Raw genomic sequence first — 1,020,574 nt, forward strand, 5'->3', positions numbered from 1 at the left:
CTCAAGCGCATCCCGAGGGGCGTGAAGACAACGTCTCATGCAGATCTCTCACGCTGTGAACAAAGCGCAGCTGAGCACCTTATGTTGTCCTGACCTTGGGTTTGAGTGCAAGGAGAGGAGTGGAGTCTCCTGTTTACATTAGTGTTTAACACATGTACATTGTGCACAGGTGGCAGACTGCGCGGTCACACACCGACCTGCTCTGTGCATCCGTCGCTCCAGCAGGTACATCCACTGACTCCCCAGACCGAGGTGCACTCGCAGGGATAGATATGAAAAATGTCAGAAAAATGTCAAGTATTCCTATCGATTAAATACTCCAAAGCTGAGCACGGAAGAAGGAGTGAGAGAAACAAATACCCTTCTGAAAGGAGAGATACTTGGGAAGATGAACCATCTGGTGAACATCTCTGTTTAACCTCCACCAACAACTTGAAGCTAAACAGAGGCAGAAGGCTCAGAAATGATGTAAGCTGCTTCACCCCTCCCCCGATTCCTACGCAGACAAGGCTGGTGTGATCAGAGCCTGTCCGCCCACAGTTATGCCACCATCTTCGAGCCACAGATCTTTATTTTAGTTGAAATACTACATTTTCCAACAAAGTAAAGATCTCAGGGTTACGTGGCTCCTACAAGTACCATACTACAAGGAAGCCAGGTGGAAAAGAGTTCCCATAGTTGGTCCAAAAGAGGGAAAACTCGAACTTCTAGTCATCACCAGAGAATCCTACAAGGTAGAAAATCACAGCAATTCAGGCTTAATTTGCTCATTAAACAATTCCTTTTAGAAAAGCTCTTCCTTCCTCTGTAAGTCCACACTGTTACTTAGATGAGAGCACCCCAAATTATCCCAAATACAATTACTGCCTTTGAAATGCTGGAAAAGAGAGGGATGGAAAACTTCTGAGAAAATACCACATAGAACTGCTTTTTGCAGAACTTGAGTCCTCACAAGAGGCAGAAACAGCCAGAATGACTTCAGCTAAAATGATCACAGGAATGAAGAATACCTTCTTCCACCCGTGAAGAAGTGCCTGGGTGATAACCAGCTTACAAGATGTCCACAAATCTATCAGACAGAAGAAAGAGGGATCTGATGGAGCCATCTGTAGCAGGGCAGCGTGGGTCAGAGGAGCAAGCACTAAACATCTTCATTCGCATCTCTCAGCGCCGCAAGGAAGAGGATATGGGGGGGATACCGTCCCCCCATCGCTGAGATAACATCAGCTGGAGTTGGGAGTTTTAAAGAGAGAAGAAAAAAAGAAGAAAGTGGGACCAAAGAGACTGAGGAGCAAACCTCTCCTGGCTTCCAGCTGTTGAGAAGTTCCAACAAGACGTTAAACTCATTGTTCTGCCCAGTCCCTCCCCAGCACAGGCATTGAAAAGCAAATCGCTGGTTCCATACGGTCCAACACCTGCCTGCCCGGTCCTCTTCAGCACCCATGTCCCAGCCTGGATTTGGTCCTCTCCTCCTGGATTTGATGGGTGGGGGTTGACTTCTCCTCCCAGAACCTTCGGCAGCTCCGGACGCTCTAAGGGTTTCACAGGAACGGCCCCGGATCCCGCGACCCGCGGGCTGCTGGATGGCACACACACCGCAGACAGCCCCTGCTTCTCCCATCCTCGTTTCGCTCATTTGACATGCGTTACGGAGACCAAAGCATTTGTTTATGGATACAGAAGACAATGACAGCTGGCTTAAATTCTTGGCATGAGAAGGATTTTATGTTGAAACCAGTATTTTTTTCCCTCTTTTTTAAACCCAACATTTTTAGCCAGTATTTTTCTTTACTGTCAGCGTTTTCCAAAGTCTGTCGGATTCTTTTGGAATAACTTATCAATACTTTTATCAAACCTACCAAAAATTGTTTGCAAAACAAGAATGTATTCTTTTTCCCCCCTTACCACAGACACTGTTTTCAGCAAGTGAGGTTTGCTGTAATCCAAGACACGGTGGCTGGTTTTTAAAGTAGTTTGCTAAAGAGATTAAAAACTGATCTGGCTTCTAGAGCAGGGGTGTCAAACTCATTTTCACTCATTGTAGGAGTAGTTACATTTTTACAGTCCTAAAATTCCATTCGGCCCTTTGAAGGCAACCACGAGGCTGATGTGGCCACTGGTGAAAATGACTTTGACACCCCTGGTCTAGAGCACTTCAACCTTGTAAAGCAAAAACAATCCAAAATGACAGCTTTTAAAAGATTTTTGACAAAATCTGACACCAGCTCATGCTGGAATTTGTTTTGTTACTGAGAAAATATTTCTCCTTGTGGAGTTCCAGATTTTAATCTGAAATTAATGGAAATTATGTTTCAGAGGGCATTTTACAATCTCAGCTCGAGTCTCTGCAGGGGATCTCACAACACAACACTGAGCATTACATGTAAAAAAAAAAAAGTAGATTCTGAACATTTGCAGACTCTGCTATCCAGAAATCATTTCAAAACGCTTTCATTAAATATCAAGTTCACGAGAAATAGTAGATTTCCCACTTACTGAGAAAGTGTTTAACATATTGAGAAACCATGACACAATCTGGGGAAGATTTCCCCTTGGTTTAGGTTGAGACCAGGACTATTAAACGTGCAGCCTCCAGTCAGGTTTTGCATCCCAGGTTGGTTCTGCCCAGACAGCAGATTTAGAAAAATCATCTGTTGTTGGCTTGGACCCTGGTAAGGCTGGTTCAGACAAACTTAATATGAGTTTTGAATTTAACCCGACTCAATTTTGGAGGAAGTTGAGTCATATTTTTAGTGACCTGGACCACCAAATAAAAGCACCACCAGTTCTCACTACTGGTTTTCAGATAAAACTACGGGTAGGGCAACGAAGATGCTGAAGGGAGTGGAGCATCTCCCGTGTGAGGAAAGGCTGAGGGAGCTGGGGCTCTGGAGCTGGACAAGAGGAGACTGGGGGGGGGACTCATTCATGGGGATCAATATGGAAAGGGGGAGTGTCAGGAGGATGGAGCCAGGCTCTTCTCGGTGACAACCAGTGACAGGACAAGGGGCAATGGGTTCAAACTGGAACACAGGAGGTTCCATTTAAATTTGAGAAGAAACTTGTTCCCGGTGAGGGTGTCAGAGCCTGGCCCAGGCTGCCCAGGGAGGTTGTGGAGTCTCCTTCTCTGCAGACATTCCAACCCGCCTGGACACCTTCCTGTGTAACCTCATCTGGGTGTTCCTGCTCCATGGGGGGATTGCACTGGATGAGCTCTCCAGGGCCCTTCAACCACTGACATTCTGGGATTCTATAATTCAGCTGTTTCTGTCACTATATAGACTATATAGTGAGGTTAAAACTCACTACTTCAAAGCAACCTTTCCATGCCTGGGCACCTGAAAACATAATTAACCTTAGGACAGCAAGAGAGATGTTGTGACACATTTTAGACAAGACCTGTGGCTGTTCTGACAGTCCCCAAACCCACCCATCATTTCAGGAGAAACACCAGCAAGGGACAGGCTGTGGGTATAGAAAACCAGGTCAGGAAGGAGAATAAAAATACAGACGCTTCCACCGCTACATCAGAGCTTTCCTTCGGTGATTTTCCCGGACTTTGCCTAGTGCTTGACACATCATTACCTGGTAAATGGGTCTCTGAGCTCTGGGTGGGAGCTCAAGGACCACAGCAAGCCCCGTGCTTCATAAAACCAGAGATGCACGTCTGGAAAAGGTAGAGCAGACATATAGAATTGCAAAAGAGGCCCTTGGTCACACGATCTGGGGCTTGGCCTTGCAAAACCGGCGAATACCTCCTGCGACGAGTGGGAGAGAAAGGCGCTCGCATGACATCGCGGGACCAGTTGCTCATTCATTACTTGACTCCTGGTTTTACTATTCTCCTTAATGGACTCCACTTCCTCTCCTTTCCCTCTATGTGTGTGTTAAAAGGGTCGGACCTCCACATGTGCTGGCTCTCCATTGAGAAACACCCCATATAATCACAGGGAACTTTATCTCATCTGCAGCCTGCGACACCTTCCCACGGAGGATGTGCTTTGTACTGCCCAGTCTGGATAACAAAAATATCGCAAAACACAAGAAAAAAAGACAATCATTTTCCTTGTTTAGATTTCACTGGAGCTGCCAGAAAATCCAGCTGGTTGAAGCATACTCAATGTGTTTTGCAACTATTTTCCTTTGTAAAGACTTGTGGATGTTTCTGTTGTTGCCTTTTGAAAAAGAACAACCCAACAATACATAAGACAATTTTTGCAGTTATTTCTCCCTTTCTAAACCTGTTCTCAAGAAAGGAAAATACAAACACTTAAACCAATTTATGGTTTTGTTTCTTCCACAGGCTTGTGTTTCAGGTGAAGGTCAGGGCCTTTTTAAATGTTTTCATTCTTGGGGTGAACATTGAACACCAACCTTCAAGTGAGAATGAATACAACTATTTGCAGTCTTCCAAGACATCAAACTCCCAGCTAAAAAAATGGATTTATCTGTTCTGAGTTAGACCCCCGTATTTGAGGTAGTGACCCTGGCTGACTTGGTAGCTCACGGTGAGAAAGGGACAACCCTCCTCAACCACCCACTTCTCTCCACTGGCACCTGTGGGAGATGCCACTGCCTGGTGACATCAAGTTGCCTCCTACCAAAGAAGTGACCACCTATCAACCCCATCAGATGTTCTTGGCACATAGACAACTCACTATTCAGCAATTAGAGAGCCTCTTTCATTACCTCAGGACAGAAATTAGCCAGTTGAGGTTTCTCCATTGCTTTCCACAGCCCCCACAAATCAGAAGGCAAATTTCTAACCCCATAACCCAGATTTCGGGAGTCACTCCCTGACCTCCCCAACGTTATCAGCCACCTGGGATGACACCATGGCCTGGTCTCACTCAGCCACATCCCCAGCTGGGATTTGCTTCTTGCTCTGTTTCCAAGGCACAAATCGATCCTCTAGAGTATGCAAGTGAGGCTGCATGATGGGCTGTTAATTTTTATAAGTATACTTCATATCTAGTCCTCTCCGCCTCCCCTCTCCAGCACGAGTTGACTCTCCACCAGCACATGCTTGCCGGGTTGAAGCAGATCCACGCTCTCCTTCTCAGCCAGGATCGATATGGCTTCACAGAAAGCATTAATATTACAGTGAACGCACAAAATATGGGCGTTCAAGTCCAACTGGTTTAATTTGGAAAAGCATCAAGAGGATCCAGGTTATCAGATTCTGCATTTGGAGCATGGCAACTCCTGTCACGCAAGCTAAGCGATTCTAACCTGGCCCAAATGGTTTCCAGGAGATGTTGTGGCTCCTCCTCAGTTCTCCTGTTCAACAATTTCTTTATGGTCTACATACAAGGCAAAAGCTTACTTCTGATGTATGTTTGCACCTGTAAGAGCTCAGCGGTTTTGCATGATCAGAGAACTAAGGAGACAGGCGGACCTGGCAAGTCAACAAGAGCACATTCCTGAGCACAACGTAGGTTTCTTCCACACTTGAAAAATAATGAAACTTGTACAAATGTCCTCCCCAATGCCCACCGAAATCACTCCCAAGTAGTAATGCCATGCCTGGAGATGCTTGCAGTTCTCTGAATTTCCATTGTTTCCAACTTGATCGTCCTTTTGGGTGGCCCTCGTCACTCACGTGTACTTCAGCTGCCAGCTGTTCAGGCAAAGAGCTGGAACACATCCAGCACCTAAAAATTCACAGGTGATCTAACCTCAGTCTGCGCATCTGTGCAGCTCTGTAAAGAACCACATCGGAAATAATAACGGGAAATGAAACGTCTCAGCCCGACGTGACTCAGTTTTCCGATGTGAGTTCACTTTCTTCTTCCTTTGTCATTTAACAGTTTATGACACTTCACTGGGAAGAGGAAGGAGGGATTTGAAGCACTGAGATTAAAAGCATAGATACACATATTCCTTTATGGTCACTCAGGGCATGATGGACCCTGGAAAGTGGCCCCACGAGCCACCCCCAGCTCAATCCCACAGTCCTGTCACCCCCAGTCACCTTCCCGTCCCCACCATCACTCAGGGACTTGGTTCCAGACTCGGCTCATGAGATGCGGATGGTTTTTGCACAAGCAGACACCGGGTCAGCTCCTCCACCCCTCGCCCTGGGTACCAGCTCTGTCACTTCCGCGCAGCAGCACAAGCCGCGTCTCAACCCCCCGACTTGTCTGTTTAGTGTCTTCATAAAGGAGGTAGAAAATGAAAGAAAGAGGCTGGGGGAAGGGGGCGGGATGACTAAATCACTAACTTGTCTCTTTAATTTCTCTGCCCCCCTCCCCATACATCCCTTGGGGACAGGGGCTTCAAAGTGAGCTACAAATATTTACTAATTCTATTAACAGGATACAAATTGTTTTCAGGGGAGCATCAACCACACAAACTCATGTCAGCCCCCCCACTCACAGACCCCCAGCCCAGCCACATGCACTATATAGGCAACTATTCCTTCCCGCCCCCCCCCAATTTTTCCTAAGTTCAAGATGAGTTGAAGGGTCAAAAAGGCAAAGGGTGTTTCAGAAGTTTAGCAGACAGCATTTGGTAAGGGGAAGGCAGCGGGAGGGGGTGGGGGGAGAGAAGGAATCTGGCATGCATTAGGCTGAACAGTTCCAAACATCCAGCCTCCACAGACTTGTTACTTACTTGCTTTCTCACAGGATTTTTTTTTTTTTTTGTAATTTGTGGTTTAATTTTTTTTCATATCAGCCAACAACTGTATTTTAATCTCCTTCCCCAGCCTCCGATGCTGCCTGCTCACCTCCAAAAGAGCAGGCTCGCTTGCCATATTCAGACTGAAGCACTTGGGCGCATCCTATGTGCTCTGCCAAGGGTTTGCAATAGTTGCTGGAAGCTTGAAAGGTGAATAAAATGCTCCATCACGGGCACTAAAGGAGGTCGAGGCACAGAGATGCTCTGTTCCAACCAAAATACAGCAGAGGAGGGCTGCTGCTCACTCACATGGGCTCGTGTGCCACCGCTCCGATGCAAACGTAACGGTGGGTTTTCCAGCAAAGAGAATAAGGTCTTAGTCAAAGGCCACAGTTCCTGTTGTACAGTTGGATGTAGTATAATTAGAGTTAATAGCAGCTAAGCCTTCGGCTCCGCAAAGTCTTCCAGTGTGTAGTTTTCCACAGGACTTAACGTTGACCCACATCTCGTTATGTTTATGAGCCCCAAACAACAACAGTACAGGCTACATATTAAAAAAAATAAAATAATACTTCCCAAATGTCCAGCTACCTAAAAGCAAATCCATCTGGTTGACTGGACAGATGACCAAAGCCCTCACAAATATGTCAGGATGCCATTGGCTGGCACTGTGACACAGAGTTGGCCAGATCTGACATCTGGACATCACCTCCTCAACCTGGAGGAAGGTGGAAAACTCAGCCAGGAAACACAGCGCCATGGGACACAAGTGCAGGAGATGACTCGTAGCAGATGTGTCCCCTTGCTGTCACCAGACTGTCAGCTGTGAATTGAAGACGTACAGACGAGGCTCTTAGGGACATGGTTTAGTGCTAGAGTTAGGTTATGGTTGCACTTGATGATCTTAAAGGTCTCTTCCAACCGGAATGATTCCATGATTCCATCAAGATTGTTCTCTTCATATCACAGTGATGTCATAGGGAGGAAAAGGCTCTTCATCCCTTTATTTGTTAACCTTTTCTAGCATGCCAAATATTTTCACTTTTGTTCTGTGTCAAGGAGCACTAAGGATGGAGCAGCATGTTCAGCACATTGGGGAGGAGCTGCTGAAGAGGACCTGCCTTCTGCCCACCAGATGTGAGGGCTCAAAGTGCTGGTACGCAGGGATTAAAAGAGAACGAACAACCTGACCAAAAATGTCCTTAATCTTAACTACAAATCTTCTTTCTTTGCTCCTCCTGCCAGTCCTCCAGAATTTTTTCCACCAACAGGAAACAAATCTATAAAACCCCATATTTTAATAGAATTCTCCTCCTCCTTCAGGAAACCAACCCAAACCCAACTCCCCCAACTTTTTGGGGGAGATGGAAGGGCATACGAAGACAAAAGCAGCAAGTATAGAGGCCAGATGAGAGAAGGGAAGAGTGTTGCACCCTAGAATCATAGAATCATTTGGGCTGGAAGAGACCCTTAAAGATCATCGAGTCCAATCATAACTTATATCGAGTCCAACCATAACTTATATCTAGTACCCTGTTGCATGCCACCCAATTTCAGACAGTTATCTCAAACTTCGCAGAAGTCACATTGCCTCGTCTTACAGGAGAAAGAAATAGGTACCTCCGGAAAGCAATTTAAATCTCAGGTGGATTAAAGTGCCCTTTGGCACTAAGCAGTTCAACAGTGCCTGAAATTAGCCAGGATGAAGCTGGGCCTCAATCAGCAAATGGACTTTTCATTCCATGAAAAGTGTCAAGATTGCAAATTATTTTTCATTTCAAATGAGGACCAAAAAAACCCCACCAACATTTCATTTTCCCCATGATTTATTCTTAAATTCCTTCAAGTTAATCAAAATATATATTTTCAGTCCCTTCAAAACATTCCCATTTAATTTTACACATCTTCAATTTGTCTAAATATAAACTGCATTTTAAAAATTAAAATTCTTTTCCCCTCAAGGAGAAAGAATAAACTCCTTTAGTTTGCAACTACTCAAGTCAGGCCTCCGACATTATTTCCCCCTTATGTTATTTAAAACAATAATTCCTGAAAGTGTATCCATTTGCACATAGAAAAACACTCAGTTTTCATCAAAGTGATGACATTTTCCTAGAAGAAATCAGTACAGTGGCATTTTTTGCAGCACTTAACATGGGCATGAGTTAAATGCCCTACAGCAAAAGGCAAGTCAAGGGCTGGACAGGGCTTTGCAACGACAATTTATCCCAGTCCAGGATCCAGAGAAGCTGAACACTGCTTTTCCTAGCAGTAAATGACATAGTACCTCCCTCTTAATATGTGCTATCGTGTTCGACTATCGCTTGAATAATGTGTCTGTGGCAGGAATATCAATCTACACCAAGAGTCTTCTAATACACAGTTTGAGAGGGAAGGAGGGAGGAGAAGGAAAAAAATCCACCACCAAATTAGTTCTCTAGATAGTTTTCAAATGTTGGAAATGTCAATCTCCTGGCAACACCTGCACATGGCACATAGACCTTGGCTTTCTCCAGTCCCCGCAGCATCTTTTCAAGCAATCTACGGGAGAACAGAAGGATGTGGCCTTGGAAAAAACCCCCTAAGTGCATAAACAGCTGTGGCCACATTTCCTACGTCTGACATCTCAAGGTTGCTGCAAGAGGGGAGAATAAGGACAAACACGGCTCTGTAACAGGCTCTCCCAAGAAAAGTGTTTCCCATGAATTAGTTACTCGTTAAAGAGTTCAGCAACTGAATTTGTAGGAAGATTTTAGTTGCTTTCTGGTAGCTGCTTTTTGCAGCTACAGTGGTGTCAAGGGTTTCTGTGCTGCTTATCTACAAATACCTGCGGGTATCTGAATACACACGCTATAGGGATGTTTGGCCAGATAAAGTTATAGATGTGGTAAAATGCAGTCAAACAAGCATCCTTACTCATACAAGTGGACTTACAAGGATGATGAGCATTACACAAAGTGACCACAACAGTCAAAATCATCACTGAAGCGTGGGCATTATGCTAACAGAAGATAATCCCGAGGATAATCTACAGCAGTTTCAGTTATTGTCATAGTTACACCACGTATCACACTTGGCATCACACCAGTAGGGCTGAGGCAAATCACTTCCAAACTGGGAATGAAACAGGCCTTTCTTCTGGGCAGATCTGAGAACACAGTCCAACGAATCCAAGGGGCTGGTGTAGCCATTAGCGCTATCTGGTTAGCTCATCAGAACACAGAAAGACCCGAACATCAGTCTGAGAAGGGGTGTGTGTGCAATGCACCGAGCACAGGTCTGCACGAGGGGCTGGGGACTCATCCCAGACCAGGAGTGATCTCCAAAACCAGAGCTGTGAGGCCAAGCAGAACACGTGCGGTATGAAGGGAGCAGGGGCACTGGAGAGGTCTGAGCTGTGTGTCCTCCAGGGCTGCAGGTGGGACATGAAAACCATTGACCTCCACATCCAAGGCCCACTGACACCTCCACATCCAACGCCCACTGACTCCATGCGCTCCCAGCCTTTGCTGTGGCCTCAGCGAGTCCTCAGGCAGCTGAGGCTGGAGAAGATGGTGAGAACACCAGAAGACGTTGACCTCCGAGGAGCTGCTAGAGCACCCTACCATTGCTGACACGAAGCCCCTCTCCTCGTGGGCTGCAGGGAAGAACAGTGGCAAGCTGGCAGGGACAGCACCAGAAACAGTGCCTTGAGCTGACACAGAAGCCATCTGACCACCGAAGGATGAGTTACATACCAGTGAAATCACTCTTAAAATTCATCTTTCTACACCCTATAGAAATCCAAGCCGTGTTTTGCTCCTAGTAGTCTATTTGACTAAACCACATGTTCCTCATGCTAACAAACCCAGAGGTAACACTGAATCTAGGATGCAACTCATAAGCACAAATGCAAATGAGCCATTTAAGAGGCAACTTTGAGCGTTGTTTGCCGAGCACTTCATCAGGGAGCAGAAGCGCTGGCAGGTGAAGCCAGCTGTTGTGGAAAATGAGCAGAGAGCAAGAGGCTGAGTCTCCATCTATTCCCCTTGCTGGGCTCAACTCTCCATAATCCTTAAAAAGGGAGGAAACAAAACAAAACAAAGCCTCTCTGCATCAGCCTGTTTTGGCCATACATCCTCCCTACTGCAATGGCACTCAGACCATCACAGCAACCCAATGAAGTGTTGCTGTAATTAAGGTTTAATGGAGCTGCAAGGCTGTGTCATAGCAAAGAGCCTTATAACAGAGGTGGAATGCAATTTACTACCCACCAGGTATAGAGCAATAAATCTGCAATATTTATTGGCAAGAGAGAGAAATGTGATCCAGAATTCCATATGCTGAGTTGGGGGAGGAGATGAACACCACTTCCAAGGGGAAAAACTTCCTCTGCTGCTCTTACCCTCTTACTGTTGTGTCCTGGAACAGGGACAGCATTTCTGTGCCGGAGCCATTCCTGAGGTCCCCAAAGCACCTTCCGAGCTGCCCCTGGCCAGAGGAGCCAGGCTGCTTCGAGGGCAGGGAGTGGCAGCTGGTACCCTGTCATTTTGGGATGGGAGGGGATATACCATAGCTAGCACATCTGGCCAGCCCCGCATTCTTGCAATATGAGCCCCAGGATAAAGTGAACACAAAACCTCGGGGCCAGCGCTACAGCTGGTGTAAGCTAGCAAAGGCATCCTGATTTGCACCCACGGAGGGGCTGGCCGCAGGGTTTTCTTTTTTTCCCCCATTACCTCTTTCACTTGAAACTTGCAGGCAGGCATTAGACTGCATGTTATTTGATTTATTGCCCTCTGAAGGGGGAAAGGCTGAGCAGGCTGTGGAGCTGAACCTGCTGTTCCCAAGGAATGGAGATGTTCCTGGTCTGCTGCTATCCCTTCTGCTGGTGGGACAGACTCCAGAGAAGCATCTACTGCACTGGCAAATCTGGGTCGAAAATCATATTTCAGTGGCATATTGAGTGCAATGACTCTATGTAAATGGAGGATGCCACGGACCAGTCCTTAGGGCACAGAGGTACAGAAGCAGTAACCAGAGAAGATCCATGATTCTCAAAGGCCTTGAACTGCAAATGTACCATCAGAGATCACGTGTGCATATGTTGTGCATCCGCACATGCAGTACCTGGCCTTCTCTATTAGTTTTTAAGATGAGAAAGAATGCGTCTGTGGGGACAGGGCACACTATATTTTTCACTGTCCTGAGGCTGACGGCCAAATGTCAGTGTCCCAGAAATACCATATTAGATAAAAGCAATATACAAAAGTACCGCCAGGTGGAAAAACCACCAGAGAAAAGCCTCAGTGCCCCATTCCTGGAAGGTGCTGAGTACCTGTGCTGGAGACTGTGGGAATGACAAATGGTTAGTCCCTCCCAGGGGACTGGATTAGTTGTTTCCTATGTGGCCAATAGACATTTTCTCTTTGAGCAAAACAACTAGCAGGTGGCTAGTCCTGCCTTCCGAACGGGCTGTGGCAGATGCAGGGCTGTGCTGAAGGGAAGCTAGGGTTTCACGTCCTTTAATTCCCTGCTAGCTAACTGGGTTGTCGGAGGGTCACCGAGATTTGTTTGTGTGCATGTGTGAGTGTCAGAGACCGAGCAACGAACAACAGGGAGTTTTCCAGCAAGATTAATCCTCTACCAGAACTGGCTCTGTCCCAAGAACGGCTCTCGGAAATGCTGGCATAAATCTACAATTAATGCTGTTTGCTTCAGCGGAGTTGCTTGGGAAGTAATTGACAGCCGCGTTTGGCCCACTTGGTGCTGATCCCATGGCTTATGCTCTCATTTTCCCCTCTCTGGCTGAATTTCCCACATGGATTTCCTGCTCCTCTCCACAGTTCAAGTACTTAGGGCCACAGAACCACACCACTCTAGGAGTGATTCCCATTGAAGGCCTCAGGGAGGATGCACTGACTGTGACACTACTCATACCTGGTACCATCTGTTGCAACTTGGTGGTGACGTTCCTGCTCTGGCTCCTTTCAGGCAGGAGAAGGCCGAGGTGACAGGGCCACAGGCCCCTTCATCTGCTTTCAGCATTTAAGCACGAGTGAGTTGCTGACTCTGGCAGCATTTCAAGACAGTTCGCCGCAGACGTGCCAGGATGATAACCTTGGCCATATCTGCCAAGGAAAAGCTTCAAAAGGCTCCTCGCAGGCCTGACTTCCAAGCTGAAGAAGTCCATCAACTATTGACTCAGGGAATGACGTTGTTACCAGCTGGGAACGCACTAGAGAGGCTGAACTCCCCATGGAACACCAAGAAATTTGACATCTCCCCAGAACGCAGACTCCTAAAACATGTTCTGTTAGCAGCAGCATGTCTCTGTGCTGTTGGCAGATAACTCCTAGCCCATGGCAGCAGCAAAACCCAACAGCTTTCATCATGTGTTTCTTGAACAACCCCGAGCAAGCATTTCCCCTGCACTTTGCATGTCTAAAGGTTTCTTGTGGCCTTAGTGCACTCAAGTGCCATTTGCAGATGGGACAGGGATAGCCTGGGTGTTGTACTGACAGGGTTCAGAGGGCACAATGAGGGTTTTTTATCCATTCTTAGGTTTAGACTGTAATTCTAAGACAGCACCAGGCCCCATCTGGATGCTCTGGTGTCCACCTCTAACTGCTGGTGGCTGAGCTCCATCCTTCTGGGAAGCCAGCGTTGCTGGGGAAGGCTGAATCCTTATTTCCTTGGCCTACAGGAGAGGAAAACATGAGGAAGGCAAGACCTACATTTTCTACAACACGTTCTTTGCATAACACTCTCATTGTTTGGCCCAAGCTTTCCACAGTGATGAGGGCTCAGGTCACTTGGGAACCCCTCCTCAGCTCTCCAAGCCCTACGGCAAGGCCTCAAGAAACGTCGTTTTGCTTTGCCCCTTACGCTCTGCTTGGCTTCCTTCACATCCAGTGCAAAGTGCCAGAGGCCTCCTGTGCCTCCTTCCAGAAGCCGAGACCCTTTTTGGGAATGGCGAAGGACACAAAGAAGCCGTCTGGGATTGTCCACAGCCTTTCCCCACAACTATCCTGCAGGTTTGTGCTGCGCCACCCTCCCTGGTCCCCCCTTTCTGCCAGGGCTGACGCCTGATTTTACCTTCGCAACGGCCCTTCAAGCCACCACGACTTCCAGGCTAACACCAGACTGCCTGCATCCATCAGCTCAAAGCCCCCATCTCCTTGCTCTAGACCATCTCCAGGGCTGTTCTCCTTTCAGCCAAACCTTCTCCATTCCCTGGAGCTCCCACACCAGAGCCTGGCTGTAAAGCTGAGGGCTAATCATCCTGAAACGAGCCCTTTCTGCTCCAAGGAACACCCTGTCTCTGGCCGAGGGCACACACGGTTCCCCCATCCCGAAGGCGCTCTGAAGCGCTCCGTGTGCTGCCTAAACATGGCAAAGATTTTGTTATTGAGTTTGTTTTCTCTGCCTGCCTCCCTCCCTCCTTCTCGCTGCCTACAGAGCCAAAGGGCCTGTTTGTTTTCCTGTTACTTATCAGAAAGGTTTATTTGCGATTGCTTGAGAGAAGCTGGGGGGGGAAGAAAAAGCTCTGTAGCCACAGGCAGACAAGCTCAGTGCTCGGGAACATAATGGCTGGAGCCCGCCAGCCCATATGCTCGCCATCCTGCGAGGTGGAAGGCCAGCTCTGATCACATCCAGCTGCTCAGGATACGACTGATCAGGTATGGCTGAATGTCAAAAACAAAACAGAAAAAAAACCCGCACAAACGGGGTCGGGTTGACTGGGGGTTGCGGCAGGGAGGGGAATGGGCAAGGAGCTATTTAAAGCGTGTTGCAGAACTGGGAATTTTCCTGTTTGGAGATGTCAGGGCTGCAAACACAGACACATACACAGTCCCCCTGAAGGGAGGGAGGAAAGGAGGAGGAGGTTATATTTTCCCTGTCAGCTGCTATAGCATCCTCTGAGCTTCATGAGAGAAAGGACCAAGCTTTCAATACTGCACTGAATAATTCCCACATTTTTAGGTTCCTATTTCCTCCTCCGCAATGAATTAAGACCTAGGAATTCAGCTTGTTTGTTGTTGCTTTTGTTACTGAATATCCATGAAAACTCAATGTCCCTGGGAACTAATTAGGTATTAACCCTGCATTATTGCTGTGTTATCAGCCATGGAAACATGCCATTTGGCTAAATCTCCTTGAAATATGGAAATACTAAAGGATCAGGTGGAATGGCTAAAAAATATGTTAAAAAATGGGAAGATTTCTGATACAGGAAGAAAAGAAGGAATTATTTCGAGTAAAAGCAACTACATGGTATTATTATCTACAATTTCTATCATAGAGATGTGGGTGAGGTTGGGAGCTATTTGGGGTCTATTCTAGCCTAACTTCATTCTCTTTACTTGTTTTGTGTTCAGCATGGTTTTGGGCAAGGTACTTTTGGAAGACCACCTCAACCAGATCATCTCTTCAAAGACCTGAACTTTCGGCGACGTTAGGCAATAATTTAGTATTCTGGAATATCTTCTTTCTTCCATGCATCGCAGCCCTCCACAGCACACTATCGCTGGCACAGAAGCACGGACTAATGGCATGAAATGAATAAGCGTGTATGTATCTATATTTTATTACTCAAGCCATTTCAGGAATTTGCAGGTAATTAACTCTGAATACTCATTCCTCTATTTTTCCCCTCAAAAAATCTTCCCTTTTGACTTAAAGCCCTTATTTGTGGTCTGAGCAGCAGCGCACTTAATCAGACTGAACAGGGCCGTAAAGCACCTTTGAAGAGGACTTAAAATATCCGAGGACTCTCAAAGCAAGCCACGAGAAATAGGACTGCTCTGAGCCAGCCTGCCCTTGCCGGAAGCAACACATCCCTCTCCTGTGTCTTAGCAGAGACAGCAGTGCTGTGGACTCCTCCAGTGACAGGGACCCAGGACCCTCCAACCTGTTTCTCCAACACCATGTCAGCCTAGGCAAACACTGCCTCAAGTCAACACACTGCTGAACCAAAATATTTTGATTTGATAAAACAAACTCACCAACTGTTTAGATTTGGCTGACCAGGCTCCTTTTCAGCTTCCCTATTTATTCTCATCTCTGCCATCACGCAGTTGGGCGACCACAGCCAAATCTATTCTGTCCTCCTTGCCCCAATCCCCTCCTCATCCATTTGAAGGTCAGCTCCTCTCAATGGTCTCCTTCTGCACACTTGCATGAAGCCAACACAACACAACTCTAGAGTTCTTCAGGAAACCCTACGCATGGCTACAATGAGTAATTGTTATTACACATCTTTGCTTTTGAATTGTTGTATGAGCACCTCCCATAAATGCAGTATGGAAGTGAAAAGCCTCATTTCAATTGTTAGCGGGTTTACAGAATACAGTGGCGCTCCCCAAACCATCCTGGCGTCCCTCTGACAATAAAATCACCCTGTCTCTGATCACAGCTACACCCAGCCCGAGTCCCCTTGCACAAACAGCCACTCGAGTGCTCGCGGTGGGAGGTCTATTCTCACATCAAATTAAAGGCAGACAGAATCAATTAAAGCAAAAAGGATGGGGTCTGCTGAGATGACAGAAGGCATTTGGGGCAAAGCCTCCCAGCTGAATGCCAGAGGGATGCCATTGCCCAGGCTTCGTGTTCCTCCATGAAAGCTGGGGCCCCACAGCATCTCTCAGAGGACTCAAGGCTGCCAGTCCTCATTTTTTTTTTTGGAATGGCTCATAGTGCTAAATTATCAAGGAAGCCTGAAGTTAGAGACTGATTGAGGAGAATATTAACATAGGAAGTTACCAGAGGAGGGACTTGTAGTAACTGGGAGATGAATAACGGCCACGCTTCCCTCCATTGCTCAGAAATTACCTGGGGCCCCAAGATAAGAAAACCAAACTCAGATTTTTGTAAATTAGCAAAAACCCCACAGACGAACATTACATTCCTCCTTCTTAAGACTCATTCTCCGCCTTACACCCCGCCAAAAGCACCACCTCAGGATCTACTCTATACATTTACACCTATAGCCCCCCAGAAACGCCCACTGTGCCCATTCCCCTGTACCTGCCTGCAGCCAGCCCTCTTTGCCGGGGATCGGCTGAGCACCCCAGCCTGTATCCTCACAAGCAGATGTTGGCTTTGTAACTCTAACCCCCCTCCGGCATCCCCAGCGTCTGTGCCATCCCATTTGTCACCCACGGGGAAGGTCAGGGTCCCGCTGGGTGCCGTACATCTCCTCTCAGCTTGGGGTACTTAAGTTTCCCATTTTTTTTTCCTCCTGCTAAACAAGATGTTTGAGCAGCAAAAGAACAAGGCAAAGAAATCTGCTTGAGAGAGGGACTGATGCAGGTCCTGTGTGGTGAGGGAGGATTTTTCTTTGCTTCCTCCCCCCTGCTAAATCCTCCAATGTCCTGTTAACAGGCACAGATTTCTAGGGGGACAGATGCCTCCACAAGCTCCTGAGATGTTCAGCTTCCACAGGGAGCAAGTGAGCAGCATTAGCTCTTACAAGTTTGCCTTGCTGGGCTGATTTGTGGTGTGAACACACCCTAATTAGTCATTTAACTTAAGAACTAAGACTCCCAAGAGAAGATATCAGAGGGGAATTTAGAGCTCTTCACACTGAAATTATAAGCTGCCTAATGCAATCGTGTTGCATCTCCTTTTCATGACCTTTTCCCATCTCCCTCTTTGTGTGACTATTAAAAATAGGTGGTATGAACAGCACCACATCTTTGCCAAACCATGGCTTGTGTGGTCACTTGGCTAAATTCATGTTGTCTTCTGGATTTGGGCCGGGGAAAGGAAAAGCATCTCCGTGTCTGTCCGATACGATGGAAGGAAACACCTAAACTGGTTAAAAACTTCAAACCTCCAGCATGCAAAGGGATGCTGGAGATGGATGTTCTGAGCAGCAGACCTGAATTGGACTAAGTTTTAAGTTTAAATCCTGATCCAAGCATCAAAGCTGAGCTTGCAGCTTGAAAGTATTCTAATTTTAGCTGAACATCCTCACTCCCCTAAGACTACATCGAAGTTTCTGTAAAACACTGTGATGGGGTGTCAGTGCTTGCTACTCTCCTAATGTGCATCCCAGGGACTGGAGGCCTTCGATCTACAGTGTTCCCAGCCCAGTATCACCACGCTGAGTAACCTTTGCACAGTAGTTTCCCCAGTTTGTACTTTTCTTGACAGAAGAGACAAGCGAGTGACTGCGCATGGTTTGGAATGTTCCCCGCTGGTTTAGCAAGGCTCTGCTAAGTGATTTAATCCCCTGAAAAGATGTAAGCTGTGCAATTTTTGGCTTCACATCGGATTATTGGCCAACTTGCTGGCTGGAAAAGAAAACTTACTGAGGCAGGTTACCCTCCTGGAGAAAGCACTGGCCTGGGATTTGGGAAACCTGCAGGAGGATTCAGATCAGGTACCTCAACTCACCACTGGTTCAAGAAACCAGAACATTTACTCTCACACGTTGCCTAATGCAGAAGGGGCTCAGATCTCATCGACAACTATTTCAGGCTGCAATACTCACCCCTGCACCTGTGCAGAAGCTCCTCTGAGCAGCTAAAAAACCAAACACCATCCCATGTTCTGCTGCGGTCCAGAGCCAGAGAGCCGTCCACAGCCCCTGGGGCCAAACCAGCTAAACCACCAAGTTCCCAGATCAGCACTGGGGACACTGTGATGCTCCTGGAGGCATCGGCTCGTGGTCACCTCAAAAGTGCATGAGCATCCCCGTGCCATTCCCTTGGGTCAAGCATCTATTTCAGACACCACAATGTCTAAACCAGGGATATAAAACAGGTAATTATGGTATGAGGGCCTGGATTGCCCATCTTGAAACTAGGGGATCCAAACAAGCTGCTTCACCTCTCAGTGCCTCTGTTTCCTTACCTCTGATAACATTGCAAGTACACTACAAAGTGAGATACCAGTTAGCTCTAGGTGTTTGTGAGTAAAACACGCTTTACTCATACTCACAAGACTGAAAGGATCAATAAATGAGATACTGAATAATTAGGCTACATTGTATGCCAGTATTTGAAGGTAAAACCAAGCAGAAATAGTGGTCGCTACTGTGATTCTAGAAAATTCTAAACTCATTCCCAGTATATGATAGTCCTTCCACCATCCCACCATTCCCCCAGGAGAACCTACTTACGTAGCACAAAACACCACCACCAAAGATCCTTGAATGTCCTTTAAAACATTCTAATGTCCTATCAATAACACTGCAAGGAGCTACTAACATCAACTCACACCAGCACAGAACGCTTTGTTTAGCTTCCCTCACATCACAGATCTGGACACCAGGAAGCTGCTGTGTTTTTCTGAGAAGCCTAGTGAGAGATAAAAATATATCTATAAAAAAATCATTGTCACTACGCAACAGAAAGAATTACACCTGATATGGGGATCAAATGAATGTATAGACTGAAAAAGAGCAAGCTTTGCTGTCAATCTAACATTTCAAGCGAGAATTATCGTGCTAGAAATACATAAACTCAGAATTAGGCTGCTAGTGAGGAATCCCATCTGTCCCTGATAACAGTGGCCCAGGATTTGCTTCTCTGAAGATTCAGATAATGATCCAATATATGACCATCCAGCCTCACAAGACGAGTCTTCACAAGGCTCCAACAACCCTCTCAGCAGCAAATCATGGAAGGAAAGGGTTGGTACGAGCCCCACCAGTACTAGTGGAGGCTCTTTATAATCCTGTAAAGAACAGTCACTGCCCCATTCATGTACACTGGCAAATAATACTGACCTGTACCCAACAGATTTCAGCAAGAGCCTTTGTTGTCTTAGTGACCATGAGCTACCAGTTGAAAACACTCACATAAGCATTGTGAGTCCAGTCTGTGTCCTGATAATAACTGGGATGCAATGGCAGCATGCAGAGGAACACCTATTAACCTCTTTCAGCTTCCACTGGTGCGTGGTCCCTGGCTACCAAGCCCAGACTTCTGTGCAAAGGCCAAGTAGTTACCCACATACTCTATTTATTTACTCCACATCTCCGTTTATGCCATACAAATTCACTAAACAAGCAACAGACAGGAAGATGGCATCTCATTTTATGACATGTCAACGCCATTTTACACAACGGAATTTACACCCACGCAACACTGGATGTATATACATCACCGGGTATGTATATCCTTCCATGAGAAACAAAGAAATAGTACATTCTGCCTCGGCCGTAGTACTGCTGCAAATAATTTTAAATACCAATCTATATCAATAATGAATCATTTATTCCTTCACATTTCCAATTCTAGACAGTTGCCTCAAAAGAAGTGGACTATGAGCCAAGTTCAGCCAACTATCAGCAGTCACTTTTACTTGGAGTAGCAGCACATCACTAACACTGCAAGACCAGTCCTGCTATAAGGCAGCTTCATTCTCGCTCCGCATCCAAAGTTCAACTTGGAGGACAAGTAAAACAAGAGAAATGGCTAGTGACAGTGAGCCTCCACAGGGTCACAGGCTCTGCGACAGCTTCAACGTGCAGGCGGCCGAAAACGTCACTCACAAAGTAAAGGGACAGGGGAAAGAGAGAGAGAAGGGGGAAAGAGAAAGGAAAGGTTGATGGACAGTTGGACTTGTTGAGGGTGAAATCAATTAAAGTGCATCAAATCCAGAATTCATGCTTTTTCAAAGTGACAAATATGTGCTGGAAACTGAGAAAGATGAAGGGAAAATAATGTCTTTGACCTCCCAGAGACCGGCTGTTCCTTCCGTCAGAGGAGTCAAAAGTGAAGTGAGATGCGTTCATGATAAATTGTAACAGCCAGGCAGCCACCTTAAAAAAGAACGAGGTGAAAAGGTTACAGAAGGGACCCAAAATGCAAAGAATTCAACCAAACATCAAGATAAATCACCTCAGGCCCTTGTGTGTGCGTCCCCAGCCTTCGCAGAGCTGCTGCGGCTCATCTCAATTTGTTAGCCTTGCTTAAAGTGCAAGAGACACACGCATCTTGTTTACCAAAGCTTTTGAAAACACCATTACAAGGGACTGACTCACTTCACCCTTCCAAAGCCAAGGGACACGGTGACCGCGCTGCTGCCATCCGACTCGTGGAAGCTGTTGACAATCAGAGCGTTCAACGCACACAAATATCACCAGCAATCCTGGGCTCATCTCCATTCAGCTTTGTTTTATAGGGAAGCTTTCAAAGAGCTAGACACCTCTCTCCTATTAAAGCACACGTGAAATATTTGCACATCTGATAGTTCCACAGTCTTAGTATATCTTATTTTCTCTTGCATTTAGATATCACTTTCTGGTATTAAGTTTCAAAGCATGGTACAAATATTTGTGGGGATGCTTCCACTAGCACAGAAACTTTGGATCTTTTCCCCTACTGGCAACCAGAAAATACTAACTCTCATGCAGAATAGTTGAATGCAAAACTTATATATATATATAAAATCCAGTAGTTGATTGCAAAACTAATATATATATATATATAAAATCCAGTAAGCATAAGATATCTAGTAATAAAATCTTTTATAACACCCCTCTAAACATTGTGCCCTGCTGGGAGTGTCTGTATTTCCAACCCATTAAGTGCCCAAGCAAACATCTCAATCAAGGTGAAACTGAACTAAACATTAAAAAATGAAACGACTCAACTCAACCCTCAACAGTGGTGTTTTCCACATAAGGGAACAGTCATTTTGGTCAAACTCCTCCTCCTGGACCAAGTCTAGGATTGAGCTTCCCCAATGATGCATCCAGTGGTTTGTGTGAACTGTATCAAGCCAAAGCAGCATTTTTAGGGAATATTTCCTGCAGCTCTGTGTGTTTGTGCACTTTGGCAGGGTACATCCAACACATCTGCCACTCAAATGCTCACACTGACTTCAAACCGCCTCCCCCATTTAGCCCATCATGTTTTCAAACACCAGCTGTTTGCGATACGCGGTCCTTCTTAAACTATTGATGCATAACAACAGACATTACCCCAAGATCTTCAAGCAAGAGTTGCCCAAGCCTTTCTGACAACAGCAGATGGACCTTTGAAGAGGTTACTGGAGAAAGAGTGCCAAGCTATTGCCACACTGAGGGACCATATGAAGTGGTTTACGACAGTTCAGATGTGATCAGTTAAGCCTTTTCACACTGCTGACCTGTTGTGCAGATGGTCACAATAGGCAACCCTAAGCATGGGAGCTACGGGAGATTCCCAAGTGTGACGTGGAACTCCTCAGGCCCAGCTGGCACCGAGAGCTGCTGGTTGCAAATGCTCACACCGAAGGGAATGAAGTCTGCATTGCCATGGGTGCTGCGAGGAAGCTCAGCTCCCAGGTCCTTGCCGGCATCCTCACAGCTCTGCCTTCAGAAAGCACTGGTGATCATCTCGCCAGCTCCTCCTGACACAGACGCCCACCCTACTGCTCCTGCATTCTTCACCACAACCTTCTCTGGATGGTCCCTTCCCCGAAACAGCGCGATTCTCTCAGAGAGACACGAGTTCACATCAACTAATTCTTCCCGACACTGCCCTGAAGCACTTTCGCTATGATCAGCTATTCGGAGTGATGGGACACACTAGTTAGATCTCTGTGTGTTTATCAATCCCTTCTCAGCCGTTTTCCTCTGTAAAGCCGTCAAATCTTTTTCTTCAAGCTCTGTGGGAACAGTTAGGAGCGATCTCCTCAGAGGTGCCTGCCCTGCCACTTGCATTTCATCCCCCTCCTGGAGAAGCTGGCTGTCAGCAATCGGAGGACCGACCTGCACAACGCAGACGCAGCAGTGGCAAGTGGCCCTGGAGTGATGGGCTCCCTGTGAAAGACCCTTGAGATCCCTTGTCCCTGTGCAGGGCACCGGGAGGAGTCCTCTTCACCTGGGACAGAGAAGGGACAATGGGCAAAAAGCCCAAAGGTGAAGCCAAAGGAGTCAAAAGTCAGTAACACCCCAGACTAGACACAAACTTGTTCTGAGCTGAGCCTGGGATCAACCAGGAACACACGGTCTTATGGGATTTTTAAGGACACCAGACTTAAAAGTGTATGGGACTTCACATGTAGCTCAGTATTTCAGGTCTCTATTGTCACAACCCTTAGCCAACATAGTGTACAACATTTAAATGGCACCAAAGCAAGAAAATCATCCGTTACAGCCCTGCAATGAGTGTAGATGAAGCCACACACCAGCACCAAGAGATTTGGACCTTACAAGTTTCCTTTTGTTCTTCCAGAGAATTTGCTGCCTGAAAAGCCACATCTTTCCTTCTAAATAGGGAGTATCAGACAGTCTGTTTGCCTCATCCTGATGCTTGTAAACTTCACGGATGGCAGCGACTTGCCAGCCGGCCTAAATCTGCATAGATGCTGTCCTGCAAAACTACAGCATGTAGCTTACATGCAGTTTGATCGTGCAGATCTAGGTCAGCAGCCTGACAAACGTCAGATGAGAATGCTTATTTCTCCTTTCACACTTGTCATCGGCCAAGCTGGTTATCATCCCCATTTTGCAGCCAGAGGAATGAAGCACAAAGCAGAGAAGTGACTTGGCTGAGGCCACTTTGCAGCCCATGTAAGCTCCAGGTCCTCCACACCACAACCAGGGCAACACCAAGTTCATAACGTGCAATGTTTTTGGCAAGATCCACTTGGTGGAGGGTTGACAAAATCTGTAGTTTCAAGTGGCACATACAACATTCCCACTAATGACACACAGACCAAAATTTAGGATGATCCCCAGTGTCTCCAAACAAGCCGCCTATTCCTTGCTCACCAGCCAGAATAAGCACACAAGGTTTTAGATCCTTTCCTTTAAGACCTCAAGAATGGCGCAGAAATCTCACAGCACCACCCTTCACACTCTGTTTCACCACACACGCCCGATGCAAACACAGAGACAAACATGAGACTATTTATACAAAACCAACAGAACGTTTTGCCCTCCAAAAAAAGGGGGGTTCTCTCACTATGATGGAACAGTTTCTGCTTCTGGTGTCTCCTGTCTGAAGGAGCAGATGAGAAAGGACCATGCAGCAGAAACAAATGGCTCCACTAAAAAGAATTCGGTAACAAGCTCCACATCACACACATCCACAAAGGAAAAACAACAACAAAAAAGGTTCCCAAAAGCCAGACAAAAAATGTTATTCTTTTAGAACTGAAATATATTTGTTTGCCCCCAAATATCTCCCATCTCAACATCTGCATTTTTTTTAGTTTCAGAGTTGTCTTAGTTGTCAGAGTGTGAAAGACTGGTTGTCTTTCAAAAGCACAGGATCGACCCTCATTGCTGCCCAGGAGTGCACACCAGGTAACTATGCTGAGTTTAACTTAAGCCTCTGAACTGGCACAGCTGTTGAGGCTGCAACATGATTCTGCCCCTGAAAGCTCCTGGCTGCTTTTCCTTAGAGTCAAAATGTCCTTTGACACTTTGCAGAGAAAATGGACCCAAACTGGGGCTGCCAAAACAGCCTGAGAGATGGCACTTGTGTGAAACCCTCCCAGATCACAGTATAAAACCAAGAGGGAGCCCAGTCCAGAAGGACAAGGAGCAGCAGAGCCACTGAGTCGCACATCTCACGGAGGTGACAGCTCTCAGTGGCTCAGCCTGGCTGGGATACCATGCCCCATCTGGGCTGTAACCTCTCTGGTTTTCCACTTGCTGTTTGCTTTTCGTCAGCACTCTTGAGTCCCTACAGTTCAGGAGATGAGTTAAGCACATAAGTAAAAGAAATAGCCTTTTTATGATAGCCTTTTCCTTTCCTCCGTACCCTCCTTTCCCCTTATCCCTTCCTACACCCTGCCATGGGCTGTCTGCAGAAAACTCCTCGGCACTTCGTACTTCTCCTCTCTTTTTTCCCTTCCAAGTCACCAGCAGCATCCTCCCCATCCTCCCCCCGGCCCTGCTACCTGCTGTGGCAGCATTTCTGCACCAAGAAGATAATAAATACATCAAGGCTGTCAAAGGCGAGTTGTTTTGGCTGGGAAGAGGTGCCCTCCTGCCGGGTGAGATCACTTCCCACCGTGGCGTTTGGCTTTCCCGTTACTAACAGCTCTCCACCGGGGAGCAATCGGTGTCCAGCCGAGAGGAGCAGGCGGCCAACGCTGCTAAATGGCACTTAGGACTGACGAGGGCAAGGAGGAGGAAAAAGGAGCTTAGCCCTGCTCACATGTAGCCTTTCTCTTGCTGGTGCAGCGTGCTGACAGAGAGACAAACTGGATCTGTCCTTGCTGGCTGGGATTTCCCAGGCAGGGGGTGGCAATGAGAAATGGGAAACTAATATTCCTGCTGGGGTTTAGCAGGAGCCTTAATCCTACACAAGCATGACACCTGAAACCAGTAGCTCTTGGTACCTAAATATGTTAGGGAATGTGAAATTAAGAAAGACAAGAAGAAGGACAAAGAAGAACCCCTCTCTTTGCCCTTGGGTACCGGTGTATTTTTTTGAGGCCAGGCCCCTTACACCCCCCCCAAGCAGCAAATGCTTTGGCAAAGACTCACCCTGGATTTTGGGACAAGAGCTAGCAGGGAAGTGGCATTCACTTAGGAGATGGATTTCCCATGGAAAAATACATAAAGAGCGAGTTTGGCTTGTCTGCATTTTGCAAATGTCTCGGGTTTTCAGCAGTCTCGGAGACATCCAGGTAAACCGAAGGGTGGCTGTGTTCTCACCTGCAGGTCACCAGCTCGCTTCAGAAACCTGCCATCCTTGTGCTCTTGTTTTTGATTATGCCAGATGAATTAGCTTCGTATTCTTGGCTTTTTAAATTAAAGAAATACAAAAGAGTAAAAATGATCATTGAGACACTGATGAGCCTAAGCAGTACAATAATGAGTCATCTGGAGTTTCTCTACCTCTAGACCAGCCTCTTCAAAGACACTTAAGGGGATCAATTGCCCGTATCCCACTAAAATCCTCTCTGTATGTGGTTCATGAAGCTTTAAACCCCTTTCCCACTCCCACAACCTCCATCCCTCACCTCTGAAGTCTCTCTAGTCCATTATTCTTAAGGCTGATTGGTGCACAATGTGTTCACTTTCCGTACTGCCTAATGAAGATGTTCCTGTCCCTGAATATTATATCTGCTGCGCACTTAATGGAAAAAAATAGCTATTACTATCATTGGTGGTTCAGATGAGTTTCTTGGCAGTGAGGGTGGTACAGTTATGTGGACAATCAAACAAGCCAGTGATTATTGCCAATGCGTTTTTGAAGAAATCATTGCTGTTTAAACTCTAATCACAACAATACCTCATTTAAAAGCATAAAAGCTTTCACTCAGCAGACCTACCTTTTTTTTTTAATAGCTAGACAATTAAATAAATCTCCTGATGCTTAACCATCATTTACCCAACAGTCAGAAAATGGATTCAATGCCTTTGCATTAGTTAGATTATGATATTAAGGCGAAAACTGAACAAGTACAAGCAGGTGAAGGAAGATCTTAGAGGAGCGGGTGCTGCGCTGCAAGTGTGGCGTGGGATTTTTTGCACAGGGTAAGGGGGGATTTATTTCCTTCTCTTATTCAGACACCATGATGGTTCTTAAAGTGTTCCATAGATTTTAACTTTTTTTGGGAAAATTAGGTAGTTGTTCCCCGTTTTATAGGCTGGAAAATGAAGTACAGCACAGAGGAAGCCGCCCTGAAACTCGACATCTGAACCAGGCACTGAGTCTGGATGTGCTGGACTATTCAAAAAGTAACAATGATCCGAGTTTGTTGTTTTGTTACCATTTCCATTAAAACTGGTATCTGGAAACTTTAACACAAGTGTGGACTAAAGCTCAGCAGGCAAAAAAGTCTGGGATCTAGTGCTTTTTTGCTGGCATCTTAGGAAAGGCTGCGTTACCTTAAAACACAGCCCCCAAATTAACATCAGAGCAACGGTGACTGACCCTGCGCTGGTATGAACATCAGCCACTGATGGACGATAGACCTTTTATTACCCGTGATCCCAGCGGTACTCTTCAATCCTGGCTCTAGCACTTCTCCCTCATTAGGTTCCTCATGTGAAGAGCACGTTCTTCTGATGCCATTATTCAGAAGCTGATGCTAAATAACCCCTAAATTTATTACCTTCTGCCAGCAACCCTAATGGGAGTGCCTTTCTCCTTTTCAGGTAACAACGGTGATGATATAAAATTCCTGCCCTCTAAGCAGTGTGAATCTGAGGTTTATATACTGTATATGTTAATTAATGTACGCTGAATTTCATAGTCTCTTTTACGATATGCTGTTCAGAAAAAAAAATAAAGAAAGAAGGAACTGAAAGGCAGGGAATTGATCCGGTGTCATTCCAGACTCTAAATAACTGACAGCTATATAGACAGTTAATTGTTTCCTGATCTCTGCTTATTCGATTTTTAAAGAGTTCCCACAGATAAATTTATAGAGATGGCTCGTTGTTTCTAGCTCCCTCCCAGCCCTTGTTTTGGCAGCAAAACACACCTCTGCTACATAAAGATGTTTATGATGGGCTGGAAAGAGTTAAAACCTCATCTTCCACTCCTCCCTCTTTATCGTTTTAATTGGCTGTTCTGATGACCTGACCACCTCTTTGATACGCATCAAACGCCGGCCCGTGAAATACGGAGCATGTCAGCCTGCCGAACAAGGGTCAACCCGATTGTCAATAAGGCCATCCATCAGACCTGCCGGCTCGATGGATCCAATCCAGGCCAAAAAGCCCCAGATGGAAACGAAACAGCCTCCCTGACGATGACACCGTGGGCAGCTCGCAGGGGGGTCACTGGCCCAGAGGCCAGAAGGCGGCAAACTTCCAACTGGGAAAAGGCAACAGTGAGCAAACAACAAAACCCCCAAAACCAACACCGAGAAACCCTCTCGGCCAACCCAGTGGCGGCTCCGAATCAAAGAAGCCAAGTGAGGTGAGACAGGAGGACGCGTAGGGAGTCAAACAAGGGAGGTGATGGGGAGGTGGCCTTCAAACCACACACATCTGAGCTGGTGGTACCTGCCCCCCTGCCGCTCCGTGTGACAAGTGACACCTCCGCAAACCAACACCACAGCCGCACAAACATCCTTTCCACAATGAAGTGAATCAGGAAACAGATCAAGGTAGAACCAACCACAACCCCTGAGATTTTTGGGGACTTCACCAGACAAGAAGGGAGGAGATGGCATGTGAAAGCAGCAGGTAAAGAAAGGAGGAAAAGTGGAAATATATTTTTTCTGGTGAGAATGTTGGCTTGCAGTGGCCTCAAGAGTTTACAAAATCACTATATAGCACGCTCCATGGTGCGATGGAGGCAGAAGCTCTAGAAATGGCTTATTTCTCGTTGGACAGGTAACATGACCACAAGCTACTTAGGGTCTTCTCCTTAGAGATGGGGTGTAAAGTAGGGGTGATATTCCATGTAACTCTGCAATGAGAAGCAGCTCTAAGATACCAGTCACTTCACAAGCAGAGTTTTCTGAAGATGAAACAGCTTCTGAAACAGGAGTACTCCACAGGCAGTGGGGAAAAGGATTCAAATCAAGAGTGACCCCTTGCAAAGCTGAGGAAAGACTTTCCAAAGAGAAACTAAATAGCATAGAAAGGCCTAAAGACACTGCACACCTTGAGTATTTTTGTTTCTATCATCCCTTCTGTGAAGGAATAAGATCTGAATCCTCAACAGGTAAAAGGTGCATCTGCAAGGGCAGAAAACTCAAGACACACTGTATAACCTCGCCAAGTCACACAAGAACGTCACCCACGTGTCCACTCACGTCACAAACACAGAAACACAAAAGCGTATGCGCATGATATATGGGCTATTTTGAAACGCAGGAGCCTGGAAGCAAAATGGATAATGCTGGAAAATGGCACTTAGCTTGGAGCACCACTCCTGCTGCTGCTCCTGAGAACCTGCCACACGCACACGTTCACCAGTCGAAGTCCATCGGCGTCCCACGCACCCCACAGCCTCACCCAGGTGTGCACATTGACACACACACACACCCTGCCAAAGTCAAGTCCCCTTTTCCCTGCTCTGGCTCTGAAGACAAGGCGACCGCCTGCTGAACGCTCCGAGCCAGCTGGTTTCACACCCCGCAGCCCTGGGCTCCGCCGCACCTCCTCGTGTTGCCGCTCACGTCTCGGGGCTCAGGGACTGGTGTGGGGCAAATATTTGCCTGCTCTCGGGGCAGGAACGCAGTGCACTGGCCTCCCGGGGCAGGCGGTCTTGCATATTTATTCTAGAATAGCAAACAACATGGAGAGCAAAGAAGAGAGAAAGCCAGATAAGATAAAAGTGTGTCACCAGGTCTAACAACATAAAATCAACAAAGACGGCGGTGAAGAGTTATCTGCAAAGACCAGCAAACGCGGCAGCGAGTGATTCTGGCAGAGGAGCCCTTTTGCAGGTTGGATCACTCAGAAGAATGGTGAGATGAAGATGTTTGTCTCTTGGAGTGCCCAGTATCAAGTATTTGAGAATCACTGCATCTCAAGACGGTTTACATAAGAAGATGTTTTCGTGGTCTCTGTCCTGCCCACATAATGAACCTATAACTGCAACCAGCACCTTCATAATACAGAACAGAGCTAAAAGGCTCTTCAACACATTACAAGACTCTTCCAGAACAAGCCATAAGGTAATATCTGACTGAAGAGTGGCGTGAAACATCGCAGCAGTTAATTTCCAGGACGTCGTGGGACTGGATATTTCTTCCAGAAGATAGATTCACCCAGCTGTGAAGCTTTCCTCTGTCATATAAGAAATATCCACATTTGATGAAGTTTTAATTCATGCATGTGATTAATTTATAAAGTGAAACACAGTGTACTTGTTAGACAAACTGCATAACGATGAATCCAGAGGGAAAAAATAGAAAGGACGCACTAGGAGAACCGCACGTGAAAACCATATGGGAGGGTGTTCAACCAGCTTGGAACCAGATGGAGGAAAACATTGTCCCTGGACACTGTACAGAGTCCTACTGATAACACATGATAAATCATTCACTGAGTGCAAGCAGGAGAGTGAACATCACCACATACCAAGCTGCGCAGGGACAACAGGACCACGAGCTGGAGGACACGAGATAAAAGGACAGCATGGAAAGCTCAGATGTGTAGGTCTAATCTGAGCTATTACCAGCAGGGACAGCCAGAATTGCTGCAGAAAGAAACCAAAGCAGAGCAGAGGGGTTTGAATGCGCTGAAAAAAAACCACAACACAGCTGAGTTTGTAGTAACGTGAAGCTGAATAGGGATATTGGAGAATTGTCCAGATATTCACCACTACAAAGAAGATATAAACGTAGTCCTGTACCCAAGCGCTGACCTCTCTGTGCGACCTCTGCCAAGTCATTTAAGGTCATCTGAAGTCAAAGGGCATCCTGCCAAAGCACTGCTGCCTTTCCCGAGGAGCCTCAATCCCTTTTTCCACACTCCTGCCTGTTTGACTTGAGGGTTCTCTGTGACACCGGCTGTCTTTTCAGGAGGGACAACGGCACAAGGGGACGCCAGGTCTGACTGGGTCAGAAGACAGGACAGCAAAATAGAAACCAGTGACACTCAGAATAGGGTAGTCAGAAGGTGGCTGTGTGAAATAATCAGTAATTTATTTACAGTCATAAATATCAAAAAGCAACCGCCGGCAGTAGTCCTGCTCGAGATAAATGGGCCATTAGGTTCATGTGGAGCTGCAGATTTCAGATTGACAACTAGTTAAAGCTTTACATCCAGCTGAACTTTCTGTTCATGGCCCCAAAGGTCATTCTCGGTGGTGACTCCTCTTGCCAATCTTTTTATTTCTTGTGTCACAGGGAATTTTCCTATCAAGGGGAGGAAGAGTCTAATGATAAATACAATTACTTCATCATCTCAGTAGCCCCCATGTGCACAATTATCTGTGTAAACACCAAATAACTTCTTGCCCCAAGAAAGGCCCAAAATTTCTCTTTCAAGCGCAGTGGATTATTTTTTTTAATGATATAAGCCTGTGTAACAAACCCCAGAGCAGGATGGGTCATTGTGCACAGAAAGAGACTTGCAGACAAGGACACTGACCAAAACACGTGTACGCAGGACCACCAAGGATGACCCTAAATTAGACCACCCAGCCACTCTGTTGGCCCCGTTCGAGGAGCCAGAATCTCAGAGCATAAAACAGTGTCCTCACCCGGGTTCCTTGGCCTGCGCTTTCCACCATCATGTATCTCCAGTGACTTCCTGCTACTGACCTCTTATAATAAATCATCCTAACCAGCCTCCCTCCCTCCTGGCAACATCCTGTTCCTTCCTCACAAAAACCTCCCACTCACAATTCCAAGGCTCGATATCAATCTTAAATAAATGTCTCTCCGGACTCAGCTGCATTCCCTAAGCCACCTTATCTCCTGCCTCTCCAGAACGGCTGTGGATGAAGAAACATATGTAGAAGCCTCTTAGGCCTTTTTAATTCTAATTCCACCCTTGTGTCCTCTTTCTTTTCCCCATATTTTCTTATATAGAGGGAAAGTTATCTTTAGGAGGATGTACAGTGCATTAACAATGTATGCTTACTGTAACTTCTGAAAGGGAAAATGACAGCCCAACAAAGAGACATTGCTGCAGTTTTCTATAGGAAATGCAGTGAGAAGAGACTTCATGGGAGAGGTTCTGCTCCATCGTCTCCCTTGCTCTGGCTTCTCTTGGTTTTGGTGAAGGAGAACTCCATCAATACATCTACTCATCAGTGTCCCTTTGTCAGCACCCAGCAGTAGGGGACCAGCTGTCTCCATCTGATCTTTCCAGTTCCCAACTTCCAGCTCCGAAAATGTCCAGCTCGAACGAGAGTATCAGGGTCAGGAAAGCACCACCCATCAACCCTGGATCACCCCCGCAGAAAACATGGACACTTGCAGCAGGTCTGTCAGCCCAGGACCACGGGACTCCTGATCACATCCTTCAGCTAAACGTCTCCAGCTAAGGATGAGGAATCCAGGTCCCGACACCACTTATGGCTCAGAAAGCACATGGAATAACTGACAGCTAAAAGGAACCACATTTACCCCTCAATCCAGCAATGTCTCTAATTCTCTAAGTCTTTGCATTTCACCAACCACAGTGAAGACTAGTTCACGTTCGACTTCATTTAGTTTTCACTCAGGATCTTTTTCCCCATATATTTCATTATTTCAACTCTTCTGTAACCCTTTCTGTTAACGTATTTACCCCCAAAACTTTATGTCTGATGCCTTGCAGGTTACAATCCTTCCAAAGAATGGGATCACTCAAAAGCAATGAGATTTTTCTGCTCAAATTTCACATTTACAAGGTTCTATGTGATACGGGTGCTTACCTGCTCTTTATCTTCCTTGCTCTACCCTCATCTTTCCTTACCTTTACAGACTACCAAAATGCCCCATATCATCTAACCAACTCCCTGGAGTTCTTTTCAATGAGGATCCGTTTCTCCTTGGGTCTCCCCAGACTCACATCTCTGTTATTTTCTAAACGTAAGCGTAACCAACTAATTCATTAGCAATTCACCTGATAACAAGCCAACGATCATCTTTAAGAAAAGCAGCAGCAAACTAGCAGATTTCCAAGTCGGAAGGAAAAAGCTGGAGAAGAAGCAAAGAAAACAGGGTTTAGTCAGGAAAACAAAGTGGGGTGAATAAGATGGCATGGCAGTTTCCTAAAATGCCCTCAGAGTTTATAAAGTAATCTTATTCCAGCATACACACCCCTCAGATGCCCTCCCGCTCCTTATCATCCAACTCACTCAACCATGTCACTGACATATGTACTTAGCAGCAGTTATCGTCAGTGGCACATAAATAAATGGCAGGTATCAAAGAATCAAGGTCGTCAACTCGTCATGAATATTTCAGAGAGAAGCAACACAAAAAGCTCGAGTGTCCCAACCTCTCGGATTTCCAACAGAAAGGAAAAAATACAAACCACACACACATACACACACACACTGGGTCTGCTGGCTTGGCCATCACATGCACGTAGTTCATTTCAAGGCAATACTACATATGTTACAAGACAATCTGTCACATTTTAAAAATATATAAATATATATTCTACATCTCCTCTGTATAATGTGCAAACTCCGAGCAGCTGGCAAGAGGGCAGTGGTGATTTAATGCAAGAAAACTGCTTTGCTGAAGGGGCTGGGGACTAGATAGCTTGGGTTGTAACAAGAAGCCTCTTTGACAAAGGTGCAGAGTGGCATCTTTTCACACAATTATATGTGGGTCACATTAACCTCTGCTGTGCAGGATTCCCTTGAGCTGCTTCTGTCCGCGTGTCACTGCAAAGGCATCGCAGCAGAAATCCCCTTCTCCTTCTCTTTCTGTTTCACAGTGTTGGGCAAGGCAGTAAAACGGTGGAGAAGGGGATCCCAGCTTGTCACACAAACACCAGCTACTACTATGAGTCTCCTAGTGAACTTAGTAACAAACTCCACACTTCAGCTCCCAGCAGTTCCCCTAATGAGATATGTTAATCAATGGACAGATTTGAGATTTCAAGCTGTGTCAGTGCACTAGAATATTTAAATATATGGCTATTTATAGCCAGAGACTTCGTTAAGTTTCACTTTCAGCAGATGCTGTTTGGAAACTATTTTGTCCTGTGGAAGGAGAGACAGACGGACAGAAGGCAGACAGATATTTTTTCACAGGCTTTAGAGACACAAATTTACTCCTGTCAAGTACAACTCAAATTTGCAAATGGAAATTTCATCAGAACCATCATAATTCATTAAAGAAACCAAACATTTCTTTAAGCAAATCATCTGGGTATTCCACTGTTCTGGATTTGCTTGTTTTTCTAATGCCTGCAGGGAATTTATTTATCAGACAACTCCATTTCTGGGAGCAGAGTGGCAAACTTGCAATGAGATTAACCTCCCACTTTCTAGTGCCTTGAGACACTGTTCTCTTTATAGCTTTTTGTTTGTTTTTCCAGGCACCTCACTGGATTCTTCACGGTACCTCCGAAATTAGATGGTTTGATGCTGCATATAGCAAATGATCTTTATGTTCCATGGCAAACGGGATTTAAATGACAAGATGTTCTAAATCTGAGAAAGTCACCGTGGAAACCCTGCTTTCTTTTTTATTAAGCCGTGTTCTTTCTCAATGGACTCATTATGGAAATGAAGGAAACATTCCTCGCAGTGACAACGGATACTTACACTGTCATTCAACTCCAATTATTTTGTTCATTCACACATTCTCAAAACCAGCGGGCCGCAGGTTTTTGAACTTGTAAAACACAAGAAGCTGGAAAAGCCTTTGAAGGCGGCGGAGACTGTGAGATAAGGACACAAATTGGAAGTGTCTGCCAAGACACCTAAAAGCAAAGATTAAAACCGGCTATTTGAAAGGTATTTGGGCATTTTTTACATGTTGAGATCAGTTCCAGATCACAGTCTGATATTAAAAAGTACACTGTGGCACTACCAGAATCAGCAATCGCCGCTCACCTTTCACCCTCCGTTGCTCATTTCCCCTCCACACCAAAATGCTCTTTCCATGCATCTGTGCCAGGAAAACTCTGTGTGACCAGGTGCTGAACCAGATGGAGGAACTTCTCCTGCTTTAAACAAACAAACAAACAAACAAACAAACACTAAACCTTTTTTTCCTCTAATTTGGCTGGCTCCTCCCATCAGTTTCCCAACCACAGCAGCAGTTGTGCCAGCCCAGCAGCAAGAACAAGAGGCCAGGAGACAACGACGTCTTAAACCAATGTTACCACCGAGCAATTTGTAATATCAAACCACAGGCTAAATCTCAACTAAAAGCTTTTCGGGTTCAGAGTGAACACCTCAATTAAGATGAATTAAGCAATTCACAGTGTTCAAAGCTGCAGTTTCAATTGTAGCTCAAATCTTTATTTTCAAGACTCCTGCAGCAAAAATGGCCTGAAAGAAACCAGATAGGAAAACCATTAATTCCAGGTTTCTGTAGAAGAGGTTTTTTGTATATATGCTTTGTTTAATACAAAAGTGTATCTCTGCACTGCAGTCACTTCCACTGTAATTCCATTATACTGTAGGGATACCAGAACTACCTTAAAATTCACTAGTGCAGGTCCTGATAACCATCTAGTCTCAACAGCACAGGCTCAGCATGGACTAATTTGTCCTGACAAGATTATTTGCAAATTAGGTGAGGAGGTCAGACAGCTGCCCTAGAACCACATAAAAATGTAGTAAACACTGGCTCCAAGTTTATACCCTGCCTGCATTTTAAATGTTTTTCACAGGGCATTCACTTCATGTACCCCCTCAGTGCCAAGTTTCACCCACGCTTAGGCCCAGTTTTAGCCAAGAGTAAGTTTAAATGCCTCGCTCAGGCCGAGGCTGCAGGTGTGTGCTCACCTAAGTCAGGCACCTTTCTGCTGAAGGTTACAAAACATCCTCGGCTGGGAAGATTCAAGTGTGGTGATGGTTAATGCCACGCAGAGACTGGATCACTGGAATGAAACACATGTAAAATTGAGGAGGATGGGAGCAGGTTTTGCCTTGAACTAACAAAATAAAGCTTTCTAGATGTTTATGCATCAGATCTCTGTGCTAGATCTAAGCGCCTGCCCCATCTGGAGGGCTAAACTAGTCAGATGATGTTATTGTGAGACCAATTTTGGATGACAATCAGAGCATGCTCCTCCGTTACTCTCTGCAAAGGGTCTGTCTCTATTTTGTCATGCGGAGCCATGAGCTGCCTGTCAGTGACAGGAGCAGAGCACTGAGGGATTTCCCACACAAAATGATCCCAACCCCATGGACTCGCATGAACCCATCCCAGATGTCGCAGCAGTTTGTACTGACATGTGGCACGATGATGCCCAAATGACGGGGGGGCTGCAAGAGGGTTCGCACTTGTCTTTAATTCTCAGCTTCGTAGTCTACAGGGAAAACACTCTTCTGGAGTTTCATATAGTCATTTAGGTTGGGAGAGACCCTCAAGATTATCGAGTCCAACCATAACCTGTATCTAGCGCTAAACCATGTTTATGCCCTGCTCTAACAAGCACTAACAAAAGCAAGACCACTTGTTTGGGCCATTACACGTCCTGTGAAAAACAAGGCACAAGGGTAATATTCTCTTAATCCTACATGTGCGTAGAAACGGTGCCTGAGCACTAATATGTAGTCACATCACAGACTTCTCCATGTCACCGTATGCAGACAGGACACAAAAGCAGCAAACACACCAGACTGACTGACCCAAACCCAGCGTCACCTTCCAGTCCTGTCACAAAGGCAAGCGGATGCAGAAGTACTGACAACAAGAAATGCCATTCTGTGTCAGACCAAAAATCAATCCAGCTCAGTACCTGATCTCTAGCAGAAGGCATGGACAGACTGCCTAAGGGAGGATAGAAAACCCAGGTTCTCCTATGACTGACCTTTCCCTGTTATACCTGGCTGTCATTTTAGTAATGTGCTTAAAGGCTTCCTCCATCAGGTGGCTAGTGTAGCCATCAACGGAGCCACCTGCCATTTACACGTCCAGATGTTCTTTGACCACTGTAGTCCTCGGCAATGACTTCTGCAATCTATTAGCCACTCTTGTCACAACTTACTTCCTTTTAGTTGCTTTGTACTTATTACCTGAAGGGTTCTTCTGGCCCTCCTGACTCCAGAGCCTCCTTATGAGAGCTGTTCAGTGTCATTTCATTGGGAAATGTCAATTACATTAAACCCAAAATTTCTCACAAAAAGAATACGAGAATTTAAAAAAGAGTATGTTCTCAGGATCTGCATGGGATTTCTCCTGTCACTCCACGTCTCATTTTTAGGGTTACCATGTGTAATGTGGGGTACCCAGAGTTTCACACTACTTACAAGTAATTAAACATGTATATAAAACGGAATGTTTCCAGGAAGACAAGCTACAAAAGCTCTTCCCAGGCACCCACTGCATCTGAGCTGCTACACTCAGACCCAACGTGGCAGACTCTGGTTCTAGTCCATTATACGAACAAAAGAGAGAAGTGAGTTCTGGTTTCCCATCTCACAGCCACATGCCACCAGCACTGGTCTATTCTGGGATAATTGAACTCGTTTTTCTAGTTTTGAATGGCCAGGTGCTTGTTCTAAACTAGAATAGATATGAAAACCCTGTTCACTTGACCTTCACTGTCAAACTTCTACTTGCCCAAACACACCTTTGATTCTTCAGCAGATCTACCTGTCTTCCCGCAACTTATTTCTTCCCTGTACCTCCATATCTGTTGAACAAGCTTTTGCCCCCTTACTGCAGTGGGGTGTCTCTCACTCAAATCCTGACACTTACTCTCCTTCCCAGACACTTTGGGTCTAATCCTGACAAAGGCACTTGGGTGCAGTATAGATTTCTTCACCTGAGCCAGCATCATTAGGAAATCTTTACATTCAAAAAGAAGAAGTAGAAATTTCCAAGGCGTGATTCAGATTATCCTGAGGTGAATCACTGAACTGGAATATAGATGACTAAATCATGTACAAACATCTACAATGCAAACACCCAAACTCAGTTAAAACAAATCATACCTTCTGTCTTCGCTAAGACTTCTCTTGGCCACAAGAGAACATCAAGTCCTCTAATTTGTTCCTTGTCATTTTGGGTGCTTCAAAAGGAGTGAATACTCTGCTGCTATTATCCTTAGTGTCAATGGCACCGTCTTCTCACTTTCCGTCTCCTCCCCTCCCTTTTGAATGGTCTGGTTTTCCGCCAGTCACATCAGCTGGTATCTCACAAACCTCCTACCCAGAGCAGTCCTCCTGTCCCACAGAAAGCTCTTCTAACACTACATTACCCTGTCCAGAAGCCCCTTGGTGAAAACCAGCTAGATGCTGTAATTAATTCAACTGAAATGACAAGTAGTGTTGTCTGTACAGAACACAAGTTTCAGGTGCCCCAAAAATTAATTCAACTTTTTGGCATAAACATGACCTCCCAGCATCTAAACATAATGATACACGCAAATAAGAAATTAAGTTGGCTAGCTACTGAATCAAAGCTTTGCAGAAGCTTTTTTTTCTACCAACAAGCCTTTCTCATAACCTTGTCATATAAACAGCTTTTGTAAGACCCCTGTTCACCAATTTGGGAGTTTCAAAAGGATGTGGGGAAACAAATGGCCGTAAGATCCTGGGGTCCTCCCTAAGAACATCCCCTGGCCTTGCCTCATCTGAATAAGAATCTGAACCCCAAACTCACTTCTCTGGTGCTAAAATGGCCCAGGGCAGGCAGGTAGAAGCCATTTAGGACAAAGTTATCTGCAACTCTTAGAGTAATTCTAAAGGCTTTTTAGGTAAAGGGCTGAATTGGTTTCTGTCTGAACAAATCTGACATATAAAGAGGTGGCCCCATCAGGAGGTGACATAACCCAGATGCCATGGTGACTTGACACTGACTTTACAGCGCTTTAGAGAGAGGAAGCAACTTCCCCTTGATCAGGCAACACCCAGGACCTCTCCTGCATCACCGAACACTCAGAAACGCCCCATCCCACTTACCTCCCCCTGGACAAAATGAAATGTCGTCCCCTATGCATCATTCATCAAAGCCAGGCCCTTAATTAATAGCACCATTTGTTCAGGGGATTTCAACAGGTACTGAAATCCAAAGCATCAAAGCATGGACAGTCTCATCCTGGTCTGGCAGATATAAATATGCCAGGAAGACTCAGGAATCAATGTTCCTCTAAAAAGGGTTTTGAAGGTCTTTCAAAGCACTGAGATATTGCATACTAGGTGCTCAGCTCCAACACAGATGATACTAAGAAAGCAGTGTTACATGAGGGGACGTTTTTGGGTTTTTTGGGGGGGCAAGACTTTGGGCTGAAATTGCCTTTACAAAAACAGAAATAGCCAAAATTAGAATACATACCAAAGCTCTAAACACACAGCAAACTTGGAGCAGCGAGGTGCGATGCAGGCCCGGTTATGTTGCTCTTTCCTTTGGCAACATCTCCCATCACAGCAGCGGAAACGAGAGTCGTTGTTGTGAAAAGGCTGTTGTCCACACCAGAGGTTCAGCCCAGACCTCACCAAGCCAGCGACACACGACTTAGCGGGAAACCCTTTCTCCCAGCCCCATAGCACAGAACGGCTGAGCCCAGCACAAGATCTCAGCCTCCTTCTTCAAAGTCCTCAGCTTCTGCGGAAGAATTTTTTGGGGCCTGTGGTTATGAAGCAAAGTGGAATTTAAAGAACAAAACCTTGGTTCATTACATCATGGCTCCAGTAATGTCTAGGAACATTTTACATTTGATAAAATCTCCCCAGATTACCTTCTGAAAGCCTTGCGGTCAAGTTGCATGGCTGGAAACACAAGAATGATGTAAGTAACCACTGAATAGCTCATAGATCAGTTCTCTCACGATGCAAGCAGGGGAACTTGGGAGAGGCATCACTCCTCCTTCAAGGGAAGGTGGTAATTAGCTTAAGTCAAGGAATTGCTGTGCCTATGGAGAGATGGGAAGAATGGGTGGAGTTAACACATGCTGAGTCTCACTTTGCAGGAATTCTGGGTCCAAAGTTGCAACACTGCACAAGTATCGCCCTCACTTACCCATCCCTTGTGTCTCGGTTTCCTCTGGGTACACGTGTCTACCTCCTGCCTGGTGGTCTGAAGTTCTCTGGGGAAGGAAGGTGAAAGACTCGTCTTTCACTGTGAGTTTTTATGATGCGAGACTCTGCTCTTGGTCCCGGTTCTTTAAACACAGGACCTCCCTTAAAGTGAGGCTTCATATCTGATGCTTGGCTATATCAGTGTTGGCCAGAGAACATCCTTTCCAGCCTGAAAGGTTTACAAATCTTACCTCTGTTAAACCCAGAGAAAAATGGCAAAGCAAGATGAAAAATGCCAAGCTACGTGGGGAGAACCTGAGGTAAACTTTTCCAAGAAACCACTATTTTAAAGGGAATCTCTGCTTCATCCTTGTACATTCTGCCTTCGGGAGATAAACAATTTCACAATCTATTATCAACTGGAAAAGCCCTATGCTTTGGTGGATTACTGTACTCTGCCTTTCAGAGACAAAGTGTGAACCTTAAATCTTCATGTAAAGCCACATAAGCACAACTTGTGTATTTAACAACGCGAGAATGGGCCGGAGTCATCCTTAAAATTCTGACCTCAGGTCACCTCTCCCACGTCATTCAAATCAAAGACAAATTGAGACACAGTAACCAAGAATTTTGCTTCCCAGACTATACTTACAACCACTAGTTCATGCTGCTTCTCATCAGAGCAATGTCACCATGAGACTTTTATTCAACAGAGAAAACAGAAGTGACAGCAGCTCGTGGTTGTGATTGGCCCCTAAGCTTCCCTTGTCACACCATAATTAGTTCGCTGGATTGTTTTACTACAAGTGGGGTATTTCATTTGCAAGTGTGTTTGGATGGTTAATTCAAAAATAAGTCTCAAAAGCAGAGAATACTACAATCTCTCAACCCCTAAAACGAGAGGTTTCTCTTCACTAAGTGGCTCATCCATTTTGCTTGCTTGCCATTATGGACTTAATAAAAATCTTTGGTTTTGCTTTGAAGACTCAAAGAAGTTGGAGCTTCTGGTGTAAGGGTGAGAGTCAAAGACAGGACCTGTTCCAAAGATCTGACTACCTACAACAGGCAACAGGTAAGGAAGAAAAATAAAATCAATACCAACACCAGCTCTCCCTCCTTATAAATCAGGAAATGAACCACAAGGAGATGAAATGACTCGCCTGGTGTCATTTCAGCTGCATCAGCCCTCCCAGCACTGGGCAACGACTCAACCAGAAGACCACCCTTCCTCTTCAACAGTAGCTCTAGGTCTGAATGCCTGGCAAAGGAAGGATTATATGGTTCACAAAGCTGAAGATTTCTGGATACCCTGAGGCTTTGCCACAAACTATCTCCCCTCCACGCCTCGGCACAGGACTTTTGTCAGTTCAGCTGAAGATAAATGCTCAAATCTGGTATTGTTCCCAGTGGCCCATCTGCAAGCTTCAGCCCTCACTGCCTGGTAGGTGCCTCCTTTCAAACTGGAATCCAATTTACAAAGCCTTTAATTTTCAACTTTCTCATCACTGACTTAATAAAAGTAAATGACAGGTAATGGTCCCAGAAGCCAAGAACTATTAGATCTTTCTCAACACTAATAAGGGCTGATCAGACGCTTGCGCGCTCCTTTTCCAGCTCGCGGAAGCCCAGATCCCCAAGGACTCTGCAACCGGGGGAGAAACGGGAAAGCAACCCTCTCGCAACGAGGGGAGAGAGAAGTGAATAAAGAAGGAAAATAATGTGTTGATGTGAACACTTAAAACTGAAAGCGGGTACCACTGTGGATATTGCCTGCTCTCTTCTGGGAGTTCATTTGGGGCCCACACGCTCGCTCCATTTCCCCAGCGGGGCACGGGGGGCTCTCCGAGGCGCTACAGGCAGCGCGGCTGCACGGAGCCATGGAGCAAACCGGCTCTGATTTCTGCCCAAAGGCATCAGTGTCATACCGGTCGGGATGTCAGCTAGGGAGAACGTCAAGGCAGCAGTCACGGTGTGCTGTCACAAAGAGAAATAGATATCATTTCAAACACACAGCAATGGAGAGAGGAGGGAGCGGCGGCGAAGAGAATCCCACAATGCACTTTTTTGGGGGGGGAAAGAAGGACACGAAGGCTTAACTCTGCTTTGGCCATTCTAAAGGAGGCAGAAGTAGAGGATGTTCCATATCTTTACAACCAACGTGCCACAAAGCTGAGAGGGGCAGGTGGGTACTCCAGAATGGAGCCAATTCTCATCCCTTCTATATGCCTTTGGTTCGAATAAAAACTGTCTGGAATCAGCCCCCAAAGACTATTTCCTGATTCAAGGAGTTCTTTGGCCAGCACAAAGCTTTAGTCTTTGCCTCGAGCACAAAGGAGAACAATAGTGATGTGGTCACAATGAACAGGGCTCCAGTGGTTTTCTGTCCTCCTCAACTTCCACCTCCACACTTCAGTGATAAAGGCTTAAAACTCAGCCTCATTCCTACCCCAACTGTCTCAGTAAAAACCAGGTCTTACAGGCTTCCCATCCTCGGTCTGAGGCAAGCCTGGCTTACGTTGAACGACACCCTTTTCCAGAGCAGGGTGGTTGTTACACTCCTATCTTCCTCCATTACAGAAAACCAGTGAGGTTACTCAGGCATTATTTGGGGACACTCCACCCCATTTACCTCATATCCAGGTGACAGAAACCAACTGTGTCACAGCCAGGAGTGGAAACCACCACATCAGACTCTTCTTCTCTGCTACACAACCAATCCGGCACAGCTCCTCCCTCTTTTCTTTCTGTCAATATTGTCTGGCTTTTGGTTTTGTTTCACTGCTGTTCAAGATGGTATTAGACCTGCTGCTACTCCTCTTTCCCTGCCCACACTTTTTTCACGCTGTTTTTCTGTCCTTCCATGGTTGCGAGGGCATTTGCCATTCGGTGCACCTGGCTAGAAGGGAAAATTTCTTGGTTGGAGGGGAAAAAGAGAGAGTCTTCACCTTAGTCCCCTTCCCACGGCTTGGACGAGAAGAGTAAATGCTCCACTGTAAAAGCAGAGTGAAGGCTACTACTCCCATTTACACCAGCATCCCTCAGACCAGCTGATATCACTACCCAACAAGGAAAACAAGGTCCACAAGAAAAGAGGAGGCAGCTGGTGACAGTCCCTGGAAGGAATTTCAGGCCAATCCTTTTGGCCAGGACAGATGAAGAAAACACAGGAGGCACCTGGGGTTTAACCCAAATCAGGGCTAAGCAATCAATGGGATGGGTGCTGCCATCCGTTCACTTTAGGTTTTGGGTGGCAGGAGCAGCTGCCATTCCTGCTGGTTTGAACAGATAACATTTAATGAGATACTTGCCCACAACAGTGACAGTATCACAGTGTTCCCCGTATCTTCATCTAGGTTTAGGTAACCATATTTTCAAGGAAAGAAACACTTTTCAAATAATACCTTTTAGCGTCATAAAAATGCCATCCAAGAGCATATGTATTTTAACAAAAGCACAGGGAACGGAGTTAATTTTTGAGAGAACCATGACATTTCCAAGAGCTGATTATTCCTTGTTCCCCACAAATCGTTTGCTTTCTGCCCATGTGCACAACGGGAAGAGCACCAAGGAGTCTCAGGCTTCATCTTTGAAGGCAACCTTGTGGAAGGCTTGGAGACGACACAGCGAGCTTATCTTGTAACCCCCACCTCCGATGTCTGTATCACAGAAAGCCCTGGAGCCTGTTGCAATATAATTAATGTGATAGGAAATGTTGTACTGGAGCACGGCCAGGATTTTCATCACACTCAAGCCTCACTCAGTAACCACCGGACTTTCCATTCCTCCCTCAACCACCCACTTTATTTGTCTCTGCTTCCCAATTCCTCTGAAGCACCTTTTAAACCCTATTGACACGATTGTTAGCTGTAGTAGCATGCAGGATCTATGAAGGACTCTCTGTCTGGAGCAAATTCCTTGCCTGCTGGCTCGTCTCTAGCCTAAATCAAGGCTCTCTTATCCTTCCATGTGACACTAGCTCATATAGCCTCGAAACCTCTCACTTCTCTATTCCCTTCAGGCATTTTTGTACTTAAAGTGTTTCCTCCTTCCTCAGCCCTGTCCCCTTCCTCCCAAATCTGGCTTTTCTCATAGAATTCTTTTCTGAACAGTGAGAAATCTCCCATTATTCTGGTTCCCCTATACTCTGCCCTGTATTCTGGATCTCTCTCTGATAATAAGGTGCATACACTATGTATTACAGCTGTAGAAAGAATAGGATTTAGACATGTGGCCTCTCCTAAGTGTAATACACAGGCCTGGACCCTCTCCCAACATCTGCTCTTAGTCTGGACAAAGGGAATGAAAGATGTTACGAGGTTTGTAGCTTGGGTAAGAAAGATCTCATGAAGAATTGCAATAGCATACTCCTAACTCAAGGGAAATGGGTACGGACAGCCTCTTGGAACGGGCTGTAGCCTTGACAGGGATGCTTCATCTTGCAACACCAGCTTTTCCACTCCACACTCTACTAGTAAATAGCAAATAGCATTTGTATTGCTTCTTACAACACTGCAGTGCTGGACAGATGAAAATATCTGTAGCCTGTAATAGACTCACCATATCCATACAACGAATGGACAGCAGAGTGAAGAAGAGAAGCTGGTGTCTTCACGTCTGGGGTTACGCATTTGTTTATCTGAATGCTTTCTTATTCTTTTGGGAAAACATGAACTAATACTTTTGCTCTATTTCTACCTTCTGGTCACGAACAGGTTGTACCAAGCTGTCACCCCAACCAGGGTGCTGGTTCGCTTCACCCAAAGTGGGCGTTCACAGGGAAATATACGTAACCCCTTGCTGGTAGGTTTGGTTTCACCTGGCTCTAAGTAACCCAGCCATCTCCACTATTTATACTTCACTGTCCCCTGATTTAAAGGATTTCTATTCCTTGTAAGAACACAAACGTAGCTGTGGATTTTCTTACTCTCCATGTAAGGCCCATTACTTAGATAAATTCAAAGGACCATTGGGTTTTATCTTCCTGAAGTTTGCTAGTCAACTTGTTTTTCACAGGACAAGATGACAATACAGGCCCACTACAACGCCACAAGTTTCACAACATCCAGACCCAAAAAAGCCTTAGAGACCCAGCTCCCATGGGAATCCTAAATATCAGTCTTAATGCACCTCAGGTGGGGTGCCCAAAAGCCAGGGTTACTCTAAATCTGTAACCAACATTTTGGATAACTGTCTAATCCTGTTGGAGGTTTATCTGTCTTTGGCACACCTCGATATGCCCTCTTTGTCCAGTCTATGGTTTTCTCCCCAAGGGATTTCAATGCTTCGGACACTCTCCTGGGATTTCAGCTTCTTGGAGCAGTACCTGTGGTTGGACCTGCATGAAGAGTCCAAGCAAAAACCTCAAAAATGGTAAATCTGAGATGTGGACTTGACAGTGCCAGGTTAACGGTTGGACTCAATGATCTTAAAGGTCTTTTCTAACCAAACTGATTCTCTTTCCGAAGTGCCCTGAAGTTCCTGGGTGGGAAACCAGAAGTCCTCACCCTGCAATATGACTAGGTAGGAACAAAACCAAGAACAGCAGCATTTCTTCCATAAATACTATTGATCTTTAAACCAATCATTTCTCAGTTAGTCTTCAGGCCAGGTATTTAATCTGTGACAGAAAATAATGGCCAAAATCGGTGTTTCTGTCTTGAACAGAGAAGAGCTGAGTTGCTGTTGTGTCGCAGCTTTTTCAGACTTAGGGCAAATTGTCCAGTTTTCAGGCCTCAGCTCCCCATCTGCTACAAGTCTCTCCATCTCCTCCCCTCACCATTCACTGTCCTGCTTATTCAAGCATTTCACAGAATGATCTAGCTCAGACCCAGTGCAATGACTTCCTATAGGAATGGCAAATAAGAAGAGAGGAGCTGTTTGTCCCAACAAATTGAGAACAAAAGATGAGATGTTGTAATTTGGATGAATACAGAAAATTACTCATGCCTGTGCCATGGCCCGTTTGACTTTCGAAGAGCTGTGCTGCACATGTACGATGCAGCTGGAGTCTGGGTTGTGAAGCACAGCCCTGAGAAGAAGTATTTTGCAATAAATATAAGCAGTAGGATGTCACTGGCTGTTACAAGCTGTGATCTTGTCTTAGACTATTATTTTATTAAGGAAAAGGCATCTTTTAGAAATGTCTCTTCCCCTCTTCCCCTCCTGTGACATTCCTTTTGAGTTCCCAGGACTATTTAACAAGGTGTAGCTTTCGAAGGAGCAGAAGCATGCCCAGATGGCCTAGCAAAACAAAGACTGTAAAAATAGATAAGTTGGGATGCATATGTGTCCCCCTTAAAACAACTCTAAATGTGGATTTTGAGGTGCACCATCTAAGGAAAAGTTGAGGGCTTGGGTTGATTTCTAACTGATATCTACCCAGTCACGTATATGACAGGCACTTCTCCTTTTCATTGCTTGTTGTCTTTTCAAACCGCACAACAGTGTCATTGTTCAGATGGCAACCTCACAGCAAAAGGCGATCGTCACATCCCTCAGCTGGAATTGGCCGCAGTTCAGGTTTCAAAGCCCAGAGCAAGGTTTTTCCACAGATGCTTTTCTTGTGGGAGCACGCTGACAGCCGAATGGCTCACCCTCCAATGTGCCAGCCCATAATATAACCACCGCTCACCCAGGATCTTCTCCAGAGCGGACAAAGGTACGGCAAGGGCAGGCAGAGCAGATGCCCTGCAAACAGCAGGAATCATGTGGTGGTTACCAGGGCTCAGCCTTGTTCCTGCTCACGGGTCACACTGGACTGACTCCAGATCAAATGACAATGTCATAATCTATGTGCGTCTCCATGCTTTGGTTTTAAAACCTACAATTAGAAGGATATGGGGACACAGTAATTTCCTTGCTGAATCCGACCTGTGGGCCGGTCAACCATCCTATTGATTACGCTGGTGAGTGGAAAGATGACACCATCATTCTCTCTGCTCTGGTATTTGGGAAATTGTTGCTTTAAGAAGGACGACAAAGGAAACCTGAATAGTCAGTAGTAAATAAAAATAAAACCTTGCTGAGAGAAACAGGCAGCTCCTTCTGCAATACGAATTCTGCGATATTTGTAAACCATGCATGGCTCAGCCTGTGTGTGTAACAGCAGTGTTGGGATAAGGAAAAGAACAGAAGGTCCATTTCATACATAATTTTGTAGTTTCGTTAAGTTTTGCTTTAGGAAAGAACCCCCAAAATCTCAATATTCCCTCCACAGTTTCATTGTGAGCCCACTGAAATATGTTGGAAATGTCTTATACACAACTATACACAAGATCTTATGAAAATGATGTTGGTGTGAGGAAATTCAATGGTTGGATGTGGAGTATAGAGCCATGTGATTCCTACCAGGCTGTTTTCACCTTTGGCTTTCAAGGTGTGGGCTAAGGACAACGACTGTTTTATTGCCAGCCAAGAGACTGAGCTTATTATAGAGAAAATACATGTATATCAGACAGCATCTGCCACGAAACTTTATTCTTATTCTATCTCGTTTAGCTGTTTTCTCTTAAACAGTCATGAGACTGAAAGTAAGTGTACGCTTAGTTCATCAACACGAAGATGACAAAACGCAAAGAATACTTATCTTATCTAGATGCCATTTCAACTTCTATAAATGTGACCCAAAATTATTCCTACCAGCTCAGGAGAATCCTTTTTTGGGAAGATTTTCAGTGCTAACAGCTTTTGCTTACACGAAAAATACTGCGCAGAAGGACTTTCTCAAGGCATCGTGATAATCTGGCTGCCGATGCCAACCAGTGTGAGGCATCTGAGAAGGGAATGAAAAACCGTGTAAGTGTTAGTGCCAGACAGGGAGCTCTGGGACAGCGTCAGAAGCGATGCTGTGCGGCTGCCCTGCCTTTACCACGAGCTTCTCCCCAAAATGCTGCTTCCACAGCTATTTCCTACCCTGGCCTGCAGGGGACACCCTCCCTTGTGTCCCCACACCACTTCTTGGACAGCAAGCAGAGACGTGAGGTGATTTTCTGTCTCTTTTCACCCTTTTCCCACCCAGCAGCTCTTTAGGAGCATTCCCAAAGCTCCTCCACACTCAGATACAATGCTGAGATAACACGTGTAGGAGTAGAGTTGTTATTCCCTCTCCCTACCATAGGTGCTTTGCTTGACTCAGGCTGGTTGGTCCTGGAGTACAGGGAGATATTAACACATGTAAATAAAATTCCCACCTCCCCCATTACATTAATTTAAAAATTTTCCCCGTCCTTTCAATCCTCTTCAAACGTTCGGTTTTGGTCCTGTTCTACACTTTGGCTGATACTGCCAGGTCTTTACCCGAACCAGCCCCGTTCCTGGGAATGACCTCGGCCCAGCGAGTCCAAGGGACCGACACGTTCCTGCTCCCCTGGAAATGGCCTTCATACGTGACTGAAGGATGGAAAGGTCCTTATCTCCACACTTCAAAGAGCCTCCTCCCCTTTGACAACTTGTTGTCACCCCCTGGATGACGTGAAAATCTTATTCTCAACAGTTTCCAGCCTTTTGATCTTCACAAAAGCCAGGTCACCGAACATCTCATGTTGCATGTCTTGAGGAATGCCATAAACCTTGGGCCATCGCCACATCGGGCCTCAGCACCTCTCATCTCGCAGCATTTATGAGCTCGTATTTTCTTTGAAGGGACACAATCTGCTTTAAAATCTTGCATAAAAATCACAAATTTCATTACCCGTGCCTGCAATTTACGCTAATAAAAGAGAAATAAAATCCATAATCTACTAAGTTTTCTCCAAACAGGCCAACTTTTAAGTCATTTGCTTTTACATTCTCTCCAGTAACAAAAGCAGATGAGGGAATTTCCAGGCAGTTTCGTTCTCTGGGCAATGCTGCACATACCAGTACCACAAATGTTATATTGCAAACATTGCGGGGGAGCATTTTAATCCAAATAAAGATAGTGCCTAATTCAGTGTCTTCAAAATAAATGCATGCGCCCATTTCTTTTAGTAACATTCTGTAAGGCTGTTAAAAACGCAGAACATAAGCCCACTAATGACTTCAGAAACTTATATTTAGAAAACTCTTACATTTAAGAAACTCGGAAGATCAAAAGCAGAATGAGAAGGATTTATTTCTGCACACTATTACTGCATCTTCTTTTATCTGTCTATGTGTCAGTATTTCTGAAAGTGCTTTTCATCACCTTTTTATCTCCGGGCCTGATCTCCATCCGTAGCGCCGAACACCCTTGAGGAGCCGAGGGCCCTCACAGCTTCACTGGTGACATTTTGAGCCAAGAAAGCTCATCGGCCCCAAACTGATTCCACCCTTGCCAGGTCTGGCTACGCGCTGTCAGCAGCTATCACCAAACATATCTTTCTGCATTTTCTAAAGTAAAGGCAAGACACGGAGAAAGAGGCAACATACCCTTAACTCGAGACATTCCTGAGCTGAAGAATTCACGTGGCACACGGAAGGAATGTGCCACAGACAGAAACCCAGGCTTGCAAGATCTCAAATGAGAAATGGGTCTGGCACCAAGGTAGTACTTCCACTAACTCTGGAAGAACTAAAAAATAAGCTCTTTCCCCCCACCCCGGCTTTGTTTTCTGTGTGTGAAGGAAAAATTGTTTATGTAGCCCTATTTTAAGATGTGAAAAAGCAAGGGAATATTCCTCCTTTTCTGGACCTGCCACCCATGCAAGATGCACAGATATTCGAGCCTTCCTTTTGTCTGTTAGAAGAGGAAGACGGAGCCATATATTCCTCCCTTCCCCCAAAAAAAGAACAGTGAATTATGAAAACTCATGGCATTTTCACTATTTAAGTCAAGCACAGTGCAGATCTTTCTTTTACAAACTATGTCATGGAGCGAGTTCTCTCAGTCCCGCTCGATCAATACTTGTACTGAGACAGAAGGGCTGATTTAGTTTGTGGTGGAGCTTCACATTTCATGGACTATTCCCCATCCCTCATCCACAGAAGTGACAACAAGCAAGTACATCCCAAGTCATGGGGCAAAAGATGATGAACGTAAACGGAATCTGTTGGAATTATTTTCCATAACGAAGTAAGAGAGGAACACTTCCAGTATCATTAAATTTCTCATTTGTCCAGTGTGTTTGTCCAGATCGTAAGAATCACAGCACAGAAAACAACAACAAAAATCAAGACAAAATCAAATAGGAAGTGAGGACTGGTAAAATTAACACTACCTAAGAATTAAGACTATTCAAGATGTCAAATCTGACAGCGTCCTTTTCCTTTGGAAGGTTGGTTAAGGCAAGTAATGAAATTTTATACACAGTGCAAAGACAGGGAAGAGAAATAAAAAATCAAAGGAAAGAAAAAATCACAGGGCTTATGGGATGATGATAGAAAAAAGACATAAAAAGGGTATTCCCCCCCAAGCTGTCAGAGACATGAAGGCACTTGGTACAAACTTCATCGACAAAGGCTCAGATCTGTGTCATTAGGAGACAGCTCCCCAGGTTTGAGGCCTAATTTATGATTTTCAGATTGCCAGCTGTGACATAATTCACTGGGCAGCAAGACTGAGGTCAATATACGTTTAAGTAAAAAGGTTTTTCGTAAGCTTGTGGGGTCAATCAGGAAAAGCTGTCGGTATTGGATGGGAGGGGAGACGGGGAGGACGGATGGGCTGGCAGGGGGAGGAGAAGTGACCAAGCAGTCAATTCCCGTTAAGTAACTAAGACCATTTTATTGCTAAACAGCAGTCTAGCAACAAAGCACATCCTGGAGTATCTGAGCCAAAGGATCTACCCCTTTGGAAAGAAATATTGTACTGAGTCTCCTACTCCTTCTTCCCCATCTAAGCAACCTCCTCCGTAACTCAGTCACGACCCAGATTCAAATCCTTCTTTCACAGATGGAAGTTACACAATTCAAACGACTAATAAACCACCTGAAGGGAGTTCAGTTCAAGCAATCCAAGGGCCCCGTCCAACCTGAAAGGGAAGGCCTTCCAGAAACTGAAGTTCCTAATTTTATTTACGCCTACCTTGCGGCTGCTATGATGCAAGACAAAAAGCTTCTACATAGAAACCATCTATTTATTTGTATTTAAGCTGTACAATTCCTTGTGGACTGTTGTAGGGAAAATAACCACGGCACCTAGACTCACTGCTGTAGACTAGGTTGTGTCTAGTCCTTGAAGCATAAAACTCTGGTGTAGACAGCATTAATGAAATATTTCCTGGGCAAGTCTGAAACCTGCATTGCACGTTTCTGACCCAAGCCAGGCTTATAAACAAGACAACTGGTCTCTGTGGTCAGTCCAAACTTCCTTAGAAAACTGTGGATCTTGCAAAGATGAGATCTTGGGCATCAAAGCCAGACTTAGGACACTGAACCGGAGTCCCTGCTCTTCTGTCTCACCACCCCAAAGCAGCCGAACCCTTTGTTTAACCTGAAAAACTTCAACAGAAATAGGGCACGGATTACAGAGGATCCTGTTTGAGCAAGGGGAAAGGCTGACAAGGCTGAGCAGGTAGTTTTGACAGCTTTTACTGCCTTCACAGAAATACAGGATGCCACGAGGAACTGACTTAGGCAGGGCCTAACAAAAACAAGTTTACTTTCTGGGTCCAGGCCAGGACTGCTGATGGGGCTGGTGTGTCGTAAGAAGGCACTAAGGAGGAACTCCAGGTTTCACCACGAGCAGAAATGTGTGTTGTGACTTTTCAGCTCCAACACAAGCCCTCACTGACTCACCACAGAAGCCGGTTACTGCTTGTACTGTTCCAAATTCACTTTTCCTCCAGCATTATACTATGTTGGCATTAATTTCTTTTCCTTTTTGGCTGCTTGAATCCGTCTCTCTACAGAACAGAACTGACCTTATTTCCCACCCTTTGAGAGTTCTCTGCTGTGTGCAGGACTTTGGGATGCCAAGAGCCTCCTCCAGAAAACCCTTTTTTGTCCATTTCTTGAGCTCCTGCAGCTGTTTTCTGGGACTCTTTTGTTCACGTTCCAGGTAGCCGGGTCATTTCTGCTACAAATTAGTGTAGACGCAACACTTTTATAAAACCATTAGGCATATTAAAGAAAAATATCATAGCACATCCATTTCAGACGCAAGCTCTCTTGAGAAACAGGTATGGGTTGTCAGTTCAGGCCTCTGCTTTGAATAACTGCAATGTGAAGCAGTGTATGGGGGTTAGAAGCATTTGCTTGCAGCGTGGGACTTGGGAACCCAGCGCCTGCACATCCACGATTGAAGACTAGATATATGCACCATTACCCAGCATTTAGGCCAGACTTTGAGAACCTCAGCTGTAAGGTGCACACAAGATTCAAGTATTTTCCTCATTATTATTGCAGAGGCCGTAAGTGGCAAAAGCAGCTTATGTTTTCTCCTGGTTTCTAACTTGCGGGAAAGCTCGTTATCAGCGGGGCATCCTTGAAACAGCAACCGAGAGCATTAACTTTTAATATTTAATGTATTCCTCAGGCTCTGGGAGAGCAATGTGAGAAATATCCCGTAAAAATCTATTAGTGTTAATAAAATACCACCCAACAGGTTGTCCATTATCAGCAATTAAAGTTTTCAAAGCAGGTCAGATAACTCCCTGGAATGATTTGTGTGGCCTTTACATCCGTTCTTCTCCCTCTTCCATTTTTTTTTTTCTTTATTAAACTTTCTCAACTCTTTTTTTTGTTTCCCTCCCACAGCCCGGTCTGAGCCCTAACCAGTGAATTATAGCACTAATGAGGTGTTTATACTCTCTGCCCATCAATCACAGATGTGTGTGAGTGAAAGCGCCAGCCGATAGTCGGGAAGTGCTGCAGCCTTTGCTGCAGCCAAAGGAATATTAGACTGCAGCGAGATAAATCCCCTGCTCTTTTCCTGAGCTGCTCTCAGCCTCAGGGCAAGAGCAGATATACTTCATCTGATTTTTTTTGTTAACCCAGCATAAAAATGGGGACATCATTGTATGTGACCTCTGTCCCCCTCATTTGTCTCACTTTACCCCTTAACCACAGCAGTGTGTACCTGGAAAGTGACACCCTGACAACTACAGGAGCAGCTAGCACAGGGTGCCATCATATATGGCAATAACTGCCTCCCGGTCCACCTATGTCAATGCTTTTTTCCTCTTTTTCTTGTCGATGTGTGGCTGTGTGTCCCCAGAACACAGATCTGCTAAGATGCTCGTGGTGGCACCCTTGAAGGACCAACATCAAGACCACAATTAGAAGTAAGTTAATTTAAGACTTGTTTCATTTAGAAAAAACCCCAAACAAACAAAAAAACAAACCATAAAGAACCCCAGACTTGGATTTTTAATAGTAAGGCTTTGGCTTTCTCACTGGTAATGAATTCATCTCAAGGAAAATTAAAACAAAATCTAAATTAATAAATACTCATGTTAACAGAATATTCAAATACCTTTACACCTACACAAACGGAGTAATTAAATGAGGTCTCTGTGGTCTCAGTTTAGCATAAACTGGCAGGGAGCAGGACAAACTCAGCCGCGATGCTCACCAGCAACTCCTGGAGGTGTATTTACTGCAGCCTCCGAGTTCCCAGGAACAAGAAGAGCTTGTGGCTGGTGGCCCTCGCAGCCTTGCACAAGAGCAGGAGGTCTCCTAGAAGATATAGAGAAATTGAGTGTATGAGCAAAGAGAAGGAGGTAAACGGACTCAGCCAGAGCTGGAGGGACTAAAGTCAGTTCTCCAAAGCAGCTGCTCCTATTCTGGTTTAGAGCAGGATCACAAGCTCAGGTCCCCCACGTGCTCAGGAGAACAGAGGGGACAGGAGGCTCACGCTGGTGACCCCACACCTCTCCCATTGCCCTGCAGACACCCAGTGCCACACTGCCCTTGGGGACAATAGCAGCCTTGGGGCTGCCAGTTACCTTCATCTGGGATGGCATTTCTTCTCCTTCCTCACCTTTGTGCCTAGGACAGGGACTTTTAACTCTCTTAAATATGTAACCTCCTACTGTTTTTCTAAGGAAGGTCCTTGCGCAGCCAGTTCACATCTGCTGACAAAAACCCCTGTTCTCCCCAGTTCCTTTTCATGAACCCTTTCCCCGTTGTGCACGGATCCCCTGAGCCTGCAGGGAGAAAAACTCGATGACTTTTTCCAGCAGAAATAAAAGGCTTTTGTCAGCCCAACTACTGGGTCAGATCCCCATGAGAAGACATCACAGACTCTGGAGGGCCATCTCCACTGCAGATGGGGACAACCTGCCTTCTGGCAGCATCGATAAGCACCACTGATAAGCACACCGATAAGCAACATCACGAACATCACCCTGTGAACACGCTGCTTTTGGTGCTCAAGCGAATGTATCTGAAGGCAGCTGGAGGCTCTGTCTGCAGGGGAGAAATATGAATTTCTTGGTCATGAGGAGGGATGAGAAGGAGAGAGAGAGACAAACAGACCCTGGGGTTTGTGGTAAGCAGCGGGGAGGGGGGACTTGGCAGCTCTTTGCAGCAGAGCAGGAAGCCTTAATAGTCGAAGCCAGTGGCCTAACCTCACTGGTGACCTTCCATCGTAGGCGCCAGTGCTCTCACACAGGGGAAAAACACAGGAGAGAAAGAAACAGAAGCCGAGAGAAAAAGGTGCAAACAGCCACTGCAGCATAGGGATGAAAGGGGCACCGTGCTCTAGTCATTTGATAATGGTATTTATAAAGAAGGGGGGAGCCTGAGGAGGGGGACAGCAGACTGGCTTCCCTGATACACCTCATAGCTATCATTCCTGTTCTTAAGGGTTAAGTTTCTATCTACAGAACTATAAAATCATTTGGGTTGGAAGAGACCCTTAATATCATCGAGTCCAACCATAGCCTAACTCTAGCACCAAACCATGTCCCTAAAATCCTCATCTAAATGCCTTTTAAACCCCTCCAGGGATGGTGACTCCACCACTGCCCTGGGCAACCTGTTCCATTGCACCAAAACAAGTGGTCAGATTTTCTCAAGAACTTGGCATGCTGAAGAAAAACGTGGTTTTGAGTGTCCCGAGGGCTCTATATAAACCATGGGGTAGGTGTGTTGTGCAGCCTCAGTCGCAAATCGCTCAAACGGGTGACACGACCAGAGCTCCCTGACTCACAGGGGTCCCTCCCTGCGGACAGCAGAGCGTGGGAGGGGGGCACAGATGTGGGGCACAGATGTGGGGCAAGGCCGCAGCTCACAGCTGGGAGGGGAGGAGATGCTCCTCCACACAAGACTTGGGAAACACTGAGTATCCCACAGTTCAGCTAAAACCCCAGGGAGCTACTGGGTGAGAAGTTCCCCTAAGAATTCAAGTTGTTATAAACCTTGTCCTCTTCTGACATCCCAGGCCAGAACAGGCCAGAGGGAACAGGGGTGCCCTATGTCATGTCCACGAATGAGGCAATCTCTTTGCATATGCTTCACAGACTCCTTTTGTTGCTAGAACTGCACACTTGAAATATAATTTGCCACCAAAATATTTGAATATCTCTTGTACTCACTTTGTCCTGGGCAATTATATTTATACAAAGAGTTTAGCAGAGTTTAGCGAAATCATTTCCTTCCATCACAGAAGTGCAGTGATCTCTAAGGAGGAATGAAGTAACCACTTAACAACACAACAAATTCTACAGTAGAAAAATACACAGAAGTGCTGCTGATGCCCATGAATGTTCTCAAACAACGTGTGCAAACACATGCGAGTGAGACAGCCCACGGGCTCCTCTGGCGAATGTCACTGTCCCCAAGCACCTGTGTGCCAGAGCTCTCTACCTGTCGCAGGATCCGCAGACCGTGTCTCCATGCACACACCACAGAGCCTGGGAAAGAGCACGAGAGCGTGGGCAGCACAGCGGTTTATGGGTAGGAATTCCATGTTTAGGACAATACCGGGAGTCAGCTGAAAATCATTAAGTTTGGTCACTGGAGTGCTTTTGAAATCCATGCCCCAGACGCAAGTCTGAGGCAGCCCCGCTGCTGAGTGACTCATGGGGTGAGCACGCAAGGGTCGGACGTGGAGAGGGACACATGCGACGACCAGCTGCATAAGGTGCAAACCAACAAAATAATTCTAATTAAGGACACCCTTAAATATATCACGTGACACTGGTGCTGTTCCATTCCACACCATTTCTCCTTGCACTCTAACTGGGATGGCAAAACACGTACCCTCCAAAGTCAACAAAGGCTTTCTGGATGATGCCCAAGAATCCATGTGCTGGGCTTACTCCAGCAAAGCTGGGGAGAAACGACCAGCTCACAGCCAAAAGTTGGATTGCCACAAGAGTGGATAAGCGTGGAGCCAGCCTGGCCAAGCCGGAGTGAGACATTGATTTTATGCTGCCAATACAGTCTCTGCGAGACCCGCTGGATTTCCCCTGCCTGCTGGATTAGAATATATACAGAATTCAGAGCCAGAATGGGAGCAAGGAGAACGAGAGGGGAAATCGCGCCCCATAATTTTAAGCCTCCAAAAGGCAGGGATTCAGTCCAAGCTAATTGTTTAAGTTCACTTTATATTCAATGGAGAAGAAAACTCCTTGCCAGAATGGAATTTCTCTCATCTTAAATTAGGCGGGATACGTGTTGCTCCTTACCGTTCTCTGCTAACAAGAAAGGAAGCCTAGACAATTAGTTTAGGCTGGACACTTTGCTTAAGACCCTCAATGTCCCATCCAGGCAAGTGCAACCCATGAGCAATAAAGCTTCACCTCCTCATGCCCTGACACACCATCTGCTGTTTCTGCCACTTTTACTCACGTTGATCATCACCAAAACCTTCCAGAAATCAGAGCAACCCCTGGCATGGGGATGCCAGAAATCACCGAATTCTAACTTGCAGGATTAAAGGCAAGAATTTTGGGAACACGGGGGTGAGAGGTGGTTGACATCACCGTTACTTCAAACAGCTCACGCCAGTCGCATGAGATGGGGACGATTTCTCTTTAAACTGCTTATTTGTCATATTTCTAAGGCGGATAAATTAGCGGGCTCTGGCATTTCTCCCAAGGCAGCCGAGCTTTCTTCCCAGCTTCCTCTCGCTAATGGGCACGAGAACTCTATCCCGTGAACCCTTTTTCTCTCCTTCACCTGCGTTTGCTCCCTGCTCGCCCAGCACGCTCGGCCCCGCGCTGAGCCGAGCTCAGCCGCGCCGGGATGGAAAACGCAGGCAGCTGCCAACGCGCAGGGCTGCGTCAACTCTGGAGAGCAAAGGAGGTGTAATTCACCTCCTCCGTGCCAGGTTACACCAACTCCGCTATCCCTGACATCCCTGGCCTCGCTCAACTGCTCCAAGCAAACTGCACAGACTTGCACTGATACAATTAGTCTGCCTCAGTCCTGGAAAAGGAGAACTCAGGAAAAACCACACTGAATCTCACCTCTCCTAAACGCTCACGGTTTCTTTCTTTTCATCCTTCTTTCATTTTTATTTCTGTAATTATTTCTCCCCCTTCTTTTTTTCCTCCCTCTTCTCCTGTTAATAAAGAGAAAAACACAAGAAAGAAGACACAGGCAGCCAAAAGCTCATTAACATACTTGACCTTTCTGAGGAAAATTAATTCCAAATTCGCACGTACCGGCTGTGTTGCTTGGTTTTGTCAAAACGGTGGCATCATTAGAGAGGAGAAGAGATGGCTCGAGGGGACGGGGTGTCTGCCACCTCAATGGAACTTGCACCGAGTTACTGAGTGCTGGCACAAATAAAGCAATGACATGGGCCATTCTGTCAGCTTTTCACATGAAATTAATCTTCGTTTCGTTGGCTGTGTAAATTTTTATCACCATGGAGTGGGAGGTGATGAATATACCAAAGCATCCTGACAGCTATGGCCTGAAAACTCACGATTGTCTCAGCATCTTAACCGCAGTGGTGCTGGAACAATTCTCCTCTCCCAACGTTCTCCTCGCGCGCGTGCGTGTGCGCGGGTCTGCGTTTCTGTCGGTACGTGTGAGCGATTCGCTGACACTCTCGTTCGACTCGAATGCGCTGTGGCCTGGGAAACGCTTGGGGTTTGGATTTCCTGGCTTGAGGGCAATGGCAAGCAAATTACTGCTTCTCTTTCACTCCTCGAGTCCCAATCCAAGAGCTGGTTTGGATCCCAGCATGCTCTGCTGGGGCTGGCAGGATTTCCTAACGTGAGCAAAAAGAGCAGCTCTGCCTTCTCCCGTGGCTCTGCAGCTTGTTGTTGCTGTTGATTTTAAGGTGTATGTCACGTTGCAGTCCAGGTACGGACATGACATTGTTTGCTGCTAGCAAGGATGTGAGAAGAACACACACCTCGGCAGCGCGGCGTGCACGCTCCCTCCTCCCCGGCCAGCTCCAACACACACACACGTTCACAAACCGATGCACTGACACAAACACGCGCTCAGACTTCGCTCGCCCAGCTCTACACCCACACCAAAGTGCAGGTTAAGCACAAAACTGCCCTCTGTGCACACTGAGATCCACGTGCACAAACACAGCAATGTGTGAATCTGCAGACATCCCCAGGATTACAGCTCACACCCTGGTCTGTACTTACCTGAGAGAGATGAGAGACTTAAACCTCTAGGTCCCCATAGAGCCGCAATACCAGTTTCATAAAGAATCACAGAATGGTTTGGGTAGAAGGGAACGTCAAAACTCTCCCAGTGCCCACTGCCATGAGCAGGGACATCTTCACCAGCTCAGGTTGCTCAGAGCCCCGTCCAGCCTGGCCTGGGATGTCTCCAGGGATGGTTCATCCACCACCTCTCTGGCCAACCTGGGCCAGGCTCTCACCACCCTCAGGGCAACAATTTCTTCCTCATGTCCAGCCTCAATCTCCCCCCCTTTAGTTTAAAACCATCAACCCTTATCACAACAGGCCTTGCTACAAAGTCTGTCCCCAAAGAAGCGTGTCTCTAAAGCAGTCTGATTGATCATGGCCAGAAACAAAACCATGGAGGGTTGGCCGAGATGAACGACGGGGCCTCTGGCCACACTCACACATGCTGCACTTGGCATCACTCACTAGTCAAGGGCATCAACTGCTCTTTTCAGAGCCACGGAGAGCGAGGCCAAACACAGTCAACCCTCGCACCCGAGCTGCCAGCCAGAGGCAACGTGCTCAGTAGGAATTGTGTTGTTTACACTTTTGGCTTTACTAGGAAGATCAGGATTTGCGCCCTAAATGTAAAGCATGTGTCACTTCCCAAATTAGCCAGTGCTTATCCTGTCCTAAACGGCACACTTGTAGAAGTTTGGAGAACCTGTGCAATGACAGCGGCGTATCCTGATACGTGTGAACAGAGTCTGCAACTGTACCCATGGACACCTCCGCAGGACTGGCTGGGTGGAAGAACATACACACCAAATAAATCCCTCTTCGAGTGGACATGATGTCCTCATACACGTGCCCACTGAGGGTGTACACATGAACATATACAGAGATGGATATTCACATTTGTGTCTATTTGAAGATAGCTCACAAATAAATGTTACTAAAGTCTTAAAGGTAAACATATGTGGAAACATATAATGGAGGTAACTGATGTTTTTAGTCAAAGTATTATCAATATTAAGCTATTCCACCAAATTCTGCTCTCGAGCAAATCTATAATTAGCACCAGAGCCCAGTCTCCCTGACACTGAACCACAGTAGCTAAAAAGATGTATATAAACATATATCTACACACATTCACATCTGAAAGATGTCACAGGCCACAGCTGCACGAACCTCTGGTTAACCACCAGTATCACGTGTACTCCTGCACACCAGTGGCCTTTGCACTGTGTAGAGTAAAACCATCAAAGCCATTTTAGGCTGCTGTGCTCACCTCATACACGGCAACCGCCTTCCTGTGCTTCGTGCTTTTTTGGGACAGATCACAGTGTTAAACCTTCAGCTCCTTCAGCAGCACTGGAGAGCTCCTGGAGAAGTCACCTTCCAAGCAGGCTGACTGATGGGCAAGGAAAATAAATATTATAAATATTTAACTAATAAGAGTGGCCAGCTCTTCAGCCACTATCATGATCCCTATCCAAAAGTAAGAGCTGTATAAGAAAGAATTCCTCTAAGAAACACCACACTGAGAACTGCTCCATGCTCCAGACTTCCTCCTGGTTTGCAACTAAGCTGTGACGGCCACCAAGTCATGCCACTTAATGCCCATCTCTCAGGTGTCCTGATTTCACCACAGTCAGTGTTATGTGAAATTATTGTCAGAAACACAACAGAATCTGATACTGGGTGAATTTTTTAGCCTAATAATTTAGTCACCAGAATTATCCAGATTTGGGTTATCCCACAGTATTTGCAGAATTTGGCAAATGCTTTTGACTGCAAAAAATGGGAGAAGGCTGGAAAAAGTCCCAGTTTCCTTTCTATTTTTAATTAAAACGAAACCTTGCAGTTGCTCCTTCCATTTTTGCATTCACCTGAGTGAATCTGCTCAGGATTCCTCTCTGCTTGAAGCTGGAAAGTGTATAAGCAGGGATCTTCCCAACTGCAGTCTGAAAATAAGCTGAAAAGAAAAACTCTTTCCCTTTGGTGCACACCTTGCAAGATAATAGGGAGGCAGGAGCCTCTGCAGAGTCTGAAATTCCTCCATGCATTAAACGCTGCAAGGTTTTAAACCTGTGATTTGTAGGTGATGTGGTTGAATCACAACAAGCTCTAAGTGCTCAGCTATTACCTCCACTGGGGACCCTCTTACTGTGGGAGTGTTGGCATTAATAAAAGCTAACAAATAATAATACTAATAAAATAATAAAAACTAATAAAAGTTTGTCCTTAGGCAGATGAGCAGAGTCAGTGACTGTGGATCTCTATCTCATACACCTTCTGAAGGATGCGACTTGGACAGGGCAGTTATGGTGGCGACCAGTATGGATACTGACCACTGGAAAAGGAGGAGAGTTCCAATGCCTGAATCCCTCCACATACAGGGAAGGTAAAATGTCCAGTGGATCTTCAAGTCCAAAAAGAAGAGCAAAGCTTGTCATGATCACGGAATTATAAAAAAGCCCTCCAAGAGATCTGGTAGGTCATCTTATGCACCCCGTTCTCCCAAAGCTGGATCAACGGTTGCCATCTCCCAAAGAGAGATCTTGGATCCACTGAATTTTAACTCAGACTAGAGTAAGAGGTAAAGCTCAGGTTTGTTTTTCTGATTTACCATTTTGTTATCAGTCCAATTCCAGTCCAGAGCATCCAGACACCCAGCCAACAGCTACACGGCAGCAATGGAAACTAACAGCAGACGGTGCTGCACCAACAGGAGCGCAGATCAAGGGAAACCATGATTCCTCCCTCAGCTGTTAGGCTGGGTCTATACTCAGCTGGGGGCCCACAAGTACAAGGCAGATGCTGATAAACTTGGACCAGTCCAACAGAGAGCCACCAAGGTGGTCTTGGGGGGCTGAAGCACAGGGGCTATGAAGATAAGATGAGGGAAGTGAGTTTGTTCATCCTGTGCAAGGTTTAGGGGGCACCTAAGAGCAGCTTTCTTGATAAGTCTGTAGGTATAAGAATATGGACTCAGGCGCTTTGTTCAGGAGTGTTGCAGGGGAGCAAAAGACATAAACTAAAGGTCAAAAATGGAAGGAGTGAAGGTTCTGCCTGGAAATAAGGAAAAAAAAACCCCGAGGCATCACATTTCTGACCTGGGAGATTTTAAACATCTGACTGGACAAAGCCCTGAGCAACTGTTTCTGTGTTGAGCCTGTTTGGACCAGGTGGTTGGACTAAACCTCCAGAGGTCCCTCAAGGCCTAGTTTATTCATCTCTCCTTCCACATTCTGCAATGTTTTTGCAGGGTGCGTAAATGGACCTGTATCTGTGCATGCATGTTTGCAAGAGAGAGGCACGTGTGCACTGGGGCACTAACGTGCATGTATAAACGAGCAGGTTGAAGTTTGCATGGGTTTTATTGCATATAGTCAAATAAGAGAATTTCTGCCTCTGCATGTATGCATGAGTACAAAAAACGAGAAGTATTTGTGCATCTGTAAGCAAGTATCTGTGTACATGCACATCAGTGAAACTGTCTGTGCACACATGTGAGCTCAGGAGAGGGAGAATATGTTTCCAGCTGCACGGAGTTCACAGATCTCAGAGGGAAGCTGCACTAACAAGAGCATCCTTCTCTCTCTTGCCAGCCCTTTGTGGCTTGTTGAAGTAATGTAGTTTTTGAGGGGGGAAGTCTTATATCTCGAGACAAACCACATGCCTCCAGGGTGTGCATCCAGCCTGGGAGAGAGTGGAAGTGAGACAGGAGAACAGTCCAAGTCTCTCTGAGGTGTCATTGTGTGCGCGCTGAATGCGATGACTCGGTCCCATCGGAAGCGATGGGGTGAGAAGAGAGAGCGAGCTTCCTTGAGAGGGCTTCGGAAATAGAAATAGGACAATCCAAACGTGCTTCTTCTTGAAGTCAATCCTCACGTACATTCCCAAAGCGCCAGAGATCCCTAATAGGATCATAGTTGGAAAAGGTGTTCAAAGCCACACGCATAGAGAAATGTGAGGTGTGGTACTGAAGTGTGGTGTCAGAATACACATGTACAATAACACGTTTGGCATCGAGTGCTCTTAGCAGACGCGTTCACCAAAGGAGGTTCTGGTTAATCTCCGACACTTTAATAACCCTCTTGCCAACCTGGGTAGAAGCAGAGAAGCAGCACTCCCGGATTCCACAGAGATGAATCACGGGGTAACCTGGGGGACCCTGGCCGTGCAGAGGTGAAGGAGAATTGAAACAGATTGCCGAAGAGCAGACAGGCGTGAGGAGCGAGAAGCAGGGGGATCACAGCACATTCAACAGCATCCATCCCGACTGCAGTCTGCAACGCTCCATTACATGAGAGGGGAAAAAAGCCCATCCAAACCCTCCAGCTCCAGACCCTCTGTTTGTCAGAGGAATCTGCATTTCAGCTCCGACCTGGAGGCTGCTGCTGAGTGAGGAGGTTTCCTGGGCTCTGGGAGTGCTGCGGAAGGTCTGGGTTGTTGCTGGGCTATGATCAGCGAGGTATGTACGCAAGCCAGGGAGCTGCACACCCGGCACATTTCATCTGATGGGATGGCTGAGGAGGAATTTTGTAAATCGGTGATCAGAATAAATGATTTACCAGGGCACTAAAAGATCAAGGGAATTGTTTCTAAAGGATCTCAGAGCATCTAGAGCCTAAAGCATTGTGGCGCTTTTGGGTCTAGCCCCAGGCTGTCAACCAACTTCTTGGGATAAATAATTGTCCTGCTCCTCATTACCCAAAAAGTAGAAAACCTGTTCCAAAAGTTCCTTGCACACTCCCCCAAGGAGACAGGTATGTGATAAATATGTGCTCCTCAAGAACGCAGAGCCATAAGAAGTATAAAATTACTAATTCATATTTTAAATGAGATACCCTTTTGCAGTTCCAGTAGTATGAAAATAATAAGAAAAATAAAGGCTTTTGAAAATGCCTTTTCAGTATCAACTCAAATTCGCACTCCAGGTTTCATTGTGATTCAATAAAAGGTTCTAAATCTCAATTCACACTTCAGCCCTTTTCGATATCCCATTCAACTCATGGTTGCTTCTTCGGTAATGTAGCTGTAATACCAACACCATCCAGCTTCCCTTAATGAACATGAACCTTTGGGCTAACGGGAGCGCAACATGAATATCAGCATGGCTTGCCTCACCCTTAATAACTGTGAGCAGTTTCCAACTCCATAAGTAGTCCCACCAAGTCAGAAACATGATGCTCTGGAGAGGGTTGTGAGCAAAGGGGAACAAACCTACTCTGCCAGGATTGTAAATGCCACTTCTAAATTTTAAGCCATTCACTGTTGGATGCAAAAAGGTTGTGTCTTACTCATAAATGCCTATGTGGCCAGTCACTAGAGGGGGCCAGAAAGCCACCTTGTAACAACAGGGGCTGGAAAACGACGTTCAGGACAAGGACTTGACTTTGACTCTCTTGATTAGTCCACTGAGATGTCTCCGTTTACAATGGCTCCGATGCCTCGGTTTACAATGGATGCCAGTTACTCCATGCGTAGTTCCATTTAAATGAATGGACATCTTCAAGAAGAAGAGTACTATCCCCATGAGTAAATGTGACACAATTTGGCCTTTAAATAGCACTACCCTTTTGATGACCTTCCGCAACAATAAAATTAAGTCTAGAAAGACCTCCAGGGTAAAATCAAACTGAATTTGTCAAAATGTGTCAGAAAGGACACAGTATATAGCCAACCTGAGTTGGAAACATGTCTCCAAAGAGGACAAAGTTGGAGGTCACGGAGGAAATGCAAGAATGACAGAAGCCAAGAGAAGTCCATGGCAATGTGGGGTGCAAGAAAGGTGTTTTTTTGGTTTCATGGTTGCACTGAAAAGCTTCAACCTGGGGCAGGGTCTTGCCACAGCCAGTACAAACACACTAAGAATATGGCAACTCGAAGAATTGAAAGACCAAGCACACGAAAGATGGGGGAGTTAACACCATGCCAGGAAAGGAGATCAGCTTTTGGAAAGCCACATTAGCACTGATGGGAACCAGCCATGCGGATGCATTGCAGGATACTGCCAGGATCCAGTGAAGCTCTGGTTGCAATGAGAGCATCTTTGGGCACCACATCAGCATCCCTGACGGTGTCTTCTCCTGCCTGTGCTCAGTGGATCAACATTAAACTTTGCTTTTTGATTACTGAATGCACAGCCATGGGCTTTGCTGAAGAAAGATGACCCCTTAAACCAGGTCTCTTGGAAAGGTGATGCCAAACAAGCAATTTTCTCAGATATTCCTCTTGGCTGACTGCTGCTGACAACTTGTACCCCAAAGAAAATGACCAACTGGAGACCCCCAAAGCCACCTAGCTCTCTACACACAGATGCCACCAGGCATGCTGGAGGGACAGAGTGACGTTCATGAAGGCTTTTGACACCAACTTTTAAATTTTTCACCCTTTGGCTCACACAGACAAGGGACATTCCTGGAGATCTTCTAAGGGCCTTCTGAAAGGTCACCAAGACAAGTTTCCTATAACAAAATACAAGTTTCCTATGGGGGACTCTATGCACAATGCTTAGGAATCCACAACTTGAAAACCTGCTCTCAGTTTAAAGACCACGCTGAAATCGCTGCTGTAAAGATCTACCTTGTGCTAGGAAGAAAAGGCTCTTTGCTCCCCTGCTGGACAGCCCTGCAGCTTAGCCTTTCATTTGCATAATGCCCATACCATAAGGCCAGGCCATAAAAAGGTCTGATTTAAGTTATGAAAAGCTGCCAGTGATGAGAAAGGTAAGATTTGCTTTTCAACCTTTTTCTCTCCATCTGTCATTAAAAATGATTCATGATAAAGCCCAAGTCTAAGCAACTACATGATTAGAACTGAGACCCATCATAAATTAAAAGGCTTTTCTTTCTGTTCTTACCTTGTGGTGCTGTATCAGGTTACCAGAACAGAATAACCGTATGAATCCAAGGCTGATGACCCAAACTCAACTGCTACTTGCTTTAAAAGGTAAGTGATATCTCAAGAAACACATGTTGGTTGCATGGTTTAAAACAATGGATCCTTGTAGAAAATCATAAACCTCTAGTTAAAAAAAAGAAGTTACATTGTAAAATGACATTTACCATAAGCAGCAGAGTGTCAGGGCACTGATACCACGGGCTGCTCCTCAGAGGAAATGAGGAAAAAAGAGCTGAGTATTTCAAGCACTCACAGGGTATTGAAAGAGGACAAACAGGCAACGCTTTTCCTCCTAATTTCCTTCCCCCAAAAGAAAATTAATGAATATAGAAAGTGGGGAGGAGTAAAGGAGAAGGGAAGGGGGAAAGAGACGTATTTGAAAAGTGTCTTACTTCTTTTCTTACCATCAGAGAACAGAGAGGTTTTAGGTAGAGCTTACAAGATTTGACTTCTTTGGAGGGAAAAAAAAAAAAGCAGAGAACACAGAAAATCTGGTGTGGAATGGAAACTTAAGATTTGGAAAGCAAAACTTTCTCATAAATATCAACTTACTAAAAAACCAATAACAATAATAATAATAGTTCTATTATGATAACTACATCACAGCCCTATGCTTATTCAAATGCCAGTTGGATATCCACAACCACGAGGCATTTTTGGATTGCATGAAATAAGATGGCAAATGTATTTTGCCAAAAAGAAGTGTTTAATTTTTAGTTTAAGGAACATCATGCCCTACCAACACTAAAATACAAGATCCTACATGGCATTTTAAGCAGAGAGATACAAGGACACAACAAGCAAGAACAACTGAGACAGTTCAGATAAAATAAGAAATCTTCTGTTTCTCTTGCCTATACTAAAAGCAAACACAGACCTTAATTGTATGAAGTTCAGAACCATTTGTCTCAAGCACCCTCAGTTCTTTTTTCTACTTGAACTGAAGAAGGGAATAAAAAAGGTATAAAAGATGCATACATTTCTACAGAAGAGTGATGAGTTTTTCCTAAAGATCTTTTTGCATAAAATGAAGACCACAAGTCTGTAAAGGTTGGTAACATCCGGATCCACATTCTGATTTCACAGAGACTTCAAATGCTACCCAGTGTATGCACCTATATAGCAATAAATGGATTTTTCCCCACTCTGAGCACGTTTGGATCTGGCCCTCAGGTTCTCATCTCTCTGAGGTTGGTACGTGCTCCTTTCTAACTGGGTGCACAGGACTAAGTGTTACTGGTTTTCTCAGCATTAACCACCACTACTAAATCATTGTTGCCATAGATACTGGTACAGTAACATTATAGTTTCCACAAAGATGCTTCAGCAATTTATTCTGGTGATTAAACTGCAGGCATTTATTGCACGGAATAAATAACAGGGCAGTGGTGAATTATGGGGCTACGACTCCATCGATGGATCCCGGTGACATCATAGACCACAAGAACCAAACTCGAGTCACCAGAACTCCTGAGATGGAATTATAAGCTCCATCATTCAAACTGTGCTCTTTAAAGATATTTGATATAACGTATGGAGCCAACCAAATGAAGGAGAGAGAGGCAGAGACAGACTGTCAGGCTCGCAGGCCAACCCCGTGCTCTCCTGGCCACCACAAGTCAACAAGCCAGGATGGGTCAGAGCTGCCACAGTCCATGGAACAGACAGATGGGCAGACACTCAGCACCACCAGGACACAGCAAATTTGGGGAGGGTTACTGAGATCGGTGCATGGCCCAGCACCCAATCAGGGTGCAGAACCTGAGGTTGGAGTCAGGGGAGTCAGGCTCTGCTCCCCAGGAACAAGCGCCAGGAGCAGAGGAAACGGCCTCAAGTTGCGCCAGGGGAGGTTGAGGTTGGATCTGGGGAACAATTTCTTCCCCAAAGGGCTGTGGGACACTGGAACAGGCTGCCCAGGGCAGTGCTGGAGTCACCATCCCTGGCGGGTTGGACAGACGGACATGAGGTTCTCAGGACATGGGGTAGCACTAGAGTCAGGTTAGGGTTGGACTCGATGATCTTGAGGGTTTCTTCCAACCGGAATGATTCTGTGATTCTCTGATTCCCAGCAGAGGTCTCTGGGTGCCCTGGTGTTGCGAACCATAAAGAGAAGAATAAACACGCGTGTGTATGGGCCTTGTTCTCTTTGCTAGTCCCTTTTTGCTCTGTTGGGCAGAGCGGGGTCACCTCTCTCCTACAACCTGATGAACCCCAAGGGGGCTCATGGAAAGAGTTAGAGCAACCTCATGCCCAAGCACCCACGTAGCATAACGATGTTTGCCTCATGGCTCTGTGTCCCGATGGTATCAATGAAGGATCTGTTTTTAGAACAGACAGACAATTTGCTGGCCAACAATTTTCTCTAAAAAGGCTATGGGGCCAGGTTCTGAGCAAGTTGTAAACTGCTGACATTGATTTAAATGAGCCGAGGCTCTGGCTCCAAGCCTACAGCTCTGGGATAGCAGATACCTGCTGCTGATGACTGTGGAGTTTGAAAAACATCGATTGCTTTGTACATTCGGGCCCATTAGATGTTATTTAAAATACTGAAGTATCAGAGAACAGAACGATCTATAAGATCGGTGATAGCAGATGGATCTTCTCACTCGTAAAAGTTGTTTGTTTGACTTCAGTGCTTACCAAAAGTTGTATTTAGCAACAAGCAAATGTGAAGCTTTTTTTTCTTCCCCTATTTTTTGAGAGCCTGATGCAGCTGGCTTGTTGTTTCTTGGTGCATTTGATAACATGGAAGACACAAACCAGTCACTGCAGTCTCACTTTCTTTCTTGAACAGCTCTTCAGATTGCAAAACAAGAAAATCCCTGGTGTGAAATCACAACAGAAATGCCAAAGCAGTACGGGACGGGGAGGAACGAAACGGGGAGCGCTGCCTGGTCATCTTCTCCCTGTCATCACCATTTCTCAAACAGAACTTTAGGGACTTACTCTTGCTCTACTGATGCCTCTTTAAATATATACTTAAGGGTAGCATTTTAAAAATCACTCATCATTGACCTAAAATGTGAAGCTATTTGAGGACAACGTTATATTTTCCTTTGAGGACAGTTTGACCAATGTTGAGTACTTTTTATATTTCTGCCCATACACATGTATACAGAGACAGAGTGTACAGTGATACATGTATTTTAATGTAACATACTAGACAGAGACAAAACCACATTTTTAATAGCTTTCTATATTGATTTCAGAACTATTTATCATGTGACTGCAATAGCACACGCTTGCAGACTTCAAAAACTAAAGCTCAGCTTCAAAAATGCTGGGCTTGATTCTAATCTCATTATGAAATGATCATGTATCCAATGAAGATAATTACCCCAATGTAAATGTGATCAGAAACAGGTAATTTTGTCTCACTGCTCTCCTCTTTTCACCCTTCTTCCCAATGAGAAGTCGTGTGGAGCTACAATTCAGAAATGTTCGTACCTTTTGCAAACTGCCCAGAGAACTCTTTGGAGCTGCATGTGCCCATATCAGACCTGAATTTACTCCTCTTTATCTGCCTTCACCTCATTTTCTCTGTCACATGTACACACTCATTTCAGGTTTTGTCTCTCCTGTGTACTCTTCACCCTGTATTCGATATTTGTTGCAAATGGAAGGCATCAGCCCAGAAAAGCCAAATATTATCATGAGCAACCCTCCCCTCCACTAAACAACCCAAGGATGGCGGAAAACTTCCCTTACAGCACCTTCTCCATCAGCAAAAATCTCCCCATGTGAGCTGATTAGGCTGATCTGAAGGGCAGGTGGCTGGTTTTTATCTTGTTGTAAGGTTATTTTTCAAAGGATGGGCCCTTTATTCACATTGCCGTAGAGAACGGGTAGGTTTATGCAAAAAGCTACACAGCAGAAGGACGATTAATTGCTACAGTGAATTAGCAATTTACTAATTGCATATTCTAGCAACCATTCAGGATCTATACCATACTAACCACAGCATATGCTACCTGGAAAACAGTGTGAAGAGAAGGAACGAAGCAAAGTATTTCACAGGAGCAGCACTGCAGTGGGCAACAGCTCAGAAGACCAGGGAATGGGTCATTTTACCAATGGCATAAAGTCAGTGATGACAATAAGATTGCCAGCAGATACTTCCCCTTCACGTAAGGAAGAAACGGCCGTATGTATAAGGTGAGACTATTGTCCACGTCACCACAGAGCACACACTTTGGGGCCACTTCTAAAGAGACCCAAATTTGTTATTCAACAAAGCAAAAAGGCAGAATCACAGCCTTAGAGTTCAGGAGAGCAGACTGTGGTCTCTGCAAGGATCTACTTGGAAGAACTGCATGGATTGCAATCCTGGAGAAAAAAAGGGGTCTAGGAGTGCTGGTTGATTTGCAAGAATCACCTCCTCCAAACACAAGAACAGCCCATCCTGACAAGCAGGACATGAAGCAAAGGCAGCAAGAAGCCTGCATGGGCGAACATGGAGCTCCTGACACAACTCAAAGATACAACGGAAGAGTTCAAGAGGTAGAAGCAGAGTCGGGTGACCCAGGAGGACTGTAGAGATGCTGGGATTGAGTCAGTAAAACTCAAAGCCTGTCTGAAGTTTCATACTGTGAGGGAAGTGAAGGGCTTCTACAGCAGCATGAGGAGCACAAGGAAGATCCATGTGGGCACGATGATGAATGGGGCAGGGGACACAGTGAAAAAGGACAAGGAAAAGGCCAAGTTACACCATGTCTTCTTCACCTCAGTCTCTACTGGTAAGTCCTGAGCACCCTGATCCAGCTGACCCTGTTTTGAGTAGCATGTTGGGCTAGAAGATCTCCAGCAGTTCCATCCAACCGCAACTGTTCTATGATTATACTAATAGAGTAAAAGGAAAAACATCACTTTAAAAGCAGTGTGTTCTGCTGATGGTGAGGAAATCAGGCCTGAATAAAGGAGATTCAGAGAGAAGGATGCAGGATTTGAGAGACCTGAATCACCTTTTCCACATAGAAACTGAAAAAAACCAAGAATGGGTCTAATTAGGCACACCAAAGCCAAGCTCAAGCCAGCTTGCCCAGTGTGTGTACATTGTGTATGTTCAATGCTAAAGGAGGCTGGAGGAACTAGTGAAAAACAATGTACTCTTTAAAACACAGGGTCTACTGCCTCACCTGAACCAATCTGCCTCAACCAGGTGCTGGTTCCATTTCACCTCTTGAGTACGAGCTCCCAGATCTGCAAGGCGCAGGGTGAACTTCACCACCAAGCAAGCGCTGGCCTAACAGAAGGGGAAAAAACCCAAACCTAGGTTTCACACCTTACCTGAGATCGTGCTTTCACCTTCAGTCCCTTTGCCCGGGTGACAAGATGTTTTCATCTGGCCAGAAAACAAAAGAATAGCAATAGAAAAATCAAACGTTACTAGGAGGAAGTGGGAGCAATGCAAACTGCCTGTTGTTCTGTGCATGCTTTTTTTTTCCTCCTTTAATTTCAATTTGCAAGACAGTGAAATGGAAAATGTGCCTCTAATTATTACCCCTCTGTGCTTCCTAAAAGCCTCTCTCCGAACTTTTAAGTCTCCTCAAGTTTCAGGTCCTCTTTTTCTCCCTCTCTCTTTCTGTCTTTCTCTCTCCCCCTTTTTTATTTAAACTAATCTAAAAAAGCTATAAAAAGCCTCTGACACTATAAATTCCCTTGTAAACCCTGGTTTTATAGGTTTAATTGCCTCATTTTACTGCCTTGCACGCTTTGTTCCTTCAGTATTTCAGAGAGCTGCCCCAGTATTGAGTACAAGCAGGCAACTTGGGGAAAGAAGAGGCCATCTCAGAGCCTTCTGCTCCAATGTGGATGTGGTCAGAGCCTTGGCATGGTGAGCACCCTACGGAGCCGGAGCCTCCAAATGGCTCCACTCAGACTCACACATGTGGGAAGTTGACCTGGACAAAAATGGAGCAAAACCTCAGCGCTGGGAAATTCAAGTGTCCCTTGACATGGGATCAAATCCCACTCATGAGCCTGGAGGGTATGAGGAAACCCACAAGGAATCTCTCATAGAAGGGGCGCTGGGGAAGGTTCTTTCTTGGTATTTCTCTTGCATGAATAGTTACTTCTCTGAGCATTGCCAAGGCATAGCACAAGAATCCCAAAGATTCCTAAGTAGTAAGGGCAGTCTTGTGCTAGGTGGTATATAAACAAGAACAAAAAGAGTGAGATCCTGTCTACACAACCATCCTCTTCAGAGACAGGCAAGAGAAGTGAGCATGAAAATCCTATCAAGACTCCCACTTGGTCCTCCATAGTCCCTTGGTCACAATTTAGATCCCAAAGTCTTAATGCTGAATCAATGAGCAAAATCCGCTGTTGCTTCCAATACAGACATTTTCAAATTATGTCCCTACTTGTTGAACTGGTTTCCACAGATTGAACTCAACACTGTCCTGTGTGGTGCAAAGAGGAGAACAGGCACGTGGGGCACTAATAGGAACCTCTGGTTTGGACTGGAATTGTCAAATGGACTTGTAGAAACCGTCCACGTTTGTGATATGTATTTTTTCTCATTAAAGAACATATACAGCCCATTTCTGTGCAGTTGTTGCCTACGCACAGTCATCCTGTAGCAACGCTGTGGAAGTTTCTTTCTCTGCCTCGGATCCAAGACCTTGGTGTCTGGACAGAATCAAAGAGCAGAGTCTTCTGCAGACCTTTCAACAAAAGGCTGGGTGCTCTTCCCCTCAAACCATGTTCCCAGAATCCATTTCTTGGCTCCCACAAAACATGAGGTGACACCCTTGGTTTCATCTGAGCCTAGAAAATGATTCGATTATCATAACCAAGCGATCTGTTAAGAAGGACAGATTATGCAGGATTTTACTGCTGAACTCCTTCCTTTACCAGTTCTAAGTCAAGCATGGGAAACAAAAAATACTAGGAAGAAGGGAGAAATAAATGAAAGCCTAAAACTCCTCAAACAATTGAGTTTTGGCTTAACTGAGGAAATGGTAAAAGCATCCAAATGTGGGTTTTATTGGCAAATTAAGGTTTTCTTTTTTTTTAATCTGTTCTTCTTAAGAGGCAAAGCTTGTGAATCACGATGTGGATGCATCTTTCACTACTTTTTGGTTAACGGTAACTTCAGAAAATGTTGAGCATTCTTAACCAAATATGTCAGAGAGAAAGATGTCTCAAGATTATTAAGAGTGTAAGTTTCACAAATACAGGTCAGCCAGTAAAGGAGTAAGATACAAATTTGTGTCTCCCTGCTTAATCTAAACCATACAGAAATTTAGATTTCTTTATGCTGTTCACCAAATTACAATCCCCCAAATGCTTCCCCCAGCCCTGGTTACCAGGGAAAGGGACATATACGTTTTGTGAAGAATTCAATCTGCTTTTTGCAGTTACTGAGGTAAAAAAGTAACAAGCTATTAATTTTTCCAGGCCACTTATGATTTTATAAACCTCCGCTGTACCTCTCGTCAGCCACCTTGCAGACTGAAGATCCCTGGTCTATTTAATTGCTCTTTGTAAATACGATCCTTTCCCCTCTCCTCTGGATTTCTTAGCTGGGCCCTGTGGAGAAGAAAGAAGAAACATTCCCTATTTGTGGAAAGGGAACTTTTAAGTATGTGTTCACACACGCTATTCCCTGTGAACAAGCAGATCCTGAAAAAAATGCTGTGCTTGTTTTAGCCATTAAGCTGCTGGCAGCAGGGCAGGCGAGAGCAACAACCATGGAAGCCTCCAAAGGGAAGGGAAGAGGAGGGAGAGGCACTTAGAGGATCAAAATCTGGAGGAAAAGTATGTTTAAAACAAATGAACTGAAGAAAGAACTTGTTGTTAGTGAAGCTGATCCTTCATGCTGCCCTGCTATCTTGTAAAAGGAGTTTTATTTGCCTTTTTGTGGGAGTCCTGGGAGGAAACTATTAAAGGAACAGGCTTTAGGCAGTTTGTGGGGATGTGTATACAGGCACATGCGTGAGTGCGTGTGTTTGGGCGTGCAGGACTGTGTGTTTTCCCCCTCCCTTTTACAAGGGCCAGTCAGGTCACAAGGTTAAAGCCAGGGGGGACTTATTTTGTGTTGTAAGAACTTTTACAAAGTGTAAAGGATCAAAGTAATTAGCTGAGGGTGAGAGCCCAAGACTGTCAGAGAAGTAACGCAGCCCCTGCCCGGGACTTGTGATCGCAGCCAGCCGGACTGAAACTCCAGATACCGGGAATAAGTTAAGCAACAGGTCTGCGCAGCACGGGGCGTGTTGCTAGATATGAAACTTGTAAGGAAGAAGAAAGACAAAACTTTGGATGGAGTGACTGGAAAATGTTCCAGAAATGTGGCTGAATGAAGCACAGGAGCTTTTAGGTGCAAACATTTTAAAGCCAGCTGTCTGCTGCTGTGAGAGCTGCCAAACCACGCTGGCACTCTTTGGGGAGCAGGTCATTGCCTCCCGCTTCCAGCTGGCCTGGAAAGAGTCTCCGAAAATGGATCGGGACTCTCAGTCCCTCCGTTTGGTCTTTTAAAGCAAGAAGGAAACAGGCACATGGGGTGATGAAGCATCAACATCAGAACAACGGATCCCGGGGGGAGGTCGAAGCTGCCTGCACGTGCAAGCCAAGCCCCGCGGTGCTGCACATCTTTGTGTTGTGCGCTGGCTCTCCTGGCTGCCTGTTGCTCTTGGGATGTTCTCCTGATGCCCTTCAAGTCCATCCAATAGCACTGCCACTAAAAACGACCAAGCCAAGGCGAGTCTCGCAGCGTCTGAGCGAGGAAATGTCTGTTCTCACCCACTGTCCTGGGCTTCCTTGCCAAAACACACAGACCAAGCAGCACCCCAGTCGCTCTCCTCACAGGGAGGAACTTCTCCTCTAAGCCCCCATCACTCCCCTTGAGAAAGAACCTTTGATGACACAGATCTTCTCTATCTATTAAAGCAGCTCTGGTTTTTGTTCCTAGAATGGCAGGGATATACATGCACACTATTCACAGCAAGAAAATCAATCGCTATTGCACAATCTATTTGGTGATCTATTGTTCCAGGTTTCCTTTTTTCCCCCTGTTGTACAGACAAATATCCAACACATGCTTTACACAAGTTTTTAGGAGACGTTACAGGGATGAAATAGGAACTCTAGCCAAAGAGACTGCCCTACCTAGGCATGGCTGCCTCAGCTCCAGGGGCGGCTTATATGAGTAAAACACCAAACTACAAAGCACATAAACGTAGAGTACACCACCAGAGAGCCCCCAAATCCCTGGAGACACCCACATCTTTGATTGGCAGTAGTAACTAACCAGAATAACTTATGTCCCGTCTTGGAAACAGAGACCAAGGTCTTCCAGATGGCCACAGAAGAACTAGCTGGGCACTGTACACTTTATCTGGCCAGACCACCAGATCCCTTACCTCTCCCGGGCCTGTTCAGCAAAAGGCTAATTAGCTGCCACAATCAGAATTCAAGGAATTACAGAGCGAGTAGAAACCCCAGCTATCTCCATATCACAGCTGGTGACGAATGGAATAACCTCTTCACTTGGAGCGCCGGGACGGCAGGAGGAGGCAGCATTTCTACACCCTGCCTGCGGCTGCTGCGTGAAAGAAAGACATTTACTCACGGAAAAGCTTCTTTTTTAAATTACTGCATTAGTTTTATTAAATGTCCATAATCTACATTTCACCTTTCCTCCCCAAATTATGTTCATCTTTGTGAGAGAAAAAAACAATCAGCTGCCTAACCACAACTTTGGCTCGGAGCCGCCTCCCGTCTCCAGCCCCTGCGAGGATGAGTTAGTGCTTCGGAGCTGTTATTGATCTCCCGGCACGGATTGTCTGGCTGCACGGTCCATGTGGCTCCTACCCCGCACCCCTCTGCCCACCTGAGATCTCCCTTCCCTTGGCATCCCCCTCTTTGAGATGCAAAATGTAGAGCTGGCAGGTGCAGCTCCGCGATGGCCCGCGGCCATTTATCACACAGTTCTCAATAAGCTAATAGCCCTAATGTGTGAAAATTGATTTCTGGGGTGAATGCGCAAGTCCCAGTGATTTACACTCTATTTCCAATTGATGAGGCTCAATTGATTTCAATGAGTACTAAAATATTTACCATAGTGAAAGGCAGGGTGGGTGTGTGGTGAGGGCCGGGAGCAGGGTCATCACTCACAGAGACATCTCAGCAGCGCCTGTAACGGCCCCTCGGCCTGCGGAAGGGACCAGCAGGAAACGGAGCATTCGGAGTAACTGAAAAACTTCTTGGTCAGCATTAAGTCGCGAGAAGAAGAAAAGCAGTGACAACAAACATGGCAAAATTGATGTGTCATAAACACAGCCTTCCGGCTTTGGGGTGAGCTGAGATGCTTATAACTCCCTTGACTTCTTGGAGAAATAACCTTGGGAAAGCAGCTTTGACGCGGTGTCCTGCCAAGGCCAGGGTGAACTCCAGCGGCCTTGGCCCCCTGATTCTCACAGCAACACTATCTCAAGGTTAATGTGAACACAAGGTCCAGTGAGCTCCCCAAATCCCCAACCACAACCACTGCCTGCTCCGAGAGCGAAACCTCTCCACACACAGCTTCCCACAAGATCCGTGTTTGTGCTCCACAGCTGGATGGTCAGGACACCCCGGGGCAGCCACCGAGCGGGACAACACCTCCCAGTGTCCGCTCCCCAGTCGCCCCAGCAAGGCCAGCCAGTGTGTGCAGGAGAAGGTGGAGAAGGGAATGGGAGAGGAGTGAAAGCTGAAGCGCTCTCACACTCTACAAGCTCACTTGTATTTTCCTGAGCCTCATGGAGGACGTGCTACCCTGTTCCTCAGTCTCTCCTTCCAGCTGAGCTTGAACCAACAAACCCAGCACTCAGCTCCCACTGATCTTTCCCAAGTCATCCCACTCTTCCCCTATTTATCAATCCTCCCTTCTCCGCCCCTTCCCTCACCTCTCAAGGGTAAAGTTCTCATTTACCAGATCAAACGTTAGATCTTGTTGGACCAAAAGCTTTGAAATACATCTCAGCAACTACTAATTTCCAAGTTCGGAGCTGCCCCCATGACTTTCTTTGTCACTCAGAAGAAATGCAGGGTAGACTCTTGCAAGCATTTCACAGAAAATGCTGAAAAGCAATCTTTTAGCAATAGAGCCGAGAAGCAAAGTTCAGATCTAGATCTTGATCTAGGTGTGAAAGTACCAACAGTCAGCAGGCAGTAGCTTTTCTACGAGGCAGGGGACAGCCACCCATCACACACTTCCCCTTGAGACCGTGTCATGGGGAAGCAGAGGTGCTGCCCCGTTACAGCCTTCAGAACCCACCGCCATCTGCACCTCTGCATCTCACACCATCGAGGCCACATTTCCAGGTCCATGCCAGCATGTGGAGCCAATATCCCCACAGTACGTGCGGCAAAAGTCCCCACAGTCCTCAAGTTTATCGTGACATGGTCTATTCTGAGATCACCTCTTAGCAAGCGGTGGAATACTTCCCACAATGGGCTGTCTTTTCGGAATTCCTGAGGATACTGCCATAAGCAGAGTTTCTGTATTTCTTGTCATCCATCTACTCATGCTGCTGTTTACTCATAGTGACAAAATGCTCTGGGGACTATGAAACGGCCATACGTAAAGAAAACACATTCAGCTAAATAAAACTCCAACATCTACCAGCTTCCCACTCCAGCAATGTCAGAAGGTGAGGAGCATGACATGCACCAAGCTCGCTGTACAGAGTGCCAGGGCACAGCCCCTGCCAGACCTGCCACATCAGCCCACTTGTGTTAATAATAGATTAGTAACAGACACAGCGCCAGGTCCTCAGCTGATGAAGCTCAAGACAACTTGGCTCAATCACCCAAATGAGTATCTGCTCTATAAACATTTGCTAAATCACCAAAGGGTGATTTATGAGCCCTAGGACAACTCCCCAGCTAAGGAAGAGCAAGAGAAGCCAAGGGAGCTCTATCAGTTTAGAGCAGCCGATTCACAGAAATTTTAACTTACTTTCAAAAATCCTTAGCAAACTCTCAATCTGATGGCTGCAAAGGAATTTACCGGCCACTGCTTACATTATTCAGGTTTGTTATCCTGTTCTTCTTGCAAAGTGCACATGGAAACATGAACTTTGCCTTTCAGCAGCTCTGTTTTCCTGCCTCACTGTACTGTGCAATGTGACAGACAAGTGTTGGGGCTGAACGCTCAGAGCATCTCATTGCCATACTGGTCTTTGTACCAAGATTAACACCCAGCTCTTTGCTTTTCAACACAGAATGGAAACAATTCTCCCTTGGCTGGTTTCTTCTCATCCTGGCACTCTATGGCAGATCCTTCTGCAGAAAGAAGCTATTTGCCCAAGTAAAAATATTTCTTGCTGATAGAAAAAGTGTCTTGCCAGCATTTTTGCTCTTCTGATTTCACTGCGTTTGAAAAGGTAGAAAAGGAGAGAAGAAGAGATATTAATGCTGTCACCAAGTACTTTTTGGGCAGCTACAGCGGTGATGAGCTCAGTGCAACAGCTCATCTTCTCACTCATTCTCTGATTTTCCAGTTCCCTGACTTAGATAATTCCTTACTCTTCTTCTTAGTAAGTACAATTCAAATCACCCCTTCCACGCCAATTCAGGAGATTGGGATGTGTCAAAAACAGAAGAAAACCCAAATCCGCAATAACACCCACGTGTCTAGCAGTCAAAACCAAACCAATTCTGATTCCAAGGATCCTTTTTCCTCTGCCACTGATCTATGACATGTAATGTATAACTCACTTCATCTGCCTCTGCTTTCTCTCACCTTCCTGAGAAGCTACGGACGCATTGCACTTGGAAAACTTGGTGCAGTGAGCTCTTACCAAGGTAGCACGAATTGTTACCTTCACAAAAAGATGATGTAGTGTTTAATCAGCAAACGTCCCCATTTGAGGTCTCTAGGTGAAAAATGATATGCAAGTGCAAAGTGTTTTTTAAAAATACTGGAAACACATTTTATAAATAATAAAAGAGAAACTTCCATTTGAGCCTGTGTCTGTTCCTCTGGCCATCCCCATTCCCCTTTCTCTTGCTCACTCTGCATAGCTGTATAGAAAATCAGAATCCAATCTCAGCAAATCCTATTGACTGTCTCCTGTCACTCACCTGATTAAAGGTTCCACTTACATCCAAATGGTTAGAGCCATGACTCCGAGCCATTCATAAAATGCGTATTGAAGGATTAGCTTTCACAAACTTTGCCTTAATGATTATGCATTCTATTGATCAGCGGGGGAAACTATAAAAATTGACACCAGAATAAACTTTGAAGGACTGCTCTCGCTCAGCAGAACTGGGATCAATTTGAATCGACCGGGATGATAGGGAAGGGGGGAAAAAGAACCTCTCTCCATTAGCTGGGTGTAATCCTCATTAGCTAAACGTTTCTTTTTTCTATCTGTCTCTATTTGACTGCTGAAATCCAACAGCATCTTCGTGTGATGCAGATTAGCAGACCTTGAGGTTAACTCTCCAAAATGCATCGGTGTATGTTCACTCCACCTTTGCTCCACAGAAAAGCCTCATTCACGACCGCTTTGATGTTCAAATTTTTTTATCCCCGTTCCCCAGTTTAAAACAACCCAACAGACCACAGCGACTCTTTTGGTCATGGAGAGAACAGGTCTTGGTCGCTGATAACAAAAAGAAACAGTATGTTAATATGGTATTCATTCCTGGGACCAACCAGGAATCCTTTGGTTTTCACCCTTGGAATTCTTCCCCAAAGGGGACAGCGTATGTGTTCAGGCTGGTGTCCAGCTTTGGCGAGCCTGCCCGAAATAGGAAATGGTGTCAGAGGGATCACCCAAAACTCTGACTGCTTTTCTAAATATTTCACTAGGTTTAATAAAATAAAAATATATACTCTGCCCCTAAAATCTGCCTCTCTCAAACCCCTGGACCATCACGGCTACAACAGCAACAATGACTTCACTGCATTCAGATGTGCAGCTTCCAGGAATGTAAAAACAACTGCAACTGCAGGTTAGCTGAGGATACTCATTTCCAGTTCCTGATATTCTTTGTATTTTACTACCTAATCACAATCATTGAAGCGTCATTTCAATGTGGTCACCATCAGTTCGTTCCACCTGAACATTCAGCTTTGCAAGTTCTTGGTAGTGAAGTTGAAACAGCAGCTGTAAAGATGAGTGTCTGTATCCTCCCCATGTATTTCAATTCCGGTGTGTGCAGAAGAACAGCAGGAGGTTCCTGAGAGATTTTACAACAAGAGCTGCATCCAGAACTTGGCTAACGTCTCCCCGTGAGCAGCTCTCCTGTTCCAAGGAGGATGGATAAGATCCAGCCCAGGGAAGCAGATGTTTCTAATCACAGACCAGACCTTATCTAGAGCCCGGCCTGCACAGCCACTGGAGTCCGGCTCAAGTTTACATTATGCCAAGATATTTTCCCAGACTCGGTTCCTGGTGGTCACTGAAATCTAGATCTCCTTTTCACTGGGAGACTACTCACCAAACGGGAGATCCATTTTCTCTTGTTTGACAATCACACCAACTTTATTACATGGTATCCCAGACAGTTGAGCAGAAAGGCAATGAAAAAAAAGAGAACTGATAATGAACTGCTAAAAATGGCCATTTTGAAGAAGATTCTTTCAATAAAATCACATGCCTAAGATAGAATTTTCCATAAAAACACTTCTAGGGCTCTAAAAATTAGGTAACTGTATGCAACTAGAGTAGGATTCATCTTAGCTAATTTTAGTAGTCAGAAAATGAGGTCCAGCCAAGATAATCCACCAGGCTCTTTGCTGAGGCAATGGCACAGGCTTCTCCCTGAGCTCACACAACCCAGCAGTTCTAAATCACAGAATTGACTGTGTTGGAAAAGACTTCAGAGATCATCCAGTCCAACCCTTGGTCCAACTCCAGTCCATTGACTAGATCATGGCACTAAGTGCCACGTCCAATCTCAGTTTAAAAACCTCCAGGGCCGGTGAGTCCAGCACCTCCCTGGGCAGCCATTCCAATGCCTGACCACTCTCTCTGCAAAGAATTGCTTTCTAATCTCCAGCCTCAATTTCCCCTGGCAGAGTTGGAGCCCATGGCCCCTTGTCCTATTGCTGACTGCCTGGGAGAAGAGACCAATCCCCACCTGGCCAGAACTGCCCTTCAGGTAGTTCTAGAGAGTGCTGAGCTCAGCTCTAAGCCTCCTCTTCTCCAGACTAAACAAGCCCAGCTCCCTCAGCCTCTCCCCATAGGGCTTGTGTTCCAGTCCATTCCCCAGTCTTGTTGCTCTTCTCTGGACCCGCTCCAGCACTTCAATGTCTTTCCTGAACTGAGGGGAAGAAATGTCTCACCTTTTAACGAGGGTCTGTGAGACACCACCTCAGGGCATCAGGTATGCCCAGAAAGAAGCATCAAGTATGGGCAAAATGAGCAGCCAAAGTCCCTGTGATGAACAGACAACATTTAGAAGTAATTCTTGGATGTTTTCAAAGACACAGGCTCAGCAACAACAACAAAGAAATCCAAACAAGGTGATGGACTCAGTCAAAACTTGGTCTGCCCCAAAGATAAAGTCAAAAGTAAAGCTGAGAACCAGAAAAGACAAACTACAGTAGCTTCAAGTAAAAGCACGGGTGGGTTAGATGGATCAGAAGCCACAGCCAGATATAATTCAAATGAACAGGGAAATGCCCCAAAGTCACAGTAATTAACTGTTACAACAAACTGCTAAGGAATGCTGTGCACTGTCTACTTTTGAAAGTTTGGACACTTTTCTGGAAGATGTGTCAGCTACTTATAACTAAATGGATTCAAACAGAGCGGCTTCCTTAGCAGAAGAATTCAGACTACACGATACATCCTTTTGATCTTAACTTTTTTTGAAAAGGGGCTTATTTCCATGATTGGAATAGAAAAGCCAAGTAGGAAAAGGTATCCTTTGATACATGCAATTTTAATAAAGATACAAAAAGCTTTTTACAACACTTAAGATAATAAGAACCACAAATCAAAGCATGAACAGTATTAACTGCATACAAGTTACAAGTAAAGACCAAGTTGGTGTCTTTTAATACTTCCTTGGAATGTTATTTATTTAAATAAGTGCCGCCCAGTACTTGTTCTACTCCCAGAGTTTTCTAACAGTTTCTAAAAGCTCTAAGAATGATGAACTTAGAGTAGACGACATTCTCATTTAGACTGGAAGCCTGAAAGAATATATGGAAAATCATTAAGTTTTGCAGCAGACCAAAGAAACAGATCTATGGCTGAACTCAAAAGAATAATGATAAATGATACTACTAACAGAAGTGATCCATAATGCATGTAAGTTGAGTAAAAATGACTTAATTGCTGATCTAGGGAAAATAAAAACAAGAGCTGAAGTGTTTACTCAACACAGCAAAGCAGATAGAAAGAGATATATAGGGATGATAAACTGATTTGGCAAAATTCATTCCAAATCTATAGATGATCAATAAGTCCTTGTGGAAATTGTTGGAATATGAGTTCGCTGGCATTCAGTAAAAAGACATTAAAAGACATCTAAGACCTAAGTGGTTAAAATCATTTATTAACAACGTAGTTTTAAAATGTGATGACATGACTAAGCCGGTTGCGCTGGAAGCAGCGCTCCATACCGGCACAAAGTCATTTCCAATAGTGCATCTCGTCTGAGCTCGGTGCGGTCGCGGGGACGGCAGAAGGTGCTGAGCGGGCAGGGAGACGGCCCCGCGCTGCCTCTGGCCTCTTGGTCAGCAAGAAATAAGAAGGAATTGCTCCAGGGTCCGAGTTTTGCAGGAATCTGGATAAGACAGATGCAAAAATTCTTCTCAAACCAAATGTGTTGTGCTTCCAGCTCTTCTGGGAACCTCCAACTCTGAACCCCAAATGAGTTTTCTGTTTCAGGTTGTTCCTTGGCTATTCCCTGCTCCCCATGCCTCAAACCACTAGAAAAATATCCAATTAAGAGCTGAAATGGAGATCTAAGTGGCAAGCTGACCGACCCCTTGTCCTGGTTTTGTTAAAAACAAGTTTCTCTTTTAGTGAATTTGCCTGTCAGCTAAAGCTTCGTATTAGCTGCATTTTCCTGGAGAACCAGATAGATGTTTTGGTAAACATAGCAATGGAATGCGAAGTTATTGATAAGGATGGATGGACATCTTGGGAGAGGGACAACGAGAAACAGGTGACCATGGAACTGACCAACTGTGTATAACATCCTATTCACGTGAATACTTAATATAAAAGTGGGAGATCACAAGGATCTGGTCCCTTTTTCTCTTTTGCTTATGGCCGACAGTAGGAGAGGACCTTGCGAGTCATCCCTGTGAACTGAGGCCTAGTGACAGACTGAATCCAGCTCCAGTTGGCTGCAGAATCCAGTCCAGGACTTCGGGTGCCGGCTCTGCAGTCGCTGAGACTTTCAAGATTGGTTTTGTATATTTTGTATTATTTTCTCTATTCTTATTAGTAGCATTAGTAAAACATTTTTAATCTTTCCAACTCTCTTCTCTCTGTCCTTCTGTCCCTCCCGATAGCCTGTGCTGAGTGGGAAGGGGGCAGAGAAGGGGGAAAGCAGGGGAGAGGAGGTTAACAATACATCTGCCAGGGTTTTATTGTCACCCCGCAATCAAAACCCTCGACACCCCTCCAGGCTCTTATCAATGCCACTGAATAATTTTGATCAAGAATGAAAGTTGTTGGGTAATGATCACAAGCAGAGGTTCCCTTTGAGCTTTGGGAAGCCAGTGGGTAGTGGGGTGAGTATTTATCTTCCTAAGAGCAACAAGGAAAAAAAAGTACATTCCCTTTGCAGTTGCCAGTGATAATGGATGCTGTGTGAGCTAAAAACCCGGCAGTTAAAAGCTACATTTATTATCACTCTATCTCACACCAGCAAATTTATGATCCCTTCCAGACCTAAAACATCAAAGCAGAGCAGGAGTCGGAGCCTTTTCAGACTGTTAGTTTTTTTCTTCTTCTTTTCACATAGATTGCTTTATTTATTTTTTAAAAGGAGGTGGGCATTAAAACCAAAATCTGACCTTTGATCCCCTGAGGCGACTCATTACTTACAAGGGCAAATAGGGAGCTGAAAGTTTTTCCTGCATGAAACCGTAAATAATTCTTACATACGTCCACAAATCACTCTAGGTTGGTAAAGTAAATAGTAATTGGTGGGTTTGTCCCTAGAGGCAGGTCTGAAGGGGGTTGTAGATTAGAGTTAGGGATTTTTTTGCTTAAAAAAACCTTTAAAAAACATGTTTCCCTCAGACCCGTGCTCCAGATGCTCAGGTAATATGTGTTTTGGAGGTGTGCGTATGGTAGGGTTGTGGGGAGGGGAAGGATTTGCTGCTTTTCTTATGTTTAGTAATTTCTCATGTTGGAAATTTAAGAGATTCACAAGCTCAGGGCAAAGGGGAGTATAAAAAACAAATTAAATGCCACATATATACAAGTCTTTTCTGGGTATTATCAACAAGGTTTAAAGAAGGGACCTTCCTCACACCTCCACCTATAGGTACACTGATTATCCGATAGAAACAGCAGACTGTTGCCTCCCTGCCCTGCTTTTTTAATGTGTTACTACAGTTAAACGTGATGCACACAAAGCACACGTTATCAGCTTTCACCGTTAGGTAAATTTTTACCCAAAACATCTGAAGTCTACCCAGGTTCAAAGGCCTTTTGAACCATCACTGTTTCAACTACTATCAAAATTATTCAGTAACAGTCATACATGAATATCTAAATAAAAGGACAATATCCATGCTTGTTACTGGCAGGATACAGTAGTTATAGCAGAGCAGCTAATTGAGTGAGAAAGTACACTTCACTTCACTTCACTTCACTTCACTTCACTTCACTTCACTTCACTTCTATTCTATTCTATTCTATTCTATTCTATTCTATTCTATTCTATTCTATTCTATTCTATTCTATTCTATTCTATTCTATTCTATTCTATTCTATTCTATTCTATTCTATTCCATTCCATTCCATTCCATTCCATTCTCAACACTAGTTGAAATGTTCCCATGTGGGAGCAATCGGACCTGCCCGTCACCAGAACACGACTGCCCAGTGGTCACTATTGCAGCGCAGTGATTTTTCTTTGCTGGGAAGTTATGTAAGAGCTTCCTGATAGCATGCCAAAGAAAAGCCATCAAATGCAGATTAGCGCTGTGCAAAATGCCGTAATCCCAGAAAAAGGGATGTGTAACTTACTCTTTGATGAGAAAGGGTAGAGTCATGAGGATGGAGAGCAAAGGGAGTAGGAAACTGGATGTTCATAAATGCTACAGACACGTTTCTACCTGCATGGGCTGACTACAGCCAAACAGTTATTTGCAAAGAGAAAACTGGTCCCAAGCCCGGTTCTATTTCCAAGAAAAACAACAGGTCATAAATCTGTATTTAATAATTGAAACAAATGGCCTGACTTTCAGCCAGGCTGAGCACAACGCACTGAAGAAACCTAAAGTATTGATTAAGACACGGAATTTTTCTACCTGGCCTTTGACTTCTTTGTAACCTTCAAAGTCCAGTGCTAAAGCCACAGGGAGTTTCATCTTAGACAAGATGACGTTTGAAACTTCTGATGTTCAAAATTCCTGATGTTTACCTTCCAGCCAGTCCCAAACAAGTGCCGAAAGCATCACCAAGGGTCTGCTGAGGACCCTGAAGACATTACTGGAAAATCTGAAGGAGCTGCACTAACCTTCAAACACACCCTTTATCAGGCATTGTCGGTATGTAAAACTGCAGTAACTTGCATTACTGAAAATCCGTAGCAGCGGGAACACTTGGTGTTTCCATCCCTCTGATCTACAGGTTTCCCTGAGGCAGGAATGGCAGAGCCATACATGAAGCTGGTCCTGAACTGCTGCAGTTTACATACGGAGTTATTATACTAAGGTAAAACCAACCACGCATGGGCTTCCTCTTAATAAACTGGGTTGAAAACTACCATCCATTCAGAGTGTGCTTCCCAAGGACTTCAGTCATCCCTGCTGAAACACTGGCAATCCAGGCCTTTATTTTTAAAGTATGCAACAATAAAGTGATTTATTTTCAATCTCTCCAGTGAATCAGGAAACTGTTGCTATTCCCGGCCAGGGGACAGAGACAAAGGAAGATTAAACACCCAAAATATCACACTAGAAGCCTTTGGCAGAGTAGGAAACTGAACTCACCCCTCCTTTCTGAAACGTAGCTCAGCTTCTTAAATATCAGACCATCACTCCAGCCCTCACGTGATGCGTGGACACGTACGCCTTGTGCAGGGCTGGAGAGCACGGAGGCAGCGGCTGGTAAAAGATCCCTGCTGGCCCCGACTCAGATCCTGTCTGGACTGAGGGAACCGGTTTCTAGTTTCAAAAGGAGCTGAGCTGAAGTTGCTTTCCATCAGTTGCAACCTTTTTAACAAAACAGAGGTTTTTCTCCAGCAAGTAAAGCCATAAATCAGGACATCTCCTGAGGTTCTGTTTTTTTTTTGGTAGTTAGTGTGCCTTCCCTCCCCTTTCCATCCCTCCAGACTTACTTCATAAACATTAGCTTTCAAGAATCTCTCCCCCCAGAGGACACATCATAAACATCATGTTAAATATTTAGAACAGGAAACCACCTCACTTTTCTAGCTACATAAAAGCTATCTTGGGAGGGTGCATTTTCTGTTCTTATGTCTTTCATTTATTTATTTCCTAGCACAGATCATTTCAGTAATCAGTACATTTGCCAGGGACATTTGAAAATGGCGTTGAAAAGTGCCCCTGTACCTGGGCAAAGCAAAATGCTACCAGACAACTCAGGGACGGTCAGTGCATCTCCAAAGCATCTGCTCCTTGTGGTACGTTCGCAGGCCTGGGATAGTCACTGGTGTAACTACAGAGCTCACACGAGGGACTCAACCATAACCAACTACGGCCACTTTGCAGCACTCCCAGCACCCACTCGTATGTCCAAGTTCCACCTTGGTCATTTCAACCTTCCTGAGTGTCCCCAGGAACCACCAAGTTCACAAGCAGCAAAGATGTTTAATAACGGCCAAGCACCAAACACCACCAAGTCCCCCTTGTGCTCAGCTGTGACCACCGGCGATTCCAGGCTTGATTCGAAGCCAGTGAGACTCGAAGGTGCATTTCACAAAAGCCTTTTTGACAGCTCTCCTGTGAAATGCCTCATGCCCTCACCCTGTCTGGATTCCACTCTGCCTTGGTGAGGCTGCATCTGCAGTTCTGTGTCCAGTTCAGGACAAGGAATTACTGGAGAGAGTCCAGCACAGGGACACAAAGATGCTGAGGGGTCTGGAGCATCTTTGTGATGAGGAGACACTGAGAGAGCTGGGGCTGCTGAGCTGGAGAAGAGAAGCTGAGAAGGATCTGATCAATGGGATCGATACCTCCGAGTGGGTGTCAGAGGATGGACCAGACTCTGTTCAGTGGTGCCCAACGCCAGGGTGAGGGGCAACGGGCACAGACTGAAACACAGGAGGCTCCATGTGAACATGAGCAGAAACTTGTTTGCTGGGAGGTGCCAGAGCCTGGCCCAGGCTGCCCAGAGCGGATGTGGAGTCTCCTTCTCTGAGACATTCAAACCCCCTGGACACACCTGTGTGATCTGCTCTGTGACCCTGCGTGAGCAGGGCTGGGCTGGGGGATCTTCAGAGGTCCCATCAACCCCAACCAGGTTGTGATTCTGTGATTTCTTTACTTGGATCCAAGGCAAAGGATCCCAGTCCCAGTTTCAGGCTTTCCCTTCCTGAACAGCACCGCTCCTCCTGCCCTCTCGGCCCTCATGTACATGGCAGCACTTCAGGACCCCGGTCACTTCGAACTGTGTCTGAATAGGATAACCCTCGTGTGTTTAGTGGGCTGTCTTCCCATTCCTTCCTTCCAAAAAGCAGTGGCAGCAGCCTAGGGATCTTCAGGCCCCGCGCTCCCAGCACACGCACTCGCCCTGCGTGAGGCGGCTCCAGGCTGCGGTCAGGAGAAGGTGTTTGCTTATCACTGTGCAAAGCACAGATTTCCTGTCTTTTCAGAAAAAGAGGAGAGGCCAGATGGACGAACATCAAGAGGGAACTGGGATGAAGTGGAGTTAGCTGCATTGTGCTGGTGGGCACGGCGGTTCTGCCATCTGCCACAGCGGTGCCGGCAGCAGGGACACGTCTGGGACAGTGCTGTCCTGACACATCGACTGCCACCGAGTGCAGCCAAGATCTTGACCTAACACCCAAAGCTTCCGATATCCCAATCCCCGACACTCTTCCAAGATACCACAAAACGAAGCCAAAGGCAGAGAATTTCAGTTTCTCCCGTGCAGTGTGACCCTGCGGCCATGCCCGACACATCATCCAGGATTTTGCTCAGTCTCCCTTTGAAATTTCCCAACTCATACCCTGAATTCTCCAACAGACAAATCCATGCCCAGAAAATCTCCTCTTTTCACACCTGGTCACTGTTCCCAGCTGCCCCCTCACCTTACTCTTTGGTTTATTTTGTGCGTACGCTCATCAAGCACTGGTCTCCTACTCTGTCTGTGCTGCATATTGCTCATCTGAACTACATCTACTAAACTCAAAACCTTTCCCCACATTTACTTTCTTCTAAGCTTCCAAATTTTGATACGAGGTTGCTCAAAATGGGATGGAATAGTACAGGTACCTAAAGCACCAAAGCCATGGAGAAAAGAAAGCAAAAATGAGTACTGCAGCCCCCAAATTACCTTTTTCTTCCACAGCACGTCGCAAGGTCACAGTAATTTACTCTCCACCATCACCCTCTTCGTTCTGCCTGGCTGAATCTTGGTTCAGCTTTGGGGAAGGCAGCGCAACTGTCTGGCAAACCATAACATCCTGCTTCAGTCCTGTTTTGAAGATTTAGAAGGTGCAAAGGGCTTGATGTTGGCTTTTCAGATGTGGACAAATCTCATCCATTGTACGTAGGTGAATCAAATTCTCAATGATGCAAACTGAAAATCCCTGCCAAGTATGCAGGCGAGAGAAAGAAAAACAAAGATCATAAAGATTTATAGATTGCTTTCAAATGCATTCACCCTAAACCATGAGCTGCTCCTAAAAGCACTACCAACCTGGCTGAAAAGTATGTACATGAAGGACTCATTCTGCTGGAACGAGTGCTTTAGTGAAGATAACAGAATTAACAAGCTAAAAACTTCAGGGTATTAGTTCAGTACCTCATAACAACGATAAAATTAAAATTTTAGGCCACTGAATGATATGTTTAAAACTAAGAAAGACATTTTAAGCTCTAAGGACGTATGGGACCATAGTGGTCCACTTCTTTATGGTCACACATAACACATCCCACAGAATTATATCAGCTGGTTTCTATGAGGTTTGTAATTCTGGCTACTTCAAAATATATCACTCCAAAAAGAGAAATCCAGTAGTGTAAAACTCCAATTGTGCAGGGTCTAGACCTTCACACATACCTTAACCAGAGTATCCAAACTCCAACCTGGTGAAACACAGCTAAAAAACCCCGCTTTATCAGAATAAATCCCCTTGCCATAGTCCTAGTGTTTTCTGCTTTTAGTTAGCCTAAAAATGAGGTGAAATTGCAGCCTCTGGAGCATTAAGAGCATGTCCACTTCCACTAAGTCCGAAGTGGGATCATGAGTAGAAGTGTGAGAAAACAAAATGAGTAAACATCAAAAAATAACAACAGATCGTATTTTATGATCATTTTGTTTCAAGCAGGAAGGCTGAGGCTGGTTCTAATTTGAATCTAACCAGTTGGCCGGGCCCTACCTTATATATTATCTTTGGAATGTGAGTCATTTTGTTGGCTTAGTTATTTCTTCTTCTGTAACATGGCACTCCTGACTACAGCGGTATGTGGGAGCTATTTTTATTGGGTAGTAGTGAAAGGAAGTGATGGATAGAGCTGGTTGGGAACATTTCAACAAGACATTTTTTCATTAGACTTCTCTGGTTGCTCAAATGTGAAGTTGTTCACACTGAAATGGCTGGGTCCAGATAATATTTTTATTTGAAAATAAAACCGGGAAAAAAAAAGAATCAAAATAGCCCATTTGAGTGTTTCTAAACAGAAAAGTTCAACCGCTTCAGCCAAAATAATTTTGTTCTGAAATTAAAAAAGCTGAGTCCAAATGTTATTGGAGAAAGCCCAGGCAGGCCTGACAAAGGAGCCATCCAAATTACGCAAAGCCAACTCTGTCCCCTGCATAAATATGTGCTTGATTTTTTTTTTCCCTTTTAGATTTCAAGCTCTTGAAAGTTTTCATGGCTTTGGCTTTTCATCTCCGTTCAGAACAGTAGCTCCCTTTTTCATGGCCTCTTCGAGAATTTTAGGAACATCAAAACCTTCCATTTGGGTTTGGTTTGGTGTGTGGCTTTTTGCTTTCTTGGCAGAACAAGCAGCACACTGTAGGCGCAATGCTTGGAAAGGCAGGATCCTTCACATACCTCCTGGTCAGGGTCATCTCAGTACTGCAGCATGCAGTCCCTACACGATGTGGTGCGGTCAAACGGAGATGGTAAACCACAGGCTGGAAACCTACCAGTCCCAGGTGCCCACAAAAGCCAAAAATTAAAAGGGTGTATCCTCAATGGATGACCAGCCACTCCTGAGACCCTGCCTTTCCCTGTGGGCTTTTCGTAACAGCTTTCAGAAGCACGGCCAGCTCCATCTTAAGCAAAGCTGGCCAGTGATCTAGGAAACTCTTCAATTATAGATGAGCACCAATAAACAGCCAGTGATTTGCTGGAAATTATGAAGTATAAATAATTGAGAAGCAGGGAGTTGGCCCAGAGGCACCCTTCTCTCTTGCTGATTCGTCTTAATGCATTTCCTTGATGCAACTCCCTGCTGTGTACCTATCGCTGTAGGGAGCAGCAGGATAATGGCCCTTGAAGAATATGCTGACCTGCCTCTACACAGAGTTATAAATACATGAACATCTACCAAACTGAAAGGTGCAACTACAAAAAGGGGGTTAACCCAGCGAGCCCAATTCTCACCCTACTTCCAGCATGGAAATTGGTCATTTTACCTGTGTACATAGGGGCTCTCCAGTCCCAGTGGACAACGGTGTCTGGCAGCAGCTTGTGTGAAAGAACTTTATATAATACTTACTTGTTGCTGCTTTTTCATAGTATCATTAAACAGGGGAGTCAATCAGTGCAGGAGCTGCCCCCAGTCATTTAATGGGCTCAGAGCCATCCTAGGAGAGGAGAGCTAACTCCAGAGATCCTCATTGCCCAGCCCCGGCATACACGGTCTGTGATGGCTTCTCAAATACATGAATCCCAAAATGCAGGATGGAAGCCTTTCCTGCAGCCACGTCTCTTGGGCTGGGCATGAAACAACCCCAAAAAGCCACGTCTGCAGCTCAGCAGGACCCAAAGACAATAGCACCACGGGGAAGTTTCTTCCCTGGTGAACAGGGCTTCAGCCAGAGCTTCTCCCTTAATGCAAAAGGAAAAAATCCTCTGGGAAAACAGACCAAAAATTTCACCTCTGAGACATTTCTGTGGAGTCTGCGAGGTGAGACAAGTGTATCAAGAGTGGGTAATTTCCTTCTGAGCTGCTGCTCAGAGATAATGAAAAAAAAGCCAAGTGGATGTACAGCAAGAACCACAAAGGATACTCGTGAAGAACCAAGAGCATCTCCCCATGCCAAACCATGGATGACTCTAAGGGAATTTTCTTGTTACCCTAAGGCAGCAGAAGTAGACTGGCATGTAAGGAGACAGGTTTTCAAAGAAGATATTTTACCTACTCTTCTAAAGAGCTGAGTTCATACTGAACAGTGCCGCTCATTCATGGCATAACATTCTCTTTTATATGAAGATCACAGAGTTACTTAGGTTGAAAAAGACCCTTAACATCATCAAGTCCAACACTGCCAAGTCCACCTCTAACCCACGTCCCTGAGAACCTCATCTCCGTCTGTCCAACCCTCCAGGGCTGGTGACTCCAGCACTGCCCTGGGCAGCCTGTTCCAATGCCCCACAGCCCTTTGGGGAAGAAATTGTTCCCCACAACCAACCTCAACCTCCCCTGGCGCAACTTGAGGCCGTTTCCTCTGCTCCTGGCGCTTGTTCCTGGGGAGCAGAGCCCGACCCCCCCTGGCTCCAAGCTCCTTTCAGGCAGGTCAGAGATCAGAAGGTCTCCTCTCAGCTCCTGTTCTCCAGCTGAACCCCCAGGTCCCTCAGCCGCTCCCATCACACTTGTGCTCCAGCCCCTCACCAGCTCCGTTCCCTTCTCTCAACTCGCTCCAGCGCCTCAAGGCCTTTCTTGGCGTGAGGGGCCCAGAACTGCCCCCAGGATTGGCGGTTTGGGCTCCCCAGGTCCCAGCACAGGGACGGTCACTGCCATGGGCCTGCTGGCCACATTGTTCCTGGTACCAGCCAGGATGCTGGTGGCCTCTTGGCCACCTGAGCACACGCTGGCTCATGTTCAGTCACCAACACCCCCAGGTCCTTTTCTTCCAGGCACTTTTCAGCTGCTCTTTCCTGAGCCTGGAGCATTCACGAGGTTTCTGTGACTCAAGTGCAGGACCCAGCACTTGGCCTTGTTAAACCTCACACAACTGGTCCCAGTCCATCAATCCGGCTGGTTCAGGTCCCTCTGTAGAGCATTCCTACCCTCAAGCAGATCAAAACTCCCACCCAGCTTGGCACTGTGAATTTACTGAGGGTGCACTCAATTCGCTTGTCCAGATCATTGATAAAGATATTAAACAGATGATGACAACGATTTTAAAACATCCAGGTACGTACAGTTATACACAGAGAAGTCAGGATCTCCCGAGAGAAGAATCCCCTCGTCCCATTTGTGCAGCACAGACCACACCAACATCGTGCCCTGTGATAAAGATGCATGACAGCTTTCCCAGCAAATAGATATTTACATAGGGGAATGTAGCTCTTGGGCATAATCATGGATTTCTGATTAAAGCAAAGAGAATACAACATATTCTGCCCCTGCAAATGCAGAAGCAGCCCCCAGCCCCCTCCCTGCTGAGAGAGGAGATGGGAAAAGGAATGGGGCGGCCACGGGAACCACAAAATCCTCCCAGTCTAATGAGGGGAACTGGGAGCTGGCAGTGTCTCCCAGGCCAGCATCAGGGCAGGATGGGCTGATGAAGTCTGAGTACATGCCACAGCTCGTAGCTTTTAAGATCTAAGTAAACAGTGTAAAGGGACATGGAACCAGGGCTCAGTATGCAGATTTTGCTCCATTACATTTCTGAGCTGTTTTTTCTCTTTTCACTCCCAGCTATGGAAGACGCCAAAGCTGTTAAATATCAAGCGTGTATAATGGGAATCCCATAAGCTGGGGGAATGGCCAGGATTCAAGGATATGTCCAGAGCAGAAAAAAAAAATTAGAAAGAAAAATAAGAAAGTGAAATAAACATAGAGATGTGGGTGGAAGAGAAGGAGGAGGAGGGGGAGAGATCAGACCGCAACTTCTCATCGGCTGGTCTGTTTTTCAGGTCACAGCTTACTGGCACCAGAATTATTTTTATTATTGTTATTAATTACAGCTCTTAGCCTTGGTTCTAAGAATCTCTACAGAACATAGGCCCTTTTATGCTGCATATTGCACACTTTTGGCCAGGGGTCCGCTCTGCAGCTCTCCCTGGGCTCTCAGCACCAAAGCGAGGGGTCCCTTGGGACCTCTTCCCACGCTCCTCAACCCTCTCACAACACCGCTGTCACCGGACGAGCCTCGGCCCCCAATTGCTGAACACTGAGCTGTTTTCTTTTAAAGATGGTTTATTTCTGGACGCAATACTGTCTTTAACACAAGACGAAAAACAAGCTCCTGCCTTAAGGTTCAGGGGTGACAGTGTCACATCCGACAGCATGGGAGGCTGTGTCTAAGACAGGACGTCAAGGCACAATGCAGTCATAAAACAAAGTGCGAGAGCTTTCTGTAGTACCGTGTTTTTCAGACGATGCTGGTGACTCCCTGAATCATCCTCTGATAATTCAGTCGTGTTTTCCAGACTATAAACCTCTCATCACACCGGACTTCTCTTAGTGCAGCCTCAAGCCCACAGCCTACATATGAAGTATACAGGTCATCTCTTTTCCTGCTGGTATGCGTTTAACACGGGACACAGGTTGAAGTGGGAAATCCCCCCATCGCCCCAGTCCACCACAGTCGCAAGAATCAGGTAAGGCGAACCCAGCAGTTGGGAGGAAAGAGAGAGGGGACCGGCGGGACCGCTCAGTACCAGGAACCATCTCTCATTTTAACAGTTAAAGCTATTAGCACATGCACCAAAGGGATAACAAACACGGCAAAGAACCTGTCTGCTCCCATTTCAGACTGTTTCCATCAGTCGGGATCCTTAGCTAGGTCATTCTGGGTACTGAATCCATTCCTGAATATTTTCCGAACGCGCCACGCTTTTTATCTTCTCTGCCTAGGTATTTAGTTAGCAGCTTCCACAGGCCCTGAAGAAGCACAGAGTGCAGGATGGAATCCTCTGGAAGAGGTAACAGAAGAACCGGACAAAAAGCTCACAGCAAAGAATGATAAACCGAAGTTACAGCACATCATGTTACTGCGCTAAAGACTGAGGGGAACTGAACACCATTAGTTTAGTGTTATTTTTAAGTATGTTACATAAATTAGATATTATTTTCTGCATTTTAGACATGAGAGAATTAGAGGTACAGGGACAGCTAAGTGCTTTGTCCGAGATTCCAGAAATCTGAGGCAGAAGCAGGACTGGAACCCTGATGCGACATGTGCTCATCCTAACAGCACTCATCCCACAGCAGCCCCTTGCAAGCCATTAACCTGCCTTCAAAAATCATTATATCTGAAATACACGATGACATTTTGGCATGAGGATGGCCGTTCTTCCAAAAGCATTTTCCCTGTAAACATGACCTTACTTTTCCAAAGTTTAATTAAAAAAAACCCAAAAAACCAAGCAAACACAAAAAAAGCAACTGAAGACCCCCCAAAAAAGAAACAGAGGCTCTGAGTGTCTCTCATAACAAAACACTTCCAGAAGCCGGCGCTTCACAGCAGAGCACAGACTTGCACACCACGTATTTTGCAAGCCTGCAATACAACTGGCAACCCTGTAGATGGATAAGGCAACCACAGAGAAAAAGGAAAAGCTCTTCTCATTCCAAAGTGTTTGGCTTTGTGTAGGAAACATTATGCAACAGCATGAGGGCAAGGGGAGGAATAGCTATTTTTATTTCCTCAGTCACTTATCTAAGCAATACATCAGCAAATGCAACTTGGTTTGGGCCTGTCGATGCTCATAAAGAGTGTCCCCCACTCTCGCCAGCATTTCAGTTTCTGCTGGTTGGCTTCCTTTGCACAGGTAGGTCTGAAGTACGGTTGTTGCTGAATGCCAGATGAAGCTGGCTGATCTCCACACAGGTTTTCTTAAACAAGCGACTGGTTTTACTCCATCAGTCAATGTCAAATCTCTGGACGGGAAAGGAAACGGCACAGCCCTGAGGCTTCAGCCCCAAAGCCGCGGCCGAGCCTGGGGGTCAGCACCGAGGCGCGTTTCTGGAAGCGGTTTACATCTTGCACAGCAAAAGAAGGACAAGGAGGACTGATAAAAACCCTCCTCATCATGTCACTAGGAAAGCTGATGAGGAGCTGCCTTGCCCCTTACAGTCTCACATGTGTAATGAATATTTAGGAAATAGAGGAACAGTTTAATAGGAAGACCAAATGCAGTTAAATACACTGAGAAAGGATCAACAACTGTATTGAACAACACAGTAGGAATCATTTCTTCTTCAAAAACCATCTCTTCTTTCCTTATCTTCTTGAAACCACTCCCCTCCATCTCAGGCAAATGTCCACAAGGAGAAAAAGGGTATTCCCCCCCTTCTTTTTGATAAAATAATCCATTTTGCTGCTTCAGACAAGCCGTTATTCATCTTGAAGCTGCCCATCCCTCCCATTGGGAGTTCCAGATGGATTTACCAGCTAATCCAGCGAGCAGCTCCTGCCAGCCATGGCATTCCAGCATCCCCAATACAAAACTGACCGCGCACATGCCTGCGATACAGAGCACGTATAGGCTGTGCATGCATGTGCATATGTCTGTGTTCAGGCCAGAAAGGGAGACAGTAACCGGGAAATTACATTAACTCAAAAATTCCTTTTTGGTCTTACAGTTGAACTAAACTTGCAGCCTGAGGAGTGGAGAAGCTCTAGAAGAAGGAGCCAAATAAAGGAAAATGATGCTAACAGCAAAGTGGCATCAACTCAGCAGATCTCCTACATGCCCAAAATGTTCTGGTGGGAAGGCAACTGTCTGATAACCCCAGAGATCCTCACAAGACAAAAAGTATGGGCAGCCACAGCACAGTGTCATATAATTTTACCAGAAGTCTTGTGATATTCAGTGACAATCCTGGTTCACTTGACTCTGCCCACCAGCAGTTTCTTTCCCTTTCCCTGAGGTCAGGCAGTTGGTTACATTTAAAAATATAATAATAAAACCCCCAAAACCCCACACCAAACAAACCAACAGAAAACCCATGGAAAAGATCAAAACTGCTGTTGCCACAACAGCCACACATGACTGAGGCAGCAATGCCCAGTTCACAGGGAACAAACTTACAACTGAGGTAAAAAGAAACAAGAACAGTCTGATGTTGCCTGAATAACATCCTGGTATGTTTGCCTATAGTGCAGGTGGGGTTAAAGTCATTGCCTTAGTAATAACAGTGCAACATCAGGGGCCAGGCCCCCCAAACCATCACTATTCTCAGACATTTCGACAGCTCTGCCTCCAGATTCCTTTACCTGGACAAAAAGACAAGACTGCTGAGAGGCTGGGGGAGAAAAGTGAGTCTGAGCATTTGGAAGCCCAGGTAAGGAGCATGAATACAGACCCATGAAGAGGACGCATGTGTATATCAGTGAGAAAAGCATGGGGAAGTGTGTCTGGGTGAGCATGGAGACATGTCAGAGGGTTTGTGCTGCCGCAAGCATACGGGATTGATTCCAAAATGGCTTCAAATCAATGGGTCAACCCATGGGTTGCTAAGCCCTTTGCTACCATTCTGTGTTCACTGTTCTTTCACGGAGAGCTGCTGTAGCCGTACCGGGAAGGTTCGACAGCAGAGAAGCGCACTAAGTGGGAACCGAGCAAGTGTCACAGAACAAGATCAATAGCCTGGAGCCAAAGCTGTTTCTCTGTCTTTCCTGTCTCTGATTTGTGTGTGTGTGTAACTCCGGGGCTTCTCTACCTCCTCCATTCCCTTCCTTCCCCGCCTCTGCAAATGTTGCCGAGCATGATAATGAAAGCTGGTGTCCAAGCCACCAGACAAGCGCATCACTGCGATCAGAACGACGGCGAGAGATAGCAGCCCGCGGGCTCATCAAGCTGTCCTGACGCTGGCCGGCCTCATGCACATGAAGATGCCAATCTCGCCCCTCTTCCATCCCTCCTCCTCCTCTTTGGCAGCCCAGTCTCCTCACCCTCCTCCTCCCCTTGTCGCCCTCCCCCTTTCCCTCCACCCCTGCACAGCACCAGGGAGCCAGCCCGGGCCACATCCCAGCCTCCTCTCTTCACCGTTCTGATAGAAAATGCCCAGCAGGCTGAATCTTTCCTAGAAAAGCAAGGGGAGGTCGGAAGGCATATGGTTGCTGTCCTCTAAGCTCCGGGTGACAAGGTCTGTGATGCTGCATCCTTCCCAGGCAGAAAGGGGAAAAAAAAAGAGAGAGAGAGAGAGAGAGAGAGAAAGAGAGAGAAATCGCCTGCTTGGGCTTTGGGAAATCACAAGCTGCTCCCCGCAGTGAGAAAACCTCCCCGACCCTGCGCCACAGCGCTGGGCACGGTTCGCACCACACTGGCACAGCAGAGCCTGGCCTTGTCTTCAAATCAGAGCTTAAAAATGTGAGGTCTGAAATTTCTCGGTATTTTTTTAACACAATCACCGTCTGTTCCACCCTCTGGACCGAACAAACATCCGGCTGCCTGACCTAGAATCCCAAGTTTTTAGGCACATTCGGTACTAAAGATGAACCGCCAAGAGAAGACAGAATCGCTCAGCATTTTGCAATTTCTGCTGCCACTGTTGGCAGATGTTTTTCTCAGTTCCACTCGCATGGTCACTTAAAGCCCCACTGGAACCAGGACTTACCGCTCCCTTCAGTCGGCTGGAGCCTGGGCTGCTCCTGTGTGATGTGCTCTCTGGAGCTGGGTCAGGGCTGCACGGGAGGACAGGACAGGGCTGCGTTTCCTCGCACACTCGCTCTTCCACCAGACAACTCAATTCAGGGGCTGAGAAGCAGCAGGACAACTTTTCTTCCACGTGCTTTATAGAGTCTATGCAACCGCCTCAGCCCGAGCCATCTATCTACTGGCATGAAGGAAAATGTGCAGTTCCAGGTTGCCTTTTGCCCTGAGGTACAGGATAAGTTTCGGATATTACACTGTAGGGCTTTTACAGGGTTGTCTTTCAACAGCAGCATATTCTCATAAAACACAGAATGGAATGACACATATTTCCTCATTAAACGAGCACAAGGGCTCTTCTTTCATGCAAAGGATTTCTCTCAACATAAAAATTCACTGACCTCTCTTCCTACACCAACATAAAGCTTCTTTCCAAACCATAGACCTCACCTTTAATAATCAATATTTCCCTTCCACTTGCTCAGCTTTCAAGGTCATATGTTGAACAGATTAATCACACTTTCAGAAATCTCCTCCTCTTAGGCTGATGCTAGCACTGACATTACGTGGAATTTAGAGCAAAAACACGCTGAACAGGGCTCGGGTTTGTCTTCGTGATGGAATGTTAGGCCAAAAAAAAGAAACCGCTGTTTGTTCAGAGTAAAAGGGCAAATAAAATCATTTCCAGGCTCTTAAAAAAGCTATTACCTATAGTGAAGTAGAAGAAAAATTGCTTGATGACAGTGGCCTTTTAAAATTCTGCAGAGAGCAGGAACACTAAGCAGTTAGCCAAAGGCTATCTGTATTCTGCTGCTCTTAGATGTGCTCGTAGCTCCTGCTTTAGAAAAGTCCATTCACAATCATGACACTGTATTTATAACACAGAACAATTACCTGTAATCCTACACGCCATCATCTCCACTGATTCCATACAGTAGCTTTTAAAAATATTTATCTAAATGGGATTGTAGCAGGCTGTAATACTAGCCTGCTGTGGAATGCAGAAGAAAAGTTGGGGAACTTTCTTTTCTTTTAAATAAAAAATGTCGCTATTATCAAGATGATTTGTGTCCTAGAAGTAAGAGATTAGTCCTGCCAGGTGCCAGCGAGCACCATCAGCCCCAGGAAAGCGGTGAACCCAGCACGGAACAAGGGATCTGCTGGGCTGGCGCCAGTTCCCATAGCCAGACTGGGAATGCACTGCTCTGGACAGCACTGGTTCTAGCGGGAAAACCCAAGAGCTGGCCAACCACAACAGCCCAGATGCTTTCGCTCTCGGTCTAAGACGGACTTCAGGTTCAAATTTTCCAGCATGGATATGGAACTGGAAGAGGTTTGTACCTGAGAATGACCTGAATGGAGCTCACCCCACTGGAAATGTTCAGGGAGCTGCTCCTTGTGAGATGTGACACCGTGTCAGGCTCACACCTCCCCAGACCTCACTGCATGCCCGGCACGGTTTGGCCTTAAACCTGACGTGTCAGAGGCCGGACTGACCACCCACTCCAGAGCTTTCCTCATGTAACCACTGCTCTGCCTTCCACGGCACCTTCAGCCAAGGAGCTGAGGGCACTCTGCTAATCTCAGAGATAATAATTCCAAACATCCCCTTTCTTGGAGGCAAGTAAAGCTTATTGCCCTTCTGTGGCAGACAGACACATTACTCACTACGAGCTGACATGAGATGGAGAAGGTCAAACAGTAATGAAGTGGTTTGGAGTAGAATCCAGAAGTCCAAACAGTCCAGATCTTTGGTTAATCTACTAGACTTTGCTATAACCAGTTTTTACGTTTCAGAAGGAAAAGCAGAAGAGTAACGGCTGTGACTTACCAAAGGTCTAAACAGAAATGGGGGGGGGGAAGTGTGGTAGGCTGTCTGACTATCACAGCATGGTGAGCACTTCTGCATTCATTTCCCTTGCCATGTCACTAAGAATTACAATCTGTCTAAATGCCTAAGCACATTGAGAACATATAATAATAATTATAGTGTCAGAATTCCCTTGGAGATGTGAGCGAGATCTTGTTTCCTAAAGTAGCTCAGGGAGAAGAGGCTGCAACTACAATTTGCCCATTCTTTCCTAAGCACTAAAAATTTGGATCTATTTTCAATTCCAGCTGAAGGGGCAGACAGGAGCCACCTGCACAATGCTCCTGATAGTCACGACATGTTCGTGACACCGCAGCAAGGGCAAGCGACGACAGATTCTGACATCGCCCCACAATGGAAACTCCAAAGATTTGCGTCCAGAGCTCTTGGAAAGAAGAACAAAATTCAAAGTCGACAACACCTGAATGCCACTGCACCTTCCCTCACCTTGGCAAGCTTGTGGCTTGTTTCATGCCTGGAGTCTCCCATTCTGATGATTCCTCCATTTTATGCTCTGCTAGAGAGCGATCGCATCCCTTGCCGAGGAATTTCAGCTCCCCTTCCTTTCAGTGGGCAACCCGAGCCCTCTCTGCCCAGAGAACGGCTTCTTTAAAGGCCACCAAGAGAAGCCTTCAAGCCATGGACAGAGACTGGCTGCAAGTGTCTTTTCTGCGAGTGTGTCTCCTGGGCCAGGAACGGGTTAAAGCCATCAGGGCAACAACAAAAGCAAAGATCCTGAACATCATTTCATGCAAATGACCTTTCAGTGGCTTCCTGTTGTTCACTGTGCTCTTGTCTGCCAGGGCCCTGGGGCCTTCCAAACCTGGGGCTAGATTTTAACTCATCTCCCCTTATCTGCTTGACTGACTGTCAGCCTCGCACATCTCCCTGCTTGTGATGAAGGCCTTAATTAGTGCTTGTCTGTTTACCCTTTTCCTATTGCCACCTCTCTTTTCCTCTCCCTCGCGCTATTCTTCTCCTTTCTCTCTCCCTCTCCTGTCACCCTCGGGCTTGTTTGTTTAGCTGGGCATCTCTTGTTTACTGGGTAGGGAGGTTGTAATATATGCAAATAAAGTAAGCCAAAACTCCATACAAATCTATCACATAAAAGATAAAAAAATATCAACACAGAAACATATTTTCACGTTCAGAGACAACGCTAAAGCTGGCCTCTCTCAAAAAAACAAAACCTTTTTGCTGCCTTCTGAATTCAAACGGAGTTAGGAAACGGAGCTGGTTTTTTCCTTCTCTCTCTTCCCTTCTTTGGAGACTTTATTATCATGAAACGGTGTGTAGCGATCATCTCTCACTTGCTTAATTTGATGTTTCTGGAGTAGACACCACCTACTTTCAATCAGCCAGTACCAGTGGCCGCTGCCTCGCCAGGGCTTCTACTTTGAGAAGGTATTTAAAAACGCAAAACCAGTTCAGCTTTGATAAGATGCAGAAATAGGGGAAGCAGGAGGATCAGGTAGGTTTTCCCTCCTTCAAACAGCTACACCGTCTACCCATTTGCTGTCAAAATTATTCAAAGAAACTGAAAGTTGCCGAGCAGAAAAAAGGATGAAAAGCCAGGCTGAGCACCCACTTTCCAGCTTTACTCTTGTTTGGTTTCTTAGAATTACAGGTCACCTTAATGTTAGAGGTCTGATCAATACACAACTACAGCCTCTCAGACCAGAGCCCCGTGCTGAACATGGCAGAGGCACATACGTACAAGGAAAATCACAACTGCCTTGATGATGTTATTAAACAAGCCAGAACACAGCATGGAAAGATCAAACCAAGATCGTGCAGCAGTTCAGTGGCAGACTTGGAGACAGAGCCTGCGTCTTCCAAATGCCAGCTAGGTCTTATCCATTGGTCCTCACTCATTTACTGCCCTTGCTGTAAAATGACATGTTTAAACTCACCTGCTTCACAGCTGTTTGTGCAGCAGCCCCCGGAATGCCTTGTCCTCGCAGGGTGGCAGTCCCAGCGCCTCTTTGCCCCATAGCCCGGGCTTCAGACGTCTCCTCCAGGCTTCCCGACTCCTCGGCACAACATGAAGCCATTGGAAAGTCCATGCCAAAGATGCCACATCGCCAGGGCCGCTCACAGTTTTATTGTGTGTCTGCCAGCCTGATGTACCAGTTACAAAATGCTGGAAAGTTCTGTTGAAAACAAAGTAAGTTAGTGCCTTTCTGCAGAAAGGACAGTCACAAAATCAAGAAATTGTGATGCTGAGTACAGGTTGGCAGCGGCTGACACAACCCTCCCCAATACAGAGGGGACTGAAGTCAGCCCAGGTGATGAGAGCTGTACCTTAGGCCTTCCGAAAACAGGACGCAGTGTGCATTCACAGAATCATTTCGGTTGGAAGAGACCCTTAAGATCATTGAGTCCAACCCTAACCTAAATCTAGCACTAACCCATGTCCCTAAGCCAGTGTCATCCCACAGCTGGGAAACCTTCCCTGAAGAGTTTCCCCTGACACATTCCTCCCTAATAAAAGCTGCTTCATACCCATAATATGCCTCATAAAATTGGCTTTGTAACTAGACATTTGGTAAAAATTCTGCAAGGTTTACAGGACTGAACCGTAAAAGTGTGGGGGTGTTACAATCACAAGAGGACCTGAGACTGTTCACTCAAACACACAAAGCGGGTGAGAGTCCTGAGCCGCTCGGGTACTTGCCAAAGGAGTTTCCAGACTTTCCAAACATCACAGGAAATAGCAAAGCTCAGGGGCTGCCAACGAGTGAAGGAGAGAAGAGAACAGTTCTCCCATTAGCAGGTAAAAGCCATTAGCTTTAACGGGAGTAATGTGTACACATCATGAGAGAGATGTGCAAAAGAACTGGATGGATAAAGGAAAGCAGGGAGGGAAACATGATGAAAAGTGGGCATGGAGAGAAAAATAACAGGAAAAAAAAAGAAGGTTCTCTCTCTGACTATTGTCAAAGAAAATAATCAGTATTTGGGAATAATGCACACACTATAGTGATGTCTGGGGCAGACTGACGATTTGAAGCTGGGGAGAGAGGGAGAGACAGACAGACACAGGACGATCTCAGCATAAAAAGGAGAAAGGAATGTGTTAAGGCAGGGATAGAGGGAGCCAGGGCTGGTGAATGTCCGGCAGCCACAGGCCTGGCCAAACATGGCCTGGCCCATACGCTGGTTCAGCTCAGCGTGCGAGGAGCCAGCTGTGCCAGCTGTGCGACGCCACAAACACGGCTGGGCCATCAGCGCTCAGGCCACTCAGGCCAACCGCACAGTTGCTGTTAGCTTTCTGAGATCCTTCTAAAACATTCAGTGAGATTCGTAGAAGTAAAAAGTGGAAACAAAACCCAAGGGTAAGAATCAAAGAACCAACAATATTTCTTGCGAAGTTATTTCTGAGTTAGTTCTTGGAGACCTGACATTTTTACACCTAGATCTGTAGGTGGATCCACTCCCAGCTATGAACAGTTTGTGAATCAGAGACCCAAGGTCATTTTTAATTGGGTTGAGAGACCATTCAGGGTCAATTTGCCAGTATTTGTAAAAGTTGATATTTTAGAGACTACGTATTTATTAGCAGGGTGTGTATGCAGGCACACAATTAACTGCATTTCAGAAGATGATCGGGATTGCTATTTGCCTGTCAGGGCCTGAGTTCTACAGTCTCCGTTTGTCCTGATAGTATCTTCTAAGGCCTGAACATTGCAAGAGGTTGCATCACTGGTTTTAAATACCAGTGACGCACCGGGTGAGAAACACCACACCTCAGCCGAGCACCCAGCATGAACTGGGGCAGGGAGCCATTCGCACCAGGAGACATTCCCCTTTGGCTTCCAAAGGGCTGGATGCTCCTCACCTTAAACCCCATGTAGATCAGGGCCAACTGTGCTGGCATCACTGACGTCAAAGGAGAAAACAGGCGATGACTCGGCCCTTCTGCATCATCTCAGCAGAAATGCAACACCAGGCTCAGTTTTACAGAGTGAGAACAGGCCTGGGTGGCCTGAGAAAAGAGCAGAGAAACATGGAGCAGAAAAGGCCTTTTCGTTCTTTGTCTCCGCTCGGCAAAGGAAGCTGCTGGGATTGTGTGATCAGCACATCCACACAGGAGTTCTTGTGACAGACGAATTATTGCCTGGGCACAGGCTCCTGACACGGGTCAGGGCAACCAGGAACCGCACAGGCAGTCAATAAAGACTGACTCCAAGAGCTGCTCCTCATATCTTTGGCTTTCCGAAAATGAAAACAGCCAATTGCAGCTAAAACACAGCACCGAACAAAAGCAACAAACCCAGACTGATACAGCTAATTAAGAACAGAATTAACAGACACGGGCATTTACACTATAAAACGAGGCAGTAGTCCTGAAACCCACCATCCTGTCTCCTTGACAGATGATAAAATTGTTCTGCCTTTTATTGGGCATCTGCCAATAACTCCTGCCTCTGAAGCAAACATCAATGGCTTTCTGACCACAAAGCCCTTTTGAGTTACCAGGGACTGAAATATAGCCCAGGAGTCTGTGATTTCTGAGATGACACGCAGCACTTCATTGTACAGCTCAGCGGGGCTGTCGGCCCAATCCTGCCTTGTCCCCACTGCAAAAAGCCTGCCAAAAATGAAAAAACCCACTCAACCCAACACTTGTAGAGGTGACAAATTTGAGTATTAGTTCAAGAAAAAAACGTAAGGCCGACGGAGGATGCTTAAGCGACACTTTGGACCTTTTGTGAGTCCCTCCGGCTTCTCTAACAACCTCAAAATCCCTTGAGCCGGTTCTGCTGTCACAAGAACCCGAATGGATGGATGCAGACGGTTGTGAGCTCGTCCCCTCGCTGGCAGAACAAAAACCTTTCCCGTTACTAGAAAGTCCTTCAGACACACCTGAGGGGATGGGAGCCCAGTGAATGAGCCCCATGCTGCAGGGAACGGCCCTTTGGGGACGGGCCCATGCCAAAAAACATGGTTTTCTGCAGGTCCTCTTATCCTTCTAAAATGCAATGAAATATAAATCTGTGTCTCCACAGTTAAAACGCTTTCAAAGCATGGCCTGATTAACACTGGTCTAGAAGTAGCTTCTGTAGGAATCTTTGTAATCAAAGAAATAAACTGCTTAACTGCACTGAATCGGAACATGAAACTCTAAATTCAGAATTAACCAAGATCCAACAGTGCTGGGGGAACGACAGTTTGGAAGAGTTTAAAGGTTGTGATAGCAACAGTATTTGATTTCATATTGATTTAATAATAAATACAATAGATATGAATGAAATATGTATTCCTCAAAATTAGAAATTTACCGTGTCATAAAATACTGAAATGGAATTATCAAAATATCACATTTCAACACTGTCATCATTTACTATTTGCTACATGTAAAAATTGAGGATTTCGATTTTCTCCTGCTCAAATACCTCACAGAGGCTGACTGCTCCCCAGAGTCTTTTGATTTACACATAACTGCACATTTTGTCAACAACTTGCTTCATTGGACGCTTTTTTCAACACTTTCTACTTGGGAAAACAGTTTTCCCGCACCTCCTGTTGCAGAGGCTGCTCCAAAGGGAACCTGCACTCAAGACCCCGAGGTGGCTTTGCTCTGTGTCACGCCAGCGCCGCTGATGCCATCACCTCGGCTTTGGGAACGCAGCGTGGGACCCCAGCCAGCTGGCACCGCTTCACTGGCATTTTCCTCTCCGGAGCTTGGCATTTACCACCACACCAAAGCAACACTCCTCCATCGGTTGCAACACTGTGGGAAAACCCAAATTACTTGACAACATCCCTTTCAAGTTCACAATGAAAAGTGAATTAAATATTTTCTTCCTGCCGCATGCAATCAGGAATCGTGAAGTGCCTGCTTTCTTTCTGATTTCTGGTTTTGGTTGGGGATGAAGGAAAGAACAAAACCCTTCAAAATTAACGAATCAACAAGAGCATAATGTAATGAAAGAACAGGACAGGAACAACCCTGGGGACAGGAGACCCCATCCACATAGACTAAAATGCACTACTATGTAAAAGTCGGCACAATAATTCCTGTTGGGAGGTCAGCAGTGAGGGCTAAAGAGAGCACAGGGTATTGCTTTTCTTCACTTACAAAGAATAGCTGCTCCAGTACAGAACACATCCCTGTCTCTGCAAATAGCTCTTCAAGCCAACGTCGACCTTTCTGCTGATCCGTCCCAGTGCTCGTTACTGCCCATCCCAATCAACAACAATGACACATTTTCATCAGACAAGCTTCTGTAGGTGTCAGCAATGACATCTGTGGGTCTGTTTCACACCAGCTTCCCAACACTATCAGAGAATGACTTTCATCTTTTGAATCATCGCAGAGAGAACTGAACAAGTGACACAGATGACAATTCCTGCAGCCTGTCCCACGAAGGGACAGAGGCCCCTCTGCTTTCTGCACTGAGCTGGTCAGTGCAGCACCAGCACCTGCAACACACGCAGGGAAAAACACAGAGAAGAGGCACAATGTTCAAATGCAAATCCCCATGAGACTTTATTTATGAAATCCTACAGCTCTCTGACTTGCCCTGTTATCAGGATTATTGCTGCCGCTTTGAACTTTGTTGAGCACAACCCACTAGAGTTTGCCATCAATTCTACAGACACCTGCCAAGGCAGATGCTCCAGCAGAAGAGGCGATGGATGGAGATGTGGAACCTGTTTCCACCTCGAGATGCATTATATTGCGCCTTTGGCACAAGCCCCAGTTAAACATGCTTTTATTTTCTTACATCTAACATCGTTTCAAAATCAGATGGCTTAAAAGAGCAACTGGAGAACAGCCCTCAGAGAGTGCAAAGACGGGGATGCTCCTGCAAATGATCTGCACTCTACAGGTGGGAATTTCACAGAATCATGGATCCATTGTAGTTGGAAGAGACCCTCAAGATCATCAAGTCCAACCACGACCTAAATCTGGCACTACTCCATGTCCCTGAGAACCTCATGTCCGTCTGTCCAGCCCTCCAGGGATGGTGACTCCAGCACTGCCCTGGGCAGCCTGTTCCAATGCCCCACAGCCCTTTGGGGAAGAAATTGTTCCCCACATCCAACCTCAACCTCCCCTGGCGCAACTTGAGGCCGTTTCCTCTGCTCCTGGCGCTTGTTCCTGGGGAGCAGAGCCCGACCCCCCCTGGCTCCAAGCTCCTTTCAGGCAGTTCAGAGATCAGAAGGTCTCCCCTCAGCTCCTGTTCTCCAGCTGAACCCCCAGGTCCCTCAGCCGCTCCCATCACACTTGTGCTCCAGCCCCTCACCAGCTCTGTTCCCTTCTCTCAACTCGCTCCAGCACCTCAAGGCCTTTCTTGGCGTGAGGGGCCCAGAACTGCCCCCAGGATTGGCGGTTTGGCCTGCCCAGCGCCCAAAGTCTGACAACGAGGGCAGACTCAGAGCAGGCATTTCAAAAATTAAACACATGCAGCCATTTACTGTATGTAGGGAAAAGCTCTGCCAGCCTGGCACCGGCTATCTAAGAAAGCCAAGACTAGTGAAACCAGGCGGTACAAACTTGTGCCTACCACCACCAGCTTGCCAGGTGGAATTCAGCAGTATGATTAAAAGCTTTTGCTGTGGCTGAAGTCGCTGCTTTCTGCGGGGTCACAAGTTGGCTTGGGTGGCACTTGCTTCTTGTTCCAGTGGATCCCCGGCCATGCGGGTAACGGTGTGCTTGGCATTGCTGGGGCCCTGGCTCGAGTGAAGGTCAAATGGAGAGTGGAACAAGAGCTCGCTGTCCTCCCCAAAATTCCCCAAAGCAGCAATATGACATAAAGACTAATAAAAGACAAAAGGAAAAATGACGAAGGAAAAAACAGCAGAGATCCCAGGTAAGAAGGTGCAGCCACGAACAGAGGAACAGCACACGGGGTGGAACCGTCAGATGTACCTGAACTGACACTAACTGGCTTTTAATTTCCACTACAAGAGCTCTGCAACTGCCAAGTGATTCTCCAAGCCTCAAATTTACCGCAGAAATATTTAACTGACTAGCAGCTACTGGAATATGAGGCACAGAAAACACAAAGAAACTGTGTTTAGGAACTCTGTCAATAGTAAAATCCATATAAATGTTTTCTACTTCACCGTGTCAGGACACAGCCAGTGACTGCATTTAGGAATAAGTAAATAATTTCTCAGGCGATTTTGGTGTAAATTAATCAAATTAAATGAGAAACATTTCAGGTTAACAGAAATGCTTTAAATATAGAGGTTCTGATCCAGAGAAATGCTGCCAGATCAGGGGAGGTGTCCAGCACCTGGCAGAATCTGGAATGAACTTACCTACTCCTTCACCTTGTAAAGCTAATACTGTGCTCAGCTTAGCTCATGCTGCCTTAAAACATGGATTAAATCAGATTTACACCTCTTGGCCCTGCATCTCTTATGATGTATACAGACACATTTCTATTTTAACCTTATCCATTGAAATTATTCCTATGAATAAATCCTAGTCCAGAGCTCTTCTGTAAGGAACTACTGTGGATATTAAATAGACCAAATTCAAACAGGATACACATCGTGCACAAAGTATTCCTGACCTTATTCTGATACAAAATAATCAAGATTCGAGTGCAGGTATCACTGCAAATTCAATATTAATTTCCTACAAAGTTGCAACTTTTTCGAATTAGATTTTGCTGCTTTCATGTTTGTTGTCTAGAATAATCCCAGAAGGTAGCAATGAAAAAGCAAATAAACCCAAACTAAGCAAATTTAGAGAAAAGTTCTGGCTAATAACATGTGATACAAGACACTTCTCATTACCTGCTTCAAGTTTGTCAGCGCAGACTAACCCCACCAGAGTCCATCTCCCATTCCAAGGAGATAGGTGGTCTATCCACCATCAACCATGTCAACAGGAGAGACATTAGCATGAATACCTGTTCATCTCCAGACATGTTTGTACTTTTATTTGGGAGACCTGCCTGTCCAAACCTCAAGAGAATATCTGTATTTTTCTCATCTGCTACTGAAAGGAGCACCCTGAGTCTACCAGCAACCATCAGTCACCACTATCTTCAGCCTTCGCTGTGAGGCCACCTCCTGCCTACAGAGCAGAGGGTCTGCAACATGGCCAACGTTGTTCTGGCTTCATGGGGATTGCACTTCACCGTGCTTCAAACTGGCCAGCCCAAAGCTTCCGTGCCATTTATATACAGTAGGGCTTTGCAGACGGATTGCACAACCTTTTCCAAAACAGCCTCAACTTCACCGCCTGACTTGAACCCCAAGAGCAGGGAGGTGCCAGACCACAAATTCAGCCCAAGACTCCAGCGCTTCCTCAGCGCTGTAAGTCTAGGTCAAACACCGAGCAAAACCGCCTGCTGCCTCATTTAAATATTCAGTGAACACTGCAAAGATTAACATTTCCTCTCTTGAATATCTAAATATTTGCCCACAATCCCCCTGCTAATGAGCAAAGACAAGTGCTGGTAAGTGGCAAGCAGCATTAAGGCCAGAGTCAATCACGGGCGCACAACAGGCCCTTCAGCACCACCACAAGGCCCATGCGAGCTACGTTCAAAGCTGGTGGCTTGCAAATGGCCCTTCTCTCCCGCTAACTCTCCCCCCACCACACATCCACACACATTCCTCCCTCTCCTTCCCTCTCCACCCCCTTTTCCGCTCCATAACCCACTTGGGGGCATAAAAAACTGGTACTGAGAAACCTGCCAACTGCTTTAGACTTTGGAACACAGGCTCCGGTCTTGTCAGCTCGGAGCCTTCCACACAATGGAAAACATTACACATTTCACTAGCTAACGACCGCGCTGCTCATTTACATGTCGTAGGCAAATACTAACAAGGTCGCAGCCAGAAAAGTGCGGTCAGGAGCTGCTACTGCTGCTGGCAAGAGGTTAGTGCCTGGAAAAGGGCTGCACGGGAAGCTCTTTAAACACCTTGGAACATGTGCTAAGCCGCTGAAGTATGAGGTGTGGTGACAGCAAGGTGTTGAAATGGCACTTTTAAAACCTGCCAGTCATCATTAACACATCTCCGCGGAGTATTGGCAGCCAAGTCAAAGCCAACACCTAGAGCATCCTCCCGAAGGGCGGGCGGGGAGGAGGGCAGAGCAAAGGGAGCAGGTGTGGGGCAGACAAAGCAAGAGCAGAGTCATACAGAGGGTTTTCCTCGTGCTCTCACGCTCAGAAATTTCCATCCTTGCTTCATGAAGAGGCAATAGGGTCAGCTGCTCTTCACGAGCTACAGTGTCGATGGTTTGTGCAACCTGCAAGGGGAAGAGGGAGTTACCCTGGCCTGTTTCCTCCGGGAGTTTCTCCTCATTGTCCTTCCTACTTTGGGGATCAGGTATTCCTACCTCGAGTGGGTTTTGTGAAGCACCGACCACAAGGAGCAGCATGCCTGTAACCTCCCACATTATTTCTTTAGTAAACAAGTTTCAGCGACAGACTGAAATCTGAAATCGCTTGGGCCCTGCTAAGCAGCCAGCAAAGAGCTGTCAGCTCGAACAGCCAAGACTTTTAGCGACACACGGACAGGCGCAGAGCTGCACTGCCGCGGGGACATCACTGCTCCTATGTGCCTAGAGGCACAACCTGCCCGGGCAGGGATGCAGCAGGGACGAGGAAAGGAGCTTCCACTTGCCCCCGTTTGAGAATCATAGAATCATTTTGGTTGGAAGAGACCCTCAAGATCATGGAATCCAACCATTAACCCACCCCTGGCACTGCCTCATGTCCTGAGAACCTCATGTCCGTCTGTCCAACCCTCCAGGGATGGTGACTCCAGCACTGCCCTGGGCAGCCTGTTCCAATGCCCCACAGCCCTTTGGGGAAGAAATTGTTCCCCACATCCAACCTCAACCTTATCCAGATGCCCCTGGTGCTGCCGGCACCACAGAGGAGAAAGGCCACGAATTTTGTCCGAATTTTTATTATTCCCTTTTTCTAGCTTCAGGCATCCTAAGATTAGTCCCAACTTAAGAATAAAAATTCTGGCTTTATATATCCAGCTACTTTAGAGAAGTCCCAAGTCACCAATACAGACAAAACCTTGCGCAAAACTGCAGCAGTCACAATCTTCTCCCCAGTACAAAGGTTTTTTTAAAGTACCCAGCACTACAAATTAGCTGGATAGGCAAAGTTTGTGTGAACTGAACAAAAACAGCCCCGGCTAAATATAATTCTATCTCCTAAGAGTCTAAAACCGTATCACGCATCAAAATCTTAAATATTTATTTGAAATTATGCACCCTACTTATTCCATATTCTAAACCTGTGCAGCAGAGAGGCTGTAATTGTAATGGATTTAATAAAAGCTATCATATTCCATAATTCAGCAGGAAAGATTATGCATAGCCCCTAGATGCAACTAAGAATAGCTAAGTTTCTTCTTGTTGGTGATTGTTCTAAGAACTTAAAGACAAGAAATTATACATCTCTTTCCTGCTCCTTTTTCTGCCTAAAGTACTCAAGAAGCACCATGTCCCACCGATGTGCAGAGTGCTCTGTTCCCCTCTTTCACGAGCTTCAGAGCATTTGTTTCATTAACTCTTAAGAAGCCCAGCATGCCTCAGTTTTTACCCCTAGGTGTCCATGAGGTTGCTCTAAGTAAGTGATCTGCAGTTATAACCCTAATCCCCCCAAAAAAATCACATCTTCTGTGCTTGTGTCACCAGCACATTTGCTGATCTCCCTCCTGAACATACAATTTCATGGTTCAACCTTGGACAAATCTGACAGAGCGGCAGAGGTTTCAAATGAGTTTCCCAAATGAAGGAGAGGCAACAAAAACCCAGCAGCTTCCCTGCAGTGGGTCCCTACCCAAGAGCTCTGAACAGTACGTTTTAGACCTTGCCCAGCAGCAGCGTGGTGGAGGACGCAGCAAGGACAGAGATGTCACCAGTCATCTGAGCTGTAAGACAAGAGACACAAGTCCATGGGGAAACCAACACTGAACCTGCTGCTCATGTAAAAACTTAGTTCTTTATTCATTTCCTTCTTTATTTGCTTAAGCTTAGTAAAACTGAAGCACTAAAAGATAAAAAAGATAGATTTTTATAGCTACCAGTCTGCCTTTAAAAAAAGTCTAAGCAGAAATGGCTTGCTTAAAGATACCGTGAATTATTGAATCGTGCCTCTCAGCATCACTAAAACTTTTTTGTTAATTCATATCTTGCCTGTGGATGATCATTAATGAAGGAGAAAGGTGAGGATAAACATAATGTAAAGAAAAAAAAAGAATCAAACCCCTTCTTTAGAGCCAGGAAGATGAAAACTGGCATCCAACTTTCTCCTCCTCTCGCCATGTCTCACATTTGTGTCCACGGACACACCGGCTCCATGGGCCTGATGGATACATGTCACACCTGCTCCCAGCCCCCTTCAGGGAGCTTTTCCTCATTCATCTTCAAGGCAGGGACTGTTTCTTCATTATACGTCTGTGAAGTCCTCAGCACAACGAGACTGGGGCCTCTAGGCGCTATCATGACAATAAATAATCATAATTCAGGAGTGCGATGCTTTCAAATCTCAAACTTACATTCTTCCAAGCTTCCCACCGCCCATACACACACCCCCCCGCCCTTCTCTGTTTCTGAGTTTGACCTCTGCTCTTGCTCAGAGCTCAAGAGCTTTGTTTCTGGAGGGGCTGACGTTCGGCGGGGGATTCCCGGACAGCCCGCTCGGGCTGAGGCCGTTCCTGTGCCGCCAGGTGGGACGGGACGGGACGGCCATGAATCTGTTCACACCTTGTCAGCCAGGGCCCCGATCTGAACACGTCCTCCTGTCGCTGGAGGAAATCACCGCAGACGGCGGCAAGGAGCAGCGGAGAGGCTGTGCGGAACCAGAGACAGCAGCCAGCGTCTCATGTGGGCAGTTCAGTGCAGGAATAATTGAAACACTGGGACAGGGCATCACTGAGCGGAGCCTTTCTCTACCCTCAGCTTTTGGGCCGCCCTATGAATTTGTTGGGTGGCTGTTAGTGACTCCCAGAAGAACCGTCATCTCCTTTTCTCCTCCAAGGACAGGTGATAAACCCTGATGGCTTCATTTTGACTGTGCCCCCATAATTACGCCCCTGGTGCTGTGTCTGCTTCAGTGATGCCTTCACCCCACGAGTCTTCACCTCTCTCCCCTTCATTCTGGCGTCCTCCTCCTCCCCTCATCTGGCCTTTTCTCTCCGTGTTAAAACTAATGGTTTTACCACATGTTGGAAGGCAGCAAAAGGAAGTGGTGAAGTGACAAATAGGAATGTTATGCTTTAATTTATTATGACAATCATGCCCGGGTCCACAAAGTAAACTGAGTCAACAGAGAAGGACTTTGTGCCAAGTTATTTATCCACTTCCCTGACTGGGGGATCTTTTTTCCCTAGCCAGCCATGAGACTGGTTAAACTCATCAACTTTATTGATGAGCAGAAGCAGCACGGAATTTTCTCACAAAATATGTTGTTGTTGAAAAACTTGGGGTCATCTAAACCAAAACCTTTTTCTCTAGGAACGGTTTGGTGTCACTAATTTTCCAGATTCAAGGGGAAAAAAAATATATTTGGGGTAAAAAAATTGGAAATAATCAAAACATGCTGCTTGAACAGTCACTGAAGACATTTGCTTTTTGTTCAAAAGAGCTTTCTGTGCAGTTGTTAAACGGAAAATGTTTCGTTTTGATTTTTTCCTTTTCTCAGCTTTCATAAAGATGACAAACCAAAACATTTCAACTGAGCGAAACTTAACATTTTTTCCATTTAGTCTGTCTGCACACAACATTTTTCAGGACTTTCACTCATCTGGCACAAGACAACTTTCTAGCATCTCCAAATTTCCCATCCAACCATACTCATGAATCCATCCTATTAACCCCACCAACTGTTAGCCCGGATACCCACAGTTCTCCAGTACCACTGGTGGACAAATCTGTCCAAAGCCTGAGTTGTTCCTGTTTGTAGGAAGGGCATGAGGCAGAGCTGCTGCCCAGCACACCAGCAGCAGAACAAGGCGCTTGTTCCTTAGTGTCTCTGTCTCCTTTATTTCTCGAGTCATGTCAAAAGCCATTTCTGGTGAGGTCCAGGTGAGGCCCAGGTTCAGCCCATTGTCCTTTACCCAAATGTGACAATGACCAGGGAAGACTTAAAGGACAGGACAAGGATATAACGTCTCCACTGCAGAGTGCCCTTCCAACCTCCAGTGACTGTCATCTCAGTTTTCAGATGCTGAAGAGGTTCCTTTGGATTTAGATGCCCCCAAGACACCTTTTTCCAGGGAACTCATGAATATTTTTTCCCTTGCTTTAACCCTCTGGCTTTTGTTTGATCATTAGAGCAAGAGCAATCTCACAGTGTACTACCAGGAGCATTGTACTCAACAGGAGTCATGGAACAATTTCTTTCTTGCACAGATGCTACCTGCAGCATCGAGTTTTCAGAGGCTGCTATTCAAGGAAAAGGTAGATACAGAGTGGATAAACCCCACAAGAGAGCAAAAGAAGAACTGCAGAAAACAAAACCTGCAAAGAGAGGCTGGAAGGACCGTGTTTCCGCACAGGGAGCACGAGCGCGATGCCCGGCAGCGCTTCCCGCGCATCCTCCCGCAGCTGAGCGGGGACCTGCGTGATGCCCCTTTAAAACACTGCTGTGTCTTTCATACTGAATCACATTCCAACGTCATGACACAGCCTCCAAAGAAGCATTTTAACAAGCCGCGGGCAACACAAGCAGGCATTGTTTGCCATCCTGCCGGCACAAACGCTCTTGCTACTGAGCCGGAACGTACCCACATCCGGGTAGGGGACACCAGGACTACCAGTGTGTACCAAACCCAACAGGTATATCAATGAACAGCACCACAGAATGACAGTGCAAACTCAAAGTCCCCAAACGAGTTCCCAATATTTTCTGTTCGGAGGTTATAAACATTTCTGTTGTGAAGCCCTTTCTTGCTATATTGTGTGATGCTAAAGGGCACCTGCTGCTGAGTTGCTGCTACCGCTCCTCAGCACCTCAGAGCACCATCCTCAAAACTAGTCCAGGAGCATTGTTTAGTACAACTCTAAGGCATCTGCCTTTTGCTACAGCTCTGCAAAAGACTTGTGCCGCTGCCCCTTCCCTTATCTGTTTTGTGAATGTTGCGAAATATAACAGATTTGACCTATTAGGGATTAAGATGAGGTGTAACAGGGAGGTAACTAACTAGTAAGAGCCACACTAGTGAACTTAAGTAACCCTGGGTCTGATTGCAAGTGACAACTCCTTTATTCCTAAAATTGGCCTTTCTCAGTCTCCTTCTACCATTTGTGTAACTTTCTTTCCTCTGGAGGAGATGCTGGACTTAACCCACTCGATTGACCTGTTGCCCAACCAATTGACCAGTTTCTCTGGCACATGAGCAAAATGGCCAAGTTTACCTTTGGTACAACTTCCCTCAACTTACAGCTCATACGGTGAAAAAGCAAAACCACTGTAATAAGATTTTCCTCCCTCCAATAACACTAAGGAGTTATAGTTCATAACTTCCAACTGAATTCATTGTACAGCCAAGCGTTTCTAATGAATTTCCCTAATGATCATGCCCTAATGTTTGACTTCATTATGTCACTTCTGCAATAGTTAAACTACAGAAGAATGTGTCTTTCCTTCAGTAAGGATCACTCAACGCTCGCCCTTCTCTTGCAGTGTGCAGAAGTGTTGGCCCTGGCGTTCTCCTTCCCCAGCCCCTGCCAGAAGGACGTGCCGTACAGAACAATAAACCACAGCTGAGAGTGGAGCGACTCCCAACTGCTCTTGCCCAAGCCCTTTCCTAAAAGGTTTCTTCACTTCACATATCCCAAACAACACCCTTCAGGTAGCCCCATCAATACCCAGGAAACGGAGCTACTCGAGTCCTTGCTTCTCCATCAGGGATGGTGTAGGAATGCATTCCTATTTCCAGCTTTAAGGTGCTGAGATAGAAAAGCTCAAGGCACTTAAAGAGTTTCTTAAGGAAAAAAAAAAAAAAAAAAGAAGATAAAAATGGCCATTGTAGGGTTGAAAGACTCAGAATTAAAGATGCTCCTGACATTTTTTCCTATGCATTACTCAGCCCAATCTGTTTAATGGGTCTTCATCAGTGATTGTGATTGCTGATTCGTGCTGGCGACATCATTCAATTGGACATGGCTTTGAAGCAGAAGAATAATTATTTCCCATCTTCCAAAAGACCATTTAATTCACGCTCCCCAATCTCTGGGAATAGATAACCCATAGCCCTTTTAGCTCATTAACTCTCCGGGGCTGTCATCAAAGGATTGTCAGCTGCTCAGGCAGAGGTTGCACAGTGAGGAATTTGCAGAAAAGTGGCTGAAAGCCTTTTCACCCATGGATTCAGCACGTGCATCTCCTGCCACCCATCCTGCAACGTCCAAACAGGAAAAAAGGAGATATATAGGACTTTTATTACCTTTTTCTTCCACCAGAGCAGGATCAAGTCTGCGCAGCGGAGCAGCTGCCACGCTCAGGAAAACTCGATGCCGACACTGAGAGGTGAAGCAAAACCAGGTATCAGTGAAGGCCTGGGGAAGGCTGTGGTGATGGCATCAGCAGAAGCAATAGCCATGCTGGTGTTTGGGATTCAGTGGGACTGACTCCTCCACAGCTCCAGGGAAATCCAGCACCTCACTAGGTCACGCCTAAGGCTGCGCAATCAGTACGGGCCACAACGGAGGAGGAATCTGAGCTGGGCCATCTGCAGCAAACACAGAGGTCAAGTTAAGTAAAATCTGGCCACAGATTATTTCCTTGTTTCCTTTTCCCTCTCACCACAAGTATCAAGATGGTTTGAAAAAAAGGAAGACAATAAATAAGTTAAAATCCTGCTTTAAGACAAGAGCTCTGCTAGTTCTGGGAGGAGCCGAGAGCTCTGGACCCAGCTCTTGCGTCGTGTTTTTCAAGACAAGATTTAAAAGCACTCAGAGAAGACATAAGTGCCATCCTTCCTGTTTTGTGTAATAGGGGAACTGAAGCTGCAGGTGAAGGAGAGAGCACACACCAACACACCCAACCCGGCACAGACATCGTGTGTCCTGCACCGCCCTCAACATCTGTCTCTTACCTCAGACACCTCCAGCCAGAATTAATCTCGAGCACCGAGTGCACTTGGAGCTTGTTCTGTAAGATGGGAAATGCACAGACATCGCAGACAAAAAGCTCCACCTCTTTTGGATTATGAGTGGAAAGAACTTAGCTAAGAGGCTTCAGTAAATCAGCCCGAAGCCTCCTTTCCTCGGTTTATATTATTTATCTCCCTATCCCCTTGACCACATTAAATTCTTAAAGGCATCTTGGCAGTATGCAAACACAGAGGGGGAGTTTACTGAAAGTACTAAACATGTTCTAATTGTTTTCTCCTGCACTACTCGGCTAAAACTCACTCTGCCGTGAGCGGAAGCAGAGTCAGACAATTACTGAGGCACTTGGAACAATCTGGCCCATTATATATGGAAAGTGGTGAAGTTCAGCAATGTGAGGACCTCTTGATTCAAGTCTTTGCTTTGCAACCATTTTGCCACTCAAACACGACTTTGTCTCAACTCCTCCAGCAGCAGGAGGACAATAACCTTGTGTCCCCGATCACAGGAAACCGTGAGGTTCACTTAAACAATACTCATTTAAACGCTTTGAAAATGATAAAGTGCTATATAAATATTCGGTTGGATGGCAATTAAATTTTTGGCATGCAGTTTACATGTAAGTGCAGAAATACCATCAGTAAAAGTCAATACATTCCCTTTTCCCCTTTCTCTCACTTTCTTGCTTTGACTTTCCTTAGCTATTCCCCAGATCTCTGTTAGTGTGCGCTGAATTTTCATAAGGGAAAAAATTACTTCCTAAAATGTTCAAAAGCTTTTCCTCGGTTTGTTATTAGAGCAATTATCTAGCATAACACAGTGAAATAGCACAAAGTATTCTAATGGGAAACAAATGTGCCAAAGAAGTGACCAAACTTGGAATCTTTATTGAAAAATGAGGGGAAAGCGATTACTTGAAGAGGCAGCAACGGAAAGATTTTCCACCTGGCCTTGGGCAACACATCAAACAGACCTCAAAAGGGTGCTATTTATAATTGTTGTCTGGCTGTCTATGGAGCCCTGTCTGTCTGTCTGTCAGTCCAGGCTGTTGTCTCCCTCCGCCTCCTCTCACCACGCGTCCTGGCCCTGATGTTTGTACAAAGCGCTTTGGGTCGGGAGGGGATCTGTGAGCAGAAACAACACCGGCTTTACACCCCCTTTACTCCAAAGAGCTCCATGAGAGCTCACTGAGTCACATCTAACAGACAATATCTTGTCTGGTCACTTCCCTCCCACAAAATCAGCTCCAAGTGGAGGTAAAAATGTTGCCAGATCAAGAAGGTCCAATTTCAGCTCCACTTGGCCCTGGTATGAATAACTGTGCAATTTATAGGTCAAAGGCCCATCAATCCCAGTGAGTTTGCTTTGGTATAATTCAAGAAGCAATTACATTTTGCAAATATTGAGATGATTTATAAGAATATCCAGAAAAGTTTTAAGACCTTTGGGGTGACAAAGGATGTGAAAGAATCATACTAGCAATTTCTCACTGCTCACTAATGGTCATTTATCATTCTCCTTTAACTGTTTCACACAGTCCATTTAAATTGGGAAATAAACATAAAACCATGGAGTATCTACATGCTCAGCTTGTAAAATTTTTCATAGCTTGCTTAACTGAGGCCTTTGGAATCATAATATTTTGCAGCAACTGAGGAAGTGTTTTTCTTTTGAGAGATAATAAACCCCACAGCACAAGCACAAATGGATGAGCAACCGAAACAAGAGTCTGAATCACTAGTTTGCAGCCACCAGGAGCTACAATTCAGTCCCACAGACCATCCAGGAAACACAAGCAAGGAGAACGTTTCTATCGGAATAGAAAATGGCATTATTTAGTGATGGATGTGTGAACAAATAACGGGCAGCATGTTGGCAACAAGCACTGTTCTTAGCCAGACATTTGGTCATGCGAAGAGATAGAGGAACACAAAAACCCATGAGCATACCACAGATTCATTAACCAAAATAGGGACTTTTGAAATCCAGACATGAAAAATACAGTCTGATTTTTATCTCTGTTAGATTCCATTTGCCCAAGGATGTCCAAACCTCAAAAGGGGTCAGATGTTCAGTTCAGATAACCACACAAAGTTTGGGTGTGTAGCTGAAGGCTATCCAAATTATCCCAGGCTCTAGAGGATGAAGGATGAAAAACCTTGTGAGAAGAGTTAAGAGACACCAACAGAAGCTTTCTGGTACATTCTGCTTTCACTCGCGTCATAAATACTGCAAGAGCGGCCTTCGCTGTGGTATTTTAATGTTTCCAATCTTCAACTTCTCTCAGCTCTACTTAGAGCAATGTGTTTCTAAGTGCATATGCTCCGCAGGTAAAATCCCGAGCTTTGGCTGGAGAGCACTATGCAGCATTACCCTATTTCCCTTACAATCACAGTGACCCATCCCATAGTGATGAAGCCTCAGATATACAGAAAAACACTCTATGGTGGCACGTGACGGGCATATCGGTCACCTCATCTTCTTCACCTGGACAACAGGCATTCAGATGAGGAGAATCTGGACAGTTTTGCTCTTCTGTACTTGCTGACCCACACGCACATGTCCAGTGACGGGCAGCTTCTACACCCAAAACTCCCCCAATGGGCCAGAACACCAGTGGGACTGAGGCAACTCACACTGGTTCACTGGGACCCTGAGAGACAGTACCATGCAGCCCTGCAAATGTTCTGGCGGTCAATGAGACAACGTTAAGGTTGACAGCAGCAGATGTTGTACAACACTGGGATTTCACGTTCTTAACCAGAAGAAAATAACACAGCCCAAAATCCCAAATCATGACCAAACTGCTCAAAAAATGACATAGTTTTGTTTACAGTTTAGCAGAGAGAAGGAAGAAGAGGTTTACCTCATTATTTCAGTAGCGCTTGGGACACTAACTCAGGGGGACTCCTCTGTGGTAGAAGAAAGTCTGTCCCTATAAGATTTATGACTTCACCAGTCAACAGAGAAAATGGAAGTGACTTGCCTGTTGTCACACACAGCAGGTCAGTGGTAAAACCAAGGAGAAAGCTCTTGATCTACTTCCCATCCAGTGTTATCTTCACATGAACAAACTGCAGGACACCAATTTTACTTCAACAAATCTATTATTACATGAAGCCCAAATATTTACTTCAACAAATCTATTATTACATGAAGCCCACCTGTAATAAACCTTATTATTCTGGATATACCTTTAGAGGGTACATCTATGCCTACAATGGGCAATCACAGTGTGGAGTTTAACTAAAGATGCCGTTCGAAGCAGGAGGGACATTCTGCATATCTCACCATGAGCAGCAGGACAACACCAGAATCCACTTGGACATATACAGTGAGCAAATGACCTGTGCATTGTAATTATGGAGGTGAATGCGGCCCTCTGTAGATTTTATTGCCCATTTCATTATTCAAAGAAAGACAAAAACCTGCGCTCAATCTCCGACCTCACAAAATCACCCTCTGAATAACTGTGCTGCATAAGAGACTCTGGGGGTCGAGATTTCTGGAAAAGAACCACGCTGTGTCTGTTCCGAATCTTTCTTCAGTTACAGGCCAAAGCAACCTCCAACTTCTTTATTACATCTCTTATTTCCCTCACCGACACATCCTAAGCCCCTTCTCCTTTCCCCAGAACCAACCTCAATAGCCTCCAGCCACACATCACATTCTGGAATATTTACACACTCGGATCTTCCCCTGAAGGGTGACGGCCCAGGCAGGATTTTCCAGGAGACAATGGCTTTATTTTCTCTTCTTCTGACAGAGTTCATAATGAGACACAATATGTTGCATGAAGCACAATGAATATCAGCAGCATAAACCCCGGTGGAAACCATAAATCCTGAACACATCGTCTGGATTCCTAATTCCAGTGGCGGGAAAGCAGCTATGGCTGCATAACTGGCTAAGATGCTCAGACCGTCTTCATCAGCTTTCTGACCCCTGTGTGCGCTCAGAAAAATAGTTCTACACCAAAGAAAGCTTTTATAGTTTTCAGAAGCACTTTGGAACAAATGTGAGTGCTCACAAAAGAGTAATAGGGCGCTCAGGCCTTGTGAAAACAGCCCAGCTAATGCCAGTGACCGGTCTAGAATTGTTCTGCATGTGAAATGGGCACTTCTGATTTCTTGGGCATCTACTGTTTGTGCCAAAGCTGTTTCATTTCAAGCCTTTTCTCCTGACAGATCTCCCTTTTATACTCATGCAAGGCCATCGCATCTATTTACCTGTGTGACCTGAACCCAGAGCTGCACTCTGGTTTCCCTGGCTCCGCTACAGTCAGGAAATATTCTGTAAGGGCGATACTGCCCCTATATATTAAGACACTTCATGCAGTCGGGTAACCCGCAGTCAGGTCCAACTCCACCACAGACTTGACAAGCAGGGTTGGCCGAGGAACTCAGCTTCTGTTTTTCTTCAGACTCCCCCTTTGCCTCTTGTCTGAGGGACTGCAAGCTCTGCAGGACAAGAAAAATGTCTCCCTGGGTGTTTACTCAGCAGCCAGACTTGAGCGTGGTAGGGGCTGATCGTTACCATGCCCCGCAAAGAACCGTTATCTAACCGAGCTGTCTTCAACCTGCTCGGGACGGTGATTTACTGTCTGCAAGGGAGGTTCTGGTAGAGTGAACGTGTTCTGAACTGGCTTCACACAGAGCCCATTACCTCATTTGCTGGAGTCTGACTAGATCAGGAGTGCAGACAGCAAACTTCAAGTAGCTAACTAACTAAATAAATAAAGGAGCAGTATTTCAGTCACCTGTGAATCCTTGGCTCTGAAGCAAATCTTCAGCCTCCTCTCCCGTTTAGGGCCATGAGAAGGCACAGCAAAGTCCAGGGAACGAATAGTGAGCTTGTGTTCAGTTTTGCTGGTGTTGGTTTTCCACACCGCTAGCATACATACACCTTTGTTACTGTTAATAAAAATGTGAGGAGTACAAGATTAATATTAAAAGTATCTATGCTTTAGAGTTATTCATTGTGGGGTTTTTGGTATGTTAAATAAAGCTGGCAGCTTCTACACGTGAGTCTCAAAGCACATCACAAGCATTCACAAAACACCTTCCTAACAATTTAATAAATGAAAATTTCATCTTTGTTTCCAGCATGTGTGTTTAATTGAAAGTGTCACGGCATGCGCGTGGAAGTCAGGATTAACATCAGGAGTCACCTCACCGGTCTTAGCCAAATCAGCAGCAGGTAATAACTGCCAGATCTTAACTTAGGAGATCAGGGGAACAATTAGCACATCACAGTCCAGAAACTCTTAATGAGTAACTCTTGCAGAGTGTCTCCTCCACAAAGGCACAGAAAAAGCCAGAAAGGTTCCAACAATGACTTGTCAAAGGGAGAATTGTCCTTCTGCTGCCCCTAGTGACAAGTCCACCTTAGCCAGACTTTCCCAAAGGACAAGTTCCAGCTCCTGTGGGCAGAACTGAGGCAAGGCCTTGTTAGAAATAACTAACCAGGGACCTAGAAGAAAACAACAACATGCTCTCAAGTGGAAGCAAAGACTGAGGTCCTTCTGCCACGGCCATGCATCAGACAGTCGCCACGGCTGGAAGAGCAGGACCAGGCCTCTCTGATCCTCCCACATGCACACAAGGTCTCACAGTTCCACGTGTTTCCCAGCACGTGCCCAACAGGCTTTTGGCGCTGCTTCTCCTTTCCCTCTGGTGCTGTGACCACCAAAGAGTCCCCGTACAGGTTCACTCATTGGGATGTGTTAGTGTCTGCGCACTGGGTTGCTACAGGTTTTTACTCTTCCTTTCCACCATCATTTATAGAATCATTGAGTCAAGATCATTAGATCATTGAGTCCAACCTTAACCTGACTCTAGCACTGCCCCATGTCCCTGAGAACCTCATGTCCGTCTGTCCAACCCTCCAGGGATGGTGACTCCAGCACTGCCCTGGGCAGCCTGTTCCAATGCCCCACAGCCCCTTCTGTGAAGAATATTTTCCTGATTTCCTTATTGAGCATATATGCTTCTACCGAGCAATACATAAATAGAAGGGGCTCTCTAAGAAGCCACTGAGCCAAGTTCAGTCCAAGACCCGCAGACACAGCAGAGCTGCCTCCCTACCAGCTCCTTCCAACCGCGCTCCCATCCGCACTCGCAGCAGCAGCCATAGACGCTATTTCCATCTTTGATTGAAATGAACCCTGCTGGGTTACATAAACACACATAGCTCAAAAGATGTCACAAGTCTGACCTCTGCCTTTCTTTGCTGGATTTCTCCGTCTCTGACGCTGGCTGTCGAACAGAATAAATGATGGGATGCACAGAGAGCAACACCAATGAGACCAACGGAATTGTGGCCAAAAAAAGAATACAACAAAAGACCCTGCAAATTATCTAAGGATGTCACTTGGCAACCTTACAATTATTGTCTTGTTTTGTATGTATTGGTTTTGAAAAGCTGATAATTGTTCACGTGTGCCAGTTGAGATTAAAAGACCATTTGTGCTGGTATCAGAGGAGACAAAATCTTTTTCCACCCTTTCCAATAAGAAAGGCAACACAATCTTCCTACCCGGCAATGTCTCTTCTTGTGTAACTCCACTAAAACAATAGAGTTTTATCAGAGATGATTTTGGTCCATTGTTTTAATGGGATTAATGCCAAAACTCCGATAAACGTGCCGCTGTTGCTAGCATCTCTGGTTTGCGCTGCAAGGTAAATAACGCTCTGACACAGTCTCCCTTTCAGACAAACTTCTGGATTTCTACGCAATTTAGCTGCCGGGACAATGCAGGCATTATTACTGCAAAAAGCATTAGAGGTTTCTACAGCACTGGCCATATTCAAGTGACCTTCAGCAGAACCCATTTTAAAAGGTCGTTTTAGTGCACGTAGCAAAAAAAAAGAAGAGAGAGAGGCATCTCATCAGTGCTGCTTTCTGTGCCACTTACTGGGGTGAGGTTCTGCTACCTCAGCTACCAGACAGTTCTATAGGATTTCGTGGTGAGCGTAGCTAGTCCCTGGAGGGTTCCATAGGTCTGATACAGGGAAAAGAACAGAGTCTTACAAGTCCTGATGCCAGCAAATACACATAAAGAACTGATGGGCCAGCACGAGGAATGCTGTACGGCTACTTTGTTTGTACGATGGAAAGTGACTTCTGGAAGCTGAGCCGCACAGCTCAACGTACAGAGGAGCCGCAGCTCAGTTCATGCCCCATCAGCTGCTACAGCTCCGCTGACAACAGCAGCAAGGCCACTGCTCATTTTCTAATGCTGTCAATTCTGATCTAATTAGGATTGGACTGGGACCACCAACCCCTGACACTCAAGTTACAGAGCAACACTCATTTGTTTTTATCAAGAATTAGGTCTGCCCTGAAATTCCCACCCAGCCATTGCCTTTTCAGCTTCAAGAGTTATTTTTGTTCTTTCTCCATGGAATAAGACCGAACCAAAGAACTCTCTTGAACACACTGTATCTGACCTGTGCTCAGACAGTCGACTGTACAACAGAAATAAGTTTAGTTTTAGCTGTACTCTTTCTTTTCCTTATTTTGAGGTCTTTGCACAGAGGTCAAGGACGCTGGGCCACCCCTGTGCTGTGGGTGGCACTTGTCTCCGGGGACCACTCTGCCACTCGGGCCTGGGATTCATCCACCACTCTGGGCAGTCTCGACCGTCTGGATGTTTAAGCTCCTCGTTTTTCTCACAAGACACAGCTACTCAGCCTCTCTCTTCTCAACTGTTAACAGCAAGGCTATTAGCACCAGCCCCACGCTCCTTTCGGTTCAGCGCCTCGCAGATGTTTCTGACCAGAAAAGGACCTTTGGGGACTTGTGTCTAAACTTCCTGTTGGGGTGAGAAAGAGATAAAAGAACTGGCTTGATCTGGATTGCTCTAATTTGATTCCCAAAGAGGGAAATCCCTTTTCATTTAATGCATCCTTATCGCCCCAAGCAGCGCAGCTGTGCGGCGGAATTAACCTTGGAGGACACCGCCGAGCTCTGCAGAGGAGCGTCCTGCATGGGACTGTCCCTGGATGGACTTTCCCACTGCTGCTCTCCCACCGGTCACAAAAAGATGCTGCTTCTCGCCCTGACACCGCTCTGAGGTCATTACTGGTTCTAGCACGAGGAGGAAGCGAGTTGTCAGTGTTAAAACATAAACCATCTTAGCTTATCGCAATCACAGCCTGTTGTTAAGTCTTCAGCAAGTGTTTTTCAGCTTCACACCAAAGTCACGAAAAATGTCTTCAGACTTCTATAGTACTTTAGAGGGACTATGCGAGGCACTACTGCATCTACACATCACGTCTGCTTATCTAAACGTGTTCAGGTTCTGCCTTTAAATGTAGATTTCTGTGAGACCTAATGCTGCTGCTAAAACAGCTCAAGTTCTTTATGACTTACATTTTAAAATGCCACATAGGCGTTAGCCACACACGGAACCAGACACAAAACCAGTCAAGATCAGATGTTGTTAAAGAAAGAGGCTACTTTCCAGAGGCAAATCCCACTCTTTGGGTTTTCACAAACATCAGTACCAGTGGGATGCTTTGCCTTAGTATTTTGCTTCTTCCTTCACAGGTGAGTGACAATCCTGGTTCCACAGAGAAGCGCTCGTCTCAAAAAGAACCGTATCACACCATGGCTCCAGCAGGTGGGACATTTTCTTCTTTGTGACACACTCGGTGACGGTCACAGCTCCCAGGCCATGCAAAAGTGATGGAAGAAGCATCTGGCTGCTCAAATCGGGAACATTTTGAAACCCTGGCTTAGCAGGATCAAGGGTGTCATGGAATCACATGACTCTGAGCACCACAAACAAGGAATGCAAGACATTAGGACAGTAGAAAGCAAACAGAATGAACTGGCAATGTTTGCCTTAAATTATATTAATGCCACAATGTCAGTCTGACATTTAAAAATATACAGAGTCATCTGTTTTGTTTCTGAGGGAAGCAGAACATGTAGGAACAATAATCACACCAGGGTCAAGAGTTGAGGTTGTTGTCATTCTTCATAGCAGCGCAGTGTAAGAAGCGGCACCCACGACAGAAGCCTCCCCGTGTGAGACACCGTACGGAGCGATCATCCTGCACACAGACAGGTGGGAAGTGGGATAAAGTGAAAAGGCAGAACACCAGAGGGGTCTCAGGACCTATAACTCAATACCCGTTGCCCCATTCACCATTCCACAGCCACTCCAGAACAGAGGAATGGGACAAGGACACCGCTGGTTCCCTTCCCAGATGAACCTGTTTCATTCTTTTTCCTCTCAGCCAGAATACACACAGATAGCCTTTCTGTTTTAATTGTATTTTGGGGGAAGAAAAAAACAGACAGAATATTTTGTTTCCCATACATTGCTGTGTATTCTCCAGTCGCAGGAGAAGAAAAAAAATCCACTTTGTGAAAATAACACCTTGTTCCTGCACATATTGGCACTTGCGCTGCTTCCGTGTCATGTTTGCTCTGTCAAAACAAGTTTTCCTCGCCCCTCAGGGTCAACCCGGCTTTTGAAAACCAAGCTGTCGTCTCCGGGCATCATCACTAGCGGTAGCCAGATAACAGACTACGAGTTCACATTCCAGAATGGTTATGACTAGTGATGAATGAGCCAGCTCTGAGACAGAAGGAATTTCCTACAGGTTACACTGACCTTCCAAGAAACGTGTTTGTCTGACTCAGTGAAGGCGGCAAAAAGGACACGTTAGTCCAGGAGGCTGAGAGAGGAAGGGAGAAAACCCTCATTACAACAGAGCAGACGGCGTACAGCACAAATCGTTACTGTTCGGCCAATCTGCATCTGGTCCCAGAATGCGGAAGCACCTATGGAAGTGGAAGTAAAATAATAATACATTAAAACAATATAAGGAATGTAATATGGTCTTGCCACTGCCAACACAGGAAAATTGAGGTAAATGTAGTAGATTGCAGGATGATAAGGAAAAAACATACTAACCGGTGCGATGTTTTATGGCTAAATGTTTGGCCTAAACATCACAAAAACATCAGGATGACAAAGCATCGTGGTGCTCAGAGCACACCGGGCTTAATATTCACTATACACTGTCATAATCCCAACTCCACAGCTCCATACAGAGTTCCTACCTGAGGTAGGAACCAGACTTTGGTGCATGGGGAAAGCCAGGATGTGTGTCCATAGCTGTGTAATTACTGCTGCAATCACAGGCTTGGGCCCTTGCTTTGATACCTTTGGTGTATCTCAAGATACAACAGGCCAAATAAACACCAAAACCTATTCCAAATGTTGCATTTCATATAGTTTAGTCATACAGCGCTTGTGATGAGATTACAACTAATCCATCAACTGATGGTATCTACATTCCCAGGATTTCAGCTGCAGCTCTAAACCGTTCAGCATATCTGATCAGCATTAATTCCCCATTTATCACTAGCACTTGTAACCATTGCGTAAGTATGAAAAATACAGCCTTCCCCATTCGTCAGCCTAATGTATATTCTGTCAGTCCCACCTTTACCCTGCTCTAGGTAGAACCACTTGCTTGAAGCCCAGTGTGGGTTTTCTGGTTCCTGGAAGGTCCAGAGAGGCATTTTATCCTTTTTCTGCACAGGAACCCCCGAGACAGAGAACACTTTATAAAAGATACCGCATTAAACCATAGATGCTGTTATAAACTCGGGACAAGATATTCCGAGGGTGTCAATCTGCATAGTTTTACTAATCCTACATCAGATAACAGCCTGATCCTTCTCATTCATCAGACCATTTATTTGAGACAATACTGATGCAAGAGGCACGGAAGAATGAAAAATTATCTCTAGGACTGGTGAGCTTATAATGTTTAGTACAGGCTGAGATTTTGCCAAATCAAATTTACTTATTTAACTGAGTAGAGAAACGGAGACTACAGGGAACACAACCTGCTCTAGCCAGTTGCAGAAGTTGTACATAAGCTATTGAATTTTGCAGATACCTTTAAAACTTCAGAGAAATTAGGAAGGAGAAAAATTAGGAAAATATTTTCTCTTAAAAAGTGCGTTTTTCCACCCTTTACGACTCAATAATTGTAACTCCTTGCTGAACCAGAAACACGCTGAGAAAAAAGTTCTGACTGTGCTATTTTAGGATTTCCTTCCACAGCAAAAGAGAGGGAGTGATAAAAACCCTTGAACTTTAATAAACGTCTCTGAGGGAAAGTTCAGATCTGTTCTAATTGTTTTCTGACCTGATGCCTATAATGATTATATTTAGTTTCATATTAGAAATAAGCAGATTCGTTGCCATGAGCAAAGTTTGCCCTGCGATGCAACACAGTACCTGCAACTCATGAACTTCCCCTGGAACGAACAATGGAAACCACTTTTTAAAGTATCAATGTGCAGTTAATAAATATATATATACAGGAAATGTCATTAATAACAGAAAGGTGGGGACACATTTTAGAAGGGCCTGTTACAACAGGACGAGGGGTGATGGTTTTAAACTAAAGGAGGGGAGATTCAGGCTGGACGTGCGGAAGAAATTGTTGCCCCGAGGGTGGTGAGAGCCTGTCCCAGGTTGGCCAGAGAGGTGGTGGATGAACCATCCCTGGAGACATCCCAGGCCAGGCTGGACGGGGCTCTGAGCAACCTGAGCTGGTGCAGATGTCCCTGCTCATGGCAGGGGGGGCACTGGGGGAGCTGGGAAGGGCCCTTCAACCTCAACTATTCTATGACTCTGTGAGAGGTTTCTCACAGAGCAAGAGAACGAACGCGTGGGCTGTGGTTGTGCTTATTGTCCCTTGTTATCTCTCTAGTTTATGCTTCATCACTTGCCATGGTCAACAAACATCCTCTGAAGGATTTCTGCATGCGAGTCAAGGTTCATTTCAAGTCTTGCTGAATGAGAAATCGAGAAGCTCACGCTTAGCCCCCGTTACAATGAGGAGGAAGCCTCTGTTCTGGAAGAAGGACACATGTTTTGAACCTGAAGCAGCAACAGCCCTGCAGGCCCCCTCCCTGTGTGCTACAAACACTAAGCATAGTGGTCTCTTAGTAATATTGGAAAAGGCTGTAACAAATGAAACTATAAAATCACAACCCAAAGTGAGAACACGGAAAGCATCAAAGGCCAGGACGTTGTCCTTACCCCTAGAAGTCACACTGCGCCACGGCATTCAGGTCAGGAACGTTAACATCAATTTTTCGAGCGCTGTAACTTATTTCCACTCCTCTTCACCCTCAAAGCTTCTCCCCCTCCCCACACCCTACATCACATGGGATGACTAATGAGTTTGACCCTTCTTCAACCCCTATCTGCAGTCTCTCATGGCTCCGGCACCATTTGCTTCCTGCCTTTATTAAATCAGATGGGCTGTGTGTGCTCCGAGTCCCAGGGCCAGAGGAGCACAGAGACACCAGGGCCGTCCTCCCCGAGCCTCCGGGGCCATGCGCCTTCTATTTCCTTGCTATATTGCTTCATGGACGTGCCACTCCATCATTTTTTCTCACTCTCCTGATAAAATCACGACTTCCTGCCACCAGAAGAAGGAGGAGAGACATGCAGGCCTCTTCATAATGTCATTCTGCACTGCGGGACTGCATTACGGGTTTTCCAAGATATTTATTATCGCACTGCCTTAATTTAACAAGGGCGATTCCTTCAGCTTCTGTGCCTTTCCCTACTCCTCGTTTCTCTCCTTTCACCTTCCTATTCCTTCTCCCTGCCAAACCCACTATGACCGTTTGACCCTCTTAACATCACGTACCCATCTAGTTAAGCGAGATAATTACCGAATCTCTGGCCACTGGAGTATTTCTAACATTTTTACTGACTTTTGGGGACCTTCTTTGCCTTTTCCCTCGCTGTGTTGAGACCATTAGTTGACTACTTTCCCCATGTTCGTCTGGACGGGGCTAAGAAAGATTGGTAGAAAAATTCAAGCTAAACACTTCTTTTGGAAATTACTGGTTCTTTCAGAACAAAAAAGATTCAGCAGAGATGGATGAGTTGATTTCTCACATAAACTTTGAGATCTGAGTCTACCTGGACTTCTGCAGAAATGAGGAGCTGCAGCCTTGTGATCCTGGTCTTGGGGAAGCCCATGGCTTGGGCTGCCCCTGCTGCTGAATCCATGAAGGTTTTCAACGTCTGGGTATTGCATTTCTAATCCAAACAAAACCAAATGTAAAAATATTAACACGCTTCACCAAACCCAAGTGACTCCTTTCTGCATAGCTATCTGCATTGCACAGGCAACTCTCTATTAATAATACAGCCCGAGACCATCGTTTACCTGAGGACAGCATTCAACTATTACCGGTCTTGACAATATCTGACAGTTAAACATACGTGAGAGATTTGTGTCACCCATTATGGTAAGTAGGACTTGAAAGTAGGTCCTGGAATTGAATTCCACACTTTCTAGGGTGGCGGATGTATAAATACTGCATGTAAGATCAATAAATGATTACTAGCTCTGTTAACAAGTGGCTAATGTCTTGTTACAGACTTTTATAGAGTCCAGTTGGTCAATAGGTTGCATTTAACCATGACTTATGATCACCTATATCACATAATAACCATGCCTGTAATATGCTTACACAGTCTATTCATCATGCATTAATCCTTTTAAATTTATTTATGAATACACTCTTACTCTAATGTTTCACCAAATGGAGTAATAATAACTGGCAAAAGAAGAAGAGCCATGCATTTTGCAGCCATGTTCTACCTAGACTAAGGAATAGATTTTGAATTAAAGGTTCAGCTCAAACCCACTCCCAGCGACCAGATCTCAAGCGTTAGTTCAGGCTCAAAGCATTCAGAGACTCGCTGAATCCACTTCGAAGGAACACGGATCAGCCATCACAGAGAATGACAACAAAGGAGGAAAAACACTGACATGTTTCTGCGGAAAAAACCCCATGGACCACAATGGAACAAACAGAGCCACAGAGTCCAGTGATGAAACAGGAGTAACTATTGCAAAAGCTCCGTTTAATCTCTTTGGACTGGAAACTCTGCCTAGAAAGCCTCTCCCTGCATGTATTAAACGAGGAGCCACGCAGCACGTACAGCGCACATAACGTGTAGAGAAACAGCCCCTTCGCCTGCGTTTGTTAAAGATGCCGCCTTCTGCACACAAAATATATCCTCGTTTTGTAAGCTGTAGCTTATACCTATTCATTCAGACATTTGTGAGGTGTAAGGATTGGATCCTGGACCATTTCATCCCAGTAAATGGTTCTCACAGACAGAACAGAAAACGTTCCAAGCCTCAGTAAGTACTAATTTATATTAACATTAGGGCCCTCCACGCCCTTTAGACAGCAAAGGCATTAAAACACAAGCTTTGCTATCTACTTTCTTCCCTCCGTGTTGCCAGAGTGGTGAGTGCAAGTACCAGCTATTGTACAGATCACTGTGAGGAGTGGGAAGGTTTGCCGGTCATCTTAAAAATCAAGCAGTTGAAGGGTATTTCAGAAATACTTAATGGGATTTTCCCACCAGTAAACCCTGTGCTCAGAGGTACATTTTAATAAGAGCAGAACCAAATCTCACGTATGGACTAAGAAGGCTGTATCGAGGGTAACATTAGGGGAGGCTTTGCCAGAGAAAACAGGAGACTTAATAAGAGAAAGGCTCGAGAGTACTAGTAAGGAAAGTTGTGAGCTGCCTACAGGCTTTTTCTCTTCTGGTATCAGAGTGGAAGAAAAGCCCCTGTGGTTGATTCATTATGCCATTTCATTTCTTCATATATAATTTACATGCAATGTAAATACGGTAAATTATTTTTTCTGGATCGCATTCTTGGGCCCTGATCCAAAGCCCACTGAAGCCGGGAGAAAGATTTCTGGGTTGCAAAAATATCAGCCATTATTGAGAAACAGGCCTCTTACACGCCAACACTCATTAGAAAGGAGTTTATATTCCAGCAAGGGTTAAAGACTCAGGCTCCAGCTCAGCAAAATGTTAAGTACATGCTTAACTTTAGGTTACACTCAAATCCCAAGTGGATTTAAAGCACATGCTGAATTGCTTTGCTGAATCAAAGCAAGCACAGATTTTTATCTGAATTTAACTGCAGCCATAATCTGGACTACTGGGTGGTTGATACCACAACACACTTTCCTGAAGAGCTTCGGAACTTTCTTATTCTGGACCCATCCAGCCACAAAAAAAAAGCAACCCTGTAAGGAATAATCACAATGAAACGCTTTTCAGGTTCAGAGGAGGCAAAAAATAATAGTGCTGTATCAGTGTAGTTCTTAGATGAAGGCTTGAATCTGTTTTTCTTTTCCATGAACTTTGTTCATCACTGTTCTGATTTTCTCATCTTGCTCCTGCAGGAGCTCAGTGGGTAAATCCTCCTACCTCAGGAGCAGAAAAAAGCACCTTATTTGGGTGGCAAAGCAAAGCCAAGTGTCTGCGATCTCTGTGCCTTCTGATCCCAATAATCCAGTGTTGGAACAAGATGACCTCAAAGGTCTTTTCCTTTCAAATCTTACAGACTTAACAGTTCTTTTGGATCAAAAGCAGTAATTCAGATGCTGCTCACAGCCTGTTCCCCCCATCCTTTGCTTTACCTTCATTGTCTTGCACCAAGGTGGGAGAATATCTTCATGGATGAAGGAACTGTCTTCACCTCCCTAAATCGGTGTGATATATCCAGTTTCTCTATAATTCCACTCTTCCTACGCTTGAATTTAAAGGCGACTTCACAACCTTTCATCCTCTCAATGCTTTTTGTCAGGTGACAAAAAACAATTAGTCCTGTTCATGAGGTTAGGAACTAAAAGCCTGGTGAATTGAAGCACAGAGAAACCAGCCGCTGCTCCAGGTACTGTGCCAGTATAAACAGCCCGGCCTGCTCTGGCATAGTGGCCTTTTGTTTTAATGGTCTTTTAAAAATGTGTATTTCAAAACTCACCAGCCTAGTCACAGCAGCTTTTGGGATCACACAGAAAGTCTGTGGTGAAGCAGTGGAACCCACTGATCCCCAGGTTTGCAACCCAGCGCTGACCCATCCAGCTCTGCCCGGTCCCTGCTGTTTAAACTGCCCCCAGCAAGGTCTCTGCGGAGGACAGACATGTCTTGGTGCTCAGGAGGCCCAAAAACCTTTCTTTATATTATTAATATTTCTCTGTATGGTGCTCTCAGAGTCACTTTAAGGTTTTCTCCCTGTTACCTTGGATATAAACACCAAGTCTGACAAGCTAAGAATGGCTGCAAATAAAGCACCTTTATATTTCATGCAAAGGCCCCGCTCAGACCTTCTCGTCCCCCTGCAAACGCTGAGATTTGAGCGTGCACACGCGGTGCCACAGCCTTTCAGCACTTTGCCGACGGCCACGGCTGCTGCTGCTTTGGGGAATCTCTAGAGAAATCCTACAGAGCTGTACGGTGATTTGTTAACGTCACCGAGAATGAGGAAAGATTGCAGGAGAGAATTCAGACATATTAAAACCAGAGAGGCGACTCCAATACGTGCGCTGGAGGTCTTTCAAGGTTACCGTGTGCCACTGGATTCATCCCAACAGTCTCAAGGTAGAGGTGAGAAATGTTCAAATTATTTGATTAACTTCAAAAGGAAAGATTTTGACGCCTCTGCCTTTTGGCATCTCTGCTCTGTTCCAAGCCAAGAAGAACTAGAAAACGTAGAGGAAAGCCAGCTCCATACCTCTGACCAACAGATTCCAAAAAGTGTCGTAATCTTGGCCCACTTAACTGAGCCAATTTTGAGAAAGTAACATCTGTGCCAGCATTACAATAATTGCCTGTCAGGAGCCTCTTTATTGAAACAAATGTTTTTCTTCTTTCAAGTGGAAATTGCGACAGCCATGGAGAAATATCAAAGCTGCATTTTGCACCACTGAAAACCTCTGACAAGCAGGCAACAGCTAATTCCCTCTTGGTTTATCCGTTTCTTAAACAGGCTCTCAGAAACACATTGCGGCTGCCAGTGGTTGCCCACAGAGAATGATTTGTACTGACCCACTTGAGATGACCAGGAGTCAGGATTTGCCACGAGACAACAGAATTGTATTCAAACTATTTCCAGGGGGTTGCCCTTCTCCCTTTTTTGCCCCAGTGAAACAGGAGCAGAAGCTGTTTCAGCTGCTGGAGATTCCTGTTGGTGCTTGGCCTGGAGAGCATCCCCAGCCACTGCAAATCTCTGCACCCGCCCCAGACCCCCAGACCCGCGGCCAGAACAATTCTCTCTCCAAGCATCCCTGCGGATCTGGGAGTCTGGAAGCCCCAGCCATCAGATTAAAGCTCTTCTTGGACATTTTTCTCTGTTGCGGCAATCGGGGACTTTGAGGGCTCTAAATCCCCACTGTATCCAACAGCATCCTTCAGTTAGAAAGTGTGAAAGAGGCAGCAATACCACCGCAGTTCAATCGTATTTCCAAAGCTCTGCTCTGCAATCGGCCCACCGCTTAACCTTTCGTAGCCATGGGTTTTGCTCTGGCTGCCAGTCAGAAAACAGAGGATGGAAGGATGGGTATTCCCCTTTTACAGAAATGGAAGATAACACACCATCCCTGAAGGTGCGAGAAGCTCGCGCTAATAAATCAGGGAAATTAAACGCAGAGGATTGCGTAACTGCGTGGCTTATATCCCATAACCCCACTGCAAAGAGCTTTCATGCAGCCACTCCCTGGCAACCCAAGAAAGCAGCTTGTTTTACGACTCCCGCGGCGCCTCTGGGTGCGGATGGGACACAGGAGGGGTTGTGTGGGTACCGGTGCCTTCCCAGCCAGGCGATGGAGCGCGGGGCTGCAGAGAAGCGGGGTGCGCACCCCGAGGAGCGGGGGTCCTGCCTTGCACCAGCCAACCTGCGGGGACGTCACAGCGCGGAATTAAAGTAGTTTCCAACCTGAAATACCGCCTCGTACTCGCAGGGAACGATGCAACGCAACACACTGGCTTCCCATTTTGGAAAACTGGAAAAGGACCTTAACTGGTGGTATTTCAAATTCAGCTCTCTATAGTGTAAATAACATTCCATCTGAACGTGTGTTTTAGTTCTAATTATTGTACTTCATTCTACCTATTACACTTCACTCTAATTATTACACTTTGTTTTACGAAACAATATCTTGTTGTTATAAATGTACTATTTTTATGTAGCAGAATATTTTTTGCTAGTGAATCAAAACCAACACACAAGGTAAATCCTACAAAGGGCTAAGCCAGAAATTGTTACTCTTTAACTATCAGCGCACAACCTGTGGTTCCTTAGAAATTAATTCTTTCGTTACAGGAAAGTATGAAGAACATGAAAATGAGGGGATTACTGAAAAGAACAAAGATCATCTTAAAACAAGGCAAAGTGAAAAACACTCAACTCAGTAACTTAGGAGCTTGGTAAAGCTGCTTCCAAATCCCCTCTCCCCGGCTGCTCCTCCCAGGCTGGTTCTCCAGCTCAAGTCACAAGAAAGTGCTGTTCAAGAAACTGCTCAGACAAGAAAATATGGGGCTGACACCACAGTTGGGTTCCATTTCGGCCACCAAAACAAGCTGTTGTAAGCAGTGAGTACCACGCACACCTGCTTCTGTCACTGCTACTGTCCCCTTGCTCTCTTGGACGTGCCAAGAATAGCTTTTAAATTTCTCCAGAGAACCTTTCTAGTCCATTTGCAGACAAGTTCTCATACAGCGTGGTGTGTAAGACAAGAAAGCAGGTGGTTATTTGTAGGTGTTTTGCGGTTTCCAGGTTCCACAGAGGCCGTTCCCCGCCCAGGAGATCCCGTGTGGGAAAGCCACCCGGCTCCGACTTGCTGCGTTCTGCTCCACGCTGGCTCCCGCTGAGCCTGCTGGCCGCAGATCGGCAGAGAAAACCGCAGCGTTCTCCTCTGCCGTCAGCTTCTAGGTGTTGCACACTTACTCATCCTCATTCCATCAAGCTGACATGTTCGTGATTTGCCCAGACTGGAGCTGGCAGGGCTGGGGGAAAGACATCACTGGTCAGCTCCAGCTGACTCATTCTCAGCGTTGTGCAGCCAACAGAGCGACATCCCGACATCCCGCCGTCCTACACGGGGCTTCAGCTTTGCTTCTCCTCCCCTGCAACAAAAGTGGTTTCTCATCCCTGTAATTATGTACACTGTGGTGATCCCTTCACATTTCTGGAAGACCTGGTTTCTTATGTCACATATTTTAGCAGCTATCCTGTTGTGGGAAACTCCTTTTCCTTCAATGTCCTGGCCACTCAACAAGCATCTACATATGTAATATTTCCTGTCACAGAATCCCAGCATGTCAGGGGTTGGAAGGGCCCTGGAAAGCTCATGCAGTGCAATCCCCCCATGGAGCAGGAACACCCAGATGAGGTTACACAGGAAGGTGTCCAGGCGGGTTGGAATGTCTGCACAGAAGGAGACTCCACAACCCCCCTGGGCAGCCTGGGCCAGGCTCTGCCACCCTCACTGGGAACAAGTTTCTTCTCAAATTTAAGTGGAACCTCCTGTGTTCCAGTTTGCACCCACTGCCCCTTGTCCTGTCACTGGTTGTCACTGAGAAGAGCCTGGCTCCATCCTCCTGACACTCACCTTTTCCATATTAATCACCATGAATGAGTCACCCCTCAGCCTCCTCCACTCTATATTATCTCCAGACTCTCCCCATTCTCAAGTACAGGTCTCTCAAGCTCACTCCTCAATTTTATTTGCCACAGAAGCATTTATGCCCCTTTAAAATCCCCATGGGTACATTAGCGAAGGACATTCCCATTCACTATCCAAACTTCAGTGGACACTTGATGGTCATTTGGACCTTCTGGTCATGCCAGCCATGTCTTCAATACTGTACTGGAAAGAGAATCTGTTCTCACAGAAAGATGGGCCAGATGCCAGCAGTCATTTTAACTACACAGGGAACCCCCTCAGTGCTGATTATTCTGTATCTGGTTCTTAACAACCAATTAGTGAACTGGCAAGCATATGGAGATATCTCTCCTCATCGTGCCCAAAGTGGAAGCAAGTGCCCAAACCACCCTCCTGCATCCAGCACCTCTGCAGCTGAGGCAGCAGAACCACCTCAGCGCTGATAAGGAGAACCCAATGCTGACCCAGTGAGATCAATTTAATACCCGCAGAATCAAGTCCTAGTTTAAATCTTGGTCATGAGGAATAGCAACTAAAATTAGCGGAAGAAAGAAAGGCTTGACGTGTACGGCTTGCAAAACTTCGTGGTGGTGAATTTATACGCAATATACACCTACCGAAAGTGAAATGAATGTGACATAGTGTTTCCTAGAACATGAGAGTGCACGTTGCATGTCCTGTTAGAATGAAGCATCCAGCAAGTGAGAGCAAACGGCTCGGCTTTGGGCCAAACGTGAAAGCAGCACTAACTGAGGCTTCAGAACCTCACAGCTCAGGACTGCGCGAGAGTTTCAGTATGATCCTTATCTCCAAAGACACCTTTTCTTAATAATAACTGATACAAAATCTCCCAGTATAAACATGCCTTAGTGCACCTAACTTGTAACAGCCTCCTTTTAAAATAAAGACTAGCAAAGCAAGTGTAATCCTACCTTATGAGAGCATGAAGCCACAGGATTTCCTATACATACATGCTGAAGTTGCCGGTGTGCCAGCTGCGCTGCTTTTGTGTGGGCACCACTTGAGACAGACAACAAAGCTGAGGACGTGAGCTAGACCAAGGAGTTTCTGAGCAGCGTGTTCTTTGGGGCCATTCTTCGTGGTCAGCGCTAAGACACACCTTTACAATTCTGCAGCTGTTAAGTGCCTGACATTTTGCCAAGACGTGTCTTTTATACAGAAGATGGGTGCAGTAGAGGCAGAATAAAAGTTACTTGCAATATGATGCATTATTATGTGTCTAGATAGAATTTCCTGCCACAAGGGAAAGAGTACGCAAAGGGAAAAGAAGAAGAGGTACCTCTAACGTTTGCTGCATCCGTTTCCCTGGGAGGAATTTGAAAATAGGAGTCCCCAGACAGTAACTCCCCTGCTCTGTACATCTGGGGCTAGAACTTGAGCTAAGAAATGAATTTATCTATGGGCACATAATTGCAAAATTCTTCATTCAGCGGAACTCGTGCACTTTCATCTAGAGCATCTGGTATTGATTTCATTTGCAGAGGCCATTGATTAAATCCAGTACGGTGATTCCCATGTAAATAGCAATCATTGTCTGACATGGCCATTGTTAAGTGGGAAAAGAAAGGAAGAACAGACAGGAAAAGCCAAATGATCGCGGGCCGCTTCTAATTTCAGTTGCTTGGTTCTGGATACAACATAGTACCAAAAGCTGAACACAGTCAGACTCACAGGACAATGGATCACAGGGAAAAATAAATGACTCCTCTGCACAACGAGTTAATAACAAAGCAAAACCCAGGATCGATACCTCCAACACCCAATATTGCGTGAACTGCGAGAGCAAAAAGCAATTCAAGGTTAACAACTATCACTCTGACCTATATCCAAAACTGAAACATGGAGTCAGACTATGCAATGAGCTAAGAGGCAGATTCTTACAGCGCTCAAAATCATCAAATCAGCACCACATTCCAAATAACATCTATTGAATCCCTTAAAGAAGGGCAGATTTCCAAAAGCAGTCAGATGCTGGTAAATCAAGCAATCACAGAAGTCTGTTCACTTATTCAGATGGCTAAACAGGACTAAGGACTTTAAAAGGTCCCACTCCCAGGCCCAGCAGCCATGAGGAGACACCAAAGAAATAACCGAATCAGCGACAAGAATCACAGAGATGCAATGATGGGATTAATGAAAGGAATCCAAGAAAGAAGATATGGTAAACTGCAGTGATTCCTAATACCAGCAGTGAATTCTTCTTTATCTGATACTCCTTAAAACACAAGAAAACAGTTTATGGCCTCAGTTCTAAATGCCTGCCAACAATATCTTGCTGGTATGTTAAGCCCAGTTCTAACCTCACTTGCTGATCCTAACGGCGTTAATTCCAGTCTACTCACATGCAAGGGACAAAATTACACCTGCAAAATTACACCTGGCCTTTGGAGGTTTCCAGATCTTTCTCCTAAATATCAATTTTTTGCTTGGAAGCCATTTCTCCTCTGGAGAGACGTGGATCTCTTTCTTCAAATGAGAAGCAAATACCTGGGTTCTTTCCATTCGTTCCACCACGTGGACGTCCAGGAGAAGCAGCCTGGTTGGGTACAACAACAACTATTTCTCTGCGTGAAAATCAAAGATTTCGACCACTTCTAGTTCAGATCCAAGCCTGGAATACGGCTTCTATTTCCTACTAACTTTGCCAAATTGCAAAGCTGCTCAGCAGAGCAGCCAACCCCAAAGTTACAATATGAAGAAAATCCACCTGCTGCCTTTTTCTGGTTGTTTTAATGGGCTTTTTCAAGAGTTTACAGAGGTTTTAAAAGCTTTTATATTAAGAAGCAATATTTAAAGTAATACCAGCTTCCTGTCATTGAAAACCTCTGTAGGAGAAGAAAAAGAACAATTTTAACACTAAATTACCAAAGCAACATGTAAAGCTGTGTAGCAGGGGAAGTTTCTGGAGGTACTAAAAGAAGAAAGGCACAAGGGTTTTGTAACACCCCAGCTGATTCTTGGAGGAGACGCTTATTCCAGGTATTTGTTTGGCAGACCGGACTGACAGCAGCTGTAAAGACCTTGGTTGATAATAACACTGTCAGACAACCCAAATGTACCCAGCACAGTGGAAGGAACCATCCCAAAAGGAGTAATTACTCAGGAGATAAAGTTAATAAAGCCAAATGTGATTTATTCTTAGTTTTCCCTACTTGAGTAATGTAACTGATGTCCATGGTTAAACGAAAGGAACTGAACTACCTGCTTAGAGCAGATGTCCCTTCTCTAAAAGATGGCACATGAGACTTGCACAGGAAGAGTCTCCTCGTTAATCCTTAAACACCTGTTTAATAATCAGGAATTCTGTGATTCAGGTATGGACCTTCCTGCTGTTCTGTCCGCATTTGGCCAATGGCAGAGAAGGTCAACTGGCCAAACCCCCTCTTTTGGGTCCCTAAGTTGAAGGCCCAAAGTTAAACTGAATGTATCTTCCCACAGCGCAGAACTTTCAGAAGACTTTAAAGGAATCAGGTGGAGAAAGTCTGTAGTCAATCATCCTGATGGCTGTAAATGCTTCGGTTTCACTATTACTCACCTGACTCCAGCGCTTTGTGCTCTCCTCAATACATCACTATATAAACCCAGGTCACGGACAGAGGGGTGTTACATGGCTTCCTTGAGTATTAGTGATTTATTCCCAGCCTCTGAGATATTATTTTCATATATCTTACTTTGTCAATATAATTGTGATGGAATGCCCCTGCAGGTGAGTTGTAAAGGTGAAAAGAAAAGCACCTCTGTTCAAAGCAGCAGGGAAATGAGGAAACGCAAACAAGCAAGATGTGGTAGATACTGTCTTATAAACACCTGTGTTTCAACAGCAGTTAAATGGGTGTAGACACGGCGTCTATCAGGTCCGGTTTAGATGTTATGGGGCTCTCCCACCGCACATCTCTAACACACTGCGCAGGCTTCGCAAACCACGCAAAGCAAAAGGGACCGGGGTTTGCTTTTGTGTGAAATAAAATCTAGACCAATAAAACTATTCATCTCACAAATTTAAGAGCAACATGTACCTGGAAAAATCCTATGGCAAGTGAAGGCTTCCTGCACACTTCAGGTGACACGGATTAACCCAGCTATTATAAAATACATTGTCTGAACAAGAATATTAGGAAAAAACAAACCCAAAACAAAAACAACGACAAAAACCCGCCAACCCAAACAAGCAACAGAAATAGTGATAAAATTTTACCATTTTAAAAGCTCACAATATAAGGAAACGCAAATACTACTATTAACTATAACATTCATTCTTTTCTATAGCATAAGTAGCCTTACACATTCCTGCATTTTCTACTAAGTGCAGGACTTAATATAATATTATCTACATGCAAAGATGTTGATCAGAAGACAGACATGACATGCAGCCAGCCTGAGTAAACATCATGGTTCATAATTCGTATTTTCTGACATTTTGTGCAGCCCTAACGTTAAATTAATCTTGTTTTATTGCGTTTAACTGAGCAGTAGTTGGAGCTGACAGCTAAGTTGCTACCACCATCAGAGCTTTGGGAACTGAATTTCTTTTCTCTTCATTTAAGCCAACCTTCTACAAGCTTCACTGATTCTCGTACAACAACTACCAGATCGTACCTTCACGATGACAGAAAATGAGGCCCAAAGTCTCTCTGAGAGCCTTTCGCCAACTGACAGACACCTCATTTCCAATGTGCTTTCTCTGGGCTTCTCTTGGAGCTTCTCCCAGCTCCGAACCCGTGCACTTTGCTACCATCTCGGGATCCAAGTACTGGCCATCAAAGTCAGCAGCATCTTATAGGAAAAGTCCCCGGCTGCCTTTATCTGCACTTTACGTACCCAGAGTGTCAGGTTGTGTTACCAGGGCTGACGAAGACCGACAATCTCTCAAAAAGCCTCGTTATAACTTGCTTCTTTTAGGATATACAGTAAGGGGTAAGAATAAGAGTATGAAATGTAAATGCACATGTATAGTTCTTCTGCCTTCTCCCTCTTTCCTTCACTGTGTATAAATACAGCCTTTCTCTATATAAATATATAACCGTGCATCTTTGTGTACTGGAGCCCAGGGCTAATGTTGAGCTGACAATAGTGGCACTAATGCTAATGAATTCTGATTATTCGGATCGGTCATTAAACTAATAAGCCCATCTCCAAATTAGCGTGGCTGCTTCAGCCAGCGAAAATTTAATCAAATCTGCTTCATTATTTCAGACATGGTGCACTTGGCGAAAGTGACTGCGGGAAAGGAGAATGGGACCCTCATCTGATAATTTTATCACTTGACTGCCAGACCATGAAAAAATCGGTGTGATGAATTTGTTGTTTCTTTTTCTGGGGGGTGAGGGTGTGGAACAGAGGGGGTGTGTGTGTGTGTGCTGTTTGAGCTTTCTCTCATGTTCCCTCCTAATTAAACTAAACGCATCCTCCCCTTCCTCTGCCCTGGAACTGTTTTGGGTTTTTTCCACATCTTCCCCACCCCCTCCGACATCTTCGCTCTCCTCCCTTCCTTCCCCCAGGTCCTGCTCTGCCCCATCTCGTAGCCTTTGCACGCATCACCAAGGAACAGCTTTCAGCATCCAAGACGAGGGGTTGACGAGACTTTCATGAGCTGAGCCGCCATTCAGTCTCTGCCGTTCCCAACTCCAACCTCCTCGCACAGAGATTTGCCCTCATCCCTTTGCCTCCTCTCTGTTATTTCTCTCTTCATTTCTGAAGAAAAGCAGCAAACGTATCTCCTGACAAAAAAAAAAAAAAAAAGAAAAAGAAAACCCCCAAGTTTTCATTTCCCTCCCTTGTTTTTGCTTGGATTGTTAGCAGTTTAGATGTGACGGGGAACACAGGACCCATAAGCGCACATATTTCTATGCACAGGAGGCATGAGGCACATGTAACGACCGAACTCAGGACACACAATCCCAGTACATGTAACCAAAGACATGAGCACGCACTCAAATGCCAACTCAGAATTACCTTTCATGGTTCTATTTTGTAGCGCACTTACACCTTTGTATAAATTCAAAGCGCATTTATTGATTTCAATGCCTGTGCTGCAAATTAACCACCAAGTGTCTACAACTACCATTTCTTGCCCACGTCTTTTTCCTCCTGCAGGTCCAACTCCACTCCAAGAACAAGGAGAAGCCCATCCCGGCAAGAGAGACGCTTCTTTTACAGAAACCTATCCCACTCACACGTCTGTAAGGTAAAGAGACTCATTAATTCCTCCAGTTATTAAAGCTAAACAAAACACTGAGGCATTCAGATATTGATACGAAAATAAAACTTCAAAGCCAGCATATAAATAAATTATGAAAAAAGAGATGTGCCTCCTCAATGTGCAGCCCTGTGCAGTGCTCTTCTCTCAGTAACTACATTCAGAAAGACAAATCTCACACTCTTTTTGATACTGGATAGCCCTGCTGGAAATTAAATACAGAAATACATCTTGTCAGTACAGAGGTGATAAAGAACCGGCCATCCCCATAGCCAGCAACAGGAAAGGAGCCGAGGCAAAGCACGACCTTCTCCACCGACACATCACTGTCCAAATCAGGAACACGTGAAGGAACAACAATCGCTTCAATCAGCACTAACCATTCCATTTAGGTCTAGCAGGACTTTATTGGCAATGGTATTGAAGGCACCTGAAGACCTGACATCACTCCCAGGGGTAGTTCTTCAACATCTAGCACACGTTTCCTCTCAGAAGTTGGGATTAATTTCCCATGGCTAACAGCTTTCCAGATCTAAATTAGTCACCTGGATTCCCTCTATTTCCAAAAGACAAAACAGGTGTTTCCAAAGGGCTACTCCTTTATTGCAGTCACACATCTTACATTTCAAGATAGGATGAACAATCCCTGGAGAACAGCCTATTTTTCTTCACTATTGGAAATACAGACAGCTCGCTTTGACTTAACAAAAGTTACGTGTCTCAAATTAGGTACGTTGAGTTCTGGACCAAGGCAAAATTAGACATGATATATCCCAGCCTGACAAGGTTCATGAGGATCTGAAGCATCTAGGTGCACAAGATTGATCTGCAACAGAAATTCTTATAACTGAAATCAGGCACTGAAGATAAAGTTGACTGGCAGCCGACCAGGCTGTCAACAGCATCAAATACAACTGTACAGATGCCTTCATAAGAAAGGTACCAGAATGATATTCTGCCATCAAGCATATGAGCTCTAAATACTAACAGGAAAGCAGAAAGAGTGGCTATGGATCTAATGCCATCAGTTCAATGAGGCAAACAAAACGTCTGCCCTCTTAGCTGAATCTCAGCCTGTTTGCTGCTTTCTAGATGTCAAGCTAGAGCACGTTACATTTTCCACTTTTCCTCTCCCCTTCCAACACCTGCTACTCCCATGTCCTACCTAATCATCTCTCCTTATGCAAAGCACAGCATATGTACCTCCTAATAGACAGACATCTCATCTAAACGCTCTTTGATTTTGCACAGAGGGTTCCAAATAGCCTGGTCTCATCCCAAACAACAGTCAGAGCTCTCAAACAGGACATCACTGCAATCTCCTTCCCCCGACCTCGTTTAGACTATCAGGCGGATCCGAGTGACTCTGCTCCTCCTCCTTGCTGCTCTGGTGAACCTTCAGAGCCCACTTATTCACTAAGACATTTTGATCTAATTATAGATTTGAAGAACTGCAAAGCTAAAAGACAATTAGTCTGACTAAGGTTATATAAGATAAATAAGAAACTGAGATCTCACGACTGATAGATTTAGTTATTAGACAGCTCTGCCTTCCAAGATTCAGGGTGATCACACTCAGGGCCCCCTCTCGCTGGCGCACGTAGGAGAGCAGGGACAGGTACGCACGTCGCGTCTCCACCAGAATAAACGCACAGACGTTATGGGAAGAAGTGCAAAAAGGAGCTTCATACCTAAGTGTGGAAGCTGTAAGAGCACTGACTCTGCTCCCCTGAAGAAGAAAGTTTCAAAAGGCAAGCAAGCTCAAAAGTGAACCCAGAGAATGAATGGCGCAAAACACAACTCAAACGTTATGGGAAGAATATTATTGTGGAAGCAAAAGAGCTCAGACAATATGAGCAAGCGGCTCACAGAACAGCATGAGGAACTGGGCTCTGCTAAGTTTCACCAGCATATTCACAGGGGGGCAAAACGCAGTCCTGTGCGATGGTGCTGAGTGACTGTAAGCTGGGCTGGATCACAGACACGTGCAGATCTCAGTACCACACAGCAGCGTTTGAAACGGCCCAAGATCTAGCAAAACAATGTAAAGAATGTTCTGGATGCAAAGTACTAACAGTCATGGCAAGCTATCATTTAGGAAGATCTTCTGTCTTCAAGACCTTATCAATTCCACCCTTCAAAAAAATTAAAATAGCATAAACCTGGAATCAGAACTCACAAAAAGCGCTGTGTCAGGAATAAGAATTAGTCACTACCTTCATTCTTCAGTGACCCAAGAGCAGAGGTGAAAGTACTCAGCAGCAGGGACAAGAAAGATGTAGCACAGACTTTTAGACATTAGAGGAAGCAAAGAACAGACATTGAAATGCAGCTCAAGAACCGCCAAGCGGCCTTGCCCAGCCAGAGAGACCCGCTGCGCCATTATCTCCCTCTTTTACCCTCTTGTGAGAGACGTCACAGAAAAGGAGCCAGAAAACACTTTTAAACTCACGACCGTGGAAAGGCATTTAGAAAAACATTTCTCAAAGCAAGGCTGGTTCATCTGGGTGTTCCTGCTCCGGCAGGGGGATTGGACTAGATGATCTTTCAAGGTCCCTTCTAATCCCTGACATTCTGTGATTCTGTGACCCGACTATCCCTTCAAATCAATGCTGCAGAAACTATTCCTGTTCTTTTTTGCCTGGGAATTGGTGACAGTCAATATCTAGGTATATATAGCTACACGCAGACACACAGAGCAGGTTTGCTATGAGAAAGGTTCAAGCTCTCATGTCCTATTGCCTGGAGGAGGCCAGGACATTTAGATTGTCCTCCGAGAGGGCCAGGGAGACCTTTAAAAAATGACACAGAGTTCGGGAGCCCTTCGATTCAAAGAGACAGGTATTCCGGTGGCCTTCTCAACTTCTCAACTCTCTTTTCGGTCCTCAAGACAAAACTCCATTGCAGACATGAACTATCCCCTGCTCTGAAAGGCCTCGCAATAGATCTGTGTCAACAGTGATTAGCTGTTGCTTGGCACGTCATCCATTTGCCATTTGTTAGGCCAAACATGCCAACATTGGTAATCTAATCTTTGGCCGGCAACGGCCTCTTCCAGGTTAAATGTATTAAAGGAGTCGAGGAAACCGGGCTGATTTCACAGGCTGTGGCCTGCAGCTTTCCACCATGGCCTGACCCCCCTTCCCAGCCCCTTCCCCTGGAGATTGCCGGGGTCAGGACCTCCCCAGCATGGAGCTGAGTAAAACACAAACACGGAGAGACGAGAGGATATTGGAAACATATTCTCGCGGCCTCAGCGCTTTGGAAATCCGAGAAGAGCATGAGGCGTTAAGTTAGAGCTTTCACTGCTGGGTTGTGTATATGTGTGTGTGCGTGTGTTTTAAAAAAAACAACATGTTTCAACAAGAATTTGATGAAGATATCAGTAAGACAAGGTTGAGGGGTTTTAAGGCAGCAGCAAAAAATGCAGCACTCTGTTCATGGGAGGATCCATATTACAAGACACCTTCACCCACGGCTCACCTGGTGGGAAGAGGGATACTTTAGGATATCAAGTATATCTTCTCCAGCAAAAGCTTTCACCTTAATCTGCCATAGGTTCCAGTGTATCCTGAGCTAACAGCATTGTTTGGTGGCCTGGCAGGAGGGGATGTTCCTGGGAGTTACTACAACAGAGAATTATGTATCCGAAACCAAGCGAAATAGCCATGAGGATTCTCAGAGATGTTTTTTTTCCCTCTAAAGGTAAAGGAACCCTCCTATAGAGGTGCCACACAGCACCGGCTGTGTGAGAGCCCTCGGAGCTCTGTCTCAGGCACAGGAGCAGACTGAACTCCCCAATGAAATGATTTCACAACAAACAAAAGGCTCGAACACAAACAAATGTACACAGGACCACTACTGAATACCAGTGACAACCTCTGGAGCGGCTTGACATCAAATTACAGATGAAAACACTTACGAAAGATCTCCCAGAAAGTTCCTTTGCTTTGAAAACAATATTCAGGATGTTCTACACATGACCCCAAAAAAAGAGAGATTTCTCTGGCTTTAGTCCACCACAGCAGCCAGGATTGTGTTGGTTCCCAAAAAGCTCATGGATACAAGCCAGGATTGTGTTGGTTCCCAAAAAGCTCATGGATATGAGCTGCCCATTCTCATTATCATCACTGCTTTTATTTGCATGTTTCTCTCCAAAGATTAGCTCGGGACATGCATATCCTCTGCCCTGTCAACATCCCTGTACTCGGAGAAAATTTCATATTTATATGCATAAAAAACTGTAACAAGTACACAATGACCATTCTGAATGAAAGACAACTTCATGTGCAGTGTGAAACTCCACGCTGGGATGACGCAAGACTATTTGGAGAGCCTCAGCGCTAAATACTACTTGCATGCTGGAACTGGTTCTTTCCTTTGGGAGAAATTTTTAATCAAGCTAAAATATTTGTGGCAAAATGTAGCCTGTTCCTGGCCTCTGAGAGTTCCCAGATGCTCGCTGAACGCTCACTTCAGGAAGCCAATTCCTTCTTTGTACTTTGCTTGGTGGTAATGTGTATTTTTTATCCGTTATTTCTTTGGTGCTAATTCATTCAACATCAAACAGGCTGCTGACACTAGTCAGCGGGGTAGGAAACAGATACGAAGGTGGAATCAATCAGCGAAGGGAGAGCGACCAGTGCGCTGGATTGTGCTGGCAATTTGGTGCTGCGCACATACAGAACCTGACACCCAAAAGAAGGCATTTAATACCACTGATGCTAAGTGGAACCGACAGGACAGAGCAGCTGCAAGCAAACTTCGCTTTCTTTAATCCTACGCTCCTGCTTAACATCCCCTTTAAGAGGAGAATGGATCGGGGGAGATGTCCATGATCTGTCTGAAGAGATGACAGACGAGGCTGAGGCTTCGGGGGGTTGCTAAGGGACAACGGCTCTGGGCAGTGAAAGATAAGAAGTGCCATCCCATTCACCAATTACACTTAAACAGTGTAGGGTAGCTCAGGCATCCAAAAACATCGCTACAGAGATTTAATTCCCACTGCTTCGGCGTGCCTTGCCAAACACCAGTCTTAAGAGAATAAGACTTTACAAATGAGATCATCCTACGACACTCGAAGGCTACAAGAAACGTTCTCCAAGTTTTGCACTTTGTGATTCACGCTTAGAAGTACAAAAGGCAGAACTGTGTCAAAAAAAGGACCTTACCTCATTTTTCCCGATTGTCTGCCTCAAATTCCCGAGAAAAACTCACGGCTGAAGGACCTAATTTACCTAGTAAACCCACCTACAACACAAACACGTAGCAAAGTCCCCTGAGAAAGATCACGTTCTCATTTGGGTGTGATTCAAAGACCCGAGAGCTCTAGGAAGTATCTCATTGATATTTAGGACTTGGGAGCGCTGGCTGTGGCGTCCAGCTGAAACCCCAGCGCTCAGGACAGGCCCTTCTCGGTCTGCATTCTGGGAAACACTTGCCTGATTCACATCCCCTTCCAATGATCTGCAAGATCTGGCTACAGCGCTCACCTCTCCCCGAGAGTTTATTTCTCCCTCAGAAAGAAGAGTTAAGTGAGTTCAGGAAATGTTTTCTATTTTGGACAATGGTTCTATTTTCTCCATTTACTATGTGAATTCTCTATGCAGAGCCAGAATCCAGTATGACTGTATTTATAAATATGTTTACTTTAATGAATTTGATGGGATAACTCAACATTTCCTGGTCTGGCCCAAGTCCATCCTTCAAAATACCGTTTTCCTTGCTGCTCCCCGCGTTTGAGATTTTTGTTTTGTTTCTGTTTTCTAACTGACAAGGGTGAAACGCACTGAAACCCGAACAGACCTACTGGTGTCAAACAGGTTTGGTATCAGATTTGTACAAAGATTACTTAAATTAGTGTTTACGGACTGCTGTGTGTTTTGGATCAGGCCCTGAACTGCAGGCACGCTTTCCTCAGAAGGAAGCTGTTGAGGGTTCTTTAGTCCTGTTAAGAAACAGAAAGGGAGCTGCAGTGGTGAATTATTGGCATGACATTACCCTTGGGACCCCAAAAAAAGAAATCCTATTAAATGGAGTCCTTGTGATCTCATCGCTGTGTATTTCATGACTCTTCAAGGGGTTCTGCTAAAGTCATTCATGGAAAATTTCCCCTGGAAAGGCTCAGGGGAGAAAGGGGCTGGATCACCAGTGGGTCTGTTTAGCATTTACTGCCTCTGCAAGCAAGAGGGGTTTTTATTCTACAAGCAGCACCACTGTCTGAAGATACATGGAGATTCCTGGAGGAGAAAGAAAATAGAGCCAGGATGCCATATTTCACAACATTCTGCCTTTACATGGACCCTCAGGTCACAGTACACCTTCACATATTAGAAGCACACTACTGACACTGCTCCCACTAATAACAATACTTCTAATATACATAATTAGCCAAAAACCACAGTGTGGTATAACAAGGACGCAGGCTACTAAATGCCTGAAATCTTAAATAATCAAAACCCCTAAGTAAAGGGCCAAAGAGAGCTATCTCTAGGATACTGCCAGTATTCGTTTTTACAAAGAACCTCAAACTAATTCACTGCCTGACAATTAATGTAGAGGTTTTAATAAAGTTCTCCTTTACAAACGGGTTCCTTGGATGAGAACACTGTTCACTACTCATCTCATCCCCCTCTGGATGTTTTCTGCCTGTTACAGACCCTGGTTACTGATTACATTAATTCAGCAATTGTAGAGACTAGTTCTTACCAAGACACGATCTGGAATCACTCATCCTTTCTCACTTGCATTTTCTTTTCTCACTTTTTTCAAGCACATCACTCAGGATAAAGTCAGAACTGTTAAACCACTCCTCCCATTGCTCGCACAGCCAAACTCAAGCCTGCGGTACTTCCAATGGCTGCAGCTGGAAACGGGGGGAAGAAATAACAACGGTCCCACCTGAGCCCCCCAATACTGCCTGGAAGGCTCCATTTCAAATCTACAAACATCTCCATATTTAAAAGAACACAGTACCTGTTATGTTCTGTACAGAATAAGAACGAAATCCACTGGTGTTCAAGCTTCCCGAGCTCACGGTCCCAGGTTGCAGCCCAGGTTGGGATCACCACCCAGAACAGACCAACTTTGTATTTTTTCCTTTGTTCTGACATCCTACACGGCAGAAGTGGTGGTGTAAAGTTCAAAGCTCAACGCTTCTGGAAGCAGAAATGCTCCAAATGACTTTCGACTGAAGTGCAAATGAAGCGTAAAGTACTCCTAAGGTTTCCTTGCTCAGCAGCAGGTATTAGCGGAGCTCCCTCAGCGCAACCTCCACCCTGGGACCCTTTCTCCTGCCACAAACAGGTGTCATTAGCCGAGTTCACTGTCACTGAGATGGTGACATCAAGTCATACAAAAGGCTGGAAAAACTTGAGAAGGAATCTGGCAACAAACCGTTTGGTTTTCTCCAGCTTTTGAGGGTTTTTTTTGGCAATACTCAACACTATTAACACATCAGACATAAATAACTTTCCTTAAAAATTCACTTGTTAAGATTCCAGAGCACACAGTATCTCTGGCAAATACAAGCGGTCTTCCAAGAAAACAAAGGTAACTTCATATTCTCGGTATTTTCAAGACACAAGCAACATACTTTTGTTTTAAATACAAAACAAACGCAGAAGCTGAAAATCCTTGGAGGCTTTCATTATAAAGAAGCAAACTAAGGCCAACCTCAAAAAACCAAACAAATATATAAATGAAAGGTCTTTTGCAAGTCATCTTCACCCACGTGTCTGCTTCATTGCTGTCTGCCCAAAGTCACCGCAAGACAACTCCTGTTTCCATGTAACCAGCGCTGTTTTTCTAGAAACTCCATCGAACTCTGTCCTGGATCACAGGGACGTCCCTCCCCGCTCTGCAAACCACCAAGACAGCGACGCAGACACGGGACAGGCGTTTCACACCCTTTGCCTGCAAGTTAGAAGAAATGAAAAGAACAGAGGAAAACCAAGGGGTTTGTGCTGGGTAACACCAAGCAAGATCTAAAATATACTCAAAACAATCAGATCGGATTCACCTTGAACTGTGAAATCGTTAGCTTTTCAGCTGGATCCCGTTTGTACTGGATTGTTGGCTGCCGTATAAAGTGTGTGAACTCCTCCAAGCGGGAGTCTATGACAGCTCATCCCATACTGGGATTTGTGTGAGTTACCAGGGGAGGGAAATTTGGGCCTTTTCCCTTTTTTCTTTCCCTCTTCTCTCGGAGACAAATTCCTCAGTGCTGCCAGTCTCCAGGCAAACGTGGGGAGAGGGAAAACCAGGGAAGAAAGGATAATATTATAGTTCACTGGGGTTATAAAGTCCCAACAGAACCAAATCTGTTTGGGCTGCTGCATCTCAGACATTGTCTAAAGGATTTTTTCCTCTGGTAATGTGTTCCTTCCGGCGAGAGCGCGCCATACGTGAGCTTTGCCTGTAGCAACCTTCACATCCCATAAGGAAAGACAATATATCCTAAATACCTTCTTGATATATGGCAAATAGCTGCTTTCAGTTTCCAATCGCTCTCTTCTCTTTTCCCTGCGCGTTGGATCTGTTTGGAAGATGATGCGTATTGAGTTTCTGGGCTGGGGAAGCTCACAGGAGTGAACTTTCTGGGGAATTTAAGAAATGGCTCTAAATTACAGCTGAACGGAGGGACCTTCCGATACAAATCGTTCCCCCACCTCGGCAGTAAATCACAGGGCAGACACCCCTCACGCAGCTGGAAGGGCAGAGGGAGGTGGTCTTTCTTATCAGAAATAACAGTTACAAAATATTAAGCTGAGAAGTAAAGCAAAGGGGGACGACTAAAGAAATCAATGGAAACAGTCAATTTGCAAAACTGTTAGGATTTGAGGAATGTCAATGTTTAGGAGAAGAGGAAGAGCGAGGAATCCCTGTGCGCTTTGTGACATGATTTTTAGCAAGGCTTTCTCATTGCACAGCGTTTCATCTTTCCCTATTACGCTGCCTCTTGTAGGAAAATATGACCAGAGAAATTTTGTTCTCAACTACCGTCAGTGTGAGGAGCGTGATGCTCTTGGGGTTATTTCAGCACAGGAGACTTTGGTCACTCCTGTAAAAATTCTTACAACGCAGCAGGGATTTCCTCAAACTCCCGATGCTCAGACTGATACCATGATCCTATATCCAAAGAGAAGGAATCCATGAGACATTTTTTCCACGCTGGGCTCCTTATCACCTTGAATCTCATCCTAACACTATCAAGGTGCAGAGAGTCACTTTTTTCCTCTAAGAGAAAACAGCTGCGATTCACCAGCTTCACTGCTGTGAAAAACAAGGTCATCCCTATGAATGAGATAAAGCCAAGCAAGGAACCGAAATGCCAAATCAGCACCCGAGGAAGTGACGAATGGGATCCGAAACTCTGTTTCATTTCAGCTTCACATCCTTTCTTTTTGCGGTGACTCCTGCTCACAGCTGCGCTTATTAGAAACAGTCAAGGCATTTTATTTTTTAAAAAAAATCTTGAAAAACACACTTGGCTTTCTTCTTTGGTTCTTTCACATAATGTGCATGCCTTTAAAAGATTACAATCAGGATCTCATTAGTAATTTCTATCCAATTCCAATTAAAATGTCATTATATAAGTGTATTTTGTCATTCATTGTTCTCCTGAGAAGGGCAGCCCAGTGGTTCACTCGCAACCGATATCCAACATCCATATTTGTCAAAGAAATAAAGTTCATCCTTCCTGACTTGTAATAGTTATTTTGCACGAGCAAACATCGAAACACTTTAAAATTTGGGAGTACATCCATTTGTTAATTTATTATTTAAAATTAGTCAAGCAATTTTTATAACCCTTATCATGACCTCTAGCTAACAAATGACTTGCTACTAACCCTTCAAACTTTCCACACAATTAAAAAATGATTAACAACTGATGAATGGGCTACAATTGAAGAAATTAGGTTGCAATTAAGAAGACATTTAAATGAATGTTTGAAACGACTCGGATTATAATTAGAACCAGATCAACTACGAAGGTCGGTCTAGAGCCGTGTTCTTGTGGCATCACAGATAATTCAGCCCGTAAAGCTGAGATTTCAGTGGTCACTACGGGCACGGGAGCACGCGGGGCTGAAATCCTCCTCGAAGGATTAACTGAGCCAGCCAAAGCCAGAGGCTAATCTTAAACCTGACCCTAGGCCTCATCCTTTAAGCTGCAGCCTTGCCAGTGTGGTCCTTTCAGAAGCAAAAGTTGCTGCGTTTCTCTCTTGAGAGCATCTTGGTGTTTTACCCAAGAGATAAGAAATATGACATGAGAATAGAAGAGATACCAGAATCCATCAACCTCTCTAAGACCCAACGCCAGACCCGGCTGTGAGCGAACGACTGTCAGACGTTACCAACAAGTTTAGCCAAGTCCAGTAGAGTTTAGTCACGGTTCCTTCAGTCCTTCAGCAGCATGGGGCTGAAAGAAAGACAACTGCACTTAAAGGACTGGGAATAGATGATTATTCCTGGCTGTTCCGCCCATCTCAGCCATGTTTCAAGGCACTCAAAGGAAAAGATTTTCAATCTTTCAGGAGGGCTGGACACTCATTTTAAATGGCTTAAGGTAGTTTTGAAAATCTGAGTCAAGAGCTAATATTTAAACCCAGCCCACTAAAAGCTTTGCCTCACTTTTATAAAAATAATTACCAACAATATTCATTCAGCTTATCATCTGTGCACAGCGAGTGCTCCGTACAAAGTCAGTAACTACATTCACGCCAAGAAAAAAGTAAAGATTGATGTGATTCTGAGCTCCCACAAGAAACCACATAAAATGAAGAAAAACACAAACAAACCCAATTATTTTGATAATTTTCTTCAAAAAAGTAGCTGGCTACAGTATTGCCATCAAACACAAGAACTTGTGGAGATACCCTGTGGTCTCGTGGTCATTCCTTGTGAAGGTTCCACCTGGCCCATCGTCACTGACCAAAAAATTGCCTTTTACTGCACTCGTGTTCCCACCAGAATTGCTTCTCCCTCCTCATCACCAAAAAGAAGGGACGCCGCATTTTTAATCAAATTATTCCTCCAGAAAACTTGATCTCCTGCAAATTCTCTCCATTTTTCTGCTCTGGGGGACAAGTTATGCCTTTCTTCTGTATTTTGACCAGTTCCTAGCATACAGCCAGACCTTACAAACAGCAGGACACGCGGCTGCATCCGTTACTGCGACACAAGGGGTTCCTGGGCGGCTCGGTCAGCACACGTTTTCCAAAGACATTGCATTGGAGCCTCTAACAGCATCTTCAAGAAAGACTCAAGACTCTGCTGGCTTCTTAGCAGCCTTCAAGCCTAGTTTGGGAAGAACACTGCTTGCTTTGCACCATATGCCATCATTCACCCCAAACCCGGCTCCTCACACTGTCAAACACCTAAGGGAGGATAACAAAGTGAAATTTCTGATTTGCTTTTAACAAGAGCTTGTGCTTTCACATTACCCATCACCTGAGGATGGGTAATTAGCTTAACTACTATGTTCCCAGTAAGAAAGGAGATGGCAAGTGTTAAAGTAGAGAGATTTACAGAGGATTGGTGCCTGTGCTGGAGCTGTATGTGTGAGACAGCCCATGGAATAGATAATATGGCTGTGCATTTCTAAAACTCAGGCCTGGATGTACATGATATATCAAGAGAACTCCTCAGCCTCACCTGCATGGACCTGAATTCAGTCCTTGACTTGAGCACCAACTGTCATCCTCAAGATTGTTCCACAAAGCTGAAACAACATTCAACTATCTGAGTGGATTTTGCCCTGAAAAGTGAGATCGCTGCAGAACAGAAAAGACAGAGCTCTGCAGATTTAAACCACAGAAAGCTGTATAAAGGAGCTGCAAACCAAGCTGAGGTTTGATTTGCGGAAGCTGGAACTTAAACTGGAATAGAGCAAGGGGTGATCTACAAACTCGAACAAATAGGCATTTCCAGAGAAAGTGGTAACCAGTCAGGTTGGAAATCATTCACCAAACACGGGAGGAGAACATTTAGAAAAGAAAAAAGATACTTTGCTGGACAGAAGGAGATGAGAAACTCTTTGTCGTCCCAGCTCTCTTCACACTAGCATCACCAGCCCTCCTCTTCCCAGAGAATTCAATAGTCATTGAATTCACTAAATTGCAAAGGGTAGGTGGGAAAAGAAAACAAAATGACCCTTTGAGACCAACTCCAGAGCTGATGTAAAGCCTGCGGAGCAGGTCCAGCTTCCCCTGGGCCTGAGCAGAGCTCCCACCATCCCCTGTCCCTCCTCATGTCAGGTTGATGGATTACAACTTCCTAATGCAGGACTGATGCATTATGACATCCTAATGTTGGGACGATTGATTGTGACTCCTTTTTTAAGTATGGCTTACTAGGCAATTATTGACACCATCCATGCATTAGAGCCCTAATTCGGCAAAAAAGGGCTGACAGGCCAGCGCTGTGGGAAAAAGATGAACCTGCTCCGAATTTTATACATCAGGGTGAGACGGGGCGTGTTCTGGGACAGGGCCACCCTCTCATTACAAGCCTTTGGAGAGGGCAAAAACTAAACAGTTTATGCCATGTCCTGAAGAAAATTGCTTTATCCCTTCACCTTTAAGTGGATTCAGACGCTGTCGGTTGACTTGGGAGCGCTTTGGGGTCAGTGCACACACGCCGGAACATGGAGAGGGAAGGGAATAAAGGAAAGGGAGAGGTAAAAGCCGACGCTGTCAGCTCCTACCCTCTAACATCTGTCAATAATGGAAGTACGGAACCAAGGCTGGGAGTGCGGAGGTGAAGGGAGAAAGGGATGGTTGTAACAGTGACAAACAAGTCTAAAGGGACTTCTCTCAAATGACACCGGGGGAAGCAGACAGGAGATGGAGGAGGTAAGGAAGAGAGAAGGTCACAGCTGTAATACCCAGAGCGAGTGGACAATCAAATGTTTGCAGCTGGGCTAGGAAATGGCAATCCAGTTGCAGAGCACATCTGGCTCCCTTGCTGCACGCCATGGGGGCCAGCTGGTTTTAATCATGCCGGGATCACCTTTGAAAAACAGAACTTAATCACTGGCCTAGTCCTAGCAATAGTGTTACATCCATACTTCTCTCCAGGGGAGCAGAGGGCGGGAAGGGGGGAGAAGATGAGTTCAGGGGAAAAAAAAGAAAGTATATGGTATTTCTTCTGTATTTTGCTCAATCAAGTGTGGAACTTTCAGAACAATTCTCTCTTTGTCAGGGTAAGGAGTGACTTTTGATTTTCTGCCTCCTTGCATTTGATTCCTGTGTGGTTTACACTTTTATTATTATTTAGACAGGCTATATGTGTGTGGGTGTTAAAGAGCCCAGCAAGTAGAGACGCAGCTATATGGGGAGGCGTTGTCTTTCCAGACCACAGAGACGGACAAATACGTTGCACTTTGGATTAAAAGACCTTACACCTTTCCTGGATCGTCTTCAAGGGAGGAAAAGCCTCCCTTGGCTCAGGAAAGGCCCAGATAGAATCATCCATCACCACAATGGCTGTGCTGCATCAAAACAAAGGTCCAGCCCATCCACACTTCCCTCCCAACACGGGCTGGTAGCAGATGCTCAGCACAAAGAGTCAAAAGCTGCAAATTACAGAGTAACCACCCCTGGCACCTCTTCACAGGTTTTATCAATCAAAATTTTAAAGACATGCTTTCTCTCCCAGATTAATTAAAATCAATCGACACACTTCGATCTAAAAAATGTTTGGGGTAGGAGGAAGACATGGCAATCTAACCTTGGACGTGGTACATCTGGAAAGCAACAAAACCAGCTGTTGTGAAATATCCATATGATTTGCTCTTCTATTATTGTCTAGAATTGACCCCAAACAACGAAAGCCCAGCCCTGCTTTTCATCTTCACTTTCTTTGCCTCCTCCCATCTGATCTCCACCATTTTTCATCTCTAGAAAAGAAGCATCTGAGTAGCCTGTGATAGAGTCAATGAGAATCTGCGACACGAGAGAAAATAAGCATTCATTTTTTCCTAATAATTTTCCATAATAATTTGAGGGCATCAAATAGAGACAGAAGACATCAGGTTCAGAACAACAAAGGCAGAACATCTTTAGCCAGAAGGATGGAACTCATTGCCACAGGATGTGACAGACACCAGGATTTTACACAGATACAGACAAGATCAGAAATGAAGGAGAAGGGGCAGGAATCAATCTTTCAACAAAAGCATTCTAGGGGCAGATACAAAGGCATTGGAACCACAGAATCCCTGAACAAAACTCAACACTTTTGATTCTTGCTGACTTGTTGCTGCGGCAACAGGAGGTTGGTTCATAAACCCAAGGTCTCAGCCTTATTTCTTTCCCTTCATATAGAGGGGAAAACATATGTTATATCTATGCAACTCTCACTTGAGTCAACTATTGCAGTACAAACACACAAACCCCAAACCCAACCAACCAAAAACAAGAGAGAAATGCAACGACAGCCTGATTAGGCTGACAGATGTTTTCACAGACACAGAAACGCTCAGCTCCATTCCTCACAGTCTGGTCAGCATTGCAGGACCAAGGAGCATCCCGGATGTAAATGTGCGTGAAGACACGACCTGACAAGGCTCAAGATGTGCGCTTTACACCTTCAGTCCTACTTCAAACAACCAACCTTCCTGTTACAGTTACTTTTGGTGCACGTCATTCATTTTGTCACAGATACCGGGGTTGGATCCACTGGAATGCGTGAGCTGCTTCACACTGTTGTCATGCTGCAAAGGAGCTTTAAACTCAGCTTAACCACGCCAACCACAAGTTGTTTTATATCTCATTAGAAAAATGACTTAATTTCCGGTGAAGTCTTGCACAGGAGCTCAAATCTGCAACAGCCACAACGTCAGTATTGTAATATAATCTAGAAGTATTATAATAAAAACAAACATAGTCAAAGAGTATTTTACAAATGTTAATTATTACTAGAGGAGAAAATCCTGTCGGGTCGGTATGTGATAGTAATAGTTATCTTCTTTTACAGGCAGAGAAACTGAGCCAGAGATTAAGAAGTTAAGTGACTTGCCCAAGGCCATGAAGAGAAGCAAAGTCAGAGCAAGGGCTAATGAGCAGGAATTTCCAGTAGCCCTGCAGGCTACAAAGCCCTTTTCTATGCACTTTTTCCACAATTCCCAAATCAGTTCCACTTGACTCCAATGGCTTCTGAAGAGATTTTCTGATAACAAGACCTGCCTGACAGAGAATACATAAGGACCATAAGAAAAAAAAAAAATGATGATGTTTAGGAGGTTGGCTGCACATTCTTTCTCAACTTTAGCTTGGAAGTGGTGTGACAGCATCCAAAATATATTGACGCAGCGAAAAGAAAATCACCTGGTTTCTCCGTACCTGCCTAAAGTCTTTGCCATCGCAACGGCTTCTGCGCTGTAAAGTGCTGGGAAGGGCAGACAGTGACTCCTGACGCTGTTGGAAACACAAGGCTCGCTGTGCCACCTGCAGGGCTCGCTTGAAAAAATGCCTTTTTTAGGGCTGAGCACCCTCTGGAAGTCAGGAGCCACCGTTTCGATCAGGATGGAGCAGCTTTGCAACATCCCACCAGGCTGGTGAGCAAGAACATCAACTGGGCGATGGAACCATCCTGTCTCATTCCACTGGATGTTTCATTCCATTCCTGCCTGGGTTCAGCTACCCGGGTAACTGATGCTTTGTTGAGTGGGGGAACCTAAGAACTGAATCCCAGATGAGAACCAAAAGTTACAGTTCACATACAAGTTCTGTGGAACCCTCTCCTACCTGTATCTACCTCCTCTCTCTGAACTGAGCTGCTGTTCTCCCCCAGGACTTCCACATTCTGGCTCACTTCTGATTTAATGCAATTATCTCCCCATAATTAGTTGCTAATATTTCTCCGAACACGCACTTTAACCCGGTGTTTTGCTGGACCGCATAACCTGACCAAAGGAGTTCAGCATTTGGCCTAAATATATACCTAAAACTAATCTAGAAAAAGATCTAAGTTTTTCTGCATGATTAAAAATATATATTCCATTTTGGCTGGGGCTTGCTTTACTTTCTTCTTTGGTTATGAGAACCTACAGCAGCAGCCAGAAGCTGAGACTACGAAGTCATCATGCCCTTGCCCATGGTGATCCATGCTGGACGGGCAGTCCAGAATAACAAAGTCCTCTTTATTTGATCCTTCTCCCAACATAGGATTATTCCCAACACGCTGATCGCTAGTGCTTTCTGCAGCGGAGTCTTAAATGTCCCAAGAGACGGGGTTTCTACCACTTTCACTAGAAAATCATTTACATAGCCTGGTAGATTTGGCCCCTGGGGAGACTTTTTTATTGTGTTTGGTTTCACTAAGAGCCTTGAAGGTGTTGGGCGGTGATTGATGATTGTTTGTATTGTGGTAGCACCTAGAGGCACCCGCTGAAACTGCAGACCTGCTGCGCTGGTTCTGCACCCAGCAAAGCCAGGACCCGGCTCTGCACCAGCACAGCGCAGGGACAGCAGTTCAGCCAAGCGCACGGAGAGAAAATCATTCACCAAGAGCAAACGGGTGGCGCTGAAACAACTTGCTCTAAATCGGAGTCAATTCCCGCGTTCACACCTGGACGCGACATCCAGAACAACACCTTGAACATCCAGGTGGTACGTGAACACCCACAATTCTGTCTTATTAAATAATTATGCTACAAAGCAAAACGATAATCCCATAAAATCTAAAGGCCATTAGGGATGAGGTCGGTTTGACGCTGCTGCAGTGCGCAACGGAAACCACCTGCAAACACCTTAAACCTCCACTGCACAATTTCCTCTTCAGCAATGGGGAGAACGGGGAGAAATGAAGAAAAATAAAGAAGGTATCAAAGGTTAAGCCACCAGATGAGGTTGCAGGAGGTGCTGGATTATGTGATCCTCTTGTATTTTAATTGAATTTTTCCCTTCCCTCTCTTTTGGAAACCAATGGCCCCCTTCCCATCTGTTATTACGAGAAGCACCCACCCAGACTAAACCACCATTCTGGAGTTAAAGCAAATAATTTGTTGACTTCTCCAACAACAAAGGGGACCCAGTATTAAGATCAAGGTCAACACCTTCATTCAACCAGGCTCTCCGTCCAACAGCCCTGCAAACAGAACCCAGGATCTCATTGAGTTCATGCCTTTCCTCCTTCCCTGGGCAACTCTTACTCATGAGCCCTCAGAGAACAGAAATACTGCACCTCATCTGAAGAATACAAAAAATTACTACACTGTGGTGTCTGTTATTCTGATGGATGGTTACAACAGAAGTTAAAACCTGAGATCGTACACAACCAATTTTGCATTTTCCTTGCATTATAGAAAACTGAAGGGAGATTAGTCAGGCAACAACCAGCAGCATCTTGGGAGAATGGACTCAATCAGAGCATATGCACCATCGCTTGGATCCTGTCTCATTCCTGAAGTCTGTTTACGAGGCTGAGAAAAGCTATCACGAAGTCCACCATAATCCATGGTCTGTCTCAAATATCCACAAGAGCCCTCCTGAGTCACGAAGATGACAATGCGTAGCCAACAAGGGCCGTTCTCCACTCCTTCAGTTTCAGCAATTCCAAACGAGCATTTAGAGCATCACGACCCTGTACGTGCGTCCCTTGAGACCACCTCATTCCTTTCTCGCTCCCCCCTCCAGCCCCCTCGTCGAATAAAGCCAAGAGTACGTGCGTCATTCTGACACGTACCCTTGAGGAAGGGATGGGAAGAGGATAGATTTTCTTCCTCCTAAAGCCCCGGCTGTGTCCCTGCAGCACGAGGTCCCTCATTCCCACAGTCCCAGGCCCGCTGTGCCGCAGTGCCGGGCGGTAACCCGAGGAGCCGTGACCAACGCGATGTCGGATTAGCATCGCTCCGCGACACCGTCAGCAGCATTTCGCCGGGCTCCTTAGGAGAACGTCCTGCTGTGATCCACAACAGGTCTTGTGTTCGGGAGACACGGAGATCTCATCCAGCAAACTGAAACGTGCTACAGTGAATTTTAGTGTTTCTGCCTGGAGGTCTCCCGGGGCTGCCCGAAATGGTATATTCTCTAGCAAGAGTAAAAGCCACCTGCGCCAGAGAGCCTGAGACCCACCTGTGACAAGCAAGAGTGACTGGGACCGGGCTGGAACCTCTAAGGCCACTTCTCAACTTCTCCACAGTTTGGCAAAGTACGAAATAACTTCATTTCACTGCCACAATTTGTCTAAAATGTGTTGGGTCACATATCAGTAACTCTTCAATACATTTTGCATTATTCATTGAGGCCTGATGCTCCAAAACCTTCTCACTTCGGGCTGTTTGATCTGCTCAGTGACAGACAAAGCATCAGGTACCAAAGCATGAACAGGTCAGCGAGCTGAAATGCACTGAAATATTCATAATATATTCATAAAACTCTGAATGTGAAAAAAATACTGAGCAGTGTATGACGGAACGCAGAATTATTTGCATTTTTCCTTGATGAATACCATAGTGCCAGACAAAAATGCTGCAACCCTTAGAAGTGAAATGGGCAGGGGAAATAATAAGAATGTAATTGGTTCCACTGGAACATGCCAAGAACGCAGGGCTTAACACCTCTTGTCTTCTAAAGTGGGTTTTGTACATGCTCAAATGTCAGAATCGTGGGTTTGCATCTCCTTGGGAAGTTAATGCTTAGATCAGCACAGCACTTGTTAAATCCAACACGGGCAATTCCTTCCCTTTTAACCAAAAGCTCAGGATGCCATCAGCTGCAACGCTCTGGTCACTTGCTGTAGGAACATTTTTCATAGCAAACCCACTGAGGAACTGCTAAACTGGCCCCTGCTTAGTCGGCAGAAGCCAACCACATCCAAGCCCAAGGTAATACACCTCCAAGCACACTTTGCTTACACCAAAAGAACAAAACACTCAGCTGTGCTGCGGCTCCTCCTCTGTTTTTCCCTCCCTCTGGCCTCCCACGTTATGGAGTAAAACAACAGAGCATCTGGCATTTACCGAGCATCAAATACTTCTCCGAGACCTCCTAGAACAAACAGGCCCTGGCTGCCTTCCCCAGAGCTGCTGATAGGTCTCCAGCATTGTGCAAGGGGTCAGACTTAGGAACTGTCAACAGCTTCCTAATGTATGCTCTTTCTCCGGGAAAGGGGGTCCCAGGTTTTATAGCCTAATAGATTCGTTAATCGGAACACACACAGGCTAGGAAAGCCACTGTTTGTTTTCTCTGACAAGTTTGGCATTTTCCTCCTGGGAGCCAGGAAGCTTTAAAGGCATAAGACTCTCCCACTTAGCTGGACAAGAAAACCAGTCTGGACAAACAGAGACATGTCATTGTGGCTGCTTAATTCTGAGCCAGAAGGTGCCATTTTAGAGAATTTACAACAACATCAATGTCAGGGGAAAGGAAATTAAATTCCCCTCCCTCTCCTACCCTGATGTCTCCATTTTCTCCAGGCTTCCACTCCGCACCCAAGGCCAGAGTTTGGCCCATCGCAGGCACAATACATGTGATTACACTGACGAGAACGCTGTTCGCTTCAGAAAGCAGTTCCAGAGGGAGACTGTCCTGTGCAACAGCCGCAATGTGCCCGCAAACCGCTTCTGTTCATTCATGACAGTGGTTTGAAACGCAGAAACACGGAATGGCACATCTAGTGAGTGAAACTTCTAAACGAAACTACACACCCCCCTCCAACTCAGCAGTTCTCAAACCGGGATGTAGGCTCTGCCATCAGTATAAGGACTTGCTATAAATAACTCACGTATAATCACAAAGGGGAATTCCAAATGTTTCCAAGGCTGCGTAGCCCATCCACTAAAAATAAAGTATCTCAAAAACTAGAAGCTGTCACAATTTATTACACTTTAATGGCTTGGATGAGACAAGAAAATTGTATTCTAGGTTTTTATGCCATCAAGAAGAAGAAAACAATTTCAGCCTCTTTTCCTCATGTCTTACTAAACAGTGAAACTTTCCTATGGAATCACTGCAGCATCAGGACTGAATCCTCCAGGTCTGAAGGGACCCCTCGCTGTGTCCCTGGCACAAACAAATATTACGGTCCCAGCTGAGCAATCCCCAGCCCACTGACTCCAGCACCTGAGTATTCACACTGGGGGGGGCGCCTTTAGTACTTTTCCTATTTCTTAAACTGTTTCTCTAAGCACCCGCTCTAAGGCACAGAGACAGGGACCTTCACTGTAACTCTGTCAGGTCCGACGGCCCAGTTCACGTGGGCACGTTCCCATCCTTCCTTCGTGCTGTTCCTCCATCCTTCCTCCCTTTGACTGGAACCCCATGGTCTCCACGATCTGTTCTGGCTCTAACGCTTCAGCTGTTCAAACACTGTGTGACCAACAAAGGCAAAGAAGCACTGAGTCCCACAGCAACACCTTGAAGGAAGAACATTCAACTCTCATTCTTTAGAATGGGAACTAGCTTTACCTTTGATTTTTAAGCCCACCACACCCCCCCGCTAAGTCGTACAGTCGTTTGTCCTGTCACTGGTTGAAGCAATGCTTATATCTTGCTGGAGTCAAAGCATGTCCCATTGAAGTCACAATGAAATGCTGTGCTTAAGTGCTTTGCTGAATCAGAGCCATCGTAACTATCCATTAGGCTTTGATCTGGTTAATGTTTGTCCAAATATGGCCCCACAACGAGAAAGCAATGAACCACCATTAAAAGAAGGAAGGACAGCTGGAATTATTTTAGTGTACAACTACATGCACAAACACACACCAAGTAACAGACTGAAAAGCTGTTCTTGTTATTCTTCAAATTATTCTCTCATTCTCTCAGTTACAAATCTATTAATTAGGGTCTTATTTTTGTTCCCCCCCTCCCCTTTAATGTACTCAGTGCTCATCCAATTTATACCCACAGTTTATCTTGGCAAAAAAAGAAAGGGAAGGAGAAGAACTTCTGCGCAGGGGTGGAGGGGGAGAGGCGTTTGTTTGAGGGGAGTCACCGCAGTCATCACTCAGCCACTGGAGAAATGAAGGAGGAGAAAGACGGAGGCTTAACTCTTCAGGCTATTTATACACGACAGAGATCTGATGTGTATAACCAAAAGGTAAATACTTGTCTCTTCTTCTTCACTCACACACACCGATCTATTCTTTCCATTTCTCAACAACAAAGCTGGCCTGTTCCAGTGCGGTTTCTTGAAAAGCAGGCTGGTTGCCAGCACATGTAGAAAGACCTCTCAGCACAAAATCCCAACACACTGACCCCACCCAGGCCAGCAAGCGAAAACAAACGCAAGGTGCAACCTCCGGGAAGTCAGTGCCTTTCTTCCTCTTTCTGGTCTGAACATTCCCTGCTATGTTTGAGGTTACAAAAGTCTGGTATTGTGTAATTTGCTTACACTCTATTGATGATGACTTAATGGCCATTCCTCACCGCACTCCCCCGAGCATCCACCTTCCACGGCTGCGCTGAGGAGCCAGATCCACCTTCAAGCACAGGGGCACTTTCAGTTGATGGACTGCAGCAGAATGACACCATCGTGTTCTAAATCTTCCTGAGCTCCTCCTCTGACGACAGGAGTCGAGGACTTCAGTTCACCTTTGCCATTGCAAAGACACCATATGTTCTGTTTGGACAGCAGAGGTTTTAAGAGATAAGCAAACAGACTTTGTGGTATGTTCTGATTAGAAAACACAAGTAAAAAGGCTCTCTTGATCTGCCCGGTCAGGCAGATCATTATAGATAAGACAGACATTCTCTTTCAGAAATGGTTCTCCATTCAGCCCAGTGGTGTGTCTGTGAATGAAGGTGTATGTGTGGACACGTGTATTCAACACGCTCCTCGTAACGCTGCTCTGCCTCAAGGAAACATAAATATCAAAGCTTAGCAATAGCGTGAATAAAGGAGCCGCTTGCCCTAAGTTTGGCGTGGAAAGCAGGCACCTCCCTGCCCGTTTCCTGTTTTCCACTCGAATTAGTGCAAGGAACTGTTCCCCTGCCCAAATCCCATCCATGCTTCAAGAACACGTTGCCCTGGGGATACAACTTGGGCACACGCAAAGCCGGGACAGCCCACGAGAACTGCGGGCGGCTGTAACACGGCACCAAACTGCACTAATGTCACCACGTTCGCTGTGGCACAGGACCTGACGGGATCTCCCACCCAGACGACAACTCTTCATTTCAAAACAGAAAAACAGAACAAATTGGGAAACCCTTTTCCTCTTTTCTAACAATACGGCTTATTCTAGTAACCTATTTTTAGACCTCTGCCATGTATATAAAAATATATATTCCCAGAAGAATTTCATACCGCTATGCAATGTGAACTTGTTAGAGCACTCACTGATATCACACCCAGATTTATTGCTTCCCATGCTCTGTCTATAGTTTATTTTTTGATGTAACAAAACAAACCCATAACAAATAAAAACACAGGTATTTGTACGTTTGGCTAAAAATACTTTTTTTATAAGCTGCACACTGATGCAATATTTATCTTCTTTGTATACAGCTTTTAGGCCAAACCCTCTTCTTTTTATGGAGATTTGATAAAAATCTAGCTACGCCAGTATTTTTAAAACAACTTATTTCTATTCTTTTCGTGCTGACAAAAACCCAGCCTGCCTAGAAAACTAATAATTTCCCCACAGAACTATTCTAGTTCTCAAAAACACAAGACCCGATTATATCTGGACAGATCTGAAGACCTCGATGAAAGATTTATATAGGAATGCCTTACAGCTTTGTGACACCAACCTGTTCTGCCTTCCTGCAACTATTTCCAAACACTTCACTTCCGACGTAGAGGACTGAGCACATCTGAAGGATAAGCTGTAGTTTAACCTAAAAGCTTGGCAACAAATCTGAGGTCAATGGAAAGAAATGACCAAGCAGCTGGAAGGAAACGCGTACCAAGGTGATTTCTCAGGCCTGGATTTAGCAAGATGGGGTGGGCAGATGGATGAAAGAAAGCAGGAAGACAAGCGAGGAAGGACGGGACTTACAGAACAAGAGGCTCCAGCCCTCAGCACCTTCCAGGGCTGCTCTGGGAACAGAGCACCCGCTGTTCTGTGGACACTAACAGCATCTGATGGGTGCAGAGGCTGGACAGCAGAATTGTGGTCCATGAGGTTTTCACAAGCTCCCAGATGTTTCACTTCCATTGAACACAGCAAGAATGAGGCGTCTAAATACCTATTAAAATCCATCTTAACATTTACCTCCCATTTGCATATAGGACTAAGTATCTTATGCATTTCTCGAAAGGTCACCTTTGGCTGTGTCTGTACATTCCATTGCATTTATATCTCAGTTGGGGTATCGCTGCTGTTTACTTTCAAAACTCACTCCTCTGTTCTCTGTGCTTGCCCACTAAAGAACACTAAACAGCAGGGAACATAAAGCTGCGTCCAGTTTAAAAGTTCGTTAAATATTCAGCTCGCATCGTTAAAACCGCAGACAATATTGAAAATCAAACCTTTTTCTGTGTGTAAAAATACATGAGTGGGGCCCCTCTGCAAACCTGCTCTCAAAGAGGGGCTCTACAAAACTCACTGTCTCAGACATTTGCAGCACTAGCAGCCAAAGGAAGGAATCACGTTGTGATCCTAATTACCCTTTAAGGCCTTTGGAGCAGGGAACCGGCAGTGCCCAGCCTGCCATCCGCCTTCCCTTAATAACAGCATTACTCTGATAATATCTCCCAGTAGGAAGAGCATCTTTCTAGGAAGTATGAATCCTACACGCAAGATCTTAATTCAAAAGGAATTTGGCACCCTATTGAATGTCTCCTCCTGGCCAGGTCTCCAGGTCAAGTACTGCGAGCTGTGATAATGAGGCTTGATCCTGACAACTCTGACCAGTAGCTGTTGTCATCCTGACTGCTTCTAAACCATCAAGAAGACACTGAATGACTTAGGCAGGGTTTATTTTTGGTACACAAATGTAAAGGAAAATGTAATTCAATGTCACAATGTCTGCCACAGTCTCCAAGGAAATCGGATTTCAGAAGCGCATGAAGAATCTCCCCAGCCCGGAGTGAGCTTTCTCTAACCAGATTTCCCTTTCTCAGTCACTCAGGTAGGAATTTGTTTATCTTTCTTTCTCTTTTTTCAGACCAGAACCCTTAAAATTCCACCTTCCCTACAAAAGATATTCTGCCCTGAGGAAAAATTCTGTCATGAATTGATGTGTACATTATGTCTCAGCAAGTGAATACCAACTACAAGTAGCTGCCTTTAATACACCAACAGCAGGGACACAAGAAAGGTGGGGAGTAGCAGACACAACTGAGTAAGAATATTAACTCTGGCCTTTTTCTTCTTTTGTTTTCTTCTGGCACCCACTATTCAAACCAGACAAACGTGCCCCCACTTCAGATCAGTTACACCTTGTTTCCACCCCTGCGCCAGTAGAGCCAGCGGAGCTGTCACTGCCGTCCCCAGGGCAGACGTGGTTCCACGGGCTCCGAGCCTGGGGGGCTTTTAAAAGTAGCACACAGAATTCTGTCAGAAACAGTCAAATGAGACGCAGCCCCTGCTAAGCTAGAGTGGTATGTAACACACCAGCAGGTTAGAGAAGGAACAATCCAGCAAGCCGTGACATTAAGGCCTTGAACTGGACATGCAGACTGATTTCTGCTGTCACACAACCTAAGGGACATCGGGCACGTGACTGACTGTTCCTCAGTCTTCCTACCTGTGAAATGGCAATATCCATCTTATTTTTGTCTTTAAAAATGTGATTTTTCCATTCTTGAGGCTGTCACTCCTTCTGGGTACACATAACAGGGACTTGATCATAGTTACAGCTTCTAGGTGCTACTGTAATAACTTGATATTGTAGGTGTGCTTTAAGACAATGAAGAGACACTCACTTAACCAAAGTTTGTGTGGACAGCTGATGGCTGCACTTTACAAAGGGCTTTTCAAAGCATTGTTTCCAAATGTACGGATTCCCTTGTTCAGCGCAGCACTAACACCTGCAGCTTAAGGACAGTGAAAATAATGGCCACAGGGTCATTGTGCTATTCAAATCAGCATTGCTAAGTACAGGAGCAGAAAACACGTATAGAAAAAACAGCAAAGCATAACCTCATCAAGTGCAAAAACTATAATCTGGATTCATGTTCCTGTCATTTATATCTTTTTAATGTTCTTGTTAAATTATTCTACAGAGGGATTTTTAAAAGTCTAGAAGGAAGAACACCACTCATTTATTTCTCCAGGTCATTTACTATCTATTAACTTTAAACTTCACTAATTTCATTCACGTAAAATCCTACGGAAATGTTTCAGAACATTGCAGAAGTCCAGGAGTATCACCACTAAATGCCCAATAAAACCTTCAGCCAAGGCACGGCCCTGGTGACACTAAGCTGTAATGTCTTTATTCTAGTTAAGGTCAGGCTCAGGTAAGTCAGACCTCCCGTCCCGTTCTGCTGGAGCTCTGACAGCAGGACAGACCCACCCTTTTCCTGAGGCCACCACCAACATCGCGCCATCGCTGCAGGTGCGTCCTGCCCCAAGAACTGCACACCTAGAGAGGCTGCATGTCCTTATAATGTCTTGGACAATGAGTGTGAACTTGAAAATCACAGCTAAAGTCCAGTTATATGTTAAGCATCACTGTTTCAACAGAATTAAGGGACCAAGATTTAAGTTTTTGTGGCAAAGGCTGGAGCTGAATGAGAGAGCCACGCTGCACTGTATCTTACCCAAAAATCAATCAAGTGCAAGGCTTCATCAGCTGTGACCAAAACCTTGGGATGTTTGGCTCCCTGACGCAAGGCAGATGAACTTACTCAGGGCAACACAGGAACATTCTCTTTCATTTCTCCAGCGGTGTTTAAAACCCAGGCGGCAGCACAGCAAGGCTGGACTCTAGGACTTAAGTGTTCGCCATCTAAAATCTGAGCGAATATTACAGATCCTTGTGAGCGCTGAAGACACTGCACTGTCCAGGTGAAAACCACACGGTGATACTGAGAACACCAAAAGACCGGCCCTAAGTGCTCCAAGGGGTCTACTAAAATATTTACCCGTTGTATTACTTGTCTTTTCACATCTCTTCAGGCTCAAAGGAAGACATAATGAATACGTCAAAGGAACAAGAACTGCAAGAATAGCCCATACATGCCTCCCGTAGGTATGTTTTACTACCAGAACTATTTATGATTCTGAACAGTGGAACAAATGAGGCATAGGAAGTCAAAAAGAAAGAACCCATGAGAAAAAAAGCACAACGAGATAGAGATAATGATTTTTCTGCACCAAAGCCTGCAAAGTTTTGCTAGAAGGAAGAGGCTCTGGGCCGGTAGAACAGTTGCATGTTTTTTTTTAACAAGTCATCAGGATGATTGTTACTAATTTCAGAGGAAACAGCAGCAGGCTCATATCCCGGAGCCTACGCTGCTTTTGGTTATACCATCATACATCTCACCATAAATCAACCATCGCCAAATTTAAAATAACTCGGAGTGGTGATGTGGAGCAACGCTGCACAACCATGAAAGGAAACGCGGGCACAGATAATCTACTGATGCAACCTCTGTTTTATGCAGTTGCCTGACATTAGACACATGCGAAAAGTAGGAAAAAAGACAGTATGATCACAATACTTCTCTTGTCACTGGGATGACATTTACTTCCAGCCACTCTTTATGATGGCACCAGAAGCTCACTTTGCCCTAGGGTGAGAAGGAAACATCTAATTATGCACTCTTAAAAATCTGGTTGTCATGACTTAAACCCTGCTTTACACTGGGCAGGCAGAACTGCTCTTTGCAGGAGCTTGAACAAGACTGGACTAGAGCAGGGTCCTAAAAGACAGCAGAAGATATCAAAAGAGAAACAACAGGAAAATTGCTCAGCTAGTCATCAGCCTTTTTCGCAACAAAAAGTCTTGCTGAGCCTCTCTTTTCCCCATTCTGATTCAATGCTTGCTGAAGCTAAACTAAACTTTCATTAGATTTTACATCCTGCATGCTTCATTCTTTCCCGAGCTCTGTCACCTGCAAAATGAGTGTTCTGAGGGTTGTGAGCAAACAACAGGACATCACAACCCACCTGAGAACTACCAGAAACAGGATTTTTCTGCTTCTAAGACTGTCAGAAGCCATTTTTCTCCTGAATCTACTGAAACAACCACAGATGCAAAAGCAAAGCCACCAAGCAGCATAAATCCTCTGCATACGCCTGGGATTATTAAGGACTTTTGCAATACAACCACTTATAACTGTGTCTCCCCCTATGAGAGAGAGATCCTTGAAGATCCAAGACAAGATAGCCACAAAATTCTAAGCAGTACCCAAGGCTGTCATAAAAGTTTATGGGCCACACCCGCATAAGCTTTAGTTCTGATCTCTATCCAGATCGGCTCCAGTTATTTACCCTCCGAGTTATCTTCAGATCACAAGCAAAGGGCTCAAGCACTTTGGTGCTTAAATGGTGCTTAAACTCCCACTCAGAGCTGGTGGGTTAAATCACGACTCCACAGTGTTGCCCCACGTCTTTAACTAAACTACAGGAGGGAAGAGTACCAAGCCTTGGAGATTTGGTACCCCCCAGCTCACATATTTGGCCTAGGCATTAATCAGTTGGCTACAGCAAAATTAACCATAGTAAGAAGATTTAAAAATATGAGAGGTTTATTTTAGAAGCTGTTAAAAGGGAAACATGATGGCTTAAATCATAGGGAGAACTCTCAGGAGACCTGGGGCACCAACTACCCTCCCAACAAGGCCTAGTTTTATTAAATATATTTTCCACTGCTCAGGTCGTTGGTAGCTGCATTTCAGCACAGGACTTGAAACTCTTCTGATACCTTGGCTTCCAGCTTCAGGAAGCCAGGATAGATCAGTTATAATTGTCCTGTTTCTTTATATTCTCTCCCAAAAGACACATTATTAGATACTAGGCTAGACAAGCCTTAGGACTAACCTAATATGGGAAATTCAACCAAACTCAAAGCACACAGATGCAAAAATAGCCAAGGTTGAGTATTAGAAGCTGGAGGCCTGCAGCAGGGAGAGCCCTTCCATTGCAAGGCCTGCCCCTCCGCTTTGCTGTCAGACACACTAAGACTTGGACGTACTTGTACCATCCACATACCACCAGCCGCCTCTGTACCCTTACCTCAGGCCACCCTGCCTCTGAGACAACACCATTCTGGACAACACAAGTTGGTCCATCTTGTATCTCCTCTTCTGCTCATCACTTTTTTATCTTATATCTACCTATATAACTGTCTACTTCCTTGACAGGTCATGAGCAGGGTGTTGCTCTGCAAGGTTAAGGAACATGCCATGGCATTGATTGGGTTTCCCGAAGAAATCCCTCAAGAATTTCATGTAAAGGAGGCTGACATTACCTGTTGGCTCTAAACAAGCCAGGCCTGTCCACCAGCCCAGCTGGGACACACAAAGTCATATGAAACTAAAGGTACTGTTATTTCAGGGCTGAAGTTCTACAGCAAATGGCTTATGAAGTTAATCAGGAAGCACTAAGGTGGCATTTATGTGGCTGTCGTGCGGACTTAGGCAGAAAGGTCACTGTCACTGAGCAATTAGCTAATGGAGCATTTCTAGTTACTGAAGATTGTCAGAACTGGGTAGTCAGATCTATTCAGAATACCTGAGAACGATTATCTAGAGTCTACAGAGAAATCACAAAGTAGATTTAGAAGCACCATTTTGCAAGGCACTTCCTATAACAAAGAGAAGGGCAATTTATTTCTGAGTTGAGCATTTCTTCTCCTTTTGAATCATCTGTCATTTCCATCTTTCACAGTATTGCCACATAGTAATACTCTTGGAATGAAGAAATGCTCTGGGTAATAAACCTGGATCTACATCACACTGATCAGAAGGAGAGTTAAACTTTCCCAGATTTCACAATGTTTTTGCATTTCCAGGGGTTTGGATCATACCAACATGACCAAGCATCTCTCACCTCATTACTGCTAGAAGATTCTTCCTCCATTCTCTTCTAAGGACAATTCCTTCTTTCTTTCAATTTTTTTAATAAACTTAACTCTGAACATATATCAGTTGACTATAGTAAAAGATGGTCCTTGAAAAGGTAAAGAGTGACATCCTTAATTAGCATTAAAATGTAAGCTGTGTGGTGTTTTAACCTACAAGAGATGACTCTTTCAAGAAAAGGCTTTCAAAGAAACTGAGAGTTCAGTCATCAGATGTTCCTAAATCTTTAAATATATTCTTCCAAGATCAGAGAACGCAGTTCTGCTGCCAGCTCTGCCATTAATTTTCTGTACATCTTGCAACGCGTGCTAAAAATCCCCTCGATATACTAAGTTTCCACGTGTCCCGCCCCTCTGTGGCCAATGCACCGTGAGATACCTGACTAACAAAAGACAGGTCTAACAGCGAGATTTGCAAAGGCAACCTCAGACTTCAAGTTGAATTCTCTCTCTACACCTCAGTGACACAGGTTCTGATTTTCAGATGAGCATCTATCTGTTGAGCAAGATGGTGCATTTCGTTACAGACCCTTTTAAGAGCAGCACAGAGATGGATTCTCCTGAATTTCTTGGATACCATCACGTGAAATATTTGGGGAAGGACACATAGGTCACGAGAAGGAGCACTACAACGCTGCCTGAACAACTCTTGACCTGCTTTGGTTTTTGACAGGGGAAAGAAAAAAAGGGACAAACGGCAAAGAGATGAAAGGTGATAGATCATCTCCCCGCCCTAAATGAGCACGGGCGGCAGGGCGGGCCGGCAGTCCCTGCGCACGTCGCGCGGTGTTTGCTCATCCCGTACGCTGGTGAGACACCATCCGACTCCAGCACGCAGCGCAGTCCCGGTAGCAGCGCCGCGCGGCCTCCTCCGCTCCAGCTCGGCCGCTGAAACGAGCCGATACAGACTTGATGGCGCCAACAAACCCACAATAACGTGTCTGTTGCCACAGCGCTTCCAGGGCCCATCCCATCACCTGTCTCCATTCACACTCCTCCTTATTGCTCACTTGATAACGACAAAGCTGACTGTAATTGCTGGGGTGTGCTGCGGTGTGGCGGAGAAGCGGATAAGGAATACCTATCGCTTCTCTCAGCACAAGTGTGTAATAGTTTGCTCATGGTTTTATGAGGCACGGAGCAGAAGAGCTGCGTTCATAGCAAGCTGTGGTGCTAAGTGCCGAGGAATTGTGAGGTGTCTCTCCAGCCAGGTCAGCACACAGGCTGCTGTGCTGGTCTCAAACAGGTGTGAGCAAAGACACTATTTCATGGTGGAAGGTGGGACAGATGTAGGGATTTCTTGAAGTTTTAAAGGCACTGGAAAAGCCTGCTTTCCATTCAAACTTCAATCAGAACATCCAGGCCTGGGAAGTGAAGGTTTTTCCCTGCCAAGTCTCTAGTGTTCCCTCTCTACCTGGCACTGCGGGCCTGCTCCCACAACTCCAAGAGGAATTCATCGGCTCCAGATCTACAGCATCTCCTTCCAGGCTGTCAAACGGTGAGAGTGGAGGCCGTGATGCTGTTGCAAGTCCTGTAAGGATCAAATTGAGACTCCTGACTTGTTCTGTATATAGGCCACAAAACAGCTGTCAAGTAGTAAAATGTCTCAGGTGCAGGAGCCAGGCATTAATCAAATGAGAAAGCTGCAATTCCGAGCACAGGCTCTTATTAGTGGGCTTTTAATAGACACTATCTGAACATATACACACAGAGGGAGATTTCTCATGTTTACAGGACACTTAGGCCTGTCCCCTGGGGAAGGCAGGTGTTGCAAACTCCATTAAGAAAAGCCAGAAGGAGGATTTTCACCTCATTTTGTCTGCACATAAAGCTTATTCAAAGGAAGGAGCTAATCCTTAGCCTCTGCTGAGGCTGCCAAAACTGAAAGGAAGGTGCGTTTTTGACAGGAATGGCCAGGCACTGGGTTAAGATCCAAGAGGCACCTCACCAAGGCTACCAAACATGTCAGCAGGACATTATGAACGGAGGAATCACGTTGGCTACCGCAGGTGTCCAGCTGTGCAAACAAATTCCTACAAGCTTGCACTACAAATCCCAAACTAGTTGGGGAAATACAGCAAAGAACTATTATCCCTTTGCTTTGCAAAGCACCTGAGCCATGAAGGCGTCCTGAGCCATGAAGGCATCCTGAACCGCTGCTCAACACATTGTGTTGCCATGGGATGGCCCAGACCAGCATCTCAATGTCTCGATAAAAGGGCTTTAGGTACCTTGTTTTTCTGCCTCTGATTTAAAGATGTTATATATGACATTTAAGATACTGTAGCTTTAAATCACAGCCTGTTGGTGACTTCAAGATTACGTTTTGCCAGCTGCCAGAATATGACCAGATATAATTTTTCCATGCAGGACAAATTGGGTTACAGAAACCCGGGACTGTGGAAAATGGTGAAGAGACAGAGGGTGTGGAAGGAGAGGACTACAGATGGACAAAAGGGGAAGGAGAGTTGGAATTTCTGGGCACTCCAAGGGTAGGAGATGAGCTGGGAAAGATGGTGCAAAGGGCACCATGGAATGGGTGTGAGGGGAGGGATAGGGAAAAAAAAGGAAAAGAAAAGGAAAAAAGAAAGAAGCAGCAGAACTACCTCATAATGGGAGCATGTAACAGCCTAAGACAGGTGCCTCAGACAAGCACCAAGACTGTGAACCTAGGAAAAGTCTGGCCTTACCCTGTCGTAAAAGAGCCCAGTTCTGGACCAAGGCTGGAAAATACCACCTCAGGGCAATAAATCTCCCATTGACAGGGTCTGGCAAACACAAGCTTCAAGAAAGGTTGAAGTCAGCTCTGAAGTATATAATGACTCACTTAGGACTGAGGGAATTAGAACGAAAGGTGACACTCAATATAACAGCGACATTAATAAGTAATCGCTGCCTGCAAATACCTGGGCAGTTATAAAACATTGGCAGGACAAACCTTAATCTTACAAGTCTGGCTCAGCTATATACAGTAAAATGTTCTTTATCATGTAACCCTGAGGAAAATCTTCCAAAGGATCCGTGCTGATAGATGATCACAGGTGCCTGTGACACCTCAGCCCTGTCACCCAGTGAAGTTGGGGCCTTCCCAGGGTCTCCCTCACATCTTGCTGAAGATGCGTGACAGTTCTCCCCCACTCCCACATTTAGTCCCAGCAGGAAAAATCGTTCCTGGCCAACTCCTGCATTTTGCTCTGTATTTTAAACAAATCAAGGTGCTGGTAAGTAACACACAGCATCGGTGTAATCTGAGAAATGAGCTTTTTGGTCATTAGAAATACAGCTAAAACAAATAATAAATACGGTGCGGTGACATTTATGGTGAAAGCCGCCAGAGCTTCAGAGATTTCCCCGCCTGGTGCTGTAAAGGCCTACCCAGCACCAAAGGCATTTAAAGCTAAATTAAAATCCTCATTAGCTGCTCTTGAGTGTATTTGCATTGATGAGGTCCCTGGTGGATGTGGTTTTATGGGCACGGAGGTAAACCTGTGTGGCAGAACTAGAGCTTTCAGCTGCACTGATGTAACCTGCATGTGATCCACCAGTGACTGAGATATTCCATCATCGACCTCGTGTGAGTGCTCCGCGCCACAAAATAAAACCAAACAAACACAAAAAACCCCTGCACGATTGTCACTGCACTATCTGATTCAGAGAGGAAGATGTAGTTTTAAATACAGGCGAGGTTGTTTACCTTTATCCCCAATACACGAAGACCTCAGAGCTACTGTTGATGTTTACAATAGACAGAAGGACCAGTACGTTTTGTCCAACTCCGAAATGACAGGGGTACAAAGTGTTTGTATGAAGAAAAGTGACCATAATCGCCCTTTCAGAGTCTCTCATATCCCATGTTTTCTAGCAGCAGTTGGATTTTTTAAGTTAACTTTGTTTAATGGTATAATATGACAGTGATAGGTAACACATAAAAAAAATCTTAAAAAGATAAGACTGGCATATTAAACACATCCAACCAGCTACGAGCCATGATTAAAAGAAAAAGGAAGTTCAAGAAGAGCTCCTGAAGCACCTTTCCAAGAACAAGAACTGTAAGTTGGGATGAAAGGAGAGAAATGCTGTGAGAAGTATTGCATACGGTGCAGAAACTATGAGAAAACAGGCCCTTTGGGGACCTCTAGATGTGTGGTTTGATACGAAACCCCAAGATTGCTGTTTAACTGTAGGTGTCTAATTTCATATTAGAGAAGCACTGTATCTTGCACATATATCTACATTAGCATGATGAAATAACCCTCTCAGCATCCCGGCCAGGTACTGGCGATGAATCTCCCTGCAGGGGGAACATCCACTTGATGTTTTGCCATTTTGCTCAGTCAGGTCTGAGTCAAACTACACTGTGCTGCCTCCGCAAGAGAAACCCGACAGTTGAATACAACTCGGAATAATTACATTCTGCTTATTCATAATCCTTCTCTGACTCCTCAGGATACAAGACTCTGCTTTCTGTCTAAATATTTTTGTATGTTTTTGTAACTAATGCCAGTTTCCATCTCAAATGTGACTGCCTTTCTGCACAGGGCGAGCACCTGCGTGTGCACGTATGTGAGCGCATGTTTTACATACGCACTGCTTTATACTGCCATAAATGGGTTTGTGGCTTGCAAAATGGGTTCCATAAATCATTAATTAATGATAATACAAATATGAATAATGTAGGAGACAGAAGGGCAAGAGTCACCACTCCATCTTCAACACCACCCTGGATGCTTGGATAAGCAACGTGCCCACAACAGTCTGCCCTGCCAAGAGCACCATTACACACAGAAACGCTGAAGAATCACAAAAAGCTTGCAGTGTGTACCATGGGAAATGAAAGGACTTTATCAATAGTACGCTAAAGCAGAGGACTTGAACTCTTTACATCTTTCTGTACAGCACAGCCAAGCCCAGGTGTTGAGTCTCCCCCAGTTCCTGCTCCCTCAATGGTGCTTCTTTTGGTCCACGGAATCACGAGATCCTGCTGCATCCTGCTGTTCGAAACTGAACTGCAACTTGGGAGCTATTCACAAGTTCACAAAGGGAGTTTTCCAGTCTTATCTTTATTAACTGTGAATTTATCTCTCTTTGCAGATACAATGTTGAGAGAGAAGGTGAGCTGGAGGGGGTCACTCCTGCCGTACAAGGATCAAATGCCATAAATGGCCCAGAGTGTGACTGTGTTTCGCTTGTGCCCTTTTAATTGCCTCTGTTAAAACACACATTAAACACGCAATCCCTGTGACCAAAGGTAAGAGGGAGTTTGGGTGTAAGCAAGCAATCACTCGATAAGACAACAGCATTTCAAAACACCATAAATTAATTCCCTAGGCTAATTTCCCTAAGAGCAATGGAGACAATAAATCTTACTGTTGGCGTTAAGGGTGACTGAAGAATCTGCTTCTTGTGCCTGCCAACACGCTACCGGAGCAATGCCACAGCACTGGGGCTTGCTGGCTTCTTCTGGAGAGGAAGAAAACAATAGCTGTGTAAAAACGTGCTGTGACCTGTGCTGCTGGGGCAGGTTATTGCTGTAAGACCAGGGAAAAAGGGCAGGGGGGGAGGAAAACAAGAAAAGGAAGGTTTCAGCAAGAGAAGCCATGCGGGGACATTTCACACGGCAGAGTGCAAGGGATGCCCTAAGAACAGAGGCAGAAAATTGTTCTTGAAGGCACAAGACATAAATCCGAACTACTGTGGATTGATGAGTCAAGAGGAACAGGGCAGAAGGGGAATTTCAGGATGTCTGGAACCCCCCTTGAAGTTTAACAGCGGCCCTTTACACATGAGAGTTACAAGAGGTCCAGAGTGGCCATTTGCTCTCACACACGCCCGTGTGTCCACACTGACACTCACACACTCACCGCCTGTTCTCTTGTGTTAAATATCTCCCACATCTCCCATCTTCACCCCCATCCTTCCAGTAAACACCTGCTTGCACAGAAAACCAAGATGGAGCAAGAGCGGATATTACAACCTAGAAATCTATCCAACCACTTCTTTTAGGTTTACACTGCATCCAATTTTCCCCCAATTTTCAACATAAAACTTTGAAGAGTTTGCACAATCAATACAACAGGGAGCGACATAAGCCACCAGTGTGAAAAATTTGTATCCACCGAGTTAAAGGCTAACTCCAATCACTCTTAAAACAGCTTGAATCAGAACCAACTCAGTTAACAAAAGCCACTATGGCAGCAGATTGGATCAGCCTAAAGCTGGTCCAGAGGAGCAGACAATATATTCTACTTACTAGAGCTGCAGAAATCGTGTTAAAGAAAGCTGGGGAGTGACAATCCATCCCCGTGCCCAGCGCACATACCAACAGAGCTCTGCTGCTTTGAGATCACAGCAGCAACGACTTGGAATTTCAACATTCAGGGTTCTTTTACTTAGATGATTAACATCATCATTAAGGGCTAAAGAACCTTGCATTTCTGGCATGCCTTTGGAGGCTCATCTGTGCATTAAGCGAATAAAGGAACTAGAAAAGAAAAGCAATATCTACTCTATTTATAAATACATATATAATACACACAGACATTTAGAGGCATGTATTTCCCTAACCATATTTCATAAATATATGTTTGTTAGACATACTATGGTATGTGTATATCACAACGCACTGAAGATTTCAAAAATAATTTAGAAAATTGGCTGGTTTCCTTGCCATTTAGCTTACATACATAATATACAACATAATATATTTTAAACCCCACGGAAATTGGCCAATTTTCCAATATTTAAATATCCGTGATACATCATTACAAACCTTTTACAAAAGAAACATATGGTGAGTTTTGTATTCTTTCCAGATGAGTGATATCCAGACCCTCCAATATATGAGTGACCTCCAGAGAGTCCTGTGCTTCCACTGCTTTGAATGCTTTGCTTCTGGTTTGGAGTCCGTCATTGAAAATTTGTCAGTAAGAATGAAATGCTGGGTCTCTCAAATGAAAAAGCCTTAAGAGTGCTATGCAAGCAAAGATATTTAGGCAATCCATTCATTCGGTTCAATCTAAAATATAGTGTTAATTACTTTCATCACGGGCATGTGACTCTACTCCCCCTTATAGCAACAGTTCTCAAACCATCGTGCCAATTCAGTGTCTACTTGAACAGAGAAATACAGGACCCCAAAACCACTCGATTCCTTGTAAACAAGCAGCAAAGGAAGAAAAAGGAGATTGTTGTATTGTATTATTGCTTCACTTGGAAAGGCCACAGCACAACTCACCCTCGCCAGAGACTCTGAGCAGCAGATTCATTCAAGTGCTCGCAAAACTTCAATACCTGTTGCGTGCTGCCCTGTGTGCCAAGACCCACCAGCTGACTTGCTTCACTGGGATACACAGCACGGTTCAGTACCAATGATATATGTGATATATGTCACAGGAAAAAAGAGTTATCCAGAGTTAACAGACCTACAGAACCAACAGGTCGACCTGTTGTGTTATAGCTACAATAGAGTGTAAATTTGCAATACAGAAGAAGAGATGCCTTTTGTGGCAGAGAGTTGCAAAAATCACACACCCCTTGCAAAAGCTCTACACCATATTTAACTGGCTTGCAGGAAACCCCAAAGTGAAAGCCTGAAGGTTTTACTTGAAGTTTTACAAGTTGCTTTCCACCAGAGAAGCTGATTCCTTTTTGAAGGAGATGCCTTCCAGAAAAATGTTCATTTGAAATGAAATTAGTTTACCTGTGAGGGTGATTTTGATATAATTGGTTTCTTTCTAAGCAGTCTGGTACTTTCCGTACTCTAATGGCAGGACATTGCAGTCTGCAATACCCAAGTAACAATATTACCTCAAGAACACAGATAGAAATGGATACAGGCTTTGGTTCTTCATTTATACTCTTTGCCATCACCCCCTCGACAGCTCCCTCTGCTTCTCTCCAAAGAGGTAGACAAAAGAAGGCCTGGAAATGGAATTCTATGTCATTTTGGAATTTCCACAAAGACCAAGATGCCAATTAGCCCGGGAGGAGCCGCACACTCGGCCTCAGTCCTTGTCTCCTTATCACAGGAAGGAAGAACGTATTTGAAGACACAAGACAATGTCAGACAATAGACAGGCAATTCCATAACTGGAAACTCACCAAGGTCAGAAGGAGGGTAAAAGTGCAATATAATGTTAATTATATCCACGCGCGGGATGAACAATACATGGTTGCCAATCTCCCTCATATACATATTTGAGATTTTCCCTGATAGAGACAGAACCAGGAATCCAATCACAGATGTCCGTTCACAGGACTTGCAATTTCATGTCTCCCTCCACATCTTTTGTTTAAAATTATTAGTACTCACAACAGTGCCTAAAATACAACTGTTTCATAACAGGGGTAGAGTTCCAAAAGAGGTTCAGATTCTGGGTCTCTTCAACCTTCTCCACATTAATAATATTTTGTGCACAAGACCTTCTAGCACCACAATTACTCAAGTACTTTCCAACAGGATTCTTCATTTGTGCATAAGAAAGGCCAGTTTAGAAGTCTATTCACATTGCAGGATGGATTTTAGTGTTTTAAAAAAAAAGGAAACAATAAAAAAAGAAACCTGCACACAGATATAGCCATTACAAACGATTAATTGAACATCAGAGCTGGGATACAGGAGATTTTACTCATGAGGACTGGGCAAACAAACAAATAACTTCTGATTCCACCTACATCGGTTTCAAGCAGTCTGAGAAGTGATGACCGCGGCAGACTGTAACACATCTGTAAGTATATTAAATGCTGTGGTAAAAAGGTCTAGCAAACCTCACCTGAAATTTGTATCAGAATGTGGAATTAATTTCAAAGACTGGGGCAAAGAAAACCAGCAACCCAGTAAAAGAGCTGGAGAAAACCATGTGAAACAGCCCATGCTAAAGGATTCAAACTCACAAGAAAGAACAAAGCCCATAGCACCTGGCATTGCACCCTATCTGCAGAGATATCCCATGGAAGTCTTTGCTCAGGACCTGGTCAAGGATTTAATCTGTCTGAAGAATAAAACTGTAATGAAACATGAAAGGGAGAGTGGATCTGTTCCCAGAATACATTTTTGCACTCACCAAGTCAATTCATTCCATTTGACCTGCTCGCTGAAGCTCCCCCGAGCTACTGGAGAGCCTGACACAAGAATACCTACACCTGCTGGAAGAACACGGTTTTAAATGATGTCTTTACACACGGTTTTACCCTGTGTCACCTGTGACAGATGACACCGGGTATCACAGCTGCTGGCTGGTCTCCACTTGCAGGTCACTGAGCACAATTTGTTGGAAGTGACTGCGTTACGATCCCAAAACCCCCAGCAAACTGAGCAAAGCTCCGCTTAGGAGCATTTGCTGGGATTCCCTCTGCTCCCAGACCCCCAGTTCTTTATTTCTAAGTGGAAGAATCCCATAAACAGCGTTTCTGGGGACAGGGAGGAAGGTGCATCTGCCAGCAGTGAACAAAAGTCTCTTCAGAGCGCACTAACCCTCAACCAACAGGCAACACCCTTTTCTACTGTAACAGATTCAATTTAGAGGAAGTTACTGTCAGTATTGATTTTTATATCACAGGCACCTTGAACCTTCGGCTGATGTGAAAAGTCCTGCACCGGGTGTTACACAAGCCCGCAGTGAGGTGCAAAGGACACAAATGGAAAAAGAGGAACAGAAGCACAAGATTTGTTGAAGGTTACCAGATATACAGATACCCTGCCCAAGTTCTACATCACCCAGGACAGCTTGTCACCTGTGCTCGCCCGAGGTTAAATCCCTCGGTGAGATTGTAGCTGTAAGGATGGGAAGCCTGTGTATTAACATCGCATTGACACCAGGTCAAGCTATAGCAGGTTTGGGTTGCAAGAGGCAGAAGCTGGCAGCGTACAAGTTGTGGAAGGGTCTTCATTCATCCTCCAGAATTGATTCAAGAGAAACTAAGTTCAAAATACGTGATAATGATCTCAAAACACAAGTTATCACTTCACGGCTCTGCCAACTCCGACTGAATACACACAAACCAAAAGACATGGAGAACGGCTGAGCAGTGGTGAACAATACAATGAGTAACATCAGAGCAAGATAACAAGGTTTCCAACTCAGTTTTGTATGCGCAATTGGTTCATAACAGCACATAGTTGTTACCTTTATTACCACAAGCAAAATAAAGAATTAATAACCCTACTTCTTTTCTAATAATCACACTGCAAATGATGAATGTTTCAGGTGGAAAGGTGAAACTTACTCTGAGCACCTGAAATAGTACGTACTATAAGGAACAGTGTTTTCAGAGGAGCATGGTCGGGAGGAAAAGGACCGAGAACTTTGTGGGGAAAAGAAAGAAGAAAACTATTGTTATCCTGTTAACTGAGCAACTGTGACACATAGCAACATTTTTCTAGAGGTTGTCTAAATCAAAACACCAAACAATTATGATCCTAGCACACCATTCATATTACCTTCAGCAGCAAACACTCTATTGACCTAAACAAACCATGAAACATACATCTTCATTTAGAAAACATTCTTATAACACCACCACATTCACTATCAGGAGTTTCAGCTTTCAACATGTCAGAGCTAAAAGACTACAAGGCATGTTGCAGCCCATGGGATATCACACTTTCAGTGCCACCTGTATCTGCTTTCAGTAATTCTGCAGCCTTCAGTACCTTATTGCACTGGTAACCACACAATGCACAAGAGCATCTGCACCAGCAGAAACCTCACCTGGAAACGCTGTATTACCACATTCCTTTGAGGCATAAAATAATACTGGAATGGTCAGCCTCATCCTGAAATGTTGAAGAGTAATTAACTTTCTGTACTATCTAATGAAAGCAAAGGAGAATTTTTACACTCTGCTAAAGCACAGCAGAGAATGTGGGGCAGCAACAGCAGCGGCTGCTGTTTAATAATGCAAAACGTTGTCACAAACACACATCAGTTCCCTGCAGGGACTGAGAACGTCTTTGCAAAGAGATCAAACAGGAACCAGAATTTGGGAAAGAGAATTTGCTCCATCTGGTCAAACAGCATCTTGATCTTTGCCACACAGGCCACGTTTGCTTCAGCAACCACTGCTGACCAGGACCCCAGAAATGCTGATTCTTGTGCTATCTGCTAACGAGCCACTGTTGATAGGGCTGCAGCCCAGTTTGTTGTTTTAAGGGGTCTATCAGATACAGGCTCACACACTCTGCAACTGCCCTCATCTTCCCAAAGGCTCAGTTTTATTTCCTAAAGTGCCTAAACATCGCAAGGCCAGGCTCACCAACTGCTCAAGAAATTAAGCAAGTTTCGATGTTTTTGTTGTTTTCCCAGGGAGATATTTTTGCACGGGGGTCACTGAACAAGCGTCGCCGTCCCCTCCACCCCTCCGCTCCCCCCGAAACCCTGGGGGATTCTGCGAATCCGACTGTAAATGACACTACCAGCTGAGATGTAATGGGTGTTGGAGCGGCAGCCGTTTCCTGTCGAGCAGGAACCCGAACGTACAGGAATGTGGGAAGACTCCAGCGAGCCTCCTTAAGCAGCCAGCGCGGGCTGGGAACTAGAGAAGAGATAAGGGATGCCCTTTCCTCCTCCACCCACTCCAGCAGATAAGCATCATACGCCTCAGACATCTTGTCCACTGATCTGGGTTTTTCAACTGTGTCGCAGTATCTCTGACTCTACCTTCCTTCCTCTGCTCCCAGTTAATGATCCAGTCCACCCAGCGGGCTGATAACGGGAGAAGGGTGCCGGGTGAGGGGTGTGGAAAGGCTGAGCGGCCAGGAGACACCTGTCTCTGCTGGGGAAGGGACGCGGATAAGAGATGTGGGCTCCACAGAAAGCAAACCCCTGTGTTTGAGGAGACAGGTGTGCTCTGGCAGATGGAGTCAGAGGCTGTTTGTTCAGGCAACATCCACAGGCCAGGCTCGAAAAGCAACTGATTTATAGTCTCTTTGGAAAGCAGCACAATCGCATACAAATAAAACGTAAAGATTGCCATGATGTTGCAACACCTTGCTCAGAGTACCGATACCGCACCGATGTGTCACCGCCTGGTCCGCTGGGATGACACAGCGGCTGGGAAACAGCAAAGGGACTGAGAGGCCAAAACTCGTCCTGAGGATTAGTTACTGTTCCCAGAGCTGGATACAAAGGGAGAGACAACCACTACTGCAATGAGTTTGCTATCTGGTCAGACAATACCAAAACTGGGCCAGAGGGTAAACAAGAAGGCACAGAGTTAAAAGCATGCACGAGGCGGGAGAAAAAACTGATCTAAGATTCCACATGTTCTGTCTCTGGAAGGAAGGCACTAAATAACTGAATGCTGTGCCTGGCAAACTTGCAGACTTGAGGCCAAGATAAGGACAGGAACGCAGGCTGCATGGCATTCCAGAGCATCCCGTGCTGCTGAGACAGAAGGCAGCAGCCAGTTAGGCAGTAGGGGAGTTTAGGGACAGGAGAAACTAAAGCTAAAGGAGTAAAATTCTTAGAAAATGGATCTGGGGGATTTTAGATCCTGCGTACAAAAAGAAATAACCTTTCCACCAAGTCACCTGCCCCGCAACCACCCCAAGTACAACTAATTCCAAAGTTAGTTCAGACAAAGCAATCCTAAATCAAGCTGGAGATTCAGAGGACCAGAGAGCCTGAGCATTCTACACTCCTTTCGGGTTTTCTCGTTACTCATCTAAGTGTTTGTCAGGGAGACTGTGCATACGAAAGAATTCCGAGCCCCGGTCTTAGCGCTGGCGCTGCCGCAGGAGCCAGGGACAAGGGCAGGACTGTCCCGTGAACACTCCCAGCTCGGGCACTGCTTTTTGTTCTCCTTTGGGGTGAAGAGTTGCTCGAAACTCAGGAACACCACATTGGTTTGAAAGGAAAAGAAGACAAACAAACAAATCCAAAACACAAAAGATGCAGCAACATTACAAGGTTTTCCTCTGTAGAAGAGGAGAATATTATTTTAATGCCACCTTTTCTCCTCCTCCCCTGCTATAACCTTCCCAGAAGAGAAGGAATGGCATTGCAGCCCCAAACCCTCAACCACTGTGTTCTTCAAATTTCCATTATCAATGATAAATTCCAGAAATCGGCCAGACGCTGCTGCCTCTACTAAGCCTTGCCTTGCTCTGTCCAGCCCTGGTCTTGCACCGAACATTCAGGTTGTTCTGAAACAATTGCCCAACCTTGTGATCTTCTCCTCTTCTATGTTTCACCTGACATAACACTGGAAGAGCTGAAACACTGCTGAAGAGGTGGGTCTGGGGAGTGTTCTGGTTCAGTTTTGTACAGGCAGCTTCAAAGAAAGGCAGTAAAAAGACAAACCTTATGTGAGAAAGTTTTTCCCATGTACTGCAGAAGCTCACGCTGACCACTCCTGTGGTGACAAACCCAACTATTCAGCCCTGCACCACGCGTGTGTTAACAAACACACAGTGCATTCAGTTGGTACCCACGGCGCTGGTCTCTAGACAGAACCTGGACCCTTCCAGGACCAGCCTGCCCCTAACACGAACTCAATCTTGTATTTTTATTTCTCCAAGGGGGGTCACTGGTTGCTGCCTGCCCATTTACAGAGGTATCCTGAGAACTGGGCCCGTCAGCAATCCGGGGGACAGCGGCAATTCTGCTGTGTCTGCCTGCCCAGGCCCCCATCGCATCCTCACACCCCTCCTGTGTCAGCCCCTCCTCTTGGGCTCTGATGGACAGACTGCTGAATTATGAAAAGGTAGAAAGAGCCTTGGTGAAGCACAGAGGTATTTTTATCGCAGATTGTGGCCCCGCACCCCCATCATGTATATCAGAGTAAGAATGCTTTTACACAGGGAAAAAACCATAAAAATCTATAGAGTCCTCGAAGGAACAGTTTTTATACTCCTCTCAGCAGCCTGTCCTCAGTCTGGTTCCCTCCTCAATGGGCTGCTGGCTCCTGGCTGTCTGCTGATAGGAAGGATTAGCTACAGAAATGGCACAGGGAAAGAGTCAAAACTGGAGGGGAGCGCAGACCTCAGCCCACCCAAGCAATCTGTTCACATTCAGCCACGGTTCCACAAAAGAAGAAACTGCAGGTGCTGCAATATTGCCTTTTGCTTTGGCTGTGTCATCCCTCGTAAAAGGCAAGAGTCAAGTGTGCTCAACAATTCTGAGAGGTTAAAACAAAAGAGGAAAAGGTAAAGTTATTAATGCATTCATGCCTTCTCCAGTTTCCACCTTTTTTTGGTTTATGGACTACGTTTCCAAGCTGTTCTTTGCAAACATGGAGGGATCTCTTAATCTGTTTTCAAACTAGATGCTGAGAGGCAGAGTTTTCAAACCCGAATGCCAGACATGACAAAGCCAGAGTTCGTAATTTGAGTGATTCGTTATTCCTGAAGTGCTGACCATTCCCCCCTCATTGCTTTCCACAGCAATCTTGGTAGCCAGGTTACTTTCTTTGAGATGCACAAAAATATGGTAGGATGTTACATCTTAGACACCAACATTGTTGCACAACCAAATCAAGGCAGGAGTTGGGAGGCTGGTTACAAACAAGCAACAAACAAGATGACACCGAATATCATGGACTTGAAAGGCCACCTCAAGATTTATCAGTCCTTCTAGTACACAATCAATCTCTCCTTATGTTATCTAAAGCTTCTCTTTGCCCTACAGTCTCCTCTTCTACTTCTCACCAGAAGCAGGTATGTTGTAAACTTTCTTCCTAAAAGGGAGAGATGAGCTACAAATCCTTCACTAACCTACCCACCATCAGAAAACCTTAATCCACACTACCTCTGTTTCTGTGTCTTCAAAACACATGCTCTCTTGAGCTGAGCAACTTCTCAGCTAAGGCATCTGAGGGTTCCGTGAACCAGAAGCTAGAAATAAAACTGAAATCTGAGAAAACAAGAGCTGTTATCATCAACTGCACGAAAGGACATCAGTAACCAGAAGGAAAAAGAGCTTCTTCAACACCACATACACAGAGCTCAACGTGCCAAGGATCCCCTGTTCCTTCTGTCCCCAAGGAAAACAACAAGAAGATGGGCTGGGGTCCTTCCTAGAAGGACCTTCCAGTGCTGTCAGCAAACTGGGTGGATCTGAACCCTGTAAACATCCTGAATTTGGAGTCGAGGCTGCCTACAAAGAAAACACAAATGCCAGATCTAAGGAGTACCCTGGACTCAAGTGCAACACAAATATCGCCACAGCAGAACTTCATCTTCACCTCTGGCTTCATTTGGTGATTATTTGCACCTCTCCTGCACAGATATAGTTAAACCGGCCTAAAATACAGCAAAGAGAAAATCAAAAGAAAGCCACTTCTCTTCAGTTTTTGTTGCAGCCAAAATTCAGTTGAACATCTTCTCTCTACTTCAGCCCAATGTCTCCTGGACTTCTCCCCCTCCCTCTGAGCCCCATGAAGAAAGGCGGCCCCAAGACAGGGGCTCCTAAGTTAAGCGGGAGAGGCAGTTAGCTGCAGAGTTAATGTAACAGGACACACAGCAAATTATAACGCTACCTGAGAACACAGTCCCGAGGAACAGAAGCTGAACCAGGTTCCTCACATCCCCACAGATGGGAACGTAATGCAAGTGGGAGCACGGGCTCCCCAGGTTCACACCCTGCTCAGTGCAAAGAGGTATCAGCTGCACCTAACACACATTTTACTATGTGTTTAACACCTCCTCTGCTTTGGAAGTGCTTTCAGTCCGGACTAGCTTACCTGGCTGAGAGAGGATTATTTAGAAGCTCGACAATGTTTTCACTCATCATGGAATGTATCTGCTTTGGTTTCGGAATGAAGAAATACCATTCAGGTGCTGATAGTCCCCTGATTCCTCCCCACAGCTGCTCCACATTGACTAGGAAAAGAAAGCTAATGCAATTTATCAAACAGAACTATGGGATATTCCTCCTGACACACAAGGAAAAACACAGAAACAGCACCATGAGCATGGTATTTCTAGACTCCTACTGGTGTTCGCATCTGGGTGCCCAACTTCACAATCTGATGAGCTGAGACAAATCCCCAATAATTTTTTCAAGTCACACATTAAGTCACTAACAAAGTCAGCAGTAGAACTGCAGGGGTTTTGACGGCACAAGGTGATTTCTGCCCTCTCCAGACGCTGGCTCTTCTGCACTTTGGGCATTTAAAAAAAAAATCGGTTTGGAATTGTTTTACCTATTTGTCACGGTGGCCGCCTTTCTAACGAGACCCTCCACGATGCTTTGAAAGAGAACTCTGGCCACAAATGCACGCAGCACCTTGGGACAGAGCCGATACCACTGGCGAACATGCTCCAGCCCATCAATCTTTCAGCTTTTACAACACTTGCTCTTACCCACCTACCGCCTTCCCCAGCTGGCCACGACCCCCTGCGCTGCTCAATCTCTGCACCACACATCACACCAGACCTTTTCATGTTACCGAATTATTTTGCGGCCAACATTTCAAAAAAGGCTCTTATGTGACTAATTCCTGTTGAAGAACTATGGAGGCTTAGGAGCTTATACCTTCGAAATTGCCTCTTGGCTCCTGCAGAACAGTTGTATACACACCATGTAGTTTTTTATTTATTTCCCAGCAGTGTAAAAAGTCATCTTCTCACCCGTTTTAAGTGCATGAGCACAAGTAGGCCAAGGCCTGCCTTCCTGTTTTAAGAAGTGAAAGCGCTAGGGCAGACTGCCAGTGGACTTAATATAGTCTCAGATCTAAATTTAACAACAATAACATGGCTCCAGTCTGACCCTACAAAGCAAAGTTTGGAGAGAAAAAAAAAAATAAGGCAATTCTTCACAAATTAAGAAAACAATAAAGGTCCCTTTCAAGTGTCAAGGAATATTCTTAGCCAGCCTGCAACACCTAAATCAAGAGAGAGGTTGTTAAAATGGCATAATACCAGGAAATTCGCCTACAGGGTCTATTTCCTCCTTGGAGACTCCGGCCTCGAGTGCCGGAGTCAGTGTGCTTGCCATGGGGGTGGAGGGAGGAACGGGGATCTGACTAAAGCGACTCTATTAAAAAAAAGCCCAAGCTGGATATCAACACCCCAGTCTCTAGATCTAAGATGATACAACCAGTCTTCCTGGCCTGAGATTCCGAGTCACATCAATAGCCTCTTTAATCCTTTCCCACCCAACATTTCCTGACACCGACCGCAAAAGTCAACAAGTTCAAACCCGGCACAGAAAATTAGCGCTCGCACACAATACGGCCGAGTGATAATGCGGCTGTATTTATAGCACAGAGGCAGCCCCCTCAGAGGAGTTATTAAAGCTCCTGGTGGGAAGAAAACACAACTAGAAGAAAGTTATTCAAGTAAGTTAAAGATACACCTGAACCCTCCCTTCCTCTCCCACCCCTCTCTGAGGTCATAACATCACAATATAGTCTCCTAAGCAAGGACGTTCCTCGGGGACTCTCTGATAGGGAAAGTGTGAACAACAAAAGCCCATTGTTAACAGGGACTGTTGGTGCCACTTAGACCCTCGTTAAGTTCCCCAGGGGCCAGGGTTTGCGTTATGCAGGCTTAAAAATAAAAGGCACTAGGACAAGGGACAAACAAATAATGAAGTCATTTCCATTTACCTAGACCAGGGGGTTGCCAAGCAGGGTAACTGGTTATCGCTGGGTGTCAGCAGCATCTCCGCCCTGGGACTCCCACCTCCTCTACTCCACACTTCTCAAAGGAAAATTTTTCACATTGAATTACATTGAGTTCAAATCCAATCCACAATCAGATGTGGCTTATACCCTTAGACCAACACCACATCTTACAAATCTCTTGGATCCTGACATTCTTTCTCACCCAATGCCAGCAGCATTGAGTCTACCGATCCTCCACAAAACAGGAATATGTCTTTTAAAAGGGCTAGAAGGTTTTCACTGCGCATTGCTCCTTAGTTCAAAGAAGATTTTTGAAGGAATACCTCAGCTGCTTAGTGCGGTTAATTCCCTGCCCTCAAATTACTGCTCCTGAGCCATGAGCCATCACCTTGAGTCCAGATTAACGCAGCTGTGTTAGCGACTGGTAAGGTATATTCAGCAAACACCAGCATCCCCTCTTGGATCAAAGCCTTTGAATTAACAGCACTGCTCCGTTTAAGTGGAGATTTCCTAGTCTCTGGTACTGCCAACTGGAACCCTCCCTCGTGCGTACAGTGCGGAGCGGGAACCTCAGCCACAGGAACCTCTACGGATCTGCCCCGAAGTTTGAACATGACAAGGATGACACGTCCCTGCAGAACTCCATACTTACCTTATCCATACCTTATCCTCCTCTGGAAAGAGTGAGAGAAGGCAATATTTGGGTCTAAAGCGTAAAGATAGAACACTCTGGAGGGCTGAATTACGCAACTTTTCACCTCAATGCGGTGTTTGTTCTTCTACCTTCCTGCTGCTTGTGTGCCCTATAAACAGTGACAAGACTTCTTTCTGTATTGTAAAGTGTAAACCTGTCCCATGCAGTAGGACACCTAAACAGGCAGCACAGGAACATATCTTCCTTATTTAACTCACAACTCTCTCGTATATATGTGCAGAAAGCACTCTGAAGACTAATTTAATTCCCAATGACACATCCTACTCGTTGCAGTTTCACTTTGGTGAGCATTTACGTGTTTAGCTCACACTTTAAAGCAGCAAAAACTCAAAGCCACGTACCTTGATTCAAAAGTTGCGTCTCAGTGTCAGCGGAGAGAGCTCTCAGGATTTTGTTCCAAATTTCTTTTCCTCACAATATTGGTGCCTGGAGTCATGTGATTACACAAGACTGTCAAATTTCATCAGGAAAAGATTTCTAATCGTCATGGTTTCAGGGAACAGATTGAAGACATAAGACCCAGCAGGAGAAAAAAATCAGAAGGCAAATGTAAAAACAACAAATCATCATTTTTAAACCCGTCTCCATTTCAGAAGGCCTGATTCATGTTTTCAAAGGCTTGTGGTTTTCAGTGCTGCAAAGCTGAAGTGCCGAAAGGTCCCTTGAACGCTGGCGGGTCCGAGCACCGCCGGGAAGTTTCCGCACGTCTGTTCTGCAAAACCAGGGCATGGTTTGGTGTGTCCGCACTGGAAAGGGTCACTTTGCAGCACAGCACGTGCACTGCCCGACCAGCCGTCTGCCTCTGAAACAAAGCAAAACAGCGTTCACCACAACCGAGTACTTGTGAAGCTTATTTAACATTTGATTTCGTTCCAATCACAAACCACCAGAAAATCCCACATGCCATGTCTGCTTCCATTTGACTTCTGATGGTGTGTTTTACCATGTGGTTATTTCTAGCCATAATTGATTATCGGTAATCATGAGGAAGTTGCCCACTTTGATCTTGAAATAAAATCGCAGAAAGTAGTTTTTCTACCCAAAGCCGGTCCTCTTTTTCCCAGCAGCATACATCCTCCATATGAAAGCAATGATGCTTATATCTACAGCTTCCTGCACTAAAACGTTGCCAGAAAGACATACAGCAGCCTGGAACTCCAGTCTCAGCTCCATCTCAAAAATGTGTTTTGATTCTGAGTGATTCATTTCTTCTCCCTCTCTCAATTTCCCCATCTATTGAACATTATTTATTTTCATCTTGGGTGGGCTGAGAAATACAGTTTTAGGCCGCTTCAGTATGCAAATAAAATATTTATATGCGCTAAGTATTGTTTCGTTTACCATCACAGTAGTACTAGCGGCTGTGTCAGGATTAGGTCTGCATAGCAATTTGCAATGATAGTGGAGATTTCACAATGCGAGAACACCACAGTGTGTAACCCCTACCTTTATCCCACCTGTAACACGGACTGAAGGTTCAATTCACATTTACACTAAGACTCCCCTATACCACTCTGGCAGATTTCAAGCGGATGTAACACTTCAAGTCTCTCTGGTACTACTTGTAAAAGGATTTTACCAGTTAAGGCAAACTGGACTCAGAACTTTTGACTGGTTCACAGTAATTCTGTTGAGGAGGGGCAAAAATAGAAGACTTCAAACTGGCTGCTCCCTGGGAACTGCGTCTGCCCGTTTAGGCTGCTAAGGTCACAAATGGTTTGCCTCTACCCACCAGAGTCCCTAAACTCAGATAGGAAATCTCAGACAAAAGCTGTTCTTCTAATAAAATCATTTTACTCAAGTTCTTGCACATGATAAACATTTTCTGCCCAGGTGTAGTAGTGCTGACATACATAGTCAGCCTTTCCAAACTCCTAATTTGGCACCTATGTTTCCCAAGCTCTTATGCAAATGCAGCTGAATTTCTAAGCGCAGAAGCTGGGAAATCACTGCTGAGCTCCAAATCAAGGGCCAGGTCCTTCTCTACAGACACCATCAAAGACTTGAGAGGAGACTCGATGAAAACCGCTGCGCAGGTGATGGCCGCACAGCCCCATCAGGGCAAATACACACATGGACTTGCGGAAGATGCACTATTTCATCTTATATTCTCGTCTCCTTTGGCAGTTAGCCTCCCAGTTTTGAGGTGCGTTTTCCGAGACAATGGAGCTTTCTGCAGCGTTGCAGCTGGTAACGTGGCAGCTCCACCACTCTGGGGTGGTTCAGGATTCACGCACAGTTCCGGATGTGAGGATCAAATGCGCCACACAATGCAATACATTTGTTAAGGAAATTGGCACCGCTCAAAAAGAAACACTCTGCGGACAGCCAAGTAACATCTAAGGCTCCTTAAGCCAATTAGCTAAACACTCTTCTGCCGCTGAAAAAAGGAAAACAAAAAACACCTCGTGAAATGGAGCTGAGTGAGTTTGGGGTAGAAAGTGAGTATCTTGATAAACCGTTGGTATCTTTGCCTGCCAGAGCTATTAGCCAAGAGTCTGCTGCGTCTAGACAAACGTTTGATTTTGAATTGAAAGGGGAATCATTTGCAGAGAGTAAAGCAATTTAGGTTTTGAAAAACAACCATGAATTTTTAAATATTAACCCAAAAGAGAGACAAGGAGCCTCTGCAGGCACATAAGGCTTTTAAATATTACCCGCGGCCACAGGAGGTCATTGAGATTGGAGTGATTTTAAGATCAGAGAGCTTCATTAGGCCAAAACATTTAATGTACCCAAGGGCTGGAAGGAAGAGATGAGATTGGTGGAGCTAGCAATGTGAAGGGAGTATTTTGTATCCACATCATTTGCTGTGAAATTCTTCCTCACTTATCTGGTTTCAAATAGAATTAAAACCTGGTCCAGATTTCTTCAATCTTTTCTTTATTTTGGAGATCTATGTTGGAAAAAAGAAGTGAGCAGGCTTGAAACACAAAACAACGAGGGAAAGGAAAGAAAAGCACCAGGATGCACCCAAAGCCCTGGACAGGAGGAAGAAAAGGGAACCTTGGGTACGTGATGCATGTGGGTGCCCCTGTCTCAGTATCAATACAGTGCTGGAGGAAACCTGATTGCTATTGGATCCAGCACACAGAACCAGCAGCATATCTAATCACTGCGGGAGAAGGGGGTTCCTGACTTGCTTCAAATGGTGAGGAAACATAGGCTGATCTTCTCGGTTTGCGTCTGAGGAAGCTCAGTGGGGAAGGGCCCTGCACCGACCTCCCACGCTGCACGCTAGAGCCATGCAAGCTTGTAAAATTAGCACATGCCCCTTTGAATGAGCAGTTGGTTTCTTTCAAGCCCCATGGCTAAATGTTATAGGAGGCTGGAGATGAGAGCAGAACTCAAAAGAACGGGAAACCCATGGAATAACGACGAAGCAGTCTCTTCACCTGCTGTGGCTCCGTGTCATGCAGAGGAGCCTGAAGGCACCTGGTTTGATCTTGGTTTCCCAAAGCACAGATATGGTTTGACTGACCACTCCTTTGGTGGTTTAATAACATCCAATTGCTCTGTGCCACATCGGTCAACATTTCTCAAAATATCAACCATTTGGTAGATTGGGAAACTGAGGCACTTGAAGGGGAAGGGACGTTCCTGATGTCACTCAGTTTCCCCATTGTCCCCACCCAATCTGTCCCCTGTACAACAGTGCCTTCTAGTGGGGAGATAACAGTTATGCACAGGGAAAGGAGGCGGGCATCAGACTCTGTAAAAGAACAAAAAACCATCTATTTAGGTCTGAACTGCTGCGGGCATGTGTCTTGACTACCGTCCTCTAGGAATTGTTCTTCACTTGGCAGTTTTGCTTTAGATATTCTAGCCAAGTTATCGGAGACAACAAGGAGTCACTCCGGCCTTTGAGGATCCCTGGTAATCAAGCGTCAGGAAGTTTCCATTTTAGTAGCCACTAGCAGATGAAGCCACATCGTACTGTGAAGGTCACAACAGTGCAATGGGACAAATATATTTTTCGGAAGGCACAAGGCATTCAGCCTCTGCTTTTGTGTTCTCATGACAATGATTGTAATGACGCAGCTGGAGTGGGAAATGGCCCAGCATAAATCCATCCTGGCAACAATACTTGTAACAAAAACTGTAAAAGGAGGCAGACGTGTTTAGGGTAAGTTGGAGATAGTAATCTGGTTATTATTCAGAGGCCCCACTCAGACACTACGCTGAGGAGATCCTGATTGTGTCACCTTGGCCCCATACCGCACATATCCTTTGCAGAAGAACAATGTAGACAAGAGTCTCTCCTGGTCCACATGAAAATCTGGGAGACAATTCTCAAAACAGGAAATTACATTACGCAGTGTGTGTGCCACAGTCGCTCATGGGGCTGCACTATGCGGCCAAGCAGTTAAATCCCAGCTCCTCCGCTGGGGTGAGCTCAGGCAGCGGTGCCCAAGTCAACTAAGTCACGGGGATTTGCACCCATGGATGAAAAGTGCAAAACACACGTGCCTGTTCACAAGGAACAGGTCTGAAAACTGTGTCTTCAGTGGCTTCACCAGTGGAGAGGATGTATTTCATTCAAAGGGAGTGCTCCTGGACGGCTGTATAAACAACTCAAGTCCACATCTAAGAAAACACAGAAAGCCAGTAAAGGCAAAACAGGTGGTCAGTGGAGAACTGAATTTACTTATAACGAGAACTTCTACTGGAAAAGTCAATTATCAAAACCAGCAGCAGCACTGAAAAAACTGTTGTAGGAAAAGCATTCTCAGGTTTATGAGTGAACTTCCACTCAGACAAAACCCAACCCCAGCACAGCTGGAGAGCTGCTGCACAAGAGAGGTCCTGGAGCTGCAGGAAACCCAGCTTTTTGGCTTGTGTTCCCTCCCCCAGCAGAGCACTGCTCTGTTATCTATTCTGGGAGCAGCTGGGTTGGTTTGCTCCCAAGGATGCTTTTGCTCACCTGCAAATCTCCCCCAATACTTGCCAGCAAAGGCACTGGGGGCTCTGATCTCTCACTTTCCAGGTGGCCAGCTTGGCCATCACATTTCAGGCTGTTCCAGTCCACCTGTATCTCACACCTCAGAACTTCATCAAGCACTCATCAACCCCCACTTAGAAAACACACAACAAAAATTAAAGACCAATTTGCTCCTACGCCACCAGCAGCATTAAGGGCACTGCTGCCATACCAAGGATCTCACTTCTTCAAAGGTTTGCTGGCAAGAGGTTGGAAGTAGACCTGGGCTCAGGCCAAGCCTGTGTTTCAAGTCAGCTCCTACAATCTGTTTTATCACTAAAATAAATGCTGGTATCAAAATTTTAACAAAAAATATGTTTTCTACCAAAAGTAAAAACCCCAATACAAAGCCTCATGCAAATGTAAGGATGCCTTATAACTGAGCATTTTATTACTCATCCTATACAGGATGAAGCAGACAAAAATCCCCATGCAGAGATAACAGGAGCTACAACACAAAGACTTTGTCACTTTAACTGTCACATAATTCACAGAACAAGGCAGATTTCTAGATAATGACATGATCCTTGTGTTGGAGAACCAACACATGGGTGATTTTCAGAAGCAACTAAGAACTAACAGCAAACCAAACAGCTCCTATGGAAGACACTGAGATCTTCCAGGCTTATAGCACTCCCAAAGATCAGTTCCCTTGGTTATGTAGATTTTGTAAACCAAGGATCTTGGTCCTCAGCAGCCCCACAGATAGAACATTCGCCGTACCCTGAAAAACATGTTCCAGTGCAGCTGCTAATCCAGCGCAAATCCAACCCTTCCTTTCCTTTGCAAGTACTGATTCACACAGTTCTCTCTCCAGCTTATCAGTCTACCAGTGGATGTTGTTTAACAGGTGTGATATTTCAGAATGGATACAGATATATAAAGATATTTCTGCTGGTGCAGTTAATTTTTAATAAGCCTTTTTCTGAGATTGCTATCACCGTCACCACTCTGAAATGCTTTCTATCAAGTTCTGAAGTAAAATTAAGAAAAGCTGCGTATTTGCCCAATATGAAGGGCAAACAAGCCTCACTCCTCCAAAAGCCACTAATTTTGCACTTTTTTTTCTAGACAGCAGGTTCAACTCACAATTGAGAAGGTTTCGCTGTTCTTAACTTCGGCACTTGTCTATTGCCCTTGGACTAATTCTTCTGGATTTGCATTCTGTGCAGAGCATTGTCACCTCCTGCTCCGTGGCTGGGTCCATTGTGATACAGGAGAGGTGCTAATCCTCCAGTAATTAGCACCTCGTTGGGAGGTCAAGGGGAGGTCATGGGAGTGGGCTTGTTTATTTTCCAGCAGAATTCTGGTTTGCTCCTTGTTTTCATTAGGGCTGTGAGATGCTGAGGTTCCAGCCTCTTTGCTGATGCTCTGCAGGACAAGAATAACGGCCCTTGCTCGGGCATGGGCACCACTCAGAGCAGAAGGGATCCCCGTAAACCAGCGATGACCCTCATTTGTCACTCCTAATCCTCATCAATCATCTTTACTCCAATATACTTGGCTTTAAGTTCTGTCTGGGGCCGGTCCTTCTCCAATTTCCTGCATGCAAATAGATGTTTGCACAAACTTTTTATGAACAGTAGACAGAAATACATTCACCTGGTCAAAAGCATCATAGGATTTGTGACCCCTGTTTGAGAGATCCACGTTCTAAACAGCGAGCCAGCTTTAGGACCCCAAATTATCTTTAATGCTTCTCCTAACAAAGGAACAGGACAATTTAAAGGAACGTGACAAATTAAAGAACCAAAGAAAATTGCATTCACCTTTAAACCAGGCAGCAGGGTCATCTTTTGGGGGAACGGTGGTCTTTTAAGAGCTGCTCTCTGTACGAGATCTCCTCCCAGAGCTGCCAACCTGTTCTAAGTTGGATGTGGAAACCAGGCCCTTGCTGGTTTCTACCAACTGATTCTCAAACAGAACCAGCTGTGCTCGTGAGTCTTCAAACAGCCTGTATACTTCTTTACCATTTCTAGAATGCTCATCACTCTGACCCGAGGACACTCATTTGCTTTTAGTTGCCATCACCGTAAACAAATGTTTCACTGCTATCACATAACGGGTCCATCAGCAAAGCAGACCCTGACCCTACCCAGAAACGCACATACAATGTGTGTGCTGTATACACGATGTGTTTGTGGAGGTCTCAGTGGAGCTCTCACTGGGGCTCTAATTGCTGGGAAAGGCAGAGAGAACAGCAAAAAGTTGGGGTCTCCCGCCCTGTGCCTTTCAGAGATGCAAAAATACACCCGTGAAAACTCAAAAGTATAATTTAGACCTTGACCATCTCGCAAAAGTGGGCAACTGCTGGCTTTCTGGGACAGAGTGTGCCTGATTTGGAGGGTATATCCACCATGTATGGCTATTCTACATCTACTGGGGTATTCAAAGCAGGGCAGCGCAGTAAAGTCAGCAAACACAAAGGAGATGGGAATCCCAGCTGCACTGCGCCCTGCAGCTCCGCTCGAACCATAGATAACCCTGTCAGGTTCTGCAAAAGGGCACTTCCCAGAGGATCTGGGGCTTCCAGACATCTCCTATCTAGAGAATGCTTACAAATGCCAGCAGGAGCTCACAATAAACGGAGACGCTTGTTTTCATGCAAAGGCCAGGACAACCGCAGTCTCTCGGGGGTCATAGCCCTTCACTAAGTCTCACCGTTTGAATAGTCATTCTCCAGAAATGTCTCATTTTTCTAGAAACTGCAGGCACTCCACCTAAGAGCTGTCACAACCATTCTCCCTCCCACTCCCCCGGCCATTCTCAGGCTAATCCAAAGAGACTGCAGAGGAAGAAATGCTGGGGCTTAAATCAGCACCAGCAATGCCAAGGGAGCCGTTACTGTTAGAATTCACTGTTACTGAGTGGTCTCTATTAAGATCAATGAACCCCCGTGCTAGGCCCAGGACACAAATTATTAGCTAGCAGACACGTTAACTATTACTGCAGTGTCTATAATGACACAGCATCCATGATCACTGGTTTCCATCAGGAAAAAATAAAGCAAGGTTAGTATTTCCCACATCTTCATAGCAAGTTTCCTGGCTATCTATTGGAGAAAATGATTTTTTAAATAAATAATATATAAAATACAGACTTAAATTTTTTACAGATTTGGCTGGTTTTCAATATTTCAGTATATATGGAATGATCTAAATATGTTTTCAATATATTTCAATACATACAGTTGTCATATACAGACTTGTATATTTTACTTATTAGTCAAACTGGCCAAGTATGTGCTATTTTTCAATATATTTGCTCTATCGCCTCATATATTTTAGAGACATGATTGTACAGCACATTTTAGGAAAGATATTACAAATGAAAAGAGATCATTCTTCTCTCACAGAAAGGATGTGGTTTGCTAAACCATTTGGAAGCCAGAAGAGAACCTGAACTGGATCGCTGCAGCACCCGGAACGGGCTCTGGGTACAACACCGGGGAGGAAAAACAGACCCGAGATGTCTGTAGTGCCCAGAATAACCTGTTAATGCGTCACCTAACAGCTACAGGGTTCAGAAGAGCTTTCAGATGCAAGGCTAAGGAGAAGAATAACCTGCTGTTTAAGAAGTGTTTAGACGAGGTTCTTAAGGACATAGGTTAGAACTAGAGTTAGGTGAGGTTATGTTTGGACTCGACGATCCTGGGAGTCTCTTCAACTGAAATGATTCTATGATTCTATCCAAAATGGATTCTGGGTTCAAGAAACAAGGAAAGATGTATGGTAGAGATGACATAAACAATTATCTTTATAATTATTAAGCTGGCATCACAGTGTGACTGATCCAACACGGAAATCTGATACCAGCATCGCCCAGTGACTTGACATTCACTAAACAGTGAAAAAAAACAGTGACTTGCTCACTAGAAGAAGGGACCTATAAGGAAAAGGCTGACAAAAGTTCAAAAGAGAAAGGTCTCCAGACTTCCTCTGGTCAACAAACACCTTCGAATCTTAAGCTGAGTCTGGAGGAACAAAGAGCTGACCCAGACGGTCCGTACATTCTTTAGATTTCTGAGGGATGGGCAGACAAGGCAGCAGTTTTCATCAGATGACTCAGATCAGTAAATCAGCAGCAGCCATATTCAAGCATGCTTGGTTTTCTCAGGACTTCCACTGCCAGCACAGGGTAGGGAACACAATGGGAATGGTGAGCCAGGACCCTTTTCACAAGCACTGCCGGCTTCAAACGTCTGTGAAACGACATCCTAAGTCCCCCCACTAAATTCCAATGACTCAGCTACAGCTTTTGTGTAAGACTCGTCCAGGAGATGGATAATCAGATTTGTCAACGTGTGTAGATTTGAAATGAGTATAGCTAACCTGTCCCGTGCTGGATTAACGGTGTCTGCAGCCGTTAACAGGGTTTCCAGATGGCCTGCAGACAGAATGCTGGACGCCAGCAACCCTGAAATCACCAGCCAGAGGAGGAGGGCAATGGATGAGATTTAAAAGCAGTGGTCTGCTGAAAAGAAAAACCCAAACCGATAAAAAAATACCCAAAACACCCAAACAAATCACAAGATAACCCCAAGACATCTGCAAGCTTGATTATCCTTGTGTTATCCCATGGCAAGAATTGCACTTGGAGAAGCTTCACTCCCTCCTCTCTCTTCAACCAGCACCAGTTTACTGGATGCATCAGACAAGCCCAAGATTTCTGCCTCTCAATGGAAAAGCTGCCGCGCCAACAGCTTTGCCCAGGTACTGCCCTTCTGTCTCTCGCTCCTTGTTCTGAAGGAGATTGCTCACACACTTAGAGGGTGCTCGGTGTTGCTGGCCGCGCTCTGCATGGTTAGCGAAAGCTCCTCATGTTTTCTCTTGCCTCCTGCACATTTGCAGATGTTTCAGTCACTTAACTGGATCCCCAAACTGCGCTCTCGATGACATTTTAATGCTCATTTCAAAAGCGGTTCTTACTGTCAGAACACAGCACATAACAAGGAGAGGCTTGAACTCTGCCACCACAGGAACAGAATCAAGGAACTGTAAAACATCCCTAGGCATTTATATTTGAAATGAAGCCACCGCATCTCTCAAAAAAGCCCAGACTCATATAGTTTTAAAATTTTATACCATACTCAGATGAAAAAAAATCGTTAAAATTAGGCGAAAAGTATTTTGATTAATAGAAAATATTTTTCCTGTATTTCACAGAATCCCAGAATGTGAGGGGATGGAAGGGACCTGGAAAGCTCATCCAGTGCAATCCCCCCATGGAGCAGGAACACCCAGATGAGGTTACACAGGAAGGTGTCCAGGCGGGTTGGAATGTCTGCACAGAAGGAGACTCCACAACCCCCCTGGGCAGCCTGGGCCAGGCTCTGCCACCCTCACCAGGAAGAAGTTCCTTCTCAAATTTAAGTGGAACCTCTTGTGTTCCAGTTTGCACCCATTACCCCTTGTCCTGTCACTGGTTGTCACCAGAAGAGCCTGGCTCCATCCTCCTGACACTCCCCCTTTCCATATTGATCCCCATGAATGAGTCCCCCCTCAGTCTCCTCTTGTCCAGCTCCAGAGCCCCAGCTCCCTCAGCCTTTCCTCACACGGGGGATGCTCCACTCCCTTCAGCATCTTGGTGGCTGCGCTGGACTCTCTCCAGCAGTTCCCTGTCCTGCTGGAACTGAGGGGCCACAGCTGGACACAATATTCCAGGTGTGGTCTCCCCAGGGCAGAGCAGAGGGGCAGGAGAACCTCTCTGACCTACTGACCACCCCCTTCTAACCCACCCCAGGTACCATTGACCTTCCTGGCCACAAGGGCCCAGTGCTGGCTCATGGTCACCCTGCTGTCCCCAGGACCCCCAGGTCCCTTTCCCCTACGCTGCTCTCTAATAGGTCATTCCCCAACTTACACTGGAACCTGGGGTTGTTCCTGCCCAGATGCAAGACCCTTCTTTTACCACAAACTGAAGAATGATCCATTGGTTTTCCTTAACAAGTCAGAGTACATGCTTGCTTCAAGTCTGAGTACAAAAATCCCAATGGAAAAGTCCTATCCAGAATTCCAAGATCTGTGATACGGAATTCTCTTAAGCATTTAAGTTGAAAAGTCTGATAAATCCATAGCAAAGCGTTTGCTCTTCCACATGTGTCTGCTTCAAAAGGGCTCTAAATCACTTGCAAATTTGGAAAAAGTCGGCAAAAACATCACCGAATTGTTGGAAAGAACCTGCGCTGCAGGGGCAACCGCAACCCTGTGACACCCTCGTGCCGCCCTCCACGCGTTTCCCACACGTTGGGATCGATCACTGGGATCTAAGGGGCCGCATTTTTCAGAAGAGCTCATCTGGATTTCCCAGAGCCCAGCAGGCAAGGTGGAAGTTTCAAAAGTGCAGCACGTGAAACAGAAAGCTGATCTGGAGGAGGAATAAAAAATACATTAATAAGCAAGCTTACTAACGCTGTTTTGTTTCACCGTATGGGTGCTGAGCTCTCTTGAAAATCTGGTGGATGCTATTCATTCCATTTCCCTAAGTAATTAACCCAAACCCTTGCATCTGGAGGAAAAGATGAATTGCACTTCCCCTCCACAGGAACTGATGCCATTTCCTGCCTTCTACAGCCCTGTAATGACGTAAAATATGGGGGTAAGGGGGAGAGGGAAAACCAAAAAGAAATTATTGAACTACGATCCATTAAGCCTTAGAAGAACGATATAAACATTCTCTTCTCCATTAGAAAGAAAAACATTCTCAAACTCTCTACAGGTTTTAGAGAGTATGTGTATCTAAGGTATAGTAGGACACTCATCTTTCATCTTTGGACAAAATAACAGATTCTTACGTTGAACACCGAGCGAGAGCGTGGCTCTTGCTGGAAGAAACCCTGGCTTGAAGTGAAGCTCCAAAGGTCTTTGCCGCACCAGCTGCACGGCCTTCGGGCTCAGAGGTTTGAGGCCTCTCTGGATGTCCAAAAATACCGCCGATGCGCGGCCGTCCCCCGGGGCGGGCAGGAGCAGAGCAGCTTCAACTCCAAACCCGCAGGGACCTCCCCGATCCCTCTGCACCCCGGGGAGACGACGCGTCATCAGAAATCCAGGAATGATGACTCCTACCAACATCATCCGATTGTGATGTGCGATCAAGAAAAGCAAGAACAGAATGGTGGAGAAGCACCGGTTTTCTTTTCTTTCGTAATCTTTTAGCTTCATCTTACAGTTTCTTTGTAGTATTTGTTAATCTGTAAGGACAAAGAAAATATCCTGGCAATACAAACAGAGGGAGTGATAAGGAAAGTCCATCTGTCCCTCCTTATCCCTGTCTCCCCTGACTTCTAGGTTGCATTTTATTTAAATAGAATTTACAATTCAAAGTCAGAATTAAATTCTGAGTCCTTCAGGAACAGAACAGTCATGTTCACTAAAGAAATTCTGAAAACAAAAGAAATTATGCTCTCCCTACTGTTTTTTTGCCTTGTGACTATAAGGCTTGCACAGATCCTTAGGTGACCTGGCAGTCACTCCTACAAGGCTACTAATGGCTACAGTAAAAGCAAGCAAGCTTCTTTTTCTAGACTTGCAAGTTCTTTGTGCAGCAGTTCCCCTGCTGTAATCTTACAAGGTTCAAAAGAGATTCTGACACCCATGCCTACAATTAATGTAACTGATGACCCTCCACTGCCTTGCAGTCTAAATCTCAGAGAAGGATGATGGGGGTTGTTCCCTCTCCTCCATCACAAGGACATGATGCGCTGCAGAACAATTTATGGTTTTGTACGGCACAGTTAGACTGCTGTGGATGTTTCTTCAACACGTTGGCATTCACAAGTGGTACCCAGTAAGACCTCATTCCGTTGGTTTTGTCAGCAGCCCGTGTTTACTGGTTGGTCTCTCATTTTACAGCTTATCACAGCTGCTGGGATAATATTGCAGCTGACAACTTGACTGCCTGTGATCCAACTGGTCACTAACCTAGAAATAAGGTGGCAAATGCAGAAGCTGGAGAGCTGGCAGCGTTCTTCTCCAGCATGTCCCCCGTGCCAAGCTTCCACACGCTCTCTGCGCTGTGTTTTCTGAGCGTGGCCTTGTTTGCTTGTCAAATGTTCTCACTTTCCACCGAGCTCACTGGAATGACGACTGTGTCATGTTTCATGTGCTGCCCTCTAGGTAACTGCGCTCGAGGACTCACTGCTTGTAAACTTACACTAGCTCTTCAGCATGAAAAGTATCTGCAGAAATGCTGCCTGTTTTGAGCAAAGCACTGAATTATCATTTTAGCAATGAAAGAGCCTTTGACCTTATTTTGACAGAAGCTCGCAACCACAAAGTTGTACTAGCTGCTTAAGCACAAGAAAAGAAAGAAGATTCTCTCTCAGGTACCAAGGAAACCTCTTTTTTCCACAGCAAGTGAAGAATAAATGAAGAATTATAACTCAAAGATATGTCCTGAAGGCACGCTGCTCTATTCTGGAGTAAGATACAAAGGCAGTCGCTAATTTTGTGAGTTGAAAGATAATTCCTGAGAACACTTAGCTGCATAAAGCTTGGGAAAATTAATTAAGGAGAAGCTATGTCAGCTACACACACAATTGCTGCTTGACCCTCTGCTGTCCACAAATTTCACAGAGGCTCACAAAATCACGAAGCTCACAAAATCGTCAATGAGCCTACTCAAGAGTGCAAACAGAGAGATAAAGAAATGCAAAGGCGAGGGGAAAGAGATGTCCTGTTTCTACCCTGTCTTTCAGCAGAAGTCACCTTCAGGACCTGAACCAACCAAGGAAAACAGACAGAGAAAATAAACATAAGCCACAAAAACCTCAACCCTCACAGAGACCATTTAGAAGGAGAAACTCACAGGGCTTCTCCATTCCACCTCACCCTACTCATCAAATATTGATAGGAAACAGCAGTGGCAGTTGTTAGCAGGAGCTGGTAACGGAAGCATGAAAAGTAAAAATCAATGGCATTTTTTATTTTGACAAAGAAAAGAAAAAACGTGTGTGCTGTGACAGTGCATATGCACGTGCCTCTAAGTATTTCTATTGGCAAGGGCAGGGATGGACACATACCGACACTATTTGGTGCTAATTTCTCTGAAGCTGCATTTCTACATCCGGTGGTAAAACTGACAAATTAAAATTATAAGCTTGGTACGTTTGTGCCTGTATCCGAGAAGGGCAAACGTTGTGGCGTGGTCACGAGGGACTGCGCATCGACCAGCGGGGTCGGACGGGCTCGCGTGTTCATCTGTGTTCGCTGCGCTGCTTCTCGCTCTGAGTACAAAGATGCACTTTCATTTTATTGGTTTGCAAAGACACTCAGGAAACCTCAGACAGTCTCTCCCCTGCAAGTGTAGATAATGAGCTCCTTGATCTTTAATATGCATACACGTTTAGCACTATTTAGCTAGCTATCCACTAAGCCCCAGCTTTTACCAGAGTGCTTTTGCGTGCTAACATTAAAGCGGCACTAATGAATAGCTACTTACCATGTAAAAATTATCTTATTGCAATACACTGGCAAGCGAGGCTTCACAGTAGTGATGATATCACCACATCAGCTCTGCAGCTGGAGCAGCTCAGTAAGAATTTGCCTGTCTAAAAGCGAAGCCAGAGATGACACCAGAAAACATTTGATGAGCTCTGTCTCGCATGTATCACACCCACAAAACACGGAGGGTGCAAATTCTTCCCCTGGTTGATGGAAGAGTGAGGTTTTGGGTTCAGATCTCTCCTGCTTCCACCCCAGTCAAAATTACAGTAATCACAGCCTTACAAAAAAGTCCTTGACCCCTCCTTTTTCAGCCTGGGCTGGTTTGAAGTAGGAAGCTGAGCAGAAGGTGTGAATTATCAGGCCTGTCAAACAAATCTCTTTCAGCACCAATGAATTCACTTAAAATGCATGTGCAGAGGAAAGGGATGGGATGGGGTGGGATGGGATGGAGGGAGTAGCTTTAAAGAAAAATTCTGCTGCAATTCAAGCCAGTGGAACTGGGTTTTTCCCTTTATTCTTTGGTCACAGTTGCCTTTCAAAGCAGTATTGCAAGATAAAATGTAGAAATTCTCTGAAGGAGGCAAAATAAGACCCAAGATGACAGAATAACTCAGTTCTTCAATTTCCCACATTTGGCACTGACCTACTGAAGCTAATCCACAGAGAAGGAAACACTCTGTCCTTGCTGAAAGCCCCAATTCCAAGGCGGCTGAAGTGAGCGGAGACTCCGGGTTAGTTTTGTTCTGGGGTATTAACCCATTTAAAAGCGGGGAAGCAGGCTGCTGTTCCTGGGACTCCATTAGAATATAAGCTTTTCTTGTTTTCCCAGTTCACAGAACAATGAAATGTATCGTCTGTTGTTTTCCATAGGAATAACCCCTGTGCACTCTTCTAGGCTGAACTCGGGGAAAGCTCTCAAGATAGTCTCTTGTCTTAAGGCACAGTTAGATTCAGAGGTTCAAGAGAGACTCAGCATGACGCCAAAGGGAAGTTTCAAGCTTGAAAATACGAATTATTATTTATGAGATCTGGGTTTAGTCTCTTGCAGTATACACTTGGAAGCTGTCAGAGGACAGAAGTGCTACAGAGATCCTGTCCAAGACCCCAGCTCAAGCACGGAGTATTTGGACTAAACCAAACTACATTTGTTGAATTAAATTTATAGATGGATTAAGCCCAACTAAGACCACAAAGGGAAAGACTAACTACATGTTCCTGTTGCTTTCTTTCCATCAGCACTAATGATCCTCCCACTACTCAACTAGTGAGCTCAGATCATTGATCTACAAATCAGCATAGCAAAAACAGAGAGAAAAAAACAAAGAGAAAAGGAGGTACCTAAGCTTTCAGATGGATCAAAGCGCTGATTTACCGCTTGTCTGTAAGATCGCTAGCGCTGACTCAAGGGAAAGAACGAAAACTCACACTAGAAGGAAGGAAAAGGAAGGAAAGTAGGAAATACAGAAGAGCTTACACCAAGCATGCAACTGCATTTTTTGTTAGCTGGCTATGAGCCTGCCTGGGTATCTAAGAATAGCCCTGCACTCCAGTTATATCCAGAGTGACTAGGAAAACAAGCCCATTAATAAGTGGAGCTCAAGCTCTGGTGCTGAAGGTACTTTGTACACCCTGTAGGATCCACCAATATCTCCAGAATAAATGCCACATCATCTGAGAAAAGGATATGATGAACCTGCACCAGTTCTGAACTCCTCTGAAGAGGGAGACTGAACTAAGAATAGCCACGTACAGCATCTTTTTGTACCTGGTACAAGTCTGGCCCAATATATCCCTGATCGACACTGGTTTGCTTTTCTACCAAGCTTACAGGTCAGCTTAAGGATGCCACATTCTAGAAGTTTGTGTCTGTGTGGAAAAGGTAGGCATATTTTGATTTTAAGACAGAACTGATCGTCCACGAGCTTGGGATTTGGAACTTAGGTTTTGAAACAAATCACTCCAGAGCTTTCACTCACTTTCTGCCTGCCTTAGTCAAAGTGACGTGCTGTCAAATGAGTTTAAAGGCCTCATACATCAGCTCGGTGATTACATTTTGAGAGGAAAAAAAGAGATGGAGAACTTTGGATGCCCAAACCTTTCACCTTAGAATCTGCTCATTGTGATAATTTATAAAAAGCTTAAAGTTGCCTAGATATCAAGACATTAAAATTTGATTTTAGATTGAAACCGTTATCTGAATTCAGTGGCCTGTGATATATATATATGTATTCAGAACATCCTACTGAGAGAACCTATTAAAGTACTTTCTGCAATTATTATTTAATATTGAACATTTTATAGCAGTAGTGCCTTGAGGCCAAACAAGTCATCACTGTGATACCTAGCACACAAATGTAACGTAATTGTAACAGTTCATCGATGATAATTTTAAAGTTACTTATGCATTGTTTTGTGCAGCACTGCAAGGCCCAAGTGATTTTTATGGCTATGGTCCATTCTTAGGAAGAACTAGGGACATGAGCATCTTGTGATTTCTAATAAGAATAAGATAGCGATCATTCCTCTCTCTCGACTCTTTTGGTCATACCTTTCCCTCGCCCTCTTTTGGGAAGGAATGATCTATATTAACTCCTTGATCCTATTGAAAGCTAATGGCAAACTTAGAAAATAATCGCTTTCGACTGAATCAGGAGATTTGTTTTCAAATCCAACTCAGTGTCACATAATTACTTGAGCTCATTCAAACGAGGTGACAGAACACACAGGCAGGGACGAGACCGCGTACCTCTGGATGAATTGTCCTGCTTCACGCAATCACATCCTCTCAAGTCAGTCACGAAACCGCATCACAAGGTTTCTGGGTCCTTTGAAAAGAGATGCAGGTGCCTGAGTCACTTTGACCTTAAAACACTGAGACAAAGAAAGTTTAAAACATCTGAACATCTAGACCCTTCAGCTCAACACATCAGGTTTGCTTGAGGAGGAAGACTGAGATTTAAATATGTAACTAGTGCAGAATTTGGCCTATTCAGCTTAAAAATAATATATATACAATTTATTTATGATACACATAGCAGATGTACTGTAGGATGTCACTTCCTGCCTTTGCCTATCTGCATTCTAGAGAAACAAATTATGTGGTAACAGAACTACTTGGGAGCACAAAGAGAACAAAGGATTTCGGGGAAAAAAAATCCAAGCAAACAACAAAGAGCTGTGTAATAGCAAGCGGTGCTAGAACAGAGAGCTGCTCTTCAGGACAGGTGAAGGCTGACAGCTCTGACACAGCAGGAAAAATTATATAAATGGAATATGATCAGCCTAGATCAAATAGCCAAAATACCCAAGTTAACAACCTAACTCCTGCAAACACAACTCTGGCCTTTGTAACAGACCCTTGAAAGATGCCACTGTCACCAGCAGAGCTGTTCCTAATGCTGTGCGGTATACTAGAACGCTTCTGACGTGGAGTAAAGCTAAAACTTGTCCTTTTATATAGCAAGGAGCATGACTTACCTACCTAGTTATACCAACCTAACACGGAAGCAACAGAGGACAGAGACATCTTGCTGAATCCAGCTGTCAGGTGGAAACGATGGGTGCCTCCAATCCCACTGCCCCACACTCACGCACTTTGGGAGCAGCTTACTGCCCCAATGAGCACGCGGGTTTGACTCACGCAGGCTGGAGAGCGCTCACAGCAGCATCTCTGCTGACACATCTCAGACAACACCCACCCCCAGCACGAGTGGTGGGGATAAGGAGCCGGAACAGGGTCAGCGCGCAGCAACTTGTTCCATAAGTGCTGCACAGAGCAAAAGTTGAGCAAAAAAGTATTTTAATATGCAGGTAGAGTGCATTCTGATTGAGAAAAACATCTTTGCTATTTAATATATATAAATATTTCTGTGTAAACAAGCCTTACTAACATCTGATACACGTAAACCTCCACCAGCAGAAGTTTGATCAGACCTTTATAAGGAAAAGCGCCGCACACGGCCACCACTGCTCACCCTGGCCTTGCATGTACAAATCAGATCTTATCCAGTTTCAGGGTAATGAACAGGATCGCAGCCTTTGCTGTCATTCTACACAGCCAAAATGTCCACGCAATGAAGGCCAGTAAACACTGGACAGCCCTAGAGCTGGAAAATCTGAATCTTTGAATTAAAGCATGAAGAAGCAGTGATGTCAGAAAGCAGAGAAGGAATGAAGAGGAATAAAGGATCATTAGCGATTCTCACAATTAATTAAACAAAGCTAAGGAGGAAGAGGAGCACAGCACTTCAGACAGCGCACTGCTGAGGCCGGAGGGGGGTGGAATTCTCCAAGGCCTTTTGCGGGTTACCACAAAGAGAGTTCACAGATCTTCCACTCACTTACTTAAATATTTGATATGAAATTAAAGCCCTGTTCCAACTTTTATGACCACTGTCTCCCTTGCTCTCCCCTCCTCCTATTCCCAGCAGACCCCTTCATCTTTCACATGCCTGTCCTCAGACCAAGACATCAGCACAATTAGCACCAGCCCACTGGCGCCAATTAGCAGCCAATAGTGTCTATGTGGTGGGAGGGGGAAGGAGGAGCGGGTCCTGTGTCTCCAGCCTGCCTTCACACTCAATTAGATTAAGTGGAGTCTCCTGGCTGTGGTTGGTTGGACAGTTGTTGTAGTAATTGTGTCTTCTCTGCTGCTGCGGGCGATCCCCTCCCGGGCTCTGATACCCCCTTGATTGACTCCCTGCGTCGTCCACTTCCATCAACACACACTTCTTCAAAGAGAAAAGGGGGAGGCAGAGAGAAAGACCCCAATGTCTTCGTTTCAAAGTTTTCTTTGAGTCAGAAACTCCAGGGCCCGGTGGCTTTGAGCTCCCCAGGGTTCAGCTGTGGCTGTTCACCGGGACTGTCACAACAGGGACGGAGCGGGATGGCTCCGTGACAAGCCCCACGGGTCACCCAGCTCCCTTGGCCTTTCGCAGGGGAGCGCCCACCGTCTCTGTGGGGAAAGAAACATTAATAATGTGTTCTTAACTCAGAACTAAACTAGGGAACGAGCCAGGGGTTTCCCGTTCTTGCTCGTGGCCAGTGGCAAATGCTGGGAAATGAGGAGGATAATTGGAAGAGCCGACTGAAGTTACGCTCCTCTGCAACACCGGAGCACGCACAGCACGCTGGAATTTCAGAATCTTCAACACAGAAGCTAAAAGAAAAACCCAACTGGTTCTGCATGCGCTCCCAGCTGATTGAAAATTCCCTTCTTGCATTCTGTAGCTTTTGTGCACCGTTTTGTAGCACCACATTGAGACAGTGCACTGCTCCCGGTGCTATAATGGGATGTACTTTGACAGAACACATTTTGCTTTCATTTTATTTTTAAACTAGTGAAGGACAACTGCTCCTTAGCACCAACATAAATATTTGTCCTTCTTGTGTACGTTCAAGTGTCTTCCTGTTTTTCACAGGGCAGTTTGACTCTGAATAGGATTCATTTCTGCTTCGCCACCTATTTTAAGATGAGTTGAATTGTGCTCTGGAGCTGCTGATCTTCTCATACTGCCAAAAGAAGAGCTGTGGTGGAACATCACCAGGCAGCCGGACCAAAACACGATCAATCGCACTCTCGATACGACATACTTATGTATCGCAATTATCAATTGTCATTGATACACAATTTAAAACCAACAGAAACATGAAAAACACTATGAACCTCTATAAATGTGATATGTAATACTAGGAAGGAGAAGAATCAATTTTCCAAAGCAAGAGTTTTCACAGGTTTTAAAGAAATATCAGCACATATAAAAGTGTCGATAACAAAATACATTATACTTGGATGTGAAAAAAAACAAACCCAAACAAACCCTAAAACCTATTTTGGTAAAAATGTGTGAGCAGGACCAGAAGGTGCTTCTATAGTAAATCTGGAACAGGGTAAGGATAAAGGGCTAAGGCATAGCTGTAGGAATGAAGCACTTTTTCAAGGGGTATGAACCTATATTTTTATTTCTGAAACAGATAAAGAAATGCTACATATTTCTGGACAAATCTGTTGTATGAGCTGTCTGCTTCTTATCTCTAAGTCACAGAGGACAGCTGCTACCCCAGCAAAAGACTTATTAGCTGATGTTCATAGCTTGTGCAATACTTCAAATTGCTTCTCTTTTGCTTTATGTCAAGATGGAGCATTTTCCTCGAGACGCTGGCAAAAGGGAAATTATAGAATTGATGTGGAATTCCTGAGGGAAGTTATATTTGTCAGTCAGTTTACATCAGCCTAATAGACATTTCTGCTCTTAAAATTTCTGCTTAAGTATTTCAGCTGAGAGTAAGAACACAGCTGGGAGTACGAAGGAAGAAACTGCCAACAAACACTCTCTATCAAAGCTCTGCTGCCTCCTCAAGAGCCACGGCAAGGCTGGAGTTGCTTGAAATGACTCACTGCAAACTTACAGGGACACAGTGATGTGCGGAGAGAAAAGTATTCAGGAAGAAAACAAGAAAATGCACAGAGTAATGCGGAACGACGAGACCGTGGACAAGCACGGCTTAGTCGTCCAAGTACCGAACAGTAAGTCTCTTAGGAAAGGTTCAGGTTTCAGCAGGTACATGTAGTACTGCCATCTCCAAAGATGTTTTTATTTGAGTTAGGTTGTTTTGAAAGATCCTACTGATATAATCAGTTTGATAGTCCTGTACCAACTTGAGCATAAGATCTGGTAAAAGATACCACTTGAAACTATGTACCATACTGTGTTAGCAGGAAATTCACCAAGATTCATTTAGATTTGTTATTTTACAGTCTAATCATTTACACATTTTTGGTCCTTGACCGAAACTGAATTTGAACTATAAGACTGAATATACAATGTGTGCTCTGCTTTGTCACACAAAGTTAAATGCTATCTTTCTGAGTTATTTTGAACAAATTCTGCATTAAATAATATCTAATAAATACACGCCACATAATATTATATATTATCTATATGTCTGCATATATGTATCTGAAAATTTCCCTTTATATTAGTGGTGTCCTGTACTAAAAGCAGAAACACGTGCACAGAACCCAGCAGCATGGAGGGATGCAAATACCGGCTCCATTTCCACAAACCGATGAGCAGTTTCAGCTCACGGGTCAATTTTCAAAACCGTTCTGCTACTTCCAAGCTTGTCTTGGAAACACACTGTCAGAGTTTAGACAGAGGATATGCTCAATAATGGATATCCGAGGCCAAGTCTATCAATGCTCCTGCCCATCTGCACCTCTTCTCCATCTTCTAACTTAAGCAGATGTCTTATTTTTTCTCTTAAGTCAACAGACTGCTTCAAGAGTAAGATTAAACATTTTCTATCAACGTCAGAAGCACTTTGTCCCTCTCCTTTCCCATAACTTCTCTATGCCCAAGTTTCCTCTTACAAGCTACGTCCCATCCTTCATCACTCTGAGCTCCTCAGACTTCTCTGTGAAAAGGATCTGTTGGGTTCAACACTCCCCTCCACGTGCTGGCGCTTTCTTCTGTCATTCCTTTAGCTCCTTTTCTTCTGGTCCATTTCCAAGGTGCTTTCACTATTTCTCATCTTAGGCCTCTTCGACATCTCCATCTCCTCCCTACTCCATCCAGACGTTCTCACTTTCCATCTTTTGCCCTGTCTTCTACTTGCTCTTTTCCTTTTTTGCTCTGTTCCTTTTTCCCTCCTCCTTAAAATAATCTCTCACCCTGCTCTTCCAATTCTTCCATCTCTCATCTCATCCCCAATTCTTTCACTTCTCTCTTCTCCTCGCCTATTGTTCATGAGCGCGTTGTGAAGATTACGGGCTTTTTGTTGTGATCAGGAAACATTTATTGACATCAGAAACATCCTCATTAGCTCTGGACAGGTGGGAACCATCTCTGTTTCCTGCAGGCACCGTCTCCTGTCGGCGCGGTAACCCGCAATGACAGCTGCACGGCTCTGACGTGGAGATATCTCCTCTCCACCCTTCCATCTCCACCAGTCAGTGGGGCCTCAGCTCAACCCCCCCAGGTTGGAAGTCGGAAGAGGCTGATGGGCAAAGACGACCCCAATTAAATCCAGTTAAAACTCTTTCCTCTCCTTCGGACTTTGCGTGGATCGGAAGGTCAGGCTCAAGGGCTAAACATGACAAAGCTCTCCCAGCTGACTATTGCAGAATGACAGAAGTCAAGCAATTAAAGAGTGTGAGCAACAAACAAAGGACGAGAAACACAAACAAATCCAAATTCCTGCCCTCAAATAAGCAGTAGAAAATGCTGATTTTTTTACCTTGTTTTCCCTGAAGTGTTGATGATAGATCATTGAAAATGATCTGCTACAGATCAGGATCTAGTTCTGCTCCTGCTTATTGCATTCTAAGTAGGAAAACTGCAGGGAAGTCGAGTGCATTTTACCAATTTAAACTGACATCAGAATTAGACAAGTCGCCTCTTGTCAAAAACCATTTCTGGTTCCACAGTGCGTTCCTTGCGTGTTTCCTGACAAGGCACTGGGAGGCACATGCTAAGACCCACCAAGTCATTATTTCTTAAGACAATTTACTACAGAAAATCTAGTTCCAAAAGTAAAATCCTTTCCTTCACACTACTAAAAATTTCTACTATTACTTTGGTTCTTAGCTAGCAGACAGCAGGGCAAGGGCCTCCTGGTGAGCGATCCCCTACACGTTGCTGATTGTTTCTAAAGCAGACCAGAGCCCAGCACATAGATAACCGCGCTGGCTTCCAACACGCTGCCTGGGCTACCAGAGAAAAAGCGTTAGACAGAGCTCAGCAGCGGGACAAACTGCTCCGCACCCTGTTCCTGACACCACTGCTGTATCACAACCATTTCTCAAGACAGATTTAATATAGTTTAGATGAGTCTCCACTGCTTCACACACAATGCTGCAGTGACCCTAAGTACATATGCTCTCAGATTATAAAACCCTGAGCTGGTCTGGTTTTTCTGTTACATATTTGTACAGGAACTAGTACACAGCAGGACTACTTACAAGTCTTTGGATATCCAATTTGCCCAATGCCATCTCCAACACCCTGGATATGACACAGAATACACTTGGCCACTGAAAGGCACATACTCTAAGGCAGCTGATTCACCCTATGGATATCTTTCTCAGAAAGAAGACACATGCTGGATCAAAGGATTGACTGATTAGGATGTTGCTGAAATAGAGCCTCCTCCAAAACCTGTTCGGGCAAAATGAGTTTTTGCTGATTCCAGTTGATTTGGGATCAGACCTATAGATCAAGGAAAGATGGCAGAATTAAATCCCCACCTTCAACTGCCCTTTCAGTCCTTAAATAAGTGAAGCAGCGTTATTCCATATTGAAAAATGACTTGATTCCTCCTCATCAAGCTGTAACCTGCTGCATATTCCCCCACTGCGAACCGGGGCAGCAACCCTTCTTCCGAATCAGGAACCACAAGAAAGATTACTCTTATACTAAATGCACTGCAAGGATATCTCAGACACATCTTGTCAGCACTTAAACACCCATGACAGGCTTCCTGCAACATTTTCCAGGTGAGCACCCTCGCTCCTTCTACCGTGTCACAGGCTCATCATTCAGCACTCAGCAGCCTGTTGACACGGGTTCTCTCACTCCTCCCGGCCCCCGAGCTGACCTCCTGTCTCCCCAGCCACATCGAAGCAGGAGATGGTACTTAGGGCCGGGTCACCGGATGGTGTTAAAAGCCTTTTCTCTTCTTCTCTCAGCAACCAAAGTTGGAAGGTGGCAAGCGGGAGAGAAAACACTTCAAGTTGATTTTCCTTCAGGTGATGTTGCCTGTCAGATGGGAAGGGCTCCCTGGCAAGGGCACGGGATTTGCAGAACTGCATATTCATACTTTAGGAGCTTTACGAACTGCAGTGGCAGTGATCATATTGCGAGATTTTCTTCTCTCTCTCAACTACAGGCACACAGCAAACGCAAGGAGAAATGATGATACGTGGAAATTCCCTTATCAGTTCTTCAGCGCTGCTTCCAAAAACATCTCCTTTGGAGTGAGACAAATCTCAGTTCCAGAAAGTTCTGGAACTCCCCTTTGTGCTGCCAGCAAACTGGTCAAGTATCTCGTGCAATTTCAAGGGGACGCTGTGTCAAACTGAAAAGCTGGTCTTCAGCTCTTTTGGTGCAGAAGTGGACTAAGGCATCACTGCAAAGATACAGACACCCACTTTCAAGCCCTGAGGACATGGACTGGACTCCACAGCCCTGCACTGCCCCACTTGGCATCTCTACTGAGGTACATCCACTCCATTTGAGCTGAGGGCCCCAGTTTTTGCCTGAGCTGTGACACAGAAATACCCAAGTCCTGCCTGTCCTTGGCTGATCCTGATTCACTGCCTGGACTCTCTGGTTTGATCTCAGCCGTGACTCATCACCTGGCATTTATCTGACTGTGCAAATCTGACCGTGAATGGAAAGTGTTATAATGTCACCAATGCTGTCATCAGTCCTGTGGGACTGCAGCCTGGTGGGTGAGGCCACTGTCCCTGCCCGTTGCGTGGTCACCCTCAGCTCCCAGTTCATCTTCCCATGAGGAACAGCCTTGCTCCTGCTGGCCCCTGATAACGAGCACCCAACCCTTCCCGTTGTTATTCTGTTGTTGTTCATTATTAGCACATATAAACCTAAATGTAAGGTTTCACCTCATGCTTTTCCTAAAGGTGTTCTCCAAGGCCTACTCTATTCTCATTTCCTCTACCTCAGCAAGACCTTATCAACACCTTTATATTGTGCTAGTTATGAAATGAAGAGAATAGCACCATTCAGGAGTGAATCGTGTGAGGAGTACAAGCCTTGCACGCCTATAGGGAATGAAGACTCAACCATGCTCCTGTAGTTTCCATCTTGTTTGAAGGGTGATGCACAGAACTGTGTTGTGAGACAACTGATGTGCTCATCGTAAAATCATAATACTCTGCTTCAAACAGCAAAGAATTAAGTAGAGTGAGTCAAATTTCAATCAAGAAATTAGTGGTTTACATTTTCTCAGAAAAGTTTCCTCATGCAAACTCAATCCAATGAGGTGACACATAGTGCACACCACAGAACTGATTCTCCCCTCCTGTGTCTTGTGAGCTCACTTATACCGATGCACAGCGAGCTGTGGCGGTAAGGCTTTCATACCCTCATTTTGCACACTTAACTTTGAAAAGCATGGCCAGATCCAGAGCCTGCAGTGGCTGGGGCACAGAGGGCCAGCTCTTCAATCCGTCCCTGTGGGAACTTACAGAGGAGCTTGCAGTCAGATGAATGAACTGAACAACAGTGATCACATCCACACGGCAGCTAGAAAAGCATAGCTACTCGAGATATGACTTTTGCTTTGACTAAAGGAACAGTTCTTCACTGAAATTGTTGAATACGGTTCTGTCATGCACACTCTTCAGGTAAGTCCTTTTGTGATGATGAACTCAACCTCCCTCAATTCAAGCCAGGATGTTGAAGCTTTATGCCAAAAAAGATAGACTGAAAATAAGTTCACAGCATGGAGCAACTGAAGATCTGGATCCACTACTAAAGAACATATTTGTATTTTCTCTTTGAACACCACTTCTCCATCATGTAATGTCACATTAGCCCTCAAGAGAACTCCAGGCCTAAGAACTTGTGCACTCCCAAGTCTCACGCTAGCCATGCCTAACCGTGTTGCTGGCTTCCCATGCACAGCACTGGTTGCGAACCACAGAACAAATCTGGATTAAAAGTAGGCTCCCCCTTCCCAGAAGTGGTAATCAAACATTTCTATGGAAGCCATCTCCTCAAACGTGGCTTCCTCTGTGCAGAACGATGTGGTTGCGTTGCTTCATCCAGCCCATTGATCCAGTGTTTCACAGCACAAGCCATGAAGCATATTGGCAAGTGAGCGGAGCTGCAAACACAAGTGTGTGAGTATCCAGCATGTCAGATCCGCAGTGGGTTGGCACAAACAGGGAGGGTAAAAAAACCCCATCATTTCAGCAGGCACAGAGATTTCTCAAGTGGCTTCTTTTAATAGGTCATGTGCCCCATTCAGCAGCTCCAGCTGATGCTTCCAAAAGAAACCCATTAACAGCCTCCCCTATGTGCTCCTTATTGTTTGCACAGCTTTAATGGCCCCATCTGGCATCATCTTAAAGCCTCTGGTCAGAAGCAAACAGCAGCCTCTGGTTACAGTGGCACGGCAAGTTGTACTTTCCAGCCCCCTTTCTCTTCTCACAAGACCCAACTTTGAGAATAAACAGATCTTGAGAGCCAGGCAAGGGTTTGAAGGTGTGTAACCACCTGCAACACGAGTGACACCACTGTGATGTGGAAACCGAATTATTTTCCTCTTCCCTAGCCAAACGGCAGTGCCTGCACACTGTGTGCCTGGGCCTTCTCATCTCTTGTGGCATCTGTCATTTTGTGGCATCTCTAAAAACCTCATTCCATGGAAAGAAAAGGCGGAACCAATGGATATCCCTAGCAATGAGCTGCTGAAGAGACCAGCCTTTGCTACCCCAACACCACGTGCTGACACGGGGATGGCCCACGTGAGCTGAACAGAACAGGTTTCTGTACACAGAGCTATTAAAACACAAACTACCTCCCAGAAAAGCTTAACATCTGTGTGTCATCTGTTTGATTTTGTCGACAAAGGCTGCTCAGGTATGACACAAGGATTCTCCCAGTGCAGAAAGTGGCCAGGTTACTCTGGGCAGCTCCTGGCGGTGTTTTCTTTAGGCAGAGCCCAGCTAAGCTTAGGCAACAATACAGTGCAGATTAGCAGGACAGGCTCCAGCAGAAGCGAGAAAAGCAGAGTGTGCATCTGAAGGCCCTGAACGGCACCTGCTGTGTTTGCTCTGACAAACCCGCGTGACTGACTGAGGCGTTGTTTTATCTGACTGCACAGACACGGAGCCGGGACAAGTCTCTCCACTTGGGAGGTCTCAGGATGGCTCCTGGGCTTCCATATAAACACCAGTCTATCAGGAACAGATGCTGTTTGGATACTCTTCAGGAGGCCGTATCCTCTCCAGGCTTGGCCCTAGCTTCTCCTATTACAGGAGCCAGGCACACCTTTTTGAGCTAAGGCCCAGCCTAGCCAAGCACTTAAAAGCACATATGCCCTACTCTACACGTGCATGAATCCCCTTTGAAAGCCTGAGCCTATAGACACCTCTCAAAAAGAGACCCCATGCCATTAAGAGGTTTCCAGTGTGCTTCAGGGAAGGGCAGCCAGACAGCAGGGTTATTATGAGAGCAAGAGCCAAAGCAGGAAGCTGACAGTTTGTTTTCTACCCTCTCTCCTTTCTTCTAAAAACCGGTGTTGCTGAGAGCTGGCTGAAAGGCCAGAGACAGTCTGCAGTCGGCCGCTCTTTACTAAACAAAAGTTTACTTTCATCCGCTGTGTCGCAGCCGCTGGAGTCACTTCCTCCTTCCTCCAGCCTTTCTTAGAGGCGAGAAAACAGTCGGCTCTTTCACCACGTTAAGAAACCCATTACAATCAATTTAGCCAGTGCACAGACAGACTCCGTGTCTACTGTATTCCGTTACCGCGGGCCGGGGGAGCGGGGGGAGAAGCCGTCCTGCCCGGCCTCCCCTCGCACTCTCGGCCGTAATGGAAAGGATGCCGGCGCCGCCAGCTATTGGGATCACGCTAACAAATGAAGCTGTCATCAAACACCTCTTGGGGAAGCGGTGGGCAGCCGGGGGAGCGGGCGTTCTTGCGGTGGAGTTGCCTTCCCTGCAGTGGTCCTGCTGGCTAATTGCTCAGCATGGAGAGCACACACTTAAAGCACTATCGTCCTCGTCAATAATGGGGTATTAGATGCCTCCTGTTCTGCGTGGCATTGATCTGTTCCAGCTTTCCCCTGTTGTTGTTGTGTTGGGTTTTTTTTCTTCCTCCTTTTTTTTTTCTTTTCCTTTTTAAGTGTTTTCTGAGCCTGTGTTTAGCGTGAGTGCTGCTTAAGTGCTAATTGTTACACCACAGATTGATTGGCGACAAGATGGCTTGCCAAGTTTCTTCTCCCATCTCCCCGGGTGGGGTGTGGAGGAAGGACAGAGGGTGGGGAGAGAGGGAATCCTGCTGCACTCACTGATTTCCTCTCTGTCTTTGGAGCTGGAAACTCTTGGCCTTTCAGAGCTCTCCTGCCAATTTCCATTCCTGTTCTCATGCTTTCCTCCCGGCTGCAGAAACCATATACACCTTTGTTATTTGAAATTTCCCTGTTACGATACTGTCCTCTGAGCTAGATGACTTGGTGGGTAAGAAGAACAAGTGTCTTGCCTTTTTTTTGTAAGAACTCAACAAGAATACAAAAAAAACCCCAAAACTTGAAAGAGTTTAATTCCTCCAGAAATTCCCTTTCATTTGTACTTCCCAAAACCTGCAGTCCTGAGGCCAATGGTGAGATGCAAAGAGAACTACATAATAAATGGCACGGCAACGCTGTGACTCTATAGAATCCTGAAATCTCTGGGCAGACCCTGCAGCAAAGATTTGAAATCCTACCAGAGGATCCCGAACAAAGATCTGACACATACAGATACTGGATTCAACACCTATATTATCCTGGGTAATGTGAAACATACGGAATGTCCCACCTAAGATAAAAGAAGGTGAAATTCAAACACATTTTCTTCCAACATGTCCAACCGTTGCTCAGCTGAACAAGTCCATTAGCCAAAGGTTTTATCACTTCAAACCCTTCTTCTTGTGCTCACCAAACATTCACTAATTGCTATAAAATAAAAAGCAGAGACAATATCTCTGTGAGGCAGGTGAGTACACAGTACAATCTCCAATGCATTCATAGGGAAACTGAGGCAGGAATGCTAGCTAACTTGTTTGAAGATGGAGTTAATGTCAAAGCTGAAAGTAGAACTTGGAATTGTCTGCACACGGTATCCGAACCAAGTCCTCTCATACTGCATGTGTGACACCCTCACCACCGAGTATTCCAGTTATCACATCTGCTGTCAGGCACTTGTCTAATAATTGCCTGCATCCAAGCCTGATGCTCAACACTAGAGTTGAATGAACAGCTCCCCACACACTCTGTGTGCAAAACACTGCCACTTTGGCTGATTGACCCAGCAAAGCACGCAACTCAAAACACCCACTGTGGTTGCCATGCGGTGTCAGCTGGCCACGCTACTGGGAACAGTTTGTAACTCATCAACAGAGAAGCAAGTTGTGAATTGAAAAAACTGACAATGAGACGTATTACTAAACTCTTGCCGGGTACACAAAACGTTGAATATAAAGCTCGACTCTCCAGGTATATAAATTAGTGGTGATTGAATGAAAAATCTTGGATTTTCTTGGAGTATAAAAAAGTTCTCAGGGAAGACACAGCCTTCAACTTTGCTTTGTAACTATTATTCACACTAGCAGCACTTACGCACTTGAACATGAGCGGGAAGCAAATCCAAGCCACACAAGCATGCTCGAGCTGCAATTTGCTTTTGAATTCAAGCAAATATGCACAGGCATTTTTTCGCACTGATTCCTTAACCCTCTTAAAAACATGGAGGTCTGGCAGGTACCCAGCCCTGGGAAGGCTGCAAGAAATACCTTTAACATCACCAGCAGTAGGTTTTTGGTGGCCATTCATTTCCCCCATGAGACGAAGACATCCAGGATCAGACAACCCCCTCCCTCTAAAAAAAGCCAAGCACACCCCTCAGAAACAAGCACAAGCCATAGACAGGAAGAAAAATGATCCGTTATACTCTTAGTAATTTTACCCCCAAATAGCACGTGTAACTCCCCTAGCTCTGGCCGAATAATGAGCAGTGGAATAAAATGAGGAGCAATGGATATTCTTAAAAAAACCAGCTGACTGGATGTCAAAAGAGGCACAGGTGCAGATGAACGAGAAACATGGTAAAACACAAGCAACGGTGGCACCAGGAAAATGAGACCTTTCCTGATTTCGTATCAGGTAGGGTGCTTTGTATTCTGTTCCTTGTTGATGGTGTGACAGGAGGTTAATATCGTGACACTGGTAAGACTAAAAAATATGTGGGCGTGAGAGGTATCACCTGATTTGCAAAAGACACCAAGTTTTCCTTCAGCTTCAGGAGTCCACTGTCCATGGACCTTTAGTACCTCTGAAACTGGGTCAGAAAAATACACTGGCAAAAATCTCTGAGAAGCTCCCATTGGAAGAAAAAGGTCAGAGGGAAAGGTATTTTTATATTCTCAAAAAAGCATTCGCTGAGAACTTCTGGAATACACACACAGCAACACCATGACAAAAGAAACCAGAAGGTACAGCCGATAAATTAGGAGTTACAGAAGACTTTAAATGAAAAAATCCAACCCAACCCAAAAAACACAAAGCAGAAAGAAAGAAATACACACCAGGAAGGAAAGACAGCTATGCTAGGAGTGCACATACAAGGAAAACTGTTTCCTGAGCTACTCCTGTCCAAAGACCACAGAACAAATTGCTGAGGCTTTTCCCCACTGCACAAAGTGCCTTTTAGCATCCAAGGTTTGCTCCTGAGGGACAGGAGAAAAAGGGAAAGACAACTGGCGTCGAGCTGCATATTGTCTGAAGATGCTGTCAAGAACATCGTAAGGAAAGAGCTGTGTCTGAGGTCATCAGATTAGAGAAGGAACAAGGACCGGAGCAGGGGCTGGGAATGGAAAGCGAAGGAGGAGGCACAGTGACCTGTGTGACCTCTGCTGCACTAACTTGATATAACAAATAGTTCTGAAAAACCAAATACTGTTAACCCTTTTAAACTGGGTCATTCCCTGCTGTGGACGGCTCATAGAGCACAATCCTTAACTCCTTCCTCCCCACATGCTCTCAAACATCTACAGTTGACAGTGTCATATTAGATTTACAGCTCTCACTATTGGCAAAGCTGGTTTAAAAAGAACCTCACTCTCTTTCAACTCCAAATTTTAGCCAGCTTGTTCGAGGCAAAATGCAGCCTCTACAAACATAAACGTGATCCTTTTTCTTGTAGAAAAGCTCACTTTTGGATTAAAAGGTCGGTGTTTCTCTTTGGTGATACCTTCACGTCCACAAAGACGAAGGGACTTTGTCAACACCTACGATCACAACCAGCAAAAACCTCTTTTCTCTTACATGGGAAGGCAAAGGCAATGATTGTCCCCCCCGACTTGGACCGTGTGGAGCACCAAGTGCGATGTGAGGAGTGGAAAGTCTTCAAGAGCCCAGTCCTGCCTTCACAGGGCCCCCTCATCCCGGCTCTTTGCAAACCCGGGGTCACCCACACAAGCGCTCGACTGTTGTCTAACTGGAAACTGAAGCAAATCTCCTAACTCTGCAAAACTAGGCCCCAAGCCTTTGAGGAAATTATCATCTTCTGTGTGATTTCTTGTACAACTTTCCTTCTGCTCACCGTTCCAAACGCTAAAAGAAACTGTGAAGCATCTCGGTCTTTCTGGTTCTACTCTTAACCACAAATTCAAGTGGAAAAAAGTATCCGGAAATTTCAGAACCCTAAAAAAACAAGTTTAGATTCCACTCTGGTTTTGAACATGGACAGTAATTTCAACAAGGAACTTAAATTTTCCATTACCACTCTTTTATTCCTAACAACCCCCCTTTGTTTTCTCATCCTATTATTACTGTGATAACCACTTTTTAACACAGAGCACCACAGCCATGCAGTTTTCCACTTGGGTGGGTGGAATGAATTTGCCATTTTGTGACAGCCACAGCAAACGCGGCCCAGCTCTGTGACACAGGCCGGACAGCGGCCTTGTGCCACAGTTACCCAGAATGGTGTCCCCAGCAGGGAGGGCTGGCAGGACTGCCGCAGTCTCCTGAAAACATTAATGGGAAAAGCCAGTTCTTTGTTGTATGGGATTAAGAATGGACAGGAGGGTCCTGAACTGCTACCCCCCCGGCTTGGAGCAGGGCTTGAATCACATGAACTCCGAAAGTCCCTTCCGACCTGAATTATTCTACAATTCAGTAGAGAGATGAGGATTGTTTTGAAGAGCAATATGTTTGTCTTCTATTAGGTGTCTAAAAAAACAAGATGAGGGATGTCTTTGTAAATATTTTCCTATGTGTGACTAGACCAGAAAAACATGGTATTATCAATAAGCTGTATACTATGCTTAATATAAAATAAGAGACAAAAATTGCTCCCAGAAAACAAACAAACAACAAACTGTTACAACCACTGCAACATAGCGGTGCATGAAGCGCTTTACGTCCCTTAGCAAAGGAGCTTGTAGCACTGAGGGATAGTTCTACTGGCTGCCTTTATACACTTCAGTTAGCTAAGTTAGGGAAGGGACTTGTCCCTGCAGCCCCTGTGCAGACAGAAGAGGGAAGCAGGTTCCTATAGAGCATTCAGAGGAGCATAACGTATGTGATAAGTTTCCTAATCTTATCACTGAAGGTAGATACTTCAAAGCTGGGCAGTGAAAATACCCCATCAGTCCCAAACATCAGCAGGTTCATTCCAACAGAAAGATCTCATTTCATTATGATGAACTAGTGTGGTTCATGAGAAGCAAAAATCTGCAAGTAGGCCAGCAGGTTGACCTCGAGTTGCCATCAAGAAAACTGACCTTCAGTCTTCCCTGCTTTAGTTGTTGCTTAACTGAAATTGAAAAAGGATGGAAGGCATGTGGTTACTTTTAAAGAGCTCCTTCTGTGTGTCTGTGGGAGAAACTGGGCAAACTACGTAAGAAGCCAGGAATGATTTCAGGGTGGCTTTGTCTACAGGCTCTGTCCTTCTCAGCTGTTCTGCTCAGCCCAACAAAGCAGTAGAGTATAGGGTTTTAAGAAATCAGACAGAAATTCCTTATACAATTGCTTCAAGTCAAAGAACAGAACTGGATTAAAAAAGGGTTTCACTGAATTTGTCTATAGAGACTGTATCCACTATAAGAAAACTGTGGATATGATTAATCCTGTTTCAAAACTTAGAAAAACATTCCCAGAGACCTAGAATTAATTCTTCCTGAACCTGGTAGGGTTATAACGAAGCCTGTTGAGCTTTTTCCAATTCATATCAGTGGCTACAGCAATGAAAGTCTAGGCCATGTCCCATCGTTTCATTTCGGTAGGGGAGGAATAAACTCCTCCCAACCCACTGGCAGTGTTCTTGAACAGTCTGCTGCCTACACAGCACTCCAGGCACAGGGACACGCGGGTCACAGGCTGGAACCCTGAGCTCCATCTGGCAGCACCAGTAGGAACAAACGAGATAAGGACCAAACCGAGGGTCACAATATTGTGCTGTAACAATGCAGCCTTTATAAAGCTTACCACCAGTGGTGTGAGACTAATCAAAAGCTAATGCTTGGTTCTGTTTGCACACAAATCTTTTCCATCATGGTTATAAACACCCAGATGCTCTTCTCTTACCCTCAAACCAAAATAGTGAAATGCAGTCGTGGGCGAGCTGCGATGTAAGCCGCACAACCAGCCAGAGAACACTGGATGAGCACTATTGAGGAATAGCACTGGCATTTCACCAAGATCGCGACTGCAAGTAAATAAGACATCAATCGATTGTTAAAAATAACAATTGACTTTTAAAAGGTGATGTTACTGGATAACTTACTGGCTTGACTGATGCTTTCTGAAATTGCCTATGCCTTTTACATACAACATCCTACACATAACAGTCTACTACTCAAATGGTCCCAAGTCCTAGTGGAGTGTCCAGCCATACCTCACACGGAAATACCGAATACCTCCTGACCATCCTTACCCTAAACAATGCAGTCCAGAACAATCACTGCTAGGACCTTCTGTCTTCTAGTTCACTTACCTCCACCTGTAGCAAATACCTTTTCCTGATCAGTGAGGGCCATGGCGTGGGGACCCCAGGACTTCACAGATCCCTCACCACCCACCCTTGCACTGTAAGGAGTGATGCACAAGTGGGAGTTGACTTGCTCTGGCCTAAACTCAGCTGCTCTCTGCCTGAAATGCCCAGTTAAAATTCCATAAGGTATTTAAGTAGGTCATGTCTGCTTAAATAAATCTGTCACTGATCTGAGGTGACTAATACTCTCCCTCTTTGGTTAGTTCCGAATTTGAACAAGCCCATCAAGAGATAAGTGAAACGGGGATCTGGGGCAAAGGCAGTGTTCTCACAGATTAATGGTTTCCTTCACAGTAAAAGCCAATAGATAACTGCTTTGGAGCAGTGTACGCATCCTTCCCTCTATGTGCTCTGGGCTCTAAAACATCTTATAAACAACATCTTAAAAAATAAACTTAAGATCTGGAGTAAGAGACCAATAACCACAACCACTGTGCAGTCCAAAGGAGGGAAGAAGCACTCGATCTGTGAGGTGCGGACACGAGATGTGCCGAAGCCCTGGAAGGATGTTCTGTCTCACCTGGCACTGGTGGAGGGTTATGTCCAGCATGGACAAAGCTCCGTCACCCTCACCACTTCCCTACCCAGCCTGTTCCACCTCAGCAGCAGTTCAAAATAAAGCTTTAAGGTTTCACCTTCACTTATGTTCAAGAAACACAGGCAGACGAAACCATGACTGGTTTCCAGTGCTCTCACTCTGGGAAGGAATGAGCTCCCCCTCCCCACACACCTGTTAGCAGCATAATCCCATAAATTGCTGCTTTGTTCTGAAAACAAAACCCACGTTTGGACAAAACACACAAGAAACTTACACCTGCATCTCAAGTAAGCCCCAGAAATCGGTTAGCCAGGAGAGGCATGATCCTGAGAAGCCCAGGTGATCGTCTCAAGTGGAAGGATTGGAGCCTTTTGTTGTTAGTGTTTCTGTGGTTACAATTACTATTCCTGTAAGATTTACAATTCTCAGGTAAACTTAACAGTTCCCAGGCTAAATGCTGCCTGGCTAAGAGAACGGACTCTGTGCAATGCACTTACTCCTGTAGCAGCAGGTAGGAAGCAAACAGGACCCTGCTGTCTTTAACACTGGTACCCGTAGCAAGTGCAGCAGGAAATCTCACTGCGCTCCAGGGGTAAGAAGGGCTGGGAGCTGTTTGTTTCTGTCTTTCTCCCCCCTCTTCCTCATCCTCTTCTTTCCATCAAGGAATGTCTCCTAAACCCAGCATGTGAGATCTCCTCGGCCCTGCCTTTCTAATAAAGGAGAAACTTCTCAGCTGCCTATTATGGGATGATTAAGGGGGAAAGGAGAATCCAAAGCACTCTGATGAGAATTTACAGGTCGTCGGCTCCCTTTCCCGCTGTCAACCAGGGGGCAACCCTTAATGGGGTGAAACGGCTGCAGGAGAGCACAGGGCCCGCTCTTCGGTTCAGCCTCTAATGAGGGGCCACGGGCTGAGCCAGGTCAGCTTGTTAGAAAGGGAAGAACGCGGCCCAGAATGAGAGTCAGGGACGGAGCTTTACAATAGCTCTTGAGGGGCCATGAGCCCGAGCGCTGCGGCTCAGGGAGGGGGAGAGGGCAGCAGCCCCGGCCCCGCCTGACTACTCCTTGCCTCTTAAAATCCCATTACCTTCCTTTTATTTCACAGTAGAGACTGGTGGGGAGGGAGAGGGAGGGGGAGATGGCCGGGAGGAACTGCCTCCGTCTAGTGCCTTCCGTCAGCAGAGGTCGGGCCCATAGGATCAATTTTTTTTCGGTGGATGTGATTTTTCTTGTCTCTCTCCCTCTCTTTTTTTTTTTTAAAACAAGAATACGGGCGCCAGGCTTACAAGAGGTCCTCAAGAGCTGTCAATCAGGGCCATGAAATATTCAGAGAGCTTAATCTTCTTAGGGGATCTGTAGAGACCCCCTCATGGGGTCTGAATGCTCTTCATGAACTTGCAAAGAATGGGTAAGGGGAGAGAGGAAAATAAACACAGCTGAAAAGAATGAAAAGAGAGACATCCTTAGACAGACACCCTCATATCTGGGTGAGGGGCATATTATAAGAATTTAAACAGAATAGAAAAGACCTTTTAAGACCCAATTAGTGGCACAGTCTCCCTTCTGACTGGGAACCCAGAAAATCCCCTTTGGGTATTTCTTCATCATGGTTATTTCTTCCTTTTTTTGCTCAACAGGTATCCCAGTTCACTGGTATTCCCAGCTCAACCATGACCTAGTTTGGACCTTATACAACTTACTGCTTTTCCACAGATTTGCCTTTTCTGTGGCCTGGTCAATATACAAGAATTCTACCAAAATCTCAAGAATCAGGTGTGGACTTGTTAAGGTACACACACAATTAAAAGTAAGCGGGTCTTTAGCTACTTAATGACTCTGGGCTAACAGCATATACTCCTACCAAAGGAACACTATCTTAAAAAACATATTGTGAGATGCGCCTTAGATTATGTAAGTAATAAGAGCTCTTACACATCTGTAAGCTAGAGGTACCTTATTACATTTCGTTACAGAAGTGGAATCTTGACTATTCATTTTTCAAAGACTAGCCAGGGGAAGGCTGGGTTGTACACAGAAGTTACCATCAGTTCTCTGAAAAGCGACTCCTCCATGTTTCTCTGTCTCTTTACACCTCTGCTTAAACATCTTAAGGAAATTCATTGTGAATGAATACTGCAAATAAAATAGCTTGTATCAAGTTATTGTCCTCACAAAATCAACAGTATCTCTAAAACCTCATCTCCCACTTCTGTGGTCTGAAGGACTAAAACCAGCATCTGTAACAAGTCGCTGCAGGATCCCACTAAGAGAACCATGTCCAGCAATTTATCTTCGGTCATACAGTCCAACCCTCAAGAAGAAAAAAATCTTAGAATGGGCAGACACAGGGAAACATCGTGTATTTCTCCCTTCCACCACTATCTGAAATGCAGAAAAGAACTCTATTGCTGCTGCAAATTCTATTAAAAGGAAGAACAACAAACAACTCTGGAAGGATGATCCGGCATTTATAGACACTAGTCCTGAATGGAAGCCATATAGGATTTGAACATAAACGTCTTGTTAACCACTGGGCCTTCTTTAAGTCAAGAAAAATGAATTATTGAATACCTCTATGAATATGAATACCTCTAGCTGGTTCAGTAAAGCCTAGTTTGTGAATCAGCTATGCAGCACAGTGTGCGACACCTGAGCATTTGGCTTTTATGTCTCACCCCTGTCTCTCATCGACATGTGTAAATGCTGACAGAAAGAAGCAAGAGAAAGTAGTTTTCCCTTCAGCAGATGTATCCACTTACCACAACCCACCAGAGCGAGTCAAGGAGGGTTCTTACTTTCCCCCCTCCCAGCCTGCAGGGGAAAAGCTCCCTGTGCCTACGTGCTCACACATCCGACACACACTGCGGTGAAGAACTGTGCTCAGTAAGCTTGGAAGTGTTTGCTTATCAATTTGAAGGACTATCAATAGGTCAGCTACAGCTATGCAGACAGAACAAAGTGGAGAAGGAGGAGAAAATCCAGTTACCAGCCAGTTAAGCCTAAAAGGCGAAAACTTATACTATAGCATTTAGGAAAAGAAGGTGCTGGGGTGGGTCACAGAATCACAGAATCGACTGGGTTGGAAAAGACCTCAGAGATCATCGAGTCCAACCCTTGGTCCAACTCCAGTCCGTTCACTAGATCATGGCACTAAGTGCCATGTCCAGTCTCAGTTTAAAAACCTCCAGGGCCGGTGAGTCCAGCACCTCCCTGGGCAGCCATTCCAATGCCTGACCACTCTCTCTGCAAAGAATTGCTTTCTCATCTCCAGCCTCAATTTCCCCTGGCAGAGTTGAAGCCCATGGCCCCTTGTCCTGTTGTTGACTGCCTGGGAGAAGAGACCAATCCCCACCTGGCTAGAACTGCCCTTCAGGTAGTTCTAGAGAGTGCTGAGCTCAGCTCTAAGCCTCCTCTTCTCCAGACTAAACAAGCCCAGCTCCCTCAGCCTCTCCCCATAGGGCTTGTGTTCCAGTCCCTTCCCCAGTCTTGTTGCTCTTCTCTGGACCCGCTCCAGCACTTCAATCTCTTTCCTGAGCTGAGGGGCCCAGAACTGAACACAATACTCCAGGTGTGGCCTCCCCAATGCAGAGCACAGGGGAAGGATCACTGCCCTTGTCCTGCTGGCCACGCTAGTTTGGATACAGGACAGGATACCGTTGGCCTTCTTGGCCACCTGGGCACACTGGTGGCTCCTGTTGAGCTTCCTGTCCATTAGTCCCCCCAGGTCCCTTTCTGCCTGACTGCTCTCCAGCCACTCTGTGCCCAGCCTGGAGCGCTGCAGGGGGTTGTTGTGACCAAAGTGCAGCACCCGGCACTTGGCCTTGTTGAACTTCATCCCATTGGAATCGGCCCATTTTTCCAGTCTATCCAGACTGGAGATGGATTCTCCATCTGGGTCGAGATGGAGAAGGCAGTACAAGAGCAAAGGGAAGGTATTTTTTTCCAATGGTAGTAACAAATTGAAAAAAAAAAAAAAAAAAAGAAAAAAAAAGAAAAAAAAGAAAAAAGAAAAGAGAAACAGCCTTCCTCTCCTGCACCTGGGGTCACACTCTGACCTTTCAGAGGACGGGATCTACAAGTGACCTTTGCCAGAGCGTGACAGAGCGGTCAGCCCAGCTTTCCGCGAGGAGATGTGGGAGCCCCACGGGCTCTGCTCCCTCCGTGGGCAGAGGTCCTGACCGCAGCAGCCGCTCCGAGAGCTGGCAGGGGCCGGCTCCTCTGCTTCGGAAACACAGATAGGAACACAGGCTTGCAGACAAAGAGCCTGGTCTTCAAACTTTCTCATCCTACCTGTAACAACAGTGGTGTTGCTTCGGAGCTCTGAGACAATGCTCCTCTCTTTCTTCCTCTGTCCTCTCTCTGAGTCCTAAAATAATCTTTGTGAAAACGCCACAACCCTGAGATGCTTGAGTTGCCTTCAAGAAGTCACAGGCACACCTGCCATCCTTTCAAAGCCGAGAGAGGGGAACGGGGCCTAAGATTCTTTCCTGCTTTACTTCCACCGCTTTGTAAAATCAAACGACCCAGCACGCCTGACTGATTGTGTTGATCAGGCACCCAACTAAGGAATGGCTTGGAGGGCATCCTTCTCTGGCTCCTCTCTGAGATCCTGGCCTGTACGTGTATTCCTAAACATGCTGGTAAGTCTTACTGAGCTACATACCAGGGCAACATTCATCTACTCAAATATTTCTGCAGCCACTTGCACAGCTGCAGAAAAGCAAATGAAGGCACAAAAAAAATTTATCCAGCCATGGGACAGACACCAGCTTGTTGTAAATATGTCGATTCCACACAGCAAAGCCTGGAGGACGTAAAGAGCAAAGATGCCAGGAGGTGTGTGACACTGGGTCAGCCCCACACCGAACACAAGCGCTGCGCTGCCACTCACAGAGACAGGCACTTCCTCCTGCCCTAACCCCTGTCCTGGCTAACGCACAGCAGATCTTCGGAATAAACACCGCTCTGTTGGACACAGGGCGGTTCAGGTGCCGGCCGCTCCAGCTGCGAGCCCCTCACTATGTCCTGGAGGCACAGAGGGCAGAGGAAGCGGGGCAATCCACAGCCCCCAGCTCCTGCTGCCCCACGACCTCGGGGCTGCCACTGTTGACCCTGCTGGGGTTGCAAGGGGTTGACTAATTTGGACACGTTCAGGCAATCGCTGTCATCAGCTTCCTGCTTTGTTGAGCAGGGAGGTTTTTGCTGTAGGCGGGAGTCAATTATTTGGCAATCTCGGGATGATCGGAAGAGACTATTAGTGTTTGACATTTTAAAGGGAAATGGAAAACAGCCCACCTCTCCCTTTCTGACAGCTAAACCAGCCACTTTGTATTAAACTTTGCATAGCTTCTTCCTCATACAAATTAGCTCAACAACTGCCGCTCTTCTACAATGTCAACAGGCCACCTCAAAAAAGGATGTTTGACCGTGACTCCTAACCTGCTATCACAGAAGATGGGCATCTGGGCTGCAAGGGAGCCTCTGGAAGCCCATGTGCAGCAAGAACCCCTCATGAAGGCAAAAGCCAGCAGACTGAGCAAGGGATATGTATATGGAACCATCCACCAATTTGTTAAAACAAACAAAAGCAGAGCTATATGCGGTACGTTCAACTTCCCGACCTGAAAACACACGGATGGAACTTGTTTGAAGCTTGAAAATTGTATTAAAAATCTGTGCTAAGTGGAAGGATGGCAAACTGAAGAGCTGTTCAGCAAACCCTTGCAATTCATGAGGACAAACCCTGACTGTTTCAGAGACTTTTCCAAAACTTTATGTTATGTTTCCTTATGGGATGAGAGTGCTATCCACTGCTCCCCAATTGATTTTTGCAGAAAAGATGACTTATCTTGGAAGTGTAGAGTGAGGAGCAAGACAGTCCACTTGGTAATACAAGCAACAGGAGTCATAAAGCAGCAGCCATGCTTCCAATTGTATTTAAGAAGTAGTCTTTGAGAAAGAAGGGAATATATCTGGGTTCTTGGTAAACAATATCTCCCAGAACTAGCAGGAAAAAAAGCGATGTCTCCTGATGGAAAAGACAAGATTTACAGCTTGGATATCTCTCTCCTGTCTGTCTTATCTGCAGCATAAGCAACAGTGCTGTTTTGCAGGCACGTGTAGAAATCCCATCCAGAATCAAAGCCTCATTGCACCTCACACTGTACAAATACACAGAAGCATTTTGAATTTCTCCTGCTTTAATACAACGGCTTAAGGTCTGAACAGCAGATTTTCTGTCTCCAAAGCCTTAGATAGATTGACATCAACAAATTCTCTTAGAAAATCATTATGTATTAACAACCTGCTCACACTATAACCCAAGGAGAGTTGAAACTGAAGGCCACACTTCCCAGTAAGAACTGGTACAGCAAAGTTACTGCTCCCAAGGCTTATACCAGCCAGTTTAGCAAGAAAATGTCTTCCACGGCTTACATTTTGTAAAATGGAGAAGGGAAGACGACTTTACACCGTCAGGATATCCAGGTTATTCACTGTTACAACTGCCAACGGTGACCTTAGACAAAGCCTTTTCTGCTCCTGAAGAATAACACACGATGGCGCGGAACAAGGGCTGGTGGCGGATGGCTCCCTCCTCCCCCCGCCTTTGTTACCACCAGGATCCAGTTGGACCAAGCTCCCCCGGGACTGCCCAGGGTTTGTCTGTGCGCAGACAGCTCTGCGGTGGCAGCAGGGCAGACTCTAAGCGGTGCTGTGATTTAATAAACAGACACTTAAGGCAGTTTACGCTGGAGTCAGCCCACTTCGGATGGCCTTCTCTGCTAATTTAACACTGGCTGCAGCCCCCGAGCTGGCGTCTCCCCGCTCATTAGCGAAAAGGGGTGCGTATGCAAGTGCGTGTGGGAGGAATTCTTGTTTCACATTGGTGCTCCAGAGATTTTATTATACTGGGCGGCTCATTTCAGACACTACATTGCAGAGGATTTTTAAACAGAAAGGGGGAGGCAGGGCATGCTAGTTAGGATCCTTCCCTGTTGTTATTTTCATTAATTTTCCTCCTTTTTTTTTTTTTGTTTTGGTTGGGGGGGATGTGACAAAAAGGGACAATAATTGCCATTTGCCGCAGACTTTGAGGAGTCCTCCTCAGCCATTACAGATTAAATTGCATTCTGTACAAGTGTCCATCAGGCCCCAGCTCCAGACTCCAGGCTGGTTAGAGGGCAGCTGATTCAGCTGCAAGAACATTTTGCTCCACTTCTGATCTGTCCTAATTATAAAAATGATGCTCTTGCCTTTAACCCCTAAGAGTTCTCTCTTTCCTATTAGTATGGAACAGTCCCTCGGCCAACTATTCCGCTGGTTTAACTGAGTTACCTGGGCTGTCAGCAGCAGAGAATCCGCGCAGATCTATAATGTCTCAGTGTCTCTCTCCTAATTTTTATCTCTGACCCACACAAGCAAAGGCTTTCAGATTTCAAATAGAGAATGGCAAAACCAGGACAGGCTCAGGACTTGCAGACTCTGTCTGATCAGGTTTTGTAAAATCAAATCTAAAATTAAAGAAAACATCCAGACTTTCAGTTGAAAGCCTGAATGGCTTGAATACACATGCTGGCTGGTTTTACGGCAGTAGGCACCAGCACCCACTCCTACCAGTACAGCGAGAGGGAGAAGCAGAGTCTATAATACTTTTTTGAGAATTTCAGCCTGTAGGCCCACATGGAGTATATTATGGTCTGGCAGTGCAGACAACATTATTGAAGCCAGCTCATTAACAGATGTCTCAAGGACTATACTTGCTGTCCTGACAGCGTAGACACACAATAAACATCTGCACTGCAACCAGGAAGCAGTGGGCTGTCCTTTTCCCTTCCAACAGTAAACTGTCCAATTTTAAATCCTCTTATACTGGATCTTTACACATCTTCGGTTACAATGAGCTGCAACAGGAGTGAAAACAAATGCAGAAAAATGTGGGCACGATCACTGCTCACTTCAAGCTTTATTTTGATGCTGATTCACTCTTGACTGAAGCTGGTCTACATAAGATGAGAATCTACCTTGGATTTTGTCCCTTACAGAACATTCACAGACTGCCCTCAGCCCGTCGTACCCCCGAGCTCCTGCCTCTTCCCCACTCACAACTAATCCTTACCCTTCCGCAGCCCCACAAACAGAGCAAGTCTGTGCCTTAGCACCACACTCCAGCCAAAGGTAATTTCATTGATTCACACGTTTAACATCACAAAGGACCAACACTGTCACATGGCCTGAAATCCCACAAAACACGGACTATCCAAACCTCCTGCAGTGAAATGAATGATCCTTCCCCGCTACATAAACTCAACGTTACCAAGAGCAACATCTCCTGGCTGAAATGCAGAACAGTTGAAGACAGACATGCAGTCCCAGTTTGCACGTTCCATGTGACGATCCAACAACCCCATCCAATGACAATTTCTTCCAACAGTGGCTCATCCAGTCACCTAACATCTTGCTCTTAGGTTTCCGATATCTTTTTGTCCTGAACACAAGCAAGTTGAATTTCAGAAACATCTTGCTGTAGCAATACTGACAAAATCAGCTTGCCCTATAGACTGCTATATTTCAGCTGATGGCATCTAAATGGTATTTTTCCTTTTAGATGCTCCCCTTCTGTTAATTTCTATGGTCTTCAGTACATTTCCACTAAATATTCCATCCATTCTGTTTCAGTAACCCTGTCGGGTGTTTTGTTTTTAACTAGTTTACTTTCTGTAGAATATTTCTTAGAATCAACAGCCCATTAGCCATAGGCAGAACCTATGGAACACAACAGTAGAAAATGTAAAAAAGAGAGGAAAAAGACCTTAAAAGAATACCCAGGGAGAAGAGCAGGCACGGTGTCTGTTCCTCAGCCAGCCCTGGACAGCTCCCTCGTCCCCAGGGAGCCTTTCAGTGCCTTTCTGATACAAAACATCAAATCAGCCATTACCAAACCCAGCGATCTCTTATTAAAAGTGCCGACGAACGTGGCTCAGGAACACTGTGCAGGAAGCTTGCAAACCAACTAGAGAAATCCTCTTTATTAAAAGAGTTTTTCCTCACTTACCTCTAGAAGTTAAGAAAGCAACTGATGTCCTGAAGCAACAAGTTTGACGTTCCTGCCATTTATCTTCCCTGTCAAAAAAATGCCTTACCACTGTACTTGTGGCATTTTCATTATGCCTACCTTCTAAATAACTTTCTAGAGAGAAGTGTGTGAGATGTGAAGAGCATATTTATTTCTTTTGGACTTACCCATCCTCTTACAAAGATGCAACGCAGAGGTGCTGGTCAGAATTAGAAGACGTATTTCAGTACGGATCCCATTGTCCAGTCCTTCAGTGCTCGATGAGCCATCTCCGTTTTCTTAAAACCACGTCTCTGGAAAATTAGAAATTTGCTACTTCAGTGGAGAAAACATTGTATCATTGGAACCTTAAATTACTACATGCACAGGAAAAGGTTTGGTTATAAATACAAATCTTTTGGCAGAAAAATAAAGGCTAAAAAAGCAGAATTCATTTTCAGGCCAGCCTTCCCTGTAACGGAGGTGGCTTTGCTGGCAGCTGATTGAGGGTTTGAAAAATACAGAGGAATATAAACAGCTAACAAGGAAGTTTGCAGTCTTCAAGTCAGATCTTCTACAACTGAAGCCAAATACTCACTGACAGGGTAAAATCAAGTCCCCCAAAAGAAAAGCATTTGCAGTTTTTCAAAGACAAAGACCATTTCTCTTTAAAAGGTGTTTAATTCTCTAAAGATGTAAACTAGGGGCAGCAAGACAAGTGCTCTGCAGGGCTTCACACACAGATCTCCTACTACTCACGTAACCGTCATAACTTACTATCTGTAAGTTAAAGCAGTATAAACTTCCTACTGCAGATCCAAATATACACATGTAATTACTCCTTTGTGCAAAGGGAGAAAAGACATATCAACGTAAAACTCTGTTCAAAATAGATGCTGCTCTTCAGTAAATAAAAGTGTAAAAAGACCACATATGCAAGTAAAATATTTATAGCGGTATAAATTCTGCAAGTGAATGAAGCTGTAGGGATGAAACACATGATGAAGGATCAAATATAAACAAATTACTGCATTTTACTGAGTGAGCTGAGCTTCTTCAACTGTTGCTGTGCATTTTTAGCTCAGCCTAATTCTGAAAAATGACAAGTTGAAATCAATAATTACTTAATTGCTTATTTATTATTATTATTCTACATATTGCTGCTAGTGCCAGGAGGTCGGTGAAAGAAGAGATGAAGTAGATCATAGCGGACGTGCGAGACACGCTTGTTTAAGGAGTTTAAGAGGTGAGAGAAATGCTAAACAAGACTAACAGAGAGAATTGTAAACTGAGCCTGAAAATCACTATCTAAACTCTAATTAAAACAGGTGCCACTGACTGTAAGACTTGGGCCAAGGGGTGTTCTAAACCCAGACAAAAAGAGTGTCCCCCACAGGGACATCATAGAAATCAGTGTGCAAGCTTAAGAAAACCTTCTGCTCAAAACCCAAATCTTAAGCCCTGCCATCACATCCCACTCGCGTTCTATGGACTCAAATCGCGGCTCAAGGGAAATGACTTTCCCTCAGTTTACACCCTAAGTACGTTAGAAACATAAATACCCATCCCGGGTGAAAAGCAAGACTGGGGCTGAAGCCAAGGAAACAAAGGCCAAGCTCTCAGCCATTTTGTGCAGCCGTTTCCAATGCCCCAGCACTGAGCTGATCGTGTCAGTATCTCAAGGTCCCCCGAGACAGTAATCTTATGTGTTCAGAGAGGCTTTAGTTCATGCAAGGTCAGAGTAATTGTGCATGATTAATGGTTTATCTCTTCCTGAAAGCCTTACACAAAGGCTCCAAACCAAGTTAGCCGTAATTCCATACTCCTTCCAGTCCGCTTAAAGGGGCAGCAGCCGATTTCCTGGCGGTGGGGCCGAGCAGGTTGACTTTATCTCTCTGAATTGGAAGCGGGCCATGTGGCCACTGAAAGGAGTCCCTCTCTGCCATTCAGCTCCATAGGAAACACGAACACACTGTGCAAAAAGAAAAAAAAGAGTCCAAATTCAGTTTAAAACACCCTAAAGTCTGGGAAAAAGGCTTCTCTGTAACAGGCCCCCAAACCTTTTGCTGTGAGATTCTTTGGTTTTCTACAGAATTGCTCCTTATCATATTGCCAGAGCAGGGCACATTAGAATCACCTTAGAATCTCATTTCTGTTCTGCAGCCTTATTTTGTTACAAAAAGGATCATTTTTAATCAATTACAGCTTTGTGACCATGGGCAGCCAAATAAGCTGATTAAATTATTATTTTCAGATAGTGCTCACAGATAATTCCTTAGGGAGAGCTGCAAATTTAGCCCTTTTTTGTTTTCGCAAAGCATTAAAGCAGCCCGATTTCTCTGAATGCATGCTGTCTTTTGCTGCAGATTTTAACTGGCTGTTTTCAGACTATAGATCATTTGTGAACTGTTCGGTTCAGCTATTTAGTTATACACAGTGTGTAATTGGGCACGTAAGTCATATGCTGTTGTTTCTGCTCCCCGAGTGGATGTCCAAAGCCCTTTACACAAGAGAAGAGTGAATAGGTTTGTTCACATACCAAATCTCCTTGCTCTCCTGTGACTAAGATGTTCAGATCAAACACAACATTCCCTGCGGTTTTATGTGAATCAAAGCCCATGCACATCAAGTTTGTTCACTAACAGCAAATGACAAGGGATCACCAACATGGATGAAGCAAAACAGCAGCCTGTAGTTCATTCCTTTTTTGTAGATGTAGCTCCCACCATCAAATCGGATGGAGCTTTAATTTAACTGGGAATTTGAAATATCAGATGTTTTGCTGGAAGGAGGAAAAAGGCGTTCAGTACAGTTAGGAAGGTTGACACAACAGGAGTCTTCCACAGTGGTCATAGAAAATTAGCTAGTTAACCACTGAAAAAGCACCACTGCCAGGCACAGACTGCTTATCCCCTTCTTTGAGCGTGTTAGGAACAACGCTTTGCTTCTTTTTGTTCAACTTCTCTGCCGTCTGAAACGTCATCAGCTGTCTCAAATGTCCTCCTACCTAATGGGAATGAACTGGCTGAGAACCGCAACCAGAAGATGACTTGAATGAAAGAGAAACATGATGTCTGATGTTCTGCTCTCCAAGAAAAGTTAAGATTAGATAATGAAAAGCACACCGGACTACAAAACAGGATATGCTGGGGGAACACTGGATCTTGTGGGAAGCAATGTAAAGCTGGAACTAGACTGGAACACACTACACCAGGGTACAGTAGCAAATTGACAGAAGGGAAATGGAATGTCTCCGATCTTAATTGACTCAAAAAATTAAACACGAATAAGGAAATGATAACACAGCTAAGGGTTAATATCAAAAAAGAGCATATGAGGAAGAGGAAAAGAAATCAGGGATGGAACTGCAAAACAAATTATATACACTAAACGTAAAACGCAGTACGGAAAAAATTAAGAAAGTCATCAATATCTTCTTTACTTCCAAATTCATCAAAAGATTAACGTGACTCAAGGTAATGTTTCCTACCAAGGAAAGAGACACAGCCCAGAACAAAGTCAAAGCAGGTTAAATAAGACTTTTGTCAGTGTAGCCCAACTAGGGGGCTGTGTGCTAAACCTCCGTCCCCAGAGAGAAAAGGAAACACCGTAAATTACCCACGCTGCGGCACAGACTGTGCTTCACAGGGCTTGGATCACCTCCTGCACACACTGCAGCAGCTGGGAACGCAACAGCCTTCCTGCAGAATGGGACCGCGGGGGGAGTTCCAAACAGGGTCTCGATCCCACAGAAACCTCATTCCGGTCACCCTGAGCTAAACTGAACACAACCAAGGGATGCAGGGCTGAGGAAATCTGCCCTAAAGCCGTTCAAAAGTAGCTGAAACAGTTAATCGGCCAAAAACTAGTGTTAATCTCGCTGTAACTGTGGAGGACAAGGAAGGTTCTGGAGAAACAAAAGGCAAGGAAAAAGAGGACCCACCTTTAGAAGCACAACTCAGTAAACTACACATTGCTTAACTGCACTATTTAGAAAGAAGAGAAAAAATTAAACAATCGGTTTAAAAGTAACTGGGATGTACTAAGATGATGAAAAACTGTCAATACACAACGGTCAGCAGCAAATTATGTTCCATTCATTATGTTCCATCTAATGGGGTAACGGTCCCAGTGATTACAGGGGGAAGCATTAGAGGTGATTTACTTTCAAAATTAAAGTAAAAAAGCAATGCTTTTAATCCTTGCCCACCTCATGTTTTCAAAGCATATAAGGGAAATCAAATGTAGATTAAAATCCCCACAATTTGGGTGTACGGCTATCTAGAAAATCCTCTTAAATTACCAGCAATTTGCTGTCAGACTGACAGGACACATTGCGCGTGGTGCTACACGGGACCACATCAGCTCCAGTTTCATAAGCCATTAGCACAGATTGGCCTCAGAGACACGCAGCAAGCATTTTGGAAGGTATGTTTACGAGTCAAAAATCCCAATAAATTGTGAAATAAAGATGGCATTGATTGTATCAAGATGGACCAAAACAGACAAGTACAAAATGTTCTATGATAAATAAATTCAAACAGATATGACCAAGTAGCAGCAATATTCAGAGAAGGTCTTCAACCTACAGCACAATCCAAACTGAATTTTGATCAACAAGTTGATGTCACCAAAAGAAGAGAAGGGAGGAGGACATCTCACCATGGAACGCACTGAGAGCTGAGAAATGCAATGGATTTTTCCCTGCAGGTGCTGAGCACGCCTCAAATTAAGCCAAGGATCCAGTTTTGGTCACCTCACTGCAAGACAGCTATAGACGGACAAAACTGAATCAGCTTTGCTGACAGCAAAAATATTTCGGTTTGCTATTAACCTAAGTGTCACCTAATAAAACAGACACTTAAGCAATAGAATGATCCCGTTACATAGGTAGGGAAGGGAATTTCCTTCAAAGAAGGATTTCAGACAGATTTGTCCCAGTGCCAGCCTGAAATGCATCCACAGACATGAGCAAGACAATACTCAAATTACTGGCCATAAACGCGTTACGGACGTTCCTGCTCACCTGAAAATGCTTGTCGAGCTCTGAAAAGGACCAGCTCGGTATCTCAGGACTTAGGCTTGTGGTTAAATGAGCAGCTTGTGATAAAACACGAACGAGGTCTGAGTGATTAGTGTAACTGCATCAGACTACTAGGTACAGGTAAAAAAGGCTTTGTGGCTAAAGACGCGAGCTGTAGATTTGTGAGATTCGCTAGGAACAGAGAATCAGGAACACTGAATTGGCTTTCAAGTCTCCCATTAGAGATTCCAGCAAGTTTTGCGTCTGACAGCGCAGGACCCAACAGCACCGCGCGAGGTCACAGTGCAGCATTTTCTCTAAACACAGCATTACATCTCCATGCCATAAGTAAGCACTGTCTGGTATGTGGTCAAACCCACAACAAATGGTGACCTGCCATGTCAGATTTCCCTGGCTCGATGGTTATAAAGTTAGCATGTGATGCAGAACACATTGAAAGAAGAAAAGCATCGCTTGCATCTTCAGCACACGTTTTCTGAGGCAGACCTGAACTTATATCACTGGCCACCTTTTATTCTTTGCAACAGATTGAGGAAAACAGGACAGAAGCTCCATGCACTGTTATAAACACTCCTCTAACAGCAGGAAACAACCCCGGCTGCTTGGGGTACAATGTCCTTTCCAACGTGGTAGCAATATATCTTCCCAAATGCTTTTTTTTTCTTTCTAAACTATGTTACAGTTACCAACTATTTGAACAATCTAGCTCGCAGTTACCATGGAGCCCGGGTCTCAATTTCTTTTGCTTCTTGCCTCTTTAGGGTGAAGTAGATTTTTATGCCAGATTAACCAAAGTGCTGCTCTTCTTTGATCTGCAGTTCAGGCCACAGTTCTGACTGGAGAAGGGAAAAATAATTCACCAGGGTGCTCCTAACTTAACAGCAGCCAAAACCGCTTGGGTTTCCACGGTTTCCCCTATTTCCCTTTCAGTAGGGGCATCAAGAAACTAATAACAAGTTAAATATGTTGAAAGAGGTTTCTGGTTTGCTTTTCGTTTCTTTCTTGCTTGCTCTCCGACTTTCTCTACTAATAGAACTTGAACAAATACTGACCTTGAAAAAGCCTCTGGGTGAACCATCAGAAGGTGTACAAAATACTTTGAAGTTATTAAATAAGCCCAGTGTCTTAGCCCTCAATTTCCCTTTTTACTTTGTTCCTCCCTGATGTTGGTCACACGCAGCACCAGCAGGGCCCACACCTTGGCGGTTATAAATCGAACCATCTCGCATCATGAGCCACAGCCCTTTGTCACACAGCTGCTCCAGCAAGGATTCAGTCCCACAAAGAACACCTTTAAGAGCAGCTGAACTGCTCAAGTGAGTTTCATTAAAAAAGAAATCAAGTCAGCATAAGACAGAATGTAGACATTTCAAAAAAATATTTCTGATCCATATCTAAAAACATCTATAGAGAGAAGAACTCTACTAGAAAGCTTAACCCCATCTGGTGCACAAAATGCCAAATAACAGAGAACATGCCACATTCCTCAGTGCTCATACTTAGCCTCAAATCTTCATTAATTAGCTAGTGTTCAGCAATCTCTATATAATTAAAAAAACCTGAAATAATAGTAACAGCTACAGCTGAAATGAAAACTTCATGTGTTCAGACCTTAAGTCCATCAGGCAGAACGAGAAGGTAGATTTAGGGGTCTTCTTGCAGCAAGGTATGTTCGGCTAATGTGATGATATCTGCTTACTCACGACAAAATTAACATTGAAGTCTGCATAACTCAGAAACACATAAACAATACCAGGTGCTTAAGTAGCACTTAGCCTGGTGTTAATTATATCACACGTGAAACCCCGAGCTTCGTCTTTCAGCGGAAAAGTTGCTAAGAAGTGACTCTGCAGTGGTACCAGAGGGTTTGGGAACAGCTCATTAGCACCCTACAGAAACAACAGATTAAATTGTGCCACAAAACATCCAGCTCCTGCCATTACAAAGCCATTCAACTAAATCCAGTGCTTTTTAGAATCGTGAAGGTGTGGGACATTGATAAAGTTAAAAAGGAAAAGTTGAAAACTAAAAGCAGTCATGCCTATGAGGGGCAGAAGCGGGGGAACTAGAGCTCTGCCAGCACCAAACTGTACTTAAATCAGAAACCATGTCTTCTGTAGCCCTACAAATCCCTTTCTCCCAATACCTTTCTAGTTTCCCTCCATTTGCAGTTACAGAACTCCTTCATCTGTAGCCCAGCCCGCCCCTCAGCTCAGCCACAGCACAAAATATTCCAGTCCCTCCTGTGAAACAGCTCATGTGTTCCTCAGCCAGCCCTGAGGTAAACCCACCTATTCTTCTCCCTTAAGCGGATGCTACATTGTACACCAGCACAAACTGATTCCATCAAAGCAATTTGATATTTTGCAAGTAGAAAAGTGCAGTATATGAACCAAAACCCTGCACTTACCTAATAAACAACTGACCAAGCCTGGGACTCCATCCAGGACATCAGAAGGTGTTTTTTTTTTCTCTTACAGTACTCAACATGCAATGCAAGTAGATCAGTTAGTTGGGGTGGTTTGGGTTTTTTTCCGCATTAAAAGAACAGTCCTGCCATGCCAAATATCAACTTTTTGGGGTTTTTGAGTGATACAGGTAGCTGTGACATTCAACTTATCTGGGCCTCCACACAAGTGATGTATCGACAGAGCAATGGACAACCTCAGCAGATTTTTTTACCCCGTTGCTGCATGCCTTTTAGTAAGAACTCCCCAGCTTTTAAACTGTGGTTTACAGACTGAGCTGAGCTGAACTAAACGGCTGCGACTGTGCTTTGGAGTGCAGAGCTCCAGCAGCAAGCAGGCTGGCCGGGCCCACCGAAAGCTCGTGTCTTCGCAGAGCTTCCGTCAGTCTTGGCTGAACATTGCCATTTAATCTCCTCCTCAAAGAAGCGCTCCTACCTACTCAGAGAGGGACGTCTGCAGTCCCAGATCATTCTTCTTCCACTAGGTCAGTAGCATTAGTGAGAAACCCTCTGTGCAGGATTGCTCTCCGCAACAAATGCCTTTATCAGAGAAAATAAAAGAATGTTATTGCATGTAAAATCACAGGAAACAAAATGACCTTAAAAGAGTTGCAGCAGCACTTTACTGAGCCAGCAGCAGCCTAGAAAAACCTTTCTCCTTTTTTGAGAAACTTCCCAGGAAGTTTCAGTGGTTTAATAAATAGAAAACACAAAGACTCCAAAAAAAACCCCTTCTGATTCCTTCAACACGCACTTACACTCAAAACCAAACTATCTTCATATTTCCCTAGGTATTAAAGTAGGACAAACTAAACATATTGAGCAAAGTAGTTATTTCCTAATATCTAAAGATAGGAAATCTTTTCTCCGAGGGTATGTAACACTGACACGCACCACACCAGCCACACTTTGACAGCCATGATTTTGATGGGACAGCAAATGCTGCACAAACATATTGTGTGTTTTGCCTTAATATATGGTACAGAAAGGAACTGGTTAACAAGCACACAGGAAACTCCCTACAAATTGGTAGTGATGGCAATTTCCTGCAATAACTTAGAAGATTTTCACTTGCTTTGGTTGGGTTGGTAACTCATATCCTTAGGTTGAAATTCAAGAACCTCAAGTCTTGACACACAATCCAGTGATTAATAATATAGACTGTATATACAAGAACGTGAAATATATTGGACCAAATTCATCATATGCCTATATTGGGTGTAACGTAAACGCTTTTCAGACAGATTTTTGATTTCAAGGCACTTTTGGAAATTTTGTTACTGGAGAAGAGGCTTAGAAAATTGACACAGTTCAAGAAAAGCTACCACAACAGTCAATGAGAGTGATGTCCAAGTGCAAAGAAAGCTGAGCAAAGACTTCAGGATTTATTATGGGATATTAAAACCACTCAAATGATACAGGGCCTACAGAAAAATTTCTGGAGGCAGAGGGGGCACTGAGCATCCTACTCCTATCAGCTTTCTCAAGAAGGTATTAAGTTATCTATCTGCCATTTGTACAAATTTCTGCATAATCCTAAACCAATTAAGCACTTTTAAAATTCTAACACAAGCCTCTAGTGATATGGGTAAGTCCTATATGGTTATCAAGAAGCACACAGCTAGTTTTCAACAGAACAGACCGCACTGACTGCAGGTTAGGTGCTGAGCTCTTCTGAAAATTCAGTCACTTCATTCTGTTGCCAAAATGTAAATGTGACATGCTGAAAACATTTGTCATGCAAACATTTGAAGATGTGTCTCTGACCTCCTCCAAAATCTGTGTATTACTGACAGAAATCAGGGGGAGGGAGCCTAAAAAACCCATGTATTTAAATTAATAGATTCTTTCATGATTTTTGTTCTTTATGAGCACAGCTTTAGTTGATTTTTCACAACAGAGATGCTTCTGTGTTTAAAGATAGAATATGTGGCTAGTATGTAATACAGCTGAGGAAAATGGGAGGAGAAAGAGCCAGGAAAACACCCTGAAATCACTGTTGTGAACCAGACGCTTCCACCTCACAGCTTGACACGAACCACACGGTTCGATGTCCGATGGGCAGCGTGTCTCGCTCAGTGTTGCATTTTTCTGCCCCACGGCAGAGAGTTGCATTACAATCTGTAAAGCAGTAAACCCACATACACCATTATAAATAGTCATGGAATGCCCTGGAGTGGCTGCAGCAGAGCTGGAACTGCTCCCTCGGAGCCCCTCGAGGAATTTCAGCTGTGGTTTATCTCTAGGGACATCACTTATCCTATCAGCTGAATATCTAGTAGACAGGTAGATGTGGGCTTTCACACAAGATGTGACAAGGTGTACAGCTGCTTCAGCGAATCCATGTTTGCTGGGATGAGGCTTCAGGGGATTTCAGCCCCTGAAAACAGCAGGCATCTCTGTGACAGCTCATTTCCCGTGGCCTTTCTTCCACAGAGAATCGTCCTTCTTGTCCAAGGGAGGAAGCGGTAGCTGAGGCCCACTTTAGAACAGCATTTTGGAAATAAGCATAACTCAGAGCTTCTTCCCTGTCGCACCTACATGGTTCCTCATATGCAACCCCACTGAAAGTGTCCCAGTCCACAAGAGTAGCCTAAAATGCACTGAGAGCATCTATCTCACTCCACGGATGATGGCTGTGGGAGATGTCACCAGCAGAGCCACAGCCACCCGCGCTGGGCCCTGCTGACCTCAGCAGGCGCTGCCTCCTTCTGGAGCTGCGCACATTCCCACCTTCTGACATGGAGCCGTGCCTCAGACTTCCTCCAGATGCACATGGCACTCGGACCTGTCCCATTAACTCACAGGAGTAAAACACAAGGCTTGACAACCCTCAGCTTCTGCTCTGTCCATAGTCACCACTGCTGCTGTTTCAAAAGTTAGTAACAACACAGCTTGAGGAACCCAGCACTTTTCACACATCGGTTAAGGCACAGGAATACATGCCTCCTTTGGCATTTCCTCTTATTTCCTTTTCCCTTGATTTCTCATTTCAATTCTAGCACATACTGCAGTTACATGAGCTGCACCACGTCAAATTCTTTCTTACCACTGGTGTTTGTGTCAGCAAGCATCTCATCCTGCAGAATTGGCTGAGAAACTCCTCCCAAGTCTTTCCTGGTTTTGTGGGTGACAATAGCTATTCAAAACTGTGGAAAACCAAGAGCTGGAGAACATTCCCAGCATCTAAATATTATCTCACATTCTCACAAACTGGGCCTGAGATTGACCACACTTTTTTCCCCGTAACTCCACTTGGCTCTTACTCAGACCTTGTGTTATTTGCTGCAAAAACATGTCTGGTTTGATGCTCTGTCTTTCTCAAGGGTTCACAGAACTTATCCATGTGCCAGATCAGTTATGAAACCTCAGGCTGTAGGCTTCAGGAAGCCCAGGTTTCATCAAGTTTCTGCCTTACCTGCAATGTAAAACTGAGCTGTGCAGGCCCCATCTTCCTTCAGAAAGGACAGGGCAGATGGAGCTGTCCCAGTACAGCACTCTGCCTTACAGAGCAATAATTCCTCTTCAGTTGCACAACATATTTATCGGTTCTGCGGTGCCCAGCCCAGTACTTCAATGACACAGCCAGAAGCAGACTGAGCAGTGCTGTGTGTATTCCTCGGTTCCTGAAACAAATGAAGAGATTCAGCTTCACTGGTTGCCCGGGAAATACACAATCCCTCTCCCCTTCACAAACACATAAGCTGAGAAGACTCCTTAACATTCTCCCGCCAAACAGCCAGAAACTGTCTACCTTGGTCAGATTTACACTTCATTGCATTTAACTCCTTACACCACCTCACATGTTCATAGTCAAGACAGAAGCTGCCGTCAGCCCACAGACAGGAGCCCGTCTATGTACGGGCGTACCTGGGCAATCACTCCACAGACAGCACCGCGTCCGCGCCCCTGCGCGTGTATTAAAGTGCCGCAGCCAGCTAATTCTTTACAGCTTGCACTTTTTAGCCCTCGTTATGGCAGACAGTTGGGCGCCCCTGTACAGTTAAAGATCACAGGCCTTGATAACCTGGCTCTTTGATTTATGACAGCCCAGACCTTAGTGATCACCTAATGAGGGGAACCTGGAGTGTCAACCTGTTTATTAAATACCCAGAACCAGCTGTAGACCCAGCCAAGGAAGTAAGTTAATCATATTTCTCATTTATTTTGTGTATCCCTCTCACTCCCTGGCTCTCCCCGTTCTCTCCTCCGTTCTGCCTGGCTCCCTCTTTTCATCTCAGAAGGGGAGGGATTTCGGACAGGTCATTTACAGAGACTGTCAGGGGGCCGAAATGTTTGGGATTTCCTACTGATTTCTTAGGTGTTTAGAAGTTAATAATATTCAGCACCTCATGATTCTTTCCTAGATGTCAAACAAAGACATGAAAGGCAAGGAACCCAAGAGGAAAGGAGGGGGAAGGAGGGAAGGGGATGGAGCAGCAGGGGCAGGAGAACGACTTTCCTTTTCCCCCACAGTTTTAAAGAAAGCTGCATCCAAGAAAAACCCAGCCTGAGAACTAACACGAAAAAGCATGTAGCAATCATGCAAAAATCTCTCTATTGCCTTTGGTGAAACAAATTTATTTGCTCTTCCTCAGTATGACCTTGGGCAATAAAAACTAAGATCCAAAAGGCAAAGATTCGACCTGTAAAACTGCTTTGGATTTATGTGTTTTCCCTTTCGTCCCTATTTACGGCTCTTACTTGCCTAATCCATGCATGCTTGTTTGTGTTTTTTTTTTTCATCTGTTTGAAGAAACTTATGGAGACAGGACTTGATAAAAAAGAAATAATTACACCCCCCCCGAATCCATCTGCCTGATAGGACACAACTCAGACATCCAGGAGAAAAGATATCTCATACTATATGATAACAGACCACATAAATAATCTGGATCACTTAGATACAGATCTAGGGCTCAGAGAAAGTGCAGTTATGTTTATATTAACATATTATTACGAACTTTATAGTAACAAAAAAATTAATGAAGCTCAGCTATCACCAGTTCAACTATTTCATTTCACTTAAAGCACAACAGATCGCTTTCTTGAACTAGAAGAGTTTTGATGAAAAAAACTATACCTCTTATCAGCGACCATAGGTTCTGCTATCTCCTAAGATGAAGCTGGCCCCAGCAGCTGTGAATCTGCCTCTGAATAAGCCTGTGTGCTGCATCTGGAAAGATAAACCTTTAAAACTAGGGGAATAAACAGCCTAATTTATAAATACTTTGGTGAAACAAATGTGGAGAAGATACATGATCTGATCCCATGTGGGACTATGAATCAGACCATATCCCTTGCACTGTATTCAGAGGCAGCTGCTATAGAGCACCAAACAATCCAATATTTAGCATTCTTAAACAACAGTACCCTACATTTTACTTCATGCAAACCAGCAATGAAAACTTTTCTGGAAAGCTGAAGCACATTTCTGCATACTGGCCTTGAGGTCAGCAGGGCTGCAAATCACAGACGTCCACAACCAGCAGAAGGAGTTAAAGCCTCTGGGGTAGCTGTTAGGGAAAAGGGTATTGCCTCTGCTATCATCTCAGGGTCCAAAAGTAAGGGCTGCTATGGGATGACCCTAAGCTGTTGAGTTGTAAATGTCAGATAAGTATCTTCACTTCTGGCCCAAAACCAATCAGATAGGATTCCTAGGTCTGGGCTCCTTACAGAGCAGGTCGTTCCTTTTCATCCCTCTGTTTCTATCAGAAACTAGGAGAGCAGAAGTTGGCTTTTCAGGGAGGGAGAAACAGGCCTGAATATCACCTTATTGATAAGAATTTTGATCCTCCTAACTGCCTTCCAGAGTCTTCAAGCAAAAACCTTCCCGATCTTCTTTCGCACTGAGGTGAGGCTGCAGAGCTCTGCAAGGCCCTCTGTGGCTGAACTAACAGGGATGGAAAAAGCCACTTTCTGACTCCTTGTTGCTTGCAGCTTCACAAGAAACAAGCCTCCCAATGTGCCAATCCTGCAAGTCTCTGAGCAAGCTGCCAAGACCTTCAAGAGTCAAGCTTATCAGAAGTTGTTGCCTCATCGTTTCAGGCTCAGCGTTTGCAGAATCAGCCTAAGACACGCAGTGGTGCTATCTACAGAGGCTCCACCTTGATGGGGTGATTTTCGAGGGTATCGGACACCTGATCTCAGCTAAGCAACGCAGCAACTCCAGCCCTTGGTATTTCAGTGTTGTACCCTTTCCCCTCACCTGAGGCAGCATGGAAGGTTATAGGCAGCTCTCAATTAAAGTGCAGCTCTGTCTCCTCCCGCACCTTCCCAGGCTTGCTAGCACACCATTAACTGGCTTGTGCAACTCAAAGGAGGAGTTCAGCAAGCCTGGTCTTGTTAAGACTCTGAGACTGACAGGTTTACCAATTCAACCCCACTGCCTGCTCTTACAGACAAGTGCTTCAAGCTACCAAACTCCTGCACCCTCTGGAATACACAAGAACCTGCCTCAAGCTTCCCCATATCTCACTGACTTCCACTGGCCAGAAGAGCCCATGAGGGCAGCCCAGAGTGCGCTTTCTCTGGTGCTTTGTCCATCCTGTTTGGAAATGATGGGGGAATGCTTTCAGCTGCTGCAGATGAGCCTGATTTTTAGCTTCAGAAACCTTAACGCTTTACTTGGTTTCCTTTTATCTGCCTCTTTATCTGTTTAAATTTAGCCTGGTTCTTATATGCTGCTTCCCAAGTCCGAGCCAATATCTGTTACTCGGTACCCAAGGGGGATCTTTCTCTGCCACTTTCCTTCTTCCTTCAGCTTCACTCATTCTCTCTCAGGAGCTGAGGCTCCCTTGACCCAAAACAGCTATCCTGCTGGCAGCTGCTGCTACCGGAGGTAAGATGTCTTCAAGGCATGACATCAAGGAATACTGCAGAAAATAGAAGCAAAACCTAAAGGCTGCCTGTGTCTATATAATATATTTATTTAATTGATATGCTCTCAGCTTTCCTTAATGGAAATTGTCAGAAGCATCAAGCAAAATTGCCTCTTGCTATTCACTGGGTGCTCCAGAGCGGGCAGGTAGCAGATGGGGATGGAAAGAAATTGCTAACTGCCCTTATTGTGTGGAAATGAGCCTGCAAGCACTCGCAGGAGGAATATTTCAAGGCTCGACTGCGAAATAATAATATGGACATTGTAGAAAGCAGCTTAAGTGGGAAACAGGAGCAAAACAGGTTTCTGTTGAGAAGGGACTTGAAAGGAACAGCATGTACCAAGTGGCTGCTTGCATCAGGAGGCAAGCCTTGGGGTGGCTCTCCAGCTGGGGACATTGGAGGCAGTGGGGGGACACAAGGGTTGTTTGTCTGCCCTCTGAAGCCCCTGCAGCCAACATGAGCGACACCTGTCATTCAGCCCCTGTCTGCTGTGCTCTCTTTCACTCAGACACCCTCCCTGGCATTGAGAGGAGCAGCATGTGTAGGAAGCCGCTCTGGGCAGCCGCCTGGGCTGTGCTGCTCTCCACCCCAAGGCAGGTGAGAGCCGGAGCACAGCGAGCAGCAGCACAGCGAGCAGCAGCACAGCGAGCTGTCGCCGGCCCGCTGCCAGCCGGACACTCACAGCTCTGAAAGGGCTGTCACATCACGATGGCTCAAACGGGTCAGCAGGGACATGCCTTCCCCTCCTCCCTGCCATGCTTCTGACTGTGGCGTAGCCCCCCGGGAATAAAGGGAGCCTTGTGGCTACTAAGCCCACACTCACCCCCGTCACAGAGCCACCTCAGGGGAGGAGACCAGCCTAAATCTTACCCGCATCCATTTCGGTTGAAAGCAAACCCTTGTCACTACTTCACTGCATGATGGTGTCTTCTTTGCAATATGCTTCACAAGATCATTGTCCTTTTTGGTTTTAACCCCTCGGCAGTTCTATCAGGAGAAATGACTTTACATGCTAGATCAGTATCTGTTTCAACAGTTCTCTTGCAATCAGATCTGAGACAGCCAGGCCACAGGGGCAAGACAAAGAGCTGAATCTTTACAACTAGACATGAAGAAAGCCTGTTAAAAATCTTACTTTCTTTTCCCCTTCTGTCATGCAGAGTAGCAAATCCATTTTTCTGTTCACATCTTTTCAGAATAGCAGAGCTTTATCGTGTGAGAAAGCCTTCAGGGCCAGCTATGACTGCGATGGCAGCAGTAATGGGGGAAAAGAACTTCATTGGTTTGGCTGCTTGGATGACTTGCAGAGGTGATGCTGGAGCTTCTCGTGCTGCACGGTGAGTCTGCCCATGAAGTCTGTTGGTAAAAAACATCACTCAGTAGCACAGGCCTGGGCCTTCTTACACAGGTTTTTAAAGCAAGAAGAATGTTCTCCCTTATTCTCAAAGTCTTCACTTACAGACAACTACAAGAATTATCTCACACAAATTCCTTCAGCTACTCTGGCACAGACGGCCATTGGGACAGGTTTTTTCCCTTTCTTTTTCTTCCCCCCACTCCACTAGCTGATGCTCCCTTTACTCTTTCTCCCCAAACACATCTCTCGTTTTGCTTTTCCCCGTTTTTCTATATGGAACACCTTGTCCTCACCACTAAATCCCCTGTGCTCCAAGGGGAAATGCAGGAATCCCATTCTCCTCTTTCATGTTTGCCTTCATTATTGTAGAACAAAAGCAAAGCACACACAGAGCACACTAGATTTCAAGCAAGTCAGTAGCTGCTCTACAGCAAACCCCGTCTGTCTGTCTTAAGGTCTACCCAGAACTGTGGTAGACAGCATTTTCCGAAATACCCACACCACTCTCACCCTCAGAGACAGAGCTGGGCTCCAAGGTGAGGTGTGTTCTAAACATCAACTCCACAGAGCTACATAGGCAGCTTAAGAAACAGATCTTGGACCAACCTTCTTATCTCTACGAGTCGCTTTGAAGTCAAGAGGAGACAGGTCTGACTCATTCAGTGCATTTGTAAAGATCACCAGGCATTTCAGATACCTACACAGCTTCATAAATCTGGCCTCGAGGCTCAGACCCTCCAAAAAGGTATTTAAAGCTTCCAGCCTCCACTGCCTTCAGTGGAAGACAGGCACCTTAATACTTTTGTAAATCCAGTTCTCATGCCTAAATCACCTTTGAAAACGGTGCAGGGTGAAAGTCAACACCAGCCAACAGCACACAGGGCAGGGGTCCCTAAGCTGCTAAATCCACCGCACAGCGCCTGCCGTGCGGATCCAGAAGCGGCCCAGCTACATTAGCAGGATCCGCGTTCCCGCTAATAAGCCCCACCTGGTGAAGACTTGCCCTGAGGCTCCCATGTCACTTAGGTGCTTTTAAAATGTTGCCATCAACTAAATCCAGTGCCCAAATCAGTCTAATGACAATTCTGCCCCCTTGGCTTCGCTTCTCTTCTTAAACATTTATGTAGCTGGAATTTGCTCAGACAAACACTTGACTTGTTTTTCTCCTGCAAATACAGATATCCACACATAAATCAAGGTATCTGCTCACGAAACACTCCTCCAAACAACTTGTATATAAAAATACAATTACTTGTGGCAGTCCTGACAAGCACAAATTCAATGCAAGCTTGCTAGACGGCTAATAAATTTGGCTTATTTCTGTCCTTCTCAGTCAGGAAGGAACCCAGCTATTTTTAAATCTGGACTCGTGTTTGTAGCCAAATATAATGTTCTTTCTTCTGTGAGAGAGAACAGGAAAAGATTTTAAATGTCCTAACATTTCCTAGGCCGTCTTATCTCTCTGTCACTCTCCCCAGGAGAGACCCACTGTCTGCCTTGTCTGTTTAGACTAATTCCTTTCTTTCTAGGCCAAAGCTGTTTTTTCGCTATGTGTTTGTCCAAAGGCTGCTACAAAGAGACCAGCCCACTCTGGGTACTGCTGCTGTAGGGATAATAAGCCTATGGTGGGAGTGTATATGGCAACAAGATCCCTGTTTCCCAAAGGGATGAGCATGAAGGCCTATGCTTAGAAAGTGTGCCAAAATGTAAAAAACCAATCAAATAGTAATAATAAATAAAAAAACCCCAAACAAACAAAACTCCCAAACATGAGGTGAAGCTGCGATATGGGGAGCTCACATGCACCCACATCTAATTTCTTTGGACCCCAGCACAGAAGACGTCTTTACTTTGATGGCATTGTTCCCATAGTTCAGTGTAAACAAGTACTTTTGTACTTTTTTGGCCCGTGGCCCACGCCGTCTGGCAGAGTGATAACCACCAAAGCCGATGCACTTGGTGCGAATGCCCAGACATTCAGGCAGCCAGACACAGGCCTTTCAAAACACATCTTTATTCAAGAGAGGTGTGGGTGGGAGGAGAATCCAGATCAGAAAGACACACCCAAGGTTACCACATTGTGTTCTAATTTTAACACGTATTACAACCCAGCAGCAGTACCTTGCTGGCTTTAGCTCACAATATCTCCAAATCCAGGAAGCCATTATGATTCTCTAGGGTCAAAGGTTGCTTGCATTGTAATTCGCTTCCTCCTTTGGAGGCTTAATTTTGGAAATATTTCTAATTGCTATTGTATATGACATCGTCTTCCAGATAACCATGGCATGATTTTTCTATTTGTTGGCTACGAGTCAACCAACCAAAACAAAAAGAAAAAGCAACCCCCTGCTTTCTTTGGAACAATGATTTAATAGTGCCCCACGCTTTGCAGAGGCTGTTCAACACTCCCAGTCCTCAGCTCCAGAAACGGCAGGTGGTGCCTCTCGTGCCCAGGGTGCAAGGACTGCACACACCCACCACCGCCAGGCGTCCAGAGCCCTCATCCAATTAGCGATTGTTCCACAATCAGTCATAGAGGTAAAGCTTCTCAGTAGCTTTGAGCAACGCTATGGCTATTTGGCTCTTTACTGCTCAAGCTTCTGGTCCTTAAGGATTGGATCTGCCTAACGACTGTATCTACCAGGTCTACCCAGGTTCCTCTCCCCAAACAAATCCCCTGGGTTTGCTTTGGCCCTGCCTCTACCTCATCTTAATTTCCACAGATCTGTTCTCTGAACTCTTACCTCCTCTCTTCTTGGTTCTTGAACTGGCCTGACCACAATATTCACTTCCATTTATGTTCCTACCATGGAGGATCTATCAGTAACACCTGCTCAGCAACACTTTCTGAATCGCTGGGTGGCTGATGCTACACAAAGGGAAGAGAGAGAGAATATGTCATCCAACCATCAGAAACTTAACAGGTCTTGCCTAAACCTACAATGGCTGATTAAATTCTTATTTCCCCCTGATTTCTTGCACGAGTAACTTGACAGGTTTTTTTACTGGTTGTTGTTCAGTGGCATCAAGAAAACCTGAGTGTGCCATATAGTAAAGCATTGCACAAACACCTAGAAAGTTGCAGCTTCTGTCCCAGGAAGCTCAAAGACCACAAAGACAAGACAGAGGGAAGAGGAGCAAAAGTGGGAGCACAACTCTTTTTCATTCATTACACTTCACCTTTATTTAGAGGACAAAATCTTTACAGAAAAGCAGCCTGGTTTTCATCACTTGCCTGCTCACCACCCAGCACATTGAGTCTGAACCTTTCAGTGGGACCAGCAGGTGCTATTATAACTGTTGTATTAAAGACAAGTCAGGGTATAATAGATTCGAGCAAATGTGAGGGAAAAAAATGGATTCACTACAATTTAGTGTTTTTGTTCCACTTCCCAACCAAGTATTAATGCTTTGGTCACAAAAACGCTTCATGCTCTGCACACATTCAAGTGCAATGGACTAAATCCTTTCAAATTAAAAAGAAAAAATATTGCCCTTTAGGATTAACAGCTTCCAGCATGCTAACCCCCAACAGTCCGCCCAGTCGTGCTCCTGTGGAGGAGGATTGTCTGTGAAGGAATTAAAACACCTCCAGCCCTGTTGACACCATGAACCAAAGAGTGGGGGCGGGGTGTGGGGCAAGTGTTACAAGTCAGAGTCTGCTGGAGAAAGTGTGAACAAGCCAATTAAATCCTGACACTTCTGGACAAAGAGGTCTCTTAGGAAGAAAGAGATTAGCACCTCCTGTTCATCAACAAGCAGCAGCCGGCGTGCTGCAGGCAGCAGCAGCTTTCCAGGGGCTGCCTGACTCTCTCAAGCAGCAACGCAAGGGAACGCTGCCCCGCTGTCACCACCGGAGCAATGTCCCCACACCCCCCGGCAGGACAGCAGCTGGCAACGGAATGCACTGTATGTTGCCTTTTTGCAGCTTGAGCGTGTATAGAAAAACAGGCGAGAGCAGATAGTTGTCGAAATTGCTGCCACGCTGTTGTTCTTCCTTTGTCAAGTCATTCCTTAGTTTACCACGCAGCTTGTATGAATTATGCCTATTAGCTTCACCAATAGTGCAGCAGACTTCATCCACCTATTCGCTGTCCTTTCTTCAGGCCTAGGATCAGCAGAACAACAACAAAAACAGAGGCAGCCACAAGCACCAAGTATTCAAATGAATCTGGACTTGAATTTGTTCTGGTGCATTATGGATCTAGGGACAATTTGAAGCTTGCTCAAAAATAGCTGTAATGCACGCATTGAGACTGTACTGATTTAGAACTCCAGAAAGAGCCTGTGACCTCTGAGTTGGGCTTTTAAAGGTCCCAGGTTAAAAACAAGATCCTGACAGTCACAGCAGTGGGGTGCAGTATTCCTACACACTGAAAACACACACACCCAACCATGGAAAATTTCTCAGTTAGGACACTGTAAATGAGGCACCTGAAGTGCACGGAACTGCTGAACTTCTTGGACACGCTTCACTTCCAATCACGCTTTTATTTCAAGAGCAGAATTCCCAGCATCACACAGCTGACAGCGTCCTGTTGTTCACCACCGCAGCCTTTTACAAACTGCCACTTTCCCCTTGTTTACAGAAAGGCACTTGCAAATCAAGCCACAAGTTTGAGGAGGCTCAGTAAAACCTGAGCTGTAAGATGAACGAGTCCATGTTTACCTAACCCGAGTAAGCTGCCAGAACATGAGGAGGTGATGCAGTTGGGGGAACAGAAAACACCTTGTGAGACTTCTACTCCTCTCTTCTTTGCCTTTTAGTCTCACAATGGCCTTCGGCTGCCTAATACCACCAATATGGAAAACACTGTAAGGGATTTTTTCCTTTCATTCAATTAGTTGCAACTGAGCGTACAAACATCCCTAAACAGTCATTACCCGGGATGAGATTGTGTAAAAAGCAGAATCCAAAATTCATACACAGGTTAGTTGATGCACCTTAAAATAAGCGGACTTTCATTTAACTCAGCTCAACGAACAAATCCTGCAAATCATCTTCATGTGCTGCAGTTCAGATGCTGTACAGCTCTGGTTGTGATTGGAGATGTGAGTTCGATTTCTGACTTAGGTCTCCAGTGAACTTTCTAGTTGGATTAAAAGGCCCTGTGGCGTTTCAGTGTTTCCTTGAACCCTCCACACCTCATTCTCTTGCTCTTGACACGATGCCAGAGCAAGTACAAGGATGGAGAGCTGGGTCATTAATTACAGTATTTGGGAGGAAGCAAGCAGCCTGAGCTGCTAATGAGAGCTGATCAAATGCTAGACGTTTTCTGTGGCTATCCAACCCATGAATTCATTTTGCCCATGTTTACGTTCCTTTGAGGTTCACTTTCCCTGAACAGCCCAGCCGACCAGTTTCTTGGCAGGAAAAATCTGCGAAGCAGCCAAGTCCTAAAGAAACACGTAGAGAATACTTGTGGAAAAGGAATTTTCAGATTGTCAGACCCGAGTTCCATCCAGCAAACAGGTCATCAGTGCTGCTGAGTGTGTTCATTTCATCAGGGCACTGAAAGATGCCGCATGATCAACCTACCCAACAAAATTAGTGCATTTCTGAACTTGGAGTATTCACACCCAGATGCTCCTAATTCGCCAACATCTTGCAGCCAACTATTAAAAATACTATGTTTTGGAAGACCAGTAGCTATTTTAGAAAAATCTCAGCGCTAACCTGAGCTCCATTCACAAACACAGAATCTGCACTTCCTCTCTGTGACCACGATGTTGACCAACTCGAGTGGCACAGCACCCAGTGGTAACCTAGACCTAAAATATGGACATTTTTACTCTGTAATATGGGGTCACACAGACTTAATTTCCATTTTTAACCCTCTATGCCATCTCAAAATTCTGTGTATTTGGCCTTTTCCTCAGAACCACAGGAGACTTTCTGAAGTGTGTGGAACTATATAGTCTAGGAACACAGAATAAGAAGAATCCTCCTTCACAACATGACTGCTCTTACTTGGCTGACCTGAGAGAAGTACCTCAACTGTAGATAACTTCAGTGACCTTAGGCAGTGAAGCAGATAAATCTTCCACACCCAACCTGAGAAGTTCTTTCAACACCTGTTTGGAAGCTCTCTGAAGTTCAAAATTATCCTTCCATTAAATCCACAGACACTGGATTAGGTGAACAAAAAGAAAGAGAAGAAGGTGTCCATAAGTATGTATGCAACTCCCATAAAGCAAGTTTTTGTCTTTCAGTTGAACCAATGGTCTCCTATATCAGAGATCATTAAGCAAAAATGAGTTAGTTTGGTCTGTTCAGTATTTTGATTTAAAACCTTCAAAGTCTTTCTCCTTAGGGCGCGGGTCTCACTGTGTTTGGGTCTTTTCCCTTCTCCTCCGCATTTAATCACAACATTACTAATGAAAACAAAAAAGAAACTCTAGCTGGGCCTTGCATGATTTAGGTACCAAGTAAACAGTACTTAACAGTTCTAATTGAAGGTCAGTAAATCCCCAAGAGATTAAATGAATCCTGCAGCGAGATGTGTAAATCTCACTGCCTTTTACAGCGTCCCAGCCAAGACCCTGTGCTCGGTTGTGCAAGACTTAATAAATGTGGTATGCACTTAATCAAAACCATTTTGCCACCAAAGGGGCAACGAGTGTAAATCACAATTACTCTTGGCACTAAACTACTGGCACAAAGAGGCCACCGATGCCAAACATCATCAGGGGCTGACTTGGAGCCCCTAGTTAGCTGTCTGGCCCTGCTCGCAGGTCTGAACGCCCCTTTTGCTGCTCGGCAGGGGGAAATCCAGATGGGGAAAATAAACTGCTAAGAAGGATAGCGAATGCATAAGGGTTGTGCTTCTCTCCATCTGACTCTCTGCTTGCCCTTTGCCAGCTCTCACCCCAATTTAGTAACTATTAATAAGCTAAAGCATAGAGCTTTGGCAACAGCCTAGCTTTTTGCAACGAAACCTTGTAGATTTAATAATCCCATCAAAGTTTATGTTTCAAATTGTATTTCAGGGTTTAATAGCTGGTGCACTGAGAATACTCTGAAAAAAGTCTTTGAGAAGTCAGTTTCTTTTACAAAGCCAGGAACCCAGAGCAGGCGAAGGAAGAGTGAGCCACTGATGGCTCCAGATGGTCAGCACCTTTCACTTTCACCTGTGCCTAAATTAGCTACCACAGTACAATTACGGGACAAAGACACCGGATCCCTCAAGAGTGCAATAATGTACAGAAATAGGTGAAGACAAAGAATGGAGGATCTAACACGCAGCTCCAGCACTGAAGAAGTTCAAACCAGCTACAGAATATCACATTTTAGCAGAGTTACTCTAAAAGAGAAAGTCATGATGATGCCAAGCAGCAGGGAAAAACAGGAGAAGGCCAGAGCTGCAGAGATATGCAACAGCTCTGAGAGATGGAAACCCCTTAGTATTCAAAGTATGCAAAGATAGAAGAGATCTAGTAATGCTATTAAGTAGGAATACATTTGAGGTTCATAAAGCAGATTCAACCCCTAATTCAGCTGTAATCTCAAAATCTCTCGGTACCTTAGTTTCCCAAGGGCCTGATCTCTGTATCTGTTCTGGTAACTTAACGAGATTTTTTTCCTGGCGCGGCAGGTGAGATACACATCACCTAGATTTCCAAGTCTTAATTCTAAGCGTTAATTCTGAGGCAGCCACTGTGAGACAGGGGTCTTGGATGCATGTGATTAATTGCTCTCGAAAATATTTCAATGGTCCTCCCTGTCACTTATAAAGGAGCCTATGGTAACTGTTTGAGACAGACTAAGAGCGCGATACACAGGGCAGAACAGAACCTTGCAGCCTGTTTCTTCCTTTATGTGTGTACTATGATCATCAACAGGTTCACGGGCGTTGATTACAACCTATAAGGCAGAAGTCACTAAAGATAAGAGGATGGGGTTGTGATAGAACTCGTGTCAAGCAATCAGAAGAAATCCAGAAGGTTAAAGTAGCATTTGATGTCATAAGCACTTCTGAATTGGGGCTTACAACCCAAAATACTCGAGCGCCACTGCTCTATGCAGTACCATAGCTAGGTAAACGTGGAATGTTTTGTTGTACACAGGCCACATCACATCTCAGCAGAAAGAAATTAATATCATAAATTTCCTGCATTATGTGACTGCGCTGCACATTGACCCTAAAGAATGACAGGTATTATGTGTTATTGCCTTATGGAAATCCTTCACCTGTCTAATAGCATCTTCTGTGCCGAACACACAAATCTTTCACCTGGTCACGCCTGGCAGAGGTGTCTTCTCCAGACATGTAGGGATAGCACTGCAAAACCACACACTCGTCCTCCTCCTCCCAGCCCGTGCACCTCTCAATTCTGTGAAGCTGTTCTTCCCCGCTGACATGCAATTGTGAAACAGCAGCTGATTTTCATTGGTAGCTCATCGGAAGTCAGAAATAAGGATTCTCCAGCACCATAGTTGGTGGATTGGGGCAATATGCTTCTCTTCCCATCAGCAAACAGCTAAAAGCACACAAGCTGCCCTTACACTCCTGCTTTCATTGTTTTCCTTGCCACCTGGCTCATTCTATCATCTCCTGTCTCTTCCACCTCTCACGCAGTCATACGCTCATTCCTTTATTTTCTTCAAGCTTCCCCACTCTTCATCACTTCCCGTTCTAAAACATTCTCATAATTTTTTCTCCATTTTCCTCCCAACTTGTCCCACGCTGCTCGTTTCCCATTCTTTCACTCTGCACTTTCACTCCCGTTCTTCCCCCACTCTACCTTTTGCTCGCTCTCCTTCTCTCCCCCCTTCCCATCATCTTACTTTCCCCTTCTACCTTCTTTCTCTCTCCTCTCCTCCCCCAGTGCGCCTGGAGCTTGAGCACAAAGTCGGCTGGAGCCTTAATTGCCGCTCCCCTGCCTGACGTCAATCGGAGATGACATCTCCTGCACACGGAGCTGCAGCCGTCCTTTTGCATATTCCCTCTGTCTGAGCGCATCAGGAGAGATGTCACAACCAGAAAGCTAGAAGCCATCGCAGAAGCAGGGAGCCACAGAGATCATTGTGAAGCCGGCATGAAACATTGAGGAGGTTGGTAAACCTCGCTTCCGCGACGGGTTCTTCCAGCGCTTTCTGCACTGCTGGGCTCAGGCTCAGAGCGTTTACAGGAACTGACATTTCTAAAGTTGCGCAGCAATGTTACACCAGGGTTTTTAAACAAAACAAATGTTTGTGTTCAACTCCATTACAGCTTTGTGGCTCTTTGTGGGAGGGTGACTTGCCAGTAATTGAGCAAAGATGGTATTTCATGGCACAGAGGACGCTGAGTACTCACACTGTTTTAGGCCTAATCTTTGATTGTGCAAATGAGATGCTCACAACGGAGGAGAAAGGAACAGTGCAGGCAGCTGTGACAACGTGCTCATGTTCAAGAAAGAGCTTCTGTGCGTGCCTCTGTTCCCCAGAAAACACAGACCGCTGGCACTCCAGCCCTCACTCCCACATGGTTTCTGCCAGTCACTTAACTAAAATAGTTACTACAGTATCAGCATCTTCCCTATCAGCTCTTTCTCATCTAGTCTCTCAGCAGTCGCTATTCAACTCCTTAACCCCACTTTAATCCTGCAAATACACTTTTCCCCAGATCTGCAGTCAAGATCCATGAACTACATAATTGCCAGGATGTCCATCTGGGTCACACCAGCATACAGGAGAGAACTTCTCCCACCAAAACTCTCCCTGTAGCTCACTGATCCTCAGAAATACTATGCCCAGTGCTCTAAATTGTGTAGGGAAGTACAAACAGTACGGAAATCCTGATGTCCAAGTCCTGAGCAGTATTTCTTTTCTATCATCCGTCGTTCACACATATACTCGGGCACACCAATAGCTGCTGTCATTCTGATATGCTAAAGCAGCGACTCAGTGTGCTTGCAGGGAACAGTATTTCTCACCAAATGAGCCAACACTGCAGTAATTATAGCTCCTATATGCTGTTTCACGGCTTTCTCATAATTCAAAACTTCTTAATACAGATTTGATTTCTTCTTCTAAGAGACCACTATGTATCGTCTGTGAGTTGAATAGAAAAGTGTTGTTCAAACCTATTTTATCTGCATGCTTCATTTCAGAACTCAAGTTCAAAGACCTAAAGGGTCCTGTCCTGTCCACGTAAGCTCAGCATCCTTCAAATGTATTGTTAAAATGCGCTATCTCCAAACATGTACAGGAACACATAATGTGCACTCACATATGCATCAGCAATTGCATGTGGTTCACATTATATGAGAGTCGAGAGTGGAGTTTAGAGCAAGAATTTTGCTTTATTTGGTGCCTCTGAGAGATTTATTTTAACATTTTACCTGAAATGGACTGCAACTGTCACATTTTTAAAAACCAGAATAATAAGAAACAGGTAATTTCATTTCATTGTTAAAACCATTGAGTGTCAAAATATCTGAGGTTCAGTTAACCACCAGACAGCAAGAGTTTATTTTGTGATTTTCAATACGTTCATATTTCAACCCTTTAACTTTCCTATGTTTTCTATTTTATTAAACAGGCAATACAGTTAAGCAACGGACCACGCTGTGCAGGCATAACATTGCTAAATATGTACAGATCAGAAAGGGCTTCACAGAGCAAAGGAAGTATCCTCAGCACCATATTCCATATGAAAACACTGAGACACCACGGAGGGAAATCAATGTGCTGTGTGACCACAGGCAAGTTCAGAACTCGTGTTTCCTGGCTCACGAGTCACTATTAGTTCTCATCAGACAGGCACTGAATATTGCTTCACTGCACAGAGACTTGGGACTGGAGCTCCTGTTTCCAATTGTCTAAGTTTTTAGTGTTTGCCCACCACTACAATCCACAAGCACAGCTTGATTATAAAAATTACTCAAATACAGTCAAAATATTTGCAAAGTACTTGAAGTCTGTTTTATCTAGCTACTAACTAGCTATTCAATAGGTATTCTCCTCCACCTTCAATCTGTTCTGAACGGTTTCAGATGAACTTTACTATTCATAATAAAACTCAGCAGCAGATCTATGCAGTTCTGTGTTATTAATAGGTTGTATACAATCAATATGAAAAAAGAAAATGAAGTAACAATGAAACCCACTATGTGAAATGCAGGCATCTCGGCAAAGCATGAAGGAAAAGGGAAAATGACTGGGAGCTACAGCAAATCAACACCTCCTAGGGAAGCAGCTAAGGAAAGCCTTCTGCGCTGTGTCGGCTCCACAGAGCCCACTGGACTATCTAAGTCAAAATACAAAGGATTAGTAACACATTTGGTGCGACTCCTTCTATGGAGAGTTAAGGCCCCAGACTCCTAGGGGGTAGAGATGGCTGGAGTCATTTAGCAGCTCTGAATCACTGGCTGAGAATTGTGCGAGTGAACCAGACCTGAAGTTATCTAAAGACTCTGAAACATCCGCTTCGCACTAACCTGGTCTGGGAGATTACACCCAGCAGTGCAAGACAGAACTACTTTCTTCACTGTCTCTTACATCAAAACATGTGTTGCTCAGACACCATTGTCTCAAATCACGTACTTATACTGTGCTACTGCAAAGCCAAATAAAAATGTAACTGCAATCTGATGGTACACAGCCCCAACTCTTTATTCAATAAAGAGCTGGGCCCAATTATCGTAAAGACCCGATCTTGCAAGATGCAGCCACTCTTCAGGGTTTTCCAAATCCTCCACTAATCTCACTGACCCCCAGAGTTCATGATCTATAGCGCAATTTAAAAATGTCATATCGGTAAGAAATTCAAACCTGCTTTCCCCATTTTAAACTGTTACATGGGACAAGGGCTCTCAGATTCCAGCAGAAGTGTCTGTTAACATGCTATCAGACACAGAGAAGGATTTTCGTAACCTGCTTAAATCCCTGGAATAAAAGCAGACAAGAAAACCAGAGCAAAAAGCTCCTGAATGAATTACTACCATTTCTTGTAAAGAACCCCAGGCTGGCCTAGGAAAAGCAGTTCCAGGTTTCGGAGATAAGGTAGTCAAGTATAAAACAAAATGGAAAAAAAAAAAAAAAAACGGTAATAAAGAAAAGAAAACGGAGAATTAAAGAGTCACTATGGCAAATTCAAAGGACGGACATACTGGATGGGCACAAGTGAGAACAGACAGAGGTCCTCAAACTAAAACTAAATGAGTATGTGGGCACGTGTGCGTGACTATGGACAGAGATTAGCGTACACCACCTAAACTCTATATTTCACCTATACTTCTATGATACAGACACATTATCTGATAGCACATGCACAGCTGTTACAGACCATAGCTATACGAACCTGAAGAGACGTTTAAGGAAGGTATGATTTGGCATACTGAGGCTGACAATAGAGAAGAGCAGTAAACTTCTCCTGTACTGGAAAAAAGTGGCAGGTTTATTTCCATCACCCATCTTAACAAAAGATGAAAAGTTGAAACTCTGGAAAAAATGTCACCCCCCAAAAAATTTAGTTGGGTCAGTTAAACCATAAGCTAGAAATCCTGCAGGGTTGCATTTTTCAGTGCTTGCTTTATTTAATTTTTATACAAATTAACTAGAGTTTCAAAATAAAACTTCATTTCATGCTAAAGGAAAGCCGGGCTCCGTCATATGTATTGGTTACTGGGGAACACAAAAGCCATCGCTCTGAATGTCCCCCCTGCTGCATTCTCCTTCCCCATGCTTTATGTGCTGAGCATGGCATCATACGGGGGGCGGTAGCCCCTGGGTCAGCTGTCCCCCTTGGGTCCCTTCCCAGCCCACTCCCTGCTGGGGTGAGGGGCAGAAAAGGCCTTGACTCTGTATAAGTGCTGCTCAGCAATAACAAAAACATCCTTGTGTCATCAACACTGTTTCCAGCACAAATCCAACCCACACTGGCTACTGTGAAGAAAACTAACCCTGCCAAAGCCAGCACACAACTACTGTGTGTGCACGTGGCTGCGCACAGATGCACAACACACATCTCAGCTTGGGAGTTCCCACAGCTCCAGCTGAAGCTTCTCAACAAGAACTTCTGTTTTCATACTCAGGATGTAGATTTTTGTTTTGACAGGAGTAACCAAAAAAGGAAAGTGTGAAGACAGCTTAAGAGAAATAGTATTCAATAGCACAATCAGTAAGAAGGGACAGACTGTACTGTGTACATTATACATTTCCCCCACCCAAATTCCCTAATTTCAGTGGAACTGCTCGAGAACTCCTCACCTTCCATTCCACCACCCAATTCCCTTCCCCGCTGGTTTGTCTCTCAGGTTGGGCAGCAGAGACATGAGCAGGCGGTGCCGAACTCTCGCCACCCCACAACATGTGGAAGTAACACTGTGCAAATTAGACTACTTCTGTTGTATATACTTTATATATGTGTGGACATATATATGTAAAAAAAATCTATATACTCGTATAAAACTGTATTTGAAAACATGGTGTTTCTGCTATTCTTTCATAATGTGTTTGCCTCTGAGTGCACGTCCAAAGCTTCAGTTACATACTTGGAGAGTATGAGACATAAGCAGTTGTACTGAAAAAGTAAACCCATCAATTTTAGCTGATCATTCTGGCCTACCATATTTTCCATGGTTTAGCAGCCAGGGACCCTCACCTTGACCTGAGCCATGGTTCCATGTGAGTGTCTGACAGGATCCAGATTGCTTCCAACAAGCTATGCACATGTGTTTTGTGGAGAACCAGTTGAATACCAGCTGGTTGATCACCAGAGATGTTAATGAACCTCCTGCTTTTCTACAGAGAAAACAAGGTAGTAAAACAAAACTAGATTCTTTTTTTTTTTCATTTTAAAATTGTAACCTACTCAGGGGCAAAAGAGGCAGATGTGGTCCTATGCAAATGTAGTTATTACAAAATCAATAGCATAAAGGAAAAATATCCTCAGGTGGGGCAAGGAAAGGAAGAGATTCTTGAAATAAGTGATTTCCATGTCATTGACAACACTTTGAAGACTTGAAGACCTTTGTATTCAGGAAGGGGGTGTAGGCAGCTGCACACAATAAAACCTAAAGGTAAAGAAAACATATTTGAACACTATATTTAACTTAGCCTAATTTTGCTTTTTTTTTTGACTGAGATTTTAAAGGGTGTTTGGGAGAATCCTCCTGTGCCAACACTGGACAGTATTACTTCAACAACAACAAACACATCACTGTGGACTGTACTGTTTGCTATATCAGGTCCAAACTATAGTCCACCTAATGGAATCTGTGACCTTCGGCAGTATCCAACAGCTAAGGGCAACAGAGAAAAGTTAAATTAATTAAAATAAACAGGCTTAAAGGGATTCAGAAGAGCAGATGCTAAGGCAGGGCTCCTCCATTGCTGCAGTAAAGGTCCTTGGTTTTGGTATCTCCACTACCACTGCACTAAATGCCCCAGCTCAGGAGAGACAGAGACATATCAGCACTTAAAAGTGCCATTAAATATCAAGTCCTTGTAGAATTAAGGCAGGTTGTGCCATGAAACACTTTAGCGCATGGTCAAACTCATGATTTTTCGCTTTGTCTTCCATGTTTTTATTGCATTTGAAAGACTTCTGACCAACCAGCGGCATGTGCCACACTTCTCTCAATTTTCCATCCCTGTTCCCAACTCCTCATACACACCTGACCATTGCCAGACACGGGTCTGTTCAATGCCAAGCACAAGGCCACAGCAGATAGCCAGACTGTCCCTGCCCCTTAGAACATGTATTCGAGAAACACAGCAACCTCACTCCCTTTTAGCCACTAGATGTATCTGCACCTGACCCTGACAGAAGCCAAGAACCAAGGTTTCAGACTGTAACAGTATTAGTGTGTTCAGGTGCGTGTAGATGCACATCCATGAGGTCATGGATAAAAATTTGTGAGATAGCACACATGCAAGCTACTCTTAGTTTATTCCCTGAAAGGAGCTTCTAAAAATCCCATTAATCTCCAGCAAAAGCAACACTCTATACACAAAGGATTCTCGTAGCCCTAGATTCTTGAGTAGACAAAAGGAAATCTTCACAAATTTTGCCATGTCAATGTAAAGTACAGACTTGAAATTTTTCACCTGATGTGAAATAAAGAAGTTTATTATGTCTCCATCAATGGTGATCACACGAAATGTCAACCTCCTACCCATCTCTCTCCTCTCAACCTCCTTACCCCCCTCCCCTCCCCTTTCTCGCCCTTGTTAACCCCTCCCCGGCTCCTCTCCAGCTCCCACTGTCCCAGACAGAGCAGCTAAAGACATTAGCTGACAGACACAAAAGGCGTCAGAAATCAAATAAAAGGCAAACGCAGCAGCCGCAGGTCAGCCTTGTATAAATATTTATGCTGGAGGAAGGCTCAGTGCCTGAGTAATGACCTTGTGGCTGGTATTAATAGAGATAATGTGAGTTCGTAAAGGCATGGTGCCAGAGAGAGGGAGAATTTGGAGGGTTATAAATCTGCGTCAGGCTGCAATGCTAGCTGACCTTTATACTGCTCGCTCTCCTGCCTTCTATCTTTCTTTTTCTTTCTTTATTTCAATCAGAGAGAGACTGGTAGAGCACATTACCAAGGGGAGGAGTCCCAAAACCCAAACCGTTTGCACAAGAGAATTTGGGTGCAAGTCAGAATTCTCACAGCAACAAAAAGAGTGATGAATCCAATACCTGCAGGTTTACCTGCATGACGCAGACCTGCGACGGACTCTCCCACGCACGCACCTATGTGACACTCACTAATCATTGTCAGAAGCATGTATTTGTACTTTCTACGACTTGTCTGAATGCACGTCTATACATACTCATATCTATATATGTAGACATCTATGTAAATATACATCTATATAGAAACACTCGGGTACCACATACATGTATGTTCACAAAAGTAACATGCACTCTCTCATATAATAAGAAGGACACAGAAGTTGGAGCTGCAATTTTACGAAAATTTAAGGCTACACCAAAAGGTACAGAAGCATTTTCTGAATTTCCACCACATACAGATCTGCAACAGGAGGTTTCAAGAGCTAAGGCTGGAATGGTTTCATCCCCAACAGCAGATGAGTGTCCCAAACATCTCTGCAGAGATAAGTAGCTGTGGCCTCTTCAGTACCTGGCACCCAGGCCCCAGTACGAGCAGGGCCTTTGCTCGCCATACTGAGAAATTAAGTCACTTCCCACACTAACAGTGGAGGACATAAAGTATATCTTAAGTTGCACTGACATTTCCCACCCTTATATCAGAGATGAAAAGGAATTGAAAGACACACCTGCAAGACTGTGCTGAAAATCTGATCACAGTAGGTCTAGCAAGTAAATCAAGCTGATTACTGGAGCAGCAGAAAAAGGAGAGGTAGGAGCAAGGTTTTGATCCAAGATACATCAACATAAAGCACTGCTGGCCCTTACTAAGAGTTACTCCCGTTGCCACCGAAGTTCTACTGGAAATTTCCAAATTATTATAAAGTGACTAGGACTGAGATTCGAAACAGCCACAATTCCCTCTTGGGTGAGCATTACTGGGCCATTAGTCCTGAGTCACTAGAAGATTAACCCTTTGGCTTTCATCATGTATCATGTCATTTGTGCTTCAGTCAGGCACCCAGAAATGCATGCTAGAGGAAACAGGAGCCTTCAAATTAAAGTTTAGGGGTTAAAAGACAGAAGAGAGAAGATAACAATTTTGTGGGTTTTGCTGGCTTTCCTCTGTAACACTTGAGTAAAAAGAAAGCGAGAAACCACAGCAAATGTGCATAAAGTTCCATTTGGTAGGCACTTAGTCTTTAATATAGATTTATGCCTCTTGGTATTTTTCTTCTGAACAAAAACCAGCCAAGCTTATTAATATTTGATGGAAAAGTCATTTGGTAGAAACAGACTCCACAATATTTTTAATTCAAACATGTAAATGACAACTTTGTTATTTTATTGTACACTGACTCCGAGCTGGACCCGGGTTTTGCTGGGTCACGTACACAACAAGATGCAGACAGTCTGCAGTGGGGACAGACCACGCAAGGCTGGCGGTGTGGAGTTCGGCAGGTAGAAGCCTCTGAGACTCAAAAGCACCACTGGAGCAGGAAACCGGATTGTGTAAGATCATTCTGAGGCCCAGCAGGTATCAGGTACCTGAGAAAACATTTTGAGGTGAGGGCAGGCTGAAGAGGTACTGCTGACTTCTTGAGAGAGACAGCAGAAGGCAAACAGAACCATTGTGGTCAGGTAAAAGAACCAGAATCAGCTCGGCACGCTTAAGAACATTGAAGAATTACTGCTAACATTACTGACAATATTTCTGTCACCAGAATCACCTTATTCCAGTTCTATGATAGCTGAAATATGGGTATTTGCCTCAATTTCCACACAGACCCCATCTAAGGCTCCTGGAGTTTCTGTTCAGTTATACTCTACACTAGTGATTCTCATTATTGCTGCACTACATACAGATATCTTGAACTACTGTGCCAGAATAGTGTTAACAGGTACCCAGAGCATAAAAACCCAAACTGTTACGAAGTCTCTCTCTGTCTCTTTTTAAAAAAAGTTACAGGATTAGAACCCACAAAACAAACTCACAGCACATGGGCAGTATTTCTATTTTGCATTTCATTCTACTTGAGTTTCATTCAAACTTTTACACTGAAACCAAAATTCAGTTCCAATGATCTTGAGCCTTCTGAAAGAATAATACATTATCAAATTCTTGAGCCATATTTCACCATTTGCATCATTTGTGACCCTGACTTTTTTCCCTAGGAGGCATTTGTTCCATGTATGACTGGTTTTAAATTTTGAGCTATACTACAACCACCCTGCAAGCCAGAATTTGCAAGATCTTCCCTAAACATGCAGACATTCCTAGCCCAGGGATATTTCAAGAAGTTACTGCCTACATAGATGTCTGTGAAAGATCTGGTTCTTTGGTACGTATATAATATATGGTTAATGCCTAATTAGCCCATTCATGGATAATTCATGATTAGTTATTAAGAAAAGCAAGAACAAACAAGAGCTATATGTTAAAGCTCTTAAATCATAGAACTAAACATGTCATACAAAAAGGAGAATGCATGATTTATTCAGGAAGGCAAACACAGGGCCAGGCGACCAGTGGGCAGCACAAAGCGCCTCCAACCCAAGAAACCGAGCTTGTCAATCACCCCAGATATACAGCAGCAAATGCTGATTAACAGGCTAGCATATACAGCAGCTTTAGAAGAAAATAAAGGCTTGTGGCTTAATGTTGTCTCTTTGGAATAGGTCTGCGTAGAAGTGAACAAGATTGTAATGGAAAATCAGAGTAGCCCCCCAGACATTCTGACTGAGAGGCTGACACGCCAGAACATCTTAATGGAATGTTTAGGCACTCTATGATCAGTACTACCTATATTTTTTGATCTGAAAAGGAGACGGACGTCATCAATAAAGTCTGCTACACACTAGCATGCGTACAGCAAGATAAAGACACGACACATTATCCAGGGACATTGGGTGTACACAGTAACCTCCGAACATTAGATCCCTCTCAGCAACATTATTCTCCTGTAGAAATAATTCCAAGTTAATCATAGTAGGGATAGGAAAGATATCCCATGACAAAGGGTCATCTCTTGTATTATCCAAGTGTTTTATGCAAACTGAAAGAGCTCCAAGAGGAATTTTATGAGCTCAACCCCACATCACCTCAAAGCTCGAGATCAGAGTGCCACTCCAAAACACGTGTTTGAATTATTCTGCACCTAACTCAAGTCAAGACCAAAGTGGCTGCAAAAAGCTCTCCTGAGCCTGCTTCGTAATTTCTGAACCCCCGCCTTTATTGGGGCACATGAGTTTTATTCATTTTTGGGATGGATGTTTGAGCAAGTATTGCTGACGTTTCTTCTCTGCTGTTGAACTATTTGCAAAAGGACTGTTCCTCAAGCAAAAAAAATCCCTGAAGATCAAGAAAAGTTTCCCCAGCAAATTTGGGTAACTGCTACATATCCCAGAACAATGAACTTTTTCCATAAATATCCAGGAAGCAGAAACACCTCCGTATTTCAGTGACCTACTACAGAACACAAACACAAGCAGAAAGCAAAGAGAAACCAGAAGCAAACTGTACATGGCTACTCCTATAGGCAGACATGTCTCCATATAAAGTGGTTGCTGAGCAGTTTCAAACAATGAATACATTCCTAAAATATGTCTACTTGTGCATAATTCATGAAAAGAAACAAGCACTAAATTCATTGGATAAATTGTGGACTACGAATCGTTTGCCCTACTCTAATTATAATTCCATTTCAACTTACTAATGGCACCATAAACCATTTGAGTTTCACCCTTGTGGTTTATTGCCTCATTAGTTCTCCTTTGAAGTAATTAATGCTTTGTCAATTTACCTGAATAGAGCTCCCATGGTGGCTATGGGTCAGATCCAACCAGCTCTGCACCCAGCAGACCTGGAACTTCTGCTTAAGTGGAAGACCCGAAGCTCTTAGAGACTCAGGCTTTCTATTTTCTTGTCCATACAACACCTATCGCAACAGGCCATACCCACCTACATCATTGACTACAACTTTTTAATGCTACAATAAAATGTACTTACATCGAGACATGGATTACTGCATTCACAGGACAATGTCAGAGGATTAATTATTGAGGGGGGTGTCACGTTTCAGCCGGCACTTTGCAGCGATATGATTGTTTTCTCTCATAAACCCTCTCATGTAAACAATAGGCACTAGATCCTGGACTGGTTTGTCTAAAGTTAATACCATAAGCTTAGCTTCACTGAAAAAAAACCCTCTTTACTCATTCCTTTCATTTCCTCAGCTTGTCAGAGAGCTCCCTACTCTGCCTGACAGAGGGGAAGCCCAGGCTTGGGCACAAAATATACTTTCAAAAACTTAGCAAGCCCCATGGTTGGATTCAAACTGGACCACACGTGAGAAATTCAATAAACATCATTTGTCAGAAGCCTTTGTCGGCTCACAGCTGTATTTATTTATAGGCTCCCTCGTTATTTATAGGCCCTTGTGCTCTATATAAAAGCTTTGCAAAGGAGAAGTGGTCATGATGCAGGGGCAAGGGAAGGCCAAGGGTTCTACTGCTTATACCAAAACCAGAGTCTCTTTTCTAAGGAGAACAAACATCTGAGTGTCTACTTCAATTCCCATTCCCTTCATGTGGACAGCAAAGCCAATAATTGTCAAAGCCTAGTCAAGCTACTTTCAATTTAGTTACAAAACACTACACCAGTTTAGTTCTCCAAACCTGGCATGCTGTGGACTCCTGACCTCTGCAGATGCGACCTACTAGAGGATCTTCTCATCCAACATACAGGAATTTCTGTACCAGAGCCACCTCCCTGCCATTCAGTCGACCAAACCTTCCACCAGGCATGCAGGATGCAAAGCTCCACTGAGTTCATCGTGTTGTGAAGGATAAAGTAGCAGAGTTCTGCACCGTCTGCTTATTACCTGTTTCGCATCAGACCCCTGGATTCAAGCTTTCAAATGCACTGCCAATGGATCCCCTCTACATGCTGAAAGCCTCCATTACTCTAACTTCTAGGATACTTTAGTATTTTATAGCATCACTGTGTGTTTATAATGCTTACTAGAGATTAAAATTACAGAACAACTCAAACCTACCAAATCTCCTAATCAGAACTAACACTAATCAGATTAGTGCACTCTGACTTTAGAATTAGGTTACAAACCTTCCTGACTTGAGGGTTTCATTCACCCTGTAAATTGGGATCCAGATTAGAACACTTAAGTTTCAAGTTCAAAGAAATGATTTAGTTTTAGAAGATGTTTAATGAAAGCCTAGTGTTTGGTTCTGTTGAGAAGGGTTTATCTTTTTAATGGGGGAACCAGAGCATAAATTAAAAGTAAGTAAAACTGGTATTATATTCTACTAGAGTTCTCAGCATACTCCAGTGATGTTCTGACTCTTTTTCCAAGTTGCAATCTCTTATTAGTAAGACAGGTTTTGCAGCAGCATTATCATGTGTTTGATTGCTGACCTGGTAAAAAGGAGACTTGGGCAAACAACAGGGCAAAAAAAGAAGAGGCCATAAGTACTTAGTAAGCATTCAGAAGTACTTCAGAAAGCATTTCTTTACAGAGGGTGGTCAAACACTGGAACAGGCTTCGTAAACATGTGGTCGATGCCCCAAGCCTGTTGGTGTTTTGAGAGGTGTTTAGACAACACCCTTAATAACACGCTTTAACTTTTGGTCAGCCCTGAAGTGGTCAAGCAGTTGGACACAATGATCACTTTAGGTGCCTTCCAACTGAAATATTCTGTTCTACTTGCAAAATGTGTACGAAATACAGAAGTGCCCACCCACAAAATGCCGATGACTGCGTATGAACACGGGGAAGGTAATTTGTGCGGCAACTCACACTGGTCAGTGAGGTTTTGAAATGGAAAATGCTAGTAAACATCACTGTCAGAAAAATGTATCCTTCCACAATCACCGAACTTTCAAATAGATGCAACCATAAAAATAATAGTAAATAATGGTGAAGCCCCACATGTGAATATATTTCTATTCAAATGCTACATGGATTAATATTATATTTAAAGGAAAATTATGCCCTCTTCATCCAGTGGGTGCATCTATACCTAAATATGAAATTCTACATTTTTCAAATTAAGGTTAAAGACAACATAAGCCTGGTCATTTTTTTCCCAGCACGATATCAGCTACACGATACTGAACATTTAGAGCAGGGTTGTCAAACTCATTTTCTCCAGGGGCCACATCAGCCTCGTGGTTGCCTTCAAAAGGCTAAAAGTAATTTTAGGACTGTATAAATGTAGGAGTAGTTACACGTAAATAACTACATACTGCTACACACCACTTACTCCTGATTTAGAGGCAGGGTAAGATGGGCATTTCCCAGACCTTCTCTTTACAACACACCACAAAGAAGGTTAGGGGCCCACACTCCCCATTTAATTTTGCACACCCACAAAGAATACGTAATACTTTATAGTTCTTTACTTCAAAGAGTTGGATTAATGGTACAGATCAACATGGCCTTGTTATAGCTCTATTTACAACAAATCCTACCTGCTAAGGAACCAACGCATTAATTAATCAAACATAAATTTATTTGGGGTTTCCACTAAAGATTATGTACTAGCTTGAAAAATGGAGAGGACACAATAAAACAAGGACATGGCTTTCATTCTCCCACCAAGTACTTTAAATCCTGGATGTCGTCCTTCTCATACGCATTTACCGAGTATAGAAGCTGTAACAGAAAGAATATTCTTAAATAGAAAAAGCTCTAGCTCAAGATACACTCCACAGTCTGTACTTTATAGGATCAATGAAAAAGCAGCAATTAAGTTACAGAACAAGAAAATCTTTTATGCTCATAAGTAGATGTACTATTTCTAGTAGGCTGGTGGCTTGCATCGTAACATATCTAAGTCCTTAAATACCCCTGAAACAGAAGCTGATAGTGCTCAAAAATGAAAAAAAAGACAATTTGAAAAGACACTGCGGTTTGAAATACCCTAATCTCAAAATCTGGACTTGGCCTCAGTGAGGTACACAGTAACCTGGGTACCAGTGGTACAGACAGGTGAGCTGCTCCTGTGAGCCGGTCCTGATGTCAGCCTCACCTAAACCCGCAGCAGCTCCACTGCAGCAACGGGCAACGTTCCAGATATATCCTAATGAGACTAAAATCACAGACCTGCCTTTTGCTCAGAAGCTGTTTTGGCTTATTTTATATACATCCCATTGAGGCTGAATTACGTCTCCCTGCCATTCCCTTCCCATTAGACTGATTTCCATGAAAACAGAACCTTTGTTCCTTAAGGATTACGGATTTCTCTTTGGCCAAAATATGTCAAGCCTTGTTCTTCTGGAAACTCAGTGGCAGCTCCTGCATTCCCCAGGGCTTGTATCCATTGGCAGAAATTGGCAGCAACACACACACATTCTTTGGCCGGGTTGTGGGAGGGCAGGAGCACTCTTGGAAGAATTACTGGCTGGTAAACCTTCATGTTATTTTTGGCAGGTGTGCATTTTGCTGAAACAAAAGGCTTAAGCAGGAGCAGCATGGCCTGTGATGTTACATGGTAAGTGAAATATCAGAAGGCCTTGGCATGTTTGCTCAACAGTAGAAAGGACTCACTTCACAATGGTCGACTCTGGGCTTGCAAACAGCACGACACAGCTCTGCGTGAAGGGTTAGAAAGCGGAGACACACATTCCTTCCACGAGTTACTGAATCTGTGGTGTTCGCAGCCACATCCAACAGGAACTGAACACCTGTACTGATGCAACCGTACAAACGCGGCTTTCCCACTCAGCATCCTAGTTTACATACACGGCTGCAAATGCCACCTAATATCTATATTCTCCGCAGTACAAATGCTGCTCCCAGACTGAACCTCTGGGAACAAGTGTGACACTTTCCATCACTCACTTCCAGCAGCTGCCCAGCAGGACTCTTCACACAAGAGAATTAAGAACCGTCCTCTCCTGTATTTGCAAACCTAATGTGTAAATTCGCAATTACAGGAATTTCAAAGTCAGTCATTGGTTCTTAAAACCAAAGAGACAACTAAACAAAAAGCAACCAGGAACTCTGGGTTCCAAAAAGAACAAAGCGGGGACTATTTTCATTTGCTTTCTCTTTCCTCAGCCACTACCATACTCAGGGAATGCACTTTCAGGCTGTTCTCTAGCATGATGAAGACTGGAAATATGACCCTTTAGTTAATGATAAGGTTTTAATGAAATTCCAGAACATGACACACCCCAAATACTGAAAGATTTAGTAACACTAAGGCAGATGCAAATCTAACGTCACCTTTTCTCGTCAAGCCAGAAGAGATGGACTTAATTTTATTTGGCCTGCATACCCTGCAGGGCAATTAAATAATTTTGCAGATTGAATACTGTATAAAACCTACAAGACAGAGTCACAACTGAAATTACATGAAGGTTGTATACTGAAAGATCTGAGCTTGGAGCTCCAGCAGCAACCTTATTACCTAACTTCGTCTCCTCCTCACTTAAACTACTGGGAGAAAAAGGAGAAGAAAGAAAACAGGACAACAATGTAAGGGGAGCTGGAAACAAACGCATTAAGGTAGACGGTATTACTGTACTACTGTTTCCACCAAGAACTGTTGTCTGTACTCTACCCCACCATGGGAATTCAGCAGCTTAGATAAGAAGTGAATAATTCTCCAGTGGAAATGACAAGGGCAAAAGGAGGCAGAATGCAAGAGCAAGAGCTCAAGCTGTAAATTCAAGCTGCAGGCAGCTGCCAATGGATTTTTAATGACCCCCAAGGAAGTGGCCACTGTTTGAGGTCTTCTTTTAATGATAGCAATTGCCACTCATCAGTGTATGTGGTAACGAGTTTGTTTACCTGTCAAATAAATAACACTACTTCCTGATTTTTCTTTTAATGGTACAGAGGTAGGGGACAGGGACCTAGAGACTACTAAGGTGCTTGTTATCCCTCACATCGGATGCTGTCACAAATTATGCAGACATGAATACTGGTTTTCTGGACCTCCTTATCCCGTGCTACTCACATTTGAGGTCTCTAATACTCATTTACTATCAAGTGGCCCAATTTCATGCTTCATCTTTCACTGAAAACTAAGAACAAAAGGTCCATGTCATCAGTTAGAATAATTCAGTGGGGGAAAGTAATCAAGTGAGAATGGAAGGCAAGACAATCAGCAAAATCTTTTGTATGGAAGGAAAACTTTCCTAACAAGAAAGACAAATTAATTCTGTTGTTAAAAAAAACAATGCTTTTCATAGTCAATGAAGCTCTGTGAACTGTAGGGAACCTGTCCTTCCGAAAGACAGATTTTCTGTCCTCATGCTTTCCCAGTGACTAACTGCAGTCTCTTCCTTGAGGACGTGGTAAAGAGAAATCAGAGAAGCAGAGCCACTTAGCAAACAAATTGTTAATATCCCCCAATCCGAGACATTTAACTGCATTAGGATGGAGAAGGACTACGCAATCCAGGTTTCTGCGTATCTAAGTCCAGATTTTGTAGGAGACACTCCAAGCAAAATCGAGATATCTAACTCAAGTGGGGAAAGAGGGCAAGTAGAGAAGGACTAGATTTCTAAAAGTCTATCCTGGAAATGACAAATCATAAACACTTGAGGGAGGAAGACATACTCATAAAGATCTCTTGAACCATTTGTGTGTTTTGTAGCACACAGAACTAAGTATTTTAACATATTGTAGTTCCAGCCACTACTAGTAATGCTATTTAAAAAAAGAAAAGGCGTACTGACATAGCATTTATTTCTTCCTTTTCAGCACCTTACTTTTAATCTAGCACTTATTGCTGGAAGAAAGCAGATGAACGAGTTAATTTACCACCACGTTAAGCCAGCCTCAAATGCAATTTTTGGCAAAGGTTCTCAACAAGACTGTTCAAGGAAGCTGATGCAGCAACAGAGAGAACTTGCAACCAGTTAGTGGTTGCAACACCTCAAGTAAGTCAGAGACCCCTTTGTCTAAAAAGCTTGAGTTCCTTTTGTCTGAAGATGCGTATGTTTTCAAAAGCAGCAAACTAATTAAAAGACAAATTCCTTTTGAATTCATCAACCCAGATCATGCAGGTCACTTCTTACCTATCTCCTCCCTAAAGCTACTCGCAGTATTGCTCACTGTAAACTACATGAAGTCCTCTTAGATACAGCTTTGCAAACAATCCACCTCTCCCAGGCTTGTCTCCTACAAGCAGCTGAGAGGACACTCACAGCCATGTCACAGACCACTATATTAAAAATACTTATAAACCTGTATTTACTGGAAACAGTAAGAGGTAGGCACCTGATTATACTCGGAGAATTAGGCTTCCATCTGCTGACTGTTAACAGGAACAAGGAGGGTCACGTAATACAGGTCCCACAAAAGCAGGATCCCTCACCTGTCTCTGTCTCAGTCACGGCTTCTGCTGACTCTGCGGCCACATGTGCCTCCTCCAGCATCCTAAGACACTTCGACCTTCCCTATGCCTACTTCCAAATGGCTTCATGAGGCATAAAGGCTGTCATTAATTGCACTAATTTTAAATTCTAAGAAGCACAGGAATTGCAATTAATGTCTAACAATCACCAAAGAAACCTTTTGTGGGCAGATGTGAAGACCCCGACCATCATGAAATACTCATAATAATCCTTTATTATGACAAATGGCACAGCACATTTGTTGATAAGTATCAGGTGTGCAGAATAGTGCAGAAGAAGCGTGTCTCTTGGGACACCAAGAGGTGATTGTACGACTGTTGGAAGAAATACGAGAGGAACAACACAAGTGGAAGCTCTTGGCAAACCTTGAGTTTAACCTCTGCGAGTGTGTTTGCTTTGCCAGAGGCAAGGTGGCAATCCTGCCATTTCCTTGCCTTGCAGGGCTGTTAGGCTAGTTAGTTCACGTCATCCGAGTACAAAGTAAATGCTGACTATTATTATTGGCGCGTTACGTCCTACCAAGACTCTCTGCTCAGTAGGATAGGCAGCTCTAAGCGGAAAATTGCAAATGTAACAGCTAAAAGCTTATTCACTTTACAAGTTACCTCAATGTTTTTCTTTTCAGCTGTCAAACTGCTTTATAAGAAGCAGTTCATCTAAGCAACCCTCACCCTTTACAATTTGGTTTTGTTTGCTTCCTAAGCTGGAAACGGGTGTCTCTTGTCTTTATTTCATTTCCAAGTCAAGCCTGAAAAGAAAAATGCTTGTAGAAAAACATATAATTACTGGATCTGATTTTCATTTGAACTTTGATTCTTTCATATGGTACCAACAACTTTCCAAATTCAATGAAGCTAATGTAATTACAATTTATATGGAAGAATGAATGGGAAAGTTTTTGAAGGGCACATATATGACAGACTGTACAACCATAAGAGAAAGAATGTACTTACAGGATTGATACAGTCATTGGAACTGTAATATATGAACCAGCTTTCCTGAAGAACCCAGCCTCCATTTGGGCATTAAAGTAAGTGGCTAGATTTTCAAAACTCCCTGGCTTCTACCATGCTGAGCAATTTTGATTATCTGGCCATAAAAATGTCTCAGTGAGAACTGCTGGGTGCCAAGCACTTTTGGAAATCTGGGCTCAATTGTGGGCTCTGAGCATTTAAGAAACCACTAGCTCCAAATGTAAATAGCGGTTACATGAAGCAATGGGTGAGAGTCATACAAGAAGCATAATATGCGTCTTAAAGTATGTACATTTTCCTAGTTTCCCTTAAATGCTCTAATTTGCATCCTCCTCCTGCATGTTACCATGTAAAAGGACATAATCATGTTGCAAATCTTTCTCCTGAAATAAAAACAAACCTCAAAATTAAACTGAAATGTGTCATAAATGCTTTTTGCTTCAATGCATAGTGCAGGAAAACTATGATGATGCTCCTCAATAATGTTCTGTCTATCTTTATGATGCAGGATGGTGCCAGCAGAGGATAAACTTAATTACCATGGCAGGAGGGCTCATTAAGCGCTAGATTATGAAGGACCAGGTTCATAACACGTCTGAAAGTAACACCTTTCCAATCCCACAGAAAAAACAAATACAGAAGAATAATATGATTAGAAACAATGAACACCCGTGCTCAACAAGCCAACACCAAGACCTGTGCCATTGCTCTTTTTAGCTATGGTAGGAGTGCTCAGATTTGCTTTGCAGACAAAGCACCTGGTTGTTTCAGGTATCGACTCACCACAGCCCAGCTTCTCTGAACAGATCCGGGAATGCCAACTGTTTCACTGTCATTTAAAAACTGCCTTGGCCATTCCGGGCTCCTGCAAGTCCCAGCAAGCGCTGCTCGGGAAGGCTGTGCAGAACACTGCCGCTTCGAGGCTCATTCACACAAGTGCCCTGCGATTTTATGGAGTGTGTCCCTCACTGAGACCTTGAACAGAGGACTGTGCTCCCTAACGCTCCTGAAAACCAGGATGATCAGCTCACGGGACCATTCTGACCAGCAGCGCTGCTGGGAGAACGCTGGTATAAGCTGATCTGCAGAAAGAACCCATCACAAAGGCATTTCAGCAGTAATTACTACCATATTGGCCCACTCTCTGCAAACACATTTTCCACTAGAAAAACTTGTTTGTGTTTGTGGGTAAGGAAAGTGCTATGAGGAGTTGTGCCCCTCAGCCTCTGCACAAGTGCCTGTTCTATCAGCACTCATGTAGCCTTACTGATAAGGCTCTTCTGACACTGAGCACTGCGTAAATAAACCAGAATAAAAATACTACCCCATGATCTAGATGACAAACTGCATAAAATATTGTGAGTACTCAAAGAAAAAAATTCTCTGAAAATTATTTGTAAACAACCTACAAGCCGAAATATATTCATATGCAACATTTTTTAGTGTTTTCCAATGACAAGCAGAATTACATAAATGCTTATGGACTATCTATAGACAAATTTTGCCAGCCTTATGTCACCCTTTTTCTTAAAAACAGTTTTTCCAGCTCAGTTTGCAGCTATATTACCATAATGTTTTACCTAGCACCATCATCTGTAATAATTTAGAAGAAAATGAACAAATATCTTGAACAAATATCACCTGATTCAAAAAGCTGCAAGGTAAACAGTTACAGTTACTTTTATGAAGAGGATCTTTCTACTAATCCTACATACCAGCCACTTTCATTTTATAAAGAAAAGGAGTTTGAACTGTTGCTCAGTGCCCCAAGGGACTTTGCAGCTTTGTACAGATGCTGCTAATCTCAATGGGCAGGCCAGAATCACAACAAATCAAACACCCCACACAGACACAGCTTCATTAAACATTACATTAAAATGGCATTAATTAGAAAAGCATTGCTTAGTGATTTAATGAGTAGGATGGACACACAGAAAAGAAGGTAAAACAGGAAGACAAAGAAAAAAACATGAGTGGTAAAAGAAAGGAAGAGTGGCATAAAACATTTTCTTCAATTGCTTTTCATGCTCTTCAGAAGGGAATACACAATGCCATGAAGTAACATTTGAACAAAGAGGGTATTTTTGTTCCAATAAACGCTTCCTTTCCCTCAAATCTGGATGGCAATGCTTCCTCTTTCAAAAGTGCCTCCTATTGATTCATACTAGTTAATCCCCTCATTTTTAGGTGACTTTGCGGGACAGGGAAAATCAGGAAAAAGGGTTTTGTTTTGATTTTACTTCCCTCGCTGCTCTCTCAGAGCTTATGAAAAGCACCTTCTTACCTGCAACAAGATTTCCAACAACTGTGATTTAAATGTGTTAATAGAAATGCTGGAAAAAAACTGCAAACTTTTACACATGTGACTGTTTCTAAATTAAAACAATGAAACTTCTGTTCCGAAAGCTTTGGCCGAGGTTTGTTTGCTCCCCTCTCCTCCTTCAGATGCTTAAGAAATCAAGTGCCTGGTTTGTGCTTCAGTGTAGTAGCTTGTACAGCAAATGGATCAGATCGTACAGATTACGCCCTTTAGGCCTTTACAACCCCAAAACAATTTTTCTCTTTTACATGGATAAACCAAACATTTCTTCAAAGCACCTCTATTATTAAGCTACACCAACCCCCCTTCAACAGTATCAACCAGAAAATAACACTCATATGCCGGAAGAGGTTTGGTGCACTCACGTTCACCAGCTTTAATTAGGATGAGGAAACTGTCTGAAGTTCAAGTGTGCGAATCATTGGGAAATTTTCTCTTACTAACGCTGTAAATTGTTCTCAGTTACGTCTGTTGGACAGAAAGGGCTCCTAGATGGCAATATGCAGAGTGACTCTGCAACAAACCTGAATGTGCTCCGCCATCGATTGCAAGCGTGCGCAGTCAGCCCAGTGTGCTGAGGATGTCGGGCTGACCCGGTCTGCTCAGGTCGGCCGTACAGTGTGGTACAACACAGCTCAGATCAGCCCTACACCGGTACATGTGCACGGGTACAACACAGCTCAGATCAGCCCTACACCGGTACATGTGCACGGGTACAACACAGCTCAGGTCAGCCCTACACCGGTACATGTGCACGGGTACAACACAGCTCAGATCAGCCCTACACCAGTACATCTGCACGGGTACAACACAGCTCAGATCAGCCCTACACCGGTACATCTGCACGGGTACAACACAGCTCAGATCAGCTCTACACCGGTACATGTGCACGGGTACAACACAGCTCAGATCAGCCCTACACCAGTACATCTGCACGGGTACAACACAGCTCAGATCAGCCCTACACCGGTACATCTGCACGGGTACAACACAGCTCAGATCAGCCCTACACCGGTACATCTGCATGGGTACAACACAGCTCAGATCAGCCCTACACCGGTACATCTGCACGGGTACAACACAGCTCAGATCAGCCCTACACCGGTACATGTGCACGGGTACAACACAGCTCAGATCAGCCCTACACCGGTACATGTGCACGGGTACAACACAGCTCAGATCAGCCCTACACCAGTACATCTGCACGGGTACAACACAGCTCAGGTCAGCCCTACACCGGTACATGTGCACGGGTACAACACAGCTCAGATCAGCCCTACACCAGTACATCTGCACGGGTACAACACAGCTCAGATCAGCCCTACACCGGTACATCTGCATGGGTACAACACAGCTCAGATCAGCCCTACACCGGTACATCTGCACGGGTACAACACAGCTCAGATCAGCCCTACACCGGTACATCTGCATGGGTACAACACAGCTCAGATCAGCCCTACACCGGTACATCTGCACGGGTACAACACAGCTCAGATCAGCCCTACACCGGTGTATCTGCACAGGTACAACACAGCTCAGATCAGCCCTACACCGGTACATCTGCATGGGTACAACACAGCAGCAGCGTATCCCATACCTGCCAACACTCAGCAGCCACAGCAAAACTAGAATTCCAGCAAGGCTGCTGAATGTCAGGAAATCCTGGGCAAACAGGCAAAGCACAAAGTTCCTTTCTATTTATAAACAAAATTTCTGGACAAATCAGATATACAGTAGCCCACACAGAGTTATAAGGCACAGGTTACAAATGATCATCACTCTGATAAAAGGAGGACTTGGCAACCCAGGACTAAATTGCCTTTGAGTACAGCACTGTTTTGTCAAAAATAAACCTACGTGCATTCTGCTCCATTTTGCAGGAATGGCCAGACTTTCAGAATGGCTGTCACTTCGGCTCCAGAGTGACTGGACAGATTTTTGGAATGAGCTCAACACATCTTACGCATCCTGGATGTAAAAATTATTTTGAATCCTTTTTTATTTGCCCGGGTGAGAACTGAACCCTTCAGAAAATCTGCTCTAACGTGAGATAGCAGTGAGAAATCTACTTAATTTTAGTGTAAGACTAAACAAATCCTTCTGAATTAGGCCTGGTTAATATTAGATTAGCTTCTACTGGACCAGAATTTTAAAGGTAAGTCATCAGTATGAACTCATTTTATAAACTGATTATTAGCAGAGATTATCTTTTCCCACTTCATTGCAACTTTTAGCATTGAATTGCACTGCGAGTCCCATAAAAGGTAAAGGATTGAGGAATAAGTCTTAGAACCAATATGCATTCTTCCATTTCAGTGGTAACTACTACATTTTACCCTAGAAGTAGCTACATTTCAGTAGAGAATGACAGAAGGTCTCTCATATAAATCCTATCCTATACAGAGTGGCTGCAGCACCTTCTCACGGAGGAATTCTCGGGAATCTTCCCCCGATGGCTGAACAGCTGTGAGCAAAAAGCTTCAGAGCTCCATCTCCCTTCCATTCCGAGGCCTCCTGACACCAGGAAATTCCCACTCTTGCTCCCAGCCTTAAACACCCCAGACTTCCAGCAGATTTCTGGGAAGATGAGAAAAAGAGAACAGGTACTTTCCCTCTTCCCGATCTGTGCCATCAGCTTCTCACACAGACTTGCACGGTCCCCGGGTCCAACATGTTCCCCCTCGCCCACCGTCCCACAGCCCTTTCTGTCCCCTCGGCATCGCCCATGGGGAACATCCACAAAACTACGAGGGATTAAACTTGAAAACGTTTTCTGTTACAAGTGCATATGAACATATGCAAATTTGCTGCTGATAAATTAAGTGCACTAAACACAATAGTCGGCTTTATTAATTTTCTTCCACCATCAGTACGATCATGCCTATAACCATGAAAATGAATCACATGCACAAGAAAGTGATGTGGTTATTAAAATGTCCTGGGGTTGATCTGTTTAATGGCATTTAGTTGTGTTTGATTTTTATGCCAAGAAAACAAGAAATACAGTCATTGTTTCTGTAGGTTTTTTCATCCCAGCCATGCTAGGTCAGAGTCACAATCCTGAGAATGGTTCTATACTTTTTAAAGCTGTATTAATACTTATTAATAATAAATGTTCTGGAATTATATGCAGTATTAATTAGAGGCTCATTGCGGGCGCAAAAGAGACTTTATGAGATGTGCTGTATTTATGTACGGGCGCTGCTGACAAGCAAAGATAAAAGGCAAAGCTATTTTTAGTGCTCACGGAAGATAAAAATTGTGAATGTACATAATGTACATGGCCCGTGCACAACGTGCAGTACTTAGTGCCTTTTGGGTGCTGGTGAGCACGACCACCGAGAGCCTTTTCAGGACATCTCTGGAGACCTTTGTAGCATCTGAGTTTCACTGTCCAAAAATACACTTTATTTCAAACCACCTTCCAAAATTTAATCAGCTAAGTATTCACCCAATTGCAGTGTATAAGACTCCACTTTATTCTGAATTTCACTCCTGTATCTCAGATTACATTACTCTGCTCATTTCTCATTAAATACGCAATGATAACACACCGTTTAATCTTGAAATACTCTATGTAAATGTGTCACAAAAATAAAAATATAAATAAAACCACCGGGATTTCAATTGCAGCAGAAAACAAAACACACAAGAAATATTTCTCAAACTGTTTTGCTTCTTTTACAGTAACTGTTCTTCAAAATTACCCCGGTCGCTTTGCTGCCTATTGCCAGACAATGCTTCTATGCAGAATTTGTAAAACTATGTATAATATTTAAAAAACAACAAAAAAAGAGAATGTGAAGTGTGAATAGAAGTCAGTTAAATACCTAAATAAATGCTCAAGTGTTTTCTCAGGGAAAAAAAAACAACAAGTGTGTTGAACCTGCCCCAAATATCTATGCATTTTTAAACTATACTTGTGCACGTAGGATCCTGTCTTGTTTCAATTGTTTTTCGAGACAGCAAAATCGTCTGCGTTTAATAGTTAACTGCCAGCAAGAAGTCATGATGGATTTCCAGGGGATATTTCTTTCTATCTATTTTTGAACACATTGACGATACCTTTGAATTCGATTTCCTCTGTCACTGGCTTTTAACCTGAGAGAAAAAGGAATATGAGCCCTTCTCTCTTGTGTACTTACACGAGCTGAGATACGTGGAGGCTGAGGGGCTGTTTAATAGAAAATTATTTCCTAGTATTTTCTGCCTTGCTTGGATTTCCTTTCTTTCCAGTATTTTTAGATCCCAAGATAAAAAACCCCTTGGTTTATTTGTGTTGTAAGACAATCCACCAAATAAAGCACGGATCACTGGGAGACTTTCTTCAATGAAAGGTCCAGTTTAACTGGTTCACTTTTAATTTAATGAATGGCTCTTTCCCTCAGACAAGGAGAAACTGCCACAGACATTTACAAAGACACAAAAGCCAACGCTGGGCTGTTTTATGTTAGTTTCTTTTCTTAAAACATTTGTTTTTAACTTGAAACCTTCAAGGCAGAACCTCGAGATACAAATCCTCCCCCTATAGACACAAAAGTGTTTATATAGCCCATGGTAAACAAATGCTAATTAAATGTATCCATCAACTATAGTTCTTTAATTTCATTTATTATTTGTTACGCACTCTTTTCTTCTTTAGAAATCTATCATTTCTGATATCTGCGGCTTCTTACTAGTAAATCCAGTACAACTTTCTGCCCTGATTGGAGCCATTTAGACAGAATCCATCACCATTTTATGCCACCGATTGCTGCCTCTAGTTTAGTCCAGCTGATAATTACTGTGTGTTTCTACAGAACAGTCTTTTCTCTTTTCCTCTTCCTCCAAAATTAAAATGCAAACAGCTTACAGCTCAGTCAACACAACAGAAAGAATTTATTAAAAAAAAAAAAAGAGAGAAATAAGAAGAAACAAGAAACAGGCCATCTAATACAGTCCAGAATTTTTTTCTATTGTTGTTACAGAAGTTTACAGTGAAAAGAAGAAGGAAAAATTCATATTTTGTTCTCTGCCTTTCTAGTGGTTTGTGCTTGTTGTAGAAATAAAGTATTACAAATAGAAACCAGAGAGAGAGTGGGGGGGGCGAAAAAAAAATAAAAAGAGCTCGTTTAGTTTCCCTTTTTCATTTCCTTCGCTGGAATACTGGTTTGGAACATCTGAAGACAAAAAAGCAGGGTTTTCAAAGTTGGGGTTTTCTGTTGCTGGTTAAACGGGCGCTGCGGGCTGCGCCGGCACGGCGGGAGCTGTGGGGTCACAGCGCCCCCTGGAGGCCCGCGCGGGAGCAGCCGCGGGAGGCTCCAAACGCCGCTGGAACTGAGGAGAGCGCAGAAGCACCTCAAACCGTTCAAAAACCCCACGCTCCCACTTTTTCCCCTTAAAGCCACTTTGTAACTGGGGTGTGACCTTGGCGACTTGCAAAAGATTTGTATCTTCTACAGGTCTGGATTGCTAAAGTGCGAGCGGGCACGGAGGAGCGCTCAGAATTATTTAAAGTCTTCACGAACAAACTTTGTTTTTCCAATAATATAACCATCATTATTATAAGCTTCCCATGATTTTATGCTTTTTTAAACCCTTATATTTAATGGTAAGTGTTCATCATGTGAAGTCTGTCATACTTGTATATAATTTTCAAAAACATACTGAGAGCAAGAAACTGGTACTCACATCCTGCTCTATATTTCAAAACCACTGATTTCAGTTTGGTTTCAAAGCCGGGAAATTCAGGCACTTTTCTGTAAAATTAAAATACCTGAAGTGTGGTAGACCAGAAGGATCCAGTTTATTGCTTCATTAAGACACAATTAACTATGCAAAATATCTTGGGAGGGTGCAAAGCAGAAAACTAATAATGATATTTTTGAGACATGAAGATCTGTTGATCCCAAGTCTTTTATTTATCTGATAAAAAAATGCTATAGAGGCATTTCATTAGAGACTTCATTGCAATGTTTTAACATTTTAAGATGTATAATTAATCACAAATTTGGGCCAACATAGCCCACAATTTGTGTTACACAATGTCACTGTTATTGCCTTCACTGTTTTTCTTAATATTGTGTCAATTCTTCCTTCCCCAAACATTCTTTTGGGTGAAACTAGATAGAAATTCACTGCAGCAGGAAACACGACTGTTTCAGTTTCAGATTAGCAGCACACACATGCATTTATTTTCAACGGTAAGGAGAACACTAGGCTCAAGAATTCTGAAGTCACTTGGATATTTCATGCGATGTTAACATCTATGATAATTTTTTCCTCTACCATATATAAAGAAAATTCAAAATTACATTAAATAAATCTAATATTTTTAAATGCTTGTGTACCAAAATAATCTGAATAATTAATAATAATAATAATAATAATAATAATAATAATAATAATAATAATAATAATAATGGCTCAGAACAGGGATCTCTACAAATATCACATGTCCTTGGTACCATCCTATCTAGGACACAACGCAAAACAATTTGCGCTTACAGGAATGCTTTTTAAACAATCCGTAGAACTTCAAATGAGGTTTAATATATAATCAATGAAGATGTCTGCCTTGTAAGCTATCTGAGAAGTTAAAGATCTAAAAAGACACGCACGTGTGAAAGTATTTCAAATTGTGTTGACAATATCATGAAGTAGAAAAAAAACAACTATGTCAGATAAAAGCCGCTACAACTTGTCAATCATGTAGGTATGCACACACACACCTTAATTAATCACCTGCAGAGTAGGACTTATATTCTTTCACACAAGCACGCTGTACTGCAGTTCTCTTCTCTGACACACCACTGACTACAACGGCATCTGGACCCAACCTCATCATTGTGCCCGCAAGGAGACACCAGATCTGATCAGATTCACTCCTTTTCTGCATCCCACCGCACAAATTTCAAGCAAGTTCTGTATTTCCTAAATATGCCACAACACAACAAGCTGTCTCGGTGGCTCTCAATCTAGTGGAAGCAGACGGAAACACTGAACCCTAAAAATAACTTGTAAAAAACACCTTTAGCACGCGTTTGAGTGAGAGACACTGCTCCATCGGGAGGGGGAATTCTTTGGTCTCCAACCGTCATTTAAATACCTGCTGGAAATCCCAAAGTTAAGTGGGTTTACTTAAACACAGCAGGAGAGTTTTCTAAGAAATTCTGCTTAAATTCAGATTCCCCCAAGAGCTGATGTTTTGGCTGTATAGATAAATCTTGTTTGTATATGTTACAACATTCTGGAAAACATATTTGCCCTCTTTTTGAGGAAATTAAAGACAATTTTTTAAGGTTGTGACATAAGCCAACAAAAGCCAGGAAATGCAGTGTTAGGACTGACGCTGTGCTCTTCCCTCTCTCATCATTGTGCTTTTTCCCCACAAAATGTACTTACAATAGTGTGAGGCAAGTAGGGAATATCAGCCTCAACTTACATTTCCTGGCTTCTTCCAGCTGGTGTCCAAAACCTTATTGTTGTTTAGGCAGAACTGAGTTCTTTTGTGTTTCAAGTTTGTGTTGTGCATGCATAAACACAAAACGCGTCTCGGTATGAAGACAACTAAGAGATTGAATAGGAACTTTTTGGTGCGCTTAAAAAGACAAATCATGGGTTTAAGTCTATGTTAAGAATGTGGAAATAACTAACAGGAATAGCTACCAAAGAGAAACAAACGTTTTCCATCATCAACACTACACAATGCCTTGTACTATTTAACATCGCATCGCATTTTGGATTATGTTATTTACCAAGGGCACCAATGCAATGCAAAACAGGCTGCCTCAGTTCCCCAAAGATTTCTGCAGAGTACAGTTGGTGAGAAATCCAGGTACATTTGCAGCATTTTGTCCGAAATAATGTTCCAAAGGGAAAAAAGCAAAAAAAAAAATCAACAGTTTGAATGCTACTCCTATTAGTTTACTGCTTAATACTTCAATAATACTGAGTGATGAAAGACTGAACATACAGGTTTTCTCCATGTTGATTCTCTGCAAGTTCTTTTGCATATTTTCTTCAGCAAAATGTTTAAACTTTAACTATATTTCAGCATTTGAAGCATGATATATGTGCATGTAAAACTTCCCAGTGTGTACATAGTTATTCATTAAAACAAGCTTTACAACACTCACCGTTTATTTCTGTATTTTTAAGGTGCATGCAGAACATTTCAGTTGGATTTCATTGAATGTGTTGTACACCTTGACATTTTAGGTACTTCAATGGGGGTTTTCTTAGTTACAAAAATGAAGTTCTTGAAAGAGAGGTTTGGGGGGGGAAATCCTTTTAGAAAAAGGTGGGGGGGGGGGCGGTATGGGTAAAAAGACTTTATTTTCTAAAGCTCAAATTCCAAAGGAGGAAGACGGGGAGAAATAGGAACTGAAACTAATTTACCTGCATTCCTTTGTCACTGCTTGGCCCTTGACTAGTAAATGATTCCTTTCACTAGCCAATAAAACCAAATCAAAAGCAGGCTTAGGGAGCAGAGGAGGAAGGGGGGGCACCAGAGTAGAAGAATCAACTTAAACTTTGACAAAAGGGATAAAAAAGGAAAAAAGCAAACTCACTTCTGTTGCTTTCCAGAAGCTCTCAGGAGCTGTGTGCCTGACTCCTCCTGCTAACTTCCCAGCATCAGCACAAAGACATTCTCTACCTGCTTTCTTGCAGCACTAGCTACGGTATTCCATTGTTCCACATGACACTGAGAGTTGCTTTTGTCTCCATTTAATGCCGGTCCCAGCAGCCCTGCCAGTTTACGTACAGTGCAAGGCCCAGACAACTGCTTCGGCGGCCAACTGTGTGCAAGAACATGTTTGGCCTGCATGAACTTGGTGCCTATGCAGCGTATCTCAGAGAACTGGGAAGTGTTCAGTTCAAAAAGTGCGGTAGAGCAATGTGACAGAAGCATTCAAGAGCTCTAGAGAAGAAGAGTCAGGTATTGCCGGACACGTGCAAACATACACACTGGTACCTTCTGGCCCTAAAGCACTTCACATTCTAGAGAAGCAAGACAGAGAGGGATGTAGGATGTATGGACAGGGTCAAATACTCAAAAGTGCTCGCATGTTTAAGGCATATAGAAGTCCACTGAAAAATACTTAGAATTCTGAATTTAATTTTTACCCTATCAATAACATATAATAACTAATGATCATTGGTAAGAGATAAGTTCTTCAAAACCAGACAACTGAAAGCGTGATATGGAAACTCTCTGCTCTTAAAACCACCATGTCATATTTTTAGCATCCAAAGGGCTTCCTTACAGCGGACTATACAGCATCAAAGGGCCCAGGGGGAAGCCTTTAATGTTTGTGAGGTTTTTTTCCTGAATGTGTGTATGCAGATTCTAGAAGCAGGCTCAAAAGTGACAAGCAATACCACTCAAGTCCCCATTCTGTTTTCCTCTGAGGACTCTGAATGCTGGGCAGATAGCATTCTCCTGCAAAATGGCTTAAGGAGAGAAGCCAGAGAGTGGTAGTCAATGGTGCGGAGTCTAGCTGGAGGCCAGTATCTAGTGCAGTGCCTCAGGGGTCAGTACTGGGGCCAATATTATTCAATATATTCATTAACGCTTTAGATGAGGGAATAGGGTGTACTATCAGCAAGTTTGCTGATGACACTAAGCTGGGAGGAGTGGCTGATACGCCAGAAGGCTGTGCTGCCATCCAGAGACCTGGACAGGCTGGAGAGCTGGGCAGGGAATCACCTAATGAAATTTAACAAGGGAAAATGTAGAGTCCTGCATCTGGGCAGGAACAACCCCAGGTTCCAGTATAGGTTGGGAAATTACATATTAGAGAGCAGTGTAGGGGAAAGGGAACTGGGGGTCCTGGTGGACAGCAGGATGACCATGAGCCAGCAATGGGCCCTTGTGGCCAGGAAGGCCAATGGCATCCTGAGGTGTATTACAAGGTGGGTGGTCAGTAGATCAAGAGAGGTCCTCCTTCCCCTCTACTCTGCCCTGGTGAGACCACATCTGGAATATTGTGTCCAGTTCTGGGCCCCTCAGTTCAAGAAGGACAGGGAACTGCTGGAGAGGGTCCAGCGTAGGGCAACGAAGATGATTAAGGGAGTGGAGCACCTCCCTTATGAAGAAAGGCTGAGGGAGCTGGGTCTCTTTAGTTTGGAGGAGACTGAGGGGTGACCTTATTAATGTTTATAAATATACAAAGGGTGAGTGCCATGAGGATGTAGCCAGGCTCTTCTCGGTGGCAAACAATGATAGGACAAGGGGTAATGGGATCAAGCTGGAACACAAGAGGTTCCACTTAAATTTGAGAAGAAACTTCTTCTCAGTAAGGGTGACAGAGCCTGGCCCAGGCTGCCCAGGGAGGTTGTGGAGTCTCCTTCTCTGGAGACATTCAAAACCCGCCTGGACATGTTCCTGTGTGACCTCACCTGGGCGTTCCTGCTCCAGCAGGGGGATTGGACTAGATGATCTTTTGAGGTCCCTTCCAATCCCAAACATACTGTGATACTGTGATTCTCTCTTAATCAGACTCATGACTAGAGCCTTTCAAAAATCAGCTCACATTGATTTTCAGTGGATGATCAGCATTTCACTCCTTGTGGCTTATTTGTAAAATCCTGGCATGCATGTTCTGGGGAATCTTTCATGCTTGGGAAAGCAACTTTCCCTGAAACCCAGGGGACAGTCCAGAATAAATACTGCCTGAACTTCCCACTCAGAACTGCAGACAGACACCATGAGTCAGCAAGCTCTGGTGCACAATTACTCAAATATTACACAGGATAAATGTTAGTGCTATGAGTCATAATTACCAAAAGGTGTAAGATCTAACCATGTCATAAAATACCAGGGAGTACAGTGAAGTCTATAAGCAGGTTTATTCTTATATTGACAGCTACCAGCTCATACGGCTGCATTCACTGAGATGTCAAATCTGGACAGTCAAACCCCACTGAAGGACGGCTGCGTCCCAGAAGCTCCATGTCTGAGAATGGAGTTGAAGCGTTCCAATGGGCAATTTGGGTGACCTTGTATTCCCTCGCATCTCTCTCAACCATCTACCCACTCAATTGCAGGCTAAGTATGTTTTTAAGAAAAAAGAAAAAACACAAAACTAAATCACCACACATGAAAGAACAAAACAACAAACAAACAGCAAAAGAAAGCTAAAATGGAAGAAAATAGCGTCACAGCCCTTCCTGGTGGCTCAGAGAAATACATCACTGAAGTATTGGCTTTTCAGTGAAGATGTTGAACAAACAAATATATTTTTCTTTTTGTCAGAAGACCTTGACCAATCATATGCTCAGATATTTAGACACATTTGGAGAAATGATAATGGGAAGTAAGATTAACTATTAAAAGCAAATTGAATCAGCAGGAAACTATGATGCCTGTAAGCCTACCTGTGAGGAGGTGTTAGGAGCTGGGTTTGGATGGAGGTCACTAAGCCCACAGCAGAGGTGAATAATGTGAAAATGAACAGCTGGAGAAACTGGAGGGAAGTCCTGAAAATCCAGTGGAAACACTGGGAAGATCTGAGACATTTACACCAACCAAAAAAATAAAAGAGCATGAAAAGGTGGATTACTCAAGGAACAGGTAAAGTGGCCCAAAAAACTCTACAGAAAATAAATTACCATATGCAAGTAAAGCACTGCCCAGACAACCAAATTCAGTCCAGACTGAGATGTCACTGTAGGACACATAGTAGGAACATATAAGAAGTCATGGGCCCTGTCTTCAAGTATTTGCATTTAAGATGACAGAAGGAATTAATAAATGTTGAATAGTTTGGATGTTCTATGGTCTGTTTGCAGATAAGCCATGAGCAAAAAGAGGGATAGAAAAAATTAAATTCATCAGGAGAAAATACACACTATTACTTATCCCAGCAGACTGCTACAAAGCCAAGAATTGTTTTTTTGCCAAATGTACCATTGACAACCTACAAATATATAGTCTATAATTCAATTGAGCAGGATGCTTCAAGATATTGCTGAGGCCATTATCTCTAGTTGTATTAATAAACTTGTCTCCAAGACACACCCAAATTAACATTTACCACATGGGTAAGACCTGTTTCCCATCAAAGGCACACCAAATGCCTTAAACCCAGTGGACAGCGTTTCAAAGTATTACACAAAAGAAGAAATAGGTAGGGCATGGCAAACAGAGACATACACACATGCAAAAAACCACTGTCAAATACACAAGCAAGCAGGCTGTGCAACCCATTTGCCAAACTCTAAGCTTCCTCCAGCAAACTACTCAAACAAGGCAGAGCTGGCCACACAAAAGTGTAACCTATCCCTTTGGGTGTCACATTGATAATGGGGCAATCCCTGGCCAGAGGGCTTGAGGAGTAGAAAGGCAGTAAGAGAAGACTTTGAGATCCAGCTCATGGAATCCCACAGTGAAAGACTGCCTACCAGAGCACAGAAAAATACTTCATCTCCAGCAACTTCCCCCGCAGTAGATACCCTGATCTAAAACCACAAAGTAGATGGTTCAGTGAGACAAAGGCTTTCCCCAAAACTATAGAACTGCTTTGTCAGTCATCTGTAATTTCCCTAATAAATACATATATGCACAGCAAGTGAATATCGGCATCGATGCATTCATCTCGAAAGGGCAGGGAGGTAAGCAGTGACGACCTCGGTAGCCAGCTGGCTTGCCACCTCTGTGTTTTCTAGTTATACAGAAACAGGAGATGAGGTTGGTCAACTGTAATCAGGTCTACAAGCGGAAAACACTGTTGATTTCTGCCATACGATTTTGGTCTGAGCTGCAGTTGCAAGTTCTTATTCACTGAAAACACTACAGAAACAACATTTTCTTTTAGACCAACCTAATACCTTCTGAGCAATCATATTCCTACTCTACCTACTCTCTCTACAGACGCACACATTAAGCGCCAGGCTTGGCTTTAGCTAAGATCAGGCTGATTTGCAAACATTCGAGATCTCGTGGGAACAGAATTGCAGATAATTTATTTTATCTCAGGAATTCTCAGAACTCTCTCTCGACACTAGAGAGCTGGGGCAATGCACCATGGTAAGTAACCAAGCGTTGGTCTTAGTTTTCATCTGCAGAAGGAAGTACCTTCCACGCGTTGCCATTTCCAGGCCTTTCTTTGAAAATCCTTTCTTTAAATAGCAAGGGGTAGCAGTCAAGTGAAAGCAAGGGCTACTTGATCCATTGTTTGGCCCCCAGCCAGGTTCTGCTGGTCCCGCTTTCCCTCTCAACCACCCGTTTTTCTATCGTTCCTGTAATTTGGGGAGATTAAGATGTATAGCCTGTAAATTGGCTAAACTTTTCCAGGCTGCTTTAATGAGACTTCATATAATGGGGCTGGCTTTTTTTTTTTTTTTTTTTAATATTTTCCTTAACGTGACCCATATGGAAATAAAAAGATATATTTTTTAATGTATGCTAGATTATGGCCGACGTTTTCCTCAAATTAAAATCCACGCTTCAGCAGCAGCATACATTTTCAATGATGTCAAATGTATTTTTCCAGCCAACTGGCTGGGGTCACCCTTATAACTCAAAGTTTAAGCGTGCTGGACAATCAGTAGAACATGTGAGTCTCTGTAGGGCACTGCGGTTGCCTCAGAGCCTGCCGGGGAGCACACAGGACCGATTCTGGTCCTGACGGCAGGAGATGCGGTGTAAGAAAGCACCAAAGCTCTGCCACTGAACGAGCTGACAGCCACGCACTCACAGCAAGAACCATGTGGCACAAGCCCATTGAGTTCTTCCAGCAGAGATCACCAGAACTCACTCATCACACAGCTACAGACTAAGCCTGAGCTTACAGACTAAGCTAAAACCATTAGGCACTTACCTATTGATGGATGAGATGACCTTCACTTGCAGATACCATTCAAGCCTTGCCAGCCACCTGTGTTATCATTTGGGTTGGAACGATTCCCAGCGAGGGCAACCATGATCCAAACAAGGGCTGCTCTCAGCACGCATGTTCCTGAAGTACTTATTTCCCTGCCATTTCCCACCTTAAAAATAGGAATAAAGTAGGAATATTAGTTATAGTACAGCAAGTGTTTGGGCCCACTTACACTATGTTTTCAACTCATGCAGCTGTGTCACTACATCTGAATCTGAATTTAAATGAATTTCAGTTGACATATCTGGATAATCTAAATTCAAACAACTTGGACAAATACGTACCAAATGTTAAAGCAAAAGATAGAAATATAAGAACTTCCATGTAGAAGTTTTGTTTCCTTTTCGATGACTCTTTAAACTAAAAAACAACTGATAGTGAAACCACATTTGCTTAGGAAACCACAAGAAACAGTGGGATTGCAGCTTTCAATGATTATTCAACTTTTCTTTTTAAATATTTTCTTATTACAGCTTGCTATTGGAAATTGCATTTTTTTACAATTCACTCAAAAATTCCAGTTTCCGTCAAAAGGAGGTTCATTTAGTGTTCCAAAACAATGTGTTCTGGCTAATTTCACAGGTTGCAGAGGAACACAATGGTAGTTTAGGATGGAAAACTAAGACCTTGCTTGTACTAAAAAGTTGCATGTGTATATTGGTATTGGTGAAGGGTAAAGACAGTTACCCCAGTAACCCTAATATGGATGCATTTCAAATGAATAGAAAAGAAAACCAACAACAAAACAACTAACACTCAATTTGCTTATATAGTTTATCGTAGGGAAGGGGAAATTCTTATAAACTATCTTGACACAATAATTCTTCCAATATAGAAGCTATGGCTCCAGTCAGAAGATTCAGGCTTACAGCTCCATTAGGTTATTTATAGTAGCAAATCCTTTGTAGTTAATGCATAAACACCCACCAAAACTCCATTTAGCATTAAAACAGTAGGTGATTTAGGTATAAGGGATGATGTTACTTCAACAAGGATTCAAAATGGTTATGTGATACAAGCGTCGGGCTTCTCCTATAAATATGAAAATACATAAAGTCGTGCAGTCACACCTGGGTTGCCCAACCCCTCCATCTCCTCATCAGTACTTGGCTCCTTTTCTCTGGCTCCTGCTGTTTAATGTTTCATCACATGAAATATTCATTTTTAGCCCAGGTCTCACCCACATGGAGGCCGTTGGAGCCTTCCTGTATCACTGTACAGCCCCACAAATAACGGGAGTTATGGCTAAACAACTGCACTAAGAACATATTTCTGACTGTGCACATTCACAGGTTCCCTGGACGAGCTGGGGGAGCAGATTTGTGCCACCAAAGGCTCCAGCCCCGAGTTCTGCCCAGGACACAGAGATGAACTGGGGAGAAAACATGACCTGCTGAAGCCATTTCAAAGAAAAACAGCATTTTAATGGAAGCCGTCCGCCTTTACAAGCAGAAATAAACATAATATTGGAAATGCAGGCTTTAGAAAAAAAAAAAAATCTTCAGCCTTCTAATTGAAATTAGTTTTAAATTGCTTTTTGATTTTGAAATAGCAGAATCAAAAGCTACGGGTCATTTATAGCACACTTCATAGCAAACGCGACAAAACCATGTTTACTTTAAACTTACTAATTCTAATAACTAATAATACTAATAACTTGAACTTACTAATTCGTCCTTCGCCTCCTCCCGCTCACCATGAACCCCGAATTTCGCGGGACCTTTCCGCGCCCCAGCGCCCCCCCCTCACAGCGTACCGTGCTGCGTCTTCAGCCCAATCACCGCTACACCCTGCTGCGTACCCCTCCGCGCCCCAGCCTTTCAGAACCTAGGCGGGCCGCGCGCGTGCCGAGCGGGCTGGGCCTCGAGGGTCTCTTCACCGCTACTCGGTGCCGCCCGTATCCCTCCGCACCTCAGGTTCTCTTCACTGCTCAGTATCCTGCCCCGCCTGCGTGGCTCCTGAGCGGCGTGCGGGACGCGTACCCTGCTGAGCGGGGCAAACCCGAGCTACTTCAGCAGGTACTTATCATCCTTGGACTGCGAGGAGCGCCGCAGTGCCAAGGATACCCCAAGGTTTGCACCCGGGGAGGGTTGTCCTGTCAGAATGAGAAGAAAACGCGCCGGTATAGTCCGCCTTGCTGCGAGAGGACGAAGCCCTGACAGGGCAAGAGGGCTGAGGGAGGTTGAGTAGGTGCCTTTGTGTGACACAGGGGAAAAAAAAAACCAAACAGGTGTGATCTGTGGCTTTCTGCTGATTTATGGCATTGGGACCCTGTAAAAGGAGAATATTGGATCATCCTCAGCCAGGAGGTGAGAATGGCTCTTGCTATGGGTTAACGTAGACGACTGCTGTAGAATACTAAACATAGATCTTGAAGCAAACAGGGCATTAACTTCACAGGCAGCTCCACTGCTGTACACGGGGGATGAGTAGGGATGAGCAGTTCCGAGAAAGCAAACCCAGCTTCGGGGCTTTCTGTAAAACTAATGAAACAGACAGAAAAAGCCCCTGGTTTCTCTCCTGTGGGCTCAAGGGGATTTCAAAGAGTAAGACTCAAGCATTCAGACAACAAAGACATAAACTGAGGGGGGAAAGAATCAAGATGATTCCTCCTAAAACAGTTTTGTAGGACCAAAATCAGTGTTTATTGTATATTGTTGTGTTTGTTGAATTAAAGCAAAAAATGCAATAGGTAACTGAGGCAATTTCCTGAAAATTAAAGAAGTCTCCCTGGGGTTCTCATCATCCTGAAATTAATTCTCATAGGTCTTGTTTTAGACTCTAATCAACTCATTGCCCATCGATACTGTATTACTGGGTGTTGTAGTGTACGATCGTAAAAAGATTTAGAGATTCTCTCTTAAGAAATTAAATCTGGAATGTGTTTAACATTATACTGGAATGTGCTGATGGCTGGATGGTAGGAATCACTGATGTGTTGACAGGATGAAACTCCTAGGAAGGGATAAAGGTGCCATGCAGTACCTGAACCAAAGCATTTATTGAGAATATTGTGGGGAAAAAAAAATTGGATTTTTGTTATGTGGCTTCAAATATTTGATTCCTATGTGGTACTGATGAACTGTGTGTGAAAGCAAGTTGGTATTAAGTTTAGTGTTCCAACCACTGGTCTGGAAGTGTTGATGTGGAACAGAGAGGGTGATTAAGAAGAGACTTCTGTGCAAAGTGTACAAGGGAGACAGAAATGCAAAGCAGTTGCCTTTGGAAACAGTTGAGATACCTAGTTTTTTAGGCCCAGAACCTTACATATGCATTGCAAAAGTTGTTTGAAGTATCAGGACTTGCAAATAGTTTGGAAATAAGCCAGTTACATTATGAACTCTTCTCAATTTTATGAAACAAAAGTCCTTATAGGGTCCCAAAAAGCTGCTTCTACACAGCAGCAGAATACTATTATACAAGCCATCAGTTGAAATGTGATGGTTCTGCTATCTTAGCTATATAGTACTAACCCTAGGACTTCATCTGTGGAAGGATCTGTTGCAAAGAACTTGACAGATTCATTTTCTGTATCATAACAGCAAATCATTGTACTTTGCTAAACTGAATTTGTAGTCTCAAACTAGAGAGGCCGATTTCTGAAACCTCTTGTTCTCTTTGGGCTGGAGGGAATTCTGTAGCAGATCGAGGAGGCTGATTTCAGTCTTTGTGCAAGAGAAGGGAGATGGCTTGCTGAGGCAATACGGAGGAAAGAGGTGTAGTAGGCACTAGAACAGAAGTTAGTGAACTGTTTTGTCAACATACTTGCTTTTGCATTTATCTACAGAAATTAGATATTTCTGCAGATTTTCAATGCTGACTACAAATAATAATACGTATGTTGTACAGTGTGGTTTCCAGTCCCTGTACTTTATTTCTTTTAGTACGTACAGTGCTGCTTTCCTCACCACAGGGTATGTAATTCTACGTCACTGCAGATCTGCGTCCTTCAAAGACGAGCCAGAGTCATATAGAATAACACAAACTAAAGGAAGACCGCAGTTCTGATTAACAAGATAATATTACTACATTTTAGCTGAGCACATTGCTGAAGAGATCTGTTAGATAGTGAAACTGTCTTCCAATGCAGCTCACAGAGGCCCTATTACTACAGGCATTCATAATTATGCTGTGCAAAATATTCTGCAGGGAGTAGTTTCAGGACAAAGACAAGCTGATATTCTCTCTCCAGGATTTCTGTGATTTGCTGCATGAGCCAGAGGTGTTAGCAGCTGTGAGAAAGCCTGTCATTTTCTAGCTGATTGGCCTAGACTGTTCACACCTGTGTGTAGTTAAGAGTTAACTTCTATAAAATCTTAAGAACTTTCTGGAAGGTGATAAGTAACCTTGACTCCCACTGAACTCACTGAGGTGAAACAGTTTTCAGTGACAGAGGAGGGTTGTAGCTGCAGAATCAGGCCCCTAATGAAATGCGGGAATGGGCAAGAGTAGCCATCATTCAAAATGTGAAACACTTGAAACATTGAAACACTTATTCCTTTTGGTCATCCAGATTTTCACACTGCGTAGCAGTAACAAAGGCATTAAATGTGCAGTTAAATGTCCTCATTCCGTACCCAAAACAAGAAACCTCTTCTGAACTTTAAAAAAGATGCCAGACTATTTTTCTTCAAACAAATAGCTGTTCTGTATCTGCTGGTTTCATTTGGGAACTGAAGGATGAAATGGAACTAAAAAGCAGAGAGTGATATCTCTAAATTGACCAAGACCCAGATATATTAGAAATTTCCTTAAAACAGCGTGTTACTTACGAGAACTCCAGAGAAATATCCAAAGCGATCCAAGTAGAATAGAGAAAAGGATGAAGAGGGAGGGATGCAGGTTTTTAAAGAAGTTTTGAGACGCTCAACAATCTCCAGTGGGCAGAGAGGAAAAAAAAATAAATCCAAGATAGTGTTTTCCCCTGCAGCGCGAAGTATTGCAGAAACACCCTGCTTTGGCTGGTGACAGGAAGACACAACGGAACAGAAGATCTTTGAATACTCAACCATAACAATCATCTGTGCCCTCTTTTTAGGCTACCCAGGCAATGGAGTGATTTGAACACTCATCTGCTCCCTGATACAGCTGTATTCAGTCATATCACCATGTAGAGGCAACCTTTGGTCTACCCGCCAGGACAGCCAGCATGCGAAAGTAAGTAGTACAGACTCATGCCACACAATCACACACAGAATCACAGAATGTTGGGAATTGGAAGGGACCTCAAAAGATCATCTAGTCCAATCCCCTGCCAGAGCAGGAACACTTAGATGAGGCTACATGGGAAAGTGTTCAGCCCTATCTGTGTGTACAACAGGTGCCAAGTGTCGTTTTGAGTGAAGTGCCATCTCATTTTCCCTGGTCAGGTACTCCACAGTGTTACTGTAAAATTGTTTCAAGTGGTCATCCAGTACAAGCAAGTGTTTTTCACAACATCGATTGATTCTAACGAAGCCTAGAGGGGACCCTGTATTTCCTAGTGTTCATTATGCCACTTCAGGAATGAAAACAGCTCTAGCCAGACTAAACAAGACTAAATTAAATGAACATCCCTTCTATAGGACAAGCGTAATAACTTCCAGTTATGGGGCAGTGGAGGAACTGATAGCATCGTTTCTTTTGGATACAGTGATGTCACATTGCACAGGTTTGGTCTGTTGACCAAAGGAGATTTTGTATTTCCATGTATCTTATCATCAGCACTTTCAAATCAATTTTATCCTTTTGAGAAGGGAAGTAAGAGTTGGAGGTTGGGCTTTTATTAGACACAGCTGGTCCAAGGGACGTCATTCGTTCCTAAAGCTGGGGCTGTCTCATATGAAACCTTTAGCAATGGGGGTGGACGGTGGGCAAGGGGAATCACTTGATGTAGTTTCAACAGCTGGAGGTCAAATTATAGAGAAAAGTGGAGAGAAGTGAAATTTATAATCTATAATTTGAAACCCAAATAAGAATGAGACAAGCTTATTTGAAGGACTGGAAGGAAAAGGATGTGATATATGGCCTGATACAGCCAAGCAAAATGAATGCTGCCATTGCACTATTACTTTGTGGACAATCCAAAAAACCAAAAGGGCCTATTAAGGCTGTCTCTGTGGAAATCTAATTAGGTCATACAAACAATCCCTGTTGTTAATAGGACCCTTTAACCATACATGGATGCCTTAAGAAGTCTGTAGCAGATGTAGGAAAGGTTCTGATCTGTGAAGGGAATAAGAAGTGAACGAGAGAGAAGGAGTAACAGATGAGGAATTGGCATAGGGGAAATCTATAAAGAAGTAGTAAAGAAGTAGGAGAGGAACGCATAAGAACCAAATTTTTCCCTAGAGGTGATGCTGTCCTGTTATGTGGGATATAATCTGCTTTGTTTGCTTGAAGTTAAGGAATGGAGAAGAGCAACTGGAAACAATGTATTTTTGATGGAAAAAAAGCTTCCAAGGAAAAGTGTGGGAAAGGCCTCCTTAAAAGAATGTCCTTGCTTAGAGCAAGTAACTGATACCAACAACTGCCTGTAGCATCCTAGTGAAAGAGATGTAAAGGAAAATGAGTGTAAATTAAAATAGAATTATAAAAAGATGAGTGGGACCACCTATAGCTTCAGGACATCACTCCAGAAAGGTGTCAGAAGTATGTGGGTCCTCACTCAGTGCAGACTGTACTTGTTGAGACACCACTCTGACAGAGTGACCTCCTCACCCTTATGCTGAAAGTCTGGTCCTTTTTCATACTTCCTTCCTTCCTAAGCTCCCATGTAGCAAAGAACTATTTCACACCTATTGCTCCTATTGTATGCCAATAATATTCTAACCACCTCTCTAGGAGAGAACCCTGGTCCTGTACTTATTATAACTAAGTGTTGAGTAATATTTTTGTGAACATATCCTAGAATTTTGAATGAATTATGGACTTAATCATAGCAGGATACTCTGTAGGGCTGTGATTGTTCAAGTTATATAGCACTGTACCTACTGAGGGAGAATTTAATATCTGAATATTTGCAGAAAGCACACACTGAATGGTACAGTTGTTTATAACATACTTGGAATGTGCTGTTTGGTAATCAGTGAGGGTACGGCATTCACATCACCTGAGTCCTGAAACTAACCCGCTTTGGTGAATTTGCAGATGGGATATTCACAGCAGGCTAGTTATGAGCTATTTGCAATAAGCAGTATTGCACTCCAATATTTACAAGTAGTGACACATAATTTAATATTTCCCACTGTCACAATCCACTTAAAAACAGCCCAGTACTATAAAGGACCTAATTCAGTACTCAAAGTGAGGCAGAATCTTCCCACAGACTTCCAAGTCCCACTGAGTCAGATACCAAAAGAGAAAAGAGTCAAACCATGAGAAAAAAAAACATACTTCAGGCACTTCCAGCAGTCTTAAGCATTTTAATCCAGCAATGCAAACATCCATCCTAGAGCATTTTGCCAGCAGTATTTAAGCTACTCAGTACCCGTATGAGAGATGGAAGAATTGTACTGCTTTGTTCATGCTGTACTGAATAATTTCCTGAATATTGTACAGGGAACATGTAGTTCAGCCTGTAAAAAACACCCCAGCCCAATCCTTGACTCCCCATCGAGGTGCACTACAAGTATAACTGTCCTGGGAAGGATTCCTTTCTGCCATGTTTTCTGTGATTCTGTGCTGTGTTCCACAAAATAAGTCTGAGACTCCCCCCGCTTGGATATTTAGCTGTCTCAGCAGCATGTTACAACCAGACAAACCGTAGTGAAGTGATTGTCTCTACTTGTTACCTTAGATAGTTTTTACCAGTGTGTGTTGCCTCAGAACCAAGAGGAAGATTTCAATACTGCTGGTCACAGGAAGAAAACATGAATTTTAGAAAAAGCTCTGAAAAAGGCCTCAATAATGCTAGTTACCTGAAGCAGAATTTCTTCTACATCTGAATAGGAAAATATCCTCATTGCCGATCACTTACTTTATTCACATGCCTACCATTTATTATTGGATATGCAAAGGAAGCAGTCAAAGAGCTGCCTGGGAGTTCAGCTTGCTGTGACTGAGCTACATTTCTCTTTAGATAGAGATGGAACTTGTTTACTATAGATCTTTGCCTATTGCAAGTAAAACTGCACAAATTTACTAACAGGGGTTTAAAAAAAGGTCAAAAATAAAAAGATGACAGCTAATTTTAAGTATTTATAAAAATTAAGTTATATACATGCCAATTATATTTGGGCACCTTGTACATCAGCAAGTGCCACTACATATAGGAAACTGCAGGCAGTGATTTGGTAGCAAACTAACTAAGTTGATATGGTATTTTGCTGGCTCCTATGACATCATCATTGCCGAATGGCTCATTGGAATAAATAACCTCTTCTACATGTCCCTAAGCACACAGTTCTCAAAATAAATTTCAATTGCTGTAAGGCTCAAGGACATCCTAAATCACCTTGGGTTAATAAGCAACAGAAATAGAGGAGGAGAGGGACCCGGGATTTGTTTTCGTTTTTCCACCAGAAATATTTCAGACGAAATAATTGTTAAATGTGTTAGATACAGTGCATGGCAATCAGGAAATAAAAACTTGAAGGCAGGAGAGATGTTTATATTGGATTTACATACTGAAAACGTGGCAGGATGTAGTGCTGTAATTCATATATTGCCAGGCTATACTTGAAATCATGGCAACATTCAAGATGGGTTGAGATTCCATAACTGTTCAAAGAGTGGTGTGTTTGTCAAGTGTCTTTAAAGAGGTCTGTTCTAAGTGTTTTAGAATAGAGAAGAAGTTGAATGTGAAATTTCCCTGAGAAAAAAAGCCATAGTAATATTTGAAAAACATGAGTGCACTTGCATTCTCACTCACAAACAGTAAAATTAACTCCCACCTAGATGATTAGTGCAAGACATGTAAATATAACTCCTACTTAGAACTAATCTGTAATTTTGGAGTATAAATGGTGCCTTTATTTCTTGCTGTCCCTACGAACAGGGAAAATTTAAGAAGATCTGAATAGATGTGCTATGACTGAATAATGGAGAAATGTCAGTTTAATTAGAAGTGTCCGGAGTAGTTACTTGTTCTTCTGGAACTAACAAGTGAAAATAAGTCCTTAGCCAGTTTATGCTGGATCTCTACTAAAAGAAGTTGGAATTAATTATTCCACTGTTGTCCTTGCCTACCAGTCTGTAATACAGAGGAAGTTGTCTCTGGAGATTAACTTGTAAGTGGAACATTTGCATGTAGCGTGACCTATCATTGCAACAAAAGATAGGCTCTATCCTAGATACTCAGCTTGTGTTTTACTGATTTTTTGAGAGTTTTGGATACAACTTCAGGCCTTGTACATTTAAGCGATGCACCACAGAGAATACCAGGGTTGCATTCCCTGAAACTTTGTGACGCTTGAATTTGAATATGAATATTTATTGGGTTCCAATCTCTAAAGACATCCGAAATCTCTTAATGCTCTTCATAGTAGCACAAAATAGGTCCCTCTCCTGTTAAACGCAGAGCTTCTGAACATGAAACTACCTTAGTGGAAAACTGTGTTTGGTAGAGTCTCCAGAAGCCTGCTGCTCTCTGAGAATTCTAGCAACTTAGTGTTCACAGTTTCATGTGTGCTTAGTGTTACTTTTGAATTGCAGTTTTCCTAAAAGTAGTTAAAACCTTCCTGCTATACAAAGAGGGAAGAAAATACATTTGTTTTTATATCCAGTCATGTATATCCTTGTTGTATTTTAAATATGATCACACACTACTGCAATGAAGGGCATTAAATAAAAACTGTTGGACAGATACATGGCTGAATAGATATTTCATTTAGACTTGGTGCATTTGCTCCCATGTCATACCATAAGGTTTGAAGTCAGGCGGGACTCTCCAGAAGAGTTGGGGTTCTGCTGCCTAACATATGATGATTTACCTCTCTGAGTTGACCTCACACAGACATTCCACTTGATTCAGTATTATAAGCTTGCTGAATGTGACCTTGTCATCTGCAAAAGAAATATCTTTGCAGGAAGTCTGCCCTTTCCTCACTGTCTCTGAATCTATATAGTGAAATGCCACCATAATGACTTCAATCTGTCAGGCAGGTGATAACTGGACAGAAGCAAAGATTCACAAACTACTTTGCCAATAAGCAAGAAGAAAAAGGGCTAGCATAAGTGCACTGGTGTAGATAAATTATAAGTACACAATGTACAAGGATTTTGTCCATATGGCTAAGGAAGAGATGAGAGATTTCTTTTTGCATGTGGTGGGAAGGGACTGGAAAATAGAGCTGGGAAAAAGTGATAATGCTTTTCAAATATCAGGCTTTCCTTCTCTCCCCTGTTATGTTTGTGATTTGTTTGGTTGGGGTTTTTTCGGCTTAGAATCAGTAATAGCAAAGTATAAAAGCATAAGAACATGGCCTGAGTATTTTTTTCCCTTCAAGACCTGTAGGGAGACCATTTAAAAAGAATTGCTACCTCTGTACAAGATAAAAAGAAAAGCTGAAGCTGGAGCAGTCTATCTGCTTTCTGTGAGAAAAAACAGGCTCAGCTTGTAAATGCAATGGGAGAAGTGACCAGTGTCCAGACACAGATTCCCCCTTCCTTTTTTTGTATGTTGCATGCAGCAGCCCCTCATACTGAGCTGAAACCACGTTCTCCCTAAAAGTAATACATGTAATACTGCAAAACCCAAAATCTCCTGGAGATTGAAGTTTGAAGTCCTTTGTCTGGGTCCTAATAATACACTAAAGAGCACAATGCCATTTTAGTTTGTGATAGAAGATTAAAACGCAAAACAAAACACTTTGTGGATGTTGGGTGGTTCTTTGATTGGTATCATTTGGCATGTCAAGTGGTGTGCAGAACTGGATTGGACTCAGAAGCTGTGATAGGCAGTGTCTCAATCAGAAAAATATAAGATTTGAAAATCCCATTGTGCCACTCATCTCTGCTATTCCTCAGAGTGTTTTCTCTTTGTTCAGCACTGTCTTAAACAACACAGACATCATGGTTTTACAAATTCCTTGCAGAGTCTGTTCACCATCTCAGATTTCATCCCATCACTGCTTATTATACCCCCCAGAGAAGCTGAGGCAATACCTTCCAGTACATGGCATTTGTGTGCTGGTGTGTTCAGCTCACCTCAGCCAGGGCAGCTGGCAAAGGTGGAGGTGATTGGAAAGCAATGAATGAGAGACTGGAGGAGAGCACCTGGCACTGTGAGATCACACTAGTAATATCTGGTTTAAAATTTCTGTCAGTGACAGGCAGCTGAAAGACACTTGACAGTTTTATCACAGGATAGTGGAACACACTGTAATTTCAATGCTTACATGGCACATGTGCTTGCATTTTACTGGTGTTTGTCCATCTCCCTATGTATCTGCCACATCTATCTGAATGCAATGACTTGAATCATAAAGTTGCCTTGCACTCATTCTCTCTCAGCCCTATAGCACATAGCACATTACACTGGAAACCCAGTAGGGAAGAACTGCATTTGTGTACCTTGTCTCCCAGAAAATACTGGCAGAGACTGCATATTTCCTTGAGAAAACTACAGTTTCCATTATTTCTAGCTACATATATTCACCTCGGATACCTTAAGGACTGTGGAATGGGATAATCAGTGGCACAGTGGTGTTTTGGAGGTTCTCTTTAGTTCTAACCAGATGCTTCATCTTTATATTCTAAAAGCTCCAAGCTTAGATCTATACTATAAAGATCCCAAGCCACGTTGTACTATCATACCATGCTTGAAATCACACATGCAACAAGCCAGACCTTCATGTTAAATCTGTTGAGGCAGAGACCTTGACAATCATTGAACAGATGCACTAAAGATGCCTGCATTAAGGCAGATTTTTGTAAGCCTTAACTTGTTCCACAATCCTTCCACAAACAGTGAGAGCCTTGTGTGGCAAATTCTAAGTATGCCATTCAAGATTGGTCTCAAGATTATTAGCATGTGAAAAAAAAAAAAAAACCAACCCTACATGCTTTTCCATAACAGCATGGCATGGTGCCGGGTACATCGAAGCAACTGAGTTGGCAGATGACCGGTGTGTGCTCTCTGACCTCCCAAGAAGAGAACCCAAGTAGACTGTGACAAGCCTCGTCCTTCACACCCAGGGAGCTTGCTATAAGCACTATTTCTCCAGACCAGTCAAGGCAGCAAGAGGAAGGCTGGGACAGAGGACAGCAAGCCCAGGGAAGTTTAGTTTAGCAGACTATAAATCCCCCTTCCCCTCCTCCCCTCTTTATTGCCTGTCTTTGGAAAACACAATCCGATATAAACCAGAGAGAGTGGAAGCAGGGCAATAAAACTGTACGGCAGGAGCATGGAGTGTCGCAGGGGTGTTATATTACTGGCATTCCAAGTGGCTGATGTCAGGCAGCGAGCAGCAGGGCCCACAACCCACTAGGGCGAAGAAGTTTCCCAACTGTCCCTTGTGGTCCTGTGACATCCCTTCTGCTCAGATCCATTCTCTGCTGCTATGCTGTTCTGCTGCCCCTTGCTACTCTCAAGTCCCTGAATTATGATTTGAAGTGCTCTAGTTTCAAAGCCATTCAAGTTGAGGGCTCAGGCCTTATAGCTGCAATGTTTTGAGTCAAGATGTTCTTGAAGTGCACAGCATGTTGTCTGATCCATGTGTCACATGATCAGCAGTGCCACACAGATAAAGATTGTTTCTTGATATTCATGTGGCTGGGTTAAAATATATGTATTGACTTATTATTAAAAAAACAAAACCAATTTACATGACTCTAACTCCTTTTACATAGGGCAAACTTATCAGAACTGATCAGTAGTTTTGAGTGCCCTACATGAGTGATGGTTTTCACAGAGTGGGCTCCCAGTGCTTTCTGAAAACCACATCCCTTTAAAGTACTATAAATTGGTTGCTTAAAAGACAATTTACAACTGTCTTTGCCAATGCTTGCTGTGACAGTTTGAAGAAAGACACTTAACCACAAGGAATGAGGTATAAGTATTACTCACAAACTCAGACCAACTTCCATTCGTAGGAGCTTGCACAAGTATGATTTTGTGGAGCTAGGTTTCTTTTTCTTCAATTGTCCAAGTTAGGTGTTTGCTAGAAACTAACTTGCAAAGCTCGTATCATTGGTAGAGTGAAAGAAATATCTGTGGAAAACAATTCATCCTGCTGTTTTTAGGATATAGTTACACAATTGAACTTAAGCCTGCCTAAGTCATCCTGCAGTGACTCTTCCATAACTAATCGTTTTCTCTCTCTTGTTGTTGTTATTGTTCAGAGTTGGTTTTAGCTGGATCAGTTTCCCGACTCAATTTGTTACGCGGCTGTATGAATGCTTGCTGGCACAAGAGAGATGGTGAAAAATGCACCTAGGGAAAAGGGAATATGAGGTGAACTTTTTTTGGGACAGCATCCTCTTATGTTGACTTAAAGCAATCATAGAACAGCAGCCTCAGAGATGCATGCCAGAATGGCTTTGGCATCTTCTAGGTTTGCATATCTTTTTTTGCAACAAGTTTAGACGAGAGACCTAACTTTAGATAAACGAAATTTGATGAAGTCAATCTCACCATTATTCATCATTGTAAAAATACTCCGCTTCTGAGGAGTACACAGCAGTACCCGTAAGCTCATTGAAGCGGTAAGTTCTGTGCCGTTTTATAAATATGATACACATACTCTGTGGTAATTTCTGAGCATGTCAGGAAAAAATATCCAAAATAACTTTTGAAGTGGACCAATTAAAGCATAGTAAATCCCTGTGTAGACACTCTTCTGAGTATCAAAGAGGCTTTAATTCAGGTCAACCTAATTTATTTTGTATTGAAGTAAAACAAATCAAATAAAGGTCCCTTTAATCCTAAATGAGAGTGCCTGTGCAGGCAGGTGGAGGGGGCTTAATGCTATTCAGAATTTAATAGTATTTGATAGCAATTACTTAAAATAATCTCCTTTATGAGGTTCCTGGACACTTCTCTCAAATTCAGTAGTACTGCATAACTGTTTGTTAAATTACATGGAATTGATAGAGATGACATTGCAGAGTTAACATTAGAAATTGAATTCCAAAGGATTCTCTCTACATGAAATGTAGGGAGTTTGAATGACCAAGAAAGCAAGAAAAGGACATTTGGCTATCTCACCATTATAGATACACATTGTTCTCTATATAATTTATTTCTATACATTTCTGCAAGTCTGCATAACACATTTTTAGATCTGAGCTAGGTTTTTGGTTCAAGTGAACACAGCACTTTCAAGAGAAAGCTTTCAGATTAGTGGTTGATTTTCCTGAAGGGAGATTGTCTTCCATTCTCTTCTCCATCTACATGGATATTTAATGAACTGAATAACATACTATTTTGCATGAACATATAACATTTTCAATCCTGTGATCCAAAAGTGTCTTTTAAATGTCAATAAACAAAACCTGTCCACTGCCGCTGAGAAAATCAGGTAAATGCCATTATCCCAGTTTTACAGATAGGAAAGACACGATCCTAAGAAGTGAATTGCCTTGCCTGAGGTCACACACAAGGAGAGAATGACTGCATGGAATAAAACAAATTCTTCTAAATCCCTGTCTTGTGACTCAGTCACAAGACTGCCCTTCTCTATTGTTTTATAACAAGCCTTTATTCTACTATCTCCCTTTCCAGCAATTCTGCTGTCAATACAGGCCTTTCTGTGGCAGCCTTGTTGTCTGGTACTATCTGTTAAGAAAGATGCAGAAGTTACTGCTCATCTGGTTTAGAGCTGCCGTGGCACTTCAATATGGTGGGCTCTTTCTGCTCCTAATCCATTGTATTAGCTTCTGGCAATTCAAGCACCGTCTACTGAATTGCTAGGGGTGAAAGGTCAATGCATTAAGCATAGCAGATTAATACACTGCAGTAAATCCCAGAACCAGCACTTTAAGGAGCCAGTAATATTTCACACGTGATTGTTCTACCAATTGATTGCACCATCTTGCGAGTGCGTGTGTGTACGCGTATTTCTTTTACTCCATTTACGAGCTTTCCCAAGCTCCCCTGTTTAGTGGAGATTGCTGTGTCCCACACTGGTTGCACTTTGATCAGGGAAATTCAATACCTGAGGTCTGGGCTTTATAGGAAAGCAAGGTCCAGATTAAGGGAATTAGCCACAGTATATCACAACTAATAAAAGAGTGATTGAGCCCCACCACAGTGCTGCCCCAGGGGACAGGAGGAAAAAGGAGGAGGGGCAGTTAGTAGAGGAGGGGGAAGACGACTTGCAGATAAAGCCATGTCCATAATTAGAAATGAATAAACCTGCTATCACATCATGTGTCTTATGGTTCCAATAACCAAAGCAAGATTTTTTTTTTTTAAATGTTTCAGCTACAGCCTTTTTTTTTTTTTTTCCCTTTCCCGTTTCTTCTATTAATCTTGTCCATCCTCAGGTTTTCAGTGCAACTAAGTTATAATTCTTTTTTAGGAATTCTGTGGAGAAATAAATCACATATTCCACTCATTCTTATATCCATCTCACATAGTAATTAACTAACTTTCAACAGCAGGAGCTGCAGTTTCAGGCACTTGAAAAAAGCAGGACAAGGAGCTACCAAACACTGCCATTGTGTCGATGTCAAGGTTTCTGTCCAGATAAGCCTGAATAGAAGTGTTGTGAAGACATGCCTATCTCTATGATGAACCAAATCCAAGTCAAACCTTTCTCCCTCCACACTGCTTCATAAATCAAACCTGATCTCAGTAGGTAGTTTGCTCTAGAACTGTTGCCAGACTAATTTTGTCTGAAGGTTTCCCCAGTAATATGCTGAGACACAGTATAACATCTGCATTTCTAAACTAGAAGAAAACAAATTGGAAAACAAAGTCAGAAAAATAAGTAACTTTTTGCTATCAGTTTTCATCTAGACATTTGTTTACATAGTCGATCTTGGTGCTTATTAAATTTGTCTTCCCCTGTAGCACTGAAGTGTACACCTAATTGGACTGTTGTGTGCTTTAGGGTCTTTCTTGGAGTCAAATACAGGGCTAAGTGCTTCAGTGAATCAAAGCCACAGTGATTTAAACTATATCCATAATAAAAAAAGGAATGTATTAATTATACTTATCACTTTTCAGAGTTTTAGGATTTCTGTGTGCTGAATAAATATCAGCCTCCTCTCCAGTGACAAATTCCTCTTTCTTACTAAATCTCTTAATTTCAATACTCTTTAGCATTACAACGTGAACCATGGTGAATAGTGAAGCCAATGGAAAGAGTATGTTGAACTAAATACATATTTCATCAGGTTCCTAGCATCCATTCTCACATATTGTTTATTACTATGGTATAAAATAGATGGATACATAAATAGATATTGTGTCTAATTAGGCTGTTCCATCTGGAATCTTTATTCATTTGCCAGATAATGCATTTTTCTTTCAACCAGCACAACAGTATTGATTAATCACAGTAATGCTTTACAGTATTTTTTTTAGAACTTCTGACCATGCAAAGTATTTTGAAAGCATAAGCAAATATTGTTGTGCCCTCCTGCCTGACAGCTGATTACATTTGCCCCAAGTTTTCAGAAGTACATAAAAGTAATTTTTTCCAGGATCAGGGTTTCCTGCTTCTTAACATTTTGCTTTAAGAGCAGGAATCTTTGTGCCAAAGCAGACATTTGTGCTTTTCAGCCTTCTTAGCTTTGATGTAATTCCAAGAGGTGATACAAAAAAATGGAAAGAGTGCTAAATTCAAGTTTTAATATGTTTTGAAAAGGTGTCAATAATTCATGGACAAGTGGTTGGTTGATGTAAGCAGAAAATTTTGGTTAAATATCAGTTCCTAGAAAGATTTTTCCTGACACAATTGAGCCATCTCCTTGAATTGCCTGTCAAAAGCGAGCTAAACTTAAGAGTAAAATTATATATATTAGTTGAGAGATGGTGATAGCATCAAAATGTATCAGGCTTGCCTGAGTATAGGCAAACCCACTTCACTGTGATGCATAAATTAAAGCACTCAGGAGAATTTTATTTTATTTAAAATGAAATTGGAAATATGGTAGATAAATTCAGTTTTGTGATCACTTGCTTTGGAGAACTTGAACCTAAATTTCATGTCAGAAAAATCTTATTAGGTGATTTTTCTCTTACATAGACCATTACCTCGTAGTAACTGGAGACCAGTTCAAGCAGACTGAACACACAGCTACTCTACCTGTTTTCACCGAAGGTGGTCAATTTAGTAATAATGCTGAGCAGTTCCTCCCACTCTAATCCCCCGGTATCACCTATGATTCTGTCATTAGTTGCAGTATGTGCTGGTTTAGATTGTCTGTTTTCATTATTTCATTATTCACCTACCAAATTATACCAAAAGAAAAAAATCTTTTAAAAAGCACCATCATTGTCATATCAAGTGATGCCTTTAAACACAATGTCCTATGCATGAATGAATCACAGATCTGGGTATCAGTTAGAAAAAGTTGTCAAGGGAAAGCACGTCAACAAGGCAAGTCAAGAAACCCATTTTAATTCATAAAAATTAGAGCAATCAATGCAGCTAGTGCACTTGGACTTTCCTTAACATCCCTGTCAAGTCCCTGATAACTCTGAGCTACAAATAGTGTAAGTTTGCAGTCCTGAGAATTTAAATATTTAATTGGGCAAAAAAAATTCACATGGAAGCTAAACTGTGGGTTATCAGAAAGGTCTAGGAATGAGCCAAATATTGAAAATCTTTAGGTACCCGTTAATCTGTTTTCACACAGTGCTACCATAGAACTCAGAAATTTATCTCTTTCAAAATAAAGCAGCACCCACTAGTTCCTAGTTAAATATGAAATGAAATTATTACGTGCAAAAGTTATGACATTCATTCAGTGCAGGATTATGAAGAGAGTTGTTTCCTAACAGCTCTGATATGTTTTTCCCAATCTACAAACAATTTACATGGTGGGAGCTGAACTGCCACTTCATTAGGTTTTTATTCCTGCTCCTATTCAAGTGAATGGTAAAATTTGGATAAATTTGAGCCCTGTAGGATCAAGGCTGGAAGACCTGATAGTCTTTGCAGAAGGATCCCAGATGAGTGTAAACTTGAAGCAGCTCAGTGGGATTATTTAGAATAACCAAAAACAAGTCTCTGACTGTAACTTAACCCTGTTTTATAAAGTGCAGGAAATGAAGACACTGTTGATGGGCAGAACTCAGGAAATTGATCTAAACTCTCAAAATCTCTCGTTCAAGATCCATCCCCACAAGCAGTGGATGAATGCTACAAGTGATAAAATACCAGTGAGCAGAGCCAACCCACATCAACTGTTTAATAACTGCTTGCCAGATGAACAGATTGGTTGTCGGAGCAGCAGGATAGAAATACTTTGACTGCCAATAACCATAAGTTGAAATTCCAGCAAGGTCAGTTCCTCCCACAGATCCTAAGGCTCGGATGTTGACTTGTGATCCCTGCTGAGAATGTGATACAATGCATATAAATTAAAACTATTTTAAAAGTAGTTATGTTAGTAGCTAGACATTAAAATAGCTATGTAAATATATCCTAAACTGTACTGAAGGGTATGTGTGTTGGTGTTTAAAAGCCATCCAGACAGGACATTAAAATTATGATTCTGTCATCTCCATGTAGTCATGAAAGATACTTTTATGAGACTTCCACATGGAGCTCAGCAGATATTCCCACTTCTACCTTGACGGTACATTCCAGTAATGCTTTGTAAAGTCCAATCTCAGCTGCCCAATAAACATCCGTCTTTCATTTTAACACTTTTTACCCATTTATGTCAATATATGTCTTATAAAGGAAGCCCATTTGTCCTTATCATTCCATAGATAGGTACAAAGATTTACTCATGGTCTCAAAACACTGCCGTGGCAGAGCCAACAATAAATGCAGTCCCAGTTTCTTGACTCAGTGTCCTTTTGCTGAACCACACTCCAGTAGTCTAATTTTCCCTAGCATCTGCAGTCACACACAGCAGTCTAGTTATCAAACCCCTAATTATCTATTATTATGCATACTGGTAATGTAATGCTTATAAAATTTGTTCAGCTCTAAGAAAAGAGACACTGACAAATATTAGATATAATTAATACCTACTTTGTGTGATTTTGCTTATTGTTTACCTAACTGGAGAGTATTGTAGTTACCATCTTCCTCTGTTGCTACTAGTAATGGATTATTAAACCATTTCACTAAAGAAAAACATTTTACTAAGGGGAAACTTTGACTTATGCAGTGCTAATATTACTCTTTTTTTCTTCAAAAAAAGGTTTCTTATTAAAGTGGGAGCATCTTTTGTTTCAGTCCTTTCTGCTATAGCAAATTGTCAGTCTGGCCTATATGTTCCTCTTAGGTGCACTCCAGGTATTTTTTTTATATTTATAGAATGCTACAAACAGTTGTCACTGTGACAACTCAGTAGAGACCTTTTATCCATACAACACATGATTTTGTTCATTCTGTACTTGAGCTAATATTGGTTATCCTCCTATGGTCAAAAGCTACCACAAAACAGGTGATAATATAGAGCAAGCTTGTGATTAGTAACAAGCTATGACTAAGCCATTAGGTCTCCTTTTTTTCCTAAGGGAAGGAGAATAGGACATTCAGGTCTGTGGTTAATAGAAGGCAAGCAAAATGCTTCACAGGTCAGCTTGAAATCAAATGTAATTATGGAATATTTTCTACAATTGTGTTCTCACAAGATATTCAAAATGTTTTCAGTGCTTCCTCATATAATCATGGCAGTATGCAAGGAGCTTCTTTGGCAATCATGGAACAGAAATCTTTGGTTTGCAAAGCTGACAGATCCTAGACCATAGCGGTGACTATCACTTCTTCCTGGCAGCTTCTTGTTGTAGGCTGCTGCATTTGGCATGGCTTCTGATCACCGTTATGCACTGACAGATGCTACCTGCTAACATTTTTTTAGTCAGGCTGCTATGATGAAAAGCCTTCTCCATACTGATTGTAGCTGATCTCCTTTTGCCCAGGGGTAATCCTAACAAATGAAGTGCTGCAGTCAGGAGCAAATATTGCTATACACATATTCAGAAAGGGCAAGATTATTACTAAAGATAGCATAGAAAAAAACCACAGTAAAGTCAGTATCTAAGTACCATGATGCCTCCAGTATGGAGGACTCCTCTAACTGCAAAGAGCCATGTACATGAAACCTGCTCTAACCTTGAATTAGCTATTTAGTTTCCATCTGGTTTTGTAGTCACTGTGCCAATGAGAATGCAAGTGAATAGCCACAGATAGGTTTAAGATTTCCTAGTTTTCCTACAAGTCTGATGACAGGCAGGATAGTAGAGTTTAGGAGATCACAGAAGAGTCATCACAAAGGGATGAGGGTTGCTTCTCCTGAGTATCTTTGATCTTGTGGGAGGGAGACTGGTATGAACTGGAAACTAAGGTGCCAGTGACTGTAACAGGGCATTAGGAGGAGGGGGTGCAGGGGGAAAGATGTGCTGCATGGGATCTGTGCACCAAGAATAACCGTGGTGCCATGTAATCAACTGGAGAAATCCAGTCTTCTATTGCACTGTATAAACAGTTTTCTGGGGAAATCTGGCCTGGCCCACTGTAGGCAGGGATGCCCTGAAGCAGCAGTAGGAAGACAACAGAAAAGTCCATTCAGTGAATTAAAGAATGGATGGGATGCCTAGCACCGTATGAATTGTCTCTATGGCTACACGTGGGATATTAGAGGATTTGGGCAAGCTTCAAAACTTGGAAAGTCCGGGATAACTTTTATCTTGCCTTTCTGTCCTCACAAGTGGCTACATGTCGTCCAGGCTTTGCTGCTGAGCTATGGCAGTTCCAAACCATGTCTCTCCATCAAGCTGATTGCCTAAGAGGAAGGTTCTTTTCCATGAACCCTCAAGGCCCAGCTGAGGTAAACCAAATGCTTAACCCTTTACTATGATTCTCCTGTCAAATTTTCCAGCAGGCACTCTAAAAAAATATTCTCACCACCCTAGAGGCAGGTTCTTAATTTACTTCCTGCCCTGCACGGTGTCTCAGTCTTACTTGTGTTTTGCTCTTTATTTTGAGGATGGGGGACTGTGTTTTTATTGTGGCCATGTTAATCGTATCCCTGGTGGTCACAAAGGAGTTTAATAAAAGGGGTGGGTGGCTGGTTTAATTATTTTTTCCATCTGTCTTGGGAGAAGAGTGTTTTAAATAAGTACAGCTCTGTTGGAGCAGAGGGGTTGCGAGGGTAGTGGTTTTTTTGTTTCCCTTCCTTTGTCACCCCACCACCCTCCTTCCCCACCCCCTAGTTTATTTCCTGCTGTGGAGACAAGTGACTTAATAAACTATTATTTGTTAAAGATGTCTCTTTCCAGCACTAACTTCCCTGCTGGGGAGATGAGTGTCCATAAAATATTTCCAAAGGTACCTCCTTTAAAGGTTTAGTGGGTTTCCCGATAGCACACTCCAAGTCCTGCTGCTATAAAGTTGCTGTCTGTTTGTTTTTCAACTTGTGTAAGAGCCTGAGTGATAGAGCTAGAGGAAAGGACAGTTTTCTTTTTACCTTCTCCTACTTTGAGTCTCGGTTCTGTACATCATGAGCAAACTTCCAAACCAGCACTGAGCCTTATTTTGTTTAACAAGGCTCTGGTTTAGCTCAACTTTATACCATGCAGATTTGCTAAGCAAGATCAAGACCTTCATTTCAAACAACTTTGTAGAACAGTTGCTAAGCAGGGAGTCTCAAAGGTAAGCACTGGGCTTGAAGGTGTTAGGCCACAGACATGACACAGATTTTTAATGTTTCAAGGCAAGTTTTGTTTTGTTTTTTTTTTTTTAACTACACTAGCATCTTTGGAATAGACTCTAAAGATTTCTGATGCTCGGTGTGGACTTTTTTCAGCACTGACTTTATTTTGTTAAGAACAGGCATTCATTTCTAGTTTTTGTTCAAAATTCAGTCTGCCATGCTAAGTGCTGTATCCAGCACCATTTGCTTTCCTTATAGAAGTCAATACAGTTTACTGCATAAATACTGCATGCTAATAGTATATATCATTACAAATTGTTTCTTCTCTAGTACTACAGAACTAGGAATTACTACTGTAGTAATCATCTAACGTATGTGACACAACCTTCACTAGGAGAACACATGCATTACAGCCTGGTGGTCCAGACAAGCTTACCATTCCATCTTCAGGAGCGGTGAATCTGTCTGGCATTGTGCCATTTGCTTTTTATAACTTCATTGTATCACACACAAAGCCATATACAGCTACAGGTGAAACCCCACCTTTGGGTCCACTTCTTCCTTCAGAGAAACTATCAAAATTGATAGATTTGAGGTATGATGTTTAGCAGATTCAGAATTTGGTGTTTACATAGAAAAGTTGCTTATGGAGGAAGCACGGATAAACTCTTATCAGTCTTCCCAAAGGTGATTCCAGTCCAGTTGTTCTCAGGACAATGCAGACCAACACAGTGTCTCTTCTAGATGTGAACTCTAGGCCAAATTCGAATTTTAAACCAAATTCTGGTTGTTCAACACTGGTGTTTGCCCTGGCACAACTGTTAAGCTTGTAGTCTGATGATGGGAATTTAGGAGCTAACTTCCTGCCTGAAGCAATAGAGTGCTCAGGAACCTTCCCAAAGTGAGGAGCTCTTTGTGGTTCTCTGCTTCCCCCAGGTGGAGGTATCTGTGCTAGCAGTTGGCTCCCCAGACTGGCATGCCACTGGCTGAAGGCACAGAAAGGGCAGTTTTACAGAAGTGCCATTAGCTGTGCTGCTGGGAGGCTTCTTCAGGTAAAGAGGAGAATAAGTCACTAGGGAAGCCCTGAGATTAATTGGGTGGGAGGAGTAGGCTCCTGAGCAGAAGACAAGATGACTGGTAGACACAGGGAAGAGAGAAGTTCCTAGGTTGGGCAGTACATAGAATAAGATTGGGATGACTGAGATACATGACTCACCACTCTGTCTGCTGTTCTGCATGAGTTGTACTTGAGAGTTTGCCTGAAGTCTTCATTGACCAAAAATACTATCTTTTTATCACAGGGTGAGCTCTGTATTCACTCAATGTATGTAAGTTACTTCTGAAAGTGTTTTAAGAGTATTTGTGTTCACCATTTAGATGAACTAAGAGAACAAACTATCCAGGGAGGAGATAGAGGGAAGAAGAGGATTGCCAAGAAGAGTTCAAATACTGGGAGAAAGGGTTAGACGCTGACTTAAGTGATCAGCTCTTTTCTGCTTTGTATTTTTAAAATTGGTTTAGTTCTTTAAGGCTGGCTTGAGACAACAAGTAGGACTCCCCTATCATCTCGCATTGTAAGACAAATCAGCTGGATTGCCTTGGGCCACGGGCACTCCTGCCCACACAAAGCAGGTCACTCAATGTATCTGCTTGGGAGAGTAGTTCTTTCCAATTTGTGCAAAGATGGAGAGGTATTGCTTCTCCACTAGATACAAAGGGAAGGAAAAAGCCTGGAGTGGGGGTACAAGTACTTCAGAAGTGTAACTACTGAAAGGTTGCAGTGGTATCTGCTGGGAAGGTACAGAGCACAGTTTCACATGAACGGAGATTAATCGATGCATGATAGGCATGATAGGAAATCAAGAGAGTGAACATTGGAGCCAGATTGTGAGCTAGCAGCAACTGGCAGCTATATACAAATCTGGAGATAATTGTAACAATGATTCAGTTCCACAGAGACAATTAAGTAAATACAAATTAGAAAATGGATTTTGCTACTTTGAATGTTAACAACCCCAAGTACAGGACTCCGTCTGCCTTTTTTTTTTTTTTTTCAAGGCATTTAGGAAGGGGATAACTGAATGAAAAAGAAATATTTCATTTCTATGTAAAACTGAAAAAGCTAGGAAAATATGAAGAAATATATGTACTGTGAATGAAATAATTTATTGTATTACTTGAAACTTCTGAACGACAGCTGCTGAAGTTATTCAAAGTTCTAGCTATGTATTACAGTAATACCAAAGGACAACCCTGGTTTTGTTAATCTGCTTTAAAATAAAAGTTGGATCACATGAGCCAAGCTGATTTCAGATTAGCTGATGCAAAACTTAAAACAGTAGCGCAAGATACTCTTAGTTCTTACTCATCCACAATATCTCTCAAAAAAGCACTACCTGACAGTCTTTTCTCATTTTGACAGCAATGTTGAAGTTTTGCCAAGACTGAATTTAAGAGATATGCCAGCAACTATCTTAAGACTGGGGAGCAAACCAAGTTGGAACTGGCATATAAATTCCAGTCCTGGCTTCCCCTTAGCTAAGGTGTGATGCTGTTGGTTAAGGATGCCAGTTCTTGATAGATAGTAAGTCATGCTGCATGCTGTGACTCTGAAATCTAGCGATGTGCTTGATAAATGTCATAAACATACTGTTTACCAGTAGAGTTGGAGAAGAGAATCGGTCGTAGTAGATGAAAAGTTACTCACTCCACTTCAGACTGTTGCCATAGAAGTTAGAAGTCACAAAAAACAGAGAAGGCACCCAGTGCCCTGAGTTCAGACACAGAACCTAAAAAGCCTTGGCTGTAAAATGAGCAGCAAAAGGGTTTCCAGAATGGCTTTATTTACAAAGACACCTTAGGGTTTCTGGTTTTATCATTGTCCCAGATTTATTTTTTTTTCCTTACACAGAAATGTAAAGTGAAATCCTGGCTCACAAATACACCAGTGTGAAATCAGAGTATTCTGGAACATCCATGGATTTAGAGCAATGTAATCTAAAAATCAGCATCTTCCCTTAGCTTCAGCACCACCTTTCTCACTCATGCCCTCATTTACTTCAAGGACAGTCTTGCACTTGTAATAAAGTAAACACTTCACAATTTGGCCTATAGCAGTAGTAATAAATTATTTCTTTGTTTTTGAGGAGCCTGATCCTTCATCCACAAATGTTAATAGAGGAATTCTTATTTGACGTCATTTGGGAGGAACAGATCCCAAGGCGGTTGTTCTCAGGCATATCAAAGCAACTATTTTGTATTGAAAGTAAATTAAAATGCAATATGCTTACATTTGCCAGGAGTGTAAATCTCAGCACCACAAATCAAATCTTAATTGTGTGTTTATGTTAAATATTTCAGATGAAACCTGTGACAGTCAGACAAGTTGTTGGATAACTGATCTTTTTAAAACTTTTTGTCAGAAGCAAGATTATTCAGTCAAAGGAGTTACTTGAAATTTTTTAGTGGCTGAAGCACAAAGTGATCTAGATTTAAAGCCTAACTATACCAATTTTAATTTGGAGTTCTCTGTATTTTCTCAAGGATTCTGAGGACAGAATGTCACCAGAATGAGCTACTCCCTACACTAACCAGAAGGTGACTGGACAATTTACATCAGCATCCTTATTGATGGGAAGGCTGAAGAATCATTGTTGGTGAGTCTTGCAGCAATGTTATTATGGGGGAAAACAAGATCTTTAAAAGAGAAAGAAGTGTAAAAAAACAAACAAACAAAAAACCCCACAATCTTAAGTTGTCTCTGATTGCCTCCAACTTCAGAACAATGCTGGGATGTTCAGAATAATTCCTACTGCACGACTTTTAGATCATTCCCTTTCTAGTTTAGCAGCACATACCCCACCTCACTTTTGTTCAATTTAAAATACAGAACATTTCTGACCCTATAAACTCAATATTTAGTGCTTTACATCCTTATTTTAAGGCAGAATAATTCTTTTGCTTGTCATGCCAGTACATTATTTGGCTGTCTTAAGTGCATATTTTACTTGCTGTGGATATCTTAGGGTTTATGTATGCATAAATATACACAACATATACATGTAAGAGAAACTAGTTTCTTTTCCTTTTTTTCTCCAAAGTTTCTTTCCAGGGAAGGCAACTATTTCTAGGTTTTTATAAGCTGATGGAACAGGCTTGTCAAATAGTCTTTATGAGAGAAGAAACAGGAAGATGGCTTGGTTTGCAGACAGAGGGTTATTGGGCAATTATGTTTTTTATAGAGCTGTTGTAGGACAAATCGCGGGCCTGCTTTTGCCTTTGATGCTACGAGGCAGACGGCCCAATAAAGATCAGAACAAGGGAGGGCAGAGGGGGTCAGGGACAGAGCCTTCCCTTGGGGTCCCGCTTCTGCCTCTTGGCTCAGAAACCAGACACCCTTCCAGATGCACCATAGCCACTCATCATGGGGCTTCCTTGTGACCCTCCTCATGGGCTGTGCTATGAAAACTGGGGAGCACTTCGGAAGGTTTTCACCCCGTATAACTTATTGGAAGCTTACATGGATGTTGGTCAGAATGCAGACTTCTATGGGGTCCTGTCAGAACCAAGCATATTGTTTACTCCCACATGCATAAAAACCCCTCATGTAAACTGTAAGCAACCTTTGCGTGAAAAATAATTGCCTGTTGGATAGTTACACAACTGGCAAAACTCTTCCTATATGCATCTCTCTTTTGATATCCATTTACTTTTGTACTGTCTGAATTAATCTGTCATCCATTCTCTAACTTCTCACAGCCGGGAAGTATTCTCCTTTTGGCAAATTGTCCTATCAGTTTTAATTTTACCTCACCTTTAACTGTAGCATTTGCTACCATTCCCTGTAATACACAGAATCATGGCTTATGTAAACTACAGGTTTGTTTGTCTATGCCAATTCTTTTACATGTAAACAATATTTAGTAGAATGGTATGTTTATTTTCATGATAGGGATTCATTATATGCCCATATGGGGGACACTGGGGAAATTGCATCTCTGAAGATGATATTCTACAGATATTTCTGCTGGCATTTAGAGAAATTTCAGTTGGGCAGTTCATTCACAATATAGACTATATAAATCTGATAAAAAGGAAGTGGTTACACATTTAACATCATCCTTTCCTCACTATTTGTAGCAGCACAACATGAACCTGAGCTGCTTCTGCTCTGCCTTATTTTCCTTTGAGACACCTTGATGGCATTCGTAAGGTGGAGATCCTGTTCACAGATGTTATGACTAGCAGAGAGTTACCTTTGAGAATATCCTGCTTTCCTCTCAGATAGGTGGTGGCTGGGCTAAGTGTCAGAGCCCAAAACTGCAAGGGAAGGCCACCTGTATCTTTGACACTTGGCTGGCCAAAGCAATAAAATAAATGCATGACAAAGACATACCTAGGAAATGCTTTGGACCTCAGCATTAGAACACAATTGTTTCATAGAGTTAAAACTGTGGCTTTATTACTTAAGAGGCAGTTCCTCTACTGATACTTGGTGTAGGTTTCTAAATCTATTTTGGTCACTTTCACCACTTTTTTCCTCACATGGAAAGTATGCTTTAGCATTGAGATTGAAGATACCAGGAAGAAGAGACTAAAGGTAGGACAACTTGAATCACAGGTATATGCAGCGTATATTGTATCTGGGAAGATGGAATTACCCAGTGTGCAAGTAATGCCTATATAAAAAAGTAAAAGTTCGGGGCTCAGATGGCCCTACTTAGTGTAAATATTGGAAGTCTGAAAGTTTGAAGATGGCTCAATACAGAGCTTAAATCTTTACTTCCTAGAGCTGAGAAATCCACATGTAGCCCGTTGGCTGTGCAGCAGGTCCCTGACAATCTGAAGAATTCCAAGAACTGTCCCTTAGGCCTCTTCCCATCCAGTCATGGGCAAGAGCCAGACAGAAGCACCAAGTACCACATCCGAGACATCTTCAAGACTTAAAGAAATTATAACTGCATACTCCCTGCCCTCCTCTCTGCCCCCAAGTCATATTTGACTCTCTAATTCACCTACCTTTGGAAATCTGCAAAATGTCACCTGTGACAGCTCTGCTGACAAACAGGGGAGATCAGAGCCTTTCATCTGGGTGATGAACTGCCAGCCTGTCAGAACAGCCGAGTAGCTGCACTGTGCCGAGACAGGTCAGAGCTGCCGCAGGGGCTCCGCATTCTGACCTTGGAAAGGTTTGAAGAGGACTTTGAGTTGTACCTGTTCTTAGCTCTCAGGGTCTACAGGACAGTAAGTGCATGTGTTCTTGGAAGAGACAGACATGCTGACATATTTAAAAAATACACACCCCTGAGTGAACACATGGGTTGGAGAATTTTAGAGAGATTTGGCTACTCCACTGCCTACAGTCTTATTCCATTTCTCATACGAGGGCCTCCCACACTGGTTGATTAATTGGCAGGTAGGTTCTAGAAACTGATAGAGAGGTAATTACATGTAAAATTAGGTCTTTTCTTTTGAATAGCTGAATATGAAGCCTAGAGCATGGCATTATTCACTCACAGTTGTTATACGGCACAGTTTCATCCACCTGTATTTCTGTATGTTTTAAAAACAATCAACAGTAGCAGCTTATGTTCTGAAGCCTGGTGTTTGTGCATAAATTACACTTTTATAGGTGCAACACGGTGTTATTAAAATAGAAGTCTTTTAGGTACCGACCCAGGATGAGGGAAAGTAAAAGGACGTTCTTGGCTTTTTGTTACTAATAATGTAGTCTAGCTGCTTTTCCCTGGACTTGTCCCCAGGGCAGTGACCTGGATGGTCATGCACTCAGTTCCAGATTGCAACTTGTTGACCTTTAACCATTTCTTGGAGGAAGAAGACTGGGCATTTATAAGAAAAACAAAAAAACCCAGAGGTTATATGCATAAAAGTACTTGCCATTTTCTCCTTCACTTGTCAGCCTCTTACTTGAAAGCATGCAAAGGATTTAGAAGACCTGGTTTCATGACCCCTTTCTATCCAAAGTAAACTGAGCCCGTTTCTAACCAAGGGGCCTGAACAGTGTACTGCAGTCAGTCTTTCTTGTGCCTAGACCAAGCAACTCTGTCCCCAAATAACCAGCAGCCTTGTGTCGGTGCTTTCTTAAGGAAGATGCAAGGTATAGTGTTAAGTCCAGAAGTGAATGAGTGCTTTTAAGCCAGGTTAGTAGTTAAAGTCTTAGTGAAGCCCTGAACTTTGTTTTAACCCCTCCCTTCAGTTGAAGCACTTTTGGCATCTCAACATGAATTTTTGTCAACATATAGGAAAATTTCTCAGCAAAATTCCCATCTTAACTCATCACAGGCTCTTTTTTTTTTTTTGCACGCATTATGACTGTAAGGTGGCAGTTTCAAAGCAGATGTGAAGGTAGGAGCGCTGGCTTTCATTCAGGGGAAGGCCTTTTTTGAGAGCATTAGTCATCTGTACCATCCCTAATTCCTGAAGGGACTGAGTTGGTACAAGATTACTTTATACTTGCCCTGTTTCATACAAGCTTTCTATTTGCATCCACAAATGACCAATGTAACAGACAGGATACTGGGAGAGAGTTTAGCTGTGATCTGATTCCAGTTTTATGATTTGACAGTGGCTCCAAGTCCCCATTTCTCCAGTAGGAAGATTTACAAGGTTTACCCAATTTAAATAGTCCCAATCAGTGAAGTTTTGGAACTGTGTCGCATGTAAGCGCTTGACAGGACAGTGACTTTGTTCATCTAAAGTGGCATTGAGAGGCCTCTCAAGGCAAGTGCCCCCAGTGAAGAGCAAGTGCTATAATTGTTCTTTTCCTCTAAATTTAAGACACTGAACTGTTAAGATCATTTGCCTCAGGTTAGAATGTTTCTTTATGATATAACAGGATACTCTTCTCCTGGGGAAAGTACCGTGTCTAACTAGTTAGTACCTCCTTGCTGTTGGTGATTTATTTATAATGGCAGAAGCCGGAATTCCCCTTTCAGGCTTTCCATAGTAGACAAGGAAAACAGACTCTAGCTGTTTGTTGGCTTTTTTGCCTAATACTCTGTTTAATACTTTCTGAATGTATTTTTGCCCATTCATAGCACAGTCTAGTGCTTCAAGCCTATGTATGTTTCTTTCCTCGCCATTCCCTCAAGTGTACCAAGGAAGTTTACTTTTAAACTGCAATTTAGCATGTGAATGCCAAGTTAGTTGGACCAGAAGTAAAATGCATAAAATCAGGACATAAGGTGTTCTGGGCAAATGTTGATTGCAGAGAGAATCTGCTGGAACCAGTGGAAGGTAAACCTTATATAAATGAAGAGGGGACATGACCTCAGCATCGCTGGTTTGTACCTTTAGATTTCACAGAATAACCTCAATGAGAAACTCATAACTGCTTAAAATCTCAGAAATAGACTCTTTGATGCATTTTGAGCATCTCTGCTGCTCTGTTGGCACATGATAACCTTGCATGACTGGCAGAAATGGCCCAGGGGCAAACTACTGCATGGGAGGGCTTTATCTCATCACCTGCTCTTTGTACCAAGCTCCCTGAAACAGAAAAGGCATGAAACATAAGAGGAACACTGGGAAGTTAGAGGAATATGAAAGTGTTGGGATGGTTCTAGACTAATGCCATGGAGCAGTCCCTGGAAAGCAAGTGTATTTAAAAAGGAATGTGAAGGTCAGTGTCAAGGTTAGTACCTCGTTTCAAGGGCCAAGTGTAGTCTTCCTTATCTGTCCCTTCCATTAGCAAAGGAACAAAACAAATCTGCCTAAGCTTTTCTTAAACCTTCCCTCATATTTCCTTTCTAATTGCCTCTTCAATTCAGGTCTTTCAGATATCTCCTGCAAATTCTGCGGAATAGTGAAATATTATACTTGCACTGTTTGAGGAATTGAGAGAAAAGTGCCTAAACTCTTCAGTTAGCTGCTTTTGCTCCCATCTCCCTCCTCCTTACCTCTACGAGATGTAAATTACATCCCATCCCTCATGCTATGGGGACAAAAATGAAGTGCGTAAGTGCAAGAGTGGGAAGGGAAAAGGAAAGGAAAAAAATGTGATATTCGTGCCACTACAAAGTAAGCAGGTTCACAGAAGTGCAAGTCAGACAAGAAATGTACAACATTACAACGTCACTCATCTCCTGCTTGCTGTGTTCCCAATGCGTGAGGGGCAATCTCTGAACACAATGTATTGTGACTGAGCTCACTTATCTTGCTCAAGTTTGACCAGCTCCTATGTACTTTATTTTCTTTCTCCAAGGCTTTTTAACAAGTATCCACGGTGTGATTTGCAAATACCTTCCACAGCCATACTTGCTGCCATCAGACAACTGGGATTTGTTCCACAAAACTGATAGACCTGCCTTGCTGCCCGGTTTAAGATTCTGTCTCTAGATCCAGGAGCTGATGTGCAGAACACATAGGTGGAAGCATCTTAATCTTAAGGCAGCCCTCTTTTTCCCCAAATAAAAGTGTCAGAGAGGGGCTTTCCTATCCTCTTTGTAGAAAGAAAGGACTGAAATCCCATTTCACCCTTCTGTTCAGGACTGCTTGCCTGTACCTGCTCCTCCTGCCTCTGCTGGTCTGGTGTGTGTGTTTGGAATGAAAGATTTTCCCTGCAAGCCACCCTGAACCTCTTTCCCGGGTCTGTCACTCTTATCAGCACAGGTTTCTCAGTGGGCCACAGTGATTTACTGTCCAAATAGTGCTGTTCTTTGTCAGAGATTGTGATCGGAAAGTCTTACTTTGCAGCTAATAAGCATGTCTTCCCCTTCCCTCATGTTCTTTTTTACCTTTCTTCAAATATTGTTTTATGAGCCCATTGCTTGCTATCTACCTGACACAGAAGCTGCACCTCAAGGCATAATTTTCTCACCTCCAAGCCAGAGGGTTGCTTCTTTGATGCTTAGTTTGAAGAGCTTGGAACAACTCCACATAGGATATCTACCCTGTCTCCCCAGGGAAATCTGCTCAGGTGAGGAAAGTGTCCCACACTCTTCAAACTGGGATTCATTGGAGTTTTGTTCCTTTTTTTTCCTTCTCCAAGACAAAAGGAGGAAAAACTTACCTATTTGAACTGGGACATGAGCCTTTCAATCTGGGATCAATACATGAAAACATTCAGGACCTACTAAAAAGAAGTCAATTTTTCTGGAAAGAGTAGACAGTCCTGATTTTTTAAATCCAAAACAAATGCAGATGAGAATCTGCAAGAGCTTTTAAAATCAAAGGTGTCTCTAAAGAGAGAGATCTCTCAGTATTTGGATTAGAAAGAGTAGCTGAAGTCACACAAAACCAGAATTCCCATTCACGTTTAAAGTAATTGTCAGGATTTTCCTGAGCTGAAAATGCAGGATCTGGGATCAGATTTGGATAGCGGTCACTACACTTAGCTGGAGGAATGTTAATCTAGCTCTGGTTTAGCCCAATTGGCCCATCTAGGTGCTATTCAAAACATTGGGATCCACTTCTAAACACTCATTTTTTCCAAACTTAAGCAAGCTGGAGAATTAGAGTAACCTTAAACATTATGAACTTCAAGCCTTCATTTGAAAGTCTAATATGCACCTGAAGTACATCTCTGAAGGCTTGTTTCATATTTGCTCTAGTTCAAGTTGAGTACCAACAGTACATGCAAATCCTTAACTAAATGTGACACTTAATTAACTATTCTAATGGGCTCTGTAGCACATGTATCATTGGGGCCTATACCCTTCCCATTGGAACTCTGCTATCTGGAAGATCCTACTAGAAACTGCTCAGGTTAACTATGAGATCCCAAAGGTAAAGAATCAGTACAGGAAGTTTCCCTAGATTTTTCAATACATCTGCAACAGTCTCAGAGTTTGTTTATCTAGTTCTTTAAAGGGCTGGCACTCTATATTTGGTCCCGTGTGTTATTTTGGGAAATGTTCTGGATGCTTCTGTTTGGCACATAAAAATTAATAAGAACTGAAAATAGTTCAGGGAGATGACTTGTTCATTTAGATGCTTGGAAATGGCAAACATTAACAAGAATGGGAAAATGTGTATTATTCACAAAACATATCTAAGGTTAAAATTCAAATGCTTGGGCACTTTGTTCTTAAGAGCTCAACATAGCAATCAGGGAACGGGATCTGGACTGCAGTACACTTCCAAAAAATAGAAAAAGACAACTGTCCTTTCAATAGCCCACAACAACTTGAATTCCTACTTGTCAAGGTCCCACACAAATAAGGAAGGTGATGTTTTGGCATAGGATGCAAACCAGGCATCCTACTGCTTCATTTTCATTAACAGTTTCCTAGTAATTGTGCTGTTTTCAAAAAGATCCCATCCTGTTTCTGCCTAAAAGTTTACACACTGAAAATATAGCCATAACCTTTAAACAATCTTGTTTTGAGATGCCTTCATCCTTGTGGACTTTGATAACAGTTGATAGACAATGCAAATGCTTTATATCTTTAATTCAAGCAAAAAATGGCAGATCAGACACATTCAGTTGATGATATTTCAAGCGCAAGGCAATGGAGATGTCTGGGCTGCTCCTAATTCCACTCTAAATGAATTTTACCTTTTTTCCTCTTATTTTACATTGAGGCACATAAGTGTATGTTTCACTATTTATCTTCATACTGTAAAAATGTGTATTTTACCTTATCATTTTTCTCAAATGCATGTTATTATCTTGGTGTACACCTGAAAGGTGACTTGACAGCCTATCATTTTCACATGTTAGAACACATTTTAAAATGTCTATTAAAAGAACCCATTCTTAACACCAGCCACATCACTCTTCAACAGGGCTGCTTATTAATCATCATTCACATGAAAAGCTGTTTCCTTTGACTGTGCAACAAACACAAGGAAAATAAAAGGGCGAGAGGGTAGAGATGCGTAATTCTTTCAGAGTTAAGTGCGGTTGTAGCTTGCATGCCACCTCAAGATGTGTCAAATTCCACACATTTAAACAGAATTACACAGCAATCAATGATAAGAGCTCCCAAGTAAATGCAGCATTGCAGTTAGTGACATAGATCACATAATTCATGGAGTGGTATGGTTACTAAACATCCTGCGGCACTCTTTGCAAGTATAGAGGTGCTAATCCTGACATCCTGTCCAAATTCCAGCTCTAATTATATTCTGTCAATGTCTCATTGAATTCCCAATGGATACATAATTCTTTGCTTTCTGCCCTAAACTATTGTGTAACATGAGTCCATCATGTTCAATGGCTGCCAATTTCAGCCCTGAAGGTCGCTGCAATTAAGTAGTGGATTAAGGCTACTCCCTGTTTGACCAAAACCAAGCTGGGGTCCTTGCTGAAGCAGAAACCTGCTCCAACTACAGTATCGCCTTGCCTGGCTCCTGGAAGGAAAAACAAATACAGAGGGTGCTGGGACCAAGAAAGTCAAGAGTTCCTCTAGATTGCATTTGCTGTTTGACCAAAGGTCCAGAGACTCCGTGTAACCTGAAATGGGCAAATATATTACCAATATGCTGCAAAATTTAACGGATCAAATTAATAGCTCTCCATTGATTTTCTTTCTAAAGCCAGGAAACCTGATCCTGAAGTAATAGTATTGCTAATAAAAACCCTGGTACCCTCTTTCAAAGTAATTTCGAAGCCTGTAAGATGCTTTCCACTTGACTTCAGTGAACTTTGGCTTGTGCCACTTAGCATCCCGCACAAATGTGATTTTTTTCTCATTCAGTTTTTATTTCTTCAAGCTTTGAGATTAGAATATGACTGAAGTAAAAATGGGCTTGATAAACATACTATCGCTGTGTAGAAGCAGAACAACCAGATGCCTTCAGTACACAGGAATACAATGCTACCTAAAATGCTTATGATATCTAAAATACTATTGCCTGTCACTTGGATGAGCAACTCAGTTTCATGAGATTTAAGGGCAGGAATGAAGACGCTCTTTGCAAAGCACCTTGAAATGTGCAGGTGAACAATGTTAGATAAATGTTACTACCGGCCAAGCACAGGGAGGCTGGTGTCATAAACCTAAATTCAAACTGAATATTTAAACATTTAACTAAAAGCTGGTGATATTCAAAAGACTGAAAGACAAGACTAACAGGGACTTTTCTGTATGATGTTTGGGTAAAGTGCCTGTACTCATTATGAAGAGTTTGTTTGATTTACTCAGAATACAGTTCTTGATTTGGTGTATGCAGCAGGGGAAGTTTGATAAATCCTGAAATACCACGAAGCAGTATGTAGCAACAGTGTCACTAAATGTCCGGTTTGAAGACTACAAACGGCTCAATGCTGTGACCACAAAGAACAGTTGTCTTGTGTTCATCATATTGACTGTCTCCTCCAGACATTAGTTTCCATCTTTTGAGGAAATGTATATTAGAAAATAAATGGTCAGTCTAGGAATAAAAAAAGAGTGCATGACAGCAAAGGAAACTGCATGGGGCAAGTCTGAGCAGTAATGTTCTCCTCTATGTCTAGCAACCAGGCTACCCTCTTACACATGCTTATTATGTAAAATCTATAAAAGTGAACATGGAAGCAAATTACTTTGACTTCTTGCTTTGTTCCTGCACAGAACAATATAAGCAGGACATTTTTTGGATTACTTTTTCCCATTGGAGTTTAATGTTACAATGAACCCAACCACTAACACAAAGATAAAGATTAAAAAAAGAATTGGACTTCGTGTTCAACCACAAGCAAACATATTGTCATATAGTTAATATTCTAGAGGGGGAAAAAAAACAATATAAAACCCCCACAAACCTAAAACCTAGCCCTTAAAATATGCAGAAGAACAACACCAGCTACTGAAGCTGTACAGTTTGAAGGTGCTCAGTGACAAGTAGATATCTGGGTTGTCATAGCAGGATGGGATTGAGCTTCTGAAGTTGTCCTGTATTGAAAACTGCATGGGGAGATAGAGACAATGCATTTTTCTTCATAAATAAGGTGGCTGAATAGGCAAAACTACTTCACTGTAGGAATTGCTGCCAACTGTTACTGCCAAGCCCTACTTTTGAAGAATTTGGTTTGTTTCTTAAAAAACATCAACTAGCCAAGCCTTAGAGAGGCCATGTGCATGTGCTGGAATGAACCCAAAGGGCTCCTCCAGTATAGCATTTCAGTATGGGGTTGGACATAACACCCCATTTGAGAGCAGGGACCCTTCAAAAAGGTACTGAAAGAAGATTTTATATATGAAGAGCTGGTTCTTTTGTTCTTCATGTAGCTTCTCAATTGAAGCAAAAACTATTGTCAATGGAGGTTTGTTCCTGCAAGTCAGATCGGAATTGGTTCTGTGTATGCCAAGTATTTGTGTGATCTGCCTGGAAATGTTCAGCGTTAGTGATTTTGGTCATGACAGTACTGTTTCCATGGCCCTCGTATGTGGCATTTCTCACCCTTTCCTGAAGCTGAGCAGCATTTGAGAATGAAGACTGATTAACAATGGCATCTCAGCCAGCTGCTGGTGGCTGCCATCATGCTTCAAAGCAGCATCACTGGTCACACTTGACAGCAGAGGGGAAGAGAAGAGAGGAGGAGACCCATGTGGACAAATTTGCAAACCTATGATCTTTTTTTAAAATTGTATTTTATCAATTAGAAATGAACTGTTCAGGCTTTAGGACTGCTTAATACTTTTTTAGGCTCTTAATTGTTGAACCAGCAGTTCAGCACTTTAGTCTCTTCTGCAGTTTTCACATTGCTCATATCAGAAAGGATGTCACTCATCAGCCAAGTGCCTAGTGGCACAGGCACTGCAAGTGTCCAAAATGCCAGCTGCAATTAGGCATTTCTGTTATGAAATCCTGCAGTTTGTGCATGGCGAGGACAACATCCCTCACTGTCCAAACCTACTGATCTCAGCAGTGAGAAAAGCAGGTGTCTCTCCCTCTCTTTGCAAGGAGGGTTTTGCTTTCAGGTATTCACACTATCAACAAATGAAGGCACTCAATACAGAGTTTCAGCATGTAGATTTAAACACTGTATGACCCTTTTGCACATCCCTCCGCTGCTTTCAGAGAGCATAGATACAACTAACTTGTTTCTGTCCCAACACTTCTCTCTAAACTGATGATCTACTATGTGAAAGCAGCTTACTTGACAGTTTTGCTCCCCCTCTGGTACCAGTCGTATTCACTTCAGGGACAGAATTATTTTTATTTATTTTGTAAAAGCATGTTCAGCCAGCAGAGCAAGAAAGAAAAAGAGTGCACTGCATCTTAGTGTCTTTTGCTAATGTCACAGACCTAAGTCTTATTTTTTGTCCACCACTATTCTACACAGGTAATACACAACTAGTGTATTTTAACACAAGGTTTGGCCTATAAACTCCAAACTGATATGGGGTTGAGGCAACTGACCCTCCTGTTTCACTGTGAACTACTGCTCATATGCATTCATCTTGAGCTTGCAGAGCCAGCAGCTAAAGTTGTGGTCATTTTAAAACAAGTACCTTTGATCTCAAGTCTTTGTAATGCAATACAAAACAACAGTTCCTTCACAGTTGCTTTTGCAGTAGAATGACCCGAGAGGCCCTTGCTCTAGTCCCCCAGGTTTATATGGGACTCAGTTACCACTTCAGGTGGCTTAACTTGTCTGGTTCTGACATTCAGCTAACATGGTGCTGCATCCCACACAAACAGGAGGTTTTACTCCTTTCTGCAGAGCAAACAGGTTTGGATAGTGCAGATCTGCTTCCTTCAGGGATGAGGGAAACAGAAGGCTGGAGCAATAAAACCCATTATATGTATCTTTTTCTTTCTCCTCATCATGAACTTCTAAGAAAAGGAACTAAGAGGATCACTACCGAGAAGAGCTCTATAATTGCAGCTCCTGAGCACCACATGCAGAAGATTGCCAAGGCAACCAATCATTCCACAGCAAGGGCAGAGGTAGTTGAGTTAAGATGAGGTTGTTACAAACCCCTGCTGTGCATAATCATATAGTAAGCAACATTTTTAAAAGGCTCTTGTAAAAAAATAGGACAGAGGGAAAAGGAACGAGAGAAATTAATTTCCTCTATTTTTCTGCTTGCTCACTGATTGAGGTACAAGAGCAAATTATGTGTGTGTCCTGCACCTGAGGACACCGGGGGCTGGCAGGGAGAAGCTAGCTGTTCTCTTCACAAATATACTGCAGATCCTGTGACAGATAGGGCAATGGGTTAGTTTTATCTGGAAAAGATATAGTTTAGCTTCTAATATGTTTCTAAATACGGAGTCTGCAGACAAAAGTGCTCTTCTAATGCAGAAGCTTAAGTCTTTGTTTTCATTACAAATGGCATTCTTGGGGATTGTTTGAAGTCAACAAGACTTTTGTAAGTAGGATTTACACAGATCAAATCCCTAAAAATTAGAAGGGTCTGTCCACAATATCCTTCAATCAGCAAACTCCTCCGAAGCAGTTCTTGCCCTAACTTCCCCCATCCCATTGCTCCTGGCTACTTACCTGAACTGCTAGAAATTCCCTGTTAGAGCAGCACAATGACTCACAGGGCTGGTCAGCTGAAGTATGTTTTTTTTTTGGCTCAAAGTAACCTCTACAGGCAGCTATTTCAGTGATTCAGTCTATACTGCTACCCCACAAGCAGTTAACCAGTAGAACCCAAGCCTGTGACTACATACCCCCCTAAGTCAGATTTGCTTCCAAAGAAACAACCAACCCTGCAATAGTTTTTCACTGAACAGAACTTGCAACTTTTCAAATTCTAGACACTACTTTCCTTCAATGACCTTCCACTTAAACAAGAAGTAATTATTGCTTCACAAATGGCTGTTTCCATTGGGTTTTCTTCATTCCTGTTTTAAGTCATGTTTAGTTGCTGGCTCCTTGGCTAAATTGTTTGCAAACCAGACTGGTAGCATTCTAGACCCACTTGTGCAGATTACAGTTTCTGCAAGTTTAAATGAGCCCTGTTTTCTGTATCTAGATCTGCATCCATCAGATTTTTCACTCTCAACCAGAAAGAAAACACCACCCAAACAAATTTCAGCTCCTGCTGGTGCGACACACAAGTTATTCAGTGGTACTTCTTGCTTATTTACTCTACATGGGACATAGAGCATCCCCCCCACAGCCTAATAAGAAAGACACTCAGCACCAGAGAGAAGAGGATCAGAGTGGAATTGCATTTCTCATCCTGGCAGTGGCATGTGACATACTGGACAAATCAATTCTCCATCCATTTCTCTGTCCATCTCTTGCTTACTCAGGGGTGGTGGTGTCTAAACAGTGACAGATGCACAGATAACCTCCCACCAGCCCTGCAAGAACACTCCCGTATTTAGGGGTTTGACATACATAGACAAGTCCCTGTATGTTTCCAGAAAGTGGAATTGCCACATACCTTCCCTTATTAGCCAACTGTGTTGTGCACACAGGTCCTTCTCACACAACCCCTGCCTGGTAAAGTCAAGACCAAATTATCCCCATGAAAACAAACACATGTGAACATCACAGGCATTTGAAGCAAGATTCACTTATGGCTGTCTTACAGTGATGATGTTTGTGTTACAAAATTGAGCAGCAGCCGTATCAGGGATTGATTTAAACAAAAACCTAAACATTCTTCAAGGATTGCATGTTCAGACTAATACATCTTGCCATCATATATGATGAAAAAGTTGGCTTCTTCCATAGATATGAGATAATTAAATATATAGAGAGTTCCCCAATACTCTGAACCCATGGAACGATGTTTGGTTGTCCTGCAGTTCAAGTTCCACTTTAATATCGATGCTTTAAGCCTGCTTGCCCTCCCTCCCCCTTTTTTTGATCCTCAAAGTGATGTACCTATCTTTTCATTGGCATATTCTGTTCAGCTCTTCCCTACCTTCATTTTAGTAGACAAATGGGTCCCAGTTTCCCTGTTATCCTACTCTTCCTTTTAAAAAGCTTTCCTGTTTTACACATCCCCTTCAGCCTGCAATACCACATCATCTCCAGAAAGAATTTAGGAGTGGGTTTTGTTTGGTTTTGGTGAGGAAGGATGCTTTTATGTCAAGGCAGACAACTGCAGTTCAGGGTATTTAGGTCCTGCCCACAGGGCTTTTCACAAACTTAACAGTATATGTAGCAAGTCAGTACTTGACTTCTGTGGCATTGCTAAAAAAGATAGGGATAGTACTTCAAGACAATGCAAAACTAGAGTAGGGATTTTGAAATCAGGCTGAAACAGCCTATTTTCCCTCAAATAGAAGGTGTAATGGAGGCAGTGGTTTGTTGTGTTATCGATTTATCTAATCTCATCTGGGTTTCACATGTTTTTGCCCTATGGTTGTTTGTGTTGAATAGGTAGGAATACTGGAAATACGATTATACACTGTGAAGTAAATTGCTCTTATTTGCTGGTTTGTCCATAAAAGCTTCCTGGAGGAGCTCAGAGGTATTTTAGCTATGTAAGAGAGAGGTTTACACACCAATGAAAATTTTATCCTCTCTGCTGCCCTCGTTGCTACCCTAAGTGACTTATGTGTCCACCTCTTCTTAACCAGATTGGTGAGGAGGCCATGTGGGGTGACATGGCTAAGTAATCTAGTTATGGCTGGTTTTGTTTGTATGAGTTGCACTTTCAAACTCATCTATGCAAGAATAAGCTCTGTGCCTGGCAAGATCCATCTTTGAGGCATGATGGTTCTTCCTTCACTGGAAGCTGACTGCAGCCAAGTTCCTTTCTGCTGTGAGTTAGAAACAGGACACAGAATCATTCTTTGACAGGGCTTTTTTGCCAGAAGAGAAATATAAACATTATAACAGCTCGATGCCCATCTTGTCTTTTCTGGGACTGTAAGAAAAGACATGCACTGCTCTAAGGTCATCCAGCTGGTGCTGCTTGGGCTCTTCTGAAACTGAGCGATAGATCAGTTGGCTGCTTTCTGGCAGGCTTTTGCCTTTAAAACAAAAAAAAAGGTAGACCTCCTCTACTTCATTCACTGTGCTTGACTCGGATTTCAACACAAGTTGTGCCTAAATATGTAGGAGAAGCAAAAACTGTCTTAAACAAAGCTATAAAAGTCTTACCTAGTTTTACAGGCTTTACAACCCCGGTGATGCACACATGCTTCTGTAAGCCTGTAGTGCCTACTGATGGCTTGAACCGAGAGGCCAAGACTCTTATGAATATCTGGTATTGTGGCTTTGATTTGGCTCAGAGAAGTCACAAGCAGTCCTGCTCTGGAGGCTGACCACAGCATTCCTGCTCCAAGACACAAGGAGTGGGAGACAAACTAAGGTGTTCTACAAGTCAGCATGATGTACTTTATCCAGCCTATTCCACAGGGAGACTCTTAATGTTTATGCCAGTGAAATTTCACCATGAAATGAGAACCTATTTCCCTTCCCTTAAATTTGAAACAAGGCAGGTGGGGCTTCAGCTTACCAGGCCCAAGATGTTAGAAACCTTTCTCTTATTTCTCACCTGAACGCTGTGCATTCTGATGTCTCTCAGGTCAGCCTTTATCTCCCCAAATACATTGTAGGAACAAAAAAGTTATTAAACTCCGGGGACAAACAGGTTCCTTTTCTGAGAGATTTTGTTCCCTTTCCTATTCCCCATGAATGTCATTGTATCTGCTGTTTGCTGAGCAGGAAATGCATTATTAAAGCAGTTTCTCCTCCATAAACTGCTTTGCATCTGACTGTTTCATTGTAAATCCGTAGCCACAATGTCAGGCCACCTTGGGATAACCCAACGTGAAATCTGACCTGATGAAAATGGTTCATGCCTCCCAGCCTGCATTGCAACCTGTGAGAAGGGCTTTTATTATTTATTCAAAACCTGTTTAAATCCCCCTTTTTCTGAAACAACCATTTTAAAAATATTAAAACGCCACAACTAAGCTGGGAGATTAAACAAGTTTAAACCTTATCATTGCAGGTGGGATATTAGTTCCAATAAAATGAGGAGAGATGGCAGGCTGCATGGTAACTGGAGCCCCTTCTACTCAGTAACTAATCACCGAGAAAGCATTTGATGAAGGAGGGGGAGAGCAGATGAGGGAGTGAGACAAACAATGCATCCCAGCTCCTGGCAACCCTAACTGTTTACCATGGTGATGCACAAAAAGAAGAATGCCACACAGAGCAGCAGACCTGGATCTGTCCCCATAACACTTGCCCTAGATTCAAGTGCTCTGGGAAAGCTGAAAATGTGACCTTCAGATATTTTTCTATTGGGTGATGCTGCAGCTGGACAACATTGTTCCAAAGCTGTCACAAGGCTGCAGAATATTTACCTACATGTCTTCCATTACACTTTTTTCTTTTAAATGGTTAGCTCCCAATGCCACTCTACCCCATTTCTACTCATACTTTCTAAGGGGAGCCACAGTCTGTGGGTCTTATTAACCCACAATTGTAGTGTCAAAAACAGACATAAAAACCATCAAGATACTAAGTTTGCAGGGGAAGGGCTAATGTTTTCAAATATTTTCTCCCCTCCTGTGAGAATGATTGCCTAATAAGCATGGGGTGTCAAACTCAGGGGCCACATCAGCCTCATGGTTGCCTTCAAAGGGCTGAATGCAATTTTAGGACTGTATAAATGTAGGAATAGTGAAAATGAGTTTGACACCCCTTTAATAGGCCATTCCTGTTCTAAGGCATCCTACCTTCCGTTTTCTAGTCAGGAGCAGTCTATGAGAACAACTTCAATGTCCCACAGCTGCATCAGCCCTTCTTTCCCTGGGGCTCTTAACAGACACAGGCTTGTATCTAGTCCTGTGATGCAGAAGGACCACAAGCAGAACTACAGAAGACAGCATGGGGAGCCCCAGCAAGTAGATTGGGCACTTTTAACTGAGGTACACACATGCCGAAAAGAAGAATCCTGCAATGCCTGACAATATGGTAAAACCAGACTTTTATCAGTATCAGATACTTGACCATCAAGTGGTGAGAGAATAATATAACGCCAAGAGAAATTACATTTGTTGGTTGCAAATGTTAACTTCCTTTTGTTACCAGCATTGAAACACGTGTACTTCATCCATTTCTAGGGCATCTTCCCCCGCCATGCTTATAATGGAGAGGATGCAATGTATAAAAGTTCCAGCAAGGAAAAGCTACATAACTGTCCCAAGTGAAGGGGCAGTAATCACTTGGTACTATTTCAGGAATTCAAGTACTCCAGCCATGCAAAGATTCAGTAAGAAAATTCTAACACATTAAAAAAAAACTCACTATGCTCTAAAGTAGCTGTAAACAGAAAAGCTTGGAACCACACCACTACTCCTATCCCTTACTGTTGACTCCAAAAACTGTTAACCTAGAAGCTGACACCCTCCACACTTTCTCCCCCACCCCACACTCTGTTCAGGACAGTTGCCCAAAGGAGAAGGAAGGTTTTGACAGTTGGGATCTGGCTGATTTGGTCTGGCCAGCTTTGGTCTGGTCATCATTGAGGAAAGTACTGGGTGTACATTAGTTTGTTTTAAACACAAACCTATTTTAACTAAAGAATTTGTGCTTTTACCATGTATCGCAGGTACTTAGCTCCTTAGGCAGGCAGGCAGCACGATTTGTATAAACCCAAACCATTAAATAGCCGTTGGCCACTGCTTAAAGTGAGGCAAGTACCTACCTGAGCTATGTACTTAAATTCTTAAGGGAGGAAAAAAGGGGGGCAAAGTTAACAGAAATCTCAGCATAAAATGCAAGCAAAACCCCTAGGAGGGGAACTCCTAAATGTTGTATCCAGAAATACTTAGGAGAAGGAATCTGAAAACAGTAAACAAGGTGCTTTGATGTCTCAGTGGGGCCACCAGCAGGTGTCTAGGACTGAAATGAGTTGTTACAGAATGATAGGAAAACCAGGTATAACCTCGGGGAGGCTGCTCGAGAGAAGAACAAGGGAGAGAAGAGTACAACAGGGCTGCGGACCAGGAGCAGGTGTCGTGTGGGACCAGCTCTCGGGGTATATGTGCTCGTATAGCTGCTGCCCATGTGGCCCAGCCCTCAGTGATGCCATCTGCCTCTCCTTTTCATTAACACACTTTTTTTTGGTGGGAATTGTTGAGAAACCATTGGTTATAATTGAAGGAACACTCCACCAAGGAGCAGGAGACGGTCCATTTCATTGAATTAGAAATTTCCCTGAGTTTCTAATACGGAGTACACAAGTGAATGCCACAGGGAGGATCCACATGGGCCACAAAACATCGCTGTCTCTTTTCTCTTGGAGAACGGATTTTCCAATCATGATGTGGTTTGGATACTTTTCAAGTATCTGCCTCAAAGAACCTGAGTGATTGCCCCATGTTATACATCTTTGGTGGATTCTGAATTTGATGTGAATGGTTATAACTCACCTCTGCCCTAGATTATCCACTGTTGCCCAGTTTACATTCTGAAAATACCACAATACCAGAAAGACCTGAGAAGCCATTGTACTAGATGCTGTATTTTCAAGTACAACAAAATTATACCATTGATAGCAACAAAACCAAGTGCTACTTAAATTTCTTATTAAAGTTTAATGGCACTCACAACACTTGAAAATCATGGAGTTGCTGACACAGTCCACAAGATGCCCAGTACTGACTCCCACTCTCACGGTGCAATCTCATGATTCCAAGACAACTATGTCCTCAGTGAAAGTGTTCTTTACATTTGTGTCTGCTTCAGCAGATCTTTGCAAGATCTCTTCTGCATACAAAATCTCAATCCTTTGTCAGACTGAATCCAAAATCCCTCTGTATTTGGACATTTATTAGGCTTCAATACAAAGGATGCAGGACAGAAGGCATCCCGGCTGGCAGCAGGTTCAGCAGTCCGCAGGCACAGACCCACACCTTCAGCCCTGGCCTACAGGCTGACAGGTAAAACCTCACATGCACAAACAACTCTGAGCATGCAAATGAAAGATCTGCACAGGGAGCTTCAACTTGTTGCTGTCAGCGGCTGTCGCAGAGGTGCACCCCAGGTCTAGGTCTAACCTTGGAAACTCAGTTGTCCCATAGATCCCATTTTAGACACCAGTTTTTCAAGTGTGGGCAAAAGGCACCGCTGCAGCGGGGGCAGAGCCCTATGTGACACCGCGACAGGCAGTGGCGGTTTGCGGGGACCCTCCTGCTCCCCAGCCCTGGGGCTGCAGCGACACCTCCCGGTGACTCCCCGCAGCAGCTGCTGTGCCTGAGCAGCAGCACCGGCTGCCTCTGCCTCATCCGATGCTCACATTCACCATTTATAAATAGCCTTTTCCTTTAGATATTAATATGAGAACTTTGTCCCTACTAGAAGTCTGTTTTATTCAGTCTTTAGAGAAGCAGACAGGGCAATCCTGTGTTTTACTGTCAGAAAAACTTGCTGATTTTGCATACAACAGATACCAAATTTGTAGGATATAAGAATGAGCTCTTTTCTGTACAAGACAGCTGCAATCTGCTAAGATAGTGGGGAAAAATACTTGAGCAGTGGTAATGAAGAGCCCTATTCCTTCTTGACCTGATGCAGAATTGTCCCAGGCCCCAAACATGTGCATGTATACATGAACAGTCAGTTGCTGAGAGCTGATTGTAGGTATAAATACATGCCAGGAAAGTTGTTAAGTCCCAGTTCAGCCCAAAGACTCTCCTAAATTATGTAAAGCCTTTGTTCTAGTCATGACCTTTGAAAGGTAATGTATGAGAATGTTAGATACTGTTGGGGGATCCTTAGAAGATTGGGTAAGTCATTTGCATAGGAGCCCCTGTGTGTGCATTCCCTTTACTGGTGTCTTACATTCTAATGGGGAATGAGAACCTAAGGCCCCTGTCAAAGGCAGAACTTCTAAAGTCTAAGCAGCAAGGAAAAGGATGAACTGTCCTTCATCCTCCTAGTAAAAGCGAATGCCTCCCATAGCTCCCCCAAGTCACTCACCAGCCAGGGGACTAGAATTCTCTCTGTAAGTCCACTAAATAGAACAGCCTGGTGACTACAGTGGCTCGGAAGCCTCACAAGTCTGAGCTGACTTTGGGGGAACTTCAGTGTGTGTACACCAGCATAGATTTGAGGATGTACAAGTATCCTATTAGGCTCCCTCTGTAAACAAGACCTGGGATTTCACGCAGGCTTCAGCTCTCAGATTCTGGGGAAGCTGGATACTGACAACTGGAAACAGAATTGACTCCTCCATGCTGCTACGGAGACCCTCCTGTCAGATCAGTCATATCCTCCCGTTTCCTCAGGACCACATTTATCCAGGAATGGTTCTTGCTGCTTTTCAGGAATAAACATGTGACAGTATCACTACATTCAGACGTACAAAAAGCAGACTAAAGCTTCTTAATTCAAGCTGCAGTGGGATTCTAAAGTGTTTTGTAAACTTGGGCACATACTGTCAGTTGCTATATAGTGAATAGCTCGGGAACACTGGCTACAGGACAGCATCTCACTACTCGTATCACCTTTTTCCCCAGAAATAAGTGTTTGAGCTGTAACTGCAAGTGTTCCTAGATGCTTGTTTTTCAGTCAGCCCACCTCTGTAAGGGTTTTTTTTTCCTCTCCTTAACAGACTGGCACAGATGACTTAACAGAACAATATTACAGTTTCTCCAAGGCCTCTTAGTATAGTTCTACAGGCTTTTGACACATTCCTGTGGAAGCACAAGGCCTGATCTAGTGAATGATTCAGATAAATATCAGCCTGGCAGCTAAAGATGGAGCAAGAGATGAATATAGAACTGGCTTGAGCTTTCTGGAACCTCTTTGCAGTCTTCAGCCTCCTCCCCTGGTTCCCATCTTCTTTGGAAAATAAACAGCTCTGATTGTTGTGCACTTGAGATTATGAAAACATCAAGTCCATTAGTATTTGGCAAAGTGCTCTCTCATTTCCTTCTGATGTAATAATTGAGAGAGAGGGAGCGGAGACTGCAAAGATAGCACAAGGCACAAGTTAATGACCTTCTCGCATGTATGTGTGGGCTCTTTTATAGGGAACCTTTTCCAATCCCCATCTCACCTCCACTCATACTGTTTCAGCTGAAACACTCCTTCAATGTGGCTTTTATTATTTGATCTGATGTCCCTTGGCCGGCCTTCAGAGGCAGCTAAATGGCAGGCAGGTGTGGGGGGCTGCGAGACAAAAAGCAAATGGAACTAGTGCTTCAGCAGCCCGACTGCACACAGTCTTCGGGCTTCAGTCTCAGCAGGCAACTGTCACTGTTGCTGAATTCTTGTTACCTGCTTTGGTTTCTGTTACACATTTGTGTTCAGGAGGGGAGTGTGTCCTGTTTCCCTTTTTAGGAGAGAGCCTTTGGAAGACTGAAAGCCTGATAAGATCAGGAGGCGGGTGGAATAACAGTGTAGAAAGGGATCAACTGTTGAAAGAAAATTAACTGAGGCTGATGGTTGCTACTCTATAAAGTATTGGACTAGCCACCTAATTATTTGGTTGCCAAATTTGTGGTTTTAGGTACCTAGAGCCAAATTAGAGTGGGATAAATTTCACAGAAAGGTATAGTGTTCCCTACTGGCATTTGAGAGGCTTGACTTTCATCTTCTGAATTGCTTCTAGAAGCCTCCAGAGATGTTAAGCTAACCTGGAAAGCCATACTGGAACCTAAGCCAAAAATGTCATCTCATTAAAACAAAAATAATCTTAATTTGACAGTTCAGGTTTTCGGAAAACAAAGACTACCCTTGCCAAAGGTGGTCTTGAGTGCCCCACCTTGAAGTGGCTAGTTCCCTGGCTTCTTGAGCCAAAAGGTGGTAGTACAGGTACTCCTCTACTACTGGAGCCCAGTCCTTCCCTGTACCAGGTGTCCCTGCTCCTACTGGTTCCACAGCAGCCAGCACCCTGGCAGGAGGAAGCATGTGTGGGATCACAAGCAGATTTCAGTGAGGTTCTGCCCCCTCTCAAGATTGACAGCAGTGCCAGAAAGCAAGTTGCACCTTTTCTTGGTGCCTAGAGAATGAATCCTTCCCCTTTCCTCCAAATAAGTGTTTATATACACCTTTTCCATTTGTCTGAGTGTTCTTTAGCAGGAGAGTTAGGCAAGTTAGATTTGTTTTAAGTCTCAGCAGGGTTTGGACTGCTCCTTTTTGCCACCAAGGCACCCTGGGCTCACATGTTTCCATGTAACCTTTGTGCAGCACCATTCAAAAGCTGTTGGGGGGATCAGTTTTACCCTCTTTTCACTTCCAGTTCCTAAAGGGAACTGACAAATGGATTGTGGGATTGATCTGTCCCAGAAGACACATGATTTTTGAAAGGTGCTTTACACAGCCCTGAAATAAGTTGGGGGCCCATCTAACTTCCTTGCCAATCTAGTATACCCTATATTAATATTTAATCATGAAATATATCCCAGGAAAATAGTCTTTTTCCAGACCTAGCTCTGTGTATAGTTGTTTCCTTCTTCCCTGCACATTTTCTCCCCCCATATTTTATACATGCAAAGGCATATACATTCTTACTCCTTTCTGCCATACTTATGTGGCTTCAATTTTGATTTCATTGATTGCACATACCAGTGTCTGCAAAGCTGCCTTAAGTTGAATCAGTTGGGAATTCAAGGTGATTACATTTTTCTCCTTCAGATACATTGTTTTCGTTAAAAGCCACTCTGGCTGCTCCATAACAAAACCAGACACAGTGGGCCCCATTGTCCGACTCTTGGCCAAGGTAGCATGTATGGATTAAGTGATGAATTGCAAAAAGGGCCTAAAAGCCGAGCTGTAACTTCACAAAAAGTCCATTAAAGGTGAGCACTGTCAGTAAAGCACCCATTTAGAATGGCTTTTATGACCCTCGGTCTTCCAAAGATGTACATGAGTCACAAATTGTTCCGTCTCCCAGACTCTTGCTGCCCAAGGGACAGGAGAGACCTTCTGCAAAGTGACAGATCCTCATCTGAGCTTGGCAGGAGAGCGCTTGCTGCAGGGCTGGTGGTGGTAGCACCGTGACTGTTCCCTCCCGGCTGGCGAGGAAATGCAAAACCTTGCTCCTAGTCAGAGACAGGTCATGACTAACTACACTAACACTTCATGATGAAAAACTTGGAAGACAAAAAAAAAACCCAACAAACAACCAAAAACCAGAAAATGATAGCACATACTTTTCTATCTCTTTTCCCACCCTAAGCTTCACCATCAATTGTGCATAAGATCTATTTATTTCTCCTTTTATACATCCCTCCATATGGTTTTCAGTGCATCTCTAAAGCATTTCAGAATGCCAAGTGCTTCACAGATTTCTGGTTACTAGAGGGACTGTACTTGGCACTTGAAAGCAGGGTGGGACTACAGGATAGATGTCAAATAGGACAGAAGGCTTCCTGCCATGGCATTTACGGTTGGCCTCTCTCACTCTTGTCTCCTTGCCATACAGGTAGCACTGCTGTCATTAAAAGCACCACCAGTTCTTTAGCAAGTACTTGGCAGCAAGTTTTTTCCGGACTCAAATTTCAGTCCATGGAAGATGAACAACAAATACTTGTCTCCAAAGCTGATTTATTTTTTCTTTTACAGGTGAAGATAAAGAAAGGGCAGGGAAAGGTACCCAAAAGTATAGGCGTGTGAATCAAAACTTAGGTCAGCACTGCCAGTTAGGCTTTCTAAACTTCCTGAGCAACTCTTGACAAGTCAATTCCATTTTCTGTGTTTCAGTTTCTCTTTTAGGGAGAGGTTATTGCTGTATTAGAGAATGATGATCAGGTGCTTCAATTCTGATCTTAGATTGCGTTCAGTACCCTGACTAGATGGGCTGTAAAGAGCTGCAGAACACTTACCATTTAGAGGGTAGATGCCTCATTCTTAAGAGGTCCAGTCAGGGGACCTGATTATTTTTCCATATGAAAGTTAGAGTAATATCTGCTGAGCAGAATATAGATAGTATAAAATATTTTTTAAGTTCCTTCTGGAGGAATATAAGCAGTTACTACAGCCTGCTATAAAAAAATGCAACACAGCTTGAAATCTGACCACACTTAGAGTCAAATTCAAAGCTAACCTAACCAAATTCAGACCAAACTTAAGTCAAAGAATTGCAACCTAGCTAGAATGAATATGTGTCCTAGAAACAGACAACACAAGGTAAAAAACCAGTAGCTTGCCAGGAGACAGCCCCAAACACTCTTCCATGGGTAGCCCTAGTGACCAGCCTTCACCAAGACATGTTTTTCACAGAGTCCAAATGTAAGGTGCCAGGACTCATGAGCTGTGGCAGAACCTCTGCACACTGTGCTGTGCTATAGCCTTCTGTACTTTGGACAAACCTGCAGGAGCAGCAGCCACAATCCCAGGCAGAAAGCCTGCAAAAACTCTTAAATAATAGCATTGGAGTACAAGGGTAGGCAGCTGGCAAACAGAAGGCTGGCTCCACTCTACCTTCAGTTTTAGTCTCAACTGCTCCATCAGAGTTCAGGGAGAGGATTCCAAGACTATTCTATTTATCAACCCATGAGATACGCAAGTACCTTTGTAGGCAAAACAATACAGAGGGCACAGGAGCTGTTTACTTCCACATATTCATGAGCAAGTACTGCTTCTATAAGCCTACACGAGCTTAAGGCTTTTCTATCAGACATGTGGTTTTACGTCAGGAAAGACTGCTAAGAAGTACACAGTAGTTGTCCAAACCAAATGGGTCACCTAACCAGGAGAAAACAGTTAACATACAGGTATGGTTTTACAATCCTTGTACAACTCCCTATGAGAAAGCAAGTCTGTTACATCCTTGACTGGCACATATCCTTCTAAAAAGAAAAAACAAACACCACAACTAACCAAATCACCATGTAGAACAGCAAAAAAAAATACAACCATAGCAATACGTTCATGAAAAGTTTATCAGCACAAGAAAATCCTTCTTACCTTGCACGCTACTGCAGCTGGAAACTTCTGGAGATTAGTAGTAGTTCCTTAACTGGGGGCTACTTAGAAAGCCCAAACAGCTTTTTAAAAAAACAAACACATGCAAAAATACACCCCAAAGCCTAAACATCAAGGCCTCATATAGCTAGGGAAAGTGGGGGCAGCTGTGTGCGTATATATACCTGAAAGGCTGTTTGGGATTGGTCAGCACAAAAGACCTCTGGACTGGCTGACAGCAGAGCCACGTGGAAATCCTCAATTAATCAAGGCTTCTGTCAAGGAGATAATTGAAGTGGGTTGAGCCTTGCCCAGATAGGGATGTCTTACTATAGCAACATGTCTATACACTGTCACCAGTACAGGATTTCCTGGGAAAGCCCATGTTGCATGATGTTTCTGCTCCAACAGGTGTGCTGGATATTTCGGATTTTTGTGGCTGGAAGGGAAGCTGTTCCAAAAAGTACAATCACTTGATTCAAAGGTGTTTCATCCTCTACCTGCTGCTTCTGCCCACATGTGAGGGTAATGGGGCTTTCTACAGCTCTGTTATAGATGATAAAAGGTGCAGAACACAGCTGTTTTCATTCTTCCCTATCAGTTTATTTTTCTAATTGCTTGAAGGAAAACTCAGTTTATGTTGTGGTCTTTGTACTTGAATCATTCCCAGCTGTATGGATCTCATCTAGTGTCTAGTGATTAAACGTTCAATGTGTGATACATACTTCTCTAAAATTCCATGGCTTTCCCAGTTTTGGATGTTTCACTATAATTTTATTCTGTAATAAAATTGGAGTTATGGGAAGACTTCTAAGAGCACCAAAATTCCTTTCTGCTTTTCCATATAAATGCAAATTCTTAAAAGTTGACACTAAGGCATTTAAAATACAACGTGAGACTTGTAAGTTTCCAAAGAGATGGGAGGAGGAAGCAAGGTTGTTCCCACTCAGAACAACCCTGGACTTTGAAAGCCTCTTCATAATGGGAATTCTACATCTTGTATGGCTCTATATGAAACCCAGCACAATTGAAATTATTGACACTTTTTTAGATGTGTTAGAATGCTTTACAGAGTGAGATCTACACAGCTTATGTGAAAGATAAAGAACAGCTCAAAGTGTTGTATCAAAACACCCTTCTCTTCCATGTCTCCATTTTGCCTCTGCTTCCAGTAGTCACATTTGTTTACCTGTTCTTCATCTTGAGCAGCAGAGAGATCACATTTGCTGTAACAGTACACTGTGCCACCAGTCCGAGCCCTTCACCCAATCCTTTTCCTCTTCTGTGGAAAATTAAATGTTTTGGTTTCAATAACCAAAGCACCTTCTGAGAGCATATTCCACCTGCAGCAGCTGGAAACTGCTGTGCTTGCTATGGTGGCAAATTGTGTATCATGTCCATGATGTTTGGATATTACGTAGATGAACTGAGCTATAGAGAGCACAGATCCTGAAGGATGTTGTGGCAGTGAATTAGGCTGCGGATACAGTGTGATGACCTGGAGCTGAAGACAAGCCTGTACAGTGCACACAAAAGGCTGAGCTAGCAATATAGGGTTAGCCAAAGTGTGTTTTCCTGACCTGTGTGCTCACCGTTGGACTGCAATGTACACACACTTGAGTGGCATATGGACTTTTTAGAGGCTAAATTGTGCCTGAGTTTCCTTACATGCCGGATTAAAAACTGTAAAAGATGGAGAAGGGACTAAACCTAATCCTGTTTCTATCAAACTTCAAAAAACCAGTTCAGAGAGCAGCAGATCCATTACAAATATTTTGATCGCTCCCTGAAAGAAAAACATGCATCTTTCTTCTTCATAGGGGCGCTGAAAGGAGCAGTCTGTTGACTTCTATAGGATGCTTTGACATCTGTTATTTGGTGGACTTGTGAAATGTTAGATGCGGGAGGTCTGAAATACAGGGGGTTCTGCCCAGAGACTGAAGCATTAGATACCTCAGTTAGCTTAAGTGAACAGACAATCCTCACTTTGCTATCAGCAGCTGAGAGAAGTTCCTTGGATGGCTGCATTTTAGCTTGAACTATATTCTCCACTTTCTCCAGCTGTTGGCTGAATTGTTTGTTCCAGACATGAAGGAAGACAACAGTTTTGAGGGCATTGCTTTTTCCACAGCACCAGCTCCTCTTCTAGCGTTGCCTTTCAGCTCCAGCTGGCTTTGCTGAGATCCCCTTGCTTTAAACTGTGTTGGCCCTTAAATTTTAAGTTCCTGCTTTGGTCAAGATATAATCCTGAGCTGTAGATAAACCTCTCTCATTTCACTTTCGACTGAGAAGAATAGCCAAGGCTCTGTGCTGTAACCAGCAAGGGGAAATCTTATGAATTTGTTTGCAGTTATTTGCCCTGATGCAGTTGTTTCCACATAAGCAACTCGGTCCCACCACCCACCCGGACATGTACGTTCTCCTCAGCCCTAACAAAACCAGTTCTTTTGGCACAGTGCCTGTGTTTGGGGCTTCACTTTGACATGTCATAGCCTCACACATTGCTGTGAAGGTGTTGGAAAGACACCGCAGCCTCTCTCAGAGCGGTGCTCTTTAAACTTTTCACTGATTAGGGGCCTTTTAGCACTCAGCTGGCTTTTCCTAATGGATTTTTCCTTTTCATTTAGACTATTTTTTTTTGTTGCAGGCGTTGCCAAAGTAAACAGTCGTGGATGGCTATTTGGAAAGCAGAGCAGAGAAGAAAGGGGCAGAGACTCAGAACTGGTCCAAATGTGTCCGGACAAGCGCTATGTATCAGTTGATATGTGTTGAGGGCCAAGTGCTGCCAGAGTGAAAATCTCTGGGAAAAGGAGGCCATTTGTTGAGAGACAGGCACAAGAGACTGCAACGTCTTCTTTCAGGCCAAAGATGCCCTGCCTGCATCCTTGAGATGATAGGGGAACCAGGGTAACAGCTTGGCATTGATCAGCCCCCTTCTGATTTACTTCCAAAGCCTTGAAGTGAGAGGAGGCGTCAGGGTAATTCAAAGTTTGCAGAGTTCCAGCACATCAGTCCTTCACGGCCCTGAAGTAGATAACTTAAACTTCAGCCAGCTTGCTGTGTGGGAACCTGTCAGGCACTATCTGAAAAGAAACTCCCTCTGTGCTGCTCCGGTCAGTGGAAACCCCACATCTCTGGAGACCTTCAGAATTTGGTTCAGGCCGATAAGCAATGATCCCAGCTGGATAAGTGTACCTGTTCTCTTTTGTCTAGGCCCTGAACACGCTGCAGATGTGTATTATGAATGCAATACATTTATGGCCTGCATTTTTTAGTATCAGTCAAGCATGGCATGCAGCTCCGAAATAAGCTGTCCTAGCTTTTACAGTTTCTTCTCTGATTCCTTGGCAAAAAGTATGAGAGGAACAAAGCAGACCGTTTCTATATGAAGACCTTCTTTCCCTGTCCCATGTCTGTACTGGTTTGGTCCTTAATTTGGCCAGCTGCTGAATGCCTGCTCCTCTGCTTCCTGTTCAGATTCATTGCAGGAGTTCAGACTTTTCCTCTTCGGCTGGTACTTGCCCCTTCCTTTGTATACGCCAACAGCAAACCATTCTCCTGCTCCCTTAGCCCTTCATGTAGAGCAAAGGTTGAGAATGAAAGCAAAATCAGGATTTTTAAATACCAAAGGATATAAGGATCTGTTTGCTTTAGGATTAAAAGGCTTTAAGGATCCTGTTCATAACAGGATCTTCTTTTTAGGATTAAAGCATATAAGGATAGATTAGCTTTAGGATTAAAGCAAAATTAGGATTTTTAGATACCAAATTGCTCTGCTCCTCCTTCAGCTGCTTCATATACATTGCGATTAACACCAGCCAGCAATTAAGCCCTGCACAGCTGCTCACTCACTCCCAGCCAGTGGGATGGAAGAAAGAATCAGAAGGGAGGGTAAAAGTGAGAAAATTCATGGGTTCAGATGAAGGCAGTTTAATAGGTAAAGCGAAAGCCATGTGTAAAAGCAAAGCAAACCAAGGGATTCATTCCCCACTTGCCCTGGGCACGCAGGTGTTCAGCATCTCCAGGACAGCCGCGTTCCACCACCAGTAACGGTTACTGGGGAAGACAAGCGCCATCACTCCAATAATGAAAACATCCTTGTATCATCAACCCTTTCCAGCCCAATCCAACCCACAGCCCCATGCTGGCTATTGGGAGGAAAACTGACTCTGCCCCGGCCAAACCCAGCACCGCAGTGCAATTTTAGATGTCTTCAGTGTCTCATGCAGTGAGAACAATCTGTTCCCTGTTGGTCTTTGTGTAACCTCAGCCATCCCTTTTTTTTTTTTGCTGAAGTGAATGATCCTGGTCTGTTTAATCTTTCTTTTTTATTATGGGCATTCCATGTCTTTGATCATGTTTGTTGTCCTTCTCTGTACCTTTGCAGTTGTTACATCCCTTCTGTGACTGGCTGCCCCAGGAACTGGCAGAGCTGAAGGCACAGGACACTGTATGTATACAGCAGTGGGAGCGGGATTTCTGCTTTACTCTCTCTCACTTGAAGTCCTAAAATTAATTTGATTTTTCGAAGGCATTGTGTTGCTTTTATTCATGGAAATTCCTACAGTGGCTGTGAGATCTTTTGAATGTTACATGCTAATTTGTCTTGTATCCTAAGGTTATATCCTAGTTTAGAGGATGTGTTCGGCATAATTTCTTTGAAAATTTATTTTGTGTCTTACTGTGAATTCCTTCTGACATTTTATTGGCCGGTCGCTCAACATTCTGGGTTCTTTCTGTAAGTCTTTGCAGGAAGTTTTAGTTTTCACTGTCCCAAATAATTTTATATCTTGTTACTGTATTGACTAAAGCTGGCAGACTGATGCTCTGCATTCTTCTCTCTGAGGGTCTTTCGCTTCCAATGAACCAGAGATCCAGACAGGTGTATCAGTATCATTGTGATTGTCACACAGACAAAAAGCCAACAATTTGCTCAGTAACACACATCAATTCTGGCAGCTTTAGAATTAGAGCTTAGACCTTACCTCTCCGCCCAACCCTTTTAGCATGCCTAGCATGCCTTCTTTATTTGCTTATTAAATCGGGAGCTGCTCTTCTGTATAACTGTGGACTTAATAACTTGGCAATACATTGTTTAGGAGGCCGAACTGGTGGATAGTGGCTGCACAGAAACTTGGAACAGCAGTTCCATTCCATTCCGGCCTGGCCCCGGGCGTGTGGGGTTACGCATTAATGCTCAGTGCCCCTCAGTGCCCAGGCACCCCGGCTGGACTGTGTGCGCTCCCCGGTCTGACCTGAACCGCTGTGTGCTCAAGCTGTGTAAAAGGAGAAAAAAGCAGTTTCCGAGTTCCTTGTTTGCACTGAGATTTTGCTTTCAGGTTTTCCTTTGTAATGACATCGGATAGAAACTTTTTTCCATTTTTATGTTTTAATCAAAAGGGCGGTGGACTCTAAAATTGGACCTTGGTTCTTACTCTTTGATATTCAGAAAGAACATAAATCAACAAGTGTCAAAAGCAACAGGAAAGTAACCGTGGTGGAGGACCCTGCAGATGAGAACCTTGCAAATACGACAGAGGTCGCCTTAAGTCCCGTTCCATGATCAAGAAGCTGTAGACTACAAGAAATGGTTTGTGTTACCTGTGTGAACCAAAGCCTCAGTGCTCTAAGTTGTTTTAACTGAACAAAAGCAGCGGTATTCTGGGAAGATGAAGCCTGGCTCCTGCAGCCAGGAACAGAGCCACTTTCTACACAGGTGTTCTCAAGAGAGTTGTCAAAACATTTTCATTCACCTTCTTCCATTTTGAATTCACCCTTCTCCTTTGCTTGTCTTTTGCCCCCTCTAAATATCTCTGCTTCTGGCTGAAATTGTTGTGGTTTTGCCACCTCAGTGCAAAAATGCACTTGTAGGAAGAGTGTTGTATGTTCACTTGAGTACGGGAGAGGAGGAATGATTCTTTTAAATGGAAGCAACATGTCACCAGCTAAAAATGCCCAACACAGAAAACATATCAGCAATCTAAGCTGCTATGAGAATGGCAAACAAGGGATGGGGGGAAGGTCAGCAGCAGAGGGGTGTCCTGTCTCCCTCCGTCCTTCTGCTGCCATAGAGAACAGCGCGGATGTTGATGAGCAGGCCCGCTCTGAACCATGTGTTGTTTTCCACTTGGACTCCCTGTTATTTATGTCTAAAGTCACCCTGAGACCAGGTTTGAACGCTGCCTGTTCCCATTCAGGTTTCTTTTCTCTCTCCTGTCCGCAGCTTGACAATCCAGTTGTGCACCAGTGTGTGTCATTGTGGCAGAACGGCTTCTCCACACGCTCCCAGCTTCTGCACAGGGAACGAAATACAAGGGCAATTACTTTTAACTCTGAAATGCCGCTTAACGCAGCAGCCAGGAGAGTTGCTCACAGCACCTTTCTTTAGCACTTCTCTGGGCCATTACCCCCTGGGATTAACAGCCTCCCTTCCCCGCCGTGCGCGCCTCACCCAGCACCCGCCTCCCTGGACTTGTCTTTTCCCCAGGCACTAATGAAATTACCACCAAACCTGATTACTCCCAGGGCTGGAGCACTTTGACCAGTGAACCCGCACCTGTGCGCGTGGTTGACCTTTAATGATCCAGCTCTGTAGCTGTGTGCAGGTTCATTTGGTTTTTCAAACCTGTTCTGTGGGGAATCTGTAGTTGCATTTCCCGTCAAAACGTGACCCCTGCTGGAAGCCAAGAGATGTGGCTTTGACTTTCTACACCGTCAGAAAACCCCGTCACGGAGAACATCACAGATGTGATCGATGAGACACGTCACAGGTGTCACTGAGTGCAGGAAATCACAAATAACTAAAAAGTGCTTGGCTTTAAAAGGCTTTTTAAAGTATTCACCCAACTGCAAAGTTAGAAAAAGATGCTATTTTTTGCTCATCTGTGGGATTAGGGTTTACAGAACTGCTGGAACCTGTGGCCTTTTTGCACAGTGGAGTGTGTTCCTTTTTTCAATTCGTATTCTGGATACTGGAATCTGTTGGCAGGAAGTTCTCAAAAAGCTCAAGGTAGCAGCAATACATTTCAGGATTTATAGACATTTATACCACCGTTTGACATTTTCAAAATGGCATAATATTTAAATAAAAACAAAGAGAGTGTCAGGCTGGTAGGATTTTTTTTTCAAACATATCAGTAATTTACTGTGTAAGGAAAATAATTTCCATCTGTGAAGGACCTGGGCCTGCTAGAGATGCCACGTGGGCTGAACCAGTTTTGTGCTGGCACGTCTGCCTCTTTTAAAAGGAACCAGCTGGAGCGAGTAGCCCTGCCTGGGAAGTCAGCTGATGTTGATGTGTAGCTGACAAATATTGCGGCAGCGGGGATTTCTGAAATGAAACGTCTGTCAAACAGAAAAAGGTGCGTGTGTGGCGGGACGGAAACCACGATGTGGGATGGAAAGGCAGAGGGGGTGGCCAGGAAGCAGAAGGTTGGTTAAGAACTGAAAAGTGACACCTGGCTTTGGGGAGCGGAGCAGGATTGGACAGCAAAGGCTGTTGTGGTATCATCGGATCCATGTCAGAATTTAGTAATTAATGGTTCTGTAATGAAGCAGTCTCTGGGCCATGCAGGCATGCTCTCTGTGAAATGAGGGAGGCAGCGAGTAAATTTTGGCAGGTGTTGCCCTCACTTGTCTTGCAGGACCATGAAGGTGTTCTTGTAGAAAGACTTTGTAGTCAGTTTTAGCAATCACAGTGCCTGTGTTGGCTCTCTGGGAGGGGTGCTGGTGTGAAGCATTTTATGACTTAGTTTTGGGGTTTTTAATGGCATCATCATTCTGAAAGGCAGTTCTTACAGGCAAGAAGGCGAGTCTCAGCCAGCAGCAGCTGAGAGTGATCCACGTTCAGAGGTGGCTTCTCACAGAAGCTCGTGTCCTCTCGTTGAAGGTTTTGAAGAGTATTTCAGGTTTCATTAAAATAGCTCTGAGGTTTCTGTACGCCCTGGAAGCCCCACGGGGCTGCTGCTTTGATACCTGGGAACAGTCAGTGAAACATCAGCCACGGTCTCTCCTTATCATTTAGTACAAGTGTTAAGGTTTGGCTTCAAAATACGGAAGTGGAAGCAGCGCAATTTTATGAATACAATGTTGTTGGTAAAGACCAAAGACTTTGGTTTGGGATCTCAGGGCTGTTCCTGTTTCCGCTGTAAACGGTGAGACACCGGCCACCAACCTGATCTTTACATTCCCGGCTTCTGATGCTTCCCCATGTGCTTGAGGTGTTTTCAGGTGGCCATGATGTTTTGCCAAAAATAGAAATGGCAGTTGGAAAAAGTTGTTTAATGTCAGCCTAATCTTTAAAAACCTCTTCCTTCGGTGCTATTAAAGAGACCACGACCACGGTACTGTACCCATTTGTCATAAATATTACATTATTGTTACAAATCAACTGAGATTCTAGTGTTTCTATTAAATTCTTCCTTACAGTCCTCAGAACATTTAATGGGTAGCTTTAGCCTTTAAAGCCAATGACTTAGCCACAAAGTAACGTCCATTTAGAAGTATTGCTCTGCAGTAATTCCATCCACTCACGGTAGAAGGCTGCAGTGTGACTATGCTGTCAGAACTTGGACAAGTTAGTTATACAGTGTCATTTATTAAGAATCTACCAATAGTAAAGTGAACTAGAAGATAACAAGCTTCAAAGTTTAAAAATAATTGAAAGGGAAAAATCTTAGGGACTGTCTTTGAAACGATGTGATTTTAAATTTAGAAATAAGATGCACTGCAATTAGTGGGCTTAGAAATAACAACCAGTGAGGCAATCCAGGTGGCCATTAAACCAGCCCTGGAGTTGAGAGGCAATTCCTGGACCCAGTGACAGGAGCTGTGACCGGACACAAGCGTGGGCTCCATCTCTTCATGGAAAATTAGTGATTTTTCAGACACTTTGCGAGCCAGCAGGCAGTGAAGATCCATTCTGAAAGCATTTTTGGGTTTGCAGAAACTCTCTCACCTGATTTTGATGGTCAGCACTGCTGGAAGCAGATGACTCTCAGCCAGTGGTGCAGGTACCACTGCAAAGGAAGGCCAGGTCTGCTTTTGTTTTTCCTCATTTCAGAGTAGAGCAAGGGATACACTGTCTGAAATGTACTTAGGGATGTCACAGGTTTGTCACTTCTTAAAGTACAGAAAAGTACGTATTACCTGAAGACTCTCTTTTAAGTTTCTCTGGAGCTATTTGTATGGGAGCTGAATGCAAAATAGACCTCTGGTCTTGTTAAGGTGTAGTGCTGGGAAAGGGCTTGAGTCTAGTTGTTCATTTAGCATTGTTTTGCACATGTGCTGAACACAGCATGTCTGCGTTGGAAGTGGCCTCCTGAAGTCCAGCAGTCCAACTGTAATTCCATCAGGCTGCCCAGGGACGTGTCCAGTCGCATCTTCAGCTCAACCGGGCTGGGGATTCACACCCCAGAGCCCAGGTCTGGCTTTGTGTTCCGCTGGCACAAGGACACAAGACTCCGATACGCCACTGAAATCTCTTACCGACTTACCCGCCCCATACAGAGAAATGTTGTCTGTCATTGATGAAGCTCTTGGGGTGAGAGTTGCTGGTGTGAAGCAGCTACTGCCCATGTGTCAGCAGCTCATCCCAGGCTGCTCCCACCCACCCCTGCGGCGGAATTTGAAATCTCTTCATCTCAACATCAGTGGCACCACGTTTCCTCTCACAACAGACACGATGTGAAGTACAATGACTATTCTATATTGCTTTGATTTAAAGAAATGTGCTGTTGCGGTGTGAACCTTTATAGCTTTTCACAAGTCCCGTGACCCTGAGATGGAGTCGGGTGAAGCACGTGGAACGCGGGGAGGGCAGCACCGAGTGTCTCGGATGTACATAAATACGAAACAGCCCCTGTTCATCTCCCCTGGAATCGATACCTTCTCTAGCAGTGCTACAGCTCAGAACCCTCACAAGAAGAGAACTCCACCAACAGTTTCAGTAATTCAATAATTTATTCATCTAAAAAAGTGTGTAAAAGTATATAGCTCTCATCCACAAGGTATATATGAATGACATTTAAAATGGAGGTCTTTATTATTATTGTTTCTTTTTATCAAAGTCTTTTTTTTAGTGTATTGTACCAGCGATATACTGTAGATTTAAAATGAACTTCACATTTTTTTTGTCTGTTTTCTTTCAAATTGTCGGCTATATATAAAAGAAGCTCACTGCAAAATGCTCAGAGAAAAAAACCAAACCAAAAGGAAATTCCGAACTCCCCAGAAATGTACAGCCTTTACATTTAAAAAAGGTTCTGAAATATACATCCAAGCATGCTGGACATTGCCCGCCCCCTCCCGCGCCCTTCAGCTCAAACGACTGTAATAATCATCTGATTGCGGCAGGAATTTCCAAAGTTAGAAATAAAAAAGAAAATAAAATAACTTTCTTCAGTCTGTAGGAAAGCCAGGGCTTGTACATTTCAGAATAATTCAGTAAAAAACTCACAAGTAAAATAATGCATATTTAAGGGAAATATTATACAGAACTTTTCACACTGAAGTACATAAGATTTTTCTTTAAAATCTATTGCCATTCATTTATTTTGCACAAAAACGTATAAATATGTCACCAGCTTCTCTTAACTTAAAAAAATTAAATAAAAGACACCGGATGAAAACTACTCCTCGCTGCCCTTTTTGTATTGTTCAGTTTTGCTTAGAACCAGGTTTCTGGGGAAGAAAAACCCCTGGATAAAAACGGCCCGTTTAAAAAGAATAACCAAAATAAGAATCCAAAGTTCAGATGAATCCCGGGAACAAACAACCCCAAATGGTAAAAGATTACAAATGTCTACTTTACATTTTTTCCTCCCCAAGTTAGATTTTTTTATACAAGTTTACAATCTTCATCTTTTTATGCTCTTCAAAAGGCCTTGAGAATTGTCTTTTCTGATTAAGAAAAAATAGTACTGCAATATTTTTCAAGTCAATTTTACACTGTACACATTAGATACAAATGGTTTGATATCAGATTTTTTTAACCTATACATTGCAAAGAGGAGACCCGCACGGGGGTTTGGTGCAGAGAAGGACAAAACCCATTTACAGGTTACTCCGCCTTCTCGTTACACAGCAATTCTTTTTTTATTCTTTTTTTATTTTATATAATTTGTTTTAAATGTTACATCATCTCAAGAAAAATACTTTTTAAAACCATAGATTTTCTTTTTTTTTCAACCAGAACGTGAAAGTCTTTTGGAAGAACTTTAAAATTTGCCGGTTTTTCTCCACAGATAGCCGGGTGGGTCACACAGCCGATCAAAGTGCCCGACCCCCCCGCAGGCAGCCCCTGCCCCGCACAGTGCAACCACACACTACAGAACGGAGTTTAAATATAAACCCCTTGAAGCCTGGAATGAAGGAGTCATAAAAATACTTCAATTAGCCATTAACCTTTACAATGGCGATCATTTTACTAAACAAAGTAACTTTGCCACCACAGTGGTATAACTTCAAGTACTAATTTAATGATATAATTTTTAAAAATTATTTCTTTGAAATAATATTCCTATAGTCAGAAAAAATACACCAGATTTGTAACTGATTTAGTGTAAACAAAAACCATCTTTTTGGATATGTACATGGACGAGTCTGCCCAGAATTAAAGGGCGACTTGGGTTTCAGTAAATACTTTTCTAGCGTCGCTAAATTTCCTGGAAATATATTTCAATCATAGCTCTACAATAGATTAATTTACCACTTTCCTTTGCCCTTCCATCGGGCTTTAAAGTGTTTTTCCTCCCTACCCCTCTCTCACTGCTCTCCCACTAGGTAGTGTTGTCCTTCCTCAACGCCGGCCAGGTCTTGCTGGGACCCTGAACCACAGGACGTCCTGACCAGCACACGATTCCTTTCCCAGCTTGGACTTAATGATTGTTACGAGCTTCATTTTTGATTTCTAGGTCGGAAGAGTGAGAGGCACGTAGATAAATAACCCTACGGTAGGACGGAGCTGGATTTTTCAGATATTCTACTGTTCCTGGTCCTTTATAATTTAATCCCTCCCTCCCCCCCAAACCTAAAAATAAATAAAGTATCTCCAGACCATTCATATCTACATGGACAGGTAACAAATGCATGCATTCATCCCAATCCACTCTGACAGGAACTCCAGGTAGACAGAAACTCCAATATTTATATGAGACTACAACTGTGTGGTTGGTTTTTTTTCTCCTGCAAAGTCCCAGTTTATGATGATCCAACAACAAAGTTTTGGCCAACCCAGACTGGTCACTACAAGGTATTTTTACTTGCAGACTGGAAACTGCTCTTGGTTGTTTACCAGAGTTCCTAATGTGAAAAGATACTGTAGTCTTCCTTAAAAAAAATAGATATAAAAAAAATAATCACACTGACCAGTAGTTACTGGGTCACCAAACTAACACTGGCTTGAGGTTACTCTTGTGTTCGCTGTTCGTGGATGTTCTCGGATTTCGGACTGAAGCTGCCAGAGATGTCGATGGGTAATTTAGGTTTGAACACTGCAGAATTCACATGTGCTTTTGGAGGAACACAAGCACAGCACAGGACTGGTCTGAAGAGAAGCAAAATTGTGATCTTTGCAGACTGTGGCACGTTTCTCAGGTCGAGGGGAGAATAAGCCAGAAGAACAAGTGCTTTTCTATGGGTTACAGTATATTCATGATGGCGTTGTACAACTGAGTGAGCACCACGAAGTGGACAGGAAGGCAGGAGCTGCGATCCTGAGTGGCCGGGTTACACGTGAGCCAGGACAGTGCATTGTACTGCTCCAGAACAAACCTGCAGAGAGAAATCAAACTGCCCTTGGTTACTCCTTTTCTAGATTTACTTAACCATATCCCTGGTCTGTCCTAGAAGCACATCATCACGAGGACCACCCGGCTGCATTAACACTGGCACCAATGTTTAGTTTTAATATGCTTGAACTCTAATAAAGCTATTTCAGTGTAAGACCTCCCCATCCGCCGTCAAGATTATAGAATCACACAGGTTCAAATACCACTGTGTTCAAAGCCTGAAGTCTCAAACAGCTCTAAGGATGAAGGTTCCATAGTCTGAGGCAACCTGGGCCAGTACTGGAGCACCCTTGTGTGATCCTGTCTCTGATGAGACTCCTCAGGTCATAACTGGTGACTGTTGCACCTCGTTCTTTCCCTGTGCATTGCACCATCCTTTCACTCCAAGACAGCAGTGCCCCAGGACACTGTGACAGCTCAGGCCTCTAAGAGGATGCAAATTAAGATCTGCTGAGGTAATAAAGACACCACCAGTTTTCTTAGATTAGGTTACTCTTCATGTTTCCTGCTGATACTCTCTGCTTGGTTCAGTGTACGTGTTTGTCTCCTGGTGTGTTCCACCCTGTATATGCTGTCTCAAACCAGATCTTTTTTCACACCCCAACAGGGATGGAGGCAAACAGTCCTCTAGTCATCTTGAACAATACACTACCCAAGCCTGTATTAATTCAGGAAGAATGTTTCCTTTATATCCCAAACCCTAAGACACTTATCAGGAGAGTACTTTTATCTCCTCTATAAATCAGTTTGATTTGGTGAGTACAAATAATTATTGAACCAGTCCAGATGAGACCACCAGGTAAACAGAACAACCTTTGGGAGGCAAACCATGGTGTCCGCATGGAAAGGCAAAGCTGTTTGAACATCTCCTTTCCATAGTTCCGCATGGAAAACGGATGAAGTAACCCTCATAGTCCTGCTCTCTGGTGGGGGAGGCAGCAGCTGTCGTAAGAATTGCCCACTGCACTGAGACATGTAGGACAGAGTAGAGCTACCAGCTGTTGATAAAGCTAAGGAATAACTTTGCCATGTTGTAAAGGTCTGAAATTTCAGAGCTCAGTCCCCACAGCCTTAGGGAGGAAATACAAAAAAACAAAAGGCGTTACCTCAAAACATCTGATGTGGTTTTAGAGTCAAGGGGGTGAGGAACTCGCTGAGAATTTCTGGCAGGTAGAAGCTCATCTGTCTGCGCTACAGAGATGTGGTGATGTAATGAGGCCTGTGTAAAGGAAAAGAGCACCAATTAACTCTTCATTCAGCCAGGACTTCTAAAGATCCACAGTGAACAGACACATCCTGAATTGTCTCAGGACAACGCAGCAAGTTGGCAATTCTTTGCTGAACCCACCATGACCATGTGTATTTCCAAGTTCCATAATGATCATAGTTATGAATAAACTGACTTCTCTTTTTGACTGGAATCAAGGATCATTAAACGAGAGTGCGGAATTCTGTCCTTCATGTCAGTCAGGGCCGAAGTGGTGAGAGGAAACACTCAGAGGTGTCAGTGCTCCTTCTGGTGTTCAGTAACAAACCATCCCGAGCCGGAGGGGGGTGTCTGGCCAGAACATCTCCCGCAGCCTTTGTCCCGCTCTGCCCGCACGCTTTCCTGGCCGTCCCATGGTTCCGGAGCAAGGCCCGTGTGTTCGTTTGTACAGGAGCAGGACAGGGATTTCACATCAATCACGTGCTGGGGGTAGAGCTGCCACATGAGCCTTTCAGTGGGCAGCCTAATCCACCACACAGCTCCCAAGGCAAAACCTCTAATTCGCACTCCTCTAATTATGGCCCACACATTAGAGATGAAATACTTTTGCTCAAAAATACTTAATCCAAATCAGACAAAGCTGATTGCAATCCCTACGCCTCCCATGCCATACAGGTTTCCTAATTGCGGCGCTGTGCGGCACAAAGGAGACAGCACCCTGCTCCCTGAATGGTGTGCAAGTCACTGCATGAATTCAGCCCTTTGCTTTTATTAAAAATTGTCCAAATCAAAACAGTGTGTTCCGAGTGAAATTAAACATTTAATTCAGCCTAGATCTGAGACAGCCATTGTGTTGGGCTGGGGAGTGGTGGTGTAGGGAAGGGTGGTGGCTCCTTCTCTCTAGTACAAATCTAGGACAAGCTTATGGAAGGAATTAATGAAGTTGCCTGGAGCTCTGCTGACTGTTTTAACTGCTGGAACTGAAACATCCTCTTTGGGCTACTCATTCACACACACACAAAAAAAAGGCAGTTTAAAGTGTAGCATACAACTTCATCTGTAGCTCCAAAAAGGGAGGGACAGAGAATTAAGTTTTAATAGCCAGGTATCTTAAGTAAATTTAAACCTAAAATTGCATTTCTGTTTCCAGTACTGTCACAGTTTTGGGTAATATGCAAAGCCAACATTTTCACAGAAAATTCATAGGCTATAAATGGAATTCTTCCCATGTGAATGGATACCAAAACAGACCTTGAGGAAGAGGGGACACTGGTTTTGTGCCTGAGGACAGGATGACCAGAACCACTTCGGAAGATTCTCAGCTTTGGCAGTTGATACGAAGTATCCAAGAGCAAGAGGCTGCTGCTTCAGTTCTTCAGGGGCTTCTCTGGAAAGGAGACGTTCCCCTTGGCTCTGAAAGAACAAGTGAAAAGGCAGGATGAGCATGAGCCAGCACTGGGCCCTTGTGGCCAGGAAGCCAGTGGTACCTGGGGTGTGTTAGAAGGGGTGGTCAGTAGGTCAGAGAGGTTCTCCTGCCCCTCTGCTCTGCCCTGGGGAGACCACACCTGGAATATTGTGTCCAGCTGTGGCCCCTCAGTTCCAGCAGGACAGGGAACTGCTGGAGAGAGTCCAGCGCAGCCACCAAGATGCTGCAGGGAGTGGAGCATCTCCCGTGTGAGGAAAGGCTGAGGGAGCTGGGGCTCTGGAGCTGGACAAGAGGAGACTGAGGGGGGACTCATTCCTGGGGATCAAGATGGAAAGGGGGAGTGTCAGGAGGATGGAGCCAGGCTCTTCTGGTGACAACCAGTGACAGGACAAGGGGCAATGGGTGCAAACTGGAACACAGGAGGTTCCACTTAAATTTGAGAAGCAACTTGTTTGGGGTGAGGGTGACAGAGCCTGGCCCAGGCTGCCCAGGGGGTTGTGGAGTCTCCTTCTGTGCAGACATTCCAACCCGCCTGGACACCTTCCTGTGTAACCTCATCTGGGTGTTCCTGCTCCATGGGGGATTGCACTGGATGAGCTTTCCAGGGCCCTTCCAACCCCTGACATTCTGGGATTCTGTGAACACTGATTTTACTATTTACTCAGTATTTAACCCAGTTCTGTCTTGTTATTAACGAGCTACCCTTAGTCATCCATGAATCTTAGTCAAAGTTGCTTAATCCTTCCTTTTTGCCCTGCGAGTTGGGTTCTCCAGGCTGATGTTCCAGAATCACTTCTAGATCCCCAAACAGCAATGGCAGCCTCCGAAACAGAACCGAGTACATGAGGAATCTGATACTACAGTGTAACTTAAAGGCACAGGGCTGTGGCCACGAACCCGAGCAGCTGCTGTGCGTGTGCAGAGAGCAGACCAGCATGCAGTTTAAATTGGTAAAGCCTCACAGGCTTTTCCTGTCCATATCAAACCCAGCAGTCTGCACTGCGGATCTGCCTGACTGCTGCTAGTGGAAGGATGCGTTGCACACTCAAATATGGAAGAACAGGAGGTATCTGCACCTTTGTAAGTTTGGTTGTGTTTGCTTTTAGGTTAGTTACACTGATAGCTCAGGAAAAAATAAAGCTACACTTGCTATTCCTTGCTATGGACACTTGTCCTGCTTTTCAACTTATATCACTTATTCATTTATTTATATATTGTATTTTTGCAGTATTAGTTACTTATATTCTTATATATGGACCAAAGAGTTATTTGGAGAGGAGAGAGTTAAACAATGAGAAACCAGCTGTGAACCTCATTTCATCAGACTTGGAGTCGCTGCCTGTCAGTATATGTTTGTGATTTTACTTCTGTACAACAAAACCTAAATGAACCCCTCATACCTGAGGCAGTTGGACAGAAGCACCTGGGGTGAGCTTGCCTACCTCATCCTGAGAGTGTATACATAATATATGTATCCTTATCTATCATGGACCACATTAGCCAACCTACAAGGGTCTCCTTAGGCATCAGAAAGGGTGACTGTCATTCTAGAGTCTTTTCCTATTTTAAATGCATTTGTTCTTTTGGAAACACCTTTTATTTTTCTTCTTTACTTTTATACCATAGAGGAAAGACCCAGATGACGCCTGTGAAATAGTTCATTTAATCCGTACACATCTTAAGTCAATAGGTTGGCGGGGGGGTGGAAAAAGATTACAAAAGATTCTACTGCGCAGAGAGTGGCTTAATCACAAAGCCTGCACCCCTAATCCTTCACACAAGTCTTTCTCCAGCACTAGTATCTTGATGAGCAATCAAAACACGTTACCCAGTCTGTAAAGCTGGAGGAGGCGGCAGCTCACCTGGCTGCGGGCGCTCCAGCAGCAAACCTGACCCCGCTGCTGAGCCATCGGGGCTGGCGCTGCGGAACCGCAGCAATCAATTACGGGTTACATGGGCAAAGGCTTGACCTTCCCCGACCCACAAGGTAATGATCACACGCTGTTGCTTTTTTAAAACCAAAAATTACACATCAATTACGAGGCCCTTGTTAATGGTTAAACTGAATTACTCTGACAGGTTCATCTAGAAATGGCTTGTCCAGGACTCCAAGCGCTTTGGTCATTAACCTTTCAGTGCTGTTCTTAAGCCACTTGGACGGAGTCCATTGAGAGTGAGTTCTGTAAACACATTATTACTAAAAGTGGTACAGAGTAGAGACTGTTGAATGAACTAAATAAAAGAGAGAAACTGTAATGAGTGATGAACTGTGATTTACGGCTGGAGGGCTTAGTAACAGAATTCAAAGCTTTCAATTTGCCCACATAGCAGTTTGAAATAACCAAGTGACAGTAACGCGCAATCATGTACCCTTTGAAAAGCGGGTTGGAGTGTTAACGTAAGGTAAGGCGGTTGTGTTCTGAGATCACAAAATGAAGCATTAGCATTTTTGCAACCGACGCAGAAGTAACTTTTCACTCACAGACCGTGTTAAGTTGAGCACTGAAGCGTTTGGGCAGAGGCTGCAAGGAAAATACAGGCAGGACGTTTTTGCTTCCAGGTGGTGAAACTACCCCCCTGTGGTCAGTCATTTGCAGGGACTGAGAATTATCTTCCTGAAAACTCTCTTCTACATGTAGAAAAGTGCAGGGCTTTGTTACAGAGCTCGAGTAGTGTCATTCACGGAAACGTATCAGCTGTGCGTGCACCTCCACTAAGTGTCTGTCCTGTCCTTCCTTTCCCACCACATCTGGAGTTTCTCTTAAGACTGTTTAAAGCCACTAGTGATAGTCACAGATCTAGATCCAGTCACTTAAATCATTACACATCACTGCACCAGAGCTTTTAAATCTATCGGGCTATCTGTTTCTTGAAGAAAAGTTAGCCTGTCTCCTTAACAAAGTACTGTATTATTTAGTGAAGAAGGACTAAGCTACTGCTTTAAATGTACCATTTCTAGAATAAAGATTCTCCACAGGAAATTATGGAGTGTCAACATTCTACATAATTGTGATGGAACCATTTTAAGAGTATCTCTTGCACAGCTGAACGAGTAAAAGAGTTCCGTCAAACACGATCCAGATTCTGTTAAAGCCGATTCAAAAAAATACCTTCAATTACCAAAAATAAGTAATTGTAACTAACTACCTGAGTTGGACCCAGCTTTATAAAATTCACTTCAAACAAAAGTAACTTACAAACACTCTGTGCTCTGGGCTGATTTTTACTTAGAAAACAACATTTGCATAAACATCCAGCACCTGCCGAGTTTCCATGGGTAGGGTTTTATCATTAGAATTATCACTGTTCTTGCCCCCCCTAGAAACTCACGTGAACTGAGCTGTCACATCTCCCTTTCTCTCCAACACTTGTCACCTCGTGCCAGGGACATTCCATATCATTGTAAGAAAAAAACTGGATAAGGACAGATTAAATTTATACAGGGTGATTAGATATGGCTCTGCCACACAAAAATAAAGCTGCTCTCTCCTCCCTCTCAATTATCTTCTACACTAACAATTAACTCTAGAGATGTAAATAGTCAAGGCAGAGGCATCTCCTACAATAGGATTTAACCAGCGCCTTCAATTTTCATGTTAATTTCTGCTTGCTAATTGTGTTTGAGAATCTACAGGAAAACGCATTTCACTGGAGGATCTGGGTGTATTTTTGTGCTGGAGCAGTACATGCCCTGAGGTGCTGCAGCCTTACCCTGCTGGGCTGGAAGTGGGGTCCCACGCCAATGCCAGAGGGTGAGCCAGGGGAAGGGACGGGGGAGGAATTTGGTGAAGAGTGAAGATTCCCTGTTATTAAAATTCTAATGTCGTTGTCCATGTCATCTGGGAACGGGAGGTCAAACATGTCATCTGAAAAGGAAAAGAAAGAAAAACAATTGCCAATGTGCTGCACTCATTTTTGTCAAGAAATTTTTGTAATTTATTACCATTTCCATTGATTTATTATCATTCCTTTTTTTCCTTAGATACCCTCGAGATCAATGCAAGCACAGATAAACACTTTACTGTTTCAACCCTCTAAGTACTTGTGACTGCAACCGCAATGGACTTGTATGACAGTTTCACACACTGCACCAGCATCTCCTGTGACACAGCCTTTAAATTTTCCTGTCATCTCAGAAATTAAATACACTTGTACTATCATAATGTGCTATTTTGATTTGGTTTATGGTAATACGTGGGAAGGGCATAAAGACACAGTGAAACTGTTTGCATTCTGTGAGAAGTACCTTCCATTGCTCAGTCGTTTGAAACAGGTTATGATACCATGAGTAACATAAACGATGGAAAGCCAAGACATTGTAAACACAGAGCAAAAACTTATAATACAAGTATCACAATACGGCTTATAGGGGCTTTCTCTCCTTATTCAGATTTCTCAGCAGGCAAAGACATTTTAACAGTATAATGACATTCAGAGTGCATTTTAGACAGAAAGGGACAGTGGGAGCTGTCTGAATTAACTGGATGAATTAGAATTTCAGCCAAATTTATACTAAACCACACAGAGCCCTTATTAGGAGTAAAGCATTTGTACATATAATAAATAATTTATCTTGAAAAAGAAGAATTTGCATGAAAATGGAAAAGAATGTCTGTGTCTTGAACTAATTCCACACAAAGTCCTAGTGCTCGAATAGGCAGGTGGTTGTTTTTCTTCATTTTCTGCAGAGCAATACTGGATTGCAAGAGCAACAAATTAACTTAGTTTATTAACTGCTGCCCTACAAGCTCAGCAAACAAACCAGAACTCCTGTCATGCTCTGCTTCGCCTCCAAAGCATAACCGAGCTGGCTAATAGCAGAGGAAGCAGTTTAATCATTAAGTAGAACAGAATTAAGAAAATTAAATTTAACACCATTTTGGAAAACGCCAGTTCTTGTACCTACTTCTAATTAGCATCTGAAGCACTAAAGGGCAGGTGAATGCAGGTTAAATATTTGTGAGCACAGCGCTGGGGCAGGATGGGGGGCCCAGGGGGAATGTCCCCCCAGGAGGCCCCGGGGATGGCAGGAGGAACAGATCAGAGCAGGCTGCCATTAAAAATGGGGATTTTCTTCCTCTCTATACTGAAACTTCCCTCTGCAGAAAGTCTATCTATTGTAAATGTTTGTAGTTACTCTTGGTTTCAATTATTTTACAGTCCTTTTTAGGGATTTATAGCAAAACAGGGGAGAAATGACTGACTTGATATAAAGTATTAACCAGAGTCTTGCTGACACAAACTATAGGTTAAATGCACTTGCAGAAGCCCACTGCCAGCATCACGAATTCTCAGGTGGGTCTATTTTGCCTGCCTTACAGGAAAATTAAAATCCTAAACCAAGTACCTCTTTCCGTACCAACTTTGTCCACAACAGGTCATGAGGTGACCCAGCACTATAAAAAACCAGCTGGCCTGATTAAGTTACAACAAGAAAAAAAGCATTTTATAGGCTGTGCCATTTTGCGTATTGATCAGTCAGTATCGCTTTTAGAACAGATCAGTGGGATTATCTGAAAACAGACCTCAGAAAAAAGCACAGTGTATTATCCTGTAGCTGTTGAGAACTGTGCTGTTCTCTTTAAATTAAATGGGGTGGTTTGGGGGCTGGGGGAAAACCCTGGAGCACTCGGTTTTATCCATGGCTGGCACAGCTCCCCCGATGTTCTGAACGGGCGCCGAGCACTCGCAAGCGTCTCACACCCGACGTGTTTACTCACCATTCGTGGGGCTGAATCCGTCCTCGTTGGGGTAGTTTGCTGGTGCCACCTGGATCGTAGCGGAGGTCGGGAACACCAGGATGTGGGTGCAGGAGGCGTCCTGGGGGGTGTTGAGCTGCGACGACTGCAGGTTGAGCGCAGTGCTCCGGCCAAACACCGACCCCATAGTGACAGCGTCTTCCAGAACAGAGGCAACGGCAGAGACGTTAATTTGCATCATCTTCAAAATGCACATTCTGTGCCCAGTTAACTGCTAATCTGGGCTTGCAAGCTAATGCAAGTGTTTGAAGGTTCTTATCTTAAAAAGAATTAATTACTAGAAGAGCTTGAAATTAAGATCACAAGTTGTAGATAATGTTCAGCTATGTGAATTCCCATACAATGTCTCATCTTTCCTTTCATTCTGCTGCCCCTTTATCAAAGATTTACTTGTTAAATGCGCCAGTGAAATTTAATGTTCACACACACATCTGTACAAGTATGCAATACCGCCCACTTTGGTTGACATGAAGAATGCATAACTTGTCATCTGTTTTCCCATGTTACAAAACCTCTGCTTTGAAAATTATTCAACTTGCTGAGTAATTTACAAGCTCATTTAATTCTGTTCCACGTAGTAATCTTTTATTTCTAAACTTAAAAAGCCAGAGTAGTTTGTAAGGATATGTTACCACATACATTAAAAAGTATGTGCTTAAGTAATACAACAAATAAATAAAGGGAACCTCAAAACTTAATTTTATTTCAACTTATCTCTGTGCACTGCTGCTTAGAATAGAACTTGCTCATAAAAGAACTTACAAAGAAGTTACGCATACAAAAAGGCAAGCAGGTTCATTTTCACTCCCGTTTACTCGGGCTCCTCTTTCCCACTGCCGGCTCTCACAGTGTCTGCAGAGGGTGTTCCAGCCTCACATCCCAGCTGCTGAGAACTGGTCTCCCTGAAGACACGACCTCCCGAGGGACAGGGCCACCAGTGTGACAGTGACATTCAGCTATCCGCCCCCAGGAGCCCGAGCTCCTCATGGTGATTTTGGGAATTCTGCTGGCTCAAGCTATTTTCTACTGCGGCTAGCCATGCTAGTCAAGGGCTTCTTCATGTGCTTATGTGGGAAGTGTGATAAAAGACAAAAAGTGTCACTTGCATTTAAACAGTTGGATGAAACGTACCTGGCATGACAACGAATGACCCCTGGGGCTCCATGGCAACTAAGCAGGCACTGAGGATGGAAGGCGAGTCGGCCGCCGAGATGCCGCACATGCGGCACACCTCCTTCAGCTGTTTGCTGATTGTCTGCAGGGAGCACTCCCCGAGGAGGATGCTCCAGTCTGAAACGATACAACATCGTGGGGTTCTGATTGAAAAACAACACTACATGTTAGTAACACTTGGCATTTCTGTAACGCTGCCCTGGTCTGGGCTGCCTCCCTGTGTCAACAGGGTGCACGGCTCTGTGCGCTGGCACAATGGGAATACTTGCAAAGCAAAGAGACAGGAGTTCATACACTCAACGTCCGAGAAATTTTGTTAAACTTTGTTATGAGGAAACTAATTACACTAAATAAAGGAAATTTCAGTGGAGGTATAGATATACATCCAAAAAACTACTTTTAGCCATGTAAGTGACATTATGTGTCCAAACAGAGGGAGTTGCTGATTAAATTCTTTATCTATTTTCCTGCCTTCATTCCATTTAACTCCTGTGTGTAATGGATACCAAATTCCCCCACCGGCGCAGGCAGCAGCTCTTCTGCCCTGCATGTACTACATGGGAGAAGGCATTTAATTACTGCGTTTCTCCCCTAGAGTATTTCTTTGTGCTTTCAGACTGAATCCTTATTTACTGTGCACTGCTTTTCCATTTTTTTCCCATCTCATGAAATACAGAATCTCTAACAATGTGCTGACCAGAGGAATTCAGAGGAATTCTCCTGCAGTTATTAATGTAAAACGACAAACACTCAGCAAATGTCTTTATTGTCCTGGCTAACTCATCTTCATATTCCAACACAGGACATGGGAGAAGGCTGAGTGCACCCTCTCACAATCGCAGTTACCAAACCAAACCTGAAGGGTGGCCACAGCCATTAGAAATGGAAGAAAAGATGATGAATGCATGGATTTAAATTAAATATAAAAAGTTACTTTTTTTTTTTTTTGTTCAGTAACTTTTTTTTGCAAGAATTCCTTGTTTGTTTAGTTAAAGTTTAGGTATTGGAATTGAATCCTGTTTCTATTTCTGACAGGAAAACTATTGTTCAGATCTTTTTCTAATGTGATGAAACCCCTGACTTCACTTGGAAATACACTGTGCCAATACTAGTTAACCTGCACACCATCCACACAACACGAGGAGTAGTGTCAAACCCACTGCACAAACAAATTGTTAATGCAAATCAGTAGGAAAATTCAGCACCAGGCTAAGTTACCACTCTCCATTTCCTGGTTTTCAGGGTTCATGATGCCTTGTCTTCATTCCACAGCCCCCGGCAGGGACAGCACCCACATTTCATACCTTTCAGCTCGCCGTGGCCCAGGCGGCCGAGCCGCCCGATGACGACTCTCCAGGGCAGCGACGTCATCTGCACGATACCAACGCACCACTCCCAGAGCTTCTGCAGACCGATTTTCCGGGCAGACACCTTGCTCCTCCTTGACCTGCAGGTTAAGGAAGAAAAGAAGAAAACTGAGAAGAGAATCAAGGACAATACTCACATTTCTATTCTATATAATTCTTTCCCTCCTTGCCCTCTCTAGTTCTTGCTGTGCTATGCCTAACTTAGGTTTTGCTAACCAGTCACAGCCCTATGAGTTTGTTTTCAGTACTATTATGGCAGTGACAAGCGAGAGGTGTCAGTGTGCTGAGCAACATCCCAGTTGTTTCTGAAGGTAAGATGTGTAGGTAGCATTTGTAAAACAAGTGTAATGCAGTAACATTTTTCCTCCGCAGTTTACAAGTTATAAAAATGCCAACTGAAATATTATCACCATAACATCATCATGATCACATCAGTAGGAAATACGATTAGAAGGGGTGCACAAGAAACTAATGAGAGAGATGGTGACTACAGACCTAGATATAAGGTGAAAAAGAAAGGTTTCTACCTGTTTGGTAAATCGATATTAACTATGCAGGTTTCCAGCAGTTCACCATGAAGGTCAGTGCAGGATGCCAGAAGCCAACGCTGATCGTGAGACAAACAATATCCAACGAAAAGCACGTTGTATTTCTGACTGGCCTCTCCAAAGGTTTCTCCCAGCTCCGTCTGCTTGTCTTTGATGGGGGCCAGTATGAACGGAGGCGAGTACAGCTGGATCGGGCTGGGCCTCTGCAACAAAGTCAACACCATCAGCAGCAGATACATCCAAAACTATTTCACGCAAAAAACCCCACAAAGACACACTGGCACTGAGTACAGAAAAATGTGACTTAGAAACAGTAAATAAATTCAAGGCATTCACAGTTGTCATTATCTTTCAAAGCACGAAAAACATTCATGGAGAGTAGGATGGATGATTATTCTTTTGAAATCCCTGAAATTCCAGAAACAGGGCTTGAATATTGACAGTTTAATAAACAGATGAAAGATAAGCCCATTGAAATAGGGGGATTTCTCCATTACCTCAGGGATTTAATATTTCTGTAATTAGGCATAGGAACCTATTTCATAATATATGTGTGTATATAAATAAAGGTTGGACATAAATACATTGTTGTAGGTGCACTTTAGACTAAAACTACAAAATGTCTCAGAATTGCAAGTAACAGCGTACATTTTCTCTTCTCTCACACTGATCTTTAACCTTTATGACTCAAAACCAGAAGCTTAAAATGTTTTGAAAGCAAGCAGTCTGACATTTTTCTTACTACTTTCTGTTTAGTGTTTGCTTACCTTTTCCCTTCGTATTATCATTGTCTTGGATACCTTGAAAAGAACACTCCTAAAAATATTTCCTCTGCTCTTTTTTTTTTTTGGTATTTGAGAAAAGCGGTTACAGTTTATTAAGAGGCTTCCATTTCCTTGACACCGACACTAACCTCGGGATTTTTGAGGGTCATCTCAATGCTGGCAGCGGGGCCAAAGCCCGTGAGAGACTTGATGTGGATCTGGGTGGGCAGCGGCCTCCGGCACTGGCAATACACCGAGAACGCCAGCGACTTGAGGTGCTGGATGTAGAAAACCTGCTCGTCCTTCATTGTCTGCAGCATGTACTGGCAAGGCACAATCTGCAGGATTCAGAGAAACAATAAAACGTGACTGAAATCCTTCAGAGAGCTCTTCGTTAATATCAAACCTGATTCCCGCATTCACTCGTCCTTTAACAAGCCAGACGCTTTGGCCACGGTGGTCAGTTTTCCAACAGGGCTACCGCCCTTTTGCATAAACGACTGCAGCATTCAGCCGCTATATTGCCTGATCCAAAACTGCTGTTTGAGTTACAATGATGTATTTAGGATACAAAATCTCTCAGAAAGTTAAGACTCCTACTGTCCAGTATAACGGAAGAATCTTCTCATAAGGCAACAATAACTGAGTAGTACTTTAATGAGAGCTGAGAAGCAGCTCACTAGGAGCTATAAATGAATTTTGCTTTCCGTGATATAAACATAATTGAACGAGAAACCCAATCAACTACACAGAAAGAAGAGACTATTTTTCCCAGTCAAGTCTTATTTTTCTGAAGTCCACTTTTCTCATTCAGATTGTAATGTGAGAATGACACATCATTCATGACATGTATGACATTTACCAAAGTACACCACAGGTAAGTACTAGTGGCTATTAAAAGCAATACCATGAAACCTGGGGGTAGTTTTTGATGTTATTATTTTTGAATCCCCAGTCCAAAACCAAACACCCATATTCAAACACTTAATTTTTTTGGAACTGTTTTTCTAAACATCTTCATTTGTGGGTGGCCATTCCTACACAGTCTGGGCATCCTGAACTCTGTGTTTAGGCAGGTTTGGTTATGGTCTGTGCTCAGAATCACAGTCTGCTGTCCATGTGGGAACCAGCACTGCGCTGTCATTCCTAAAGGAGACTGTGGAGAACAGAATTAAGACTCTGTTATAATGATTTATGTGGTTATTTTTCCTTTTCAGTTTAGTAAACAGTGGAATCTCAGCACTCTTATGCTGCTGTTCAGTTGTTTCAGAAAGTAATGTGAAGCACGACACTAAATGTGTATGTTCAATCAGCAAGAAACACAACTAGAGTGAGACCTGGGATGCGAGCTGGGTGGGTAGGAGCCTCCTGCACAGCAGGAGCAGGGGGAGAAATGGCACAACATGCCTTGAGAAGCAAACAAAGCGTAACTAAAATAGTATTTTCAGTTCAAATCCTTTTTAAAAATCAGAATTGTAGCCCTGCAAACTATTTTTAATGTACTGTAAGACATACAATGTCCTGCACGTGGCCGTGAAATGTCTTTTCTTTTGAACAGTGAGATCTTTGGAGCAGAAGCTGTCAATACAAAATAATTATGTTGTATTTAACACTAACGGACCCAAGCAGATTCTTTTAACAAGTACTTTCAGTAGTAATACTGTAGTAGTAGTAAACTTTTTCTGCTCTATGGCTCTTGCTTAAACCATTGGTAGCATTGCTTTGGTAGCATATTCTCCTTACTAAGTGCAACTGTGTCTTTTTAAAAGACAACTTTTCTCCAAGACCATGAGGAGAAGGGCTTTTCCACTCTGTATATGAATTGTAACAAATCTATAAACATTTGTGTTTTATTTGCTTGGAAATAACTGTGTATTCGTGTATACTGTGGTACAGCAGGGAGAATATTGTGCTGATATCTATATTATGTTACTCCTTACTTAGGGAAAATTGTCTACTATTTTGACTTAAACTGGCAAAATGCCACAGCTTCTGAGAAACAACTGCTGAGTGCCTAGAAAATGAGCAGTACTAGAGCTGGGAAGCCCATTAGTTGTTGTCTATACAGACTACGATATGATTTCAGTATAGTTTCCGTGTTCTTGTATTTCAGACATTCGATATCAGTGGCTATTATATTTTTAGTATCTTCAGGCCCGAATCGATCAAATTACCTGTGGTCTGTCACCATGTGAAGTTGTGAATCTGATTTTCAGTTCATCCCCAAGCTTGAAATATTTTGGTGAGAGTTTTCCCCCATCATTTCAGGGAACGATGAGGTCAGGATTACCAAAAATGACACATGTTTTCCATGCCCAATTTTTTTTTGTAGTTAATAATTTGAATGAAAACACTTTTAAGCCAAGTTGAGCATACATGGAAATCACTCACGTCACACACACACAGCTCCTCATCTCCGGCCTCCCGTTCTCCCCCCGTTCATTCGGGCCGAGCGGCTGTGAAAGCCGCGGCAGGACAGGATGCAGGCAGTCTGGGCAACCGGCCAAGCTCTGACTGCACAAATTCAATTCTTAAAGTAATTCCATAGTAAGGAACTATTATTATATGCCAAGTTACATGGTAAATTATTTTTAAGCAGCAGATAATAACAACACAATAGTTAAATTATGCATTAAATGCCTGGTTTCACATGCTTCTTTTAGATTAAACAGTATAAATCAAGAGAATATAAAAAGCAAACAACTCAACGTGCAAAGTAATCAAAGGAACAAGTGGACGCTTTTGGCAATGGCAACTGAAGTCGCAACTTAAAAGAACTGAAGTCCCTCTTCAGGAAGCATCTAGTAGACAAGCTGCCTCAAATTCATTTCCTCATCAAAACAAAAGCAAGCATCTTTTTAATATATAGATTTGTATGGTCAACAAAATCATGTGTAAACCCCACCCCTACAAACCATATTTGTAATTTTATATATTATCTTCCATTTTGTATCTTTTAGCATAGTGTACTTATCAAAAGTATGCTGGGATAGAATGACTCTCCAGTGTGAAGAGGAAGGCGGAATTACCTGGAGAATGAAAGAATTCCTCATATTCTCAGGCAAGTTATCCAACATTTCTGTGTAGCATCTCATCAAACTTAACAGCCAGAAGTTGGTTGAGGCAGATTCCTCATCTGCAGTGTAGGTAAAAGGATCCACCATGTAGATGACGACGGCGGGAGGGTAGGCATTGCTGTCCGCAGACTCCGCTTCCGTGGGAATCCCTATTCTCTCCCGCTCTGTAACACTGGAGACATACACCGGTAAATTTAAAGGCAAGTTACAGTTGTCAAGTTGTTGTTCTGTAAAGGTGTGCAAGGCTGGAGCACAGGAGGAAAAGGGGAGTCACCGATTCTTAAGTTCAGAAGCAAAACCAAAAACCATGAGTACAGTGACCGAGGAGAGATGACTTCTACTCACAGCAGCTGTTAATCCAAAACACCTCTTATTAATTATGCATTAAAGATACTTAACAAAATCTAACATCTCATGTAATGCAATCAGAATAGATTACGTCTGAAGAATACAGAAAAGTTAACTAATATTAGCTCTGTGAGCTTTTCCGTGTGTGCATGCCTGGTTTCTGCTGCTGTTCAGGGTTTGCTGCTGTGAGAGTTAGAAGAGGAAGGGTAGGAACTGAGAAGTGAGGAGAAGTGCCCGAGTAACACTCCTGGAGACTGAAGTCCTCTGTTTAGTTCCAGAGAAAGCTCCATTGGTAATGGAAGGAGCACCTGAGCATTTTTTCACTGGTAAAACACTCCTCCATGCCTCAACCACGAACAGGAGGCTCAACATCTGTAAGTGATAAAAGGCAGCTCAGATTTTGTCAGAAATCATGCTGCAGTTGATAAAACGGTATTTTGCATAGATCCAGTGAACAGCTGTCTGCAGGACAACCCGAACTACAACAGGATGTGGGCTTTTCACTTAAGATTCAGGAACTCCATAACATATATCATGACTATTAGTAATATGCATTATTATGATAGTAATGAAAACCATGTCCATTCAGGAAGTTACTTACATAAGATCTTAAAAAACATTTCCCTATTTTTTATGTTTGATGGATGACTATTTATAACGAAGCCTTTAAAAAAGTTCTGCCGCTAAAATGTATTTTAAAGTAACAGCAATATAATCCTGTTTCCTGACAGTATACCTGCTTGTACAATACTTCCACTGCAAGCAAATCAGAAAAAAAAATCCAAGGATTGCACTTTGTTAACATTCCAGGGGAAATGGAGTTGCATTCAGGCACAGGACACATCCTGCGGTACCTGGCGCAGGTGAGGCTGAGCCAGCAGATCCGGCAACGAACCTGTGAGACACCTGATGCTCCCCTTGTTCTGCAGACGCAGGCCGGGGAGCATCCTGAGGCACCTCAGCCGGCCCTGCACCGGCTCATATTCATGCACTTGAATCAAGCTTTGTTTCTTGTCATAAAAAAAGGGAGATGTGTTTTTTCCAACTCCCCTTTATCAGTAACTACTACAAACAAATAAAAATGGGCCCTGCTCCGTTTACACCTGGCCAGCAGTGCTGCACATGGCAGAGGCTCCTCTCCTTTCAAGGATACAAAAGGCTAAAGGTTGTATGACAGCAGGTGAATGGTGGATTTCATCAGAAGTACTTTAGAGTGATTGGAGCACTCACCCTTCCTGTCCTTCCTGCTGTTGCGGTAGGTTTTGGCCCGATTCCGTCTCTCCTCCAGGACCTGTGTTTCCCTGCGCACGCTCGGCTGTGCTTCCCCCAGTGCTGGTGTTTTGCCCTGACCCGATGTTCCCACTGAAGCCGGGCGTGGTGGTCGCATTCATCTGGTTAACGCCGGGTGTTGCAGAAGACGCCGCCAGCTGTGGCACAGAGGATCCGGAGGCCGAGCTGCTCCCCGCGGGCAGGCTCGTGGTGCCCCCGCCGGGGGTGGAGCTGAAAGAGCTGCCCGTTGGCGCTGCCCCCGCAGCCGACAGACAGGCTGAGTTTGGGGGCACAGGTCCAGCGTTCCCAGGTACCGGCTGTGTCTGGCTCGCGGGCGTTTGGTACTTCGGTGGTAGCAACAGGCTGCTGTCGAGCTGCAGAGTGGCTAAGTAAGGTGCTGAAAGAGCAGATAAGGGAGGAATGAGATTAATGACAGCCAGCCAGATCAAAGTGAGCTGCACTAACCATAGAGTCATACAATATTTTCTGTGCTTTTACAATAATACAAATGCTAAGTGAATATAATCTCCATTATAAATATTTACTTTGGAATCCATTCTTCAGGGTTTCAGTTCTAACTGATGTGAGTCAAATGACTTTAAAAACAGGAGTGACTTTGCAGAGCTTGGTGAACTGAAGTTGGTACTGACATGTCATTACCTCTGGCTAGATTGTGTTGTGATAACAGCTCTAGATAGCATTCAGCTTTGAAATCTACTACAGTTTATCTTTGTCAGGCTGAAAATAGAAAAGACCTTTTTACCTGAGCTACAATAATGGCAAACTTTAATGTAGTTATTTCTGCTCCTCAGTACCAGAAAAAGACATATCACAGGGATTATTTTTAAGTAGTAAATGAATTAAAAAATAAGTAAATGATGATGTATTATTTCTTTACTCCCAGTGGGGAACATCACCGGCAGGGGAGGTTTTCAGCAGTGCCCTGCCAGCTGCCTCAGGTGCGAGTTGAAGAGCCCGATTCCTCAGCTGGCCTGTGCACACGCTGCACATTTCTGCGTGTAAGCCTGGGCTATTTATGTTAAATAGTATTGTAATAATTCCTCCCTTCCCGTTAGGTGGTAAATCACAAGGAAAAGCAGACTGAATGAGGCAACAGGGTCATTTGAGAGAGATGAGCCCTAGCCTGTTCTGCCAAGCCTGCCCCAAAGGACAGGGTGAGCATTCAGCACTCTGTAGAACTGCCCGGCTAACTCTGGTATGTTTGCTTAAACTTTTTTCCAAAATCAGATCACTAGTCCTCAAAGGATGCAGACTCGAGAATTGTCACGCCTTTCAGAGCAAAGAGAGTAAGCACTTTACAAGAAGCCACTTAAAAGTTCCTTGCTGCCTTGCTGCTTTTAAACAACAACAAAGTAGTTTGCACACTTCAGCTCAAGCACGGAACACTGACCTGGGGGGTGGTCTGTGATCCTGCCTGCCTTGCTGACCAGCACTGGCTTGGCAAGTGTATTTGCAGTGACCTTTTGGATGGGTCTGTGCCTTGTCCTACGAGCCCATTTCTCAGTCACATAGACAATACGTGTTCGGTTGCCTCTGCATCCATTCTGGAGTGGAACAACCATGTCTCTCTCCAGGTGATATCTGGGAGCGATGTTAGGTGGGTCCAGGGACTGAGCCAGGACCAGGCTTCTGATACTACCACAGCAAACTTCATACCCTTCCGTACGCTTAGATTCTACACTCCTTCATTAAACAGGCACACCTGATGTTAGGTTACAAAAGAAAGGATATGGCAGGTTGCCATTACAAAAAGACGAATCTTTTAAAAAGTGCCACTGTTTCAGGATGGAAATGAGCCTAGGTGAGGTCCAGAGGAGAGACCATGCCTTTGGGATAAGGTGTTCCCAAGTATCCGCACCCAGCAGGCTGAGGATACTGTTACTTTCTCTTTTTCGCCTGTGTTAACCCATTCTTCCTGTGCAGCGTTTTCGTGAACCTGCCATTTTTATAAATGTTATGCCTGAAGGCACCACATGCGTCGTTCAGTCACACTGGTGTGATGATACGTATTATAAGCAGCACATACACCAGATCAATTTATATATTAAGTATTGCATGGATGGTCTTCGAGACATACAAACATTTCACACCCAACTGCCTTTTCTAAAAAGATAAGAATTGGCTTTTGAATCTCTGACGTGATCACCAGACTGATAAACAACTACGAAACTTTCAAAAGTAGGCAGATTTAACATGGAAGGATTAAGAAATTAAGATAAAGCCTCATAACACCTTATTTATTTTTAAACGAATAGTAATCTGTACCTTAAGCAAAAACCCCATTCTCTACCTACTGCAAATAACCCCTAAAATACCTACAGAAAACAAACCAGCCTTGCTAGTGCCGTGGTCCTTACCTAGGTGATGCCGGCAAACTTGCGCGTAAAGTTTCAGTCTGGAATGATTGTCGCACTCCTCGGTGCCCCAAGGCTGGTTGAACCACTCGCTCACGAGCTCATCCGTCAGCTTCTGTGCCACAGTCTTTCCCACCCGCATAATCCCGTCACGTAACACTTTGCAGATGGGTTTGTGCTGGCCAAGTCTACACATCTGGTGAGGAAAGAAGAAATGCTCGTCACTAGGTGCCGAGCACCTGGAAGTTATGCAAACTGGTTTGTAGCGTAAACCCTTCATTACCAGCACACGTCTGGTGGCTTCTTCATAAATACAAAACCAAAAGGCTACGTTTATCTGTTCACTTGAATTGCACTTACAGCAAAACTAAGGCTTCAAGTAATCTTACAGATTCAGTAGTGCGTGATGTGCATGCAAAAAAAAGGAAATGGTTTTCTCTCCAGCTGAGCAATTGCAAGAAAACAACAGCTTATTTAATTTATTCCTTGCTCTTTAGGTTTGGTTGGGCCTTCATGCGTTAGGCTACAACTGTATTAATACTAGTGCTATACCCTCTGTAAAAGAAGAGAACATGTACTGGAAAGAGCAGATGGCAACAAATACCCCGAAATGCACAGAGAATCACAGCACAACTCAATTATATAGTATTCTTGGACTGTGAAAGTGCAGAAAGCCCTCAAAATGAAAGATATCCTGATTCAAGTCATTGTTACTGTTTAAAAAGCATGGATTTCTCCCACTGAGCGTGCAGTAGAGCAGAGAAATAATTCAGTGTGGCTCCTCCTTCTAACCTCATATACAGCACTCAAGTCCCTGAAGAAAGTTTTGGCTCCGTCGAGCAAGGCCTCATTTTCTGGACACACCACGATATAGGCGACATCCCGATGGCCCCCATACGGGTCCAGCAACAGCCTCTCCCAGAACGGCAAGGAGAATGGAGAGATTGTCAGGAAGTCCTTGTCATAACCCACGAGTAAAGTCGGGATCGGAAGAGGCTCAGGAGATTCCTCAGAGCCTACAATGAAAAAAGAGAAAGAAAAAATAGTTAAACTAACTGGTTTAACTGCAGTGGGTTCTTTTACAGGCACATTGGAAGGAACTCATCCCTTCCCATGCTGGGTTTCCTAGAAGTTTGACCATAGTGTGGAAACCTATACCGAGGCTGACTCATGCCTGAGAAACCATGTTCTCCCACAGAAAAAAATAATAAAGGAGAAGAAAGATTTATTTGGTATTTAAGAAATGTCATAAAATCAAAGTTCAGTCAGCCAAAGCAGAGGGACCCCATCCAAGCACCATTTAAACCTTTCCTAGAAAGCTGCAATAAAACATCTTTCATAGAACTGTAAATACCAGTACTGCCCTTCCCAAGGCTTCATCTCCTGGCTTTACTTTGTCATAACCACAACCACATCTCATGAGTTCCTATTCAATCAAAAGTAATAATGTGAATACATAAAATCAGATTTTACAGTTGTTCATCTACCTCCACCTGCTTGTGCAAAATCACTAAGTATAAGGATTTGGTGAACTTATTCCCAGGTACAGAATACCAAGCGAAGTTATCATAATTGGAAATATTGCCTCCTGCTGCCCCGGAGCCCCGGCGGTCCCAGCAGAGAGGACTGTCACAGATCCGTGGGAATGGGCATCTCCCACACACTGTGCTCGTTAGAAGAAATACTGTTGAATATTTGAAGTGAAAATATACCCAAGTAGTTCCTGCAGAATATAAACTAACCTTATTAAAAAGTCACTAGTCAGTAAAAATTACTGAAACTACGAAGGCTCTTCTACTTACTATATGGTAATTTGGATTTTATTCTCTGGTAACAACTGGCAAATCCTAACTCTTAAAGCTACAAATGCTGGAAAAAATTCTTAGATTAGAAGTAGTCCTTGTGAAGCACAACAGCTTTAGAGAGGAACTGTAGTTATCACAAGTTGTCCTATGCCCAGAGGAAAGCAGCAATATATTAAATACCAACAAAGAAAATAAAGCAAAGCACGGTGGAACTGCAGGAAAAAACTGAGCAAGACTGCTTTGGTTAAGACTGAAATAAACTGCGGGCGAGAAATATGCATTTAAAGGTCAGTCATTATTTTGCACCACCAACCCTGCAGGGGCTTAAAAGGCTTTTAGATGAGGTTCTCAGGGACATGCTAGGGCCAGGTTATGGTTGGACTCAATGATCCTGAGGGTCTCTTCCAACTGAAATGATTCTATGATCCTAAATGTGCACATACAAAATCTATTTTGTGATTTGTATTTTCCAAAATTGTCACTTATAACAAGGAGATACTTAAACTGAAACTTATTAAGACTATGGGAACCCTTAGAACAAGCGAAGCTCTTTTCGCAGAATGCTGCGCAGTTTTTGTGTATTTTTGTAGCTCAGGAAGCCCCTCTTCCCCATTATGATTTGGTACAATTTTAACATAACGAGAGGCAGGTGTTATTTATACACCAGCTAGTTTCAGTACAAGATAAAATACAGATTCAGATAGCGAGTGTGATCCTCACCCAGCATTTCTGCGTTCTGTAAAAAGTCAAACTGGAAGTGTAAAACTTCCACTATGGTATTCAAGCAAGTGCTTCAAATGCCTTTTAAAGCATTGGAACAAAAAGTATCTGAAGAGCCCAAAAGAAAAGAAAAGATAAGAAAAAAAAAAAAAGGCAGCTATCTAAAGAGCCCATTTGTTTTATGTATTTCCAGAAGAAAGCGCACATTTCTAACCAACTACGCTTTCATTTTAGCTGCTGCCATATAACCCAACACATGTACCGTAGGTTCCCCGTCCCGCCATCTTATGGAACTGCTGCCAGGTGAGTGGTCCCTGCACGTGCTGGATGTTCTCCCAGGTCCTGCCCGTCCGCTTCTTCTGGATGGCGTCCTGCAGAAAGGGCTGCAGCGAGAGCAGCATGCGCACCACGTCCTGGGAGGAGAGCATGCTGATGTCCAGCACTGCGAACGACAGAGCAGCATTGTCAGTGAATTATTGTGAGGTGGCAGCATTTTTTGATTAATTGTTCTTTTGCCTTGCTCTTTGCAACATTCATTTGTGCAACTCTAATTAGCTCAATGGAATTTCATGTGGCACTTTGTGAAAACATGACTGAAATAAAGCTGTCATCATAGTCCCTTTCACATCCCTTTCAAAGTTCGTAAGAACTCAGAGCAACCTCAGCATATAAACAGGTAATATTTGACTATAAAATCACTTTTTTTTCTTGGTGGCGCTTTCACACAGAGCAGTTCTTTTCTGCCGAGTGCTTATACTGTTCTCCAAAAAAAAGGGGCCATAATTCTGCCCTTCTCTCAGTACTTGTATTTGTTCTGCACCCCTCCTTCAGACTAATGAACTTCCACAGAGTTTTACAAATTTAGACCACAACATCTAAGGACAACTGGAGTATCGGTATTTTATATGTAATTTATAAAGCTTTCACAAATATACTTTATTTCTAGAATACTTTTACGCATATCAAACACCACATAAAGATTAGTGGCTCACAACTGGCAAGTTTCAAACAAATTAATTGATAGAAGTTTCAAAGGAAAAAGAGAATCTGTTCTGACTCGTACCATTGCTGTGAGGCCAAGAATGCACAGTGGCACTTCTCACGAGGGCTTCGTCCACTCTTCCACCGGTGGGGTTGTCCACGTACTGCCGGCCCTGCTCCAGCGCATTGAAGCATTCCACCCAGGAGTCGTTGCTGTCGGCCTGCAGCCGGTCGTAGCTCCAGTTCATACACGGCAGCGTCTGGCGATTGTTGGAGGACATATAATCCAAGCAGCTGAGGGATGTAAAAGGCTGCGTGTGCTGATTCTGGAGGAGGAGGAGGAGGCTCATGGGAGGTTCCTGGGTCCTTCTAGCTCCCTCTCCCATCTGAGAGATCAAGTTGCTTTGACATATCATCAGTCGCCTTTCTGCAGCTTGGCCAATGTCTGAGGTCTTGCCAAAAATATCCAGCTCATCCTCGATGAAGAGCCCAGAGTTGTAACCTAATTTGCGGTTCATAATAGCGCTAAAGCCACAGGTGCAACGATACTGATCCTCATTAGATGAATCTGGGATGTATAATCCAACATCCGCACCTTTAATATTCATATTACAGGCGCATATACAACAACTATCGAAGTTACGGTCTTTGAAGATGTTCAACACAGAGTCTGAAAGAATCAAGGTGACATAGAGGCTGTGGGCTTCTGGGATGGGCTGAACAGTGGCCGGCTCCACAGAATTCAGTGGTCGTGTCGTAGAAGGGGTAGAAGCAGGTGAACCTTGATCTGTGCTGTCGTATTTGACAGATCCTTGACCACTTGCCGTACCCCCACCTCGAGGCGTCCGTGGGGTCCGGGGGGTGCGAGGGGTAGGGACGGAGAAGCGGGGAGTTGCTGGTGACGGCAGAACTCCTGCTCCGCTGTTGCTGGCCGGAGCAGCACTGTTTAGCGTCACTGGTGTGTTCATCTGAGGAGTGTTCATCTGAAGATAGTCTTGGTCGGCCAAACTCCCAACACTAGGCACATTGCTGCAAGAAATATAGGAAATCAAGAGTCAAATGCCATCACAAAGTGGTTGGTTGTGCAGACTAACTTTGTTAAAACTTATTTTAAATACAAGGAGATAGTGAGAACTGAAAGGATTCATGGTAACTGCAGTAAAATAAAGACATCTTCAGACATTCTGCTTGTAAACTTTTCCTCTGGGCAACCTGAGCTGGGTGAAGATGTCCCTGCTCATGGCAGAGGCGGGATGGATGAGCTGGGAAGGTCCCTTCAGCCCCAACTACTCTATGAGTCTGCAATATTTTTAACTCTTTTAGGGAAAATTGTAGTTGTTGTTTTAAACACAATTATCTGTAAAGAGATATACCTTAGTGGAAATGAAGAAAATATTTCTGAGATATAGAAATCTTAATTTTAGAATTATCAATTTGAACAGCTGTCAGAAGTCACGCATGTGGCACACCCACGATGTTGCCTCATGGTGGTAATGCAACTGGTAACAGTATTTCTGATACTATACATGCAAATCCTCATTTAGGATTACGCAGTCGACAGCACAACATGACACATTCCATTACAAACTCTTAGTCCAGTAACACTAATAATCACGGGTTTGGGTCATCTCCTGCCATGACTGGTTTTTATTACTGTTTTTTGTCATTTTCTGCTAAATTAAAGTGACAGAAGAACAGTTTGTACTTCCCCCATGAGATCTATCTTCTCTTTGGAATGACTTGTTATATCAAGAATCAGGTAATATGGGGCCAATCTTTTCTGTTTTCAAGTAGCTAGTAAGTTGTTCACTTTTACTGAAACGTGTTTGTTACATATTAGGTCAAGAAAAAAGTGTAAGAGCTCAGCGAGTCTCTTGATAAAGGAGGGGAAACGGCTTTTCTCCATGTTTGTTCTTACTGCACATTTTGTGTTTTTTAAAAGGAGCACTATTCTAATTCTCACATATCGTTAGTGACTTGAAAAGGAAAATAGTGAAGACCTTATTCCTTAGAATCATGTTAGGGTTACCCTGAATTGATGTATGTCCAACTCAAAGCAAGAGGAGGAAATAAAAAGAACAAAGGCTTGAAGGAGTTGTGGATGTGAAGCACACTGAATGCCTCAGGCTAATAAGAAAAGGTGACCTAGAAACCTCGATTGGCAATCACCACTCTGTCGGAAGCCTGCAGTAATAATCTTCACTCTAATTGGATTATATTGAAAGTGAAAGGGTTTTTTCCCCCAACAAATACCTGAAATTAATAACCAGCTCAGTCCTGGTGAATCAGTTACTATTAGGAAAAAACCTGGGAATTAAATTGCTCCCTAGGCACAATCAAAGTTTACAATTTCTCTTTCGCAGTTCTTTTGAGAACACTGAAGGATCCTTTGGAGCTGGAAAAGGACTGAAGGATTTACAGCCTGATTTAAAGACACAGGCTACTTCCCCTAGAAATGAATGCGGGGCAGCTGGAGACCTCTGTACTACTATTATGCCTTTGAAGAGGTTTTATGAATTTAATGGTGCAAATTCTTGATAGCTTTCAAAATCTCTAGCAATGACTTTCTCCCATAGACATTGCTAATATCTGAGACCTGGCTAAGGAACACAAGCTTTCACATTTAATAGTGATCTCTGCCTATAGGTCAGAGCATTCTCATGCTGAAGAGAGGCCTGGCATCTTTTTTGTTAGTATTTCGAAAGGGGAGGATAACGTACATCCCACCAGCTCCGTTAAATCACAAGAATTCAGAAGCATTAACGCGGGAACATGGAGGAGAGAGCTGTCACAGGCATTCATTTTATTCCCTAACACTTCTCGTTTATGTTGAATTACAGTATCTTCCTGTATCAGAAATTACAATTAATTCAAGCATCACATGTTCCTGTTCTTGTGAAAGCACTAAGAGCGCAGTGGACACATCCTCTAACACCATCAACTTCCAAAAGCTGTTTTTAATTCAAATGTTCCTACTCTCAGAACTTTTTTGATCCGAGACAATGACAAAAGGTTTAAAATACTTTATGGTTCTGGTGTGTACTAAAGCATTATTAATACATGCAAAAATTTTAAGTAACGAGCCGTTTTAGGTATGGTCATGACAAACTGATTTCCTACAAGACCGTACTTACTTGTAGCCATCTCTAATGAAAGTGGCTGTAGGTGGCAAAGGAAGTTGTTCAATTTTGGGAGGAACAGCCCAAGAAGGCCTGAAAATGCAGGCATCAGGTACCTTCAGAGGTAGGAGGCACTGACTTGGCAGTATCTTCAGTGGAGCAAATACGGAGGAGCCCACAAAAGGTTGAAATGATGGAACTTTGTGCACGTATGAAAAATCCTGCAACATGTAAATGACATGGTTTACAACAATATAGTAAGGTTGCTCTTTGTATTTATTTATTGTTAATTAAAAATAATTGTACTGTTTGAACCCTCTACAACTGCATTTTTTTCCCAAATTACGTATATTTACTCATTCTACAAAACATTCAACAGCAGTTCCTTCAAGGAAACTCAGCTGAGGCTCCTTGTTACACTGAGATGCTACACAACTTCAATGGCTCTTCACAATTAGATCGGACATAGTTTGTCTGAAATTAGTCTAAAAAGTAACTAGTGCACTATGAAATTTTCACACTACCTCACTTTAAGCACCTAATTTAGGCACTTAAAAGATTGTTCTTTGCAAGACTTCTGTGTGACAATGGAGAGGCTAAGGCATAGTGCGACTGAAGTGCCTTAAGTCAGCCTCTCTGCATAACCCCCACGGTGGGGATGAATATAAGCCAAGTAATAACAGCGGACACTTTACACATGCCAAATGGTAACTATATATAAGCAATATAGTAAACATAATATTAAGCATCAATGAAGTCCAGTCAAACTGGACTTTCATTAACTGTCATGTTTGTCTGCAGAGAATGATGACAAGAACTTCAGCCAGAGTTTCTAGAGCTACTCCAAGTTTCTTTCAGAAGAAAAGAGCTAATCCTTTTGAGGCACTACTGCAAAGTAAAAATCATTATTAAAATAGTAACAGTAGTCTCTCTCAGACATTCGGTATTTAACATCTCATTAGATCTTTGCATTTTTTCCCTTGCACCTTGTAAAGCGTTGAGAGATGAGCAATGTGTGGATCACTATCTTCAGCTGCTGAATACTCAGCACAAGAAATCTACTTACATGTTCTCAAAATGATTAGCAATGGGTTTAGGTGCTTGTTTCCCCCACTGGCGTGTATGAGCAGGTGTGACACATTAAAAAGCAAGTAGATTGTGCTGTTGGAAATGTTACCAGGCAGAATTTAAATATGTATTTTAATACTCCTAAAATGGCTGGGAGGGAGATTAAAATATCTTCAGTATCAATGATGCCCTAAAATCTGCTCCCACTCAAAAACTTCCAGCTCAACAAATTCCAATACAGATTTTCTTTCTAGGCCCAAATTATCCTAGTCTTAAGCAACTTGTTTACTGCACCAACAGAAGGAAAATACCAACAAACCACAGGGTCTGTGGCAAGGCTAAGTCTCACAAACCTTGTAAAAAACTTATTTCAGACTTCTATAATGATATAAAAATTGGCAGATACATGAACTATACAAGGTGAATGGACAACTGCACTTCAGTAAAGCATTTTCTCATCATGGCTTCAAGCTGCCAAGTCAGGACAGAAGGAAGCAGAGTTCTTGCAGCACCGAAGCGGCCGTGCTGCCCACGCCTGCCTCGCCGGGTGGTTCTCTGGCTTCAGCAGGGAGCGGTGATCACTAACTCCCGGCCCCTCCTGCATAGTCTCTCTCAACAGAATTGTGTGTAAAAGCTCCGTACCAGCTCAGCCCCCTCACATCAGCTGGGGAGCTGGTGACTCCTGGCTCTGACCAGACATATTTACCATAACACAGAGATGTAACCCAAAAACACAAGCTCTCTTACTGCCCCCAGGGACGGGGCCAAAACTGGATGCTCTCATGGAGAAAGTCACCCTGTGGCTTGCCTGTGCTTTCCTTCCCGTCTGCCTAAGCTTTCCTATTACTGCCATGCAGGAAAATTAACTAATTCAGAGCTGACTAAATCATTTATACCAAGATAAATGCATATATCAGTATTCTTATATTGATATATAGCCACTTCTCATCCATGCAACTGCAAGTGCTGCATCTTTCCGTGTACAGCTCTCTCAGCAACGCAGATGCTTAAAAAAATGCTTTCAGTTAATTCCAGCGTTCACAGGAGCACAAAATGAGAGGAAAGGAGGTGGTGCTGGGGAGAGGAATGGCTGCTGAAATGTGCTCCGGCAGATTAAGGACGGGGTGGGCCTGAAGGAGAAGAATTAAGCTATAAAATCAAGTGTTGGAGACTACCAGGAAGACAGAGTTATAGTGTGTATCTCCCTTTTTATGGCCTATGTACAAATGAGCTTGCTGCAGAACAAGGTGATGTGTATTTCTACACAGAAATGTGCATTTTTTAATTAAAAAAACCCTCAGACTACATGCATGGAAATATGATAACGATAACTTCTGACAAAAGTGACAAAAATTGCCCCAAAAAGTTAAGTAATGCAGAATACACAGAAGCAGGCAGAATGATTTTATCCTACCTCTTAACCTGTGCTAAAGATGGAACAATGAAATACAAATCAATGTACACTAGGTGCTTATGTTAAGTCCTTTTATGTGATGCTATGGAAAAATGGATACATCCCCATATGTAAAGTTGGGGAGGTGAGTACTAGTACCCAGCAGTAGAGTCCCCATTTTAAAATAGTTCTTTACTCAGATACACTATAGGACTCAATATAGGAGTAACTATGTGACATTACCTGACCTGTGTTATACAGAAAGTCAGATAAGAATGGTCCCATCTGGCCTTAAAACTTGTGAAGTAACATCAGCTGAAGAAGAAACAGAGTAAGTTCAACCCCTGGGCTTTCTCAGAGATTTTCAACCCTAACCAAAAAAGGCAACATTTCAGAGAGAAAAAGGCAGCCTTTCCACATGCACCATTTTACCCTCGCTGCGTCCCCAGAGACTGGCAGCAAGGAGTGGCTACACATAAAAGGTGCTACAGGAAAACCATCTGAAGAAATAAATCATTTAATAGCTACTTAGTCACAAGGACAATTTTCTTTCATATATGTACATTTTTTCTGTTAGGCATAGGGCACAGTTCACGTATAATATTGTTCCCTCAGAACACCCAGAACCATTACAAACATAAAATTACAAGAAGAAAAATACCTACAGTTAAAATCAGGACAACAATTAAACAGCTCTTTTACCAGACAAGAATTTTCTTTCCAACTAAAGACTGATACGTACTTTATATGGATCCAGTTCACATTTGTTATATAGTCTGCCACACAGACCACATGTGACTTGTTTATAAATATCAAAACACACACAGATGAGATTATAAAAATACCACATCTTTGTCATGTTACCTTAATTTCTTCAGGCTTAGGGCTACCTAATCCATCTTCCACCTCCATTTTAAACTCAGCAAGCTGTGTTGGAACCATGTTGACCATGGGACTTTCCATCATTCCCAAGGCGGTCACGGTCTCTGAACTTATCCCGTCTTTGTAACTCATTACCGGGGAGAAGGCAGGGTGTTGTTCTAAAGACGGTGGTGTTGGGAACATCCTTTGGAGATCTGCCACAGCTAAACATGATAAAATAATACACTGTTAACCATTAAAATACAAATTCTCAATGAAATCCAATAAAACAGAAGAGAGTGACTCAATCGTAGCTCTTATTTCACCAGTTAAAATCTAGCAAAGATTCTACAGGTTGACTGGAGTTCTGACACCAGTATAAACCTAGAGGAAAGTTAACTCCAACACATTGCAAAAATCCCTAGGGATACTTTGCGAGCAGAAACAACAAACTGGTAGATACACAAATCCTATGTATAATTTTAACAGCAACAAAAAAATATTTCATAATAGAAGAGAGTAATTGACATGAATGCAACATTCGCCCCAGCAACTGTTACTAAGGGGATATGAAGTAGTTTCTTCCCTGTTTTAGAGCTGATACCAAGCCCTAAAATGGGATGATTTTGGAATTCGCATGCACTTAGCTGCATTTTTCCACTGACACAGTGACTGGAGTCTCTTTTGGCCCACGGCGACATCCCTCCTGAAGAGGAGACAGGCTACTGTTGCTAACACAAACACAGGCAATTTTGCTTAAGAATCAATCTGCCAGGCATCCAAAAGAGACACGTGTCAGAAGAAGCCACAAAATCACAATTGTGCATTATATGACGTTAAGCCAGGAAAATCCCTAAATTACTTCTCAGCAAATGAACACAGTGTAACCACACATTGCATATTTTTCTTCTTTAAGCAAAACAATCAAAAACTCCCTGTAGAAATGCATTATGAGAAGGGTAAATTCCTACAGGTGTCCCCTCTTAAATACCTTTTCTGACAGACTAAGTGCCCAATTCCACTTCCAATCCTATACATACATTCAACCTGAGTTGACAGCACACAAACACATGCTTGTATTCAAAAACTTTTGCGGCCTAAAGATTATGGAAAATGCATAACTAAATACAGATGGATTTCTGACTGGAAGTTACTGTGTTGTGGAAATCCAAACTGGTGAAACATAGCACTGTTTCAGTTCCCTGCAGACACTGTTATGTCTTGACAGCTGGTGGCAAGGGGACAGCTACACACCCGAAGTGCAGTACATCTATTGAACTTATTTCATACAGCTCTAGAGGATGTAATTTTCTCACACTCAAGCTCCCTCCAGTTAGCAAAATTCTGCAGTGCAGATTCATAAAAAAGTTTAATTAGAAAAAATCCCCCAGCCCTACAGCAACAGGCTAACTATCATTATTCATTTTCATGTGTGTCATGCTTGAAAAAGCTTTGCATATTTTAAAAAGCTATGGATCAACTAAACCTGTCAAAATCCAGAGTCTGTATACTTCAGACTTGTACATTTGAGTAAATCAGCATGGCTTTTATGGGTCCATAAAACCCTGACTCATCTCCTTCAGACTGGTTTTTTCCTCTCCTCAATTTGTTCTCATTAGCAGCTAAAGTTAATGAGAAGGCATTAAAGAATGATTTGCAGAGATATTTGATTTCTGCTTATAGCAGACACAAAAATCAAACATTCTTCCTCCCACCACTAAGTAACTTGTAATTCATAGTCTGATTGGTTAGTATAATACCAAAAATTCTCACTGTCCTGCTCTCACACATACATATAACACAATTCTCTTTCATCTCAAGAGAAATGACACCCTGAAAGTGATTTGAAATAGCTTCGAAATGAAGATTTGTAACAAATCCCTCCCCTGCTTCCAATCTAAGACAATAATGTCAAAAGAAGAGCACATTAAAATGTATGTCTATATTACGATCCGCTGTTGTCATTAAAATCTGCTTACCTTCTTTTAATATTGGCATCTGGTAATTACAGAATAGAAGAAACACCCTACCTCTTAGTCCTGAGAAAGTGATGCTATAAGTCTCCTACATAAATGCAGCATGGTAGCTATAAGGAAATTTTAGCTGTCAACAAAGGGGTCAGCAGTTGTTGCTACTTACTTGGTGGGTAAGGTACTGCTGTCCTACCATCCTTCCCCACAGGGCGCTCCTCAGACCCTACGGCCGGCGTTTTTGATGACCGAAGAGCTGGTGATACAGCCTAAAAGAAGAATATACACATACCTCATTAAAAATATATAAGATATTAGAATTCATAAGCTATTAAAAATTCTGAAAGCTCTGAATGAGATTGCACAAGAAAGAAAAAAGTGTACTTTGCTACTCTCCCTCCTGCCTCCCCCCAAAAGGAATCTGGATTTTCTTCTCTGTCAACGCTAAACCAAACAAATTTAGAAGTCTATACATCCCCCTATATCTGTAGATACATACATATAAGCATATATATCTATATACACACAAATTACATGGAAAATGTTATTGCAAACATCGAGCTTGGAATTAATGTGACTACTCAGACTACCCTAAGATAATAATGAGAATATGACTCAGAGTGAGAACGCCATGAACAGAGCAGAGGGGACAACTCAACACATAAAGGTTTCAAGGCAGGAAGAACATGAGGTCTATCCAGGCCAGCTTCACAGAAAAAGCTCATTTTTAATTTTGACAGAACAGTCCTCCTGTAGATTTGCACAGTAACTGCCACATCTCAGGGGCAGTTGGTACAGAACCATAGAACAGGGGGAAGTGGTAAGTAAATTGGTGTACTGAGAAGTACTGCCAAGAACCAGACATTAGACTTTTAAATACTATTATCTACTATCAGTCAGTTTAGCATCACCTTCCATATCATTATGGCGATACTAGACTAAGCTTAAAAATAGTAATTATTCAACTCTTTGCCTTGCCATGTGTTTTGTCTTGCTTTTTTTTTTTTTTTTCCTGGTGATCCATGTAAAACTGCTTTTCCTTTTTATTTCCTAATATTCAGCAACTATTCCTCTTTGCACTGAAATGAACTGCTTGTAGGAATAGAAAGAAACATGCTGCAGGGAATGACTAAAATTCAGTAAGGTTGAATTTATTTTTCTTTCGGCAGCTTCTCAGACAAGGTAAAAGAACAAATCACCAGTTAATGAAACCAGGACCTTTTCTGTAACTCCCAAACAAACACAAAATGCTTAGAGAAGCTAAGGACACAAAACTACATGTAATGCTTTTATAAAGCAACTACATTGCTTCACCTGTGGAAGTATTTGTATAGCCTGTCTACGCAATGACCAAGTCAGCAAGTCAGTTGTATACAGGTTCCCTCATGACTGAAAAAGTGTCCGACACCACAAGGTTGGATGTTACTTAAATGATCTCCTAGTACTCCTGAATTACATACAGTGGTGATCCCTCTCTCTCAGAGGAATCCCCTGAAGGGATACCTCTCTTTGCTACTAATTCTGAGTTAAATCCAAGCCTGCCTACCTCAAAACTCTCCTGTCTACTAGGGATAATTGCTCCCCACTAGGACTCCATCCTCCTCCTTCTCCTCTGTTTTTCAAGTCTACAGAACACTCATTCCTACAAAGACTTACACCAAGCTCATCTTCATCTGAATTATCAAAGATGTTATCTAGATCATGAAGTGATGGAGCCAGATCTGTCACCTGGGTGAGGCTACCGGAGCCTGCTCGGCCTGCAGCATTGTCTTGCCGGGTATCTAGCAAAAAGAAAGGGAAAAGACATTAAAAATGGGAGCACACTTAAGAAACACAAAAACTCTTTTTTCCAGTTTTACTTTTCACTCTAAACAGGGGACAAGCACAAATCACTGAGGCCCCTTTTCAATGATGCAGCCTTGCAGTCATTTTTTAATCAAGCACCAAAGGCCAATCAGGAAAGAATGAGAGCAGCTACTGTTCAACTTTAATATACTAAAAAAAAAATCATGTTGTTGTAACAAAGACATGCGAATCAAGTTCTTTCCATCCCAGGAGCTGTCCATAGCTCTCATGTTACAGTAAAACGTTCAGTATCTGCTTGTTCCTTTCACATTTTATTGTATAGCTTTGAGTATTTTTGCTTTGCAGACCGAATTGAAGAGTTTTTACTCACCAGTCTTAGGAGCAGAACTGAAAATAGACATGGCATCTTTTCCATCAGGAACTGGTGTAGAATGACCCGTTGTGGGGATTTCCTTGGTACCAATTCCATCTTCTGACTATATAAAAATACAGATATTAATTTAAGCTATGTAAGAACAACTGCTTTCCTACATCGAGCCAAACTCAGGGCTCTGGATTCAATGTTTTGAGAAGCTGTTTATCTACATATCAGAAAAAAACATGAAGTAACATTGTGTATGATTTACAAAGGATTCCATAAATGACGGTTAACTTTGATAGCTAGCATATATAATTAGCAACCTCAATTTCTCCATCACAGGGAAAGTGATGACCAAAGAATGGTGATCAAATTGTTTTCTTTCACATATGGAAGAACACCTCTAAGGAAATGTTCCAACCAATATAGCGCCCCTGGCACAAATCCTCTCAGCAGAAGGCTACGCTGATTTTGCCCAAGGGAAGAAACATGAACTTGAGCTGGAAAGCTCTGAGCTTTGCAGGGAGGTGATACGTCAAGCTCAAGAAAGAAAAAAAAAAAGCCCAGCAAATTCCTTCATCTCTACAAGTAAATATAAGGCTCAAAATATTGTATTTCTTTGCTTAAATCTGGACCCTGCTGCTGGTCAAGCTGAATATATCTAAACAGGAAGAACTCCTTGCACCAGCAGTGTTTCATATACAAACAGGTTTGGAGGGATGGGAGCAAATACCAGCTCAAAAATACTACAGTGAAATGAGGTTTTTCTTCTTGTGAGCTGGTGCAGGAATGAAATACTAAGTCTCTCTGATTTTGATCTGTGGAACAGGTTTGTGTCTTCCTGAGAGCTGTAGAGCAATAAGGACATTAATGCTAAAGATTCTGGATGGACACATTACCTTGTTCTTTTTCAAAGGATCTTTCTCAGCCCCAAGTTTGCATTTTTTATTGCCAGTGAAGCTGTACTTGATATCACCATCTTCAAAAGTGTAAGGATCACTGGCATCTCCCAGGCCTTCTCCAGGTGCTTGGATTAAAGGCAAGGAGTCAAGGTAGTTCAGTGTCTGCACTGGTTTCTGCTCTCTCAAAATTTTAAACCGTTTATTAGGTTGTGCTAAGAGCCTGAAAGTAAAAATAGACAAGCACATAAAGCCACCATGAAACCAACCAAACATTCCTTTTATAGCAAAGAAAAGTAAGAGCTCTTAAGACCTGTACCTGTCCCACACAAGTACAGCCCATGTCTCCATCCCCCTTGATCTATGAAATATGCTTTTTCCTCAAATAAAGGATGCATTTGCCTACATTTAGTATTAAACATCTTACTGTATTAAGAACTTCTACTGTGGTACAATGAAAAAATAATTAATCTTGTCACACATAGATAAAAACACTTTGAAGTATACATAACCTTTTCAGCCTAGCAAACTCCACTGTCATCACCCAAATAATAATTCAAAAATTCTTCCTCAATAATTTTAGCTTATACATTTAAATTAACTACTCTCTTTGGTACATTTTTTCTACGCATTGTCAGAATGCCAAAGTAATTTTTAGGCTGGCATAAAATTAATTCAAATTCTCATGCTAGAGCTATAAATAAATAAATGTATATATTTGCATAAAAGAAAATCCATGTTTTTAAAAATGAAGAAAGAGCTAAAAATTCCTTAAAATGTAGGTAGCTCACGTTGCTCACTGAGGAAGACGATGCTGTATGTTATGACCATAGTTTTTCTAAAGTAACATTTGTAAGAAATTATTCTGTGCACAGACCAGAGAGACTGTTAAGGCTTTCAGAGTCAAGTTAATGGTAAAGCTTCTATCAGTTTCAAAGATCTGACAGTGGGCTTACAAAAGAGCAGTATTATTTCATAATATAGTATCAGCTACTCCTTACAGAAAGCACAATACAGCGCAATTTTAAACCCAGAGAATTGGACAAGCCACAATGAAGTGCCTCCACAGTGCCATAAACAGGATTTCAGTCAAAACCAAGCATTTATGGAGCTGGGAGGTCACATAACTATACATAGATTTTCTTTTTTAAAATGATCAAAAGACATAAGCTTAATAAACCTCTTACATTTGCTCAAATTACCGTGATACAGGTTACAGAGAGTTATCAGTTCTTAATGTCCAACAGAAAGCCAGGTATGAAAAAAATAAAGTGTACTAAATGAGCACATTTCTATTGAAATATTTAATGTTATCTCCAGCACACATCATCTTCAATGTTACAGTGAAGCCTTCTACCGGCTTCAGTTCCAACTGAAAGCAGAGTTTGGTCATGCTTATAACTGAACAAAAACACCACTCAGATCCATTTGCACTCTTACCTTTTCAGTGCGCTGCTGTCCGAGGTTATTTCCATCTTGGCGTCGTATCTCTCACACGGAAGAGCTGGTGGCCTGAACTCCAGATCGTCACTTAAGGGGACGCTATAGGCCCTCCAGATATCCCGTGACTCGCTGTTGTGAGTGATCCCGCAGTACAAGGCTGTCTCGCTGACCTCTGCCATCAGAGGTAACCTCTGGCCAACAAGGACTGTCCTCTCGTCCAGGCTGGGCAAGGGCTGCAGCTCCAGCCCGCTGCCGTAGAGCGCTGGGGTCACCGCTACGGAAGGCGGGTCCAGGTTCTCTCCTTCCTGACCTCTCGGCTGGGGGCTCAGGGTGGGAGGCAGAGGGGACGTAGGGGAACGGGGTGAATCCATAGGATTCATATTCATTTGTTTGCTTGGATTTCTAGCAGGTATAGATAGAGGCTTCTCGTATTTTCTGGAACTCGGGACATCTAAAGAGGGCTCCATTCCTGCTAAGCCCAGTTTCTGTCCTGACGTGTCCTGCTCCATGCACAGCTCTTCAGTTACAGAGGGCCGATGGTGAAATGGCATCAGAGGCCTTTTTTGCAGTTTATCTCCTTTTTCCTGCCTCTCTGTTGTTTTGTGCTTTGAAGAGGCGGGAGGCGGCAATGATGAAGACGACGATGTTCCCACGCTGAATCCTGGCTGATTTATTGTCGGGGGACGGCTGGAGCCAGGAGCACAACGCTGTTTGAAAACCTTGTGCCTGAAAGCAGAGACAGAAACAAGTCACTGCATGGTTTATGCAGTTATCTGATCTAATGGGGGGAAGGAAAAAGCAACACCCAAAGAACTGCATTGAGAAATCTTATGTCTATTGCTGATCTTTTAACAGATTCTGGAATGGTCATGTAATCTGGGCCAGGTCGCTCAAGCCAACTCAGCTACAGTCTCTCTGACCTACAAAATGGATAATGACAGTCTCCAGAAAATAGTATTCAAAGGAAAGATTTAGTGTTTATATGAGCTTAGTACTGCTCAGATGGAAGGTACTCTAACAAAAAAAATGTAAGCTACTGTTGTTTTTTTTACCCCGAAGAAAGATTTTCAAATAAAATGACTGGAACTACGCCATTACTCTGGCACACTCTCGAGCATCTGTTACAAAAGATACAGCTCTGAACTGGTTTAATTATGTTCACAGATGCAATACACGGCAGGATGCTTCCATGGCATCTTCCTCCTCCATATCAGGTAAGGAAAAGCAAGTACCACTCTAGCAGAAATCAAAACCAACTAGCAACGGATGAAGAAAGAATGAATATTTTAAAATATTAAAAAAAAGTAATAACATACAAACTTATTACTGGCTTCATTTTTTAATAAGGCTTTTTTCAATTTGTATCCAGGATCTTCGACACTAGGAAACACAGGACTGAATTTCAGTATTTCAGGTAGTGGCGAACAGTATTTTCACCATACATCTGATGGTCCCCAGGGATGCTACAACAGGCCCATCTAACTGTCCATATTTTTATTGGCCATTTTTGTTGTTTGGGATTTTTTGTTTAGTTGTTTGTTGTTTTTGTGTGGGTTTTTTTTTAAGCTAAGCACAAATTCAATTGTTGTGCTTAATATTTACATCTGTTTCAAGTTAAATAACTCTTCAAAATAAATTACCCTGTCCCTATTTTGTTTATAAACCATAATATCTAGGACAGCAACAAAACATAATACGCTTCTTACAAAGATAAACTCCATTACTGCAAGTAAAGTGGAGATTGAAGAAAACCAGTTCTGCTTTTATGACTTAGCTATGAAAACATCGAAGTTTTATAGTACACGGTGGCTGTCAAATAGTACAAATACAACTTCTTGTACTTGCTACATCTTCCTCTTGTAACCATCCACGCTGTGTGACATGGCCGTGGCTTGCTTTGTGGGCTTTGCTGTTACCAGGACATGTTGTAAATTCTGTGCCGCAGCAGATGGTCTTTAGCTGCAAGCACCCAGAATGTGGAGCCAGTGCCCCAGTAACTGAAGATTTGCCTTAAGCATTTTCTTGTAACATTGCATTGATTTAATCCTCTGTCATTCACTGAATTTTAACGGACCGCAGAACATTACTTTGGACAGCCTGATGTTCAACACACGAAGTCAAGTCTACAGAAGACTGAATTTGATACCGAGTACCAGACGACCTTTTAAGACTCCGTATTTAAGATCATGTCTTGATATTTATACTCTCATTTATACAAAACAGAACGGGCACAGTAATGACCAAACCAATATCTATATGAGAGTAACTGTCCAGTTTATGCAGTTACACAGAAAAAATGTATTGCTGTTTGAAATCAGGTACAACCTGCATTTTAAGGATGATGTTTTAATTTCTCAGTTGCTGTGTTTACTAGCTCCAGCATGATGCAGTTGTCACTGGAAGTGTTAAGAGACTGTGAAATTGCAAATGCAGCTGAACCTTTCCATAGGTTCAGGTTTCCGTTGCCCACTATTGGTTTCTCATGCTTTCCAGGCAAGGCTGGACTTCAGTCTTCCATAGGAAACACTCGGCATCCTTACAAAACGTGTATCTGTATTGCATTCTTGAGTATATACATACAAGCAACAAATAATCAGGGGTTCATTACAAATGAGAAATGTTTGAGTGACTCCAGCCCCCATTCTCTAGCCTGGGATCATTTTTCTGCTCAAGTCCGCTACTACAAGTGACAATGATACAAGATCCGTATTAACCATCTGAATATGAGTGATGATGACAGTTCTGACATCAGAGTTTCCTCTCAGCTAAAGCATAAGTCTGTAGAAGGCCTTATCAACTTCCTCACCCTGATCTGGTGGCCTATAATAGACGCCCACAATAGTATCACCCTTGCCAGCCTGCCCCTTAACTTTCACCCACAGACTCTCAACTCACTCCTCACCCGTGCCTGGACAATACTCAATACATTGTAGTTGCTCTCATGTAAGGAGCAACTCCACCACCACGCCCGGCTGGCCTGTCTCTCCTGAACAGGACATAGCCATCCATGACCACATTCCAGTCATGCAGCTTCCTCCCCATCTGTCTGGAAGATCAGCAGTGGGCAGTAGTCCATTGGGTGCACTAGGTTGGGGAGCATCCTGGTGATGTCCCTGATCTGGGCTCCAGGTAGACTGCACACTTCCCTGCGATGAGGGTCAACTCTGCAGACTGGGCCCTCTGTCCCTCTCAGAAGGGAATTGCCTACTACAATTACCCTTATTTCTTTCTTATCTGCCCTGGTGAGACCAGATCTAGAATATTGTGTCCAGTTGTGGCCCCTCAGTTCCAGCAGGACAGGGAACTGCTGGAGAGAGTCCAGCGAACTGCTGGAGAGAGTCCAGCGCAGCCACCAAGATGCTGAAGGGAGTGGAGCATCTCCCGTGTGAGGAAAGGCTGAGGGAGCTGGGGCTCTGGAGCTGGACAAGAGGAGACTGAGGGGGGACTCATTCATGGGGATCAATATGGAAAGGGGGAGTGTCAGGAGGATGGAGCCAGGCTCTTCTCGGTGACAACCAGTGACAGGACAAGGGGCAATGGGTTCACACTGGAACACAGGAGGTTCCACTTAAATTTGAGAAGGAACTTCTTCTCAGTAAGGGTGGCAGAGCCTGGCCCAGGCTGCCCAGGGGGGTTGTGGAGTCTCCTTCTCTGCAGACATTCCAACCCGCCTGGACACCTTCCTGTGTAACCTCATCTGGGTGTTCCTGCTCCGGTGGAGGGATTGGACTGGATAAGCTTTTGAGGTCCCTTCCAATCCCTGACATTCTGGGATTCTCTGATAAGTCCCTTTTGTTAGTGTACCTGTCGGAATTAAACTGGGCTCTCCCAGCATGATAAATGCTTACTCTCTTCAAAGCTCACCTGGAACAAGAACAACTGACTCTTTGGACTGGATCCACAAAATCCCAAGAAATAGTATTGTTAGGAACCTCCTCTTCCAAATTTGCAGTTGTCATTTGATTCCTCCTAAAGAAGATAAAATTATTTTAGTAGTTATCACCTTTTGTAAAACAGAATTTTAAAAATGCATATGCATAAATTCACATATGTTCCTTCCTTCTACTTCAGCTTTGAAACAGAATTGTGTGTTTAACAGTAGTTCTCTCTACTACCCCTTAAAATTTATAGTTTGATTTATGTAGGAGGATGGTACCAGGTCTACATCAGAGAGCTCCGTCTGGAGTTTGAGCACAAGAAGCAAGGGGTAAGCAATTCAAACTGAATCTTGAAATTCTTCTGCCCTTCTTCTATCTAACAATGAAATTGCATGGAAATAGTGAAAAATGAAAATTTCAGGGCACATCACACCATTAATATACTTTAAATCTCCAATAATAAAGGCCTATGATACTAACAAGTAGACTTTACCCTATCTTTGTCAATAAGAATTTTAGTCCAACACATGCAATGTAATGCTTTATAAGTATTACCCTTAGAGTTCTGAATATTAAATATATACTATTTGCTCTTCAGCTACCCAGCTGTCAGTCTAGTAACTGCAACCCGAGCTGGAAACCGCAACCAACAAATCTGAGCGCGTCTAGCTGAAAGCACATATTAGAGATTTGTAACCTCACAGACTGTCACAATTAAGATACACAACTGCAAATACAATGCTAAGTGCTAGGAGTTTTTAGCTGAACACAGTAACAAATTTTCTTTGATAATGCTGTTCTGTATCATTAGCTTTGATGAGTGGCAAAAGAATTCTGTGAGGAATAACATTATCTAAGGCAAAATTATTGCAATTTTAACTATATATTTTGTGTTACTAATAAACAAAACCACGAGGACTACTGCCTTACTTGGACTGTGACCTGTTGAGAATGCATTCCTTCCAGACACGGTGAACCATACGATTGTGTATTTTTGGAGTAATCTTGCGGGATTTCTTTGGACTGTGTACACTGACTGTCCCCTCCTGTAGAGCTGAATGGCTGATACTGCTCTGAGAGCATCCACTTTCTCCTGCAATAGAAATTAAGCATTAATGTTATAGTAAGAAGATTTTCCCTCTTTTAAGTCTGCTGGCTACAAAGATGTTCACATTCACTAGAAAAAGCTTAAAGCATCATTACAACAGACTGACTAAACTACATTTCAAAGCAAAACTTCAGAGTAACAAAAATGACACTAGGTTTTACCAGGTACATGTGCAATAGTAACGCAACTCATGCCCCTCACCTAAGATACTCTGCCACTTAAATGGAGGTAGTTTCAATAGCCCCCACAGCCTTGTATTGAATCACTAAGAAACAGTGCACACAGAGGTTCTTCCCAATCATCCTGGAATTTAGAGTCTTTGGTGAGTTGCTTTATAGACTAAATTTATGACAATATGGATGGCTTTAAAAGCATCTGTTAAGAAAACTAGTAATTTATGTAGACTATTTCAAAACAAGCATCCATTCTTTATACTCAAGATAAAACATCACTGAAGAGGTGAATGGTGTGATGCTATGTCTTTATCATATACTTGAATTGAAATATCAGAATCAAAACTTGCTGGGGTGAAATCTTACAGTTGAGATGTATTCTACTACAGTTGATCCTGAGTATATACTATTAACATAATATGTGAAGTTCTCAGTAATACCATGATTATCAAAGAGATAACAAATGAAGATTGTACTTCAACATATTAATAGCCTGGAAACTTTGATTTACATTCAATACTTCATTTCTTTCTATCTCTGATGCAGAAACCTTAACAGCTATTGTATAAGCAGATGTTTCTTTTTCTACTATGAAGTATGCTTTTGTTTTAGATTAACTGAAATCTCTCCGTCATCTTTACAAGCACAAACTCCAACAGTAGAGGGAGCTTTAGGTTCATCTGGCCTGGCGAGTGAGTAACACCACTTTGTGCTCTGGATGGAAAAGGAAGGAAGGATATGCCGCATTTTAACAAGGTCAAATCCACGTACAGAACACTTCGTCCTGCCGCCTGACGCAATTTAAGAAGCCTTAAGAATGAACCACTGAAAGGATTCATTGCTATACATCACCGCATCTAACAAGGTAATCCTGCTGATTTCTGTGAGGTGACTTTCAAAATACAACTTTTAGAAGTGCGCACAAGCAGCCTAACACCGTATCTTCTTTGATTCTTCATGCTTTTTTTCTCCAGTTAGACCTTCCTTGATGACGGAAAGGAAGGATAAAAGCTGTGAGGAGATACCCAAGGAGCTATCAGAGCTTTCAAGTTACATTTAAGCGCATTAATTATTGTTTTCCAAAATTCTGTAATGTTTTTGTAGTATACAGTACAGCAACACATGGCATAACATGAAACAGAACTTTGCAAGAACATTTTGTTCTCATACACCTGACATTAATTTTCATCCATGAAAATCACCGACAAAATACTGGAATACACACAAATTCCTATGTCATATCATGGTGTAAATACCGGAGGACACAGCCAGACACTCACCAGAGGTCACTTCACAATCCCTACGGACCCTACTGTTTCTATACATGAAAAATGCTATTCCCTAGTTTCAGCTGCACTTTCTTTCATTATACACTTCAGACACAATCATGGAATATATGGTTGAAAGAGATCTGACGAGATCTTCTAGACCATACCCTGCTTCGCAGCTGGCTCAACATATTTGACTAATCTGTTCTTAACAACAAACATCCAACAAACACCCCCCAAAAACCCATCAACCCACCCACCTCTTTGCTCATGGGAGTTCTGTAGCTTCCCACCAGCCCGTTTATTCTAACATTTTAATATCCTCGCTCAGAGAAAGCTCTTCCTCATCTCTAAGTTAGTTTTGCTTTGTTCCAGTTTATGTTCATTACATATTGGTTGCAGAGAAGAGATTATTCTTTTTCTCCTTTTATGTCCCTGAAAACTATTATACTGTCTCTCCTTCAACTTCTCTTCTCTAGACTAAACAACCTCAATTCTTTCCATCTTTTCCTGTAGGTCCTATTTGGAAAATGTATAACCATTCTCACTGCACTTTTCTGGACTCCATTCAATCTGTCCACATCTTTAAGTGTTCAAAACTGGACACGGTACTACAACCACGTTTCCACTAATATGGGGCAGAGCTGATGCATTACTCATGTGTCTCTGGACTAACCCCATTTATGTATCCCATTTACTGATTCTGAATTGCATGACATGTTTTCCCAATCCATTTCTCCAATTTTTCAAGGTCTTTTAAAATCATGTATGATATAATATAAAGGAATCCTTTCATTGTTCACTGGAGAGGCACCCCTCTGATACAATTTCATCTTGCCCTCCAACAACAGCAGAGATCAAACACAAACTGTGACTGCCAGATTGGGCAACAGGAACACTTTTATATATTAATAGTTTATAAATATTCTAAAATAGAATCCCCTTGTGATGTTGTACAAGTTTAGCAAGGATCTGAAAAAATTAAAAATACAATAGCACATCTAAACATGCAGCAATACTTCCATAGAGATTGTTATTTAGAAGTCAATTGTCTTGCTTCCGTTAGTTACCAATAAGCTTTCTGATTATTTCAACTATCAGTTGCCTTGACAAACACTATTCAGAGTTAATTTAAAGCTCACATTCTATATTATTAGCGGTATATAGTAAATACTTTGATTGTCTAAATATAGAGGCACTGTTCATGGACAAGAGAATCCAGCCGAGTGCTTCGATGGCAATGAGGCCAACGATGATCCGTTTTCTTTGGTTTTGCATCATGACTGATCCTCTTGACGTGACAGAACTATGTAATTAACCCTAAGCCAGCCTGGTAACTCCTGAGACCTCGGTGAGGGTGTAACAAGGATTCTTCATCCCCATCGGGCCACATGGTCTCACAGAAACTTGTAGGACCTTCACGTCTTTGACATTTTGTTCCTTTGTGAAATTTGGTAAGCACTAATCAACAAGTTCACAGAATCCCAGAATGTCAGGGGTTGGAAGGGACCTGGAAAGCTAATCCAGTGCAATCCCCCCGCCATGGAGCAGGAACAGCATAACCACACTGACAGCAACTAATCTTAAGGTCTCCTCTATATTTCATATGATGACAGGTTATAGATATTTATTTTCACTTCTGAGGAGCACCAGGACACACATATTCATTTCAACGAAGCCAGATATTAAGGATCTAGTAGCCCACATACCAAGCATTAGGAGAGCTTCTGAGATTAAAACTTGTATGGATCCAAATACTTGAAAGGGGCATACTCTATCCACACAAAACACATAACTCACTTGCAAATACTATGCAGTGCTGCATTTGCCATCTGCATATGACACAAACCTATGTCAGACCTCATCTGAGCTGCCCAGATCCTTCTTACCATTTCCAGACTTATGTATTTCTTTTGAATGGCCCTTAATTAAAACCCAACTGTGTTGGGCCAAAAGAGTAGCTAGCAATTGCAAATGTTTATTAGAGCAATGTGAATGCTCAGTTAAGTGTTGTATTTCTAGGTCTTTACAAAAAGAGCTAAATACTCTTGTATCTTCACTGTATTGTCATACCACAAGGAATCAATACCCTCCTTCCATCCCAACAAAAGATACCCAACGCTTCATCAACACTGGCAAAATCTGTCTAAAACACTGAGTATGTAGTCTCTCAGGTATTTGCGCTACCACACAAAGACAACTGAGCTATAGAAGATGCAGCTTAACTGAATTCATTTTAAGATGTGTCTTCTTCAGGGGCATTTAAAACACTGCCATTCATTTACCAACCACCTACAGAAAAAGGCCTCTCCTAACTTTGAGTCTGTTGCTTGTCTTTAACGTGCTGCTGCTCACAGACATATCCTCACTTATCATGAGCTATGCCAAAATGAAGAGACTGACGCCAGCCTCCTGTGTTGCTTACCCAGAACAGTCTGCTCTGGAGAAGTGGGTGGAGTGAGTGGCATCCCACAGGTACTGGCAGGATCTTTCATGCTTCCAAGCCCCTGCTGTCCCACATTTATATGGCCTCCAGTACTGGCAGCATTCTGGGACATGGGGATGTCACTCTGGGAGATGAGAACAAAGGCTGAAGGATATACCATCCTTACACCACCTACAAAGAAACAGAAAAACAAAAGCCTTAAATATACCTGATAATATTCAGCAGTCCTAGCTACTTCAACTTGTTTTCAATGTCAATTAGACAAAACTTACTATCTGAACATAAAGAGCTAAGATATTTCACATACTAATATACATCTAACCCTCTACAACCAGCACAGAGCTGAAACAAGTAGCTTGACACTGTGAATAATAGCATGTGGGATACAGGGACTACAGAAGCTTGAGGCAAGATAACTAGTCAGATGTTCCAGTGTCAAGAGAGCTACAAGAGAAGACAGCAAAATTATAATGGCTGTTTCTGATTAATTAGATTTCATTTATTTATTTATTTTTAATAATGTAGGGGAAAAAAATCCTTCAGGCAGAATACTGAAACTCACCAACAATGACTTCAACTGCCACGGGGAAATCGTTGTCATATCCCAACTCTTCTTCCTCTTTCATGCCTTCTTTTTTCTTCAGCACCATAGGGTAAAAATACTGCCATTCCTCCATCAATTTCCGAGTTGCTGGGTCTGACATCTTGTACGACTGGCCCGTGAGTGTACCATTTAAACCATAAGGACTCACCAGAACTGCAAAGTAAGGAACAACAGGCCCTACAGTGTGGGTATTTGGAGTGTGTATCCGCCACTCTCTGCCCCTCCAGAGAGTTGCTGCTCCAGCCACACGCTGATTTATGGATCTGTCTTCAAGGCAAAGCTACTACCAAGTCAGGTAAGGGTGGGAATTTAAAACTACATTATCCAGCACTAGTTTCCTGTGCAGCCGTCCTTATGGAGCTAAAAATGGACCTTTTTGGAGTTTAGTTTAATAATTTCCACAATGAACTAATCGTGTACTGAAAGAGCACTATGGCAAAGGGATGACCATACATGGAAGTAGAAGAGGACAGATATTCAACAACAGGGTTTTTACCAGGAATATGTGGTATTGGAGTCTTTTTGGCATTAAGAAGGACAGAGATGATAATATATGAAGACTACAGTAAAGGCAAATAAGGAGAATTAGTTGCTCAACAACAGGTATTTCCATTCAGCCTTAATATTGCTTTTAGTCGTATTTGATTTGAGAGAGTCAAGAGTTTAGCTCACTGAAATAAAACCTTCTATGATTTAAGCATCTGAGCCTCTGTCAAAACTTTATATTTAGAAACAAAATGTTTTTCAATAAAGCTTCTCTAAATTAACATCTCTATAAAAGCTCATTTTAGAAGTCTCTGGGTGTTTCTTTACTGTATGTTTAATTTATAAAGATTTCTTGCTTTACTTGCTTTTAAATTATAATTTCAGACTGTAGTAAAGCCAGTATAATTCAATGATTGAAATATTCTTTAATTTTTTTTCACATAAAGTACTGCACCTCAATTGCATCATGAATTTAATAAGCCATTAACTTAATTGTGTAACACGCTAATTCCTTACACTGGCAAACACAGAGTCCCAGATATTTTAAGTTTTTCATTCTTTCTGATACTTTTTCCAAAAAAGTTGACAACCTATGAATGAAAAGTACTCCCGAATTACATCATCTCAGTATTTATGTAGTACTGAAATTACAGATTTGAACCCACTGACCTCTATGCTGTGTTACAAAATCAAATCAGTGCACCTTCATAAATAATAAGTCTTTTTAAACAAAAATTATGAATTTATTTGTTTTATTTACTATGTGCATGTAGCTTTAAAAACAACACTAATGAATAGAAAGCTCTGGAAAATTCCCACACCATTTCTGGCTGGCTCTAGTGTTGAAGTCCTAACAACATTCTCCCTTAGGTGCACAGCTTCCTGAATAGAAACTGAACCCATCTGAAGAGTTACTTAATCTTCCACTATTCACCCCCGAAGCCCCTGCCGCACCGAAGCGAGGTGACGCGCGCCAAATTGCGAAGGGTGCTGCCGTACCTTGGAAGGGCGAGGGAGAGGACTGGGCCATGTGGATGTGCTCTTCGGTGATCAGGTAGATGGGCTGGTGCTGAGCGATCTCCACGCTGGTGCACACATTGCTCTCCCCATGAAGAAAGAATGTGAAGGCACACGACAAGTGTTCGCTGGAGGAGGGGAAAGGCAAACGAGAAACAGATTTATTAGCACGTTAATGAACTCATAGGAGTCAGCAATTCTGTAGCCTGACTCCTCTGCTTTGGCGCTTGTGGTCACTGAACATTGATTGATAACCACACACAACAGAATGACCCGTCACTAAACATCTATTTGCCAATTTTGGCAACACTCTGTTTTCCTATTTGTTTCAATTAATAAGATCATTACAAACAAATAGCATTTCAACCAGGACTTAAGTAGTAAAAATAAGGGTCTTTAGAAATTCTTCAGAATTCACTCTGCAACAGGTTCTGGCTGAAAAGGAATAGGAAAGATGTTTGTCTTACAAGAGCCTCCACTAAAGAAAATAAAAGCACATGAATATTACAAAAAGTTGACAATGAGATGAGTGATAGATTTGCCACTGACAATTAAACATAATTTGAAACAAACAGTATTTTAAATGTTCTCGCTTTACCCATAAATGACCACCCATCATAGCTAACTACATGCTTAAATATTCCACACCATGAAGCCACAAGGAAAGAAAACAAAACCAATTTCACGCTTTCTATCATAATTTTAATCAACTAACATTTTACAGGGTTCAAGTGGTAACGATGCAGTAATTTTTCTGTCCGGTACAGTCGCTGCACATAGTTTTATAGCTGTTGGCTTTGGCACAGGGCCAGCCGTAACGTAACCAGGATTTCAAAGATGGCTCTTAACTACTGTCACCAAAACGAAATAACACGAGCAACTACAGCAATTCCACATCAGTGTTGAGTCAACCAGCTGCCCTGCTACTCTTGGCTCTTTTTAAACAAAGACACTGATGGTCTAGGGTAGGAAGGTGTTTTAATCTCACTAAATCTCTGAATGATTCTACACATTGTATAAAACAACTTTGATGCTGTATTTAGAAGTACTCTGTAGCAATAATTTAATTCCATGAAATAAAAGATTTTATTAGATTTCCATTTTCACTAGGGAAACAATTTTCACTGTCATCAGTGTTGCAGAAGGAAATTTATCATTCATTTACATGAGGGGTGGGAAGGGGAAGGGAGGGAACAGGGACATGGGACGAAATGGGTCATAAATTCCAGGTATTTCTATCCAGCTATCTTTCCCAAGAAGAAAAGCAAACCAGTTGATGGAAAAATAAAAAAAATAAAGTAAAAATTAAGAATAGATTTCTGCACATACAGACAATACAAAAATAAAAGCAAAGCCCAACTATTTAATCAAAACCTATTAGTTTCTTTACATAGGATGATAGCCCTTAATATAAAAAGGTCTCAATAAATAATGAAAAGACGAGAAATCCTGCCTAAGATCAAGTGGGGATAATCTCTGCAAAGAGTTCAGCATGCAGCAGGTCAGCCTTTCTGAAGCAGAAAGCAAAGCTATTTGTAAAGTAGGCACTTTCAACTCCCGTCTTTAGGATATTAAACAGAAATCCTCCTGAATCTGCAAGCTTCCTACGATGTTTGCCTGTGAAAGTCTTGCTTGTCTTCTATTGAACTGAAGAAAAAAAACCCGGCCTTCTGGGGCCACACAGGGACTCTTTCAAGCCTCTTGCAAAGTGGTCCAGCATGAACAAATCATGTGCAATCTTATGCAACATTCACACTACCCGTAAACACCATCAGAATGAGAAATAGACAAAATCAGAGTGTGAAAGACAAAAGATTCATTTGTTTTTGCAGGGATGGGAATGCAGGCCACTAACTCTCTCAACTGAGAATCTGCTAATGTCAAAATTAATCATTAAGTTCAGAAAATTAAATAGCCTTGGACTGTATACAACCAATTACAGGAAAAGAGACATACAAAGCGAGTATTAGCCCACTTTACTCTCCTGCAAACATGACAGATAAAAGAATAACAGTAATCAATATTGCTACTCCTGACCAGCAATAAATACTTTGTTACTGAAAGAAGGATCATTTCTAGCGCTGGATCCAAAGTAAATCCTGCGCAGCTCTAGAAAGAGAACCAACAAGTCTCAGTCCCTGAGCACTCCTTTCCTGCAGCCCAGGGCTAACGCGCCCTCGGGGCAGGGCCGAAGGGCTCTGTGCCTGCAGCGCTCGGCCAGTGGGACGCTGGTTCCGCTCCCTGCCAACCGCGCTGCCCGGCAGCGCTTCACAAGACAAGGAACAGCTCCATAAATCTGGCGCTCCCTCTGGTGCCAAAGTCATTGCTATAAGCTCAGCTTTCAAGACCCAAAAATAATAAAGATCAAAGCCTGGGGACTTCCTATACGCCTAATAAGCTTCTGGAAGATTTACTTTAGTAGCAAATATGAATTTTATTTCAAGAAACTAGCGTCAGTGCACTCTGTGATGTATTCCACTCAGGCATGTACATCCCAGCCTCCCAACATTCCTGTCTTTAGTACATTTCACACAATTCCTTAAATACCAAGCTGCAGAAATCATTCTCGCTACAGATGTGAGACAGATCTCTGAATAAAATTCAAGTAGAAGAAAACTTACTAAGCTAAAACCAGTCAGCCTTGGGAAACAGACAGAGCACTGAGGCTTTACTTTTAATAATCACTTAGCTATAGCTCTACAGTGTACATCAAGACCTACACACCTCAGGCTAAAGCTCTAAAATTGTTTGCGTCCTCACTAGAGTCTTCCAACAATGTTTTATCAGCATCCAGTTTTTTAACAGATCTACTACTCTTTGTGCTAACAAAGGCACCATCAAAAAGCTAAATACAAAACGCAAATCAGACTGAGTTTCTGAAGACATTCAACACTATGTTCGGATTGATTTTTTTTTTAAATTTAAATTTATTTCAACCTAGTTAAAAAAATGAATCTGACAGGCTTTGAAAATCCACTCCACTACCTCTCCAGGTTTTTAAACTTACTAATTTCTGTACTCTTTCTTATCTCCCTGGCAGTCAAAATACCATAAACCAGCAGAGAGGGAGGGGAAACGGTTTCGAAACTATTCTCCCTGTTCTATAAAGCCTGTTGGGAGAACCATGAGCTCTCAGTTTATACCTGTTCAGAACAAGGACAATAATAAAAAAACTACCAGTTTTGAATAGCTGCATTACACATTTACTTTGCATGTATTAATTTATTACACAGGGAACAAAACTAGGTTCAGGATCATGTTTTTGAGCCTGTGCTGCTACCCAGAGGAAAGGAAGAAGGGAGCGTGTCTGCTCAGCTCAGGTGGCAGCGTGACAGCAGGGTGACCGTGCTGAGCAAGACACCAGCTATTCCCAGCCCTCACCTGAGGAATACACCCTGCATATATTCCCCAGAAGAAGTTCCACGTTAGAAACCTAAATCAGACTGAAGCGTCTTACCCATTAAAAGTTGGGGGCTCCCCCCCGCCCCCAAGGCATACAAACAGCATTGGTAGCTGTAGCAGTTTGCCACGAGAAAATTTCGACACAAACTAAAACAAGACCTAGTCTTTCCATCTTCTTTTATACGAATCAGAAGCACTAAAAAAGAATATAAATCTGTAACAGTACTCCCGTCACTCTAAACAGGAATTGTCTCTTTCTCACAGCTACATTTTTCAGAACTGCTTCTTTCCTTTACAGGTGACTGAGGGTTCCTTCAGTTAGGATGCCAGCTTCCCAAATACACTATATGGACCATATATAAAGTATATGTTATTGGCAACTGCAACTGCATTAAGACCGAGGTCTGAAGAATGCTGAGGACTGTGGTGTTGAGCCTGCAGAACACTTAAACGTATACTTTCAAGGATATTTCTCCTGTATACACTAAGAAAACCTTATGTGCTAAAAGACCAAGTTATTGCAATTCATAATTTCAAGGATGAGAATTTTTTAAATACATATTTCTCTACAGATAAACACAAGCTCCCTTTCCCTGCCACCAGGCTGCTGGCAATCTCATGTTTCTCTTCTTTAGTTTAAAAGCAATTGTCCATAAAGCCACTGACTGTGTACAATTAATTACACTTTATGACCAACAAATCATATTGCTGTTCTAATTCCCATCAAAATTAGGGTTGGGATCTGAAAGCCCTCAACTCACAGCTACCCCAAAATAGCTTTATCAAGTCTGAACTCAGAAAAGACGCAGCAATAAGCCATATGCCTTAGGAAAATAAACAGTCATACTAATGAGACTAATCACTTGTTTCATGTACAGTATAAAAAAAGGCAGCATGAAAAGGCTCTGCATAGATTTGGAACATAAGAGCATGTGAGAGCCTAATAAAATAATTTCCTTTAAAGGTGTCTAAAGCAACAGGACAGTTATTAGCAGGTCACAGTGGTGGTGTGGACAGGAGACAGCAGCACCTGGACACACCTACAGTCAATAACACCCTTGAACAGCTGAGAATAAATTAATAACCCAGTATGAAAATTACCCCTTTTCAAATAACCTGGGAATAAATATCCTCAGTGAAGTCTGACTTTGAACAAGCTCCCACAACAACCACAGATTGAATGTAACGGGATGAGAGGAGAAGGGACTTCGGCTTTGATTTTAGGGAAGTCAGACCATATGTGCCAATGTATTCTCTTTAAATGAAAGGCATGATGTGCTCTCATCGTGACCCGATCTCCAGTCCACTTCTCTAGGACACAAGATGGTCCAATTTAGGAACTCCAGGGACCTGCCAAGCAGTTGTGGGAGCAGAGTGTCAAGGTTTAAGGCAAGGCAGCAATAAACCATAGCAGACACTCCCTGTTATCCCCTCACTTCCCATCACCCCCTTCTTTAGATCAGAAAGATGATTGGAAAGACAAGGGGAAAGGAAGAGAGACTTCGACTTCAAGTTGGAGAGTTTTAAGGGGTTTACTAATGCTACTAATAAATAGAGGATATATACAAAACGTACAAACCCACTCTCAAGTGCTGATGTGGCGCTGGCGTCACTCAGCAGCAGAGCTGGGGCTGCGGGGCTGGCGGCTCCAGCAGCTGCAGCTCAGGCCCCGGAAGTCCCGGGCGGGACTGCACAGCAAAGCGGAACCTGGGTGCAGGATGCAGGGCCTGAGGGCTGTGGATCACAGGCAGACAGACAGACAGACAGACAGACAGACAGGGGCCTCTCCAGATGCCGGTCATGGGCGAAGAGAGAGTGACCCTGTGATCACCGTCTTATATAGGGGTATGACGATGATGGGATGGAATACTTCCGCTGGTCAGTTCTAGTCACCTGTTCATCCACCCCTCCTCAAACACGCCCCTCTCACAACGGAACGGGGGAAACTGATCAGTCTTTCTTGGCTACCATAGTAATAAATCTAAACACGAGCTTCTTCAGCATTCCGTTGGTCTCTTATCAGCACTGAGTGCAGCATCCTAGGAAAAATATGCAGGCTAAACCTCAGAAAAGTACAGCCACCTAGGAGAACTGAGCTGAAAGAAACATCACTAAAAGAGAGCCAGTCTTGTTTTTAACAAAACCAGGACACAGACAAAGCTGCTTCACAAATACCAAGAGAGCAGAAGATGACTCAGAACTGAGACTTTAGCAGCAAATAAAAATGGCCAGGACACATTTTCTGGTCCTTAGGGGAAACAGCATGTTCATATGCTAAAAGCTCTTCATTCCAAAAAGGGAGCTGTTATCCATGGCTCTGCTGTCCCTCAGAAGCCCTCTTGGGCATTGCCCTGGCTGCCACTCTCAGAGCCAGGCAGGGAACACGCAGCTGGGAAGCAGGACGGAACGCCAGTTCTTGAGATCATGACCTACCCAGTCTAATATGTAGTGTAGATACAGTCTGAGAGGCAAAACATTTATGTGGCATTTCCCAGTTGATGTGGCAAGTAACCCCTAACACACTCTCTGCCTACCAGATGGACTCTGAATGTTGCCCAAGCTAAAATAAGACAGAAGTACAGCTTTAGTAGTTCACAATATATATTCAAGAAAAACAGTGCAATTAGTAACGTTTTTTTGCAGAAACTACAACTAAACCAAAATGGAAAGCGTTTCCAGACATGAGACAATTCCAGAGTTTTCTGGATACAACAGCCTTCCAACAGATAGTTGGAAGCAGCACAACGCTGGCCATGTTTCTGCACTGGGCATGAAACTCATCGTTAGTTTCTCTGTGCCATGGCCTTAGATGAGGTCCACATTCAATACGTGAAACAGCAACCTCGAGCCTTTTTCACGCTACTGCATCTATGAGCCACCTGTAATGGCAGAGCTGGTGCCCAGCTGTACCCAACACCCGCTGTGTGTTGGCACTGGAGCAGGAGCTGGTTTGAGGGCTGCTGGGAACTGCGCTGAAGAGCCCGCTGAAACCACTGACCGTATTGTGGGACCTGGAACACCTTTTCTTCGTGGGACACACACTGCTGTCTCATGAACAAGGGAAACTGATACTGGGAGAAATACGGTTACACGGGAAAAACAATCTGTGCTTCTGTAGCCATTTCTATCCAAAGTCACTAAGTTTTGTATGGCAGAGAACAAGAACACAGGAGGCCAAGCTGCAGATTAAATCATATTGCTTCGGTAATTACTCTTTTTTTCTTTCTTTTATGTCTCTCTCCCCACTCAAAGAAAAAAAACAGAGTAGAAAACAACATTAGCTCCCAAAATTACCCAGGTCTTTTAGCAACTGTATTTTATAAGTCACTATGGTGTCTCGCATGTTGTTGGATTTTTTTTTTTTTAAATGCATGAGAAGTGCACATAGAAACTTGGTATAAATATTAATTATCTTTAGTGTTTTTCCAGTGGTGGAGTAAAGTTCTAAGATAACAGTTTCACAGTGCAGCAAGCATTTAGATAACATTATCTAAACACTTTATGTGTTACAGCATTATTATCTCAACACTTCCTCAGTTGTCACCAACAAAACCTCTTGCCAAGGCTAATATATGCCTCACAATTGAGATTCTCTCCCTGATTCCATCTCTAACAACCTCCTATTCTTTTCTCTGTATAAATGTATGCACAGGATGACCTGTCTGCCTGGAGGGATCCTGGAGTTTATACTTCAAATGTACATCAATGTGCAGCATGACAGGGCTAACAGCACTATGAACACTTCCAAAAGTCAAGGGGAAATGGCTGCGCACCCCACCAGCTCACATTTTGAGGGCTAATTATGTTGTAGTCTCTCTCCATACAAGACCTAGTTCAGGTCTTTGCTGGAGGAAAGGCCACATACAACATACATAACCTTTGATGTGAACACAGTACAAACTGCTCTGCATTTTCTGCACTGGATGGTTTTGATATCTTACGTTAAGATACTTCCACGTTTGTTTGTTCTTTCAATAACCTTAATAAAGATGTACTGGAATATATACAGAACAATATAACAAGGCTTACACATTATAAGTAAATTATACTGTGACAGTGTTCAAGCTTAGGAGGAGAGAATTTTTCACTTTAGGAAAGAAGATCACTGAGTTTTTACCACATGACTTCTGCAGGGAGGAAGATGTTCTACAGTAACAGCGTCTCCTCCTTTCCCTGAAACATATACCTATAAAGAAATAAGCTTATTTTTACAAGATGTTAAACCAGTGTTTAATATTTACTGGTTTTTTTTAATTACTGGATTATTTAAAATGTATAAGTAGCTTCTCTAGTATCCTGGCATTGTGAGATTTTCTTCCGCGTACAGCCGAACTAGGTGTTTTATTCCTGTGATCCTCAATGAAATACTAGACAATAATATATGAAAATCACCCATAAATGTTCACAATAAAAAACTTATGTTTCTATATTAAATACGTGTTGCACATTGAACATGAAAATTTATTACTACTAGCTGCACATGCGTACATAATGTGACTTGTCAAAATATGCTGTCCCGATCTGAAATTTGTTTCTCATTATTTTTAAGATGAACTGAAGCAATTCCTAGACCGCTGATGGTTACTAACGAAGTAATCCAAATTAACACAACATTCCTGAATAATTAAATCAAGCAGCAGACTGCCATGACCACTGCTATATATTTCTTTTCTCTGCATGCAGGGGCAAATCCTGCTCTCCATACCAGCTATTACCCAAAGGCAACATGGAGTAAGAAGGGAGGTTGAAAGCCCCTGGGATCAAGGATAAGGGGCTTTCATACCATATATGCAGAAATATGGGGGCAATGACAGATGGTACGAAAAGGTTGGTCAATACATCTGCTAGTATAAGACTTAACCAGTCAAAACCAGAGCACAACGCAGTTTTTTCAGTTAACACTTTATGACTGGAAGCACAATCCACTCAAAACACCTTTACATGATCCCTGCCCTCCAAATGGAACACGATTCTGCTCTGATGCCACCTGCACATCAAGCCACAGGAATCCAAACAGTGCTACTGAACAGGTGACCACAACATGCATCTTCCTACTAATACCTAAAATATATCAACATTTAAGGCACTTCAGGTTAGAAAACATACTGGCTGCTGACAAGAAGAGTAGATAAACAGAGAAATAGCTTACCTCTAACAGAAATCCAGACAATTTAATTTCATATGCTAAGCTATGATATTTAATAAAACACAGGTTTACTAAATCTGACCAATATCAGATAAAACTGACAAAATAAAAGAGGCCTCATGTATCTATGAAATACAATTTCTGCAGTGAAATCACAACCAACATTCTTCCCTTAGCAGCAGGTAAGTGATGTAGTCAGCACTATAGAACACAATGGAGAGCTTGAGGCACTAATGATTATTGAAAGCATTTTTTTTAACATTTGTCTTATGCTTCAGAATAGTGCTGACTTAGAACTACAACTATTTTGAATTATTTAAAATGTCAGTACCAAAAAATGATTCTGAAAATTTGTCATATCCATTATGAATACAAACTCATTGTGGTAAGACCCTGGATCTTGCCCTATTTCGGAAACACGGAAGTTTTTGTGACCATATCACTGTTGCGATACAGGATAAGGTCTTTACAACACAATACAAAAGTATATAAAAGAAAGACACACAAAGGCTGTTAAAGGTGCATTCAACTTAATGTTGAAATAAACACATTTTTCACCGGAAATTCTGAGCTTCTTCAAAGATATGCCCTTAAAAAAATAATCAGAAACTTGCTCCTATCTATACCAGTATTACCAGTTATTCTAAAAACAAGAGCACCAGCTGGTAATAACTACAAAATGAATTACAATTAACTTGAAAATTGTCAGAATGAATGCAATCTTCCTTGCTTTAGCATACTAAAAATACCAACATCAGGAAAAACTGCATATAAAACTTGTAAAATCACTGCTGTTATCAGCCTCCTGACATCTCCCTCTCTTTGTCTGAACCCCTGTGTTTTGACACAGGGTTTGAAATGGACTCCTTTGGAAAACTGATTTCCATAGAGGACCTAATACTGCTTGAAACAGGAATGCAGGCAGATAAGCGCATATATTTAAAGTGACACATAATATTCATGGCACAGGAGTAAGTTTCATGTTAAAGTCCGTGTGGTATCTCAAAAAGGCCTCTTTTTGTGCTGTCTTCACATTCTATTAAATGCCATACATCCATAAAATTACCTCGGAACTGTCACGAGCAGTTGTGCTCTAGAGATCAGGACTGAAAAAATCCTTTTGAATATTAATAACCTAAAACTGAAGAACAAGCCTGACTAGCGCTGATGGAGGTTCGCCAACCAACTATGCCATTTTTTCAGCCTAAGGCATAAACTGACCTTTTCTTAACGGCTCAGTACTGCAAAGTTTAAACTCTCAGCCTCCTTAAACTTAAGCTTTCCTTGGCAATTTTATCACAGATAATACAGCTATCAATTACTTGGTCTCATCACGTGAGCTGTATTAGAATCACCAATTCCTCTGGGGGTTACAGAAAATGGGATGACTTTTTTCAGATTAAGTTAGCATAGTTTTCAATATCACACTCTAATTGCACTAGTTATATGTTAATCTGGTGCTTGAATCATGTTCGGCTTATAAACAAAAAGAACACTTAACACACACAGCTAAGAGTATCAAAGCACATTTACATTAGGAGCTTCATTTTCATAAATTAATACTGCACTAGGAGCAAAGCCACAAATCACTATCAGTCCCTTAGTAATCACGTTAGACAATTCCTTTCTATGTCCTTGTTGCACAGATTCACTCAAAGCCACAATTAAGTTTGTCACCACATCTCTGCTCTGTATTCCACTAGGTTCAGAACAGCACATTTCTGAAATACTTTTAGCCTGGAATAATACAGAATTTCTTTTATAGCAAAATATCAAAACTTACCAAAATTCTGGCTTGATGGTTACATGACAATTGGCTCTAAAAGCTCAAAATTTAAAGTGTTTGATAACGTTTTGCCTTAAAATGGCTTTGATCTCAATAGCAACTTGTTAGAAATGATGACTCTCAGTACCACTGTAACTCAAATGAACAGCGTGAAGCAGATAAGTATTACTGTATGCATTTTATGCAGCTACTGTATAATTATGTATGCAAAGTCTGAAATACCACATTATTTGTTTATAAAATACATGTAGCCCTCTTTGTACAACTAACACAGTGCTGAGATTTTGGTACCCGACAAAACAATTTCTCAGTGTGGAAACACCCAGTAGAAACAACTACCACAGTCCAGTTCAAATAAGGCGAGAGGAACCTAAAAATTAAAAAAACATGAGAAGAAAACAAGCTGACAACTGCTCTACAACAACCCTAAGTAGAAGGTATTTAAGTATAAGGGGAAATAGTATGCGAACAGAAGATTATTTCCTCTTTTCACAGGTGATTTCCTTTTTGTTTCCAGTGTAAGTTGGGGAATGACCTATTAGAGAGCAGTGTAGGGGAAAGGGACCTGGGGGTCCTGGGGACAGCAGGGTGACCATGAGCCAGCACTGGGCCCTTGTGGCCAGGAAGCCAACGGTACCTGGGGTGGGTTAGAAGGGGGTGGTCAGTAGGTCAGAGAGGTTCTCCTGCCCCTCTGCTCTGCCCTGGGGAGACCACACCTGGAATATTGTGTCCAGTTGTGGCCCCTCAGTTCCAGCAGGACAGGGAACTGCTGGAGAGAGTCCAGCGCAGCCACCAAGATGCTGAAGGGAGTGGAGCATCTCCCGTGTGAGGAAAGGCTGAGGGAGCTGGGGCTCTGGAGCTGGACAAGAGGACACTGAGGGGGGACTCATTCCTGGGGATCAATATGGAAAGGGGGAGTGTCAGGAGGATGGAGCCAGGCTCTTCTGGGTGACAACCAGTGACAGGACAAGGGGCAATGGGTTCAAACTGGAACACAGGAGGTTCCACTTGAATTTGAGAAGAAACTTGTTGGGGGTGAGGGTGGCAGAGCCTGGCCCAGGCTGCCCAGGGGGTTGTGGAGTCTCCTTCTGTGCAGACATTCCAACCCGCCTGGACACCTTCCTGTGTAACCTCATCTGGGTGTTCCTGCTCCATGGGGGGATTGCACTGGATGAGCTTTCCAGTCCCTTCAATCCCTGACTTTCTGGGATTCTCAGATTTCTAATAGCATGAGGAGAAAAAATGAAGCAGATAGCAAGTCTGTGCCACTTAAACACTCTTTATTGTATCTTATCTAAATACAGGGAGGGGTTCTATGCAGCTTTGAAATTATTTTGCCCCAAATCTTCAAAGATTTTTGAGATTGTTGTAGATAAATCCTAGAAATGGGGCTCAGAAACAAGGGAAACTGAGATCTCATAAAAGAAAAGACCAATTTTTCTTGTATTAATGGAACCTAATTTTCTAAAAAGCATGCAGTCTTTTTTGCATCACTTTTAACTAATTTAAAAAGCATTGGCATGGTAATATCAATCCATAGTAATTCACAAGTTAATAGAAACTGCAATTAAGTTGCTGTATCCCTATTTATATTACTTTTTCACAAAGATGTTCTCCAGACATGCACACAGGCTCTGTCACCACAGTTAAGATATCAGACCACAAATACACAGCATGATTTTGATAAATAAGTTATAAAAATGAAAACACAGCATATCAAATGCCACTTTTCTTAGCACGGCCCCAGAACACACGCTTATTTTTGCTGTCTGCTAATGTAGGTTAATGCACCCTTCTTCCCTCACTCCTGTGAAAGCTGAATGCTATTACCCAAAGTAGCTTTACATTAGATTAAGGCCGTTCAGAAGGATATTCTTGAAAAAAATACAGCAAACTGAAAGGGAAGAAAGGCCATAAGCCCATATTTTGTTGTCATTAAGTTAGCTGAAGATGAAATTACATTTATCAGTGTCAAGGTTTAATGCAAGGCGGCAATAAACCGTGGCAGACGCTCCCTGTTATCCCCTCACTTCCCATCACCCCTTCCCTTTAGATCGGAAAGATGATAAGAAAGAAAAGGGGAAAGGAAGAGAGACTTCGACTTCAAGTTGGAGAGTTTTAAGGGGTTTTACTAATGCTACTAATAAATAGAGGATATATACAAAATGTACAAACCCACTCTCAAGTGCTGATGTGGCGCTGGCGTCACTCAGCAGCAGAGCTGGGGCTGCGGGGCTGGCGGCTCCAGCAGCTGCAGCTCAGGCCCCGGAAGTCCCGGGCGGGACTGCACAGCAAAGCGGAACCTGGGTGCAGGATGCAGGGCCTGAGGCCTGTGGATCACAGGCAGACAGACAGACAGACAGACAGGGGCCTCTCCAGATGCCGGCCATGGGCGAAGAGAGAGTGACCCTGTGATCACCCTCTTATATAGGGGTATGACGATGATGGGATGGAATACTTCCGCTGGTCAGTTCTAGTCACCTGTTCATCCATCCCTCCTCAAACACGCCCCTCTCACAACGGAACGGGGGAAAACTCATCGGTCTTTCTTGGCTACCATAGTAATAAATCTAAACATGAGCTTCTTCAGCATTCTGTTGGTCTTCTTATCAGCACCGAGTGCAGCATCCTAGGAAAAATATGCAGGCTAAACCTCAGAAAAGTACAGCCACCTAGGAGAACTGAGCTGAAAGAAACATCACTAAAAGAGAACCGGTCTGGTTTTTAACAAAACCAGGACAATCAGTTTCATTCCCAAAGCAAGTATGTCAATGGGGGAAATGTGATCGCTTAGTTTCTTCAACAAAGGAAAAAAAGGGAGAATATTCTTCTCAAAATCTAAAAACCCTAATGCGGTTCTGATTTTGATTTCCAAACAGCTGCTCACCATGGGCACCTAAAGGGCAAAGTAGAAGTAGAAACATTATATCCTGGGTTTAGTGTCACAGACTCACACAGTCTTAAAAAAATCAAAAGTTATCAGGTATTAAAGCCATGTACCCACTTTCCACTCTGAGCCAGGTTTTAGTTTTGCAGCGAAGCAGTGGCCGTGCTCTTGGGACATGTAAGAGAGGGAACTGCCGACCACCTTGATTCCATTGAAAAATCCCAACTGGAAACAGGATTTGCAAGCGCTGGAAGACTTGGTTGCCATGTAAGTTCATTCCTCCCCCCCAAAAAAACCTTCTGATACCTTTACATTATTATAAATGTATGATAATAACACTGTATTTAAATTACAAAACATGAAGAGATATGAATCTTGATGGAGAACTTTAATATTTCTAGGACTCGCAGCTGAACTTTTACATTCGGCAGGAGGACAGCACTACTGTAAAATGAATGCCTTCTTCGTCCCTAATAGAAAAAAAACCCTTAACCATACCATGACTGAACTAAACCAAAACACAGACAAAAAGCCTAAAACCACAAAGCAAAGTAACTAAATCTCTCTGCGTTTCTTTCTGTTGCGCACCTTGCTCAAGTACCAAGGACTAAGTATATGATGTCCTTCACACTTCTATTAAAGAGCACAAAGTTAAATGAGTTCCACGTTTTTGAGAGAGATCTGAACCCTGTTCATTTTACAGCATGGTTTCAGAGATAATTCATTATCCTTTACTGTCTTGTGCGTAAAAGAGACTGCAAAAGATGTAAATACCTACTAATATACATGTAAATGCGTGCTGTGAGCCTGCTACCAGCTGTCCTTGTGGAGGATGGTTGCGCAAAATCATTTCACATGCGTCCATTATGCAGGATGATCACAATTCATGGAATAAATTTTATGATCCAAAACAATATTAAGCAACATGTAGGAAATACTAAAACCATGAAAAACGCTTTAATTTATTCATTGCCATGCATTTGTGATCTTTCCACTTTCAGAGTACAGTTTAATTGACTAGTTTAGAGACCAATTAATCCCTTTACATTTAAGTCAATCACTGAATCCTCTCCAAATAATTTAGCTTCTCCACACTGCCTCCCATCTGATGTCCCTGGAGAGTGAATGCAGTTAAAACAGGTGGCACACAAATCACGTTTAGTAACCAAGAAAGAACTGCATTAGCAGGGATATGGAGTATCAAAAATAAAGACTCACAATTCAGTCCATCAGACTCACTCTCTGTTCTCTGGTGCTCCAGCCCTCAGTCACATCCTCAATGTTCCCTCTTTTTAAAATGACAATTGCAGGTCCCAGATAATTATTTTCATTTTGATTAGCTTCTAGTCCTCATCTACCTACCGCTCCTCTCGATACAGTTCTACAGGCTTTTTGCGATGTCACCTTACTTTCCTGTTCTTCTATCTTCTGTATATGTAAAGGTTAATGCTACATTGGCCTGAATTCATTGTGGATGATGATGTCTTGTTTACCCTCCCATTTCTTGACTTGAAAGCCCAAAATTCCAGGTTCTGTCATAACCAGCTTCCTTCTAGGATTACTCTTCTGCAAGCAGGATTTCATTTCTTCTTGACAAACACACGTAACAAGTTTCATCACACTGTCTCGCTTCCTATCACTTCACAGAAAACAGAACTTCATTTTTTTCATGATGTACTGGAAAATAATTTAGTGTCAAAGATAGACAGAGCTGGATCTATCAGCCAAGGGAACCATTACTCAGATGGGTAACAGAGCGCTCCAGGCTGGGCACAGAGTGGCTGGAGAGCAGTCAGGCAGAAAGGGACCTGGGGGGACTAATGGACAGGAAGCTCAACAGGAGCCAACAGTGTGCCCAGGTGGCCAAGAAGGCCAATGGTATCCTGTCCTGTATCCAAACTAGCGTGGCCAGCAGGACAAGGGCAGTGATCCTTCCCCTGTGCTCTGCATTGGGGAGGCCACACCTGGAGTGTTGTGTTCAGTTCTGGGCCCCTCAGCTCAGGAAAGAGATTGAAGTGCTGGAGCGGGTCCAGAGAAGAGCAACAAGACTGGGGAAGGGACTGGAACACAAGCCCTATGGGGAGAGGCTGAGGGAGCTGGGCTTGTTCAGTCTGGAGAAGAGGAGGCTTAGAGCTGAGCTCAGCACTCTCTAGAACTACCTGAAGGGCAGTTCTGGCCAGGTGGGGATTGGTCTCTTCTCCCAGGCAGTCAGCAATAGGACAAGGGGGCATGGGCTTCAACTCTGCCAGGGGAAATTGAGGCTGGAGATGAGAAAGCAATTCTTTGCAGAGAGAGTGGTCAGGCATTGGAATGGCTGCCCAGGGAGGTGCTGGACTCGCCGGCCCTGGAGGTTTTTAAACTGAGACTGGACATGGCACTTAGTGCCATGATCTAGTGAACGGACTGGAGTTGGACCAAGGGTTGGACTGGATGATCTCTGAGGGCTTTTCCAACCCAGTCCATTCTGTGGCATCATCGCAAACCAGCAAACTCCAGCAACGCAAGGTAAATTCGGAAAAGAGCCAAGGAGAGTTCACCTTTTCTATAAGCTGCCAAACCAAGCAAAAAGTTTGAAAATAAAAACAATATTTGAAATAAGCTGTAGTGAAAAACGCCTCCTGAAATCACATAAAGTAAAAATGAATACAAATTAAAAGAAAATACTATGTCTGTACATCTGCCCAAGCCTTGTTGTATTTTAAACATTTATATAGACACATAATCAATAAATTATCTTAAAACTAAGTAAAGTATGTTCCAAGAACACAACTCAAGAAAATCATGTAAGGAGGAAAAATAATTATTCTATCTTACTAAATGCAAGATTTCTTGTTTACAGTTTCACCAAAACTGCTGCTAAAACAACAAAACAAACCCAACCAAACCACCACTACACAAAAACATTTCTGCGGTGAGAAGTATTTTCTAGAAATGCCTGGCATACCAATTCTGTGCCTTTGCGAGGATGAAACTACAGCTAGTGCTGCGGAGCGTGTGCCTAACCAAACAGAAAGCTCTCCTGAACAGCACCATTCACACGGGGACGCCCTGAAATAACCACCAGAGAATGGAAAAAATAAACAAGTATCAGTTATTAATCTTCAGTTTTAGCTGGGATAAGCAGTTGCTGATTCCTCCATTTGGAAAGGCATGAGAACTTGGTGCAAGCCCTAAGGAGGCTCAGTCTCTTTAAAGCCAGTGTCTTGGCCTATATTGCCATCTGTAGTGCTGACTCAGGATCTCTGCCAGTTCAAACAGCTCCTGAGGCAGGAATGTGCTGCAGCCATCAATTCTGCACTGAATTCTCACCCACGCAGAGAAATGGAATGGTTGAAACTCGAGGCTAGTCCGGCGATGCCAGCTATTGTGATGGCACATGTTTGTTTGCAAGTGAGAAAGAATGCTGTTCAAAATGACTACAATCCAAAAATGGAAACAAAATTAAAGAAATTACGCTAAGAGCTGGCTTAGTCTTTTAATGAGCATGCAGAAAGCACACTACTCTTGCAAGTGTACAGGGGTCTAAAACCACGTAATTCTGAGCTTCAGTGGACAATGCAAACCCACATGCAGGGAAAAAATACGCAGTTTGCCCTGATCATCAAACCAACCTCAACAGATAAATTGCTGGAAGGGAATCTTAATGAAAGGAAAAGCTGGACTCCATAAACTGTATGTACAACCCATAGTAGCCATACTTACACATATCTCTTAAGTGTTTAGGTTGTACACGGCTCACAAAACTTTTCTGAAAACCCATAAGACTTCATTATTTCTAACAGCTCACTGAGATTTGGCACGATGTTCCTTCAGGTCAGAAACATTTTCTTTATGCTTTCAATTAAACACTGTTTAAATGTGACTGAATTACAGGGTGAAGAAAAAATAAAGAACCACTTCCCAGTTCTGGCCCTTCCTCCTCCTGCCTGGTAACCTGACCACCTGCCAACATTTCTGAACCTTTAAACTCAGGTCCATGCTACAGCTGTTACCATCCCATGCCTGAAGAACCCAGAAACAGAAAACACAGGTGCTACCAGTAAACGTGGGAGAAGGGAAATGAGTGAGACTGAAAGCACATTGATATCCCTCAGTACAGACTGCAGCTTCAGGATCCAGGTTTTTCAGTCTAGCCTACAGAAAATGTCTTATACCATAATTAATAAAAGAAACAAAAGGAGTTGCACATGTATTTCTTCTACTCTAAGGTTTCTTTAAGCTTCTCACTTTCACAAGTCATAGTAAGCAACTCCTCATCAGCTATAAAGCACACACAGTTTATTCAGAAGCTGTTTTGTCAGATTAAATAAACATCTTCACCTCCAAGGAATCAACTTCCACTGATCCCCATTGCCCCTCTGAAAGAATCTATCTCAACTTTGTCTGACGCGAGGTGGTTTATTTAGGTGGAAATTCTCAATGAAAGGCTGGCATGTTATGTTTTATACTATACTTGTTATTTCACTGGAGCTCAGGATGAGCAAGGCAGCCCAAGAATCTTCTTTGTTAGTCGGTCAGAATTTCTGGAACAGTTGAAGGAAACACACCTGCGAGTCTTCCCAGCACCTTTATTCACCACGGAAAAGAACAAGTGCTGTTGTAAAGAGCTGCAAGTTACAAATCAAGATACTGAAAGGAATGGTTGAAGATCATCCCCACCAGGCAAATCCCCAAAACATCAGCAAGAGTCCCTGGTGCCTCTTCCCACGCTGGTCTCTGTATCAGCACACGTTTCCCTCACCCGCTGATCAGTCTGCTCTCTAGAGCTGTCTGGATCCACCACACCACAGCAGTCACAGCATATGTGCTGTCCTGGTATCCTCTGCTTCAAAGGCAAGAGAGCTAACAGCAGAAAATCGACACTTCTCACTAACGCTGAGCTACTCTTGTTTTTTTCCACCCCTGACATCTGAAGACAGGCAGAATCTTCACAATACTGTGTTTACATGCCCTGTGTAGGAGCGAGTCGCTTCCTTTTGAAAATATTCTGGTAAATGGTGGGATTGTTCACCGCTCTGATTTCTATCTGGAAACATGAGAGGGTTTTTGAAGATGTGAGTACAATAGGCTGAAAACCTTAACACTGTTCCCACAGAGATGTCAGGACTCCATCAGGCACTTAAACAGCTGTTTGCACATAGACCTTTATCGAGCCCCTTTGTTTTAGCACAATCAACTACTGCACAGGATACGTCCACTATTCTAGAAAAAAGAACACGTAAATACACATGAACAGAAAAGAGCAAAGTCAGAGTGAAGGTTATAATGTGTGATCTTTTGTGTGGAACAGGTTGGTAAGACTAAAAATGAAAACAAAGGAAAGGACTAGAGAATGTTCAAATTATTTAACTATTTCCTTTAGGGTATATGATTTTCTCAATACACACATTACCCACCCAATTTAACTGGAAGTAAAACACAAGCCTTCTTTCAATCCTTAGTGACCTATTAAAAAGTTCCACTGTAAAACGAGTCTGTTTTCAGGCATTAGGAAGGTCTTGAGAATCAGAGACACCATTATTTACAAATGGCAATAAATACATTGGACAGAAAGGTACTACCAGTTTCTTTATTCTAGCTTTAAAACTTTTTTGACCTCATTGTCATGGAGAAGACAGAACCAGCCTATGGAAATGACCTTAGCAACAGAATGGCAAAAAGGTTACGTAGACACTTGAAATTTACACCAGAATTTAAGTCTAAAATGTAAGAGGTAATTGCTTGCACAAAACCAGTACAGAATGGAGTCACACCAGGTTGTTTAAAAATATCTGTAAATTCAGCCTGTTTTCAGCTTGAAGGGGTAAAGAGGCAATTGCTGCCCTGATGACATCTCACCTGCATCTTTACTACTTAAACCCGTTACCATAGCAACTGCTCCGCTCCCAGTGTCACCAAGCAGTCACTGCCTGGAACTAGAGTTTGGCACAAGCCAAACAACTATATACTTCAGATAGAGAGAGAATGGGAACAAGTTTTATTTCACAAGGGTTAAAACAAAGGCCCTTTCCTCCCTGCAACTGCTTCTGTTTTGTTACCATGGACTTCCACAAACCTGCCAGTAAACACTACTGAATTTCAGAGAATGTGCCAGTATTTGGGATCATATCCTCAGCTAGATGAAGAGCAAAATGAGTGCAGATGGATATGGGTTTATTTTTAGGCAGGGTGTCTACTGTTCCTTTGAGAAAATCCAAAGCCTGGAAAGTGCACTGCTGATAAGACCTCACTGTGGCAAAAGCAGAGCAATTTGGGGGAAAAAAATCTAAAATCTTCCACTTGTAAAAAAGGTTTTGCATTAGAATTTCCGGTTAAGTAAATTCTTTTATTTTTCCTTTTTTCATGACAGATGACAAGTACCCAAGAGTATATTGAGTACACTGGTACATAACTCTGAGGAACATTTAGTCCAGAGATGTAACCACAAATTAAAAAGTTCTCAGCAAACTCTGTCTACAGCCTTTTGTTTTCTCGTGAAGTTTCTCAGACACTAATTACAAAACCTGTACATGTGCTTCAATTTTAAACCATATCATTTTACAACTGATGGATGAAGGAAACGTACTAAGCAAGATTTTCAGGAGAGTGTATCATTATCTTCTATGAGTGATTTGGAGTCAGATTCAGGGAATTACTTTCAAATTCACAAACTATTTATACCAGGACAGTGTGCATTTCTACTGAGGCTAACACTTTTGGAAACCCTCATGCTAGATGGTTTTGAAAATCAGGCTACAAGCATTTGTCTTCCACACACAATTAAAAGACCCATCTTCTTTTATGCTTTAATTTTACCAATACATCAATAATAATAACAGCATTTACTTCAGGAAGATGTGGCTTTATTTTCCTTTAAAAAATAATTATTGGGAAGAAACCTGTCATCTGTACTGTTAACCCTGTCAGAGAAAATGCAACAGATTCAATGTTTCTTAACATTTCTCTTTGCACGCGAGAAACACAGAATTCCCTTGTACAGAAAAAAAAAGCCTAGAATGAGGCCTGATAATTCAGGTCAAACATGGAGCGCACGTTGGACTTACATTATATTTCTTAAAATAATCTGTTTAAAACAATAATACAAAAGTAGATCATAAATAGGCACTATCAGGCTTAAATATCTTTAAATACCTTTAATCTCTGGATTAAAACGTAAAGTATCATGACTGCATTTTCATTTCATAACACAGCAGATTCTTCCTGCTCTCAGAATCACATACAATTACTCTTCGGGATGATCACCTTTCTGTGTCCTTTCCCTTCTCCCCACCTCAATAATATTGACTACAAAATAAGGAAAAATAAACTTTGAATGCTGCTTCATCTCACTTGTCCCCTCTTCATGGAAAACAATGGGACATGCCCTGTCTCTCTCCCTTCCCCCCAGCCTCCAAGCTCTTCCATCTTCCTGCAACAAGGGCCAGCGGAAGGGGGCGGCTGTGGGGGGAAGCTCCTGTGGGGGGAAGCCCTTGCTGGATGCTGAGGCAAACCCCAGCTCCATCTTCACCGAGTCCCCCCGTGCCAGTCCAGCAGCAATATGTGATGTTACACATAACAACAGATGCCAGACAAGGCCAGGGACACAGCAGGTACAGAAGCGTGGGGAGCAAAAGCCTGCACATCCGTGTACATATGTATCAAATACACATAATTCGATAGAGAGCTGCAAAGTGTGCAGACAGCTGAGTAAGCGTATACCTACATGGTATCTGTATTTTGGAAATGGGCTGTAACTCCTCTGTAATTAGACTAGACCGTTTACAGCTTCATAAATGTCTATGGTATTTTGCAACTAAAAACCTACCGTGTTTTATCACAAGGTAACACTGGTAGGCATGTTGGACAACTTTAGATCCGAATACTATGAATGTAGATTCAAAGTACGTCTACTGTTTATTGGTAATGTATTTGCAAAGAAAATCACACGGGTACTTTCTGTCAAAGAGCAGAAAACAGATAGCATGTCAGAAGCTATAGAAGATTTTGCTGCATTCCTGCTGAGAACTCTGCTTGTTAGACACAGCATTCATTTACGTCTTGTTCCTGTCTACTAAGAGCAGCCCAAACTGAGCACATCCCTGATAACGAAACCTTCCCGTTTGACAGAAGAAACAATCCCAATTCCAGTACCACCTATGTCACTGAAGAAATGACCATTCTGTACTTGAACAACACTGGAGTAAAATAAATGAATACTGCTTTTAAAATAACACTGTACCTCCAGCAGGTCCAGCGTTAGTTTAAATAAATAGTTTATGAGTTTGGTATTTAGCTGTAAAATGCTCTTCACATACCTACATGGAGCAGAGAACTGCTGCTTCCAGCCATTAGCGCTTCACAGCTACCTATGCACTGTAATAAATCCACAGAGTGGAAGCATAAAGAAAAGTAATGCTATTACAGATTAGGAAAAGCTAGATGCCAATCAGCTTAAATAAAGCAACTGAACAATTGGCCTAAGGAATGTTTTCTAATAAACAACAGATCCTATTTCAGCAAAGGAAAAAGAATTAAGTCTATGCCAATATTCTACAGTGCTTATTAACACAACTCTGAAAGGCTAAGGAAGAAATATCAGGCTTTTTAAACCACACAATTCTGAATTATGTGATTCTGTAAAATTACCATTATTTTTATGGGCTGTGAGCTACAGACCTATGAATTTTAACCCCATTAAAGTTTTAACTTTTCTTTCAAGATTATTTTACTCTGAATTAAACAAAAAATAAACTAAAATGCACAACCATTAAACGGACACACCTTTTTCCCCCACCATGAAAGCAAAGTTCCAAGAAGAAAAAGCACTTACTGCTTTATAAAATAGATATCTCCGCAGCTACAGTGAGCAGCTTGCTGAAGCACTACTTAATCGTGCTACACTTGGTGGGGAATAGAATCTCTAATAACCGAGTACCAAGAGCACCTCTGTTTCTGAAAAACATTTTGCATCAAATGCATCAAATGCATCCTGTAAATTTTACTTCAGTAGCCTGCAGAGAGGGTAAGAGCTCACTGTTTACTGGGTAAGACTAAGATATCAGAACAGAAGACAATATCAAAACAGCCATTTTCTAACTTCCACACAATTACTACAATTTAGGACTGAAAAAGGTAAAACAAATACAAAGCTCTAAAATTGTTCATAAAGTTAAGATACTACAGTAAGCGATTAAGAAACATATCCAGTGCAGAAAATGCTTTCTTGTTTCTTCTTATACACGGTCTGCTTCAAGAATGAAATAAAAAAGCAGATGTAGGAAATAATTCTTTAGATACATCCATAAAGTTACATTCATTTAGCTTAACTGCACAGAGGCAAAAATAACGACATCACTGTAGGAATTTCTTTAAGACATGGCAAACACTGCAGAGAGGAATGCAGACAAGCAAGGAACAACTTCACACAAGATTCTGTTTTAATTTCATTCCCATTGCACTATTAGCTACCAATAATGACAAGCTGGCAAAACAAGTATGTCTCTTACCAGGTGCCCGTGCTTTACTGCTCAAAGGAGACAAGTTTTGCCCAGAAAAAAAGTTAAGATTTCAAGTTAGTTAAGATTTAAAGCTGGTATGTATTGGTATTCATAATAAAACTGTATTTGCAGCTACTACACTGTTACATAGCTGAACAATGTTTGATGTGGTCTTTACACTGTTCCAGTTTCTGGAGTAACTGGGCTCAGCACTAATTGCCCCAGTACCCCCCAGCCCCGCTGCCAGCCCCATGGCACCCCAGGGCTGCTCAGCGCACACATCCAGTCATTCTCAGCATCCACTCTTCAGCAGAGCAGGATTCCATGAGAAGCAGATTTCTACCCACAAAACAGAAAATACTAAATATATGAATGAATGAATTTGAAGGATTTCTGCAAAACCAGGATTAGCACTATAATGAGAGAAATAAGAGAGCCTTGCAGGGCATGCTGGAACAGGGAAAGGAAACATTTATATTCTCATCTCATCACTGTCACTTTCGGTCAAACTCCATCACTTAGACTTATATACACAACTTAACCCAACTACACCTACATTTGTTAGTGAGATGAAGTTTAGTAAGCAACTTCATAAAGCCCTTAGAGTATCCAAATGAAGAAAAGAAACAAACCAAAGAGCAGAACATTTATGATCTCGAGGAAGTAAAAGATCATACACCATGTCTTACCTCCTGGTCAAAGCCCAAAGCACCAGAAGCAGCAGTCCAGCAGTTTTTAGTTATTTAGTGTTATTCCGCTCCAACCATCAGCAACACAATTCAATAGAAATCACTCAAACTTCAAAAAGAAAATGAGCCCTCTCCCCCATCTCCAACACAAATCCAGCTACATTAATAAGGGCTGGGAGTGTTTTCATACTTTCTTGGTACCTCAAGGGCCTATAAGGAGCAAAGTGTCTACATTTCTTCTGCATTATGTAGACAGTTTTTCCCTCTTTTAGATGCTGTTAGTTAAGACAAGCTTTTGGAGAAAAGAATAAAAGCTTCCCTGCAATATGAAATTTTACACAGTTCTTGTGCAAAAATGAAGTGTAAAATTAATGTTCAAAGTGTTAGGTTTGTTTTTACATGGGCAATACATAAGTGAAAGAAGTTGTGAAGATTTTATATTTACACAGCCAGCAACTTCCAACAACTATCAGTAACAGGATAATTTGTTTCTGTCAGCGTGTTAGAAATTTCTGTATAATGCCTACATTATGGAAAACATTACACATTTGTATTTTACATAACTATAACTTTCAACAACTATCTGCTTAGAAGAAGAAACATTTCAATGATAAAAATGAAATTATATCTTTGTGAAAATATATTTCCATATTCATCTATAAAGATTGGTTTTGTCACATAAGTATGCAGTTTCAAAGTGAGACCTCTATCAAAAATCCTGCATGAATCACAGAATCCCAGAATGCCAGGGGTTGAAGGGCCCTGGAAAGCTCATCCAGTGCAATCCCCCCATGGAGCAGGAACACCCAGATGAGGTTACACAGGAAGGTGTCCAGGCGGGTTGGAATGTCTGCACAGAAGGAGACTCCACAACCCCCCTGGGCAGCCTGGGCCAGGCTCTGGCACCCTCACCCCCAACAAGTTTCTTCTCAAATTCAAGTGGAACCTCCTGTGTTCCAGTTTGCACCCATTGCCCCTTGTCCTATCACTGGTTGTCACCAGAAGAGCCTGGCTCCATCCTCCTGACACTCCCCCTTTCCATATTGATCCCCAGGAATGAGTCCCCCCTCAGTCTCCTCTTGTCCAGCTCCAGAGCCCCAGCTCCCTCAGCCTTTCCTCACACGGGAGATGCTCCACTCCCTTCAGCATCTTGGTGGCTGCGCTGGACTCTCTCCAGCAGTTCCCTGTCCTGCTGGAACTGAGGGGCCACAGCTGGACACAATATTCCAGGTGTGGTCTCCCCAGGGCAGAGCAGAGGGGCAGGAGAACCTCTCTGACCTACTGACCACCCCCTTCTAACCCACCCCAGGTACCATTGGCTTCCTGGCCACAAGGGCCCAGTGCTGGCTCATGGTCACCCTGCTGTCCCCAGGACCCCCAGGTCCCTTTCCCCTACACTGCTCAACCTACAGCTAGTTTAACCCACAGAAGTACTGTGTAAGTCTGGGAGGCTGGCAGCTGCATAATGGCAAGCAACCACCAATTAAATGTTGCACATAACCTTCTACAGGAAGTTTTAGTATATCTTTAGTATATCTTCTTATTTCAATCACACCACTAGTCCTCCATCAAACTTAAAGGGAAGCTGTTCTATCTGGAAAAGAGGGAAGAGAATAAGAAACAGCTCATCTCACTCAAGACATCTAGTCAGCTCTCCTGACCCATTTCACTGGTTTCTTCTTGGGGAAAAAAATAAACCACCAAAAGAACGAATATAGTTATTTATCTTAAGCTGAAAACAGCACAGAAACCCTAGAGATGACTTTCAGCTGTAAAAATCCTAATGAAACATAGCCAACACTTCTAAATATTTGCAGGCATAGGAAGGAAAACTCCAATTCCCCACACACACTCCCCCCAGACTTAACTATGCTGGCAAAAGCCCTACAAGAGGTAAACCTGTATGAGGAAGGAGTTCTCTTTTGCTAGTGCGATTTCTCAGTAACTGCTTTACGCTATTTGAATACTTGCAAATTTAAGCTATAGCAGCATTGGACAGGTCTTCACAAACCCTAAGCAGAGAAAGATTCTTCATTACTCCTAGTTGCTGAGTCACTACAGCCAACTTTCAGAGGTGGGAACGGTGAGCTACACATGTTGAAAATCCATCTTTTTCATCACGCAGTCATAGTGACTACTGAAAACAAGGCATCCATATTCATATTTTTTAAAAACCTGTCTGTAAAAGTACACACATAATGACCATATAGAGTAGATGCGAACTGTAAGAATAAGGTCACCTAAGTGAAAAAACAAACGTGTAATTGCCCGTAAAATATTGCGTCTGTCCGGGTTTCAGGAGGAGGGTACTATCTTTTTGCAATACAAACTTACTGGACTAAGACATATAATGCTTTAATGGAATGAGCAGTACTGGGAAAACGGGCAATGACTATAAACCCAGTGCCTTGCTGCAAGTGACAGTGAGTGCTGCAGCTTAGTAGTGCCTGCGTATGAACCAGTGCACAGCCCTGCCTGAGTCCAGCATACACACTACAGTTACTGCCAAAGAATTAAACCATATGAAACTAATTACAGACCGGATTCCCTAGCGCTTTATTTTTTCTTAAGCAAACAATTCCAAGATTTTGAAAGTACCTAAAAACACGCGTCTCATGAGAACTTTGTAGTTAACTATGTTTTTCCTCGCATTTTTTTCTTCTATAACATAATAAAGGTTGATCATAAGTAGAGCAATACTGATCCAAACTAGCCCCAGAATTTCCATTTCTAAACCTTGCCATAAAGCAGAAAGAATTTGAATTTTCCAGTCGCCACGGGAATTCAAAGGAGTAGAGGAAAAAAAATAGTCACTTCAGATAGATGCCAAATCTTATTACATGTGGAAGTTCGAATGAAATCTAAATCTAGGAAATTTATTTTGAAACAAGACACAGCCTGGTTTTGTGAAAACTATGCGGATTTAATACCATGGCAAGACACTGCCGTCAAATGGCTTTAGCAGGTTCTGTTTTCCTTCTGCTAGGATCAATTCACGAGTGGAGTATGTGGGAAGATTTCCTTCAGGGTTGAAAGGGTAATTTAGTTTCTATGGTCCATTAATTTCTTGGCTTCTTTACCCGGTCTGCTCATTAGTGTGAAGTGCAGTGATGAGTCTCAGAACATGGAAGTTGAAACAGCATCTACAAATTTCCTTCACACAATGATTGCAAGACATCTATTAGAATTAACATAGCTTTGAAATGTATTGACCTAGAATTCATACTGGTGGTCTGCATCAATAACTATTTTTACCTTTAAAAATGATACAAATCCAGTTAATTACATTATTCATGGCTTCTCACGGTTATTCATCAGCGTTTAAGCCAACAGGCTTCAAACAGAAAAACTAGTTTTACTTCAGCTGAATTAGTAACAGATGGAGAAGATACACTACCCTCACTCACAAGGTTAAACAGATAATTATGAAAAAATACACAAGTCTGTGGTATTATCTGATCCTATTAACGTTGCACATACAAAGAGTAACATATAGCTGAGTTTAGGAGTAAGCAAAATAATTCAGGTCACTTACAGAACCAGATTTCTCCAGGATTTCTTTCCTTCTGTCAGCATAGACTGCAGCCACTGAGCTGAAGAAACCAAATTCGGCATCATGTGGCACAAATAAGCCATAAGGCTGTCCGTGAGTTCTAGACTCACTCCGAGTAACTCGGAGAGTTACAACTCTGCAGCAGGATTAGCTTGGTTTAAGCACTAACATGATTTGACCCTTTTCTTCCAGAGGGCAAGATAAAAAAAGGCTTTAAATTGAGTTCTGTTAGTCTATTAGAGTTGTCTAATAGACAACTCTCTACTATACCTTTGTATTCTCTATCTATAACACAAATAACAGCCAACCCTTCTGATATGGAGTTAAGTGGCCCAGGCTAAAAGAGGAGTAACAACATGCAAGTGTTAGGAGCAGTCAGAAGAAGATTTAGGATTACCCTTCATGCATTCCCACCCTGCACCTCAGGCATCGTCATTCATTTTCTTTTTTAAACCAACAGTAAAAAAAATGGTATAAACCTGAGGAATGAATAATTCTTTTGTTAGCATCCACCTTCAACTTCAATATTTTAAGTAGATTCTCAGGAGAACAAAGGAATAATTTAAGTAAAAACATACGCATATATTTTTAAAAAGGTTTAATTCAACCAGTTCCTGGGATTTGCCTGGTTTCATCCACCAGGCTTGGCAAGAGAATAAAAACGTCACTAACTCCTGCAGTCCAAAATGACCATACTGGAACCTCCTGGGAGAGGCACCATTTGCAACTCAAGGCACTTGGGTGGGTTGCAAAGCTGCCCCCACACTCCAGCAGGAACTGTCTGCTCCCTGCAGTAGAGCACAACTGTGACTGTCATGTTCTTTCAGGCAAGTTTTCTATAGCAAGCTCCTCTTGACAGAGGGGGGAAAAATTCTTGCAACAAATACACTTTGCCAGAATCCACCACTAGGTCTTTTCATCACTAACAGAACCACGCAGCCCCAGCCAGTGCAGCAGGACTTCACAGGGCTGGGGCTGCACAGGGCAAACTATTAGAACTATCATGAGAGAGCTAATAAAGGCTAAAGAGTGTCCTACACAGTGCGAGAAGACAATGAAGTCCATGGTAATTTTGCCTTGTCCTTGTTCATTTTGCCTGCCTGTATAATTTGTCTTTCAGTTTGCAGCTTAACATCTATGGACAAATTACTACATAGGTGATCCTAGCAAATGTTATTATGGTCAAATTTCAGTCTATTATGGAAGTCAATCCTGTATCACATTTTTCTTACATTGCCTCAGTTGTTTCCTCTTGTGTTTCTTCACACTTCAATGGCGAGGTGTTTTAAGTGATTAGCCTGGCACAATGGGATTTTGACAAGCCACAAAATGATACTGTAGTACACCTGCTTTTGAAGACGTAGATAGAAAACACGAAGCCTGCATTAGAATAATTTGTTTCCTTGGAAAAGACTTAGCCTACCTGCATTCTTTTCTTACTTTCAACAACAAACACTCCCCCAATATTAAAATGGCCTGGGTGGAACAGCTCAGCTAACATTTTTCAGCCATTAGCAAATGTTTTCATAATGCTACTGTTGAAATGCAACATTTGAATCACAAAGATTGCGAATATTCTTAAAATGCTATTATCTACTACGAAGACTAGGTCAGAGTAAGTGGCAAACAAAAATCTAAATACTGATTTAAATTACAAGTTACTTAGCCACAAAATTCACATCTAAAACTAAGCTCCTAAAAATATGACTGCATTTTTGAAGTGCTTCTTGAAATGCAAGCTATATCGTGTGCATTCTGCCAAAATAAAATAGTACCACAACATCGAAAAAAGGAAATAACACACCAGTGATGATGAGAGCATGATATTTCTAAACACACACACATATATATATACACTCATATTACCAGCCTCAAATCATCATCTGTGCAAAAGCTAAAGGTCATATATGGAGGAGGGAGGAAGGAGCCTGTGAGTAAATATAGCCAAACATACAGCATACTTTGGAACCTAATGTCCCACTGGGAAAGTTTTAATATTGTATAGGTACATGACTGGTATACAACTAATGAATTAATGGCAAAACACATGAAAAGTAAGTATCTAGCGTAAGACAGTGTAACACGAATATGTAACATGAATACACAATGCCTGTTTTACATGTATTGGTACATACCAAGGGGTTTTATTAGCAGACGCTCGGGACTGCTGAACTGCTTTGCGAGTGGAAAGTCCAGGAGTGAATTAGGCGGCTTATATGCTAGTTAAGCCTTTACAATGTATCACACAATCTTCTATTCCAAACATAGCTAATACCCACTTTAGGACACAGTCCAAAAGCGTTGCTCAATTTAAAATGGAGACTTCAATTCCACATCCAGCTCAGAAAGCTGAAGTGTCACTGGCAGGCTGCTTGGCTGGGAAAAGAATCTCTTTGAAGCTGCTCATGAGTTTGGAATGTACAAATGAAGACTGTATCCTAATGCAGCCAGACACGGAAGTAAGGACATAACTTCAAACAATCACATGGTTACAATGGCTTCAATGGAATGTGATATTCTGAAATTATGTGCGGCTCAAGTGTTTTTTAAATAAGAACTTGAAGTAATCAAACTGAAGATGAAGGAGTCAGAGTACTATTAATATTAAATCCAGCATGCATCATATACAATACTTTTTACATGATGTTGTACCTGAAACACTCAAAAATGCATTTCTCATCTCACAATTTACTTTAGTTCAGAATACACTGCACTTTTGCCTTCTACAATACAGACGTATATCAAGTCTATGCACATCTTGAGAAAGTCATCCAGAAAACTGTGTTTCCTGACCATCAATCTCATCACAGAATCCCAGAATGTCAGGGGTTGAAGGGCCCTGGAAAGCTCATCCAGTGCAATCCCCCCATGGAGCAGGAACACCCAGATGAGGTTACACAGGAAGGTGTCCAGGCGGGCTGGAACATCCCAGGACCCCCAGGTCCCTTTCCCCTACACTGCTCTCTAATAGGTCATTCCCCAACTTACACTGGAACCTGGGGTTGTTCCTGCCCAGATTCAAGACTCTACACTTGCCCTTGTTATATTGCATTAAATTTTTCCCGCCCAGCTCTCCAGCCTGTCCAGGTCTCTGATGGCAGCACAGCGTCCAGTGTCAGCCACTCCTCCCAGCTTGGTGTCATCAGCAAACTTGCTGACAGTCACTCTATTCCCTCATCCAAATCATTGATAAATATAGTGAATAATACCGGCCCCAGCACTGCCCCCTGAGGCACTGCACTGGATCCAGGCCTCACCTGGACTCTGCCCCATTGACCACGACTCTCTGGCTTCTTCCCTTCAGCTAGTTCGCAGTCTCCCTTCTCACTACTCATGAAGCCCACCTCATGTTAGGTCAAACCTACATCAACATTATTTTGTTTGCATGAAACTAATTTAAAAGAAAATTAACTAAACAGTGGTTAAGTATCCCTTTGCTCCATGACTTTTAGTTTTTTTAGGACAGTTTATTTGCAAGTGTTTGGGTTTTGTTTGCTTTTAATAACATCAAATTATAGAGCATACTGGTACAGCAGGTCCATGGTTGGGGTTTTCCAGCACCGACACACATAAGTGTAATTTATTTCTTCAAACATACCTTTGTAACATTTTATAAGTAATCCAAATGGAGCTGTTCACATGCAAAACTAATTAATAGTGAAGTGTTTACCACATTGTGATCTTCAAGCAATACCATTTGGCTAGGGAATTTAAATTAATTCTAACTGCTGTTATGTAGGTTTTTATAGGAAAAAATATATAGAAAAAGCATTCATTTATACAACTACAAGAGAAAAGCAGCTCTTAATATGCATTTCAGTTTTTCACTATAAATATCTGAAAATTGTCCTCCTTACCAAAGTATCTAGTTAAAAAGAACAGCGGCAACACTTATCTATAGATATGTACAGAAGATGTAACATGTGTGAATATGCCGTAATGCTCCTACAAGCAGCCTAAGCATCTGCAGGCATCATATTCTTCTACTATTTTTACAGTTTATTTCAGTATAAGGGGCCTCTAAACTAATAAACAAACAACGCAAAAAAACAAAGGGCTGTTAAAAAGATAATTACATCCACATGTGTCATCTGTATTAAGGCAGAATTTTAATATAATTTGGTTTGTGCTGTTCTTTGGTACATGGAAGGGGCCATCTAGTAGCTAGAGAAGCCATTATCATAGGAATTCCCTTCTACTCCACTGATAATACAGATAAAAGCTTCTCAGATAGGGTCAGGTTTGCATGGTCAGGAAAAAAGAAAGTAAAAACAGCTTTCTGCTCCCACTTCTCCAGGGAAGGTTGAATATTAGGCTATTAGGTAGTCAGATACATTATTTTATAGCTAGCAAAGCCCTTGGGTAATAAAGAATGAGTGCAACTGCCACAGGCAGCTTTACAGGAAATTGTGTGAAACAATGACAGATGCTCCAGAATTGTTTCAAAACAAAGAACGCCAGGAAGAGCAGTGTGGCAGCTCAGGGCTCTTGCTCATGAGCTCTACTCTCCAGCATGCTGACAGAAACCACATGCATAACAATTGGATTTTTAGATTATGTGCACATACGCACACGCAACCATATGAATGCGATTTTAATAATTCTAGCCACAACTAAAAATTTTAACCAATACCTGTTTCCATTGCTCGAATAGCTGAAAAAGCCTTTCTCGTTTAACAGAAATTGCCTGAGAAGCTGTGAGAGAAAGCTAACGGGAGTGACAAAATTAAAGCTTTCATGTAAAACTTTCAAAAAGTTTAAGTCCTTTTTCAAAAAACACTCAGGTATTTACAATACTCAAGCTCACCCTCAGTTGGATTCAATGTTCTTGACTCACTTCTGAACACGGGACTTACATCACCAACTAACTCTGCAGTTAGATTTTAAAGGCAATTATTTGCTGTTAGACAGAAAAAGACACCAAGCAGGATCTTAAACAATTAATGCCCAACTCCAAAGGAGATAAACATGAAGCAGGTGCCTAAACATGTCTGAAAAGCCTACAAGTAGCTACCAGCATGTTAAATCACATAGATGCTATTATTTGCCTCCAAAAACAAGTTTCTCAAGATCTTTACTGCAGTGAAAAAATATTTTACAGATTTAGGAATAGCTGAAGAGCGATGAGTTTTACACGGGGCAGTTGGGGATCTGCTTGCTATTGGCACAACAATATTGCCATTATTTCAGTGTCATTTGACTGTTTAATAAATAAGGCTGACTCTCTCTGACCTTCTAGTTGTTTTGTGTTTATAACCAACCACGTCTTTTTCTTGCTTTATATATGTTTACATTTCCATTGTACTTTTTTGCTATGAACTGCTTTAATCCATCTATTTGCTTTAATAGGCTACCAACGCAATATGTAAAAAATCATTTGAGTGGCCTTTATAGAGACCTTTATAAAAAGTAATAATATTTAAAAGCTTAACAGTAAAATCACATCAATAAAGTCAGCTCAGTATTTTTCAAAACAAAGTAGTGGAATTTCAGTAATATATGCACCTGCAAAGTGTAGACAGCTGAAATTACTGTAACTTTGCCAATGGCATAAGGACTTGATTTCAACTGTGATTTTAATTGTTTATTAACATTTATAGAAAACATTGCTATTTTTAAAACAGTTTGGTCCAGATTATTTCTTCAAATTATAAGCTCTGTCACTAAAAGAGTAATGCTTAACCCTCTTAAAATAATTCTGACATTTTTCAAGTGTGAAACAACTGTATCGCCAAACCTCTTGTAACATGAAACAGTGAAGAAAGAACAATATCCCCTGGCTCTAAAGGTGGTGGAAGCCAAATATTTTGGTGTAATCTCTTGTGTTTTGCACCAAGGAAATTGCGTGCTTGGCTTTATTAGAGCAGTTCACGATGAAACAGGGAGTGGGATAAAAACCAACACACTTCCAAGCAGCAGACAGGTCTTACAAACATCTAAGTACTTGTCCTGGTTTTGTTAAAAACCAGACCGGTTCTCTTTTAGTGATGTTTCTTTCAGCTCAGTTCTCCTAGGTGGCTGTACTTTTCTGAGGTTTAGCCTGCATATTTTTCCTAGGATGCTGCACTCAGTGCTGATAAGAGACCAACGGAATGCTGAAGAAGCTCGTGTTTAGATTTATTACTATGGTAGCCAAGAAAGACTGATGAGTTTTCCCATGTTCCGTTGTGAGAGGGGCGTGTTTGAGGAGGGGTGGATGAACAGGTGACTAGAACTGACCAGCGCAAGTATTCCATCCCATCATCGTCATACCCCCTATATAAGAGGGTGATCACAGGGTCACTCTCTCTTCGCCCATGGCCGGCATCTGGAGAGGCCCCTGTCTGTCTGTCTGTCTGTCTGCCTGTGATCCACAGCCCTCAGGCCCTGCATCCTGCACCCAGGTTCCGCTTTGCTGTGCAGTCCCGCCCGGGACTTCCGGGGCCTGAGCTGCAGCTGCTGGAGCCGCCAGCCCCGCAGCCCCAGCTCTGCTGCTGAGTGACGCCAGCGCCACATCAGCACTTGAGAGTGGGTTTGTACGTTTTGTATATATCCTCTATTTATTAGTAGCATTAGTAAAACCCCTTAAAACTCTCCAACTTGAAGTCGAAGTCTCTCTTCCTTTCCCCTTATCTTTCCAATCATCTTTCTGATCTAAAGGAAGGGGTGGTGGGAAGTGAGGGGATAACAGGGAGCGTCTGCCACGGTTTATTGTCCCCTTGCTTTAAACCATGACAGTACTATAAACCTTGCTGGCAGAAAGCAGAAAGGCATTATGACAGGCTAAAATAAAGCAATGCTATTTTTAATTTTTTGTTGCCGGTGACTGTACTGTACCAGAAAGAGATTCTAATATAAGTATGGAGGTTTGGTGAAGAGTTTAATCGATCCATCTGCTCTCCTGGAGAGTTGAATTTTTCTGTCATACCACAAGAATGAGAAACCTGTAGTATATGAAGCTGTTCTTAAAAATAAATATGTAATCAAAACAACTATCACAAAAAACATGCCAGCAAACAAATTCAGTACCATCTCAAAACAGCGGTTTACAGTTTTCAACTTGAACAAGACAAAAGTCACCAAACTAACACTCTTATTCCTAGATCTCTGTTATGACAGTGTATTATAAAAGAACTGACTAGTTTATTTTTCAGCTGAAAGTAAATCATCTCCACTCACACAAGACAGTCATTCAAATTCGGAAGAACTCTTGAACTAGACATTTACATCCAAAATGAATCTTCAAAGATCATTAAGTGCTACACAAAGGGAAAATGAGGACATGGCGGAAATTACCAGCGTATGTGCGACATGACTGTGAACACTCACATTTCTGTAAGAATAGTGGCCTTCAGAAGATGAAGGACAACTGAAAATCCTGCTATACCGCATACTTTAATACATATTAAAACAAAATCCTCTGTAATAGGAGATTTAATCCCATTAAGAGTATTAGGGTTATCTCCTGTAAATAACATAAAAATGTTGTGCACAGAGTGAGGGAGTGGATCATTAAACTCATTGGCTAGTAGATTTTTTTACAACATTTAATTCCTTCATTTAGAGTGGCTTCTCCTGTGGTAACTTCCATCAGTAAGATATTTATTTCTCTATCCATTTTTCTGATTGATACAATAAAGGTCCTGCAGGTTTGGATTAAACTGTATTAAACAGGTCTGTGCAGTAGTTTACACATTGCTCCAGCTTTCTTTGATTAGTTCATTTTGTTCTCTCGTTTATACAAACACTACAGCTACTTAAGTACCTCTCCAGAGATCACTTAGCCTCCTTTGATTTCTTCACAGTATTGAGACACAGCCCTTGACTTAACTTCGCATTTAAAAGAAACGTCACAATTATTAAGGCTAAATAATGAGAATTAGAAGAAAAGGGGGAACAGCATGGTAACAAATTCTGCTACTACTATGATACTGCAATGTACATAAATATTTCTTAGGGATTCTGGCTTTGAACAAGATATTTCTGGCCAGGAAAGAAGTTCTTGAATCTGTTGTAAACTTTTCTACAGAGATACCTCAGTTCAGAAAAAACAAAAGAAAAATTCAAGAAAAACATGAAAGCACAAAAATATTCAGAATTTGGAAATGGATGCAGAGCAAACAGAAGATATCATTGCAGTAGCCCAGAAAATCACAAAGTATCCATATAAAAGCAGGTGGCATTCTGAATCTCCTGAATGTAAAGGAATCACGGTAGACTTGAGAGATGCACAAGGAGGTAACAAGAAACATAAGAAAAATCACGAAGAACGGCACATAAGGTACAATAAGGAGTCTTTGTTGTGAAGATTAACTGCCCAGGGAGAGAGCAGATGTGTACTAAACTCTAAAGGACTGAGAAAGGATATCGACAGTTAAATTCTCTCCTTCGTACAGGAAGCAAAAGCCCTAACACCACACCAATGTAGGAAAAAATTAAAACATAAACCCCTGAACTTTTTTCCTCCCATTGCACAGATGAGCTATGGTATTAATTACCAACAAGTATTTGTGCATGCTGAAATTCTGTGTGGGTTCAAACTCAATTAAACTCACAAAAGAAAAATTCATCAACAGTTGTTAAACACAAAAATATGTCAAGTTGTGTTGCCAAAACCAGCAGGAAGCTGACCTAGTGTACAGAAAAATAACTGTATTCTTGGCACAACCTTACAGTTTTCCCTAAGCTGTTCCACTTTTGACCACTGCTGGAGACAATTTCTACGTTAAGGGATTATTTAAGAAGAGTATCTGGGTATATTTCTTTTTAAGAAACTAGAAGCACTTAATAGCAGACAGCTTCCCGAAACATCCGGAGTGACTATATTACACTGCTTTTATCTTACTTGGTTGAATGACACATCTCTTTCATGGCTGTGTCCAAAGTAGACAGGATCTGAAACACTTCAGGCAACATTTCTGCTCCTTCCTAAATTAAATCTTTTTCTAGGGTTTGGGTGGGACTGTAAATAATTTCACTTTACGTCCCTGTGCTAGGAAACTGTTCTTCAAAACATCAGACTCTAAATGTGGTTTAAGCAAAACTGTGTGTGCACACAGGCATGTTTCTACATAATGTTAAGACTAGTAAAAAGTTCCATACATTAGACATCCAATTCCATAAATTAGACTGTTGGATCCCTCAACAAGGAAAAAAAATATTTTGATGTTCTTCCTTCAGATTTTCTCCATCAGCTTTCTAGTGAACAGATGGAAATTATATAATTAAATGTACTGATAGAATCATCCAAAAAACACTTGCAGTTCTCACGTCTTTAACAGCTGGTAACATAAAGAGATTAAAACCCCTCAAAATAATTTTTGCAGCTTGTTCTCTTCAAAGAAGATAAAAAATGGCTATGTCCTTTTCAGGAAAGACAAGCCAGTAAGGTGTGGTGGTGGAGGTGCTCTTTATGTGAAAGAGCAACTACAATGTACTGAGTATTGTCCAGGCACAGGTGAAGAGCGAGTTGAGAGTCTACAGGGGAAAATTAAGGGGCAGGCTGGCAAGGGTGATACTATTGTGGGCATCTATTATTGGCCACCAGATCAGGGTGAGGAAGTTGACGAGGCCTCTACAGACAGCTGAGATCAGCCTCACAGTCACAGGCCCTGGTTGTGGTGGGAGATTTGAACTTCCCTGATGTTTGTTGGAAGGACTGCTCGACCAGCCAGCCAGTCTAGGAGGTTCCTGCAGTGCCTTGACGAGAACTTTCTGATGCAAAGGGTGGAGGAGCCGACTAGAAGAGGTGCACTGCTGGACCTCATCCTCACTAACAAGGAGGGGCTGGTTGAAGCGGTAAAGGTTGAGGGCTGCCTTGGCTGCAGCAACCATGAGATGGTGGAGTTCGGGATCTCATGTGGCAGGAGCAGGATAACAAGCAGAATTGCAACCCTGGATTCAGCAGGGCAAACTTTGGCCTTTTCAGGCAATTGCTGGGGGAAACCCCATGGACAAGGCTGCTTGAAGGTAAAGGGGCCCAAGATAGTTGGTTAGTGTTCAGGGACTGTTTCTACCGGGCACAAGATCAGAGCATCCCGACACGTAGGAAGTCAAGGAAGTGAGCCAGGAAACCTGCGTGGTTAAACAGGGAACTGCTGGGTGTGCTCAAGTGGAAGGGGAGAGTTTATAGACCATGGAAGGAGGGGCTGGCCACTTGGGGAGAATATAAGGCTGTTGTCAGAGGGTGCAGGGACACAACTAGGAAAGCTAAGGCCTCCTTAGAATTAAACCTGGCGAGAGGGGTCAAAGACAACAGGAAGAACTTTTTCCAATATGTGGCAGATAAAACTAACACCAAAGGCAACGTAGGCCCACAGATGAAGAAGGTGGGTGCCCTGGTGACAGAAGATAAAGAGAAGGCAGAGTTACTAATACCTTCTTTGTGTCTGTCTACTCTGCCGGAGGCTGTCCTGAGGAGCCCCGTACCACTGAGGCCCCAGAGGAAGGCAGGACAATGGAGGAGTTTGCCTTGGTTGATGAGGACTGGGTTAGGGAGCAGTTGGCAGTCTGGACACCCATAAATCCATGGGTCTGGATGGGATGCACCCGCAGGTGCTGAGGGAGCTGGCTGAGGTCATTGCTAGACCACTCTCCATCACCTTTGCCAAGTCTTGGGAAATGGGAGAGGTGCCTGAGGACTGGAGGAAAGCAAACGTCACTCCAGCCTTCAAAAAGGGCAAGAAGGAGGACCCGGGTAACTCTAGACCCGTCAGCCTCACCTCCATCCCTGGGAAACTGATGGAACGACTTCTCCTTGGTGCCACCTCAAGGCATATCAGGGATAAGAGGGTCATTAGAGGCAGTCAACATGGCTTCACCAAGGGGAAGTCGTGCTTGACCAACCTCATTGACTTTTATGAAGATATAAGATGGATGGATGATGGCAGGGCAGTGGACGTGATCTACCTTGACTTGAATAAGGCATTTGACACAGTCTCCCACAGCATCCTTACAGCTAAACTGAGGGAGTACAGTCTGGATGATCGGGTAGTGAGGTGGACTGGGAACTGGGACGTGGGAAACCCAAAATACATTTGAATTACCACTTTGTCCTTCCAAGATTCTTCTCCTACAAGTCCTGTCACAACTGTGGTCAGTGGCCATGAGGATTCGTCTCTCACTCTCCCGTGTCATGAATCATGAGAAGTCCTTGAATGATCCTCATCACAACCTACAAAGTGGCAGCTCCCACTTCTCATGAAATGCATCCTCCTCGCCTTGGGGAGGAAATTCTAAAAGGAAAATTGTCACCATGACATTCAGACTGAGAAAAAAAAAAAAAAAAAATCAAGGCAGTGTAATTTTCTTCATGCAAGTTTCAGTTTTCCCAAATATTCTGGTATCCAGTAATGCACTGCTGAACTTAAAGATGGTCATTATTACACAAGATACCTCAACAAAACTGCTCTTCAGTCCAAATCTGAACTGGTTCTTCAAAATCCACAGAAAACTTGAACAAGAAGCCAAGAGGGAAGTCCACTCATGGAGGAAGAAAATATATTGAAAGTAACACACTGAAGAGGTTCACATAGACATTCCCAAACCCAACAAAGCACAAGGAATTACTGTTTTCTTTCTTATAGCCCACCAAGGACCAAAAGGCATTGCCACACGAGTGATGTGAGATCAGAGTGTACATCATCTGCAACTCCTTGGATAGATGAACCCTGACCAATACATTGACTGAAGTAATTCTACGCATAGATTCAGGATTTCCAGTGCCTTTCTTCTACATAATGTAAACACTTTGTAACTGACAGATGCTAATTCAAAAGTAGAACTTTAAATACTGAAGAACAGTATCTAAATCCAAGTAGTAAAATGGCAAATCTGCATAACATAACACATAACAAAGCAGTTTGCACCACATTTTACCACAGAGGTAAGCCACGATGTTATCCACTGCTGCAATGACAAAACACGATGTCAGTAGATGGCAGTATGAAGCATATTTTTGGTAAAGAACACGAGTTTGTCAAAACTCAAAGAGATGAGCTCTTTGCTGGGCACTTGGAAAACAAGGTCTACTCCTTAGTAATTACTCAGTCTCTGCTTTACTATCAGGGTAAAGTCTAGAGAGACTAAATGCTGTCTGATTTATTACAGGAATTTTTGAATGTTTATTGATTTTTCAGAAAGAAAATTTAACATAAATATAACACCTGCTATGACTGACAGTATGAAAGCAGACTGCCTATAATCTTAAATCAGAAGCAAGAGAGCCATACAAGTGGATATATCCAACCTAGAGTTACACAAGTCAGTTCGGACACGAATACAGCAAACGGCTCCAGCTTTCTCTCTCAAAATTTTATCCAGTGTTTGCTCACTTGTCCAGGATTTCTCAATTTGGTTAGCGCATACACTCAGAGCATATAAAGTCACTTCTTTGTCACACTAAGAGGACTTGAAAGTTTCCCAGCACTGGTGATTGAGAAATGACCTGCTCCTCACACGCTCTTCAGCCGCCTCAGGCTTAGACCACCTAGAACTTGTCTGAAGTTCAGACTAAAGGAACCAGATGTACTTACTGTATGACTCTGAGCAGAACAGGAGGGTTTGTTTAGAGATTTTGCCCACATAGGGCAAAATTCCTCAACAATTCATCCCAAAAATCTCAGTTTGAGGGGGCTATGCAGGCAACCGATCACATATCTGTTGCCAGAATCTCATCTTGCCGGTGCATCCTGTCCAGTTCTTTTCAAGCAAAAAGCCAGACTTTTTCCAACATGAGATTTTGCAAAGACAAAAAGCCTAGTCACCAGTCAGTACTACTTGCTATAATGCGCTCAGAGAAAGCATCCAAGAATAACAACCAGTGGCTGTTTATTAATGAAACTTTATCCAGTTTGTACCACTAAATGTAACTGCTTTAACTACAGCTCCTCCTGCTCTAGACAGTTTTACAAACAAATATTACTGACCTCAGAACAGTTCAGTTACAGTGATTATGCAGGTACAAAGAATGAACCCTCAGAAGCCAATAGGAGGGAGAAAGGTGGGAAGAAGTAACTTGAAAGCCTTAGCGAGCTTTACCTCTGTACTTTCAACAATGGACTGGAGCCATACTTCAGAACTTCTTTTGCTTTACTCAGTTGCCAAGTAAATTGATGCTACCAGAGTTCATTAACAATGATATATTTTAAGATGTATCGACTCTGTAATTATTGTACATCAGCAGATCAGTCTTCTGTAATGTTCATCTTATTCCTGAAATGGATAGCCTACAGCTTACCGGTTCATTATTAAAAGGAAAAACACAGGCTTATTTATATTACTAGTCCTATACAAAAGAAATTGTTTGCATAGCCTTATTTAGATGATATACAATACCTCAAGTGTTCATTCAAGTTCCCTGTATTCTAAACTAGCAGTAAGTGATACCAAAGACAAGCTATTTTAAAAGTGTGTTATTATCCCAAATCTGAAAATTTAGTAAACCGAAACATTAAATGCATTCAAAGACTAAGTCAAATTTCTCTTCAACTTTACGAACAGCTCCAGACAATTATCTTTTAAAAAGAAGCATTTCTGTAACTTTTTTTGTTATGTCAGTCACAGAATAGTCAATTTATATCACATCATCAGATGATTTCTTAAACAAGAAACCTGATTGCACAACGTGTAACGGATACTTAGTGTGGTATTGCACAAAGATGACATTATTTTGCAATATTTTAAGATAGTTGTTTCTCCAGACTACTGGGATGCACAGAACACTGTGCTGGCATAATATCTGCTACAGCTCACATCAGCTACACACAACCAAACCTGATCAGGAGGAAGACTAAGGCTGGGAAATAGAGATTTGGGGGAGGGGAAGGAGAGAAGAGAGTCTGAAATCACAATTCCAACCAGTTACAATGGCATTAATGCTTGAAGGTGTACTAGCAGACAGACTAACCAAGAATGAAATGCTTCCATACTGGCTAAAAGGAAAAAAAAACCTAATCAAACACAGTGCAGTACAATCCCATTTGACTCCCAGTCTTCAGAAAATAAGGGTTAGTAAACATTTTTTTAGTGAACATAAGTCTCAGGAAACAGTTTCAGAGTAATTGATCTAGGTAACTGTTCTGGAACAAAATTGTATTTCAAGATTAAGTTATTTTAAAGAGGTATAATAGTGTCACAAAAATAAATGAAAAATATATTATTGTTGACCGAAATAATTGAATGGAATTTCTTTCAACTGAAGTTCTCTCCTGTTTTCTGAGAGAGATTGAAGAATTTTTTGGCTTTAAGCAGCTATTTTATGTGGGAATATGAGGAAACGTAGTTACTTCTGAACCGGACTGAAAACAAATGCTGTAGTGGTGCTGTTTTTGCAGAACTAAAAGACAACATACTGCCTAGGCTGATTTTAAATCAGTTTAATCACAAAATCCATCTTGATTTTCAGAAGTTCAAGAAAGCCAATATCTCCTGTTTGCGGAGGTTCTTGCAGCACAGCAAGCAGAGCAGAGCAGCCCTAACTACAATTATAGTTGCAACAGATTTAAGTATTCAAAACTAAGGCCCTCTAAATATCTACAAAAGCCCTTAAGTCAGTTCATTACTGATACAGTAAGTGACAACACTTGTGTTTGGCAGACAGTGCAACTGGGAGTCCTGACAAATCTAATTAACAGCACATCAGGGGCACTTAGTTTATCCTTTATATACAGTGCCAATAGTGAGTGTATAATGAGAAAAGGAGCTTAAACATTAGTGGGGCTTCACTAATTGGTCACCAAGTCCTGATTAAGCCAGGCTTCATATATAATTATTGAAGTTCAAGCATCTGACACAAGTGTATCTAGAAACACTTAATGAAGATACTAAGTCACTTCTAAACTACATAAATAAAAATAAGGCACAAAAAAAGAAAAAGTAACAGACCACAGAAATACACAGCTCTGATTTTCTTGAACTACTTGACACTTCTATACCCCTAGTCCAAAATATTTCAACCAATTAAATAACTATATTTGAAAAAAGTTATGAAAGTGTGAAACAGAGTTCAGTATCCCAATTACATTAAATAATGTAAATATTTGAAATATATGTAGGCATCCTCATAAACTTATGTATGTAAACACTTGTATATTCAATAAATGTTGCCAGGAAATAATAGCCACAAGAGGTTTTACTAAATTTGTTCATTTACATTCATTAAATCAGTAAAAAGATCCTTAACTTCCAAATTCTAGAGATAACTGATGTGCATTATAAGCAAAGTGTATGCCACCATATCCCCAAAAGGGTGAAAGAGATGACCTGAACTGTGTACCTGGCTGCACATGGAAACACGCAGAACCTGACACACATACCCCGTGGATCCCAGCTTCCTTAAAATCCTACAAGGAAATGGTGGGTATAAAGATACGCTGAAAATAGATGGATTCAGAGTATATCAGAAAGAAAAAGGCAATCCAGAATCTCAGGCACCTCACTAAAATCAAACCTGTGGAAGCTCCATGATACTGTGATAGCACCTGCAATACTAATACTGGCTCACAAACAGCACAGGATAACAGGCCACCTTGAAAGGCAGCGGACTAGACGGTATTTTCCTTTCTCAAGACAGAAAGGGATAAGAATTCTGCTAACAATTCATTTCAAACTGGTATATGCTGGTGTATGTTTCTGTGTTAGAAGCTCCCTAGGTGCCAAACATCCTTTTACAAGATTCTGCCACACCAGATCACCGACCTTTGCCAATTCTGCTTCACACCCTCCTACCATCCACATTTTGAAATTTCTCTGTGAAATCAGAGACCCACGATCTACACTGTGGCTGCCAGAGACAGGCAGGCACTGCACACCACACAGTGCAAATACCACAATAACTTTTACTAGCAGCAGTCCCATTTTAAGATAGGGCTGCAGCCATGCAAAGAGGTCACTGCAATAATAGAACCCTTGCTATCAAGACAAGGGTATACTAGCAAAGAAGGAATTTCAAACTCTTATCTATTAACAAAATACAAAATATGTCAGAATTGGAGAACCAATGGAACACCTATGAACAGCCCATGTGTTTTAGCTTAGCTGTCTGGCTCAGTTCCAGGTATTCAGCAAGCAGCTGTGTAGGATACTCCAGAGCATCATTTTGAATGAGCTGCAGTGGGTGCATGCAGCACTCTACAAGCACTGCTCCAGTGACATGTGTCCCCTAAAGGCAGTCATTCTGTTGTTCACAGGACTTTATCTTGATTGGCAAGAGTCAAGGAATCTCAAGAATCTGTGCCTGGGGTTGCTTTGCCACTGTTTTTTTAATGCTCTTAGGCCAGGAAAGGAAGATGCAAAGGTTGGGTGAAAGCAGCGGGCAGTGGGAGCTGCTCCAGGGCTGCCAGTCTACCTGCCAGCCTCACTGACTGAAGGACAGGAGCAACAAATACCGGCTGTAGTTACACACCACCGCAGAGAGCTGTGCAGAGGTAATGCTAACTGGGTCATAAATTTAATACAGTCAATGAAAATTTTACAATGTGCTCTGGGAGAGTTCTTACCATCTTTTAGGAAATACTGTTTTATTATTTTCATTATTAAATTATAAACAGACAATTGAATACAGAACACTCCTTAATTTATAGCTTCTCTAGAAAGTCAGTTGGGTAATAAAGTACACCAACATTAAGAACTTCAGTTCCAAATGTTTTTTCCTTGCACAGTGTGCTAACCCACACAAATACAGTACATGAGCTTGGTGTGTGTTTTTACTGAAACCACCAGTAAGACTGAGAAGAAACCTGAAGGTAAACATGACATCTCAAAATTTAAACCTCAAAAATATGAAAAAAAAACTGTTTGGGAACTAAGTCCCTTCAATGAAATAAAAAGATTATTTTTACAACAAGGGTAAGAAGAATTATTGAAGAGTACGCAGTATTTCTTATTACTGAGTATTTCTATCACATTTACTGACAAGTCAGGAATTAGCATACTTTATTTAAAATAAAATCAGATTGATTTTTATTATTTTCCTTCCTCATCTTTCCTCATTTATGATGATGTTGGTTGGCAACACTATCCATGTATGTTACTATAGCATCACTAGACACCATTTTCAAGAAACGCGTATGATGACAGTACTGACATTTTTTAAGATATAGTTTTAATTTATTGTACAAGCAAAGGAATGTCCAGAACTAAACCATTTAAATTATTTTTCTCAAATTCACGAAAATAAAACCCACCAGTTTTACAGTGAGACACTCTCACTGGATTGCAGTGCACAATCAATCAGTTACCATTCCTCAGCTGAGGAATTAAGACCTTATTAAAAATTTAACCAGATCACTTAAACTTGTTTCACCATGCTTTTACTGAATGATGACATCATTTAATGAAACACCTTAATACTATATGCCAAAAGACACTATCTCTGTAATGCCATGTGCCGGGACCAAATCTCCGCATCAGGTTCGGACAAGGTGCTCCAGCCTCAGGCAGGCACTGGTGCCACTGGTTCCCAGTTCCTCCTGGCGCAGCACTGCTGGTTTTCTCTAGGGCTCACTACATCTGATGTTTTTAGACGTAGATACTGACTGACAGGAGGCCCTAGCATGCCAGACAGTGAATGCAGCTTGCAACATTGCTTGCAACACTGCCGAATGTCAATTTTGCTATCTCTTATCTGGATATTCCTTGGACAAGTCCTGTGATTATTCCCAGGAAACTGAAGGCAATGATCACTTCCAGGACCTCAAAGAGAAGGCAGTGCTTAAAGTGTCTGCAGTCTTCAGCTTTGGATGGCACTGGTTAATGCCTGATTTTGATGGTCGCAAAGAAACAAACACAGCTCCCGAGCAGAACTGGATACGGATGTACTGACTGAACTTTGTTACAGTGCTAAAACTTAATGCATTAGATCTAAGAGAGGAGAGCTGCCATGAGAATGCTCAGGATACTGTATTGCTTAAAATTCAGTCCATGCACTCATAATTCAGAAATTTCCATATTCTATCAGCATCGCATGAGGTTGTCATGCTCAAATGTCTTATGGGACAGTAACATAAACAGAAATCTCTTTGAGACTGAAATTAAAGGACTATATTTCATTGCAACCTAGCTGTAATTCCACTCTTGACCCCGCACTGTTTCAAGTGCATGGCCAAGTGACTACCTAAATACCATCCCTGTACTTCAGTCTTCTTACCTAATAACAAAAAGAAATAAACTCTACTTGAAAATATTACATTCAATAATTTCTTCTAAAGCCTAAAAAAACCTAACAGACTTTTGGAAGAGGGTATGATCCATTATTTAGGCTTAAGTTATTTAAATGACAAAAAGTTAAGCAAATTAAAACCAGCTTAACTGATCTTGCTCATACAGTTCAAAACAAACTGATTGTTTTTCCCTCATTTCCTACTGCACACCAAGAAAACAACCACTAAAATAGTTAGCAAAGATTCTTGCATGAGCTGGTCATAAATTTGTCAGTAAGATGTTTAACATTTTATGGCGGTGCTTTATGAAACCCAAAACCCCTGTACAAAACTTGGAAAGTGATTCTGAATAAACTGTGAGGATGAATTTTCACCACACAGTGGAAGGCGCTATCAGTGCTTTGTGTCACGCACATTCTGTAAACTCCAAACACAGTGATCTCCCGGTCTCCTCTAGGAAGTTGTATCAATACATAAGCAAGATTGCCATTTTCCAGCAGTAGCGTGGAACCGTAGAACAGACAATAAAACATGAAGAATCATTTAGTAAGTGACACACATAACACTAAGATACCAAAAAAACCAATAATACTTGGGAAAGAAAACCCACAAGTTCTGCGCTAAATTTCCTGTCAAAAACATCTGGTTTGCACTGTAAGCAAAACAAAACCTTGTACAGATCCGTCTGCAACTCCCTCTGCTGTTCCCTCATCCCTCCTGAAGAGACCACAAAAGCTCATCTTGCATATTGTTACCAATACTGCCCGGGAAGGTCGTCTATTGTTCTCAGACTAACTAGGTCACAGCCACTGCCATGCTCCACTTCATCTTTGACTTCATTCTAAAATCACAGACCTCCCCGCCCTCCTCCTTTCATGCCATTCACAAAAATCACAGGTCCTGAATGAATTTACTCCTTGAAAACCAGCCACATAAGTTTAACTCCTTCCCTGTTTATTTATTCCCAGTCCAAGACTTTTCAGTAAATTCCTGAAAATAAGTAACTTGGGATGTCAGAAATCGAAGATTATTAACTTTGCCTTAAGTACAAGTCAAAAAGCGGACTTTGCAGTGATCTGTCTTTCTGTACCAGAATGACACCTGCTCAGTTTTTCTCCATTCGGGGGGTGTGTATGTATATATGTATACCGTGGAAGAATGCAAACCCCCTCCCTCCTTCATCATGGAAGGAGTAGACACATCTCCCTCTCTCTGCTTGAGGCTAACAGCTTCTTTTGTTTGGCCCCAGAGCCCCCTGGCCAGGGCTGTTAGGAGAAGGGAGCGCCGAGGCGCCAGGGAGCCGCTGCGCACCCGCAGCCAGTGTGGGGGATGTCTGGAAGCTTCAGGGGCACCCACAGCCAGTGTGGGGGTGCAGAGAAGCTTCTGGAATGCCCACAGTCAGATCTGATCAGGCTATAAAAACGGGATTCTCGCCGAGGCTCTGCCCCTTGTGTGGGACCTCTTGGAGTTACGAGCTGAGCAACTGCCGCCAGGAGCCACTGACCGCCCCACTCCCCCCCAGGACGGAGACTCCGCTTGCCTTGCTGCCACATGTGTGAGTAAAATTAACCCTCACAGGATTGCGAGTGTATCTACTTTCTGTGCACATTTGCACGTGTATTTATACTTTCCGTGCACATTTGCACTTATACTTTTCATGCTCAATACGAGCACGTGTATAAATTCACTCTCGCAGAATCGCGAGTGTATTTTCCTCCCATGCATCCACATAAGCACATGCAACATTCTGTGCGCATTTGCACATGTTATTTCTCCTCGCAGGATGGCAAGTGTATTATAAATTTACCATCGCAGAATCGCGAGTATACACTTTCCGTATCCAATACGAGTACGTGCATTCCTTTAAAATAATCGCACACCATGTTCAGGCAAGTGTGTACTCCTCCCGGACTCAGGGGCGGCTCCAGCATTGTTTTTGGTGAAGCCACATGTACAGCATGTGGCGACTTGGAGCAAGTGTGTCAGACAGAATTTATACGGAATTAATGTGAATTATTTTGTGTAAAGACAGCTTTTTGTGCTGTACTGAGAAAGCAAGCTTAAAAGATGAAATAAAAAGGGCCTGGACAAATTAGTCCCCAAAGCCTCCTACCATCTGCTGCTACTGTCCTGCAGTTGACTCCTGTCAACTTTTACAGGCTTTACTACCATCTTTCAGTAAAATCAGTTAACTCCAATGTTATATTTATAGTAGAAAAATAAACCTGAAACAATACAAAACCAAATTAGGCCTCAGTTATTATTGCTGAATAAATGCTTTAAAAATGAGGTATATCCGTAGGATCTATAGTGACAAGTACTTTACAAAAAAAACCGTACAAACCAAAAAAACAACATTATCTTCTTCAAATCAAAACTTTACCCTTCAATCCTAAAATTCTCTAGAATTTTATATACAGGTATACTTCAAACATAATTGAAGTTCAACACTAATTCATTTTTTGTAACATGTCCCAGACCAGACATATTTATACGCATAATGTACATACAGTTATAAATGTAATTATCTCCTACAGATCACCTGACTGTACAAGTAATTCAGATTTACACACATGTAAATAAGACACAGGACCTACTAATCTGCCAGAATACTAAAGTAATGATACCTTCCATGCCAGTGCTGCTGCTTTTGACAGACACCGTCTACTGTATCAGATGTTTCAGTTATTAAATAGATATACACCAGCAAAATACATGAGACTCATAAATACATTTAAACTGAGCACTGAGGCTGCAGTAAAATTGATAAAACAAATAGCTTTTGCTGAAATTAGCTGTTTCCCTTTTCCAGAAGCTGGAAAAGACACCACTTCTTATGTCACTTTAAGGAATTAATCTTCCAGAAAACTCAACCAGATATTGGCATGATCAGAAAAGCAGCAGAGGAAACACAATGGAGGAAGGTGGTTACACAGAGCCAGGACAGAGAAAGGTACAGAAAAACCTGGACGTTACAATGGCTTCTTACCATTAGATCGGTGTGAAATCAAAGGCTGCACATACAGTGTAAGTCTACTTAGCTACAAAGTGTACATGGTAAACAGAAGAGAGAGATAGCCCCATGTTTTCTGTTTTGGGAAAGGAAACAAATCCACATTCAATTACTGCATTATTAAATAAACCCTGTTTGGAAGCACCTGGTTAAACACGAAGTCAGTTACAGAACGAAGCCAACCGTTCATAGTATTCCACCGTAACAGAGGTGAGACATTTCTGTTGTAAGACGATGTGGTGAGATAAAGAGACAAGAGGGAGAAGGTGTGTATGATCTACAGAATGATTTCCACCTGTACCTACAGCTGCCAGCAGACATGCTGTTGTGACTGTAGCTGCGCGGGATGAAGAAGTTGCCACCCCACTGCATCTCCACTTGCTCATTACCTTCCAATCTCCCAGCATAACTGCATGTTTAGTCACTTCCTAACCCAGTTCTGTCAAAATGATTCCTGTTAGAAAATCTGTGTTTCAGCTTAACTCAGATTATTTTTGACAGAACTTGTTTAGTGGAAGGCTAAAAATGCAAGTACCAGAAGATCTAAGAACACTGTAACCTTTAGAGCTAGCAGAGGAAACAGCAATGAGCCAGGAGACAGCGAGCCCTTTTCCATGCTTATCTTGCTGCACGAGGAGCACATTAATCAAACACACAGGTCTGATCTGTCAGCCTGCCTCATCAGTGAAAGCTGTGTATCAAGGCTGGCATCTTTAAAGCAAATAAATAAGTAAATCTATACACTAATTCTACTGCTTAAAATGTCAGGCTGGGGTCAAGCGTCCAGAAATTCAAATAATTTGTTACAACTACCCGGAATTCTGCAGTGTAACGTGAGAAAGAGGCAGATGCTATTCAAAAGATACAAAAAAATGTGACATTCTGTGGAGTTAAACAGCAACCTCACCCTCTTAAATTTAATTATCATAACAAGACCTGAAAAATCATTTAACTGTTTTCCATGTATTACTAAAGTGAACAAATGGTGTCTGTGTTTTCACTTGTTACATGATAAAATAAGTGGAAGAACTACTAAAATGCAGCATGAAATTATCATCAGATAATATACAACACTGACAGGAACAATACTTGATATATAGATCTCCTTACCTTTTATTAACAGGCTTCTCATCCTTGTCATAGGGTCTGACAAACCATTTTCCAATTCTCACAAAGTTTTTATCCATCAAGCATCTAGAAAACAATTACAGCAACAATTACTAGTTACATCCTAAAATGCAACTGAAAGCAGTTGTTGAAGACAGTAATTCTAAGGGATTAAGGAGTTCAAGGTTCAAACTGGGAGGAGTGGCTAACACACCAGAAGGCTGTGCTGCCATCCAGAGACCTGGACAGGCTGGAGAGTTGGGCGGGGAAAAATTTCATGAAATATAACAAGGGCAAGTGTAGAGTCTTGTATCTGGGCAGGAACAACCCCAGGTTCCAGTGTAAGTTGGGGGATGACCTATTAGAGAACAGCATAGGGGAAAGGGACCTGGGGGTCCTGGGGACAGCAGGGTGACCATGAGCCAGCACTGGGCCCTTGTGGCCAGGAAGCCAATGGTACCTGGGGTGGGTTAGAAGGGGGTGGTCAGTAGGTCAGAGAGGTTCTCCTGCCCCTCTGCTCTGCCCTGGGGAGACCACACCTGGAATATTGTGTCCAGTTGTGGCCCCTCAGTTCCAGCAGGACAGGGAACTGCTGGAGAGAGTCCAGCACAGCCACCAAGATGCTGAAGGGAGTGGAGCATCTCCCGTGTGAGGAAAGGCTGAGGGAGCTGGGGCTCTGGAGCTGGACAAGAGGACACTGAGGGGGGACTCATTCCTGGGGATCAATATGGAAAGGGGGAGTGTCAGGAGGATGGAGCCAGGCTCTTCTGGTGACAACCAGTGACAGGACAAGGGGCAATGGGTGCAAACTGGAACACAGGAGGTTCCACTTAAATCTGAGAAGAAACTTGTTGGGGGTGAGGGTGGCAGAGCCTGGCCCAGGCTGCCCAGGGGGTTGTGGAGTCTCCTTCTGTGCAGACATTCCAACCCGCCTGGACACCTTCCTGTGTAACCTCATCTGGGTGTTCCTGCTCCATGGGGGGATTGCACTGGATGAGCTTTCCAGGTCCCTTCCAATCCCTGACATTCTGGGATTCTGTGAATTTCCGTAATAGTGAAATCAATTTTGTAGCTTTTGGATTCCACAGAACTTTGCCACTTCCTGTTTTCCCACACTAGTCACAGAGAATCACTGCCCAGTCTCATGATGCTGTCACTGATGCTGAGCTTCACATATGCACTTTCATCTCTGACAGAATCTTTTCTGCTTCACCCTACTCTTCTTGCTGAATGATCCACCATCCTGTTTTTCAGACTCCTCCAAGGACAATTCATAGCACTTATTCTTTTCTATAGAGTTTCTCTCAGACTTCATGATAAAGAATATATATTCCTGTATTTGTGGCATGTAAATGGTGTAGTAAAATATATGAATGACGGGAAATTGTATTAACCAAATATTAACAATGAAGTATTTTCCCTTCACACGATCACAGCACCATTTCAGGTGTTGAAACTTCCGCAACTACAGTTTCCTCTCTCAGAAAACCTTACACCAACATACTCCCGCATCACTAAATATAGAGCAGCAAGTTACCCCTTTTCTGTGGTCCTCTCAGAAGTGCACAATTTCTTTATGGAAACTGTATATTCTGTGGCTTTAAAAAAAATGGTGAGGATGCAAAATGATCAATAATCAATTTAGGCTGACGAGTTAAGGAGTGCTTGATGACTTTTTAAGTCCACCTGTATATATGAATCACACCAGCATGAGGCCAGCACAATTTAAGTTTGCTTCATCCATTAAACATGCACTTGAATACAGTGCCCAAGGGATCACATACAGAAATCTGTTGTGAAGGACTATTTTTCAGTAAGGTAAATACGTTTCAAAAACTCTGAAAAACTGGTCATTTGTTGCTAGTGGCCTATTTACAATCATGAGCAATATATGAGCTTTCCCTATACAACTGACATCTAATCGCTATTTCTTTATTTAGATGGAAGAACTACACTTCTCCATTCTTCTAAGTTTTCCAATAGTTTATTTCTAAGGGAGTGGCTAGAGATTAGCCAGAACAAAAGAACAAACAAAACCAAACAACAAAAAACCCAACATGCACAGAAACGTTCTAGGAAAGTACTTTCTGCAAGTTTTAATGAAACTGTGTGATCTATACTTATACTTCAAAAGCATACACAGAAGACAGATAGGAAATGGAGAACAGACCAGGCAGATACTAGTATGCTCCTAATTTAATTCTTCTGTCTAAAGTTGGCTGGGTTGCCCAAGGTTGAAGTTAGGCTGAGGAAAATTCTAGCAGCACTTTCTCGAAGCACAAAGAATCCAGCCCAGTTGAATATACCAATATCTTAAACTGAACCTGCAGAGATCTAAAGATGCTGCACTTGTAATAGTGAGGAAAAAAACCAAAACACCACATTTCAGGAACTGTTTCCCTAGGAAATATTTGGTATCAGAGAAAGTCTGTCAGTGTCAGTGCACTTTATACAAACAAAAGGAAGTCTGTGAAGTTTACCTCAGATCACTAAAGAAAATAATATGTACTAGCAAAAAATGTAACAAACCGTGCTCCGTCACACACACCCCACAGCATTATGTCTGACAATGGCAGGTTTAACTGCCTCAAACTAATGCTACTTTCCCAGAAAAATCAGCCAACTCTCACACGCTAAACTAAATCATGGGTTATTTAAGGTACAGCTCCATAAGAAATGGGAGACATGACTGCAGAAGCATGGGTGTCAAAGCCCGGGCTGAGCGAACAATTAACGACAGCACCGCAGCGGTTTTGCTGGATAAGCACTCAGTCTTTGCTCGTCTTTAACAGCAAGTAGTAACTTGCATTAAAAAAAAAAAAGGCTGGTCATAAAACCCCAAATGAGCATACACTTAGAAGCAGTTATTTAAATCACATGAAATAAGGACATCAAATACTGTGAACTCTGGCTCATTTCTCTAGTTAAGGCTGAGTGATATTTTCTTCCTAAGCCGTTAACAGCATTTCACTGTCACTTGACCTCTCATATTTCTGATTTTTCTATGAAAAACAATGACCTGACAAGGGCACGTTAACGATTATGAAGGAATACCATGATATTTTGAGCGTTATCTCCTCAGATGTTGTAAGAGCAGAGCTGAGGTGGGCGAGCTGCTCCGGCTGGCGGGAACCCTGTGTGACTGAACCGGCGGGAACCCTGTGTGACTGAACCGGCGGGAACCGGTTCTGAGGCGCCTCACACCTGCTCCCCGTACCAGCCAAATCACCCACAGCTGTAACTAAGAGCCACCAAACCGCCCCCCTGACAGATTTACATCTTGGCGGACATAAGAGGTTTCCGAAAGAAGAAAATCTGTCCCTCACTAACTGAGAAATGACAAAAAAACCTTCACAAAGCTCCAAGCACGGGCAAGAGCCCTGTCACTTTCTGATAAGATCCAAAAGAAACTCAAGGCTTCTTTCTTATTAATCAAGCTTTTTCTAAACACACGATAAAACAGGTCTGTAAAAATCAAAGTGTTATTGCTATTTTTACTCAAGTCTACACACTTACTGCTATTATTATAAATTAAATACTTACGATGTTAAGATTTAGTATGACAAGCAACAACAACAAAAAAACCCAAAAGTGTATAACTTAAACTCACTTATAAAACTGGTGAAGTGAGGTAACTAATCGGACAGATACTGGGTAAACCACCACCCTAAGTCACCTTGACAACTACTTTAATTAGACAACTTCTGAGATGCCCAAATTTGCAAAAAGAAGTGAAATACAACACAAGAAGATGATGATGACCTGAAGAACTGCAGCAACAGAAGGAATAAAATGCAATAGTCCAAGATAGCGGGTCATATGCTGAAGGCCTAATAACAAGGTAATCCGCAGTAAGCTTAAGAGTTGATAGCTGGATTAAGAAGAAAAACCATAAGTGTATTAACTAAGCACAGAATAACTTTGTAGACAAGTCATGTATCTATATGTATGTATATATATGTACGTGTGATCAAGCTGAAAGCAAGCAATGCCAGGATACATGAGGCCTGTCAGAGCCAGGAGCTGTTACATTTCACCCTTAACACTGTGTACAAATTTAGACAAATTGTAACGCACATGTAAATGGGACTATGGTAAGAAGAGAGTTAAGACGTTTTAAAGTTCTCTGTTAAGATATGCACCTCATCAAAAGGGTCGAGGATCAGGTACAATTATTCTCTGTAAACACTTCAGGAAGGTGAAAACTTTTTTCCCCTATTCTTTCAAAACATCTCCCCAACAAGAATGCAAGTAGAAATATATATTGACATTATTCTTTGTACGAGCATTTTAATTACTTTGCACAGCATTTTCTGATACATTACCAGAGTCAATACCTTATGAGATCTATCTTTATCCTGTGTCTCTTGCACTCATGTTCTACCTCTATAAAAAGGTGGTTTAAGATCAATAATAATATAAATGGTCTGTAGATAACCTGCATTGTTTTAAATATCCAAGTGAAAGATTTGAGTGCAATGGTTTTTCTTACCTTTCCAGCAGATTATGGATTGCTTTGAAGAGCAGGGTCCTACACTCATAGGAAAGTCCATTCTCCCACAATCCTTCTTCTACCACTACAAAACCAAAAAATGGCAACATGCTCAGAACAGGGAAACAAACATTAACATAAAACATAAAATGTCAACACGCTTAGTATAGGGAAATGCAAACATTTATACAAAACATAACTCCAGCAGCTTTAATTTTCAACAGCAGCATGTTTATGAAACATTTCAACTATTACCTACGTTGCCAAAGTAGCTTTACTCTTCAGTTTTTGGAAACACCAACTTTGATTTAATAAATAAATAAAGCAAGCCCACAAAAGTATAAAAGCAAACACATTTGTTCATAGTATTCAATATTAAAGCAAGGGGCTGAGAAATTAATGATCCTTCTTCCTCGTGACTGCTGAGAGACCCTTTAGACCTTAATTGCAGATGCAGACAATCAAGAAACAAACTGAATCATTGCAGGTGTGAAATCAATTTACATAACTTAAACTATCCTGAACTCTCAGTGTCACACTCAAGTTAAACTCCCCCATTGTACTGACTTAAACTACTGTAATACGCAGCAAATATATTCAAAAAATAGCCTTTTTTATTCCAAAATAAAAACTGCAAACTCCGTACCAAACTGCAGAGATTTTAGAAAGTTCAATAAATAAATACAAATTGATTAATCTCTTACAATGAAACAGCCACCTGAATGAGTATCTGAGGGATAGCCAAGCCTCAAAAATACCTGCTGTCCTTATTCTACTGCTTTTGGATGCTAAAAGTACCACGAGTAAAACCAGTTTTGTACACCTCTACCAGATTCTGCATCTTCTGGCTGAATAAAATTTAATCTCAGCTGCAGAGTAAAACGAGATGATTAAGTAACTTTGTTATCAACTTGTTAATTGCCTGAGTTGGGTCACTTCAGTTTAACAATACTCTGCAGATCTTTAGAAATGCAAATGTAAAATTCTACAGCACAGTAAGAACCAAATACTTAACACCTCTGCTTGGCCAATTTAAGGGATGAAACCTTCCAACAGCACATCTATCATGCAGAGATTGTTATCTAAGTATAGTTTATGTTTGTGTTTAAGTTAAAGCTTCTTAGGGGTTTCTGCTGTATGAAAAATACTAATATTACCAGTAGTATTCAACTACAGCTTCAAAGCCTCAAAGCCCAGCTTTGTTCATTATTCTGCTGCTTCTCCCAGTAACCATAAGTCATATAACCTCAAACAAGAAGTAGCACATTTTTTTAATGTGTAACATTGTGATATGCTAATACTGGTAACAGAGTCCCTCTCCTCTTACAGAATGAGGAAGCCAGGCCTTTAGTGCGTAAATCACCTTATGGAATAGCACAGATTCTTTCTCAGAAGAATGAAAAGGCTTTTGGGCACAAGCACGAGCCAAATCTCTTTCCCTGTAAAACCATTAAAGGCCCTTTAATGCTTGCACAACCCTACTGACACTGAGTATGTAACGCAGCACAGCTGTTTACTAGATAGAACGTCGCATGGCCTCAGATTTTGTGTTTAAAATGGTGTTCTTAAGAAACTTCAACATCTCCATGCATTTTCAGAACCATTGATGTATAAATTCTATATAGCTCAGAACTACCACAGCCTAAACAACTGTGAGACTGGTCCAGTCTTGCACTTCAAAACTACTCAATTCTAAAGTATCTAAAGAGTTACATACAGTACGAGAGAGACCACACCTGAGTTCACCTCCACGAAAACTCCATAGTTAAATAAAAATTCAAAATTTTTAGACAGTGGCATGAAATAGGCAGAATTTGTAAAAGCCAAAAGAAATTCATTGTTACCTGGCGCTAGGCTCAAGTTTCAACCTAATCCTATCAGCGCACCTGTGCCAGAAGCCAGCACTGACCCTGCAGGGAGGATTTCATGTAAAATGGGAGAGATGAGAATCTCACAGAATCCCAGGGTGTCAGGGGTTGAAGGGCCCTGGAAAGCTCATCCAGTGCAATCCCCCCATGGAGCAGGAACACCCAGATGAGTTGGTGTGGCACTCAGACTAACAGCGGTCGAATGGGACAAGGGAAAGGATTAAGTCTGAAGTGGTATCAATATTCAATATTCTAATTTCCCAAATTACATCTACATGACATTTTCCTATAATAAATTATTCCCTTGATTCCCAATGTATTAATGCACTATACTTACTGTAATTAACTCTAATACTTCTTTATCCTACTAAAAAGGTTCATCTCACAATTAAGAGTATGTAGTTATGCCTGTTGCAGTAAAAACAGGGAGAAAGAAAATGAGAACTATAACATTTCACTTCCTCTCTGCTCTTTGGCTTCCTGATCCAGTCTCCACAAGAAAAGAGCTTAAGTAACTGGAGCAAGTTCCAATTTCGAGACGCAAATGGTGACCAGTAAAACTCGGCAAAACACTAAAGATCAGACTATCCCTCCAAATTGCAAAGTAACAATGTAACTAGATTTTAGATTTTCAATAATATTTTAAATTTTAAATTTCTCCTAGAAGATTGAAGCCTGGGAAATAATTGTTCTCTGTTTACACAATGATTTGTAATGCTTTTAACACAGAACACTTCCAACTCAAGCCCTCGTCAGCCTTTGGGTGCTGCACCACAGCGTGTTCAGGCTCACGGTCAACAGGAAGCGGGTGTTGCACACGGTCAGGAACAGACCTACGTCGAGCACCTATATCCTGTCTCAAAGGTATGTTCTGTTACTCTAGTTGAAATATTTATCTTTAGAGGCAACAAATTTGGCACTATACAACAACGATTAAGGAAAAAATAAGAAAAATAACAACCCACACAAAACTTCTGGGACAAGAATCAAGTGAAGATTGAACCTGAGTAAGATAAAGAGCATGACAGAGCAGGTAACTACATGGAAATCAAAGAAAGACAGTTTTGGGGAGGCAGCAAAGCAGATGGGACCAGAGTGTGGGTAACCACTTGCCAGGACCTGGGGAGACAAAGCCACCACTAATCCCATCCCTGGTTGGCCCCAGTCCCATCGTGAACAGGACGTCAGACTGGGTGACCTCCAGGGGTTCCAGCTGCTCCTCACCTGTGTCATCTGGCAGATCTACTGACCCTCTGCTGGGAAAGACTGATAGAGACAGACACCTATATCCCTCTCTATCTCTGCACATATATCTCTGTATATATACTACATCATCTAAGCATGTGTACGTTCTAGAGTAGTCAAGGATGACAACTGGGAGCAGCATTTACTTCATCCCCTTCTCGCTGCAACACCGGGATAACTTTACCACTACCGCAGCAAAACAAGCAACTACTATTTATGTGGGGGTTTTGTTTGTTTGTGTTTCGTGGTTGTGCTGTTGAGGTTTTTCTTGTAATGACATCACCTTTCAAAATATACAACTAAGTCTATTAATACTCCATCTCTAAAAATATGGATTCTTGGAAAAAATGAAGAAGGCGAGCTCACATCTCCTCTGCCATCAACTGTAATTCTAGAAACTGCTTCGTTGAGATAACCCATCTGACTGCCCTTAGTCTAGCATTCTCAGTATATACTCTTTAAACCCAGTGGAGATGGAGAGCATTAAAGAAGCGTATAGATCCAAAAAGAAGTGTGACATTTTCAGTATGTTTCAAAAGAGGAAAAAAAGACTTGAGACAGCCAGTTTTGTACGGGGATGTTCTATCAGTTTATCTGAAGAGCCACTACTGTTCCAAGCTGCAAGATGAAGTGAAAATATAAATAGTCATTAAAATTTTCATGGAAACTTAATAAAACACCAAAGCAGTGTTTTATCAAATAAAACGGCAAAAAATAACCCAGTATAAGCTGACAGGGCACTGTCTAGTAAAAATAAAAGTTACTGTTAGAGCCGAGCACCTGCATTATTGGCGTTACCCAACGAAGGAGGGTCTACAGGAATAAGGTAAAAAAAGCTTTTGGTTATAACACCTGAAAAAGAACACAATGCAGTGGTTTTCAGTTGCAAAATCTTCCTCGGAGAAAATAATTTGTATTGTCTCATTGTCAAGATGTTATTAACAGAAAATCAAAAAAGAAAAAAGGTGTCTTTGACACTTATCAAAATGGATGATGACAGAGGTGCTCCATCTCACTGCTGGGCTCCATCCAGGACGGGAATTAATTGGTAGCCTTTGCATGTCAAGTTTTTAAATGTTTGTTGTCATTTTGTTTTCGAAGGTTCAAAAAATGAATAGAACATTTGTGGTGATTTTTAAGTTTATCCTTGCAGATTGGATGGTAAAAGAATTGAAGGCAACTACGGTAATTTAGATTTACACTGGAAATTTATAATTTAAACATACATTAATGAGCAGCTTAGTTGGCTTGGGGGCTTTTTTATTTTCAAGTCAGAGATATTAAGGTCTTCAAAGTGTCCGATGATTTGTATGAAGCCAGCCATGTTCTCAGGAGCCATTATAAAAATTTCAAGGAGAGAAGTCACCGCAAAATATCAAAGCAAATACTTCAATAATTTGCGGTCTCCCAGCAGAGATACTGGCAAGATAATAAGATCTCTGTTCGGCTTCGGTGACCAAACTGACATATTTTACTTAAAAGAAATGTAGGAAGGAAGGAGAGAAAGCAAGTCGAGACTGTGTCGGCACTGCACAGACACTTATACCTTTAAGAAATTCAGCCACCCACATTTTAATAATTCAGGTCACACTCCCTTATGCAGTTTAAAAGTAGAATTAGTTTCAAAGAATACATATTTCCTCAGAGCTATGTTACATATTTCCTTTTAATGTATCGTATTGCAGCAACAGCTGAAATGAACGTCTAGACATCAAAACCGGGCTTGATTCCCACCTACTGCTTTTTTACCTCGGGCATCAAAACTAATGAAACCCATTATCCAGAACACTGACTTCAGTTACCGCATTGGCCACTGCAAATGTGAAACAACACTCTGGGACAGGACCAGCTATTCAGCCATTAAAATGACTGAGAATCGATTTCTTGCTGCACGCTGCAGAAATCCTGCAGGATTAAAGCAGGACGCACGGGCCAAGGCGCTGCCGGGGCCTCCTGTGTCCGGCTGCGGGAACGGCAGATCCTCAGCTACTCGGGATTCGCATTCACAGCGTTTTACATTCCCTCATATTCGTTGATATTTTGTCTCCTCGTCACCATGAAATATGAAGAATGAGGAGGTTTTTCCCCCGTGTAGATACATTTTATAAAAACACACGGCCAAATAACTAACAAAATCAGAAATTCAATTACTAAAAGCAAGCATTTGATTTTTCATTTTAATTTTTATTAACTGTGCCCTTAAAACAATATTTCAAAAACCAACTAGCATTTTGAAGCATCATTTCTTCTAAAAATTGAGTTGAAAGAGTAACAAAGCAATGCAATGGTACATTAATTCTGAAAAACTACATTATGCCCATAAAAATCCAATTAAATGCCACGCTATTGATTGATCATCGTTATACTGCCATTGATCACCTTGTAAAATCTGTGTTTGAAGTCATTAGTGATTAAATTGACTTATTACTAAATCAGATTCAACCCACTTAGAGATCTAATTTCCTTGCGCTGGTTATGATCGCAGGGAAATCGCACTGCTCCCTGCAGGAGTGCTGAGAGCGCACGTTGGCTCTCTGTGTCCCACCAGCCACAACCGACCCAACAGAGAAGAACCGCTCCCCAGAAGGATCTGTTTGTGTTGATCTACTTGCAAACAGAGCTCACGCAAAGCACTGCGAAGATGCACAGAAGCATTTCCAAGGAATGACCTACAGAGGTGTCCTGAACAGCTCCAAGGAAAGCGGAATAGTCACCAAGACTGAGCATCGCTGCTCGGACACGGCCCGAGTTTGCATCTCAATGGGCCACATTTTTCTCCACAAAACTCACGCTTCTGCCTACAGAACTAAGAACGTTGCGCTTCAGAAAAACATAAATAAAACCTTCAAAGGCAACAGCTGCTGAATATCACAGGAATGCTACGACGCTTTAATTGTTGCGCATCGAAACAGAAATTAGCATAATAGCTATTTATTGAAAAACAGATGGAAGGTAACTATCTGCACTTAGATTATGTTAGCACTGCTTAAAGTATTGCTTTTATCGCTTCCTTGCTCCCAGTAGGTACCAATTTCTTTTTATAAGATATACATTAAATGCTACATTCTCCCCCTCTCCCTGCCCATACTCTCCCGCTCCGCTGTTCCTGCACAGTCTCTTTGACCACAACGCGGATCTCTACAGTGGAATTTTCTCAGTCTCAACATTTCAAAGGGCACCAGGACAAAACATGTAATCACTTCTGGTTCTTTAGAAGGTCACTTCAAAATATTCCAAAAATCCATGGGTAATATTTAACTTCTCCAAAGCCAAAATTATTATCTACGAAATCAGTACAAACATTTCTGTGTAATTACAGCTCAAGTCTGCTTTCTGTTGGAATGCAAAATTCTGAGCAGCTCGCTTGAGAGATGTAACAGATTCCAAATAAACCAGTTCAGTTTGCTGTGTGGTTTTTGCTTTGAGTGTCTTTTACAGTCACCAGCTCTGTCCCAAGAAAAAGCAAAATGAACATAAATATGGCACAATGTTTATGCTGCTTCCTACAGGAAAGCTGTTTGCAGTGCTCTCATGTGCCAGAAAATTCCCCCCAAATTCCTGATTTACACCTTTTAATTTGTCCCACTATGGGCTTGTGTTAAACCATTTTATATTTCTTTGCAGAAGTATTTCCCACAGATGAAAAGACCAAAATGAACGTGAGCACAGTGAAAATGGATGGAAAGCTCGGAGCGATTCTCCCCATCTTCCTCTGAAGTGTTCGGGGATAAGGACACCACTAAGAAAGCACTTTCTCAACTTCACTCCTGGGAGTTTCGAGTGATTCCTCCCACACTTCTGAACTTTTCACTTTCCGTTGCATCTTGTTTCCCTCTTCAACTCTTTGGCATAAGGGCATTAAGAAATAGTTTCTCAGAAGAACATAAAAGTAGCCCAGAAAATGTGAAGGATTTTTTTTTTTTTTTAAGTATTACTTTGCTTTCCTAATCCCAGGAAACAACCTCTGCTCTCCAAACTTGATTTGCTCTGTTTCAAATCTCCAAGTTTTCTTAATTTCCTCCTATTTTCAGTGGCCGCCTCGGACCTACAGGCAGTGCAACCCTCCTTCCACACATCAGCTGCAAACCCCCCACTTCTGCTCCTGATCCTTCCAGATTCCAAGAAAATGAAACTACTGAATTCTATCTGCATCAGTAAGATCTTCCCCTCTGCACTCATAATGCAATGAGAATGTGGACTTTTCTTTTTCTTTATACCTCAATGTTGTTTTTCATCGAAAGCATATTTCCCCATCCCCTAGAGCTGAGGAGCTCTGCTGGAGGTGAAAGGGCAGCGAGTGTCTTTAAAGAGCAATCAGAGCAAGTTCAGCCATCACCAGAAGAACACGAGGCTTGTTCTTTGGAAAAATACAGTTTGTATTAATCCATACTTGGAAAGCGAAAGGAACCAAAACTCTTCTCTCATTTATAAAGTATGCAAGACGTCATTCTTGAAATGCAGATAGATCATTTTGGAAAGCAGTGCCGGGATGCTTGCTTCCCTCTTCTCGAACACAGGTTTGCCTTAAAAACAACTGGCACGGCTCAGGGCAGCCGAGCCCATTTTGAGGTGTGATTCCAACGGGATCAGTGTCCCCAGCTGCCCTTCCATCGCTGCCCCAGGCCCGCAGGGTCCCCCCCGCTCCCCCAGCTCCCAACACCCATCCCAAAGAGCATTTTCCAGGAGGCTCAGTGCTCTCTGCAGCGTGACCAGGACAACACAGAACACGACTCATTAGAAACACATGGAGTGACAACCATGGAACCACTTCTCGCCGTCTTTCATGGCTCACAGGCCGCAGAGCCTCGTGCACCCCCTCACACAACCAGCACGTTCACAGACAGGAAAATATAGGATCTTCTTTAAGAAAAGCGGCTTTTTTCATTATTTGCTGTTTTACATTGTGCTTGCAGGCTGCAACAGTTTTTAATTGATAAGTTAAGATTAAAGACATGTAAGAAAGACAAGATCTCCAGCCCATCCAAGGAGACATTTATGGAGAACTCAAGGGTGTGATGTTGCCCGATCTCTCCCTTCTACCCCGCTGGACAAAAACCTGCAACATTTCCACCTCTGTTGTATACTTATTTAACCAAGTCAATATTTGGTTTTCCATTAGCTAAAATGTGAGTTTACTCTTTTGCATAAAAATTAACAATTGTACTTATTTTTTCCCAGTTCTCACCTGCTTTCAGTCATTACTTACAGCCTCCAGACTACCATTGTCTTTTTTTTTTCCCAACGTAATGGTTATTAGAAATAACAATTTTCACTAGAAAGTCTTATTTTCTGTATCTTACTTGTAACGCTACATTGTGAGAAAACAAGATTTTGATTTAAGAAACATTGGAGAATACTTTTGTAGCAGCCTCCCATTTTAAACACACTTCATGTACCACAAACCACCCAACGGCTAAAGGTGAAGTGTGAATTATAACGCTAATTCCATTACACGTAAAATATATTAGATACGTCTTGAAAAAGAGTTGAGCAAATGCATTTGCCTCTAGTTTATACATCACTTGGAAAGAATGTTTTCAAGCTTATTTCACTACGTTTTTTCTACCTCCCTGCTTGAATCCATGATAACACTGTATGCAGGAGTGAACTACCAAGTGGACTTTGCATATTTGTTCACTTAAAAACTTGCTGAAGCAAAAGTTGAAGCAATTTAAAAACAAAATTCAAACTCCACCCAGCAATCACCAAATACACAAGTAGTCACTAATTGTCAGCAATGGGCTAAACCAAATTTCACGCTGCTGGTAGGGGTTTGAGCACTGAAGTTAAGCACGGAATCCCAGCGTGCAGGGCTGACACACACTGCGGAAGCAGAGCGGGGGGATTCAGCAATAACCTACCAGTGCAAAAATGTTTCTAGTCAGACATGACGCTTGGAAATGAACTCCTGGACTTGCCCAAGAATCTACGTTCCTAGTCTTTGAAGTTTTGTTACTACTTTTTGAAAAAGAAAATGAAAATGCATCTGAAGTTTAGGTATTCAAAAGAGCAGAAGTGGTTGAAATGAAGTCTCGGACTTTTTTCAGGTGTGACAACGCAAAACATTCCCCTCACATCCAGGTCTGCTTTGAGAGAACAGACTTCCCAAACCACAGGCACAGAATAAAAGACCAGAAAAGAGTTGGGAGACAAGACAACCAGACTTTGTCGTTTTGTTTCTCCTTCCCAGGGCTGCCGCGCTTCCCACAAGGCAAGCAAATATAATCTTCTGTGAGTAAACGCTTAGTGTAACTTGCCACTATTTAAACTGAATAAAAACGAAATAGCAGCTTTTGTGCAACACGACCACACGCTGAGTCCCACCGACAACAGGGCTGATGTTTCGGCAGCAGAAAGCCCAGCAGGTTTTTGAAGGCCGGGAGCCGGCAGAGGGAGCTGCGTGTAACCGGTTCTGCCGCCTGCCCCACCGTCTGGTTTTCAGATTAAGGAAAAGGATACGAGATCATACATGCTAAAAATAAAACTTCTGGGAAAAAAAAATGACCACATCCAATAGTAAACATTTAAGAAGTAGGATGGCTTTGAACAGGAACAGTTTAATTGCTGCTTTTGAAATAAAGATTCCATATGAAACAGCTTTAAAAGCAGAATAATGTCCTTGAAAAATAATCTAGTAGAAGTGCCCAGTATTAAATCCATACAGTGATCCCTCGGGAAAGGCTAAATAAGATCTTAGAAAATCCGTATGTCTGTTAATTCCACCGGTTGAAGAGACAACTTGTGTATTTGCAGGCACCTTTCATTTTTAACTAACATTGTTTCACACATTTGGTCTTTCCTGGAAAATCCTGAAGTATCTTGAGGTTCAAATTCACCCTTAAGCAGGTGCCCCAGGACTCGGGCCCGCGCTGCCCCGAGGCCGCTGCTTTACAGCACCGAGCTTCACTGGGCTCTCACTGCAGCCTCAGCGCGGGATGCTCCCACTCTACAACTGAGCAACAGAGATGGGCTTGGACTCTCCCTCCCCCTCCACAGAAGCCTTGAAACGCTGATGAGACACGCAGGGCTGTGGGTAAGGGCGGCCGAGGCCCGGCAGACAGAGTCCTGCCCCAAGCCACAGCAATACCGAAAAGTGAAACCCAGCCCCTCTCCCCCCCGTTCCCCAGCTATTCCAACCAGCTTTGGCAAGCAGCGAATACTACAGATACGCTTTCTGCTGGGGGCAGAAAAAGTTTCTTAACCAGCATATGCTTATAAATGAGAATATATTTATTTTTATTCTTATTTATAAACAGAAGGTGTTACCGAAAAAAAAAAAGAAGCCAACACAACATGGCACACGGCATTGGGGATGGAAATCAACCACATTACTGAAGACTGGAGAGCCATGCTGGAAATATGTGAATCCTTGGAGTTGTGAACAATAATAAACTAAGCATAAAGATTTTACAGACTACCTGACACCACCAAATATGCAACTTTTCTCATAATCATTAATGCTGGATATATATTCAGCAATTATTAATTGAAAGCCAGTCCTGTTCTACAAAGATCTATTCTGTAAAGGTCTCTTTTCCGGGTCACAGCAAACAGAACTGCCAATGGTCCCCCCAGTGACGAGCAGCGACGGCCCAGGAAGAAACACCAACTTCCTATTCAACCAAAAAAGTGATGCAGCTTCTGACACCTTTGTACTTGGAACTCCTGTTAGAGATCAGCTTGATAAAACCGGAGGAAACATATGCACAAAGCATCCCCCTTCCCAGGCAGCTCCTGCATTCACCGCCGGGGTTATTTCAGTAGGAGCCATCTCCCCCACTGCTGGTTCTGCAATGCAAATGGAATATGTTGTTCACTCTACAGTCCGTTGCCATGGATATTAATGTGATGTCATAAATTGTTACATCTTCATTGCAGAAACAAAATGAAAGGGCTTGTAAGCAGAAGAATAAGAACTCATCTAAGAAGGCACATTGAAGAATAAGCAACTGTTGTACAAATCGCAGAAAGAAGAGAGACACAAATTCGTATTCTGATTTAGTACTGTTGAATGTTTAGCTACATAAGAACTACTTAAAAGATCACGAATTGCCTAATTTTGCTATTTCGTTTTATTGGACTCTTACCTGCGCTGTGGAATCTCCTCAGCAACAAACAGAACAGCACTTGCGTAATTTTATCTTTTCACCATCATTGGAAACAACTTGTTTCTGAACTCTCACCTTTTATTTCAGGCAGCAGTTAACCATCCCAGCGATGCCTACGGGACCCTCTCCTGCTTTGCCTTTTATTCCAGCTCCTTTTTCATTCACCAATTACATTCCTTGATATGGGCCGTGTTAGAAGCGCGCCAATTGCAAGTAATTTCGGAAAAATCAGGGCTGTGGATTGCCCTTGAAAATTATTACCTACATATGCTTGTGAAGTTTTGCTCTCCAAGGACTCAGTAATAAACAGTAAGAAAATTTGCCTTTGCTTTATTAAAACAATTGTTAACACTATAATGTTAATCTACTTTCTCTGTAGATATATACAAAGAGAGAAGGACAGAATAATTTAGCTTAGAGAAAAGTACAATACAGTGGTATAAAGCACATCCAATGTTCACAGTCAATTTACATCTTCTAGGATGAGGAGAATCCAGGATTTCTCTCATTCTCAATTAGTCAAACTGTCTTGTTTAATCTTTTTCCCAAACAGTTTAGCTTTTCTGAAAGTAGATTTAACGAAGTCAAAAGACACAGAGCAAGTGGGGACTGAATGGGCATTTCTGCCCGCTCAGACCTGCCAAGCAAAGATCTACGTGGGAACGAGAGCACTCCCAGTGACCAACATGTCCCCATCTCCTGCCACTGTGGTCCCCAAGGCACCCAGAGCCACCCAAGGTGGAGGCAGCACTCGGGGAAGGAGAATTCTCAAGCTGTCTAAGCAAGTCACTACTGTGGTGCCCCCCAACCTTCTCAGAAACCAAGTTACTCCTCCTCAGTTTTTGAATCTTGCCTTTGCCAGCTCAAACAGGAAAAAAAAAAAAGCCTCAAAACTGGCCAATGTTTGAGGCCTTGTGGCTCTTTTATCCAAACCTACTAGTGTTACGACGAGTAACTCACCTACTTACAACGGTACGTAAAGCATTTTTCCTCCTTCTAAACTTACTTGAATTGCATATGAAGCAGAAAAAAAACCCAAGCCCTTCCATTCAAATCAGCCATCCAACATTTACACAAGTTCAGACAACAGAGCAGATCTCATCTTTCACACGCTAAGATGATTTTCCCTGGTCTTATCTGTGGCTTCCGCTTCCTCATTCAACCTAATGAGGAGTCTTAACCTTTTCTTCACTCTTTCACTCCTTACCTCTCCATCATAATTCAGCAAATACCCTTTTGTTCCTATGTCCCACTCATTCAGGGGAAAGAAAACACAGACAGAGAAGAAATACATAGAATATATAGAAATACTTGCCATTGCAATCTCTCCGAAACTCAAACGGCTACTGAATAGCTGAACAAATAGAAAATAAGAAGTTTCTTGACGTCTTTTAAAAAAAAAGAGGTTTTGTAACTGCAGCTTTATTAGTCTTTGGAAAATGTTCTGCGTCCTTCTCATCTGTTTCATTTACTTGCCTATGACATCTGCTACTACTACGAACACACGCGCTGACCAGTAACTCCCAGTTAGAGAGCGCCCAGTCCCGCGCAGTGAGCTCTGTTTCCCTGCACTGTTACCATTAGCATCAATTCCACAGCAGGTGCACACGTGTGTTGTGAAATAACCTGCACACCTCTGTTAACCAAGGCTCACCTATACACCGTGTTCCTCCTCCTGTTTTTAATTCAGTAGCTTAAAGGGCAAACAGCCACAAACCAACATCATGCTGGTCAACACTGTTTTCTGGATACAGGAAACACGACACAGAAGTGGTGCCATATGCAAGAACGTTACTGAGAAAAGGGGCCAGGCCACAGCATCTTATTCTCCACCTGCAGCCTTCAGTTTACACCTAAAGTGAGGCCTGGCTTAAGACGCAGAGCAACTCAAAGGAAGGGTAATATTGCCACACACATGGATTTGTTTCTGAAGTGTAACCCTAAAGAATCAAGGGGGAGTGCCACCTGCTACCTACCATGACTTTTCCTTTGTACTGGTATTTTACATGTTCCACGTGCCTATTTAGAGAAACCAGGGTTGTTAATGGATTGCTTACTTCCAAAACACTTATTGAACGGGACTGTTCAGTTAGATTCCCAGGCGCTGTAAGTACCTCTATTAGAAATAATGCATCCCTGCTGCAGAGGCCACCAACACAGGCATCCCAGGGGAAACTCAGCCGTGTGGACAAGCAATCGCTACTGTACAATGAATAGTATAAAGAATTTCTCTTCCTTGAAGGTTATTCCTCCTATAGCTCCACACACTTAAGAAAATCCAGGGTCAAAGGGCACTAAAGAGTAGACAAACCTACAAGGCAGTCTCCAAAAACGTGAGAAGACACACTACAGCACATGCTGAAATATTAAAACCATCAAATGAAAACAAACAGGAGCAAGCGCAGCCCAGGTGTTCGAGGAATATCTGCAGGATGCGACGTGAAGTGCAGAGATCCCCACGCTGGCAGAGATTTGCTCCAGTCCATCCCCAGCGAGCAGCGCCGCTCACGCAGGACATGGAATCCAGCAGAGATTGCAACAAACTCCCTCCTGGACAGAGCTGTGCGCACACAGGCAGCTCCTTCCACACTCAAAACGTTTCTGTGCATCTAGCCCAGGGGTTTGCAGTACAAGAGAAAACAAAATGCTATCTCTACATTAAAAAAATAGTTTTGATTTATTAAAAAAATGTAATGTTTGAGAAAACACAGCTACACAAAGATTATACTTCAGTCTACTTAAATTTTGCCTAATATTGTAGTAAAATACAACCGTATATTTCTGCATGCTGAAAGACCTTAGCTGTCAAGCAGAAGGACCTCGGCGCAGAACTCTCTGCAAAGACTTAATTGAAATGGGAGCTGACACGGTGATCCGCGAGCCGCAGCTCTGCCCGCGCAGCCGCCGTCACCGCACATCAGCTCAGAGAACACGGCCCCGCGGGAACCTCCTCGCACAGACGCACACCACCTCCGCTGGACACGCCGGAGGCTTAGCGACTGAACGCAGGGAGCCACTGAGTGCCACGGGGAATCTGGGGATCATTATCAAATACGGGGCAGAGGGAGGGAGGAAGAGCAGGGAAGGAGGAAGAGCGGGGAAGGAGGAACAAAAAATCTGCTGTCAGGTTGGTTTAAGTGACTTTTAGATACTGTACTGGACGTGATAATTCTCCCTTTCTGTCAAAAACTGTAGTGTCAAACAGTAAGCACGCATACAGCTATATACCCAAAAGACTGCCTGCGAGAACTGTGGCTGTCCTTCATGTGAGCAAAAATAAGCTGATTTTACATATATGATAAATCTTTCACTGCAGAACGCCTACAACCATACACAAATTCTCACCTACTTACAACAGAAGCAGAAAAGCCATATTTAATTGGCTTTGTCACGCTATGGATGTAAAAAGCAACTCTTAACTACTGCAAACCACATACACACTCCTACATTGCTAAATAAAAATCACAGTACTCGAGTTTAAACTGCAAATTAACAATGAAAAATCCCCATCTGAAATCTCACATTGAGTTGGCAGCCCTGCTCAGCTTGATCTCTCTTGGCTAAAGAATTTCACTAGCTTGGAACATTTAAACATAATCTGACAGCAAATGAGGCTTCCAACTGAAAATTACCACAAGGCTGGGGTTTGCTTACTTCCTCCCCCCGAGTAGTATAGAAAACAACTGGAAACATATCCTGTAGGAAATCTGCTAAATTATATATTCTTTAGCCCGATAAAACGCAATTATCAAACATAACCAACAGATCTCTGATTGACACTGCTGACAATTTTGGGGTTTTTCTCCTTTTTTTCTTTCCTCCTTATTTGATACCCATGTAGACTTTAAGCACCAAACATTACGATTACTCCCGATATTTTGCTGGCATAAAAATCCAAATATAATACATTTAAATTCTACAAAACATGTCCAGCTTGTTTAAAGAGGGAGATAATCCCAGTTTAATAACTCTAGATGTGATTGCTGGGAGCTACCATCTTAAGCCGGTTTACATCAAAATCATCCCCTGCATCAATCTTTATGCTCCTTACCTTCGGATCACGAATTTCTGCACAGCTGCACCTCCCGACCACTCAACCCACCATCATCAGCACTCCACTAATTGTGCACCTCTCCAATTAGCTTTTGACATAACCACGGCAGTGACTGGTTTCCATATGCTTCATTCTACAGACACGTGAAGATCGTTCTGGTATTTTGTAGCAAGTATCACAAGAAGCAAAATAGCTCTTGATTTCACAAACAATAACCAATACCTATGTCCTGTGGTGCCGTTTTTTCCCCTACATATAAGCATTAGCACATTCAAATTGTCAACATGCAGCTTCCTTCTAATAACAATTATTAGAGAGGATTTAATGCCTGTAGTAATTGCACCACCTCTACTACTCCTAGCATTTAACCTCTATCTCCGGAACTTACTTTCAGCCAGAGAAGTGGTGGGCTTCACCTATTCCTTCAGAAAGGAACAAAAATTAGGTCAGTGGGGATAATTGTGGAAAATTATTTATATTCTTTGTTTATGCAATATTTATATCAATCAAATACCAGAACCTTGGTGGTAAATGCATAAAGTTCCTACCTTTAAGCACGAGAAATCATTTCACCACAAATGACAGTCAGTCAAATCAACTCCTGTAACAAGGAGTTCATCTGCATGGGGACAGCTTGCAGCAGAAAGCAAGAGATTTGTGCTGCAATGGGAAAACAGGCTGGATAAAGTGGTGGTTTCTACCTAACATTCTTCTAATTCCTACCAAGTTTCCAATGAACTGTCAGCAAATCTGTAAGGTAATATATAGTCAATGTTCTCAGTACTGTCATTTTTTGCATTTCTCAAGAACTGCTTTGAATGTCTTTTCTTTTGACAAGATGTCACCATTGGAATGCTATATTGATTCTGCATTTGAAAAAAAATAATCTACCCCACTCAACTTCCTCTTGGTCTCTGTGTTTTAAAATGCTTTTAACATGACATCAGACACAAATGAGTCCAAAAGACTTAAAAGATCCTGTATCATTCCCCTTGCTCACTGCACACCGCCAGCATCACTAGAAACATCTGTCAGCCTCAGCTCTGCCGCATCCATCGCTGCCAACAGCGGCTCCCACGGCAATGTTCGGGACACTGTTTAGCACTTACACACATACAGCAACCTCGCAAGCTGTCCGCACAGCCAAACTGTACGACGTTGGAAACACTAAGATCCTAATTCCAGTATTAAGTGACAGCTCCTCCCCCCTGCAGCCGGTACAGGAGCAGGGAACCAGCAAGACGCCCGTGCCCTGTCCCCTATCCTCATGTAAGGACACCCGCAATCAACAGGTATCCTGTTCTGTATCAAAAATATTGTGGCCAGCAGGACAAGGGCAGTGATCCTTCCCCTGTGCTCTGCATTGGGGAGGCCACACCTGGAGTATTGTGTGCAGTTCTGGGCCCCTCAGCTCAGGAAAGAGATTGAAGTGCTGGAGCGGGTCCAGAGAAGAGCAACACGACTGGGGAAGGGACTGGAACACAAGCCCTATGGGGAGAGGCTGAGGGAGCTGGGCTTGTTTAGTCTGGAGAAGAGGAGGCTTAGAGCTGAGCTCAGCACTCTCTAGAACTACCTGAAGGGCAGTTCTAGCCAGGGGGGGATTGGTCTCTTCTCCCAGGCAGTCAGCAATAGGACAAGGGGCCATGGGCTTCAACTCTGCCAGGGGAAATTGAGGCTGGAGATGAGAAAGCAATTCTGTGCAGAGAGAGTGGTCAGGCATTGGAATGGCTGCCCAGGGAGGTGCTGGACTCACCGGCCACGGAGGTTTTTAAACTGAGACTGGACATGGCACTTAGTGCCATGATCTAGTGAACGGACTGGAGTTGGACCAAGGCTTGGACTGGATGATCTCTGAGGTCTTTTCCAACCCAGTCGATTCTGTGATTCTGTGAACAGCATTCATGTTCAGATACTAACTTATATCAGAAGGTTTAGAAAAATGTATACAATATATGAAGTAGAGTATTAAAAAGACTATACTGGAGGCAGATGTTCATGTAACACACACAAGCTGCATCACCATTTTGGTCGGCACAGACCCCTCCACACTTGTCTGTGTCTCCGGGGCCCAGGTTTGTGCTTTCCCGCTGATGTTTTGTTCTGAAGAGCACACGGTGCCCGTGTCCGGCAGCAGGAGACACCGCTCCCCACACCAAACCACCTCTCTAAATAAGACAACATTAATATGCCGACAAGATTAATGAAACTTTCTTTGAACTTGCTGCTTTACTTAATCCTCAGCAACTCTTATTTACAAGAAATGATCATTTCGGACCATTGGTGACTCCTTCGCACAAGTCACAGCCCAAGACTGTCTCCAGGGCAAAGGAGTGCTTCTGAGATGGCTGACCCCCTTACAAACCACTGTGAAAATCCAGAGCAAATGAGAAAAGGATTTAGGTTTTGCTTAAGTGACACACCAAGCGACATCCTTACATGCTTTGCTGAATGTGGAATATTTTGAAAGCAGAGGTTACAGAAACACAGGAGATGCTATAGTGTGCAAACAAGTATTTGTAAATGAGCGAATTTTGGTAAAAGTTACAGAATCAAATACCCACCAGCTTAACTAAGAGAGAAAAAAAAAGAATTAAGTTTTCATTTTGCTCATTTTTAAACTACTACTTGAGACAGAGAAGTGCAAGTGACAAACATCATCCTTATCTGTTTAATAAATGCTTGGTATCAAAGTAAGATGTCTATGTATGTGTGTATATGTATATATATATATATATATATACATACATATATATATATATATATATAATTTTATACTCTTCACTACCCTTTAAAACATTAAACCAATTTTCAAATGATTCCACTATTCAATAAAATATTACAGAAAGCTCCGTGGACACTTTTAAACACAAAATTTAAAAGAAAACGAGGACATAATGTATTATGTACTCCTCATGCTTAGGAGCGATACCTTCCAAACTCTAAGATATTAATGTCAAACAAGTGCACGCTACAACCTTGGAACACACAAAGGCTTTTCAGTGGAAGCTGTTAATTTAGTACTGGCTGGCTGCCCACTGGATACCAGAATATATTTTACTCAAGAAAAAAGGGGAGGGATGAAGCTCAAAAGCAAATTCCAATCTATAAAGACTGAAATATTACCTCAGTATGACAACATTTTGTTGTGCCAAATAAGAATAGCTGCTCTACGGTAACTACTGCTCCTTGGTACGCTACTTGTAACCAAGAAGCTCCCATTGCAGTAGCCACATCTTACCTGTGCTAAAAACAGCTCGAAATGCCATGCACTATGGGGGATGCAACGTCTGCAAGAACTACAGACACATCAGAGGATCCCAGCACATCTTGCTGCCAGGAGGCGTCATTCCATGATGTTATTGGTAAAGAACTGCAGATTCACCCCTCCAAAAGATACTGGAACACTCTTCTCCCCACCTTGGCATGTGAGCCAAGAATCACACACAGAATCCCAGAATGTGAGGGGTTGAAGGGCCCTGGAAAGCTCATCCAGTGCAATCCCCCCATGGAGCAGGAACACCCAGATGAGGTTACACAGGAAGGTGTCCAGGCGGGTTGGAATGTCTGCACAGAAGGAGACTCCACAACCCCCTGGGCAGCCTGGGCCAGGCTCTGCCACCCTCACCAGGAACAAGTTTCTTCTCATATTTAAGTGGAACCTCCTGTGTTCCAGTTTGAACCCATTGCCCCTTGTCCTGTCACTGGTTGTCACCCAGAAGAGCCTGGCTCCATCCTCCTGACACTCCCCCTTTCCATATTGATCCCCAGGAATGAGTCCCCCCTCAGTGTCCTCTTGTCCAGCTCCAGAGCCCCAGCTCCCTCAGCCTTTCCTCACACGGGAGATGCTCCACTCCTCACCATCAGAGAACACAGCCCTACTTGCCAGGTCACCTATTTCAGACTTGGAAATTTCTGAAACAAGCTGAGGAAACGTTGACACAAAGTTGTGAAGTCACGGTTTGTGTCAAGGTTTGGTGCACTAGTCAGCTAGAGACAGCAGGAACTTCGATCCCTCTCTGATATTCCTTAAAATCTAACTAAACCGTTGGCTATACAAACTCAGCATCAGATGCTAAAACTAAACTGGAGAGAGAGTCAATGGAAAAAAACCAATGGTTGGGAGCCAGAAGACTCCAATTGCTGGCGCTCTGCTCCTCGCGGCTCAGGTTGTACAAACACCCCAACACACCGGAGCATTCAATGGTTTGTCACACAAGGTGTGAACACCGAAGATACAGCGGGAAGAGATTCATGTAAAAATGAAACAAAAGGCGCTTGGAATTGTATTTGCAAGGTACAACTCTTACGTGTGTCTCCCAATTTAATTTTGTTTAGTTGGTTACCAGTTTTTATAGCTAAATTGCTCAGTAAAAACAAACACAAAGCAAATCTGAGAGAAAAGGTTTAGGATGAGTACGCTGTTGTAGGCGTATGCATGTATCTTTTCAGGAGTATTAGAGAGTTTTTGCTCTTTGTGGATCAGTTATTTATAGCTCATCTGGGCAGCATCCACATCTCCAATTCCGTAAGAGCTTCCCTTGCCTTTTGAATTAAAAATTGAACTTTACTTGCACCGATTCTCAAGGGGAAAGCATTAAATGCGCCACATCCTGTTCTTTGTTTCAAAGCAGCAGTGTGAAATAATGTAAAGAGCTCACCCGGCCCTGATGATCACTGCATTTTTCATTAAGGCTCCAGCGCTCTTTGTCCCAGTTACAGCCTGACTAGATGCTTTGGGCCATATGGAGTTAGTTAAGTGGGCCCTGTGATCACCACTTAGAAAAATCTACAGTGTATGGATTCTCAGACAATTCTCAGTATTATGACTATTACACATTCTTTTTTTAAACCTTAAAAAGTAATTGACTGTATCCAGAGTGTCAACAAGCCCTGATTTTTTTAGATGTATTAAAAGACACAACTTATTATAGCAGCAGGACTCGCCACAAGTAACCAAAAAGAGGTGCAATGTGCTGTACTTATTTTTGCACATCATTTTCAGTAGGTTTGGGGGAACGTGCTGCTTCCAAGTCAGAAAGCAGCAATACTGACAGGGCCAGCACACAGGGCCGGCAGGTGACGCACGTGGTGGGACAGGTCACCTCACCCACGAGCTTCGGGAACTTTGTCACTTGTGTCTCTGTCTCCTGCCTAAAACTTTCAAAGAATTCAGCTGCACTGGATCCCTTTTTGTGTCTGTAACATAGACAAATATTAAGTCACGGGTGAATGTGCGACCAAAAACATTTCATCTGGAGCCTTAATAGAAACTGCCAAATGCCATGAAGATCCCCGGACCATCAAGGTGTCAGTTACACCCCAGTGAGACTCTCTCGTCTGCACACAACAGCTCTTCTCAGTGACAACCAACCAGTGACAGGACAAGGGGCAATGGGTGCAAACTGGAACACAGGAGGTTCCACTTAAATACGAGAAGAAACTTGTTTGGGGTGAGGGTGGCAGAGCCTGGCCCAGGCTGCCCAGGGAGGTTGTGGAGTCTCCTTCTGTGCAGACATTCCAACCCGCCTGGACACCTTCCTGTGTAACCTCATCTGGGTGTTCCTGCTCCATGGGGGGATTGCACTGGATGAGCTTTCCAGGGCCCTTCAACCCCTGACACTCTGGGATTCTGGGATCCTGTGATTCCCTCCAGACACGCAGCACCGCGGGACTGTTTATTTTGTCTGTCCAGACATACTTGATTAATTAGATAATGTTTGTACAACATCTGGGAAAGGAAGACACTGTTAATAATTGTATCTCTATTGACAATTATGTTTAAGTTTACAATGTCTGGATGAACAAAACAAAAAATTAATGGGTAAAAGGTCTGGAAATGCCAAAGGCCACCTTGCCCATTTTTTTCACTTCCTATCCAGAAATTCTTCATTTCCAGAAGCCCTTCTCTCCCCTTAGTCCATCTCAAGAACTGACACACCTACCAGCTTCCAATGGTTTGTAGAACTATCAACTCCAGCCATCCCAGTTCCTTTAACAGCCAACACTCAAGTCTAATACATTTTTTTGCATTATGCTCATATTAAGGGCTCTAATTCCCAATGGCCCAAAGTAAGAGGAAGTCTGAAGGTGATGGCAAGATGAGGTGAGGAACGAGGCGCAAACACAATTTGTTCAGGTAGGTTGTGCTCAAACCTCCCCAGTGCCACAGCGTAACCCTTGTTGGGACTCGGAGGAGGAAAACCAACAAATCTGTCACTTCCTCAAGAACCAGAATAAGGAAAAGCCCAAAACAAAACCATATTAACACAAGGAAAACACCACCTCTAACTGCCACATACAAGGAGTTCAGAGAAACATTCTTCTTGATCTCAATGTCTACAACAACACTCTAAAAATCAACACTACCATCCCAACAGAGTGTTACCACAGACATTAATCGGCACATGAAACATCACTGTGATCCAGTAACTCTGATTTTGGAGTTTTCACAAGCTGTGACAAGTGAATCTGCTGATTTAAGCAGGGAGGATTTCTGCACTGGTCTCGCTCTGGCAGGTCGTTGATAATCTTAATAGAGGATAATAAACAAATCTTTAAAGATGTTTCTGTTAGATCTTGGAACACGACGTCTTTATACCCAGCAGACCTCGCATCTCTTCTGTCATGTTTACTCAGGCCAGAAGGTGTATAAAAGCAAGAATCTGAAGGTTTCAATTTAAAATACAGTTTTAAAGGAAAATTAGTGACTATGACACCCAGTAAAATGGATTTTGTGCTAAGTACCTGCAGAACTTGCCTTTAAAGATGGGCGGCAAGAAAAGAACTGACGTTTCCAAAAGGCAGTTCAACTGATCTCATTTTCAGAGGAGCAAGTGGAACTTTTAGTATTTCATTCTCTTCAGCCTATTCACAATGTCTGAAGAGGAGAAAGTTCTGCAAAATTATTCAAGCAAATCAAATTCATCACAAATTCTATTGGCGTGTCAGGTGTTTCACCATCAGCAAACTTATATCAGTAAATACTCTCCTTTAACTCATTGCCCGGAAAGGGGTTCAGTGATGCTCTGATACTTCACGACTTCCTATAGTCCCAGTATTATAATGGATATTTAAAAGCAAAAGCAAAGAATTTTATGCAGAAAAACAACACACACAGCATATGCAAAAGCTGCTTTAAGAGCAAGCACAGAATTAGCTATACGGATATTTTTTCGAGTTTGACAGTTAAGCCTTCTGTGCTTGTCATGCATATGCCACATTAGAAAAACTAATATTCTTATGTAGTAGTGAACACATGTTTATTTAATGGCATCTGCCCAGAGGGATGATCTATTTTCTAGTTAGCATTCACACAACTGTTTCTCTCCAACCAAATCATGTTTGAAATATCTGGGTTAGAACTGATCTGGAGCGGTTTGATTTTGGAAAAACAAGACCTTTCCTTTTCACAACTCAAAACCACCTTTTGTTTTAATAAACAGCTGAATTCACTAGGCAGCAAGATATCCCCATCTGAAAAGAGGCAGAGAGTAAAGGAAATAAAAATAACGTAACATTTAGGAACAGAAAACACGGTTTCAAATAAAATAACGAGGATATTTTAGTCTGTCAGCTCCTCCAAACCACACTGGTTATCCTGATCTGTCTACATCTTTAAACAAGAGCCACAAGGAAACAGAAACTAATGCTTCAAATGAACACAGTTTGCTCTGTCGTTGTGGGAGTTTGTGTGTGGATTTGGTTTGGGGGGATTTTCTTTAGGTGGTTATTTTCAATAAAGCAATGGAATACTCGCTACTTAGGGTATTTGTTAAAGGAAGGAATCAGAATGCAGAAAGCAAAGCTGCTTGTACAAAACTTATTCTTTAAAACACAAATACATTTGAGGACGTAAGAAATAAAAATGAGAAATCCTGTCTTTTATTCCTTTTCCTCTTGTTCACAAAGTGGTGATTTTAACTAAGTAACTCAATATTTGCACTTCAGCACCATCATCCAAAAGACCAACCACTCTGAATTCACTCATCTTAAAAGGAAAAAGACGCCCCCGCCGCGTTTCACCTCGATGAGCAACACAGGGGTAAGGACTGCAGGCTACATGATGCCATCACTCAGAAAATTAAAAAAAATAGGGTTTATGTTGTTAAATAACAGATTCAAACTTGACTGAAGCACAGTTCTCATTCAATGGAACTCAACGGTGTCTGCATATTCAGCTGAGAGCAACGTGGGAGACACGCAGGAAGCAACACTCCTGCACAAAACACCACCACCTATGTCAATATGGATTGCATGAACATTTAAATAAACCCTAAAAAAATATTAGAATATTTAGATCTCCTTCACTTTGTTTTTTTAATCTGTTTATGTCAGAGAAAGGAAAATAGTCACTTATGAGAGTCACCCTCCTATGTCCATCAGGCAAAGTTATTTACTGTATTTACTGTACTAAGTTCTTTCCATGACTTTCAGACCCATCCTAACCCCAACCATAATGAGACAAAGCTGATGGTCAGCAGCTCACCAGACCCAAATGCCCTGGCAGTAAATACAGCAACTCCAGAATGTTCTGGAGCAGGAGCAAACAAAACCAAGTAATTCTTAGAGAGCAGAAACCACCGACGTATTTCTGTGCGCACACAATCTGATAACGGCTGCTATGCACGTCACCCGTAAGGGAACCGTGTCCCTTGTCAGAGGTCGGGACTATAATTTGCTGTTGATTTAATCCATTCAAATGATGACGGGAGATCTTGGAGACACAAGCTCGGCACAGGAGATGAGACCAAGTGCTGGTTCCTCAGCTCAGACACCTCCCACCAGCCACCGCGGTGCTCGGGGTACCTGGGGAAGTCACAGAGATTTATCCCAAGTGTCACACATGACAGCTTAGACCCCTACTTAAATGCAGGGATTTTTTTAGGACCACCCAGAATCACAGAATCCCAGAATGTCAGGGGTTGAAGGGCCCTGGAAAGCCCATCCAGTGCAATCCCCCCATGGAGCAGGAACACCCAGATGAGGTTACACAGGAAGGTGTCCAGGCAGGTTGGAATGTCTGCACAGAAGGAGACTCCACAACCCCCCTGGGCAGCCTGGGCCAGGCTCTGCCACCCTCACCCCCAACAAGTTTCTTCTCAAATTTAAGGGGAACCTCCTGTGTTCCAGTTTGCACCCATTGCCCCTTGTCCTGTCACTGGTTGTCACCAGAAGAGCCTGGCTCCATCCTCCTGACACTCCCCCTTTCCGTATTGATCCCCAGGAATGAGTCCCCCCTCAGTCTCCTCTTGTCCAGCTCCAGAGCCCCAGCTCCCTCAGCCTTTCCTCACACGGGAGATGCTCCACTTAATCACATTATATATTTTTAACAGTACACATCTAAGATACTATTCCCAGAGGAGACAGAAAACTTCGATTGAATAGTAATAATGGCAGGGAAACACATTTTAGACGCAGCATTAGGAAAAACCACAGTGAAAAATTTGTGTTTGAACTTCATACAAGCACTCAAGTCTCCATTCCTCTTGGGTCAGAGGCTGCTGTGCTGAAAGCTCAAAAGCTCTCGGGGTATTTCAAGGTCCACAACTTCACAGCTTCAGATCCACATCACCACCAGGCTGGGTGTGGATTGTGCCACCGCACGGGACATTTGCTCCCTGCCTTCTGCAGCCTGACTCCGCTCCCTGTCAAATCCCCTGTTTCTCCTCCATCAGTCATCTCCACTCCTTCCTCAAACTGTTTTTCAGCTTCTATCAGAGTCTGCGAGCACACAGACCTCCTGTGACTTGCAGTCACCACCGGTGACAGAGCTGGGGCAGAAAAGCACATCTGGAGGCCGGGGAAGGGATGAGCTGCGTCTTTCAGAAGCAGATCAGACTCTAATTAAGACCATCCTGAAAACACAGCTGGAAGCATCTCCTTCTAGAGGAGAGAGCACCTAAGACTTCCAGTATCACTCAGAATACAGGCTTTAGGGGAAATAATCTTCTGGAAATAAAAAATAAACAGCATAATTAATTATTGTTTAAACGGAATTTCTGCAATATACGTTAGGGTTCACATGCTGTAAACAATGTGTCCCTGTCTACAATGTCTAAACAAGCTACACATGTAACACACACAGTAATTACAAACACAAGGTCATGTTTCTGTATAGCCTAAAGGGCTCAAAAACAACTGCATGAATATCTAAAATATTGTAATCCTGGTTTGGTGGCAAAAAGCTGTAACACATAAAGATCTTCTGTTCACAGCATCCACAGAGGCCTAAAAAGGGCATTTTCTGTTAGGACATTTTGTGGTGCTTTGTAAGAACATATTTGTGCTGTTACAACCGAACACAAGGAATCCCCAGGGCCTGATGGCTCTGCCTGCCCCCGAACAGGCGGCGTGTTCTGCACAACCTGGGAACAATCCCTTCTCCCTTTTTTAATATTAGGCTGGAGATTTTTAGGTCTCTGTCACTTTTGCTTTATTTCATCTCTTCTCACTGCTAACAAAATAATCCATCCATTATGAGTGATAGATAAGATATAGCATGTATTTCAGATGGATATGTAAAGCTGAGGAGTTTGTCATCCATTAATCCATATTTCAAACCTTTTCAAATAGAGAAACAATAAACCACTGAATAAATGGGGGTTTAATTCCCTTACCCTCTCATCTTCCATTACTCAGAGAACACTTGAAATGAGAAAGTCCATGTGACAAGAGGTACCAACGTACTAACCATACACAAAATCCATCCATCCTAGAAGTGATGCCCTCAGAAGCAACCACTACCTGTTGTTAATTTACATTAATTTATAGTTTAAAGACACTGATAAAATAATGTTTCCCTAGTGCAAAGATGAAAATGGAGACACACACATTGCAGGCAGACAGCAGTGGAGATATCAGCTCACAACTGCGTGCAAATCAAAAGCTACATTTACAAAAACATTAAGTCGAACACAGTATCGACTTGGCAGGTAGCGCTGATGCTTTGCAGCTGTTTGAATTTCTTTCCTCTAATGAGGCAAAAGGTATGTTTTATTAGGTTTGTCTCTGCATCTTTTCTTATGTCACTTGCTGAAAAACAAAACATAATTTCTAATTATTTAGTCTCCTTCTGGTCTTTGTAAAATTTTGTTACCCTTACCTAAAGATAACATAATCTAATTTGAAGGCAAACACAGTATATCTATATAAAGTATTCTGAGCTTCTAACTTTTTAAAAAGAACTAGTTTGTATGCATGTGATTAGTAATAATATTTTCAAATACACGGGGCTTCAAACAGCTTTAGAAGGATGGGGAAGGTTTGAAATGCAGCCATCCGGTAAAGGAGGGAGGGGGTTCGTTTTGTTCTTAATTGCACGGAGGAACATAAGAAGAACAAGAGGGGCCGTCGCTCCTACTGGAAGCCAACAAACAGGGAAATCCAACATTTATTTCATTTTAAATCTTGTGCTTTACCCGACAAACCAACTGTTCCAACTTCCTCCAAGGCATGAAAGGATCTTCAAGTAAACAAAGATTTCAACTAAAGCTTTCCTAAGCTGTTTTCTCTATTTATCATAGCAATACAGAGCCAGACTTGAGCCCAGGTTTAATTGACACAGGCTGCCCAGCGGAACCAAGCCCAGGCACACAACCTGCAGAAGGTTTTAACCACAGACAAAGAGATTAAGGTTCCATCCTTTAAATCCTCCCACTTCCTAGAGCAGAGCTGAGCTCAAACAGCAACAAATCGCACGTGTGCTCACAGCTCCATGTTTCCTCCCACACAACAAACAATCCAACCAGTCTGAGGTTTTCTGACGGCTCCATCCCAAGTTCATTCTGATCGTGGCTCCGGTTTTCCTGACCCAACTTCTCCAACAGTTTCTCCCACTTTTCTAAAGCAAACACACAATTGACTGAGCAGCATCTGGCTTTTGCAATTGCAATGGTACTTCATGAGGAACCTTCCACCCGCCTCGTGTAGCTTTTGCTCAGCCCTTCCAAAATCTTTACACTTTGGGGATCTGTAGATCCAGCTTTATTAATGGATAAATATGGTTTTATTTAATTTTGCCTTTATTTAAACTCTGGAGCTGCTGTTACAGAAACCCAGCCCCACTCTTTATCAATCCCAATAACTTCTCAACACAAAGACATGTGCCAAGTAATCATACTGTAGCTAGCAAAGCGTTTTTCCTCAGATCCTCAATAATCTGCCTGAAAACAAGAAACAACAAATTCTGGCCCATAGAAATTGGTAAAAATATCATTCAACACAATAAATCCAGGACTTTGTGTATTCAGAAGATCCTCCGCTGGTGCTTTTGTGACTGAATGTAGATGCGACAGGATGAACTGGCCTTCAACGATAAGACGGGTTAAATCCCATTTCTGCCTAATTAGCACTTCCCCAACAGCAGGCTTTGGATCCAGAGTATAAAAATCACACCATGGACCTTTACATGATGATAGTTTGGAGGAAATATTTTCCTAAAAGAGGAAGCCGATAACACGCTTAAAAAAGAGAGCGCTTGGTTCTATCTCACCAATTATTCACTCCCTCTTACAGGCTTCCTCCTATTTTCTAAAACGTAATTTCTAGGTGGAGAGTGGGTTCCTTAGCACGTCAGGCAGCCGGGATCTCACACCGGCCAGCTCCTCGCCAGCCCCAAAACAGCAAGTCTGCATTAAGAAGAAGGTCCCCACAAAATCAGTGTCTTACACAGAGTTCCATTACAAGGCACAGAATATTCTGAAGTTCAAATCCCAGCCTAGAAGAGGAAGGTGGGGACAATTAAAAGCATCTACAGGATACCTTCTCATACAGAGCCCAACCAAGGAAACAGACAACTAGACAACCAAGACAAACAGACAACCAAGGAAAATCCAGAAAGTCAGCCTAGAATTGGCTCACGCATTTAGTTACAGAGGTTTGTCAACGCCCCAAGTCTTTTAATTTTGATGCGTTTTGTACAATTCAGCAAAAAATCCTCCTTTTGTTCAGTTTACATCACCTTGACTGTGTATCAGGAAATGACAATTCTAAATTCAAACGGAAAGCAGCTCTGGCCCGTGAAACGGGAGGGAAACAAGAGTGAAAGGACAGGATGGTAACGGCTGTATTCTTCTGTTAAGGCTGCATTACAGAATGGTAACTAAATGCTTTTCAGGATATAAAAAGGGGTCAGAGCACAATGCATCAGCACCAATGAATGTTCAAACTGCTCTAAATAGCAAACTGAATGTTCCAGTTCAGAAAACTTTAATTGCTTTAAGACTGAAATGGTATAGAAAAAGAAATTCTATCTCGGAAAACAAGCCAAAATAAAAAGGGGAAACTTTCAGAAAGCAGAAGCTGTGTGGTACACACAGCACCAAGTAGAGAAATGCTATTCATAATATTCATTCACTCATTATGTCTAATCTCTTAAGATTGTATTAAACCAGGAGACAGGCGGCCCCTCCCTGCAGCCAAGGCCTGTGCTACAGCTATTCGGGGCCATCTAAGTCACCGGTGAGGTACTGGCTCCCAAAAACACTTTAAGTAAATGAATCACACCATAATTTAGACGGAAAACCTCTTGAGAGCAACTGTGCAACTCCCCTGGCCACACGAGGACCAAGCCTGAGTCAAGTATCACTGATCCCGGCCGTGTCGGGAGCATCTCCAGCAAGGAGGACTCCACCACCTCTCCGGACAACTCCTCCCAGGGTTCTAACACCCTTGTGGGGAATATAAGTTTCTGATACTCTAAATCCTGTTGCTCTCTAGAAGGCTCACCCTGTTGTCTTTCCAGCTTTTTAAGTCAATCCGGGACAGAATTACCCGCTAAGAACGAAATATTCCTTTTAAAATATGCAAACATATTTCATACGATGCTACTGCAACAACAACAACAATCTCCTTCCACCATATAGGAAGTTATATATGTTAATATATGCTAACAGTTCAGCAAGCTAATCCTCGGAGCTGAAATCTGTTTCAAGGAGAGGTAAACTTCAAAACATTCCTCAAAAAAAGCTTTCCATTGAAATCCATATTCATGATCCTCCCCGACACCGCCGTACCGCAGCACACGGCACCGCCAATGGCTCCACGGAAAACGGAGCCGAGCGTGATGGACAAGACGCACTTGATAAAGGAGAAATCCTTCCCAGGGAAAATCAAGAAAACAGACCGACTGTACCAAAAATATCACACACTGCCAGTGTCCCTGGGTCTAAAATGAAGGAAAGCGGCCTATTTCCATTATTCCAAAGATTATTTTCAAAACAAACGCTTCAGAATTTAAAAAAAATCTGTACTATAACTTTATTAATAAATGGCAAACACAAATTGTGTTACACTGTGAGTGATACAATATTTATCATATCCCTCTAGATTCTACTTAGTAAGGAAACAGCCAGTACAAAATCCATCTCCAAGCACGTTTTTGAACGATTTGTGCTCAAAGAAAAGCAAAGAGAATGCTCTGATAATCTAAAGTCAGCCTCATTTTGTGTTTGTGTGTGTATATATGCACACAAAGCCTATGATTAGGGCAAATTCTTGGATTCCCATACGCATGTAGCTACACACGCACATTTTGGAGAATTCCTTCTAATCGCACAGGTTGCGCAGAAATGAGTAACTGTCAGCTAAAATCTGGAATCTGTTACCGATCCAACTGTTCCACTTAATCAAAAGCAAAGAGCCTCCTAAGAGCTCTCTGACTACTTCTGACAGCCAATTTCCCAAAGAAAGAGCAACTGTGCTAACAGATCTTAATAATTCACAGGGCCTGGAGAGCTTTTGCTTAAAAAAAAAAGGAGGGAGGGAGGGCGGCTTTTCTTTTTGACAAAAACCAGCAAATGGCCTCTTGAAAACAGCAAGAAAAGAGTCTCTGCCTCCCCACCAGTCTGCAGAAGCGGGAGAGCGACAACGGAGCCGCGTTTCTCATTCATTCACTGTATTTAATGGCTTTTTCTTGCCTCGGATGCCGTACGGCGCTGTCTCCAGCATCTCACCGCTCACCTCACAGAGTCTGCCGTCCCAGAGGGCAACCGTGGCCTTTAGAGATGTTGTTGTTCAATACATGACCTTGTTAGAAATCATTAAAAGAAAAACTATTACCATGGCAAATTAATCTGAATTTAGGAAAAAATAACCAATAAAATAGCTCAAATAGAAAATGATTGAATACCTCGGATAAAGCTACTCCAAAAGAGCGGTGCTGCTGCGGAAACGGCCGCTGTGCCCGTCGCCTGCTCCTGCGCAGCCACCCCCAACAACCTGCAGCTGCACCCACTGCACACGACACAAGAGCAAAGAGTATGCTCGATGCACCTACAAAAGGCTCTTTATTAGGAGAACATTAAAGCTACGGAAAAATATGACTACGCAGCAAGTGATCTTGTGCACTAAGCAACACCTGCTGTACAGAATTTAAATACCATACCTTAACATTACTATTATGTTAATATTGCAGGCTGGAATAGAGTTTTAGGTTAATTTCTGTCCTGGTTTTGTTAAAAACCAGACCGGTTCTCTTTTAGTGATGTTTCTTTCAGCTCAGTTCTCCTAGGTGGCTGTACTTTTCTGAGGTTTAGCCTGCATATTTTTCCTAGGATGCTGCACTCAGTGCTGATAAGAGACCAACGGAATGCTGAAGAAGCTCGTGTTTAGATTTATTACTATGGTAGCCAAGAAAGACTGATGAGTTTTCCCATGTTCCGTTGTGAGAGAGGCGTGTTTGAGGAGGGGTGGATGAACAGGTGACTAGAACTGACCAGCGGAAGTATTCCATCCCATCATCGTCATACCCCTATATAAGAGGGTGATCACAGGGTCACTCTCTCTTCGCCCATGGCCGGCATCTGGAGAGGCCCCTGTCTGTCTGTCTGTCTGTCTGCCTGTGATCCACAGGCCTCAGGCCCTGCATCCTGCACCCAGGTTCCGCTTTGCTGTGCAGTCCCGCCCGGGACTTCCGGGGCCTGAGCTGCAGCTGCTGGAGCCGCCAGCCCCGCAGCCCCAGCTCTGCTGCGCAGTGACGCCAGCGCCACATCAGCACTTGAGAGTGGGTTTGTACGTTTTGTATATATCCTCTATTTATTAGTAGCATTAGTAAAACCCCTTAAAACTCTCCAACTTGAAGTCGAAGTCTCTCTTCCTTTCCCCTTATCTTTCTTATCATCTTTCTGATCTAAAGGAAGGGGTGATGGGAAGTGAGGGGATAACAGGGAGCGTCTGCCACGGTTTATTGCCGCCTTGCATTAAACCATGACGATTTCTCGAAACAGTTCATGGAAATCAGATACTATTTCCATTCAATTGCAATTCACAGCAACTGCTTGCTCTGGTCACTATTAATATTCCAACTTCAACTTACTCCTTTAATGTGGATTTCTGTCAAAAACCTACTACCTGATGCAAATACGGTATTTGTTCAACATACACCATCCTTTCCAAACGCACTGCAGAAGAGAGAAACACCGATAATTTAACTTGCAACAGCAGATGCCAAGGATGTCCACATAAGCACAGGTAACACTGCACGCAGCGCACACCACTGAGCTGATTTTGGCAAGAACGTCTTTGAAATGCTGTGGCTATTCTCATAAAATGTATTTTTAAAAGAACCGAACAAAGAGTGTCTGTAAACAAGGATTCACCAGAAGAACCAGCAGCAGAGGTGACCATTCCCTTCTGCCACCCACAGAACCCAGGACTATTTGCCATGGAAGAAAAGAATCCTTAAAATGAATTTTAATTTGCAACCTTTTGTCATTCTCAGTCACTCAAGTACAAACCTTCAAAAATAACGACTGTACACTTCTCCAAAGACAAAGCACTGAGCAGCAGAGTTGATTCAAATCGACATAAAGCAATGAAACAAACTCTTCACAACACTCCCGACTTCTTGTAACAGTCAATACCACAGCAAATACATTTGCTTTATTGCGCAGCACAACACAGGATTTTCAAGAGCACTTGTATATCAAGCTTACTACACCTTACTACTGCTTACCTAACCAACGATACTGTTCCTAAAACTACTACAAGCAGGAGGTTTTACGCTTAGTTTTACCTCATTTCCCTCTTCCAAAGCACTACGCACAACTACTGTGAAACCAGCAAATTTGATTTAAAAGCACCAACTGACACATCATGTCACTATTAACGACAGTCAGCCTAATAAAACACTTAATGCCATACCTTAAAACTCTCACATTTTGGGCCCATAAAGGCAGGAGGAAGCCAGACAACTGAACAGCTCTCCCATAAAACACAAGCCCCACCCGGCCGCAGTTCATTTCCCAACTGCGGGACCATCAAGCACAATACTTGACTTTTCATAAGGATAACATGAATGATTCTGTTCCCTCTCGGCCTTTAAAAAGAGATTTGCTATCCAGATGGATACTTGGCCCGGATTACAACGGCGGCCCAGCTACAGGTGTGTAGTATTCAAAGCTATGGGAAGGGAAGGGTTAGAAGTGAGTAGATATTCTTTTGTGTCGCTTATCAAAAACTATCCATACAGAAGGAATTTTTGCTTCTTATGTTTCACAAATCCCTGCCTGCATTATTTGATCACAAACAAATCCAACAAAGCCTCCTCACAATATGTTTTTACCAGCTCGTTTTATCCTGATTTACATTTGGAGGAGTCCACCTACACATGGCCAATATCTGCTAACTCCAACACATGAGCCAACTGTTTCCATCAAGTCCATGCCTGTTCTAACTCCTCTTTTCAATTTTAACACTCAGCAATGCTTAAAAAAATTCCTAGTAAGTTCTATCACCGTATTTATTACAGGTGAGCCACTCTGTTGTTTTTTCCCACAAACAGCTCAAGAATACACAGGCACCTTCCAGACAAATGATGTTTCTACAAACACTTCCCTCTTGTTAACCCCAAACCCATACAAGTTTGATCTGTGATGTCCCAATGGATGGTAAAACTATTCAATAAATGTTGCTGATGCGCTTCCACTGTTTGAAGCACAGCAAACACCCTATTCCTTTTTAATGCATTCTTCTATCTTATGACATATTAGTTTGTACAGTTCCACCCAATACTCTCCACGTAACCCCACAGCTGTCAGAAAACCTCTAGACCAGCTGTTTCTGAAGAGATTTCCCCTGTGTGCTCTTCCATCCATTACCCAATCCAGGACTGACTGATGCTCCTTCCTCCAAACACAAATTTCAACAGATTCCAACAAGACTGACAGGTATTTTACTGCCATCTTTGTCCTAGTGCTACAAATAAAACCCACCCACCAACCATGCAAATCCAACAGTGACACCACGACTTCTGCACTTGTTCCCTAAATTCTGAGCAAGGTCAAACAGAAATAATCCAATAGTTTAGTACATGGCCTCTCCTGAAAACCTACAGTAAAAGTAACATTGTACTCATACTAATCTCCAGGATTATTTTTTTTTGCAGCGACATAATAGTAGAAGAATTTCCAAGTTTCAACAAGTGATGAGAGGGATCTTCAGACACTGCTCTGAGGGCCAGGAAAGCAATTGCCCATGCTTAAAATCCTTCCAAAATGCTAACCAGACAGTATGAACGCAATGCAATCAAAAGAAAGAAATAGCTCCCAAGGAACAGTATTGCCAAGACTGCATTAAAAGGTTATTGTACGTAGCACTAAGGGGCCAGCGGTGTTTAATCTTGTCAAGTTCTTCCACTGAAGCCCTAGATTGCCATTCCAGGAGTGCAAAATGGAACCTGCTCTCCAGGGAAAGTCTCCTTTTTGTTCTTCAAATGCAGGTTTGTGGCAGCGACAAATGAAAAAGGCAGGAAGGCCACTGTGGAACGCCAGCCCGGTCAGTGCAGAACTTCTCACTGGAAGCTGCAGAAATCCCAGAGAACGCTTCAGATGAAGAGTGAAGTGGAAATTTGGGGGGGAGGTTGTAAAATCAGTATGTTAAAAGTAAAAAGCAAAATAATTAGCTTTATCTCTTTCAATCACCTTCAGAGCAGAAGACACAGAGGGTATCTGCTGAGTGAAGCTAGAGGAGGAAAGCATCGCGTCTCCCAAGAGGTTTCTCCAGAGACAGGATTCACCCCTCCTGAACCCTTAACGCATCCGCTGAAACCGGAATTCTGTACCCAGGAACTCCAAAGGCTTTCCAGCCAAACGGCCACCTCAGATCTAGAAACAAGCGTGTATCTGCCCAGATGTCCCTCTGGTGTTCTCCTGGTGACAACAGGTCTGCGGCCAAACGCAGCCCAGCTCCAAAACAGCCTCACGTTAAGTTCCGCATTAGAACTACTGCGAGCGCCAATACATAAAAAGCTTCATTAAGCAGGATTCCAGCTGAAATTGTCTCTATGAGAGTGGCAAACCTACTAGCACAGCACTGTTCGAACTAAGACTTATGATACAATGTCCATAGCAAAGTCTGAGAGGGTTTTAGGCACAGAAAACTGGCAGGAGCTCTGATTTAGTACTGGACTGATTCACCCCTAAACCTGACTGGGTATCTTTAAACTGTTAAAGCTTTCACCAAGTCTTGAAAAATGCAAGTGGAAAGGGGAAAGTATCTTTCGTTTTCAGAACCAAATCAGATTTTCAGTTCAAGAAATCAAAAATATAAATATTATCCCTGAGGTTTTGAATGATCCCAGGTAGAATGAAGGAACCTATCACTCCTTAAAAATATTCTGGTTTCTTGATTGTTAACCTGTCCTAGTAAAAAGAACCACAAATAAATCTATTTCACCACCACCTAGTCTGTCTCCACAAACTCTGATTTTTGAGAAGCACCAAAGGTGGATTTTTTGCATCAAAAACTATTTGTCTCATGACAACCTCTTAGAATGGTTCTTGCCGTGAGTGAAAAAACCACTAGATTATATCATTCCACAAAAGAACATTTCTGTAATTAATGTGAAAATAAATAATTCTGCCTTTTTAATGTGTCTCCCTAAACTACGCAGATATTTATAAACTGGTGTATTGTGTGTAACAGGAGCCATAGGGCCGTGTGGAAGTATGTGCAACTGCACTGAGCCGTAAGGAAAGTGTCATGTTTCAAGCGATCAACAAGGAGTCGGCTTCACGGCCTTGCAGTGATCTAAAAATGGCCCACGCAACCTCGGTACGTGGATTTCATTGAGTTATCTAAGCCCACAGCTGGCTCGGGAAAAGGAAAAAAGAAGCAAAATAAGAAGAAAAAAGAAGCAAAAGCCAAGTCCCAGCAGCATTTCCAAGGTGAGCGATCCAAAACCTCGGCACAGCTCATTATGGACACAACTAAAGCCGGCACGGCCTGGCGAGGGAATAAGTTCCATATGTTTGCGCTTACTGCTCTCTCCACTAAAGAGATCCCATTAAACGGAACAATCGCTTACTGTCTGCGAGATAAGTCCTTGAACAGGTGTGCTGATCACATCCTGTGTTCACCGTTATTGCCCTTGGACAAAACACTCTGAATTTTGGTATTTTCATTTACAACTATGAACCCAATTCATCCCATGTAAGAGCACATGACTTAGGCTGAGCTCAAAAAGGGGATTCCACAGCAGCTTTAAGCCAGACTTTTTCTGCATCTTATTTTCGTAATAGCTTGAATGCAATAACACGTAGAACACCTAGTGAAAAGCAGGTTATAAATACATATTCAATAACTACAGTCTCATTAAAAAGTTACAAAATACTCCCCTGACCATTTTAGTAATACCCTTAACAACCAGGCATCCTTTAAACTGAATTTCCAAGGTTTACGTCAAGAAACAGTTATTGACTTGGCCAGCCTTGTCTCGTGTTTACCGAGCAGCGTCTTTCGGATGCATTTCAGAGCTCAGAGTTTGCAGCATCGGCAACTCACAGCTCCGTGTTTTCCGAGGGGAAAAAGGCACCTCCCAGGCTGCCAGCAGAAGGCACCAAAATGGACACGTCCTGGTCTGTTAGACTGAGGGAATCCCTTTAAATCACTTTAATCAATGCTTTCCAAAAAATTACTGGATAGATTTAACACAAGAATTATGTAGATTACAAAAGTAACCCTTTAATACAATTCAAGCTCCTAATATTCAACACAAATATTGTTTTATTCTTTTCTTTTAGCAGTGTTTTGCACCACCCATGAGGCTTTATTTCAGAAGCAGAACTCACACATGTTATTAGAATATCAGTAAGAATGCATTTTTCCCATTGTAAGTAGCAAGTTCTCATACAGTTTAAGTAGTATCTCTGGATTTAAACATGTGAGCTGCAACAAGGAGTAACCTCAAACAATGAATATCTGTCTCTTGGCATTTTAAGCACATCAGACATCTCACCCAGGTAACTCAGCCTTCATTAGGTAATGAATACAGCTTTTTATGTATATACAGCCAGCACTGGTTAACTGGAAATTAACAGATGAAACCCAGGAGCCCTACGAGACCAGCAAGTGCCAGCAGCAAAGGGGGAAGGGGAAGGGGAAGGGGAAGGGGAAGGGGAAGGGGAAGGGGAAGGGGAAGGGGAAGGGGAAGGGGAAGGGGAAGGGGAAGGGGAAGGGGAAGGGGAAGGGGAAGGGGAAGGGGAAGGGGAAGGGGAAGGGGAAGGGGAAGGGGAAGGGGAAGGGGAAGGGGAAGGGGAAGGGGAAGGGGAAGGGGAAGGGGAAGGGGAAGGGGAAGGGGAAGGGGAAAGGGAAGGGGAAGGGGAAGGGGAAGGGGAAGGGGAAGGGGAAGGGTCCTCAACACCCAGTGAATTCAGGGGTTTAATTACTCGCCAGAAGTTACCAAGTAGTAGATAAATATTGAAAGCTGAGTACACTTAAGACAAATATAGTGATTGCATAATCCAGAGATGACTGCGAATGGCAAAAACATGACATAACCATTTCAGCTGTCTCACTGCTGCCAGAAATGAAACCCATTTACATGGTGCTGCAGCCACGGGATCCAGAATCAAAATTAAGCAATTTCACAGGAAAAACAGAATCCCAACAAACCCCATACATGTTCTCTATTTTTCTGCTGAAAACAAAGAAAGAAATCCCAGCTTTCTTGCAGTAAATGTTATAGGATAACCTACTCAATTTAGACTAGACAGTTAAATACATTTATCTTCTTATCAACACTAACAGGCTCATGTGTTTCCAAATCAAAGCAGTGAAATAAAGCGGGTCTTTTAACAGGATCTACAAACTTCATAAGCTAAATAATGTAACATTTTGGTCTCACTTAACACAAATAAAGCCCCCTAATGTGACTAAGCATCACAACATCACTCACGCTCATCATCTTCCACTCAGCTTTCTCCTAGTGACAGTATTTCTGCAGTTAAACAAATAAGCATATTCTCCAAGTATAGTCAAATATTTTTACAGCTGACAAAGTTCTTCCCTCACTCAACATGAGAACTGAACAGGCAAAACAAATAAGCAAGAAGTTAAAAAACAGACAGGGAAGAAAGCATCAGCTCTTCCCCGTGTTCTGTAAGTGGCAGCACCAGGGAACAGAACCCCAGCCCTGAGGAAACCCAACCTAAACAAACCAGCCCACAAAAGCAACGTGTGGCCAAGTATCGTATTCTCAAACTCCTGAAATAACAAATAGAAATTGAGCTTTGGAGTGTACCTCCTGGTATTGATGGGAAAACCTGTAAACTATGGTTAAGCGAAAGAAAAAGAGTCTCCAGAGTTTTCTATCTCTAACTTAATTCCATCAGTACTTGGAGACACAGACCACGCTGAGAGCGCACGCTGTACAGTCCTCCCTCTGCACTCATATGGAAAGCAAATAGGCAACAAAGGCCTGGCAAAATACAGATTTAAGAAATAAATTCAGAGCAACAAAATGACTGGGAAGACACTTTCTGAAGAAGTTTAGAGGGCTGATAAAACTTAGTGAGGGCAAGAAGTGCCTATGAGGATGGGGAACACTGCAAGCACGTTCTTTGAGACCAGTGCTGATACAAGATTTATTATTATTATTATATTCTATTATTACTAACAGCAACCCAGCAGGCTCTGGCCACCCCTCTGCAGCAGCAGAAGCAGCAGAAGCTCAGTGGCTGTGGAGGATGAAAAGCCCTCGCCCACCAGCACCCACCACAGCAGCCATATGGATCAGCTGGAAAACCAACTGATGGAACAGTATTTAATTCTGGAGAGAGGTCAATGTTTATGCTGCCCTAGAAACTTCATTTCAGAAGTGGCCGGAAAGCTGGACAATGTCAAAACGCACAAAAACACAAACAGAAAAGAGCAGTGGGAATGCAGTGGGGTATTTATTGCTACCAGCTTCTCACTGTAAATTATGTCCCGCCAGGCTCAAGACTTGAAAGCAACTTCTCGAACAATATCCAACCAGCATCTCCCTTCTGGTGTGGGATGGGGAAACCGCTGTTCGTCCACTCCCTCCAAGTGGAGATATTTTAATGCTTACATTCTGGCCGGTGGCTGAAACAAGTTTCTAGTGAGCTTTGAAAGAGGCACTTGGGGTGGCCATTAATTTTATTATGGCAAAAAACCAACATCCGCTATGAACACTGAAAACCCAAGCACCTTCTCTATCAGCCTAACCCTCGTGTGGGAGCACAGAACGCAATTTACCTACAATACTTTGAATAACAGACAGCATCGAATAACACAGCAGGAAAACATGCATGGAACCGTCTTTCATCTAACGGAACCAAAGGTAAAGGAAATTGGTTTTCGCTATTACAGCTTCTTGAAAAATCCACTACTGGAGAGCTTTGGGGCTTCAGAAAGGGAGGTTTTCTTTAATACTTTTCTTTTTCTCTTTCTCTGAAGAGAAAATCACTTGCACTGCCCTAGAGAGTGAGAGGACCTTGAATCATAAGCTCACTCGGAGATAGGGCTCTGCTGGCTGCAAGCTCTGTTTTGGAAGTCTAATGCTAGTTTGGCAATTCAGATTTCTAAGCAACTTGATAAGTAGTTTAAATTCATGTATGAATGCTTCATACGCGTTTTCAATAAAGAAAGTATAAGTTTAGGAAAAATAATAAGGTCAAAAATATCGTAAATGCATTAGGTTTTGATAGTTTTCATAAACTGTTCAGCTCCATTTGTTCGAATAAATTCAGCACGCAACAGTAAAGATAATTAGATTAAGATGTAAAACCAATTCAAACAAGATGGATCCACAGAAATCTAAGAAAAACCCAGAAAACCAAAAGGGTAGTATATCGTTATTATTACAAAAGGCAGCGTACATTCAATTCAGTGCAAAGAGCAGGACAAGTGAGGGCAAGTGTGGTTCAGAAGCCAAGAAGCCAAGGTTCAGAAATAGGGTGAGGAGAGATGTCTCACAGAATCAGGGTCAGGGGTTGAAGGGCCCTGGAAAGCTCATCCAGTGCAATCCCCCCATGGAGCAGGAACACCCAGATGAGGTTACACAGGAAGGTGTCCAGGCAGGTTGGAATGTCTGCACAGAAGGAGACTCCACAACCCCCCTGGGCAGCCTGGGCCAGGCTCTGCCACCCTCACCCCCAACAAGTTTCTTCTCAAATTTAAGGGGAACCTCCCGTGTTCCAGTTTGCACCCACTGTCCCTTGTCCTACCACTGGTTGTCACCCAGAGGAGCCTGGCTCCATCCTCCTGACACTCCCCCTTTCCATATTGATCCCCAGGAATGAGTCCCCCCTCAGTCTCCTCTTGTCCAGCTCCAGAGCCCCAGCTCCCTCAGCCTTTCCTCACACGGGAGATGCTCCACTCCCTGCAGCATCTTGGTGGCTGCGCTGGACTCTCTGCAGCAGTTCCCTGTCCTGCTGGAACTGAGGGGCCACAGCTGGACACAATATTCCAGGTGTGGTCTCCCCAGGGCAGAGCAGAGGGGCAGCAGAACCTCTCTGACCTACTGACCACCCCCTTCTAACCCACCCCAGGTACCATTGGCTTCCTGGCCACAAGGGCCCAGTGCTGGCTCATGGTCACCCTGCTGTCCCCAGGACCCCCAGGTCCCTTTCCCCTACGCTGCTCTCTAATAGGTCATTCCCCAACTTACACTGGAACCTGAGGTTGTTCCTGCTCAGATTCAAGACTCTACACTTGCTCTTGTTCTATTTCTTTACATTTTATCTTACTCCAGGTGGTCTCTTGCAGATGGGACCATGTTACTGAGAAGAACAAACTACCGCTGGGATCTTTGAAAGCAGAAACACAAAACCCAACATAGTTCCAGGAGTGTACATCAGATTAGTGGCCTATTAGTGATTGAACTGCTAGATCTGCTTCATGGAGACTTGTTCTTTGAGCCCAGGAATGCTGGTTGCTCAAGCAGACTAAACAAACGGGCTCATTCCTGTGCTCGGACGGGGGGTACAGACCCCAGGTTTCACAGCCACATCAGATCACTGTCCCGTGCGCTGGGAACAAAGTCCGAGCATCTCCAGAGAGAACGGATTCTGAATATCAGCAGCTTCTGATTCCTTTTACACAAAGGGCTGTTGCTACAGCAGAAATATTCAGGTCTATTATTCAAAAGCTGTATCATAAATTTTCATCTGGGATAAAGCATTATGTTGTTATTTTGTTTTCTTAACAGGCTCCTTGACTCTGTTCCAGCTTTCTTTGATAGTTATCGTTAACGAGTAAACCCCTTGGATATCAGTGTCTAAAGGAACGTGCAGATAAAGTCAGCAACGATCTGTTTGCCTAGAGACAAACTTATTTTCTTCTGCAGATCGCAGTTACTTTCATGTCACCTGGTTTACATAAGCTGCTGAAGTTTTGCCTGTTTGGATTTGCACAGCTGCTCCTTTCAGACGAAGGGCCAAGGCCAGGAATAGTTAATAACTTTCTTACATGGAAACACGGTTGAATCACTCCTCTTCCTCCCCACAGATTGCGCAAAGCCTTCGCAGTGTTTAAGTCTAACCAACCTTTTAACTAGAAATAGTAATCCGCAGTGAGATTTTCCTGTCCTGGCACTAGTTTCTCTTAGAAGTGGCCCTCTGGCTTCCAGCCCAAGCTGTAAAATGCCATTTATTAGAACCAAATTTGAGAGCTAGGGGATGGGGGGGGGTAGAAAATTCAAGACAACAACCACAATCAGTGTAGGTTTTTACCTACAATGCACCTTTCCATAACTCGGAAACATCACTTGTTCTGCCCACATCATCTTTCACTTCTAGACTTTGACGTGAACACCGATCCTCTACATCAAAAACATTTTCTCTCTTGGCTCTCATTGCTGCAACTTCTACAGATCTCTTTCCATTCTCTCTGCCGTGTCTCACACAAGACAACTGCTTTCTTTCCGTTATCTGCTGTATCAGGAAAGTAAACAATGTATTCATAAATACTTATTCACCAAATAAATTATTAGATGCAAAATAAAATACAGTTGTAGATTGGTAGTGCCTGCCAGAAACATGTAAAAGTGCAACTGGTAAAGCCTCAAGGCAAACCAGGTTTAGATTAACTTGATCTATTTTGTAAGCCCTTAACATATTCAGGATAGAATTAGCTGTAGGATTGGAAGCTTTGTTTCACATCTTTAACTTAAATTTCAGCCAAGTGAAAACAAACAAACCAAAGGAAGAACGATTAATCCAATAAATAAGTGCAATCTTGCTTGACAGCCAAAACATGTGAAAAAGGAATTTAAGTCAAGAAGTGTCAGGTGACAGAGCCACCTCCACAAAAGGATAAAAAGGAGGTGGTGGCAGAAAGAAGCTGTGTTTTTCTGGTTAAGGGGTGGTGGTTTGGTCGCAAGCAACCTTTCCGTCCATGGCTCAGTTGTACTTAGCAGGAAGAAGAGGAAAAAACCAAAAATCACCTCTCTAGCCCATCCCCAGTTTCGCCTTCTGTACGTTCTGCCTCTACAAGCTTCAAGTCCACAGCTTACAAGCCACATCACTCAAATCCTATATTAAGCAAGAAGATAAAATCCAGCGTCTCTTCCCCAAAACTGGTCCCCAGGCAGTTTTTCAGTTCCTCTCCTCCCATTTTGACTCAGCCAGTTCAACCAACGGCTATAAAATATTTTGGCCGGCACAAAGCAGCTCAGGGGCAGAACGTGCACAAGCAGCTGCAGCTCAGACCACCTTGGAGCGGGGGACCCCACAAAATCTGCCAGCAGGATGCTCAGAGAACTTGGTTTCACCAGTTCAGATGGGGAACACCTCACAGCAACACAGTGTTAATGTCAGCAATTAGCGGCGCTTCAGGAAGTAGGTCTGAGAAACTTCAGGGGACAGAACAAGCGAGGATTTGAAATATAAAGAAACAGCCTCTGGCCAAGATGTGTCAAAGTTAGCAGGTGCTGGAACTTTGGAGACAAACTGGAAGACACTTCACTCTGTTCTTGCTCTCCTGGGCATCCTTTCCCTAGACGTTTGCTTGGTCATTATCAGTTGCAGGATACTCAGTACATCTTTGATCTGATCCCTGCACTTCCTGGGGTTCAAGTACCTGGGCTCAGGCCAACTTTGACAGTGCAGCCCTCCCAGCACCAAACCAAGAGCTGTAAGATGCCTCAGCAGGGGCTGATCCTACTTCTGCTGCTTATAGCTCAGGCAAAGCTTAAGCGTGGGAGCCCGAGCTTAAAGCACAGGTAGGTCTGTGGCTGGTATTGTACCTCTCTGATGCTGATCCTAAGTCACTGATGTGGCTTTATGGCTTGACCTTGAACCTGCTCCATCACAACGGTGGTCCAGACTGTTGGCTGGTCACCACCTCGCGGACCATCATCTTCTTGACCAGGGACGGTGACTCTGTGACCTTGTTGGTGACACCGCTGCCTCTGCTTGTCCTCCTGTGATTCTCCGCTCCCAGTGGCATTTGCTTACAGAACTGCAACCTTTCCTACGCTTACCACTATTCTAGTTGCTTAATCTTTTCTTATACAGCAAGAAAATCAAATATCATGGTGGATTAAGGCTAAATTATGCAGGTGTTTTACAGAGTGCATGAAAGACAAGACTGACAATTCTTTAAAGCAAAACCACTACTAACAGCCACAATAACACCTATCAATATTCCTTAAAATTAGTGATAAATTTAATATAAAAACCCATCAGCTAGAAGTGGCATCAATAAGAGAATTCACTTTTTCTGAAGTGGCAATTCTTTTCTTACTTGCTATTCCAATGCTGGCAACAAAGGAAGTTTAAGCTGAATTTCATCCAATCTTAAAAGAAACAAATGTTAAGTGTAGTTTAAAGCAGTTGGAATTGTTTACTCCTCCTCAGTTCTACATGCCAATTCAAATACTCAAAAACAATGAGAACTGTAATGCTGCCAAAACGAGCACCTCACAAATACCAAAGGCATGATGCACACGAGAATAGCGAGATGACTCCCGTGCAATCCAGTCTGCAGAGGGTACGTGTGCCCACACACACCTCCCGTGCGTGCACCTCAATATCATTAAATCCTCGTTAAGATACACAGGACTGATCATATTTGATGAGGATGTTGAGTTGCTAATTGAATCCGAAGCACAAAAGACGCTTAGTACTCCATCAAAATGCTGGTTTTCATATATATGAAGTATATATGTGTAGATACACACACTTCAGTTATCCGAAGTAACTAAAAAGGTCAGCTGGAGGGTTTCTGGTTCCAAAATGTAAGTACTTAAGCCACCAGCTAAAAGCCTTGGCAATTCCAGAGAGGAAACATTCCACTGATCCCACAGGAAACACCATTCTGATTTAAACACCTGAATTTATAATAGAAGCTTTTTTAAAGTTGAAAAACTACATTTATTTGGAGTAGGGCTTCTGTACCGAAGTCCTCTTCTCATGAGGACACCAGCCACTACAGGGCTGTGCAGAGTGTGAAGCGTTCTACCACATTTCATCTTACCAGCCACGCTGGGGGCTCGCAGGCCAGAGCTCCACTGGAAATCCTTCAGTACAAGCGTAGCTATCGGGCAATGAGAAGGTGTCTGGGAACAGGAGAAAAAGGAAAACAAACAGACAACCCCCTCCCAAACCCCACAGCACCTTACAGACTGCGACTACAACATTTCAGAGAACTCGGAAACCTTGTAAAACAGCATCTTCGTTCATCCCTTGATGCCAAAGTCCTGAGAAGAGGTTTAGAAAAGGCACAGGTTGTGCCCAAGCCATATGACACCTGCAAAGTTCAATTTACGGAAGAAAAGCTGAAACCTAAACCACAAAAGTTCTCTTGTTCTTTGTTTTCAGAAAGCCATGCACGTTCCATGACACCATTGTGAAATTTAAACTGAAATTATATCACCACAGTGGAAGCTCTAAGTTTTCACAGTCTTCCTCCACACTAGTAAATGTACTTGCACACATGCGCTTATATACAATACACATTGAAATAAATAATGGCTGTCAGACTCTGCTCAACAACAGAAATCAGAACAAATGCCAACATGTAACTAACACCACCAACACATACAGACCCACCTGGGGATGCTTCTCCTCACTCTTCAGCTCTCCTCTGAAAAAAAGTTCTTCTACCTATTTCAATCTCCAATGCAAAATATCATGCAAAAACTGTTCTTGATATTGAAAAGCTTATATATATTGCAATTCCTGTTTGGCAGAAGTTTTTAAAAGTTCTTCATTCATTCAGGTTATTGCTGCATATTTTTTCCTGCTGAAGTCATTAAGAGGCAGGAATTTGGTTTGGGATCACAGCTCATCTTTAGCTACTGAATCAGCAGAGCAAGTTCTACACAAAAGACATCACGACTTCACAACAGGAGAACCCACATGCAGACAGAGACAGGTTTGTTTTGTGCAACTTACAAAGACAATTCAGATTTAACCACAATAACACCAGCTTTAAAATAAAAAGGTTTTGCACAGGGTAGATGCTTGTTTAATAAAATGATGGCAAACTAAGACAACCCCTTTCTGATTTTCTGATAACGCAGGTTCATGAATAACACCTATCAACATTATCTATTAGATAACCACAGACACAGAGATGCTGCAGGTTCATTAAAGTGTCACCTGAGCGCTTTCTCCGCAGTTCTAATTATTTTGATTTCTTGTGGCGCAACCCAACTCAGTCCAAGGAAGCTACGGCTGCTCTTTTATTTCCTGAAGTCCAGGTAAATAAAACCCCGTCCGTAGTTCCAGCTGCCTCTTATCCAGCAGAGGAGGAACACAGAGACGGGACTGACACGGCGCAACCCAACTAGCGCTGCTATTCCAAAGAACCCAAGGCGGTTCTGAGTAAACCATCGCGGCAATGAGCCGTTAGCATAAGGACGTGCTTAAAAACATCAGAGACGGCACTTGTGCTTTTGGAGGTAACAAAGATCAAATGATACATGAAAACAGTCGGTACTTCAATGCGGTTTTAAAAGCCTTTCATGACTGTCAGGCAAGACGACAGAAATTAGAAAATACCTTCAGCCAAGTGAAACTGCTTCATTCACCAAAACTATAGCAACCATCTGCTTTTTGTTGCCTCTGTGCTTTTACAATACCATCCAGAATTACGATGTTCAGAGAAAGTGAACGCAGAGGGGGGATAAAAGGATTATTTACAGCAGTTCCCTAGTCCTCCTCTTCCTTAGATGCTCTATTTAAATATCGTGGCTGCTTCAACAGCCTGGTGGAAAAACCGGCTTTTGGGGGCTGAGCACAGAGAGCAAACAGGAGAAAAATGAGGCATTTTTGCCCCTCGGCCTGAACTCCCTGTTTAAGCAAAGGCAGAGGGAGCTCATCATCAGCACACAGCTGCTCATACCTGGCTTAAAGCAAAGGGGGAAAAACCACTATGAGTCCTCAAATGCAAAAAACCAAATCCAGAAAACCCCAAATGCAGAAAACCCTTACAAAAACAAACTTCTACAAACAAGGGACTGGCTGCAGAGAAAAATGCAATGTAGATGAAAAGATCATCATTTCAGAATGAGTAACCATCTACAGCTCGAACGGAAGAAGTTCTTTTGGCAAAGCAACTACTAAATCTGACATGCAAACATCTTGTGGTTTGCTGCAGCAGAATGGGTGAAAAGATCTTCTACCTTATATTCTTTTGACATATCAAATACTGAAAGGGGTTGGGAGGGAGTCACTTCTAACCGAATTCAGAGATCTTTATTCCTCTGTTTTCATCAGTACGTCTCACCGCGCGGCTCCACCAACACACACCAGCTCCGGATATTCAAGCACTAATTCAGCAGACAATCAAGACATCGCACTGTGCCACCTGCGCCAAGAACGAGCCAGCAGTTTTCCCAGAAACACAACATTTATGTCCCGCTTTAAACAGGAAGAATAATCCTCACTTGCCAATTCTGCAGACACACAGGCATACAAATATACAACCGGTTATGTTTGGGCAGAATAGCACATCTATTTTGCAAAATCATTATTTGTGTGATTTCTCACCCATTTTAGAAAACAGCAAATGAAATGCCCAATTATTAGTAGCAAAACAAGAGAATTTGTAGTATAAATACTCACATTTTTGTGTCTTCACAGAACACATTGCTTGAGACTTTTGGTTTTCACCTTTGTTATTAACTTTGCAGTTTCCCTTAGTTGTTTTGAGAGTCAGTTCTTATAGTCACACATAGAATCACAGTGTTGAAATTATATTATGTTGGCCTTAATTTTGAAGATACTTAAAGATAGGAGCTGAAAACAACACCAGGTGTGACTGGGGAGAAGGGTGTTTGCTCTTGGTTCTGTGAGCTTTGTGTTTAGAACGAAGTTCTAAACCACGTGTACTCACAACTACGTAATGACTTGCGTACAACACATTCTCTTACCGAGCCTCAGTAATCAAACCTGAACTTCCTTCAATTCTGCCAGCAGATCTTTTTATCCAAAGTTCAAGTTTTGAAATTAAACCTATTGCTGAGGAGCAAAGCGTCGCCTTCAAGACCTGATCCCGTGCAGCCGTTCCGTTATAAACTGCAAAATATCCCTACGAGGTGCTAGAAATGCCAGTGGAAAGTCCCTTTCACGCCCAAATCACCAGATCTCCTTTAAACTATTTCAAGCTTCATCTGGTTTGTACTCCCACGATCCTTTCTCCTAGTAACAGTTACTAGAATTTTGCTTAAGGTTCATTTTAAAAGGAAGTAATTAGATTTACAATTAACATTCCAAAGTATTTCTTGTTTAACCTTCCCCACTGCTAATCATTTACCCGGCGACAAAGCAAGTTCAGTTGTTTTACAGCACATGAATCTACGCGTAAAAGTATGCAAGGAAAAACCAGCAGGATTCATAGGCTCCCAAAATTCAACATGCAAAGAGAAAATGGCCATATTTTACAAAAAGGCTGCAAAGTTTCCAGCTTCCTTTCAAACTGGCCTTGTATTTCCAAATCTTGCATTCCCAATCAAAGCTGGTTCAGCTCAGAAGACTTGCCTTTTGATACTCTCTTCCCTTGGTGTCTGCACAGATTAGCAGCAAGGAACAAGTTCCATCTTTCCCTACTCGAAACAATTTGGCTGCACAAGATACCAGAACAGAGAGCAGGAGGCTGATGAGATGGAAGAAAAAATACACCAAAAACCAACAATAACAAAGCAAAGAAGAAAAAAAGGGGGGAAAGATTGTATAGACCATTAGTGAGCACTGTTACAGACACCATCAGACTGATAAAAACAATGATTTATGCTCAATCACAGTATAATTCTTACTTCATCCCTGCTGCATTTCACAAGGTTTTCTTAGCAGGTTTAATCAAAATTGCCAGAATCTCATTAGATACTTAAATAATGACATGCACACTTCATTTGTTAAAAAGAAGCAGACTGGATTAAGGTTTGCTTTGGCTCATTTGGTAAGCATTAAGTAATTAGATTTTCCTTGTTGTTGAAAAGGGGATGAAGAGGTTGGTAGTTTATGACCTAAAACCAAATCTGCACCCTCCTCCCCTTTTTACTCACTCAAATGTTTCTTCTGAGCAGACACCAGGAGATGCCAGATACCAGCCCTGGATACTTGTTCCCTCTGTTCCTGCTGCCTGGAGGTGACGTGTGCCCATCACTTGCTCTCTACACAGCTTAATGGGCACCAACTTCATCTTTAAAGACCAGGAAAGGGACAGCGGCACCTACTGTCCCCCAACAATCTCCCAGATTAAATTAAGATACAGACAGCTAAAGAAAAAAAAAGTGGCAGGGGGTGAGGAGGGTGTAAAAACATGGTATATTCCTAAAGAATTACACAAACAACCTGAATTTCATTACAGGACCAGGAGATGAAGCAACTGTCACGCATGACAACAAAGACTCCTGCGGTCATGCAGCCATCAGTTCTACATCTGACAGGGATGACGCACTTGATTACTTACACCGCAGTGCCCAAACCAACAGAACACCGAGATTACTGTAATACAAAGAAGATTAACCCAAGTTAATAAAGTAAGATTACACAAACGGTACGTAAAAAGGAAAAATTCTGTTTTACTTTGACCTCCTATAATGCTTGAACTCTCCTTTCCTAGGACCATCTGAGCCCATTTCATGTAGAAAACTCTCAGCAATCCCAAAAATCCTAAGACATGGATGCCACTCTTGACCTCTCTTGCCTTATTTTTGTGGCACTGCAGTTTTTGGTCTTTTGATTTCTATAGCTTAAGTACAATATACTGCGTTGGGTGCACTTTTAGACTTGTGATACTAGAAAAGCATATGGTGGACGTGCTCTGGACACTTGTGACTTCGACGTCTCTTACACGGTTCCCACCTATTGTAAGGAACTATAATTGATTATACAGGTGGTTCCTCCATAATTCTGACACCGGCAGCACTGCATCCAGTTCTGGGCGCCCCAGTCCAACACAGGGACAAACTGCACTGAGCCCAGCAAAGTGCCAGGACGACAATTAAGCAATGGGAGCACCTGTCATACAAGGACAGGCTGAGACTGGAGTGTTCAGAAAAGGCTTGGGGACATCTTTTATCCATTGCATAAACAGCTGGTGGGAAGGAGTGAAGAAGATGGAGTCAGACTTCTCCATGGGATCCACGGTGGGACAAGGGCCAGGCACAAAATGAAGTGTGTAACTTCATCAAGGACTGAACACGGGCTCCCCAGGCAGGCTGGGGAGTTCTGCCCTCAGAGACATCCCAAAGCCAAGGTCACTCTGGGCCACTTGCTCTAGATACCCAGAGGTCCCTTCCAACCTCAGTTATGGGACAATCCTCTGATAATTTTATCTACCTATAATATTAACTGTAGCCACTAGAATAAAAGGAAAAAATAGCCGCAGATAAAGGATAAGAAGCACTTCCGCTCTTCCTCAGAGCCCTGTTTCAATTATTAAATCTCCAAGTCTCAGGGTGGGAGTTTGAACGTGTAACATTGCAGGTGTTTGAAGCACCATTCTGTGCACACCTCCAGGACTCCCAAGCCAAGCCTTTAGTATTCCATTGGACTCAAAAGATGTGTTGCCACAAAGAACCAATTTTAAAAGGTCCCCAGATGCTTTAAGGTATAGGTGAACACCTAATAGTCCTTGAAGAGTGTCTGAGACATCCAGCGTCTAGAGAAGATGACTACAAATGAAAAATGGTTGCTACACTAACAAAGGTATGTAAATGCTTTAGACAGAATGGTAAGAGATTTTTGGCTTTGTTTTCTTTCACTCAAAGATCATAGAAGATATCCATCCCATTAGTTCTAGTAAACACAAGTAAGATTACATTGGGCCACCTATAGCCCTACAGAAAAAACATTGCTAAAACAATCAGGATGCACATAAAGTGATAAACCAAATTAAACAACAGGTATTTTTATTTTAAATATATCAATACATCAAATTAACATTTTGTCGTCCTATTGCTCCACAATTCCAAATGTACACCAAAAAGCATCACTCCAGCAACTGTGTTTACGGAGACAGCTGGAAAGAAGAAAGATCGGCACTGCGGGATCAAGTAAGGAACGGTGACATAAAGCCCAGAATTCAGTGGATACAAATCACACTGTATAATAAAAAAGCCAGTTGATCCTGGTTATAAGTTAATGCACCCCAGATCATTCACAAAACACAGCGCGCCTAGAGACGCTTTGCATGCCATATGTTCAGAGCGTTTCATATTAAAAAGAGAGCCACAGAAAATCAATCGACGAGCCCGTCGTTCCCAGGGCGGAACTCGAGAGAGCATTTGTACAGATTCAGCTTGGAAAGGTTTCCACACTCGCGCTGCTTTATACTTCCCGCAAATGTTTTCTGAAGCTGATGTTCGCCATCACTGTTGGGACTCCGGTCAATTGAAACACGGCAATAAACACACTAAAGCGCCAGTACCAAGCCAGAAGGAAAACAAGACACAGCTTAGCAAGAACACAGCTAATTTTTCAACCAGAAAACATCTGTACAAACACTTATTTTTGAAGAAAAAAAAACAAACCGAAACTTCTAGAAGAATAAACTCCCAAGAACATATAAATTAAACTGAAACCATCTAGATAAAACCAAGGAAGTTTAACTGCACTTATACTGCATAACAAAAGGACTGGCTTGTTATCTGCAGCAATTTTTCCTAAGACAACATTCACCAAAAGACAAATATTTAATATTACTCAAAAGCAACAGTCGCTGTTCAAAGCTGTTCTGCAAGCCCAACAACTCTGTTAAGCAGGCAGTGTTTATAACAAAAACGTGCTTTTTATATCAGCCGCTTTGTGCTAACTCTGCAACATTTCCAGTTCAGTACACTCTGTACCGACGGCACTTGCCAGAAATGCAGCACTCAGAGCTTGCTCCTATTTGTTAACTGTTTCTGTCAAAATCAAAGAACTAATCACCGTATTGCAAAATTCTCTTCCCAAATATTTAACAAGACTTTAATTTGCCTAACAAAATTACAAGGAAAGAGTAATGTAAATATGATAATAGCAAAACAATTTAAACTATGTACATCATATCATCTGATGTTTTAGTTTTAATCCATTACTTACAGGACTAAACCGAAGAGAAATCCAAGAGTCAGTAGTAAAGGATTGTTGTCTTTTCCCCACTCTATTGCAATTGACTAGATAATATTCAAAAGCCCCTTCACATTCAGTACTGGTATCCATTTTTTTAATATTTAATATTAATGAAATGTTAAAATATTTAGTGACTTTAAACGAGATGAATAGTTGGTATTACAGCTCAAGAGAAGGGCCAGGAACACAGACAATCCCTGCCATACATCCCAATATTGATGTTCAGGGTCCGAGAGCACACACGGCATCACGAAGGAACAACCCACCCCCCATCAGTGGCCACGTTCTCTCTTCATATCTAGAAATTGTGCCCGAGATATGAGGGCCTTCAACACTTGTGTCTAAGTTCCAGCCATCTGGCGGTGGACAGAAGCGACACCCATAAGCCGCCCCTGCAGCAGCCAGCACAGTAACACGTACACGACCAATTCCGCACGTCCCGGGTTCATCAGGTTTATTGCACACATGTTGAACAGACCTTCTTTACTCACACACAAAGTCCAAGATGCAGCATATCTCTTACACACTCAAACACAAATACATGTTGTCACAACAAACGGTGTCTCTCTCAAGGGAAAATAATCCCCTGGAGACAAATAGCAAATCAAATTATCACGGCAGCATTTGAGAAGCATAAATACCGGGCAACTCTGATTACGGTTTATCTTATATGTGCAAAGCAACAAAGCCAGGATCTCTGTTCCACACGCATCCTAAAATACCCCCCAAAAGGGCCTGGACTGCAGGTTTGTTGTTCAAACCACTCCATGGTGAGGTGAGGGCATCTGGTCCAGCTCAAACAAGCCCCCCAGTTTCATAGAGTGTGTCCTACAGGACCTTCAACCCAACGGCTTCGATCTACCAAACTGCTTTTAGCTCAGTGAATTACTCACTAACATAGATATTGCCTCTGAAAAACCTCATCTGCTTTCACAAAAACCTGATGGTGTAATTTCTGCTGAAGGCGACTGTGCCCGAGTGCTTCTGGGTGTCACCCTCTTAACACGGACACTGCACAGGGCAAATCTTCACAAAACTTCCGTTAAATGAACTACAATTCCATAAACACAGCTACATTTTCACAGTACACGCATTTTAGAAAACTCCCTTTATACATTAGCCAGCTAAAATACTGAACAGAAGCTAGAACCAAAGTTATGGTAGATGGCGTAAAGTTTTGTGAATCCAAAGTTTCAGAATGTTTTTATTTGGTTGCAAAATCTCATATTTCTGACATATGATAGATTTACAACCGCAAATGCTCAACATGTTACAGTGACAGACTGAGACAATACCAAGTGTTTCTGTCCATATTGACAACAACCATAGCAAACAAAACTTGTGTCTTTGTACTCTGAATGCACTTGGTATTCTTTTCTAACATATTTATACAAAATATCTTAACTCCTTCAGTTTTCTTCAAGCTCTATATGTTCAAAGGCTTTTAAAACGTTCCAGTTCATGGGATTTCAGGGTTGCATTTTCTTTTTTTCCTTTTTCTTTTTTTCTCTTATTTTAAATGTACAATCTCATCCCAGATGTGGCACCAAAAGCACCCAGTGGGATATCTTCCCAAAGCATTACTTTGTTAAGGTCTTTCTGTCATCGTCCAAGAGCCTCAATCACATGAGAATTAGCATGAACACTTAGCTGGGAGTAGCGTGAGCAACAAAAGGGATCCTGGCTATCTGTTCTTGTTTAAACAATTCCACAGCAGCTCTCCTTTTCCCAACTTGCCCCTGCTATCAGAACACAGAAAGACAAGGAGAAGTGATAAGCAAGCAAGCCTTAACTTTCATGTCTCGTTTGCATTGCCTACTTTTTATCACGGCACATAAAGCCAATCCTGGGGCAGAACTCGCTCCTCCTCAGTCTCCCATCCCGGAAAACCTCCCCGGTTCAAGTGCTGAGGGAACGGATTGGGTGGCAAGGGGAAAAAGCTCCATCCAAACCCAGGCTCGGCTCCCACTTTCTATCGGCTCCGCAGCAAAAACCCCCAAGCAGGAGTAACTACTGGTATCTTCCAGTCTTACAGCAACCTGGCGAACAGCTTACAAGCCACTGTAAATAGTCAGGTGAGATCTAGTATAAAGATACAACAGATTCCATGTTCAGGCAGTGAGTCCATTCCATTAGGAAACCAGGATACAAACTAACTCCATTTCTATTACAGGCGAAAAAAAGCAAATTGGTTTATTTTCCTCCACAGACTACAAAATAAACCCAGATGTTGGGAAGGCTCTCCATATCTAGCATTAGTTCTACAAGTTACTGTTTCGTTTGCACAATGCTGGTACAATCACAGTGACAAGCCGTACAGACAAGAAAAATAATCCTTAGGACACAGTCATTCGTTATTCCTCATACCAGGTTAATTTAAATGGCTACCTGGGAGTAAGGAGTCACAATTCCACAAAACTCAGAAGCTGCGTTGTGCAGGGTGAGCTGCACACTCCAGCAAAGCAGCAGTGGATGTGCTGACAACATCACTTCAGCCAGAAGAGAACGGGAAACTATAGCTCCGACACATCTGGACTAAGTTTGTTCTGGCATGAAATTATGAAACAGCATAGTGGTACAAAAGTTGTCTTATATGCAGATCACTTAAAAACAAATGGTGAAGACTATTGCATAGTTACTATTGCCTATCATTCTGAATACATGAAAACCTTTACTTCCCCAGACCATGTATAATAAACAAGAAGCAGGAAGCAAACATAACCACTTATGAAAGTGATTACACGAACTCTCAAACAAGACTTAATTTGAATTAACACAGCTAAAATTCAATGTATAAACACACCACATAGAAAGCGTAAAGTTGTGAAAAAGAATTAAATGGGTTGATGTTATCACATACCAAACACCTGACAATTCCATTAAATACAAATGCTCCCCATTTCATGCCACAATACATGTCTAGCAGTTAATACTTGCAAACCCAGATGGGTATCAAGCTAACAAAAAACTCAGGAAACTCTTCTGTTGCAGAGACTTGGCAAAGCAGGAGCAAGATTTGAAACTCATATCAATACAGCCAAAGTTTAAATGTCAATACCAAATACGATCAAGACAAATGAAGTTATTCCGCTGTTGGGGAGAAGAGTCACTTAAGACCCTGCCTTCGGTTACGTATCTGTTATTTCTGCTGTAAAACGCTGCAGATTGTTCTGTTCCAATCCCTGTAGCGCAGGCTGAGATCTGCTTTCCCCCAACCACATTCCCCAGGGGAGACTCGCAGCCCATTAGTTACATAAACGACTTCTATAGTCTTGCTCACCTCAATAGGTCATCTAAATATATGCACCGAGATCTAAAAACTGCAGTGCAATCAAAGCACTTTTTTTCTAGAGCAGAAGAGCTGACAATTTATAGGCTATTCAGTTTTGCATGCTTTTATCGGGCTAGTTAGTTGAACGAAAATGCACACATAATTACTTAATCCCATTAAAACAAAGACAAATGAGAGTACAAAACTCCAGAGCTCAGCAGTTTGAGCAATAGAAGATTCTGAACGGAGACCATAATGAATCACGCAGCCTTATCAGCCAGCAGCTCCTTCCACATCCCTGTTATTTCAGCTAAATCAGCAGCATGTTTCTTGTACATACCACTCAGCTGGATAAAGTGGTATCTTTAATAATGAATAGCTACCATAGATTTTCCAATGTATGAGTAATCCAAGGTCTCTACTTCTTCAGCAAAGTGATTACATGTCAATTAAACTAAGCCATTAAATTCAGATGAAAATACTAAGTCGGTCACTGCTTCTGATATGTGGGAAGGGTGGAGGAACACAAGCAGGAGGGCAACAGAGATAGAAAGTGTTAAAGCTCGAGATCCTACTTCTTAAAAACAGAGAGGGTTTTGCCACAGGTTTCTTTGTTGTTTTGGTTTGGGGTTGGTGTTTAATATATCTGGCATGGGCCTCCTACAGATTCTGTATTTTGCCAGTTTTGAGTTCAGAAACTTATTCTTAATTCCCGGCCAGTGTTAACAGACAAAACATAAACTGTACTCAGTTACTGGAGAAAGAAAGAAAAGCAAACAAACATCTTTCCAAGAGGATACATAACGGGTCTGCTGGTTTACTACTGAGGAATAAATAAATAAGTAAAATAATTGTAAAACCACTGAGAGAACTGAAAGCTGAACTCAAGCAGATTCCCATTCAATTCTGCCACGTATTGGGAAAAGCTTTTCCTGTTGTCTTTGACCCCTCTCGCCAGGTTTAACTCTAAGGAGGCCTTAGCTTTCCTAGTTGTGTCCCTACACCCTCTGACAACAGCCTTATATCCTCCCCAAGTGGCCAGCCCCTCCTTCCATGGTCTATAAACTCTCCCCTTCCACTTGAGCACACCCAGCAGTTCCTGTTTAGCCACGCAGGTCTCCTGGCTCACTTCCTTGACTTCCTACGTGTCGGGATGCTCTGATCTTGTGCCCGCTAGAAACAGTCCCTGAACACTGACCAACTATCTTGGGCCCCTTTACCTTCAAGCAGCCTTGTCCATGGGGTTTCCCCCAGCAATTGCCTGAAAAGGCCAAAGTTTGCCCTGCTGAATCCAGGGTTGCAATTCTGCTTGTTATTCCGCTCCTGCCGAGCATCTCTCTGTGGCACAACATTCAACACACACCACACAGCGCTCATGTGTAGGGTTTGCTCACCACTTATATTTTCGGGCTGAGAAACTTTGAGGCCAAGGCCTGGCAGGAACCCACACACCAAAAACAGACACAGTAGCAATTTGAGTACCAGAGTTATTTCTTCGGAAACTAAGCTGTGACAGTTTCACAGGCAAAATCTTTTCCTTCCCACTTCCCAGGCCTTAACTGTGGTTTACAGCAAAAGAAATAATAATAAAATAATGCCTGCTGCAATCTGGTTTAGTTTAAGAAAAAGGCAATATGGGGAGCTGAGCAATAATTCTACAGACATCTGGGACAGCGAGTACCTGTCTGGAAGTTACACATTTCAGTGGAGAGCTTCTCCAGGTACAAAGTCTCTCCAGAGAGAGCTCTGAAACACTTTGCTGTTTATTACTCTCAGCTCTACCTCCTCTGTTTATTAGCTCCTGAACAAATTATTTCCCAAAGAATGGGAAAGGAACCAGAGGAGTGAGAACTCCTCCGCTTGGACTGTCAAACCCTTCTGGGTATCAACTCGAGCCCCGAGTCTGTGCAGCCTGAGCCGGCGACGTCCCCGCAGCGCACAGCACAAAGGGGAAGCGGCACAGAGGTGTAAATTACTTGTCAGGCTTAAAACTGAAGTTCAGTTCCTTTTCTCAGGAGGCAGGAGTCTATCAGTCGCTTCCATTTTTTTCATTTGTTCTAAAGTGACCATGAAAAGGAGATAACTGTGCATATAATCAGTTAAAAAGCTGCGGCATATGTATTCCTTCCACTTATTACCAAAACAAACAAGGCAAAAGTAACCACCTTTGCTTTCCAGATGTTGGATGAGCTGCATCTATTTCTTTTGCATCAGTGAAAAATCTTACTCTGCTTTTAAAAGAAAATCAGAATTGGACTAACAACTGAGAGCTGCTAAGAACAGCAACAGAAACCGTTATTTTTAAGTTATTCAGAATATAATGCTAGTGCAAAACAAAACCAAAATGGTATCTTTCAATAAGCCAATTGCACATTGAAGTGAACCTACGCAACTTTTGTCAGAAATGCATGTTCTTCCTGATCAGCAGCCTTTGGTGCGGCAGAATTCCCAGGCACGTTCGGAAGCATCCCTGAGAAATGCAGAGGTTTCAGTCAAGCCTTCCATCGTTCCAGCCCAGCCCAACATCATATCCACAGCTTAACCAGAGCAGAGAACACTGATCAAGTAAAAAAATCCATCCCTGCTTTACAATCACACCCCTTATCACCATATTAACAGAAATTGCATCTTTTTAATACAGGGGAAACAAAAAGACAAAATTACGGGGGGACAAAACTCCATACGCTTCCCCCATGCGCCTTAGAGAACAGATTTCAGTGATATTTTTTTTTACATATACTGCAAAATATTGCATAGGATACATTTGCTTGAACTCAGAAGGGGCCAAGAGATTTAACTTCCATTCCCCATCTGATTAAGCAGCTCTCCAGAGCCATAAATATATGACTCTAAACCCTCCTGTTCCCCCTGCAGACACAACAAGAATTTTCATACTTCCCATTTCTTTAGAGAGCATTAAACAATACATATGAAATTCCTGAAGCCATTCAAGGAAAAAAACCCACTGTATGATGACACTTTGATCACCTATGATTTGAAGCTTCCTTTGGCTGTAAAAAAGGTATTACTTATGTTTCAGAAAGACAGAGCAACTAGAATGTCACGGAACAAGCTGAATTAGAAAGACATGTTTTCTTAAAAACATAAAAACAGAGATTTATTTCTTGGAGATCTGCTTGAAAACTGCCACACCTGCCACCTTCTATTCACCCTCCTGAGACCAAGCTTATTAACATACACTCCTTAATATCGGAATTTTGCACTCAAATTTCTCCAGAAGTTTGAGGTGCTTTGCCTGGTTTATTCCTACCCGCCCATCAATTCCCTATACAAATTCTGTAGCATTTCCATTTGACCCCTTTGTCCTACTGACTATTCCGAAGCAGTGACTTGTCTGCACCCGCCTGGACCTGAACTTGGGGAATCCAAGGAAAACTGAAGCACATTTTCATGACCAAGGGGAAGGCAACGGTCAATTTTCTGATGTAGGTCACACCGAGCACAGGTGCCTTCATCCCAGGTTGAACAAGAAAAGCTTTAAAGCGCGGTTTAGATCACCAAGGATGCCAAAGGGGTTCTGTGTGTGCCCGGCCCCTGCGGTATATTTTTCCTCCAAACTACTTCAATGTTAAGGATTGAAAAAATCAATTTAACACTGTTTCACTGGAAGCTCAAGTTCTAGTTCTCATTACAAGAGTGACTGCAGCGCACTGTTTTTTGGGATTTTTAAGCAAGGAACTAATAATTAATTAACAGCAAAACTCCACACTTTTCTTTTCCTGCTGAAACCCACAATTCCCATGGGCCAAAAGGTAGGAATTCAACCTCATCCTTCAGCTATTCTACATCCTACAGCTCAGTTATTTTCAATTGCTGCTTAATTCTATGCAAGAATATCTTTTGTTTGCTTATATATGGCATGCCGCTTTGGAAATGACATATTAGAACCTCAACATGCCCTGTAGTTTCAAATAAACATTAGGAAACAGACTTCATGTTCCAAACCCTTCATTCTCACTGTACCATATTGCTTCTTAAATTTCATGGCCCGTCACTGCCACACTGAACCATCCATCAAATCTCATTCTAAACTGCCACATGTAAAAGTTTCTTGGTAGCCAATCTACTTGTAATACAGATTACTGTCAAATCCTTGGATAAGTGAGTGCACATGTATAATTAAGTCCACTTAAAATGAAACTAGTCTCAGAATTGGGGTATAAGGCTTTTGTATCCAGATTTATAACCTTTAATAGGAGCATTAAAATAAAGGAAGTAACTTTTATGTAATGGAAAACATAACCCGCAGTTTCTCTCTAAAGCGATAACTTTAGAAGAGCGTTTTTCAATGTTTTCTGTTTGCAATCCAGTAGCATGTGCGCGTCACCGCAAGTTCACAGATGATTCTATACACGGCATTATCACAGAATCCCAGAATGTCAGGGGTTGAAGGGCCCTGGAAAGCTCATCCAGTGCAATCCCCCCATGGAGCAGGAACACCCAGATGAGGTTACACAGGAAGGTGTCCAGGCGGGTTGGAATGTCTGCACAGAAGGAGACTCCACAACCCCCCTGGGCAGCCTGGGCCAGGCTCTGCCACCCTCACCCCAAACAAGTTTCTTCTCAGATTTAAGTGGAACCTCCTGTGTTCCAGTTTGCACCCACTGCCCCTTGTCCTATCACTGGTTGTCACCAGAAGAGCCTGGCTCCATCCTCCTGACACTCCCCCTTTCCATATTGATCCCCAGGAATGAGTCCCCCCTCAGTCTCCTCTTGTCCAGCTCCAGAGCCCCAGCTCCCTCAGCCTTTCCTCACACGGGAGATGCTCCACTCCCTTCAGCATCTTGGTGGCTGCGCTGGACTCTCTCCAGCAGTTCCCTGTCCTGCTGGAACTGAGGGGCCACAACTGGACACAATATTCCAGGTGTGGTCTCCCCAGGGCAGAGCAGAGGGGCAGCAGAACCTCTCTGACCTACTGACCACCCCCTTCTAACCCACCCCAGGTACCATTGGCCTTCCTGGCCACAAGGGCCCAGTGCTGGCTCATGGTCACCCTGCTGTCCCCAGCAAGTTGAGAGTCTATGGGTGAAAGTTAAGGGACAGACTGGCAAGGGTGATACTATTGTGGGCATCTATTATAGGCCACCAGATCAGGGTGAGGAAGTTGAAGAGGCCTCTACAGACAGCTGAGAGCAGCCTCACAGTCACAGGCCCTGGTTGTGGTGGGAGATTTGAACTTCCCTGATGTTTGTTGGAAGGACTGCTCGACCAGCCAGCCAGTCTAGGAGGTTCCTGCAGTGCCTTGACGATAACTTTCTGATGCAAAGGGTGGAGGAGCCGACTAGAAGAGGTGCACTGCTGGACCTCATCCTCACTAACAAGGAGGGGCTGGTTGAAGCGGTAAAGGTTGAGGGCTGCCTTGGCTGCAGCGACCGTGAGATGGTGGAGTTCAGGATCTCATGTGGCAGGAGCAGGATAACAAGCAGAACTATCAAAATGCAACTGTATGCAAATTTTTTATTATTCTTTTTTGAAGGTGGCATTTCATCTGGTTTTGAGGATGAAATTCACCACTAGAGCTCACTCTGTGTTCTCAGGATTACTCCGAACATGAAAATACAAACATCGCTAATGAGCTCTATTAATGCAGATTTCACTGCAAGCCAAGTTAGATTTGCTTCACACAGTTAACGGAGTTCATTTCATTGGAAAAAAAACTATTCCCTCAAGCAAAAAAAACATCCACTACTGTGGATGATATCGCCCAACACATTGCTGAAAAATAAATCGTATTGATTGGATTTTTTTCATTTCCCCCCCCAGCAGTACTTTTAAAAATACAATATTTTAATGATTGTTTAATTTTCATCTAACTAGAATACAAATCCTTTACGTACTGCTTTGCTGCAGCTGCAGCATAAAGTCTCATTTTTCATGGAAAAAAACTAATTACATGGTTCACCGACTTGCCTGTGGTAACACATCAATTTTATTTACATTCAAAAGTTGGACTTCAGTTTGGTCGCAACACTCTTGTTAATTCCAAGCACATTTTACCCAATCGTTCTCTCCACTTCATTAGTAAAACCTCACTCTGGCTTTTGTTTGAGAAGATTCTGGGCTGTGATCATCTTGGTTTGGATTTCCAGCACTTTCTGTGCAGTGTCACCTTTAAAGCAGCAATTCTGCCCTTAAACCCGGCCGGTTTTGCTGCAAAGTCTGGTCTGGCCCAGACAGTTCTGCAAAAGAACCATTAAACACCCCAGGACACAGCTGTTCGTGTTTCACAACCAACGCCAGGGCATTTTTCCACAAAAACACAACAGAAAAACAATAACTACCATGTGGCCAATAAAACTTAAAGATTAATCACTCAACATTGCAACTACTTCAATTAAACTAAGCTGGTATTTTGAAAGCAGGAAGGTTCAAAGGAACAAGTATGGTATTCAATAGAGAATTTCTTATCTCCCATCGGTCTTTCCTTCAAACAATTTGCAGAAGGTAATTTGTTGCAATTAATAGTAAAACCTCCACATTCCAAAACAGGAAGACATTAAAAATATTGATTCTTGGGAGATTAAAATTAAAAAACATATGACCCTTAGGTAGATTTCGGTATTTTTTGTTACCTTTTAGACTTAGATACTGCGGACTGTAACAAGTGGAAAGACTGGAATTGATAATGAATTCCTGAATGCCACAGGAATTCATTTGACACTGCTCTGAGATTCACTGTCAACGTGGAGAGAAACACCACTGAAGAAAAGCAGCATTAAGGAAAAGGTAAGAACAACCTGATTCCAAATGGGAGACTCAGATTTGGTTATTTAATTTTCTTTTAAACACCTCACAGCCTTGTTGTCTATAACCACAACTGATTTTAAAGCAGAAAGAGAGAAGAAGCTGAGGTGGTGGGAAGAATATTTATTGTGAAAAGAAAATGAAATAAAATGAAGACATCTTGCCCAGACACAATAAGGCTCTTGTCAACTCCGTGTGTATCAAAGGAGTTGGCATTTTCCCATGAAGCAATTCCTTAATCCCAAATGATGGCATAATAACCTCATTTAATATGCCTCCTTGAAAGGAAAAGTTTATTTTGTCTAAGCTAAACTTCGACTGGCAATCAGCAGACACCAATTAACAGTGTCAAATATAAGGGTCACAGAACAATTCCGCAAGCTGAGAAAGTATGACTTCACTTTCAGATCCTATCTTCTTTCCAAAAGAATGCGAAACTTTAGCTCGGTTTTCATGTCTTTGGAAGTAATCTATGCTAAGCAATTAAGAAAATGCAAATTACTTATCTTATTGAAAGTCTTCAACCCAGGAACAGACTTTCCAGTAACTTAATATTCCACTAAAGTCTTCTGTCATATGAACCTACTTGCTAATTCCACTCTTAACTCAAGAACAGGCAATTAGGCATTTTCAGATTTCACTTCAAATTATTAATAAGTGCCACTCGGCTGCTTGATATTTGTAGCTTTTTAAATAGAAAGCCTTCAAAAATATTGCAGTTCAGCTTCTGCGAGATTCCTTTTCCTCCTCGTTCATAAACTGCTTTTCCGTCCATTAGCTGGTGTCATTCTATCCAATACTGAGCACACAAACCCAACTGCTGTGACACACGGTCCGTGTCGAGCCCCCTTCGACTACACCTATCAAAGCAGGACACCAGGAGATAACCCTGTGGTGATTTCACAGGGTATCAAAGCCAGACACAAAGCCATCTCGGCAGCAAGGCACTCCCTTCTTTCCCCCTTTCTTCATCTTATAACAGAATGAGAGATGTAAGAGCACTTTCATTAAAAGCAGTGCTATTCATTTGCATCCCCATTGCACAGGAAGACCTGCTTGTTCTTGATTTTACCCATCGCTTCATACACTTAAATACGTTTCAACGGACAGGAACATCTTCTCGTTCAATAATTAACATCTCACCGCACAGCAGCTATGAACACATTCCATATCTCTCGAAAGAGTTCCCTATTGCTTACAGCTACGGGAAACCAAGCATGGCACCTTTAAAGGACCTTAAATAGACTATTGGAAATGGAAACGGAAAGTGAAGGGCACAAGGAAAAAACACTCAAAATTCAAGTTTTCCATTCTTTCTCTTTAAACCCTTATAAATACTGAAAAGCACCACCTACTTCACATCTGTAGGCTGAGCATTTACTTCATTTAGAAGACTTAACTGATAAAATAAACTTCAAAATCTGCAATTTACTAAGCGAGCATCCAGAACCCTACCTACCTGTAATAAAAACACCTAAACTGAACTCTGGTGAGTGATTCTTCCCAGGAAACATCCTTGAAAACGTGACTGACTATATGGTCTAACGTGGACGCCCTACAAAAAGTCCTTCCCACAATTAACATTTTTGCCTCTCAACATTAATCAGCACACGCGGATTACAACTGCGTCAGCCCGATACGCCAAGAATTCATAAACAGGAATGGACTGAAGCTCCGTGTTTTTCCTGTCGTTGATCAAGTTTAAGCCTCCCAAGCTGTGAATATCCTGAACAATTATCTTTCAGGAAAGATTTACCTAATTAATTAATCTGTGCTTCATAAGAGTTTCCATCAAAATCCTGGTGTTCTACACCCAGTATAGTACAAGGATTATTAGCTTCTGTTTCATGGGAAGCGCTTCCAGCAATTAACGGATCGGGGGCAATTTCCAGACAAGCTGAAAAAACAAAGGTTTTGCCTCAAAAGAATTCAACCTAGAGAAAAATGCTAACATTCTATATGTACCACCTTTCCTTCGCAAGTCCCTGCCCCTACAACAAATAGGTTCCAGGGGAAGAACCCTCAGTCTGATCTAAGGGGAAAACATCTTTAAGTGACTTAAGCAAGAACAAGTCAAGAGTTAACTGTGACTTTACCAGCACTTCAATGATGACTGCCCCAAGAGTAGCAAAACACTCAAGTTTTATTTTTCGCTCCACGAGCTTTGCGCTGTTAAGCTTCTATTTTGAAAGTGTATGAGAAAGCACATGTCACAATAGAGGGTTTCACTTCTGTGCCACGCGTTGCTCCGGCCAACAGTACCAGCTGGGTGAGAAGCCCCATACGCCCGTCTGTCCCCTTCCTCATATTGGTTTGTCTCGTTTTCATAGCTTCAATACATGTGGCGGCAACCCCAGAATCAGAATTTTGAGGCAAACGAGCTATTAGGTTGATAGTTCTTGAAAAAAACTGCATCTTTCTATCAAATGGCCAGAATCTCATCCGTTTTGGAGATACCGTCTGACATTCTGCCAACCTCCCAAGTCCACTTCAGGGCACCTTCAGTCACCACAACTGTGTTCTTGGTAGCGACACACACATTAGTCCTTGCATGATTAACCCCTGCAATATTCCCAATAATTCAAGTATCACAGATGCAACAGACTAAGCTGAATCTATCCATAAACTCCATGTGCAGATTACAACTTCAGAGACAAAACCATCAGGCAAAACATTGTTTGAAAGGTCAGATGTAGGTATTCCCTGCAAAAGCAAAGGCAGCAACTAAGGAACAGGTATCACCTCCTTATAATCTACATGGAACGCACAAGGTACAAGTCTGGGATAGGAGAAAAAGAATACAAAACCAACCAAAAGCAAGAGTCAAGTATAAATTCTCTGTGGTGCTCCAGATGGTATTTGGTCACCAAATGCAAATGAGATCACTGCAACTTGCAAATCTCCAGCTTCCCTGTCAGAAACCCTGCCAACAGAGAGAAAACCTCCCTCCGTTCTGGTTCTCCTGCAGAATTCACAACAAAATATTTCTATGGGAAAAAGTACAGCAGCTGTAACACTTGTCAAACCTCTCCAGGCAGTGCTATCGTTAAATAGCATTTAGCCTTCAGAAAACACAACTTCCACAACCAGAACACGCCAAACTCGTTCAAACTTGTAAAAACCACTCCATTCGTTTCTGCCATTCGGTGGGCCCGCACCAATGAGCTTTTCTCACTTGGGACCAAATAAAGATCTTCTGCCTTTCTTCAAATTAAAATCCAATCATAATAAAACCCAGAACACAACAGCCGAGCCTGGCAGGAGATAGAAACGTAGGAGTATGTACAAAAGACACACCTATGAAAGGCACAGCTGTCTAGCTAAGCCAAGTATTTAACTGATCTAGAGCTGCTCTACAAATAATTGTTTTTACTTGATCTCCCATGACAGCATTTCATTATCAACACAGTTTTGGAAAGCTACTACATAAACAACTGCTCTCAGTAGTTTAGAACTACTGAGTTGTTTTCCCCACGACTACCGGAAATTTTCTTGTTAAACACAAATTATTGTTTCCAAAATCAACTCCCTTGAATGCTCTAAAGATAAGGCAAGCCACACAGTTCATATGCAACACTGGACAGAGTGGTTCTGAATGAACAGCCTCAGTACTGGACTTCATTTGGTTAACCAAAGTACTAAATGTCACACAAATTATTTGAGTGACTCTGAAAAAATCAATAATTCTAATTTAGAATGGAATTAATAAAATCTAAAGGCTTAAATTGAAGTCTTTTTATTACCCTAATGAAAATTTCACTTTTAAACAACAAGTCGTAGGTGGGGAAAAAAAAAATCAAAACACTTTGAGCAACTTCATCCTTGGTAAGAATTCATGATCACATTAACAGCCGTTATTTCCTCAAGTTCCTACATCTCAACATACAGGAGCCATAAAGCAGAAAATGTTCTGGACAGACTCTTGTCTCCCACTTTGCAGCATTAGATTTCCAGGACTTGTGCTCCTAAATATAGGGGTTCAAACACCAAACCACAGCTCTGGTCATGGAACTGCAAGTTACCAACCTCAGCCACAATCCAGCCCCTACCAACAGGATTTGAAGCCAACGCAGCTCATTCCATGACCAGGTTATACTGAACCTCAGTTACCACCACTGCGCTTCCGCAACTTATTGCATGTGGACATAAGAACAGAAAAAGTCCTAATTTCAGCTCTCAAATATTTCTGCAATAAACAGCAAAATAACCCTGCTTTTTCTGCCTTCCTGCTGCGTGAAACACTGAACGCAATGTCCTTTGTCGTATTTCAAGGAATCAATGTACATAAAGGCCTCATTCATGGCAAATCTGATGTTCAATATTTAGTCAATACTGATGTTTGAACTCAAAAAGTAAACTACTGAAGACAGCAAGGCGGCCCTATCAGCAGTGAAATTTGTAACGCTTACAATTTACATCGCTTTCAACTATTATCTGATAAGTCATTACAAGCATTTCAATGTGCTTTTGACACAGAACAAGTAAACCTACGGTTACATAATTTACACACATTACAAAGTGGAAGAGAGCAGAAGAGGAGATAACTCCCCAAATTCCTGTAAGATCCTGACAGCAACAGCAAATTTCTTCTTCTTTCAACTACCATGTAATTCATTCCTATACATGAGTTTTACTTCATAAAATTTCAGACCAGGCAAAAAAGATGTGTCAAAGCGATGCTGTTCTCTGTTTGCTGTACTCTGGTCCATACTATACTCGAGCAGGTTCAACTATTCATCTATTTAAAGGTTTCACCATACCATGATCACTGGAAGTGGCGTTATGTTGTTGTAACCAAGATGTTAGTTATAAACAAGCTACGTCAATTTAAAACAGAAGCTGTCACCTGTGACTCCCCTCAAATAAAAAGATGCTTAAGTCTTGCATTTGAAATATTAAATAAACAATATTTCACCAAGAGAAAAGCATATATTATTAAAGGTTTCCTGGGTAAGTAGAAATATTAGCCAGGCCTTCATTCAAAACAGGTGCCTCATAAAAAATTAACGTCACTGGAACGGTTTGGTGTGGCACTTGTGAGCCATCTCTTCAATTATACATGAGCACAGAGCTACCTACACAAAATACGCCTAAAGATACACCGCGTTTCATATCTGTGATTTCACAGGCTGTATTACCAAATCAGTGGTCTGAAGATAAGTGATTAGAACAAGATAACAAGCAAGCAAATGAACATACCATAACCCAGGACCAAAATAGTGTAGGGTAGAAGCGGGGAGCTAAAGGACAACTAAAGCACGCTTGACAAATGCAATATCCTATATATCTGGACTGGCATTTAAATTTTATCAGGAAGTAACTAGAAGTTCTAGAGGCTACCAGGATGAAAATGTATTGCAAAAAATAAGGAACAGATCCTTATTATTGGTCTGGGATTTTTTAGTATTAGTCCAGGACTTTTTAAATTATTCTAGAATTGATAAACTTCACTTGTTTTCATCCAAGACACGATAGGTAAAACTAGAGGTAAAAATTGACTCAAATAAAACACCTGATAAAGTCAGTTTTGTTCTGTTGTTTTAAGGCCACACATTCTGGAGACACTGAGGATAACCCAAGTTGAATAAAATTTACAGTCACATACACGTATCATTGTCACCTTTGCCCTACCTTCCCCTTCCTTTCATTACATCCACGTGTTGTAACTTGCCTCCATTTGTGCCCAAATCCTGTAGTGTGATCAACGTGGCAAGTTCTGACCTTGCAGAGTTACCCGAGGTGCCATGGAGTTTACCTGACTCTATAGCATACGTGTTTTGTTCCATCAACTATTATTTTATGCCAGGGTTTATTTTTTTATTATCATCCTTTGAACTAGAATTTACTCTCTTTTCCAATGCATCTGAGATATCAGAAAAATCTAAGTAATGATGCTAGATGTAGATCTCCTAAGTTCATTTCAAGCTTCATTTTTGTTATCTGTGGATCACTTGCAGCAGAGAAATCAAATCTACAAGGTGGGGTTTTTTTATGGTTTTAGGTCTTAAAATACTAATTGTGACAAAACTGCAGTATGGTAGCAAGTTAAAGCCTTTAATGACCTTAATGATCATTTTTCACTGCAAAAAACAAATCAAGAAACAAGGAAAGAGAGTAACTTACTGTGCAGTTCACGGTGTATCACATCGACGAGATTTGGTTCATCTCCCCACCAGAATATCCACAGTTCCTTACAATCCGGTTTGACGTCCCGGCGCCACACACAGAGCAGATTGGCCTGCAAGCAGCGGATGAAGCTGAGCAGGATCGGATCATCCTGCGCTGGGGCTGAAATGATAGGGCCACAGTCCCCATGACCTTCAAAATTGTATCTACGCCATTTGATGCCTGTGAGTTCGGCCTGTGGGGATGGAAAAAGAAAAAAGCTCTTAAAACACTACTTCAAAGTTTAGTTTCATTCATAGTACTGGCTCATTTCATTATCATTGTTGAATTCCTATAATTTAGCTCTAAGCAAAGTTAAAAACTCCTCCTACTCCCGTATTTTCCTGTTTTCCCCTTCAAGGAAAAACAAAAATGTTATGAACAGTACTGAATAAACCTGGCTTAGCCCTGCTTTCAGGTTTTCCACCACAACTTGACTCATTTCCAACAGATCCATTCATCTTTAACCTTATTGTTACCTTATTGTGGTCTTACAAATTAGAAGGAAAACAACCCAAAGGGGCAGAGGGAATAAGGCCCGTTCCCCACATGCTGCTCAAGGGGGTTCAGTGTCAGCCCAGAATCCGACCGCTTGAAAGTCACAAACAGGAACTGCTAAAGGATGTAAGAAAACAAACAACTGACTTGCTGAAACTGGTGAAATACAGTTTCATATTGTGATGTTACAGGTTTACCACACCTGCTTTTTATTTTTACTTTGCTCAAATGAAGAGAGTAAGGAAAGTTGCCATTTACTGCCTCTGGACCAGACAGAATTTTCTTATTAACTACCAAGGAGAAAGAAAAAGAAGAGGAAAATGGCTACTCAGAATTTTGGGAAAGATTTTCTTCTATACAGGTTTAAAAGTCTGAAGGAGTGCAGGTGTCCCACTGCACAGCGAGTCAACAACGGCCAGGGAAAAAGCCACCAAAGCACTCAAACCACGAGAGAGCTGGCAGCTGGAACCACGTCACCCACACAAGTTCTCATTTGTTTTTTCCTTTCACCTTTAATAGCAGATACAGATGTCACATTCGGTTTCTTTTGCAATTGCCACCTTTGTATCTACTTTATTACCCTCCCCATCACACTCCTCCTCTCCCCTCCGGCCCCAGTTTGTCACTGTCGTTGCCCGTTCCTTTCTCTCCATCGCTCCAGGAGCTGCCCAGGCCACAAGGGTAATAGTGGTGTGACTCCAGTCTAGCTAGCGCTATCATTATCACACAAAACAGCGGAATGTATCCACTCCGTGTTCGCAGTGGGCTTGTATTCTAGTTTCTAACCCGTGTTCCCACATTCTCACTGCCGTTACTTCCCTCTACCGCTTCATTTACAGTATTCGCACCTTCACTTTGCTGCTCAGAAACAGCTCGGCTCTAAGTGGCCCTACAAGAAAAGCCGGCTGCTCTGCACAAGGAGCTGCAAGAACTCAAAATACAGCAGCTGTGTCTTTAACAAGAGTCATTGCTGGGGAGAAGAGCAAAGACACCGCAGTGGAAACACCGGCTGTGGGAGTGCCCCCTGCACCCCTCCTAGTAGTTAACTAAGCTGTATCTAAACAGTCAACTTGTTTTTCCTTTCTTTGCATAGTACATATAGGAAATATCAACAGGAAAACGGGTGAATTTTTACTCCTAAAGACAACAAAAGACCTGCACCTTCCCGTTTTCATCATCTGCACAAGGACATCTAACCTACTGGCCTACCCTGCTCCTCCCAAACCCACACATGTCACATAGAAAAGGATCTCCCTTTTCAAGTCCACAAACTTAGCTCATTTAGAAGTTTAAACCTGAAAATTTACTTTCCTTCACCACAACAGCTGGAAGGCGGCTGTAGCTTGTCCAAGACAACTGCTGTGGAGCTGAAGGTGATGCTCATCGTACCAACATAAGCCAAAACTACTTGTATTTCTTCCCTCATATATACACATATACATCCTCTAAACCAGTTTCACATCCTTCTGCCTGTATATTGCCCAGCACTGCAGGATTCTAGCCCACAAGCAAAGCTCCTGAGACTATGTCTCAAGGACTATTTCCCCAAACCCTGATTACCCAGGTTGCCTATTTAATTTTCTCTGAAGAGGCCTCAGCGGTTCCACAGGAATACAGTGGCTGACCTTCCCCGGGAAAGCGAAAAATCTGACCAGACACTGAAAAGCAGTAAAACTGACTTTATTTTTTGCATGCCCCTAGACCACCAGTTGCAGAAGCAACGCTGTATCACGTCACCAGGGTACCGATGGTGGTGAAATCACAGCCAGAACTGCATTATCCCTGCTGCAGACTATCTACAGCCAGTGCCTCTGCTTTTGCACTCAGGCAGAAATGCTGATCATGCACTCAAAGTGTTGGGGAACCATGGAAAAGCAAATGGGAAAGGACAGTCAAGAGTGGCTGAGATGCAGAGCACACACAGCATGTTCTTGGCTCGGTGAGAACATGGGAGCACAGGAGGAAGAGGCAAAAGGGAAGGACAAAGATTATTCACAGTAGGGTGCTGTGCAGCACTGGAATATCTCACGCATTACTTAATACTCTAAAAGAAAGTACTTACACACGCCTCTCTAAAATATCTACATCTGTTCTACACAGATCTCTATAGGCTGGAAAAGGAATGCACAGAGTTTCTGAAATAGTATAATGAATATGACTCCAGGTCACAAAACAGCAAAGATCAGTGCCAGCATAGGCAATCTAGGAAAAAACTGTAAATGCTTGTTATTATCCACTGGTAAGTCACAACCAACATGGAATAGGAGGATGGCAAAAACAAAGAACCAAAAAACCCAGTCGAACACAAAAGGTTCGTCCAGAGCACCACTCAGTCCATCAGCACAGCGGCAGCTGGAGATGAGCTGGAACCTCAGCTCAGAGGAATCAACCCACAACATCCCATCCCTACAACAGAAGAAACACCATCAAGAAAAGCAGAGAGAAACCAGCAAGAGCTGCAGCCAATTTAATTCTATACGAACCAACTTCTGGAGTGTCTCATTCTACAGACAGTGAGGGATCACCAGTGACCACCTACACAGAAAACGACTCCCAAGAAAAGGAAGAAACAAGTGCTGGGGGTTTTGGACTTGGCAGCACCATAAAATGAGATCTCACACATCATTTCCCAGTGGCAGTTGCAGAGATGCAATTCAGTGCATTTAGTTAGATGTCTGTTTCTGTTTAAATTCTTAATAGGTAAGCACCAATACTAATCCCTGAGAACCAGATTTTTGCCCTGCTAATTAAAACTGAATTCAAAAGGTCTGAATCCAGAAGTACCACATAAGAGAAGGTTGCACCAGGAACAGCTACCTATATTCTATGTTTCTACAGATGTTTTATGTGAAGTATTTAACACACTATAGGGGGAATATCTGAATCCCCCCAGAGGTTTTTTTAATTGATTTATTTAAACAAAAAAAATCACGAGTTGTAAAAGTCCTCCATCTGCAGGAGGGTTTTTACAGCCAAGACAGCCTACGGCTTGTGGTTCTGGTGATGGTATTAAAGAACTAAACATGGTTTCATTTCTGCTTCCCCAGCAGTGAACGCACGCTGCTCCCAAGACAGCAGCCTCCTCCTCATCCCCGGCCACCTCCCCATCTGACAGCGCATCTTGTGATTGTGCAATCGTCGGGTGAACGGAATCAGTTCGCCAATTTAAAGATGAGAAACAAAGAAGAAAGAAGGATGTTTATCAGATCAGCACACTGACAGCTTACCCTGCAGCCACAGATTCACCAGCAGTGGAGCAGGAGTGAGACCGTGCGGCTGGGAGCTGTGGAGTGGGATCTCCCCTTTCACTGACAGCTCCAATCAGATAAAACACAACATCACACTGCTCACAGACTGTTGGTAACGTACACCTTAAACCAACACAAGCAAGCACTGGTGCCAAAAGCAGCCCCGGACTGGCTGGCCTTCCCCGCATCATCATCTGCTCCACACTTCACCTCCAGTGCCGCTGTACGGCCAGGCTGCTGTTCACATAGTCACACTGGGGTGAAATGACTGAAAAACACAAGCATTATATTGAATGCTGGGGTTTTTTTTTCTCTACTCAGATACCTGGTCCATTAAATAGCCACAGAGATGCTTGTACCGGTAAGAGAGGGGACAGCAGAGCAGGTCAGGGAGGGCAGAGCTGCTTGTTGGAGTCAGATTGCTGGTTGTAACGCAGCCTGGGGCACTCACCGAGATAGAAACCAGGGCTGCCAACCTGAGGACACAACTGTGAACAAGCTGTTTTACTCACAACTGGTTAGAAATGAACACAGAACAAAGCATAAAGTCTTGCCAGGTGATGTAATCTATTGTGTTTCTTGCATCTTTTCCCAAATGCATAGTCTTGGCTTATTATGGTTGCTATAATATTCTTAACACTAAAAAGCCTGACAAAAACAGAACTTAAAAATACTTACTTTTAACCAACAACATTAGAAAGTCAAGTATTACGCAAGAGACTTTGTGCTTTGGTTTGTAAAGGAACACGTGTTTTGGAGGACTGTGCCGTGAAAGGTTCAACTTCCCAGATAAGAGGGGCTTTTTAAGATGTTTTCTTTCTAAATTCAATTAACTGCAATTGGACACAGAATAAAGCGTTTATAAGGCGCCTGTTCTAAATGCACTGAGCCAAGCCTGTGAGGAGACAGAGAAACCAGATCTGTGTCTAACAGTAATATCCTAAATCCTCACTAACATTCAACATTTTACAGTAACATTCCCATGGCACAAAAAGATCTGTTCCTGATGCATCCAAAAGCAGCTCTCAGGGTAGAAAAGTGCATTCAAACCCAAAATTCCATGTAGGCACCCAAACACACCCAAGAAATAGGCATTATTGAAAACACCATCATGCCGATGCTTTCGGTCAGATACATGGCCATGGAAATAATGTCATTTATAGTCCTTTGAAAAGGAGAGCAAACACGGGTTTCCTTCCTCCCAGGTGACTGTCTTACCCATCACACTCTGTGGAATGGACACCTTAAAAAAATTAGCTAAAAGCACTCAGACTTCAAATATGCCCCACACACATAAGCAAGAAGAGACAGAGAGGAAATTTGCAGCTCGCATCTCTGCAACAGCTGAGGGCTGGAGCCGTTTTCACTCCAGGACAGCATCCAGCATCCAGAATGTCAATTCCTAGTAGGGAGAAAACCTGAGCTCCAATTCTTTTTTCCCTCCTCAGGCTTAAATCAGAAGAACAGACAGGCTGGAAGGGTCTTCTGCCGATCTCATGGCGCTCCATTCAGATTGGCAGAGCTTAGGCTGCTAAAAATCACAATTCCCCAGTCACATTTCACACCGCACAGCTCCATCCTGGCACGGCACCAGCAACCCTGAAGATTTAATTAGTGCTGTGTAGCCACTGTGACTACTTTCCTCTTCTGCAGTCCTCACAGATGGAACACAAACAAAACACATCTTCCACCTCTCAGTTTTTTCCCCCACATTGCCATCAAATGCTTTGTGGCCTATGTGTGTTGTATGGGAAATGGACAGAGAGCAATTCTAAATGAACTTCTTCAGAAGACTTGAGTAATTCCATCCATTTTAATACACAAAGCTCCCTTGGAGAGATTATATAAGAATACAGATGGAGCACAACTAGGAAAAGGCAGAGCATCAAAAGTTTGAGCAGTTCTTGTACTTGGCTGCACCAATTCTGTATTATTGTGCTTCTCTACATTAAAAACATGGCTAAAAGTACATAATCACGTGTTATTTTTACTGCTACATTATAATACAGAAAGGTGAGAAGAGCTAAGGCAGATTCAGGCCTCAGAGTACTTCCAAAATGGGAAGGACAGACAAAAAATGAGACAAAGATCTACGAGAAAAGATTTGAAGGGTCTTGGGAGCAAAAGAACTAGATATCAAGCACACCAGCCATCAGCTCCAACCCTGACTTCCTCAAAGACTTAACATATCATTATCGGGTCATTTTATCTCTCTCAGTTCTCCTATGTGAAACAAAACAAATCCGGGTATAAAAATACCTCCCAACTGCCTGTCCAAAAGGTGCTGCTCCAAGTCAGGCCTGCACACTGCTTCACACTAGGGCTCTCTAATTCTCTTCAGAAAAAGAGCAAGTACTCTACAATCCAAAGCACACCACACCACTGCAGCCAGGGACTCCCACAAACAGCTTGCATCATGTGAAGCTGGCCAGGGGTACCTTAAAACACCAGATTTACCAGCCTCTGAATGAAGTTAGGCACGACCTAAATAGTCCCTCTACTCTAGGTATTAGTTTGCTTCTATGCTGGATACTGTAGTTACTAATCTAGGCATTAGTTTGCTTCTATGCTGGATACTGTAGTCACTAAGTGTCTTTAGTCTACAATTTATGCTTCAAATTGGAGCACAAAGAATGTAAATGCCATATACATATATATATATATATATTACCAGTTTTATGAGAGTCTCATCTTAGACAGCTTCATTCAAGTAAGTAGCTACTCTGGAGCCACTAGAGACTGGTACTAAGGACGACACACACAAGTAAAAATCTGCATAAGAAAGCCCTTAGTTCATAGTCCAAGAATTTAAACTGTAGTTAAAGGTGTCATGGGAATTACACCACCATTTTAATTAAATGCTGTAAGATCTTGCAGACACATTCAAGATTAGCACCATCTGTTTTGGTTGCAGTGTTTCATTTCACTACATCATCCTCACACAGCAACAAAATATCATTTCACACTCTACTCAAGCCATTTAAATACCAGATAAAATTTATGCCGTCTTGATACACCTCACTGGGAAGGAAGGAAGGACAAAAGGACAAGACAGGAGGACTGAAAAATACTCTGTAACAAAGCAGTGCTTATGGGGGAGGCAAACACAGGGGCTGGCAAGAACTCTTGTCCCCCACTCCCACTGAGATAAAATATTGAGTAACATCTGCCTAAGTCCCTGTCAAGTGAATGGAAAGAACAGCGGCAAGAAAAAAAGAAACACACAATACTTTTCTTCATTGTTATATATAATTTCTACACTCCTATTTGGATAACAAAACTTTTTAAAGCAGCAGCAGCACCTGTACACGGACAGTCTGTCTCATTTTTACTCCCTGGTCTACAATTCTCTTGGCTTAAAACCCCAAACAAACCAACAAGTGTAGTCTCCTGAAATCAGATCATTTACTAAACTACATATTAACGTTCCTCTTTTTATCCTATCCATTAAGAAAAAAGGAGGAATGGTTTGTGTTCCCTTCCCTCAGGCTTATCCCTTCTGCCCTTTAAAAAGGGAGATAAAAAATAACCTTTTCTTTGTACATTAGTTCTTAAAACCAGCAAGAAAGTGAGCACACCACTGCACGTGGCAGCTTTCTGCCGGACACACGGCTGGCTCCACACCACGCTGCCCTCTCCCTTCACACCCCAAACAGATTATCTAACTGCTGCTCCTGCAGAGGTGTTGGTGACAAGCGACAGCGGCGGGGCATTTGTATGTCATCTTTTATCTTTGCTAAGTCTCGGTGAAGGGTTTAGCTGGAACCAAAATCCTATTATCTGATATCTTCCCGATGGACTTGTGTACCTGGGGACACTGGAGTATCTCAATGTCAGGAATATCAGGAATATCTGATATCATAGTATCAACAACCAAAATAACAAAGTACAATAGAGTCTACATACACCATTATTAAAAGCCATAAAGTATGAGCTATTGCACCTAAAAAGTAAACAGTACCGACAGAAATTAGATCTTTTTTCCCCCTTTCCTACATGTCAGTGCAATTCTGTGTAAGTGGGAGAGGAAGCGGCCAGGAGGATTAATAGATTGCTTCAAAGAAACCAAAGTCAGACTGGTCCCAAGAGGAATGCGAGGTGGCAACTAAGAACCAGCTTTCCCAGTGGAACATAGAAAAGAATTCCAATGTTAATGCTCAGATTTCAGCAGTTCTGGCAGCTGCAGAAGCTACCAACAAAGGAGTTTTGAGTGACAAGAGAAAGAGTAATCTGATCAAAAGGCCCAAATTTCTGATATGTATCCCAACCCTCGCGGATTTTCAGGGTTAAATACTAAAAGACTGAAATAAAACCCAGCAGAGGGAAGGAAAGCGAGCACACACTGACATGCCAGAGGAGAAACAGTATCTTCCTAGAGCCCACTGCAAAAACAGGCTGGTAAAACAAAACAGGATGTTATGAATTCTTAGGAAAGAAACAGAAGGTGACACAGACTTCTCGGGCCATCACAATTCACATGTACGTCTGCACCTTCCTCACTAACTGCAGCTGTTTCCCCACACAGAAAAGCAGAGAAAACAGAAAAGTTACAAGAAGTTTCCAAAAGTGTATGTTTCATACAACAAAAAGCACTCAAGGCTGTACTGTCTAAAAGAGGAACAGCATGAAGGTCTCCAGAGGACAGCTGCTCATTGTGTCTTCCAGGTATTAAATTAAGTTAGCAGAACGCGGACTCAAACCGAAACGAGACGACTGAACCTTTTGTGTCAGGATAAAACTTGGGTACTAATTTAAAACTTGTTTATTAAATGTATACCTGGCTCAAGAAACCTTTCAATCAAATATACCCAGAGCCTGGCAGGGAGGGCTCTTTGCAGCCGAAGTTTTGGGTCCCCAAGAGCCAGGAATCACATGAGCATCTTTGAAACCTTTATCAGCACATGGGGAGCAGCGTTAATGATCACCCTCAAAACAGCTCTCAGACCTCTGTTTAGTTTGGAGAAGAGGAGACTAAGGGCGGACCTCATTAATGTTTATAAGTATATAAAGGGTGAGTGCCATGAGGATGGAGCCAGGCTCTTCTCGATGGCCAACAATGATAGGACAAGGGGTGATGGGATCAAGCTGGAACACAAGAGGTTCCGCTTAAATTTGAGAAAAAACTTCTTCTCAGTGAGGGTGGCAGAGCCTGGAACAGGCTGCCCAGGGGGGTTGTGGAGTCTCCTTCTGTGCAGACATTCCAACCCGCCTGGACATGTTCCTGTGCGACCTCACCTGGGCGTTCCTGCTCCAGCAGGGGGATTGGACTAGATGATCTTTTGAGGTCCCTTCCAATCCCAAACATACGGTGATACTGTGTGATACCTGTCAGCCTCAAGTCAGTACCAGGTGTCCATCAATAAAACAAAAATAGTCATTCAGGATCCAGTCCATGAACTCTTAAAAAAATCATTATCAATAAAAAAACCAACCACGTACAAAAAAGGTATTTTTGAGAGAAGACCTTTGAGTTACATCAAGATCTTGCTACTTCAGTGAACGGCTCTGGATAGCCAATCTCCAGTCCCTTAACCGATCCAGCAAATCTCAGCATGTTTCTACAGCTGCGCCTGGCTCACCCGCTCCCTTCCGCTGCAAAGGCTGGGACTCAGTTCAGAGACGCAGAAGGATAACGTGATAAAGCTGAGCCGAAGGGCTGAGATTTCACCATTACTTGAAACTATGTTTTCAAGTCACAAATATTCAAAAAACAAAAATATGAGATGATAAAAGATGTGTCGCCATCAAGAGAAATCCGTGAGTAAATGAAGGAATTGTCTCTCTTCTCCCAACTTGAATTATTTTCTTGTTTAACTCAAGGAGGAAGGAAATGTCAAACATCAGAGTCATACAATGGGCTATCAAATGTTTCCCAAAGCAAGTAATCTGACATATGGGCAGAAAAAATATAAAAAAAGAAAAGAAGGGGGCGGGCTGGAGGAAGCAACAACTCGAGCAGAGTAAATTTTGGCAGACTGAGTTCACGAATGAAGTTCTTTTTCTTCCCTTTTACAGAAAACTGTATTTAAGAGCTGAGCACTAGCACATTATTGTACACCACAGCCCCAGGTCTTCAACATCAATGTTGTCTTGACCGAGGACATCAAATAAAACTCAAGCTGTTAGGCAGTCTGCCAAAATCCCTTAGCCCTTTAAAGCACCATCACCTGGAGAATTCTTTCATGGGAATCTTCCTCAATATAGAGAGAAGTAAATAAATCCACTACATGACTGGTCATGTAGATTCATTTTGCCAGCTTTGTTACTGCCATTGCTGCAAAGACAAGAATCCAGCAGCTCCTGCCAGAAGGAAATGATGGAAATTCACAGAGAACTCAGCTCAGTATTTTATTAAAATACACATACAAAATTAAATAACCAGAAACACTGGGCTAAAAATGAAATCGGTAAATTCAGAAAAAAGTAATTTAACCAATTAACCTGTCAGCAAATAAGTTATTTTCTTTTATAAAAATACTTGACATGGTCACTACAAAGTGTTCCTGGAATTAATTTTATAAGTCACCCAGAACCACTTATAAATTCAGTAACAGTCTAGACATACATGAAGTGAGATTCCTAAAAACCGGACACTCAAGAGATTGCAGACGCACTGGACTAGATTTGAAAACTTCTGAGTAAACCAGAGATTCCAGTAAGAAAAATGTCATGGGCTGATACTGTAACAAAATAACACATTTTGAATCTTATCTCTCACAGCTGTCATCTATGAATCCATCATTACCAAAAACAGAGGGTTACCAGTGCCTGCTCAGTGGGTACAGAACAGTTTTCCTCTCAGTTTGATATTCAATCCTCTCCTCTCACAAAATCCTGTATTTTATGGGCAAATATGAAGCTATAAGAATAGGCAACAACAAGGCACTGACCGCAGTATAGTTCTTTGAAAAGTAAAAGATGAATTAAACAAAGTTTTACTGCACAAGCTTTAAATATCCTTCTCTCAGATGTGGATTGTGGCCACCCAGCCCCTTGGGTCTCTCAACCCAAGGCACTGCAAAACCTGCTGGGGCGAGAGGGGACCGGGGTACCAGAGCTGGCCAGGGAATGACAAGGGGACAAGTTTTTCACTAGGTCAGTTCCCTGATCCAGGCTTAAGTGTGAGCTTATCAACCATTTGAGGGTCACCAAGGTATAGAGGAGAGTGCAGGGGAAGGGAGAAAAATGAAAGAGAGGAAAACCCACACCTATTATTGTGTAATTAGTATGCTTTCCATGAACAAGACTAGTCCACCGCACTGTAACACTGGCCAAGTAAAGAAAGCAGAGCTAAGTGCCTAATGAGAAGCGATGCAGAAATAAGCGTGTCATACACTAAAAATTAATTTCAGAAGACCGTCGATGCTCATAAGCTGATTAAACATATTCCTTACTATAGGAACAAGATCTTTGTGTATGTTTGAGTTCATCTGCATTAGTCACATAAATGTAAATATTGCCTAAGGGCACCTTTATACAACAGCGACACACAATAAAATTTCCTGAAAAAGGAACAACGGAGAGAATGTCACCGAAAGCTCAAGCCACATTTCCATACCCACTATCGCAATTCTGCTCAGGAAAGCGAAGGAAGCCAGACATGACTCAATGAGAAATAACATTATTTAACAGACTGAGGTAGGAAGTGAGAGTCCAGATTTCTCAGAATTAATCAAAATTCACAGCACAAGCCAAAGGAAAGACATCCTAAACCTTTCACATTTGTGAGATACTGAAAACCGGGCACCTCCTCACCAAGTAAAAGGGAAAGAACCCTCCCAATCCGGAAAGTTACACTTACTATACAGTATCAAAGTGGTTTATGTTGAGATGTCAGAGTAGAACGTTTTTATTAGCTGGTTTCTCTGCAAAACTACCATCAGGGAACTCAGGTAAGGAGGATCTATTTTTAAATTAATACTTAGGGTTTCAAATGGAAGCGGTATAAAGGCTTGGTCTGAGGAACAGGGATGTCCCCATGTAAACACATACTCCATAAAAACACATCTTCTGGATTTGATTTGGCATTTTCCGTTAAAAACGCTCGTGCACTCTTAAAACTGGCAAGATAATGCTAAAATGAGCTTGCTTCTAGTCACAGCAGATTTTTTTTCAGATTATTTGTGTTACTATGGCACCAACAAGCCGCAAATCCCACTGCGCTAGACTCTACACAAAAAGTACACTACCCACCCACCGAACAGTAAATGAACACACACAGACTTCAAAGAACTTCAGCTATACTCGTCAGCCTTCAAGACAACAGCCTGAAAAGCCCAACCACCCATTAGTGTGATTAGGGTGTCTGCAAGATCCCACAAACAAGTTTGGGAAAAGCGTTTGTAGGAAAGTAGTGGGCATCGAGTGGTAATTTTCCACAAATAAAAGCAACACTTAGAAAGAGAAATATATGAATTTATAATTTGCTGATCCTGCTGTATATTGAAACGTGTCGCAGCATTCTTGAGGTGAGCGGGGATGTTTTAGTGAAACCCCGACAGCAGGACGCTGCCATAACTAAGGATGTAAATGTGCACACTGGGGTGGGTAGAGCTCCTACAGGGATCGAGGACAAGCAGACAACAGGTTAAGTGTTCTCATGCAGCGAAAAGAAAGCTTCAGACAGGCACAGATGCGCAGCCTATGAGAAAGCATAACATCAATATAGTTCAGGTATTTAAAAAGAACTGTATCTGCACACACACGCGCACTTTGACCAAGTGTGTGGTATGAATACTTAGTTTAAAAAAAGAAAAAAATCCATGAAAATTCAGTCTTCACCGAGTGACCAGTTAATCAAGTGGACACATTCAGCAGATCTACCTCATAGGCACCGCAATCTTTTTTCCACTGAGGTTCAAAAATTTCAGCTTCTTTAGATTTTTTTTTCAACAGAACTGCATTGTCAAGAAGGAAAATAATACAAGAAAGGTCTACCTATAGGATTAAAGGTTCTTTCACATGAAAAAGTGCTCTCAGAAGCAGAAGGGGAAAAAAACTTCAGGATCAAATGAATCTGGGGGGTGTGGAGAACTGGGGTTATGATGCCAATACTGCACTCGTTATGTAGAAAAATCCAGAACTATGTATTTTCAGATAGTACTACAGCAAGGAAAAAATATGAGTCTTAAGATGTAGTTACCTAGGTTGGTTTTTGGTTTGGTTTTTTGTGTGTGTTTGTTTGGCTTTTTTGGTTTGTTTTTAACAGGGCAGCCTAATATTTGAGTATTTTCTTAATCCCGTTGATATTCACAATAGCCAGCTCAGCAAAGGACTCACACTGGCACCAAAATCAGAACACGCACTGCAAACAGATTCACAGCCCAGTGCAGGAGTCAGGACGGTCAGGATTCCAAGAACACCTCACTGTTTCTCAGCGGGTAGCCCGGGCTTCTTCAGCACGCTCAGTCCTGAACCGCACGTGTCGCTCCTGAGCGCCCCATCTTCTCTGTGTAGCATTCCGAGAAGGTTAGTTACCTAACACAGATTCGTTAATTCCGCTCCCAAAGCTGGGCAAGCTAAAGGAATGTCGCTCCATCTCAATCTCTTTGCAAATCTGGGTCTATCTTCTTCAAACTCCCACCCTAGCGGATACCATTAAACTGCTGAATACTCTGACAGGACATCAGAAAAGTCTACACTGAAGTGATTTAAAACGTAAGATAATCTTTTATTGGCAGGAAGTGAGCAAGCTTTCTAATGGAATTTATCTGCTTCTATCTCCTTATCTAATAAAATTCAGATAAAGATAACTAAAGAATCAAATACTTTTTTAAAACTTGAGAAGTTAATTTCATTTCTTAAATATATATATATGTAAATTTACACCTACATAAAACTTTCAACAAGGAAGATATCTACCATGTAGTGATGTAACATCCCGCACACCCAAAATCACAGCCTATGCTCGGAGCACTGCATTTACGATCATACAATCAGCAAGAATGACTACTGGTTAATTTACTACTACTTAAGGATTTGGTTGGGCAATCAACTATTTACTATCAAGTCCTTTGCCGACAATTACGCAATTCCCAAGAGCACCTCACCAGCGATCTCTGTATTCTTCACTTTCTGACGTCACAAAAAAGCCTTTAAGAAAGTAATTGAAATGCTATCTCGGATTTCCTCAACTCCTTTCAGTTCCATTACAAAAATGGCAACAAACCCACTGATCAGAGGCCAACACCTTCTGTTCTGTTGGCAAACCGAAAAAAGCAACGGCAGCAATGACCTTTACAGTTTGTAGATTTGCCTTTGAACATGAACTGGAACAAAGACAATTCCTACTACCCGGACCTTTCTGGCAGCAGGGTTCTGTTAGAATGCGTTTCAACAACCACTCACGACATCTTCCGTACCAGCTTCTATAAAGTCCTCTATAAATAGGTCTCATTTTCCAAGAACACAATCACGTCTTTCCAGGGTGAAGACTCCTACGGTATCTAATCTTTCACCACATGAAAGCTACTCCAAATTTTAGATCCTTCCTGACACCCTTTGCTGTTCTCTTTTTCCAGCTCCAGCATATGAAGCCTTACACAATTTCAGCCCCATTTTCAAGAGACCAACTTGTGCCTTTTGATCCACCATGGCAGCTAAACCGGGGAGCTGGGGAAACATCTTCGTACCTTATGTAAGCCCTCACCATCATATGATTAACCCTTACTCACAGGAAAAATCCAATTAATTTCAGTAAGACTGCTGTTATGATTAAGGGTCATGCATAGGAAGACCGTCTGCCAGTTGGCTCTGCAGTTTTAATACAAAGTATACTACCTCAGAACATTTTGTCTCTAAATAGTTATTAGACAACTCTTAATTAGTATTTAAATAAACTGGCCCTTAACAATCACTTACTGAAGACTGCTTCGGTAAACAGTCTTTTTCAGAAGCAGCAGCAGACATTGTGACTACTGTAAAAACAGAGTTAGGATAAATATAATTTCTGCTACTGCTGTGCTAGAACAATAGCCATTTCAGACAGAAAGTCTATTCTTAATAAGCACACCTATTAATCTGCTTGTATACCAGCATAAACAAGTTTACATCCAAGCTGTATTCTGATGACAAATATGCAAACTGGCACTTATACCGTCTTACTAAGAAACGCTTTATATTTAGAGTAAAATTCTAGACTTGTTCATGTAGGTTGTTTTGGGGTTTTCTTTGCCTGACAGAGGTTACAAACTTTAACCCATTTTCTAGAAGGGCACTGGGTTCTTGCTTCAATATAGAAAAAGCACAATAAAGAGAGTAGCCCTCTGTGTCAGCGAGTGTAAGGGGACACTGTGCGAAACTCAGCTATGCAGAATCACACTCAGCATCTGCCTCTTCAAAGAGAACTTGAAAACCTTAATTAAGACTGTGCCTTACCCTCACACGAAATATTTTGAGCTAAGAACACTACGAATCTCTATATATTCTGCTAACAGAGAATCCCAGAATGTCAGTGGTTGAAGGGCCCTGGAAAGCTCATCCAGTGCAATCCCCCCATGGAGCAGGAACACCCAGATGAGGTTACACAGGAAGGTGTCCAGGCGGGTTGGAATGTCTGCACAGAAGGAGACTCCACAACCCCCCTGGGCAGCCTGGGCCAGGCTCTGCCACCCTCACCCCCAACAAGTTTCTTCTCAAATTCAAGTGGAACCTCTTGTGTTCCAGTTTGCACCCATTGCCCCTTGTCCTGTCACTGGTTGTCACCAGAAGAGCCTGGCTCCATCCTCCTGACACTCCCCCTTTCCATATTGATCCCCAGGAATGAGTCCCCCCTCAGTGTCCTCTTGTCCAGCTCCAGAGCCCCAGCTCCCTCAGCCTTTCCTCACACAGGAGATGCTCCACTCCCTTCAGCATCTTGGTGGCTGCGCTGGACTCTCTCCAGCAGTTCCCTGTCCTGCTGGAACTGAGGGGCCACAGCTGGACACAATATTCCAGGTGTGGTCTCAATCAGTTACTAAAAAGCTTTTAGAAAATATTTTCTGCGAAAAGACTCAGAAGAAACAGTGGTACCCAACCCCTCTGCAAAGGCTGGCCGCAGTCGGCAGAAAAATAAGCTGGAAGTCCTGAGCTGCTGAGCCAAACCCAGCCCAGCGAGCAGGCAGACTCAGAGCAGAGCTCTGGGTGGGGAGGCAGCATTCCTTCCTAAAGCCAAACAAATGTTTGTGGCAAGGAATATTAGTTTAACAGCAACAAACAGAATCACAGCAGACTATTTCAGAACTGTAATTCTCCAGTCAAGAGCGTTTCTTTTTGATTCACACCCAAAACAAAGCCTGCCATAGAAGAATTTAATTGTCAACTTCTAATGGTGGAATCAGTTTTAAAACAAGATTTGTAATCCACCTCACTCTTAAAGAATGAATTAATTTCCATCAACAGTTGATTTAGCTTATGTATTTGCTCTGTTGCACTGAAAAAGTAAACGATTAGCAAAGGTTTCTCTAATTAGTAATCAGACTACTGTAGCTTTAACACTCCATAAATTCTGAAGTGAATATGACAATTGGAGGTTAAAGGGTCAGTGGTGTTGGCCACGTACTTCCAGTCAGTATTTCCTTTCTCAAGATCTTTCAATGCTACATAAATCCTACCAAATACTAATGTAATTTAAAATAAACCACCAACGGTTACTGTGTCTTTGTATATAAGCTATATTAAACAATATAGCTTTATTGGATCTTTTTTTTTGTAAGCAGCGCCAGAAAACAATAAAAATGTTACAGTTTCATACATAGTACCACATTACAGATACGGATATCTCCCACAAAATTACAGGGCTGCACACTAAACTCATTATTAAACCCACCTGCAAGAGAATTTTGCTAAACTTATTTCAATGATATTACACACCCATTTAATTTAACATTTCCCTAGTCTAGTAAGGAGGGAGGTAAGAGAGATCAAACCACACTAACTATGAAATAACTTTGCTTTATAATTTCTGCTAATTGCACGCCAACATTTACTTTTACCAGTGACAGACCTGCAGATTGCAACTATGTGAAAAGTTACGTGTCTCAAAAACACGCTACTCAATTCTCCATTAATAAACAGGGACCTCACAGCCCTCTCCCCGTAAAGGACCAGCCATCCAGCACCTTGCTCTTACAATCAGCTACAACTGCCTCCCTCGTGCTTACTGCTCTGTTTGGGTAACAGTAGCTTATTCAAAACCACCATAACAAGCAATGCATCTCAATACATACAGCACTGCTACAAATCGATAAATATCAGAAAATGTTATCAAGCAGAAGCATAGATACAAACTTATACAAATCAACAGTTCAATAAAAAGCTGAAGTAAGAATTGCATTTATTCTCACAGAGGAGTCTCTGGGCAAGTTTCCCAGCAGCATAACTGACTCTGGCTCTTGTGCCGGATTCTTAATAGGTGTGAGCAAAAAGAAAACCAAACATTCACACACTAAAAAAACCCCACAGAGGCAAAACAACAAACATACAGCAATAAAAAAACATAAAACAAAGAGCTTGATCATTTGCATTTATAATTAATTTTTCCCCTTAATTCCTACAAAATAGCTAACAACAATTTCATTCTTTCTGTCAGCAAAAGAACAACATTTGCATCCACCTCACATTCTATCAGAGCTCTGATGTGGGGAGGGGTGTCTACCATAAATCTTTCATACATGTGATGCCTGCAGTTGCATTACAAGTTTTTGTTTTACCTATACCATACTATGCATTAAAAAGTCCCTCCTTCCCTCCGACATGCCCCCTGACAGCACTAGAAGCCGATCAGTCCGTCCTCTCACTCACTCAGCTGCTGCCCAGCCAGAAGAAAGAATTGCTTTATTCTACCTGACAGATATAGGAACAATGTATTTCCAAATGACTTTGCCCTTACACAGAAACAAATTGTTTTCTTGTTCTAAATTTAAATTACAAGTCTGCAGCTAGCCAAAACTGATACCATAATTTCTGCAACATTAAACCACGTAATACGAGTAGGAAGTTGTCAATTACTAGCTAGATGGGCAGACAGCACCTATGCAATCGAGCTACCCAACACAGTACTTTTCCAGCTACTGTTTTTCTTCAAAAAAGAAAAAATGCAAAGGTTTGGGGTTGTTTTTTGTTTTACCTCTTGCCCCAAGCACGACCAATGCCAAGAGGAGACGCCGCTGTAACAACAGCTGACATGTAACCGCAGGAGCCCAGAGCGGTAAGTCCCACAGACAATCGCACTACATGACCGTTCGCTGCTGCTGAAATGGCGTTTGTCATTGTGAAAGGAGAGGGGGAAAAACTCCCAGTTCGGCAGAGCACAAAGCACCGAGGGCACAGGGTGCCAGGGGAGGAAAAGCGGCTTTACCGGCGAAGATGGTCGCACATGCAGGGGACACCCAACCCCGCTCGGAGGAGCAACGCACACACTGGCAGCAAACCACGTTCAAGAGCAAAATAAACACGGGGAGCCGGGCCGGGGGAGGGGCCAGCGCAGGAGCAGCCCCGCGGGCCCCGACTATAAAGCCCCCGGCAGCTGCACCGGGCCGGCAAACTCGCTGCGCACCGGAGCGGACGTTTAAACCCCCCCCCGCCCCCCTCCTTCCCGCCCCGGGCACTCACCAGCGAGAAGAGGTTGGAGTGACAATCCTCCAGGCTGGCCCCGTTCGCCACCCAGTTGGCCGCTGCGGTCATGATCCTCGGCGAGCCCGGCCGCCAGAGCGGGGCATGTCTGGGGAGACGGGCCCGGCGGGGGGGGGCGGCGGCGGGGACTCCTCGGGGCGGCAGCCGCGGGCGGCCCGGGGCAGCTCGGCCGGCAGGGGGCGCGCGGCGGGCGGGGGGCCGGAGCGGCCCGGCCGCGAGTCTCTCTACCCGCCGCCGGCCGGGGAATCCTCAGGCCGCAGGGGCTCCGTCCGGCGGGGCGCGGCTCGGGGCCGGCCCCTCAGCAGGCAGCGGGGGGGAAGCCTCCTCCTCCGGTCCTCCAGGCCGCCTCAGCGCCGCCGGGGCGAAGAGAAGAAGAAGGGGGGGGGCCCGGGGCCCTCCTTCCGCGTCCAGGTCTGGCCCCCCCCCCGGCCAGGGCACACGTTGCGGCGAACGGCGGAGGGGAAGCAGCGGGTCGGGTCTCCAGCCGCGGCCCCTGCGGGACACGGGCCGGGCGGGGCGGGGGAGGGTCCCGGTCCCGGCCCCGGGCAGTGGCGGCGGCGGCGGGCGGGGGGCGCTGTCTCGCGTGCCGGCGGAGGCCGTGTCCCCTCCCCTCCCCGCCCGGCCGCCCCTCGCTGCTGCCGCCGCTGGCTGTGGGTGGATGGTGTTTTCCTCCTCCTGCTGTTGCTGCCGCCGCTGCCGCCGCCTTGTTTACGCTCCGAGCGGGGCTCCCGGTGCTACGGGCGGCGGGGGGCAGCCCCGGCCCAGAGCGGGAGCGCTGTCCCTGCCCGTCCTCGCCCCCCTCCGCCTGGCGCTGCCCGCCCAGCGGCCCCGCTCACCCGCTCCTCCTCACACACTCGCCTCTGCCTCTCTCCACTCTGACAGCAATGGCGGCCGCCAGCCGCAGCTCGCCTCGCCATTGGCCGCCGCCGCCCCACGTGACTCGCGGCAGAGGGGCGGGGGCCTATCGCTGGGGCTCCCCCCTCCCGCGGGCCCCTCCCTCCGCCGCGGCGGCGCCCGCCGGGCCGCTGGGGGCGCGCGGGAGCGGGGCTGCGCCGCTCCCGGGTCCTGCCGCCCGCCCCTCGGGACGGGACGGACTCCGGCGCTCCCGCCGCCGCCAGACGTTGTTTAACGTAAGCTGTTCGGGGCGGCAGCGCTGGGGCTGTCTCTTCTCCCCCGCCCGGCCCCGCTGCTCACACCCGTTCAGCCGCCGCGGGTGTTTTCCGCAGCACCTGCAAATTTTCAAAGCGGTTGAAAAGCGGCGGCGACGCGGGCGCGACGCGGGTTCCGAACGAGCGCGGCCCCCCCGGGGCGCCCCTGCAAAGTCAAGTTCAGCCCCAAGTTCTGCAGCGGACGCGAAAGTCGGCTGCGCTGAAATCCGTGATAGTCCCACGTTCGTTTAATTAGAAACAGCTTTTAAGACACTGTGTAAAGTTATATATATATATATATATATTTAAAAGGAACTCAGAAATACCTAATAGTTAAATAAACAAATGGAATTTATTCCTGTAATAGTCATGGTCTGGAGAAGAAGAAAGATTAGACATAAAACAATAAATATTAAATATTTTGTTTAAAATTAACATGCAATTCATAACAAATACCTTCTTTATCACTGTTTGTAATGACCCTTTGGTTGTAACCAGGGGGAGCCTGATCTGCTGCTGCAGATTGAAGCTCACCTGCCTGAGTTTCACTGACAGGCGTGTTCCACAGCTGATATAAAGCAAATATTGCTCCTTAAAAGATGTAAATTATTCAGCAATTCAGTGTAAGCTTTAATACAGAAACATAGCACATTTTCAGTGCTCTGATTCAGCGGAAAAAGTCCTCTCTCTGTGCTCAATGGCAGCTCTCCTTATCGTGATTTTAATCTTATTTAGGCATCTTTTTTGCAATTTACTTTTCTTCATACTAAATTAAGATTAGCATCTGTTCCAATGACTGAATGGCGTTTGTTTGGACTTACCTCATGGTAACAAATCTCTAACACAAACAAGCATCACAGCCATTGAGCTACATTACGTACGCAGAGCAATCGGTAGAATTTAGGCCAAAGGAAATTTTCCACCAAGACCAGTGTTCTCACCACGTGCGTTCTTCGTCTGACAAATCCCATTCACCGTGTCACACCAAACAGCAATTCTGTCTTGCAAAGACTGGGCCTGTATTAGCGAGAGGCAAAATGTTTTCAAACACATATTAAATATTCGCATTCAGTTACAAGTGCAATACATGCATTTTTTTACACCTATTAGTTGGCCAAATAAAGCCGAGACTCACCCTAAGGAGAGACTTTGATCCTTCATTTCATGTAGGAGAATCAAAGCAGCACAAAGATGCTGTAATAGCCCCAAACTGTAAGGGGCAAAGCACCAAAGTAGCCAAATTGCCATAGACAGACGTGGCTTGGTACAGCCTGGCGATCCAGAACCAGGAGCTACTTTGGACCATATAACTCCCCTTCCTTTTGGCAACAAGTCTTATAAACGGAGAACACAATCTGACACTTGTAAATATGTTGAGCAACACATATTAACCAACAAAGGCTAAACCCCACATCCTTAAAATAATGTGGTTCTTTATAAATACACTGCAGCATCAGTTATCCATCCTGCCACTAATGATGCCTTGGGTACAACAAACCCTTTAGTGAAGTATCCACTTGATTTCTGAGAAAAAAGAACGTTCTTTATCATGAAAAAAATATTTTCTTATTATAGAAATATTTTGAAACTGAGAATCACATTATTACACATGAAAGCTAACAATACTGTGCAGAATTAGACACTGCAGAATTCATCTTTCTTCCATATGCTGCTTACCCTCCAAATGGTATTTCCAGTTGTCAGCATTCCTCTTCTGGATCTTTCAAGTAGAGACAACTTATTATGTTTGATTTTCTCGTGAAAATGTGGGGTCTAACACAGATTCAGACCCATTTGCATGGGGAGAAATGTTATTATACTCACACTGTGCTGCCCTGGTCATTTTTCAGGATTCTAATGAGTGTTAACTACTCTTTAAAATAAAGATCTTGTGGTAAATTACTTGTAATGGGTCAGTGTTCTGAAGCTGAAGAGTTGCTGCTCGCATTTGTGATAGGCGACCGGTCAAACATTTTGACCGCATCCCTGCATTGCAAAGGTCATTCTGGTTTGAATCTGAAAAAAAAGACAGCACCTTTTTAAGTAGTTTGCCAGTTACTTTATATTATATCCAGTGATCATAGACAAGAGAAATCACGACAGTCTAATCATTCACTTCACAGTCCCAAACTAGGAAAGCTCCCTTGCTGCCTTCTGACAATAGCGTTACTTAAACCAGAAATTGTCCCACTTACAGATATCACATACAAGTACAAATGACACTTGCTCATGCATAATTATCCTGAAAGGTATGTGGTGGAACGTGTTTCCCAGCTCAGGGTATTCAAGTTTTATTCCCTGTTTTCTTTTACTTCATTTCAAAAATTGATCAATGAACACAAGAAATAACGTTGGCTTTTCTACTTTAACAAAACGCCTGGTTTTCCGTCCTAGCAAGACACAGGGACTATTAAATTAATTCTGCCCATGTATTAAGTTGCAAAGCTGCGAGAGCGTAACTCGGCTGCGGAATCAGCGGGGTCACTCTGAGCCTTCGCCCTGCAGAGCTGATAAGCACCCTGGGAAGGCGGCAGTTACCTGCCCTCACAGAATGAGTCCAAACAGCAACGGGCGAGCTGCTTTTAGTCCAGAACAACTCACAGCGATGATCAAACCTGAGCTGCTTTTAGTCCAGAACAACTCACAGCGATGATCAAACCTGTTCTTCCAGGAGGATGGCTCAGCAGTTTCGGAGACTTTGTTTTCACCAGCAGGTGTTGCTTATGCTTCAAACTAAACATGGAGGAAGAAACAAAGATGTCAGGAGGGTAAATCCAAGCGAGAATGTCAGGCAGTCGCTTGGGTTTATTTTGTCTTTGGGTACATCCGCTTCGCTGTACTTTCAAGTACCTCTAGTTGATGAAAAGAATACTTACCTGGATTCAGACAGGGCTCTCGCAGCGCCGGGTATGGAGAGTTTGGTTCTCACACCAGCAGCAGAACTGGAGTTCAGCCAAGTTTTGTCGGCGTCCAGAAGCAGCGGTGTTCGACTTTTCATACCAAAGAGAACTCACTGCTAGGTAAAACATATTTTTCCACGGATTTGAGTTAGACATCACAGTTATTCACTCGCACAAATTCTGGCTTTGGCAGTACAAGTAACGATTGTCTTGTGTCTAATTCAATCAAGTGTTATTTTTGCCGTTTTCCAAATTTTCCTCTCCAGTTGCCTACAACAGCCACTAATGGAAAGGACAGGGTGGGGGGGAATGATATGAGACCTGAATTATGAATATAATACAAGCAAATGGTCTTTAACTATTCTACATGTCAAAAAGCTCCAAAGAAAATAATTCTGTTTCCCCTGGTTCTTGAGTTGCTCTTGAACAAATTCTACTCATGTCAGTATTTAATTAAGGATTACTAAAACTCAAAGAATTTCAGAAGTTCTTTGTCCATGATTTATGCAGTTTGGTACTGCAAGTTCTTGCAATATACTGCAGACAAACAGCCTCATTTCAGAAGTTTCCAGTATTCTCAGAGTCTACTTTTTATAAGGTTGCATTAATTTCTTAAGTGTTATCTAATTCATCCAGGAATTACTTTTTGTGCCCAAGTGTTTATGAATAAGAACTCGTCATGATTTTGGTTTTAAACCAAAACCTTTTACTTCCACAGACTGAACATTTAAGAAGGGGAATGAATAAATAAATAAATAGATAGATAGATAGATAGATAGATAGATAGATAGACAAAGCTAGTTCGCTGGCATAAAGAAATTCACCGCATCTAGTTTTAACATGAAAAATACTAAAATTTCACACATTATATCCATACTAAATAGTTATTTTTAATATCTTTTAGCACCGATAATCTACAAATTTCTTGTAAACTTACATTTTCATTTTAATTTTCTTAAGATACAGGACTGGCCACATTAGTAAGTTGATTTATTCTTCATAAAAATAAAAATTACCTGAGTTTTAAAATAAGATAGTGATTTTCTGAAGGGATGGGTACTTTTACCCAGGAGGAAAATAAACACATAAGTAAAAGATCTGGTTTTAGATGTTTGTGAGGCCCATTGGTTAAGTCGCACTGGTGATCAGACTGCGGTCTTTGAATTAGTCATCCTTGCTCACCATCATCGTCAATAAATACAGCAGAATAGATCCCTAAGGATAGAAATAGGTATAGAAACTAAGTATATTATTAATCTAAATTAATAACATGGATTATTTTCTGTTTCTTTTCCTTTTCCAGGATGAAGACAAGGCCAAATGAACGACTGATGCACCCAAGTTCCTCACAAGGCACAGTATTTTTGGGGTCAGGATGGTGCGGGGGTTCAAAAGAGCACATGCATGGCAGAGGCCAGTGTTCCCACACACCTCTTGAGAGTTACACACAGGAAAACCCCCTTGGAATGGTTTTATTTGCTCCCTATGAATCCTGTTCTAACAGCACCTATTAAGGAGCAGTTTGGGGGAAAGAAAAGTGACCTAGAAAGCCAATTTGGGAAAGTTTTCCACACCTACAAGATTACATTGAAAGAAATCTGCAAACTGTTGTAGAGGATGTAGATTAACTGAAGGTCTTATCATTAAGAAAGTGAAAAGAGAAAAAGATCCAGTTAATAGCGTCATAATGACAAGAATGAGGCATTTTGGCTCACTCTGGTGAAGCAGACGGAAAGCCGCGCACGGGGTTTAAGTGTTCCTAGATTTGTATCAAAAATTAGACAAATTATCTTAGTGGCTCCTTGTTCTCTGGGTTGTAAAAGAGACAGGAGAGGAGGGAAAGGAAGCGGGGAGACGAGCCCAGACACGGCCTTTTACTGTCTAGAAAGAAAAAGGTCATTTCTTACTGTTGGAGATGGAGCAGTGGGAGTGGAACGAGAGCAGGAAGGAGCGGGGTGAACCGAGGAACCAACGGTGAAAGGACACAAGGTGCTAAAGGTGCCCAACTAGTTATAAAGAGTAATACTAGTAGCACGGTGCCTTTCCTAGTGATGGGAGCGCAAGGGAGTCTGGAAGAAAGCACAGCTGAATTTGACAGTCCAAAGTGTAAACTACCAGCAAGCGATTTGAGAGAAGATGAGGAAAGCCTCTAGAAATTGCCTTTGGATGGAAGGCTAAAACCAGCCCAGGAACAGGGGAGTAGATTGATTTCTTTCTCACATCACGGTGATATTTAGATGACATTTCAGGTATAACTGGTAGGGATGAAGCAAATAGCAAAATGCAAACCGTTACTTTCAAGAAAATGTAACGCTAAAAATGAAAGTTGTTGAAAATAGTAATAGATAAGATTAAAAAGTAAAGCTTTAGGCAGTGCCATATACGACGTCCCACTTGACAGTCAAAACACTGTCGCTGTGGTAGGAAGTTTTCACTTAAAGAGAATGCTCACATAAAGACAATGCTCACGGGGCCTTTGAGAACCTGAGGTGTACGTGGTAGGAGTTTCAGCAGATAGGGAACTGGCCAGCAAGGTCTTGCAAAGGCAACTACCAGCAGGAGACAAAGGAACGTGTTGATTTTGAGTTGGAGGCACGGAACAGCTTTGTGCATCAGCATGCCCTGTTGGCTTCTGTGAGACACGACTGTAAATTCGCATTTAAATATCCTGTAGAACCAAAGCAAATGAGCTACCTGGAAAAAAAGGAAACAGAAAGAAGTAAATGACAACTGAAACTATTCAGGAACAAAAGAGGAGCATGGTTTAGGCAGAGCAAAATGGCAACTGCTTTTTAATTGTAGATTATTTTTGCACTCAAAAGAGGAAAGAATCGTGGTGTTGGCTAGATACCTCGTATGATGAATAAACATACCTGAGTTTCTAAAGGATTTAATAATCTAACATGAAGCTCCTACTAGCCCTCTAGGCAGAGGATGGGCCTGTTGGGTCATGGTTTCATACCATCAAAGAGATAGATTTCATCTTTCAGATGTTCTTGAGCTCGCTTGGTAAGAATTCAGCTTATTAAAAGGTGTTAAATAAGATACAGGACTAAAATATTACAAAGAAAATATTTAAGGCTGAAAGGCAGAGTAAATATGGAAATAACATTTGGTGAACACATTCTGAGAACAAAACTCCAAGTTTGTTTATTGGAATAGACTGTAGGGAGAGTGGGGATGGGTGATGTCGCTGGATGTTCCCGACCCTGGAAGCCGCCAGCCTGGCAACATGCGGAATGTGCAGCTTTCGGCATGGGAGCCCAAGTATTAAAATCAGCCCACGAATCTGAGCCAAGTTGTCAGTGTTTAAGAATCTTATTTTATCTGGATTAAAGTCCTCTTCCCCTTTGGCATTAGCAGGTGTTTACGGCTATACAAACACGAATTGCAAAATATTGCCCTGAAATATATACAGACTTCTCCTGCCAAACCTACAAGGTTTACTTTGCAGCTTAAAATTACAACCAACAAAAATCTGCCAGGGCCTGCTGTGGCCTTTCTAGACAAAGTACAGACAAACGGCAAATTAAGTATCTCACTCCACAATTTTTTTTGTAATTCTAAAAATCATTTTGCTAAACTGTGGCAAGAAAATATAAAGTTTTTAAGTCCTAAGAAATCTTTGTTGTTTTTTTTTCAGCCACGCTCAAGTTCTGTTACAAAAAAAGATGAATAAAAACTATGGTTTATGGTCTATGATCGCTGACCACAGTAAAGCCCGGCCTACCGGAGCTCTTTCTCTTCATCTTGTGTTACCTTCCAGCTCTTCTCCCTTCAAATATTCATCCTAGAGTTATTGTTCCTCCTGTTGCAAACTGTACAATTTTCAAGCTGTAATTTTTCGAATGGATTTCGTAATCACTGAGAAGAATCTAAAAAAGAAAAAAAGCAAACCACACAATAGATTTGAATTTAAAGTGTTATGTTACCATTCTGATCTAGAGATAGCAGTTGATAACTCTCAATTCCAGGTTATTTAGCTTTTCTACTGAAGACATGGAATGATACTGGGGGCCTAATCCTGCAATTGTAAGCAAATAAAAGCTCTATGAGAGTTGATTTGATACATCCTTAGAACTGTGTGGTTATTTTGATTGTACTCTGGTGTAAACACTTTCACACACAGCTGGAAGAAAGAAAAACAGCATCCTTTAGAACACAGAAGAACAGTATCTGTGCTATCAAAACCTTGGCTAGAACACTTCTGTCACAGAATCCCAGAATGCCAGGGGTTGAAGGGCCCTGGAAAGCTCATGCAGTGCAATCCCCCCATGGAGCAGGAACACCCAGATGAGGTTACACAGGAAGGTGTCCAGGCGGGTTGGAATGTCTGCACAGAAGGAGACTCCACAACCCCCTGGGCAGCCTGGGCCAGGCTCTGCCACCCTCACCGGGAACAAGTTTCTTCTCAAATTTAAGTGGAACCTCCTGTGTTCCAGTTTGCACCCATTGCCCCTTGTCCTACCACTGGTTGTCACCAGAAGAGCCTGGCTCCATCCTCCTGACACTCCCCCTTTCCATACTGATCCCCAGGAATGAGTCCCCCCTCAGTGTCCTCTTGTCCAGCTCCAGAGCCCCAGCTCCCTCAGCCTTTCCTCACACGGGAGATGCTCCACTCCCTCCAGCATCTTGGTGGCTGCGCTGGACTCTCTCCAGCAGTTCCCTGTCCTGCTGGAACTGAGGGGCCACAGCTGGACACAATATTCCAGGTGTGGTCTCCCCAGGGCAGAGCAGAGGGGCAGCAGAACCTCTCTGACCTACTGACCACCCCCTTCTAACCCACCCCAGGTACCATTGGATTCCTGGCCACAAGGGCCCAGTGCTGGCTCATGGTCACCCTGCTGTCCCCAGGACCCCCAGGTCCCTTTCCCCTACACTGCTCTCTAATAGGTCATTCCCCAACTTACACTGGAACCTGGGGTTGTTCCTGCCCAGATTCAAGACTCTACACTTGCCCTTGTTCTGTTTCATTAAATTTTTCCCGCCCAGCTCTCCAGCCTGTCCAGGTCTCTGATGGCAGCACAGCTTCCAGTGTCACCACTCCTCCCAGCTTGGTGTCATCAGCAAACTTGCTGACAGTCACTCTATTCCCTTGACCAAATCATTGGTGAATATATTGAATAACAATATATGGAAACAATCTGACAGGTATGATAAACCTTTGGAGAAGACAGCTCTAGAACTTCAGGTCTTTAGCAACCAGCATGCAGATTCTTTCTAACTAAAGGATAACTTTTAATATTTCATCATACGTACACGCATCATTCACGTTCAAGTTCTTACAGGCACTGTTAAGTTTGAATTGTCAATTTTTCCTCTCTTCTCTCCTCTAGATCTATTTTTCTTATCATAAGAAGTATATTTTACTGTAGCACTCCCACATTTTGTGCTTTTAGATTTCTGAGGCTAAAACGTTATGCTCCAAAAAAACCCAAGACAATTAAACAGTATTCCCTGAAAATAAAACCACCAGTTTCAGAACGAATATGAGGCCTTGGTACTTATTTTCAAAGAGGGTGTGCAGCTGTTCCTGCTGGTCCTGAGCATCTGTGGGACGAACAGAAAGCAGTTTGCAGCAGGTGCCATTGTCCTGTACTTCACCTTTCAGACAGATTAAGGTTCAGACTCATATCCCTGCAAATAACTCATCTAAAAACCAAAGAAGCTGGTCGGTCACAGGTGTAATGACAAAAACGCAAAGGCCCTGTCCCTGCATTTCACTCCGAATCTCTATATTATTCACAATTTACGCCGCTTCTCGCTTCTGTCTTCGCTTCCTCCCACCCTATTCCAAACTGGGAGTCTGAACAACGAGTGAGGACCCACTGGAGGCTCCTCGGTAATAATGAGATTGAATAAGAAATGTTCTGTTTTACATTCTGTTACCACTCTGACCTCATTAAGGCCCTTTTGTTCTGGATCCTTAGTATCAGGACTTCCCTCTGGCCACGAAGCTGTCAGCTTCACTTACAGCTCAGTTAGAAGAAATGTACACCAAAGCAATAGTAAACCCTAGCTAAATTCTGCCTTTAAAACATATAAACTGTATTTTTCTAGGAAGCAAAACATATGGAAGGTGAAGCTTGCTCTGTGAAAGATCCAGCCATTAAAATAATTTACCGGCTGGCTTTGATGTTGATTTTGTTCAGTTGTAAGCGTTCAGTGACCCATCAGCTGCAGATAAATGTTGCGCTGAAAGCTTTTGCTGAAATTATGAGACGGAATAAAAGAATTAGAGACAGGACTGCCATAGATGCCCCGTGTTGACATTTCCATTTCCAAGCCCTATTAAATGAAACAACTCAGTTCTCTAAGATTTTAAGGTTTCGCAAGCCCTAATTTAAAAAAGAATTACAGAGCAAATCCTATTTCACTACCACTGCTACTACCACAAATTTAAAATATGAGCTTTATAAGAAATTATGCTATATATAATAAAATATTTCAACTGCTTTTGATTTAATCAACTTCTTTATTACTAAGGAAACTGGCCATGGCTTGAACCGTGTGTTTGAAGGGAACCTGCCTTTCAGACTGCCGGGCAAGCTTACGGGTATCTGTTCATCCTCCTGCGTTTCTGCGGCCCAGTGAATATTGCATTTTCTTATTTTTCTGACACTCATTTCAGAAAGAAACTGAAATGGTTGTTCGCTCAGCAAAGAATTAAATTAGTTACACAGCATTGATTGTTTTCCTATGTGGAGACTGAGGCCTCTTGCCCTGATTTAAGACACGCACCGTAACAAATAGCTATGAACTCAGTTGATAATCATTGCTGAAATATTCTTTGACTGAGATTTTGTGCGGAAGAGCAATTAAAAATGTTACTGGATTTGCCAGATGGGCAGAGTACCAATGACCTGGTTACGACAGGAGCGTGTTTTCTGGTCCTTTCCCCGTCCTGCGTGACCCTCCACACCCACCCTGACCACGAGGTGCTCGTTCCGACCAGCAACTGGGTTTTCTGAAGCCGCAGCTGATCCTGCTCCAGTCTAACCAGGGCTGACCTTCAGCGTTCTGGCACACGGGCCTCACTTGGGCAAAGATCAGCTCTGCCCATTTAAACAAACCCTTCTACTCACATTAGGAAACAAGTAGTGTTTGTACATGCTGATTATTCCACATCTGTTGTGGCTTTATGGATACAAACTTACTCCCACATTTTTTTTGTTTCTTTTTTGTAGTTAGAAGTATAGCGAGTATTTTAGCAGTATAGCGAGTATTATAGCAGTATAGCGAGTATTATAGCAGAGATGTTTTTTAAGTGATTGACAAAGCTACAAGTTGCAGCACGCTGCAGCGTCTAAATTCTGGTCTAAACTCCAAGCTAATACAGTATTTGACAAAACCCAGCTGGTGTTCCAAATCTGTATTGGGAAGAAACATTTTTGTGTAAAATCTGAACTAAAACGCTAACTGTATAGTTTGAGTAAAATGAGAAACTGTGTTGTAATACTGCTACTGAATCTCTAGTGTGGCGTCTGAATGTGAGCTCAGTATGATGGACCAGGAGAATGCACGTAAATCATTATTTTGCTGGTTTTTACCATTGTAAATACACTAAATCTTTACCAAGACTCAACGGGACGCAGACCTGAGCTGCAGGTGAGCACATTCCCAGTCTACAGCTCAGCGTTGCAATGTTTTGCAGCTGGAGAGTCGGGCACACGACCCGTGATACCTGCCCAGAGGGGAGCCTGCCCGTCCGAGTTCTCAGCGTGTAATATTATGATCGCTTATCAGAATATTAAAAACTCGGAGAATATCAAAACTGAAGAAAGGAATTGGAAGCATGAGAGCTGCATAATATTTCTAGCATTAGCCTTGGTTCACTTTGTCATTTTAGGCAAGCCAATTGGCTTCTGGATGAGTGTCTGTAATACAGGTCAAATATCTTAGGTAATACTCACAGGTTTTAACTGTAGGGTTATATTATTATCGTAAAAAGTTACTCTAGAGCCTATTTTTGAAGTTATGATACCATTTATAAGCCAAAATCCAATTTGTGACTTTGGAGGCAGGAGCCAACTTTAATCAATTTTCAGAGACATCAACAGCATCACAGTCGCTGCCACCCGAGGTCAAACCCTCCGGCTGCCCGCGCTGCCCGTCCGCTGGCGGGTTCTGGCTCCAGCCCGGCACTCACCAGCTGTAATGCCGTTCTAGCAAGGGTGTTCTGGCACCGGCTGGGAATCGATGCTCCAATTCTGCCCCTTGGGCCGCAGGGGTGCGATTCACAGGAGGTGCTGGACTGTGAGCACTCGAGGATGCACTCAGGAGGTGTCAAAGCCAACAGAGTTCCTTTAAATGTGGTTTTCAAATATTCATAGAATCCCAGAATGTGAGGGGTTGAAGGGCCCTGGAAAGCTCATCCAGTGCAATCCCCCCATGGAGCAGGAACACCCAGATGAGGTTACACAGGAAGGTGTCCAGGCGGGTTGGAATGTCTGCACAGAAGGAGACTCCACAACCTCCCTGGGCAGCCTGGGCCAGGCTCTGCCACCCTCACCCCAACAAGTTTCTTCTCAGATTTAAGTGGAACCTCCTGTGTTCCAGTTTGAACCCATTGCCCCTTGTCCTGTCACTGGTTGTCACCAGAAGAGCCTGGCTCCATCCTCCTGACACTCCCCCTTTCCATACTGATCCCCAGGAATGAGTCCCCCCTCAGTCTCCTCTTGTCCAGCTCCAGAGCCCCAGCTCCCTCAGCCTTTCCTCACACGGGAGATGCTCCACTCCCTTCATTGTATATGAGCTGTGCTGCTTTTACCTCTACACAAACTTGATGTTGGAAAATCCCTTTGGTATCATGCACGCCTATCAACTGCAAAAATTTGGAGATACGTTCCATAATGATTCTGATGTTTCATGTGACTGAAAGAGAACCCACTTTTAATACAGCACATGTAATATCACTGCAGAATTTTAATATTCTGTTTAAACAAAGCACAACAGCTCAAGTCAAAAGTATTGTACGTATCAAACATATTATTTGCTCAGCGACGTTATTCAGAAGGATGTGTGAGCAGGTCGGTTGGCTGGGCAGTGCAGAACCACATCCCCACGGCCGCTGCCCGCTCCTGTCGCCTGTCACCCCTGCTCCTCGGAGCTCTCTGCCAAACCCTCCCCACTGCACATACGGTCCCAGCAGGCAGGAGCAGGCCGAAAGTGCTTTTCTTGCACTGACGTCAGTGGGGGAAGTTTGACTGAATTCACCTCCCGTGAAAATGTATTAAATATTACCTGATACTACCTTTTTTGTTGTTTCCAAGAGAACAGCAGCTCGGCCTAGTTATTTCTTCTGTTTCTTGAGAAATGTTCTTACTCCTTCTTCAAAATAAAAAGTGTCTTTACGGTTAATTAGCAGATAATACCAGCCAGCTTCTGTTGATTATTTGTATTTTTGCTTAACGCTTATAAATCTACTTGTTCAGGTATTATTACAAGCTAATATTTGTCTTGTAAGACGCATTAGTCATTACAATTAGCAAGTAGAAATAGATTAGTCATGCGCAAACAATCTCATAAATGAAGTATTTATGCCCCTTTTGGGGATGGAAAGGAAGGTAATTTGAACCCTTTACGATTATCAAGGGAAACCTGACTTGTCTCTTCAATTCACATCGTTGTTTCAGGATTTCTTTTTGGACAAACTAACTGATGTGGGCTTCCAGCAGCACCACCAGAAGCTGTGTTAGCAATTTAATCAAAACCACCAGGTGTTACCTTTTCCTAAGAGTGCTAGTCCACATTGCCTCAAATCGGTGTCACTTTTTATTTCCAAAATGCTTTTCATTAATGTACCTGCTTTTCCTGTGGCTGGAAGAAACCTTCCTTTCACGTGTATGAATTTAGATGTTTTGCCTGAGCGGTGAACAAAAACATTTATCCACAGGTTTATGGTTTCTATGGCTCCTCAGCCAGAAAGGAGAAGTGAAGATTTCGAAGCTGGGTTGAGGACCGGGATGTCACACAACCCGTGTGGATGTGTCACCAGTGGCGCGCAGCAGATCCAGCAGCTCCCTGCAAGAGCTCCCTCCAAGCAAACCCAACGTCTCGTCACCAGCTTCCAGACGCTGCATCCAAGGAAAAGGTCAAGCAATGAGCTGCTCGAAAACGTTGCTCCCCAAGTTTGCATAAGAGGATTTGCAAAAGCAAAGGGTCTATAAAGTCCTTTCTATTCTGTTTCCCAGTGGCTTTTCTTCGTATCACTTCCACGTAAAATCCCTTCCTGTTCCTTTCCAATTTGGTAAACCACTCAAAATAACTCAATTCTCGTGCATGTGTATAAAACCTCCTAAAAAGGCACTTTTAAAATAGACTAAGCCAATATACAAGGCCGCTCTAAAATTAAACCCCTAAGTCATTTCACATAAGTACATTTAACTGCGTTAGTTAATACTTTTCACCGTTTCCTCGCACGGAGCGCAGGTGGGTGCACTGTTACTGCCCATAACAAGTCGCTCCATCCCCCCATGCCTCCTTTTTTCTCTTCGCTATCCTTCATTCGCTCTAATATTCGCAACGAAAAACCAAACAACTCACAGCTTTTTCCTCGAGGAAACCTCTCCTCTAACTAAAGAAGCTGTCAAGCTTCCTGAAGGAAGCTGGGAAAAAAGGAATATCAGTTGCTGTGTTCAGCACGATTACAGAAATAGGTCACATACTGTTTCTGAAAGAAATGGATCACCAGCATTCAGCCCCCCCAACTCATCCTGGTCTCCCTCCCTCCACCCCCGTACGCAGCGCTTGAAGCATTCCAATATCCTTGCCAAATTCCCTCACAAATACTTTAATTCTTTACGTGCATGTCTCATTCCATCTGTTCCACATGCTCTTTATGCCATTTACATTCGCTGGCAGAGTCTGCGAGATGACACCACACATTATAAATGTGCCGGGTTTTAAAGCAGCTTAGGTAGCGCATAAGGCAAACGCGGAGCAGCTCAAGGTCTGCGGTTTGCTGCTAGAGACCTGCGCTAATTCAGCCGCGGGGCAAACGGCGCGTGAGCGTCAGCGTTTGCACATCGCTGAGGTTGTGGCTGCAAAACGCAACATTACGCCTTCAGGTTCAGGGGGAAAAAAGGGATCTCCTGTGCAGGATTGATGGCAGGTATAACAGACTTTGCGGCCAAAGAGACAACAGAGCGATGGAAAGGAGGGAGAAAGGGAAGTGGTGCTCAATGGGAAAGGTGGTGCTTGGGCACGTGTGTGCTGGTGTCGCTTGTGAAGCAAACGCTTCCCCACAGGAGTTCACCGCAAGAACGGGCCCGCAAACTGTGAGTCTTCGGGCTTTGCCTTTGGGAAACACGCAGTTGGTTTTGGGGTTTTGCAGTACGGTCATCCCAGCCCACAACCAGCTGTATGTCTGTCTCTGAACACGTAGAAGGGCCATTGCAAAGGTCTGTTGGACACAGATTTAAAAGCAGTTTCCAGGATAAGAATAGGGAAAAAAACCACCACCACCACCAAACACTCTTCAGGTTTCAGTACAGGGACGTTTATACAACCAAAATGCAGATCAGCTGTGTTTGGCCACGTGCTTTAAACTCCTTGAACAAATCACGTGAAAGCCTCAAGCCATGAAATTTCAATTATGCTCTAAGTGCTGGACACCAAACTTTTCCTTTCACCTCCATCAGAGTACCTCGGATAAAAGAAACGTGCACTTAAAGGGCACACGTGAATCCAACGGAGCTTCAGCTAAAAAGCACCACAAAATCCGAAGGTGGAGCCCATTTGGCACCTGCAGCAGCCCTGCAGGACAGGGTATCCCTGCACCCTGGTGGAAGGAATAAGGTCTCCTGGCAGCCAGAGCAGCAAGCCAGAGTGCTAGAAATCAGCGTCACAAGTACCCACTTCTCACACCATTATGCAATATAACTACTACTATTACTAAGATGTTGTAAAAACACATACTACATTTCATCAGAGGTCAGTCAACAGCTCCAACCTCCCCTTCTCCCAAGGTGAGACAACACAGTTTGCTTACCTGGCAAGACAGATTTATCAATCTTTACCTCCCCATTTTTTCACATTTCTATCTTCATCTAATTTTCCTGTTTAGCTTGTGTGCTCTACCCAATGCCCTGTTATCTTCTACCCCATCTTTCTTCCCTGTCTGTTATTACTATGTTATCTTTAATGTTTTCCCGCTCCCCTTGGTTGCCAAGCTATTGTTTTCAACTGCTGTGAAAATGTTTGATTCATCCAGTTCATCGTTTCTCCTGCAGAGGAATCATCATCTAAAATAAGCTGAATGTGCTCGAGCAAAAGCAGTGCGGGACAGACTGCCATTCCCTGCTCGTCGCGCCGTTTGAAGCCTCATAGGTTAATGCACAGCAGATGAAAAATAAGACAGACAAACAACTGCCGCTGTCTTGAATGGGAAAGGAACCTGAGATGGTCCTTGCAGCACGGCATTGCATTTTTCACCCAGGCTTTTCATCCTGAGGTAAAATAATCTTGTTGGTCAAGAAACCAGTTTCTGGCATAGCGGTATTTGTAGTTACTTTTGCCTTCTCTGAGAGACTGCAAATAATAAGATGTAGACATTAACACCTCGTGAATACATTCAACTTTCCATTTAGCTCTAGCTTTATTCAGCACGACTGTAGATAAGGGTAGCAGAAAACAATCATTGAAGCTTAAAGAACATTGTACCAAGGCCTCATATTTGTTATGGAACTGTTTGTTTTACTTTCAGGGAATACTGTTGAATTTAATTGTCTGGATAACTTTGGAGAATTGATAATTCTCCATCAGCCAGACACTCTGTCCTTTATACACGTGCCACGTCAACCCAGAACACTGTGTCTCTGATTCCCAACCGCTTCATATCTTCCTGTTGGAAAGCAGAGAAGGATCAAGAGCTTCAGGTGATGGCGTGAATTCAACACATCATATTTAGCCGAAACCTGAGAGCTATCAGAGGCATTAATCTGACAGGAGAAGAACTGAGGGACAGATTTACACTGGACATAGGCGGATGCATCGCCGTGTCCAAAGGAACGCAATTCTCCTGGAATCCAAGAACATTCTCCTCACGTTTAGGTACCTAAGGTCATCCTTTTAAACAAATATTCTTTTAAGACGCTGGGGTGATGTCCCCTTTTAACAGAGTAACAAGGAAATGGGAGACGTCCGCCTAAGGAGGTTCAAACCCACATCTCCTCACTACTAAATGACAGGGTGCTCGAGGCGGAGCGTTCTCCACCCAGCCTTTCATGACAGAGCAGTGTGTAGCGGAGTGAGATACACTGGGCAAAAGAGAAGGAGAATTATTAAAGCCTAATGATTAAGTCACAGACTTATTTTGCCTTGTTTTACCACTTACTGCTTTACCTAATGACATGCCCTTTGATCCACAGAACCACCAAAACTCCGGTGAATTTGCCCATCTCATGAGTTTCACTTACCTACAAGTTCACTTCCTTCTAACACTGTTGTTTCACCTTTTAGATTTGTTTCTCTTTTTAGGTGCCCATTGTCTTTGCTAATTACTGCATTATCTTTACGTTTGGACATTTCATCCTTAGCGTGTGCTGTTTGCATAATGGTGGAAATAAAGAAACCACGTTGTCTTAGTGTACCCTTGGGGGGAAGAAAAGCAGGAGGATGGGATACAATCAATGACTGAACTCAGTAAAACCATCCAGGTAGGTATGTCCTACTAGCTCCATTGCATCCAATTTAATCTATTCTACATTACAAGAGGTTCAGTCATTTTACATTTTGCTGTCTTTCCAGGTAGACTTAAAATTTTCATTTCTTCACATCATAAAGTATCACAGACCCACGTGTTACACATGGTATATGTAATTTATGGTTACTTATACTATTTTTGTGACCTTATATTTGGGAGTCAGTACCACTTGAGAATGACAACTATGATAAATATTTCCTATTCTCCATGTAGGCTGCCAAGCATATATACAGACAGGGAAAAATAGGTGAGATCTTAATGCAAATGTGTCCATAAAATCACAGTGAATAGAGAACAAACTGCCGTGGTTTGTGTTTTGGGCACTGTCTTTATTCTAAGTGTTATCACATGGAAACAAAGTACATGCTTTTGTTCAGATGTTCCAAGAGTTTTTTTGAAGAAGAAAGAAAAATCTTCATTTAAAAAGTTGCGTGTCCTTATCAAAGTAATTCTAATGAAAAAAGAAGTATGGAATAAAATCACTTCTAAGTTCATTGGTGATGTACTTTTACAAGTGAAATACCGTGGGCAAGGATACTGGGACCAGCAAGAGCAGTTACCTTCATCGGTTCTGGGTAAAGTTCAGTATCTCCTGTGTTTTAGATATAGGAAAGTCTTGTAAATGGGGCGTGGAGCTCGTCATATGCACAGAATGTAAAGGAGAAACAAGAGCAGCCGGTTAAAATAGGAAGAGAAGCTACAGCGGAAGGAAAACACAGTCTGTACTCGCATTAAGCACCAGTCACACAATGAACTGAATGGAATAATTCTGAGTAGTAATCCCAGCGGGACCTGGGCCAGAAGGGTGAAAGGAAGGGAACACATTTCAGTTGTGATTCAAGAAGTCCTGGAATCCTTCCTGACCCGCTGGGTCGGAATTTCTGACTCGACACCCTGCTTTGACTCAGAATAGGAAACTGTATCCTAACTGCAGGTTTCTTTTTATAGAGTGAACTTTATTGCCAACTTCCTTTGGAGCGCAAGTTTATTCCGCACGGTCCTTAAGCCGTACGGCGATCACAAGACACAAGTGCAAGAAAATGTGATCTCTGTTCCCCAAACATCAGACAGTCTTGATCCAAAATGCAAACAAGAGGAGCAAAGCTTGTCTTTATAACCCATCTCAGTAAATACAGTGCGCACCAAGGGCTTTTCAAAGCAGCTGCCTAATCTTCCTCCTCCTCCTTCTCCCCCTTTAAACTTGGCCAACTGAAAGGACAGTGATCAGGTCCAAGAAATGCTTGCCAGGATTAGAGGCTAAATTGGAGATTTCTTGTGTAATGCGATAACAGGCAACGGGGACGGGCAAACACGCACTTGTAGGGACGTGGATCCCAAGGATTTGCACTGAATTCGTTACACAGGAGAGAGGTTGTGGCGGAGCATCGCGCGGCTCCGAGCGCCGGGAACTGATGACTGTGCAAACCGCAGAATACACGCGCTGAGATATGATCCAGTTGATACTACACCTTAAAAAGGGAAAGGTTTAAAATAACAGTGTTCTCTATTTTACAGTTCAAAAGGATAATTTGAAATACTTGCAGCATTGTCACTGAATGATAAAAATTGATAATGCATTTTTGAAAATACATATAGATCATGAAAGCAAAGCGATGCCTCTCTGAACCTTTTTTGAGGTTGAGGCAGCACCTCCTCTGTTCAAAAAATCCACTTCAAATATTTAAATCACCCTTACCATTTAATCCCATTGTATCTTTCATATAATTTTGAGAGTGAATGATTAATGCCAGGACAGGAGATATTAATTAATCTCCCAGTTCCCTTCTTACCGAGCATTCTCTCTAGGCCTATGAAGAGGACAAAGATCACAGGCAGGTTCCAGCTATCGGCTTCCAATTTGGGTTTGAATGGAATTCAGGTATGAAGTGACTTGTCCAAGTCTATGGAAAAAATTATAGAGAAACAAGCAAACACAGAAACAGTGGAACCAGCTCAAGCACTTACACTGAGAGGTCTTTTGTCCCATTCAAGAAATAAAACAATAACATCCTCATAAAGATCAACATTCCAGATGAAGGTGTACGGGATACGATGTTTTACATTTTCTGTTCCCTAAAGGAAATCAATTGTAAGTAGTCAGCCAGAAATGTAAGTAGCAAGCCAGCAATAAGATGCAAAAAAAGTTTTCCTATAGAACAAAAATTATGGGTTTACATTATAATATCACCTCCCTGAACCGATTTCAGTCCTTGCAACTGGAGAAACATATAAAAACTGCTAAAGCACCGCTCAGGTGTCCAAACTCCCACCATTTCCAGCAGGACTGCTGAGCGCTCAGGCCTCTTCTTTACAATACAATTATTCTTCAAAATTTCACCTTGTGTCTTTAACGATTTGCCACATCTGGCATGGAAATCTGAACGAGATGACAGGCTTCTCCCCTGTCTTTTTCTGAAATATAGTGGTTTATGGAGGAGAAAGAAATAGATTTGAATGTGGCTGAATAAATATTTCTGCTGGAAATTTCTACCAAAATACATTTTCATATTTTTTGTCTTTCCTTTTTCACACTTTCTTAGGCACGGACACACATACGTAAAAGTATTTGTATGATTCTTTACAGACAAAAACCGACGGAATAATTCAAAACACATCTAGGTGAGATTGGGGGTTTCTTTCAATTAATATTCACTGCTGCTATTTCGTTAGATTTAGTCACTCTAATTAGCAGTGATTTAAAGAGAAAATCCTGCTTGCGTTGCCCCAAGGCGCACAGAAAGAGCGATTGGTACCGGCTTTAACACATTCTCCCAACGCAGGGGAAGGAACATTCCCTGTACAAACACCAAAAGGATTCACATCCACTTCATCCCCGGGGGCTTCTCCTGTGGAATTTTTGCACGTGACGGAAGGGACGGGTTGGGGGGACAGTGGCGCTTCAATCCACGCTGAGAACAGCCCTGTACGTAACCTCGGCTGCGGTGAATTGGTTTTAACATCAAATTTTAGCTGGGAGGTTTGCAGAGTTATCACCTCTTGCTCGGCTCGGAGAACAAGAACCGGTCACGGAACCGCGCTCCCCCTCACCAAAACATCAGCTTCTCCAGCAGACCACGGCAACGCGTCCGAGAACCATCTTAACATGGTCGCTACCACCACGACTTCAATCTCGGTCTAGATTTTGGGCCTGGGCATTCAAAATAAATCAGGGGAATATTCTTCCCTCCGGCCTGTTCTGTGTTGTCTGAACGGAGTCCGTGCGTGGAGCTCCCATAGACGTCAGGGGAAGTTTTATGCATGAAATGAATGCAGAACGGCAGCTGAAATCTGCTCTGCGGCGAAGGCATCTGCATTGCAGATTGGAGAGGAGAATTTTGCCCTAAGTGCCAAATCTCATCTTTTAAGAGCAAAACTATTTTTGTTTTATACAAGTGCAGAAAACGATCGTTTGGGTAATAGAGAACTGAGTGGCTTGAAAGCAAAAAAAACCCAAAATAACCATTCTTGCCATTTTGCAAAGTATTTTAAAATACTTACTTTTTAAAATACTTGATTTTAAAAATACTTAATTTTAAAAATAATTCTTACAACATTTTTGTTCTCACACTGTTGTAAGATTGACAGTAACAACATGGGCCATATATATTTACTTGCTTGCTAATTTTCAAAGCAACTTGGAAAACTGAAGCTAATGTGCAGGGAAACTATTCAGTATTGATACGGTGAAAGCACCATTCACGTACAAACGATAAGCAAAGTTAGCAGAGATTTTACTTTGATAGAGCAGTGTATAGTCATATTGTTTCGTGGAAGCTTCAGAGAAGAAAATAATGCCATATAAAACGTATATGTTGAAATTATAGGCAAGAATTTAGATGTGGGTAAGCCCATTGTTCCCCACTCAAACCTTGGGATGAATTTCAGATTTAACACATTTGGTCAAGACTATCACAGGGGCCACGGGACGCTTCATCCCATCTTTATTGCAACCACCGGTGGTTGAAAAATGAGTGAGGGGAAAAGAAAAAGCCGCCTTGTTCTTTTATTCATAGACCAGACAACGCTTTTTCCCCCTCTCTCCCCGTCACCCTCCTTAATGATAAATCCAACACGCAATTTTCTGCCATTTCAAAGCCCAGTTTAAGTACAGGTTTAACAAACACTTCCAAACGGTAGGTACGTTTACTGATGCACCTGATGATCTGAAAAATAGGTACTTATGCTCACACAGTCAGTGTAGTGGAAGCTTTGTGTTATATTTCAGCTGGAAATGGGTTTCTTCGGTAGAAATATGTTTTGTGGCAATGGCTTAGAATGAAGAGTGCAGTGATGGAGCAGGAAAGCAGACAGCTTTGGCAGTCTCAATGACTGCAGGACTCAAAAAGAACTTGCTTTGGCAGATAAACTACTTTTTAAAATCAAACGGAGTGAGTCTATAGAAGCAGCTTTAGCCTGACCTGCGATATCAAATGATCTCGGAGCAGGATGCTAAAGGACAGGCTCTTCTTGTGCACGCAAAACAGCACTTGGAGCAGCCCCGCTACGCTGTGCTCGTTGCTTTGAACACGCTGACGCTTTTAACCTGCAATGGTAAATGGTATTATTTACATATTGGTAAAATCCTGTATGCGAGGAACCATCTAGGAACGCTGCCTCCCTACCTGGCCTCAAGAAACTTCAGTACGTTTTTATACGGGCAGTCAAATCTGTGAATTGCAATTTATTCTGGGGTCTATTCAGCAAACCAGTGTACTGAGCAAAGAAGCAAACAAGACCACAGGCCTGAATAATTTTGCTTTGTATTAGTGCTCGATGGTATTGCTTTTCAGCATTGGGCTTTCCTTCCTCTGTTACTATACATGTGCTTTAAGTAGATATTCTTCCCAGCAACTCCTCTATTAATCCAGGCTGTCTTTGTTGCCTTGGATGAAGTAGATAATGATTTAATCTGCGATTTGATGTAACAGTAAATGAAATTTGGCCCTGACATCAAAAGCATTTTAGGGAAGGGACATGGTCTTAATTATGGCCTGTGAACAATCCATCTGTTCCTCTGAAAAGAAAGGTTTTTAAAAAGTGTTCAGTGTCCAATTTCACAAGATGGGAGCCTGCAACGTTTTCTGTTTGAGACGGCTCCTCATCATTCTTACGGTGATTGTCCACATCTCATCTACCATAAACTGTCAATTAATGAGCAAACGAATAAGACCCACCTATCAACCAGGCACGGGCTGTACTTTTCTATCCAGAGGAACAAATACCTCACTATCTGCTTCAGAAAATGAAAACCAGAGGAAAAAAACAACCACAAACTCTTCCTGCCATAGTTGTTTTGAACACTGTGTGCGTCTCTCTCCTCCTGTATCAATACAGTTAGATCATGTTCTTTTTTCATCGGGTTACAGTACATTTCACTCTGTCAGCATGATAGAATTTGCCACAGAGGTGATCTATCTCCCCCGCTGAAATAAAGGATCTTCTCATAGCACTTAACAAAGCTCTGATTCTAATCACGTTCATCACTATTTGGTTCTGAAATCTGCCGGAATATTGACATTAAGTAAAACAAAGTGATCTCAATAGACAACCTGAAAGAGAAAAACAGGCTTTAAAGATTAAGAAAGCAGCTGTAAGCAAACGCCTTAAAAGAGAACCTGGTAGAATTTAAAAGTTGCCATTTAAACTGTTCTAGTAATCTCTCTTTCAAAGATTCAGCAAGGAAAAATCATTTTGAAAGAGACAAATCAAAACTTAATTATGGTAAAATGACTTAAGAAATACTTCCATAGGATTTGGAATCACTCATTTGGTCCGGGAATGACAATTGCCTTATATGAGTTGTGATTCAGGAGCAAGGCAATGAATAAGGAGGTGTGGGGGACTTATCTTTCAGTTCATACCAATTAATGTTTTGAATGAGCTCACTGTATACCTTTCTTCCACAGCAATATTCGTATTTTAGAGCCAAGATAATTTGGGGAGTGTTTTCTAGTAAATAATGGCCACATTTGCAAAAACTGATGCTTGTAATTGATGTCTGTATTTTGTAAGAAAAGCAATTTGTGAATGAGAATGACCCAATTTATGCTCATGTCCCCCACGAATTAATCTATACCCAGCATTTTGAATGCAGTGATAACAACTTTCCTGTGTAATGGTCCTTAAGTTCTTTACAAGCACCAATTATCTATCTTATGGTGCAGGGCGTATTGTCCTCATTTCACATGCACAGCCATTGAAGAGCGGAGCCACATAAGGACACCGTAGCAGGGACGCAAGTTGGATTAACTCGTTATCTTCAGCTCAGAGGAGAGAGAATGGAGAGAGAGATGTAAATCCTGACTGCTATGGATAAAAGGGATGAAATGTTATTATTATTTGCTATTTCTCACATTACAAGGATCAAGGAGCCGCAGCAAATAAATCTGATCTATTAACTTAAAAACAGGCAAAACAAAGATTTTTTTTTCCATCATAATTGAAACTGTGGAATTAATTGACGCAGGATATTGTGGAGGCAACAGGATTTGAAAGAGCTTAAACTACTTTATGCAGGGCTGATGCATTGATAGTTATTAAACATGATGGCTTATATGCGTCCCTCATGTAAGGATACACCATAGACTACCCATCGCAAGGAGCCATGAGGGCATAAAGTAGGACCTCATCCTATGCGTAGGCTGTGTTACATGTGTTAAATCTGAAATTTATCCCAATGTTTGAGTGAGGAAAAATGCACTTACCCACATCTAAATTCTTGCCTATAATTTCAACATATATGTTTTATATGGCATTATTTTCTTCTTTGAAGCTGCCACGAAACAATATGACTATACACTGCTCTATCAAAGTAAAATCTCTGCTAACTTTGCTTGTCGTTTGTTCCTGAATGGTGCTTTCACCATATCAATACTGAATAGTTTTCCCTGCATATTAGCTTCAGTTTTCCAAGTTGCTTTGAAAATTGGCAAGCAAGTAAATATATATGGCCCGTGTTGTTACTGTCAATCTTACATCCACAGCTCCAGTTTACCCAGCATGACTGTTACTGGTTTTATACTATCTGGGTGCCACACATACACAGAAGCCAGGTGAGCAGCTCTGAAATGCTCAAAGAGCACTTTTCAAACAGAGTTTCTACTCTGATTAGGAGTAAAGAGATAATTATGGATACAAATCCCTCCATCAGAACCTCGGAGGGAGGTGCAGATTCTGACCTAAGCCCACAGCCTGGCTTTGGATCCCATGGCCTGGCCCTGGGGCAGGAGCAGCCAAATTACCACAGGAATAATCAGTCTGAAATTTCAAGAGAATTTCACCACTTCCAAAAAAATAACATTTTTGTTCACAGTTTCTAACCCAAAATCCATCTTCAACTTAACCCACACCCAGTCAGTTTTCTCCTTTTCTCCCTCATTCTGTGTCTAAATTCTTTGAGCAAATGAACAAACCACCACAGAGCTGTCCAGAAACTTAGAAGTATTTCCTGTATGTAGAACTTACACAACTGAATACAGAGTCCTAGCAAGTTTAAAACTTGCATGTAATGGAATGGTGCTCACAAATTCTGTACAGATGCATTACTATTATTTCCAACAAAACAGCCATTAAAAAGCATGTTCTCTACTGCTGGAAGGTCCCAAGACACTGCAGTCCACAGTTTTTGTGTAGTTCTCTGTGTCTCAGACTCATCAACCCTGAAGTCAGAAAGGAGAGAACAAAGCCAATCAGAGTTTTCCTTGTGGCTTTATTAATTAAGCAGCTGTTGCTGTGGGATTAGCATACCTATGCCCTCCTCCAGAGGCAAATGGATGTTCTGCCCTTGATGAACAGCAAGGTATTGTCTGTATCACACACAGCTCTCAGAACAATGACTCCCTCTACGACAAGGTGTCTTCCGTCCTACCCGGCTCAGAAATGAACTCCAATCCTTCCCATTGGCTATAGATACGTCTTTTTGAATTTAAGCTGTCCTCAAATTGCCCTGGCCTCTTAAGTTCATCATTTCAGACACCTCACCCACCCTAATGAGTTCGCTCTGGTGCTGCCTGTGGCACTGCACAGCTATAAAACTGGTACGTTTGCTCATCATGAGACTGAACTCACCCAGGAAGATACACGGGGTGTATCTTACAGCAGTTCCACCTCTCTGGACTGCTTTACTTCTGCCGGCCTCAACTCTCCCATCTCTTTCACAAACCAGACTGCAAATAATAGATTGTGGCAAAATTCCCAGTGAAAGACCACAGAAGCCTCTTCTGATTCAAAGGCTATAGACACTTTAAAGCTTAACCCATTGCCACATACGATGCAGGCTAGAAAACAAGAAGTGCATCTATCTGTGCCGCTGCACAAGCATGATGCTCAAGTCCATAGTATCCTTGCTGAAATTAGTGGAATTACCTTGGCTGACAAAAAAAAAGATCATGCATTCACCGTTTTATATGGGGGCTTGCTTGGACTATGAAATGAAATGAGGGGATTCTTTTGAGATAGCCATGTCTTTATCATCTAAATATATAATAACAGGTCTGTCTAAATCTTTAAGTAAGTCAGGCAGGAGCTGCCCCAGCACTGCCATTCGACTGGCAGGTTTGAACTGACATTTCCTGTGTTTTAAGATTCTTCTCGACATCATTATAGCTGAGTTTTTCCTTGTAATTCTCAGTCTAGTTTTAATTAGTGTCTGAACCGCTTCCATCTAGCAGCTTATCTACATTACTGCTGCTTGACAGGACTGTAAAAGTAGTAATAAACCCAATAGCAGGAGGTCCACTGCCTTGATGGTCATTGGCCTCCCCAAGTAACGAGCAGGGACAAGAAAAGCAAACATGAAACCCCACAGACCCCCTGTGCGGGGATGTTCTCACCGGGTGCAGCACCAGTCACACAGCTCTTGTTCTGTGATGCCTCATTCTTCACCAGAAGTTTCTCCGGTCTCTAATACTACATTGCCCTGCATCTCCTGCTGCATTTCTGAACCCCTCTGCAGTCCCTGTCACCCCAGCTGAACCCTGTCACCGTCCTTTAGCCCACACTCTTCCCTCTGCGCTTTCTTCTGCCATATTTCCCACAGGCAACACATTCAGTCCCTACGATTCCCATCCCTCCGCTGCTCTACATCCCCTCAGAACCAAGAAAACCTCTGTGTTGCTCTTCATACAAGAATAAATCATCCTAGCATCTTTAAAAATGGCAAATGCCATGTGAAGATGACCCAAAAAAGGAATTATATGTGCATTTAAAATAACACTATAAATGATTAAAATATTTGGTTTTGTCCGGGGGCAGTAACTCTTTGTCCCTTCGTGTTCTAAGTTGAACAATTGCCTGAGGCAGTACAGAGTTATGTAAAATTGTATGGAATATTCCTTAAAAGAAACAAAGACAAACTATACAAGAACTCTCTGAATAAGTCAAATATCTTGGGGTTATGATACAATCAAAAATTAATAGCAAGTGAAATTCATCCCCTAGTTTGCACTGGGCTCTCTGCATCATCAATCACATACAAGGAGAGGAAATTCATCCCAGCTTCTGAAGTTATGATGAAGTCCTACCACACCCCAAAGAACAGGAATGAAAGCTTTCAGGATGGCTGTATCCTGAAGATCAACATCTCAAGCTTTGTCAGGGATGGAAAATGAAACCTTTGGTGTATAACCCTGAAGCATAACACTGGTTTAAGCTCAAAGAACGCTTGCAGAGTGGGCAGGCTAAAGCGCTTCCAAAGCCCGGCTCATCTCCATCGTCACGCTGTTTCGAAGCCAGTGTGTTAGGATGCTCCTGCATCCCCTGCGGAACTCCCTGGCCACAGTTCCCCCCGTGAGATCCTGCAACGACCCCGCTGTCCCGGGGCGACCAGAGTTGTTGCAGCTCGTTTGCATCCACACAAATACAGGGCAGGGTGAAACAACACCCAGAAAGTGCGGCTATTCTAAACAGCGTTAGGCAGGACTGTAAACAGTTTAGAGCACTTCTATAAAGCACAAGGAAACACAGTAGCAGGATCTGTTTGTTCTTCCCTGGTAAATACCTCGACTGTAGAAATCCATAACAAACACTCTTTAAAGAGCTATAGCCCTGAGTAATCGCGATGGCAGCCGGCCAGTATCGCTTCTTCCGTAGGAGGCCTTGTTAGAGACGGATCTGGAACTGCTCTTGACTGACTGACACTCATCTTTCTCCATCCTGCTATAAAAAGTAAGGAGGCACTTGCCCGTGTGTTGTTTTAAATGAGCTGTTCTTGATAGATTATGGAGAAAAACTAGAAGCACACACTCTTAATAAACCACTGAAAATAAGGCAGCGTCACTGGAGTGTCTAAGTTTCATGCTTTTCATAACCCAAAGGAAACTGAAGTGGCTGGTTTATTGCCATGTCAAAAATGCCAGAATTAGTCACCAGATTCTGACTTGTGTTGTTATTCCTCAAATATATCGTAGACAACAACTGACATAGGTGTTTTCTAGAGGCAGAGCACGGTCTGAGCACAGACCCCAACCTGAGGACACTGGAGAGGCTGCCCGAGCATGGAGAAGTTCCTGGTGGAGCTCCCTGGCTTAGGACAGGGCCTAAGATCATCTTTCTTCAAAGCCTTACCTCTCTAACCCTGCTTTTCAAGCCCCTCCATCACCAAATATCCACACACCTACAAGGCTGCTCCCTGGTTTGTGAAGCAGATGATAAGTCAAAAAAATTACTGTAGCACCACCTTCGTGATTCTTTGTTTTCTACAACAGTAGAATTCTCAGGACCCAGAAACCGGAAAATCTGTCATGAATTAAATGTGTTTAGGCTTAAATGATTTTAAAACATTCTCTCTAAAATCATTGCAGTCTTTCAATTGTATAGTATATACAATTAACTTGTACTATAAGTTCATTGAACGCTTCAATAAATGACTTTGCTGGGCTTTCATGTATAGTTTAACTCAGAAATAGCCATTTCTGCACCAGGAGATATGAAACGTTCAGAGTGTGTGGGGGTGCAGGTGCATCTGAACATCAGAGAACACCGTGGAAACCACAGCACAGCGAGATTGCTGTTTTGTTCAGAAATCTGTCATGCGTCCAAACCCAATGCTCAGAGGAAGAAACTGCCAAGCAGGAGTGGGCAGAGGAAAACGGTGCAGTGGGAACGCGGAGCTGGGTTACAAAATGCTGGAGTGGCACAACAAGCGAGTGCATCTAAATCCTTATAGTTTCAGTAAAACAGCCATAAAATAATTCTCATTGAAAGTCACTTTCCTTTGTTGGGCTGCAAATAAACTCTTGGGTCACACGATTTTCCTTACTGAATACAAAGGGCTGGGATAGTCCCTCTGCTCCCCAGCAGAGCCGTGTTTTCTCCCCCAGCTCGATCTCCACGTGCTGGAGCCGCTCCCTGGGCTGGGGAGCTCGAGAGAGGCAGATCCACGGCAAGGAGGCAAGGACAGGGCTGGCAGGGGACACACATCTCATTGCCCAGGGCAACGAGAGAGAACTTACTAGTGAGCCAACAGTCTCCAGTGAATTTGTTTTTCTACGTATGTTGTTAATTTTAGACCTGAAAATATTACTTTATAAAGAGCCTGGCTTGCAAAGAGTGAGAGATTTGGGAACACCTGGGCCAAATCCTTATCCAGAACTCAACATGATATTGAAAAAAATTTAAAAAGTCATAAAAACCCCAAACAAATATAGTTTTCCTTTATCTTCTTCCACTCCCCTGGGAACAGGAAAACCATCCTGAAGGTACATTCTCCAAGCTGCTGACGCCAAGCTTTTTTCCTCTTACTTGATTCTACTGACATTTTCATCATTCAAGAAAAGTTAATTTATCCACCATGAATTTACTTTCTTTCAGAGACAGTAATTTCCACAGTGATGGCTTAGAACTATGTACTACCGCCAGCACTGCTATTGGTCTGCTGTGACCTTAGGCAAGTTATTTAACCTCTGAACGTCTCAATTTGCCAGTCTGATGAATGGTGATGAAAACCACTTTGTGATAATACACTTAAATATATATATATATATTAAATACTTCGCAATTACTGGATAAAGATTATTCTCAGCCCTTCAACACGATTCCATCTCTTACTAGATGTTCAAAGTAGCTATTGTCCAAGCTTGGTGCCCAGCCACTTTTGAAGTGACAGGTGAATTCTGTGAGCAGAACGACACCCTCCGCACGCCCTGGCTGTGCGTCCTCCTTTCCAGACACGTGGCCTTTTCTGCATTGATTCCTTCAGCACACTGAAATCCACACTTCTGGCTGCTTAGCCAGACAGTGCTCAACCAACCATGATATAATAGCTTATCTGAAACGGGAATAAAATCAAGGATTGGTGTATTTAATTTTTTAACGCAACAGTGTTCCATTCATTTCCTTCTTTCCAGTCATTCACCTTCAAGAATCATCTTTGATTCCACTTGCTCTTGTCTAATGCTCAACTTACCAACAGCTGATCAAATAGCAGAGTTTCTAAGCAATGACCCCAAATTCTTGGCGAACCACAGAAGACACAGAAATGTGACCTGACCTGCTTAACCCTGTCTGACCTTCCTTACCACACAGTCTGACCCGACCTCACTCCTTTTATTCCTCCCAACACACTTTAACAGAACCCACCAGAGGAAAGCAGCGGGGGAAGAAGGGGTCAGTCTGCCTTAACGCCTTATTTCAGAGAAGTGTTTCCTTAACTAAACATTATAACTCTCCGCAGTGATTTCCAAATTGCTGGAACATTACCTCCCATCTCACCACTGCAATCAGTGCTTCGCTTGGTACATATCCACCAGGACTCTTGAGCCACCGTGTCTTTGCCAGCAGCACCTTTGAGCAAACGGAACACATTCCTGAGTAAGAATTTCTTGATATTGCAGAAAACTTCCTTATTCTGTAGATACGAGCGTTTGGGAATTTTATCCATCAGTCTGACAGACACTGCCGCTGCGCTTAGATTTGTTGGGAGGGGACGGGGAGGTTTCAGTTTGCCCTCACGCTTTGCTGCTGTATAATAACAATAACATAACAATAAATAATCATAAAGAGTTGCAAAAGCAAAGCAGCCCTTGTCAGAAAGAGCCAGGCTGAGCAGGAACCACACCACTGGATTTTAGCCAGTGACTCCTCATCTCTTCCTCCCCTCACAGAGACACTTCTATCATTCCAATAGACCTGTATTTGCAGGCAAGCTTGAAAACTCAGAGGCATAACAGATGTCTCCCTCCCCTTTAAATTTTTACTTACATAAGGCTAATTAATTTGGGCAGAAGAGAGCTGAAATCTCTCTGATTCCTTGCTTCCCCAGCACACATTCCAGCCTTGCCGCTCTCAGAAACAGTCTGAGATCAGCATCACGCTGTACGCTCCTGCCAAATCCAGCGCGCTATTTTAACTAAACTCAATGTCTCCCCTTGCCCCATAATTTGAAATGTCACTGCTTTTGAATGGATGGAGTGCAGCATCATCATTTACACTAAAAGGTACATGTTGTTTTCCAGAATACACATTTAAAAGCACTTCCCAGTTACTATAAACAAAGTATTCTGTCTTCCCAAGGAAAAAGATCTTAAAAATTAGGCACACACAGAAGGGAAATAAAAGCACCGTAATGGAAGGAACCCAGGTCAAGGGGATCCTACGTGCAGCAATTCAGTCAATTGATGCAGTTCTACCAAAGGGTGGAGAGGAACTCATGGAAATATCAAAACTTTAATCTGAAAAAAATGAGTTATCTCACGTCACTGTGCTGAGCCGGAACTCAGGATGGTTCTGTAACTTGGGCATCACATGTCGTGTGGCACGAGTTGGCAAGGTGACTCTCCAGCGCTCGCCGGGCTCCGCTGGCTGCGGGAAGGCCGGGCTGGGGGCAAACGGACGCTGGAAAATCCAAGTACAGCCCCACCAGGGACTTCAGCTCAGGAGAGCAAACCTGGCCTGAAGGAATCCAGCACCCAAAGGTGGAGCTCGTCCTGCGAAAAATCACACTGATCTTTAACTGCCCTGCTGAAAAGCGGTTTGGAATACAATATGGCTGTCCCACGTGACTTAAGAATATACTTTTTTTAATGAAAATGAGAAAGCAAAGTAGGTAACTGTCCTGGTTTTGTTAAAAAACAAGTTTCTCTTTCAGTGAATTTGCCTGTCAGCTAAAGCTTCATATTAGCTGCATTTTCCTGGAGAACCAGATACATGATTTGGTAAACATAGCAATGGAATGCGAAGTTATTGATAAGGATGGATGGACATCTCGCGAGAGGGGCAACGAGAAACAGGTGACCAAGAAACTGACCAACTGAGTATAACATCCCATTCACATGATACTTCATATAAGAGTGGGAGATCACAAGGATCTTGTCCCTTTTTTTTGCTTACGGCCGACATTAACAGAGGACCTTGTGAGTCGTCCCTGCGAACTGAGGCCTAGTGAGAGACCGAATCCAGCTCCGGTTGGCTGCAGAGTCCAGTCCAGGACTTTGGGTGCCGGCTCTGCAGTCACTGAGACTTTCAAGATTGGTTTTGTATATTTTGTATTATTTTCTCTATTCTTATTAGTAGCATTAGTAAAACATTTCAGTTTTTTCCAACTCTCTTCTCTCTGTCCTTCTGTCCCTCCCGATCGCCTGTGCTGAGTGGGAAGGGGGCAGAGGGAGGGGCAAAAGGGGAAGGCGGGGAGGAGAGGAGGTTAAAAATACATCTACCAGGGTTTTATTTGTCACTCCACAATCAAAACCCTCAACAGTAACCAAGAGAGTCCTTTTGCAGTGGGAGGCGTTTGAACTCCCAATCACAGAATCACAGAATGGACTGGGTTGGAAAAGCCCTCAGAGATCATCCAGTCCAACCCTTGGTCCAACTCCAGTCCATTGACTAGATCATGGCACTAAGTGCCATGTCCAATCTCAGTTTAAAAACCTCCAGGGCCAGTGAGTCCAGCACCTCCCTGGGCAGCCATTCCAATGCCTGACCACTCTCTCTGCACAGAATTGCTTTCTCATCTCCAGCCTCAATTTCCCCTGGCAGAGTTGAAGCCCATGGCCCCTTGTCCCATTGCTGACTGCCTGGGAGAGGAGACCAATCCCCACCTGGCTAGAACTGCCCTTCAGGTAGTTCTAGAGAGTGCTGAGCTCAGCTCTAAGCCTCCTCTTCTCCAGACTAAACAAGCCCAGCTCCCTCAGCCTCTCCCCATAGGGCTTGTGTTCCAGTCCCTTCCCCAGTCTTGTTGCTCTCAATGCTTTCACAAAATTTGTCCCAACAGTTCAGTAATGAAAAGGGAAAAAGTCACAGCATTCTGAAATTCCTCACACCCACAGCATCACGTTTGCCTTGCAACATTTCTTAGCCCAAGCTAATCTATGTATCCATATTATCACCAAGAGTCTGGACGTGTTTGACTACTGAACTTGTACACTGTGCTTCCCCCTCTTTATTCTGCCTGCCTGCTTGCTTCGTATTGTAAATCCTTTAAGATGGATTGCTCATTTTGTTGTTTGGAAAGCACATGGCACAGAAATAATGTCACTACTGCCACATCATTGAGACTTAATTCTTTAGCTTTTCACCATTAGAAAACAAAAACACACCAGCACAATAACCAAACACACATAGATCAAGAACGTATTTTATATATTTGAACTGAAAATTGGATTCAGCAGTCTCACACTAGCTCGCTCTCATTTACATCATGAAAAGAGTCCATCTGGGTGAAGGGCAGATTCTTGCTCAAGAGAAGACCTGAGCTGGAAACCTGAACTGGAAACCAGAGTCTGGAAGAGAAGCTGTAACAAGTCACACGTGATACGCACTGACACAACTACTCTGGGAAACCTGCACAGTAAACTCTGCCTCAGCGCCTGCCAAAAGCCAGCACTACCCATCTCTCACGTTCCTGGAGCACACAAAGTAATCACAGTTAATATTATTTATTTTTACCAGTGACTATCCCAAATCAGCCATCAGGTAACGAAAGACTTCCTGAATTTTCTCCATACTGCTGCTGTTTTCTCAGCCTCTATTGGGATATCCTTTAATGAGTCTGAGACGGTACAAGTCTGATTGAATACTGGCACAAGAAGAGGACTTTTGCAATTTATTACCTCCAACAAAGTCCTGAGTCTGCTGCTTTTACCATGTCTTTGCTCATCTACTCTGCAAGACAAGCAGCCTCGGAGACGAGCACACAGGTACACTACTGTGTTAGCAAAGATCCCCCGCAGGGCTGGACAAGGGAATGAAGAGGTTTGCTTATTCCGATGGTTAAAGAAAATTGCCTGAAGGACAGTACGCATCTCACCAGCAACCCAGAAGGAAGACATTAGCCATGTGGAGAAACCGCAGAGAACAACCTGCAGAAAAGCGGCCGGAAAAGTGTACGCAGCAATAAACTGACACGGATGGTGTTTCCCAACGTTTGACAGACGTTTCTTCACGCTGTGTTGCTTGGTCACTCTTCACACCCAGATTTTCAGTGTTTAGACCCCAGGCTCATTTCACATTTGTCCCTGCCTTCCTTTCCTGTTAATTGCCTCTTCCTACCTCTGACTCACTTTCAGAGACCTTCTACCCCAAAAAATCATGAACAAGCATGAGTTTTGCTGCCACTGGCTTCCTTGGCCATTATATTTTTAACCCTTTGACATCTTACTCACCGTGTGTTCCTTTGGACAATCTGCTATTTTGAATTCACTCAATAGGCCCAATTTTGGACTGCTCAGGCCCCTTCATTACAATAACAAGTACATACGATGAATGAAATACATTCTTAGCACTTCAAATGTTAATAACACAGGAAAATCCTGTTTGAAATTTCAGCAAAACAGCTTGGCTATCCTTGACCATAGATCTACCCAGACCGATTGCTCTTAGTCCTACTTCCCTACTTTTATATTCTGTCTTCGAAATACATCTTCTAAAAACAAAAGCTACAGCAGGTATTTCCTGAAGATATTTGCTTTCTCCGCTTCAATGCCTTCCTTGGCACTTCATTATCTCCTGTGTAAAAATATTTTTTCCTATTTACCCTTGGCTTCCAAAACTATAAAAAACCCCTTTCCTCCATTTCTCTTTATTGTGTCAAAAGCCAGCCTACATCTTTAAATCTCAGCTTTCCAGAGTGGGATTAATTTGTCCTAACCCAGGCTTTTAAATCAGAATCTAAGTTAGATCAGTTGACTCTGGTCTCCCCAGACTGCAGGTGGAGCGCAGGTTCGCTGCTCAGGATGGATGCCAAAAACCGCGAGGACATGGACTCCATCCCTTTTTTAATGTTCACGGCCCAGATTTGGACTCAAAGCTAGGATCTGTAACCTGGCAGTCTCTCTTCTCGACAAGCTCCTCCTGACATTTTTGCATTACTTTTGTTTAATAATATTTAATAATAGTTTTAACAGGTGGTAGTCATCTTGCAGAGAGCAGCCTGGCTCTGCTGTACCTCTGTGCACAAATCATTCACGATTTGTTTGGCTAGAAAGGAACAGCCTGTTTGTGCATCCCAGTGATTCCAACACCACCTGGAATAAGGAGTTCTGGGCTCCAATCCCTGTTTCCAGGACTCTTCTCCAAGTTCATATTAATCAGCTAGTGAATAAAACCTATTATCATATCTAGCCCTAAGGAACAAATTCACACAGCCTTTCCTTTACTGAAGTGCCTGTACTTACTGATCCTTAGGCTATCTTTAGACAGCTGCTCCCTCAGAGCCTCCAAGACCTTCTCAATCTCCTCACAAGTGTTTGGCTCTTCACACTAAATAGACACGGGGGCTAAGATGAAAGTTATACTGGCTGAATCATTAAATTATTTGGCCTCAAAACCCTGGAGCCAACCTCCCTGCACAGGAATCACACAATCACAGAATCCCAGAATGTCAGGTGTTGAAGGGCCCTGGAAAGCTCATCCAGTGCAATCCCCCCATGGAGCAGGAACACCCAGATGAGGTTACACAGGAAGGTGTCCAGGCGGGTTGGAATGTCTGCACAGAAGGAGACTCCACAACCCCCTGGGCAGCCTGGGCCAGGCTCTGCCACCCTCACCATGAAGAAGTTTCTTCTCAAATTTAAGTGGAACCTCCTGTGTTCCAATTTGAACCCATTGTCCCTTGTCCTGTCACTGGTTGTCACCGAGAAGAGCCTGGCTCCATCCTCCTGACACTCACCCTGTATATATCTGTAAACATTAATGAGGTCACCCCTCAGTCTCCTCTTCTCCAGCTCCAGAGCCCCAGCTCCCTCAGCCTTTCCTCATGGGATCCAAAGTCAGCAGCAGGGGCACAGTTGCACCTTCCCAATAACGTTGGGAGAAAATCACTCCTTGTTTGGGGCCACTATCATCCTTGCCTCAGAAGAGCAGGCATTCCCTCAGACTCCAGGCAAAGATACTGTGGGAATGGATAAATTTTCTCTCTCCGTCAACTCTCTCCGTCAACTCTAGTATTTCCTCCAGTGTTTTCACAAGTGTATATGCTTTACCAGTGCAGTACAGTCCTCTTTGGAGGGGAAAACGGTAGTTTTACACAGTTGCCATACACTGCTAACAGAGATAAAAGCGTTCAGGATAAGGAGAGTCAGGCACTCCACGGACCTGAAACCGCAGAGGGAATCTCGGCAGGCAAAACAGCAGAACTGACTGCGGGCTGGAATGGGGCCAGCTGCCCAGTTTCTCATCTCTCGCAGAAAGCGCTAATCCACGATGGGAGGTCAGAGCTATAGTCTTAAGTTTGATAAGAGAAAAAAAAGGCGCTTTCAGAGCACGAGACCCTGTAGCACGGTGAGAAGCGCTGCCGATCTTATACTTTTATACATTTCCTAACGCTCCGGCTTTGCGGCCGTAACTCCCACGCTGTCACAGCCACAGGCTCCCGCACCGGCCGAGTTCAGATCTTCCCTGTGTGGCTCCTGCCGTGTTTCCAGCGCACAGGCGGAGACCCAAAGAGCAAGCGCTGCAGCACGCAGAGGCAGTTTGTCAGGAGGAATACGCTGTGCCGAACCCGCCCTGCGCAGATCAAATGAATAATTACACAAAAGGGCTTGAGGCGGTTCCCAAAGAATCCAGCGTGCAAGCCTTTGTTCAAAGATGAAATTTCCTCCTTACCCAAGCTCATAAATATCTTTTAAACCTTAAGCAAATAAATTTGCCATTTTTCTTGTCGTACAGAACGAGTTTTTCTCAGGGCAAAGCTACGGTGGTGCAGTTCATAGGAAAATCTTGGGATTGTACTGTTCCGAGGCGCAGGTTACCAAGGGGGAAAGAGGAGGAGAATACACAACTTTTCACATGAGTGTACATGGTTTGCTTGTTGTGTGCCTGTAGTTCTGGCACCGCAGGACAGTTTGAATCTCTGGGACAGCTCCTTGAGCGCTGCCCATCTCAGCCCTGCAGAGGAGGTACCGAAGCCCATCAGTAATTACCTGACAGCTGCTTTTTACAAAGGCATCAAGGCAGATAGACGCGATACTCCTAGGTATGCGCTCAGCCATTCAGGAAACATGGATCAGAGCTGGGAGCCAAGCCTGGGTCACATCGAGTCTTGAGCAGCAGCCATCCCATCCTTCTCTCCGTTTCCCACAGAGCACTTACTGTATACTCACAAAATTGAAAAAAAAAAACGAATGAATTGTTAAAAAGCAAAACATGTCTCCGAGTTGAACGGCTACGAGGGACAATGTTCAGCCACAAAAGGTATGCTTTGAATAATTAATTGTTGCTTTATTTAGCACAGAAGCAACTGTCTTGGATGAAAATTAAATCCTCGTAAACGAGTTCCTTGAAAATGGCCACTCATAACAGTGGGATGAAAACTTACATCATGAAAAGAAGAAAGTAATAGGGAGTCCTACAAAAGCCTAACCTGAAGAGAATTGGGAAAAGGCTTTACATAAATAAATAAATACATATATATGTATATATATATATATATCTCACCATGCCATGCTGCCTTCACCACCACCACCACTCATTTTTGCTGGTCAGCTACAGAGAAAAACCATCTCTTGGGGCTGTAGGTAGAGAAGGCAGCAGAACAAGGCAGCAGAACGTCCCTCACCGCAGGAAGTTAAGGGGGAAGATTAGCGTACACAAGAAATAGCATAGAAAGAGGAAGAAAACTTATTTTTCTTGATTACTTTCCAATACATTAGAAAAAGAACCTGCTTACTTCATTTATTCCGGGGAAAAGTAACGTCTCAGATGTGTTTTGCAATCCAGTTACCGTAATACCGTATTAGTGCATGGGAGTAAGTGAAAACATGTTTAAAAACAGACTAATCCTGCTTTCTAGTTCCTTTAACCAGTTCACAGGCTAAACTACATTATTATAAAGGAGAAATAAACGGCATTGGCGACAAATCTGTAGTAGCAATTCAATTTTTATGACAATTTGTAGCATGGCTGCAAATTTTCAGTGTCTTTATTTGTGGGTACTGTATCTTTACAGTTTCCAAGACCTTTGGCTGGGCATGGAAGCACAATAACCTTTTTGTTTCAAGGATTGCTACAAAGCGATAGAGGAGACATACACATGGTGCTCTCATATGGACATATGGTGCTTTTCCACTGCAAAACTAAATGTAAAATACATTCCGTCCGTATTTTATTCTTTGAGGCGCCCCAAAAGAAAGATGAACAATTCAAATATGTACTTTCAGGACGCTGTCACCTGGCATCGATTCTCTCACTCACAAGCCTGGAAATTACCATTGACCTTCCTGCAAAAGGATGGTAAGGTAGGAGTGGAGTCACAAAGCAGGATTTACAGTCCAGCCTAGAGACGTCCTTCTCAAACTGCAGCTTAACGTAAGCATTCATTGAAATAGCTGTATGGCATTTTTGAGTAATTTTATTTGCTTAACCAACCTTCAAAATCTAATTTTGAGATGTGTTTTCTACTGCATTTTCAATTATCTTGTAGTCATCACTGCACGTTATTTGCTGCCCTCTCAAAACCAATTCAAACGTCAGTGTAGGTGGTAATAAAGGGGAAAAAGTATTGAAAAAGTCAAGATACTTGTCAATACAGAAAAATTGAAGGCCTATAACTATGTTGCTGCCACTTCTTCCGTTGCTCTTACTCAAGAGAAGCTTCGTAGCTGATACAAAAGGCATGTTGCAAATCAAGCTCAAGCTGCGCATGACAGACGTGGGACTGGAATAACAAGGAGATCACAGTCTACGATTCAGATAGAAAAGCAGAAGCTGCATGAGAACCATCATCTGGGACGATACGGAATGAAATATGTTCACAGAATTGCAGGCAGCACTGCACGCAGGATTAATACTTGAAAACAGAGAATTCCAGCGCTGCAGATGAACAAGCAGAATGACTTGAGGAGTTCAAGTGCAGCCATTCTGCTTCACTAGTTAACAGTAAATATAATAACTATAATCTTTTCTTTCAGCTGGTCATCTCATTGGTGGCAGTTGTATTATAGAAGAAGAGCAGGACTGGTTGCAAAGGGGAGGAGTTTTACTTCTGAGATAATTCTGGTCATGAGAAATAAATTAGAAACATTTGGAAAATAGGGTGTGTAAGTTATTACTGCCTGAGGGCAGCAGGAAATTATGACAATAGTAGTGCATGCGTGTCTTTTGCTATTATTTACCTTGGCATTCAATAAGCCGTATGTAGCTGCCAGAGCATCTTCCACATCACACGGTACAAAAGCTACATGGACATTGTTTCTCATGGACACAGAGACAACCCCACATGCTCCTCCAAAAACTTGAAACAACAGTGCAATTTTTATAAGGAACCCTGGAAGCAGCAGCCTCAGGAGGAGGATTCCTCTATTTTAGAGTAAATAAGTAACTTCAAGGAATCCTGTTGGCTGACAAAACGTTCATTTCAGACCCAACCCTGACTACTATGAAGCTCCTTTACCGGTAGCATGAGCATGGCCGTGGTGCCACGGGAAAGCTGCATCTCACATACTGTTAGCAAAGGTTTTCCAGCGGTACTTGGCACAAGTGAATCATGTACTGGATACTGAACCCTCAGTAAATCAGGTTTCAGCTCAGTCTCTCACATCCTCTGCTTTTAGACACTGCTGACCTAAGCATTTCCAAATTCCAAAATGAAAAAGATATTGAAAATTATAAAGAGGGCAAAAAACATAACGATCATAAGTAGGGGCAGAACCAAACTGAGCAGGCCCAGATTTACACTCTATTTCAGGTACCAAAGGACTTGGCACCTTCACATTAAATGTCAGCAGATGGTTATTAACTTGATATGGCAACCGAAGGGCTCAAGGTAGACTCTGAACTGGATTCATTTTTCATTAGCTTATTTTGAAAAGTTACAGACAAGGAAAACATCATGATGCAGACAGGAGATCCTTCCCAAATTGATGAGATTCGCATACAACACCATACACAAGCTTTCTTTATATAGCAGCTGGGGACATGAAGGATGTACTGGCGAGCGGGGTTTGCAGGACAATGCCACTCTGCAGAGAAAAAGGCGAAACCAAGCTACGATACTAAAAATGAAGTGGGATGCAGTAGAAGGCTAGAAGGGAAGAGCCAACAAAATCAGTTGGTAGAAAGGGAAGAGAGTTTTTCCTGTACTAATTGTATGGGGTTTTGAGGTGGTCTTAGGAAAAGAAAATGCCTTGAGCTGTGAATGGGTTTTACGATTGTGGATTGAGTGTATAACAATACTTGGTGGGTATGCAGTGCAAAAGGAGAACAACGACTGCAATGCTGCAGCCACCCCAGTTGTTTAACATCACCTGAATTGCGGGTTAACACAAATGGGAGGCAAGCAGAGCGGCATTGATGAAAGAGCAGCACAAGATCAGAACTCCGTAACCTGAAATGACAATAAGATGAATTATAAGCCTCACTGAAGTGTGCTGAATATGGAGTGCATGGGAAGAAGGAACACCAGGGCAGGCCAGCAAAGAATCGGTGTGATAGAGAGAGGAGCAGCTCCCGAACCTGCGGGCTTCAGCGCCAGCGCGGTGCCAACACTTCTGCAGAGCAAAGGTTGCGCACGTGGCCTCCTGAGACACCTGCGTCGGCCTGATAAAGCTGGGATGAAACGGAAACGTGGTGAATACACAGCCAAGGGACAAAAAGTTCTTCCTTTTTGCCTATAAATAATCCTAGAGAGCAAGGTTATCCTCAGAGTCACATTATTTATTCTAATAAAAACATTTAGATTCTGAAAAGAAAAGGGTACCAAATGTTAAGACGAGCGTGGGTCCAGTGGAAGAGATAAAGCAGTTGTTGCCCCAGTTTTTCATTAATTATTCTCATGTACACTCAAGTTCACTTTCCCCAGGCTCTCTGAACTTTATTCCTCATTTTGCATTTGACCCCAGGATCTCAAAGTACTTGAGAAAAATCAGCCAGTGAGAAAGCGGCTGGAGGACAACAATACAACCGACTTGGGGTTTTTGGTTTGGGTTTTGCTTTTGTTTGTTGCGTTGTGGGTTTTCTGTGAAAAACATGGTGATTTTGCTCCCCAGCATTCCTGATGTGTGGTATTTGTCTTTTTGTTTTCCTTGTTGCCCACCACAAGAGCTGTTACATGTGGGTGAGTGCTAGTGCTTTGGCCACCCTCAGGATTTCATAATGCATCTCACAGTTTTCTACTGTTTTCTTCAAGTCCCGATTTCTATGGCTACATGCATGTCTGGAACATTTGTTTTCAGAAAATAAAAATTTTCATAGATTTTTTCCCGTTGTGGAGAACAATGAGAAAAGCAAAAACAAAAGAATAGCAGTTTCATTAATCCCGTGGGGTTTTTAAATTCATTTTAAAAATGTCCTTGCCATAATCCAGTTTTAAAAGTATCACTCAGGAAGCAGACATAATATACAACTTAGGTGGCCAAATGAAACGCAATATAAAAACAAATTAATATTTCACAAAACATGCCGATGAATGGATAGATAGGCAAGAGCAGGAATTAGTTCTCCAGGGAGAGACAAATCTGCAGGAAATTCTGTAAGCTGGGGAGGCTTCTGGAGTGACTCTTCAGAAGAGACAGGATCTCTTTCCTGGTGGATTGTAGATACATACCAAGAGTTTTCAGATAGAAGGAACAAAAAGGAGATTCCACAGATATCCTTCTCCCTCGCCTGCAGAAAGGTGTGCAGCCTCATGGGCCTAACAGTCTGTTTACTACAGATAAACCAATCTGTCCCTTGTTTCTTCCCTTATAAAGTGAAGACAGTAGATATTGACTTCACAGGATCCCCAGCGGATTCCTAGAGCAGTTCTGAGATCTTCTCAGAAGGATATTACAGCCCTAAAGCTGCAGCCCCGCTCTCACCTTTTCCAGAGTGAATTACTTCCTTGTACCGGTCCTCTCCTCTTGAGCTCCTTCCAGAAAAGCCTCCTAGAAAGTGGTGACAGAGGATTTTACTAACAAAATCTCCTGCCCTTTTATATCAGTAGAGCTGACATTCCCCTGAGCTGCTCCTGTGCATCTCTACCGAAAGTGATGCTTTCATTTCTTGGTCTGAATATCTGGTATAACCAGAGTCAGGGGTTGGCTGCTGGAGTTTTAGCAAAGGTGGTTGGAAGACGCCTCTTGTTAACGTGCTTGTTCTGTCGATAGCTAAGGATGCCTTCAGGCACCCAGGGGTTTTGAAGAGGCCATTCCACAGTGGGCTGAGGGCAGGGTGGGTGGATGGGAGCTCTGAGAAAAGCCAAGAGGCATCACGTACGCCTTCCATGGCCCAGCTGATACACACGACTTCTCTGCTTGCATTTCCACTCTGCGTTGCTACATATACCACAGAATCATGTCAGAAAAGCAGAAAAATTGAAAGCTTACGTTCGAACTCACAGTCTAACAACAGTCTTGTTAAACTGAAGCAGTTTTGAGGTCAAGTGGAGCTGACAGGCTCTCCTGAAGGATCCAAGCAGCAGGATTCTGCTGCGCAGCTGGCTCTTCCCAAGCTGGAGGAACGTCGTGCGGCTCCTGAGCTCTCCGAGGTAAAAATTCCCCTCTTCACATGGCGCAAACACAATGAAAATGCTGCAGGGGACTGGGGCCACCGGCTCAGAAACACTCAGGAGTGCTATTTACTGACAGAAATGGGACACTTTTCTGCCTCTAACCTACAACTAAGGAGACACGCAGGGCTGCTGGTCGGGCTATGCACATAGAAACAGCAGCACGAGGGGAGGGAACACAAAAATCAACTGTTAAGCTCTTTGTATGCAGGACAAATGAGTTTAGCTGCCAGCACAACTCCTGTTAAAAGTGAGAAAAGAACAGCTGATGTATTAATAAAAACCAGACTTGATACTCATCTCAAATGGTTACTGCACCTTTATAAGGCAAATGCAGTTATTCCTGTTTAAATCAAGAGATCAGGATCGGCAGCTCAGTGGGGACGGGTGTTGCAGACCCCTGGCTGGCCCTGGGCACTGTTCAGCAAAGAGCAACATCTTTTCTCTTGCATACATCGCAAAGCTTTTGAGCAGATCCCTTGAAAACAGCCCCAGAGGGAAGGATCCATCATTGGACAGAGTTCAGGACTAAGGCAAAAACTGCCCAGTGGGTTGAACTGAATGTAATGCAAGCAGCCGCAGTCAAACCTGAATCTCTGAAGCACTGTGTCTGGGAGGGATTTCCATCACTTGCTTTCTGGTTTTACCCCTCTCCACACTGAGGAAGTCATGTCGTCTTCCTCGCCTTATTTCAGAGTAGCGTTTAGTGATCATAGATATTACGGAGTAGCAGACAGAAGAGTAGGCAGGCGCTGGCGAGCTTCCCACAGGCTTCTGCTCTGATTCATGTTCCTGCACCGCGACCTGGAAATCCCAGCGTTCCTTCCCCTTCCACAGGAGAAAAGAAGCTATAAGATAGGGAATAAAATGCCAAAACTAATTTTACCCAAATTAAATCGAAGGGAAAACGTCCACTGTACTGTCCCTGTTTTCCTCCGCAGACCTGTGTCATTCTGACTGCTCTTATGGGGGAAAACATATTATTTTGAATGTGTAAAAGCCAGATCATGGTGAAGAATTTAAGGCAGAACAAAAAGAACAAATTCCTATTTAAACCAGTACAGAATAGAGATTACAACAACCAAGATGGTCATAACCCAGATATATGCAAAGATCACTTTTGTTGTGGTTCTTTTTTGGCTGGTCTTGCAGCATTTTGTATTTTTCACAGAGGCCCAGCTCCTGGAATCAAGAAATTACAAGATAGTTTATGAAATGTGTAGAGAAGTCTGAAAAACTGAATCTCAAAAGCCATCCAGCAAGTAAAAGGCATCTAGAATAATCGCTCTGTTTCTGGGATCTGATTTATGACGTCTGTACACTGCCAATGGTCCATAGTCATATAGAGATGTTACGTTGAAGTTCTTCCTCTCCTTTCAAAATCTGGCTCATAAATCAGTATGAAGGAGTGAAACTGCAATGTTCTAGGTTTTTCGTATAAAAGCTTAAAGCTAAAATGTTCAGCACTTTCCAGAAATCATTCCTACATGTGCACAGGGTACATAAAACTCCTTTCTATTTCTATGCACATCGAGTTCAAACTCTCAGCAGAGAATCTAGAAACACCAAAGCTTAGTCAATATTAATGTACTTTAATTACATTGCCAGCTCTAAGACAAAATAACGCAACAGCTACACCAACTAACACTGGAAATCATGTGGCCAAACATCCATGCATTATCAAGCAAAGCGCCATAAAAATTAAGATTTATAACATTCTCACAAAAACAAGGCAAGAAACAATAGCATTAGGAGGTAATAATTTAAACGAGTTGACTGTGACATTTCATAGGCCTAATGAGAACAAAAAGCTTAACTTGAAAATAATGTCAGCGCTGCTTTTCTGTAAAGATTCCTTTGTTTCCTTACCCCATATGAACTACTACATACGGCAGAACCCCCCTGGTCCTCTGACAGGATTCAGTGCTTCTTCAGCCCATAAATCCCTCGTGTCCCATCGCTCTCCATGTCTCAGGGCTGTACCAGGCCTTAATCCTTCATTCTTGCACCCACATTCATAGTGGTTCTCAATGGGATCCTGTCCTGTATCAAAAATAGCATGGTCAGCAGGACAAGGGCAGTGATCCTTCCCCTGTGCTCTGCATTGGGGAGGCCACACCTGGAGTATTGTGTTCAGTTCTGGGCCCCTCAGCTCAGGAAAGAGATTGAAGTGCTGGAGCGGGTCCAGAGAAGAGCGACAGGACTGGGGAAGGGACTGGAACACAAGCCCTATGGGGAGAGGCTGAGGGAGCTGGGCTTGTTTAGTCTGGAGAAGAGGAGGCTTAGAGCTGAGCTCAGCACTCTCTAGAACTACCTGAAGGGCAGTTCTAGCCAGGGGGGGATTGGGCTCTTCTCCCAGACAGTCAGCAATAGGACAAGGGGCCATGGGCTTCAACTCTGCCAGGGGAAATTGAGGCTGGAGATGAGAAAGCAATTCTTTGCAGAGAGAGTGGTCAGGCATTGGAATGGCTGCCCAGGGAGGTGCTGGACTCACCGGCCCTGGAGGTTTTTAAACTGAGACTGGACATGGCACTTAGTGCCATGATCTAGTGAACGGACTGGAGTTGGACCAAGGGTTGGACTGGATGATCTCTGAGGGCTTTTCCAACCCAGTCCATTCTGTGATTCTGTGATTCTTCTCTCTACCCATAAATCCAATATAGGGGCTAAGAGATGCATATTAACGATTAAGAAGAAACAAAGATAACTTTCCCTTCTCAAAAGAATCAAATGATTATGCTTATGCCTGTCACGAAGAAAGAGGAAATTAGAGCCAGCCACAGGGCACAGAGCGCTTCAGTCACCCCAGCTGTTCTCCAATTCTAAGATGAAAGTTTTCAAATCTCTCCCTTTTAGAACAGCGGCAGAACTGACGGTGTGCAGCCGTGGGCCGAGAGCTGCCGCCCCACCCCACAGATGAAAAGCAGGAGCACTTACCTCCAGTTTCCTTCTTCCTAAGACTGACTTTGGTGGGGCAGGGAGGGAATTGAAAATTAAAGTTCCCTGAGGTTGCCTCAGGTATCCTTGTCCTTTGAACAACAGGGAGCCCTATCTGCAGTGCAATGCATGGGCATGTAGGACGCACTAATGACTTTATACCACACCATTAACTCTTCTTGATGGTGAGTTTGAGCTTTAGTCTTTCTCTAATATGTGAATTTTCACAAATCCTCAGTTGATAGTCGTATTCCTACATGGAGGAAGGAGGTGCTGGCCTCATTGTACAGATTTGGTAGGCAGAGAAGACCGGAACTTGCCATATCTAATGCTAATTTGCAGCTGGAAGGCAGCTATAGAGCTGCTCACAGTGTGAACTATCGGGACAAACTGAGATACTGGCATGGGAGTACTTCTTGTTTCTCCTGTTTCTCATCTTTACATTTAATTCTGACATTGAAATTGCAGCCACTTCTGGCTACATCCTGCAAGTAATTTTGTACAACAGAAGCACTTCAGTAGATCAAAGCATACACTAAATACAGTCCTGGAGTTTTGCTTTGGACTAGATTTAGTCTGGTTCCATGGATTAAGTATCCATGCCATATATTTGGTTTAGGAGTACCCACGAGACCAGTCATTGTTTTGGATCTTTTGGATCTCCCAGTTGGGAGATAAAGCAGGGTCTCCCAAAGCAGGGTCTTTGTTTAAGTGCCTCCAAAAGAAACCAAGTTAATGAGCTCTAAAAACACTCCAGTGCGCGGCAAGTAGAGATGATTAGGGGGCTCACTTCAAATCTGCACTGTTGCTCCAAATAAAACACTAATTCAGGTAAAGCCTCTTTCGGAGGAAAAGTAATCACTGATGTAGGGTCTCAGGCAAGTGAGATAAGGGTTCATTATAAAACCATAAAACCTACAGCCATTACAATGGATACCAGCAGCTCTGTATCTTCTAACACGGAACTATCCTTAATTTACTTAAGTCCCCTGTAAATCTTTCCCCAAACACAGAAAAACCCCAGATTACACACAGTGGAAGGATGGATGGCTTGTGGTAAGTCTATGTCTGAACAAATCACATCTCTCTCCTGAACACACCATATCCACTCCCTGAACAACAGGAAGAAACAGAAGTATTTAAAAAATATATTTGGTTAGGTTCCCTTGCTATGAGGATTCCAAAACATTGCAGTCTAGGCTGTGGTTGACAACTGCAGATTTAGGAATCTCTACCACATCAAGTGTGGATGTGACACACTAAGCTGGCACAAAAAGGAGGGATTATCCATTGTAAGGATAACAAGACGTACAGATCTGTAGTTCTTCTTCTGTTAATACTGGTGGATCAAGGAGATTTCTCTGCTTCTACAACATAACTGATGCGATCAGAATTTTTCCTGGGCTTCCATTGCAGCAGCACCCATGTGAATCTTCTCAAAGTCAGTACTTTTAGTCCCTGAATATGATGAATAACTGTCCCATGGTGATATGCAGAGCTGACCTATACAGATTCTGAGAAAAGATCAAATCCCATTTTGTGACCCACCCAGCGAAGGTGCCAGGTCTGTGAGAAAGCCGGTACAACTTGCACCGAATCTTTGCTGGCTTTACGTCCTCAGCAACTCATTTACTGGGTTTTTTTTTTTGAACAAATGTGTGTATTCAGATTGCACAAGACATTACTGGGGGACTACGAGCTGAAATCCTTCCTCTCCTTTTGAGGTTTGTAAAAGGTCGCCTATATGACAAGAAGATTTAGACTCATTAACATTTTTCACCATAAGAATATAAAGACTTACAACGTAGAGTAAAAAAAGTGACAATATGGTACCTGCCCCTAGTAGCACCCATTACCAGCTAGACAGCATAGCCTGCATAGTTCAGGCTGCCTTAGTGATCCTTCAGGATTTTGTCCTGCTTTACATTCCCCCTCCAGCAGCTGCTCTCAAGCCACCAAAGGGCAACGCTCTGCTTTAACGCTGGCCTTGCTTAACTGTCCATACTTGTCAGACATCCCCCACTTGGACGAAACGAGATGAGATCCTAGATAAAAGCCTTACTGGACAACTCCTTTCCACTCACCCTTGTTTGCTGCCTCCAGACCTGCCCTCAGCAAAGATCTTTGCAGTATTTCTCCTGTCCAACCACATCAGACACTCCGAGTTCAATGCTTTCTCTTTTTAGCCTTGCACATCACGCAGGGAAATGGGGAAGAGCTGAGGGGGCAAAGGAATGAGAATACTTTCTTCTGTTGTGTACATTTAGGGAAGAGGGGATGTTTTGCTATTTTTTATAAAATCCCTTCATAAATCTCAGCTATTGGCCATGACTAATTTAAGAGCCTCTTTTTCACCTATAAGAAACTCCCACCTACTGCGATCTGTTATTTCTGGTGCACCCTCGTATTCTGCACAAAACGTTCCTCAGGGCTGAACTCCATCTCTTCATTGACGCTACCCACTGGTACACCAAAAAAAGCATCCCTTTGCTTCAGGGCAGACATCCACTGCTATACCTTTTTTTTCCCTAAGAAAATCCCAAACATGATTCTTTCATGTATCCTTCAATTGCTGATTAACAACCAACTACTCCCACTCTTGTGTATCAGCCTATATACTCCTCGCATGTTGTACATCAGGATGAGACTGTAAATCCCTCCAGGCAGGCATCTGCTTAACCTACGTGTTCTAAAAAAATGTAGATTGGGTCAGACTGATTTTTTCTTTCAGCTGTGGGGGAGTCAGGCAGAAAGAAAATAACCACGAGATAAGGGGAAAAAGGGAAAACAAAGAACGGTGGAATGGAGGGAAGAAAGCAGAAATGAAAAGGATTGCTGGAGAATGGGAATAGAGAGCAAGCTACTGTATTTTTTGAAAGTGCAACGTTAGCAAGCACAGTGTGATTTGACAAGTGCGAACAAGCCCACACCAATGTTAAAAAAGCACTACATCTGGCAATGTGTCAATGGTTAAGCAGCACTTTCCTTCTCCTCCCCATGCTGGGATTCTGCATCCTCGATATTCCCTCAGATCCACTTCTAAGCTGCTTAGGTCCACAGGAACACGTTTGTAGAGGCAGATTGGACAGAGAACAGATATAAATCGGTAGGAATTACAGCCACTGTCATTCTCTCCCTCCCCAGGTTACCTCGTTACAAAAGAAAAGATCAGCAAAACATTGCAAAATGCTGATGTACACCCAAACGCGGGGAATCGTTTGAAACAGAAATGCTGGGGTTAACCATATGGCGTTTAACCTACCTATCCCCTGGTGTATATTACTTTTACTCCAGCAAATATATGGCAATGAGATCACTTGTCTTGGAATACAGCAACAGTTCTGGGGCACTAAATTCAGCAGCTGCAGAATCTTAACTAGAGCAGGATTCATATGTGAAAGGAATTCTTCAAATTCAACTTTCTTTAGGAACTCATGTTGATATTTTTCTTAAGGAACACAGGCTGTTCCCCCATTCCTATATGATAAACTGTGTGTAGATACACACATGGATTTGATCGCAAGACTTATCAGTACACGGTATCTGTGCACACACACACACATCATTCACACTCGGTATTTTTATGGACACAGAAATCCTAGATTTGCTACACGGCAACAGTCAGTTTTTTGCAGGTTTATCCCGTGTTGTTTTCAGCTCGGGCTTGAACGTTCTTCTACAATTTAACCATTCTCAATCACAACATTTGGTTATTTTTTACCTACGGGTCCATTGGGGAGTATCCATCATTCCTCATATCTCAGTACAAACTAGAGAGCTCTATATTTAATAACCTAAACCACCAACTATCTCATGCCCTTTGATTTTGGAGGTATTATGGAGGCAAAATACGAATCCTCAACACTTCATTCTGCAGGAATCACATTCAGTATTGTACATGGTGCATGTAAAATAACCAAATACAGCAATACAAACTTCCTGTTACTTATCAAGCTTCTGCTTCCACAAAGCTCGTATGAGCAGATTGTTGTCTATTCTCATATGTTAAAGCATTTGGAAACTATCAGTCATTTGGAGAGGGGGAGACAAGAAAGGAAATTCCCAAGATTTCACATGTAAGGACAAATTCCGCCCCTGATCAACAGGTGCAACTCTTGTTGTTTTTGCCAGATTTATTCTTGCTTCCAGCAGAACAGAGCTGAAAAATCATGGGCCTAATAAAACAGATTTATCTTCTAGATAAAAATAGTTGCTTTATATTCTGCGCTGTGTCCTGTGCAGCTAAGGAACTCTTCAAAATTCTTTTGTTTTTGACAATAAAACGGTTCCTATGGCAACACCATCTGATGTCACAGCAACAAGGCCTGTGAGGTCATAAATCCTTCAGAGGAAAAAATAAAGTAACAAAGGAGGCCCAGAACACTACATATCTGTGATTTGAGGTTAATATTGGTGTCTTTGTTCTGTAACACTTGGTTTCACTGCCTTTTTTTTTTTTCCCCCTAAATATTTTATTTAAAAAAGTGGAGAGATTTGTCCCAGGAATTTCCTGTTGGCTGTTGCCCAGAAAACAGAGAATACCAGCAATAATGTGAACAATGCACGTTGCTCCTAGGCCTGCTGCGAGCGAGCTTCCAAGTCCTTCTACAACTTGGCTGAAAGATGACAGCACTTTGGAGAGGTTACCGGGCTCCGCAGCCAGAGCTTCGTACCGACACATCTGGGTTTCTCTCCGGCTCCTTCCCCCTTCGCTGGGCTGCAGGTTACAGGAATCCAACAGCTGGTGTTATTGAAGTAAACATCCTACTACCGCACCGTGAGGAATACTTTCAACAACTTGCTTTGCAAGGAAGAAAACACACGCTTGCATCTGCTATATGATGAAAGGCAGAGGAACAGGGCAGATGAGATGAGACTGTCGGCCAAATATTATGTCAGTGGTCAGTCCCAGGGATTTAAAAGGGAAGGGCCAAGAAAACCTGCAGAAAGCAGGTCATTGTGAATAATCCACTTACCTTTTCTTCCTGACCAGTAACCACTGTCTTTTACTCACTGTACTCTAAGGATCAGGCACCTCTCGAGTGCTTCATAGAGTTTAAACCAGGAATTAGCCAGTTCATCATGAATCTGCCACACTAGGCAGGGAAAGTCACCAGCAGACTTTCAGGTCACGGGAATAAGATTTTTAAGAACAGATTTTTCAATACACTTGATATGTTAATGCATATTTAAGAGTACAGACTTATTTTGCACAGCTTCCATCCAAGGATCTCAAAACGTTTTTAAATGGGTTTCTAGTTTAGAGTTCTAGTTTAGGAGGTAATGCAAAGGACATCCTACCAGAGAGAGATAATCCATGCTCCCAAGTGGAGCATGGCAGCAAAAATAAATGAACACTATCTTATTGTCAAGTGCAAACATCCCAGATTTATGAGTCAGGAACTTGAAAAGATATTTGCTTAAATTAAAGACTATTTTAAAAAGAGTACACTTTTAAATTACTTTTTTTGCGAGTACTCGGTACACTGAGTTGCCAGTTCAAGCTTTTCCCCCAGCTGAGAAAACTAAGAGTGTGCCCTTTATCTAATGAAACAAATTGCACATATTTGTATTACTTCAGGAGCTGGAACTTCTTGAAAAATACAACAAGTACCCTGAGACTCAATCAAATCCTGTGAGCTGGCAGCACTGTGTTTAGGACAGGAAGTAAGGAATGGTAACGATTTCATTCCAGACTCCTGGGATAGGTAGAACACAATTACTAAAGTATGAATTTACACCAGGCTGCGCTTAAATACGCTCTCTGGTGAAAAAGTATAAAATAAATATATACATATAAATGTTTGTAAAAGTCTCTGATGACCAGAAGAGGCAAAAGTTCCCAGGTGTGTAATACATCATTATCAATGAACACCCTGAGTTCAGCATCTCCTGAAGTTACAGGTCAGGACTGGCTTCAGGAATATTTTCATCCTTTCTCCTCTGCCTTTGCTTCCTGCAATGTTTGGCTTTCATCGGTGCAAATCCTGACTCAGAGCAGGGCGGCTTAGGAGGTAACAGGATGCCAGCACAAACACTCCAGCTTTTATACTGGCAGGATGGAAGAGAGTAATGCGAAGTATTTCAATCAACTGCAAACGGCGGCTGGTCCAGACTCAACCCCTCACCAACCACCTACTTACATTAACTATAACATAGCATGATGCCTATAGGTACATATTACTTTTCTGTAACAACTAAACATATCCAGAAGGTGAAAACGGATGGTGCTTTGTCTGGGGAGCAGCATTTCAGGCAGGGCTGTTGCCATCCTTTGGATGTTGGCAACACAGGGTAATTACCAGTCATGACCTAACAGTGCTATATATACTAATACCACATAGGTGGTCATGGAAACCACCACAAAACTGCTGGATTTTCAAAACCATGATATACATTTCAAACTATTACATAAAGTGGCTTTATACTTCACTGCTACGGTGCACTAGCCTCTTTCTATACCATACACAGCACAGTTACTATAGTAACTAATGCATTGCAAAAGAGAGGAAAAAGCTAAAGGGAAGCTAGAAAAAAAAAATTATACAAATTATAAAGACCAAAGAAAGGAAGTGGCTTTACAAAACCTAAAAACACAACGTGAAGAGCGCAGGCAGAGATTTATGACCATTTTTTGGAACTACCGGTGCCATCCCACTCAGGATGTTGTCACTGAAATTTGTGTAAATGGCTTAGTCAAACAGTTCTGTGGCACCTGGCAATCCAGGCTCCATGAAACAAAGACTTTATTCCCTTCATCAACACACGGAACCGCGTAAAGAAGTTCCTCCACCCTCCAGTTAATACTGCAAAGCTCTAAAATCCACAAAAATGTCTATAGCTTGTATGAAATGGAATGATCCCTTTTGGGAGGAGAGAGCAGCTTCTGAAATCTGTGAAGAGTTTGAAATCTCACATTTTCAAGTTTCATGTGCAAAGGAACCATCTCGGCTTCAGCAGAGAAGTGTGGGATCAACACACAAAGTAATAGAAGCTGTTACATAATGTTACATACTAAAGAGAGGAACCCTCAACAGAACATAAGGCTCCCAAAAGTCAGGATTACAAAAGTTTTACGCATCACTTTACCTGTGTGTACGTGTATATTCATACTGTTCAGTCTCATCTCCCACTATCTACAATGCGCAGATCTTCATGCAAAATTATTATATCAGCACCGTATCGACTCCCATCACCATTCCCCAGTACACAAAGCAAACCAGCTGTGGGACACTAAAACTAGATACAAAAATAGAAATTCAAGAGCTTCAACTAAATCAGCACTCCGTTGCTTAAGGATATTCCTGCTAAAGCCAGCAGCTCTCTATTTGTCAGCAGTTCTCTTTCCTCAACCTTCTTTGATACTGTCTTCTTGACAGGAAAGCTCTAATATCTCCTAGTATTTTTTGGTTGAAATGTTATTCTGTTCTCTGGCATCTCCATCTCCCTCTGCTCTGCCCTGGGGAGACCACACCTGGAATATTGTGTCCAGCTGTGGCCCCTCAGTTCCAGCAGGACAGGGAACTGCTGGAGAGAGTCCAGCGCAGCCACCAAGATGCTGAAGGGAGTGGAGCATCTCCCGTGTGAGGAAAGGCTGAGGGAGCTGGGGCTCTGGAGCTGGACAAGAGGAGACTGAGGGGGGACTCATTCCTGGGGATCAATATGGAAAGGGGGAGTGTCAGGAGGATGGAGCCAGGCTCTTCTGGTGACAACCAGTGACAGGACAAGGGGCAATGGGTGCAAACTGGAACACAGGAGGTTCCACTTAAATATGGGAAGAAACTTCCTCCCGGTGAGGGTGGCAGAGCCTGGCCCAGGCTGCCCAGGGAGGTTGTGGAGTCTCCTTCTGTGCAGACATTCCAACCCGCCTGGACACCTTCCTGTGTAACCTCATCTGGGTGTTCCTGCTCCATGGGGGGATTGCACTGGATGAGCTTTCCAGGGCCCTTCCAACCCCTGACATTCTGGGATTCTGTGATTCTGTGTTGTCAGGAAAAGCCCCTCTCCCCATCATGTACTAGACAATCATTTAAAGGATGTTTTCTGCAAGTGACGTTTCCCAAATGCTTTTTAGAGAATGTGAAAAGCCGTAAAAATGGTTTCTGCCAAATCTTGTGGGACTGGGTCAGTTTAGCCATCAGCCTTCCAAAGGCACTGGCAGCTGCTCAAAAGTCACTTGTCAAGCACAACAAACTAACCCATTTGGCTCAAAAGCAGAAAAAGAATACACAGAAAAGCGCCATCACAATCAGTTAAATAATAAAAACATAGCAAACCATTTGGAAATTTTCCAAGACCTTCTTTCATTTTGCAAATATTTTTGCAAACCTCGAAAAAAGTTCAAAGATAAAGGTTTTGCCACCTGGTATTTCTGGTTTGCTGCAACAAATCCGGCAATGCTAAAGCTCAGCTTTAGTGAACTTCAGGCATCAAAACTTCACGTGTCACTGATGTTGAACTAATGGCTATCTAACTAAATCTGGAACAACCGGGGAGGGAAGAATTGCACAGAAACTTAACTCAGATCCCCTTGTTCCCTCCTTATCTAGAATCTCAGTGGTAGATTGCAGAATTTTAGAAAGAAAGAAGGAAAGGAATTGGATTTCCTCTGCAGCCAAACTAAATCATGTAAAAAGCCTCTAACAAAAAGTTCTAAGCTTTTCCCAGTGAACCTGAATTGACAAGTTCACCTGTATTTCTCATTCCTTTTGATTCTTCTCTTTCCCTCAACACACAGAAAAGATAGCACACACTCTTCAGACAGTCTAATATTTTTTTAATCAAAAGGAAATTAAAGAAGAGGCAATGATGTACATTCCTTCTGGGGAAAGTAGAAGCCTCATTCCTATCCTGTCTTAAAATAGCCTGATTGAACTACAATATTTGCATTACAATTCTGGGTCAGCTGCACCATGGGATTACGCGTGCAGATCAGAGGCTTGTTTAGTTTTTATTTTCAGCTGTGTAGATTTTTCACATTATATCCATTCTGCTGCACATTCCTCCTGATGTTATACATCGACGCAGTTTGGAACAATTGGAGAGATTTACTCCCTGGATATCTGGAGGAGGAAACAAGGCCTACGGCAGTTTTATTCATTGGAAGTGGAAATCTTTGCTGCAGAGGATCAGGTGTAAAAGTAGACAAAAGAGCCTTTGATTCTTTTCAAGCACTGATTCAGATTCTGATATTCTCTACTTCTGTATCGAATCGTAGCATTCTCCACTACAGGACTCTGGATTTTACCTGCAGTATATAAAATAAGAACTAAGCAATGCTTATGAAGTGTCATCTGGGAAAATGCCTTCCCTGTCAGCTACAGCTGAACAAATGTCTCCTGCAGCTCAGCAGAAGTTTCCAATTAATTCCACTTTCTTCACATATTGTATGTCACATTCTTCAACGTATTTTTATCAGAATAATTTGCAAATTTATTAGCTGGATAATTCTTCCATCTTCTGACAGGCCTTGGTGGACAGTTCATATATACAGCTGAGGCTGGGTTAGTTATTACATAGGTCGGGTGCTGTTGCATTTCTCTTTTGGCAGCGGTGACTAATGCACGGATCTCGCAAAGACCCATATGCACAGAGCTGCATTTCATACTCACCTCACTTGAGCAGTTTGTGTGTAAGAAGCTGAGCACTTGATCACAAAGGGGATTTTTAAGTATTAATTAAAGCTATTTAAAAACATTTGTGAAAGGCGCTGCAAGAATATGAAATATTATTTGCCTTGTACTGAAATAGTGAATAAATCCATGCAATCACAAAAATTAGCCTCTGAAGAAACTATCTGGTTCCTAATCCTGATCAGTGCAGCAATTAGTGTATTCTAAGAATGTTATTCAGTCTTAGTGACTGTACTACTATTTCTTAGAAATGTGCTCCTCTGTACGGTGACTCATGGTCCAGAACAAATTTCACCATCTCATTTTACCTTGAGAAATAACGCTGCTTCATATCATCTTTAATAGTTTTTCCCCAGAGCTTTTCTTTTGGGTTTTATGCTGCATGTTCCAGGTTTTCTTTTGCAACCCAACAGCATTTGTGACTTTCTGAAACATTTTAGATTATCAGACCATTTCTCTCTTGCATTTCTCTTCCAAGCAGTACATAAAACACTCTTTCGATTTGCTTTCATGAATCAAATCTCCAGATATTTCATCCTCTGAGTTGATGCAGATATGAATTTCCCCTAGTTTGTAAAAATCCTTCTTATACTAGAACTTGTACATGAACTACAACGCATACATTTTAGGGAGGAAATCACTGGGTAGGATCTGACTGGTGCAAACGAAAAAGAATACAATCTTTTTCCAGAAGAAGTCAACGTTCTTGACTCTGTACCACTGAAAAACAGGTTTTATTTTTATTACATACTCTATCCTTTCCATATTGCTATAATTTCAAACTGAACCTGCTGGTGTTCTCATTTTCCTGTTTTGAGAAGTGAAAATACTAGAATTTACTTTGATCGCAAATATCTTTCCATTTTTCAACATAAAAAATGGTCTAGTGGAAGGTGTCCCTGCCCACGGCAGGGGCTGCAACCAGCCCTTCCAACCCAAACCTTTCTATGATTCCATCGTTACCAATATACTGACACACAGGAACCTCACTCGCTCATTTCTATACTAGTGTGATGTGTCAGGCAAGAAAAGAGGCCACTACTCCAGTTTCACATCTGAAGAAGACATTTGATTTTCTATAACACGAAATTCTGATTAAGAAGCCAGAACACGAATTACATTCAAACATGGCATACACCAAATTGATTAGAAGCTGGCTGTAGGCCTCGAAATTTAACAATTTGAAAAGAGCTCCGATTTTCATCATTTACTACATCTAAATATGTTGCAAAACAAATGAAGGCCTTAGTACAAACTTGGCTCATTTTCCTTACCTGTCACTTACGTCTGCTCTGAACTCCAGTGTTCGCCCCTTCTCCCCCTGCTTGCCTCGAGTCTTTGCGTTGAGTGTCTTCTGGATATATAATATATATACTACAAGAACAAAAAAGATCAGTTTGGGTTTTTTTTAGAGCTACCTACACACGTACACAAAACAAGTCTCTTTTCCACCTCCCTTTCCCTCTGTTTCTCTCCCACTCGCACATGCAGCTGAGACCCGAGATGGAAAAGTCACAGTTACGTCCTCAGCAGAAAACAGTAACAGCATTTCATGTATATTAATGAAGATGCGTTAAACATCTTTCACTCTGACTGAGCAAAACAGTGTTTGCAACCTGTAAGTTACTGAGAGGGGGAGAGAAAGAGAGAGAGAAAGAATAATATTATAGACATAAACACTGCAAGCATCTGAACAAGCCAAGGGCAACACACAGATTTTTCACTTCCCTCACGCAAGCATCTGTAATGGGGAGAACATATCACAAGTCTCATCAGGTTCTACATGCTGACTATGAATATGATACTCTTGAGTACCTTTTTATGGTTTAATTTTGTTTAATGTTATTGTTGCTAATACCCACTTAGAAGCGTGGAATTAAAATGGTTTTTGTCACTCCTGTGCTATTTTTCTGTTTGGCAGACTGCTTATTTAGTCTTCCTTTCTAATGGGACTAGAAAGGAATATGATGTGCATTTTTTTGTGCACAAGCTTTTTCCTTGGCACCCCAGTTCTGCATCAGCCAAGGTGGTTTAGTAGTTAACTTTCACTCCCTCTGCTGGCTCTCAGGCATCGGAGCACAAGGTATTATTTTGTTTAGGTCCTACAAAAATACATGTGTTTACAATTATTTTTATATGCAAATAATGGTAGCATTTAAAGGAAATTCCTGACACATTAAAACAGTTCTGGATACAGTGTGTTTATGCATTTTGCAAGTTCATTGGATGTTTTCATCTCCCTGGGCCACCCAGGTCACTCCTCAGGGGTTCTACCCAGCCACGCAGACAAAGTCCAGCAACCCAACCGAGTCAACACCTGAATGTGTTTGTTGCCAGTCTCCAATTTGAAGTCATAGTGAGAATCTTACACCAGACTTTTGCAAGAGAGTATGTTTGACATGGCTATCGCCAAGACTATGAAGATCCCGTAGAGAAAATCAGCACCAGTTACAATATTAAAGAGATAAATATGAAAGACGGATGACGAGCAAACCAACAGTGTGCAGAAGGAGGAGACCAGTTAATCCCCTGAATAGCAAGGGGAGCTCAAATTGAAAGATTCTGTCATGCAGGCCTACAAAAAAACGCTGCCAACAGCAAATATGATTCCTAGTGATAATAGGGCCCTCTTATCCCATCATTCATGCCTCTTTTTTCTGTAATAATTGTGGAATTAGTGCATATAAAGCCAAGGACACTCTCAACCATTTTGCAGCATTACGCAAGAGCAACCTCACTATCTGCATCTAAAATACAAAGGTCTTTTTCAACCTTACAGCTGACCCTTCTGCTCTTCCATCATCACTGTTGACACAGCAGACAAGTTGAACTATCTTAACTGTACCGCCCTAACTCAGCAATAATTGCTGACAAGTATCTCTCTGCTTTCAAAACAAGCCGAATGCTGGGATTTCTGCAAAATAATGTGTGGAGCGGCCAAAGGATCCTGTACTCACCCTGAATCTGTCTGAGAAGAGTCTAGTTTTATTTTTCCTGTTCTTCACGATCCTCCAAATCCTCTTGGGCTGCCTGCGTAGGAGTCTGGGAATCTGCCGACGTGACTACACACTGATCTTCCATGTCACAGTACGTCGTCTTGTATTGAAACCTTCCAAAAACTGTGAAGACATCGACAGCCCTCAGAGTATATCAGGTCATTATCAGCAACACCAAAATAAGAGACTTTAGACCAAGAGATCAGAGTACCAACCTGTTACAATGTTCTCTCAGTATCTATGGCAAACCGTACAGACAACCTGGTGGATAAAAGAGAAGAGAAAGCTCAAAATGAATCAATTAACACCTTCTCATCGTTTAAAACTCACATCTGTTCCTCCTAGGTGGTCTGTTTCCAAATGGCAGTACGCAGAGTCGGTGCAAGTAAAAATTGTTATGTCACATGGAAAGAGCCAGCGACAGCACTCAATAACAGAAAAGCTTCCAGAAGCTGCAGAACCCAAGTGCTGTAACATGATGTCTAGAGGCAAAGGTGGTGATAATGACAAATAGACCAGAGGAAAACCCAGGGCTGACACATGTACATCTTTAAGGACAGCATGAAGCATTACTGAATGATTGCAGAGAGATATAAAATTAAAAAGAAATTATTTTAAGAAGCATTTTAATTTTTTTTTTCAGCTCATTAACAGATACCACCAGAACTCGGCTTTTCCTCAGGATTGCTGAGGTGTTTCTGGGACGTGAAGAAAACAAACACAATTTGACTACAGGTTTCTCAATGATAATCTGAAAGACATCCATGTTCAGTGAACTTCTTCATACATGTGGGCATGTTCTGAAAATGATCCTTATAATTCATCCCTGGTTTGAGTGGCTCTAGAGGAGAGACATGCAACAAGAGTGTGGTTTAGGAATGTCGCTGACTTCCCAATATTAACGTCACCTGGCAGGTCGGTGTCCACCAGCTGCAGTGGCTGCTGCTACGAGCTGACCTGCTGTGGAAGTAACACAATCCCTGCAGAAATGCACAGCCCGGCTGAGAAAGTCAATAGAGACAGAGAACCGTGACTACCAAAAACCCAGGAGCTTTTCCTTTAATGTATTAAATGAAGCCCCCTTGAGGCAAAAGAATTATTAAAGTACCTCCCAGATGAACCAAATGTCACATGGGACCCTACAGGTATGTAAATAGGTAGAATAGGTCATATATTCTTCAGACCCTTGGGTCTATGACACTGACAAGGAAATAAATTGTAGCTAAAAGGAAGTACAAATAATTGCACCCCTTATTTACATAGTAATGTTAGTTGACTGCAACTCAAACTACCTGGCGTATTCTGGCAATCTAACACATTTGCATGGATGGTGCTTCAGTGAAGATTAATGCCACAGTCCCAAGTGTTGGCAGAAAGTTTGAGAAAGACTTGCTCAGCATTTACCTTGGCTTCACAGGATCCATACAGAGCATGTGCCAATATGGGAGCAGGCCAAATGTGTCATCTGAGCAGTTTAGAAACAGCCCTTTCTAAGTTTCAGACATTTCAAACTCACCCAGTCGTGCTTTGGACTCCAGGATGGAGCAAGAGCTCTCCATTTGGGTCTAAATGGACAGATACACAAGAATAAGAAAGATGCACAAGAACAAACTTTCCTGCCATCTCTCACTCTGACTATGGTAGAAATCGGGCAGAACAAATGATGCGCTGCCACCATAAACCCAGGACTTTTCCCAAGGGTATACCCAAGTATAAAAGCATGGATTCATAACCAGGAAGAGCCTTGTCATGCAGTCCTTTCACCTGCTCTGCAGCAAGATCCCCTTCCTCTTTCCATCAGCCTTTTATGTACTTGAAGACTAATATCAGGTCCCTTTTATAGTTGGATAAAGAATCATATTTCTGCTTTTGCTTCAGAAAAAGGACCAACACTATTTGCAGAGCCTCTCTCAAGTTATTAGTTTTCACTAGTGATCCGAACATTCAGGTACCTCCTCCTTGTCTCACCCCGGAGCACACTCTATCAGTTCAAGACCATGAAGATCTCCACAGACCTCGTCAAACCGAATCCCACGCAGGACTGCAGGAGGCCTTGCTGGGAAACTGGAAGGAACCGACACCTCTCAGGCCCGAGAAGCGAATTGACCATTATATTAATAATATAATATATTATTATATTAATACTTCACTGAGTTTGATTCCAGGGAATCAAAGCACTGCAGCTTTGATACCTGCTGTTTCAGCTGTTCTCAGTTGCTTGCCGAAGCGCAAGGTAGTTGGAAACTTTGTGGTGTCTGGGACACAGGTTTTATGTGCTCCGGAATTCTGTAGTTTGCTGCAAATAAACTGGACATGCATAAACTGACAGATCCTCTCTCTTCTCTTTGATGGAAAAGGTCATTTACCACAGTCCTTGTGAAGACTCAGGAGGCCACTCTCAGATCTATGGTACTGTATAACGTTCACTGAGAAGATAACACATGGACAGCTGAGAAACACCTGGCAGGAACAACCCCAGGTTCCAGTATAGGTTGGGAAATTACATATTAGAGAGCAGTGTAGGGGAAAGGGAACTGGGGGTCCTGGTGGACAGCAGGATGACCATGAGCCAGCACTGGGCCCTTGTGGCCAGGAAGGCCAATGGCATCCTGGGGTGTATTACAAGGGGAGTGGTTAGTAGATCAAGAGAGGTCCTCCTTCCCCTCTACTCCACCCTGGTGAGACCACATCTGGAATATTGTGTCCAGTTCTGGGCCCCTCAGTTCAAGAAGGACAGGGAACTGCGGGAGAGGGTCCAGCATAGGGCAATGAAGATGATTAAGGGAGTGGAGCACCTCCCTTATGAAGAAAGGCTGAGGGAGCTGGGGCTCTTTAGTTTGGAGAAGAGGAGACTAAGGGGTGACCTTATTAATGTTTATAAATATATAAAGGGTGAGTGCCATGAGGATGGAGCCAGGCTCTTCTCGGTGGCAAACAATGATAGGACAAGGGGTAATGGGATCAAGCTGGAACACAAGAGGTTCCGCTTAAATTTGAGAAAAAACTTCTTCTCAGTGAGGGTGGCAGAGCCTGGAACAGGCTGCCCAGGGGGGTTGTAGAGTCTCCTTCTCTGCAGACATTCAAAACCCGCCTGGACATGTTCCTGTGTGACCTCACCTGGGTGTTCCTGCTCCAGCAGGGGGATTGGACTAGATGATCTTTTGAGGTCCCTTCCAATCCCAAACATACTGTGATACTGTGATACCTTCTTAGTTCCGAGCTCCATTTATTCAGGCATTCCAGTCACTGCATATTGCAGCTTCATTCTAGCAGAACTAACTCCAATGAGGAAGAGATTTCAGTTAATAATTCTGCTTTTTCAATATTGCATTTGTGCTGAAAAGAAGTTAGAAATGCTCAGTGTAAGGGTTTTTTTCTGATGTAGGTGTAAATCATCATCAGAACACTCAATAATACCATAGGCCTCACAAATCAGAAATGAGAAACAGGACTGCAGTGACTTTCACGAGGTTTGGTCCATAATTTCAGATGAAAAGACACATTTTTAAGGACCAAATCACAGTGTCTCAAAAAAAGAGTCCAAATCCGCATTTTCAGACTAGCTGTCTAGGACTCTGTTCTAGGACTTCAACGTTTTGAATCAGAACTCTTAATGTGAATTCTTCCAAACCTTAGAATTACTGAAATAGATATCTAATTTTTTTAGACCCACACCAGAGTAACAAAGGGTTAATATTTAAAGGTTTAAGGGTTTAACCAAGTTATCAGTAGAACACTGGTATTCTCAACCTGAGAGAAAATTCAGGCAGGGATTACCTCCTGCAATCTGCTCAAAATAAATTCAAAAAGGCAGTAATCTTGAGGAGATAAAACCAGCCTTGTTTCTCCGCAGTGATCCTGGAACAGCAGCAGAGTGTCGGAGCGCGGTGGAAGGGACATCAGTACATTAGTGCTCCATCACCTCCGCTGCCAACGCCAACCATTACTTACCCAAAGTGCTCTCCAGACGGGCCCTTCGGGGCCAGCGTACCCATCGCTTTCTGAAGGGTAGTTGGGAGGATTCTTCCCCTTTTTGTTGGCCAGTCCCCTGGGTTTCCAAACCTCATGTATTATGGATAGGATCTTAATGGAAGCTGGCTGCGTAAGCACTGCTTGCTGAACCTCCCAGCTCAGGACAGCCAGTGCTGCTTTCTGCTTCTCTTTCCACCCTGTGTATGCCAATTAGACTCTAATTTGATTTGGTTTTATCTGTATGAACTGCATTAAAACCCAATTCTGCTTATTACCAACAGCTTTCTTTGTACGAAACTGCTTTGCCTCTAAGGTTTCTCCCAGATTCAGAGGCAAATCAAGCTGCAATTACCTGACACGACACCAGCCTGTGCCACCGGGACTGTCCCCCGCTTGGTACTGAGGGACTGTCACCTCCTTGCCACTTAGCAACCTGCCACCACGTTGTGCATCTTTGCCCTGCCTGATCAAAAATGACAATTCTTGCACATAAATGCCCTTGAATTACATCTCTGTACTGTAACACAACACCAGAATATTCTCTGTAGTGCTGGCCACACAGGCATTTGCTCTAACAGAGGTCTCTGCAAATGCACCAGTAATTTAACTTGAGACAGAAACTTGCTTATAAAATATTTGTCAGAATCAATAGGCAATTAATATCAAATAACCTCTTAATGAAGAGACTCCCAGATTATAATGGAACTTTGTAGTTATGTCCTAAGCGTCTTTAGCTAAGAAATCCGGGATATTTTATGAAGGTTATGGAACCTCGCTGTTTTTACAGACACAGACGGATGCGAATGGGTTCGTGTCTCCTCTTACAGAAAAGAAAGGGGAAAAACAGAAATATTTTTATTCTGGAAGAAAAACATTTTTCTGTTTTCTAAGAATCCTTGGAAAAGAAAAGAAAATAAATAGCTTCAAGAGGGTGCAGCGAAGGCTCTCTTTTTCACATCTTTTCCTGCTGATGATTATAGCTGTCAAAACCAGAAATCTGTTTGTTCAGAAAATTATGTCAGTGTAGCCTGATAACAGACAACAAAATTGTCTCCCCTCCATGACCAGAGGATGTACTCCTTTCTCCTTGCTGGTTAGCCATCCCTGTTCGTTACTACAAGTGTATATGAAAAAAACCTTTCTATTAAAAGGCAGCACAATTTACAAACAATTGGAAACAGAAGGTACTTCAGATTTGGAGGAGACTCAACAATGACAGACCCATCTTTGAAATCAGGCAGCTTGAATAACACTTGAACTCTAGTCCGCTGGTGCTGGTTGTTTCAGAGATGAGGACTGACGCAGACATGAACATTTCTCTCCCCAAAGAGGCTCTGGTGGGAACAGGCTGATTCCCTATTGACGCTGGAGGAATCCAGGGCTTCAGACAATGAGCTCAGATGGAAGTGGTTTTGTTGACTTATTACCTGCTGCAAAACTATTTGTAATAATCTTGGCACAGTAATGTATGCACAAACAAGCATAATGTGATGATTTCCTTCTCCTCACGAGTTCTCACCTGAAGGTTTCTACATGAAGGGATTTCCCTTTCAATCACCCCCGTAAAGGGCCAGCAGCAGAAACATTTGAGGCTGTTACAAAGAAATGATATCCAGCCTTTCCTGAGCTGCTCCGGTTCTACTGTCTGGAACCCAACCACAAAGAAGGAACAGAGTCGGACCAGAATGACTAGGAAGCCACAACAGAGATATAGAAAGCAATTAAAACTTCTTTTTACACTTAGAAATAGTGAACTCTTTGGAACAAGAATACATCTGGCTATTTTAAGAATCGTAGCAGGCCTTTGCTGAGCTGTACAAATGAGCAGCATTTATATATAAAACGGCTCACAATAAATATGGTGTTTTATAAAGTACACCTATAAAATGGTAGCACAATGAACTGTAAAAACAGACAATAAATCATATTTTTCATTCAACCCTGGCCACTTCACCTGTGTTCTGTACACTCTCCAGGGACTTATCCTATTCCAGACTCTAGGAACAGGCTGAAAAACAGTTGCTACTTAAAATACAGAATGGGAAAAGACTGTTTTCCTTTCCTTTCTCCTCCTCTAGTTACACAGGTTCAAAGTGCAAGATGGATAGTAGTCGCTCTTGTATTAATGTTAAGTTTAAAGGTCTATTGCTTTAATCCTCAAGGGCTGGGTATGGATCCTGTATATCAGCTGGCCCGGTGGTGACAGGTCCATGGAAAGGCATAATTCCTGAGAAATGAGAAAAAAAGCAATCCCAGAGCACTTCCTTTCAGCCAGTGGTTCTAGCGAAACAAAACTTCCTGTTCCCATCATGACTGAGAATCTCAGCTCTGCTGCTCTTTCCACCAACGAACAACGAAACTCAGTTCTAAGTGTGGCTGCAGCCTCTGGGCATTGGCAAAGTTCAGCTGAGTTCAGAAGAGGGTAGGAAGGGTATTTACTTTGGGGAAATCCTGAATAAAAATAACACGCTTGTGTGCTCTGTAACACACGTACAGGGAGCTCAACACATCTGGGATGGGCAAGATCTTCTCTGCTGCTTGTGGCAGCACCCGCTGTCCTGACCAGCCTGCTGGGCTGCCCAAAATCCAGGTGAATGGATAAAATCCTCAAATACCATCCAAATAAGACACTTTTGGAGGGGAAAAAAAAAGTCATAGCCAAGATGATACATGTACATAGTTGTCTTAAGATAGGGCGATAACACTATTTACTCTTTAGCTTAGGCAAGGCCAAATACAGGAGTCCGGTTTTCCTTAGAGTAAGAGAATTTTGCTTTCTTATTTCCCTTCACTGGCCACCACTGTTTCTTCCCTAAAGCTTTCAGCACTTCAAGACCTTATATCCTCAAGGATATGTACGACATAGACTTACTACTGTAATAATATAACGTAGACATCATATATATAATATGATATAGACTTACTGCTGTAATAACTCCCCGGGTGAATGTTTTTACGTTGAATAAGCACATCCATATGGTAAGATACGCCGGGATTGCTAAAGCACGGGAATTGCACCTCTATGGGGAGGTAGGTCAGTAGAAATTTCTGTGTGGATGAGGCTGGGAAGATCAGATCCATCACCCAGCCTAACAAAAGCACAGGTAACTCACTCTTCTCTCTAGATCTGGTAGCAAAAGCAGGCTTTCTGGGTTCAGTTCCTCAAAAAAATGTTAAGGAGCATAATGGTCTCCTGGGCTACACCCATGACCACCAACAACAAAGAGTCAAGTGATTTCTAATGAACTCTAAACTACTGGTTCTCAGGTCTGATGAATTTTGAGATGGCATCCTTATGATCAAACACAAAGGCACTTTTGAAAGCATGTTAACAAAGATACTTTTTAGCACTTCTGTGCATTATTATTCCCTGGCATCATGAGCGGGTGACACCAGAATGAAGAGGTTGACAGAAGAAAAGAGCCGGATAGCAGAGTTTGCAATGATTTAGGAAGTTCCATGGGCACACAAGGCAAACAGTAATGTCAAGCAGATGGCGAAAAACAGGAACCAATGCAGAAAGAAGAAAAAGAAGTTGCTTGAGCAACACACACACATTTACAAGGTCTCATTGGTGAACCAGGACAATGAGTCTTTTGTCCAAGGGAAATAAATTACACAACATAAAGCCATATCACTCTGCACACAAAGCTGCATTAAATGAATTGACTGATTAATAAATCAGATGTCAAGAGCTACAAAATACTGTCCAGGAACTCTTACTGCTGTATCCCTCATATGTGTGCACATAAATGACATACTATTGTTTTAAGGGGTTACAATTGTATCTTATCATGTGTGAACATCATAAGCCCTTTACAGCAAAAAGCCAGCGCAGAGCCCTTTTTCAGCCTAAACGTTAAAGAGTCTTTGCTTTTGGAACAGGACAGTTCAAATTCTATCTCCAGTTAACCACAAAGCCCAAAGTGACTATAAAATGCAGTAGTGACATCTGTACAGTTTCAGAGGCCGCAGATTGTTTCCATATTCTAATTACTACATCTCCTTACAATGAAGAAAAATCACTTCTTTTTTTGAGCCACAGATGTGAAAGGAAGATCTTGTGGTTCAAGTAAAGGATTCACAGAATCTTGAGGCCTAGATTTCTTTTCTCCTCCCAACTCTATTGCAGCCTTCCAGTGCAATAACACTCACTTTCTTCCACTGAGTCTTGGAAGACTTAACAAATCTATGTTGATAAAGCGTTTTGAGGTCTTAATTTAAATGCCTCATACTGTCACGAAATACATAAAATACCCTACCAGCAGAATTTTTATTATCACAGATTAGAACGTTTGAAAAGAGAAGATACTAAATTTATTCTGTATGGCTGATTTTTTGTGTTAACTTTATCTTTAGAACACTAGACAATTAGGGGATACTGTACAGTATTTGCATTTCCAAAAATGTAATCTGTGATTAAATCATGGTTATGTGAAAGATGTCTGTACAGGAGAACGTTCAACTCATGCAGTTCTGCTCAATTTCCAGCCTAAGTGCGCTCATTTGGCTAGGACAGAGTTAATTTTCCCAGGCAGCTGGGAGGGGACACAGCCAGGACAGCTGACCCCAGTGGCCAAGGGGATATTCCACACCATCATGCTCCCTATAGAACCAGGGAGCCGGCCGGGGAGGAACTCACTGATGCCCAGGTGTTTTGTTTTCTTGGACCGGTGGTGCACTGCAATCATGTTTGAGCAAAGTGTGGTCCGGGTCTCTGATCTTCTGGGACCAGCTGTATGGGACCACTATTTGCGATCGTCTTCTGGGTGGGTGAGCGACTGCATTGTGTATCCCTTGCTTTGTACATTCCTTAACTGCTATTATCGCTGTTGTTACCTCTATTTGCTGCTCTGTTAAACCGTTTTTATTCCAACTCACCAGTTTTACCTTTTGTGTTCTGATTCTCCTCCCCATCCCACCAAGGGCAGTGGTAGGGAGGGGTGAGCAGGCGACACATGGTCCTAGTTGCTGGCTGGGGCTAAACCACGACACTAAAGCATCCAAGAAGCATTGAAATTACAAACACTGGCTCAGCCAGGAAATAAATACCACCCACACCCAATCACCCACACCATGATGGGGTTTCAACCCAGTGCCACGTACTACTAATGTATTTAAATTTACACTCAGCAAGAAACTGGGTGCCTGATATTGACAGGAAACTGTGAATCTTTCCCAACATTTATAGACTGTGGCATCTTCTTTGGAAACACAGAGTTTCATGTGAACACTTAAGCAACAGCTGGCATGATAAGGCATGCATACTTGTGTCCAAAAATATGCACTGTGGGTGCGGTATGAAGAACAAGGTCAGGAGACATGTGCCTTCAAGCCTAGGTGCTAGCTGGAAAGTCCTCTCACGGTGCAGGAGAACTTACCCGGTGAGACCCAGTGCGGCAGCAGTCTTTTAAAAGGGTTTTCCACACCACATGACTTTTGAAGTCACTGACAGACTGCCAAAGAAGTTAAAGAGATTTACTTACATAGAATTTTTTAAAGCCACAGTATCACTGGGTTTGAACCTCCCACTGAACCTCTAGAGGCAGAATATCTAAAAATGCTACGAAAAAAAACCTCTTGTGATTTTTGGTGAAACATCAGCAAATTAATTCAGAGGATGCGCTATATGCATTCCTTTTCAACCTGTCCCATATAACGAAGGAGCTCTGCAGACCTGCCGCAGCTCCTGCGACCCACCAGTTGGAAATGTGGGTATTTTCCTGTTCCAAAAATTATTCAGATTCATTGTGTCTTGGTGGGGGATCTCCAAAGTGTGAGTCACCTCACCGAGCTGCCACTTTTGGCCAAACTAACTTGTCTAACTTGTTTTTGACAGCAACAGATGCAAAATCAGAACTCTGGGGTTTCGGTCCCTGTTCAAGCTACAGTTATCCATTCTCTCTCTCAAATTGAGCTTGCATTGACGTTTTGCAATACACGGTTAACTGCGAAGTGAATGATATTACGGTGGTGACACCAGATCTTTGCAATCGAACTCTCCAGTATAAACAAAAATGCAGAAATTAATCCCCTGTCTCCTGAGCATTAGTTGTTCCTGAAAAGAGCAAATGCAGAATTGCTTTGCTTATGGTCAAAAATGAATACTGCAAGGAAGCGACCGGAGGGCATTTTAGATTTCATGTTAAAGAAACAAAGCACAAATTGACTTTTTATAAAGGTCAAGTGAAAAATTGGATATCTGAAGGCTGCAGAGAATTTCTACTCTGTGTTCAGTTTTGTCTACATTAAAACAAAAAAAAGGAGAAAAATATTGTCATGTCCAGCTTAACAGATGATCTGGCTTGGGACAAAGAAAAAAGTGACCGTGTTTGCAAGAATGTCTGGAATTGCAAATAATCTTGGTTATAGTAACGTTCCTCGATGGAAGCTATTATGTTGCTCTTTCACAAACCATTACAACAGTAACAAAACCTATCCAGTTTGGTTCATACATAACCTGAAGGTTCCAGCATCTGCCATGGGCTTGTGAATTATGTTCTGAAATGGGTATTTAAGATGGATAATTCATCCTCTAGGATAAAAACACATAATGTAACAAATAATACCCATACTGAAAATTGTATTTTACGTCCCTTTCACAGTGACTAAACTATGTCCAATGTGAACTGACCCAACAGCTTTGTGGGAATTAAAATAAATAAATAAAGAATCCTGCATCTGATGTTTTAACCTGAACCAGTTTTAATCATTATGCACCGGGTGACTTTCATCCTACGGTGTGCTTTGTTCACGCCATTGCCGGATTCATTGCTGTCTTGGTACACTGTGGTTCACCTCCTACATGTGAGATGAACACGAAAGCCAAGGACAGCACAGCCTGTGGAAAGGGAAGCAAGAGGGCAGCCCTGGGGAAAGGGCAGCAGCACTGATGGGAACAACACAAATCTGCATGATCAGAAACACGCAGAACAGCTTTTGCTGCTTCTTCCCCTACAGCCTCGCTGTCCTTTTCTGCCACAGACACTGCAAATTCCGTGTGTTCGCTGGGAAGGAGGTTACTCCCTTGTCAGAGATCACAAGCATATTTCACACAGGGCTGAACAAGCTCTTCAGAATAGAAGCCACTGCCCCCAAAAAGTTCATCTCTCTCCATCTGTACACAAGCCCTTCCTTCCAGCCCCCTTTAAATTTTCTGGTCAGGGAGATCGGGGTTGTTGGGTCTTTAATCTCCTCCTCACAGCTTCACATACAAACCTTGGCTTCAATATTTGGATCCATTTCCTGCCTCTTTTTTTTTTTTTAAATACTCTTTTGAAGCCAAGTTGCTGAGCGAATCGTAAGGGGAGAGAATTCCAAGAGCGTTAGCTTCTCTGCTGTTCCCAGGGCAGGTCTGGGCCAAAATAAACCCCCACTGTGCCAGCAGCAGTTACTTACAGTCAAAGCCCACAGCAGCTTCCCAGCCCGAGCCATCTCCCGTTTCCCTTTGCAGATAAAGCCTCTTCGGGGATTTCTCACCCCGTCTCCAACCACACCAGCTTCCCATGTGCTCCTTGAGTCACAAAATAAAGAAACAAAAAGCAAATGTTGAGAAGGTAAATATTCTGTCTTGGATCCAGAAAGTCTTTGCCCAGAACATCTCCTGCTTCGCTCCAAAACTTTTCCATTCCCACCCTCATTTGTACTGCTCAAGAAAGGGTTTGTTCCCGCTTCCAGAAACTAATGGTTTACATCGTGCCTTCCCCTCCACCACTTCTGTTCACAGGGAGAACTTGGAAGCCTAAATCAAATTCCTGCTAAAGAATTCAAGGAACACATGGTCACTGCTTCACCGATCCCGGGATTTTGGTCAGACAGGACTGAAATTTGCCATGGGGGCAGAGAAGTGTTGGGAGGAGACATGTCACCAACATCAGTCACTACACAAAAAGGGTGGAATCATTTTTACCTCCCGGAAAGAGGCTTAATCTTAAAGCTGAAGTCACAGCAATAAACCCATTTCAATGGCTATTTGATCAAATTAAAAATTAGTCTAACTTTGAAGGTTTTTTATATCATTCTCTCAAAAATTTCACAATAATTTTAAGAATTTTCACCGTGTTTACTCCATTCTTCTAACTAATTTAGGTGAATTTGCACCAGTTGCATTCACATTCATTTTACATAAGCATTTAAGCCACAAATTCTGGTGCATACCATGTTCGCAGGCTAGATTTCAAACATTTGTGGGTAAAAGCCTGTGGGGGAAACCTTTGAGCATTTGATCAAACAGCAAACACAAACAATACCATGACAATTACAATTTGTGTGATTGTAAAACATGGCATAAAACTGTCCATGAGCAAGTCTGAGAGATCCAAAATGTCACATATTTCGGGGAAAAAAAACAAAGAAAATAAAAACCCACCCTTGCTCATTCATAGTGTATAGACAACGAGTAAAACAAAGAAAACTGGGTACGTTAAAGGGGCAAATTACTCCCATAGTTGCCTCGTCATCTTCAGTTCAGAGGGTGGAAAAGCCCCACACTAATTTGCATTAGGTACGCTTGGAAAAATTCAGGAAAATAGCACTGACCAATCTATTCAGAAACACTATTTCCCCAGCTGTTTTTCAACATGTCTTCACACTGTGTGACCAATAATGCTCTAGATCCCTGTTTCCCCCCTCCCTATTAAAGAACCATCATTCAGACCACTTTAATTCTGAAACAGCATCACGGTCAACCACAGGTTTTTACAACATTAAGGCATCAGCATTCTCTTCAGCATGACCATAAAAAACTGATAGTGGTTTTGATCATCCCACTGTGAGCTAAAGCATCCAAGCCTGAAGAAGGCAGCAAAGCTCGAGTCCTCCTTCTCTCACACACAGACACTTTGTTGCAATTGGTTCTGGTCTCATCACAGCTCCTCCTTCATGCTTTCTTCTCTGTATTTATTTTTTAGCATGCCCGGCTCCAAATACTAGTCACTGCAGCAAGTCCTACAGTTCACAGGGGCAGTAACAGTAGAAGTGGCTTTTTCATTCAATAAAATTTGTAGCACATCACAGAAATTAGTCTTTTTCATCTGTTTGTTTTTCTCACGGTTGCAGTCCCCTTTTTTCTATTGCCTCCTCTTCTCTATCTGTGTGACCCTGGCTTTTCATCTTCCTCATTTATGTCCCAGCTCTCTCTCCCTCCATCTCACAGCAGTGCCGGAACACGCAGTAGGAATATGATGGATGATCACCTGTCACAGCTTGTTTATTATAATTCAGACAATCAATTACACATCCCTAATGCTGGCTGTCCTGCTGAAAATTTACATGCTCGGCACAGACCAATGTGAAAATGGAATCTCATTTGCCAAATGTCTTTCCATGGGTACAGCATGATGATTACCGCCGGGTTGTTTCAACAGTTGTGTGTGTCTGACGGTGTCATCACTTACAGCTTGCCACAGGTCACATTGCTCCAAGGCATTATTTATTGTGTTACGCAGGCAAAGGCTTTCAGAGGACAAAGATGTTGCTAAAGCCACAGTGCTCAAGGCAGGAGGGTAAAGCAGATCACAGAGCAGGTTCCAGCACCCACCACCTCTATTGTTTCCACTGGTGTGAATCCTCATACCCTCTCTACCTGCTTTTTATTTATGGACAACTGCCTTGTCTTAAAGGGCCCTGGCACTGGCAGGTGGGGGGAATGCTGTTCATGCAGTAAAATAATCCCAGGACAGGTAGTGTATTAAAGGACGAGTGTCAGGAGGATGGAGCCAGGCTCTTCTGGGTGACAACCAGTGACAGGACAAGGGGCAATGGGTGCAAACTGGAACACAGGAGGTTCCACTTAAATATGAGAAGAAAACTTCTTCTCAGTGAGGGTGTCAGAGCCTGGCCCAGGCTGCCCAGGGAGTTGTGGAGTCTCCTTCTGTGCAGACATTCCAACCCGCCTGGACACCTTCCTGTGTAACCTCATCTGGGTGTTCCTGCTCCATGGGGGGATTGCACTGCATGAGCTTTCCAGGTCCCTTCCAGTCCCCGACATTCTGTGATTCCATGAAAAATGAGATAAAGGGGAAAGCAACAAGGGATTTAAGTATTTAGCTGAAACGCTAGGGAGCAGTAGGTGCTGAACCTGCTGGGAAAGGGTTAAGCGGATTTTAGTGACTGAGTAGCAGGGTTCATTCTTCCATGTAGATAGGAGGTGGGAGATCCTACAGAAAAAAAGGATGTAGAGCATGGACTGAGCGGCCCACCCTGGGCTGCAGATCAAATCCTGGATTTGAGCTGAAAGAGCCAGAACTTCAGGAAAAGGAGACTAACATTTAATGTGTTAACTGCGCTTATGAGCAGGTTTAAGAATGCACAAGTTTCTTTAAGTGTAGGTTTTAGAAATCCTGTATGCGGGATGCTTCAACAACATGCCCAGCAATGCACAGAGACGCACATGCAAACATATATGAAATGTAAAGGAAGTTGCCTCTCCCTTAACCGGGGTGAAAGGCAAGGAAAGGAAAGGACGACACCTTTCCTGACTAGGAGCCAAGTTTCTAACCTCTTCTTGTTAACTGGAGAGAGAACAACACAGGAACAGTCCCATTAAATCTCTTGCTGACTTAGGCCTGCCATTCTCTCACCCTGAACTCAGCTGCGCCCTCCGCCTTTCTGCTCAACCCAGACAGACTGGTTTGGGGCTTGGACCTCAACCGCCTGTGCTCTAAAGCACCCGCAGACTAGTCATTCCTGGAATACTCAAGTGGTAAACAGAGAGTAAACTTACTACACCAATTTTCTAAATGTCAGCCTCAGTTGTGGAGGTGAACATCTTCAATAGAGTAGCTAATTTGCCAGATTAAATACTCAGTGAAAATTAGTTTTAAGTATAAATGATTAATCTAAAGATCTGTGAGCACAAAAACATGAGCATAATGTGCAGAAAAGCCATGACGCTTATGACATATAATATAAAAACCTGGATTAACCAACAAGTTTCTACTCCTTCAACAAACAGGACTTATCTTAAAGAGGTTGCTCAGAATAGTTATGAAGCCAGAGGACAGGCAGTGAGACTTCCAAGCAGTGAAATGGTGCAGCCCTGATGACACTTTTTAAGATCCTATGAGCCACCTACCAGGGTTTTCTCAGTCCAATGTGCACAGAGAAGAGGCTCTTTATACTCCCTCACAAAATAAGGGCAAATGAAAGTATTTAGGTTTCAGATGAGAGTCATGTTCATTGTATATGAGATGGCACTGCCTGTGACAGCAGAGGACGAGCTGATGAATTGGGAAGACCCTCTGAAACCTTGGTTCTTAACGACACCAGTTGTGTAGCCACGGGATAGGGCTCAGCAAGTCTGTGTGTAGCAGATCATGCTGGTTATTTATTCAGACATTCAAATATGCCTCGGCAGCACTGTGAGAAGTAATACTGGTTACAAACCCCGCTGAGTCAACCCAAATTATGACAAAGCACTCACTCCCTCTGCACATATATATATATAAATACACACAAGCATATACGCACATATGGATTGACTATGGTGGTTTGGATTTTAAATAACCGGTTTTTCAACAGAAGACTGGCACACTTAGTACCGAGGCTACATGTGCATCTAATTTCACAAATGATACAAGAGCACGTGAAAGGGCTCAAGTCCTCACGCAGCAAAAGGCTTCCTGAGCTCCTGCGAGTTTTGTGGGAGTTGGCCCAAAAAAAAGAGTCTGCTGAGGGGTAGGAAGGAAATGGAGCAATCAAGTGTGTAAAGAGTCACTGCTACCCACAGAGGCAAATGTTATTCTGGAGCTGGCTGAAGTGAATCATATTGAACCCTCAACCTCTTTTTTTTGCAGCCTGCAAACCCTGATGAGCCTGTGCCTGGTTCTGAGGCAAGACAAGGGAAGAGACCCACCAGCCGCAGTGCCTGCACGGGGACACGCGACAGCCCTTCTGCGCCAGATTTGGAATTCTGTCTGTCCTGCCTGGAACGTGAGGTACACCTGGACTCTACAACAAGCAGAACGCCTAAAGACAAACAGCTACGCAGGTCAGGGGAGGCTCCTGTGCTCCCAGGGGAAAAGAAGAGTTTTCTCACCCTTCTACATCAACTACAAACTCGGGCAGCTGCCGTGAGACTCAATTCCAAACAGAGATGCTGCCAGAAAATCCAATCAATTAAAACTGTTACCCTGTGAAACAGTCAAATTCTCATGCTTACAAGGAAAGTTCCCTTCCTGCTGCCGCCAACAACCTCACTGCGACTGGAATTTTAGTGCATTTTTACAGTGGACTCAAATAACACCAGAAGTTCAATTCCTCCTCAATCTAATCGGTATTTTGCTATTCATGCAAGTCCCACTGTGTTTAACAAAACAAATTAATTTTTACATTTTTTTGTTACTTAATTGTAGCGTAGTACCAAAAAGTTCTCCATCAACTCAGTTTTTGCCTCTTAGACACTACACAATCACATGAAGAGGGACCACATTTATATCAAACAACTGTAGTCAAAACAGACATTGCAGACAAATGGCAGAAAACAGAGACAGGCAGAGAGAGTTTACTTGTCCAAGGTCAAAAGCAGAGCTGGTAATACAATCTTTCTATTCTTATTCCATTACTCAAACCACTAGGCAAAAGTGTCTTCCCAGCCTCCTCTCTCACCAGTTCTTATCCATCCTCTAAGCCCGGCCCAGCTCGGCAGCTGTAAACATCCTCCAAATCACTAACACATGTGGAGAGGCCAATGCTGCCCCATGCAAAGGCTACAATGAACCTGTCTGGAAAAGGTGACTCAAGATACTTATGAGACATCGCACATTGTCACAGGACTCAAGTATAAAAACGGCTCGGTTTGTTCTGTAAGGCTAATCCGGCGAGCCCCGAATGCTCTCTGCTCCTTCTGAAAGAGGCTCTTGTTCCCTATAGCACCCCAGCCTTGGATCAGGTTCCTTCTTCACGATTCAGTACTTTGACAGACATTAACAACTTACGCACACAATATATTTCTGAAATAAAGACTATGCATTTGCTCCGTTTTTGTGGGCATGCTCCCCAGAGCAAATGATTCACGTCACTTGAATTGAAACACCTCTATCCACGCGAAGGAGCATCTCTCTCTCTTCACGGGTTGCAGAAGCAGCAGAGGGGACCCATGGTTTTGCCCGCAGCATTCCGAGTCTTGCTTGAGCGCTCTTCTTGACTGCCAAGGCAGGAGATTTGCTGAGTCAGGCGGCTCCCCCAGCTGCTCACCGGAAACACAGCTGTTATGCAAAAATAACCATGAAGGCAAGGACTTGCACTTTTGTACAGAAAACAAAAAAGAAAAACACATTGACCTGCAAGCTCAACAACAGAGTGCTGCGGCTATTGGATTAGATGCAATCCTACTCCATGCACGTCTCTGATCCTGGGCCACAGCCTGTGGTGAGCACTGCCCTGCTCTTTTTAGGCTGTGTCTGGACGACGGGAGAGGAGCCAGAGCCATCTCCTCTCCTGATTCTGTGGATCCAAACTGGGAAACCTGAGCTCACTGTTTAATTAGGAAAGGATGGGGGAGGGTGTCGGGCAGGTGGACAGCTAATAAGCACAATCCCACACTGCAGCCCATGGCCTGTATCAGGTTATGGAACAATATCAAACCAGCGCTGAGTAAGCTGCTGTTTCCTTGTGCCCGTGTCCATGGCGTCCCCAGTTGTGCAGCGGCACCTGTTCCTCTGAATGTGGGCACAAGCTGTTCCCTCGGCGCTCCGGCACACACGAGTCACGACTCTCAGATTCAGCAGCTACTTGGATAATGCCCCAACTTCTTAAAGGGCTCCGGCTCCGTTGCTGCTCGGTAAATCAGTATCGCCCCGCGCAGAAACGGCTCCAGCAAAAGCTGAAGTCCAGGGGAAGAAAGAGAAAATGGGGAAGCTGAAAGCTCACAAGGGCAAAAGGAATTGCCTTGTTTAGGTAACCTGAGTAAGAACTGCAAGGGTTTGTTCATCTTGAATGTGACCTGCAGCGAGGCATCCACCGTTTGGTTTCTACTTGACGCCTACTAGATGCGCGAAACCCATGAAGCATTTTAGTGCTAGACCTGCAAAGCCACCACCTGAGCCCTGGGCACAGCACTCGCTTTCCCTCCAAACTGGCCCATTAAAGGTCAGTCCTGACCAACCTTAATCTCATTTCAGCTCTCACCAGTCACTGCGAGAAGTGAGTTGCTCTTTCCCTCACCATAAGGCCAGGCTGCTACCTGGGGAATTACACTTTGCAGCCTCCGTACCTTAATTAATTAACAGATTAATTCAGAGATGCCCAAACTGACAGACAAATAACAACTGTCCCGCGACAAGCCCCAGAAAGCATCACGTTAATGACCCCAGAAATCCAAGAGAAGAGGATAATTAAACACAGGCTGGGGAGGAGGGAGTAGACAGAGGGCAAAAGAAAAAGTTACAGTGGTCAGATCCAAAAAAGGCAGATAGCAGATATCCATTTGCATAATAATTCTGTGAACAAGAGTGGGCGCCCAGAAATTCTATTTAAAGGCTGTAATATTAATTTAATGGGGAAAAATATCTAATACAATTCCCACAGAATTTTTCAATTAAATTAATATGATGGGCTTTAATGGATATCTTAAGCAGAGAGTATGATTAACAGAAATACTGCATAAATTACACTTATATATCTTATTAAAACTGGCACATGGCCTTGCCATGCAGAGGACCTCATTCTGAACTCTGGCATCCAGTTGTTGTTGTACTTAAGAGAATTTCCCTGCTCAGAGATGAACCATTTCCTCTTGGGATTTTTATCCTTCCCATAGTCTGGACTGGCAGCAATGTGATTCCAAAGTACCAGAAAGAACTGAAGATAGGAATTGTCTTGGGGTGTGGGGTTTTTTTCCCCTGTTTGTACAGTATCTAGGGAAACTGGGTCTGGTCTCTGCACGGGAAGGAGGAATTTTGATGGAAGCTCAAAGTATTAGTTGTTGCAGTAAACCCACTTTTAGAAGCTGGGTACGTCATACATCAGATGAGCTTAACATAGCTGCAACCCTTGATCTAAGGTTTTTTTAGGCTATACCCACACAGCAAGCTCAATTTTATCAAAGATACCACACATACATTCCATACTTCCTCCCACATAATCCACACAGAGATGTATTCAACAAGCTTCACAAATATTTGAATGAGAATCCTGTAATTAAAATAGATCCCGGTTTTATTCTCTGCTTAACTACTATACGAGCCTGTTGTCCCTTTGAGCAATTACTAGACACAAACTTCCTGCAGCAAAGGCTTCTCAGCTTATTCTTACTTCTGGAAAACCGTGGGCCCAACTCTTCAATTTTCAGCAATAAACACTTTCTGAAGGAAGTAGGAGCTGATATGCTCTGAACACCAGGACCCTGAGCCCTCCAATTAAGCCTTCAGAAATGCTGACATTCTGAATTAGTGCTACTTTTGAGTATTAGAGACACAACAATCAGCTTTCTAATTTATAGAACCAGTTCAATAAAATTTTACCAATTTCATAGCCATGAGTCCTAATAAATATTTGTCAAAAGCACTTTAAGAAGGCTGGACAGCGGGTGCTAGTGAATGCTAGGTGCTATTATTTTTCTTGTGAAAATCCTATCAGCAGCTCCATGCTGTGATATCGGGAAGAACAGCCTCCAATGAAGAAAAATTGCTTGTCACTTGCTGCCTCAAGATGTGAGATAGTTAAAGTTAAGCAGAAGCCATATTGCTGGGTTTTCTGTTTCTTTCATAAAACACAAATAAAGTACCCTGTGGAAATATGTGAGCTGAAGTGACAGGCATCTCTTGAATGCTTTTAATTGCTGCCAAAAATAGGCTGAAGCTTAGTTAACACAGACAAAATTTCCATGGAAAGCATGGGTTCCATGTGAAAAGAAGTTAGCTATTTCATCAGTGAAAATAAAAACAGCAATTACACACTTTGCCTCTTCTGAAAATTCCATTTTACTTTGCAACAGAGAGATATATTTTAAATACTGTGCTCACATCGGTGGAGAGTGCAAGAAGCTCGGAATGCCATTTTATATCACTATACAGTAACATCATCCTTCACCACTAGTAGGCAGATTTTAATCATCTTCTTTTCATTATTGTTACAATAGCACCTAATAATGCCAGTCAAGGACTAGAATCTCATTTGCTAATCTCAGCATCAAGACAAAATGTTCCCAGCACGTTCAACAACAGACATCTTTGAAATGACACATTCAGAGCTCCTGAAGCCTTGCACCATTGATAAATTTCAAGCTGAGTTAGTGGAAGATTCACTCCCCCGTTACAAAAAATTAATCTTCCCTCATTAAAAATGTAATGAGGAAATGCTGGAGCAGATGAGAGGTTCCCCACGGACTGTTGAAGTCCTGTGCAGGATGGTGCCAGCCCCAGGCAACAGCTTCACCAGAGGCGTCCGTACCACTTGGACAGCTCAGCAGATCACAGAGTGTATCTCACTATAGACAGGCACAAAACAGAGTTAGCTCACCAATTCTGCAGTTACCTTTCTCCTCTTCGTTTATCAACAGCTCTCAAAGGATCAAACAGTAAGAGACTAAGATATCCAGGTACTCAAGGCACTCATGTGGAAAATTGTCACGGCGTGTTTCAGACCTGTGACCTGACCGGGATCTTCAACAGGGCAGGTAAACTCTCCCAACATGAGGCTGTTAACGCTATAAGATTCTGGTACAAGTCTCTCTTGTTTTAGCTAGAAGAGCCTGGACCGGAGGGACTACCCTGACAGCGTTCCCCAACCACATTCTTGGCAAAGATGACCCATTAATGGGTGTTCCCTGAAACAAAACTGTTAAAAAAAAAAAATGCTGACCAGCTGTAGCCTAAACCCCATATTTCCTGAACATTGACAATGCCCAGTCAAGTCCATGAACTCACAAAATGTACAAGATGCAGGATTAGGTTCCTTGTGGTTAAAATTACTTTTTTTTCCAGTTTTCTTTACTTAAGCTTCACTTCCCCAGTTATCCAGAGCAAACAAACACCAGCATGAAAAGAATCCGTTAATATGCCTGATGCTTTTCCCCTAAAACTATCATGATCTCACCACTTCCGAACCCCAAAGGAAATTAAAGCGCAGTTCCATAGGACAGCACTGAAGGATACAACTTAAAACACAAGCAAGCTGAAGATGTTTGTGCAAAGGCTGCAAATCTGGGCTTCGAAAGAAGCTTACAGTGAGCTGTAATAAAATTATTGCCGTCTGTAACCTGAAAGAGAAAGCCTGCCATTGAGCAAACAGGAAATCCCACAATTTAGAGATGACCCTGTTACAAAGCCAATGTTTTGGAACAAATCGTTCTTTCCCTAGCGCCTGTTTTCCACGGTTTTCTCTCCTGCACTTTCCCCTGGAACGCAAGGGCCAGAGCAGCACCGTCTGGCTGTGCCTGGTACTGGCACCCCGGCCGGCACCCACCAACGGGAAACGTCACCTCACATGGGACTCGGAGCCTGAAAGCGTGTCTGGTTCTTCTCAACTGTATCAGCATAATAAAACGTATCACCCTATTAAACTTACCTTTTTTAATTCCCATTGATCATTGTAACTGGAGTACAACTACCTTTCCACTAAAAGAAAAATGAAGATTAGAAAAGCTTGTATGTAGGTGTGTGACATTTTGGTCTCTTCTCCCAAGTAGCAAATGATAAGACATGAGCAAACGGCTTCAAGTTGTGCTGGGGAAGGTTCAGATTGGGTATTAGGAAAATATTCTTCATGAAAAAGCTTCTGAAACAGTGGAAGTGGTAGAGTCACCATCCCTGGAGGGGTTTAAAAGGCATACCGATGAGGTTCTTAGGGACATGGGTTAGTGCTAGAGTAAGGTTAAGGTTGGACTCAATGATCCTGAGGGTCTCTTCCAACTTAAATGATTCTATGACAGGCAGAACTTCTGTCCACAGCCAATGCTGAATTTCACATACTCCTTGTACATATGAGAAAGCTGACTGCACCAAGAAAAGAAAAATATAAAACAATTAAAACCACCATACCAGCTTTCCCACTTTTCTTCTGCTCTTTATTATTTGGAACAGGCTGCCCAGGGCAGTGGTGGAATCACCATCCCCCGAGGGGTTTAAAAGGCATTTGGATAAGGTTCTCAGGGACATGGGTTAGTGCTAGAGTCAGGCTATGGTTGCACTCGACGATCCTGAGGGTCTGTTCCAACCAAAATAATTCTGTTTTAAAGACTCAAAGGCACTGGTGAGACAGCAGATGCCAACGAAAACGGCGGAGTTCTCATCACAGTCACCAGGGTGGTCAGGAAGGAGAAATGCAGCTGCGTACCAGTCTAACCCAGGCAAGAAAAGGAGGAGGTGTCCATCTGCCCTCTTGTTTCCACCACAGCCCTTCTCAGTCCATTGGGACACACACACACACAGGGTCAGGAAACACTGGGAAGAGCTATGAAGCGTGTCCCACTCAAGCTTTGGTGTCTGTGTCCCCACTCTGTTGGCAGCAGCATCATCAAGAGCTTCGCAGGCCAGCTGGAGCAGCAGCCCAATATTGCACAGTGTCATGTCACAAAAAGCCTGGCTTGGGAGCTCCTCCTTCCTCACTAGTCCGAATTCAGTGGGGCAAACAGATCTCCCTGCTGACACAGCCAGCTCAAGGAACAGGGTCTCACAGCGGAGACGTTGTGGTACCTGTGGCCTTACAAAAGAACAGGTGTGCCAAGGAGGGCTGGGCTCAGTTAAACCTGAAAGGGAACGTTCTCCCGAAAAACAGTGCTCACTGTGCAGCATGACCTCAGGATTTAATTCCTGACAATAAGGAAAGCATCTATCAGAGAGAACCTCTCCTTTCTGCTCCTTTTCCTTCTCTCATTCTATTCCAGGATTGTTTAAAGTAACAAATGGAATTTAAAAAATAATCAATTTTCCTCTGCAGCTATGAAATTATCTGGATTCCTACACACTTTAAAAACCAGATATTGACTATATCTCTCCTCAGCAAATTTACTCTGTAGCATAAAGCTCTCCCCACAGGAAGTCTGTGAGGCTCAGTCACTATGACACAGTCAAGGGAAATTTAGACAGTCAAGGAAAATTTAGACTGATGTTTGAGAAGCCAGGACAAAAAGGATCAGCCCTTCTCAGGATGAGGAAAAGGTGGCTCGGCTAAGCAGGGCTGGCAGACCAGAACTGAAATACTCTTCAGATATGCAATTACAGTTATCCCTAGGGGTTTTGCTTTTGTGGTGGCGTTTTTTAAAACCCTTCTCCAGAATCAACAATTTGCCTGAATCACTTCTTATTCATTTCATCTTCATGACTTCTGAAGGCATCTAATGAGGCACTTTGAAGTTTGCCTGAAAGCAAACAAACAAAAAAAAAGGCAACCACCCTGAGATGACATTAAACCTTCCTCCTGACACTATAATCTTCAGGATTACAGCTCAGCTTTGTTTTGTTTTAACACTGTGCTATCTTTGGATTAGTGGGCTTTGTCCTTACTATGTTAAAGTATCTTGGGGACCAAAATCCAAAACGTGGCACCCACGACAAGGTTTTGCAGCTTGATTTTCTGTATTTAGAGTCAGGACTGGGCTTGAAATCTAAATTTAAGGTAAGTACTTCGTTATTTCAAGGTTTTGTTCGAAACAATGTCTTAGTCTAGAATGCTGCAGGTGGGATTGTGCGCAATTTACAGTGGGGCGAATCTGGAGCCACTCAAGTTTTTCAGCAGAAAGTTAAAAACGTACAGTAGTTTGAGTGTACAATCTGGCCTCACATCTGTCAGCCAAGCCCACATATACACGCTCATAAAGCTACAGAAGCAAACACAATTAAAATATTATTCAACTTTATTGCCCCCTCCTGAATACCCCTCCACAAAGACACATACTTGTTTTAAAGAAGAAATGAAAGAAGTGGAGGATCTACGGGGACACAGGCAGTCTCTGCTGAGGCCACAGATTGCCAGATCAATCGCCTTTGTAATTATTGCCATCAGTTGAAGAATTTCATTCTTCATTTTAAGGGGAAAACAAACCAAACCAAACCTTTAAAAAGCTTTTCTATTTTTGAAGAAAACTATCAATATTTTGTTATACAAAACCATTTGAGCTGTCCTGTGATGGGCCCAATCGTACTGTGAGCTCGTTCCTCCTGACGGGAGCCTGCAGGTGCCAGCCAGCTTATTCAATCATCTGTGCAAAGATTGAAAATGTAAATGTGAGCAAGAGGCTGGAATTGTCAGCCTGTCTGAACACTGACAGCTACAGGCAGGTTTTCAAAGCAGTTCAGCTCCCTCATATAAATGGTCACCACTTAAAAACTGCCCTGCATGTAAGAGCCCATCGGCATGTTGGCTGATGAGAAATTTCTGAAATCCAGCACCAGGCTGCCCAGGGGGAATGCGCTTCGGATAGTCACCGGGTATTGTGCCATCGGCGGGTGTGTTACAAGAAGAGTTTGTTTTTTCACACTGCTAAAGCCAAATTCTAGGAAGGAAGTCAATCTTGGCACTAACTAGAGTGTCCACATTGTTTCAAAATATGGGCAGGAACGATAACAACTTATCTCACTATTTGCCTACATTTTTCTTTCTGCCACCGCACGTGGAAGGTGAGTTTGTAAATTTTTTGAGTGCATCACATGTTCTGCCGTTTTAACTGAGGGACATTTGATGGAAGCAAGAATAGAACTGATGGTGAGAGCCTCTTCCATGCAGCATCTCAAAGTGCATCCAGTCTGACACATGTATGCAGCTGAATTAAATTAGGTTCCTATAGCTGACAGTTCTACAAAGCAAGAGTTTGAAAGGGTCCCTCTTTGGCAGCACTCTTGCTGAAGTTTAAGACTGAAATTTCTGGATTCTTCTACAGCACTGCTAACAATGAGTTAGCCAGGAACTGGGAGTTTTAGTCAGGGCCGTGTGGTTTTTGTGTGGTTCTGATGTGAACAGCAACACACATAACTAGTGAGTCATCTAATGAAGCTTCAGCGCTTGAAGGCAAGGAGGGCAGAGCAAGGCACACCTGGGCCATTCTGCTCACACCAAAACATCACTGGCTGTGCAGTCGCTGTTTGGAAGGATTTTCCTGACTCCATGACGCACCAATATAGCACCTGAGACAGCCTGTACCTCCGCAGCACAGCCCCTTCATTCCCCGCCGGCAAGTTCAGAATTACTGCCTGCAGCCGCTGTTCTCTCCAAATTTGTCAGCTCTGAAGAGGCTGTACAGCAACTGGCACAAATCTTCTTGTAATTATAAGATCTTTCAAGATATATAGGCCATATTAGTGAAAGATGGAACAGGGACGAATAAAAGAAAAACATGAAGTAATTGTTTGCAAATGTGCACAGAAGAGAAGCTGCTTTATGACAGCTCTCTCTTTCCTCAAAGTAGCATTTTGGGGAGAGAAGAGTTCGTTCTTCTTCAAGGCCTTGCTTTTCAAATACATAAATATGAGCTACTAATTCATTATTCTGATGTTGATAAGTAAGAAAACAACACACCAGCTTATTTATGTGCTTTAGATAGTTTTTGCTCCAAAGTCTGCTAGAGGAGTAGCTATTGCATTTTCACAGCTGTTAGGGCCTGTTCTAAGACACACATACACTAAACTCCCTCGAGAGTTCTGTAACTATTTAACCTTAGATTAGAAAGAAGCTTTTTAACAACTATTTCTGAACTAAAGCCACATGTTTGTCCTTTGCGTATTTAAAATAGAGCAACTGATAAACAGCACCCACCGCACTGCAAAGCAGTCTTGGTGACAAGAACAATCACACCAGTACTACAAGGAAAATTACTACAATACTACATGATAAATTAAGAAATCACATAATAATATTCTCTCTGTCGGGTAACGATGTAGTCTGAGCCCTACGTAAGTTCAAAGTGGATGACAGGGTTTGTTGACCAAGTATCACATCACTGTTATTAGATCCACTTTCAATGGGGGTAAAATGTAAAAGGGAGAGAATTGTGGACTTGTTTGCTACATTTGTAAAGTAGCAACCATTTAGCAATCTGTTCAACTTAGGAGCAGCTAAATAGCAGGTTTTCGCTTCAAGAAACTAAAGCATTTATAGAGGAAATTCATATTTCAGTTGAGTTATTGCAATAAATAATAAATGGGAACTTAAGAAGCTGACTGTACTGTGGAAGCCCAAGTCAGAGATAAGAGAGAAACTTCTATGAGTGGATAAGGGTGAAAAAACTCCTTTGTATGTCTATTTAAGCTCTAGAAATAGCAGGTATATTGACTTTGAAGCTTAAAAACAGATGTCTGATTGAACTCTATTATGAAGATACACTTAACTATTTGTTCCTCTTCTTTGCAGTGTTACCAGTGATGCCTCCTCAATTCAAAACCTCTGCTGCTACTTTGGAAATGTAATCAATTGACAAAAGAATCTCAGCTATCAGCCCAAAAAGATCTGGGTAACCAACAGTACCACCTGTTAATATAAATAAAGCCTGGATCTACATAAAATCACAAGGATAAATGAACTTCTCTCAGTTTGGAGCAGTTTTTAACTACACAGTGAACTCCATTGACAGGCAGGAAATCTCCTTGTAGCTTGTGAGAAACTCGCACAGAGGTTCTTCGTAGGACCGCAGCCTTGGGCCCAAGAGGTTCTTGAGAGCTTGAAGACGTCCTGCAGGTCTATATGAATCTCTTGCAAGTCAAAACCCAAACTCAAAGCACCACAAGATCCACCTGTCAGCATAACCTGAATTCTTAGATATAATCTTCCTCACATTTTCGTTCAGTATAGCAGAGAGAAGACTCCTAAAGACCCAAATGTACAACCGCATGGTAACTAAGGCTTCCTGTTGACACTGAACATAGACAAACTGTGACCTAACATCACCCACGTAAAGTGGTACATACTTCAGGGAGACCATTAAAATAAAGACAAATGCACACAACGATGACAACCTTAATTCCACGGTATTCAAAATTCAACTTCACTTGCATCCCTGTGCTAGCAATAACTTGCAGATATACAAAAATGTGCACAATGCCTTTCTTCATGCATTTTGTTGGCACTGTCTTCAAGATAACTGAATGCATTTGGCCTCATTTTCATCCACAGCTGCACTGATTTAAGTAGAGTGTGGCTTCAAACCCATTTAGTCAAATGCTGGCAAAAGCCTGGAAGATATGTTTATTTTGGTTTAGCTAACATGGACTGGGAATACACAGTAAACCAAAGCTAAGCATGAGTAAGACCCTCTTAAATTTAAATAAAATTGTCTGCATTGTGAATGCTTAGGTAAGGCGAGCCTAAAATTCTGCTCCAATTGAATTAGCCTCACTTGCCCGGCTAGAGGAGGCTCCTGTTTCAAAGGCAAACTTTTTGCCCGTCAAGTGCAAGGTAGCTTTGTGGGTGGGTAAAAATCCCACCAAGCAGTTCTGAGACAACCACAGGCCACTCGATACTTTGGGGAAAAGATCTGTTAAGTACCAAAGAAAAAGAAACTAACCTTTGTGTTCCGTTTAAAAGCAAAACAGTTTATAAACTGTAGATGAACCTCTTATCTGGTAAATCTCAAAATCCATGAATTGGCTTGGAAACCAGCAGCGCAGGGGAGGAAGGCACTATAAATCATCTAGAAGAAGAATTATAGAGCCGATCCATCTCCTTCTTGCTGGGCAGAGCACATACAAGTTTGAGTAATGCCATTTTTTTTACTTTTACACAGGCAATCACCACTGTATGTACTCTATCAATCTGGTATCACCAGAGTGGAGGTACAAGGAAGGGGGGCAGAGGGAGAAAGAAAGAAGCTGCCAGCACGGGCTGCAGCTCAGCCAATGCTTGATTGCAGGTATCAACATTCCCCGCTGTATCAGCAAAGCTGTGCAGAGCGAGCCATAAACCTCCCAGGAGGGGCTTTACGGGGAAGGCTGACAATGCAAGTTCAGAGTCAGGGTGTTATTTGGAGACATCCTGAGCAGCTAAAAATACATAGCGGCCTTCAGGAAGAAAGCAAAAGGGAAATATCGTTGTCTTTCCAGTGCAAAGGGGCAGGGGGGGAAGGAAGGAAACAGAGCATTATCAAAAACCACACGGGACACCTAGCTTGGGGAAATCCTACATGTACGTATGTAAGCAAGTAAAGCTGCCTGTGCTGCCAGTTGTAACAGCAAGATCCTGATGCTTGAAATGACTTTAAATGTGGGAAAAACTGTAGCCAGGGGCTTGCTCTAATCATCAGTGTACTATCACCTTTAATAACTTGTCTCTGCTTGAGCAAATCCAACGCACACATTACAGCTACTAGAAATAAATTGCTTTCATTAATAGAATTTCCACATTCCGTCTGTGCATGTACCCCAATGTCCCCTATAAACAAACACTGAATTTTACTCTAAGAACTGACAGCAGAAAAACATCCCCATTCTATAAGGTGTGACAGATCCAAGAGACTGACAATATTGGGGCTGGAACACTGAATCAGGAGCGCTAGGTTGCGTTTCACCATCCTGTATTCCTCCCATAGGTTTCCAGTATTTTTCTGGGCCCGCTGTCTGAATGTGTCACTGGGCGAAAAAAGAGCAAAGCAGTTTTCAAGGCAAGAACTTCAAAATGGCTCTTAAAACCCTGGCCACATTTTCAAACCATTCTCCTCTTGGTAGGACCCCTTTGGAAAAACCGTTGGCAGTGGGCAGCTCCACAAGCAGCATGTGCGGCTCTAAAAACCCACCCTGAGATGGGGCCTAAGCCTAATTTGGCAAGGGATGGGAAATATTCTCTAATAAAAGGAAGGGTATTTATTGTTGTTAGTGTTGAAGAAGCCAAAGGGAACCCAACAAGACTTTCAGATTCCATTTTGAATCTGCAGGACTGTACCTAGGGATTTATTTTTTAACCTGTCAATGAAGTGAAGCTGATCCGCAGTCCCTGAAACAAACCTGGAATCTATAATGCTAACCAATTATCAAGATATGGATAATGAAATGCAAGCTGTTAATTTTCAAGAGAAGCACCTACTATAACGAATGTTCAATCATTCATTAAAACAAGAAAGCTAGAAGTGGGACTAAATTATATTAGTTGTAAAGGGTTAAATTACCTGCAGTGTCAGATACCCTTTAGAAAAGTACTTCTAGTTCCATCTGATTAAACAGGAGCTACAGTTTCAATGCCAATACAATGCGAAGGAACTCCAAGGAATCTTCCTTCTTGGATTGTCCCAGGTGGCATCGCATAGTCAACATGCACAAATATCTCAGAAGAATAGTGTAAGAATAGCGCTTGATTACACCTAACAATCAAGTGAGATTATGTAAATTCAGACTAAATTATCTGCTTTGTTTTAAAAGGCCCTACGATGTAGGACAAAGGTACTGAATAACCAGGCTACGAACATAACCAAGTACAAAGGAGTTAGTAATTCCACGGAGCAGAGATTCTGCAACACCATCGCCACTACAGAGAGATGATCTGCAATCTTGATATAAAAGGTAATTTAGAATGTGGCTCATGTTGTCACATTGTCCTGGAAATAAGTTTAGAACAGTTCCTTGCACCAGCAGGAGTTGCTGCCTCTGCTGTGGATGTTATGTGACCCTGAATAAATTACTCAGACTTCCAGTTTATCAGCCTGCACCATAAGGATGACATGCATCTCAGTGGGGTTTAAGGAATTAACTCCTTAATGTTTGTGAAATGATTTGAGATCCCTCTCTAGACAGTGCTGTAGAAGGGCAGACTTATTATTGCCATCATTATGGCTTTCAAGAGATTTTAAGTAGGATAAGGAAAGCTCCTGCAGGAATGCACTGCTAGGAAACTTACTGCAGCTGTTAATCCTGGAAGGCTCTGATTTGCAGAACTAAGTTCACAATGTGCAAAGAGTTGGGCTATGAATAAAAATGACCTTTTACACGCATCCTCAAGCTTTTACTACTATAAAGCTATGGAGCATCACGTATATTTCAAGCATAAAAGGAGTATTCATGCTCCCAGATGGCCAACAAGCCACTCCACCAATCTGCTGGCTCAGAAATGAGGCAAAAGGAGTTGTAATAAAGCAAAAAGAAGGTGAACTGGCGAGCAGGGCTAAGGAAGGACCCAGAATTTGGAGTGCAGAGGTCTTTGCAGAACAAGACCAGCTTGCCTGAGCAGAGGAAGCACGTGTAATAGCTAGAAAAGGTGAGAGGAATCCATTTTCAGAAGCAATAAACCTAACGAAGATCCAAACCGACAATCTGAATATGCATCTCTCTTTGCCTTTTCTCCTTCCTGCCTGTATCATTTCCCTGGGGAAGATTTCAGTTCTTGTTCACCTCTGCTGTGAGTCCCTTGAAATCTCAGCAGTTCCAGAGAAAGTAAATAGGGTTTAAAATTAATTATCAATTAAAATGAGGTTAATCAGCACCAGGCTTGTCATCTATTATCCTTGTAAGTGAGACAATCCTGTCCTCCTGCAAAACCCCGACAAGAAACAAGGCCAATAAGACTCAGCAACAAAGCCTGTTCCCTCATGACCTTTGCTATGTTTAGGAAGAACAGCTAAAATAAGCTCTAATCCTCAGCCAGGCCAAACACTGTTGAGAACAACTATATTTAACCCTTTTGGTGCACTGTGTATGCAAAGGGTCTGGACAGCAGAACGTGTTTATTATCCCATACTGCTCATTGCTATGTTAGTTACAAAATATTCAGTGGATACAGTCTCCTGCCATTATAGTATGGAAGCAGTTAACTTTTCCAAAACCCTTCACCACTACCTCAGAATATGTCATACTCTGGATTTTTTGGTCCTAATGGGATATGCTGGCTTACACAACCATTTACACAAAGCCTTTGTTTCAAATACCTTCCACATTTACTGTGGTTATTTTCCCAGTCACATGAACAGGACTATGCAGGCGACTTGCTAGAAAGCCAGAGAGTCTGGATGCACTTACCTGCAATTTGAAATTGGTGGAGAAGAAAGAAATCTCATCACTGGCACATGCAATCTATGAAATGTAACACTTTCCTGTGCAAATGATTTATCTGCCTTTATATCCAATAATACTTTTAAGGAACTACTTAACCTTAACCTATCAGTTTCCATATCTCTAAAGTGGGAAAGTATTTAGCAAGGTAAATATATATACATATATATAACTAAAGAGAAAATACATATGAATGCAGAATATACCTGTGTCTCAGGATTCAGGTTTACACCTATTTCTATTAACGAGGGGATAGGCACAGACATGTGACAGGATGTCTTGCACAGTGGCAGTGCTGCTTCAGAATCACACTTGTCTACTAGTCCCTGCAAGTCCTCAAAGTTTGTTTTATTATCCCCAAAGCTCAGAGTTTTATTGCTCACTACAAATGTGGAGAAGGAGAATGTCAGAGGCACAAGTGAGAGTTAAAAGAACTCAAATCCTACTGAGTTGCAAGGACTACATGTGCACCTGGCTTCCCTTTGCACGTTGAAAATCTCCCAGAATCAGTCTTGGACCTTTAAAACTTGATTAGAAAAGAACACTCACTTTTCTGAATCTGGGCATTGTCTGCTCTTCTTCACATTCAAAACCACCAAAAAGAACAGAAAGATATGTATCTCTTCTTTAGCACCTCTTTGACCTTGATTTTAATCTGCTTTTTTTTTCCTGTTCCTATTTTGAAATAATTCAGTAGTGAGTGTGTGTGTGCATGCACTAAACCTTACTGTCAAAATATGTATTAAAAAAAACAAAACACCAACCAAACCAAACCAAACCACAAGAACAATTTGTTCCAATCTGCTTCTGCTAGTTGTTAAGGGGGAAGCTCAGCTGTCGCTGCCCTAATGGGCTTTATGCAAAGAGCTTCCTGCCAAGAACCGCCACGGAGCTCCAGCCTTTGCTTTGCTGAGCCTTGCTGTGCATCTTGAAATCAATGGAGTTGATCTGTGTGATCTGGAGAACAGCTCAGGAGGGGATGCCAAAGGAATAGATTCCAAGACTGGAAAACCCTGATGCTCAGCTATCCAAAGGTGGACCAGCCCATGTTTGTGACTAGGAGACGCTAGAGAGAACACCAAGGAACAGAGTACAAACGGAGAGGGTGCCCAATGGATGCAGAGTCGATTAATAGGATGGGAAAGCAACAAGTTATCTAGATTGCTTCAGTACAGTCCCTTGATTCTGATACAAAGATGCCAAAGACAGAAAACAAAGAAAGCATATATGGTTGTGATGAGGCTTGATGTGAGAACCAAACCTGCATGAAGCCTCACATGAAAATGTTCACCTGCTGCAATTTTTTTTTCTCTAATGGAGACCTTTGATGTGACACAGATATCCATACATGACTACTGGAAAATAGCCTTGATGTTTGGTTACACATTGGTTAAAAAACCACTTTTTCTTAAGAGAAGCCTTGGCATGATAACATAGGGTTAAATGGTAGGAAAGCAAATAATTAGACTTCGAAGGGATTTACAGCAAAGAAACTCTGCAGAGGCCAGGATATCATCCATGGCTTCCCACAGGCAGGTCCAGCTAGCAGAGCACAGTCTAAGACCAGCTCACAGGGAAGTTTTGCCTGGGCCTCAGTGGGACACATGAAGTGTGTTGTTTCATGAATTTCTGCTGAAGATTCTCTAGTTTTACGATTCGTTCACCAAGTAGCTGCTATCACAGCCAGTGGGCCTCACATGGCTATCTCACTGGAGCCACAGCTGTACACTGCTGCTTTGTAGAGCAGGCCTTAGTAAAAATATAATACACAGGAAAAGACAATTTTCTCTCTCTCTTCTAGAAGAACAGGAAACAGGTCCATATTGGAGTGGGTAGGCTGCCCAATATCAGCAAACAGATATTATATTCATTACCTTTTGGGCACCCAAAACTGGACCTCAAATCTGCCTCAGAGGCAGACACATCTAACCACCTTTAAAGATCTCGGTTACCCACCACACTGGGAAACACAAGGGCTGGGAGGCAGATGTGCACTCTTGGAATCCCACTGTGACCGGGATTTCTGTATCCAGTTACTGTCTCAACAAAGACATTTGTAAAATGAAGCTGTCTTCACCCTCCCCCTTCTCTCTTGCTGCATTAGTGGTATCTATTTTTGGTTGGGTTTTTTTTAAAGTGTTCCACTTAGAACATTTCGTTATGTTCCTTGCCACAGTGCTCCAGACCTCTGTGCTCAGGATGCAGGCAGAGTGTACCTGACTCCTTCTACAGAAAGCTGGAATCAGAAAGGAGTCCTCCTTGACTTACAAATTCCTGTCTTTTAAGTCTTAGAAAACTGAATATAAGCAGGGCAGAAAAGCCTTGCTGATCTGGATGCTTTTATTTTGTGTAATCTTCTGTACATACCAAATATTATATTGCTTTTATTATTCTAGTGTAATTAAAATGGTAACATTCCTATTCAGCTATGCACATGTACATGTACAGAGAATACTGAAGATTTATATTAACAACTATACCTCAACAGAAACTGTTATACTTTGGTACCAGTACAAGAGCATTTACAGTAGAGTACATGTACTACTATTTTATAAGGAAAAAAATCACACCCTTGTTCAATCAGTTTTACGGACAGAAAACCTCCATGCAGACAAAGCCCAGGGAGCAGAAGGGAGTTGAGAGACCTTGTTTTCCTGCCCCTCCGCCACCCCAGGACGTGCCGCTGGCTGCGGCTGTGATGAGGTGTGGGTTGCCCTCTAGTGATGCAATGTTCCTATCTTTGGAAATAACATTTTTGCTTCCCGTGTGGCTTTTGAGGTCTCTGGACAAAACAGCAGTTTGTGGCGTAAGCAAAGCAAAGCAGTTAAAAGTATTAGCAATAATAGCACCACATCCTCAGCCGTGGGGAAAAAGAGGCATCGTGCACATGTCTGTTGGCTGTTTTGAGTCTGCTTTTGTGACAGGACGATGTGGACCGGGGCTGCAGAAGGAGCCTCATGCACAGCAGCTTTGTCAGAAGGAATATTTCTGTGACAGCTGCCTAGGAAGAAAAAGGGACACTGAGGGAAGGGTGGCCTGAACCCTTTTAACCTTTGGTTAATGACTGTCTCTGGTAGAAAGTCTTGTCTGGGAAGGTGGATTTAAAGATGTGCCTCTAATGGGCAAGAACATAAGAGCAGAAGCACTAGGTACAGGTAAGAAGGCTGTAGACGAGGAAGCAGCAACCCAGTGCTTGAGTGGTCAATGGGGCACAGGCTCTAACTTCAAATCAGTCCTTAGTTGTTGGGGAATATATTTACACAAGGCTGTAGTTTCTATTTGTTTCTCATGCCCCTGATTTCCAGTAGGCAGGTGATGCTTACATGCACTGAACACTGCCAGTCCAAGGCCTCAGCTCCTGTTCAGAGCCATTCTCCTGCTTCTCATGAACCCCACGGTCAGACCCTCCACCTGAGCTTGGAAAAGCAGCAGCAATTAGGAAAAGCCTTTCATCATTCCGCAGGCACAGAATGCAAGTGACATTGATATACAACGGAAAGCGAGTAGGAGGCACACACCAGAGACGTTCTGCAGCACACCGACATCTGTGAGGACGCTGTCATTTCCCAGCAGCTAGGCAGGGATTCTTCAACAGACCCCCCAAAGGATACTAAGGAACTCCCAAACCGAGCTGTTACTGTCAGTACCAACTTCAGTAAATCCTGATTTCTTCTAATTGTTAAGGATCACAAGGTACTTGCCATACTGGAAGCGTTCACTCAGCTAAACCTGGCCAAATTTGAGTTAGCGTACCTATCTTCATGTTCAGCTGAGTATCTTCTTTTCTAGAGGTTTTAGAGCAGCTTAGAAGAGCCAGGCCCAAGGGGAAGGGAGTGTGCCCTTGTACGGCTGGATCGGCTCCATCGCAATGATTCCATTCCACGAGAGGTCACTGCCAATCTGCGCCCTGTGCCTCTGCCAGGACGCAGCAGAGAACGGCCGCTGCCTCCTCGTTGGCACCAGAGCAGCATCGCTGTGCCAGACACAAACCAGAAGATCACTTCCCGAAAGAAGAGCTACGGCCAGGAGTCCAGCTGCACTGCCTTCAAAACGCAGGAAAAACACGGAGCATCAGAAAAGCACTGTGGAACACGGCAATTAAAGCTCAGCTACACGCTAACCAGGATTAAGTCAGCTTTAAGACACTACAACCAAAGGAGATACTGTGCACACAGTTTTGTGTTGAAATAATTGTCAGAGTAAATCAAAACAGATTTTTGTTAATTTAGTTCAAGGTGTAAGTAGACAAGCCCTTGCTTTTAGAATCACAGTAGAAGAAACAAATTAAACTTGCCTCCAAGATAAGCAGTAAATATTTTTATGTGCTCGGGATCCCACTGAACTAGGAGACCTGAAATCCATCAGGCAAACTCTTACATTATACCAATAATGGCAAAAAACTTGGTGGCATTCATCATTTACTTTTAAAATGTCAAACAAGAATGCAAGACTGATAGCCCAGCAACACTGCTGCTGCTGTCAGCATCTCATTTAATCAATGGAGATGTTAATTCTAATAATGTCCTGGACTCCATTTAATTTTGATTACATCACTGCTTTTTCTCAAATTGTGCACTGCTCAGGTTTACAAATTAGTGCTTTGTATTTGATATTGTCTTTCTCCTTGAATTCTCTTGAATCTTCTTCTCTGCCACTTACACTTTTGCTTATTTGGCTGAGATTTGAAAAGCGAAAGCCCCATCTGCTCTGATACTGAAGATCCAACAGTATATTTAATTTTGAATAGCCATTTGCCCTAGATTCTTGGTTACGATTCTGCCCACGGATGATATTCACAGCATGCTAGTTCCATTGTCACCTCCTTTCCCCTAGACGTCAGTGCATTTCAGTGACACTATCAAATATGAAATACTGCTATTCTTGATGCATCTTCTATTCTTGCTTTTTTTTTCAGCTCTTTTGATCTCCTACCATTTACATAGCTTCCTTTCTTAAATGCCAATAATCCAAGCTAAACTACACTGCGAGTCAATAGGGAAAATAGCGCCAGACTTTGTACAGTAAGAAAAAATAAATTATCTGGTGTCTTAGCTGTCCAGCAGCTTATATGAAAGCAAATAAAACAATGTTCCTCATTATTTGAAGCATAGCAGGCAATTCCTTTCAGGAGACAAGTTGCACGTTATCGCTAGTGAAATGGTATTTCTTCTTTAAGGGTCAGCAGCTCTTTTAGGGTCCTTCCCACCCTTCTCCACCCTCCATGAAATGGATTTTAAAACAGAAGATAGAAAAACACAGTCATTTGTCTTGATTGTATAAGTAAAATTATCCTCCAACATAAGCACACAGATATGCTACATTCAAGTTGAATGTGGCCAGAAGGGATGAAAATTAAAAAAAGGAAAGAATTAAAATAAAAGCAAATGGAAAAATGGCAAACTAGCAAATATAGCTTTTAAAATAGCTCCTGTGGTGATTACAGGGCTTGAAAACCACTTGAATGCTTCTTCAGAGATGATAAACATTCTGGCAGTAATCTTGTGAAATTCAGGTCTGATACTTTTTTAATAGCAGATTGCTGAGTTTTTTAAATACCAGTTCAGTAATTAAAAGTCCAGTTGTTTTATGTAGAAGCAGATTAAGAGTGTTTCCATACTTGCTGCTTTGCCTCTAAAGCCAGAACAATAATGCTGTCAAAAAACAGGTGCTATTGCAAAATCTTCCTAGATTTTACTGGGACTTGAAAATTTATATCTGTTTATGTTAATATTATGTTAATAATATATCAGTTTTGCTAAAGACAAATAAAATTTATATGTGATTTCCCAACACACACAAATGTATGAAAGTGGTCCCAAGGCTCAAATTCTGTATAATTGCCTCTGCGGCAGAGTTCATCCTTCTCACACAGGTACTATAACTAATTTATTACATGTTTCTTATGTCTGAGCTTGTCAGCACTTAATTATATCCTAGAGAACCAGCCTGTCTGTCCTGACAAACCACTGCTCTCCACGTTGCTGTTCTTATTAGGACATGGAACACTTGTAGCTTCACTTTATCTAGCCAGTAACACAACAGCAAACCAGCTCGGGAGGGACCGAAGGCTCCTGGAAGCCCGAGCTGCCCCATGTAAATGGAGCATGAGGTTTGCAGCCACTTTTGACGTCTCTGAAAAACAGCCGCAGCTGGGACTCGAACCTTTGGTTTTGCAACTGCTAGTCAGGCAAACTCACTCCAACCACCAGGCTGGAAACTGTATTCACACATGTACTTACATACACAGGCTCTTGTTTTTAAAGCATTCAATCCAACCAAAATTCATGTAGTTTAAGGCCAGTATAGGCCTTTAAGTAGCTTTATCTGACCTTTTAAAATCAAGCAGCTGTGTTTCAGTCACTTATATAGTTGACCACATCAACATGTGTTTTTCTAAAGTATATCTTTCCAGAAAGGCTTGTGGTTTAGATTCATAACAAAGTGCCAGTTTTCAGACCTTGAGAATCAGTACAAGGTAACTTCAGCTGAATGATGTAAAATTTCCATTGGCTACAATAATGGAGCTTAAAATGTGCCATTTTGCAGAATTATTCTGGTTTGTTTTGTTTAAGCTTTTCACCAGTAACTATTCGACCTCACTTTTAGCAGAGTTTTGTATGATATGCAAAGATAGGCTCAATCTGGCCATTATAAATGGTGCAGCTTAAATTAGACACAGTGAAGCACTCAGTGCAGGGCAGCACTACTTAAATTACTAATTGCTAAATATATTTTCACTCACCCACCTTTTTTTCCACTGCCACTATGGACACCCCACTTTTCCATTTTCATCACAAACACACCCACCCTTTGCTCAAAGAGCTGATCCCTGTAAAGCCACAATTTCTGTGCACTCCCCTCTTCCAAGGAAACACCGAGATTGTAGGGAGGACCAGTATGTTTGGGTTTGGATGCTACGTCTTCCTGGGAAAAAAGGAAGCGGATATTCCCCCTTTGTGTGAAAAACCCCAGGCAGGCCACATACATGCAGGAACAGACACAAGAATATGCCTTGTCACATAAACTTCTATACACACAGCAGCACTGAACCTTTGAATAATTCACACAGCCTGAAAGTGGCTTAAAGACAGCGCTTCTGGATAGTTTAATGTCTATGCCAATAAAGCCATTGGTTGAGCTCATCTTTTTAATGCTTTGTGTGCCTTGGATCACACTTTTACTACATGCAGTAGTGTGTCTTTGAAGGCAGCAAAGCTTTTGGATTGGCACAGTTATAGCGCTGGGTGAATTGTAACATCCTGGAAAATCCCTTTTAAATGCCAGACTAGGACTTGGAACATGTCCAAGCGTTTGCAGCAGGCACAGCAAAACAGCTTTTGGAATTTAGCCTCCATACTATGCAGACACTTAAAACGGTATAGACACGTTCAGTAAAGCTAAGAGCACTTGAAGTCAATCAGCATAAAATAACCCGGGACACTGGATTAACTGGTGTAAGATTCTGTAGAGGGAAATTATGTGCTTGCCTGCTGGGCGAACAGGGGAGGGGAAGATTGCTTGGGAAGCCAAGCCTCAGGTTGATAATAAACACACTTCCAGCAATACCAATTCTTCCGCAGTGGCTGGATAGGGATTTCTGGAGGAAGCCTTTTTAACTAGGAGAAGTTCCAGCTGTTGTTTGCAGGGACTAATAGTCTGAGGATCCCAATTGATAATGAGAGCAGATCTCATTGTGCAATGTGCTGCTTCTCACGCTAGCGAGAGCAACCTCCTTGCTGGCAGCTCCAGAGAAGCTGTTCTAGCACCAGGCTGCCAGCTGGTAGGGAACTTTGGGATGATCCCCTGCCACCATTCTCGGCTCGAGCAGGAACCCTACAGCTACAAACTCATTGGGACCTTCCCCAAAATCCATATGCCTGTAGCTCTAAGTTTCTACAGATCCCTAAACCAGATCTGCCTGGTTATAAGTAGCTCATTTGCTTTTAGGTGAAGAGCAGCTACAAAAATTCAAGCCAAGTCCCTCAATGGCCTTTCCAAAATTAGCTTGTTTACAGAAATTAAAACTAATCCTGTTTTATATTAAATTTCTGAGTCCTGCAAATGAATGGTCAAGCTGCGGGCACTGCAGAGCAGGCTCCGTTTTTATTACGAATAGCTATACAGCTTTAAAGCAGTCTTCGCCCTAGGAACGCCTCCCTTCACTGTTATACCTTGTGTTACACTGTCATTAGCCAGCTCAGCACTTTGAAGGGATATTGTCTGGTACACTTGGGCAACACTGGCAGGTTTTGCCAGTGTCTTGCATTCTAGTTTTTATAAGTATTTCTGAATCACACAGCTTGAAGAATTGTCTTTGCAAGTGCTCACGTATGGGCTTATAACAAATAGTTTGAATTTATAGGGCTGCTACTGCCATGCTTATTGCAATGCAAAGTTAGTGATAAGAATGCGTGCTCTGGTTCCACACCCCTTCCTGATACTCCGATGTCACCTTTATTTGTTGTTATCTTTGCAAAATGAGCCAGTATTAAAGTGTATCCCTATCCTTTGCTTTCCATCATCCACTCCTCAATGGCTGTAGCAATATCTTCAGGCACATGACAACCGCTTCTCATGCATTCCTCTTTGTGACTTACAGTAGTCACTACAGATCATTTTCCAAGTGATGATAGAAAAAGTTGCATTTCTCTTCTTTGATTAGACTAAGAAATGCTAGAGACACTTGGAAACATTTCCAAGAGTTGGCTTCTCTACCTGGCACAGATCATAGCTGTTGGGTGATCTGAGCCCTTCCCACACTTAAAACTTCAGCAGAGCTCAGCATCTGATACCTTGGGGCTCCTGTTGTTGCTGTTCATCGGAGATACTACTGAAAAAGACAGACTGCTTTAAGCCAGGTGGCACAAACTAATGGAAATGAGGAAGCCACAAACTCATTTACAGCTTTGAGAGCTTTGCTTAATACTTATTCACTAGAAGTAAATCGCTAGATATGAAGCCTTAGTGGTTTGTGATATTAGTACACAAATACATTTTAGAAACCTATATTTCATCATCCATGACAAAATAACATAAGGATAACACTACAGGAAAAAGAAAAAGAAGTTGTTACATAAATTAAAGCACCCTTCCGTGCTAAGCTTTATACAAATGGTCTACTGAACATCTAGTATGATGCAAGCTTGTATTTAATGCAGTGTTAACTGATCTAGGGTTGCATTTTGTGCGATTCTCATGTCCCAAAAAGGCTAAAATGCCAGGGTTTCAGCAGTGTGGAAGGGAAAAAGAGAAAAGCAAGCACGGATGTGATGGTGTGGATGAGCAACTGATGACAAATGGAACAATGTAAACCATTTCTTTACTGTGTTCTAAAAAAATGAAAGTTGAGAGTCATCAACTCACCAAGAACAAATCTGTTTTTCCCCAGATCCTGGAAAAGCTCCTTTTTCTGTATAACTGAAACAGCTGTGTGCCACTGGGACAGAGAGGTTCTGTGATCCTATAAAGATGATGCCCAGTGGCTAAGGCACAACATAAGCCCTGTTGAATATGAGGAACAGACCTTGAGCTCTGCTCCTGAACCTGGGAAATCAACACAGCAGGATGCTGTGTCCACAGATAAACGGATGTGGTTTACATGCAAGGCAGGAACTGCAGGGCACGAATGCACATGTCAAACCTCCATTTGTTGTGATACGTCCTTTTGCAACTTAGGTTTTCGTGGCATTTATAGCTATTCAGGTGCCAAAAGCATGGGTAACATAAAAGATTAGACAGTGGGCAGAGCAATAATACTCTAATACACAGGATGAGTAAGACAGAGACGAATCCCAGACTTATGGGAAACCACAGGTGACAGCAGATGAAAACAAACACTTGATGTGGCAATAGAGTATCCACCTGCTCGCTTCCACCCTGGCCTATGTACAGTGCTCCTAAGTGTCCTGTTTTGTGACAATTTCTGCTTTTTGGGTAGACATTTTTTTTTTAATTACACATTTACATGGACTGCTGTTTCCTTAGAGGAAATGGGAAGCTTGGAGCCCATCAGCATACTACACAGAAAATGTTTAGATTATTTTTGCTTGCATGCAGTACTTGACACGTAGCCAAGTGAAATTTCATCTGCTGAGATAAAGATCATCCCAGTGATTTACTTATCTTTGCATGGACATTACAAGCTCCATAGCTTTTATCCACAAATTTTGAAAGCTTATGGTCCATTTTTTCCAGGTCATTAATGAATATAAGAGTATAATTTCAACAGCAAACCCTAGAATGCTCAATTGCTATTTTTGTTTCACTGCAAGATTCCCCATTCCCCATTGCTATTTTTCCTAATACTGCCTTTTGTGTTGAAACCATCCATTTAACCTCCTGTTCTAAGGGCTGTCATACAGTTGTTATCTTTGTGTCAAAACAGTGAAGATTCCAGACAGGATGTAAATTCATATTACAGAGTCCTCCTCGGTATTTGTCAAAGTTCTGGCTCTAAAAGGTCATCTGAAGATGTGTTCACAAAAAAAAATACTGTTGGCCAAACTTGGAAATAATTCAAGGAGTTTAGGCTTTAACTGGAAGCATTTACTTTTGAAGTAACACAAAGGAAAGCCTCCAGAGCTTTTCCCCTTTTCCCTCCAAGAGAATTTTTAGGTCTTGACTAGCATATACAAACAAAAGATGATTGATTATAATATTCATCCTCTACCGTTTGTTTTGTTTACTAAGCACTTGGGAAGCGGCAAAAAAATGTAAACCAAAATCAATTCCTAATATTTCATGTGCAAGAGAGGAAAATCTTTGTGTAGAATGCTCTGATAGTCCTATAAAAATGTTCTATCTGGAAAATAACAGCAGCTCTTTGGGAAAGGGATTTGCTGTTGAGATGACTGACTGCCCAAATCCTTTCTCAGAGCCCATGATTCATACCTGTGAGCCCTCAGTCGGGAACTGAAGACATTGAGCCGACTCATTCCGTTACCAGCACACCACTAAGAGGATATTACCCCGGAGTTTCACGGAGCTCTGTCGTTCCGTTGATGGCAGATGTTAGCACATGCTGACAGACAACGTGCAACTTCTCTTGCTTCACATCACTAAGAAAGAGACTCCCACTGGGAAACTCTCTATACCTGGTGCCATAAAGACACAAGTAAATTGTCAATTTTTATAACCAAAAAATCAATTTAATCCTCTTACGCTCAATCATCCTAAAATGGCAATTCTGCCCCATGCACAGATACTCTACAACCACCCACTCACACAGAAGAGCAGCATCTAAGGTAGTTTTTGCTGATGGACAGATAACTACCTCAGCAATGGGACAAAATTAAAACTTATTTACGCCAAATACCGTGTCATTCTGAAAGATGCAATTCTGTTTACTCTTACTGCACTGGTAGCCAAGCTCCAACTGCCCCAGATGGAGCAGATTAATTCTGCTGCATTCCTCCTCTCTGAACGTCATTCACTGATCGTGGCTCTGCAGTCCAAAGGCTTCGACTATCAGAAATTATGGTATTTATTAATTCTCATTCTACATTTAAGATTGGTGATAGCTTAAAGAGTAGGGTTATATCTCTTACAAGGTCAGAGTCATAAAACAGTATGCACAATAAATGAGGCCGGCTGTGCTCATCTTGAATCCTGCGTCACTGGGGGAAAAAAAGTGTCCTCCAGAAGGGAAGCACAAACCAAGCGTATGGAAAGCAGAATTGGAGAGACCACCGCAAAACAAGCATATTCCATTTTCCCTTCAGAGGCCTCCCATCTGGAACAGCACGGGGACGAGGACAGTTGACGCTGTTTGTGGCCCATTGCTAGCAGTAGTCTGCCATCTGCCGATCCACGCAGCTGTGTTTACAGCCTTCAAGGTAAAGCGCTCATCCATCTTTCCTCCCAGCCTGCTCCTATTTCAGTGCACGCTGGTACAGGAGGATATGAAATGCAGCATCTAGTCATCTCTGCTACAGCCAAGCAGAAGCCAAAACTACAGGATATCAAAGTGCAGCTGACCATTGCATTAGGATGCTTGGATCTCTGTCAAAAAAGCCATTCCCCAGACTTACAGCTTTGGACCACAAAAAAAAACAGACAGTTTACCCAAAAGTAGCTTCCTGCGACCAACAGAAAGTGGTTATTGCTACAGGCCAACAAACTCCTGCCTTTCTTGGTACTGCTCAAGCTGCTGAGGAGTTCCAGCATCTAGCAGAGTTAACCCCTTCTTCCCATACAGACACTTCCTTCATTTGCGATGTGCAATTATTTACTCCCCCCTGCTCAGAGCAATTCTTCCTGAGCACAAGTACTGACAGAGCATGTGGCAACTCCATTCACTGCATGGGGCCAGCTGTACAATTCCATTATGCAAATGACAATGCCGATAATTAAAAGTGTTTATCAAGTAACCACAGAGGAACAGGGAGCTCCTCCATGACTACGCTGCACTCTTCATCATCATGGGACTATATAACGTGCCTATCTGTTATGTTTGCTGCAATTGTCTTAGGAGTTATCCAAAACACTAGCTTCCAGTCAGTGTTTTTCGAGGATATGAATGACTTTCATAGGATGTTGACAAAATAAGGGGTCTGGCATTTGCAATTTGGCATATAACATCTGGAAATTAGTTTTAAAATCGAGCCTATTTCTCCTTTCTTTTCTAAAGAAATGCACTTTTGAAACACAAGAGCTTAATCTAGAAAAATAGAAGGATATGCATGTCCAGGTCATATGCAGAAAAGAAGTTTCTATGTGACCTATTGTCATGTTGGTGTTTTCTTAGACCTCTTTCAAGAAAAAAGACAAAAACTCACAGAAAATTATAAATCAAGATGGCTTTTCAGTACCCACCAGCAATGTAAAGTCTAAAAGGAAGGGAGAATAGAATTAAGTACTAAATAAACTCTGAAACTGTTTGACTTTCACATAGGGATATAATATCACAGATTTTTCACTCACAGCCACTTTCTATAAATGGAATTCAAGGGCAAACTGATGTGGAATTCATCTGAACGGAAAAATTACAGAAAACAACAACAGGAGTGAGTTCAGAAATTTCAGAGCAAAGAAACCAAAGCAGGTCAACAAGCAGAGAAGTTCTGAGAGAGGGACCAGCTGGGGAGTCTGGAAAACATGTCCCATTTGTTCATATTGCCTGAGCAGTAACAACATTCATTTCATCAACTCAGTGACTTCATCCTATACTTGAGTAACTGGCCACCTTTGGAAGGAGCTGAGGTTTTACTTCACATACCTATGAAGAACTATTGCCATGTCTTTGATTACCTTTAAGGTTCCAGCTGTGATTTGACAAGAGAATAAAACTCTAACCTAGCAAGTGACTGGCAAGCACACCAAAAAGCTATCAGAGTGTAAAACCTGTTCTTTGTGACTCCGATTGTATTTAAACTGGCACCTCTGAAGTTCACCAAAATTATTTTCTCAAAAATGTCAAAAATGATTAACAATTTGCCAAAACCAAAACAAACTGAGTAATGCTTTTGATGATCCTGGTAACACTCTGCAATAAAATGTTATGGTCAACATTTTACAGCTGTCCTGTCACCCAGTTGCCAGCACTTTAAAAATAACAAAGATCTAGATTTGATTTTTAATGAAGTTATTTTACCCCTTCCTTGCTACAAATAGTATATGCTATTTCCTATATTTTGTCTTTTTAGGGTGGTAAGAAGAGTGACAACATCAGCACGACAAGTAAGTGGGAACCAGCCAAGAATAGATTTAGAGAGAAATGAGGAAAAGCTTTCCTAACCATCAGACAGATGAGGTTCTCTAACAGCTTCCCAGTTCTGCAGTGATGCCAAAATGGCACAACCATTTGTTAAAAGTAGTTAGTAAATTTACTGAAGACACAGCATGACCTTGATATCAAATGCCTAAACTTGATGATGTGGGTTCACACGGCCAGAGCAAATGCCTGATGATTCTTCTTCACAACCATGCCATGGGTCAGATATTTGATCCTGGGCATCTCACTTGACTTTCATATGGTTCCCTGTTTCATAACGATCTTGGAGAGCTTCATTGGATAATACTATAAGCAGGCTAGCACTCTTCAAGTATAAGCAACGTAAGAGAAAAACAGATTTACTTACATGTATAAACATCCTTGACTAGTGCTGACAGTTGTTAATTGCCACCTCTGTTATTTTTTCCTTCCCATTAGAAAACATGGTCCTCAACAGATTTTAGACAGAATTTACTGAATAATATTTTGAGGTGGGGGGAAAGAAGAGAGAAAAGGTGACTGAAAATGTTGCAGTCAGTTGCAACTGTTAAAATGTGTCTCCCTGGCAGCTTCATTTGGAGGAAAAATATAATCTCCAGTAAAAGTGATTTATCACAATGACACATCTCAATGCAGAGCTCAGCAAGAGCTACTTAATACACGCACAAAAATGAGAATGAGAGGCAGGACACAGAGGAGAATAAAAACCCCTGTTTTTCTGATACCTTCACAAATTACAGTTCTCCATTCCTCACAAAAAGGGCAGCTTTCTCACCGGGCTCCCAATCCAACGCTCTGTCAAATGCACATTAGCCATTCATGACTTTTTTAATTGAAAAAGATTTATTCTTTTACATTTGTTTTTATTCAGAGTGAGTTCAAAAAAAAATGCATCGTGCAAAAATTTTGAGAAAAAAATACCAAAAATTCTAAAGGTTTAGGATAGCGCAGTATATGTCTCCTGATGGTGTGACCTGCTTGGTGCACGGACAGGACTGTTTGAGTGCTAAAATGAACCAGCAGTGAGACCAAAACATCCTCACAGCTCCTTTCCCCTCTGTGAAGGAGTTCATTAAAATATCTTCCCTTGCAAGATGAGAACTGGCCAGGTGACAACTCAGATTTAAATCATCAGATCCTGTCAAGGTTTCTTAAGAGGAAAAAACCACAGGTGTAGCACTTAAAAGCTCAGCATCGTGCCAGCACCAAGAATCACTAGTATCGAACTACCTGCTAAAGAATGTCTCCATAAACTCACCTGCAGCAAAATCCTCAAAACAAGGCCAGCTATTCAGTCTTGTGCCCTAAGCAAAATCCTACAAAGGAAGACAGTTCTATTTGGCACTGCTTGCTATAGGTAAAGCAAAGCCCAAAAGGGCCCGACAGAGCCTGACGGAGCCCAACAGGGCCTGACGGAGCCCAACAGGGCCTGACGGAGGTGGACAGAGCCCAACTAATCCTGACAGGGCCCATCAGGGCCCGACAGAGCCCAACAGGGTCCAATAGAACCTTACAGGGTCCAATAGAGCCCAACAAAGCCCGACAGGATCCAGCAGAGTCCTTCAAAGCCCAACAAAGACCAACCCCTCAACACAGCCCGACAGAGTGTGGCAGAGCCTTACAGAGCCTGACAGAGCCCAGCAAAGCTTGACTGGGCTTGACAGAGCATGACAGGGCCCAACAGAGCCCAACAAAGCCTGACCGGGCTCAACAGGGCCTGACAGGACTTGAACAAGTCCTACAGGACCTGAAAGAGCCCAAGAGAACTTGACAAAAAGCTACAAAGCCTGACAGAGCCTGATAGGGCCCAACAAAGCCCTACAGAACCTGAAAGGGCTCCACAAAGCCACACAGAGCCCAATAGGGATCCACAAAGCATGACAGGGCTTGACAGGGACAGACAGGGCCTGAGAGGGCTCAACGAAGCCCGACAGGGTCCAACAGAGCCTGACTAGGCCTGAGAGGGCCTGACAGAGCCCTTCAAAGCCTGAGAAAGCTTGATAGAGCCTGACAAAGCTCGACTGTCTTGACAGAGCCCAACATAGCCCAACAAAATTTGACAGAGCCCAGCAGAACCTTACAGGGCCCAGCAGAGCCCGACAAAGGTAGACAGGGCCCAACAGAGCCCTACAGAACCTGACAAGGTTTTACAAAGCCTGACAGGGTCTGACAGAGCCCAACAGGCTTTAGTATCAGTGCTACACATGCTATAGCATCAGTGCATCTTGCTTTTAAATTAGCTCAGGTGTGGTTTAAACTGTAGAAATAAGGGATGCTGCAGAACTTTAGAAACCTGAGGACACAGTTCCCTTCAGAGATCAAATTTACAGATGTTCTATTCAACAGCACTTCCTAAAAAAAAAAGTAAAAAATCCTCAGTAGGCACAAACTCTTGTTAGTAGTTGCACTGGTATAAACGTAGAATCATTCCACTACCTTGTGTTCTTATCAACTTAAATTTTAAAAAAACCACAATGATTTATGCAGCTTGGTTCCAGATTTTCAGGTCTGTCAAAAAGAAAAGCTCGGGGAAAGAATTAAAATAGCAGCAAAATTATGGAGGGAACACTGTCTCCTGCTCTACCAAGTACTCCAGTATAAAACAACAGAACCAGCACCAAGCAATAGCAGAACAGCAGAGTTTGTGGGAATTCAGTAAAACAAAGCACACAGATTAAACAAGGAAATCAGTGAAGTGTCAGAAAAAGCTGCTACTTGAATACTGCATAAACATTTTTAATATAGTAATATACATTTATTTATTCAACTAAATCTTAAGCGATCAATAGCAAAACACAGATCAACTAAGACCTTAATGGTAAGCAACTGAAAATGACTACAGTTGGATCTGTTGCTGCCTTGTATACAAAATACCAAAAGAATTGCCCAACAGATGCAAAAATAAACAAACTAACAAATGATGAAACAGCTTCCTAGCCGGGCTTTCTCTGCCAAATCTCTGCCTGGAGAGGACTTTTATGTCCATGTAATAAAGCCTCAAAATTATGGACTTACAAAGGAAACAGCTGCTTAACCATCATGGTAATGACTCTGGTCAGACTGTAGAGCACCCAACCTTGAGGCTGCAGCTCAGGGCACCCGTCTCGTGCAACACACAATCACACCAAGATGGAACTGGATTAGTGTCATTGCACAGAGCCTGTAGCTGACTCACCTGTATCAGTTGTCACAAGACAGGCTGAGGAACAGGTCCGAGCAGTGGGTTTGGCTGGTGGTGTGACAGGTCATCCCAGGAAGGATTAAAGGCTATGTGTTCAACACAGGCCACGTGGCACCAGCCTAAGATAGGGTGGGATACTGGAGGCGACCCATTGTGGCCCATCTCACATATCCTACTGCTTGTGGCGGTTTTTAGCCTATCCTGAGAGTTAGTGTGGGTCAGGTTCTTCTTCTACTGCCCTCCAAAGCTCACCCAGGTGCCACACTGAGAAATCATCTTAGGCTCCAAGGGCAGAGACCTTCCCTCTAACACCTGAATATTAAGGCTTAAATCATCATTGGTGCACTTCTGTCATCCCAAGGGCCTACAGACCTTAAATCAATCCTGAGCACACTGCTGTTCATCTTACTGATGAGTCTCATTGATCTCCACAGAGGGTGGTGCTGGCCCATCTGCTTCAGTAGAACTGGTTCTACAAAGAGAGAGCAGTGTCCTGTCCAAAGTACAATATGTCCTCTAGTAGACATCATAGTTGGGGCAAATCTAGATAAAAACTAGTTGAGTGCCTTTCTCGTGGTGATCCAGCAACTTGGGAGTGGTCAAACCTAGAAAGCACAAAAAATAGCGCTTCCCACAGTTGCTACTTTCCATATTTATCTTGATCACCTATATTACTATGAATAGTCACAAAGACAACACTCCCCAAATTCTTATGCTCACATTATCCAATAGATGGAGGCTGAGAGTCCCATTACCACAGATCCTGCACTAAGTTGTGGAAAGCACCAAAATGAAATAACAAAGTGCTTTGGCTTTCACAGAAGTTATTATTTTGACACATACATACCTGAGATAAAACCATCAACTATTTATTCAGCAGCTGACAAAGGGTACCACTCACTAACAACATCTGCCATGTAACTCCATACTGGCACAACCATTTTTGACTCAGTGATCTGCAGTGTTAATTGCACAGCATCACCTATAAAGAGCATCCACAGTGCACAGAAGTGTTTATTTATAAACTGCTCATTCCAGCTAAAAGAGCACTCGGGCTGTAAAAGTTGCTCCAACACTCATATGCACAATAGGGTGCTTTTAAACGTGTCAACTGTCAAATACATTTCCTGACAAAGTGATTGCTGATATGATATTAGATAATATCTGTATGAATGGAGTTGAGCATAGCTCGTAAGAGACGGGGACAGCAGCATTTCAGGCAGCAGACAACAGATTAGAGACAAGTGACAAGGCTGATCTCTGCAGCTGCAACTAACTGTCTTTCCTTCAGCCTCTCCTGCACAGTTCCAAAAGGGCTACGTTTTCCTCCTGCTGCTGAAGGTTGATTAGCAGTCAGGTGGGGAGAGGCTCTGGGGATGGCATGACGCATTAATTAAATCACTTCTACCAGCTAAGTGATGACACTTTGATTCATAGCAGAGCTCATTCAACTAGATGCTGGCATTTCCTGGGCATCAAGATGAGGAAAAGTCAAGCTGTGAAAGCAGGTGGGAGAAGAGGGGATGTGCACAGAAAGGAAAAAGAACAAAATGTGAAGTAAATACCTGCAGCTTGTAGAGACCATTTTCAAAACAGAGTGCTTGCAGGAGCACTGGGAATGACCATGAAACATGAGCTGAAAATTATTTAATTCACGTTGCCTATACAGAGAAGATTTCATTTTGTCTGCATCTATAAGAAAATCTACTTTAGGAGAGACTCTTGTAAAAATCTCTCAAATTAAACATAACATGACTTATTTCATTACATAAGTCAGTACTGTCTTCAGGTACAACAGCAGCAATCTCAGACAGAGAAGACACAAGTCTCCAGAAAGCAAAGCAGGACAGGGATCCAGGGACCAGTTTGAGCTGCTGCACCCCAGCCCACTCCTGCTGCATCATCTGACAAGACTGATGTCTCCTAAACACTGTGTTTCAATTTCTCTCTGCCAAAGGGCGATAATGTTATTTCACCAACCTTTGTAAAGGGTCACCTTTATCCAACTTTATCTATTTTGTTTAGGATTTTGACATTTGAAAAGGCTAACTTAAACAGTCTTCATATTAGAAGGCTTCTCATTTGGTGACAAGTCTACATATTCTTCCTTGTGAACCTTGTGGTCAAAAATCAAATCTGCACAAGGGAGAAAATACTTCTACACTCTGGAATTTGAAATAGGTCAAAGCATGATTAGCATCACAGCAATATTTCACTCCCTCTTCTGAGTCAAGCATGTGTTGGTAATTCTTGGATTACTCTTTTCTTTGAAAACCTCAAGCAAGCATTTCAGAACACTTGGGATTCAAAAAATTCCACTATACAGGCCTGTGAAATTTTTCAGTGAGACCTATCTTTTTTTCTAAAAAAAAAAAAAAAAAAACACAAACCAAAACAAAGGAGGTTTGTTTGCTCACAATATTCTGTGGGGTGAACATCACATTTATTTTTTTAATAAAAGCTATTTAAAAGATATGCAAATTTTACCAAGAATCATTTTTGACCTCTTAAACTACACCAGGCTCAATCTCATTTCATACATGAAGAGGGAGCATTAAAGGAAAACATCAAACAGTAAGGCTGATTCAGAGGATGTATTCCTTTTAGTCAATATTGCTGTCTTCCTAGTTAACCTGTGTTGCTACAGCACACAATGGCCTCAGACGAGACTGAGGTCACGTCATGGTAGTTGCTATAAGAAGATTTAATAAAAAGAAAATTCTTATTCACTAACCTTTCAGTAACAAACAACAAAAAAACCCATGAACAAACCACCTCTACTGATATGGCTCCCCTAGCAGTAACCAGTAGCAAAATGACTGCCCTTATTGTAAATCAAAATTTCGATCACTAAAACAACCTCATGAGCCTCTTTGCTTGAGAAATGCATCACGTACATTTGTCTTATTAACTTTTGCTTATCTAAATAATATTTCTTCTTTCAGCTCAAAGCCTTGCTGTGTCTTCTATACACAATTTCCACCTCTCAATACTTTATCTTATTTATAGATGCGATTACTGTTACACTTGACAATACCTTGAACTTTCCTAGCATACCCCCTACGACCTCCAAGTGCTTTATGGCTAATTTATTGTGGAAGTCAGATGTGAGAGTTCCTATCCAGAAGCAGCACCAACACAAATTTGGATCATAAAGGAACTCTGTAGCAGACCAGTACCTAGACCAACGTTTAACCAATATAATTTGTCCTTGTTAATGTTGTATAATTTATTTGAATTCTTTTGCATCATTGGCTCTTAATAACAAAAGATTTTATTTAACACTGAATTTGGTGTGTAGCCAGGTGGCGGCTGGAAAAAAGCTAGCTTGCTTTTAAATAGATCCACATGCATCTCCTTTTCATCATTAGAATAAATTTCCAGAGAGGTGAGCAGAGGTTTAGCTGCATGACTCTCATTAATGTTAACTTTATTTCAGTAATGAGGTGAAAGCACAATCACTGGAGCCAATATAATCAGAGTGATGAGACAAAAGTCTGCTGCTGTAAATGATGCTGAAGATGGTGACACTGACAATATTGATAGGCATGGAAAAATACATGTCAGTAGCCAAACGATGCAGAGAGAGTAAAGACCTTGCTTTTACATATAGCAGTAGAAGTTAAGACTGACAGAACTGTTGCACTGATGTGGATGCACTGACACCAGGCACACAACTAACAGTCCTGTCCCCTTAAAAATCATTTAGGAAAGATAAGGAGGATTAACATGGTAGCAAAAAGGGAATGTTGAGATAAAAGAGAACAGCAGGTGTAGAAAATCAAAAGCTATTGGTGACAGCCTCAGAAGACAATCTCAGTAATCCATTGCACCAGAAAGACCTTATATAAGGAAATGTGTGAGAGCCATCATGCCATTGCACTCCATTACTTTAGTTAATAGAATGATCTGAACAGAACAAGGCTGGGAAGAATTTTATAGTAATTAGCAAACCTGTTAGTGCTCATTTTTCTTCTGCGCAACACAGGAACAAAAGAAAAGCAGACACAGCTATTAAGGGAAACCGACAGGAAGGAAAAGTGGGAAGGCAGACAATGAGTTGGGTACCTCTGCAGAAATAAAAAATAAAGATTACTCTTTTTTTTTATTACAAAACTGGCATACGAGGATTTTTAGCTTTGCACTAAAAAAAAATACGCTGCCATATGAACACTACTAAATATATAGCACATAATCATCAACATCCAAGTACTACTAATAGAGAAGGAGCAGAGGAAACATAATGTATACATTCACTCCATATAATTCTTGCAACATTCAGTACCACTGTAAGTAGTTCAGTATAACTTTACCCAGAAACCACAAGCGCAGCTTTTTTTAAATCATGTGGAACTGATCCACTGCAAGCTGTTTGTACTGAATCCATGATTTTAACCTTATAGCTACAAATGAAGTGTATTTATAATGACACGAACAAGATGTGCCCTTTTCACTTGATTTCAGCATCTAACCGACCCTCTGAAGACTGGAGCAAAACTGCTCTGAAATCAGTGATGCTCAGCAGAGAAGCTGGGTGGTAGACCCTCTCACTTTTTGGATCAAGTCAAAACATATTTGGTTTTGCCATCCTGGTTTGCTGCATTGCCCTAGTCACTGTTATTGCAGATATCCAACCCCAGCAAGCAGAGCCCTGATCAATATGTCTTTGTTGTGTGGCTCTGAATTAACTACATCTCACTTCCCTTTGACAGCGACACACATCACATGCAGCTGCTGCTTCCACGAGGAGAAACACGAATTCTGGAAAGCATATTCATTATCTGGTTGTTAAAAGCAACGGAGCATGCAAGCCTCACCCTGCCTGGGTTACCCGAGAAATCAACACCCCCGTTTGATTAAGTGACTGCCAGCTAGTCACCTCCTCACTCTAACCTTGATATGGCAGGGCTGTGACAAGCACATAAAGTGTGTCATCACAAAATGTTTCCCCGATGCTCACAAATAGATGGCTTAATTTGTTTTAATAGCCTGGTCCCTTGCAGCATTTCCACTGCAAACTCTGGTTTTGAGGACGGAATATATCAGCTCCTTCTATGAAATCCACCTGCAAAGCCAGCTGGCAGACAGCCAGGGAGAATCCTGATGAGGTCCAAAGCTCTCAGTCTTGATCCAAAATACAACACTCGATATATACCAAAGGAATTCCACCTCCCCTCCTTCCACCATTTTTTCAGTTGTAGGGCTCAGAATCAGAAAAAAAATGACTTCATAAAAATTGCAGTTCCTTAACAGATCTTCTGTAGCAGAGTATTACTTGTATACCAAGAAAACCCTGAATGAATTTCCTTTTCATACACAGAAGCAACTAAAGTCCTTATAGAGTAAGGTTTGATTTTTATTCCACTCATCCTGTAGAAACAGCAGGGCTGTTGGTCACCAGCTCCTACAATATTTTCATGGATCTCATAATATTTGCTGCTTTATTTCCAGTTGCAGCTGCTGGAGTAAGGTGACCACATAGAAACCTCAGTTTTTACACAAGAAAGAAAAATGAAACCTCTACAATTGCAGAGAGGAACTCAGACCTTTGAAACTTCATTAGTCCACCTTCAGAAGATACACAAGCACAGTTCTCACTTACTTTTAAATTATTTGGCTGTTAGGAGTGGACCACTGATTGCTGAACACTAAGACTTAGAACTCTCAGCATTCAACACCGCTGCTTGGGTCCATATATCACCAGTAAATCACCTCACTTCCACCTGCAAAGCTTTTATAAATAGGAATATGCATGATACGGATAGAACCCAGCCTGAATTTACAAACTAGCAGCAGAGGAAAAAAGCATGTTGAGTACTGAGAACTAGTCTTTCCAGGTGTGACTAAGCAAAAGTGATAATTGTTTATATATCTTTTTAGAATTACTTTTCAGCATCAGGCTGGGCTTCCCATAGAGTGAGATGAGGGTTAACAAGCACAACTCATCTGGGCTCATTTTGAAATAACAAAAAAATTTTAGGTAACTACTCAAAAAAAAAAAACAACAAAAAACTCTTGGTTGATCCTGGTGCCATTTTGGCATTACAACAAATAAATAAAACTTTTCACAAAGAAAGATTGAAACCAGAAAGCATATACACCTTTCTAAGTCGTATTTCTCCTGCAAGTAAGCCTCACCTGCTGTTGGCAGCAAGCTAGGACATCATAATCAGAACAAATACCTTCTTTGGCAACCTAGAGATTTTCAGTAACTTTCAGATAGATTCAGAACTCTTGTTACTGAAAAAGTAACTGTATGCTTACCAAAGCAAACCCCACACATTTGAGATGCACTTGTCCAGCAGGATTCAGGTCCAGGATCTGAGTTCTTAGGGACAAATACAACATTAACTGGAAAATTCCTACTCTATTTCCAAGCTCAGTTGAGCACAGGTGCCAAGAAACACTAGTTTTCTCTCCTGAAACTTTGGATAGGTATGTCTTTTAACATTCACTGCGACCACGGTAGCATGAAATTTTGCATAGATTCTCAATGCAAAGGGGGACTGACACACTGGAAACCTATGGCAAGCACAGACTAAAGTGGAGTGAAGGGGAAAAAAGGAGCAGAGAGATATCCCATTACCTGAAAAGCAAGGGAGAGCACTACGCTACCTCTACTCAGAAAAGCAACTTTTCCTCCAAGAGGGAGAACTCCTACTATTCTATTTCAACCTTCAGTACCCACAGCTGAGGCAGATCCAAGGCAGAGCTGGGGAAGGGAGAAAAGATACAGGGGCCTGAGGAAAGGAGAAGAAACAAAAAAAAATAAAGAAATGAGAACAGTCAGTGAGCTGAGAGAAGATGAAACAGGTTTAGGGGTGGCAGGAGGTTAAAAAGCAGAACCACAGAATCTGCGGTGAGGAGATGGGAACATGGAGGAGGAAATGGGGCTGTGAGGGACTGAACCCCCCCGGAGCAGAGGTGACTGTGATCACCCGCCACAGGCCCCGAGCATGACGGACACAACCCTTGGGCAACAGGGAGGTTAAAACTTAACTACACATTAAAATACAGCCTAGTCCGTGTTTAACAAACAAACAAACAAGAAAAACCGCAGCAGGCTCACTCAGCTATAGTCAATCAGAGGAAGCTTCTACAAGAGTGTAAACAAAACTACTGCTGAAAGAAAGCAGCACCTCAAAGTCTACAGGCACTCGACCAGACCTCGACTGCCGCCTTACCTCGTTCTGCCCTGGCGGAGCCACCACTGAGGAGTCACCGGGCGGCACCGGTGGGCAGAGGGGCAGAGAGTGCTCCAGCCGCGGTCATGGAGCTCTGTCAACAGCCGGAGACCGGCCTGAGAACCACGGGTGCCCTGTCCTGTCCGAGAGCCTCGTCCCTGCGCCCGGTTCGTTACCACAGCGGCCACCTCAGCCCAGGGCTTCCCTCGCACCGCACCGGGCAGAAAGGGGGAGCGTGAGGGGAAAAGGGCGGGAAGCGGCGCCGAGCGCGGAGGCAGCGCAGGGCCGAGATGCTCACTCTGTGCCGTGCCACCTAACCCGCACCACCGAACCTCGGCTGTGCAGCCGCCCCAGGCTCGATGGCAGAGCCCTCCCCTCACACCTCCAGCGCCGGCCTGGCGAGGAGGAGCCTTTTTCATTGCCCTGTCAGAGCGCAGGGGCAGAGCCGCCCTGCCGGGGGCTGAGGAGAAGTCGCCATGATGGGTCAGCATGCTGGGCAGGACTGTCCCGTTCCTCCAATACTGTGAGAGCCAGATTTTTTTCAATTTTTATCAACAGCTGTCAATCAGGTTGCCCCAGTACCACGGCCCTTTTCCCACATTAGTACCCAACAACTTGAAAACAGCAGCTCTCAAATATCATTTTATTTTGTGGGGTTGGGTGGCCAGCCTAAAAGTGCAGAGGTACTGAAAGTGCAGGGGTAGATCCAGATAGACACTCCACACGTTTTCCTGCAGCAATGTAATGATTTGTGTGTACTTTTAGGTTTGCTGCCTTTTGCCAAGAGAAATGCAGCTCTGGGGCCATCGCCAGCCCGGCTGCACACAGACCAGCTTTATCCAAGTGCTGTGGTAACCTCTGCTGGCTGATCCTCGCTGTTACACCCGATAAAACAGGCTGGGAGGAGACAAAAAGACATCACAAGAGGTATATTACGCTTGCTTATACTTTTGTGTGCATTTACTACCACATACGATTTTTTTTTTATTATTAATGTGTTATTTTTAACACATCAGTAATTTAGATAAATTAGGACCCTGTTTTTCTGTGTATGAAAACGTTTATTTCCTCAGAAAGCACAACATTTATTACTAAGCAGCTCTGTGACTGTGGTTTGAAAATAATCTGCATTTTTCAGTTTGAATATGTGGATGCAGCATACCCAGTGTCATCCTACACAGCTGATAGATACATTTTTATGCATATGATAATGTCAATAGCTACGGATGCTACTCTGTTTTAAAACAAACATATCACACCTGTAACTTATACCCAACCTTATCCCTGTTCTTCAAATGGTGATATTTCATATCTGTCTAAGACAGGTATTATTCATATCAATAGGTACATTAAAGCCCCCAGGTGAGCCTGTGGTCAGCAGCTGTAGGAGCTACAAAAGTAAATTGTCTTTTTACACAGAGGAGTTTAAAAATCTGAACAGATTTTGTGCAGGACAGGAACAGAATACGGACAATTGACATGTGATTCGCATTCACTGTGATTCCTGTTAGTGTGTCTTAACTCTGTAGGTTCATGCAGAGAGACAGAAAACCTGGGATAAATGAAAGCTGGGTTTTATTGGAAGCTTCCACTAAATTGGCAAGAAATCAGGTGCTTGTCCTCATTTTAACCACTAACAGCAGAAACAGATTAATTGTAATCTCATCAATGAAAAACCTAACACTGGCCTCCCATTCCATTTGCAATTACAGCTTGTGATCTTCTATCCCCTTAATTGAAACACAGCTAGAAAAGCTTCTACAAGGCAAGCTTTTCAACCAAAAATATTTCTTTTTATTTTCTCTACTCTGCAACTTCGTGTTATCTTACCATAGGCACAACAGCAGAACACAGCAAACATACTTCAGTCTAAAGACATCATGAGAATTCTTGCTTAAGACCTATACTTCTAATTTACCAAGAACCATGATTTCCAAGAAAAATCTGTGGTCTTAAAAAAGGGAAAACATCAGGTAGACAGTATGTGTGTTTCTACAAGTCAGACCTTATTTGACCACAAATACTAGATAAAACTACCTGTTTAATTAGCCATGGATCAAAAATGAAGAACTAAGTACTTTCCCATCATTCCCTACAAGTTTTGAGGTTGGCATTTTTCCCCCGCTGCATATAGTTAACTGTTTGCCTCAGGTTATAAAAAAAAGGGCTGTTATTAAAGCACCAATAATTTGCTGAACTCCATCTTTTGTGGAACTTGCTGAGTTAGAAAATTCCTTTTCACCTCCTCCCCCACAACTCCTTGACTAGAACAACTGAAGAACAAATATCACATTATGGTGCTAGGTTAAAGGATCTAGGATGTTTGCAGTTTAAGAGACCAGCACAAGACAGAACAAATCCTAAAGCTCAAGCCTGTCCAGCTAAATGACAAGTAAAAAAAGAAAAACTAAAAAAGGCATTTGCTTTTTAAAAGCATATCAGAACAAAGACTCATGTTTAGGATTTGCTGTGCTTAGTGCTTTCTATGTAAAAATTTGTCACTAACATAGTTTCTTAGCAAGTTCTCCAAGCAATTGGAGCCTGAACACATACAGGAGATAAGAGTGAAGAATTGCCACTACAATGAGCAAGATTCTGAGAATGCAGAAACTGTGATCAGAACTCAACTGTTTAGCATTGGACTCAAGCCACAATTCTGCTTTTGCCTTTTCAGAACTCCAGCCTGTCACAATAAGAATTTTAATGCAATTCTCCATGTACCATCCCAGTGGAGCGGTACAAAAAGATTCTTTCGAGGCCAGTGGCTCAAGTTTAAATTGAGCTAACATAACAGTTACTGCTTTGCCCTTCTGCCACAGATTACAGGCAAATACTATACCTGTTCCTCACTAATGTCAGCTGCTACCATTTCTCACTAGCATTAATATTCTTGTAAACTATAGAAATCAAGGAGTACACAACCCATCCAATTATCCCTAGTGCTGACCTCTGTGCAGATAAGCAGAGCTGGTCGCTCCATCAAATGCTCTCATTAAATCTGCTGCCAAGCACAAGTCAACAACTTGAGGATCTTGTCTGTCTGACAAATAGAGATGTCAGGCAGCCACTGACAATCACAGAATGCCAGAGGGACGGACATCACTTAAACCACACAGGAGCATTACCAAGAAACACAGATTTGACATTTCTCACGTTATCTTCACAACATGAAGCAATCATTTGAATTTTTTCCCTCCTCAATCCACTTTTGCAAAGGGCCAGACCTATCTGTGCACCGCTGAGAGAAGCGTGTGCTTTTCTTAGATTGACATCAAATTCCCCAATTCCCTCTACTTGCTTACCTTTACTGCATGTATTCAAATCAGTGCCCCTCCCTGCATTCTTCAAATTTGTCTTTTGGTACAGCTGTCTTGTAATTCAGGGAAAGACATGAGATCAGGCAGTACTTTGGAACACAGATAATTTTTTAATGATTTAACATACAGTACAAACACTAGTTGAACAGCTCAACAGCCAGGGAGGGAAGATGCAGTTTCTGTCCCACTGAACAGACAATGGAGAAAATGCACTTCTGATCACATCCTGGTTTTCTAGAAGAGAAAGGGGCCAGGAATTCCCACTAATGTTGTCTGAATCAGGTTGGTTCTTATGATTTCTTACAATTACTGCTTCAAGCAGCGGTATCACCTGCTGAGGAATTAACACCAAGTGGGAAAAGAAAGCAAGGGCAAGCCATCAGTGTCTTGATCTCATCAGTCACAGTGCAACAACGTGAAATGCTGGAAAACATCTCAGCAGGAATGCTACAACAGACCAACCTGATGGCCTTACCCGAGAAAAACAGTTATGAAGTGCTGGAACAGGAGTGAAGAATCTGTTTGACACCGAAAAGAGAAGTAACCTCTGCTACCCTCTGAAGGGAGCGTGTCACACTGCATCTTCACGCTGTATCATGTCTGCTGCAGTAAGTTGCCATAGGATGGCAGCAAAGGGGAGACATATTTTCAGCTGGATAAACTGCTAACGCCAAAGCTTTTAAGCTTTTGGAGAAACAAGATTTTTCAAGAGAATCTGCTGACAGAACCATTATTGCACTTGATGACTTCTGGGAAAGAACAATGAAAACAATGCAAGTGGATTTTATCAGATGGCTGGTAACTAGTTCCTGTTTATATGATATGTAATTGCAATAGCATTCTCCAGATCTTTTGCATCAGGGAATTCTACCACTGTGCTTGTTTTTTGCTGTTTTTTTTTTTTAAAGCTTCTGTAGATTGTTTTATCGTGCTTAGGGAATAGGAACTATCAGTTTAAACAAGCTAAGTGAAAATCATGGAGGAGATGAGTGGGATAAAAACAAGAGAAATGAGGCTCTGCATATAGAAAAGAACAGCTCTGTTTTGTCTACTGCTTGGACTTTGCCCAGTGACTTGCAGGGTGAGCACAAATTTAGTCAGCATTTGACAGTTTCTCTAACCATCTTTTCAGTGTTGAGTGGCCTTAAGAGTGAGGCAGTTTAAACTGGATCTTTAGAGAGTTAGGAGAACTAACCCTCTGCTAATGCCATTCTGACCACACTGAAATTTCAGAGTAGGAAGTATGTCAAACAGCAAATCAAACCCATCACAACCTGTTTAAACTCACGCAACACAGTTGTCCTCAAGAAAGGGCTTGCACCATGTTCTGACATTCTAATTACTTAATGCACAAGGACATCACTAAACTGAAATCCTAGAACAACTCCACCCTTTCGCCTCCTGCACAACCAGGAATGCGCTACATTTGAATTACCAAAGCCTGAACAAGTTCAAACAAATCTTCAGTGCTCCCTGTCAGAAAGCAGATTAGCAGAGAGCTGTTTAGAAGACTCCTCTTCGAGGAAACTGTTGCAGAGAAACAAGGGAAGTGTTTAGAGGCAATAAACATCCCATCCTAGGCAGATCCCTGCTCTTCTGTCATGCTATGTGACTTTGACAGAATAACAACTCCATTGGAGTTCGGAATGCTTTAAACTCACTAAGAGGAACATGAGCACTATAGTGACAAATCCCCGTACAATTCCTTCAGACTAAGGAGGAAAAAAACTAGCCAATTTTAGTCAGGATCTAAAGTATCCTTTCTACCTGACATAACAAAACAGGGACTGAAAGGTATCAACAACTAGCCATGCAAAGCATCAATACTTGCAGCTAGGAATCCATATAAAATGAATAAATAATTCATAATTACATACACAGCATATACTGTGCATGGCAAGAAGTGCTCCAGAGAGAGAAGCGCAACAGGCATGCTTTACCCTCTAAAAGCAAAAATCCTCCTATTATTACTGTTACTCTGGAAAGTGTCTGGACTGCAGAGACACAATTGAACCACTATGTACAAAGCTACAATAGATTTTTTTTTTCCTATGATGTTTTATAGCCTAGATCAACTCTGTCCATCCTAAAATTTAGGGGAAGTATTAAAAGAATGTACTAGTACTCCAGTACAGTACTAGTACTCTAAAGCATAACAAACTGAAGAAGGATTCAATCCTAAAGAACTTAAGTCCCCTGCTTAAACCGTGCACCTCTGGGTTCATGCCCAGAAACAACGTAAGCCATTTACACCAAGGCTCCTTCAAAGCACCAGCTGCTGTCTTGCTCTTCTGGATTCCAGTCTCCAGTTCCTTCTCTTTGTTGCTTACATCAGGCAGCTTTCAAACAGGCAGAAGCTCCGGGGGATATTCGCCATAGCAATATTTTGCAATTGGATCTCTATAGGTGTTTTCATGCTGCACGCTCTGTCAGGAAGAAGAAGAGAAGCTTTAACAATACACACATATTGAAACAATACATCCTCCGTTCACTGAGGGCCAAAACCCAGAGCTTTGATACATATGCAAAACACTTCCAAAATTCTTCTGCACATTAGAGTATCATCTGGAGTCAAACATCACCACACTCCTACCACATAAAAGGAAGTTGCTCTAATATAGCACTTTAATATTGAACCACACCTAGAACCTCATTTTCAAGAGGCTATCCAAGTAGGTAGGAACAGATTCGACATTAACAAAAAAATCATATACACTTAGGCAGTATTGTCAAATGCCCTAAGCAAGTTATAATGAAGTTCCTACTTGAGATGTGGGCATTTTTTTTTGATAAAGCTAGAGTTTAGATACTACAGGTAAAAAAAACCTACATCTTCAAAGACATTTGGCACAATATCTTTTGTTTGCAATCTATTGCTATATTAAATACTCAAGCTGCATGACATCTCCAGCAGCACTTTTCAAGAGGGCCAATGCTTGCATAGACCAAAAATTCTGGTAAAATAACATAGGTAACAGAAGTTCCCCACTCTTCCTAAAACACAAAAAAATTACAACACACTTTGAGTTACTATGCAGATGATTGTCAGCATGTGGCAAGTTTAAAGAGATACCACAAACAGCATTCCGAAGCTGCTGGGAACAACTGCCCCAGTTCTTACCCTTACAAGATCTTCACCAGTCATTGAACTCAGCTGGTCTCTTTTTAGTTAAGCACCTCTTTTCTAAAGACAGCGTACAAGTCATCCTGCTCTAAATACGCACTTTGCCCTTCATTTACTGCTGATGTTACTATCTCACCTTAAAAAAATAAAAATCAGATGACTGCCTTCAGATTAGCTCTTAGCCATAGCTTCAGCATTTATGAGAACGCCCATGTGCACGCAAACACAACAGACCAGCCATTCATGGGACCAAGCCCCAATTTTCAATGGTACTTTTCAGGTGTTCTTCCATTTTTGAGCCCTGAACGTGTACTTGTGTCTTACCTGTGATGAGGTCCTACATTTCGCCAGACACAACTCAAAGCGATCTTCCACTGCCATGAAGAGGTTTTGGAAAGCAATTGCTGCCCGGTTCAAGAAACGTTCCAGAAGATGTTGCTAAAATGGTTAGCAAAAAAAAAAACCCACATACATCATACTTGAGCAAGGAGTAACCAAAGTCTACCTTAACCTACACAGCTCAAGTATCAGAGGAATAGTAAGCAACTCTGCTTAAAATTTCTAGCAAGCACCACAAGGTTAACATGTCACAGAACCTCAGCAGTAGGAAGAAAAGAATACAGGGAAGTACAAATTGCAAAACTGATACTGGCTGGAATAGCTTTTCTGCAATCATTTCTCTCCAGCAAATGCAATTCCCCTGAAGTTTAAACATTTTGCCAGGCTCCCAGAATTCCCTCTCAAAGGTGGGAAGAACATTTTTTTTTAGAAGCTTTATTTACAGCTTGCTGTATGATTGCTGCAGGCTTTCCTCATCCTTCCAAGAAAAGAAACTGCCCCCTCTAAGGGAAAAGCTCCTCACAAACAAGCACTTTTAGCCACACAGGAACCTGAGAACACCCAAAAAGCAAGAGAGAGTCACCACACCTTACTGGGCTGCAGGCAACAGGACACGCAACACTCGTACACGCTGCAGCAGCCGTTGGGAAGGCAGCTCTCGCAGCTGTACAGCTTTGTATTGGGCACATTGACATTACAACAGCCATTGACCAGTAGGTCCTTCCTCTCACAGATGTAGCCTGAAAAACAAAAACAGTAGGACCAATTGGCAAGACATAGTCATTTGTACATTCTATAGAAATGCAGCAGTAAGATCCACATTACTTAAGAACAGGCTTATTTATCATTAGTAGATTATGATCCCCTGGATTTGGCTGAAGTCCTAACTAGCAATTACTTTAAATAACACTTGGACATAGAGCTGAGTTTCACTACAACCTGTTGTTATCTGTACAACCATTATGTATCTACTCTACTACGCTGCACATACAATAGGAGTCTTTAAATGCAGAATATTTAAGTTCTGATTCTTTTCAACATAATTCATCATAGTGGTCGGAAGGGGAAGGGTGATCAGTGATGACTGTACTGGAGAAATTTATGACATAAGTTCTTTCAACTTGTCTGTGTCAGAATAATTCTCTTTACAGTTCCATATGAAGAGACTTAAATTTATCCACACAGGATAGCGTTGAGAGGAATCCTTAATAGTACAGAACCACAGCGTATGTCCTCAGGGAAACTACTACCACAGTGTTAGACTGTGAGAAATCTCTGTGATTTCAGAGACCTTAGTGAATCAGCAGTAAGCATATTTCAAGTGGTGCTTAAACTTAATATTGATGCAAATCACAGAAAATGTGGTGGTTTTTCTACAGCCTTGATTTCTGGTCAAGAAAGGTCCAGTGTCCAAGCAACAGGCACATCTGCAGATGGCAAAAAAAAGCTGCATACACTTAAAACCAGTGGTTAATTTGAGAACCTGCAAGAGTTATCCTTGGGTTTACAAGGGTCAGGTGAGCCTGCTACTGGGACTGAGCTCTAATTACACCAGTCCGGAGGTGCCTCCACACAAGGCCAATCAGGTGTCCCTGATTACTCTCCCTAACATACCTGGCAGTAGGAATACACTACAGGAAGGTACAAACAGCTCTGGAAGCAACCGCACTAAAGTGAGCAGGGCTCAGTGTTTGACTTCTGTGCAAAGGTGACTAGAGTTCTTTGAGTCTAAGGTGGTCCTGGAAACAACAGAGCCACACTCCAAAGCCAAGTCCAGCTGGACCCAAGCCTGCTGTGCACAGAATCTAAACTGCAGAACCTGCAGCTATTGCAAAATTAATCTAGTCTGAGAATAAAATGCCAACAACTGAAGTTCTGCATTAAGAATGCCTGAACAAGGCACAGTTCTTACTGGGAAGTGCTATCAGTAATTGGACAGGCAAACATTCAACACTGCAATACGCAGAATACATTTTTAGTGTCAAGTATACCCAGTTCATCTGTAATGAGGAGCTTCCCCTGCACAGAATTCCTGCACTGGTTACTCAGCTGACTGCTGTTTCCCGAACTGAACTTCACCTTCCACACGATCGGCTGCTCGTGCTCTTGCACTTGGAGGAGGTTCCGATCTCTCACTGTCCTTTCTTCCTGCAAGAAAAGACAGCAATGCCACCAAACACACAAGTTCCTTCTGCCGTTCCAGTCCACATGCTTTTCCCACAGTTAAAAATGCTCAGTAATTGTAAACTCCACACCACAGGAAATGCACAATGGAGTGAGCAACATCTGAGTCGCAGTAGCTGACTTGTTGCTACATGCAGCATGACAGCAATGTAACCCCATAAAACAGGGGTGTGCAAGGTCACTATGGGATCAGCTCACACAGCCAAACTCCGTTACTACAACCACAAAAGCAGTATATACTAATTAAATAACCATAGCTACACATATTTCTCTTTTCCAAGTCCTTTGCTAGTGGAATTACAGTTCACAAGAGATATTACAACAGAATCATCAGGTCAATTCAAGTTTGGGTTTTGTTTTTTTTTCCAGTTTTGGTTCAAAACACTATTGCTGTCAAATATAATATCACTTTTTTTAAAACTCTTGGCTTTATTTAATGATAACGATGTAATTCTTACACCAACATATCCCAGGAGTTCAGTGACAGCACTTAAAGAACAAAAGGATAAGGGACAAGGGATTTCTCTAACCGGGCCCGCACGTCCCGCCGGGGGCTCCGGGGAGGGCACTGACCTGCTTGAAGGTGCTGCTGAGGAAGTAGACGAGGGAGAGCCCGAGGACGAGGCCGAGGACCCAGCGCTTCCTCAGCAGCCGCCGCCACAACACCGCTCCCCAGGGCACCATGGCGGCCCCGAGCCCGCGGGGTGGACCCTCAGCCCCCCGCCGCCGCGCTCGCCCGCCGCAGGGGACGGTGCTGAGCCGGGACCGGCATCCCCGGCTCGGGCGGAGGGAGGAAAGAGCGAGAGCGAGCCCCCGGCTCCCACCCCAGCAGCGCAACCCAAGCGCTTCCGCCCGCCGGGGGGCGGGGGAGGCGGAACCGCGGATGTGCGTGCGCGGAGGAGGCGCGGCCAGGGCGGGGCGGGGCCGCACGGTAGGTACGGGCCACCCGGCCTCCTTGGCTGGGCTTTCTGCACCCCGAACCCGGCCTTTTCCCGCCCCCGCTGGGCCATTTAGCCACAGACTCCAGCGGGAATCTCCTTCCCAGACCTATTTGGAATAAAAAGGCTCCAGCTGTGTCTCTCTGTGTGTGTACATATGTGTATGTATGTAACTATTTATAGATATATATATGTGTGTGTGCATATATACTGTTTCCCCAAAAATAAGGCAAGGTCTTATATTAATTTTTGCTCCAAAAGATGTGTTAGGTGTTATTTTCAGGTGATGCCTTATTTTGCCGTGAACCTGTATTGTTTCGGGTCTCATGTGGTCTCTTGAGCGTGATCCATTGGGGGGTATCTGCCTTTCTTGGTGAAGGGTCTGTCTGTCCTGCTGCGTTCTGTTGCCAATTAATTTTACTTTTTTTTTACATGTATAGCTGCCTGGATGCAATTTAAATTGACTTTCTTAATGAACTGTAACTAGGGCTTATTTTTGGAGTAGGGCTTGTATTTTGAGTATCCTCAAAAATCCTGGAAGGTCATTCTAGGGCTTATTTTTGGGGAAAAAAGGTATAAATAAATTTATGTATATATGTATTTAGCAGACACAGACATGTGTTTGTGTATAGACAACGAAGGCAGAATACAGCCCAGCGGGTGCCTGTGCAGCAAGCAAGGCTGTAGGTGCAGATCCCAGAGGATAACAGCCTTATTGGATTGTGCACACGTGCAGGGGTTGAAGCACCAAGGGTTCCTGCTCTTCTCCGCCTTTCCCAAGGAGATGGGGAGATGGAGAGGTGGAACTCACTGTGCTATGGTGAAAATGACTATGCATGTGCTTCTTACAGATGTACCTGTTTGGGCACAGTGATCCAGGTTCCTTACAGTCATCCAGCTTGAAAACATGTGATGGGTTTGAAATTTGGACCAACGTCGATTATCTGAAGACTCGCGTGTGTGAGATGTCTGCACCCTCTTGAGCTTCCCTGTCTCCCACCGTGGCACCTTGTACCTCTGGTTAAACCTGTCGTTCAGGTACTGTTAAAAAAAATGTGTCGCCAGATGAAAACCCCTAATCCAGAAAAGGCAGGACCAGTCAGTATTGAAGCTGAGTGCCTTTTGGAACAAAGTCCGTTTAAATTCTTTTGGATCGTAGATCTGTAGGGCTCTGGGCAGAACAGGGGATTACATCTCGTGAAGTCCTGCATCTTCAGTACCTAGCACTCATGTCACTGTCCCCTTCATGGCTGATGCCAAAAGAAAAAAGTGTCTCCCCATAGAGCTGCATGTGCCTTTACAGAATATAGATATAGGGCCACACATTTATTTAGATATACTCATGCAGTATGAAATTTTATAAATGTTATAACTTTTTATATTCAAAAGTATTCTCAAAAGCCTTTTACATTTTATTCAGTAGCTATCGTAGTCAAGGACTGAGTAGGAGCAGACTTCAATATTTAAAAGATATCTCTCTAAATCTTCTATGAAATGCCTGTGGGCGCCTGGACAAATCACTTGCAAAACTAGCCCATTTATACAACTAACATAACATAAAGCAGTGTCAGACTATTTGCCAGGGACTTTGTGCTGTGCCTTGGTGACGATAATTCTGTGTTCTTCTTTGCTTTTGAATTACCTTTATTTTTAAAAAGTGTAATGCGTTTGCAGTTGCTCCCTTAAAATCAGACACGTAAAAGCAGAGAATTAAATAACAAAACAAAGAACTAGATGATCTTTTGAGGTCCCTTTGAGGTCCCTTCCAATCCCAAACATACTGTGATACTGTGTAAATTCTCTCCTTGTTCTAGAAAAAGTTCCTCAAGTTAATGCAATTTCAATACCTTCTTATTTCTCACTCCAGACCTTACTTTATTTCTGCTGGCAATTCCAGAATATGGAGCAGGAAAATGTGATCTTTTGCATGTCTGCATATTATTTATAACCATTGTGCAGAGTTTGCTAATGGCAATTCTGTGGTTTAAAGGGATGGGTTGCTTATTTAAAAGGATATTATCATGGCCTGATTGTATTTTTTCAGAAAAAAAATGTTTCTACATTTTTCTTTTTATTCCCTCCCTCTGGGTTTTGCTTTACAAATGAAGTTTCTTCAGAAGAGGAAGAAGGGGTTTCATTTCCAGAGAGCGTATGCCGATTCACATGTCACATCGAGAGCTACTGTTCATTGTCCTCAAGTTCTTCATCAGAACATGTCACGGCACAGCTGGACGCCCCCTGTGACAGCCACACAGCGCAGAAGGGGATCTGACTAGTTCCTGCCCTGCCTGGAGACCTGTTGACGTGCACTCCCATTTGCCAGTTGAAAACTGTTCCTTCGCCAGTGTGCTGAGAAACAAGTGTGAGCCTGAGGGTCTGTTTCAGAGAAGCACATGGTTTATACCAGCCATGTCACCAGCCGGATGGGCTCCACAACCCTCTGACTCTGTGGGGCTTTGTCAGTCGTCACACTAGGAATCGTTGACCTACAACGTTCATGTTGAGTGTGTTGTGTTTTAAGGTTTTGAGGAAAATGCAGAGACGACATAGCAGCAACACTGACAATGCTCCTCCTGAAAGGTACAGCTTTTTCTTTCTTTTTTTCCTCCATTTTCCTCTCCAGAGGGGAATGTTCTGATTAAAGTGCATGGTGTGTTTTAGAAGCTGAAAGCTCAAAAAGTGCATGTAGTGTGGCCAGGTGTTACGCTTGAGTTTAGAGACAGATTGACTTTCCTCCTCCATGTCAGTTATGGACTGCTGTGAACTACAGTGTTTCAGGTTTCACAGTCCAGCATGGCACGTATGGAGACAGTAGGCTTAGCATCAGCAGGACATTTTGGAGCTCTACACAAACAAATTATAGCACAGTCCCATGGGAATCCTGGGCACTATCAATCTGAAAGGATACGCCTATATTAAAAAAAACAAAAAACATTTATACTTCTGTTATTAAGGTGCTTAAAAAGTCTGCTGGTCTGAAACTCCCAACTACTATGATAGTATTTTATAAAGATTTTGGGTGATCCTTTACATTATCCCAGAATCTGTACCTAGCTTCATGTATGTGAATATTTAGAAATAGAATACCTCTAATTCATTTCTGTAATTATCACATCAGCAAGGAAGGCTTGCCACTGTTGTTGTTGTTCTGGTACTAAATATTCCCTTGCGCTTTCCCAGGGTTAGAGCATGACCTTTTTTTTTTCCTAAAGAAGCAGCTAATCTAATTACTCTAAGACTAAGATGGAACTAACGAATATCATTTCTCTGGCTAAGCTGAGATTGTAAGTGAAAGATGCTGATCACAAGCAGTCACTAAGTATTTTGTAGTGGTTTTGCAGGTAGAGGTGAAGATTGATGTCATGACCTCTTCTAGCACAGTACCATTCTCAGTTTCAGGGAAACAGAAAGTCAGCTTCAACTTTTTCTGCATGATGCCGCTGAAGCCTCAGTGCAGCCTGTGGGTTTTACATGAGCAGGCAAGTCTGGGGCTTGAGAGGCACGTAAGATGTATGGGCCATCTCATCTGCAGTGTAGAGCTCTTGGAGTCTGTACAAACGTGTAAGGCACTTTAGAATCTGTTTGAATGGTTAAAATGTATTCAGGGTAGCTGTCTGTTACTGAGTGCAAAAGATAAGCAGAGTAATGTCAATTGCTTTTTAGAAATACATCTGCTTTTTAACAGGGTAAATGCATGTTGTCACTAACATAGGCTGAAGGTTTTCTAGCTGTAGAATTAAATGCAGTTGCCACTGGTCTCTGCTTCTGTTGACTTCAGCAGACTCAGAATTAAATCTTTGTTTGTTTTTTAAATATGTTCCTGATTAATTCCTTCCTGCTGAAAGCATAGTCTTGTATCTTGGTAGTATTGCTCCAAACAATACTTGTGCTTTTATCTGTAACACTGGGTCCCACCCAGTTTGTTTGTTATGTTCCCAGATGTAAGTACTGTCACATTATGTCCCTGTCTTGTATGTACATCCCTAAATTGTAACATTAGGCTTAAAATCCGAGATCTGGTTGATGAATATTTTGAACCAAAAAGAGATGTGCAGTGTCTTGTTGATTTGATTCCTTGCTGGAGCCTGTGGAGGGATGTTGGGAATGGGGTGTAGCTATAAAAAGCCTTATTAGGAGTTTACTTAGAGCAAAGGTATGCCCAGAGAGGCCTGAAGCTCTCTCTGGAGTGAGACGAAAGGCAGTGCTCTGTGCCCTGTGAAATGCCTCGGGAGGCTTTTGAACCCATGGGAGAAAGAGGGTTAAGGGCCCTGTATGTGCTGCATGTGCTGTCTCACTTGTGACCACTATTTCTAAAGTTAGAGATCTCTAAGGATTAAAATCAAGAGAGACCAAACTCTGCGACGTGCCTTATTTGTGTGCTTTGCCTCTTGCTGAGCTTTATATATACTTTATTCTTCTTTTACTTAGAAAGGTATTTGCTGTTTGCCAGGCATTTACTGCCTAATGATTTTTCTACTTGTTACCTGTATTGTTCCCTGTCATCTAATCTGTCCATGTATTCATTTCAGTACCACAGTACTGAGTTCAGGCAAAGAAAGACTATTTTCTCTTGATATTAGGATGAAGATAGTTAAGACTTTCTTTTTGGAATCTGGCTATAATCCAAGAAGCTCAGAAAAGAATCAGTGCCAGATCTAATTCTGTCCAGTGCCCAGTAATTTGGGTTTCTGAGAGTACCAAAATAAAATAATTTCTCCTGACCCATGAGCACATCCTTCATTTTTAGTATTTGTTGCATCATGGACACACAAGCAGCTCTGAACGTTTCTCTTCCCCAGTTGACTCTGTCTGTTGTTTGTGTTATTCACCAGTAGGCAAGCAGCCATCATCCTGAAATAAAGACAAATTTGGGGGATAGGTCATTTCTTTGAGTTAGCTTGATTAATTTGTTTGTATATAATGACCTGTCTTGGTTGTGCTGTGTAAAGTTACTTGGGGTTTTGTATGCTTTTCTTTATATGTTAAAATATTTATAGAAGATGATGGATTTGGTATCATATGTCTTATTTCTTTTGTCCCCCCAAAAGTAAAGAGGATGCTTGGGAACTCTGTTCCTTAGATGAAGGAACTGGTGTATTTTGATCAGTCCTTTAGAACTACTCTGATCTTACCTTAGGAGTCTGGTTACTGGCTTCCAGTTCTGTAACTGTGACTTTCCAACAGCAAATAGAGAGAAAAGCACCTGTCATCTGGAGACCTACATATTCTAATAGTGTGTGAGGAACTCTTAAATGACTACAGTCAGGACTGGGCTAAAAGACTGTTTAATGACTTTTCTCTAATCTCCATCCACTGCAGAAACCGGAGCCAAACAGTCAGTTCTGAAACCAGCGTGGATGAAAGCGGAGTTTTTGAAAGTCTGAAGGCCGAAGCTTCCTCACCGCAACAGCTGTTCTCAGGCCTGGCAGGAATTCCATCAGGCACCATCACAGCCACGCCGTTCCAGTCAGGTTTGGTTCTGGGCTCTTCTGCAGGTGGTGGGGAGGTTTTCATTCAGATGCCAGCCCCGAGGGAGGAAGGGGCCAGTCGTACAGAAGGAGCCCCGTTTCACCACCGGCAGTCGTCACATCATTTCCACCACGGCCACCACCGGGGTTCGTCTCTGCTACACATGGCAGGAGGGGACCGCCACGGGCATGCTGAGGAAGGCAGCGACGAACAGGCTGGGACTCCAGCTCCAGCTCTTTCTGAGTTAAAAGCTGTGATCAGCTGGCTGCAGAAGGGACTTCCCTTCATCTTGATCCTCCTGGCAAAAGTTTGTTTCCAGCATAAGCTTGGTAAGCATCTATCCTCTCTGGATTGTAAGAGAGTGGTTAGGAAGCTTTATCATGCTGTGGTGTCTGATATATTTATTCATGTGAGAGTGTCTAGAGGTAGTCTAGCATGAAGGGGACATATTCAAATGTGCGAGATAATGCATTTGATAAATCCACCCTACTTTTGGTCCAAGCTGTTTTCATCTGTGTCAGTCTCATCTGTTTCCTGTCCTGGGAGATCAATTTTGTACTTTTTCCTAATCTCTCCTTGGCATTCCTGTAGGGGCTGGGGATGTTACCAAGGCTTCTCCCACAGACCTCTCTCCAGGAGAGATGGGGAGAGCTCACTTTGGTGATGAGCAAAGGCTTCTGTGTAGCACAGAAGGGTCCAAAGGGATGAGACACTCCTATAGCTGGAAGGATCATAGTTGTGAAATCTAATCAAACAGTTACATCCTACAGTTGAGATCTTCAGAGTTCCCTAAAGAATATGTCTGTCCAGGTTTTTTTAACGGTATAATACCTGAGTATCTCATCCCCTCAATGGTCACGTAAAATCTATTAATCTAATCCTTCTCTTACTATGGAATTTTATGTGTAGCATACCTGAGGATCTTATTGTGGGAGTGGTATGCTGAGATTATTATCCCAGGGAAGCCAATAATGCTTGAGTTTAGTCCACTTACCATTCTGCCAGCGTGCCCAAAAACAGGTGTCGATTAATGTCTACAACACCTTGTTCTTTGAACCTGGTATCATGTATGGTTTTGAAAGTGCGCCCCATCCTCCATGAGCTGCTGAACTGCTATTGTAATATTGTTACCGAGCTGAGTTCTGTTTACACAGTACAGCCCCAACTTACAGCACTTGGCTTCTCCTTTGGCACAGAACCTGACATTAGGACGGAGTGTCTGTGTTGGGCTGGGGGCCAAGTACTCACTGCAACACCTTCATTTTCATTTAGCTTGAATCTGAACTGCCCTGGTTTAGTCACCTATATATTTTAATTCTCAGTGCACCCAGAATATCACCCAGTAATTTTTTTTCTAAGCTTGAGATGCTGACACCAAATGGTTTAGGACCGCACATCCTCCTGCCCGGCATCACATACTTTGACAGTGCCTTTCCCCGCAGGGATTGCCGTATGCATTGGGATGGCCAGCACCTTCGCCTATGCCAACTCGACGCTCCGAGAACAGGTTGCCCTGAAGGTGAGTACAGCTGCTTACAATCTGTCAGAATAAGAGCTGTAATCTTCGCTTTCTCTTCTTCCTGCTCCCCATTGATACTCTCCCACCATTTCCATCCTGCTCTTTTGTGAAAGTGTGACACGATAAAACAAAGAGAGGAAAATGAGGGATTTTGTAATCTGCTTGTGGCTCTGCCACTTCAAGCTCTTCTCTATGCCTTAGTTCCCCATTATGTACAGCAGAGGTGCTGAAACCTATTTCACTAGCTAATGATGAGAATTGATTAGGATTTAGATAATGTTTTGAGATGTTCAGCTGAAGGATTTTGTACATGTATTACTTGTTGGAATCTTAGAATGCTCTGTTGATAATATGCTTAAAATACAAAGAAACCAGCAGATCTTTTCAGGCCTTATGATCTTTGATGTCAGCAGAATATTTCAACAGCACTAAAAACACAAGACTAGAATTGCTTTTTTGCAAAAATGACGTGGGTGGCACAAGTGTATATTTATATCTACCAGCAGCAGTGGAATAAATGTGATACGATGCTGAATGAACAGATAAATTGCACAATCACGTAATAGATTGCTGTTGCCTTGCACTTTGCACTTCTGTCTTTCTAGCACTGTGCCCCTTAATCCCCCTGCTTTAAATCTCAACCTAACATCCCTGGCTGTTGGATCACTGCAAAGAGCTATTTTCATAATATATCATCTCACAAGAAAAATGCTGGTGTTTTTTATTCCAGGAGTAAAATTTACTCTCCAGAATTACACGGGACCGAGACCCAGGACAAGATGATCTGCCATCCAGCTTCTGTCTATAATGTTCCATGTCTATTGAAATGCAAAATTTGCACTTCTTTTGGCCTTTAATTATTTCTCCAACCAAAAATGCTTGTTCTAGAACCTCCATGCATTCAGATAACGTGCATAGGTGCTGCATGTAATGATGGATTACGTTACATTTGATTTAGTTATGCCACCTTCTAAGTGACTTTGGATCTATTTGTCAAACATTCCTTTGATGAAGTGTCATTCAAAACGGGTAACAGCTCAGAATTACAGTACAATATATGGAATTGATTTTTTTTCTTCTTTTTTAATCTGCTTGTCAAACTGCATTTTAAGTATCAGGAGAATTTAGATGTCCCAAGAAAGATCCCTACTCTGAAAAATGTGTTTTGCAAGTAAGGCTGTCATTTTCACCATTGTATTTTGATTAATTTCTCTGAAGTTGCTTTATTTGAAAAGGTTAGGTGAGAGCTTGTCTTTGTATACGTCTTTACCTAGCAGCCTATTTCTGAGTCTCAGCCCTATGTGAATAAACTAATTACTGAAGACTTAGTTGCATATTTGTGTCCCCTGAGTTGGTCTTGCATTGTTTCAGCACCTAAGGCTCAGAGTGCAACCCTTGAGACTTTGGAATTTATCTTTGCTCCTTTTTCTTGCTCAGGAGAAGAGGTCCGTGTTGGTTGTCTTCTGGATCCTGGCCTTTCTCACCGGGAACACCTTTTACTTGCTTTACACGTTCAGCTCTCAGCAGCTGTACAACAGGTGGGCAAAATTTACATTGTACGTGATGGAAGCAAGTGGTAATTGTCAGAGAGGAAAAGAGGGAAGCCCACTTTTCCCACACTTTGAGAGGAAGTGTGCATATTTAAGGTATCTGCTGTCTTTGTTAAATCTTTTAATACCTTTCAATGGAGGAAAATAATGTCAGCATAGCCAGGTCTGAATGGACCAGGCTGTGATGTTGCAGTTTTTTTCTGTATCGAAGCAGGGTGGATACTTTTTTATAGTGGGACTTCTGAATTTCCATTCTGACCGTGGAACAGAATGAAGAGCTGAACATGAAGTACTGAACATGAAGAATAGGTCTTAGAAGCAGATCAGAAACTGACCCATGGATTTTCCTCTTCCTGAAATGTTTTCTTTTCCCTTCATTCTATCCAGCTTTGAGTCTATTACAGGAAATAAACCAGAGGTGACATAGTAGTGTTTTCCTTCAGTGTCCTCAGGGCTTGAAGGCATTTGGATCTGAGATAGTTATGATAGCCTCCATTTTCAAATTCTGAATAAAGCGGTCCTCAAATACAGAAAAGTTAGTACCCATGGATTTGGATCAGTACTACCCCTGCTTATTATAAAGCGGGGATTAAATGGCAGATAGGAAACAAAGATACAGAACTTAAATGAGGCAATGTTAGTAGAATAAACAGGAAGAAATGGAGCAATATCAAACCTAGTTACTTGAGAAAATAGTTTTGATATTAGTAGCTAAAACTGAAAATTTTATTTGTCCCGCTGAAGGGGACTTAGAACTTCAGACTGAAGACACAAAGTGTGTAACACACATCCATTGGGTTATGGCTCAATGGCTCTTGGGTGTGTTTTTTCTGTCGTTTGTTTTATTGCATCCCTGCTTCTTCCCACCAACACTGTCTATGCAGTGCAGGAGTCAAGGTCTGCCCACAACCCAGGTATCCTTTGGAATTGCCCGTAAGGGAGTTGGGTTTGAACGTTGGAAAGCTGGTGATGCAAACACTTCTAGATAGGGGGGGAGATGAGAAAGCTTGTATGTGTGGGTCCAAATGAGAGGTGGTGAGTGTGGGACACTGTATGAGGCTTGTGGAGGGAATGGAAAAGAGAAACAGGTATGGCAGCAGAGTGTGAGAATATTAAGAACAATTTTGCACCACATGGAAAGAGTGTGGCCCAAAAAGAAGGATAAGTTTAAAAGCATGAATGGGTTTAGTTTAAGATAAAGGATATATAATCTAAAAGAAAAGGGTTTCAGCAAATTGGGGGCATCCTGTTTAGGATGTGGTTTATTAACAGGGAGGAGACTGGGCAAGAGCTTCACAAAAAAGCCCTATTTCTGCAAGTGTTGTGGTGCCTGCTGTATTGTGCTTCGGCTAGTGTGGGGACCTGAGACTATTCATGAGGGAGGCCTGTGAAATTAGAAGTAGCTGCTTTGATTTTGTTTCTTTCCAGCTTATTTTTCATTTCCTGATTTATTTATTTTTGCTTCTTTTCTAGTGCATGAATAGCAGTAAAGTCTCTGATTCTGTTTCTGTTTTTAGGGTGTAATTTTACCTGTTGTGCTGTGCCAGTGTTGTGAGTATTTTAAATTCACGTTCAGGCTTTTCATTTTGGGTTGGTTATTTCACTTTTGGATTTTGTTGTTGTTAAGTTTTTGCTTTCTACCATGAGACTTTAGTAGGTAAATATCCTGAAGAGGAATCCTGGTCTTTCAGTCTGAGTAGGGTCCAGTCCTCATTGCTGCTCAGGTCAGTAGCTCCTTCCCACCACTATATGAAGTTCTGCTGCCCTGGGCTCCCCTTCTTTAAAGAGCAAACGTTCAGCCCAGTCAATAACACTGTGTAAGGGGCATTACATTTTTGATCTTTGGTTCAGGTAAGAGTTGCTAATTAACACAGCCCAGCTCTCAGTCTGCTTCAGACAGTGGCAACGCAGTGTCAGAGCATGACGCATCTCAAGTTCTGACCTGTCTGCTGTGTCTAATACACCACTTGCTTTCACACGCATGAGTAGCTTCAAGCCATGCTCAGGGGAGCAACACACAATGGCCTTGACTTGGCCATGACTTCCCCAAGGTATCGTAACTACCGATGACTTGGACTTCAACAGAAAATCTTTTACAGTCAGATCTGATAGAGCAAGCTCATGGACTTAGAACACCATAATTGGACAAAAGGCTCTTTTGGATTGCAGGTTATGGAGACTGCAGTCTTCCAAAGCAGGTTTTGTACATGTTTGGGTCCTGTTTTTGGATAGTGGGCAAGGCTGCTGACCTCGGTAGAAATGGGCAAGAACAAAATCAAGAGGCTCAGAGGAACCATGGGACTCATTTGCATGTCTTATTCCTATTGCCCTTGAGAACTTGGTGGAAGTTCAGTGCGGTTTCTAGGCTTTCTCTAGCCAGCAGTGGGTACAGCTGGTGGCAAGAAGCTTCAGCGAGGCTCTTCTCATTGGTATTTGAGCCTTCTTGTCATGCTTTTCAGCCTCATATTTCTGAAACCCAACCTTGAGAGGCTGGACTTCTTTGACCTGATGTGGATTGTGGGGATCGCAGACTTTGTACTGAAGTACCTCACCATAGCGTTGAAATGTCTGATTGTTGCCCTGCCTAAGATCATCCTAGCTGTCAAGTCAAAGGTAAGAGTCTCTTTTCCTCTTGATGTTCAGATGTCGTTGATAATCTGATACCTTTACAACACGTTCACAGCATGAAATATGGGTGGAAGAATAAAAATAATACAATCCCTGATAAAACTTTGGCAGAAAGTCACGTAAGTAGTGAGTTTTGGTTTTTGAGCCATCGCAGACCTGAGCAAGGGTTTGGTAATGCCAGCAAGTAATTGTAGTCCAGAGAGAGGTGAGCATCGCCTGAAAACTAATAGGTACTAGCAGTGAGATAATTGCTTTTCAGTTTGACTTTGTTCCAAGTCTTGTTTTCTGAGTAATCTCTGTAAACAGATATTTCTGAAGCACAAATCTCTTCATTTAATGAAAAGAAATTGCAAGTACTTGTCTCTTTGGCTTTCCACTTGGGTCAAAGCAGCAATGGTATTAAATTGAAGCTGCTGATACCACAGAAGACAGTGCCAGTTTTAAGCATGGATGAAGAAATATTTTAACTAAGTGGTTAACATACTTAAATGTTTATAAAATCATATCACAGTATCACAGTATGTTTGGGATTGGAAGGGACCTCAAAAGATCATCTAGTCCAATCCCCCTGCTGGAGCAGGAACGCCCAGGTGAGGTCGCACAGGAACATGTCCAGGTGGGTTTTGAATGTCTGCAGAGAAGGAGACTCCACAACCTCCCTGGGCAGCCTGTTCAGTGCTCTGTCACCCTTACTGAGAAGAAGTTTTTTCTCAAATTTAAGCGGAACCTCTTGTGTTCCAGCTTGATCCCATTACCCCTTGTCCTATCATTGTTTGCCACCGAGAAGAGCCTGGTTCCATCCTCATGGCACTCACCCTTTATATATTTATAAACATTAATGAGGTCCGCCCTTAGTCTCCTCTTCTCCAAACTAAAGAGCCCCAGCTCCCTCAGCCTTTCTTCATAAGGGAGGTGCTCCACTCCCTTAATCATGTTCGTCGCCCTACGCTGGACCCTCTCCAGCAGTTCCCTGTCCTTCTTGAACTGAGGGGCCCAGAACTGGACACAATATTTCAGATGTGGTCTATATGTAGACTAGGTCTAACTTTTGAAACTTGCTCACCACATTCTCTCTCTTGAAATACCTTCTCGAATTTTTTTGATCTTGCAGATCTGTCACGTTGACCCTTCCTCCGCTAAATAGTGCCTACGTTTTAGTGGCAAATGTAGCAATGTGTATTGTTTGCCTTTGGTAAAGAAACTTCCTGGCATCTAAAGGGACTAAACACACTATATAGATGCAAGATATTATTAATCACTGAAATTCTCAGGCAGGGCACTTAAGGGGATATCTAAACTGAGAATAGTTTTGCTTACAAATGACATGGGTGGCAGGGGAGTTGAACAGTTTGTTCCTGCACAGCAGGGCTATATGAGATGGTTATTAATTTATTTCTGGCAATTGTCCAGCTCTTTTTTTCCCTTCATCTTCTATTATTATTATTATTTTATTTTGGGAGATTAATGTGCTAGGTCAGAGCATAATCCAGCCTGGGGAGGGAGGGTAAAGTGATGTGAATAGTCTTCCCAAGATAAATTGCAGCATTGGAAAAGGTTCACAGCCTTTGCTTGCTTGTCTGAGAGCTATCCCAAGTACTCATTAATCCTTGTCGAGAGAGAAGAAAGAGAAGGGGTCTTTATTTGCAGCTACAGTGGGAGGCTGGTGAGACCACATCTGTCAAGGGCCTATAATGACTCAGAGCACAGATGCTTCATTTTTAATACCTTTTTCTGGATAGCAATATTTCTCACTTTTTTTAAGTCCTTTTTTGTCTTAGGATGCTGTTGATGGTCTCAATATCCCTTGACATCTGAGACTCCTGTTACCTACCTCTATGGATCTGGATTTTTTTTATCCCCTTCTCTGCACTGCATCCATTAAGCCAACCAGGGATGAGATCTGGTGTAACAAATTAAACAAGATCAAACTGGGATGGGAGAGCTCCAAGAGAACCCCAGGATGCCACAGAAATTGTAACTGGTAACCACATAGCTGAGCTCTTTCCCTGAGCTTGAAGACCCAGCTTACTTCTTAGGCCAGCTCAATGCAACACATCTTAATTTTCAGATGATTTTTTTTAATGTAAGCTTTTTCTGAGCTAGAACATTTCTATTGCACTTTAGACACATCAACCAAATTCTTATCAAGTTATTTGTTATCTGCTATCTCAATACTTGCCAGACACAAAGTTACTCTCTTCTTCCCCATGTGCTTGTTGTGGTGTTTCTGCTTGAAGCCCAGCTTGTCGTTGATGAACTCCTGGATGGCTGTCACTTAGTGGTAGCAGGTAGAAAGCTGCTGGAGAAATATAAATTAGTCACAGAGTAGAGCTAGAAGATGTTTTTGAGATACATACATACATATATATATATATACACACATACACTGAGAATTAACTTGTCAGAACAGCATCCTCTAGCTCCCCACAATACAGGCCCTGAAGCTGTCAATTGGATTAAGGTTTTTAATCCTCATAGCACCTTCTTGCTGGCAGTCAGTAATAGATTACAAAATTTGCCCATAGATGAAATATCTTATCTCCCCCTCAGTTCTCTGTAGAATGAACATCACCAATTTTTTGGGTCTTTTCTTAGAGATCATTAATTCTCGATCGTATTATTCTCTTCTGGACTGTCTTCCATCCCTCCTGTTTTCCAGGTCTTTTCTCCAGTCTGTCAAGATGAGTTTGGATTATAATCCTTCTTTCCAGTGCGTTTTACAGCCTTTCCCAGTTTGATGTCAGCTGCACATTTGATAAGCATTCTCTGTTCCATCAAGATCATTAATGAAAATAGGGAGTACTACTGAACTCCACTTAGTTAGATGTATCTTTTAATTTTAACAATGTGTACATTACAATTTTGGGCTAGAGCACTCTGTTGTCCAGTCTGAAATACCTGGATCATGTCTTTCTAGTGTGGCCCCATCACAGGAAGGGCAGCATTTGGTTTAAAATGACATCAAGAACCATCTTGGATTTGTAGCATCAGTTTACCTTTTAACTGAGAAAAAGCAAAGTAAAAATAAAAGGCAGAAAAAGAGGTTTGTCTTTGCAATCAGAATACAGAGAACAGTAAACATGATAATGAACGCTTAAAGAGTGAATCATGAAGAGTGCTGTATTATCAGGTTACTAGCCAGAGTTCTCCAAGCTTGAATAACTCAGAAATGGAATATCCCTGCGAGCAACCCCTCCAAAGAATGAGGAAAGACTGAAAAATTGGCAAGATAATCCCCGACTTTCCCAGGTTCCAAACCAGCTCAGAAAACAGAGCTGCCCCGAGAGGCTGCGAGACAGTTGGGCTGGAAGGCGGGGAAAGAAGAGCTTGCAAATAGAGGAAAAAAGCAGAAAAAGGAAGGTAACCCCAACATCAGACTCTGATCTTACACCTCTGCAGTCAGCGGGAGAAGGATCGTACCTGTGGCCAAGGGTGTCCCCTCCTCCCCAGGGGCTGCCAGGGGCACATCCAGCTGAGTGCAAGTTTTAATAGCAGCTGGGCTCATAATTTCTTTGGAAAGGGGGCTTGGCTCCCACCCTGCATGCTGAAGGCTCTCCATTAAAAAAAGGCAAATAAGATCATTTGGTTCAATATAAAATGAATTAAAGTAAATTAAACTGCAGGAGCCATGTGGCCTGCAGAGCCCTCCATTGTTGTACGCACATAAATGGCAGCTTTTCATTTTCACTGCTAAGGAATGACAGCTTGAGGGGGGTGGAATTAAAAATAAGGAAATAAATAATAAAAAGACGCAGTTGCCAAAGATTTCGTTTAGGAAATCCCAGATGCCTGCAAGTCTCCCATCCCCTCCTCATGCTGTTGTCAGCAATCTAAGCTGATATCCTGGAGAAGGAAGTGAAGCATGGTGGGGGGGAACCAAACGGTAAGAAACTGGTATCCCATGTTGTTTTATATATACGTACATATATCCTTATCTCTATAGGGGAGAGAGATACCAAGGACATGTGTTTTTCCAACGGTCTTGGAAGCAGTACGTAAGAAAGATCCTAAGTAAGACTTTTTGTGTACCAAATACAGATGTGCAACCAAGTTAAAAGTGGCTGCATTTCCAGAAGACTGAAAATTCAAAAGAAAGACACTAACATTTGTCTGTTGAAAACATAGCATGAAATTCATGTTGAATAAATACTTAACAGTTTTGTTTGAAAACGAGATCTAGACATTGCAAGTTAGGTTTCTTTGTGGCAAGACTGGCATTACTCATGTTAAGTTTTTCCTTTGTGCTGTTCAAATGGTGTCAGTGGCAAGTGTACAAAAGTAGTCCACACTAGCACTGTGAACTCACTGCATCTTTGAAAATATATGAAATATTTGCTTGGGTTGTGTTTTGGTTTGAAGTACCATCTCATCAAATCTGGTTGGAGGACCCTTGGCCCGTATGTGACAGCCATTCTTTACAGTTTTGCACTCAGACTCTGGACCAGATCCCTTTTTCAAGCACGTACTATGTTTCCTAGCATAGATGGGTACAGCTCTGCCATCTAAACTATATATTAAGCTTTCTATACACCTTCTGAAACTGCACCTTGGACTTGAAATATCAGAATGTCTTTCGCACAATGTTTTGAATCATTCAGCTGAAGCAAACCTCAGGCAAGACATTAGTGTCAGCTGATCGGTGATAACTGTGTATCCTGTGAGTCTGAAGCTACTAAGACTTGATTTTGAGTAGCCCCAGTGCTCTTCTGTGTTCTAATAGAGCACAAGCCTGTCCACAGTTACTTTGGTGCTTGTGTCCCCCCACCTGTTCCTGTCTCTGTGCACAGCCTTGTTCAATTAAACTGTTATTGTAAGGAACATGAGCACTTAAAATGATGATAATTGTTCTGCAACCTGCCTCCATCTTGTGTCAGAGCTCAGCTCCATGGGAGACCATGGTCCTGCATGGATTTTCACCAGCATCCTCTGTACCACAATCCTGTTTACTGCTCCTACCCAACACCTTCTTATATTGGCAACATGACCTGCAATCCCAGCAGAGCCTGCTCTCCTCTGATCCAAATTGCCAGCAGGTCTCAAAAGCTTTTTTCCCAGCATCTTCCTGTTTCAGAATATGTCCTAATGCTGCTGGCAACAGAACAAGTGAGACTTGGATCCTCCCTTGAGTGCTAATCACAACTTACAGTTGCCTCATTGCAACTTCTCTCACTTCTTTTGCATCCCGTTTTAATTCCACTGTGTAAAACCTTAGCATGCCTTTCTGTTTCCTTCTGTGGAGGCAAACGTGCACACATATGCAAAGCCTTATGTCAGAAGAGTTAACACTCAGGCTACGCGGGAATTAGCATTGCTTCTGCAGCTGCAGTTTGCCGCCTTTGTGGTGTATATATTATGTTTCAATTTTTAATTGTGTGACTCCATGTTATTTTTCTGTAAGACTCCTTCCATCTGTCACCAGTGTGTGCTGTGCCCCGCGGATGAAGCAAGGTGAGGTGCTGAAAGAAGCTCTTGCGGAAACTGGAAAGTGCATAGAGAACAAAGAAACCATTGGAAGAAGAACGTTCTACAAGTTATAGTTGAATGCCACGCCAGAGAATTCAATTCCATCCTTTTCTTTGCCAAAGAATTCCTGTGTGATTCTAGAAAAGCCATGTACAGCTGCAAACTGAAGTCAGTGGTTTAGCTTTTAATGGTAACCTGATCTATAAAATTAAGTGCTTTGCAAAAAGTCTGATCCCAGACATCTCCATTTGGACACCAAAACAACCTTACCTTAACCTTAGTGTTTCCACATCTCACATTTTCATTTAGAAAGTGCAGAGAACAGCTGTCCCTGATGTCAGCCAACAATGTGAAAATAAGGAGGTTTTAAAATCTTTTACTGTAGCAGTGATGTCATTAAAAGAATGAAGACATTTTATTAATTTGCTGCTCTGAGCAGAGCTCAAGTAGCATGAAGTGATAGGATGCAGACCTGCCATCAAGTAATGAGGTTGTAACAAAATAGTAAAGAGTCATATGCTTAATGAGTACCACTGAACCTCAAAAAATAGTATGTGCTGACATCATTACACTCCATAGTACTGCATGGTCAGAAGGAAGACTGCAATTGTATGGAAATCCTGCATTCTGTGCATGATTTAAAGTGTAAAAATGGTCTATGTGATGAAGAAGGCAGAGGGAAATGGAAGGAAACACATGAGTAATTGATTTAGTTTTTAAAAAAGCATTCTGGGGAAAAAAAAGTCAAAGTCCCATCCCTACAGAACATAATCAACAGAAGATTCCCAGATTTACATGGATTTTTATAAAAAAGGAAAAGTCACCTAACACAAGCAGGCCCTGCCTTATTTCGAGCTGTTGTTCTGAGTCAGATACACAGGAGAAGTAATTGTACTTGTGTATAATTAACACAAAGTTTTTACTAATCTTGGTAAGCAATAGCTGAATTACTTTAGCTGATGTTTTCAGACAAAATACAGCTTGAGACAAGTATTTGGCTTTGAAAACTTCAGCCTAGATATCCAAGATACAAAAAAGCTGAAAAGCAGAAGACAGGAAGGTGTACTGAGTGCACTTCCAAGTGATGAGCACTGTCTACAATAAGTTCCTGCTATCAGAAGGCTAAATTTCACTGCTCAAATTATGGGGAACAACCCGTGTTTTCTAAGTTCCTGGCTCAGAAGGAAGACGCTGCTTCTGCCGCAGACTTTGTAGAATTATTTCTGATTTTCTAAGTGCTTTTCCTAGTTTAAAAAAGATCTGGTGTGTTGCACTGGGGACTGAGATGCCCAGCAAGCCTTGATTTTCTGTGATCATTTACTGGAGCACTAGTTCCCTTCTAAAGAATGCTCAGCCATCCTTGTATCGCTGCCCTCCTTGCTGTGATCACCCTGAGCTTATCAACAAGCCTCAAATAGTCAAGTGGGTGATATTAATGGGCTGAATGGAGAGATGCATCCCTTTAAAACAAACTACACTCCGGTGAGGGTCTTTACAAGTATCTAGCTGCTCAGAAATCCCAATACTCTGCAGTTAGCCCTGAAAACTGAAGATTTGCAGTAGAGAAAGGAATTATGAAAGCTTTGTAAAGGGTGGAGATTTTGTGGTGAGGAAATTGAAATTTGTCACTTGCTGCGTGTTCATTTTAGAGCCACTGTCTGTCACTTCCAATGCCACAGCCTGTCTGGACCTCTAGGACTGCCTGTGACCCATTTTTCCTTAAGTTGTGCTGTGACCTCTAGTGTTCTAGCACCTCAAAAGCTTCTGTTGTAGAAGAATTTCAGCTTTGATGCCCCAAATGCTGGATCCAGAGGTTCCATCTGATGCAATGAGAAAGTAAGCAGTGACCTGTCCCAGCCCAGCCTGCTAGGGAAGAGATAAATAAGATGCTAAATAAGAGATGATGAGCATGAGCCTGGTGGGAGGTACAAGTCTGAGGGGGAAAAAATAAAATACAAACAGTTTGGTGCCCTTAGCTTGCTGATGGCTTTCATCAGAGCTGGGGATGAGGGAGAAAGAAGTGACAGCATAGTCATTAGCAGCCTGCGACCCTCTGTCACTGGGGCTCCTAAAATAAACGATGATTATATTGAAGCAGGAGGCTGGATAGAGACCTCTGTGCTAATTTAATAAATTGCTTGCATTTAGGAGCCCAGATTGTTGCTGTTACATTTTTGCTATGTGATGCCACCTGGGATTAACAAGGAGGAGGGGATGGGGGCGGGGGGAAGAGGAAGAAAGCAGCTCAGGTCCGTTAGCAACCACTGGTGTGACCTCACTCCTTGTCCCGGGGGGGAAATGAGATCATGAGAATGCCAGAGCTCTCTGAAGGATTCGATTTGTTCGGTACATCAGGATGGCCTGCCCGATGATCTCATCCCCGAGACCCGAGGGAAGGGCGCGAGCTGCCGCCAGCCTCGCGGACTGCGGAGGACTTAATCCCCACTTCCAAATCTCTCCAATTAACAACTGACCTGAGATGACATCACTGATGACAAAGCTAACTGGGACAGCACAGCAAAATTCCAGGGGAATTTCCTCTTCTCCGCGATCTTATCAAATAAAGGAATTTTGACATGTCAAAAGCAAATCTTTCAGTCCAGATAATGAATGTCACTGCAGATTAAGCATCATAGTGGGCTCACAGCTTGCCCTGACTTAGTGCCCTGTCACCAGGGTGGGACAGAACATAAACAGGTCCTCATTAAGACTGAGGGGCTCTAAATCAGCCTTATTTAGCCAGCTTCTCAGCCCTAGTCTTACTTTAAAATAGAAATTACATGATACGATAAGAAAAATCCCTTTCAGTTGTTGCACAGTTGTAGTAACCCAGGAGGGAGTTTGTTACCTTGCAGGTATCCTTCAAGGAAGGAAAGCTTGTTCTCATAATTGGAGTACATACCAGAAGGGCAAGGACAGCTTTAGTGAAGGTTTACAAAGGATGTTGCCCATGCTTCAAATCTCTTTTGAGAGAGAAGTGTTTCCACGAGCATGCTTTCACCATTTTCTTCCTTAAAGTCCTGGGGAACATTTGGTATCTCTGGGTTCAAAAAATGCTTTGAGGGTTTGTTTTTGTTGTTGGTTGGTTGGTTTGGTTTGGTTTTGGTTTTTGTGGTGGTGGTGTTTTCCCCAGAGTCATTTTTTATCTGTGTGCTGTACAAAATCCAACATACCCAAGTAGAACGGGAAGGATAGTGGCAAACTTGGTAAATATTTTGATTCTTTAGGATCGTCTAGAAAGTTGTTCGGATGCCTGATCTCACCTTACATTTAAATCTTTATACCTTCAGAAGGAGGTATAGGATCAAAGAGGCTTGCCTTTCGTTCTTTTTCTCATTATTAATAGTATCTACACTTTACATAATTTTCAGCCCTGTAAATCTTAACTTCCACTGCCAGCATTCCATAGCATTGCACAGATGTGCAGTAAGGTGCATATCCATAACCTGCTCTGAAAGTTTAAGATTCGAAAGCGTAGAATAGCTGTATAAATGACAGAGCAAGAGGAACACTAAGAAACAATTAAGTGATAGCTGTCCTCTCTAGGCACTGACTTGAATGGCTGCACAGAATGCTGCACCTCATGGGTACTGGTCTTTGCACCATTTAACAGAGTGCATAGGTGGACAGTGAACAAAAGTCCTATAAATTTCAAGCCATGTACCTGTTAAGTGCTTTTCTTTTGGCTCCCTGATAGTAATAATGTATCGCTTGTTTGTCTGTTTTCCAGGGAAAGTTTTACCTGGTTATTGAGGAGCTGAGCCAGCTGTTCCGCTCCCTTGTCCCCATCCAGCTGTGGTACAAATACATCATGGGAGATGATCCATCTAGCAGCTACTTCCTGGGTGGGATCCTGATCATCCTGTACAGCCTCTGTAAGGCAAGTACCACCTCATTAATAACCCTTCTGGGAGCTGTAGCCAGAGCAGAGAAAGCAGCACAGCTGAGGGAACAAAGACACCTTTTGATTGTTGCTATCACTACCCAGGAACAGAAGCTGCAGCAGCTGGGGACAAAATGTGCTTTAGTTGCCAAAGCATTTTGTTTCTCCAGTGTGTGGGCATTGGTGAGCTTGAGGAAGATCTGTGACTGCTCATGTAGTGTTGCATCAGGCTGATGAGGTCATTGCTGCTTTCTAATACTTATCATTAAAGGCTGGAGGAGAATGGGAGTGGAGTCCTGGGGAAACAGTACTGGAAGAGAAATCAGCTATCCCCAGGCTTCTAGAGGCAATACCAAAAGGAAGGTTGCAAACAGTTAAATATTTCTCTCTAAGCCTTCCTCTGCCTTTCAAGGCAGGAGAGGCTCTCTGTCACTCACAGCACTGAGTGCAGCAGGGTGAGAGAGAGAATCATCCAAGTCCTGCCTAAATAAAGGTCATACTGGTCCCACTTTGGTTCCTGGTCTGGCTGATGGAAGCCCAGGATTTCAGCAATAGACAAGAGTAATTAATGTTTCCTTTATAAAAAGAATGCTAAGAGCACAAAGTCTGCCTGTACAATTGTAAACGAATAAGTGTGATTTATTTAGAAGAGTCCTGAGTCTGAGGTCTAGAAATAGTCATATTTCTAATTGTGTGTTGAACCCTGCCAAGGGACAGGGCGGTAGCTGAAGCAAACAGTGATATACCTGTGTTATCCCTCTGCCTGAGAAAGGCCAAGTGGGTCAGGCTTGCTGCAGCCCTGATGCTTGTTTCTGCCTACAGAAAAGGGACTATAGCTTTTCAGACTGAAGAACAGAGGAGAGAGAATATATCTGAGCTGAAAACAGCTCAAAGGGGCTAATGGATTGCTGGGCAATACACAATAACGCTATAGCTCTTATGTGATACGTGGCTGCAGTTGCAGCTACATCTTGTATAGGAATGGGGCAACACAACCCCTGCTGTCAAGGAATTTAGAGTTTTTGTAGTTAAGACAGGCAGAGGAGGTCATGGGAAGTGACTTGTTCACAGCAGGTCTGATCACACCAGAAACAGAGCAAACGGTGCCAGAATAGAAGACACATGAGACCAGCGTAGCTCCCTGCACACCCATCTGTTCTGTCAGCTGCATGTTTCCTGCTCTTTGCTCTGTGAGAGGATTGTTGCCCCTTTCAAACATGTCGCTGTCTGGATCCCCTCTAGACAACAGCATCCAACCCTTCTGTGCCCTTCTGTCTTGTGAGGTCAGGTATACAAATTGCAATTACAATAACAGATTTCAAGTGATCTTTCTGGTGTCCTGTCTTGCAAAAGTTACTCATCACCTGCAGAAAGAATGCTTACTTGCAGTTCTACATGCCACTTCTTGTATCTGGAGAAATCATAATGTGAAGAAGCACTGGGGTCCACCTGCTCCTTGGAGAAAGGAAAGCCAAGCACAAAACCACAGCTGGCAGAGCAAGGGCCTCACCAGCCAGGGCCCAGCCCCACAGCACCCAGATGAGGCAACAGGGCAGGCCTGGGGTGATAACCAGGTTCAAAGGGTCCAGGTGTTCAGGTAGCACAATAGGTCCAAAATAAAACCCAAACATCAATCCACAGGTCATGATGGGGTCTGGTGAAAACAGTTGAGGTTAGATACAGTCCAGGAATTGCAGCACAAAGCCACAGTGGTGAAACAGGCTCAAGGATACTCTTTGTGGGGGTTGTTCAGAGCAAGGCACAACCATAACTTAGCTTAAAAATAGCACTTACACAGCTCACATACAAGCTAAGGCCTCCAGGGCTGAGTTTAAGTAGAGGCCCTGGCTCATGGGCAGGGATTGTGGGTGGAGATCCCAGGTGAGGCTTGTCGGCACCTGAAGGCCTATTAATGCACTCAGGCCGTGGCACATGGGTGCAACTGGTTCTTTCTGGGTTAGCCTGGTATTTGTTTACCATGAAGCCTTTGTAGATTGTGTTGTGATAGTCTGCATTGGAAAAGCAACCTGATTTTGAAAAGTTCTGCTGATCTGATGGTTGGAAGCTCCATGAGGAGAAAATTACAGCTATTTACTGGCCTTGGCTGTAATGTAGGACTAGGACTGTGGGGCACACTTATATGAAAGTGCTTTGGCTACAGCCTGTGCCTCTAAGGTATGTGTTTTTTCCTTTAATTCATCTGTTTTATCAGTGGTTTAAATGGATGGATAGGCCAGCTGAAGGGTGGTGGCTCTGGGAGCATGTCCCAGGTCACTGTGTGGCAGCTACTTAGTGTTACAGATGTGTCCAGGTTGGTATTAGACCTCTGCACAGTAAAGACTTTACCTGGAAGTGAAAGAAAAGAGGGAGCACACTCTTCTAATACAGGCCACAAAATACTAGGTGTGTGCATCCCACTTACAATCACAAGGGTTGCAGGTCTAATTCCTTGCCTGAGACACTGAAAATATACCCAAAGGAGTCCACATTAGCAAAGCCACAAACCACATTAGAAAAACCACAGAAGCCAATTTGGCACTCAGACCTTCTGTGCTCCTGGCAAAAATCCAGGGCTCAGCCAGGGCCACATCCCCTTCCCCTACACAAAGGGCAGGCTCGACTTCAGTGCAGCTGGTGGGAGCTGTTGTGGTGTCTCTCTCTGGCCTGCGTGAACATAAACCTCTGATTTTGGCAAAGAAATCCCAAATGTTCATCATTAAGGGCATCCAGGTTGTACTTTTTTTCCCTATCCTGAACAGAAGTGCTCACTGTGAACGCAATTGTTGCAATCCTATTGCTAGCAGGATGACTGATGCAACATAGACTTTGGTGTGGTGGATGGTAAATCTATGTTAAAGAGACAACTGAAACGTGAATCTTTTGGGGGTATAGGAAACTCCGGAGGAAAAAAATTGAAGGGGGGAAATAGATGGAGATAAAAGGGGACATCAGAGCCAGAGCAAAGGCACTAGAAGTCATGCTATAAGCAAAGCAACCTGAAAAAGCTGTGAACTGGACTGTAGGAAAGAGCTGATCCCTGTCCTTGTTAGAAGATAAAAAGTCTGTAGCAGTCGGCAGCTTCGAGGGCTGGTTGCTGACTGAAAGCATTACTGGTAGGACCCCGAGAGCCTTTTTACGTGCTGACTGGAAGCATTATTGGTGCCTTCATTTGATTCCACATCTATTGCACGATGATCTCATTGGCATTCCCTGCAGTGAGCCCACTTAATCATGCTAACCAAAAAAAAAATAGAAAGCCAGCTCCAGGCATTGTGGTGCCTTTGTACTGCTGGTCCAGTGCAGTTCTGCATGTTCTGCATCACACCTTCCCCCGCCCTTGCTCGGGTTAGAAATGAAAAGGTCCTGCTATGTCATCTGGCCCTTCTCCAAACTGATGCAGGGCTGTTCTTTGCACAATCATTTCTTCATATCTTGTCTAGTTCATAGTGTCTTTGTCCCTGTGTCCTGCCAGACAGGGAAGATGAAGGTGGCATTCCAGATGAGGTTTGTCAAGCTGTTTTCCTTTTTATTAGTACTGTGTCTTCACTTTAAGAATGCTGAGTGTGTTCAGCCCTTTGATATTTGTAGGCAGTTTATCATCTTTCCCCCTCGCTTTTGTACTGCTCAGCCAAGCTGTAAATATTTATACCTTTCAGTCTCTCTTCAGAAATCAGTTTCTGCCGGCTCATTTTCTGCTCTTCTCTGAACTGCTTTTAGTCTTTAATGAGGAGCCCTGAATGAGCACAGCTCTGCAAGTGCGGTTACATCATATTTACTGGGCAATGGAGGAAGTGAGAGAGAAAAGGACCTGGTGGTGCCCCTGCTGTTGTCCAACCTGAGGTGAATTAGGAGGGGGATGGTCAGTAGGTCAGAGAGGTTCTCCTGCCCCTCTGCTCTGCCCTGGGGAGACCACACCTGGAATATTGTGTCCAGTTGTGGCCCCTCAGTTCCAGCAGGACAGGGAACTGCTGGAGAGAGTCCAGCGCAGCCACCAAGATGCTGAAGGGAGTGGAGCATCTCCCGTGTGAGGAAAGGCTGAGGGAGCTGGGGCTCTGGAGCTGGACAAGAGGAGACTGGGGGGGGACTCATTCCTGGGGATCAATATGGAAAGGGGGAGTGTCAGGAAGATGGAGCCAGGCTCTTCTCAGTGACAACCAGTGACAGGACAAGGGGCAATGGGTGCAAACTGGAACACAGGAGGTTCCATTTAAATACGAGAAGAAACTTGTTCCCAGTGCGGGTGGCAGAGCCTGGCCCAGGCTGCCCAGGGGGGTTGTGGAGTCTCCTTCTCTGCAGACATTCCAACCCGCCTGGACACCTTCCTGTGTAACCTCATCTGGGTGTTCCTGCTCCATGGGGGGATTGCACTGGGTGAGCTTTCCAGGTCCCTTCCAACCCCTGACAGTCTGGGATTCTGTGATCCTTGGGTGTCTGCAAAATACATAGGTGTTGGAAACTCGCTCCCTTCCTGGTATTTGAAATTTCTCACTCTTTAGGCGGATGGGAGCAACTCAGTCCTGCTCCTCATTCCTCAGACTGTTGTCTTGGCAGCATTTAATCACTGCACTCTGCTAAATTGCTCTGCAGCACGACAAACAATTTCCACTTCTTTCCTAATATCACCTGGGTGTTAAAATGCCAAGCAGTGTGGTAGAGCCACGGGTCCATTCAGCCCTTTCCTACCTACTGGGGTTGGGCAGTTTACTCTGCCACAATTTCCTCATGTCTGCACCTCTTTCTCTCCTGAATTTTCCCTGATCACAGTCCATTGCTACCAGAGCTTTTCTGGTTACCCTTCTATACCGTCAGTTCTCATTAATTACGTATTTCGTGATCACTATGAAATCTTTTTTGGCACCATTGTTTCTTAGAATTTTTGTTCCCTCCAAGTATCCATTTGGAGAAACTGTGCCGCACGTTTCCTGTGTTTCTGGACTGTACACACACATGCGCACACGCTGTCTGAAAGTTATCTAAAATGGAATGTCTTTATTGCAGTCTTTTGACATCTGCGGTCGTGTGGGAAGCGTCCGGAAGGCACTGAAGGTCCTTTGCACCCCACAGGTAAGCAGTCATATGTATTAGACCAGTTTCATAAGTGAAATCTTGTTACTGTTGAATGATGGAGTTGACAATTACTCAGTGTGTCAGGTCTGTAGAATAAAATTTGTTGTCCTGTATCTGGATAAGCTGGTGTCTCTTGTCAGGGATGTTAGGAACATTTTCTCTTATCTGCTCTGTCCCAGCTGGTCTGGCCTGTTTTGTCTAATTGGAAGCCCTGTGTAATAAGTGTTAATCCATGGAGGCCCAAACTGCAAGAAGCTGACAAAACTTTGTAGTGCAGAGTGTGAGAAAGACTTTGAGTAGGGATATGTAGAGCCTGCTGTGCAGTGACATTAAAACAGATCCTACAATTGTGGTGGTTTAACTGCAGCTGGCAACTAACCCCACATAGCCACTCATTCACCACCCCCCGGTGGGATGGGGGAGAGAATCAGCAGAGGAAAAGTGAGAAAACTCGTAGGTTGGGATAAAGACAGTTTAATAGGTAAAGCAAAAGCCCTGCATGGATGTCATACAGTGCAGGGTATCCCCTGGTCGGCTGGGGTCAGCTGTCCCCGCTGTGTCCCCTCCCAGCTCCTCGTGCACCCCCAGCCCACTTGCTGGTGGGGTGAGGGGCAGAAAAGGCCTTGACGGTGTAAGTGCTGCTCAGCAATAATGAAAACATCCCTGAATTGTCAGCTGTTTGCAGCACAAACCCAACCCACAGCCCTGTACTGGCTGCTGTGGAGAAAACTGCCTCTGCTCAAGCCAAACCCAGCACACGAGAGCTGCCCCAGGCACAGCGTTATGCGGTCCTGATATTTAGATCTGCTGCAGTGAAATACTGCGACTTGTATTTTAAAATGGTCAAACCAAGGACTGTAGAGCAAAGGAACATAACATCATAGAAGTTTGTTAGAGCTCGCCTTGCTTATTCTGTGGGCTTGGGCTGGTCATTTTTCCTCAGTGTGTTTTCATTTCCCCTATTACTGTTACAACAGGAGAAGCAACATTTACCTTCCATGTATTTAAAAAGTGAGAAGCCTGTGGGTTCGGCTGCTGTTATTCTTTCTTCTATTGTCTAACTTGCTAATAATAATACCTCCCGCTATCTAAACACCTCTGCAAATGATGCTGAATTAATCCTTTCAGCTCCCTGTTGAGCTCATTAAATTTCATTATCATTGCTCCGCAAGTGGAGGCACTAAAAGATGGAGTCAGCTCGGGGGGAAAACAAAACAGAGACCGCAGAGCTCCAGACTCCCTGTGTTGTGTGTGCTGGTGCCCAAAGCTCCCTTCCCCATACACAGTGACATGACACCGGTGTCCCTCCCAGGCCGTGCAGGGAATCTGGGTGTGAAAAACAATGTCTGTGTGGATGCTTGGCCACAAACCAGGTTATCTTCAAACTCTTTGACACTGGGGTTTTTTTGCACCTCTCCCTGACAGACCTATGGAGTTCGTGCCACCAGCCAGCAGTGCAGTGAGGCAGGTGACATCTGTGCCATTTGCCAAGCAGAATTCAGGGAACCTCTGATCCTTATGTGCCAGGTAAGACCCCAAACTTCCCCTGTCAGGCTCCCCCATTGGCATTCCTGTGGTTAATTTCTGCAGCTGGGCAGAGGCACAGGTAGCTTGAGAACTTCTACATTTATTTGCTTGGTCTTGATCAAGTGAATATTTATTGCCAGAGATGCACGAGCGCTGGGCCACTCGTGCATCTGATGAGTGAGATGGAAAAGAGCAGCCCTGTGGTCCAGGGCCTGCAGTTGGCAGTCCAGACCTTGGATCTAGAGCACAAGACATTTTTATCTGACCCTTGGGGAGACTGGCTGGTCAACAGGCCAACCAAGTTACGATCAGAGGGGCACAGATCCAGCCTGGGCCTGATAGGATGCATGAGGACTGATGCAGCACCGTGTAATTACAGTCTGGCCTCTGAATGCCTGGCCAGGAATAAAAGTAGTTCTGCCTGTAGAAGTTGGGCGCTGCTGCCAGCACCTGGGAATTGTTTTGTTTCTCATTTGGTAAACACTGGCAAAACCTAGAGCTTAAGAACGGCATCCTCAGAGTAATGCAGCAGTCATAGAATCATAGAATCATTTCAGTTGGAAGAGACCCTCAGGATCATCGAGTCCTAACCTGGTGCTGGTAAAACCCGGCAAACCCACCGCGCTGCCCTGGGTTCTGTTGATGTACCAGAGGGCAGCTGAAGGCATCACAAGGTGATGCTTCCCCAAGATTTTCTCTTCAGTTGCTTCTGACCCGGTCACACTTTGTCTATTGGAAGCTGAAATTCTCCATCCCAGAGCCTGTCTCTGGCTGATGTGTGGGAGCCTGCAGGAAAAGCTCAGGCAGAATGATTCAGCCTTTTCTGGGGATGGAATTGGTGGGATATCTGCTCTCTTGTAATATCGGCATAAAGCTCAAAAGCCTTTTTCTGAAGAGCTTTAACATTCTTATGCTTTGTAACAGGGTTATCAAATTAAAGCGTGTAGGTCACGTGTGCATCAAAAATGCTATTCCTCTAAACATCTGTGCAGATGTTACCAAGCTGTAAGCCCCAGAGAAACTATCTTTGTATCAGAGTCGAGATTTTGAGGAGTAACGTTTCTGTTGATTCCACATGTTGAGCAGGTCTCAGCTTCTTACAGCTTCTAATTCTCCCTTCTTGCCCTATTGCCTAGGAGTTGAACTCAGTCATCTTTATGGGTTCCTTCCAACTCAGGACATTCTATGATTCTATTCCTGCTCTTCCAGTTTGGATGGGTCGTGTGCTGGACAGTCATCCCTCCTCATCTCTGTTAGTAGCTCTGTGTAGAAATGAGAGGAGATAAGGGATTAGAACTGATGCTTATAGAGAAGGGGAAAGTGGGACTGCAGAGCTGCTGACTAGGAGTGGGTGATGTTGGAAAAAAAACAAAAACAAATGCAATAAGGAATAGGGGAAAGAAAAGGGGTTGTTTGGGCTAAGACCTGTAAAATAACCTAGGGAATTGAGGATGGGAGCAGGGTAGACAAAAACCCTCTCAGCTGCTTTGTCAGCCCAAGTGTCGTTGGCCTTTTTAATGTTCCTTTCTACAGCTATATTAAGAAACGATGTAATAGATCATTAGCTTTGGCAGACTGACGTACTAGTAATGCTGGGGTTTATTTTTCGTACCATGTGAATGCTGCTGATCAGCTGCATTGTCCGACTGAACTGGAATCCTTCCTTGCTCCCATCGCTGTGTGCACACGTAGGGACAGACCGGACCGTGACGGTGTCCTTTTGTCCCCGCAGCACGTGTTCTGTGAAGAATGCCTCTGCCTCTGGTTCGACAGGGAGAAGACCTGTCCTCTTTGTCGCTCTGTCACAGTAGAAACCCTGCGATGCTGGAAAGACGGCACCACCTCGGCTCATTTCCAGGTGTATTAAACCCAGTACCTACGGAATAACACGCGCAGAGAGAAGGAAAAGCTGGAAGACCTGGTGATCCCACACCCCTGTTTAGTTGCCTGTGGGTCTGTTTTCCAAGAGCCAACATAATAATTGTGACTAATCGGAAACTTTATCCTCAAAGGCAAGGGAGATGTTTTACGTTATGGCAAACTCAGTGGCTAAATTACAGCCAAGGTTTTTTCTTGGTTGTAAACTGCCTGGGATGTTTCCTTTTTTTTTCTGTCCTTTTAGCATAGATAAAGATTGTGTGTATAAGGAAAGCATACTGTGAACTGCATGTGTATAACCTGGTATACTGGAAAAATCTGTCCCCTCTGGCTCAGAACATTGATTTTTCACATTAAATAGGGCTAACTTCCCTGAATCTGTAACTTCAGAGTATCACACTGTTGTTCTTCCAAAACACTGTTTCAGAACCACCAAATTTTCTTTGGGGTCAGAGAAACATCATTTCTCAGCAGCCACGTTTCTGCAGTTGATTCCACAAATTGCACATGTTGTTATCATAACAAAATCTCAAGGAACTTGGGAAAGACCGTGCTAGTGAAGCTGGAAGTGACGCTTGCTTTTCTCAGGAAGGTTTCTGCTCTTTAACTTTCATGCTCAGCCTTTCTGATTTCCTAGCGTATGAAGAGAACAGCGAGAGGCAAGTAGAGACTGAAGTCCAGTTGGGTTTGACTAGGTGAAAAGTTGAGATCCCAACCAAGAGAACGTCGCCAATTCAGGTATCTCTGCAACATGTGCAGCCACTCGAGACAAGACGTCCTGGCTTTGAAAACCGGTACTGCTCAGCATCCAGAACCTGCCTGGGGCCAAAAGCAAAACAAAATGTGCTCACACAGCACAGAACCCATAGAGCACAGCTAGTACCAGCAATGTTGGGACATCCGGACACAGGCCCCCCCGCAGAGCCTGGGTTTAGTCAGATTGACGAGTTTGAGGACAGGATTACAGAGGCAGCTGCATTGCTTCAGGAGCCAGTGTGGCTTACACCCGGGCTGGATAATCCACCTGTGGTGGTGGAGGCATGATGGTAACACCTTCACTTCGGAAAAAGGTCTTCAAGGAGATACCTCGGACTGTTAACAGAATTAACACAGAATCCCAGAATGTCAGGGGGTCAGGGGACCTGGAAAGCTCATCCAGTGCCATCCCCCCATGGAGCAGGAACACCCAGATGAGGTTACACAGGAAGGTGTCCAGGCGGGTTGGAATGTCTGCACAGAAGGAGACTCCACAACCCCCTGGGCAGCCTGGGCCAGGCTCTGCCACCCTCACCCCCAACAAGTTTCTTCTCATATTCAAGTGGAACCTCCTGTGTTCCGGTTTGCACCCATTGCCCCTTGTCCTGTCACTGGTTGTCACCAGAAGAGCCTGGCTCCATCCTCCTGACACTCCCCCTTTCCAGATTGATCCCCATGAATGAGTCCCCCCTCAGTCTCCTCTTGTCCAGCTCCAGAGCCCCAGCTCCCTCAGCCTTTCCTCACACGGGAGATGCTCCACTCCCTTCAGCATCTTGGTGGCTGCGCTGGACTCTCTCCAGCAGTTCCCTGTCCTGCTGGAACTGAGGGGCCACAACTGGACACAATATTCCAGGTGTGGTCTCCCCAGGGCAGAGCAGAGGGGCAGCAGAACCTCTCTGACCTACTGACCACCCCCTTCTAACCCACCCCAGGTACCATTGGCCTTCCTGGCCACAAGGGCCCAGTGCTGGCTCATGGTCACCCTGCTGTCCCCAGGACCCCAGGTCCCTTTCCCCTACACTGCTCTGCAACAGGTTGTTCCCCAACTTATACTGGAACCTGGGGTTGTTCCTGCCCAGGTACAAGACTCTACACACTTCATATTGCCACCATTTCCATCTCTGCTGAGGGGGCCGCATGGCGCTTGTGTGCAAATGGAGTTGCTGTTTGTTCGCTGGAGCTTTGTCTTTCACTAAACCTGGAGAAGGTGCCTCATTAGGCACTTGTGGCATCTTCTGCGCTCATTACTATGGAAATGGCCGTAAGGTTACAATCCCACGTGAGTGGATAATCAGGAGGAACTGTACCTGGGGGAAATGAACCCGTGTGTGTGGATGTAACTGACTGTGCCTTCCCCTCCTGCTGTGCGACTCCACAGGGAGGAGAATTAAAGCAAACAGGAGCTCATGGTAACAGGATTAAGGCTGAACATTTATTTGGAAATAGTAGTTCAGTATGACTAGAGGAGAAACGGGGAGCGGCAGAGCCTGAGCGGGGAAGATGGTCCAAATCTGGCCTGAGAGGTACAGGGAAGTTAAGGAAGAAAAGCTTGACTTTCTAAAATAAAGTGATGTGATTCTTGTCAAATAGATCCCTTGAAATTGGAGAATGAAGCCAAGGAATCCAGGGGCCATCTCTGATGGGAACAGCCTTTTTGGGATGGGGGAAGAGAGTTCAGTAGGAAGGAAGCAGGGTTTTCAGTGGCCATAAAGATGTTGTTATGTACACTAGTCTGATATATTCACCAGGAAAAGGGAAAATTTCTCTGTGGACATTCAGTTTATTAAAAGTTTCAGTGATGGTTTTCAGGGCAATGCCAATTAATTAAAGGGCTGGTGGTATTTGCTTTGAAAATGTTTGAAAAGCCACCTCTAATTCTGATTATTTTTCTAAATGCTCCTGGAAAATGTGGATATTTATTCTACTGGAAGCATAACAAAGATCATCTTAATTCCTGCAAGATAGAAGAATTTACTAGAGACCACTATTATATAGCTGTTAAATTAAACCAACGTCCTTCAGCCCTTAATCTTTGGGCCCGGCCGCGGTGGCAGGAGCGGCTCTGTGAGGGGATTGGCCGGCGGGACAGCTCAGCTTTCCCATACAACACCACCCCTGGACCAGAAAACGTACAGGGGAAACTTCAGCTCTAATGACAAGTGATAAGAAATGTCTGTTCATTTCCACGGGGAAACAGGGTTGTGGAAAGAAATTATTCTCTCAGAAAGGAAATAAAACTCGGAGCCTTTTTTTCGCCATTGAACAGTTATTTTTCTTTTTTTTTTTTTTTTTAATAAAGTCATTATAAATATGTACAAAGAGTTTCAGCATATGAAATTCCTTTTACAAAAGAGAGAAGCCACATCCAACCATGACCAGGAGCCTTCATGAACTGGGATGATCAGCAGGGAGCAGAGGGGGGAAACTCGCACAGTGACTCTGCAAGAGTTTAAATCCAAACAGTCCTAAAGCGGGAATGTGCAGGGAGTTGCGTATTCACTGCGTTTGCTCTGGGTTATCCCGTTAGCAACACGCCTGGGAGCAGACGGGAAGACCTGCAAATGTCCCAAGGACTGAAGGTGATGGGAAGATCTTTATCTTGGGATAATCTCTGGTCTTTGAATGGATTGGAAAGGTTGTGCTGTGATAGCCCTGAATGCATTGTAGCTGGTTTTGCTCTCTGCTTAGGTGGCGTCTGTAACTAATAACAGATGTAACTAATAATGGCAGTTCAACCCCCAGATGCTTTCAGTGAATATTTGTCAAGCTCCAGAGTCACTTGCTGTAAATATTAAAAAACCTGTGAAATTCAAGTACTCAAGTATTCACGCACTTGAACGCTGTAGAAGTGTCATTGGAGTTACACAAAAATTCACTCTTGTATTCAAATAAAGATTGTCAAAAATAATTAATAATAATAATAATCACCTGTTTCATATTTTGTAGTTTTATATGGAAATTGTGCAGGTTTGAGTGGCCCAGTCCGCTTTCCCGCACAGCTGCTCAGGGCAGAGCTGGTCGGAAGAACCGAGTTTGGAGCAAATGCTGATGGATTCTCGTCATGCAGCCAGAGCGCAAGCCAAGGCAGGAGGGAAGAACCACGGGAGTGTCTTAGGCTGGGAACAGGGATGGATGAACACCCGTACGGTGAGCAAAGCCGGGCTTTAGAATGAAAAGGACAGACTTAAAGGTAGGAGCAGCAAGCGAGGATTCCTCTCCTCCAGTCAGACTAGCTGATCTACTAGGCTCTTCCTAAGGATTTCCTAAGCTTTTGGATTCTGAAATAACATGGGCAGTGTCTCCTCTCCTCACCTGTTGTACCAAGAGAGATGAACAAGTCTCGCTCAGCACGCAGCAAGCGGTGCCTCGCAAAGCGTCACACAAGAATGAGGCTGATCTTGGATTCAAAATCAAATCTGCCATTAGTAAATTTGCTCTAAGAAACGTTGCAAAGGTAGAATACCTTCCATTTGCTCTAAGCAAAGTTGTGAAGGTAAATACCTTCCTGTTGTGGAGGTAGGATACAGCCAGGAGGCTTCGACATGGACCAAAAACTGTGAGTCCAGCATTCAACGTGGAGCCACAGGTAGTTGTACGTAAGTCAGCCTTCTGTCACGCTGACGGACAGCTGTTTTCAGACCACTTGTAGGAAAATTAAGGTAGGTTTGCTATTCTGCCCTCATCATGAACCCTTTTGTAAGTGCTAGTGCAGCTTTCCAGAGGCAAAGATCCTTAGTTTTGCTTCCCCATTGTCCATTGTTCCCCACAAAGTGACACTCTCCTCTGGCTGCTCCCCCTGCGAGGACGACGGTGACAGCAACACTCAACCAAACGGGTCCGTCGGGGGGAGAACTGCCCAATTCCAAGGTGCACATGGACACAGACACCGCACCAGTTTCACCAAATCGGGTTGTGATCTTTTTCCCTAGAAGGTATCACTGCTGCTTTTGCACTGGTGGTAAGACCCTGGTAATTTTAGCTTGATATAGAAACGAAGCAAATTCACAAATCAGATTAAACTGATTTAACGAGTGTTTCTGATTCAAGTAAATTGCTTTAGTAATGGGCTTCAGGGTAATTTCTGCATGCTCTGAAGCAGCAGTAGGATGGGTTTCTCATTCCTCACTGATTTTGATGATTTGCTTTATGTTTTTATCAGGTGATGCCTCTCCTGGGCACATGAAAGTGTCTGACACAGGAGGCATCGCTGTTCCTGCACAATACAGGAGGTAGAACTGCTCCCATTCCCTATTTTTATAACTACTGACAATAATTCTAAGGTAGAAGAGGAATCTGGAATCGAAGGGCTAAATTCTGGCCTGGGTGTGACACTGCACACAGAAGTGCCATCTGACAATTAATTTGCCCAAAGGACTTATTTTCACAGGCAGGGGGAGAGGAGATGACTCGCAGTCCACACGAGGCTGCTTTTCGAACTTGAAATATGAAGTTCCAATATGCAGTGGGAGCCGTCTTGGTGGAGCGCTGCTTTAAAAATTAATAAAGACTTTCCTCACAGCCACATTATGCGGCGTTCTATATAGACTATGATCTCATAACCTCCTCCTCTGCCTGCTGAAACCTAAGCTGAGCTCTATTTTTTCATTTTGAGAGCCATCCTCGGTCTTGTGGAGGCGCGACTGCAGAGCCGATCAAAATCAATGACTTCTTGGCTGCTGGAAAAATAAAGAGCAAGAGGAACTGTGCTGGTTTCCTACCCCTTGGTGCGGTACAGAAACCCCCCGTCTCACACAGCGGCTGCAATACAGTCCAGACAGCGCTAGGGGAGTACACAGCATGCTGTCTTTTCCAATACAAACACCAACCAGGGTTAAATCAGAGCTTTTAAAAAGGATAAAAACACCCCTTGTCAAAAAACAGAGGCATTCAAAAATAGCCATTATACCAGAAAATGTAAGGCTTTGACAAATACATACCCTCTAGTCAGTCAGATTTATGTACAGTGAGTGCTGGCTCTGAAGTGCTGGTAAGCTGTTTCTCTAGCAAAGCTTGCTTGACCCAGCAACTAAGAGATGAAAGTCTCCAAATCTCAACCCTCAGTTCACATGAAACATCTGATTTAGAACTAAAAAGTGAAGCGAATCAGGATTAAAGCAGGATTTGGGGTGCTGGACCCGCTCTTGTTTGCGCTTGGGAAGCACCATGGATTTGGTGGTTGTTTTACGGAAATCACGATGGGAATGTTGGGAACCACCAAGGAGGAGACTGAGCAGGCAGTTCTGGGCTTTGGGGTTTTGCAGAGAGGCCTGTCCAGGGAGGGGCAGGGCTGAGGGACATTGGTCCGTCACTTTGCTACTGAGGTTGATGACAATTCAAGGGGCTTTCCCAAGGTGAGGATACCACAGTAAGAACAGAACTTCCCTTTTGCTCTGCTGTGCTGTTGCAGGGGAGTCACCTCTTTGGGAAAAACGCTACAAAAAGGCTCAGAGGCAAAGAGCCGGCGTGGCAGAACCAACGGCCGTGCAAACTGCACAGGAGATGCAAAGGAAAACGGAGTAACGCAGATTCCAAGTGAGATGTTGATTCAACATCCAGAACTCCGGAGCCAATAGCTGGTACAGGTGAGGGATTTTGGAGAGCCCTCACGCTAAGTGTCACCAGCCAGCCCGTGTTGTGGGTACACACACAGGGTGGGGGACAGTTCTGGGAGGTCCTGCAGGCCGCGTGTCCTATGTAGCAAAGTGACGCATCCAGTCTTCCCCAATCAATTGTTTTCTGTTCAAATGGGACTTGTCCAACCCCATAAACACAATTCCACTCATTCGAGTGATTTGCAGCAAGCTGTATTTTTAAGACTATGTCAGATCCAGCAGTCACTGACCCAGCACTTGCAACCCGGCTGAAATCAGCAGCCGCTCCTCCTCTGGAAGAATTCTTACTGATTTCAGCAGGAGACCGAGCCAGGATTGAGGGCAGGATGCCGAGTGTTACTGAGCATTGGGCCAAAACTGGCAGGAAAACGTTTTATTGGTCCCTGTGGTTCTGAGGCCACCCAAACTCTATCACAGCCAAACTACACACTGAGCTACACGATCCCCCCAACACTGCCCATCATATAAACTAGAGCAAGGTTATTCATTAGGAACAATTTGCTCTTCCAGCATCGCCCTTTCTGCTGTTTGTGAACTGACTGGGATCAATAATACCCACAAATATGTGCGCAGGGGGCCAAAACACATCGGTGAATATTTGATAAAGGGAGAATTTAGCTTTTAGATTTCTTAGAAACATTTCTTCTGCAGTAGTGAAAAACACTTGGACATCGCGGCCACTCGGCTCGTTCCTTGGCTGGGCGAGGGTTAGGAAGCGTTTTTAACAGACAGGGAGCCAAACTTCCTTGGGAAATTGGGTTGTTAACATTCCCTTATGCCTTTGAGAATTCCCTCCTGCCATGGGAGGTGCAAATATCTGAAGCTGGGAAAAATGTTTCTAAAACAACGTGTGTAATAATTACAGTAAATAGCATCTGGAAGGTGTCCTGAATGTGACAGGTAAGTTTTGGCTGCAAGAAAAACCAAAAAGTGCTCAGTACTAGACTGAGAAAAGCCCTTTGACTTGTAAGGCCAAGTTCTCTGTTACCCCATAGTGTGTTGATGAGCGGAGATGCAGTTCCCAGGATCTGAAAGCAGCGGGCAGGAGAACACGCAGCCCCGGAGCTGCAGGCCATGCGGCAGGAGCTCACTTTGACGTGCACGCTGCGCTGCAAAGCCCCGCTGTGTGTTTGCTGCCTCACTGAATGCTGCTTCCCAGGCTCCGAACCGTCGAAAGAATTAACAAACTGCCCCAAAGAAAATGAGTTTTATAAAGCTCTGGGTTAGATTCTTTGTTTTGTCTTAATTTATGCAGAGATTGAAAGAAAGAAAAAAAAAATAGCACCTTCTCAACAAGTATTATTTTTTGCTATCTTGTGTATAAATATTAATAACCAAAATAGATTTCTCCTTGTCCCATGTTTCAGAACATCCTCTTGGGGAAACTGTAGCACCACAGAGAGGCGGTTTAGCCCCAGACAAATATTAAATGTAGCACCAGACAAACTAAAGTCATAAGAACAGCTTCTCTCACCTGGTGCTATAGCGCTTAATATATACACACACAAACTGGCTGTTGTCCAAGCTGCCAAGCACCTGTTCCCCCACCACCCGGCCTGGGACGTGCCCATTTTGCAGCGAGTTTGGTCTCTCAATACATTACTTAACTCCGGATGGACAGATTACTTTTCATCCTGCTGCACTGAAAGGCATGTTTATGTTGCCATAAACAAGGTGCAGTGGAGAACACGCTAACGGCACAGCGAGGACATCACTAATCTTTTGACTCAGACTGCAGGAGCACGAATGCTCAGACCACCATCATCTACAAGGAATGTTGCTTACGTTCTCAACAAGGCATGCACGTTTTAACGTATGCATACAGGAGGGTTTACATTCTTCTATATATAAGCATGTATGTGTCTCTGGTTTGCTGCTGGGCCCTTGAACAGCTCCTTCCGTGCAAATCCTTCTTCACGTTGCCCAAAGCACTTCCAACATCTTCCACTTCTTTCTTTCTCTCCACTCTTCACAGCTGCTGCTCGGGCTCTGGATTCCCTGGAGGAAAAGGGGACACAATTTTCTCCAAGGGCACAGGGTTTTCTTCAGCCTAAGAAAGGAAAAGAATTGTGTTTGGTTTTAATTATATTGATGCATTGCTTACAATAAAAGCTTCTTTTAAATTTATGCTTGAACCCTCCTGCTAAATTTACCGACGAGAAGAGGTGTATAATTTATGGGGAGGATGGTTTGTGGTTCAACACGAGATTGCGCCTTTACCCCTGGGCTATGGCAGGATTTCTGGTGAGCTCTCCTTTTGCAAAGCTCATTCTTTTGGGTGCTCCATCTTCATTTGCATCGTGTTAACAAAAACGCTAAGTTTTAGGGAAGCTGTTAACTTTGTTCCAGGTAGGCAACGGGTGCACTGAGTACCACAGGAGGCGGGCAGAGCTCACTCATTCCTGGTTCTGCCACTGATTAGATTTGTGGCCTCGGGCAAACCACTTCTTGCAGTTGCTGCTGGAAAATGAGGGCAGTAATAACTTACTTGCCTCAGAGGTGGGCTGCAAGCCTTAATTAATAAAGTGCTCAGGGAAAGGCACCCATCTAAGTGCAAATTAGCAGGAGAGGTGCCCAAGGGGCATCTGCTCTGAAACTCCCATTTCCCGCATTTCCAGCGCCATTCGCTGGGGTGGATCCCGTCTTCCAGACTGCCTTGTCTGCCTCGCGGAGACTGGGACAATGACAATCTGGTGAAAACCTCCATGGAGAAACCTCTGCCGGCCGCCTGCCGGTGATTTCACCGGCTGGGAGAAAGGAGGGGGGAGCAGCTGACTGTGCAACTGCATGGGCTGTGAAGTCAGAGCATCATTAGGGCCAGCAAACAGCTCTGGGGCAGATTCCCATCGGCATCGCTCTGCTGCAAGCCCGGGATCGGTTCCCTTCCTCCCGCACTGCCCCTCGGGTTACGCAGCGTGAAGGTTCTCAGGATCCTGGCGCTGCCGCGGATTCTGAGTAACCTCCAGCATCTCTGGTTCAGCCTCACAAGACTGAACCGTATCTGCGTTATCCCGGTTAGCGCCAGCTGCTCCAGCTGCTGCTGTGCGCCGGACGCGGCAATCGGAACCTCCCCTTCCCTCCCTTCGCAGTTTCGCTTTCTAGTGTTGGGGCATCTGAAGCAACAGCGAAAACAGCCCAAGGGACTAGAGCCAGAATGGATCAGCTAGAACAGAAGCACATTTTATTTGTCTTGCTGCGATCAAGGCTAAGCCACACAGTTTCTACAGCTTCTACATCTGCACATGCACAGACTTTCACACCCCCCCTACTCTCGGGAAGCACTAGAGGTGTTTTACGAGGGTTTTTTGCAGAGAGGTTGGAACGTGTCCCCATTGGGCCCCCTGGGATCTCAGCACAACCGCACGCTCGGGTCTAGGCCAGCGCTGAGCGGACGGACAGCCAGCCAGCACCACGGCTCGCTCCAGACACGCGCAACGTCACCAGGAGGAGCTTTGGGCACCTGCATTTCTCACACAAGGTGAATTTATAGAAAGGTCATCATAATTCACCCTGTCGCTGGGAAATCGGGGCACGACCTGAGGTGGTGCGGAGAAACCGGGCTGGCGATGCGGAGGAAGAGCCTGTGACGCAGTTGCTTCCCCTCAAAGAGGTGAGGTATTTACTCGGGTTACACTGAAATAAAGACTTCAGGAGTCAATGAAAGGATTTCCTCCAAAGCAAAACCATCTAATCCTTATTTATTATTTCTCCTGTAGCAGCACTTCCAAACGGCAGCTACAAACCCCTGTCCTGCTGTGCCACCTACGGCCTGCAACAGATCATCCGTGCTGGCGTTACATTTTACAAACTGTCACTCTGTGTCACTTAAAGTACAGAAAATCTTTAGAAACCTGTAAAAGTTGATAAATCCTAGACCATCTTGAACTCTGAGCCATAAATCTGCTCCGGGGCAGGCAAAGCGTAGCGTTTATGCATCTCACAAGCCCTATTCCAAGAGCTTAAATGGCTCTTAAGTTTTGCATCAGCCCCGCGCTGGCTTTCTGCATAAAGGTGAGTTTCATGGAAAGAATAAAAGAGAAGCCCAGAGCCCTGGCCTTCAGCCCGTCTTGCAATAAAGCGATTTTGAATATCCTAAGCTGTGTTAAAGCCATTTCTGGGTGCATATTGGCTGCATTGCCAGTATCTGACTCATTAATGGAATATAGTTGGAGCCAAATTCTGATCTCATTTACAGCGCTGTAAATCCAGGGCAACCCAGTTGACTTCGGTGGAGTTCCTCCAAATTTCCCACAATAGGCACTCGGCAGATAGATCAAAATTTGGTACTTCGGGGCTGAAAAAGGCTGAGGAAAACCAAACAACATCCCATTTGTAATACTGGGGTTGATAGTAAATTAGAGTGCCAGCAAAACCCCTCCGTAGAGCTGCTGAAACATCATTTATTTTACATGTCATTCTTATAACGCTGCAACTTTTAGGGGGGATTGTCCATTATTATTAAAGTTTTTTATTATTAAAGAAAAAAGAAGAACTCTAGCTGAGTTCCTATATAAAAAATGCGTTGTCTTTTGAAAACATGCAAGTGCTAAAGGAACAAAAATCACTTGCTTTGAAATCTCTCATGGGAAGCACTGTTCCCTTTGGTGACACATCCCCCTCTTCCTGGTTGTTTCGAGAGATGCAGCTTCTGCTCAGAAAATTGCTCTTATTCATTGCACCTATTAAGCAATAAGGTTGGGAGACAACAAATCACATTGGCTGATATTTGCGAAACCACCTCAGCCAGGCTCGACACATCCCGTCGCTTTTAATAGATACGGGCGTCTCGTCTTCGCAATTACTTTGAACTCCGCAGCCTTAAATCCTACGGTTTTATCACACAGCCTGCTAAGCCGGTGTTTACCAGGGAAAACAGCCGCTCTTCTCTGGGATGCTGAGTAGGACGGGCATGAAATGACTCAGGTAGGGGGTCCTTAGTCTCATCTCAGCATTTCTGTGACTAATCTTTATTCAGAGACAGGACGCAAAGCTGTGCTTGGGTACCACGGGCATAAAGCCGTCGGAGAATCTGAGCGCATGTCCCCTAAAGCGGTGCTGCTCACAGCTAACGTGTCAGCCTGTGACTTCTTGATTTAAATGGGTTACACAGGCAATTCGGTTGGCACGTGTTGCACTCCTAATAAAATAACAGTTATTGATATATTTAAAGAAAAGAAACCTATCCAAGGGCTTGGATTGCTGAGGGAAAGCTCGCGGCAGGGACAAAACGAGGCACGCTCGCTTCCTTCCTCACACAGCAGCAGGTTAATGAGAAAACAAGGGCTGGGCAAGCGCCCCGACAAATTCCCGAGCAGCCTGCATCCGTGTATGCTCACACTTCATTAGCGGCTCCGCGGGAGGTGGAAGGGTAACTTGGAAGCCCAAAAAACAATTAGGAGGGGGTTCGAGAGGCAAGAGAAGAGTAGAACTACTAGGAAAGAGCTCCAAAGAATGGTGTGTCTGGGAGAACTTAGCACAGACTTAGACTTAGACTTAGATCTTAGACTTAGATCTTAGACTGAGGAACCCGGAGAGGGTGAAGAAACATGTTGGGGCTCCAATCTTCCCCCAAAGAAGCGGCCGGCTTGGCCACAGTCCCCCTGCAGAAAGAGGCATTTTGGGACTGCTGTTTATTTTTGAAAACTCCGCTGCCTGTTTATCATGCAAGTTAACACTGAAGGTTTTTCCTTGTGCAATTTAACTGTGAAGTTGGGGCAAGGGTGGCAGGGACCTTTGGTGTTTTTGAGCAGGACGCTCGCCCCTAGGATGAGCAGCCTCCTTCTTCCTTCGTTATCCGGGAGGATAAACACCAGCGCTCGCCTGTTTGTGTCAGGGATGCACAGGGGGTGCAACAGGCTGAGTGTTCGTCCTCCCGCACACCCGCGGCTCAGCCCGAGCTCCTCAGCTCGGTCCCGCGCTGGCTGCACCGCCTCTGGTCCTTCATTTGCTTTGCACTCCTGCACAGCTCAGCGTGACATCTCCAGAAATCTTATCAACCCGATTTTAATACAGATAATTAACTGCACGGAGACTTTGGACAGAGTGGCTCTGCAGGAACCTCGCAGCAAACAGTGGGGGGAATTACTGGCAACACAGTGGGCACGGAACCAGGCTGGTGAAGCTGGCAGGGACAAGCAGGGTTTGATTTTAATACACTGCCACTTCTGAACTAATAGAGCGAAATACGAGTGACACTGTATGCCAAACTGGCACGTGACAAGTATACTTCATGCCCTGGCTGGCTATTTCAAGGTGATGTCAGATTATACATTATAAAACTGCCATTTGCAAAGCATTCATCCCCAAATCCCAAGCACGATCCACAGAAACAAGAAGTCGGTCACATGCGGTGGCCCTAATGCTGCTTTCAGTGGAACCAGCCAGGGGCTGGGCGAGCAGAAGTTCCCTGGTGCACGGGATTACTCCCTCGGCTGCACTGGTGTGTGAGGCCACAAGGACCTGAGGGAACAACTACCAACCCTCTTCCTCAGAAACGGTACGTACACACGCGGCCGCCAATGCAAAACGCCATCACCCCTTGGAAAAGCAGAGGGTGAACTCGCGTAGTAAGCCAAGCTGGAACTGGCCTTTAACTTCTCTGTCCCTTCTACAACCACCACATCACAAGACAAATGCTGACTTTGCAGCCCGTTTATTAAGTGCACAAATTACTCTCCTCTTACGAGCTGTTCTGTGAAATCCCAAGATCACAAGTGCTCAGAGCCTGGACTACCCACCTTGTTGCAGAACAATGTTATCATCACTGCAGAGTGTCCCTGAAGATGGCAGAAAAAGCATTCATTTTGTTCAGAAATACTCTGCTGAGTTAATAAAACGCTGCTGTCCTACCACATCTCTAAGTCTAACCCAGCTCACTGCGCTATCACTTGGGCTCTGAGATACTGCAGATAATCAGATGCTTCAACTGGTGTGAGCAAACTACTAGTGAGAAAGAAAAGATTCTTAATGGCAAAAACAACTCAGGCACTGAGTTGTAGATGATATATTTAATGACTCTGTGGTTACATTGTATTCTCATCTGCAGCTTGGTCACTTGTGCCTTAGGAGCCGGACAGGTCAGGCCGCTGTGCATGGGGGCACCCAGGAGGCTGTTCCCAGCTCATTACTCTCCCACATCTGGCCCCTGTATTCCTGAAATTCCTTCACACCCCACACGAGGATCTTCTTTCCAGACCCTTACATTTGTACTTGTGTCCGGGAAGCCCCAGGGCATGTGGAGGAAGCTCAGCACGTCCTGTCTGCGGCAGCCTTTGAAGGATTGTGCTCGCCCTGGTTGTGTTGAGGATGATGCTTTGCCTTTCTGTAGTGTCTTTATCAAAGGCGGTTATTGTTGGGCCTGAAGTGCAGAAAGGCAGAAGGCGGTGAGGCCTCCACAGAGTCAACAGCAGAAGAGATTGGGAAAAAAAATACTACCTGCCTAACCAAAGCTACGTGAACCTTCGCAAAAACTAAAAATCCAAACAGCTTTATCCTCGCGGGACGACCGGGGAGTCTGGACCGAGTGTGGGCACATGGGGCCAGCGAACCGGTTCCCTCTGCCAGCACCTCTCGCCTGCCACCTTCTCTACGTGGGACAAAGTCCCCAGCTGAGCGGGGAGGAAATTCCCTGGGGTTGTTAGAAAGAAAAGGACACCTGAGACACTCGGTAAGGGAGATCACTGCAGTCCCATGTGGATTTCAACTTCTTGAGCAGGCAAGCAAGGCAGACAAGTGGGTTTGCTTCCAAACACCGGAACCAAACTTGCCACAAACTGAGGGGAAGGGAAAGATCTCTAAGCTCTGCTCCTGACCACAGCCCCACGTCTCTAAAGTAGCCCCACACCACTGACACTCTCCATCCCGGAGCCTCATACCTCTGTGCTGATGATTTTATAGAAACTGAGGCTTTGATTCAGCACAACGAAAGCTTTCCAAAGGTAAGCAGCTGAACCTGCTGACAGTCGCAGCAGTCGTGGCTCAGACAGATGACAACAATGCCCCCCCATATACCGGCGCATGTACACACACACACATACAGTGCAAACACTGCTGGAAAACCCTACTTTTAAACTCACTCAAACCCCATACTTTTCCCCACACCATACATATATATCTAGTTGTATTTCATGCACCTAAAAAGCAAGCAAGACACTTTGCAATACAAGACCTGACTTTCCAACAGCCAAGATATGGCCCAAGAGTTGCAAACAGCCCAGTTAAGCTGAAAGCTGCACAAGGTCAGCCCAGTTGGTGGCATTTTTCAACTGATTTTAAGCTCTTGTCGAGACCCTAACCAAGGCGGTGGGATGTGAGCGCACACTGAAAGTTAGACATGCACTTAAGGTCCTTCCTGAACACAAACAGACATTGGGGGACAAAAATGTAATTTAAAGCACCCAAAATAGAAGCCCTTGCTCCTCATGTTTGTGGGGAGAAACCCACATCCCAAAGAGCACCTCAGAGCACCCAAAATCCCTGAGGTGACCCCAGGTATGCTCAGTATCCGAGTGCTGCAGGGCTGAGGGTGCAGACCTGTCCCTCCCAGCCCAGGAGCTGTCACCGGGATGACAACAAAAGTTACAGAACCATTTCCCTTCTGTTGGTTTGCTCGATGGCTCTGGAGCACATTGGGGGCTCTAGGAACCAGCAGTAACTGGGCTTGGATGCTTTTCCACGGCTGGTGGCTTGGGACCCAGCTTAGGGAAAGTACATTATCCGAAACACAGAGCCAGGCACAGCCAGCCAAAGTCCAAGACTGTCCCACTGGATGGTCCTGTGGGGACATCCCACCACCTAGGGACCACAACGATGGAGGCCCTGCAGCACCCATGGGTCTAAAGGCCACCAGGCAGGACACAGAAGTTCCTCCGCTCACAAGAGGGCTGGAGGCTTGGCAGGCAGAGGTGTGTGGCCGGGCCAGGAGGCTGAGAGCGTCCTCTGTCCCCATGCTCTGGCAGTCCAGCTGACACAGGACCTGCTCCAATACCCCTGAGCTGCCCTGTGCTGCTGCCACTGGGGCCACAGGCTCACCCAGTGTGGGCACAGGGCTGAAAGTGCCCCGTGAGAGCACAGATCAACTGGGTGGAGGGGAGGTCCCAGGCTGGAAGCCATGAAAGTTTGGGGAAGGGGAAAGGGGGTGTTTGGGGAGTCCTGGGACAGGGGACGCTGATGAGAGGAGAGAGGAGAGAGGAAAGAGGAGAGAGGAGAGAGAGGTGCGATCCGGCAGCCGCTGCCTGCACCGCCGGTACCCACAGCCCGCGACCAGCGGCCACAGCGCGGCGAGTACCGCGGACAGCGCGCCGCGCCGGGCCGGCCCCGCAGCCGGCCCCCGGCCGGACCGAGCCGCGTCCCTGCGCTGGACACAGCCGGGTCCCCGGACCGTACCGAGCCGGACCGGGGCCGTACCCTGCCGGGCCGGACCGCCCCATGCCGACCCGCGGCGTATCGGGCTGTACCGACCCCTGCCCTGTGGTGCCGCACCGGGCGGTACCGGACGCTGCCGCTCCGTTCCGTGCCCTCACGGCCGCCCCGCCGCCGCCTCCCCGCGTCCCCGTCCCCGTCCCCGTCCCCCGGCGCGGTGCCGACCTGTTGCGCGTCCCGCCTGCTCCCCGCTCCGGCCAGCGCCCGTCTCTCCTAGAGGCTCCTCCTGCGGATCAGCCAGGCCAGCGCGGCCGCGGGCGGCAGGGCGCACAGCAGGCACACCACGGCGGCCAAGCGGCGGGCGGCCCCGTGGCCCCGGCCCCGCGCCTTGCGCCGCGCCGCCCGCTGCTCCAGCTCATCGCCCAGGCGGCGCAGGCGGGCGGCGACCAGGCGGGCGGCGGCCGAGGGCCGTGCGGCGCGGCCGGGGCTGCAGGGGCAGGGCGCGGGGGGGCCGCCGTGCAGCGCGCAGGGGCACATGGCTGCGCCGCCGCTCGCCGCCGAGTGCCGCGGCGTGTGCGGGCGGGCGGGCGGGCCGGGGCGGCGGCGGGCGGGGGCCGGGGGGGTTACATCATCCCCCGCGGGGCGGCGCTCGGCCGCGGGGAGCGGGGGGGCGGCGAGGGGTGGGGGGAGTTTGCGGAGGGGGGACGGTGTGTGGATGGGGGGGACAGTGGGGGATCTGAGGGAAAGCGTGGGATGGGGGGACTTGTGGGGAACAGAGGGTTTGTGCGGTGGGACATCAGTTATCTAGGGATGGTGTGGGAGTTTGACAGGACAGCGCAGGGATGGGGGGACAGTGTGGGGATGCAGGTGACAACATGGGATGGGGGGACAGTGTGGGGATGCAGGTGACAACATGGGATGGAGGGGACCGTGTGGGGATGCTGGTGACAACATGGGATGGAGGGGACCGTGTGGGGATGCAGGTGACAACATGGGATGGAGGGGACCGTGTGGGGATGCAGGTGACAACATGGGATGGAGGGGACCGTGTGGGGATGCAGGTGACAACATGGGATGGAGGGGACCGTGTGGGGATGCAGGTGACAACATGGGATGGAGGGGACTGTGTGGGGATGCAGGTGACAACATGGGATGGAGGGGACCGTGTGGGGATGCAGGTGACAACATGGGATGGAGGGGACCGTGTGGGGATGCAGGTGACAACATGGGATGGAGGGGACCGTGTGGGGATGCAGGTGACAACATGGGATGGAGGGGACTGTGTGGGGATGCAGGTGACAACATGGGATGGAGGGGACCGTGTGGGGATGCTGGTGACAACATGGGATGGAGGGGACTGTGTGGGGATGCAGGTGACAACATGGGATGGAGGGGACCGTGTGGGGATGCTGGTGACAACATGGGATGGAGGGGACCATGTGGGGATGCAGGTGACAACATGGGATGGAGGGGACTGTGTGGGGATGCAGGTGACAACATGGGATGGAGGGGACTGTGTGGGGATGCAGGTGACAACATGGGATGGAGGGGACCGTGTGGGGATGCAGGTGACAACATGGGATGGAGGGGACCGTGTGGGGATGCTGGTGACAACATGGGATGGAGGGGACCATGTGGGGATGCAGGTGACAACATGGGATGGAGGGGACCGTGTGGGGATGCAGGTGACAACATGGGATGGAGGGGACCGTGTGGGGATGCAGGTGACAACATGGGATGGAGGGGACCATGTGGGGATGCAGGTGACAACATGGGATGGAGGGGACCGTGTGGGGATGCAGGTGACAACATGGGATGGAGGGGACTGTGTGGGGATGCAGGTGACAACGTGGGGATGCAGGTGACAACACAGGATGGAGGGCACTGTGTGGGGATGCAGGTGATAGTGTGGGATGGAGCGGACAGTGTGGAGATATAAGGGACAATATGGGATGGAAGGGACCATGTGGGGACGCAGGTGATAGTGTGGGATGGTGTGGACAGTGTGGAGATACAAGGGACAATATGGGATAGAAGGGACCATGTGGGGACACAGGTGACAGTGTGGGATGGAGGGGACAGTGTGGGGATGCAGGGGACACTGTGGGATGGAGGGGACAGTGTGGGGATGCAGGTGACAGTGCAGAATGGAGGGGACAGTGTGGGATGCAGGCGACAGTGTGGAGATGCAGAGGGCAGTGAGGGGATTACACAGAGCTCGAGGGGATTTCATCACCCAAAGCATTACCGATTCTGATCACATTTTGGGTGGCCAAGGCAGGACTGCACACCCCCGGGTACTCGCCCAGGGGGATGCAGAGCCCCCCCAGCCATCAGGGCGCAGGAGTTGGGCTGGGACCGCCAGGCAGATCTCCCCACCACACATCCCGCCCTGGGATGGCAGCAGGGGCTCCCTGTGGGGCAGGAATCACCCCAAAGTGGTCCATTTCTTTTCCACCTGGGCAGGGAGGCTGCTGCCACCTTCTTAGCAGGTCACCCTGATATTGCAAAGGGCTCCAAGGAGGCCGTCCTGGGGCTCAGCACCTTCGCAGCCCGCCTGCCCTCCCCAGAGCAGCCCTGCATCCCGGCACAGGGAAAGCTCCTGCTCCGCAGCCCCTCACCGCAGCCCAGGGAGATCCTGCAAGTCCACATGGTTGTTTTGCAGGGAAAACTAACCTGAAGTGGGGCTTCTACATCCAGGAAACCCTCCTCAAAATGAGGCAGTTCGTGTTTTTCCTAGAATCCAAAATGCCTGCTCATTAATTTGGGTTCTGTAGCCTGCATGAGCAGCAACAAGCTGCAAAGGAGAAAAACCAGCAAGTGGTCTCTGATGCTGCTGAATGGCATCGGCTGGAGGCGGGTGTGAGGGTGGAGGTGCTTCGGCACGAGCTGCTGAGAGCAAGGCCACAGATTTTATCATGTTGACCAGTGCCCAGCTGTTTGATTTGCATGGACAAGTATCGCTTACCTGTTTTATTTCCCCAAGTGCTTCACAGAAGTTGTGCTGAAGACTTAAACACTCGCAGCTTTTCCACCCAGCAGCTGGACCGGCTGAAGCAGCAGCAGCTCCGCAGCTGCGTTTCGGTGTTTGGGTTTCGCCATCATTTGAAATGCAGATTTTAAGCAACAAGGTGAGTTGACGCCGCAGGGCTGAGGAGCAAATGTCATTTCGTTCCCAAAGCGCCACGAAAGCAGCAGCTCCGGGGCTGTGGCGGCTGCAGGAGGTGGCGGTTGCGGTTCGGGGAGGCGCCATGGTCGATGGCCGTGGTGCGGGGCAGGACCAGCCCTGCCCGCGGGCTCCAGTGCACACCTGGGCAACGAGACGGGTGGAAGAAATGGGCTGACTGGTGCCTGTCATCCGATGGGAGGACAGTGTGTCTCTGCGCCTCCTCTGTGGGCAATGGTCCCCTCAGTGGTGACTCCTCTGCTTTTCTGGGAGCGCATTTCCCCCGCGGGACCACACAGACTGGCCATGGCTGGGAGGCAGCTGAGGGCTTCCCACCAGGGCTCTGCCCTCACTTCGGCCCTCAGCACCAGCGGCTCTCCCAGGCCGGGCTGTGGCCCCTTGGCCTCTGGCAGGTCCCTTGGCCTCCACCGCTCCCTCGTGTGCCCGACGTCCGCGGGCAGCCCCCGCACTCACACCCGCCCCGGGCCCACAAAATGGCGGCCGGCGGCCCCTGTCAGCCGGGCCCGGAGCCTGTAGGAACCTTCGTGCGGCGGAACGCGCGGGAGCGGGGGCCGGTTTCCGTGCCGGGCCCGCGGGAGGCTGGGCCGGGCCCGGCCCCGCCGCCATGGCCGAGGGCTCGGCGGAGCTGGAGCTGTTCCGCCGCCAATGGCGGGAGGAGCTGGCGGGGGGCGCCAAGCGGCGGCGGCGGGAGGCGGCGGCGGAGCCCCCGGCGGAGCCCGAGAGCCGCCGCAGCGCGGAGCCGCCCGAGCCGGGCTACCTGGCGCTGGCCCGCGGGCTGCTGGACGGCGGCGGCCCGCCCGGCCCGGCCCCGCGCAGCCCGGCTCCCGCCCGCCCCGCCGGGCAGCCCGCGGGGGACGGGGGCGGCGACGGCGACGACCTGTTGGGGCAGCTCATCCGGGACCTGGTAGGGCTGGTGGCGCTGGGGTCGGTGCCGGGGGAGCCGGGGGGTTTGTGGGTTTGGAGCCGGGGGGCGGTGGGGCCGCTCTGAGGAGAGCGGAGCGGTGACCTCGTTAATGTTTATAAATATATAAAGGGTGAGTGTCAGGAGGATGGAGCCAGGCTCTTCTCAGTGACAACCAATGATAGGACAAGGGGCAGTGGGTGCAAACTGGAACACAGGATGTGTTCACTTAAATGTGAGCAGAAACTTGTTGGGGGTGAGGGTGGCAGAGCCTGGCCCAGGCTGCCCAGGGGGGTTGTGGAGTCTCCTTCTGTGCAGACATTCCAACCCGCCTGGACACCTTCCTGTGTAACCTCATCTGGGTGTTCCTGCTCCATGGGGGGATTGCACTGGATGAGCTTTCCAGGGCCCTTCCAACCGCTCACATTCTGGGATTCTGTGAAGGGCCCGGTTGTGCCTCAGCCCCGGGATGGGGCGAGTTCTGGGTTCCCATGAGCTTGTTTGTAGCCTCAACTTCTGAATATGTTTCATCTGGCAAGGTTTTAACCCTTCAAAATCTTTTCTTCTCATGATATTTTTTTTTCTCTTAAATATTTTGTTGTTTATTCAGGCTATTTGGTGCATTAAGGTAATTAATGACATCCTGCCTTGTGCCGCAGCAGCGTAGTAAGAAAACAAGTCTGAATTCTTTAAATAAAGGCGTTAATTTGGAAATAGTCTTAAATACAGTTCTGAACCAGATAAAAGTTATTTTGGTAAATCCTCTAAATGTGATAGAGATTTTATTTACAGTGTAGGAAAACTAGGGGGGAAACCCATTTTCTTGCTTTTCACTAACCTAACCGCAACTAATTACTCTTTGCTTAAAAAAAAATTAAAAGGAACAGATTAAATTTCTGTCTGCAAGGCACAAATTAATCCATTTACAGAATTAGTGCTCCATTAGCACACGGGAGCCCCAGTCAGTCTCGGAGGGGATGGTGGTATTTGAGTTTTGGATTCATTCCAGTACTTTGCGAACAGGCTGGTGCTGATTTAACGCCACCGCTTGGTTTGCAGGGGTGAGCAATGGGCTGCGGACAAACCGCGGGAACTTTGCGGGTGTACGAAGGGAAGACCTTGGTCTGTCTCTAGTGTTAAGGTTTCATTAGGGTGGAATCAGTGTGAGATGTTGCTTGTGCTTTGTCACAGGCTTGTGCTTACAGTTTGACTCTTAGCAGGTTAGTTTACTCTTACTATTTAGTTTACTGTTTCCTCTTAGCAGGCTAGTTAAAAATATATATATATGTAGTTGTTTGTTCTCCTTTTTCCTCATTTTTTTCACGAGAGCGCTGTCAGTCTTGACTGTTGTGTCTGTATCTGTCCATAAGCAGCCTGTCCTTCCAATGATAACTTTTTGCAGACAGAGCAGGTTCTGCTGGTTGGACACAAGTCAGCTCCGATTTGGACGCGATATATTCGTAGTGGTGCTGTGCCCGAGCTCATAAGCCCGGAGCTAATTAGCCTTGCCGAATGGCTCGTCTTATTTGTTTGGGCAGCGCGTCGCTCTGAAATGGTTCTGCAGCTCCTGGATCCGAGCGGGTTCACATCTGGCCAGCTCGGGCTCTGCCTGCGTGTGGCCGCAATGTGCTCTCAGAGCTCCCGTTATGTTTGTCTTTGGTCTCCCCTTTGGAAACAGATGCGATTTGAAGCGCGTGAAAGCAAATCCACAGCAGGGAGCGGAGCCGGTGATCCTTGTGCAGGGGGAAAGGAGCCGTTTGTGCTGGAAAACTGCAAACGGGGAGGGAGGGGAGCAGGAACGTTGACTGCAGGTCTGGCTTAAGTAACTTTAGAACAAGCGCAAGGTTCTAGTGTTTGTAGATTAGTGCTGTCTTCCTAAAAAGGCCTAATAGGAAAATTGCCCATATTTCCGCTTTCTAAGCATTTACCTAGCGTAGAATGCCTTTTCTTTAAAAACTTCATGCAACTGTACTATCCAATGGTTTCCCTGTGTAACTGTGCTTCAGATAAATCCAGCCTTGCCTGTTTTTGCAGCTTCATTGGCACATCGAGGTTTAAATGAGACAGGGGTAGCTGTAGAAGAGGCCTGCAAAGCAATAAAGGTGCCAAGAGGCAGGGGATGATCCTGATTTGGGATCTGCCTGGTTTCCCGAGGGCAAACAGTGGACACAGGTTTTAACTGAGCAGCTGGGTTTGTGTGTGAGGATTGATGGGGATGATCAGGTGTTTGGTGTGGAAACCAGGGCAAAACGCTCCAGAGCAAAACTTCAGAATAGGTGGCATAGAAATGGTCAGAATGGGCTGATTTTTGCACTCTCTTATATGTTATAATGATTTAGAACAGAAATGAGGCAGAAGACAAATCTTGATAACTGCAGGAAGAAGATTTAATAATTATGTAGTTAAACAGAAAAGCATCTAGATAAAAATGTATGTGTGCATTTAGCTGTTAGATTAAAGTGATGGATTTGTTGGTTTTAATTTTTTGGGGGTACTTAATCAGTTGAAGTAGCAATTCTTTCAGCACATTTAATCTTAAAAAGACATTTATATGTTGCTAATTAAAGACAAACAAACTGTAACATCATCCTCATTCAGCTTTAGATAAAACATCTGTTTATTTTTCTTCATCTGCATTTGAAAGTGAAATTAATAATGGGCGTATGTCTTCAAAGTGCTGAGGTTTTGGTCTTTCTGATGCTGAAACTTTAGATGCGTTTTTCTTACTAGAACCTGTGTCTTGTCTTCCTCTGCCATCTGACTATGGATAAGTCTTATAGTTCTTGATTTGCTTTAAGCTCCGCTTGGCCACATAAAATTATTTACCCGACATGGCTCAGAGAAAACAAAGAGCAGCTCTGGTACCTTCACGCCACTGTGGTCTGTCTGATGTTGTGCAGTTATGGGATGGAGAGACAGAATTACTTCATCATTTTGATGGAAACGAGATGGCACCGAAGACACAACACCCTTTCTTTGTACTATGGGAACTTTTGCCACTACCTGTGTGTTGCCACAGCTGTGTGTTGAAGAAGCCTAACAAATGATTTTCTCCTTTTTCTTTTCAGAATGAAATAAATGAGGTTCCGTTCTTTGATATCCAGCTGCCTTATGAACTGGCACTGAAGATATTCCAGTACCTGGGCAAGGCTGAATTGGGAAGGTGTGCTCAGGTCAGTGCTGCCAACAGTTTGTATCTCTGATACGATGTAGAATTGGCAGAAATAGTCAAGAAACAGGCACCTTGATGCAGAGAAGATGTGTTGTAGTTCAGCTGATTGTGCTTTTACTTATTGGAAATACTTCCAAAGCTGAATATTGAAAAAATAATAATAAATGAGCTGGATTTATAGCTTGCAGTTGAGTAGAGTTGAATAAAACATTTGTGGCTTGGACAAAAGTGAAGCTGTCCAATTTAAAATAACTACTTGCAAAGATTTTTTGATTCAAGTGAATGTATTTAGGAACAAGTGAGCATCTTGCTGCAGTATTTAGAACGTGGTACTCTGCGGAGTTAAAGGCGTGGAAGCAAAGCTGTTCCCCCTCGCTTTTCAGTGTGTGACTTGAACCGTAGAAGTTGTCTGTGGTAATTTCATGTGAGGGCAAATTCTTAAATGACACTGATTTCCTCCTCCCCCCTGCAAAGGGTTTATATTTTTCTTTGGTGATAGTTTCAGATAATGCTTTCACCAGTGTGAAAAACATGGTGTGTAATTTACGTGTAGCTGTAAACTGCCTGTCCCTTTAGGTAGCTTTACTAACTTAGACACTCACACACACCTGGCTACACTTAGGAGGGTTCAGCCCACACTATTTAGCCTCTTTATGTCCTTTCTTCACACATTGAATGATTAACGTCCTCTCTGAAGGAATCTGTAAAGCAAACTTAATGGGCAAGTGCTGATTACCCTGTGAAATACAGTGGGATATTGAGAATATACTCCCGTAGCCACTATTTAGTGTTTTGGGCTGGTGTTCATTGAATTCTTACGTATAAAGGACATCTTGCGACTTCACAATCCAACCAAACCCATTCTTTGTGTTACACTCGAATCACGCCGTGGGCTCTTTGTCAGAGCAAAAAAACCCGATAACATGTAAAAGTTGAAAAGTCACAGCGTGTAGCTTTGTGGATAGTAAATGAGACACCAAGTGGCACATGCATTGAACAGAAATTGGGCTTTTTATGTCAGTATGAGCAAGTTATTGTGTTAAATAGCTACAGGTGCTTATTGCTTAAATCGTTGACTTGCTAATACTTTTTAGGAACAAGAACTGATGAAGGGCTGCTCTCTTTTCTCTGTGCTTGGCCTGCACTTCATTTCTCTCTGGCTCACTTTGCTTTTTGACTTGAAACTGTTCCTATAAGATGTGCTTAACACTGAGAAAATTGTCCATGTTTCTTATTCACCTCCCCAGAGCGAGTCAGTTGGTTCTACGTGGCAGCTCACAGGTAGCTGAGCAAATGCCCGATGTTTTACAAGGCTTTCCGAACAAGATGAATATCAAATGCTTTTAGTGCACAACTGGCTTCTCTTTTAAGTGTTCAAATAAAAAGCAAAGCAATAAAAATAAGTACCATTTTCATTTTTCTCTTGGTGATTTTGTTTTTTTTTTTTGGGGGGAAGCCTCCTCTGTTAAGTGGAAAGCCCTGCTGCTTTATGGCGATGTTGTAGAAAGGGTTTTTTATTAAGGCGCCTTGGGATTTTAGTGAAATTGGGCCCGTTAGTGGAATTGGCATCGTGAACCATAGGAGTGCCTTTGGAGAAAACCTGTTTGCTTAGCTCTTTATGCCAAATTGGTAACCAAATAATAGTAAAGTAGCCTGACTGTGGAGCCTCTTTGAGATTTAATCACACCACAGGCTGCCGTGGAGAACCTTAATTTCACCCTGATATTTCCCCCCACCCTCAGCTTTTCTGTGATTTTTTGGGATTAGTACTGTAAAGCACAAACTATCTGTGGTGAGCACGTTTGAGAACAGTCTCTCCTTCCTCATCGTGATGGAGAGGGAAAAGAAAAACAATCGCTTGGGACGCCACAAGTGTGACAGATTGAAACGCATCAGGGCTTCTTGGGTTATTTGGGGCTGATCCTGCAGATATGTACAATTAACTGGCCTTTAGACTCTCAGCTTTGTGATAAGGTGATGTCTTATCTATGAACTTCTCCATATACAGTTGTCACTGCTTACTAGTAAATACCAGAGGCTGCAGAAATTGCGTTTTGTGGTGCAAAATACTTCTCGACAGTATTTAATGAAATATAACAAGGGGAAAGTGTAGAGTCTTGCATCTGGGCAGGAACAACCTCAGGTTCCAGTATAAGTTGGGGAATGACCTGTTGGAGAGCAGTGTAGGGGAAAGGGACCTGGGGGTCCTGGGGACAGCAGGGTGACCATGAGCCAGCACTGGGCCCTTGTGGCCAGGAAGCCAATGGTACCTGGGGTGGGTTAGAAGGGGGTGGTCAGTAGGTCAGAGAGGTTCTCCTGCCCCTCTGCTCTGCCCTGGGGAGACCACACCTGGAATCTTGTGTCCAGCTGTGGCCCCTCAGTTCCAGCAGGACAGGGAACTGCTGGAGAGAGTCCAGCGCAGCCACCAAGATGCTGAAGGGAGTGGAGCATCTCCCGTGTGAGGAAAGGCTGAGGGAGCTGGGGCTCTGGAGCTGGACAAGAGGACACTGAGGGGGGACTCATTCCTGGGGATCAATATGGAAAGGGGGAGTGTCAGGAGGATGGAGCCAGGCTCTTCTGGTGACAACCAGTGACAGGACAAGGGGCAATGGGTGCAAACTGGAACACAGGAGGTTCCACTTGAATATGAGAAGAAACTTGTTGGGGGTGAGGGTGGCAGAGCCTGGCCCAGGCTGCCCAGGGGGGTTGTGGAGTCTCCTTCTGTGCAGACATTCCAACCCGCCTGGACACCTTCCTGTGTAACCTCATCTGGGTGTTCCTGCTCCATGGGGGGATTGCGCTGCATGAGCTTTCCAGGGCCCTTCAACACCTGACATTCTGGGATTCTGTGATACTGAATCTCTTGACTGTATGTACTGAATCTCGGCAATGCTAAGGCAGTTTTATTTCTGAACAAATCAGTGGGAAATTGCCTTGAACTGTTCACGTTTTCATCTGAGAGATGGTTTAGAAGTGTTTACCAACACAACACTTGTGTATGTATCTAGGACAAGGGAGCCTGTTTCTAGGAATTTAAGAATTAATTGTCTTGCATAGATCAAGAATTTCAGATGTTTTCCTCTAGAGCTTCTGGCATTGTCAAACTTTTAGTATTTATACTTTTAAAAATAGAAAATCTAATGTGTTTTTTAAGCATACATTCACATCAAGGTTGTGTATGGGTAAAATTAATAATCCATCCTCCTTGTAGAGCGAGAGCAGAGCAATGGGTGGATCAGGATATCCTGGGCTCAGCATGAGACCTAAAATAACATTATGGCTGTAAATTGAAAAGATGAGCAGCTTCCACCTGGTAAATGTGCATCTGAATAGCTTCGGATTAAATACTATTTGGTGCTGCGTATTGTACTGAATTGACAGTCCAGATATTTTGAATTGAGGCTCCTGGCTACAGCGAATGAACCTTGAATATGTCTTTGTGTGACTAGGGAAGAAAATAAACCTCATGAAACAAAGACGGTTTATCAGATGGAGTGAGATGAATAAACCTCCAGGAGGATTTGAGCCAGTTGATTTAGACAGGATTAGAAGAAATTTAGGATTTGATGGAAGAGGTGGGGTTATTTATTGGGTTTTTTCTCTTTCTTGGGGTAAAAAAAATCCCCCAAAGGCAAAACCTGTGTCAGCAAAAGCCTTTGAAGTCCTTTGGAGCATTATTACTTGCTGAACTCTAAGATATAAAACTGTTCCTGTGTGGAGCTCAGGGGAAACCAAAGTTTCTTTGTTGAGAGCCTAGTAAAAAGATAATAGGAAAACTAAAGACAAAATTGAATCGGGGACTCGAAACCTATAAAGGAGCCTGTAAGGTGTTGTCATTGATCGTTGCTGGAGTTTCTACATAGTGTAGATTTGGAAATAATTCTGTTCATTGTTTATTAAGAGCTTTGCGCCTCCCGGCGCCTCCCCAAGCAGCAGAACGTACGGGTGCGTGTCAATAAAGCCGTAACGCTCCGGCTTGCGGGGCCTCACCTGCAACTCGAAGTCAAGCAGATCTAATAAAGCTGACTCCGAGCCAAAGCCTGGTTTTAATGCGGTGGCTCACAGTGGCGCTGTAAAGCGAAATGCTTGAGACACTTTTATTAGAGGTTTCTTGCAGCTGGGGCTCGCTCAGTGGGGCTTTTACAGGGGCTCGTCGTGCCAGTTTTGGTGCATTAAGAAAAGGCTGCGTTAGGGACCCTTTGGAAATTCATGCTTGTAAAGCAGCAGGATTCAGTGTAATTTGATTAAAAAAAAAAATCATAATAGGATAGGATCTTTATTCCCCTTGAATGTTTGTTCCTGAAAGTCAAAAAGCCACTCTACATTTGATGTAGTCCCCCCTTTTTTTTTTTATTACTTAGTAAAATGCTTTTAAGACCTTGAAAGCAGAAAGGTCTGTGCGACATTGTCTGTTTTGGCAAACTCCAAAGGTGTGCGTGTTTGGCTTTTTTTTTTAAGGAAGGCAAGATCTGCTGTAATTTGGCTTTGTTTGTGCACGTGTCTGTCCCCCATCCCCTCGGTGTCAGCCCAATGTGCCGCTGTGACCGGAGGGGACAGAGGACAGAGGTGCCGTCACTTGACCGGCTGCTCCGCTCCTGCACAACAGCTGCTTTTCTGTGTGTGTCAGCAAAAGGCTGGGTGTTTCTTCTTTATTTTTCCTTCTTTGACCAATAATGTATGGATTTATGTTACTCTAAAACCAAATTGAGAGGAAATTCCCCACTAAACTGTTGCGGTTTGAAATTGGGATTGCCTTTTTTTTTGCTTTTGACCTTTCTGAGTGTTCCCCTATAGGGACAGGAGCACTAAGCGCTGGTTTTACTGTTACAGGATGGTGTATAATGCTCGAGAAGACTCAGTGCTGTTTCTATCACTCATAAGGCAGCTACAATTGCCCTACCCAGGTTGTTTTCTTTCTCTGCTGGTGGAAGGGGATTGTATGTCTGCTAGTTTGAATCAAGGTCTTTTGTTGAATAACTAGAATGTTAGCTCTGCTGGACTTGGATATTCCTGTTTGTGAGCTGCTCTTATGTGTCAGTATCAAATCTTTCAAAAATATGCAGGTTACTCAGTCCACCAGAATTTTTTCTCCCATATTATTATTATTTTTGTCTTTGGAAGAAACAGATCATGAGATTCATCTTATGATGCAATTCTTGATTCCTTGCAGCTTGTTGTATTTTGAGAGCAGGGATGACAGACATATGTTGTTACAGCAAGACCAACAGGCAACACAATGTAAAGGAGAAGACGGGGACCTTTGGAGAGTTTTCCAGGGGACCTCTGGCTGTGTGCACTGTCCCAATTTGGGGACGACAGAGCATGCAAGAAGGTTTGGGACCACATGCACAAGATGGTTTTTGCATTTATTGTGACCCAAGGAGAACCGCTGGAGCGGGTCCAGAGAAGAGCAACAAGACTGGGGAATGGACTGGAACACAAGCCCCATGGGGAGAGGCTGAGGGAGCTGGGCTTGTTTAGTCTGGAGAAGAGGAGGCTTAGAGCTGAGCTCAGCACTCTCCAGAACTACCTGAAGGGCAGTTCTAGCCAGGTGGGGATTGGTCTCTTCTCCCAGGCAGTCAGCAATAGGACAAGGGGCCATGGGCTTCAACTCTGCCAGGGGAAATTGAGGCTGGAGATTAGAAAGCAATTCTTTGCAGAGAGTGGTCAGGCATTGGAATGGCTGCCCAGGGAGGTGCTGGACTCACCGGCCCTGGAGGTTTTTAAACTGAGACTGGACATGGCACTTAGTGCCATGATCTAGTCAATGGACTGGAGTTGGACCAAGGGTTGGACTGGATGATCTCTGAGGGCTTTTCCAACCCAGTCGGTTCTGTGATTCTGTAAAACAGGGCTGTGCTGATGGGGGATTTCTAGATCTCGGCTCCCATCTCCGTGCGATTTGGGGCTGACTACTTAGTCTTGGCCCGATGCTGCGTTAGATTCAGCAGACTGAGGCGTGCGCTTCCAAATTGTCACGTGCAAAACTTTGCAGATCGTGTTACGAACTCAGAGATCGCTTCATTTATTGAAGGCGGGGGTGCTGTTTCCCTAACCTTTCGGTAAACCGCACTGCACGCTGTGTTTCTCCAGCCCCTTGTGTTCTGCAGGGACTTCTTCCAAATCTGTACCAGCCAGCGGGAACTCATAATTTCACTATTCCCTGTGATATATAATTTTGTGAAGCTATAATTTCAGCATTCCCCACGTTATATAATTTTGTGAAGCTATACTTTGTATTTGAAAGTTGTAGTTTTAAGAAGTCTGAAGCAAGACGTGCGTGGTAATGATAAAATACAAAGGAGATTAGTCTTATAAAATAGAGAATGGGTAATATTTCATCTTTCACCTCCATGTTGTATCTGTGTGTAAATGTGGAATGAATGGCAAGGAAACGCGGAGATGTGGGCCTGTGAGCTGGTATCGATGGGAGACCTGGATTCTTGGTGTAATCTTGGGACCGAAATGGGCATTGGATGCTTAATTGCAAGTTGCTAAAAATGATGTCAGTCTGAGGTGGGTTTTTGTAATCCTTTGGAAACAGCGTGGAATTGATTGCTGCTTTCATCCGCAGCAGTTTTCATTGGTTGCATCAGGTTTTTTTTTAAATTAAGCATAACAGAGAACAAATGCTACTCAATTTGGCTCTTACCTCTTGAATCTTTAATTCGAAGCCCACAATTGATTATGATGAAGCTGTTCTCTCCGAAATGGACAGCAACTTGAGGCTACTTGAAAAACTTAATAATTCATTTCTATTTATGCACACTGTAATACAATAGGTTATAAATCACCAATGTCCTACACCTAATCAGGCATTGTCAGTAGGAATTTGGAGATATAGCGCTGTGATCCCAGAGGTTTTCTTGGCTATAAATATGAAAATAAATTCATATTTTTGGTCTAAACTCACAATGCTGTCTTAATTGTTTTCTTGCTTTATTTCCTTCAAGATTTTCTAATACACGGCTATTTCATTTTGGTGGGGTGGCCACTGCTCACTGGTGTCCGTGTCGACTTTTAGGGGAGTGGAAACTCAGTTTTTTTCCAAAAGAAGCCACAGAAAACAAGTATTTTGTTAAAAGGGTGGTTGTTTTTTTTCCATATTGTCAGTAGTATATTTGTTTAGGTAAGTATTTAGTCTCAGTGCAGTTCTGTATTGTTTCATATGTGCATATTTAAATAAGTTATTTAAAGTTATATAAGTTATTCAAAGTTATTATAAGTTATTTAAATAACTATATTAAGTGTGATTTTTTTACTTTAACATATACATATATATCTAAAAATATAAAAAATTTGATTTCTAGGTCAGCAGGACATGGAAAATACTCGCAGAAGACGAGGTGCTGTGGTACCGGTTGTGCCAGCGGGAGGGATACCTGTCAGATACGAGCATCTCGGACCGTTCCTGCTGGAAGCTCGTCCTCAGGAGCTGCCGTGCCAGAGAGCGCGCTCTGAAAACCAACTGGAAGGTACAAGGGAATTGATTCTATTTAATGGGATCCGTGTACTGTAGAAAAATGGCAACCTGGTTCAAGCAAGTGGTAGCGAAAAGCTGGTCTTTGGTGTCACACCTTTTTGCTGGTGGAGACGGGAAAGCTGCTGAAGGGTTGATGAGGCTTTGCCCAAGCTGCAAAACCTTTTTTCTCCTCAATGACTGACTATTTTGAGACTGAATCTGTTTGCTCTTCTACTGCATTGACTTCAGCAAGAGATGCTTATACATCAACCATCCCTTGATAGTGACAATCAGCTTTACAGATAAAGGCTCTTTCCCCTGCTCATTACATACCCCCGCTAAAGAAAAAGCTTTTTTTTTAATTGTTCTGATAGTTATTTCTGTACCTGCATATTATGAATGGTAATGAAGAGTGCTTGCTGCTTTCTCCTTCATTTCTGTGTGTAGATATTCCAGGAGGCAAACAGAGAATAGATGGGTCTTATCTCAGCTGCTCTGCAGCTTGTCAGTAGCAACAGTAAAGCTCGGAGTTTTCCAAGAAGCAGCAAATGAACTTGGTCGATGAATTTGTCGCGATTCCAACGCCCTGTCTTGTCTTTTTGTGCAGAACCGCATTGGTGCCGTGAGCCAGCTGCAGTACGAGCTGGGAAAAATCCTTTGTGACGTGCATTCCTGGGATGGAGTTGTTATTGCTGGGTGAGTACAAGGGTGCGTCGTGCTCGTTTCATCCTCGCTGTTTGAGTGCTGCTTTTTAGCAAATCCAAAAGAAGCGTCCCTTTGAGGAAACAAGCATGCGTTTTTCTGACTGCAGTTCCTTTGTGGGTGAGGGAGATTGTCCTTAAAGCGACTGATAATGGTGGTTATCTGCGAGTCATTTGAGCAGCGCAAATTTTTATCTCACGTGCATGTAGTCCCTGTAAAGGCAACAGTACTTTCTGATGAACTGTATCTATTTTGCTGCAGAAACACCCAGAATGTATTAAATATTGTAGACTGAAAAATGCTCTATTTATTATTTTTTCCATAACAATCTCTTAATCACAAGGATATTCTTGTGTGCTGTGGCACTGAGTATTACTTTTCTCCATTGTTATTTAAAATAAATTTGGGAGGGTGGAAAACACCCAAAAACCAGAGGAACTCGAGCTTCTCATTTCCAAATATAAAGCTTTGTCGGGACCTTGAGTTAATGTTAACTATTCATTGATTTAATGTTAACTATTCATTTGCTTCACACATACGTTGTTGAGAACCTCCCAAACTCTTGGAAGAGGTTGCTGTGACTGTAAGGCTTCACTGTATTCTGCTTGGGTTTTCCACCTTCAGTAATTAGAGCCCTCCGGAAGAAGTCATGTGAATAACTAGAAATGATATCATCATGGGGGCAGAGGACATTGTCCTTAACATACCAGAGTTCTGTATTTTATAGTAGCACTTCATGTTTATGTTGTGCTTCTGCGTTGTGAGAGTAGAGAAAACTATTTATAAAAAATACTCTAAAATTAACTCATTGGTTATAAGGAAGGGCCCTCGAAATAGATATTGTGTGTGTAACTCCTGTATACGTTGAAATACTTTTGGATGCTGTTGGGCAAGTGAGAGCGGAAATCTAAACCAGCGAACGGCAGGAGGGGAGTTTTAATATTTGATGGGTTGGTATTAATTCTGCATTTGGAAGTCTCTCTTTCTGTTCTCTCTGCCATCCTATTAATTGTTGCTTCTCTTTGCTTTTCACACAATGTGTTCGCCGCTGTAACTGTTGATTTCTTTCATGCCCCTCTCTTGGGCAGTGAGTCCCGGCCTTGGCCGGGGTCGGCGCTCCTGTACCTGTTCCACCGTCCCTAATGAAACCTCCTGGATGTTTTTTGGGGAGCCAGAAACCCCATTTGTCTCCAGGCTGCTGCCAAAACCTCCAGCTCTTCTTTTGCTTCACTTTCTCCATTGTATTCATATGCAAACATGCAGTAGGTAGGCAGCACAAATGTAACTTCTAAAACATGTGTTAAACTCTAATAGTCCATATTTTAGCTTGATGTACTATGGAAGTTTGGTTTATGCAGTTGCACACTTTTTGTGTTGGTTCCTCAGCTCCTCCAGTATCTCTTGATTCTTTTGATGAATTTGCTTCAGTTGTCATGGTGAAGGGAGGGGGGAAATAATTTAGGTTCCTGTAAGACTCATAATAGGTGAGCAGGTGAGAGACCACTGGGGGAAAAGCTGCACATGCGTATCCATTAGCAAAAGTGATGTTATGGGTTTCAGTCAAATTACTTTCTGGTAATTACCCTTCTCTGAGCAAATGAATTTTAGTAATTAAGTATCTTTTTATTTTTGATAAAACACGGCAAAATCAGACTTTACCTGGTTAGTACATGACCTGTTTAGTATATTAGAACACAACAATCACACTGATCCCTTTGCGGTTTACGACTCGCCCTTCACTCTGCTTTGGTAGCTTGAGATATCTGAAAGCATCTCGTGTATCGCTGCAAGAGGGAAACTGTGCTGTGAATCTCACCCAAAAGACAATGAATTTATTGTTCTGCCAGTGATGATCCGAGTCTGCAAGAGAGTACCACACTGTGACACCCCCGGTAATAGCTCATGGGACATCATGGTAAATATCAAACAAGACAGACCTACAGTTATAACTGAAACTCCCAAGGACATTAGCAGGGTGTGCAGGGAAAGACTTTATTCATTATGTGTGTTTGATAAGTATGGAGGAATTTGTTGGGGTTTTGTTTGTTTTTAAATCCAAACATAACCCTTCATTTTGTTTTTTTTTCCCCAGCTTATAGTGTTGTACTTAATGGCATTGTGCCTGCAAATTTGTCATAAGAGTGTAATGAATCTGGTGATCAATAGCTGGCTGTTGCTTTCTTGCACTCCTGAAGAAGTAATTTAATAGCCGAGGTTAACAGAAGTCAATTTTCTTCTCGGTATAAATATCAATTATCTGTTGCATTTAATGATTATATCTTCAGTTTCACAAACACTTATGTTCTTGGCTTTACATGTGAATAATCATAGATTACAGTCACACTTGCCATGTACATAAAGCTAAACAGACACGTGACGTTGCGAGACTTGAGAAGCTGGCGATGATCTTAAAGCTAATTTTGTCTGTGTCAAAGCAGTGGCTGGTGGCATCATTGACCTTTCTTTCTTTTGTAGTCGGGTTGCTGCAAAAATTAAGGCCGCTCAGTTTTTAGCAGGTTTTTTGATGTCTGAGTTTGCGGAGCAGCTGTGATGCTCTGGCTCGGCCTAGTCAGGCCAGGCAGGCGTTAAACTCTGTCTTTAGAGCTGGAAGCCGTGGCAGGACACAGCGGCTGCTCCCTGCTTCCAGGAGCTCCCACTCGGCATCTCGGAAGATCAGAGAATTGGTATAAAAATCTAGAAAAAGGGGTGGCAAGAGAAGGTTCTCCAGCGGAAATGCTGGGGCTGCGGTGTATGTGGGGTCTTGGAGCGAGCCTGGGAACAATCTGATTTGGACTCTGATAGACCTGATCTTGTGTTCTTCACTATACTGCTCCAAACGCTGCTGGGAAGCAGAATAATCTTTAGTTTAGCTGCTGGAGAGCTTTTTTCTTTCCGAGGAGGAATTTGTACAGGCTGTAGGCAGAGTGACTTAAAATAGCAGCTACAAGTGTAATACACAGAGGCATGGTTTGCCTGAACTGGTTCAGGAGCGGGTCTCTCTGTTAACTAAAAGATTGACTACTCAGGGTTAGCTCTCCCTTAGAAAAATACACCTATTCCGCGCACTCTGTGTTGTCTCCGCGCTGCTGCCAAAGCTGGAGCCAGAAGATGGCAGAATATCAAGGATTGATGAAGTGCAACCTGAGCTGCGAGTTGAAGGTGGCTGCGAGCGGCTCCTCTTGCTCCGAGCGCCCTGCATTTACTGCCTGACATCAGATAATTCAATCTGGTCCGCATGCAGAGCATCTTGTGTTTATCATTAAAATTTCATCCCGGCGGTTACGATGCTTGTTTTCTGGGTCAGACCTCGAATCCCTTTTCATTTGAGACAGCGGTGTTTGTGGTTACCTCACTCCCAATCAATGTTGTATTCGCCAGCCTTTCTACAGTTACACGTCTCAAAGGAGCTTCTTTAAAGGGATATTGTCCTCCCCCCTCTCCGTATTCAATTCAAATGTATTTTCTTCTCCAAGTCAGAGTTTACTTAAAGCAATTATATGTCTGCTCCCTTGGCTTTTATGAATTACTACTGATGATTAGGTTTGCTGTACCTAACACTATATGTTTGCTTTCAGTACAGAATGCCTGGATTTCTTCACCTTTTGCTAATAAAATCTTCGATATATGTTTGTGTTTTTGTTAAGCAAGCGCATGTTCAGATAGTAATATTGCTACTTTTTTTCTTGGCAGCGTTGCCATAGGCTGATGGGCATTTGTAGGCAGAGATTGGGTCTTCTGGAGATACTGATCTCGGAGCATGTATCTGCTCCTTGTTTGAACAGTGCTCTCATTACACTGTGGGTCCTGTGATGTAACGTGTTGTGAGGCTGTTTTGCTGTCTGACTGTGTGAAAAGACTGGCTGTATATGTGTGTATAAGTGTATGTAAGTCTGACTGCATGAAATACTGAACATGTGGCTGGGTGGTAAACTTGCCTGGTGTCAGTGGCGATCATCTCGCCCCGTTAAACCGCACCAAGTCTGCTGTGAGTCAGGGTGATGGTTTATTGTGCGTTGTTTTAACTCCTTTATGCTTGTGGAAGGGGCACCGGGGCTTTACTGCTGCTGGTGGCGGCTCTGAAAGCTTCCCGAATGAAAATACACAGGAGGGATCCACAGTCAGACAACCCCTCCAAAGCCCAGAGGTATAAAGGTATCTACTCTGTCTTTATTCAGTCGTCTTTGACCGAAAAAAGAGTGGCAGACCGATAGTTTAGAGTTTGCATAAATGGAGATTTAAGGGCAAAGTCCAGCCTGGCAGACGCTGCCTGGAGTCCCTGCATCCCTGACAGACTCAGCTGGGGATCAGCCCCTGGTTCTTCACTTTACATTTTAACATCAGCCTTTTTCCTCCTGCCCCCAGTAAGTACTGTCTTCTTTCCTAGACTTCTTATTTTCTTATGTTAGCACTGGTGAGATTCATCTGCTCCGACCACCTTCATAAATCAACAGGCTGACGCTTCCTCCCCTTCCAGGTTGGAGCACACCTGGTGCAGGTGGGATTCCTCCAAGCGGTGCTAGAAAAAGGTGATGAGAAGCAAAAGAAAACTACCTAAATATCCTCCGTGCTTTGGGGAATCATCTCTTTTTGAGGTAGCGACACATTTTGATTCCCTCGTACTGAGAAACTAAAGGCACTGAAATAATTTTCATGGAGTTGTCTTTGTGCTGAAGTTATAGGAGAGTTGCTATTTAAACACTGCAGCACTTTGGAACAATTTGAGCCTTTCAATTTCAATCTTTATGAGCAATAAGCATATATGTCTTTATGACATATAAGGAGCTGCTACTATATGGTAGATTTCTTTGTTCTCTAGATCACCTCCTGCTCTGCCTTCCTCTTGCTCAAACGTGACCTGCAAATGCCTTTTTTTTAAGAAATGGGCTTGCCACTCTTTTTAGCTTTATAATGATGTGTGAAACTAGCCCGAAAGGCTCAAAAACACTTTTCTGCACTTTTAAAACTTCATGTCAACTCTCATCTAATTTGGTTTTCTTGCTTGTGGGCTTGTGGGCTATTCTCAAGGTATTTCTTATTAGCTCTTGCATCTTAATTCACCGTGCAGACCCGAGGAAACCAAAATATTAATTAGTAATGAAAATGAATAAAAGTTAACAAACTGAAGGCTTAAACCGCCTGAATAAACCCCTGCCTTATTTAATTGCTTGAATGTCACTTGTTTAATGGCACAACTTTGATAGAGTTTTCCCTCCCCACCCAGCGACTGAGCCTGGATGTAAAACAAAGTGTAAGACAGAAGGTAAAAGTATTTGCCTTTTTCCTTCAACCTTCCCCAAGCCCCTCTTCACTCTTCACTCATTCTCATCATCGTTAAGAAGTAATAAGTGTCAGACCTTTTGTTTGAAGCGAGGGTTGAAACTGGGATGACATCATGAGTTCAGAGGGGTCGGAGTTAGGGAAGGTTGTGTTAAGTGACAAACACATTGGCTTCTCTGTCATCTTGTGAAAAAAGAGCCTTTCAGGTGAAACCAATAGCAGAAGCTTGATACCGACCCTTTGTGAAAGCTGCTTTTCCAGCCTGAAGTTCTTGGTTTACCTGTGGCTCTTACCTGTGGCTCTTACCTGTGGCTCTTACCTGTGGCTCTTACCTGTGGCTCTTACCTGTGGCTCTTTGGAATGCAAAGGAACACATTGCTGCAGGGAGATGTGCCGGCGTGTAGTGATGCCCAGTGTGCTGAGGTTGTGGTATTAATAGTTAATTCTGAGCTCGTGAAGCCTGGTTTTCTGCTGAGGCCACACAAACCGATCCTTTTTCTAGTAAGCTTCTTGAACGTTTCATTTTCACACACAACCCACCAGCCTCTGGGCTGTTGCCATCAGTGCTTGGAGTTCCGGTGGTACTTTTCCCCTCTGCTGTTTGCAGTATGGTGCAGTTTGTGTTCCTTCCAACACGTATACGTGTTGGTTTACATCATCTTCAAATGGTGTTTTCTCCCCTGCATCTGAAACTGGAGCGATTGTTTCATTCTTTGTATTACGTGTTTGTCTTTTGTGAATTAATAGGGCTGAGGGACCAGATCCTTCCCAAATTGTGTTGTAATTCCTCATGAATTCTTTTGAAAATATTGTTATGGGCAGTACCCATAGTACTATTAGCATGTTTCCTTGGTCAGAGCATCTGGTTAATTAATGGGCCCGGTTGATGCAACCCACTGGAACCTCGATGTAAGTGATGGGAGATTCTTGGCCTTAAAATAGAAAGTTACTAGAGTCAGTTTGACTTTCTTTAACTTCTGCTTTTGTAAGTGTTCATTAAAATGTTTTGCCTACCATATAACCCTTTGGCTTGTTTCTGTTCCCTTGGTATGACATTTGCATGCACTTGAAATTAATAAGAAAGCGAGGCACGCAGAAGCACTTTAGGATGGTGAAATGTTAATTTTGTTACAGATAACCCACTTTCTAGAGCTCTGATTTCCTAAATAAGGCCTTGAGAAGAAAGGAATAAGCTCGGTTTCTGTGAGCGTGGTCTGCAGATGGACGTGTGTCAATGGATTGGGAAGTCAAGTTCCCAGCAGAAGAGGTTGGGAACTGATGTGAAGGATGCCCAGAATGTATTTCTTACATGTCAAGTCTTCAAATATTTCCAGATCCTCTTTGGTACAAGTTAATCGCTTTTCTTCATCGCTGCACTCGTATATCGAGCAACCCGAAATAATGTTTGGGTGTCATCAGGGACATTACTTTTCTACTCTACATTCTTCTACCGCTGTTAGGATTATTTCCAGTGCTGGTTTTGGTTATACCACATCTGGGTTGTTTGGGGTTTTGTTTGTATTTTGTGGTGTAGCTTTCTGCCAAGCTATGTAATAGCAATTTTTTTTTCTCTTTTCTGATCCAATTTTATTAATTTTGGTTTTATCATTATGTTATTTATATCTTCTTGTGCCATATAAAGTAGTTTTTTACTCCATTGTTGCTACTAGGCTGTTTCTCCTGATTCCTTCCCTTAAGGAAATATACCTGAGCAGCCCATCTTTATCTCTCATTTCAGAGAAGAATTGTGGGTATAAAGAAGGTATTAGAATAATTCCAATAATTTCCATTTAATAACCTCAGTGACTGAGGTACCTTCCAACTTGTGGTGTTTTTGATGAAGAGGTTTTTTTATAAATTGAACATTATGAATTATCACTTTCTTGAGCCTTATAGGGAAGATGAAGCTGTAGGAGCAATTTGAACCAACTCACAAAGGTGTTTGTGCTTGGGTTTGCATGTTTAATTGGGCTTTATTCTTAAGCCTACAGAGCGGGTCACTGAGTAGATATTTTAATTAACCACATGAAGAACTGGTTAGTTGCTTTTAGTGGAATTAGGATGAAAGGTCTTGAGATGCTGCTTGTAGCAAGACAATGCAAAATACTCATTATTTTCCTTGCTTATCAACAGGCATCCGTTTAAACAGAGCGATAGTTGGATATTGTTACTTGAGCAAAATTCCTACCGACTTCAATAAAATGCATTGACATTGTAAGGACTTTGTAATCAGATCTTTTGAGCATTAACAGATGGTCACCGACTGCCTGAAAGAAAGTTGTGGGGTTTGTTTTGTTTTGTTGATCACTGCAGGTATCTGGAAACTGAACAGACTTTGCCTTCTGGAAATCAAACCTGACTGTGAAACAAAGGGGTTTTTTTTCCCTTTCCCCTTCCTTATTGTTTTCTTGCTATTAATTTTTTAGAGAAAATATGGAAAACATAAACTGATTTCTAGTGTGCCTTTTCAAAAATCTTTGGTGTTCAGACCAACTTAGTGTGGGAAGACTTGCCCTGGAGTGGGATGCTTGAGGCAGCCTACAGAACAGACCAACACCGGCGTCTTCTTTCAACAGAAACCCAACAACGATGTAGTTGACCTGCTTGTTTGAGGTGGAATTCTGCGGTGCCAGCAGTACGCGAGCCACAAAAGTGAGCGGTTTGTCTTTGCTGCTGCCATGGGCTGAATGAGCAGAGTCTCGACTGTTCTCAAAATGTTCATGTTAACAGTTTTTCTTTGTGTATTTGTCAGTTTATATATTAGTTGCAGTTGTACTTTGCACAAACACTAATTAGACAGCCATCAACACTCAGGGCCAAAGGCTTACTAACAATGCAACTGTGATAGCAGTGTCTTAATTGGTTGAGTATAATTGTCATTAGGCAGCGATAAAGACATCTGGGGCTCTGGAGAGAGATCAGCCTCCCCCTCCTCTACCCCAAATTTGTTCTGGCTGTCGCCATCCAACACGGTCGAGCTTTTTCAGATGTGACTCTGTGTTTTGACCAGTTTCCTGATGTTTTTCTCCTTGTGAAGTCGTCCGCCTCTTCAGCAGCACTTCATTAGAGCCCGTGTGCTCCGCGCTTCGCCACCTGCTTCCCGGCCATCGCGGGACATCGGTGGCTTCTCACCCCAGCTCCTTCTCCTTCCACTCGCGTGAGAGGGCACGAGGAAACGCTTCATCTCATTGCCACGTTACTGCCCATAAAAAGTAGTTGAAATGTTTTTGATTACGTTGTGATACGTTCCACTTATTGTTGCTCCGTTTCAGCAAGTTTTTTATGCATGTCTGTAAAGCTTAAGCTGTATTTGCAGACTAGTTTTTACAGATGTGTATGTACATGTCTGGAGTTACAGACCCAGCTTGTCAAAGAGAGGTATAATTAGAAAAGGATAGTTAGAAAAATATAGCACTTGTCATTCTCTTGCTGCTACTTCTCATGTGGATAAACTGAGATGTTCAGCAGAACAAGAGCAAAGTGAAGTGTCAGTCTCTGCTGAACGCTAAAGCTGTGTCTGGTGAGGAGGGACAGACACACAGACCCAGAGCCGAAATCCATGGGGATGAAACACCTTGGGACGCATCGGGGTGTCTGGAGAGGGGAGACCTGGGGTTGTGACCAACAGCCTTTTTCTGTTGTGCTCCAGGAAGTAAGACTTAGAACAGCCTTTCTAGATGAAGTAAATCAGGTGAGAACTCGGAATTTGTAGGTGTTGGGGTGTGGTTTGGGGTTGGTACTGTGTTTTGGGTTGTTTTTGAGAAAGTGACTTATATTAGACATTGGAGTATTTACCTGCCGCTGCAATAATCATCTCAATACATCTGTCACAGAGCAACCCACAGGTCAATTTTAGGGACCACAAGGTCCAAAACCAACTTTTATTAGACCAGCGAGGCACAGGGTTTTAGCACTCCAAATGTGACTTAAATACAGGTTCGGATATCAGTGGAGGAAATTATTGAGAGGGGCAGCCACTAATACAACAGGAGGTCCACAGAGTGCATGCACGTGGCTTCACCAAAACAATGCCGGAGCCGCCCCTGAGTCCCGGAGGAGTACACACTTGCCTAAGCACGGTGTGGGATTATTTTTATAGAGATACACGTACTCGCAGTGAGTACGGAAAGTGTGCACTTGCGATGTCGCGAGAGTAAATTTATAATACGCTCGCAGTCCTGCGAGAGTTATTTTACACGTGCAAATGTGCACGGAATCCTACACGTGCTTATGTGGAAGCACGGGAGGAAAATATACTCGCGATTGTGCGAGGGGCTCTCGGCCGCCACTCGCGATTGTGCGAGGAAATAAAGTACTTGTGCAAATGTGCACGGAAAGAAAATATACTCGCAGTCCTGCGAGAAGTTTTACTTACACCGTGGCGGCGAGGCAAGCGGAGTCTCCATCCCGGGGAGGGGGCTCTCGTGGCGGCAGTGGCTAAGCTCGTGCTCCAAGAGACCCGCGGCAATGGGCGGAGTCTCGACGAGAGTCCCGTTTTGTTATCTGATCAGACCTGACTGTAGCATTGTATAAGCTTCTCTGCACCCCCCACACTGAGTGTGGGTGCCCCTGAAGCCCTCAAACATCCCCCACACTGGGCGCAGCCCAGTGTGCCTTGGCACTCCCTTCTTCTAATGTCCCAGGAGCCAGGGTGCTCTGGGCCAGACAAAAGAAGCTGTTAGCCTCAAATAGCAGAGGAAGAGGGAGAAGTGCCGTGCTGCAAAGGAGGGGGAATTGCAATCTGTCACAACATCCATCGGGAGGAAAAAGCAGCAGCTGAATGCTCTTGGTGTTATAGCAAATAGAATGTATTTGTTGTTATATTAAACAGAAATATTTGAGTGGTTTTTTATTCATTCCAGCAGAAAGTTCTGTTGGCTTTCCATAGCCATTGTGATAGAAAAATCAGTAACTGAAGGAGTTTGGAGGACTGTGCCTGTTCTCGGGCAAAATACTTGTCTTGGGTGCATTCATTCAGGAGCTGGTAATACAAACCCATTTCCATGGCAAAGTATAAAGACTGTTGTGGTAGGAAATGAAGAGGAATGCTGAAATTATCTAGAAATAGGTTCCCTACAGTGCAGCGTGTTCTTCTCTTCAGCCATCTATACTGACTGGCAGATTTGCCAATTATCTGCAGTAAAGCAGCCTTTTTATTTTTTTACAGCAAGGCAATGCTTTAATAGTTTAAAAGCCTTTTGTTGTGGTTACAAATTGAAAGTGTGGTGCTCTTTACAACAGCATTAAAAGCGGGGAGTGGAACTATTAAATTTTTTAGTCCTGAATTGGCTTCATATGTGTTTGAAATTCTTCCAGTTCAGTCCTGGTCCAGTCCCAGTGTACGCTGGAAACGGGCAGGCGGTGGCGATGGCCAACCGAGCGTGTTGTCAGCCGAGGAGATGGTTTATATCTCCCATTTTCCCGTGCTGGTTCCCTGCCCAGACCTGGGTCTCCACTTGTGTTTCCAGCCTGGACTTGTCACATCTCTCCACATCTTTTAGGTTCGCCTTGTGGGACTGAGATAGAATCACGGAACAGTTTGGGTTGGAAGGACCTTCCCAGCTCCCCCAGTGCCACCCCTGCCATGAGCAGGGACATCTTCACCAGCTCAGGTTGCTCAGAGCCCTGTCCAGCCTGGCCTGGGATGTCTCCAGGGATGGTTCATCCACCACCTCTCTGGCCAACCTGGGCCAGGCTCTCACCACCCTCAGGGCAACAATTTCTTCCTCATGTCCAGCCTGAATCTCCCTCCTTTAGTTTAAAACCATCACCCCTTGTCCTGTCGCAACAGGTCCTGCTCAAAAGTCTGTCTCCATGTTTCTGATCATCCTCTTTCGAGCACTGACAAGCTCTTGTGTTCAACAGGTCCTTGCTGGGGTGGGAGAGCAGCTCGGCTTCATGAGGAGAAGTAAAAGCTTTTCAGCGTGTACCTGTCCATCAATGGAGAGGAAGGGCTGAGGATGAAGAGGCTGCTGGTGCTCTGATGCAGAGCCTGCCAAGCAGAGACAGTTCCTGCATTTAAGTCCCACCACAGAATTTGATTCAAATTTATTTCAAACTGGTAGTTGGAAATGTTTGGTGGTTCCGTGCCAGTTTGAGCCCAGCTCTAGAGGTGGTTCAGGCTCTTCTGCAGGAAGAAAGAATGGTTCAAACTGAATTTAGGCTTCATTGAATTCTCAGGGAAGATTAATTTAAGCACTTCTTGTGCTTCTGTGATGTTGGGTCTTTAATTCCAAGACTGTGATGCTCATGTCTTGAGCCCCGGATCACTTGTGTTACACACTGTGTAGAAAAACCAGAAGCAGAGTGCTCACAGAATTAGGCAGCCCTGTGTCTCTTCTCTACTCCTGTTTTTCTATTTTCTCCATCTATTAGTCCTTTTTACATTTCCAGACTGGACTATATGACAGTGAATATGTATGTGCATGAGGAGATGCTCGTCTTGCATGTTTGGGGATGAAAATGAATATTCTGTCAGTTCTGTCAATTCTACCAGTGCCTTAAATCTTGCTTTTCAGGGTTATATAGTGACAAGAGAATTTTGGCTTCCCTCTTGCGAATAATGTGCTACCCTTTGCAGTTAGAAGTTTTAAAGCATGAACCCAACCAACTCAGACACAAAGGGAAACAAAAAGCAGCTCAAAATTGAAGTGTTCTCTGTGTCTCCTGCTGAGCGGGACTGCAACAGATCTGCAATTATCTGCCCCATTGTGCTTTATCTCCAATTTTAACATTATCTGAAATGAGCACTTCTCAGTTTTCTAACTAAAGATAGTTATTGTGGGCTAATCTGAGCTGCTTATTTGGTCCAAAAGGAAATGTTTTGCATTGCTTTAGGGAAGCTTATTTTATGATCTTTTCTTTTAAATAATGCTGCTATAAATTGGAAATGAAAACAGGATTCATAGAGGAATTTGGGGCCTCATTTGCAGAGGGAGGAAAAGGGAAAAGCGCCATCCCACCCTCTCTCTCATTTCCTTCTGTGTTACCATGTAAAGCTCTGAAGAGGAATCCGGGTGACAAGGACACAGCGCAGAGAATTAATGTGCGTCTCTTCCTGCTCGACAGATCTCGCCGCCCCCTCAGGCACTTTAATTAGTTGTATAAAGTGGAGCGTTTTCACCCAGTCTCGTTGGAATTCACCTGCTCCTGAGTTCCTGTACCCCAGTGCTCCCCAGAGACCCAGATCAGAGTCCAGCTCCAGCATCTTCTGAATCTTTATTAAGCACCTTCCTTCACCTGCTGTGTAAATAACTATTGTCTTATTTTCCTCATGAACATAGGACAGCCAGTTTCTAACCTGTAGACCTTTGCAGCTTATCAGAATCATCACAACAAAGCTGACAGAGCAGGAGGGACCCTTCATTTTCCAACAGAATCCAAGTCTCGGGTATGGCAGAAAAAGACACCTTAGACTGTTTCACTGTGTTAATTGTCACAGTGCTGTCAAAACTTCTCTTAAATAGTTACTGAACTGCTCCAAATAGCTTGAACTGTGTTCTTTGTCCAGTTGTAAAGGGAGTTTCTCCTTTACTTTGCCTGCAGTGTTTTTTATTTTAATAGCGTGCTGTATGGCATGGAACAGTTTCCATGTTGCTTGCTGTGTTACAACCTTCATTTATTTAGGTATATTCACTATTGTCTAAGAAGTTGAGTTCTGTTTTTTCTGATTTTCTGGCAACCATAGTTTGATGTTAAACTATAGTTTTCCTGATGTTTCAGTGAGAGCACCTTCTGCAAAGAAGGCAGCAGTGCCTTAATTCTAAATACAACACTTAATTGTATTAATAAATTAATTAGTCTTCAGAGATGTAGGCATCTGTTGATGAGGCATTAAAAAGTTTCTTCTATAAAGAGCAGCAGGTTGGGTGGGTGTTTGCGTGTGAGCACTTATATGCATGTACATAAATACTCTGATTAAACAGCCTTTCCTTGGCACCACCACAATCACAGATTTTTAAAGACTGAAAGGAAACGCTTTGAAGTTTTGCCATGATGTAATTTAGGCTCGTTACTGATTATCTTTCTTCCCTTGAGCCCCGCTCTCCTTGCACTCTACAAGTAAAGCTAATATCAGTAGTTGGTAACTGTGGTAGCTCAGCTGTGTCGTTCTTGTAGCTCCAATTTACCTGCCTGTCTTAGTAGAATTAATGCTGCATTCAGTAAATAGAAATAAAGTGAGCAGAATTGATGGGCTTGTAGACAGTGTGTAAACAGAGGGAGAGTCAGTCTAGGAGCTGTAAAAGGCATTGGGTTTTAAACCACAACTCTTGTTTCTTCCTCCCTTCTCCTGCAGCTCCCTCTTCTCAGCTGTTCTTTGGGATGAATAATGGCTTTCTCTTCCAGATACACATCAGGAGAGGTGAGGCTGTGGGACACTCGCACCTGGGATTACACAGCCCCCATCCTGGAACCGGCACACGGTCCCGGCGATGCTGGACCTCGGCCACGCGTCTCCTGCGTGAGGATAAGCAGCTCGCTGGCTGTCGCGGCTCACGAGGACGGTGAGTAACCACAACTCTCCTCCCTATCTAAAGAACAAGGCTTTACAAAAACGAAGCAGCTGTGCTCAGCTTTTTGTGTGTCTGTAATCCTGCGTCTACGCACACACTCGCTTTTATGTGAGAAAGAAGTTGGCCAGTAACCCTAAATGCATTAGGAGGTGCTGGAACACAGCTCCCATTAAAACTGGTGCTTAATTCCTACTGGAGCTCCTGCGCAAAGTGCCAGGGGTTAGTCCAGCCAAACTATCTTAAGCAAATAACTTGTTTTGCTATAAAAATATTAAATGTTCTTCCCCCAGCTTTCTCCTCTGTCCAGAGCTCCCTTGGGGCTCTGTGGGGCTTTGTAATGGGAATACTGGTAAACTCGCACGTCTGATTAATGTGCGTCCTCTTTTGCTCTTGGCATCGTGTACGGATGCACGTTTTCTTAGCTGAAATATTGGTTTGCAGTGGTGGGTTATTATAGAGAGAGAAATAAAACCTGTGACCTAATATTTAATGAAAACGTAATAAAATCCTGGTTACATGCATTGTTTTAAATGCTTAGATGTTTATATAATGGGCAACAAGAGCCAGAGACCAACCGTACATCTACTGGACGTGGGACTAGCAATTAAAGTCAGGTTTGGGCAGATCCCGTTGGGATCCTAGGCTGAGTTGCTCAGGCAGAACTCAACTCCTATCGTCTTTCTTGATTTGACACTTAAAAACCTCTTCTCGGGGATGAATTAAGAGCATTTTCAAAGTTAGGGAGCTTTGTACACATACTGCCTTTGATCCCGGCATTTCTGCACAGGGAAACAAAACCAAAGATGGGTAATCCAAACAAAATCTCTTATCCATATGTTTTATTTTAGAAGTAAATTAAATGCTTTATATGTGAAAACAATTGTTTTAAGCTGATCAACATCCTTAGCTGGTTTTTTTCATGTGGATCATGCTGGAATGGTTTTCTGTGGATATAAATTGTTGGTAGGCAACGCTTTCTGACAACAACAATCCTGATATTACAGAATACTCATTATTTACTCGAGTCATAGAAAATTATAACTCAATGGTAGTTTTAATGTTGGCTTTTTGTCCAGCATGCCAAACAATGACTAGCAGAGGGTCTTTGTTTTCTAGTCTCCCACTGACTAATCTAATAATTTGTCAAAGGGATTTTTCCTGTCATAGTCTTGTTTCGAGTCCTCTGTGCGCTGGGACTAAACCAGTTTGCAGAAAGCCCGGCTTCTTTTATTCTTTTGGGTAGAGACTTTAATGGGCTCTGTGATACGGCAGTTACTGTGATTTGAGAAGCAGTTACTCTGATTTGAGAAGCCCGGTCAGAACAGATTAGTTTCTATGTGAACAGGGAATTGTAAAGACCCATTTTAGAAACGTTCACTAACCGCAATCTGAAAGCGTGTATTTACAGTTCGGCGGAGAGAATTCTAAACTCAGCAAGGACGACTTTGAAGAGAATGCGTTTGATTGTTCTTTGTTGTACTTTTCCAGTTCCCTTTTCTCTTTGTTTGTAAGTTTGACTAAGGCAGAGGAACCATCTGCTGGTGTTGGAGGTGGTGCTGTCAGGCAGTCGAGACTTCCCTGGCGAATCCCTGCCTCGCAGACTCGTCCCGATAACATCAGTTTCTCCCAGTTCACCAGAGCTCACGCAGCGATGTCCTTGGCACCCGATCACAGGGAAGAACTAACAGACAGACTCCACTCGCGCTCTTTTGCTGCTTCGCTGGTAGCAAACGCTTCCCAAGGCATATGAAATATAGGAAGGAGAAAGATTTATATGTATATTTTTTCTGGTCTTACTGGGATGCCTGCGTCCAAAGCGAATTGTAACTCCGCGATGGCACTAAAGGAAAAATTGATTTGTGACTTCTGATGAATGTTTCCGACGGCGTCAGCCTCTGAGAAACAAGGTAAATGAGGGGAAAATGTGTGGGGAGAAAATGAAGTTCCCTCCGCCCGTGCCAGCGCTCAGCGGGGCCGCTGGATGTACACCTGGGGCAACGGGACTTGGCAACTCGATCCACAGTTGTGATTTTTGAATTCCGACCCACTGGCCTCATATTTCTTCTGCCTTGTTTCCTATTGTCAGCACTGGCAGGCCTCCAGTTTGATTTTACCACTAATTGTGTTGCACGTTACCGCACTGAAATGAATCAAATCAAAATGCTTTTCCTGGAGCATTAGATAAAGCAGGCGAGGGTTCTGGGTAATGAGCAGATGCTGCTAATGCAGGGACAGAGGAGGTCTTGCCAGGACTCCATCTGTTCCATGCTTGCCTGGCTTTGGCTGCGAGCCACAGCTTTTGGGAAACAGCAGTCTACTTTAGCCATCACCCTACCCCCAACCTCCAGAATCTCGGAGTTTGACTTGAAAACAATGTGCTGCAGCAAGAAAACTTACTTTTCTTCTCTTTTTTAAATGCTGCGCTTCATACTCGTGTAGGCACAGAGGGGAGATGCTGCGCTGTCAGCCTTCGTGGTGGTGCTTGGAGACCCATTGGGAGGAGTGAGTTGGTACTTCACAAGTTGCAGAGTAGCGACCTGGAGCAAAGGAAGGTGGTTTCTGCAGGGACCAGAAGCGCTCTTGCTTGTTGGCAGGCTCCAGGAAGGGAATTTTGGCAGCGCCGCTTTCTGGGATGGGAAATCTGCCGTGTAGTCCGTCCTGATGCCCTTAGAGCCGCTTGCGGGTGTTGTCCCTTCTGTACCCTCCTTGCGAAGAATTGGTTTGGAGTTATCCCGAAGTGCCAGGACATGCTGTAGGGTGGGAAGAGCAGGGACACCAGCGAGCTGGAATAAAGGAAGAGTTTTTTGAAGCATGCAGTAGTATAATATATTTATTTCCATCAGATACGTACAGGTGGATGCAAAACTCTTGGTTTGGGTAAATAGCATGTGATTTTGCATCATGTTAAGGTGAGTCTGCGTCTTGAGTACCCAAGTTGGAGACAAAATCCCAACTATCTCGTCTGTGGCTTTTCTGACGGACTGTACGGGGATATTGTCATTTGGAAATCTCTGTAAGAGTGATGGAGATTAAACCTGGTGCAAACTGGTGTGGTCATTGTAACATAAAGGCACAACTCTTACAACTAAGGTTCAATCTCTCACTGTTGAGTATGGTAAGTAGCTTGCTGTACCTGATGAAAGTTGGGAAACCGCAGTGCAATGAACATAAAATGCAACATTTTAGTCAATAAACACCAGGCATCTGCTAAGGTCGAGCTGGCTGTGTGTTGGTGGTCCCTCTGACTAGAAAAGCTTTTGGGAGAAACTCCAAGATAAGCAGCTTGGAGACTTCAGGCTGGTGCTCGTTTCCACCTGTGTGTTTTAAGTGTCTGTACTTCATAGAAGTATAATGTTATCTGAAAATTATAAGGCTATAAATTAATGTTCCCAGCTTAGAGGGGAAAAAAATGCATGTAAGAAGTGTTTTCAAAAGGTGAAAAAGAATTTTGTTCTGTTGAAATTGAGGTAGGAAATGTCAGGACTGTGACCCACAACCAGGAGAAACATCACATAGACAACGTGGATTAAGCAGCTTCTGTCCTTCCCGTGCGACTGCGCTCAGAAGCTGAAGGATACGAGCATGAAAATACACAAAATTCTGTCTTTTTTAAAATGTATTTTGGCAGATAATACCCACATAGATTGCTCTATGTCTTTCCTGAGGCTGGCAGCAACGTGCCAGTGATAGGGCTGCCAGGTGAAGAGCTGATGTAATGGGATCTACATTGAAGCGCGGCCGTCCCTGCGATGGCCCACGGGTTCCCTGGTGGTGATCGGCTCTCCGCTCGCTCTCAGGAGGAGCTGCCACATAAAATCATAGCATCGTTTTGCTTGGAAAAGACCTTAAAGGTCATTGTGTCAAACCGTTAACACCGAATACATGCTGTATTACGCTGGAGAACACAGCCAGTTTATTTACAAGTGTGATTTAACTTTTTTCCCCTCTGTGTTCAAGCTGCCTTTCTCCGTTACAGGATTAGAGTATTTCGTAGGAAAAGAGATGCTTTTTTCCTTTTTTTTTGCGGCAAAAGTGTTGCTTTTTACACCAGAGAAACCCGTGTGAAAACAGATGTAAAACCCAGCTGTTTTTGCAGGATTTTGTGCTTCCAGCGGGGGATATACCAGAGACAGGCACCGTTAACAGAACCGTCCACCTTTGTTCAGAGCCGTTCACCTCCGATACCGCGGGAGATGTGTCAGACTGGCTGGTGCCTCCGAAATTGGAGCACAGGCGGGATCAGCAGCATGCTGCGTAAGGCACAATAGGCTCACAGCGAAACGTTTTAACCAAATACCTCAAAATCCAGAGTGAATTGCAATAAACGGGCCTTCCATCAGGCCACATTTCAACAATATATTGAGTTAGAAGTTACAAACCTGAATTCTTCGTACAATCTGGGCCAAAGTGCTAAACAAGAAGACTTACACAGCGATTGTAATGTCAAGTGTCAAAACTGTCTTCATCAGCGTCTTGTACTTAGTTATTTTCCTTGGGCCAAGGTGAAATATAAGCCAGCTCTAAAGCCTAAATCATTTTGAGGTGTTATTGTTAAATTAGAATAATCACAGCTGTGGTGCGGATTTTAGCATGCTGTGAAAGCGTTGCTTATACTTTTGATTTCATGGCTTTCTAACACTTTTAATATTACAGTATTAAAAAAATGATACTGTATGCTTGCAACCTTAACTTCACCTTAGCATAGATATTGCTTTGGAAATGAAGTGCTGGTCAGTGCTGGAGGCAGGAAGATCGACTGTGGAGAGCAGTGATCTCATCTGCACTGGTAAATCTTACGCCTCATTTTTTTATGCTGCCATACTAATAACTTTACCTGTAACGATGGCTTTTTTTTGCTCTTACACAGACATGATTGACCGTTGCAAAGGCTCACATGCTAATAAATACATTTTGCTGCGTCTGCCGTGGAGCACAAAATATTCTGAGTAGCACTTTCAGACCTGATAGCTTTACCTATTGATAAATACAGTGGAGTGTTTGTTTTCCTATGTAAAACCTGATAGTATTTTCCTGCACGAATGCATATACCTCTTTTGATAGTGCATTTCCACAGCCGATGGAAGATGTACCTACAGAATCAGACTCTCTTTTGGAGGATGGGACAAGCAAATAGTTGTTCATCCTAATGCAAGAAAATAGTATTTCTCTTTGCATCCCTTCTGATCTCTCCTTTTTGCTATTTATATTGTGCTCCTTCATTAAACAGATGTTACCTTACAAGTCACTTGGGTTATTTTTGTTACCAGGGATGTTTTCATACCACATTGTGTATCAAGTTGCACACACTGTGTTTGTCTGATTTAAGATATTTTGGGTGGATTTTGCTGTTGAACATCTGGCAAAATAAATTAAAGTACCTGTCTCCAATTGATTGTACTATTGCATGAGCCGTTTTCACTGCCTTCTCTTTTATGCTCGAGATGCAATAATAATAATAGTGGCTGCTTTGCCCAAATTTAGAGAGCAGAACTCCAGATTCTGGGTTTCCCAGCTTGCCTGCATGGCAAGAGGGTTCTTTGGCTTGAATATTTTATTGGTATTTTGCAGAACTTTCATGCGTTAATAAACTCTGTTAAACGCATTGAAATGCTCATCACGGACGTGTGTAAATAAAAGATTTCACTGCAAGCAAGTCAGCTTTACCTTCACAAATTGGTCTTTAATTGGGATAAATGTTCTGTTTAAACAAACTAAAGTTGACAGTAGTCTGGGCTTGGCAGCGATATTCATTGTCTGATGAAAAAGTCCAGTTCAAACATCCATGATCTGACATCACCACAGTCTTTTATCGCTGATATTGGTTTCCTTCTTTCAATCGGCTGTCCTGGGGATGAAACTTCTTCCCTTTTCTTTGTTTGAATCTGCAGCGAGGACTCTGCGAAGCCTCCGCTGGGGCTGCCGAGGGAGTTGGAGCCCGTGCCGTCCATTTGTGTTTGTTAACTCGTTTGAAGCGTGTGTGTGATGCGAGCGAACGTTCTGGTTTTCAAAACCAGTTCAGCAGTTATTTACCTTTCAAGCAATTAACATAATTACCATTATGCTAAGAAGTAATTTTGGGAAGTTCTGCTCTGAGCCCTTATGACTCCACCGGGACAGTTTTAGTCGGGACTTATCTTTTTGATGGAAGCCTAATTGCAGTTTTGGCTTTGTGTAAACAAACAGAGGCAGCTAATTGTTTAGGCAAATAGCAGATTAATTTAAATATGCATCCCTAATAAAACAAAAATGGTCCCCATTATGGTACCCATTCCCATGGCGAGGAATATAAATATTCAGTGGGAGTGCCATTAGACAGGGATCTTAAGGATTATCTGCATTATTTCACATGGCTAGCACTTTCCAGCTACCGAATAATCTTTACAAAAGCAAACATAAATCAATTTAAACTCATTTAGATCCCATTTCGCTATGCGCAGTTTCATTACCACACTCTTGCTTCTCCTCCTTTGGGACGCGGGAGGAGTGTTTGCGAACTGGCACCGGTGCCCGTCCCCAGCTGCCTGTCAGGGCTTTTATGTCTCCTTTGAAGGAGCAGCTCCCATTAATCAATTCATCATTAATGGCCAAGGCTTATCCAGCCCTATCCATCGCATCTCAAGATTGCTCCTCCGTTAATTCCGTGCAAAGGTGGCCCTGAACTCTCCGATTCCGTCTGGCCCTTCTGCTCCGTCATACACTCCCCATTGCTTCAGGTTGCGCTTATTCAGATTATTGCTTTAACGTTCCGTGCTTTTGAGTAGAGTATTGGTGATTTGCGCTGGGAAAAAAAGCAATTTGTGTCTTGTTCCTTTGCATTTTCTGTTGTTTTTTCTTTCCGGAGCGTCAAGATTCAGAGCTTTGCTGCCGGTTCTAAACTATTCGAAATGGTATTAGAGTCCCTGGTTTGTTTGCTGTGTGCAGGGCTTCGGATTCTTCACTTCGAAACTTTTCTCTGCACAAAACTTTCCAGGGTGGGTTCTGTCTCACTGGTTTTAGTGGTAATTGAGGGTGAGTGTGTAGCGGAATGAAAGTGTAGGTGTCTGTTTAAGTCTGAGCTTCTCCAAATGTGGGAAAGTGAGAGAATTCAAGCAGATAACAATGCTATCTAAAAGTAAAGAATTCGGAATTACTATGAGAGCAATGAGCTTCTGATGCCAGAGCCCCTAATTCTGAGAAGTTTCCTCTGACCCTGTTATGTGGTGCTGTGCAACGTCCTGAAGTTCTGGTTTCCTGCCCTACACTCTCTTTGTATTAACATCTTCCATTAGAATGCTTAAAAACTTTGATCTTTAAATGATCTTTTAAGGTTTTGTTGAATTCTGAGGTGACGCATAGTGTTTATTTTGTTTTTGTATGCAGGAACCGTTAGCGTGTGGAGCCTGATGCTGGGGCGGGAGCCCATCCATCACTACCAGCACAACCAGAGCGTCCAGGCTTTAGCTCTGGGCTCAGCGGGCGCCACGGTGGCCACGGCGTCCGGCTTCGAGGTCAAGGTGGAAAGCGCCGATGACAGAGGATTCTGGCAAACGACAGGAACATTTGAAATCCAGAAACTGGTGAGTCGTCAGGCTACTTAAATTTGAGAAGAAACTTCTTCCTGGTGAGGGTGGCAGAGCCTGGCCCAGGCTGCCCAGGGGGGTTGTGGAGTCTCCTTCTGTGCAGACATTCCAACCCGCCTGGACACCTTCCTGTGTAACCTCATCTGGGTGTTCCTGCTCCATGGGGGGATTGCACTGGATGAGCTTTCCAGGGCCCTTCAACCCCTGACATTCTGGGATTCTGTGTGATACTCAGCTTCATTCCAGGAGCTCCCGATCCTCTAATTATTTTTGGTACAGTTAAGAGGTATCTTATACAAATCTTTCAAGAGCTTTGATAAAGCTTCAGTTATTTATTTCTGCCTGTTTTCTCCAACACGTCTCCACAGCAAGCACCATGTTTCAGAGTGGTGTGCTCCTGAGTAAATGTAGTAATCCATCATGCTTACCATAATTTTCACTGTGAGAAGTAATTTAGGGCTGAAGAGTGTTTTCTGGATATATTTTTAGATAATGAGTTGTTTTAAATATAATAATCTTAGTTTCTCTTCACTCCTTTATTATACTGCATGATACCAGAGAAAACAAAGATGCTAAGAACACTTTTGACCTTGTTAAATAGGTTAATTGTAAAGGAAAAAGATGAATTAATATTTTTAAACAAAGCGGTGACAAGAGAACTAATACTCAAGTAAAATGAACTAGATAACGGCGTTATCAGCTAGAGGCAGAGATTTTGCAGCGGGTTAATGGCTGAGCCTTTCCTCACTGAAGAGCGAGGGTGAAATACTGGCTTAAGCTACAAGTGAAAATGAGTACAAGTCCATATGGTGCAGGAGGTTGGCTGCTTTTAATTACTTTTTTTTTGTCAACGTTAAACTACGTTGGCTCATTTTGTAAATCAGTTTTCTCGCATAGAATTGGAGCACAAACTCGAGGTCTCGTTCCAGATCAACGCTATCTGATTAATTCTGAGGCAGGATATTGCAGCCGAGCTAATAGCATCACTTGCGAAGCCGTAACTGGTCGTGCAGCTTCTTCAGGTTGCACCTTCTGTCACTGAAGTTTTGAGATTATTTTAATTAGAAATCCAAAGCTGTCCCATTCTCTGAAGTTCTTTATGTCTCAGTGTAGCAATGCTTTTTTGAAAGGTGAAGTGCGTAGGAATAAATTGAGTTTTGCAGCTTTTCTCCTGGCTGCGCAGGTAGCGGGTATGAAGCTGCCACTTAAACCGCTCCTGATTTAAACCACTCCTCTTTCAAAGCGAAGTCTTAAAATACTTAAATCCCCAAACATTTTAAGAGGTTTCCCAGTAAAAAAATGTTAAAACACCATCACACAATCCATTCTAGTTGGATCCATTTTACTCTTGCGTCTCGCTGTGAAATGTCAGTTTGCCACACGTGACAGACGGACACTCAGGACACCACGCTCCCTTCTAAGGCCGGGTCAAAGATCAGCTGTGCTGTTAAGTGGTTTAAACCCTTCCCGTGCTGAGACTTTTCAGCAGCGTCTTAACTTTATTTCCTGAAATGGGAAGAGCAACATCATTTTGGTCTCATGACACAGGATGGGGGAGCTGAAAATATGGCTGTCCTGGAGATGTGTGAGGACTTTTCTGTTGATTTAGCATATATATACATATATTTCAGGGTAAGCATCAGCTATTCCACTTCCATTGCATGAATGTGGTGCCTCTCCTGGAGCACTGTATTCACATTCTCACCACCATAATTGCTTCATGAGCTTTAACCTTGTGACTTTCTGTCCTTCATCTGAATGAGTCCGTTAAGTCTTGCTCCTTTCATGTGACATTTTGGTGTATTCTCATTAGTTTTTTAAATGGGTTAATTTGAAAGACTCCAAGCTCGATTTCAGCAGACGAGCTAAACTTGCACAAATTCAGAAATAAAATTGATCCTTGGTCTTGGTCTGAAATGAATCCATAATTGGGATGATTCAGGACAGCCAATAACCACACATCAGTAGTTCGTTCAGTTTAGCGTGTGGCGGTAATGATGTAAAAGAAATTTTGTCTATAATAAACATTAAAAGTCTGTTCTTTTTAGGTCAACTTCCTTAATCTGGTTCCAGATGTTACGGGGAGCCCAGTGACAATAGCAGCTGCCGAAGACATTGTCTATCTCCTGAAAGCACAAGTTCCTGGCAAAGTTCTCCATTCTGTCTATGGTCAGCCCATCACGTGTCTCGACGTGTCTGCTCATGAAGCAGCTTTTGGGGTGAAAAACTTCGGCTGGTTATTGAATGAGCCAAACCAGGTATTTAATTTTGGTTTTTTGATAAGATTTTTATACCTTCATAATTAACAAGGGAAAGAAGAGTTCATGCTACTGATCATTTCCTTCCCTGCTACTCAGCTGTTCGCAGTAGATGGAAGACGTTTTTGTAATGCAATAACCTGATGCTTCTCTTAGTTTTCTCCCCGTGGGCTGAAGTAGGGATGTTGTTCAGCTAATGAGGTTCACTGTAAGTATTTTGCATTCTCTGCTCCTCGGTGAGTCCCAGCTCCTCCAGCTGTACAGCAGTGTTCCCCTAGGGGGAACTCGTCTCAGAAAAACCCCGAAAAACCCTAAAAACCCCAATAAACGACCCCTGCCCAAAAAGCCAAAGCATCCCTCAGCCTTTCTGATGAGGAATCCACATGTCATTGCTATTGTGCAGTCTTAGGAGGATGCTTCTATTTTGTAGTGCACATGAGTTTTTGAACTAAGTTCCTCCCAACGTGGTGATGAGGGTGGTGTGACTGTCATGTTGAGGGAAGTTCGATGATAATCGTAGGTTTGAAGCCCCTGTGGCACAGTCTGTTTCTTTTAGCAGGTAGATCAAAACTGGACTGTTTTTCTAACCCTGCTGAAGACTCACAGCTGAGGCCTCTAATGCAGCTGTTCTCAAACTTCTCTGCTTGCATGAGGGACTATTTTGGGCCTGCAGACCCAAATAAATGCATAAATAATTGTATTTTGTTGGGAGAATCCTGCCTGAGATCCTGGACACAGCCCCGCTCCAGGGCAGGGATGAAGCTGCAGAAAGACCTGTTTCCAGATGCCTCAAGGAGAGTTTCTGTCCCTTCCCTGCATCCTCCCTAACTTTCCCACTCTGTAATTTCCACTTTTGGGGTTATACTTCAGGGCTATCAGCAAAGAGAGAAGGAGGTGGAGAGGGAAGCAGGAGGTGAGCGCCCAGATGAAAGGAGCTGTGTTCTGTAGGGTACAAATGCAGCGTTTTGTTTGGCAAGCAACTAGAACAGCAACGCTTTATTTAGGGCTGCCCGTGTGTTAGGAATAAATGTGACCAGCTGCATCTAATTTCCCCTTAAAATTCACTTTCACGGGGGAAATGCTGAGGCCACCATAAATACCTCTAGGGCTGAGACACGCTGCGAGGCCGTGCTGGCTTTATTAATTCCTTTGCTGTCCTAATCCAATTCTTTTTCCCTCCAGAGGTGGGAGGTTAGAAGGTAAAATTGCCTCATTCAGGGGCATTACATCGGTGATCACCTTTGCGCCTCATCAAGGAACAGAGAAATCTACTTAGACCCCCGAGCACCGCTCTGTAAAGCCGGACATATTTCCTAATGTAGTTCCGAAGTATTTGGCGTTTGGTGGCAGATCGTATTAAGCCGCGCATCCTAATCAGGGAGATGGGACCGAAGTCGTCCAGACGGCCGGCGTGTGTTTGACAACAACGCTTGCTTGGCATCGCCGCACCAGCTGACATCACGCCGGAAATTAATTACTAATGTCTATTATGATAATGATTCGCCTCGCGCAGACGTGAAGGGACTTTGCATTGGCTGATTATGCTGGTCACAAGTTGACAATCTGTCTTTAGGAGAGCTTTTGGTCTCGGAAATGTAGCGGTGAAGAATTCCAGCCCCGTTTGCTGCTGCCTGTGTTGCTGTAGCAGGAAAACTGAGGTTTTTTTCCTCAGTTTGGTGTTTTCTTTGTTTTTCCCAAGGGATATTCATTTTTTTTTTAGCATAAGCTGCCAATCCTAATGCTACTGCCTAGTAACTGCTTTCTAATGAAAAGATTGTTAGGGAAACCATCTTCTTCCCTCTCTCTTTTTTAATCGTTGTCTAATTTTAACCAAATTTGACAGCAGAGTAGAGATCTGAGGCATAAATTTTGTAGGAACTTTTATGTTGAAGAGGAGAAAAACATCAAATCCGTTGCATAGACTTGCCTGTTGTTAGACAGACATCGGTGCAGGAGAGAGGGGAGAATATAAATGCTTCATCTGTGAGAAGTTCAGCTTCATTAAGCATCAAACAGCACAAGCATGATGCTGTTTGTTGAAAGTTCGTTTAGTGCCCTTGGAACTCTTTATGTTAAACTAAGAGAAGTTTCTTTAGTAAGGGTTATTTCAACTCTATTGACTCAACGTGGAATGTACCATCTTCCATAAATTCCAAATTATTGAAATGCTGAGGTCTATCTTTCCATTGAGGGTCATATGTAGCTAATAATATAGACCAGATAATGACCCACGGGGACAACCCTCGCGCTGGCTTTGCCTTTCAGCCTAAATCAATGCTCGTGGCGTCCGGCGAACATACCTTGAAGGACGGTGTCTAATGAACAGCGTATTATTGTGTCAAGCGGTTGGGAGACCCGCGATCCCAACGCTGCAGCAGCATCGCAAAGTCTCGGCATTCACATTTTGGGTTCGAGCATCGTACGTAGAATTAAATCCACAGATTTAAACGAGGGCTGGCTTTGGTCCTCTTCATGTCAGGGTATAAACCTCTTGAACAGGTAGCACTGTAAGCATCAGGATTAACGTCGTCTGGTTTCTGATGCAGTAATCTCACTGATGGTGGGATCTGACCGAAGCTTTTCTCATAGTTGGTATATTTATAAGCTGCTCTGAATGGCCTGTCTGCTATCAAGTCAGTCTGGTCACCTGCTGTAGCTTCAGGTGAGCACTCTCCTGCTTGTGGATTAAATATGAAATGTATAGGTGCTTTATTCTCTTGGGGGTAAGAGAATATTTCAAAATGTAGTTGAAATAATGTATTCATGAGCTCTTAGTGATAGAAGATAATCAACACAAGAGGATTTGTTTGGGTTTTTTCCCACCAAATAAATAGTTCTTTATGTGCTGTGTGTATTATAAGACACTGTTCAGGGTACGTCTGTGGTTTTAGTTGCTTTGTGCATGAATTTGAACCTTATGTCAGAACAGACAGATGGGGAAGAAAGGAGCAAAGGGACAGTGGTGGTTTTTAGAGCTTCCAACACAGAAAGAGGTTAAATATGTTGAGGTCCAATGTCTTGGGAGTTGTTCGTTATGCTGTCACCTTTTCATCTGTTTTGAGCTGGCGATTGGCTTGTCCTTGATGAAATGCCATTCAGCATCACCCATCCCTTCTCATCAGCTGTTGAAATACTGCCTCGTTTTGCCCCTGTATTTAATGTTTCCACGGAGTTCTTCAACTGCTTGCTAATGTGAGCGTATCCAGTAGAATTAACCACCCGAAATGGATGTTATGAGCTAATATTAACTGAAAAAAAAATTAAATAATCATTTAAATTGCATTTCTTACTCTACAGTCTCTCGGATGATGTATTTAGGTCATAGCTACTTTATATAAGCCACTACATCTTTCTTGCACCTTATTTTAACTAAAATCCTCCTCTTTTTTAGCTGGTGAACTTGCGTTGTCTTTTCTGCTGTTGTAATATCTCCAGTTCTCATCGAGTTCCAAAGACTTCAAATACTTTTATCTTGATTTTTCTTATTTAATAAATGGGAGTGTGTTTTCAGTTTTGTTAACCACTGCGGCCCTCGCGAATGGTTGAGTTTACATTAAATTTGTCTTGATGTGCTCTTGTTTTCACACTAGTAGGTGGGCAGGTCTTACCAATGGCTGAATTTGAACATCGGGGACTTACCCATACGTTTCTCTTTGGGGAGCTATAGGACTGTGGAGTCGTAGCAGATCTTTGGAGGTGAAGGGTGGTTTAAATACCTTTTTCTTTATAAACTCTTTGGTGGCACGTGTGAGAGACAGAACTCTTTATGAGGATCTGAACTGTGTAAATTTTATGGTCAGGCACTGAAAGAAATACAGTTCAGCAGAGACACCACAAGTTTTCCTTGCCTGATGTACTGGTTAACCCCTCCCTTGCTGAAAAGTAACCATCATCCATTTGGGATTTTTTATGTTTGTAAATTATGAAAAGTATTTTGCAAGTTAAAAAATATAGATATATAGATATATAGATATATAGATATATAGATATATAGATATATAGATATATAGATATATAGATATATAGATATAAGGATCCCTTTTGTATCGGCTAATGTTAATGACGTTCTGCCTTTATTTACCTGTTTGGACATTAATATGAATACCTCAGAATTGGCACAACTGCTTAGGTACGTGTCTCAGGTTTTGAAAATGTAGTTACTAGAATGTGCCTTGAGAATTCAAGGTGGTAGTCTGTGACACCAAGAGAATTTATTCCACTTTAAAAACTACCCTACCTTCCTTTTACCTGTCCTGTCCCTAGGTTAGGGCAAGTACGGGTTTTTTGGCTTAGGGCTTATTCTTTAGTGAGCAGGTGTTTCATAGAGTCATAGAATCATTTCAGTTGAAAGAGACCCTCAGGATCATCAGGTCCAACCATAACCCAGCCCATGTCCTGAGAACCTCATGTCCGTCTGTCCAGCCCTCCAGGGATGGTGACTCCAGCACTGCCCTGGGCAGCCTGTTCCAATGCCCCACAGCCCTTTGGGGAAGAAACTGTTCCCCAGATCCAACCTCAACCTCCCCTGGAGCAACTTGAGGCCGTTTCCTCTGGTCCTATCACTTTCTACTTGGGAGAAGAGACCAACACCCTCCACGCTCCAAGCTCCTTTCAGGCAGTTGTGGACAGATAAGGTCTCCCCTCAGCTCCTGTTCTCCAGCTGAACCCCCAGCTCCCTCAAACGCTCCTATCACACTTGTGCTCCAGGCACAGTGGTGTTTATCAGTGGATAAACACAATATCCTTTCATCTCTGGATACCAGTACGTTTCCATCAGCCTTGAGCGACGGGTCCTGATTCCAGGTCCCAGCACAGTCTGTCCCCGTCCCCGTGGGGCTGGCAGAGCCGCGGCCGCTGGCAGAGCCCCCAGGGCTGGAACCGCGCGGGTTGCAGGTGCCTTGGCAGAACCTGCACCGCGCTTGGCTCTTCTTCCCCCTGCCAGCTTGGACTCTTCCTTTTTGACTCCAGTCAAATGAAAACTTTCAAGGAAAAACCAAACTCCACTTGTCTTCAGCATCACATCCAACTTTTACAGCAGGGGTGGACGTTTGGAGGCGCAAATCGTGAGTATCGCTGGGATTTTTTGCTGCTGGATTGGCTGCGAGCTGTTTATACGGTTATTTTTGCAGCGGGTCTTTCAGCATTGCTCGAGGCCGCTTGGTGCAGCTCAGTGCCTGCGAAATAATCCGAGCTCTTGTTTGGCAGCGTCAAGTCACCTTTAGGATGGCATGAAAGTCAATTTTCCACATGCTTGGAGAAACAGTCGTGTTACCAGCTTTACACAATGACTTATATCTGGCAAGAACTTGCAAAATAGTCTCTCTGGCTGATTGTCAAAAATTACATCATATTGGAGTAAACTGCTTTTAAATCAAACATCCATTATTCATGTATATTAACTGCTTTTCTCTAGTTTTTTTTTTTTACTGGCTGTTTTGTGTTTGATTTACTCTTTTTCTTTCTCTCTGATTGTCTGTCTGTCTCCCTCAGCTGCTCCTTTTAAATCTTAGCTCATCTTCACATTTATGGAGCCAGAACACTTATCTCTGTGTGCAAGTATCAATATGCTGACCTTGCATTTGTTACTAGTAAAATTTTGTTGTTGTTGTTGTTGCAGTGTTATGTGCCATATTTACAGTAGGCAATTCAATACATTTGCACTGGGAAACTGTGCCCCCGAGGCTTGTAAACTTGGAAAATATTCTTTTTCCACATCCCTTTAGAAATAAAATTCAAAATTGCACTAGTGTGTGCCATATGTTGTGCTTAATTTGATGACTTCTGCCACAAGTGCATATGAAATACCCCTCTTGCTTTTGTAGATAGTGTATCTACATTGAATTGAATGGTTTTGACCTGAGCAAAAGCCAGATCCCTTTGTATTCGTGGTGGGCTTGAAATTTCACGACCCTTTCTTTTGTCGGCGATGTTTGGGTGCGTTCAGGCAACGCTGCTTCTAGTTGGCAGAAGGAAAGGGGGAGAAACATAATCTGCAAATAAATGCAAATTCTGTTCCCAGTTTTCCTGCTTGTTCCTCTGCCTCTTTGAGCAACTTGGTTTTGTTTGTTCTGATCCTGTAAAACAACACCCACAACACCCCCCTGCAGCGCTCCAGGCTGGGCACAGAGTGGCTGGAGAGCAGTCAGACAGAAAGGGACCTGGGGGGACTAATGGACAGGAAGCTCAACAGGAGCCACCAGTGTGCCCAGGTGGCCAAGAAGGCCAATGGTGTCCTGTCCTGTATCCAAACTAGCGTGGTCAGCAGGACAAGGGCAGTGATCCTTCCCCTGTGCTCTGCATTGGGGAGGCCACACCTGGAGTGTTGTGTTCAGTTCTGGGCCCCTCAGCTCAGGAAAGACATTGAAGTGCTGGAGCGGGTCCAGAGAAGAGCAACAAGACTGGGGAAGGGACTGGAACACAAGCCCTATGGGGAGAGGCTGAGGGAGCTGGGCTTGTTTAGTCTGGAGAAGAGGAGGCTTAGAGGTGAGCTCAGCACTCTCTAGAACTACCTGAAGGGAAGTTATAGCCAGGTGGGGATTGGGCTCTTCTCCCAGGCAGTCAGCAATAGGACAAGGGGCCATGGGCTTCAACTCTGCCAGGGGAAATTGAGGCTGGAGATTAGAAAGCAATTCTTTGCAGAGAGTGGTCAGGCATTGGAATGGCTGCCCAGGGAGGTGCTGGACTCACCGGCCATGGAGGTTTTTGAACTGAGACTGGACATGGCACTTAGTGCCATGATCTAGTGAACGGACTGGAGTTGGACCAAGGGTTGGACTGGATGATCTCTGAGGGCTTTACCAACCCAGTCGATTCTGTGATTCTGTAAAATGATGGTTAGAAACCTCTGTCTTAGATGGTTCTTTATGAGAAAGCTGTTCTTGAATGTATCCTGTGCGTCATTCAGTAAGGAGAAGGATGTAGGGTTTGCGTGTGGTTTTACAGTGTACTTTTCACTGATATTTATGATGCTCCGTTCAACACTTCATCTAAATAATAACTAAATACACTATATATACAGACTGCTTCGCCCAGTTCTGAGAGAGAACCCAGCTTTCACCAGCTGTGCGATGCGGTAACTTGTGACAAGAAGCAGAAACGCGATGGCGGAGGGAGAGTCGCCGTTTCACAGAGCCGTTGCCGCTGGCTTCCCGCCAGGACGGTGGGTTGAACACCCCTGCTCTTGTTGAAAGCACCACAGGCTCTTGGATAACAAGTGCTTGGGGATTTGTTGTTTTAATGTCCCATCCAAAAAAGACATCTCCGACTACACAGGATCCCGAAGCACCTGCTGGCGTCTTGGACGCGCATGGATGAGTTCCATCAACAGCGTTGCCTTCCATTCCTTGGTTTTTCTTGGAAGCGTCTCAACCAGAGCGCATCGTCCACACTTGACCTCGCTTAGCTGCAAGATGTAACAAAGTTCCCAGCTTCCCTATTCTGTCTACAGAGATTTTGATTCTTTGTGAATTAATTTAGTCTTCTTGGACAGCATTTAAAGAGAGTTCCTGGTACCCGCTGCTCTGCCATTTCCTCAAGTACAGTAACTTGTCCTTTTTTCCTCTGCCTGCTCTCATCAGCGCACCAGCTTCTCAGTGCATCTCGCCCAGAACAATGGCCACAGGTTGAGACTGGCCCAACTTGCCCAGTAAAGAGGGAAATTAGTCTAATGCACTGCCTTAACAAAAGAGAGAGTATAAGCATGAATAATTAATACCGCTAGTCTGTGGCAATCGGATAAAATGAAGTCCCATTTGCTCAGCCTTATTAAAAGAGAGAGGGAGAGATGGTAAAGGTCGTTAAGGGACTTGTAACATGGAAAGAACCACCTCTGAGATGGATAATGTGTTTTCTAATCTCTGTGGTCTTTAACTAAACATAATGGTAAAGGTACTCTGGCTATTTCTGGCTTGTTGAATTATTAAGCATTCTGGGAGATTGCTTGGCTCCCGTCCAATAACTTAAGACTTTTTCGTTTGAACAATGTGAATAGGTAACGCTTTTTGTTTGGTGCGTTAGGTCCTGGTACATCTGCACGGGGTATTTAGTGCTTGGGGGAAGGGATGCTCGTTAGTGTGTCATCCCAGGGCACTTCATTTCACACCCAAATGCTCTTGGTTCACTTACCTTCAGTTCTGTACCTATTAGGTCACTGGTCTTGGGTGTCCATTATAGGATTATAAATATCTTTAAAAGGGTAATCCCTTTGCAGTGTGCATTATAGGATTATAAACCTCCTCAAGATCTTACGCTTTATCTGCCCTTTCACATACAGGCCCTTATTTCAAGTCCCTATTGACCAGGTATTTTTATTCTTTTCCCTTGGCCTTTGTAAAGAAAATCCTGGTTGCCTTGGGATATGATAGGAGAGCTCATCAGAAGCAACTCCAAAATTGTCATCAGAATGCTTTTAAAACCCCTGTCTTCCAGAAATTATTATTCAACCTTAAAAAAGCATTCTGAGGTCCTTCTGTTTCTTTACCTGTCGGTTTGTCAAGATGAGGTTTGGAAATTCATTTGCAAGACCATAAAATTGCTCAAGACAGAAGGAGAGTTTAAAGATGGGTAAAACCCAGATACTGAGAATCGCAAAGAGAATCATTCTTCCAATGATATGGCTAATTGGCTAGAAGTACACCTGTGCATTATAAAATTAAAACCCAAAACCAACTCAACGATCTTTAAAGTAATGGAGGCTAATGTGAGAAGAGAAGGGAGTAGGATAAGATAAGATAGGATAGGATAGGATAGGATAGGATAGGATAGGATAGGATAGGATAGGATAGGATAGGATAGGATAGGATAGGATAGGATAGAAAAGCTTTTCTTCCAGTTTTGTGTATCTGAACTTTTATTGCTTACAGATTCTCTTTAGACACAAACACTTTAAATTGGTGGCCAGTTGGAGGAGAAATGCATAATTTTTCAGCTGGCGCTGCCTACAGGTCTAAAATCAAGACTGCAAACAGGACAATATGTAAAACAAGGGAATCTTTAAACACTATTGCCGCAAAATAGGGGAAGCAATTTTTCATTCTAGTCTTTCATGGCCATAACTGAATTTTCAAGTATGTATCATATGTTTATAGGATAGATGGGAGCTCAGGACGTTTAGATAAATGAATAGTTTATGGATGTTCACTTGAAGCATTAGCCCCAGGGGGGTTGGAAGAAGCACTTGCCCCAGGGCTGGTTCAGAACCCCGATTGGGACCCAATTCTTCATTGTTCCGAAGTTGAATTCAGCAATTTATTGACTTTGTCTTTTATTCAGAACTTTCCAAGGAGAAACTCAATTGTCAGGCACAGAAATTAATTTCCTTTGCATGGAAAACTGTGCAAAGTACCTTTGCCAGAACGTCATTATCTCTGGGTTTGGTTCGTGAGCTGTTGGAAGCTGCATCGCAAGTGCGAACAGGCTGTAAATTGGTCTTTACCTTGAAGACCAACGTTTTCATGCAGTTCGTAGCGACTTTTTAAAGGTGTGGCAGCTTAAATTTATTTTTTAGCAACTTAAGTCTTAAGTCTCTGTGCAAAAGTAGGGTCTGCCTTGCTCTACAGAGCTTGGGTGAAATTGCTTTGGGGCTTTTGGTCTAAAGCATGGAAAGTTATATTTTAAAGGTATTTGAGGCAGATAGCGTCACAAAGACAAGGCTGGGAAAAAGTTGGGGAATTGTAAATATTATAGACAACTGAGGAGGTGTTGATTCTAATAGGGAGTTGATAATATGGCTCAATAAAACCTGCTCTTTCGTTGGGTGAAATGGCAAGTGGAGGAAACCTGCAAATTCTCCGCCTTTTCTTTGCAGTATTCCTAGAGGTTTTTAAACTTTTGTTGCCTGGAGGCACCCATCACAAAATGATCCCCTCCTGCTCTCTTAATTCAGCCTTTCACATGCTTATTAAAATTGCACAGATAGGTAAATAAAAGGCCAGGCAGCATCACTGTTGCTGGACTGGCAAATGCTTAAATAATATGCACACATAGCATCGTATTTATTAAGCTGCATGAGGATATAATTAGAACAGTAGAAATTAAGAAATTAACCCGATGTTACCATGGAAGCCATAAGGTTTTTTTCTGATGTTTTAGCTACTGTTCCTCTCTTTACAGTCATAGATTTCCTTTAAATTAAAGAGGCATCGCCATGAAATTGAATAATGTTTGTAAAGTTATGTAAGACCAGGTGATGTGCTGAGCTCCGCTGGGCTTTGACCAGTACATTTCTCTATTTCTAAAAATACCTCCTTTCCTAAACCGAAAGGCCCAAGTAGATAAATTTCATCTGGCCGCACAGGACAGACAGTGAAGGTGATCAAAGCGATTGCTGCACCGAGCAGAGCAGGGCGAGCAGATACAAACAACTCGTCCCTCTCTTCCAGTCTCTGGTCGAATCATCTTGAATGTTACTTAAAATAAGAGTTGTTCTTATTCCTTTCCCATCTGAGCTGCCACTTCAGATGTAACATAACGTTTCCCTTCATCTGTTTCCGCCGCGGGATCGGCACAGGAGCGATCAGCAGGGCCTGTCAGCGCTGAGTCAGTTCTGCTTGGCTATTTTTTTGCTTATTTGATTGAATCTGTCTCGCACAGTCCATCTGCCTAAACCCGCTACATGGTGGTTGGTTGCTTTTCCTATTTTACATATTAAAATCAATGTGGGAACTATTTGCTTTTCCACGTAAGCCTCAAAGATTTGACCGGGAGCTGTACCTGTCTGCTGCTGGTTGGCAGGAACGTCACGTCCCTGCTTCTGGATGGATTCCATCCCGAAACTTGGTTTCCTTATTTCTGAGGGCGTTGTTGCCCTTCTTAATAAGGATACATCTGTATCTTGGTTGTGGATTAGCACATTGAGAAACGAGTCCTGCAACCCTCTCCGCTCTGCTTTATGCTGCGGCAGAGCGTGGTGGTTGTGCTCACGCTACATTAGCCTCTGTTTGTTCTCTTTCTGCCAGATTCTTCTTTACGATCTGGAAACAAGTCAGTGTCTGAAGAAGATGGGCAACTCCATAGGTGACTTTACATGTGTCAACCTTGAGAACAGTCCTCCAAACATGCTCGTGTCGGGCAATAAAGACAGAAGGTAGGTACAACCAAGGGCTGTAACCCATCCCCAATTAGCTTCCTTCTTGTCCTGCTGTCCTACATCTGGACCTGCTTGAATTTGTTTCTCCTCTAATGCTTCAAATGCAGCCTGTGTGAACTTCAGGATCAAACTATTAGGTAATAGTTGGATGTGGCTGCCAGTTTGCTTTGTTTCAGAAAGCTCCATGGGAAGACTTTCTTTTTAAGCCATTTGGTGGACACAGTTGGTGTACAGCCCAGCGAGACCACTTGGAATATCTTCCACTTCCCCACCACCACCCGCAAAATTAGTTTGGCATTTAAAAGCTCACTTTCTGATATTAAAAAAATAACCTAAGGGATGAATGATGTAGGATGAGATGGGTCCGGCTGCCAAATGATGTCAAGAGTGTATTTCGGAACACTGTGATGTCCCTCAGGTGACAAAAAAAAGAGACTTTCATATGAACAGATTCCAGCTTCTATTTAGCTGATTAGCAGCTTTCTCTTTAACTCCTTGGCTTGGGGAGTAGGATTTTCCCAGCACAATATCTGGTGCCAGGAACGGACGCGCTGGGAACAGCCAGCGCGAAAGGATTAAAGTGCTTAAAAAGACCCTTTGAGTCCAATTTTTAGCTTTTTCTTCTTTTTTTGTTGGCTGGTTGTTTGTGGGTTCTGATCCAGTGCACCGAAGGAGATGTGGGGTGGCGAGGAGCCAACCCCTAATGGCTCCCGGTTCCTTCCCCCCTCCGCTGGGCAGCGGGCTGCAGGTGGTTGGTCTGGTGTGGCGGTGGGGATCAGATTGTGAGGCGGGTATTTCCCTTTGCCAAATCCCAGACCTCTGTCCCGCCAGCGCGGCAGCTTGCAAAAATGATTATTTTGTCAAACAGCTCCTTTTTTTTCCCTTCTTGGTGAATAGGTAGCGCAAGCAAACCTCACGCTTCCTCAGCAAAGAGGATAAAGGAAATATCTGAAGTTTGAGATGTCTGGTTGAATCCTTGGCGGTTGTTTTTCCCCTAAAAAATAGATAATTGATTTGCCAAAGCACCCTGGTAAAACTACCTCCAGTTTTGATCTCTTGCACAATGACTGGAGAGTAGATAAAGTTGATAACCCTTAAGTAATATTGAAATCTACTCCATACCAGAGTAAATGTTGGTGCCCTTTCCCCTCCAAAAAGCTTTTCAGGTTTTCAGCTCAAGCACAGACCTGAGTTCAAGGGGTTCCCCATCACTAAAATAGCAAGAAGCTGGAAATCAATAGTCCGGCAAATAAGTTTGGCATCAGAAGGCAAGACCGTGGTGTCTCAGAGCTCGGTTCCGTGTGTGGTGCTGCACCAACGGCATCCACACGTGGGATGGGGCTGGAACACCTGTAGCCTTGTTACGGAGCAAGTGTACAAAACAGGGGCCTTGGAAAGACGTATTGCTTGAGTTAAATATAGCAATTTCACCATTTATACTACTATGTGCTATTCTTTTATTCAACTACATGATTTTGAGAAGTAACACTCATAAAATATTTTGGGTAGAACCTGTAAAACCTGTCTTTCCATCAGAAAATCCTCCTGAAGCATCGCTGGTGGATTTGGCCACTTAGCTGCGCTCTGCATTGGCGGGAGATCTGGTAACGGGGAGCGTGAGCTGATGCACCACACACCAGCACCCAGTTTCTTGGTGGAACCTGAGGCCAGCGAGTAGCGCTGGGAAAGCAAACATATGGCAAACCCAGTGTGTGTAATCACTGAAGGATGCAGATCAAAACATGTATTTCATGCTCTCCTTAAGGCAAGTGAGTGTTGTAAGGTAATCTGACAGGAGGAGGCAAAGCCCAGTCATGAGAACACCTTCCTTGTGGCTCCTCAAGCTGGGATGGATGCGACGCGCTCCCGCGGAGCCCAGCTGTTGAGGCGGGAGGTTTGGGCCATGCCAGGGCCGCATTAGAGCATCCCATTAGATTTGCAAAATGCTTTTCCTTTTGTTTTTTTTTTTTTTTTTTTTTTTTTTAATAAAGCACATCTAAACAACTCAAGTGCTTCCCAGAGTGTGCCAGAATGGCCACCTGCCTGAAACCTGGGCCCTCGCTAATGAAATAACCAGGACACAATCAGATCTTCGTTTCCAACTGTGCTTGCGAACAGCAGAGGCTTTGATTTCCGTGCAGAACACATGGGGGAAGACAGGGAGAGCGCTGGGTGTGAACACTTCCAAAATCCCCCATCCTTACCCAAAGCACAGCTCTAATACAGAGCCAAAGCTGCTCTCCGCTGGAGGTGGAGAAAGCCAGAAGTTCTTTTCGCCATCAGCAACTGTTGGGTTTTCCAACATGCGGCCGCAGAGCCACACAACGTGTGATCCTCGCTCCCTTCAGCGTGTTCTGCATGTCAGATGTTGCCGTGCTGGAGTTTTGGACTGTTGCGCTGCCTTTTATTTCAGTGTGTTATTTGTAAAATCATATGATGCCATTTCCATGTGAGAACGGAAAAGGAGAGACTCGCAGCACTGTTAGGATCATGGCAGGGGGACGGAATAAAGTACAGTTAATGTGTTGGAACAAGTGTGTTTTGGCTTTTTCTGGAATTAATGTGTACTTGGTGGGTTTATTCTTGATAGCCATCAGCTGGGAGGAACTTCTCTGGCTTCTTTTCAAATCTGAGATCAGTATTTTCCCTTTACTTTTGTTTTCACTCACTGCATTTTTCTGTAATTCACTCATGTACTTTGCTTTACCTTGACATAAAAGGATCAAAACCCATACTCCTTTGTGATATGTACTGGATTTAAAACTTAACACCATCAGCTTTAGCAGTTTCTGTGGGCTTGGTGCAGTGGTTGAAATCTAAGCTCCTTTTCTACAGTTCTGCTTCATTAAACATAGCCTGGTTTTTGATCCATTTCTCTTCAAAATGCCTTGACTGAGCGATCGACGATCTCTGGAACATCTGACATACCTAAAAGCTGCCCACAGTCACTGGTCGTGTTTTCGAAGTCTTTTCAAAAGAGATACTGGGTGCTTGTGGATAGATTTGTTTCAATATTGGTGAATAACTCAAGCATATAAACCTATGATTTCCTAGACTTGTCTCTTGAATTGCTCACATTTAGTCTCTTCATCAATCTTTGTAATAGTAATTCTTTCCTTGATCCTCAGTGTTATTACCCCTAGGCCATAGTGGCCATGAGTCCAGTATCCAGGGGTAGGACGAGTTAGCAGTGACCCCAAAACACTGTCCTTTATACCTCTCAGCACCGCTGATGCTTGGGGAGGCAGAGAGAGAAGAGCTGCCTCCAAATTTCACTTGCAGTTTATATCACCTTGGACTTAATAAAGAGAAAGAGACGTCCTGTATGGTGTGAAAACTCTGCCTCAAAAGATCTTCCATAATAGACATCAGTGTGAGTCCTTGGTGGCGAAACAGCGTCAACCCTGTTGGGTTTCTGTCCTGGTGGTGGCCGTGGGACTCCTGGTATCCTGCATTGTCATAACCCCACAAGTATTGATGCTCTTGGTGCCCCCAGCCTGTAGATCCACAGCTGCTTTTATCTGTTCCTCATTGTCTTTCCCTTAGGGTCAGGGTGTTCGATCTCCGCAGAAGCGAGTCCTTGTGCTCCGTCTATGCCCACCAGTTAGGAGTGTCCGCGGTGCAGATGGACGACTGGAAGATCGTCAGCGGAGGAGAAGAGGGCTTGGTGTGCGTCTGGGACCAGCGCATGGGCACCAAGCTCTGGGAAATGCACGCCAGGTAATTTAATCCTTTTGGGGTCTTATTGCGAAGGTGTTGATTGGGTCTGGCCAACTGGAGGGACACGGGAATGGGATGATCCACCACCAAAATGAGAATGTGCCCATGGCTAGAGCTTCTGAGAGTTCTGTTTGTTTTCCTGTGATTTGGGAACAGATTGTCTCCCCACCTGGAGTCTTTGTGTGCCCTTTAACTGCCGTAGCTTTTTACTCATTACTTAAAATAGCGCTTCAGTTGGCCTAAGGGAGCGTGGAAATGCTTTCCCCTGGGTTTTCCATTAGTATCTTCTCCCTGGCCCATCCCCAACCAGTATTTACCTTATCAAACCTTGGATTTTAAATGCCACACTACTGGCTGCTGTCTTCGGAGCGGCTGGTTCTGGTTCTCTCCGTTTGCTGTATCCTCACGCGATACCTGCGTTTCTGTTCAGCTCGTACCCGCGTTCCCTGCGCAGTGACGGGCGAAGCCGGGCTGGTACTGACGCTCACTGAAGTACCGAAATAACAGTTTGTTCCGAAAGCACGAGCAGTACGGCACTGAAAGTACAAGCAGCAATCAGTATCCTGCAGTTGCAGAGAACTGTTGGTTGCTACAGCCAAATTATTATTTCAAGGGAAAATTCCCAGGGAGTCAGCTTTGAATAAATGAAGGATTTAGCCCCTTGTAAATCTGAGTGATACTTAATAAAATGCTGAGATAAATCCTGATTTTTTTCTTAATGCATTTTCCCCAAAGAGTAGCTAGATGAGGCATTTACAGTCAGAGAAGTTCAAGTTGGATTTGGCATTGATTAATAGCAGGTATCTCCTTCTCTTTTGACCCTGTGAATTATAAAGCCTGTTGTGATGCAGCTGATGCATTAAGGACAATATTGCATTGATTACCTCCTGGAGCAGCACTAATGAGCGTGCCAAGGAGGAGAGCAGGTCTGCTGAGCTTTGGGGGTGTACTAAAAATGAAATCATTAGATTAAGCGTTTAAAATACTGTTTAATCTATACAGGAATCAGGAGGGATCACTTCAATCAAAAAGGCCTCCAGAGATAAGGTGTGTGTGGTGTTATCTGTGCCCACAGCCCTGTGTTGTGGATGGAAAGCAAGGGCAGAAGCCAAGGGAGGTGACAGGAGACATGTTAGGGTCACGGAGATGAGCTGTCGTAATCTGAGAAGATAAGTTACTGCTACTTGAACAGTAAATCCTGTTAACATGGCTCAGCGTTAGTTTATTTACCAGTGAGAGGAAATTAAAAGAAGAACAGACCTGCATCTCATAGAGCTCATGTGCTGCCAGTTTTCTGGCCTCCACCTGTGTTCTGGTAACAGCCCACTAGATGGGGATAAAAGCTCCAGATATCTGCTCCACACAGGGGAAGAGCTGAAGGTGCATGTTCTCCGTCTCTGACCATAGAGAGGCCGCTGATTTAATTTATTTCTTCTTTAATCCAGAGCTATTCCTTTCCTGCACTTGTACTGTAGGAGTCTAACGCAGGTGGCATCTCACCCAGTGCTCTGGGTTATTTTTCAGGCATCCGGTCCGCCACGTCTGGTTTAATTCTCACAGCCTCATCACCGCAAACATCCCTGATGAGAAAAGCCCCCGGGGCGGCAGCATCACGGACGACGACCTTACCGCGCACCGCAAGTGAGTAAACCCGCGCCAAAGGGCAGGATTTTTGGCGCTGCGAAGATCTGCTCTGTTACATATTTTTAAATGGCACCTCAGTCGTGATCCAGAGCAGTAATAGAGAAGGTATAGCATCTAAAAGATATAAAAAGGTTAAACAAAAGGCCGTCAATGGATTGGCTCTTGATTTTCTTCTGAGCACCAAAAAATCATTTCTTTTTCAGCATGGTGACATAAAGGGCACTGAAGCCAGAGAGGGAACACAGCCCTTTCCTTGCTTTAATTATTAGTAGTGATAGCTCCTCCTAAAGGAAAACCGCTGGTGTTTAAACTACAAGTTGTGGTATTTGCATCTCAGATGGCTGTTAGCAACTCTAATTGAACTATCAGACTACAATATACGTATCTTCCCCTTCCTGAATAGACTAGAGATGTCTCAGCTGATGACAGTCACATCTCGGCAGCGCTAAAGTGAATGATTCACTGTTGCTTTCATTTCCAGGGCCCGATGGGATCCCTGGAAGGAGGCAGGAGGGAGCTTTTCCTCTTCAAACTGCACAGACAGCCTTAGCGCAGAAGGGTTTTTATATTCAGCTTCTGAAGCGTCGAATTTTGATCCTTTATGGCAATCTCTAACTTTGTTAGTGTCCCCCGTTGAAATATATAATTAAGGTAAAATGTTGCGCCCTGGTTGTGTTTTGTACAGGCACCGAGGGATCATTTACGCCTATGACTTCTCGGTGGACCAGCTGGCTGTGGAAAGCGTCATTCCGATTTGCCGCTCGTCCTACGACGAAGTGACTGGTTACAACTACAATGTTGGCCTCGCCGTTCCCTACGATAACATTTAGGGAACCTGCTGGTGTGGTCCAGCCCCTCTGCCAAGTACCTGACCAGCGGCAACAAGAAGTTCCGCAAGGGACAAGCGCCCAAAAGATGGCGTTAGCTGCAGGCACGTCAAATGGGCTGAGCATTGGCCGAAAACGTGGGGACGTGAAGCAGAACGGAGAGCATGGCTGCCCTCGGGCACAGCGCTGAAATAGGTTGCTGCGCAAATGTTCAGAAGTCCGCTGTGGTGGAACGGAGAGGCTGAAGAGAGAAGGGGAACAGTACGTTTCAGTGTCAATGAAAACGTTCTTCCTGCTGCTCGTGGGACAAACGCTGCTGGTCCCGTCTTGGCTGAGGGCACAGTTGGGAAGCGAGAGCCCCGAGTGGCAAAATGCTGAAGCGATGGGAGCACGTTGAGGAGCTCATGCCTGTTCTGAGAGGGGAAAAAACCACCCGGGACTTGGAAAAAGCATCTTGCTGAGCCACGTGTTTGAAACTTCTTTCCTTCTAATGAGCTGCTCATTCTTCTTTTCCTTGGATCAGGATGTGTCTAGGAACAGGACCAAGAGGGTTGGGAGAGGAGAGGGTGATGGAGAGAGGGAAGCTCGGTCTTGGCCAGGCTGGGCATGTGGAAGCTCAGCAGGCCACATGGATCAAAATGATTTTAAAATAAATTATTTTTGTAAATCTCTAAAATTCCAGATTAAATGTTTTCTAAGTGTGCGTGTGTGTGTGCTTGTGGCTTTTTTGTCCATAAGTCTTGTAGGCTGAACTAGCCCCTGTGCACCGAAACAAAAGGCTGTTATGTCTCAGGTTAGTTGTCAGGTGTGTTTTTGCTGGATCTTGCCCTTTCACAGCACCAGGTGGCTGGGACTTGAGTTTCTGACACTGTCCTCACTTTGGAGCTGGGAATTTCTCATATAGGTGTCATGAAGCAGAAAATGAAGCCCAGGTTGCACTGACCAAGATAGACCCAGTTTGCCGAACAAGAGCTTGAGTCCTGCACAGGTATGTTTTACTGGTTTAAAACTCTTGTGCTTTGCCCTTGTAAACTTACTGGTGCAAACCAAAGCCACATAAATCAAGTTTAAATTGAGGTTAAGTTTTAACTTAACACCTTTTTGCTGGCTTAATGGGATCAATTGCGGAGTGCAGTGGGAGCAGGAGAGCTTCGTGCTGCCCTCCTGCCCGGGGAGACACGTTTCACAGCTCTGCGTTGGCTTTGCTCTGGGGTGTTTCCATGACTCCTCGGCAACTTTCACCTTGAACAAGAAGTTCAAGGGGCAAAGATCTGTCTGACCAATAAATTGTATCTTTTTATAAAGCTTTGGTTATCCTTTCTTTCTTTCTCCGGCCTCCTGAGAAGCCAGCTCCCTCATTCCTGCAAGAGTGAGAAGTGTCATGGATATGCAGTGTGGACAAGAGCTCAGCTGAAAACTGTCAAATAAATAATAGTTTCTGTATCACAAATGATTTTGTGGGTTGCTCCAGCCCTGTGGCTTCTGCTGTGACCGAACACAGAACTTGTATCACAGTTCCCTGTGCTCTGACCCGCTGCTCATCTCAGTAACACCCTTGGCTCGTTCCACCTGTCACTCTCCCCATCTCACCCCAGTATCTCGGGGCAGCTTTGTTCTTTCTTCATCTCCTTGCAGCGAGTAGCAGATCAGTTTGTCTTGTGCCCACCTCTGCCATTCCCCTGTGCTGCCCCCAGGTCATTTCTTCACCCTCAGGGTCACTGAGCTGCCAGAAAACGGTGTTTTGCAGCACCCACATTTATAGAGATGTTCGCTTTTTTATGTGGGGAAGACTCACATCGACCCATTGGGGCCCACAGATCAACCCGTCCAGATCCTAGCAGGCATCACCTCCAGCGGAGAAAGAAATTGTCCCCACAGCTGCCGTTTGGTTGCTCGCGGTCTGGATGTGGCTCCTCGGGGTGGGTTGGAGGGTGGTCCTTTTGGTCTGTTTTTCCTGTTGCCGGAATTCATTTAGGAAGGTTGTACCACAGCAGAAGATTGTGTATGTATTTAACACGCATTCGTAATGCAAATGAGGGCACTCAGGCTGCTGGAGAGCATCCATGTTGGAGTTTAATTTTTGTTTCTGAAACAGGATGTTGTCCTACTTCACCGGGTAGTCATTAATACTGCGCTGAAGTGGGTGCTGGAGTGTAGCAAACTCAATCGTGGCTGTTCACGTCCTTGCCAGGGTTTGCTGACATGTAAATGGAGCCTTTTCAAGAGCAAGAATGGAGTCAGCGTTAAATCTTTGTCAGAGATGCCACCTTCAGATTTCCCATCTGGGGGCTCCCTAGGACGTGTTAGTGCCACCAGTTTGCAGCAGGTGGGGGTGAAGCTCGACTCCTGTCTCAGGAGAGCCTGTTGTGTCCCCCAGGCAGAGGTTGGATTGGGGGTGATGGTCCCATATTGGGACCATGGTGCCATCCGCCAGGTGACCATCAGGGGGGCTGGGTAGCTGGGGACACCTAAAAATCGAATAGCAGCAAAGGAGGTAGAAGTTTGGGGTAAAGAGCCTCAAGAACAACTCCTGGCCTCTGCTCTTGATGACAGTGATCCTTAGCACAAAGGAGATGGCTGTTGTCTTCATGAGAAGGATCCCTGGATATAAGCATCTTCCTTACTGTTCTCCAAAGAGAATATATGATCAAAGGGTGAAGCTGTTACTAAGCTCTGGAGCTCTGACTTCAGTGGAAAACGATGGGTGGTGAAGAGCTGTCCCTCCACATATGTGGGGTCCAAGCCACCAGCAAAGGCCGCAAGAAAGGGCTTTTTGTGTCTATTTTGTGTCCTCGGCTACCTTGGCAGTGGGGGAAGAGCAGTTCCAGTGTTTTTGTGGGCTGCCGCTCCTCTCCCAGTGCTGAGGAGAGCTGGGAGGAGGAACAGCTGGTGCTTCGGTGCAGTGAGGGGCTGTGGGGGTCTCAACTTGGGGGTTGGGCAGGGACCCCCCTGCACAGGTTGGTGCTGACACAGCACAGCTGGGTATGAGCCCAGGAGATGGAGGTGGCCAGAGGAGCAAGAGCAGAACCGGACTAAGAGGGGGGTATGAGAAGGGGGTGTGATCAGCAGGTCAGAGAGGTTCTCCTGCCCCTCTGCTCTGCCCTGGGGAGACCACACCTGGAATATTGTGTCCAGCTGTGGCCCCTCAGTTCCAGCAGGACAGGGAACTGCTGGAGAGAGTCCAGCGCAGCCACCAAGATGCTGAAGGGAGTGGAGCATCTCCCGTGTGAGGAAAGGCTGAGGGAGCTGGGGCTGTGGAGCTGGACAAGAGGAGACTGAGGGGGGACTCATTCCTGGGGATCAATACGGAAAGGGGGAGTGTCAGGAGGATGGAGCCAGGCTCTTCTGGGTGACAACCAACGGTAGGACAAGGGGCAATGGGTGCAAACTGGAACACAGGAGGTTCCACTTAAATTTGAGAAGAAATTTCTTCTCAGTGAGGGTGGCAGAGCCTGGCCCAGGCTGCCCAGGGAGGTTGTGGAGTCTCCTTCTCTGCAGACATTCCAACCCGCCTGGACACCTTCCTGTGTAACCTCATCTGGGTGTTCCTGCTCCATGGGGGGATTGCACTGGATGAGCTTTCCAGGGCCCTTCCAACCCCTGACATTCTGGGATTCTGTAAGAGTCCCAGAGCCTGGCAGAGCCAGACAAGGCCGTGGCTGCGATGAAGCAGCACCTGGAGACCCTCAGGGTCTGGAAGGGCTTTGGGCTACAAAGATGCTGAGGGGTCTGCAGCGTCTTTGTGATGAGGAGACACTGAGAGAGCTGGGGCTGTTGAGCTGGAGGAGAGAAGCTGAGAGGGATCTGATCAATGGATCAATAGCTCAGGGTGGGTGTCAGAGGATGGACCAGACTCTGTTCAGTGGTGCCCAACGCCAGGGTGAGGGGCAACGGGCACAGACTGAAACACAGGAGGCTCCATGTGAACATGAGCAGAAACTTGTTTGCTGGGAGGTGCCAGAGCCTGGCCCAGGCTGCCCAGAGCGGGTGTGGAGTCTCCTTCTCTGAGACATTCAAACCGCCTGGACCCACCTGTGTGATCTGCTCTGTGACCCTGCGTGAGCAGGGCTGGGCTGGGGATCTGCAGAGCTCCTGCAACCCAACCAGCCTGGGGTTGTGTGACAGGCTGCGCGGGAATTGCTGGGAGTTCCACCACCACTTTCCCCCCCGAGCCCTGCCTGCAGCCCTGGCACCAGCCCTGGCTCTGCCACCCCACCCAGGCTGAGCACCACAACTGCTGAACCAACGCCACCGGTGCCAGCAGCGCTGTCCCAGCCTTGCCACGGTGACATCCCCACCTGTGGAGCTGCAAGATGGGACTGCCTCCATTCCCACGGGTTCCTCCAAAGCTGGGCCAGCTCCAGCCAGTCCCTGGTGCCACCAAGCAGGCCAGGGCTGGTTGCAGGGTGTCCTGGCAGGTCCGCGTGGCTGCTGTCCCGCTGCTGGCTCTGCTGAGCCCCCAGTGCAGGGGCTGTGGGTCAGCAGCTCTGAGCAGAGAGTGGGGCTTTGCGGAGGGGCAGAGCTGCAAAAGCCCATGCGGGTAGGTCCCTATTTCCATCCTCAGTGTGGGGCTGCCTGGGCATTGCAGAAACCCCCGTTAACACGGAGCAGAGAGAGAAATTGTCCATGCTGGGCACTCACTGCCCATGGGGGGACAGAAGGGGTGGCACAGGGCTGTGCATCGCTCACCGCAGGCTTCGCTCGCGGCTGCTTGCTGTGGTGGGGGCTATTTTGCCACTGAGCATACATATTACCGGGAGAACCTATTTTTTGATAAAACAAACAAATCTTTCCAGCTTTTCTAAAAATAGACATTGCCCTTTTTTTCTCCCCCCGCTTCCCTTCCCAGCTCAGGCTGCCTTAGAGACAGAAATCCGCCTCGAGCCATCCAGTTATTAATACCAGTAAACAAACCCTTATCTCCGGTGCCTTGTTCTAGCAGGAACACGTGGGGGCGGGAGGCACCCGGCTGCCAGGAGCCCACGTCCCCATGTCCCCGCATCCCCGTGGTGGGGCTGGATGTGAACCCCCATCCCCAGCACAGTCCCCACCGCTCCCCGTGCCCAGCAGACACAGCTCAGGTGCCTGGTTTGGGTTTAAATCGAGGTTTTTCCTTGTGCTGCTGCCACCTTCACCAGCTTGCGTATCTCATGGGATGCCACTGGCTGTCCAGGTGTGGATGCTGCTGCCTTCGCCCCTCAGCATCCCCATCGCTGCCTGCACACAGTCCCCATGGCACGGGATCGGGGGGCTCCCCGCACAAGTCGGGCAGCCCCTTCCCCATGGCAGAGGCTAAAAATTCAGATTTAAGTCGACATGAGGATTGTGGAGGTTTTCTGCACAGGGAGAGACCCCGCCAGGCTTTGGCTGATGGATGGATGGAGTATTTCTCAGCAAGGAGTAAAAAGAGAAATACCTTTTATTACAGATAAAAGCCTCTTATGTTTCTAGAGAGCAGAAGGCAGCCCTACCATGGGACAGGCACAAAGCGCTTGGTGCCAGGAACATGGAGCTGCTGCAGAGTCCTCTTCCTCCCCCACCTCCTCCTCCTCCTCTGGCTCCCCGGAGGCGGCCGGAGCTCAGTAGCAGTGCGCGATGGTCTCCATGTTGAGGAAGCGAACGTGCATCTTGGTTTCGATGTCGATCCCCTGCCACATCTGCAAGGGGAAGGGGCTGAGCGGGGCCGGTGGCCGAATGCCCTGGTCCCTGCGGCCACCCGGTGCCCTCCTCCTGGGGACACGAGCGGAGATGCCACCAACCTTAAGGAAGTCTTCGAAGGTGATGCCCTCGTACACCTGGTCCGGCCCCTGTGCACAGCAAGAGAGAGAAGGTGACAGCTGCCCTCAGGGGTCTTGGGACACTGTGTCACCAAGGCTGGGTCCCCTGGGGCTGTGGGACACATCTCCCATGGGCACTGTGCCCCATGGCCAGCCCAGAATTGGTTCCCAGAGCCACCGTGGCTGCAAGGAGCTGCCTTTTTCATGAGCACTAAAGCCCCAAGTACTGAGGCTGGTGCTTTATGGGGTGCTGCTTGCTTATCCTCCTTGGCTCTTATAATGGAAAACAACGCCCCAAAAAACCCTGAAAGCTTCTGCCTGTGAAAAAAATAATCGGTAACCAAAGCAGCCTGGGGACGGGGAAGATGCCTCAGGTAGGGCAGACACCTTCCAGCCCTGTTTTTGATACCATCTGTGTATCTCTGTGCCGTGGTAGAGCAAGGAACCAGCTCCCACCATTTGTCCCACACAGATGCTGGCCGCCTCCATCATGGCCCCGTCAGCGATGGACCGTGCCGACTCCTTCTCCAGGTGGGGGTTCCCCGACAGCAGCTCCTCCACCACCTAAAAGGCAGCAGGTCAAGCTGAGGGCCGGGAATTCGGTGGTGCTGGGGCAGGAGGGACCATACGTTACATTTCTGTACTCCTGCAGCGTGATCTTCCCGTCATGGTCTGAGTCGTACATGTGGAAGAGGACTGGGGAGAGGAACACGGCAGGGTCAGGGGAGCCCTGTCCCATCACTGAATCATACAATAGATTGGGTTGAAGGGACCCTCCCAGCTTCCCCCCTGCCATGAGCAGGGACATCTTCACCAGCTCAGGTTGCTCAGAGCCCCGTCCAGCCTGGCCTGGGATGTCTCCAGGGATGGTTCATCCACCACCTCTCTGGCCAACCTGGGCCAGGCTCTCACCACCCTCAGGGCCAACAATTTCTTCCTCATGTCCAGCCTGAATCTCCCTTCTTTAGTTTAAAACCATCACCCCTTGTCCTATCAACCATCCACCCCCCATCCCTGGGCTTTGCATAAGCCTCACATTTGAGCTTCTCTTTGCGGAAGCGATCGAGCTGCTCCTCGTCCATGTTCATCTCGATGGGTCTGAAGTAGGACATGATGGTCAGGAAGTCTTCAAAGTTTATCTCATCCGCCAGCCCATCTGACTCCGGCCGCAGGTTCCTGCCGAGAGCAGAGCCGCTGGTGACAGAGACCTGACACCCCCCGGCCACCCCCCACCTCCCGCAGAGCCCAGTGTGTCCCTTAGCAAAACTTTAGGACTGTTTTTTCCCTAAGACTTAGCTTTAATGTCTGTAATTTTTACCCTGGCTCCCTCCCAGCCTTCAAGGAGAAGATCTTTGCCCTCCTGCTTCTGCAGGATAAACCAATTACCCCTGACCCTCCCGGCAGCACCGTGGATGTTCTTACCGCTTGTCGAAAAAGGCATGAACGATTTTGGCCCTAATCGGGTTGAACTCCAGGTCAGGGATGCTGTCGAAATTCTCCTTGCTGCGAAGGAAACACAGACATCCCAAAATGTAAAGGGAGCCGCAGAGGAGGGAGATGCTGTGACAGTCACTGAAGGGCTGGAGCAGAAGCCCTGACCCCATTATTTCAAAGGAATGCTGGGTAAAAAAAAGGAGGTTTTGCATGAAAACCCCTTTTTGCCTCAATTCAGAGTGAAATCAAGCTGTGCTACTGCATCAGTCTGTGCTTGGTGGAGCTACAAGGGATTTTTGTCTCCACTAAAATGGGCCTTTGGGGAGCTCTGGGTCACAGCAGCTTGGGGCTGATGTTTGGGCTCTTTGCACGGTTTTCAGACAGTTTTCCCAGGCACACGGGGTTGGATGAGGTGGGGAAGGAGCTTCTGCTGCCCCCCGTGCGCTGGGCTCCCTCTGCCTTTGCATCTCGCTGCCGCTGGGCTGTGCGGCACCGACACCAGGTCAAGCCTGGGCTGGGTGTTTTGCCGTCAACTTTTTACAAAGCAAATGAGCCAAGAAATCATCTCTGCTGTGGCGGATGCAGAGGGCAGCTGGGCTCCCCGGCTCCTTGCCTGGCTGGTGCCGCCGGTCGGGTGTGCCGGAGCTTTCCTGAGCCGCGGCTTTGGTGAACAAAGACACTGAGGACAGGGAAGAGGGCAAGTGCAGCAGGAACATCTCACTTCCCTCCCCAAAACTGATTTTAAGGCTGCAGAAAAACAAGATATTCGGCAAGAGCAACCCTGCTCTCAGGCTACATCTTCGCCGCTCATTTTTCCTCCTATTATTTGCAATCTTAGAATAGTTGGGGTTGGAGGGACCCTCCCAGCTCCCCCAGTGCCCCCCCTGCCATGAGCAGGGACATCTTCACCAGCTCAGGTTGCTCAGAGCCCCGTCCAGCCTGGCCTGGGATGTCTCCAGGGATGGTTCATCCACCACCTCTCTGGCCAACCTGGGCCAGGCTCTCACCACCCTCAGGGCAACAATTTCTTCCTTGTATCTAATCTAAATCTCCCCTCTTCCAGTTTAAAGCCATCACCCCTTGTCCTGTCACTATGTGCCGTCATAGAAAAGTCCTTCTCCAATTAAATTTTACAGTGAAAATTTTAAGTACTAACTCAAATTATTTAAGATATCATATAATCTCTTTTCTCTATTTGTTCACAGCTTTGATATTTTACATCTTTACGGGAAAATGTATTTCTAAATTCCTATTTTGTTAAGGGTTATAGTCTGAGCATTCACAAAAAGGAGTGAAAATACACGTATGAAAAAGAACAATGGAGCCATATGAAGCTAAAAGTCTTTCGGGTTAGGTTTTATAATGAAATTATAATATTCAGCTAGGTATGAGACTAATCAGCCTAATCAAACTCTGTCAATATAAAATGGTGAGATATCTGAGCTGGAAACTATGAACTGTAACTGCAATGCCGGGCTGCAGAGAGCAGCTCAGCACGGCCAGGGGTGGTGGGAAGGACCCAGGACCAGGTGCACCCTGGGGACCCGGCTCCCCAAACTGGCACCTTTGCCAGCCTGGGGGACGCACGTGCTGGGGGGGCTCTGGGCAGCCCCCGCAGGACAGGGATGGAATCACAGAATCATTTTGGTTGGAAGAGACCCTCAGGATCGTCGAGTTCAACCATAACCCAATTCTAGCACTAACCCATGTCCCTGAGAACCTCATCTAAACACCTTTTCAACCCCTCCAGGGATGGTGACTCCACCATTGTCCTGGGCAGCCTGTTCCAATGCCACAAAGATGGGGATGAGATGATGGAGATGGAGATATGGAGATGATGGAGGTGGAGATAGATGGAGATGGAGATGAAGATGAAGATGGAGATGGAGATGGAGATGGAGATGGAGATGGAGATGGAGATGGAGATGGAGATGGAGATGATGGAGATGGAGATAGATGGAGATGGAGATGGAGATGGAGATAATGGAGATGGAGATGATGGAGATGGAGATGGACGCGCCATACCGGATGGTCAGCTGGTCGCGGCTCAGCTGCTTGAATCGCCGGTGCAGGTGCTCTATCTGCTCTGACGTGACTGTCAGTGGGGAAAACAGAGAGGTGATGTGGTTGGAAAGAGGTGACAGGGGTAAAAGAGAGAGGAGACAAGGGTGATACCCCTGGGGAACAGTCCTTGGGGACCCCATCTGCAGGGCTCCTGTCCTGCCCACTGCCACAAGGAGATCAGGGGGCACCAAAACCTGCCACAAATCTCATTCCATGGGGACACCAAAGCCCACCCTGGCCAGAGACAGCCAAAAGCATTCTTCCTCCTGCATTCCCTCCGGCAGCCTTGGGCACTTCTTGACACAGTTGTCCCTATCCCCATTTCCCTTTGTTGGCACTATGCAGCCTTGCAAGGTCCATCCTGCCCTGCTGGTCCCTGGGTGCTGTGTCCATTGCTGCGAGGCGGGTGACAAGGTGACGGCGAGGGCTGGTTTGTGACCAGCCCCCTGGCCCAGACTGCCCAGCACGGCACAGCGGGATCCCACCTCCCCCAATTTAGGATCCACGGACCCTGCAAACAGGCTTGACTGTTTAATCTGGGGTTGGCTGGCAGCCTGGGCAGGAGCTGTGCCCTGGGAGCGCATCTCAACCTGTCCCAGGGTGTCGCTGCTTTCTGCTGAGAAGTTAATGTGCCATGGCCACAGCCATGAGGGGGAGACAGAAAATAAAGCTAAACAAATAAAAAGCAAAGCCCAGAGCTGAGGACAACCCGCTGTGTCTTGCCAGGGCTGAGGAAAGGCTGAACATGCAGGAGATGCAGCGGCACCCAAAGAGCAAAGCTGGGTTTTGAAACAGCTGCTGCTTGAGCAAAGCCAGGACATGGGGGAGCCCCGAACCATCAGCCTGGGCTCTGGGCTGGAAGCAGAGCCTGTCAGCTTTGCTTTGAGCCCCCAAAATGCTGAGGTTACAGCATGAGGCTCAGCAGCATCTCTTCACCTCTTTCATCCCATGCCACAGGCTATTTGATTTTTTCCCAGCTACTCTCTACAGGCTGTAACCAAGCTCTACAAATCCCGGGAGACTTGCAGAGCCTGACTCTCTTGTACAAATATTGACAGTAGCAATTCCCAGGAGCCAGGGAAGCGGCTTTCAGTGCTGTTCACATGGGATGGTGGCGTCTGTGCGGGCACCACCTGGACCCCGCGCTCGAGGCGGCTCCAACCAGGTCATCAGCTTTTCCCAGCGGTGCGAAGAAGGATAAAATCACGTTAAAGTGTAATTGAGGGGTTGCAAATGGTTAACCACCGCAGCTGAAAGACAACAGGTCAATGCTGAGCTAGCGTGCTCGCTGGCTGGCTCCCTCTCTCTCTTTTATTATGTTTAAATAATGTCCTCTGCTCCGTTTCTCTCTGCTGTTTCGCAGCCTTGAAATAGAAACGGTATCGATCAGTGAGGCTGAGCTGTTAGAGCCCTCTGTTAATGGACTGGGAAACCCATCTGTGCTGCTGGGGCTCAGTGTCTGCCCCAGATCTCTGGTCCCTTTGCAGGATGAGGCCATTTGAACCCCCTGGACCAACTTTGGGGGTCCTCCCTCTGAACCCACTGGCCCTCAGGCTGCACAGACACCACTAATTCACCCATTTGATGTTTTTTCCCTAACGCCTCTCTGCCTGGTGCTCTGCTGCTGTTCACACACACACAAACTTTCTTTGGTCTTTGCTTTCCAATTTTGGCCACAGAGAAGTGACCTTTCGCTTTTTCCCGTGACAGCATGGCCGTCACCATGGGAGCAGCTGGGCCACCAAGCCTTCAGCATCAGCTGGGACTTGGTCACACACCAAAAATCTTTGATCTCTTGGAAAAATAGTTCCCGGGCGCTGACGTGACAAAAATGTGGGGTCAGTGGCTGGATGCTCACGGTCAGTCCAGCCCCGCTCCCCATCCATCTGCAAGGCAAAAAAGAGGGATCTTCCTCGCTGTTTCCCCAAACCCATGTCTTTGCAGCCACAGGCAGGTCTCCGAGGACGGCACCGTCCTGCCAAGGGCAGCAGCACTTAGCTGCTTTCCAATAAAAAAGAAGCAAAGCCGCACCTACACAAAGGGCAAAGGCTTTTCTGCCAGCAGGACTGGCTCAAGGGCAGCACAGGCTGCTCGTACTGAGCATCATCCCCAGCGCTCTGATGCTGCAGGCCCGTGTCTGAGCATGGTAACCTGTGCTATAGGGGGAAAAAAGGATATTTAAAACAAAGGGTGTTGGGTTTGCTGTTTCCCAGTCTGCAGCAGTTTGGAGGCATGTTCCCCAGGAAGAGATGCGCTGGGGGGGGTGCTCAGTCCCCATTGCCCTCCCTGTGCTGTGTTTTGCATCACTGGACTGGCCTGGGTGCAGAAAAGATTGTATTGTCCCAGGAAGACGCCACTGCTGCTGCTTCGTAATAGGGCACGTGGCAGCAAGGACGGGAACTGGTCCTGATGGTCCTGAGCAGACAATAATGGGCTCCCCTCTTGCTTTTGGGGAGGGAGAAGGCAAAGGAACATGCCATGGGCACATCCTGGGGAGCTGCAGGGACCATTGCCCTGTCCCTGCCCCTCCCAAGGCCCAAGGGTGACCGCAACGCCCTCCATGCAATGCCCACATTTGGAAGCCTGGGGCAAACTTGCATTCCCCAGGTTTTTCCAGCAGCAGCCACAGCGCCGTGGGAGCCCTGTGAGTCCTGCTGGTCCTGGCACAGGGTCATTGCAACTCCCGCCACCCCCAGCTTCTGGTTTCGGTGAGACTTTTTCTGGGTGTTGTCTCTATAAACCCTTATCTGGAGTGATTCCTGGGGCACTCGAGTGTGGGGCAGGTGCTGGAGAAAGGCTCGTGGGCAGAATCTGCACGGGAGGTGCCTGGTACAGGCAGCCTGGCAGCACCGGTGCTGCAGGATCCCCAGGTTAGGGTGTCCCCAAAACAACCTCCTCCCGCCCCGGGCTGCCACACTCGGACCCTGGGTTCCCCGGCTCCTGCCTGCGCAGGGCTGAGCTCACCCCGGGTGCTGCAGAGCTCAGCGCTTGCTGGGGGAGGAAGAGGAGAAGAAGCGAGAGTGGAGGAAGCGCGATGTGACCATAGGGTTGGGGAGAAGGGGCTGGATCGCCCCCAAGCCCAGCACATCCCTTGGGTAGGAGAAGAGCCTCCACTCCCCCCTCCATCCCAGCTGGGGGAGTCGTGGGGGAGTGCCCCAGCGCTGGGCACATCCTGGGGCACCCTGGAGTGATGACATTTCCCAGGAGGGACACGACCACCAGCACCGAGCCCAGCTTGGAGCCCTGGGCCACGTCCCCCCTGCAAACCCCCGCCCGCCCCTTCTCCCCGCACCGCCGGGCGTTACACCCGCACCGGCCCCGCCAGCATGGCCGGTGGCTCCTGGGCGCAGCAGCGACGTGGGGACAATTTCTCGCAGTGGCAGCGTGGGTGGGCAAAGCGCTGCTGGGGCTCACACGTGTGCGGCACCGGGGGTGCATCCCTGTGGGTCACACGGCTGCATGTCCCCCCCCACCGCCCTGGTGACATGCCAGCACCTCCGGGTGACATTCCTACATCTCCCCCCCACCCCTCCATCCCCGGTGACATGCCTGCATCCCCCCCGCACCGCCCCCGGTGACATGCCGGCAGCTCCAGGTGACACGCCTGTCCCCCCCCGCCCCGGTGACATATCTGCATCCCCGCCCCCCGCAGCTGACATGTCCTGCATACCCCCCCCCCGGTGACATGTCCCCTGCAGGGCCGGCCAGCCCGTGTCCCCTGGCGGGGTGCGCGGCGGTGGGGCAGGAGGGCTCCGGGCGCGGGGGGAAAAGCGGGCAGGGCCCGGCCAAGGTGCCCCCGGGCCGGGCTGCTCCTGCCCCGCGGCGGGCGATACTCACAGCCGGTCCTGTCGGCCAACTCCCGCATCTCGGCGGGCACGGAGTGCGCGGAGCCCATGCCGGGCCGGGCCGGGCCGCTGCACCGGCCGCCGCCGCCGCTGCTGTCGCTTATAAGGGCGGGCGCGGCGGGGAGGGAGGAGGCGGCAGCGCGGCTCCTCCGGGTCCCTGAGCAACCCGCTCCGCCGCACCATCATTAGGTTCCAGAGTTAACAGCCCCCCCCCGCCATGCGCTGGTGACACTTGCAGCCCCTGGCCGGGCCCACTCATGCTGGGACCAGTCCCTAGGAGATGGGCACAGAGTGGCCCCACGGTCCCCCCACTCCCTGCCCAGCCTGGGCTGGGGTCTCCCCCATTGCAGCAGGAACCCCAGTTCTCATGTGAGCCCTCCAGTTTCTCCCAGCTGGAGACCACAGGGACCCAGGAAGCTGGGAAGAGACCCAGGGGTGACACAGAGTCCCCTCAAAAGCAAGAACCCCCAGCAGAGGCGCTGGCTGCGACCCTGGGGTGCAGGACCAGTGAGGAGGCAGCACCCAGCAGGTCTGTCGGGGCCCGGTGCAGAGGTGGGTGTTTCTGTCACCGTGTCTCTCGGTGCCAGACTGGGCTCCGGCACTGGCAGTGACACGTCAGCCTCCCACGGGCGCAGGGAAGAGCAAACGCGTTCCGGAGATAACGCCGCAGTTTGGGGAGAGGCGGCTCAGGAAGCACAGCACGCGAGGACAGGAGGGAGCAAGTCAGGGTGGTTTATTTTTTTTTAAAGCCAAATACAAACAGGACAAGAATCAAATAATTTCCAGCCTCCAGCTGCCCCAGATCCAATAAAACACCTGTTTCATGTTTTTAAAAAAAGGATAAAGGAGAGATGTCCCCACCCTGCAGCCTCAGCTGTCACCCTGGGCCAGGACCTGGGGAGACAATTAATCTTCTGTATCTTTTCACCCAGCCCAGGTGTCCCCAGCCAAAGGAGATGGGTAGGAAAGAGGGATGACACCAACGCAGCCAGTCCCCGTGTCGTCACAGTGGGGAAGAGCCACAGCCAGGCTGTGACATCCCTTGGAGATGTTCAACACCAGGCAGGACAATACCCTGCACAACCCAGAGCGAAGCTGAAGGTGGTCTGGAAGGGACTAGAAGACCCAAATAGGTCTTTCCTCCCTTTTCCCTCCCACACTCAGCAACAAAGCCCTAGAAGATGCAGCTCGCCACTGGCCAGAGTCCGGGCTGGCTGGTGCATGGGGCATCTGCTTTTCCTGTAGAGGTTGGTGACAAACTGCCACGGTTTGTCACAGAGGCCACACGCCATGTCCTCGGCTCTACGGGTTGTCAGGGCACCCCTCCCGTGTGTCCCCACTGGCCCCGTGTGTCACCTCCCTGTGCCCTTTCCCTAATGAACCAGACAACAATTACTACTTGCTCCTGCCCCCTCTTCCTCCCCTCTGTATTTTTTTCCTTCACCCTCCAGAGAGCCATTTCAAGGCGGTGGCGCCCTGGCTGTCCTGTCCACAGGACAGACGGCCGATGACACAGGAAAGATGGTGTTGGCTGCAGGAAATTCACCCCTCTGCGGCACGGGACCCAGGATGAGGAGAGCTGGGCACTGCACCAGACCAGGGGTGGCAACTGCACCTTCTCCAGAAAGCAAACGTCCCTTCTCCCAAATGAGCTCTGCGTAGACATGACAGGACAAACCGGGATGTATGTGCATCTTTAACATACACAGATTCACGTGGACCCAGACATTACTCACAGACATGAACTTTTGGGGATCCACCGCTGGCTTCTTGGGGAGATGGTGGCTGCAAAGGCACCCAGGCTGCCAGGAGGGGAGGGCGGGACAGAAGAGCCACCCGAGGGACCAGCAATCACCTAAAGCTGACCTCCATCAACCAGCGGTGTGCCCTGGCTGCGCTGGACCATGGATGCTCAGCCCACAGGAACAGAGGTTGCTCAAGTGGGGATACAGATGTGGGGTTTTCAGTTTTCCCCGAGGGCCCTGGGGCTGAGGTCTCCACAGCTGCACACACACACACAGCTGGGAATTCCTCCTCACAAAGACTCAATGCACAGCGTGCAAGACAGAATGCAGTAACGGGCACGTAAAACCAAACCGGAGCAAAACGGGGGAGCCTTCGACACTGTTTCCTTTGGTTCTGTCTTAAGTCCCAAAATGGGACTTGGACGGCTGTGCTGATGGTTTGCGGTGCCTACCCGACACGCCTCCATCTCTTCTCAATTTGGCACGTACGAGGGGGTGTCTGCGCTCCTGGACGCCACCAACACCCACATAACTGTGCACCAATGCGGTCAGCACAGCAAAGCAGGCAGGAAGTCCTGTCTGGGGACGCAGTTCCTCTACAAAACGTCTGTTGAAGCGACAAGAGGTTTTAGCAACAGGGCTGGCTGGGTCGCCTTGTTTTCCTCAAGTCACTTGCAGTCTGTCCCCTATTGCACCAGAACGCTCCCCTTTTGCACCCCAAGCGAAAAGGGAAACAGCAAAGAGTCTGTGGGTGGGGGAAACGTGTGTGAACCGCATGAGGAGCAGCTCCCACACCTCCTTGGCCAGACTCTGAATTTCCAGAGTATAAACACAGAGTGGCTTCTATGTTTAGAGGCCATAATAATGGGCTCCTGCTGGCTGCTCTGGGACCCCCAGGTTAAAGCACACAGCACATTTTCTCATGGGTTAGATCAGCGCTGTCCAGCCTCAGTTTTCAGAGGAACTTTGGGCAGGTTTCTGTTGAGTCCTGTGGCTTTTTCAATGGTGCAATCCTCCCCGAGGCAGCACCTCTTGCTCAGGACTCCTACAAGCTTGGTATGCGGCAATTCTCCATGCACTTGAGAGGAGCAAGGTGCCAGGAGACTGCCCGTTCGGCAGAGAGGAGCACAAAGCCCCAGGAAACTCACTGGTATCTGTGCTGTCGCAGAGCCGCCCTTGTCAAAGCTGAGGCTGGGAATGGAGAGCCCAGGTCCTGCCCCTGCAGGGCTGTTCTCAGCTACCAGCACCAACCCTGTGACTCCACAACCCCATCCCCAACTTTGCATCCCCGCTGGGGATCTTTTGAGATCTGCTTTCAACCCTTAAAACCCTCAGAAACAAGAGATGGATATTAAGATTTTGCCTAATGATTCCCTACCCTGCTTTCAGTTGGACCCATTCTGCTTCTGCAGAAATTCTTCAGCCTCCCCCCTCTCCAAGTTCAACACCAACTTTACAGACAGTTCTCCTGGGAGTACAGCACCTCCACCGCTCCTCAGCACCAACCAGACCGGGCTCTTCTTCCTAAAGCACCCGGAGCCCTGCAGACCCACCACCACTCTGCTGGCAGAAGCGCTGGGCTTTCCGTCTTTATTTCTCACATTTAATCAGTGCTTAATATTGCAAGAGGATGGCATGCAGTTCAAGCATTCTTTTAAGAGGTGGGCTGTGTGATTTCAAATGGTGACACCTGAAGGGCTACAATAGGCTAAGAGCATCCATCTAATTCTATAGGGCATGGTTCCTAATGCTCATCTCTGGCATAACTACAGTTTTGCAAGGGGACAGTGACAGGAGACAGTAGCTGCACCCAGTCTGTAGATGTTGCTTCAGAAAGCACAAAGATACGTACACACAAACACTGTGTCACTCTGCAGCCCCATAATACCCAAACCCAGAGGAAAACCTTTGCTGCAGTGGCTGTCTGGGCCTTTAAGTCATGTTATAATAAAATCCATGTGCCTTGAGCTGTTAAAGCTCTTTCCTTCTTCTGGGCAGCAGAGTCTGCGCTCCCCTAAAATCCATTCACTTTTGGCAAAAAGGAAGAAGGACTCAAGCTGCAGGAATTAACATCTCTCTTCTGTACATGGTTTGGCTGACTCCAAGGTTGGCCAGTTTCCAGTCATGACGCCATTATATAATATTGCATAAATACCTATAGATCAGAGACAGCAGCGAGTGGAAGCTCCCCATACATCAAAGTCATTGTGGCACTGACCTCAAGGCTTCCATGAAACAGTGCTGTGAGGTTCAAAATCATCCTGGGAGCTCTCGCGGGGGTGCCGAAGATCCTGTCTTGGACATACACAATGAACAGATCAAAAAAAGAGGTGAGAACATGGAGTGGGTGTGTTTGGCAGGCGCGGAAAAGGGCTAACAGCTCATCTTCTGCTTTGGGAGAGTTTGTATCATCAGCAAGGCGCCCAAGTGGGCCTCAGTGTTAGCCCCGCACCGGTTTTGTTGCCAGGGCCCATAAGGATATTCAGAATTGGAATGGTAGCTCTATGAATAATCAGACTACAGAGGTGAAGCAAAACCTTAGCAAAAATTCAGACTGGAAAAGACAACAATGAAACATAAGAGAGTTTAAAAACTATCACCTGCATGAGATATGCTTTAAAACCAAACAAACAACAAACCCCAACCAAACGAAAACTCACAACACTGCAAGGACAAGTAACTTCCTTCTCTGCAAGAGGGGGTTTCTTCCATATTCCACATCAGGGATCTCATTGTGTTGACCTTCTGGGCAAGACAATCACAGAACGAGTAGCATGCGCAAATCCTCCCAAAGGACAACACGCTTCCTAGCACGACTGGCCCTGCCAAGATCCTTACGCTTGGCCTCAACTACCAATGCGTCCCTGTGCCTTTGGGCCTTGCAGGCAGGCAATGGAAAGATGCTATAGCACCAGTTACAAAGTTCAATGCAGTTCTCAACGCATTAAGCCGAAGGATTGTCGCCAAACTTGCCTTCCACGCAAGTTTTGCAAAAAGGGTAAAGCTACACTCCAGCTGCTTCTGTGATCACGATGCTCTTTGCACTCACTCCTTGCCTGAGCTGTAGATCATCTGAACTGTGACACGTGTCAGGTCCATGTCCTCCGGGTACCGAATTTCTAGCTCGGTATTTGCCAGGTAGTGAATGCCTGTAAACTCTGAAAAATAGCGGCCGATGTCAGGGTGAGGGATCTCTCGAGGCTCAGAGTTATATTCCAGGTTCTCTGTTAGGAAAGGAAAGAAGTTATCACCACATGAAATGCTTGCTACAAGGCAATAAATCCTGCACCTCTCTCAAGTCTTGTTTCTGGCTCTAGAAACACCACCTGCTGATAAGATAAATAACAAAAACAATCCAGGAAACATGTACAGAGTGTGCCAGTGCAACTGCTCACAGAGCCGCATCTCCTAAGTGATGCTGACCCCGTTTACTCATTGCATGAAAACTACTTTATGCCTGATCACATTGTCTGACGTTGGGTTAGAGAAGGAGGACACTGTTGGTCACAAATCTTGGTTGTATGCACAGGGAGAAGCTGCTGCCACTGAGCTCTGATCCCTCAAGCCCCATGAGAGATGAGTTTCCAGAAGGGACCTTCTCAAACGCTCCAAGGTGAGGGTGACGGCACAAGGTTGTCCTGGCAGAGGAGTCAAGTGTTTTCTTGCTGCTCTTCAATGACGTTAAGTCACCAGTCTGGTTTTCAAGCAAAATTAGCTTTTCTAAATCCAAACTTCCCAAAGCTAAGAGAAAGTCCCCAAGAAGAGCACATTAATTCCTTCCCAGAGTGCCCCATTTCCTCCTTTGTACTAAAAGAGGACCTGATTAAGCACAAGAGTTAATCAGCACAGAAGCACTGGCATTAAAACACGAAGGTGACCCAGGCTGAGGGCCCCTTTGCTCCCGCAGTATCTGTATAACGCAGCGCGAGTGGGAGGCAGCGCGGCAGCAAATCACACGCGCAGGTGCCCTGCAGCGGTCCCCAAATGATGTCATTCTTTCTAGCACGGTGCCAGACACACAGGTAGAAACCAAAGCTGCCAGCATCCCAAAGCCTGACTTATCTGCAAGGCAGGGCAGGCACAAGATGGGATGCAGAGAACATAATTCAGCTGTCAATCAAACTATTCAGTTCACTACAGAGAGCACATACAAGTCAATATAAATCCATACAGGCTCTTGGAAGCTGCTGTATATTGGTGTGCGCAGCCAAAAGCACAAGAGCTTTCTGCACTTCACTGGGCTGGTGCAATACTACGGGCTTGCAAAGTACCTTTTTCATATACTGCACCACTGCGGGAAAACAATTTGCACTCCAATCTGCTCTGCAGAAGCAGCGAGCTGTGTACAGAGGGAAAAACACAGCGGAAAAAGAAGCTGGCAGGGGGGAAGAGACCGAGACAAGCAAGTTTGGCACAAGGTGAGGAGTCTGAGAAATATGCTGACTACAAGTTTTCGAACCACAGATATCTGGGCTGTGCTCCACAAAGGAAAAAAAGGAGTGGACAGGTAGATACCAAATTCACTGTATGAAATCGGTGTTTTGGCATTAGTTACAGCTCCACCTACAAATGTACAGGAAGGACTCAAAGGGAGGTACAATTAACTATAATAAGCTTGGTCTTATTTCTGAGCTGGTCTAAAGCTCTGCATGCAGATTTAAGATTCTATAAGTAAAAAACTAACATCGCCTCCCCAGAGTCAGGTCACTAAGTTACAAAATAGTCCCTTCCCAAATGAGCTGGGGATGTATTTGAGAGGGAACACTCAGTAGCAAGGCAGCAAGATTTCAGCAAGCAAGGACAAACCGTTCAGTTTTCCCCAGCAATATCAAAACACTTGGATGCCAGAGGGATGATTGTGTCAACCTACAGCTTGGCTAAAATACCCTGTGCTCTGGAACCAACCAGCATTGTACTTGTTTATAAACAATTAGACAAAAGATATGAGAGATGACTCAGCCCCAGAAGTGCCGTGGCCAACTATCTGATTAGTTTTCACAGATGCGTGTTCTAATACCAACCCACGGCACACACAGATTTTTAGTTTTTTAAGACTTCAGGAAGCTAAATACTGCCTAACATGAGCCATAAGGCTGAGCTCTGATATTCACAGACCCCACTTCTAGACTGTGCTTTTGCAAGAAAGGTTGGACCAGATGATCCTTGAAATCCCTTCCAACCTGGTATTCTCTGACTGATTTTCTTGCACTACTGAATAGAAAGTAACATTCAGGATATTGAGAAACACCTGCACTTTAAACCTACAAAGATAGGAGCGTCCCCTACTGTAAAACCACCTCTTGCTCACGTGCACAGGACCAAGATGTGCTGGGGAACATCCCTGAGTGAAAGAGCTGAGCTGCATTTTGTCCAGCATTTCACCTCCAGCAGCTTCTACATCTTGTCTTAGCAAAACACAGTCGGGCTGTGCAGCTGCCCTGCCAGCTGGATGGGATGTCTCCGTGTCACAAGGAGAAGAACAAATATGAGGAAAGAAACACTCTGTTTACAACAGATTGAGTTACAAACACATAAGTCTTTTTCCCCTTTTGAACCTCACTTGAACACATCTTGTGTCTTAATCTCATATCCCGACCATCAGACATGAATCTCCTTTCTTACAGTGTGTTGCACAAAGAATGGGTGATAGAGATTTCACAAATGCAAATAGGCTTAGAAGAGACGTTCACTTCTGTCCCTTTCTTATGTGAGGTGGCACTAAAAGCCACGCTACCTGTTCTCTGGGAGCTTGGCATGTGCAGCCTCTTGATGAGAGAACCATGCCCTGGCAAGCAAAGCCTGGGTGCTCCCTCACTAGATCCTATTTTGAGGCCCTGGCCAAAGCACACCTACAATTTCAAAGAACAAGAGCTGGTGACAGAACTTCAGACTTCAAAAAAAGGTGAATTACTTCTCTCAAAAGCAGCAATCACAGTTTACACCATAAAACCAATCATGTCCAAAGCACATTCCTTGGGCAAGAAGAGACTGCAACAGAGTGCTCCTTGATGTTCATTCCTATCAGGCCATGAATTCAAGATCATCTTCCACCCTTTTAATTTATGTTTCATACTTAAAGTGCTAATCATTTAAGCATCCCTCTCTCCCAACGTATTTCTAAACAGATAGTAAACACAGGAGACTCCTACTCACCTTGAGCAGCGTATCTGCAAGAACCATCTTCCACCAGCACGTTGTAGAAAGGTTGGTGGGGGCCATGGGTAAGGCTGTGGACGTTCATATTCCGGATCCATTCATGCCCCATCATGCAGGCGGGATCCCAGCCATAAATCACGCAGTTATAGCCGTATCTAATTAAAAAAAATTGCACACCGAAGACTGTGAAAACTCCAGGGCCAGCTCTTTTTCCTCAAGATTAATAAAGCACAGACTGGATAGGAGCCTCCTGTGAGTTGGCACAAGGAGAGGACAAGAGGGGAAAAAAACAATCAATTCAAAAAGATTGTGTGTATATGCGTGTGTATTTTGAGGTGAAGGGAAACGACAAGGAGTGGCTGGATAGATAGACAGGAACAAACAGCTGAGGACAAAGAAACCAAACAGGAGCAAGAAAAGAGAATGGGAGAGAGAGGAAGAAGGAAACAAGAAACAGGGAGGGAAACAACCATCCTACTGTGTCGTGCAATTCCTTCTGAGCCCATTGCACAGACGTGGTAATCCCAGTGCTGAACTCCCAGAAACAAAGCCATCGTTATTTTCAGATTGTTTATGCGATTAATCGCGAGGTATTATAACTGTCACTGCCGACACCCTCAAAATACGCTCCAGATGTCTTGTTGAGTCGGAGGAGAGGCCAGAGCAGCAAAGTGCTGGCATGTCACTCTGGCAGAGTAGTGCAGACAGGAACACAAAGCCTCTGTGCAGTGCAAGAAGCGGGGATAATAATAGCACAGGGAGAGATTAATAAGCTGTCTTAGGAATCTTACAATCCCTTTTGAAGTCGACTCTTCCACGGTCCCTCATTAACTGATTATTGATGTTTCTTCGAGAGCTCTGGGCTGTGGAAATTTTAGCTGTGTGATATGTGATGACTCAGACAAGTCACCTCACAAACTCTCCTCTGCGCGCAAACAGCAGTGAACACGCTCGCTCTCTCAAAGGACAGACAGAGCTGCTCCCGTTTTCCTACGAGGTACATGGCACAGATGCACATGTCTGCTATTTTCCATTCCAGGTACCTCCTTGCCAGACAAAACCACATCTCGTTACTGTCAGAACAAACACTTCTGCCTAATGTGAGGAAGGTTTTGAAGAGCTCACCTCTTGTGTTTCATAATGAGCCCGATGGAAAAGCAGACATCTTTGTGTTTCTCATCTGAACGGTACTTCACCTCAGGTCCCACCTCCTCTTTCCGGCGTTCAATATGCTCCAGGGTATGTTGAACCAAGTACCCGACAGCCCCATGCTGGGATGGGTCCAAAGCCTGAATATGCTGCAAGATGTCCAGAACCTTCAGCAACCAAACCAAAGAGACAGATTCAGAACAAGTCTCTACTGCAGTCCAACACTTACACATATATATTGCGTTAGTGCCCAGGCCTAGAGGTCTCCCAGACGAGTTTTCCAGAGAGGACTGAGAACCTTTTCTCCAGTTACAGGCTCCCAAGGAGTTCTGCACACTTGGTCAGCCTGTAGAAACTGCAACTGGTCCTTTTCCATTTGTAAAGCTCCCTACTTCCAAGGAAGGGCAGTGTTGAGCAAAGTAACTCCCTAGAACTAAGTCACACAAGTTAATTGTGTCACATTTGCTGCACTGACGAGACCCTTTCAAGGTGTATGAAATGCTAAGAGAAAACTGTTGCTAGTCTCCCAAAATGCTGCTGTGAAGTGACTCCAGATGATTTCTGCTGTACTTGAGAACAAATATTTTAGTTTAAAAGAGCTCCTCAGCACATCTGCGGGAGCCTGGCAGAGGAAAAATGGAGCAGCACAGAAGGAAACGCAAACAACCTCTGTGATGTTATACCATGAAACAGTGAATGAGACAGAGAGCCTGCTTGTCTCAGGATGGATAAAGAACACTAACTTTAAACGTGCTTTCAAGGCAGCAAACCCTGTAGATCCAGAAAACCAGCCCAGCAACACCCTCCGGCACACTTTCTTTCCTGCTCTTAACAAAACTATTGTCTAAACAGGTTGGGAAAAGACAGATGCATCTGTCCCAACATCAAATACCTCAAGTGCTGCCACAGTTCTAAAATGTGAAACACCATAGCAGCTGGCAAAAGGATTTTCGCCTTGATCATACATGCTGGGAGTTTTGGTCAACCCTAAGTTCAGAGCAGCAGCAGAAGAGGAACAGAAATCTCAGGCATAAGCATCAGCCAAGAGGTGAAGAAAATAATTTCAGAAAAAGAACAGGTGAGTAATGAGGTATGAGAAGAAGAAACACAGCTCAGGCTTCTCGGTCACCTTAATTCTCTGACAGGCACCTTAAGAAGGATGTGAAAATCCCCAAAAATCCCACGGAAAGGGGGACAGTGACCACAGCTTCTTGGCAATTTAATCTACTGTTATTTGCAGACATTTAGGACAAATTTCGGGTAGCCTGGCTTGACTTTTAAGATTTTGTACCACTTTCCATAAATCTGTCAGACCTCTATTAAAACCAGCATCCCCTGTTCTGTCAGACACAGCGTTCTCCCTGACTTAGCTAAAAACCCACCCGACACCCTGGAACGACTGGGTGCATTATGAGGATGCAATGCTGAGAAGTCCAAATTTGCCCATTTTCAGTGCACCTGGAATGTAAACCTCAGCCATGGGCCTGTATTATTTGTCTGAGGGGCAGTAAAATGCAAGTATGTAAAGCCTGGATGCTTTACAAACACATCACTGAGTGCCAGAAACGGGAAGGAAGATCTTGCAGTGTTTCACTGAGCTGCCCCCTATTTATGTACAGTTGCCACTTCAGCTCAGTGAGTCCCGCTGTACACAATTCCTTAGTTTGTGCTTTTCTTTTCCTGTGGCAACCCTAAAATTTGCCGCCATAAGAAAGGAAAGGCAAACTTATGTTCTTCAAAAGGAAGGCAGCTTGTAAGTCTTGGCACCTTCCTTCCCATTTTCCCAAGACTCAAGTCGCTATGCTAAAGGTGACATTAAAAAAGAATCCCAAGGACAGGAATATTAAGTTGCTTTTTCACATGAGCCACTGCTTGTGTGGCTGAGGTTTTCTGAGAACAGTTTTGATCATAATTATAAAAGATAACTTCCTGCAAGTTTTCTGATAAGGTAATTGCTCCTTTTACACAAGTACAGGAGGAGTTTTACCACCACTCCCACAATCTAGGCGTAAACCAAAGAAAATGCCCTTAGAACTTACAGAACTTACAACCACAGTATCGGTTGCAAGACAAGCTGTCAGACTTGGGCAGTAAATCATAAATTATGACTCAGACTCGAGGCTGCTCACAAGTCTCCCCCAGGCCAAGCAAGAATCGTCCTCTTTTCCCTGCTTCATATAGTACAAATTGATTCTCTGAAACATGATAACCCGTTTAATTGTGTTTATTACAGAAGCAACTTGTGGTAGACTGTAATGCAAGCTGACGTAGTCCAAAAAAAAAACCAACAACAACAACAAAAAAAAAATCAATAGACTTGTGTTAATAGCATTTAGCCTAACAGAAAACATACGGCCGAGCGGCAAGGTACCTTTTCTGGCCAGATTCCCAGGTGGAAGTATAACCTGGCCTGGAGCATCAGATGCTGCACGTTGTCTGGATACATGGCCAGGTACAGATCCAACGAGTCTCTCAATAGTTGGTAAGACTGATCAGTGCTTTCCCTGCCAGGAAAAAAGCAGCACAATCTTAAGGCTAGCTCCTCAACCCCACCCCCGGTACTCTGATTTACAGGGATAGTCACAAAAAATGACGCTACACACGTGCTCATTCAATCAGAGTGACTTCAGCACTGACTGTCACTTGTTACACCCAACAATCTGCTCAGGAGGAAAAACAGGACACAACTGACCATTGGGCTCTACCCTCCCACTTCACTGGTATTCTACTTGGTCAAATAATCCTACATAGAGAATTCGCTCTCCAAACCATTTTCTTTTGAAATCTGCTTTTGTTCCCCTAGCTTAATTCCACCTAAAGCAATCCCTTCACTCTGGCATTTCTTTTTATGGCTACTTGGGAAAGTGATTATCAGGGGTATTAGAAAATAAGACCAGATTTTCTACAAAGCAACAGTAACTATGAAACTGCCAGTGGGTTGTGTTTACCAGATCATAAAAGGCCTCAGCGCTTAAGGGAACAGTGGGCACTCCCTGTCAGCTTTTCACAGAGAAAGAAACTATCTGTCCATTTGCTTGTGGGGGACTAGTTTTACTAGATATTCTTGTTTCCATGTAATACTGCTGCAGGTGATTAGAAGCAACTAAATGCAACATGACATCCAGAATTTTCGTGATCCCCTGGGGCCACTGACACCTTTTTAAAGCGCTCACTCAGTATCAAACACACAGACACTCTCCTTACAGGCCAGATGATCCTCAACTCACCGCTTGCCGAGGTTTAAGAGATTTCCCACCATCCGCTGCAAGACCTCTTTGGAAGTCACCACTCCATAGAACTCTTCTGTCACATGGTGGCCAATCAGGTACTCGCACTCCTTCACCGTCAGCTGCTTCCCCTTCCCAAAGGCATCGATGTAGGTGTAGTCAAAAATATCTGTGCTTCTAATGAATCAACACAGAAACGAAATTGTGAACAGCACAAAACCTAAATTGTGATGATGGGTCTCATGGTAAAGCATGATTACCTATTTTTGTTCTTCCCTCAGCACTTTCAAGCTTGTTTTTAATAGCAGCGTCATTCACACCTCAGCTCCCTCCCAAAAAGAGATCACCTGCCACCTTCTCTCTCCTCCTAGCTGCTTCTTCAGGTAAACATATGTTTTTTCCTTCAGATATTTTCAGGTTTGCTGCATCCACCGCTAGATTACATTATGACACTGCATCAGAAAGTGTAACAGAGCCCACACATACAGCATCTGAAGCCTAGTGCCAAAATACCTAGTGCAAACAAAACCACCACCTTCAACTGGACTGCTGATGTCATTCACAAAATAGATTTCTGTAAACTGATCATGACCTGGTCAAAGAGGTATCCTGCACTGACTCAGAGAATTAAATGAATGTATGGAACAACAGCAATGGTCTCTAGCTGCTGTTCTGTATGAAAGGTCATATGAAATCAGCACCTTTTATCTTATTTTTAGTTTTCCATTATTTTCTTCAATAAGAGAAACATGACCTCATGTTTGCTATTATTTCACACTCAAAATCTGTTCTCATTCATCATCAGGAGAGCTGAGTTCTGGGAAAACTTCTTCAGAGGTCTCATCTTGTCTTCCATATAGGTTATAATTAGATGGAAAATAATTAAACATTCTGGTATACGTCTGGAGCTGTAAATGCTTTCTGGCTTCTATTACTGTGGACACAACTTCGAAATTCAGCAGATCACTTACCCTTCTTTTCCTTGACACCATCGCAGTAGAAAATGGCTGGGGAAGTTGACAGGTTCAAGTTTGACTCCCAGCTGCCTGGCAATTGTTAAATAAAGCACAGACAAACTGATGGGAATTCCCGTCCTGCGAATCAAAACCTGGGGGATAAGAATGTGATAAAAACACATGGGATATTAAGAAAAACACGAACCCCTAAGGTTCGATTTCACAAACGAAAAATACTGTGTGCTAATGTACTGCCGCCCAGTAAGACCTGGACAGGCAGGAGAGTTGGATTGGGAAAAATTTAATGAAATATAACAAGGGGAAGTGTAGAGTCTTGTATCTGGGCAGGAACAACCCCAGGTTCCAGTATAAGTTGGGGAATGACCTATTAGAGAGCAGCATAGGGGAAAGAGACCTGGGGGTCCTGGGGACAGCAGGGTGACCATGAGCCAGCACTGGGCCCTTGTGGCCAGGAAGCCAATGGTACCTGGGGTAGATTAGAAGGGGGTGGTCAGTAGGTCAGAGAGGCTCTCCTGCCCCTCTGCTCTGCCCTGGGGAGACCACACCTGGAATATTGTGTCCAGTTGTGGCCCCTCAGTTCCAGCAGGACAGGGAACTGCTGGAGAGAGTCCAGCGCAGCCACCAAGATGCTGAAGGGAGTGGAGCATCTCCCGTGTGAGGAAAGGCTGAGGGAGCTGGGGCTCTGGAGCTGGACAAGAGGAGACTGAGGGGGGACTCATTCATGGGGATCAATATGGAAAGGGGCAGTGTCAGGAGGATGGAGCCAGGCTCTTCTCAGTGACAACCAGTGATAGGACAAGGGGCAATGGGTGCAAACACAGGAGGTTCCACTTAAATTTGAGAAGAAACTTCTTCTCAGTGAGGGTGGCAGAGCCTGGCCCAGGCTGCCCAGGGAGGTTGTGGAGTCTCCTTCTGTGCAGACATTCCAACCCGCCTGGACACCTTCCTGTGTAACCTCATCTGGGTGTTCCTGCTCCATGGGCGGATTGGACTGGATGAGCTTTCCAGGTCCCTTCCAATCCCTGACATGCTGTGATTCTGTGATACACCAACTTGAGAGAATATGCACTAAATGATGACATCATATTGACTTACAGCGAGTTGTTCTTCAGAGAAAAATATTTGTCTGACTACATCCGAACTAACAAATCTACAAACAGAATTTCTCAAGCCTGGCAGCCCCTGCTTTTTCTCCAACATATACATACCTGGTGAATGTATGAATTCAGGGAGTTATAGTAATCCAGCTCGTTCCCTTTGTATTTTAACTGCTCATACAGGACACAATTCATAGCATCAAGCACCTGCCGCTGAAGCTCCACTTCTGGAATCAGGACCTCTCCTAAAAACAGACGCAAAGAAACAGAGACTGAGAAAACAAGTGTTCTTAACATTTGTGCAATTAACCTTTTAGCAAAATTCTTCATATGGGCTAAGAACACAAGAGATCCATCTCAATTCAGATTCAGCGCTGCCTCGCTTCCTTTTGTAGCTGAAGGACTTGATCCCCTGTCTCACAGCTCTGCTACACACATCAAGACTCAACTTCAGAGACAAATGGGAACAAAAACAAAAAGAATTCCCCTCCCAGTCCTTTTTGCTAAAACAGCATCAGACAGACAGGCAATCCTGGGCTATGGAGTTCCTGTGACTGAACAAATGGCTATTTCCTGACTGATGCTTTAAGCAAATGCCAGAATACGCTTGCCAGGGGAGCTCTTTAAGCCACGATAATTCAACAGCTGTTTCACCTTGTCTGCCTGTATTGAGACTTGCAGAAATGCTCTGCAGTAAAACATGTATTTCTGTACAGTACCTGCCTTGGAAGCCAAGCTGGGGTGCCTTGGATTTTTCGTCCGCAGGACTTTGCGCACTTTATCTGTGATATCATCCACCTGCGCCTGGACGCTTTTTAAGCAGATGTCTGACAGAGGGTTACAGTACTGGTCAATTAAAACAGCACCTGGAAAAAACACACTATATAAGAAACAGGACTTCAGTTTTTTTTTTCTTTGCTTAGTTTTATCTGTTCTAAATTCCAGGCATGCAGTAAGCAATTGCAGCAGAACACAAGAGCTTTCTTTTTAAAATTGATCGCATAAAATGCAAAGAATAAGCTGACACAATAAATACCATTTAAAGCCAGTATTCACCTCTCCACCATCTTGATAAGATTTGTATACTGAGCAGGTATTCTGCTAAACCAGGCTTAACCATCCAGCTCTCCAGTTCCACTGCATCCCCTGGCATCCTCTCAACTTACAGTTGTTATTCAGAGCCTGAAACAATCTCCACTTCTGATTTCTTCCTGCCATATCCCCCATAGCTATCATTCTTGCTCATCATTCCATCTACTACTACATTCATCTTTCTCTTCCACGCCTGCTCTCCATCTTCATGTCAAAAACCCGCTATAATAGAACACATTTTCATTTTTCTTCTGCCCAAGCCTCTTCTGTCAAACTTTTGCAGCAAAAAAAATGGCCCTTTCTCAGGATCTTCTCCGTGTCATTTCATCACCATCACTCTTTCCAAAGCCTGCCTATTGTTCAATCTTTGGAATCAACTGTATCCACTTGCAGGAACTTTGCCTGGATCATACCTCTTCCAGCTTCCTATGTGCTTTGTTACCCATCCGTGACAGGCCTGATCAAGGATTTCAGCAGGACTCCAAGTCATGTCTTCTTTGCCCAGTGCTCTCCATGCTGAGCAGGTGAAGTTTCCCAACAGACTACCTGTTGGTGCTCTCACGGTACCTCCATGGCAGACAAATGCATTTATTTGTGACCCACATGATTAAGTCACACAATTAACTGTCTCAGTTGTTTCCAGTTAAAGCTGCTTTTGACTTCTCCTTCTTGCCTTAACACAGTCCTTTCGTCAAAGTCTACTGCCACTAACAAGAACCAGTTTTCGTGTTAGAGACTCCTTTGTGTGACATTTTTGAGGTATATACCAAGAGTAAGGGACTCTTCTATATACACCGGCAGCTTTCGATCCACTCATAAGACCTTCTTCTCCATTGGAAGCTTGAAGAAGAGAACAACCCCCCGGACTGAGGACACAAATTGCAGAAAAGCCTTTTCTTTCTTCATATCTGGTGCCTTCCCACCATGACACTGGACATTTCTCTGTTGCTTTTCAGCTCACCTGTCCGTGTGCAACTATTCAAGCAAACAGCACTGACAGAATCTAACGGAATCCTGAGATTCCGATGCAACACTGTGCAATTACGGCAAGATTTGAAGGATTTCAGGCACATCAAAAATCCAAACTTAATTCTGCGTTGTCCAAGCGCTAGTTGAAATACAGGCAAGGAAGGCTCTTTCCAAATAAAGCTCTCATTAAGTGTTTTACATGGGACTTCTGCCAAAGACTTACCCTCCAAAAACGACTGCCGATCAGTCGGGCGTTGAAGATACTCCTTCAGGTTTTTTAGTATATTCTGTTGCCGTAAGAAGTATAGAATTTTCTTTGCATAGTACTTCCAGGTGAGACCTTTCCTGCATATTGAAACACAAAGAGCTGTATTGCCCTGAGCAAGCACTTTAAGGGTGAACATTTGATTTAACTTTTCCAGTGAATACAGGTTTACAATTCAGATTGTTGCTTTTTTAACAAGTTTAACACCACCACTATCACTGATGAGTCAACCAAAAAGGTCAATGTTAAGAGGAAACTCATTAAAAAAACCCTGCAATATAGGACACTTGCAAAACATTTCAAATTTTTATCCTATCACCAATATATAATTTTGAGAAGATATAGTATCATGGGAAACAACACAGGTCATAATTAAAGTAGCTCAGGAATATCTGGTTAAAATCCTATACTTCATTCTTAAAACACTAGCCTCTGTTTGACTGGTTCCCTCTGAAAATCAAACTATCCCCTCACCATTAACAAGAAATTGATGAGGACACAAATGTAGGTCCAGTAGTATTCAGACGAATAAACAAAAACCCCATAGGAAAAACACCTCTGCTGCTCTGAACAGGCAGGAACAGATCAATGGTTGGTCTGTAGATGATACAGCCTAAAACCTTACAGCTTTTATAGTAAAATCCCTTCTCTTTCTAAATTAACAAGTGAAGGAGAGTGCCCAAGAAGCAATAGAGCTGGTTATTATCCAGGTAAGTTTGAAAAGGTCACCTGAATATGACAGACCAATGTTCTTCAGAAAAAAACCTTTTTCCCTGCTTACATTTCCTCTCCTCCAGACTGCAGGTAAAAATCAGCCTTCTCCATCCTGCTGGCCAGGAGAACAATCAAACCTCATCATATTTATCCTCTTTCAATAAATCGGGATGCTCAATAGGGACAACTGCTTTATTGGGATACCTTCCAGGGAAATGATTTAGCCTAATGCTCCTGCGCAGTAATGGCGACAGCTTCGTCAGGGTGTACTTAGCATCAATTCTGCTTTATCAGGAGGCATTTGGCTGGTGCAAAGGCTCAAAAGCTTTTCATCCAGTTGTCAAATGGGAGATGTTCAGTCCCAGTTCAAATAAAGAAAATAATAAAATGGATGTGAAAAAAGCAAAAATGAGATGATTGCCATTACAGTTATGGTTTGTTTTTCAAGCTCTACTAACAGTCCCTTTAATCAAGGCTATTAGACCCCATTAAGAGCAATCTATCGCTGCTTCGTAGCACAGCAAAATCAGCATGGTTTATATGCTACCAGCAGAAAAACCTTCAATTAAAGCAGTGACTTATTCATCTTGCCCAGTGTTAACTGTAGTGATGGGAATACCTAGGCAGGTGCCAACCAGTTTTATTTACCTGCTTGGCATTTCACCTGTCTGAATTACTTACAGAACTGCAAATTTTGCAGTGGCTGAATTAAACTCAGTTGCTTATTTGGGGGCAAGAATTGTACCAACCTATGGAGCTAAGAAAAGCAATAAGAAGAGGGGGGAAAGGAAAAACAAAGGCTGTAATTTCATGATAGGTGCACTCAAGGTGACAATCCTCAGGGACTACTCCTGCTTTCCTCCAGTGCTGTGGCCTCATCCAGCAAATCACTTCAGCAAACTGATCCAGATTTAAATAAAAAAGGAATGGGAGGATGGGAACTTCTTAAACCAAAACCACAACAGAGAAGGGGGCACGTGGAACATGTCCCAAGTGATGGCACGAAGTAGCAAGGCAACAAGTAACAATCCACAACACAAAGCCAGGTAACCTCCTTCTTGTGGAACACAGCAATACTTCTCAGCCTTGGTCAGCCGGGGGATGTTGTTTTACAAGTGACAAAAGGACAGAAGCCGAGGGCAGGCGTTTACCACAGTACCATTCTCCTTTAATTGGTGAAAGGGAAAAAAACCCTTCCATTTCTAACCCCTCTCTTTCTTACCTTCCTTCCATGTTAAGGATACACATCAGTTCATCCTCAAAAAAATGACTTGGGCACCCGAGCGTCTCAATGTCACTGAATCCATCACAGGGGACCTGTCAAACCAGACAATGAATTATGCAGAGCCCAACAGATTCTTCCCAAAAGAACATAATCACAGAATATCATAAAAAGTCTCAAAACCAATTTTGTTCTATTTTTTTAAATTTATCTAAGATCTTAAAAATGTCCAGCTCACCAAATACTCATAGTCTCTGCTCCACGGAATTACTGCAATTTGAGCTAAATAAAACAGTGTCCAGGACTCCTCCAGCAGGTATATGGACCAGCCCAAGTGTATCAGATCTTACGCAAACTGGGCCCAAGCTGAAAGTAATTTTAGGGTGGAATCAACTGTGGTTGACCAAACCTCTACATATGTTCCTCGGTGTAGCAAACTGCTCCTGAGGAAAGAAATGAAGGACCAGAAGCCTTCATTTCAGCCTGAAACCTACACTTAAAAACCTCACCTGATGAAGCAATAATGACAAGTGCTAACCCACAGTTACCAGTGTGTTGCTAGAACAGTATTTTTTGAAACAACTTGGTTTGAACTGTAAGAAATATTCCCGCTTTCAAGCTTGTCAGTATAGGACATGGGCTAACAGAGAAAAAAGCAACTCCCATTATACTGTATCTTAGTGGACATTCAAGTAGATTGAAAATCTCTTCCCCTCAGTTCTAAGTAGGGAATCAAGCTGCAGTTTCCAGCCCCACAGGAGATGATCCTCATTCACAGAATCCCAGAATGTCAGGGATTGAAAGGGACCTCAAAAGCTCATCCAGTGCAATCCCCCCATGGAGCAGGAACACCCAGATGAGGTTACACAGGAAGGTGTCCAGGCGGGTTGGAATGTCTGCACAGAAGGAGACTCCACAACCTCCCTGGGCAGCCTGGGCCAGTGTTCTGATACCCTCACTGAGAAGTTGTTTCTTCTCATATTTAAGTGGAACCTCTTGTGTTCCAGTTTGAACCCATTACCCCTTGTCCTATCACTGGTTGTCACCGAGAAGAGCCTGGCTCTAATCTCCTGACACTCACCTTTTATATACTTGTAAACATTAATAAGGTCACCCCTCAGTCTCCTCTTGTCCAGCTCCAGAGCCCCAGCTCCCTCAGCCTTTCCTCACACGGGAGATGCTCCACTCCCTTCAGCATCTTGGTGGCTGCGCTGGACTCTCTGCAGCAGTTCCCTGTCCTGCTGGAACTGAGGGGCCCAGAACTGGTGTTGCTGACTGGTCTCTCAGTCTTTGCACATGTGATTAAAACAGTAGGAAACCAGGAGCCTCTGCCCCGAGTTATTAATGCCCTGACACACATTTCTTCACGGTCAAATGTCCAACTGTTGTAGCTACAGCTGAACAACTCAAAAAGAACAGTTTAGAGAGATGCAGCTCCAAACACTCTACTGGCCCCACAGCCTTTTTCTCCAGGGGTGCAAACCCAGGTGCCAGCCTTTGGTTAAAATCAGACAAGATTTCAACACAGGTCTTAGGGGAATTCTCTACGGGACCACAACATATTCACAAATGAGCCACAGAGGGGCAGCCCTTCAGTGGCTCTTGTGTGAACTTCTTAGACCAGCCAAGTTACAGGCAGCATTTATTCCTATTATTTCACAGAATTTCAGGCTGACTCAAATGCTACGGCTAGCCAAAACCCACAGCCACCGACTAGGCAAACAGACAATGAAATAACTGTTGATCCTCAAACACGTTAGACAAGATTTTCACCTTATTCACACTGAATGCAAAAGCATCTTGATGTCATGGCTGTGCAAAGAACTTCAATAATATACTTCACAATTCACTGAACCTATTGCGCTTTGGTCCTGTTTTCAAATGACTTCTGCCAACTCGCAGAACGTATCCTTGCATAAGGTCTGCAGTGAGATAAATTCATATGTGTAAACAAGCCATCGGTCCCTCAGAAGTTCCCAGAGCCAGGTCTGAACACGCAGCAACAAAGAAAGAGCTTTTAAAGCTGCAGCAGCAACAGCTGAATGTTGCGTGCAGTTTGCACCTTTGGATTTTGAACTGTTTCTCTCCCTTTTTGGCTGGTGCTCTAGCATTTCCACACAAAGTGAAGAAATAGGCATTTTCTGAACGGATAGCTGAAAAGATGTGAAGAAAGAGGAAAAACAAACTAGTAAAAATACTAAACAAAAAGTTGGGCTGTTGCACATACATAGAGACGACTTACATGTTCTGAAAAGAACCTTTTGGAGAATGATGCTACAATTCTCTGGGCTTCTAGACCAGCGTTGTGCCGTGCTTTGTACTCTTCAAGCCAGCTGACACCGTCTGTGTGGCTGTAATACTTCAGCAGTGACGGCCACCTACACAAGACACCAGTGAAAAGGTTCATTAGAACTTCAACATCACTGAGAACCTCCAGAACTGTCTAATGTATATTGTAACCATGTGAATTGAGGCACTGAGACATTGCCAAGACACAGTACAACTTTAAATGTAGTTGTATAAATTAATACAATGACTGACTCAAGCAACAAAGCATAAATCTGACGGATTTCACCTGTATATTTATTGTTATTTAGCAGTAAGCTCTCCTGAAGTTTTCCAACAGGAAACCCTCAAAGGCATTTCAATATCTAAATATCCTAAACACTTTTGAGATTGATAAGAGGAGTAAAGGTATCACATTAGTAGAAGAGATGCAGAGTTTTATAACAAAAAAGCTTGCCATTCTGAAGATATATCACATTTAAGCTAATCCGTCATCTAACAGACTGAGAATTCACTGTCCTGTCTTCTTCCTACTGCCTTGTGGGTCTAATTAAAAGGATGCACAAAAAGGAGCTCCCTCTATTGCCCTCGCTGGCGGCAACATCTACTGGAGGAAAACAGAATTCTGAAGTGAAACTGTGACAACTAAATGCCTTTGCAGATAATTTTTAATGCAAGAAATAATTATTTTTAAAAAGCCCTCAAGCCTTTATTGTAAAAGAAAGCTGTACCTGCTTTACTGAGTCTAAAAATCCAAAAGCTAAAACACCCTCTACAGTTTACTAGGAAGTGTTTCAAGTGAAAACCTGCAAGTATTATTTTGGGGACTATTAGCAGCAGCACCTTTTCTATTAAAGTGGGCACGTGGTGCCACAACACAGCCCTGTGCAATAAAATCCGAGCCAGCGCAGCAATACCCACGACGGTTCTGAAGACACCAAGATCATTCGTATCTGAAACGTGAAGAAGAATCAGCACAGATGGAAATATTTTGGACAGCATGGGAAAGCAAGCAGAGAGAAAAGCCTCTTGTAATTTACAGAGAGGTCCGTTTCACATTTTGCAATTCTGTTAATTATTACTGGTTTTTACAAAACATTTTCCTTCAAGTAGGTGGATTGCCTTAGGTTCTTTTCAGGTTATAAATAATTTATACATATATATATATATGTACTTTTATATATCTTTATAAATAGAGAGAACACCAAATGTTTAAATCACTAGTTCTGTATAAAAATTGTTACCAATTGACCAAAATGTAGAGTTATGTCCACCTACACAGGGATGATACTTCATTACTAGTTAATAATAAAACTCCACTGCAATTGCAGTTACAAAATAACATCAAAGGCTCACCAAGTAACTTCACATTACATAACAACCGCTCTCCTGATGGATCCCTGGCCGCTCATCTACCGCTGAAACGCAGCCACATCATACTAACAATTACAATCATTTATTTTAGGATGAGAACGAATAATTTCCTGGGTTGAAATTATACTGAAAATTTTAGGGTGATAAACCACAATTGCTCACAATGAAATCCAGCCAGGACGACAAGGTCAATGTGCAAACTCCTGCCAAAGGTTCTGTTATCAAAGACAGAGAGGATGGCAGTGTACGGTAATCACCTACCACACTCCATTTCAGCTGTTGGATCTCAACCATTTTTAAACTTTCAGGTTCGCTTCAGAAATTAAGAGCCACTGAATCAGTGAAAGGATCTGGCCGGCCATCCCAAGCCATAATTCAGTGAATTGGGGAGGCTGCAATTGTCCGGCAGCCTTTGTCAACCGTGAAAAGAGAATCATTCCCTCAATTGAGCTATGCTAAATTTTAGAAGCCAACTGGTGATTAGAGAAAGCAATATTGCTACTTTTTCTGTGCCAAAACAGACAAAACGAGGTAGCAAATGAGTGTGTGCTATTCCAGACAGGTTGGCAGCCCCAGTGAAGAGGTGGCATTAATAGAACTGCTGAAACCAGCGTAGCATAAGCGATACAACACTCGCACTGCATTTCCAACTAAAGTATTCATAGGTTCCCCGATTATAACACAGCTCTGCCCTCACCAGGTGCCCTGTGACAGCCTTTGAGGGAAAATAAACCCACAAGCAGCAAAAATCCATCCAAAGGATTTTGGTTGCTGTGGAAATAACTCTCCCAAAAGCACCACAAACAAACATCACTGCCGAGTATTAGTCCTGGGACAGGACAAGTCTCGGCGGTTACTTTGGAAGGTGGCAGCTATAGCTGCCTACCGGGAAGGCCAATCCACAACTCCACTGTGCGTGTGGCCCTATGTCCATAACATGGACACCAGGTTGGATCTGGGATGAACCACAGGCCCAGCTGTGGAAAGGGTTGAAAAGATTGATTTTCCCTAAGCGATAAGGCTCAGCCCACAGAATTCAGGAGGGGAAGCAGCCTGGCCGCAGTCCCTGCGGGGAAGGACACCCACATCTCCTCACCCCTTAGACACACAGCAAAAAGCTGCAGGGTTCATCCAGCTCATGGTTCAGATTAGATATCTGGAAACATTTCTTCCCCAAAGGGCTGTGGGGCATTGGAACAGGCTGCCCAGGGCAGTGCTGGAGTCACCATCCCTGGAGGGCTGGACAGACGGACATGAGGTTCTCAGGACATGGGGCAGTGCCAGGGGTGAGGAACGGTTGGACTCGATCTTGAGGGTCTTTTCCAACCAAAGTGATTCTATGAGGGTTTCAGCATGCAACTTGCGAAGCCGAGGAGACAAACATGGGGTGTGTGGGGGGCACTTCAGCACCCCAGGCTCTCCCAGGCCTTTGCACGCAGGACACTGTCCCCGGTGCCCCTGAACCCCCCGGGCAGGCCCCGCCTGCGCTGACAGGGCCCGCGGGGCGCTGAGCAGACCCCGGGCACCCCTCGCCCGCCTTCCCCGAGGCGCGTACAGCCAGCGCAGCCCCCGGCGGGCCGGGCCGTGCTGCCCACCTGAGGCGGAAGCGCTCCCGCCACACCTTCCCGCGGGGCTGGCACGCCTCCCGCAGCCGGCGGCAAGTGCACGACACCCGCCCGATGTCGGCGGCTCCCAGCACGTCGCAACAGAGGATCAGCTCCAGCAGCTCGCCCGGCAGGTCCGTCAGGCCCATCCCGTCGGGCTCAGGCCCCCCCGGTGCCGCCGCCGCCGGGCCCGGGCTCTCCGCCGCCGCCATGTTGGCTGTTTACCTGCCCGGGGAGGGGTTAGGGAGCGTCTGCCGCTTCCGGCACAGAGCGAGGGCGGAGGAACGGCCCAGGGAGCGTCTGCCAAGTGCCGCCGCGCCGGAAAGCGCAGAACGGAGCGAAGCGGCCCTTTCTCCCATGTAGGCACTAGGGAGCGTCTGACAAGTGTCGCGGTGCAGAGCGGAGCGCAGCGCCACTCCAGGTCATAGCAGCGGCGGGGCCTAGGGAGCGTCTGCAAAGTTCCTATCCGCCGAGGGGCGGTGTGAGCCCCAGGGGCGGTGCGGGGACCCCTGGTGTCTGCAAACGGCGTCTGCTCCCCCGACCCCGACAGAGCTGGGCGGGCAGTCAGAGACCAGGGCTGACCCCGCGCCCGGGGCAGGCTGCATGGAGCCGGGGCTGTGCAAGTGGTTTGTGCCTGTCTGCCCTGGGCTGACAGGGCTTAGGGCGGCAGAGGTGGAATGCAGTGCAACGCTGCCACCGTGTCTGAGGTGACATCTGAGGTGCCACCTCAATGTCAGCAGCAGCACCTGAGGTATCACTGCCATCATCTCTGTGGCAGCACCTGAGGTGACACCACTGCCATGTCTGAGGTAACACTGCTACCATGTCTGAGGTGGCACTGCTGCCATGTCTGAGGTAGCAACATGGCCATGTCTGAGGTGACACCGCTGCCATGCCTCAGGTAACACCACCACAGTGACCGAGGTGACGCTGCTGCTGTGTCCGAGGCAGCACCACCATGGTCTCCGAGACAACTCTGTGGCGATGTCTGAGGTGTAACCGCAGCAACGTCTGTGGTCAAACCACCGCTGTGTCCCAGGTGACACGGCAGCCACGTTCCCCTCACGCCAGCCGGGGAACAGCCATTTGCTCCCGCACACCGACGCCTTCCCTCCTCCTGCCCGCTCCTTGCAAAAAACCTGGGGTCTTTCTGCCCTGCTCACATTCCTGGTAATCTGTCCTGCTGTTCTTGAGGGAGCACTAAGAAGTGAACTCTTTAATAAAGGCAGATTAGCACCCCGTTACAACAGCACGCTGCCTTCCCGTGCAAAAAGCCGCGTCCATACTTGTGGCTCTTTCGCCTCTCCATGTGCAGCTGTTATTTTTGCCAGCTGGGCTGCTTGGGTGGCATTTTCCCAGCGGACATGGTATAAACGATGTGAAACATATAATGCTGTGACTCAAACAACCTTACAAGAAAGTGTTTCTGTCTTGCAGATAAATAGATGATGCCATCATCCTATTTATAGTGCTCTGGCATTACAGGTAGCGAACCAGAGCAAAGCCAAGATATCCAGAGAGGCCTTTTGGCACTAAAACCCCAGAGATAAAAGAATGAGGTCCACCAGATTTTCGTTCACTTTTTTATTTTGACTGTAATGCAAACAGGCATAAGTATTCCATAAAATCAGAAGATCGGAACTATATAGAAAGAGGTGCATGCTGCAGAACAACGTGGATATCTTGCAAACAGAGCCAGAGTCAGTCCGAAAGAGGGGGCTGGAGTACATTGTACGAATGGCAAAGATTTTAGCAGCATTAAGAGCTCAGAGGTAGGGGAAAACCATGTTTCTGACCGCTTAAAGCACTGGTATGATCAAACACAACACTGGCTCATCCCTGCTCCCATCGTCCCCACCCCTTTACTCAGAAAAAACCCACCTTAGGATCACACAGAATGCTACAAAATAAGCTGCTCCCTCCCCCCCAACACATACCTGTCTTATGGGATGCAAAGTGAGAGTAAAGACAAGGTGCCAGATTTAACTCACGGCATCATTTTATAGACCCAATGAAGGCACAGTGACATGAGGAGGTGCGGAGGGAGGAAGGACCAGAGAACAGCGAGAGGCTGGAGCCCCATCGGGCAGAGCAGAATTAACCCACAGCCGAAGAGTTTAGAAAAACCTCTGTGATGGAAAGTTTGGGACTTGCCTGCCCCAAAACTGCAGCCCTTCACAGACCGGTCCCCTTTCTCATCTGGGCACGACTGCTCTGCATGAAAAAGGCCACCAGAAAAAAAAAATAAAAACCAAATCCAAACCAACCTTTGAGGCTCATGCTTTTCAAAGGTGCCTAAGGGAACCGAGGGAATGAATCCCTGTTACAAAAATTAATTGGCACTGAATATGAGATTCCCTGGGCGGCTGGCAGAACTCATGTTTCTAAGCACATGCAATCTCCAAAGCAATGAGCCCTGGCTGAAAGTCATCGTATTCCTGCCTGGGGAATTGTGTGCACTCTGCAAGAGCTGGGGATGGTGCTGCAGACCAGGGAACTCAAGCTCTTTTCAGCGTGCAGATCCCAGGGTTTTTTGAAGGCATTTCAAGGCAGCAGAGCACATTTAACCTTGGGAATTGTGGACATTGGCCTATTTTGTAGAATTCTAGCAAAGCAGGAATTTTGCATTGAATTTCATTGGCTTCAAAGCCATCACTTCAATGCTGGGTACGGGGAGATTCTGAAACATCATCTTCTGCTTCTGCAAATCCTGTCGAGTACTGTTAAGTATATTTTGTTAAGACATGATTCCATGCCATGATCACACAGAGAGAAAAATCAAAAAGCAGGTTCAAAAGCAAGTAGTGCTAATGCCTCTTGTTGGAATTGAGTATATATTAAGGCAGTTTTCTTGCCCTTGGAAAAATTTAAAATCTCCATTAACAATTATTTTGGGAACAAAATACTTGATTTAATCCAAAACAGTTTGATATACTTTTTGTTTGCTTTCCCAATGCCTGAAAACAAAGAACAAAAAGAAGCCCCAAATTGGTTGCTCTTTTAGACAGAGTTTTTTAGCATCTAATCTTTAAACTTCTAAAGTATTAAGAAAGCCCCTGGAAGGAAAATACTTTTCTCGGTGTTATTCTTTAGCAGATTTCGGAGGAAGCCCTGCAGACCTGTGTGCAGACGCTGCAGTCGGGCCGTGCAGGACTCTCCCTGCAGCCCAGCACCATGCTCCAGCTTCTGCACAGCCCCACAACTGCTCCTCAAGCTTCGACCCGTGGACACAAGAGAAGCCATCAGTGTCTTGGCATTTTCTTGCTTTTGAAGTGCTTTCTTCTTCTTCCCTCCCTGAAATCTGGCCAGGTAGGTACATGAATAAGGCAGGAAAGCAGCAGCCCTTACAGTGAGGCACTCTCACTGCTAAACAAGCTGCGACTGCTCAGCTACAAACTCACAATCTGTTTTTTCTTTATTATTTGTCTCCTGTGATTCGATGGCTCAAACTTCCATCACAGCCAAACATCTGTAGGGGTGGAGGCCAGGAGTTTCTAGTCTGCTTCATTCCTGGCATGGCAGGAAAAAGGCGTATCTGCATTACAATACTTCAATATTTCATGAGTTGCCCTTCTACCCGTGCTAAATTCAAGTCAATTTCAACATCTGGTAAGGTCTGTTTTACTTCTGGAACCAAGTGCTTTAAAGCAGCAATCTCATCAGCTTTCTCCAGCTCCCCTGATTTCCTATTAAATACACATGGCCGTATGGAAGAAGCTCGAGCTCAGATCTCCCTGTTGAGGGTAGATTTCAAATGAATTGCTAAGAGTCATGCATTGCAGGCAAGTGCAAGTGCAGATCGACACACGCAAAAACACTGCTGTCACAAAATTGCTGCCGCTGCTGTGAAAGTTTGATCCCACAAGCTGCTGAAATCCCCAGCGCCACTGAAGCCGGTGGGTGCAGAAGGCGTTTTGTATCTGTGAGAACTCAGATTCTAGATTAATTTAATCCAAGTTTGGTAATACAGTTTTCAAGAGTGTTTAGCACTGGCCAAATTTTGCTCTTCCTGTTATAGCAGAAGAAGTTGTTATAACAAAGACAGAATTATGGCAAAGTTGAATGGTCCTGGAAATGTGTCTCCATCTGTTCTGTAAAGGGACTGTGCTCCCCTCTGGAACTATCAAAGCAATTGCAAAGTAATCAGGGCAATTCTGAAGCTGAGAAGTGGTCCCCAGTGAAAGCAGGAACAAAATTTAGTTTTAAGCATAAAATTCTCCTTCCAAAAAACGCTGGGAACTCTCTGCAGCTTCCCCACAGGTATAAATCAGAGGACTAATGGCTTCAGTGGTCATGAAGTTGGGAGGCAGCAGCTTTGCCTTGGGCTTAGTGCAAGTCCATGAGGCTTCAGCAAAAACATGCCCTCTCTCCCCAAACAGCATGGTAAAAATGTGGTTTCCAGTATGTGGCGGGTGTTCACAGACCCATGGTGCTTGCAGAAGGTTGTATCCGGTTTGCACCCCTACTCTAACCCTGCCCTGCCTCCGTTCCCCTATAAAGCCCCATCAGTGGGAGACTAATTAGCAAGCAGGGCTGTAAGTTTGCTCTCAGGGGGAACTTGCCCAGCAAGAGTTTAATTTATAAAATGATGTTTACCGTTCCCCTCAGCGCCCAGGCTCTGCGTGCAAGGAGCAGGATTGGGAGGGCACCCCCGGTGCAAGAGTCTTCCCAGCACAAGGCACTGTAAGTCCGTTGCTGTCCCCACGACTCACCCTTGCTGAGCAGCTCGCTGCACCTTTTGGCTGGGCCGACAGGGCTAAGAAGGAGAAAGGAGGGATCTCCAGGGGGATCTCTGGAGAGAAGCAGTGGAGGGAAACTGGGTTACAGCCCAGGATGGGGCGAGAGGTGTCGCGTATGGAGAGTAAGGGAACTAATGAGCAATCCCATTTAAACTAGACATGGATTCACACAGCTCCTGTCTCTTCCCATCTCCTCTTCTGTGTAGGTACAATCACATTTGCTCAGGACACAACTGCAAATTTGCCAGCTGCGCACAGACACATCGGCTCACGCTGCTCTGGGTGTGAACAGAGTCCCCTGCTTGTCCCTGGGGATGCGTAGGCACAGGACAGGGGACAGGGAAAGAGAACAGCCCAACCCCAAACCCCATTTCTCTGGCCAGTATGGATGCAGCTGGCTCGGTTCTTCTAGTGCAACGAGCTCAGGCCTGCCCAGCATTGATCGTGGAGCTGTCATCTTTGCAAGTCTAGTCCTGGTGATAGAAGTCTCATTATTTTCCTGCTGTCTGTCATAAACAGAAGAACAACAAACTCCCAGGCAGTCCTTCTGAGGAGATGAAACCTTTGAAGTCATCAGCAACACAGACAGTAGATACCCTTGCACTGTATGAACAACTTGTTTTTCCCTGTTAGTGGACACAGCAGGTTGCGAAAACAGAGAACCATTTCCCATGAGTTTTCAAGTTCATATATAACTTTCTCTGAACATGGAAAAACCTATAAATTAGAATCTTCAAGAAAAAAAACCCTCATTTCACCATTTCTTGAAAAATCAAATCTGTTTAGGAAGAGCCTCTTTAAGTTTAATCCCTGGGAGGGAAAAGGAGCTGAGCTGCTGCAAAAGCAGGAGTGACGGACATCCTCCATCAGGACATCGGATCAGGCTGGGTGTCCATCACGTCCAGTGTCCCCTCACTGCGGGAGCCACATGGGGCTGTGCAGAAGCCCAGACAGGCAGCAGCCACCCAGAGGTGACAGGTTTGTGAACCAAGTGCCCGAGACACAACCCCTGTGTGCATGACACCCCCAAGCAGCTCGTGGCACTGATCTGCAGCAGACCCCACCTTGATCTCTGCTGTTTACGCATGCCAGAGATATTGTGCCTACACCCACATGTCAGAAACGTCACACTGAGATGAGCAGAGTTGAAACAACTGGTGGAAGAGCCACATTTGTGGGATGATAAAGCAGATCCACAAGTTTATTTCCCCCTTTGCTGTGGGAGAAAATGAAGCTCGAGAGGAGCGCAAAGCCCCTGCAGGTAAGACGGATGAATTTAAGACGTCTGAGACTGACTCAACCAAAAACAATGAATCAAAATTCCCAGTGGTGCACCTTGTGAGGAGCAAACGGTCCCATTCAGGCAGAGGGAGCAGAGGCAGCTCAGAGCTCTTGGGGACATATTGACTTCATGGACCTTCCCAGCAGGGAGGGGGTTTCTTCTCCAGGGCCTGGCAGGCAGGCTGGCCTTAAAACAGCATTTCCCTTCCAAAGAGCTCTGAAGAACTCACCTACACAAAGCCTGTTGAGGTGGTCTTGCCCGTCTGCTCTGCACAGACCCTTTTGGAGATCCCATTGATGGTGATGCACGCACACCGGTCCCGTCTCTGCTGTGCTTCCTGCTGCTTTCACTGGTGGCTGAAGTGGACGAGGGAGATGCAGGTGGCAGTATTTGGGGTGCAGGAAAAGCAAAGCCAATTCATCCCAGACACAGACTGAAGCAGCAATATGACTTCCAGCTGTGAGAATGTATAGTGATACGGGCAGAAGGCAGCACAGGAGAAAACGAATTGCCAGCAATGCAGGATGAGCTGGGAAGAGGATGAAGACAAGGGCATTTCTTTGGGCACTACCTCCTCTTCAGCTCTCATCGCTCCTTCTACTTAAAGGAGGACCCGAGCCTAAAGTCCAAAGTCAGAATAAAATTTCCCAGAAAGAGGAGATGGGTTTGAATCTGTTTTTTAGCTCTATTTCTGCAGCTGTAGGACTGGGGGTTTGGGCCAGGCCAGGGAGCAGGACCTCTGCCCAAACTCACACATCCCAGCAGCAAAGGGACCTGGTTCTCCCACAGGCTGCCTGCCCTGGGATTTGGGCACAACCCACAGAGGTGGAGCAGGGGCTGCCCTATTTCCTGTCTTGTCCTGCTTTCACTTCCAGGCCACAAAGTCCCCAAGCAGGGACACAAACCCAGCCTTGCACCTGGCTCCGACCACCCTGCCAGCCCAGCGAGCTCGGCTCTGGCCGCATCGTGGCAGCAGTCATTTGCATTGTGCACCGATGCTCTGCTGCGACCAACAAAACCAAGACCTGGATCTTGAATTCTCCCAGTGCCTGGATGCCTTTTGCTCCTGGGTTTCGGGCTGGAGCTGCTTCAAGCATTCAGGAAGTCAAAGATGCAGAAGATGGTCACAGCACATGGAGATGTGGCCAAGCCACAGGAAAGGGCAGGAGGTGTTGGCTGAGGGTGTGGACAGCCTGGGGCCAGGGGAGCCAGCATGGCTTGTACCATGGGCTGGGAGGGCAGCAAACCTCCTGCAGTGATTTTAGTTCTGATTTTTGGCTTAGGGAAATTAATCCCAGCCCTCTGAAAGCAAAGCTCACCATTGCAGCTCCTGGACAAACCCCCTGCTGTCACTGGTGCAAGTGCTTTGCTCCATAGAGGCACCAGCACGCAGTGCAGCAGAGCAGGGGCAGGAGGAAAGGATCAGCACCTAGCAGCTTAAAACATCAACACTGTCTCCCTGCCTCCAGTAAGACACAGCCATGCCCTGCTGTCCTCGTTCTGGCAGTGAGGGCGGACGGACCTTCTTCAGGGTGAGGAAGGGAGAAGGAGGAAGGACACACAAGGTCAGAATGCTTTACCTCACAGATAGCTTTTCTCTGTTAAAGAGACTGGGACCTTTCTGTGATCGTGTTCACAGATTGCTTTCAGGGCCAGATTTTTGCAGTGGGGCTGACGTGCGAGTGTGTCAGAGCCCAGAATCACGCAGCATCTTTGCAGCCGATCTCACCTCCCTTCTCACATGAGATGTCCTGGCAGAGACAGCTCGTGCCTCTGGCAGGTGGCGCGGAGCCTGCAGAGGGGACGCGCTTGCAACCGAGACGCCACATGTATTTCTTTTGGCAGGCAGGTCGCTCAGTGCTGGCACTTGCTGCTCCCAAAGGTGTGGAAGTGGCTGGGTCTGCTGTCCCAGAACTGCTCATGAAACTGTGCTAAGGTGGAGCTGATGCTCTCTGGGATTTCAAAAGTCCTTGGTTGGCACATCCTCACCAGGAGCCTCCGTAACCCTCCAAGTGCTGCCTGAGTGCTTCTGCACTCAGAATAATGGGGGTTAGTTTTGGTCAGACTTAGGCCTTCCAAATAGGCTTTGTTACCAGGAGGCTGGAGCTGCTTCTCTCGCATCCTCGTGGTCTTCCAGTCTCACCTGGGAGGGGGTTCACACATTCACAGCATGCAAAGCGCTGGGATGCAGCCGGTCCCTGTATGTCTCCCACCAGCATCACGGCTGCAGATCACAGATCTCCTGGAAAGCCTTCTGGAGGACAGCCTGGCCAAGCAGCACTCATTGCCATGAGTTTTTTCCCCGAAGATACACATCGGCCTGTGTGTTCAGTGCTTGGCTCCTCGGTGGGAGGACTTTCATGCCAGCGAAAGTTGGGACTGAGCAAAAGGAGGGGTTCGTGGGGAACAGGGAGCAGAGATGGAGGCAAACACAACACAGAGTCCATTTAGGAGAAACCACGATGTGTGAATCAGAGACATCCAACCCTTCAGATCAAAATAGACACATTGGTACCCGCGCTTTGGGGATGAACAAAGTTCATAGGCACGAGGGCATTGCACATCGTCTGCCCCCAGCCTCAGGTGTGCACCCAGGTCTGTGCAAGTCCAAAGGAAAGCCAAGAAAATGCAAAGAGTCAGCCAAGCCCCGACCTGGGGAAAAGAGGAGCCTGGGGGAAACAGCCCCAGCTCTGGTCAAGCAACAAAGACCTTGCTATTGCCCAGCCCCTGGCACCTCTGCTCTCTCTCAAAACACCAAAAACATAGATGATCACGAAGGTGGTGATTTCATGCAGATGCAAAATGCCCTTATGAGAAGAAGGAAAAATGTGAAGTTCTGTTAAGAGCCACGGCAGATTATAAAGCCATCATACTTTAGTGGGGAAATCTGGGGAAAACCAGGGAAACAGGGTGAAAAGAAATGGCCACAGGACAAGAGCAAGAGAAAGAGGAAGAAAAGGAAATAAAAATCATCATCATCATCATCAGGACACAACAACAGGACAAGAGACAGAGCGCTTTCCATGGGCAGTTCCCCGCGGAAAAGGAGCCACCGTGTCCGTGAAATAAAAAACCCAGTGCCCTCTGGCTGGAGGGGCCAGTAGGTGCTGGGACTGGTTTGGCATCCCCTTGGGGTGAAGGGTCCGGTTAGGAGCAGAAAACCCTGCAAGGGAAAGGGGAGAAAGGCCAAGCTTAGAGCAATGAGGAGCACCTAGGTCTAAGCACTTCCCAAGGGACCATGTTGTGGACGGGAATTTACAGAGCCCTTTGCAGGTGGGTGAGATGAGCAGGTAGGTGACTCTTATCCCAACCTAGAGATGGGAAACTGAGGCACTCTGCATACAGTGCAGACCTCAGAGTATGGGTTGTGTTGGAGAAGGTGCTGCAACCCCAGCTGCTGAGGGGCAGGACTGGGGACAAGGGAGATTAAGGCCAGACATGAGGAAGGAATTGTTGGCCCTGAGGGTGGTGAGAGCCTGGCCCAGGTTTGCCAGAGAGGTGGTGGATGAACCATCCCTGGAGACATCCCAGGCCAGGCTGGACGGGGCTCTGAGCAACCTGAGCTGGTGAAGATGTCCCTGCTCATGGCAGGGGGGGCACTGGGGGAGCTGGGAAGGTCCCTTCAACCCAAACCCTTCTGTGATTTTATGATCCATGCAACCGCCCATCCCTTCTGCTAAATAATCCTGCTCAGCCAGGGAAAATCCTGCCAAGGCAGAGCTGAGCAAATGGCAGGACACGGTGGAGCAGAAACAAACATAGCAAATGTCAAGGTTCTTTTACTTCTTCTGGTTGTTTTTACACCAGTGGAAAGAAAAGTCTCTAGATCTTTCCTAACCGGGCACGCAGCAGCCTGGAGACCTCTCGAACCGTGGGTACCTGCTGCCGCACCCATGGAACGAGCCAGGACCCCCCAGCCAGAACTGGAGCTGGGGAGAGCCCCCCCTGCCATGGATTCTGCAAACCTTGTACCCATGATCTGCTGGTGGCTGTCTGGGGAGCAGAGACAGACGGCAGGCAGGACTTTTGCTTTGCATCCCCATTGGGATGGGATTGTCAGGGCTGAGCACATTGGTACAGTGGGTGCAATAACCCAGGAATGCCGGGGGGATTTGTCCTGGCGACGTGACAGCTATTTCAGAGAGACTGCCAGGCTGCAGCCATGGCTTCCAGTGCAAAAATCAAATATCTTGTCTCAGCCTCTGCTATAAGAAGGAGCACATGTGTGCAAAAGTTAAAGCTCCCTTCCCCATCCCACAGCCCACATGCTTGGGAGATCATCGCAGGGGTTAAAATAAACACGTCAACTCACTCATCCGTATCTTTTTTGCTCTCCTCGATGAATGCAATAGACTCAGATCTAAGGCGGTTAGTCACTTCGTACGTACGCAGGGTGACTCCAAAAATATCCTCGTGGTACCGGCTGTCATCCTGAAACAGAGGATGGGAGAGGGGCAGTGGGAAAAAGGATATTTACAGAAAAAAAAAAAAAAAAAAAGAACATTTACAAAAAAGTAGAGTATTTACAAACAGTTGGCACTGCTGCAGCACCAGAAAGCTGCCATGTTGTGAGTAGGTACCAAACACACATCAAGTGTCCTAGGGCCTGTCACAAGAGCTGGTGGGACAGGAGGGGCAGGGACAAGCAGGAAGGTGACATGACCTTCCCAAAGTCGCACTGCAGAGTGGTGGCGGAGCTGCTCAGTGCATTAGACCTCAACTGCTGCAAGCCAAGGACTGCCTGGCTGTCAGGAGGACAAGGAGCTTGAGGTCAGCTCACATACAAGAGATTTGGTGGCAAACCAACAAAAATGTGGTTCTGGGCCCCCTTGGCTCCTGGGTGGAGTGTGGGGACATGCTTCAGTCCTGTAGGAATCAGGCTGAGTGTTCCTCCTGGGCAGAAGTAGAGCGGTTTGAGCATCTGTCCTTGGGCCTGTGTCCCAACCTGAGCTCACTTCTGCTTCAGCTGCAACATCAGCAGCAACGTGTTTGCCCAGGGGCAGCATTCAACCAGATGGACAAACAGAGGAGATTTTGGGAGGGGGATGCTCACACTGCCCTGTTAGCTTGCTGCAATGACGGAGGAACAGTGGGGACTTAACCAGGTGAACAAGCCCTGCCTGGGCTACCTAGGATGCCCCAAAAGAGCTTGTAGCAGCGCTCAGCACAGCACCAGGCCCATTGTGGGTGCCCAGTGCAGGCTGGGAGGGGTGCAGCCCAGAGCAGAGCTCCTGCACCGCCGGTGAACTCCACTGCATACCCAGACCTTCAGCAGATCACTCTCCCAACCCTGCCTGGGTAGAGGCAGTGTGCGAGGGAACTGCAGACCCCCCAGCACCCGTTTCCTCCGTGCTGCCTGTTCCGCAGGAGGAGGCATCAGGTGCAGCGCCCGTGGCAGCAGCTCGCCCGGTGTCTGGCGGTGCAGACACGACTCACCCGCAGCTTGCTGATGAAAGCTCCTGCCTCCTCCACCGACAGCTGGCCCTGCTGCCTCACGATGCGCTGAATGGTCTTCAGGACGTCCCCGGCCATGGTGACATCCCCGCAGACGTAGATGTGGCCTCCTTGCTCCTTCAGTGCTTTGAACACAGTTTGGGCCAGCTGCTCCTGTAACACGTCCTGCACGTATTTCTGAGGGAGGAGAAGGTGGGAGCTGAGATTAACTACAGCTCATAGAATCATAGAATGTCCTAAGCTGGAAGGGACCTGCAAGGATCATAGAATCCAACTCCTGTCCCTGCATATGAGAACTGCAATATTCCCACCATGTGTCTGAGGACGTTGTCCAGTCTCTTCTTGAAAACTGTCAGGCTTGGAGCCATGACACCTCCCTGGGGAGCCTGTTCCAGTGTCCAGCATCCTCTGGGTGAAGCATCTTTTCCTAATGTCCAATCTAAACCTCTCCTGGCACATCTTCCTGCCATTCCCTCAGGTCCTGCAGGTTCTCAGCCCCGTCCACCTGTACACTCTGGCCAGTTTAATGTGCACCAGCTGCCTTCGAGGCAGCTGTGCAATGTGGCCACCTCTTTGGGGAAGCATCCCTGCACCTTGCAGCACCCACAAGGAGAGAAAAGAGATGAGGAAAGCAGCAAAGCATCATTTTGCTCTTGAATCTTCACACCTCTACTATATATAGAATCACAGAATAGTCTGGATTGAAGGGACCTTCCCAGCTCCCCCAGTGCCCCCCCTGCCATGAGCAGGGACATCTTCACCAGCTCAGGTTGATCAGAGCCCCGTCCAGCCTGGCCTGGGATGTCTCCAGGGATGGTTCATCCACCACCTCTCTGGCCAACCTGGGACAGGCCCTCACCACCCTCAGGGACAACAATTTCTTCTGCAGATATGGTCTGAACCTCCCCTCCTTCAGTTTAAAACCATCCTATCGCAAGAGTCTGTCCCTGTCTTTCTTATCAGTCCCTTTTAAGTATGGAAAGGCCATAATAAGGTGTCCCCAGAGCCTTCTCTTATCCAGGCTGAACATATATCTCGTTGCCACACCTGCTCGTGTGGCAGTAGGAATTTGGAGCAGATGTTCATGCTGGCGCTGGGCCACCCCACTGGTGATACCGCTCCTTGCCCACCTGCTCAGGAGGTTGTGCCCGGTGAGGACAGCTGCAGCCCTCCCAGGCAAAGTGTGAGTGATGTGGGGACATGTTCAGGCTGGAGCAGGGATGGGGATGGGCCCTGGGAACTGGGGCACACTGTGAAGGGCATGATCCTGTACCTTTATGCAACAAGAGCACCCCAGCACATAAGCTACCGTGGCTTCACCAAGGAACCAGCATCTCCACACTGTACTGGCCATGGCTACCCATGGCCACACACCAGGACCAGAGCAGTCCCATCACACACCTTTGGTTTGTCCGGTTCCCGGGAATAGGCTGTGTACAGCTCTCTGAAGACACCTTGGGTTTTGGCAAAGAGCGTCTCCTCTTTGTAAATGTGGTCAATCCTGGACTGTCGGCAGCCGAACACCAGGACCATAGGACAAGGCTTCAGACCTGGGGCACAGACAGGGGAAGCAATTATCCCAGGAATCACCGATACCTGATTTCTGCAAGCCACCACCCTCCAGAGCCGGCAGCAGCCACAACAACCAGTGTCAGGCTGCCAGGAGCTTTCCCCGGCCAAACTGGGGGGGGGAGGAAAAACCAGCAAGGAAGACGGAACACACTGACTGGCTGAGCCTGGGAATCACATGGCAGGGGCTCTGTGCCAGGTTTTGGGGAGAAATTCAACTCTTTTTATTTTTTTTTTTTCCTAAATGGTCTAAATGACAAGTGAAAAATCTGTATTTACATAAAAATAATGCCAACGTTGTATTTCTGCCATAAGAACTTGCAAAATTTTACAGAAGGATTTTCATGACATTTGTTTTGGGAGCTTGGGCAGATCTCCAAGCCTGCTTTGAGGAGCCCTTTGCCTTCCAGGGCAGACTGGACCTCCTTCTCTGCACCACCAGTGCAGGGTGAGCTGAGGAAGAGGAGGAAGAAACATCAACCCACCTTTGTGCTGGATTTCAAAAAGCCGCTGCTGCCAGAAGCTGCGGAAAGGGGCGATGCCGGTGCCGGGGCCGATGAGGATGCAGGGAACCTGCGGGTTCTGGGGCAGGTGGAACCCGGGTGCGCTGCACACATGGAAGGTGTCAGTTTAACCCAAGAAGGATGATCCCCCAGCCCACAGCAAGCTGAGACACCACCCAGAGAAGGAGAGGTAGAAAACAAGGAGAAATCCCAGAAAAATATATTTTAGCACAGAAGAACTGCATCCAAGAGGGACCCGTTTGCTCACAAATCCAGCCCTGTTTTCTTCACTCCCGTAGTGCTTTGCAAAGAAGAGCAGAGGGCAAAGAGCTCATCCTGCAAGGGGGCTCACCCTTGTGTGGACCACTTACCCTCTCACAAAACAGGGCACCACTTCATCGGTCTGTATCCGATTGAGCCAAGAGGAGCAGACCCCGTGGTGTATTGGTCCTTCTCCATCTAGGAAGGGAGAGAAGGAGATCTGTGCTTGACACACCAGCCAACCACTCCAGTTACTTTATTTTCTGAAACCCTCCCTGCTACTTTCCACATGAATGCTGCACTGAAAACTTGAGTATCTCTGTGTCCATCCCCCATGAACTTGGTGGAAGTTTGGCACTTAGAACCCTCTGTGGAGTTACCCAAGTTCCCCCAGGAGCCAGCCCTGGGATATCTGGACCTTCACAATCCTTAGGACACACCCAGCTTCAGTTTGGTCCTTTTGGGCAGAAGCAGCATCACGTCGTGGTGCTTCCAGGCACAAACCCTCTATGGCAACCCCAGGTGAATGGCCAGAGTCCTCCCCTGTGTCCTGCTGCTGCAGGAGTGATGGGGCTGTGTCCATCTACACCGCAACCAGGGCCATGTGGTCACATTGGTGCTTGCACAGGGACACAAGTCTGGCTGGTCATGGCAGTGTGGACTTCAGTGTGTGCAAAAAAATGATCTCATGTGGAGCTTGGAGCCACTGTGGCTGGTACCTGACCCAGACCTGGCACCTCTATAATACACTGATGGATGGCCGTTCTCCATAACGTGGGCCAGCAGTGGCACGGGTTGAAGGAATCTTGTCTTTGCAGCAGGCAGAAAGGCTTTAAAACACCATCTCTCTGCCAAAGACCTTGTGGCATTGCCCATGTGCAAACACTTTTCCCCTGCTCCCCACCCCGAGCCTGTCTCCACTGCCCCCTGCATGAGTGCGGTACCTCTGGTGCGATACGAGACCACAGCCACGGTGAGGTGGACCTCGCCTGGGTACATCTCTGGGGAGGAGCTGATGGAGTAGTAGCGTGGTTGGAGGAGGGGGAGCTGTGTGAGCAGCAGTGTCGAGGGCATCTGCACGGAGGGGAACTCCTCCAGCACCTCCACAATGGTGGGGTTCTTGGACCACTTCCATTCCTCGTACTCCTGCAAGCCCTGCAGCCAGGGAAGGAGAGGGGAGAGAGCTGCAGCATCGACCTCTTCCAAGCCGTGTCCCTCCACCAACATCCCACCAGACCTATAGCAAAGCTGGGGCGGGTGGCATGAAGGCAGGAGCTCTGCTGTCACAGGTAGAGACTCAACACAACCACAGTGTGGGGTGAAAGTGTCCTGGGGCTGTGATTGTCCCCAGGGCCTTGAGGAACTTGGGGTCTTTACCTTGCTAAGGACCTGCAGACGTTTCTTCTCCTTGTCACTGGTGGCTAACAAAGCAAACTGCTGCAGCAGCAGGGGAGTGGGAGGGGTGGTGATGTCCAAATAGTATTTAAAAGCCTGGAAGATGGTGCATGGTGGGACACGGTTCTCGTCTGTCCAGTTGCTGATGACACCTGCCAGGAAGGAATTCAGCACAACCAGAGGATCAGCTGAGCATAAGAGCCAAGTTGGATAAATCTTTGCTTTCCTTCCCCCTTATCAGCTCTATGACAGTGAAAGATGAAGAGCTGGAAAGAAGAGTCAGTGAGATATCCTTGTGCCACAAGTGAGATCCTGTACAATGAGCACAAATTGTCTGATACTCCACCACCTTCAGCCTTGGTCTCTGAGTTAACTAATACTGTTTTCCACCTCCTGTTACACTGTACATGACAGTAGGGTATCAGACTTATCCCTGAAATACAGCATTGGGATGGTCCATCAAGATCCCTGAATTCTTCTTTCCAGTCCTAGACGTTGTTTTGTCACAAGAGCATGTACTGACAGGACAAGGGTGCTGGCTTTAAACTGAAAGAGGGGAGATTTAGATTAGATATAAGGAAGAAATTCTTCCCCATGAAGGTGGTGAGACACTGGAACAGCTTCCCAGAAAAGTTGTGGATGCCCCATCCATAGAGACATTCAAGGCCAGGCTGGATGGGGCTTTGAGCAACCTGGTCTAGTGGAAGGTGTCCCTCTCTGTGGCAGGAGGGGTTGGAACTACAGGATCTTTAAGGTCCTTTCCAACTCAAACCATTTTCTGATTCTGTGATTCTGTGTTTCTTTTTCCATGAGAATATAAACAGCTTTAATTCTTCTGAAGAACAAGGGAACATCTTGTCACCCTTCAAATCCTTACTGTACACCCCACATGCAGATGAGCAATGGCTCTGCGCAGAGGAAGGTTGAAGAAGGTATGCCCAATCCAGGCAAATACACCAATGAGATGGGAACTGATTTCTCCTGGGGGCCACCTCCCTTCCCAAGGAGCTACAAGAACCACTCCAAGGGAGAGGTGAGGAGGAGAGAGGCCACCTCTACATAGAAGTGGCCCTGGTTACCTAGAGCTGTGTTCCTCTCCTCCAGGAGCTCCACCTTCACCAGCTGGTTGGCTGGGGGCGCATCTTCAAGCCTGTCGATCAAAGCATTGACCAAGTCTTCATGGTTCCCTGGAAACACGCCCAAGTGGTCCCCGGGCAGGTACTGCAGTTCCTGGTGTCCGTTGGTGTGGAGGCGCACGAAAATTGTCAGGCGACTACAGGAACAGGAGAAAAAGCAGGATGGGTTTTGGGGGAGATCTTCAGGGAGATGCTGAGCTCCAGCCTCAAGAGACGCTGGTTGTGCTGGGCAGTGGTAGCACGTCCAAGCCCTGGTGGCTGGCTGAGCACATCCCCAAAGTCACAGCGAGAAAGGACACTGCAGTGGCCACCTCCCTTCACCGCTGACTCACCCTCAGGGACTTTTTTAAAAGGGAAAAAGCAGTTTAACCTCTTGTTTCAGCAATTTTATCCTTTTTTTCCTTTTTTTTTTTTTTTTTTGTTTTTGCATGTGCCCCACCACTCCAGCAGTGCAGCCACCTGTGTTCTCATCCTTACAGGCAGGAGGCTCATTTCTGTACCAGCAGATTTCACCGGGTAAGAAGGCAGGAAACATCCTTCCCTGGGTCAATGGGGCTTCCAGCGTTGGTCATATTTGCACAAAGATGCAATCCATGGGACATTTAGGGGTCAAGGGATATTTGCAGCACTGTGTGCAGGGATGCTTTTGTGCACCACGAGTAACTGCAGCTCCCTGGACAGCTGCATCTGTGCTTAAAAGGGGCCGGTAAGAAAGATGGGGACAGACCTTTCAGGAGGGCCTGTTGTGACAGGACAAGGACTGATGGTTTTAAACTAAAAGAGGGAGATTCAGGCCAGACATGAGGAAGAAATTGTTGTCCTGAGGGTGGTGAGAACCTGGCCCAGGTTGGCCAGAGAGGTGGTGGATGAACCATCCCTGGAGACATCCCAGGCCAGGCTGGACGGGGCTCTGAGCAACCTGAGCTGGTGCAGATGTCCCTGCTCATGGCAGGGGGGGCACTGGGGGAGCTGGGAAGGTCCCTTCAACCCAAACCCTTCTGTGATTCTATTCCATGATGCTATGATCTCTTACCTGGACTTTGGGCTCTGCAGGTTCTGCCGTGTGATAAGCCGGGCTGCATAGACGCGTTTTTTGTGGATGCTGTACAGTCCTGCAGAGAAGAACAGTCATGAAGCAACGCAGCAGAGTGTGGCCAAGGCAGGTGGCCTCTGGCATTTGCAGGGCTGTTGGCCACCGCGCTTCAGACTGGAACTGTCACCAGAGGACAATGGGCTCAATGACTCTCCTGTCCCCATCTCCTGCAAAGCTTCAGCGAGCCCAGGGGATCCAAAACCTCAGGGGGAAACCCGACACCTGTCCTTTGTGTTAGTGACGGAGGGAGGACAGAGAAATCACCCGCACGAGGCGCAGGGATGTGCCCTCACATGCAGGAACGCACCTCTCGCTGCCAGAACCACCTGAATTCAGGAAGATCTGAACCGGTGCGGCAGATCATCCACTGCAGGAGCCGTGCTGAGTGGCCAGGTGTCGGTGGGCTGGACCTGCCATTGTACCGCCATGCTCAGCCGAGCAGCATTTGGACACAGTGAGCTTGGAAAGCTCCCAGGTTTCCAGCTCTTTGCTTCAGAAAATGGGGTCAGGAGGAGGGAGATCAGATCAGATCTCAACATCTCTGTTACAGAATCAAGCAGGGACCAGCCAGAGGGGCATGAGACCTTCAAAAACTGTTCCTACAGCATGAGATGGAGGGGAAAAGATAGACTGAAAAGCTGGGAATTTAACACAGAACAAGGATGTTTGGCCTCTTTCTCCCCACTTGAGCCCACTGTCTTCTCCACCTGCCCCACAGCCACATCCCCTTGGGGTGACCCCACCTTCATACCTTGGGTGAGCTCTGGGGCCTCAGCCACGTAAGTCAGGCGAAATTTGCTCCTCTTCCAGCTCCGGTCATTGCTGATGAGGGAGTTGTTTGCTTTCTCAATGTTGACGTCGTCCCCCACGCAGAACACGTCGCACGCTGCCTGCAGCACACACCAGCCTCTCAGACACCTCCCCGCTGCCCCTTGGCTTCCTGACCCAGCCCCACAACCTCCCTTTTACCTCCCCATCTCAGCCAACACATGGAGGAGGTGGCCCCAATGCCATAGGGCTATAGCAGAGGCAATGGGCATGTCCCGTGGTGCCCACCCCCACCAGGTGTCTGGGATAACACGGGAATTCAACATTCAGCTCTGGCAGTCAGCACAAAACAGAGTGTCAGCTCCACCAAAACATGGAGAACTTCTTTATTGTGGGCCAGGGTGATGGGCAGGTGTCCTGGTGTAGGGAAGGAGATGCAAGGAGATGCTGGATTTTGTTCCTGCTCAAACCAGCAGCTTTGCTCTGTCCCGGTGTCCTTCCCTCCCTGCTCCTCGCTGGAGCACCAGGGACATGAGTTACCTTGAAGACCTTCTTGGCCCAGGTCCTGAAGGACTCCTCTTGGCCACAGAGCTCATCCCCTTCTCCCATGCGGAGGATCCTCTCTCCACCCAGCTCCTCCAGGAGCGTGTCCACTGCCCGGGCAAAGGCGCAGAAGTGGGGGTACGCTCGGGACCCCAGCCCAAAGACAGAGAACCTGGGGAAAGGTGGCACGGCTGTGGACACCAGACTGGGAGGGACGTGGACATCTCTCCCTCACACACCACTATGGCTAACACCAGCATGAGGGAGCATGGAGGGATCTGCTTCTGGCAAGAATACGTCATATTTTAGGAAAGAATGAGCTGCAGTAGGAGAAATGGGCTCCGTGCAGCACCAGCTCCTGCTCTGTCCCTTCTGCAGCAAGAAATTGTCACCTCCCGCCCCAACCCATTTACCTGACATTAGCCAGGGGCCCTGTGCTCTCGAAGTTGTCCCTAGAGTCGGGGCCATCGCTTGAGGATTTCCGTGCATCCGAGTAAGAGGAAACGCTGTTGAAACGAACCTTGTAGCTCCTGTGAACAGCAACAGCATCAAGTATTAACCATGATGACCAAGTGCACGTGGGTCCCTCCGGGCTGCATGTCAGGAGGGGATTCCCAGGCTGCGGAGGAGATGAAATCAGAGCAGGCTTAAGCTCAGGGCTCAGTATTTCATGAGCAGGTACTGTGATCAGTGTCTGGAGCAGAGAAATGTGCTCCCTCCTGGAGGTAAGCCATAGCAGCCCATATAGAATCATAGAATCATTTAAGTTGGAAAAGCCCCTCAAGATCATCAAGTCCAACCGTGCCCCCACCCCTGGCACTGCCCCATGTCCTGAGAACCTCATGTCCGTCTGTCCAACCCTCCAGGGATGGTGACTCCAGCACTGCCCTGGGCAGCCTGTTCCAATGCCCCACAGCCCTTTGGGGAAGAAATTGTTCCCAAGATCCAACCTCAACCTCTCCTGCTGCAATTTGAGGCCATATGTTGCACCCCGCCAGCTGGAGATGGTTTACTACATGGGGTCTGCCTGTCACCTCAGCTGTTGGCCACCACATTGTCCCCAGTGGTGCAGAGGTGGCAGGACCTTTGGCTCTCCCTGTCCTTCCCTGACTGCACACAAGGACGGGTGTACGTCTGAACAGATATTCTGAAGGTTTTTTCATTCATAGCAAGTAAAAAAAAACACAGAGTGAGAGCAGGGGTGATGAGGAGGGGGAAAGGGAGGGGAGAAAAAAAATCTGACAACAGCAGAAGTATTTCTGTATTGAACCATCTTCAAAAATTGCTCTACACAAGAGTTTCTAAATATACTGCCCGAGCAACGCAGCAGTGGTGTGTGGATGAGTCACAGCATCCTCCAGCACTGACATGTTGAGGAGACAACCCCTGAGCTAAACATCTGCCCGGGTCGTAGAGCCCCGTGCTCCTCCTCTGCTCCGGAGCCTCCTCCTCTCTGCCCCAACAGCAGGTCCTTAAATACAGAAGGATCATTCAGGCCAGACATGAGGAAGAAATTGTTGTCCCTGAGGGTGGTGAGAGCCTGGCCCAGGTTGGCCAGAGAGGTGGTGGATGAACCATCCCTGGAGACATCCCAGACCAGGTTGGACGGGGCTCTGAGCAACCTGAGCTGGTGAAGATGTCCCTGCTCATGGCAGGGGTGGCACTGGGGGAGCTGGGAAGGGCCCTTTCCACCCAGATTATTCTGTGATTGTGAATGCATCTGAAAACACGTGGCAAACCCTTGCTGTAAGACACAAGGAACCAAATATACAACTGGGCCATGATTGGAGAGCCACAACTGCAGTGCCCTGGCAGGCTCCTTGAGACATGGTGGCTTCCAGAGGCCACCAGTCCCCACACTGTGGGGTCTCAGCCACCCTCAGCATCCCCAGGTGGACATGGAGCTGGGAGCTCATGGGATGCAGGGGCAGGAGCTGCTCCCTCCAGACCTTTCCACCAGACTGACTCTGCTTCTCTTCCCTAGAACATCTTCTCCAGGGTGCCTTTTCTCATTGCAAAAGCTTTTTTTCATGCTTAACTTCAGCATCTCTTCCTACCATACAGAGCCATGACCTCTTGGCCTGTCCAGGGGGGGGCAAGGGGTGTAATTTATTCCCTCCGCCTCTGCAGTCACCTTTGCTGTATGTGAAGTGTGCTACTGCACTGCATTTCTGTCTCCTCTGCTTCACATAAAACAGCTCTCACCCTTTTGATCCATCCTCGCAGGTCGCTGTTTCCAGCTCTCTGACCATTTTTGCTGTCAGGTAACCAAGCCACAGGCAGTCTCGGCTCTTAAAAACTCCTGCCAGTCCCTTAAATTCCATTCAGAGGTGACTGACCCAGCCGGCACCCAGCTCAGGTGCTTTTGTCCTCCTCAAACCTGCCAGGCTTGCCATGGGTGGCACCTCCGCACCCAACCCAGCCCCAAAAAGAGAAGAACCTTGGGGTGAGAACCACGTGCAAAATGCCCCTTTCTCCATCCAGACACCTCCCGGGCAGCCTGCACATCCCGTTTTGTCAGCTGTCCCCATTAAGGCACAAGGCTATTAGACACCTAATGGGTTTTTGGCTGGCGAGCCCTGCGGGATCCATCAGATGACTTGGCTGCACAGCCAGGAGATCACTTTGGAGCTGCTGCTTCACCAGCAGCAGAGAGGCACAAATCGGTCCCTGCCCAGCGCTGTTTGTCACCACTTGAGCAGAAAGTTAGGGCTTCGGTGCCCAGTATAAATTGCACAGCATCTCTGGCCAGTGCTAATTCTTCCTTAATTAAGGAGCAGCCTTTTGCCAATTGTGAGCATCACTGTATTAACTCAGGAGAGACTCCAGAGCAGTGTCCCAGTTAAGCAAAATATATTGCATTTAACAGCTAAAATAAGAGGAGGCCCCAAATGATTAACACTTTGCCAGCTGCCCTCACTTCCCAGCCTTCAGGACATGCAACAAGATGCTCGAGGTTCATCTTTCACCAATGGGGGATTTTCTAAAACCCTAGACCCCGTCTCCAAGGTACCAGTTCCAGACTCAGTGTTACAGACATCACAGCTGGAATTTATCACAGTTCTTATTTTCCCTAGAAATATTATGACATGATGCAAGAAGTTAAATTTGGTTCTCAAGCCTTACCCCACCTACATCCACATAGCTGGGATCTCCCTTCTACCTCCAGATCTTACTATTTGGGTGTCTCCTGGACAGCCCCAGCTCTTGGATTCAATGATCTGGGGGGAATTCCTGCTTTTATATATATATATGTTAATATATGTATATATATATATTTTTTTTTTTTTTTTACATATATATATATGTGTGTGTATATATATATTTTTAAATAGATGCCTGGCTCTTACAGCTGAAAAGAGAAAGTTTACAATGCCAGCCCAGGGAATTACAAGCTGGAATCCACAGCCATGCCTGACTTGGTGCTTTTGTCCTCCCTGGGACCTCCATCTCCTCCCTTCCCTGGTTCTCCGGGCAGGTTCCACCCCTTGGACCTCTGCAAACTTGAAGCCCATATGGGGATTTCACACTCCCTTCCAAGAAGAGGGACGCAGAGGAGCAGGCTGTCCTGGCTGTAGGAAGAGGGGTTTGGGGTGCTCTTACTTTCTCTCCTCCAGGTTGGAGTTGGGATTCTTCATCTCCATTAATGCGCAGCCAAATTTCTGCAGAGAAGAAATTTTTTAAAAGCTGTCAGTTCTGGCAACATCTAGAGGAACCAGAGCAGTGACCAACGCCTTGGGATGTTCCTGTCCAGGCTGGGCAAAACCAGGATGTTCCTCGCCATTCCCCACTGCCCATGTCCCCACATCAGTCACCCACCCCTGTGCCCTGTCCTACCTCTCCGTTCTCAGGTGGGTCTCCATTGCCAAAGGTGCTGGTGACCACCAGGACCATGGTTTCATGCTCTAGGTGCACGATATCATATTCGTCCATGGACATGACCTGGGAGCGACAGAGATGTTGTTATAGCAAGAGGCCTTTGGTGGGGAGATCTACCCCCAGCCGCTCTCCAGGGATGGACCCCAGTCCACCTGAAGATGGGAGCAGCGTATCCTCACAGAGATCTTCACACAGGGAGCATGAGAACAAGAGCTTTAAGGAACACGGACAAACTATGGGGCTACCATCTGAAAGGCAGTAGACATACGTATGCTACAAAGCCTGCAGGACCTGGAAATCAGCTGGAAAAATTCCTGTGCAGGCTTCAATCCAGACCCACAATGTCCAGTCCTGAGAGGTGCTGAAGCCCCTTGGCAGCTGGGAAGCTCCACACGATCCGTGTATTTTCCCAAAGCCACGTATCTCATTGGGCCGCCCAGATGCGCACATTATTTTGCAGGGGCTGGGAGCCGGTACGATACCTTGGCATCGAAAGCGTGCTTGAAGATTTCACACAGCGTTTTTGCATAGACCTGCGACTTCCCTGTTTCTGTGGCGTACAGGATGGTCGCTTTGACTCTCTTGGCCATGGCCTGTCCCATGAGCTTGGCTGAGAACTTCACAGCCCTAAGAAGGAAGAATAAATCCTGATAAGATACCTTGCTTCTTTGTTGGCACTTCTAGCCCAGACTAGTCACATCGTGTTATTTATTATTAAATGAACATTCTGCCTTAAAAACTGCAGCATCATTTTTTTTTTCCTGTTATGTGCCAAACAGGGAAGCTGTGGAAGAGTCTGTCTGTCTTGACTTGTCAGAGAGGAAGATGAGATGGGGGGCTTGAAAAAGAGCTGAAATATCTGCCCGGGTGTAGGGAGGAAAATGCTAAACCAAGTGTAGAGGTGCTCTTTCTGCAGGGACACAGAAGCAGAAGAATGAGAGGCAGCAGCTGCTGAACTCAGTGACCAGATAACCTCAAAGGCAAAGCTGTAGACCAGCCTCTCCATCTCTTCATGTCTTTAAATCCTACCTGGCTGCCATTCTGCGGGAGGTGACTGAGCCGAGCAGGAGCGCCTAGGCTCCACACATCACACACGAAGCCCCAGGACAAGGAGAAGGTCAGACCAGGCTGTCGTCCCTTTGATTTGCACTCTGGTGACATTATGAACTTGACTCAGAGGAACAGCCCTCCCGAGGCTGAGAGGTTGCACATTTATTTGAGTGTTCGCAGGGCTGTGTCTAGCCGGCTGCCTCCTGCGTCTGCAATCGTGACTAGAAGCATTTGCTCTGGTCTTCCCCGCCGTCTGGGCTCTGACAGGAGGGCAGAGGGGCCCAGAAAGGTTGCCGGCCTCTCTAATAATGGCCAAGGTGATGCAGCACTAGAAACACTGGCTCCTCGTCAATGCTAGTGCTGCCAGGTTGGCATTGAATCATTTTGGTTGGAAGAGCCCCTCAAGATCATCAAGTCCAACCACTCCCCCACCCCTGGCACTGCCCCATGTCCCTGAGAACCTCATCTCCGTCTGTCCAACCCTCCAGGGATGGTGACTCCAGCACTGCCCTGGGCAGCCTGTTCCAATGCCCACAGCCCTTTGGGGAAGAAATTGTTCCCCAGATCCAACCTCAACCTCCCCTGGCGCAACTTGAGGCCATTTCCTCTCATCCTATCATCAGTGGGAGCACAGTGATGAGGGACACGAGCCAGCTTTGGGGTGCACAGTGGGGCACCAGACCCAATGTGGGAAATTTGTTATTTTAGAGCCATTCATAAGCACAACATTATTTTTTCTAAGTGCAGAATATCTTCACCTTTTCTAACTGGACCATCAAACCCTTATATAGAGCCACCAGAAAGGTGGGTCTGGATTTAGCCTGATATGTTGCAATAGGGAAGGGGCAGTTTCTGGGGTGGCTGAGAGAGCACAAAGCATCTCTGCAGCCTTGGCAAGAACAAGGGTTGCTTGATTCACTTCTGTGGGGTGATCAGACCCTGGGCAATCAAGTTCAGCAGGACTCCAGCAACCCCTTCAGAGGAGCTATGGGGAATGGAGATGGAGATGGACTGGTTACACTGGCAGGAGAAGAGACGCCCAGCTTCCCCCTGCCCCTCCTGCCGGGAGGGAGGAAATCATTTGGGGGACACAAAAACAAAAGAGGAGGAAAGAAGAGGTAGAAACCCCACCAGGCTGGTATGTTCTGCCTCCTCCGGGCAGCTCCCCTTCATGCCAAAGTCAGCCTCAGGAGCTTTTATATTATTTATATTTGCTCCTATACAATCACTCCTCAGCATCATTCTGCATGTTGAAGTTGCCCATTTGCTTTCATGTGACGGTAGTGCCGCCTGTCCCCAAGGCTTACCCTGTCCCCAGGGGAGAGAAGGGGCAGGGACTGCAGGTTTGAAGGCTCAGATTTGGCCAGAACCAGCACAGCCTGTCTGAACAGGCACCAAAATCCTGCTGCCACCAGTGCCAAGCACGACGCTCAGGGCTGCGGGGCTCGGTCTGTGTCTTGTTCAGCTGATTAGCTCAGATCCAGGTTGGATTAATGGTGAATTACAAAAATAATTCCTCTCCTCTACATCAGGGACAATAGGGTTGTTTTTTTAATTACCTGCCATGCTCACGTTTTTATAAAATCATTCATCAGTCGCACACACACAACTAAAAGCATTGTTTCTCTTGACTCAATGGCTCAATTAATCTTCCCATGCTCTCCAGCAGCCGCGGGCTGCAGCCCAGACCTGGGCACTGGTGTCAGCCCCAGGAGCACATCCGATCACGTTTATGGATGCTCTATGGAAAACACCTTCAAAAGAGGTGACAGCTGAAGAGTGGGAACAAACTGATGGCAGGGACTTGGGGAAACTGAAGCGTGGGGAGATGCTGTGAACAGCACAAGGCCACCTGGCAGTCTGGCCACAGGTACTGAGGCAGACCTGGACCTTTCCAGTCTTGGCCTAAGGCTCTGCTGTGGAGCCAGCAGCTCCTACAAGAACCTCTCTGCCAACGGCCCATGGGGGAGACATTTGGGCCATGATCAGCCAAAAGGTCCAAATTAAACTCCATTCCTACAGCCCTAGGAGATTTGGTGGGGAGAGGGACTCCCCATCACTAGGGGTCATCTGGCCGTGAAGTCCAAATCTGAGTTCAGCCCTGATCCATCTGCTACTTGTCAGGAGATTCCTCATTCCCATCTCCCCGCTCCTTGCAAAGAGGGTGTTTGGAGGTTTAGACACGCACTGGAGACAAGTGCTCCTCAAGTAGCTAAGGAGTTAGTGAGAAAAATACGGACAGGATTTTCACCTCACTGGTGCCAGCATGGCCCTGGACAGTGGTGGGTGATGTCCCTGGAGGCTGTGAAAGGAGAAACAGGCAATATACCCCCAAAGAAGTGAGAAAGCCCTTCATGAGCATCTCCACATTAGTGGAGAATGAACCAGCTTGGGAGAAGAGAGTATATGCAACATCTAGTATTCACCTGGTTGCACAGCTTTTGGTGGTCTCATGAGGTGTTTAAAAGGCTGCCTGTTTCTCCAAATGTCCTTCTTGGTGGCTAAACCCTCCAGTAGCCTGAGATCCAGGCTCACAACCCACCAGTTTGCACACATCCGTACGGCAGCACCGTCAAACAACCCAACTGCCCAAAAGCAGGACCAGCCCCAAAACCTTCACAGCTTTTCAGAGCCCACTGGTGCTTACTTTGCTAACTTCTTAAAGCCAATGGCCCTCTTCTTGGTGGGTGTTCCATTGACCCCTTTCCAGACGTGGGTGTTCCAAGGGTCCGGCTAGGAGAGAAAACAGCAGCAGCAGCTGATGGGCTTTGCTCAGAGCTTTGAGAAATGCCCTATGGCAGCACGTAGTGTTGAATTCCTCAAGTCATGAAGGGGAGGACTAGCTGGCCTCTTCTGCATCTTCTCTATAGGTCCCTGGTCTATGAGACCCATGGGTTTCTTGGGGAAGCTGGGCAATGGAGTATGCACAGAAAAAATGGCAATACAATAGAATTATAGAACCACAGAATCGTTTTGGTTGGAGAGACCCTCAAGCTCATCGAGTCAAATCATTCCTCGAGCCCTGGCACTGCCCCATGTCCCTGAGAACCTCATCTCCGTCTGTCCAACCCTCCAGGGATGGTGACTCCAGCACTGCCCTGGGCAGCCTGTTCCAATGCCCCACAGCCCTTTGGGGAAGAAATTGTTCCCCACATCCAACCTCAACTTCCCCTGGCGCAACTTGAGGCCGTTTCCTCTGCTCCTGGCGCTTGTTCCTGGGGAGCAGAGCCCGACCCCCCCTGGCTCCAAGCTTCTTTCAGGCAGGTCAGAGATCAGAAGGTCTCCCCTCAGCTCCTGTTCTCCAGCTGAACCCCACAGGTCCCTCAGCTGCTCCCATCACACTTGTGCTCCAGCCCCTCACCAGCTCCGTTCCCTTCTCTCAACTCTGTAATAAAACCTTGCTGGCTTGTAACAGCATCTGGCCAAATGCTTTCTCACCTCTGAGATGCGCATTAATGTGCCACAGGCAAAAAGAAAGCAGGCAATGCCAGAAGGGAGGAAGCAATAAAAACACATCTTTCCCTCTCCCCAACCCACAGTTTTTTTATTCCCTGCGGGAAAGAGAGGCAGCTGAAGTGAGGAACAAGCACACAGGAGCTAATTCAGTGCCCTGGCAGGCATCTGTCTGTAATCAGGGCCAGGAACCATCGGGGCTCCTGGTGGGTTGGTTCTAGAAATGAACAGGCTGCTCCTGGTTTGTGATTGTTGCTTAAGGGCTCTTGACTAAAGGTCACATTGTGTGAAAACCACCGGAGCAGGGATGGTTGGCTAATGAGGATGTGTTTGCTTAGAGCTGTTTTTCTCATGGTTTGAAGTGTTAAATACTCCAACACCAGCACTGAAAAGTCGCTGCTTGGCCTGCTGAGCAGGAGTCCCCCCATCAAACTGTTGGATCCCCAAGCTGGCAGGAGCCATCCACTCAAACCAGCAGGCTGGAGAGGGGAAGGATAGGGTGACCACCAGCTCATATCCTCACCAAGCCATCAAAATGCAAAATTAGGTGCTTCCAAAGGGAGGGGGACCTGGTTAATTCTGCTTCCAAGGTTAAAAGCTGGGGCCTCAGGCATCCCATGTCCCCACGGAGGGGCAAGAAGCCATGGTCCTGGGAAACAGTACAACATCCAGGGGGTTATTACCCCACAGAAGGGGGAAACACCAATTAGGCTTGTATATGGCCTTTATTGCCTTGAAGGCAGCGTGTTGATGGGATTAGATGATAGAATCACAGAATCATTTTGGTTGGAAAAGCCCCTCAAGATCATCGAGTCCGACCATAACCCACCCCTGGCACTGCCCCATGTCCTGAGAACCTCATCTCCGTCTGTCCAACCCTCCAGGGATGGTGACTCCAGCACTGCTCTGGGCAGCCTGTTCCAATACCCAACAGCTCTTTGGGGAAGAAATTGTTCCCAACATCCAACCTCAATCTCCCCTGGTGCAACTTGAGGCCGTTTCCTCTCGCCTTATCACTTGCTACTCGGGAGAAGAGACCAACACCTTCCATGCTCCAACCTCCTTTCAGGCAGTTGCAGAGAGTGAGAAGGTCTCCCTCAGCTCCTGTTCTCCAGAATAAACCACCCGAGCTCCCTCAGCTGCTCCCCAGCACACTTGTGCTCCGTGATGTCCCTCCCCTTCCTGTGTATCCTGACCTCCCGCTCCCACCCTGCTCTTGGCTCTACCTCTGGGCACCCAGCACTGCTAGAATGTACCTGGTACTCAAAGGAGGGTGTGAGACGGTAGTTGAGCATTTCCTGATGGAAAACTGGGGTGATGCTGCCAGACATCGGTGGGACAATCCACACCCAGTCGGCAGGACAACCTCCACGGCATCGGTACTCGTTCTCCATGTGCTTGATAAAGGACTCGGTGGCTGAGTGGTGATCCACAATGGTCACCTTGTCACTCTGTTGGAGGGAGAAGAGAGCAGAGCCAACAACTGTGGGTTAATACTCCCCAGAAAGTGAAAGCCAAAATTCTATATTTGCAGTTGTTTGACCCAAATATGCCACATTCTTGTAGTCTTACAGGACTGTGCCTTTGGAGATGACGCTGACTGCTGACCCTTGTCTTCTGAAGGAGCACAGTCACTGAGCAATGCCATTTTCCAGGGTTGAGATGCTGCCCTTGTCTTTCATGAGTAGATATGCTATGGGATGGCTGTTTTTCCTGTTATTTGTCATGGGCCAAGCAAAGACTACGATGGCGTGGACGGGATGGAGCACGCCTTGCTCAGCCCCTTGGGGAACTCTTTCATGGCTTGCACAACTCCAGGACCAGCTCTGAGCCATCTCTGGGAAGAACTCCCACCCTTTACAGTTGTGTTGCCAAGGACGAGTTCTGCTACTCAAACTTTAAGTGCAGGTGGGTCGAGAACCTGGGCCGATTCTTGCCTCATGGATGGGACAGAAGGGCTCGGTCTCGCCCCCTTGGGACACTCCCTCTGGACCAGCAGAGCTCAGGCGCTTGTAGTGATGGCTTCACAACATCCAGGGCACAGAGATTATTAAATTTCACTGCAGGCTCCCGGAATGACCCAAAACTAGGAGGATGCAGCCCAGTTTCAGTTGAGTGTAGCAGCTGCTGCCATTGTCCTTGGGCAGATGTCTCCATACTCATTCCATCCAGTCCTTGCATCCCTCAAGCCTGACCCAAGCACAACAGAGTCTTACTATGCAGGTACCTGGAAGCTGTACAGCACAGCAATGTTGATCTCCACCAGGGCCTGATCCTTCCACAGCGAGGAGGTTTTCCTCATATCCAGATTCATTTTCTTGGCCACTTGCTGTAACAAAATACGGTAGAAAGCGAACACATGTAATGGCCAAGAACCAAGGACTGAAGATCTCTGCCCGGGGAGAGGAACCCAAAGGAGGGACCCAGGCTGACACAAGGCACCTGCAGGGCAGGGCAGCACAACTGACTGATGTTTTCCCTTCCTTCGAGAGATGTGGTCCTGCTCTTTCCTCTCCTTGACAGAGGCAGGGCCAGTTTGGTCTCCCTTTCTCCCCCAGGCACAGGAAGATGACTAAATGCTGCTGAAAAGGGTCCTCAAGAGCAGTTTCTCTTTCTGAGAGTAGAAATCATAGAATCATAGTTGTCGGGAGAGACCCTCAAGATCATCAAATTCAACTGTCCCCCCACCCCTGGCACCGCCCCATGTCCTGAGAACCTCATGTCCGTCTGTCCAACCCTCCAGGGATGGTGACTCCAGCACTGCCCTGGGCAGCCTGTTCCAATGCCCAACAGCCCTTTGGGGAAGAAATTGTTCCCCACATCCAACCTCAACCTCCCCTGGCGCAACTTGAGGCTGTTTCCTCTGCTCCTGGCGCTTGTTCCTGGGGAGCAGAGCCCGACCCCCCCTGGCTCCAAGCTCCTTTCAGGCAGGTCAGAGATCAGGTGGTCTCCCCTCAGCTCCTGTTCTCCAGCTGAACCCCCCTGGTCCCTCAGCCGCTCCCATCACACTTGTGCACCAGCCCCCCACCAGCTCCATTCCCTTTTCTCAACTCGCTCCAGCTCCTCAAGGGCTTTCTGGGCCCAAAACTGCCCCCAGGATGTGAGGCTGCTGATCCATGTGCTGGGAAGAACAGACCCTTGCACCCCTTCCCATGCCAGACCTCCCGCTGCTCCTAAACTCTGTTCTTTCTCAGCCCGTTTCTTCTACTTGGAGACCTTCCCCCAGATGCTACCACAGATAGGCACATACACGCACAGACACTCACTCTCACCCTCTGGTTTTCAGGCACCTGGGTAGGGACGCAGCTCCTCCACATAGCACAACATGTCCCTTGGCAGAGCAGAAGATCTCCCTTGATGGGTGCAGATCCCCTGCACCAACACCTCCCCATGACCTGGCTTTGTCCTGACTCACTGTGTCCCCAAGTGCGGGGAGTCCCTGAGCCATGGGAGAGCACTCCAGGGGGACCCTGTGGGCTCAAGTGTCCCAAGTGTCTCAGCCACCTCTCAGTCTCACCACATCTTAGCACTTGACCTCAGTCAAGCACATGACCCGCTGAGCCATAAGATGCTTTGAGAATCCTATGGGGAGCTCAATAGACATCACACTCGCTGTGTTAGATACCAGCTGGCCCCATGGGACACAAAGAAACTTGCCAGCACATCACACCCTGGCCATGTGGCTCCAGGAGAATGGAACCACCCTGTCTTAGAGACACTTGGATATCCTGCACTCTCCCACTCAAGGCAACACTCTGCCAGTGTCCTGCCTGCTCCCCAGTACCTTCACACACACCTGCGGCCCCTTAGGAGCTCCTGGCACCCTCAAGGAGGGGAATTACCTCCAGTATGTTGTAGCGAGAGTTGTCACAGTAGTCCCGGACCCCAATTTCTGTGCCCATGTACCAGCCGCTGAAGGGGCAGGCGGAAAACTCCAAGCCGCCGATCTCAAGGAGCATGTTGGAAACTGCTGGCAGACCGTACCACTTCAGGCCCAGGTCCTTAAACCATTCAAACCTGCCGGGACACGAGAGGGTGAGGTGACCAGCTAGACCTCCCCTGGCCAATGCAGGCAGGGGAATGGAGGACGTTACTTTGCTACCAGCCACCAGGCTGAGGGACATGTGAGCAGAGTAGTTCCTGGAGGCAACATCTCCCTCAGGGGCTGTTTATGGGGAAAAATCAATAGATCAGGTGTGGTACAGAGTGGCCTAAGTTCTGAGAGACTTCAAGGAAAGGAAAAACATCCCTGAGACAAAGGACGTGACTTTTTTCCACCTCCAGGCTCTGCCAAATTTGTATCAGAGATGGGGGAAGAACTGAAAGAGGGTCTTGACTAAAGCACCCAAACCACAGCAAAGAAAAGCCAAGGACATGAGGTGACTTAGTGTAAAACCAGAGGAGCTGAGTCCCGCTGATCCCCTCCGGCAGTTTTAGGGCTTATTCTGACTTACTTGGGATGCCGGATGGGCACTTCCAGCACAAGCTCTGGAGGGATCTCAAAGAGCTCTGGGTCATTGCCGTTGGCTTGGAGGAGCAGAGGCAGGACATCGAAGCGCCCGTACGGAGCCTTCCAGCCTTGCTGAATGCAGATCTACAAGCAAAACAAGTGTGGGGTTTAGACATCCCAGCAAATCATCTGCTCTTCAAGCATTCTGGGCAGGTAGTTGCACAGCACTGAGCAGTGGCTTCTAACAGCATCTTTGCTCAGCCCTTACAGCCAAGTGATAACTTCCATCCAAGGGATCTACAACACAGGGCTGCCTGTCACAGTCAAGCCAGGACCATGTGAGGGGTATACGGGCTGAAAATGAACCTAGAATCATAGAATCATTTTGATTGGAAAAGACCTTTCAGATCATTGTGTCCAACTATTAGCCCAGCACTGTCAAGTCCACCTCTAAACCATGTCTCTAAGTACCTCATCTCTACGTCTTTTAGACCCTTCCAGGGATGGTGACTCCACCACTGCCCTGGGCAGCCGAACTGATCCCCAGGTAGGATCACAGCTCTGAAAAAGCTGTTTACCCTATTTGTGCCCATCATGGTGAAGGAGAAAACGGGTAAGAAAAACAGGGGAGTTTGGAAAGAGCTGATCAGAGCACTGGTGCTCTGTGTGCAGCGCCACGAGGCAAAAGGCAAATCTCATTCCTGATGCTCAATGGCCCAGGTCAGCAGTGGGCACACATGTCCTCCTCTATCAGCACCACCATCCAATCCCTTCTCAGCAAAAAGCAAAAGGAGTCTTTCAGTGCAGCTATGGCCAACTGTGCACACCTGGAAACAGCTTTTATTCCTGGGAAAATATCCAAAGGTGAGACAAATCCAGCCCCACTTCGTGGTGCTTCAGTAGGTGTGATAAACCCTGCTTGGCCCAGCATGTTCCTCACTCCTGGGATGGTCACAGAATCGTAGAATCACAGAATGGTTTGGGTTGAAGGGACCTTCCAAGGTCATCCATCCAACCTCTGCCATGAGCAGGGGCATCTTCACCAGCTCAGGTTGCTCAGAGCCCCGTCCAGCCTGGCCTGGGATGTCTCCAGGGATGGTTCATCCAGCACCTCTCTGGCCAACCTGGGCCAGGCTCTCACCACCCTCAGGGGCAACAATTTCTTCCTCATGTCCAGCCTGAATCTCCCTCCTTTAGTTTAAAACCATCACCCCTTGTCCTATCGCAACAGGCCCTGCTCAAAAGTTTGTCCCCATCTTTCTCATTGATCCCTTTTAAGTACAGAAAGGACACAATAAGGTCTCTCTGGAACTTCTCCAGGCTGAACACCCCAACTCTCTCAGCTTGGTCAGACCTTCTCCACACCCCACCAGCCCCATGCCCATGGTGCCCAGGAAGGTGCTTCAGCTGGTACCTCCGTCAGCTCCACGTTCGCAGGGTCTCCCAGGATGGTGCCGTCAGGCTGTTTGTAGCCGGCGTAGCGGATGAGCTGGGCGTTCCAGATGCGGAAATCATGCTTGCTGTCCGTCCGCTGTGGGAAGATGGTGATAGCAGATCTGGAAGGAAGAGGTAGGGCTGGTGAATGCTGAGGACATTGCAATGGCACAGGACAAGGGTCATCAGAGCAAAGAGAAATACTGGGACCACCGCGACACCTTCCCCTGATAGCAGGTCCCTTTAACGATCCCTGGGGCAGGTACTGGCTACAACCATCTCCTTAGACAATGTCAGCAAGGCCCAGAGCTGGGTTCCCACACATACAGAGTCCTTCGGATATAAACCCTGGTGGCTCACCTGAGGTTGCCTTTGTTGGTGGCGTATTTGATGTGGTTGCAGATATAATTGAACATCCCATGGGCTGTGGTGCAGTCCCGGGCATCGAACACCTGAAAGAGTGGAAGTAATTGTGGTAATGCTACAAGATGCTCCAGCTCCTAGGGCAGAGTCAAGCAGAAGAAACACAGCACAGGGAAAGCCCTAGAGGCTTTCTCTGTTTTTACAATACATGGATATCTAATCCAGCTGCCCCTTCTGCTTTAGAGAGGTGAGTCATCTGCTGCTCCAGCAAAACCTCCTCAGTGCAGTGCTCTCAACCTGCTGCTCTTCCTGACTTATCCACCAACAGTTCTGGTTTCTGCTCTTCGTCTCTTGTAGACCAATACTTGAAGCTCAGTCAGGTTTGAGATCCACTGAGAGGATGAGTTTGGGTTGGAAGGGTCCTTCAAAGGTCATCTAGTCCAACCCCCTGCCACGAGCAGGGACATCTTCAACCAAAAGACAAGCCCTGTCCAACCTGACCTTGAGTGTTTCCAGGAATAGGACATCTACAAAAGGATGGGGAAACCAAGAAAGAGGGTCAACAGGAGGCTTGAAGGCAACTTCTTGCAGAAATGGCTCCTCCCAGGGTTCAGATATGCCAAAACAAACAGTGGAAGAGAAGAACTGAAGGCTGCACTGGGAGTGAAGGAGACCCAGCCTCCCAGCCCCAGGCAGTACCAAACCCTGTGTGAAGCAGCCACAAGAACTGCTCAGCAGAACCTGAGCTCTACTCCAGATTACAGAGAGAGGCATCATCTCCATACCAAGGGATTCCATCAGAGATCACCAATTTAGATCCTACCTTATGCTTCCAGCTACTCAGAAGGGCACTGAGCCAAAGCTTCTCCTGCCGTCACATCTCTGTACCAAGGATGAGTGTGTCCTGCTGCCTCTCTTCAGGCAGAACAACAGTTTTGGAAGCAGCATGTAAAATATTGGAGCAGTATCTGATTTTGGAAAATCTCCAGAGCGTCACATTCTAGTTGGCCCCATTTCAGACACAGACACTGCAGCTACACCAACCCCACAGCTGCTTTTCCAGACTCCCCAGCCTGTGCACCCCCCAAGCTGTCAAGGAGAAGGTACCTGATGCCTCCTGAACAGCCCCAACCATACCTCTGCTGGGCTTCCCGGGTATTGGAAGAGCAAGATTTGCTCCTCTAGAACTTCAATGCATCCTTGGCCAGGCAACCTGCCAGCTGTGCTGGTGCTCACCTGCAGCTTGGACCACTGGATCCTGCCCACGCAGCGGGCTGCGTTTCTCCAGGCGTGCTTGGCTCCGTAGATCAGCTCTGTGTCCCGCAGCTGGTAGGTGTCAGTGGCTTCAATCTCCTTGGTCACTTCCTCCAGCCTTTCCATGTGGGCTTTGGAGCCAGATCTGCATGTGTGGGGAACAGAGGAGGTGTCAGTCAGCAACCCAGGCGGAGGGCAGGGAATCCTGCTGCTTACACCTGGGCACGAGTTCTTTCTTTCTTGAGCACAGAAGAGATGACGAAACACAAATGGGAGAGGTCAGGAATTTGCACAGAGGTACATAAAAAATGCTGGGAATGAAACTCTCCTGAAGAAGCAGCTGAATGTGGAGGAGCACAGGCTCACCCTGCTTTGACTCGCCGGTGTGAAAGATCAGATCATATGGGTCATAGAATCAGAGAATCATTTTGGTTGGAATTGACCCTCAAGATCATGGAGTCCAACTGTTCCCCCACCCCTAGCACTGCCCCATGTCCTGAGAACCTCATGTCCGTCTGTCCAGCCCTCCAGGGATGGTGACTCCAGCACTGCCCTGGGCAGCCTGTTCCAATGCCCCACAGCCCTTTGGGGAAGAAATTGTTCCCCAGATCCAACCTCAACCTCTCCTGGCACAACTTATGGCCATTTCCTATCATCCTATCACTTGCTACCTGGGAGAAGACCAACACCCTCCATGCTACATCCTCCTCAACATCTCCTACAACATTTCAGCATAAGCAGCAGCCAGGGCCTGCGACCTTCTCCAGCCAATACTTACCTCTTTATGGAGGAGTAGTACTGGTCAATGAAGTCCTTAGCCAAGAGGAGCACCTCTTCTTTTGTCCTGGTATCTTCTGGCTTGCGGACATGCTGGCTGGGGGTCATTACTGAGCCCATGCATATCTGCTCGGTGCATGCGGTGGACTGAGGAGACAGAAGGAGACACACGTGTCTTGGGTTACTGCAGTGCTTTTGGTTACTTGAGCTGGGCGGGGGAAGTCAACGATTAGCCAAGCAGAAGTCAGTGGCATCTTTGAGAAACAAGGATATTTCCAGCTTAGCTGTTTTCACACCTATGGGTAACATGTAAGACAGCTCAGGCGTGTGCTGTCATCTCTTGTCCCCCCTGATACGGACAATTGGGGCTCATGATATTCTTGCCCCAGCTTGGCATGAAGTCATGTGCTTTTCCTGATTTATCCCAGATGGGCTCCCCTCTCACCCAGCTTATTGCACCAGATATTTGAAATTCAGCCACCACCAGAGACAAGAAGCCTGGCCTGAAATCATCCAGTTCTGCATTCCCAGGTGACGCCACCTTGGAAACACCGTGTGATCCACTCCATTGTGCTCAGACAGCTTTTGGCCAGACCTATCAAGTCTACTCACCATCGCTGTCTTGAGGTGCAGCGTGTCGTGAAGCACGGAGCCTGTCTCCCAGTTCTTGATTTTGAAAAACCGCGGGCATTTGGAAGGACTTCCATTCACCGTGTTCTTAGTCGGGGACTGCCGCCCAGATGGTGGTGGCTGGACAAGAACCAGGCACAAGGTTAATATTCATTAATGAGATGCAGGAAAAAGGTCACAAAACAACAAGCAGCATCTTGTATTAGTGGATGCCTGTGCTTAAATCCTACTGATAATATGTTGAGACAAGGTATATGATCCAAATATTGGCATCCTACAATGGAGCGACCAACTCTCAATGCAACTGAGAAGTCGCCTCTGTTTACAGAAGAGCCAAACCTGTAGACTGAGAGTTAAAAACCAGAGAAATTACTTAGGAGAACATCATGTTCAAGTTTCCCAGTGGAAGACTTACCTCTCTAAAATGTATTAGATTATTTTTTAAGGAGCTTCACCTGCTCAGATTTTACACGTGCCAAACTCTGCCTCACTAATACGAGCACTGTGAGATAGACCTAACAGCCCATCATTCCTCTGAGCAAGCCAACAGCACATCTCCTTTGATATCAATGCTGCAAGATTGTAGGAATAAGGATGGATAAATTATGCAGGTAGGAGGGTTGCTGAATTATGCATAGTTGGGTACTTTAATCTCAGCTCTGAATCTCTGCATCAATGTGCTCATCCAGCACATCTTGAGTTATAAGCCAGCGTAAAGAGGAGGCGCAGCCAGTAGAGAGCTTGTCAGGAGAAGAGCTGGCTGCAAGAGCTTGTGTTTGCACATTTTCAGATAGTATCTTGTATTTCTACTGTGACCCTTATTTACCCCAAGCACTTAAAGAGCAATTAGTGTCTGCCAGCATGTCAGGGGACAGCGAGATCTGCGGTGGTACTGGGAAGCAGAGACAATTCTTTTAGAATCAGATGCTACAGTAGGGTGGAATTAGTCACCGCAATCACTACAGTGTTGCTGCAGGTTTCGAGGGGAGACTTGATCCCATACCAGAGCGTCCAGTCAAAGCCTCCATCACTTAGAGGCTTACAGCTCTGCAAAGAAAATCTGGGCTTGGACCAACTTTTGATACGGTCTTCCTACATGAATCCTGGAGCTCATGTCCCTTTCTAATCCACCTGCAAGGTTTTTTAAAGATGGCACCGACTTCAGCAGAGCTGTGCAGTGTCTCACTCTGCTTTTTGGTGGTTCTGGGCTCACGTCCCAGCTGCAGCACAAATCCAGCATTGCAGCCCAAAGAACCAACTGAAGAAGAACCAGCAAACAGTAGAAGAAGGTCTTGTTCCAGAACAAGCACTTTTGCTAATGAGCAAACCCGGGGGGGAAAGCAACAGGGGCCACAAGGATGACAAAAGCAGATGAGGCTCCAGATCTAACTAGTTCTTTGTTTTTCTGAAGCAGAGGGAGATTGATGCCTGATTAATTGCAAGACTGATGCCCCTCCAGGCACTGCTCCATTGCTCTGGTGGCAATGTTGGCCACATTTTTTGCCCAGTCCTTGTTTTTACCATATACTCCACACTTTTTTACCCCGGAAAACAGAGATTTTGCTGTCAAGCAGCCTGAGGCTCACAGTGTAACATCACACGCTAAAACAGATGCTGGGAACAGAGAGGATGGAGTGGGAGAGGTTTATAATGTGACCCCTTTGTAGGACCCTCTTTGGTCCTCACAGTTTCCAAAAACCACTCTCTGCACACCACAGGCTGTGCTGTCATGGGTCACTGTGACATTCCTCCTGTCACAAGTCCTGTGATCTTCCCAAGGAGTGCTTTGAAGTCTCTGGAGCCAAATGACCACACAGTGGATCTCAGCTTCTCCTTTCCAGACTGCAGAAAACAAATATAAGACTTCATACAGAGCTGAAAACCAGTAGGAAATAAAAAAGGACCTCCTAGATGTAGTCCTGGAACAGCATTATTTTTAAGTGGGTTTTGTTTTTTGTTTTGGGGAATCTGACCTGAATTATGGCACTGGAAGTTCCTGGTCATTTAATTCTGCTTGCTTTACCCTTTTACGAGAATTAAACCATTCCTGAGGCACCAACAGCATCCTGTGCTCTCTGAACCAACATGGGCCACCCTTAGGATGGAAGGGGATAATTTGCCACTTTTCTCCTGAACGTGATTGCTCAGAGCAGCTCCATGAGACTGGTAAAATATAACTGCAAACTGCTGCTCAAAAATGCAAACAAAACCAACCCTCACCTGTACCTCCACCTGCCAGCCAGCAGTCACCAAGCAGAGTGTGTTGGATGTATCCAGCACCAGTTTTTTATTCTGATTTAGTTTTAATTTGCTGATGGGGCTTTGGTGCAGCTTAGGAGATGTGTTGCTAAACCACATCTTGCAAGAGCAGATCTGGCCCAAGAGCATGTTATGAATCCAGATCTAGCAATGACCCCATCTTTAGAGCAAGCAAGCTCATGGTCCAAGCTGGTGGACATCAGTTGCTTAACCTCTGCCTACAGGTGTTCTACCTTCAACCTCTCTCAAAGCTTCTCCCTTTCCTTTCTGTATTTTCCCTGCAGAACTAGCAGGGTTTGAATCTTTGCTGAAAAAGGGTCACAGTGCAGAGACACAACGAATTCCTGGGATGCCATCAGGGTTGGAGCAGCCAAGGTGACACCACCTACAAGAAAGCGGTGTGCCAGATCTAACAGCAGCTGTGGAGAGAGCAACACCCCGCAGAAACTGGGAAAGAGCTTTGTGTGTGTGTGTGGATGCCTTTCCTGTGCAGCGCAGCTGAAGCCAAATATTACCCCTGCTTCTGTCAGGGAGGTTGCGTGAGATCCTTTCATGCTTTAATTAGGCAGCTGTGATATTAGTGACTCAAGAGTGGGACAAATGGAGAGACGAACGTAGCGGTCGGGGCGCACATGCATTATGCAAACATCTTTTCCAAGGGAGCGCGTTGGCACTTATCGTCAGGCTGCAGCTTGCGAGCTGTCTGCGGCTCGCACAGACGCCGGGCAGAAATGTGCCCAGCCCCGGGATGGCGGGGAGCATCTCCCGTGCTGCGGACCCCAGGGGGCTCAATGGCTCCTCAGCTTTCCACCCGCATCCCAGCTGGGTGGCAGGGGTCCCCGTGACCGTGGCGTATGTCACCCTGTGACAGTGGGAGGACGAGGTCTGCAGCATTAGCCCTGGTTGTGGATGTATTGGCATTCTGGCATTTCCTTCCAGACTGCATTAACCCTTCTAGCTGAAAAAGTGTTTTTCGCTTTTATAAAGCTGTAAATCATTCTTACAAGTGCAGAGCTCATATGACTCTCCCTGGTAGCTACACGGATGCAAAATCCACTGGTTACCCTGGACCCCCTGACAAATCCACCTGTATGGACTGAAATGCAACTTGCATAGGATCTGGGCTGGGGCAGACATAGCAACTTTCTGTGGGTCAGGTTTAGGGTCTGGGGATTGGGGTCCCGGTGAACAAGCGAAACACACTGCCTGATTTTGCAAAAAAAAAGAGGGGTAAGGATCAATGACTAACTGGTCTTTTAGCACCTTATTACGAGCCTCAGTGAGAATTCCCCACCTGGGCAAGTGAATCCACCAAATCCTGCTTTAAAGAACAATGTTTATAGAAAGCTCGCACTTGTCTTGACTTGCCCCTTGTTAACAGTATTTATTGCAGCTTGCAAGAAGTTTGGTTGCTTGACAGCCTGGGGAACGGCTGCAGGGAGCATGGGGGAAAACCAAACTGCCTCCAGAAGAGCAGGCATACCAGTCTGGGGATAAGAAGGATCAAAAGAAAGCTGCATATCTAGTGAAAAAGAAAAAAAAAAAATAAAGAGTTTAATATCAGCTTAAGACTGGGGATTTTGGCAGCCTTAACACAGCAAAAAATTAAGCTCTGAACACTGAAGGTTATAAAGTGCTTGTAGACAGACATGTACTTGCAATGAGCTTAGCAAAGGAGGCAGGGACAGCATCTTTCCAGAGCTGTGGCAAAGGGACCGGAGCTGTGACCTGTCCTTGGGCTCATGATACCTGCCACAGCGAATTAACCGTGTGGTGCGACATGGGCATGCCCGGGGTGCCGATACCCAGCATTAGGTTGTCTGTGCTGAGCTGCAGCCAGGCGAGAGGAGGGTGGAAATCGTTCCCAACTACATCTAAGCACCCAACCACGTTGGTTAAAACCTGGTCAGGAGCTTCTCAGCCACCCCGTGTGTGCATCAGCACCCGCACAGTGGGTGTTGTGTGTCCCATGAGCCTCCAACACTGCGTGCTGAAAACATGCACACAGGCATCGTTCTGCTCAGGAGTCCCAGGAGTTAAGAGTTAAGCCACCGGAGCCAAGACCATGTCACCTCCATGGGCATGAAGGGACCACATCACCTTGTGTGACCTCACCCCTTGCTTCTGGCTCTGCATCTTGCAAAATGCCCATGAAATGGGAAAACATCCCCTGGCAGAGCTGTGGCCTGGGAGGTGATGCTGGACACTGCTGGGTATCAAGGTCACAGTCAACATCTGGGGGCAGCCACATCACGAGTGACACCCACCCTGGGGTGGTCTGCACTTAAGGACATTCCCGAGCTGAGGAAATACTGATTTTCTCCAAATTCTTCATACAACTATTTAATCACTTTTCTGGAAAACAGTCCTCACTATGTCATCTGGAGAAATATAGTGGGACAAGGGGACCAGACAGTCCCCAGACTGGTCCCCCGTGTCCTGCCCTGCTCCTGGTTAATCCCATCAGGGAGATACGTATGCCTGAACAGGCTCGTCGGTGCACACGCACGTCATGTTTTCCCCAGGGTGATCTTTCCTCCCCGCCAGGGTCTGCCTTACATCTCTGGCTTTGGTACTAGGTGGACTTAATCCACTTTTGGCAAGGGAGCCTGAGAATTTATGTCTGTAGAGCGTGAGGAGATGAAAAGGCACCGTACAACATATTATCTGAAGTGCTCTATTGAATTACCGTCATATAAATCTAGAAGAACTTAACGATGCAACTCAGCTTTTTGCCACAAAAAGGGACAACGATCCCAAGGGAGGTTTCATAGTCCTGGTTCCTGGCTGTGCTCCCGTCCCGTTCTGGCCCCTTGGGTGACAAGCATCGTTCTCCAATGACCTACAACCTGCCCGAACCACGGGGAATTCAGCTTCTGGACCAAATGGGCTATACGCCCCATTACCTCTTGGGATCAAAGGTCTTCAGGGTAGTTCTTGCAGGTTCTTCATGGTGTGAGAACCCACCAGGATGGGTCATGTCCCCCAAAGCCCCTTCCCACCCAAGGCAGCACAAGACATGGGCTCCTACCTGGTCCGCTTCAGAGTAGGGGTTGTTCAGGACCATGGGCACGTTGCTCTTCCCCCACAGGTCACCGAGGACACGGTCATTCTCCATCCGGGCTGGTAAGGCTTTCTGTGGCTTGTTTTCCCCTTCCCTGAAACTAAAGGGTTAAAAACAATTTGGGTGAGCGGGCTGGGGGGTGGCTGGGTGGTGGGACCAGGTCCCACATCGATGGCTCTGGGACCTGCTCCAGCTGCTTCCCGCAGGAGTGAAAACTCACACATCACCCGTGGGAGGGAGGAAACACGTTGCCTCCACCGAGGCAATGAATCACCGCAGCGAGGACAACCCAAACACAATGGAAATTTCACCACCCGAGTGAGTGTGGTGCCTGCAAAACAGCAGGAAAACCCCACACTGGTTCTAGTGGGTTCACACACCGGACCCTCTGCACCCCAAAACCCAAGCTGGAGCCCTGTGAAAGCAAGCATGGAGCTGGGGGAAGGAGACTCGCGTGCACTTCCAGCTGCAAAACCCTGTTGCAAAACCTCATAGCAAAATCTCATAGCAAAACCAGCTGGGTTTGCAGAGCAGCATGGTGTTTATGAGCTGAAGAGAGGGGAAAAAGAAAAGCCAAGAAAAAATAGGTGGCTCCCAAGAGGAAGAGACATCTCTCTCTTCTCTTCCTGACCTTTACTGATGCTGCAAACGCTGGCGAGTGCAAGCGACTTTATTCCAGTGAACTGATGGATTGCCTCCATGGAACCGGGGGTGTTGGTAAGACTGAGGATGCCTCAGCGCTATCTCCCCTGGCCTGTGCAGTGAGATGGGTGTAACTCATGGTGCACAGAGTCTACAACGCACATTTTGTCTGGAGAACATACTGCGGGACGTTGGTGAGGCTGCTAAATGCCATGCAGGCAGGTGATGGAAAACCACTGCCACACGAGCTCTCACGAAACAGAAAAACAAATGGGGTTTGGAGACGTGACATTCAAAGAAGACGGGCTGAGGCATCCGCACCGATGGCACCAACCACCCAAGTGGGACCACGCGTGGGATGGAGCTCTGTGGGGCCACAGGCTGCAACGGGCTCATGTCCACGTTTCCTTCACCCTTGCTCAACAGCCCATCCAGGCAGCATGCCTTGGCAATTGTTTTCCTTCCACTGTCAGTTGTTAAAAGACTTCCAGATACCCACTGAAGTCAATAATGAGCTTTCCCACTAATGACAGCGAGCTCTGGGCACTGACCAAAGTAGGACACACGCGCTCAGGGCACAATTCACACCAGCACGGTGCTCTTGACACCATCTCAGGAAGATACAGATGTAAACCAAATGCAGTTTCACAATCCCTCTTGACCCCCAGCTTATGGCTTTAGGTATGGCTTAAGGAAAACGCTCCACTTAAAGATGATCTCCCTGTGCTCTAAGCTTTCTGTAGTTTTTCTACCTTTACTGAGCAATGCTCAGCTGCCAAAACATGACACCAGTCTGCTAGACACCTTCCAAACATTGGCTGCCTTGGGGTGAAAGTGGCCAGCTTGGTGTAAGTGAGGGGGTACAAGTGCAATAGGTGCAGTTTTGACTGGGTTTTCTATACCCCCCGGCAAAACAAAAAGAAAAAGCTGTTTTTTTGTGACTTGGCTCCTACGAGTACATGAAAGGGTTTCAATCAGATAAACCACAAGAAACCCCACCCGCTGCACCACACAGCAGCAGCCAAAGTCAACAGGTCCTGGGTCTCTGCTACACAGTGGCAGCCACGGCATTCCTGGGGCTGGGAACAATGATGAACTGCTGCACTGTACCTGCTCTGCTCTCCATCAGCCCACCCCAAGTGAAGCTCAGGGTCTCCTGACACCTCCAGCCTACCTTCACCCAGAGAATTCCAGCAGCAAGAGAGAGAATTAGCAGGATGAAAATTCAGCCAGTCTGGCTGTTCTCCCTATATTAAGGCCAGCTATTAAATTCCTTGGAAAACACTCATTTCCATGCCGGCACACCCCTGTTCTCTTACCCTGAGCCCCATGAGAGTAGGTCAGCGCAGAGGCACGGAGCACACGGAGTGATGAGCACACATGAGCCATCACATGTAGCTTCCAATGTGCTACTCCGTGTGACTGGCCCAAAATCAAGACACAAGCACTAAATCCATAGAATCACGGAATCATTTTGGTTGGAAAAGCCCCTCAAGATCATCGAGTCCAACCATAACCCACCCCTGGCACTGCCCCATGTCCTGAGAACCTCATCTCCGTCTGTCCAGCCCTCCAGGGATGGTGACTCCAGCACTGCCCTGGGCAGCCTGTTCCAATGCCCCACAGCCCTTTGGGGAAGAAATTGTTCCCCACATCCAACCTCAACCTCCCCTGGCGCAACTTGAGGCCGTTTCCTCTGCTCTTGGCGCTTGTTCCTGGGGAGCAGAGCCCGACCCCCCCTGGCTCCAAGCTCCTTTCAGGCAGTTCAGAGATCAGAAGGTCTCCCCTCAGCTCCTGTTCTCCAGGCAATGGAAGAAGGTAATGGAAGAAATCCCTTGGCTTTACTGGTGCCTGAGCCTCAGCAGAGGGAACCTGCCTCCTGGGACACAGCCTTTGCCTCTCTGCAGACAGGAGCGGCTTGGGCAGACAGACCCCAACGTGCCAGATATCCCACAGGTGCCTCCAAATGACACTGAGCACTCCCTGCAGGCACCTGGCATGACCCGCCCTTTCCAGGAAGGTGTTTGTGAGCCCATCAAAATGGGCATCTGCCAACACGAGGGAACCTTGGAGAGAAGTTCATCACTCGGTAGCAGCAGCAGTTGGGAGGCTGCACGCATAATCTCATTGTCTGCACACCAACAAAGCCATAAATGCCGTTACGTGTGCCAACGGCACAGAAAAAGACCATATGCTTGAACTAAATCATCACCGTTGCTGGTTACTTTGTCTACTCCACTGGAGTGGGTCCCTGCTCCCATTTACTGGCCCTGAGCATCAATTGACAGTGAGATGCTCCATCCTGAGGAACAGCAAAGTCCAGGTGCGTGCTAAGGGCTGGATGCTCAGGAGCAAACACTCCACATCCCGTTGCACGTTTGCAACTGGGGCAGAAACAGGTTGTGTATCACTGTTCCCAATGGACTTACAGCTGTGGGAACGAGGCAACGAGGTGCTGACCTCCCCCTGAGTCTCTGCTCTAAACCCACAGCAAAGTGGAGCTGCAACAAAGTCATTAGACTGAACTCCCGGTTATATTTCTTGGCGTTGTGCTGTGGTTTGCTCGGTGTGGGGTGAGGAGGGGCTGTGGGTGCGTGTCCCTGCACAGACCTTTCCCGGATGACGCTGCCCAGAAGTATCCGGCTCTGTCTTTTGGAGAGAAACAGGGAGAGAAAAGCCCATTCAGAGCAGCCGCAGCCTCACCCCAGATGGGGAAAAAAAAATTTTAAAGATATCAATTGCTTCATTTTACAAATATTTCCTGCCCATTTCTTATAAGTGCCTTGTTTGCGAGCCCAGGCAGGAACAGGGTCTTTTGGGTCAGTTATTTTCCTCTCTTTCCTTGGCTTCCCCAGCCAGCAGCAGTGATGCAGGGTGACCTGCCACGTTCATACGAGGATGTCACTCACACGCTCCAGGAGCCTGGCCAGATGGTGAAAACACCGTGCCCGAGCTCAGCTCCAGAGAGCGTTTCCAAAAGCACTTTATCAACAGGAGAGCCCAAAGGGACATTCACGGGGTGATGGGGGGACGCGGTTCCCCCAAGGGGTGTTTTGAGGCAGGAGCAGCCCCATCCCCAGCTCCGCAGTGGAGTGGGGAGCTTGGGCACTTTGGGGCATTGAACAGGATTTTTTAGATCACCCCTTAGTGTCTTTGAAGAACTGGAAGTGATGCTGCAGGTCTGTCCTCAGAGACACCTGTTTGCCCAGATCCAGGATCCAGAGATCCCTCTCTGACCTGGTCCTCCTGCCAGATCTATTAAATAGTATTAGTGAGATCTCTTGGATCTAACGGAGGTTTTTAGGAAGGGACCCCATCTGAGGGCATCTTTTGTTCTGAAAGCAAGATTTGTTACTTATAAAAAGGAAGAGGGATCCTGCCCTCCCCCACTGGTGCGCAGGCAGAACCTCGGATGCTGCCCCACCTCACAAAGAGCATCTGGCTGCTCAGAGAAATGAGAGGCACCACTGTTTTCTTTTGACTAATTTGATGATGTTGCATTGCTCAGAGTGATGAAGCAGAAGGGAAGTTGCTGAGACAGCCCTTTGAGAAATTTTTCCAAAAAGAAAGAAGAAAAATAAAAAGAGCAAAAAGAAAGTTTGTCGCTTCGCTTCTTTCAATTTACTTGGCAGAAGAATCTGATTTCCCAGGCGGAGATGCGAGGCACCACTCACCACCGCAGTCCCCAGGGGCCAATTTGGAAGAACTGATAATCATGTGCAGTCTGCACTCCGATGATGGCTCTCGTGCCATGATGCCAATCGGGATAGATTCCTTCCAACCCTTGTCTAGGTGGCTGAAAACCCTACACTGGTGCTTGGGCTTGTGAGCTTGGGATGCTCACATGTGCACACCTTGTTTACTTTGAGCTTTGGATGAAAAATCCCTTGGTTTTACCTTTTTCCCCTCTCTCCTGTTGTGTCCTTGGAGACAGCAGCAAAGCTCTGCTGTGCATTGCTCCTCCTTCCAGTGCTAGAGGCTGGAGTAAATGGCCTTTGCCTCACCTTTCTTTCACCCCATGGAAAACTGGACTCCAGAGGGCATTGCGTCCTCAGAAGTTAATATTTACTTTCTATCATGATGCTGGAGGATCTCACAAGCTGAATTGTTGGAAGATGCGCTGGCTGCAGACCCCTTGCCTTGAGGGTTAAAGCAAGATCTGACACAACAGCACATGTTTGGGGGAGAGGTGGGAAGAGGGATGGAGCAGGAGCTACAATTTGCAGGGTGCAGAGGATGGAGAAGAGCTCAGGAAATGTTGGAGCCAGAAGGAATAACTCCAAAAGGTGGGATGCGGCAGTGGGACCAGCTTGCCTGGAGCTGGTGGTTGCAGAGCTATCAAAGCAAGAAAACACTTCCTAAAAGAGAAGTGGGAGCTTCAATGGCACTGAAGGAAGAGGACAAAAGCCTCACCAACAAGCACATGGCACGGCTTGAAGAAGGCCTAGCACCCTCAGAAGGTCAGAGCATGGCTGGGCTGTGCTCAGTGCTGGGGTTAGAGACTAACGAGCTGAGCATGCTGCACGGAGCGGCTTTGGAGACAGACCTATGAAATACGAGGCTGGTAAATGCCATTGTGTAGGCATCAACAGATAAAGACCAGGGAAGAGATCCAAGCGATCCCAAAGTCCCACTGGCATTGTTTGAGGTTCAGCCAGTGTCAGGTGCAACCTGTAGCCACCACGCTCATCCCTACCCAGCCGTGCCCAAAGAGCACCCGGAGGATTCCAGCCTCAGCATCTCATCTGGAGGCCAAACATGATTCAGATCTGTCAGGAGACCACAGGCTCGTACATGGGCCATGGGTTTGTCTGCTGGGACCACGTACAAGGAGAGCAGCCACCCCATGGGATGCAAGAGGGAGCACCAGTACAGAGTGGGTGAAGGATGCTCTGGAGACTGGTCCAAAAGGGCTCCACGGGGTATATTTGGGTGCAATATGCTGTTTGAAGGAACAAAATGCCTCTCTAGATGCAACTGATGTATTATAGTCAGAGTGATGAGGAGGAAGAATCTGTGGAGGGAGCAAGGGAGGGTTACTCACCGCCAAAGCTTCCTCCTTCACCATTTTGCAGAACGGCAATAACATGATAGTTTCAGGGAAACCTTTTCATTTCAGAGGCTTTAAAGTTTCATGTCCAAGTACGGAATAATGAAGACATCAGAAATGCAAATGAAATGTTTTGAGCAACACAAAGAGATTTTTGGCGGCGGCGAAGGAGGTGGGAGGAAGAGAATTTTCTTTTCGAGAACTGCAAAATTACGGGGTTTGTTCCAATGCAGGATGGAGCCTGAAACCTTGAAACCCTTCATAAACAGAATTCCTGCTCTCAGCACACTTCTCCCTCTCAGGGCTGCTGATGCTGCTTTTTGGACCAAAACTGCCATGTTTCCATCATGCTGTTCATGTTATGGAATAGACCTGAGAGGAAAAATAAACACTGGCAACTCGGTGGGGGGGAGAGGGAGGGAAGATGGGACCTGACAATCTCCCTAGAGCTCCGAGGGAAAAGCAGACCCAGGTTAGCTGGCAGCGAGTGAATCAAACTCTATTTTTGTTTTCTAGCCCACGGTGAGCCTCGTGGCAGAAATGCCAGCTCTCATCATACCTTGCGCCCCTCTTCCATGCTCGGGTTTAGGATCGACTTCACTGCAGATGGCTTGAGCCGAGTAGCAGACACTGAGCCGTGGCCGCAGCCCATCCCATGGGCATGACCATGGACCTGGGGCACTTTACATCTGGAAATGAGCTGGAAGTAAAAGCCAGGTCACTGCAGGGACAACAACCCCAGAGAGTGCAGACCAGGGCTGCAGGGATGCAGATAAACTGATGTTTTCCCCCAGTGCAAAACTTAGAATCATAGAATAGTTTGGGTTGAAGGGACCTCCCCAGCTCCCCCAGTGCCCCCCCTGCCATGAGCAGGGACATCTTCACCAGCTCAGGTTGCTCAGAGCCCCGTCCAGCCTGGCCTGGGATGTCTCCAGGGATGGTTCATCCACCACCTCTCTGGCCAACCTGGGACAGGCTCTCACCACCCTCAGGGCAACAATTTCTTCCTCATGTCTGGCCTGAATCTCCCTCCTTTAGTTTAAAACCATCACCCCTTGTTCTATTGTGCCTATTGAAAACTTCACAATTCCCAGTTTTCTTTGCAAGTGACATTAAGAGACATGGGCTGGAAGCCCAAAGCATCAGGTGTGATTGGAATCATTTTTGGCAAAGGTCACCTCAAACAAGAAGCGTTTTGCTTCCTTTGCATAAACCTCACACTTATACCAGCCCTTTCTGCCCTGGGAAGGCTGTCACAGCTCTGCCAGCCAGTCCGGCTTTGTAAAGCGCTGCCGGCTGTGAAGGTAAGCACCACGAGAGGACAGGGTTGATCCCATCTCCAACTGGATTGATGGCCAAGTCATCCAGGCTGTGGGTGTCCAGCTCAACCTTGAACAAGGTTTTTCACCCTCCTGCTGTCTAGGTTGAGCTCTATTCCTGTTCTGACTAATGCTGGCTTTGCTTGCTCCCCCCAGCCGGGAGCAGTCACAGCCTACAATGTGAGAGCCACATCAATCTGATCTGGATTGCTTAAATTTTGTGGGCATTTCCTTGGCCTCAATCAACACATTCTCCCCAGCTATCCGCTCGCCATCACTTCCCAACCTCTCTATGCTTCTCCTATGGACCAAGAACACTCCGGCTGTAGAAGACCTTCACGATGCCCCAGCTCTGTCTGAGATCAAGCCGGGGAGATGAATCATCTCCAGCCCGTCGCAGGAGTGGGAGGAAAGACGGCTGCGAAATGCCCTTTACCCAGCAGAGCATCTCTCGACAAGTTTTCCCTGCAGTATATCTCTTTTCCCACTTCTCTGCTCCAGCCCAGGGCTTCTCACTCATCCGGAGTCCGACCGCTGCAGCTTTTCATCAAGGAGACTGAAGATGAATTTCGACTGAGAAGTGGATTTTCAGTCCCAAGGTACATAGATTACATAGACTTTTTTAAAAAGGATATTTTAAAAAAATTAAGTGAGTGGAGCTTTGGTGAAGTACCCACTTCACTAATATTCTTACTGGTTTGAGGTCCTTCAGTTTAAGTCAATTTAAAGCGTCTGGGTTTAATCTCTTCATGAAAAGAAGAGACTACTCGAAGAAAAATCACATTTTTCATTCTTTCCCCAAGCCAGAGCAGAATTTCCTCAGACAATCTGCACTGGTGGCACAGGATGGGGCCACTGGGGGACAGTCTGAAGGGTGATGCTGTGCCTTGTATCAATGCTCAGGGTTGTGCCATCGGGGGCTTCACCAGATTGTGTCCCCCAGCTCCACCACAGCAGTTGTAAAAAAACAGAGGGACAGAAGAGATTTTTAAGCACCCTGGCACATTTTCTCAGACTTGTGGTCAAGCCCAACCCCTTCAGGGTCTCAATTCTTCGGTTGCTTAAACCAGGGCCCCCCAGGGGTGGGTGTGTACTGATTAAAGGACATGGGCAGGGAGCCCTCAGCCTTCCCGGGGGTTAAATTACCTCCTATTGCCCAGCAGAGACTAAACCCAGCAGTTTCTGAAAGCAGACAAACGCAAAAAGCAGCGTGCTGAGACCTGGGGATGTGCGAGGGGACAGCAGGGAAGGATGTCCCCAAGTGCGCCCTGTCCCACCGCTCATCCCCGGCCGTCTGCCACCCGCTGCCGTCAACGAGCTGAGATGATGTTTTGTCTCTTCTCTGACTCAGTGTGATCACCCTAACGGGCTTTGAGTAACCGTGTCCTCCGCAGATAAGATGCGCCCTTTGGGAGAGAGCAGAAACAATGGCACGAAAACAACTGAAAATGGTAAAAAATCTATGGAAAACACAGAGCGTGGGTGTTGGTTTGTGATGGGGGAGATTGGGAGCTCAGGCGCTGAGCTGGGCAGGGAACCCACCACAGGGATCCTGCTCGTCCCCAGCCAACAGCTCTGCCTTTCATACCCCATTGTTTCTGATAAAAGATAAGTAAATACCATTTTTTTTCTTTTCCCTGAGGAAACAGGTGCAGCAAAGGAACTTGAAGTTACAAATTCCTCTGTCACTGAGCTGAGAACAGCAAACCCTCCTGAAAAAAAATCCTCCTGGTTTATACAGCCAAGTCCATAACCGAGGGCAGCCCCAACCCGCTGCGGCACTTGACACGACTAAAATGTGTTTGGGGACTTGGGGAAAGGCAACGGGAGCAGGTGACTTATCATTGCTAATAAACGGCCAGGAGGCGAGAGAGCTGGTACAAAAGAAAAACAGCTACCAACAACATTTTGCAAAGCACAAAGGGCTACGGGGAGCTGCTTCAGCTCAGAGCGATGGTCTGTATGGCAGGGAAATGCTGAGCAAGATCAGGAGGGCAACACCCCTCACACGGCCCTTTGCAGGAGCAGAAAGCAGAAACGAAGTGGTTCCATCCGCAGGATGGGACTTCATCCTTCTCAAGAAGGATGGGACAAGCATCCAAATGTCCCCACCCTCATGATATGGATGTACACATATTGAAACGATTAGCCTGATCAAGAAAGGGCGGAGGGGGTGAACAGCGTTTCAACACAGGATGGGCATTTCTTAGCCCTTGATGGGAAATATTTCCCCCTTTCCCAGAAGAAGGGGGCACCCAAGGCTGGTCCCACCACCCTTGCACAGAGGTTGCCCGTGATTTCAGTGGGAGCTGCACTGGGGCTCCCCCACCCCCTCCCCAAATCCAGAGCCCGACTGTTAACATCGCAGAAGGTTTTGGAACTCATTTGTCCTGGGAAGCATCGTGCTCTGCCGGTCTGACCTTCCTTCTCCCTCTCCAGCAGTTAATCAATAGCAGATTTCAAGGGGAGAGCTCCGAAACAGAACAGCAAGGGCAGACACGACCATAAATCTGATTTGGTGGATGAGGAAAATGAGGCATGGGATTTTGTTTAAAATTTAAAACCAAATGAGATCGAGAACACAGAAGAGAAACAAATCCTAGCCTAGCCCACCATCCACCACATTGCACAGCCCAGCTTCCACGGAACATCGCTCCTGCTGTCTCCCCGATTTCCCATGTTTTCATCTTTCCCTCTTTCTTCCACCATCTACTCTTAATTTTTCATTCCTTTTATCTTCCCCTCATCATCCACGACCTCCCCCCCTTTCTTTTCTTTGCATCCCTTTCTCCCCATCTCCATCCTGCTGCATCAGAGAGCAGCCGTTTCTGCAGAGGTGCCCACCAACACCGAAAACAGCCGCCTTAGGCAGCCAAAACCACCACATTTCACCAAATGTAAAAAAAAATGTATTTAGGGACCTACCAGTCCACCTGGACTTCTATATCTCTTGTCTCTACCTTGGAGGGTGCATCTCCATCGCCGTCCTTACTGCTGCTCTTCAGGAGATCCAGGACGGGCTCGATTTCTTTGAGCAGTTCGTTGTCTTCCACGCCACCATTGAGACAAGGGTGACCACAAGCACCCTCCTTCCCCTTCCCAGCGTCCTGCCCTTTGCTGCCGGTAACAACACCGTTAACATGGACCATCGGCTCCACCTCTCGCCCGAACTCTCTTGTCCACAGGGAGCCCATGGCGCGGTCGGCTGCTGGCTGCTCTTTGCCGTGTGGGTTTGGATTGGACAAGTCAACCGCCTTTGGAGCCGGGCAGAGGGGTCTGGTGACACGGATGGTTTTTGGTGTCCCGTCACCTGCAAAAGTGGTCTCCAGATGAGTGGTGAAGCCCTCGGGGCCCCGCAGGATGAGGACCACGTAGGTCTCGGAGGCGATGCTTCTCAGTATCTCCAGCGCTGTCTCATAGCTCACGTCCACCAGGGGCTTGCCATTGACAGCTAAAATGATGTCCCCAGCTTGGATGAGGCCACTCTGCTCCGCGGCCCCTCCCCGGATCAGGTCGGAGATGATGACGGGTGGCTTGCTGACGCGCTCCTTCACCAGGAAACCGAGGCCGCCCACCTTGCGCTTGAAGAGCCTCACCGAGATGACGTTGGGCTGGATCTGCTGCACGCTGAACACATTCTCTTCCATGGCAGCCTCGGACCTCAACGCCCTTTGTGTGCAGAGAAATTCACTGCTTGAGATGTTTAACCATGCCGGGGTGGGGAAAGAGAAAATATTTGGCTTTTAAGCAACCGGTCTTATTGCAAAACTCCTCTGGGCTGCGGCTGCAGGCTGGATTTCTGCAGCATTCTGTCCCAAAGTGACGCCTTGGGGAAAACAGTGTGTATCAGTGGTGGAAAGCACGGCAAGGGGCAGGGCGGGCAGCGCTGGGCATGGAAGGGGCTGGAGCGGACAACATGCCAGCTTCCCAGTCAGCCTCTGGTCCTGCGCTGGGCAGAGAGGGGCAGGCAGCCCGCTGGCTTCATTGGCATCCCTGCAAAGGGTCCATGCGCTTCTTCAGCTAGAAAGAGAAAAAAAAATAACAAAGGAGAAAGAAAAGTGAGAGAAGGCAGGCATAAGCACGGCTCAGCACGGGGCTCGGCATGCCACAGACACCTCCATGCATCAGCACGTCCCCACAGATGTCACCCCCCAGGCTGCAGTTGGGAGACAGGCTGCCGCCTCCCAGTGCTCTGGGCTTTGTTTCCTCCACTCCCCCTGCGAAAAATCGGCACCATCTGTTCGACGGGGGCCAGGAAAGCACGGGGGGGAATGGGGGAGCCCTGGGAGGAGCTGCTGGGCAGCCTCGCTCGGACCCTCCCCGCTTTGCTGTTGGGTTGTGAGCAAAAATAAAAGCCCTGTGCAAGCGAGTGGTGCAAAGGAGTCGAGCTGCATGGAGCTCAGCGGCGATTTGTGCCAGCTGAAGATCTTGTCTGCGTGTGCTTTCCAGAGTATCCAACAACCTGATGGTTGAGATCAGTCAGGGTGACCAGACAGGGGACATATGTCCCTGCCCAGGTGAAACTCGTTCCACAGGTGCTTTCACAGTGTGGTTTTCAGTGCTTCAGGAGAGTCGCAGCCACAAGCAAAATGAGGCAGTAGAAGAGACACCCAGCTCCCCTTACCCTGAGTTATAGCAAAGCACTGAGGATGGCAACCGCTTTTAAGCCTGGTTGCAGGGATCACAGCCTCTGCTCCTCCTCTCCCCATGTTCCAACCCTGGCACGGGGATGCGGGATGCAAACTTGCACTCCCCTGTGCCCAGCCCTGCCATCCAGTTCTGAACAGCTCCCAAACACACTGATGGAAAACCATCTAGAGAAGATGCGATGAGTTTAGCCGGCTCTCGGGGGAACCTCAGCCAGCTGTGCTTGACTTTCTACAGCCCTCGCGTGGCATGGGGACCCACGTCTCATTGACTCCTGATGGGACCCTGGCTCTTACATGCATACACTTACATTGGAGAACTTCACCTCCCAAATCCTCTCTGTGTTCCCCTCCTGTTTGTTAAATGCTCTGGAGAACATTTCTCTTCGGGACTGTGCCCTGACATTTAACAGCAAGCTGAAACGCAGATGCTCATTTTTCCTTTTTAAAATCCAAATTTTGGGGAGAGAACAGAGGGCACCAGATCTGGTGCCAGGGCCAAGCCACAGGACCAGCTTCTTTCTCCTTGCACAGGGTCTCTCGTTTCCTGCCTGGGCAGCCACTGATTCACACAGGACTCAGATCTAACACATTTATCTGATGCTGTAAGGATGAACAAGGCTTTAAAATTGGTGTAGGAACCACACGAGTGCAGGACTATCAGCTCCCCTGGCCAGTGGACAACCCTGTTATTTGCTCTGGATTAGTCACCAGTTACATAGTGCTCATGAGCTCCTGGCAGTCAATGAAGTCGTGTTCGCATGATCCCATCTCAGTGGGGCCAGGGACATCTTGGGGATGCTCAACACGAGCCCCTGTTCCCGCTGGGCTGGCACGTGTCCCCGGCAGCTCCCACAGGCAGATGTTCAACAGCTGGAGGAGATGATGTTTTTCAGCCCAGCTCAACCGCTGTGATGCTGAGCTCACTGGAAAGGGCCCTCACCCACCCCAAAAAGCTAAGGAACCCCAAAGTGTTTACAGTTCCTCACTCTTCTCCCACCCGACAAATTTCCACTTCTTTCCTCCTAAAAGCTTCTAGCAAAGCTCATATTTTGCTACATACGCACAGCTCCAGCCTGCAAGATCCCAGGGAACATTATTGCTGGTGCATGTCGTTCCTCATCCCCAAAACCCACCAACATCTCAGCATTTCTTACAAGTGTGAAGAGGATAAAAAAACCCCACAGATTCTAGGTGATACTTAATCACCCAGCCAGGGATTTCTCCAAAATGGGGGTGAGCATCAGCATGTCCCATACAGACAAGAGGACGACTCGTTCCCAGACCTCGGATGCTCTCACCCATGAGCGATTGGGGTATCCTTGTGGGTTCCTTCCAAATCAGGATATTCTATGATTCTATGATGTCCCCCCGCTTCAGCTAGAGGCTCTGCGGCAGCAGCTGGGGACAATTGGAAGACAGGGAATGACCTTATTTACTTGTTCAGGATTTTTTTCCCAATCTCTCACCCAGCCTTTATTTCCTACTTCTCAGCCACTCTCCAGAGTAAGGAAAGTCGGAAAAGACCCAGCAGCAGAGGAGCAGGCAGGAGGGCAACCTGTGTCTAAGCCCCTGACCCTTCTGCTTCTTTGGAGAAGAGCTAGACAAGCATTTTCATATAATCATAGAACTATTTAGGTTGGAAAATATCCTTAAGATCATCAAGTCCAACCTTTTTCCAGATACAAAATCTTGCATAAAATCAGACTGAAGATGGGAGGGAAAGGTTCAGGGCAGGAGAATACAGCAGGGGACACATGGAACACAGGGGAGATTTCCCCGGACACCCAGCATGGGTCAGGGCTTCCCAGGGTGACCCGGGACATCTGCAGCTCTGTTCCCAAAGGGGACATGTTTCGAATGAAACTCGAAAGATTTAATCCCCGTGCAAAGTGATGGGGAGATGCCGTCTGCTCACAATGCGGGTGGCTGAGCTGTGCTGGGCTCTGCTGAGCTCAGTTCTCCCCACGAGCATCATTAAGAGTCTGATTGATGAATCCAAGCGCAGTAATAGGTTTCCCAGGTCATACATTTAAAGCTACTGGAAGTGTCACGTCTAACTGCTTAAAACCAGTGAGAGCAGCACCAGGGCGAGTGCTAAGCAGATGGAAACACTGACTTCACCCCAAAGGACAGCTGGAGGTGGTCAATGCCGTGTACAAAGCCGCTCACCCCATGTGAACAAACCTCCACGGATGGTGCCGTCCCACTCCCTGCCTCAGTTTCCCTCCCCTTCCAAAGCATAAAGCCACCTCAGTTTACAGAAGAGCAACAAACCCTGCGGAGCTGTGAACTTCTCGCACCCCAGACAAGCGTTACGAAAAGCGTTAGCTCTGATCCCGACACCGATCCTCTCTGACATGGCTTGTTTGGAGCTTTAATCAGCGTCGGGCAGAGCAGCAGAACAGGCTCCCCCACGGCAGCGATGAAGGCGTTTGCTTAACGAACAAGCCCTACAAAAACTAATAACAAAAAGCTTTTAGAGTCACCAGATAACATTTCAAGCAACAAACTCCAGCACATATGTTAATTGGATGATTTGATTTAGAAAGCGAAGCGGAGGAGAAATAAATCTTAGGAGCTTAACACAATCTCTTAACTCTCCCAGCCAGAAGCCGCAGGCGATGGGGAGCGGGGACAGACCCAACACCGGCCATTCGGTGGGGGCACCCAGGTTGTCCTTGCCCTCCCAAATCCATTTTGAGTCTTGTCTTCACTGCGGTAATGGCTTACTTTTCTGCGTGCCAACTTTAAATGGACACCATTGTCTTATTTAATTAGTTTTTGTGGGATTTATAGCATTCAACGAAGAACCCCAAGGGCTGATGGATTTATGCCCGTTTAATTTTTACGACCCATGGAGCGTCAGTGAATCTGATGAGGAGCAATGGGATACAACATATGCACAGTTACTGTAAACCTGCGTGTTTGTGCATCTGAAAATGGAGCATTAAAGTGATTCACTGGCAGCCAGCTCACTCATGCCAGCAGTTCAGCGCTCAGCTCCCGTTCGGTTCAGACCAGCGCCGCAGTGTATCCACATACACGGCCTTTTAATTCTGAGAATATATAGACAATGTTCCCCCTGTTATCTCTAATTACCCACCTTCCATCAACCTTGCCAAAAGCCGTCTGGGAAGCAGGGAGCCCTTTTTCCTTCACAACCAAATGCTCTCCCCTTCTCCCTCCCACTCCCAGCCCATAAAGCTGGAAAGTGGCTATTTCACCTGGGTCACACCATTTTTTTCACCTCCAATAAAGCTGATTTGCACCTAGGAGTGAATTGAATAAGAGGCACTTCACCATCTGTACAACACCCTGGATGCTGCAGAGATGCTGGACCAGTCCTCGTGGCCACAGGAACCAGCGGGTTTGGGGAGGATGATGCTGGAGGGATGAAGCATCGAGGTCTCAGCCCTGGAGACCCCCTGGCCTCCCCCACATCAGCAGTGCGTGGGTGTTTGCACTGAAAACATGCCTGGCACTGGTAAAAGAACAGTTAGGAAAAACAAATGCTTGGTTGCTCGTGGCCACATCACTGGGCTGAAGCTGCCCCAAAGCCCCAAAGCCTGCACATTTATCCAAATCCTGACACTTGTTTTCATGTTCATCCCAACTGCCCCTCTCCAGGGAATTAAATGGCCGGGGAAAGCCTAGTTCTAGCTGGACTATACATGATCATTATAGGCCACTTCCAACTGAAATTATTCTGTTCTTCTGTTGTATTTTATTCTATTCAGGCTGCCATCCTGCACACTTCTAGTCACAGAGCGGCAACACTAGAAGAGGCAAAACCACCCCAAAACTTTGCAGTAATTCAATGAAGTCTCTCATTCTTCTCCCCTTCGCTCCATCCGATACAAGCGGCATCTCTCGGAGCAGACCGCAGGCAACACATTTTAATGTTGCCAAGACAACTGTGTTGACAAAATTCCCCCTTTTTCAGATGCCAGAAGCTGGGTTTTGTTTTAATTTGGAGTTCAAGGCTTAGCATATTTCAGTAACACGCCTGCCATTTCTCTTTTACTGTTTCGTACAATATTTCCTTGATGCCTGTGGTGTGCGGCTGAAACAGAGTTTAGATAAAACCGTCAATTCTGCCGCTAACTCCATCTAAAACTGATGTTCTTATTAGGGCTCAGCCCATCTGTAAAACATAAATTTCACCACCATCAATTTGCCAAGGGGATTGAAATTACACCAGCGACTCCAGTTTGACAAATAGGACCTGTGTTAACACAACGCCACTTTGTCCTAAGTGACAAAATAGGTAGATAGGAAATAAATGAGAAAATGCCACTTGATAGATGGCACCGAAATCCAATCGCAGCACACGAGGGGGAAAAAAAAGAAAATATAGAAAAAGGGAATTTAAAAGTCGCAGCAGGTTGGCTGGAGCTGTAATAGCTCCAGAGCCGCCAGCCGGCATCAATAAAGTCAGCGGCAGATCTTGCAGCTCACGTCAGTCTAGGAATTCAACTCCCAGCTCGTTTCTGCGACTCACGTTCTCATCCCCTCCTTTGCTGCTGACTCCCCAAAATCCTTCCAGCACGGCATTACGTTTTCCTACTCTAACAAGCCAGTGGGAGAAGTAGCTCAATCAGGACACTAAATAGCAATAAACCTTATTGTCACTGATTTTCTGTGAGAGTGACTCATATCACTATTTAAAAACCTTGGGAGAACATCAGGCTCCTCATGGCACAAGCCTGGGTTCCTTGGGCTGGAGGCACCAGGTCCCCGTGAAATCCTGATGCCAAACAGTTTGCAGGGTTTTCTCCATCCCCCAAGCATCCCTACCACCTCTCTCCAACATTAAAAGGTGCAGGAGGACCAGAGGTGCGATTCCCCACTGATTAATCTGATATATGGAGCCACAGCAGAGCTCTCACCCTCTTTGCACCCACATCCTAGGTGGCTGCGCAAAGTAAAAAGAAGAGAATTTGTTCCCCTGAGTTTCCATCTGCACTTTTCTTAAGGCTTTGCATTAGCACTTGTTGCCATAGTATCAACGATGGTAGCAAAGTTCTCCGTGGGTCTCCTGGGACCTGCTCCTGGTCCCACGGAGGGCTCTGGCTCTAATTCGAGCAGGATTGGGCTGGGGGGATGATGTGGAGTTTTCCGCTTCCTGATTTTAGCTAAAGGTGCTGCTGGTGATAGGAAGGTTGTTCCTTAGGGGCAGCACCAGCCACATCGCCCTCACTCCACCAGCATCCCTGACCACGGCCCCGTTCGGGGCTGGGTGTGCGACACGGTAGCCAGAAAACGTGGGAGGCGGGGAGTAGAAATTGGTCCCCTTCCCCCATGGGACAGTCCTGTGCTGGTGATGCTGAAGAAGCCCCAGTCCCTACCTTGAAAACAGATTGTTTTTTCCCCACACCAGAGGATTTTGCCTTCCCGAGACCCTGCTTCTCAATACAGGCATTGTGGGGGGTGGCAGCCGTGGGACAGATTGTCACACCGGGGGCCACCACGGTCCCACCACACTGCAGTGGGGCTGGAGCTGTCGGCCCAGATGTGCCAGGGATGTTTCCAAGGACACGTTCATTTTGATGAACTGCTCTGAAAAGACAGAGCTTTCCTGACTCTCAGGGTGAGGAAGAACTGCACATTTTCAGCACGGCTGCAAACATAAGCCTGAGACTCTGCAAAATGGGATTAAGACAAGCCTACCCTAGAAGGGCTTTGCAAGATCTCATTAAGCATTTCTGAATTGTCACATAAAAAAAGGAGCTATGAAAAGAGTTGCCTTAGAAGAAATCCCTCCAGTTCTGTCTCTACACACCCAGTACTCGCAGGTTTCCACGCTCTGTATATAGAACCAACATATTGATACCATATGGGCTTTCCAGACCGTGTGTTTCTCGTGCCCGCAGCCAGATCCCAAGCACTCGCTTGGCATCATATCAGCACTTTGCTCCCCTTGCTTTCCAGCTGCGACTCGGGGGGCGCCGGGTCAGGTACCACATTGCACAGTTAATTCAGAACAAGCGGATGGACATAAACACGTTTCATCCAGCTTCAGCCAGACAGTGACTTACAGATCTTTTCCCTTTTCAGGACACAATATGTTTATTTTTGGCTACATACGAGAGATCGGATCACATATATACATTTGATTGAATGCACAGATACAACCGGAACAGCATGAGAGAGCAAAGGCATTTTTAGCTTCATTTGGAGCTGCCTCTTGAAACCGGTTCCTTGCTATCAGGGTTGTATTTCTTTAGTGAAAATTGATGTTATCAACAAGTATCAAACAATATTCTTGTTACTCGGGAAAGGTAAATGCTAATCTATGCCAGTGAAGCTCATGTGACTTATCAGTTACTATATATAGTTGTTTTCAGGCACTGATTTAGGCAATCTGGCAGATTTCCTAAGCCCTTGTACTGATACACCACTGAAACAGAAAATACAACACACACAAGCAAAGCAGGGGGGAAAAGATTCCGATGGGGCTAAAATGTCCCTGAGAGTCAGGGAGGACCAAACCCTCCCCATCAGCAGATACACAACATTGACTGCAAGTGAGGATTCAGCCCAAAGCCCTCTGCCTAAGATGGCCTCTGCGGTACTCGCTCTCGATCGCTGTGCTGATGGAGGGAATAAACAGAATTCAAAAGGCACAAAGACTTGTCGCTCTCCTTTGCTCAGGAGGGAATGCAAACGCTTCTCCCAGTGCAGGTATCTGATCAGAGAAATATCCCCTCAAAACCCACGTCTGCGTAAGACGAGACTCTGTACTGGGAGTTTGTTTTCAAACATACGCGTGTTTTAAAATTGGAGAGTGTATGACTGAGTTTGTAGCAGCTTTTAAGAAAATATTCTGGGTACTAGAAGCTAAGAAGAAAATAGGGGGGAGGAAGAAATTGCTGATGCAAACTCGAAGTCTTGAAAACAAGACTTCCCCACCTGAGACCTTTAAAAGGAGAAGCACAGCCAACCAAGATGTGCAGATAGAAATCTCCAGGAGAGTGTTATTTTGAACAGCCCCCTGTCCCAAAAGAGTCCCCACAGCTTTTGTGCAATCAGCCCTGCAGATCCCGCTCTGCCAGCTGCCTGAGCCATCAGCATTTGGGGACACAGAAGAGGAAGAGGAGCTGGCATTTAAAGCATTTGAAGCACTTTAGCCCCCCCATCACTGCGACTGCCCCTCGCAGTCTCCCACATCTCCCGCTCCAGACAGCCTGTGCTCCCCCGGGGAGGAAGGAGACACTTCCCCTGCATTTCAGTGAGAGGCGGATCAGCTCCTCCGGGACTCAGCAGATAATTGTCAAGTTGCCTGCCAGAATTTCCTCCTGACAGTCAGAACTTGAAAGCGTTGGAAGAAAATGTCTGCACCTGGGCTGTGGAGTCAGCACGCTCAAGGGAGCGTGGGGCCGAGGCAGGGAAAGGCTGTGGATGGGGTGACACGCACCCACCAGATGCTCCAGCTGTGCATACACAAAGGTCTTTTTTCCTCCACTTTGCCAGTGAAAACCTAAAGCTTTATACTATCTACTGCAAACCAAGCCAAGAGCAAGACCACAGGCAGGGCAGGGAGTGCTCATCTCCTTTGATCCATGGGACGACTCCCTTCTGCATTTCAAGCCTATCAGAGGGGATGCTGGGGGTCCTTGGTGCATGGGTGGGGAGAGGGAAGGAACGAGATCCACACTGACCCCCGGCTCTCCCTGCAGGACGGGAACCAGCAGTGAAGGGACATCCCAGGGCTTCACTCGGGGGCTGGAGCAGCATCGGGGTGTCCCTTCCCCACCCCGAGCTGGATGGAGATCTTGCTCCCAGCCCAGTGCCCTAGGGATGGTGGGGACACCCCGACCCCGTTGGACAGGGGAAACAGCAGGGGCAGGACCCGGCGTGGGTCACCCTCGCACCCCAGCACTGGGGGGTGACGGCATCTCCGTCCGCCCAGATCCCGGGTTGTGGCGGGGCGCCGGGGCTCCGCTCGGGCGGCGGCGGCGGCGGCGTTCAGCACCCGGGACAGCTCCAGCACCGCCCGCCGCGGGGGGAGAAGGGGGCGAGAACAGCCCTGGCCCTGCCCGTCCACGCGAGAAACTGCCCCCCACCCCCGGGAAACTGCACCCCAACAGCCCCCCCCCCCGGGAAAACCGCCCCATCCCCAGTCAAACGGCCCCTGTCACGACTGCCCCCTGCCCTCCACAGGCAGATCCCACCCGGACCCCCCCAGCCTGTCCCAGTCCCGTTCCTTTCCCTCCCCGGGCAAACTGCCGGCTGTCCCGGGCACGCTGCCCGATGCTCCCTCCTGCCTTCCCTGGCCAAATTGGCTCCCTGCCCCCCACCCCGCCCCCGGTAAACTGTCCACCCGTGCAAGCGGCCCCCCCCTCGCCCCATTCAAACTTGCTGTAAAGAGTTGCGGGGGAGGGAGATAACAGCCAGCTTCTCTCCGCTCCCCGCAGCTGGCTCAGCCCCCCCCAGCCCGGCGGGCACGGAGGCGGTGGAGGAAGTTTTGCGGCGGATCCCCAGGGTGCGGAGTGGCGGGGGGAGATTGGGACCGACTGCGGCGACTGACGGGCAGCACTGTCCCGGGGGGACGGGTGGGATCCGCGTCTCGGCGCGGTCACCCCCGGCTTCACTGCCCGGCAAAACGGCTTTAACCGGACAGAACCCACGCGTGTCCCCCACTCCACTCCCCTCCCGTCCCCGCGGGACCCGGGGGCAGCTCCTGCAGCCGGGGGCAGAGCCCGGCTGCCCACACAGGTGGGGCTGGAGACACGCTGTTACCCCCTACCCCCATAACCCAGCCAAGGGCACAGCGGAGCGGCGCAGCCCCGGCGGGGAAAGCGCGTCCGACGGGAGCCCGAGGGAGCGCACGGTCCCGCGGGGCTCCGCGTTCCCCCGCCCCGGCGCAAAGTTTCCCGGAGAAGCGGGGCTGGGGGCAGCCCACCCGCCGCCCCACCTACCGTGCGGCGGAGCGGAGCCGTCCCCGTCCCTGGCCCCGTCCCCGCCCGGCGCATCCCTCCCGGTGGCTCCGGAGGGACGGAGCCCGGCGCGGCGCTGGGCGGGCAGGGAGGGAGCCAGTCCTCGCTGCGCCCCTTTATCCCAGCATCACCGAAACGAATCCGCTTTGACGTCCAACCAGGGTTTTTATGGGTGTGGAGCGAGCCGGTGCAGCCCTCATTAGGAGACACTCTGCTCTCCAAATCATACATCTTTTATATAACCTCATTTCCAGCGTGGCTTTTCTTCCCCCTCCCTCCTCTTACCGGGGAGCATCACCCCCCGCCCAGCTCCCCCACCAATTAAAGAGCCAAGAGACACCCCCTTTGCCTCCACTTGTTGCCTGTATGCCCCACTCTGCTGCCCACGGGCCACCTCAGCATGCCCCGAGGGAGCGGGGGCTCTGCCTGCCCCGTCCCCCACCCAGCTCCACCACCAGCTGCCTCTGTGCACCTGGAAAACCACAGTCTCCTCACTTCCCTGCTCCCCCCGGGTTATGCTCTGGAGGCTCCATAGAAGCCCCCCCCATTTCCCTGACAGGGGGCAGCCCTTCCTGCTAAGTCTGCCCCTGTCCTCGCCCCTCTCTGTGCCCAGGACAGGTGCCACCAGCCCCCCGGGTTCCCCCAGTCCTGAGCCAGGCAATGCTGCAGGCAGGGACAGCCCTGTCCCTCTCCCAGGGGCCCACACCTCCTCTGCCAGAGCCAAACCCAGGCTGCACACAGGGGAGGGAGCAAAGGGGCTCCTCTTCACCCCATTTCCCCTTCTGACTCTTTACCTGCCCCCAGTAAGGGCCCAGTGCAGACTGAGGCTTGACATCAGTCTCGAGGCTTTGCAATTGTGCTCATTCCCATGGCAACAAACACACACACAATTATAGATATATAATATTATATAAACCCAAGTGGGTTCTCGGGCAGGAGTGCAAGGTTCACCTGCTCACAGCCTCCTCCCAAGCCTGGGGGCAGTTGCCACCAGAGCACGGAGAGGTGACTTCAGCCTGGTGATGATGCACAGGCCGTGGATGGCTGGTGGCTCCGGGAGCCAGTGGCCCCAGGCAGCCCCTACCTGCCCCACCACCTCTCTGGAGGCAGGCAAAGAAAGTGCCGCACAGCAGGCAATTCAATTACAAAACTTCCCACAGGGAAAAGGAAACGGAGCAGCCCTGTTCCTCATCAGCACAGAGGGAGTTTTGCAGAGGTGGTGAAAGGGAGAGGATAGGCAAACACAGCAGAGGAACTGGGGCTGGGGCTGCTTCTCCCCTACTCCCCCCTCCATGCATCAAGCTGTAAGGCACTTTCTGGGGCTAATGAAAACATGATTATGCTTATTTAGATGTGGGAGGACTAATCTAATAGCAAGCTACCCAACGACAACTGCTCTGATCCGCTGGGCAGGGAAACCTACCCCGTGGAGGGATGAGCATACTGGCAAAGAAGGGCTTTGTGACCCTGCCACAGGCTGAACACTGTAGCTTCAGCACAGGCTAAGAAAAGTCCAAAACCTTCTCTTTGCACTGCTCCCATTGGGACTAGTGATTAGCAGGGGAACTGGACTGATCCCCCTAGGATGGGGGTGCAGACGGACAGGGATGAGGCTGATGGGTGCGATGGACTCGTGGGATGTTCAAGGGAACCCCGCGCTTCCAAAGCCACCCTGACACACAACACAAGCTCCTGCTACCTGCACCTTGCTGCTTCTCTGCCCTCCTGCCAGCGAGACAGATCTATGGAAGGCAAAACGCTGTTGGGGAAGCAAAGCCCTGGCTGCTGGGGTGCTGAGATCCAGGCACATGGGGCTCCCTTCGCTACTCCAGGACCTGGCTCACCCACCACACGCTCACCCCCCACCCCGAGCAGCACCCTCGGCAGGATCTCAGCCCGCTCCGCTGGCCCCAAGCTTGAGGCAATTAGATGAGCTGTGCTCACCCATGAGCCACGTCTGCACCACTTTCTTCACTGGCAGAAAACTTAATGGGACAATGCTCATTTTTGTATCATTTGAAGCTTCACTGAAGCCCATAAATCTGGGTGAGCCAGGAGCAACGCATCAGTACGAGAAGGAAGCTGCTGGCTTGTGCATGTCCTGTGCATTCCCCTGAACCACGGATGAGCCCCAGGTTGCCTTTTTCTCCAGCTGATAGCCATGAGTCAGCCTGGAGGTTCATAAACAACTAGTGAGACAGATGTTGGTCTGTAAATGATGGAGCGTGACCCTCTCCAGCCCATCTGCACCCAGTGAGCCCGTTCCCACACAGCTCTTGGTGTGACTGCAAACATTTGCACCTTCCTTCCTCCAGCAAAGAGCATTTGTGGAGAGAATTTCTCCATGGGGAGCGTGCTCCTGTAATCCTGCCTCATCCTACTTGGGCAGCCGAGAGCCCCAGAGAAGAGACCCCCACTCTGGAGAAGCCCCCCCATACCCAGCCCAGCCTTGTCCATGGAAGTTGTTTCTTCCCTTCTCACAGCTGGAAGCAAATGCAAGCGATGCTACCAAGCAAGTTATCCCCAAAACTGCTGGAGAGAGGGAACAGCCTCCTCCCTACCCCTCACACAGCTGCTCCCCGCTTCCCTCTCTCCTCGGAAATCAGCTCAGCGCTGCTCGCTCCTGGCCATATGCTGCCAGCGGTTCAAGAAGCCAAATATAAACACAGCCGCTAATGCCTACCCAAGTTTCCTTCCCTCCCCACCCTGAATCTGAGTATATTCCCCTCTCCTGCTGCGTTTGCCCTCACCCACCTCTCTTTCAGGAGCTGGTGGTGGCTGTGGCTCCAGCGAGGAGCTGGGCTGTGTATCGAGGAGCTGGCGATGGGTCCCTCTCCAGGGCAAGCGGTTGGGGGGTCGCAGCCCTGTGGTGGGAACGTGCCGCTCGGGATGCTCAGCTCGCTAAGATCCTCAGGAAACCGCGGCCTCGGCACAGATCACACACACAATATCCCCGGCAGCCGCGGCTCGGGAGTTAGCCGGCTGCTATTTCTATGCAACCTGAAACGTGTTCGAGGGATTACTGCCTGGGGAATAAAGAAACGGCTAAACATATTTATGCTGGAGCTTAAGGAGCCTATGTAACTGCACACACACAGACAGCTGAGAGGGGGGTCTGGCACGGAGACTGCGGCGATTTGGGACAAATCCCAGGATTGTCTGTCCGTGTTCTAGTTTAGAGCAAGTGCCTTTGCTGGTGCTTGCCTAGAGGTGGCAGTGAGCCTTCGCGCTTGTCCTGGCCCCGAGCAGAGCAGCAGGGCCTGGGGTGTCCCCAGCTGAGCTGGAGCTTTGCATTCTCACCCCACAGGTGAAGTTTTGGCTGTGGGCACAAATATAGGTAGAGGGTCCCTCTGCCTCCTCCCTCGGTCCCCCCACATATGCTGCACACCCTGGGCTTGGGGGCTTGTTTGGCATCATCCTCCCTGCAAGGTGCACGGGGAAAAAATTGGGGTGTGATTAAATCCAGACTACCTCAAAAAACAAGACCCATGGGAGCTGCGTTTTAGAGACACCCCTGTGCCAGCTCCAAGGCATATTTGGGGTCAAATCTTTGCTCTCCACTTTCAGAAGCTCTGAGTGACCAGACAGAGACATAAAGTTAATCAGCACAAACATCGATTTCAGCTTTTCCCCAAAAACACCCTGCCTTCCAACAAGACACCTGTAAATCCCACTGAAACCCAAACATTATGTCTGAAACCTCCCTGAACAGGGGGTTACAGTTCAAAACATGCTGCTGGAAAGATTTTTTCCAAGTGTATGTCACAGCCTCCAAGGGTATAAAGTGGGTTATAAAGGGTGATCTCTCTCTCACACGTACACGTGGGCACGTACGCGCACACAAAATCTAATAAAAAGATATTAGTCGAAGAGTATTTGGCTTCTGGCATTCAACTAACTCCAGCTTCGTACAGACACCAAAGAAATGAAATTATGGGAGCACACAAACAAGAAATTCCAAGGGGATGAATTAACGTTTCATCGCTATTACAGGGCAGAGAAGTACCTGTCTGCCTTCCCTTGTTTGTACTTCAGAATGTGAACCCCCTACCTTTGACAGCATGGCAGCATGTTTTCTCCACCAAGCCCTACCACCTTTCCATCAAAATTGCTTTCATTATCCATATCCTTTAAGGACACGTTGGCGGTCTAACAAACACACCCAAGTTCAAGGACTTCTTGTAAATCCGGTTCTAATTTAGACAGATTTTAAAAAACCAACCAAACTAAACACCTGCTTTAAGATCTTGCTGAAAGGGGTTCGAGTTACTTCTGGGTGATTCAGATGCAAACCCTGTTTCGAAACACGAGTGCCTGAGCCATCCAGCAGCAGCTGGAAGTTTGGGGGCAGATGCTCGGCAGCGGCGGAGCGACACGACTCCACTGAGATCAGCAGAATTGAGATCATTAGAGCCAGCTAAAACCAGCCACTTCTCCCTGCTTTGTACCATCTGAGTCCCTCTTTCCAGCCTGCTCCTTCCTAGCAGGATCAACCCCCCCCTCAAATGGTATCTTTTAACCTTTGGGTCAATTATTGAGGTAATTACAAATTAGAAAATTCACTTTTGTGTCAACCTTAAGCAGTATATTTAGAGATTTATTTTTATTTTTACTATTAAGTGACACATTTCAGAGGACTGTAGGTTAAAGACTTTTTCAAAAAAGACCTAAATCCCTAATCTTAAATGAAAAGTTATCACCGGAGAACCCGGGGGTGGGTGGTGACAAAGGCAGGAAAGGGCCCTGCGTCAAGCAGCGCCCTGGGTAAATAGGGCCGGGGCTCGGAGCAGCCTGACGAGCCTGATAAGCCAAATCTGCAAAGCATTCATTGCAAAAAAAGAACACAAAGCACACCCAAAAGCAGAGAAACAGCTGCTGTCGAGTTCTTCATTTCTAAAAAAGAGCAAGAAAAAAAAAAGAAGCCAAAAATACTCCGCTACCCACCAGCAAAGCCCCCCGTGTGTCTCCCCGCAGAACGGGTGGGGAGGGAGGATGCAGCATCCCTGGTGCCCCCAGACCCGCTGAAATGAAATGGAGTATTTGAGGCAGCCCACGAGGAGGAACAAGCTCCATCACATCACCCAGCCTGGATGGAGCAGCAAAGTGACGGAGCCCCAGCTGCAAAGGCGAGAACGTGGAAGGCTGATCCCAGTCCCCAAATTACTCACAGCCCCAGAAGAGAAAAATATAACAAATAAAAATAAAACAACCCTTGGGGGATGCGCAAGCGTAGGGGGACACAAAGACATCGGTCACCCACCTCTGAATCAGCCACATTTGGTCACGGCCAAACAGCAACCAAGGTTCTCTCCCAGCCTAAATGTATGAGTCAGCAGCTCCCCAAAAAAAGGGAGAAAAACAAGAAGTCAAGAGACAGAACTGTGGCTTTTTTCTCCCCCTTTTCTTCCACAAAGCAAACAAAAGAGACACAGCACTCAGCCTTCCCACCGACTGGGGAGAAGTTTGCAGCAGCTATGCCAGGAATTTAGATTTATTTCTGGAGTCACTTTAATGGGATATTGAAACACTGCTGTAATTTAAAGGTATTAAACAGCTTCTCCTGGTTAAACCGCGATGAAGCAAACCCTTGACAAACCGCTTCACTTTGAGCCGACCAGCACAGCTGCAGCCAGGAGAGCTCAACAGCACAATGCAAAGCCATGGCAGCAGGATTGAACATGCCAGGCCCTGACTTCACAGCTTTTTAGCTACCTCCAGACTCTGCTCACCCTCAGTGATTCACCTACCCCTAGGCTGCAAGGGGCTCCCACAACCAAATCTTGGCCCAGCCACAGCCCCTCTGGTTTGAGGCTCCTGAAATCAAGGTGACCCCACTAACGAGGGGGAATTAGGGCTGAGCAGCTCATTGGTGTCACCTGCAAGAGCTTCCTTAGCACCCAATCCCTGAGCAGGGCTGATGTTGGATCTAATAGGGTTGATGGAGACTTTGCCTGTGGTTGAAACCATCCCTGGTGTTTCCTTGTGAGATCCCTGGTGCCACAAGGATTTCAGTCCAAATCTCAGTGTCTTGCTCATTCCAGCCACCTGGGACCCATTTTCATACAAATCACAACATCTTATTCTTGAAGTCTCAACCCTTCTATTACACTGGGTCAAAATTAGCCGGATTTGTTAGGATGGGGTAGATGGATAAACACAGCACATCTGGATAAAACTGTTTCCTTAGGAAAGTGGTACCAAAGGTACCCCTTTAAAAACAAGAAAAACCAACTCCCCAAACCTTCTAGAGTTTTGGTGCTGTTGGAGAAGGGAAATTGTGCCTGTGTTTAAAAGCTGGAGGATCTCCACTTCTCAATATCTCCAGTGGGTGATGATAACTCCAGCAAGGGTGGCATCGCTACCCCCAAAACTCAAACCAGCTGCTTTTGGGGGTTAAAATCTGTTTTCCTCCCTCTTTAGCTGGCGTTCCCCTCCCAGGCTGGGCCATGGGTAAGTCCCAGCAAGGAGAGGTTTCCTGATGGGCTCACACAGCCCAGTCTTGAGATCCTGCCCAGTTTGTTGAGGGAAAAGGTGAAATCCCAGGAAATCCTGGCTCTCCATGCCAGGGCAACACTGGAGGGGCCCTGACTGCTTTCATGTCCAGGCTCCCGCCTTCCCCGCTGTGTTTTAACATGCTTTGACTCTTACGAGACGACTTGGTTAAGTGTGGATTAAATTGATTGCTGCGATGTTAACATCTGACCTCGGGTTTAGCCGGCAGCAGCGATGCGCTTTAGGGCTTTACCTAACGAGCTTGTGGATATCCTCGCTGTTCCGTGCCGCTTTGTGCGGAGCCGGGTGGTGATTTATCCGCTGGCCGCCAGGTCACGGCTGTGGGACTCGCTGCTCTGCAGCTCTCCAGCTCCATCTGCTTGAGCTTCTGCTCCCAGCCCAGCTCTGGACCTGATGGGTCCCACCCTGTTGCCAAAGCAGGGGATGTGAGGTCCCAGTGGGAGTAGTGCCACCATCACCCTCAGGCTCTTTCAAAGGCCACTGTGGCACAGGGGACAGTCCCTTGGCCATCAGGCCGCTAGCAGAAGCCCTTTGGCCATAGAAGTTGGGTTGTGGTGTTGACTCTTCAAGACTTTACCACTGTCCCCAGTGCCACCAGTGCATGTCAGATGGGTTGAATCCTCCTCTCACCTCACCACTAAACAGTAAAGAGCCCAAGCAGGAGAATGGAGACCTGCAGGTTTTGTCCCTGCGTTGGTAAAGCAGGACAGACCAAGCCCCATCACACCCATCTCCATCCCAGCAACATTTCCTGCTCTGCGAGACCGATATCGAATGGTTGTGGGCCAGGAAGGAGCACAGGTCCTCAGAAGGTACCAGGAGAGCTGGCAGCCAAAACGCTCCGATTTTTACCTTATTTTTAGCAAGTTTATTTTCTTCTCCTTCATTTGAGGGAGGCATTTGCAGCAAGAGCAGCTGATGGCCTGGAAACAGGCTGTGAGTTAGGAGCAGGAGGCACATGTCCATGCGGCCCAAGCGGAAGCTTTGTGGCTAAAAACATAGAGAACAGGGCAAACAGCCCAGCAAATGAAGAAACCACTTTGGATCTGTGAAGCACTACCCCGTGAAATGCTTGAAAACAACCACCCGTCTCACCAATCCCCATTCGATCAAGGGGGAAACTGAGGCACAGAAGGGGCCAGGGTCAGCCAGCAAATTTGCAGCACTCTGGGAGCAAATTTCAAAGCAAAAAATAATCAGATCAAAGCACTTTTCTTTCTCCTCACCTGCCTGCTAGATGAGAGACAGGGCTTGGGGTTTTCATTGGGGGCTGAAGTACCATCAGGAATCCCTGGAGCAGGGGACGGCTGGAAAACACTTGCTCAAAGCATCAACCATGGCTGGCGAAACCCAGCCTGGGACTTGGCAAACCAAGAGCTTCTGTTTGCCATTCAGACAGGAATAAATTAGAGAGGCAGACACTCGGAAAGAAAAGAAAAATCCCACAAGCAAGATCAAGCAAGAAAAGAGCTGTTGCGAAACACCAAGTTGCAGCAGGCGGATATCTTTGGGCTGCATCAAAAGCTTCCAGCCCCAAACTGGTCCCCAGCAGAGAGACCGCACTGGAGCAAGCAATGGAGCGGAGAGCCCAGCCCTGCCCCAGGGGAGGCTGGCTGCTCATTCTGGGGTGAAATGAGGCCAATTTGGGACATTCAGGAGCACCTGCATGCAAGCTGATGGAGGAGGAGGGGAGGGACGTGGTGTTGGCAGAGGCTGTGGTTGCACCAGTTGCACTACTGGTGGCTGACCCAGTGACCAAGGTCGCACTAGTCCTGTACCCAGGTGTGTCCCCTGTGCCACCCAAATGTCACTTCTGCCACCAATGCCACCCCTGGGGGCTCAGCAGTGGGGACTCCCACCTTGTTGGGGAGCAAAGGGTCACACCAGTGCTCCCCAGAGCCCCTCGCTGGGAGCAAGAGGAGCTGTTTGAATCAGAAACACCTTGTCTTATGGATTTTGGGAGGGCAGCTCTTCCCAGGGAAGGGGTATTTGATGCAGCTGTCCCCACGTGTCCCTGGGGGAGCAACTGTCCCCATCTGCTGGCACAGCATGGGGACAGTGGTCCAGCAGGAACAGTGGATGGTCTTTGAGCTCATGGCAGCTTCCACCACAGGTTTTCACAAAAAAAAACATGCTTTTTACAGGTCATCTCTGCCCTGGCTTCACCCCAGCCAAAGTACCAGGGCTGCAGTGACACTGGTGTCCCACTGCCAAACTGGGACAGGACTGGTGCTGAGCTGCCCCAGCCCAAAGCATCCCTCCCTGCAGACTCTGCCTGCAAATACACCCCTGAGACCTCCTGGGGCAGAGCTGGAGGCTGCTGGCTTGTCCCCCTTGTAGCTAAAAGTCAGAGCAAAACACACCTTGCATGCTCCTTGGTTGAAATTCAGCTGCCCTACAAAGAAATCACTGTCTTTCTAAGGTGTGTTTTCTCCCTGCAGCCTGTTTCCCCTTCCCTGCTGGTTCGTAAAGAAGTCTCTCTCACCTTCGCTGAATTTTGGAGTGACATCTCAACCTCAAATGTGTTTTTTCTTGCTCTCAGGGTCCTATCAACCCCCTGTAGAGGAGGACAGGGCAGCCGATTGTCCTGAGCTGCAGCAACCCAGCACATCTGAGAGCTCTTCACATCTTCAATACCATCAAGATGGATGGAGCCTGAGACAGGCTTCCCCCTCCCCTTCTTCTCTCTATTTTTTTCTTCCCCCCCGAACTTCTATTCCCACTGGCCAAGAACATTTAGTCTGGCCGGGAAAAGGAAATCTCATTACAGAATTACGGCTCATTTAGCAGGTCCCACTGGAAGCCCTGCAATAACCACTGGCTTCCTAACAGGATTAGCCAGGGGCTGAACCTCCCCATCTCGCTGCCGTCGGCTCCGCTCCCCACCATGACTCGAGGACCCCAGAAAACCCCGAGCAGCCCTGGGAAGCCAAGATACAGCTGGACAAGGAGAAGGAAAGATCAAGAAGAGCCAAAGACCGAGGCTTTGTGAACATGTGCACTGCTAGCAGAGGTTTGAGCAGATGTTATCCCAGGCTCTCCAGCTACAAATCCCACTTTTTTCCAGCTTCAAATCCCACTTTGTTTTGCTTTCTTGGCCTCTTCCAGCCTGATGGCTCATTCTCACTCAATGGTGCATGTTGAAGGAGAAGCACAAGCAAGGTATCGGAGTAATGCAAGTTCTGCCACAGCATCTAATGGGGCATACCCTGTGTGCTACACCTGAACCAGTACCGAGATGCTTGTCTAAGTTGGCTGAGGGTCCTTCTGATGTCAGTCTTGGAGTCTACATGGACATTAAGGTTTTCAATTGGCATCACATTGCACAGTAACATGTTTTCTCAGATCAGCTCTCTGTCATTAAGAGGGTTTAGAACAAATAATTCAGAGGAGAAGCTCAAGAAAGAAGCCAAGTTATGAGGGGCCACCAGAACAGCCGAGATCAGGTTTTGCCTTCAGTGATGCTGAAATCTCTTTGCTTCTCCCATCCCTTCCCCCACTCAATACCAGGAAGACGTGGTGAAAGAGCAATAAATTGTGTATGAAACCACCTCTGTGATTTCACAGGGGTGAACATCTGCCTCTCGTCACAAATGTGCTTCCAGCCTTTCATTACCACACCAGTCTGTACATGGAGAGAAAGCCAACGCTGTCCCTAGCAGCAGCTGCAGAGATGTCGGGCTGAGGATGGCAAATCCAGCTTTCCCAACCCAGCCTGGAGCCGGCAGCACGCTTGGCAAAGCAGGAACATTGCAAAACACTTCTGCCTACAATGACCGATGAAGACGATGGGAATTGTCTCAGTGGCATCACTCCAAGTGTTACCTTGGAAAGAAGGAGTGTGAAACATGGGAAGGATTTGCCAGGTTTGCCTTCACTTGGAGCCAGGAGAGGTGACACAGCTTTGGTCTCACCAAAAGTAAGAAGCAGGAAACTGGGTTAACCAAGTTTGCCAAGACTCTGCTTTCACCTACTTTACTCCAGCACATATCTACCCGACCTTATTCCATCACACATCTGCTGCAGGGAGCTTTGGCCATGTCGGAGCCCACACCAACAACCATAGGGTGCAGTCCTGCAGATGCCCAGATCCTCTGGGACTGTAACCTGCTCTGGTCCTTCTCCAGTGAGGGGTGGGAGCCCTGGACAGGCTGAGACAGTTGGGGTGTTCAGATGGAGAAGCTCCAGGGAGACCTTATTGCAGCCTTTCTGTACTTAGAAAGGGCTGATAAGAAAGATGGGGACAGACTTTTGAGCAGGGCCTGTTGTGATAGGACAAAGGGTGATGGTTTTAAACTAAAGGAGGGAGATTCAGGCTGGACATGAGGAAGAAATTGTTGCCCCTGAGGGTGGTGAGAGCCTGGCCCAGGTTGGCCAGAGAGGTGGTGGATGAACCATCCCTGGAGACATCCCAGGCCAGGCTGGACGGGGCTCTGAGCAACCTGAGCTGGTGAAGATGTCCCTGCTCATGGCAGGGGTGGCACTGGGGGAGCTGGGAATGTCTTTCCAACCCAAACTGTTCTGTGATTCTATGGAAGGTGTTGGAGCCCATCACAGCCCCACCTCCAGCCATGTCTCTCCTCTCTGACAGCACAAGGAGCCCAGAACATTGACTCCCAACTTTGATGCTCCAAATGAGCTGAGGTGGCTGAGAAACATCATTATACTGAAGGAAATAAAAGGTCACATAGGGTTGTTTTTTCAAGACAGAGCACCGCATTCCTGTCCCCACAGCTCCCACGCTGTTCCAGCTCCCCCAGCAGAGGTTTCCATCATTAACAAATTTTTGTCTACAGGTGAAGGGATGCGGTGGCCTTCATACCGCTGCTAACGAAGCTGCGTGGGCAGTGGTTAAATGCTGGGGGTCAGGTAGCAGCAGCAAGTGGAGGTTTGTGTTCACAGGGCGAGGGATGCTCCCACCAAGGTGCTGGGGACATCATGGGTTTTGCGCAACCAGCCCGGTGACAAAGCACAAGGCGAAGAGAAAAGCTGTGGGAAGCGAGGAGGGAGGGATGATGCAGAGCCGGCAGTAGGAAAAGTTTCGCTCAGGCACGCACTGTGTAATTCAGTTTGCAGCGTCTCGCTGAAGCCAAGGATTGAGTAAGAGGCCAAAAGGGATGAGGCGGTGATGTGGCTAATGAGAATATGCAGGCTGGAATCATCCCTGCTGGCGAGAGCACCCAGCAGAAGTGTGAACCCCCTTTCCACCAGCCTCGGATCACTGGGAACACAGGGGGATGACAGATGAGCTCTGTCTGTCAGTCTGTCTGTCCTGGGTACTGGCAGTGAGGGGCAGAGGATGGGCAGGGGGACGCACCACTTGTGCAGGGATGCTCTCGCTCCCTCAGTGCAGAAATTGCCATTGTACTAGTTCCTGCAGCTTTTGGGAGGATTGTTTAGCCCATTTTGGCTGCGGATGGAGCTGGCGCAGAGGTGTGAACACTCTGCCTTCCTCTGAGCATCATCACCCTTCCCAGCATTGCTCCCTACCACTGCTGTGCAGGACAGAAAAGTGACTTGGAGAGCTGGGAATGAAGAAGTCTGACTTTCTAACATAACCATGTACAACATCCAACAGCATCAGTCACCACAGAGGAGATACGGGGCCTGAGCTGGGAAACCTGTTCGGCAGCAAGTCTTGCTACAGCTACACCCCATACCCTGCCTAACGCTTCACCCCACCCTCTTTGCCATTTTCTCTCTCTTCTTTGTTTGTTTGGCCATCCAAGCATTTCTCAGCAGAAACAGGGTCTGGCAGCCCCAAAACTTTCCCTGGGGAAGAAGTTCTGGCATCCAGCGGCCAAGTCAGGAGATTCTGGAAAGCTGCTCTGAGCCTGTCTCATCTCAGGACTTGACATATCACCGCTGTCCATTTCCCTTCCCAAGGAAATCTGATTTGGTCCAAAGTTTATAGTTTCAGTGACCTAATCCCAGCATAGTTGTTCCTGTTTCCCTTTAATTTACTGCCACAGCTTGTATTAATTGACGTATTGCAGAGGGCTCGAGCCAAGCTAATTGTTTTAGAAAAAGAAAATAAAAAGAAAAAAAAAAAGAAAGAAAGGGAGATGTGAGGTCCCTTAGTGGATTACAAAGGTATTGGAATGGGGAACCGGCAGCCACCAGAAAACCACAATAGCTCCAAAGAGGAGAGGTGGAAGCTGTCCAGGCTGCTGCTCGCAAGATGCCGTCATGCTCCCTGCGAACAGAAATATCTTCCCTGGGCTGACCTTGAGGAGAGAGGCAAGGTGAGGGAGAGGAGGGCTGGGATGGCCAATCTGCTCCGCTGGGGCTGCCGTCACCCCCTGTCTCTGTCCTCGCCCAAGGATGCTGCTGTCGCTGGGTGATGCTCGGGATCACAGGAGTGTCCCAAGGGCAGGACAAAGGCAAATGTCACCCATTGTCCAGCAAGAGTGATCTAGGGAACCTCAGCCTGCTCAGCTTGTCTGAAAAGGGGATGGAGAGAATCCTCCTATGATGGACAAGAGGGCCATTTGGAACTGCCAGCAGGGATTTGTCGGGTATAAATCATGGCCAATGGACCAGATCACCTTACTGGGCGAGATGATGGGCTCTGTGGACCAAGGCAAAGCAGTGCAAGCTGCGTAACTTCACTTTAGTGAGGCCTTTGACATGATCTCCTGTAGTATCATAGAATCACAGAATCATTTTGGTTGAAAAAGCACCTCTAGCTCATCGAGTCCAACCGTTCCTCCACCCCTGGCACTGCCCCATGTCCTGAGAACCTCATGTCCGTCTGTCCAGCCCTCCAGGGATGGTGACTCCAGCACTGCCCTGGGCAGCCTGTTCCAATGCCCCACAGCCCTTTGGGGGAGAAATTGTTCCCCACATCCAACCTCAACCTCCCCTGGTGCAACTTGAGTCCATATGTTGCATCCCCCCAGCTGGACCCCAACACCCTCCAAACCACAACACCGTCCCATTAAAGTTTTCCAGGCAAGAAACTTGTTCCTTGTTGTTTTCCCGAATAAAATCACCCCGCTTTGCATAAATCAGCCCCGGCTCTTTCGGCGTCGCTCTCATGGAGAGGTTGATTTATTCGGGAACAACACAGGGAGTTTCCAGATTAACACTAATTGCTCTCCCAAATTACTTAATAGTTTAAATTGCAGTCCTCTCTTTGGAAATCATCTCAGACAGTTCAATAAAAAACTATCAGTGGAGAGACAACTGCAAATTGATAAAGTCTTCGAGACGCGGCTAATATCATTGCTGTCTGGCAAATTTATTCATCTGAAACAAAACGAGGAGGATAAACACCCTCACTCGGTGAGGAAGACACCGCCTGCTACTGAGTTGCTCAAATTTCTCTTCCAGAGATGCTCTTATTACTTGGAGAGAACCGCAACACACCTGAAACAAGGCAGCCGAGTGGGGCGCTGGCGAATAAACAGCACCCGCCTTTTCATGGCAGAGAAAAAACAAGATTTTAAAAAAAATAACAATAATGATAATAAAAATAATAATACAGCAAATGCTTGGGCTGGTTGTGGTGGAGACAGGGGCTGGTGCTGCCCTCGGGGGGGTTCTGGGATGCAGGAGCTGGCTGGCAGGCACCGAGCTCCTGCGGGCTTGAAATTGTCACCCAGGAGGGGACGGGAAAACTTGTTTCATTTTGGCCTTTTCCCAATTTCCCAGCCCCTCCGGGGGCAGGAGGTGCAATGTGGCTGGTGGGGGGGAAAGGGGAGGCCAGGGCAGGGCTGGGCTGGAGGGAAAGGCAGATGTGTTGTGGGGTGATCAGCATCCTTGCACTGTGGGGAAAAAGGGGGCTGCTGGAGACACAACCCGGGCAAAGAGCTTTAAAACAGCCTAAAGGCGCAGGACCAAAAGTGCAGGTGCAAAGGAAGCATGAGGGTGGTTTGGGGAGGTGCAGAGAAGGACAGACACCACCAGCACACTGGGAGCATCCCCTCCACTGTGCAATATTTTGGGGCTCACTGGGAGCATCCCCTCCACCCTGCAATATTTTGGTGCTCACTGGGAGCATCCCCTCCACTGTGCAATATTTTGGGGCTTACTGGGAGCATCCTCCCCACCCTGCAATATTTGGGGGCTCACTGGGAGCATCATCTCTGTCATGAAATAATTTGGGCTCACTGAGAGCATCCAAATATTTTGGGGCCACAGTGCAGCCCGGGAAGACATGTAACCTGGGTCAGGGAGGGCCTCAGCACCAGCACAGTGATGGCCAGACTGGGGTGACCCCACTTACCGACAGCCCCCCAGGACCCTGCACACCCCCTCCCACCCAGTCAAGCTCCCACTCCTCCCCATGGCACATGGTCGCCTTCCCTGGGGTCAAGAGAGTTGCTCATTTCCTCTGGTGTTATATACATTTCTGGAAGGTTTGGCCAGAGGGTGGTGGGGAAAACAGGGTCTTTGCTGACACTGGTTGATGGGCAAGTGGTTCAGACCCATCTGCCTGTGACAAAAACCATTTCCACGCCAGGTACCCTCTGCTCCCTGGCACAGAGCATCACAGTGTAAATCACAGCAAGACACTGCTCAGTGGGTCACAGAGCGGGCTTAGATGCAACATTCTCAAAGAAGAGAGAAAAAACAAACCAGTTATTTCCCCGGAGAGCGGTACGGGAGCGAGGGGGTTACGAGGAGCCGCGGCCCAGCACGGTGCCAAGAGCCACAGGGATTTGAGAGAAAGCCCGGCCGATGGCTGCCATCTGCTCCTGGCACCTCGTGCCACCGCCGGAGCCCAAAAGCACACGGGTGCACGGAGCAAACAAACAGCAGCCAGCCCTGCTCCTGCCACAGCCGCCCCGAAGCAGGGGGAAGGTGCAGGCAGCAGGGGCAGAGCTGGGCACCAAGAAGCAGCAGCACAGTCATAACATCATAAAATAGTTTGGGTTAGAAGGGACCTTCAAAGCCCATTCAGTCCAACCCCCTGCCATCAGCAGGGACATCTTCAGCCAGATCAGGCTGCCAAACTGCCGAAGCCCTTTGGGGTGTTCAAAGGGCTGCGAAACATCACCCACGTCAGTGGCTTCACAGCTGGGGGCACATCCCCTTGTCCCTCATGGGGTGGCTGGGGAGGCAGCAGGAGGGATGGGGATCTGTGGGGTCCCCAAGGATGCACTGACAGCATCAGTTCCCTGCGCTATGGCAACCAAAACACCTATGCCAAAAGATAACCTCGGGCAGGGACTCATTCTCCCGAGGACACGCGGAAGCTCCTGGGGTGCAGCCGACCGGGGTGACATGGCGACGGAACCCACGCTAAAGGGCACGGTGACCCGCGGGGACATGACTTTGATACCCCCCTGTGCAGGGAACAGCGGCGTTGAGATCCATCTCCATCCCTCCGGGAACGTGTCCAAGGGAACCAGCTTGGCAAAGCAGCCAATTAAAGCAAGAAACGGGCAAACGGCGAGCGCCGGCACACGGCCTCCGGTGGCCTCTGAGCCGCGGGGGAGAGCGGCCGAGTTTCCTGACCCACATCCCAACACCCCCCGGGGCTGAAAGAAAGAAAAACCCTTTAAAAAAAATAAAGTCTCATTCATCATTCAGCCTCTGTTTGTTTTCTGCACTCCACTAAGCTCAAACAAGCAAAACAGATTAGCTGGGCTCATTTGTTTCCTACTTAATTACACCTCTTCGGCGCTGATGTAATATTTCAAGATTTGGGTTGCTAAGGCTGAAAATCCACCTGCCCCCTCCCACACCCACCTTGGCTTTTCATTCCCATCATGAAAAAGCCCAGATGGTTTTTTGGGTTTTTTTTTTTGTAAAAAAAGCCCCTCTAATTATTGAGGAATTCAATGCTCTGAATACAGAAGCTGCCAGTGAGCGCTCAGGTTGTCAGAAGCAGATGGACGACAACTCCAGCTTTTGATCACAGTCTCCGAATCCCTCCCCAAAAATCAAGGAGAAGCGTGTGTGGGGGGTGGGTAAGGACCCCACATCTGCAGCCGCACACAGCCCCGGATAACTTCAGTCATTTCCCCCCCCCAGCTCAGAATTGCTTTGGCATCAATAGGACTTCCCAGGAAGCCGGAGCAGCTGCGTGCCGACGCGGTTTGCAGGATGAGGCTCTTGCTGGATGGGGGAAGAAGCTCACGCCTCCCTGCAAAAGCTGCTGCACAGGCTGGGGGAGCTCCCCCCCACCCCCAGCTGCTTTTATTCCTCCAGACCCCACAGCCACCCCTCTGTGCCCCACATCACTTCGCCCATGTGCTGAAAATTTGCTGTGGTTAATCAAAGCAGAGCACACCTCACCAGCCCGTGGCATGGAGGAGAAGCTAAAGGTCCCAAAAGATGCACATGTGGGGGATTTTTAGGCTTCTAGTGTATAAAATGATGCTACAGACCCCAACCCACTGACCCGCTGAGCTGAAGGAGCTGCCGATCTCCTGCTCCAGCCAAAGGGATGGTGACAACATCACCAGCCCCCACCCACCCTGCAAAGGCCAAACATAAAATGATTTTGGTTGGAAAAGCCCCTCAAGGTCAAGAATCCAACCATTAACCCAGCCCTGGCACTGCCCCATGTCCTGAGAACCTCATGTCCGTCTGTCCAACCCTCCAGGGATGGTGACTCCAGCACTGCCCTGGGCAGCCTGTTCCAATGTCCCACAGCCCTTTGGGGAAGAAATTGTTCCCCACATTCAACCTCGACCTCCCCTGGCGCAACTTGAGGCCGTTTCCTCTGCTCCTGGCGCTTGTTCCATGGGAGAAGGGATGTAACAAGTGATGCATGTGGAGAGTTGGAGACAAGAAGTGATCCCTCCTGGGCTAAGGGAACATCAGGAGATGGGGAGGTGGGGACAAGCTGACCACAACAATCCCATCCTGAACAAACCGTGGTGTCCCCATGCTTGGAAACCTCCCAGCTGGGTGGGAGGAAGACATTCACCCCCCCCCCAACCACTCAGATCCACCCCCATCCTCCCCCCACCCACCCCACAGGTGTCCCCATCCTTACTTGTGTCCGCAGAGCTCTGGGCATCATGCCCCGCTCACCCCCGCCGCAGATGCCGCTTGGCCGAGGCCCCCACTGTCCCCCCCGCGGGGTTTCAACCCCAAAAGCAAGAGCAAACAAAAGGCACAGACCGACTCCATCGCTCCGGAGCCGTCCGAAGGGCTTTGCTGGCGGTGGAGCGGGCGGGGGGGGGAATGGGGGAGCTGCGGGGGGGCTGCGTGCATGGTGCTGAGCCGGCTGCGCGGCCACAAACAGCTTCCCACGGTGGCATTCACCCTAAGCGGGGCCCTGCGGTGTCCCTGTCCCCCACCCAGGGCATGGCCGGTGCCTCCCAGGACTCACGCTGCCCATCACCCCAACCAGGGTGTCCCCTTGGGCTCCCCAGGGCTGGGACGAGGTGGGGACATTGCTCCTGGTTTTAGGTGACCAAAATACCCACGGACTGTCTGCAGCAACAACCGGCAGCTGATGGAGGAGTTTGGTTATTCAATAACTTTTAACCTCCCTACGTGGAAGCCGCCTAATGGCACAAGCTGTGGGGTTTTATTTCAGCCAGTTTTCAGGCATTTAGTGGTTTGGGGTCTGTCTCTCCCTCAGAACAACTGGTAAGGTTGGAAAAGAGGGTAAGAGCGAGAGCAAGCAACAGATTTAGGTTCAAAACATGCAATTAATGGGAAAAAAATAAGAAGGAGAAAGCCCAGCAGACCCTGGGTGCTGTAGAAACAGGCTGTATGTCCCTCCTGGGCACACGTGAATGGGGACCAGGACCTTCCCCTCTGCAAAATGCTCTTTGCAGAGCAGGACAAGTCACAGACTCAGGGACAAGGCTGTTTCCACACCACAGCAAGGGTCTTTTTGCCTTAGACCAGAGGAATTACATATGTGTATAAGGAAGGAGCTGGTTTGTTAGCCCAACCCCAGCAGAGCAGGCAAGGAGCTCTCGTCCTTGACGCAGCAGTGGGGTTTTGTTTAAACTTCACCTTCCCGGCTCGATCGGGAGATAACGGGTCTTTCTGGGCATCTTGAAGGGGTTTGCATTGATTTTTTTCTCAGCTACAAAGCAAGGGAGAGCAGAAAGGTGCACACAGGCTCCTTGCAGCGGTTCCAGCCCCTGCGTGATGCAAAGTCAGGTGTGACCAGAGAATTAGGATGCATCCAAGAGTTGCTACATTAATTAAACCAGTGCTTCAAGACTAAATAATCAGCAAGGACACTATTGTCTTCTCTGCCCTCCAGTCTCCCCATCCAGCATCTGACCAGCTATGGGAGAGCTGCACCTTGATTCAGGATCAGGTCTGTCTGCTGCAAAGCTCCTGAGCTTCCCCAGCTTGGCCAGTGCAGAGGAAATTTGCTATTTTCTTTAAATTTAAGAGACTTTAACCCCAAGCAAGAGCCCTCCAGCCCTGAGCAGGGAGGGGTGCACTTGAACCTGACTTTGCACCATGGCTGAGGCTCTCTTGCCCAGAAGCCTCAGCTCAACCCCAAGGAACCCAAACCTTGTAAAAATCAAAATAGTTCTGAAAGCATCCTGCCCTGCTTGCTGTCAACACCTAGTGAGCAGGTCCCTGCTGCACTTCACATGAGCCCTTCCCATCCCAAGGTGACTCAGATGCTGCTCTCGAGAGCAGGGGTGTTCTGCTGCACGTCCTCCCATTGCTCACCCTTCACCAGCAAAACCCCGCTTTGATCTGGCTGTGAGCAATTTAACCCAGTGTTTTCCTTCTCCAAAGCTGGTGAGTCCCATTTGCTCTGCACCAGGGACAGTTTACCAACAAGTCTCCATGCAAAATACTTCTGAGAGCAGAGGCATTGGGGCAGAGGCATTGGGGCAATTCAGTGTTTCTGCCTTTACATCCCCAGCTCCAGGTTCCCAGGAGAAGCAGAATCCATCCCTGCCCATCAACCGGCTTCACAGAAACAAGGTGGGGACAGGTGAAAATGGTGCTGTGCACCCATATAGAGGAAAAATTTATAATTGACTAAAGGCATTGAGAGAAGGGGCTTGGACACCTCCAGCAGAACAGGAGATCTGGAGGGATGCAGCATGGGCAGCAGCTCCTGCAGTAGAAGTTGTTATTTTATCAGCCTTCCAAACATTTGCAGGCAAACCCTTTGCTTTCCCCAATTTATTTCCAAAGGCAACAGGGTTTTGAGCCTCTGCAACAGTTTTTATAGAAACATTTTGGTTGGAAAGCCCCTCAAGATCATCGAGTCCAACCGTTAACCCAGCCCTGGCACTGCCCCATGTCCTGAGAACCTCATGTCCGTCTGTCCAACCCTCCAGGGATGGTGACTCCAGCACTGCCCTGGGCAGCCTGTTCCAATGCCCCACAGCCCTTTGGGGAAGAAATTGTTCCCCAGATCCAACCTCAACCTCCCCTGGCGCAACTTGAGGCCGTTTCCTCTGCTCCTGGCGCTTGTTCCTGGGGAGCAGAGCCCGACCCCCCTGGCTCCAAGCTCCTTTCAGGCAGTTCAGAGATCAGAAGGTCTCCCCTCAGCTCCTGTTCTCCAGCTGAACCCCCAGGTCCCTCAGCTGCTCCCATCACACTTGTGCTCCAGACCAGTTTCTTTATCCTTCATCCGCCCCTTTAGGAGCTGGACATGACCTTCCCAGCCATTCAGCCTCCAAATTCCCCCCCTTAATAAGCACAACAGACACCCCAGCACACATCCCCACAGCAGAGCCCCATTCAGCATCACCCAGCCCAGGGTCTCAACCCATCACCATGTCCCCTCGCTCACCGCTGGGTCCAGGGACAGTCCCTGTGTTGTTCCCCTGGGAAAAGCAGTCCCACGGTGCTCCCCAGGAGGCTGAGTCTGCACCCACCAGGTGTGGGCAACCAGCACCCAGGGGCCCTTCTCCTGCCAGATGCATTGTATTTAAGGTGTGGGAGAAAATGCAAATAATGGGGCAATTTATTTTCCTTCCAGCACCCAGGGCAGGTTTGCTCCAAGACAAGCCCAGGGGCAGGACCTGGGGGAAACCACCAAGAGCATTTACCCAGCTGCAGAACAAGGCATCCCCAAGGCCAAAACCTTCTCCTTCCCAGCACCGTGACTGCCCAAAGCCTCCCCCCATCCCTATGGATGTGGGGAGCAAATGGGAATCACAATGTGTAGGCTACAAAACCAATGCAGAGCCAGGGCACCAGTGTGGATGTGCTGCTGTAAATACAAAATGAACTCAGAAGCAGCCAAACAACATGTTGGGTTTTTGGGGCTCCAGATAGGGAAAAGGGACCTGTCGCCATGGGGTAGGATGCTATGGGCTAAATCCAGCAGCAAATTCCACCCCATGCAATGGGTGAGCAAGGAGCCATACCCAACCAGGATGCTGGAAAAGGGTTGCATGGAGCAAGCAGCTGAAAAGAAGAGAACGTTAGATTCTAACAAAGCAAGCAGCACGGCCAGGCTGAGGAAAGACCTGCTGTTCAGCAAACAACTTTCCCACACACATGCAGTTGCAAACGTTATCACTCATCGGATTTGCAGGCCTGAAAATAGCCGGTAGCGGGTGAAACCCAACCCGGGCTTGGCCGCCGTGGTGGCACCGCTCAAATCGTAGCGTCCACGAGCCTGGGGGTGACTGTCCCCTCCCACATCCCTCCCATCACAGGTTAGCAGCCAAGGCCACCAGAGCCTGGTGCTGCAACATCAACTCTATGGTGCCAGCAGCGACAGGGCGACAGACGGTCCCCAAGCTTGGGCCATCCCCAGGTGCCTGTGGCCACAGCAGCCAGCAAACCCAGTGCTGCAAAAGCCCCCAAGATAAGAAGGTATTTATGGAGCATGATTTTCTAAGAGACCTTTACAAATCCCCTCACAGAATCACAGATGGTTTGTGTTGAAGGGCCCTCCCCAGCTCCCCAGTGCCCCCCCTGCCATGAGCAGGGACATCTTCACCAGCTCAGGTTGCTCAGAGCCCCGTCCAGCCTGGCCTGGGATGTCTCCAGGGATGGTTCATCCACCACCTCTCTGGCCAACCTGGGCCAGGCTCTCACCACCCTCAGGGCAACAATTTCTTCCTCACATCTCACCTGAACAGCCCATGAGCTTATAGAGTTGCTACATGACCTGGTATGACAACATGTTATATATATATATATATGTATATATATATATATGTTCCAGGCATTCCCCTGCCCTGGCTGTGCAGGGGGTGATGTGGGCAGAAGCACTTGCTTTCATGCTTAGGGTCAAAAAATGGGGCTGCTGGCAGAGGAGGAAGGGAGGAGAGGCCGAAGGCTCACCCCCAGTATCAGGTTGTTGGGCTGTTTCTCTCCACCAGCTGGAAATGGGGACGTGGTGTCACCAGGTACCACAGAGCATCCCTGTCCCATGGCTGCCCCTAGGATCAGGGGCACAGGGTCTTCCACTTACCCGCTGGAGACCTGCAGTGATGCTCAGAACCCCGACATGCCCAAACACATCACCCCGTGCCCCGGAGGGACGATTTCTCCTCCAGCTCTCTAGGTGCCAGCTGCCTAAATGTCACCCAGGTGAGCACAGCCCTCCCGGTGCCCCGGCACAAACTCAGGGCTGCAGGCTTGTTGCCCAGGGGGACCATCAGCACTGTGGTCCCACTTCTACACCATGGGGACCTCACAGAGCACCCAAGAGCAAGTGGGGGCCCTGACACCCCCCACCCACCCCAGCCCAGGATTTGCAGCACAGACACAGAAAACCACCCTGTCCCAGTAAAGCACAGAATAAATAAGTAGCTGTGAGGCACAGGAAAGCCTTCAGCCTGTTTTTCTACCTGGTGCTGCTGAGGATGCGGCTCTTTAACCCTCAGGGGAAGCTGCAGGTGCAAAGTTTAGGGTGAAAAAGCAGGGAATTGGGAATTGCTGCTCCTTCTCAGTGCTTCCAGGAGGAAAGGGTCCTGTGCTGGGAGCCAGGCGGGAGCTCACATTGTGTCTCTGGGCACAGGGCAAGGCAGGGGCTCAGGTTTCTGTCCCAGAGAGCAGCATAAAAATAGAGGTGAGGAAAGGGAATCTGCTGAGTAACGGGACAGCAGGGACAGCGGGGCTGGGGCAGCCCCTTCCCCAGCAGCTGCGTGGGGAGAATGGAAACCCCAGGGCAAAGCACAGCAGGGAAGCCGGGCAGCTCCCTTATAGCCCTGGCTGGCATTAATCCTGCTAACGAGCTGGGTCTTTCTGCAAAGCGGGATCAGCTCTGCTCCAGCTAAGAGCAGCAATCCTGTTAAAGGGTGGGTGGTCATGACAGAAGCGGCTAATTAGTCCATGCATCGTTAGCTGCCTGTCCAGGACTCCCCACAGCCCCCGGGATGCTCTCGGGGATATCTGTGATGGAGCAGGCTCTGGCTGTCCCAGTGTGTCCTCCTGGAGCAGGACAGCCCTTGATGAGTTAATCAAGCCCTAACAAAGGGCTGGAGCTGGGCTTTATTCCCCAGCCTGTGCCCACACATGTGTCACCCAGGCAGGACCCCCCAAGTCCCTGCTGGGGTGGCTGTGGGAGGCTCAGCTCACCCCCTAGAAGGGACCAGCCCTGTGCTGCAGCAGCAAGGGCTCATCGAGGCTCCTGAGAAAGTCTGGGTGAGCCTGGGGAGGAAACATAAATTACAGGAGCTGAACAATACCCCATTGTGGGGCACTGCCACAGCCCCCCTGTGCCAGGGCAGCACCAGCCTGCAAGGGACCGGCACCAGCAGGACGGTCCAGGCCAGCGATGCAGAACCCCCACTAGCCCCATTCTGACTCTGGCTGCATTAGCTGGCAGCGTTTTTCCTGCTCTGCAAACCCCCCCGGACCCCCCCAGTGCGATGCTGGGATGGGTGAGAGCACTGGCTGGGGCCACCACCGGTTCTCGCCCCCCAAGCTCAGGGCTCGGCTCCTTGCCAGGGTTTTTTTCACTCAGTTCTGCTGGTGCAGAGCGGGGAGGGGAACCCAAACCTGCTGGCAGCCAACCCGGCCTGGAGCCATCCCTGAGGTGACAACGCAGTCCCCGGGGCCAGCAGCGGCTCATGGCCAGCATGCAGCTCTAACAGCTGGGTGCTGCAGCTTGGTGCTCACATATCTGATTGTTTTTTAAGTTTAAGTCAATAAAAAGCTTCAGCATGTGCTTTATTTTAGGGGCAGACAGGGAACTGTTGCAGTAGGACAAGGGGTGATGGTTTTATACTAAAGGAGGGAGATTCAGGCTGGACATGAGGAAGAAATTGTTGCCCTGAGGATGGTGAGAGCCTGGCCCAGGTTGGCCAGAGAGGTGGTGGATGAACCATCCCTGGAGACATCCCAGGCCAGGCTGGACGGGGTTCTGAGCAACCTGAGCTGGTGAAGATGTCCCTGCTCATGGCAGGGGGGGCACTGGGGAGCTGGGAAGGGCCCTCAAACCCAAACTATTCTGTGATTCTGTGAAGATACACGTGTGCAAAACCCCATTTGTCCAGAGAGAAGGTGGGTCACCCAAGAAGTACCTGGGACATGTGGGAACAGCTCTGAAGCCACCACGCCAGCGAAAACACAAATGTCCCCTGCTGCTCTTCTCCACCAACACTACTGACCCCAAAAGAGTCTGTAGCCCAAAGCAAACCACTCCGTTTGCAGACTGTACCCCTGCACACCAGCTGGGGGGCTGCACCCCCGTTGTGCCGATGCCACTGGCACCCAGTCCCGGGTGGGAGCAAAGCCCCCCCTGAGTCCACATGGGCCCTCCCGGGAGCAGTGGCAGGAGGGCTGGAAATGACGTCCTGGGGGTTCAGCTCCTCTTTCAATCCCTGCGTTTATTCTTTCCCTGTGAAATATTAATGGCTTGTGATTCATCAACGGCAAGGAGATTACAGACACGTGTACGTATTCATGTGGCTCTCCCATACACACGCGTGCATATATATATGCAGATATATATTCAGAGGAGCCTGTAATCCACCATAGCTATTGTTCAGGCTGTTTTGGGGATATATTGCACATTTATCCCAGCCTGGTGCTGGCATCTCATTAGCCACAAAGCCAGGAGTGAGCTTGGCATCCCTGAGCTGGGCTCGGCATCCCTGAGCTGGGCTCAGCAGGGGCTCAGCGCTGCCACCATCGTTTCATTTAGCAGTTTTGTCCCTCGAGCACTGGAACAACCAGTGCTAACCAGTGACACTCCAGACTAGTGGGAGCCTTCCAGATTTACACCCAGGGAACCGCCAGCAGAGTTTAACCCCCTGTTTATTGCACATACGGAGAGATGGTCACACTGCGATGTAGCCATCATCCCATTTGGCTTGCAAGGCAGTGGGGGGTTGGAAAAGTCCCCAGCATGGTGAGGGCACCTCTTTACCCCCAAATCTCCTTGTTTCTGGCTGCTTTGGGAGCTCTGTGCCCTATCACAGTAGCCCCATTCCATCCGGCCCCGCCTTCCCCATCCCTTCCAGGAAAATCCCCCGGCTGGCCCCGCTGCTGCTCCCTGCTCGGGATGAGCCTGGTCTAATTGCTCCCCGGCTCCTGCAGGCTTTGGAAGATGAAAAGCCCTCGACAGGAGAAGTGTTGAGTGTTCATGGTTTATTAATGGCGAGCCATCATTATTTTACCTTTCAAGTGATAGCGAGGAGGGAAGGGGGGCCAGGGGGAAGCACCATGAACCTTCCCCAACTTTCTTCTCCGTCTCCTGCCATCGGGTACCACAAGCGAACGCCACAGCTGCTGCTTCCAATGGGCTGTTTTACAAATTTATGGTGCACCCCCAGTAAAACAGCATGAGGGAAGCAAACAAATAAAGTGGCAGATGCGAGGAACCTCCAGTGCTTCATCACCAGGCTCAGCCGTCCCCGTGGGGACCCGTCTGTGGAGAAGCATCCCCCCGGCACACCCCAGCACCAACCCCTCCGCCCAGCAGAGATTTATCCTCTGACTACCCCATAATTTTCCCAGTTGCCATGTTTTCGGCTGCCACGTTTCCCATCCAAACGTGAATTATTGTTCCCAAAGGGCTGACACCATGGAGAGAGAAACAAAGAGGGTTCGGCAGTGCCTTGTCTTCCCCTGAGCATCCCTGGATGAGATGCTGATGGAGGAGAGTGGTTCAGACCCCCCCATGGACAAATATTCCCCATCGCTAGGATGCAGAGCAAGCAGAGGGCAGGGGACACAGAGCAGCACGGGGGGGCAATGGTTTTCAAAGGTGGGGGTTTTTTGGCGTGTTTTTCTTCTTTTTTTTATTGGCATAAATAATTCATACACTGTCACCTCACCAAACACTGCACGAGAAACCACGGGAACAAATGGCGATCCATTTCTGCAGGTCACAGAGCTTCGCACCCAGTCAGACAGCTGAAATTATAAATACTTTCTTCAAGTGTAGAAAACGTTATAAATGTTACTGTACAAATTTACATCGGGGAGATCCATCGTGCTCTTCTCAGCGATTTTTTTGTTGTTGGTTCGTGGGTGATATTGGTGGGTTTTTTTGCACCAGAATCAACTGTTCTTTTCCAGTGACAAGAGTTTTGCAACAACGACAACAAAATATATATATATATCTTTATGTATATATTTATAAAAAGAAAAGGGAAAGAGGAAAAGGGAAATGAAAGTCAGCTCATTCTGCAACAGTCAGAACTAACACAGAGAAAACAAAGCAGGCCACCAAGTTCAGTTTGAAACTGTACAGGATTTAGAGCTCGTTATATATGTATATATCTATATACATACATATAGAGATATGTATATATATTTATATATACCTTATGTACAAGAAAATGTAACAGCATACTTTACAGGGACCAGAAATTAAGAAGGCTTTTGCAGCTGACCAAGCTTCCCGAAGAATCGCTATTGGCAAAAATAAAAAGATTAAAATAAATTAAAATAAATAAGTGGTGAAGAAAGGAGGAAGGAAAGCGAAGGTGCCCAGTGGAGCGCCAGCCCACGGTGGGCTCGACCCAGGGCTCCCTGCGGCACTCGGGGGTGCAGACGGTGTCGCCAAGACACCCCCCTTCACCTTGGCATGGCCAAAGAGACCAAGTAGGCACCGACCCTTCCATGGCATCTACCAAAGGTTGGGCAGCTCCTCCACCTCCAGGACATTCATTTCTGTCTTAAACCCAGCAGAACCTGCTCATCTTGGCTCCTGCTGTGGCCAAGTACCACGTCAGACCTCATCACCCCGGGAACCACCCGGCTGGTTGTGGCTCAGCAAGGATTTGGGTAATTTGCAGGGAAAGGTGGGGAGAAAAAGCAGAAGCAGGACCAGGGAATATAATTTAGCAGCCAAAGGAGGACATGGTGCTACGGGGCTGTGCAGCACCAGCCTTTCCATCACCACCCAGCCCCACACAGCATTGAAATGCTGGAAAAAATCCTCCAGGCAGCAGCGAGGTCAGGGGCTGGGGAGCTCGGGGAAGAGCTTCGGAGGGTGACCGAAAGGATAGAGCAGCTGAGAGCTGGAGAATGGGGCCAGAGAGCACCACTGGGGCTGCTCTGCTGCCAGAGCCCAGGGATGCAAAATAATGGAACCATTTTGGTTGGAAAAGCCCCTCAAGATCATCGAGTCCAACCGTTAACCCAGCCCTGGCACTGCCCCATGTCCTGAGAACCTCATGTCCGTCTGTCCAACCCTCCAGGGATGGTGACTCCAGCACTGCCCTGGGCAGCCTGTTCCAATGTCCCACAGCCCTTTGGGGAAGAAATTGTTCCCAGATCCAACCTCAACCTCCCTTGGCGCAACTTGAGGCTGTTTCCTCTGCTCCTGGCGCTTGTTCCTGGGGAGCAGAGCCCGACCCCCCCTGGCTCCTTTCAGGCAGTTCAGAGATCAGAAGGTCTCCCCTCAGCTCCTGTTCTCCAGCTGAACTCCCCAGGTCCCTCAGCCGCTCCCATCACAATTGTGCTCCAACCCCTTGCCCATCTACCCAGGGTTGGGGATGATTCTCTATATCTCAAGCTGCTGCTCAAAATATCAGTGGGCTAAAAGTGGCTCCACTCTCACCCGGCACAGCTGGAAATAGCCCCCGTGTCTCCTCTGGCTCCCACAGCTAAACTGAGCTGCCGGATGGACCTTCTCACTCCTTCGGATCTCCTATTAGAGGGCATTGTGGAGAGCTTCTCCCACATTCTCTCCCTGCTGAAGGGCTGGATATTTTTAAACTAAGGAAAAGAAAAACCCTCACAAAGCTGGAGTCAAAAAAACAAGAAAAAAGTAACAAAAATAAAAAGTAAGATTTGTCGGTTTGCTTTTTTTTAATAATTAAGACTTTCAAAAATAAGAAGGCATGATGCAAATAACACGGCTGCATAAACAACCGTTGCTGCGCTGAATGGAAGGGAAGGAGCTGCTCTTCTGAGCTAATTTATGATAAATGCAGGGCAGCTATTTTTCCATCGATACTATTGTGCGATGGCTCTGCTTGTAGCCTGGCTGAGACGTTATGGTGAGGAAACGGGGGGAGAAGGAGGAGGGAGATGAGGGAAGAGTTGGCGAGATTTGTTGGCTCTAGGAGCAGTTGGCTCCTTTCAGATGCCCAAAAACCAGGGCAGCAACACTTGGCCAAAGCTGATGGAGAGCACCCCATGCTCCTGGTGACGACCTGACACCGTAGAGTCACCAAACTAACGGGTTCATCAGTTCACTTGTTTCCTTGAGTCTCCGCCGATAAAATAGAGTAGGTGTCTGCCAACAGCTGGCAAGACCCCATGGGGAGATAGGTCAAGGTAGAATCATAGAATCATTTTGGTTGGAAATGCCCCTCAAGATCATTGAGTCCAACTGTTCCCCCACCCCTGGCACTGCCCCATGTCTCTGAGAACCTCATCTCCGTCTGTCCAACCCTCCAGGGATGGTGACTCCAGCACTGCCCTGGGCAGCCTGTTCCAATGCCCCACAGCCCTTTGGGGAAGAAATTGTTCCCCACATCCAACCTCAACCTCCCCTGGCGCAACTTGAGGCCATTTCCTCTTGTCTTATCACTGGCTACTTGGGAGAAGAGACCAACACCGTCCATGCTCCAACCTCCTTTCAGGCAGTTGTAGAGAGTTAACGTGAGCCTTTCCAGGCAAGCGGAGGACTTGGGGCACAGAGAGCAAACCCACAAGTCTTTAAAGCTGGACATTGTTCCTTAAACCACACATCTGCACAACATCTACCAGGCTACATATCTTTGCCACCCCTGGTGCTGAGCATCATCCACAGTATCACCTCATTCATCCTCCCAAGAAGTTCCACTTGCTACTGCTCTCCTGGGAAGTTCACACCTACTTAGAAACTAAAGCCACCAAGTGAGAAGGACACCACCTTTCTACAGCAATTGCTCCATCTGAATGTGGTTTGGGGACTGGTGATTTCATGGTGTGACCTCCCCGTGCCTCCCTGGCAGCTGAGACCACTGGCAATGGGGTTGTCCTACCTCTCACAGACCCCAGGACCACGGCAGGTGAAGGCATCGGTGAAAACTCAGAGAGTCTCTGAGGCTTTAGTGCAACGTTTATGGCACACGTGTGCACATGCGCAGAGGATGAGGAGGGAAGGGGTGGGATGGGGAGGACAGGCAGCAGAGGACTTCACTGGGGTAGGATGAAGAAGCTGGTTTGTGTTAGCGAAGGAAGAGGTGCGATGTGGAGGAGGCAGAGGGTGAGAAGCAATGGAGCATCCTTTGGGATGAGGATGATGCAGCATCACACCCAGGGGACCCCAACCCACCCGGTGCAGGGGACAATTAGCACAAACGAGGGCTCAGCCTGCCCTGGCTCGCTCGTCCCGCTTGGCCTCAGCATCAAAAGCAGATGTGGGTGATCCTCCTCATTCCCACTTTGTGCAAAACATCTTAGAGCGAGATGCGACCACACAGCACAAAAAGTGCCCCAAAAGCATCACCAGGAGATGCATCCAGAGCGACCCCAGAGGCCAAACTCACCCCCCTGCTCCTGCCCACCTCCACTTTTATGCATATGCACGTGCGCACATTTTAAGAAATAAAAGCACCTTCTTACACACCCCCACAATTAAAGTAACATCTCCCCCTAGCAGCAATTAGGTTTCTAATCTTCATTTACTTATGCTAAAGTGGTTCAAACGTCAGTGAGAGGGAGTTAGAGGAGCAGCAAATAAACCAGGGCTGGTTAAGTTTGCAGAGCCTCATCATGTCTCCAAATTAAAGCTAACTTAGACTGCGATTGAATTATTCAGGATGGTTCCTGTCAAGCAATTATGCTCAATAAAGGCCTGAAAACGCAATTTGCTATCGTCTGTCGCTTGACAACTCATCTAACGGGCTCAGGGGCCCGTTCGAGCCAAGGGGGAGAGGGAAATACCAGCACGTGGCGATATTCAGATGGCAATACCAACTCTGAGATGCTGCCCAAAGAGCATCTTTTGGGGGGAAATCTGGGATTTGGCTGATGGAAGATGAAGATGCAGGGAAAAGTGGTCCTGGGGACAGCTGCTTGGGATGCTGAGACGGCCCCGGCTCCCATGCATGGGGCTGGGAAGGGAGACGCTGACTTTGTACAACCAGAGCCCATCCACATCCCCGGCAACGAGCCCAGGGAAGAAAGTGGGAGCAGGGAAGGACCCCAACATCAGCCAGTCCTGCTCTTCCTGGCCCCAAAGCAACCCCATTTTGGCATTGCCTTTGGGAGCGAGGGTCAAAGCCAAGAGCAACGCCACGCCACGGGGGAGCGAGAGGGAACGGCTCACTGATTAGATGTGCTAAATTAACAGGAATGTAGAGATGCGCCCTGGTGAGAGGGAGACCGGGGTGGGGGACATAAGTGGGTATGGCCGGGAGGTAGAGAAGCCACTTGTGAAAGGTCAGCGCTGCCCGTGACGGGGCTGCCGAGGCACCGGGGGAGCTGGACTCCTCCAGCTCTGGCTCTGCAGATGCATTTCCCCGCAGGTGGCAGCTAATAGCAGCGGCACTCCCTGGCCCCCAGCAGGCTCCAGCGCTAAACTCATGAATCAGCAACATTTCCCCCTTTTTTCATTAAAAATAATAATAATAATAATAATAGTAATAAAGGAAACAAAATAAACCCATCGAGAATCAAAAAACAACCCCTCCCCAAGTGAGCATCAGGTGCACTGACTGTGCTGATGGGGATCAGAGGAGCCCTGGGGTGACACTGAAGCCACGGGCCACCCCTACTTGAGGGGAATCGGCCCAAGATCTGACCCCGTGTTCATGTGAAACCGCCCGCTGTCCCCATCCCACCGCAGCCGGGTGCCCCGGGGCTTGGCTGCCAGCTCGGCTCCTTGCAGAGGCTCCGCAGGGTGAAACATTGCGGCATTGTCCTCATCCTGCCGTCAGCCCGCGGCGCCCGCTGCTCCTCCATAGCGTGGGGTAGGAAGTGGAGAGGAAGAGTAGAACCGCAGGGGGATAAAGGCACCGTCCCTTAACTCCTCCTGTCACAGCCTGGAAGTGACAAAATATCACAGAGTCAGTGCTGGGCACTTTGTCCCACTGCACTGGGGGATTCTGCAGGGCAGCCCATGGCAAAAAGCCTCCCTGAATGGCTCTGCCATGGGCGTGGCCCCAAACGAAGCCGTGCACCTTCTCAGCAGTCTGGTTTGGTTTTCCTGGCGCTGGCAGCTCTCAGGTTTAGCATTGTCTAGAGGGGTAAAGTGCTTGCTAGGCACCACAAACCTCAACCCCATGAAACAGAATCATGGAATCCCAGAATCGTTTTGGTTGGAAGAGCCCCTCAAGATCATTGAGTCCAACCAGTAACCCAACCCGGCACTAACCTGTGTCCCTGAGAACCTCATGTCCGTCTGTCCAGCCCTCCAGGGATGGTGACTCCAGCACTGCCCTGGGCAGCCTGTTCCAATGCCCCACAGCCCTTTGGGGAAGAAATTGTTCCCCACATCCAACCTCAACCTCCCCTGGTGCAACTTGAGGCCGTTTCCTCTGCTCCTGGCGCTTGTTCCTGGGGGGCAGAGCCCGACCCCCCTGGCTCCAAGCTCCTTTCAGGCAGGTCAGAGATCAGAAGGTCTCCCCTCAGCTCCTGTTCTCCAGCTGAACCCCCAGGTCCCTCAGCCGCTCCCATCACACTTGTGCTCCAGCCCCTCACCAGCTCCATTGCCCTTCCAGGCTCTCCCAGCATCAGGACCCCAGAGGGTTTTTGCCCCCCATCCCCTTCAAGCAGGGCTGGCAGAGCCCTCAGTGCCACAGCCTGGACACCTGGGCAAGCAGAATGCCAGGAACTAACAGAGGAATGCCAGGAACAAGAGGCCAGAGCCGGGTCCCTGAGGACGGAGGCAGCTGGGATGGGAAGCGAGTGCCGAGCTGGAGCATCCTCCCTCCTCTCACGCTCAGCAAGGAAGGGGCTGGTAATTACAGGGAAGCCGTGGGGCAGCCCAAGCTGGTGGCAGGCAGAGCGTGGCTCGGTGATTGCAAAAACCTTCCCCAGCCCAGCCGAGCAATTACACAGCCACTGCTTCGGGGTTCATCAACCTGCAGGTTCCTTTGCTGGCTGCTGGAGCCACCCCGGTGCCTGCTCGGAGCACGGATTGGTAATTAACTTCCCTCCTGATTAACAGTTGATGTTCTGCGTGATTTGGGGGCCATCTGACCCTGACTTCGTGCTGTTCCCCAGAGCCCCAAGCACACCGGGGTGGGAGGGGACACTCCAGCAGCTTTCATTGTGCCTATAACCTTGAGGCTGCACAAATGAGGAATTGAGGAAGTTTGGTTATCAGATACAGGAGGAAAAATCGGCATCTTCCGGGTTCAAAAGGGATGCTCGAAGCAGCCTGAAGCATCCCCGCTTCTCTCCGTTTTCTTCCCTCCCTCTATCCCCATTTCCAGCCTCCACACTCTGGGGATGCACACCAGGAGAAGGAAAAATCCCCCCCGTGAATGCAGCCTCCACGTGGGTTAGGCTTTTGGTCCTGTTTGTCACACTGTGATGAATTCAAGAGAAGAAAATTAGTTTCTAAGTGATTTTCCAGCATTTTGCCTGCTGTTACCACCAGGCCAGATCCCAAAGTCCTGACTGGGGACCCATTTACGCTGCGTTTGCTGCACTAGGGGGATGTGACTAAGCCAATGCAATGAAACGGAGAAGGACTTGGCCACGAGCTCTTTCCAGGGAAGAAGAGACCATGTTTTCTTCTCCCACCGCTGGAAGCTGCGATGGCTACACAGGCTATAGGTTTGGGGAGGGACCCTGATCAAGGTATCCCCACCAGCGACTAATCTGGGCAAAAAAAGGAAAAGCCACATTTCCAGGAAGGAAAACTGCTGTGAGTGTTGTACACAGCCAGGCACTGGAGCCCTGGCCAATGTCCCCAAAGGAGATGTCCCCAAGGGCCCAGCCTGCCCCTGGATCTACCCTGCTTCTTCCTCCCGGCGTTGGTGGAGCACATTGCCACACTCCTCATCCTCTCTTGCCACTGTCACTGGCTTTTTCACCCCAACAAGGACAGTCAGCATTGCAGTGACAAAGCGGCATGGGTACAGCATGCTGTTACCACCCTTCCCACCCACCCAGATGGCATCAAATGCACCCACAGCTTGGCCCTGTGCTCCCCTGACACCAGCTGTGACGTTGGGGTCTTAGGGGGCGTGGGCAGAGGGACAGGGACTTACTCTGCTGACTTCCAGAAGTGCCCAGGGTGGGAAAGGCGACGATTGCGCTTTGGCAGTTTCTCCAGCATGTCCATGAGCTTGGTGAAGGTGGGTCTCTCCTCTTGCTCGTAGGCCCAGCAGAAGAGGAGGATGTCCTGCAGCCACAGAGGCGAGCACGTGAGCAAACCTGGCCAGTCTCTGTCCCACCATGACTCCCGCACCCAATGACCACCCTGCGAGGACCTCACACCCTTGGGGGGGAGGGGATGTGCAAGCTGGGCTGATGCTGCTGTCACAGCAGCATAGAATCATAGAATCATTTTGCTTGGAAAAGCCCCTCAAGGTCATCGAGTCCAACCATAACCCACCCCTGTCCCTGCCCCATGTCCTGAGAACCTCATGTCCGTCTGTCCAACCCTCCAGGGATGGTGACTCCAGCACTGCCCTGGGCAGCCTGTTCAATACCCCACAGCCCTTTGGGGAAGAAATTGTTCCCACATCCAACCTCGACCTCCCCTGGTGCAACTTGAGGCCGTTTCCTCTGCTCCTGGCGCTTGTTCCTGGGGAGCAGAGCCCGACCCCCCTGGCTCCAAGCTCCTTTCAGGCAGTTCAGAGATCAGAAGGTCTCCCCTCAGCTCCTGTTCTCCAGCTGAACCCCCAGGTCCCTCAGCCGCTCCCATCACACTTGTGCTCCAGCCCCTCACCAGCTCCGTTCCCTTCTAGCTACAACAGGAGGATTTAGTGATTGAGGGGAATTTAACTCAAAATTTCCCAAAGCAGGAAGGTACTCAGAGAAGGACTGAGCCACACTGGCTGGGGACAGAGGGACAGATCATGGGCAGCACAGCATTTTTCCAAGAGAACCTTCCACCCAGGGCACATTCCCCTTCTCCACACACCGATGCCCACGTGGCTCCAGCGCCTGCCCCCAAACCTACCGAGATCTCCTTGCCCATCCCGATCTGGCTGAGGTTGGGCTTCATCCCTCTTCCCACCTGCCAGATTATCGCCTCTGCCGGCTGCGTCTTGAAGGGCCATTCCCGTGCGTGCAGCTCGTACCAGATGGTGCTGTGGGGAGACAGTGGGGTCAGGGGATGGGGAGGCACCCCAGGGGGGTGGGACAGGGACATCTAGCCATTGCATTCACATCCACCACCTCTGCCTGCTCCAAAATCACCAACATCCATGAAATGCTTCACATCCGATACAACACCAGAAGTGCTCAGCCCTCATTATGGAGATAGCACCTCTCCCACTTTCCCGATGGGGAAACTGAGGCTGTCGACCAAGTGTCAGGGAAGGACAAGCCTGAGCATTCCCTTTTGCTCTGAGTTTTCTCTTTTTCTTCTGCAAAAAAGCTCTCCAAGATGCAAACAGTCCATCCAAGCCATGGCATGAACCATCCCCGGTGCCCTCACCGGATGATGGCACACGTGGACCTGCGGCCATCTGCTGCTGCACCGCTCTTAGCACTAAGCCAACCCCTCCTTTCCGTGAGGACACCCAAATCCAAGGGAATATCCCAAAATGAAGGCATCTCCGGCCGATCTCTGGCTGCCCCCGCGGTTCTCCACCCCCGCTACCACCTGGGAGTTCTGCATCCTCATTTTCTGGCACCCGGAGCTGGATGAGCCCCGACTCCCACAGCGCTGGCCCCAGTTTCCAAGGCAAATACCCTGGAGCTGCTTTTCCCTTCCAGGGATGGCATCACGGCTGGTTAAAGCAGCAAGACATGGGCTTGAAACGGCATTAAGGTGGAAAAATCTGGTGGAGGGGGTCTGAGAAATGAAGGATCAGTCTTGGATAGGGGGTTTCCTGATGCTGGAAATCAGCTTTTGTGGTTTTGGAAAAATATGCACATTTCGGCTGTAAATCTGAAAAAAACGTGAATAATGTGAGATGCTTGTTGGTGCTGCAGGTGTGGAGGAATTGGGGGCTGGAGAGGGGCAGGTCCTGGGAACACAGGACAAGATGCTCCAGCAGGAGTGGGGATTTCGAAGGTGCCTCAGTGCCCCCAATGCAGCTCAATTCAAGTTTCTAGTTGGAGGTTTGGGACTTGATTTTTCACCCTCCCACTTTGAGGTGCATCCAAAATCTCTGGGCTGCGTTTCCCGGGGTATGGATGGTGCTACGGAGAGGGGTTTGCTGCTCCATCTCCTTTTGCATGAGAAGACCACATGTCTATTATAATACTAATTATTGCTGCTATCTCTCAGGCTTCGGCAAGCACACATCACCAGCCTCAGCGCCCCCACTCTCCACCGCCCTCACACACACTTTAAATTAACATTTCTGCCGTCTTCTAGAGTCTTTAAAAGATCTTTTCCTCTTGCTGTCGCTGATCCTCAAATCCCTAAGGGGAAGCAGTGATGGCAATAACCCTCCGGATCATCCCTGAGCCTCCCGGGCTCAGCCGAGGGCAGCAGAAACAAGAAAGGGGAAAAAATGTGGGAAAATCTTTTAATCTTTTAAGGAAACTCATGCTTTACGTAAAGGCAGAGCTTACACTTGAAAAAAAAGGAAAAACTGAGTCTAAGTAACTGACTCTCACTTTGTTCAATACAATCCCTTAATTACTTCTCTATTTTTGTGCTAAAGTTATACCTCAGGGAAGAGGGGGGGGGGAAAGCGAGACCATTTCAGCTTTAATTACTGCGGTTTTGATGGAAATATTGCCTCCGATAACAGCCCCACGTGCACTAATCCCCACAGCCTTTAAGGTGTCCATGAGAAAGTTAATCTGCTGGGTAAAACCCCCAGCTCTACATCTGCCTCCAGAAAGGTCTGATCAGGGCGACTGGGCTCCTGTTTGTGTTCAGATAACCGGCAGGAGTGATGAACCAGATCACTGAAAGAGACTCATCAATTCTCCTCTTCTCGGACTTTTGGCATCTTCTCCCACCACTGCAAGACCCCTGCAACCGGCTGCAGGGGAGAATCAGGGTGTCTGGGGGCTTCCAGACCTGTGTCCAAAACCCTCTGCATCCAGAGCATCTTTGCATTGGTACCCACCCCAGGAGCATGCAGGGGAGAGATTCTGCCAAGCTGCATCCCCAGGATGCTCTGGATCCTGCTGCCTGGAGACACCCTGGTCCATAGAATCATAGAATCATTTTGGATGGAAAAGATGCTCAAGATCATAGAGTCCAACCATTACCCACCCCTGGCACTGCCCCATGTCCTGAGAACCTCATGTCTGTCTGTCCAACCCTCCAGGGATGGTGACTCCAGCACTGCCCTGGGCAGCCTGTTCCAATGCCCCACAGCCCTTTGGGGAAGAAATTGTTCCCCACATCCAACCTCAACCTCCCCTGGCGCAACTTGAGGCCGTTTCCTCTGCTCCTGGTGCTTGTTCCTGGGGAGCAGAGCCCGACCCCCCCTGGCTCCAAGCTCCTTTCAGGCAGTTCAGAGATCACAAGGTCTCCCCTCAGCTCCTGTTCTCCAGCTGAACCCCCAGGTCCCTCAGCCGCTCCATCACACTTGTGCTCCAGCCCCTCACCAGCTCCGTTCTCTTCTAGCTACAACAGGAGGATTTAGTGATTGAGGGGAATTTAACTCAAAATTTCTCAAAACAGGAAAGTGCTCCAAGCCCAGCGATGGAGATTCCCATGGTCAGCATCCCCTTGGCATTGCAGCAAGTGAAGAGTGTCCCTGTCCCCTGCCGGCTGCTCAGAGCAGCTCACACATGACACAACCGCGCTGGTTCTCTGCCACCCACCCGCCTGCCCTGCCACAGGGACTCACCCCAGGGCAAAGACATCCGAGTGCTTGGAGAAGGGCAGCTTGTCCTCCTCGGTGTCTGGCGAGAGCTGGCGGATGATCTCGGGGGCGAGGTGGCACAACCAGCCGTTCTGGATCCGCAGCTTGTTCTCTCGCCTGCCAAAACATGGAGCCAAAGCCCTGGGTGACACAGCAGGGGACATCACCACCATGCGAGCAGCCTCACAGCCCTCCCACAACCTCCGCAGAACATTTAAGCCTGGTTTTCCCTACAGCATCCTAGCAAATCTGAGTTTTAACCCTGCTCTGAGCAATGCCAGCAGGGTGGCTTTGTTCCTGTCCCTACCAGGTGACAGGGCACAGTTTGGTCACAGGATGGTGGTGAGGGGGAGCTTTGGCTCTGCCAGGCTGGTGATGGGGACACGGTCTGCTGCGGCCCTCACTGTGACCGTCACACCAAAACACCTTCAAAGAGCAAGAGGTAAATCCCACCAGCGCTGGCATCTGAACTGGTGTGAGCAGGAGGCAGGACTGGGAATCTCTAAGGGTCTCTTCTGACCAAACCCACCCTATAATATTCACCTGGATATCAGTGTTTTCAGTTGTTTCACCCCAAACAGCCTCTCCAGCCCACCTTGGTGTCCAAGCCTCCCATCCCATCACCCACAGGAGCAGCCTGGCTTTGTCACAATCACCCGCCCCACGATATGTCATGGCCAATCTCGCTGTGATGTTGCTATTAAATCTCAGGCTGCCACCCAAATATTTCACTTCATCTTTAATGGCGCTCACCAGCCCCTCAGCTAACCTCAGCCATAGTTTTTTCATCCTCAAGGTCCCTCTGCTTGGTACAAACACATGAGGCTCCTTTGGCCAAGAGCTGAGGATGATAGCAGTTGCTGCTTCATCCTTCCCACCCTCCAGCAGGAACCCAGGATGCACCACTGGCATAAAAAGGGTCCCCAGGCAGGGACCACCAATGGTGGTAACACATTGAGCAGCTTGATCATGTGTCTGAGCCCAAATTCAGCAGCATAGTTTTGCAGGAGGTAACAAAAACTGCCCCATGTCATGTCGGGTTAGAGAAGGATGAGCCCACTGACTTGTACCAAGGGATTTCTCCCTGTTTATGCTTTGATGACCTCCCAAAGGTGGTGACACATATGGGGAAGGGATGGCTGGGAGGTCACCTGTCCCCTGAACTTCATCCTGGGGCCAAAATCCCAGAGCCCAGGGAATACCATCCAGGCACCGGTATCTCCATCCACCCCTGAGGCAGGATGACAAGCTCCCACCACAAACAGCTGGATGGATTGTGGCTGCATGCACACAACAGGTACAATCCCAAGATGATGCAGTCTGGATCATCCCAGCCATAAAACCACGCCTGTCCTTCAGCATCACCCCCAGAGGAGGAACCCCCTCCCTAGGGAAGGACACTGCCTGTCCAGGAAATTAACTGATTGAGCCTCCATAACCCCCTCCGGGGACTCGACAGCTCCTTGTCACCCTGCTGCACCGGAGCCACCGCCGCAATCAGCAGCTCCGGCCAGACACGGACCCTGCAGTCACCAGGAGCTGGGGCCGAGAGCACTTTGGCACAGGGGGGAGACTTTCAGTTTCTCAGCTGGCTCCCGCCACCTCCTCCAGCCCTGCACGGCTCTTAATTACAAGCCGGCATTAAGCATCGGGGCAATTAGAGAGACGCGGAGGAGCTCGCTGCGTGTGTGCGCTGTCCACCCTCGGGCGGGCAGCGGGGAGCAGGACGCGGTGGGCAGCGCTCAGATCTGCTCCGCCGCCCCCAGCACGGCCAGGATTCCACCCGCGGCTTTTATTTTTGCTCACTCAAGTGCTGAGATATCCCAGCAGTGGCATCCAGGGATGCTCCAGGGAGGGGATTTCACTCCGCAGTTCCCCTCTGAGCCCAGTCTCATCCTGCAGCAAAGCTCACGTACACCCGAACACACAGCTGCGGGTTTACGAACTTCCAGCAACAAAGGCCGAGCTTTAGCGCAATCCCAAACGCGGCTCAATTGCAGCAATTTGAGGTTTTGTGACAAAAGTTTTCCTGGCTTCATAACTGACCCGGCCACTTCCACCAGCAGAAAGCAGCACAACCAGCCAAGCGTCTGGCAAACCCACCCAAGGATGAGCCGCCCCAAGGCAAAAGCAAGAGCAGAAATGCTCCTCAGACTACTCAAGACCCACCCCATGCTCCTCCTAATTACAAAGCAGCCCTACCGAGCCAAACGATGTTTAAATAAGGAAGAAATAAATCTGATTTCATCAAAATAAGATGCCGGATTATGAAGTCTCTGCAGAAGGTACTTTAGTTGCGACAGCCATCTCATTTTTCAGCAGGACAAGCGCGTAACGGCATGGACGGACACTGCGAACTTGTGCCAGGTGCTTCCACAAACTGAAGGTGACCCTGCTCTAGGAGGACAAGGAGGATTTTTAAGCCAGTGAAAACAGGCCAGTTTGTAGTTCTCGTTCACACCTGAAGCAACATCACCATCCTTAACTTGACCTGTAAAAATTTGCTCCCTTCTCCATACATGCTCGTCCTGCAGCCACGCAAGCCTCCAAGGACCCAAACCTGGGCTTTATCATTCTTCTCCATCTGAGAAAAACATGAACAGCTAAAAAAAACCAAACAAGACCAACCAAAAAACAACAACACAACACCCTAAGAAGGGAAATAAGACTTGTAGACGCTGCTTCAAAATTCATGGTGACCAATGACTGTGGATCCCCAAAACCTTCTCTCAGCTCTCCACCAGCAGAAGACACATGTGCCACCAGCAGTCCATGGCAGCCATACCTCAGGACAGGAATTGCCTTATTTTCTTAATTTTTCTAGCAAAACACTCCTCATTTCTGCCCAGCCTTGCAAATCTGACCATCCTTCCTCTCCTGAGCAACCTTCTGGACTTTAACCCCCAGGTGACACCTGGATATTGATGGCCACACATTGGTCTCTCCCATCGCATACCCCATTTCCACAGCATCACCTCTCATTTTATCACCAGAGCATCTGTAAAGTTCACAGCAAAGGTCCCCGGCAAAACTGAGCCATTTTTGCCCAAACCCTTTCAATGGAATGAGTTGCAACCTCATCCTGGCAGGGCCCAAATCCCAAACCCCCTGCCCAGCTGCTAAACCAGAGCCAAACCCCACGTCTTTGCTGCTGGGTTTCTTGGGCTTCCTGAGCTTTTCCCTAACTTAGTGCTAAAACCAGATGATATTTATACAAGCGGAACGGAGAGGCTGGCTGCCTGGCTTGCCGGGATGGACAGAGGCGCTCCTTGCCTTTTCCTCTAATCCTTTAACCTCATCACACAGAAATTATTAAAAAAATATATATAGTTTCCAAAGAGCATTTTATCTCTTGAGCATCTTTGCCGTAAAGCGATGATCGGCCATGACAAGCTCTCCAGCAACAAGCCGCATCGCATGGGGTGACGGAGACCAAAAGGACTGGGAGGTGGGTACCCCACTACCAGAGGAAACCTGCTCGAGCTGCCGGTGCTGATAACACCGCGCTTGGCCCAACCTCCTTTTGACACAAAGAGTTTAGCGAGAAGGCGCTCTCCCACCGGGAAAAGTCAGCAATGCTCTTTTTATTTGTTTTAACAAATAATAAAAATATGACCTTTGTTCTTTTTCCCCTCTTCTGTTTCCTTTCCCTCCCCCCAGCTTTGCTTCTCTTCCTTTCCACGGCTGCTGAAAGTCTTTGCCCTGCCGTGGCTGGAGCTTGAAAACCTCACAAAGCACTGGGAAAAAAATATACCACAACCAAACATTTAATAAGGAACATTTACCAAATGGACTTAATTCCAAATCCAAAGAGACCCAAAATGTCACAGTGTTGTAAATGTCCCGAGCTTGGCTCTCATTTTCTCTGTGTCTCGCTCCATGCCCTGGCTTGGCATGGACACCACGGCCAGATGTCTGCAGCACCCAAAAGGTCACCAGAGCAGCTGGGGGACAACCACAGGGACAGCACCGCTCGACCTGGCCTGTCGCTTCATCAGCCCAGAGGCAGGAGACGAAGCGGATGCAGGGGATTTATGATGGTGTTGGGGAAAGGCCAAGGAATAAGCCAGCTTTGCCAGCCCCAGTGAAACGGAGCCCAAGAAGCGTGTCCTGGCTGTTTTGGCCATGGAAATTATGTATCCCATGGGAAGAGGTTGGGTTCAAGAGACCCTGCCCGGGGCCAGGTCCTGCCTCTCCAAACCAAACAGCTGGAGACCTGCACAAAACATCATGCTCTTTCCTACCCATCAAAAGCAACTCTGCCTTCCTGATCATAGAATCAGAGAATCATTTTGGCTGGAAAAGAACCACAAGATCATTGAGTCCAACCATAACCCACCCCTGGCAACCATAACCCACCCCATGTCCTGAGAACCTCATGTCCATCTGTCCAACCCTCCAGGGATGGTGACTCCAGCACTGCCCTGGGCAGCCTGTTCCAGTGCCCCACAGCCCTTTGGGGAAGAAATTGTTCCCAAATCCAACCTCAACCTCCCCTGGCGCAACTTGAGGCAGTTTCCTCTGGTCCTGGCACTTGTTCCTGGGGAGCAGAGCCCGACCTATCCTGGCTCCAAGCTCCTTTCAGGCAGTTCAAAGATCAGAAGGTCTCCCCTCAGCACCTTCAGGGGAGGTTTTTGGGCTTCCTCCCTGTGTTCTCAGCTCAACAGGGAGCTCTAGGGTATGTGGAGAAATGTCAGTATTTCCACCACACCATGTCCTACCTGCCTGCTTGGAGAACTCCCGAGATGCTGAAGAGGCCAAAGTCCGTGATCACCACCTTCCCATTGTCATAGAAAACATTTTTCGACTTGAGATCCTTGTGAAGAATCCCCTTGGCGTGCAGGTAACCCATTCCCTAGGATGGAAAACAGAAAAAAATAACCCAAAATTCAAAAAGCAGCACAAATTAAATGGGATAATCCCAGCACGAGGGCAGCCCCATGATTGCTGGGATGGGGAGACCCCGGCTGCCAGCATCCCTGTGCCGCGGCTGCACATCCACAATCCCGAACCATGTCTGGGCCACAGGCAAAGGCAGCACGTCCCCAAATGTCCCTGCAGACACGGCAAGTGTCTGGGGAGGTCCCTGGTTTGGGGCGGGTGTCAGGTGATGCTCACAGAGCGCGATGGGATCACAGTGTGGCTGTGACGGCACCTGCTCATCTTCCTGATTAATAGGTTATGCAAGAAAAATTAGCAGCAAACCAAACTGCCAGTCACTTTCCTGAAATCCTCCGCTGAGAAACTGATGATGAGGATGTTTTAACCTTGGTTCTCTTTGGCGGCTGGGAGCGGAGGGGTAATAAGTCAAAGCTCTCCATCCCCATACCCTGACTAAGCCATTAGCGCTGCCCACGTGTGTGCTGGTACCATTAGCCGGGAAACAAGCACTGTGCAGGAGTCCTGCCTTCATTCTTTTCCCCTAGGAAAAACTACTTGGTGGTTAATTAAAATCATTGTTAATGATGTAAAAAAAAAAAAGCACCATGGGTGGGAAATCCAAATTCCCCTGCACTTGGCTTGTTTAGCATTGGCAAATCAAGCGGATTGCTGACAGCTCCGTGTGATAGATGCACAGCTCAATGGGATAATCGGCTCTGGGAATGAGGAAGGTGATAAAAGCCATTTATCCTGAGATCAGTAGGGCTTCTGATGCTGTCTCGATTTCCATTCTAATAAGCAGACTCGGAGAACTTGGTGTAGAGGAAGCTACCAAAGAATAAATGCCAAACAGGCCAGCAAACTGTTGCTTTAGAGCAAATATCAGTTGTCCATCACCGACAAGTGATTGACAACTTAAAAGGGGCTGATGAGAAAGATGGGGACAGACTTTTGAGCAAGGCCTGTTGCAATAGGACAAGGGGTGATGGTTTTAAACTAAAGGAGGGAGATTTAGGCTGGACATGAGGAAGAATTTGTTGTCCCTGAGGGTGGTGAGAGCCTGTCCCAGGTTGGCCAGAGAGGTGGTGGATGAACCATCCCTGGAGACATCCCAGGCCAGGCTGGACGGGGCTCTGAGCAACCTGAGCTGGTGCAGATGTCCCTGCTCATGGCAGGGGGGGCACTGGGGGAGCTGGGAAGGGCCCTTCACCCCAAACTGTTCTGTGACTCTATCACATGGGAGGATTTATTAACTGGCTTTCCATGGGGATCCATCCTAGGTGTGATCTTTTCACTTTTGTCATCATTAACTACGCATGCAGTGGAACAAGAAGATAGCTTTAAGTTTGGAGCTGACGTGGAGCTGGGAGGCATGATCCACATTTAGAAACTATCTGTAAAAATTGGGAATGCAACCTGAAAATCCCCTAGATCCTCAAATGCAAGGATAAGAGAGAAACCCTGAAGGTACTGAGGACTCAACAGGAGCACAGACCTGCAGGGCTCCGCTCCAGGGGCAGCAGGAGAGGCTGGAGACAGCCAGGGACAGCGTGCTGCTGGGGACAGCAAACACCCCCTCCCAGCACATCACAGGGGCCACATCCCAAAGGGCCTCTGCTAAAGGATGCTGGAGAAAGAAAAGGATTTGGGGGTCTTAAGATGCCACAGCTGGATGCCGGGACCATTCCAGGCACCGGGATTAATTACGGGGCTCCACATCCCAGCACATGAAATAATGATGAAGTTTAAAAATCTGCTTTGAAATGTCACTGTCGCCTTCACAAAGCACCAGGGTTGTGCCAGGAACAACATTTTGATGCCATGAGCCTGTTCCTCCTGCAAGGTGCACCCACGGGGCAGGACCAAGAACCATGGAGATTTTCCACAGCCCCTCCCAGCACCCCAGGGTGACAGGAGGTGGCAGCAGGGACTTTGTACCTATGCAATGGATGGGAATGCATATCCCATGCGATCAAAGGCAGCCAAGCCTTCGCTGAAGGTGTTTCTCAGGGAGCTCTGGGCAAAGCCAAATCACTCGCCTCGCTCCGCAGGGTACCGCACAGATCCCACTGCAAATTCCAGCCCCGTCTCCTTCGCCCGCAGGATGATCTGTGAGAAAACACTCGGCCCAGTAATGCCTTAATTTGCTGGGCTGCCCGGCGTGTGTGAAAAGCCAGCTCCCTCTGCCGGCTTCGCTTCTTAAATAAATTAACTTTCGCCTACAGAGGATCGCAGCAAAACGAGAGCCCTTGCACCCGCTAATCCCATAAACTCAATGGCTTCTCCTATCACAAACAGGGACGCAAAGGATAAAGGCAAACAACTGCCATGACCAGGTAGCGGAGCCAAAGCCTCCACCTGGTCCTGCCTCCAGCTCCTCTGGGTGATGCTGCCCCAAGCCAAACCAAACCAAGATGTCAAGATTTTCCTTCATTTCTCCATGCCAGCCACCTCCAAGTCCATCAAAACATCCATAACATCTGCTGATGGTTGACATGGAAATGTGAGAAGGCAAATAATCATAGAATAGTTTGGGTTTGAGGGCCCTTCCCAGTTCCCCAGTGCCACCCCTGCCATGAGCAGGGACATCTTCATCAGCTCAGGTTGCTCAGAGCCCCGTCCAGCCTGGCCTGGGATGTCTCCAGGGATGGTTCATCCACCACCTCTCTGGCCAACCTGGGACAGACTCTCACCACCCTCAGTACAACAATTTCTTCCTCATGTCTGCCCTAGGCAGAGAAGCTGCTCCTCCTGGTGCACACCAGCAACGAGCCATGTGTTTGGGGGGGCTGAGACAGAAGCATGATGGATCTATCCTGCAAGCAGGAGCTGTTGTCTTAAAATCCCTCCGGTGAGCAGGGAGAGCCTGTGCTGAGCACCCATGTGGCATAGCTTTGCCTTGGGACCTCTGCTCATTCCTATGGGGACCCAGGTTGGACCCAAAGTCCTTCTGCCCTGCAGTGGGTTGCAACAGGATCACTCAACCCCCGGGGTAACAACCAGCTCTACGGGCATTCATGCTAATTCACTCCAGCAGATCTCACGGGTGAGGTTCTTCATGGTGATGCTTTCATCTCACAGATCCAGTGATGTTTCCCCAGCGCTAAGGATGCCTCGCAACACCACAAAGAGTTTGAGGTTTCCAGCCTCTTCCCAGTGCACATGCAGCTGCAGAAGACAGCAATCTCATTCGCCTCATCCTCAAAACCCCAACCCACACGGAGTGATGCAACCCACACAGAGCGAGGGGCTGAACCGAGACATCACCTCCTGCTGGGAACATCTGGAGGCAAGAACCCCGAGTGCAAGAGTGGCAGAACCCAGGGGAAAAAAATGTGAGACAAGCCTATGTGATGCTGGAGTTGTTTGCTCAGGGGGAAAATCCATCTTTTAAAAGTGGAAAATACAAATTACAAATAGAAATGAAGCAGAGAGGCCCTTGGCTGCCTCAGACACCCCAACTTACAAGCCAGAGGTTGCAAGAAGGTGCCACCACCTGGCTTTTGAGGCATCCTGTAGCCCTGACAGCATCACTCAACGGGCCCAGCAGCACCCCTGGGGCAGGTAGACCTGCCGGGTGCCTCAGGACAGCACAACAAAGACTCAGGGTTCATCTCCTGTGGCTTTCCCCATCACCCCAACATGGGGCTCAGCCAGGCCGCTGCTCCAAGATGCCTCTTGCAGCATGTACAGACACGGGCAACCACAAATGTGGTTAAGCTTCTGCTCAACCATCAGCTCCTGCCTGGACCCCAGAGACTTTGGGGGAATTTAACGAATATCCTTTAAAAACAGCATGCACTTTGCTAAATCTGGGTGTAAATAAACACAAAATAGGCAGTTTAATGTGGCAGCTTAAGCACGGACAGGGAAACAGCACCATTCAGTTCATATTGCAGAACATATTCTGGTTTATAAGCTTTAGATATTGAAGGGGGGGTTAAGATCTTCCAGAAAGACAACTGTTTTTCTTTGCTTTTGTTTTTCCCAAAGAAAGATGTTAAACATGAGCTCAGCCCCAGATGATGTGGCCTTGCTGGGGGCCAGAGGTGCTGGCTGACCTTGAGCAGGGCACATTGTCAATGTCACGGCTCCCATGGTGGGACACATGCCAGATACTTCTGGTATCATTTGGTGCTAAATATGTCTGGAATCACAGCACAACCCTCCTTTGGCAGACAGCTCAACACCTCTCAGGAAAACGAGCTGTCACGGACACTCACTGGGAAGCTCTGATGGCTCAGGACCCAACTTCCCGGCCACATGAGGATGCTCCCCAGCATCTATTTATATGATCACATCTGGAGTGCTGAACATGCACTTTGAGTCATCTCGGTGAAAGGAAAAGCTTTTTTAGCTCTGAAAAACACCCGTGTGCTCAGCCTTGTGGCACACACAGCTCCCCGCCATGAGCATTGCGGCACCAGCTCCTCAACTGCGGGGATGTTCTCACTCCTGAGACATGGAAACCTCACACCAACTGCACATTCTTATTCTTTTTCCAAAAGCGGAGGAACATCCAACTAGCAACGTGCTCACAGTAGCAAAGGCAGACTCAAATACCAGCACTCTGAAGGGGGAAGAGAAGCTGTGGCCTGGGCAGGAACAACCCCAGGTTCCAGCATAAGTTGGGGAATGACCTATTAGAGAGCAGTGTAGGGGAAAGGGACCTGGGGGTCCTGGGGACAGCAGGGTGACCATGAGCCAGCACTGGGCTCTTGTGGCCAGGAAGGCCAGTGGTACCTGGGGTGGGTTAGAAGGGGGTGGTCAGTAGGTCAGAGAGGTTCTCCTGCCCCTCTGCTCTGCCCTGGGGAGACCACACCTGGAATATTGTGTCCAGTTGTGGCCCCTCAGTTCCAGCAGGACAGGGAACTGCTGGAGAGAGTCCAGCGCAGCCACCAAGATGCTGAAGGGAGTGGAGCATCTCCCGTGTGAGGAAAGGCTGAGGGAGCTGGGGCTCTGGAGCTGGACAAGAGGAGACTGAGGGGGGACTCATTCATGGGGAACAATCTGGAAAGGGGGAGTGTCAGGAGGATGGAGCCAGGCTCTTCTGGTGACAACCAGTGACAGGACAAGGGGCAATGGGTTCAAAGTGGAACATAAGAGGTTCCACTTAAATTTGAGAAGAAACTTGTTTGGGGTGAGGGTGGCAGAGCCTGGCCCAGGCTGCCCAGGGGGGTTGTGGAGTCTCCTTCTGTGCAGACATTCCAACCCGCCTGGACACCTTCCTGTGTAACCTCGTCTGGGTGTTCCTGCTCCATGGGGGGATTGCACTGGATGAGCTTTCGAGTCCCTTCCAAGCCCTGACGTTCTGGGATTCCGTGTAATGAGCCCCAAGTTGCACGAGGAGCCCATGGGAAGCCTTGGTGCCACCCCAGCTCTGCTCAAACTGGGTGAGGGAAGTCTAAGAGACCTGGATTTTAAAGCTGATGTGCTATCCCACCCATCCTCTTTGATTTCTTCACTCCTGCTCCATGGAGCAGCTTGGCTGGGTTCTCAAATGGATCTGGACCCTCACGGGTGCCCAGCTGTCCCCCCACCACACTGTACCTTCACAATTTCTTGCGCTATCTGCCTCGTCTTGTTGACATCCAGGACAATTTTGGCATCTCTCACCACCGAGTAGAGAGTCCGTCCTTTGCACAGGCTGAAAGAACAGGAAAAGGGAAAGACAAAAACATGGTTTATAAAACCCCGCCGAGAAACATCCCCAAATTACAAAGGCAGCGGCTGTGTCAGGGAATTTTAAATAACCACAAGAGCTTTGGCTACATCTCAAGGCAGATTGAAGATTCCATGAGGAAACGGGGCGGTGTCCCCAGTTTGGCACTGGGAGGAGCGGGTGCTGCTCCCCTGCGTGTGCTGGTGCCACCACCATGGTGTCGAGCCCTGTAAGGGGTGACCTGGGGATCCCCATGTCCCAGCCATGAGCAAAACCACTTGGTCCTCTTGCTTCAGACTTCTTGTGCTTCTTCCCTCAAGAGGATACAACACTCACAGATGTAACAGGAGTCAAAAGAGGAAAGACGTGGAGGGAAAAAAAAAATAACAACAAATCCCAATGCACTGTACAATGTCCTCCAATTTTCCTTCTTGTACCGATTACAGTAAAATCTATTTACAGAGCCTTAATTACCAAAGGCAGCTGGAGGGGGAGGGGGGATATAAACCAATTAAAAATATATTGACATTTGAATATCATAATGGAGGACGTGGGTGGATGCTGCCTCGATTCCCGCCCACAAAAAAAGGGCTTTTTTGCTTTTCTATACCCTCCCACGCTCATTACAGGCAACTTTAGAACGATGAGACTGGATACCTGTGCCCAGAAAATAAAGCACCCAGTACATACATCGGTAAAGAGGCTTCAGCAACCACAGATGTTACTTTGATCCTGTTCTAGTTAACAAATGACAAGTTACAGGATTGAATTCCTGCATCCTCACTTGGCTCCAACGCTTTCCCCTTATCCTGGGGATGCCAGTATGGACTAGTCTGGATTTTGTCCCCGGGGAGACAATGGGTTTTGCTCTTTTTGGATGGAAACAACCAGCCTGAGCTGTTAGAAGGACTGAGCAGCATCACACCGGGTCACCCTGGGTTTACCTGGGTACCATGATGCTCAGAGGGGTGGGTTTGGATCTCCAGTTTGGGCGAGGAAGAAGAGGCAGAGCAAGGGATGAAGGGCAGCGATGCCCAGCACAGCCCCATGGACAGGTGAGCAGCCCAGAGGAATCAGGAATACAACACCGTGATAAAGCCGCTCTTTTATCTTGGACCCCGTGGTGGCTCAATGTAGAACAATAAGGCAAAACTCCCAGGAGGCTGCACCGTGGGGACATTGAAAACAGCAACAACAATCCCCAAAAACCATAGGCGGTCACCGTTCCTCCATCCTTACCGCACATCCCCTGGCCAAGACCATCACAAATAAGGTCCCTACGAGTGATTAAAATGTGATCCAGAAAGTGAGGATAACGCTTATTGGAAACAAATCTTGCTCGCTCCTCCAGAAGCTCATGGATACAAAAGACTCTCCTCTTCCTACGCTAAAAACTCCGTGGGCAGAGAGCACAATTTTCAGGTCAAGGAGGAATGGGACTGATCCAATATGTCATGGGTTTTGAAAGACAACAGCATAGAAGAGGCTCTTGGGGACATGGTTTAGTGCTAGATTTAGGTTATGGTTGGACTCAGTGATCTTAAGGGTCTCTTCCAACCAAAATTATTCTATTACTCAAAGCACTTTATCATGGCTTGCATTGGGAATAACCTTGCTGGACACAAGCAAGGCACGGCGGGGAGTTCAGAGCATCCTCGTACCCTTCAAGGGCCTCCTCGGTAGCACTTTCCTTGCTGGGGTGTCTCGGCATGTCCCTGAGCACCCCGGCTGAACTGGAAACCCCAGGCACCCGCGATTATGAACACCATCTCCCTCTAAAGCAGCCGATTCCTATCTCTTGCCATCATTTGGCTGCAGTCATGGAGAAATATGAGTTTTTCTCAAGATTAGGATCCAAGCACTCAAACCGCTGCTTGGAAATAAGTGATAAAGACAACCCTTGGGTTTCTGCAACTGGAATTAAAGGGTGCAAAATAATGACGGACCACCTTCCCAGTATGTTTTTTTTTGCACTAATTTGCCAAATAGAGGTGTAAAGCTTTAAGTTCCATGATGCAAAAGGCTTTCTGTCACCTCCCATGACCTGCCTGTGCACGAAGGGGCCCACCAGCTCCCCAGCAAATGCCTGTTTTCCCCCAGAGAAAACCCTTCCAGAAAGTTGCTTTTGGTCTGCATTAGTCAGGAATTGACTTTACAAATGCCACAAATAGATTAGCGAGGGAAGGGAGTTTGATTTCAGCCCTAAAGGGAGTTAAGATCAGCTGTTTTCCAGGAAAAAGGGTTGTTTAGAGAAAAAAAACCTCCAATTTCTGCCTATCTGAAGTGCAGAGATAGCCCCAGGAGTGGAGCCCGCCACCCCTTCCTGGCGAGATGCCCATCTCTCCATTTCATTTCCAGAGGAACATCACATTAAAGGAGGCAGCGGGTGCACCCGGCGCCAGCCCCGGCACAGGGACAGAGGCCACCGCTCAGCCCCGGGGTGGTGGCACCAGCACACGGTGAAGGACACGAGCATGGGATGTGCCACCTCTGCTCCCCAGACCTCAAGGCAGCCCAGGTGCCTCTCTCCTCCCCTCCATGAATAATTCCTCCAAATGAATTCAACTAGTGACAGCCACGTCGGTATTTGTTCGAGTTTTCTTGCTGGATAAGGAGCTGCCAACGCAGAGATAAAGCCCGGTTGATACCTATTTATGCAGCACCTGAGCCCATTCAGCCACCACCTGCACAACCTTTTCACGGCTAGAGCTCAACAATTTGGCTTCTTCGCGTTCCTCCTCTGCCGTCAATCGCTCCCCGTTCGGGCACACAAAGCGCGGCTCCCGGGGCACGCACACCAGCTTCTGCCTCCCCGCTTCAAGAGGTCGACGCTGAGCCGTGGCATTGAGGTACCCGGGCGGCTGCGAGCGAGCGATGCCGCGGATCACACGGCCGGGGACGCCTACGCTTGACACCAGAAACAAAGGCAGACGATTTGCGTCTTCAGCTTATTCACCGCTGAAGTATGTATTCATCACCAAATACTTGTCTTCTCCTCTTCAACCTCTCCATCCCAGAGCAAGGAGGTTGGTGACACATGCCATGTTGGCCAAAGCCCAGACAGAGCCAAGGGGCAGCAGGGACAGCCAGGACAGGCAGCTCAGGGATGTGCAGAGGTTCATCCCAGCACCCAGGGGTGCACCTCAACCCCCGGCGCAAACTCAGCTCCCAATCGTCCCCCCAAACCAGCCCCTTCAAAAGTTCTGGCCCCGCGGCCTCATCCCACTGCAGATACAAGTCTCTATTAAAAATGAGTTTTTGAAGTGTTCAGCCAAGCAAGCCAAATCCCAAATTGCTTTATAAACACTCTGCATTTCACCAGCGTGGGCTGAAGACATCAGCAACGGGAGCAAAGCCAAAGTGACTGAATAATTTGGGGGGGGGGATGAGCAAGGAAGAGCTAGAGCCTCTTGATATTTTTTGCCATTCGATGGGAAAACAACCTCATCCATCCCCTCTCCACGGGGTTATTTTCCCCCTTCCTGCAATATTGATGGCCGTCACCTCTACATCAATGGCCATCACCTCTACATCGATGGCCGTCACCTCTACATCGATGGCCATCACCTCTACAACGATGACCATCACTTCTACATCGATGGCCATCACCTCTACATCGATGGCCGTCACCTCTACATCGATGGCCGTCACCTCTACATCGATGTAGAGGTTCTACAGGGTTGAAGCCCTAAGCCTGGCTTTTGCTCAGGAGCAGGAATAACCTCCGAGCTGATGGTTACACACAAGTTGCAATGCCGTTACTTACCGGTGTTTTGTGCTTTTCTTCCCTCTGCCCAACCATCCACAGAAATGCCCATTAAATTAAATAGGATCATTTGAGCACCCCATAGTGATAAATGCCAGACCCCAGGAAGCTCATTACTTGCTCATATATTGATTTATGGGGAACCAGCTCAGATACCATGGTGATAGTCGGCACTATAAACCCAGGGGAGACACAGAAGGAGAGAAGGGGAATTAATAATAAGTACTTTAATATAAAAATACCTCTGCTAGCAGGTTACATCTGCACTTGAAGAAAGCCAGAGCAAAGGAGAGCCTGTCTAGATGCTTCTACTTTCCCCATCAGTTTACAAATTTTTACTATTTCACAGAGAAAAATCAATCTTTGGGGAATATTAAGAAAGATACGACCGCAGCAAGCAGAGCCACTGAGCTGGGACTTATTTGATTTCATTGAGCAGGACTAACCACGTAGGGAGTGGAGAACCAAGCAATGCACCCGCCTGCACGTGCCTGAGTTATTCGGGAACTTTTCAAGCTGTTTCCATCTATTGGCTCCTTTTCCTCTTTTACCAACATCCGGCTACTGTGCTTTGGAAACGAGACAGCCCCAAAATGGAAAATTAAACATGGGTAGGAGGCCAGCAAAGGGAGAGGTTTGGGTTAATTTTTATCCCTAGCCTTTGTTTTCTTCAAAATCAATGGGAAATGTCGCACCCTTGCTGCACACTCGCTCTGCTACGCCGGCTTGGGGCACCATCCAGCTCAATGTCCCCAAGCCACCCCAAGGACAGCGGGGACAGCCAGGGTCACACCTCCATGAGCTGCAATGAGCACGTTAGGTCTCAGTCTAAGGAGAAAGCTGGCATGTGTTGGACCACACATACTTTTTAATGAAAAGCTTAGAGGGGCAATAAAAAAAGCTCGACTGGTTCCTGGGCCGGTTGTCCCTGCTGGGATGCCAGTAGCAACCAGGGCCAGCGGGGGCACAGGTCCTCCCAGCCCTGCCGAGAGATGCTCAGGACTGGTTTAAATAGGATTTACCCTTCCCAAAACCTCCCCATGAAGTGAAGCAGCTCTTTTCTGAGCCACACATACCCAGCGCCCCAAAATTAATCATGGAAACGTTTCAGCCCCAGGACCTACAACTTTTATTTTGTTTCCCTTCTCTTTGCAGGAACTGCTTTCTCCTTTGCTCAGGTGGTTTCCTTCCTCCCCAAGGCCCAGAGGAACCCCATCCACCCTCGCTGGACCATGACCAGGGGAGAAAGCAGCAGCTGAAACCTTCGCAGCATCACAGGGCCATGAGATGCTGGACCACAAACCATCAGCATCCACCAGAGCCCAGCCCCCCGGGTGCATCACTTGCGGGTGAAAACACTTTTCTCATTGAACTCTACCTCCAAATTAAACCCTTACACAAGTCTCCCAAAGCAACCCCATGGGGAGGCAGGGAATTCATCACCTGCCAGGAGGTTTTTGGCCACAGCAAAGCTCAGATCCCCAACTCAGAGCTCACAGCAACCTGGCTCCTGCTTGGCATGGAGCAAAATCACCGTGGGGAAACAGAAACACCCCGAAGAGATGATGCTCCCCTCACCCCTCACTCACTATCACTGCGCAGTGGAAGCACCGTCCTTTGATGGATATTACACTTAAGCAACAAAATTGTCCTCCCAGCAGCTGGCACGTGAGATAACTACAGCCAGCTCAGGCAAATGGCGAGGGCTGGAGGAGGAGGAGAAGGGGGATCAGCCTTCCCCAAAAGTACCTCCAACTCCATTGTGGCTTCGGAAAAAAAAAAATCAAGTTATTTAGAAAAAGCAAACTCCATGCATTTTTATTTGAAGGAGATAGTGTCAGAGGAGACGAGCTGTTCTCCAGCTGCATGGAAAGGAGCTCAGAGACAGGTGAATGCAAAGCAGCCTCAGGGGCTTATCTAAAGCGCCGGTTGCAAACAAGTCATCCGAAAACACTTGCTGCTCCGGGCAGCACTTGCCGCCTTTTGGAAAGGTGCACTTGGAATCAGCTCCGAGAGGGCTGGCGGGGTGTATGGGGATGTGTGAAGGCGCTTTGACCTCTCCTTGCTTTTGAAGGAGATTAATATATTCCCTGTGCAGTGATCCTCATGCTATTTTGAACCTCAGGAAGGAAAAGAAACTTAGAAAAAAAACAAGAAAAAACTTCTTTTGAAGAGAGGGAAGCAGCAAGTCTTTTGATCAAGAGAGCTGCTTCACTAGAACCCAGTTCCACTTTGGAAGAGTAATAACAATTATTATTAATAAAAAATTAATAATGTTGTGACTGGAGGGATCTGTTTCCCTGGGCAGCCTCCTATTTGTCTAGGCAGGAGGGCGCCAGCATGTGGATCCCCCCACAACCCGTCCCTGATCCCAAAGAGGATCCCCAGCATTGCGGATGCTCAGATAAAATAAGGAATCATGCTGAGATGTCACTCAATATCGAGGGGAAGAGCTGGGACAAGTAGAAAGACGTGGTGGGACTATCTCTCAGTGGGGCACTTAATCCCAGGCTTTCCCTTAAACACCCGCTTAAATCCCTTCCTCTCCAGCAAAGTGCTTCAGTCCCGCTGCGGTAAGTGCTTTCCCATAGAAATCATGGCCAAAATAGAAATATTTTCATGGCATTTTTGAAATACAAAGGAGAACCTTCTCTGGGAGCATCCCCTTCCGGAGCAGCACATTAATGCGGCGCTAACGAACACCCGCCGGTGGGGATTTGAGCAGCTCAGCCAGCACCGAACCAGCTCTCATTTCAACACCGAACCCCCTCGCGGAGGATCAACCCGCTGCCTTTCCCCATCCCCACCGTCCTCTTTGCTTGGGATATTTTGGTCTCCCCCACAACCCGTCCCATTCTGCAAGCTGCCTAAAGCAATGCTGTCTCCAAACGGAAGATATATGCTCTCTTAACGTATATATTAATACACATATTGACTTTCCTTTTGTCAGTTGTTATCAAGATTTATCCAGCCTGATGGCCTCTTATCGATTGCGCGGGAGTGTATTCCCACCAGTCAATCAATTCTGATCCAGCCTGTGGCATGAAGTCGATACCTATTTATTATATGATCTACGAGGTCCATTACTTTAACTGCTGGGAAAGGGGAAATGCGGCAGAAAGTAAGGGGGAAAACTACCAAGAAGCAGGACAGGACGCTTTGGGTCCCCAAAGTGGGTGCTCAGACAATGGGAGGCTTGGGGGAGGCCGGACCTCATGGCTGTTGCTCCCAAAATACACCCATGAGTGGAGAGGGAAGGGCCAGACCTAAAAGGCAGCTTGGAAATAGAATCATAGAATCATTTTGGTTGGAAGAGACCCTCAGGATCATCGGGTCCAGCCATAACCCAGCTCTAGCACTAACCCATGTCCCTAAGAGCCTCATCTATACACCTTTTAAATGGTCAGCGCTGGGATTTGTGACAGCTCTGTGCCTCAGTTTCCCTCCTGTTGAGCAAGATTTAGAGCTCCTGCTTACATTTCTGTGCAGGGAAGGGTGTATTTTGATATCATTGAGTTGCAAGAAGAAAAAGCCAACTTGTTCATTAAAGCCCAAATGGCCAACGTTGCTCCCTGGAGAGAATGATGGGAGGGCTGCAAACTCGCCCCATGGGTGAAAAACCACACAGCCCCAAACTCTTTTGTCTTCGGTGAGATGGTTTAAACACTTTCCCTTTCTCCTGTCCTTCAGATTACATTAAATACCCACTCGGCACCCAGTTCCCTAAGCATTAAGCTAGACAAGCTCCAAATCCTTCGCAGCTAAGCCGGGACACTGTAAATGTCAGGAGGTTTGGCACAGGGAGAGGCTTGGAAGAGCCAAGTGTTTAAAGCCGAGCTTTGCCCAAAGCTCTGGGCAGGGAACAGGGTTTGGGATGGAAGAGGATCCCCTGCAAGGAGCCGGGTTTGTTCCACCCAGCAGAGGAGCCAACCATTAGACATTGGCAAAAGCCAGCATAGAAATAGATTATAAAATCAAAATAAACCCTAAAATTCAGCTCATGTGGCACAAGAAATTTATCCCATAAGATACAGCCATAGCATCTCCCATCTTCCCATCCCTCACTCTCACACCTTCCCTACTAATTCATGGTGGGTAACGGGTTCCCTGTTATTAAAGCCAGTTTGCTTTGCCATGGAGGAATAAAGAACAAACTCTCTTTTCCTCTTTGGTATCTCACATGAGAAGAGGGCTCAGGTTTCTCTTCGTCCTTAGCACTCGTATCCCCAGACTCCGCGAGACGCTCCCTCTCCAGCAGAAACGCTCCAAGTTCCTCTGCTGAAAGGCACCTTCAACAAATTAATTCTCTTTATACAGTCCTGCCATGGTCAAGCTTAATTCCCAATGTTCTTCAGCGTTCTCCTTGGTCTTCCTGACACATCACACTTGAGCTATAAATCACGGCCACGCAGCCGCGGGTGCGAGCGCCAGCAGCTGCCAAGCGGGCTCCGGTTGCACCCTGTCAATCTGGAGTCACTCCAGCATCACATCACGACAAAATAGGGGTCAAAACTAGCCAGAAGCATCTCAGGGTGCAAAGCCCAGGGTCTTTGCATGGGATCCTAAGCCTTTCACTAAAAAGCAAAGAAGCTTCTTAGAAAAGCTGCACTAAGTCCCCCCACGCAAGTCAGCGGGAGCTCGGAGCACGGGCAGGATCCAGCCCAAACCTCCTCTCTCCCGCCTTTCCCATCTGCTGACCTCACTCCCTTCTTAGAAACAACATTCCCACCCAAAAAGAACCATCGATGCCCCCCAGAAAGCTGCACCAAACGTGCTAATGCCCCACACACACTTTCAGTACAGACTCAATGAGACTCAGGAGCCTTGGGAAGGATCAATAAGCATTAAAACCCTCCTTTCCCTCCACCCAACCCCGAATCCTAAAACCTGGTAGTTTCAGCAATCCATTACCTTTGTGGCTGGCTCGAGCCTTTTTAATAGCATTAAATAACTGCCAGACTTTGTCCTTTGAAGGACCTCCCGGGTGCTTGAGGCTTTACCTCCCCTCCCCATTCTGCTGCCAATGGGGGCCCAGACCAGGAACCCTGAAAGAGCTAACGTGAGCTTACCCAAGCCTCGCTTTGTCTCATTCAACACCAGCAAAAACAACTTGTCATTTGCCTTTATACAGCAAACACGGCATTTTTTTCAGTCCTTTCATTTCCACCAGGCTGAGGACTTTGATGCCGTTTCGTACTATTCATTATGCAGCGCTCAAAGCACCAAGGCTCACATTCGCTATTGCTCAAGACTAATTAAGATGAATGTTAACTGTCCTCACCGCTCATTACCCAAGAGAAAATCTATTAGCAGCTCTGATGGAAGCGCTCTTTGGAGTCACCACCTCCCATGGCCAAAAGATGCTGAATTTCTTTGTTTCCAACCCAGATGGCAGCATTAAGAGACAACTCAGGAATCACAGATGGTTTGTGTTGAAGGGACCTTCAAAGGTCACCCAGTGCCCCCCCTGCCATGAGCAGGGACATCTTCACCAGCTCAGGTTGCTCAGATCCCCATCCAGCCTGGCCTGGGATGTCTCCAGGGATGGTTCATCCACCACCTCTCTGGCCAACCTGGGCCAGGTTCTCACCACCCTCGGGGCCAACAATCTCTTCCTCATGTCTGCTCAATATCATCCACAAACGTGCACTCAATACCATGGTTTACATCATTGATGAAGACATTAAACAGTACTGATCCCAATCATCTGGCCAGATCAATGGTTAACACATCGGAGCCATCAGCACGTCGTTGCCTCAGTTTCCCCTCGCCAGGCGCTCACAACCCCCCCCAGCTTTTCCCTGTGGACCATGATTTCGAGGGGGAGATTTCTTTCCTTGAATAACACAAGCAAGCAGGAAGGAAAACGTAGGGACGTGAAAAAGCAAAAATAAACCCATCTATAAATAACTCCCCTCCGGCAGCACTGGGTGGCACGGCGTGGTAAAGCCCCTTCCAGGGACCCACAGCTGTTTCCAGTGTGCTGGCAGGAAAGCGGAGATTTCTTTAACCGCTACAGCTTTCTTGATGGAAAAAAGTCCTTGAGCGACAACTTCTGGGCACCCAGAAGGGGCAACTTGTGCACAAAGCCAGTTCAGCCCCGGGGATGTGTGGGCAAGGAAATTTGGACATTCTGGGTTTGTATCCATAATTAGCCCCATCAGACATCTGGGACTGATTTTCTCCTGCTCCAAGCAAAGCCTGGTTTCAAGTTATTCCCATAAACCCAGAGGGAGAATGAGAGTCCCTTCAGAGAAATCCCATTTGAAGAGTGATGCTCTCCCCTGCACGGCATCACCATCCTCCCTCCTCTCCCTGTACCACCTCCTAGACCATTCCCATTATCCTCAACCATCCCCAGCCCACATTGTCCTCTTCCAGTATTCATTCCCTACAACACCGAGCAGCAGCTCCAGGGATGTCGTATCTCTTAGGATACACCTGCCTGTTCCAACAGGTAAGGAAAGGTGGATGGGATGGAGGTCACCATGATGATGACAAGGCTTTTTCCCCACAGGAGATGATCAGAGATGTCCCAAGAAGCCCCCAAAAAATTGTTTAACCAAAGACAGACCAAGGACAGAAGGCACAAGAGCATCCCTGTGCCATCCCTCTGGGAAATCTAAGGGATGTTTTGGCACAAGAGTCCCAGGAAGCACCAGCAGAACAGAGACCCATGGAAAGCCCCAAAAGGGAATAAATTATGTCTGGAAATGACCTTAGGGCTATGGGTTGTGTGCTCCTGCAGTCCTGGCCTTCCCAAAAATTCTCTGAGATTGAGCTCCAAGCACCCTTCCCGGATCCAGCAGTGTAGGGGAAAGGGACCTGGGGGTCCTGGGGACAGCAGGGTGACCATGAGCCAGCACTGGGCCCTTGTAGCCAGGAAGGCCAATGGCACCTGGGGTGGGTTAGAAGGGGGTGGTCAGTAGGTCAGAGAGGTTCTCCTGCCCCTCTGCTCTGCCCTGGGGAGACCACACCTGGAATATTGTGTCCAGCTGTGGCCCCTCAGTTCCAGCAGGACAGGGAACTGCTGCAGAGAGTCCAGCGCAGCCACCAAGATGCTGAAGGGAGTGGAGCATCTCCCGTGTGAGGAAAGGCTGAGGGAGCTGGGGCTCTGGAGCTGGACAAGAGGAGACTGAGGGGGGACTCATTCATGGGGATCAATATGGAAAGGGGGAGTGTCAGGAGGATGGAGCCAGGCTCTTCTGGTGACAACCAGGGACAGGACAAGGGGCAATGGGTGCAAACTGGAACACAGGAGGTTCCACTTAAATATGAGAAGAAACTTCTTCCTGGTGAGGGTGTCAGAGCCTGGCCCAGGCTGCCCAGGGGGGTTGTGGAGTCTCCTTCTGTGCAGACATTCCAACCCGCCTGGACACCTTCCTGTGTAACCTCATCTGGGTGTTCCTGCTCCATGGGGGGATTGCACTGCATGAGCTTTCCAGGGCCCTTCAACCCCTGACATTCCGGGATTCTGTGATCCCCCGTGGTTTTTCTCCATCCTCGTGGCCATCGCCAGCCACGAGCCCCAGAAACCCCAACAGGAAAAAACAAACAGGTTCCCAAATGTAACCGAAAAACCACCACGAACGATGTCAATTCAGCCTTCGAAGAATTAGATATAAAAGCTCATTGCCAGTTGTAGGCAAAGAGCAGGCGACGCTCAGGGATGTCATGAGCACAGGTTATATTTAGGGCAAGCCAATAAAGCTGTACTTTGACCTTAAAAAGAGGGACCGAGCGCAGCTGGGAGGAAAAGCAAAGCGAGCAGCGCGCTTCGCAGACCTCATATTAATGCATCAAGCTGCTGTGGTGCACGTATTTATTTTGTCAAACTGTCAAAAGTGGCACCTTTACGGTTTTATATAAAGAGGCATTAGAATAGAAAACACTTTGTAGCTAAAAAAAAAAAAGAGTATATTTGCCAGGTTTTGATATTGAATAGGATTGAAAAGCTGAGCAAATAGGGGCTGCAAAGGGACAGCGGAGCGGGATGGAGAATCTGCATTTTCCTCTGGGTAGAGGCGGCAACACTGCCCAATGTAACACCCGGATGGGGTTTCTGATGCATCGATCAATACCTGTGTTTGCACACTTTTCTAAAAGCTTTTGGCCTGAAGCTGGCTCACAGATGGAGATCTGAAATGCTGAATTTTCCCAGATGACTTTTTTTTGGTCCAAAATAAAAAGTATATATTTTTTCCAGTCCCCAGCTGGGGAAAACCAGCCCCTGTTTGGAGTCACCTCGTTTCTGGAGGATGCAACTCCTGAGCCAAACACGGAATATGAACCCACCAGGGCATGGAGCAAGCGATGGCATGAAGAGCCACAAATTCGGGTTGAAATCCTTTTCTGCTGGGCAATAGGGGGAGCAGAACAAAACCCCCACCCTGGCACCCACAGAGCCACCCCAGCTGGGACCAGGAGGTGCCCCTTTGCAGGGACATTCGGAAGGGATGATGCAATATTTCATCATTAATGGCTGTCGGAAGCGTTGCTATTTCAGCGCAGGCTTTTTGAAACGCTGCCAGGAGGAGGCTGGAAATTCCACCTCACCTTGGGGAAACTTCTCCACGAGAAGGGAACCTGTGGTGGGATGTGAAGCAGCACTGCCCCAAGCCCTGCGGCTGAGCGCATGGTCTAGAGGTGAGGGAAATAACTGAACACTCAGAAATAAATGTATTTCACATTGAACAGCTGCCCCGAGAGCAGCTGCAGCCTGCCCACCTCGAGGCCAGCGCAGGTTTTGTGATTGCAAGGAGCACGCCGAGATGCTCGGTGCTGCATTCCGCACCAGGCACGGGGGTGACAGCAGGTACGTAACAACTCGTTAAGAGCGAGGCGGCTCTGGAGGTGTTTGAGATGGTTTGGGAAACCCCAAATCCCAGAGCTGTTTCCACAGCACTGGGTTATCTGTGGAACCTGACGTTTGGCAGGTCTGTCTGTTCAATGCAATGACTGTGGTAGTGCTCGAGCAGGGTCCAGACCCCACCACCCATCCAGGGATCTGACCAGGGCCCATGCGAAAAACTAACCCGGAACAGAAGCTGCTGACCCCACCAGGTTACACCTGTTGTAGTTAAACCTGGTCCTGGATGCCCCATCCCTGGAGACATCCCAGGCCAGGCTGGACGGGGCTCTGAGCAACCTGAGCTGGTGAAGATGTCCCTGCTCATGGCAGGGGGGGCACTGGGGGAGCTGGGAAGGTCCCTCCAACCCAAACTATTATATGATTCTAAACCAAGGCATTTCTGTCCCTGGTAAAACAAACCGTTCCTATCTCAAGTTCTACTTCTACCAGAGATGAACGTGCCAAGACCCACTTAGATGGGTTTTCTATCTGCTTCACAGCATAAATCGCAGCAGATGGAGAACATCCCTTTGCTAGGACAGGGAGGCATGGCCAGCTTTTCCTCCTGGTAACATCTGATTTCAGGAAGGTGTTTTGGAAAGCAAAAAATCGATTCCAGGTGAGCACAAGACACTGGGGCTTACCTGGTGATGATGGCGAGGTGGGGAGGGCTCATGCAAGCTCCCATGAAGAGCACCACGTTCTCGTGCCGCGTCTGCCGGTACGCCATCACCTCCCTCTTGAAGGCCTTCAGCTGGTCCTCGTTGTCCCTCTCGATGTCGATGAGGCGGATGGCCACCTCCCCGTGCCAGCGGCCATGAAACACCTGCCCGAAGCGGCCCTTGCCGATGAGCTCGCCAATCTCCAGCTGCTCAAAGGGGATGTCCCACTCCTGGAGGAAGATGCTGGTCTGGCTGGCCTTGCGGGGGAAGTTGCGGGCGGAGAGGAGCGAGAGGTTCATCTCTTCAAAGTCATCCTCGGATTCCTGAGCCTCCTCAGCGCCTTCCTCATTCTGCGGTTTGGGGTAAAGGGGTAAAAAATATCTGTGGCCAAGGAAGATAATGTGGATAAAACCCCACAAACCCACCTGTTGCTCCCTTGGATCTAGAGAACCCCAGCAAGTAACTTCCAAAGGCTTCTGCATTTTATGCAAAGATGGCAGAAACCCAGGTTTTGCAGGGTGGGGGGGGGTGTTTATTTACCCCAGATTTAAATATAAGAAAGTGACACACCGAGGTATTTAATTCATTTCTCTGCATTTCATCCTGCCCTGGCCAAGCTGTGCTCTAACCCCAACTGCTCCCACCCCGACACCCTCCGGTCTGCAGCCACTAGCCCTCTGGGATGGGTCTGACTTCTCCCCTGATCCTCTGTATGTAATTTCTGCAGGATTTACAACCCCATTGAAAGCTGCATCCTCATCCTCACCCTTCACCTCCTCCCCTCCGCCACATTTTTGACGCACTTCAGAAAAGCTCATTGAATTATAAACTTGAAGGCAGACACGAAGCCCATCAGGGTCCCTCATCATGGGGTGGGGACACGGATGCCTGGGCAGGATCTGGCCTGGCCATTAATTTAATTATCAGCAATTTCACTGCACAGATGCTAAATGTCTCTGGTTCCTGTGAAATGTGCCCCAGGATGTGTATAAACTAAAGGCCCATTAAGCAGAGGATCGAGCCCAGATATCTCACCTCCGAGGTGGGCTCCACTTCAATTTGAAGCAATGGGTTGCCTTCCAGGCTGTTAAAAGAATTATTGAATTACCATGGGGTAAAAACACGGTGAGGTGAGGAGCACGTGCGGGCACCGGGTCCTGCATCCCGCAGCATCACTCTGCACCAGGGCTAAAGGGATCAGGGAGGAGAAATACCAAGCTCACTGCTAATTTGGGAAGAACAACCCCTTGCCACCCACGCCCTGGCTGCCCCTACCCCTGGGTGCTCACACGGGAGTGGGAAGGATAGTGGAGATGAGCAATATTAATTATTGCATTCATTAATATTGGATGCATGAAGTTCCAGGATGGAACACACAACCAGGCTGTGCACCCAATAGTTAACTGGGAATTAGGGCAATTCCATGGGGAAGATCAGCTGGAGCAGCTCGGATGGTTTTGAACATCATATATGTATATTAAAAATTACTATTAGCAATAAGATAAATAACAGCATCCCCTCCCAGAGACAGTGAGGATCACAGGAGAGGCATAACACCCCCCGAGCCACTCGGACACAATGGTCCTGAACTTCCCACCCCATTCAATTGCCACTAAAGAGCTATAAACCCCAGTTGCATTTGCAAAAGGAGTCAGCCCTGACATTTTACGCAGTACAGAAAACCCAGGTAGGTGCAGATCATTCTGCACCAGCCATTTGCAGGAGCAGCAGCCTCCTCCTGCCTGATCTTTGACCCAGCATGAATACCCATCTCCCCACTATCCAAATACCCATTTTCCCAGTATTTGAAGCAGAGTCTGTGGTTTAACCCAGCCAACCCCAAGATAAACTCCCGCAGATTATTTCCAGCGGGATGAGCAAAAGGAGCATCACAGATTTTGCATATTGAAAGCTATTTTCCCACACAAGCCTGACAGCCCTACACCTGATACCTTGCTTTAGGCATGGAAGGAATAAAAAATAAATAAAAGGCACTGGCTTCACGACTTTGCCATTAATTTCCCAGCCACCAGAAGGAACGGTGGCCCCGTCCCCATCCCTCCCATCACCTCTCCCAGAGGTGAGATCTGCCGGACCCCCCGGCAGCTGCCAATGCGGTTTGGAGAGCGTGGGAGAGCTGGACACAAACCTGGAGCCAGACTCTATCTGTTCAACTCCCAGCTCGTAAAATCCTTCAAAAATGGCATTTATAAAAAGGGTCACAAGCAACCCTGAAATGCAGCATCACAGGCATGGGGACCTCAGCAAATGCTGGATTCGGCAGAGCAGCTCGGACCCAACCCGCTGGTCCTAACAACTAGATACTGCATTTTGAAACTGATTTCAGCTTATTTGCCTTGAAAATATTACAGGTGGGGCTGCAAGAACCACCTTCATTAAAACAATCTCCAAAACCCCAGTTCTCTGCTTATAGTTCAGTAAAAGATTAATCACTTGGGCTTTGGCTTCTGCAACTGCAAGTCATTATTTTTTCTGGTGGCGAAGCGCTGGGCAGGTGCATCGTTGTGGGTTATAAATCAATTCCTGCCTGCTCAACCTTTCTCCTCCCCGAGATACAAGCCAGAGTGCTGAGCTGGGTTAGAGAAGCAGAAGCACGAGGGGTTCACCCCAACCAGCCACCCCAAAAGGCATCCCCAAGCCCCAGACTGGTTCTGCAGAGCCAGGGGAGCACCCATGGGTGCTGGCAGAAGGTGGGGTGCAGAGGATGCGCTGCTGGGGGGCGGGAGGTGAAGCTTTCTAGGAGGAGGAGGCACTCACATGGGGTTGGAGTTGACGGGGTGGAGAACAACCTGAGGAGCTCGGGTCGGCGTCTCAGGCACCACGTCTGGGGAGAAGAGAGAGGAATGACTCAGGAGAGCTTCTGAATGGACATGAGGAAGAAATTGTTGGCCCTGAGGGTGGTGAGAGCCTGGCCCAGGTTGGCCAGAGAGGTGGTGGATGAACCATCCCTGGAGACATCCCAGGCCAGGCTGGACGGGGCTCTGAGCAACCTGAGCTGCTGAAGATGTCCCTGCTCATGGCAGGGGGGCACTGGGGGAGTGGGGAAGGTCCTTCAACACAAACCATCTGTGATTCTATAAAAACCTCCCTTCATCCCCAGCTATGATTTAATTCCACCCTCAGCTCTAGCTGGGGATAACTGAGGGCCACCCGCCCTGCAGCGTCTTAGGAGTGCCCAGTCCTGCAACACTGTGCTGGTTTGGGGGGGGAAATCCCAGCCCAGCACAATCGCCCCTGCATAGCCATGCACCCACCCCACCAAAGGATATCTCAGCCCCCCATGTTACAGGAGAGACTGTCGAAGGGACTTACCTGGGAAAATGAACTGCTGCTTGTACTTGTAGTAATGGGAAGCTGGAAAAGAGAAAAGGGTGTTAAACGCTGACCTGCAGAACTGGGGAGACTCCAACCTGCACCCAAGAACACTGTCCCAGGTCCATGTCCCCCATATGACCCAACCTCTCCCACCTCCACCTCTCCAGAGGATGTCACCCAAGATGGCACGTAGGGCATCATTAAGACCTTAGCCCTCTAACTATCTGACTGGATTATAACTTGATTTTTGCCACCGTCACCTATGGCTCTATATAATTCGGAGAGTGTTGATGTCACCTGCAATGTCACCGGAGGGATCTGGACACCTGTTTGCCAGAAAAGGCTCAAAGGGTTTGAGTGCTCAGTCCCCGACCAGCATCACAGAGACACCGAGCGATAGATTTGCAGTTGCTGCTCATTTTTGTCCAATCCATTTTTGTCCATCTAACCGTGTGGTTTTGCCATGTTTTGGAGACGTGTCCTTCCTGGGCTCCCTGCCTGCCTCCCAGAGCACTGAGAGGAGCTGTCACCAAAAGCCAGCGCTGCAGAAGGGCTCTGGGTGGTGACACCATCCATTGGATCCCCATTACCAGCAGGCAAAGCCCAAGGGCTGATTTGACACATGCTGGGCAGGCAGGTCATGGGCATGAAGTACAACAGAGCTGCTGAGGCCACCAGAACTTGGCACCAGCTCAGAAGGCACCTCCTCCTTAAGCTTCAAGACCCCAAAGACCATCCCTCAGCTTTTTCTCTCCAGCTTTGAGACCCCACAGACCGACCTCAGCTCTGCAGTGGGACCCGAGTAACCCTGAGCCGAGATCAAAGGAGGCTCAAAGCTAATTCTGGCAGAAAAGAGGTCACCATGTTACAATTTCCAAGCTCAAATCCTAATCCCCGAGATGACCGTCTTGATGAGATGAACCATGGAGAATTTCCCCCGAGGGAAGATGAAAGCACAGTTAAGTCCTGCTTTGTGTTGGAGCAGCTCCTGTTTGCCATGGGACTCTGCTCATGAACACAGGGAGCAGCGACCCGCTCAGAGCCACCAGGGCCTGATCCTGCCCCGCTCCTTCTCTGCTGGCCGAGCTGTGGTGACAGTAGGTCTAGGTCCCCCTAAGGAGATACTGCTGCCCACTACAGGGGTTACTTCTGTGGTTTCTGCTTTAAACAATATGAGATATCTCAGAAGACCTGCAAGGAGGTCTCTGCTCCAGAAGTGACCCGTGACGAGATCACCAAAGTCTGGACCTTCTGTCACTTTACAGGGTCCAGGCTTGCCCAGTGAGCATTTTGGGGATGTTAATCACTGTGAGCCCAGCTATCACACTGCTGAGACGTCAGGATGTTTCAGCTCTGGCTGGACCACCATGAATTTGGTGATACCGGCATGGAAACATCAACCCATCCAGTGTTCAGTGCTTCCTCACAGCTCCTCCACTGTCCTTCTCACACCTCCAGCATCTCAGCTGACCTGCAGCTACTCCAACAAGCGAGACTCGGGAGTGGCTGCAGCCTCTCCGGGCACATGAGGACACGTGTTGTTCGAGTTTGTTTTGTTTTTCCCCAGCTTTTGGAAATGTTTGTTGCTGTGGCAATGCATCCTGCCAGTCAAATTCCCCCTCACATCCCTTGTCCTCCTCCTCCTCTCTAGCTGAAGGCTCGTCAAGACAGCAGGGAGGGATCACCACGGTGCGGCAGGATCAGCAGAGCACAAAGGTGCCATCTGGTTCCTCTGGAGAAGCAATCCCAACCCTCCTCCCTACCTGGACAAGTTCATTAACCCTGATGGTGCTGAGATGCAGGAGAGACCCAACCTCCCTGCTGCTGCCCCATCAAAGAGATTCAAAGGCCACAGACCAAACAACTGAGCCCCTCCATGCTGCCAGGAATAATGCTGAGAAGTTCATCTCCAGGAAGGGACCTTCCCTGGAGCAGCAGCACGGCCCCACGGACAAACCAAAGGCATCGGCATGTCCTCAGGCCAGGATGAGCTTTTTTGGCCATTTAATGTACCTTCTGCAGCCACTGTGACCAAATTGCCTCTTCCACCATTGCTGAAGAGACAGAGCTCCTGGAGCAGGTGAGGCCCAGGGACCCAGACAAGACTTAGTGGGACAAGCTACATCAGATACCCCCAGCATCACCTACTCCCCACTGTCACCCCACAAGTGCTTCCAAAAAGCTTGTTGAAGGCCCATTACCCCAAAGACAGTGAAGTCAACTCAAGTTACCCTTGCAGAAGGGTAAGACCTTGTTTCTCATTGGCTATTGAGGCAACAATGTTGGAACACACCATGGAGAAGTCATGCCTGGAAAGGTTTTTGTAGCCTCAAGTGCAGCAGGTTGCCCACAGGGCTTGTGCTGGTTTCACCCGCAGAGGTTTTCAAGACCAAACTGGATCAAGCCTTGAGCTCTAACCCTACTTCAAGCAGGACTAGAGACTCCAAAGCTCCCTCCCAACCTAAATCATCCGAAACTTATCCTTGCTGCTCATTTCTGCTTCCAGCTTTTCCCCATCCCAGTGTAAATCCAGGAAGGCAAGCAGAAGGAGCAGATCTCACCCTGAGGACACCCTAGGGCACGTGCCCCTCTCATCGGGCAGACGCAGAGGTGAGTGGGGAGCCGACGGTACCTGGTAAGTTGAACTGCTTCTGCTGGCGCGGGCACTGCGGGGACGGGTGCAGGGGGGACGGGGGCGTCGCGCTGGGCGGCAGCGGTGGGGCTGGCGAGGACGGGGTGGAGGAGGTGGTGGAGGAGGGGTTGCTGCTGGAGTCTGGCTGGTAGGGCACCGGGATGTGGTCCTGCAGGACACGGGGACAGGGAGAAGAAGAGAGGAGCTGGTGAGAGCGGTGATGGCCAGGGCCACCCCAAGGTGCTCCAGTGCAGAGGACCCTGGGTGACAAGCAGGAGCTATACAGGTCATCCCAGCCCCACAGTTCCATAGAATCACAGATGGTTTGTGCTGAAGGACCTTCCCAGCTCCCCAGTGCCACCCCTGCCATGAGCAGGGACATCTTCACCAGCTCAGGTTGCTCAGAGCCCCGTCCAGCCTGGCCTGGGATGTCTCCAGGGATGGTCCATCCACCACCTCTCTGGCCAACCTGGGCTAGGCTCTCACCACCCTCAGGGCAAACCCTCGTGTTTGGCCTGAATCTCCCTCCTTTAGTTTAAAACCATCACCCCTTGTCTTATCACAACAGGTCCTGCCCAAAAGTCTGTCCCCATCTTTCTTATCAGCTCCTTTTAAGTCCAGAAAGGCCGCAATAAGGTCTCCCCAGAGCCTTCCCAGACCCTTAACAAGGTCTGACCTTCAGTAGCACTGAGCTCTCCCATCTCCAGACAGATGCACGCATGGCATTTCCCTCCAAGGTTAGAAAAACCTGCATGAACCTCCCTCAGCAGATCATTTTGTCCAAACTGATTAATTTTCAAATGATTAGGGCTTTCCAGAAAACCCACATACATTTTATTATCTATAGACCATCCTGACACACATGGCAATCTTGGCTAGGTAAATTCTTTTGTAAACCAACACCGAAGGCTGCTAACAATAAGATTTCAATGGTATTCAAGGAGAACAAGGTATACCTAAAGAAGCGCTTTTAGAAACATCTAAGAAGTGAGTCCTGTTGCATAAAGTGCATTTATAGAGGAAACTTTAACTAGAATGGGAATTCTCAGGTCAAAGCCAAATATATATATATACACACACATATACACACGCTCGGCATCAGCTCTAGGCACCTGCGAGAAATTTTCCACTGAAGGCAACAGGCTCTAAATTCCATCACAAATAATTCCTTGCCATTTTGTTGCTATTAATGCTGGGCAGCAGCAAGGCAGCCAGGTGCACCATCGGGTCTGGCTTCACCAGCTTTTGTCAGCGACACAATCAAATTCTGGGCTTGTTTTATTTGTAACGATAAATTTATTACTTACGGAAGCCTCAGGTGGTAGCAGAGACCTTGAACCACCACAAATTCAGCTTAGATCCGGAGATCAAGAGGTCACAATGGGTGGGACATGGGGTATTTTGCAAGCACTGATCCCATTTTATTTTTTAAAAGAAATAACCTCAGGAGATACAACCCATGTCAGGAAACCCAAGTGGTGAAGAGTTTGCAGAGCATCTCACCCCACAAGCTCCCCCTCACTCTGCTTCTTGAATTAGCACCGGTCCACAAGATTGGGTTTTTAATTTAAGCCCCCAAGCAGGTTTTTAAAAGCAGCTCCTACCCAGACAGTGATACAAGCGTCAGTTACAAAGCCTGGAGACCCATGGGGACACTTGCACAGTGAGGAGCTGGGAGATGCGCCATCCTGGGGACAACCCACCGGTCCCCTCCTGCTCCAAACACAAGGTCAGGGCACAGCCCCTTTTGCTTTTAAATTCCTTATTTTATTACAAAATTACTCTCCACCCAGAAAACGGGACTGATGCTCCCAAAGGACGTGCCCTGGGAAAGCTGCTGCAAGGAGCATCCCCATGGGGGAACCAGGGGCAGCTCGAGTGACCCCACTTGGGTGACATTTGGAAACGCCACCAGCTTTGCCCCCAACGTCCATAAGAAGAGCAGTTTCATGCAAAGAACCAGCAAAAGCTGCAGATATTTTGGCGTTGCGGGGCCGGGGGTGGGTGCAAAGGGGGCGTCCAGGGCTGGGGGAGCCACTCACCTTGTTGAGTTTGTTGGTTTTGGGGAGCGTCTGGCTGACGTGCAGGTCCGAATACCGGGGGGGTTTCCGCAGGGGGTTGTTGATATCGCAGGGCACCGACTCTGTCCGGACTAACCTTGCTGGATTAAGAAGGGAAAGGAGTGGGGGGGGGGAAAAGTGGATGGAGGGTGGGGGGAGAGAGATGGAGAGACATCAAAGCTTGGAAGGAGCATTTGGGGTCACGCTGCGCTTGCAAACCACTCTGGAATCGCTCTCCAAATAAAACCCCTGGTACCTCCGGCCACCTGGCTCCTGCAGCAAGATTTGGGGCTCCCCCCTGCACCCTGGCTGCAGCCAAACCCTCCCGGGATGTTGGGGGGCTTAAAGCCTCCTGGGGTGGGATGCAAACCCCCCGGCCAAGGGGCTGCAATTCAGGGAGGCTCAGCAGCCACCGTGGCCACCCCACGGACCAGGGGCACTCAGCCGCATCAGGAGGAGGCACCGTCCTCTTCCTCGCTGCAGCTTTTTGGGGTGAGAGGAAGGAGTCAGCTCGGAGCATCCTGCTGTTGGTGGGGAGATTTTTTTGGGGGGGGAAACCAGCCTGCAGGAACAGGCCAGCTGATAGGCAATGGATTTAAGAGCTTTCTTTCCTTTTGGTGGCGGGGGCTCTTTCACGGATGCTGAGGCCACCCCAAAGCCACACCGCTGCTTGCTCCCTTGTTAAATCACACAGCGGACAACTCCGAGTCCCGCAACATCACAGACCTCAGCCATAAACCCCAACTTCTGCCCATTCTGGGAGCCCTGCAGTGCAGGACGTTGCTTTCCCTGCCTCTTGCTCAAGGTTTGCAGCAGCTCAGAGCATGATGGGGGGATCTTTAGCCCTTTGCACCCAAATTTGCTGCAAGCAAGGGTACACGGGCCAGTGAGAGGGCTGCAAAATTGTCCCCCTCCAAGCCACAGCATCCCCGTGAGATGCCACCAGCGCAATGCATTTCCCCAGGATTAAACCGCTGAGTGTGATTTTGGTGGTGTTTAACACAGAGTAACGGCCTTAAGAGCTCAAAATTCAAGGCAATGGTGATTGGGGTGATTGGAAGCATTTCCCTTAGGCGGTCACAGTCCTCTGGCCAAAATCTGGAAGAAAAGAGGTGGGAAGCGACGCCCGTGGTCCTGATGCAAAGTTCTCCCTCCTCTGCAGATTTTAGGACGGGCTCCCCGGGAGGAGTGCGGGATAAGGCGGCTCCAAAAGGACCAGGAGCATCCGCAGGGGTACGGCCGCATCCCCGTGGTGGGGACCCCCATGCACCGACAGCGCCACGGGAGATTTCGGGTCGAGATTTGGCTCTCGGACGGTAGCAAAAGGCTAAAACCTGTAGCACTTACCCCGTGCGGTGGGGAATCTGAAAAGAAAAGGAGGCAGGGGAAGGGTGGGTGGAAGTGGTTTGCAATGCAAATCTGCCTCGCCCCGAACGGTTCGTCTCCCTACAAGCGGAAAAAACGGGTGGGTAAAATTTTCACCGAGTGCCCAAAAGCGGTTCGGGAGCCTCCGGTCCCGCCAGCAAGGGGTTCAGGCTCCCGAATCGCCCCGGGGGGCTGCTGAAAGTTTTACCTGGTGGCAATGTCCACGGAGGCAGAAGGGGGAAGAAAGGCCCTTACCTCCGCGGTGGATGATCAGCAGGTGACATGGAGGGGCCTCTTTGGTGCATTTGTTGTGGCACTTGAGCCTGGCAAGGAGCAGAGAAACAAGGGGTGAGGAGCGAGGGCGAAGGGGATGCGGAGCATCGTGGTACGGCAGAGGGATGCAGCTCAGGGCAGGGAGCATCGCTGAGGACCAGGGACCCTTTTTCCACCCAGAAAGGTGACTTGATGTATGATTTTGGTTGTCACATATCCCTGCTGTTCTGCAGCTTGTTCTTGGGAGGAGTCTCAGTTCCCAGCCCACCCAGGCTGTGAGTACAGGGATGAGGAAGATGAGGAGCATCTTCCCAGATGGGATCTGTGAGGATGCACGTCCTGGAGGATCAGGACTGGTGGCTGGGAGGACTCAGGGGCTGCAGGTCCTTCATCTGTCACCATGGGTGGGTGTGGGAACCCCCAAACTAAGGGGGTCTGCCCGGCTCCCCCACTTTCTCCACCACTTGTGAGGGACCAGGCACCCACCAGCCAGCTTGAGGATGCCCAAAACTGTAATTTCTGCCAACTTCGGCTGACATAGAATCACAGAATCATTTTGGTTGGAAAAGAACCTCAAGATCATCGAGTCCAACCATAACCCACCCCTGGCACTGCCCCATGTCCTGAGAACCTCATCTCCGTCTGTCCAACCCTCCAGGGATGGCGACTCCAGCACTGCCCTGGGCAGCCTGTTCCAATGCCCCACAGCCCTTTGGGGAAGAAATTGTTCCCCACATCCAACCTCAACCTCCCCTGGCGCAACTTGAGGCCGTTTCCTCTGCTCCTGGCGCTTGTTCCTGGGGAGCAGAGCCCGACCCCCCTGGCTCCAAGCTCCTTTCAGGCAGTTCAGAGATCAGAAGGTCTCCCCTCAGCTCCTGTTCTCCAGCTGAACCCCCAGCTCCCTCAGCCGCTCCCATCACACTTGTGCTCCAGCCCCTCACCAGCTCCGTTCCCTTCTCTCAACTCTCTAAAATAAAATACAATAAAAGGAGCAGAAACCCACACTCCAGGGAAAGCTGCTTCCCCCCAACCACCATCCAGCACTAATTACACCTAATTAAACTCAGGGGCAGTGGCTGCACTGTCCCCTTTGGCTCCTGATGACCCTCTGCCCCTATAGCCTTCCCTCCTGGCTTTATGACCAGGACCTTTAACAAAAAATAAATGGGAGCATTTACAGCTACAGTGAATATTCTGCAGAGCTTTGCCTGATTTCGTGGAGCCAGGCAGGAGTCCATGTTGGGCTTCACCCCTGGGTCATGCATATAGGCATAAGGAGGCTCCCGCGCCCCAAAACATTACCATTCTTTCTTAATTAGGGATGGAAATGAATCCCAGCTCATGCCCCAGTAGAGCAGGGAGACCCAAGCGGGGAAAAGGCAAAGAGGAAAGGATTTAAAAAAACAAGGGTAAAAGGATGAAAAATAAAAAAGAAGAAGACAGCAGCTACAAGTCAACGAGCTGAATAATGAAAATTCAGGAGCCGTGCGTGTTAGCTTTTATTGCAAAGCCGTTCCTAGAGGGAAAGGCAGAGATTAATTTGGTATTCGAGGCTTGGGGGGATCGGAGGTTTGTTTGTTTTACCTGCTCGTTCCCCTCCTGTTCCTGGGGAAAGCAGCACAGGAGCCAGCGGCTACGGCAAAGCTGGCAAACGTAAATACCCTGCGTTCACCTGAACTTTTTACAACTGGGGGATTTGTTTGCTCTTTTCTGAGCGACTACAGGCAGCAGGAGCATCGCAGGTCCCGGCATCACATCCCTCCTCCCGCTCGGGTACCAGCCCCGGGAAGGGATCACGGGCAGCAAAGCCTCGAGTTGCTTGAGCATTTAAGGCAACACAAATTGCGCTTTAAAATATATATCTATTTGATAACAGCACTTCCAGAAAACCACCAGGAACTGCGCAGTAGCCAGGCATTTCTCGTCCAGGTTTAAATCCCAATTTGCTAACTCATCAGCATTTAATCAACGGCAACAGTGATCGTTATCACTCGATAGCTCTGGCTAACGCGGTTACCGGTGGCCGATTGGCGTATTCCCAGCACCCATCCCTTGGAAAGGCAATTGTGTCTCCAGAAGCAGCTTCACTAAGTGCTGATGGCTGCACGATACAGTTTAAGAGCTGGGACTGTGCTGGATTTAAAGCAGGATAAGTAGCCCCAGCCTCTGCCTCGCTATCTTTTCCCAGTTCTGCCCAATTTTACGGCCAGCACGGCCCCTCTCCTTTGCATCGCAGCTTCATTGCAGTGTGGGGTGAGTTGGCTTCTCGGTGCCACGACATTGCTGGGAAATCGAGAGCCACGAGACTTTCGCTGATGCAAAAATAATAGAGGATGTAGCCCAAAGCTGAGGAAAAAATCCCATCGGATGCCCGGACAAGCGATGCTCTCGTCCCAGCTGCTCAGCCCCCGGCCCAGCGCATCCATCCCCATCTCCCCCCAGATAATTCCACACGGAACCCCTCCAACGTGGGCATCTGCAGGGCGGCAGCGAGAGGGAGGCTGGGGGGTCTGACCAAGCAGGATCTTCCCCAAGGACCCCGCTCCCATCCCCAGCACGCAGCCCCAAGCTCAGCCCCGTTTTGCGATGTTCTTCGCCCCATTTCATGTCTCATTAAAGCTTCCTGCGAGGCTGAGCTGGCGAGAGGCTGGTTCATTTCCATGGGCCCGAGCTCAGCTCCCCGCGTTATCCCCCTCGCGACACTAAGGAGCGACACAAACCGCTCGGGCACCGCAACGTACTTGCAGTTTTTGCATTTTAAGCCGAACAACATTCCTTTCCCGCAGACGGTGCAGGTCTGTGACATCCAGTACTTGGTGGAAAACCTGCGGAGAGAATCACAGAGAGCGGCTGGGAATAGAAGCAGCTGCTCTGCCCCATTTCCTGCTCCTGCAGAAACATCTCACAAACCATACTTATCTACCCAGCTCCCACTTTTCCTTTCCTTGCTGCCCTCAAACACTGCGGCAGGTGTCAAGGCATCTTCTAGGGATGCCAAAGCGCAAATCTGAGTTATCCAGAAGGGCAAAGCCTGATCCAAGCCATCCAAGATGGGCATTAGCCACCAGCTCCCTGGTTTTACCTACCCCAGGCTGCAGCCAGAGCCCCCAAAACATCTCCCTGCCCTGGGGACCCGAGTTTCGAGCCCATCAGAGAAGCAGCCGCCCCATGGAATAGCAGCACCGAAGCCATTTCTAGTGCTTCTTTCTGCGGGAGATACGGAAGGGCAATAATCCAGAGATGGGCAATTTGCTGAAGGTTGGTGGGGTCACGGATTAGATAGAGCTTTTATTGATAGCAGCTCAAGCTTTATCTAAACCAAATCTAAACTGAAATGGAATTTAAATGGGACAGCACAGCCCAGCATGGGAAATAGGGGGAGTGGTCCCAAGCCCCCCGTTCGGGACCAGAGATGCAGAGGGAGATGCTCATTCCCAGCAGTGGGGAGGATTCAGCATACCTGTGCTTTATTGAGTTTCCCAGATCTCGACGGGGAATCTGCGGGGACCAGCGAGGCACTGACAGCGTATCTGCGGGGAGAGGAGACACAGGGAAAACCATCAGGCCTAATAAAAGCAAGAGCAAAGGTTCAGGCTTTTGGGGGCGGGATGCACACAAAAAAATAGGATTTGCCTACTATTTCCCTGTAGAGATGCCCTGCTGGGCTCCCTTGCTGGAAAGCAAGAGGCCTCAAGCTTTGTAGGGAACCCAGGTGTCCTGCCCCCTCATTGCACCCCCAGCACCCAGTTTGGGCCAGGGTGGGAGGTCCTGCAGCCACCCCACAGGTGCTACACCCATCCACACATAGGGTGGGATTGCAAAGCTATCGTGGTGTCCAAACAAGAAAGGCAAAGCGCAGCTGAAATGGCAACCGCATCATTTATTAATAAGACATCACGTCTTGCGGTTGTGGCTGAACCAAAAGCCAAGTGGCAGCCGCTGGGAAGGTAATTTAACTCATATTGAAATACAAGAGCAGAGTAAAAAGCATCCTGGACACTCTCCTTCTGAGGGAAAAGGAGGGAGAAAGGGTAATGGGACCTTGGTCGGCTAAGGAAAAAGAGGTAAGCTAATTAGTGTCAGCTGGAGCAGGCAGGTAATTAGCAGCACAGCCATGCCAGCACTGTGCTTGGACTGCACATCCCCCTTCAGCCTCAGCAAGGGCAGGGACCCTCCTCATCCTCCTCCTGTCAGGGGACAGGTCCTGCCCCTGGGATGCTCAGCCTAGGGGTTCAAACACTGACTTTTCAATTCAAGAGGCTTCCCGGGCACAAGGACGCAGCCCCAGCTGCCAGCCCGGCCGTTTGCTCCCAACGCCAGCAAATCCCTGGCCAAACACGCTCTCGACACGATCCACACGAGCAGGGAGAGCCGCTGTTTGCTTTAATATCCCGCTTTAATATAGCGGACGGCAGGGCGCTTCAATTGCCCGCTCTTTCTGAAGGTTACATTTACATGGCCCAGCGCCGGGGCGGCTCGGTGCTTCTTAAAAGCCTTGGGAGCACCTGAAAAAACATCCATCTCCAGCACCTCCTGCCTGCAGCTGCTCCGGCTCCTTCTCTTCCTCCACCACCTCGGTCCTGAGCACCCCCCAGGCACAGCCAGCAATTAAGATGTTGATGGGCTACAAAGCCAATTAAGGTAATTGCTGCCCCCAGCCCCAGGTTGGCTGTTTTACACCAGCATCATGCCAATATTTTGGACACATGTTCCTCACCACTCCTTGAGATAACCCACCCCAGGCTCCCGGACCAGCATCCTTCCCGCTGCCCCAACATCTGCAGCCACCCAGAGATGTCCCCAAGCCCCAGAGATGATGCTCTTACAAGCAGGACCCTCACACACAAGCACTATTCCTCCCTAAACATCATTTTCTCATCAGTAAAATCACATTACGCTAATAAATTCCCCCCCACCCCTCAACACCGCTCCTTGATGAACTCAACACACGGGCAAGAACAAGCTCCTCGCCCAGAATTCAATCACAATCTCCGCTTTATCAGCCACAATTTATTTCCACTAACTTTCAGCCGGCCTCAATCAAATCCATCCTGGGGAGGCGAAGAGGGGATGCAGGCAAAGCCGGCTGAGCCTTTTAATTACTTTCTAAATGTGCTCGCTGCAAAAATGTATTAAAGTGTATCGGGGAATTTTAACCTCCTAACAAAAATGAGACCTACGTGATTCACGGCTAATTATGTTCATTAGAGGGAGCAAGATGTGAAGGATCGTGGTGTTTAACAATAGAGCTGCTGTTTGCAGGAAGGAAAACAAGCGAAGCGGGGCAGGAGGGCAGGGAAAGGCCCCCCCCACCACCATGGGGAACAGCCCCAAGGGTTTGGGGGGCTTTGGAATTAATTGGGGATTCTCCCCTTTAACCTGCACACATGAGATGCCCACCCAGACCCAGAGGAAAAGCTGTTTTTTTCCTGGGGGATATTAAATGGGGGTGATGCCCAAAGGGAAGGTAGATGTGCAGTGTCCCAGAAGGAATATTCTCATCAAAAACCCCAAATCATCACAATTAGAGGTAATTGCAAGAAAAAATAAAATAAAATATATATATATATATATAAACACCTTGTAGACAGGATGGGTTGACTCCCCCTGAGCTTTGGAACACTGCAGTGATTGATGCCTGCTGACCCCCCCCGCCTGGGTGTCAGTCATTACTTATACAGTTATCACCAACAATCTCCTTTCTGGCTTGAAAATCACAGCACTCTCAGCCATCATTCCCCTCACACACGGGTGTGAGGGCAGTTTTAGGATTATTTCCCCCCCCTCCCATCTCCTCCCCTGATGTGGTGGTTAATGGGCATGGGTGTGATTTCCCAGGGCAGGATGCAGCTGGTACCCACCAAGCAGCCCAATAGGGACCAACCAAGCAGCCCAATGAGGACCCCCCAGCTGAGCCCCCATCACTTTCCTGTCTCCCCATCACCTGGAACAGCCCCCAGAAGCCTAAACCCTCCTTCCTGATATCATGATATTGTTCAATACCACCCAGCATATCAATCCTCGCAGTGTGGCACAGAACCCCCCGATGCTGGGCGACATCCCTTTCCACCTGGACACCCCAAAACCCCCGCGCTTTCCCTCGCTGCCGGTAAAGGTCACAGCTCCGGCTCCACGGCACAGCTTATCCTCGAGTCAACACAGCACTTGACGAGCTCAGATGTGCCGGGAGGAGAGCGAGGCCGGGGGGACACTGCCTGGGCGGGGGGTGACAGCCGCCTCCGGCGCGTCCCTGACAGCCGACACGGCACTGACAGGCAGCTGTGACAGCCGCCGCTGCGCCCTGAGTGACACCCGCGCACCTGGGAGGTGACGGGGACCGGGATGCTGCCTCGGCTGTGACGCCCTCCTGGCCCCCGCTGCCATCCCGACAGGTCTCGGTGTCTCTCGGCTGCCGGTGCGGATGTTTGTCCATCACTCCCCAGCCAGGAGATGGGATGTCTGGGCATCTCCTGCTTGAAGACGCGGAGCCAGAGCTCCCTTATTTCATTTATTGTGGGGTTCTGCCCTCCCTGGGGGCAGACAGGAGGGCGGTGATGCCCTCAGCAAGCCCCAGCACCCTCACCGAGCTGAACTGCGTTGATAGGAACCATGTTTTGGCACATTATTCCCCTTTATTCATCTCCTGGCACCTTTCTGGATGCCCAGGGAATTGGTGTGAACACGTTATCCATCACGGTGACAGCCTGACAAACAAACCCTCCTCCTCCTACTACAACGAACAGTGCCAGGCAATGTTCACATTATGAATGGGATGGATCAAATCGATGGAAGTGAACTTGGAAAGCGTCCCGGGATGAATCACCACAAAGCCCAGGAAGGGCCAGGAGACATTGCACTTGTCTGTAGACATCCTACAGACCCAGGTCTGCCCTGAGCAGCCACCAAAACAACCCCTGCACTGTCCCAGGGACAGTTGAGTCCCCTGGGGAGATTATGGAGAAACACTGGGGTGTAGCTCCCTCCCAAAACAGTTCAACAACCACCTAGAAGACAACCATGACAGGTCCAGCATTGGGTGTATCTCTATCAGCCTGTCCCCAGGCAAAAATCACAACCCAGGGCCCTTCCCAGCTCCCCAGTGCCCCCCCTGCCATGAGCAGGGACATCTTCACCAGCTCAGGTTGCTCAGAGCCCCGTCCAGCCTGGCCTGGGATGTCTCCAGGGATGGTTCATCCACCACCTCTCTGGCCAACCTGACATACCATGATGGTGATGGGGGATGCTGGCAGAGGTTCCTGCCCTCACAGTCCCAAACAGAGAGCCAAGCACACCAAGGAGCTGCTCTGCAGCAAAGGGTGCACCCAAGGGTGCAAAGTCCCTCCATGATACACCTCGGTCCTCACTCTGTCTGGTTTTAGGTCCAAAATAGGATGGGAGAGATCCCCAAATAGAGCTGTGTCAATGTTTGGAGCAGCAGTGCCAGCAGCTTTCCCTCCTCAGGATATAAAATCCATGCAAGATACAAGCTAAAGAGAGGGTCAACCTGCCCCCTCCACTAGTGCATATGGCAAATATTCTGTAGGAAAATCACAGCCAGGTCCAAATCCAGCAACATCCCCACAGTGTCCCTGCTGGGGGTAGAAGGATGGTTGGGCAAGTCAAAAGGAAACCTCAGCCCTTGCCAAGGGGATCATCAGAGCAGCCAAACGAGGCCAAGCTCTTCTCAGAGCGCCTCTCTAGTAAGAAAAGAGAGTCACTTTATAATCCTGGCAGTTCCTCTTTGCAGCGTGACAATCCTATTTATCCAGTCAAAATGTCACATTCAGTCACTTCGCTGGCTTAAATACTCGCATTGTGATTTTTTCACCCCCCCTCCAATTTGCAGCCTTGCAGGGTCCATTAGGTTTACCCAGACAAAGCTGTGTTCCCCGGCTCTGCACAGCACTGCTGGGGTTGGGAACCTCTGCTGCCGATGGTGAGGCAGCCAGATGTGGCCAGATGTTGCTGTGGGAAGCTCCCATCTGGGTTGCCAACACAGCTCTGGAGTGTCATACCATGGCTTGTGTTGGTAGCAGAGAAGGTTGCAGGAGGAAAAAACCCACTGATGTTCACAAAAAAAATTATGTCCCGATTGGGAAGTCCCCTGCTGAGGGTGGTTTGGGCTGGGAGAGCGTTTAAGAGAGGTCTCTGCCCTGTGAAGCCACCCCCAGCATTGGGGACAGGAATGGCATGTGCACCATGGCACCCTGAACACCAGCATCATGCTCTCAGGTCCTGCCTGGGCCTGGATTTAGGGCTCCTGGATTCCTTGATCCACTGGATGTCACCTTGAACACCTCTCCTCCAGCCACACTTACCAGTGCCAGCCCTTCTGAGGGCACTTTGGCAGATGCTCAGGGGCTGAAGAAGCACAAGGAGCTCTGGTGGCACCTCAGTACTTGCCACTTGCTTGGCCATCACCGGTTGACCACCATAGGCCCAGGTAGGCATAGCCAGGCTGCTTATTGGGGTAGACAATCCATGCTATAAACCACAAATTCCTTGGTCACAAAGAGCTAAAGCCAGGACTGGGATTCAGGAGATGTGACCCACCAGGGACATGGCCAGAGAAGCACCAAAGGCAACCATAGAAGAGAGCTGATGTATGGGGCTGGAGAGGGGAGGTGGTCATCACCAGAGACCACATTAAAACAGCCATGATGGGCTCTCGAGGGACAAGACAAAATCTCTGAGAGGTCACTGTTCATAACTCCATGTACCAAGGGATGCTCCACGGCTCCTGTCTCACTCTCAGACCACAGCAAGAGCCTCCCTGCTGTGTGCTGCAGGAAGGTGTTCAGCGATGTCCCCGCACAAAGAAGCCTCCAGCAGAACTTCAGTTCATGGAACACTGAGGACAGACGATGGGTTTTTCTCTCCTGGTACACACAAGGTCTTGGGTTGGGTTGCATTGGCTGCTCCTTCTCTTTTGCAGGGCTGGACGCCAGCTGGAGGACGGGCAGCAGCGAGGACATTCCCTGCACAGCCACGTGCCCGGGTGCTCATTTTTCTGTCCTAGCAAAGTCATGCATGGACTTTTCTGTCCTTCCTTCTCCCCACTTTGGTTTTCAATAGTCCAGGATGGAAACAACATTGTTGGCCCATCCTAGAGACCACTGAGCAGGTGACCTGATGTGGACGCACAGGGTGACAGTGCCTTGGCTGGCCTTGCAAAAGGGAGAGGACAAGCAGAGGACACAGCCCAGGAGAAATGTCAGATGCCACCAGGACACACAGATAACCATGACACAAACAGGACCTACTAGACTATAAGCCTTGACAATAAAAACGAGAAGATCCAACCTGATTTCTGGGTGCTTGTAGCCAAGTCATAGAGTCATAGAATCATTTTGGTTGGAAGAGACCTTCAAGATCATCAGGTACAACCATTCACTTACCACTAGCACTAGTCATGGGGTGTTGAGTCCTAAATTCTATTTCAAAGTAACAATACATCTCTGGTGGTCACTGGATCACCAGGAGGGACCAGAAGCACCGTGAGAGAGTCCTGTATGGAGACAAACCATTTGCTGTTCCTCAGCCATAGGGCTGGGCTATTTCAGATTTCAAGGGCACCCCAAAAGTCTTCATTTCTCCCTTCTGCCTCCCCTCAAAGGGCTGCTAAGGAAAAAATTCCATTCAAAACCAAAATTCACGGGGATCCTGGCCCTGGGTGAAGGAAACTTTGCCCCTCCAGCAAGATCTGTGCTGCAGGAGAAAGAGGCTTCTCCTGCAGCTCACTGCCAGCCCGGGCACCCTCGCTTCATGTCTGTGAAAATCTATTCCCATCAGGGCAAACCGGCTGTTAAAAATAAGAGAGAAGCATCCAAACCCGCATCCGATCGGGACCAGAGGTGACACAGATGGGGACACGCTCCTGCCACAAGCAGCAAGATGTGCTGGCTGTTGAGAAGAGATCACGGAGAGACAGCGGGAGAGGGGGGGGCGAGGGCTCACCGGGCTCTGCTCCTGCATCTCAAGCTGACAACAACAACATTTTGTAGTTTCAGTGCTCAGGGATGTAATTCCACATCAATCTAGAGTGTACTGGGTGCTGCGGTGCTGAGAAAAAGGGAAGAGGCATTTTTGGTCATAGAAGTTTAGGTATCCATGGTCATAGGGGTGGGATATTGGGGAGAACTTAGAATCACAGAATCATTTTGGTTGGAAAAGCCTCTCAAGATCACCGAGTCCAACCGTTCCCCACCGCTGGCACTGCCCCATGTCCTGAGAACCTCATCTCTGTCTGTCCAACCCTCCAGGGATGGTGACTCCAGCACTGCCCTGGGCAGCCTGTTCCAATGCCCCACAGCCCTTTGGGGAAGAAATTGTTCCCCACATCCAACCTCAACCTCCCCTGGCGCAACTTGAGGCCGTTTCCTCTGCTCCTGATGCTTGCTCCTGGGTAGAAGAGACTTGGCTGCCAAACCACATTTGTTCCTCAAGGATGGGGATGGGGACAGGGAGGTCCCTGGGATGCGGGGTGGGCACTGTGAGCCCCATGGAGCTCATCCAGTAGCACACAGGAAACCCATCACACTTAGAAGGCAACGAGAAACAGTGGCACCCCAGGACATGGGACCCCCAAACCATGACCAGCATTTTTCATGCACCAACAAGTCCTGGTGCTTTAGACCAGTGAGAACTGCAGCAAGATGAGAGCAGGGGACCCCAAAACACATGAAGCACCACATGTCGGAGCTGGGAGAAGCCACTCAGGTCCCACAACACCAACGCTGGGCACAGGGAAAGCTGTAGAGATATCTACTCCATCACACTAATAAACGTTCCTCTGTACCACTCGGCATAAGGTAACGAACTCTCCACAAGGTAATGAACCTGGCATTGAGCTCCATTAACCCCATCCTTCTCCCCTCAGGGCTCGGCCATATGCAGGATGCGGCCGCTCATCCCCCAGGGTCACAAACCAGAAAAGCAAATGTGGAAGGTGAGAGAAATCCAGAATTCAGCTCAAGAACATGCCACCAGTACAGAAACAATGCAGAAAAATGAGAGAGAAACAGTATGATCTAGTGGGACTTTTTTGCCTTGCGTCACATTTTCCCTGCAGTTTCCCAAGAGCGAGGGTGTGGGAAACTGCAGCGGGTCTGTGGAATCCTTGACAGAAAATATGAGAGTAGAGATCAGCCTTGAGATATTAAGATTTACCCTTGAGAAGGATGGGAGTAAATGAGTATCCGGAGAGAGGAGAGATGTACCCGTGAGAGAGAAGGGGATAGAAGAATAACATGGATGATAGAAAAATTAACCAATGAGATGTTAGTGCTGTAACTTGTAACCAACAGTGAAAAGACACATGAACTGGTAGAATTGTATAAAAATGCACTTGTAGCAATAAATGGCGTCTATTACTTTCATCTTGAAAGAACCTGGTCCATGTCGTTTGTCCGTCTCAACCGCGACACGAGGGTCGCTCAGTGCACACACGCCGATCCTGCTAGGACCAAATGATTTTGCTGATGCTAAAACCTCTCAACAGGGATCTGGCGCAAGCAAGCCCCTCTCTCCATGGATCACATCAGGCCCAGCAAACATTCGCAGCAGCCAAGAAAGTTGTAGGGCCGAGTGAAATGAGACGCCTCCCCAGCAGTGTTAGTCACTTGACGGCCCATCACTTCTCATCGCATCGCGCTCCTGCGATGCCACATTACATCAGGTTATCACACCACGGGATGTAATCCAAGGCTGATGCATGAGGTGAACCTAATGCAACAAGACATGGCGGGGGGTTGCTGAGAATGGGTTTTATTTCTTGGTTTCTGGTCCGCTGGTCCCCATCGTTCCGGGCTGCAAGTTGAACTCAGCTGATGCTGCAGGGGGGAGAGTGGTGCAAAAATACCCCTCGTTCCAGGCACATCTGGCTCTGCCGGGGTCGGGTAGTTGGACATCTCCAGAAATAATATCTCCTGCCAGATCTCACTGTCCCCAAAGCCAATGGAAGGGGAGCAAAAGAATGCCAAGAAACAGCTCAATGACAATCAATAATCCTAAACAGTGGACGATTGGTATAAAAAAAAAGTAAAGACAGGAATTGTGATTTTTTTTGCCTTTCAGAGGACTGGGAGAGGGATGAAAACAGGGCAAAGGATCTTCCCTGTCACACTGGTACCCACAAACCGGTGCTTGGCTGGTGAATCCGTCTTGGTGCCACTTCCCATGGTGAGGAGAAGAACCTGGTGGTGCCGGGGGGCTGGGTGGGCAAGGAGGGGGCTGCCTGCAAACCCCTTCTCCAGCCAGGAGCCCAGCCGTAAGAATGACTAGAAGAACCAAAAACGAGCCAGAAAGACCACATTTTGGGCAAGTAAAGAGAAGGGAGAAGTTTGGGGAGGGGAAGGTGGTAGAAAACAAGCTGGCATATAGAGTCAGAGGAAGTTTTTAGCTGAGTAACAAGAGGCAAAGGGAGCTCAGCCTCCCCGCGACAGCTCTTGGTGTGTACATCACTCCCAGCAGCTGCCACACATTTTCTGGGAGGGTTTTGTTTAGGCTGAGAGTCACACCTGCCTTGTAAAAGCTTCAATTCCTGCAGAATTAATAGGGGCATGTGGTCCAAGACTGGGAAATAAAGGTCAGGCTGCCTCTCCCAACACCCTGGGTGAGCTCGACTGCCCAAACCCATCGTGTCCCACCACCAGCATCTCCTGCACGAGGACAAACGTCCCGGGCAGGACAAGGCCCAGCTGCTGGGATCACCAGACCTGTTGGCATCGAGGCCGGTGTCACTCGTGACTCCATGTAGGTTTAAAGCCCTACAAGCAGGAGAGGTCTGAAAAGCCACAGCTGATTTCACAAAGGAGCCCTTGGAAAAGTCGTTCTCAAGTGACAACCAGTTGTGTCACCAACCCAGGCAGCACGGGAAGGCTTGTGGCTTTTCCAAACGACTGCAGCCACCCTCCTGCACCCGTTATTGCGATACCGGAGTATATCGGTTTATATAAATCAATATTCAATACGGCAGTGGTCTTATATACACACAGACACATATATTCAATTTTCCAGGCTCATATTTTACAGAATCATAGAATGATTTTGGTTGGAAGAGCCCCTCAAGATCATCAAGTTCAACATAACCTGACTCTGGCACTAACCCTGAGAACCTCATGTCCGTCTGTCCAACCCTCCAGGGATGGTGACTCCAGCACTGCCCTGGGCAGCCTGTTCCAATGCCCCACAGCCTTTTGGGGAAGAAATTGTTCCCCACATCCAACCTCAACCTCCCCTGGCGCAACTTGAGGCCATTTCCTCTGCTTCTGGCGCTTGTTCCTTGGGAGAAGAGACCAACACCCTCCCAGACCATCAATGCTCACGCACCAACCATCACCCACCCCATGGAAAGGGGACCTGGGGCTGGCATTGGGACTTACTTGCTGAGAAGGTGACTTCGGTGTGGACAGGGGGTGTGGAGGGGAGGAACGGCGGGTACCCCACGAAGAAGGAGCGGAGGGAGCGCTCGGAGAGGAGCGGGGAACGCTGCGCCGGGATGTTCTCGCAGCTTCCCACACTGTTGTTGATCTTGAGGTTCAAGGGCTTGTTCTTCTTCTTGACTCTGGGAGGAAGAAAAATGAGAGAAAAGTGAAGGGCAAGAAATCTAGGGGGACATTTGCTCGCAGGTGGGGAGGAGAGACTGATGTACCCAGGGACCAGTGGCACAATGGGGACAGCTGCTCACGCAGGGAGATGCTGGGCTGCCCATGAGCTGATGTGAGAATTAGACCCGTTTCCCTACAAGCACTTCCAGTTCTTCCCCATCACCAAAAATGACAGTTTTCATTAAGGAGTGCATTGCACTCAGGAGCTCTTCCTCCTGCAAAACCTGGCTGAAAAGGGCCATGTTGCAACAGCGCCTGACCCAAAGCTGCCTCAGGGAAAGGCAGCTCAGCATTTTTGGAGGATTTGGGGCAGAGACCCATACAAGCATGGAGTGGACAACGTGACAACTCACAGTCATCAAGCTCACAGCTCATGAACAGCTGGAGACGGTTTTCTCAGAGGTGACACCATTAGCATTGATGCACAACTGAATTACAGACTTTAACTCAACTTGCTGCCTTCAGTACCTGCTTATATGGTTATAATCAGGCAAAAAACACAACGTGGGAGCAGAGAGGGGAGGGAGCAAATCACAGCACCTCCACAACCACAGCGGCTGAGCTCAGGAGGGAAACCCAGAGCCACAGAATCAAACCAGAGCTGGGCAATGCCAATGCGGTGGAAATCAGGAAAGCACAAACCCCGGTAAAACCCCGGTACTGCTCACTCTCAAAACTTTCTTTGCATCCAGCAGCTGCTTTCCTGCAAACACCTACACACTTGTCCAAGGGCAGCAGGTTCTGCTCTCTTGTCATTGCTCCAGTAATGTCAACCGGAGATGCACCCGAGCTCAGATACGCACTGGGGACCGCGGAGCATCCTCCCCGGGGCCATGCATCTCCCACCGCCCTGGGCATCTGGCCATGCCAGGCGATAGGAAATGACTGTACCGTGCTCCCCAGCCTGCCTAAGCAGGGGAAAATTAATAAGCTAATTGTTTCCTCACACAGGAAAAGCTGCTGCTGCCTTTAGGGTGGCTGTAATGACTTTTTTGGGTGTGCTGGGGTGGGTGATGTGTCCAGCCAGGTCCGATGAAAGAACCGTCCTGGCTCTGAGCCCACGGGGGTCCAATGCAGCAGCAGCCCTGTGGGTGATGGTCACCATGTCACGCCCCGCCAGGGGCAACCTGAGCTGTCCCTAATGTCCCTAAAGCAAATCTGCCAAGCACTAAGGTGAGGAGAAGCCTCCAAAGCTGGTCTGACCCTTCCATTGCTGCTGCTTGATCCCAACCTGGCGGCACAACCGTGGCACCTCTGCCGAAGCCCCAGCGCGGGCACAGCCCCAGCTCCCCGCTTGCTCGGCCCCGGCACTCGGCCCAAAACGCTTCCTGCAACGCAATGATTAGCCACTAATCTCATTTTTTTCCACCCATAAATCAGTTCCAGACCAAATATTTACCGCGAGCATCATTTCCTTGCCAAGCAGGGCTGGTGACAGCTCTCATTATGAGGAAGGATGAGTGATTTTGGACAGAGAGATATTTTTTTCTCTCCTTGTTTTTTCAGGAGGAAAAAAAAAGTAGTAAATACACACAAACAGCATGAGCCAACTGGGTGACCAGTGAGGGTCGGCTGCATGTTTGCCCATGGCCCTGACCCCTTTCCATGTCCCAAAGTGGGGGGAGGAGGGACCGAAGCCTCCCCACCACAAAGGAGACGAGCGGGATGCTGCAGCAGGAGCATCCTCTGCCTGGTAAGTCCCCTGCCGCAGGGGGGTCACAGGGACAAGGTATCCTGCTGCAAGCACCCCGACATTGGGGACAGTGGTGTCCCAGCTGTTAGGGACCCCTGAGGTGTCCCTTGGGTGCTGAGAGCAAACCTGCACCTTCACCTCCCCAGGTGTGACAAGCACTGTGTGCCCTCCGAGCTTTGAGTCCTGCTTGAACAGATGGAGATGGCAGCTTGTCGCTCCATGGGTGACCAGCACAGGGGCAGGATGAGGCCACAGCACCCATGGGAGACGGGAGGAGCTGCAGGGGCAGACATGGCTGGGTTGTAGAGGACACGGCTGTCCCCTTGCTGGCTTCCCCATGGTTTTGTCCCCAGCCAGCAGAGTGTGTCCCAGCACTGTGCACAGTTTGGTGGTGCACCCAGGGAGCAAATCTCTACCCCATCCTCCAGCAAAGGCAACAGGAAAGAAGGTAAAAACACTAAATAATCTAAAATCTGGAAAAGGACAAGTCCTGCAAGCGGCAGAGGGTATAAATAACGAGCTGCAAAGACATCCCAAGAGGTGACACGGTTCCTCTGCTTCTCTGCAATCTTCTCTTGGCCACTCCAAAGCAGCCCCAGCCACCCACTTGGGGATGAGGTAACTGGGGTGCTAGCAGGGCATAGAGCAAACCTGCCATGTAAAACAAGCCCCGTTTGGGGCTGCTTATGCAAAATTAGTGTCCAATGCCATCCTTGCTGCATGGGCTTCGGAGCAGGGGTGCAGGATGAGGCACCACATAAGGGACTTAAAGCCATGGGGGGGGTCAGAGATCGCTCCTCACCAACCTCCTGCATCCACCCATTTGCACTGCAGCAACCCAGGGTGAAAGGTCTCTCACTTTTCAAGCAATAAGTGGAGATAAAGGTGTAAGTCCCATGGGAAGAGGGGGCTACACCTCCTGACCACCCCCAGCCTCACCTTCCAATTCCCAGGAGCGGTTTCACTCATCCCTGGCCAACATTTCCATTTTTCTTTATTTTATCCAAGCCAGCATCACACAAGGGGTTAAACAGCATGTGCTGGAAATGCATCATGGCCCTCACAGCCTAAACCCCCCCAGCACAGCCTGGAGCCCCCAGACCTCACACCTGTGGGGCAGGAGGAGCCTCATCCTCTGCTGGGCATCATCCCCTTACTGGACATCACCCCATGCCAGGCTCCCAGACCCTTCCTCCTGGATGGAGACCAGAAGAACCAAAGCCCAGTGCACAACACAAGCTGGACTCGCTTCAATGCTCAGGGGGGTTGGCCTTGCTAATTCCCCCATTAAACACCAGTTCAGACCTCTCCAGAAGCCAGCAAATTCTCAGCTACTTGGCTGAGGGGGTGGAAAAAGCAAACACTCCCCTTAAAACTTCCCGGCGATGATACAGAAACGCTGATGGAGAAGCAAAGGCGGTGGAAGGGAATTCACAGCGCAGCTCTGCGAAGCTGCAGAAGGGGCTATTTAGATGGTGCCGATACTTCCCAGTCCCCGGGAAGGACCATTTTCCTCCAGTCACAGCTGGACAAGCACCGAAATGAACCTCCAGCCTGCACCGGGGGGGGCTCCAAAACACTGGCTGGGGGAGCGGGGAGCTGGTTATGTACCGCTTGTTTTTTATTTTAGCTTTAAAGAGTTTGTGGGGAGCAAATGGGACCACACGCAGCCCATCTCTACGCTTGGAGCACCCCAAAATCTGGGAGACAGCCTGGGGCGGCTACAGCAAGCCCAAGGGATGGCAGGAAAAGTGTCACCACAGGGACAAGGTCTCCTTTCCCGACAGATTTGGAGCAGATCCCCAAGTATGAACATCCCAGCGATTCTTTTGCCACTCTGGGAGCCTCAGGTCCCTTCTCCATCCTCATCCCAGCCCCAGCCCCATTGCAAAAGGCAGCCTGGGGGCTCCGCAAGCACCGAGTCCCCCTCACCACAGGGGTGCCGGGCTCCCCACCAGCAAGATGAGGACAGACCCCAAATCCTTTCCAAAGTCACCAGTTCTCAGCCTTTGCAGATCCAGCATTCTCCCAACACCCTGCTCTGCCCCGTCACCTCTCACCTAACCCTCTGCATGGCCCAAAAAACTCATTTTTACCCTTATCATAGAATCACAGATGGTTTGGGTTGAAGGGACCTTCCCAGCTCCCCCAGTGCCCCCCCTGCCATGAGCAGGGACATCTTCACCAGCTCAGGTTGCTCAGAGCCCCGTCCAGCCTGGCCTGGGATGTCTCCAGGGATGGTTCATCCACCACCTCTCTGGCCAACCTGGGCCATTGTTTTACCTTTATACCTTCCCTGTGCATCTGGTAGGAGCGATTCCACACACAGACAGGATAATGCCAACTACTAGGGACATAATTTCATGCAAGAATTCACTAAATAGATGATGATGGTTTTCAAATAAAATAAAAAAAATAGCCCGGCTAGTTGGAAGTGCTTAATGCAAATTCCTTTAGGTGTCAATCCAGCCTGAATGTCTCATCCCCGCCTGCTCGGTGGAATCAGTCAAACGCTTATCACCTGCTTCAGGAAAATAAAATAGAGGGTTTCAACAGGCGGTGAAAAACAGGAGCAGACACCCAGGACAAAGGGCTCGTCACTCCTTTCAGCCCCAGTGAGGCTCCGCGTGCGGGAGAATTGACAGCATGGGATGCAGGGATGGTATGGATGCTATAGGGTACCCCAGAGAAAGGTACCCAACGAGGATGCATGTGCAAAAGGATGAAGAATCTGGGATGTCCCCAGGCGATTCCCAGGATGGAAGAGCAGGATGTGCTGGGAAAGCGAGTGGGAGAAGCAGAAGTGGGAATACGAGGATGAGTAAGGGGGGACCTGTGTGTGACACAGAGACACCCACTGCTTAAAGAAAGCTGGAAATCAGGTAAATAACTCTGTCCTGAAGGTGTTTGGTCTCACTTGCCAATACTATTGTAATGAAAAAAATAGAAATAAAAGGAAAAGAAGGGGAGGGGAGGGAGGAGAGGAGAGGAGAGAGAGGAGAGAGAGGAGAGGAGAGGAGAGGAGAGGAGAGGAGAGGAGAGGAGAGGAGAGGAGAGGAGAGGAGAGGAGAGGAGAGGAGAGGAGAGGAGAGGAGAGGAGAGGAGAGGAGAGGAGAGGAGAGGAGAGGAGAGGAGAGGAGAGGAGAGGAGAGGAGAGGAGAGGAGAGGAGAGGAGAGGAGAGGAGAGGAGAGGAGAGGAGAGAGAAGAGGTAAAATAAAAAAAATAATAAAAATAAGGTTTAAATTTAAAATTTAGCCAAAACAGGTGAGCTGACCCTGCAGCTGACTGCACTGGACTATGTTTTATTCACCACTTGCTCCTCTCCAGCACACTCCAATTCCAATGCACACATTTCTTTTAAACGAAGGGAAATAGGGTGGAAAAAAAAATAATAAACCTCCTCTCATCAGTATTTCAGTTCTCATCAGTATTTCAGTTCTCATCAGTATTTCAGTTCTCTCTCTGCACAGGATTAGAGATCGCTGCTCCTGGCCTGAAGCGCACGGCCCCAGCCGGCATTCAGCCCACAAGATTTATGGCCTTTTGAGTGGCTTAATTGCACGATATTCTGTATTAAATCAGAGGAAGGAGAAGGTGAAGTGCTTCCCCCGCAGCCTGCAAGTCTGGGCAGTCGCTTCCATCCTGAGCAAGCAGCATCCATGTGAAATGACAAAAAAACTTTAACACTTTTTAATGCATGAAAAGCTGCCAGTTGTGCTCCCTTCCTGCTGGGTTTCCCAACAATTCTACCAAAAAAAACCCCACAAAAATCCAAGTGACATCCCCAGCCAAGCAGCACGAGCATCCTCAAACCAACAGCCCTGGGGATCTTGGACCAAAACCACCGTGGTTGGAGCCATCCCAGCCAGAAAAGGAGGCACGGGGTCGCCTTTAATGCCCAAAAATGAACATACGGCATCCACACTCGGTGCCGCCGCTCATCCCTCCCCGTGCAGCAAGGACAGCGCCGGCTGGTTTAGCGTTTTCAGGCTTCGAGGCAAACACCCAGGTAAAGCCAGTGGATTATTTGAACTTGTCTGAACAGATGAAATTTCTTCATTATCCACTCAAGCTCTATGCAACACTAGCTTGATATTAAAAGAAAATATAGAGAATATCCACCAGCTGTTGCATTTATCCTCCTCATTACTGTAAGAGGCAACAAACCCCACCCTCCCCCAGCCAGAGGAAAAGCAGGTTCTTCATATCAAAGCCTCGACAGTTAAATATTTATCCAAGTGCCTGTCCCCGCTTCCCTGGATGGCTGAATTTTAAGGTTCAAGTCTTACTGATCTATTATTCCCTTTTCAGAGCACAAAGCGTAACTTTTTATTACGGCTGCAAATTAGAAAGCCGGGAAATTCTTTGAAGGGAGCTGGAACCAAACAGGTTGGTGTTTTTTTCCCTTCCCGAAACTGGCGCACCGAGGAGCCGGGGCAGCAGGAGGGCAGCAGGGACGGTGCTGGGGCGGACACAGCCTGCAAGAAGCTGGAGGAGCTAATTGCCAGGATCCTGAAGCAGGTCCTGTTTCTCATTAAACCCCTTCTGTTTTCTTCATTTCCACCGTGACGTTTCTTCGAGGGACACACAAGGGTGAGGGGAGATGAGAACCACCAGCTGTGGCCAAGCAGCCATGGTGAGGTTGAGTCTCCCGTTTCACAGAATCACAGAATCCCAAAATGTCAGGGGTTGGAAGGGACCTGGAAAGCTCATCCAGTGCAATCCCCCCATGGAGCAGGAACACCCAGATGAGGTTACACAGGAAGGTGTCCAGGCGGGTTGGAATGTCTGCACAGAAGGAGACTCCACAACCTCCCTGGGCAGCCTGGGCCAGGCTCTGCCACCCTCACCGGGAACAAGTTTCTTTTCAAATTTAAGTGGAACCTCCTGTGTTCCAGTTTGAACCCATTACCCCTTGTCCTGTCACTGGTTGTCACTGAGAAGAGCCTGGCTCCATCGGAGCCACTTCCACAGGGGTTCAGCCCTGGGGTGTCCCTTGTTTGCACCCTGATGAGCGGGTTTCTCCAACCCCGGGTGACACAACCTCAGGCAGGCCGGCCAGCTCCAGGGTTTTTTTTCCCAGAATCACCGAACAGTTTGGGTTGTAGGGCCCTCCCCAGCTCCCCCAGTGCCACCCCTGCCATGAGCAGGGACATCTTCACCAGCTCAGGTTGCTCAGAGCCCCGTCCAGCCTGGCCTGGGATGTCTCCAGGGATGGTTCAGCCACCACCTCTCTGGCCAACCTGGGCCAGGCTCTCACCACCCTCAGGGCAACAATTTCTTCCTCATGTCTAATTGAATCTCCCTCCTTTAGCTTAAAACCATTGTCCCTTGTCCTATCACAACAGGCCCTGCTCAAAAGTCTGTCCCCATCTTTCTTATCGGCCTCTTTTAAGTCCAGAAGGGCCGCACTAAGGTCTCTCCGGAGCTTCTCTTCTCCAGCTGAACACCCTAGCTCTCTCATCCTGTCCTCCCAGCAGAGGAATGCATGTGCTGAAGATCACAGAGCTTTCCATCAGTGTAAGACCCCAGTTCCCAGCCACCATCACCTCCATGCTTGCAAAACCCATCTAAGAAAAGGGATGTGATCAGCTCGAGCACCCTCCTACACCACTTGCGTTAACACAAGGATTGCAGCTCACAGAACAGCCCAAGCACCTGTGAACACACCCAGACCTGGTTTTAGGAGATAATTCTCAAAAAATTACACCACTGGAGGGAAAAGTATGGACTGCCCACGGCTGGAAAGCCCTGAGGAGAAGGTTAATTACACTAATTACAGCTCTGCAAACCTTTCTGATCAGAAGAGACTCGGGGCAATTTCTCTCTGTGGCTGCCTGTGGATCAGAGGATGCTGATGCATGGTGGGCTGTTGAATTGACAGAGAAGCCAGAGCAGCCTCATGGCTTTTTGGGAAGCCTGCCCTCCCTGCCTTGTTGGTTTTCATTTTGTTATTGCAAAGGAAGCCACCAGAGCGCTTGGCGAACCCATCACCTGCTTGGCAAACCCATCACCTGCTTGGCCAACCCATCACCTGCTCAGGCACTGGGCTGGCCACAGCAGTGGGTCAGTGTGGGCTTACAGGATGGTGATGGAAGGTGCTCACCAACCTCTTGGGCCACAAAGAAGAGGACAGAGGAGCTGCCTCGTGTCTTTCCTGTAAAGCTACAGCTGGACGAGAGCAATGAGAAGAGCTCATGCACGTCCCCCTGCTTGTATCAAGACCAACAGTGGCCAATCCATCTCCTGGTCACCACTGTGCGATGCTGCCCTTGCCTTGCCCTTCCTTCCCACGTGGACGCCATGGAGGCAGCACATCAGGCAGAGGTGCCGGCAGCAGAAGAGCTCTGCCACCTCTCACCCGCCGCCCCGAGCCGTTAATCCTTATCTAAATTCATCAGCACGCTCTCTGCTTCCAAAGTGGCGCAAGGAGGCTCAACTTCTCATTAAAGGACACGGTGAGAAGTTTCTCCTCCAAGCATGTTAAAGCTCCTGCTCCTCTTGATGGAATACCACAGCAGTAATTAACATTAATGACATACCTAAGGAGAACCGCAGCCCAGAGCAGTGGGATAATTGCAGCAGAGAGCCAGTTTGTTACGGAGGCAACCCATCACTGTCAAGACACGGCATGCAGCCCATACTTTGAGAGAAACGGGGACAATCCAGGACCTGCGCAAAACTCCACAGTCCTGACTCACCACCAAAGGCACCGAGATTAATCGGAAAGATTATTTGGAAGCGCAGAGGGAGATACTGTTCGTTTTGCTCTCCAAATCCCCACACTTCAATGCTCTCCCCCTTGCAGAAGGACCAGGTTGCTCTCTGTGTTTTCAGCCACCGTACAGGACAAATAACACAACTCTGCAGATGGATTATTTGCACACGTTGGTAGTGTCCTGCTGCATCCACCTGCTCTACAAACATCAATCTCTTGCTGATCCCCAATGCCAAGAGCCCACCTGCCTTTCCAAGCCTGGGAAATGTCAGACACGCCAGACACAAGAGCCACCTCGACGCCACTCTTTCAAATCCGGCCCATGCGGAATATCAGATAATTGATCTACCTGGTAGGAGCATTGATTGGAATTGATACAAGGGAAAACATCGTTATCATAAAGGTTGCAGAGCAGAATAAATGATCACTCAGTAACATTTAAGACCAGCTTAGATTATTAACTCTGATGGACACCCTAGCCACAGGCTGCTCGGTGTGGCGGGGACAACGGAGGAGACCTGTGGTCCTACATTTCTGCAAGTCTATGATTCATTCACTATTCCACTGCCTAGATGCCCCAAGTAGGATCCTACACTAGACTTCGTCAAGTGTCGCAGGTGATAACCCTGTTCTCAGGGGTTTCTCTGTTACATGGGATGGAAAAAACTCCACAACAGAGAAAGTATCAAGTTCAAGTTGTTTCAGAGTTGGAAATAAGGAAAAAGGAAAAGGAGAAAATGGCTACGTGCCCTATCGCCAGATCAGATGTGAGCTTCACCTCTGACTTCATCCATCCAGGATATCCTCATCTGATTTTGAAAAACAGCACTGAAAAACAACCTCAACAAGGTCAAAGGCAAGGAAGGTGAAGCTTTGGATAACCAGACCTTTCCCCCACAACACCTAACCCTATCTGCATCCATGCCTTGAATGCAATTGTAACGATATGGGATAAGGAGATTTCAGCAAGAATTTACCCAAAATAAAGCTGCCTTGAGCTGGAGGAGCCTCCTCCCAGCCCAGACCTGACCTAGGCACACCACAAAACCTCTACTTCACATCAGCCCTTGGGAGATTTCAGCATTTCCTCGGGGCTCAGCTCCCTCAGGTCACGCTGCCTTAATTCACCATCACCACACTCTGATCCTCCCTCCCCAGCTGCTTGCCGGTGGTTATTCCCTGAAGGTCGTGGAGTTCATGAATTTGGCCAAACGCTGGAGAGGCCAAAAAGGAATCACAACTGGGAAGTGGATGAGGTTTTGGGCTCCACTCCCCGTCATGTGAGTCTAAGGATGAAGACCACCCAACCAAGGACACCCCAAGGCAGGTCTTGCTTCTGGAAAACTATTTCATACACACCCTCCCAAGGGTTAACCCAGAGTTGAGCTCCCTCTTAACTAGCTTGACTTTTGTTCCCCAACTAATGTATTTTTAAGACCTCTCACGTAGAGTTTGTTTTTTTTTCCTGACTTCTTGCTGATGAATAATCATTAACTACCCATGAAAGATTCAAATGGCCCGTGGAATTCATGAGGTATTAAATGGGCATTGTATTATCAGCCACTCTAAATGTTTTGTTTCCGTTTCAGGACCATTCATGAGATGTTTATGGACTGGGGATTTATGGAAGCCAGGGGATCTTTTTAGGAGTAATGTTCCGTACCCCAGAGTTACGGTCAGCAGCTGGAGGCTCCGTGCAGGAAATTCTGAGCCTGTAAGTTCAAAAAATTTAACTCCTGCTTCAGAAGGTCTTGGCGTACAAAAAACAATGGATTATACCCTAGAAATAAGCTCCAAAACACAAAACGCAAGCAAACTTATGAGCTGTCATCAAGAGCCAAGTGGTAGACGGTCACCTTGCTTGCCCCAGTCACTACTACTGCTCCCCTAAATATATGATGGTGTTTTATTTTTGTGCCTGCACTGAGATGGGAAAAATATGTGGGGGCAGCCCTGTAGCACCCCAGCATCTTCCCTCCATCAATCCTGACCCACAGCTCATGGGGAGAGAGGTTTTTTGCTTTTGCCAAGGGCATCCCTGGCTCCGCAGAGCACATTCCACCCATCCGGAGATGGGACACTTCAGGCAAGGAGATAAATCAGCCCAAGGGACACCACAATGGGGAGATTCTGAATGGGTCCCACTACAGAGCAGTCTGCAAAGAGGCAGTATGGGGGTAAATCTCGAACCAAAAATTGACCCAGGAGATGCCAGCCAGCACTTGGTGTCCCCAGTGGTGTCCCCAAACTATTGGCTCTGGGATGTGATATAGGGAACAGAAAGTTACAACTCAGAGCAAACCAAGAGCCCCCTGGCACAGCTAAAACCAAAAGGGGATGATCGGAGAAGGCTTGAAATCATTTTTCAGGGATGAGCATCATTCCATGTTTGAGTTTAAGAGGAACGCTCCCTCCTGCAGAGAGCACAGGGGACTCGGACACTGCAGAAGTTACAACACTAAAAAAAAACTAAAACAAACCCTACAATACATGAATATTGCATGGACATGGCCATAAAATAAGAATTAGCTGAAAACAGCCCCCAAAAGCCACTTTTTCTCCGTGCCAGGCAGAGGATTTGCCACCTCATCCAGGCTGATAAACAGCTAAAACTTCAACACACCTCTGTTAGAAAGAGAGGAAAAAAGAAGAAGCTGCCTCTTTAATGTACTAATTACTATCCCGAAACACTAATGGGATTAGCAAGCAGGATTTATTGGTTGCCTCCTGAAAAATCATTAAGTGCCATTAGAGAAAATTAACCTCCCCGGTTCTCAGAGCGGCTTTCGGGAGCCTGGATCCTTCTGCATCGGCATGATGAACCCTGGTAGGGCGCTAGCACAACAGAGCTCTGTTTAATCGGCTCTTTCTTTTCTCTATTAATTCACTAACCATGAATTAAAGTTGCCCAGCACTGCTGGAATGGAGAGAACCAGAGATGCTGGGCAAACTGGATGTGATCGGGCAGGGACTGAAGGAAGGCAGAGGGCGATGGAGGAAGAGGGAACGTGACTGTCCACGCAAACCCTGTTTGTGATTTCCTTCCCCCTCCTTCCCTGCTCATTCCCCTTGCAGGAAAGTCAAGGCGTCCTGTCCCCGGAATCACTGGCCAAAGGGTTTTCTGGATTCGGGTCCAGATACCCATGTCCAAACCTCATCCCGGTGTCAGGGTGACCTGGAACATGGGATGACCACATTGGGGATCAAATGTCTTGAGGGAACCACAGGTGGGCTTTGCCCTCAGCGAGACGTGCTCCATAAGCTGTGGATCCAGCTTGGATCAGCTGCTGAAAGGCAAATAAAAGAGCGAGAGGAGCCGGGCTGCTTGTTTTGCTCCTGCAGATGTGGTGACGCTCGCTGGGGATGGACCAAAGTAAATACGACTTTCCGCAGCACAAGGCGGGGGGAGCCTTAGAGGAAACATCGTCCAGCTGAAATAAATTCATTTCCAAAAGCTGAAAACCTTTAGAGAGTGAAAGCTCCCAGCCCAAGGGAGAAGAACAACCACCCTTGGTTCATGTAACAACTGCAGCTCCGCCACTGCCGCAGCATTGGGGACACAAGGGGGAAACCAGTGACACTGTGGTGCTGTGGCCACGGATACCTCTGCCACCCAAAACCCCCTCTGGTCCCCTCCTGCCCAAACAGGGGGACACCAGGGTCGGGCAGTCAGGAGCACCCGGTGCAAGCAGTGAGTTTAACCCTTCATGTGCCCCAGCTGGAGGTGCCGGAGCATCACGGGGCTGGGCAGGAGGGTCTGTGCCACGGTACCCAGCGGTCCCCTCCTCCCACCACATTCCTCAGGAAACTCTGCCTGGGCTCCTGGCATGACCTGATCTCTTAAGAACCCCAAACTTGAGGACAAGCAGTGCAGGTTGTCCTGGGGGTGCTGTTTTGGGACTCTGGCACAGACCAGCCGTGCTCCATCCCGATGCATCCTTGGGAAGAGATGATGCCCCAAAGTGGCCACAGTCCCCTCTGCCACCGCCCGCCAAGGCAGCAGAAGGGTTTTCTGAGCACGGCCACCAAAAGGACCCAGAGAAGGGGGAGAAGAAGCATTTTGTTGCCGGGATCCTGTTCCCTGCACAGCAGCAGCCTCTGCCGGCACCACAGCTGCAGAGCAAGAGCAACAAGAAGGAGCCGAGGCACAACCGGGGACTGAAAAACCTTCTGCAAACAGCAGCAGAGATGAAAAAGATACTGGGGAGGTCTGCAGAACATTAAGTGTTTTGGCCCTAAGGCTTCATATATCTATACATCCGTATTTCAGCCGAAAGATGATTCTTTCCTACTCACTCTTGCATGCACTCACACCCACACACAGCTCTTATCACAGAACAGTTTGTGTTGAAGGGCCCTTCCCAGCTCCCCCAGTGCCCCCCCTGCCATGACAGGGACATCTTCACCAGCTCAGGTTGATCAGAGCCCCGTCCAGCCTGGCCTGGGATGTCTCCAGGGATGGTTCAGCCACCACCTCTCTGGCCAACCTGGGCCAGGCTCTCACCACCCTCAGGGCAACAATTTCTTCCTCATGTCTAATCTGAATCTCCCCACTCCCAGTTTAAAACCATCACCCCTTGTCCTGTCACAACAGGCCCTGCTGAAAAGTCTGTCCCCATCTTTCTTATCAGCCCCTTTTAAGTCCAGAAAGGCCACACTAAGATCTCCCTGGAGCTTCTCTTCTCCAGCTGAACACCCCAGCTCTCTCAGCCTGTCCCCCAGCAGAGCTGTTCCAGCCTCGGATCATTCCTGTGGCTCCTCTGGGTTGCACATCCCCATTCTCCAGCTGCAAAATCCCAGCACCCAGCCCACCTGTGCCACAATCCAGCAGGTGGGGGCTTTGCCATCAGCAGCTCCGGAGCCCCTCAGTGCTCCCCACCCACCCCACACTCCCAAAATGAGGTCCCAGGGCTGCAAAGTACACACCACCCCAGCAGCATCCCTGCTGCCTGCTAGAGCCGCAAAGGGCTTTGCTACCTCAAAGATCAAAAAAAAATCAACATGGCACCCCAAAATACAGGGATCAAAGCACTTTTCCAAAGGAGCTGGGACGGGGTTCATCACCCCACCACGCACTGGTATTCTGGGGCACCCACTTACTTGGGGGTGTGCGCCTCATCCACACGGTGACCCAGCTGGAACTCGTGGGACTTGCTGCGGTGCAGCGCGGTGAAGCCGGGGATGAGGTGGATCAGTTTTCGTGACGAGGGCGGTGGCGTCCCAGGAGGCTTCAGTTTATTCCTCCGTCGTACCGGCGGCGTGCCGGGGGGTGTCATCGTAGTCACGATGTTGGGGGTACGCGGAGGGGTGTGGGCGGCGTGTCGCTGGCGCGGGGAGGGTGGCAGGGAGCGGTGGCCAGACTCCACGGGCGGGCACAGTCCTGGGTGGCCCTCCACGGTCAGCCGGTCCACATGGGTGTACATGGGTCCGTGGGACGAGCCTGCGTGGCAGTGGTGCTGTCCCCCGCACTTGGGCTGGAGCCTGGGGCTCTGCGAGGGGTGCATCCTGCCCCATGGCGCCGGCTCCACCTGGCACCCAGGGCTGTTCTCCTTCCCCGGCTCCGCCGTGGGCCACTGGATGATCCAGTCCTGCTTGGAGAGGCTCCCACCTGTGACAGAGGACACAGACACAGCCATATGGTGTGGCAGAAGATACATGATGCCCACCCAGCACTGCAGCCCCATCTGAAATGCCAGCAAGGAGCTTCTCGGCGTTATAGAATCATAGAATCATTTTGGTTGGAAAAGACCGTCAAGATCACCGAGTCCAACCATAACCCACCCCTGGCACTGCCCCATGTCCTGAGAACTTCATGTCCTTCTGTCCAACCCTCCAGGGATGGTGACTCCAGCACTGCCCTGGGCAGCCTGTTCCAATGCCCCACAGCCCTTTGGGGAAGAAGTTGTTCCCCACATCCAACCTCAGCCTCCCCTGGCGCAACTTGAGGCCGTTTCCTCTGCTCCTGGCGCTTGTTCCTGGGGAGCAGAGCCCGACCCCCCTGGCTCCAAGCTCCTTTCAGGCAGTTCAGAGATCAGAAGGTCTCCCCTCAGCTCCTGTTCTCCAGCTGAACCCCCAGGTCCCTCAGCCGCTCCCATCACACTTGTGCTCCAGCCCCTCACCAGCTCCGTTCCCTTCTCTCAACTCGCTCCAGCACCTCAAGCTCTTTCTTGGCTTGAGGGGCCCAGAACTGCCCCCAGGGTTGGCGGTTTGGCCTCCCCAGGGCCCAGCACAGGGACGGTCGCTGCCCTGGGCCTGCTGGCCACACCAGTGCTGGTACCAGCCAGGATGCTGGTGGCCTTTCGGCCACATGCTGGCTCACATTCAGCCGCTGTCACCAACACCCCCAGGTCCTTCCCCACCCAGCAGTTCATGCACGTGCAAAGCCAAGCGAGTGCTTTGCCAGGTGCATGAAGGCGAGGGGCTGTAATTAAGCAGGACTCCACTTCTAATTATCCATCTCCACCACTAAAGGGCTTTCAGCAGCAACTTCAGAGCACCCAAGTGATGGACCCAATTCCAGGTCCCTTCACCGACTCCTTTTGATCGCCTCCACTAAGAATAACGACATAAAATCGTAATATCTTTATTGTTGAAAGCCTCCCCCATCCCTTTTTTGACTATTAATTGCTTGGCCTCTTCTCTTCCTCAGCCTTTTCAAGGAGGATGTTTTATTTCAAGCTCCAAATGAAAAGCAAAGGAGGAAAGGGCTTTGTAAATGAAAGCTGTAGGATTGGATTGAGGGGAAAAAAAAGATCGGTGTAAAGAGAGACAAGGAGTTGTCTTTAATCATTCTCCCAAAACAGAAAATACAAATAAAATTAAAAGTTTAAAAAAATATATAAAAAGCAATTAAAAATAGCAAGTCCTGTCCAACTGCTTTTAGAGCTGTTTCTCGGCTGCCACAAAATGCCCTTCAGGCCAGCAAGAAGCTCAGAAAAAGTGAACGCCCTTCCTCATGTTTTAATTAATTAAGGAAAAAGGTCCTGCTGCAGGAAAGCCTCTCCTGGCTGAAGCCACCAGGATGTTGCTGCGTCCCCAAAGGCACCGCACAAGTCCCCTCCCTCCCAAAACAGCCCAGCCCAAGCAGGGACACGGCAGGTGACAGATTGGAGCGTGCCTCTGGGTGTCATCCCCACCCCAAAACACAGCTCTGCATGGGGACGTGTCACCTCCAGCAAGGCCGCCCCATCTGCAGGAGGTGACAGGGCAGGGGCGCAGCCCGGTGCTGGGACATCTGGTGCCACCCGTCCCCAAGGCCAGCGCAGCTGGTGGCACCCGGTGTCACACACTGGTCTGAGGGGACAGGCAGAGGTGACAGGGGACAATGCCACAAATTAAACCCTCCCACAAGCCACTGACCCCTCCGGTTAATTAACCCGCACCCGGGGATTTGCAAATCAACACGCACGTATGCAAATCAAGGCACTCCCCATTGGTTGCTCGGCGCGCATAGATTTACATAACTCAAAGCTGCCCGGATGCTGTGGGGCCGGTAGCATCCCTGTGCTCCCACCCCTGCAGTAATTAGCGGGAGTTAACGAAGAAGAGCCAAGGCTGCTGCCCACGACGGCTGTTGCCACATCCCCATTGACACTGGGCTGAGAGTGCACCAGAGAGCAAAAATAACCCATCCTGGGGCCGGGGGTGCGTCAGGGCTAAAAATACCCCGGAGAAGCTACAGAAATGTATTTTCAACAGGCGGCTGCAGGTAGCGGGCGCTCCGCTTGGTGAGATACACTTCAACCGGGAACGCGTTTGAAAGGAAAGAAAACACCCAAAAAACCCCAAGCTCTTCTTTCTGCAAAGAGCATTAAACGCTTTTGTATGCCGGTCCCTCCCAGGGCTCTCCGGGTGCTGCCGCTTCACCAGAGCCAATTCCCAGCTGGAAAAGCATAGGAAGATCTTGCACAGCAGCAAAGTCCCCTTTGCGTGGTTCTCCCCAAGCTCCCCCTGCCCCGACGGCGCTGCGAGGCTGCCTGTTCGCTCCTAAAAGCCTATTTGTTTTGTTTAGCTATCAATTATTAATTGCATGTTGCTACAAGCATCACTGCCCCTCCGAGCCCAGGAGCCACCTCTGCGCTCCCGGCTGCACAAAGGGGAGATGCTCCCCTTGGCCCAGTTTGGTTGTATTAATCCCCCCAGTGCTGCCTCCCCGCTCAGCTCAGCCTCCATCACCCCACTGTATTTTATTTTCAACTACTCCATTAAAATCAACAAGCAAACCAGCTCCTGGGAGAAGGAGAAGAGCGCCCGCCATCAGGATGCAGCTCGTAGATTGAAAGATGCGGAGTGATGGGAAAACGTCACCAGAAAAACTGGTTTTCCCCCCTGTTCCAAAAGGCGAATAACAAGTTTTGCTTTGATTTCCTAAAACAAACTGGATGGGGTCACCGGTCACTGGGAGGGACCGACTCTGCAAACCTTTATACTAGTGCAACTTCTAAATTTGCACCAAATGAGGATGCTCTCCACTCTTATTTTTGGTTTGTCATCACCCTGCATGAGCCCGTGCTGTCCCCGAGCCCCCGCAGCCCCCCAGGGCCAGGACGACTCATAAATATTCAGCTCCAGATCCTTTTTCTCCCGCAGGACAGCTAATAACCTCCCGCATAACTCACTAGTCACACGCCATCAACTCCTCAATCCACAGCGGCCCCGCTCAGCTCTTACTTAATATTAAATTAATCCCACTTCGAGTTCCAAACTGACACCTTGGCTGCTAATAAAATACTGCTGCCAAGTGTGAGGTTTCGCAGCCCAGAAAAATCCAATACAGACTTGTTAACACAATAAAGCAGGGGTTTAATAGGACGTTGCCACTAGATTTGATAAATATAATATGGTTTTGGTTTATAAGATGCTCCAGGGCTTGCCCTGAATGCTCCGTTTGGGAAGGGGTTTCTTCCCCACCATCAAACCTCCTTCCTGGTAAAATTCATCACCATTTAAGCAATGAAATAGCATCTTGCTTCCTCCCCAGCCCCCACACGCAGGCAGAATTGGCCTGGGAAATCAGATGTCTCTAATTAACAACTCAATAAATAAAGATTGATGGAAAAGGTTAATACTGTACCTCATTCCTGCTTTATTAATACTAATCTTGGCTTCTAGAAATCGACCGCTATTGCACTCGTGAAGAAATTACATGATGTTTTAAAGAGGCAGCAACTTGCTCATTAATTATGTTTTCGGACTCGGACCATCTCTTCGTTTGTTATAAAGGAGATAAAATGGAAATAAAAAGCCACATCCATCGCAGCGTGGTACAGCTGGGGTTCCTTCTGGAGGGAAGGACAACGCAATGGACAACCCAACGGACAACCCAACGGACAACCCAACGGACAACCCAACGGACAACCCAACGGACAACCCAACGGACCCGAGGTCCCAGCACCGCATCCCGAGGGAGCATCGCTGCCATCCCAGGATGCTCCTCAGCACCCAGCCAGCTCCTCGGGGTGGTATGAACCTCCTGGACCCACCACCCAGGTGGAACGTGGCTCCTGGGGGCTGCAAGGATAAAGGCAACAAAACCAGTGGGTAATTCCAAAAACCCTCAATGAAGGGTTGGTGGTGTGCCCGATGGAGCCACAGGGGACAAGGGGACATGGAGGGGACACACACCAGACTCGATGTGAGTCAGGTCAGCTCTCAAAGCCCATGTAGACCTTCCTTGTCCAAGCTTGCAAGGATGGCAAGGCTGGTGGTTGGTCACTGAGATGTGGAGCCAACCAGCAGCTCAGGGGATGGGGGGATGGGGGACAGCATTGCCTTAGCACACCCCAGATGGGAGAGCTCCAGCCCCACCACTGCTCAGTCCCACCTGTCCCCAACACACAGAAGGACATTGCCAACATATCCAAAACACTGTTCTGCCATTTCCTCATCCCCAAACCCCACCAAAACAGCCCATCTGGACCATGGTGCCTTTCAGGTCATCTGTTCCCACTCCTCAACCGCAGCTGAGTGCAGCCAACAAGCATCTCGTCCTGACCCAGAGGTAGCACTGCTGGTGTCCCCCCCACTGCGCTCCCCCTCCCAGGGGACAAAAAGGGAGAGAACTGCTGAGATGTGGCCGTTTGACCTGGGAAAGCCTCTGCCAAGCAGGGAACCACCAGCACAGAGGCAGGGAACAAGGGGACCAGCTGCCAGCCTGAGTAGAGCTTTCTGCACCCAAACCACCTGGAAATTCAGGGGGATTTGGTCTTCTCCACTGCCCGGGGAGCTCCTGAATCCCTCTGGCCTGGCAGGGGCTCTGTGGTGCCCCAAGCTGGCTCTCCCCTGTCCCCAAGGTCTGTGCCATCCATCAGATGATGTGCTCAAGGGTTTCTCCAGCAGCACACACGGACAGTGCTGGCACAGCAGGGACATGTGCCAGTTGGCAACACCGGGGACTGTTGCACTGCAGAGCCTGAGTATCCAGCCCCAGTGGAGCAGGAACAGCCACTGCAGCATCTCTGCAATGCCAGAGGGACAAAACAGCAGCCTCTGCCACACAGTCCAGCCCACAGCCCCCCAGGAGCAACATGGTGATGGATGGAATGAGATGGAGCGCTGGGTAAGGCAAACGCACACAGCGCCCGATAGCAGCAAACTCCCCCCCACAGGGACCCAATGGGCCACCGAGTCCTATCCCGCAGGAGGGCTGGCAGCCCCATCACCTGCCTCATTAAAAACCAAATCGAGCAGCGAGCATCCTGCATCACCCCCCGGTACTCCCCCATCTCTGCCAGCCAGAAACCACCGGAGGAACAGATGATGTTACAGCATCTTCACTGCAGCTGCTGAGCCAACGGCTCATGTGGATTTTTCCAAAGCACAAATCCCACTGGGGTGCAGGGAATTCCCTCGGTCGAGTGAGCAGAGGGCTGGGGGGGATCCAGGGGCCGGGCTGAGTCAACACAACCAGGAAAGCAGCATTTGTTTAGAACTGGCTTTAAAAGTCAAAGGTGTTTAAACAAAGAGCAGGTCGAGAGCCTTCCCTGGGCTCCAGAGGAAGCAGCGCCGCCCTTCCTCAAATAGCGGAGAAACTTAGCGAAAATGCCAAAGGGAAGGAGGGCAGGAGCACAGGCGGGAGCTGGATTTAGGGAGTTAAAGAGCATGGGGTGTCGTGCTCTGCGGGAAATGTCAAGTGGGGTTCAGTTGCGCCCCTTTGCTGCTGCATCCAGCCTGGCAGCTGCACACAGTGGTGGGGACCCTCTGCCACCAGCTGCCATCACCACGCCGTGTCGCACTGTGTCACACCATGGGGAAGCCCAGAGAAACGACAGTGACCACAATGGGTGGATGGGGATGAGACCCCCTGCACCCACGGTGGGAGACTGGGACCCCTCTGCCTGATCCATAGCACATCAAGCAACAGTAATGCAGGGACACTGCCAGTCCCCAAAAGCTGCCATTCACTGAAACCACATCACAGCACCCTCCTCAGCACCAGCCCTGTCCCCAGGGCTGCTCTGGACCCAGCCAAAACCCAGCAGCTACATCCCAGCAGGGTGCACCCCCATTTCCCCCACCCCTGGGATGCAGCTACCTTAAAGGAGCCCCTTGAAAGGGGACAGGAGCCTGGGGTCCCCAAACCCCAGTGTCTGGCAGGACTGGGGTCCTCCTAGAGCAGGGTCCTGCCTGACCAGTGCTCCCAGTACGGATCATGGCTAAACCAGTGCTCTACCATCCCCACAGGGCAGGAGCCCTTGGGGAGGGGACAGTGAGTGGTTCAGACTGTGAAACAGGGTTTCACTGTCCCCCCAGAACTGCTCTGAAAGTGAATGAAGCCCCCACCTTGCTGCTGCACCCCTGTGCTGGCACCAATGCACAGGTTCAGCGATGCCACCAATGGAGAAGAGCTGTGCCAGGGGGCTTTGGTCCCCATCGCACGTGGGGACATGCTGGGCCTCTCCTTGGTGGGAGGAACACATAGAGAAGAGCCCCCCAACTCCTGGACCAACAGCAGCCATGGGAAGGAGCCCCCAGCCCCAGGACACAGCACCCAGCAAGGCCCAGCTGGGCTGGGACAAGGTGCCACCAGGAGAGACGGACCCCGCACAGCCACCCTCTTCATCGCTGTCCCTTTCCCCAATCCCCCCGAGCCCCGTTCCCGGGCTGCAAGTGCAGATCCAGCCAGAGCATCTTCTGCTTCGTGCGGCCGCCTCTGCAGCGCAGAGCTCTGCTGCCACCACCCGGGGAGACAACCGTGCGGCACCCGGGGCCACCAGCATCCCCGGGACCACCAGCATCCCCCAGGCTGGCACTCATAGCCCCACTGCCGGGGAAAGGGGGAGCAGGGCTTGTACACACCCTGGGGTTTTGAGGATGGAGGTGCAGCCAGGCAGGAAGTCATGCTGAGTCTTGGGGCTTTTCTTTCCCCCCAAATCTGCTGGGAGGAAGCAAAGGGGGATTGGGGGGACCCTGTGAGAAATGCTGCCCCCTCCTCAGGTAAAGCCTCCCTGCAGAGAACTAATAGCTCATCACATTCCAGAGAAGCAGAGAACTAACAGCTCATCACACCCCAGAGAAGCAGAGAACTAACAGCTCATCACACCGCTGAGCAGCGAGCCCCTTATGTGCTCCCAAGCCAAAGGGATGCACCAGAGCAAAGCTGTCCCCATGAGCAGCAGGTACCCACTCATCACCCAGGGACACAGGAGCTCTGCAACCCATGGAGAAGAATCCACAATGCCCCCAATGTATTAGAGTGCCAGTGTCACCGCAGCAGGACAGTGCCACCCGAGGGGACCCGGCCAGTGGGGACAAGGCAGCCCGACTCACCAGACTTGTGGACGCTGCGGAGGCAGGACAGGGAGGCGTTCAGGCGGGCACACTCCTCGCTGTTGGCCCCAAACTTCTCCACGGTGGCACAGACTTGGTCATCGGTCATGTCCAGCAGCTCCTCCAGGCTCAGCTGCCCAGGGGCGATTTCCTGATGGGGGCAGGAAAACAAATCATCCTGGAGCATCCCCTAAACCAGCACCTCAGGGCACACGTGAGAATCTGTCCCCTCCTGCTGCCTCATTTGGGTCACAGACCCTAAAGTGTTCATTTTCCATCCAAATCCGCATGAAAACCCAGAGGGCATAACCAAAACCTCAGGTTTAGCTCAAGTTTTTGCACAGTCTTGGGCAGAGGATAATTTTGGTTGGAAAAGACCCTCAAGATCATGGAGTCCAACCATAACCCACCCCTGGCACTGCCCCATGTCCTGAGAACCTCATGTCCGTCTGTCCAACCCTCCAGGGATGGTGACTCCAGCACTGCCCTGGGCAGCCTGTTCCAATGCCCCACAGCCCTTTGGGGAAGAAATTGTCCCCAAGATCCAGACCCAGCTCTGGGACATGTGGGAGCACCACCAGAACTTGTCCCTGCTCTGAGGACACAGAGGGACCGGCAGCGTTGGCACAGCCTTTCCTCTTCCCCGGGGGCTGTTACAGGAGCACCTCGGGGTGCCACCCCCTGCTGCACCTGTCATCAGCAGGAGCCCAGGACGTGGCAGAGGGACGTGCTGTGACACCACCATGCTGTGACAGGGACATGGGGAACCCCCGTTGTGGGGGACAGCACCCATGTCCTTCACTGGGAATGGCAATGGGGTGTTCTCCCTAGTGGGTGGGGGACAGCTGGGGGGTGACCCTGGCCAGCATGTCCCACCACAGGCTTGCAGCAGCTTTCCACATGGTGAAACAACCTGGTCACAGAATCACAGGATGGTATGGGTTTGAGGGACCTTCCCAGCTCCCCAGTGCCCCCCCTGCAATGAGCAGGGACATCTTCACCAGCTCAGGTTGCTCAGAGCCCCGTCCAGCCTGGCCTGGAATGTCTCCAGGGATGGTTCATCCACCACCTCTCTGCCCAACCTGGGCCAGTGTTTTATCTTTATGTCTTCCCCATGCACCTCTGGTAGTGAAGTTTTATTCCCTAAGAATCTCCAGATACAGGACCCCCATCCAAGCCTCCCAAAACCAGAGCTGGCAGCAGCATCAGGGCTAATTTCTGCCACAGGCAGCCTGGCCATGGATGTTTCCAGGGATAGTCCCTCTGCTCTGATCACCCAGCCCATTCCCCACCACCAAACACACAGCTTCAAGCCAGTCCCCATCTCAAAAAAAAATTGCCCCCTTACCTAATTTTGCTCAAAGTTCCCACAAAACCCTGGGCAAAACACTACCAGGGAGGTTCGGCCCGTCCCGTACCCGCACACCCGACCCCCAGCCCTCACCTCCATCACCTCCTTGCGCATGTCGACGATGCGGAACCAGTGCAGGAGCTGGGGAAAACCCTCCAGCTTGGCGTTGCGCTCCTGCAAGGCCACCTTCCTCTTGCAGGACAGCTGCCGGCTGAAGTACTTGACCAGTTTGCTCTGGAAGAGAAGACAAATGTCCCGTGGGATCCCCTGTCATCACCCCCCCACCCAGCCCAAATCCCCAGGGCACTTGCAGCCCCTGCTGCCGCCAAAAAGCACACCCCCCCACCCCACCCCGTTACCTGTTGCCGAGCTTCTATGCTCATTTGGCAGCGAACCGGGTGTGCAAAGGCATTCCACCTCCCCAAAAAAAGCCCTTTCTCAGCTTCTTTATGGGGATAAACCCGGCAGGCTTTTGCTCTGGGGTCTTGCTCAGGGGATGGACAGATGTCAGTCCTGTCACCCCATGGTGGGTGGATGAGGAGAGAGGACAGGGGACACAGGGCCACCACCCCCATCATCCATGGAGAGAGCATAGGGGACACAGGAACATCATCCTGTCATCCCATGGAGAGGATAGGGGACACAGGGGCATCACCACTGCCATCCCATGGAGAGAGGATAGGGGACACAGGGACATCACCTCTGCCACCCCATGGAGAGAGGATAGGGGACACAGGAACATCACCATTGCCATCCCATGGAGAGAGAACAAGGGACACAGGGACATCACCTCTGCCACCCCATGGAGAGAGGACAGGGGACACAGGAACATCACCCCTGCCACCCCAAGGACCCCACAGAGAGAGGATGGGGACACGGGGACATCACGCCCACCACCACAGGGACCCCATGGAGGGAGGACAGGGGACACAGGGCCACCACCTCTCCGACACACCAACACAAACACGAGCTCCCTAAGGACAAGCTCCCCTCTCTTACACCCAGGCTCGGTGCAAAGGGACCCCCCCGAGCATCCCCCAGGTCTGGCACATGGGAATTTGTTCCTTATCATCCCCCCACCAGCCCACGTCCACCCCAGCCTTCCTTCCTCCCGCTGCTCCTCATCGTCACAACCAGAGCCACCAACCCCACTTTGCTCAGCCTGACCGTCCCCCCAAAGGCCAAAGACACCGAGTGAGCGACCGCGGCCTGAGAGCTCCCAAAATAAAGATGCGGAACGCCTGGCCTCCTTTCACAGCAATATAGAGCAGAGCCAGCTCGCTGGGAACCCGCCGGGATTTCCCGTTCTTCCAGCTGGGTGATTCCCCGCTGCCGGCAGCGCTAGATGGTGCTGTGCCCCTGCCCGCCGGCCTCCGCGCACCCCAAAAATAGATGAGCAAAATATGGAACGATTCAGAATAGAGAGGGGAGGGGAGAAACCCCACCGCAGCATTGCAGGGTTTGGGAGAGCTTCCCAGTCTCTCCCAGTCCCTTTCTATGGTGATACCCAGTGGTGATGGTCATGACGAGTGGGTGGGGGGCGGACAGCCCCCCTGTGCTCACCCATAGCGGTTGGGGCGAGCTGGGTGCACCCAGGGAGGTGTAAAAGAGGCAAAAGCAGCTGCTTGACGGGGACAGAGAGCACAGGCACAAGAAAGGCTGGTGGTCGCCAACTGTTTGCAAACAGCGAGTCCCCACCATGGTGTCCCACCAGTATCACCTGGGTGGGTGACAGCTCTGCCAGGAGCCAGACACCCCAAGCAGGCAGCTTCTCCCAACCTCGCTAACAGCCATGGAGACTAATTACCAAAAATTAATACCCAAAAGAGAGCCAGGGCTGGCAAAACAAATGGCCGGGGAGGCCACAAGGAATTGTTGCCCTGAGGGTGGTGAGAGCCTGGCCCAGGTTGGCCAGAGAGGTGGTGGATGAACCATCCCTGGAGACATCCCAGGCCAGGCTGGACGGGGCTCTGAGCAACCTGAGCTGGTGAAGATGTCCCTGCTCATGGCAGGGGGACACTGGGGAGCTGGGAAGGTCCTTCAACCCAAACCATCTGTGATTCTGTGAATCCCATGGAGCTGGCGGGGCTCAGCAGCACCCTGACCAGCTGCCAGCTCTGGTTTTTAAGAAAAACACCTCTCCAAACACAGAGCATGGAAAGGCTTCATGGTCAGCCCCCATCACACACCCCAAATACCGCTCAGGCCCTTGGAGAGTAAAGAGCAGCATCCTAAATGCAACTCAAAAAAGCCTCTTCCACACTCAATGCCAGAGCAAAACAGCAGCAAAGCCTTCCCAAAAACCTCACCTCCATCCCCACCATCCTGCTCTGCATCTGCTCCTGTCCCCTCCCCAGGGGGACCCAAAGGGGTCCCAGAGCCACAACGGCCTCTCGAGACCTAAAATCGGGGTCCTGGGATGGGGACAGAGCTGGGGACCAGGCAGCCACAGCCACCGTCACACACAGAAAAATGGGCAACAAAGTAAGAGCAGAGGAAGCGGAGGGAGAAACTTTAATTTCCAGGCTCCAGGTGTGGGAAATTCACCCCACCCAGGGACCAGAGGGGACATTGTTAGCACTAACAAGGGCCCAGGCATGGGCTGATGCTCTGACCCATGGGTCTGCTCAAGCCAGGGGGTGGGAAAACAAGCCCAGCAAAGCCCTGCCGAGCCTAAAAGCTCTTCTTGTTTTGCCAAGAGCTTCGGTGACGGGGCTGGGAAGGGAAGCGACCGAGACGGCCCCGCACTGCGGGGAAAGCCCCATCCCGCGGCTGCAGGGATGTTCTGCTCAGCCCTCCCCACACGGGACGGGGGTTTTGCAAACGTGCTAAAGGCTGCTCTGCTGCAACCGCCAGACCTGCCACAGCACAGCCACCGCAGCTTGCCATGCCCCAGTTTACCCACCTGGGAAACGGCACCGTGGGGTGCTGTGGGTGTGCAAGCAGAGGGGTGGGAGACCCGGCAGCACGGGGGGGTGCTCACTGTTTGGGGGATGTGCTGCTGGCCCAACTGGGGACGCTGCCGGGGGGATCAGGGTGGGGGGGGGCACATACACCTTCCTCTGGAGCTGGGGCTCGGTTTTCACACCCTTTCAAGCACCTCTCCCACTCCAGCACCGCGAGGTGGTGGGGAGGGTGCAATGCTCCCACAAAAGGGGATAAAGCCACACGCAGCCCCTTGGCCATGGCAGGGGGCCAGCAGCTCCTGCGTCCCCCCATCTCCGCTGAAAAACGAGACCCAGGCAGATCCCTGTGGCCCTGCAGGCATGGGTGCGGTCACGGGAGGGATGTCCCTGCTCCCCATCACTCCCTGGGACCCTGGGTGACCCCAACAAGGCAAGGGGCAGGGGGTCTGGAGCCTCATGCCACCCCTACCTGCTTCTCCCCTTCTGCACCCCAATGGGGGTTTCCAGCCTCCTCCTGTCACCCTGGGTGGGATTTCCACTCAGCAGGTGCTCACCCCAAAACCTGGCACGGTGACTGAGCAGGTACCGGGCTCAGGGTGCGAAGCCACCGGTCTCCGGGGAGTGGGAAGGCAGCTGCTCCCCCAGCACAGCACCCAGCACCCTGCGCCCGCCCTGACGTCAGGCACCCAGCCCTTGCCTGGAGACCAGGGAGAGGCGGCGGAAAATCCACCTGCGAGAGCACCAGGTGAAAGTTAATTAACCTCCTATGGGCTGGGCCAGTCATCGATGAGCCATCGAGGGGGAACCCGCACCGCCGGGATGCCCGTCCCGCTCGGCACAGCACGTAACCGCAACCGGGGCGACTCTTCCCCAACTCCTACCAAGGGGCTCGTTATTCCGGGGACATCTGGAGCACCCTGGGGCTGGGGAGTACCTCGCCAGGGTTATATTTGCCCTCTCAGGGCTCTTTCCAGGCTCACGTGCCATCTCTGGCTCTGCACATCATTTATTTCAAGCGCTGCTAAACGGTCCCCGGGGCTCTGTCCGGGAGTACAGGGGCTGACATGGCTCAGCCCAGCATCCTGGCAATGCCCAGCTCTCCGGGAGGACACAGCCTGGGGATAAATGTGCTGTGCTCACCCATGGTATTAGACAACAGAGAATACATGGGCTCAGGAGGTGAAAATCCCAGTGCCGGGGCAGCATCTCCTTTGATCACAACCCGTGCAAGTTTGGTAATGGCCACAGCTCTTCCACAGCTGCCTCTTCCCATCCTCACCCACACGTTCACACAGCGGCCGAAAGCACCCGGCAGGGTTTCCCCTCCCACAGCAGCCCAGGGAGGGGGAACCACTGATCCCAGCATTGTCCTTGGAGTCACTCCCGGCTTTCTGGGAGCCCTGACCCCCACTTTGAAAGTAACCCCAGCACAGGGAGCAACACACCGCAGCACAGGCGGAAAAATTACCCAGCGCCTTTTCCTTCTCACTTTTCCCCCGTACCGCCTCCAGACCTCGGGCAAACACGGGGTGGCAGCACCTCTCTTCCATATTTCTACCCCAAAATCCAAATTTAGAGCTGCAAAGCTGGACCACCATGCTCAGATGGGGAATAAAGCCCAACAACCCATGCAGGACCAGGCAGGACTAACAGGGGCGGCTGCTCAACTCCCACCCTCCTGCTCCGACAATGCTCAGCCCAGGTCTCCTGCTGCCCCGCAGGGAGCAAACCCACCATGACTGCCACCCCAGGCAGCATTTCAGTCCCAGCTGCTGCCTTGGTTTCTGCTGGAGCCTGTCCTGAGGTGCAAGCAAGACCTAAAAGCCAACGGCTGTGACCAAAGCCGGGCTGCAGCCAGTGATACCCATCCCAAAGGATGCTGCATCGCGGGATGCAGTTACCAGCTCCCGTGCAACCACAGAACACAAAGGATGGGGACTAGTGTGTACCTTAAGGTGGTTTAAAAAACAACAACGAAAAAAAAAAGAATGGGAAAACTTCTATTAATCCAGCAAAATCTGGGTTTAGCATGTGAGGATTAACCAAATAACATGGATTCACCCACTTTATTCCAGGCTCACACTGCCACGAGGGCCGTGCGTTGTCACTGGGGGCGAGATGCCCTTGCAGCCACTGTCCCCTTCACCTCGCCGTGCCTGGCCCAGCTCTGCTGCCACCAGATGGGAAGGGAAGAGACACCGAGCGGAACCTTCGTGTCTGCGTCACGGCCTTGGGACGTGGCGGTGGCAGCAGGGACTCAGGGCCAAGCTCAGCTCCTGCTTACGCTGGCGGCAACCCAGGACACCACCGCCGGGAGCCACGGGCTCCTGTGGAGCCGGTCCAGACCTACACCAACCTGCTGGCATCAGGAATCCAGCCCTGAATCCATCCCTTGTTGTTCCCTTCGTGGGAATCACTCTGTTTCTGTGCTGAAAAGCAAGGGGTGAGCGTCTGCAGGGATGCCCATGGCTGAGACATGACTGGCACCCCAGTTTGGGGATGTTTTAGGGAAGGCAATGCCAGAGATACTCATGGTGGACACAGCACGATCCAGAGGGACTGGATAGATGCTTCCTTGCGAGTACAAGTGGTTTGCACAGTGGCATCGCCCTGGCCACCTCCGAACCCTCCAGCCAGCCGGGCTGAGCTGCCCCAGCGACACCGAGATGCTGTTCACCCACACACCGTCACAGGATGCCAGGAAGGAGCATCCTGGCAGGACGGCTTCACCAACGCTCCTCAGCTCCCCTCGGTCCTGTCCATGGGAGGACGGCAGTAACTCATCAGCCATGCTGACCGTAACGAGGCCATCACTCCACGTGGGATAAACTTTTATAGCCCTGCATCAGCCCTTCAGGGGGATGTTTGAGCCTGCCTGCCCCCTACAAAGTCTCCCGCACACCCCAAAAACACTGCTGCTTCATCCCCACCTCCCTTTCCCTCTTGCAAGGTTGCCCCAGGGCCATGTGTGGCCCAACAGTCCCACACAGAGCCCTCAGCCCCTCCCATGGAGAGGTGGGATGGGAGAGCGACCAAGGAGAGGTGACGGCAGGATCGGTGCGGGAACATGGCACCGGTCAGTGCCTGGGATGCAGAGTGGGGAGCTGCACCCCAGGGTCTCCCAACAAGCAGTGTTACGGCAATGCCCCACTCACTCCCACGACACCCCAGACCTTCGGGAGCGAAAGAAACAGGACAAGGAGTTTCAGTCACAGTCCAGAGCCAAAAGCCACCCTGCAGAGGGGTTGCAGGACCCGCTGCACAGAAACCGCTGTGCCACCACGTTTGGGTTCTTGGTGAGAGCAGCTGGGTTAGAAAGCACCAGCCAAAAGGCCCCAGTGGGGCCAAGTTCCGAAATCACACAGCCCCAGCTCCACACCAGCCACCTCCACACCGCTATGGCCCCATTGGCGTCTCCCCGGGGTCACGGCACCACCTCAGCAACGCTTCTCCTCACTCTGCCACCGGCTGCGGGGTCCAGCTCATCCCCGAGCATCCCAGCCTGCCTGAACTTCCCTGCCCATCCCGACCCACCAACCTCCCACTGAATCCCAAATCCATCCCCAGCTGGGTCCCAGCACACTCCAAGGGGAACCTCTTCCTATGAGGCTACAACAGATGGGGGAGGCAGCTTTTACTTATATGTATTTTTCCCATCTGTGAGACATAAATAAACCCAGCCAGTGCTCCCCTTGGCATGGCCTGGCTGCCTTCAGCCCAGTGGTACAGAGGCCCCAGTTTGGCAAAGCCCCTTCCCATCAGGGCTCTCCCTGCTAAGCGGAGGGTTTGAGCTCAGCGTGGTGGAGGAACCGGGGGTGAGGATGCTGGTCTTCCTCCCGGCAAGGGGCTAGAGCCCGGCCGAGGGGATACAGCCTGATGAGGAGGTAGGAGCACAGCGGGAAGGATGCAGCCAGGCCGAGGGGATGCTGCGGGCTGGAGGGGATGCAGGTGGGCTGGGGGATGACAGCTGGTGAAGGGGTAGGAGCGTATGGAAGGGATGCAGCCAGGCCAGGGGGATGCAGCCCGGTGGGAAGGATGCGGCGGGGCTGGGGGGATGCAGGTGGGCTAAGAGGATGCAGCCTGATGGGGAGGTAGGAGCCCATGGAAGATGCGGCTGGACCAGGGGGATGCAGCCAGGCTGAAGCAGGACCCGGTGGGAGGGATGCAGCTGAGCCAGGGGGATGCAGCCCGGTGGAAGGGGTGCAGGTGGGCTGGAGGGGATGCTGCCTGGTGAGGAGTCAGGAGCCCATGGAAAGGATGCAGCTGGGCCAAGGGGATGCAGCCTGGAAGAAGCGGGAGCCCATGGATGAGGCCAGGCCAGGGGGATGCAGCCTGGGGCAAGGGGGGATGCAGGTGGGCCCAGGGGGATGCAGCCCGGTGTGGGGGATGCAGCCCGATGGAGAGGCAGGAGTCCGGTGGGAGGGATGCGGCCGAGCCGGGAGGATTCTGTAGGGCCAGGGGGATACCGGAGGGGCTGAAACAGGGGCCGGGCCCCCTCGGCCAGAACCGGCAGGAGGGTTTGGCGGTGCCGGACCCACCTGCAGAGCGCGCAGCCTCACTCGGGCGCACCGCAGCGCCGCGGGGGAGCCCGGCGCGGCCCGGGGGGGGTGGATTAGATACGAGGGGGGGTGGTGTTGGGGGGGGTCGACGGGCCCCTACCTCCAGGGTGCGGATCTCCTTCTGCGTGAGGTCGTTGGAGGCGGCGCACTTGGTGCGGAGCCCCTCCAGGTTGGAGATGCTGATGTCGATCATGTTCTGGACCAGCTCGCACTGCTGCAGCGCCTTCTGCAGACTCAGCTGCTGCTCCTCGCTCCTCGTCATGTTGTCCTCATCCATCGCTCGCCGCGCCCCCCCCCCCCCCCGCCGAACCCTCCTCCTCCCTCCACCCTCCGCGGGGCCCCCCCCGTCCCCTCCCCTCCCCTGCCCGCCCCCCCCCGCGCCGCTCAGCCCCGCTCCGCCGCGGCCCGCAGCATCGCGGCCCCGCGGTGCCCACCGAGCCGTCAGCGCGGCGCCGCCGCCTCCCCCCCCCACCAACCGGGCGCGGCGGGGCGGGGGCGGGGGCGGCGCGCTCCGGCAGCGCGGGGCCGCGCTCGCTGCGCGCCGCTCGGCGCGGGAACCCCCCCGCAACACGCACACATGTGCGCACACCCCCGTTCGAGCCGCCCGCCCCCGCGAAGGGGAGCCCCGGGGGAAAGGGGCATGGGGGGTGCTGGGGAGGGAAGCAGGTGCAATGCGGGGGGGGCAGGTGCAATGAGGTTTCCTAGGCGATATGGGGGCTCTAGTGCAATGGAGGGGGCCTTGTGCAATGGGGGGCAGGTGCAATGGGGTTTCCTGGGCCATATGGGGGGCCTGGTGTAATGGAGGGGCTCTGGTGCAATGGAGGGGGCCTTGTGCAATGGGGGGCAGGTGCAATGGGGGCTTCTGGAGCAATATGGGGGGTCTGGGGCAACGGGGGGTCCTGCTAAAATGAGGTGGGAGGCTGGTGCAATGGGGGGGCAGGTGCAATGAGGTTTCCTGGGCAATATGGGGGTTATGGTGCAATGGAGGGGGCCTTGTGTAATGGGGGGGCAGGTGCAATGGGGGGCAGGTGCAATGGGGGCTTCTGGAGCAATATGGGGGGCCTGGGGCAACGGGGGGTCCTGCTAAAATGAGGTGGGAGGCAGGTGCAATGGGGGGGGGAGGCAGGTGCAATGAAGGGGCAGGTGCAATGGGGTTTCCTGGGCAATATGAGGGGCCTGGTGTAATGAGGGGGCTCTGGTGCAATGGAGGGGGCCTTGTGCAATGGAGGGGGCCTTGTGCAATGGGGGGCAGGTGCAATGGGGGCTTCTGGAGCAATATGGGGGTCCTGTGGCAATGGGGGGCCCTGCAGAAATGAGGGAGGGGCAGGTGCAATGGGGGGGCAGGTGCAATTGGGGACCCTGGGGCAATGGGGGGGCTGGTGCAATGTATGAGGCCTGGTATAATGGGGGCCCTGGTGAAATGAGGGGGTGTCTGGTGCAATGGGGGCACTGATGCAATGGGGATCTCTGGGGCAATGGAGGGGTCCTGCTGTAATGGGGGGCAGCTGCAACTGGGGGGGCAGATGCAATGGGGGTTTCTGGGGCAATACGGGGACCCTGGGGCAATGGGGGTCCCTGAGGCAATGGTGGGGGGCTGGTGCAATGGGGATCTCTGGGGCAATAGGGGCCCAGTTGCAATCGGGACACTCTGGTGTAATGGAGGGGACCCTGCTGCAATGGGGCAACCCTCCTGCATTGGGGGGGGTTGCTGCAGGGGGGTCCTTGATACATTCGGGGTGCTGTCCTCAAGAAGCTTTACAGGAGCTTTCCATATGTATATAAAATATTTTATATACATATTATACATGCATCTACATATAATTATATTTATTTTATATAATGTATATATTTTATACAATTTCATATATTTTAATATATATTTAAATACTTGGATATTTATATATTTATTGTTGTATACTTATTATACATATTTTATATATATATTATATATCTATATAAAGGGTGCCTGGAGGCAGTCAAGAATAATCAAGCCTGGCCAACAAGCTCCGTAGTTATTTGGGAGAGATGGAGCCAGAATGATGCTACAAGAAACTCCACCGTTCCGGTTCCCCCGAGCGAAGCTCCTGCCCCCCCGGACATCCTTGGCTTCGGATATTTGACTTTATTCCCAGTTGATGTCCCCATCCTGCTCCATATCAACACCACGGAGAACACAACCCAAACCTCCAATAGCTTTATCCATCAAATTAAACCAGCCACGCTTGCAGGGGTCATCTTGCTCTGAGGAAGGACATGGCTAACAAAGTTTGAAATTGGCTGGGTTTTGCCTTATTTTCATGAGATGTTTGAATTTCCAGGCTTGCCCCCATGCTTGGATGACCATATGTGTCTGGATTCCTGAGAAAGGAGAAGGTAATATAATATGAAGATAATAGAATATAATATCAAATAATAATATAACAAAATATCATGTAATATAGTATCATATCATAATCAAAAAGGGGATGCCAGACTGTCATTCCCAAACTGTAAAGAATAGAATGGCACGGAATGGGATAGAATGGAATGAATATAATAGAATTAATATAGCATAATGTCATATAGTATAATGTAATATAACTTCATTATCATATAATAATCAAAAAGGGGCTGCCAGACTATCATTCCCAAGCTGTAAAGAATAGAATGGAATGGATAGAATTAATATAACATAATATAATGTAATATCATGTAGTATAACATAATATAATGTAATGTATCAAAATCAAAAGGAGGATGCCAGACTATCATTTCCAAACTGTAAAGAATAGAATGGAATGGAATTAATATGATATAATACAACGTAACATAACGTGACATAATGTAATACAGTATCATATAATAACTGAAAAGAGGATGCCAGACTATCATTCCCACACTGTAAAGAAGAATGGAATGGAATGGAATGGAATGGAATGGAATGGAATGGAATGGAATGGAATGGAAAGATGCTAGACTACCATACCCAAACTGCACAGAATAAGAATATAACATAATGGAATATAATATAAAATAACCAAATTAACATAAGAGGGGACACCAGGCTGAACTGCAGCAGCCGTCACCTCCTACCTGGCACGTTGGGCTCAGGCTGGGGGGAAAACCTCCTGCAGTTCCATAGTGCAGACCGTTCCCTTCTAGCCGGGCTGCGCTCTCCATTTTATTCTTAATTTCACATCCAGATTTATAGGTGTATATACATATTTGTGTGTTTCAACGGGGCGTTTTAGCTGGGGCGGATGGGAGGGAGCAGCACGGCAGCAACTGGGTTGTAACTGTTCTACGCAATGACTGCCTGCAGTGGAAATGGGACGTGGTTCCTGGCACTGAGCGGAGCACAGGGGAGAGGGAAAGGGAAATGAAAAGGAAAAGGAAAAGGAAAAGGAAAAGGAAAAGGAAAAGGAAGGAAAAAATAAGAGTGAGGAGGAAAAGAAGAAGGAAAAGAAAAACAAGGAAAAGGGAAATAGGAAAAAGAAAAAGAAGAAGAAGAAGAATGAGGAGGAAAAGAAGAAGGAAAAGAAAAACAAGGAAAAGGAAAATAGGAAAAAGAAGAAGGAAAAGAAAAACAAGGAAAAGGAAAATAGCAAGAAGAAGGAGGAGGAAAATAAAAAGGAAAAAAGAAAAAGGAGAAGGAGGAAAAGAAAAAGAAGGAAAAGAAGAAGGAAAAGGAAAATAGCAAGAAGAAGAAGAAGGAGGAGGAAAATAAAAAGGAAAAAAGAAAAAGGAGAAGGAGGAAAAGAAAAAGAAGGAAAAGAAGAAGGAAAAGAAAAAGAAAAAAAAAAAGAAAAAGGAAAATTTAAAACCCCACTGTGCTGGAAATTTTCTGTCCTGATGGCTTCTGTGGTTAATTGAGTGTTTCAATGACCAAGCCGGAGATAAGAGGCCAAGCACTCTCTGTACTCTGCACATTTGCAAAAACAACAGATCATTTTTTTCCTCTAAAAGCGGTCACGAGAAGGGAAGGACGGGCTGGGCCCTGGTGGGGAGGGGATGCTCAGAGCCCCAGCTCAAAATCACATTCTGGGGAGCAAGTGGATTCCCTTGGATTCCTTTGCCCACAACGCTGCTCCCCTGAGCCGTGAGCCAACAGTGCCCAGGACAAGCAAAACATTCCCACATCCCCAGTATCTGGCCTTCAAAAGAAATAAAATAAAATAAAATAAAATAAAATAAAATAAAATAAAATAAAATTATTTAAAGTGAAATAAATTGAAATAGTAAAGCAAAATAAAGTGAAATAAAATCACAGAATCAGTTTGGGTGGAAAAGCCCCTCAAGATCATCGAGTCCAACCATAACCCACCCCTGGCACTGCCCCATGTCCTGAGAACCTCATGTCCGTCTGTCCAGCCCCTCCAGGGATGGTGACTCCAGCACTGCCCTGGGCAGCCTGTTCCAATGCCCCACAGCCCTTTGGGGAACAAATTGTTCCTAAAATCCAAATAAAATGAAATAAAATAAAGTTAAAATATAAAATATAAAATATGAAATATAAAATATAATATAAAATAAGGGAGACCCAACTGGGAAAAAAACACCCAGCCCCAAGCCCCCATCAGCACAAGCCCTGCAGTGATCTGGGACATACACCGACCCTCATGCTCCCCAAAAAACCCCATTGCAGTTAGTGGCGCAACTCACGTGCTTGGAGCTGGGCTGGCCCATGGTGCAAAAGGCAGATGGATGCTAGAGACAGCAGGGAAAGGCCTGAAATTAATTTTAAAAACTGTACTTATCTATTCTACAGCCTTGGGCAGCTTGAATTATCCACCTATTTCGTTCTCAGTGCTGGGTTCGCACTCGGGCTGTGTGCGTCGTCACCCGGCACCATCAACTGCTTCATTTCTGAAACACAAGCTGGGTTTGGTGCAATTGGTTTATATAAAACATATCTTGCAACAACATAATTCACCAATCTTGGTTTTCTTGCACATCCATGAGGTCGGAGCTATGAGAGTCTCTGAAATCGGGTTGATGTTCCCATGGCAAGGAGGATGCTCTGCCAGGGATCCCCAGCATGGCTGCCCATTGCATCCCATCCAAATCCGCCTGGGACACCCACGCTCTGCCGCCTGGAGCTCCCCCGCAGCCTCACACCAGGCTTTTCCCACCAAATTCCATGCAAAACCACCCTATGAGGCTTTTACATGTCATCAACCATCAGCTACGAGTGCTGAATCGTTGCTCTGGCTCGTTGCTGATGCCTTGAGTTTGTCTCTGTTCGTCTAAAAAACTGGTGCTGCTCCACATGCAAGGGGCTTTTCTGATATCGGCATGTTCATTTACTTATCATTAACGTGCTGAACACTATTGGCACCTCCATGGTGGATGGGTCCATCCTTGGGACTCAAGGAGCCCTTGTTTCTCTTCCCTGTGAAAAAGCATCTCAGCCCCCAGCATCTCTATCACCACCATCTCTGCCACCATCATCTCTGTCACCACCACCTCTGCCACCATCTCTGTCCTCACCATCTCTACCACCACTATCTCTGTCACCACTACCTCTGCTGCCACTGTCGCTACCACCACCGTTGCTACCACCACCATCTCCATCCCCACCATCTCCATTCCCACCGTCCATCCCCACCATCTCCATCCCCACCACCTCCATCCCCACCATCTCCCTTCCCACCATCCCATCCCCACCATCTCCGTCCCCACCATCTCCATCCCCACCACCTCCATCCCCACCATCTCCCTTCCCACCATCCCATCCCCACCATCTCCGTCCCCACCATCTCCGTTCCCACCATCCCATCCCCACCATCTCCGTCCCCACCATCTCCATCCCCACCATATCCCTTCCCACCATCTCCATCCCCACCATCTCCGTTCCCACCCTCCATCCCCACCACCTCCATCCCCACCATCTCTGCCCCAGCTACCCGGAATTCCCTTGTCCTCTCCCGGAGGGATGCACCTGACACCTCAGGGCTGTTAACAAACCTATTAATAGTGCTATAAATTTATAGGACCACTTATCAAGCCTGATGTGACCTTCTGGTCCCCTGCCCATGAGGTGTAACAGGTAAATAAGCAAAGACAGGCAGCTCAGACACTGGTTAATAATTCAGCAGGTCCTAACGACGCAGAATCATTGTGGGGGATGCGCCTGTCAATTTTAACAATGTTAAACAACAACCAATAGAATAAATGATAATCTCTAAAGCAATCTGGCCAAGAAAAAGGTGAAATCACCTGAAGCCTTTTCCCATCCCCTCCAAAGATTTTGCTCAAGATTTATTAATGATAAGGCACAGAGGGGGAAAAAATGCCTGGAAAAAAATCAGTTTCGGAGGACAGGGGAAGGTGGATGTGAGGGGAGAACAGCAGCTCGGAGGGGAGAAGCCCCTCGCAGCTCCAGGCCGGTTCCCAGGAGCTCAGGAAGGACCTCAGGGCTCCTCACCTGCCATCGGCAGGGCCATCTGTCACCACTGTCACACGCCACGAGGAACGGCTGAGCGCAGCTCCCAGCTCCTGCTTTCCCTTACAGGGCTGGGTGGGGGGAATAGGATTAACAAACAAAAAGAAAAAATAGTGAAGCAGCTGCCCTCTGGCAGATTTGGGGTTGCTGTAGGATTTCACCTGGAACTCTTGATGTTTGCCCTCCCCTTGACAGCAATAGGATTTCCCCATGATTTTTTTCACCCCCCTGGTACACTCCCCATCACCTCTGCTTCCCAATGGATCACTTCCCATCTTCTCTTCTTTAGGTTTTTAAATAAAGGAGGGAGATTCAGGCTGGACATGAGGAAGAAATTGTTGCCCTGAGGGTGGTGAGAGCCTGGCCCAGGTTGGCCAGAGAGGTGGTGGATGAACCATCCCTGGAGACATCCCAGGCCAGGCTGGACGGGGCTCTGAGCAACCTGAGCTGGTGAAGATGTCCCTGCTCATGGCAGGGGGGGCACTGGGGGAGCTGGGGGGGTCCCCTACAACTCTAGAGAGAACGGGTAACATCCAGCACCTCCAGAAAGAGCCAGGAGCCCCCCAGTCCCCGGCAGAGACACCTGTTATGCAGCCAAGCGCTTTGGCAGCACCAAGAACAGAAGATGGAGCTGATTTTTCAAGTGAGTCAACTGGAAAAAAAAAGAGACCTGCACATCTTGGGACAGGGTCACCACGTTGTCCCCCAAAAGCGTGGTCAGATCCTTGCTGTGGCCATTCCCAGTGTCGTGCTGTCCCCGGAGCACCGGTGTGACTTGACTTTGCTGAGTCCCAGCACCACGCTCTCCCCAAGCGCATGCCTATAACCTTGCTTTAGCAACTGCTGGTACCGGGATCTCCCCAAAATCACAGACATGACACTACTTGAATCAGTCCTGTCACTGTGTTCCCTTCAGACCTATCCCCACCCCTTGCTTTAGCAAGTCCTGGTACTGGGATCTCCCCAAAACCCCGCCAACAACCTCACTTTAGCAACTCCCAGCACCGTGCTCTCCCCAAAAGCATGTCTGTAACCTTGCTTTAGCAATCCCCAGTGCCGTGCTCCCCCCCAAACCATGTTCACAACCTCACTTTAACAATTCCTGGTACTGGAATCTCCCCAAAAGCGCAGACGTGACCTTGCTTGGGTCAGTCACTGCGCTCTCCCCAAACCCATCCCCGCCGCTTTACTTTAGCAATTCCTAGTACCGCGACCCCGGTTTCTTCAGCAGCCCCAGCTCCAGCCCCCCCGACTCGAGGGGTGTCCCCGCTCGGCCCCTCCCATGTCCCCGCCCCGTCCCGCCGCTCTCGCGAGATCGCGGATGATGGCGCGAGCCGGTGGCGGGAACCTGCCGTGGTACGATCGGGACCGGACGGGACGGGACGGGACGGAAAGGGGGGGGCGGGGCGGGAAGCGGCGGGCGCTGCGCCGGGCTGACCCCCCCCACCCCGGGCTGACCCCCCCGCTCCCGGTGCAGGGTGGAGAAGTACCGGCCGCAGGCTCTGTCGGAGCTGGTGTCGCACCAGGATATCCTCAGCACCGGTAAGTAACCCCCCCTCCCGGTCACTGACCCCCTCCCCGGTAAGTAATACCCCCACCAGTAAGTAACCCTCCTTCCCCCTAAGTAACACCCACCAGTAAGTAACCCCCTTCCCATAAGTAACCACCTCCCCAGTAAGTAACCCCCCTCCCAGCAGCACCCCTTCCCCGGCAAGTAACCCTACTCCCCATAAGTGACTCCCTACCCAGTAAGTACGCCCCCCCCCCCCCCACTAAGTAACCCCTGCCCCCGGTAAGTATTCCCCTCCCGGTAAGTAATACCCCCATGGTAAGTAACCCCTCCTGGTACATAATCCCCCTCCCAGTAAGTAACCCCCCTGGGAAATACCCCACCCCCAGTAAGTATCCGCCCAAAAACCCTCGGGGTGCTGGCCCCCCCCGTCAGGCCGTTACCCCCTCTCCAGTGCAGCGGTTCATCAGTGAGGATCGGCTCCCGCATCTCCTCCTCTATGGCCCCCCCGGTACCGGGAAGACCTCGACCATCCTTGCCTGCGCCAGGCAGCTCTACCGGGAGCGGGAGTTCGGCTCCATGGTGCTGGAGGTAAGTGGGGATGGGATGGGATGGGATGGGATGGGATGGGATGGGATGGGATGGGATGGGATGGTGACAGTCGGGTGCCCCCTCGGTGCATCCTTGGGCAGGGATGCAGATCCGCGATGTCTCCCTCCAGCTCAACGCCTCCGATGACCGGGGTATCGACATTGTCCGAGGGCCCATCCTGAGCTTCGCCAGCACCAGGACCATCTTTAAGTAAGTCTGTGCTTCCCAAAGCTCCCTGTCCCTTTGCCCCCACCCGCCGACACAGCACTTGGCTTGGGAGGTAGGTTTGGGGGGGCTTGTGGGGTGGACAGCGTGCTGGAGCGGGTGGGAAGGAGCCAGGAGGTGGGAGGATGAGGATGGTGAGGATGAGTGATGAGGATGGTGATCCAGAGCAGGCAGGAGGGCTCTCTGGGACTGTCCATGGGGTCAGGCTGGGAATAAATGTCCCCCGCTGCTCTTTCTCCTACACCCGGGACTAAGACCACCCCTTTTTTATCCCAATTTAAGGAAAGGCTTCAAGCTCGTCATCCTGGATGAAGCCGATGCCATGACCCAGGATGCTCAGAACGCCCTGAGGCGAGGTGAGGGGCACCTGGGACCCCCCGCCATTGGCACCCCTTGAGCCTGTGACAGCCCTGACAAGGCTGCAGACAAGCCTTTCCTCCTGCCTCTCCGCAGTGATCGAGAAGTTCACAGAAAACACCCGCTTTTGCCTCATCTGCAACTACCTCTCCAAGATCATCCCGGCCCTGCAGTCCCGCTGCACGCGCTTCCGATTCGGCCCCCTCACCCCGGAGCTGATGGTGCCCCGGCTGCAGCACGTCATTCAGGAGGAGGGGTGAGCCAGGGGGTGTGGGGGGCTCCACAGCATTCTCCGCATCCCTTTTGTCCCCATTCCTCTACATGAGGAGGAGCAGCACACTTGGTTTTCCACAGTTGCGTTTCCCAGCTCTCTCTGCAGCCCCAGGTCTTGTTTTCCAGGGTGGACGTGACTGAGGATGGGATGAAGGCTCTGGTGACCCTCTCAAGTGGTGACATGCGCAGAGCCCTCAATATCTTGCAGGTACGAACCACCTTATCACTCTCCGCAACTGCCTGAAAGGAGCTTGAAGCCACGGGGGTCAGGCTCTGCTCCCCGGGAACAAGCGCCAGGAGCAGAGGAAACGGCCTCAAGTTGCGCCAGGGGAGGTTGAGGTTGGATGTGGGAACAATTTCTTCCCCAAAGGGCTGTGGGGCATTGGAACAGGCTGCCCAAGGCAGTGCTGGAGTCACCAGCCCTGGAGGGCTGGACAGACGGACATGAGGTTCTCAGGACATGGGGCAGGGACAGGGGTGGGTTATGGTTGGACTCGATGATCTTGAGGGGCTTTTCCAACCAAAATGATTCTGTGATTCTATGGCCACAGCCACTCTTTCCTCTGTCCTGGAGGGGGTCAGTGGAGGAAGGGCCGAGCTCCTCATCCTCCCTCCCGCCTCCTCTTCCTCAGAGCACCACTATGGCCTTCGGGAAGGTGACAGAGGAGAACGTCTATACCTGCACGGGACACCCCCTCGAGTCTGACATCGCCAATATCCTCGACTGGATGCTGAACCAGGACTTTTCCACCGCCTACCGCAGTATCCTTGTCCCTCTGCTAGCCCTGGGGTTTAATCCCCACTGCTGTAAATCCTCTTCACTGGGTCCTTCCATCACCTCCTGCTTCAGCTGGGCTGGGTGCTGCTCGCTGGGGGGGGGTCCCTGGGGTTGTCACGGGGATGGGGAGCGGGATTTCGCAGGGAAAAGCCTGGAACCACACCCTTTACTTGCTCGCATCTCAGAAATCACAGAGCTGAAGACGTTGAAGGGCTTGGCCCTGCAGGACATCCTCACTGAGATCCACCTCTTCGTGCACAGGGGTAGGGCCTGACCCTGGGGGGGACAAACCGTCCCCCCTAGCCTGCGCTGACCTGCCCCATCCCCTTCTCTCCGCAGTCGATTTCCCACCCTCAATCCGCATCCAGCTGCTGATCAAACTGGCGGACATCGAGTAAGTGTCCTCTTGCCCCCTCTCCTTGCCCCAAATCACCCCAGCAGGGTCCGGCAGCCCCTGCACATCCCTCCCCACTACATAATCCCACCTGCACTGTGCTTGGCTTGCACCGTCCCGGCCAGGGCTGCCACTTTGTGGGGCCATGGACGCTGGTGTGAACAACCAACCCTTGCCCCCTGCTGCAGGTACCGGCTGGCCGCGGGGACCAGTGAAAAGATTCAGCTGAGCTCCCTCATCGCGGCTTTCCAAGTCACCAGGGACCTGATTGTGGCCGAAGCCTGAGTCTTGCTGGGTCAATTCGTATCGTGCCAGATCTCACAGATACAGGGATCATCAGTGCCAGGCCCGGAGTTGCTCCCTGCAGCTTTCAGTTTCCTTTTTGCAAGCCTGGAGCCCACAGCCTGGGTGCGAGAGCTGGGCAGTATTGTAAGCTTCTCCCAGAAATACAGATGTCTCCAAAACCCATCAGGTTGCATTTGCCTTTTTTTTTCCCCTCCTGTACAGCACAGTCCAAAGGGTCAAGGTTCACCCATTGCAAAGCTGTCACACCCAGAGGCTGAAGTCCTGCTGATGTCACCTGCCTGCAAAACATCCCTACCCTGCAACGTGGGACCCGCGGGGACAGGGCTGGAAAAACAACCCTATGTGGCCTTTTGTTTCCTTCAGTACAGTGGTGTTTCTCAGCCACCTCAGCTCATTTAGAGCATCGAAGGTGGGAGTCAATGCTCTGGGCTCCTTGTGCTGTCAGAGAGGAGAGACATGGCTGGAGGTGGGGCTGTGATGGGCTCCAACACCTTCCATAGAATCACAGAAAGGTTTGTGTTGAAGGGCCCTTCCCAGCTCCCCCAGTGCCCCCCCTGCCATGAGCAGGGACATCTTCACCAGCTCAGGTTGCTCAGAGCCCCGTCCAGCCTGGCCTGGGATGTCTCCAGGGATGGTTCATCCACCACCTCTCTGGCCAACCTGGGCCAGGCTCTCACCACCCTCAGGGGCAACAATTTCTTCCTCATGTCCAGCCTAAATCTCCCTCCTTTAGTTTTAAACCATCACCCCTTGTCCTATCACAACAGGCCCTGCTGAAAAGTCCATCCCCATCTTTCTTATCAGCTCCTTTTAAGTCCGGAAAGGCCGCAAAAAGGTCTCCCCGGAGCTTCTCTTCTCCAGCTGAACACCCCAGCTCTCTCAGCCTGTCCCCCAGCAGAGCTGTTCCAGCCTCGGGTCATTCCTGTGGCTCCTCTGGCCCCTCTCCAGCCAGTCCCACCACTGAACACTCACTGCTCTGCAGCACACTTCAGAGCCCAGCGAGCACTCGATGCCATCCCCACAGCCGCAGCAGGAGCCTGCCCTGCCAGGTACCCCCGGGTCACCTCCACCAACCACGATGATAAAGGTGATGAACCATTTTTTATTCTGTCATCGCTGTCACCTGCAGAGCCCCCCTCAGGTTTGTCCAGCTCACGCCCAGCCCAGGAGAGCGGCAGAGCCCACACTCCCCTGGGAACGGAGCTACAGCACGAGCCAGTCCCAGCGAGGGTCTTTTTGGGGGGATAACAAAAGCTCTGCTCACCTTCACCCCACAACATTGCACTGGAAGCAAAAGCACCTGACCCAAAACTTGCAGACAGCAGGGGGACCCTGTCCCCCTCACCCTCTGCGTGTATTTTTGCTGGGTTCTAGTATTATTACACCAAAAAAATCCCTCCACATTCACAGACACAGCCCCAAAACAAGGGGAATAGCAATCCTCCTGCCCTGCGGCTCACAAATCAGCCAGATGTTGCTGCGGTGCCTCCTCTGACCCAGGTCGAGCCGTGCCCGTGAGCAGAAGGCTCTCGCCTCTGCGCCTCCGCCTTTCCCACGGCATTAAAAAGTCCGGTAAGTGAGGAATTCCTTCAGCTTCCTGGGAATGGGGAGCGCCAGGACCTGGTACGTTGTCAGGAAGGTGCGCAGAGCTTTGCGACACAAGTGCTTTAGTGACGAAAGGACCCTCGGAGCGGTCCAGAATTGGACGTGGCCATCTCTGGTCCTGCAATGGGACCCAAAAAAGCCATGAGCGAAGGGTGGAGACTCGAGAAAGCTCGATCGCCCCCAAATATCCCAAGTTTGCAGCAACCACATGTTCCCCAGCCCAGGAAACAAGCCTGTACCCCCCCAGGGAAGCCCCAAGTTTGCTAAGCAGCCCCAGAGCTGCAGGAGGAGGGAGCAGCCACGTCGTCCTCCACTCCCCTCTCCCGCATACGCACCCCGTGGCGATGAAACCGCCGTGCGGGAAGTACATGCAGCACAGCCCGTTGGTCATGGGAGCAAACGCAACCGGAGACCGCATCTCCAACGCCCAGATCCTCAGCAGCCTGCGGAGAGAGGGAGGGAACACGATGGCAGACCCACAACCCCCAGCGCCTGCCGCTGAAGTGAAACCTCTCAGAATCCCTCTCTGGGAAAGGATTTTCGTCCCATGGGCTTAGAGCATCCCAGGAGTGTCCCAGCAAGGCGGGAGGAACCGTCCCCTGCATGCAGACAGAGCTGGTGACGGTGCCGAGGGGCACAGCGAGGGTGGCACAATACAGAGGACACGGCTTGTTGCTCCAACAGGTGACAGTGCTACCCTTTGCCACAGCCAAGCTGCGGTGTCCCAGGCTGCCCACCCTTTCCCTTCACACTGGGCATTTGTGCGGACCTGGCACGTGAGGGCTGCTCCCCCCGGCACATCCTGAGCTCCTGGGATCCTCTTCCCACTGGAGGTCCCCAAGGGGAGTCACTCACCTGTCGTCCGCCACCGTGGCCAGGTAGAGCCCCTCAGGGGAGAAGCAGACGGAGCGCAGGGAGCTGGTGTGGACCTCGCTGCTGTAATCCGGCGCAGAGTGCAGGGGAACGTGGCTGCGGGGTGAGAGAACAAGCCCCGCGTCAGCGCCAGGCTGCTGTGAGCCACGTCCCCAGCGCTCCAGAGATGGCAGAGGGGCCAAATTTGTCAAGTCAAAGCCCTCTTTCAGCCCCTGGAGACAGGAGAGGTGGTCGCTGTGCCCAACTAGAAGGAAAGGCCATGTTCAGCCCCTCTGCCCCCCTTCCACAGTCCTCCACCACCCAGGGCTCCGTACCGCAGCGTCCTCAGCTGCTCCCCGGTGTAGGGGTCCCACATGATGACGCAGGCGTCATACGAAGCGGTGACAAGGAGCGCCGAGTCCGGCGAGAAGTCACAGGAGACCACGCTGCTCTGGTGGCCCTCCAGCCGCCGGATGAGGGTGTAGGACCGCATGCTCCACAGCAGCGCCTGCGGGACACGGCCAGGGGCTGAGACTGTGAGCATCCCCGAGGAGAAGCACCTCAGGGTTTAAGCCGCAGGGAATTTGCTCCCAGCTCCTCTACGCAGAGCCTGGAAGGCTGAGGAGCGAGGGTAGCTCTGGCCTGGCCCCTTCTCACAGAAGGTTTTTGCATTGGGGGGGGACACAGAAGGCTGAAGAGAGCACTGGATTCATGGCTCCTGCTCAGCAGGACTCACCGACTTCTCTCCGGCTGCAGAGCAGAGCATCCTGCAGTCTGGGGAGATGGAGCAGCAATAGACCCACTGAACATGGCCTGACAGCACCTGGACCTGCCGCCCTGCAGACAGCAGACACGCGGGTCACGAGGGGGGAGCACAAGAGGCAGCGCTGGGACCTGCTCTCCCCACACCTTTCCCAAGAGTGAGCACGTAGGATGCCCCTACCATCTCTGCTCAGGTCCCAGACACGCAAGGTCTTGTCCCGTGAGGCAGACACAAGGATGAGGCTTCCATTGGGAGCGAAGCTGAGGTCTCTGACCACGTCCTGGTGCCCCACGAGGCTGAAAAGGAGGTGACCTGTGGAGAAGGGACATGCTGAACACCGTCCTGCCATGGGGAACGAGGCCGTGCCGCTCAGGCACAGGCAGCCCCACCTGGGACAGGGCAGGGGCTCCTGATCAACCCGAGGAAGTATTTGGACAATGATGAATCATAGAAACGTTAATCATTTTGGTTGGAAAAGCACCTCAAGATCATCGAGTCCAACCGAAACCCACCCCTGTCCCTGCCCCATGTCCTGAGAACCTCGTCTCCGTCTGTCCAACCCTCTAGGGATGGTGACTCCAGCACTGCCCTGGGCAGCCTGTTCCAATGCCCCACAGCCCTTTGGGGAAGAAATCATTCCCCAGATCCAACCTCAACCTCCCCTGGCGCAACTTGAGGCCGTTTCCTCTGCTCCTGGCGCTTGTTCCTGGGGAGCAGAGCCCGACCCCCCTGGCTCCAAGCTCCTTTCAGGCAGTTCAGAGATCAGAAGGTCTCCCCTCAGCTCCTGTTCTCCAGCTGAACCCCCAGGTCCCTCAGCCGCTCCATCACACTTGTGCTCCAGCCCCTCACCAGCTCTGTTCCCTTCTTTCAACTCGCTCCAGCACCTCAAGGCCTTTCTTGGCTTGAGGGGATCTCCTCCCAAGGGGGAACAAGGAGAGAAAAAACACTCTGAAGCCATGACTGCTCCTGCTGTCAACATGGGCTACTCACCTGACTGCACCTCCCAGACCTTGATCTGCCCATCGTTGAGCCCAGTGGCCAGGATCAGGCAGGGAAGACCCACAGCACAGGCAGGGTCAGTCTCCCGTGCCTCTGCCACCGGCCAGGCACTGAAGGCCAAGCCCCACACGATCTGGCCACACTCCAGCGTCTTCTCCTTGGCACCCCCTCGGCTCCTCACCTCGGCTTTGCTGCCACGGCTCTTGCGCTCCGAGGTTTTGCAGTTGCTGGGGGAAAAAAGAGAGACATAAAATTATAGAATCATTTTGGCTGGAAAAGCTCCTCAAGATCATGGAGTCCAACCATAACCCACCCCTGGCACTGCCCCATGTCCTGAGAACCTCATGTCCGTCTGTCCAGCCCTCCAGGGCTGGTGACTCCAGCACTGCCCTGGGCAGCCTGTTCCAATGCCCCACAGCCCTTTGGGGAAGAAATTGTTCCCCACATCCAACCTCAACCTCCCCTGGCGCAACTTGAGGCCGTTTCCTCTGCTCCTGGCGCTTGTTCCTGGGGAGCAGAGCCCGACCCCCCTGGCTCCAAGCTCCTTTCAGGCAGTTCAGAGATCAGAAGGTCTCCCCTCAGCTCCTGTTCTCCAGCTGAACCCCCCAGGTCCCTCAGCCGCTCCATCACACTTGTGCTCCAGCCCCTTCACAGATATATGTACGTTTTCAAACCAAGCCTCACCATACATCACCTTTTCCCTTTCATAAATTAACTCTATTTTTGAAGTCCTGAAGGTTTCAAGCAGCTGGTGTTCAGCCTTTAAGCTGCCCCTCCAGCAAGACGACGTGTCCCCGTCCCCGGGCAGCCTGTTCCCCCCAGAATCCCACCCCACAGCTCCACGGACCCCCTTCCCCACCCAGCGCCCCTGCTCACAGCTCGGCCTCCTCCAGGGGCCAGGGGATCAGCTTCACCACGCAGTGTCCCTGCGACCAGGCGAACCAGCTGCCGTCAGGGGAGAAGGCCACGCTCCAGGTCTCGCAGCTGGACTTCCAGTCGTAGCGCTGCGGCCGGCCCGGCTTCAGCTCCGCCAGCAGCACCGGCTCCTCTGCCCGGGGAGAACGCCACGTTACCCCCCGGCCTGGGCCCGGGCCTGGCCCCGCTCCGCCCGCCCGCCCGCCCTCCCATGGGGACGGGGGACCCAGCCAGGTGGCCCCGGGCGCCGCGGAGCCCGCTCACCGCCCCCCTCACCTCCGCCCGGCTTCATGGCGGCTCCGCGGCCCGCCCGGCCCGGCCCCGCCGCCTCCGCCCGGCCCCGGCAAGGCCCTGGCGGGCCGGGCCCAGGCCCGGGCACAGGCCCAGGGCGGCGGTAGCGGCGGCGCGGGGAGGGGACCCCGGTCACCGCTCCTCCGGCACCGCCCCGCCTGGGGAGCGGGGAGGGACCCGCCGCCACCGCCTCCTGGCCGGGGGTGGAGCCGGGAGCGGCACGGAGCCCCGGGCACAGGCTCCAACCCCCGCGGGGCTGCCGCTCCCCGGCCCGGGCGTGGGACACAAGGCACCCGGGGAACAGGTCGGGCGGCAAACAAAGCACCGGCCCGCCAAGGGCCCCGCTCCGGGACACCCGCGTCCCCCGACACCCCCGGATGCGGGGCTGGCGCAGCGGGGGCTGTTCTCGGGATGGGGGTGCAGGGGGGACGAGACCCCAGGGGAACTGCAGGGACCCAGAACCCACTGGTGCCACCCCGGGGCAGTGACCCCCCAAGGGACCCAGCACCCACACGGTGACATCCCCCCTGGCAGTGACTCCACCATGGACCCAGCACCCACATGGTGACACCCCCCTGAGGACCCAGCACCCACACAGTGACACCCCCTGGCAATGGCACCTCCAGGGACCCAGCACCCAGATGGTGACACCCCCAGCAGTGACCCCCCCAAGGACCCATCACCCACACAGTGACACCCCACCAGTGACACCCCCAGGGGACCCAGCACTTGCACACTGACACCTCCCAGGGACACAGCACCCACACGGTGACACCCCGTGGCAGTGACCCCCCCACGGACCCAGCACCCACATGGTGACACCCCCCTGGCAGTGGCACCCCAGAGTCCCAGCACTTGCACAGTGACACCCCCTCAAGGACCTAGCACCCACATGGTGGCACCTCCAGGGACCCAACACCCAGATGGTGACATCCCCAGCAGTGACCCCCGCCAAGGGACCCAGCACCCACTGGTAACACGCCCCCGGCAGTCCCCCCCTCAGGGACACAGCGCTTGCACAATGACACCTCTCTGGGACCCAGCACCCACTGGTGACACCCACCCTGGTACTGATGCCCCAAAGGGACCCAGTACCCACAAAGTGACACCCCCCCCCAGCAGTGACCCCCCTAAGGACCCAGCACCCACATGGTGACAGCCACCCCACCAGTGGCACTCCAGGGTCCCAGCACTTGCACAGTGACACCCTCCCAAGGACCCAGCACCCACACGTGACACTCCCTGGCAGTGGCCCCCCCAAGGGGCACAGCACTCACATGGTGACACCCCTGCAATGTCATCTCCAGGGACACAGCACCCAGATGGTGACACCCCCAGCAGTGACCCCCCCTGGGACCCAGCACCCACACGGTGACCCCCCCTGCAGCAGCACCCCAAAGCCTCAGCACCCGCTGGTGACGCCGGTCCTGGCGGTCCCCACCGTGAGTCACCGCAGCAGACAGCTGGCCAGCCCGCCCCCACCTCCCCCCCAATTCCCCATCCCTCCAGCCCCCCAACTGTCACCGCTCTGCCTGCTGGGGGGGGCCACACACCAACAGGGCAGTGGGGACAGAGGGGACATCCCCCCCGGTGATCATCCCCAACCCCAGTTTGGGGTACCCGATGTGAAAAGCCAGGATGTGGGGAGCATCGTGGTGCTGCACCTGAAAACACCCCAGGATCTGCTGGAGTTTGGCTCAGGGTGTCCCCTGCAAAGGGGGGACACCCACTGTGGGGGACACATCCCACGGGGGTCACAGGGGCGCTGTGCCAGCGGCCCCCCAAACTGTCTGCGTCCTCTGCTGCATCCCCACCACGAGGCTCACACCAGGCTCCCCATGGCACCCACCACCCCGTTGGGGTACAGACAGAGCCCCGCCACCCTGGGGACAGTCCCTCGAGCCACTCAGCTGTAACAGGACACAAGCCACCACCCCCCAGTGGCCAACACCCCACCATGGCCCCGTGCCTCAGTTTCCCCACCGCTACGACACGAGAGACTTTACCCACACTGGTGGTCACCGATCCCCGGGGGGAAAGACCCCCATGGTGAGTTTCCATTGAGTGGCAACCCGTGGCCACCGGCAGGTCGCCACATGTCCCCTGCGCCGGTGGCACACGGCCAGGCCCCCCAGCTCGCCCGCTGCTGCGTGCCCGCGCTCCAGCTGCCTTTGTGCTCGGGCGCAGGTGGGAGCGAAGCGGCGAGAAAAACAATCGAGAAGAGGAAAAAGGAAGAAGCGAGAGCAAGACGCGGTTGGGGAGGAGGAGGAGGAGGCCGGTGCTGGCAGCTCCAGCGGGGGTGTGGGGGGGTCGGGGCACACCCGTTGTATACCCCCCACATGGACTCCTAGGTGCCCACCCCGAAGTTCGCCGGCATGGCCAAAGCCACCTCCCTGCACTGCCGGGTGGTGGAGGGGAAGGACCTGCCCGCCAAGGACGTGTGAGTGGCTCGGGGGGGGGTCTCACCCCCCCAATTTCCCCTGGCCCCTCACCCTGGGAGATGTGGCGGGGAGGTGGGAGGGCTGGGAGCCCTGGGTGCTGTGCTCTCCCTGCGGTTTTTGGGGTCCCTGCTTGCACTCATGCTGGCAGGGACCCAGTACTCCAAATGGGGGAGATCTGGGGGTGACAGGGGACTGCCAGCCCTCTCAGCCCCCCCATCCCCCCACTGAAAGGTATAAGCCTCCCAACCCCTTGAACATCCCCCCCAGCTGGGCAGGGGTAACACTTGGGGGGACACCGTCCCCCGCACCCCCACATACCTGGTGGGCATCCGTGAGGTTGGAAGGGGGGGGAATGGGCCGGGGAGGTGCAGGGAGCCCCCCTGCCCGCGGAGGTAACACTTGGCTGGGCAGCTGGGCAGGGGTAACACTTGGGGGGACACCGTCCCCCGCACCCCCACATACCTGGTGGGCATCCGTGAGGTTGGAAGGGGGGGGAATGGGCCGGGGAGGTGCAGGGAGCTCCTGCCCGCGGATCCGCCCCCGCGGAGCGGGCAGCAGTCCGGATGTGCCAGCCTGGCACCGCGGCGGCTGCCAGCGCCGGGCAGCGGGGCCGCCCCTGTCTCAGTTTCCCCACCCGGCGGGTGCTGCGCTGGGTACCCCATTCGGGAGGTCGGGGCACGGCGGGGCCATCCGGACCCACCAGGATAGGGGTGAGGTGTCCGGTGCCACCCCCAAACCCAGCTTGGGGCTGCGGAGGGTCTCGGGGTGACCCGCTCTCGTCCGGGGGGGTCGGGAGCTGTCACCCCCCAGCTTTTCCTGCCTGTCCCTGCCAGAGCGGCCGGACCATGGGCTTTGCTTGCCGGGGGGATGTTGGGGTGCCCCTGCTGTTTAACGCCGTTCCTTAACCAGCCACATCGCCCTCTGCACCCACAGCCGGGACGCTCCCGTCTGTCCCCACGCCGGTGGCTGGGACTGGGGCTGGGGTCCCCTCCCCCTCCCCTCCCGGGGGCTGCAGCACCCCATGTCATCCCCTGTCTCCAGCAGCTGGGGATTCGGGGCTCCAGCATCCCCCTGGGAGGCAGCCCGCGGTGCTGTAAATGAGCAGGGAGGGGTCTTTGCAGGGGAGAGCCCTAGATCTATCGTTTGTCCCCTCCGGCGCGTCCTCCCCCGCGGAAAGGGTTAAGCCTGGGAAGGGCTCCGGGCCAGGCCAATGTCACCCTGACACTGGGGGTTGCCACAGAAACTGGGGCTTGGCTGTGCCGCTGGCGGGACATGGTACCCACGGGGGAGGAGGATACGGGGGGGCGCAGGGCGATGGCTTGGGCGGCAGGGCTGGGACAAGGTGTTGTCCCCATCCCCATGTCAGCTGCGGGGCTGGGCTGAGACCTGGCAACTCATCCCACCTCCCGGGTCTGGGGTTGAAAGTGCTGCTCAGATCCGGCCCCCTAAGCCCCCGCAGCAGCAGCCCCTAGCTTGGGTGGGACCCCAGAGGATGGGTGGTACCCCAGGTGGGGGGCTGAGCCCCCCAGCACCCACATCCTCCTCCCCAGGTCTGGCTCCAGTGATCCTTACTGTGTGGTCAAGGTGGACAACGAGGTGGTGGCCAGGTATGTGGGACACCCTGCCACCCCGGGGAGGGGACACGTGGGGGGACAGGTGGTGTCCCTGGGGGGTGCAGCCACCTCTGCCACCACAGAACAGCCACGGTGTGGAAGAGCCTGAACCCTTTTTGGGGTGAGGAATACACCCTACGCCTGCCCCATGGCTTCCGCAGCCTCGCCGTCTACGTGCTGGATGAAGACACCATTGGGTAAGGGGAACAATGGGTGTGGGCACCGGGGACCCCCCGAGGGGTGGCATGTCCCCACCGGTGGCCTCAGTGCCCGCTGTGTCTCTGCCCTGACAGGCAGGATGACGTTATTGGCAAAGTCTCGCTCAGCCGCCAGCAGATCTCTGCTGAGCCACGGGGTGAGTCGGGGCACAGTGGGGGGCTGGGGGTCTGACAAGGCACCATGGGGTGCCCACACTGTCACCCCCCAGCAGGTGTTGACAGCTGGCTGAGCCTGGTGCCCGTAGATCCCGATGAGGAGGTGCAGGGCGAGATCCACCTGGAGCTGGGGGTCCCCGAGCGGGGCCACCCGCGGGTGCTGCGCTGCCACCTCATTGAGGCCAGGTGGGTGGGGGGGACTGGTGGGGCACAACGGGGGCACAGCCACCCCCAGGGTCTTATTTTGGGCTGGTGGGGTCTGGGCAGTGGGAGGAGGGGAGGAGATGGGGACAGTGGAGGCACAGGGCTCATCCTTCCCACTTGTCACCAAGAAAGGCCCTCACTGTCTCCTGCTTGGGGACATCAATGGTGCCAACATGTGTCATGATGCTGTGGGGTCTCAGTGGAGAATGAGCTGCTTTGGACACTGCCAGCCCTGCTCGGGGACAGGACAAGGGGACAAGGGGCATAGATGGGTGGCCCAGAGGGCCATGGGGTACATGAGGACAGTCCCCATCAGACCAGCTGGCTCTTGCAGCAAGTTTCTCCCCTTTGGCTTCAAAATTTCGGGAAAATAAGGCACAGTGCAGCCTGTCCCTCTACTTTGCTCTGGGTGTGTGTGTGTGTGTGCGTGCACACATGTCTGCGTGTTTGTGCGTGTGTATGTGCATGTGCACACGTATGTGCCCACACACGCAGTGCCAGCCAGGCAGGATGCTGGCAGCGGAGCAGGCGGCAGAGGCAGCAGCATCCCGCTGCCATGGCAACTGAAGCGGCTACCAAGGCAACATGATGGCCATGGGGCCAGGCATCAGGGACAGCAGAGCCCCCCCACACTGTGCTATGTGGCCCCCAGGGACCGGGGGAGGAGGGGGTTTGGGGAAGAGTGCTGGGGAATGGGGACCCACTCTCACCAGCATTGCCCCAGTGTGTCCCATGGGTGCCCCATGGGTGCCTGCTGTGCCCAGGCAAGCCAGAGGAAATGGGGGACACCGGGGTACAGGGACCGTGCTGGTGGGGATGGGTGCTGCCCGCTGCACCCCCGCTGACCCCCACCTCCCCACAGGGACCTGGCCCCCCGGGATCCCTCGGGCACCTCGGACCCCTTTGCCAGGGTGTTGTGCTGCGGACACACATTGGAGACAGCCGTGAGTCGGGGTGCCGGGTGCTGGGACCCAGAGGCTCAGACACCTTGTCCCCCATGGCCACCCATCCCTGTCCCCAGCAGGTGATTAAGAAAACCCGTTTCCCGCGCTGGGACGAGGTACTGGAGTTCGAGCTGGCAGAGGGTGAGCTGCGGGAGGCCGTGCTGAGCGTGGAGCTGTGGGACTGGGACATCGTGGGCAAGAATGACTTCTTGGGACGGGTGAGGACCCTGGGGACCCCCCCCCCACTCCCCTCCCTGTGTCAGGGTCTGGGTGACCACAGGGACAGGGACAGGGATATGTGCACCCACCAGTGCCACATTCAGAGCCCACACGAGTGCTGGGCTCACCCAAGAAGGGGTCCCCACTGGCGGGGGGAAGTGAGGAACAGCGTGGGGTGCTGGCACATGTGTCCCCACCAATCAGACCTCTGTCCCCTCAGGTGGAGTTCCCCCTGGACACCATCTGCACGGAGCCCACCAAGGGCTGGTTCCAGCTCCTGCCCTTCCCCGGCAGCACCAGGGACTGCGGGTGAGCGCAGGCAGCACCAGCAGCTCCCCAGGCTCTATATATTTCATGAACTATTCAAAGTATTTTGTTTTCAACTTGCAAAGCACAAACACTTTAAAAAATGCAGGATTTTCCCCTCTTCAATGAACATTATCTTGTTTGTGCCCACATGGAAGTGTTCTGTGAGACAAAAAGCCAGGAAAATGAGCATAGAATATTATTAAATGATGGGGCCAACAATAGCCAGAAACAGCCATGGATGAGGGTCCTGCTAAGGCAAAAGTGTGTGTATTTCTAGTTTAATAAGGATGAGGATTATTGGCCTAGAAAATGTCATCCTTAAGCTGAGGTTTAAGGTTTGCGAAAATGTAAAAAGCCTGAAAATGTGTCTTTGAATGGAAAGGCTTAGCCAGCTTCAGAAACGGTTTTCGTTTATAATGCATGGGAAATTGCGTTCCCCCTGGGAAGGACCTGGGGTGCTGGGGGTGCAGGCTGCAGGATGTCGTTGCAGGGGACAGCTGGGGGCCCTGCGGCTGACGGTGCGGCTGGAGGAGGACACGGTCCTGCCCGCCCCGTACTACCAGCCCCTCATCCAGCTCCTCACCGAGCCCGTCCTCTGCCCCGGCCAGGTGGGTGCTACAGGGTGGGGGGACCCTCGTGGGGCAGGTGGGGAGCACCATGGTGTGGGACCCCCCCATGGCCACCCTGCCCTCCCCACAGCCCCCTACTGGCACGGCGCTGGCCATCCTGGAGGAGGTGACCTCAGGGGACAGCCGGCAGGACGTGGCCACCAAGCTGGTGAAGATCTTCTTGGGACAGGGGCTGGCCGTGCCCCTCCTGGACTATCTTGTCACCCGCGAGCTGGCCAGGACCAGTGAGTGCCGGGGCTGGGGGCACCACCTGCACCCCCAGGCTGGGAAACTGGGGTAGCAGGGTCCCCACAGGGAGAAGAGTGGAGCCACCAAGGGGGAGGCAGGAAAGCTGCCACATGTCCCCGGGGTCGGGCACATTGGAGGCAGCTGGGACATCGCCCTGTGCCCGTCTCACCACAGCCTCTGCGCCCTTCCAGCGGACCCCAACACCCTGTTCCGCTCCAACTCGCTGGCCTCCAAGTCCATGGAGCAGTTCATGAAGGTGACTATGGGAGGTGACACCAGCCATGTTCCCGCTGTGCCCTCCTGTGATGGCATGAGGGCACAGAGCCAGGCAGGGTTTGTGGGAACAGTCTGGGGACAACGCTGGTGACTTCCCGCCCCTTGCAGGTGGTGGGGCTGCCCTACCTGCACGAGGTCCTGAAGCCCATGGTGAACCGCATCTTCGAGGAGAAGAAGTACGTGGAGCTGGACCCCGGCAAGATGGAGCTGAGCCGTGGCAGGCGAGTGCCATCCCCACCACGGTGTCCCCAATTGCTGCTGAACCCATGGGTCACCTTGGTGGCTTTCGACCCGGCGGTGTCCCCGCAGGAGGATCTCCTTCAAGGGGTCCCTGTCAGAGGCTCAGGTCCGGGAGAGCAGCCTGGAGCTGCTCAAGGGCTACCTGGGGGACATCGTCGATGCCATCGTGGGCTCGGTGGACAAGTGTCCCCTCCTCATGAGGGTGGCATTCAAGCAGCTCCGCAGGCGGGTGGAGGAGCGCTTCCCGTCACAGCAGCATGAGGTGGGACACGTCGGGGCGCCAGGAGTCCATGTGCCGCCAAGTCCCCCACCCTGAGCCCTGAGTTGTCCTCATCCCTGGCCAGGAGGTGCGGTACTTTGCCATCAGTGGGTTCCTCTTCCTCCGCTTCTTCGCTCCTGCTGTCCTCACCCCAAAGCTCTTCAGCCTCCGGGAGCAGCATGCAGACCCCCGCACCGGCCGAACGCTCCTGCTGCTCGCCAAGGTGTGGGGGGGGATGGGGACACTGGGAGGGATGGGGACACTGTGGAAGGATGGAGACCATTGGGAGGTATGGGGACCCCAGGGAGTGATGGAGACACTGGGGAGGGATGGGGACCCTGGGGACAGATAAGGACCCAAGAGAGGGATGGGAACCCTGGGGAGGGATGGGGGGCGTGGGGAGGGACAGGGACCTCAGGGAGGGACAGGGACCTTGGGGAGAGCTGGGGACACTGGAGTGGGACAGGGACTCTGGGGGGGGATGAGGACACTGTCGAAGGATGGGGACACTGGGGAGGCATGTGGGGCCCAAGGGACAGATGGAGACCCCAGGAGGTGAATGGAGACCTCTTGGAAAAGATGGGGGCCCAGGGGAAGGACGTGGACCCCAGGGAATGATGGGGACCCCAAAGAGGGCAGCACCATTCCTGTCCCCATGCCACACGCCACGGGCTGGCTCCTTCCCACACCACTCGGGGCCAGCCCTGCCCGTCCCCAGGCCATGCCACTGCACCCTGGGCACAGCACAGAGCTGCAGGGGGGCAGCCAGAGGGGCGTCCTTCCCCTGCAGTCCCCACACCATTGTGGGGTACAGCAGCGTGAACCCTTCCCGGTGTGGGGCAGGCACTGCAGAGCATCGGCAACCTGGGGCTGCAGCTGGGGCAGGGCAAGGAGCCGTGGATGGCCCCACTGCACGTCGTCCTGCTGCCCAGCGTCACCCGTGTCACCACCTTCCTGGACAGCCTGGTCGCGGTGGAGAGCACTGACGGTGAGCGGGCACACTGTCCCAACACCCAACACAGAGGGGTGGCGTCATCCCTGCTGTGCCCTGGCAGCATCCCTGGGGAGGGGGACACGCTCGGTGATGTGCGGATGCTGCCAGGATGGCCAAGGTTAGGCATCCTCGGGCTGGGGGAAGCGGTGGCACTCGGGGTGACAGCGCTGCCTCTGTGCCATGGCCACAGCGGGCGAGGAGCCAGTGCCACCAGCACTTTTCCAGCCCTCGGCCACCATCAAGGAGGGGTACCTGCACACCCGCACGGCGGGGGGGGCTGCGCTGCTGCCGCGCTTCGCCTTCAAGAAAAGGTACTTCTGGCTCAGCAGCGAGGCCCTCACCTTCTCCAAGTCCCCCGAGTGGCAGGTGAGTGCTGCCTGTGACCCCCACTCTGTGTGGGGTGTCCCAGGGATGTGGGTGCAGTGAATGATGGTGTTTTGGGGCCCCCAGGAGCGCTGCTCCATCCCAGTGCCGCAGATGCGGGCGGTGGAGCGGGTGGACGAGGGCACCTTCCAGCACCCCCACGTCATGCAGATCGTGGCGCAGGACAGCACTGGGGAGCTCCACACCACCTACATCCAGTGCAAGGTAGGTGCCCCCCACCCCACCCCAAGCACCCTAGGAACCCCCCACCCCATTGCCCCAGGAGCCTTCTCCCCAGCACTCAGCCTTGGGGCACCCCACGGTCCTGTGGGGACAATGGGAATGGTCCTGGACACTAATCTGGCTCTACCCAGGCATGGGCTGTACTGGGAACACTGGGGTGCCCAGCACTGGCTGTACTGGGGTCAAGGGGGTGTCTAGGTCCTGGCTGTACTGGGAAAATTGGGGTATCCTACTCTGGCTTTACTGGGGTCACTGGGGTACCAGCTCTGTGGTACTGGGATCAGTGGGGTATCCAGACACATCTGTACTGGGGTCACTGGGGTGCCAGCTCTGGGGTACTGGGATCAGTGGGGTATCCAGACACATCTGTACTGGGGTCACTGGGGTACCAGCTCTGGGGTACTGGGATCAGTGTATCCAGTTGTATCTGTTCTGGGGTCTCTGGGATAATAGCCCTATCTGTACTGGGTAACTGGATTCCCACCCCTATTTACACTGGGGTCACTGGGGTACCCTGGCTCCCACAGTGCCATCTCCCCACCAGGTCCTACCTGGGCAGCTTTGCCATCAAACTGGCACTCCCTGTCACCTGGCCCTGGTGCCCAGCCCTGTCAGGGGCCCCATCAGCATCACCCATCCCCACCTCCACCCTCCTCCTCCTCCCCACCAGTGACTCCCAGTGCGGGGTGCCCACGGGTGCCTGGCGCGGTGCCACCCTCCCTCCCTGTCCCCGCAGAGTGCCCAGGAGCTGTGGCAGTGGCTCTGGGCGCTGCGACGGGCCAGCAGTGCCAACGAGGCCATGCTGCCCACCTGCCACGCGGGCACCTTCCGCGCCGGGCGCTGGACCTGCTGCCTGCAGCCCACCTGCACAGGTAAGGCCAGCAGGGTGGGGGTTCCCCTGGGCAGGGCGTGTGGGGGACCCCGACATCCCCGCTGTGGCTCTCGTTGGCAGCACCCGGGTGCAGCCGGACCCACAGCACCGTGGTGCTGGGTGAGTGGAGGGACCCCCTGGACCCCGCGGCAGCGGCGCAGACGCTGTACCGGCACCTCCAGCAGGCGGGGGCCCGGCTGCGGTGAGGCTGGGGGGGACACCCTGGGGGACCCCGGGTGCTGGTGGGCAGGGGGGAGCGTGCTGAGGGTCCCTCTCCTGCAGGGCGACCGAGGGTCCCGAGGGCAGCGCGAGGCATGAGCCCCCAGGCCCAGGGCAGGCAGGTACGGGCAGCCCTGTGGGGGCGATGGGGACTCTGCACCCCAGGGTGCTGGTTGGGGCGGCCCCTGCTTGGGGACACACCAATGCACGCTTGTGTGTGCATGAACATGCTTGAACATGCATGCACACACTTGCACATGCAGGCAAAGATGCACACGTTCCTGTGCTTGTGCGCACACACAAGCACACTTATGCATGCACTTGCACACGCAAGCACGCTTGCACAGACATGAATACGCTCGCACAGGCAGCACACACACTCACAGGCAGCACACACACTCACAGGCAGCACACACTTGCAACACGCATGCACGCACACTCACACAGACACACACACGTGTCCACATTTGCATGCACAGCCAGGCACATACTTGCATGTACTTACACATGCATGCACACACAGGAACAAGTGTGAATGCACTCGCACACACATGCACATGCATGTACACACTTGCACATGCATGGACACACACGCACGGATACACGTGCACAGGCATGCACACCCACACACACACCCCACAGCCAGCACTCCACTGGTTCCCTCCAGTAGGGGACAGCAAATACACGCAGCCAGGGACACAGGGATGGACACAGGGATGGGACACAGGGACACAAACCCAGCTGCATGCACATGCTCAGACTCAGCCCCACGCACGGCTGTGCACACGCTGATACACACGTGGGTGCGTGGGTGGGTGCACACGCACACAGAGACACACTGGCACCCACCCGGAATACACCCAACACCCACACAAACATCCACCCACCCATAAACACCCCCCATCCCCACGAACCCCACGCACACAAGCACCCCCAGCAGTGTCTGTCCACGTCGTGGGGTGCTGGGGGGTTAGGGGATGGATGAGGGGCCGTGGGACGGGCTGGGATGTGGTGGGATGGGGGGACATAGTGGTACATAGTGGGTGGTTCGGGAGTGGGTGCTGGCGATGGGTGTCACGGGTGGGTGCTGGGGGTGGGTATCAGGGATGGATGCCGCGGGGGGAGGCACTGCTTGGGGTGCCGGGGGGTTGCTGGGGAGTGGGTGCCACGGGGTGGGTGCCGGGAGTGGCGCTGACCCTGCCGGGGGGCGCAGGCGAGCCCGCCGCGGGACGGCTGCACGCGGTGCTGCGGGACCTGGACATCGCCCACGACGCCTTCGCCCGCCGGGACGGCGCCCCGAGGCCGCCCCCGAGCCCCCCAACGGCCCCAAGCCCCTCAACAGCCCCGAGTCCTCCCATGGCCCCGCCGCCCGCCATTTGAACGCCGGAGACCGCTGCTGGACTACAACTCCCAGCATGCCCTGCGCCCTCCCTGCGCGCAGCCCCGCCTGCCCGCGCCGCGGGGCATGCTGGGAGTTGTAGTCCCCGCCACCCACTGCCCTCCCGCTTCCCCCTTCATCCCACCCGGCACCCGTGTGCGAGAACAGAGGGTCTGAGCCCCCTCCCCCCCTCCAGCACAACACACACACGTGCTCCTCTGTCCACGGGGGTGCCCCAAGTCCCACCCCCCCGCCAACCCAGCATCCCCGCAGGGAGGGACCAACACCCACCCTTGGGGCCGATCCTGGGGCGATGCCACCCAGCACCCCAGGAAAGCAGAAGGTGCAGGGAGCCGAGTAGGGACACAAGGACACTGGCCCGGTGCGGGGTGTATTCTGTAACACAGAGATGTACACATGGCACCAGCTGTACGCGGCTCCGTGGGGCAGCGGCGGGTGGCACAGGCGGCTGATGCGCAAAGAGGCCACGGGTAGAAAAAGAAAAGCACCAGCCCACGATGCTATTGCCACGGGAGCAGGGTAAACTGGGGCAGTGGGGGGGGGGACACAGGGACACGTGGCGAGTGGCACCGGGTGGCCCAGGATGGGGGAGAAGCCCACCCGGCAGGGCTGCAGCATCGGCAGCGAAGCGGCGCGGGCGGCGTTGGCACAGGAGGGGACGCGGGGGCGAGAGGGCGGTGGGGAGCCCCTCACCCTTGCCTCAGTCCTTCAGGGTGGCCTCGGAGACACCCTGGGCCAGCAGCTCAGCCAGGACGTTGTCCAGGTAGTTGGGGTCAGGGTAGCCGTGGCCCGTCAGGTTGGACCCGAACTCGGTCTTGTGGTGGATCTCGTTCCACACCACTGTGTCTGACTCCCCCGTGGTGTTGGACGTGCCGATGGTGAAGATGAGCCGCCGGTCCCAGGCCACGATCAGCAGCTTCAGCACCTGCGGCGGGCAGACACGGCCATTGCTCACCCACCCTGCACCCCCAGCCCTCCTCCCGCCTGGCACGGCACAGCCCCCAGCACCCCAGGGTAGGGGTTCAGCCCTGGCACGGTGCCTGTATCGTGACACCATTCCCTGTGGTACATCCCAGCCCCACCCCAGCATTGCTATGTCTTTCTCATCCCACCCCATCTCATCCCATCTATCCTCCTCTCCTTCTCCTCTCCTTCTCCTCTCCTTCTCCTCTCCTTCTCCTCTCCTTCTCCTCTCCTTCTCCTCCCCTCCCCTCCCCTCCCCTCCCCTCCCCTCCCCTCCCCTCCCCTCCCCTCCCCTCCCCTCCCTTCCCCTCCCCTCCCCTCCCCTCCCCTCCCCTCCTCTCCCCTCCCCTCCCTTTCTTCTTCTTTCTCTTCTTCTTCTTCTTCTCCTCTCCTCTGTTCCCATCCCATCCCATCATTTCTTTTCCCATCCCATCCCACCCCACCCCACCCCACCCCAGTGCCACCAGGCACACTCACCTTCCTGCCCTTCTCATTGTCGGGCAGGTAGCAGTGCCGCGGGAAGCCTCGTGCCGTGAACTTCTTGCCAGGATTGGGGTGCTCCGGGCCCTGGGTGGGAGGACAGCAGGGTCAGCAGGTGGCACAGGGTGGGGACACCCACCCCAGCATGGGGTTCCTGGGGTGGCAGGCGCAGGTTTCTCACCTGGATACCGGTGGGGATGTCGTAGACAATCCGGATGGTTTTGGAGTCGGTGTAGCCAGGCAAGGAATGGGGGATGAGGTGAAACTCCATCTTCCCAGGGGGCTGCGTCCCCGTCTTCTCCCCATAAATGGCCTTACAGGTGGGGCACTGCAGGCTGCCATCCTGCACCGGCACCAGGGGGACATCAGGGACAGCACCCAGCCCCCTAGCACCCACCCAGGGGACGCGTGACCACGGGGACAGTGTCCCCATGGGGGTCCCAGCTGACCTTGTTGCCATTGTTGTACATGGCCAGGAGGCAGAGCAGGTGGTACATGTGCCCGCACTTGCCCAGCTTGCCCACCAGCTCCGGCTTGATGCTGCGCTGGCTGAGGACGCCCTCGTAGCCGGAGGAGGTGACCAGCCGCTCCATGCAGATGGTGCAGTCCTGGGGGGCACAGGGTGGGATGGGGACATCACCCCAGCTCTCTGCCCATCCCCAGAGCCCCATGAACCTCCAGCAGCCCCTGAGCCCACACTCACCTCATCCGGGGGGTTCTTCACCTTCTGGATGTAGCGTCGCACCACGTCCTCAGGGGCCTTGCCTGCCGCAGGCAGAGAGGGTGACGCCATCAGAGCCTGTCAACGGTGTCCCCAAACCCCTGCCAGCCCCACCACCAGGATGGGGACAGCACAAGGAGGAGGAGGTACCAGCACATGGTACAGAGGAGCAGTGGGCATCACCCCAAAACACTCAGGCAAATCCCTTGGGAGTCCCACCCCCATGAGTGGCAGCAGCAACTGTGCCTCAGTTTCCCCTCCAGCATGGCCAAGGGCACACACAGGGCCACGAGTGGGTCCTTACTCTTTTTGAGATGCTTCTTCTTGGTTTTCCTGCAGATGCCATTGACACCGGGCACAGGTTTGATGTCGCTCTTGCTGACAGGCGGCGGGTGCAGGATGGGCTTGGGGGCGCGGGTCAGGCAGACGGGCAGCCCAGCAGCGCACATCAGGATGCCTGTCATCCCTGTGCCGGGGGAGAGGTGCTGTCTGTCTATCCAAAGTCTGTCCATCCATTCCCACCTCCTGGCCGTGCCCCAGCACTGTGCCTTGCCCCTCCAGCCCCTCAGCCCCACGATGTCACCTGGTGGTGACACCCAGTGTCACCCCCTTACCTGCGAGGGCAGGATGGACAGGGCCGGTGCCATTCAGGTTCTTGACTGGGAGGGCCGGGACCCTGTGCAGAGATGGGAAGGGGCTCAGTGGGGATGGCAAGGCTGGCACTGTCCCCCCTGTGCATGGCATGTCCCCAGGGCAGGGTCCTCCTCATGGGACACGGGGCAGGATGTCCCCTTAGCAGCCATGGGGGTTCCTGTCCTGTCTCATGGGGCTGTCACCCAGTACCATGTGTCCATCCCTGGGGACCCAATGGTGCTGGGAACACCTTGTCCTCCTTCACCCAGGGTGGGTGCCCCAGCGGGATGTCCTGACAGCCATGTCCTTTGTCCTGCATCCCCCACAGGGACTGCCCCTGTGCCTTGTCATCTCACCCATCACCCTGGCCATCACTTCTACTCCCCCAGGGGATGCCCACCCTCCAGGGCTGCCAGCACCAAGACCCTCAGGGTGATGGCACAGTGTCCCCCTGCCTGCTTGTGCCCGCTGACCCAGGGAATCTCCCATGTACGTGTGCAGCTACCACAAGGTGTGCACATGTGTGTGCAGCAGTGTGTGCAAGCCGCTGGGTGTGTGCACCCATGTGTGCACAGTGCTGGGTGTGCACCCACGCGTGCAAGGCTGGGGGTGCAGCTGGCTCTGCAGGCAGATGTGGGTGGGAGCTGGAGGTTTGTATGTACAGGTAGGGACGTGGCTGTGCCCACGGGTGGGGTGGACAGAGGGAAAGAAGGAGAGATGAGTGGGGGCAGGGGGGGAGGGACGGGGGGATGGACAGATGTGCGTTCAGGCAAGTCAATGGGTGGATGGATGGTTGGATGGATGACGGATGGATGGATGGAAAGCAAGAATAGATGGATGGATGGATGGATGGATGGATGGATGGATGGATGGATGGATGAATAGATGGAAGAAAGGATGGATGGACAGCCGGACATATGGATGGAAGGAAAGGGGCACACACTGAGACGGAGGACAAAGACGCAGACCCCACAGGGGAGCCCTGCACAGTGCCCGAGCGCTCTCCTGCCCTGGGGGGTTGCCCCAGCTTGGCAATCTGGACAGCAGCCCCCGCCAGCCGTGTCATCCCCTCCCCGACCCCAAAGCCCCCCCCATGCACACATCCATCGCGGTGATGAGCTCGGCACCACTCAGCCCCTCATGAGCCGGGGCTATGGGTGTCTCCTTCCCACACCCAAAGCTGCCTGAACCCACGCCAAGGTGGAGACAGTGGTGGAGGGTCCCCCCAACCCACCCAGCACTTCCCTGGTCCCCTCCTACCTGTCCATGGGGATGTGCAGGATGGGGCCTGCGTGCCGGGATGGGGACAGGGACAGTGATTGGGACAGGGACGGCTTGGCCCAGCGCCCGGCACACGGAAGCGAAAGCAGCACGTCAGCAGGGGAAGGAAACGTGCTGGGACTGTCCGGGGGCTCAGCAAACCTGCCTCCCCTGCACCCACCAAACCAGGGTCGGATCCTGCCCCCTGGCACAGAGCTGGGAAGGATGGGACAGGCTGTCCCATGGGATAGCTCGGTCCCCTCCAGGGCAGCCCCAATTGAGCACCCCGGAGCTGGATCTGGGCTGAGTGAGCAGCACTGGGGCTTTCCAGCCAGTGCTAGCCTGGTGCAGAGAGCCCTAGAGGACACCAGGGTGACCCATCGAGGGGACCTGGGTGCCAGAACAGCGACACCCACTGCTCACCCCACTGGGCGTCTGCTCAGCCACCCACATCCCCTCGGCGAGTTATTCCCATCCATGTAGGGGACACAGCCAGAGACATGCCATGAGCTGGTGTCACACACTCCATGCTGGCCAGTGGGGACACAGGTCCCCTGGGAGCAGGCACTGCATCTCCTCCGGCTGGCACGGCACAGCATGCCACGCTGCACAAATCACCGCAGCCCCTCCAGGACAAGCCAGCTGCTGAGGATGTCCCCCCTGCCGCCACATCCCCAGGGTGAGGCGTCTGGGGCTGGAGGTGACACAGCACTGGGAAGGGCTGTGGCTGCTTGTGCAAGGCGACAGCAGGAGACAAGGCACCTCCACCTCCCTTTTTCCCCCGGCTCTGTGCGCCCACCACCCTGGTGACACCACCGCTGTCCTCTTCCCCTGGCCATACCCCCAGCCAGCTTACCCTGGGGGGACGGTGGCACGGGTGCTCAGTCCACCCCCCCGCTGCGTGCCGGGGCGGTTGAGGTTGTTGAGCCCAGGCAGCGGCGCCGTGCCAGGGACACTCTGGTTGGGGGCGAATGCCCCGCTGGACACCCGCAGCCCCTCGCCCTTGGCTGTGCCACCCGCCACCGCCACCGTCCCTGTCCCCACCGGCCACAGCGCCGCCCCGGCAAAGGTGCTGCTCTGGCGCACAGCCCCCGGGTAGAGCTTTCGGCGCTGGGACGCCAGGATGGCGTTGGAGGCGGCACGGGTGCTGTTGACCAGCAGGCACTGGGGACAGGAGCAGGGTGTCCCTGTGCTGGTCCCCACCGGCCACGACTGCGATTTGGGGATGGAGCCCATGGTGAGGGGATACGCCAGGTCCATGCGGCGCCGGAGCCGGCGCTTGCGCTGGGTTTGCCGGTTCATTTGGGACATGCTGCTGAAGTAGATGAGGTAGCAGAAGCCCAGGGAGGAGAGGTCCAGCCAGGGGTGCTGCTTCTCGTAGGCGTTCTGGATGGTGATGCAGATGTCCATGTCGTAGGGCGTCCAGGAGCTGTTGTCGTTCTCCCACTCCCACACGATGCCCTTCCCTGGGGCTGAGGATGGGTCGTAGAAGTTCCTCCGGACGGGGCGCATGGTCCCTGGGGAGACAGGGGGCTGAGCACCCACGGGGTCCAGCACCCCAGGGTGCCAGCAGAGACACTCATGACTGCATGTAGGTGTGCATGTCCTTTTTCCCAGCTTGTATTTTCACACTGAGGGTGGTGAGAACCTGGCCCAGGTTGGCCAGAGATGTGGATGAACCATCCCTGGAGACATCCTAGGCCAGGCTGGACGGGGCTCTGAGCAACCTGAGCTGGTGAAGATGTTCCTGCTCATGGCAGGGGGGGCACTGGGGAAGCTGTGAAGGTCCCTTCAGCACAAACCATCTGTGATCCACTGTGACAGATGCAATATCCACCCCTCAGGGATGGGGGTGCAGAGGCACTTCGGGGTGCAAGCAGCTGTTCCCACCCTCCCCAAAGCACCCTGTGGTGCAGGAGGGGTGACGGCCATCAGTCCCCAACATCGGCACCCCCCTCCCTGTGCTGGGCAGCCGCAGACACAGCGTGCGATGAATCGATCGATTGTGTCTGCAGGCCTGCGCCTCCCCGGGGACTCGTGCGGCTCAACAATCCTCCGGCAGCGGTGGCGGCTTGGCCACCAGCCGGGATCACAGCCCTGGGTTCACAGCCCCAGCTGCCGTGGGAAGGACGAGGCTGCTCGGCCCCCAGCACCTTTTTCCATCACTCAGCTCCAGGCCCATCTCCACCCCCTGCCTGGGGTCCCCACACCATCCCTGGGGCGGGAGGGACATTTCCAGGTCAGGAGGGTTTCCTGACAGCTGCTGCAGTTCTGGCTGGCGCTGACAGTCACGGGAGCCAGGCGTTGTGCCCCGTGCACGGCCAAATCCTGACCCCTCATGCTTCTTTGTGACCAAGCTGGATGCTACAGCCCCCTCTGAAGCCCTGAGTGGGGAGGCATTGCAGCCCCCCCTTGAGCTGTGGTCCTTGCAGTGCCCCTGCAGCGCAGTGCTTTTCTATCCCCTCGTCAGCACCGTTTGCCCAGCCCGATTAACGACGCTAATAATGGTCATTAATCATCACAGGCAGCAGAGCTCGGCCCCAGCTGCTGGCTGGTGCTGAGGCAGCTCTGCCGGCGGCCCCGCGGGAAGCGGGGGAGGCAGAGGAGCTGCTCACCCCCCAGAACCACTCGGCCCTGCTGCCCCTCATCCCCAGCCCCACCGCGGGTTCCTATCCACACCCCGCTGCCTGCTCCTGCCCACGGCCTGCTCACCCTGTGCTCTGCTTGTGCTCACATCCCTGCCTGCTCATGTCTGTGTCCCCCGGCCAGCTGCCCACATCCCGCATCCCATTCTCATCCACATCCTGCACCCGCCAGGCCTCGCATCTGCATCCCGCATCCCTCTGGTCCTTGCAACTGCATCCTGCATCCCTCTGGTCCTTGCACCTGCATCCCGCATCCCTCTGGTCCTTGCAACTGCATCCTGTGCCCTGCTGCCACTTCACAGCTGCATCCCGCATCCCCCTGCCCGCTCACATCCCCATCCCACATCCCCCTGCCCCCTCACAGCCCCATCCTGCATCCCTTTGCCCCCTCACAGCCCCATGCCACTGCCACAGAGCATAGGAGGAGGAGGGGAGGACACCCCACACACAGCTCTGGGTTGCCAAGGGCCACAAACTGCCCCCAGCCCTACAGCCCCCATCCCCTCCACCAGCCACGCTGGAGCTGTGGGCCTGAGACAGCACCCCCAGGGCCAAAAGGAGGGGACGTGCGTCCCCACTTCTCAGAATGGGGTCACCTCATTTCACACATTGCTGTTTTGGCTCAGGTTTCTCACTCCCCGGGTATGGCACAGGCCAAGTCCCTCGTCACCCCCAGCCGCCTGCCCACCATCCCTGTGTCCCCAGGCCACAGCGGGCACCAGGAGCACCCTCATCACAGGTGACCCTCATGTTCCCTAGCACAGTGGGACCCCAGAGACATCTAGCATCCTCCAAACCCAGCTGTCCCCAGGCCACAGGGCAGAGATGATGGATGGAGGCAGATACAGGGATGGGACACATAGAGATAACGATTCTGAAGATGATCTATGGGATGGGACCAAACAGATGGCCACGTCCCCTCCGGTGACATCCCTGGGGACAGCAAGGTCCCAGGAACAGCCGTTTTGCTCCCAGCAGAGATATGTCACCCCCAAACCCAGCTGTGTCCCCCACCAGGGCACGTGTCCCCCAGGAGCACCCAGCACCAAGACCATGGCAGGTCCCTGCTGCCAGAGGACAGGTCCTGGCCAAAGCTGGCAGGAGCTGGCATGGGGACAGCCAGGGTGTCCCGGTGGCACCCGCAGCCCTGAGTCAGCGCAGCCACTGCCCGGTAGGGTCGTGCCGGTGGCCGTGGCCGTGCTGACTCAGGGATGTGGGTGCCAAGTTGCCCCTTGCCAAGCCTGTGACTGGCTGCAGGCCGATGCAGAGACAGGTTTGATGGCAGAAGGGTGGCAGGTCCCTGGCTCAGTCCCCATCTCAGTCCCCAGCCCATCACAGGAGCCACATCCCCACGCAGGATCATTTCCCATCACTGGTGACTGGGAATGGTGGCACTGGTGGCCGGGTAGGGGGGCACGGACGTGGCGGTCCTACTCTGGGGTGGCTCCTGTGTGTCCCCAGCAAGTCCAGGGGTGTCACCCAGTGTGTGGCAGGTCCCCTGCCATCGGCAGTGCCGCACTTCCCAGCAGACAGAGAGGCAGGGGTGGCCAGGATGGCACCCGAACTGGCAAGTCCCCCGTGGCACAGCTGGCACGTGCCAGTTTAATGGGTCACACCATGACGGGGACACATTTAACGGGGCTGGGCTCGGTGGCGGCATGGGACCGGCTTTGATTTCCCCCGAGGACACGTGGCCTGGATGTGTGCCGCAGCACGGCAGGCACCGACCACCGCGGCTGCAGCCAGCCCAGTGCCCACCACAGCTCCCAGTGCACACACTGGGGCCTCCCCTGTTCCTTGGGGACCCTAGATGGAGTCTCTTTGTGGGGCAAATGGGTGGCCAGTGAGACACAGCTCCCACCACAGAACCCCATGGGGAGGGAGGGGGGATGGATGGACTTTGGGACACATCCCTCCAGGGCTGGGGTCCATGGTGGAGGGAGAGCAGAGCCAAACAGGGCGGGGGGAGAAGAGAAGGAATGGAAGGGACAGATGGATAGAGGGGAGGAGGTGTGGAATGGGATGGAGGGACAGATGGAAGGGCAGATGGAGGGATGGATGGAGGAATGGATGGATGGACGGATGGATGGATGGATGGATGGATGGATGGATGGATGGACAGATGCAGGAATGAAGTAACAGACAAGTAGAGAGAAATTGGGAGGGATGGAAGGATGGAGGGACAGATAGATAGTGGATTGATGGAAGGACGGAACAACAGGCAAACAGATGTGCAGTGAGATAGATGCACAGATGAATGGACAGATGGACAGATGGATGAATGGAAGAACAGGAAGATAGAGAGCTACACATCGGGGTGGGTGGATGGATGGATGGATGGATGGATGGATGGATGGATGGATGAATGGAAGGAGGGATGGAGTGATTGAAGGATGGAAGGATGAGGGATGGGTGAATGGAAGGATGGATGGAAGGACGGATGGGTGGATGGTTGGATGGTGTTCCCGGCTCAGCGCCAGCCCTTACCCGTGTCCTGCCGGAACTGATGCATGGACTGGAGATCGATGATGTACGGTGCCAGCTGGACGTCGACCTGCCCCAGCACCACGCTGCCACGGGCATCCTCCTTCAGCACGTTCTCGATGTGGTGGCAGACGGCGGCCGAATAGGGCCGCCAGCGCCCGTGCTCGTTCAGCCACTCCCACACCACCACCCGGGCCAGGTTTTGTGGGGGGAAGCCCAGGCCACCGGAGGCCAGCATGGCCCCTGCGCCCTGCCGTGCCATGCTGGGGGACAGCGGCTCAGCCCCGTGCGGGGATCACCCGGAGCCCCTCCGAATGCTCCCCCCCGTTCCTGCTGGGTCGGAGCTCAGCGGAGCAAACGCTGTGGGGCTCTGCAGGGGCAAGTGCTGCCAGCCAGGTCCCCACCGTGCCCCAGCCACCCCGTCCTGCTCCTCCGGGACTGCCGCACCGGGGTGGGGCCATCCATCACCTGGCACGGCTTCCTCGGCCCTTTCTCCTCGCCGCGGCGCTGGCTCAGGCTCCAAAAAGCCACCGGGAAGCCCCTGGGCTGTGTCAGCTGAAGGGTGGATGCGGATGGTGCTGGGGACACACAAGCACGGTGCTGTCCCCAAGACACCTCCTTGTCCTCTTCCTCCTTGCGTCCCGCCACTCAGACTACATCCTCAGTGGCTCCACAACTGTCCCGGTGGCAAATGACAGAGATGTCACCTGTAAAACAGGGCCACAGCGCTGGTCACCCTGAGTATTGCCGCTTGGGTGGCAGCTGGGGGACTGTCCCTATCGTCCCCATGGAGCCGACAGGCAGCAAGGCCGTTGTGCCCGCAGCCCTGGCAGCATGGGCTGCCTGCCAGCCCTGCCCGGCTGCTGGCCTCCAACGTGACAAGGGGGACAAGGGGGACGGGGGGACAGTCAACCCTGCTCACAGCCCGGGGGAGCTGGCAGGGACCCCACAAGGCCAGGGAGCCCCACTGCTCCCTGCCCAGGCAGTCTGGGTGCCAGGGAGCCTGCGGCCCCTCGAGCCCGCTCCAGCCGCCACTGATTTATGATCTGCACTGCAGGCGTCGGGCAGGGGGAGATCCCGGGCTGCCCACCCCGGCCCCCCGCTCCCCAGCACAGCCTCTCGGCCACCCACAGCAGCCCCCAGCCCCATGGCAATGCGTGGGGGGCTGGAGTAGGGGGGTTTGTTGCACAGCCGCCGTAGGCAGACAGACGCATGGACATGGCCAGGCACACACAGACACACTGACACGGAGACGCACGCACGGGCACACGCGCTGGCACACACACAGACGGTGACACAGACAGTGGGACTGAAACAGACGGACAGACACGGGGACCGCCAGCAGCATAACAACACCCCCCCCGCCAGGGACACACACACGCACACCCAGGCGTGCAGCCGTGCACCCTCACACCTCCACACGCGTATGCACCCTCCCGCTCACCCAGCAGCCGCCGTGACCCCGAGCACCTCCGGGGCCGGGGGGACCCTCACCCCAACCCCGGCCCCCCCCGGGACCGTGCGATGGGGACAAGCCCCTGTGAGCGCCCCCGCCCCGGGGCCCGGCGGCTCTGAGGGGGCGACAAGGCCAGGCCCGGCCCCCGGTGCACGGTCCTCCCGGTGCACGATATCCCCGGTACTCGGCAGCCCCCCGCGCCCCCGCTGCACGGCAGCCCTCGGTGCACGCTCCCCCCCGGTGCACGGTCCCCCCCCCCGTATACGGTCCCGGAGCCGGCACCCCCCGCCCCGCCATGGCCGCCGCCCGGATCGCCCGCGCCCCCCGCCGCTACCTCCGGCAGCCACAGCCGCAGCGGGACCCGCAGCCGCACCGGGAGCAGCGGCGGCGGCGGGCGCGGGGCCGGGCGGCGGCAGCAGCAGCAGCGCTCCGGCAGCGCCAGGCAGCACGGGCACCGGCGGCGGCGCGCACGGCCGCGCGGGCACCCGCACCGGGGACACGCACCGGGACCGGGCACCCGCACCGGGGACACGTAGGGGACTGGGCACACGCACTGGGGACACGTAGGGGACTGGGCATCCGCACTAGGGACACGTAGAGGACCGGGCACATGCACTGGGGATACGTAGGGGACTGGGTGTCTGCACTGGGGACATGCAGGGGACTGGACACATGCACCGGGGACTTGTAGGGGACTGGGCATCCGCACCGGTGACACGTAGAGAACTGGGCATCTGCACTGGGGACATGCACCAGGGACTGGGCACTGGCACCGGGGATACATAGGGGACTGGGCATCCACACTGGGGACACACACCGGGGACTGGGCATCTGCACTGGGGACACACATCAGGACCAGGGACCCACACCAAGGACAACACACCATGGCCGGGCACATGCACTGGGGACATACATGGGGGACTGGGCATCCACACTGGGGACAGGCACAGGGGACTGGGCAGCCGTACCAAGGACATGCACCAGGGGTTGGACATCTGCACTGGGGACACACAGGGGACTGGCCACACGCACCAGGGACCTGTACCAGGACTGGCCACCCACACTGGGGCCGACCATCCACACCAGGGACATGCACCAGGGATTTGGCATCTTCACCAGAGACATGCACAGGGGGCTGGGCACACACACTGGGGACACATAGAGGACTAGGCATCTGCAGTGGGGACACATAGGGACCAGATATCTGCACCAGAGGCCTGTACCGGGACTGGGCACGCACACCAGGGCCAAGCACCCACACCAGGGACACACACTGGGGACACACATGAGTGCCTTGCATTGGAGACCCACACTGGAAACAGGCACCCCCACCGGGGAAACACACCTGTTGTGGGCATCCATCCCCGGGACCACGTGCCCCAGCCACACGTGCACTCACACTGGGCACAAGGCCAGGACCCATGCTGACATTTGGGACCCATATCGGGGACCCCCACCAATGCCAGGCACCCACACCCAGTGCAGGACCAGGCAGTGGCACCCACAGGTGTCCCTATGGGGGGCTGCCCCCCAAATTGACCTGGAGGGGGACATTGTCCCCCTTACGGCATATGGTTCCCACAGCACCATAGGGAAACTGAGGCACGGGAGGTGGCAGGAGGCCCTGAGTCATGGAGACACCTCAGTGTCTGCCCTGCTCACCCCATCAACATCCCCCCAGTCCAAGGGCTCTCAGGTCTGCCTGCCGAGGGACAGATTTGGGGATGGAGGGGTTGTCACTTGTGTTCTGCCTGCAGAGTGACAGATTTGGGGACAGATCTGGGGATAAAGGGACCGTTGCTCTGACCACACTTGCAGAGGGACAGGAAGCTGTCGCTCTGTTTGTGCCCATGCATTTGGGGACAGATTTGGGGCAGAGGGTTTTTTGCTCTGGCTGTACCCACGGAGAGGGCAGATCTAGGACAGAGGTTGCCTCTGTGGCCATGCCCCTGGGAGGGACAGATTGGGGACAGATCTGGGGACAAATCTCTGGACACATCGACCCCGCACCGGGCAGGGGTCAGGGGCCGCGGGGGGGTGGCCCTGGGGGTGGCTGGGCAGCCAGGGCCACGGTGGCCTCGCAGTGCCACCTGGTGGCCTCGGCCATGTGGCGTGGCAGCCCGAGGTGGCACCACGGGGGTCCCAGCTGACCGGGGCACCGAGCCCCAGCTTGGTCCCTGTCCCAAGCATCCCTCTCGTCCCTGTCCCCATCCCCACGTTGGGGACTGGACTCTGTGTCAGCCCGCATGGGCAGGAGCCACATGCTGCCCCATCCCTGCAATGAGCTGCAGCCCGGTCTCAGCGCAGGAACCGGCCACGGGCAAATGGGTCTGGGGGCTGGCACGCAATGGCACAGCTCACTGTGGGCACTGATAGGCCATAATTGCCCTGACAAGCCCCACCTGCCCCCCTGTCCCGCCCCCCCCCCCCTACCCCCCCAGTCCTCCCCTGGCCTAGGAGCCTCATTTAAGCTCAGCTCTGAGCTCTGATCCCTGCCTGGGCTGTGGCATGGGGACCTGGAGCTGGGACATGGCGTGAGGACATGGAACCAGGGCAGGGACCTGTAACTGGGACATGGGATGGGGACACAGAGCTGCAATGGAGACATGGCCCAAGGACCTGGAGCAGGTTAGGGACATGGAGTGGGGGCAGGGACCTGGAACTGAGCCATGGCATGGGGACCTGAACCTGGGACAGACTCATGGCATGAGGACCTGGATTTGGGCCAGGATATGGGGACATGGGCTCGTGGAAAGGACCTGGGACAGGAACATGGTACCGGGACCTGACACTGGGCTGAAACACACCTGAGGAGCCCTGCAGGGGTCCAAGACACCAAGCAAAGGGTGGGCATGGATGAGGGGACCCCAGGGCCAGGTGTGGGTCACTTGGGGAAGCCCTGGGGACAAGGTCCTGTGTAGCCTGAGGCTGGGCCCCACGTGCTCAGCTCTGGGCTGGGGACAGCCTGGGACAGCCATCAGGGAGCAGCGGGAGTGGGGCTGCCCCACTTTGGGGGACAAAACAGGGCACTCCAGTGCCTGCAGCCCCCCAAAGCCCCAGGCTGTTGGAGGGAGCCTGCCCAAGCCAAGCAGAATCTGTCCCACCAGTGCTGAGCCCTCACAGCACGCATGCCTGGGGGGGGACACGTGTATCACCCGATGCGATCCCCATCCACCCCCACTGGACCTGGGCGCCTGAGTGCAGCCTTGTTTAGTCTGAGGAGGAGAGTGGGTGACCTTCGGCTCCTCTGAGCATCCACGAGGATAAACAGCATGTCCCGGGCCCTGTGACAAGGACACGCTGGGGGCCAGGCTGCCAGTGGCGCTGCAGGGGGGGACAGGGAGGGGTTTGGGGACACCCCTGTTCTCTAATCACCAATGGGGTGGCTGCCAGCTGGAGTGCCGGCAAGGATACCCTTGGGGACATGGGGCGATGGGTCCCCCCAGGTGTGGGTGTGTGTTTTGGGGGTGCATTCCCTCCCCATATCAACTTACTGCCCTGCCCAGAGGAGGGTGGCACCCATGGGTGGGGGGGCCTGGTGGGAGTACTCCCTCATCTCCTCCAGCAGAGAGTCCTGCTTTGCTTGCCTCCCTGCCACAAGCCCAGCTTCAGGCTTCCAGGGCTCCCCCCATGCTGGGGTGGGGGGCAGACAGAGCGCAGCCCCACCTTGCACACCCCCACCCCATAGACAGGGAGCCTGGGCTTCTGGGTTCCCTGCTGTCTCCATGGGAAGGGATGCAGTGGGTTTGCAGATGAGCTGCCTGCAAGCGGCCGAACGCCTGGGTCCCCTATGTGGGCAGGGTGGGTGGGTGGGCGCCGACAGCGTTGATCAGGGCTGAGGCCCCCACCCGCACCCACAGCACAGAGGAGTGGGGGTCCTGGGGTGCTGCCGGTGTGGGGATTTATCCCCAGACACAGACAGACACATGCTGCCTGTAGGGCCCCCATGCCCCCCCATTGACACCCCCGGCAGGGACCACCCACGCATGCCCATGTACACACGCAGCCTCCCTGCATGCCCCAACACAGGGACCACACACACACACGCATGGAAGAGGCAGCCGGAAGAACAGCCAGAGACAGACAGGCGGATGTGCATACACGGATGTACACACGCCTGTACACACACACAGACACACATGCACCACGTGTGCACAGTGACACTCACAGACCCGCAGCACATCACCCGTGGATGGGCAGGTGGGCACAGGGGTGTGGGCACGAGGATGTGCAGATGTGCTGCTCACACCTGCACACACGTGGTGTGCTCAGCACACGCAGCTGCACACACATCCATGTACCCATGCACACACGTGTGTGCACGCATGCATACACAGAAGCACACAGACATGTGAACCCATGGACACACACTTGTGCACACACAGGGATATGCACACGCATGTGCACCTGTGCAAACACAGAAGCACACACATGTGTGCGCTCAAGCACATGCATATGCACACAGACATACTCATGCACACACGTGTATGTACCCATGCACACACACACGTGGGTACCTGTGCACACACACATGCATACACAGGGATGCACGCACCCATGTGCACCCATGTACACACAGAAGCACGCACGTGTGTGCACCCATGCATGTGCAGATGCACGCACGTGTATGCACCCAGG

General features: G+C 46.1%; 13 protein-coding genes and 8 long non-coding RNA genes across 49 annotated transcripts; 8 read left to right on the top strand and 13 right to left on the bottom strand.

Annotated features, from left to right (window-relative positions):
• Positions 1–32,128: 32,128 nt before the first annotated feature.
• Positions 32,129–87,329, bottom strand: LOC110359147 (uncharacterized). Of its 4 annotated transcripts, none has more exons than XR_002414089.2 (11): positions 87,076–87,329; positions 71,854–71,953; positions 69,707–69,761; positions 58,800–58,922; positions 52,534–52,637; positions 39,064–39,130; positions 38,783–38,956; positions 38,380–38,649; positions 34,881–34,975; positions 33,981–34,090; positions 32,129–33,847 (listed from the first exon to the last, which is right to left on the bottom strand). It is a non-coding gene; the product is annotated as an uncharacterized LOC110359147 (long non-coding RNA). The 4 variants fall into 4 exon arrangements; XR_010466814.1 differs by having other exon boundaries at positions 38,380–38,671; XR_010466813.1 differs by having other exon boundaries at positions 38,380–38,956.
• A 6,000-nt stretch (positions 87,330–93,329) lies between these two features.
• Positions 93,330–210,342, bottom strand: LOC110359148 (uncharacterized). 2 transcript variants are annotated; one of them, XR_010466816.1, is made up of 5 exons: positions 206,325–210,342; positions 205,590–205,668; positions 188,761–189,221; positions 100,307–100,546; positions 93,330–96,749 (listed from the first exon to the last, which is right to left on the bottom strand). It is a non-coding gene; the product is annotated as an uncharacterized LOC110359148 (long non-coding RNA). The 2 variants fall into 2 exon arrangements; XR_010466817.1 differs by lacking the exons at positions 93,330–96,749; positions 100,307–100,546 and adding an exon at positions 161,660–162,778.
• Positions 210,343–256,911: 46,569 nt separating this feature from the next.
• On the top strand, positions 256,912–258,981 carry LOC110359154 (uncharacterized). The gene is made up of 2 exons (XR_002414099.2): positions 256,912–257,019; positions 258,491–258,981. It is a non-coding gene; the product is annotated as an uncharacterized LOC110359154 (long non-coding RNA).
• Positions 258,982–264,841: 5,860 nt separating this feature from the next.
• LOC135575649 (uncharacterized) lies at positions 264,842–341,632 on the bottom strand. The gene is made up of 3 exons (XR_010466822.1): positions 341,496–341,632; positions 290,990–291,158; positions 264,842–265,048 (listed from the first exon to the last, which is right to left on the bottom strand). It is a non-coding gene; the product is annotated as an uncharacterized LOC135575649 (long non-coding RNA).
• Positions 292,941–346,704, top strand: LOC135575647 (uncharacterized). The gene is made up of 4 exons (XR_010466819.1): positions 292,941–293,067; positions 296,088–296,206; positions 316,301–316,413; positions 345,880–346,704. It is a non-coding gene; the product is annotated as an uncharacterized LOC135575647 (long non-coding RNA).
• Positions 346,705–351,433: 4,729 nt separating this feature from the next.
• MED13L (mediator complex subunit 13L) lies at positions 351,434–541,190 on the bottom strand. Its single transcript, XM_065033853.1, has 31 exons — positions 540,297–541,190; positions 521,920–522,157; positions 454,685–454,769; positions 450,196–450,279; positions 400,979–401,124; positions 399,452–399,646; positions 398,869–399,060; positions 394,825–394,987; positions 393,881–393,985; positions 390,014–390,742; positions 388,574–388,796; positions 387,687–387,792; positions 387,167–387,291; positions 385,680–385,779; positions 383,544–383,764; positions 380,234–380,439; positions 377,182–378,128; positions 376,381–376,560; positions 374,386–374,609; positions 373,597–373,789; positions 371,180–371,615; positions 369,554–369,773; positions 366,674–366,862; positions 365,740–365,963; positions 365,150–365,292; positions 363,804–363,962; positions 362,634–362,810; positions 360,625–360,779; positions 356,739–356,900; positions 355,387–355,499; positions 351,434–354,263 (listed from the first exon to the last, which is right to left on the bottom strand). Exons 1-31 carry the CDS (start codon positions 540,366–540,368, stop codon positions 354,131–354,133), a joined length of 6,645 nt encoding a protein of 2,214 aa, XP_064889925.1. The 5' UTR covers positions 540,369–541,190; the 3' UTR covers positions 351,434–354,130.
• On the top strand, positions 425,334–696,056 carry LOC135575648 (uncharacterized). Of its 2 annotated transcripts, none has more exons than XR_010466821.1 (2): positions 425,334–425,763; positions 694,143–696,056. It is a non-coding gene; the product is annotated as an uncharacterized LOC135575648 (long non-coding RNA). The 2 variants fall into 2 exon arrangements; XR_010466820.1 differs by lacking the exon at positions 425,334–425,763 and adding an exon at positions 549,005–549,228.
• On the bottom strand, positions 656,904–663,267 carry SPRING1 (SREBF pathway regulator in golgi 1). The gene is made up of 5 exons (XM_005502901.2): positions 663,034–663,267; positions 662,268–662,424; positions 660,865–661,016; positions 660,262–660,375; positions 656,904–659,239 (listed from the first exon to the last, which is right to left on the bottom strand). The coding sequence occupies exons 1-5, from the start codon at positions 663,142–663,144 to the stop codon at positions 659,156–659,158; spliced, it is 618 nt and encodes a 205-aa protein (XP_005502958.2). The 5' UTR covers positions 663,145–663,267; the 3' UTR covers positions 656,904–659,155.
• RNFT2 (ring finger protein, transmembrane 2) lies at positions 663,253–692,766 on the top strand. 6 transcript variants are annotated; one of them, XM_021288174.2, is made up of 11 exons: positions 663,253–663,391; positions 664,250–664,436; positions 665,507–665,978; positions 668,718–669,196; positions 670,310–670,386; positions 671,824–671,924; positions 674,396–674,549; positions 683,758–683,907; positions 688,909–688,974; positions 690,403–690,504; positions 692,237–692,766. In XM_021288174.2, exons 3-11 carry the CDS (start codon positions 665,896–665,898, stop codon positions 692,369–692,371), a joined length of 1,347 nt encoding a protein of 448 aa, XP_021143849.1. In that variant the 5' UTR covers positions 663,253–663,391; positions 664,250–664,436; positions 665,507–665,895; the 3' UTR covers positions 692,372–692,766. The 6 variants fall into 6 exon arrangements, with proteins under 6 accessions (XP_021143849.1, XP_005502938.1, XP_021143851.1 ...); XM_005502881.3 differs by having other exon boundaries at positions 663,357–663,559; XM_021288175.2 differs by having other exon boundaries at positions 663,361–663,545.
• Positions 696,057–700,179: 4,123 nt separating the features above from the next.
• HRK (harakiri, BCL2 interacting protein) lies at positions 700,180–708,704 on the bottom strand. Its single transcript, XM_065033859.1, has 2 exons — positions 708,336–708,704; positions 700,180–700,800 (listed from the first exon to the last, which is right to left on the bottom strand). The coding sequence occupies exon 1, from the start codon at positions 708,645–708,647 to the stop codon at positions 708,384–708,386; it is 264 nt and encodes an 87-aa protein (XP_064889931.1). The 5' UTR covers positions 708,648–708,704; the 3' UTR covers positions 700,180–700,800; positions 708,336–708,383.
• A 2,649-nt stretch (positions 708,705–711,353) lies between these two features.
• On the top strand, positions 711,354–765,121 carry FBXW8 (F-box and WD repeat domain containing 8). Its single transcript, XM_065033854.1, is given in 12 exon segments — positions 711,354–711,878; positions 711,881–712,201; positions 715,267–715,371; positions 722,681–722,845; positions 723,440–723,528; positions 737,158–737,315; positions 744,684–744,880; positions 746,932–747,141; positions 758,097–758,224; positions 761,774–761,947; positions 763,472–763,588; positions 764,277–765,121. Coding segments are annotated over 12 exon segments (2,319 nt in total). The 5' UTR covers positions 711,354–711,368; the 3' UTR covers positions 764,422–765,121.
• Positions 765,122–769,819: 4,698 nt separating this feature from the next.
• TESC (tescalcin) lies at positions 769,820–777,689 on the bottom strand. 2 transcript variants are annotated; one of them, XM_065033857.1, is made up of 8 exons: positions 777,531–777,689; positions 773,655–773,724; positions 771,618–771,698; positions 771,232–771,371; positions 770,830–770,891; positions 770,652–770,759; positions 770,178–770,225; positions 769,820–770,091 (listed from the first exon to the last, which is right to left on the bottom strand). In XM_065033857.1, exons 1-8 carry the CDS (start codon positions 777,586–777,588, stop codon positions 769,858–769,860), a joined length of 801 nt encoding a protein of 266 aa, XP_064889929.1. In that variant the 5' UTR covers positions 777,589–777,689; the 3' UTR covers positions 769,820–769,857. The 2 variants fall into 2 exon arrangements, with proteins under 2 accessions (XP_064889929.1, XP_064889930.1); XM_065033858.1 differs by having other exon boundaries at positions 769,820–770,075; positions 777,531–777,688.
• A 567-nt stretch (positions 777,690–778,256) lies between these two features.
• FBXO21 (F-box protein 21) lies at positions 778,257–801,668 on the bottom strand. The gene is made up of 12 exons (XM_065033855.1): positions 801,407–801,668; positions 798,394–798,529; positions 796,152–796,246; positions 794,174–794,295; positions 792,609–792,755; positions 792,001–792,134; positions 790,787–790,923; positions 789,816–789,992; positions 788,960–789,092; positions 786,565–786,755; positions 785,437–785,594; positions 778,257–782,507 (listed from the first exon to the last, which is right to left on the bottom strand). Exons 1-12 carry the CDS (start codon positions 801,625–801,627, stop codon positions 782,329–782,331), a joined length of 1,830 nt encoding a protein of 609 aa, XP_064889927.1. The 5' UTR covers positions 801,628–801,668; the 3' UTR covers positions 778,257–782,328.
• Positions 801,669–802,984: 1,316 nt separating this feature from the next.
• Positions 802,985–885,613, bottom strand: NOS1 (nitric oxide synthase 1). 6 transcript variants are annotated; one of them, XM_065033862.1, is made up of 29 exons: positions 885,594–885,613; positions 852,708–853,802; positions 842,739–842,871; positions 837,431–837,568; positions 836,820–836,965; positions 836,024–836,186; positions 834,785–834,876; positions 834,405–834,546; positions 832,995–833,134; positions 832,383–832,557; positions 830,768–830,869; positions 829,797–829,991; positions 827,735–827,820; positions 824,520–824,664; positions 823,996–824,100; positions 823,762–823,820; positions 820,572–820,688; positions 820,156–820,330; positions 819,599–819,737; positions 818,788–818,866; positions 817,698–817,891; positions 816,601–816,770; positions 816,168–816,378; positions 815,334–815,421; positions 814,945–815,066; positions 814,292–814,440; positions 812,873–813,067; positions 811,749–811,867; positions 802,985–810,599 (listed from the first exon to the last, which is right to left on the bottom strand). In XM_065033862.1, the coding sequence occupies exons 2-29, from the start codon at positions 853,427–853,429 to the stop codon at positions 810,584–810,586; spliced, it is 4,317 nt and encodes a 1,438-aa protein (XP_064889934.1). In that variant the 5' UTR covers positions 853,430–853,802; positions 885,594–885,613; the 3' UTR covers positions 802,985–810,583. The 6 variants fall into 6 exon arrangements, with proteins under 6 accessions (XP_064889934.1, XP_021143860.2, XP_064889933.1 ...); XM_021288185.2 differs by lacking the exon at positions 885,594–885,613 and adding an exon at positions 883,577–883,708; XM_065033861.1 differs by lacking the exon at positions 885,594–885,613 and adding an exon at positions 880,838–880,980.
• A 3,700-nt stretch (positions 885,614–889,313) lies between these two features.
• KSR2 (kinase suppressor of ras 2) lies at positions 889,314–977,500 on the bottom strand. Of its 4 annotated transcripts, XM_065033863.1 has the most exons (21): positions 977,287–977,500; positions 969,815–969,955; positions 968,371–968,521; positions 960,703–961,210; positions 946,966–947,147; positions 937,044–937,113; positions 936,325–936,408; positions 933,566–933,633; positions 933,293–933,391; positions 931,928–932,046; positions 929,886–930,054; positions 927,251–927,292; positions 926,696–926,762; positions 924,953–925,001; positions 923,900–924,267; positions 910,527–910,623; positions 904,817–904,950; positions 900,081–900,212; positions 897,275–897,404; positions 896,358–896,491; positions 889,314–894,179 (listed from the first exon to the last, which is right to left on the bottom strand). In XM_065033863.1, the coding sequence occupies exons 1-21, from the start codon at positions 977,461–977,463 to the stop codon at positions 894,173–894,175; spliced, it is 2,928 nt and encodes a 975-aa protein (XP_064889935.1). In that variant the 5' UTR covers positions 977,464–977,500; the 3' UTR covers positions 889,314–894,172. The 4 variants fall into 4 exon arrangements, with proteins under 4 accessions (XP_064889935.1, XP_064889937.1, XP_064889936.1 ...); XM_065033865.1 differs by lacking the exon at positions 933,293–933,391; XM_065033864.1 differs by lacking the exon at positions 889,314–894,179 and having other exon boundaries at positions 896,354–896,491.
• Positions 976,433–980,038, top strand: LOC135575650 (uncharacterized). 2 transcript variants are annotated; one of them, XR_010466827.1, is made up of 2 exons: positions 976,433–976,980; positions 979,148–980,038. It is a non-coding gene; the product is annotated as an uncharacterized LOC135575650 (long non-coding RNA). The 2 variants fall into 2 exon arrangements; XR_010466826.1 differs by lacking the exon at positions 976,433–976,980 and adding an exon at positions 977,500–977,765.
• Positions 978,999–984,952, bottom strand: LOC110359159 (uncharacterized). 3 transcript variants are annotated; one of them, XR_010466824.1, is made up of 4 exons: positions 984,281–984,952; positions 983,593–983,681; positions 981,490–982,031; positions 978,999–979,544 (listed from the first exon to the last, which is right to left on the bottom strand). It is a non-coding gene; the product is annotated as an uncharacterized LOC110359159 (long non-coding RNA). The 3 variants fall into 3 exon arrangements; XR_010466823.1 differs by having other exon boundaries at positions 983,593–984,948; XR_010466825.1 differs by lacking the exon at positions 983,593–983,681 and having other exon boundaries at positions 984,281–984,946.
• On the top strand, positions 984,867–988,206 carry RFC5 (replication factor C subunit 5). 2 transcript variants are annotated; one of them, XM_065033876.1, is made up of 11 exons: positions 984,867–984,966; positions 985,088–985,152; positions 985,575–985,711; positions 985,842–985,921; positions 986,219–986,292; positions 986,390–986,549; positions 986,693–986,774; positions 987,199–987,328; positions 987,530–987,607; positions 987,684–987,738; positions 987,927–988,206. In XM_065033876.1, the coding sequence occupies exons 1-11, from the start codon at positions 984,893–984,895 to the stop codon at positions 988,021–988,023; spliced, it is 1,032 nt and encodes a 343-aa protein (XP_064889948.1). In that variant the 5' UTR covers positions 984,867–984,892; the 3' UTR covers positions 988,024–988,206. The 2 variants fall into 2 exon arrangements, with proteins under 2 accessions (XP_064889948.1, XP_064889949.1); XM_065033877.1 differs by having other exon boundaries at positions 984,919–984,966; positions 985,580–985,711.
• Positions 988,207–989,126: 920 nt separating this feature from the next.
• On the bottom strand, positions 989,127–996,385 carry WSB2 (WD repeat and SOCS box containing 2). Of its 3 annotated transcripts, none has more exons than XM_065033872.1 (9): positions 996,229–996,385; positions 993,140–993,311; positions 992,255–992,490; positions 991,445–991,576; positions 991,238–991,338; positions 990,837–991,009; positions 990,505–990,618; positions 989,985–990,092; positions 989,127–989,767 (listed from the first exon to the last, which is right to left on the bottom strand). In XM_065033872.1, exons 1-9 carry the CDS (start codon positions 996,368–996,370, stop codon positions 989,605–989,607), a joined length of 1,341 nt encoding a protein of 446 aa, XP_064889944.1. In that variant the 5' UTR covers positions 996,371–996,385; the 3' UTR covers positions 989,127–989,604. The 3 variants fall into 3 exon arrangements, with proteins under 3 accessions (XP_064889944.1, XP_064889947.1, XP_064889945.1); XM_065033875.1 differs by lacking the exon at positions 996,229–996,385 and adding an exon at positions 995,476–995,705; XM_065033873.1 differs by lacking the exon at positions 996,229–996,385 and adding an exon at positions 993,455–993,665.
• RASAL1 (RAS protein activator like 1) lies at positions 995,706–1,005,449 on the top strand. 4 transcript variants are annotated; one of them, XM_065033867.1, is made up of 21 exons: positions 995,706–995,909; positions 997,461–997,517; positions 997,607–997,720; positions 997,817–997,878; positions 997,951–998,083; positions 998,964–999,045; positions 999,123–999,263; positions 999,485–999,573; positions 1,000,064–1,000,181; positions 1,000,273–1,000,426; positions 1,000,622–1,000,686; positions 1,000,815–1,000,927; positions 1,001,016–1,001,208; positions 1,001,291–1,001,428; positions 1,002,049–1,002,193; positions 1,002,390–1,002,565; positions 1,002,650–1,002,787; positions 1,003,542–1,003,677; positions 1,003,758–1,003,878; positions 1,003,959–1,004,017; positions 1,005,109–1,005,449. In XM_065033867.1, exons 1-21 carry the CDS (start codon positions 995,845–995,847, stop codon positions 1,005,273–1,005,275), a joined length of 2,466 nt encoding a protein of 821 aa, XP_064889939.1. In that variant the 5' UTR covers positions 995,706–995,844; the 3' UTR covers positions 1,005,276–1,005,449. The 4 variants fall into 4 exon arrangements, with proteins under 4 accessions (XP_064889939.1, XP_064889941.1, XP_064889940.1 ...); XM_065033869.1 differs by having other exon boundaries at positions 997,954–998,083; XM_065033868.1 differs by having other exon boundaries at positions 999,126–999,263; positions 1,005,109–1,005,448.
• Positions 1,005,450–1,005,645: 196 nt separating this feature from the next.
• On the bottom strand, positions 1,005,646–1,016,425 carry DTX1 (deltex E3 ubiquitin ligase 1). Its single transcript, XM_065033871.1, has 10 exons — positions 1,016,271–1,016,425; positions 1,014,484–1,015,187; positions 1,010,208–1,010,868; positions 1,008,073–1,008,134; positions 1,007,763–1,007,924; positions 1,007,441–1,007,502; positions 1,007,187–1,007,345; positions 1,006,919–1,007,080; positions 1,006,735–1,006,824; positions 1,005,646–1,006,219 (listed from the first exon to the last, which is right to left on the bottom strand). Exons 2-10 carry the CDS (start codon positions 1,014,740–1,014,742, stop codon positions 1,005,995–1,005,997), a joined length of 1,842 nt encoding a protein of 613 aa, XP_064889943.1. The 5' UTR covers positions 1,014,743–1,015,187; positions 1,016,271–1,016,425; the 3' UTR covers positions 1,005,646–1,005,994.
• Between the last annotated feature and the right edge of the window lie 4,149 nt (positions 1,016,426–1,020,574).

Source organism: Columba livia, chromosome 17 (assembly GCF_036013475.1).
Source record: "Columba livia isolate bColLiv1 breed racing homer chromosome 17, bColLiv1.pat.W.v2, whole genome shotgun sequence".
Classification (NCBI taxonomy): Eukaryota; Metazoa; Chordata; class Aves; order Columbiformes; family Columbidae; genus Columba; species Columba livia.

Coding starts and splice junctions, on each gene's coding strand:
- MED13L (XM_065033853.1), bottom strand. CDS start 540,368: ATGACCGCAGCGGCCAACTGGGTGGCGAACGGGGCCAGCCTGGAGGAT. Junction 388,797..390,013: donor GACAGCAGCGCACTGAAAAG/GTAAGAGTGCAA, acceptor TTTTACTTTCAG/GCTCTTAGCACAACCTAATA. Junction 376,561..377,181: donor TTCTTGGCCTCACAGCAATG/GTACGAGTCAGA, acceptor TGTCGTTCGCAG/TGCTGGACATCAGCATGCTC.
- SPRING1 (XM_005502901.2), bottom strand. CDS start 663,144: ATGGTGCCCTGGGGAGCGGTGTTGTGGCGGCGGCTGCTGAGGAAGCGC. Junction 662,425..663,033: donor TCAGCAGCACCTTCAAGCAG/GTCAGTGCCCTC, acceptor CTTTTCTTGCAG/GAAGAAAGGACAGTGAGAGA. Junction 660,376..660,864: donor GTTGCCTGCAGCCCAGTAAG/GTGTGGTGACTC, acceptor TAACCATTTTAG/CAACATCTTCTGGAACGTTT.
- RNFT2 (XM_021288174.2), top strand. CDS start 665,896: ATGTTGAGTGTGTTGTGTTTTAAGGTTTTGAGGAAAATGCAGAGACGA. Junction 665,979..668,717: donor GACAATGCTCCTCCTGAAAG/GTACAGCTTTTT, acceptor CATCCACTGCAG/AAACCGGAGCCAAACAGTCA. Junction 688,975..690,402: donor AGGTCCTTTGCACCCCACAG/GTAAGCAGTCAT, acceptor TCTCCCTGACAG/ACCTATGGAGTTCGTGCCAC.
- HRK (XM_065033859.1), bottom strand. CDS start 708,647: ATGTGCCCCTGCGCGCTGCACGGCGGCCCCCCCGCGCCCTGCCCCTGC.
- TESC (XM_065033857.1), bottom strand. CDS start 777,588: ATGGGCTCCGCGCACTCCGTGCCCGCCGAGATGCGGGAGTTGGCCGAC. Junction 771,699..773,654: donor CGCGACCAGCTGACCATCCG/GTATGGCGCGTC, acceptor TTTCCTTCGCAG/CAAGGAGAATTTCGACAGCA. Junction 770,092..770,177: donor CCTTCGAAGACTTCCTTAAG/GTTGGTGGCATC, acceptor GGCCCCGCTCAG/CCCCTTCCCCTTGCAGATGT.
- FBXO21 (XM_065033855.1), bottom strand. CDS start 801,627: ATGGCGGCGGCGGAGAGCCCGGGCCCGGCGGCGGCGGCACCGGGGGGG. Junction 796,247..798,393: donor AAAGGTTCTTTTCAGAACAT/GTAAGTCGTCTC, acceptor CTGGTTTGACAG/GTCCCCTGTGATGGATTCAG. Junction 794,296..796,151: donor ATCCTTAACATGGAAGGAAG/GTAAGAAAGAGA, acceptor TTCAATATGCAG/GAAAGGTCTCACCTGGAAGT.
- NOS1 (XM_065033862.1), bottom strand. CDS start 853,429: ATGGAAGAGAATGTGTTCAGCGTGCAGCAGATCCAGCCCAACGTCATC. Junction 830,870..832,382: donor CTCGCTACAACATACTGGAG/GTAATTCCCCTC, acceptor ATTTTGTTACAG/CAAGTGGCCAAGAAAATGAA. Junction 813,068..814,291: donor GGGAACCGGACAAACCAAAG/GTGTGTGATGGG, acceptor CTCCTCCCTCAG/AAATACGTGCAGGACGTGTT.
- KSR2 (XM_065033863.1), bottom strand. CDS start 977,463: ATGGATGAGGACAACATGACGAGGAGCGAGGAGCAGCAGCTGAGTCTG. Junction 969,956..977,286: donor AGGAGATCCGCACCCTGGAG/GTAGGGGCCCGT, acceptor CTTCTCTTCCAG/AGCAAACTGGTCAAGTACTT. Junction 925,002..926,695: donor CCCGTCAACTCCAACCCCAT/GTGAGTGCCTCC, acceptor TTCTTTTAACAG/CCTGGAAGGCAACCCATTGC.
- RFC5 (XM_065033876.1), top strand. CDS start 984,893: ATGTCCCCGCCCCGTCCCGCCGCTCTCGCGAGATCGCGGATGATGGCG. Junction 987,329..987,529: donor CTTTTCCACCGCCTACCGCA/GTATCCTTGTCC, acceptor CTCGCATCTCAG/AAATCACAGAGCTGAAGACG. Junction 987,739..987,926: donor ATCAAACTGGCGGACATCGA/GTAAGTGTCCTC, acceptor CCCCTGCTGCAG/GTACCGGCTGGCCGCGGGGA.
- RASAL1 (XM_065033867.1), top strand. CDS start 995,845: ATGGCCAAAGCCACCTCCCTGCACTGCCGGGTGGTGGAGGGGAAGGAC. Junction 998,084..998,963: donor TGCCACCTCATTGAGGCCAG/GTGGGTGGGGGG, acceptor ACCTCCCCACAG/GGACCTGGCCCCCCGGGATC. Junction 1,002,194..1,002,389: donor CGCGGTGGAGAGCACTGACG/GTGAGCGGGCAC, acceptor CCATGGCCACAG/CGGGCGAGGAGCCAGTGCCA.
- WSB2 (XM_065033872.1), bottom strand. CDS start 996,370: ATGTGGGGGTGCGGGGGACGGTGTCCCCCCAAGTGTTACCCCTGCCCA. Junction 992,491..993,139: donor CCCCTGGAGGAGGCCGAGCT/GTGAGCAGGGGC, acceptor TTTTTCCCCCAG/CAACTGCAAAACCTCGGAGC. Junction 990,619..990,836: donor GAGCAGCTGAGGACGCTGCG/GTACGGAGCCCT, acceptor CTCACCCCGCAG/CCACGTTCCCCTGCACTCTG.
- DTX1 (XM_065033871.1), bottom strand. CDS start 1,014,742: ATGGCACGGCAGGGCGCAGGGGCCATGCTGGCCTCCGGTGGCCTGGGC. Junction 1,008,135..1,010,207: donor CGTGCCACCGTCCCCCCAGG/GTAAGCTGGCTG, acceptor ATCTCTGCACAG/GGTCCCGGCCCTCCCAGTCA. Junction 1,007,925..1,008,072: donor TGTCCATCCTGCCCTCGCAG/GTAAGGGGGTGA, acceptor CCCCCGGCACAG/GGATGACAGGCATCCTGATG.